The sequence below is a fragment of the Sus scrofa genome, chromosome 15 (assembly GCF_054392235.1).
Source record: "Sus scrofa isolate SSC_HxYL_T2T_F1_AM1 chromosome 15, Sscrofa_HxYL_maternal_Yorkshire_Landrace_v2.0, whole genome shotgun sequence".
NCBI classification, from domain to species: domain Eukaryota; kingdom Metazoa; phylum Chordata; class Mammalia; order Artiodactyla; family Suidae; genus Sus; species Sus scrofa.
The window spans coordinates 50,258,951-51,412,383 of record NC_139397.1 but is presented as its reverse complement, the minus strand read 5'-3'; the positions used below and the strand labels follow the sequence as shown (position 1 = coordinate 51,412,383).

The 1,153,433-nt window shown below is 38.8% G+C and overlaps 1 protein-coding gene and 1 non-coding gene across 8 annotated transcripts; both read left to right on the top strand.

Annotated features, from left to right (window-relative positions):
- The first annotated feature begins 290,916 nt into the window (after positions 1-290,916).
- On the top strand, positions 290,917-1,102,432 carry LOC146395835 (uncharacterized). 7 transcript variants are annotated; one of them, XM_084999814.1, is made up of 7 exons: positions 290,917-291,277; positions 344,165-344,199; positions 577,795-577,950; positions 750,073-750,108; positions 991,731-991,851; positions 1,030,975-1,031,114; positions 1,039,460-1,041,080. In XM_084999814.1, the coding sequence occupies exons 3-6, from the start codon at positions 577,847-577,849 to the stop codon at positions 1,031,086-1,031,088; spliced, it is 375 nt and encodes a 124-aa protein (XP_084855940.1). In that variant the 5' UTR covers positions 290,917-291,277; positions 344,165-344,199; positions 577,795-577,846; the 3' UTR covers positions 1,031,089-1,031,114; positions 1,039,460-1,041,080. The 7 variants fall into 7 exon arrangements, 4 of the variants coding, with proteins under 4 accessions (XP_084855940.1, XP_084855941.1, XP_084855942.1 ...); XM_084999815.1 differs by lacking the exons at positions 344,165-344,199; positions 1,030,975-1,031,114; positions 1,039,460-1,041,080 and adding exons at positions 1,091,170-1,091,211; positions 1,098,851-1,101,193 and having other exon boundaries at positions 991,731-991,812; XM_084999816.1 differs by lacking the exons at positions 344,165-344,199; positions 1,030,975-1,031,114; positions 1,039,460-1,041,080 and adding an exon at positions 1,098,851-1,102,432 and having other exon boundaries at positions 991,731-991,812.
- On the top strand, positions 935,472-935,580 carry LOC146395836 (U6 spliceosomal RNA). The gene has a single exon (XR_014830666.1). It is a non-coding gene; the product is annotated as a U6 spliceosomal RNA (small nuclear RNA).
- Positions 1,102,433-1,153,433: the final 51,001 nt, after the last annotated feature.

Here is a 1,153,433-nt window from a genome sequence, read left to right as displayed (position 1 = left end):
CAAATCTTATTTGTTAGAAAGAAGTCATTAAATCCAGTTCACACTCAAGGGACATTGAGTCCAGGAAGTGAGTATCATTGATTGCCAATTTAGAAGACTGAGCGCAGGACACATGACTTTTAAATCTGAATATTTATGTTTTTCCACAATTTTGGAAAATATTCAGCACTATTTTTTAAAAATTTTGCCTCCTCTTTTTTTTTTTATTCTCTCTTTAGAGAATAAAATTTAGGAATGTTAGACCTTTTAATTTGATAATCCTTAATCTCTTTTTTAAAATTTAGCTTGATCTCTTTTTCATATTTTCAAGTTCTTTTCTGTCTCTGCTGCATTCTGGGCAACTTCTTTAGTTCTTCATTCCACTTACCAATTCCCTCTTCAGCTATCTGCTACTGAAAACATTAATTGAATTTTTTGGTCATTTGCTATATGTTTTTAAAAATTTTTTGTGTGCATTGTGTGTGCGTGATTTTTGTTTTTTAAATCTTTTAAAAATTATCAACCATTTAAATTCTCTTATATTTTAAGTTATTGTCCTGTTGCCTGATATTCCTGGGGATATTAATCCTCGATTCGTGGGTGTCTTCTTGGGCATGTGGATTGTTTCCTCATATTTTTCTAAGCTTTGGTTGTAAGCTCACCTTCAGCAGAGCTTGATGAGAGGGAATCCTATGTGGAGTGAGCTGTGGAGTTACCTTTGGAATGACTTTGCATTTGTATCTGCCTGGTACCTCAGTGATATTAAAATCCTGAGGCCAATATTGGTATATTTATTTCTCTTGGTATTCCTGAATAACCCATGCAGGATAATGTGGAGCCCCATATTTTAGTTCAGGGGTTACCAAACCCTGTGAAGGGTTAGGTAGTAAATATTTGGGGTTCTGAGGGCCGTGAAGTCCTGTTGCAATTGCTCAACTTCCCTGCTGTTTCATGAAAGCAGACACAGATAAAATGTTAACCACTGAGCATAGTAGTTTTTCAATAAAACTTTATTCATCAAAAACAGAAGCTGGTGGATTTGGTATGTGGGCCACTGTTTGCTGATCCTAGTTTAGATATAAACTCAGTTTTCCAATTCTCACATGAGACTTTTGTTTTAACTAGAGCTCAGGGAGAGACAGGCATCACTGTTGTACTTTTGTGGTAAGAGTGGATTTCTCATTTGCGACCTCCTCATTAGGGATTCATCCATTTGAGGATTTTTCAGTTTTGTGCAGGGGGCTCATTTCTAGCTTCTTACCTCACTTAAGATGCAAATCCTCATTGCTTATCAGTAAGAGTAGTTATCTCTTACTATGTGAGGTATTTTAGGTGTTCCACAAGCATTTGAAAATAATTTCAGGGAGTTCCTGTCATGGCTCAGTGGTTAACAAAACTGACCAGCATCCATGAGGATGTAGATTCGATCCCTGGCCTCGCTCAGTGGGTTAAGGATCCAACATTGCTGTGGCTGAGGTGTAGGCTGGCAGCTACAGCTCCCATTCGACCCCTAGTCTGGGAACCTCCATATGCTGTAAGTGCAGTCCTAAAAAGACAAAAAAGACCAAAGAAAAAAAAGAAAATTTCATGGGAAAAAGTCAATGATTCTTCCACTCTTTTATATCAAAATTATTTACTCTTAAATGGGTAAAAAACGGACCGATGTCTTGAATGTGCCAATATACTTCAGAGCTAGGGAGTGCCCACTTTTGTCCAAAGCTACTCTAAATATTATTTATAAAACCCATTTGACCTCTGGCAACTTGCACAAACATATCGTATATACCAAGTGTTACCATGATGGACACCACTAATGTGCTAATTTTTTAATGTCATTAAATACTTCAGAATTCTAAGTGAAAATGTGAAATTGAAAACTATTCTTAAATAATACATTAGTATTATTAAATAATTAAATATTTAATATGAATAATATTGATATTATAATTTTATAACAATATTTTTATCTACTTTATTATGGTCCTAATAATATTTTAGTTGAAAAAGTGTTCTGGTGTTTAATAAAAGACTGGAAAACCACCACTTCAGAGAGAAATCAAGCTCTCTGCTCCATGGTCTGGCTGCAGTCCTGAGTGGGAAGTCTGGGCTATCAAGGTAAAGAACAGCACAGAGCTTCAGTGACAAAGGGAAGAGTCGGACATGAAAGACTAAGGTGCTCTTGTTCCGTCCTCATCCTAAACGGGGGTGGGATGGCAATTCACTTCTGACACCCACTACCCAGACTTAGCATCAGACCCCAGTGTCCAAGGCTCAGCCCTTAACAACACTGTCCTTACACAGGAGGATGGCTGCACTTTGGGAGTCCCCAGGATATCTATGCTTCCAACCAGTGGGCTACAAGTTCAGGATGTCCACACCCCCTTGGGTTTGATAATTTCAGACACTAACTCACAGAACTCAGGAAAGCCCTGTACTTAGGATCACAGTTTTCCTACAAAGAATGCTAGAAGGGATGCATAAGGCAAAGTCTGAGACGTTCTGGGTGCAGAGCTTCCCTGCAACCCCACCCCCCACCCCCACCGCCCCCATCATGGAGTCAGTGAATCCCTCCTCCCCAATCTCGGGCACACCAATGTGCTCACAAACCAGGAAGTTCACTCAGTTTTGGGCTCAGAGATTTATTGGAATTTCATTGTTTGATTAATTCACTGGCCACTAGATTGAATTCAAACTCCAGCCTGTCTCCCTGCTCCACAAAAGTTGGGGAGCTGGAAGTTCCAACCCTTTATCTACCTGGTGTCTGCTCCTGGTGTCTTGAGTTTATTGGGGAAGAACATGAGTCCCTGGTTAGAATAACCAAGATATTACCCTTGCTCAGGAAATTCCAGGGTTTTTGAATCTGGGCCAGGAATTGGGGATGAAGATGAGATACATTCTCTATTCTAGCACAGCTCTTTTGGATTATTCTCTGGATTCTATGAATTTTCTCTTTTCCCCATTCTTTTTTTTTTTGGCCATGGCCATGACACAAAGAAGTTCCCAGGCCAGGGATTGAACCCATGCCACAGCAGTGACAATGCTGGATCCTTAACCCACTGAAACTCCTCTTCCTCATTGTAATGGCCCAATAGGGGCCAGGACTTATTCCTGGCTTACAGCTGCGCATCTACCTTCCTTAACTGGGAAGTAGAAAACAAAGGGAGATTCGGGGAAAAGGAGCCTAAAGGAAGCCACTTTGGCTTCATTTTTGCCCTCCTTTAGTGCAGGCAGAAGTGCTTTTTGGTGGGGAAAATGGACTGACTTGGTTCCTAGGGTAGTAAGTCAGAGAGCATGGGGCCAACATGAGGATCCTACTAGACTGCCCACTGCCTGGGTTGTTCTTTGTGGATGTAACCACTGGAGCCAGCAGGGAGGGCTGCCCAGGGGTCATGGGTCAAGGTCCTGCTAGCATCATGAGTCTAATATACACTTGGAGGTATTTACTGGTTTCGTTTTTCCTCATGTTCTTGCTTCCTTTCTAGCAGCTTCATTTCCACACAGATTGGTCTATTTTTCCCCATTTCCATCGAATATAATTTTCTTGTCCCAATTCTTGCCTTTGTCAGATTCTATGTCTCCTTGGTGCTTCTTTCTGAGATCCCTGAAAGCTCCAAATAAAAGTGCATGTATTTACGTGGAGTGAATAATGCATGAATCCATTCCTTTCAGTGAATGAAATTGTGTTCCATACAATGTCACTCATTAATCTCTATGGCGAAAACGGTGGGAGAAGGTCGATAGGGTTCAAGGTAATTAGTAGTCAATGAGCACCTGAGAAGCTGAATAAAAGGACACATTTTCTCCCAATGGCTTGGGTTGATAAAACCAGAATTCTTGTTGGAGGCAGGTTTCGGTGTTCAGGATGGTGATGGAGAAAAAGCTTTGTGTTAATATGAGCATGAATCAGGGTAAACATTTATTTGGGAAAAAGAGACAGGGACCATTCTCAAGTATTCATTATGAGGTATTTTGTTAAAGAATACCTGTCACCAGAAATCCAAAATCTTTATAAACATTTAGCGGTAAAAACTTGAAATAGTGATCTTGCAACGCCAATTAAGCCTTCTGTTTTCCCCAGTGTATTCACTGTCTTAAAGGAGGCTATTTTCTTTTTTGGGATCTTTTCAGGTGACTAACAAAAGGCAACTCTTTCACTAGAAATAATTTTGTGCACCTGAATGGTGACCGGCATGCGATGGCTGAGAAGTGTGACCACCCTCCCCCAGGCGGCAAGAGCATGGTGCGTCTTTACATTTTATTTTATTATTATTATTATTTTGGTGCTCAGTAAATCCTCTTGAGAAGGGAAAGGTGCAGAGCTTTTCAGTGGACGTTTTAAATGTCTTCAACTTAGACTCCATTTTCCTCTACTTTCTGTTCTTCCACACCCCAAACTTCTCGTAGCGGACGTGCTCCTTCTTTCTTCTTTGCCCAGGAGCTTTGCAAGAACCCAGGATGTCCCCCTCCTTCAAGGAGGTGGAAAATGGAGGGCTATAGGGGCCAAACCCCCTCCCGCTGGAAGAGGGAACCAGAGGCTCTTGGCACAAGCTACAAAGCGCAGCTTCCCTCCACCGGAGGAGGTCCGGGGTGGGGGCGTGGCCGCCCCGTGACCCTGAAGCTGGATCTACTTCGGGGCTCGGGCTCCTCCCGGCGAGGCCTGGGACTCCAGCTTTGCCCCTGTCCCCTCAGCCGGCCAAAAGCGAGCAGGGTGATGCTGTTACCACGAGACAGGGACAGACTGCACCACATGGGACCGCTGCATAAGGTCTGTGGGCTCTGGCGGGCGCGCGTGGGGATTTACTGTCCTGCAGCGTAGGGTCAAGCCTGAATGTAAATCCCCTGATGACTCCTGCCACCTCTCCCCGGCCACCTCCCACCCTCCACTTGCCACCTCCTGCCCTCTACCTGCTGTCTCCCATCCTCCACCTGCCATCTTCCACCTGCCACCTACCACTCTCTACCTCCCACCTGCTACCCCTCCACCTATTTCCAGCCTCTTTCTCCACTCTCTCCCCGCCCCCATTTACCAGGGAGTTTCCGAACCAGCACCTTCTCCATGTTCGATTCCAACCAAAGTTTATCAGAAGAGCTTTAGATGTTTTTCCATTTCTATAAAGGTGATACTTAAAATATGGGGGTGGGAACTTTATGTAAAAAAAAAAAAGACATTCACAAAAGGGGGGCAAGGGATGAAGATGTGTCTTTCTCACAGAATCTCAGAATTGGTACCTCGGATTCAAACCCCGGAGGTTTAGTAATAATTGCCAAGCCTGCCTTTTAAACTGAGATTAGTATGTAGGCAAACAGGAAATATTTCAATTTCAGCTTCATGCTTTCTGGAGACTTCTTCCCTATTCTCTACCTTCATCTGGGAATCATTTCTGAAGTTGGAATATCCTTAAATGACCAAATGTTTACTACACATTTTCTTTGTGGAGTCTCTCATTATGCATACAGAGGCTTTTATTTATTACAGAGAATTTTCTCAGCTCTCCATGTCCCCCTGATAGAAAGGTGCTGCCCTATGAAGTCAGAACCACTCAAGACTCAGAATCGTGTTTGCTTTCTTCTTGGTTTCCTTCAGGGAGGAGGCCTGAGGAGCTGGGGTAAAAAACCTTGGTTCTTGTTCCAGAAAGAGCTTTCATTTTGTTGCCACCCTAGTGGGACATCTTACTGGAACAGGAAAAATACAGTTTGCTAGAATAATACCTGATGTTCCTTAATGAAACATCTAGTCACCCTTTGGTCTGATTTATACTGCTGATTGTTGAGGTTAATAGGGCTATTTTAAGAAAAACCTGGCTGATGATGGTAATGAGAAAAAGACTCGTACCAAACTTATATTTTGTGACTCCATCACTGTGTATGTGCTTTATGTCAACTCTCGAGTGACAACTGCTTTCCTGTAGAAGCCTCTACCTGCTCCTTTTCCCATGGAAGGGGATGAGGTGCAGGCTGACGGCCTCACCCAAATTCATAGCTTGTGGTCTGTGGGGCCAAGATTTAAACTCAGGCAGCCCTGATTCCAAGTCAGCCTCTTTACTGTCAACAGCTGTGTCCCATCCTTAGACCTTCAGGTTTTGGGACCTGGCTAGAAACTCTAACTAACAGTTAAGAGAAAAACACCTTATGACCATCATCCCATAATAACCAAGCCAAGGATTGTTGGGGATCACTTTCCTCTGCTTTACTATGCATGTGAATCACAGGCCTGTCTTGGACCAAGACAGTCCTGCTCAGAAACATTCTGTTGAGAAGGATTCTGGCATCTCAGGGGTGGGGCTGATGGCAAAGGGAAGGTGGAATTGGATATAAATGGAGTTGGAGGAACCAGTTTGGTTCCTGAAGTGATTCCAAAGACAATAGGCCAAACCTGTGTTCAAAGGCCATGGCAGTTCTGTTTCACTTGGGTTTATGTCCATATCTGAGATCTGATTTGGAGGGCTTGGAGCAACAGCAGGAGTCTGAAGGTATTGGTCAGTGATGCTATGAGGAATGAGAAAGTTTACTGCTGTGGTTGAAGTTCTGCCAGCCTAGAGGAGCGCTAGTTCCTTTTTTTGAATATGGGGTACTTGGGATGTTCTAGTCACCCTTTGGTCTGGTTTATACTGCTGATCATTATAGGAATTCTCATAATTCTTTTTAAAATTAATTATTAAAAAAATTTGGCCACACCCACAGCATGCAGAAGTTCCTGGGTCTGGGATTGAACCCAAGCCATAGCAGTGACACTGCTAGATCCTTAACCTGCTGCACCACCAGGGAACTCCAGGAATCCTAAATGCATGCAGTCACTGTTGCTGGGTGGAGTGGGCTAAGATGAGCTAAGTTCATGACAGAGCTCCAGTCCCACCTCATTGTGAGTGAGAGAAGTGAGAGAGAAACTCCAGGATCAGTGCCGAGCAAACCCACGGGAAAAGTGTGAAGTGGTTGGGGTTCCTGCTGCTGGCCCGTTGGTGTTGATGTCAGCAAGACCAATTGCAGACACTCCTGGTGGGAATGGGGCTCCTCGGGTGTGCCAGTTTCCATCCGATGGCCCAGGGACAGGACTAGGGCTGAGTGTCATTGCCTCAGCAGGATGACAGCCCCCAGGAGAAAGCTAGAAGTGCACACTCAGGGCTTCTGAGCCGCACTGTGGTTGTCCGGTAAGCCAGCTCACCTGGCAAGCCTTCACCAGCCATCCTTCTGAAACAAGTTGAAACACAGTAAACTGGTCACATCAAGTTTGGGAGCCCACAAAACCCAATTGGAAACAGTTGATTTGGTGTGTCTTGTACGAAGTCAGATTCCCCCCCCCCCCCAGAGTTATTTGTATTCTGCTTGTTTTTTCCTCTGAATTTGCGATGTTCTCTGAGATGACGAAGTAACAGGGAGTTTGTGCCTCATGAATTTTCAAACACACACTGGACAATCTCTAAAATAATAATAAAAAAAAGAACCTAATTAAAGTCATTAGAAAGTACTAGAATTTTTTTTTTTTTTTTTTGTCTTTTTGCCATTTCCTTGGCTGCTCCCGCTGCACATGGAGGCTCCCAGGCTAGGGGTCCAATCGGAGCTGTAGCTACCGGCCTACGCCAGAGCCACAGCAACACGGGATCCGAGCTGCATCTGCAACCCACACCACAGCTCATGGCAACGCCGGATCCCCAACCCACTGAGCAAGTCCAGGGACTGAATCCGCAACCTCATGTTTCCTAGTTGGAGTCATTAACCACTGAGCCACGATGGGAACTCCCCAGAAAATGCTATTTTTAAGTGGCACCTGGCTTTCTCTTTTTCCTTTGTTTTTTTTTTTTTTTTTTTCTGCAGGCTAGGTGGCTCTGCCTGCAGAGCCGTTATATCAGAGCCACACTAGAATGTGTCAGGAGGATCCACAGAATGTCCTGGCCTGCAAGGAAACTGCTTCTGGGAGCACGTCTGTGATTCTGGAACAGGGCGTTGAAGAAGGTGAATCAGCCAATAGAACTGCAAGGTACGTGGTGTTGGTCAGAACGGACATTAACGGAAGTGAGGGTGGGCACGTGACTCATTCACTTTCCTCAGGCAGGGCTGAGCACAATGCCTGTCTCATTGATACCGTAGTTAATGGATGAGTGAATTCAGGAACATGGGGGAACATTCTAGAGGATTTCTTGCGATCTGGATGACCCATTCCCACTTGTCTGGGATTGGCCAAGTATTTCACAGTCCGGCCCTGGTCTGGCCATGTCCTGCATCGATTCCTTCTGATGTTAAAGGATCTGATGTCCTTCCTTTTGTGGGAAATTCCACCGCAAGGCTGCCTGGTTTTCTGATGCTTTGGAGTGAAGATTGCTCTGGTTCTCTATAATTGTATGACAGACTCCCCCCAAACCTACTGACTTGAAAGAGCCATTTTATTATATCTGAGGATTCTATGGGCAGGGATTTGGGTCTGGCCCCACCTGTGGATTCTTATACCCCAGGTGGCAATGATCAGGGTACGTTTTTCATCTGGCAGAAGGGCTGGACTGAAGGGTCCAGAGCGGCTTCCCTTCAAATCTGGTGCCCGGTCTGGGGTGCCTGGAGGGCAGGGCGCAGCTGCTGCTGTGGACAGGACCTGGTCTCTGCAGCCTGGTGGTCCCCAATGGAGCAGGAAAGGAAGTCATCAGGTTTTTAAGCCTGGGCATGGATACTACCTGGTTTTATTTCTGCTTTGTCATATCAGTCAAGCAGTTCTAGAGCCCATCCAGGTTCCAGGGGAGGGGGCATCAACCCCACCTGGCCATGGAAGGCATCTAAGAATTTGTGGCCATTTTGTTTGACCACAAGTGATCTCAAAATAAAAATGTCTCATGACTGTCAAAAGGTGGAAGCAATCCAGAAGTCCATGCTTGGACAAAATGGAAAAACAAAATGTGGTATTTCCATACAATGAAATTATTATGCAACCATAAAAAGAAGGAAATTCTGGTGATGCCACAACATGGATACATGGACAGGCCTTGAGGACGTTGTACTCAGTGAAATGAGCCAGTTACAAAGGCAAGATGCTGCGTGATTTCTCCTACATGAGGTCTCTAGAGCAGTCACAGTCACAGAGACAGGAAGCAGAATGGCGGTGAATAAGGGCTGCTGGGAGGCAGAGACGTGTGTGGGGAGTGTGTATGGGGTGGGGCAGAGTTTCAGTTTGTGAAGATGACAACATTTCTTGATGGTGGGTGATGATGGCTGCTCAGCACTGTCACAGTAATTAATGCCATTGAGCTGGACACTTCGACATGGTTAAGAAGATAAATTTTCTGATGGTGTGTATTATCACAAAAATACAATTAGGTAAATCATATTAAAATAAAAAAAGTATGGCGCATCTCTGAATTTAAATGTTCTTTTGCATCTCCATTAATGTCTGACTTTCCCAAAGGGCTAAGGGCCTCAGTAATGTTTTCTTTGATGGCTGTACCTCCTGAATCTCCCTCTAAGGCTGTGCTCCCTAATCTGATCTCCTTTTAAATACGGGATGACCGTGACCCACTGAAACATGTAGAAGCACAGATGTTTCCACTCTTGCTACCAACTGGGGTGAAATGATTAGGTAATTTGTAAGTGTCCTTTAAAAATTAAATGCACTGAGGATTAATTCAGGAAAATATATTCCTAAATTATTAATGCAGTTTTGTTGCCTTACTAAAAAAGTAAAATAGAGTAAGAGAGTCCCTAAGAAATATTTTCACTCGGGAGTTCTGTCGTGGTGCAGCAGAAATGAATCCAACTAGGAACCATGACGTTGTGGGTTCAATCCCTGCAGCTCAGTGGGTTAAGGATCCAGTGTTGCTATGAGCTGTGGTGTAGGTCGCAGATGCGGCTGGAATCTGGCGTTGCTGTGGCTGTGGCTTAGGCCAGCAGCTACAGCTCTGATTAGACCCCTAGCCTGGGAACATCCATGTGCCGTGGGTGTGGCCCTAAAAAGACAAAAAAAAAAAAAAAAAAAAGGACTTTCACTTGTCTGTCATGGTTTATCCACACCTTCTCTACCTGTAGGCAGATTAATTCAGTTTTCCCCATGGTTGTAACTGCTCCCTGACAGTGGACAGACACATTGGGTTTAGAGGAAGCAGCAGTAGCAATCTATCCTGAATGCAGATTTTCTGTGGTCTTTTTTCATCTGATGAAATAGTTTATCACCCCATATTCTTCCATAATGTTTGTATTGTTAATTGTGTGAAAAATTGAAGTATAACATCTATTTGAAAATTGCACAGACCATAAGTGTATAGTTCAGTGTGTTTTCATAAAGTGAGTATGTTGGTGGAAACTGTGACTAGATCTGATAAAAGAGCACTTCCAGAATCCTGGTAGCTCCCTTGAGCCCCTTACTGCCGGCAGTTGCCCTCCCCAAGGGTAGCCTCTTTCTTGACTTCTAATGCCTCAGGTGTGGTTTCCTTGTTTTTGAATGTTTTATCAGTGGAATCACACAGCAGTTATTCTTTTTTGTGCTGGCTTCTTTCGCTGATTTATGTCTGTGAGATCCATCCATGTGTAGCTTGGGTTGTAGGTCACTTTATTCTCATTGAAATACCCCACAATATGTTCCTCCATAATGCTATGGGCACTTGGATTTTTTCCAGTTTGGGGGGTAATAGGAAAAGTGCTGCCATCAACATTCTTATACAGGTCTTTTGATACAGATGTGCCTGTCTGTTGAAAGGAGTCAGGTGAGTTTATATTCCCACCATTGTGCTCCGCGTACTTACCAGACATGGAACCATCAGCCTTTTTCATTTTGCCCATTCTGGTGGTGGATAGTAAGATTGCATGGTGCTACTTATTTGCCAGTTAGATAGATTTTGTTTCAAGCTTGTTAAAGTAATTCGTCCATTTTTCCTCTATTGGATTGTCTCCCTTTTCTTTACCAATTCGTAGACATTTAAAAAAAGTCTTCTGGATGTGAATGATTTATTGATTATATTTATTACAAATATATTCTCCCTTCCAGGGGTTTGGCTTTTCACTCCCTGAATGGTGTCTTTTGAAGAACAGAAATTCTTAATTTTAGCATGTAATAATAATATAACATAGCTTTTCATTTTTTCTTTTTACATAGCACTTCTTTTAAATGTGTGTATATATTATTTAATATATTTCTCTACCTCAAGGGCAGGAAGAGAGTGTCCTATGTTTTTTCAAACTCCTTTATTGTCTTATCTTTTACTTTTAGTCCTTCAGTATTAGGATGTATGATTGTCATTTTGTTCTTGGATGAGATTAACATTTAAGTCAGTAAACTTTGAGTAGGCAGATTGCCCTCCAGCACGTGGGTGGGCCTCACCCAGTCAGTTGAAAGTCCAAAGAGAACAAAAAACTTGCCTCCCTGAGCAAGAGGGAGTCCTCCAGCAGATGTCCTCAGCTTCACTTCCATCCTTGGCTTTCCCAGGTCTCCAGCCACGTCAGCCCTGTGGATTTGGGGTTATCTAGCTTCCCTAATCACATGAACCAATTCCTCTTGTGAAATGTCTTTCTGTGTATATAGAGACACATCTCTAGGTTCTGTTTCCCTGGCCAACCCTGACTAATACATTGGGTGAAATAGAGGTCAGGATAGACTGTTCAGTGCTCTGAAGCACCTGAATTTAACCCCAGGGCTCCAGGGGAACCCAGTGTAGTGCTCCTGCTTCAGAACTCATATCTAATGTACTCTGTGGATGTGTCATTTATTGCCCGCTTGTAGTTGCCCATCTCTCCTTACAGACAGTGTGGAGTCTCTGGAGCATGGGAATGAGCCATGAGATGGGAGAGACTGGCCTGCCCACCACACACAAAACAAAGGGTGTTGACCTTGAGATCTCAGGAAGGATGCCCTGTGGGGAAGCAGGGTCAAGCACCTCAAGGGTAAGGTCAGGCAGAACAGCGGGTAAGAGGTCCAGGAGAAGAATCTGACAGGGGAGGGGCCCAGCCAGTGGGAGGCGCTGTGGCCGGTTCCCCTCCCCATTGGATGAGGGTTATTACCCTGTGACCCAGCTACCCCCTCTCACTTTGAATCTCACTGGGTAATTCATAGTCTCTTCCATCTGCTTTTCTCTGCTAGCCTTTGTTCACTGTTCTGTAGAGAAAAGAATTCCAGTGGAATAGATGGTTGTTTCTGAGTCAAACAGACCTCTTTTGGAGAAGAGAGGGAGGAGGAAGAGGGATTCAGAGTCCCCTGGGCTCCTCCATGGTTAATTATATACAAACCTGCCCTTTAGGACCTGCGGGCACCCCAGGCAAACCACTGTACCAGGTAATGAATTTTTATTATCCTTTATTTTACCCCTGAGCTATGGCACTTGATTATTTGAGTCCTGTGGGCTTTTCTGGATCTATTGACTGTAGGGTTTGAGGACTAGTATGTGCATGGAATACACCATTACAGTTTGGGATCCATAAAAGGTATTGGAATTCTGGAGAGTGTTTCTTTCAGGTTTAATTCAGCCAAGGAGTATAAATTAATATTATACAAGGCTGTAACGAAATTACCTATTGAAGGTACACTCTTGAATAAGATGTTATAATTCCTATAGGCCCTTGATACCTTTAAAGGCAAGAATTCTACAGGACAAAAGTGTTATTCAAGTAATCTTTCAATAAATCTTCTTCCCCTTTTTGCCTAGGTAACGCCATGTTCATGGGCATGATGATGATTTTCTAATTACATTATTTAAGATGAGATTTAATGTGTGATGTACATTCAGCCAGATTTTGGAAAGGCATTCTTATTTTTGGCTATATATAAAAAATACTCAATATGTATTTGTTAATAACTAAATGAGGAAAAATCACAAAGACTGTTTTTAAAATAAAATTTTTCATTTAAATTCTGCTTTTTTCCCTAAGTGGTAGGCTCCGAAAAAATGATCCCTTTTGTGAATGTCTGGTTATTCTTGCTGTGTTCTATCACTATTATAATCAATAGATGATTTTTAAGACAATTAAACTGCTCACACTAATGACAATTTATCCCATTGTTACTATAGCTACGAAAGACAAAACAAAACAAGCAAATGGAAAATTATTTCTCTGTTGTGAAGACCAAAAGAATATCAGCATTGGAAAATCATTGAGGCATTGAAATTCTGTGTGAACAATCTATGGTCATTTTTCTGGAGGTCCTTCCCCCTGACCTCTCATCCTCAGAAGGACTGACTGTCAGGTTGTCATTTCCAGGACGTGTTGTTCCTCTGACTTGTCGACTGTGGACACTGCAGAAAAGGCAGCAGAATTGTGCTGAGTGAGCTCCACTTATTTGGGGTAAATTAAGTAACAGATCTGAGAAAATCATTTGATGGTAGATAGAAAGTGTGACCACAACAGGGAAATTATATACCTCAGTGGAGAAGTTGGCTCATAGGAATTTCATCTTTATTTCAGTGTCTCTTAGTGGGTCATCCTATTTCATACAAGACAAGGTATCTGCAAAGAAGACATGGCATGGCTGAGGTGAGATACCTGCTGTGGGGGCAGTCAGAGCAAACTGCCTCAGGCATGAGACAAGGTCTCTAAGATGTAGAGTCTGTGCAAAGATGTTAAACTTGAGAACAATCTAAAATGGGGTCCTCAGGGGTTGCCAGGAACACAGAAGGAAGAAATCTAGGAGTTTGTTAGTCAGGGTTCTTCAGAGACACAGAACCAATAGTGTGTTTGTGTGTGTGTGTGTGGGGGGGGATGCTTATTATAAGGAATTGATTGACGAGTGCACACCTGGAGATCCAGAAAGAGTCCATGTCCTAGTCTAAGTCTAAACTCTGTCTGCTGGAGAATTCTCTTACTCAGGAGTTGGGGGGAGGTGTTGATCTTTAGTTCTATTCAGACCTTCAAGTGATTGGACGAGACCCACTGACATGATAGAGGGCCTTTTGATTTACTCAAAGTCCACTGACCTAAATGTTAATTTCATTCAAAAACACCTTTACAGAGACACTCCGAGTACTGTTTGACAAACTCTCTGGTCACTGTGGACCAGCCAATTGGACATATAAAATTAACCATCATGAAGGTCCAGATAACACACTGGAAAGAGGGAGCCTTTCTGCCATGGGTCTGTCCATCTGGCTGTAAAGCCAGTGCAGACTGCGGCTGCTTTCTGGCAAGAGCTTCTCCATGACCTGTATGATGTGTGTTGCACAGGAATATAAATGTCTGAGAGGTGGATGAAGCGATTCCCTCTTCCATGCTGGGGGAAATGGAGACCCTTTCCAGATTGGCTGCATTCAGATTGGAGGGTGGTTCCAGAGGGCACACAGACTCCTCCCCCGCTTTGTTGAAGGGGAGAATCTGAAAGAAAGAGTCTTCAGTCCTTTTTGCCTGGAGAGTGGCTTTTTGCAACGTAAGCCATTAGGAAAGAACTAGAGAGGCAAGTGAAAAACTTTTGTGATCAATATAAAGAGTGTAAACATCTACCCGGGGAAGTTAAATTTGATGACAACCTCGACCTTGAATCTGATAAACTCTTAAGCTGTTTGCATACCCCAAGCACATGTGCCTTAGTGTCAAAGCCTTCAGTCTCCCCAGGTTGTGTGTCTCCCAGCTCTGGGGTGTGGGGGAGGGAGAACAGTCAGTGCTCACCTTGTGCCTCTCAGGCTGACCCCATCAAAGGGAAGGCAGCTTTTAGGGATATGATCGAGGATGATCAGACCTTGAGAGTTCCCACTGTGGCTCAGTGGTAATGAACCCAACTAGTATCCATGAGGACGTGGGTTTGATCCCTGGCCTTACTCAGGAGGTTAAGGATCCAGCATTGCCACAAGCTGCAGTGTAGGTCATGGATGTGACTCAGATCCTGTGTTGCTGTGGCTGTGGTGTAGGCTGGCAGCTGCAGCTCTGACTTGACCCCTAGTGTGGGAACTTCCATATGCCAAAGGTGTGGCCACTAAAAAAAAAAAAAAAAAAAAAAAGAACCCCCAGAGCATTGAGCTCTTGCGTTTCCACTTGAGTGCTTACCCCACCATGGGCCCCTACAGGTGATTCATTGCAGTCTCACCTTCTGGAAGCACGCATGTTTACAAAGGGCAGAAACAAATAGAAATGGCTGTTCAGATATTGATAGGCATATCCAGATGTCTTTGTATAATCATTAATTTTTTTGGCTATGAAAGAAATCACGTTTTTAGAGAATGGGTAGAAGAAACAGAAAATAATAAAGGAAAAAATAAAACCCACCCAAGGTTAAACAATCACACTAATATTGAGAGTCTGTCTCGTGTCAGGTACAATGCTCCAAATAGCTGCTAGTAAGATACACACATTACATATGTTTCATGAAGCTGAACCTCCACACCATATTCTAGCTCTCTTTTCTCATACATATAAATATATACATACATACATGTGTATATGCATATATTAGCTAAAAATGTGTGCACGCCCATATGTTTTTAATTCAAAATTGAGACATTATTTGTATGAGTCTGACTACTGCTTTTTCACTTAAAAATGACTTGTGTGTATCTCCCCACATCATTAATATGGAGTCCTATCATTTATTTAATTCTTATGTTATTGTTGGATACTTAGGTTGATTTTAATTTTCTGCTATTATAAAAATTGTCATGAGGGCCATTCTGACATATGCATCTTAGCTTATTTTCTTAGGACCCATTCTGAGAAATTTCTTAGCTAGGGTCAAGATCATGAACATTGTCAGCAGTTTTGTAGCTTAGTGCCAAATTGCTTCTTCAGAAATGTCCACCACTTTAGGGCCCCTCTGGCAGTGCATGATGTAGGTAGTTTCCTACTCATTTATCAATATTAAGCGCTATTTAAAAAATTGCCTATGGGGGAGTTCCTGTTGTGGCTCGGCTGGTTAAGAACCCAACTAGTATCCATGAGAATATAGTTCGATCCCTGACCTTGCTCAGTGGGTTAAGGATCTGGCATTGCTGCAAGCTGGGGCATATAGGTCATAGATGCAGCTCAGATCTGGTATTGCTGTAGCTGTGATGTAGGCCTGCAGCTGCATCTACAATTCAGCCCCTAGCCTGGGAACTTCCATATGCTGTGGATATGGCCCTAAAAAGCAAAAAAAAAAAAAAAAAAAAAAAAAAAAAAAAAAAAAAAATGCCTAGGGGATGGATAAAGGTAGAGAACTCATTTTTATTAGGATATTTTGATGACCTGAGGGATCACAGTAGCTGTTTGGGCACTGAGATCTTCTTGGCCTAGGATGCCCAGAGTGGGTACTTCTAGTGCTAGGCCCAAGTCATGGCTGGGCGTATACATTTTCAAGAAGTCTGTTTTCAGATCTTGTGGTGGGAGACAGTGAAACCAGTTGGGGAGTAAAGTAAGTGGAAGTACTGAGTGGGAGAAACAGGCTGTCCCATGGGGGTGGGGGTGGGGGGCAGGGGCAGGGTGACCAGGCGCTACAGAGGAAACCACTCCTCCAGGTACTGGCTCCCAGAGAGAAACACCTTTCCTCCAGGTACTGGCTCTGAGGTCCAGGGCTGCAGTGGGATTCCAGCTCTGCATTCAGTGCCTGTCAGATATTATTGAAGTTACTCAGCCTTCCTGTGCCTCAGCTGATCTCCTAAAGATGGGGTGACAGTGGTACCCATCTCCTAGAAATCTGGGGAGGAGCCAGTGGTGCTGGACTTAGAAACTTTAGGGATGGAGTCTTGAGTCTGACTCTTGGAAAACACCCAGGAACTGTGACGCACTCATCCACACACTCAGGCGCCTCGAGGGCCAGATTCCTGAACAGACGGCGCTGTGTTGGATGCTGTGTTCTTCTGAAGAGCATCCATCTGGGGTATTCCTAGACTTGAGTGGTTGTGTGATTTCTAGGTACCATCTGCACATGGATCTTCTCTCGCCTCCCTCTCTCCTTCCTTTACCTTCTCCCTCCCTCCTGTACATGTCTCCTGAAGATTTATTCTTGCCAGGCCCAGCCTTAGGCCTGTGGAAGAAGTGATATCTTAGCCTTTTCCCACTGATATAACAAAAATACTGTAGACTGGGTGGCTTATGAGCAAGGAGCATTTATTTTTCATGTTTCTGGGGGCAGGAAGGCCAGGGTCATGGCGCTGGGAGAGTTGGTATCTGGAGAGGACTCTGCCTCCTTGTAGATGGTGTCCTCTGGCCGTCACCTTGCCTGGTTGGCTCTGAGGAGTTCCTTTTATTAGGACACTAATCCCATTTGTGAGGCTTCACCCTTATGACCTAGTCACCTCCCAGAGGCCTCACCTCCTGACACTACCACCCTTGGGGTTAGGATTGAAGATATAAATGGGAGGGGCACACAGACATTCATTCCATAGCAAGTGGTGAACAAATCACTTAGAATCCCTGATCTCCTGGCCCTTAAATCCAGTGCACGGTTCTTGTACTCAAGGGTGCCATGCCTTTCTGTTTTGATTGTGTCTTTCTTTATTCATGTTCTCTGTAGAATGCTCTTTTCTCTTGTTTTCCAATAAGTAGTCCTGCTGTTCTCTAACATCCAGCCCAAAGTCTCCTTGCTCCAGATCACCCTGGAGTCCCCCTATTGGAACAAGGGCCATGTGTCTGTGGGGCAGGCTGCAGCAGTGCTTTTTCTGCATGTTTAAGACTCTTGGGAGTTCCTGTCGTGGTGCAGTGGTTATCGAATCTGACTAGGAACCATGAGGTTGTAGGTTCAGTCCCTGGCCTTGCTCAGTGGGTTAAGGATCCGGCATTGCCATGAGCTGTGGTGTGGATCGCAGACGCGGCTCAGATCCCGAGTTGCTGTGGCTCTGGCATAGGCCAGTGGCTACAGCTCCAATTAGACCCCTAGCCTGGGAACCTCCATATGCCATGGGAGTGGCTCAGGAAAAGGCAAAAAAAAAAAAAAAAGACTCTTACTCTTCACCCCAATTACACAAACTGTGTCTACCTACCACCCTGGTCAGTTATGGCTATGAGCCTCCTCTCCTATGAGACTTAAGTTCTTTGCAGCTTATGTTCAGGACTTAATCCATCTTTGTTTCTCTTGCATTACCAAGAACAAGGCATGCACATAACTAATGAGAATTACATGTTTTTGAAGAAAATAAGTGAAGGAGGGAGCTGGCCATGGTTAATGTCATTTCATGAGGGCAGGTCTCAGGCTCTAAGAAACAGCAAATGGGTCTGAGTCCTCCCCAGGGCAGCCTGGGGATAGGCCAGTGCTGGAGCCCCTGCAGGTGGAGTCCAGGACTCTTCACAGGGAGGAAATTTGATTGCCCCAAGAACAGCTTCTAAAGACTCCTGTCCAGCTCCACTTCTCTGCACCCTCAAATGCTGTATTAGTTTCCTATTGCTGTTGTAACAAATTACTACAAACTTAGTGGCTTAAAATAACACAGATTTATTATCTTGTACTTCTGGAGGTCAGAGTCCAAAATGGGTCTCACTGGGCTTGAACCAGGGTTCAAGGGCTATAGTCCTACTGGGGGTTTTAGGGGAGAAAGTATTTCCTGCCTTTTCCAGCCTCTGAGGACCCCTCATTTCTTGGCTTGTGTCCCCTTCCCTGTGTCACTTTAACCCCTACTTCTGTCATTAGCCTCCTTCTATCACTTGGACCCTCTTGCCTCCCTCTCACAAGGATCCCTGTGATGACACCGGGTCCCAGATAATCTCTGTATCTTAACCCCTAAATTTAATCATATCTTCAAAGTCCTTTTGCCATGTAAAGCAATATGTTCTCAAGTTCAGAGGGTTATGACCTGGCTGTCTTTGGGAGTGTCAGAATTCTGTCTACCATAGATGTCATCATCACTTCTTTGGTGTCCAGGCCTCCAAACAGGCTTGGAGTTGACAAATGGAAGCCATGTCTGTGGTTGGTGTTCTCTGCTAGTTCGAGAGGGAGGCCTATGGCGAACCTGCTTCAGAGTGCATGTCCTTCCTGACTCGGCCTTTTGCCATTGACAGCACCCCTGGTCTGGGAACCCACCTCCTGACTGACCTTTCATTCTTTTTTCCATACCCAAGTTCCCATAGGCTAGAACAATATGAAAATAGGTGAGTCTGCAAAATCAATTGTGACAGACCTCGGGGTACAGATGGAGGAAACCAAGGAGAGAAATGAGGGATGGTGGATAATTCATAATTATAATATTTTAATTTTTGTCAAGATGATGGAAGATCTTGTTGGGTTAATTGGCCCTACAATATTAATATATTTTTTGCCTAGATATGCAATATGTATTAATTGCAAAAGCTGTAAAAGATCATCCGTAGAGAAGATTTGCCTAAATAATAGTGTTTTAAAATTTGTGCTACAATGGCCTGAATGTTTGTGTCCCTCCAAATTTATGTGTGGAACCTAATTCCCAAAGTGAAGTTATTCGGAGGTGGTGTCTTTGGGAGGTGAGAGGGCTGTGAGGGTGGAGTCCTCTGAATGGTGTTAGTGCCCTTCTAAGAAGAGACCTCAAGAGCTCCCTCACCCTTTTCCCCCTCGAGGGCAGGGGGAGGATGGTGCCTCTTAGCCAGGAAGTGGGTATTTCAGCTAGATACCAGATCTGCTGGTGCCTTGGTCTTGGACTTCCAGCCTCCAGAACTGTGAGAAATAAATGCTTATTCTTTAAGCTACCCCATCTGTGTTATTTTTGTTATAGCAGCTCAAGCTGACTCAGGCTTACACATAAGTCACTTCTAAGTAAGATAACTCCCTCTCTCTCTCCCTTTTTCTTCCTGGTTCTTTTCCAGTTGTAATTTAGAGCAATAACATTGGCCCTGTGTGTTTAGATTCCCATTCTCCACCAGAAGATGATAATGCTGCTTTACTTTTGAATGATTAAATATTTTAAATTATCAGGCTCTTTATTGAATGACTAGCTTTTTTCTGTATCATAAGGTAAGTTGATCATGCCCATAACTAAGATTTCTCTCTTGTGATACCAGCCGTTTCCCACTCAAAAGCTAGTGCTAGCTCAGGAATTCTTACACAGACATTAAGTTAGGGAGTTTGACTCTGTCCTCTTGACAATCTCATGGAGCTAAATGGCACATTTACAGGGGGTCAGCTGAGGGAAGAAGAGACTGTCTGCACAGAAAACCTGACATCGTAACCTGACATCGTAAATTGTTTTCAATTTTATTTTGCAGAAAATGCAAAAAGAGGATCATGTTTGCCTCTCCTTGCATTTGCAGTCTGGCATAGTCTTTCAAATCAAGGCTACAAAAGTAAAGAAAGATAAAACTATGATAAAACTTTAGTTAATATATTCAGTTTCCAAATGAAAATTTTGATTTCATTACTGTTTAGAAGTGAAACTCATTATATTCAGTAGGGGCTTAATATCTGTGAATTAAAAATTAATTTGTAATATTAAATTCAATCCAGATTATTTAATTTAAATACGTAATATATATTATGAAGCAGAGGCAGTGTCCTGATGGAGGCTGGGAAACACAGTCTCTATTTTTAGAAATCATCAGAGATTATTTCCCAACTGTTTGTGTTTTCTTTAACCTTGAGAAATATGTTAGACTGAAGAACATATTTTTCTTTGCTGGAGTATATAGCAAAGTTGTCTAAAACAATTTCGCCTATCTTCTCTACAAATGGAAAAATGCCTGTAGAAATGTTGGCATTTAATTAATTTCTGACTCCAGAAAGCACTGACTTTTAGCTTCTAAGCTAAGTGGACTGGATTTTATATCAGTGTAGTCTTCAGTTTAAAATGGGTAAGGATCTAAAAGGTTTCTTGTAGGTTGATTGTATTGAGCTTAGCATTTTCGGATACCAATGAGAGTGGATTTTATAGGGCAGCTTGTTAAGCAGCAGGACACCCCATTTTTCAGGGGAACTCCTGTGAGAGAGGGCAGTCTCTTGCTCAGCTAGCAGTTTGCTCTAGCGCTGCTTCCCAGACTGTCACCCTCCTCACTGTGGTGAGTCCCTGACTCCTAGCACCTTCTTCTGTCCCCAGCTCCTCCTGGGTACCTCTTTATAGTGGCCTCCAGTTTCAGCTGTGCTGGGCTCTAGCTTTGTGTCCTGGATACAAAGCCTGAAGCCAGCATCCTCAGTGCTTAGGTTGATGGCCTCACAGCTCTCTCCATCTTGCATCTCTCATTGCCATGGGTAGGATTGAAAGGGGTGTTTCCACATGATGTATCTGAATTAGAGGAGAGGTCAGAATCATGGAACAGAAAGACAATGGGAGAAAATGTAATCCATCTTCTCCTGCTGATGAGAAGTTTCCAGTGTAGCAGGAATTGTACTCAGCAGTTTACACTCAACAGGTCATTTAATATGCAAACAATCTGGAGTTCCTGTTGTGGCTCAGTGGTTAATGAATCCGACTAGGAACAATGAGGTTGTGGGTTTGATCCCTGGCCTCAATCAGTGGGTTAAGGATCTGGCGTTGCCGTGAGCTGTGGTGTAGGTTGAAGACGTGGTTCGGATCCCATGTTGCTGTGGCTGTGGCGTAGATTGACAGCTGTAGCTCCAATTAGACCCCTAGCCTGGGAACGTCCATATGCCAAGGGTATGACCCTAGAAAATACAAAAAAAAAAAGACAAAAAAAATGTAAATGATCTTACAAGGCAAGTATCATTATCCCCACGTTACAGCTGGATAAATTGAGACTTAAAGAGACTAGCTCTACATGGTAGAACTGGGATTCTAAGCCAGGTCTTTCCTGCTCATGTGTCTGCTCTTAAAAGTAGCAGCCCCAACTTACCTAGTACTTTCTGTGTTCCAGCTGTTAGTCTAAACACTGTACACATTTACACTCATTTAGTTCTTTCAACTAGGTGGTGGGTATGATTATTATTGTTATCATTTGCTATTATTGTCTGCATCCTCTAAAATCCATATTTTGAAGCTCTAACCCTCAAAGTGATGGTATGTGGAGGTGGTGCCTGTGGAGGGTGACTAAGTCATGAGGTGGAGCCCTCACAAGTGGGATTAGTGCCCTGATAAAAGACCACACAGAGATTCCTGGCTTATTCCACCATTGAGGATGTAGTGAAAACAATGGCCATGCATCAGCCAGGAAGGGGGTTCTCTCCAGACGCTGAATCTGCCAGTGCCCTGATCCTGGACTTCCCAGGCTTCAGGACCACGAGAAGTGTCTGCTGTTTATAAACCACTCAGTCTGTGGTATTTTGTTATAACATTTTGAACTAAGGCAGAAAGATATACCTTAAAACGTGTAATAAGAATTATCTTTAGGATAGGGGACCTTAATTTTTATTTCTTTCATTGGCTTGCTTGTATTCCCTAATTTTTCTCTATAAAGATAATAGCTCATATCGATCAAATACTTACTACGTGCAAAGCTCTGTGCTAAGCACTTCGCTCAATCCTTATCATAGCCCTGGGAAATAGACACGATTATTGTATGTTAAGGATTTGGCAGCTAAGGCACAGAGAAATCAAGTAGCCAACCAGAGGTCACACGGCTAGTAAGTGACAAGCCGACATTCAAGCTCGTCTCATCTAAGACCCATCTTGAGAACCACTACCATCTACTGTCTCCCAGATGGGCCTTCCCTGCTCATGCCTTAAAGTTTTAAAAGTTAAAAAATTCTCATATACATCCGTGTTCATTGCAGTGCTGTTCATGATAGATAAAAGGTAAAACAACTCAAATGTACACCCGTGGATGAGTGGATAAACAGAACATGGTACATATATACAATGGAATATCATTCAACTTTTAGAAGAAAGGAATTTCTGGCTGAACCTCAAGGACATTAAAATAAAAGTGAAATGGGACTTCTGGTTGGCTCAGTGGTAACAAACCCCACTAGTATTCATGAGGATTCGGGTTCAATCCCTGGCCTCACTCAGAGGGTTAAGTATCTGGCATTGCTGGGAGCTATGATGTAGGTCACAGATGAGGCTTGGATCCAGTGTTGCTGTGGCTGTGACGTAGGCCAGCAGCTGCAGTTCCTAGCTTGGGAACTTCCATATGATGCGGGTGCAGCCCTAAAAAGACCAAAATAAATAAATGAAAGTGAAAAAAAGCCAGTTACAGAAGGACAGATGGTGTGAGGTCCCACTTCTCTGTGGTACCTAGAGTGGTCACATTCAATAGAGACAGAAAGTGGAATGGTGGTTGCTCAGGCTGGGGGGTGGGTGAGAGACAGTGTTTGATGGGTATGGAGTTTTAGTTGGGGAAGATGAAAAAGTTCTGGATGGTGGTGATGGTTACACAACTGTGTGAATGTACTTAATATCACTCAGTGGTACAATGATTAAAGTTGTACATTTTATGTTATATAATCATATATATTTAATCACATACACACACACACACAAACTCATAAAAATAAGGACTTTGGTATGAGATGGACCCTAGAGTTTTGTTTTTTTTTTTTTTTTTTTTTGTCTTTTTTTTCTTAGGGCGGAGTTTCTTTTTTCTTTTTTCTTTTTTTGTCTTTTTTTCCCTAGGGCCGCATCTATGGCATATGGAGGTTCCCAGGGTAGGTGTCTAATTGGAGCTGTAGCTGCCGGCCTATGCCAGAGCCACAGCAATGCAGGATCTGAGCCGCGTCTGCAACCTACACCACAGCTCATGGCACCGCCAGATCCCTAACCCACTGAGCAAGGCCAGGGATCGAACCCGCAACCTCATGGTTCCTAGTCGGATTCGTTAACCACTGAGCCATGACGGGAACTCCAGCCCTAGAGTTTCTTGGTGGGAAAACCTTACCACATCATACCTCCCCTGTGACCTTGAACACATTGGTGGGTTCCCAGCATGCTCAGTGGTTCTCCAGAAGATGACTTGTTTTGAATTGGGTCAAAATGGCCCAACATGGTCACAGAGTAATCCTGTCCATGAACCAGATTTTGGTTTTCTGTGGTGTGATGGGTACTTTTATGTGTCGACTTGACTGGGCCATGATGTGCCGAATATTTTGTCAGATGTTATTCTGGGCATGTCTTTGAGGGTGATTCCCAATGAGATCAGCATTTGAATCAGAACACACACACACATCCTGCTGGTTCTGTCCCTCCGAAGAACCCTGACTAATACATACAGACTATTACTGTTATTCCTGAATATTTAACTGAAGGTGATGTAAGGGAAATTATAGTAAAGAATTTGAATATCAAAAAGATGGCTTCAGAGTGATCAGGTTTTTTAAATTGAAATATAGCTGACTTATAATGTGTTAGTTTCAAGTGTACAGCAAAGTGATTCAGTTATACACACACACACGTTATATGTTATTTTTCAGATTCTTTTCCATTATCACCTTGTTAGTGATCTATTATATATACATTGTAGTGTGTATATGTTAATCTTAAATTCCTAATTTATCTCCCTCCCATCCCTTTTGGTAACCATAAGTTTGTTTTCTATGTCTGTCAGTCTATTTCTGTTTTGTAAATAAGTTCATTTGTATCACTTTTTAAGATCCACATATAAGTGATATCATGTGGTATTTGTCTTTCCCTGTCTGACTTCACTTAATATGATAATCTCTAGGTCCATTAATGTTACTGCTAATGGCATTATTTCATTCTTTTTTACGTCTGGGTAATATTTCTGTGTGTGTGTGTGTGTGTGCGCATATCACATTTTCCTTATCCATGCCAGAATGATCAGTTTCAAATATGTCTGTATATATTAAGGCTAGTTTGCTTACATTTTTTTTTTTGGTCACTGAATTGTTGAATTATTTTCTGTTTTATAGATTTGGCTGATCTTATCTAAAAACAATAAACAAAATCTTTATTGTACTAGTCTGATATTTCTATGGCATCAGCTCACTCCCAGCCGAACTGATGCATCTTGACCTCACACCTCACACTCCACACTGACAAATAAGAAGAAATCTTCTCTTGTGTAGTATGAAACTGTTGAACATATTAAAGAATTTTCTTCTGGAAATAGATTGCTGTTGATCAAGGTGATACTGAATAATAGCAGAACAGATTTTCCCTTATAGTCAATGTTTAATCTCATTTCCTATTAATCTCATGCTTCTGGTATGATCTCTTAGTCCCTAAATGTAAAACCATCCTTAGGACCTGCATTAACTCATAAAGTTAGGCATAGAAAGCCCCAAACAATGAAAAATAGCTCAGAACTGGTGAGGGTTAAATGGGCCCAGCTGGTTTTATTATCTTTAATACACACTTTGCCAAGTCTTTTCCTGGGGTTCTTTTGGTGGCAGTGAACAAATCATGCTAATTTGATTTATAAACCCCAGCAATAGAATTACTCTCAGTACCCCTTTGGAAGAAATGATTAACATCGTTACAGTGCAGTATGGGTGTCTGTGGGAAGGGGAGACATTCTGTTTTCAGGCCATAAGACAATTTTTTTTTTCCTTGTGAAAAGTACCATGAACACAAACTCTACCTTTTCGCAGTGATGAATAAGCCCATATCTTGGGCACAGTGACTGTATTTTCTGAACCCCAATATTAGGATGCATGAGGTTAATCTGAATAATCTGAGATATGTGGTTATGAGTCCTAGTAGAGCAGCTGTTTTATCCCCTCATTCTCATTTATAAATGTTGCCTGGGAATCTGGAGTGTGTGTGTCCTTTCCCAGCCACTACAGGACACGTTTTTGGAGTTAACCATGGAAGTGTTTGGCTTATGGTCCACATGGTGGCAGAACCAGAGAGCTTACATGTAGGGAATGTCCAGACCATGCTCACCAACTGTGGTTTATGCCGAACTTTCCCTGACACTGCAGAAGGGATGAGTCCCCTGTGTTAGCTGTATTTGGGAACTGGTTGTCTCAGGGCCAAAGGAAGACTTTTGAGAGAATTTGGAAATTTCTTCCAAGTGTAATTGTAACATATAATTTTATATATGATGGTAACTTTGGTTTTTCTAGGTCCTAACAGTTCGTGAATACAAATGGGATGATATCATTTTTAATATCCATTGACTGCCCTCCATCCCCCTCTGCCCCCAGCTGCAAACCAGGTCTCCCCTGCTGACATAGAGGAACAGCAGTAAGCATCCTTGTCATCTCACATGTAAACACGCTTTTGCTCCAATTTTTCTGCTTTGCCTGTAGGAACATCCTTCGCTCATCACTCTTCCCAGACAGGAGTTTGGGCCTTGCCCACTTTATCTGTGTCCTCTGAGGCAGTGCTGCCCTTGTTGCTATATAGTAGGGTCTCTAGGCTGACCCCAGGTGGAGACAAGGTGTGCAGGGCCAGTAGGCCTTCCAGGCTGTGTGTAAGCTGGTGAGATCCTGATCTTGTCCTCTGTCCCCGTCTCTGCTGCATTTTCCTTCATTTCCCTGTTGTGTAAAATCTCCAGCTTCAGCCCAAACACAGGCCACTCTCTACCTCAACTCGTGCATATTGATTCCTAGGAAAATGCCTCCCTCACAGCCCCCTTCACTACCTTCTCTGGCATCAGCTCCAGAGGCCTGTAAGATATTCTTGCCTCCAGTTTACCCGGTGAGAAAAGTTGGTTCAGAAACAGCAGGTGACCTGGGAAAACTCCAACAACTACTCCATGTCAGAGATAAAGGTTTTACCTGAGTTACTTTGACCCCAGATCAGTGTGTTTGCCCCTGCAGAGTCAGTGGCCCTAAAGCAGGTGAGGCTGAGCTCAGAGCCATGCAGACCTCCTGGGGTCTTAGGCGCGGCAGCCAGGCACCACGTCTTTAACTTTTAGTAGCTCAGGCCCTGATATGGACTCTAGAAAAGACAGCTGATGCTTGAGATAATAAGTAACAACCAACACAGGCACAGATCCATCTTTACAGTACGTATGTATATTCATAAAGATGTTGCACAAATATGCAAAGAGAACAAAATGAGATCATCTTAATCTGATTGGAAGGGAGATATAGGAAGCTAAGTATGCATCATAAACTTGATTGCCAACGTAGTGCTTCTAACCCAGCTGTCGGTAACCTTTCCTTTTCATTTCTGCTGTATTCAGTCTGAGAGAGGGCCGGGAGAATGGTTCTCCCTGTGATAAGCAGGAAAACATGCCTTTATAGGAACTGTGATCCCTCTGGCTGTTTGTTTAACCTCTGCCAAAATTCAGTGTCTCCCTTCAGATGCATAAATGATGTCTTCACTCAGGAGATATATCTGAGACTATGATTATCTGTGCAAAAGTTAAAAAAAATAAAAAAAAAAGAACAAGAAGCATTTTAGGAAAGAAGTAAGACAATCTCTGTCCTCAGATTTGCTGGACAAATAGCAGCTTCTGCCTGAAGAGAGAATAAGCAAGCAGAGAGCTTGGCTGATAAAGGAACCCAAAAGTAAGCAAAGATGAAACTCCTTTCATTGCAGACGCGGCTAGAAAGTAATTACGGTGCCTTTTTCCTTCTGGGAGCCATAGTGGCAACATTACATGTGACTGATATGGTCTGTGGTGTCCTCAGAAGCTCCTGGTAATTTGAGAAGCCAATTTTGCCTTCACCTCTATTTTCTTGAAATGACTCGCTAGATAGTATCTTTGATGTGTGAAGGAAAGAAATTAAAATTCTTTTGGCAGTAAATGATGCATAGACAGTATATCTATAGTCAACCCTTAAGTCTCTCTCTCAATTACCTACTGCAATCAGCATGTGGGCCCACTGATAGAAAAATAATAAGATCCACTAAGATCTTTTCATTTTGGGAGCACAGTTCAGCAGAAACGGTGAAGATGAACCTGTCTTGATATTTATGGTGCCGAGACATATTTCACAAATGTGTTACATTGAAATTTTGTGATCTAATGTCTGCCTGTTATTTTGCCTGGATTAATGGCTGTTTTGTTATGCAAACAGACACACGTGTTCATGTCACTGTGCTAGGGATTGGAGGAGAGGGATCGGGGCTCCCTCCATTCCTTGTCCAGACGCATGAACCTGTCATAGAACAATTGTGGGGACCCCTGTCTGGTGGCACCCAATTCATTTGACATGGACTGCGTGAAGGGAGATAAAACTAAATTGGCTGATCTTGGAATGGCTGTCGGTGCAGTGACTTTGCACAGATTTCTTACTTGCACATGGAATGGTGCACAGACTTCTGTTTTGTGGGGACTCATGAAGTGTACAGTGAGTGACTTTCCAGTGGGTTGGAATCTCTTCCTTTTCTAGGTGTTTTGGCAAATTGTTTTCCTGCTGCCACCACTTTATGAGATGTTTCTAACTCAATCAATGGTATGAGGCTGTGGGGCTCATATGCTCCCCAAACTTACTTTGCATTCTCCTGCTGTCATTCAAGACACAGTTTAGGTCACCTTTCTGATAGGAGGGACAGTCACATGAACCTATGCTTTTCTTATATTTCTCTTAGTTCTAGGGCACCAGCTTCACCCTCCAGTGCTCTCAGAGACTTTATTACAAACACCAAACTGACACTGAAGGCTTTTCCCCTAGAGATTGACTAAACAATAATCTCCTTCGTTCTTCTGAACAGGACACATGTTACTGTCACAGGAAGCTATCCTCAGGGACCCTGCAAAGCTGCCTCATTGTGAGATCACCCTGTTGTTTTTTGGATGTAGGATTCTGAGCTATTGTTACATAGATCGTATTGCTGTATTTGAGTTTTGCTCTTTGGTTTTTAGGCTTCTTTTATGTTTGTTAATTCAGAAGGACATTCCAAACAGAATTTTTCTGTTGTCTAGACCATCATCTGTGCCACTGAATTAAAGAAGTAATGCTGAAGCAAGGTGCCATCAATCCAGTGGTTATCACTGGGGAGTGGGGGTAAAATTAGGAAGGTAGAGTTTTATTTTCTTTTTCATAAGCTTTGGTGTGGTTCCTTCATTTTCACCAAAGGCAGATGTTACATTGCTAGTAACAAATAAAAGAGATATTTTCATGATGCGCACAAACAGTGGCAAAACTGGCTATGTTGGTAAATCCAGATCAGTCATTCATCATAGGCACTAGTCTCCTCTGAGCTCTAACTTAATTGAATCAAAGTCTAATTTAGTTTTTTGACTTGCTTTCTGGGAGTCCTAATTCCTTTGTAATAGAATGGTTGTGAGATCCACTGGGAACTCCTTTTTCTGAGTTACAAAACTTCAGGGGGTGGGAAAGAGCCATTCCTGCCTCCGGAGGCATTTGTTACACATTTTCAGAAATGAATTTGAAGGCTTATTGAAAATGTGATATTGCTTTTGCTAGCGTTCCCATGATTTTTAAAACACCATCACTTGAAATTTTAAATTTTGCTACTGCTGTTTAATTTGCTATTATCTGCTTTTACAATATTTTCTATTATGTACAATAAAAATATCTCCTTCTAAGGAGTTACAAAGTGAAGGCACCGTCAAGAATACCCTAACTTGAAGGAAAAAAACCCTACAAACTAACAGTAAGGACTCTAGCCAACTCTGTCCACATCTTTGTGTAGATCTTTTCCAAATATTTTCATCAAAATGTTTTTGGGGATAACTCTAAAGATGGGAAGAATGCAACTCTTTTGAGAGGCAGTGGAAAGTCTGGAGAATGTTTGCTCCAATGAGTACATTCATTAAACTCTTGGTTGGAGGTGATAGAAACTGAAGCAGTTTAAGGAGAAAAGGTAATATGTTTGCTTGTAAAACTGTCTGTGGGGTACACATTTTATATAAAGTAGTTAATCAACAAGGACCAGATGTACTGCACAGGGAACTCTACCCAATCTTCTGTGATAACCTTTAGAGAAAAGAATCTGAAAAAGAATGGAGATATATATATATATAACTGAATCACTTTGCTGTACTTGGAACTAACACAACATTGTAAGTCAATTATACTCCAATATAAAGTAAAATTTAGGGAGTTCCCGTAATGGCACAGTGGAAACGAATTAACTAGCATCCATGAGGATGCAGGTTCCATCCCTGGCTTCGCTCAGTGGATCAGGGATCCAGCCTTGCTGTGAGCTGTGGTGTAGGTCACAGACGAGGCTCAGATCCACCGTGGCTGTGGCTTTGGTGAAAGGCAGTGGCTACAGCTCTGATTCCACCCCTAGCTTTGCAACTTCCATATGCTGCAGGTGTGGCCCTAAAAAGCAATAAAATAAAGTCAAATAAAATAACCTATCTATGGGGTGGGGGGTTAATGTGGTCGGCTTTAAGTGTGACTTGTTCTGGGGCTCAGGCAATGTCAGTGGGCCTCTGTCTTCCTCTTTCCTTACGTTGGCTCTGTTTCTCTGTGTGTTTGCTTCATCCTTAGGCATATTATGTCTGCATGACAGGAAGTGTGGGCCAGTGGGAGTCCCAAATTCATTCCCTAAAGAAGAGAAAACCACTCTTTTCTCCAGAGTCCACAGAACAGATCCCAAACTTCTAATTTCCTCTGCTGAAATAATCTCTGCCAGGGAGATGGCATTCATTGATTGACAAACTGCATCGTGGTCCTGGTGTGTGTGTGGGGATGGGGCTGCTACATCCCCCACCCTCACTTCAGGACATTGTTGCTGTGGGGAGGGTTGTTCTGAAAAAGAAAATCTTTGGATGGGCAGACCGCCGTACCCTCCATGGAAGGCTACTTCCCTAGAACCTGGCGGGTTCATCAGTGCCTGGGGAAACTGCCCAAGGTAACCACATTTAGACATAAGTGGATATTGTATTCCCTTACATTTCAATTCCAGCCAAGAAGTTGGGAAAAAAAATCCCTGAGTTATTTATCGTTTAGAAAACCAAAGAGAAGAGATTGCTCAAATCAGTTTGTATCAGAGTGTTTTTGGAAATGCATAAACTTCATTTGGATCCTCTTGGTGACCATTGCCTGAAAAATCTTTTTTGACTTTTCAATTAAGTAAAATCTCCCTTATCTAATCTACCCTATGTCATCTCATAAAAATCTGGCTCTGTCATGAAATAATTATACTATGATGATGATAAATTATAAAGTGATTACAGTTTGCCAGACATCATGCAAAGCTTATCATGTGCCCTCTCTTAGCATAACTTACAAAAGTTCTGTGAGATAAGTTTTATATTTATTTATTTATTTTCTTTTTATGGCCTCACCCTCAGCATATGGAGTTCCCAGCTAGGGATCAAGTTGAAGCTACAGCCTATGCCACAGCCACAGCAACAATGTCAGGTCTGAGCTGCATTTGTAACCTATACTACAGCTCACAGCAACACTGGATCCTTAACCCACTGAGTGAGGTCAGGGATTGAACCTGCATCCTCATGGATACTAGTTGATTTGTAACCCGCTGAACCACAATGGGAACTTTATTTATTTTCTTTTTATGGCTACATCTGTGGGAGAGAGAAGTTTTAAAATCCTCACTTTTATAGACAGAGTTGGAGTAACCAGGTACTCACCTGAGATCACATAGTACAGTGCAGCACAGGTTCAAGCTGGGTTTGTTTCTGAAGCCCAGCTTCTCTGCTCAGCCTCTCTCTGCTGAGCCTACATGAGTGAATAACAGAGGTGAATGCAGTTCAGAGCTGAGCATGGAGGTGGGGTGGAGAGCTGCTCTCTGTGGTGGGAGAGGTGACTCTGGATCTGAAATGACTGAGCCATCATTACTTGGTTCATTTATTGTTTGCATTCATATCATCTATGTTCACCCATTTTTTCAATCAAGGACCATAACTAGTTTTAATTTCCATATGTAAAATTGATAAAAACAATCTTTATTAAGGAGCCTGTATCCTGGATGAAACCCAGTATTTTTCATTGTTAATTGCTCCATTTAAATTCAGGACCACTTAGTATTTGCTCCGTGCCTCGCAATTAGTCAAGCATTGTCCAGTTCACTGTTTGTGTTGTAACAGGTCAGACACTGGCATCTCACATTTAGTGATGACGAATCTTAGATTTGGAGAAGCTATATGACTTTCCCTCAAGCCTGCTGACTCCGGTCTCATGCTCTGTCAATTGAAATTCTCTAAAAAGCAACTGAATGGTGGTAGAAAGGTGGGCAGAGCTGTCCTGTAATCAAATAGGGGTTATTTCCAGTGGAGATAAAACTGCCAAGGAAGGAACTGTAATTAGGTTATTTGACAGTTATGAATAATTTCTATAGGACAGTGATTCTCATTTCAGCTGCAGAATGGGTGCCATCCTCACTATCACACAGACTCTTGTGATGAGGACTATTTGCTTTCCTGTTTATTCTGTTGAATTTGTTAAAGTGTGTTTTATGGCCTGGAATGTGGTCAGTCTTGGTGAATGTTGTACATGAGCTTGAGAAGAATATGAAGTCTGTTGTTGGGTGAAGTAATCTATGGCTGTCCATTATCTCCAGGTGATTGACGGAGCTGCTGAGTCAATTATGTTCTTACTGATCTTCTGCCTGCTGGACCTTACAGATTTCTGAATCCCTCTTTCTGCTGTCTCCATCTATGATTGTGGATTCATCCTTTATTCTGTTAATATGGAGAATTCCATCCAGCATTTTCTAATCTTAATTGCATTCCTGGAGTAGACCAGATTTCATTGTTATGTGTTACCATTATTGTGTATTGCTGGATGTGATCCATTATTGCTTTACTTATTATTTGCACCTTTATTCATGATGATTACTGGACTATTATTTTTCTCTACTGCAACACCTTTATTAGGTTTTAGAATCCAGGTTATGTTGGCCTCACTAAAAGAGCTGGCTTCTCAACATTTTCCTTTTTAAAAAGATCCTTTGGGGGGTTCCTGTCATGGCTTAGTGGAAATGAATCTGACTAGTATGTAGGTTTGATCCCTGGCCTTGCTCAGTGGGTTAAGGATCTGGTGTTGCTGTGACCTGTGGTATAGGTTGCAGACATGGCTCAGATTTGGCATTGCTGTGGTTGTGATGTAGGCCAGTGTCTACAGCTCTGATTCGGCCCCTAGCCTGGGAACTTCCATATGCCATGGGTGCACTCCTAAAAAAAAAAAAAAAAAAAATACGTTGTCAGGTAAGATTGATATTATCTTTTCCTTAATAGTAGGAAGAATAAACTGGTGAAGCTATCTGGGTCTACAATTTTCTTTGGGGAAAGATATTAAATTATAAATTAAATGTTTCACTGTGACTTTAGCTGCATTCTCTTTTATTTCTGAAGTATTATATTTTTGTTATCATTAGGTTCCAAATATTTTCCAACATTTGTTGTAAGTTTGTTTTTTTGGATCCATGGGTCTTATAGAAAAATATTTCTTAATTAAAATATGTGGGGATTTGTTCAATTATCTTTTTTTTTTTTTTTTTTTTTTTTTTATCATCTTTTTGTCTTTTCTAGGGCCGCACGCACGGCATGTGGAGGTTCCCAGGCTAGGGGTGTAATTGGAGCTGAAGCCAGAGCCACAGCAACACAGGATCCAAGCCTTGTCTGTGACCTACACCACAGCTCAAGCAGCTCAAAGCAACGCCAGCTCCTTAACCCACTGAGCATGGCCAGGGATCGAACTTGAAAGCTCGTGGTTCCTAGTCAGATTCATTAACCACTGAGTCACAATGGGAACTCCATCAATTATCTTTTTGTTAATGATGTCTAGGCAAATTTTGCTATAGTCAAAGAAAAAGTTCTATACTTTTCAAATCCTTGCTGCTTATTGAGTCTTGCTTTATGACTTATCAAATAATCAATTTTGATAAATGTTCTATATGCATTTTAAAGCATGTGCATTCTGCAGTTAATAAGAGCAGTGCTCAATATAGGTTGGTAGATTAGGCCAGATTTGTTAATTGTGTTGTCAATTATTTTATATTTCTCTTTGTCTCTATTATCATTTACTGAGAGACAAGCATTAAAATCTCCTAGGCTGTGAATTTTAGTTTTTCCAGCTTTTGGAGCTAAGTAGTTTTATGCAAAATTTAAAATAATTTTAACCCTCTGGCAGATTAATGCTTTTTGTCATAGTGAAATTTCCTTCTTTATTTCTATTAATGCCTCTTGCCTTACAGACTAATATGTTTCATATTAGTGTAGGTATATCTTCTTTTGGTTAATGTTTGCATGATATATCTTTTTCAGTCATTTTACTTTCAACATCTCTGTGTACTTAGGTTTTCCATTTTTAAATATGTAAGTATAAGATAGTTATTTAAAAGTATAGCATACTCATATCTTTTTAATTAGAGAATTTAGCACTTTTATATTTATTGTAATTACTGGTTTGGTTCATACATTAAATGTAATTATTGATATTATTGGGTTCGGGGTTTAAATTTACCATATTATTATTTGTGTTCTACTTGTTCTATTTTTTGTTTGTTATTTTTCCTATTGTTTCATAGTTGGAACCCTAATTTCAGCTCTGCTATTGACACCATCACCTTTACTTCATAGGTGCTTTATACATGCTTCCAATTCTTTTTTTTTTTTTTTTATTTTCCCACTGTACAGCAAGGGGGTCAGGTTATCCTTACATGTATACATTACAATTACATTTTTCCCCCACCATTTCTTCTGTTGCAACATGAGTATCTAGACATAGTTCTCAATGCTATTCAGCAGGATCTCCTTGTAAATCTATTCTAAGTTGTGTCTGATAGGCCCAAGCTCCCGATCCCTCCCCCTCCCTCTCCCTCCCATCAGGCAGCCACAAGTCTCTTCTCCAAGTCCATGATTTTCTTTTCTGAGGAGATGTTCATTTGTGCTGGATATCAGATTCCAGTTATAAGTGATATCATATGGTATTTGTCTTTGTCTTTCTGGCTCATTTCACTCAGGATGAGATTCTCTAGTTCCATCCATGTTGCTGCAAATGGCATGATGTCATTCTTTTTTATGGCTGAGTAGTATTCCATTGTGTATATATACCACATCTTCCGAATCCAATCATCTGTCGATGGACATTTAGGTTGTTTCCATATACATGCTTCCAATTCTTAAGACGTTTGGGGGTTTAGCAATATTATTTAGCAATGATAATAAGCATCTTCTTAATCAATTCCTTCTCTCAATTAGCTTGTTATTTTTTACAAGCTTTTATTATCTTTCTAATGGTTATTTTATAAATTAAAATATTCCCCCCTTGACCTTTTAATGCCTACTATAAATTATGCTCTTATCTGTATTTTCCATCTTTTAATTTTTCTATAATCAGTAAGGATATTTTATTTAAATCTACTTTACTTTTTACTAGTATCCTCCTTTACTGGATCTATTCTGCTCTTAAACTTTTCTGCTTCTTTTTTTTTTTTTTTCTCTTTTTTGGTCACACCTGCAGCATATGGAAGTTCCTGGTCCAGGGATTGAATCTGGGCCACAACTATGACCTACATGAGATCCTTAACCCACTGACCTGGGCTGAGGAGTGAATCTGCACTGCCACAGAGACAATGCTGGATCCTTAACCTGCTGTGCTACAGTAGGAACTCCCCTACTTAATTCTTCATTTGTTGTTGTATTTTTCAGTACTTATAATTTTTTATTTTTTAAAAATAAATTTCTATTCTCTGGCAAAACTCTTCTTGTCATCTGTTTCATTGAACACATTAATCACAGTTATTTTAAAATTCGTATCTTATCACTGTGCGTCTGTTTCCTTTATGTACCTTTCCTTGATTTTTAAGAATCTTTACAGAATATGAGATATCGGGTATAGAAATGTAAGAGCCTCTGGATGATGTTGTCTTCCTCTGGGAAGCACATGGTTTCCTTCTGGCAGTGGGAGGAGTGTGGCCCCTCTGGTCTAATCAGCTGAGATTGGCAAGGATGGTGAGGTCCTTGTGGCCTCCCATCAATTTCCCCCTTGCCCTTCCTTGCTCCCAGGGCATTGCTGGTGCCTACCTTGAACTCTGACTTTTGTTTTCCCAACATAGGAGGAAATGACATCCATTTTGATTTCCAGTCTTTTGGTCACTCTTTTTTGCTTAGTTTCGAGGTCTAGAGAACTGCTGGAGTAAGTCCACTCCATATCTTCTGTTTTCTCCAAGGCCTTCCTCCCTAACATCCTGGCTATTTTGGATAACTGTGAGCTCCAGCCTTTGTTTTCCCTTCTCTGCAGACACTGCAGCGTGAGCTTCGACCCTTTGCCTGGTCTCTCAGCCTCTCCTGGGTTCTGCACTGACTGCATTGCTGAGGAAGACAGACAAAACATGTTTATCTCCCCTGGACAGGCTCTCCTTTTCTCTCACCTTTGGCTCCTCAGGATGTTGGTTACTGTCACTGTCGTTAAGCAGCATTTATAATTATGCTGGTTTTATGGTTCATACCTGTACCTACCACATGTGTGATATCATCATAGAAATGGCTCTCTTGTTTCGATTTCATAATTTCATGGGTGCTTCTTCTGAGATCTATTTTTTGTCTCTTTTGTTTTAAAGATTTTCTCCTAAGTGGTGATCTGATATTGGGGTGAGACACCGAGAAGCTGACTAAAGTGTGTGAGTGTGTCAGGGCTCTGTGACAGGAAGGTGCTCCCACCTGGGATGACTAACTTCTCTGGGTCATCCCAGTTGTCACAGCTGTAGGTCTCTGCCCTTAAGCTCCTAGTTTCTGGAGGGAGACATCTCCTAGTGTCTGGAAGGGGGTGTGAGCCTGGAGGCCGGTGATGTGCAGTCAAGAGGGGTGCTTGGGGTTCAATATGTAGGTACCCTCCAGCCCTCCATTTCCAGTATGGGAACCACACCTGGACACGGCTGCTGCTGCACTTGCTGCAGGCATAGTCTCATCTTCCAGGACAGGAAGGAGGGCAGGACATCTCTGCACCTTGGGCTGAATCTCAGCGATTCTCCTGACTTTTGCTCCACGTCAGAGGCAATTGGATCAGCCTATTCTGAATAAGCCCCATGTGATAAGGGTCAGGTGTCCCTGGTCCACCAGGTCCGGCGGCTTTCCAACTTCCATAGCTTCCCCGCCACAGTCTCCTCTCCTTCCTGTGCATGTGTATTGGTGCATAGTTCTCATATCTACTTGTCCTATTAGTAGGATTTCAGGAGGAAACTATGTTAACACGTGTGTTCAATCTGCCACACATTACTGGTGGTTCACAGTACTCTGTGTGTGTGTTTAGGGCCACACCTGCAACATATGGAAGTTCCCAGGCTAGGGGGTCAAATCAGAGCTATAGCTACTGGCCTACACCACAGCCACATCAACGCCAGATCTGATCCACGTCTGTGACCTACACCACAGCTCACGGCAGCAAAGGATTCTTGACCCACTGAGCAAGGCCAGGGATCAAAGCTGTGTCCTCATGGATGCTAGTCAGATTCATTTCCACTGCGCCACACCAGGAACTCCTACAGTAGTACTCTTAATAACTAAAAATAACTTTCAGAGTTAATATCTTTATTTCAGAATTAATTAATTCTTTAAGAAATCAGGGAGTTCCCTGTGTGGTGCAGCAGAAATGAATCTGACAAGGAACCATGAGGTTTCGAGTTCAATCCCTGGCCTCACTTAGTGGGTTAAGGATCTGACATTGCTGTGAATTGTGGTTTAGGTTGCAGATGTGGCTCGGATCTGGCATTGCTGTTGTTGTGGCATAGGCTGGCAGCTACACCTCTGGGGACCTTCATATGCCATGGGTGCGGCCATAAAAAGACAAAAAGACAAAAAAATAAAAATAAAAGAAATAAAAATAAATAAGAAATCAGGTGTTATGGCCTCATGATCTAAAAATATATATGCAAATTGCCAACCCAGATGACTTTTTCTTAGAGGGTATGATTATTGACTCATTGGTGCCAGAAAACTAAGTGTAATAAATCTCTGCCTCTTTGACCATGAGAGTATAATTTCAGGTAATAATACAGGTTCAGGGATCATTTTATGGGGCTTGGAGGTGGGACTCAGAGTATAGAATGAAAATGATTTTACTGGACTATTAAAGGTGAAACATTTTTGCATGTAGTCTAGGGCAAGAATATGTTTCAATTCCACTTCTTTAGTAAAAATAAACAAAGGAACAAAGACACTTCTGAATATGTAGATGGTGAGCCTATTACACGAGGGACTGACCATCAATTCAAATAGGGTCATGCAGTGTTGGGGTTTTGATTGGAGCTGACAAGAGAATTCCATGGCCATTTAGAGCAAAGGAGTGTATTTACATAGAGAATGTAACGTGGGAAGAGAGGACCAGGGAGTACCTTCTGTTTTAAGTTATCCAGTTTTTCTGAAAGTTCACACTGGAAGTAGCTAATGACAGGGATAAGGTGTTTGCTGTCATGAAGGAGAACTGGGTTCTTATCTAGACTGTAGTATCATGGAAAGAGTTAGGATTCCTCTATTGGGGAATGGCTGCAGAGAATCAGCTTGGGAACACACAGGAACTTGGAAAATCTTTGAAGTTATTTATCTCAGAAAGGAGGAAGGTCCCGCTGACACAGGTTATAACTGTGCTAAATAGTGGAGGGGAGGGTCTTTGGTTGAATAAGACCCAGGCCAAGCCCTTAAAAAAGTCACAGTCTCCTTTGACATTCTTCCATATTATATCCAACAGATCTGTCATTGAGTATTCACTTTTCATTGACTGTAGATTGATCTCTAAGGAATTTCCTTCTCTCCTCCTTAGAACATCAAACAGCTTTCGTTTCTCCATTTTGAAATCTTACGGCTTTCTCTCCCCTCTCCTTTTGTTTGCTTTGTTCTATAAGCATCTGCTGAGAGTTTTTTATGTGCACCCAATAGTTGTTTGGTGGTTTTCCCTCTAGACTTCTTCCACTCATGGATCTGACTTGTCTTTTGATGTTCTTTTAATTATGGACACCCACAGTCTGAATGTCCTTAAATTAGTAGGACAATTTTACTTAAATAAAAGGATCCCAATTATAATGATCGAAAGCTGCAAAAAGAACTTATTTCCATTTATGATTAGGAGGTTGGGGCACAGCTCTACTGAGTGAGGCACACTTGGGCCTCATAGAGGAAGTGTAATTAGGGTTGGCTTTTTTATCAGCTCTTCTCTCCTCCAGGTTACCTTTATTTTCAGGGCATGCTTTCCCCACATGGTTTCTAAGTCATGTGCATTTACAGCAACCCTAAATTGACCTAGGCATGTAGAGGGTACATCTTCAGATAACTCTGGACATGTCCAGAGATGCTTCCCCCATGACAGGGCTGAGGCCACTTGGTTTATTCTGGACCCAGCCTTACAATTCAGGAGGTGGAGAGTTCTGATTGGCTAGACCTGGGTCACGTGCTCACTCTTGGCCTTGATGCCAGGTTAACCCCACCCGAACCACATAAACTTAGAGTGGGGAAGGCATCTTCCTACAGAATTTTTTTAGGAAAAACAAAAAAAAGCAGCATTACCTGCCATCCTGCAAGTTGAACATTTTCCTCCCCAAATCTTCCTGAAGCAGGAGGTTGGGACATACCTTACCTGTCTCCTGCCCCAGACAGCAGCCAGTACACCCCACTGCTGGCTGTCACTGGGGAAGTTCCCCTCGATTCCCTATCTAGGATTCTGTCCAGATGCCCATCTAGCCCTGAGAGCTCATGGCACAACTGCGTTAGTTCTAGCCCAGTCACTCCCATTCATACCTGGCGTCCTTTATCTGCTTCTTCCCTCAAATTCTCATTGAGCTGTTGTCCACTTATTTCTGAAACTTCCCTCTTTCTCCACTCTGTGTTGGAGTAAAATGTGCCTGTAATCGGGCTCATGAGTTGAAGAGTATAGTGTGATTCAAAAGGAAAGCGAAGGCAGGTGTTTATAGCGGGTATTAGATAGAACACCGTCTCTTTAAGATTCAGAATGTTGACAAAAGTCATCTTTCAGCCAGTCACTTTCTAGTTTGATCATTATTACTCAACTATTGGCATTTAAAATCAACTGTTTCATTGTAAATTATCCTGCAGTTTGGTTAATTGTGGGTATTTGAAAGAGATCCTCAGACTGTTGTAGCCATGTTGTAGGTACAATAGTTCATGAACTGAACTGGACAATTAATAATGGTTTAGAATAATTCAGCTATAGAAAAGTACACTTTCTTTTCTTCTGCTAAGCCTACTGTACCTCACAAAATAAAAATTGTGACTGTAATTTTCAGTGTTTGAGATAAGTCAAACAACATGCAGTTAAGACTCTTATAAAAAGGCCTATGCTGCGTGCTGGGCGGGGGATCCCAGAGCTGGAGGTGGGGAGTGGGTGGAGGGAGGTCAAGCTGAAAAAATGGGAGGGTTTTGTTCCTGCCCTGGAGGAACTGATCATGCGGTGGGGAAAGGAAAGCAGGGAGATGTGCTCAGAAAAGGCCTCAGGAGCTGGAATAAAGCTTGAGTCCTGACCCCTCACTTTGTCCCACGTGATTATTTTAACAGCAGAAGTGTTGCTAAATACAACAGTCAAGTTCAGAAACCACAGCTGTGTTTCCTTTTTTTTTTTTTTTTTTTTTAATGGTCACACCTGTGGCATATGGACGTTCTCAGGCTAGGTGTCTAATTGGAGCTGCAGCTGTCGGCCCATACCACAACCATGGGAATGCCAGATCTGAGCTGCATCCGTGGCCTATACTGCAACTTGTGGCAATGCTGGATCCTCAGCCCACTCAGTGAACCCACATTCTCATGGATACTTGTTGGGTTCTTAATCCTCTGAGCCACAACTGGAGCTCTGACCACAGTTGTGGTTTTGAAAGTCTGTGTTTGCACTTCTTTGTGTCTGTCCAGAAACTATGGCTCATTTTTTTATTTGGATTTGCCCCTAGAATTTCCATCTTCAACGCATTGCATCAGTGCAATTTCTGCCTCCTTGGTGAGTCAGAATGTCCTCCAGCTTCTCTGCCAAGGACATGGTGGATTTGCCACAGGTAGCCAGGGTTCTCTGGGAATATCTGCTTCCTTTCTTTTTCTTATTTTTCATTTTTGGCTGCACCTGGGCTAGGGATTGAGTCCATGCCACAGTAGTGACAGCACCAAATCCTTAACCTCTAGGCCTCCAGAGAACTCCTATTGGCTTCCATTCTTCTATAGCTGGAAATACCATGCTGACCTGATCAGTCCTTTTAGTCCATCATTGCAAATGTGCCCTCCTGCCTCCTTCTGCATTCTTCCTTGCTCTGTGATGCCTGCACTTGGGCTTATTTTAATTTCAGGGGTGTGGGGGCAAGAGAAAGCCTTGGCCTCCATGCCCACATGTATCAAACACTACCCATGTTATCCCCCTCTGAGTTAAACTAGAGAAACTTCAGAGAGCTGACCAAGTGAGTGAGTCTTAATCAGCTGAGACACGTAGGGGGTGGGTGGTGGGAAAATTAGGAAGAATGTAATTACTGAAGCAAATGGGGCCGCACAGAGCATAAGGCTCCAGCTGGGTATCTTCGCCTGCACTCAGCCCTTCCATTGACTGTGACTCCGGCTCAGACAATAACGCTGATGGACAAGCCCTTCTGGCCCATTTCGGCATGATAGCCCATCAGCTGCCTCAGAGGCATGATGTCATCATCGGTTAGCGTTAGTTCTGTGCTTATCGATTGGTGGGTTGTAACAAAATTAATTAATTGCTGAGGCATAGGGTTGTCAAATCGTATTAAATGATTTTATATCCCAATCACATATCTAAATCTATTTGTTGGATTCAAGATGCAATACCATAATTACTAATATTAAATCAAGGCTTTGTGTCATGGCGTGTATGGGTTGTCATACATCTCAGAGTTTTGTTTTTGTCTTATTTTTTTAAAGGACTGTGTCTGGAAACCTCTTCTTCTTTTTTTTTTTTTTGTGGTGTACATTTATGTCTTTTTGTCAGGATTTCCCAAGCTGGTGAACTTGTTAAAAAATATGGGATTATAAATAGTGTAACTAAGGATGTCCTTGAGTAAGTCTAGGAGGAGCACAGAGTCTTCAAACCACTAGAGAATAAGAAACGTAAAAGAGTCCTAGTGAACACTGTTCATCTTTAGAAGGTGAAGGATTCTCAGGGCTGTTTCCTGAAGAAATGACTTTCCAATTGAAATCTGCAAGGGAAATGGAATGAGTAGTAGAGCCTGGGGGGTCTCAGTCCCCACCTGGCGGGGGCTGGCGGACACCTGCTGATGCTCTCTTTCCTTGTCCATTCCCTCCTGCAGCATCTGACCACCACTCCCTTGCGCTGTTGGAAAGATCTCCTAACTGGTCCTGCTGCTACTTCTGGCTCCTTGTTCCAGGTCCCTCTGTTCAAAGGGTTGCCTTTCTGAATGTGGGCTGGGGGCTTGTGAGAGCCACTGGTAGCCATGCCCACTGATCCAGGTGGCTGGATTGTGCATCTTTTCCTCCATGCTAGCTTCCAAGATGTTTTGTCCAACCTGCAAGGTCTGGTGAGGAGGAGAGCAAGATGATTCTACCGATCTGCTTTTTTGAAGTCTTTCGGGTACATATTGTTTAAGGGTTGTGGGCACTGCAGACTTCTCAGCCACTGTGCTTTTGCCTTTGCAAACCCTCAGCCCCCCAGACCAGAGCTGGGGTGGACCACATGCCAGACTTCAAATCTGCTGCGTTCTTTTCTTCTCCCTGTCTTTGCTGAGTGGGTTTCTCGCTTGGCGATGCTTTTCTAGTCTTTCTCCACTGAACAGCCTTCTTTAGTCTTCCAAACCCCAGTTTGCTTGGTGAAACCTTTCCTGAACACCTGCACCCCAGGGAAACTTCTGATCTTCCTTGAAGACCCCCCCTTCCTGGTGCTTCCTAGTCTTCTCCAGAGGTCCTCCCAGAAGACCCTTGCTGCCTGATGCTTCCTCATGCTCCCCAGACTCTGCCAGTCTCTGTACTGTTTCCTTCTCAAGGTGGTCACTGGGTGAGTCATGTGTTTCATGCCCTAGGAGGACTGAGAGGGAGAGAAACATCATCTCCTGGGAACATCATGTAATGGAGGATGCAGATAAGTAGATTTGTGTGTGGACTTTACTGCTATGATTTTTTTAGTATTTTAGTATTAAAATCTACGAGGTCTCTCGGCATCTGCAGAAATCCTAGGGACAGCTCTCATCCTTAAGGACCACGGTGTCTGGGCAGATTGTAGGCTTATTGGCCAGGCCGGGTCATGGGCTAGTCCCTGTACCTATGGGGATGGGATCAGCTCCCTTAAATCATAGGGGGGGAGAGTTGGGGAGGTTCACAGGAGGAAGAGATGCAGGGGATGCAGAGTAGCAGATGGCAACCCTACCTGCAGACTGGAAGTAAGCCAGTGAAAGGATGGTCATGGGAATGACTGAAGACATGCAGAGGAAAAAGGTAAAAAGAGAACATTGGACATGCTTAAGTGATCATGGCGATATATTTCAATTACCTGGAAAAAAAAGAGAAAAATAAAAAAGCAACCAGGGTAGTATTTAGGCACTTGAACCAGAAATGCATTTTGCATGAGTTTTCAGAATCACTGAGAATATTTGCACTAGGTGGACTTTTGGAGAAAGAGGGATGCGGTTCCTGAGAAAAAAGGAAGGAAGGTCATTCTGATTAAATGCCACACTGCCACCCTCGTGAATGTGTCATTGTAACCTTGAGCATCTCTAATCTGTAGACCTGCCTTGTGTATCAGTGACACCTCTTTGTTTGAAATAGCAATGCACTTTGCCCTGGGTAGTTGTAATAATGGAGTTAAAATTGGTGGATACAGATGGCATAATTTTCACTGGGTTGTTACCCTTGTGTGGAAATTTGAGAAATCAACTCAGGCCACATTTCAGGGTCCAGGCAGGAGGGTGGCTCTGATTGTAGATTCCCTGATTTATCTTGACTCCCAGGCCACCAGCTTCTTTCCACCAAGCTGTTCCTCAGGCCGCTGTAAGAGTTGTGTTTCCACAACTCTCATGATTCTTCCCCATTTAAAATCAACCTGATGACTCTCGATAGCCATCAGGCTTAGGTGAAGTCTGGAATCCTAAGCAAGACATTCAAAACTTTATTTTCCTGGGCACATCTGCTCTGTCCTCCACTCCCACCTCTGCTGCTGGCGCAGGGCCACTTTCTATTGTCTGAAACACTCGGCTCCTGTGTGCCTCTGGGCTTTGCTTGCTCTGTTCCCCCAGCCTGAAGACCTGTCCCCATCTCTTCCCTCCATGGTTAGCCCTAGCTGCCTTAGTGACCCTCACTCCGTTAACCCCAGCAGAAATCCTTCATCCCTCCGAGGCCTCCAGAGTGCTTCGTTGATCTTCCCTAATCTCACTCACGTTGAAATAGGTGTACACTGTAAATGTGAGCCCATCATGATGGCACCCCAGTCTTCAGCATGGTACCCAGCACCTCCGAGCATGCAGTTTGTGTTCATGGAGCCAATGAGGTTAAGGGAGACTGACAGTGCAAAATAATTTACAACGTTTCTGTTTCTGTGTCCAAAATGGTCGATTGGAAATTGTTTAGAACATGGAGGCTGTTTCTACAGAACCTCCTCCTTCTCCTTGCTCCTCTCCCATTCTTCATCACCTCCTCCCCAACCCTGCCCCCCTGACCCATGTACCAGGCGTCCATCCCAAGCATCATACGCGTGAGGGAAAAAGCCTCTAAGATGACCTCAGCCCCAGGCACCAGATTTGGGACATGAGTGTCTAAGAAATTTGCAGACATGTTTCAGAATTGTCTCTGCACGAAATGAAGGAGGAAGGTGAGGAAGATGGAGAACAGCTGTGTCTAGAAGCAATTTCAGATCTCCTGTAGCTGTGCTCTGGGCTCACCCTGTGCAGAGGTCTCTGAACTGCGTGGAGTCCTTTAAACACACCAGCATGCCTCAAGCCTCTTTTCGGATGTTCCTGTGGCTCCCTGAGTGTGAAATTTCCTTGTTCACTGGAAACATCCGCTCTGCAGTCAAATTCAGCTCCAGCATCGTCTTGGAAGCGGTGCCCACCCTCTCAGCCACACCTGCCTCCCAGATTTCTCATCTTCCTCTTGACTGTCCTCCCTCTGAGTGGTCTCTGCTCCTCCGTGCCTTTGAAGTCACTCCTCAGCGCTGTGCCACGAAATCTTCTTTCCCCACACCACACCCTCGGTTTTCAGACTCTTTGAAGATGGGGTCTGTTTTGTCCATTTGTTTGTTTTGCTTTCGTCCTCCTGTGTCCCCAGGATCCAGCATCATACCCAGTGCATGCTGAATGATGGTGGTGTGTTGCATCAGTGACAGGATGAATATATGAACGCATTAAGTCAAGTGATCAGTGATTTTTGGCTGGACTTGAGAGCTTGACGCAGGTGCAAGAAGACAGCTGTGGCCATCCCAGCAGAGGGTGGGAGAAAGTGACCATCGGTGACCCTGGACTTGCTGTGAGCATGGCCCTACTTTGGGTGGAGTGGGAGCAGTTACAGAGCTTTGTTATAGAATTACTGCCTTTGCTGGAAAGGGCTGTTGTTCTGGGGATGAAGCTGGCCGCCAAGGTCCCAGGGAGCAGAGCAAAGCCAGAGTTCAGTTGTGGGTGACATGAGTAAGAGTCCTAGGGGGTAGGTGGTCAGGAACTTGGAGCCCAGGGAAAATGGCAGGTCATTTGTCACACAGACAGCCACCTGGGAGGAAAGGAGCATGGGAGACTGAGCAAGTGAGTTCTGGGAGTGAATCTGCAGGCATAGCCCAATTTTGCTGTAATTTGTTGTTGGGAATGGAATGTGTGCCCTCTCAGGTTCCTGATGGAACCCTAGCCCTCAAATGATGGGGTTGGGAGGTGGGGCTTTGGGGAGGTAGTTAGGCCATGAAGGTGGAGCCCCATAAATGAAATGTGTGCCTTTATGAAAGAAACCCCAGAGGACCAGCTGGCCCCTTCTACCCAGTGGGGACACAGAAGAGGCTCCCACCAGAAGCTGGCCACCCTGGTGCCCTGATCTCAGATGTCAAGCCTCCAACTCTGAGAAATAATTTTCTGTTGTTGATAAGCACTCAGTTTGTGGCCCTTTGTTGTAGCACCCTGAACACGCTGGTTTTCCTCACTTTCTCTTCCAGTGGTTGGGGCCCAGGTGGTGTCTGCACTGCCTCGGCTTCTTATAGGTTATAAAGTGGAGGAAAAAAGAACTCTGAATATAATACCCATCATATTTCCCCGACCAGAGAGGCGACTGGGGCAAGATCCTTAAGCTGTCAAGGTCCCACTTGCCTGATCTGAGAAAGGGCATTACTGGGTGAGGTCAGTGGGTCTTCTTTTGGGGTTTAGCCCACTTTTAAGTATTGGGACAGCAGGGAGGGTTCTTGAAACCATGGGAAGAAAGGTAAGCATGAGCCTGATACTAAAAGCAGCTTTTAGAATCCTTGAGACACTTTGAGCTGCTACCAAGTGGTTGTGCTCTGGGGTCCAACTGCTTGCTGTCCTGATGGGGTGTTTGATGCACCTGCTGGGCACAGCTTTTCCCTGGTCACTTAGATTTGCAGTCTTCCATGGCCCCACTTGCCCTTACTCTATTCTCTCTCCCTCATGTGCAGCAAATTCTTTCCTGCTCTGAGCTAACATGTGGGACCATCTCTCAACCTGATGTCTGGCAGATGTTGCTGAAGTAGTATTTGCCCTCATTTGTAGCAGTTTCACCATTTATCAGAGTCTGGAGGTGCAAGTATGAAGACCATGGGGCACCCCGGGCGATGATGATTTGGAGGTTGGCCACAACTGGACCAAATGACCTTTAAGACCCTTTTCAGACCTAAACTTCTGAAAATGCAGATCTTCAATATTATTTTTTTCTGGAGTTCCTGTGGTGGCTCAGCAAGTTAAGAACCTGACACAGCGTCTGTGAAGATACAAGTTCGATCCCTGGCCTAACTCAGTGGGTTAAGGGTCTGGTGTGCTGTGAACTGTGGTGTAGGTCACAGACGCGATTCAGATCCTGAGTTGTTGTGGCTATGGTGTAGCCTGGCAGCTACAACTCTGATTAGATCCCTAGTCTGGGAACTTCCATATGCCATGGGTGCAGCCCTAAACAAACAAACAAAAAATATTATTTTTTTCTCCATTAGTGAAATCCATAGTGTTTCTAATGGCAGACTTTTATTATAACTGACTATAATGAATATACCTGAAATTTGTATTTGAAAGCATTAAATGCAGAATACTTTGAGGCTTAAGGAAGTTGGTATTGGACTTTTAGTCCTCCAGCTAACATAGGAGAAAAGACATTTGTAGACTCAAGTTTGGAATAGGTTGGATATTCGAGAAAATTTTAGACCATCTGGATGATGGGAGCATAAATTGGTTTCCATAGGTAAGGATATATGAATTCAGAACACAACAGTGTGAAAATTAGTTGATGACAGGAAGGAAAGGACACCTGCCCTTGCAGATGGTTGCTGTCATAACAGGGTACTTTACAGTGTCAGGTGGAGATTTAGTCTGTGAGCGACAGTGACAAAATGGTGGAAGGTTCTCCTGCTGATTCTCTGCTTTGAATTGAATAGCCTGCTTTTTGTTCCATTGCAGTTTTCAACTTAGCTGCAGTATGAACAAACAAAAAAGAGGTCTTAATGATTCTAGTATTTTTTTTTTTTTTTTTAGGTAAATAACCCGTTCTTTCCTGTGTACTTCAGAAGGAAAGCCTTAAGTTCCTTATTTTTTATTTCTTATTTTTTTTTTTCTTTTTGGGGCTGTATTTGCAGCATATGGAATTTCCCAGGCTAGGGGCTGAATCAGAGCTACAGCTGCCGGCCTACACCATAGTCATAGCAATGCCAGATCCGAGCTGCCTCTGTGACCTACACCATAGCCATAGCAACGTCGGATGCTTGACTCACTGAGTGAGGCCAGGGATCGAATCCTCATCCTCATGGACACTATGTTGGGTTCTTAACCACATAGCCATAGCCACAATGGGAACTCCACCCTAAGTTCTTTTAGAGAGAGAATAAGTGTTATGTGCCGTTAATGAATTATGTGACTCTGGGCAAGTTCCTTTTCATGTCTCTCCAACCTGCAGCCTCAGAGGGTCCCCTTAGAAACTGGCTGGGGGACTTGTCATTAGTGTTAAATGAATTAAAATCTGTTAAATTTTTAGACAAGTACCTGGCCCATAGAAAGCACTAGTAAATGTTAGAGATGAGGATTTCAAAATTGGCACAACATGGTAAGTCAACTATAATTTAGAAAAAAAGATTATTCTAGACTTCTGAGACACAGCTGTTCTTTCACTTGTTAGCCCCTGACTGCATTAGATCATTAAACTTCCAAAGGCTCAGGTTTCTTCCGTGTAAACTGGCAATAATAATGATTATTCTGTGAGATTACATGAGCCCATAAATGTTTATAAAATAACGGGAGTAAATGGAGAGAGTCACAGTTGATGTTATGGGTATTTCCATTATAGACATGGGGATTTAGGCAGCCTTCCCCTCCTGTGAACTGCTATTTAATTTAACAAAAGTTTGGAAAATTATAGGAATTTCTAATTATGAAAGTAATGAACAACCACTGTAGAAAATTGGAAAATACAGGCAAGAACAAGAAAAGGTTAGAAATCGTTTGTTAATCTTAAATCTGAGATGTGTGCTCTTAATATTTCGACCTATGTCCTCTGTCATATCCATATTCTGTAACGTCTGTCTGTGTTTCTGTCTAGTAATTTGTGAAGTGCTGGGTGCACGAGAAATAAATAGGACTACGTCTTACCCCCTGGAGTTCTTGTCTTCTCCCGGGAAAGACAGGCTGGTGAACAGCTGAATAATCAGGAAAAGCTGTCTATTGTCATATCAAAGAGGGCTAATTTTTAAAAGAGGAAGTGAAGCGGAAAGAGTGGTAGATTCAGGAATTAGGGAATGAGGGGCAGGGATGGTTAACTGTCCCAGTGTCCCTCCCCCATCACTTCTTCTGCCTAGTAGCAGGACCTCCCTGTAGGGGACCAGTCATCCCTGATTTTCCTGGCCTGAGGAGAGTCTTGAGAGATGGGATGGTCGTTGTTCCTATGCAAGGAAACGCCCATCCTGAGACATAGCCAAGAACAAGGCCACCAGCCCCAGCTGGCAGCAGGCTTATGCACAGAGGTGATCTATGAAAACTTCTACTTACATCCCTTAGAGGGTCAGTATCCACCCCTTATTCTCTTTCTTTGTTCCCCAATCTGGAAAGGTGGTTGAGGGGTTTGGGAGCTGCTGGGTGGTTTTAGTGAAAGCAAAGAAGGCACTGGAAACTCCGAATGACTAAAATATAGGCATAAACCAAGTCCCCAAACCAGTGATGCTCGAAAGGGAAGAGACAGCCAGGACCATCAGCACTGTGTGTGCACTTTGAGCCCATAGTCAGAAAGCCTAGGGAGATGGGAGGTTGGGAGCCCTTTCCCCAGATGCAGGAAATGCTTAAATCCTAATTTCCTAAGGGCCACACCTGCCCGTTCCACAGCAGGTTGTCCTGACTCTGAACTCTTAGGTCTGTTCTGGACATCCTCACTTATCTCAGCTATCAGGCCAATGGAGGGCAGCTCGGCCTTCCTAGGTGAGCACCTTTCACAAGCAGCTCCCCTGAGGGTGTAGCCCACACCCCAGCCTGGTGAGCTGCACACTGGCCTTGCCCCATCCACTGACCTTTGTGCAGCAGTAAGAACAGAAAGGCTCTTGTCATTTTCTAGCAACAGGACTGTTGGGTCTGTTTCTTAGGAGGCTGAGCCCATCCCCAAGGGGTGTGATTGCTTGCTGCAGCAGTGTTCCTTGACCCCGAGAGGGCTGGTGAGAGGAGAACTTGTGTGGAGAGCTCAGTGGAAGGTAGCACAGTGGGGTGGGGCAAGTCTCCCTTGCTGGCAAGCCAGGTTATGAAAGAACACCCAAAAGTCCCTTGGCGGGACGCCAAGGAACTTCAAAATATTTAGGAATCATCTCTACTCAAAATAGAACATAAAAGATTCTTTGCCTTGATGGTTCTACTTGCCTCTTGGTTTCTCATGGGGGGAAGTGCCCTTATTAGTTTCTGAGAAAAATATGCCTCCAGGGTATTACTTTACTATAAGACCTGCTTTTTTTCTTGGTAATTGAAGAAGTCACAGCATGCACCAGAAAGATTAAAGTTTGTGTAGGAAGGAATTAGTGTTTTTTTTTTTTTTTTTAATTTTCAAAAGGATTGTGCTCTTTAGCAGCGGTGCTATTGAAGTAACGTTCTGTGGTTCTGTGTGGAGTCCTTAGCAGAGATCTTGTAAAGAACAATGACTCCTCTTCCATCTTGCTCTTTGAAGACAAAAAATCAGGCAGCTTCTAGGCATGGGTTTCAAGGGGCCCTCATTTTGGGATGTTTGCTGGTGGGAATGTTATGGGTATTCGATAGCATATTAATTAGTATTTTTGCATATAAGAGCTTACCTGAGTATCTTGAAAAGAAATTAATGAGGATATATTGGTATCTTTGATAACATAGAGAATTAAGTACTTGAGAACCAGTTTGGCTATGAAAGTCCATCCCCCTTTAATAAATGGCCAGAGGGTGGTGTCCCAGAGGTGGCAGTGAATGAGGTATAGCCCAGGTGGTGTGTAATCCAACCCCTAATAAAACCTAAGTTGTAGAACTCGATGAAACAAACCATTGCTCTTGGGTTAAAGCTCATAGGAAGAGAAACCATTGTCAGCAGAGGTGATGTTAATAATGCAGAAAGACTGCAACATGTGGAAGTTCCCAGGCTAGGGATGGAACCCTCACCACAGCAGAGACCTGAGCCCAGCAGTGACAACACCAGGTCTTTAACCTGCTGAGCCTCAGAGAAATGCCCTCTTTTCAGGATCTTCAATACCACTTTTGATGGTTAGTTTTATGGGTCAACTTGACTGGGCTAAGGGAGGCCTGGAGAGCTGGTAAAATGTTATTTCTGGGCGTTTCTATGAGGATGGTTCCAGCAGAGATCATAGCACCGGAATCGGCAGACAGTAAAGAGCCCCCTGCCCAGCGCATACGGGCCTCCTCCCACCCATTGAGGGTCTGACTGGAAGAAAGGGGCGGGGAGAGGGCGCCTTCACTCTGCTTGAGCTGAGGCGTCCATCTCCTGTCCTTGGACGTGGGCACTTCTGGTCCTTGGGCTCTCAGACTAAGACCAGGACTTCTGCCACCAGCTCCCTGATTCTCAGGCCTTTGGACTGATTTATGACACACGCTTCCCTGGATCTCCAGCTTGCTGGTGGCAGACGGCGGACTTCTAGGCTTCCGTAGCTTACGTGAGAGAGTTCCTATGATCAGCTACTCTTCTGTAGATCTGTACTTGCCTTGTTGGTTTCGTTTCCCTGGAGAACCTCGGCTCATACGCTGCTCTTTGATGACTTAAAGTATATGTTCCAAATAGTCACTGAATGCAACACATACCATGCCTGGAGAAATCTTCCCAGCTCAGTGAGGTGGACAAAAATGGGTGCGGCAAAGTCTTCACCTTTAGTAAACTTGCAATCTGCTGAGAAATGATTTCTGTGAACACACAGCGGCTGCCACCAGAGAAGGCCTTACTGAATGGACGTATTTACATTCAGATTTCTCTCAGTGGAACCAAGACCGAAGACCATTCTTTGGAGAATGAGAAAGTATTCAGCCATGAGTAGATGCTGCTGGTAGACATTCTTCTTGCAGAGTGGGATAAAAATAGTTTCTCATCATTTTGGTTACCATCCATTGATAGTTCTAGCTAACTTTGGAGGAAAGACTGGATTCCGATAAGATTAATCCCAGTGAAGTGGCCTATTAAACCAGGTATTTATCAAAATGTTTTATGGGGGCAGTGGTTCATTATTTTCTTCGTTCTCTGTACTACAGGGAACATTAGCTTTCTGAATAGGTCATTTTGAAAGCACTCCCTGTGATAGGACTAAGACTTTATAGATTGCCTCCAGTGGCTTTGGCTGTTGCAGGTTTCAATTTAGAAATAAAGCAGGCTGTGTCCTCATATCCGATTCATAGAATTCCAGGCAGAGGCCGAAGTTCTGCATAATAGGAGCAGCTTACTGCTAGGAGCCGTTTCTTTAAGCAGGCCACTTTGAAAGTTGCTCATTGATTGAACAGTTAGTTATGGCAGCATAAAACCTGACAGTGGTAAGCATTTTCTCTTTCTGTCATTTGAGCCCTCAGAGGAAGAGGAGTATACAGTATGTGGAGAGAAATTTATAAGTTCTCTTGAAGGGGACAGGGGGAAAAATGGGGAAAGCAGTATTGATGGCTTCCCATAACTTCCCTGCTCTTAGAGGATGTTTCACAGGCCATTAAGCTTAGTAAGCTTTAGGTGACTGATGGAAAAATGAATGAGGGTCAGTAGGTGTGAGTTTCATCTTTTAAATCGTGCTTTGACTTTGCAGTGCAGCCAAAGGGTCTGTAATTAATCTGCCATTTCATAAAGAAAACAACTTGTGTCATCCTTGATGCATTCCTGTCGGGAGCTATGTTGTGATATGCAAATTGGAGACTATGGCCAGTGCTTTAAGCCAGTACAGGACGCCTTGATTCTCAAGTATGGAATACGTGCGCCTTCAAAATAATAGCTGTTCCTCTGTCCATAGACAGATGCAGGTACACATTCCCACATAGACCTTTCTTTGCAACCCATGCATACATCATACAAGGAGACCAATGTAACTTTGCTGCTTTGGGGAAATCAGGATTGTACTGTTAAAGTGATTTCTAGGGATTGAACTTGAAGATGAAGGAAGGAAAATCTCACTACCTGGATGTAGAGAGAATGTTTTTTAACCAATTCCTTCTTTAATTTTTTTTTTTTTTGCTGGTCTTTGTGCAGCATAGTTGGTGGGATGAAAGAGATGGTACTTTTATTCAACAAAAAATTGTAATGAAATTTTAGGTGAAGTTCCTTTTTTTTTTTTTTTTTTTTCTTTTTAAGAAAAGTAAGGGTTGACAGAGAAAATTACCTGACAGTTTCTCTGCTAAATTCCTGGTTCCCCCATAACATTTCCCCACCCTCTCACCCTCCTTGGAAAAGAAACTCTCTTTCCAGATGCATAGGCCACAAAACCTTGGCATTGTCAACTTCTCTTTTTCTCCCACCACCCCCACGTCCAATATGACAGCAAGCTCTACCAGCCTCACCTCATCTTCTATATGCCCCTTTCCACTGCCTCCATCTGTTATCTTCTCTGTGCTCAGCCTGCTATGAACCACCATCATCTCTCTCCCGGATAAGAGCCTCCCCCTGCTCTGGCTCTGCCCTTGTCCACCCTGCCCCAAGGGAGCATCTTGTTTTCTTCTTGGAAAGTCTTAATGTCTTCCACTCTTACTCAAAGCAAAAGCCAAACTCCTTTCCATGGCCTGCAGGGTTTTACAAGATCTGTTCTCCTCTTAACCCTCCAGCCTCACCTCCCACTTCTTTCCCCATGATCCTCCAGCCACAATGGGGTCCTTGCTCTTCCTTTTAGAGCCCAGGCAGTTTTATGCCCCAGGGCCTTTGCACAGACTTCTCGTGTTGCCTGGCTTGTTCTTTTCCTTGATGTCTGAGTGGCTCCTTTTCTCATCTTCTTCATGTTATTTCTCCAAAGTTACCCTTTCAAGGAGGCCTTCCATGACCAATCTATTTAAAATCGCACCCCTTACCTTCCATCCCTCCTTTCTCCTCTATTTTTCTCCACTTCACTTTTCACCATCTGACATATTATTTGCTTTCTTATTTGTGGTCTGTATTGCTGCTCCAGGGTGTAAGCTCCTAAATGGCAGGCTGTTTTGTCTTTTGTTTTTTGTTTTTTGTTTTTGTTTTTGGTGTTCCCTCAATGCCTAGAATAGTGCCTGGCCCACAGTAGGTACCTGATCAATACTTCTTAAATAAATGGCTAATAAAGTAACTAGGGTTTGGGAGGGGGACCAGTGCAGCTTTAGGGAGAGAATATAGAAGATAGAATATAGAAGGTAGAATCCTAAGTGGAGATGGAGACGGAGAGGAAATCCATCAGAACATGACAATCACAGCCAAGAATTCAGCATTATGTTCTTTTTGCCTTTAGTCTTATTGGCAGTAAACCTCAGCTTCATGGTCTGCTTTAAAGAGTGGAAAAGGAGCAATCCTCTGGCTATCATTTAAAAACTATGCCCTTGTATGTGTGTGTGTCTAATTGTATCTTGCATGTCCTCACTCCTAGACCTGTCTAGGTTTGAGTTGAATTGCTCTCTAGTCTTAGAGCATTAACTAACTACCAGGTGATAATCTAATTTTTAGATGGCTGCATTGGGGCTAAGATGTCTGAATATGTTTTTTCCTTATCAGTATTCATTTTTGAGGAAAATAGGATTTATGTTAATGAAATAGCCATATAATGGCCTACTTTAGGGACAGGCATGGGGTTAACAAGTGTCTAATTAACTCCCTGAGCTAGTTAAAGAATTTTAAAGCAAGCTGTCCGAATGTCTAAGTGTCCCTTTTTGAGAAACCTGGAGGTATCTTTTATGTACTTCAAAAGAAAACAAAGACTCCGTGGTATTTTCAACCTCAAATGAATGGAAAAGACACTGGCGTAAAAAAGGATGTGACGATCATGGGTGGAAAAGATAAATGACAACCTTGAGGATGAATTCATGATATAAGGCTCATCCTCCCTGCCTTTGAGGACTTTCCATGATTTGGAAAAGATCTGGGAGGATTTGGAAGAGTTTTTACAGGAAAGAAAAAGCAGTGTGCCAGATGGTCAATGAGAAATTCTTTCCCTGCAGTGAAGCTTTATAATTACATTCAAAGTTTACTTATCTAACTTTATTTCTTTAATATTTCGATGTAGTAGAGCATAGATAATTACCTGTAAGTAGTCAGTCGAAATTGTAGATTAGTGTGGTACACTAGTGAGTTAAAACATTTTCATACAGTTTTCAAGTATTGGATGATATTCCCCAATAATTGTTTGAGTTCTTGAAAAAGCCCATACTTCAGTGGAAATAGAGCTTAATATATTTTGTTTTTTGGATCAATAATTGTGATTGGCCTGTCATGACAGAGCAGGGATTAACATGGCATTTAGTATTAGGGGAACAAATCAGGATCTGGAGAGGTATGCGGTTCAAAATGAAAAGTAGTCTTTGTACCCTTCATGGATTTTTAAAAGAAAGCTGTGAAAATTTATTTAGAAATTTTGAGTAGCACAAAAAGAGGGTGTGAGATGTTTGTGTTTATCTAAACAGCATATGGGTTTAAACTTTCTAAAATTGTTAATATCTTTTTTTTTTTTTTTCTTTTTAAGGCTACACCTACGGCATATGTAGGTTCCCAGGCTAGGGTCAAATCAGAGCCATAGCTGCTGGCCTATGTCACAGCCACAGCAACGCAAGATCCGAGCCATGTCTGTGATCTACACCACAGCTCACGGCAATGCTGGACCCTTAACCCACTGAGCGCGCCAGGGATCGCACCCGAAACCTCATGGTTTCTAGTCAGATTCGTTAACCACTGAGCCACGATGGGAACTCCTAACTAAAATTGTGAATATCTTGCACATAAACTGGTAAACTTTACTGGTGGAAAGAATTGCTGATTCCTTTTGGCTAGAAAGGAAGGCAGTTTAGGCAAAGCAGTAGTATTGTTCCAGATACAGTTTATTTCCAGTTATCTACTGCTGCATACTAAATATATCCAAATTTATTGACATCAAACAATAACATTTCAGAGGCTTATGGGCTCTGTGAGTTAGGATTCAGACAAGGCATTGCTGAGATGGCCTGTTTCTGCTTCAGAATACCCAGGACCTCAGCTGAATTGTCACCTGATGTGCCTGGTGTGACCTATCTGTGTGGCTTGGACTTCCCTGCAGCATGGTGGCCTGGGAAAGCTGAGTTCTTACAGGGCAGCTCAAGGCTCAAAGCACAAGTGTTCTGGTGAACAGATGAAAAAAAGCTCTAGGACCTTTATGACCCAGCCTCAGAGGTGGGGTCACTTGCTGCCGCTTTGTCTTCCTCTTTTGATTGGACTTTGGTACCTAGAAGTGGGTTCTGAGGAGGGTAGTGGATGTGTTTCTGCATGGGAAGAAATTTAAATAATTTGTTGTCAGAAGATCATGGTGACTTCTTTAATAGCTGAAAATTACTTGACACTTTTACCATCGAGGCATGGCATTTATGTCTGTCCCATTCTCTTGAGTCAGGGCAGGCTTGTGGCTGCTTTGAACAGAAGGTGTAAGAGAACAGAAGAATATAACAGAACTGAGAGAAAGTTCTCTTACGTTGTTAATCTGGGAGTTTCTAATTGTCAAAGATTTATCAGTGCTTTGCCACGTTTATTAAGATGGTCGTATGTATATATTTAGTCTATGAATATAGTACATTTTTCTTTTTCAGATGTCAAACCAACCTTTCATTCTTGGAATAAGTATCAGTTGGTCATGGTACTTATTAGTTGGTCTTTTGCATATTATTGCATTCAATTTGCTAATATTTTGTTGAGGATTCATATGGTTATATTTATAGGCTGTATTTTTTTTCCTTGTAATGTCTTTGATTTGGGTATGCTAATTCTGGTCTTATATAATGAACTAAGAAGTATTTTCTCTTCTTCCATTTCTGAACAAGTATATAGAATTTTTATTATTTCTTTATTCAATGTTGGGAGGAATTTTCTAGTGAAGTCATCTGGACCTGGAGTTTCCTTTGTTCTAAGATTTCAGTTTCTTTAATAGATGTAAGATTTTTCAGGTTATCTCTCTTTGAGTGAGCATTGCTAGTTTGTACCTTTTAAGGAATGTTTCCATTTTGTGTATGTGTAGAATTTATTAGTTTAATGTTGTTCCTAGTAGTTCCTTATTGTCTTTTTACTGTTTATAGAATCTGTAGTAATACCTCCCTTTTCATTTCTGATATTGGGAATTTGTATTCCCCCTCTCTCTCTTGGTCTCTCTATCTCACCTGTCTGGCTACAACTTTATTAATTTTATTGAATTTTTCAAAGACTCAGTTCTTGGTTTCCTTGACTTCTCTCTACTGCTTTTCTATTTCACTTATTTCTATTCTTAACTAATTCTTCCCCTCTGATTTTTTTGAATTTAATCTGCTCTTTTGTTGCTTGTTTCTTTCTTTGTTTCTTTCTTTGTTTCTTTGTTTCTTTCTTTCTTTGTTTCTTTCTTTCTTTCTTTCGGGCTATACCTTCAGCATTTGGAGGTTCCCAGGATAGGTGTTGAATTGGAGCTGCAGCTGCAGGCCTACACCAGAGCCACAGCAGCACCAGAATCAAGCCACATCTGCCACCTACACCACAGCTCAGGGCAATGCCAGATCCTTAACACATTGAGTAGGGCAAGGGATCCAACCTGTGTCCTCATGCGTACTAGTCAGATTCATTACTGCTGAACCACAGTGGGAACTCTCATCTTGCTAGTTTCTTAAGGTGGAAGCCTAGGTCATTGATTTGCGACCTTTCTTCTTTTGTTCCATTAGCATTTAATCCTGTAAATTTCCCTCTAAGCTTTCCATTTAGTTGTGTCCCACAAATTTCAGTGTTATGTTTTTATTTTCAATTAAGTATAAGTATTTTGTAATTTCTTTTTTTTCTCTTTCTTGATGCATGGGTTATTCAGAAGTTGTCATTAAATTTTAAAGTATATGAAACATCTGGGTATGTTACAGATATTTTTCTATTGTTTACCTAGATATTCCAGCATTTCCTGCCTGATCTGCCTCAGTTGTTGTGAATGTTTGATGGTCTTTCTTGAAAGTAATAGAATAAGAACCCCCCAGAGTTATCTGAGCTTTCCTGACAATGTCAGTTCCTCTTCTGAATCTTTTCCTTCGTTTTCTTCCATCCGGTGATAACTGAGGCAGTACTGTTGGTTGAGGAAGCATGCTGCATTAGGGTCCAGCAGATCTGGGATCTGACTAGCTCTCGCTTCCTACATGCTACTAAAATGGCTTTACTTAACTGCCTCAGTAGAGTCTCAGTTCTCTCACCTGTGAGGCTGACATAATAATTCTTGCCTTGATTACATCACAGTATTGTGAGGATCAAAGACATGAACACTTGATAAATTGTTAACCATGTAAAATGTTAGATGCTGCTCTTCTTGGTGGACATTTCCTACACATGAAATTATCATGCTCTTTAATTGGGTTATATTTGACTATCTAAACAGATCATTATAAAACCTCTTACTTTAAATTATAGGTGGTTGTATAGAAAATTCAGAGAGATTATGTAGAATAGCTACCCACTTGAAGGAAGAAATAAAGCTTACTTTTGTGGATATTTTCGTTGATGAACAAACTAAACATCTTTTGGAAAACCCACGCTGAATAAGTGGTAGGTCCAACAGCCTTGAAATCAGATTTTATATAGCCTTGTTATGGGATTTCTGAAATTCACTTTCCTAATCTTGCTAGTTCATCTGATACCATCAGTATGAGGGTTGGTTATTCTTTGTGTCTCACTGGGTTATCCTGCTTGCCGCTTAGCAAAATTGAATTGGATTAGTTTTAATGTTTGCTATTTAGATTTTCAATAAAAGAGAACTACAAAAGGAAAGCTTTGGAGATCTTTGTATTTTTGAAGCGGCCTAATGTCAGCAATTCAATGGCTTTGGTATCTGTTGGGGCCAAGTGTCCTCCAAAAGTAATATTTTTGAATTCTAATAAATGAGATTCTGAGGGAAGTCTTCCTAGAGGAATCCTTGAACATATGTTCTGCTCTATTGTTATATAAGGTCCACTCTAGTAAGCTAGAAAAACTGTCACGCTTTTTCCATAAAATAGATAAATTTATTAACTTTATGTAATATTTATAATGTATTAAATCTATTAAAATATTTATGTGTGTGTTGTGTGTTTAGAACTAACACAGCTTGTTTTCTTGGGGTCAGAGTATCATCTCTTTAATTTTTTTTATTCATTCAACAAACAGCTGGTAGTGTTGTAGATACTTCACGCTGAATGAGAGAGAATAGAGTCCGAGTCCCTGCTGGCAGATGAAGGGTATGTTCCAGCTAGGGAGGCCATCGTGTTCAGGCAGACACAGAAAGATCTCACACTGGGAAATGCTCTGAAGGACTCAGGTGTGATGTAGAGTAGGGTCAGTGAACTGGGGCCTGGGGGTCAAGGCTGGCCTGCAGCCTGTAGTCACAGAGTATTTCCGATCCCAGCCATACTGCTGTGTATTGCACACTGTTGCACTAGTGATGGGGTTGGGAGCCTGCAGCAGAGAGCAGAGGCTGTAAAAATCTCAAATGTTTATTACCTGGTCCTTTCCAGAAAAACTGTGCCAATGCCCCTGGTCTGGAGGATGAGGGGAGTGGGGTGGGAGTGGGAGCAGACCAGGAAGGTCCTGCAAAGACAATCTTCAGCTGAGACTTGGGTGGCAAGAAAGACTGACTCTGGGAGGTGGGCTGTGCCGCCCTTTAGGCAGAGGGAATGGTCCTGAGGTGGGCTGAGGGAAGGCTTGGGGATCAGAAAGAAGGTAGCATGTGGTGTGGATGCAGACAATGAGGGCCAGGGCCTGGACAGGGCCAGAGCCACCTGGACTGTTGTTCCTGCTTGTTTTAGTACCAGGGATCCACTTGGCAGCCTGGCAGAGTCTATAGCTCTTCTCTCAGAATGATGTTTTTTAGTGCATGAAATAAAAGACATAGGGTTCCAAAGCAGGCTGATTATAATGATATGCAGTTATCAAAATATTTTCAAGCTAATTTGCATTACAACAATCTGTGTGCTTCTTTATTAAGGTGTTAATTAACCAGATTTGGAAGTTGGTCTCATAACTACTGTAATTTTAAAGCAGAGATGAGGATAAACATTATTTCAGGATATCAGCCACAACTGTCATATTGTATCACAATATCTGTGATTGTTGTTGTGAATAACTCATGAATACTGCTAAAACAACCTGTTTTGCTACCTGTATTAATAACTGAAGATGTTTTAGTCAGGGTTCTCCAGAGAAACAGAACCAATAGGAGACTGTCTGTCTGTCTGTCTGTCTATCTATCTATCTATCTATCTATCTATCACCTAATCATCTATACATAAATAGGAAAGTAGCTTATAAGTAGCTCATGTGATTATGGAAGCTGATACATCCCATGGTTTGTTGTCTGTAAACTGGAGACCCAAGCTTGCTGATGGTACAGGTCCCAGTCCAAGAGTGGAAGACCCGGCTCAGCAGTGAGGTGGTTGAGGGTGGGGAGGAAGAGAGGAGGGAGAGAGAGAGAGAAGGAGGGAGAGATGAAAAGGGTGGGGGAGAGATAGGGAGAAAGATGAGAGAGAGGGAGAGTGGGAGGTGGAAAGAGAGAGAGAGGGAAGGATGGAGGGAGAGAGGGAGATAGAGATTGAGAGAGGGAGAGAGAGGCAGGGAGAGAGAGACATGGAGAGAGATGGTGGGGGAGAGAGGGGGAGAGAGATGGAGGTAGGTTAGGGGAGCAGAGAGAGGGAGAGAGGAAACAGTTTTTCCCTTTCCTCCCTGTTTGGTTGTGTTCAGGCCCTCAGACTGGAGGGCTCACTCACATTGGGAGGATCTTCTTTGCTCAGTCTCCTGAGTAATTGTTAGTTTCATCCAGAAATACCCAGAAATAATGTTTAACCAAACATCTGGTCACTTGTGGCCCAGTCAAGCTGACCCAAGCATTAGCTGTTACAGAAGGAAGGGCTCATTTTCACCCTCAACAGAGAACGTGTTCCTTCATGAGCTCTTGGACCCCAGGCACCAAGGCAGGACCCGCAGGTGGAGGAATGTGTTTTTATCAAATCACAGTGGAGCCAAAGGCGAGTCTCTAGCAGGGCCTGGCAGGACCTGATTTGTGCTTTAAAGATGTCCTCTTGCTTCCTCATGGAGTGGCTCTTGAGGGGCCGGGCAGAAAGCAGGCACACGACGCTGTCCCGTGGTTTTTGTTCCATTGCTGGCTTGTTTTGCTGTTGCCTTTGCACCTTTGGGATGGGAGGAGTGAAAATAAACCACAGCAAACCAGAAGTTCAGGGGATTAGAGCCAGTATCCCCAGCACTGTCCTTTCCAGAAGTCATTTTAAGTGAGGATGAAGCCTCACTTAGTTCCTCTGGGAATTCCAAGGGTTGAATTAGAGGAGTTTGAAGGCTACTGCCAACTTTAACATTCTCTGAATCTGTATATTCCATTTCTTTTGACTGTAGGTAGCCATCAATAATTGTCTTCACTCATAAATAGGCAGAAGGACATAGAATGAACTGTTTGGAGTGTGTTCATGACTATGTCCTATTTATCTTGTTTAAGAGATTAAGTCACAGCCAAGAATACAGAATGTTATTTTAAACTGACAAAGTACTAAATTATACAAACAAATTGCTCTTCTTCATCACAACATGCAGCTGGAATAAATCAACAGCTCCAGCCTTATAGCCTCCTCCTCAGTTTCTATTTCTGGTATTCACATTGTTACTATCTCTGGAAGTCAATATTCTGTAACTGCTTCTAATGTTTTCTATCTGCAGTTAAATGGTCTTGTGTTAATTCACATGTGCAGTGAAATGTGGATCTTTTGTGTCTTCGGTCCAAATCCATGAACCTCAGTTGTCAGGATGAGCTGTCTGCTCAAGGTCACTATTACTTTATCTGGCCTAACACTGTTTTCAGTTTGCCCAGTTAGAGATGGCAGGACACTCACCGAAGATTCCAGCAGAAGCTATGGTGTTGGTGGTAAAGGTGATTTGAAGAGGGATAGGGACATGTGGCATTTGCTCTCCCTGAAATGCCCACGGGGTTCAGGCTAAGACGAGGGTCGAGTCAGCTGTTACCAAACAATAATAGTTCCTTCATGATCAAAATACAGATGTGCCCAGCAAAACGGGAACATTATGTACATGCGTAAATGGCTACTGCAATGTACCACATCTGACAGAGCTGAGTCCAGGAAAGATGTTGGCAGTAGAAGGATGATTTCCTCAGCTGTGGTTCTTAAAAACCACCTAGAATCATTTCGAGTCTGTGCACAGAAGATACTTGGGATTGAAAAGTCAGCACTTTTCCAGTGAGGCTCCGGCTTGCTGAGAATCGATCCTTTGTGTCTGGCCACTTATTCTGACCTCCTCACCTCCACAGGGGCCCAGCGTCATCCTCCACTTTCCGGAGGAGTCAGTAGAGGGGGCTTCTCTGAGGGGTTAAGTTGACAGATTTTTGGCTTTTGTTTCCCAAGGTATTGAGTAGGACCTGAAATGAGGCAGCCGTGGCATAATAGTAAGAGCGCTGGTCTGGGTACCAGGAGAGAAGGTAGCGTCTGTGGAGGTGAACTAGTGAAAGGCTTGACTGCCTTTTTGAGAGCAATTAACTAGTATATAAAAAAGAATCAATGTCTTCATTCTTCTGTCTGTTTACATTTTTCTTCCACTGCTGTCATTGAAGGGAAAAGGAAGCATCTAAAATATTTATAAAGTTGAAAAAAATACTGGCCTTTGAATTGTTATTTTGTAAAGTATTGCAAAAGTTGAAACATTTGTTTGGGTATAGTTTGTGAAATAGTTATCTGTTTCCTTGGAGATTTAATATTCTAATTTTTTCTTCACACATGGTTGTGTGTGCCAGCTTGTGTGTGTGCACACAGAAACACATCATGTGCAGCTCCTCATGTGTGGGTACATTCTGTAGTTTGGAGAAACCTCATATTCATATTCCAGAGTAGTTTTGAAGTTGTGATGTTGTCACTAAGCAGTGTAGTCATTCAATGTTGTATTACACTCACATAGGGTTTTGTAAATTTTACTTGGAAAGAAACTAAAAGAGCCCCCTAATTTTAGCTGTTAGAGGACAAAAGAGAACACATGGCCCCCATTTCTTATGTCAGGGTACCACTGATCCACGAAGCATTCTGGATGCTTGTTCATCATCTCCCTCCCTTGACACCACCGATGCACTGACCAGGCTCCCCTCACTCTACCTGGTTCTGTGGCCACCTGGCCTCGTCCAGCCCCTCCCTGCCCAGGTCCTTCACACACCTGTTTCCTCCACAGGGAGGCCTTTTCCTAGTCCCCTACTGACCTCCTCGCCTCGTTCCAATCTCAGCCTCATTCTCTTCCTCGGTGGAGCCTTCCTGCCTCCGAGAGTCACCGCTTCTCATGGGCCGGGTCATTGTCCCTTAATGTTCCTCATGAGTTGAGTTCCTGTTTGGTGTCAGGCAGCCTTTCAGAGAAATACATGTGTGGAATTTGGAAGAATCATGGATGGATGTGACTTTTCATTGGGTGTGTTTGTGTGTCTGAGTTTTGTTTCTGTGCCTTTGGGTGCTTTGCTAAATGGTTGAAGGCAAACGGCGTCTCAGAACTTTGCATAAAAGCTCTTTGTCTTAGTCAGTTTGTCTGCTGTAACAAAGGACCACAGACTGGGGGCTTGCTAACAACGTGGAGTCCTTCTCAGATGGGGCTGGACATCTGAGACGGGGGGCCAGCATGGTTGGGTTCTGGGGAGAGCCCTCTCTTGGATTGTGGAGTGTGGAAGTCCTGCTGCGTCCTCACGTGATGAACAGAGGACAAGGGGCCTCTTGGAGCCCTTCTAAAAGGACGCCGATATATACTGATACAAAAGAGCTCATTCGCAATACAGAAACAGACTCAAAAATTTTGAATGCAAACTTGTGGTTACCAAAGGGGTAACAATGGGGGGAGTGATAAAATGGGAAATTGGGATTGATATATGTACACAGTTATATATAAAATAGATAAGTAACAAGGACCTGCTATATAGCCTGGGTAATTCTACTCAGTACTCTGTAGTGCCTTATATGGGAAAAGAATCTGAAAAAGAATGGACTTATATATGTGTATAATTGCATCACTTTGCTGTACACCTGAAACTAACACAACATTATTGTAAATTAACTATACTACAATAAAATTTATGAAGATAAAAAACATAAACAAATTAAAAAAGAGTAAATAAAAGGGCACTAATCCCTTTGTGAGGGTCCTACCATCATGACTTAATCATCCCCCAAAGGCTCTATCTCCTCACACCACCACATGGAGAGGGGAGGGCTAGGGTTTCAACATATGAATTTGGGGGGACACAAACATTCAGTCATAACAGTATTTAAAAATTTTTTTTTACTTGTTTAGGGCCATACCTGTGGCATATGGAGGTTCCTGGGCTAGGGGTCTAATTAGAACTGCAGCTGCCAGCATACATCATAACCACAGCAATGTAGGATCTAAGCCACATCTGTGATCTACACAACAGCTCACAGCAACACTGGATCCTTAACTCACTGACCAGGGCCAGGGATTTGAAGAGGGATGGGGACATGTGGTAATTGTTCAGGGTGTTCAGTTACAAAGCTCTTTCCTCTATGGTTTTATGGTTTTATTTATTCTCGAGGATCTTGTGGGGTCAGCTTGGCAGATGTTACCCTATCTACCTTACAGAGAAGGATTCTGAGCCCAAGGTTGCACAGGCAGACCCAAGCCCGGGTCAAGTAACTCTAGGCCCATGCCCTTTCACCCGAGGGTGGCCTCAGGGCCTGAGCCACAGCTGGTGAGCTGGTCACATTAGGATGGTGATGTCTCCTGTGTCCCCCTAGAATTCATCTGACACCAGTCGGCTCGGTGGCTTTAACAGATACAACAGGGACTCACTGTCCTACAGTCCTGGAGTTGGGAGGCCTGAGGTCACAGTGTCTGCATGGTTGCTTCTGTCTATTCCTCACACTCCCCCATTCCAGTGGTTTTCTGGCCTCTGTGGCATCCTTGGCTGTGGCTGTGTCACCCATCTCCACCTTCGCCTTCATGCAGCCTTCCTCCCACTCCTCCTGGGTCTGTGTCTTCACAAATGACACCTGTCACATTGGGTGAGAAGTCCACCTGCTCCAGGACGACCCTGTCCCAACTGCTTTTATCCACAATGGATTTACCTCCAAATAACATCCCATCCTGAGGTCTCAAGGGTCAGGCCATCTGTGGAGGGTGACACAGTTGAGCCTGTAACACAGATTGGCTCCTGGAGAATGAAAACCGCTATATGCAGAGACCAGATGTCAACACACCCGTCCTGGGGAGCCACACCTGTCCTCATCTTGAGGGCAGTGCCCCTTGACTTTGGAAATAGGGAGCGTGAAGCAGGCAGGACTGTCAGTGAGACATGGCCAGTGGGAGGAGTGGAGGGAGCCTGTGCATTCCAGGCTGTTCTGATGAGGTGACATTGATACTTTGATTTGACACCACTGGAAATAGACATTAAACAGCAAAGTAAAGGGTGCAAATGAATTTAATTTGCAGAACAGAAATGGACTCAAAGACTTTGAAAACAAACTTATGGTTACCAAAGGGGAGAGGTGAGGGTTGGGACTGGCGTATACACACAGGAATGACATGTGGCACGACTGGCCAGTGGGAACCTGCTGTACAGCACAGGGAACTCCACCCAATATTCCGTGATCATCTATATGGGAAAAGAATCTGAAAAGGAATGGATGTGTGTACATGTATAACTGAATCACTTTGTTATACAGAAACTATCACAACCTTGTAAATAAACTATATTTCAATAAAACTTTTAAAAATGAAAAAAGGCTTAAAAAAAGTAAATAATAAAATACCCCCCCCAAAAGCAAACTGTAGAACCGGGAACACCTAGATGCCACCCCAATAACAATTTCCTTTCCTTTTCCAACCTCTGTGGAATTTCTAAGCTTTCTTCCTCAAATTTCAGATGTGCTTCCAAATGCATATGCCCGTTGTTCTGGAAGGATTGTGGACTGCACTGTGGTGTCTCTTTGATGTGAGTGTAACCCTGGATCCAGATCCCCCATCTGTGCAATGTCCACGGCTGTTTTCTTTTTAAACCATGTTCAGAAGGAACCTCTCTTTAGGGTATTTAACTGTGAAAAACAACTTTTAAAAAAGCACGAAGAAAATACCTTAAGCGGTAATAGCTTCGATCCCCTTTGTTTCCAATAAAATGGGCAGCCTGGATCAATTGCAGATAAACAACACCCCCAACTTGGCATGTGTATCCCACAGTCCTGCACACCTTTTCTTCCCCCATGGGAGGAGAAGGTTGGGGGATGTTCTGTGGCCACAATTAAGTGAATTACTTGCTGGCTCATCTCTAACTTTAATTACTTTCTCTTCCTCAACTTTGCAATTAGCTGATGTTGCTGCAAATTTTTGTCACATACTTAATCTTTATATAGCATTTTTGGCCAGAGTGCAGTTCAAGTCTGTGAGCTGGGTGGACGTCTCTATCCAGAGGAGAGCCCCTCCACCCCTGTGCCCCGTTTCCTGGGTGGCTTTAACAGATACAACAGGGACTCACTGTCCTACAGTCCTGGAGTTGGGAGGCCTGAGGTCACAGTGTCTGCACGGTTGCTTCTGTCTGTTCCTGCCACTCCCCCATTCCAGTGGTTTTCTGGCCTCTGTGGCATCTTTGGCTGTGGCTGTGTCACCCATCTCCGCCTTTGCCTTCATGCAGCCCAGAACCCAACCATGCTGGCCCCCGGTCTCAGATGTCCAGCTCCAGAACACTGAGAAGGCTGGACAAGCCTACACGCTACAAAGGGTGCCGTGTGCTGTTTTCTGAGCCCAGTCATACTCACCATATGATGAGGGCCTCATGGGGCATTCGGTAACTGTCCCAGGCTGTGCAACACTGAGAGACCAGTGATGACTTTTACAAGCATATTATTATCAGCATTTTCAAAACTACAGAAAAATAGAACAGCCCAATCATATCCAGACTTTCACCACCCGAATCTCCAACTGGTCATGTGTTGCCAGATTTGTGTTGTCTCTATAATTTTTGCAAAGCAGTTAATTCTAGATATCATGATATTTTACCTCTACATACTTCAGCATGATCTGCAGAAAATAAGGGCAGTTATCCTTGGTAGTAACCTCAAAACTACTGTTGCACTTTAAGTTCGTGGTGATTCCATCGTGTATTTGTCTAACCAGGGGCTAAACTGAATGGCCACGGTACTGAGTTCTGTCCGGAACTGGAAATATTTCCTGTGTCTCAGTGACAAGTCTTCAGGAGTTCATCTCTCTGGAAACCTGTGGAGCTGTTGTCACAACTTGTTGATTTCCAGCTGTGGCATAGGCATCAGCTGTTTTTTGTTTTTTTTTTTAAGCAGTGACTAAACTCCATGGTCAGGAATGGAGGGGTCAGGACAAGATGCTCTTTGTTGGAGGTGCAGAGACAGGTCCTGTGTCACCCCTCAGTCTTTCCTGGTGGATTGGGAGTGTTTGGAGGACAAGACTAATCTTAAGGAGCCTCAAATAATAGAGTGAGTATGGGGGCAAGCATCCCATTCTGAATCGATGGAAAAAATCAGCTTTTCAGGAGCGAGTGATCTGTTCCTTTGCTCACAAAATGGCCCTTGGCGTTAGTGCTTTGTGGCCACCCTTTTGGAGTTCTTATGAATTTCCTCTTTGAAATTGTGTTTTGTGAGTGAACTTTGCTGGGGCCTGCACAGGGGGCCTGGGACCTTGGGCTGGGTGGTCGCTCCTTCCCCCTCCCCCTCCCTACCCCGGGGTGGGTTCTCAACTGCCACTCTGCTGACCCCACCTCGCTGGACAGAAACTTGGGGACATCAGGGTCAGATGCATCAGCCTCCAGGGCGGATTTGTGGGCTGGGTACCAGTGCAGGTGCAGGTCTGTACTGGCCCAGGAGGGGCCCTGTGCCGAGAGGGAGGAGCTGCAACACTAAATAGCAAAGAAAACCCACCATGTTAGGCGGAGAGAGAGACTTTTGAGCAAGAGGTCCTGCCCTTCTGTCTTGCATCTGGCCCTCCTCTGTTGACTAGGTGGGGCTATGTTTTGAACCATCAGACATGTGACTGCACGGGAAACAGCTTTGGGTTTTGTGCAGGAGAGGAAGGACAGAAGACATGGGTCATGCCCATGTCTGGTAGGGGTCACCAGGACCTGGGCAGCTGGCATCTTGGTGGAATGTGTGCCTGGCCTCTGCAGAGCCTGGGTCTGGCATCCACCTGACTGCAGAATGGGAGGCGGCGTTGGGGGCAGTTGGCTCAGAAGCTGGTGCTCCTGTGGCCAGGGCTTCGGAGTCTCAAAGAGTGGAGGCAGGGAAGCAACATAAGTTAGGAGGTGGTCTAGGAAGCAGAACAGATTGAGAAATGTAGGAACTCTTAGAAGTGCTTGGCATCCACCAACTCAACCTCAGGCTGTTTCTCTAAGGAAGAAATCACTATGCAAAAAGTTCCCATAAATTGCCCAAGGAAAGGAGGGGTGGACTTTGGGTCTGAATCCTGGGAACTTCCCACTGCCTGTTCAGCTTTTCAGACACCCCCCTTCCAGGGGCATCTCACTGGATGCCAGGAGCCCACTTTTCTCTCTGCAGGAGCTCTGTCCCCAGGAGAAAGGTGTCCTTGGAGCATTTTTCCCTACAGCAGCAACTGGTACTAATGAGTTCTGGAATTTTATTGACTTTGTCCTCAGAGTGACTCAAATACATTCATTGGTTTTTGGCAGAGAATGAGGGGTTGGTGTCTTTTCTCCTGTGTTTGTGTGTTTGTGGGCGCAGGCTCTGTTGAGATGGATAGCGTCTTCTCTCCTGAACTTGCAGGAACTTGAGGCAGGGAGGTGGGACGGTGGGAAGAAGCATCTCATGCCTTTGGAACCTTCTCACATGCTCACAACATCCTTTATTTCAGCCCCTGACAGAAGGAGTGATGTTGAGAAACCAAGAAAGGAAGAGACCTTCCTTTCTCAAAACTGTCCCTGTAAACCTTCATCAGTGGGGCCTTTCCATAGGAGGTGTGTGAGTATGGTGAAAAGCCAGTCAGTGTTCCCATCAGGATATAAAGCACCTAGGGGCTTTTGGCACCTATAATTCTTCCTGCCCTTTGCCCTCTATCTGAAAGCATTTAGGACCTCGTTGCTCAAAGTATATATATATTCCATGCTCCATTCTCTTAACATTGATCATTTAGAGCTGCTCTGACAAGTTAATTTTATTGCTCTTTTATTCCCTCTTCATTCAAAAAATTATTGGATTTGTTGAATGGAAGAATATGGAAAGGCTATGTGGTATTCTTCTCACTTAGATATAAAGAAGGAGCTCCCATAAATATCAACAGATGTAAACACATATTGGGGTGGATTGTAGAGGTGTTTTTTGCTCTCCTAGAACTTGAATTTTAGATCAGCTGAATAAGGCTGAGGTGCCCTTTCATGATTAATACCTAATTATCAAATGCTTCCTTTTATAGAAAAATACCATGTTTCAGATCCTGTGTAAAGCACTCCGGAGACTTTAGCTTAAGCTTTATTTTCACAAATCCCCCTTTCAGGAAGCAGTTTTATCACAGCTTTAAAGATGTGGAGTGGAGCCTAAGGAAGTTCAGTTCCCCAAGTGAGAAATTTCCAGCTTCAAGTCTTCTCACCACTGAGGAGATTTAGGGATTTTAACAAGTGCTCAATAGTTCCTGTCTGTGTTCCTCATTCTCCTTGTAATATGTAAAAGGAGAGAAACATTTCTTTTTTTTTTTTTTTTTTTGTCTTTTTGCTATTTCTTGGGCCGCTCCCGCGGCATATGGAGGTTCCCAGGCCAGGGGTCGAATCGGAGCTGTAGCCACCGGCCTACGCCAGAGCCATAGCAACGCAGGATCCGAGCCGCGTCTGCAACCTACACCACAGCTCATGGCAACGCCAGATCCTTAACCCACTGAGCAAGGGCAGGGACCGAACCCGCAACCTCATGGTTCCTAGTCGGATTCGTTAACCACTGCGCCACGACGGGAACTCCGGAGAGAAACATTTCATGAACATCTTCTGGTTATCAAGGACCATGAGACTCATCCTCTCCATGTTATTTAATTTTCACAACCATCTTTGGAAATAGCATTAATATTTCTGCTTTGTAGGTGGAAAAACTGAAGTTCAGAGTAATGAAATAATTTGTCTGATGTAAAAGAGATAGTGAGATGTGATGCCAGCAGTTGAACCCATAGGCGAATGGATGGAGGAAACAAGAGAGGAGGGAGAGATCAATGACTTGCTACCTCGGACACTCTGGGGGGATGGTCGGCTCTCAGGGATGATAGGCAGCTCCCGTGCAACTCCGTCTTTTGTAACAGAGAATTCCTCTGTCCTCACCTCCCAATGCAATGAAACACTCAGCCATTTACCAGGTTAGCATTTACCTTTTCTTGGTGGGCTATGAGAGTGTGTTTATCCCCTTCCCCCCCTAGTTCTTCATGCACTTGGCCCTATTGTGGGGCAAGGCTAACTCAAGAACCAGAGATACTCACAAGGAGTAGGGTATATGTGTGTGTAAGTAATTGACAGTGACCCTCCATCAAGAAAGGTTGGGTCCATCTCAAGAAAGAGCTCACCCTCACATGGAGCTCAGAGTAAAAAACGTCTTTAATGTCTGTATTGGGTTACTTCTGTGTGTCTCTCTGTCCCAGATGTGAGTGTATAAGCCCCTCCCTCTTATTTTAATTCCCTTCTCTGATTTTTCCAGCTCCTCTGTGATCTCCAGGGTACTGGCTTCAACTTGCCTCTGATGGTCCTGAGCAGAGAGTCCTGTTTGCCTTGAGTCATTACATTCTCCAAACTGTAAACCTTTCTTAGGCTGATATTAATCTTCCATGTCTTAGCTGGGGCTGCTATAACAGAATACCACAGACATATGGCTTAAGCAGTGAACATTCATTCCACACAGTTCTGGAGGCTGGAAGCCAAGATCTAGGTGTTAGCTGATTTGGGTCCTGGTGAAGGCCCCCTGCCTGGCTTCAGATGGAGACCTGGTGATGGGTCCTCACATGGCAGACGGAGGACGCTGGCGTTCTTCTTATGAGGACACTGATTCCATCATGGTTCTCTTCCCCCATGACCTCATCTAACTCTGGTTCCCTCCCAGTGTTATCACATTGAGGTCTGAGGCCTAAACCCTCATAGTATTATCATACTGAGGGCTGAATTTGGGGTGGACACAAACATACAGTCCCTTACCCTGTCGGTGCTCATCTATGCTAAGGGTTCTCCTTCCTAACGGGGCAGAGGCAGGTTGGGCCAAACTGAGTAAAGAAGACAGAGAATCCTGCCCTGAAAAACTCAAATATTGAGGGACATACAGAAAAATTCAAATGTTTGGATTAGATTTTGCTTACCAAGAGTTCTAACCAAGGAACTCAAAAGTTAAGTGAAGGAGTTCCCATAGTGGCTCAGTGGTAATGAACATGGTATCAGTGAGGACACAGGTTCAATACCTGGCCTTGCTCAGTGGGTTAAGGATCCAGTGTTGCCATAAATTGAGGTGTAGGTCGCAGATGCGGCTTGGATCTGGTATTATGACTTTGGGCAAGGCTGGAAGCTGCAGCTCTGATTCAACCCCTAGCCTGGGAGTTTCCATAAGCTTCAGGTGCTGCCTTAAAAAGACAAAAAAAAAAAAAAGTTAGGTGAAAATTAGAAAACAGAGGTTTTCCCAGGTGAGGGCTGAGCTTAACTGTCCTCAGCTAAAACCTCCTGTTGGGGTTTCTTATTGTAGTGGACAGTTCTTGCATTGAATTTCTGCTTTTCTCTATTTGGTTGTATGACCATAAACATTCCTCTGTGAACCATTTGAGTCACCCCTTGCCAAGGAAATGGCTTTTGGAGCTAGTGAATCACATCTTTACGTGACATTTCTTTCTTTGTTTTCTCTCTTTATTTCCACCTGAAATAGTCCAGAAGACACTGAGTATATGCTGTATTGCCAAGGGAAAAAAACCAAGCAAAGTACTTAGAAACATCTACATATTCAAGAAAAACCATTTGCCAAGTATTAACACACAAGAGTGAGTAAATCACAAGAGAAGGAAAAGGCTCCATTCCAATTTTACGAAGCAACAGCTGCCATAGCTAAAAAAAGAAGAAAATCAATACCATAAAATACTGTTTTTATTTTTAAGGTGTTAACAAAGCAGAACGTATCCAATTATAGGGTTTTTTTGGCAGTGCCCCTGATATTCATTTTTATATAAATGGATCTGATTCCTTTTCTTTGACGTGACTTTTCTAGCATGGTTTATCCACAGTTGGGTAGGGCCAGTGTTAGGTTTGCAAAGAGATAAGAGTGGGTATCTGTGAGCCGTACATCTGTGGCCTATCTCTGTACCAGATAGGACTTGCATGTGAGTGACCAGAGCTGCAGTGTCTTCAGCCACATGAAGGTGCATTTCACTGTCACATGAAAATTGAGAGGTAGGCATTTGGGAGTGACCGTTGGTCTCAAGGATCTTGAGTCTTTCTTGTCCTTATCTCCATTATGCCTAGAACTTGTGCCCACTGTCCAGCACATTAAAGCGGGCATCAGCTGGTCCCAAAGCATTTGAGGCTGCAGGACAGAGGAAAATGAGGAAGAAGGAACAGAGTGCATGCCTGGCTTCATATTCTCCAAAGCTGTCTTTTAAACATTTTTTTATAAAATGATTTTTATTTTTTCCATCATAGCTGGTTTAGGGTGTTCTGTCAATTTTCTATTACATAGCAAGGTAAGCCAGTCACACATACATATATACATTACTTTATTTAATTAATTAATTTATTTTTTGCTTTTTAGGGCTGCACCTGTGGCATATGGAGGTTCCCAGCTAGGGGTTGAATAGGAGCTACAGCTGCCAGCCTATGCCACAGCCACAGCAACATCAGACCCAAGCCGTGTCTGCGGCCTACCCCACAGCTCATGGCAATGCTATATCCTTAACCCACTAAGCAATGCCAGGGATCGAACCTGCAATCTCATCGTTCCTAGTTGGATTTGTTCTGCACCACGGTGGGATCTCCTACGTTCTTTTTCTCACATTATTAGGACAGCAGACAGAAAACCCAATTAAAAAAACATGAAAACAATATAAGAGATCTATGGGATAATATAAAGTGGGCTGATCTATGCATAATAGGAATTCCAGAAGAAGAAAAAGAAAAGGGGATTTTAAAGATATTTGAAGACATTATGGCTGAAAACTTTCCAAATCTAAAGGAAACGTATCAAGATACAGGAAGCACAGAGGGCCTCAAACAAGTTGACTCCAAATAGGCCCACACCAAGACATATTATAGTAAAAATGGCAAAAGTTAAAGATAGAGGATTTTAAAGCCAGCAAGAGAAAAACAAAATGTTAATTATAAGGGAATCCCCATAAGGCTATCAGCTGATTTCTCTACAGAAACATTACAGGCCAGAAGAGAGTGGCAAGATATGTTTAAAGTTCTAAAAGGAAAAAATTTTCAGCCTAGGATACTCTACCCAGCAAGAATACATTTAAAATAGAAGGGGAAATAAATAATTTCTCCGACAAACAAAAGCTAAAAGAGTACAGCAATACTAAACCCATTCTAAAAGAAATTCTCAAAGGGCTTCTCTAAATAAAAAAAGAAGTAAGAAGAAATAGGATGGAGGAAACCACAAGTGGAAAGCAGTCACTTAAATAAGCCAGCATGCAGAACTAAAAGGGGGAAAAAAAACTACTATAAAAGTGATAATAAACACAAGGAGCAGCAAAAGGACAAAGATGAAGATGTTAAAAAAGGACTTCAAAATCATAGAATGTGGGGAAGGAAACTAGGAAAATCTAGACTATTTTTTTAATAATGTATTTGCGCCTATATGACTATCAGGGTAAAGCAAGCAGATATTGGAAAGAGTTAACACACTTAAAAAAACAGGGCACCACAAATCAAAACTGAACATTATATTTACAGAAACCAAAAAGAAAAGTATACAAGCATAAAATAAGTAGAAATCATCCAACCAAAAAAATAAGTGAACAAAGGAGAAACATAGAATCAACTGAAAAACAAGGTTTAAAATGGCAATAAATACATATTTATAAATAATTACCTTAAATGTCAATGCTCTAATCAAAAGACACAGAGTGGCTGATTGGATAAAGAAGCAAAAACCTACAATCTGCTGTCTACAAGAGACTCACCTTAGGGCAAAGGACACATATAGACTGAAAGTGAGGGGATGGGAAAATATATTTCATGCCAATGGACAAGACAGGAAAGTAGGTGTTGTAATACTCATATCAGACAAAATAGACTTTAAAATGAAGGCCATAAAGAAAGACAAAAAAGGACACTATTTAATGATAAAAGGGTCCATTCAAGAAGAGGATATTATAATCGTCAATATATATGCCCCTAATATAGGATCACCCAGATACATACAGCAGACATTCACAGACATAAAAGGAGAAATTGATGGGAATACAATATTTTTTTAAGTTTTATTGAAGTATAGTTAATTTACAAAGTTGTGATAATTTGTGCTGTACAGCAAAGTGACCCAGCCATCCAAAGCTGTCTTAATTGACATAAGGTGCCCATATACAAAACGCACACTCACACATAAAGCTTCACCTATTACCACAGAGACACGGTTAGCAGTGGGGAGGTAGATGGGACCCCACCGCACAGCCCTCCTCACCCCCTTTAGCTATCTGTCCATGAGCATCCGACCTTCCTTCTCAAAGAAGGCTACAGCTCCAACTTCTTGGCCTAAATTTGACTTTTGTATACACTGAATCATATAGCACATATTTGAATGTGTTTTGAACTTTGAATCTTTGAACTTTGAATCTTCCTTCTTTCACTTATATATTGTGAGATTTATCCATGATGTCATAAGTTGCTGCAGCTAATTCAATTTCATTGCTGTACATAATTATTTGTTTTCTCTACTGTTGATGACTTGGGTTGCTTCACATTTGGGGCTGTTAGGAATTTTGCTGCTATGAACGTTTTTTCCCCTTGTCTCTCAGTATGTCTATGTAAATATTTTGTTGGGTATGTGTATGTTCAGAGTGATTGTATTAACCTAACTGCAAAGAGTGCAGGAGTTTCCAGTGCTCCATGTACTTGTCAACACCTGGTATTTTTCACTTTAGCCATTCTCATGGGTTTATGAGGTGGTAAATTATTGTAGTTTTTGTTTTCATTTCACTGATTGCTAATGAATTATATCTTTTTATATCTTTATGGCTTTTTGGATAATCTCAGCTATGAAGTGCCTGTTCATTAATTCTCTTGCCCATTTTTCTGTTGGGTTGTCTGTCTTTTCCCTGTTGATTTTTAGGAGTTCTTACTGTATTCTGGAGGCCATTGCTGTCAGTTGAATGTGTTGCAAATATTTTCCTCCACTCTGTGGCTTACCTTTTCAGTTTTGTAATAGTGTTTTTTCATGAACAGAAGTTCTTAATTTTAATGGAGTCTAAATGATAAGCATTTTATTTTGTGTTTTTACTTTTTTTTTAGTGTCTTGTTTAGTCTTTCTCTATCCTAAGATCAGGAAGATACTAATCTCTGTTATGTTCTTTGGAAGTTTACTGTTTTGCATTTCACGTTTAGATTTAAAATCTAAAGTGATATTTGTGAGTGGTGTGAGAGAGAGAGATGTAGTTTTGTTTTCCTACATGCATATCTATGTAACTAAGAAATATTTATTTGAAGAACTTTCTCCCCTCTGCCAGCTTTTTTCTAGCTCACGTTTTCATATATGAGTGGATCTTTCTGAAATCTGTATTCTGTCGCATAAGGTCATGTGCCTGTATTTGTGGCAGTCCCACAGTTTTAATTGCCATAGCTTTCCATCAAATCTTCACATTTGATAGAACCACCTCTGTGCTGTTTTGCAAGAGTGTCTTGTTTAATCTTGGTATCACTTTTTTCTATGTAATATATAGTTTCCACAGAAACATCTATTGCAATTTTAATTGAAATTCCTTTGAAACTATAAATAATTTGGAGAAGGAGTCTCATCTTTACTCATCTTATTTTTTAAGAACATGTATTTATAGAGTTTTTAAATTTCTCTCAGTAATATTTTCATTTCCTATGCAGTAGTCTTGTAGATAGCATTATGTTTTTCTCCCTAGATACTTGATATTTTTGAACTACTGTAAATAGTATCTTTTAAAAATTGTATTTCTAAATTTTTGTTGTTAAGGCATAAAAATAGAATTGATTTTTGTATATTGACCTTGTATCCAGCAACCTTGTTAAACTCACTGATTTTAATAAGTTATATATAGATTTACTGAGATTATTATACTCGTGTATTATCTGCAAAAATGACAGCTTTCTTTCTTTTCTAATCTTATTATATTTTTATTTCCTTTTATTAATGGTGCTGGCCAGAACCTCCAGCACAGTGTTGAATTGAATGAGGCTAAGAGGCACTTTTCCTCTCATTTAGGAACCCAGAGGGGAAACTTCCAGGATCTTAGCATTAAGTATAAGGTTTTTCATAGTTTTTTGTAGGTCTTTCATCAAAGATATTTGATTTGGCACAGAGATTTTAAGGAAAAGGCAGTTCAGGTTACATGACTTGCCCCTGAAGGGATGTGTTTTCTTCTAGGGCACACTCCCTAAAGAGCAATCATTTTCTGATTCTCCAGTGTCTCCAGGCAGGGTTTTTAATTTGTCTGGCTTTTCTTATCTTTCCCCATAGGAAGATTGTATTAACTAATCTATCACTAACAGAAGGAGAGGTCCCTCTCTACCAGTTGTATTTTTAGGAGAGTTTCTGGAAATTGACATACAACATTTCATTTATACCACTTTGGCTAGATCCAGAGCAAACCCAGCTCTTTGGGAGGCTGGAAATGTTAAATGCAAAACAGGGAGTTCTCCCTTGGAAAAGGTCCACCTTAAACCCCATCCTTAATATGGTACTTGATTATTCTTTACATGGAAGACAGAGCTATCACCTTCTTCCTAACCACAGTGCCTACTGGATGATCCAGACTTTGTGATAAAAAGATAAAATTTGGAGAAAGTACGGCACCACATAAATATTTACTGCCTTGAATCAAGAAATACAGTTATATTACTGGAAATGAAAATAAGTGTATCTTTTGTAAAACAGAAATCTAGTAAGTCATAAAATAATAGAAGCCCCCATCTGCAAAGCAGATGCTAGGAACACGTAAATGGCCATGTGAAATCTTGTTGAGTAGCATTATAATAGTGGCCTGGAAAAATGGAGTAATTCATATTTGATTTCTAGAAATACAGACGTAAAATGTAGTCATTTCACCTGTGTTGTAGTCTGTTTAAATATTCAGATACTCTCAGAAATAGGGTCATAAGTTAATTGAACATAATGGTTTCCAAGAAGCTGTGCTTCACTAAATAATATAAATATTTTTTACTTAGCTGCTTATTGAGGCTGTTAGCTATATGGAAAATATCTAAATATCTAAACTTCTTGTTAACAAACTCTTAAGAAAGTTTTGTGTGTGTGTGTGTGTGTGTGTGTGTGTGTGTGTGTGTGTGTGTTTTGGATCATGAAGTTGTTTCTGGATGAAATGCCAGAGTAGTTTTCATTATCTTTCTGATAATACATATTCTCTGTTATGTAGTTGAAAGCCATTAAAAATAGTTAATATCGAGCTGCTATTCATTACAGGAGTTTAGGCTCTTACATTAGCATTTTACTAACAAGGATATTTAAATTGTTTTTTGCTTTAATAGTGTATCTTACTCCAAATTAACTTTCATTAGTCCTCAATTTTATATGCCCTGACTTTATGAAAATATAAAATTTGATTAAATGCTCTAGATAGATGAAGCTGAATTTTGTGAAATGACAATGAACTGCTTTTGGACTGTTTTTTAATTACTTTCAAGTTAACTCCAAAATTTGTTATAAATGCATCTGTGCTGTTTTATTGGAGTTTTTTCTCTCAGGATGAGCAAGCTTATATTTAATTTTAAATATGTATTTAGTGATAGCCCTGGGGTATGAATAATTAGAATGAATTTACCAGGGTTCTTTTAGTGCTGCAAAAAACAGGTAACACATTAAATATGTACAGAAAGCTTGTTTCCAACATTTTATGATGTAATTAACAATTTAAAAAATTCAGACTCCTACAGTATTATAACCATGTGATATAATTTATCCTACAGTCATAAATGGCTTTTAACCTATATATCTTGACCTTATTCATATTTGAAAATAGGATTATTCTAATTCAAGAGTGTAATCTTATGTACTGCAGGTGACTCTGCAATTAAAATAGGAAACAGTTAAAATAGGAAAATACAGCTAAAGTATGAAAATAGATAACTTCTGGAATATTTAAATGGAAATGAGCACAGTGGTCAAAAATAGAACATATTTCTGAGAAAGATTAACAAGTGATCTTTTCCTGGTTCTGAATCCCAGCTCTGCCATGATCGTGCTCTGCCTATGAGCTTGTGCATGTGGCTTAACTTTGCTTGGCCTTGGTTTCCCATCTGTGAGGTTGAACCCAATCTCCACGGCCTTTTCTGTGCTCTCTTTCTTTATCTGAGGCTGGCATTGTTACATGTGTTTTGAGTCTTTCTCATTCCCTCATACATACATTTGGAGGCTAAAAATATGTCTTTATGAAATATTTCAAGCACTCAGAACACAGAAATTTGGAGAAAATAGATACCTGTGTATCTTGTACATTGTATGTTAATGTTTTGATGTATTTGCTTTGGTCCTTCTTTTTGAGCTAATATAATAAGCTGTGCCAGGAGTTCCCATCGTGGTGCAGTGGTTAACGAATCCAACTAGGAACCATGAGGTTGCGGGTTCAATCCCTGCCCTTGCAGTGGGTTAACGATCCGGTGTTGCCATGAGCTGTGGTGTAGGTCATAGACGCGGCTCGGATCCTGCTTTGCTGTGGCTCTGGCCTAGGCCGGTGGCTACAGCTCTGATTAGACCCCTAGCCTGGGAACCTCCCATATGCCACGGAAATGGCAAAAGGACAAAAAAAAAAAAAAAAAAAAAAAAAAAAAAAAAAAAAGCTGTCCCAGGTGGAAGCCATCCTCCCTCCTTTGTCCAGGTGATTGTGGAATTTGCCTCACCTGCCCTTCACGTCCATTCATCCAGCTGCTGTACTCCTTGCTGACCAAGTTCTCTGCCTTGGGGCAAAGGAATGGAGGTGGAAAGAAAGGCAGGAAAAACGTTCGGGAAATAGTCTTATTTGGCTGTGGCTTTGTATTATGTGTATGTGTGTTAAAATGATACCAAACTGGCATCATGTTAAGAAGTGCCAATATTTACAATATCCCTTTAAAGGTGGTGGTAGAGGAGTTCCCATTGTGGTGCCGCGGAAATGAATCCAACTAGGAACCATGAGGTTGTGGGTTAGATCCCTGGCCTCACTCAGTGGGTTAAGGATCTGGCATTGCTGTGAGCTATGGTGTAGGTCTCAGACTCAGCTCAGATCCCGTGTTGCTGTGGCTGTGGCGTAGGCTGACAGCTGTAGTTCCAATTAGACCCCTAGCCTGGGAACCTCCATATGCCATGCATATGGCCCTAGAAAAGCCAAAAGACAAAAAATAAAAAATAAAAAATAAAGGTGGTGATAGAAATATTCACATATTGAGGTAGGGGAGGTCATTCTGCCTTACACATGATTTGCCTTGAACTTTTGTGCTAACTGAGCAGCCCGTCATATGGCCTGTCAAACATGCAGTGTACATCTGCTTTAACCATTAAAGAAAAGAGTGAATTTAAAAATTGAAATGGAGTAACTGTGGTTCAGGCCTTCAACTTGGAGCCAGGTGGCCATAGTAGATATGGTTTCAGATATGTTCTTCCATCCCTGAGAACTTGAATTTTCTGAACTATTTCAAATTCAAGGACACCACCAGCTGTTCTCAAAACAATATCTGCCGGCAGCTGCTAGTTGCAACCTCATGGTCTCAAGGTCTCCCCTGTAACTATGCAACCATTTTGGAGCCCACCAATCCTTGCTTAACAAGTACCCTTACTTCTTGCCAGCTCCAGTTATAATTCTTAACAAGCACCTTGTGTAACTTGCGGTTTTTGCCGTTATAAGCCTCTCCAGCTTCAGCGTCTGGGGAACACAATTCAACTGCTTCTAGAATCTGTGTCTCTTGGGCTATTATCCTCAGCTTGGCTCAAGTAAAACTCTTTTCTGTTTCAATCATAGATTGTTTATTATTTCCTTCAACAAAAGGAATGGTATCTTAAAAGACCAGAGTGAAGAGAGTTATTCAATTTGGTAGGTAATAGTTGACATTCTTGGTTAGGGGGAACAGGAGATTGACAAGTTCTCAGGAAGATGACTTTGGAGCTGGTGCTTGTTGTGAGTTGGAACAGAGGAGAGAGGGGACCAGCTGGAAACTGCCTATCTCAGTGCACACGAGTCAGGATGAAAGCCAAATGAGGGAGGTGGTGGTGGACAAGGAGGGGAGGTGCTCCAGGACTCAACCCCAGTGGTGCATAGAGAGCAGGAGGATGCATGTGCCCGCGGCCCAGCCTGGACTCCTGGGAAGACAGCAGAGGACAGAGAGGCACGGGCTTCCTTCCTTGCAGGGAAGGTGAGGTTTTGGATATTTTGGATCTGAGATGAAGTGAAAATGTTTATCAGGGAGGTGGAGGTGTAGCTTTGGAGCTCAAAACAGAGACCAGGGTTTGTGAGAAAGATGTTAGTTATTGCTCCTGTGAATCCCCAGCAGCTGACGCTGCAGAACCTCTTTCTCTAGCCTCCCTCTCAGCCTCCCTTTTCTCCTCCTCCTTCATCTTGGCCAGAGCATCAGTGCTCTAGAATAGCCGAGTCTTCCGTGCATAAGAGTACATGCCACGCTGACTCTTAATTTCGCAGAGTGTAGCAACTCTTAGTGAGAGCGGGGTGTTTCCCTCTGGGATGGAGTGTACATAGTTTAAAGGAAAAATCCCTCTGACTTTAGAGTCACTGCTCTATGGTAAGAAGGGGGCTGACATCAGGCACTTCTTCTTTGGGGAGGCAACTGGACATTGGGGCAGGCTCTCACCATTTCCCAACACTAGAACAGGTGTATGAACCCAGACTGAAGGCTGAGACAAAGCAGGGCCCTGAGACATTGGAAAAGTCTACCTGTCACCTGGGGGAATGGCTGCTTTCATCTGCCCTTAACTCCGGTGTCTTACTCCTAAGCAGTTGGTGTTGATGAAGGACTGAACAGATAAAGCTTTCAGCCTTTACTATTTGCTTACCTGCACCAAGCACAGCTTCCATTCAGTGGTTGGGTCCTGTTGAGCCATCTCATATATCTGTTGCTTGATAACCAGTGACAGTTGTGAGAAGCACTCCTGGGTCAGGAGATTGGGCAAGTCCTGTGCAGACCTGTCCAGTCCAGGGGGTGACAGTTAAGGAAACAAGAGGGGCTTATGCATTCCCTCTTCAGCCGGTTCTGAATGGCTGGCCAATGAGGGAGATTTTTTGCCTTTCTGAAGGGCATACCAATTTTGTTAAAAATGTCCTTTACCGGAGTTACCATCATGGCTCAGTGGTAGACGAATCCAACTAGGAACCATAAGGTTGCTGGTTTGATCCCTGGCCTCAATCAGTGGGTTGGGGATCCAGTGTTGCCATGAGCTGTGGTGTAGGTAGCAGATGTGGCTCGGATCCCGCGTTCCTGTGGCTCTGGTGTAGGCTGGAAGCTACAGTTCTGATTCGACCGCTAGCCTGGGAACCTCCATATGCCTCGGGTGTGGCCCTAGAAAAGACAAAAAAAAAAAACCCCAAAAAACAAAAAAAACAAAGTCCTTTACTATAATAATAAAAATCAAGTACATCTGACTAATTAATCACTGTAATTTTATAAAATAACCAAAAAAATTACAATGACCTTTTATTTAAAAATGCACATAAATCTATATTAGGCAAATGAGATTATGAAAGGCATTGATATTTAGCAGTCCCAGTTCATCCCGTGTGTTGTTAGTTCCTCAGAGTGATATATAAATTGTTTGTATTACTTGTAGCTTTCAGAGATGACAGACTAATCTGAGCAATTAGGTTCTTGGGAAAGATCAAGACACTTATTATATCTCATCTTAGTCATTCCTAATTACAACCATCCATTTATCTCTGTGGAATAAATTGCTAATTCAAAGCTACAATTCAATCACAGTCTAACTAGTCTTTATTTTAGATGACTTAAAAAACCAACACTATTGCCATATGTGCATAAAGGGATCTATAATTAATTAATGAATTAGACCCTGCAGATTGCTCTGCATGAAGACACAAAGTATATCTTCTGATTGGTTTCATAAAGTCATGCCATTACATGGTACAGGAACAACTACCTTCAGCAGCGCTATGGACTGAACGCTGGTGCCCCACCCCCATGTGGTGGTATTTGGAGGGGGTGCCTTTGGAGGTAATTAATTCATGAGGATAGAGCCCTCCTGATGGAATTAGTGTTTTTCCAAGAAGACACATGATCCCTGCAGGTCTTATAAAGACGGAGGGACTGAGAGTCTGGGACCCAGGAGAGAGTTGCTGCTCTCCACGGCACCCTCATCTTGGAAGTCCTGCCTCCAGAACTGTGAGAAACACCTTAAGTCAGGCCCTGCATGGATGTTCCGAGCACAGTAGTGACAAAACCAAGTCCCCGTCCTTAGACAAATGCATGTGTAAATCATGGCACATGTCAGGATGGGCTCAATGCCCTGAAGGGAAACAAAAGGCACAGGTGCCAGAGGAGGAGGTGGGCACGGGTGGGGCTGCTGTAGAGGGGGAAGTCATGGAGGGCTTCTGAGAAAGTGTCATTTAAGCTGAGACAGGAAGATGGGGAGGGTCAAACTGTGTGGATGCGGAGAGGCTGTCAGAGAGGCTGTCTGGGCAGCCTGGGAACTGGTGTCAGAAGCCAGGAATGTGAAGTGACTGTGGCCCAGCAGACATGGGCCCACAGGGACAGAGTGGGAGGGGGCAGCTGCATGAGGGGATGGATGTTTTCCGTGGCCACCTCGGGGACTCAGGCCATTGTTTTGGGTGGTGTGCAAGTCCATGGATGGAATAAGGGTGTGAACAGAGCAGAAGCATGGTGACTCAAGTGCTGCAGCTATCCTTGGTTTGGGGGTTTGGGTTTCAGAGCCAGAGTGAAGGCAGTTTCCTGGTGAGCATGAAGGGTGATGGTGGAGGCAGTTTGAGGGCCCTTGCCAGCCTAGGATGGAGAGCAGGGCCTGAGGAGAGCTGGAGGGGCAGCATCCAAGATAGGCCAGGCCACCAGAGCAGGTGATACCTCTCACCTGTGCTTCCAGATCAGCAGTCGGAACCGCACCTGCTGTGTGGAGCCTCACACACTCCCAGGGTCTGCCACATCCCCAGGCAGTTCAGCCCCACCAAGGGGGTGGCTCTGTGTCCTAGGACCATACGCAAAACAGGGCATACTGGACACAAAGCACAGCGGGTGGAAGAGAAGCATGCTTGCCTCTAGCCCCTCTGATCTCCGGCAGGATGTCCCCTTTCCCCACGTGGTCCAGGCAGGGGTTCCTGCAGGAGGAGACATCCTGGTGCCTCTGTGTAGGTTTTATGTCCTAACAGTTTTATGCCTAGTGATTGAACATTGATCAACGATCCAGCAAGGAGCAGGTGCTCTGCACTCTTAGTCAAGAGTGCCACATGCCTGTGCTGTGAGGTGTCCTCCGGTGACCTCTAACCCTTAACCAGGGGTTTTTGCAGTCATGGTAGAATTAAGTGACTATGAATTCTCAATCTATGCTTAACTGGCTGGAGGAGATTATTTGGATGAACCAAACTCTGTGACATTTTACCCAAACTGGTGATTTCTGGCATGATGATCTTCTGCCCTTTCTTGAGATGTGTGCATTTGCTGACACAGTGATTTTCTTCCTCATTCAAGTGCGTTCCCAGGACACTGCCTGCTCTCTTTTAGAAACCCTACTGTAAAGGTACTGAATTCTTCTGCAAACAGCAACTAAATATCGGTTAATCATAATAGTTGTTGTCAATAAACTGCTTGGCTCAAAAAAGCAATGTTCTCTCTCTATCGAGTAGACAGATAGGCTCCAGTTACGAGGCTGCAGCTTCGACCTCCACATAGATGTGAGGCAGAGCTGGCCCTGCCTTCAGCTTCTCTATCAGTTATCATACAATAGCACAGACTTATCAGAAAGGGGAAATGTAATCTGGACATCAATGACTTCTTTGTGGGGCTAGAATATTTTTTGAAGTGGGAGTGTTCTCCTGGTTTCAAATGCCACTGTATTTAGACCAGATTTTCCCCAAGTACATTTATCAAACAAGTGGCATCTGTTGTCTGTCACTACGAGTAGACATCGGGGCCCTTCTGCCTACAGTGTCTTTGTTTTGCAGTCCCCAGGGAAAGCAGCGCAGCTGGGCGCTGATGGAGCAAGGCTGTGCTTACAAAGAGAAGAGACAGGCAGGATCAGCTTCAGTCCCGGCTGTGGGTCCCCCACAGCCCCTGGGTCCCTTCCAGGAGCCACCACAGGGCCATAGTCAACACACATCCATCCTGTGCCCTCCCATCGGGGGATGGAGATGGCAGTGGAGCTGGCCAAGTACCCCACGACACACACCCAAGCAGAACAGAGGAGCTCAGGTTAGGCCTGAGACAGGGGATGCAGGAGTCCACAGGGACTCTTTTTCCCTGGATTGGGGATGTGTTTCAGGCCTGAGGCCAATCCTAACGCTGCTGAGTAGGGCTTAGAAGGTTCCACGTAGTAGATGGTCTTCCCCAACAGCATTCAACAGAATTATTCACTCATCTCACAAATCTTAGTAATTTTCCCCCAATTTATTAGTGATATGTCCCAAATTAGCAAATATTTCTCAAACTTATTGCATCATAGTAGAGCCCTTAACATGCTATTATAGATGATACTTTTTTTTTTTTTCTTGCTGTTTAGAGCCACACCCACAGTGTATGGAAGTTCCCAGGCTAGGGGTTGAATCAGAACTGCAGTTGCTGGCCTACGTCACAGCCACAGTGACACTGGATCTGAGCTGAATCTGCAACCTACACCTCAGCTCACAGCAATGCAGGATCCCTGACCCACTGAGTGGGGCAAGGGATTGAACCCACATCTTCTTGGATATTAGTCAGGTTTGTTTCTGCTGAGCCACAATTAGCACTCTGATGATTCATTTTTAGCAGTGGAAATATGGTTGCTGAATTCCCCAGACTTACCTGACTGCAAAATTTTAGTTGTGGAGGAAGAACCTTAAGAGTGCATGGAATATCTTTTCTGAATTACCACCACCAGGAATAACTCTCCTAGTGGAAAATTCAGAGGTGCTGAAACAAGAATGAGTTACTTCTGGAAAGGTTCTTACATTTCACTTTCAAGATACTGGGTTCCCAGGAGAGGCCATTACCCTGTGATCGAATGCAGGATCCATTCACCAGTGCCTATAAAACTGAAAATAAAGACGTTCCCCCCAGTACTGCTGCCCTTTGCTTCTATTTCACTCAAGATAAATTTTAGTAGAATATAATAGCTTTGATCAGTGTAGATTGATTGCATTTTATGTCCCCCTCAAAATCTTTAAATAATATCACAAACCTTGATGTGCGTGTAATATAAAAAATAGACAGACATGAATGTGAATCCTCTTACAAAACATTGTGTAAAGTTTTCAAGTCTGCAGAGGAAGGGACTCAGACCTGGGATTGACACCTGTTTCTGCCACTTCTCAGCTATATGACAGATGCCAGATTTAGCTGCTTAATGAGATGCTTTTTGGTTAAGCCTGAAAGAGTCTTTCAGTGGGATTCCACTTTGATTTTCCCTTTGTAAGACTAAAAAATAAAATTCACCAAGGTGTCATTATTTTAAATACCTTCAGCTCAGTTACAGTTTAGAGGTTTTGAAATGTTCCTTTTTGGAATTGGATGCACTTATCTCTTGCTGATGAAAACATTTCGCGTAGGCAATTTTCTTTGCCATGGTGCCGAGTCACATCTGGTGATCACAATTGTAATTCAAAATGTTACTGTTGATTATGTCCCCCAATAAGCTCATGCTGAGATTTTCTTCGTCCAAAACTATTCATCTGAGAATGGAGACTATTGTCCCAATTTTTTTTTTTTTTTTTTTTTTTTTTTTTTTTTTACCGACGCTAAGTGAAGACAAGTATTTCATGTGAATTTCCTAAGTAAAGGTAGACGTCATGATTATAGAGTCACCGATCTTGAGTAACTCATTTAACAGAAAATGTCGTGGTTTTATGCAGTCTTGAATGGTGCCTGTGTGGATTTGGCACAGCCAACTTGGGGGTCATTTGTGGTTCCTTAGCTTTTGTCCTATTTAAGTTAAATATTCAATTATTAAATTTTATTGTGAGAAGGCAGCATAGTATACTGTACAAATTAGGTTGAGAAATTAAAGAAAATAAATTTAAGGAGTTTCTTCTCTAAATAGAACTATAGCAAGCCATGTTTAAAGGAGTACAGCTGTTAAGGCTTTATTATAAGATGGGTTCTTGGAATAGCCCTGCTCTCTTGAATACATGTTTTTTTTTAATTGAAATATAGTTGATTTACAATATTGTGTTAGTTTCAGGTGTACGGCAAAGTGATTGTTATATGTATGTATTTATATAGCTCTTCTTTTTCAGATTCTTTTCTATTATAGATTATTATAAGATATTGAGTATATCTCAGTATCTCACAATAGTAGGACCTTGTTGGTTATCTATTTTATATATAGTATCTTTTAATCCCCAAATTCCCAGTTTATCCCTACTCCCCACTTTCCCCTTTGGTAACCACAGTTTGGTTTCTATATCTGTGTGTCTGTTTCTTCTTTGTAAATAAATTAGTTTATATCATTTTAAAGACTCCAAATATAAGGGATATGAGATGATATTTGTCTTCCTCTATCTGGCTTATTTCACTTAGTGTGATAAACTCTAGGTCCATCCTGTTGCTGTGAATGACATTATTTTGTTCTTTTTATGGCCAAGTAATATTCCATTGTATATATGTACTACATCTTTATCCATTCATCTGGAACAGCCCTACACTTAAGATGACTATTTTATCTCAGTTGTTTCCATAGCTTCTCTTTATTGTTGTTTTTAGTTCCAGCTGCAGTTTTTTCACCTTAACCTGTCTGTCTGCAGCCTCTGGCTTCATATCCTGTATCTAAGACCTGCCTGTTCTGTGTTGCTCAGAGTCCTTGCTTACTCTGCAAACCTCTCCAACTTCTTTTTTTTTTTTCATTCATTCAGCAGACATTTATTGAGCACCTACTGTGTTCTGGATATTCTTTTTCATACATAAGAAAACAGACAATGATCCTTGCTGTTTGGAAGTTTACATGCTGTAAGGGAGACAGATAATAAACAGTGAGCATAATAGAAAGTGAACTAAATAGTGTAGTCAACCTTCAGTATCCAAGTGAGGTTGGTTCCAGGATCCCTACAGATATTAAAATCCAAGGATGCTCATTATAGAAAATGATGTAGTATTTGCATATAAGCTGCATGATTCTTCCATATATTTTAAATCCTCTCTAGAGTACTTATAGTATCTAATACAATGTAAATACTTGTAAATATTTGCCAGCATAGAAAACTCAAGTTTTGCTTTTTGGAACTTTCTGGCATTAAAACAAATCTTGAGTAGTTTTGAATTGAAGTGAGTTGAATCCATGGGTGTGGAACCCCAGGCTGTGGAGGGCCAACTACATGTTAGAAGTGGCAAGTGCTGTGCTCACTTACATAGAACAGAGTGATGGGACTGGAGGAGCTCGGGTCAGGGGAGGACAGCAGCAGAATAAAGGGCCGCCTTCTTGGAGAATATGACTTTGATTAGATTAAAGGTGGGAAGCAGGTTGTTCTAAGACAAATCTGCAGAAACACATTCTAGGCTGCAGCAGAGGGAGCAAGGGGAAAAACGGTCAGAGCAAGGGTCAATGATGTCATGGGGACCAGATAATTTAGGGCCTCATTGCAAGGATATGGCTATTGTTAACTTGAAGTATAGTTGATTTATAATATTATGTTAGTTTCAGGTGTACAGCACAGTGATTCAGTTATACATATCTGTGTATATATATATGTATATATCTATATACATATTCTTTAGATTCTCTTCCCTTATAGCTTATTACAAAGTATTGGTGGACCTTCCTGTGCTCTACAGTAGGTCCTTGTTGGTTATCTATTTTATGTATAGTAGTATGTATACATTCATCTCAACCTCTTCATTCATCTCTTCCCCACCCCCTTCTTTCCCCTCTGGTTCTTTATTATGAGTGAAATTCAGGGTTTTGAGCAGAAGAGCACTGACATGACATACACCTTAGGTGGTGCTTGTAGGTGACGAATACTAGGAGCAGGGAAGCCAGCCGGGAGGGGCACAGTGATCTAGGTGAGAAATGGTGGGGTTGCAGACAGGGGCAGGAACAGAGGTGGTGAGGAGTGGTGGCATCCTGGATATTTTTAAGGAGAGAGCCAACAGGACTTACTGATGAACTAGATGTGAGAAGTAGGGGTTGAAAGAGTCTGGGAGATTCCAGGGAGAAGCAAACACACAGTCGCTGTCAATTTGGGTGGGAAGGTGACTCCACCCGAGTTTGGGAGAAGATAATGGTTCAATTTTGAGTGAAATATCCATTAGACCACCAGCAATCTGGAGCTTGGGAAGGATATCTAGGCTGAAGATTTGGATTTGGACGTGGTCATTTGAATAGGTGTTACTTGGAGGCATGAGAGTGGATGATCTTGTCAATGGGGGTGATGTAGAGACCAGGCCATGCCAGCATTAAAAAGCGGAGGAGACAGGGAGGGGCAGAAATGTAGACTGGAAAAAACTGGCCCTTCTGTTAAGAGGAATCCAACGCTATGTGAGATACAGATAGCCAGGAGAAGAAAGTGTGTCAAGGAGGAGAAAGACCACAAGAATCAAATAAGTTGGCCAAATGGACCACTGGGGCCGGCAGAGTTGTGATCTTGACAATTTTGGCTTCCTTGGATGGGTTTTAATAAGAGTGGGAGGATGGAAACTGGAGACACATTTTAAAGTTTTGGGTTTGTGATACATCTTACAGTTAGTGATGCCTCACGATGATGGTAGGCCACTCCAAGGTCATGATGGGGTGTTAGTGCCTACGTGTGCATGACCACAGTCACAGCTTTCTGTATGCAGTCATGTGGGCATCATTGACACCATGTGTGTTGAGATAAATTGCCATTTAAAATGTCCTCTTAGTTGTCATCTGAAAATCTTTCCTTGACACATACTAGTAAAATCAAAAAAGTGTGAGAATAAAAACTTGCAGGACGACAAGGAGATCCTGCTGAATAGCATTGAGAACTATGTCTAGATACTCATGTTGCAACAGAAGAAAGGGTGGGGGAAAAACTGTAATTGCAATGTATACATGTAAGGATAACCTGACCCCCTTGCTGTACAGTGGGGAAATAAAAAAAATAAAAATAAATAAAAAAATACATTTATGTAAAAAAAAAAAACAAAGAAACAAAAAAACAAAACAAAAAAAACCTTGCAGGACGGATGTCAGTAGCTCGGAAGAAAGTCCTGAAGGGCTGTGACTCTTCTAGAAAGTGAGTTTTTCATCCTGAAACACTGCGACTGTACACTGGACATCATTGTGTCAATGGTAATACATGCTGTGTGTGCACTTAATTTGTTCAGGGTCCATCTCATATTAAGTGTTCTTACTACAACAAAAGTAAATAAATAAAAATTAAAAACAAAAGGTAGTTTTTGATGGAAATGAGGTGTCATATGGAAGAGTTCTAAATAAGAATAAATTAGGTGGATTTCATTGGCGGTAATTTTTTTGCTTTTTTAGCAGCTATAAAGTAATAATGTGCCTTATACTGTATGGAGGCTTAGATAATATGAAATATGGTAAATGAAATTGATAAGTTTTTGTTTATAAAATGTTATAACTATAATAGATGGATTACTTACACCAACACATGCACACTCAAAATTATTGCTCGGTTGCTTTGCAAATTTCTGTTTACCTGGCGGCCAATCAATTCTGTTCTCTAAGGAGAGTCATTCTCCCAGTAAGGTTATTGAAGACTAGCTGATTTAGCTGAAAGATTTACAAAAATCATATGTGTAAATTATTCTACTTATGGTAACAGTAATTTATTCCAAACAAATTGGTTCCATGGCCATCTGTTTTAGCTGTTAGTGTAGGAAAAGCTTGCTCTTTTCTATCTCCACTTCATGTTCAGATCACAAATGCAGAGCCATGCAAATTAGACAATGCATGCCTTTTGAAGTGAAGGAAAGTGTCAGCGGAACAGCAGTTCAGCCTCAGAGTTCCTGCCAGCTTCTCATCCCAGAGACTGAGTGGTTCTAACCCAAAGCCAGAGTTTGAGAGTTTTCATCGTAGTTAACAACTGCAAAACAGTCAAGGATCAGAGAAATATGGAACTACATCTTTGGTCCTGGCCCCATTCTTCCATTCCTATTCCAGCCTGCACCGCCCCCCGACCGCCCCCTGCCATAGCTCTTTCCCTCTGTACCTTGAAGCCTTTAATGTCACATCAATGGGGGCCACTGGGGGCACCAGCACCACCTTCTCTGTCTTGAGGTCTTATCATGAATTCCCTTTAGTTAGCTCTAGGATGGATTTCAGATCAATCAAATGTCATCCAGGTGTGACTGGGCCCCCTGGGGTATACCTGCTCTTATATCTTGCCCAGTGTCAGGGAAGAACCCCACCCTTTACCAGGATGGAAAAGAGTAACAAGACTGAAGGTGACAACTTGAGACAGCTCCCTCGATGCCAGGAGTGTATCACATTCTCACCTGAAGGGGAAGATAGTTTAACTTGCAGCACGGTGAGGTGAGGAGCATCAGCATGGAGCCCCAGGTCTTCTCTGAGTCCCTCAGATCCAGGTGGACACTGTGCAGCAGCAGATGGTACCATGGTGGAGAAGCCCAAGACCGGGGCATGAGCACTTTTATCAAGCACTACACAAGCAAGTTCTCTCCTCTGCAAGTTCCTGGCTGAACTCAAGTCTTCACATAAGTATGCCACCCTGTCCACAACTTAGAGTAGACATACTGACAGGGACTTGAATGGAATTTTATTTGTTTCAGGACTTGACAGAGATGTTATCAACCCAATCTGGTCAGTAGGAAGAGCCTGATCAGCAGTGCTGGTCTCAGCTGTGCCCCCTGGATCCTGGACACCTTCAACTGAGTCAGTTCCAGAGGACCAGCAGGCCTTCTTTCAGATAACCTTAGATTTCTATCTTATGTCCACTTGAGTGATGACATTCATTCAGACACATCAGGAAGTGTTGGTGACCATCCTACCAACTCCATGTGTGGGCAGGGTGTGGCCTAAGGCCAGTCTATTACCTAGTATGACCCATCATCAATAGTATGACCCCTCCAATAGTATCATCCATTGGAGTTTAGACACCCTGTTAATCTTCTAAGGCTTCTGCTGTCTTATTGGCTGGGGGAGCTCACATCAGGCATCTGTTTCTGACTTTTGTCTCTAGGATGTGGACTCTGAGGATGGGGACAATGCTCACACTTCTTGATGGAACCAGGAATTTGAATACCGGCTTGGGGTAGGGGGTCAAGTGTGAGGCAGCTTAATTGCTGCCTCTCAGTCTCTAACATAACTTTTCTTGGCCCTCTTATCACACAGATGCATCAGCTATGTTCAGTAAGTTACAAAAAGTTCAGGTAAAAATTTTCTTTTGTGCCTTAGATCAGTTAGGATGATGGAACCAGGGCAGGAGTGTGTTTGGCCTCCTTAGACAGCTCCATGTCTGTGCTAACACAGTCCTCTCCCGGGTCTCAAGTGCCTGCTAAACGGTACTAAGCAGGCTGCTTGCTGTGACTTCAAATCAAGTAAATAGGACAGCACCCACTTCTCTCTATTGTGTAAGGTCTTGTCTCCATAATTTTCTTTTCCTAGGTTTTGATAGAAATACCCTTGTGTTCTCCTTTTCTGGAATATTTCTCTGGAATTTTCTAAGGAAAAGGCAAGAGTGAGGCCTATTTTATTCACAGTACAGTTGTCCCTTGATACTCACAGGGGATTGGTTCTAGGACCCGCCAGGGACACCAAAATTCTCAGATGCTCAAGTGTCTTATATAAAATGGGGAAGTATTTGCAAATAAGCTACACACATCTTCCTGTATACTTTAAATCTTCTCTAGATCGCTTATAACACCTAATACAATGTAAATAGTTGTATATGTATATATAAATAGTTGAAAATAGGATGTTAATGCTATGCAAATAGTTGCCAGTGCACAGCAAATTCAAGTTTTACTTTTAGGAATTTTCTGGAATTTTTTTTTTTTGACTATTTTTGATCTGAGGTTAGTTGAAACTGAGGATGTGGGGCTCGCAGATACAGAAGACCAACAGAATTTTCTCATCATCTTTTTTTCCCCAAAGTCTGAGTGGTTGAACCATTGCTTTTGGTTTCCCTAAGCTAAAGAGAGTGAAGTCGATTCTTCCCTTGCCCACTGTCATTTGGTGGTAACCTCAGTGACCTGCCCCCTGACCAGTCATTGAGCCTTCCCACACTACCAGGTCTGGGAACACAGCCCAGGGTGCAAATCCTGACCCTGGGGAATGTAGCACCTTGGCTGAGTGGGAACTGTTGCTTTTCATCACTGAGGGGTTCATGCATTACTCAGCAGAGTGAATGAGCATAAGAACATTACCTTGTTGCAGATGGAAGATCCTGTTTTTCAATATCTATGAAGAGTGTTGGTACCAAAGGTATACATTTCCTGCATTTTGTTTCATTGCCTATTCTCCTCTTTCTGTTTTTCCTCACTGTGATATAATTTTCATGGGCAGAAGAATCCAAGGATGACAAAGAGCCTGGTTACTGTAGGTGTGCAGTTTTCTTAACAATATCTACTCTGCTGTGTATGTGAACAAACATCTTTCAGTTTTTTCGTCAGTAAAAGGTATATATTTCTGTAGTTACAGGATGAATCTTGCTCTTGTTCTGACTTTGTCTCCTAAAAATGATAGTCAAAAGTCTATGTATATTTCCACTTGAAAAACCTTCTGTGGACAATGTCAGATGCAGACGTGAGCCCTCTGAGATAGTGTAAAAGCTATTTTAGGGAAGGACTGTAAGGCTATCTCCAGTCCTGGGAAACCCTTTTCTCCTGTTCCCCCATGCCCTGGCTGGGACGCTGTGCCTTCACCTCTGTCTTCCTGCCTGTACTTTTAGGACTCAGCTCAATGTCACCTCCCCTTTGGGGCTCTCCCAGGCTCTCACCCCATCTGGTGGGCTCAGGTGCCCCTGCTTTCTCCAGGACTCTGTGCCTCCTTTTGCTCCAGCATTTCTCACCCTTTACTGGAACTATTTAAGCCTCACAAGTTGCATTCTTTTCATGTTTGTGTCTAGAGAATCAGTATCTCTTCCAGCACAAATCAGGCATTTGGGATACTTACTGAACTGCATAAAACCCTATCTCCTCGGTCCCTACAGCAGTTCTTGTCAGAGCCAGCACTGCTAAATATTCATTAAATATTTATTTATTTTGTCTTTTTACTATTTCTTTGGGCCGCTCCCGCGGCATATGGAGGTTCCCAGGCTAGGAGTCGAATCGGAACTGTAGCCATTGGCCTACTCCAGAGACACAGCAATGCGGGATCCGAGCCGCGTCTGCAACCTACATCACAGCTCACGGCAACGCCGGATTGTTAACCCACTGAGCAAGGGCAGGGACCGAACCCGCAACCTCATGGTTCCTAGTCGGATTCGTTAACCACTGTGCCACCACGGGAACTCCATTAGATGTTTATTGAATGAATGAATGAATGAATGAATAAATGATTGCACTTCTGTATATATGATAAATGCAAATTTATTCCAGTTTTCTTTAAGAACGTTTTTATGGATTTAAAACTTTTTAAAGTTTGTTTTCGGTAATCCATGAAATTTCAACCAAGAAGGACCACATTTAAATCTATTTAGTTATGTGTTAGAGTACAAATGTCTAAGTATGGCAGTTGATAAGTAGATGTACTATGATAACCAGGAAAACATGACAGTTGCAATATGAGATTATAATTCTTTATTTTCATGCATATAAAATGTATATCTTATGGGAAATTAAGGCATTTTATAATTTTAAAATTATGATGGATATTGTAGACTTTTTGTTTTTTATGAAAATGAGTTTGCCCTTTGACTTATTTGTTTGTGTATGTGTGCATGCATATCTGTGGGATTGAAGATAAGAGTTTTTTTTTTTTTATTATTTTCCCACTGTACAGCAAGGGGGTCAGGTCATCCTTAGATGTATACATTGCAGTTACAGTTTTTTCCCCCACCCTTTCTTCTGTTGCGACATGAGTATCTAGACATAGTTCTCAATGCTATTCAGCAGGATCTCCTTATAAATCTATTCTAGGTTGTGTCTGATAGAAGATAAGAGTTTTAAAATAAAAAAATAAGAAACTGGACTAAGTTTCTTCAACCAAAAGACAGAGTAGGGGCTAAAATAATAATACCTATTTTGCAGACTATTTACATGCGTAAAATTAGATGGCATGTTATAATATTTTATAAATTATAATGCTAGTTTTATGAATATAGTCACTTGTTTCCAAAATGCAATTTTTTTCCAATGTGATTGGAAGCAAATTGAGCAAGATGTGAATTTTGAGTCCGCCTAAGAACAATTTCACCCGCAAAGAGGACTGTAAATGTAGACACTGCACCAGCTAAACTTCTTTGCATGGACAAACACAAAGCACAAATATGTCAGACATCCCCAACCACCTCAGTTCAATGTGAGTGATTTGAGCCCTAAGTCCACATCAGATTCTCCATCCAATTTCAGGCATCCCTTCTTGATAGTAACTCACAGTATAACTCTTCTGAAACGGACCAACACAAGGAACTGTCAGGTAGTTTTCAATATAAAGCGTTACATTAGCTGTAGTTCATATGAATTTTTTAACCTTTTAATTTGTATACAATTGTGCTCCCCCCGCCCTTGTTTTTTTTAATTATCTTTTTAGGAAGTTCCTGGATGGCTTTATTGGGTTAAGGATCCAGTGTGGCCGCAGCTGCGTAGGTTGCAACTGCCCATGGGTTGGATCCCTGTCCTGGGAACTTCCACACTTGGGATGTGGCCAAAATTTTTCTTTTAAAATTTATACATCACCAATGAAGCTTTGAATGTTGTCTCCCAGCCCAGTTTCCTCCTCCGGCCCCATGATTTTATTGTGCAGTTTTGTACACAGTGCTGATTTTTAGGAACACGTGCATGGTGGTATAGCAGAACTGACTGTATTCTACACACTATACATTGATATACAGATAATAGTGCTATCTTTTCTTTTTCTTTTAAAAAATTGAGGCATACCTGATTTACAGTATTATATAAATTTCAAGTGTACAACAGAGTGAGTCACAATTTTTAAAGATTACACTCCATTTAGAGTTATAAAATATTGGCTTCATTTTCCAGCCTGTGCAATATACCCTTGTAGCTTATCTATCATATACATAGTAATTTGTGTCTCTTGATCTCCTTCCCCTATCTTGCCCACCCCCTTCCCTCTCTCCCCACTGGTAACTGCTCGTTTGTTTTCTGTATTTGTGAATCTGTTTCTTTTCTGTCTATATATAAAAAACTTAGTGATAGTTAACACTGTCAGGCAGATTGCATAATTAACGTATAGTGTAACACACATGATTATATGATTAATAAGTAGTGGAATGTTTTAAATTGTCCAGTCACAACCCATACAAATATCCTGTAATGTTAAGTGTATTTCTTACTGTAGTTAGTTAGCAAGCAAAAAAGTTGGAAAATCAAGATTCAGGAGATAGACTGGAATCCAGTGCTGCAGTTTTACTGCAAATAATTCTCTTCACCTCCAAAATACACCCCATTCACTGGAACCATCTCATGGCATGTTGTAGCATCATTCCTGCCTTCTCCTTATTTTGGTTTTTCTTGTACCATGACTTTCCCACTTTGTTTCGTTTTTTAGTGCATGTGTTTTTGAAGACTGTTTTCAGTTCGTTGGGACAGAGTCCTTTGGGGTCAGGCAGAGTGAGACTCCCATTCTGGAATGACTCACTGCCCACATCATGACAGCATCTTGATGTCTCTGAGGCTCTTTCCCTATCTGTTAAGTGGCCGTGACAGCAGTGCCCACAGCATCAATGAGGCATGGAACTGTCATTACTAATAAAATGTCCTCTACGTTATGGACTGAAGTGAATCCTAGCAGTACTACTGCTGTCTCCCCGCCCAGGCACCCCCCTCCCCCATAATTTTCATTTCCAACTTCACATTAACCTTTAACTTCCTTTCTTACCTTTCCTGTGTACCTGCAGTCAGCTGCTGGTATGTCTGCTCCCAAGGTGCTGAGTCCAGGCCTTGGGCATTTCCTCAACTGTGTTTACTAAGTTCCGTGATGTGTTAGGTGCTCTGCACAGGAGGAAGAATAAAACTTCATGCCTGCTCTATACGGTTTACCTGGGCAGGCAGTCAAGACAGCTGTGATTAAAGCATAGTGTGAAGATACTTTATATCTTCACATTATATATATAATATTATATTATATACTATATATAATATATACTGTATATATAATAAGAATATCTAGAGAAAGAGCACTGATAGGTATGGTGGGAGAAGAGACATGGAAATCATGAGGGGCAGTCAGTGAATCTCCCTGGAAGGGACCATTCGAGGTCTTAATTCAGAGACCAAAGGAAGGTTTAGTAAGACCTAAAAGCAGAGGAAGCACTTTTTTATGTCCAGGAAGTTTACTTTCTAAGGTAGGTCATTTCGCTTCTAAAATGCTCTATTCAATAGAAATTTCTTCCTTATAATAAGCCCCAAATCTACCTTTTTTGCAACTTGTGTCTGGGGGGCTGCATAGTCCTCCACTTGGTGGCAAGGAAGTGTCATGATGGGTGAATCTGCAGTGCTTCCTCCATTCTGCTGTCCTGACTGTGTCCTCAAGTTTCTTGACTGGCTCAACTTTGTCGAAGTCCTACTTAAATTATGACACCCAGGACTACAACCAATACCTTCATGGGATCAACTGTCCAGAAACACCTGGATACCATGTATCATCCTTATCCTGGCTCCAGTATCTCTGTTCATCTAATCTGAAATGACACAAATTTTTTATCTTTTTGATGGGAGAGCTTATACTTATTGTACATTCTCATTTCATTTTCATTGTGTTAGCTATGATAGTACATAATACATTATTCTGTAAATTGTCGATCCCAAGATCCCAAATCACTTAATCAAATGAGACACAGCCACTTCTTGGTGGTTATCTTTGCACTGACTTCTGTCACTTTTTTTGGGGGTGAATTTTTCACTTGCCAGGTGCTTTGTGGGAACTGACTGTGTCAACCAGTGCACAGGTTGTGCCTCCAAGCTTGTACCTTCCACAGTGAGATAGGAGCATTTAATGACTTTATGGAAAACTGTGGATATGATTGGGATGGAAGACCTCATCAGGAGGGCTGCCGGCAGGAACTACCTGCAGGATTTCACCCCACCAACTGACATTTTTAGGGGCGTTATGACTACCTGACCAGCTTCAAACTCCCCTAATTCCTCTCCCATTTATCTCAGTACTTTCTGTCTCATACAAAGTGGTGTGATGAGAGGCTTGGTCAAGTTTTACTGAAATCCAGTTCTGTGATGCTGATGAAATTCTCTTGGTCTGTTTATTCTGTCACAAAAAGGAGATGTGATTTTGGCTTTACCTGTTCTCAGTAAAACCATGTTGTAACCTGCGTGCTAGGTTATAACCAATCATTTGTCTAATAGTCTTCCATTGAATACTCATCCATATAATAACTGTACTTCTGCTTTGCCAGGATTGACACCTATGTCTTGTGCTTCCAGAATTGTCTTTTCTCATTTTAGACAATTCAGAACCCCCAATAAGTGGGTTCTGCCATAGAAAATAACCTCCTATCACTACCCAATCTGACCTGATCCTAATTTTATGGGCATGTATGCAGTCAGGGAAAATAATCAATAAGCAATCTGTAATAGGAATAGAAAAGAGTTTTATTTGAACCAAACTGAGAACTATAGTCCAGAAGAGAGCTTCCCAGATAACTCTGAGAGACTGCTCTGGAGAAGGATGGTTTTTCAACACAATTTTATGTCTTAGAACAAAGAGCATCAAAAGTCAGTGATACATTCCTTCAGGGTTTCAAAGAAAATAGACCAGCAGGTACACAGCAGGTCAGGGTAGCCTTGGCACCTGGAAGGGAGTCTTATCATCAAAGTAGGACCAGTATTGGTGTTCCAGGAAGAGGAGCATTTAATCTTTATTTTTTAACATGGGCATTCTTTGCTTCTCATCAATGCACTCTTTTCTTTAATGATTGAAGCAGATGTACAATGTCTATTTGATAGGCCACAAGCAGGCTTTTCTAGTAGGCATAAAATTCAGCTTAAGTCATATATAAGCCAGAATGACTCTCCCGTACCTCAATATGTGAAAATTTCTTTTATCAATGCACAAACATTTGATTGTAAATTAAAGACCAGCATAGAATATTAGGGAAGTAATTTGTGAAGTAAAGTCTTATAATGATGGGAAAATATTTGCTTCAGTATAAAAGCTATGTCAGTCAAAAGGAGGGTGCTGCCCCATTTAAGGTAATTCCATCTTTGGTAGATAAAGGCCATACGACGTGAGACATTATTGAATCCCTAAGATAGGCTTACTCTGTGTGCGTTAATACACGTTTGTTGAATGAACATTGATTTTGATGTGTGTGTGTATGTGTGTGTATTCACATGTGTATATACAGAGTCCACGTTCTTGAAATCCTTTTAGGAAGCAGCTTAAACCCATCCTCTTTTCCTCTTCCAAAATACATTAGAACGTTACACCATAGAAGAGGGATTTGATTATCTTATGAGCATATGGAATTTAAAGAGAATTGGGTAAATAGGATCACCATACATCCAGCTGTTCAAGTGATTTCATGTTCATCTCAGAATGTAATTGGATTTGAAGCTCCAGAAGAAATAAACTGAAACAAACAATAGCTGAGCACCTTGCTGTTATTTCTAATACCATGATTGAAATGAGCTCAATGTCAAGATGGAAACATAGTAGTAACACCGGTTTACGGCCCCTTTTCCTAAAGACCCCAACTCATTTTACACGCAGTGCACTCAATCCTACCAAAGACAGAAAAAACCCAAACAGAAACCCTGCTTAATCAGAGGAGGTGACATGTCTGACATGAAAGGCTGTGAACAACTTGACTTGAATGGTCTGGAAAAGAAGCCTGGCCCCATTTCAGAAAATTCCCATCTCAATTACCACTGCAGCCCTTTTCCTTGTCTTCACAGTGAGGGGTCCCTCCAGAGTAGAAAACCCTGCTTTTAAGGGTGAGTCCTTAGAATCTCAAAGGAGAGTGTTTTCCTCCTGTTCCAGATCCTGTCCTCCTTCTGCAGGAAACTTGGAGTGGTCACTAGGGGCATTTATGCAAATTTATCTGAATTTGCTGCTTTCTGAGGACAATGCTTTCCTCTAGCTCCTCCTGAGCAAGGGCAGAACAGGAGGCCTGCTCGCTTCATGCTATTGTTTAGGGCCCTTCAAAACTCTCTTCTGCCTTTATCACACCCAGTCCCTTTACAAGTCAAGTAGTAAATCCCTTCACTTTCATTGAGGAAGGAACCTTGGGTAAAGGGATTGCCTGGTGAGGTTATAAAATAAATATAAAATTATATTGTAATACATTAGCTTGTATTGTATTATATATTTAATATAACAATATTATATGCAGCACTATTGCTTATATATTCTATTGTAGTATATGTTATACACAATATATAACATATATTGTCCTTAGTTTTGTTCAGTCAAGTCTTCTGTTTTTTGTTTGTTTGTTTTTGGTCTTTTTAGGGCCACACCTGTGGCATATGGAAGTTCCCAGTTCCCAGGCTAAGGGTAGAATTGGAGCTACAGCTGCTGGCCTACACCACAGCCATAGCAACTCGGAATCCGAGCAGTTCTGTGAACTGCACCACAGCTCAAGACAATGCCGGATCCTCAACCCACTGAACAAGGCCAGGGATCAAACCTGCATCCTCATGGGTATTAGTCAGGTTTGTTTCTGCTGTGCCATGGCTGATACTCTCCAAGTCTTCTATTTCATTAACACAAATCAGCGTTAGCTAGACCTCTCACTCTTGGTTCATTTTGCTTGAACTCAGCACACCTGATGTCTTTGAGCTCCAATAATGGCAGGGCTCCAGTCTACTTCTTGCTTGCTTTTAGCTCCCACCCCTGCCAGGGTGTGGAAGAGGAGAGGTTAGGGCTAGTGGTCATTTCTCTCAGGGTTTCAAGAGAGCCTGCAGGCAGTGTGGAAAGTAAAGAACAAGTTCTAGTCAGTTAAAAAAAGACATAAGTAAAAGATCCATTTGGGGAAGATTGCTGGATTCAGTTGACTGTGCTTTGAGGATTATCTTCTGATTGAGAATTTGGGTGTTAATTATCGAGAGTCATGAGGGTTGATTGTGATAGCCAAGTACCCCTCTTCGGGTCTGTTCATTTTCTGTGTATCCAGGGCTTAATCACCCAGTAGCATCAAATAGATTATTTGTGAGCTAATGAGTAAGTTAAGTGAGTGAGTGAGTGAATGAATGAGTGGATGGAAAAGCTACCTTTAGGAAAATTGGTTTAATTCTGGCTTTTTTTTGGATTTTGTCAGTAGTTTTGAAGAATGCCTACTTCTTAGCCCCGACTGAAATTCACAGTTCATTTTATAAAGACTTCCACCAGATGAGGCTTCATTACTGACTGTCCATGATGCTGGAGGAGGGCCTCAGCTCTGTTAGGAGCTCCCTGGGGCATCGGGTGCTAACTCCCCTGCATTTTCCAAGGTTCCCATGCAATGCTATGCATCATGGGGTCTCCTGGGGAGCAGTGGGCTCCTTTTCCCCAGGCTCAGGGACTTTCTGTTGGTGGCTAGAATGCCTCCTTGAACTTGGGTTGCCCAGTCCAGGAGGATGTGTGCCACACCCCCAGGGTATGGCTGGGGTTGGGTGGGTGGGGGTTGCATCTTTTGGCGTCTGCTTTTTTTGTTACCATTGAGGCACAATGGCCCTTTGCCGGGCTGCTGGCACATAGCTGTCCACAGGGCAGTATCTGGAGCCCCGTCCTGTACTGGGTGTGGTGGGGTTGAGGGTGGGGAATGGGAATTGCTCAGGTTTGAGTGGAATGTGCAAGAGGCAAGACACTGATTAAATGAATGCCTGGGGCCCTTGTTGGCTGCTTCCTGAGATTCAGAGTGTTTGTATTCTCTTCTCCCCTCAGTTATCCATCCACCTGTGGTGTGACCTGGATGCCAGGTTTTATTTAAATGACCAAACATTGCCTAGTGCTTATAGATGTAAGAGTTCAGTATAAATTCACATAGTTCCCATTCTTGATGTCTTCGTTTCCTGCTGGAATCTGTTTATCACTTAAAGAAAGCTAAAGCGAGGAGGAAGAAAGAAAAAACAAATATAGATTACAAAATAATGTTGACAATCTTCAGAAGATAAGATACATGAAACTGTTTTTTCCCTGGTGTTATTTTTTAATCTTTTTTTAAAATTCAGGTATTGTTCATTTATAATATTATATTAGTTTCAGATATACAACATAGTAATTCACAATTTTTAAAGGTCATGCTCCATTTATATATAGTTCTTATAAAATATTGGCTATATTCCCTGTGTTGTATAATAGGTCCTTGTAGCTTATTTATTTTATACATAGTAGTTTGTACTCTGAATCCCCTATTTTTTTCCCTGTAGTTGAGCTTTAACAAGATTGAAATGCTTTCATTATCTACTCATTTGCAATCAGTGATTAAACTCAATCATCACTTTTCTATGCTGACATTAGCTTTCTATCAAATTTTAGAACTTGTTGGCTTCTAAGGCATGGGAAATTTAGGACTTTGTGAGTACAGCATTTTGTTTGGTCAGAAGCAAATAGGGTCAATCTGGTTATTTTTATATAGGTTTGTTTGCAATCTGCAAAATTTCTCTGAAAATATGGGTCATAAGAATTAAAAAAAAAAATCTAACTATTACCATTTACCCCAGATTAGCAAATATCCAAATTGCTGACTTTTTGAATCAGCTTTAAGAGCTTATTTGATATTTTCACACTCTTTTTTAAAGAGCAAAGGTATTCTTTTTTCCTCAGTAAACTATGAGGAACATTCTTTGGAGGAAAATGTTGGATACAAGTTATATAAAGAATGCCTTTATATACCCAAGAGACTTAGACGGCAACTGATAATAACATTTGCTTACATGTTTTGTCGCATAACAGGAACCAACAATGCTGTTTCTCTTACCTTGGCTTTAAAAGTGTTTAAATTGTCAAGGAAGTTTCTTAAGTCAAAAGCCAAGATATTTCTTTGTTTTATTAATATTCTCATCAGTTCTGTAGAGACAAGTTAGGAAAATTGGGGAATGAAAGAGACTCATTTGGGATGTGAATTCCAGTATCTAAAGCATTTACTTTGTATGGATCCATCAGACATATGTTCAGAGATGTCATTCACACTGGGATCCCATCGACAATTCCTGACTGTGCACGGCCAGGTGCAGAGGCATCTCTGGGATCCGTGGGGTGTCTCAGATGTTTCTCCCTCCATGGATGCTCCCCTGTCTGAGGCCTCACTTTGCAGAAGCCCCCAGAGGGATGGTCTTCCTCCTGCCACACTGCCCTCTGACTGCCTCCTTTGAGGGTCTAGGATGAAATACCATCAACCCTCCCCAATCCCAGGGGAAAGAATTTGGTGACTTCAGGGATTGTATTTGCTCCAGGGCACTCGAAGAGGGGATTCCGTGCAAATTTGCTGGAGTAGTACGAGGGTGTGGTCCCACATTCTTTCTTTCTTTCTTTCTTTCTTTCTTTTTTTTTATAATTTTTAAAAATTTTCCCACTGTACAGCAAGGGGGTCAGGTTATCCTTACATGTATACATTACAATTACATTTTTTCCCCCACCCTTTCTTCTGTTGCAACATGAGTATCTAGACAAAGTTCTCAATGCTATTCAGCAGGATCTCCTTGTAAATCTATTCTAAGTTGTGTCTGATAAGCCCAAGCTCCCGATCCCTCCCACTCCCTCCCCCTCCCATCAGGCAGCCACAAGTCTCTTCTCCAAGTCCATGATTTTCATTCTTAAAGTCTAATCTTGAACCCATCACAACACTGAGACCTTAAACAGCCTGCAGTGGTGTCCTCAGCTGCTCAGTGGCCCTGGTTTTAGAGGGAAATTCAGGGAAACCACAGCCGGTTCTGAAGGTGACGGTGACAAGGCAGGCATAGCACGGAGTGACCCTGCAGCTCCAGAGGCCCCAGGCTGTAGGGCTTTGTCTGCTTCCTAATTTATGGGGGGCCAAGGCGGGACCCTCAGGATTCTCCCCAAATATGCTGCTGTGAGTTTATAACACCCTGAGGGGTCATTTTAGGGTCAGTTTTGCTGGGTCACAGGTGCCTGGGATGAGTCTAAATAGTGTCACTTCTGGGCATGTCTACGAGAGTATTTTTGGATGAGCTACAAGTTTGAGTGGGTGGACGGGTCACCCTCCACAGTGCAGGGGCCGTCACAGTCCCTCAAGGGCCAGGTGGGAGGTGAAGAGGGTCCGGTCCACCTGTCCCGTGGCCTGGGCCAGATGTCCATCTTCTTGTGCCCTTGGGCTGCTTCTCAGGCCTTCAGACCTGGCTGTCTACAGTGTTGGCTCTGGTCACCACTGGCTTGCTAGGGTGTCTAGCTTTCAGACAGTGGGCCTGGGACTCCCCAGCCTCCACTGTCTTGGCTGTGGTCCTTCAGGAACCTGGTTCTGTGTAGATTCCTCTTGGTCCTGTTTCTGGGGAGAACCCAGCTAATGCCACATCGTCACTGAATGGGGTTGGAAGACTTTGTTAATGACCATTAAAAAAACCCATAACTGAGGTGACCCTGTTGTATGTCATCCAAACTGGACGATTTGGAGAAGGAAAGGGGTGTTGTTAATAGTGACAGCTGGGTGGCCCCGGATGGACAGGGGTGGGCATGGGGTGCAGCACCTGGGAACAGTCCTCACTTGCACCCATGGAAGGTGAAGAAGGAAACTAATTTGAAGGTCAGTTTGGCAACCCCTCTGCTGGGCCCCAGGCTGGACCCTGGTGGTGAGGGTCTCATCCAGTCTGCACCCTTCACCAAGCCCATCTCCCATCTCCATGCCCCTGCTCAGAAAATACCATCCCAGAAACAAACTCATGGACTTGGATGTGGAGAACAGACTTGTGGTTGCCAAGTGGGAGGGTGAGAGGGTGGGATAGATGGGTAGTTTGAGGTTAGTAAATGCAAACTATTGCATTTGGAGTAGATAAGCAATGAGGTCCTGCTGTATAGCACGAGGAACTATATCCAATCACTCATGATAGAACATGTTGGAAGATAACATGAGAAAAAAAATGTGTATATGTGTATAGCTGGGTCACTTTGCTATACAGCAGAAATTGACAGAACATTGTAAATCAACCTTAAAAAAAAAAGAAACCCAAAGATAGTACCATCCTGAAAGCTGGACTTAAGCCCTTGTTGGGTGAGAGGCCCTTCACGTGAAATTTTGTTGCCCTGTTTCTCCTCTTTATGAAGAGACCTAGTGGAAGACTGTTGAATGAGGCTCGCCCACTCCAGCCCCTCGAGGGTAGAGGTCCTGTCTGGTCTGTCACCTCTTCCTTTCTCCTGCTTAAACCCTATTTTCAAGTTTTATCTTCTGTGACAACACTTTCTCAATGATTCTATCCATCCTTTTCTTCAACTTTTGAGGATTCAAAAAACCCCCTCCATCCATACATCTTGGCAATCATTTGGAAATTTGTCCTATCTGCCCTGACTGTACAGTAAAGCCCTAAAAAGCAGTATGTTAAGTATCTTTACTTAATATTTCCCTTTATTCCCTTTTGTCCTATTTCAGCCCTCAGAGACTATCCACAGCCTATCGGTGGCATCAATGACTGTTAATGTTTTAGACGGAGTGGAACATGTTGAAGAGCAGATTGTATAATTGTTACGTATTTTCATTTGTGCCGTTTATAAATGAAGGTCCTTGCTTGGGACTGTATATCTTAGGTAACTTACCCAACGCTGAGTTTGCATTTAAGGTCCTCTCTTGTCTCTGATGGCTCCTTAAGCGTACGTGAATTTCGAGTACACCTGGTGCTTAAATAACAACTGGTTTTAAACTCTGCAAGTCCACATATAAGCAGATTTTTTTCCATAGTAAATGCTATGGCACTACACGATTGGTTGAATCAGAGGATATGGAACCACTTATACTTATATCTGTAACATATATGCAGATTTTTGACTGCATGGAGTGTTGGTACCCCAACCCCCCATGGTGTTCAACTGTAACTGGAAGTCTTTACTTGGTCTCTTGAAAAAAGTCAAAAGTGTTCAAACAAATCTCCAAAATCTTTTCTTGTCTATCCGCAACCCTGGTCATCACAGCCTTTTAGATACTTTCAGTCTCTCCCTTTTCCTCAAAACTCCCTAAAACTTGCTTAGACTCAGTCCAAGTGGGGCCTGTGTTTCCTAGTTTTTCTGTCTATTTTGTCTTTCTTGTATAATTTAAGCAGGCCTGAGTTTAAAAGACTCAGGAATGAAGCTGCAGTACAGTAGTGGTTGCACTGGCTGTGTGTAGAGTGGTGGATATCGAATTGGGACAAAGGGTTTGGAAAAGTTAGGAAAAGCAGGAAAGACGAGACTGTGAAACTCATTTAAATTTTTTTCCCTGTCACAGTTATTTTCTTGCATTAACTTCCTTCCTACTAACATGATTGGTATTCGTAAATATTCAGTGAGTGACCAGAGAGATATGATGTTTTATAAATGAACTTCTCTTTGAAGTGCTTGAACTTAAAATGAAATCAGAAGTTGTTTTGGACACTGTACCATTTCAAATTTCACAAAATACAAACATTACCAGAAGGATTCCTTTTTTTTTCTCTTCTCCCAGCTTCAAAAGAGACATCTTTGGGTGGAATCTAGTCATGAAGAATTAAAATCTAAATGAAAAAAAGGGCAAATATTATAAACTATTAAAAAGAGATCTTTAAAAGAAAGACCCATTTTAAAATTCTCTCTTTCCTCTTGTCAAAATAGGTTAACATTTTCATTCAGAGTCAGCAGGTATTGGTTGAGCATCTAAAGACTCCCAGGTGCCATATCACTCACTGGGTGTGAAGTGGGGCCCAACCCAGCTATCCCTGTCCTCCTCGAGCTTATAGATTTAGGGTATGTGTGTGTGTGTGTGTGTGTGTGTGTGTGTGTGTGTGTGTGTGTGTGTGTGAAAGAGAGAGAGAGAGAGAGATAAAATATGAAAACAATCACAAAACACAAGCATTTGTGCACACTGTGATAAGTACTATGAAGGAAAAACCTATAATAATAGAAAAAAAAGTGAGAGGTAAAGGAAGATGTCTCTGAAGAGAGTCAGGTGAGGGGCACATTGGATGAGGTGATGTGGGGAGAAGAAAGGGGCAGAAGTATTGAGGTGGTGAGGTGAGGTGGGATGAGGTGATGTATGAGGTGAGGGGTAAGTTGAGGTGGGGTAGAATGAAGTGTAATGAAGTGAGGTGGGGTGAGTTGAAGGGAGGGGAGATGGGGTGAGGTGAGTTGAGGTTGGGGGGTGAGCTGGAGGTGAGGTGGAATGAGGTGAGGTGAGAGAACTTTAAATGGCCTTAGGGACCATTTAAAATTTCTTGAACACCTGTTTGTAGAAATGCAAATTGGTGCAGCCACTGTGGAAACATTATGGATATTCCTCCGAAATTAAAAATAGAACTCCCATATGCTCCAGCAACCCCACTTCTGTGTCTACATCCAAAGCAAATGAAATCAATATCTCAGAGAGAGATCTGCATGCACCCCCACATTGAATGCAGCATTGTTCACAGTAGCCAAGATATGGGAACAACCTGAATGTCAGATGAATGGGTGAGAAGATGTAGTATATATATAATAGTGTATTATTCAGCATAAAAGAGAAGAAAACTTGTCATTTGTGACACCATAGCGGACCCTGCTGAGTGAAACCAGTCGGTCACTGAAGGACAAATACTGCATGGTGTCACTTGTGCGTGGAATCTGAAATAGTCAAACTCTTGGAATCTGAGAGTAAATTGGTCGTTGCCAGGGGAGATGTTGGTCAAGGGGTACAGATTTTTAGCTGTATGTTGAATAAGTTCTAGGCGCTAATGTACAGCATGGTCACCACAGTTAATAATACTCTCTCATATACTTGAAATTTGCTAAGAGAGTACATCTGAAATGTTCTCACCACAAAAAAGGTAACTGTGAGGTGATGGAAGTGTTAACTTGATTGTTAACTTTACAGTGTGTACACAGTAAATCATCATGTTGTGCTCCTTAAACGGTCACGTTGTGCACCCTAAATATGTACCATTCATAATAGTCAACAAAACGGAAAAAGTAATAAAGTGAAAGATAATGTGGAAGAAGAGAATTTGGGCTATAAGTAAAAAACAATTTGGGGAGTTTCCATTGTGACTCAGCGGTAATGAACCCGACTAGAATCCAAGAGGACACAGTTTCGATCCCTGGCCTCACTCAGTGGGTTAAGGATCTGACGTTTCTGTGATTGCGTGAAACCCGAGGTGCCACAGCCGGATCAATACCGCTGTAGAACTAATGGAAGGTTGTGGGTGGCTGGGAGCGTCCAGGGGTGACACACTCACTTGTGGTCTGTTCATTTGGGAGGAAATGGAGCCGCATCCCTAACAGACCCATGCACCATCCTGCAGGTGGACCCCTGCCCCATCACCCCTGAGGGGAGCCGGCAGAGACCTTCTGAGAGTCTCTTTCATCATCACTGACCACTGGAGGGTGGGCATCAATCCTGAGGAATGCTGGCTGAGGTCAAGGCCTTCCTGATATGCACGTTCCCCGAAAACCTGGGGAGCGGCTCACGAGAAAATTCATTTACAAGTTGAGACTATAGCCTCATCACCTGCAGTGAAAGAAAATGTCTCTTCATAAACACTGCCTTTGTGAGCAGTCCATCAGGATTTTCCACAGTGAACATCTATGGAGAACTACCTTGGGACCAAGTTGACTTCATAAACCCAGGAGGCTAATAGTTTGGATTTTTATTTTCTCAAGAGGGCCTGGCTCAGTCACTGGGTGGGGAGTGAGCATTTAGTGGGAAGTCCCTGTTCTCAGCTATAAACTTGAAATTTGGCTAAAGGAAAGCACTTCTCTGCCAGGGCTCTTCAGGGCTGTAGAATAAAGGGGTTGAGCTTGTGGGTCTGAGGCCTTCACTGGCTCCAGAAAGCTCTGACTTCCATTCCTCTTTAACCGACTACGCTCCCTTCTTCTGTTCAGTCAGCGCCATCTCCTTTCATCTTTTCTCCCTCCAAACAGTCCTTTCCATTTTTAATTTTTAAATTTTATTTATGAAAGTCAACACTAGGTTTGCTATTTCATGATACAGGCATCCTTCAGTTCCATTAGTTAATTGATTCAGATGAGTTTAATTTAACAGCGTCATGTTATACAAGAGCCCACCGCCTGCCCTGGGCTGCCTTGACCTCCTCACTCCAGCTCCAGCCTTCCTTGGATTTCTCTATTTATCTCTTATTTTCCTGTTCCTCTTTCTTTCATCTTATCTCACTTCCTGACTGCAGGTGCTATTGGAGTCAGCGAGGCTGTGAGATGAGAAGCATAAAGGGAGGGATTTAAGTGCTCCGGCCCAGTAAATGTGTCTTTCTGGTGCAGGTAACATTCTGGGACAGGATGAGTGGCTTTCCCAGGAGGCTGTCCCCCAGGCTGTGACTCAGGGATGCAAGCTCCCTCATCCCAGAGTGTTACCTTTCTCAGCACAGGCCTGCATCACGGGGTGGGGGTTTGCACAGGAAAGCAACTCTTACCTTTTTCCACTTAGGCCTCTTGTATAACTAGGACTATTGAGCTGCTTAGCTGCCAAAAGTCAAAAACCACATAATCATCGCCATAGATGCAGAAAAAGCATTTGGCAAAGTCCAACATCCATTCATGATAAAAACTCTTACCAAAGTGTGTATAGAGGAAACATACCTTAATATAATTGAAGCCATTTATGACAAACCCACAGCAAATATAATATTCAATGGAGAAAAGCTGAAAGCCTTCCCACTAAAATCTGGAACAAGACAAGGATGCCCACTCTCACCGCTTTTATTCAACATAGTATTGGACATACTAGTCACAGCATTAGACAAACAAAAGAAATAAATTGTATCCAAATTGGAAGAGAAGAGGTTAAATTGTCACTGTATGCAGATGACATGATGCTATATGTAGAAGACCCTAAGGATTCAACCCAAAAACTACTTGAACTGATCAACAAATTAAGCAAAGAAGCAGGATACAAGATTAACATTTAGAAATTGATTACATTTCTGTATACTAACAATGAAATATTAGAAAAGGAATACAAAAATACAATACTTTTTAAAAATATCACCCCCCAAAAAAATAAAAAGAAAAAGAAAGACAAAAAAAAATAAAATATCACCCCCCAAAATCAAATACCTATGTATAAACCTGACCAAGGAGGTGAAAGACTTATATGCTGAGAACTATAAAACTTTAATCAAGGAAAATAAAGAAGATTCAAAGAAATGGAAAGATATTCCATGCTCCTGGGTTGGAAAAATTAATATCGTAAAAATGGCCATGTTACCCGAAGCAATCTACAGAGTCAATGCAATCCCTATAAAATTATCCATGACATTTTTCACAGAACTAGAACAAACAATCCAAAAATTTAGATGGAACTACAAAAGACCCAGAATTGCCAAAGCAATCCTGAGGAACAAAAACCAAGCAGGAGGCATAACTCTCCCAGACTTTAGGCAATATTGCAAAGCCACAGTAATCAAGACATGTGGTACTGGTACCAAAACAGACATACAGACCAATGGATCAGAGTAGAGAACCCAGATATAAACCCAGGCACCTACGATCAATTAATCTTTGACAAAGGAGACAAGAATATAAAATGGGAAAAAAGATGGTTTTTGCAGGAAGTGGTCCTGGGAAATCTGGACAGCCACATATAAATCAATGAAACTGAAACACATCCTCACACCATGCACAAAAATAAACTCAAAATGGCCTAAAGACTTAAACATAAGTTAAGACAAAACACCATCAAACTCCTATGAGAGAACACAGGCAAAACATTCTCTGACATCAGCCTTACAAACATTTTTTTAGTTTAGTCTCCCAAGGCAACAGAAATAAAAGCAAAAATAAACCAATGGGACCTAATCAAACTGACAAGCTTTTGCACAGCAAAGGGAACCATAAAAAAAAAAAAAAAAAGAGACAACCTATGGAATGGGAGAAAATAGTTTCAAATGATGCTACTGACAAGGGCTTAATCTCTAAAATATATAAACAACTTATACAGCTCAACAGCAAAAAAGCTAACAACCCTATTGAAAAATGGGCAAAAGACCTGAATAGACATTTCTCCAAAGAAGATATACAGATGGCCAGCAAACACATGAAAAAATGCTCAACATCACTGATTATTAGAGGAATGCAAACCAAAACTACTATGAGGTAGCACCTCACACCTGTCAGAATGGCCATCATTAACAAGTCAACAAATAGCAAATGCTGGAGAGGGTGCAGAGAAAAGGGTACCCTCCTACACTGTTGGTGGGAATGTAAATCGGCACAACCACTATGGAAAACAGTATGGAGGTACCACAGAAAAATAAATATAGAACAACTATATGACCTCGCAATCCTACTTTTGGGCATATATCCGGACAAAACTTTCCTTGAAAAAGATACATGCACCTGTATGTTCATTGTAGCACTATTCACAATAGCCAAGACATGGAAACAACCTAAATGTCCATCGACAGATGAATGGATTAAGAAGATGTGCTATATATACACAATGGAATACTCCTCAGCTATAAAAAAGAACAAAATAATGCCATTTGCAGCAACATGGATGGAACTAGAGACTCTCGTACTAAGTGAATAAGTCAGAAAGAGAAAGACAAATACCGTATGGTGTCACTTTTATCTGGAATCTAGTTTATGGCACAATTGAAACTTTCCAAAGAAAAGAAACTCATGGACTTGGAGAACAGACTCTTGGTTGCCAAGGGGTAGAGGGTGGGAGTGGGATGGACTGGGAGTTTGGGGTTAATAGATGCAAACTACTGCATTTAGAGTGGATAATCAGTGAGATCCTGGTGTATAGAACAGGGAACTATATCTAGTTATTTGTGATGGAACATGATGGAGGGTATTGTGAGAAAAAGAATGTATGTATATGTGTGTGTGTGTGACTGGGTCACTTTGCTATACAATTCTGTAAAATTGACAGAACTGTAAACCAACTATATGGAAAAAATAAAAATTAAAAAAAATGGCAGTTGTGAAACTAAGTGCGAGAGAAGTAGCTGAGATTTAGTTCTCATCCTAAGTTAAAAAGGTGAAAAATCACTTTGTTAATTTGTGACTGTAAAATCAATTGCTAGGGTAACAGCCCCAAGGCTGGTAACCCCTGCCCGGATAGATGGATGCTCTCTGTGGGGAAGGTGTGGTGCGGGGCACTTTGCCTTTTGATTGCCTGCATGGATGCGTGTTATCCCTCTGACAGGTGAAGACTCTGAGCTCAGGGACGAAGCCTACTTTCTCTCCAGGTGGAAGTGACAGATTGAGGTTCCCAGGCCAGCTTTTAGCAGCTAGCACCCTCTGCCACCTCCCCTTAAATAACAATGATGCTTCCCCTCATTTCACTCAATCCTCACTGCAGACCTAGGATGTGGGGTGTTAACCCCCCTCACAGGTGAGGACACTGAAATTTGGGGAGGTCAGGTGGAATCCAAACCGCAGTTCTTAAAATTAACAAGGGTAAGTGATAAGGTGAATAAATCTGATTCAATCCAAGTTTTACAGTAAGACCTTCATACCTGGAACATCCGCCCTGGCTCCAAGGGTTTCCAGCTTGACGACCTCCAGGTCTTTTTATCACCCCCATTTTGAGACAGTGTCTATGGCTGCTACTGAGCTGGGCACCATTTACAAGGTGATATTGCAAAAAACGGGTTGGTCCTAGTTTGATTCTAATTTGGTTTTTTGATAATAGCTTCCGCTTTAAGATAATACTATGCTATGTTTCTACCCAGTTCTGATGTTTTTATGCAAACCATTCTCAATTACCTAATTTCATTGAAGTGTACCCAAGTCACCTCTTATTTTATAATATTCTCGATTTTTAGATACATCACAGGATTGGGTAAAGACTTCTTGAAAGACCAGAACATAAAATATGGCATTGCTTATTTGAGAGCAATTTGTTTTGAAGGCCTCTGCTGCACTGATGGGGAGAAAAAAAGCAACTATGATAAAACCATAAAGCAAAATATTCTGAAAAGTTACATGACATCGGGCCACTCAAGTTGCTTTCATCCGTTGCCTAAAAAATAGGATAATATAACTTCAGACATGCAATTCAAAGACACAACCTCTAAATTGCATTCCTAATATTTAGTACGTTTTCCTTTTAGTGACAGTAAACTAATTTGATATAATAAATCTGCAGTTTATATAACAAGTTTTTTTTTCTTTCTGTTTTTAACCTACACTCCAAACCCATGTGCAGCATTATTGTTGTTAAAGGCATTCATGGGCCCAGACTGTCTGCCATGGACATACTTCATGAATGACCTTGCTCAGGCCACTTACTGTCTGTACCTTGATTTCTGTAAATGAGGTAATAATAGCACCCCCTTCATACAGTGGCTATGAAATTACCAATATTTATAAAATAAGTAACAGTGATTTCTGGCACAATGAAATAGCTTTATAAGTACTCAATTGTTTAAAACATCTGGTTTTTATGTCATTAATTTGCAGCACATCCTGCCTAGAGCCATTATCATCTACATTTTACTTGGAAATTGGTTTTCTTTGGGAAGAGGTCAATCCAATGAGAGGAGAGGCCGAATGGCCAGTTAGTGACCAGTACCTACCTGGTCACTGAGAACAGGATGCACTGTTGATTCTTTATTCTGCTGAGAAAAGACCCTGAAGACATAGACTAAATTATAGAAAATCAAATACAAGGACACTTCCGGCATCTTTTTAAGGAGAAAGCTTTCACTCAGGAGGAGGGGACAGAAATATATGTAGATGACCATAGGACAGGGTATGAGCTGTAAGAGAAGGGGGGAGGAGGGACAGTGCTTTCATTTGACACTGAGTGTCCATGAGGAGAGCCTCATGGGTGCCAGGGAGTACCCAAAGCATGAGTCCTCTGACTACATTACAGACTGTTTTCTTCCTTTTAAGAATCTATTTTCTCTTTTCCATCCTAATTGTCAAGACTCCCCTCCCCTTTATCCTAAGGACAATCAGTTCCCATCATTTCCTGCCTGGTTTTCTGGGATGTTCTGCGCCTTTCTGCTTTATTCTCCTTTATTTGCCCTGTTGGGGAAAGGGTCCTGCCTCCTTCAAGGATTCTGCTCTCCTAAACAGAGCTCCAGTTTGTGCTACCATGAGGCCAGAAATATAGTTTGTGTGCTAAGGTTTGGGTTGCAGAAATGTAGTGTAAAAGGAACATTCCTCGGAAAAGACAGCAGCATGTGGCCTGGACAGCTTGGGAGGGAAGGCCCAGAAACAATCCAGTTGATTCCATTGTGCATGATGCAATGGTGCTGGCCTGAGCATGGTGAAGGGGGAGGAAGGAGGTCTTGGACAGCAATTGTGTGGGTCCTTGAAAGGGGAAGACATCTGTTCTGTGGTTCCCGGTGGCCTTCATCCTCCTGGGAAGCATCTAGGTTCTTGGATCAGCAGAGTCAACCTGGACCTGGACCTTCAGGGAGATCCCCGCATCTTGATGGGTCAGGAAGCCGCCTTCTATGCTGCTGGCGCCTGGCTCAGCCAGCTTCCTTGTCTGGATGGAGATGTGGTTGTTTGGGAAGCTAGGGACCTGAGTTCCTTCAGGAGGGCTTGTGAGCTTGCCTGGATCTCCTGAGCATCTTGTCGAGGCTCTGTGACAAGGTTTTTTTTTTTTTTTTTTTTTTTGTCTTTTGTCTTTTTAGGGCTGCACCTTGGTGTATGAAGGGTCTCAGGCTAGGGGTCGAATTGGAGCTGTAGCCGCCAGCCTACACCACAGCCACAGCAATACCCGGTCTGAGCTCACGGCAACACTGGATCCTTAACGCACTGAGCAAGGCCAGTGACTGAACCTGAAAGCTCATGGTTCCTAGTCGGATTCGTTTCTGCTGCACCACGATGGGAACTCTTGGTTTTGGTTTTTTAAATTTTATCAGAAGGTAGTTGTCTTACAATGTAGTGTTAGTTTCAGGTGTAGAGCAATGTGAATCAGTTATCCATATACATATATCTTTCCCCATAAAAGCCACCATAGAGTACTGAGTAGATTTCTCTGTGCTATATGGTAGGTGCTTGTTACTTACAGATTTTGTTTGCATATAGTGATGTGTATATGCCAATCCCAACCTCCCATTTTATCCCTCCCCCAGCGGTTCCCCTTTGGTAACCATAAGTTTGGTTTTGAAATCTTTGAATCTGTTTTGTTTTGTGAATAAATTCTTTTGTATCACTTTTTATTAGATTCCACTTATAAGTGATCTCCTGTGATGTTTGTCTTTCTCTATCTGACTTTCTTCACTTAATATGTTAATCTCTAGGTCCATCCATGTTGCTGCAAATGGCATTATTTTGTTCTTGTTTATGGCCAAGTTTTGATGGAGGCAAAGAATGCAGGTTCTAGGTCAGTCCATGTTCAAGACCAAGCATGTGAGGAAGGAAAACTGCCGTGTGTGCCCCCTGGACGGAAGCCTCCAGGGCCAAGCTCTGGGACAGAAATACATCCTTCCTTTTGGTCACTAAGCAGTGAGGGAACAGTGGGAGATAGGGGGTGAGTGCAGAGGAACCACTTATCTCCCTGGGATGCTCTCTGGGGTGGCTCACACATGTCACTGTGAGAACAACCTGCATGACCCATATGTGTCCTTGTGACTATACCTGGCTCCATGACCTGGCCTCCTAGCAAGGACAAACCACAGGCCCAGAGTCTGGCACATGGGGCTCCTCAGTCAGCTTTCCTGGGCCACCTTGAGTTGTAGCAGTAATGGAAGAAACAGAGGTACCTGTAACCCTCTATAGGGCCATCTTCTCAGTTTGCACAAACTTCAGGAAAATAAAGAAAGCTCTCCCTTCCCCTGAGTGTGGTGCAAACCCATCTGGTGGGTGTCATGCTTTTGGATTTTAAAACAATTTAGGCAATGTCATGATTGCTACTAAATACTTGAATACTTGCAGATGAGGTGTTACTACTGTTTTGCATGTGAGGAACACAGGGCAGTTGACTGGCTTAGGTCGGGGAGAACTGCTTCTCTTATCCATTATGCCACCTGGGCCATCAGATAATTTGCATTTCTGTCCATTGGTTTCCAGGAACGGAGCAATCTTGGAATGAGAAATCCACGCATTGTCAAAGTACACCGTTTGATACTTTTACTGGACGAGGAATTCCAGGAAAGTATCATTTACTTTCATTTTTAATATTACGGAAAGAAGAGAAAAAAGGAGAAGACATTCAGACAAACCTCCATCTCCTTATGTCTGTCTCAGAGTAGTTCTCTGTGTGAGGTGATACACACATACATACACAGCCGAAAATTACATGTAATTAAACTAAGTGAATTCCATTGTCATTAATTTAGTTAATTCATTATTTTTAAACTTGAGAATTGAGGCACTGGATGTTGACATCCTCTTTAGGACCAAGGTAAACCTGGGATTTGTTCTGGGTTGTGGTCCTTGGGACCTGGCCTGGGTTCATGAACGGCTACAGATCCCATAACACAAGGCTCACATGGACACAGGTGGGGAAAGTGTCAGGAAGGGTCAGGGGGAAAGAAGTGGATCTGGAAATAGGACCCAAGGCAGGCTGGGGTGAAGTGGGCGCCAGCCTCAGGGGTTTGTGCTACTTAATGTCAGGGTGCTGGGAGGCTGGACACAGACCCTGCCTCCAATCATATGCTGGATAAGCATCCTGGGGTGATTCACCCCAAAACCTCATGTGGGAAACATCAGCATGTTTATGCATCATGCACATACATTTGGGGGCTGTGGGACCGTGGGGTCAGGGGAGAGGCAGGTGGTGGTAACACTGATGGGGCTACAAGGGAGGATGGCCCAGGGCGGGGCTGGGAAAGTGGTCACTTGGCTAAGTGCCTAGACCTTTGGGGACCTGGTCTGGAGGACTGGGACTGCTTTCCTGATTCTCACTCTGCCCTCTGCCTTGTGACTTTTCCTGTGGTCTAAAGGAGAGACTCCTTGGCTCGCTTTTCAGATGAGTGACTCTAGATCCAAAATGTGAAATGGAAAGTTTAATCGCTTGTAAGAAATGGGACTGCTTATCTGGCTTTCTCTGAGGCCAAAGATTCAAATTATGGACATCCCCAAATTCTTGACAACCAGAGAGGTCCTGGGGAGTTCCCCACCTCATGAAAGATGACAGAGGAGAATTTGCAGGCAACTCTGAGACTTCTTACATCAGCTTAGAGTGTGGTGGCCTGAGTCTCCCTGGTCAGAGTGGAATCTCTGTTAATTCCATGCAAATAGAACCTATGTCATTAAAAAAAATTTATTAGAGTATAGTAGATTTAGTGTTGTGTCAATTTCTGCTATACAGTGAAGTGACCCAGTCATACATATATATATATACATTCTTTTTCTCATAGTATCATCTGTCATGTTCTATCCCAAGAGACTGTGCTGTACAGTAGGACCTCATTGCTTATAAGACCACTGTCATTTATTTGGAGAAACTAAGAAAGAACACACTCGTCTGAATGAGCCACATCAGGACCTCATGGTCACAGAGATTGAACTGAAAATCCTGGTTGCCTTTGGGTCCTCCACATCCAGAACCCCCTTCCCATGCGTGTTCATGGATACTGACACAGATGGTATGATGTGATCATGAGCAGAAGAGTTTAAAAGGGAACAATGAGTGCACTGAGCTGTATTCTTGAGAGAAGTTACTAGAAACTTTTTTAGAATAGTTGAAGAGACTTTTTGATTATAATTAAAACTTTAATTAAACTCATTTTTTTTCAGATTTTTGGTGAAGAAACATTGAGTTAATGCTAATTGACCCAAGTATGTATAAATGAAATGTTCTCGCTGCCACAGATGAGTCAGGTAATATTAGTATTTGTCGTGGACATTTGCAATTCTCTCCTCACGGATTCCTGCCTGTCTTCTCTTTTCCTGAGAGTTGATTGATTGGGGCATCAATGAGATTTCAGAGAAATGGATTCTACCCCCAATTTAAGGGACAGAACATGAGAGTAGGTAAAGGAATTGTCACAGTCCAGCCCCTTAGCCATGGACGAGCTGGAGGTGGGATGAAACCTAAACTTGTATAGTTAGAGTAAATCTTTTAGTTACCTTTTCCTCAGGGTTCCCCAGAGAAGGAGGCCAGTGGCAGATACACATAAAGATATTTATCACAAGTGTCATGGTCTGTACCTGTGGGTCAGAAGAGAATTTCTGGATCCAAAGCAAAGAGAAGAAAAGACAAGTTTATTAAGGTAAGAGATGGTGTTAACACAGTGGGCTGACTTCCTTATGGACCAGGAGCGCTGACCCTGGCCTGTGGTCACATCTGTCTTTACAGCCCAGGGAGAGGAGAGGTCTCAGGATACACCTGCTGACCTGCTGATTGGTTGGAGAAAGAGGGGGGGGGGTCTGACATACACGTGCTGGTTGGTTGGGGGCTTATAAGGCCCCTATAGAGGCGGACTGAGGAGTGGGCCACATGCCTTTCCTAGTAAGGGCAGGAAAGAGTAGGCCCAGTTGCTCAAGGTGTGGGAGAAGGCTTTACAATGAGACAGGTGGGGTGACGATAAGGGTCTGGTCATTCTTGTCTTGGCCAAAGCCTTTGAGTTCTGTCTCCTTGAAGGGGCCTTGAAGTCCAATAACAAAGAATTGGCTCCAGTGATTAAGGGGGCTGAAAAGCCTGTGATTTGCCATCTGTGAACCGGGAACTCAGGAAACCAGTGCAGATCCTATGGCCTGAGAACAAGAGGGCCCAGAGTGTGAATCCCAGTCCACGGGCAGGAGCAAAGGAAATGAGATGTCCTAGCTCAAGTTGCTAAGTGGGAACAGTGATAATTCCCGTCTCCTTTGCCCTTACTGGATTAGGTGATTCACCCAAGGAAGTAGACCCAAGAAAGTAGGAATCTGCTTTACTGGGTGCATAGATTGACATGCTAATCTCACCCTCCCAGACACACCCAGAAGCAGTGTTTCATCTGGGTGCCTAAGGTCAGTGAAGTAGACACAGGAAATTGACCATCACAGGGCTTTCCTAAGATGCTGGTGGGGTGGTGCCTTCTCTGGTCTCTGGGTAGATGGGAATGAAAGATGAAGCATGTACCTCTAGAAATGGCTGGCAAGCATCTTGGGACCTTTAGGTCCCTGGGGAAGGCAGAGTAAAGAGTCAGAGGGAAAGGGGTCTCTTTCTGACATTGCTGAGCTGCTGGATCAAGCCTCACCTGAGTTCCAAGACTTCCTTTAGACTCTTCATCATGAGTCAGTGAACTTCCTTTATACTTCCATCTGATTTGGGTAGGTTTTCTGTAATTCTTAGTGAAAGTGTTCCTCACCGATATGGATGGAACACCTCTGGCCACAGCTCCCCTGAGAGAATGCTGTTCACCCTGACAAGCTGCCTCCCAGATGCTCCTGAAGCCTCAGAACATGCCCAGTGCTAAGTGGGCACATCCTCCTGCTAGACTGCTGTGTTGAGGTCCTCCACCTCCCATGAAAGCAGAAAACTCTTTCCGTCTCAGACATTCTTGCTCTCCACGAAATGCCTCATTTGCCAGCACAGCCTGCAGGAGGTGTGCCTTAAGACATTGCTTCTCTTCTGTTCCTGGCATGAGTTTAGCATCCCCGAGCCTTGACCTTATGTCAGCTGACGCTGGCCCTCAGGTTTTTAGACCTAGTTGGGTTTTATCAGCGAACTAGAGAAGCCACACAATCACCCACTCTGTCATATGGTTGGTGAGCTCTTATCTGATAAGAATCACTGTGCTGGAGTCATGTCCATCCATCACCATCCTGTGGGACAGCTTCACATCCCCAGAGGACCCACCTGCTCTCCTGCCAGGAGGCCTCACTGCCTCCCTCCACATCTCCTGCCTTGACCCAGGGGACCAGCATCAGAGGCACCCCTCCTTGTCTTCTCAGTCCCCTGCTCATGGGCCTCTGTGTTAAGAGGGCACCCCTGCATCGTGCCCTGTGTCCTTTAAAAAGCACCATGCACCCACATGTTCATTGTAGCTCTATTCACAATAACCAAGACATGGAAACAACCCAAATGTCCATTGACAGATGATTGGATTAGGAAGATGTGGTATATATACACAATGGAATACTACTCAGCCATAAAAAAGAATGGCATAATGCCATTTGCAGCAACGTGGATGGAACTAGATACTCTCATACTGAGTGAAATAAGTCAGAAAAAGACAAAAACCATATGATATCACTTATAACTGGAATCTAATATACAGCACAAATGAACATTTCCACAGAAGAGAAAATCATGGACTTGGAGAATAGACTTGTGGCTGCCCAAGGGGAGAGGGAGGGAGTGGAAGGGATTGGGAGTTTGGAGTTAACGGATGTAAACTATTGCTCTTGGAATAGATTTATAATGAGATCCTGCTGTGTAGCACTGAGAACTATGTCTAGATACTTACATCACAGCATGACAATGGGAGGAAAAATTATGTATACATTTATGTGTAACTTGGTCCCCATGCTGTACAGTGGAAAAAAAAAAGACAATTCCAAGAAAATATTGGTCCAAAAAAAAAAAAAAATAAAGCACCGCAGAAGCTGGTCCCTGCACGGAGCAGGGTTGCTGCAGATGGGGAGGCAGCAGAGGGAAGGAGTTTCCCCAGGCCATGCTTGCTCCTCAGAGGAAAGTCCTGCTCTCAGGGGACGGCCGAGTAGACAGGAGATGCTGTGTGTAATGGTCTGGCATCCTTATGGTCTGGGAAAATGTCCCTCAGTTAAAACTGACAAAAGATTAGAACCCAGATCTCTAGTCCCCATACTGGTATTCTTTATCCCCTGGCTTGTTTGAAACCCCCAGGCTTGTTATTGGTACTTAAAACTGCACAGACAAGATAGCTGAAGTACAGGAAGAGCTGTGACCCATGTTCAGTATTTGTTCCTCCAATCAATATGAGCCCCATTGTCTGTCTTCAGTGTACCTGCTCAGCACCATGTGTTTTCAGGTCTCGACTCTGGACCTGCTTTTCTAGGAATCATTTGAACCCACCCCCTGCCCACTGCCTGTCCCTCTGACACAGACCCATCTGGCCTTCTGTGGATGGAAGACCTTGCCTTTCCTGAGCTATCGGATGCCCCGAATGGGGCGGGGGGGGGGGGTCACACCTCGTCCCTTGGCCTGACCCAGAGAGCCCAAAGGGAAGGGACTCAGGGACAGAACCACGGGGACAGAGTTGTGGGGACAGAGCCTTGGGGTGCAAGCATCAACCTTTGCTATTGGACATAGTGACTTTTTGAAGTCCAACCTTGATGAATATACTTTTCTATCACATAAACCCTTTGGTGTGACCTGGTTTTTCTGGTATGAACAGTGCAGACCAAGCTCCAAGCCAGAGTGTGGCAATGTTTGAAGGCACCCCCAGGGCAGGCCTGGGAATGGACACCCGCTCTCCTGCTGGGCCTGTAAAACTACCATCTCCCATAGTGTTGTGCTGAGCAAGGAAAAAGTCCTTACCACTTATCCCAGCTTGGATCACAGTGACCTTGGGGCTCTGAAACCTGGTGGGTGGGGAAACAGCCTAGTGCCACAGTCTAACATTTCTTCTGTGCCCCTGAGGCCACATGTATCCTCAGCTTAACCCCTAAATACTCTGTCTTAGTCCACAGGGGCTGCTGAGACAAAATACCATAGACCAGGGGACTTAAACAACAGCTATGCAGGGAGTTCCCATTGTGGCTCAGTGGGTTAAGAACCTGACTAGTATCCATGAGGATTCAGGTTCAGTCCTGGCCTCATTCAGTGGGTTAAGGATCTGTCATTGCCACAAGCTATGGTGGAGTTACAGATGGGGCTCAAATCTGGCATTACTGTGGCTGTAGTATAGGCTGGCAGCTGTAGCTCTGATTCAGCCCCTAGCCTGGGAACTTCCACATGCTGTGGGTGAGGTTCTGAAAAGAAAAGGAAAGAAAAGAAAAGAAAAGAAAAGAAAAGAAAAAATCATCTATTCATTTTCTCACAGTTCTGGAGGCTGAAGTCAAGAGCAGGCTGCCAGCACGGCCAGGTGAGGGTCCCCATCTGATTCCAGGCTGCCAAGTCTTCCCTGTGTGCCCACATGGCCATTCCCTGTGTGTTTGCCTGGAGAGGGAAGGATGTCGAAATCCCTCTCTCCATCTTTCTGTAAGAGCACGGACTCCACCACAAGACCCTTCCTCTTCTCGTAAGAGCGCATACCCCACAAGGACACTCCCTCTTACATAAGAGCTCCCACCTCACCATAAGGACCCTCCATCATGGCCTCATCTAAACCTTATTATCTGAAGTCTCTACTTCCAAATACCATTCCACTGGAATCAGGGCTTCACCATATGAACTTTGGGTAGAATCACAAACATTCATTCCATAACAAGTTCTAAAGCATGCGCACAGTCAGACTTACCTGTGTACCAGCAACATTCTTTGGAAAACAAAATCCTTGAATGTGCAGGGGGCTTGAAAACTGCTGCAGCTTTTGTCACCTTGTGGGATCTTGGAAAGAGATGCTCAAACGTGAGCCAGAATGAATTTTGACTGTTTCGATAAATAGGAGACATTAAGGGAACTGGCAATAATCTTTATAAATGACATCATTCTAACTTCCAAATTGACATGGAGGTCACCTTTTACTTATCTTTTAATCAAAGTGCAGGGCATACATAGTTGCTTTTGCATTCATTTCATTTGTCAAGAGTAATTTTATTGTTCATTGGAGAGATTATCCTTCATTTTTGTGTGAGTGCTTCCTGGCTTCCTAATTTAGTATGGAAAGGTGGCTGTTGAATTCAGCCTCTGGCTCCCAGAAGCTTCTGTGATATGGGAAGAGCGAGTCTGATGAGAGGAAGAGAGACACCTGGGACCTGGACTTGTTCAGTGTTCCTGCCCCTCGGTGCCCAGCCACTGAAACCGACCTTTTCTCTTTTCTGCTGTTAACATGCAAATGAGCAGAGGGCTCTCATTAAACTCTGCAAGCACCTGTCCTGGGGCTAATTCATATGCTGGTGGGGATCTATTAGAAGCCACAAGGAATTTGTCTGTGCTCTGTTGTGGGAACCCACAGGCTGCTGGTCCTAAGAAGGGAGCCTGGGGCAGGGGTTGCCATCGAGTTATTCCCAGGAAGCCCAGTGGCACTGCTTTGTGACAAAGGGGAACATCTTTTGAGGCAGGTGCTTTGGGAAGAGAACCTTAACCTTGAGACAAGGAAATGATCCTGCACATGACAGTAACATGATAACTCCTGAGAGCTATAGGTCAGAAAGTGTCAGTCCTTCAGAGCAGGGCCTGGTTTTACCTCTCCTAGTGCCCAGCATACCCTCAAACACATGGGAGGTCGTCAGTAATTGCTTGTTTTTAAAAATAAAAATTGTGGTAAAACATGCATAACATAAAATGTACCCTTTTAGCCATTTTTAAGTTCATTGGCATTAAACTCATTCACATTTCTGCACAACCATCCCCCCATTATTCTCTAGAACTTTTTATCTTTTCCAGCTAAATCACTGTAAGACCCATGAAATGATAGCTGCCCCCACCCCTGCCTGCTTCAGCTCCTAGAAGTCTTCCCTCTACTTTGTCTCTGAATTTGACTACTCCTGGAACTTCGTGTAAGTGAAATCAGACATTGTCATCCTAGTGTGGCTGGCCTATTAAACTTGGGATAATGTCTTCAGTGTTCATCCATGTTGGAGAACATGTCAAAATTTCCTTACTTTTTAAGGCAGAATAACTTTCCATTGTATATTGTGATGGCTGATTTTGTATGACCACTGCCGTGGCCCAAGGCTTGTGTGGAGAGCTGGGAAGCCCTATTCCTGGGTGCGTCTTTGAGATCAGCTTTTGAGTCTGTAGACCAAGTAAAGAAGATCACCTCTCCCCCCTACACACACATACACACACACACACACACACACACAAGTAGGTGGGCCTCCTCCAAGCTGCTGACCGGAACAGAAGGCAGAGGAGGGCGAGTTTGCTCCCTTTGCTGGAGCTGCAATGATGTCCATTTCTTGCCTCAGGCAGTAAAACTCCTGGTCCCCCAGCCTTTGGATTTGGACTGAATCCCACCACTGCCTTTCCTGGGTCTCCAGCTTGCAGAGGTACCATCTTGGGACTTCTTAACCTCCACAATCATAAGAACCAGTGCTCATAATAAATCCCTTCTTATCTCTCTCTGTATATCCTATTGGTTTGGTTTCTGTGGAGAACTCCAACTAATTCATGTGAATGTATCACATTTTGTTGATCCATTCATCCATCGACCAGCAACTTGGGTTGCTGCCCTTTTTTTGGCTGTTGTGACTATGCTGCTATGATTGTGCGTGTACAGATATCTGTTTGGGTCCCTGTGTTCAGTTCTTTTGAGTGTATAATTAAAGGTTTTTAACCTGGCATTTGAAGGGAAAAGACTAAACTGAGTTTGAAGAGTGAGACTAATGTTCCAACCCTGGATTTCAGGCTAGTTTTGACCTGACCCCACATTACCTGCCAGGACCCTGCCCAGCCTCCTGCACACCTGTGCCGTGCCCCACCCTGGAGCCTGTGCTGTTCTGACCCTGTCTGGATGCCTTCTCCCCTCTATCCCTGTCCACAGCCCCTCATCCTTCGAGGCCCACTTTTTGCCCTGGCCCCACGAGCCCCCTGGACGAGACCCCAGGTAGCGCTGAGACTGGCCTGGAGCCTTCCTGATGGTCAGCACCTATGGTTCCACCCAGCGGCAACTCATTGAGGGCAGAAGTGACTCCACTGATTCTGTTGTCCCAGCCTTGTGCAGGAGAGGGCTCTGCTCAGGCTGTGACCAGGTCAGTGGGGGTCCGAGGAATCCAGAGCCCATGAACCTGAATACAGCACCCAGGAGAGTTAGCGTCTGGACGTGCCCTTCTACATCTACTTTTGTGCTCATCTTGATTCAGTCCTAAGGATGATCCCTTAGTGGAAACCCAGCCCCATCCTCCCTATGTCTATTTCAAGAAAGGGTGGAGGAGGGGATCACCTGTCACTTCTTGGCTCATCCGAGTGATGAGGCGCCTTTTCCAGAAATGAGGGAAATGAGGCTCAGAAAGGATAAGTAACCTACTTGAGTTCCCCAGCTGGCAGGGAGCCTGGCTTGGAGCTAAACCTGTGCACTTGACACCAGTTCTAGCCGACCGTGCTCCCTGATGCCCCCGGGTACATAAGTGCATCCTTTGGAGCTGTGTGCATTATCCAGGTGGGCTCTATCAGCTGATTCACCTTCCTGGTGCCTGAGACTGGCAGTGACTCAGGGCTAAGTGCTGGGTTTGAGGAACTTCCCTGACTGGGGGCGGGGAATGAAGGGCTGCCAATGATCCCTGCCTCCTCCCTTGGGGGCTTCCTCCTCCTCCTGGACCCCCTCTACTTCCTGCTGGGAGATTGCAGACAGCACTGACTGCTGACAGCAATCCTGAGTCCTTTGGACAAGTGACTTTCCCTAGGTCCTTGCTGCCTTAACTTGCGTTAAGCTGTCCTTACAACCAATCACAGATGATAGTTCTGTTTCTTTTTCATAGTAATTTTGGCCTTTTTCCCCGCCTCCCCCACCCCCACCCTGCTCCCCTGTACCATCCCCACAAATGACCCTGATGAGTTATTTCATCATCAGTACTGAATGATTTGCTGTCTGAGCTGTAGTCATAGCCACCTCCGAGCATCCTTCTTCCTCTGTCTGTACTGGCCATGCAGTGCTGCATTTGGAATGCAGCCTTCTTTCCAAGAGAGACATTACAGATTGTTGAGGGAGACTTTAGCCAAGCCCGGTGGCCCCAGTGCCTGGCAAAGACCTCTTCCTGGGCATAAAAGCCACACCCCTTGGAAGGTGGCGTGATAGCTGCATCTTCATCAGGCATGGGTTGTCAGAAGGAGCTGGCATGCTTGTTGTCAGAGTTTGAGGGGGATTGTTAGGGGCTGCCTCTTCTTATTAGGAAACTGGGAGGAGAAAGTGTTTTGTCTGCTGTGAGACAAAAGCATAGCTCTGGGCTTCCTGGTGGCTTCAGAGGAGAGCAGCAGATCGGGGACTAACACTGGGATATGGTCTGAAACATGGCGAATATTTGGAGTTAAAGTGGAGGGAATGAGAAAATAGGGCCATGCCAGGAGGTGGATAAGGAGATTGGTTGTAAAGCCTTGTGTATCTTGGATCCTTTATAAACTGGGGAAGATACATATTAGATGCACATCTGCACATGCAAATTGCACATATGTTTTTCCTGCAACGTCACTGGCTTCCAGGACTGCAACTGAGGCTCCTGGCATCAGTAGACCCTAGGCCAAGACCCACGACCAGCCTCCTGGTTCTGCTCCCTCTCTCCAACCCATTCCTACCCTCCTCTCAACTTATGTCTTGCAAGATTGTTCCAAAGTGTATATTTCATTGCATTATTTCTGCTTAAACCTCTTCAGAGTAGCAAATCTTAAGTATGGCTTTCACAAGCCTCTGTCCTACCTGCCGTGTTTGCAAAGCTCCCTTGCACACATTCTTCTGTGACACAGGACTGCGGGCATTTGGTGGCGGTGCCCTCGCAGCCCACCCACATATTTGCCCCGTATGTGCATGTGCATTTGGATTCTCATTCACCTCAGAGAGAATCGAAGAGGCACACTGCCTAGAAACGCTTGCCATGGCACGTCTGCCTGGTTCTCTTCTTCATCCTTAAACACTTGATGTAGGAGCCATTCCTCCAGGGACTTTCCAGAGCCTTCCCCTTCTGGATTCCCTGCTGAACTCACGTGCTCCCAAGCATCCTGTATATAGACCTGGCTTAGCACGTCTCTGCTCACATTGTACTAGTCTCCCCACTAGGTGGTGGCCCCTCGGGAGGGACATTACTTTGTTGTCCCTGGTCACAGCAGACACATTGTTTAAGCTGTCGGGGACAAGATGTCCACCCAACCTAGATGTCCAGTTGAGGAGCTACGGGAGGAGCAAGTGTTTCCAGGAACAGAGCCAGTGAGACCGGCAATTTAAAAAAATAAATAAATAAAATTAAATAAAAGAATGCAGGAAATGGGAGTTCCCATCATGGCTCAGTGGTTAATGAACTGACTAGTATCCATGAGAACGTGGGTTTGATCCCTGACCTTGCTCAGGGGGTTAAGGATCTGGCGTTGCAGTGAGCTGTGGTGTAGGTCACAGACACGGCTTGGATCTGGCATTGCTGTGGCTGTGGCTGTGGCTGGCAGCAGTAGCTCTGATTCGACCCCTAGCCTGGGAACCTCTGCATGCTGTGGTTGAGGCCCTAAAAAGGCAAAAAAAAAAAAAAGAAATATTTGACTGAGGATCCAAATAGTTTAGAATTTTTAATTTCAAGAAAAAGAGGAGTTCCCTTCGTGGCACAGTGGTTAACAAATCTGACTAGGAACATGAGGTTGCGGGTTTGGTCCCTGACCTTACTCAGTGGGTTAACGATCCGGCGTTGCCTTGAGCTATGGTGTAGGTTGTAGATGCGGCTCGGATCCTGCATTGCTGTGGCTCTGGCGTAGGCCGGAGGCTACAGCTCCGATTCGACCCCTAGCCTGGGAACCTCCATATGCCGCAGGAGCGGCCCAAAGAAATAGCAAAAAGACAAAAAAAAAAAAAAAAAAAAAAAAGGGAAAGAAAGAAAAGCACCTGGCATTACCTTCTTAGTGATCACATAAAGTGACAGTAATTCACTGTTGCCAGCTGCCTGTCCCACATGGGTCCGTACTGATCACGAGGGATGACCTCTGTTCAGTTAAACTGTGTAACATGCAGCACGTTCCTGGCTGACATTGCTCAGGGGACATTGCTTCTGCTGGCAGCTCCCTTTCAGAGCTGGGGGTCGTGATTCTGCTGCACCCCGTCCAGGTGTGGTGTGAAGACCCAAGGGGACACATCCCTCCTCTGCCGCTACTGTGCACCGGGCGGGGGGGGGGGGGTGTCTGTCCCTTGCTTTGGGGACCTGATGGTCACTTGGGAACTTCGTTCTCCACGTCACTGCTTAGGGAAAACCAGAAAGTAGAAGGTTTTCTGCTCCTCTGTGTCCTGGAGAAGGACAACATGCCCTTGAAAAAGTGACAATTAGTTAAGTCCAGGCATAATGTCACAAGTGCTGTTGGCCTTCTTCTAAAGGCCTGTGACCAGGCTCAGGGAGAGACTCGAGGGGGAACTGCTTGGTTTGCAGGCAGGATACAGAGGAATGAGGGAAGGGCCAGACCTGCTGATGGGAAAATAAAACTGTTTTACATTTCCAGGCGCTGCAGCTGGCAAGAGCCCAAAGGGAGAAATGGCCTCACCATCAAGATTAAATCCAAGGGTGGCTCTAAGAAAGCTTTGTGATGCCCTTGAAAGATTTAAGACAGCCTGTATAGAACCTCTCTAGATAAAAATGCATCTCAGAATTGCCAGAATTCTATCCACAGCAGCCTAATATATGTAAGGTAGAAAAATGCTATCTCAAAAAAGAATGATAGATGCAGATTTTCAGAGATGTAAACCTCAAAAATTCCATGGACAGCTCACAAAGCCTTTAAAAGAGACATGCTGGTGAAAGTGCCACCAGCCTGGACTGAAAAGGGCTGATATAATTCCAGGGGACAAGAGACCTCTCTTCCTCCAGCTTTCAATGGGGGAATGGGTAGGGGGAGGCAGACACAGAAAGCCACCCAACTGCAAACACTGCTGCGTCTCTTTAGAGAAAGGAAGGCCCTTTCAGAAGGCAGAGTCCCAATTCTAGGAAACCATGGATTCAGGGACCAGGCCAAGGGAATAGAACAGGGTGCAAAGCAAGGACCAGTCTCTGCCAGATAGGGTGGCCTAGTGGCTGTCAGGGTGACGGTACATGGATGGTGCTGAGCCCACTCTCAGTCGGGTGTCTGTTGTAGGTCTTCTGTGTTAGTGTCAGTTAGATGGGTCTGGTCCTCTCCTCCTGCCTCACAATTGCATTTTATAAAAGAAAAATACACTCCAGAACCACTGTGAGTCTCATCGTCTTCCTAGAGCTTCCACCTGAAAAAACAAATCAGGGAGACAATTGATGCTGAACTCTGTTTTGTCCTAGCAACCAAGTGATATTTGTTCTTGAATCCATGATCTAATTGAAAAAACATACAATTTGTAATTAAATTTTGCTTTTTTTGTTTAATAATTATTAAAATGCATGTAGGTTTTTTTGGATTACTTGTGTAAATTGTTGAAATTATTTGTAATAATTCTTATAAATATACCTATCTGTCTATATACTTACATGTATTTATTTATATTTACATATATTTATTATATCTATAGATATAGATATAGATAGATATACAGATAGAGATATGTATATACACACATATAAATACATAACAGAGAAGTATAAGAGGGTGAGCAATAAACATTTTTAGGCATAATCAAGTATTATATACAGTAGGAAAAAGTTCTGTGACAGATGTGGAATGAAATATAAGTTCCAGATGAAAAACAATGTAAAATTTACCATTGTTAAATAAGAATCAAATTGATTTTGTTCTTAAATTCCATAGGATATGCATAAAAGACATGCATGCTTTAACTTTTAATGTCAGTAATTACAGTGATGTACCAGGATTTGTATTAATGCATTATTCTATTGCAACGATTTAAACTTCAGTCAACAAATTTCACAGGCCAATTAAAAAAACATGTGGGATGATTCGCTATTGAGATTTTCAAAATTATTTTGGAGGAATCAATGATCAAGAAAGTTTGAAGACAACTGCTCTGTATTTCAGTTCAGTCAGGTTAATTTAATGCAGGTCAAAGCTGTCAAAGGTATTGAAAATTCCTATAATAATGTAAAATATAATGAGATAATAAATAGTCAACCCTCCGAAATGTGTGAATATGGAGGGATAGTACTAATTATGGGAATTAGGTTCTTCTGAATATTGGAACAGGCTCAGAATTATTTGGGGGTTGAATATTGGCTGTCTGATGCTCTCTCTTGGTCTTCGATTCAGGAACTTTCTCTGTCTACTTAATTTCCAAAAGTAGACATGAGTACTCTCTGTACCAATGCAGAGTAAGTTAGAGCAGCATTCAGCTAATTGCATTGAAGCACAGCTCACACTTGCCGATCTCCATCACTTTATTTTTTTAATTTTTTTATTTTTTGTCTTTTTGCCTTTTTCTAGAGCCGCACCCGTGGCATATGGAGGTTCCCAGGCTAGGGGTCTATTCAGAGTTACAGATGCCGGTCTATGCCAGAGCCACAGCAACGTGGGATCTGAGCCGCATCTGTGACCTACACCACAGCTCACGGCAACGCCGGATCCTTAACCCACTGAGCAAGGCCAGGCATCGAACCTGCAACCTCATGGTTCCTAGTTGGATTCATTAACCAGTGAGCCACGATGGGAACTCTGTCCATCGCTTTATAAGTAAGACTGCTAGAAAGAAGTTCTGTTTGTACAGGGCTCTGCGGCAAAGGCTCGACCCTGGATGAAGCCAGACCCTTACGGCAGGGTGCCTGGACCACTGCGGCTGGCCTCCCCGCAGATGAACCTAAGCAATTGGCCTTTGCTGTGAAGCCATGTCTCCATGGAGGCCAGTCTGCGAGGAGTGTCAAGGACAAGGCTTGATTCAAAGCACAATACACAGGGGAGTAATTTCCTGCCATCTGTGCTTTTACTTAGTAATCTATCGGCCCAACTCATATAATTAACCATGCTTCTCACTTTATATTGACGTCTAGAAACTTCTGCACATCCCTGGCCACTGGACAAAATGTATTCTGAGTAACAATCCCAGTCCTTGCTTTTTGTCGTTTTTCTTAGTCCAGACTTCTTGCTCATTTGCTTTGAGCCTAAGTTCATCTTGTTGTCTTGCTTGTGGCTCTGTGAGTCCCCTTCAGTTATACCTCAAACGAGGAGCCGAAGAAGGAAACCAGTTACGAGGACGAAGCAAATAGGTGTTTGTCATTCTTATCTGTGCCGAGTAGATGGATTTAATGCAAAGCTCCTGAAGTTCAAGTGCTGAGGCCCCTTGGCTGCCTGGCCCCCTTCCAGTGTCCTGCACTTGACCCTGCCTTTGTGATGGCCTCTTCTTCGTGTCTTAAAGGAGACCCACCCTCCAAAATGTATAAGCTCCAGGCTCTGCAAAATATGCACATGCCCCTGGTCTAGTACCGTCATGACTTTCAATAGTCAAAGAAGCTACAACATCAATAGAAATAGAAGAGAAATATTCAGTGCCTAGTTGGCAATTCACGGCCTTTTACAGGCAGGGTACCAAGGGTCTGCTCAGCCCCCAAGACCAGCAGTTGATCCATGGATTCTCTGAATATTAGAACCAGATGAGGTGGTGCTAGTGACCACACACATGTCATGCCCTTTATCTGACAGAGAAAGAAACTCCATTAGATATTTAATGAATATTAATTACCTGAAGGATTATCCTGATAATATGCCCCGTGTATGAACCAAGCATGTAAAAATGGATTTTCTAGCAGAATAGAGAATATTCCAGAATTAGTTGAGTCTTCAATACTCTGGTCCTTTCCAGTTCTGAATGGATAATTCCGAATGGCCTCATCCATAGGTATGCTAAACTCCTGCCAAGTAAGCCTAGATCAGGTAACTGATTTTGTAGGAAAAGGGGAAGCGGTAGCTGTGCTTTCTTAAAAAGTTTATTTTGTTGAAGTTTAGTTGACTTACAATGTTGTGTAACAGGTGTACAGCAGTGACTCAGTTGTACACATGTATAGTGTAGCTGTACCTTTAAGAGAATCTAATGACTCTGGCTGGTCTGAATTCACTTGCAGGATGTGGTCCAATAAAGCGCGCCTGAAATAGTTCCATTGGAGAGCAGGTGGACTGGCTGTCATCTATGTGTCCCTGTTTCTTAAGCACTATATGTGGCTTCTTTCTTTTTTCCAATTTCATTCGAATCAAAATTAGGAGCTTGGTGTAGGGACAAAGCCCTATCTTTTCCCATCCACTTTTATGCTGACATTTGAAGTACCCTGTCCTTTTTATTAATTGTTTACTATTTTCTTTTTTCTTCTTCCTCCAAGAAAGAGTAATAATAGATGGAAATGATGCATCCTGGGTGCTGCTAGAATAGGCTGAGTCCTAAGTGTTAGCTGTCGAAAGAGGAAGTATGATCCCACATCTGCACCATCAAGCCTGAGGATAGAACCAGTCTTACACCAAAACCAGAGCTGATTCACTGAACTGATATGATGCCCACTCACCCTGTCACCATGATACAGAGGAGATAAGAAAGATAATAGCCCTTTTATCTTTCCTTAAAGTGCAAGATACTTAGTGTGTTAGTGCTGTACTGAACACGATCCCTTCCACGTGCTGATCTCTGCCAGTCGCATACTGGGTGGGGTGGGACGGGGATGCTTCAGATGTGCTGGACTGTGTTATTGGAAAAGCATAGCATAGTGTTCTTTCCATCCATGTAGGGCTTTCTAATTGCTGTGATTCATGCTTTCCTGTCTCCGGATTCCCTAGTGACATGACATCCCCCATTTCCCTGCTCTCTGTGTTTTCTGGATTTTGTAGTGATTTTACAGCCTCCTCTCTAGCCTCCCTGCCTCCAGTCTTTCTCTCTCTTTCACAGCTGCCTGAGGGGAGTGGTTCACCCTCTGTGCACGCTGTTACCTGCATTATGTACCAATGCTGTCTTCCTCAAGCAACATCCAAATCATTGTTGGTCTTGGCAAGTAACATGTTGTAGATCTTTGTATGTTGGTGGGGAACATTCTCCCCTCCAGACCTTCTTGCTCATTTTGAATGTTTCGGTTCATCACTGCAAAGTCTTAACTGAATCACCTCCTTAAACTCCCAGCTCCAGTTCTGTGCCTCTTTTCTGTGACATCTTGATGCCCTCCTCCTCCTGCAGCTCATGGTACCTGGTGAGGCCAACATCATTTTCTTTCACTTGTCACCAACTTTGGCTCCTGGTTCAGGGTTCCTTTCCGTTCTTCTTTCAGTCTTCCTCAGAGACTTTAGCATCTACGTGTTGACCCTCCATCCTGCTGGCATTTCATGTCTTGGTCTCCTTAGCTCCACATTATTTCCCCCAGCCCACCTCAGCCCCCTCCATTTACGGTCAGACCCTCTACCCAGTCATCATTACCAGGAACAATGCTAACTCTTAACTCTTGCTGATGATGTAGCTAATTACACGATGGTTTCCCCTATGCCAGGCACTGCACTAAGCATTTCATATTTTCAATCATTTACTACTCATTACAGTACTAATTAGTGTGGGTATTATTACCTGAATTTTATAGGTGAAGATGTTCTTTAGAGCCATATGTTACACTCTGTTTTCCAGCTTTTACTCCCACTAAAATAGTTCTTCAGTCTGTTAGAAACTTCTAATCCATTTGTCCTGCCTTGTCACTTCATATAAATTAAATTACGATGTTACAACATCATAAGGATTTCAGTTTCATTTGGCATTGGAAGTAAAAGTTGGTTTGGTGTAGGAAATAAATGTTAAATGGTCCTCAGTTCTGGACCTGACACAGAAAAACTTGTCCCCAGATTAGTACTTCACACCGTCTATCTTGTTAAGCCGTTTTTCTTTTCCCAATTCTTCTCAGTGTTTATGTCTGTTCTGGTCTGCATTTTCCCATAAACTTCTCTGATTTTCTGGTAAGTAAACATGTATAACTATGAAGCACATGCTTCTCCACCAGTTGGAAGCAGACTCAGGGCTGAGCTCTTGTAGTTTGGCATTTGGAAAGTCTCATTTTGACCTGAACTTCCACTTAATATCTGCCTTCGTTTTTTTCTAAATACATATTTTAATCTCCTCTCCTCTGCCATTCTCCTGGAAAATCCCTTTGATTATTGTTAATATTTCTGAAAATTTCTTTCATTCTCTCTACCTTTGTAAATCCCAATTTGCCCACCCACATATTCATCTATCGACTCAACCAAAACGTTCATTGAAATGCCTGATAGGGGCTCGGTACTCTGTTGTGTGTTTGGTGGAAAAGAGGAGAAAATTTATACCTACCTTTATGGTGCTTATACAGGATTAAAACAAAATTTCCCCAATAGCAGCAGCGAAAGTTGTAGAAGTTGGGGTGATGGTGAACATTTATTGAGGGCATTTACTATGTACCAAAGTGATGTTCAGTTCTTTGTAAAAATTAGCTGGTTGATCTGTATTTTAGGTCAGGAAACTGTAGCATAAAAGACATGTCAAAGACCACAGATATAGTCAGTGGCAAGCTGGGATCTGAATTCAGATAGTGTGATTTCTGAAACTACTCTTGCAATTGCTTTACCTTGATTATGATCTATAATGAAAAATCCTATGTCGAAGTTTCTGGTAATAGGAAGTAAGGAGTTACATAAGAAAAGAATATAAGCTTTCTAAAAAGTTTTGAGAAACTAATCAAATGTTGTAAGTTGCGTGGTATGAGCTGGAATGACTTTGAAGGAGAAAGAAGAACCAGGCAAGTAAAAGTGTGTTGAGTACCAATAAGAGTAAAGTCATTGACAAAATGAAAGCAAGACAAAACCAAAAACCCACAAATGCATCTTTTGAGAATGTGTTGGGGAAGTGAACAGCAACCTGCTGCCTTGTAGCCTAATGCTGGTTCAGTAGAAGGCAGGAATGGTGAGAACTGAAAAGCTAAGCCCAGAAGTGCTACTGCTGAATCTTTGTTGCTCTCAAGTTCCTGTTTCAAACTGGCCACAAGTAAAAGTGCCCCAGCCTCCACTGGTAACACTAGAGCTATTAGGGATTTCCAGTGTCATTTTGAAGATGCTGTGGTGGGGCAACTTGCCTCGCCTTCTTTCCAGTGTAGCTAAAACTGGCTTCATTTAAAAAGATTTCTGGTAAGTAGGAAGTACTGGAATTCAAGGATGGCTGGATTGAGTGCCAGGAAGACAAGAGAGCATGGGCTTTAGAGATTGAAATGGTTGTGTCATCCTCCTAATTAGTGGGTGTGTGTCTGGCTGACTCCAGACTTATACCCCATGAGCATTTTTACCTCACAGACAGATATCCTCAAGGATTATTCTCTTTTACAGTTTAACTAACAATTTTCAGTTAGAGGGGTTTCTGAATACAGGTGATAAATGCCATGGTGGTGAGAAGCTCAGTTTTCTCTGCAAACATGAGAAGGCACTGATGAGGCTTGGGAGGTTGTTGTTGAGTGAAGATGGGAGATAGGTGTGGGGTGAAGGCGGGAGGTGGGTGTGGAGTGAAGGTGGGAGGTGGAGGTAGGTGAGGGAAGCCACTGTGTTGCAGGTGATGAAAAGCTGGGTGAAGGATAAAAAGTTAGTGAGGCTTCAGCGAGTTTTCAGACAACAGGAAGAAAAGGTAAGCAATAAATATGAGGAGTCCCAGAGGGAGGGAGAGTAAATTACTGACTCCAGCAGAGTTGGGGAGAACCTGCCACCAGGTCAGCTGGAAGCATTTAGGAGCTTTTCAGGTTTCTAGCTGGGCTGTTCTAGCTTAATTGCTATATCCTTTGCGAAGTTTTCCTCAGTTTCTCTGTTTAAGATCAGGCACCTTTTCCTTTATTCCCTGTAACTAGAGTCATTTATCTTTTTATCCAACAAATGTTTATTGACACCATACCATCTACAAGGCAGTGAGGGGGACGTAGACAAGTAAACCCATTGAGGAGGTTGCTTTGTTAGAAGGATGTGTAGGGCAGTAGCAGAGGACAAAGTCATCAGGATCCAATCAGACTCAGGAATCCTGGAAGGGTCCTGCAGTGCATCCTTGAGGTAGAGCTAGCCAAACACAGTGGTAGTGGGTGTGAGAAAAGAGACTCCATGTGGAGTTCCCATTGTGGTGCAATGGAAACAATCCGACTAGGAACCATGAGGTTGCAGGTTCGATCCCTGGCTTGATCAGTGGGTTAAGGATCCAGCATTGCTGTGAGCTGTGGTGTAGGTCGCAGATGCGGGCTTAGATCCCGAGTTGCTGAGGCTCTGGTGTAGGCCGGCAGCAACAGCTCTGATTGGACCCCTAGCCTGGAACCTCCATATGCCACGGTGTGGCCCTATAAAAACAAAAGACAAAAAAAAAAAAAAAAGAGAGAGAGAGACTCCTTGTGGCCAATGGAACTTTAATGGGTCTAATTCAATGCTACCTGCAGTAGAGTGTTTTGTGAACTAGCGTCCACTTGGGGCCTCATCCCTATGTAACTGATATTTAATTCATCAAAGGATATGAACCCTTCTTTCCTACACACTGGCTCAGAGATACTTCATGCCTGCCCATTACCATCAAATCCTAAATAAATGGTTAAAGTTTTCAAATGCAGCTGCTTTAAGAATTTTGCTGGTTTGGGAGTTCCCTGGTGGCCTAGTAGTTAAAGATTTGGTGTTGTCACTGCCTTGGCTCAGGTTCATTTGCTAGCCTGGGAACTTCTGCATGCTGTAGGTGAAACCAAAGAAAGAAAAAAAAAAAGCTATTTAAAAAAAAAAAGAATTTTGCTGGTTTAGTCACTTTTTTCTAGGACAAAGTTTGTACTCACTCTCATGTTTTATCCACACCAAGTAACTTATCTGCTTAAGTCTGGTCCTTAAAACAAATAAAAAGATCATTACCAAATAATTTCCACCTTCTAAAGCTACTCTTTATAGCTGAGCACCAGAAGAGAAATCATTAGAAATAAATACACCTCCGGATCGTTGGGTTTGCATTTTTTAGTTGAAGCTTTTAAGGCATAAGACTGTTAACACATTGAGCCAAACACATGTGCCAGTAACTGCTCTTAATGTAGCCAAACAAAATAAAGAAAAATCACTTTTTTTTTTTGCCAAAGCAAAATGAAGCATTCATTACAGCATTTATACATCACTTACTGAGGACAATAAAACAAAGCAAACTGCAATGCTGTGGACCATGTTTACATAAATGAGTGAAGATATTATTCCTAGAGCAGAGCAGCTCACCCAGGACTGCTGTGACATTGTGAAGGTGGATGAGCTCACCCCCTTTTATCCTTTTTTGCACTCATTTTATACACCAGGAAAGCCCATGCCCTCAGCCCTCTACCTCATGACTGTGGCTTTTCTTTTGCATGGCTGCTGGTTAATCTGGAGTCATGTCTGAACAACAGCTTCAGTGATCAAATCTTTTTTTGAAGCAGGAAGGACACTCACAAATAATGGACCACTTAGACTAAGATAGTGGAGGCACAATTAATGTCTGTTTTTTACAAAAAGCTCAAAGAGTAGTTATTGTTCATTCCACAGGTGAGGAAACTGAATATGACACAGGTTATTTAAATTCTGGAGGGTTTGAAATGTCTTCTCTGATGCCACAGTTACCAAGTCCTCGATTCATTTACTTTTGTCATTGGAGTCATATTTACTGCATTTTCATTGGGTGATTCACACCCTAGTGGGAGAAACAAATAAAAATCTACCTCTGTCCTTGATGGGGGCGGTTACAGGAAAAGAGCAAATGGTACCTTCCTGAGTGGAGAGTGGAAAGGAAAGAATGTAAAGGGAGGTAATACTGTATTTCAGTTGTGACGGGAGAGTTGCACATTTCCAGCTGGAGACCAGGAAGGAGGGCATTTGAATGAAGGTGGGCATCTCTGGGTGTCTCATGCTCCTGGTTTCCCTTTAAGAGGCAGCATAATGGGTGCAGTGTGGAGATGCAGACGGAGGAGTCAGGCACTCAAAGCTGGACCTTGAGGAAGTCACCAAGTACTGTTAGCAATGCACATCCATCCTGTGACCCTACCCTGGCCCACTAAGACCTGGTATGATGCCCTAGAAGCTGTCATAGTCTTACGTGTCTGTGTGAGAAAGAGGACAGCGGTTGCTCCCCATGGGGAAGTGGAAAAGCCTGGCAGGGTGCTGATGTTTGAGCCGGCCCAGAGAGATGCAGGCGATCTGCCCCGGGAACACAGAGGAGGGTGGTTTGGAAAAGCAGACAGAATGAATGAGGAGGACAGACACACCCCCCATCCCCGCTCCGCCCCCCTCCCCCACCAGTACCTGGCTCACTATGGCACACAGGAAATGTTAATATTACAAAGGTCTCTGTCCTGTGGAGGGGTAAACAGCCAGCACTTTTGTGTGACTTTTTCATGCAATGCTTCCTGAGGTTATGTGCAATTTTAAAAGCAGACTTTGATACTTAAAGCCATCTCAAAATGCTGGCAGAATCCTACTGTAATGATAAACATTTCTGACCCCCTATGGGCAGGATGAGGGGTCTTTGGGGGTGCTGTCAATAATGCTAACACTGCTACGGGGGTGCCTATCCTCCAAGCTCCAGGGCAGAGCCTGGCCTGCTGGGCTCCAAGTGAAACAAAGGGCAGAAATAACTTCCCATTAATGTCAGCATCATGGGGCGCAGAGTGTAAGGCAATAAATAGGGATGAGCTAAATGGAAAAAGGCTGAAAAGAAGTGAATACTATCAAATTTCAACAGGGCAAGTCTTCTGTAAGTAGGCAGCACTTTAAACGAAATTTGAAGACATTATTTTAAAGGCCGCCACTCAGTCCAGTGCAGGTGTTTCAGCAAAGACGCAATATTCTTTGCTGAAGATCAACTTCAGGATTTGAATCTTATTCCAATTTCTGTAGAAATGTGTGTATCCAACAGGCCCTCATCCTGTTAGCGTCCATCTTCTGCACAGAGGAGGGAAAAGGGCCAGGCTCCAGAAGCTAATTCTTTTTGGTTAAGTAGTGACCATCCAAATCACCCACTTCATATGAGGGCAGTAAAACCCATCCTTAGGAGAATCCATGAGAGCTGTATTTATAGATGTTCACTGTGCCCTGGGAGGAGGCAGCATGTGACGATGGATGCTTTCAACAGAGGCCTCCTCTGAAATTCCAGAGGCATAAAGTGCATAATCTAAGTGCTCTTTGCAGAAGATTGCAAAACCAGAAACAGCCTCAATAAACAAAATTCAGTGAACTTAAGCCCAGCCAGGTGAGATAACCAGGACCCTCTGAAGCTGCCTGAAAACTACTGCTTTCCAGCACCATCAGTCAGTCAAACCCTAAGTTTTCATGCAGCGCCTGCGTTTTCACAAACTTGTATGATACGGGAGGAGTTAAATTCCAATATAGTTGGAGCCTATATTGGAACTGGGGCGCCTATGTTAAATTCCTCAATACTTTGTAATATTAACATTTCCTGTGTGTCATAGTGAGCCAAGTACTGGGGTGTGTGTGTGTGTGTGTGTGTGTGGTGTGTACACAGTCTGAGTCTCACTAATTCCAAGTCAGCTCAGTAATTAAAATATAATTATCCTGTCTTTCCCAATGAGCACTGTTACAGATGTCTGTGTTTTATGATGCTTTAGAATCAGGAACTGTCAGCATATGTAGCCTTTTTTACTTGAAGACAATAATGCAGGGGTTGAAAAGCTCATAAAAAACAATTACATGCAAATACAATAAAATGTGTAAAAGGGAAAGAAGAGAATGATTAAAACAAGATTTAGAATGACTTCAGCAGGGTGGAGGCACAGAGTGGGGGGGATGGGATAGTGGTGGGAAATGTACAGCAAGATGAAGGTTTTTACCAATGTCCTAGATTTTAGTCATGGATTGAGCAGTGGATCTATAAATTATTGGTATATTATTAAAAATAGCTAATTAACTATAAACATATGAATACATACAAATGTACACAAAAGTGGGCCATACATAGACTAATAGTGAGAATTTGTCATCAGGCAAGGACCATGATTGGTTTAATTCCTTACACCAAAAGTCCAAAAGGAAAAAAAAAAATTTACAAAAGGAAAAGGACATCATTCTGAGCACTTGGAAGCTTTGAGATTTCCTCTTGAAAGCAAATGAGACTGAGACAAAGACAATGAAAAATTATAATATGGACAACCAGAAAGGTAATCCAAATTATGCATTATTGGTGTCCTTAAAAAGAGAGTCAATATAATTTTTCAGATACAACACCAAAGATAGGAACCATGAAAGAAAGAATTGATAAGCTGGACTTCATTAAAATTACAAATGTCTGCTCTGCAAAAGACAGCATCAAGAGAATGAGAAAACAATCACAGAATTAGAGAAAATATTTTCAGAAGATACATTTGATGAGGGACTGTTATTCAAAATATACAAAGAGCTCTTAAAACTCAACAATAATAAATGAATAACCAGGTTTTTAAAAAACTGACAATGACCTGAGCAGACATCTCACCAAAGAAGATATAAAGAGGGAAAATAAGCACAGGCAAAGATGCTCCACATCATATGTCATCAGGTAAATGCAAATTAAAATTATTAGATCCCCCCCAACACACCTACTAGAATGACCAGAATCCAAAACTCTGACAACATTAAATGCTGATGAGGATGTGGAGCAACAGAAACTTTCACTCAATTGCTGGTGAGTGGGACTGCAAGTGGTACAGCCACTTTGGAAGACAATTTAGCAATTTCCTACAAAAACTAAACATACTTTTACCGTATGTTCCAGTGAGCAAGCTCCTTGTTATTTACCCAAATAGTTGAAAATATGTCCACACAAAAAACCAGAACACAAATGTTTATAGCAGTTTTATTCATAATTGCCAAAATCTGGAAACAACCGTGATTCAGTAGGTGAATGGATAAATAAACTGTAGTACATCCAGACAATGGAATATTATTGAGCAATATAAATAAATAAGTTATGAAGCCATGAAAAGACCTGGAGGAAACTTAAATGCATATTACTAAGTGAAATAAGCCAATCTGAAAAGACTATGTACTGTGTGATTCCAGTTTTGTGACATTCTGGAAAAGGCCAAACTCTGGAGATGATAAAGATTAGAGGTTGTCAGCAACTGTGCTGAGAAGGTAGGAATGAGTGGGAAGAGTAGAGAGGATTTTAGGGCAGTGAAACTACTCTGTATGATGCCGAAATGATGGATACACACACCATTATCCATTTGTTTAGAGCCACAAGGTGTACAACCCAAGAGTGAAACCCAATGTAAACTCGGAACTTTGGGTGATTATGATGTGTCAGTGTAGGTTCATCTGTTGTAACAAATGGACCGTCTGGTGGAGATGTGGATAATGGGGGAGACCATGTGTGTAGGAGAACAGGGCATATACAGGTACTCTGCTATGTCCACTAATTTTTTGTGAACCTAAAACTACTTTAAAAATAAAGTTTATTAATTAAAGAGGGAGAGCCAAATCAATAGAACATTAGTAATAAATGCATAAAGATAACATACCTACGCTGAAAAGAACTAGTGTTGCATTATAAGAATGGAAAACAAATATTTATCTGCAAAATTAAATAGCAGTATCTTAGAAAAATAGATGTAGCACCTATTTGCATTTTTTTCCTAGGTAGTTCTGAGATAGTTTGCAAGACAAGTTACCAGTACAGCTGAACCCTTTTTCCATCTCCGCCATCAGCTTGCTGGGCAATACTGTGCAAGCTGGCATGTCTGAACATCAGGAATTAAACTAGATGTTCTCCAATCACTCTTTGAATTCTAGCATTTCTATTTAAAACTTTTTCCATTAGAGAAGGCATTGCCGAATGAATAAATAAGCCCAAATATGTGACTGTATTGGATTTTATACAGCCAAGGAGAGAAACTCTGCTATGAAATATGGACTAAATAAAAACGCTTTAAAAACTGCAACATCATTACAGCCACTGAAAATCAATATTAAAATTATCCATTTTCTCTTAATATATTAACTCATGCATCTAGATTTTCTTTTAGGAAGAAAGAAAAAAGGGGTAGCAATGATATTTGAATCATTTAAATCGGTTATTCCCTACAATTAAAACCTATCCAAAATAACTCTTGGAAGATTTTTTTTTTAAATTTCCTGCTTTTAAAGAAAAATGAAAGAAATGTTTATAAATATCATTGCATATATTTTCAAGTGGATTGCATGCAGTTTGGAAGCAGTAATGTTAAGTTGTTTTATTTTTTATTTTCGTTTTTTTCATTTTAAAAAGTTTTGTCGAAGTATAGTTGATTTACAAAGTTGTGTTAATTTCTGCTATACAGCGGTGACTCAGATACATATACATATATCCATTCTTTGTTAGACTCTGTTCTCATACTAGGTGATGACAGACTATTGGGTAGATTTCCCTGTGCTAGACAGCAGGTCCCCATTGACCATCCTTTCCATATACAATAGTGTGCACATGCCAATCCCAGATCCCAATCTATCCCTCCCCTTCACCTCTGGTAACCATTAAGTTTGTCTTGTATGTCTTGGGTCTATTTCTGTTTTGTATATAAATTCATTTGTACCTATTTTTTTAATTCCACATGTAATTGGTATCCAATGATGTTTGTTTTCTCTGACTTGATTTAGTATGATAATCTCTAGGTCCATCCACATTGCTGCAAAGGGCATCATTTTGTTCTTTTTTATGGCTGAGTAATAGTCCAGGCAAGTTGTTTTGAATGTCATCACTTTAATAATTTAAATGCAAAACTAACACTACGTGTAAGATTTGTGCTTTAGCGACATCCAGCCATAGATTTTTCAAGTTCTGGGTTGTATAAGGCAATTTGCTTTTTCTTTTGCCTGCTGGAAAAGATGTTCTCCCTGTTGAAGGTCTCCCCTGGTAATTGTAGCTCTATTCTTGTTTCAGGCCATTGCCTTGTCACCTAGAATCTGCCCTTCTGCGTGCCTGCTTATTGAGTCCTACTTGCTTTTCCAAGTTTGCCTCTGGTTTCACCTTTCCCAATTTTGGCCTAACTTGGTACCTTTGTAACACATGACTCCATGTACTATGTTTTCATTATTTCATCTGTGAGAATCCCTTTTGTAAAAGTTTTGTGGGCAGCAATCATGTCTTATGCTTTCTTTCATAAAAAAAAATATTTGTAGTATTTGCCATTTGCAGATATTGCATTTGTGGTTTGGAAGCCCCACAATGGACTATAACATCCATAAAACATAAAACATGAAACACAGTCATTTGTGATTTTTCTGAGGTTTAAATTTCAGTCAAAAGCATGGCATTTCATTGACATTCATTATGAAATCTCAGACTCATGAAGGAGCGGGCAAACTGTCTATCATTTCAATATTGTGCTGTTTCTCTACTGCATCTGATAAAGCAGAAAAGAAATGCTTCTTTGTGGGAAATGGCACTGAGTGAGAAAGTGTTCAAAAAAAAAAGAACATTCCACAACAATCTGTAGCAGGATTCATATCATTTTTGGATATCCGGGCCCCTTGGATAATGCTAGTTGATGATGTTCTATTCCTTTGGCCTCGACCTACAAAAATCTCCTAGGCAGCATATTCAGATAATGGATATCTCTTTTCCCCTGGAATCATTCTTTACCTGGACAGTCCCAAAAATTACTAAGGTTCCTGAGACCTTTTTTCTTCCTTCTTTCCTCCCTCCCTTCCTTCGCCTTCCTTCCTTCCTATATGGAAGTTGCCGGCCAGGTATCCAATCTCAGCCACAACTGTGACCTGTACAGAAGCTGCAGCAACACCAGATCCTTTAACCAAGTCTACCAGGCCAGGGATCGAATGTGCACCTTTGCACTGACCCAAGTCGCTGCAATTGGATTCTTAACCCACTGTACTACAACGGGAACTCCCATTTTTTCATTTTACTTTTGTCATTCTGTATGTGTGTGTGGTGAAGAGCTTTACAATCTTTTTAATACTGAGATTCATTTCTTATGTATAAGGGTATTTCCCACAGAAATAATATGTAATATTAAAACAAAATTTTAAAATATTTATTTTAAATTCATCTACTAAAAATGATAAGTTCATTATATGTTATCATAATTAAAACATTTTTGTAATATATATTTTCCAAATCAACAAATATTTAGTGAGAAGAGTAGCATTGTTTTACATTTTTGCAAATCCCCCTAAGGTCTGGCATAATAGAAGCCCCAGGGATTCCTGTATTGCTCCTGCATTCAGTCTTTTACATGTTTTGGCTGAAGGAGATGAAGAAAATTGGACCTCACACTGATGTATAGCTGGACAATGGAGGAGTATTTTAATAGCCTTTTTGAATAATTGTGGATATTCTTCTCTGAAAAATACCAAAAGTCAGCAAGAGGTAGCTGTTTAAAGATTAGTTGCAGTTTAGAATCCAAACTACATCAATAAGCTTTTGATCCTTTGTGTTAAAACCCATTGGTTGTTATTGTGCTTTGAGTGGATCTTTTACCCATGCTTGATTTTATAACTTTGTGTGTTGGCTGCTGGAACATAAGATGTTGCTTTGCTGAGTTATATGGCTCTTATAAATGTTGACACATTCCACAGGACAGTTTCAAAAAGCATTTCCCTTAATGTCATCACCCACCTTAAAAGTACATTCTTTAAGTATTCAAGTTTATGGCAGTGGATACTAGTTTTCTGGTATTCTAATTTTCTCTGAAAACTCAAATTTTATCGTTTTCCTTCTTTTTGAGACTACGTTGTTGAAATACCCAAATCAGAATCACCATAGGTTGTCAGCCATTCTTTCAAGTAAAAGTGATACTTCAAGAAAAAGCAATGAAGCCATACAATGAGACACCAACATCGAATGCTTTCATTGACATGTGGAATCTGAAAAAAGGACAGACCTAACTTCTTTGCAGAACAGATGCTGACTCACAGACATTGAAAAACTTTTGGTCTCTGGAGGAGACAGTTTGGGGGGTGATCGGATATGTTTGGGTTGTGGGATGGAAATCCTGTGAAATTGGATTGTGATGATCATTATACAACTACAGAAGTGACAAATTAATTTGAGTAATAATAAAAAAAAATCTCCTGCAAAAAAAAAAGAAAAAAGAAAAAGCAATGAGATCCTGCTGTGTAGGTAGCACTGGGAACTAGGTCTGGTCACTTACGATGGAGCATAATAATGTGAAAAAAAAGAATGTATACATGTATGTGTAACTGAGTCAACATGCTGTACAGTAGAAAATTGACAGAACACTGTAAACCAGCTATAATGGAAAAAAATAGAAATAGTTATATAAAAAAAGAAAAGAAAAAGCAGCTAGTTGAGCCCACGGCTCAATCACACAGAAAAAGAAGTGTTTTCTTGAGAAATCCAAATGCAAGAGAAGCAGTCCGTACATGCTTTTCATTTTGTCACACAGTATTAAAAAGATGTGTACTCAGGAGTTCAGATTTAAGCAGATTAATATTATATATATATAAAACTATATTTTATGATTTATAACAGTTATATACTATATTATATACATTATGATGTATTTAACTGTTCATCAAGGATCTACTTATGTGAAACTGGCTTTTTTTCTGCAAGTGTGTGGAGTTAAAGACTCTGATGATTCTCTAGTCTCATGGTGAGGCTCCATCAGTGCATATGTCAACCCAGTGGAAAAGGTGAATCGTGTCCAAGTGTTGTTATGAAGGCATTCTTGACCTGGCAGACCCCTGAAGGAGTCCAGGGCACCCTCAGGGACCCACAGGCCACACTTGGAAAGTTTCTGGGCTGTAGCACTAAATCCATACTCCATAGCATGACTGCTGCGCTAGATCACTCCTTCGTGATATGTTCCCTGCCAACCCTCTCTCCCTACAACAACCTCATCCCCTCATAGGAACTGGCAGCTCCAGGAATGAACTTCACCCCAGACTCTCATCTACACTAGACTTTTACACATGTAAGACACCTTCACTCTTCAGGGTTTCTGGGTGGCTAGGAGCTTTGTGCACTGTGTCAAGTATCTATGGGTGGACAGTGGGGGGGTTAGGTCTGGCCAACTCTCTGCTCACCATGCCCTGCACCCTGAAAGAAAGGTGCTGTATTCTTTGCATCTGCACCACCTACTGTTGTTCTGTGGGGCTGCATTCATGCCCGGAAAGATATGTGTCACCTGCCCACCTGAGGGGCCTCTTTCCAATAGGCAGCCCCCCATTTGGTCCCCAGCTAGGCCTTCCCCTTTCTGATTCTCTCACCTTTTTCAACCACCTGTTATAATTTATACTTGTCCTTCTGAGGCCACTTTCTGGTAACTTTTTCTGATGCCATATTCTCACCACTCCACCCCAGTGACTAGCCCTTCAGTCCCCCTGCCTGTGACCAGGTGACACATGTCCTACCGGGCATAAATGCAGCCAGGGCAGGGCTGACACTCCATCGACACTGTTCATCTGTCTCCTCTGCTGGACTCTTAAGTTCTCTGAGGGCAAGCCCTGTAACACAGTACCAGGAGTGCAGCGGACACTGAGTAAATGGCTATGGAGTAAAATTGTAGCCATGAAAGGAACAGATCTTACTCAGAACAGCACTGGAAAAAAGTTAATGACAAAAATATTTCCTTACATGAGACATGGGGTCCTGTTGGGTCTAAAATTTGGTGACGATTCTGGTAACAGCTTGGAATAGAGCCTCAGAGCTCCAATTAAAAAAAATTTAAAAGATGGACATATATTTGTTAGGAAACTCAAAAATAATCAAAGGCTGAGGATCAGGTGGAGAGGGGTGGAATGGGGCAGAGTGAGGGGGGTAGGGGAAGAAATGTTAATTTTAGACACTACTAAATCAAGTCAAAAGCAGTTAATAATGGAATTTTCCAAAAGTTTATAATTTCATATCAGTAAAAGGTACTATTTCCAAATGAAGTTATGTTATACTCTTTTATATGCCAATTAAAATAGCGCCATTTGTGAAGCAAAAGCTGTCAGAAGTAAAGGGAGAACTTAATAGAAACACAAATGTCATGAACCACTTTAATGAAGAAATTATCACCATTGGAAAGTCAAGTAGATTTGTCAAATAGGCCAAAGAAAAATAGAATTTTTGAATTCTGTACAAGATTTTAATTACAAATATATACATACTTCTTTATATTGAAAGAGTCACCATCCTAACTCTTTTCTGTGGTCTGATGAGTGATTAGAAGACAACACTTTATCACCCATCCCTTAGGCAGGAGATAGAAGCCTGTGCATGTGATCCATCCCGCCAACCACTCTCCCAATTCTTCTGTAATTTTTTCCTTGAGTACCTTTATTTGTGCATAATCGCAATAGGTAATCTTGCCCATTAAAATAAGAATGTCTCTTTGAAGCCTCTTGTCACCTACTGATTCCCCTCATGCCCTTCTTTTTCTTAAATTTATCTGTTGAAGGACTTGAATCATTTTGCTGGCAGATTTTCACCCAGCTTGGATTTTGCCAATTTCAGACTCAGGGCACAATTCAACATGTACCTCTTTTGTCCGCCTCTTCTGCAAACTAGCTGTGGGATCCAGAAGTCTGATCAGGACTCATGTGCGTAAACCTTGGCTAGACTACAGGTCCCCTTCTCAGGAAGAACATTATGTCTGTTCACTCTTTTTTGGATGTTAGCTCAATGTCTTAATCCATAAATTCACTGAAAGTTGCAAAATGGTGCTGTTGTAAGTCAATCACTTAGTTTTTCCTTATTAGCTGGAATATGCTTGTAAGGAAATTCTCCTCCTCATGTATTATTTGGGTGCCCAGTGGTATGACTTTATGGATTATAATCAATGTGGAGAAGGAAAGGTTAGTATTTGATTCTTTTATTTGCCTAGTTTTCACAGTGATGAATTGGCTCCTTGTCATCCTCAGAAGGTGATCAATTAGGATTATTTTTAAATATGACCATTCTTAAAATTTAAAATATATAAATTATATATAAAGTTTTCATACATTTGATGTGTTTTTATCTGTGGCAATTTTATGTATATAGAAACAATCATCCCTATTTTGGCCAATGGGAGCCTCTTCTGGGTGTTTCCTGAGTCCTTTAAGCACAATCCTGGTCGTCACTGAGAGCTTCATGCTCTGATATTTCCAGATGGACCAGGCTCATTTTATGCATTTCCTGCCCTATATCTGGACTCAGCCATGTCTTGTTTTGTTTTAACTTGGAAATAACATTTTAAGGTCATGATCTGGGTTCTAGGAATGCTCCTTGCTGCTGGGAATAATAATTGATTTTAGGCCTTTTCAGAGGACAGAGTTAGATTTATATTAAAAGATAAAGCACCTTGTGAGCTCCTGTGGATATTTATATTTCAAATTTGGGACAAAAGTATTTTATTTGACCATTTACATTACATGTATAGTGTCTTATGCATGGAGAATCTGGGTTTCCAAGGAGGCAGGGAAGACATCAAAAAAAAACCCTTTTTTTGAAAAAGGTCTAGATTGTAAATATTTGAGCTTTACCAGCCATATAGTCTCTGTTACAACTTCTCAAATCTGCCTTTGTTGTGGGAAAGCAGCCATAGACAAAACATAAATGAATGGGCATAGTTGCATTCCAGTAAAACTTTATTTACAAAAATGGACAGCTGGTCCACCTGCTAGAGTTTGCCAACTCCTGATATAGGAGAAAAATAATTAAAATATTGTGTAATCATTTGCTTTCTCCACTTTAGAGATAAGTCTCAGAATATGGATACTAATATGACTACAATAGTTCATGGAAATAAAGACCTTTAAATATGCTGTCCTCATTCCCCATTTTTTACATGTTTATCCTGTATGTCTATTGCCAGATCATATAGTCATTATGTATTATAATTTCTCCTTTTTGATTCTCATTTAACCTTGTTTCTCCAAGTAATCATATATTTAATCTAACCACTAGCACTTATGCCAATGTGTCCCTAGTAGTCTCTAGTAATTTTCTTTATCTTAAACTTTCTTTCTGGTAGATTCCTTGGAAAGTTTTTATGGGAGCAATAGTCCCTGAATTATCCAAGTTTATATTCTACTTGATCATATTCGCTGGGTATAAAAGTCTAGGCTCATATATATTTTTTTGACAGTCCTAAAAATTTACTTGTCTCTTCAAGTCTCAAACATTAGTGTGGAAAAGTCTGATGGTAGTCTAATTTTATTTTCCTAATAATTTAAGAGTCCTTTTGGCTTAGATGCCCAAAAATTTTTTTTTAAATCAAATGAAGGACTTTTCACAGTAAATGTCCTGGTGTTATTCTGGGTTAGTATACACTGTACTTTTTCAATATGTGATTGCAAATATTTTTTTTTGTTTCAGGAAATTTCTTTTGACTTGCAGTTTGTATTAGTATGTTTACTTTCTTTGATTTTCTTCTTTAGGGACTTCTTTTAAACATGTATTGAATCTTTATTGCCTATCTTCAGTATTTCTCACTTTTTAAAAAATATTTAAAATTTTTCTTTATAGATGAAAACGTATTTTTCCCTGTTTTTTGTTTTTTTTTTCTTTTCCTGGTATTTTTTCTAGTTTAATCTTCATTTCTAAAATATTTTTTTTCTGTAGTTTTTTCCTGAATTCTGTCATCTCATTTCTGAGTGTTTTTACCTGTGATTCATGTTATTTCTTTCCTGGGCCAGTGATCAAATCAAGCTGTAGCTGCAACCTACCCCACAGCTGCAGCAACACTTGATCCTCAACTCACTGCATGGGGCTGGGGATTGAACCCATGCCTCTGCTGAAACAATGCCGGATCCTTAACCCTCTGCATTGCAGTGGGAACTAATTTTATCTTTTTCTTAATTTTTTGGTTATTTTGAAATAGTATGTCACAGTTTTACTTTTTTAAGTGTGACTTCTGATGGATTTTCACTATACATATATTATTTTGCTGATATGATAAAAATATATTAGATCCTAATAATATGCATGTCTCATGGCTAGAGGTAATTTGTCCCCACCCATCTGTATTTTAAGATTTTTGGAGATCCCTTATCATCTAGTTTTGTTGCAAACCTTGACCATAGGGTTTTGGCGTTGATAACTAATTGCTTCCATTTTTATTTTTTATTTTATTTTATTTTACTTTTTTTTGTCTTTTTGCCTTTTCTAGGGCTGCTCCTGAGGCATATGGAGGTTCCCAGGCTAGGGTCTAATTGGAGCTGTAGCTGCCGGCCTACGCCAGAGCCACAGCAATGCGGGATCTGAGCTGCATCTGCAACCTACACCACAGGTCACGGCAACACTGGATCCTTAACCCACTGAGCAAGGCCAGGGATCAAACCCGCAACCTCATGGTTCCTAGTTGGATTTGTTAACCACTGAGCCATGACGGGAACTCCTAATTGTTCCATTTTTATACGTGGACTTAGGAAGATCAAAAAACTGAGCCGTCATCACCTACACCATCCTTTAATTGAAGAAAATTTTCTTAGGAAAGTATAATCCTAATTTGCCAAAACTTCAAAACAAGGACTGACCTCCAGGGTAAAACCACAGAAGGTATTAAAAAAAAGTACTCTCTTCTAAAATGTTTAATTTCCAGACAGCTTTACTATTCAATTTTGTTCAAAATTGTAGGCTAATGATTCCTACAAAATGTAAACTTGCAGAAGAAAACAAACGCCAGAAATTACCTCATTCATCTTATTTATAGAAAATCTTTATTGTTTCTTCTGCTTATAAAAGATATAAATAGTCTTTAAAAAATGGTCAAACCATGCAGAAATTTGTAAAAAGAAATGCAATTATCCCCAGTATTTGCTAGGGCTGCCATAATAAAGTACCAAAATGTGGGGGCTTAAATTACAGAAGTGTATTGCCTCACAGTCCTGGAGGCTGGGAGTCTGAGATTGGGGGTGGGGGGGTCACCTGTGTTGGTCCCTTCTGAGGCTGTGAGGGAGAATCTCTTTCCTGCTTCCCTAGTTTTTGGTGGTTTGCTGGCAATCTTTGATGTTCCCTGTCTTGTAGAAACTTCACCCATCTCTGCGTTCATCTTCACATGGTATTCCCTCTGAGTGTCTGTCTGTGTCCAAGTTTCCCATTTTTATAAGAACACCAGTCACAATGGATTAGGGTCCATGTTACTCCAGTATGAGCTGATCATAACCAATTCTATCTGCAGTGACTCTGTGTCTCAATAAGGCTCTGAGTCTGGGACATAGGGCTTCAGCATATGAGTTTTCCTGGGACAATTCAACCCAAAACATCCAGAAATCAATTTTTTCCCTTAAAATTGTGTAGCAACTGAAATAATGTATACTAGCAGTTTGCTAGAAGAGTCTTCTGAGTTTTGTTTTTCTCTTTTATTAACATGTGAATATAGAGTCATAACACATGTTGTTGTAGTCACTTCTAAGAGACTGACACTTACCTACTCAATACTCATCTTCATCTTCTTATAAACAGAACCCTCTTTTTACTGAGGTATAAAAATATGCTTGATGAAACCACTATATTTTCCATTTTCTCTTTAATCTATGTGTGAGTAGTGGAATATAAGACAGATGAACATTTTTTCCCCCTTTCCCTTTTTTTTTTTTTTTTTCCCCTGCTTGGAAGCAGATACAATGGCTGGAGCTCCAGTGTTCATCTTATGAACATGAGGCAATCTTGAAATGGATGCCACACATCCAAAATGGAAAAGTAGGAGGTTAGAATAAGTCTATATTTCTCATGCCAAACTGAAACAACCATACTAACCCTGGACCACCTCTCTCCAGCTTCATTTTATTTGAAAGAACAATAAACCTCTAAATTTGTTGAGCCACTGTGATTTTGGTTTTCTTTTACTGTCATCCAAACCTAATTCCTACTGATAGAAACATATTAAGTAATACTCTTAATCCCATATTTCTCTTTAACTCATCAATTTCATAAGTGAAATGGAACATATTGATTTCTCCCATGAAAGAGGAACAAATCAGCACATTTTACTTATCCTCTTCTTCTTTCTAACCCTCATTCATCTATTTGCTACATCCATTTGCTGACATAGTCTGGATTTTATCCCAATCCACAATCACCAAATTATTTATACATTACTTATCTTTTATTTCAGGAATTATAACAGCATGTAATGGCATTTTAACTCTATTTATCCCAACCGTTTTGGCTTATTCTATGTTTAATTAGATTTAATGTTCACTACAATTCCTTTCACAAACCATTTCCTCATTTGTAATTTAATCTTTTTGGCTTTAGTGTCTATTTTTTGGTACCATTTGGGATTAGATGCAATGCAGGTGTTTAAAATCAGAAAATAAAGAGACTTAATTGAGATAGGAGTTTCTCTCTCTCCCAAAAGAGAGAAATAGTCAGAACAGGCCTGAGACCGTGGCCTCAGGATGTCCTTGGAGCTCCAGGCTGCTTCACTCTGGCTCCCGTGTGGTCAGCATGGCCACAGCTCAGTGGAAGGGAATTTTTTTTTCTCTTTCTTTTTAGGGCTTCACCCACACGCATATGGAAGTTCCCAGGCTAGGGGTTGAATTGGAGCTCTAGCTGCTAGCCACAGCCACAGCCACAGCAATCTGGGATCTGAGCTGTGTCTGTGACCTTCACCCCAGCTCTCTGCAATGCCAGATTCCTGATCCACTGAGAGAGTCTAGGGATTCAACCCGTATCCTCATAGCTACTAGTTGGGTTCCTTACTGCTGAGCCACCACGGGAACTCTTGAAAAGTATAATTTTTAATCCGGGCAGCTGTGTGCCTGTTAAAATTAGGGATCCCATCACTAAGAAAGAAGGGAGAATTTTATATTGGGGCAAAAACAACAGACTCTGGCATAGTCTTTTAATATATATTCCCTGTGAAGTCTGTGAAATCTGTAGATCCTCATTCCTTGAACATATGAGAATATTTTCCTTTCCTTTTACAAGTGAATAACAACATATAAAATTGACAGAATGCTTGAAAACTAGTTTTAAATTACCTTAGTATAAGCATAACCGCGTTCTCTCATGAAATCTATCCCTGCTGAGATGTTCCTTGAATAGCTGGTGATTAGTTCCAATGTCTATATGTTTAAGGGTTCCTTTTCCCCTTGAATTAAGTGATGAATAGGCCATTAATTTTACGAGGAATATGGGATGACTTTTTAATTACACATTTATATGTCCTTTATTTCTGGAAAATTCTCTTATATTGTAATTCTGAATGTTTTGTTGTTGTTGTTAGCTTTGTGTTATTTTCTTCAGAAGTAATTTTGAACATATTAAGTCTTTCTTGTTAATCTTCCATGTAATATATTTTGGCATTTATTTCATCTATTTGATTTGTCACTGCTATTTGTGTGACTTTTCTTAACTCTTAACATTATCAAATTAATTTTTCTTTTTTTTTTTTTACTTTTTTTAGGGCCATGCCTGTGGCATATGGACGTTTCCAGGCTAGGGGTCGAATCAAAACTGCAGCTTTTGGCCTACGCCACAGCAACACCAAATCTGATCCTTGTCTGCAACCTACACTACAGCTCATGGCAACACTGATCCTTAACCCACTGAGCGAGGCCAGGGATTGAACCCATATCCTCATGGATCCTAGTTGAGTTCGTTACCATTGAGCCACAATGGGAACGCCTATCAAATTAATTTTAAATGGCATTAATTTTATATTTTATGTCAGGTATAGTTTTTAAATTGGTAACAGATTTTTATTTACTCTTTAATTTCCCTCATCAGCTCTGCCAGCTTACTTTTTATATTATTCTGAGTTTTATTAACCGTCTTTTTTGTTTTTATTTTGAAATAATATCCTGCTTGCAGAAATGATGCTGGACTAGCACAAAGAGTTTTATTTCTGAATAATTTTGGAGTAAGTTGCGATAGGATGCCCATCAACCATAATACTTTAAGGTACATTTCCTACAAGCCAAGCTGCTTTCTACACAACTCAATACAGTCATCACAATCAGGAAATTAACATTAGTATGTTACCACAAGTTAACCTACAGACCCTATTCAAGTTTCGCCAGCTGTTGCAATAATGTCTTGGAGCACAAGGTTTTAGTCCAGTTTCCAATCCTGAATTCAGTTGTCCTCTCTCTTTAGCCTGCTTCTGGCTGGAAGTCTTATATTTTTTTCTTGGCTTTCATGGCCTCAGCAATTTGTGGATTATAGGTCATTTACCCTATAGAATGGTCCTCAGCTTGGTGTGTCTGATGTTAGATTCAGGTTGTACAATTCTGGCAGGAAGAATGCAGAGTGACAGTGTTCTCATGCATCTCGTCACAGGATAGGTGACTGCAATTGATCCCGTTACGGGTGAAGTTAACTTTAATCACCACTTGATTAAGGAGATAACGTCCCAGTTTTTCCATTATAAAGTTCTGTTTATTGTGGGGAGGTAATTTGAGATTACGATATATTACATCTCTTTAAATTTCACCCACAAGATTTCCGTATCTTGACATTTCCTGGCTGAATTGTTACAACTATGGTCTCTTCCACCCTTGTATGTTTGAATTTCCTGATGGAATAAGATAAGCCTCCTTCCTCTCCATTTGTTTCTTCTTATATCAATGTATATCATGGACTCATTTTATGGAATAGTATCGTTATATTCTTGCTCAGATTGTCAGACTTGGCCAGTGGAGTTCCCTCCTTCTAGTTCCAGTATCATTTTGATGTGTCCTCATCATCATTTTGAGCACTTCTTTTTTTCCTCTCCTGGAACAGATGTTTTAAACCAGTTTTTAAAATAGAAGTATAGTTAATTTACAAAGTTGTATTAGTTTTAGGTGTACAGCAAAGTGATTCAGTTATATATATAGTATTTATATTATAATTTCTAATATTATAATTATATATTTACATCATAATTTTAATATAATTATGTATTTATACTTATATAAAAATATATATGCTATTTTTCAAATTCATTTCTGTCATGGTTTACTCTAAGATAATGAATGTAGTTCCCTGTGCGACACAGTGGGTCCTTGCTGTTTATTTTATATATAGTAGTGTGTATATGTTAATCCTAAACTCCTAATTTACCTCTCCTCCTGCCCCCTTTCCCCTTTGGTAACCATAAGTTTTCTATGTCTGTGAATTTATTTCAATTTTGTAAATAAGTTCATTTGTATCATTTAAAAAAATTTCCACTTATAAGTGATATCATATGTATCTTTTGCTGTCTGACTTAATACAATAATCTCTAGGTCCATCCACGTTGCTGTAAATGGTATTGTCATTCTTTTTAATAGCTGAGTAATATTCCACAGTGTATATACTTTCTGGGTCAAAAGGTGTCTCAGGCTCATCTTGTGCCTCCCCTGTCCCCTGCCCCCAACATCTGCCATTTCTCCATAGAGCCCGATTTCTTTATTTTTTGGGGGTAAGAAATTATATTTGACAATTAACATGTAATACTTTTATAAATTAAATATATATAGTTCTTCATTTAGATGTAAAAAGGATTAGTATTCAAACTGGGAGATAATAATGAAAAATATTCATCAAGTTGAGAACAAAACTCAAAATAAAACAAATCAATTCTGCTAATTTTTACATGCCAGGTGTCTAATGGTGTATAACATTACTTTCTGTGTCAAATTTTAAAAAGAAGCATCAACATATGCTTTTAAAAGTGAAGCATTTTAGGAGTTCCCTCTGTGGCACAGTGGAAATGAATACAACAAGTAACCATGAGGTTGCGGGTTCTATCCTTGGCCTTGCTCAGTGGGTTAAGGATCTGGCATTGCAGTGAGCTGTGGTGTAGGTCACAGACCTGGCTTGGATCCTGTGTTGCTGTGGCTGTGGCATGGGTCATCAGTTGTAGCTCTGATTCAACCCCTAGCCTGGGAACCTCCATATGCCATGGGTGCAGCCCTACAAAAGCAAAAAAAAAAAAAAAGAAAAAAAAAAGAAAAAAAAAGTTAAGCATTTTGCATAGAACTCGATTAGCAATACTGAGCATTTATTGAAACAAAAGGGAAAATTGTCAAGATAATATAAAGAGGGACTAGAATTTAGTTTTATGTGCTGCACAGCCCTTAGTAACTTCAGTGCAGAAAGATATCTTATACTTACAAACCTTTAAAGACTCACCTCCAGACTCAATATCAGTGTTCAGAAAGAAAGCCCTAATAAAGAGAACAATTTCTGCCTTTTTCAGATCTGCTGATTCAGAGTATTCTTCATTATAGTTGGTATAGCTGGCAGCTTCCACTCGTTAGCCATGCGGCAAATGACATTTAAGTCCAGCTTATTCAACTCCAGTCTATTCGTTTTGTCAAGACAAGCATGAGGGTGCTGGTGTGGTCCATTTGCACTTTTCATCTTCAGCAGATAAGTGTGTTCAAAGGCTGATGGCTTTGCAGCAGAACATGAAACAGTGGAATCTGCATAAATTGAGTAGACTTGATTTGTTAAAACTACATATCAGTTCTTTCTTCTGGAAACAGAGTAAAAGGGATAATATGAGCCTTCACATTTATTTGCCAACAGAGGATAAAATCAGTGCAAAGAGCCAAAGCTAATTATCAAGGATATTGAATAAAGAAAGACCTCAATAAAATTAAACCCTGAAGTACAGAAGCCCCTCCTGGATGCCATAGCCAACTATGTCAGGGTGTGCACACCCCTGGGCTGCCAGCTGGTCCCAAAGGTGAGGACCTGCCCTGTCAATTTCCTTCCACCTCTTTTTTTTTTTTTCTTTTTGGCTGTACCCACAGCATGTGGAAGTTCCCAGGCCTGGGATTAAACCTGAGCCACAGCAACAACCTGAGCTGCAGCAGTGACATCACCAGATCGTTAACCTGCTGAGCCACCAGGGAACTTCTTCCTTGCACTTCTGAGGACCTTCTCCCCAGTCCTGCTTCCGCTGTCCACAGGTGCTGGGAACCTGCCTTCCTGTGCCTCTGCAGGCTCTGGACACTCCTATCATATAGTCGCCCTGGATTATAATGCATTTATTAAACACCTGTTTCCCCTGAGAGATTAGAAATTCCACCAAGGGGAAGTTAAAATCTGAAGAATGTTTCCTTCCTTGTTGCACAGCACAGAGCTTGGCACAGAGTCTGTCACCAAAATGCAATTTGAAAGAATCTTTTCTTTCTCAGTGTTCCCCTCGGTACAATATTGCTTCTCGAAATATGCATTTATTTTACTCTGTTGATGAGTATAGCAAGGAAATGTGTTTCCCTCCCTCCCTGAACTGCAGTCTTCTTGAGATTTTTCTCCACCTTTCCCTGCTTTGGTACATGCTCAATGTGGATGTCCATGAATTAAGGTAAGAACTTTCTAAAGATATTAGAAATACTGTCCATTTTCATTTGGGGTTTTTCTTATATTAATTTCTTCAGCTACAATCATAGTTGAGTCTTGTTGGATGGGCTGGAAGAAGAGACATCTCATGATGGGTCTCCCTAGAAAATTCAGAAGGGAGACTTGAAGAGCATTTACGTCTGCTGCATCAGGAGACACCTGTGCTGCATGTTGGCTCTGGAATGAACTTCACCTGGGTGGTACCCTGGGCGCAGGGTGAAGAGAAGGTGCAAGGTCCACCAGCTTCCAAAGAACATACCCGAGGTCCCTGTACCTGCAAGCCCCATCCCTGAGCAGAACTGTGTCCCGGTGGTCACGTAAGTGCTGTGACACCCCTCCTGTCACCCACATCCTCACAGTGGCTCTTTTGCAATTTTCCTTCTCTTCAGAGCTGCCCTTCAAAGTCCCTGGAGTGGACTTTACTTGGGAGATCCGTGAAAACCTAGTCACCCCAAAGGTCCTGAATCCCAGGTCCTCTACCTCTACCTGTCAAGTTATGGTAGACAAATTATTCCAGACATAAAAATGAAAATTGCAAAAGTTACAAAAGTTTGTTAGTGTGTTCCCAGGTCATTACTGGAAGTTTGCTTCTGTGCGTCCCCTGGTAATTATGGTGATTCTTGACGTTGATTTCATGTTTTCCAAGGGCAAGTGCCATCTGTCACTGTTTCTATGTATATGTGTCATATATGAAATGTACCTGTATATATTAATTCATAGAAATAACTTGATTCTCAGGTACAACTCTATAATGTTACATACATATATATCTGTATTCCAACTGAATAATTGGAGGTGCCCTGTGAGGTTAGCTCCACCATCCTTGTTCCACTGCTGGTAAAATAGCCCAGAGACCTGGAGTAATTGTCCAAACAGTATTTAGCCAGTGAGTAGTCCAGTTAGACTCGGACCTTCGTATTTCTGACTCCAGAGCCACTGCTTTTCCATGCTGTCATGGCCCTCTGTGGACACAACTGCCATTTAAGGTGTAGCACCGAGGGGGAGGGGGCTTTCTTTGTCTGGGGATGCCTGGGAGCCCCCGCCCACACCTCGGCCCAGGGAGCAGAGTCCTCAGCTGAGCGATAGCGCACCTGGTTCAGGCCGGCCGCGTGGGCCCAAGGCAGCCAGCCCTTCAGAAGGTCGTGGAGGCCGCAGGGTGCTGACTGCCTCACACTCCCAGGCTGGCTGTGCTCAGATGCTTCCCAGGGCTTTGCTGGAACGGCTCTGAAAGTAGCGCATCCGCCGCCAGGGGGAGCTGTTCGCAGTTCGGAGCATGTTCAGAGGCTTTTAGGAACTAGGAGCTGGAAGGGGCGAGACAGACCCTGGAAGTTCCCTGGAGCTGGGGCTCCTGATGACATGGCTACTGAGGGAGAGCTTCCCCGAGGGCCTCATGCGGGTGGGTGTTGGGGGCTTGTGGCCATCCTGCAAGGACCCTACTGGGTACCCTCTCTGTAAAGGATGGCATCCAGGGAAAGGGAAGATAGATGGCTTTAGCAAGCACAGTTTTTGAAAAAGGAGACAGTTTCATTATGTTTGAAATTTTCAAAATTCGGAGGCAGTCTTCCATAGACTGAAGAGACCCCACTCCAACTAGACTCTTTTTTTTTTTTACATTGTATAAAGTTTTTTTTTTTTAATGTTTTATTCTAGTTGATTTAGTGTTCTGTAATTACTGCTGTATAGCAGTGACCTAGTCATATATATACATTCTCTTTCTCATATTATCTTCCACCATGTTCTATCCCAAGGGACTGGATATAGTTCCCTGTGCTGTATAGCAGGGTCTCATGGCTTATCTATTCTAAATGCAATAGTTTGCACCTAAGAACCTCAAACTCCCAGTCCATCCCACTCCCCATTCCCCTTTGGAAACCACAAGTCTGTTCTCTATGTCCATGAGTCTGTTTCTCTTTTGTAGATGGGTTCATTTTTGCCATATTTTAGATTTCACATATAAGTGATATCATATGGTCTTTCTCTTTCTTTTTTTTTTTTTGTCTTTTTGCTATTTCTTGGGCCGCTCCTGCGGCATATGGAGGTTCCCAGGCTAGGGGTCGAATTGGAGCCTACGCCAGAGCCACAGCAACTTGCGGGATCCAAGCCGCGTCTGCGACCTACACCACAGTTCACGGCAACGCTGGATCCTTAACCCACTGAGCAAGGGCAGGGACCGAACCCGCAACCTCATGGTTCCTAGTCGGATTCATTAACCACTGCACCACGATGGGAACTCCTGGTCTTTCTCTTTCTGACTTAACTTCACTTACTATGAGAATCTCCATTTCTATCCATGTTGCTGCATTACTCTGTTCTTTTTATGGCTGAGTAGTATTCCATGGTGTATATGTACCACATCATCTTAATCCATTCATCTGTTGATGGACATTTACTCTAACCAGACTCTTGACAGGTTGTATGAAGGGTAAAGGAAGGTCTGTAGATTTGTGAGCCATGTCCCATCACTGATGCACTTTGTGATGCGATGCAAAACCCAAACTCTAAAGTTCAACTACTTGCAGATTTGCAAACTTGGTCCTACTACTGAGCATTTAACTCATTCTACCAGGCACCTTACATATATTATCTCATTAATTTTAACCCCCATTTAAGACATGGCATTGTTCCCATTTCATAGGAGAGGAAACTGAAGCTCAGAGAGGATGATCGTCTTGTTTGGGGGCAGGGCAGGGATTTGAATGTGGCCTGTGAAAGAGATGCTGCAGGCCCAGGGATCTTAAAGGGACTTGAGGGACTGCATTCTGAGTAGCAGACCTCTGATTTTCACAGAAGGGGCAAATCAAGGCCCAAAGAGGGAGTAACTTATTCCCGCTCATCTTCAGTGTCTGGCTGCTGCATCTACAGTGTTGAGTGCATTTGACTTTGGCCAGAGCAGGTCCAGGCTGCTCAGCTCTGCTCTGCTCTGCCCTCTGAGAGGACTGAATGGTTATCTGTGCAGCTGGACCAACCACCTGCCCTTCTGGTCCCTTCCTTTACATTAGGGACACACACAAGATTCACTTTCAGAATTATGTTGATATTTGATGAGAAGCTACTTAATAAAATGCCAAAACAGATGCTTCTAATTGAAAAGATAATACAGTGGAGCAACGTCCAGGGTTGAAAGTTTGTTAAGGACCACCAGAAGGCCAGCGCATGGCTGCAGGTAAGAGGGAAGCTGTCAGTGTGTAAATGATTGTAAATGTATGCATTTTTATCCTGCAGACTAAACCTCGGTGGTGGAATAGGTAGGCCGGTGTCAATGAAATCCTTGCAGAACCTGTTTCACGTGCAGGTTTGCATATACAATGGGCTTGGCTGGGGAGACACTGCTGATGCAGCCCACTGAGTGGAGTCACCTGGTAGGCTCTCCACCCCATCATGTCAGGCCTCAGCACATGTTAAAGAAGCTCTGTTTACCCAAAAAGGTGTGTGTGTGTGTGTGTGTGTGTGTGTGTGGTAGTCTGAGTGTTCCTCTAGTTCCTCAATCCCCATAATAAAAGGAAAAATAAAGACTTCAGCCCTGGAGCAAGGTGATGGAATGTCGCCAGGGAGGGTCCATACCCAGGAGGTGCCTTCTGATAAGATGGTGTGGCAAGGTCTGGGCTTTCGTTGGACAGCAGTGCGGAGACCACCTCCCTTGACTCCTCAACAGAAGGGGTAGTTTCAAGCTCCCTCGTTAGGTCGTGCGAATCCTGCAGCTCTGGCAGCCTTGAACTGGCTGTTCTCTATGGTTACCCATGCACTTTCCCTACAGCAGTGAGAGAAAAGTAATTTAACATAGCCATTAAATAAAAGGAAATCTTATTTTATTTTTTATTATTACACTCCAGGAGAAAGATCCACTCAAATGTCTAGTGAAGTCTGCCCGTGAGAGAGGGCAGCCTGACTTGCTCCTGTTTTCCCCTATTCTCCACACCTTGCAAGCTGTTCCCGAATACTTTTCTGAAACACAGGTTGAGATGCACTGTAGGGTGAATTTAGTTCCCTTGTCAGCTAATTAACTCTTAAAATAGACCCACTAGTTTTCATTTTCAGGAAAATAATTACTTCTTGAAGGAACATACCTATTTCTAATTCTGTAGCTTGTTATTTTAGCTAACTGCAGAAAAAAAAGAAAAAAGAAAAACTATGTTTAGGGATGTTGCAGAGTGGAAAGAAGCAACACGGAACTTTTGGTGGGGGATAGGTGGGCAGGCAGCACCTGGAAGAATGCATTTCTGGTGCTGTGAACCTTAGAAGGGACATTGATCCCTTATAGAGTCCACGCTGGTCTTCAAACAATAAGGAGTTTCTGAGGGCAGGGTCTGGGGATTTGCATGTAAATACAACACACCTCAGAGAAGCCATCCAACAAAAGCTTTCAAAACACTGGTACTTTCAATTTAAACCTGTCTTAAAGTGGTGGAATGTGAAACTGGGAGAAGCCTTAGAGATGGTTTTGCAGCTATGGTCCAGGGAGGCCAGATGCTCAGAGCTCTGGAATGGCTGCTGTCAGGCCAAGTGTACGTCTCCCTGCTTTATTTTCCTGTTGTCCCCAGACCATCTGGTCTCGGTACCGCAGATTTCAGAGGTAGAAGAGAGAGCATGGCTGCATTGAGAATGTTCTCTTGGTGTATGTGTACTTAAGGATGATTTTAACTTCCCTAGATGCTAAATTAATTCAAGTGTCTCCCAACTAGCAGTTTCAGATTCCGGTTTGAGTTTTCCAAATGGGACGCAATGCAATCCTTGAAGTGAACCAGACACTTTAACATTCTGGGGATCGATGGATGTATTTTTGCCCATAGAAGTGGGTTTTCCATTGTGGTCCTCCAGAAGTTCATTTCCATGTACCTTATGGCACCTGAATTTAGGTTAACAACTGCTGGTAATGAGCCACCTGTATTATACTCTGATCACTGTGTAAGTGCTCTCCACTCATCATTTCAGTCAGTTCACAATAAAAATGCAGTTAATACTGTTATTAGTTGCCATTTCTCAGGTGAGGAAGTTAATGTAGTTGGTTCCTTGTTTCAGTTGGAGTGAGTAGCAAGGCAGTTGGGCATTTGAGTCCTGATCTGTCTGAGCTTAGCGTTCACGTTTTAAAGCAGACCCACCATCACCCTCTCCAGCATCCAGTGACTTCTCAGAGGACGATGGGCTGGGCATTAATTACACTGCAAATCATGTGCTGGGCATTTTTAGAGGAATCCTGTGTGTATTTGTTGCCCAAATATTGATTGCCTCTGTATAGTAATGCCAAATAGAAACGCAGAGACAGAGTTGAAGGAATCAGAAAATGTAGCTTTAATTGCCAGGCAAAGAGAGGAACACAGCAGGCTAGTATCTCAAGGACTGTGCCCCCCCCCCTTCCTTGGAGGGTAGTGAGGAGCCTTATAGTGCTTGAGAAGCAGGGCGTGATCAGCTTGTGGACATTTTCGTGATTAGTTGGTGGTGAGGTCATTGGGAGTCAGTGTCATCAATCTTCTGGTTCCAACAGGTCTGGGGTCTGTGTGCTTGTGGGCAGCATGTGGTTGACTTCTTCCACCTGGTGGGGGCTTTAGCACATGCCAAACAGCTCCAAGGACATGGCTCAGAATATTATCCCTAGTCTTTGAAGAAGACCTAACTAAAGGTTCTTGACTTTGCAGAATGGCTAAACTGTCATTATTCTGTCTTGCTTGACTTTCTTCCCTTCTATTTTCTCACTTCTCTGATTAAATTGATTCTTTGACTAATGTTTTTCTATAGACAAAAAGGCAGGTGGGGGCGCATGAATGAGGTCCACTCTGGGAGGGCCTCCCAGGGTCCTGCTTGGTTTCATGCTGACTGATGGAAAAGCTGAAACTGAGGGCCTGCATCAGTTATATCCATTTCACCTGAAACCTGCCTTCACTAATCAAGGTCCTTTTAATTGTTGCTACTAAAGACTTGCATATCCTCCAGGCAGAAAGGAGCCTACACAGTAAGATGTTTGTGCTAGTCGTGGTCCAGGAACTTGGGAGTCAGCAGTGTCTAGTTCAGCTGAGCCTGTTATATCTGGATAGGACTGGCGACTCTTCAACTGGGCATGTGCGAGTGTTCACTCTGAGACCTCTTGACATCAAAACCCCACCCTCCAATGCTACTAAGTGCACCCATTTTTGAACATGCAGAGGCCTGCAATTTAGTTGTACCTGGGCAGAAGGATGGTTACTACACCTTTTCCCAGTCACCTTTCCCCAGGCTCCCCAAACCTCAGAAGGCCTTATCGCTTTGTTCTTTATCCCATAAACACCCCAAGCCCCTTGCCTGGGGGTCAGGGGCAGATTTGAGATGTGTTCTCTTGTCAGGTGAATAAACCATCTCTTTGCTGCAGACCTTGGCACTCAGTGTTCTGGCTGGCAGTGCCTTTGGTAAGATAGACCTGGTTTAGTGACACACCATTTGTGACCTCCAGCCACCTTTAGGAGAGAGCTGTGTCAGAGAGAGTCACCCTCGTCAGCCGTTATTGGGACCACAGCTCCAAAGTGGTCATAACTCAGAAACATAAAGAAAAGTGCCCCCCCCCTCAAGAAAACCTCAGAGCAAGTTTTGGCTATCACAAGCTTGTGAGAAATAGTGGGAGGGATTGTTTTCAGAAGAAGCCCCTTAAATACTTGAAGGACGAGAGAGTGAATGGCCAAGTAGCTGGCGGAGTCTTGGAACACATCACGGGGCTTGTCTTTTTAATTTGCATAGTTCCAGAACATAGTCGGCACCTTTGGAAGACAGCCTGACTAAAGCAGCCAGAGCAAAATTAACGGGGTGGGGTGCGGAGAAAGCAATGCTTCTGCCTTGTAGATTTCCAAAGCTTCCTTTCATTCTGGCTGCTCTATCTTGTCTGCCTTCTGAGGCTGCTTTGCTGCAGGGAGAGTACAGACACTGTCCTGGAAGCAGAGGAGGTCCCTCCTCTCAAAGAACAGTTTCTCCAGCCTGTTAGGGGTGATGACTGCTTTCGCACATGGTAAAACCAGCTCTTTATTGTTAGTTTTAATTTTATAAGTGATGTATAGCCCTGTTCTTCTGAAAATTGAAAGTAGAAGTCCATTAAAGCAAAGACATTTGAATACAATAAAACTCATCATTTCTCCCCCCAACCCCAAACCTTCTCAAGGGTGTTCCTCTTCTCAAAGAACCATAGCACCACACACCCCTTTGCCCACATCAGAAACCTGGGGCCCTGTCCTCTCCCACATCCGGTGCCCCCAATATTCGTTGTCTCCTCTTGGCGGCTCCACCCCCTGTGAGTCTGTAAGTCCATCTGCTTTCCCTTTCCACCTGCCATCACCATGTGGTTTCTCATCCTTGTTGTTTCCCTTGAAAGTTTCTGCACAGGTTGTTCTCTTCATCAAGGTGATGGCTACCTGCCTGAGGCTTCTGAGTCCGTGGAGAGATGAGTTAATTCAAGTTTGAATTTTCCATGTATACAGGGGGAGCTCCCCAGTAACCTTAAAAACTAGCACACCCAGCCCCATTGAGCCCTGGCTCCCCACTTTGGAGTCCTGGTTTAGGGGATCATTAACAGTGGGAAAGGCTGCTTGTGGAGGGAGGACTCCTAAAGTGTGAGTGTTGTGGATGGCGAGAGGAAAGAGCGTGGCCACGCCAGCACCTCTCTGATAAAGTTACCATTATCAGTGGTGAACATCCTGATCCAAAGAGAAAAAGAGAAGGAAGACAGTGAAGAAGACCAGTGAAAGAATTACATGCCAGCGGATCACAGAGGATGAGCTTGGTGCAGGATGTTTCCCACCTCCAGAGAACACCAGTGGAATTTTTAAAGGACTCTGCAGTATGTAGATGTGCTTTATGGGAGCCTCAATTCCAAAGGCACACTTCCCTGAAGGGACCCAGGGTCTGGCTGGTAGGGACACTGCCTGGATGACTTGTTCTAGGCCCTTGTTTATTACACACCTTACTGTGTTAAGGAACTCCATTTAGGGCCATCCAGTCTTGTGTTAAAGCCTCTCTTGATTTAAAGCCAAACGGTTTCATTGAACAAGCTATTATTCTAACAAAGATTTACTGGTTCTTTGTGTCCTGAATCTTTCAAAGGAACAGTGATGCAACACTGGGGCTTTTCTGAAAAACTGCAAATACTCCGACTATTTTTGCAAAAGAACTGTTTCTTGTAGAGATGTCCCCCCAGCGATCCCTCTACCGACATTGCCTTTGCATTTTAGAGCAGTTTCCCCATGACCAGCTTGAACTGAATGAGGAGGTGGGGGAGGGATGAGAGGTCGAATTGAATCACCCATCCAAACACAAGGAAGCTCAGCTTCTCTCTTTCCTCCTCATTTGAGCGAAACTCATCGCTGCTGTGTTGGGATTTATATTTGGGGAATGAAGCAGGAGGGGTTTCAGAGGCGCTTGCCAACCCACTGAAACCAAGCGCTTTTCAATGAGAAGTGCATTGTTGCTTTTGTTTAACTGCCATTCATGAGCAATAAGCAAACCACCAAATCCTGACACCCAATTTGTAGAAAGACTGTTAAAACATAAAGCAATAAACACCAGTAACTGATCTACAGGGAAATTCTGAAGCTCAGGAAAACCCATAAAACTTTGCCATTATTTCAGCTGGGCTGTGTTTGCAGGCTGAGATGCTACTGAGCTGGGTGGGCAATGATAATGCCCCACAGTTGGATGGAGCCACCACGAGACTGAACCTGGCCCTGGATGCCTGGTGTCAGCCTCATGGCCTCACACTGACACTCTTCCTTGGTTGCGTCTGTTCTACTCAGGAAGTGATTTCCTTTCCTCCCCTCTTTTTCCTTCCTTTCTTGCCTTTTTATTCCCTTCACCCATTTTTCCCATCCTCCACCAAACCGCCTCAGCAACTATCAGTTTGTAATCTGTTCTCTGTGTTTATGAGCTTGTGTATGTTTTTTATGTTATTTTTTTTTTCAGATTCCATACATAAGAGGGGCAATATGGTACTTGTCTTTCTTTGGTTTGTTTCACTTAGCATAATGCTGTTAAGTTCACCATGTTGTCACAAATGGCAAAAATTCATTCCTTTTTATGGCTGAATAGTATCCCAGGGTATGTATCTTGCCTATTATAAATAATGCTGCAATGAACAGAGAGATGCATATAAATACATACATGCTTTTTTTTTTTTGGCTTTTTGGCTTTTTAGGGCCACACCCATGGCATATGGAAGTTCCCAGGCTAGGGGTTGAATCAGAGCCGTAGCTGCTGGCCTACGGCATAGGCACAGCAACGCAAGATCCGACGTTTGCGATCTAAACCACAGCTCATGGCAATGCTGGATCCTTAACCCACTGAGCAAGGCCAGGGCTCAAACCCTTACAAATCACAGTATCACAATATGTGTTTATATGTTCAAGTTGTTGTACTTGTGGTTCAATCAATTTTAGGGGGAAGGGGGAAAAAAAACTACTCTGAAAGTGCATCATGAAAAACATTCTGTTCACCTTACCTCAACATACATGACTACCTACTTTTCTCAGCTGACTGTGGTTTGACTTGCGTTTTAAGAAAGCATTTTTATTAATATTTTAGGTATCTCACAAATATGGTAATATGCATCTTACATTTCTAGTAGAGCTACTTACTTATTTTTCAAGTGCTGTCCTCTGAGTCATTTTTAAAAACCTAGAAGTATGAGTCCAGAGACGTATGGAACAGAAAATTTAACATTATTTAATTTATATGATTTGGGAAATTTACTGACTTAGGCAATGAAGGAGATTATATGAACAGTCTTTTTTTCTTCAGAGACTGAACAACCTTTCTTTCCTATCAAAACATTGATATGAGAATTTTGTAGAATGTCAGAAATAATTCGGACATTAGCTCATGGACTCCTCTTAACTACATACATTAATGTTTTAGGCTTTTATTATCTAGACAATGGAGTTATCTTTTATAATTAAAAAATCAACACTATTAAAAATTCTAGCATTCAGAGTTTCCTCAATTGAAATGAAAATCAAATTCATCTTAACTACTAATCTTAGTTGTATTTATTACTAATTCTTTAATGTTAGCAAAATATTTAAAGTAGTTTAGTAAAGATGCTTAGAAAATAAATTTAGGTCGAAACTAGGGTGGTGTTCACTCTTGAATTAATATTTTATAACTAATCTTTGTCGAAGCATGTACCTAGGAGATGTTGAAAGCAGGAGTTTATTTTTTAAAGTGAATCTAATATTGCATTTTAGAGGAAAAATTCCATTTATCTGTCATTTGCATGAATCATCATGGGTTACAGGCAAAGCTCTCAACTCTGACTTTTTAAAAAATAGGTTAATGTTTTCTTAAAAGAGTATTGGGTAGGTGACATGAGTACAGAATGGATCAGGCTGAGGAGCATAGGCCCTAAATCCTGCCATAGAATCACTCTAGCACTGATGCACCCTCTAAGCTCCAGACCATTTTAGCTTTTCCTAACCATCCAGATCACTAGTATGCCAGGCTGGTTATCACTAGTGGGGCTGGTCCTGCTGGCCCAGGGGCTCCATGCAGTGGCAATCATACTGTGCTCTCCACTGGCAGTGCTTGCACACCTTGCTCCTGACTCATAGTCTGGACCAGATGTGAGATGTGAATGGCATGGCTGAGGTCAGTGCTTGTATCCTAGCAGCAAGGGAAGCAGTAAAATCCATCACAGGCTACCTCAGATATATTTCAGGTTCTCTTCCCAAACCACCACAGTTTTTGAGTATCACAATCAAGCAAGTCACACAAATTTTTTGGTTTTGCTGTGCATGTAAAAGTTATATTTACACTACACTGCAATCTATTCAGTCTGTGATAGCCTTATTCCTGAAAAACTGTGTACATACCCTAATTAAAAAATACTTTATTGCTAAAAAATGCCAAAACAGTTGCAATAGTAGCATCAAAGATCACTGATCACAGAGCACCATAACAAATGTAGTAATAGTGAAAAAGCTTGAAAAAAATTGTAAAAATAAGCAAAACGTGACCCAGAGGCACAAAGTAAGCACATGTTGTTGGGAAAATGGCATCAGTAGACATACTGGATGTTGGGTTGCCAAAAACCTTGGATCTATGAAAAATTCAGTATCTGTGTAGCGCTGTAAAGTGCAGTGCAATAAAATGAGTTTTGCCCATGTGTGTCCTTTTCCGCATGGAGAGAATCAGAGGTTCCTTACTCCCATCAGGAGCCACTTGGAGGGTCATTCTCCAAACCTAGGTGCACTCAGAATCGGGGTAGCCAACTAGAATGAACAACAGAAACTTCCAAGATGACTCCAACCATCAGCAGCTGAGCAAATCCTGTAAATAATAAGATGGAGAGGCCACTTTCATGATGAAGGATGAAGCCATCGAAAGTAACTCTTACACCTAGCTGGTCACTTAGGGTCACAGGAAAAGCAGGTCTCCTAATTCTGGCTTAGGTGGTTGCCCACCCAGGTAGGTTGAAATTTCTCACACTGACCTCAGGTGTCAGACTGTGCCTATTATAACCTCTTGTGAACCCCAAATCCAGAAGTTTCTTATTATCCTGACTTGTTTCAGGATTGCAGGGATCATAGCAATCTAGGCCCTTCTCAACTATCTCTCTTTTTTTAATTTAATTTTATTTTTTTGTCTTTTTAGGGTCCCACCCAGGGAGTATTGAAGTTCCCAGGCTAGGGGTCAAATCCGAGCTGCAGCTGCTGGCCTACACCACAGCTCACAGCAATGCTGGATCCTTAACCCACTGAGTGAGGCTAGAGATCAAACCTGCATCCTCATGGATACTGATTGGGTTCATTACAGCTGAGCTACAATGGGATCTCCTCAACTATCTCATCTTAAAAGTTCATGGTTCCTTCCCTTTCTGAAAAGGGCTGTGATTGTGGTGTTTACATTTCATTATATTCCTCCTCTGAAGTACAGCTTTCTGTTTCATAAATCTAATTTTTCTTTGGCCATTTTGCAGTGAAGGATAAGAGGGGGGGGGGAAGGAAATGTCTTCTGTAGTTTTGTTTTGTGAGTTAATTTAAAAATGAAAATATATTTATTAAATTTGAAAATACCAGAAGGAGGAAGGAAAATATATTGTGATTTTACTGTGAAAACAAGACCATTGCTAATATCTTAGAATATGACTTTCCAGTCTTTATCTAAATGGAAATGTTTTTATGTTAACTGCCAAACTGTGCATGGAAGTTTCTCCTGCTTAGGTTTGACAGGAGTAGGAATTTTCGATTTGTTCTCATAAATGGAAACCTTTGTGAATGCTATTTTAATGGCTATTGGTGAAGAAGAAATTGCTCGTGATGCTTGTTAACATGGTAAGGCAGACTGTATTTGGACTGACTGCCGTGGGTATAGGGATTACTGAAGTGGGTGTTGCAGTACGGGGAAGAAAGATTGGGCTCAACATTCAAAACAATCAGGAAAAGGAATTTATAGCCAAGGAGTCAAGTAGGGGGCTTGGTGGATGGGAAAAGAGGTTAGGGTAAGTCTTGCTAAACTGACGTAACAGGAACCTTACTGAACGCACCAAGGTGATCAGATAACACGGGGGTGGAGAGGAATGAGGAGGTGATCAAATGCTAAGGGCAGAGGATTCTGGCTAAACACACCTAGCAGGACTCTTGATAAAAGTGGGCTCTTAAGAACATGTCTAAGGATGAGTCCATGTCCAAAAAGAGCTTGGAGAAGCCTGATGAGAGTTTGGTTGAGGAGACCGTCTTTTGTGACTGTATACAGTGCTATCATGGGAATAAAACCAGGTGTAGCCATGTTGTGGTTGTTGAATGTTTTATTCTGGTATTCCATGATTAAAAATAATGTTCCTAGATACATATTTGTACATAATATATCTTTACAATTAGAGTTATTTTTCAGAAATAGAGTAACTGGATCAAAGGATATGGTGATTTTGCAGGATTATTAATAGCCTTTCCAGAAAAGCTGCCACAGGCAAAGTTCTCAGTGACTCTTAAAAACACTGGTTCTGCCATTTCCCCAAGTTGGTAGCTTTAAGAATCTACCATTTGTGTTCTGTTTATCTTGCATATGTGTTCTTCTTTTATTTCTGGTGCATTTTTGTTTCTCAGTGTTTGTTATGCAGGTACACAGTCTGTAAAGTGTAGGGGTCTGGTGGGCAGAATCTGTGTCTCATTTCTCTTTTTGCCTCCGGAGTTTGGCTCAGTGCCTAGAAGCTGAGAGGCACTCAGTCATGTTGGATGAATGAAAGACAGATGCTAACTCTCCCCCTCATGAATTTTCCCCATGTATCTGTTGGGGGTTTAGTGCTTTTAATAAATATTAATCTGATTGTAAAGATTAAGATTTTAAACACTTATGTTGGTTGCAAGTACTTTGAGAGGCATGGGGTTGTTATAAGAAATCTTTCTAATAACCATACCTACTCCACAGGCCATTTCCATGGAAACGGAAGCCTTGAATGAGAGAGCACAGAACCTAGATACAGAATGGGTAATAAATATAATTAACCTCTCTCACTAACCTATCATCTGGAACTTTAAAATTTCTTAACACCACTTTGATAGAAATTGTCTTACAATTGGAGGGGATCTTAAAAAATTTAGATTTTAAAAAATTTTTTAATTTTATTTTTATTAGAGTATAGTAGATTTAGTGTTGTATCAATTTCTGCTATATAGCATAGTAACAGTCGTACGTATATACACATTCTTCTTCTCATACTATCTTCTATCATGTTCTATCCCAAGAGATTGGATATATACTGTTATATAGGGTAGGACCGCATTACTTATCCATTCTAAGTGTGATAGTTTGCATCTGTTAACCCCTAACTTCCAGTCCATCCCACTCCCTCCTCCTCCCTCTTGGCAAGCACAAATCTGTTCTCTATGTCTGTGAGTCTATTCCTGTTCTGTAGATAGGTTCATTTGTGCTGTATTTTAGATTCCACATCTAAGTGATATCATATGGTATTTGTCTTTTTCTCTGACTTATTTCACTTAGTATGAGAATCTCTAGTTGCAGCCATGTTGCTGCCATAGATTTTTAATTACGGTTGTATAGCACAAGACAGCCAAAAGGGACCTCTAACTCTCCGTACACAGACCGCTTTGAAACTCACCAACAACCCAGGTTTTAGGGAATTTGGGAGAGAATCTTATCCTCTCAAGCTTTCCCTGTCTGCACTGGAAGCTCTCCCAAGTAGCAATTAGTGGCACAATGAAAAGATTTACAACCCCTCAACAATCACTTTCTCCAGAAGCCAGGAATAATTTGAATGCCCATGGAGGCAGCTGATTTCTTTTCTCCTTAATCTTTACACATTTAGAGGCATTTATCCACTCAGATGGAAGTTTTGGGTTTTCCCTGATGACACTAAACATCAACTTTTCATGATTCTGGCAGATGTTTTATGAAGACCCTTTAGGCTCCACCAAAATCTATGCTTAAGTAAATTATTTTACTACCTGGCTAAAACCTGCAAACATCCCCTTTGTTGTAGGGGCCTAGATAAAAGTTTAGGTTGAAAAGGATAAGGGAGCTTGGTGTGGAATTTGGGGGCATCAAAAGAACCCAGTAAGCTCAACCTGGGGCCATCCAGTGCATTTATCCAGAAGCTAGTTGTAAATGGTAGCATCCAATCTTTCCTTGTTTTTATGCACTCCTTTTCTGATATGGTGGGTATGCTTTTTTGAGATGCAACTGGGGCATTAAAATCACTTCTTCCGCAACTGGAGAAGCTGTGGGTACCCATGGTACTGCTCTGGCACCCTGTCATTTCTGATAATTACCAAGCCTGATGGAGATGAGTGGAGTTACCTTTATATTTCAACCCAGGGTCCACTCTTTCATGTTCCATGTTTGATCTGAAAGCGTCAGGCTGAAACAGTTGGTCCTCTCCTTAGCCACCTGACAAAAATGTAGACTAATCAGTGGTGGGTTTTGGCCAGACAGTCTATGGGGTGTCTTCCTTCTGGGTTGCATAGTATGATGGAAGGTAAGTGCAGTCTCTGGGAAAAAACACTCATCAGCATTCACTCCTTCACTCTTTAACCATGGGATTCAGGTAATGAACTTTATCTTTTTGTAGTACTGTTTTCCCATTTGGAATTGAGGTTAATTCAGTATTCTTAATTGGTCTGTTGGGAAGATTAAATGACAATTAATGGCCACGTATAATGCGGGGACAAAGTTAGTGCTCGAAAAAAGAAACTCTCCATCACTTACTTTCACCTTTAAATGACTTACCATCTCCAGGCTCCTCCCCTCCCAGACCCAAAGGGCTTTCACAGTGGGATTTCAGGCCACAACGCTGGAAGATTTATTTGGGGAACCAAAGATTTAGGCTCTTCAAATCCTATCTTATAGATAACTATCCACGCACCCGTTCATAAAGTAAACATTAGTAGGAGGCTCCTCGAACCAATTTAAGGTTCTGATTCATCTTGTTTTCCTGAACACAAAGAAGAGTTGGCACTAACTTCATTATAGTAATCACTAAAATATTTTAGAATTTTTAGGAAAATTATTTTAAAAATCAGCTCAGCATTTCTTTTTGGATTAGCATGATTTTATTCCTAACTTTGTCCACTAGGAACTATGTTATTTTTCTGCTTCTAACTTCTGTATGTAGAAGCCTGCTAACCGTACTGTACATTCCTTCTATGGCAGAGAAAATCGGGGTGTTAAGAAGAATTAAAGTCTGGACTTGCTCATCAAGGCCTGTAAACACTTGGGGGTCACACACGTTCCTTCCTAACCTTGGCTTCCCTTGGTGGTAAGTCTGTAGTCTGTGAAGCCAGCCTCTAAGATTCCATGTTAGACCAAGTCTCAGGTCAAACCCACTGGGAGACTTTAATTCTCAACTAAAGCTGAAAGAAATCACTGAAGGGACAGCGGAATTATTTCATTGTTTGTTTTGATTAGAAACAGCTCTCTGGGGAGCAAGGAGCTTTTCTTTCCTTGGCTTCTCTTTTTTAGGGGCATTTGTTATCTTGTATGCCTTCACTTTATCTTGTTAAATATTTATTATTTAATTCAGGAAAATCATAATGGAAATGGTCTCACTTCCCCAAGGCATGTTGCCTCTCCAGGGTAATTACTTTGATGAGTGCTGGAGGCTACAGTTTTCCTGGGGAGAGCTTCTCGGGCTGGAGAGAGAATGATTGAGATGGCTCTTGCTTTCCGGGTTTGAATTCCCAGAGCTCTAGTGCAAATAGTATATCGTAGGCAGAGGCAAAATGAAATTTTAAATCACAAATCCTTTCATTAGGAGATGAGCCTATTTACAGACACAATGCAGGAGGGCTTGTCACCAACTTAACCGGTTAAATTTAACTGCAAGCCATATGAAATTGCCAATAAGGTAAAAATGCATGCTTTCACTCTCCAGGCTTGTCCTCACCCAGGCTGGGTGAGTGGGAGAATCCACTTCCATGGTACATATTTTAAGAGCCTGGGCAATACTAGAAAGTACTGGGAAGCCATAAGTGTGTGCCACCAGCTCTGAGCTTACAAAGCATGGATGTCATGGGGTTACCTGCGGGGCAGACCCAGGAGTGGAATGGGGATATTTTCTTTCTTTCTTTTTTTTAAAAAAAAAAAATTTTGTGATAATATCTTTTACAAATAAAAATTACATAGATTTAAGGTGATAAACTTGATGTTTTGATAGATGTTTACATTGTGAAAAGATCACCAAAGTCAAACTAAATAACTTGTCCATTACCTTTACATAGTGACGGTTTTGTGAGGTGTGTTGAGAAGATTTAAGATCTGCCCTCTTAGCAAATTTCAAGTACATGATACAGTATGGCTAACCATAGTCACCTTGCAGTACACTAGACCTTCAGAACTCATTCTTCTTGTGTAACTTAAACTTTGTACCCTGTGACCACCCCTACCCCTGGCAACTGCCCTTCTATTCTCTGCTCTGTGAATTTGACCCTTGTAGATTCTACACATATAAGGGAGATCATGAAGTATTTCTCTCTCTGTCTCTGGCGTATTTCCCTTAGCATAATATCCCCCAGGTTCATCCATGTTGTTGCAAATGATGTTTCCTTTTTAAATATGTGAATTTTGAATAATATTCCATTGTGTATATATCACATTTTCTTTATACAGAAGAGGCCCATTTTCTGGAGGGAGTGAGGAGTCAGGTAGTAAGATTACAACCCAGTTTTCCTTAAGCGAGGTTTGATTCTCCCCTTGTTTCCACACATAGAAAATGGAGTTAAGGAGAGCCCCAGCTTTCCCTTGGTACGCAGGGCATAGGCGGTAAGCAGCCTCTTTCTCTTCTGCAGACACTCAGAGCCTGTGGGTGCGGGGCTGAGAGGGGACACACCTCCAAGGCTATCTTCCTCCAGGCCCCATGGAAGTGATGTCACCTACAGTGCAGGTACCTTGTGCCCTACAGCTCTTGATCCAAGTGTAGGGTCTAATGTACAAGATCCCACTTTGTTAACTGCTCTGGTTTGGGGAGTCTTGATCTGACTTCCTTGTGTACTTACATTTGAAAATGATTTGCAAAGTTTTCTACTGCTGATCTCATAATCAGACCACAGATGACCTTTGGAACAAGGTCAGACCTTTCACGCCTGTCGTTGCCCACTCTAGTCCCTCTATAGATGTGGCCAGCACCTGTTTTTCCACCTGGTAAACTCCTACTTATGCCTCAAGATCCAGATTAAAAAAACTCTTTATCTGTAAAATCTTTCCAGATTTTCCCCTGCCTGCCAGAGTCATTACTCTTCCCCCTTCTTGTCCATGGATGGACAGCTTCGATGTCAGGAACTATATCCTTGTGATGGGATGTTTCCAAAACTTTAATGTACATATGAGTTGCCTGGGGAGCTTGTCAAAATGCAGATTTGGGTTCTGCGGGTCTGAGAGGGCATGAGATGCTGCTATTTTTAACAAGGTTCCTGTTGATGCCAACACTGCTTGTCTGAGAACTACACTTGTTATAAGGTGTAACCCACCTTGGGCTGGGTCTGTTGTGGACATAATCGCACTGCCTGGAAGTCTTCCTTCCTCCACTCCCTCCTTCCTTCCCTCCATCACTGGCTGCTGGGATACCGTTATGCCTGTTGTTGAATCCTTGTACCTGGAGGAGTACTTGGCATAGAGCAAGTGACAAAATATGTTTGTTCATGGTGGGGCTTAGCACAGAGCTGCAGTTGAGGTCAAGAACCTTGGTGCTTATGAAAAGTAAGGGGATTCAAGGCCCCTGAGGGAGGATGCCGGGCTTACACTGAGGACTGGACCAAAGCTCTGCTGGACAGAAAGCCTAGAGCCACCTGATGGTGCTATGCATGGCCACCTCACAGGGTCAGTGGGGCTCTGCATAGGGCTCATCGTGTGGGGAGAGAGTGGAGCTTCAGAGACTGACATGCCCTGGACAGGTGTGGCCTGTGAGGGAAGAGTTATGTCCACCATGATTTATTATTGAAATCAAGCAGCTTTTCATTAAGTAACACTTGGTTCCTTTTTTTTTTTTTTTTTTCCTTGTCTTTTTAGGGCCGCACTCGTGGTACATGGAGGTTCCCAGCTAGGGGTCTAACTGGGGCTGTAGCTGCCAGCCTACATCACAGCCACAGCAATCCCAGATCCGAGCCATGTCTGAGACCTACACCACAGCTCATGGCAATGTCGGATCCTTAACCCACTGAACGAGGCCTGGGATTGAACCTGCAATCTCATGGTTCCTAGTCGGATTCGTTTCTGCTGCTTTTTTTTTTTTTTCTGCTGTTTTTTTTATTTTTTTTATTTTTCAGTCACACCCATAGCACATGTGACGGGAACTCCCATAGTCTTGGTTCCTTTGTGAGACTTGTCATTATTTTAAAATATTAACTCAAGGTGGATCCCAGCGTTAAGAGAAAAGCAAGTGGATACCAGAGGAGTGTGACCTGTCTAGTACACAGGAAAAAAAAAATCCTACAAAATCTAAACACATTTTATTCCATAGCCAGAAAAAGATAGATTTATAATTGAAAAAATATAACATTTACAATTTCCAGTAAAACAAAGTGTTCCAGCCCATCTGTTTTATTTCAGAGGAACAGCACTTTATTGGGCCAAAGTCCTGTTCTTTCGGTACTGTGGGAACTGCTGCTTCTTTGCAGCCTGTAGTAGATTTTAGAGATTCGGAATTCAGTTCTAAAAACTCCATTCATGGCATTGTCAGGAGCTCTTGCTGTAGAAATCTTGCACAGGAATCCACTAAACCATAAGTTAAATGTCAATAAGGGAACAGAAAAAAGAATACAGGAGAGAGAAGACAAAGCAACGAGATGTGTTTTTCTCCTGCCTATCCTGCTGATAGACGTGATGTAAGGTACCTGTGCTTGAGTGACTCAATTTGCCACATCTCCCAGAGGCCGTCATTAAATATGGTGGTGACAAGCAGGATGCTGTCTGGGTCTGAATCCTGTTCTTCCATTAAACAATATAAGACTTGGGTAAGTTATTTTAAGTTTTTGTGCCTCAGTTTCCCAATTTTTTTTTTTTTTTAATTTTTCAGTCACACTCATAGCATATGAGGTTCACAGGCCAGGGATTGAATCTGAGCCACAGCTGTGACCTACACCACTTAACTCACTGTGCTGGGCTGGGGGTTGAACCCATGCCTCAGCAGTGACCCCAGCTGCTGCAGAGACAACACTGGATCCTTAACCTGCTGCGCCACAGCAGGAATTCCTCCAGTATATTAAATAGAGATGGTCATGTACTTGCTGATGACAGATATTGGCACGGTGTTCCCATGGTGACCCTGATTCCTGGGCAGACAATGAGATCGCATTTCTAGCCTCCCTTTTAGTTAGATGTGGCCATGCGCTTTGAGAAATAGTCATAGACAAATGAATAGAAGGGGTATGCACCACTCCCATGACCCCACAGGCTGATTCCTTTTCTGTCCACATGATGCAGACAAGCACAGTGACCTGGCAGAGCCACAAGGTGGAAGGAGCTTGTGTCCCTGCGTCACTGCTTAGGGAGAGCTGTCCACTCCCAGGACCCCTGATGTGAGCAAGCAGTGCGCCTCTGTTGTGTTTGAGTCATCCTACCTTTATGGGTTTGTTTGTTACAACATTATTTTAACCAGTGCACTATCTCCTAGGGCTATTCTGGGGATAAAATGAGTTAATATGTGCACAGTTTTGGAGGAATGCTTATCTAATAAGATATAAACACCTAGGAAATGGTTAATATTGTTGTTGTTACTGTTATTAAAGAGAGGTAGTTGATTACAGCTGATAAATACAGTTGATTAAACCAAATGTTAAACATACCCCAATGTACCTCATTTGTGAGTCTGTGTTTTAGATGTCACGTCAAGTTTCCCACTAAGATTTATCTTTCTGTAGTCAGTTCTGAATAAACCACGTAACACACAGCTACAATTTTTAATTAATCAACTGGGTAGGTGTTTGCTACTCTTCAGTAGGACAAGTATTTTATAAACGCAGACTCTGGGACCAGGTACCGTGCCCTCACTTTGCATACCGTCTCTGGCTGTGCGAGCTGTGTATTCATCTTCCGATGTCCCCTTCAGCTCTCTAAAGGCATTGACAGAGCATCCACTTATAGGGAGGAGTCATTTTCCTCTGCTTTTCTAGGTTCTTCTGCTTGACCTAACAATTAAATTAACATAAGACAGGCGAGTAGGAAAAGTCCAATATAATTATGTATGTATGGGGCCCCACAAAGACAGTGAGACTTAGGAGCAAGTTGGGCAGTGAAGGCTGATGGTGTTTGGGGCTGAGAAGTGGTGGGGTCTGGGCCTTCAAAGTGGAGGGAGAACCTTCAGGTGGAGATGAGAAGAGTGTGTCTTCACTAAGCAAGTGAGTGTCACACCACGTGGAAAAGCCTTTCTTGCATGAAACAAAGTTATCTATAGCTCTCTTCCTGATGCTGGCTCCCTATCTAAATTCTTTAAAGCAGCTAAGGGGGACATTAAAAAAAAAAAAAAAAAAAAAAAAAAAAACCTCCCCGAGTCTTCTATTTTTTGAAATAATCAGCATAAAATAATCCTCATGCCATAGAGACACATTTTGGGGTGGCAAGGAGATATACTGCATTTGGCAGGTGAGAATGCCTTGAATTAATACATCCAAACCACTCAGAACAACGCCTGACACATGGTGCGAGTCCAGCAAACCTGGCCGTCGTTTCAGAGCAGAGGTGCAGTTCCTTGTTTGCTGTTTGCTGCGCCTCGCCTCAGGGTGTAATTTCCACACTCTCCTTAATCCCTTCCTTCCTCGAACCCTCTGCCCCTCTGTTGTTGTCAGTCTCTGTCAGTGGTCCTCAAACACCCTCACAGGTTATTGTAGCAATGTAACCTCTTTTCTGGGTATTGTAGCAGTGGAAATAGATTTGAGATATTTAAGGACTTGACCTTACTTGATCGGTCTTAAAAAAAAAATCGATGTCCAAGTCTCAACAGGTAGTGGAGTCTTAACATGGCTTTTCGCATCACCATGGGTGTAAAAGTTTAAGCATCATAATGGGAAACATTAAAAAGGGATCACTGTGACTCTGAAGCTTCCCTGTTTCCCAACACTGGCTTTGCTTCTGAGAAAGCCCGGGCCACCTTGTCCCTTTTACATGGCTTCTCCAGCTGTAAGCCTGCCCGTGGCCTTGGGGACCATGTGTTTCCATGCTGCTGTCACCGAGGCAGGCATTCCATCCTTCAGTGGGCCTGTATCCAGCAGAATTGTGTAAAAGAAAGGCTGTTTTTGTGTACAACTTTGCTGACATGATCGTTTCCTTGTACCTAGAGGATAAACAGGGCAACATGGCAGTGGATGGAACTAAACCCCAGGGTCTGGAAAGGGATTTCCAAGTGTTTGAGACAGTGGGCACTTCTGGGGGCATTTGCAGCCATCAGATCTCTAAACACAGGGAAATGTCGAGACAACACACAGCACAACTCCCATTTCCTTGTGTTTCCCCCTTATTCTGTGGCATAAATGTGGAACTGGATTATGTTTGTAAATACTCTACTTACCTGAGGTCAAAGGAAATGCTTCCTCTTTTTTTCCTGTCTTTTTAGGGCTGCACCTGCACCGTATAGAGGTTCCCAGGCTAGAGGTCCAGTCAGAGCTGAAGCTGCCGGCCTATGCCAGAGACCAGAGCCACAGCAATGCAGGATCCGAGCCACATCGGCTACCTACACCATAGCTCATGGCAACACCGGATCCTTAACCCACTCATTGAGGCCAGGGATCGAACCCACATCCTCTTGGATGCTAGTCGGGTCTGTTAACTGCTGAGCCACGATGGGAACTCCGGAAACACTTCCTGGTTACCACAGGGTGGGTATTGGGACCTATGACAACTCTCCCTGAGCCATCACCCTTGTAATAGAATAGTTGCCTCCCACCTCCCGCCCCCAACCCGAGGTCTCCAGGGCAGAGGATGAGTGTTGCCATCTTTTCTGTCCACAGCACCAGGCATGGGGGAGGAGAACGTGACAAGTGAATAATTATTCTGGGAAGGGTGCAGGAGCATTTAGGTTATTCAGCTGAGGCTCAGAAACCTGGATTTTGGAAGTTCCTGAGAATGAACAGAACAAGGCATCAGCAAAAAAAGCAATGTTTGATAACAACAAGTCACAAGATAAGACTGGTGGTGCAGGTTTAAATGGTAAAAGCTGTAGCCAAAAAGGGTTTTTAATTTTCTTTCCTTTTCTGATGTTTCTGATGCCTTTTGACCTTGTGAAAGAAATTTTTTGTCTTGTTTTGTTTTTAAATGGCTGTACTCACAGCATTTGGAAGTTCCCAGGCAAGATCCAAGCCACAGCTGTGGCAAACCAGATCCTTAGCCCCCTATGCTGGGCCAGGAATCAAACACGACCTGAGCTGCTATAGTTCCTGAATTGCGCCTTAGCAGGAACTCCTGAAAGAAGCTATTAAGAGCTGCAATGTTCTTTTACTGTAATGTTGGTCTTACACTGTGCTTGTAAATGATTGAAACTTAGAAATATGAAATTCTTTTAGTTACACAAATGATAATATATTTTTATAAAACCATACAGTATAATGACAATCAATAAGTATGTAATTATTATCAAGCCATTCTTTAAATTAGCAAGTCAAGCGTGTTCACTTAATATGCTCAGTAATTCACCTTTTTGATTACTGAAGTGGAAAAGTAATTATTTCATTTTCTCCGTCTTGTTTGTTTTTTTTAAGGGCTGGTAACAGATGATTCCCAGTGAGTTATACATTGAAGATATTTATCTGTCCTAAACACTGGGAATATCTGAATCAGAATTGATGCCGTATTGTGACAACACATGAAGGAAATAGCTCTTTATGCTGAATGCACACTCTGCATTTTACTGACACTGTTGTACAATAGTATTGTGAGTTACACATAATTACCTTCATTTTACACCTGAGATTGCTAAGTTTTGATCCCTCATTTGCTCGTGACCACCCAAGAGACAGAGGGCAGAGTTCAAATTGGGACACCACTCCCTTAGACTTTTATATTCTAAAGCCTGTTTTCCTAACTTTGAAGGGAAGTACAAAATATAGAGTTTGGCTCTTTTTTCTTTTCTTTTTTCTTTCTTTCTTTCTTTCTTTCTTTCTTTCTTTCTTTCTTTCTTTCTTTCTTTCTTTCTTTCTTTCTTTTTTTTTTGCTGTCGAGAAGTGATTTACATAATAATCTTTATCTCTACTTGCCATGACAAGTTATCCTGCTAGACTAGCCCCTTTGCTAATTTTTTCCAGTTGGCATTGTTCCCAACTTTTAATAAATGGCTCCTCCTCCTCCATAAGTCTTTCTGATAACTGTTGGGGACAGGCCGAAGGGCCACTCAGCCTGCCGCTTCTTTCTCCCAGGCTCACTGCCAAGTGAACTGCCCCATCCCGCTGAAGTCCACGCAGCTGGTGCTGATTCCAGCCAGTGATGTCAGTGCCAGGCCTGGACCCTAACACCCTCCCACATAAGACCTGCAGGAAGGTAGAGCTGGGAGCTGGCCGGAGGCTGGTTCCTCCGTGCCCACCTGGAGACCTCCCTGCCCACCATGCTAGATTTTAGGGGGCAAGGAAAAGACTTCTATCATCTTGAGATATTGAGGTCATTTGTTAACCCACTTAGCAAATCTTGATTATAGGATTACTTTTATCCCTTAATTGCTTCTTTAATCTATGTCTTGTAGTCACACATAATATATTGTTGGCAAGTAACATGTTTAACATTTTTATTGTACATATTCCTCTTTTTTTTTTTTTTTTTTTTTTTTTTGCTTTTATTGGGAGGGACACACCTGCAGCATATGGAAATTCCTGGGCCGGGAGTGGAATCAGAGCTGCAGCTGCAAGCCTACTCAGGATCCAGGCTGCATCTCTGACCTACTCCACAGCTCACAGCAACGACAGATCCTTAATCCACTGAGCAAGCCCAGGGATCGAATCCACATCCTCATGTATACTAGTTGGGTTTGTAACCCACTGAGCCACAATGGGAATTCCCTATGTATTCATTTTAAAAGTAATGTTCGAACATTATTAAAATCTTAGGAGCCAATGAAAGGTAAGAAGAAGGAAAATGTATACAAACAATTATTATTAGTGTGTCGATATGTTTCCTTTTAGGCCTTTCTCTTTTGTTTCTTTAAGGATTTTCTTTATCATAGTTGATATCTTACTGTCAACTTATGTATAAACAACTTACTGTATGTACAATCTTGTGTCTTTATTTTTAGTTTGCCATAGTGGCCTAATCCAAGTGCTTTCCAGGGTGTAAAAAATTCTTCATAACAGCAGCTGCACACCATTCCATCCTCTGGGTTTGATATGGTTTATTTAACCTTCCTCTTATCATCGATGCTTTAAATTATTTTGATTTAAAATTATTTTCATAATTTAAAAATAATGCAGTATAACTGTATCTTCACACAAATGATCTTTCTCCAAGGAAATCATTTGGAACTAACCAAAGTACCTGTTCTCAGAGACACACCTGTTTTTTCTGAGTCCTTCCACCAATGTCCTGTAGAGAGCCCCCTGTCAGAGCAGAGGATCAAGCAGGGCTGCAGGACCATCTAGCCTGATATACATGGAGTCAAAATTTAGACAAATGATTCCAGAGGTTCCTGACTATTTCTATGGTGGCAGCACAGAGCACATTTTCTACCAACTGAACACTTTCCTGACAGCATCCTAAGTCCAATCCACATAGAGATACTTATGTTGGCAAAAGCCCAGGTGTAGGCAAGTGCCAAGTTTCGGGGGGCCCCTTAGAAAAATTACTTTTCAAACAGGTAATATGTTAACCTGATAGAAAAAGATAGAAACAAATATTATAAAAAGATAGAAAAATACAGTAAAAATTTCCTTTCTAATTCTTGCTCCTGGTTGCTGAGTTTATATTTTCCAAGAGGCAACTCAATTTCAGTTTCTTGTGTATCTTTCCAAATAACTTATTTTGTACATAAGTGAAACACACACCTATCCTTTTTTTCTTTATTTATTTTTATGCAAATGGTAGCATATTATAAACATTGTTCTGAAACTTGCTTATTTATTTATTTTCTTTTTACAGCCATACCTGTGGCATATGGGAATACCCAGCCTAGGGGTTGAATCAGAGCTGCAGCTGCTGGCCTATACTACAGCCACAGCAATGACAGATCAGAGCCGTGTCTCTAATCTAGGCCCCACCTTGAGGCAATACTGGATCCTTAACCCACTGAGTGAAGCCAGGGATCGAACAGGCATCCTCATGGATACTAGTCAGGTTCTTAACCCACTGAGCCACCGTGGGAACTCTTGAAACTTACTTGTTTATTTGCAAGTATACGTTGCCCTCTGTTCCCCATAAGTGCATCCAGAGCTTCCTAACTCTGTTTTACATTGTCACTGTAGTCCATTGCATGACTATACCACAATTTAATTGATAATCTTCTATGATAATTCCTAACAATCTTTGCTTTCAAATTACAAATAACCTGCAATAGCCATAGGTAATGTTGTAGGCTGGCAAGTATTTCTGAATAGTAAATGTCTAGTAACAGAATTTCTGCCTCAGAGGGTATATCATTAGTCAGCTATTGATGCGTAAGCAACCCTCTCATAACTTAATAAGCATTTGGCATTTATTATTAACTACAAGCCTGCAGGTCATCTGGGTCATTCTGCACATGTAGGTGAGGCTTCACTGGGATCAGGTGGGCTTGGCCAGCATGTGCAGTCAGCTGGTGGGTTGGCTTGGGTCTGGCTGGTCCAAGAAGTGCCTGGGGGGCTCACTCATATCTCTGGTGTTTGGATGACTGCTGGCTGGAGAGATAGTGGTCTATGGACCTCTCATTGTTAGCACAATAGCTTGAACTTACTCAAATGCGGGTGGCAAGGTTCTAAGAGAGCAGAAGCCTACAAACCTCTTGAATCTTGTCTCAAAGCTGGGTTCTCTGAGCCAAACAGTCACAAAACCAGCCCCAATTCAAGGGGAGGTGAAACAGATTCCACCTCGTAATGGTAGACCTGTGAAAGGAGTCACATTGTGTCCAAGCAATGTCACCTTTAATGGGATGTTAACCTGGCTCAATGCTAAGGGCTAGCAGAAGGGCAGAGAAGCCAGAAGCATTGTGGGCCTTTCATTTTAAGCTCCCACCATATGGACACGTGTTTAGAATTCTGACAAATTTTGCAAAATAGTCATTCACAAAAGTTTACCAACTTACCCCACCACCACCAGCTTCACCAACCACCATACCTTCACCGGCAGTGCACGTTAACACATTTTTGGATTTTTGTCCTTTTGGGAAATGAGAATGTAATCTTGGTGTGCTTAAAATGTTCGTTTCTATTATTTTCGGTAACACTGATTTGCATTTCCTTTTCTGTGAATTGTTTGCTCAGACGCCTTTATTTAGGAGCAGAGTTTGTGGGCTAAGCAGGGGGGTGAGATAGGGGAGGGACTGGGATAAAAGGCCAGATGGGTTGAAATCAGAGAATGGGTACCCGTAATTGTTATGCCAAGAAGTCTGAACTTTTTCTATGAAGTAATGAGAAAATAATGAGGGTTTTGATGTGAATGGTTAGGCCATTCAAGAGGGCCATTCTCTTGCTCTCTGAATATCCCCTCCTTGACAAGGCCCTGGTTCCCTCACATGACTGTCCAGTCTTCTTAATTACAGGGCTTCATCAGTAGCTGCCCTCCTGCTTGCTTCCTGCCCCAGCTGCTGGTTTCCCTGGTAACTGATGGGCCAAGCTGATATCAGCTCCCCCTCTAACAGTTAACTGCTCTTCCCCCAGTAGTGAACACTACTGCCATGTCCTGCTTGCCATCTGCCGCACACAGTGGATGGGGTGTTGCTCCAGGGCTTTCTGTTTCAGCTTTGTATGATTCCCCAGATGGATGCTGTGACGCCGTCTCTGGGCTTCCATCTTGCAGCTGGGCAGTTACAAGGCTTACAGGGCGCAGCCCAACATGAAGGCAGAGGAGGGATGACCGAGCTGAGCTTTGTCCTGGGAAAGTAGCTCTGTCCAGGCTGTGAAGGAGGTTAGGCAGCAGAAGTTGTCTCAGAATGACCATGGCCCTGATCTAAGTGATGTGCATGGATGGGAGAAGGTGTGGGGAGATGCTGCAGGGGTGAAGTGGGCAGGGGGCGTGGGTAGAAGAGGGCACTGAGGGTCGGCACCGGGAAACTGCAAGCAGAGTGCAGGCTGCCATTAACTTAGATCCCTGGGTGCGGCAGTGTGGACTCACGCTTGCCAGTGTTGAGTTAAATTCGCTGCTGGGATGTCTGTAGCTGTTTAATGTTTGAGCCTGGGACTCAGGGGAAAGGTCAGGACTGGAGATAAAAACTTGAGTCATTCATATGGAGGTGATCAAGTGATCCAGACAGAGTCCAGTGAATAAGAAGCCAAAGACAGAGCCTAAGGGGAAAGGACTGTCTTTGGGAATTGGTGTACATCAGAAAAATGGCTGAGAAATAACCATCATGACTGTCAAAGTTCTCGGCAGCCATTGTCTGGACAGTAGTAAATGCATTCATTTGCTCCATGTGGAGTCTGACAGAGTGAGGCACTTGGACAAAGTGAGCCATCTCCCATTTCCTGACTTTCATAGTGGTCCAGGTACAGTTCCTTCCCTTCCAGCAGTCAGCTTGGGGGCCATAGGCTGTATGTCAGCAGCTTGTCCTCAATTTGACAAGCAAAGCAACATGCAACATTAAATTGCAGCAAGCACTGCTCCATGGCTGCAGGGTTGATTGTCCTCCAGGTATTGTAGGTGAACATGCCTTTTTCCTTGCTATTAAGTTTGGCTTGTAGGGAACTCTGACAAAACTCTCTCCAAACTGAATTTGACATTGGTGACTAGTGCAAACTTTGCATCAACTCAGTAGGCTGGAAACTTGGCCTGATCTGATTTAGAATGCTGAATAAACGACACCATTCTTCCCAACCTCTAGGTAGATGTGGTACTCTGTTTTGTGTTTTTAGATCAATAATAGTAGACACCCAATTGATAGAGAGGGTCCAGGCTTCTCTCTGCTTGTGAAGAATTTAGATGTACAAGTAGGTTTTGATTTGGTAAATGGTTCTTAGGTGATAAAGTATTGATTAACCACTGGAACTCCTTGGTTATGTTCCAAATACCAAAAGAGAACAAGCTGACTAAATCAAAACTCAACTTTTAATCTGTTTAAAACCTAAAGACTATTAAGGAGTTGGGGATGGGGAGGTTGGGGGCAGAGTGTGAAACTTCTGAAGTATTTCTGATGTAAAAACTTAAGCATATTTTAAATTTCCCCATATGACGTTATAGAGCAATTTATTTTATTTTTTTAATTATTTTTATCATTATTTCCCCCAACACACTTTTTTTTTCCAACTGTACAGCATGGGGACCCACTTACACATACATGTATACATAATTCTTTCTCCCATCATCGTGCTGCATTTTAAGTATCTAGACATATTTCTCAGTACTATACAGCAGGATCTCATTGTTAATCCATTCCAAGAGCATTAGTTTGCATCCATTAACCCCAAGCTCCCAATTCCTCCTACTCCCTCCGCCTCCCCTGGGCAATCACAAGTCTATTCTCCAAGTCCATGGTTTTCTTTTCTGTGGAAAGGTTCATTTGTGCTGTATATTATATACCAGATATGAGTGATATCATATGGTATTTGTCTTTCTCTTTCTGACTTATTTCACTCAGTATGAGAGTCTCTGGTTCCATCCATGTTGCTGCAAATGGCATTATGTCATTCTTTTTTATGGCTGAGTAGTATTCCATTGTGTATATATACCACTTCTTCCTAATCCAATTGTCTGTCAATGGACATTAGGGTTGTTTCCATGTCTTGGCTATTGTGAATAGAGCTGCAATGACCATGCGGGTGCATGTGTCTTTTTAAAGGAAAGTTTTGTCTGGATATATGCCCAAGAGTGGGTCATATGATAGTTCTATATATAGATTTCTAAGGTAACTTCATATTGTTTTCCATAGTGGCTGTACCAGCTTACATTCCCACCAACAATGCAGGAGGGTTTCCCTTTTCTCCACACCCCCTCTAGCATTTGTTGTTTGTGGACTTATTAATGATGTCCATTCTGACTGGTGGTATCTCATGGTAGTTTTGATTTGCCTTTCTCTAATAATCAGTGATGTTGACCATTTTTTCATGTGCTTGTTGCCATCTGTACATCTTCCTTGGAAGAATGTCTATTCAGGTCTTTTGCCTATTTTTCCATTGTGGTGTTGGCTTTTTTTGCTGTTGAGTTGTATAAGTTGCTTGTATATTCTAGAGATTAAGCCCTTGTCAGTTGCATCATTTGAAACTATTTTCTCCCATTCTGTAAGTTATCTTTTTTTTTTTTATAGTTTCCTTGACTGTGCAGAAGCTTGTGAGTTTGATTAGGTCCCATTGGTTTATTTTTGCTTTTATTTCTTTTGCTTTGGGAGATTGACCTGAGAAAACATTTGTAAGGTTTATATCAGAGCATGTTTTGCCTATGTTCTCTTCCAGGAGTTTGATGGTGTCTTGGCTTACATTTAAGTCTTTAAGCCATTTTGAGTTTATTTTTGTGTGTGGTGTGAGGGTGTGTTCCTGTTTTATTGATTTACATGTGGCTGTCCAATTTTACTAGCACCACTTAATTGTCTTTTTCCCATTTTTATATTCTCTCCCACTTTGTCGAAGATTAATTGACTGTAGGTGTCTGGGATTATTTCTGGGTTATCTATTCTGTTCCCTTGGTCTGTATGTCTGTTTTGGTACCAGTACTACACTGTCTTGATGACTGTGGCTTTGTAATATTGCCTGAAGTCTAGGATAGTTATGCCTCCGGCTTGGTTTTTATTTTTCAGAATTGCTTTGGCAATTCTGGGTCTTTTGTGGTTGCATATAAATTTTTGGATTGTTTGTTCCACTTCTGTAAAAAATGTCATGGGTAATTTGATAGGGATTTCACTGAACCTATAGATCACTTTGGGTAGTATGGCCATTTTTACAATATTAATTTTTCCAACCCAGGAGCATGGAATGCCTTTCCATTTCTTTACATCTTCTTTAATTTCCTTGATTAATGTTTTATATTTCTTGGCATATAGGTCCTTAGCCTCCTTGGTCAGATGTATTCCCAGATATTTGACTATTTGGAGTGTGATTTTAAAGTGTATTGTGTTTTTGTATTCCTTTTCTAAAGTTTCATTGTTAGTATACAGAAATGTGACTGATTTCTGAATGTTACTCTTAAATCCTGCTATTTTGCTGAATTTGTTGATCAGTTCATATAGTTTTGGGATTGAGTCCTTAGGGTTTTCTATGTATAGTATCATGTTGTCTGCATATAGTGACAGTTTTATCTCTTCTCTTCCTATTTGGATGCCGTTTATTTCTTTTGTTTGTCTGATTGCTGTAGTGAGGGTGTGCAATACTATGTTGAATAGCAGTGGTGAAATTGGGCATCCCTGCTTGTTCCAGATTTTAGTGGAAAGGCTTTCAATTTTTCTCCATTGAGTATTATATTTGCTGTGAGTTTGTCATAAATGGCTTTGATTATGTTAAGGAATGTTCCCTCTATACCCACTTTGGTGAGAGTTTTTATCATGAATGGATGTTGAACTTTGTGAAATGCTTTTTCTGCATCTATTGAGATGATCATATGGTTTTTGACTTTTCTTTTGTTAATGTGGTATATGATGTTGATTGATTTGCATATGTTGAACCATCCTTGTGAACCTGGGATGAATCCCACCTGGTCATGGTGTATGATCTTTTTGATATGTTGTTGGATTTGGATGGCTAATATTTTTTTGAGAATTTTTGCATCTATATTCATCAGTGATATTGGTCTATAGTTTTATTTTTTGGTGGTATCTTTGTCTGATTTTGGAATTCAGGGTGATAGTGGCGTCATAGAATGTTTTTGGGAGTTTTCCTTCTTCTTCAGCCTTTTGAAAAAGTTTAAGGAGGATGGGCACCATTTCCTCTTTGTATGTTTGGTAGAGTTTGCCTGTGAAGCCATCTGGTCCTGGGCTTTTATTTGTAGGGAGTGTTTTTATGACATATTCAATTTCATTTCTAGTGATCGGTCTGTTCAGTTGGTCCGTTTCTTCTTGATTCAGTTTTGGCAGGCTGTAAGACTCTACAAAGTTGTCCATTTCTTCCAGATTGTCAAATTTGTTTGTATATAATTGTTCATAGTATTCTCACATTTTTTTTTTGTATTTCTGTAGTATCTGTTGTGATGTCTCCTTTTTCATTTCTTACTTTGTTTATTTGGGTTCTTTCTTTCCCCTTCTTAGTGAGTCTAGCCAGAAGTTTGTCAATTTTGTTTACCTTTTCAAAGATCCAGGTCTTGGTTTGATTGATTTTTTTCTATTGTTTTTTGAATCTTTATTTTATTGATTTCCTCTTTGATCTTTATGACTTCCTTCTGCTGACTAGGTTTTTCTTGTTTTTCTTTTTCTAATTCATTTAGGTGGTGGGTTAAGTTGTCAATTTGAGATCTTTCTTCTTTTTTGAGGAAGGCCTGTATTGCTATGAATTTCCCTCTGAGAACTGCTTTTCTGGCTTCCTATAGCTTTTGAGAGGTTATGTCTTCATTATCATTTGTCTCGAGGTATTTTTTTAATTTCTCTCTTGATTTCCTCATTGACCCATTGGTTTGTTAGTAGCATGTTGTTTAGTCTCCATGTAGTTTTTTCTCATTTCTTTTCCTGTGGTTGATTTCTAGTTTCATCCCACTGTGGTCAGAGAAGATACTTGAAATAATTTCTATACTCTTAAGTTTGTTGAGGTTAGCTTTGTGCCCCAATATGTGATCAATCCTTGAGAATATTCCATATGCACTTGAGAAGGTGTATGCTGATTTTTTTTTTTTGATGTAGTGTTCTGAAAATGGCAACTAAGTCTAACTTTTCTATTGTTTCCTTTATGATCTCTGTTGCCTTATTGATTTTCTATCTAGAGGATCTGTCCATTGATGCGAGTGTTGTGTTAAAATCTCCTATGATTATTGTATTCCCATCAATTTCTCCTTTTATGTCTGTTAATATTTGTGGTATGTATCTGAGTGCACCTATATTAGGGCAATATATGTTGATGATTGTAATATCCTTTTCTTGAATGGATCCCTTAATCATTAAATAGTGTCCTTCTTTGTCTTTCTTTATGTCTTTTGTTTTAAGGTATATTTTGTCTGATATGAGTATTGCAACTCCTGCTTTCCTGTCTTGTCCACTGGCATGGAATATCTTTTCCCACCCCCTCACTTTCAATCTATACATGTCCTTTGTCTTAAGGTGAGTTTCTTGTAGGCAGCATATTGAAGGTTTTTGCTTTTTATCCAATCAGCCACTCTGTGTCTTTCAATTGGAGCATTAAGTCTATTGACATTTAAGGTGATAATTGATAGATGTTTATTTATTGCCTTTTTAATTCTGTTTTCCAGTTGATTCTATGATTCTCCATTCTTCCTTTCTTTTTTTTTGGTTGTATAGTCTCCAACTATTTTCTGCTTGAGTACTTTTCATTTTTTTGTGAATGTAATGTTTGGTTTTGATTTGTGCTTGCCCTGTTTTTAAGTATGTTAACCCCTTCCTATAATTGTGTGTTTTAGCTTGATAGTCCTGTAGGTTCAAACATTTCATTACCATAATAAAATTTTAAAAAAAAGAAAAAAGAGAAAAAGAATCTATTTATTTCCTTACTTCCCTTGCCCACATTTTATGATTTTGATGTCTTTTTTAAAATTTTATTTTAAACATCTTCATGATTAGATCTGTATGCTGGCTTATGTAAGTGACTGCTCTCTGATTATGGTTTCCTCCATCCTAGTTCTTCCTTTTTTTTTTTTTTAATTTAGAGAAGCCCCTTTCAGTATTTCTTTTAGGATGGGTTTTGTATTGCTGTATTCTTTTAGCTTTTGTTTGTTGGAGAAATTTTCTATTTCCCCTTCTATTTTAAATGATACTTGCTGGATAGAGATAGAGCAATTTAAATACAAGAGTGAGCAGGTGGAAGAAATGATGTACTTCTGCATACTTCTTGGGATACCTGGAAATGAAAGTTGGGCAGTTATTCATCACAGTTTTCTTACTAAACAGTTATACCATTTGGACTTGACAAGCAGATGGCTTGCACATGGGGTATGTGCATTATCCTTAACAGGCTCCACTTGTTATAGGGTGAGTCCCCTGAGGAGCCATAGGTCTTTGGTGTCCTTTCCCCTGGAGGGGACAAAAAAGCCCAGCCGAGAAAGGATATATTTCAAATCACACATTGGAGGGGGCAGCATGACTTAGAACTAGACCCTCAGCTTTCCAGATCCTAATTCAGGACGAGAGTCTTTCCATCAGTGGTTCTCAAACTTCAGTCCCTGGACAAGCCTCAGGAGCATCACTAGGAACTTGTCAGAAATGCAGATCCTCAAGGTCCATCCCCAGTATAACCAGATCAAACTTTGTACACCTTCCAGGGGATTCCGATATCAATAAAGTGCGAGATCCAGTGTTAATGGAGATAGGACAGCCTTCTCCTCTTGGAACAAACATCATTTTCTTCAGGCTTCAGGTATACTTTGATGTTACGGAAAGTGTGTGCTCTTGGGCTAAATCTATATTAATTAAACCAAACACTTTTCACTGCAGAAGAGTTTCCACAAAGCTAGTCTTTTCCTTCAGACATTGTTCAATAGGTGATGTGTCCAAACAAGAAAATGTGAAATAGTCTCAGTCAAGAAACTGTAGCATGAAGGTTTCAAAATGCAAAAATGCACTGGTCGAGTAGTGTTTCAAGTTTTTTTTTTTCCCTCCCTTAGAGATGAATGGCAGATGATATTTCTTATAATTTCTATCCATTCACTTTTAAACACATGTAAATAATGGATTCTAACTGAATAAACTGGGAAGGATATGGCTGGTCTTAAATTCTTAGCTTGAGTTGAAGCTCATCTTTTATACATCTAAAAATTTAGGGCAGTATTTTTCTAAAACCCTTATCAAGACCCAGCTGATGCTGATGTTCCATTTTTTCAGGATAGTGGCTTTTAAGTACTAAAGGAATTAAGCCCTGGGGAGGCTCTGGTAGATGTAATCAATGGCCTTAATCTCTGCCCTTTATGTAAATGAAATAAATTTTCATCAATATAACTTCATATTCATGCTTATTGTGATTTCTTATACCAGTAAAGTCATAACTATTGTGTGAGGATCCTTAAAATAACCTCCTAGGGAGTTCCTGTTGTGGCACAGTAGAAAGTAATCTGCTAGTATCCATGAGGATGTAGGTTCAACTCCTGGCCTTGCTCAGTGGGTCAGGGATCCAGCATTGCTATGAGCTGCTATGTAAATTGCAGAAGCCACTCAGATCCCACATTGTTGTGGCTGTGGCGTAGGCCAGCAGCTGCAGCCTAGTTTGACCCCTAGCTTGGGAACTTCCATAATGCCTCAGGTGCAGCCCTAAAAAGCAAAAAATAAAAAATTTAAAAAATAAATTAAAAAACCTTCTTAGGTGGGTTTTAGGTGGTCCTAAAATTCACTCAGCACTGCATTGAAACATTCTTTTTCTTTTCTTAGGAATAGAACATTTAATATATAATCAGTTATTCTTAAGAAATTTCAGGAGTTCCTATTGTGTCTCAGGTTAAGAACCCAATGTTGGCTTTGTGAGGATTTGGGTTTGATCCCTGGTCTTGCTCGGTGGGATAAGGGTGTGCTGTGCTGCAAGCTGTGGCATATGTTGCCCATGTGGCTCAGAGCTGGACTTCCTGTGGCTGTGGTATAGGCTGGCAGCTGTAGCTCTGATTCAACCCCTTGCCTGGGAGCTTCCATGTGCCTCTGATATGGCCATGAAAAAAAAAAAAAAAAAAAAAAAAAAGGAACTCCAAAACACTCTGCACCACTTTCTTATAATTTATCTCTATGCTTCAAATTCAAACAGTTATCAGAGTCTGAGGGTCCACTTATTGGATATATGCATCATTAACCCATATAAGAGGACTTGTCCCTTTTTTCAGAGTTTAATAGGATCCCCCTGGTGAACTTTTCTTGGAAAAAATCTAAAGGAATTAAGCCCTGGGGAGGCTCTGGTAGATGTAATCAATGGCCTTAATCTCTGCCTTGGGGAAAGTATGAAAAATCAGTGTTGCTGCTCCTCGATGCTAGAAAGGCACCTACACGTTCACTGCAGAGGCCACCCTGAGACTGTGGACACACTTAGCCGTTCATCTCCAACATATGCATGGGCAATTGAATTTTCCACCTTTGGACACAGATGAAAGTATTTCTGGTTGCATAGCCAAGTATTGTTTGAGTGTACCGTTTAATAGGAAATGAAAGGGTATGTGAACACTGCAAATGGTTTTTTCCTCTTGGTGATCTGAAAGGTCTACCTCATTTATTAAAAGCATTCAGTGTGGTCTGGCCAGAGATGAGAGCTGTAAACCATAAGAGCTAGAGGGAGCCCAGAAACAAATGATTCAGTTTTTTCCCTTGACATTTGAAGAAACAGAGGAGGAAGAGCTTGCTCAGAATTGCCTGCCTTTTTAGCTAATTAACACCAGATCCCATCTTAGAATGCATATCTCTTGAGTCTTCTTACAAAGAGTCCGGCTTCTTTTGCTTGTCTCTGACATTATGCTTATATCAGAATTCTCAGGTGCCAGCTTACCTGGAAATGGTGGAACACCTGCAAAGATGTATATTCTCCATGTTTGCGCTTTGAATGGCACTCTCTTCTGGGCAGAGTTGTGGTTCCTGCCTTGCCTCCTGACCCTAACACTCCTACATTTTTTATACTCTATTAACCAATTGAAGTTGCTGTAAAAAAATTACCCAGTCTGAGTGGCTTATACAGTAACATCTATTTCTCATGGATGGAGAGCCTGGAGGTCCAAGATCAGGCACCAGACTGCTCAGAGGCTCAGAGAGGGCTCTCTTTTGTTTGGCAGCAGCCACCTTCCTGCTGTGTCCTCATGTCAAGGCAAGAGACCACATCACTCGTGTCTCTTCTTGTCATAACACCAGTCCCATTCACAGAGCTCTACTCCCATAACATAGCCCTCAAAACCCCACCTACAAATGCCATCACTTTGGGAATTAGGGCTTCAATATGTGAATTCTGGGGGGACATGAACCTTCAGTCCATAGCATGTACTCAGTAGCATAGCTCATATCTGGAGCAGAACCAATGAGTTGTGCATCTCCAACATAGGTTTTATTTCAGATTCCTGCACAGGTCTTTATTTGTTGCTATTTGCAAGGTTTGAATTAGATTGGACCTGCTGAAGATTCAGGTTGTTTGTGATATGTGTCAACAGTAGATTGAGGAGGATGCCGTAGCTATTGGAAGAGGGGCAGGTATGATGACGATGGGTAATGCACATATGTCTGTCACCTGCTTCCCTGGCTCAGCCTGCACATGCACCAAGGCTGAGATTCCTTTTTCCAGGCAAAACAAAAGCAAAACAAGGGCCATTAACCTCCTGCATGGAAAACTTCATGTTCTCTAGGAACTAGACATTGGAACATGCTTCTGATAATTTCAATTTAACAAATATTAAGTGTTCACTATATGCCCTGTACTGTGTGAAGCCCTGTGGGGGATAGGAATGAATATGGCAATATCTCTAGCCTCAAGAGGTTTACATCAATGTAACTAAAAAAAGAACACATATTGTTGAAATACAAAGAAAGAATGAGTTATTTTTCTTTAGAGACTTTTAAAAAGTATCAAAACATTGTAGTGCAAAACTGTTGATGTTGCAATCATATGGATGCCAGTTCAATTTCTGAATTTGCCCATTACCGCCAGTAAGAACTTGCTTAGATCTTTAATATATCATCTCCTCTTGGCTCCCTGTGAAAACTGCCATACGGCTGTTGCACAGAAAAAAAACATTTCATATATAAGTGCCTAATACATTAGCGGACATTGAGAAGTAAATATGAGATCTGATTGAGTTAATGGTTGGGTCGGAGAGAGGCTTCATTTTTTTGTCCTTGAATGCTAGAGAAGAAGCATAAAATAAGCTGTCAAAACTTAAAGGAGTGATGTGGCTGTAGTACAAGATGTGGTAGGTGAGGATATTTTTAAGAGTCTTGAAAGCAGGTGGAATGTTAGAGCTTTAAGTTATTAGATGAAGGAAGACTGTGGAGTGGAGGTAAAAGGTAGCATAAGTGAGTAGACACTTCCTGTGGGGAAGGGGCTGTGATGGGCACTTCCCCATGGGTTCCACCCCACGGCTCCTTTAGGGTTCGGCCTTGTGATGAAGAGACTCTGTGTGTTCAGAGCCCACTTTGAAGTGTCTGCAAGCTTGAGGGAAGGACCTCAAGTGATGACTTCCCAGGCACACCTTCCCCTACTGAATGTGCCACCCAGCTGTGGGTAGTGATGGTCATGGACCTTGCAATTCAACTTCCATGATGATCAGTCTGATCGGCAGCAGATATGTTCTAACCAGTGTCACCTGCCCTCCTCAGCCAAGCTTCCACACCTGTCATTCTTCCTATGCATGATCAGCTGGGTGGCAGGGTGGAGGTGTCTGACTAGAGCATGTGATTCCTATAGTTTTAGACATGAGACACCCCTGATTGGTCTTTTTAGCACAGAGTGCCAGAGAGGAAAATAGAGTAACTTTGGCAGAGACTGCTGGTTACCTGGTTCCTGGTCCAGCTGCTTCTTACTACCTTGTGGTCTCTTGGGAATAGAAACACAACACACACATGCATATCAATGTCTTTTGTCCATGTGTAACTCTATATTCATTTTATAAGACCTGGTTAAAGTGTTTCTTCCTTAGAAACATTTTAATGACTTTTCCCATTAGAGTAAATCACTTGGTCCTGTGAGCCCTCATAGGACTTTGATTGTGTCTTGGTGGTGAATGTAACTGCATGTTTTTCTTCTCAACTAGACTGAGAATTCAGGTATTATTTATCTTGAATTCTTTTTCTTTTTATGGCTGTTGGAAGTTCCCAGGCTACGGGTTGAATTGGGACTGCAGCTGCAGGCCTGCACCGCAGTAACAGCAACGCCAGATCTGAGCCTCATCTGCAACCTACTCTGAAGCTCACAGCAATGCTGGATCCTTACCCCACTGAGTAAGGCCAAGGATCAAACCCGCATCCTCATGGACACTGTGTTGAATTTTTTTTTTTTTGTCTTTTTTTTGTCTTTTCTAGGGCTGCACCCATGGCATATGGAGATTCCTAGGCTAGGGGTCTAATCATGGCTGTAGCTGCCGGCCTATGCCACAGCCACAACAATGCAGGATCCGAGCCAAGTCTGTGACCTACACCACAGCTCATGGCAACACCAGATCCTTAACCCACTGAGCAAGGCCAGGGATCAAACTTGCAACCTCATGGTTCCTAGTCAGATTCTTTAACCACTGCACCACGACAGGAACTCCTGTGTTGGATTCTTAACCCATTGAGCCACAGTGGGAACTCCTGTCTTGATTTTCTAACCTCTCATTTCCTCAGGAATTAGCTTAGAATAAGTGCTTAGTAAAAGATGTTTGTTAAATGAAAAATTAATGTATAAATAAATGAATGAAGGCACACCATCATGAAACAATCCTTGGGAATCACAGAATAATTCCAGTAATGTGTATAGAAATATTTTTCCTTTAGAACATGAAATATATTAGTCTAAACTGTATATCATGGGATTGAATGTTAACACTGGAACCTTTGCGGTGCTGCGGAAATTGTACATTTTGCTTGTCGAAGGTAATGTTCTATGCAGATTGAAGGGATTTTTTGACTCCATAATATGTAATGCTAGGAAAAATATATCTGAACAGAGATAGATTTGAATAGGAATTTAGAATTAGTGAGATTTTTTCATAAATAACATTATGGCAGAGCAGCTTTATTTATTATCAAATCAGGCCACCCTTACCTTAGGGGCCATAAAACACAAACCAGCAGCAAAGGTCATGCAGATTTAGTTTGGAATGTGGATTAGTTAAGTTAGTTGTGATTTTATGAGTCCGTGCAAATGTAAAAGCAGAGAATAAGCCTACCCAAACTAATGATATTTTTGCTTTTAAGATGTTTATTGTTTCACATTGTAAAGTTTCTGCAATTGAAAGAATTGTACGGATCCCTAGGCAGAGGAGTCAATTTTGATGAAACTGTCCTGGGTCTGTATATGGGAACCTAACCAAGTGTAAAAGGAATCTGCCAAAGCAGCACTTATCTTCATATCCCTTATAATCCAGCTCATCCTCCACCTAACACTTGGTACAGCCTCCCTTTTTACAATCTTTTTCTTAACTTCCTAGAGTTTAATTTGAACTTTTTCTTTGGTTATTTAGCATTGGCTGCTTGGGGTGGAAACCCTGCTCCCTCAGCCTGTCCTGGGCTGAGTTCCTGGTGCAGCTGCGTTCCCCTTCTCAGGCCCCTCTGGGTACAGGCAGTGTCTTCCATCAGTAGCGGCCCGAGTGTTGACCATCACACAGTATCTCCAAACCACAGGTGCTTTACAGGCAACTTTATGCTGTAAGATGACAAGGGGCTGGATTAAATACTCTTTAAGGTTCTTTTCATTACATTTGGGCTGGGACTACTTCCCTGAATGTCTCATAATCAAATCTTACTCTTTTTGGCCTCATCATTTTACTGCTAACATACCATCTGCAATGACTTCAGAATCATTATTACAAACATTTTCCCTTTGAGAAAGAAACTTTTCCATGAAAGAGGCCCAGTGGCTGTGATGACCCTCGGGGACACATAAAAGCAGGCAGCTAACCTTCTTCAGATTACAGTAGTGGGCCCTTGTTGAAAGCACCTGTGCTTAAATATAATTAGATAATTTTATGTTGACTTTATTTTATTCCACATTCATTTCTTCTTGTTGGACATACTAGTTCCTTTCCTGGTTCGCTGTAAATGGGACTATATTAGGAAGTATTGATTTCTGAATGACTAGATATGGGAATAAGGGGTGAGTTTTATGATCAATAATAATTTACAGAGTAAAAGTCAGAATCCAACCAGGAAGAAGAAAGCCACTATATTCGAAACAAAGGAGGTTGAAGGTAGGGGATCTGCTACATAAATGATGAAAAGCTAAGAAACCAAGTGGGTCGGAGAGGTGACCGAGGGATTAGGTCATTCATGAAATGTGTATGAGTTGCCCTGGTATGAATAATGTTGTTTCTTTTTTTTTAATATTTTCTTTATTTTCCCACTGTACAGCAAGGGGGTCAGGTTATCCTTACATGTATACATTACAATTACATTTTTCCCCCCACCCTTTCTTCTGTTGCAACATGAGTATCTAGACATAGTTCTCAATGCTATTCAGCAGCATCTCCTTGTAAATCTATTCTAAGTTGTGTCTGATAAGCCCAAGCTCCCGATCCTTCCCACTCCCTCCCCATCCCATCAGGCAGCCACAAGTCTCCTCTCAAAGTCCATGATTTTCTTTTCTGAGGAGATGTTCATTTGTGCTGGATATTAGATTTCAGTTATAAGTGATATCATATGGTATTTGTCTTTGTCTTTCTGGCTCATTTCACTCAGGATGAGATTCTCTAGTTCCATCCATGTTGCTGCAAATGGCATGATGTCATCCTTTTTTATGGCTGAGTAGTATTCCATTGTGTATATATACCACCTCTTCTGAATCCAATCATCTGTCGATGGACATTTGGGTTGTTTCCATGTCCTGGCTATTGTGAATAGTGCTGCAATGAACATGCGGGTGCATGTGTCTCTTTTAAGTAGAGGTTTGTCCGGATAGATGCCCAAGAGTGGGATTGTGGGGTCATATGGAAGTTCTATGGATAGATTTCTAAGGTATCTCCAAACTGTTCTCCATAGTGGCTGTACCAGTTTACATTCCCACCAGCAGTGCAGGAGGGTTCCCTTTTCTCCACAGCCCCTCCAGCACTTGTTATTTGTGGATTTATTAATGATGGCCATTCTGACTGGTGTGAGGTGGTATCTCATGGTAGTTTTGATTTGCATTTCTCTTATAACCAGCGATGTTGAGCATTTTTTCATGTGTTTGTTGGCCATCTGTATATCTTCCTTGGAGAAATGTCTATTCAGGTCTTTTGCCCATTTTTCCATTGATTGATTGGTTTTTTTGCTGTTAAGTTGTATATGTTGCTTATATATTCTAGAGATTAAGCCCTTGTCAGTTGCATCATTTGAAACTATTTTCTCCCATTCTGTAAGTTGTCTTTTTGTTTTCTTTTGGGTTTCCTTTGCTGTGCAAAAGCTTTTCAGTTTGATGAGGTCCCATGGGTTTATTTTTGCTCTAATTTCTATTGCTTTGGGAGACTGACCTGAGAAAATATTCATGATGTTGATGTCAGAGAGTGTTTTGCCTATGTTTTCTTCTAGGAGTTTGATGGTGTCCTGTCGTATATTTAAGTCTTTCAGCCATTTGGAGTTTATTTTTGTGCATGGTGTGAGGGTGTGTTCTAGTTTCATTGCTCTGCATGCAGCTGTCCAGGTTTCCCAGCAATGCTTGCTGAATAGACTTTCTTTTTCCCATTTTATGTTCTTGCTTCCCTTGTCAAAGATTAATTGACCATAGGTGTCAGGGTTTATTTCCAGATTCTCTATTCTGTTCCATTGGTCTGTCTGTCTGTTTTGGTACCAGTACCATACTGTTTTGATGACTGTGGCTTTGTAGTATTTCTTGAAGTCTGGGAGAGTTATGCCTCCTGCTTGGTTTTTGTTTCTCAGGATTGCTTTGGCGATTCTGGGTCTTTTGTTGTTCCATATAAATGTTTGGATTGTTTGTTCTAGTTCTGTGAACAATGTCATGGGTCATTTGATAGGGATTGCATTGAATCTGTAGATTGCTTTGGGTAGTATGGCCATTTTCACAATATTGATTTTTCCAATCCAGGAACATGGAATATCTTTCCATTTCTTTACATCTTCTTTGATTTCTTTGATTAAAGTTTTATAGTTCTCGGCACATAGGTCCTTTACCTCCTTGGTCAGGTGTATTCTGAGGTATTTGATTTTGTGAGGTGCAATTTTAAAAGGTATCGTATTTTTGTATTCCTTTTCTAATGTTTCATTGCTGGTATACAGAAATGCAACTAACTTCTGAATGTTAATCTTATATCCTGCCACTTTGCTGAATTTATTAATCAGTTCAAGGAGTTTTGGGGTTGAGTCCTTAGGGTTTTCTATGTAAGGTATCATGTCATCTGCATACAGTGACAGTTTGATCTCTTCTCTTCCTATATGGATGCCTTTTATTTCTTTTGTTTGTCTAATTGCTGTGGCTAAGATTTCCAAAACTCTGTTGAAGAGCAGTGGTGAGAATGGGCATCCCTGTCTTGTTCCAGATTTGAGTGAGAAGGCTTTCAGTTTTTCCCCATTGAGTATTATATTTGCTGTGGGTTTATCATAAATGGCTTTGATTATATTCAGGAACGTTCCCTCTATACCCACTTTGGCGAGGGTCTTGATCATGAACGGATGTTGAACTTTGTCAAATGCTTTTTCTGCGTCTATTGAGATGATCATATGATTTTTGACTTTTTTTTTTGTTAATGTGGTGTGTGATGCTGATTGATTTGCGTATGTTGAACCATCCTTGTGAACCTGGGATGAACCCAACCTGGTCATGGTGTATAATTTTTTTGATATGTTGTTGGATTCGTTTGGCTAAGATTTTGTTGAGAATTTTTGCATCTATATTCATCAAAGATATTGGCCGATAGTTTTCTTTTTTGCTGGTATCTCTGCCTGGTTTTGGAATGAGGGTGATGGTGGCATCATAGAATGTCTTTGGGAGTATTCCTTCTTCTTCAACCTTTTGAAAGAGTTTAAGGAGGATGGGCACCAATTCCTCTTTATATGTTTGATAGAATTCACCTGTGAAGCCATCTGGTCAATAATGTTGTTTCTAATCTCTTGGTAGTGTGGTGAGAACTTCAGCAAGAATGACTGATTCAAACTTATTAAAATAAATTTTTTAGAGGAGGAAATGGAACTTGAGGTGTCTGCCTCCTGTCTAAGAACCTATGTATAATTTTTCAGGCCTGATCATAGGTGATTACAAAGGCTTACCTGGCAGGCCACCTGGAGTGGCTGTCCTTGCTCCATACTGAGTGGACAGCCAGTGCACTGTGGTCCTCGAGTGAAAGTCAAGGACCAGGCATCCCCGGCAGTTCATGCCCTTGTGTATGTTGGCACATCTGGCCTGGGTGCCACCATCCTAGGTCTCTTTATCTGAGGCCTCCTTAGAGTGGAATGACAAATAATGTACAAAGGGACAGGGCTCACGTCCAAGGCCCCCTTTCTTATGGACCATCAAGCTTGGTTAACTAACAGATACGTACCTAAAAGATTGGAGTTCCTGTCATGGCGCAGTGGTTAACGAATCTGACTAGGAACCATGAGGTTGAGGGTTCAATCCCTGGCCTTGCTCAGTGGGTTAAGGATCTGGCATTGCCATGAGCTGTGATGTGGGTCGCAGACGTGGCTGGGATCCTGTGTTGCTATGGCTGTGGCGTAGACTGGTGGCTACAGCTCCGATTAGACCCCTATCCTGGGAACCTCCATATGCCGCAGGAGCGGCTCAAGAGAAAGGAAAAAAGACCAAAAAAAAAAAAAAAAAAAAAAAAGATTGAACCACATAGGCCTCTCAACCTGTTTACTTATTGGCCTGAGAGACTGGATACTTTCCCAGGGTCCAGATTCCCAGATTTTGCTTCTGGCTTCATCTAGCCATTTCCGGGTTGTTGTAATACTCAAAGAAACACGACCTATTTGGGACTTATGTGATTGTCACCATCAGTATCTCCATGAGATGTCTATCATGCTGCTGGTTGTCAGAATTTATTCAGCGCTCAGGGCACATGGGGTGAGCTCTCTTTTGCCCCCAGGTTGTCATGGCCATACTCTCCAAGTTGAAGTCTAAGGAGGCTCACTTCTAAGGGAGAGGTCACTCTCATCGTAAGGTGGTAAGACCAGCTCTTTTTCCATGTAGATATTTCTCAGTCTGTAGTTTAATTAAAGTGCATTCTCTTAGCTCTGTGTTTTTACATAATAGTCGTTCACTAAAGAATAAATGTAGGTGATTATCAAGGGAATTAACTATATGTGTTAGTGTTGTAAAACCACCACATACCTAGTCAAGACAAGCAGATCCCCAGAGGATTTAGAATCTCTGTGAATGCACTTCCTTTGGGTTTTATTTCATATGTGTGTGTGTGTGTGTGTGTGTGTATTTATTTATGGCTACACCTGTGGTATGGAAGTTCCCAGGTCAAGGATTGAATCTGAGTCCCAGCTGCAACTTATGCTGCAGCTGCAGCAATGCCAGATCCTTTAACCCACTGTGCAAGGCTGGGTATCGAACTTATACCTTCACAGCAACTAAGGCCTCTGCATTCTGATTTTTAACCCACTGTGCCACAGCAGGAACTCCTCCTTTGGCTTTTATTGCACTATGAGTAACATGATAGTACAGGAAGGCACTCAATCTTGAAAAAATAGAGAAACTATATTATGAAAGTCTGAGTCAAGGAAGGTGAGAGTTGTCTAGCATATTCATCATTTTAAACTTTTGCTGGCTTCTAAGATCCAGGAAACACTATCATCTTTCAGACTGAGGCAAAACAGCAGGCTCTGCAGATGCCTTCCTCTCCTTTCCTCTCCATCTTTCTCTTTCCACTGGATTTCTGAATGTACATCTCTGGGTTTGGAGGAGATAATTAGGTAATTAAGTGTTTGGGTTTCAAAGATCACTTGTGGGATCAAAGAATATGTGGAATAGGAACTGCAAACCCAAGGTCGTGCGTAGTTTCCATACAGCTCTTTCTTTTCTATTCTGCTTAATTAGATTTGTAAAAAGTTGAAAGCAAGATTTTCTGCAGATAAACTGTGGGGCAAATGAGTGCCCTAGGAAAATTGATAATTGGCTAGGCTAGGCTATATTATTTCTGGGCTCTTTGTTACAAAGTTTTGATGGTTAGTTCTTTACATGCAGAGTTTTTAAGCTCTGCAGTCAAGAAAAGATCTTAAGTGATTTTCATTGAAGCTAGGCTCCAGCAGAGTCTGAGTAATACATCAATCATATGTTTATATATGCATTCATTCATTCATTCTACATGTTTTTATTGAGTGCCCATGAATGTCAGAATCTGCTCTGTGCTAGGAAAAGAAGCTTCAGCTGTAATCCAACTTAAGGGCTATATAGGGTGGTATGCTATATTCTATATATATATATATATATATATATATATATATATATATATATATAGAGAGAGAGAGAGAGAGCATATAGCATAGAGGCATATATATATATGTATATATATATATGGAGGCATATATATATACATATGAGATAGAGAGGGGGGCATACCACCTATATATGCTATATAGGTTGGTATAACTATATTTTGAAAAAAATTAATTATTTTCAAGAATGGGTCTCTTGAGTTCCCATTGTGGCTCAGTGGAAATGAATCTGACTAGCATCCATGAAGACATGGGTTTGATCCCTGGCTCCACTCAGTGGGTTAAGGATCCAGCATTGCCGTGAGCTGTGGTGTAGGTTGCAGACATGACATGGATCTACTGTTGCTGTGGCTGTGGTGTAAGCCAGAGGCTACAGCTCCAATTCAACCCCTAGCCTGGGAACCTCCATATGCTGCAAAAAAAAAAAAAAAAAAAAAAGAATGGGTCTCTTGATTTAAGCAGCCAAGCATAAACATTAAATAGCCAAAACTAAATTCACATTTTAAAAAATCCTCCTGGTGGTTCTACTAGGAACTTTATTGTAGATGCCTGTCAGTTATCAGCTTAAATCAAGACCTAATCTTGATTACTTTTCAATTATTCTTCTCTTGGAATAGGACCTCAAGGAGGTCCTGTTGCCTTCAGCTCTGATGACTCTTTCTCTTTCTCAGGAATTTCTCAGGAATGGCAGTTATAGGAATGGCTATTTTTTTCATACCTTTGAAAAGATCCTAATGTGTTCATTCAAAGTTAAATCAGCTGAATGAACTTGGAGACTGTTAAAGTATCTCCTTCTGGGTTGCCCAAAGAGGAGCAGGGTGAGCCCCACCCTGCCATTTCCATTGCACAGGAAGTCTGCCCTCCCAAGGCTTTCTCTGCTTCTCTCTGGTGATCACTAATTAACCCCAAACCAAAGAAGCACAAATCAGTAGACTTAGCTCCACCTCCTGCATCTTTTTTTTTTTTTAAATTTGCCTCGTCTAGTATGCCTCTATAGATTCTCCAAATAATCTTCTCAGGATTGCATAATATTAATCTTATTTAGAGCTCTCAGCAGGTAGTTTAGCAAGATTAAAAAGGAGAGGGCGATAGAGTTTATTTTTCACAGAGGTTTATGTCTGAACAGAATAGGCAGCACAGAGACATTTGGGACACAGGGGTGACGCTGAGGTGGGGCAGCAGTGCTCTGCACTGGCATTTTGGATTCCAGCTCAGGGCATCACATGTCAAGTGCCAGACCCTGATTTAAAAAGGATGGACTCCTGCTCTCACGGGGCTCATGGTCTCACAGAGAGATGAGGAGGTGACCAAATACGCACTGTGGGACAAGCCCTTGGATGGATAATCTGCTGTGGGAGAAGCGATGATGACCAGCTCTGTCTCTGGGGGTGAAGAGGCTGTTAGAGAATTGGATGTCTGGGGTGGGTTTTGAAAGATGGAGATGAGACTCTTCTGGTCTTGGTGTTCAGGAAGCTAGAAGCAAGTCTTGCCAACTCATTCTTTGGCTCTTGCTTCGCCTGGCTCCTTCTCATCCTCCAGATCTCAGTGGGCATCTGCTCTGCAAGGTTATAGGACCCCTCATCTGAAGCACCCTTACCACCCACCACAGTGGTTGTGTGTCTCCTTCTTAGCCCGTGCCATGGGGCACAGCATGGACCGTTCAGGGGTGGCTTTTGAGCATCTTCCTTACCAGGCAGTAGGTGCTTAAGGGGAGAAAGCATGCCTGCTTTGGCTGTACCATCAGGAATTTAGAAGAGTTCCTGGCAAAAAATCGGTCTTCAGTAAACACTGTTAAAGGGTTGGATGGATGTAGCTGTTCTTGTGGGAGTAAAGGAAAGCTCCAACTTTGCTTCTACCATCCTCTGTTGATACAGAGATGGCATCAGATGATTTATTTGTTCCAAACAATCACTAATTGATACAATTCCTTACAAGGCACTAAAATACATTCTTATAACTTTGCACAAGGTGTTGATGAGGCTTCAAGCCAATGGCTTAAGGTACAGGAGGTCTTAATGTTTTTCTTTGAAAAAGAGTTTCTTGGCATTTGCTAGTAGCCTAGCTAGCAGTTAAGGGCATTGTCACTGCTATACCTTGGATTCAGTCCCTGGCCTGGGAACTTTTGCATGCCATGGGAGAGGCCCCCCCAAAAGTGTTTCTTCATTTCACAGCAAACTGGTAACAAACTTCGGTGGCTCTTTCCTACTCCATTTAGTCTAAATTCTTCCATCGTTAGTGAAGGCTCTCTAAAGTCTGACCTCTCCCTGTATTTGAACTTATTTCCCACTATTCCCTAACACACAATTTCATTTCAGACAGGTCCATTTGGACCACTCACATGGCTAGTTCCCATCTGTGTATCTTCTCACATGATGCCTCTTTGCCCCTCGATAGGGGACCTTCCTCACTCTGCCTTCGCTCACATCTGCCAGGGTCCTTCTCATCTCAGCTCCTGTCTCCCATCATCCCGGCTGCTATACCACCTCTCTCCCTTTGGGTGCTTGATGAATCTTCTCCTGGCTTAGCTCTCAGGTCTACCCTGTCCTGCAGTGTTCAGTGTGGGCTCCCATGTGCTGGGCTTACCTCCCCAATCTGATGAATCCTCATTCCTCTACCTGCAAAATAGAGCTATGGCAGCTCTTATGCGAAAGAGAAATAAGACACTTCAAGTGGCTGGCATTGAGCAAATTTCAGTTGCCTATTATTCTGGTTTGTATGAGGCCCAGTGCCAATCACAGCATGTGGCTTAATAAACAAAATTTGATTGACTGATATCCAGTGAGGGGCTAAAGTTTAGTTTGCAGGATGGAGTAAAAACCAATGACTGTCATCACTGAAATTCAAGAGGAAAGTTTTATTTTCTCTCTTTAATATCCTGAACCAATATACAAAGGATCATTTTTTCATTTTACTCATGGAGAAAGTAGTGGTTCTTTTTTAATGACTAGGTAAAACATAGAGGGTTTTAGAAATACTTTGTATGATACCATGATGATGGACACATGACCAAATATTTGTCCAAACCCATGGAACGTCCAACATCAAGAGTGAACCCGAATGGAGACCATGAACTCTGAGTGGTGGTGATGTGTCCATGGAGTTTCATCAGTTGTAACACAGGTACCATCTGGTGGGGGTGTTGATAATGGGGGAAGTTTGTGTGTAAGTGGGCAGGGGAGTCTATGAGACATCGCTGTAGCTTCCTCTAAATTTTGCTGTGAACATAAAACTGCTCCCCAAATGGTCTCAACAGCAAAAATGTATGGCCTCCTGCTGTACACATGTGGAAAATATTTTGACGAAACCTTATCCTAAAGGAGTATGGTAGTTCACACGTTCTCTTACGACAGGTCCCATGTAAGCGCAAAATGGGGGAAAAAATTAGCCAGTTAACCAATCATATTTACTGATCACCAGCCAACATCCAAATTTGGGGAGGGGGGTGGCAAGGGAGTGAAAGATAATAGACACTGAGAACTAAGCCAGTTAAATGGCTGAAGATTGTTTACAGGATTTTACCTGCAGAGAGTTCTCTCAGGCAGCAACTTTGCCCCTTGTTTGTTTATCTCACACATACACTCCCCCCCCCGACACACTCATTCTCTCTCTCTCCCTCTCTCCCTCTCCCTCTCCCTCTCCCTCTCCCTCTCCCTCTCCCTCTCCCTCTCCCTCCCTCTCTCTCTCCCTCTCTCTCTCTCTCTCTCTCTCTCTCTCTCTCTCTCTCTCTCTCTCTCTCTCTCTCTCTCTCTCTCTCTCTCTCTCTCTCTCTCTCTCTCTCTCTCTCTCTCTCACGCGCATGCGCGCACACACATGTGCACCCTCTTTACTTGCCTCTCTGGTGCAGGGATGGACCCTGGCCACCAGGTGTCACTGTACAAACCCTGTGGGAAACAGCCAAGTCACTGGGCCACTTTCTGGATGATCTTTAATGAAAAGAGAACTGCCAAAGTAGCTTGACAGCAAATTGTATTAGTAACAGAAAATCCATAAGACTCGCTATAGAACTGCACCGATTAGTTTCTCTTATCTGAGGTGGTCACAGTAAAAGCAGCTAAAGAAAAGCATCAAAAACTGCCCACTTCACTGGGCTCCGGTGAATGGGGGGAGAGGGCAGTTTGTAGCAGAATCCTGTCTTGCTGAGCAGGAGGGTCAGGAAGGGCAGTCACTTAAGGAGGGCCTGAGGAAGGGTTGCTCACCTAATGACTGGGGGTGGAAGCTGGTTCCTGGGGTTACAAGCCAGCAGGCTGCTCCTCTGGAGCACTACATCAGGTCACCTCTGTGCTTCCCTGTGCAGCCAGAGCAGTTACACCACTTCCTTCTGTGTACTGGGCATGCGTAATGAGCCCTAAATATGCATTTTCATGACAACAGGCCCTTTCATAAAGGCAGTCTGCACATTTCAAAAATCAAAAGCTGTTTGGCTAAATGACCCACAATATAACATGGTGCCTGCCGGGAAACCACTGTCCACAGCAGGCATTTCATAGTGGGGGAGGGGGATTTTTTTGCAAAAGAAATGGCTTCCTATTATTTAGTGCTTATGATACAACTATATTGGGGTCTCATGGTCAATGAGGGGGCATCCACTGCTTTCTGCAGTCATATAGATTGCAGACTTCTAGTTTAACAAAGGCTTGAGAAAAAATAAGTCTTCATAGATGATGCTACTGAAATGGGCTTTGATTTATTTAAGCAGAAAAGAGAATTCCTGAGATGATGAGGGTGTTGGATGAAGAGGCTGACAGAGGGCTGACACAAAGTGGCCAGGCTTGAGCACCATGGCTCCACAGAACATTTCAGTTCTATTCCATCATAGAACCCTGTGCTCATGGCTGAGGTGTGCCTGCCCCAAGGTCACTTCCCCAAGACCACTTTGGCAAGTTCTCCATTGTCCCCCTTCCTTCTAGAAGCTCACTCCAGAGTCAAAGCTTGTGGGGAGCAGCCAAGTGTAGCTCTTGCTTTTAAGAAATCTTACATTCTTATTTATACTTAATGTCTTAGCAGTCGGGCTCTGAGGATTTTGATGTCAGAGGTTGCAGTTCATACTTCTTCTTAGTGCCCTGTCACTCAGCTCACTGAATACTCAATGAATTTTTAACCACCTGTGGCTGTGGTATGCCTTACAATTGAGGACACATTGCTTCAAAATAGAATATCTGTCTTCAGGTGGCTAAGGAACACGGCACAGTATGCAGCTTCTATGGTTCATAGTCAGTCGTAGCACAAGTGATGAAAATATAGGTGCTGGCAGAGATGAGTAAGAGGAAGGGAGTCAAGTGACAAAATTGTGACTACAATTACTTGAGTCCTTCCATGTGTTGGCATTGTGTCAAGTGAAAACACTTTATCCATGGAACCCTCATGAAAACCCTTTCAGATCAGTGTGCCCATTGACATTTTGTAGATGAGGATAAATAAAGGAAATAGAAAGTATGGTCCATCACATCACAATGACATGTGAGACTGCAAGTTGTACATCATGATGACACATGTGGCTGCAAGTTGTGGCCTCTTGGGGGGGGGATTTGCAATCAGCTGCATTGAGTGGAAGTAGAAGGGCCCTCAATTGCAGTGTGATGTCAGGGCTGTCACAGAAGGAGGATGAGGAGTAGTTAGGAGCTGGTGGAGTGAGACTAAAAGGGCAGAAGGATGGGCAGGACCGGGGCTTACACCCCAAGGAGCACTTGCTTAAGAGCAAGCCTGGATAAGGGAGGCTGTGGTTGACAGGCAGGTGTGGCTGTTCATCTCTACCTGTTACCTCAGTGAGCACACTGACACTCCCCTCAGGAGTGCTTTCTGAGTCCCTCACTCTTCCTGTTTCCAGGGAGGGAGGCATGTGCTGTGAACTAACTGGAACTGGCTACCAGCTCTCCCCATTTCTGGGTGACACTGTTAGAAAAACATGGCAGATAGTGACTTATTTCTGTGCTCATGTCCGGATAACTCTGATTTTTAAATAACTTCCCTCTGGCTGTGGACACCTCATTTCAGTACAGCCCTGTGGGCCAGCAGAGGATGTTTTCATGAGGTTGAGTGTTACCTAGTCAGCGTATAGATGATACAGGGTCTGTTCTGTCCAAGGGCACAGACATACTCTTAGGATCAGGGAGTTTCCGTCATGACTCAGTGGGTTACCAACCTGACTAGCATCCATGAAGACACAGGTTCAATCCCTGGCCTCACTCAGTGGGTTAAGGTTCCAGCATTGCTAGAACACTCACTTTCCTGGCTGTGTTACAGGTCTCCATGTCTTGGGGGTTTGGAAGGAAGCATCCAGGCAGGCTGCATGCCAGAGGCTGTCTATATAGGACACGTCAGGAAGGAGGCTCTGCACTTATAGGCTGGAGGGTGAGGATTTTGGCCTTGGGTTCCAGAGACCTGGGCGCTTGTCTGGCTCCACTCCATCCAGGTGCAGGGCCTTAAGCCAGGCTCTTAGCTTCTCAGGATCCCACTGGAATCTTACCCTCTTGCCCCTTCCTGGAGACAGTCTAACAGCTAACAAGATGAAATAGGAAGACAGGAGCCCAATCAGAAGTCTGAGCATATATACACAATGGAATACTACTCAGCCATAAAAAAGAACAAAATAATGCCATTTGCAGCAACATGGATGGAACTAGAGACTCTCATACTAAGCGAAATAAGTCAGAAAGAGAAAGACAAATACCATATGATATCACTTATATCTGGAATCTAATATAGGGCACAAATGAAACTTTCCACGGAAAAGAAAATCATGGATTTGGAGAATAGACTTGTGGTTGCCAACGGGGAGGGGGAGGGAGTAGGAGGGATTGGGAGCTTGGGGTTAATAGATGCAGACTATTGCCTTTGGAATGGATTAGCAATGAGATCCTGCTGTGTAGCACTGGGAACTATGTCTGGTCACTTACAATGGAACATGATAATGTGAGAAGATAGAATGTGTACATGTATGTGTAACTGGGTAACCATGCTGTACAGTAGAAAAAAAATTGTGTTGGGGAAATAACAATTAAAAAAATAAGTAAATAAGAAAGAGAAAAAAATAAACAAAGCAAACAAACGAACAAACAAAAAAAGAAGTCTGAGTGATAGAGAGGAGGTGAGGGGAGAAGGTGGGTGAGAGAGCCCATGGAGGATCTTGGCCTCTGCCCTGCTCCAGAGGGGCTCAGAACTGAGTCCTTAGAGAGAACCTTCCAGAATCAGATGGAGAGAAGAGGCAGAGGAAAGGCCAGGGTAAGCCTATGGGCCCTCATTGGGAGTGAGCAGGTCTCTGTGTTTGAACAGAGGCTGCATTTCCCCACCACCATCTTTCTCTGCTGTGAGTTCTTCGATGCCAGAATCCTTGAGAAAAGCATCCACAGTTACCAAGCAATATACAGAGATGCAAAAAATGATGGCGGAACAGGTGTTACTTCCCCTGATTAACATGCTTGTAATAGATGATAAATGCATCACATTCAGGTGCTTGTAGGTGTTAGAATCTTCTGAAGACAAATGGTATTTCACCTCAGTTCATGCAGCAATTACCCGGGGTTCCTGCCTCTAGTTATAGGAACTTAGTCAAACGTGCTCCTGAATCTGACTATAGTTCTAATGGTCGTCTCATTTCCCACAGTAAGCATTTAAGTTGTTCACTTGGAACCTCCACATGGAGAATGTTTGTCTCATTCTATGTAACTCTCATGGCAGCATGGAAAGAATCTCAAAGTCACAGAAATGGCCTCCACATGCATCTGCCCTAGTCTGCAGGACCAAATATGCAGGACCCTTTCCTTTGGTACATGAGTGAGTCCTGTAAACTTACGGGGCTCCACCAGCAGCCCTCTGACCCCCCAGCTCTCTGTCCAGGAAACAAGAGCAGAAAAGCAGGGGCTGCAATGCTTCATCCTAATGACGTGGAAACAAATCATGCTGCACAACTTACAGCTGAGTTGTGTCCCCCGAACCCATGTGCTGAAGCCCTAACTCCCAGGGTGACTGTAGCTGGAGACGGGCCTTTAAGGAGGAGATCAGTGTTCAGTGAGTTCACCCAGGTTGTCCCTACTCACTGTAACTAGAGTCCTTATAAGAAGAGGATAGCTAGACACAGACAGGTCAAGTGAGGACAGGAAAGGCTGTGTCTACAAGCCAATGAGAGCAGCCTCCAGGGAAGTGACCTTCCCACACTTGCTCTTGGATGTCCAGACTCCGGAACTGTGAGAGCATCAGTTTCTGTCGCGTAATACATGCAGTATTTTGTATGGCAGCTCCAGGGTGAACTAACACAAGAACAAAAGAAGAAAAGTGATCCATGTAAACAGAAAAACCGCGTCTTCTAAAATGGCTCTGAAAACCTTGGAGAAATGTCCCACCAAAGATGGAGTCCAGAGCTGCTGGACCTGAGCCAAAGTGGAAGTGGTCAGAGCCCTTCTCCTCCATCCCTTCAGCCCTTGCTGCTGGGGGTGTCGCTGAGAGAGGTGACTGGGTCCCACATGACTGGAGTGGAAGGGAGGTGTCTAGCTTGGCATCCTCACCTCCAGAGCTTCTCAACAGCAGAGGCAGTGACACAGGCCAGGTGCCATGTGCTTCGTTTTTACCAGCAGAGATGGTGACAAGCCAGGATCCACGTGCTCTGTAAACAGCTTGTTTGGGGACCTCCCCATTGAGAGTGCACCTTCAATCATAAAAGTTTCAATTTTCTCTTCTGGAACTGAATGGCCAGCGAGAGGGGGGTTGTGGGAAGACGCTGGCCAGCTGAGGGAGTGCTTCCTTTTTCCTTGTAATCCATGTGCAAACCAGTTTAACCATCATGTGGCAAGAGTGGCTGTAACTGTGCCTTTTGTCCTTTGTGTGTGTGAGGCACACAGCTGACCATGATGCTCAGAGCATTTGCTGGGCTGACAATCCGTGTATATCTAACCCCGGAGGTGACAACAGCACTGGGACCACTCCTCTGGAAGGACTTTCCCACCAAGAGCTCCAACAGGTGGCAGGTGAGGTTCTTAAGAGATTACAGGGAAAACAACACACACAAAACAACCAAAGACCCAGCACATAACCATCACGTCCATTAAAATGGGGGAATCTTATTCAGGAGTTGATTCAATCCTCACTAGTGCACAGAGGCAGGAAGACAACACTGTGCCCATTTCATACAGGAGGGAACAGAATTAAAATGGGCAAAATAATAAGGAAGGAAGAGAGAGAAAGGGAAGGAGAAAGGAGGGAGGAAGGGAGGGAGGAAAGCCGACATGCAGCTGGCAGGCCTGAGCATGAGGGCACATGGTTAGCAGGACTGTGCTTAGTGGCAGGGCCATGAAGCCATGACAGGCTGTTCTTAAACACAGCCTTCAGCTCTGTAGAGGCTCAGCCTTCTGGGAGGGAGCAGGGATAAAGGTGCTGCTTTATCTTCACCTGGCCTAGTCAACATAAATCTTTCCACTAAATTTCAGCGGAGGCTTGGGTGTGGACCCTGCTCCACATTTACTGCCCATTTGGTCTTTGGCAAGTGACCTACTGCTGGATAGACAGTAATGAGGGCTGGTGGTGGTGTTAGCTGGACAGCGTGTAGGGAAGGCCCCCCACAGAGGGCTGTGCTCCTGCCATCCAGGCCTGTTCCAGGAGTGCCCGTGTCCACACGGGTCTCTATGCCCCAAATATCCTGCTGATCAAAGCAGCTTCCACTCCTTGAGTGCTTGGTACCCACCCTCTATGTTCTAGGAATTATGTGTATCATCTTATTTTTCTTCCCAGCCATTTTCATCCCACTCTGGGGTGAATGAGAGGGTGATTGTGGGCATGGGGTTAGAGACAGGCCCCTGACCTTGACCCAGAGCCCAGGCTCTGCAGCACCTTGGCTGCTCCTTCTCTCTTTCATTGTCTCTCTCTCTCACTGTAACTTGAAGAGGAGATTCTAATTAATTCTCTATGCCTTTCTCCACAGCCACTGATTTGGATAATTGCTTTTCAGTTAATGTTCTCATAATGTCAAAACTTTTGTCCCCAATTCTCTGGTCCTAAGTAAGAGTAAGAAAGAGGGTTTCTGTGCTGGTAGGCTTGGGTTTTGGAAGCTCTGAAGCAGGACTGGTGTGTGTGTGTGTGTGTGTGTGTGTGTGTGTGTGCGCACGCACGCATGCACAGTAGAGATGGGATGAGCCATCTCTGCACTTCCCGTGGAGTCTGTACACTGAGAAGTGCTACCCACTGAACGTGGGCAGTTTGGTGCCAAGATGATGCAGAGACGAGCTGCACAGACTTGCATGTGGAATCTCTCGTCTCTGCCCTTCCTGGGGGCCCCTGAAGCCTAGTGGGAAGGTGTGAGAGGCTCCTCTGGTTTCCATCACTCTCCCAGGACTGCTTGGCACAGAGGTGTCACTCACCACAGGGCCTGGGGCCACGGCTCCACAGTCAGTGCTGTGACTCTACCCTGGAGGTGTGGCTCCACCCCCAGCGATGTGGCTGTACCCCAGCGACGAGCCCCCACCCCGTTATGTGGTTATGTGGCTCCACCTCCAATGATGTGTCTCTACCCTGGGGGCATGGCCCCTCCCCAGTGACATACTCCCACCCCGATGATTGGCCCAACCCCCAGTGATGTGGCCCTGCCCAAGTGACACGGTCCCACCTCCAATTATGTGGTTCCCACCCAGTGACATGGCTCCACCCTCAGTGAAGAGGTTACCGGGAACCTGCCCACAAAAGCCATTCATTCTGCGGAGACTGTGATCTCATCTCTATACCTGTGGGCCATCGTTTCTGTCCCCATTCACAGAGACATGCAACCAAGCCTTAGAGAGACTGTATATTTCCAACCTCAAAGGAGGACATAAATGGCAGAGGCCAGTTAAGCCCAATATTGATGTACCTGGAGGAAATAGTCTTATGTAAGGCCTAACTTGGGACCCCAAACTGCAAAGTAGGCATATGTGGGTGAAATTCTTAATAAATCCCAAATCTTCCCTTTATGGCTGTTTAAAAAGGCCTTAATGCCTACAAAATGTTGTCATATACTTCCACATACATACACACGTACATGCACAAACGTGCACATGCAATATACCCATGGAAACATAACACACACACTGTTACAGGATTTGAAGCTCCCAAAGAGCTTCAGCACTGAACCATGTTTTTCTTTATACTGCTACCACCTAATATAATAAAAAAAATTTAAAGGTGGAACAAAAAATAAATCCTGTCTTAGAATAAACAAGACTTCATAAGAAATGAAATGAAAGCAATTTTAATTTACGTCAGTAGCAGCTTTTTCTTTATGAGCATTTAAGGCCAATTAGCAAGTAAGGAAAAAAAAATCTAAACATCAGGAACTTCTTCATAAACAAAAACTGACTAATCCAGGAAGCCGGGTGGCTCCCTGCCCAATTATCCTACTAAAGCTGCACATGGCTTCACTGCGGAGCTGCCAACGGCACTCTGAAATGAGTCTTGATGGGTGTAGAAAACATCTAAATTATATAATAAGAGCCTGCATTGGTGCAAGGCAGTGTCTCTGAACATTCACAGCATCCCTGAGTCCTGGGTCTGGCTGTTATCACCCCACCTCCTGGAGCAGGAAACTGAGGACAAGAAGGGTGGACCAAGTCATCCAAGATGATGGGGTGTATGGGGGGAGGTGGGTATGCTTGCATCTGACCTGTGACCTCTCTTCTCATTCTTTCCCCCTTGAGACCCACAAGGAGATAAAAGCAAAAAGGAGGGATTTGTGGAAACTCTGGAATTCGGGCTCATTTAATTCAGACAAGCAAGTGTATTCTAGTTAATGAGATTTTCGGCTGGAATTCTCCTCCCTCAGCATTGTCATGCACATGGATACACACACAGACACACAGACAAACTTGCACAGTCTACTGGGGGATGTTAACTCAGTGTTAAAGGGAGCTTTGGCTGGTAGCTGTCTAATAAGGCTCATTGCAGTGAGCTCGTTGTGTATGACAGGGAGTGATTTTATTTTACCAATAACGTGTTTAGAACCCCTAACAATGCAGCTGGGCTTTTAACTCCATTGTAAAAAAGGCACTGAAGAAGAGCTAGTAACTTGATAGAGAGGAGAGGTAGGTGACTTGCAGAAGATGAACTGAACAGGATGAGTTCTGATGCTGGAAGTGAAGGTTATTGTGGAAATTGTACAACTCAGCTCCCTTCTCCAGAGTGACAGCTGTGGTCCGAGGAGCCCTGGGTCCTGGTTGGTGGCAGTGGAACCAAAGAAATCAGGTGTCCTGTGGAAATTCTCTCCCCAAGTGCTGGATGGGTTTCGTAGATTCCTTCAAGCTAAAATCCCCCTTTTAAAATCTTTACTTTGTAGGACTTTCTTTAGTCTGTTGGCATTTCTCCCTTGCCTGCTATTCCATGTCATCTTTGGGGGTAATTTTCTTCTTTTCCTCTTGAATTGTGTTTTTAGTTTCTCAAGGGTCTGCAAGCATTAGATGCATTTTTTTTGGTCTTGTCTTTTTAGGGCCGCACCTGAGGCATATGGAACTTCCCAGGCTAGGGGTTGAATTGGAGCTGCAGCTGCTGGCCTACGCCACAGCCATAGCAATGCCAGATCTGAGCCTCAACTGTGACCTACACCACAGCTCATGGCAATGCAGGATCCTTAACCCACTGAGTGAGGCCAGGGATTGAACCCACATTCTCATGGATAATAGTTGGATTCATTACTGCTAAGCCACAATGGGAACTCTTGATTCATTATTAAATTATGACAATAAATCATAAACCTATAGAGGTGTAGATTTATTCTGAAAGCACCCCAGGGACAGGTCCCCAAGTGGGAAGGATAGTCCTGGCTGTGTACAGACACAGCCTCATGTTGGAGAGCAGTAAAATCCAACAGACTCTCCAGAGCTCTTAAGTCGCCAGGGGACAAGATTGCCTCTCCCTTCAGGTCTAGATTATTAAGAGTTTTATTTATCACCAGCGAGAGCTTTATTTATGATCAGTAAGAACTTGACTTGGAGGAAAGACATTTCGTGTAATTGAAACTTAGGGAGGAGGAATGTCATTATCACGCTGGGTAATTAGCTCTATTAGCATAAAGGGGCTGTGGATCACACAGTGAGGTATCGAAGGGTGGACTAGGAGCCTTGACTCCTAATCCTGGTCTTGTCCCTAACTGCCTGGGATGTGTGACCACCATTTCTCCTTCCTCTCCTGTGTTTCTTTTATCCTCTGCTATGTGCAATACATCTCTGTGCTGTGGATCTGTAAAATCCTTCAAGGAAGGAAGGTACTCATTTATTTCTAGGAAAGATCGAGCAAGCCACTCCTTCTCTGGCATGTTCTTTTTTGTCTGTGAAGGGATAATTTGGAGGGAGATGTAAGATTTTAACCTTTCCTCTTATCCCTTTTATATCTATACCCTTCCCTTTCCTTTCACTTGATTATTTTCACTGGGATTTCTGACATTTAAAAAAATTGTTTATGCTGCTCTCTAGCTATAATTTTTACACCTCCTTTTTCATTCTTAATCTGTGCTGCTGGTGTGACTGTGCCAATTGTTCACTCCCCTGGTGATGTGTGGTGTAGGTTTACTCACAAAATGGCTTAAAATATCTGGCCTCCATGGTGACTTGAAAACAAATCAGATGGAGATTTAAAATGAGCTTGTCTATTTCCCAAAGGAATTGACGTGTGCCCTGATGAGGAACTTCGAAGTTTGTTATTACAAAAAAATGACTTAGGAAAGGATGGAACCTTAGACTGAACAAGTTTAAGTATCGGCATCTTATGCATGTGCAGTCAGCAGGCATTTTGCTTCCAGTAGTTTCTCAGGCATCATCTTCTACCTCTAGTCCTTTTCTGGATCCTCATGGCCTCTAGATTCTCTTAGCTGGTCAAAAGGGAAATTACGCTTACAGAGTTCAACAGAAAGGGGACGTCCTTCAAGATTATGACAATAGGAGAGAGAGAGAGGAAGACTGAATTCAGCTCCATTGAAACAAAAAGTCGGAATGTTTTCAAGTGGACGAAACAGTTGAAGAATTCATGGGGGTTGGGTTGGTCATTGTGCTAGACCATCCATATTTGCTAACTTGTGCTTATATCTTTAACTAAATTAATTAATTAATTAATTAATTAATTTTGTATTATTTTAACTTTTTACGGCTGCACCCATGGCATATGGAAGTTCCCAGGCTAGGAGTCGAACTGGAGCTGCAGCTACAGGCCTATGCTACAGCCACAGCAACACCAGGTCTGAGCCGAGTCTTCAAACTACACCACAGCTTATGGCAACACCAGATCCTGGACCCACTGAACAAGCCCATGGATCAGATCCAGGTATTCATGGATATTAGTTAGGTTCATTACTGCTGAGCCATGGGAATTCTATCTCATGCTTGGTCCCCTATCTGCCCCCAGAATCTGGGAGACAGATACCTTGTTCCCTGAGGAATACATTCCAAAGGGATGGCTCTGGGTCGATGAGAAAGATAGTCCTGGGCTGTAGAATTACACCTCAAGGGGCAGAGAAAGAATATATGACCAAGCTTCTAAAGTAAACATGTGGAGACTGAACAACATGCTACTAAACAAACAATGGATCAGTGAAGAAATCAAAGAGGAAATTAAAAAACACCTAGAAGCAAATGACAGCAAAGATACGACACTCCAAAACCCATGTGATGCAGCAAAAGCCTTTCTAAGAGGAAAGTTTATAGCAATAGAAGCCCACCTCAGGAAACAAGAAAAAGCTCAAAAAAAAAAACAAGCTAACTCTACATCTAAAGCAGCTAGAGAGAGAAGAACAGACAAGACCTAATGTTAGTAGAAGGAAAGAAATCATAAAGATCAGAGTAGAAATCAATGAAATAGAAATGAAGAAAACCATAGAAAAGATCAATGAAATGAAAAGCTCGTTCTTTGAAAAGATCAGTAAAATTGATAAACACTTAGCCAGACTTATCAAGAAAAAAAGAAGACAAATCAATAAAATTAGAAATGAAAAAGGAGAAGTAACAACAGACATCACAGAAATACAAAAGATGATAAGAGACTATGCAACTATACACCAATTAAATGGAAAACCTAGAAGAAATGGACAAATTCTTACAAAGGTACAATCTTCCAAGACCAAACCAAGATGAAATAGAAAAGATGAACAGACCAATCACAAGCACTGAAATTGAAACTGTGATTAAAAATCTTCCAACAGGAGTTCCTGTCATGGCACAGTGGTTAACGAATCTGACTAGGAACATTGAGGCTGTGGGTTCAATCCCTGGCCTTGCTTAGTGGTTTAAGGATCTGGCATTGCCATGAGCTGTGGTGTAGGTCACAGACGTGGCTCAGATCCTGCATTGCTGTGACTCTTGTGTAGGCCAGCAGCTACAGCTCCGATTAGAGCCCTAGCCTGGGAACCTCCATATGCCACAGGAATGGCCCTAGAAATGGCAAAAAGACAAAAAAAAAAAAAAAAAAGGAAAAATCTTCTGACAAACAAAAGTCCAGGACCAGATGGCTTCATAGGTGAATTATATCAAACATTTAGAGAAGAGCTAACACCTCTCCTTCTGAAAATATTCCAAAAAATCGTAGAGGAAGGGACACTACCAAACTCATTCTATGAGGCCACCATCACCCTGATACCAAAAACAGACAAAAATACCACAAAAAAGGAAAACTACAGGCCTATTTCACTGATGAACATAGATGCAAAAATCCTCAATAAAAATACCAGCAAACTGCATCCATCAATACATTGAAAGGATTGTACATCATGATCAAGTGGGATTTATCCCAGGGATGCAAGTATATTCTTCAATATCCACAAATCAATCAGTGTGATACACCACATTAACAAACTGAGGAATAAAAACCATATGATCCTCTCAATAGACATGGAAAAAGCCTTTGACAAAATCCAACACCCATTTCTGATAAAAACCCTTCAGAAAGTGGGCATAGAGGGAACCTACCCAAACATAATAAAGGCCATATATGACAAACCCATAGCTGACATCATTCTCAATGGTGAAAAGCTGAAGGAATTCCCACAGAGATTAGGAACAAGACAAGGATGTCTGCTCTCACCACTACTTTTCAAAATAGTTTTGGAAGTCCTAGCCACACCAATCAGAGAAGTAAAACAGATAAAAGGAATCCAAATTGGAAAGGAAGAAGTAAAAATATCACTATTTGCAGATGACATGATGCTATACCTAGAGAATCCTCAAGACTCTACTAGAAAGAAACCTGTTAGAACTCATCAATGAATTTGGCAAAGTCGCAGATACAAAATTAATACACAGAAATTGACAGCATTTCTATTATACTAACAATGAAAAAGCAGAAAGAGAAATTAGGGAAGCAATCCCATTTACCATCACATCCAAAAGAATAAAATACCTAGGAGTAAACCTACCTAAAGAGTCAAAAGACCCGCACTCTGAAAACTATAAGACCCTGATGAAAGAAATCAAAGATGACACAAATAGATGGAAAGACATACCATGCTCCTGGATTGGAAGAGTTAATATTATCAAAATAAATATATTACCCAAGGCAATCTACAGATTCAATGTGATCCCTATTGAATTACCGAGGACATTTTTCACAGAACTCAAACATAATATTTTGAAGTTTGTTTGGAAGCACAAAAGACCCAGAATAGCCAAAGACATCCTGAAAAGGAAAAATGGAGCTGGAGGAATCAAGCTCCCAGACTTCAGACTATATTACAAAGCAACAGTCATCAAAACCATATGGTACTGGCACAAAGACAGACATATAGATCAGTGAAACAGGATATAAAGCCCAGAATTAAACCCACACACCTACAGCCAACTCATCTATGACAAAGGAGGCAAGGATATACAATGGAGAAAGGACAGCCTGTTCAATAAGTGGTGCTGGGAAAACTGGACAGCCATATATAAAAGAATGAAATTAGAACACTCCCTAACACCATACACAAAAACAAACTCCAAATGGATTAAAGACCTAGATATAAGACCAGACACTCTCAAACTCTTAGAAGAAAACATAGGCCAACCACTCTCTGACGTAAACGACAGCAACATCTTCTCAGATCCACCTCTTAAGAGTATTGGCAATAAAAACAAAAATAAACAAATGGGACCTAATTAAACTTAAAAGTTTCTGCACAGCAAAGGAAACCCTAAACAAAATAAAATGACAACCAAAAGAATGGGAGAACATCTTTGCAAATGATTCAACTGACAAGGGCTTCATCTCCAAAATTTATGAACACCTCCTACCACTCAATACCAAAAAAACAAACAACCCCATCCAAAAATGGGCAGAAGATCTAAACAGACAGTTCTCCAAAGAAGACATACAGATGGCCAAAAAACACATGAAAAGATGTTCAGCGTCACTCATTATTAGAGAAATGCAAATCAAAACCACTCTGAGGTACCATCTTACACCAGCCAGAATGGCCATCATCCAAAAGTCTACAAACAGTAAGTGCTGGAGAGGGTGTGGATAAAAAGGAACCCTAGTACAATGTTGGTGGGATTGTACATTGGTGCAACCACTGTGGAAAATAGGATGGAGATTCCTCAGAAAACTAAACATAGAACTACCATTTGATCCAGCAATCCCACTCCTGGGTATCTATCCAGAGAAAACCATGATTCTCAAAGACACATGTACCCCAGTGTTCATTTCAGCACTCTTCAATAGCCAAGACATGGAAACAACCTAAATGTCCATTGACAGAGGAGTGGATCAAGAAGAGGTGGTACATATACACAATGTAATATTACTCAGCCATTAAAATGAATGAAATACTGGCATTTTTAGCAACATGGATGGACCTAGAAATTATCATGCTAAGTGAAGTCAGTCAGATAATGAGACACCAACATCAAATGCTATCACTGACATATGGAATCTGAAAAAAGGACAGACTGAACTTCAAAACAGATGCTGACTCACAGACTTTGAAAAACATGCTTTCCAAAGGAGACAGTTTGGGGGGTGGGGGAATGCACTAGGGTTGTGGGATGGAAATCCTATAAAATTGGATTGTGAAGATCATTGTACAACTATAAATGTAATGAATTCATTGAGTAATAAAAATAAATAAAAATAAATTTAAAAAATAAAGTAAATGCTCTAAGAAGAACCTGTATCATTGTTGTGAAGCCTGTTGTACACTCAATATATGGCGGTCACCATTATTAATATTTTGTGTGAAATATGAGAAATTCTCCAAGCTACTTAATTTCTAGAAAGCTGACAGTATATAAAAGTAAAGACGTACTTGGCTTTTGAGGACATAGTGTGCTGTTTGAGTATGCCACCTAAGTGCTTGTCACAGTGATGCGTGCTCTTAACATGATGATCTCAGACACAAATATTAATCCTCTTTTACCTGTGGAGTAACAGGTAAGAATCATTTCAATGTGTTACACCATTGTAATGAGAATTGGTCCAAGGATTCCTTTTCTCTCTTTTTTTATTATTTCCTTGCTTCTTTAAAGAACACAGTTAATCAGATGCCTCAGCATTAGGGATGGTGCAAAGTTTATTCTCCTCCTGGCATTGACTCTCTGGCTTTACCCCCTAGTTGACTTCATATATTCTTGGGTGATGAACAGTTTTACCTCAGCAGCTTTTAATCATTGGAGACATAATAAACTCATAACACTCTGTGCTCCTGGGGCAGTTCTCATTTTTAAATCATACGACAAGTCTTTTCTAACTGATCTTTGACGTGAATGCCTTAGACACTCTCTTCCCGCCTCCAGGATGGTGAGCAGACTCCTGCAGGGTTTACGGGGATCCTCATTCTGACCCTCCCCTCCCTGACTCACTGGCCAAGATGACTTGTTGGCCCAAATTGGCCTCCCTGAGAGAGGCATGTCCTTTTGAAAGATGTGCAGTATTACTGTTATTTTATAATTGGTAGGGGAAACTGAGGTCAAAGGAGCTTGCTGCAGATTAAGAGCTCAGACTGGATCTGCAGAATTGCCACAACCAGGAAACTGGACACTTTGGTTTTCTCTTCATGGGCTGGGGAACTAGGTGGCTCTGGATTTCTGCTAGAATGATCTTGATGAGGCGAGCCACATCCTGGGTTCAGGTTCTCGACATGTGCTTACCTGATTTAAGATCGTGGCATTCTCTGAAGGTAATCTGATACCCTCCGACATGCTGGATTCTCTCTCTTCTTGCTGATGTTGGTATTGTTTGGGTTTTGTTTTGATTGGGTGTGTGTGATTACTGAGAATCATTACAAATCATCAGTAATTATAAATGTTAGCCCTTTAGGAGGTAATCAGATAAATGTGATACCACTGTCCTGATGTAATTGTCCCAAGAGATGGGTGATCCTATGTCTATGAGGAAATCAAGGGACTGTCTCTTCCCAGGCTTGTATTTCCCTAACCCATTTTAATTCACAAAACCTCGAACATAAACTTGTGTTTGGTTATCACTCACATCTTTTGTGCCACAGTTTTTCTAAACTTGAGCAAAGAAAAGAAACCAAACCCCAAACAAGTTTCAGGTTCTCTATTATTTGTTTTTGCTTTTTTCTTTTTTGTCTGTGCCCATGGCTTATGGAGATTCCAGGGACAGGGATTGAATCTGAGCTGCAGCTTTGACCTATGTCACAGCTGCAGCAACACTGGATCATTAATCCACTGTCCCAGGCTTGGGATTGAACCCAAGTCACCTTAGAAACAATGCCACATCCTAACCTGCCGTGCTCCAGTGGGAACTCGCTCACCTTCTCTATTATCAATTTTTGTTTTCCAGCTGATCAAGAGGCAGATGAAAAGTGGGGCAGTTACAGAGGACAGGTGCTTAGTTGACATGAAGATGCAGCTGTTGAAGGTGGCATCCTTGGCTTACTGTGGGTGACCGATGGTGATCATGGTCATAGTCATCCCAGCCCGAGGGAGGCCAGGCAGGAGCATCACAATACACCTGCCAGTGGGCACGCAGAGACCCCAGAGGAGCTCCCAGTTCAGAGAGAGGCTGTCACTCTCTGGCTTTGGCCTGAAGGGGAGGAGGTGAGAAAGGGGCCCTGGGGCAGGAAGGAGGGGCTGTGGATTAGGAGGGACCTTGCAGGAGGGCCTGTCTCATGGCATCTGCCTGGTCTGGACTAGACCGTCAGGGTCAGGCCAACAGCAGATACAGGGTATGCACACTTGTTTGTGCACGTGGAAGCAGGATGATAGCAAGGGAGATGTGGGGCAGATGCTGCATGAGCTTGTAGGGCAGAGCCAATAGGATGTCCTAGTGGATGGACTATGGGGAGAAAAGGAAGGGACTTGAAATGGCTCCAGGTTTTGTCTATTTCATCTGGTTGTTTGATTGGTCTGAGCAACTCCAGTAAGTGGAACTCATTCACTGAATGGGCAGAGCAGTGTCCTGTAGGCTAAAATCAGTTGGGCTTTCCAGGAGGACAATCTGATTAGCTGTGTCAGAATTACTGATGGTTAAGTCAGGAGGCTGACTTCTCACTGCTGCCTCTGGGCAGTGATGCAGGTGTGCTGGGCATCATGGTGAGAACAATTTCAGGGAGGTGGTGGAAGAGAAAGCCTGATAGAAAGCAGTTTAGGAAGTAATAGGAGGAATCTAAGAGAGAGAGAACAAGGGGCTCTTTTCAGGCATTTTACTATAAAGCAGGACAGACAAAAGGGGCTTAGTTGGGAGAGGAAACTATGATGGGCTTTGTTTTGTCTATTTTTTAAGATGGGAGAAAGCATAGCAGTATTGTAGACTAATGTACCCAATTTAGTTGAGCGGAAAAAAATCAACTAGAGTTGATTATTGAGAGAGGAGGAGTTGAGTGTTGAGAGAGGAGGAGAGAGGGGGAGTTGCTGGAGTAAATGCCTTAGGTCAGCAAGGAGGAGGAGTCCCGTGTGCAGGTGGATGGGTTACCTGAGGACACCTGAGGATGGAAGATGAGCCTGGGGTCATGGTCAGTGAGCTCCCTGAGGGAGGGATAAGAGGTCAGGTGGACCTTCCTGAACCAGCTTTAGGCTTTCCTCCTGTGTCAGCGGCCCCAGCCCACCTGAAGGATGCTGAGCACCTGAGGTGGGAGTGGGCTTAGGAGGTCCTGCCACCATCGGCAGACACTTTCTTGCCTGGTGTTAGAGAACTTACTGTGGAAATTTTTCTAGGTTGGGAGAAGATGTGCCATAGAAAGAATATGGGAAACAGGAATGTGGATGAGTGAGACAGAGTTTGTGTGTGTGTTGTGTGTGTGTGGGGGCACCAGATGGGTAATGGGCAGGCCTCATAGTCCAGAAAATGCAAGAGGCTGGAAAGTGTATATGAGACTCCATTCTGGGGGTTATCTGTTGCCTAAAAGTAAAGAATATATCTGTTCCGTGGTGTCATATCTAGCCGCCTTCGAAAAAGGTGAACTTTTAAAAAGATGACGTTTAAAATAAAAAAAATTTTAATAATTTTTAAAGGTACTTTCCATTTACAGTTATTACAGAATATTATAGAATATTGTACGATACACCCTCAAGCCTCTCTTTCACCCAGTGCTTACTCCCCTCCCTGGCTCCTATACCACCCTGCCTCCCCCTCCCCACTGGTAACCACTAGTTTGTTTTCTGTATTTGTGTCTGCTTATAAAACGTTGCAGTTTAAAACATAGCAGCAATTCAGCCACTAGACACAGGTGCAACCAGTGGCTGCAGGAGAGGGCCTGCCTCTGGCTGTTCTGAGCTAGACAAATAAGGCCTATTCTGAGGAACGTTAGAATTTTTGTCCCACTTCCCCAGGTATCAAAAAGTCCACTTTCAGGAGTTCCCATCATGGTGAAGCAGAGGCAAGTCCAGCTAGGAACCATGAGGTTGCGGGTTCAGTCTCTGGCCTCGCTCAGTGGGTTGGGGATCCAGCATTGCCGTGAACTGTGGTGTGGGTCACAGACGCAGCTCAGATTTGGTCTTGCTGTGACTCTGGCGTAGGCTGGCAGCTACAGCTCCGATTGGACCCCTAGCCTGGGAACTTCTGTGTGCCACGGGTGCAGCTCTAAAAAGACAAAAAGACCAGAAAAAAAAAGTCCACTTTCACCCAGCATGTAGGAGGGGAGCGAGAGGGTTACCTGGACCTGTGTGCATGTGACAGTCAATGAGAGAGCTGGGGAAAGTTCATGACACAAGATCACACAGTGATGGCCCTGTTTATAAGACGTTATCTGAGGCAGGCACCAGAGGGAGAGTAGAAGTGAGAAACCAGCAGGGGAGCAGCCCCATCAACCTTTCCAGAGGCCCTGGGGACCCAGCCACATGGAGCTGGCTTTCGGCCTCTGAGGGACACAGAAGAGAGGTGGTCCACATCCAGTCCAGGTCTCCTGTCTTGCGTCTGAGAGGGTGGGGGCATCACAGACAGCGGGGGGTGGGGGATGGTGGTCAGGGAGGAGAATCACTCATCGGTGGACACGTCAGGAGGCTGTGGGATTGGTGAGATTTGGGATTATATTTATTCTCACCACCACAGCATCAAGTTTCTAGCACAGTACCCAGCAAAGGCTTAGTGCTCAATTGATTTTTGTTAAATGTCTTTTAAAATGAATGAACGCATGCATGCATGATTGAATGACATTGGGGTGGTTATGTTTTACTGGCTATTGGAATGATGGGTCTGCAGCCCAAGACTGACGTCCTGGCTGGAGGGGGGAAAGGAAGTCGTGGTGTGGAGGTAAGCATTGGAAGCAGGTGATGAGGCGTGTGCAGAACTGGATTCTGTTTCTAGAAGGAAGCTATTCTAAGTCACCTGCGTGTGCCCAAGGCTGCTCGTCTGCATGTCTGATGAAAGGACTCCATACTTTGGCTGTAAACCATCACTTAGCTTTTGATTTGTCGCCTGATCACCCTTGGAGGCATAAACTTGAAATAGTAAATATAGCTTCAACCCTTGATTTTTACCTAGTTTTCAGGCAGGAAGAATAATGAATACTTAAGACATGTAAGTATGATTGCCTGGAATTGAAGTGGCTGTTTATTTTCCAGATTCCCATCATTTCATCAGGCAGGTTTTACCTTCCTTGCAATGCCTGTTTTTCTCCTGCAGAAAGTTTGGGGGAATAATGTCTCTTGCTGGAGCACAGTGCTCTTGTTTTCCCCTTCCATTGAAACTTTTTGCCATTCATATTTGAAAATCAGCTCAGATGGATGCTGCAATTTGCTAAAAATCAATGTAATTAGAGAAAAATTTGATGTACTGAGAAGAAGACAATTCAGGGACTATTGAACATGAGTGAAATGCTTAATGAGCTGCATGTCTTTGAAGACCGGGATCTGAGCCTCGGCGAAACCTGGGTCCCTGTGATGAAATTTTACTTTCAAGCTCTAAACTCTCAGGCAATGCTCCGTGGCAGAGAAAATATTCGAAGAAACCTGACTAAGGAGGTGTGTCCCTCTGAAAGGATGGCTCATGCTGAACATCCTGACACCAAATGTCATGTTCACACCCAATTTCTACACATTATTAGCGTTTACTTGGGTTGCCAGAGTTAGGGTGTAAAACTGTTACCTTCTTTGAAGTACCCCTTTGTTCTCTTAACAGTTGAATTCTCCTGGGTGTGCTTCTAAGTCTTTTGTTATATTATTAATTGTTTCTTTTCTCAGATGTGAACTAGGAAGGCATTGGGGAGCACTGGGTGTTTGTTCAGAGGGTTTGTATTTGAGATTTTGTATTTGAGACTGGCCTATCACTCATCGCATGGATGGCCAGCTCATTCCCTCAGAGTCCTGGAGTCTAATGGACACCCTGGGTCTTTGCGGGAAGAGTCTGGGGGGTGGTCCCTGGGTCACAGCGCCATCTGTCAGCCGTGAGGGATGGGGGTGGGAAGTCTGCAAGCATCATTAAGGCACTTGGAGAAAAAACAGGCAAGAAGGTCAGTGTGAGCACTTTATTACTATGGGAACCCAAGAGTGAACTGGACTGAACCAGGATTTTTTTTTCATTTTAGTGCTGTACCCACAGCATATGGAGGTTCCCAGGCTAGGGGCCGAATCAGAGCTGTAGCCACCGGCCTACACCGCAGCCATAGCAACGCCAGATCAGAGCTGCACCAGCAACCTACACCTGAGAGCTCACGGATCCTTACCCAACTCGGCAAGGCCAGGGATTGAATCTGCATACTCATGGATACTAGCTGGGTTCTTAACATGCTGAGCCACAGTGGGAACTCTGAACCTGGAATTTCCATGGACAAGTCTTTGGGGGAAGTAATTGAAGCAGGGGAGAGAATGAGAAGGTGTAGGCGTTGGGCCTGCTGCCAGGGGAGGCGTCCTTGCTCGGTGCGGCTGTGGCCCCCGACCTGCTTTATCTCTGAAACATGGTCTCCTCGTGGAAGGAGGGGTCAGCCTACTGGACAGCAACACATCATATTGTAAAGTAATGTGGAGAAATAGGCCCGAGACTTGTTAGGGCAGAGCTCCCTGTTTTAGGCACTGGGAAGCCTCATCTGTGACTTCACTGCCAGCAAACGGAGATCAGTCACCAAAGGGACAGTCGGTGCTCAGACATCACTCTGTAGTAATATCTGGAGGGTTGTATTTTTAGTTTAGATATTCACAATGATAAGAAATACATGTGTTGTGGGAGTTCCCTTTGTGGTGCAGTGGAAACAAACCCGACTTTTATCCATGAGGACCTGGGTTCCGTCCCTAGCCTTGATCATTTGGTTAAGTATCCAGCATTGCCATTAACTGTGGTGGAGGTTGCAGACGAGGCTTGGAGCCCGAGTTGCTGCAGCTGTGGTGTAGGCCGGCAGCTGCAGCTCCAATTTGACCCCTAGCCTGGGAACTTCCATATGCCTCGGGTGTGGCTCTAAATAGACCAAAAAAAAAAAAAATTTTTTTTTAAATATAAAAAAGAAAATAACTGAAAGAGAACCATGTGTAGTGAACTCTGGATCGACAGGTGCACACACATACTCACACCTGCCCAGCCTGCCGGGACAGCCAAGTGGGGAACCAGGGTCTCCTGCTGCAGCCTCACGTGTCAGTCCCCTTGATACAGGCAACCTAGGGCCGTGAAGCGTCTTCCTCCTCCATGTTGTACCCCTCTCACTTCTGGGGCCCTTGCTGCTCTGGGCTGGATGCTGCTGCTTGTCCTTGAGGCCTTGGTTACCACTGGAGGAAACTTCCAGCATCTGCCGCTTCTCCAAGTTGAGTTTTAAGCAAGCGTTATTCTCAAAGTATTTCACAGGCTTTGCTGTCCCCTCGGGTGCTTCATGCTGGATGCTGTTGGGATGAGGGCTCCCCAATTCTCTGCCATGTTTGCCCTGTGTCTTTATGCTCCCTCTGTGGGCTGCTGTGTTTGCACTGTCACCTCTGCTTTCTGCTTGCCTTCGGTGTAGGGGCGTGGCCTTGCCTCAGTCCACGTTCACAGAGGATGCTTTGGGTTATGCTGGAATTGAAGAGGTTCTTCTATTGTGCAGAAACGGTTCTTTAATACTCGATAGGTAATAGTAGATTGTCCTATAGGCTCCATATTCTGGGATAAGTGTGATATCTAACATCCCTGCAGTCATGTCAGCTACCAAAGTGCCTGTGACCATCTCTACCTGTCACAGTAGTTTCCTCTTGTCTCGGTGTACTTGCCAGAGGCCACCATGGCTGCCTGGAACTGCACACAGTACTGACCCTGTGTCTATGGTGCTTGGTCCTGTCCATGCATCGCTGTATCAAAGCTTCATTTCTAAATTAGGACAGTAAGAAGTCAGCCACACTAGTAATAAAATAGAACAGTGATAACAGTGTGCTGTAACAAAAATTATGTGGATGTGGGCTCTTTCTCTCTAAAAATACCTTATTGTGCAAATTTAATGCCTTTTCCATATTTACTAAACACTTATCATAAACTGTGGCTGTAGCTTTGGTAGTTTGAGGTGTGGTAGCAAAACTAGTGTGGATTTTTTTTTTTTCCTTCTTCGCAGTTTCATGGATAGAAGATTCATTCTTACCAGAGATCCTAGTTGAGAATGTTCACCTTTTCACTTGCAGGGGGCACTTTCTGGCTTCTCATGGGCACATCCGAATTGCCAGGATCACTCGTCTTGGGCTTTGGGGTCATTATCACGTTAAATAGGGGTCACTTGAACATAAGCACCATGTTACTGCCACAGTTCATTTCATAAATGAGCAGCTACTGAGCGACTGGACTTGCTGGATAAAGGATGGTTCTCATCCCAGCAAGACAGAGCTGACCTCCTGAGATTTCCTTGTGGGACTCAGTACATGATTAGAAATTTCTGAATTGTTTATTTCTCTAATTTTCCATTTAATGCCCCCTCCCCAAGTCCCCTGCCAGGGTGCCCACCAGTTACTGAAAGGATAGAAAGTGAGACTGCAGGTCAGGGGGAACCAGGCCCAGCTTTTGTGATGGTGGTGCTGAAGCAGCGAGGATGCTAGTGAGGGTGAATCATCACCTCTGGGCACCTGACTGCTTGGTGCTAGGCTCCTGCTCTGCACACATCTTATTTAACTCTCACCGCAAATCACATAAAGCAGGTGTTCATTTTGTGATGAAAAACTTAAGAGAAGTTTCGGTAACATTGCTTATATGTGCAAACCTCCCCTTCCCTCCCTGCCCCCACCAATTCTGGCAGGGACCAAAGCCCCCTCCATTCCACCTGCCCTGCTCTGACACCTCTTCCCATAGAGCAAGTTCATGGTAGTCCCCCTCTTTCTCATCCCCCCACTTCCTCTCCTGACTTTTATGCAGCTCTTATTTTACAAGCAGATATTTTAATCTTGAATAAGCTCTAATATTAATCATGCTGCACGAAGCACTTGTACTTCTTTGAGTGTGATTAGGTGGGTGGATGTCATGGACATCATATGTGTGTCCCCAAGGTTGTATGTTGAAATCTTAACCCCCAAGGCAACCACGTTGGAGGCAGGGCCTTTGGGAGGGGGTGGGTTATGGGGCAGAGCCCTTGTCATGTGATGAGGCAGAGGGAGCTCCCTTCCTTTCTCTCCGCTCTGCCTTGTAAGGACACCAGGTGGAAACACCGTCTGTAAGCAAGAGGAGCCACATCAGCCACTGGCGCTCTGCTGAGTGACGTCTGTTCCCTGGTGACTGTGCCTGACACAGAGCCCAGCACATAGTAAGTGCTTAATAAACACACAGAGTGTCAGTGTCGTTTCACTCAATTGTTCGTCATTTCAAAGGTGTTAGGGTTCCCACTAGGGACCCTAAGTTCACTGTGGCAAGTCTAGTGGACACTGGGATGTGTGGCCAAGACTCCTTCATTGTGGTGCTTCCCAGAAAGCAGTCCACACAGAATCTCCTCTCAGCCCCTTCAGGCCTCACAGTAGCCACAGCCTCTGCCCTTCCCTGCCAGTTGCAAACTTGGCTGTTGGATGCCAGACCTAGACATCCAGGAGGGCCTGGCCATCCTTGGAGCCATCCAGGGACTCCGGCTCTGTCCACGCCTGCTCCCTTCCCCCTCATCCTCTACTCACTAAACACCCTGCAGATGCTGCTTCCCTGGAGACCCAACCTGCTGCTGCACATGGGCTCCAGACGTAGTTTCCTTCATGCCTTTTGCCTGTAAATTCCCAAGGCTGCTCTTGGGTGATTGCGCTCAAGGAACTGTAACAAAGAGACACCAACTAGGGCATTCTGGATGTTCTATGAAATACGTCAACAAAATGAGGATAGTTTTTCAATTGGGGGGTTTGCATTTACTTATAAACAAAAAACTTGTCCTTGAAGCAGATTATAAGGAAACGCCAACACCTAGGAGACCTTGGAGGCCCCATGCCCCTGAAATCAGTCTCCATTTACACACTTGGCTTATTTTATCAAGGGCGAGACGCTCCCTGCTTCTGCTTCTCCCAACGTGTTTTTCTTCAGAATCCAAATCTGTTGCAATACATATAAAGCCTTAATGAATTGTGTTTCTTTGTGTCCTGGGATGCTTGAGTTTGAGCTTAACCAGTTCCATGGTCATAACGTAACACAATGAAAAAGGCTATTGAGCTGTATTTGTCATTTCCTTGGGAACCTCAGTTATGCCTCTTTTCAGAGCTTGTTCTGTTTATAAACAAAACACTTCTAGCTTGTTCTGCTTTATTCCTTGTCTTTTTTTTTCTCTATTCTGACTCTACCAGAGTCTCACAGTGACACTGTGCCACGTGAGTACTGAGTGCAGTCAGCATCCTGTTGAATGTCCCAAGGAAGGGGGAGAGGGGAGGAGGAAGGGGGGAGGAGGGAGGCAGGACTGAAATACCAGGTGGGGATTCCACCCCAACTCTTGCTACTAGCTCGTGAAGCTCTTTGTGTGAGTTAGAATATTTCCCTTCCAGGGCTTCACATCCCACGGGGCCTGGGCTACAACTTGGTCAGCTTAGAAAATGTCATCCCCTACCCTTAATGTCGGAGACCCCCCCCAATCTCAGCACTAAGGATATTTGGGTCAGATGATCCTTGGATGGGGGGCTGTCCCATGTGTGGCATGTTTATGGCAGCATTCTTGGCCTCTAATCACTAGATTCCAGTAGCACCCACAATAAAACGTGTTCAGATATTGCAAATGTCTCCTGTGAGAACCTCTGACTCAGGTGAATGGAGTTGCATGCAAGAGTGCAAGGCAGGCTGTAGAAAGGAGAAGGGTCTGATTTACAGGGGCATTTGTGCAGTGCACAGTCTCCACAACTGTACACAGCAATCCTGCTGGTTCCCATACTTTCTGTGTCCTGACTGCATCTTTTCCATTGGCTTTTCTGCAATATCTCTCAATCCTTAAAACAAATGGGCACTTTCTGCTTCCTATACCTTGAATTGTTTACTTTTATTTATAAGCAAACAGGTGTCTTCTTTGTAGGCTTCCATTCCTCTGGTTCATCAGGAATTTTCAAAAGGAGCTTTCCTGTCTATGTTAGCACAAGTAGCTACTGTCTCTTTTTTGAAACTTTGTGTGAGTGTGACAGTGTTTGGTTTGGAAGGTGTTATCTGAATTTAACACTCATCAAATCTCTTTTTAAAGGGGCTTGATCTTTTCTCTCTGACCTTTTATTTTTGGACAAAAAACATCTTTGCCATTATATTTCATTTTGGCTTCCTTCATTCCCCTTATTAGCACTATTTGATCTTTGACAAGTGATAAAGACATGACATGAAACATAATTTCTTATAACTTGAAGAGTCTCAAATTAGTACGTATGAGACAGGAAAAAATAGATAAGAGGTATTTGCTAATTAATTGAAAAGAATGTTTATATTTCGAATAGTGTTTCTCAAACAATGGTGGCCCAAAGTAAATTTATTTTTTTAAATTGCCATTAAAAAAAATAAGAGTGGGAGTTCCCATTGTGGCTCAGTGGTAATGAGCCAGACTATTATCCATGGGTATGTGGGTTTGATCCCTGGCCTTGCTCAGTGGATTAAAGACCTGGTATTGCCATGAGCTGTGGTGTGGGTCACAGATGCAGCTGAGATCTGCTGTGGCTGTGGTGTAGACCAGTGGCTACAGCTCTGTTTTGACCCCTAGCCTAGGGACTTCCATATGCTGAGGGTGTGGTCCTTAAAAAAATAAAAAAAGCCAAAAAAAAGCAAGGGTAAAGTAATCAATTTAAACCACAGCGATACTATTTCTAATTTATATCACTGAAAGGAGCAATAAGCATTGTCCTTTCCCTCTGTGATATCTGTCATCAAGCTCCCCACAGGCAGTCTTGCTGTTGGTCAGATTCCAGACAGCTAGTTTCTTTATTTCCCTGGAGTGAAATGCCTTTCCTCCTCTTTACAGGTGCTCAGGATGGCAGAGGTGGTTGGCTGTTCTGTGATACAATCCTGTGTGTTTTATCAAACAGCCCCAGAGGTTAGAGAGCATTTTCTTCCCAAGAAAACTGTAAGACACTAAATCCATGATCCTGTCCCACACCCCAAACTCCTGGAGTCTTTCACCTTTTGAGATGGCAGGGGGATTGAAGCCCTAATTCACATTTCTGCTACAGAGGGGTTGACAAATCCTGTGTGCAGGTTCAGTTATCACCTTGGGATGTGGTTCCAAAGATGTTCCTGAATGTGTCATCGTGTTTGGTCCAACGAGAAAAGAAAACAGAAAAGAAAAGGTCTTTCTGGGTTGGTCTGGAACCTCAGGCCACCGTGGCCACCTTCCTGATCCTTGGACACCTGGGTTCTGCTCACACCTGAGTCCTTGAACTTGCCTTCCTAATAACTTTTTCCAAGACCAGCTCTTTTTTATCTCTTGTTTTCACTCCAAAGATCCTCTCCAAAGAGAGGCCATCATTGACCTGCTCTTTCCTAGGCTGCCCTCTGTCTCTTCACCCTGTGCATTTCCTCCAGAACTGTATTTCATTCATAGAATCTGCAGTGACCTCCTCTGCTTACTTGTCGATTGCAATTTCTCACTAGTGTGAACTCCACAGGGATGAGATGGATTGCAAGGCTCTGATCTCAGGGCCTGAGATAGCAGGTGCTCAATAAACAGGACTAGAGTCCTAACTGGCTTCTTTTGCCTCATCCTGCAAATGCATTTAGACTTTGGTCTTTCTTAGGTGGGAAACAAATTTTGGAGGAAGGGCATTATTTTGTACGTCTTCTGGGGAAAAAATGGTCTGGTTTATCAGAGAGTTTCTTTGAAAATGATAGAAAGGTTTTGATAGCTTCAGAAAATTCACAACTTTTAATTCATTGGGAGAAAAGAGGGCAAATTGATCATTTGTGCATTAAAATCCAATTTTCAGATAATCATTTATGGATATTTTAAAATTCTCCCATTCTCTCTTTATCAACTGTTTATAGGAAAAAACCCTTTAGATAAATGGTCCCAACCCATATCATTTCAAATTATATGTTCTCACAAAAGTACTGTTCACAGTTGTTACGGACTGAGTTGTGTTTCTACACCCACAAATTCATGTTTTAAATGCCCAATGTGATAGTCTTTGGAGATGAGACCTTTAAAGAGGTGATGCAGGTTATTGAGGTCATGAATGGGGTCCTAATTGCACAGGACTGGTTTCTTAATAAGAAGAGCAGGAGACCCCAGAGCTCTATCCTTCTCCGTCTTCACGCACGAAGAGGCCACATGAGGACATATTGGGAAAATGGCCATCTCAGGCCAAGGAGAGCAGCCCCACCAGAAACCAGCCCTAATAGCCTCCAGAACTCTGACAAAATAAATTTCTGTAGCTTAAGCTAGAATTTGATATGTTGTTACAGCAGTGCCACAGACTGATAAAATGATGTATATGTCATTTTTAATCAGCATTCAGATTACCAATGTCATCGTTAGTTTTGTCTTTTATTTCAATGAAGGAACTTTGAACCATTCACCTTTTATTTATTTATTTATTTTTCTTTCAGGGCCATACTCTCAGCATATGGAGGTTCCCAGGGTAGGGGTCAAATCAGAGCTGCAGCTGCTGGCCTACATCATAGCCACAGCAAAGGATATGAGCCAAATCTTCTGTGACCTACACCACAGCTCATGGCAACACCAGATCCTTAACCCACTGAATGAGGCCAGGGATCGAACTCGCATCCTCATATATACTGGCTGGGTTCGTTTCCGCTGAGCCACTATGGGAACACCCCATTCACCTGTTTTTAATTTGGGGATAATGCACAGTCAAATACTGAAAACCAAACCTCAACTCCAACAACTGTAAACAATAACACTCACCTGATTTGAACATACCTTGGATAAGATGAATTCTGAAGTGTCAACAAAAATGTAGCTAATTCAAACCAGGCATAGGTGTGACTTTTAGGAACTTAATAATGTTTTAAGCTAAAATGAGTCTTCTGTAAAAACTGTCATTAATGCTAACATTTCAAATGTTTGAAATACATGCAAAAATAATTTCATTGCTTTTTCCTCTGAAATGGAAATGAATTGAAAACCACTTGATAGGGTTCACATTGTAAAACACAGGATGTCCTTTTCTTCCCAACTTTGTTTTAGAGAGAGATCCATTTCATGAGTTGTGTTGGGGTCCAATAGGATGGTAAAGGATGTCCCCTTTAACCCGTATTGAGTCTACTAAGCTGCACTTAGAAGCAGATAGATGCACCTCTGGCTTTAGTTCTGGAGACACAGGGTGATGGGACTGTGCTGGGGGCATCTATCTGGTGCACGGGAGCACATCTCTTCTTGACCCTGATCTTCATACTGGGTGCTGACCCCACAGGATGCATCGAGATCTTCCTTTGATCTCTGGCCTTGGTTGGGTTCAGATGATGGGGGGCATGAGTGGCAGATCAGAGCAGTTAGGAGGAACACTGCCCACACCCTCCATGTGTCCACATCCTAACCCCAGGGACCTGCAAACATGCCCCTTTATGTGGCAAGGGGAACTTTGCAAAGGACATTAAGCTAAGGATTTCAAGATGGAAGATGACTGACCCTGGATTATCCAGGTGAATCCAGTGCAATCACAAGGGTCTTGCAAGAGGGAGGCAGGAGGACCATGGCTGCAGAGGTGATGTGACGGTGGAAGCAGAGATTGCGGTGACATGGCCATGAGTCAGGGGAGACAGCTGGCTTCCAGAAGCTGGAAAAAGCAAGAAGCAGAGTCTCCCCCAGAGTCTTCAGAAGGAAATTGACCCCCTGACACCTTGATTTTAACCTGAAATCAAGGACTCATTTTGGACTTCTGACCTTCAGAACTTTAAGCAAGTAAGTTTGTGTTGTTCGAAGCCACTAATTTTGTGCGTGCATGTGGTTTAATTTGTATTTTGTTACAGCAACAATAGGAGACTAATATAGAGGGAGCTAGGAAATTGAGATTAGGGAAATTCTTTTTTTTTTTTTTTTTTTTTTGGTCTTTTTAGGGCCAAACCCTTAGCATATGAAAGTCCCCCAGGCTAGGGGTCCAGTTGGAGCTGCAGCTGCTGGCCTATACCACAGCCACAGCAATGCCAGATCCCAGCCTCATCTGTGACCTATACCACAGCTCATGGCAATGCGGATGCTTAACCCATTGAGTGGAGCCAGGGATCAAACCTGGGTGTTCACGGATACCAGTTGGTTTTGTTACCGCTGAGCCACAATGGGAACTCCTGCAACTATACTCAATTAAAAAAAAAATTGGGAGTTCCCGTCGTGGCGCAGTGGTTAACGAATCCGACTAGGAACCATGAGGTTGCGGGTTCGGTCCCTGCCCTTGCTCAGTGGGTTAACGATCCGGCGTTGCCCTGAGCTGTGGTGAAGGTTGCAGACTCGGCTCGGATCCCGCGTTGCTGTGGCTCTGGCGTAGGCCGGTGGCTACAGCTCCGATTCAACCCCTGGCCTGGGAACCTCCATATGCCGCGGAAGCGGCCCAAGAGATAGCAACAACAACAACAACAACAAAAAAGACAAAAAAAAAAAAAAAAATTGTTTTTTGGCTGCCCCTGGGCCTGAGATCGAACCGGCTCCTCAGCAGAGCCCTGAGCTACTGCAGAGACAACACCGACCCTTAACCTGCTGAGCAAGGCCAGGAATTGAACCCAAAACCTCATGGATACTAGTCAGGTTCTTAACCAGCTGAGCCACGACAGGAACTCCAAGATTAGGGAGTTTATCACCCCCATCCCCACCCCAGGCTGCCTTCTTGGTGGTTTCCATGGGCTGGCACGTCCTTTCTCTGTCCCCTCTGCTTTGCCTCCTTAGGTTCTTGAATCTCCCTTCCCTCGTCCCTTCAGGCCCAGGGCTGGGGAGGGTGCCCTCCACACTCTGCCAAGCCTCGAAAACAGTTTTTTTACCAAATTCCCTCACTTTATAGGAACTTGAATTTGCCATCTGTTCCCTGCTGAGCCGCTGACTGATCGAGGCATGACAACAAAGAAGCCAGGGGAGGCGTCTGGGCAGAAATGGACTTGTTCCCCATTATGTTTTCTCTGGCCAGGATCTGCCTTTTTTGCTGAATCCCTTTTGGGACCCGATGAGACAGAGACACATTTTCCCAACTGGGGACAAAGTCCTCGCACACCTGTGCTGTGTTTGCTGTTTCAAAGCAGAAAATGTGGTTTCTGTGGAGAACATTTTTCTTGGCTTCAAAATGTGAAAGAAAGTCTGGGGGACAGTCAAAAAGTTGGTAAAATTGATAATACATTTAACTTTAAAATATTATTAAAACACGACCATTAAAAGTCAAAGGAGCATTTTTAAACTTAGGGAACTTGCTAAAAAATATATCTTTTTAAACTAAGCTTAAAATAGTGTGAAGAACTCTTACTTTGAGCACCGTCTTATTTACTATGAGTGTTTAAAAATAGCACAGGTCTCTCTGGAGAACTGGAACCTCCACCTGTGGAGGAAGAAGGTTTGAGAGTCCATCCAGGTGGAGCAGCAGGGAAAGGGCTTTTCTGTCCTGGTTGCATGGCCCTTGCAAGAGATGCACTGCCTTATTTGGCATCCAGAATGTAATCCTCTGCTCTGATTTAGTGGTAATTTAGAGTTTCATGCTAAATTTCCTAGTGGTGTTCGAAAATATATTACTGACCTTTAGAGCATTTTTATGTGGCAAAACTTTATCATTTAATTTTCATTTTATTTTTTAACCTTGGGAAAGAAGTCTCTCTGCTCTTTGTCTGAAGCTGAATTGTTTCAGCTGTCTTCCTAAACTTGGCGGGGGAGGGGGGAGAAACTGGTAAAGAAAAATGTTCTATAGGTTTCAAATTATACTCTCGGGAGTAATTCATATTGATTTGAAAGAGTTGTCATAGATAGATATATAGACAGATACATAGATACATATATATATATAAATACATATGTAGTTACATAGGTGGGTAAATAAAGATACAGATAGATAGATATAGAGAAAGACATAGATATGCACAAAATATAAATGATGTGTTTGTCCTTCTGCCACTGCTGTGGGTCCCAGTTTTAGGTTATCTAGACTTTCAGGCCATCCTGGCTGCTGTGAAAGGAGACAAATGGTGAGTGTGCTGGATTCTGACCCACCCACAGCTCTGTGACCTCTGAGCATTTCATCATTGAAAATGCAAGGCCTGGAGCTCACTTGGGGTGCAACTGGTTAAGGATTCTGTGTTTTCACTTCAGTGGCTCAGGTCACTGCTGTGGCATGGGTTCCATCCCTGGCCTTGGAACTTCCATAGGCCCAGGCATAGCCAAAAAGAATGCAAGGGCTGTCCATGACCACAATTACTTTCCAAAACATGATTTTGTTAGTATTTTGTGACTTTTGAACAAAGTACTCATGAGAACAAGTAGAAGAGAGATTTCTATTCTGACCCTTCCTGTCCCCCTCTGAACGTCACAGCCACAGAATCCCACCCACCAGGGAAAACAAGCCCCTCAGTGTTCAGGGCCCATGGGGTTGGATTCTTCGGGGGTGGATGAGCCGGGGTCAGTGGACCAGATGTGGGATGGGGACACTGGAATTCAGGCTGGCTGTGCAGGTGGAGTGGGAGGGACCAGGAAGCAGGCTCCCAGCTGGGCTGCTGCAGTGGATGTGATCTGAGTCACTTGCACAGCCCAAGCCCCTGTCAAAACAGTGTCCGTGACTTTACAGCTGGCAGAGTAAACCTGAGACAGGCTGAGTTTCTTGCCATAGATGAGTGACTTCAGGGAGATGACACTTGCTGTTGTGTCACCCAAGTGTGGTCACAGGATGGGACTGTCCCAGTTGTTTCTGCAAAGGGAACTGTAACTGTGAGGATAAGCATCTGATGCCTGTCCGTGAAAACTCTGCCAGGTTCTCCTTAGAGCTGCCGTCTCAGTCCCTACAACTGGACAGAGCAGGGAGTTTTCCATCCCTTGCTTGAGGTGGGCTTGAGCTTGTTCCTAGGTCTGCCACATCCTGATCCTGTAGCATCTTCTTCTCTCAATAGCCACAGCCATTTCCTGGAAAGCAGGGAAGTTGTCTAAATCTCATGCACAGGATTTAGCACAGCAAGTAACTCCTGGGTAATTCCTGAATGGCTGTATTTTTCCGGACCAAGGGTCAGAGACTCCTAGGTAAATAGTGGTCGTCTGGCACTTTTGTCACCACATGAACTCCCTTCTCCATTTCCTCTGCTGCATAATGCTCTCAATCTCTGATTCTTCTCCCCTTCCTTCCTAATCATTTGACCTGGGAATGCTGCTTTGAAAACCCATTTCCTGGCTTCTCACACTTTCCATATTAATTTTCCCTTCAGTCCCATATCTTGGAGGTGGCCCATCCATCTTTCCTGTGCTGCATCTTTGCTGACATCTTCTTCCTGTCCTTCACTCCCAAGTTTGCTCTGTAAGATGCTTCTGGTTCCAACACTTAGTGCCAAGCTGCTTTGAAATCAGTTCTGACAGCTCACCGTTTTGCTGAAAACGTCTTTCTCCAGTGAAGTCTCAGATGACAGATGGTCCATTTCAATTTTCTTCTGTCCACAGAAAATCCCCTTAGTGATGGAGGAGAAACTGCAGAGAATGCCTCTCTCCATGGACTTAGGGTTGGGCCTCTTTTCCTGTCTCCTTCCCTTGCTGGGGTCCTTTAGGTGACAGCTGTGTCCTATACACTGGTTTTGCCTAGTGTTTCATCCACTCTCAGCAGGTGTGACTTAAAATGTGATAATGAGGGAGTTCTGGTTGTGGGTCAGTGGTAACAAACCCAACTAGTGTCCATGAGGCCACAGGTTCGATCCCTGGCCCTGCTCAGTGGGTTAAGGATCAGGCATCATGGCTGCGGCTGTGGCTAGCAGCTGCAGCTCCAATTTGACCCCTAGCCTGGGAATCTACATATGCCACAGGTGCAGCCCTAAATAGACAAAAAAAAATGTGATCATGAAGTAAAGGTATTTAAAGTTCCAGATAACTTAGTGTGAGGTCGATCATGCATGCTTAGCTATTCAATTTAAGCGTGTGTGTGTGTGTGTGTGTGTGTGTGTGTGTTTGTGTGTGTGTGTGTGTGTGTGTGTGTGTGAGAGAGAGAGAGAGAGAGAGAGAGAGAGAGAGAGAGAGAGAGACTTTCCGTGATCTCAGCTGAATGGCATTTTTTCTTTGGCTGGATTTCATGATTTAGGTAGAATTACACATATTTTCTTTACACACTTTGTACTACAGTGTACTGGAAATTTCAGAAGTGTGGTTTTCAGTTCTCTTACTTAACGGTTGTAGCCTTCAGCGAAGCTAACACTTGACGTTCACCCATATTTTCAGCAGCCTCAGGACAGCTACAAATTCATTTACCCAATTTGTTAGACAGCTGCAGACATTCTTTAAATTTTGCTTCTAAAAGAAATGAGAGTTACAGATTGTAAGATGGAATAGGAAAATAAATAAATGTACTTATTTTGAGAAGGTCAAATCCTCAATAACAGCAGCTTGGCTGAAAGTGGACAGAAGCCAGCTTGCAAAAGAGAACAATTTTTTACCCTTAAATTTTCTGCTGCTTTTTTTCCCATCTGGAAAAACCTTTCCATCGTCATTAGTAGCATATAAAATCTGTTTGTCTGAGACTGGAGAGCCTTGTAAATATTTCCATGTTTCATAGCCATTCCTGACGCCTCTGTAAGGATGGATAAAAATTGCATAACTGTTCTCTTTTCTTCCAGAGTTTTCAAGTGGATTCTGGAAAGTGTCAGGTTGAAACTGATAGCATTTATGACTTAAACCCAGCCAGTGCCCAGATTGGGACTTGAACCCATTCTATTTATTTATTTATTTATTTCACCAGTTTCGTATATATATATGATTTTTATTTTTTCCATTATAGTTGATTTACAGTGTTCTGTCAATTTCTAGTGTACAGCAAAGTGACCCAGTCATACATATATATGTGTGTGTGTGTGTATTCTTTTTCTCACATTATCTTCCATCATGTTCCGTCACAAGTAACTAGATATACTTCCCTGTGCTATGCAGGAGGATCTCATTGCTTATCCACTCCAAATGCAATAGTTTGCATCTATTAACCCCAGACTGAATCCATTATTATTATTACTTTTTTGTCTTTTTGTTGTTGTTGTTGTTGTTGTTGTTGTTATTGTTGCTATTTCTTGGGCCGCTCCCGCGGCATATGGAGGTTCCCAGGCTAGGGGTTGAATCGGAGCTGTAGCCACCGGCCTACACCAGAGCCACAGCAATGCGGGATCCGAGCCGCGTCTGCAACCTACACCACAGCTCACGGCAACGCTGGATCGTTAACCCACTGAGCAAGGGCAGGGATCGAACCCGCAACCTCATGGTTCCTAGTCGGTGAATCCATTATTTTTAAGTTAGAATCACTCATCTGGTGTCTGGACTTAATGTGGTTCAGGTTCTTTGTGCCTCTGTGCAGAAGGAATTCAGTGAGAGACAAAGTGATAGGTATGAGATAGATTTATTAAGATAGGACACTTGCGAGAGATAACAAGCAGGCAGGTAAGAAAGCTCTGCCCCGAGGATTAGGTGGGCTACAGTTTTATCATCCAAGGGGAGTAGGGGTGGGAAAAGCCGCTTTCTTCCTCTTTCTTTGAGTAGATGTCAGGCTTACATCACTAGCTCTTCCTCCTATCTGATAAGAGAGTATCTGACCCTATGAGGTCAAACTATGACTGTCAGGGTGCTTATTCAAATCAGCAGAAGGCTAGTAACATCTGCTAAAATATGTTGACTCATCTCAGGTTTCTGTATAATGAGGGTCTCCTACTTTGGAAAGTCATCTTTCCCTTAGATTCCTGTCCTTGGTCCTAAGGATCATTATCTTGCAGAACTTGAGTGCAGGCCTCATTGTATCTTTCACTTAATGACCTGAGGCATATCTCATGCTTTTAGTTATGGTTTTATAGTTAAGTAAGCTTGCTTCATTCTGAGACGTTCTGGTGGCTTTCTTGAGCAATTAGCTTTCAGTGGTCTCCCAAAGTTCCCTAGGTTTCCCTCTCTATCTATGGTCCCCTACTGGGATGTCTACAACTACCTATGTGACCATCTTACTCCATCCCTATCAAGTCACATATAAAAGGAGGTGTGGTCTTGAGGGAGGCCACAGGTTCCTGTCACTGGGGGCCCCATCACGGCCACAGCTACACACCCCATTCTGAAAGGAAACCCCCATGGTGTTGGCCCACCTGCCATCCCCTTCCTGATTCCTTGCTTCCTCTTTTATCTTCAGCTTCAGTTGCAAGTTTCTTAGATTTCTTAGCTTAGTCTTTTAAATGGTTTTTAGAGGTTATGTGTACTCCTCTAAATTGCGTGACAACAATGTAGGGTTTTTTGGGCGTTAAGGACATTTATTGCATATTCACACACCTACATTTTCTATAATCACCATGGTGGAGCCCTGGTGGGTTCACTGTACTTGAAGGTCTGACTCTCAGTGTTGTAGTTAGTGATGGATGGACCATCCAACCTCTAGAAGCGACTGAAACCAGGCAGGGCCCTGTGAGGCTTCTGGACACAAGTCTTTCTGTATCCCCCATTTCTTATTTTTAGGGAATGAGTTTCAGCCTCCATGACCTTCCCTGAGTTCCAAAGGGCAGGTTCAAGCAGTTGCTAATCAGGGAAGGGAGGGGATGCAGAAATGCAGAGAGGAGAAGCAGTCAAGAAACAACAGTGCAGCCTTGGGACAGGGCCCTGGTTCCTCCTCAAGGAATATACATAACAATATCTTTGAGCTCTTCTCCAGAACTAAACCCCCAAGCAATGAAAACCAGAGAGGAAGACCACCAGAACCAGTCCTGGTGCCACTAAACTCTAGCTTTGAAGAGGAATGAAAGCTTGCATCTACCCTGATCTTTATCAGTGGCTCTATTTTCCTCTCCCAAACTATAAAACTATCTTCTCTTCTCTCCCATAGGAGGGCACAGTCTTTAGGGCATTCACCTGCTGTGGCCTCCTTTGCCTGGCAAAGCAATAAAGTTATTTTATTTCTCCTTCACCCAAAACTCTCTCTTCACATTTTTATTCAGCATCGGTGGACAGAGGCCAAGTTTCAGGATAAGACCAAGGTTTAAACCAGAATGCTGACTTAGGAATTAATAATAAGTGTCGGGTGGTCAGAACACATAGGTCAGCCCATTGAGTGCATTTCCTCATTAGATTTTGGTCAACAGGAAGGGCCAGGAGGATCCTGAAAACACAGAAGCAGAGCATAGCCCACAGTGGAGGATGCGACCCTTGAGGCCACTGGGGCCACGGAGTTTGTGGTGACTGGACAGATCAGTGGGGACCTTCTTCCCTTTAACTGTGCTGGAAACAACCTGGCAAGTTATTCTTCTCTCCGTGGTTTCTTTTTAGACTCCATGCTAACTATGTCCTAATAATTAATGTCGTCTTTACTCAGACAAAATGAAAAAGACACTGTGACTCCACAGCTACTAACATTCATGTGCATTGTCAAGCTTTTATCTGATGGCAGGGCCTGCCCTTTCTGCTTTTGGCCTAGGAGTCACAATGACTTCGGCAAATTCTGAAAACCCCTGATCTAATCTAATGTGATTTTAACAAACTTTAAGAGGGTAAATGTACCTTGAATTTCTGATTCTCATCCTGTCTTCTGAGTAACTCATTGACAATTACAAAACAATTGGTGATTGACTCCATGCTGTTTGACTTACTATTTATAACATTACTAGGTAAATGATGATGGAGAAATAAAGGCTGTTAGATTATTTAATTTTGGCTTAAATTCATTGGATTAAAAACTTTCTAGCAGGTATAAAACATTTGTGAACAAATCACTTCTTAGAAGAGATACAGATGGAATAAATGTTCAAAGAATCCAATCTATGTTCTCTTAAAATTGAAACACCACCAACCATCAATATTTAGACTATTCCTTCATCTTATTAGCTCATGTAAAAGCCCTTTGGAATTTTTTTTTTTTTTTTTTTTTTTTGGGATTGGTAAGCAGCACAAAATTGATGTCTCTTAAAGTAAGATTATTGATTTTATGTCTGAGAGAGTCCATTTATGCAACCAGAATACTGTCATGTTCACTATGCCGATGAGAATGGAAGTATCACTCATATTTAGAATATTGGAAAATGCAGTTACAGGAGAAATCAACAAGTGTGGTCTTGTTTTTTTCTTTCTAAACTCTGACTTACAGCACAAGAGCTCAACTTTCAAAGCAGAAGACTGACCTGAGTATGTTATTTATATGCATAGAGAGGCTCTTTAATAGACACCCAGTCCCTTGCTGCAAGGACTGTGGCTCCACGAAGGCTGTGGAGACTACAACATCACAGATTATGGTATTTAGGGCAGTGCAAAGCAAGTAGGCTGCTTTTAGGTCACTGCCTTGCTGTCACATAATAAAGGGTAAATGGATGTTGGACAGGCAAAAGAATAAATATTTGCTGTGATTCTCTCATACGTTTCATGTCATTTTAGACTTTGTCATATGATGCAGGATACAAAAGTGACATCATATCCAATTGACTTGTTTTTACAGGTGGCTAATTATCTAATTTACTGAATTATCAGGCCAGGAGAATAATGCTCCCCCTTCCCACCACCAAAAGATATCAAGTCCTAATCCCTTCAAGCTGTAAATATGATATTATTTGGGAAAAATCACTTTTTCAGGTGTGATGAAATTAAGAACACTCAGATGGGCAGAATCCCTCAATGCCATCACAAGGGCCCATAAGAGATACAGCGAAGGTTTAAAGCACACAGAGGAGAAGGCAGAAAGAGCATGGAGGAGAGATGAAGGCACTGCTGACTTTGGAGACTGGCGAGACAAAGCCACAAGCCAAAGCTCTAGGAACTACTCGAGGCAAGGAATGGGTTGCACCCCAGGGCCTCTCAAGTAGTTCGGCAACTTTGATACTTTAACTGTAGCTCAGTGACACTGATTTAGGACCTCTGCCTCAGAACTGTGAGGAAACACACTTCTGTTGTTTTAAGTCACTGTATTTGTGATAAACTGTTACAGTAGCCACTGGAAGCTATTATAGCTAGGATGCAACATGTTGTCTGCATTTAAAAGCTTAAAAATGTCCTAAGATAAGAATTTGAGTTTCATTTTCTGCTCTGCTACTAACACAGCTTACTTTCTGCCTCTAATGTACTTTTCAGGTAAGAGAGCACAAATTCAGAAAAGCTAAAGACCTTGCCATATCTTCTTGATAGTCAGATTTTTGTTTTGTTTTGTTTTGGCAAAAGGAGGCATTTGTTGTAGTACTCACTAGATGTTTTCCTATGTACATTTCAGCTTTATTTTTTAAATTTTTAATGTTTTATTGACGTATAGTTGATTTACAATGTTGTGATAATTTCTGCTGTACAACAAAGTGATTCAGTTATACATGTACACACACCCATTCTCTTTCAGATTCTTTTCCAATATAAATTATCATAGAATATTGGGTAGATTTCCCTGTGCTAGACAGCACGTTCCTATTGGCCAATCAATCCATATACCACAGTGTGCATATGATAACCCCAAACCCCCAACTTTGCTGTTTTAAAATGTTATATTCTTTTTCTGACAATTTGTTGGTTGCTGGTTCCCTTTTCCTTGACATGATACTCAATTCTTATTTTAGTTCTGTTTAGCCAAAGGACTGTACAATCCAGAGAAACCTGGAAATATAACCATTAGAATTAATTTACCACAGGGGATTTCCCTGGTGATTTTCACAAAGGCGCAGGATCAGTGTGCTTGTGGTTTGTGTTAGCACTCTGTTTAGAGACATATACCCTCTTACTACACCCACGATGACATCAGCCTTTTTCATAGCTTAAAATTTCAATATGAGTTTTAGCTTCCAAAGGCAATTTTGATTTCTTACAAAAGTAAGAAAGAAATATATGGAAAATGCTGACAAAAAAAAAAAAATCTAGGGCATACAAAGAATAAAGGCCCTCAAGGAACCCATGTTTCTCACTTAAAATGAGGTGTAGTACATCATGAAAGAGCCAAATTGTCATAGCAAATCTTTTAAAACTTTAAATTCTACCATGATTCCCCAGGACCATCTAGCATAATACTTCCAGAGAGGTTATAAAATCAACTTCCATTCTGATCATACAGAATCATTCTATTTTTATGACTCTATTCTGACAATAAAAGGAGAAGTGGTAACACTTCAAAAACATAGGTAGATTTGGAGAGTGCTAGGTGGACAGGTAGAGTCCATATATATTAGCAATTAAAGATATAGCAATAGTCCTTATGGCACTTGTATATTACACAAGACACAACTTAAAGCTGGCTCTGTGTCAGTTTCCTTTAATGTTTTCTTGATTTGTAGACTGAAGTTCTTACATATTGCATGGATTCAGTGTACCCAACCTGGTTGCTGGTTTACTGGGAATACATTTTTAGGTCTTATGAATACAAGTGTGCTAATATTTTTTAATAATGATTTCATATTAGCTCATGGATAATTTTAAACCCTCTAATTGAGAACATTTGGGATGACAATCATGATAAAGGGTGATAACATGATACTTTTATTAACAAGTGAACAAAGTAAAACCACTTGGGTGAAATGTCTATTAGTAGCCATAGCTACTTTCACATATCTCGGTTATGATTCATCATTGACTATGTGAGGAAAAATTATATTCTACTGTCATATCCCAACAGAATAACTAAGTGTAGTTATATTAACAAAATTTATTTAAACCTCACTTTTGGTAGAAAATTATGATGTCTAATTTTGATTTTGATACTATCTCAATGAATTTGTTTTGAATTTATCTAAGTGGTCAAGCTTAATAAGCTAGCATGTATTATTTTTAATTTTATACTACTTCAGCATGGATCAGCTTCTATACCTTTCTAAATATTTATAATTTCCAGTCATTCAATTAAATGGTGCTTAAATATTAAATGGCTTTAAATGGCCTCTGAAAATGGTTCATTCCTTCAACTAATGTTAAGCTTCTATCCTGAATTCAGGTTTTCTATCTTATACTCTATCACTCTACAGCTGAATTTTGCTTTATATAATATATTTTCATTAGATTACATATATCTACAAAGCAGACAGCAAACCACTTATATAACAATGAGCAACAGTAAAAACTGATTAAAGTTTGTGAAATCACTACTCATATTTCTGCTTGAGTTGCTTTATGAAGATCATCTAATACAAGAAGAATACACCTACTAAAAATTCTTCATTTTGAAGCTATGCATATATGTATGAACTCATATCCAGTTTCGGATAATAGACCGGTGTTTAGATTTCCATTTCATATATTGATGGATGCTTCTTGCTGCAATATTATTCTATCAATAAGAATACTGCTAGTGGAAGGAAATTGCTTGTTAATCAGAGTCTTTTACAAAATAAGGTTTTTCCAGCAGCATTCTTCTCTCAAGATTAGTATTAAAAACCCAAGTATACATTTCAATGAAGACAACCTGTGTGGTAGTTCAAACTTAGATGAAAATTAAAAATTAAATTTGTCTGAAGCATAATCAAGATGAAATCCTCCTCCTGGGAATTGCAGAGTAAAATAATCTCAGATTCTTGTAATAAATTCCTTGTCCCAGAGGCAGAGAAATGATTAATTCTTAGAAGAAAAGAAACAGAATGGTAGCCAAAGTCTCTAGATTAAGAGACTGTTTAAAGATGGAACAAGTGTTTGGGGCCATGGTGAAATAATCAAGTCATTAGTCATCTCCAGGTAAAGCTTGGATTGCTTCATTTTATGAGACAATTTGAGTGGGTTGTTTCAAAGTTTCAGAGTAACTGAAAGGAATTAACTGGGGGCATAATGTATGTTTGGGTTTCATGTGACTGGGCCTTTGGACAGAGGATGTAGTGTATTAAATTAGTTTCATTGCCTTACTGATTCTGATGGATAGACAGGTATACTGTCTCATTAAGGTATGTGGCTAACAGATGTTACTCAGGCTGTCTGTGGCATCAGGCACAGATGGGCTGGATATGTAGCCTGCCAAAAAGACAATACAGTTATCCCCTGGTATCTGCAGGGGATTGAGTCCAGGACCCCCATGAATACCAAAATCTATGGAAGCTCAAGTCCCTTACGTAAAATGGTGTATGTAGCATTTTTGTGTAATCATCCCTAGATTACTTACAATATCTAATGTACTGTACATGCTATGCAAACAGTTGTAAGTGCTATATAAATAATTTCTGGTGCACAGCAAATTCAAGTTTTGCTTTCTGGAACTTTCTGGCTTTTTTTTTTTTTTTTTTAGGGCCGCACCCATAGCATACAGAGGTTCCCAGCCTAGGGGTCCAATCAGAGCTACAGCTGGCCTACAGCCACAGCCATATCAGATCTGAGCCATGTCTGCGACCTACACCACAGCTCATGGCAATGCTGAATCCTTAATCCACTGAGTGAGGCCAGGGATTGAACCTGAAATCTCATGGTTCCTAGTCAGATTCGTTTCCACTGTGCTATGATGAGAACTTCTCTGGCATTTTTAAAAAAATATTTTCAAATGAAATTAGTTGAATCCATGGATGCAGAACCTATGGATATGAATGACCAACTGCAGATGGACTTTACCTCCAAGACTCCCGTATTAACGAGAAAAGCACAACTGTGTGGCAGACTCCAATAGGAAGCCCACCAGCCTCTAGGGGTGCCTTGCCTGGGAATCCCCAAATGGCCCATGGACACACCAACACACCTTATGCCTGACCCACACTCCTTCCTTCCCATCCTGTGGCCAGCTCCCTGTGCATGCTCCAGATGGCGGCTGCAAGAATGAACTTTGGCAGGTGAACGCTGAGCATGCACAGAAGACCGGCTCAAGTCTGCAGGCCAGAGAGAGACCACCAACTTGAGCTTTACAAGCACCCCAGCAAGAACAAGAGGCAGGGTCCTGAGAGGATAGATAGGCTTAAGGATTCTGTCTTAAGAGGGAGCAAGCAGTATAGAGCAGGCCTAGCCTCAGCTGTTCTGAGACTCACAGATACCAACATTCATGTGGATAGATGTTCAGTGTTGCTCATCATCAAGTAAATGCAAGTCAAAGACCACAAGGAGATATTGCCTCACACCTGTCAGAATGACTGTCATCAAAAAGGCTGCAAATAGGAAATGTTTACAAGGATATGGAGAAGAGGGAACTCTTGTGCACTGTTGGTGGGAGTGTAAATTGGTGCAGCAACTATGGAAAAGAGTATGGCGATTGCTCAAAAAAAATAAAAATAAAAATAGAACTACCATGTGATCCAGCAATTCCACTTCTAGGTATATATCTCCAAAGGACATGGAATCACTACCTTGAAGTGCTGTCTATACTCCCATGTTCCTTGCAGCCTTATTCACAATCATGAAGACTAGAAACAACCTGAGAGCCCATCTGTGGATGAATGGTTAAAGAAAATGTAGTATATACACACAATGGCATGTCATGCAGCCGTGAGAAAGAAGGACATCCTGCCATTTGTGACAATATGGATGGACCTTTTGCAAAGGGCATTTTGCGAAGTGATATAATTCAGTCAGAGAAAGGCAAATACTGTAGGTTATCACTTCTACATGGAATCTAAAAAGCCAAAGTAATGGAAACAGAGTGGAATGGTGGCTGCCATGGGCTGAGCAGGAGGGAAATGGAGAGACGTTGGTCCAAAGATACAAGTTTGCAGTTATAAGACCCCAAATTGTAAGGATGTAATGTGGAGCATGGTGACTATAGTGAGCAACACTGTTTTATATACTGAAAAGTTGCTAAGAGTAGGTCTTAAGTGTTCTTACCACAAAACAGGAAATGGTAACTATGTGAGGAGATGGCAGTGTTAGCTAACACTCATGTGGAAATTTTTGCAAAATATATATGTGTATCAAATCATCACATTATGCATCTTAAACTTACACAGGCTATATATCAATTATAGCCTAGTAAAACTGGAACATAAAGACCTATCTGCCATTATCATCATCATCACCTATGTGTTCCATGACAAGATCAGGGATAGAATCTAATTCATTTGTTACCATAGGATTTGAACCTCAGAATTACAAAATAAATGTTTCTTCTTGATCAGTTGCGCAAATCCAGACAATTAAGTACTTTAGTAGAATCTCCTGATGTTCAAATTCTTGATTGAGTGCTTGACCAGGTGCAAATGTAACCATATACTATTTTAGAACAATTTTTACAGCTGGAGATATTTTATGTAATCATTTCCATTGACCTTGGAATTGAAGACTCTACTAAGTTGTCATACAAAGGCTACTGTGGTAATGTGAGTTGGAAGAATGGTGTGAAAAGAAGAAAAAAAAATAACCTACGCTATATTGGAGGAAGAGGATGTATTCTTTTATAATATCTGCATTACAACAGGTTTATCATATGAATGTGAAATCAGAGCTGGATGTCCTTGTAGGCTGTTTATTCATATTTTAAGGGAGAGAATACCATTCTCAAATGTTATTATGAGACAACATTAACTTTCCACCCACCAGCCTGTGTTGATTGAATGTTCACATGCAACCTCTTGAAAAATGAAGCAGAAGCAAAGATAAAAATATGACAGGCTCATTGTTGGTGGATAAGTTAAAGAAAAATAACCTTTTTTTTTTTCCTGGGTAATATATAACTTGGAAAATTTCCGATGCAGTCTTCTAATGCCACAAGTGTTAAAACCTCAGGCAGTATCAAGAGCTTTAAGAATCCTCTTGTTCTCACATCTGGCCAGTAAAGGAAAATTTACCCATAAAACTTTACAAGAAGAATATAGTACTTTCTCCCATTAATGACATTATAAATTCAAAACTGTTCTTTGTAATTTCCCCCAAATTTAAATGGTGATAGTATTTTCTATCTCTTACTTATTTCATTACAGATTAGTTGGAAAATTTCACAATTTCTCTTAGATTATCCTCTTCTCACAATGTTTGTTTCCACCATTCAAGCTGTGCTTTTTATAAAAAGAAGTTCAAATTGTGTTAGTAGCCTCCTCATGGTTCTTCCACTTTCAATGCATTGTAGAAGATTTTTGACTTAGTTTGAACCTCTACAACAAAAATACCATAGACTGGTGGCTTAACATCAACAAGCATTTATTTCTCACAGTTCTGGAGGCCAAAAGTCCAAGGCCGGGGTGCAGGCAGTCTTGGTATCTGGTGAGGCCCCTTCCTAGCTCACCAATGGCCTCTTCTCACCATGTCCTCAAGTGACAGGAGGGGCAGGGGAGCTCTGTGGGGTCTGTTTTATCAGGGTATTGATCCCGCTTGTGGGGGCTTCACCCTCATCACCTTCCAACCAAACCACCACCCTCAGTACCATCACACTGGGGATTAGGCTTTCCATACAGATTGGGGGGGAAATGCAAAACATTTAGTCTGTAGCAGTTTGTTGGGCTACCGTTTTTACAAAACTACTCTTGTCATGTCACTTCCTCCCCTGGAATTATTACATTCTTTTTAAAAAATATATTTCATCCAATTATTATTTGTTTCTTCCATTTTTATGCTGCACAACCCAGTCCCACCCTATCCCACTAATGTGATATTTACCATTCATCACTTTTATTTTCATTCACCATAGTAACCCCCATTGCACACACACCTCCTCTTTCTGTGCTCTGCCCCATCCCTCCTTCTTGTCTGAATCATTCTCTCAGCTCCATGCCCTTTGTACACCCAGATCCCCCACCTTTCTGGATCTATTCTGTCCTTTAGCACCTTCTTGTTACGAACTTGGCCATGACCCACAGACAAGCATCTACCCTCAGGAATTCTCTTACTGTGGTAGTGATGGCCAGGACTCTACCACAGTCAAGTGCAAACTCCCAATTCCTAGCAACTTTCCAGGATGCAGGGGCACAGAGAAGGCTCAGTGTTCAACCACAGGACTTTTGGGAAATCGGGATGAACTATGTGACATCTTATCTGCAAGAGAGCCCAGTGCTTAGAGGGATGAACTATTTGGGAGTGAGGGTTGACTTGCAAGATTCCTGGCTATTTCAGTGCTTACAGAATTTCTAGACTAACCCAGCAGGAGAACATCTATCATGTGTATATATATATATATATATATATATATATATATATATATATATAGTAAATGAGCTTAGCAGAGATGTCAGTTATAAAAATTCATTGAGTCTTAGGCTTGCAACTATTAGAATTTTTAAATGGAAAAGTGTTGTATATTAGTATTAAATTAGTCTTTACAAATATACACATGAAGAGAAATAATAGTTGAAGAAGGAATTTATGTTCTTTTAAATTTTTAATTTTTATTGAAGTATAGTTGCTATATAATATTATAAGTTATAGGTTACAATATAGAGCTTATTCACAATTTTTAAATATTATATTCCATTTACAGTTATTGTAAAATATTGGGGATATTCCCCATACTGTACAATATATCATTATAGCTTATTATATAGCTAATAATTTGTACCTCTTAATCCTCTACCCCCTATCTTGCCCCTCCCCCTTCCCTCTCCCCACCAGTAACCACTAGTTCTCTTTATCTTTCAGTCTGCTGCTTTTTGTTATATTCACCAGTTCATTGTATTTTTTAGAGGAATTTGTGTTCTTAAGAATATACATATTATTTCCTGGACTTGGCCAAAACATGATGGCGGGGTTAATGCTTTCTGCACAATGAATAACTGAGTGTTATAATTTTTTAAAGGAAAATCTTAAAACTTAAAATTTATCAACTCCCAATACTTTAATGAATAATTTCTTAATATGAAGCAATTATTTCCTTCTTTAACTTTTCCTTCAATGACCTATAGCTACATTCACTCTTAGATATGTTATTTTAAAATTGCTGTGCATCTCCCAAACATTTTTAAGTGGCCAGAAATGAGTGGTAATTGGGTATTCCTCCAAGACACAGTAAAGAGCACTTGTTATATGAAAGGAAAGAGCTGGAGGTAGGATTTTCTTCGTGTGGTCACAAAGCTAAAAGCCAGTATCAGGATCTCTACTTGATAAATCATATTAAAGTCACTAACTGTACTGTCTTCAGCTATTCCTCAAATCCCCTTCCCATGATGCCAATAGAAACAGAAGCAACGGAAGGCATTTGTGCAATGTGGTCACCTTCCATTTCTGATAGGAGGTGGAGGCATGGTGAGAGTTTTATTTTTTTATTACTGTTTTTTTCATTTTATGGTTGCACCTGTGGCATATAGAAGTTCCAGGCTAGGGGTCAAATCAGAGCTGCAGCTGCAGCCCTACACAGCAGCCACAGCAATTCCAGATCCGAGCTGAGTCTGCGACCTATGCCATAGCTTGCAGCAGTTCAGGATTCTTAACTCACTCAGTGAGACCAGGGATGAACCTGCATCCTTACAGACGTTATGTTGGGTTCTTAACCTGCTGAGCCACTGCGGGAACTCCCGGATGGTGAGAGTTTTAGAGCTGCTTCATTCCCCTCGGACCTAGGTCACCTCTAACCAGCCCTCCTTTTGAGGTTCGGGCTTGTAAAAAAGGAGAGACCTCTGTTCACAGCTTTGATTTGATGACCCCACACTCCAGTGTCTTCTGAACTTGCATTTTTTCCCTTGTACCTTAAAAAGTAGTTCTTATTTGGTTTTTTGATTGAAAAGATGATCCTTGTCAGCAGCCCAGTTTGCCTAAATTTGTGTGACAGCTGCACTTCTTATCTCAGGGTACCCGCTCAGGAGTGCTTTGAGCCAAGCAATTCTTCTGGGCCTGGGTCATAGCCAATGTCTGAAGAAGTATAATAAACTGATAAAAACAGCAGGGGACTGCAGAAGATGACACTCACACACGGAAGGGCCATTTCTTATGCATCTGGGGGAGTGTGAGCAAGGTGCCGATCAGAGATCATTGTTAATTATTCAGGAATATGTGAAAATGTCTCAAGTGCAGTTTTTGTTTTTACTTTTTCCCTTCAAATGAACCAAAGGAAAGACCACAAGGGCCTTGTGAGAGCCACACTCTCAAAGTTTAATGCAGCCATAGGGAGAAAATGAGTGCAGGCCCATCCACCAGCGGAGGTGAAAAATGAATGAGTGTTGATGTGTATTCTGCTTGGAATAATCATTTGAAACACATTGTTCACAAAATAAGGGACGTTTCATGGAGAGGAGGTAGTGGCTTTCAGCCATGGCACTTGTATCTGATGGTGACTGTTTGCTGGCAAAGACACCATGGATCTTCTGCATGGAAATAGCATACATTTTACAGCTGTGCAAACCGAGTCATGAAGTGTTGTGACCCACAGGCCTTTGTTTTGTCTCTGGAATATGTGCAATTGATCAAGAGGGTGGGGAAGGTTGGAAGTTCAAAGCCAAATTGAGAGGCCATCAGAGGTCCCACAGCCTCATCTATCCCTGAACACACCCCCCTTTGTTCCAAGCCACACCACAAAGCATCTTTATTTTATTTATTTTTTTTTAATTTTATTTTCCCACTGTACAGCAAGGGGGTCAGGTTATCCTTACATGTATACATTACAATTACAGTTTTTCCCCCACCATTTCTTCTGTTGCAACATGAGTATCTAGACATAGTTCTCAATGCTATTCAGCGGGATCTCCTTGTAAATCTATTCTAGGTTGTGACTGATAAGCCCAAGCTCCCGATCCCTCCCACTCCCTCCCCCTCCCATCAGGCAGCCACAAGTCTCTTCTCCAAGTCCATGATTTTCTTTTCTGAGGAGATGTTCATTTGTGCTGGATATTAGATTCCAGTTATAAGTGATATCATATGGTATTTGTCTTTGTCTTTCTGGCTCATTTCACTCAGGATGAGATTCTCTAGTTCCATCCATGTTGCTGCAAATGGCATGATGTCATCCTTTTTATTGGCTGAGTAGTATTCCATCGTGTATATATACCACCTCTTCCGAATCCAATCATCTGTCGATGGACATTTGGATTGTTTCCATGTCCTGGCTATTGTGAATAGTGCTGCAATGAACATGCGGGTGCATGTGTCTCTTTTAAGTAGAGCCACAAAGCATCTTTAGTTAAGCTCTGGGTCCTATTCACTGTACACCATCCAAAGCCCATCTGATGGCTTGAATAATAACCGTCACTCTGTGTTCACCCAGAATCAACCGAGTTTTAAGTAATTGAAAGAGGTCGAGAGTTTCTGTCATAGCTCAAGTTAAGAACCTGACTAGTATCCATGAGGATTCAGATTCAGTCCTGGCTTAACTCATTGCCAGAAGCTGCAGCATAGGTCACAGATGTGGCTCAGTGCCAGTGCTGCCGTGGCTGTGGCTGGCAGCTGCAGTTCCAATTCTACCCCCCAATCTGGGAACTTCCATATGCTACAGGTGTGGTGTTAAAAAGGAAAAATAAAAAAGGTCATCTGCCCCAAGGTGATGCCTTTGGTTTTTCAAGTTGGATTCTGCTTGTTCTAGCCATTTCCCAGGTGGGATGCGGGGGCGAGGGGCGGGGGGGTGCTTTATTCTGTTTCTATCCTGAACAGTGTTGGACAACTTACCCTTCATGTGCTTCTTCTAAACCAGGAAACATTAAATAGAAAAGATTTATTGAATCATAACAGTCTCCTTAGATTAGTTGTGTTAAAAGATAAACCAAGGCATACTGAACATTTTAAGAGTTTGAGCAAAATATCACTTCAAAATCCTGCAGCATCCCATCCAGCAGATGGAAAGGGGCTCCAAACAGCTGCACAAAATGAAAGGCTTGTATGGGCAGAAGGAAGTGGGGACAAGGAAGTTAAACTCAAAAAAAGTTCATCCCTCAGGCAGATAACCTATTTAGTGCTGACCAGGTGACTCCTGACTGACTGGCTTATGATTCCATTTCTAAGAGAGGCTGAAACAGTGATTGAGTCAAGTCTCCATTTGCTGACCTGGGGCTTAGCATATGCGGCTCTACTTGGGGCCTGTTGCCTTGTTTTTAACAGGAACTGGAGCTTTTAATTCTTTGTAGGGGAAACCTCGAGTTAAAAACATGAGGTGCTCCTCTGAAGAGGGGGTTTGAATTGTGCCAGTGCACAAAAATGCAGAGTCAAGCCTGGAACATTTCTTCCTGATTCTGCAGTTTTTTCTTTTCTATGCTCTTGTAGTTCACAGGTGTAGAAAGCCTGTCAGGAGTCAGAAAACCTGGGCTCCTAGTCAGTCCCTGGCCTGTACCAGCTGTTTCAATTTAGTCCTTTTTTTTTTCTTTTTAGGGACACACCTGCAGCAGTATATGGAAGTTCCCAGGCTAGGGGTCGAACTGGAGCTGCAGCTGCCAGTCTACACCATAGCCACAGCAACGTGGTATCTGAACAGCATCTGTGACCTACACCACAGTTCATGGTAATGCCGGATCCCTGATCCACTAAGGGAGGCCAGGGATCGAACCTACATCCTCATGGACACTATGTTGGATTCTTAACCCGCTGACCAGAATGGGACTCCTCAATTTAGTCCTTTGAATCAATTTTACTGCCTCATAGGTTTTCTAGGAAAATTGAGTTAGATTGATTAATAGTGTTGAAATGTCTTAAATGTTTGATGCCTCAAGAGATGAGACAGCTAAAAGCAAGAATATTTACAGCAAAGTTTTAGTTCCTTAGCATGTTAATACATGAAAAATTTACTTTTTGAGCAAATGTTTCTCCTTGGTAGATTGGGATCTTTGCATTTGGCTCAAGAGTTCACCTTGTAAAACTAAATATTTTCCTTTCTCCTTTCTTTTAGTCCTTTCTTCCTACCTCTTTCCTTCTTTAGTTTCCATTTATTTTTTGTAGGGAATGTGCGTGAAGGCTTTTCTGTCCTCAGAAGACATTGAGTCAAAGTATATAGGCTAAGTTATTCTTACAATTTGGTTATCATATTTATTAATTCATTTCATTTATAATTATTTAAAAAATTATTGATGTAGAGTTGACTTAAAATGTTATGTTAGTTTCAAGTGTAGAGCAAAGTGAGTCAGTTATACATATACCCATTATTTTTCAGATTCTTTTCCCATATAGGTTATCACAGACTATTGAGTAGATTTCCCCGAGCTATACAGTAGGCCCTTGTTAGTTATCTACTTTATATATAGTAGTGTGTATATGTTAATCCCTTCCCTCCATGGTTTCCCCTTTGGTAAACATTGTTTCATTTCAAAATCAGTGAGTTTGTTTCTGTTTTGTAAGGTTTTTTTGTATAATTTTTATCAGATTCCATGTATAAGTGATATCATATATTTATCTTTCACTATCTGATTTATTTAAATTATGAGACTCTCTAGGTCCATCTATGTTGCTGCAAATGGACTTATTTCTTTCTTTTTTCATGGCTGAGTAATATTCCATTATATATATGTACCTCATCTTCTTTATCCATTCCTCTGTCAATGGACATTTAGGTTGCTTCCATGTCTTGGCTATTGCAAATAGTGCGGCAGTGAATTTTGGGATGCATTTATTTTTTCAAATTATGGTTTTCTCCAGGTAGATGCCCAGGAGTGGGATTGCTGGATCATATAGTAGTTCTAAGTTTAGTTTTTAATTTTAACATAGTCTCAATATGTGGAAAATAATGTAAAAGACATCTGATTTGGACTTTAACAGAGTTTTGGATTATAGTTGCTTTAGTTGCCTTTATTGAAAGACGTACAATATTAAACAGTTGATGTCACAGACCCTTTTCATCCTGTCCTTTTTCCTGTGCACTCTCTCTGCTAAAGGGATTCTACATCCTTTCCATGCAAAGTGTGAACTTGAATAACAAATGTCTCCATATGCAAAAGAAAATATTTTTCTCTGTTTAAAAAATACATACATGTTTCTTTTACCATATTTACCATTCTTCAATTTGCTTTTTCTCTTTCAAAATGTTAGACTTGTTAAAACATATGCATCTAGTTTATTAATGTTTTCTTTTATACAATAATATTCAATTTAATGACCATTCTGTAATTTATCGATTGATTGATGGATGGACTTTTATGGTTATTTCCAAGTTTCTGCAACTATAAATGTATCTCTGGTAAATTGTCTCATATCTCTGTTTGTGTGATAACTTGATTGGATTGTATGCCTTGCAGGGTAACTGGCTGGGTTGTATCAGGTTTACCTGTGCCCCTGAACTAGAGATTCCTACCTGCTCTTTATTTTATTTTATGTACTTATTTTTTTTGCTTTTTAGGGCTGCACCTGTGGCATATGAAAGTTCCTGGGTTAGGAGTTGAATTGGAGCTGCAGCTGCCAGCCTACACCACAACCACAGCAATGCAGGATCCAAGCCATGTCTGTGATCTATACTGCAGCTTATGGCAACACTGGATTCTTTTTTTGTGTGTGTGCTTTTTAGGGCCGCACTTGCAGCATATGGCATATGGAAGTTCCCAGGCTAGGGGTCTAATCGGAGCTAAAGCTGCTGGCCTACGCCACAGCCACAGCAATGGGGCGGGGGGGATCTGAGCTATGTCTGCAACCTACAACACAGCTCACAGCAATGCCAGACACTTAACCCACTGAGTGAGGCTAGGGATCGAACCTGCATCCTCATGGATACTGAGCCATAATAGGAACTCCCCCACCTGCTCTTTAAAGAGGTTGCACCAGCTCCCAGCACTGTTGGCAGCATGTAAGTCTGGGTACAACCCGTTATCCTTGCTAATGTGCGATGCTACCCATCTTTGAAATGTTTGTCAAACTTTTCACTCTGATTTACTGTGTTTCCTCAATTACTTGTAATTTGGTAGTAATGTGACCATGTTTTATATTTATATTTTTGGTTACTCAGATTCCATCTCCTGTGAATCGTCTATTTGGATCCTTTGTTCATTTTTTTCTTTTTTTCTTTTTTGGCTGTGTCCATGGCATATGGAAGTTCCTGGGCCAGGGATTGAATCCGAGCCACAGCTGTGACCTACGCCACCTGTGGCAATGATAGATCCTTTAATTCACTGCCCTGGGATGAGGATCGAACCCATGCCACCTCAGAGACAACCCTGGATCCTTAACCCAATGTGCCACAGTGGGAACTGCTCCTTTGTTCATTTTTTCTATTGTATTCTTTGTTTAAACATATTTACAGGAATTTTAATGCTCTCCATACTAAGCTTTTGTCAGCCAGATGCATTATAAATATCTTCTCTCTGTCTGCTTCACATTGTTTTGATTATCATGCTTATAACGTATAATACAGATTTAATTTTAATGTAGATGGAGTCTTCCTTTATGATTTGCTCTTTTGCTTTTGTGTCTTGTTTAAGCATACCATTCCTACCTAGATACCCTATATTCCTATATTCTGTTCTGGAGGTTGTCAAAGGTTTCACATTGAGATCTTTAGTGACACAAGTGTCATGCGTATGATATGAAGAGAAAATCTTTATTAGAAAACTAATGCTAGCTGATTTAAATCTTACTGGTCTAACCCAATAAAAGTGTATCCCCTTTTAGGCAGGCCCCGAATGGGTATCTCTGATTCACAGGTGACCCTCCTCTAAGACCTGCCTGAAGGACTCAGGCTCCTTCCACATGGAGGCGTTGTTCTTTTACACTTGGCTGCAAGGTTGCAAGAGGGGCGAGGGAGTCATGTTTATGGTGCAGGAGTCTTTTGTGGTCAGGGCTGGAGGTGAGTGGTTGATTCTGCTCACTTTCCATCAGCCAGAGCTCAGGAATATGGCCACAACTAAAGGCAAAAGGGGCTAAGAAGGCCGTTTAGTCATATGACATGAAGAAGAGGAAAGGAAGGTAGGGAGGGAGCAAGGGAGGAAGGAAGGAAAGAAGGGAGGAAGGAAGGAAGGAACTTAAAAAATTTCCCCCGTAATGATAGCTGAATGTTCCATCACTTTTTAAACTATCCTCAATTACTATGGCACATCTATTATATACCACGTTCCTATCTATATGTTGGGTTCATTTTGACTCTGTTTGATTCATTTGCCTATTTGTTTGTCCCCAAACCTTACTGCTCTTGTTAACATAACTTTCTGATTAGTTTTGACAGCTGGAAGAATAATTCACAGCTCACTTTTATTCCAAATATATACTTCACACACCTAGAGAATTAATCATGAAAAAGATGAATTCCAAAGTGGTGATGATAAACTTGCCTTCATGGGGTTTGGTTTTTGAACCTTTGCATGATCTGTGTATGTTCTTGGTACCATCTGCCTTCACACATTTTTCCCCCAAGCTGGAAGTGTTTCACCTCTGGAGTGAATTTCATTTGTCTGTGAGTTTCATAGCTAACAACTATACCACTATTTGTTTGATTTCAAAAGGTGTCAAAGTTGCCTCTAGTAGTGCTTTCCTATTATCTTTAAATGTAGACAGAACATCTTAAACTTTTAGACACTTTAGGTGTTCCTGCTTCTTAGACTCCTTAATAATAACTGGAATACACACCAAGGGCAGAGCAAATGATTATACCATGTCTGCAAATCAACATGATTATGGATACAATCACAGGTATCCACAGGTGTAAATCATTTAAATACAGAAATGTTTCCTGGTTTATTTCCTTTGAATGTAATGCTATACTAGGAAGAACAATTTCCTTAAGAATAGTTTTTGTTTACAGATGGTTTAAGATGCATGAAGTGTGGAAAACCCAGGGGTTCTAAGCATCACAAGAGGATAGCACTTCCTATTTTGAGAGGATAATCGCTCATGGGCATGGAAAGGAAGCAGGTGACAGGTGGGAGGCTGGAAGGGGCTGGAACGAGCTTCACTGTGCTCATATCTTTCATTTTCCAATTTTCTCTTTCCTTACTTTCCCACCAAAAGTGTCAGGAGCCAAAGTAGAGACAAAACAGACGTATGTTCCCTGACCGCATTTATGTTTTTTTTTTTTTTTTTTTTCTTTTTTGGCTGCACCCAGGGGGCATGTGGAAGTTCCAGGGCCAGGGGTGGGACCTGCTGCAGTTGCAGCCAGTGCCACAGCTGCAGCAATGGTGGACCCTTAACCCACTGCACCACAACGGAACTTCTTGCATTTATGTCTTTAATTCCCTCCCCATCACTGCTTCCTATACTTCTGACATCCCTAAGCTCTGCTTTTCTGCCTGATCACAACCCTCTTGTGCTCTTTTGCCACCTCCTCAAGGACCCTGCCTCTAGGATTTTGGTTAAGCCATGAGGATAGGCAGGTAGGCTAACTTGTGAATGGCAGCAAAGCTGCCCCGGTGAGGGAACTTCCACTCAGGACAGCTTTTGTGAGCAGTGGTGGCAGCTGCTGATTCTCTAGGTAGTAAGGTTGGCACTACCTTTATATATTTCACCTCATTTTCCATAAATAAATACTGTTAGATATTCAGGACACTACCCTCCCATTGCTCACATATTCATAGTTGATACAAACTAACACATTTTTATCATTCAGCAACTATTCAGCAAGAGCACCTATGTTAAGACAAGAGTTTGCCAAGTGCTGGGGTCCAGGGATGAATGTGTGGCAGTGTGGACATGGTCCCTGCTCTGATGGAGTTTATGATTTAGTGAGTCACACAGACACATGCACACACACACACACACACACACACACACACACACACACACACACGCATGCACATAAAGCTGTTCAGGAAAAGAGCAAGGTATAGGGGATGAAGTGATGGGGCAGAGGGCACTTTCTGAGGAAAAGGACATGTCTAGAGTGGAGGGCAGAGCCCTGGGCAAAGGGTGTGGGTTATGCCAGGGCTTTTCCAGGAATGACGAAACAGGGAACATTCAAGCGACTGAAAACCATGTACCCATCATGGCTTATGGGTACAGATGGAGTGGGAACTAGTCCCCGATGAGGCTGGATATGTGATGAGAACCAAGTGACACAGGACTTAGAAGAATAAGAACTTGAGGTTTCTGTTCTTTCTTTATAGCAGCTGTAATGAGATCAGATTTGGGAATCTCCCATTGAATCAGAGGGAGGGAGTGGCAGATTTGGTTAAACTGATGCAGTGTGATGGGCCTGGATGTGGCTTGGTTGAAGAAGGTGGAGGTGGACACAGGGGGGATGAACAGTATCCATGGCAGGATCTGGGAGGTGAAGTGGGGGAGGGGCAGGGGTGACTCACAGAAGAAATACAGACAGAGCAGCAGAGTTAAAATAAAGCTAAATAATCAAAGCTTTATGAACGAAAGCTATTTACTGCAAAGCTGCCCAGTAAAAGAATAATGACTTTCTTGTTGAAGTCAGGAAATGGAAAGCAATTGTCTTTCTTATTAAGATTTCATGTAAGTGGGAAAAGGCTGCATAGACTACAAGGAAATATCAGGAAACCCCAGTCAATTCTGATACTTTCAACAACAGCAAAATTCTATTTTCTGCTGCCATTCCTATTTTGAGATCTAATTAATTATAAACTTAGATACTATCTTGAACTTACATGTAGGCAGCTTAAGAAATAAAATATGACAGGCAGAATAGGACATTGCAATTACAATCTACCTCTTGAAGCACTTGCGGATGAAAGTCAAGTAATTTCTGTCCTAGGAGGGTATGAAAAATTATTTTGAGGCAAACCACTTAGAACTTTCCATCTAAAATAATCTTAAAATAAAGATACATTCCAAATATTTATTTTCATAATTTAAATATATAAAACAGTGTTTTATAGTCATATAGGTATCTAAATAATTTGTGAAATAATGCATAAAAATATGCAAAAGAGCCAAATCGAGGTTAATGGTTATTTCTGAGGAGCAAGAAAGTGCAGTGGGCTGGCTCCATCCAGATTTTTTTAAGTTAAAAAATATTAAAATATCAGAAACATATATATTTCAAAATGTTAATAACTAGTAAATCTAAGATTCTAAGACTCCAAGATATACCTATATATTGTTTTCCATATTTCTGCACATTTGAAACATCTTATGATTAAATGTTTAAAAAATTAGAAGAGGAATTTTTGCTTATCACAGCATGGTGATAGGAACTATCTCATGGATTGGAGAGGTAATAAAGTCTATTTTCTAACTTCTTATAGACAAGGTTTTTAATCAATGTTTTTATTTTCATTTCTTTGTTCTCGTTGAAAAGACATATTAAGCTAAACAAATGGTTGAAATACTTGCTGCTTTAAATGGTAAATTATGAGACAGTAATTTTGTGGAGATTGTAACTGGTGATAATATGTTATAGAACCTGCATTTTTAAGTTATTTTACGTTGGATGAAGACGATAGTAGCATGTGGGTAGGAAAAAGCCTGAATTTTTAAGTTCTCATTTACCTCCTTATACATAATAAGTATATTAATTTGAGCTATAAAATAACTTATATTGGCCTTATTTTCTTCAGTCTTAAGGAAAAAATTGGGGAGTTAATGTTTTTATGTTTTGTCTAGCTTTTACTTTCCAGGGTCATGTTATTTATGGGTGATACTATTTTATATCATAGTAACAATAATATAACATGGCCATACTTGGCAAATTTTGTTTTAATGAAATAAAAAATAATTTTTTACTGAAGAAAAACATCGCTACACATGAGACACACGTATGGAAAAGTGCTCAAATGATAAATGTATGATTTGACCAGAGTTCCGATCAAAAATTGGAACCTCAGCATATAGGTCCTTTACCTCTTTGGTCAGGTGTATTCTGAGGTATTTGATTTTGTGAGGTGCAATTTTAAAAGGTATCGTATTTTTATATTCCTTTTCTAATATTTCATTGCTGGCATACAGAAATGCAACTGACTTCTGAATGTTAATCTTATATCCTGCCACTTTGCTGAATTTATTAATCAGTTCAAGGAGTTTTGGGGTTGAGTCCTTAGGGTTTCTATGTATAGTATCATGTCATCTGCATACAGTGACAGTTTGATCTCTTCTCTTCCTATATGGATGCCTTTTATTCTTTTTGTTTGTCTAATTGCTGTGGCTAAGACTTCCAAAACTCTGTTGAAGAGCAGTGGTGAGAGTGGGCATCCCTGTCTTGTTCCAGATTTGAGTGAGAAGGCTTTCAGTTTTCCCCCATTGAGTATTATATTTGCTGTGGGTTTCTCATAAATGGCTTTGATTATATTCAGGAATGTTCCCTCTATACCCACTTTGGCGAGGGTCTTGATCATGAATGGATGTTGAACTTTGTCAAATGCTTTTTCTGCGTCTATGGAGATGATCATATGATTTTTGACTTTTTTTTGTTAATGTGGTGTATGATGTTGATTGATAAAGAGGTAAAGGACCTATATGCCAAGAACTATAAAACTTTAATCAAAGAAATCAAAGAAGATGTAAAGAAATGGAAAGATATTCCATGTTCCTGGATTGGGAAAATCAGTATTGTAAAAACGGCCATACTACCCAAAGCAATCTACAGATTCAATGCAATCCCTATCAAATGACCCATGACATTTTTCACAGAACTAGAACAAACAATCCAAACATTTATATGGAACAACAAAAGACCCAGAATCGCCAAAGCAATCCTGAGAAACAAACACCAAGCAGGAGGCATCACTCTCCCAGACTTCAAGAAATACTACAAAGCCACAGTCATCAAAACAGTGTGGTACTGGTATCAAAACAGACAGACAGACGAATGGAAGAGAATAGAGAACCGGGAAATAAACCCTGACACCTAAGGTCAATTAATCTTTGACAAGGGAGGCAAGAACATAAAATGGGAAAAAGAAAGTCTATTCAGCAAGCATTGCTGGGAAACCTGGACAGCTGCATGCAAAGCAATGAAACTAGAACACACCCTCACACCATGCATGAAAATAAACTCCAAATGGCTGAAAGACTTAAATATACGACAGGACACCATCAAACTCCTAGAAGAGAACATAGGCAAAACACTCTCTAACATCAACATCATGAATATTTTCCCAGGTCAGTCTCCCAAAGCAATAGAAATTAGAGCAAAAATAAACCCATGGGACCTCATCAAACTGAAAAGCTTTTGCACAGCAAAGGAAACCAAAAAGAAAACAAAAAGACAACTTTCAGAATGGGAGAAAATTGTTTCAAATGATGCAACCGACAAGGACTTAATCTCTAGAATATATAAACAACTTATACAACCCAACAGCAAAAAAGCCAATCAATCAATGGAAAAATGGGCAAAAGACCTGAATAGACATTTCTCCAAAGAAGATATACGGATGGCCAACAAACACATGAAAAAATGCTCAACATCGCTGATTATAAGAGAAATGCAAATCAAAACTACCATGAGATACCACCTCACACCAGTCAGAATGGCCATCATTAATAAATCCACAAATAACAAGTGCTGGAGGGGCTGTGGAGAAAAGGGAACCCTCCTGCACTGTTGGTGGGAATGTAAACTGGTACAGCCACTATGGAGAACAGTTTGGAGATACCTTAGAAATCTATACATAGAACTTCCATATGACCCCACAATCCCACTCTTGGGCATCTATCCTGACAAAACTCTACTTAAAAGAGACACATGCTCCCGCATGTTCATTGCAGCACTATTCACAATAGCCAGGACATGGAAACAACCCCAATGTCCATCAACAGATGATTGGATTCGGAAGAGGTGGTATATATACACAATGGAATACTACTCAGCCAATAAAAAGGATGACATCATGCCATTTGCAGCAACATGGATGGAACTAGAGAATCTCATCCTGAGTGAAATGAGCCAGAAAGACAGACAAATACCATCTGATATCACTTACAAGTGGAATCTAATATCCAGCACAAATGAACATCTCCTCAGAAAAGAAAATCATGGACTTGGAGAGGAGACTTGTGGCTGCCTGATGGGAGGGGGAGGGAGTGGGAGGGATCGGGAGCTTGGGCTTATCAGACACAATTTAGAATAGATTTACAAGGAGATCCTGCTGAGTAGCATTGAGAACTATAGATACTCATGTTGCAACAGAACAAAGGGTGGGAAAAAATGTAATTGTAATTTATACATGTAAGTATAACTTGATCCCCTTGAGGTACAGTGGGAAAAAAAAAAAAAAAAAATTGGAACCTCACCAATAAGCGATCAGGCGCCCCCTTGTGGTCACATGGCCGCTATTCAGGCAATTTCTATTCTGAAATCGGACCCTCCTAGATGAGCTTTGCTGGTATTTGAACAGACATCAGTGGACAACTCGTTTTGTGCCTGACGTTTTTTGCTCATCAGTATATTAGGAGAATCATCCATACATCGTCGGAGTTGTGAATTGCTCTTAATTAGCATGTAACAAAGACGTTTTTTGCTCATCAGTATATTAGGAGAATCATCCATACATCGTCGGAGTTGTGAATTGCTCTTAATTAGCATGTAACAAAGACGTTTTTTGCTCATCAGTATATTAGGAGAATCATCCATACATCGTCGGAGTTGTGAATTGCTCTTAATTAGCATGTAACAAAGATTAGCAAGCTCTTTTTTGTAAAGTACAAGGGTGTAAATATTTTCAGCCTCTTGAGCCATATGGCTGCTGTCTTAACCACTCAGTTCAGCTGCTGTCCTGTGAGAGTAGCCATAGACAATAAATACATCAACAGATAGCCATGAGTTCCCAGGATACTCTATTTACACAACTAGGCAATGGGCCCATGAGCCGTAGTTGGCTGAATTTGGCTTTATGAGATTCCATTCATAATATATCACAAACAATTTGTCCATTCTATCATTGATGGACATCGGGTTGTTTCCAGCTTTGAATTATCATTTGTGTGTATTCTTGTACACCTGATTAGGTGCTTGCATGTGTGCATTTCTATATCCCTTGGAATGTAAGTGCTGGATCACAGAATGTGCAAATGTTTAGCTTTCAGTGATACTACCATACAATTAACCAAAGGGTAATTGACAATTGACTCTTCCCACCAATCAGTGCATCATGAGGTTTTCATTTGATTCACATCCCTCAACATCTGGTATTGTCATCTAGGTGGATATGAGTCATGTCACATTGTGGTTTCAGTTTGCACTTCCCTGATAACAAATAAAAGTAAGCACTTTTTCTTATGTTGGTGAGGCATTTTATGATCTGCGAAGTGCCTGCTCAAGTATTTTGCTTATTTTCTGTTGGGTTGCTCATCCATTTCCCCCAGCTTTATCAAGATATAATTGGTGAATAACATTGTGTAAGTTTAAGGTATACAACATTCTAATTTGATACACTTATGTATTGAAAAGTGGTTCCTATTTTAGCATTAGCTAACACCCCCATCATGTCACATAATTATAATTTCTTTTTTTGTGGTGAGAATATTTAAGATCTATTCTTTTAGCATCTTTCAAATATATAATACAGTATTATTAACCCTAATCTCCATGTTATACATTAGATGCCCAGAACTTATTCATTGTTTGCCCACTTTATGTTGATTTGCAGGAACTCTTTACATACCACGGGGGCATAGCTTTTATGTAATATATGTATAGAAAATATCTTCTTCCTTTCTATGGGTTACCTTTTCGTTATCTCAAAGATGTCTATTTTCCACCTTTGATTGTACAATCAGTGTTATCAACTATAGTCACCATTTCTACATTAGATCCTCAGATCTTATTCATCTTATAAGTGAATGTTGTACCCTTTTACCAGCCTCTCCCTATTCCTCCCACTTCTCCCCACACAACTACTTTTTTATTCTGTTTCTATGAGTTTAACTTTTTTTTAGATTCCACATATAAGTGATGTCATGAAATACTTATTTTTCTCTGTCTGACTTATCTTACTTAGAATAATACCCTCAAGGTACATCCATGTTGTGGTAAAAGGCAGGATTTTCTTCCTTCTCATGGCTGAATGATTTTTTTGTGTGTGTGATATGTTGTACATATATATATACACACACATATATATGTATATATATTTCACATATTCTTTGTCTATTCATCCATTGATGGACACTCAGGTTGTTTCTGTATCCTTGCTGTTGTGAATGATGCTGCAGTGAACATGGGAGAACAGATGTCTCTTTGACATTCTTCTTTCATTTCCTTTGGATACATACCCAGAAATGAGATTGTCAGATCATACAAGATAGTTCTCTTTTTAAGTTTTTGAGGAACCTCCTTATCTTCCATAGTGTCTGCACCAATTTACATTCCCACCAAGACCTCAGTGGGTTCCCTTTTCTCCACAACCTTGCCAGCACTTGTCATCTCTTGTCTTCTTGATGATAGCCATTCTGACAGGTGCAAGGTGGTATCTCATTGTGGTCGAAGGTATCCTTTGATGAACAAACTCCTTACTTTTAATATGGTCCAATTTACCTTCTATAGTTGGTACTTTTTGCATCCTATATAAGAAATATTGGCTTGTATAAAAGTTAAAATGATAATACTTCCTACTTACTAATTAATTTTACTTGTATCTTTCCTTAATGTTGCTATTTAACAAAAAGATTGGAAAAAAAAAGATCTACAAAAAGTTAATGGTACACTAATTTCACCCTCAGTAGGAAAAGAGGAGGGTGAAGAAGCCTTGGAAGTTACCTGGCAGGGAAACAGTGATTGAATAGAAAGTATCAAGAGGTCTAAATGCAATAGGCTTTTTTCTTGCTGGTTTCCATTTGTTCACGGGTAAGGAAAAGATGACTGAGCAGACAAAGCTCCTCTCTATCATTCAGAACATAGGAAATATCTTCTCTTTAGCTCCCACAATGTAATGTAACTGCAGTAAATAGACATGCTTTTAAAGGAGAGACATTACTGGCAGTGTGGGAAGCATCTTGGTGGGATTCTGGTTTATAAATCAATCTATCTATCTGTCTGTCTATCTATCTATCTATCTATCTATCTATCTATCTATCTATCTATCTATCTATTTTTAAGGGCCACACCTGCAGCATATGGACGTTCCCAGGTCTCTAGCTCAAATCAGAGCTGTAGCTGCCAGCCCACACCACAGCCACAGCAATGCCAGATCCGAGCCATGTCTGCAACCTACACCACAGCCCATGGCAACACTGGATCCTTAACCCACTGAGCAAGTCCAGGGATCGAACCTTTGTCCTCATGGATAATATTAAGATTTGTTTCTGCTGAGCCACCACAAGAACTTTGATCTAGGTTTAAATATCTTTGTATCTGCTTTTAAAACTTTAAAAGAAAATTTAGAAAGAAGAGTTGGAATGTGGTACAAGATGGCTGAACCAACAAGAGTATTTCTGTCCTTTCCTTCCCTAAATTCTTAATATTTTGGAAATCAAAAATATCTATTGCAATGCTCACACCTGGAATCAGAATCTGGAATGTGTAAACCTTTACAAGCAGAGGAGGAGAAACTGAAAATAAACCCCAACCAAACAGAGGAATCCACAACACACAGTGGGGAAGAGAGGCAGCCTTACTGGTGAATTTTCTCAGGGGAACCTCAGAATAACCCCATAGGTGCAAAGCTGTGAGTAGCCAGTTAGAAAACAAAAAGAATTGACACAAATTGACATCCTTTTCCTCTTCTTATAGATAAAATAGATATTAATTTATCTCTGTTGACAGAAACATTTTACTGTCTGTGATTCAACAAGGTTGCTGGATATAAGATCAACTTACAAATATCAAGTATGTTTCTGTTTTCTAGTAACATTTAGAAAATGTATAAAACAATGAATGCCATGTACATCCTAACCATACATAGAAAATTATAAGACTTTAAAAAAAAAAGATCTTGGAAAGCTAATCTTATAAAGACATATAATATTTCATATATAGGAAGATTGTGTAATAAAGATACCATTTCCCCTCACATTATTCCATAAATTGAACAAAATGCCAATCAAAATCCTGAAAAGTTTTTAAATATAACTAGAAAGGGAGATTTTGAAATGAAAGAGCAAAAGCCAAAGGCAATTTAGAAAAAAAAGTAAATTGGGGAATCTTGCTTTTCCAGATGATAAAATGCACTATAACATTACATAATTAGGACAGCATGAGATAGATCAGAGATGGCCAGTGAAATAGTATAGAGAAGCCAATGTAGACTTGCACATATACAGATGTAGAATCACCAATGCATGGTCTGGGACAAGATACATGAAAAGCTTAAAGCTTTAGCCCAAATCAATTTTAAGTATATTTAAGCCTTCCAAGGCCAACTTGGAAGAAAATTTGGAATACTAAGTTTTTCCCATTAGCATTTCTTAAATAAGAAATAAAACTCACGGATGATAAGGGGAAAAGATTGATATAGTCAACTACATTTTAAAAAAAACCTGGAGTTCCCGTCGTGGCGCAGTGGTTAACGAATCCGACTAGGAACCATGAGGTTGCGGGTTTGGTCCCTGCCCTTTCTCAGTGGGTTAACGATCTGGCGTTGCAGTGAGCTGTGGTGTAGGTTGCAGATGCGGCTCGGATCCCGCGTTGCTGTGGCTCTGGCGTAGGCTGGTGGCTACAGCTCCGATTCGACCCCTAGCCTGGGAACCTCCATATGCCGCGGGAGCGGCCCAAGAAATAGCAAAAAGACAAAAAAATAAAAAATAAAAAAACCCTCATGAAATTCTGCTCATCAAGAAATAGAAAGTGGACATAGAGGTATTAGTCAGAAAGGAGATACTTGTAGTGTATGTACCTGACAAATACCTGTAACCAGAATAAAGAACATTTATGAATCAATTAAGATTGATTCAATAAAAGCTAGATTTAAAAAACATAACTATGAGTTCCCATTGTGGCTCAGCAGTAACCAACTGAACTAGCATCCATGAGGATACGGGTTCAATCCCTGGCCTTGCTTAGTGGGTTAAGGATCAGGTGTTGCCATGAACTGCAATGGAGGTCACAAACACAGCTCAGATCCTGTGTTGCTGTGGCTGTGGTATAGGCCGGCAGTTGCAGCTCTCATTCAACCTTTAGCCTTGGAACTTCCATGTGCCTTAGGTGTGGCCCTAAAAAGCAAAAAATAAAAATTAAAAAAACCCATAACTATCCAATTCGCACAGCGGGAAGTCAAAATGGTTGATACATGTGAAAATATTGTCAAGCTCACAGGTGATACAAAGATATAACTTTACCTAGGAAATTGGCACATATCTAGATGTAATACCAAGTGTTGGCAAGACCCAAAGTAATAGGAGTACTCAGATGTAACTGTTGGGCGTATGAATTGAGGACAACATGTTTACTTTTTCAAACAGTAAAGTTGCACATGGAAATATACTACTGTACAGTAATTCAACTCCTAGGTAAAAGAGTGTTCAGAATAACTTTGTACTTGCAAAAAAGCAGAAACTAGTGTCCATAAACAGCAAAATGGGTAAACAAATTGTGGCAGGGTATGTAGTGGATTGTGGCAGAGCAAAAAAAAATGAATATTTTAGAACTACAGCTGATAAATCAATGCTGTCTGAAAACAAAGGAATTTTCAGAAAACCACCGGAGCTGATATGAAGTGAGCATGCAAGGATAGAGCCATACTCAGTGTTACATATTGAAATATTCCTCTGTGATGTGTGCTGGACACACTTATCACACCAGCTACACTGGCTACTCTCCTTGTTTTCCCTTGACTTGAAGATGATGTAGCAGCTAAAGAAATAATGCCTGCAATACCTCACCTGTTGCCTTTCACACTGGTTACCAAATATTTAGAATATCTTCCCAATAATATTCCAGATACTAAAATGTCCCAATATATGTATGGACTAATATATATATGTAGGAAAACTACAAATAAATGAATGGCAATCATAAGCATTAAATTCAGTATATTAGGGGTGAAGTTGGGGACATGGAGTGAGAAGAACAAAGTGATTAACCAGTTGATGTATACATGGCACTAATTACACAAAGATTTGTGTAACTTTTTGTACATTTGAATCAATATGAATACCTATATTTATACAATATGACAGCAGTAGAGTATTGAAAATCCTGAAAATTAAATTCTGCCCACATTCTAGGTTAAACAATAGATTTTTCTTCTCTCCTTTGCTTTAAATGAAGAACCTGAGGAAATAGTAAAACTTTATCCACCTGATAATTACTAAAAAAAAAATGCTCAAAGTGATTCATTGGGACGCAAGAAGAATATATTAGACATTAATTTCTATTTACTTTATGCTTAATTTTATTTTATGAGATAAAAAATCATTAAAACATGTAAGTCCTATATAACTTTTATTTTCAGGACTTTATGACATCAGAATACATGCATATACTCAGAAAATGCTAAAGCTGCATAAATATTGGGAACATTAGATATACCTGTCTAAGCAATAATCAGATTTAGCAGAAAAACAACTGGGAAAAACAGAAGGAACTTAATCTTTAAAACAATTACAAAATAGAAAAGAAGTACTGATAAATTCTAAAAATGTGCAGTCAGATAGACCAAATTATTTTATAGAAGTCACAATGTTACAGAATTAGAAATAGATAAAGGAATATGAAGAAGTCTGATACTAAGGTCCCACCCAAGTCTAATTTAGCCAGGCTCTAGAATGGGGCTGAGGTATCCCATACTTTAGGCAGCCTAAGTGTATCTTGAGTTGAGAATGGCTGCTTTTTGTCTCACTGTGACTTCTGCCTATATTTTTATTATTGTATGTTTGCCAGAGGCCAGGAACACGTGACCAGGGCCATTTATGTCATTGTGTAGGTTCAGAGTTAAGATTGATTCTCTGCTATGGTGAAAATAGTACATTAGTTATAACAAATAGGTAAAAATCCTTCTAACATTGTATTTTGAAAAATGTAAGAAAAATATTTGTTAATGTAGCAACTCCTATAAATGAATTAAACATTCATCTAAAAACCATTCAAAAAAATCTACACAATAAACAAAGAATTAGATGCAAAGGATAAATACAGAAGCAAAAATTAGTGAATTAGAAAATAAAATAATGTTAAATTTACTCGGTAAACCAAAGCAAGATAAAAGATAAACTCATGTCTCAAAAGGACAAACAAAATAAATGTGTTTTTTCCCAAGTCTATTCAAAAAAGGAAAAAACACAATGTTACAAATGTAAAACTACAGACTTGAGGATTTAAAATATTGTTAAGAACAGGGAATTCCCTTGTGGTACATTAGGTTAAGGATCTGGTGTTGTCATTGCAATGGCTGGGGTCTCTGCTGTGGTGTGGGTTCATTCCCTGGCCTAGGAACTTTCACATGCCATGAGCGCAGCCAAAAAATTAATTTAAAAAACTGTTATAAGAACATATTATGAACATATGTAAGAATTGTATTGTGTAAAAAGCAGAAACAGCATGATAGTGATTATTACTAATCAACTGCTATATATTTTGTCATGTGGTTCTCAAACATAGCTCTTAAGACTGGTTCTTACTATCCATTTTAAATTAAATCTTCCAGAGATCAAGTGACCTACTTCTGGTGACAAAGTAACAGAATCAGGAATAAAACTCAGGCTAATTCTAAAAGCTCTTAATCACTTTGCAACATTGTCTTTTAAAAGTATTAAATTGTAAACTGATAAAAAAAAAAAAGATGAGTTTTTTCCTATCACACTGACTCCTTTTACTGAAGACTCACTATTCTGTGATCTTAAGTGCTTGAGAATCATCAATAGGTCCTGGTACAGATTGATTCTTCTTCATTACAGATTCCTTGGGGCATTGCTCTGGGTTTTTCCTATAAACTCTTGTTAGTATATGAGGGGAGATTTAATTGGTTGTTTCTCTTTCTAAGTTCAAGGGGCAAACTAATATTGAATATCTGATTGAGGTTTGTTTTCCTGAAAGAGAAAGAAAAAGAGAGATAGGCTCAAATGAAATTTTATTAACCCATCTTTTCCTTTTCTTAGGAATCCAGGAACTAAAGTGGATGGTAGACAAAGCATTTTTTATTGACATATAGTTCATTTACAACATTGTGTTGGCTTCAGGAGTACACCAAAGGGATTCAGTTATGCATACATGTATGTTTCTTTTAGATTCTTTTATCTTATAGGTTATTACAAAAATACTGAGTAAATTCCTTGTGCTATATTGTAGGTCCTTATTTATTTATTTATTTATTTATTTATTTATTTATTTATTTTGTCTTTTTTGAGATTTCTTGGGCCGCTCCCGCGGCACATGGAGGTTCCCAGGCTAGGGGTCGAATCGGAGCTGTAGCCACTGGCCTACGCCAGAGCCACAACAATGCAGGATCCGAGCCACATCTGCAACCTACACCACAGCTCACGGCAACGCCGGATCATTAACCCACTGAGCAAGGGCAGGGACCGAACCCGCAACCTCATGGTTCCTAGTCGGATTCGTTAACCACTGCGCCACGACGGGAACTCCTATTTATTTATTTTATATATTTATTATATATATGCATGTATATATGTATATGTGTATATATGCATATATATGTATATGTGTGTGTGTGTGTGTGTGTGTGTGTGTGTGTGTATACATCATATGTGTATATGTTAATCCCAAACTCCTAATTTATCTTTTCCCCCCTTTCTCCTTTGGTAATGTGTGTTTTCCATGTTTGTAGGTCTATTTCTGTTTTTCGTATATAAGTTATGTTGTGTGTTTTTCTTTGTTTGTTTGCTTATTTTTCTTTTTAGGGCCAACCTGCAGCATATGGAGCTTCCTTGGCGAGGGGTCTAATCAGAGCTGTTGCTGCTGGCCTATGCCAGAGACACAGCAACACCAGATCCAAGCCATGTCTGCGAACTACACCACAGCTCATGGCAATGCCAGATCCCCAGCCCACTGAGTGAGGCCAGGGATTGAACCCAAAACCTCATGGTTCCTAGTCAGATTCATTTCCGCTGGGCCATGACGGGAATTCCCAAGTCATATCATTTTTTTAAGATTACACATTTAAGTGATATAATATGGTATTTTTCTTTCTCTGTCTGGCTTGCTTCACTCAGTATGATAATCTCTAGGTTTATCCATGTCGCTGCACATGGCATTATTTTATTCCCTTTTATGGCTGAGTAATATTCCATTGTATATATATACAACACATTTTTTTTTTAATTCATTCCTCTGTCAGTGAACATGTAGGTTGCTCCCATGTCTCGGCTATTGTGAATTGTCCTGTAATGAACCACTTGAGGTGCATGCATTGAAGTGAACTCATTCATTTTTACTTCCTAGTGGTCATGTTAGGTTTGCTTTAAAATAATCACAGCCTTAACTATGTATATAACTGTGATTTATTCTACTGATTTTCACATGTGGCATCAAGAAAATCATCTTATTTCTTCGTAGTTGCATGTACATGAACTAATGTGGTAAATGCTTTTTTCAAAGAAATTATTCAAGTGGCTATTTATCCCTGGTCCTAGAAGAAAGGGAATGAGCTTGGTCTATTTTTGCAGAAGTTTTGAGAATGTATTTACAGTTGTCACAAGATATTTTCTCTTTAGCCAGAGTAACCATTTGTTTTCCATTTAATAAAGCAACTTGACTCTGATTTTTTTCCATTTAATAGAGCAACTTGTCTCTGAATCAGAGACATGTCCTTGTCTCTTTAGGGATTCTACCTAGTGATCAGAGTTATTTGGGAATTATATTGATACTATTGGAATCACCACACAAAAGTCCTTGAAGAGGTTTTCTGTTAAGAATATTGATCTTGGTATTGACTTGGCTCAGGGTTAAATTGTGAGGTAACCCAGCAAATCGAGATTTAGAATCTTTGTTCTTTGATGTAGTGCCACAATGAGAGACTGTGTGTGTTCCTATGGGCTTCCTAACTGTATACCTGTTTTTCACTTTTGCCTCCATACTCCATATTTAGCAAGTGCATAGAAATTAGTAAGCCTTCAATATGTATTTGTTGAAATATTGTATGAAAGTTCACAGAAAGATAATTGTATCATTATATCGAAGAATTCAAATAGTAATTATATGGTGCAGTTTAAAAAGCTGGGCTTTGTTAAACATAATTTTTTTGTCTTGGGTGGTTTGTTGGTTTTGCAAGTAATTATTTTCCAGAAATCCCAAGGTGTATGCTGTTACAATGGAGATCCAAGAGAGAACTTTTTCAGTTCTCAGTGGCTGTGCGAATGCACCATTCTACATCACATATATTAAAAATCTCTTTTAATTCTATACAACTCAAACTTATATGGAAGGGAGGTTTATTTCTTTGGGAATTAAAATTTATTTTGATCATATTCAGTGGAAATGTTTACACAATTTTTTCATGATAGTTAAAAATATACTAATTTTTATTTTTTATTAAGCTTACACTGACATTGTTTAGAAGTCAATAGTATTACGAGCCTTATAATAAACTACCAGTCATTCACAACATCCCTCCATCATCCTTGTCTAGACAAAATATTTCAATTATTTCTTTTTGTGTTAATTATGTCTTTGTTTCTAAGTACTATACTTTTCTGTTTTAAAAACATTCATTTTAGATATTATTTATTGGTTTCCTTCTATGATGGGTGAAGATTTAGCTTGCTATACATCCTCCACAATCACAGTTTTTCTCTTCCCATGTTTTTAATATGCCTGCATGACATTTTTGAAGCAATAGCCAGATTTTTATTAATGTTCTTGGTTGAACAAAGGAGTAGGCTCCTGTACCTTTTAATTTTTCCTAGTTGAAATCTTTGCCTCCACTTTGGTGTAGTTTTTTTTTTTTTTCAGATTCCAAGTTCATTTTTATTTTATTTTATTTCATTTTTTAATTGTTATTCCCCCAAAACAAGTTTTTCTCCCCACTGTACAGCATGGTGACCCAGTTACACATACATGTATACATTCTTTTATCTCACATTATCATGCTCCATCATAAGTAACTAGACATAGTTCTCAGTGCTACTCAGTAGGATCTCATTCCTAATCCATTCCAAAAGCAATACTTTGCATCTATTAACCCTAAGCTCCCAATCCATCCCACTCCCTCCCCCTCCCCCCAGGCAACTACAAGTCTATTCTCCAAGTCCATGGTTTTCTTTTCTGTGGAAGGGTTTGTTTGTGCTGTATATTAGATTCCAGTTATCAGTGATATCTTATGGTATTTGTCTTTCTCTTTCTGACTTACTTCACTCAGTATGAGAGTCTCTAGTTCCATCCATGTTGCTGTAAATGGCATTATTTTGTTCTTTTTTATGGCTGAGTAGTATTCCATTGTGTATTTATACCACATCTTCCTAATCCAGTCATCTGTTAATGGACATTTGGGTTGTTTCCATGTCTTGGCTATTGTGAATAGTGCTGCAATGAACATGCGGGTGCATGTGTCTTTTTAAAGTAAGGTTTCATCCGGATATATGCCCACAAGTGGGGTTGCTGGGTCATATGGTAGTTCTATGTATGGTTTTCTAAGGTACCTCTATACTGTCCTCCACAGTGGTCGTACAAGCTTACATTTCCACCAACAGTGCAGGAGGGTTCCCTTTTCTCCACATCCCCTCCAGCACTTGTTATTTGTGGACTTATTAATGAAGGCCATTCTGACTGGTGTGAGGTGATATCTCATGGTAGTTTTGATTTGTATTTCTCTAGTAATTAGGGATGTTGAACATTTTTTCATGTGCTTGTTGTCCATCGACCTGAATAGACATTTCTCCATGGTGTAGTTTTTTTTAATGTTCTCATCAATAATAATTTTTTGGAATGGCCCAATGTATCTGCTAAGTGTCCATCAAGAATATTTTCTACCCAATCAGCTGTACTACATATTCTACCATTTTCCCTAGGAAGCCTCTCTCTAGAGATGTTCCTATTCCAGGCGGTCCAAGTGCTCTCCAGCTGTGCTCACAGCCCTCACCTGGGGCATCAGCACCTCCCTCTTTGTATATTCTTGTTTCCTGGAAACTCTTTCCTGGCTTATTACCTCATTTTCATTAATGACACCTTTATTGAGAGCCTGGTGGGTCTTTGTCTTCTCAAAACAGAGACTCTGGACATTTTCCCTCTACTACTTCACAGATTGTTTTACCTAATTCCTTAGTCTCCTGCTTTGCATTGTTTCAGAATTTGGCAAATGTCTTGAGAGGATTGGCTGTGATGTACCCCACACACCTCCAGTTTCAGTGGCACCAACATCTCTACCTTGTTTTCTGCCTCCAGCTATGGCTTCTGCCTAAACCAAACCTGAATTCTCAGTGCTTTGGCACATGTCCCCAGGAAAATGTATCTGCAGATGCTCAGCTGACTTTTTAATACTTCTTCCTTTCCTGAACTTTGGGTTCCTTTTGTCCAGTGCATTCTGAATCTCTCTGGTATCTTTAACATCTGAGTGTCCTTTGTAATTTCTCCAACCCTTCTACATGTTCTAAGATGGAGTTCCACATGCTGTACATTTCTCTGTATGGCTTAGAATGAAATTTCCATATACGGGGAAGGCTTTTAGTAACGTAGGAGTTTCTTGAGTGTTTACATTGTTACTCTCTCTTGTTCTTTCTCTTTGTCTGTCTTTCTCTCTGCCTCTCTGTGTGTCTCTCTGTCTCTGTCTCTCTTTTTCTCTCCCTCCTTCTTTCTGGCTCTCTCTGTCTCTCTCTTGGTTGAGCATACTCAACTTTCTGAAATACACAATATGGAGAATCTCCTGCCAAACAGACACTTTTTGTTTTATAACATCCCTCTTCCTTAATCTTCTCTGTGAACTAAAGGGAAGATTCCAGGTAGAATGCTAAAGCACTTTACCTCATGTCTCTAAATTTTAGAGTTTTGGAGTTCCCTTCATGGTGCAGCAGAAACAAATCCAACTAGGAACCATGAGGTTTCGGGTTTGATCCCTGGCTTCACTCAGTGGGTTAAGGATCTGGCATTGCAGTGAGCTGGGGTGTAGGTCGCAGATGCGGCTCGGATCTGGTGTTGCTGTGGCTCCGGTGTAGACCAGCAGCTGTAGCTCCAATTAGACCGCTAGCCTGGGAACCTCAATATGCTGTGGGTGCAGCCCTAAAAAAAACAACAACAAAAAAAATTAGAGTTTAGTGCCTGATAAAAACTTCTAGGTCTCAGCCTCCTCTCGGACCCAATCTGGGTTAAGTCCCCAAAGGTCCAAAGGTATGTGACCTCAGTGACAGTATCCGATATGCTTCCTTGAGAAGATCCTGAAGTCTACCAAGTCCACCTTTCAATCTTATCATTCCCATCGAGTTAGAAATAAGTGGGAGTTCCCATTGTGGCTCAGCAGGTTATGAACCCAACTAGTATCCATTGCTCAGTGGGTTGAGGATCAGGTGTTGCTGTGAGCTGTGGTATAGGTGGCAGACATGGCTCAGATCTGGTGTTGCTGTGGCTGTGGTGTAGACCGGCAGCTACAGCACCGATTTGACCCCTAACCTAGGAACCTCCATATGCCCCAGTACGGCACTAAAAAGACAAGAAAGAAAGAAAGAACTACCTCTAAATAACTACACCTGAAACTTACTAAGTGTGGCTTATAACTCTGAGACCATTTTCTCACTGGGAAAAATGGGGATAACCATCTACATGTCATTAACAATGCAGATGAAAAAATAATTAAGCCCCAGCATTGGACCTGAAATAGCAGGTACTCACTAAATGTCAGTCATTCCTCTGTCCTGCTTCCAGGTGGGCAAAGCAGGAGAGGAAGGAAGGGAGAAATATGACCTATTGAGAACACAGCAAGTTCTTCTGGTTCCTTCTGTCACATAGTCTCCACTTTGCACTTTATTTCTGTGGTAGCCTTTGTTATCTTTCCCAGACTTAAGTTAAAATGGGAAGAGAGGATGTGGATAAACAGATAATCCTTTCAGAACCTGTCTAAAAGAGAGATTGGGCAAACTCCTTTGCCTGAGTTGTTTAAATATTGGCTAGGAACTCAAGTCGTGAGTGCTTTAAGTAAATCCAGGCTGAAGGCAATGCAGGAGAGCAGGGGAGTTCCAGAAATGTCTTTCCTTTTTTGTTTGTAGTCTGGCAGCATAAGGTCAGAGGCAGTCTACCCGGTTGGCTAAATCACAGCGCTAATGAGGTAGCGAACCCTGAATGAGTTATTTAGCTTCTGGCAGGAAAAGACTGTTTTTCTGTAACAGATTGTGTGCCGAGAGCTGGAAAGCTAACTTCTGTGTCCAAGGCAGGGAGGCCAGAGGTGCAGTTAGCTCAGGCATAACCGGTGTCAGCAGCAGGAACCAAGGGGCAAGCCATGGTTAATGGGGACAGTGGGTAGTACCTTCTCAAGTAAGTACTGTGAGCTGAGTTCTTAGTATCAGCAAGGACTACTGATGCCCCAAACACTATGCCTTATAGCAGTACCTTGAGCACTAAATACCTTTACTCGTATATACCTTTGAATCTTTCTAACTGCTTATTCTCTGTTTACTCAGTGCTCTCCTCAATACTGTAATTAGCAAATCTTCTTTTGGTTTATGTACTGGATAGAGCCCCATTCTCTTCTTTATCTGAGACCTGAGCTGAACATATAAAAGTTCATTTATCATTTTTCATTAAATTTTCTGTGCCTCTGAGTTAGAGCAATACAATCTTGTGCTTTTGGAACAAAGAAAAAGCAGATTAATTCTAAGGTTCTCTGTAGAAAAATGGATCCTTTACTTTTTAATTTTGACTTTGCTCTTGGTATCTATGCACATACCCTGTCAGACATTCCCAAATGGCATCATTACCTGCAAAGACCTTGAGAAAACCAATGGCTTCAGCTGTAATATTTGAAGTTGCTCTGGGGTGAATTCTACCATGTGTGTCTTCCCTTTCTCAGACTGTAAACTGCTCTTCCGACTCTTCTGGGGAATTTTGGTTTGATTGCTCTTAGTCACTCTTTCAGGAAGATTTGAGCTGAGCTTCCAGGAACAGGGCTGTCATGGTGTCCGGTTTGCAAGCTGTGGTCAACTGGGTGGCATGAACTTGAACTTGGGCAGCTTTCCTTGGCCTCTGCTTCCTCTGTTCTAGAGGTAGGTGGTGCTCACTGTCCAGCCTACCAGGTTAGGGCTGTTACAGATATTAACCAAGTAAACTGGTATGCTTCAAACATACTAATGAATAAGTAATTATTATGATCCCAGTCCACCGAAGGTGCACATACTTCATCCATGGTGATAAGGACAGGAAAGTGCTCAGGGTTGCGCCAGTGGTAGTGTCAGCAATGTTAACTACACAGCACACTGCACCATCTGGGCTTTGCAGTGTCTGCGTGGCCAGGTCTTCCCACTTCTGCATATCCAAGTCCATGTGTTCCTTCTGTGCTGATTGACCTAGTCTCCAGTTCCTCTCCTCTCCCAGAGGCTGGGAGTTGGGGCTGAAATTTCCAACCCTTTTGTCACACGATGATTCCTCTAGCATTCAGCCCCCTCATCCTGAAGCTATAGGGGCCCCACCGAGTACTGCCTCTTTAGAACAAAAAACAAAGCAAAAAAATGAATAAATAAACATCAACAACAACAACAAAAAAACCCTTTCATATCATTCCATCACTCAAGAAATTCCAAGAATTTGAGGACCCCTGTGCCAGGAAGCAGGGTGGGACACAGACCAAATATCTTTTTTTTTTTTTTACTAAAATGAGACCTCTGGTGTTCACTGAGCAAATGCCAGTGAAATTGTGCCCTTGGGGGTGAACTGTGGCTCATAGGGACAGGGAAAAAGTCTCGTCATTTCCTCCCTCAGATGGCTGATGTGGTTACACAGCAGCTTCATATGACCTCTTGGAAGAAGTCCCATCAGACAAAGTGATCAGCTTGCCCCAAAGCCATTGCCAACTCAGTGCACTGTCTTATATCTGCTTATAACTGACCCATGCCCGGGCAGTTCCCTTGTCCCTGCCACCCAGCATGACATTCTCAGATAAACCACCGCTCACATGCTTGTCTGTCTCAAGATTTTTATTTTTCACTGGGAATAAGGACAAAGCATTGTCTCTCTCTCTATCTTTTTTTTTTTTTCTTCAACTTTTTAGGGCCACACCTGTGACATACGGAAGTTCCCAGGCAAGGGGTTGAATTGGAGTCACAGCTGCTGGCCTATACCACAGCCAAGCAACGCAGGATCCAAGCCACATCTGTAACCTATGCCGCAGCTTGTGGCAACACCAGATCCTTAACCCACTGAGCAAGGCCAGGGATTGAACCCACATACTTATGGATAGTAATTTGGTTCTTAACCTAGTGAGTCAAAACGGGAACTTCCAGCACTGTCTATTTTTTAGGAAAGATGGATGGAGATATTGACTTTGAGTATGTTATATATTTATTTATGTTAAAAATTTAATAGTAACCATGCAAACAAGAGAGTGAGCATATATAACATCTATTCCAGTACAGAGGGAGCCTCGATAATCCCAGAAAGGATAAAGAACAAAAACGAACCCATAGGAGCAAGCAGGAAATAATAACAAAATGGTACTCATTATAATCACAGCTCATGGAAGTGAATTAATACACATGCCAAAAGAGAAGAGATGCTTAGGCTAGATTAAAATTAGACAATCTGGTCTAGGCTACTTACAAAAGACAGTGACACAGAAAACAAAGAAATTAAGGAACGAAAAATAGATATTCTAGCTGTGTACCTGGTGTATCACGTAATACAGGAAAAAGGAATGTATATTTTAAGGCTAAGGGCGTTGTGGCAGATAATGAGTGTCATTAGCCGAGGACACAAAGCATAGTCTACCAAGATTTACTAATCACTGACCTGTGTGCAGCCAGCTAACCTAGACCCCAAACGGAGAACAAGAAAATTGGGAAAGCTTGACAGTGTTCTGTCCATGGCAAGTGCTGGGCAGTGGATCAATCCTGTCGTTGAACCAGTGGGAGGAACCAGTGGGGGAGCAGGTCATTCCCCGCCCCCCCACCCCCGAGCTTAGACCCAGTGCCATGAAGCCCCGAGGTGACCACCTGACAGCTGGGCTTGGCCTCTGCATGAAGAGCCTGACTGTGAACATGCCCGAGACCATCAGACTTGCTGACCTCTCTCTAATGTCCCCCGTGCATGTGAGCACAGCTGACTTTCCAGAATAAGTCAGACAAAAATGTTAAGGACAGTGGGGAACAGGTAGTGTTTTCTTGTATATTTCCAATTGCAATTCGAGACTTTGGAAGAAGAACAGGGCACTGGAATTGATTTTTATATATTTAATATGGCTGGAGTTAATGGCTTATAGATTTTTTGTAACGTTAGGCACAGCAAGAGGTGTCGGCCTCCAGCCAGTTTCAAAGGACTTGGGAGGAATGCTTTTTCATTTCTCTATTTTTGAGTCAGACTGAGAAATCTCTCTGTGGGTTATTTTGGTTTACATGTAAACATAAAATCTTGAAAGATGAGAATTTCAGATAATCATCATGAATTTTTTTATTTCGGGGCTCAGGATATCGGTCATCGGGATATTAGTGAAATATTCCTGCCCCTGGAAAAGTGCCTTAGATGCGGTTTCTGTGTAATAGAGTATATTTACATAGAAGAGGTTAATTTGTGTTTGCTTCAGTCTCTTTTATTCCAGATCCTTTGTTTCACCGCCTCCATTTTTTCATGCTTTTGGGTTTCGGTTAGAAAAATGCAGATGCCACTTTTCTGACTCCTTCTCATCCAAACTCTGGGAAAAGATAGGAATTGAGATTTTATTTTCTGAGGCAGGGCTTAGAATCTTGAAATGCTGAGTTTTAGTTTCAGAGAATGGTAAAATTATGCTATGTGGAGAAATGCATATCTAAGCCAAATGTTTTAAAACCGAAACTAGAGGGTAAATAAATACGACCCAAACAGCAAATCAGATGGTATGGAAAAACTTAGCAGGTTAGTGGGGAAAAATGCCTCAGATAAAAGAAATGGTAACAATGGAAGGGTTGATACCCCTGTAAGGCATAGGGACCCTGCATTAGGACAGAAATTGTGTTTGCTAATTAAGATTTCAAAAGGAAGAAAGAACTGAAGGTTTTAGAAATATGATAGTGGAGGAGGTAATTTGTTTCTTATTTTAACATTGAAACAATTTAAATACAAATGTATACAAATATTAGGGGTATAGCTGTGAATTTACACACACACACTCACCCCTAAGCAGCACCAAGACCAAGATAGAGAATATTTCCATCAGCCTGGAGGGCCCCTGATGCCTCCTCTTATTCATCATCTAGCCAGGTTAGTCACTTTCCTTAGTCTGTTATCATAGAATAGTTTTGCCAGTTCTGAACTCATGTGTGTGGGATTATATCGAATGTATTTGCTGGATGGATGAAGCCACTTTGGACACTCCCGTATGTATCTTTCAGGTTCCTAGACACTCATTTTTCTAGGCTGTCTACCTAGCAGTGGAATTGCTGAGTTGTTAGGTGGGTGCAAGCCTAGCTACGCGCTTCACATGTGAATTGGTTACTTGGATGTAGTCTTTGATGGAGCGCCTGTTCAAAGCTTTCAGCAATATAAAAAAATTAGATTCTTGTTTTCTCAATGATTAGATGGTGGCATTTATCTGTTCTAATTGTGGTCTTTATCAAAAAATATAAGAATTGTGAATATTTTCTCTACTGTTTTGCCTATTATTTATTCTAATGATATGTTTCAATGACCAGAAACTCTTACTTTTAATGAACTCTGATTTATCATTTTCCTCTTTATGGTTAATAAATTTTTTCTCTTTTAAGAAAATTAACCTACTCCAAGTTCATAAATATATTCTCCAGCACTTTCTTCTAGAAATCTGATCATTTTAACTTCCCACTTAAATTAATGATTCACCTGAAATTAACTTCCGAAATGTGAGGTGGGAATCAAGACATTTTAATTTTTTAAGAGATTATCCAATTTCTTGAGCATCATTTGTTCAATGTGTCATTCTCCCCCCACCCAATGAATTGCATTGTGCCCTTGTTACAAATCAAGTAACAGAATATAAACATGTTTATCTCTATAGTTTATTTTGTCCCATTGGTCAACTTATTTACTTTTTGTACCAATCTCGTACCTCCATTTTCTAGTAAGTAATGAAAACTAGTGATATATATTTTCTGATATTGTACTTCTACTTCAAAATTTTCATTGGCCATTTCTGATGTACCAATATGTTCATAAAAGCAAAAACAATTATATATACAAATACAAGCAAACACAAAACAATAAAAACACATGAAAAAATAGTAGGAAAATAAAATCTCCATTAACAGAAGAGTGTGTAGATAATTTGTGGCATTTTCATAGAGTTGAATACAATACTGCAACGAGTATACATGAACTAGAACAACATGGATAAAAAAGGAAGACTTGGAGTTCCCCAGTGGCCTAATAGTTAAGATTCTGGTGTTGTCACTGCTGTGGCATGGGTTCCATCCCTGGCCCAGGAGCTTCTGCAAGCTGTGGGTGCAGCCATAAAATAAAAAGGGAAGAATTGCTAGGGAAATACAAAGTTACATGAGAAATGTTAGTGGCAAAAGGCTGTATCCTGTAGGGATATGTAGGATTCTGTATTTCCTTAGGGATCCAGATGTGTGCCATGTACCACACACATACACATGCTATACAACTGTGAGGAAATGCATGCACATAATACATGCTAACTGTGGGATGCTTCCCTTTTTTCACTTCTGGAAGGTAAATAAAGACCATGGGACTAGGGAAATCCAAGAAAGGGGATATTCTTGGCATTTAATATATTTTATCATCCTAATGGATGTATACAAGTACACATGTACATGTGTAACTGAATCACTTGGTTGTACAGAAGAAACATTTTACATCACAACATTGTACATCAACTACACTTCAATAAAACTTTAAAAATTTTTAAAAATTATTTTATTACTTTCAAAACCTTTGAGGCAAACATGACAACATTCTGTTAAAACCTGAGTGGGAATATATGAGTTGTATTCAACTACTGGATGTAGTCTCTGTACATTTTAACTGTTTCATAATTGTAAATTATTCTAAACTGCATATGTGACCTCATTTTCCCACTGGAGGCAGACTTCTGTCCCTGGAACAAGAACAGTGATGAGGGAAGTTCACACATACACCTTGCCGCTCATAAAGTAACTCTATAGTGAGAGCTGGCTGCGAGAGTGGGGCCCAATGCCCTGGAGATCCAAGCCAAGTAGAATATCATTTCTGTCCTCACAGGTCCCTCTGCTTAGTAGACCTGCCTGTTATATACCCTTGGAGATAGGCTACCGTGAGAGAGAAATATTGTTAGATTTAGAATCCCAAATAGACGTATATGTGTATATATAAACATAGGTGTTTGTAAATGTGTATATTTACATAAATATAGCATATGTAATATATAATATAGTATATATTATATATATAATACACACACACACACACACACACACACACAAGCAAGAACAGTGAAGTAGATTCAACAAGATGACGTTTTGCAGCCATAACTGCAGTTCCACACCTGGGTTCAGAACAAAAGCATTGGTAGATATATAAAGAGGTCCTCGGTGAGTCAGAATGTGTTCAGATGCCGAAAGAGCTGCTGTGGAACACAGAGGTGAGACATTTTCCAGGAACCACAGAAGCAGAAATTGGAAGGAGGGCAATGTGTTGTCAGAGCCAGGAAAGCGATTACATCATAGGAGCCTAGCCTGTAACAAAGACACCTGTACTCATTCTTGCATTCTCTCTCTGTTTGTCTCAATTCATAAAATTGTCTGAACTGCCTTGATGAATTTTACACTAAATAGGGCCAGTGTCAATGGTGAGTTGCTGCTGAGTGGATCTTTATTTTAACCCTATGTCTTAAAGATAGAGACTCTGCTTTGTGCATAAACGCTTAAAGACATCACTTTGCCTTAAGCAATAACAATGATTGATGGTTATAACTCCCAAGACAACACTGTTGGAAACCATGGTGGTTATTTCAAAAGATAACAACTACATTTTTTTTTTTAAAGGGCCAGGCAATTCCCATAGTGGCTTAGCAGGTTAAGGACAAGACCTTGTCTCTGTGAGGATGTGGGTTTGATCCCTGGCCTTGCTCAATTTATTAAGGATCCAGTGTTGCAGTAAGCTGCACTTCGGATCTGATGTTGCCGAGGCTGTGGTATAGGCCTGCAGCCACTGTAATTCAACCCCCAGGCCAGGAACTTCCATATGCTGCAGGTGCAGCTGTTAAAAACAAAGGCGGGGGCAGAAAAGTTGTAGGAAGAAGAATTTTCTTGACTTTCTTTTGTTAAGATGATTTAGGAAGAGATGTGGAGCATTAAAAATATTAAGAAAATATATTAAAAGTGAAATGAAAAATTTATTCAGGTGAGAGAATGACATTAAAATATACAGGGATAGGAGTTCCCATTGAGATTTAGAGGCTTAAGGACCCTACTTGTATCCATGAGGATACAGGTTTGATCCCTGGCCTCGCTCAGTGTGGCATAGGTTCCAGATGCTGCTCAGATCCTGCATGGCTTTAGGCTCTGGCATAGGCCATCAGCTGCAGTTCCGATTCCTCCCCCAGCACGGGAACTTCCATATGTCACAGGTGAGGCCCTAAAAAGACCTCCCAGAAATGTATAGGGATATATATGTACATAAGGATTATATATAAATATATATAATATACATATTTATTTTTTGCATAAAACTCCAACTCATTAGACAAAGAAAATTACTGCAGAGCTATGTTTTTCAGATGAATTAAAGTATCTGATAATACTGTTCCCTGCTTGTTTGCTCTGTATCAATAGACAAGACTAGTCTTGATGAGAATGTGTCCCAAGACATGGAGTAATTTTGTTTCTTGAAGCGTTTTTCAGGTGTATGAGTGGGTACCTGTGTGTATGTACGTGTGTGTACTAAATATTGATGCAAATTGTATACTTTGTTATTTTGAGGTGTTTTATGTGCAGTAAAGTGCATAAAATTAGAGACATAGAAAATGATATTCAAATATATGTATACCCTCATGTGATCATCCCAGAAAAAAATTATTGAAAATTTCCCCCTGTTACTGTTTTACAAGTTTATTGATCTTCCCATTTAAGCCTCTTTATTGAACAGCTCACTGCTCTTTATTTCTGTTATCTGCCATCCATCTATCCACTCCTCTCAGTATGTGTAGGTGCGTTTTCTTAAAACAAGCATAAAGTAATAGCTAGAATACTTATTATACCAGCTGAAGCTTTTATTTTAATGACACTATAATTCACATACCATAAAATTCATCCACTAAATATATAACATCATGGTTTTCAGTATATTCACAGTGTTTTGCAATGATCACTATTATCTAATTCCAGAATATTTTCATCATCTCAAAAGGGAACCCTGTTCACATAAGCAGTCATTCTACTTTCCCTCTCACCCAGCCTCTGGTAATGACTAATCTACCTTCTGTCTTTATGGATTTGCCATCCTGGACATTTCAAATAAATGAAATCATGTAATGTGTGGCCTTTTGTGTCTGGCTTATGTGACTTAGCATGATGTTTTCAAGATCCATGCACATTGCAGCATGCCTTTTTAGGGCTGAATGATATTCCATTGTATGCATGTCTTATATTGCTTATCCATTTACTATGGCATTTGGGTTGTTTTTGCTTTGGGGCTATTACGACTAATGCCCCTATGAACATCTGTGTACAAGTTTATGGTGGAGATGTTTTTAGTTCTCTTGGGTCTATACCTAGGAGTGGAATTGCTAGGTCATGTGGTAATTCTATAAGTATTCCTTTTTGAGTAAACCCCAGACTGTTTCCCAAAGTGACTGTGCCACTTTGCCAAGTAGTAGTCTGTCACTGTGGCTCTGGGTTACATTTTCTTTCCTGTATAACTAATGATATGGGATATATTTTCATGTGAAACATGGTTTCAAGAGTTTGGTTGATTTCCAGAGAGTAAGATAAGTATTTTAAAATATATATGCTTGATAAAGTATTCAAAGTTAACTTCCCCTCCCTTTCAATTCCAATAGAATTTGAAACATTCAAATCACACTTATCATTTCCCACCTTCCCTTTATTAGGTAAATTTTTATTCTGCCTATTCAGAAATATGAATTATGTGGGTGTAGGCATTGAATTTCCATGAATTTAATCTCCTGCAGTTCTATGCTACATCTTTAGAGTGTATATTGATTAATTTAATAATTAAACAATGAATTTTGATTATTTAGTAATAATCATGAAGTAATTCAGGAAAAAGTCATCAACATTCAAAGTTTCCACCATTCAGTCACTTATTATCAGCCGTTGTAGTGGACAAATAAATTATAGTCTTTATGCATTTAATTTATCATGATAATGGCTTTTTAGCATTCATACTCATATTCTGGGAATTTTTTCTATTTGTTTATGACATGTTTCTATTTGTTTTCAAGAGAACTAAGGCCAAGCAATTAAAGCTTTTAAAAATGTATATTTTACTGTGTTTTAAAAGAAGAGTTATCTAGAAAATGATTGCAGATATTAGTCTGCATCAGGGAGATGCAGTAGAAATCAGTTCATTGACTCAGCAGAAATAAAATTTTACATCCACTTGGTTGGATATGTCTTTGATTAAAAATATAACGAAAATTTATACTCGAATCTTTTCATTTTCTGAAATTGTTATTTGACAATTTTCTCATAGGTGATGTAATAACTCCTTGTATAAACATCTTACGCTAACACTGTGCCCCCTGGTTTCAAAAATACTCATGTATTTTAAAGGTTTGGGCAATTAATATAATTTTTTCAATTTCAATTGATAGCTTTACAATACAATTAAACCCTATTAAGAGTATTATTCCTGAAGAAAACTTATAGATATGTGATTCATGTGTTCATAAATTTGAGTTTAGTTTGAACATCTTACCTTCAGACTATTACAGTGTTCTTTAAAGTATGTGTTTACTGGAAATGAAGGGGAAGATAAGCATTTGGGTCTCTCTGTGTGTTAAGTTTTATCAAACTCATTCACTCTGGATATCACTTTTGTCTTTTTTTTTTAATTGTGGCAATAACACTCGACATGAGATTTATCCTCTTAAAAAATTTTACGTGCACAATACAGTATCATTAACCATAGGCATAATGTGGAGTTGCTGCTGTGGTGCAGCAAGTTAAGGATCCATTGTTGTCTCTGTGGTGGCTAGGGTTTGATCCCCAGCCTGGTGCAGTGGGTTAAGAATCTGTGTGCCTCAGGTTCAACCCTAGAAAAAATAAAAACAATATACATAATGTACAATAGATCACTAGAACTTCTCTATCTTGTGTAACTGAAACTTCATTCCCTTTGAACAATGTTTCACTCCTAGTCCCTGGCAGCCATCATCCCACTCTGCTTCTATGAGTTTCATCTAGTCTATTCTAAGTACCTCATAGAAACTGAATCATTACTTGTCCTTTGGTAACTGCTATTTTAGATGAAATTTACCTTGTCCTCAAGGCTCATCCATATTACATCCAAAAGAATTGAAATCAGGATCTTGAAGAGACACATGCACTCCCATGTTCATTGCAGCAATATTCATAAAAGCTACAATGTGTGAACATCTCAAGTGTCCTTCAGGGTATGAACGACTATGAAAAGGTAGTGTATGCAAACAATGGAATCGTGTTTAGTCTAAAAAAGAAAGAAACACTCAGGATAGCTTCTAAATCTTGTGGATTGACTTTGGTCGTCTTCTCTGACTTATGTTGTACCGTATGTACTCTTGTAAACTGTCTCAAAATATTTTTGGACTTGAGGCTGTATATATATAACCACGCATATACTTGACCTACAAAGTTCTTATTAGACCAAGAGTAGTTGCCTTTTTAAAAAGAGAAAGACAAATACCATATGATATCACTTATATCTTGAATCTAATATACAGCATAAATGAACCTTTCCACAGGAAAAAAAAAATCATGGACTTGCAGAATAGACTTGCGGTTGCCAAGGGGAAGGGGGAGGGAGTGGGGTGGTTGGGGAGCTTGGGGATAACAGATAAAAACTATTGCCTTTGTAATGGATTAGCAATGAGATGCTGCTGTGTAGCACTAGGAACTATGTCTAGTCACTTATGATGGAGCATGATATTGTGCGGAAATAGAATGTATACATGTATGTGTAACTGGGTCACCATGGTGTACATTAGAAAAAAATTGTATTGGGGAAATAAGTGTTAAAAAAAAGTGACAAAGCTTCTATGCAGTGGAAGAGGGCATACCAAAGAGTAAAGAAAAAAGCACAAAAAAAAACCCAACAAAAATTTTATGTCTACATGATATTGATAATGTGTTTCTTGACAGTACCAGTTCCTAATGATATAACGAATAACAATATTATAGCATTAAGAATAACACACAACTTCAAAATTTCCTCCTTAGAAAAATTTTTTATCATGGTTGGATTTACCTTTTGCTATCTGCAGCTCTAAAAATTATTTTCATATAGTTAATATGTATACAAGGTAAAAAACTGATGTCACATAAAAGTTACAAAAATGAAGTCCTATGTTGCTGTCTTGATATTTGAAGGAGCTGTCACCTCCTTCTCTTCTTACTGACTGGCTCCAGGAGAGAAATATCTTCCCCAACCAGCCCCATTAGGGGTTCAGATGGTTGCTCAGATCTTATATATGAATGCTTATATATGAATGCCTCACATCTTGTTCCCCTTGGAGGTGGGGGTTTAAAGATTGCATGCTTTCTCCTGACCCTGCAAAGCCAGCAGGGGGCTGATAGCCTCTTGTTAGTGTTCCTTGAAATATCCAATCTGCATATTTTCTCTCCATACTTCAGAGTGGGGCCAGCATTACACAGAGGCTGGTGAAACATAGGCAGAGGCTCGAGCTCCATGCCCATAGGGGTTTGTGTGGGGAGCCAGCCACAGGAGGAGGTGAGGTGCTCAGAGTACTGGGGGTGGCTGCTGGGCCAGTTGGGTGGATATGCAGCCCCAGGTGTGGGGGGTGCGTAGAGGCTATTGCTAGGGGTTTGGGTTTGATTTTAAATCTAGTGGGATGCTGCTGAGAGGTTTTCAAATGGAGAATGACTTGATTCCAATCACGTGTGAGATACATGTGGTGGATGGATGATGAGATGGCACGAGACGAGGGTGGCAGTTGCCAGCTGGTGGTACAGAACAGGCTAAAAAGTATCAGGGCAGAGATGATGTCAGTCTAATCTAGGGTGAAGCCAGTGGCCATAAAGAGAATCAGACAATTAAAAATATGTTTAGGGAAGAAAATGAGTAGGGCTTACTGAGGAACTCAACAAAGGAAAGATCAAAGGGAAACATACTGGTTTGTATTTTAAGCAACGTCAATCCATCTAGGTAAACGATGCTGCCATTTAGTGAGATGGGCAAAACCTGGCAGGCAGGAGTTAGAGGACAATGGAACATTGTGTTTACTCTTCCACAAATGAGGGCTTGAACTGGCTCAAATGTAAAACAGGGCTTTATGTACTTGGGGCTTGCCCACACTCAGTCCTTGACAGAGGGTTTTGTGTTCCCCTGCCAAAGGGTGCCAGGGCCCTGGAAATCTGTGCAGCCCTGCCTTCCAGTTACAACCATGCAGAACGCAAAATACTGACGCTCCCTTACTCTGTGGTAATCTGTTCCTAGTCACTGAAATAGTTTCTGTGTTCACATGCTGTCCGGCAATGTCCATGGATGCCATTTTTCCTTAAATTTCCTCTCCTTATTAAATCTAATTCTTCTCCTGAGAACAATTTGCAGAAAGCTCTTTGACCTCAACTGGAGAAGACCAGCTGTACCAGCAGGAAAACCAAAAGGCACTTTGTTAGAGCAGCCTGTAGAATGTAAGGGAATTCCGTTCCAGACATGGGAGAGGGGAGGGACTGAACAGGGTTGCCAGTTGGCTGTCCCTGCTCTAAATCTTTATCACCAGACCTACAGGTAAAAGGCAAATCTGTTTTCCTAAATGTGCACAGTACAGAGTTATTATTGCTCCAGACTGTATCTTTGACTCTGCAGCTGGAATCTTAATTGGCTGAGCTATTTCTGTAACAGCTGCTGGAAATTCCACCTTTTCTCCTACCACTTTGCCATTTCCACGTCCACAGCACATCAGATGCATCTAGGGTTTGTTGTTGGCACATGATGTTGATGGGTACATGTTCATTGATGATGAAGCCTGCCTCCAGGGGCTACTCAGGGGACCAGGGGGGAATGGGCCATCTGAAGGAAGTGGCTCTCAAGAAAAGTTGAACAAAACTGCCCTGGAAGCCCAGGAGAGACCCAGGAGGTCGTTCCAGGCTGGCGTTTGCCTAATTGGACACAGGTCTCCCGGGGGCTAATTACTGGGAGACTGAGAGAAGGCTCAGCAGCAGGTGTGCACAGCCCCCATGAACTTGATTGCCTGCCTCACGTGGGCGTGGGCTCCTGCCCTGGAATCCAAGCTATTTTAAGCCCTCATGGCTGGGGGTGGAGGAAGAGGCCAGGTGGATAGACCATAGCCCTGTGGCGCCTGCCCAGTTTCACCTGCTTCTGTAAGTTTCCTCGATGCTAGGCACAAAGGACGAGGAATGTGCTCTGAATCTGCCCCTTCGTTTGTCCTGTGACCTTGGGTAGCTCATTCTCTTCCAGCACCCCGGCTGTCCTCATTGGATGACATTGAATGAGATGTTGTTCTCCCAGGTTCCACCAAGTCCTTCTGTCCTTAGTCCCCTTGGCTACTTGGCATTTTTCTGGACACGCTTGGAGAGTCAGTGCCCTGCACGAGTTGTTTTAGAGACAAGGTCTCTGGGCAGGTGAGACGGCCCGTCCGCAGTTCTGCTCGCCGCTGGAAAGGTAAGATTTGTATGTTGATGTGTCTGTGTGACTGCACATTAGCAGTGAGAGGCACTGCTGAGGGCCTGTCATGTCCTAGGTGCTGGAAACCTGAGAATCTTGTTTGTTGGGATGAGCATGTCTGGAAGCTGGCTTTTTCCACCAACTGATTAGCACCGACGCAGAATTTTATTTTTTTAAATTGACCCTTTCTGTCAATCACATGATCCTAACACCTTAATATGTCTTAGAGTTTGAATTATTTTCGTGTCCTTAGCAGTTGTTGACTTAATGTTTATCAGAATGCACTTGTTTCTCTTTCTCAGTGAAATGGCTTTTCCCTACTACATTTTGAGGTAGTCTTTCTCCATTTGTAAAAAGACCAGCTGTAATCTTTAATTCTTAGTGTAATCACAGAATCTAGGGTTTTTTATTTAAAAATTATTCAGGCTAACTTTAGTATTTTTAGGAAACATTTTATCATTTGCAAAGAGCCGGCCATTTTATACCATAGAATAGATAATAGAGAACCGGAGCTAAGACTCATGAAATGTTGGAAAAACAGGACTAGACCATGAATTTTTTTGTGAGAGTCAACAACGGGATGATTCCAGAAAAATGCTTAGGATAGTGCTTGGCTCTTGGGAAATGGCCAACAAATGTTAGTGCGTGTCTGTACTTTTAAAACATTGCTTATTCTACTTTAGGTGGAAAGTGAATTCAGAACTATTGGATAATCAGACACATGAATGTTGGCTGAAATACTGGATTGAGATAATAATGAAAGGGGCAACTCTTGAGTTATCCAAAAGGAGGAGGATGGCTAAGTTCACAGACCCTGCGTCTCTCTAATGGCTGTGCGGTTACAGGGGTTTATTTGCCCTCTCTGTGCCTTGGTGTCCCCTTTTAAAATGGGGCATATAACCATAGTGCTTTTCTCATGGGGTTATTTAGATTAAATCAACGATTCAAAAGAGTACTTAAAACAGTACCTAGTGTATATTGCATATTCAATAAGCTACCACTGGGTTTTGGCAGGAACAGATGTTGAATATTTTTCAGCTTATCAATGTGCATACTAAATTTGAATTTGAGGCCAGTGAGTTCATTCACTACTTTATTAGAAACAACAATGTCTGAGAATCTGGTGGCATTTCAGTTACTCAGCTGTTGGACTTGCATCCATTTTGTATTTATAAAATGTAACGATGTGCCTGGATGCACATGACAAAGTCTCTGTGGTCACAGGAAGAAGTGACTCTGACTCTGCAGTCTGCGTGCTTTTCTCCTGGGTCGGGGGTGGGAGGGGAAGGGGTGTGGAGGGGAGGAGCAGGGAGGGGGGTGGGGGTAGGTGTCCTGTAACAGCTCTGAGTCCTCTCCTCCCCTGTATGCATCAATGGCCTGGCATCTGTCCTATGCCAGGTAGTTGGGAGCCATGCGAAGATGGGTCTCTGTCATCACAAAGTTCGAAGTCTCTGGTGGGATGGGTGCATGGAAGGGATGGTCATCTCATAGAACAGGCACAGAGGGGCTCTAGGAAAGAACCTCAGGAGCACCTGAGCTCCTTGGAAGGCGGCCAGGAGGGATCTCCCACGGGGAAGGGGCTTCTTAAGCCTGGAAGGGCCTCCCAGTGGAGGGCACAACAAGGAGCAGAAGGATGACTGAGTCTGATGGGCTCGCTTTCCACTGAGCTGGGCCTGATGAGTGGAGAGGGCTGGAAGAAAGTGAGGGGCTGAGGGGGACTTGATCTTAACATCCTTGAGAATCATTTTCAAGAAGTTTGAATTTCAGTACTGATATAATGACATCACTGATAGGTTTTAACCTGGAAAATGACACCATAAAAATAACATTTTGGAAAAATTCCTCTGTGGTTGGGTGGAGTTGGAGTGTATGGAATATGCCCCAGGCAAGGTTTATTTGAGTCTGCTGGGGAGGCCGATCTGGGTGAAGAATGGCCCGGCAGCGGAATGGATTCACAGATGCTCCGGTGGTTTAACAGACAGGATTTGGTGACAGACTAGACATGAAAGCCTTGAGGAATATGGTGCTGTCATGGAGTACTTCTGGGTTTCCTACTATCCCCAAGAAAGAGAAGGCAGTCTTTGGTGAAAATAAGATGTGTTTTGTCTTGAATGTATTGCATTTGAGTGGCGTCCCCAGTGTAAATGGTAAAACTGATCAGGTGGGGACTACATGACCATTCACCTAGGACAGAGGCCGGGTCAGGGAGGTGACTTAGTGCATACATGATGTTTGGTTGCACAGGAGGCAGAGAAGTAGCCTGACAGGTCACACTGAAGCCAGCCAGGGCTCGGAGGCTGACTCAGGATGCGGGGAGAGGGGGAGTGGAGTCTCCCAAAGGGGACCTGAGGGTGAAAAATTCAGAGTAAAACCTAAAGACAGACTCATGAGGAAAGACCCATAATAGTGGGACATGTTCAATGCAATTTAGAGATTTATTACCCAAAGAGAATGAAAAAATAATCGACATTTGAATGGGTAAGTGTTGGTTGCATGACAAAACCCTGTACATGGAAGACCCCCTCCTGGTGTTCCTTATTAAACAAGAAGAATGATAAAACATATTTATTATTAATACAGCAAATTAACCACATCTAAGAAGTCCAGTGAATTTATTAGGCTCCTTCATGCCTGGAGCTCCGTGCGATGAATTTGATCTACCCTTTTAGAGTCTCCACAATTTCTCTAAATAAAACATAAGCCTCAGCCCAATATAGCTACTTGCTGTTATCCATGTTTCCTGCTACGCTCCTGGGCCTAGAGGTCACGTCTCTTCCAGGAAGCCTTTCTGATTGCATTTAATGGTGTTATTTCACTCTGCTCTGAGCCTCAGAGCATCCCCATGCACTTCTCTCATATTCTCATGTTGCTCCTTGGGTTAGTGGTTTGTGAAACTCCTCTCAGATGAAAATCCCTTAACAGTCAGGGGTTTTATGCTTCGTGGTGTGAATTACAGTGTCCCATTGCAGAATGTTTCTGGCAGATGGGAGTCGCATCATAAGTATGTATTATGTTAATATATATATTCAGCATAAAATCAAGGATGGGATTAAGGTTAGAAATGTGAGAAAGAAGAGACCATAAATGATTTGGATTAAAAAAAAAAAACCCACAAATACCCACAGGAAAAATATAAGGTAGAAGAACAGAGAGTTTCTGCATAAGTGGGCAGTACCAGGCAGTCAATGATTCAGCAATTTGGCTGTGGCCGGTGAGGCCTTCCTTTGAAATGCCAGGCAGGGCACTGGTGGGTGCAGCGGACAGGTGACATCCTTGGGGTCTGGGTCCCAAGTCACTCATTCTGGCCCCCTCAATACAGAGCAACAGAGATAGATCTGGAAAGGCTTCATCAAAAGATGGAAAAATAACCAGAAGATGGAAAGTTCAAGGTCTTACACTGTAGGTCTGGTGAGAGACAACAAACAGATATAAGAAAAGGAAAACACTTAGGTTGACTTGGCAGAAGGATAGACTGTAAACTAGTAAAATTGGGGCACATCTTTTGGAAGTGAATAAAGAATCTTGATTGTTTCAAACCAAAGAGGGCCAGTTATTCCAAAACATTTGACGAATCAGAAAAGTCTGGCAAGCAAAAATGGGCTTTGCGTTTCATCTGATTTTGCTAAAATATTGGATTCTCTTTCTTCCTCTTTTCTTCCTTGGCTGTGCATCCTGGATCACTTTGAGAATCTGCTGAAAGAGACAGAATTCTCCCTGGGAAAATGCAGTTGAATCTGCAAAGTGTGGACTACAATTCGGAGGCTCCTCTCTGAGAATCTTACCGTGACCTCGAACACCCCCCCAGACCCACAGTGACAGCTCCTGGACCTTCCATGGCTGCCAGGCTGCTCCCTGCACAACCCGGTCCTGGATGCCATGCCTGCCGGCTGCCCTTCCAAGCATCCCTGAGATTCCCTGGCATCCAGCCAAGGGCATTCACACAGTCCGCACATTTCCTTATCAGAGACAGCAGCAAACAAATGCTGAAATGCTTAGGCGGAACAAAGTTCCATTTTATTTTCTTTTTACATGGTTTTTCAGTGTCATCAATAAGCAGAGCTCCTCTTGGAAGATTGTAGGAAACCTTGGCTGAGGGTTACCTGGGGCCAATCAGGACTTGGCATTTGGGACCCCTGACTTGCCATCCTGGTTCCATTTGGGTTGAAGTTGTAGCACTCTCCTGCTTGTCAGGCTTTGGATTTGTTTATTTACAAATGAGGTGGCAGTGACGATTCACTGACAACTTACTTCCAGGAGCCAGCCTGCCAGGCCAAGCAGGTTAACTTTAAGACATTGCATGCAGTTGGGAGGGAGGGGACATGGCCAGGGCACCCTGAGTTTAACGAGAAGAGAGGGAGTGCTGGAAAAGCAGAGATACGTGAGGTGTGGGAACCCCCATTAACTGGGCACCACATGCATGCAGTCAGACTGTGTACCAGGCAACTGTGAGCCACTTGTCAGCTCTGTGAGGTAGAAATAGTTATCCCCATTGTACAGATGAGAATGTGGCCTGATGGAAGGTAAGGAGCCTTCCTCAGAAGGATGACGGTGGTTGATGGGGCTGAGATGGAGTCTGAGATGAGATTTGGGCACTGGAGCAGTGTGGCTGAGAATTCCCTCTTTGAGGTCAAAGAGACAGCCAGAAGCAGCTTTCCATGGTGAGTTTGGGGTCTGTGCTGCAGCCCAGTGGGAGGGAACTCATTTTTAAATCTACTCAGGGAAAACGTCGGGGTGTTAAGCTTCATCCTCACTCTCTGGCTGGACCAGTAGCTCGTGCTCTTCCACAGATGCTCTGTAGTAGCCTTGCTGCATCACAGCTGTGACTCAGAATATTTTAGGGCCCCTTGTGAATTTCTGTTTGTGAGAAACTCCCCTGCAGCCAATGTAATATAAATATTTCACCTAGTAATTCGCTAAGAACTGGCCTGTTAGAGCAAATGGACTCATAGTAATGACAATTACTCTCATTTCACTCCTCCATGCCCTGTGTCCACTTGGGCCATCTGCCCCTGTGTGTTGCCATCCTTGGGAATTTCCAAGAGGGCTGAGAGTGTACAGGTAGTTTGGCTTCTGTGCTCTCCTTTCCCTCAGACATTGTAACAGGAAACAGTCTAGATGAATATAGTGGTATCTCTATTGAGCTGGGTTCTACCTGAGGGAGAATTAGTGGGTAGGGGGGCAGCCCCTCAACGCAGTTTAATCTGATGGAGACATAAACTTTAAGGCATCACAATTTGGGGGGCTTACTTATTGCACTATAACTTGTACTGATTGCTACTCCCTCCAGCGCTGGTCTGAAATGAACACCTAATTTGCAACTTACTTATATTTTGCACTGATGTTATCGCACTTCCCTTAATAAATCACCTGCATGTCTCACTGTGCTGCCTTTCAGCCTGGCCATTTCAATTGATTCTCCACCACCACTCAGTCCCAGAGTGTGAGTGGTTACCTACTTGTCTTTCCTGGCCCTTAATTCCTAGAAGGTCGAGGTTGATGTGTATGAGGTGAAACAGGGTATCTTTTCCTTTTACACAGCCTTTTCTCCTCCAGCATGTGGGCTCCACTGCGCCCGATGGATGGGTGGGGCAGATTGAAGTCACAGCAGCCCTGCTGTTCCAGGGTGCTCTGCTCTGACAATCATATTTTCACTAATTGCACTTTGTCATCCATCTTCACTTAGGAGGAATTTGCTTTTAGAAGCCTGGCGGTCCCTCTTAGACGCTTGTCCTCTGATGCCTCACATAACTGTAGCAGGATGTTTGCTTCCTACACATGTGGAGGGTTTGAATTATTTGCCCTGCATAAATTAGAGGAGGCAAAGAGAGCGGGAGAGCAGGGATGTCCCTTGCCACTGCGTGCAGGATAATTTCTGACTGCTCTAAGAATGCCACTTGGCCATTTGAAAATTCATTAGTATGAGGCTGAAGCAGTTGGCTCCAAGCAATGGGTTAATGTGTGTTGGCATCAAAGGTTATCAGCCATTAGTAATCAGCAAATGAACTGACTATGCTTCTCTGGGGGAAGACAGGCTTCACATGCATGAATGGTGTGTTTCTGACTTAAAGTCATCCCTACCCCTGGAGAACACCTACTTCCACCCTTACTTTGGTACTTTATTTGGGCAGAACAGATATCTGGCTGAGGAGCAGAGCAGGGCTTCAAGGGGTGAAAAGGATAAAGGTGGGTTCTGGGGACCTGGGCCTTTAACATGAACTCCCTAAGCTGGTTGGTGGTTTCCCCTTTGTGTCTCCTTTCTATTCAGCATCACCGGCCCGGCAACCAAAGCCTTCATCTTAAGCATCCTTGGAAGGTAAGGAGTAAAATTGGGCTAGGAATTGTTGTAAAAAATCAGGAGTTCCCACTGTGGTGCAATAGGATCAGCATCATCTTGGGAGCACTGGCATGCAAGTTTGATCCCTGGCCTGGCATAGTGGGTAAGGACCTGGTGATGCTGCAGCTGTGGCTTAGGTTGCAACTGTGCCTCAGATTTGAACCCTTGCCCGAGAACTCCATATACTGTGAGGCAGCCGAAAAAGAAAAAATCAGAATAACAGTAATGGAAATGAAAACGATAGCAGGGGAATCAGAATTATAACATCATAGCTGTTCCTGAGTGAGTATGTAAATTATGCAGGACATATATCTTATGTTGATATAATCTTGAATAATTACAGTACCTGGAAATAAGTTATAAGAAACCTCATTTTACAAATAAGGTAACGGAAAGTCAGAGTGTGACTAACTTGCCAAAGCCCACTTGGTTTTCATGTCTGAATTTACAAACCCAAATGCATTCTCTCATGTCTGATGTTTCCCCCCTCAAACTATTAAGGCATATTCCTCTTAAAATAATGCCATCGTTATTTTTGTTCAGCAAGTCCGAAAGCTGTCAGTTGGTTTGCTGCAGTTTTATACTTATCATTAGGGTTAGATCATTCCAATCTCCTTGGATTATCTTTCAAGATTCTTCTGTGATAGAATCTTGCCTGTTTTACTCAAAATAACTTTATTATGTTTCTCAATAAACATAGGCATGACTTACCTGTGTTCATCTCCCCCAGGAATCAGAACCAGTGGCTGATCCTCCCTAGCTCCTCCCTCCCCCTCCCCTTTGCTGCATCTCTGCCCAGGTCATGGTTTCCAGGTTCTAAACACTTGCACACTTGTCCAACACAATTTTATTCTTCTTTTACAAGGAGCCAGAGAAGGGATTCGTTTGATGTGCATCCCCAAGGACTCTGACTTAAGCTTGTAAGACTTGTGAGCTTGGAGGTGGGTTATGCCTCTGCAGCGACACAATCTCATTCTTCTTTTGTTTCTTGGCTCCTTGCACATCCTTTCTACCCACCTGTCTGTTCCCATCTGATTCCCTCCCACCTGCTCTGGTATCACTCTGTTTATGATCTTGGTCTTGCTAAGTGTTTTAAGATCAGGCTCTTTATAAAATTCCTTTCTGGAGTGGTGGTTTGTCCTTGGGACCAGCAGCATGGGCCACACCTGGCGCCTGTTCCTGTTTGTTTAACAGGCTTTCCAGATCATGTGGCTGCGTGGCAAGGCTGGAGCACTGCAGCTCCAGGCATTTACAATTATCGGCGGTGGACTTCCAGTGTGGCTCACAACATACAATTGTCAACCAGCGTTCCTCTTTGCAAATCTCTCCTATCTTCCTTATACTTTCAACTTACATGTTTCTATTGCTATAAAGGAACACATTCTATTCTCTAGTTGTCCATTCTTCAGTTTTGGTTTTCCTCCTGACTGACGTTCTTTCCCCTCTTTCATAAGGACCTCAGTCCTCTTTTGCTATTTGTGGATTTCTCCTTCGAAGTCTCCTCCATTGTTCCTCTTATTCTATTATTCTCTCTCACACTCTCTTTTCAATCTCCTCATCTGTGCTGTGATTCACACTTAGAAAAAGAGTAATCTGGAAGATCCTACTGTATAATTGTCCCAGACCTTAGTGCAAAAAGATAAATGGGTTAACAATATAAGATTAAGATAGGAAGGGTGAATTTAGAAGTTCACGATGCACTTTTTTATTAGGAGTTTCAGATGGAGAGCATGAAGGTTGAGGAATGAGGTTCATATTCATAACCAAATAAATATCCACACTAAAAGAAAGGGACTAGTAGTGTATAAGAAATATACCTACAATAAATGCTAGAGAACCATTGTAAATAAGGAATTTAACAAAATTTTAAAAAGCAACTGACCCCAAAAAAGGGAAAACAAATGTGAAAATATAGGGGAAAAAAAAACCCATGGTGTTTAATATGGTAAAAGAGATATTTTATATTGACAAAATATTCTACCCCCAAAACAAAAGCCATAAACCTTTATTAAACTATCTGTATATCTTTAAATTATAAAAAATGGAAATGAAATACAAGTCAAAATGAAAGTTACACAGTGAAAATATGCTTCACTTTCTCTTTTTAATTTCACTAAAATTATTTTCATAAAATAACCTGTAAGTTCACTATGATGACAATAAAAATTCAAAATAATTTTTTATAGATCTGATTATCCAGTTTTGAATTTGATTTTAAAAAGTACATAATCAAGAGTTCCCATTGTGTTAATGAACCCAACTAGCATCCATGAGGACACGGGTTTGATCCTTGGCTTCGCTCAGTGAGTTAAGAATCTGGCGTTGCAGTGGGTTGTGGTGTAGGTCACAGATGTGACTCAGATCTTGCATTGCTGTGGCTCTGGGGGCTACACCTCCAATTGGACCCCTAGCCTAAGAACCTCCATATGCTGTGGGTTCGACCCTGAAAAGACAAAAAGACAAAGTATGTAATTAAAAAAAAAAGGAAAGAGAACATGGAAAAATAATTTCAGTTTAAATAAAACTATAGTTAGTGGTATTGGCACAGTGTCAGAGAGGTGGAATGATGGATTGGTGGTGCATAGACTATCTAATGAAATAGTCTAAATTTGTGGCAAAATCTATGCATATTCATTATCATATTTTAACTGTACAAAACATCTAATGTTGATGTGAGTTGTTGATATTGGGTATATAAACTGGTTCCATCTTCCTGAAGAGCTGGTTGGAAATATCAATATGTATGAAAATAAAATGCTTAAGAAGTTCCATTTTCAGCTTTCCATTTTGTGTTTTCATACAACTTTTTTCACTAATACAATGAAATAGAGAATTATTGGAGATGATAGATTTACAGTTTCCTCGGTCCCCATCTTGCCATAGCAAAGCATTGGAACGGCAGATGTTTTACAGATTTATTAAAGTGAAAGTATATTTTCAGAGAGAGAGAACTTATGGTTAAAAAGAGGGGCCAACATATTTTACGATTTGTTTTTATATCCCCACCACCACCCACCCTCCAGAGTTGAGACCTCATTTCTCCTGCCCCAGCCCCCTCTGCCAAGGGGTGAGTGTTATTTGATCTTGTTTGGGGCATATTTGATCTTCTGATTGGTTTCAAGCAGGATACCTTATTTGCAGGGGGAACAGGTTATATAGAGGCAGGGTGAGGAATGGGCGACATCCTTTCCCTAGTAGGGAGTGAGCAGCCCAGGCTGGTCAAGGTGGGGGAAGGGACATTACAATGAGACATGGCCAGAGGCTTTTGGGTTTAATCTCCTTGAAGGGTACTTTAAGCCTATCACAGAGAGAAAACTACTGTCCATAAATAAGGGACTGATTCATAATACTGGTTAATAACTAAAACAACAAGGTGTATCCACACTATGACGTACTGTGATCCATACCTGAATACCTGTAGACACACAAACACACATGTTCCTTCTTCTAGTCTTAGAAAACTATAAATATCACCCCAAATGTTAAAATATTCTTGAGAAACAAAATATTTTCCAAAACTGTGTTTAATATACTCACATTTACATGAAAGCAAAATAAAAGATATGCATGTCTGCAGATATGCTTCTAAATGCCTACCAGCTGTTCTGGAAACATATCCATCAAAACGAGAATGGAATTTGCCTGCAGAGAGGGCAGTGGTATTGATGTGAGAAGTAATGGATGCAGGATTTTTTTGTGTGTTTATTTCTGCATGAATTATTTGAGATTATAGAAGTGTATTTGTTATAGTTTTTTTTTAAAAAAAATTCAGAGTGGAGTGCTATTCGTCTATGCAGTGGTAAAGTTAATATTCCATATGTTGATCAATACAGCCTGGGATGGGCAAGTTGGAAACCTAGGCTAAGTGAGAAAGTGTTTGTGGGTGCAGTTTGTATTTATTGCAATCCACCAATGCTATGTGTGTAAATCAGGACTGTATGACTGCATATTCTGGAACTCAGCATGGACTTTGTGGAAATAGAATTTCATTTGGAATTAACTAGGTAAATAAAATTACAATCATTAAGTTTTTACATAACATGCCAAATTGAATGCAACTAGATTTTCCTGGTGGGAGATGCCAGTGGCCATCATCTGAATATAGCAGAGCTTAGCTTTATAATGTCCCAAAAATAGCATTAAAATATAAAATCTTTTAATGATATAAAGTGAAATAATTGGTGGAGGTGATCTCCTGTAAGACCCCCAATGGCCTATGGTTCTAGGACTTTCCTAGCTGTTGACCTAAACTGGTTGACCTTCAATTGCCATTTGGGGTGAGTTGCTCCCAATCTCAGGAAATAATCAGTCTTAAACTCCTGCTCAAGGGTTCCCTGACTCCCCATGAGGAACAGGGAGAAGCTAGCACCTGGAACTCCCTTTCTGCAATAAGTTTTCAGGCTGTGAATATAGCATGAGGAAGGGGCGGGGGGAATGGTTGTGGTGGATATTAACCTAGGCTAGGCTTAAAAAGCAAAACTCTGTGCTCAGCAATATGCCAGGCTTCTGGACTTGGTATCAGCAGAGTGTGAACTGAAGTTTGGCTCTTGCCATCAATCTGTACATGGATTAAATAGTGAGCAACTGCAGCTGCCCTCTGAGTAGAACTCAGGGTGAAAATCAGGAGTGATGTACTTTGTGCTCTAGGAAAACTGCAAGAACAGGTCTTCAGATAGTCCAATATTTTTAGAAGATTTTATGTGCCCAATTCTTGCATCTCCTCATATCTAGAAAAACACTAAAATCCTTCAAGGTGATGTCTGCTCCTTGTGACCTTTATTTTATTTATTTATTTCTTTTGCAGACAGACAGGCAATAACTTTATTTTTTATTACTCAAATGAATTTATCACATCTGTAGTTGTATAATGATCACAGGATTTCCATCCCACAGCCCAAGCACATCCCCCCACCCCCCAAACTGTCTCCTCTGGAGACCATAAGTTTTTCAATGTCTGTGAGTCAGCATCTGTTCTGCAAAGAAGTTCCATCTGTCCTTTTTTCAGATTCCACATGTCAGTGAAAGCATTTGATGTTGGTGTCTCATTGTATGGCTGACTTCACTTAGCATGATAGTTTCTAAATCCATCCATGTTGCTAAAAATGCTAGTATTTTGTTCTTTTTGATGGCTGAGTAATATTCCATTGTGTATATGTACCACATCTTCTGGATCCACTCCTCTGTCGATGGACATTTAGGTTGTTTCCATGTCTTGGCTATTGTAAATAGTGCTGCAATGAACATTGGAGTATATGTGTCTTTGCAAGTCGTGGTTTTCTCTGGGTAGATGCCCAGAGTGGGATTGCTGGATCAAATGGTAGTTCTATGTTTAGTTTTCTGAGGAATCTTCATACTGCTTTCCACAGTGGTTGCACCAATTTATAATCCCACCAACAGTGTACTAGGGTTCCTTTTTTCTCTCCACACCCTCTCCAGCACTTCTTGTGTGTAGACTTTTGGATGATGGCCATTCTGACTGGTGTAAGGTGGTACCTCAGAGTGGTTTTGATTTGCATTTCTCTAATAATGAGTGACGCTGAACATCTTTTCATGTGTTTCTCGGCCATCTGTATGTCTTCTTTGGAAAATTGTCTGTTTAGATCTTCTGCCCATTTTTGGATGGGGTTGTTTGTTTTTTTTTGGTATGGAGCTGCAGAAGTTGTTTATAAATTTTGGAGATTAATCCCTTGTCAGTCGATTCATTTGCAAAGATTTTCTCCCATTCTGTGGTTGTCTTTTTGTGTTGTTTAGGGTTTCCTTTGCTGTGCAGAAACTTTGAAGTTTAATTAGGTCCCATTTGTTTATTTTTCTTTTTATTGTCAATACTCTGAGAGGTGGATCTGAGAAGACGTTGCTGTTGTTTATGTCAGAGAGTGTTTGGCCTATGTTTTCCTCTAGGAGTTTGATAGTGTCTGGTCTTATATCTAGGTCTTGAATCCATTTGGAGTTTATTTTTGTGTATGGTGTTAGGGAGTGTTCTAATTTCATTCTTTTATATATGGCTGTCCAGTTTTCCCAGCACCACTTATTGAACAGGCTGTCCTTTCTCCATTGTATATCCTTGCCTCCTTTGTCATAGATGAGTTGGCTGTAGGTGTGTGGGTTTAATTCTGGGCTTTCTATCCTGTTCCACTGATCTATATGTCTGTCTTTGACCTGTACTCTGAAAACTACAAGCCACTGATGAAAGAAATCAAAGATGACACAAATAGATGGAAAGATATACCATGCTCATGGATTGGAAGAGTTAATATTATCAAAATGACTATACTACCCAAGGCAATCTACAGATTCAATGCAATCCCTATCAAATTACCAAGGACATTTTTCACAGAACTTGAACAAAATATTTTGAAGTTTGTTTGGAAGCACAAAAGACCCAGAATAGCCAAAGACATTCTGAAAAAGAAAAATGGAGCTGGAGGAATCAGGCTCCCAGACTTCAGACTATACTACAAAGCAACAGTCGTCAAAACTCCTTGTGACCTTTAGGAGATCAGCAACAAACTTTTGTAAAAAGTGTGCCTGGCTGCATGTGCCTCCCCCTCGCCTTTATCATATCCTGATAATCCCCCTTCCCTCTTTGGGGCCATGTATCAGAGGTTTTTGAAATACCACTCTCTGGTCTGTAGTTAAGGATAAAACAAAGAATGTCAAGGTCATCTGTGAATGCAATCACCTCTAGGATGAGAGCTGGTGAGTCCTGCAGGCTGTGAAAACTCAGGATACTAGCCCTGATAGCTGAGGTGCATATCAAAGGAGTGATTTCAGTGAGCCCAGGCATCTTTTTTTCCTTCTACCTGCCCTTTGTTGCAAAAAACTCTATATCCTAGCTACTCCCTAGCCTCCTTGGAGCAGTTTCCCAGAGATACCTAAAATGCTGTCTCCTGGGCCTGAGTCCTAATTTTGCCCCAAATAAAACCTTTAACTTTCAGGTTGTGCATTTTTTTTTAAGTCAACGAGAGAGAGATTCGGTGTATGTTTTGAAGTTCAAGTTTTAATAAGACAATTTTTCTCCTTTCACCTGTGTATTTCAGCATGCATATATGTCAACTCTTAAAACCCTGAGCACTTAATCTGGCCACTCTTGCTGTAAGCATCTTCTGTGTTATTCTAGATTAATGAGAACTTTGGGGCAGTGGTTTACCTAATCATAGCCCTCAGAATACTAGGTAACATCTTATGGCCTTAATTCCATTTATTGTGAGATCTTTGAATACATTTGTGAATGGTCTGTACCACAAGTGTTTTTGTTTTCATTTTTAAAATAAATGTCACAGCGGCTCTAACCAGAAGGGACAACACAACTCAAAACATTTTCCTCAAGCCAGTTCTCAGACCACTGGAGTTAGTGGAGTAAATTTGACCATGTAACAGTAATAGTGATTCTCAAAGGCTGATCCCTGGCATCTGTCAGCTGCAAACTTGCTAAAAATGCAGTGACTTGGGCTCACTGCAGACCCACTGAATCAGACACTGGTTGGGAATGGAGACCAGTCCATTGCCTGACCAGTCCTCCTGGCTGTTCTCACATGTACTCAAGTCTGAGCATCACAGCTATGAATATTAGACCACAGACCACATTGAAAGATTGAGTGCTCTCATCTATAATCTATTAAGCACTCACTATTTTTAATTCCCCAGAAGGTTTTTTACTTTTTTTTCAAATCTTAAAATTTTATTGGAATTGATGTGCAAGGTCATGTTAATTTCTGCTGTACAACAAAGTGATTCAGTTACACTTTTACATATAGCCTTTTTCAGATTCTTTTCTCATATAGGTTATCACAGAACACAGAGTTCCCTGTGCTGTACAGCAGATCCCCAATGACCATCCATTCCATATACAATAGTGTATATAGGACAGTCCCAAACTCCGATCCATCTCCTCCCCTGACCTTTCCCCTTTGGCAACCATAAGTTCATTTTCAAAGTCTGTGATTCTGTTTCTTTTGTTCTGTAAATAAGTTTATTTGCATATTTTTTAGATTCCACATATGAATGATAACATAGGATGTTTTTCTTTGTCTGACTGACTTAGTATAATAATCTCTAGGTCCATCCATGTTGTTGTAAATGGCATCATGTCATTCTTTTATATGGCTAGCATTCCATTGTATATATGTACCATATCGTCTATTTAGACCAACACTGTCTAAAATAAAGTATGAGCCACATATGTAATTTCAAATCTTCCAGTAGCCACATTAAAATAAAAACCAGTGAATTTAAGAAACATTTTAATAGGATACACTTAAATATCTAAGCACATACCCAATATAAACCTACTTATAGGTGGTCTACATTTTCTTGGTGCCATATCTTGGAAATCAAGTGCATTTTGCATTTTAGCTTATTTTAATTCAGTTCAGCCTAATTTAAGTGCTCAATAGCCACACATGGCTGGTGGCTGTCATGTGGAGAAACATGAAGACCCAGTGGAAGTTATAGCCCTTGCCTGAGGGAAATCTAGTCCTCAGTTATATACTTAATTGTGAACCAACAGTATTGGGTTGAATGAAGAATTATTTATCAAATTGACTGAATCTCAGGTCCTCAATCATCTCTCCAGCAGCTGACAGCTGATAAATCTTGTAAATATCACAGTGTAGGAGGGTCTTGGCTAACCAGTCTCCAGGTGTGTCTTGCCGTAGACTGAATATTTGTGTTTTCCCCCCAAAGCAAAACACCTGTATGTTGAACCTTAACCACCAGTATAATGGAGTTGGTCAGATGGACCATGTGATTAGGTCGTAAGGGTGGAGCCATCAGAATGGGATTTGTGCCCTTGCAAGGGAGACCCCAGTGAGCCCTCTCACCCCCTCCACCATCAAATGCACATTAAGACACATCTATAACCAGAAAGTGGGTCCTCTCCAGACACACAGTCTGCCAGTGCCTTGACCTGGGACTCCCCAGCCTCCAGAAATGTGAGAAGTAAATTTCTCCTGTTTACAATTTATTGGGTCTCTGGTACTTTGTTATAGCAGCTCGAATAGACTGAGACATTCTCTTCCTGTTTGGGGGGAGCTGACGCAGTATGGCCCATTAGTAAATTGTGGTAGATGACATTTATTCCAGCCTCATGGAAAATCTAGGGCATCTTTCCTCAGACGAGGAGAATGAGCTGGAGTAAATGCTCCTCTTTTTCTAGGGAAAGGGGAAGAGCAGCCTGTACCAGGAATTTGGTGCCAGAAGCTTCAGAATTTCTGCAGATTTGCTGAATTTCACTTTTCTTGAGTCCTGTAGGCATAGTAATTGCCTCACGGGGTTGCTGAAAATCAAATATACATGTGAAAACCCTTTATAAAATATATATGTCAGATTCCTGTGTAGAACCTCTACAAGGATAGCTTTCTGCCCAAATCTATTTTGGGTCCCAATCCTTATACCTCGACTATTTACTTATTGTCTTTGAACCCTCAAATCTGCACATCTTGGCAAGAGACTTCTAGTGGCCCCAATGTCCTTGTAGGTAGACGAAGCAATTTAACCCTGAGGTGTGGCAATGCAAAAACATTCAGTTCTGAGAGGTGCCATTAAGTATCAAAATCCTTCCTGTCATTTACTGAAAGGAGAGTTTGTCTATTGCTGCATCTCTGTCTTTATCTAATCTCCATTCATATACTTGGTCTTACATTTCCTAATGAGAGTATAAAGAATTTTTTAGCCTTTCAGCTCTCATATTTCTCCTTTACATTCCACATCTGTTTTTATATTCATCATCAGTTTAAAAATGTGCAGATTGGAAATCTTCATCTTAAAAAAAAAAAAAAGAAATCCTGTGTTTGTCTCATTTACCACAGTTAATTATACTCATTAGCAATGTTCCTCCTGTTTAGTTTTATTCACCCTTGGTCTCAATCAGGAATAGACCAACAATCTTATTTTTCCTTTCTCCAAATTATTTAATTGGTCTTATTCATCCCCATCCTAAGGTTCTGCAGCCAGGTTTTCATGCCAGGTTGTTCCTCTTCTCTCTCCTGCCAGTCCCCGGGCTCTGCTGACCTTCATAGAGAATCACCTCAGTAGATAAGATTTCTGGTCTCAGCCCAGGTCTCTTTTGCCTTCACACAAAAATGACAGTCTGGCCTCTTTTGATTCCTGGCATTCTTTCAATTCTTCTTTTGATTCTTCTTGCAATTCTTCTTCAATTCATCTTTTAATTCTTCTTTCAATTACTGGCATTCAGTATTTTTAAAGCTTTCTTAGAAGATCATACTCTTAGATTCTCTTATTAAAATTTTATAAAACAAAAACAAAACCCAAAACCCAAAGCAACCCCTGCTTTGAAGAAAATCTCACTTTGCTCTTTATCACCCTCATCCTCTCTCTCCATCATGGTCATGCTCATCTCTATCAATCAACCTCTCTATTTAAAAAAGCAGAGAATTCTTTAACCTCAGAATAAAGAACTGAAGAACTTTATCAGTATTTGTCTTGTCACTGGTTGTATTTGTTAATTTTTTAACATTTAGGCTTCTAGACTTTTCAATTCCTTAAATCTATTCTTCAATTTTACTATTGATCACCATTTATACTTTGTTCAATCTTCATGAGCTGTTATTATTTACATATTCGATGTTTTTTCTGTCCTTTAGTTTCCCTACTATTGCTTCAACATTCATTTTTTTTCCATGACTATGAAAACAGTACCTGAGGAAAATAGAAGTAAAAAACAAAGAGAGATTAAAAGGACACAAAAAGCCCCACCATCCTGAAACTCATTAATATTTTGAGATATTTCTAATATTTTTATCCTTTTTTTTACACAGTGTTATACTGTATATAAACTGTTGTATTGTTCTTTTATTCTGAACATCTTATTACACATAACCACTTCCTCACAGTATTAAAATTTTATTGTATTAGCCTTTTTGGTGGCTAAGTAGTGTACTGTCATGGATATTACCCACATTTTGGTAATGAAATTTTGTTAAATTTTCACTGTTGATAATAGCAGTATGATGAATATATTTGTGTAATGTTTGCATTTAAGGATCTTTTCTTTCTTCTTCTTTTTTTTTTTTTTTTTTTTTTTTGCCATGCCTATGGCATACAGAAGTTCCTGGACCACAGATCAAACTGAAGCCACAGCAGTGACAATGCCAAGTCCTATAACTGATAAGCTCCTTAAGGGTAGTTTCTTGTTGTAGATTCCAACAAGTTGAAAGTCAATTATTTAATACTGTGACTTCCCCATTTTTAGTTTATATGTATGAGGTCAAGTATTTTTTGCAGACTTACATGGATTGAATCCTTTATGAGGCCTTGTTTTGCCTGAGAATTATTTTCACATGCGTAGAAGATTGCTTGATTTTATGGCAAACTCTTGTATTGTGTCTCTTACACATCAAAACCCTTCAAGTGTGCCTTGGTTGTCTAATTTTTAAACCTGAAGAGAAGTCTGTTTTTTCTATCTTTATAGCTAATTCTTTTATTTTTGTTGTTAATTCCTGGATTTTTATAGAATTTTTTTTCTGTATCCTTGGGGGAAAAAAAAAACTCCCAGGATGTGTTTGGGGTTAACTTTTCAGTGATTTTTCCTGGAACTTGGGGATCTCTTTTGCTCTGTGTATTTAGTTTATTTTCCAGAAGAAACAGGTAGCTGACAATTTTCAGCGTTGATGTGGGTTAGGGTCTGGTGTCTTCAAAGGTCTCTTGAAGTGGACCCACCTGTCAGGTATTCAGGCTAGAGACCTTGGTGTCTCCTCTTTCTTCACACCTACCCACAGCTGATCATCTGCAAAGCCTATTTGTTCTTCATCAGTGCACCCAGAATCACACTGTCATGGGCTGAGAATTCATGCTCCCCTCCACATTCCTGTTGAAAACCGACCCCCCCAGGGGGTGGTATGAGGAGGTTGGGGGGCGGGGGCTCTGGGAAGTGATGAGGGCTGGATGCAGGCATGAGGGTGGAGCGCTCCAGAATGAGCTGAGGGCTTGCATCTCCTCCCAGCTCTCTGCCTCCAGCATTCACATGAAGTTTCCAGTCCACAATCCAGAAGAGGGTCCCCACCAAAAAGCATCCCCACAGGTACCCTGGTTGGACTTCCAGGCTCCAACGCTGAGAACTACCCTTCTGTTGACAAGACACCCAGGTGCGTGAGCCTTCACAGCAGCCTGGCCGACCGAGACCCCTCCCATCTGCCGTCACCCACTGTGGCTGTGTTCTGCTTGCTCCTGGAGGAGTTTGCTCACCTCGCTGGTCTCCTGCTTCCATTCTTGACTCTGATCTGCTTTTAGCACAGCAGCCAAAGCAACCCTCTGACACCCTCAGCTCATTTTTGTTATTGTTTTGCTTGAACATCCCAAGGGTTCTTCATCTCACTTGGAGAAATAGCCAGAGCCCCCAGCAGCCTCACCAGGCATCTTGCCTTGGCCTCTCCTGTCCCCACCATGCACCTGGTGCTCACGCCTTTCCTGCCGCCCCGATGCTCAAATGCATTCCTGCCTTTGCAGTAGCCATTCTTCTGCCTGAGTTCGCCTCGCGCACTGTTTCCTCACTTCCTTAAGACCTTGTTCCCGTCACCTTCTCCATGAGGCATCCCAGGAATCCCCAAACCCTTTTCCTGTTCCATTGTTACCTTAGGAGTTTTCAGCTTCTAACATACTGTGTTGTACTTCTAACAGGTTTTTTTTTTTTTTGTTTTGTTCTTCTGTATGTCTTACCCCCCACATAACCCACCTGCTTTAGCACATAAGCTCCATGAGGATAGGAATTCTGGCCTCTGTTCCACACATCTGATATTCTAGTCTGTTTCTATAATTCTTAGACAATCCACTCTCTCTTTTTATGGCCGCACCCACTGCCTATGGAAGTTCCCAGGCCAGAGGTCAAGTCAGAGCTGTGGCTGCCGGCCTATACCATAGCCATGCAGGATCCAAGCTGCATCTGCAACCTGTACCACACCCTATGGTAACTCCAGATTGTTAACCAACTGAGCAAGGCCAGGGATTGAACCTGCATACTCATGGATTCTAGTTGGGTTCATAACCTGCTAAGCCACAATGGGAACTCCCCGTCCACTCTTTTTCAGCATTTTCTCACATGTATGCACATGCATGCACGATTTGGATGCAAAGTCATGACACTATTTCATGGCAGCTGATGGGTGGACTCCTCAAAGCTCCATTTCCAACTGCATAGCTTGGATCGGTGTTGTGGGCAGGTGGCCCCCTGGAAGTGCTGCCCAGGCATCACTGGGAAAGCTGCTCATGGGAGTGGTGAAGGTCAGGTGAGGCTAGGGGATGTCTTCCCCACACTTGAAAGTTTAGTGTGTGTGTTGTCTTTAGGTAGCTGCAAGAAAGGTTTACTGACAAAGTAACTCTCTTCATCTTCTCTCAGAAGAATGTCATCTTGGGAAAATATATGAGTGGTTCAGTTCCCTTTCTCTCTTTCCACATCAGGAGTCTTAAGAGAGAATGCCCCAGCTGCACTTTGGGCAGAGAAGGCACTTTCTCATTCTGTCCCAGCCCATGGCTCCTGGCAGAGTTTTATCCTTGAGGAAAGACCTAATAGTCTGTTGCGGAACTTAAGCCTAACTTGTAGAGGAGAATAAATATACCTACTAAAAGCTGACATATGCAAATTTATTTTCATTCACTTTTCTGCAAACATTAGCATTAGTTGGTGGATATTGTAGGGAGAAGGTGTTCTAAGGGGTAATCACTGAAACTTCTATCCTCCAAGGAGCTGATGATAATGTTCCTCATTTATCACCTGGAACAAGTGTTTCCATTCCTGTGGGAAAAGACGGATATACAATCATCCTATTTATGGACTGTATGTGTCTGTATATGTGGGTTTGCATTTTCTTTAGTCTGTTCAACCCGCCCATCTTCTAACTCTTGCACACAGGTGACATCTCCCTGAGCCTTTATCAGGAACTGAGACTAAGACACCTCAGTGATGACGATGCTTCCATTGTTTTACCATCACATGAGCTCCTTGCTCTGAGACAGTGTTGCCTGGGAGCCAGTGTTAGTAGGTCAAGCTCTGCAAAGTCCCCTGATGGTGGGTGTAGGGCCCCATGAGCATTGATGTCAGATGCATATCTGGGCTCCTCCTCAATTCCAGTCAGAAGAAATTCCCTACCTTCCCCAGAGTGAAGAGCTGGAATGTAACCTGTCTACTACCATCCTGTGTCAGGACAGTTCCTCAGAAGATAGTGCCATTTTAGGAACTCATGGTCTGTGCTGGTGGCAGATTAGACACATGATGGGATCCATGGCCCTGGCAGCCTTAGTGCAAGGGAGCGTCTGCTCTTAGGCTCATAAATAGCCTCTGTATCTGCCACCAAGGGTCATGGAGCTCATGGGCTTATTGCCCCTGCACTGTGACTGCTCAGAAAAGGGATCAATACCTATGAGTGATCAATACCTGTGAGCCAAGTCACCCATCCCATGGGTATCTAAAAATTTGTAGTGAATAATTAAAAAAAAAATAGGAGGAGGGAAGGAAGAAGACTTACACCACCCCACGTTTCTGTTGACCACCAAGCCCTCAAATTTTCTGACAACTCTAAACTATATTAAACAGTGCATCCTCAAAAAAAAAAATGTCTTTGTAGTGAAAGCTCAAAGGTGGCCATGAACCTGAGGATCTGAGGAGCACCCTCCACCACAACCTCATCCTGTGGGTCCATTAATGCTCTCCTGGCTGTCTTTGTCCCCAGTCTCCCTGTGCCTCCCCTGCTCTGCCCCTGACCAGCACACTGAGCCTGTAGCCTCTGTCTTGGAAGCCACCCCGCTCACAGCCAGATCTCCTGGCACTTGAGTACAACTGCAAGTGTGCAGCCCCCACTCCCCATGCCAGAAGGGCTCTTTTCACTTTTCCATGAAGACTACTCCTGAAAGTGGCCGTGATGGGACAGCCTCTCATGGTCTGGTAGCAACAACACCTTGTGCTGACCCATGTAGGAATTTGGCACACATTCTTTCTTCTTTTCTCAGTTGGTCATAAAAAAACCCCTACATTATTTGAGTTGAGGGGAAGGTGTTGGTGGGACATGCCCCAGTTTACCCATATTTTCAGGACCTGGATAGACTCTGTCTGTCCAAATGTCGCCTCTTGCAGAAGAGCGGGTTGCCCATTGGCCAAGGTGAGGCAGGGCTTTGGTGGTGCCCTCTAATGGGCAGGTACAGGGCCACCTGTGTCCTGTGGTCCAGCCACAGGGGCTTGTGTGGCTGATCTCCTTTCAGGGACTGCCTCCTGAGATATCTCCACTGGTCTGAAGGGATCCATGGCCTTGTGTCTTGCACTGAAGTCTAGACCTGCTGAATATCTTTTGCTCTAGATGTTCTTAAATGTGGAGATTTCCAGGTTACACAATAAGTAGGTCAGAGTGGTATTTCCAAGTGCCATGTATGCTGTCTGCAAAATCCAGAGAGGCAATTGCATTCCTTAGTATTTATCCAAATGAGTTGAAAACTTAGATTCCCCACAAAAACCTGCACACATATGTTTATAGCATCTTTATTCATAATTGGCAAAAGAAGCAATCACAGTATTCAATTTTTCCAAATTTCATATAGAGAGGAACTGTAAATACATACAAATATCTCAGTATTTTTTTCATGGAGACTGATAACAGAATTATAAAATTTAGATGAAAAATGGCTGGGAATGTCTAGGGCACGTCTGAATGTCCATCCAATGAGGTATCATTCAGCAATAAAAAAGACGTAAGTTATCAAGCTTAGGAAATGAAGGTAAACAAACTGTGGTCCATCCAGACAATGGGATGTTATTCAGCTCTAAAAAGATAAGCTCTCAAGCCACGAAAAGACATGGATTTTCAGTCTGTGAAAGATGCGTTGAAAAGTCAATGTATCTTTTACCAAGTGAAAGAAGCCAGTACAAAAGGGCCACATACTCTACAATTCCAACTCTGTGATATTTTGGAAAAGGCAAGACTGTGGAGGCAGTAAAGATAAGTGATGAGCAGGGCAGTGGTGAATGGGTAGGGTACAGGGGATTTTTAGCTCAGGGGAACTATCCTGTCAAAAACTAAAATGACAGATACATGTCATTGTGCATTTGTCAAAACCCATAGTGTGTACAACATGAAGAGTCAACCCTGATTTTAACTGTGGACTTTAGTTGTCAATAATAAACCACACTGGCTTATCAGTTGTGACAAAGGAACTACACTAATGCAAAACATTAGTAAGAGGGGAAAGTGAGGGAGGAGAGGGGCTATATATTTTTTTTTACTTACTGTATACATTTCTTTGTAAACCTTAAAGTGCTCTAAAAACAAAAGTCTATTAAAAATCCCAAATAGGCCCACTAAATGCCATTCCTGCATAGAAGTTAGATTTAGGAGATAGATTACCCTGGATCTTTGAGGAGATAGTCTGGTCTGTCCTAGAACACTAGACTCTTAAACCTGTATCACTAAACTAAGTTCCTAAAACCTGGGGGTGCCTTCTGGCCCTCGGGTACCTATCACTTTTTCTCCATGTGCAGACATGACTTCATCAATATAGTAGGTCAAAGTGATGTTCAGAAGCCTGCTAAGATGGATGGGGTCCTGTGAACTACATTAGAACATTAGGAATTGGCATAGATTGAATGCAAAGCAGCAAATATGCCTTTATGATGTGAGGACAAACTGCTTTGCTTTTTCCTGTTGATTGTGGTCACGACACCACTCCTGGTGCAGTAGCTTCTGCTGGGCTTTACTTGGTTATGTTTAGGGCTGTGAACCATCATCTACCACAAGACAGCTGACTTGCAGAAGTCACACTGGATGTGGACACTATAGGGAACCGTATCCTGCATGCAGGATGAGAGAACCCATCCTGTGGTGTATTTCCCAGTGGGACACTCTCAGATCTCAAACTGCTGAATACCAAGTGATAGGAAACTAAGGATTCAGCAAGTTGGAAACCGGGTGGCATATTGTCTTCAAGGTCATAGCTTTTATTTGGGTAGAGTGTAAATACTTAGCACCTCATCACAAAGAGCTAATTAAGTTAGAGGGTCATTTATGGACCAATGATGAATGCATGTCATGAATAAGTATTAGGGATAAATCAGTTCTGTGCTCTGAGGTGCAAATGGGGAAAACATAGGGTAACTATCTTTTTGTATACATGTCATGTATATGCAACCATATGTGCGACTATAAAGCATTCCTCAAGTAAACATTTTAGTCAAAGGGTATTTGAATTTTAAATGTTGAGAGATTCTACCCAATACTCTGTAGAGGTTGAGCTTATTCTTCCTCCAGCAATAAATGAACATACCTATTAACTCATTCTTCTGTTAATACAGAATATTATCATTTATTTGGATTTCATCAGTATGGTAAATAAAACATACCTTTTTGAAGCTATTGTGCATTTCTTATTGCTAAAAATAAAGATTATAATTTTTTTTTATTTTATGGCTGCACCCATGGCATATGGAAGTTCTGGGGCCAGGGATTGAATCCGAGTCACAGCTGTGACCTAGACTGTGGTTGCTACAACACTGAATCCTTTTAACCCATTGTGTCAGGTAGGGGCTGCAGATTGAATCTGTGCCTCCACAGAGACCTGAGCTGCTGCAGTTGGATTCTTAACCCACACAACCATAGTGGGAACTCCTTATAATCTTTTATTTAAGATCCATTTGTATTTCCTTCTCTGTAAAATACTTACAGCTTTATTCAATTTTATATTTTTTGTCTCGTTTTGGGAGTTTATTTCTTATTGTTTAGATTATTATATACTAAGGAAAATAACCTTTCCTTTAAGGAAATATTGCAAATCCTTTTCCTCATTTCTTTTTTTCTACCTTGAGTTGTTTCTAGCCTTTAAGGAATTATTTATGTTTGTAGTCAGATTTGTCAATCTTTACTTTCATGACACCTGAATTGTATGCCTTCCTCAGAAACTATTTCTCTCAGAGAATATAAAATGTGTTATTTGCTCCTTTTTAATACTTTTGTCTCATTCTAAAGTTTAAAAATCTGCCCCTGCTGGTATTTCTTAGGTTTTGGTGAGAGACCTACTACTTTTTCTCCAAATACCTGTCTGTGTATTTTAACATCATTATTGAAACATTTCTCACTGACTTGAGATGCCATCTTTATTATTTGCTACAAGTCTCTATTCATGTGCTTCTGTTTTTCAATTTTCCATCTTGTTTCATTGATCTGTTCATCTAATCAGCAGTACTATATTGTTTTAGACATGACTGTGTGACAAGGAGTAGACTGTATTGTTATCTATGTTATGCAGATTTTATAGAGCATTTATCTCATAGGTTTTATTATTTTCACCTTATTTCCCATCCTTTTTCTCTTTAAGGGGCACCTAATTTCTGTTCCCACTGACTTGCAGATTGGCCATGTGACTTTCTTTGAGCATGACTGGACACTGGCTGCTGGGTGTCCAGACGATGTTTCCAGAGACATCTGGTCCTGAGGAGGGCACACCTCAGCTAGGGACAGAAGCTGAGAAATTCTCTTCACAGCAAAGCTCACTAGTACAGTCCAGTTCATCTTCACGACCGCAAAATAATTTGACAGGTCCTTCTTGTCTCTTTGTATGGATTCCTTTTCTCTGAACATAATTCTCTTTCCTAATATACTTTTAAATTATATAGCCTACTTTTATACTGCATATTTTTTCCCCATGTTTTCATCACATGCCTTTATCTGTAGTTGTTCTTGGCCATGCCAGTTTTCAGTTATAAATGATCACTTCTAAAGGTTCAAAATAACTGGTTCATTTCTGCTTGCTTTTTATAATGTGCAATCATGTAAGCAGATGTGACTTGGGTTCCCTACCTGATTCTCCATGCAGGTGCAGGTGTCCTCCACATGGATGTCAAGACAGTCAGGTGTGGAGGGCAGGGGGTGAGTGGTGCATGTGGTGAGGAAACAAATGGCCTGGTGTTTGCTCTCTGCCTCCCCAGAGTGCACGTCCACTCACCAGTTAGCACCATAATTAAAGAATACCTCTCAGTGCACTGAGGCATAGTTCTGTCACTTATTTTCTCTAAGTGGAATGCATATTTCCTTGCCCACAATAGATAGACAATGAAATTAATGTCCTAAACAAAATAGAGATATCCTGCTGGTTTCTAGCCCAACCCACAGTAAATTCCATCTTAGCCTCAATTGGTTCTGGGTTCCCCAGCTCATACTTCCCATGAGCTTGCAGAAGTTTATAAAAGCTGCCATCCTGGCCACTGCAGAATTGGAGGGCACCAGGGCTTTATTGCTCTCCCACTCTGGTCCACAGTGTCACCCCTCCTGGCACCACTAACTCTCATACACACTCATGCTGTTTTCCTGCTCTCAGTATAAACCAACTCAACTCAGTGCTCAGGGTACCTGTCTGTTTCATGTCCCCACAGTCATTGTAGGAAGGACAGGTTCCTTCCTTACTTCTGTCCACTTCCATTGCTTAGCCTTTGAGGCTCCACTGTGGTGTCAGACTTTCAACTCATTTCTGAGAGGAGAGAGAAGGGGCTGTTTTTGTTGTTTTTCCTATTTGCTCTTTGTTTCAGTTTTCTCTGTCTATCTCTAGCAGGAGGCCCTAGGGTTTGATATGGGGATGGTCAGAGGGACAGCCCTGTACATTGTTCTGAACAAGCCCCTCCCCTCCAGCACTGAGCATTCTTTGACATGCAGCCATTCTCTCTACCCTTGGCATCGCGGTTCTGCCCACCTGTCCCCCAGCTGTGCTAGGTGTGTGTGGCCCCTACGGTACACAGGGTTTCATCCTGATTGACTACAGTATAAATTTAATTTTCTTCAGATTGATGGAGATGACATGAAACAAAGTCGGGATGCTTTGTCTTACTGGAAACAAATGTGCATGCTACTAAAATTTGCTGGATCCTTTTTTGATTAGTATGAATGACCTTGGGTCTATTGGCTGTCCCAAAAATTATTGATTTCAGGCTTCTCTTTCTGTCCCTTATTAGGTGATGAATTCATAAAAGAAAACAAAGGCATACACCTTTTCCCTCCAATGCCAGAGCATTGTGGAAACAATCTGCAGCTTTTATCGATACAGTACTTTCAGGTAGCACACTATTCATATTTTTGGTATCCAGTTTTGCAATGGCACTGTGGTAAGATTTTCTAGCTGCCAACGTTTCATATATGAGTGGTCTTTAAAGCAATACAAGCAGCTGGTGCTGCTACTAGTTCAAACGTCCTCCAGGTGTGAGCCGTGGGAAGGACACATTGAAATTATTGGAGCTCTCCCACGAGGATGAAATCCTCCTACCACTTGGAATATGTCATGCTGTGTGGTGTGTGTGCATACATGTTTATGCAAGTGTGTAGTGTGATATTTCTATTACAGGTTTCTCAAAGCAATTTTGAAAACCCTACAGCATGCTAAGGGAAATATTATGTGTGTATGTGTGTGTATATATATATATATTTTTCTTTTTATAGCTGCACCTGCAGCATATGGAAGTTCCTCGGCTAGGGAATCATACTTGCAGCTGCAGGCCTACTCCTCAGCCATGGAAACACCCAGATCTGAGCCACCTCTGTGACCCATGCTGCAGCTTGTGGCAATGCTGGCTCCTTAACCCACTGAGTGAGGCCAGGGATCAAACCCACATCTTCACAGAGATGGCATCAAGTCCTTAACCTGCTGAGCCACAATGGGTACTCCTATGTACACTATGTACACTGTATCTATATGTATTTTTAATGTATATTTTTGGTTCATTTGCCATTCTTGCCTTGTGCCAACACATTTTGGAAAAGATTTTGTCTGTTTAAAAGGATTTTCATGACTGCTTCCAAAAATTTCTTAGTGTTTGTGTAAGCCTGTGTTCAAAGGCTGAATTTTTAATTAAAATCCTGATCAACACTAATTAAAGGAGGTGCCGTTCATTAATGAGCCCTGGAACCTTCCTCACAGTTATTCTTTTGGAAAGCACTCCTTCTCTAGGTCGTGGTCCTGGGCCTTGGCTGTGGTCAGTGTGTCTGCTCAGAGGTCTCTTTGTCCTTGGATGTCTACCTTTAGAAGCACTGAAACAATTTTAGAAGTCCCCAGCTTTTCAGTTGGAGGTTAACATCCCCCCTTCCCCTTTGATAACCATAATTTCAGATTGAATTAAAGCAGAAGTTGGCAGAATAATGGGCTTCACCATATGTCCACTGTAAACCTCCACCCCACCCCTGCCAAGCATCTCCTCTGACTGAGGTAGCCTAGAGTTGTGCAGGGTGATGGCTGTGGATCTGCTCACGATGCCTCTTCAGTAAGTGGTTATATTTGTGGACACATGGCTGTGGCTCATGTCAGGCTCTAATCGTGAGTACATGTGTGTGTTTTAAGGGATATTGTTATTCACAATATGAAAGCCCAAGGCAGATGATGTAACAGGTTTGAAGGGAAAATTAAAATAGTCCAAATTTTACCTAACAGAATTTTTTAAATTGAGGTATAGTTGATTTATAATATCATGTTACCATGTTAGTTTTAGTGTACAACACAGTGATTCTGTAATATACATTTTCTTTTTTCAGAATCTTTCCCCTTATAGGTTATTACAAAATGTTGAGTATAGTTCCCTGTGCTCTACAGTAGGTCCTTTTTGGTTAATTATTTTATATTTAGTAGAGTGTAACTGTTAATCCCAACCTCCTAATTCATCTGCTCTTCCCCTTCGGTAACCATAAGTTTGTTTTCTGTGTCTGTGGTTCTGTTTCTCTTTAATAGATAAGTTCATTTATACCCTTTTTTTAAATATTCCACATGTAAATGAGATCATAGGACATTTGTCTTTCGGACTTCACTTAGTATGAGAATTTCTAGTTGCATCCATGTAGCTGCAAATGGCATTATTTCATTTGTCTTATGGCTGAGTAATATTCCATTGTATATATGTACCACATCTTCTTTATCTGTTCATTGGTTGGTGGAGATTTAGGTTGCTTCAATGTCTTGGCTATTGTAAATAGTGCTGCTATGAACATTGGGACGCTTTTTTTTTGTTTGTTTGTTTGTCTTTTTAGGGCCGCACCCATGGCATGTGGAAGTACCCAGGCTACTGGTTGAATCAGAGCTGCAGCTCCTGGCCCATGCACAGCCACAGCAACACAGGATCTGAGCTGCATCTGCAATCTACACCACAGCTCATGGCAATGCAAGATACTTAACCCACTGAGCAAGACCAGGGATGGAACCTGCATCCTCATGGTTACTAGTTGGGTTCATTAATGCTGTGCCACAACAGGAACTCTGCATATATCTTTTTGAATTACAGTTTTCTCCAGATATATGCCCAGGAGTGGGATGGCAGGATCACATGGTGACTATTTTTAGTTTTACAAGGAATCTTGGTACTGTTTTATTTTGATACCAGTTTACACTTTGGCCTTATTTAAAGGCTTTGCCCTACTCATAGGGCATAGTACACATATGCCCTTTCACTTTTTATCATTGGGGATTCTCTAGAATATATCCTACCCAAAGGCCTTCAAAGAAGCGATTTTTTTTTTTCCCCTGTGATAACATCAGTCATCATGTAAAGTAAGTTGTCTTACTCAGGCTGCTATGACAAAGTATCATAGACTGGGTGGCTGAAACAACAGCCACTTACTTCTCACAGTTCCAGAAATAAAAATCCAAGATCAAGACACTGGCAGATTCCATGTCTGTGAGAGTCCTCTTCCTTGTTCCTGGACAGCCAGCATTTTGCCGTGTTCTCACATGGCAGAAGTGGTGAGGGAGCTCTCTTTTTTTTCTTCCTTTATTTTTATTTTTTACTTTTTTTGGCTGTGCCCACAACATGTGGAAATTCCCAGGCCAGGGATTTAACCTAAGCCACAGCGGTGACCCTAGCTGCTACAGTGAAAATGCTGGATCCTTAACCAGACTCTTGGGGACTCCTTTCCTCCCTCCCTCCCTTCTTTCCTTTCTTCCCTCCTTCCTCCCTCCCTCCCTCTTTCCCTTCCTTTTTTTTTGCTAAACCTACAGTAAATGGAAGCTTCTGGGCCAGGATTAAATCTGAACCACAGCTGGGGCAATGCAGGATCCCTTAACTCTACTGTGCCAGGCCCAAGCAACTGCAGTCAAATTATTAACCTACCATGCTCCAGTAGGAACTCCTTGAAGTCTCTTCTAAAGGCACTAATCCACTCATGAAAGCTTCACCATCATGACCTAATGACCTCCCAAAAGCCCACCCCCTAATACAATTACATTGGGGATTGGGTTTAAACAAATGAATTTTAGGGGGACGTGAATTTCAGTCTAAGCATAAGTTTTTTCATGAATCACTTATATTGATGGGCTTAATATTTTTACTATTTATTAGACTAATGCCCTTCTTCAATATATATTCCAATGCTTAATGGGAGATATAACTAAGAATCATGAAGAATTTTAAAATATTCCAGCAGAGGAGAGTATTTCAGAATATGTGTTGTTTTGTGTATTCTGTGTATTCTCCAGGAGTTTGTTTGTTGCCTTGCAAAAGAAAACACTACCAACCTAACAAACACTCCTTTGTTGCTTGTGTCTAGCCTTATGCATGTGTGTGGGGTTGGAGGGGAGTGTGCTCTCCTCCCAGACTACCAGGGACCTTTTGTGATGCTGATACCTGAAAAGCTTTATCAAAAGTCCAGGCTATTGTCGAATTCCTCTAAAGAGAATTTAGGCCAGGAACACAATGGCAGAAAGAACCCACTGAGGCCAAGGAGCCAAGAGAATAGAGACACAGTTTATTGAGGCAGGAACAAAAGGACACCCTCAGAGAAAAAGAGTTTGGGTGTCCTTGCAAGTGAGGGTGTGACGGTTTTTTTTTTTTTAATCTCCCTTGTGTCTTAATTTTACCCCTTTGAATGTGTGGGGTCTTTTGATGAGGGCTGAAATATTTCCTGAGGGGAGGGCTGAGGTATGGCCTGGATTGCACCAGAGTGCATCAGCTCCATGTCCTGCACATTTATCTGAAGACACCATGCACACCCTCTAAGAGCTGTTTTCCCTTAAATCTTCCCTCACTAGTTGAGCACCACATATGGGAGGTCATGCAGGTCATCACAACCTGTGCTTTTTTTTTTAATTATTAAATTTTATTGGAGTATAGTTGACTTACAGTATTGTGTTACTTTCATGTATACAGCAAAGTGGATCAGTTATACATATATTCATTCCTTTTCAGAATCTTTTCTCATATAGGTTACTATAGCATATTGAGTAGATTTCCCTGTGCTCTACAGTAGGTCCTTGTTACTTATCTATGTTATATGTAGTAGTGTGTATATGTTAATCCCAATACCCTAATTTATCCCTTCCTCCAACATATCCCCTTTGGTAACTGTAAATTTGGTTTTTAAATATTTGAGTCTGTTTCTTTTTTATGAATAGGCTGTTTTGTATCATTTTTATTAGAATCCATATATTAGTGATCTCATGATTATTTGTCTTTCTCTGACTTAATTCACTTAGGGCAATAATTTCCATGTCCATATATATTGCTGCAAATGGCATTATTTTGTTCTTTTTTATGGCTGCGTCATATTCTATTGTATATATATGTACCATATCTTCTTAATCCATTCTTCTGTGGATGGACATTTAGGTTGCTTCCATGTCTTGGCTATTGTGAACAATGCTGTCTTTTTATTGCACATGTTCCATGGTTTTCTTCCTTAGAGATTCTTGTCCAGATGCTACAAAGTTTCTGTTTCAGATGTAGTACCTCCATGCATCCTGGCCTCATTAAGTGCAAAACAGGAAGGTGGCTCTGCCTTCTGCCTAATTCCTGTACATGAGGAGGCCATCTTTGAGCCCCTGCCTTTCCTGCCTCAATTCTGTCACTAAAACAAAAGTCTTCAATGTCACAGTAGACAGAGGAGAGAGAGCTGGGACAATCCAGTATGTTTGCTGGCCTGGCCTAAATTGGAACCACTCACTTCTACCCATTGGAGCAGAGTCCAGTTCTGTGCCCCAATCTGCTGCAAAGGTAGCAGGCAGAGGAAACAGGATTGGTACTTATCCAGTTAGTCACTGCGACATCCTTCTTACAGGTTGACTTATGTCCCCCCCAAAATTCATGTGTTGAAGCCCTGACTCCCAGTAACTTACAAACGACTGTATTTGGAGATGGGGCTTTAAGAGGATAGCTAATGTTAAGTGAGATCATCAGTGTGGGCTGTAATACAGTATGACTGGCATCCTAATAAGAAGGGGAAACTTGGAACCAGGCACCAGAGATGCTTGTGCAGAGGAAAGACCAGGTGAGGCTGTAGCAAGGAGGCAGCCGTTTGCAGGCCAAGGAGAGAGGTCTCAGAAAAAAAACTACTCCTGCCACCACCCTCATTTTGGACTTCTGTTCTATTTAAGCCCCAGTGCATGGTATTTTGTTATGACAGCCCTATCAAACTTACAAGACTCTGTAGAAGAAACGTAAAATTTATAAATTAATTTAGAAAAAAATTGTTTCATCATATTGATTCTTTGCCATTTAGAGATTTTCCATTTATTTAAACCATCTTCTGGGAGATTCTGTATGATTCTCTAGTTTTCTTCCTGCAGTAGTCATGCACATATCTTTTAAAGTTTACTTCCTAGGCAATATGTTATTGTAACTTTTTGCAAACAGGTCATTTTTCATTATGCTTTTCCTGATGATTACTTCTGGTATAAAGGGACGCTATTGATTTTTGTATAATATGTTGTAACCCATATATCCCACTGAGTTCTCTTATTGGTTCAAGTGCATTTTTATTTGTTTTGCAGGAATGTTGCAGGTAAAAAAAAATCCTGTTCATATAATCTAAGTATAGGTTTTCTTTATCTTGTTTGTTTAAAATGCTGAAGAGTGAAAAGTCAGGTGAAGTTTCCCTTTATGCCTATTATTTCTCTTTTTTAAAAATCTGGAGTTCCCACTGTGACACAGTGGGTTAAAAATCCAATTGCAGCATCTCCAGTCACTTAGAGGCACAGGTTTGATTCCTTGCCCAGTGCAATGGGTTAAAAGAACTGGTGTTACTGCAGCAAAAGTGTAGGTTGCAGCTGCAGCTTGGATTCAGTCCCTGTCCTAGGGACTTCCATATGTCTCAGGTGTGGCCATAAAAAAACTGCAATCTTTGCGTTATATATTATCTATTTCTATGATAAATATGTGTACATATACATATATTGCATTATATATTTCTATGGAATGTTATGGAGGATACATATTACTGTTACATGTTCATAATGGATGATATTGCCTTATGTAAAATTTCCTTTCATTTTGAATTCTGTTTTGTTATTCATACAGTAATCCTTCTCTTCTTTTGGTTATCATGGCTTGACATAACTTTTGCATATCTTATTTTAACTTCCATAAGTTTCTGTGATGCTGTTAATTTAACTCATGGACTTGAAGAACTTACTTGTGGTTGCCAAGGGGGAGGGGGAGGAAGAGGGATGGATTGGGAATCTGGGGTTAATAGATGCAAACTATTGCATTTGGAATGGATAAGCAATAAGATCCTGCTGTATAGCACTGGGAACTATATCTAGTCACTTATGATGGAGCATGATGCAGAATAATGTGAGAAAAAGAATGTATATATGTATGTGTGACTGGGTTACTTTGCTGTAGAAAACTGACAGAACACTATAAACCAAGTATAATGTACAAAATAAAAATTATTTTAAAAAAAGAACTGAAAATTTATAAATAAACAAATAAAAACAAAAAAGAAATGAAACAATTCAACCTGAGAGTCCTGCCCTTGAAAGAGAAGGTTTTTCCCATTTTCTCCATAGTCTTAACTGAGGCTTTCAAGTCATCTTTCTGGGCTTTCTAACCCTCTCCTTATTTCCTTTAATCATGTAGTAGTTTTTCTGTCTATAATATAGAGACAGTGCATGTGGTTTGTTATGGTCTGAAGGTTGGTTCCCTCCAGATTCACACATTGAAGCTGTACCTGTCTGTGGTCCATATGGCTGTTTGGAGTAAGGACAAGTCATTGAGTTTGAACGAGGTTGTAGGTGGGGCCCTGTGTGAAAGGACCCAAGTCCTTATAGGAAGAGAAACCAGGATTCCTTTTCTCCCTCCACAAGCTTGCCCTGTGAGGACATAGAGGGAAGAACCAGGAAGAATCTTCTCACTAGAAACCAGTTGTCCAGAACCTCCATCTTAGATTCCAGCCTCCAGAATCGTGAGAGCATGAAAGTCTAAGTTACTCAGTCTGTGTCAGTTTTATCAGCCTGAGCAGATTGTTGCATTGTTTTTACATGACTTTCAGTTAACAATACCAATTCCAAAAACATTTGTGAAGCTATATTTTCTGATGAGCAGAAAAAAAAAACCCTCAGAAATAACAACAACAGCCAAAAACTCAGTGGACACCTTCATGAAATACGGGGCAATTATTACATCTATTTCTCTTAAACTAGTACCGGCTTTTACTAACTATTCTGAAATTTTAGACAAATGTTCTTATTTTAGATGAGATATCTTTTGATATATTTTAAGATATTTACATTCTTGTTTATAACTGCATTATAACAATTATTCAGCAATGGTATTTTGTGCTGTTTATCAATCCTTCTATACTTTCACTCAAAGGCAACACTTAACCTGCGCTGATAATGGTATATCTGTGATTATTGACTGTGATAGTCATGTGCAGCATTGCTTGGCTTCACAGAGGCTCATCAACCGATGGTCAGTGTGTAGAGCTTCCTCCTGGACCAAGTCCTAAAGCAGCCCGTTCTTGCTCTAAGGCACCCATGGCTTCTGAGAGATGGAAACTTTACAAACACAGAAAAAAGGAGAAAAGGGACCCAGTGGCAGAAGCATCCAAAAAGAAGCTGCTTTCTATGAGGCTATGATCCATCTTAGGACCCAGGACACTAGACCATTCATGAGTGGAGGTCCTGGACTCTGGAGAAGAGAGCTCAGTTATGCTGTTTTCTGAGAAAATGTAGGATCTTCCAGGGTAAGATCCAGCCTGAAGCAAATGTGTTATTGCAGAAGCCAGGCACTTACTGACTCTGCTGTAGCAGAGTCTTACCTGTCATTTAGGAAAACAGAACCCTTTTTCCCCAGGCTTCTTCCCCCACTTCCAGTCTTAGCAAACTTTCTGGACTGACACACATGGGTTTCCTACCTGGAGGGTGGGGGAAGGGGCTCTCAGGCCACAGCCTCTACCTGGACGACGTGGGCAATAGACACATCTGATCTGTTATTATCCAGTTACATACGGTTGCAACTTCTCCTCTTTGGGGTTCTCTGATGGCTTTGATCTCTTGGCAGGCTATAATACTTACGAAGACCACCCAATAGAGGCATGAAATTCGTGGGCATAGCCATCCCGTGTTTGGTACAAAATTGGTTCTTAATATTTGTTGAATGAATTACTGAATATAGGATTTTAAGTCAAAATTTTTCTACTCTAAGTCTGGGAGTTTTTTAAATATTGGGAAAGAATACATCTGAGTTCAATCTAACTTTGCTTTCTGATTTGATCTATTGTTTTTCAGTTTAATGTCTATAGTTCTTTTCCTTCCCTTCAAGGGTAGCACTTTCATCAGATAGGGTCTAAATATTCCTTTAAAAACAATTTTTCTGCTATTCAGAATGCTCCTCAACTCAGAGAGTCAAGTCTTCAGGAATCATTTTTATATTATGTATTTAGTGTTGCTTCTATTTTTGATGCTCTTTGTTTTCTCTAAGAACAAAAATTATATGCAATTTCATGCCTCTTATACCTATTTTGTACCTTCTTTCAAATTAATTTTAACTCTGTCTTTCTTAGTCATGAAAACTGGGAGGTTTCTCAAGCTTGTCATCCATGCTAGTAATTAAATTTTCCAGTGTTGCTTCTTTCTGTTCATTACCAATTCTAATGCAGGTTAAATTTCTATAATCAAGCTTTCTTTTCAGTTAATACAAACCATTCTTTTTTTTCCATCTGACCCACCTTTAACCTGTTTTGCTTGATCATATTTCTTTTAGAATCTGTCTATGGTCTAACAATCTAGTATTCCAAAGATCATTTTTCAGCAAAATTTTACTTTCTATTGGAATTACAAAGCATACCCTTCTGAAATGTCTTTCTTCCTTTCAGCAGTAAAATAATTCCTTGTGCTGTGGTCTCTTCTGTTTTGTCTTCTGTTATGGAATTTTCTATTAGAGCTATCATTTTTCCTGTTTACATTTATTTATTTATTTATTTTTGTTCTTTTAGGGCCACACCCGTGGCATACGGAAATTCCCAGGCTAAGGGTCAAATTGGAGCTGCAGCTGCCAGCCTCTGCCACAGCCACAGCAACACAAGCTGTGTCTGCAACCTACACCACAGCTTGAGGCAACACCAGGTCCCTGACCCATTGAGCAAGGCCAGGGATTGAACCTGCATCCTTGTGAATACTAGTCAGATTCATTTCTGCTGCACCACAATGGGAATTCTATTTAGTTATATTTAAATCATATAAATTTTATTCAAATCTGGTACTTATCCTATGAAGAGAGCAGATCAATTCTTACAATATCTCTTACATTATTGCATGTTATCAGTGACCTATTCTTTGACTTCAAAAATATGTTTAAAACTACCAGGAGTAGAATTTCCATCTAGTCCTGGGCCTTTAAAGGCCTACTGAGTGTCTAGATGCTACACCCTGGCTGAAAACAAATGACATATTTGTTGTCTTTTCCTGGTGATTAGGGGATTAAGTAAAACATCTTATATCATTAAGTTAAAATGAGATTGTGAAAAATACTTGGATTCTTGTATTGAATACCTAATTGACCAGTTGGTCCAAAAAGTACTTCATGATTTCAGAATGTGTAGAAAGAGAATTAATTTTGAAGAAGCTGCCCTGAGATTGTGCAGGGTCACTCTTCAACATGAATGTTAATACAACAGGATAACCTTCATGATAAATAATTAAAATCCTGTGGCATAGCTTTCCAGAATACAGAATACCCACAAGTCAAGAAAGTATGGTCTTGGCTTAAACTAAATAAAATATCAGTATCTAATTTTTTATTTAGAAAAAATGATATCTTGGACTATTATAATTTTATACCATAATAAAGGTAAATATATATGAAATTTATATTTGTATCTGTTTATTGCTGTCTACATCTGTATTCTCAAAGGCTGACCTAATATCAGTCTGGAGTTTTGTGACTTCTAAACTCACCGCTTTCTAAAAAAAATTTTATTAGAACAGTGTTGCCAGATAAAATAGAGGACCACTTTTTAAACTTGAATTTCATATAAATAATAGATAATTTTATAAGTATAACCCAAATGTCACATGGACATACTTATACTAAAAAAATATTCATTGCTTATCTGAAACTCAGATTCAACTACATACCCTATCTTTATTTGCTAAGTACAGCAAGTAATTTTCAAAACCACCCATTTTAAATGTAGCTTATAAAATATATTTAAATATTTATAATGGAATTATAACAATAAGATTTTATTTTTTAAAATCGCACCTTGAAAAAGGAAAATAGGATTTCTAATGGAGAATCCCATTGACTTTTTAATTCAAGCAAGATATCTTGAATAGTTGATAATCTTCTATGATGGCATTCTCAATGAGATGTGTTTTATGAGATAAAAATTGTATTAACCAAGGTTAATCTCCATCTGAATTTACCTTCATTTTCTTTGAAATACTTAATGTGTTCTATATTTTTTGTTTCTATTCTATTTCTATATGATTTTAATAGGCTAGCTTCTCTTTGCTAATACTAATTTAAGAGTATACTTAAACTATAGAAACAGGAGGTTGGTTATATTTAAAGCCTATAATGATGCATTCAAGAGCATTTATTAGGCCCCACTGGGTACCAGTTATTATGTCAGCTGCTTAGGATATACCTGTGGACAATTACTTCTCCCTATTCTCGAGGAATTGATGGTCTGGTAGGGAGAAGTGACATGGACGAGTTACTTTCCATGTGGTTAGGTATTAAGAGGGTGTGAGCAGAGAGATGAAGGAGGCCAGGCCAGAGGAAGGAGTGATAGGACACTTCAATGACGCGACAATTGTAAACACTCATTCTATGGCTGATGGGGATGGGAGATTACAAAAGATGTGAGAAAATGAGGTGTGAGAAGGTACAAAATGCACAGGCACTGGGAGGGCACATGGAGGAACCCTGTCTCTGCCAGAGCATGCAAGGTGTGAGGGAGGGGATAGCAGAGAAGGGACTGTCCTCAGATGAGGATGAGGGAGGCTGGCCATGATTGTGGAAGACAGTGCCAGGCTAAGGGTTTGGGATTTTATGTTGCAGGCTGTTGAGAAGGCACAGAAGTGTTTTAGATAAGGGAGGTCACACCAGTGTGGGTTTTCAGCATTTGTCTCTACCTATGGGGGTGCAGGATTAGAAGGGACAATGGATAGAGGCATTTCTGGCAACTGCTCACCCTAGAGGCAAACAACTGGACCCGAAGCAGTAGGAGTGAGCGTGGAGATAAAGGTGGTTGGTGGCAGTGCTCGAGGGGGAAGGATATGTGGACCACTGGATTTAGGGACATGGTAGAGTCCAGGTTTTTGGTATGGATTACTAGGGGGAGTGTGAGGGCCCCTGCATCATATACTCTAGGGGAACCACGAACCCTGCGTGTTATGGGAGTGGTACCCACTAGAGTTTGAAGAGCCCTATACTGCTGTACAGTGGCCCTGAATTTGAATGACACAATTTGGAATAAGGAAATTATGAGAAAACGTTTTGGCAGAGGCCATAAATTCAGTTTTGGACTATAAAGCTTTTGTTTCATTCATATAAGCCCAGCACCATTTTGGGAGTACATCATTGTACTTTAGATCTGATGTTCTTGCAAACCTTGTTTTGTGTCTCCTTGATAGGTCTACCCAGCATTGCCCTGGTGGCAGATCATTATAAGGGCCTGAATAGGATAAATGGATTTTGAAAACAGTCTAAACATACAGAATGACAAATGTGGGTCTGTACAGCTTGCAACTTCCTCTGTCCATGGAAGTTCTCATGAGTTGATCATAGCCTTGACCAAATCCAGAGTTCATCTTGGAATCATTCTTAACTCAGTTACAGGAAGCCAATTTTTTTTTTGTAACTAAGTCAAAAAATTTGAAAAAGAGTATATGTATGTGCATAACTCGGCCACTTTGCTGTACAACAGAAATTAGACAACATTATAAGTCAACTATGCTTACATAAAAAAAAAAGAAAAAAATGTTTCAGTTAAATTTTGCAGTATACTGATATATCTTCAAAAGCAGTGTATTTCTAAGTTTCTTCTTATTACATATTTTCACAAAAGTTCAATTCCACTATCTAACTGTTTTGAATAAAGGAAATTTACTGTCCATCCTATGACTGTTTTTGTCAGCATATTATGAGTAATAGTTATTATTTAGACAATGTGCTCAAAATTCTGTGGGTGAATATTGAGCCATTTTTTTAAAGTAATGCATTTCTCTATTCTTTTTTTAAAAAAAGAATTTTCAAGGGCAATATTTACATAGATTCAGAAGTTTAGAAATATTTGAATTTCCATCGGGTAAGACTATGATGCATAAAAATATGCTTCCAACAGGAAGCATTATCCAGGAAGTACTTTTTGTAAAGTGCTTGTCTGGGACAGTAGAAGGGGAAAGTGGTGATTCCAGAGCTATTTTCCAATTTCACACAAGGTGGAACATGAGACAACATGTTAATCCCCTCACTGGGCAAGGAAAGGAGAGTCCTTGTTTCCAGTAAGTAAAGTCCCTTGATTCTCTGAACCAGACCTATGTCTGATCCATGTGTCCCTTGACGACAGAGAAGCATACGCTTATGTAGCAAGATCATGGCCATACAGGAGGTCCTGTTGTGGCTCAGTGGTAGCAAACCCAACTAATGTCCATGAGGATGCGGGTTCAATCCCTGGATTCCCTCAGTGGGTTAAGGATCCAGTGTTGCTGTGAGGTACAGTGTAGGTTGCAGACTTGGCCTGGATCTCTCATTGCCATGGCTGTGGTGTAGGCCAGCAACTGAAGCTCTGATCCAACCCCTAGCCTTGGAACTTCCATCTGCCTTGGGTGCAGCCCTAAAAAAGAAAAAAAAAAAAAAAAGGATTGCTAGACAGTTTTTGTTTGTTTGTCTTTTCTAGGGCCGCTCCTGTGGCATATGGAGGTTTCCAGGCTAGGGGTCTAACCAGAGGTGTTGTTGCTGGCCTATGCCAGAGCCACATCAATGCAGCATCTGAGCCGCATCTGCAACCTATGCCACAGCTCACAGCAACACTGGATCCTTAACCCACTGAGCAAGGCCAGGGATTGAACCCACAACCTCATGGTTCCTAGTCAGATTCGTTAACCACGATGGGAACTCCTGCTAGAGACTTCTTAACAAAATCATAAAATGAGCGAGATTCTAGACCTTTCGTTTATATGAAACAAATCCCCAGCTTGACCCAAGGTCAAAATTTATTTTGTGACAAGCATAAGAACAGGGAAGTGTACAATGAATTTAATCACAGAACTAAAGAACTTCCAGTGTTTCCAAAAAAAATGTCATTGCAAAATACAGTGGCCTCTAGAGAATGCTAATATGATTGGCAGTACTTTCACTTGAGTCACACAGCTAAGCAATGAGATATTATTAATATCTACCTTGTACAAACTTAAAAAAGGTCACTACTCACTTAGTGATGGAGAGATATTAGTAAAGAGATTTGATGTAAAAAATTATTTTTCTTTAATGGCTTTATCTCTGTACTTCAGATACACACACACCCACCCACACACACATGCACACACATACATATGTATGGATACAGGTGGGTGGGCGGGTGGATGGTTGGATAGGTGTGTGGATCGGTAGGTAGATGGTTAGAAGGATAAACTCTGCCACAATACAGGAAGTTGCTTTTTTGCACTGTCTTTTTCACTGTCACTTATTACACAGAATGAGGGAGAAGGTGGTGGTGTGCGATTTGCTTTTTCTCTCTCAATGTGTTCTTGATGAAGAGAATTTCCTAAGTTGATGTTGTAAATTTGTACTTTTATTCATGTTTAGTGTTTTCTTGATGAAGAAAAAATTGGTATTCACCAGATTGTTTAACTTCTACATTTAAGTCTAGAATTCCCCTGGAAATTATTTTTTGTGTGATGTTAGGTATAGGAGTCAAAGCTATTTTTTTTTTCTTTTTTCTATATGTGCTTGCTCCAGAATCATTTATTGAAAAGATCACTCTTTCCCCACTGCACTTCCTTAGAATGTTGTCAAAATATAGGAGGGTTTATATGTGTGGTCCAGCTGGGGGATTGTTTATTATATTCATTAGCCATATTTTCCTGACTTTGCTCCAGTCCCAAGATGTTTTAGTTACAAGTGCTTTAGAATCATTTTGATATTTTGTAGTGCAAACTTTCTGGCCTTGATTTTCTTGAAGATTACCTTGGTTTTTCTTGGTTCTTTGCACTTTAATATAAAATTTAGAATCATCTTTTCAATTCACTCTTCCCCCCAAATTCTATTCAGAATTTTATTGGGATTATATTGAACATGTACGTTAATTTGGAGGGAATGAATATTATTGCAATATTAACTATTCAAAAATATAAACTCAGTGTATCCTTTATTTAGTTCTTCTTAAATATTCTCATTTATATTTTATAACTTTTTTGTTTGTAGAGATCATGCATATCTTCTAGAATTTGATAATTTCACATTCTACTATAATGAAGATATTTTTTATTTTTCAGTTTGTTCATTATGCATCAATGCTATTGATTTTTGGAAAAAAAAATAACATTTAGAAACCTTGCTAAATTTGTTAACTAATTCTAATACTTTGTTTCTGGATTCTTTTGGATTTTTCCATAATGATGTCCTGTGGGGAAAATGACTTTTTTTCTTGTTTCCAACCTTCAGACTTCATTTTCTTGCCTTATTGCATGGGCTATATCCCTGGCAAGTGTTCAGTAGTAATAGTGAGGATGAATGTCATGGTTCATTCTCAACAAAAAAGTTTACTATAATTCATCATTGAGTATACTGCAGTCTGTAGGCATTTTTGCGGATTTTTTTTTTTTACAGATTAAATAAATTGCTTTTTATCCCTTGCTTGCTAATTTTTTAAACTGTAACTGGGGTTTGAATTTCATCAAATCCTTTTTCTGCAGTTATCAGAGTGATCACCATGACAAATTTGAGGAAGTCTGTTTTTTTTTTTTTTTTTTTTCCTATTAGTTAACTGAATGACTTTAATTAGATTGACATTATTTGTAGTTACTGGAAGAATTTACTGGTGAAATCACCTGGATTTTTGTATTTTAAAATATTTTTAACTGAAAATTAATTTTTAAATACCATTGTAAATAATCACATCTCCTATTTCTTTTATGTCATTTTAGAAATAGTATTTTTAATGGAATTTAATTTTTTCAAGGAAAATTTCAAAATCTATGTGTAAAGTTGTTTCAGCTATAATTGTTAGAGTTTAGTGTTTCTATTACTTTTAGTGATACTGTCCTTATTCATTCCTGACTTTGTAACTTGTGTTTTCCTGACTTTTCTTTAAAATCATTCCTGTTAGATATTAGCAGGTGTTATACTTTTTAAAAAAATCTTATAGAACTAACCTTTATCTTTCTTGACTGCCTAATTCTCTAGTGAGGTTTTCCAAATTTTCACTGTTTTTCTCCATTAAATACTCATTGTGGCTCTTTTAAATCTTATAAGTTCCATATCTGGGTGAAATGCAGATCTATTTCTATTATTTTGATTGTTAGTTTGGATTCATGTTATCTTCTCTTGGTATGCTTATTCATTTGTATTGAATGAGAAAGATCTACACCACAGCCATGGCAACACCAGGTCTGAGTAGCATCTGTGACCTATGCCGCAGAGGATCCCTGGTGGGTTTGCTTTCTCCTCTTCTTGAGATAAAGAGTGGGTCAAAATTAGGAACTGAACTGAATGGCCAGAGGGCTACATTTTGGTCAGAGTGGCCTATCTCTCATTTTTGGCTGCCATAATGTAGAAGGCATGTCATCCAGGGGCTAAGAGCTTGTCCTGTTTGCAGGGCTTCTCTTGAGGGTTTTTTGTTTTTGTTTTTTTGTCTCCTCCACATGGTGGAAACTGGAAAACTCCACTTGCTTTTCAGAGGCTATTCCCTTAGAGTTTTGTTTCCTGTTTGCACAGCTTCAAGATCCAGTAGATGCAGAAGTTCCCATGTCCTCTAGTCCTTCAGGCATTCATTTTTGTCTTTCTAGCCCTAGAAGATGTCCAAAAACTCTGCTAGTTTCTCACATTTGCAGCAGATCCCCTAGATTCTTACCCTTTTGCTCTGTGCCTGAAACCAGCAATACCCAGAGATGATGTGACTGCAGAACATTGGTCAGGACTTAAAGTTCACTAGTTCGCACTTTTCAGTACTTTTTTGTATGCCTTTAAATCAAGATTTTTTTTGTGGGGAGAATAGTTCATGTAATTTTGTAGTAACTTTGTTTTTACCACAATTTACCCCATTCTCCCCCAAAGCGGAAATACATTCTTTTAATGAATCTCTCAATTTTATTACTATTTGTTTTTCTTTTTATAGACATATCTGCAGCATATAGAAGTCCCTGGACTAGGGACTGAGTTGGAGCTGCAGCTGCAGGCCTACACCACAGCCATGGCAACACCAGATCTGAGCCACATCTGTGACCTATGCCACAGTTTGTGGCAACGCCAGATCCTAACACACTGAGTGAGACCAGGGATCAAACCCACATCCTCACAGAAACAATGTTGGGTTCTTAAACCCCTGAGTGGCAATGGGAACTGCTATTACTAATATTTGGTTGAGGATATTTGCATTCATGTTCATGAGAAAAATCTGGTCTTTAGTTTTCCTTTATTATGTCCTCATCAGATTTTAGCAATAAAGTCCTCTGACCTCATACAACCTAAAAATTGGAATTATTCCATCCTTTTTTTTCTTTTGGTCTCTGTAAATGTTTGGCTTTCTTTCTTCCTTGAAGGTTTGGAAGAATTCACTAATGAAGCCCTTATAGCAAAGAGTTCTTAAGTTTTTAGTTCCATATTTAATTTTTTTAATACTTAGAGGAAAATCTCATTTATAATTCTTAAAATACTTGGTTTGGTTATTTGTGTTTTTCTAAAACTGTAATTGTCAGTTTCACTTAAAGATTTTATTTGTTGGCAAAGTGTTGTTTATAAATATTCTTATAAAATGTTATTATAAGTGTAGGACTTTTTTCTGATATTTGTGCTGTATATCTTCTATTTTAATTTTGTACTTACTAAGGGTTTATTTATTTTATTAGCTTTTCAAAAAAACAATCAATTGAACATTGCTACCTTTCTCTGTCTGTATTTGTTCCCTATTTTATTAAACTTGGTTCTTTATTATTTCCTTCATCAGGCTTGCTTTGGTTGGAAACCCAGGCTAGGGAGGGAAGGGCTTTTTGTCCCAGGTGGGCACAAGTATCAGTGATGAGGGAGGCATCCAGGCAGCTCACTGGGCAGTGTGGAAAGCCTCTTATCTTGGTTGACCTACGTATATGTTAAAAAAAGTTTCCAGCATTTCTCTGCATCACTTATTTCATGAGAGATGGGGTGGTGCTTGGTGCTATCTGGAAATACAGTTCCCTTCTCCTTCTCCCACACTTCAGGCTTTGCTGTCTGATCCAAGAACAGGCAAAAACCTTTAAGGGCTTAGGAAGAAGTTAAACTTCCAGTAACTTTCCATTTGGACTGCAGCAGAAAAAAATTCATTATTTTGTGAAATTTTCTCTCGACTGCACTATTTCTGAGGGTATTTAAAATGAAATGTAGGTATTCTTAGTTGGCTTGAGTATGAAGATAGAAGACTATGTCTGACAGGTGGTCCCATACCTCAGTTCCCTCTAGAAAAATCAACTGCCTATGTGTGATATGGTCAACATAGAGACCTAATATTATTGAACTTACTTGATCATATAATTTGAGTGACCTAATCACAGAATTAAAATTTATAAACCATGCAGAAGAAATTGTGGAAAGCATCTCCTGATGAGAATCACAGTACACTTAACTCTGGGTGACTGTAATAAATTTCTTTAAAAAAAAAGCAAAAGACTTTGTAAATTGTTTTAGGATTACTAACAATTATGTAAAGAAAGATGCTTAGAAATAAATGGCATCAATTCAAGTTTCTTCTTCAGGCATTTAGATGAACTACAGTCAGGGAAGTTTCTGGGCTAGGGCCTAGTTGGAGCTACAATATTTATTTTCAGTAAATCCACTTTGGCATCCACATGCCTAAGTCATTTTCAGAAGAATCAGCAAATAGTTTCTCCAGTGTCTAATTAGTGTTTGGCTTATTTATTTTCTCTAGATTGGGAGTGACAGATCAGTTAAGTGCATAAATTTTCTGTTAAATATCTATGATATCCTCAATTAAAGTAAAAATAATAGGAGTTCATGTCGTGGCTCAGTGGGTGACAAATCCACAAGGATGCGGGTTCAATCCTGGACTTGCATTGCCATAAGCTGTGGTGTAAGTCACAGATGTGGCTTTGGATCCTATGTTGCTAAGGTGGTGGTGTAGGCCTGCAACTGCTGCTCTGATTTGACCCCTAGACTGAGAACTTACATACGCTACAGGTATGGCCCTTTAAAAAAATATAAAAAGAAAAGAAGAAAATAAAATAAAATAGAAAATAAAATGAATATTGAGGGTGAGTTTTATTTGATCAAATAAAGACGTGTATAGTCTATTTTTAAGTACCAATATGTGCACATATGCAATTTCAGTTGATATGAATTCTCTAATATAAACGTTGATGAGATCAGAGCTATTGCATCTTTCATAATAAATTTATAATTATTTTTTGAGACTATTTAAGCTCTATTCTCTTAGCAAATTTCCATTACCCAATACAGTATTGTCAACTGCAATCACCATGTTTTACATTATATCCTCAGACCTCATTCATCTTAGAGCTGAAAATTTGTACCCTTTACCAGCCTCTCCCTCTTTCCCCTTCTCAGTCCCTGCTTACCACTTCTCTACTCTGTTTCTGTGAGTTTGACTTTGTTTTTTTAGATTCTACATATAAGTGATGCTACGTGTTTGCTTTCCTCTGTCCAATTTATGTCACTTAGTATAATGCCCTCAGGGTAACTTTTGAAAGGCAAAAAAAATTTGCTGTGCACCTGCTATGTGCTAGGCCTTATCTTAGGTCCCAGAAAAACATGAATAAATAACCGTTATTACCACAATATACTCCTTTCCTTCTAGTGCTTTATTTTAGTGCTATAAAGAGCTGGATTAAAAAATCTCTCTGAAGAGAAATTCTCCTAAAAATCTCAGTCTATTTATTAAACATTAAAATTCTGAAACAAATACACTGTTTAATATGCACTATTTCTTTTGCTGTTGATGAATTTATGCAGTAAATAGGTGAATTAGATGATTTTTATATGGAAACATGGCCCATGGATTTGAAAATCTTGCTTGTGGAGTGATAAATAGAAGCTCCAAAATAAAACTGGTTTCCTTTCTTCCCAGTGAGAGGAAATCTCTCTCTTCTGTTCCAAGGAATTGTATTTATTTTGTGAATGGAAATATTTCCAAGAATTTTTGGCCTCTCGTTAGGGTTCATACTCATATAGTTGGTTTTATGATACTATAATAATATTTTTCCTTCTGTTTTAGTTAAATGCTTGTCAGATTCTCATTATACTCAGATTTTCATTTCTGGATTGAGTCAGCTCATTTTGGCAAATCTGCAAGCACACAATCACTTTACAAGTAAATGTAGGTTAAAATATTCTGCCCCACGAAATATGGCCTGGGGTTCTCGGCATCTGACTCTTCACTAAACTTAATGCCAGCTCTGTGTAGTTTGGTTTGTAGAGCATTGATTGTGTTGTTGGCTGTGTGTGAGTGTGTGTGTGTGTGTGTGTGTGTTTGAATGAGAAGCAGGGTGGGAAAGAGGACTTTAGAGGATTGGAAAGAGGTTGCATTCCAAATCGGTGATTGACAGTTCATGGGCTACAATGGAAATCAATTTAAACAAAAGCACACAGAGAATAATTAATAAAGTATTTGGAGATGTAGCAAAATTCTGTTGCCTCTGCTAACAATCCAAATTACTTTTTTCCTATGAATTCTCAATTTGAAGGTTGAAATAGCAAATGTAAGTGTTAATATTATTATAGGCATAAATTAAATTTCAGTATTAGATTATAAAAATGCTATTTTCCTTCTGAATTCTCAAAATGCTCGTTCAATATCATGAAGCAGTATCATCTTCCTTTTGTGTCTTGTGTACCATACTGAAAACATGTCATGCCTGAATCCCTTTAACCTCTTTAGGAAGGATTAGTTGTATTCAAGATGCCATTTTGACAGGTATTGGCAAGGGACTGTAGTTGGCTAATTAAAAAAAATTATAGGGTGTTAGGAGATGATATAAAGAATGAACAAGAGAGAAGGAACCCCAGGGGGCATCTCCAGCATCTGCTGGCATCTCTTGGGACTAAGCAAAGAGCAACAGTGAAAAATCCTGGACCACTTTCAAAGAGTTCCAAACTGCGTGGAGCCATACTCCAGGGGACTTTAACTACCTAGACATCTGTTGGGTCACAAATACAGCTATCAAAGGGTCCCTTAAATTATGTGGCCAACAGCTTTATGAGGCCACAAGTGGAAAGCTAACTTGAGTTGAAGCTGGTGTGACTTGACTTGAGAATCACAGGGTGAGAGTGCACCCAAGGATCTAGACCCTGGGAGAGCTGGATGTGCGCTGGCTTGAGAGATGAGACTGACAAAACTGCTGGAACAAAGGTGTGTTTCAAGCAAATGTACTCACAGAGAACAATTTCCTTAACAGTTTCTAGAAAAAATTGCATCTGTGGGAAGTCTTGATGAATGACAGAATCTACTGCCTTTTCTCATGGGAAAAGAGTGTGACTGTTCACAAGTCAAGTTTTCGAGCAAATATCTGAAGATTGAGGGAAGAAATTGGACAATTGAAGGGAAAAATAGTTATCTCTGATAGCGTACAGTGCTGTTTCCATACATGAACCCCCATGTGTCCATGAGGATTTGGCCAAAGGAATATTAGACTTCTTCAATGACAGAGACATTAAAATATAAAAAACAGGCAGGTCTTTTATGTGTCCATGACTGTCTAACTGTCCACCAGACTGCCTTTTTTTCCAGTCCTACGGTTATTTTCAGACTCCCATCTCAAGTGTGGTCCTCACAGAGCTTATCTTCAGCCAGCGAAATGGGGTAGAAGTGATCATCGTGCTCTTACCAACCATTGGCTAAATGCAATAATCCTGAACCTTAGAGGAGGGCAGAGCCCTGATACGGAAGGAGCTTGGGCCCTTTCATGACCAGACGGAGGGCTCCCTGACAAGCACAAACACCCCTGTTAAAATTCCTGCCAGCAAGAAAGAAACCTATTATGTTAAGCCTCTGAGATTTTGGAGGACTACACATTGTAGTGGTTAGCAAATTTCTGCTAATGATCAGAACTTTCCATGGGAAGTTTAAGTACTAAAAATCATCTGTTAGTTCAAGAACATAAAATTTGTTTCATGACCAATTTTATCTCTAGAATAGCCATAACCAAAGCCAATTTAAATAAGCAAACAGTAAACATTTGTTAAGAGCTTTTTACTCTCTTGAGTGTTGAGTAAATAAAGTAGGGGCTATAAAGTAGAAAATTAGGACTTTTGAGAGCTCAGTGAGAGGAAATGAGTAATGGAAGTGCCTTCTGTGACTGTCCTGTCCTCTGTGATTATGGTAAAAACAGAAGAAATCAGTTATATAAATGGGGCATCCTGTTGTAGGGTTTTCCTCCTTGGATAGTTTTTTGTATCCAATGTTTGTTTTATTTATGCCACCTTGAAATATGTCCTTTGTGATGCTGTTTCTTTCTTGCCTTTTGAATTAAAAAAATGAGTTTTTCTATGAAACATCTGTTAACCATAGACATTATAATTCCATTGTCTTGAACAGACAATAGGAATCTCATTGAATGAGAACTATTTATGAATTTTTCAGATGACCATGACAGTATAGGCACAAACTACCATGTTATGACAAGACACCTTAAATGGGGGTAGACTAAAAATACCTTAGTGTCTGAACTAGCTGACCTACAGGTGCAATGGCAAGGCTGTATTTGGACTCTCAAAATGTAAGAGATTGTGAGAGTCCTTTATTAGCGTTTTTAACAAATACCTAATGAATATCTGTTGCATGTAATGCATGGTGTTAATTGTTGTGGAGGATACAAACTAAATCAGAAGAAGGACCTAAATTTATAAATTTCGAATATAAAATTCAATGTTACTTTTCTCTATAGCAGAAATTGACAGAACATTGTAAATCAACTCTAATAAAATTTTTTAAAAGATTCAAGAGGATAAATATAACATCAACAAGCAATTCTCTAGATATTAAAAGAAAAAAAAACTTAACTCCATCACTAATATAAGAAAGGCCCCAGGCTGGAGGAGCTATTTCTACAGCTAGGTCATGAAACACAGTTTGCTTTAACCCCAGTGTAGATGGACACATCCTGTTATACAGCCTTGTTTTCAGTGGTTTAGATTTATTTTTTAAAATAGAATCCATCCTAATCAGATGTTCCTATGCAACTCTTCCTGGAACTCAATCTGATTTCCTCAAGGAGTCTGTCTGTGTCATCTCCTCAAACAAGACACTCATTCCTGCATGGACCTTCCCTTCTATCTGGAACATGCTTTCCTGAGGAGGTCAGAGTCTGCTGCACAGCCTCTGGAAGAACGCGGTAGTGTTATCAATTTCATCTTTTATTTGTTCTTCAAATGACTTGGCACCAGTCTTGAATACCATAATGTGCTTTGACAGGAGGCCGTACATGAAGAAAACACTTAGAGGCTAGAGCCTTTGTAGGCACTGTGACAGGTTGGCTTTTGTTGACAGTGGAGAAGGCATTTGTCAAAATCAATTTTATGATTTACTGCAGAAATGAAATAATCTCCTGTAAGAATTTCACCAGGAACATTACTAGCTGATGTGGGTACTTCAGAACTCAGGAAGTAAATGGATTATTATATGCTAATTAAGTTCCATCAACGACATTAAAAAGCAGTAAAAAAAAAAAAGGCAAGAGGATACTCTTTATAAGTTAATCATTTTGTTTGGAATATCTTCATTTATTAATCAGGTTAAAGCTGCTTCACAAACTAGAAATATCCCTGTTGTAAGATACTTAACATTTTTCACAGTTTTCATTAGAATCAAATTAGGAGGTAAAGAGTATACATCTTGCTAAAAAGTCATTTATTCTAGATGCAGTAGACATATGGAGGAAGGTATCCATTTCAAAAATAGGATACTGTGTGTAAATTTCATTCGAACAGTTAATACTGTAACTCTTTTCCCTGTCTTGTTTCAACAAAACTGTGTCATTGAGGAAAATGTTCTTTGAATACTTTGCTTACCCTTTTAGCATCAGTTAATTTGACCTATTATTTCTATTTCATCTCCTTCTCATAATCTTTTCCTTTTGATAAATACAGTTATAAGTAGTATAATGGAAATTAAAGTTGGATTTCTATGATAACTTATTCAACATCAATACTCTTTCATGTGAATTTCAAGTAAATGTGACAAATTATCTACATAAAGCAATCACCCTTTTCAAAAGTATGCTCTTTTGCATCTTTTGTTATTGGCTAATGTGCTTGTTAAGTTTGTTATTTAAATTTATCATATGAGCTGTCAACATGTTGGTTAATGAAGCAAGTGTTTTCTGTCCAGAGAAAATGAATGCCTATCCTTTGATTAGCTGTTATTTTAAAATGTGCTGATAAAAGCAAGTTAGTTATTATTAAATTGGCTAATCTGCATGTAACTAACTTTTAAAAGAAAATTAAACTATATATACATATTTACAAATATGACTAAGACTCGATATCTAATTCAAGCCATCATCTAAAAAATCAGTGGGTGGGAGTTTTTTAGACTGATAAACATAATGGAAATTCAAATCCCTTGAAAATATTTAAGGACATAGTAATGAGGTCCTAAAAATCTCAATTTTAAATATTGAAAATTCTCTGGGATTGGACATCTTTTGGGTTTTATATGTTCACCCATGAATAAGATTAATGAAGTTTTATTCTTTCATTTGAACTTACACTTAACATTTCAGTGCTTCTGTTAAATTGAACCTCAGCTTGGGGGTAATCTTTTTTTCTGGCTGGTGGCTTTTAGCATTACTACATTCAAAGACTGGTACTTCTAATTTAGATATAATGATCTGTGAATTTTTAAAAAATTTCTTTGGAATATAGTTGATTTACAATGTTGTGTTTGAGGTGTATAGCACAGTGATTAAGTTAAATGTACATTATATTAATTTAATAATATCAATTAATTATGTTAACTGTTACTATGTTAATATATAATTAATTATATTATTAATTCATTAATAATATATTATTTTCCAGATTCTTTTCCATTGTAGCTTATTAGAAGATATTGAATATTGTTCCCTATTCTATAGTTTATGCCCTTGTTGTTTATTCTGTGAATTTTTAAAAAATTCGTAATTGGCAAATCAAAAGTACATTTTAATTGAAACATTTTCCTAAAATTCTTGATTCAACTAATATTATGTTGAAATGCCAGCTGACACCAATAAGAGCAATAGCCACTGACAAGTAAATATACCTACCCTCTAAGCTGACATGATTTTCCTAAGATGAGTGATGGTAGGAATTGCTCCATATAATTAAGGCCAATCAATCGAGGTCATATGTGGGGATCCTGGAGATGAACATGTCAGCAGAGTGAAGGACAGTAGGAGTACAGTGTAGAAATTGAAACTCAAGGAAGAAAACCAGCACAAGGAGAACACAGTTTGAGGTCTTGAAGACCAGAGCAAGGTGTGGAGAGGAATGCCAGGTTCCCAGTTTGGGAATCCAAGGACAGACGATGGAATGAATATGGGCCATTGAACCACTCTGAAGTACTGTGCCCTTTCCACGGCCTCTGGTTCCTACATGGTCCCAGCTGGGCCAGGCACTCACCACAATTATGAAGCTGCCCTTCTGTTGACTCAAGTAGATGTTGGCAATGGGACAGGGCAGAGGGTACAGCTTTGGGTGTGGCTGTGAGTGTTGTCAAACAGGAAGTGTGTGCATGTAGTTCAGGCTGGGGTTGGGGAGGGAGGGTGTGTTAGGTGCCAAAGAAGGAAATAGGTGGGTAGTTAGACATGAGCAGAGTATACAAAGGGGCCAAATACTTGGCCCTCAAGAAAAAGAGGGGGGGATGTGGGACTTCAAGCCCCCTCCAAGGAGATAGAACGCAAAGCCTCTGGCTAAGAAAGACCAGACCCTTACCGCCCCACCCATTTAATTGTAATGCCCCCTCCCCTCCTTGAGCAACTGGGCCTACTCCTTTCTACTTCCTACTAGGAAAAGTATGTGGCCCACTCTTCATCCCTCCCCTGTAGAACCCTTATATGCCCCCAACCAACCAACAAGTGTATCGTAAGACCCCTCTTTCCTTAACCAATCAGCAGGTCAGCAGGTGTTGGTAAGACCTTTCCTCTCCCTGGGATATAAAGATAGATGTGACCATTTGCTCAGGGTCAGCTCTCCCTGATTATCAGGAGGTCATCCCACTGTGCCAGCAGTGTTTCTAATCTCAATAAACTCCTCTATCCCTTCACCTCACTGCTGGAAAATTCTTTTTCTAACCGAGGCCCAGACCACAACACTAGGGTTCTCCAGAGAAACAGGATTAATAGGGTGTGTTTATAAATGCCAATTCCTTATAATAAGTCATATGTATATATATGATTTATATAATATATAATCATTGATATCTTTTACATGTAAAATCATCTTATGATATAAATCATATTTATATCTAAATATCTATATTAAAAATATTATTACAGGAGTTGCTGCTGTGGCACAGTGGGTTAAGAATCTGACTGCAGAGGCTTGGGTCACTAAGGAGTCTCAGGTTTGATCTCCGGACTGGAGATTTATTTGCTGTTATTTTCAGCATCTGCTATTCCCTTCCTCATGTGCTGACATTTAAGCAATCTAGCCTTTGATGTCACATGAGATCTTGATGCCATAGTCCCTAAATTCTGCCCCTAAATCTTCTCAACTATGATGTATATGAAAACTTTCATGACTGAAACTTACTGATTCTATATTTATAACCAGGGACCTGCTACCCATTTCATAAGGTAATTGTGAAGATACAATGAGATTTAAGAAAAAAAGTATTTTTAACTGTGAAGCACTCTGCAAAGATAAAGTATTAATAGTTGCAAATAGTCCTTTGGTACTGCGGTGTCATCCCACTGAGCTTTAGGAATGAGGTACTTCAGTGATTTAAATGTAATTTAAATTCATCCCACATCTGGAGAAACATACTGTGATTTCAAAATCTTCCTAGAACATAACCTTAACTATGTTATTTCTTTGATTAGAAATCTTCCATGTTCACTCATTAAATCTACACTAATGAAATGAAATATGCTGTTTCTAAGAATGTGTATCAGCATAGTACAGTAATAAATATTCTGCAGGTAAAGGATGACTTTTTTTTTGGCAGACCCAATGTGTATGCAGATCCAGAAGCCCAGAAGAGTAAGTAAACATGAAACACCCACCAGTTTAAAGCAGCCCAGGAAGGAGAGAGAAGTCTTCTTACAGAGGGACCATCATATTAATACTATGAGTCAAGAAGGATGTTGTCATTGGTATTATCTATTTCCTATTAGCACTGTTTGCTAATTGTTTTTTTTTCTCTCTGCAGCATATAAGTGTGAGGAAAGGAAGATGATTTCATTTTCATACTTCTTACTAATGATGCTGACATTTATTTGAATTGGCATTCTTTTATTTTTCTAAATTTGATGTGAGCTTCTTTTCTCCTATTCTTCTGTAGCTGTGGATTCGTTTATGTTGTGATTAACATAATATTTAGCATGGTTTGTGGGTAGAGAGTCTCAAAGGCTCTTCTTCAGGGATTAAGAAGATGGCAAACAAAGGGATAATGCTGAGTTTAGCTGCTTTGCAAATGATTTCACGTGGTCCCCCAAGGTAAAGGCTTGGTGTGTAGAAAAATGGCTACAGCAGTGTGGTGTAATGCGGGCATTCTACTCTGAGTGCACCATAAAAAGGAGGCTGCAGTCAGCTTTCCAAAGTTTCCAGAGAAGTCAGGAAGGGAAAGGGGACAGAAGGAGGAAGACAGGATGGGGGTGGACTGTATAAAAAAAAATGCATGTATGTGTGAGTGAATGCACGAATGACTGAATGAGTAGGTGACTATGTAAGTGAATGAATGGACAAATAAATCGTGGAGCAAATGACAGCCAGACAAATAGGAGCTGAAACACCAAGAGACTAAAATAGTTTGAAGGACATGGGTTTATATGAAGAAAGTAGTTCAAGTTTTGATTGCTTTAAAACTCTGAAGCACACAAAAAGTCAGAGGTAGATGAACACAGCTGTTAATTGTTTCTAGAATAGTAGCCATGACAGCATTTATCTCCATTAATTCCAGTATTTCTTCATATTGTACTTCGATGTTTTTTCAGTTTATTCATTTAATTATCAGTATACATTAAGCATCAACTCTGTGTGGGCTTCCTGGGAACCTCAGCTGATATCACATGAACACATCAGAACTGAGTGACTCAAAACGTCTTGTTTAACAGTGACTATGGAATCACCATAAACTCCACTACTCTGAGCATTATACATTTAGGAAGAAGGCAAAATGTACTGATTTGTGACCTTCACCCCAGCCTTCATAAATCAATACCTTATCATCTGTTTGTGCTAATCAGTGCTCTTTTGCTACCTGTTGTGTTTCCTAAATCATACACCTGATGGATGTGTGGTGATGGATCAACAGGGGGAACTTGCCTAACAAGTCATGCTGTTTTCCCTATTATATATCTCTTAACCCCTTTATGATATTGTCTCCCTGATGGTGTTGTAAGTCATTTCTCTTTTGTACAGGCTCTTCATATGTTTCAGGGACAGCCCAATACATTTTTAGTTGTCCCCCCCCCCAAAAAAAAAGAAACAAACCCACCAACCCCTTCCAGGGTCTGTGTCTGAGTCCCTGAAGGAGCTGTGTTAATGACTAAAAGTGGTCAAGGCTACCCTTGTAGGTCATGGTAAATATCAACTCTAAAATATGCAGCTTAGGTACCAGGAATTCCAGCCATGTCTCAGCAACTCTCATTCCCCAATTCATCATTTTCAGTGAGAAAGTCTAAAGCAGGTCAGAGATTCCATCATTTATCAGCACTTTGACTTACAGACGCATGTGAATGAGGAGTGCACATGTTCAGCCCATTTTTCTTGTGACATTTCGCTGGGGACATTTTCAGATAAGTTTTTTGAGGAACAGTCTAACTTCACCCCAGGTTCTTGGACAGCCTGATAGACTCCAGGGTAGAAATTATACTGACTTGTTTATTTGCTTATTTGCTATTTTATTGCCTACCCTTTTTTTTTTTTCTTTCTCAGACTAATTTCTTCCCCCACAAGAGCAGTGGTTGTGTCATATAATCAATTTAGACTTTCCACTTTTACTTCCCTTTCATATATTTTATACATTTTCAAGGAATATATTTGCTCTTAATTTTCTTCTCATTTCATCTACTTGTCCAAAAAATATTCATTAAGCAGCTACAAAATGCCAAACATGGTACCATATGATGGAGATGAGCATGGCCCCTGGGCTAGGGATTTGTTTTAGGGAAAACCACCACATTTGCAGTGATAGAGCTATGGCTGTTATTTTGTGAATTAAAAAATTGCACTTTGGGACTTCATAAACTTTGCTCTGAATAGTGTCCCATCAAGGCTTGTGGGGAATTCTTCAACTGTATCTTCTTTTCAATGCACATATGTTATCATTTGCTATAGTTGGAAACCTATTTTTGTCTCAACTGCTGAAGCCGTAGCAGGAGACCGGGTCTGCCATTGGCCTTGTGGTTTTTCATCTGTGTCCGGGCTTCAAGGGCTCTGGGGGTTTTCCTGAGTGTTTTGCTCTAGAAGGGCTTCCAGAATTCCTTTTGGTAAAATAGTAAGAAATATATATGTCTCTGCTCCCAGTTTCTGCTAATATTTGGTCTTTGACTCTGGTTCCTGAGACAGAGATCCTAAAACCTTTGTGATTTTCTGAGCAGAGGGGGTTACAGGATCATCTTACAAGTGCTTCTGATTCCCTTGGAATGTCCTGGGTGAGTAGAAGAATCCTTTGTTCTAATGAGCTGACTCTTGGGCTGTCACAGGAAAGGTCAAGTATGATCAGAATTTTAGAACTTGTCATCTCACCCCTGTCCTTTGGAGAGTAGAAAGGGGCTGGAGATTGAGTTAATAATCAATCACGAAAAAGTGATAAAGCCTTCCAAAAACTGGATTCGAAGTCCCAGGAGCTTTTGCATTGGTGAACACATCCGTGTCCTGGGAAGATGGTGCACCATGCATCCAGGGGAACAAGAGCTCGTGCACCCTGGACCCTTCCAGACCTTACCCTATGCCCCTTCATCCAGCTATTATCTGTAGTCTTTGGCATAGCCTTTATTATACAATAAACTGGTAAGCCTAAGTAGTATTTCCCTTAGTTCTGTGAGCCATCCTAGCAAATTATTGAAGCCAAGGAGGGGATTGTGAGATTTAGAGCTAGTCAGTCAGAAGTACCTGATAACCTCAAGTGGGAGAACCCATGCCCCTATCTGGTGGGGTCTGTTGTCAAGCCCAGATAGACAGTGCCAGAACTGAGTGGAGTGTGGAATGCCCAGCTTGTATCTGGAGGGCTGGAAAATTGGTAGGTATGGGGAAAAGCCACACATCCAGTCACAGAAGTGTTCTGGGTGAGCAGTAGAGAAGAGAGCTTTTTCTTTTCACCTCTGAATAACCCAACTATTAGATATTTATATATTCCTGTTCTGTGTAGTACATTTCTGAACAACAAAAAACTACACTACAAAAAAAAAATGGTTTTGAGAACTACTTAACTGATATAATACCATCGCTTTGGACATGTTGAAAGGAGGTTGCAAAGATGGAGGGACTCAGTGGTGGCTGAGCCAGGGCTGGCAGATATGCCCTGATGCTCTGTCACCTGCTGTTTTCATCCACCTGCACAATCTCTCTTCAACCCACCAACTTGGTGAGTGTTACTTCTGTTTTTTTGACACTGTGCAAGTCAAAATCAGAATCCCCAGGTAGCCCCAGATAATTTTGAATCATCACTGTGGGTGATTTTCACACAGAAGTTTGAAAGCTGTGGACAGAGATTGGGTTTGAAGATAAAGGTTTTTGTGAATGTACTCCCCACCCTCACAGGACCACCTTTCATCACTTCTCAAGTTGGGCTGGCTGTGTGATAGTTGTCCAAAGCATCAGCTTTTTCTCACTCCGAGAGCTCCTCTGTGGGAGGCTTTCTTCCTGTTTGTCCCATCCCTGGGGAATGCTGGCCTGGCGTCCCAGAGTGGCCCCCAGCCACCCTGTTCACTGTTCTTCCAGCAGCCCTGCACCTGAGGACTTTGTGCTCCCCAGGTCTCTGCTTGCATTTCTCCCATTGCATGTGATATCTGATTTAGTCCTCCACTGAAATTTGAGCTCCCTGAGAGTGGAGACTGTGCTTGTCTTTGTTTTCCCAGAAAAAAACAAAAGTGCTTGACTCTTGGCTCTTGAATGGATTAGTGAATAAATGAATGAATACATACATAAATGAATGACTGTATGGACTAAATTTTCTTTTCACTATTTGCCGTGTTATAGTGAACACATCATTTAACTGTTTGATACTGCTTCCTTATCTTAAAAATGAATGTTTTGGAGTTCCCGTCGTGGTGCAGTAGAGCAAATCCACCTAGGAACCATGGGGCTGTGGGTTCGATCCCTGGCCTTGCTCAGTGGGTTGAGGATCCAGCATTGCCGTGAGCCGTGGTGTAGGTTGCAGATGCCTCTGGGATCTAGCATTGCTGTGGCTGTGGTGTAGGCAGCTGTAGCTCCAGCTGGACCCTAGCCTGTTCAATTGCAACCACCCCTTCCGAATAACCTAATTTAAAAATGAGCAAAGGATGACCTAAATAGATATTTCTCCAAAGAAGACATAGGAAAGAACAACAAGTAGGTAAAAAGATGCTCAACATCACTAATCATCAGGGAAATGAAAAATAAAGGCACAATGAGATAGCATCTCTTGCTTGTGAGAAAGGCCATCATCAAGACAAGGGAAGGAGTGTTGGTGAGGACGTGGGGAAAAGGGAACCGTTGGGCACTGACTGTGGGAACAGAAATTGGTACAGCAACTATGGAAAAGAGCATGAGTTTCCTCAAAAAAACTAAAACTAGAGCTACAACATGATCCAGCAGTTTCACTTCTGGAAATATAGCCAAAGGAAACAAAAACACTAACTTGAAAAAATATCTGCACACAATGGAATATTATTCAGCCATAAACAAACAAGAAAACCCTTCCATTTGCAACAAAATGGATGGGCCTTGAAGGCATCAGGCTAAGTGAATTAAGTCAGAAAAGAAAGACAGATACTTTACCATTTCTCTTAAGTGTGGAATCTTATAAAAAATAAACCAAATTATTCCTCAGTAAAACTGGAATAAAAAGAATGTTTAAAATTTGTTACAATGACCAAATGAGGAAAATATTATATTAACATTATACTTTTTTCTCATTTGGTCAGTGTGACAAAGTTAATAAATTTATATATAAATATCTCTTTAATGTATGTTTATATCTTATAAATATATTTATTAAAACATTTTATGTATTTATTTTGTCTATAAATTATATTTATAGAATACATATAAATACATATATAAATATTTTATGTATTTGTTTACAAAGCACTGTCACAATATTCTCATTTTGTCATTGTAATATATATTGCATATATATTATACACACATAATTATATGTGTGTGTGTTTCTTTTTAGTCCATTTCTATACCATAACATATTCAAAGAAGACAAAGAAAATAGTAAACCGCCAATCTGTTAACCAAGCAAGAAAAAGAAAAGAAAGTATTCATAACAGCAATTTCTCAAATATTTCTCTTCTTTCCATGCCAACAACTGATTATGCTAATTCCCTTCTTTCTCATTGGTCTCCTCAACTTCTGGATGAATTAAACCTTTCTCCAGAAACTCTGTACCTTTCAGAGTAAATCAACCTGACTTGTGAGTGTCTGGTTTTTCCTCTGTATTTGTTGTGCCGGTTTTTCATACCAAGCAGCAAAGGCAGCTCTCTGCAGTGGGCAGCGGGAGGGAGGCTGAGATGATGTAGCCTGGTTTATACCAAAGCACCTCACCCAGACACAGGCAGGAAGCCATCCCTGTGTTTGTTATTACTTATCTCCTACTGTTTTCTGAGCCTTGTTAGATCTATGGCTGGAAAATTTAAATAATAATCTTGTATTCATGATTCATGTTGGAATGTGAAGAATGGGGCATTGACAAAGCAAATGCAATGATTAGGGAGGTGTACCTTTTAACTGGGAACCTGTGTGTGTGTGAAAGGAATTTGTTGTTTTGAATAGGTAGTGCACACACTTGTTTAAAAATCAACATGATGTAGCAAGTTGTAATGTCATTTTTCCCATTTCATGCCTAAGAGACACTGTACTATAAACACAATTCTGCCCTTTTTGTCATCTCACTATATGAAGATTTCCTTCGTTCCTTTTTTAGCAGCGTAGTGTTGCCTTTTTACTTTTTGTGTGTCATCTCATGCATTGTATCCAATCTTCTGCTATTATGCCTGGCTGTGTCCTGCACAGCATATTCACTATCTGAAAATGCCTTTTTCTAACTGGCAACTTTGAACAAGAAATGATTTCCTTATAATTTTGTTCTCTCCCTTTCCTATTTTTTTTTTTCTTTTCCCATCTTGTTCAGCAAACTCTAGTGATACAATTTAATCAAGCCCTAAAAATGCCCTACAATTCTGGTTTTCTGAGAGCATTTAACACTTCAATTGTGCTTCTTTCTGACCACAGGTGTGAATGTCTGTCTATCTCCCTTTTCTCAGTCTCTCCCCTTCCATGTACTCTTTTATTGAATGAATCCTTACTGTTCTACCTTGTATCCAGGCTAATGGAAATGACAAGATTCTTATTTTCTTGGATACTCTTTGAGTCATCATATTGACTCCCTCCCTGATTTTCCTAAACTCATCAAGAATAAGAACATTTAATCATAAGAGTGCATTGACTTTTTCTGCATTATATTGACCAATATCTACCCATAAAAATTGAGTCCATAAACTCTGACTAGTGTTAGTCAATTTTCTTTTGGTTCACTTACAAAATTTTATAGCCTTATGCTGGGTACCCAGTGGAAAGAAAAAGAAAATAAAGAACCATTGTTTGGAATTCCTGTCATGGCTCAGTGGTTACAAACCTGACTGGATCCATGATCTCTGGCCTTGCTTAGTGGGTTAAGGATCCAGCATTGCTGTGAGCTGTGGTGTAGGTTGCAGACAAGCCCTGCTCTCTGCACCTATAGAGAGTTTGGTACCATTTGCTCCTACAATGAATGGTCTTTGCTTTGAAAAATCACTAACATAATGACAGTGCAGAGAAAGTTTGGGAAACATGAAGGTAGAAGAGAGTCATAACATCCCTCTAGCCTCACATTTTCTTCATTAAACCTTCCTTTTTGTTAGTGGACCTTCCTCTGCAATCACTTTCCTCCTTTCTAAGGAACATTCTTTAGAATTTCCTTTGGTGAAATTTCTGTTTTCTTTTTTTTTTATTTTGGCCTGAAGTTGGCCTTATCTGCTTTGAAAAACAAACAAAGGGATGTTTGTTTATTTGTTGATTTATTTATTTTTGCTTTTATAGGGTTGCATCGTGGCATATGGAGGTTCCCAGCCTAGGGGTCGAATTGGAACTACAGCTTCCGGCTTACACCACAGCAACAACAGCAACGCAGGATCCAAGCTTCATCTGTGACCTACACCACAGCTTCATGGCAACACCACATCCCTGACTCACTTAGTGAGGCCAGGGATGGAACCTGCATCCTCATGGGTACTAGTTGGATTTGCTTCCACTTCACCACCATGGGAACTTAGTGTATTGAATTACTGGTTGTTGGTCACGAGGGTTAATGTTTTGTGTCAACTTGACTGGACTAAGGGATGGCCAGAGATTATTTGAATGCTTTGGATACCCAAACAATATTTCTGTGTGTGGGGGGGGGATGTTTCTGGAACATCATCTAGTTCAGTGAGGGCTTGAAGAGAACAGAACAGGAGAGGAAGGATAAATCCACCCTTCCTTGAGCTCAGACACCCATCCACTCCTGCGCTGAGAAAGCAGAACTCCTGGTTCTTAAATTTCAGACTCAGACTTAATGTCACACTGATTTCCCTGGTTCACCAGCTTCCAGCTATAGGCAAGATACAGAACATTTCCACCATCCCCCAAGGATTCCTGTGTCTCTTTGCAGCCCATCCTTCCTCTGTGCTGGGCTCCAGGCAACCACAGATGAGCTTTTTGTCAAAATATATTAGGTTGAATAATGTATGATTCCATTTATATAATAAAATGCATTCTTTTATGTCTATTTTTGCTCAGCATAAGTGATTTAATATTTATCCTTATTGTTATGTGTATCTTGTTATTCATACATTTGTATGAATGTACCTGCCAATATATGTTTGGATTAGTTCCAGGTCCTGTTTACCATGCATAAAGATGTGATGAATGTTTGTCTACAAATTTTTGCATGAAAAAACATTTTCATTTCTTTTGTTAAATACCTAGTGTTGGAATTATTGGCAACACAGAAAGTCCACCTTTAAAAAAAAAAAAACCGCAAAAAGTTTGCCAAAGATATACCATTTTATTCTTGCCAGCAGCTCATGAGTTCCTGTATCCTCTCCATCACTTGTTGGTCTTTTAAATTTTAGCCATTTTAGTGAGTGTGTACTTCTATCTCACTGTGTTTTATTTGCATTTCCCTATGTGTAATGATGGTGAACATTTTTATGTGCTTATTAGCCATTCATACATTTTATGTTTTAAGTACCTGTTCAAGTATTTTGTCCATTTTGTTGGATTGCCATATTCTTTTTTTTTTTTTTTTTTTTTTTGTCTTTTGTCTTTTTAGGACTGCCCTCGTGGCACATGAGGTTCCCAGGCTAGGAGACAAATCAGAGCTGTAGCTGCCAGCCTATACCACACCCACAGCAATGCCAGATCCTAGACACATCTGCAAACTACACTGCAGCTCATGGCAACACCAGATCCTTAACCTACTAAGTAAGGCCAGGGATAAAACCTGCATCTTCATGGATACTAGTCAGATTCATTTCTGCTGAGCCATGATGGGAACTCTGGATTGCCTGTATTCTTTAATTGAGTTGTAAAAATATGTTCTCCTATTCTGTAGCTTGCTTTTTCATAGTTGTATAGAATCTTTTAGAAACAAAATATATTTTTTATTTTGATGCAGATCAGTGTTAATATTTTAAGATTTATGCTTTTACTAAGCATTTAAGAAATGTGCTCTTACCCTGTGATCACAAAGGTATTATTTTATGCTTTCTTCTAGATGTTTTGTATTTATATGTTTTATATTTAGAACTATGGTTCATATTTAGTTAATTTTATTTTTTTCCTTTTTAGGGCTAAACCCATGGCATATAGAAGTTCCTGGGCTAGGGATCCAATCAAAGCTGCAGCTGCCTGCCTACACCACAGCCACAGAAACTCTATATCAAAGCCACATCTGTGATCTACGCCACAGCTTGCAGCAATGCCAGATCCTTAACTCAATGAGCAAGACCAGGGATCGAACCCGCATGCTCATCAATACTAGTTAGGTTCATCATCCACTGAGCCACAATGGGAACTCCTAGTTAATTTTTTGATAATTTTTATATATGTTCAGTGTATGGATCTAAGTTTGGGTTTTTTTTACTTATGAGTACAAAAGTTCCAGCATCATTTGTTGTTCTAGCCTTTGTATTTGTGTTGAAAGTCAATGGAACACCTATGGATCTAGTTTTGGACCCTCTCATCTGTTTCCTTCACCTATTTGGGCTTCTCAACACCAGTGGTCTTCAGTCTTATGTGGATTTATAATAATATTTGGTGTAAGATAATGTATAGCCTCCCACTTGGTTTTTATTTGATATTTTTTCTCATCTGTGTCATTTGTATTTTATGTGAATTCATTTTGAAGAAAAGTCTGTTGGGACTTTTGATGTTGATTAAACATTTAAACATATTTGAGAAAAAAATGACATCAGTATTATTGAGCTTTTTGAATCATGATATGGTATATGTCTCTATTTATTTAGGTTTTCTTTAATTTATCTCAGCAGCATTTTTGTAGTTTTCGGTGTATAGATTTTTGGTCAGGATTATCCTTAATATTATATATTTGATGCTATTATGAATTGTATTGATTTTTAAATTTCGGTTACTAAGTGGTTGTTAATATGTAGAAATTCAATTGATTTTACATATTAATCTTATATCCTGTGACCTTGATGAAAGTATTGTTTCTGGTGGTTCTTTTTTTTTAGAATCAATAATATTTATTTCTTGAATACTTGGTAGAATTAGCAAACCTGGGTTTTGTTTTGTGGGAAAGCTCTTAAAAATAAATTTCTTTATTAGATATAGGACAATATGATATATTTTTCTTCTTGAAATTTTTAGTTTCCAAGTATTTGGATATTTTCCAGATAGCTTTCTGCTATATATTTATAATTTTAATGTATTTGGATAACAACAATTGTTTGAGATTAATTCTTTTAATTTTATTATGACTTTTTATGGCTTAGACCATTTTCTGCCATTCATAAATATTCTATTTTTATTTTAAATATTGTGTATTCAGCTGTTTATATGGAGTGTTTTTAAATATATATAAAATCCACCCATAGTCTTCACATCTTCTAAAGCCTTATTGATTTAATGTCCATTGTCAGTTATTGGTATTGAATTCTTTGACTGGTCCTTGTTTTCTTTCATGTTAAGAATTCTGTTATTTGGTGCATAAACATTTAGGATTGTTATGTCTTCTTGATGAACTAATTGACCTCTCTGCCATTATAAAATGACCTTCATTGTCTCTAGTAATAGTCCTTGTTCTGAACTAGATTTTGCTGATACTCATATAGCCACTCCAGGTTAAGAAATTTGTTTTATCATGGGACATCTTTTACCTTTTTTTTTTTTTTGCTTTGAACTAGATGTATCATTATATTTAAATTGTGTTTATTGTAGGCAATAAATAGTTGTCTCTTACATTTTATTCAGTCTTACAATCTGCCTTTAATTAGATGTTTAGAGCATTTACGTATCATATCACATGATTACTGATATGGCAGTGTCTCAATTAATCATTTTGCTATTTGATTTCTCTTTGTTCCATTGTTCTTTTCTCCCCTTTCCTTATTTTACTGCCTTATTTTGAGTTGAAAGTTTCTAATAATTTTATTTTATCTAATTTGTTGGATTATTAGCTATGATCTCTCTTGTATCATTTTAATGGTATACTTATAGTATATAGCATATTAGTCTTTGTAATTTATACTTAATTTATATTTTTATGTATGTTTTATATACTTACATATAAGTTTAGCATATATATTAGAATAAATATGTACTAAAATTATAGTATGTATATACACCATAAATATCTACTTATATGTACATAGTATGTTACATAGTACATATATAGTAGATATTCTATACATATGCTGTTATGTATATTATAAATACATGTATTTATTAAAGCATGTCTTCAAATGATAATGGACCACTACTCATAATATACATTAGAACCTAAAATAGAATATAAGGATACCTCAGAGATATTTCCATTGAAGTCCCAGACCACTGTAATAAAGTGGATATTACAATAAAGCACACACTTTTTTTAGTTTCCCAGTGCATATAAAAGTATGTTTACACTATGCTGTAGTCCATTAAGTGTGCAAGAACATTATGTCAAAAAGCAATGTGCATACTTTAAAATTACTTTTTTGCTTAAAAATGCTATATATCACTTATAACTGGAATATAATATCCAGCACAAATGAACATCTCCTCAGAAAAGAAAATCATGGACTTGGAGAAAAGACTTGTGGCTGCCTGATGGGAGGGGGAGGGAGGGGGAGGGAGTGGGAGGGATCTGGAGCTTGGGCTTATCAGACACAACTTAGAATAGATTTACAAGGAGATCCTGCTGAATAGCATTGAGAACTTTGTCTAGATACTCATGTTGCAACAGAACAAAGGGTGGAGAAAAAAAAATGTAATGTATACATGTAAGGATAACTTGATCCCCTTGCTGTATAGTGGGAAAAAAAAAAGAAAAAAAAAAAAAGAAAAAAAAAATGCTAACCATCATCTGAGACTTCAGCAAGTCATAATAGTGACATCAAAGGTCACAGATCAAAATGACAAATATAATAAACAATGAAGAAGTTTGAAATATTGTGAGAATTGTTAAAATTTGACATAGAGACACAAAATGAGCAAATGCTGTTGGAAAAATGGCACCAATAAACTTGTTCCATGCAGGGTTGCCATAAATTTTCAATTCGTAAAAAAGCCATATCTGAGAAGTTCCATAAAGTGAAGCACAATAAAACAAGGTCTGCCTATACTTTTATCTCTTCCTGCTGATATAATTGGTGGTATGAATATTACTCCTATGCATGCTGTAAACTTTATACTACATTTTTTGCTATAATAGTTATACATATTTTAATATATGTATATATTATAAGTGTAATAGGTTCTTTTTTGTCTTTTGAAGTGTTTTATTTAATAAGAAAAAAATCTTTATATTTATCCTCATTGCTATTTGTGAATTTCTTTGTTTTTGCCTAGATGAGGGTTTTTGATGTTTTTATCTTTTTTCTTCCATGTTAACGTGGGCTGGTGATGAACTCTTTCTTTTATTTATTTATTTATTTATTTATGTATGTATTTATTTATTTATTGGATGTCTGAAAAAGTCTTTTGCTTTTTAGGGCTGCACCTGCAGCATATGGAGGTTCCCAGGCTAGGGATCAAATCAGAGCTACAGCTGCCAGGCAACGCCACACTCACAGCAATGTGGGATCTGAGTGGCATCTGCAACTTGCACCACAACTCACAGAAACACCAGATCCCTGACCCACTGAGGGAGGCCAGGGATTGAACCCGCATGCTCACGGATACTAGTTGGATCTGTTTCCATTGTGCCACAAGGGGAACTCTGATAAGGTCTTTCTAACTTCATCTATGAGACATATTTTGGTGGGAACAGAATCCTAGGTGACATCTTTCTGTCAACACATTAAAGATACTGATCCACTCTTTTCTAACTTGCATTATTTCTGATGAGAAATCTGATGTCATCTTTTTTTTTTCTTTAATATGTCTTTTTTCCTTGATGGCTTTTAAGATTTTCTTTTTATCACTGTTTTTATATAATTTGCATAATTTGCTTTTAATATATATACATATTTTCTGTGCATGGGGTTCCTTGAATTCATTGAATTTGAAATGGATAGTTTTCATTAAATTTGGAAGACTTTTAGCTGTTAGTTCAAATATTTCCCTGTCATCCCTCTCTCTCTCCTTCTACAACTTCAATTAAATGTATATTAAGCTTTTTAAAGTTGCCCCACGATTCACTTGTGCTTTGTGGATTTATGTTGCTCTTAGGTTGTTTTTGTTTTTATTTTTATTTTTATTTTTAGGGCCACACCTGTGGCATAAGGAGGTTCCCAAGCTTATGCTACAACTACAGCAATGTGGGATCCAAGCTAGGTCTGCTACCTACACCACAGTTAACAGCAACAATGTATCCTTAACCCACTGAGCAAGGCCAGGGATTGAACCTGCATCCTCATGGATGCTGGTCAGATTCATTTCTGCTGAGCCATGATGGGAACACCAGTGCTTATTTATTTATTTATTTTTCCAATCTCTTTTCTCTGTTTCATTTTATATCATTTTTATCATGATGTTTATAAGTTCATTTATCTTTTATTTTGTGATCTAATCTTTAATTAATCCCATTCCATGTATTTGTCATCATTTGACATTAGAACTCCCTTCTAATAATTTGATTTAATTTAAAAAATCTCCCTATCTCTCCTTATCTTGTTCAACCCATCCTCTAGCTTCTTGGACATATGGAACACATTTGTAATAACTGCTTAATGTGCTGTTTCTGAGTTGATTTTAATTTATCAACTTCTCATTATCAGTCATGTTTTTCTGCTTTTATGCACTCCTGATAATTTTTTATTTCTATGCCAACAATTGTGCTTTTTAATTTTAGGTGTTGGATTTTTAGGGGTTCTGTTAAATATTCCTTGAGCTTTGTTCTTGGGATAAGATTAAATTACTTGGAAAATTCTTAATCATTTTGGGTATTGCTTTAAGCCTTGCTGGGAGGTAGCAGAGCAGCATTTACACTAGGGCTAATGTGCCTGATGACCTAGGTAAAGCTATTCTGATTACCCAGTGCTCTGTGAATTGTGATGTTTATGGCTCTGGCTGTGGAAATAGGAATTATTCCTGGGTCTAACTGAGCTGAGGGAATTGTTTTCTCTAACCCTTTGGGGTGATTTCCTTGACCTCTTCTAGTTTCTTCAGACATACATGCTGGATTCGAATTTGTTAAGCCTCAAGGGTACTACATTGAAATTGCTGGCTATATCTGCCTCTGTGCAGCTTGCTCCTCTTTGTGCTGTTACCTGAACTCTCTGGACTCCTTACCTTCTCTGAGCTCCCAGGGGAACACCAGGCTTCACCTGGCTGCTCCTATCTCTGCCACAGCCTTAAATCTAACTTCAGGCCAAGCAGTAATCTAAGTAATCACTGGGTTGCTTGGACTCCTTCTAATCTCCAAGATCATTGTTCTTTGTTATCTAATTTCCAATGTCTTGTAAATCATCATTTCATTTATTCTGTTCTTTTTTTTATTAGTTGATTTTAGGTTGTAGTGCAAATACATTCCTTTATTATTTTATATTAGCCAGCAGGAAAGTCTTGCTTTTATTTTGATGGATAGTTTGCTGGAGGTGAACTTCTTGTTGACAGTTTTTTTTTGCTTTTTTTTTTTTGTCTTTTGTCTTTTTTAGGGCCACACCCATAGCATATGGAGGTTCCCAGGCTAGGGGTCCAATCAGAGCTATAGCTGCCGGCCTACCCCACAGCCAAAGCAATATGGGATCCAAGCCATGTCTGTGGCCTACACCACTGGATCCTTAGCCCCCTGAGCAAGGCCAGGGATTGAACCCATGTCCTCATGGTTACTAGTTGGGTTCATTAACAGCTGAGCAAAGAGGGGAACTCCTTTGTCAACAATGTTTATACTTAGTACTTTGTCATTCCTCTGCTTTCTTTCTTATGTTACTTCTAATGATAAGTCAGCTGTTAATGATAAGTCACATTTTTGTTCCCTGTATGTGCTGAATCCTTTTCTCTTGCTGCTTTCAAGATTTTCTCTTTGCCATTGGCTTTTAGCTCTTTGACTGTGATGTGTCTAGGTGCAGTCTCTTTGTGATTATGCTACTTGGAGTTGGTTTAGTTTCTTAGTGAATTTTTGATTTGGGAAGTTTGCCCTTCAAAAAATTTTCTGAGCCTGTAGTTATATTGTTTTTGTCTATTTTTAAATTTTTTTTGTATGTGTATGTGAAAGACATTCATGAACCTCTTCTTGCTGCCATAGCTTGAAGTCTTTTTTATTTTTCCTTTTTAAAAGTTTTATTGAAGTATAGTCGATTTACATTATTGTGATAATTTCTGCTGTGTAACCAAGTGATTCAGTTATACCTATACACACATCTATTCTTTTTCAGATTCTTTTCCCATGTATTATCACAAGATTACCACACAGTGTTGGGTGGAGTTCTCTGTGCTATACAACAGGTCCCTGTTGGCCAGTCATTCCATATACCACAGTGTGTACATGCCAATCCCAAATCCCCAGTCCATCCCTTCCTGCAACCTGTCTCTTTTGGTAACCATAAGTTTGTTTTCAAAGTCTGTGTGTCTCTCTCTGTTCTGCAAATAAGTTCAATTGTATCATTTTTTAAATTTTCTTTTAAAGGCATGAAAAGACTGTTACATAGAGATATGTGTGTGTTATACATATATATACCATTGCTATGTATACACAGCATTGTGTAGATACACACCATCACATGTGTGTGAGATACATGTATATATGTGAGATATATATATACATACATATATAATTTATGCCACTTTATTTTTTGTATATATCCAAAATTTCAACTGCTATAATTTTTCTTTTATCTGATAAACTTCATTTAATTTTTATTTTAGGGAATATACACTGGTGACTAATTATCTCTGATTTTTTATTGCCTGAAAATGTAAAGAACTCTACATTGGCAGTTTTTTATTTTTTTTTAATTTGCCCTTGACTTCTATTTATGGTATTTCATGAATTACGTCTCATTCCTCTGTCTTTTGTGTGTAATGTGCAGTGAGCCCACTGCCCCTAGCCCCTAGGCCCTAGTACATGCCTATAAGATTTTTCTCTTTATCATTGGCATTCAGCATTATGATTATGATTGCCTTGGAGTTGTTTTGATTGTGTTTATTCTATTTGCAATTTGAGTTGTTTAATCTTTGTGTTTATGGTCTATACAAAACTTGGAAAACATTGGCATTGTTTCTGAAAGTAATTTTAATATGTTTTCACTCTCAATTATATGTATATTGGTCTATATACTATTGCCCACTATCCTACTGATGATATGTTTACTATTTTTTAATCCCCTTTCCTTTCTATGCTTTATTTTGATTATTTCCTATTCTTGTGTCTTCAAGTTTAATAATTTTTCCTTCTAGAATATATGATCTGCCATTCATCTTAACCAGTAGGTTTTCTATTCCTGATATCATATTTTTAGTATATAGATGTTCTATTTTATTCTTTTCTCTACTTAGCACACTCATATTTTTCTCAACCTTCTTGAAAATCTGAAGCCTATTTCTAATTCTTGTGTTTTCTCTGTCATTTATGAGCCTCTTTCTATAGATTGACTTTACTGTTATTTATGACTTAGTTTGTCTTCATCTTTTCATGCTTCATAAATTTGATTAGATGCCAGGCACACAAAATTTTATGTTGTTTGTTGCTGTATTGGGTTTCATTTATATACAGTTAGGTTTTGTTCCAGCATGCACTAAAATTGTTGGAATCCTTTCAAGACTTCCTTTTCATCTTTCTTAGAGTGGATCCAGATAAGCCTACAGTGCAGGGTGAATTTACCCCTCTAGAAAAACAATATTCTTATGAAGACTCTACACTGTGTATGTATTACAGAGATTTTCCACTGTGGTCAGAGCCCTATGCGAGCTCTAGGAATTATAAATCCTAATCTTTTCTTATTGTTATTTCCATACTTTAGGTATTTTCTTCTGTATTCAAGCAGAGACTCAAGAACCCCTGGACGCATACCCAGAAAGGAAGCTTTCTGTGTTTTTGCACTTTGCTCTATATAATTTTCGCCTGACTCTGTGTTTCCCCTCTGTTCACTATAACCTGGAAACTGTGTCCCCAATAGTAAATTGGTTTAAATATATGACTTGTTTATTTTCCTTCTCTTAGTGACTGCAGTCCTATACTATCTTTTGTCAATATGGTGATATTTTGTGCACTTTTCTAGTTGATCATGGCTGATGGGTAAATATGGCATTTCCCTGATGATTATTGATGGGGAGCATTTCCTCCCATACCTGTTGGCCATTTGGGTGTCATCTTTGGGAAAAAAAAGTCTATATTTTTTTATTCCTCTGTTGTTTAATCAAATGTTGTTGTTGTTGTTACTGACTTATATGAGTTATTTATATACTTTAGATTTTAAACCCTCATCAGATATATGGTTTGCAAATATTTTCTCTCATTCTATGGGTTGCCTTTTCATTTTGTTGATTGTTTCTTTTGCTCTGAAGAAGCTCTTTAGTTTGATATAGTCTCACTTTCAGATTTTTTTTTTGTTGCTTGTGTTTTTGGTGTCAAATCTAAAATATCACTGCCTAGGGAGTTTCCATCATGGCTCAGCGATTAACAAACCCGACTAGCATCCATGAGGATATGGGTTTGATCCCTGGCCTTGCTCAGTGGGTTAAAGATCTGGCTTTGCAGTGAGCTTTGGTGCAGATTGCAGACCTGCTTGGATCTTGAGTTGCCATGGCTCTGGTGTAGGCCTGCAGCTACAGCTCTGATTGAACCCCTAGCCTGCTTACCTCCATATGCCATGGGTGCAGCACTAAAAAGACCAAAAAAAATAAAAAATAAAAGGTAAAATATCAACGTCAAGACCAATGCCAAGGAGCTTCTTTTCCATGTTGTCAGCTAGGGGTTTTATAGTATCTGGTCTTATGTTTAAGTTCCAAATCCATTTTGAGTTAATTTTTGTGAATGGTGTATTTATTCCTTGAATGTTAAATAGACTTCACCAATAAAGAGATCAGGGACTGATATTTCTTAAATGGAAAAATTTTTATAATGAATTCAGTTTCTTTAAGATATTTTATTGATGCCAGTTTTTCTAAGTTGCATATTTCAAGGAATTTATCCATTTCATCTAAGATGTTGAATTTGTTGACATACAGCTATAATAATAGTTTCTTGCTTTACTTTTAATTTCTATATGATCTATAGTGAGAACCTCTTTTTTGTGTTCTGGATATTTTATTATTCTTCCTCAGTTTTAGATAATTTTTTACAGCCAGATAGTGCTGTTATTTTCTCTTTTGTCTATTTTCTGGTTAACTGATTTCTGCTCTTTGTATCTTTTCTTCTACTTTCTTTGTACTTACTAATCTTCTTGAGGTAGAAATTTAGGATATTGATTTATGACTTCTCTTACTATCTAATAAAATAGTTTTTAATTATAAATTGTCCTATAATCACTGCTTTAGTTTTACAGAAATATTCATGCAAATGTTAATATCTATTATTATCATTTAGTTTTAAATGTTTTCAATTTCCTTGGTAGTTTTTCCTTTGACCGATGTGTTATTTTAGAATATACTAATTTCCAGAGTTATGGATTTTCCTATATATCTTATTGCTATTAGTTTCTATTTTAATTCTGCTGTTACCTGAGAATATACTTTCATATAATGCAATTTCAGTTTTTAAAATTCTTCAAGACTTACTTTATGGCTCATCAATATGGGCCTGTCCTCATGAATGTACTATGAACACTTGAAAATAATGTTTACTCTGTAGTTCTTAGGCATAGAATCTCATGCAAGGAAATTGGGTTAAGGTAATTATAGCATTTTTCATATATTCTACCTCTTCACTGATTTATCAAATTTTTTAATTGCTGAGAGGCTGTTAAAAATCTCTGATTACGATTGTGAAATCCAGTAACTCTTTGTTTTTCTCACCTTATTCTTTATGTACTTTGAAATTGTCTTATGTTGTACAAACACATTTATGGTTGTTATGTTGTCCTGATAAATTGGCAACTTTATACTTATGAAATTTTTATAATCTATTTTACTCAATAAGCCTCCTTATTCTTACTATTTTTGTGGTGTATTTTTTTATTCATTTACTTTCAACCAATGCGTCTTTATGTTTAAAGTGTACTTTTATAAGCACCATGTAGTTGGTTCTTGCTTTTTATATCCAGTTTGATTATCTTAGTTCTTTACTTGAAATAGAATACACACTCTCTGTACACATATATACTAATTTGGATTTAATGAAGTCATTTATATGCATTGATATAGGTGTGCCTTTACATGGCTTGTTTTCTATTTGTCTTAATTTTTGGTATGTTGTCCCATTCAACAAAATTTCCCATTATTTTTACACTATATTTGTAATATCTATTACATTTGTAGATATTAAAGCCTCATAACAAGATTGTACTTCTTGCTTTAAAAAGGAATATGTATTTAAAAGTATAAAATAATCTTTATATTTTACAACATATATTTATGCATTAGTACATCACCTATAAATAATTTAATTAATGAACAGTATATGCTACTAATATGTTTATAATATACTCCGTATAATATGTATTTTCAATTTTTATGTTTTTATCCATTAACTTTACAGTGATATTACATTCATTCTAAAGATTTTCATTTCTATTATCCTTTTTATTCAGCTTAAAAAACTTCTTTAAGTTTTTCTTGGAGGGTAAATCTGTTGGGATAGTTTTCAGTTTTCTAATCTCCACAGTTTCTGAGGGAGATTCCCATCAATGTTTTTCTATAAATAATATGCTGTTTCCCTCTGGCTGCCTTAAAAATTTTATCTTTATCTTTCATCTTCAGTAGTTTGACACTTAGGGGCCTTAGACAGGGGCTATTTGTATTTGTCTTGTTTGAGGTTTGCTGACGTGATCAAATCTGTAAATATATGCTATCAAATTTGGAAGTTGAAAATCATTATGCAAAATTTTTTTCTGCCCCTTCTCTCTCTCCTCCCCTCTGAGACTCTAATTACAGTTGTGCTAGAAGTCCTGCATATTTTTGAGGCTCTTTTATTATGTTTCTGAAATATTGTTTCCACTTCTTTAGATTGTACAGATATATGTATATATATCTTCAAGTTCATTGAATTTATTTATTTGTAGTTTCATAATCTTTTTTATTACTCAATTTATTACATTTATAGTTGTACAACGATCATCACAATCCAGTTTTATAGGATTTCCATCCCACAACCCCAGTGCATCCCCCACCCCTCAAACTGTCTCCTTTGGAAACCATCAGTTTTTCAAAGTCTGTGTGACAGTATCTCTTCCACAAAGAGGTTCATTGTGGCCTTTTTTCAGATTCCATATGTCAGTGATAGCATTTGATGTTTGTGTCTCATTATCTGACTGACTTCACTGAGCATGATAATTTCTAGGTCCATCCATGTTGCTAAAAAATGCCATTATTTTGTTCCTTTTAATGGCTGTGTAATATTCCACTGTGTATGTATACCACATCTTCTTTATCCACTTCTCTATTGATGGACATTTAGGTTGTTCCATGCTTTGGCTATTGAAAATAGTGCTGCAATGAACATTGGAGTACATATGTATTTTTGAGTCATGGTTTTTTCTGGATAGATGCCCAGGAATGGGATTGCTGGATCAAATGGTAGTTCTATTTTTCATTTTCTGAGGAATCTCCATCCTGTTTTCTACAGTGGTTGCACCAATTTACAGTCCCACCAACAGTGTGCTAAGGTTCATTTTTCTCCACACCCTCTCCAGCACTTACTGTTTGTAGACTTTTGGATGATGGCCATTCTGGCTGGTGTAAGGTGGTACCTCATCATGGTTTTGATGTTGAACATCTTTTCATGTGTTTTTTTGGCCATCTGTATGTCTTCTTTGGAGAATTGTCTTTTTAGACATTCTGCCCATTTTTGGATGGGGTTGTTTGTTTTTTTGGTATTGAGCAGTAGGAGGTGTTTATAAATTTTGGAGATTAATCTCTTGTCAGTTGATTCATTTTCAAAGATGTTCTCCCATTCTGTGTGTTATCTTTTCGTTTTGTTTAAGGTTTCCTTTGCTGTGCAGAAACTTTTAAGTTTAATTAAGTCCCATTTGTTTATTTTTGTTTTCACTGTCATTACTCTAAGAGGTGGATCTAAGAAGATATTGTTGTCATTTATGTTGGAGAGTGTTGGGCCTATGTTTGCCACTAAGAGTTTCATAGTGTCTGGTCTTATATCTAGGTCTTGAATCCATTTGGAGTTTCTTTTTGTGTATGGTGTTAGGGAGTGTTCTGATTTCATTCTTTTCCATGTGGCTGTCCAGTTTTCCCAGCACCATTTACTGAACAGGCTGTCCTTTCTCCATTGTATATCCTTGCCTCCTTTGTTATAGCTTAGTTGGCTGTAGGTGTGTGGGTTTAAGTCTGGACTTTCTATCCTGTTCCACTGATCTATATCTCTGTCTTTGTGCCAGTCCCATATGGTTTTGACAACTGTAGTTTTCTAGTATAGTCTGAGGTCAGGGAGCCTGATTCCTCCAGCTCCATTTTTCTTTTTCAGGATGTCTTTGGTTATTCTGGGTCTTTTGTGCTTCCAAACAAACTTTAAAATATTTTTTTTTGAGATCTATGAAAAAGGTCCTTGGTAATTTGATAGGAATTGCATTGAATCTTTAGATTGCCTTGGGTAGTATAGTCATTTTGATAATATTGACTTTTCCAATCCAGGAGCACGGTATGTCTTTCCATCTATTTGTGTCATCTTTGATTTCTTTCATCAGGGTCTTATAGTTTTCAGAGTTCAGGTCTTTTGTCTCTTTAGGCAGGTTTACTCTTAGGTATTTTATTCTTTTCGATACAATGGTAAATGGGATTGCTTCCCTAATTTCTCTTTCTGATCTCTCATTGTTAGTATATAGAAATGCCTTCAATTTCTGTGTATTAATTTTGTATCCTGCAACTTTGCCAAACTCATTGATGAGCTCTAACAGGTTTCTTTCTGGTAGTGTCTTTAGGATTCTCTAGGTATGTTATTATGTCATTTCCAAATAGTGATAGTTTTACTTCTTCCTTTCCAATTTGGATTCCTTTTATTTATTTTACTTCTCTGATTGCTGTGGCTAGGACTTCCAAAACTATGTTGAATAATAGTGGTGAGACATCTTTGTCTTGTTCCTGATCTCAGTGGGAATTCTTTCAGCTTTTCACCATTGAGAATGATATCAACTATGGGTTTGTCATATATGGCCTTTATTATGTTGAGGTAGGGTGCCTCTATGCCCACTTTCTGAAGGGTTTTTATCAGAAATGGGTGTTGGATTTTGTCAAAGGCTTTCTCTGTGTATATTGAGAGGATCATACAGTTTTTATTCTTCAGTTTGTTAATGTGGTGTATCGCACTGATGGATTTGCAGATATTGAAGAACCCTAGCATCCCTGGGATAAATCCCACTTGATCATGATGTACAGTCCTTTCAATGTATTGTTGGATGCGGTTTGCTGGTATTGTGTTGAGGATTTCTGCATCTATGTTCATCAGTGAAATTGGCCTGTAGTTTTCTTTTGTTGTGGTATCTTTGTCTGGTTTTGGTATCAGGGTGATGGTGGCCTCGTAAAATGAGTTTGGGAGTGTCCCTTCTGCTACGATTTTTTGGAATATTTTCAGAAGGAGAGGTGTTAGCTCTTCTCTAAATGTTTGCTAGAATTCGCCTGTGAAGCCATCTGGTCCTGGACTTTTGTTTGTTGGAAGCTTTTTAATCACAGTTTCAATTTCAGTACTTGTGATTGGTCTATTCATCTTTTCTATTTCATCTTGGTTTAGTCTTGGAAGATTGTACCTTTCTAAGAATTTGTCCTTTCTTCTAGGTTTTCCATTTTTTTTGTTTTTTTTTTTTCCCCTGCCTTTTGTCTTTTTAGGGCCATACCTGAAGCATATAGAGGTTCCCAGGCTAAGGGTCTAATCAGAGCTGTAGCCACTCACTTATGCCAGAGCCACAGCAATGCCAGATCCAAGCCGCATCTGCAACCTTCACGACAGCCCAGAGCAACGCCAGATCCTTAACCCACTGAACAAGGCAAGGGATCAAACCAGCAACCTCATGGTTGCTAGTCAGATTTGCTTCCACTGCACCATGATGGGAACTCCTACCTTTTCTGTTTTATTGGAGTATATGTGCATATAGTAGTCTCTTAAATGATCCTTTGTATTTCTGTGGTGTCCGTTGTTACTTCTCCTTTTTCATTTCTAATTTTATTGATTTGAGTCCTCTCTCTGTTTTTCTTGATAAGTCTGGCTAAGGATTTATCAATTTTGTTGATCTTTTCGAAGTACCAGCTTTTCATTTCATTGATCTTTTCTATGGTTTTCTTTGTTTCTATATCATTGATTTCTGCTCTGATCTCTAAGTCCAGATGGACTTAATAGATATTTATAGGACATTCCATCCAAAAGCAACAGAATACACAGTCTTCTCAAGTGCACAAGGAACATTCTCTAAGATTGATCACATCCTGGGCTACAAATCCTGCCTTGGTAACTTTAAGAAAATTGAAATCATATCAAGCATCTTTTCCAACCACAATGCTATATGACTGGAAATCAACAACAAGAAAAAATCTGCAAAAAACACAAACATGTGGAGATTCAACAACATGCTACTAAACAACCAATGGATCACTGAAGAAATCAAAGAAGAAATTTAAAAAATACCTAAAAGCAAATGACAACAAAGATACGACACTCCAAAACCTCTGGGATGCAGAAAAATCTGTTCTAAGAGGAAAGTTTGTAGCAATACAAGCCCACCTCAGGAAACAAGAAAAAGCTCAAATGAACAAGCTAAGTTTACATCTGAAGCAGCAAGAGAGAGAAGACTAGACAAGACCTAAAGTTATTAGAAGGAAAGTTCACTGACTTTTACACTTTTATCTCCATTCAATCCTTAGCCCATCTGGTGATGTTACCAAGCCAATCTTGTGTCTGTTCATCTGATGCACAGCAAACACAGTCTGTTGACACTGGGTTGTGGTGTAGGAAAATGCAGTGTTTACTGCAGGCACCAAAGCAGGCCCAGCAAGGGGAGTAGGCAGCTTGTAATCAAAATGCCCAAACTCAGGGAAGGGATGGCATTAGAAGTTCAGGTTTCCAGGTGCATAGTCTGCTCATGGGCATTCTTCTAATTGGTTGGTGGTGAGGTCACTGGGAGTCAGCATCATCAGCCTTTCTGGGTCAACTGGTTTGGGGTCCATGTGCTGCAGTCGGCATGCAATTAACTTCTTCTGCCTGCTGGGGTTTTCCTATCTGAAAAAAAGCTCAAGGATATCACTCAGGATATTATCTATAGCCTTTGGGGAGGAAATAAAGGTCCTTCACTTTCCTTTATGGCTAAACTATTATTATTTTGTCTTGCTTGACTGTTTTCCTTTGTTTTTGTGTTTTCCCACTTCTCAGATTTAATTTGCTTTTTGGAACTCAGAGAAAGGCTAGGAGGCTAAAGCTTTTTTTCCTAACCAAATGTCAGGGACAGGGTATGTGTGTGTGTGGTGTGTCCCCTAGATGGCCCTGCAGGGTCTCAATGTCAGTATTTTTTAAAAATTCAGATACCGTGTATTCTTATTCTAGATGTATACTTGTTCCTGTGTATATTTATATACTATTCTCTTTGTTGAGATTTCCTATTTTTCATTTATATAAATACATACTTTTCACTTTTCCCCACCAAACATGGTTATAATAGCTATTTTAATACCCTCGCCTGATAATTCCAACATGCAAGTGATTGCAGAGTTGATTGTTTTCTTTTCTGAGAGTATATTGAATATATTTTTCTGGCCCTTTGTATCTTGAAGAGTTGTGGCTAAATCCTCAGAATTGTGAATGTTATGTTGTAGATATGGATTCTGTAATATCCTTTGCAAGAATATGGAAGATTTGCTTTAAAAGGCAATAAAACTGGCTGTACTCAAATCACAGGTTCTGTCCTGTATGCAGCAGGCGGCCATTCTGATCTTAGTTTGCAGTTTCAGTTGTGCACTGCACAGAGGTTCATGGTTAATCTGAGGACAGAAGCAGAGTTATATACAGAACTTCTGCTTTATGATTCTCTCCTTTCTGCAGCCCTGGTTGCCTCCCACTGTTTCCTTCCACAAGAAATAAAGGTGCTGCTGTGGTGGCTCAGCGGGTTAACAACTCGACTAGTATCTGAGAGTATGCAGGTTCCATCCCCTGGCCGCGCTCAGTGGGTAAAAGATCTGCCATTGTCGTGAGCTGTGGTGTAGGTCCCAGATGCAGCTGGGATCCTGCATTGCTGTGACTGTGGTGTAGGCTGAGAGCTGCAGCTCTGATTCGACCCCTAGCCTTGGAACTTCCATATCCCACAGATGTGGCCCTAAAAACAAAAGAAATGTAATATGACAGAATTTGTAGCAGAATCTTTTCCATTCTGCTGCCTTCATGATTGGAGCTGCAGTCATGGAAATGCTGCAGAGATGGGACCCTTACCTACGTCTGGCTGCTTCCTTTAAGTTTCAACTCCCCTAAAAACCTGCCTACTTTTGTGCAAGCTTCAGAGTGCTCAGAAAAGTTGTTGTTGTGGCTGTTGTTTTGTTTTGTTTTTACTTTTGCCAAAAGTTCATAGTTGTCTGTAGGCTGGACATTTTCTTGGAAACTCCCTACTTCTTATTAGAAGCAGAATTTCTTGTCTCCAGATTTTAAAGTGAATTTCTCCAGAAAAGTTTTCTGTTAGCTACTTGATAGCATATCACTTTGAGATGCACATAAAACTGTGTCTTTCTGTACATGTATTGTATAATTTAGGCTAACCTTTGTGATTAAGTTTGCTAGCTTGGAGTAGCATGTGTAAATTTCAGATAATATCATGAGGAAAAGAGTGGGGGTGATGGTGCCTGATAAAATTGCTTGAGAGCACTGATCTCAACTTCATGTGGTAAAGATAAAGATTTAGTCCCTGTCTTCTTAATATTCTGCATGCTGGGATATCAGATGAGAGTCTAAATGAAGACTTCCTCAGTCAGCAAAGTATATGAATTTTAGTACATAGAGTTTTGTGTAACAGTTGTAATTATTCAGAAGTTTTCCCTTTTTTCATGTTTTTGTTCTTTATTGTGATCCATATAGAGATGAATGGACATTTAATTCACTTATGGGATATTATTGTGTACTACATCTACACATAAATACTTTATCTCATGGATATTTACAAATTATGCTATAGCAAATACATTAGTGATATGGAACTTGTATAGGTTCTAGATTGCTGTAAGTATGCTGAGGCTTAGAGGGGTAATGGTGAGCTATTAAATTTAATAGGTAAATTCAGATTCAATTCCAATATCAAGCAGAATTATAAATTACTGTTCTATTTTCTAATTATTCTATTGCATTCCTTTTATTCCTTTGGACAGAGATTAGAGACTCACAAAACATGATTTTAACTTTGTTATGTCTAAGACACAATTTAAGATTATTTTTCATGGCCATCGGACAAATGTAATTGCTTCATCTCGGAACAGTGTCCATTCAGAAATAGGCAAGAGAGCTATACTTGGAGGAGAAAAATCTATTCCCTTGAATGAGTACTGAGGGTGTGACTGCTACATCACTATAATTTTAAGAGTTGATTGAACCTGTGTTCAGATTAATTAGTTTACCATTTCCCTGAACTTTCTAGGATCTACACACACAAAAAATCATAGCAATGTTGCTTTATGCCTGAATCTAGAAGGTTTCAGACACTTAGCCACAAAACATGGTTGCTTTAAAACAGTGAAACATAGCAGGAAGGAAAAACCACATGCTTGCAAAACACAAAGCCATAGCTGATCTTTTATCTTCTTTTATCATCCTGCTAATTAATTTTTCTTGAAATGTACAAGAGAAGGTCCATCAATTTCTACAAACAAACATCCAAAGTCAACTCTGTCCATATATCAAAAGGGGAAGTAGTAAATAAATCATGAAGGTTAATTAAAATTTGGAAACTTTTGCCAAGAATTTACACAAAGAATGCAAGAACTTCCCTAGCAATTATAGAATAACCACCAAGGGGGAAGCCTTGTGAAGAAGAACTAGTTAAACTTAGGCCACACTATCTTCCTTGTTTAGAAGTGGGTCATAACACAAGGAAAAGTAATTAAAGAACACAGAGACTCTTGGGCATTTCAGACATCTTAAATATCTAAGCTAAATATGTTGGGGAATGACGTTAAAAACTGAGAAACTTTTCTGCATTAATTAGAAGGCTTAATACCAATGAAAGACATCAATATATAGCTAGCAGTTCTGAACAAAGAGGGACTTACTATCTCAAGGCACATTTACCTTAATTGCAACTCTCAAAGCTTAGAAGCCTTTTCCCATTGAAATTATATGGGCTTTTATCAGAAATGAGGTCAGCTTATTCATCATGTTCATTAAAATTGTCTCTTCTGACACAGACCTTCCGCTACTTTGACATAGGAAGTATCATGAACATTTATATGTGTTTTCTTTCTCTTAGCTTGAACTTTGATCAAATTTGTTCTTAAAATACCTGTAGTGGTGGTAGAGAATAAATTAAAGAGTATATAATTAATACTAATGCAACTGATAAGGAAATGGTCCATTCTTGGAAAAGAAGCAGTTAATTCAAAACTGGATAACTATGGTGCCATGTGCAGTGGAAATGGCTCTTCTGCCCACCACCAGAAGAAGAAGCTAACAAGATCTAGAGAGGTGGGACTGGGCCCACATGGCAAATGGACTTTTATTGTATATTTTGTTTAATATTTATTTAAATGAAGTTAGTTCCACAAATTCTGTTGGGACTAGAGTCAGAGGCAGAACTGAAAGGTCTACGTGGCACCCAGGTCAATTCTCTCACAGCTTGTTTGGTGTAATTGTGACCCAGATAAGAATTAGTTTTCTACGGTGACCACCAAGCCACAACGGGGGCCAGGTTTGTCTGGTGTGTCTGGTGACTTTATGAAATCTCTATGTGAGCTGGTGTCTGGTGCCCTTTAAAGTTTGACTAGAACTGGATTGAGTCCTCCATCCTTCAGCATCCAGTTTATCCAAGGCCTCCCCAAGGGCTCCCTGAGTTTCTAAGATTTACATTCCCATGAGGACATCACATTCTTATTTCCTAACCGGCACACTCTCAGCCTGACCCAGGTCCTCTGTCTGATACATGTCCTTACCTCTCTGTCTCTTACTATCCTAAGTGTAGAAACAGTTTCTTTGCTCAATTTCCCACCTAATATCACTTTCACAGTGCAATGATTTTACTCTAATAGACCTTGTGATGTTGTTATTTATCATAAGAAATACCTAAGTGATCTTCATCTCTGTTTCTTTATTCATTGGAGTTTTCTCTGTTATTTTAATGGGTGACTTTCAGAAACTCATAGGTCACCTAAGGATGGGGCTGGTTGCCAGAGGAATCAATCTTGCTAGAGAGTTGAAACTTTCAATCCCATTCTTGATCTCTGGGGAGAGAAGAGGGGCTGGAGGTTGAATCAGTCACCACTGGCCAATGATTTACTGAATCATGCTTGTGTAACAAAGCCTCCTAAAAGGCCATGGTTCAGAGAGCTTCCAAGCTGGGGAGCAGAATGATTCCACATGCCCCCTTGCCAGACCTCAAGCTCTGCAAGTACAGAAATTCCTTTGTTCTGTACCTAAGCCTTTTTGATACCATTCAGTGGGGATAATGAAAAGCAGTTTGTCTTTACATAACTAGGAGAGGAGTAGAACTTCTCTTCAGTTCCAGAGAACCTGATCACCCTGATGATCTGTAGAGCATGTTGCTGCTTCACTATATGGGTGGCATCTTTCCAGCTGGATCTTGTGAATAGCAGATGCCTAGCTGCCTTATCTTGGGCCTGTTACAACAAAATATCATAAACTGGGTGGCTTAAACAACAGACAGTTTTTAAGGCTAGAAGTCCAAGATCAAGGTTCTAGTATGGTCTAGTTCTGATGAGAGCTTTTTCTTGCCTAGCAAATGGCTACCTTCTTGCTGTATCCTCATATGGGGAAGAGAGAAAAAGAAAGAGTAGGGAGAGGGGGGAGAGAAGGGAGAGAGAGAGATGGAGGAGGGGAGGGAAGAGGGGAGGAAGGGAGAGAAGAGGGGAGAATAGAAGAGAATTGAGAGAGGAAAGAGAGAGAGGATTTTTCTGATATCTCTTATAAGGGCACTAACCATGTTGTGATGGCCCCACCCTTGTGACCTCATCTAAACCAAATTACCTTTCAAAGGCCCCACCTCCAAATACCATCATACTAGGAGGTAGGACTTTGATCTGTGAATTTGGGGTGTGGGGGCACAAACATTCAGTCTGTAATAAGTACACAGATGCCCTGGGAGGAAACACATGTGCCAGAGAGTGGAAGGTAAGTCTCATGGAGTCAGTCTGGCCTCACTGCATGTTTTTAGGGGCAGAGGTCTGGGACATGCCAATATATTCCTAATAGGCGTCTGTACTTCTGCCTGACCTATTCTGGTACTGAGAGTTAGTGCCAGGCTTTGTAAGTGTCTTAGAATTTCACTGGCAGCATGCCTGTCACATTTGAGGATACTGCTCTTATCCATTTATTGGCTGACTTAAAAGGTTCCCAGACTCTAGTGCACTGAGAAAGAGAGAACCTTGCAGTTGGAACTAGCTGTGATTTTTGTCACCTGCCATGTTAGCCATAGCATCAAGTGTGCCTCCTAGTGCTGGAGCTAATTGTGGTAGGTAAGGCTGTTGGCCTGTAGGGGTGGGTGCTGAAGCACAGACCTCATAGGGTTCTGGAGTTAGGGTAGTCCCTTCCCAGGCTATAACTCCTCTCTACTTGAAAAGTAGTTTTTCTTTTTATTTATTTATTTATTTATTTATTTATTTATTTATTTATTTATTTATTTATTTTACTGTTCTGGCCTTGCTATAAACTGAGGTATGGGATCCACAGTAATTGTGTGATCTACATGGGTTTTAGTGAGCTGTGTGCTATTGGTTGCAGAAAGCCAATGTTAGGGCAGGCACAGTGGCTCTCCATTATATGATTCAGGGCACCTTTAAGATTGGACCTGAGCAGGTTTAGGAGGCAAGATTTGGGGCCATGAATCCCTCTTTACATTATTCCTCTTCCTCAACCCAAACACAGAGAAATTCCCCATAGTGAGAGGAGAGATGACTTAGGTCTGGATCATGGATAGCTGGGGTGATATGTCTATGTTTTTTAGGCTTCTGTAACAAAGAAGTACTGGGATGTCTTTAAACAACAGAATGCATTCTTCCTCATAGTTTCAGAAGGCAAGAAGTACAAAATCAAGGTGTCTGCATGGCCGAGCTTGCTCTGAGGGGTCCAGGGGACAACCCTTCCTTGCCTTTTTAGCTTCTAGTTTTTGCTGAGGATCTGTAGTGTTCTTCCTTCTTGACCTTGGTTATCCCATGACCATCATCTCCTGTGTGTCTGAACATCATCTTCCTTCTTCCTTTATAAGGACACTAGTCCTATGGGATGGGGGTGCACTCTATAATCTCATTGTCACTTGATTGCATCTGTCAAGACCCTATTTCCAAATAAGGCCCCCTTTATAGGTATTGGGGATTAGGACTTCCCCCTATGTTTTGAGGGGACACAGTTCAGCCTTATATGTTTAGCTAGCTTTAGATGTACTGCTGGCCCATTATATCCCAAGCTTAGGGATGACCTTGAAAGGCAGAAGCAAAGGGAAACCTTTCCAGTGGGAAGAGCTATGAGTTATCTGTTTCTAGGAGGGAAATAAGATAGATGTCCACACATATATTTACTCCTGGGCAGCAGCAAATGGATTTGTTGTTCAGGAGCCTGGATGGGACATCATTGGCATCAGGAACAGAAATATTTGGGGGAAGAGAACTGTGGATGGATTCTTGGGATTGAGGATAAAGTGCATGGATTTTTTTGATGGCAGCCATTCGCCTCAGCCATCCAGTCTTGTTCATTGTACTCAAGAATGGAGTGGCCTTAGTTAGTAGCAGAAACAGAGATCATGCATAGACTTCTCTCAACAAGACTATTATACAGCCCATCTCTTTGGAAACAAAAACTGATGCTGAGCCTTGGGCATGACTTCATTTCTTGGTGAGACCTTCCAGCCTGTAAGGCAAGTCAGTTGTCTGGTCAGCTCAATTCCATGTTCGTTGGGACGAGTAATTTGTCTTCAATTGGATTTTTACTTATTTTAGATCTTGAATTGCCTTCACATCCAGAAATATATCTAGAGGTATCATCAGCCAAAAATTTAAAAAGAGCCTTCTCCACCAACACCGTATCTGGCATGCTGTTGCCCCAGACCAAGAGATCCACTTAAGGCAAGGAAGGGATCACACTGGGCTTACCACCATGGATTCCACTAGTCCTGGTGCACATCCCACCACATGGAAGCTGCTGACCAGATAGTTCAACTGGAGGTTAGCTTGGGATCAGCAGTGCATAGGGATGAAGTGCTGTCCCCTGGGACAATCCTCAGTCTAGGCACTGAGCAATTGCTGAGTATGGCCTCTTGTCCTGTTAGTTCAAATACAGAGTTTCAGGAAGTAGGTCCTGCCATTATCATTTGCTGTGATCTCCTCTTAGACTTACCTCTCCTGTTTCTCTTCCAGGTTAAACTTAGGCTCTTCTGGGATAGAGGTCTTTGTTCTCAAAGGAGAAACATTTCTTCCAGGAGAGAGTAGCCTATAACACACAGCTGATCATTTTGGGCTTCTTATCCCATTGGAAGAGCAGGCAAAGAAGGGTGTGGCATATCTGACTGGAACCTCTGGTGCCAGGACCATTTGTTCCTTGAGGGAGCATCACAGGAAAGGGTGTGGGATCTGCCTTCCCCTGGGGCTGCTGAAGTTTTCTGGCAGGCAAGCTATTAGCCTGGGAGGTGTAACTCTCATTGTGCCTATGTTCTGTATTTTCTGTATAAGACAGTATTTTGATATCTTCATCAGTCTTTCTAGCTGCTTCTCCCAGCTGCCAGCCCTTGGAGATAACAAAGGCTTGGCCAGGAGCATGCCTTTGGCAAACAAACCCATCAGGAGCCATGCTTGTCTCTCTGGCTTCTTCTCTGCAGGAGGCACTGTCCTTCTGTTTTAATTCATCCCAGGCCAGGTACCAGGCAACTAGGAATGTCTGTAGAGCCCAAAGCCTGCCCAGATGATTCAAACAAGTCAGTCCTAAGCTGTTTGCTCAGCCCTGCCTTTTCCATGGACTACCCCCTGCCAATAAAGACCATGGCCAGGCCTTCTTCTCACTTTCTGACCACTCCAGTGTCTCCCATCTCTATGACCTGTAAGTACAATTTTATACTCTTTTTTTTCCCTTAGCCTCTCCTTTGCCTCCTGTTGGGTCCATATTTGACCAATCAGCTTACAAAGAATACAAAACCTTGGAACACATCTTACCAATGAGGGATTGGAGAAAGGGGGAAGCTAGCAGATACATTTCCTCTCCACTCTCCCTTTAATGACCTCTTTGGTGCATGCTGTTTCATTAAAATGTGCCTAAAGGTGTACTGTGGGGCTGAACACCTGCCAGATTTAGTTTCCTTTTTCATAATGAATATAGTATATCAATGAATAGTTATATACCCAGTGTTTGCTTCCCATCCGAAATGCTCCCTCTCATGACCATTCTCCATACTTTTGCTGAGATGCACCTCTTAATAAACTATCAGAATTTGGGTTTTCCCTCAGGCTCTCTGTTTCCCAGGGATCTCACTCCCCAAATATCCTCTGAAAATCTCCTGGCTCTCCATACATAGTGCCATCATCCTCTTCCCAAGACTTTATGTTCTTCCTGACATGAGCTATGGAAAAATCTCATAATTCCTGTTCATTTTTTTGTTCCTTATCTGTTTAGCTTTCTCTAAGTCTCAGCAGAATCATATTAAGATTATGCCCCAAAGATCTCATCTTGTTTATCATACCTACCAATTAATTTGTGTTTCAAAGAAAAACACAGTTGAACTCCAAGGTAAGATGTTTTCCCTCTTGACTGAATGTGTAAATATTTGAGGAGTATCAAAAGGCCTGTCTTCCAAAACAGCCTTTGCATCTGTTTTGGTGTGTGTGTTCTTAAATAACTTCTCGCTCTCAGTTCTCACTTTGGGTTGTACTCATAGAAAGATGAAGAACACCTTTGCTTTGTCTGAATCAGAGAGTTGCCTGAGTTGAGCTCCTCATAGTGTTCCTTTCTTTTTCTCCGAGATGTCAGAGACTACCAGTGAATGCACTGAACCATTTAGATGGTGTTTCAATGAAGAGCACCTGTCTCTTCAACAGGGTTGTAACACCCAAGTCCTAGGAGTCAAGTTTAAATAGGTTCTTACCCTAATCCCTGGCTCAGTAGTATTCTTGGGCTAGTCAGTGAGTCAGCATTCATCTTGTAGATTCTTTCTTTCATGCTGACCTATCTCTTCTATCTCTTTCTTCTTCTTCCTTTTTTTTTTTTTTTTTTTTTTTTTGCTTTTTAGGGCCTCACATGTGGCATATGGAAGTTCCCAGGCTAGGGGTCGAATTGGAACTGCAGCTGCTGGCTACACCACGGCCACAGTAACTCAGGATCCAAGCCATGTCTGCCACCTACACCACAGATCATGGTAATGCCAGATCCTTAACCCACTGAGCAAGGCAGGGATTGACCCCTCATCCTCATGGATCCTAGTCGGCTTTGTTAACCACTGAGCCACGATGGGAACTCCATTGCTGATGTACCTTGACTTTTGCTTTGGCATTTGTAGTCCCACTGCTATTATCAAATGCTGAGTGTATAAAGTTTAAACAATTACACACTATCAAATGGTCTCTGTGCTGGCTTTCTAGGGAGATCAAGGTGAGCATTATATTGCTAAACACTCAAGACCTAAGAGAGCATCTCTGAAAATATATAGAATATCTCTAGACCTTCCTCTCAAAATGATGCTGTAAATCTGAAGAGTGCTGGCCAAGTAGCAACAGTGGATGGAAATAATCAGGGGTGTGCAATTTAACATTATTAATGCCACTCTTAACTTATGAAGCCTTGGGAAACATAGGTGACAAATAAAATATTTTAAAACAAATGCTATTTCTCTTCTCTCTTAGATGACCCTAACTATGTTTTTTACTCTTTAGACTCAATAATTTTGTTCCTTTGCCTAAAAATATCCTGCATTTGAAAAGAAATTATTGTACTCTGGGCAAAATGAAGTTTCTGCTTTCTCACTTTGTTTTTCCTTTTCCAAATGCTGCCACAACAATATGATGTCATATTTATTTATTTGTTTTAGTGTTTGTTTTTTTGGCCAGGCCCATGGTGTACGGAAGTTCTGGAGCCAGAGATCAATCCCCTGTAACCCAGGATCCTTAACCAGCTGTACCATTTCATATTTAAATCACACTTTATAGTGGTTTATGTAGCTTTCATAAAGATCTTTCGGCTAATGTTTTCCCCAAAACATTCTTAGGAGCAGACAATTCATACTCTACAAATAAGGCTGAGTTTAATGACAAGAAGGGACCTCCTCTGAGTCACACAGTCAGGAGCGGTGGGCTTGGGATCAGAACTCAGACCCTCTTTTAGCTTAACTGGCAATCTGCTCTCCACAGTACATATTTTGACTCTGAATAAAAAGGTAAATGGAAAGTAATGTTGTCCAAATAGCACTGAGGGTGAGGCCTAGGGATTATAATGAAAGCTGGTTACATTATTAAATAGCAATCTTGGCAATTTTGTGTATTCTGTGTTTTGTACATGAGGGAAGTAAGTTAGTTGGATGGGGGCTGGAGAAAGGTTCCTGGCAGAGAGGAAGCTGCACACTAACTCGGAGTTACATGGTGGACAGGTATCCTGGAAGGAATACGAAATACTTGCAGAGGTGGGATTGAAAATCTGAAGGGAAGGTGTTGGGGAAGGGCAGCAATGCACAAGTGCTCTGAAAAGGCCATTGAGGTCCAGGAAAATATTCAGAGTCATGAGAGAGAATTAAGCAGTGAGCAGTGATCAGGCAGCATCTGTGGACCACTTCTCAAGGACTGTTGTATGGAGGAGACACAGGCAGAAGGGATTTGCTACACTCAGGGTAAGCCTCCTGGGAGTTGAGGTACTTGAATAAAGCAAAATCCATCTTGTGAGGGTGATTCCTAACATGCAAGGATGATACACTGTAATAGGAATAGTGAGGGCAAAATATAAGGTGCAATGGAAGAATACAGTAGGGAAACCAATTAGAGTGGCAGGCAGAAGAGATCTTTGATCAAAACCCTGAAAATATATGGCCTAAATCTTCAACTGTCTAAAAACCGTGTTTTGGGGGCAAATTTAAGGTTGCTATGACTGTGAATTTAATACAGATTTTCTGATATGAGGGATTATTTTTCTATACTTGATATTATTGTTCATCTTTTTTACATTCAATATATAATATATACTACTGATCATATGTGTATGCACATTCATACATGTACATGTACCCCCCAAAAAGCAGGCACAAATATGACACTGAGACTCAAACCAGATTATCCTAATAAAAGTAAACAGCAGTTCCCTGGTGGTCTAGTAGTGAGGACTCAGAACTTTCACTGCTGAGGCCTGGATTCAATCCCTGTTCTGGGAACTGAGATCCTATATCAGGCTGCTGCACGCTGGCATGGTAACCCCTTAGTGCCAGAAAGAAAAATAAATAAGAAAATGAAATTGAAGTAGTATTCATGGAATTACTTATATTCATGAAAACTTACTGTCATCAACTGTACAAATGAAGCATTGAAATTCCAAATATCTGTGAATTCTTTGAGCAGAAAAGCATCAGCACCTTCTACAACTTTACAACTTTACTCCCACAATTTCAGATATCCTGATATCTCTATAGAATCTCTTGGATTCTCTCTCTTTGGAAAAATGTATAACTTACACATGATTTAGGACAGACTAGTTCAGTTCCACGAGCAGTCAGTGAGAGTACTTAACATCAACAACTTTTGCCTTGAGCATAACTTTTATATCACAAGTTCTCTCTCCCAGGTCCCAGTACACCTGCTTTTCCAGCCCCACCACTGACACTAGCATTGCTTGCCCTCACTGGATTCTTTCAGTGTTTTTAGCAACCCTGTACACTATCCTAAGGCAGCAGCTGTCCCTTTTCTTATAGAAAGGGAAAAAATAGTAAGTGTATCATTAGCCTGAAGTATTTTTGTTAGTAATCACCTGGCAGCAATATTTCTCTTTAAACCTGAAAGGTGGCATGGTAACCCCTTAATGCCCATTGTTAACATTATTTGAGTATTTCAAAGGCTTTTCAGACATCCTTGTGATAAATATGTGGTCTTCCTTGGCAGCAAGAATGTGGGCTTCCTGATGACAGGGACTTCATAGCACAACCCCAAAGCTCGCCCAGGTAGACACAGCTGAACAAACAAGTGAAGTAATGAATGAATGAGCTAGGTATGTATGAAATCTTCAGTTCCTATTGTTATTGCAGTATCATGTTTCCACCCATCCCTGGCATTCTAATGCCTGAGATTAGTTCCACCTATTTCTTCATCAATCAGTAGGATTTCTGCTCTTCTAAAAGTAGAACATGAATTGTCCTGGCTGTGAAGAGTAAACAGTAGTACAGGCATCTTGGTGGCAAATGATTGCGAAGGAAAAGCAGATGGCAGAGCAAAAGGGGGCTTTTGCAAAGAAATGTCTGGAGATAGCAAGCCTGCTGTGGAAAGCAAATCTGTATTTCCCACTATGCTCCGGGTGTTTTAAAGGGAATCTGTTGGTTCTGGAGTGTTCATCTTAGGAGATGTAAGAGCAGGGGCACACTAAAATTTGAATGAGGCACAGAAAAGATTTCTTTTATCTTTATCTTTAAAATTTTTATCTTAAAATATATATTAATGAGCTTAGGCAAGATAGGAAGAACCATCTAAAAAGCAGGCAACTAAGCAAGGCAAAGTATAAGAAATTGCATTTCAGTGCTTATCTTATGCATTGCAAATTAGTACAAATCAATTTGCAATGTATAAAACTTTATCCTTGCAAATAAAGTGGGAGCCACTCTGAGCTGGGCACAGGATATAGTTCAGTGAATGAGAGACTATATCTTCATCCTTTGAGTGGGGAAAAAGATACAGGAGTGTGGTAGATGGCACGTCAAATCCTGATGGTGCAAACCGGATGCCATGCTTGCTCAAAGTCTTGAAGCAGCTGAGTGAGGGGCCGTGCTGGTGCTGAGTGAAGAACTTTCCAGAGACACGGGTGAGCGGGTAGGTTCTGAGACAGGTCTGGCTGCACGAGGATGTCCAAGCAGAGTAAGCAGGATGCTAACTAACACATATTATGAAAGACAGATGTGAACCCAGCCCTGGGCTGCCCCGTCACCCTCTCCCTGTGGAGGAACCCCTTCCTTCTTCCCGACCCCCGGGCCCTCAGGTGCCTCACTGCTCACTAATCAGCCTGGTGTGTAACCCAGTGAAGGCGCTAGGGACCTTGTGTGAAATATAGTGAAAGTCATTTCCTCTGGGAGGAAAAAAAAAAAGTAAATTCTAACATTTTCTGCCTCTAGTGGATGTTTTTGTGCACTGTGTTTTAGGGATCAGTCTACATACCCTTCACTCTCACTGTGTGTTATGATGACTAATATAATTCACATACTTGTTTTTTGAACCAAGCTTGGCATTATTTCCAAACTCTGTCTCAGGCTAAATTCGTTCCTGATACCTGCTCCCCAGTACATGCTTTAGACCCATTTGGGCATCAGGATGATTAAAAACACAGGATGCAGTCAGTGACTTCTGTACTGAAGAGAAACCAGCCAGAACCAACCAACCAAATGAAAGGGAGAGCATGCTTGTGTGTGTTTGTGTTTATGTGTTTACATGTATGTACATATATGTGTATTGTGTTTGGGGTGTAGACATGTTCACACATGGTGCATGCATGTTTGTGCATGTGTGGTATTGTGTGTGGTGTGCATGTATGCACATGCATGTGTATTGTGTACCCATATTTGCCTGTGTGCATATGCATATGTATTTGCATGTTTGTGTGTATTTTGTTATGAGTGCATGCATGTATGTATGTGTATATTGTGTATGCATGTGTGCACATGCATGTGTGTGCCCATATTTTCATTTATACCTGCACTTTTGTGTGTGTACTGTGTCTACATGTGTTGGGGGCTCAGTGGGCCAGGTAACATGGATCTTCTATGGCTTGCTCTTTCTGCACCAGTGGAAAGGTTTTGAGCAGAGGTGGGACTTGATTTAGTTTTGCAAGGGTCACTGGGGCTGTTCTGTGCAGAAAGGGCTCCTGGAGAGAAGGAGACAAGTGAGCGGGGGAGGGGGCATAGGAGACAAATATAAATGCCCAGGTAAATAGGGACCATGGCTGGGATCAGAGCAGTAGAGGGGGAGGGGAAAAGGGAGAATTTTGAGCCAGAATTTTGGGTTTAAGTCCTAACTACAATTCGCTAGCTAGCAGACCCTGGTGATGGCATTGAACCCTTAGGTTTCCTATTGACTTGATCTTCAAAGCAGTGTTCTGAGAATAAAATGAGATATCAATATTTAAAAGCATTTCCTAAAGTCTCAACATCTTTGTGATTAAGCCTATTGCTTAGGCTAGAATTTTTCAAACAGTAAATCAAATTAGTGGGTCATGAAATTAGTTTAGTGGGTCTTATTCAGGCTTTAAATAAAAATAAAACTTAATAAAAGAGGGAAAAAGGGATTATGATGTTTGGGAAACATTGGCCTGGAGATGAAAGAATGAGGTTTGGAGTCAGATGGCCCTGCCTTCCAGATTGCGAGATTCCACAAGTTAATTTCTCTCTCTGATCTGGTGTTCTTATCTGAAAAGTTAACAGGGTTAAAATAAATTCCTACATCTTGGGATTTTATAATTAAGTGAATTAATTCACATAAAGAGCCTAGTAATATACTTGGCACATAGCAAGTCCTCAATAAAATAATTATGCATGATTATTATTAATTATGATAATGTGTAAAAAGGACTTTGTAAATGGCAATATATCATATTAGCATGTTATACTGCTTTGGGTTTTTTTTTTGTCTTTTGTCTTTTTAGGGCCACACCCATGGCATATGGAAGTTCCCAGGCTAGGGGTCTAATCAGAGCTATAGCTGCTGGGCAACGCCAAATTCTTAACCCACTGAGCAGGGCTAGGGATTGAACCGATGTCCTCGTGGATGCTAGTTGGGTTTGTTAACCACTGAGCCATGACCGAGGGGAACTCTCATGTCATATTGTTTTTAAGTGATCTGGATAAACTATGTGCGTGATTTAGAAATGTTTACATGATTTCAAATCTATTTGTTTTTATTCGAATTCTCCTTAGTTACCCACCCCAAAGAACAGAAACAGTTCTCACAGGATTGGATATGTTTGTAATGTTTCCATTTATCTCTCTGACTTGTCTTTCTGACTTTATAATATCTGCAATGAAGGATAACAAGTAGAGTGAGTTCCTTGGTAGTGTAGTGGTTAGGACTTTACTGCTGAAGCCTGGGTTCAATCCTGGTCCAAGATGACACATCAAGCCTCTGCTCACTGTGACCAAATAAAAAAATAAAAGAAGAACAAGTAGAGACCAAGGAGAAGACTTTGGAGGCCCATTCAACAATAGGCAGTTATTAAAATAACCCAAATCCATTCTTGGGCTGTGGCCGCCTCGTCACTCGGCTTGCTTACTCTCCTTCCCGCTTACACTAGCAGACTCCTTTGAATTTCACATTGCCAGATTCCTCATGCAGAGTCATGATTTCATGTGCTTGAATTAAATATGTTGCAAGGACTAAATTATTTGATGGTAAGCTGTTGTCTTCCTTCATTTTAAGTGTTTAGTTCCAAGATGGCAAGGGAGTTCTTTCTTATCTTTTTAGTGCATACCCAGCATACTTCATCCTCCCCTCCTGTTAGATCATACACAGAATTCTACTGTCTTTTTGAGAATCATGCAATTTACTCTTTCATCTCTTTGGCCATCCCACAGTTCCCTATAGAACTCTCTGAATGTACTCCTTGTTTCTTTGCTTTTTCATTGCTTTGCAAATGAGTTCAGAGTCTTCCTTATCTAACCTGTTAGTGCAATTCATGTCTTCCATGTTATCTTTGATGTTTCTTCCCCTAAACATTTTGTCAATCTTTAAAATCCCCTGTTTCTTTGTAAACAAAGGAATAAAGAAATCAGAGAATAGCCATTGACTACCTTAGGGTCACTGTAAGCCTCTCCAGGGCTTAAATAGTGAATATAGTTTAATGTCTTTGTAGAAGATGATTAATCAATTTATTACTTCTGTTTATACTTTCTCAAAGCTAATGATTTACGAGCTCTGCCTTGATTACAGCAATTAGTAAATGAAAATGTGTTTGCATTTCTACCGGTCTATTTACATTTCGCAAGTCTTACTTTTCTCACAAGGGAGCCCTGTACTAACAGCTCTAATCAAAGCCAACCACCTCAAACACACAATCAAAAACTCTCAAAGGTATTAGCATCGATAATATATTTTTTTTCATGCTTTAGGCCAGTTTAAGTTTCTTCTCCCATATCATCATGGTGTTTCACCTATAGTTTATATAAAAAAAATCTTACTATGAGAGAGTAATGCATAGGAAAGAACACTTACTTATATAAAGACATTTCAAACATCTTGCTTCCCCTTGCATATAAAATAGAATTTACCAAATAGCATTACCATGTACCATCTTCAGAAACATGCATGAGGTGTATGCCTCTACATACATTTTTTTTCCACTGATTCTGAAGAAGAGAGGGGAAGATATTTAACACAAGAAAGTTAAGAGAAAACTTAAGATCTTTGTTTCACATTAAATTATTGTTGATTCATCCTTTTTTGAAATATAGTTTTACTGGAGTATAGTTGAGTTACAATCTTGTAATAGTTTTGGGTGTATAGCAAAGTAAATCATATACATATACCATTTTTTTTCCCATCTAGGTGTTTACAAACGATTGAATAAATTTCCCTGTTCTATGCAGTAGGTTCTTGTTAATCATCTACTTTATATGGTAGTGTGTATATGTTATTCCCACCCTCACAGTTCTTCCCTCCCCCCATTGATCCATTCTTTACTTCCTTTATAATTCCCTGTGACTTTCATGAGCTTTCCATTGTTTGCCTATACATCAATCAATAAAATGCACTTGGCTATTAAATGGACACTTTATATTTTGTCAGGGGGCCTAATTGCAGAGGTATCTGGGGCATGCTGAGGGTGCACTCTAAAATTATTTGCTCCTTTAAAAATACAAAAAAAAAAAAAAATAAAGCAACTGCATTGAAACAGAATAAGTCTTTTCCTCCCTAGCTCAAGTGCAGTATTCCATTTGGGTTTTCCTGAGGGACGGATCCGTGGTTCTTTGAGGTCAAGTGGTTGTGAAAATAGCAGAGGTCCAACCTTGTATCTTTGTCCTCATTGCTTGGAAGCAATTAGAACATGTGCCTTCATCCTAAAATGACCACATTCTCAAGATACACTGTATATAACACTTATTCCCAAGGAGGGTAGATCTATGCATAGCTTTTTGTATCAATATTGAGATTTGACTTTTAAAATAATTCTTATGTAACTAAAAGCCATCCAAATATCCATCTCAGCTCTACCTTTTAAATCCATTAGCATGAGTGCTTGTGTGTTCAACCCCCCCCCCCATACACACCCACACACACCTTTTTCTTTAACTTATTAGGACAATTTGTTCTCAGATGAGACTGGCTAGTTTATTTTTAGTAGAGGAGTTCTTGAACAGTTTTATTGTAAATTATTCTGATGTCTAAATATGTCAACACTTAGTGGGAAGAGGGATGGCTTGGGACAAGCATTTTAGCCTGAGAGTCAAGATAGAGTTTAGAGATACTGACATTTGAATCACATTTGCCATCATAATGCAGACAATGAGAATGAGGGATATACAGGCTGATCCCCAAAATAAAGTTCCAAAGAATCTGTCAGATACAAAAAGAAAATTTTAGAGCTTATTTTCTATATTTTTTGCTAAATGGAACAATTTTTACTATTTTTTACTGGTCACTGGCAGCCTCGATTGGTTACACGTCAACCTAACAGGTGTCTAGGGCAGGGAGCGAGGTATCCTGAGGGAAGAGTGGGAATTCCACCACAGGAAGATGGAATCACCTCAGGCGCTGGGCTCACTTTTAAGTTTTATGACATATTTTAATTGACCTTTGTCTGGTCATGAAGAGTTGTAACTTACCCAGTTTTAGCCAAACTAACCCTCACAATATGAACGAAAGAAGTGGAAAAATATTCCCACAATAAATTTGTAAAATTAAAATAAAACCAGTGAGGCAGGGAACACAATAAACAACAAGAAAATAGCAGGGGCTCCTCATAAGCCCCAGACTTCATTCAGCCTTCAAGGTAGGTAAGCTTTAATAAAGCCCCAAAGCAAGTGCTGTTGTGGGCAGGAAAAACTCATGCTATGGAGGGAGTGTTCATTTGGGAAAAGTTTTGTTTTTTATTTTTATTTCTAAATGGTGTCTATTTTTTCATGACTTGTGTTTCAGAAAATGAGAACTATGTCCCCTCTTAAAGCTTTTCATATTTACACACTGGAAAATAACATTGGAAATAAAGTTTTAAAATCTTTGACATGAGAGTTATATGAAATATGTTTTAAAAGAGATTTAGATTTACAGAAAAAAAAGTGCTAAGGTAGTACAAAAGCTTTCCATATCGTGTTTCCCATCACCCCTGTTGGTAACATCTTATATTAGTATGGTACATTTGCTACCATTAATGAACCAATATTGATACATTGTTTCTACTTTTTTCATATTTCCCTAGTTTTTACATAATGTTCTTTTTTTCTTTTCCAGGAATCCATCCAAAATTTAGTTAGGCCTCCTTAGGATCCTTTCAGTTGAGATAGTTTCTTGGACTTTCTTTGATTTTATTGATCTTGAGAGGTTTTAGGCATCCTGGTCAGATATTTTATAGACCGACTCTCAAATGGGATTAGCTTGAGGTTGTTTCTCATGATTTTGATTGGGGTTGAAGGTTTGGGGAGGATGGCCAGAGAGATAACATTCTAGCCATGCTCACCACATCATGTTATGGGTGTGACCGAGAACAGGTCTATCTCTGTTGATGTTGTCATATAATTGGGCTTAGTCTACACTATATTTGAATGCATTAGTTTCAAATGTAAAATATATGAGGGAAAAGGATAGTTAATGAACTTTGGTGCATTTGGTTGGTGAGATAGTAAACATATTCCCATATTCCCTCCTTCCATATTTGAAGTAACAGTTTTTCCAGTTATGGTAGCCATGTAAAGTAAATATGCAAACAGCCTCGTCTCCAAGTTGCTGAATTACAAAGGGTTAAACAAAGAATTTTTTTAAAGTTAAGCATATTCAAAAATATTCAGACCCATAAAATGATTTTGTTTGATTAATAAGTTGAACAAATAAACATCATATATATAATTAAGTAGGGGTGGAGGCAAGATGGCAGAAGAGTAAGAGGACATGCTCAACCTCTCCCACAAGCACATCAAAAAAACACATCTACATGTAAAATGATTCGCACAGAACATCAACTGAATGCTGGCAGAGGAATTTAAATCTCTTAAGAGCACAATAAAAGCAGTGTGGTTTCTTGAGGCAGGGGGCTCTTGGTCCCTGAGACCTTGAGTCCCCCGGCTCCCACCTCTACTTAAGAAAAAAAAAAAAATAAATAAATAAATAAATCTCCAAAAAGGGCAAGAAACTCTTGACATAACTGCGTAGAACAAAAGAAAAAAAGAAAGAAAAGGAATCAGGACGGGACTAGAACTCCCCTGAGGGAGCTGTGAAGGAGAAAGGGAACCCACATGCTGGGAAGCCACCTGACTGAAGAAAGATCAGCCAAATTAGAGGCAACTCCAAGAAACCAAGAAAAGTGCAGCATCTGGACTGAGAACCAACAAGCAGAGTGAGAGATGCACAGATCATCTGAACCACTGGTGCAGACACCACAGCCTGAGAAGCTCTGGTGGGGGCTGGGTGCTGAGACTTAGGCTCTGGAGGTCAGTCTCAGGGAGTGGGCTGGGATTGGCAGTGTGGAGACAGCCTAAGGGGCTAGGGAGCAGTGCACTGCAGGCAGAGGGAGCAATATGCTAAGGGCTGGGGAGTGGAAAGCCATGGCAAAGGGAACCTGGGAGAAGGTCCCAACCAGGAGAGATAAGGCACCGGTTTTTGGGAGGGGGAGAGAGGAGGGTCGGGCCGCTGTAGAAAATGCCTTGCCCGTCTGATATCAGAGAGCAGAGCATTCCAGGTACAACACCCCCGCCACCCCACCCCTGGAAACCAGGAACACCAGCCAGCCCTGCAATGTGCTCCCAGCATCCTCCTCCACCCATGTGGAGCAGGACCTGCTGGCCCTGCCCTGTGCTCCTGGTGCCTGCACACCTCCCTCGAGGAGTCAACCTGACTGCATGCTCCCAGCATCCCACCAGCATGGACCTGGCCCTGCCAGCCATGCCAAGTGCTCCCAGTACCCACACTCCTCTGGTGAGGAGCTGGAAATGCCCACCCCACCACAAGCTCCTGGTGCCCACACCCTGCCCATGCAGAATGGGACCCACTGGCCCCACCATGCACTCCCAGCATCCACGCCCCACCAGCACACAGCCAGCCTGCTGTGCTTCCCTGGTGCCCGTGCCCTGCCAGTGTAGAGCTCGACCCTCCGGGCCTGCCACATGGTCCAGAAGCCCACGCCCTACCCATGTGGAATAGGACCTGCCAGCACCACCCACATGCCTGCGCCAGACTGTGCCAAACAACAGTTTGGCTTCCCCAAATTCTCAGAAAAAGGAAAACACAGGCATGATGAATAAGCTCAGGAAACATTCCCAGTTAAAGCAACAGAATCCACCTAAAGCAGTCAACAGTGAAACAGACCTCTATAGTCTGACAAACTTTGAGTTCAAAAGGGAGATAGTGAAAATACCAAAGGAATTAAGAGAGGGTATGAACAGTAATGCAGATTCCCTCAGAAAGGAACTAGAAACTATAAGGAGGAGCCAAGAAAAACTAGAAAACTCACTTGCAGAAATACAAACTGAGCTAAAGGCAATAAAGACAAGAATGAATAATGCAGAGAAACGAATTAGTGATGTGGAAGATAGAATAATGGAAATCAGCCAAACAGGACAGCAGACAGAAAACCAAATGAAAAAACATGAAAGCAATAAAAGAGACCTATGGGACAATATAAAGGAGGATAATCTATGTGTAATAGGAATTCCAGAGGGAGAAGAAAAAGAAAAAGAGTTTGAAAATATATTTGAAGAAATTATCACTGAAAACTTTCCAAATCTAAAGGATACTGATATCAAAATACAGGAAGCATAGGGGGCCCCAAACAAGTCGAATCCAAGCAGGCCCACACCAAGACATATTATAATAAAAATGGTAAAAGGTAAAGAGAGGATTCTAAATGCAGCAAGAGGAAAGTTAAACGTTAATTATAAGGGAACCCCAATAAGGGTATCAACTGATTTCTCTACAGAAACACTACAGGCCAGAAGGGAGTGGTAAGATATATTTAAAGCACTGGGAAAGGAAAAAGTCTGCAACCTAGAAAACTCTATCCAGCAAGAATATAATTTAAAATAGAAGGGGAAATAAAGAATTTCTCCAACAAACAAAAGCTGAAAGAGTACGAAACCCATTCTAAAAGAAATACTGAAAGGGCTTCTCTAAATTAAAAAAAAAGAAAAAGTAAGAAGAAATAGGATGGAGGAAACCACAATTTGAAAGCAGTCACTTAAATAAGCCAGCATACAGATCCAAACATGAAGATGTTAATAAAAAAAATAAAGATATCAAATTCATACCATGTGGGCAAGGGAAGTAAGAAAAAATATTCTTTTTTTTATTTTAATGATGTGTTTGAGCCTGTATGATTTTCAGGCTGCAGTAAGCAGATAGAGGAAGGGGTTAATATACTTAAAAAACAGGGCCACCACAAATCAGAACTGAACATTACATTCACAAAAAAAGAAAAGTACTCAAGCATAAAATAAATGGAAACCATCCAACCAAAAAAAGAAAAGAAGAGAAACAGAGTCAACTGGAAGACAAGGTCTAAAATGGCAATAAATACCTATCTATCAATAATCACCTTAACTGTCAATGGACTAAATGCTCAAATCAAAAGACACAGAGTGGCAGATTGGATAAAAAAGCAAAAACCTTCAATATGCTCCCTGTAAGATACTCACCTTAGGACAAAGGACACATATATGTTGAAAGTGAGGGGATGGGAAAAGATATTTCATGCCAATGGACAATACAGAAAAGGAGTAGCAATATTCACATCAGACAAAATAGACTTTCAAACGAAGGCCATAAAGAAAGACAAAGAAGGACACTATTTAATGGTTAAAGGATCCATTCAAGAAGAGAATATTACAATTGTCAATATATATGCCCCTAATATAGAAGCACCCAGATACCTCCAACAAATACTAACAGACATATAAGGAAAAATTGATGGGAATACAATCATTTTGTGAGGCTTTAACACAGCACTCACATCAATGGACAGATCCTCTACAAAGAAAATCAATAAAGCAACAGAGATCCTGAAGGAAACAATAGAAAAGTTAGACTTAATTGACATTTTCAGGACATTACATCCAAAAAAATCAGAATACACATTCTTCTCAGGTGCACATGGAACAGTGTCAAGAATTGATCACATATTGGGGCACAAAACTAATCTCAACAAATTTTAGAGTATAGAAATTATTTCAAGTATCTTCTCTGACCACAATGGCATGAAACAAGAAATCAAGCACAGGAAAAGAAATGAGAAAAAACTTAATACATGGAGACCAAACAACATGCTACTAACAAACCAATGGGTCAGTGAGGAAATCAAAAAAGAAATTAAAAAAATACCTTGAGACAAATGGTAATGAAGACACAACTACTCAGAATCTATGGGACGCCACAAAAGCAGTGCTCAGAGGGAAATTCATAGCGATACAGGCCTTCCTCAAAAAAGAGGAAAAATCTCAAATTGACAACTTAACCCACCACCTAAATGAATTAGAAAAAGATGAACAAGAAAAACCTAAAGTCAGCAGAAGGTAGGAAATCATAAAGATCAAAGAGGAAATCAATAAAATAGAGATTCAAAAAACAATAGAGAAAATCTATCAAACCAAGAGCTGGTTCTTTGAAAAGGTAAATAAAATTGACAAACCTCTGGACAGACTCACCAAGAAGAGGAGAGAAAAACCCCCCAAAAAAGTAAGGCATGAAAAAGGAGAAGTCACAACAGATACTACAGAAATACAAAAAACCATATAGGGAGTTCCTGTCGTGGCGCAGTTGTTAACGAATCCGACTAGGAACCATGAGGTTGCGGGTTCGATCCCTGCCCTATGCTCAGTGGGTTAACGATCCGGCGTTGCCATGAGCTGTGGTGTAGGTTGCAGACACGGCTCGGATCCCGCGTTGCTGTGGCTCTGGTGTAGGCCGGTGGCTGCAGCTCCGATTCAGCTCCTAGCCTGGGAACCTCCATATGCCGCGGGAGCGGCCCAAGAAATAGCAACAACAACAACAAAAAAGACAAAAGACAAAAGACAAAAAACAAACAAACAAACAAACAAAAAACCATGTAGGAATACTATAAACAATTATATGCCAACAAATGTGATGACCTAGAAGAAATGGACAACTTTCTAGAGACTTACAGACTGCCAAAACTGAATCAAGAAGAAATAGATCAATTGAACAGACAGATCACTAGAAATGAAATTGAATATGACATAAAAACATTCCCTACAAATAAAAGTCCAGGACCAGATGGCTTCACAGGTGAATTCTATCAAACATATAAAGAGGATCTGGTGCCCATCCTCCATAAACTTTTCCAAAAGGTTGAAGAAGAAGAAACACTCCCAAAGACATTCTATGATGCCACCATCACCCTCATTCCAAAATAAGACAAAGATACCACCAAAAAAGAAAACTATCTAGAACCATGTCTAGATACTCATGTTGCAACAGAACAAAGGGTTGGGGAAAAATGTAATGTATACATGTAAGGATAACTTGATCCCCTTGCTGTACAGTGGGAAAATTAAAAAAAAAAAAAGAAAACTATCGACCAATATCTTTGAGGAATATAGAAACAAAAATTCTCAACAGAATCTTCACCAACAAAATCCAAAACATATACAAAAGATCCTACACTGTGACCAGGTGGGATTCATCCCAGGTTCACAAGGATGGTTGAACATATGCAAATCTATCAATGTCATACTCCACGTTAACAAAAGAAAAGTAAAAAACCATATGGTCATCACAATAGATGCAGAAAAAGCATTTCACAAAGTTCAACATCCATTCATGATCAAAACTTACCAAAGTGGGTATAGAGGGAACATTCCTTCACATAATCAAAGCCATTTATGACAAACCCACAGCAGATATAATACTCAATGGAGAAAAACTGAAAGCCTTTCCACTAAAATCTGGAATAAGACAAGGATGCCCACCCTCACCACTGTTATTCAACATAGTATTGGAAGTCCTAGCTATAGCAATAAGACAAACAAAAGAAATAAAAGGCACCCAAATAGGAAGAGAAGAGGTAAAACTGTCACTGTATGCAGATGACATGATACTATATATAGAAAACCCCAAGGACTCAACCCAAAAACTACTTGAACTTATCCACAAATTCAGCAAAGTAGTAGGATATAATGTTAACATTCAGAAATCAGTCTCATTTCTGTATACAAAAAATGAAACTTTAGAAAAGGAATACAAAAATGCAATACCCTTTAAAATTGCACCCCAAGAAATCAAATACCTGGGTATACACCTGACCAAAGTGGTGAAAGACTTATATGCTGAGAACTATAAAACATTAATCAAATTAAGGAAGATGTAAAGAAATACCAGGGTATACACCTGCCCAAGGTGGTGAAAGACTTATATGCTGAGAACTATAAAACATTAATCAAATTAAAGAAGATGTAAAGAAACGGAAATTCCATACTCCTGGGTTTGAAAAATTAATACTGTAAAAATGCCCATACTACCCAAAGTGATCTACAGATTCAATGCAATCTCTATTATATTACCCATGACATTTTTCACAGAATTAGAACAAACAATCCAAAAATTTATATGGAACTACAAAAGACCCAGAATTCCCAAAGAAATTCTAAGGAATAAAAACCAAGCAGGAGGCATAACTCTCCCAGACTTAAGGCAATATTACACAGCCACAGTCATCAAGACAGTATGGTACTGGTACCAAAACAGACATACAGACCAATGGAACAGAATAGAGCACCCAGAAGTAAACCCTGACACCTATGGTCAATTAATCTTTGACAAAGGAGGCAAGAACCTAAAATGGGAAAAAGACAGTCTATTCAGCAAGTATTGCTGGGAAATCTGGACAGCTGCATGCAAATCAATGAAACTAGAACACATCCTCACACCATGCACAAAAATAATCTCAAAATGGCTTACAGACCATTAAACTCTTAGAAGAGAACATAGGCAAAACGTTTTCTAACATCAACCTTACAAATGTTTTCACAGATCAATCTCTCAAAGCAGCAGAAATAAAGGCAAAAATAAACCAATGGGACCTAATCAAACTCACAAGCTTCTGCACAGCAAAGGAAACCCAAAAGAAAACGAAAAGACAACTTAAAGAATGGGAGAAAATAGTTTCAAATGATGCAACGGACAAGGGCTTAATCTCTAAAAAGACAAGCAACTTATACAACTCAACAGCAAAAAAGCCAATCACCCAATGGAAAAATGGGCAAAAGACCTGAATAGACATTTTTCCAAGGAAGATATACAGATGGCCAACAAGCACATGAACAAATTCTCAACATCCCTGATTATTAGAGAAATGCAAATCAAAACTACCATGAGATACCACCTCACACTAGTCAGATTGGCCATTATTAAGTCCACAAATAATAACTGTTGCAGGGGGTGTAGGAAAAGGGAAACCCTCCTGCACTGTTGGTGGGAATGTAAGCTGGTATGACCACTGTGGAGAACAGTATGGAGGTATTTTAGGAAACTATACATAGAACTCCCACATAACCCAGCAGTCCCACTCTTGGGCATTTATCCGGAGAAAACTTTCTTTAAAAAAGACACATGTACCCGCATTACAGCATTATTCACAATAGCCAAGACATGGAAACAACCCAAATGTCCATTGACAAATGATTAGATTAGAACGATGTGATATATATACACAGTGGAATACTACTCAGCCATAAAAAAGAACAAAATAATGCCATTTGTGGCAACATGGATGGAACTAGAGACTCTCATATTGAGTGAAGTAAGTCAGAAAGAGAAAGATAAATACCATAAGATATCACTGATAACTGGAATCTAATATATGGCACAAATGAACCTTTCCACAAAAAAGACAATCATGGACTTGGAGAACAGACTTGTGGTTGCCTAGAGGGGAGGGGAGGGAGTGGGATGGATTGGTAGCTTGAGGTTAATGGATAAAAACTATTCCTTTTGGAGTGGATTAGCAACGAAATCCTGCTGTTAAGCATTGAGAGCTATGTCTAGTCACTTATGATGGAGCATGATAATGAGAGAAAGGTGAATGTGTACAGGTATGTGTAACTGGGTCACTATGCTGTACAGTAGAAAAAACTGTATTGGAGAAATAATAATAAAAAATGTGAAAAAATTAAGTGTTTTATAATAACATAAAAACAATACACATTTTCATCTTTTACTCACTAAAAAAATCTCTTTTGTAATGCCTCTGAAATCCTGAAGAAATCAACTAGGCATTAAAATTATATTCTTTAAATACTAGAATTTCAGGACTGCAGAAATCTCTTTCATTCATTTATTTATGCATCCTGTATCTCGTAATTATCCAAAGTCCTTCTTGTAAACTGGAAAAGCAGTGCTTAGAGAAGGGTTATCACTTTTAGGAACAGAACTAGGGTTAGATGCCAATCTTTGGATTCAAATAAATGTGGGTTAATGCCTCAGTTGTGAGATTTTAGTGACTTTGGAAACAGTTGTTTCACTTTGTTGAGCCACAATCGCTTTATGAACAAAATGGATTTAACGTACAGGTTTTGTATTAAATGCAGTGATGATGCCCAACCTATGAGCTCATGATTGACAGTTATTAAATGAATTCTATTTTCATCCTTTTCTCCCTCATATTTCTATGTTTTTCAATCACATGCTGTAAAAATTTAAAATTACTTACTTGGGAATAAGACGCCATAATGCTTTTAATTAATGAATCAGCAACTATTGTTTTTCTCCTTGACTTTGTTTGATATTTGAGTTTTGTCCGTGAAAGTAAACTTGACATTTTTCTTTTTTAAAAATCACTTTATTGAGTTATGACTGACATGTAAAAATTTGCACACATGTAATGTATACGGTTCTGTAAGTTTGAAGATCGGTGTGGTCCCATGAGTTGTCAAGGCTGTCAACATATCCATTGGCTCTGGGAATTTCTTCCCACCCTCTTGGTTGTTATTATTGTTATGTTTTAGTGAGAACACACGATCAAGTGTCCAGTACAGCATTTTTATTATAAGCACTATGATGTACAGAGAATCTCCAGAACTTGGCCACCTTGCATTACTATTCCATCTCTCCCATCTCTAGCACCTGGCAGCCAACATTCAACTCTCTGCTCCCATGAATTTGACTTTTAGATTCAACATATAAATGAGATCATGCAACATTTTTTTTGGTGTTAGGTTTATTTCATGACTTAGCTTATTGTCCTCTAGGTCCATGCATGTTATTGAAAATGGCAGGTTTTTTCATTTTTCAAGGCTAAATAATATTCCATCACATCTGTTGACCACATTGTCTTCACCATTCATCTGTTTAGGCTGTTTCCATATCTTGGCTGTATGAGTAATGCGTCAGAGGACATGTGAGTGCAGCTATCTCTTTGAGACCCTGATTTCAATTCCTTTGGGTAAATACTAACAAGAGGGATCACTGGGTGATGTAACCAGAGGATTAGTGCAACTTCTTTTATCTTACAGTATTACAGAATTTAAGAAAAGTTATTAACAGGTGACAGAAAATGTATTGCTTTAGATAATTTTATTAGTAAAAAAAGCAGTGACTTGGAATTTGCAGGCTCTCTCTCTCTCTTTTTTTTTTTTGTCTTTTTGTCATTTTTATGGCTGCACCCATGGCATATGGAGGTTCCAAAGCTAGGGGTCTAAATTGGAGCTGTAGCCACTGGCCTACACCACAGCCACAGCAATGCCAGATCTGAGCTGAGTCTGCAATCTACACCACAGCTCAAGGCAACACCAGATCCTTAACCCACTGAGCAAGGCCAGGGATCGAACCCTCAACCTCATGGTTCCTAGTCGGATTCGTTTCTGCCGCACCATGACAGGAATTCCTCTGTGTGTTTTTTTGGTGATTGGTAGGGAGTTTAAATAAATGGCAAAAAATTCTTAGTCTAATCAGAAATGAAAATCTTTTAATTCTATCTCAAAGCAATCAACTGACTTTTCTGTTGCAAATGTGATCCCAGAGAGAAGAGCACATCAACCACACTCTTCCTGCAGAGGCTGAAGCAACACCCTGAGATCCTTTTTAAATATGGAAAATAACTCCAACCTCCTCCACTTTTGGGGGGCCTCAGCTGCAGGCAGCTGAAATGAGTCCCCCAGTCTGTTTTCTTGACAACAAGACAAATGTCCCCTTGACACAGTGATACTCTAGCACATACTGCAAATATGTATAAGTTGGCTTACATAGAGAGTCCCTCATCATCATTTTCTGTGATTTCTGTGAGGAATTTGTGATGGCCACTAAACTTTTTTCTGGTGGATTATATTATTTTAGTAGAGTGACAGTCATCTTTCCCAGTTCTGAGATTGCCATGACTACCATACTTTTTCTGATGATCTGTACTTAACATGAAACATTTATTGGGTAGAAGTTGAGGTAACTTCTAAATGACTATGTTTGGTGAATTCTTGTCATTCATAGATAAACATACCAAAGGGATGCACATGTTTGCCTATATACTCATTTTTTTTCCCAGTGCATTAAGTCATTGTAATCACTTGAACCTTAATTATTTTTAATTTTGAATGAAATGGACCTTTAAAAACTTACAGATAGTTTTAAAATTGCCTCTGTGAGTTAATAATACTAATTTTCTCCATGATTCCCTTTGAAGATCTGTGAACTTGATATCTACAAAGCCATGCCTTTGAATCCATAGATTCTACTGGTCCACTTATAGTTTTTTTAGAGGTTCTTAATTACTGCCCATATTTCCATGCCATTGGGTCATTTTAAAACATATAATTATTCATCAACCATGAAAAGAAGACCTGAGGATGAATCTTTGGTTCTCAACTCAGATAAAAATAATAGATAACTTTAACCCAGTCTGTCTCAATGACATCAATAGATTACATGCCAATTATTAGGGTGCACTACTCCCACTGAGAAATATATCAGAACATCAAATATTTCCATTGTAACATATTCCTGTGTTTATATGGTACCAGCAACACCAACAAATACGATGTGTACCTTTAAATATATGTAAGGAAGCTGAAAATAGCAGTGAAGGGTATTGTGTATTTTCCAAACACTATCATGAATATAAGGGGAAAAAAAGGTATTTTATGTAAGTATGCACACTTGTATATATTGTACATGTATACATATATATTAGATGGATAGGTAGACAGATAAACAATAATATAGTTGCAAGAATAACCACAAGAAAGATATGCTCTTTCTCTACACTTCAGTGTGGCAACTGCAGCATAGCTTGGACTATTCTGTGATTTTCTGGGAGTTTGTGTTGTGTTGTGTTGTAAGCCTTGATTCAAGCTGTGCCTTGATTCTTTCTGATGTTTTAAACAATGTGATGTGATGACCATGCCTTTTATTTGGTCTTTATCCTGGGGTTGCTTTTTCATAATTGCAACTTTGATAAGAAGTAATTGTATACTTCATCCTTGGAAGTGGGGTTCTTTACTTTCTAAATCTGCATGCAAAATGCCTTTATTTTTTTCGGGGCACATCTTATTCATGTAGTAACTTGTAAAATGTGACACATAACCAACTAACTCTCATGTAAAACCTGCTCCATTCAATTCTTCATACTCATTAAATACATTGTTAATCTCCAGTAATCAAAGTTGACAGTTTTTCCAAAAACGTTTTACACTATATAACACAGGTTACTATTTTTCCAGTCTCTTTCTCTCTCTCTGCCTTTTTTTTTTTGTCTTTTTAGGGCTGCACCTGCAGCATATGGAAGTTCCCATGCTAGGTGTCGAATCTGAGAAGCAGGTGAAGCCTACACCACATTCGAGCCACATCTGTGACCTATGGTGCAGCTTGTGGCAATGCCAGATCCATAACCCACTGAGTGAGGCCAGAGGTCAAACCCTCATCTTCACAGACACTATGTCATATTCTTTTTTTTTTCTTGTTTTATTATTTAATTTTTTTCCACTGTTGGGCATGGGGACCAAGTTCCTCTTACATGTATACATTTTTCCCCCACCCTTTGTTCTGTTGCAATATAAGTATCTAGACATAGTTCTCAATGCTACACAGCAGGATCTCATTGTAAATCCATTCCAAGTTGTATCCAATAACCCCAAACTCCCGATCCCTCCCACGCCCTTCCTCTCCTCCCAGGCAGCCACAAGTCTATTCTCAAAGTCCATGATTTTCGTTTCTGTGGAAAGGTTCATTTGTGCTGGATATTAGATTCCAGTTACAAGTGATATCATATGGTATTTTTCTTTGTCTTTCTGGCTCATTTCACTCAGGATGAGATTCTCTAGTTCCATCCATGTTGCTGTAAATGGCATTATGTCATTTTTTTATGGCTGAGTATTATTTCATTGTGTATATATACCACATCCTCCTAATCCAATCATCTGTTGATGGACATTTGGGTTGTTTCCATGTCTTGGCTATTGTGAATAGTGCTGCAATGAACATGCGGGTGCATGTGTCTTTTTCAAGGAAACTTTTAGCTGTATATATGCCCAAGAGTGGGATTGCAGGGTCATGTGGAAGTTCTATGTATAGATTTCTAAGGTATCTCCAAACTGTTCTCCATAGTGGCTGTACCAGTTTACATTCCCACTAGCAATGCAGGAGGGTTCCCTTTTTCTCCACAGCCCCTCCAGCACTTGTTATTTGTGGATTTATTAATGATGGCCATTCTGACTGGTGTGAGGTGGTATCTCATGGTAGTTTTGATTGGCATTTCTCTTATAATCAGCATTGTTGAACATTTTTTCATGTGTTTGTTGGCCATCCGTATATCTTCCCTGGAAAACAGTCTATTCAGGTCTTTTGCCCATTTTTCCTTTGCGTGATTGGCTTTTTTGCTGTTGAGTTGTGTAAGTTACTTATATATTCTAGAGATTAAGCCCTTGTCAGTTGCATCATTTGAAACCATTTTCTCCCATTCTGTAAGTTGTCTTTTTGTTTTCTTTTTGGTTTCCTTTGCTGTGCAAAAGCTTTTCAGTTTGATGAGGTCCCATGGGTTTATTTTTGCTCTAATTTCTATTGCTTTGGGAGACTGACCTCAGAAAATAATCATGATGTTGATGTCAGAGAGTGTTTTGCCTATGTTCTCTTCTAGGAGTTTGATGGTGTCTTGTCTTACATTCAAGTCTTTCAGCCATTTGGAGTTTATTTTTGTGCATGGTGTGAGGGTGTGTTCTAGTTTCATTGCTTTGCATGCAGCTGTCCAGGTTTCCCAGCAATGCTTGCTGAATAGACTTTCTTTTTCCCATTTGATGTTCTTGCCTCCCTTGTCAAAGATTAATTGACCATAGGTGTCAGGGTTTATTTCCGGGTTCTCTATTCTGTTCCATTGGTTGGTCTGTCTGTCTGTTTTGATACTAGTTCCACACTGTTTGGATGACTGTGGCTTTGTAGTATTTCTTGAAGTCTGGGAGAGATATGCCCCCTGCTTGGTTTTTGTTTCTCAGGATTGCTTTGGCAATTCTGGGTCTTTTGTGGTTCCATATAAATGTTTGGATTGTTTGTTCTAGTTCTGTGAAAAATGTCATGGGTCATTTGATAGGGATTTCATTGAATCTGTAGATTGCTTTGGGTAGCATGGCTATTTTTACAATATTGATTTTTCCAATCCATGAACAAGGAACATCTTTCCATTTCTTTCCATCTTCTTTGATTTCTTTGATTAAAGTTTTATAGTTCTTGGCATTTAAGTCCTTTACCTCCTTGGTCAGGTGTATTCCGAGGTATTTGATTTTGTGAGGTGCAATTTTAAAAGGTATCGTATTTTTGTATTCCTTTTCTAATGTTTCATTGCTGGTATACAGAATTGCGACTCACTTCTGAATATTAATCTTATATCCTGCTTCTTTGCTGAATTTATTAATCAGTTCAAATAGTTTTTAGATTGAGTCCTTAGGGTTTTCTATGTATAGTATCATGTCGTCTGCATACAGTGACAATTTTATCTCTTCCTAGATGGATGCCTTTTATTTCTTTTGTTTGTCTAATTGCTGTGGCTAGGACTTCCAAAACTATGTTGAAGAGCAGTGGTGAGAACGGGCATCCCTGCCTTGTTCCAGATTTGAGTGAGAAGGCTTTCAGTTTTTCTCCATTGAGTATTATATTTGCTGTGGGTTTGTCATAAATGGATTTGATTATGTGAAGGAATGTTCCCTCTATACCCACGTTGGCAAGAGTTTTGATCATGAATGGATGTTGGACTTTGTAAAATGCTTTTTCTGCATCTATTGTGATGATCATATGGTTTTTTACTTTTCTTTTGTTAATGTGGTGTATGACTTTGATTAATTTGCATACGTTGAACCATCCTTGTGAACCTGGGATGAACCTTACCTGGTCATGGTGTATGATCTTTTTGATATGTTGTTGGATTCGGTTAGCTAAGATTGTGTTATGAATTTTTGCATCTATATTCCTCAAAGATATTGGCTGATAGTTTTCTTTTTTGGTGGTATCTTTGTCGGGTTTTGGAATGAGGGTGATGTTGGCATCATAGAATATCTTTGGGAGTGTTACTTCTTCTACAACCTTTTGGAAAAGTTTATGGAGGATGGGCACCAGATCCTCTTTATATGTTTTGTAGAATTCACCTGTGAAGCCATCTGGTCCTGGACTTTTATTGGTAGGGAGTGTTTTTATGACTTCTTCAATTTCATTTCTAGTGATCAGACTGTTCAGTTGGTCTGTTTCTGCTAGATTCAGTTTTGGCAGACTGTAAGATTCTAGAAAATTGTCCATTTCTTCCAGATTTTCAAATTTGTTGACATATAGTTATTCATAGTTCTCTTATGGTTTTTTGTATTTTTGCAGTATCCCTTGTCATTTCTCCTTTTCTAATTTTGTTTATTTGGGTTCTTTCTCTCCTCTTCTTAGTGAGTCTAGCCAGAGGTTTGTCAATTTTGTTTACCTTTTCAAAGAACCAGCTCTTGGTTTTATTAATTTTCTCTATTGTTTTTTGAATCTCTATTTTATTGATTTCCTCTTTGATCCTTATGATTTCCTTCCTTCTGCTGACTTTAGGTCTTTTTTGTTCTTCTTTTTCTAATTCATTTAGGTGGAGGGTTAAGTTGTCAATTTGAGATCTTTCTTCTTTTTTGAGGAAGGCCTGTATTGCTATAAATTTCCCTCTGAGCACTGCTTTTGCAGCATCCCATAGATTTTGAGAGGTTGTGTCTTCATTATTTGATCTTGAGGTATATTTCTTTTTTGATTTCCTCATTGACCCATTGGTTTTTTAGTAGCATGTTGTTTAGTCTCCATGTGGTAGGTTTTTTCTCATTTCTTTTCCTGTGGTTGATTTCTAGTTTCATGGCATTGTAGTCAGAGAAGATACTTGAAATAATTTCTATGCTCCTAAATTTATTGAGGTTAGCTTTGTGTCCCAGTATGTGGTTGATTCTTGAGAATGTTCCATGTGCACTTGAGAAGAATGTGTATTCTGATTTTTTTGGATGTAGTGTCCTGAAGATATCAATTGAGTCTATCTTTTCTATTGTTTCCTTTAGGATCTCTGTTGCTTTATTGATTTTCTGTCTAGAGGATCTGTCCATTGGTGTGAGTGGGGTATTAAGGTCTCCTACTATATTTGTATCCCCATCAATTTCTCCCTTTATATCTGTTAATATTTGTTGTATGTATCTTGGTGCTCCTGTATTTGGGGCATATATATTGATGATAGTAACATCCTCTCCTTGGATGGATCCCTTAATCATTAAATAGTGTCCTTCTTTGTCTTTCTTTATGTCTTTTGTTTTAAAGTCTATTTCATCTGATATGAATATTGCAACTCCTGCTTTCCTGTAATGTCTATTGGCATGAAATATTTTTTCCCACCCCTTCACTTTCTATCTATATGTATCTTTTGTTCTAAGGTGAGTTTCTTGTAGGCAGCATGTTGAAGGTTTTTGCCTTTTTTATCCACTCAGCCACTCTGTGTCTTTTGATTGGAGCATTCAGTCCATAGACATTTAAGGTGATAATTGATAGATGATTATTTATTGCCATTTTGAACCTCGTGTTCCAGTTGATGCTATGGTTCTTCATTCTTCCCTTCTTTCTTTGGTTGGATGGCCTCTGATTATTTTCTGCTTGATTTTTTTTTCATTTTTTTGCACATGCAATGTTTGGTTTTGGTTTGTGGGTGCCCTGTTTTTTAAGTATGTTAATCCCTTCCTATAATTATGTATTTTAGCCTGATGGTCCTGTAGGTTCAAACCCTTAATTACTACACTAAAATTAAGAAGATATACAAACAAAAACATTTTTTTAACAAAGAGTCTATTAATTTCCTTACTTCTCTTGCCCACATTTTATGATTTTGATGACTCTTTTTTTCTTTTTAATTTTATTTTCTTTAAAACATGTTCATGATTAAATCTGTATGTTGGCTTATTTGAGTGACTGCTCTCTGATTGTGGTTTCCTCAATCATCCTTTCTTTTTGGTTTAGAGAAGCCCTTTCAATATTTCTTTTAGCCTGGGTTTTGTATTGCTGTATTCTTTTAACTTTTGTTTGTTGGAAAAAATTTTTATTTCCCCTTCTATTTTAAATGATATTCTTGCTGGGTAGAGTATTCTAGGTTGCATATTTTTTTTTCCTTTTAGCACTTTAAATATCTCTTGCCATTCCCTCCTGGCCTGTAGAGTTTCTGTAGAGAAATCAGCTGACAATCTTATGCGGGTTCCCTTATAGGTAACATTTTGATTTTCTCTTGCTGTCTTAAGAATCCTCTCTTTATCACTAACTTTTGCCATTTTTATTATAATGTGTCTTGGTGTGGGTCTATTTGGGTTCAACTTGTTTGTGGCCTTTTGTGCTTCCTGTAGCTTGATCTCAGTATCCTTTATATTTGGGAAGTTTCCAGCGATAATTTCTTCAAATATTTTTTCCATCCCCTTATTTTTTCTACTCCTTCTGGAATGCCTATTATACATAGATTGGCCTGCTTTATATTATCCCATAGGTCTCTTATATTGCTTTCCTGTTTTTTCATTTGGTTTTCTGTCTGCTGCCCTGTTTGGGTGATTTCCATTATTCTATCTTCCACATCACTAATTTGTTCGTCTGCATTATTCATTCTAGTTTTTACTGCCCTTAGTTCAGTTTGTATCTCTGCAAATGAATTTTCTAATTTTTCTTGGCTTCTCCGTATATTTTCTAGTTCTTTTCTAAGGGTGTCTGTATTACTGTTCATATCTTCTCTTAATTCCTTCAGTATTTTCACTATTTCTCTTTTGAAGTCCAGATCTGTCAGACAGCAGTGGTCTGTTTCATTGTTGACTGTTTTGGGTGAGTTCTCCTGTTGGTTTAACTGGGTGTGGTTTCTCAGCTTCTTTATCTTGCTTGTTGTTTTCTTTTTCCTGGTGGAGTTGTACTCTCCATGGCTGGGCAGGGTTGGCCTTGGCACTGCTATGGAATGTTTTCTGAGGGCTGGTGTTGTTGGTCAGTCTTCTCTGAGGCAGGATGGCTTTTTAGGAGGGTAGGCAGGGCTGACAGGGTCTCTCTGAAGCAAAGGAGGACTTCCTGAGGGCAGACAGGACTGGGAGGTCTGCACTGAGATGAAAGCAGATTTCACGTGGCTGGGCAGAGCTTGCTCTGGTGTTTTTGGGCTGTGGGGCTCTTCCAGGCTGCTGGTGGTGCTGGGCAGCTGTTCCACAGGAGTGCAGCACCCCCCGAGGGCAGGAGCTGCTAGTTGGACTGCTGAGAACCCGAGATTCTCTTCCCCAGGGCAGCTGAATTGGGAGGACCACCTCATGATGGAGGCAGATGTTGCACAGCTGTGCCAAGCTTGTTCTAGCTTTTCTGGGCTGTGGGGTCTCTTGCAGGGTGCTGGTGGTGCTGGGCAGCTGTTCCACAGGAGTACAGCAACCCCCCGAGGGCGGGAGCAGCTAGCTGGGCCGCTGAGAACCTAAGGGGCTCTTCCCCAGGGCAGCTGAATTAGCAGGACCACCTAGGGATAGAGGCAGATATTGCACAGCCAGGCTGAGCTTGTTCTAGCTTTTCTGGGCTGCGGTCCTTTTCAAGGGGGCTGGTGGTGCTGGGTGCTGCTCTGCAGGGGTATAGGCCCTCCAGGGGGCAGGCAGGCCAGAGCAAAGAAAGCCCCTGTGGTGGTTGGCTTCCTGCAAATGGTGAGGCCAGCCCTCCAGAATGGCAGGCAGTCTCAGGTCCAGCACACGAGCATGGGGTAGGGGGAGGGGGGATGCACTGGGAAGCACAGCTTTCTGATTGCTGGTGGGCATGTGAGCTCACTGTTGTGTGGGGAGTATTCTATGGGGGCCCACCGCTTCTCCTCTACCCTCCCCAACACTGGCGCCTTGTCTCTCCTGCAGATCCAGCTCTTGTGCCAGGTTCCCTCTGATGTGGCTTTCTGCTCCCCAGCCCTTAGTGTATTGCTCCCTCCACCCACAATGCTCCACCTTCTAGACACCCAGGAAGTCTCTGCCCCGCCAATCCAACAGACCGCTTCCTAGACCCCAGGGGTCGTCTCTTCCCTGTGAATCTGACTGACCAGTTCCTAGTTCCCCAAGTAGTCTCCGCACCACCCACCCCAGCCCGTTCCCAGGGACTAACCTTGGAGCCAAGGTCTCAGTGCCCAGCCCCCACCCAAGCATCTCCGTTTTTAGTGACTGTGCCAGTAGTTCAGATGATCTCTTTGGTTCTCACTCTGCTCTTCAGATCTCAGACTTACTGATGCACTCTTCTCTGCATCTGGAGATCCCTTTGATTCAGTTGATCTTTCTGTCGAGTAGGTAATTTTCCAGGATGTGGGAGCCCTTTCTCCTCCACAGTTCCCTTTTGGGAGCGCCCATCCAGCCCTGATTCCCCTTTGCTCACTCTCCTCTTTTCTCTTGTTTTACCCAGTTATGTCTTGCCATTATTGGAGTTTAGGTTCTTCTGCCAGCGATTATTGCTGTTCTGTGTGAGTCGTTTCACCTGTAGATGTGTTTTTTTGTGTGTGTGTGTGTGTGTGTGTGTGTTTGTGGGAGAGGGTGAGTGTCTCCCCCTACTCTTCCGCTATCTTGTCTCTTCTATGTCATATTCTTAACCCACAGAGCCACACAGGAACTCCCATTTTCCAGTCTCATTATTTTTCTCTTTTAAAATACAGATTTATTTCTTACAGGTCTGGAGGTCAGAAGTCTGAAATAAACCTAACGGTGCTAAAGTCAAAGTGCCTCCAGGGTTAGTTCCCTCTGGAGGATATGCAGAGCATCTACAACTTTGCCTTTTCCAACTTCTAAATGCCACTGCCACCTGCATTCTTTGTCTCATGGACCTTTTCTCCATCTTCAAAGCACTTCCCCTTTGACCTCTGCTGCATTCTTACATCTTCTCTTTCTGAATATGTACCAGCTGCTTCACTTGTGTTAAGAATCCTTGTGGTTACTTTGGGTACACCAAGAAAATCTAGGATTACTTCCCATCTCAAGATCCTTATCTGCAAAGTCTTTGAAATACAAAGTAACATACTCACAGGTTCCCAGGATTAGGACATGGACATCTGTGGGGGGATGGGTATTATTCAGGCCACCCTAGGATGTTACTTTGTAGCAATGTAATTTCCCTCTTTGATAAATTTAATGTGTTTTTGACCCAGATTTACCTTGTTTAATATTAAGATCATGCCCCCACTTCCTTTTTGGGTTTATAATGGCCCCTTATACCTTGTCGACCTTTTTAATTTTATCCTGTCCAAATCATTTGGTTTAGGTGTTTCTTTTCTACAACACATAGAATTGTGGTTTGTTTTGGAAAAAGTCGTTAGATGAAGTTCCAGTCTCTCAACTCACATCTTCTGGTTCCAAAGCCAATGCCACATACTTTAAGTTTTGGTTACAGTAATACTCCACTTCAGGTACTAGTTTCTGTTGTCTCTCACCTTGCTGTGTAGTAAATACAAAGTCATGGTGAGAGAATCATGAGATTTTAAAATCAGCATATAATTCTTTTTTTGCATATATTACTCCTTTTGTGTTATTTTTTTGTGTTTATAGAAAGATGTTTACTTCATTTGGGTAATGTTTAGCCTTATAGAAATGAAAGATGTAGAAAATACAGAAACGTAGGAAAGCTTAATAAGAAGTATTAGGAAAGAAAAACCCATTATAATGGAAATTTGTGTTCATCTTTTGTACTTAAATTTTGTGTTTTGACTCTCAGTTTTATGTATGTACAGAAGATCAAAACATAGTTATAGTATTAGGAGCAAAATAAAATCAACGTGAAAAAGAATAATACATCTACACCAGGATTATTCCCTCAAAACTAAGGTAGCTAGAAGCTATATTACACTAGGGGATTCTAGTGAGCAGATAATTTGATTATTCAGTCTCAGAAGTAGTTCTGCTATGAGAGTATTGTGGAAAGGCTTCAGAAATTTCTTGTTTTCCTTCTTGGTCAGGTCATAGCATCTTCATTCTCTCATGATCTTTTTTTTTTTTTTTTCATCTTCAATTCTTTTTCATCTTGAGTCCCATGTTAGCTCCATGTGGTTAAATTATATTCCAAATTTATTTACAAACTACCATTCATCAAAACAATGATCATAGACCTTTCCCATGTAAGACAGCCTATAGCAAAATTGAGAAGGCAAACAGTGAAACAATTATTTGGATGAAGTTATTTTGGAAGACACTCTGCTTGTCTCAGCCCAGCACACTTGCTGATTCACAAAGCTGGCAGAAGCTGCTGCTTGCTGTGTTTATCAGCTTCAGCACCCATTCTAAGCCAATAGTCTGTGTCTTTGATCACTTACAGGAAGTTTTGGAGTATTGCTAAAGATGGCCTGGAGGTTTTCTCTTTGGATTATAGCATCAGCATGAAAAAAATATCTTGGTGTGTGCTTGTCAGTCATTGGGGCTTGCCCCATAATAAGCTGGGACTATGACAGATTTTTAACCATCAAAATCTTTGCATTCTTTGTAGTGAGACTTTGAGAGGATTTGTGGTCAGATTTAGAATCACTACAAGCTACCCATGCCCTGAAGTGGTTGGATAGAGGAGGATGAGTAGTAGCTTGGCTACAGTGAGGACATTTGCGGAGAGAGGCCGTCCTTGCCAAATGGCTTCAGCATTCTTCTTGAAGGTCGTGAGCTGGTCTGTGGGATCGGAGAGAACAGTTGATATACCAGACAATGAGACTAGGTGGGAATTCTTCATCTGTGGGTTCCTAACTGTCCTCTGCCCTTGGGATCAAGGTGATCCTATACATATAGTAAGACATGTGTGGAGTTCCTGCTGTGGCAGAGCAGGTTAAGGATTTGGTGTTGTCTCTGAGGCAGCACGGGTTCCATCCCCGGCCCAGCGCAGTGAGTTAAGGATCCAGTATTGCTGCTGCTGTGGCCTAGGCTGCAGCTGCCTCTCAGTTTCAGACCCTGGCCTTGGAATTTCCATATGCTGAGTGTGCTGTCAAAAAAGAAGGAAAAAAAAAAAAAGATAGATGTGTAAAGGGCTCACTACCGAGAGGTGCAGTGGGGAATTGCAGGCTTTCATAGCTTAAGATGCCTTGTCAATTATTTGACTAGTTGTCTGAATCTACTGCATATGCCCACCCCTCCAGGCTCTTGGGGGCATTCCCCAGGACTAACCTCTTGTCTTCCAGACCTTGACTGTCTGCTAGGTGACCAGACTTTTGACCCTGGGTTTTCTGGGTGCTTAGAGTAGGGTTTGGAACATAGTAAACACTCAGAAGGAGGCATAGCTACTTTTTATGAACTGAAAGTTTGTGTCCCTCCAACCTTCCTATGTTGGAGCTTTAACTCCCAATGTGATCATGTTTGGAGGTGGGGTCTTTGAGAGGTGGTGAAGTTTACATGAGGTCATCAGGGTAGGGTGCCCATGATGGTATTAGTGCCCTTGTACAGAGAGACCCCAGAGAGCTGTGCTGGTATTCTCTGTCTCTGTCTCTCTTCCCTTCCCTCCCTTTCTTGGCCCCCACTTTGTGAGGACACAGCGAAAAGGTGACCATTGACAAGCCAGAAAGAGGGCCCTCACCAGAGCCCAATGATACTAGCACCCAAATCTCAGACTTACAGCTGCCAGAACTGTGAGAACTAAATTTCTGTTGTTTAATCCCCCCAGTCTATGGTACTTTGTTATGGCAGCCAAAGCAGACTAAGCTGCTGCATAACTCAGTAAAGATGATGAGGATAATGATGACATTACTGCTGTTAGTGTTAGCAGTGGCGGTAGAGGGATAACTCTCTTCTGAGTGTTTATGATGTTCCAAATCCTATTCTGAGCATTAAATATATATGAGTCATTAATTATTCCCCCTTAAAATCTTTGTGGTTATTATCTCCACTTATTCAGGGATCTCATATTTTCCTAATAAGGTACAAATTAGGCTAACCTGGCCAAGGTTGTGTGGTGAATAGGAGGTGAATATAGGATTTGACACTGGGTTCCAAAATTAGGGCCTTTAGCCACTACACTGAATCTTGCTTCATTCCTCATTCCCTTTTAAAATTTTTGTTTTATTCATCCACTTATCTAGTAGTTTTGAGTGTTTTCTAGTATCTATGACACATAAACATAAATGACCTCTGCTTTCAAAGACCTCATATTTGGGTTTGAGAAAAATAACATGCTGTCCTGGAAATTTTAATAGCTGGACAAAACAACAAAAAATTATGTAGCCAATTATCTTCTTAATGTAAAACCTCTTAAAACCCTGTGCCTTCGATAAGATACTAAGCCTCTCTAATACTCATTTTCTCCTCTGTAAAATGGACTTTTTGCACATTTTGGCATTAAATGAAATAATATAGGTGAAAACACTTTTCAAACTGAAATACCTAACTAATGCCAGATGGTTTATAATGATAATGTGACTGTTTATACCTCGACCTAAAACACAGTGGCTAATTTCCATCTTCAACACTTGAGTTTATTCATATATCCATTTATTCCAAATATATATTTTAAGTCCCACATATTGCTGGTACTTTATATATCCTGTAATTTTAATCTTTATTAATATTTAACTTTATAATCTGTTATTGAATTTTTACAATTTGGATACTAAGGACAAGAGAGATTAATTAAGTCATACAAGATTATGCTACTAGTACATGAAAGAGCAGGTATATGAATCCAATTTTTTGATCCTGAAGGCTGCACTTTTCCTACTGTGTAAGACTTCTCTTTGTTGGGTTATTAGTAATGTATATTTTCATTATTCAGGGATCTCATATTTTCCTAAAAAGTGAGGTGGTAATTCTATGATTGAAATACACAGAGTACATTAAAAACAGTGAAAAGGGGCTAACTGTTACTTTTGGTGCAGACTTTAGAGAAGAGATAAGAGTTAACTTAGTATTTTGTTATAGTCAGGTTCTTGGTTCAAGAAACAGTGGTTCAGTGTCAAATTGGAATTGCACACAAGGGCTTGGCAAAGGCCAGACACCCAGAGTGCTTTTGAGAATCAAGGGCTGGAAGCATCTTATAGCTGGAAGAGCCTATTTTAGAGAGTTGACATCAGCACCACTGTTGACAGAGCTGTGAGGAAAAATGACCTTTAACCTTTGTTTTATTTTATTTTATCTTTGCATTTTCCCTCAAGAATTTAAGCCTCTAAAGAGAAAGTTTGTCATGTACCAGGATTCAGAAAGGGGGCCTGGCTCTCTGGGTTTCCATAGCTGGGAGGGGTTACCCTTTGCTGCACAAGTACACAAGACTGGATGGAGCTGAGGGGGCCAACTCTTTAATGGGAATCATGCTACTATCAGGAAGATTGCAAAAGCCAGACAGCAGCAAAACAAACATCCACTACCATCTTGAAAATCATAAACAAGAGTTCTCCAGGTGATGGAGAAACACCATGGCATTCCGAAGAAACAGGTGGGAAAGCAGAAATTTACAGGAGCACAAAAGAGCATGTTGCATTTATTTAAAGAGAAAAAAAAAGGGGTACAACTAGAGCACCTTGCCTTTGGCCATGTCCAACACAGGGTCAAAACTCATTCATCGAAGCAGATCATGGAACTCCCATCATTCCCAGCCAGTTGGAAATTTTTTTCTTTCTTAAAAGAGAGAGGGTGTAGTTCCTGTTGTGGTTCAGTAGGTTAAGGACCCAACATAGTGTCTGTGAAGATGCAGGTTCAATCCCTGGCCCTGCTCAGTGTGTTAAGTATCCAGTGTTGCTGTGGCTGTGGTGTAGGCCTTCAGGCAGCCAACCTGAGGAGAAAGCTCCTGTGAGGAAAATGACAAAGCAAAATAGAGAGAGAATCTAGGGATTGACTCTTCATGGTGTCACTGAGTCTCTGGATGAAACTGGCACCACCTGCCCTGTAGAATGGCTACCGTGTGAGATGGCGAAATGTGCATAGCGCAGTGAGGTCAGGATTTCAGACATTTGAAGGACAGAGTATTCTTACTATGTTAGCCCTAAACCTTTCAGAAAAATGGACGCTTCAGGAAGATACTGATCCCATGAATTTCTATCTCTCTCCACCCACCACGTCTTTCAGCCTCTGAGATAATTCACACCTGCATTAGAGAAACTCCAACCACCCCCTTCTTCATGGCAAATAGGTCATTTGAACTTAATGCATGACTTACTCATGATAAAGCATATAAAAGATAAACTTCAAAATATGTATTCTCATGTGTGTCCAAACTTATACTCCTAACTGCAAAACAGGACAATAAATTGACAGATGAGGTGCTGTGGCCAGAAATAGGGAGTTTATTCAAAAAACCAGCAGATCATGAAGATGGCAGACAAGTGTCCCAAAGGACCATCTTACCCAAGTTAGAATTCAGGTTCTTTTATACTTTTTAAAAAGGGAGCCAGCGAGCTGGTTGTTGCAAACTTCGTGGGGCCACCCTGACCCCAGATGGAATGTGATAATGCTTTGTTCTTGCTGCTGTCTGAGTAGATCTGGTCATGATGTTCCTGGAAACCTCCAACAAGACAAATGCTATTCCCTGTTCTGCAACTTTTTATTTCTATATGAATGAAAACTTTTATACTTTTAAAGGTCAAGACTGGGAGGCAGAGCTTTGAAAAAGGGCTATTATGTATATTTTAAATAATAGGTAACATTCCTTACCTAGTAGTGCAGAGCAGGCATGACTCATTACAGGCAACAGAGTTAAGAGCTCAAGGACTAGATCCAATATGGAGGCAAGTTTATTTTTCCCTGTTACAAAACAGTCATAATGAAGTATCTTCCTATTCTCTGTGTGTGTGTTGGTAGAGATTGTCTAGTGGCAAGGCTTAATTTTTCTTTGGGGGTATTCAATTGAATTTAACCCTGGGGGAAATGTGTTTCATGTGCCTAAACACATGCCTTGTGAAAGACACTTATTTTCCCCAAAGTCTAAAAGTATGTAAAATACATTCTCTGTACAATATAAACAAGTTGTTTTATTGGTAACATCTCAAATCCATGTTTCACTGTACTGTTCAATTCAGCATCTACACTAATTTTCAAACAAGGGCTTTGATATGTAACATGAGGAAGAGCCCCTGGGGGCTCCTCAGAGGCAGCAGTGGAAGGCAGCGAAGCTTTTCTCTTTCTTTTTTATTTTCTGGTGCCAGCTGCTGTTAAGATAAGGTGGAAGAAAGAGAAATCGGCTTTTTTTTCTCTCCATTGTTACTGTTAAAAAAGAAATGAGACACTTGTTTGCATTAAATAATGGGATCTTTTTCCTTTCATGAATTATGAAATTTAGTGGGTTGAAAATGATTGTGGTCACTTATATACATCAATGCCTATTAATTCTGACATATCTTTTCATGGCTTCCTTAAGGTTTTATGTGTATTTAGGATCCGAGTTTTGGATAGTAGTGCTAGTTGTTTCTTTGCAAGGATGTAATGAAGCAACTTGAATCCAAAGGTGGTATATTAAGACCAAACATTAAAATAAATAGATTTTTATCTATTCTCTGGAATTTCTGTTTGGGATAAATTTTTCCTACTATTATTTTTGTTTGAATGGAATGAATTTTTCTTATTTTTATGTTTCAAATCCCATTCATTTCTGGAAGAAAAAGCATATGGCTGACTACTTAATAAGGAATCTGTATTTTCTTCATCAGAACTTTTTAGTAACTTTATTTCTCTTAGTAATATTCTTAAATAGGATAAATGGAACATAAGGAAAAAAAATGACCTCTGTCCATATATGGATAGAATTAAACTCAATGTCTGGAGTTTAAGACATGACGTTGTCATGTCTTTACAGCTGTGTTTTCCATCTATACCTCTTTTTTTTTTTTTTAGGGCCACGCCTTCAGCATATGGAAATTCCTGGGCTAAGAGTCAAATTGGAGCTGCAACTACAGTCCTACACCACAGCCATAGCAATGCCAGATCTGAGCCATATCTGTGACCTACACCAGAGTTTGTGGCAACACTGAATCTTTAACCCACTGAGTGAGGCCAGGGATCAAACTGACATCCTCATGGATACTAGTCAGATTCTTAACCCTCTGAGCTACAAGAGGAACTCCATCTGCCTTTCTTTTTCACAGCCTCTCCTAGATTTTCACCATCTAAAATACTCTGCTTTTTCAATGGCTCTGGTTAGTGGAAAGAGCACTGATCTTTAAATATGAATTTCAATTCTATCATATCCTAATTTTGACCCTAAAATTATTTTGTTTGAGCTGCCTTTTTTTTTCCTTTATAGAATCAAGATGTTAGCAACAGTAGGGTAGCTTAAAGTATTAAATTCACATAACCCATCAACAGGAACAAAACCAAATTATTTAGTACAATGGAAAGCATAGGAATAAGATATTTGCCACATCTTATTCCTTAAACATGGAATCCCAAAATCACCAAACTAAAAGAGTTAAAGAGTTCTCCAATCCATCATCCTGATTTTACACATAGGAGAACTCAAACTCTGAGGGGGAAGTAATGTGAAAAGGTCACAAAGTAGCTGATGACAGAGTAGAGGCTGAGACCAGGCCTCCAGGTGTCCAGGGAGACATTTTCATTCCACTATCAGTGGACCTACATAACCAGGCCTTATTCCCGCCCAAACATGCATTCGCATTTACCCTAGGCATCCATCAAAATGCCAGTTGCAAATTGACCTTTCAAAGCATTAAGCAACTTAATTATTTTCCAAAATTTAATTTGATGCTCTGATGCCAGCTCACTGCTGGATCTAGACATTTCCTGTTTCATAAAGTAGAATTATTTGTGTACTTTGGGTTTGTTGCTGACAGCAGCATTATTGTTTCTGGAAGTAAGGAAGGGTTTGGATATCCCATACATTCTCAATACACATAAAAGTCTTTCCACATCTATTATGACCTTATTCCATAGTCTCCTTTATCTTGAAGAATACCGGTTTAACCTATACACTTGCCTTTTCCTCATTTCAAACTGGCTGATCATTCCAGAGGGAATGTTTAGGACATTTACAAGAAACACTCAACGTGAAAGACAGTGAGGTTACATTGAAATTACTACTAATCTAGAAGTCTTGCATGGACCCTTTACTCACATCATTTTGAATAAGTCAGTTAGTTCTTCTAAACTGCAGTCTGTTCTTCAATACAGAGAAGCAGACTATAAATGATGACATCAATATTTGAGTTCTTCAAGTCACCTAAGTATTTGAAAAGATTGGACCTTCATACTTATATAGTAGTCTCAAAGAATTGGAATGTCTTTGGGTCTGCAGTTCTTATATATGACCTGTTTTAGAATGGTTTAGAATACCATGTTTAAATAAGTAGTCACTCATAAGAAGAGGAGTTGGCCTGTGATGGAATCAAAGAAAAAAAGTAAAAGGAGTTTGTGCTGTGTTGAGGGACAAGGTTGTTACTTCAAATAATCTGGTTTCATCTGTGAGACCATTTCTACTGTTGGGTGGATGCATCAGGTGGGGCTTGCTTAAGTTATTAAATGTTGAATTAATTGTTCCTGCCTATTCTAATTCCAGGCTTATCAAATACAATTCTAGTTATGACTTAACTGCCTAATGACTCTTTGGATTTGACAGCTACCACCTCTCTTGTGCTGTGTAACAAGTGATCCCTTCCATACTTATGGCAATCTGTACTTATTCCCACCCTTGTGTCTGAGGGTTGGCTGTGGATGATCCCTTCAGCTAGGCTCAGCTGAGTGGCTCTGTTTCCATGTGTGGGTCTGCTTAGACCTACTTCATGCTGTGGCTTTGACTCAGGTCTGCCCCGCAATATTGATTCTGGCCAAGGAGGCAGCAGCAACACCAGGAAAGATCTTTTTCATTGTGATCACAAAGCATGAAATAGAAAACCCAGCCCTGGAACATGTGACACACTTTTACTGTGTCACATCAGTGATTCCATAGGCAAAACACATTGCAGGACTGAGCTGAACAGTAATAGTCAGGGAAGTGGAAGCCCCTTATGAGAATCAGAGGTAGGGGTGACTCTTTTGTATAATAATCTTCTACAATCTGCCTCTAGAAATAATATTCTTGTTACTTAAGTATGAGAATTATAATCCCCTGATGCTTTTATAAATTAGGCATGGGAGATATGTTACTATGAAGTTTGTATAAAAACTATACAAACTTTTGGGAGGGACCCTTAAGAGTTTTTGATTCTTCTTTAAGGAAGGTTCCCAGGACTGAATTTGCAGCATAGGCCATTTCTCTGTGTGTTTCAGGGTCTCAGGATAAAGGTAGGAATCAGTGAGTGAAATTGGAGTGAGAGCGACTCAAGAAGCACTCCAAACACAGACACGAGCATTTGTAAGCTTGACATTGAATAGCAAAGGGTACAAAAGATAAAGACCTCTTACCTGGTGGTGTGCATGGGATTTCCCAGCTCATACATTTGGAAGAAAATAGCCCCTCTTTTTTTTCTTGGCCATGCCTGTATCATGTGGAAATTCCCAGGCCAGGGATTGAACCCACACCACAATAGCAACCAGAGATGCTACAGTGACAGTGCCGGATTCTTAATCTGCTGAGCCACAGGAGAATTCCTGCATGCAAATTTTTGGAATTTTTTAAAAAATTATTATTATTTTCGGCAATGGTGTGCAGCAGCTTGTCATGGGATCTCAGTTGCCAGACCAGAGATTGAACCTGGGCTGCAGCAGTGAAAGCACAAGTTCTAACCACTAGACCACCAGGGAACTCCCTTGGAGGAAACCAACACCCTAGCATCTGCTCATGTGCTCCTCTGGCTGCAGCCTTGAGAAGGGACCTCTCTGTTTTGGGAGAGTGGCAGTGGGTGGCTAGTAGCATTTTTGGGTTTTCTGTCAAGTATGTTATGGGATAAGCACTTAACTCATTTTCAGAAGAACTAAGCTTTAGTCACCTAGTAGCTAATATTTAGGAATGTGAACTCAGGACTCGTGGTAGAACTTCTCTGGGCCTCAACCAGCTCAATGTAAAATGGAGCCACACTGTGTTAAAGGATGTCCAAGATCCTTCCACATGTTCTGACGTCTTGGTGGTCTTGTTTCTCTCTGGTTGCCTGTTCTGGTGTCCGTGCTATAGTTTCTCAGAGAGAAAGTGAAGTGTACCTCAGCCCAGGGGGATGAGAAGCAACAACTCTGGTGTGTTTGGGCAGGACACAGTGGGGACCTTAGCAGTGTGTGATCAGCTCATGCTCACTGCCCTTCTCTCTGGCCATTCTTCCCATAGACTGGTGACTCTTACTTACACTGGGAGGTTGTGCCCCAGGGTAAAACAGGGCTCTCGTTTTATCATCTCAGTCAACTAGTTAGCTTTATGCCTCATTACCGATTTTTTTTTGTATTAACATCTCTAATAACTGACCTCAAATAACTTATCTCTAATTAACTTATCTCAAATAATTCATGTGTTTTCAGTTTTTTAAATGGACTTGAACTAACAGAAAAGCATATGGCCCATAGAGGGTACTTGTGGATTGAACGTTTGTGTCCATCACAATTCAAGTGTTGAAACCTAACCCCCTGTGGTGATGGCACCAGGAGATGCGGCCTTAGGAAGGTGATGAGGCCATGAGAGTGGAGCCCTCATGAGGGGGATTTGCGCCCTTATTAAAGGGGCCCCATGGAGCTCTCTTGCTCTTGCTGTCATGTGAGGACATGGTGAAAAGATGGTCGTCAAGGACCTAGGAAATGACCTCTTGCCAGATACTGAATCTGTAAGTGCCTTGATCTTGACTGTCCAGGCTCCAGAATGGTGAGAGACAAGTTTCTGTTGTGCAGAAGCCCCCCCACTCCATGTACAGATTCTGTTATAGCAGAAGGCTGACCAAGACTGTACTGAAATAGAAAGTGAGATGGTAAAATACACACCCAAGTTCTTGGGCTTAAATACCATAATGAAGTGTGATTTCCATGCAGGTAAACTGGAAACCCATTTGAGAGGGTTCAAGAATAAAGGTACCAGCAGTGTGTTTGCATGTGTGTACAATGAATGGTCTCTTTGGGGCATTCTTCTGTGGGAAGAAGGGCTGCGAATTGAGCTCGGTTGGAGGGGAGAGGAAATGCAACCCCTTTGCTGATTTAGTATAAACACCCCGTAAGCCCATCCCCTTGTTTGTTCCACCTTCCCTCCAGCCCTGGCCAACCCCATCCCCGTCACACTACCAGGGCTAGCGCATCTCCCAGGGCAAACCCTTGGCTCCATGTCTGTTAGTGGGAGGTGAAGAAAGATGGAAAGTATGAGTGTGACTGAGGAGGCGAAAGGCATATTTGAAGGAACTGAGTCAATTTTAGTGAGGCCACGACTGCCACAATCAGTTCAGTTTATACTTTCTGCCTTCAAGTTATTTTCATGTGAACCCAAAGCCTCCCATTCTGTCTTCTGCTAGCCTGATTTAACAACCAACAGAAATATTTATTTGGCTGTCAATGAGCTGATTCTGAGTTTTCTCTTTGCTTTTCAGAGCTGCCATACCTTGTTACCTCCTCTTTCTGTAGAGACTTACCAGAATCACTATTTATTTATATTAAAAAAAAAAACTGTTGCTGTATTTGACTGTGTGCTTTGGGCCCACCTGGATAACTCCCTCATTGTCTGGAAATAGCTGCGTGGTTGGGTTTCTACTAAGAGCAGAATTTGATTTGCTCCCACACCTTCGTGCTTTGTTCAGTGCCCTTTGGAGTTTGGCAAAATTACTTTTAATTATCTCTGCTGCTTCCTTTAATAAGTAGCTTTGAGAAGTTTCCAAGGGCCTCCTCTCATCTTTCTGCATGAGACTGAGCTTGCCTCTCCAAAACCTGTGAAAAGAAGACACTGAAGGCGACTTGACACCCTTGCATTTCAGTTTTGAGACCCGCGTGGGAGCAGGGAACAGCTAGGTTAAAGGTGGCACCTGCTGGGAGCAGAACATGGCCTATTTCGGGAATCTGGGCATTCAGCTGTGGTGCTAATTGGCATGGTAAACCCACCCTTGCCCCACCCACCAAGTTACATGGTTCATTGTGCTTTGGGTGCTGAGGGATTGCCAGCCTGTTATGTGCTGGGAGATCATGTGAGATATTCCTTCACTTCTTTTGGAGCCTGTTTATGTTTTCTTGCTGTTGTTCTGAGGTAGATATGAAAGGAATTGACTCTATTGCATATCATGAAAAAACAAAACAAAATGAAACAAAACAGGTACTCAGTTTGTGGTCATAAAATCATTTATTGGCTACCTAAAATTAGCAACACATGGAACACTTTATAATCCCACCTCCCAAAGGGATTTCCATGCCCTGGTTGCAATTGTACTTTATGTTTCATTTGCCAGGATAAGACTGGTGTGTTTAAGGGGAAAGAACCAAAGTTTATTGAATTTACTCAGCAGCTACTCAGTACCTAAGATTGTTAGGTTAACACTTTATTGAGAAATTTGACTCACTGGATTTGTTCTACTTCAGCTTTGTCTTCTGGATAGAAACACACACCTGGATAATTGACTGTTTGCTCTTTTCCCCTTCATTGTAAGAGAATGAGTGACCCTCTCTTGAGAAGACCAACCTCGCCATATTGCATATTGGCCACTGTCAGCATCTTTTCCAGCAATGAGCCCTCCGTCCTGTGCTTTCTATCCTTTCTTTCTTCCAGAATATCTTTTTCTCTCTCTCACTTGCTCACTCCATCCCTCCTTCCAAGTAAACTTCTCCCTTATCTAAAACAAAACCAAACAAAATCCCACTAAGCTAGCAAAGTAAAGCTTTCCCCCAAAAGTAAGAAAAATAAATATCTTCAGTCACCCACTCAAATAAGTCTTCCATATTCTTCTCTTTGTGAAATGTTATCACTTTATATCAAAGGTTTATAGGAAACCTAAGCATGTTGTGGAGAATATTGTTTATCATAATACCCAGTAATTTGGAAAGAAGACTCATAGGAGGGATGTATTATATTTAAATTGACAGGCCATGCTGCTTCTAAGTAATTGATTTATCTTTCTTGTAAATGATTTTATGAAAATAGCATTTTTCTTCTCTTTGGTAACAGTTCAAAAACAAAGAACTCAGTGTGAAACTCACCTGAAGCAAATCTAAAAGGATCCTTTTCCTTCCCCATGTAGTGAAAGATTATTTCAGGGTTTTGACTTGATGCTCAGCTGACCTTCTAAGTCCTTTAGGTCTTTTTGTCCCCACGATTCATAAATTCTGCCCTATTTCCTGCTCTGCTTTTGGTTCCTGTGCTTGTCTGGGTGTTTTCTTTCCTTAAATGATGTCCCCTCCTCCAGATCCTTATCCATTGTGAGTGGTTCTTGTCTGTCTTATCCATTGTTGTGTATTATCTGTTACTTGGATAAGAACAACTGCCTGATATTAATTTTCAGCCCCTTCCTCCTGTAGCTCATGTTCTATGCATCCAGCTGTCTTTACTTGTGATCCTGATGGTCCTCATTATTAGCTAGCAGAGCTCACCATCTCCTCTCCCCAACCTGTGCTTCCTTGTCCCTTTTGTTTCTGTTTGTTTTACTAATGTTCTCCAGACATTAGACTTCAGAGCCCACTCAGACTTTCCACCAATTCTGCTTTCTTGTTGTCAACCTCTTCCTAACTCCACTCTCTGTTGTTTATCAGATTAATGCTTTTACCAGCTTTCTCAGAGACTGCTACATCTGATCTCCTGCCTCAGGTACACATTTCTGGCAGGTGGAACATCATCTATTCATCCATAAGTGACAGTCCTGGCACTTGGAAATGAACTTGGCCACCAGAGTCAGCATAGGATTGAGTCCTCAATCTGGTTCCCATCAGCATCGCTGAGTGACTGTATCTCACAATATTGCTTCAGAGTTGGTTGTGTGCATCATGATGAGCTGGTTCATCAAGCATAGTAACCAGTCCTGGTGCTTCTAACAACAAGATTTTCTTTCTTTCATGCATTCCATATCCAACATAGAATGGTAAGGGGCTGTGAGTGGAAAAAAGGGAGCAACTTGCTATTTCATAATGACAGTTAAATGCTGTGGCCCAGGAGCAGCACAGGTAACTTCTGCTCAGTTTCATTGCCAAGGCAATTATATTGTCCCGGCTAACTTCAGAAAGTGAGAGGGGAAATTGAGGACTTGTTGCTTTCAGGTTTGGACTTGTAATGAGAAGGAGAAATGTAAGGAAAAGCTTCATGAGCCATTGTGGTTTATTTCTTCTTCCTCAAGACTGGCATTATTCAGATGGGATGTGCCCCTTTAGCTTTGAGTAAAATGGTGTGAAACAGAATTGCTATTACTTGTTGAAGAAATTGCAGTATTAGTGTGAGGAAAAGAGTGTATATGTGTGTGTGTGACTGGGTCACTTTGCTGTACAGTAGAAAAATGACAGAACACTGTAAACCAGCTATAATGGAAAGAGTAAAAATCATTTTTAAAAAAGAAATTGCAATATAACTGAGAGATAAACTGTTACTCGAAGCCACAGAGCTTAAGGGCTCATTTCTGACTGAAGCACAACTTAGCTAATGCTGACTAAGACAACCCTGGGTAATACTTATGGAAAGAAATATTAAAATCTATTAACACTTTTGTAGCAGGTATCAGAGTAATTGTTCCTAGTCAGAGCTCTGATCATATGAATCTCCTTCTTAAATGTCATTTTCTTAGAATCATCATTTTCTTAGTAGTGAATCTGTCAAGATTTTTTTTGTCTTGGCTTCAACCATTTTGAAAAATTGTTATTTATTCATCTCAGTCATTGGCTTTGTATACAAATTCAATTGATCTTCTAGTGACCCCATTTTCCTGCTTGTAATTTATTAACTTATTGTAACTTATTAACTTGATTTCTTTTCCTTTTTTTATTTTTCCTTTTCCGGCTGCACTTGCCAGGGGTTGAGTAGGAGCTACTGGCCTATGCCACAGCCACAGCAACACCAGATACAAACTGCAGCTTGCATCAATGCCAGATTCTTAACACACTGAGTGAAGCCAGCAATCAAACCCACATCCTCATAGATGCTATGTCAGGTTCTCAACCCACTGAGCCACAGCAGGAACTCCTGCTTTCCTTCTTTGTAATTCATTCTTGGAATATTCTTTCAACATTTTCTCCCGAATATAATTTCCAAACTGTATTCTTTAAAGACACTCCACTGATTTTCTCTTCTTGAAAATTCCAAAACCACTGGGTAAATGACAGTTCTCTTCCTCCAATTTTTTTGACATGACATGACATCATCAACAGCTATGTTATATTCTTAATACATAACTTATGACTACGGTTTATCTACTTGAGAGAGACTTTGTATGAGAATCTTGGATGAAAACCTTGAAAAATTAAGAGCATGTCTCAGACATTTGATAGAGGAACAGCTCTGTGTCTGAGATTGTGTTAGGTTCTAAAAAAAGCAGAATCTATAACAAAAATCTTTTAAAAGTAAACAGCATTGAATTTCTCTCAAAAAAACTTTACTTATTGAAAACAGTCTGTACAGAAACCACAGAATTCCTAATCAGAATTTGTTAGGTCAGTCTCAAATACGGAATACATATGGAAAGAAGATAAAGTAAGTGAAAGATCATGAAAATTATTTAGCTAAGGGTTTATGTAAAAAAGTGACTTTGGCAATATCAACTTGAATTCACACTTTTATTGCCTCTCTCTTTAGAACAGATATATATTCATCCTTGTACATTTTCTCCTCCCAGAGATTCCTCACAAGTCATTAACTCATATACCAACCATCCCTTCTCTGAGCCTTTTTTATCCTGGTGAAGGCAAAAATATTTCTCTTTCTTATTATCTGTGCCTCACGAGTCTTCTCTTCAGGGGTGCCTGCATCTGTATCGACTTCATTAGCAGTCTCCCCACATCAGAGGCAGAAGCTTGGCCTTTTATGAGCCCTGGGGCTTCAGAGGTATATTGGATCTCTTCACACAGAAGTTCTCGACTTATTGGTCAGTTGGTATTCAGGCTCTCATTAGCCTCAGGAATTCATGATTCAAATCATTTGTTTCAGATGACTGGAGAGAAAGCCTGGACATTGGCTTATAATTAAATCCAACATTCAGAGTTGAAGTCTGAGTTAGGGAAAGGTTATGCAGTGTCTATAAAGGAGAAGCACACGGTAGTTTTCAAAATATTATGCATCCATCCATCAGTACAGAGAACACACTTGCATGAGACTGATTTTTTAATGTATATATGTATGTTTATATTTGTGTCATATATATGTATATATATATATAAAACATATACACACAGAAACTTATTACTGTGACAAATCAAGATGTATAGAAAAGACATTGCTATGGACACAAAGCTACCATGTAGGAAATAGGAAGTCATATAATACTATAATGATGATTATGTACATGGCCCATACAAGCAAATCATTTTGGATGAGACAGAAAGAAAAATCTACTCTCAAAGTTAGAGACTTTAATACTCCTCTTAGTGACTAAACATGGAGATGAAAAACAATTACACAGATATAAATGGCACCATCAAGTGTACTCTAGTTACTAGGTACACATTCTTTTTAAATGCACATAAAACATTCATCAGTGTAGAACATATGTTGGGCAGTGTAACCAATCTCAATAAATTTCAAAGGCTTGAAATCATACAAAATATACACACAGACCACAATGGACTTAAACAAGTGGATGATAACAAGAAGAATGTGTTTGCCAGGGCTGCCCTTAGAAAGTACTACAGATCAGGGGGCCTAAATTAATAGCAAGTTATTTGCTCCTAGTCTAAAGGCTGGATGTCGAAGATCAAAGGCGTCAGCAAGTTGGTTTTTGCTGAGGCCTCTCTCCTGGGCTTGTTGGTGGCATCTCCTATGTCTTCACATGGTCTTGTTACCTGCCAGGGTCTGACTTTCCTCTTCTTAAAAGGGCACTGTTGGAATTTCTTCCATGGCTCAGAGGTTTAATGAATCCCACTAGCATCCATGAGGACGTGGGTTCAACCCATGCTCAATAGGTTAAGGATCTGGAGTTGCCGTGAGCTCTGGTGTAGGTCGCACACATGGCTCTGATCCCACGTTGCTGTGGCATAGGCTGGTGGCTACAGCTCCGATTGGATCCCCCCCCAGCCTGGGAACCTCCATATGCCACAGGTGTGCCCCTAAAAAGAGAAAAAAAGGTACTGTCATACTGGATTAGGGCCTACCCTAAGATCTTCTTACTTAATTATCTCTTTAAAAGTCCATAGTTCATAGCATCAAACTCTAATATTAGAAAATAACAAACAGTTCTAAGTAAAAAAAAAAAAATCTTATTTACCACCAAAAAAAAAAAAAAAAAAAAAAGAAGAACAAGGTAAACCTGAAGCAAGTGAATGAAAGGAAATAACAAATGTCTAAGAAAAAAAAAAACAGTAGATAGATAATTCAAAAATCAAAGTCAAAAGTTAGCTATTTGAAAAGATTAATAAAGTCAATAAAAGTCTAGCAAGACTAGTCAAGAGAAAATGAGAGGAAAGGAAAAAGGCAGCCATGCAGTTTAATGGGGAAAGAAGAGACTATTCAACAAATGTTGCTGGAAAAACTGTATACATATATGGGAAAAAACCCAACCTTATTTATATCTTACACTACACTGAAACATTAATCCCTGATTGGCCATGAATTTAATTGTAAAAACTAAAACTTTCAAGCTCTTAGACCACATATTAGAGGATTTTTCCGGCCTGAGAGTAGGCAAAGATTTCTTAGAATGCAGGAAGCACTAAGCACCAGAAAAAAAGAGATAATATTGAACTCTATGTCTTTTTAAAATGAAGGTTAATTGTGTGTGTGTGTGTGTGTGTGTGTGCGTGCGTGCATGCGTGCGTGCGTGTCTTTTTAGGGCTGTGCTTGCGGCATATAGAGGTTCCCAGGCTAGGAGTCTATCAGAGCTGTAGCTGCCAGCTTACGCCAGAGCCACAGCAACACCAGATCTGAGCCACATCTACAACCTATACCACAGCTCACAGCAATGCCGGATCTTTAAGCCACTGAGCGAGGCCAGAGATGGAACCCACAACCTCATGGTTCCTGGTAGGATTCATTTCCACTGTGCCACAACGGGAACGCCAAAAAATGAAGATTATTTTACATACAATGTATTAGATTCATGTGTACAACATAATCATTTGATTTATGTATATATCTTGGAATGATCACCAAAATAAATATAGTTATCATCCATCACCACACACAGTTATAATTTTTTTTCTTGTGGTGAGATCTTTTAAGATCTACTCTCTTAGCAATTTTCAAATATACAATAAAGTGTCATTAACTGTAGTCACCATGCTGTACACTACATCCCCAGGAGATATTTATTTTATTTTGACCACTTTAACCCATTTTCCCCACCCCTACCCCTCTACCTCTGGCAGCCAGCAATCTGTATTGTGTATCCATGAGTTCCTTGTGTATATCCTAAGAGGTGACTTAGGAACTCATATATGTAAGATCATATGGTATTTTTATTTCCCTGACTTATTTCACTTAATATAATACCCTCAGTGTCCATAAGTGTTGTCACAAATGGCAGAATTTCCTTCTCTTTATGGCTGAATGATATCCCATTGTATACATACACCACATTTTCTTTATTCATCCACTAGTATACATTTAGGTTGTTTTCACATCTTGGCTATGAATAATGCTTCCATGAACATGGGAGCACAGATATTTTGTGAGATCTTGATTTCATTTCTTTTTGGATACTTACCCAGAAGTGGGATTGCTAGATCATATGGTGGTTCTTTTTTTTTTTAATATTTGAGGAAATTCCATAGTGTTTTACATAGTGATGGCATCCATTTACATTCCCGCCAGTGGTGCGCAAGGGTTCCCTATCCCCACATCCTTGCCAACACTTGTTATTTCTTGTCTTTTGACAATTGCTCTTTTAAACAGGAGGGGGGGATATCTCATGGTTTTGATGTACTTTTCCCTGATAACTAGAGCTGTTGAGCATGTTTTATGTACCTGTTGGCCATTTATATGTCATCTTTAGAAAAATATTCATGCATAGCCTCTCCCCATTCTTTAATCCAATTACTTGGGATAGTTTTCTGTTAAGTTGTATGAATTCTTTTTTTTTTTTTTTTTTTTTTGGTCTTTTTGCCTTTTCTAGGATTCCCAGGCTAGGGATCTAATCAGAGCCGTAGCCACCAGCCTATGCCAGAGCCACAGCAACGCAGGATCCGAGCCGCGTGTGCAACTTACACCACAGCTCACTGCAACGCCAGATTCGTAACCCACTGAGCAAGGCCAGGGATCGAACCCTCAACCTCATGGTTTCTAGTCGGATTCATTAACCACTGCACCATGATGGGAACTCCAAGTTGTATGAATTCTTTATATGTTTTGGATATATTAACTCTTTATCGGATATGCAATTTGCAAATGTTTTCAAAATATTTTCTCCCATTCTACAGGTTGCCTTTTCATTTTATTGATAGTTTCCTTTGCTATGCAGAACCTTTTTAGTTGGATGTAGACTGATTTATCTATTTTTACATTTATTGCCTATGCTTTTGGTGCCAAATCCCAAAAGTTATAACTAAGACCCATGTCAAGGAGCTACCACCTATGTTTTCTTCTAGGTGTTTTATGATTTCAGGTTTTACATTCAAGTCTTTAATCCATTTTGAGTTAATTGTTGTGTTTGTTGTACGCTAGTGGTCCAGTTTCATTCTTTTGCATGTGGCTGTCTGGTTTTTCCAGAACCATTATTTGACAAGATTATCCTTTCCTCATTTTATATCCTTGGCTCCTTTGTCATAAATTAGTTGATCGCATATGTGTAGGTTTATGTCTAGACTACATTTGTTCTTTTTATTTTTTTAATCCACATGGCTCTGTCTTTCTCCTGAAGAGGAATATTTTCACTTTTCAGAACTACATGGAGTCTCTCTGCCACCAGGGATCCACTCTTTTTTAAAAAAATTGAAAATTTATTCTTTGTTTTTGGCCATACCCACAGCATGCAGAAGTTCCCAGGCCAGGGATAGAATCTTTGATAGAGCAATGACAGTGCCAGGTCCTCAATCTTCTGAGCCACTAGGAAACTACATGATTCCACCCTTGATACCTTCATATCCCCTGTTTCAACCTCTTCCAGCTCACCAGCCTTTAGGGATCTCTTCTTTCCTTAATCCTCCTTCCTTAAACTTAGTAATTCTTCATCCCCACCCCCCACCTCAACCCACCACTGTTGGGCTCCCCAGCCAGCTGTCCCTGAGAGGCCAGTTTTCCTGAAAGAACTGGACTGATGATCATGTTTGTGCAGAAACAAAGCAGACAGGCTTGGGCAGGAGGAGAATCTCCACAGCTAGAAATAGTTGGATGACCTCAGCACATCCCACAGGGAACTCCCTCCACCTGAGGCAAGCCCCAAAGATGCTCAGCCAACAATGCCAGCACCAGGGAGGTTCTGAAAGGAGGCTAAGTGGGGCTTCACTCTGTCCTGGAAAGAAATATAGTTAAGCTTCAGTGAGAGGTGACTTAGAAATCTAGAAACAAAGCAGATGGAGAAGAACTATCTGGATTCACTTCCATGATTTCTTTTCCTCCTTGGCCCTCAAAAATCTTTCCCAAGTGACTTCACTTCATCCCTTGTGTTTGAGTCTCCAGATCTATCTCTGCCTATTCCTTTGAGACAACGTTCTTGTTCTTGACAAGGGGCACTCCTTAAGTTTAAAGAGAACCATGGTCTCCAGTTCCTTTCATGGAAGAACTGTAGTGTAAAATGATGTTTTCTACTCTGTTTCTCCCTAAACCGTCAGGTCTTCTTTAAGGAGGGGTCATGAGAATGTATTGCTCATCTATGTATTCCCAGCACCAAATGCAGTAGAGCAGAGTATCTTTGCCAGCTGCTGAACTACAAAGCACGAGGTTCTGAAGAGGTGGAAAGGATGCAAAGGGGGGTGTCCCCATATAGGAGTAGAGAAAGTACTGGAAGGGAAAAAATGTGAGAATCTGTTCAGCTTCTCTGTCCTTTTGAGGTCTGAAGCTAGGTAATGATGATAACTAACTAGAACTGAGGGGAAATTTTGGCTTCTGGAAAACATGGCAAAAGTTGCAAAGACCCACCATAGGGAGTGAAAAATAGCCAATTAAGGGCTGAAGGAATAATACTGAAAATGCAACTCAATGAATTTTTTTTTTTAAAAAAACATAAACATGTAGGAATACGACTCAGGAGGTTTATGTGATTTTTGCTAGTGCTTGGCTAGAAATAGTTGGAAGAAAATAGTTGGTGGTATCTAGATTGGGGCAGGCAGAACATATAAAGCAGTAGTTCAAAAGAGAACAGAAGTTAAAAGTCCTAGTGAAAATGAAGAGGAAATAATTCATCCAGTTGAAGTCCCAGTATTTTAAAATATTTCATTCTAGGGGTAAGTTACTTATGTTTCTGGCTGGGAGAAAATTTTTAAAACCTTCAAAGATTTACTTAAAAGATGGCCTTTTAATAAAACCAGAATGAGGTTTGAAGAACTTCTCTGTTATTTAATTAACCTTAATGGAACACCCATAAAATTTTCATTTTAATCTTATTGGAGTATAATTGACTTACAATATTGTATTAGTTTCAGGTGTACAGCAAAGTGAATCAGTCATACTGATACATATATATTCATTCATTTTTCTCATATAGGTTATTATAAACTGTTGAATAATTTTTCTGTGCTACACAATAGGTTTTCATTATTTTTGTTTACATAAGTGCTAGCTTGGAACAAAATTGGAGAAATCAGAGAAGTATACAATAGGCTAAACTTTTAAGCATTCTGAGTCTTGTTGAAATGGATTCTTTGAAAGAATTACTTAAACAAATATGGAAACATAATTTGAATTCTGGATACAAAATATAAAGGAGACCATGTCTGTATTTGCTTTAGGAAGCTGAGTTCCACAGCAAGCAGAAATAACCATCCTTAAAACCACAGACAGTGGGTACCATGTAAGACTTGAAGGCCTCTGAGATATTAAGAGACCTGGTAATTTCTGGGACAACATCTGAACGTGATGGAAAAAAAAGTGTGATTCCAGTTATGACCTCAGCCCTGTGGGGAAGTTATGAAAGTTCGCCCTTGGACTCTGGAGTAATGGCAGAGCTTCAGAAACCACTGTGAACAGTGGGCAGAATGAAGAACAGTTGTAGTAGACAGTTGTGCTTACCTGAAAGGCTGAAGGAATGCCATTTTCTGCCAACAGACCCAAGGCTCCAGAACCATGTTGGCCTAGTCTGGACATCTATGTGGCTTTTGCTGTTTGCTGTCTTCTTTGGTGCCCTTAGCACGAACTGTATATACCAGCCTGCAATAACATCATAGAAGTTTCATTTACTCTTCAACTTTATAGAGCTTACTGAGCTTTTCTTTTGTCCTAATGGGCTTTTTTTTTTTTTTAGATACCTTGTTATTCTCTGTTATCTGAGGACAAAGTGAGATATATATTCATAAAATCTGAACTGATGAGACAATTCATGCCTCCTTGGTTCTTTTTATTTTTAGTTCTTTTTCCACATCTTGGATTGAGAATCACGTGTTAGCCTTCTTAAATTTGTGTCTTTCCATTTTGTTTCTTCTTGTATCTCCTTTAGTTTCTACTTAATGGTAATAGTTTCTATAGTATTTGGTCTGTAGATCTTTATCACTATTGCATCTTTATTGTGAATTGAGGCCTTTTAAATACAGCATCCTCCATTTAAAAAACAAACAAACAAACCTCATTTAAAGTTTTTAGCCTGAATTCTACCTTGTCTTTTGCAACTATGTTATTTGATTTTTGGTGTTTGCTCTGTAATACCTATGCCTATCCCTTTATTTTCAGTTTTTCCAGTTCACTTTACTTTTAGGTTTGTCTCTTCTCTAAAATATGTTTTTAATCATTGACTTATGCTCACTTATACTTATAAATTATAAATTTAATTAAAAAATGATTCTATGGCATATGGAGGTTCCCAGGCTAGAGGTAAAATTGAAGTTACAGCTGCTGGCCTATGCCACAGCTATAGCAATGTGGGATATGAGCCACGTGTGCAACCTACACTGCAGCCCACAGCAATGCCAGATCCCCTACCCACTGAGCAAAACCAGGGATGGAACCCACATCCTTATAGATACTAGTCGGATTCATTTCCACTACACCACAATGTGAACTCCAAATTGAAGTATTGTTGTCTTATAATATTACATTAGTTTCTGTTACACAACATAGTGATATAAATTTTATGTTTTTTGGGGACATTTACTGTATATTATTGTATTCACTGTGTTCCTTTCTCCATGAATTCTTATTTATTTCTATTTCTTACTATATTTAGGAAGTTGTGCAATTTTATTCTAGTGGTTATCTTTATTATGATACCTTAAATAATGACCTACATACTTTTTTCCTAACTCAAACATTTACTTTGGCTTTATCAAATTTAAATGGTGTCTAATCAATATTTATATGACAATTGATGAGCTTAATGTAGTTTCTCCTTCCGATTTGTTTTAGTTTGTTATTTTGATCTTATTATCCATGACCGCTCTTGCCCAGCTTTGATTTATTTTGGGTACACATTCCATATGTTTGGGGCTCAGCACTGGTATTTGTTGAATTCCTTCAGTTCAGTATTTTTAATATTTTTTAAAATTTTTTATTAAAGTATAGTTGATTTACAGTGTTGTGCCAGCTCCCGGGTTGTGTCTTGGTGAGATGAAACTCACTGTCTAGTCTGTGCCCAAGGAAGAGATCCTGAGCAAAATGTTCCCCTAGCTCTAACGTTTTAATAACATTTTCCATGTACTCACACTTGAAGGATAACTTGACTAAATGTTAATAGTTGCCTCTCTTTTATTGAATTGATTTCAAATGTTGCTTTTCTTGTACCTTCCTTTCTGTGTTGCTTTCAAGAAGTCTAATACCAGCTTGATTTTATTTCCTTTGTAAGGGACTTAGTTATTTTGCCTGAGAGCTTAGAAAATGTTTCTTTTTTATTTTTTATTTTATAATGATTTTTATTTTTTCCATTATAGCTGGTTTAGTGTCCTGTCATTTTTCTAGAGTACAGCAAAGTGACCCAGTTACCCATACATGTATATATTCTTTTTTCTTACATTATCATGCTCCATCATAAGTGATTAGATATAGTTCCCAGTGCTATACACCAAGATCTCATTGCTTATCCATTCTAAAGGCATTAATTTGCATCTATTAACCGCAAATTCCCAATCCGTCCTACTCCCTCCCCCTTGGCAACCACAAGTCTGTTCTCCATGTCCATGATTTTATTTACAGTCAAACATATTTAGGTTATATCTTTGAATTGACCATTCTAACTCAATTTCCTAGATGCATAGAAGCTCTTTCCAATAAGCAAATTCATATATTCTTTCATTTTTGACAAGTTTTATTGGATGAGGTTTTAGATTCTAATTGGTTCAGTTTTGTTCTCTTTTGTTTCTGGAGGACCCTAATGACCTATGGTTTCCCTTTTCATGTTTACTGTAAGCCTCCAAGGATTTCTTTCCTTACAAGTTACATTACTGTCAGAAATTGTGTCTTTCTAAGACTTCCACCTTCTGTTCTGCACATTTCCCAGCTCCTTCCATCTTTCATGGTAGCAGGCTCTCTTCTCCCCTAAGTCTCAGGCCTTTTCTTAGTACTTCTCTGTGCAACATGGGTCTGTTCTTTCTAAAAGTGGTTTCCCTTCTAGTCTTCTACCACTAAGCTGCTGCTATTGATTCTCATATGTTTATGGAGAATATATAAATGTCATGGACAATCTTGTAGATGTTTCCTGCTGCATGTGCAAAATATTCTCTAAGTATATGCCAGGGGACATTGGCTATTGTGTAGAAAAGTGTAAAATGACCAAGAACGAAATTTCAGCAAAAAAAAAAGAGAAAGGAATGAATTAGTAATTATAAGTTGTGCTTATGCATGCCACAAGGAAACTAAGAAGTGCTGCAAAAATTAGGAAAATAAAATTTCTGCATGTATGAAGAAACACTAGGCAGGAATGCAGGATTTCAGGGAAGAGATAGCAGAACGATGAGAAGAGAGAACACGTTAGCTAGTGGGATCAGTAAAAAAGTGGAAACAAAATGCAAATAAAAGCAATACAGTTTTTATTGAAATAAGGTAAGGAAAAGCAGGTATTATCTTGATACACATAAAGGGGAAAGGAGACTTATTTGTAAGAACAAATTTGTATTCATATAAGAAAAACCACACATAGATATACATATCTATCCATAAACACAAACATATACCCATAAACCCAGGGCCCTGATGATATAGAATGCCTGGTCATTTTTTAACTCTGTAAAACAAAAGGCTTAAAATTGTTACATAATTGACGTAATACCAATATATGGATGCAAATGAAAAGAGGTCAAAAAACCTTTTCCGCGAAGTTATATGAGACACTTTAAACAGAATAACTCAAAAAGGATGAAAAGAATACCATATGACATCACATATCTGGAATCTAATATATGGCACAAACAAACCTTTCCACAGAAAAGAAATGAACTCATGGACTGGGAGAATAGATTGTGACTGCCAAGAGGGAGAGGGAGGGAGTGGGATGGACTGGGAGTTAAGGGGTAGTAGATGCAAACTATTGCATTTGGAGTGGATAAGCAACGAGGTCCTGCGGTATAGCATAGGGAATTATATCTAATCACTTGTGATGGAACATGATGGAGAATAATGTGAAAAAAATGTATATATATGTATGACTGGGTCACTTTGCTATACAGCAGAAATTGACAGAACATTGTAAATCAACTGTGATAATTTTTTAGTAGGTAGTGAGAAAGGGAGATAGAGAGATAATAAAGTAACCAAATAAACTATTTTCAGGCTAAAGACCACTGTTTAAAATAAAGAAAGCACTCTAAATTGTTAAACACAATTCAGAACCAAAATATATTTATGGTTTTCCAAGCACAAACTGTCATAGCTTAAATCTTCATGAATCCCAAACTGAAATTTATAAAAGTCAAAATAAATAATAAATAATTATGAGACTTTTTTTTGCTTTTTTAATTTCATGAGACATCAAGAAATGGAAGACCTTAGTAGCACAGATGGATCAAATCGTAGTCCTATTTCTAAAAATATATATGCCTTGGTTTCAAATGTCCAAAAGTTAATTACAAAAACTGATCACAAAAACTTCAATATTCCTAAACAGTCACTAAACGTCCTTATTAAAAGGTGGGGGAGAGGGCGGGAGCCTTAATTTTGAGTAAATTTGGATCCTTATGTGTTGAATTAATCTGCAAGGCCATCAGACACTGTGTGGGAAGTTTTAGAAAATTACTGATTCAGTTTTGTCAATGGACATAACATTATTTGACATCTCCTTTCTTCTTGAGTCAGCACTCCTGCAATTCTAATTTCTCTGATGTCCAGTAGAGAGGAGTCACCCTTGTATTATTTAAATGTGCACAAATCCATGCTGGCATTTTCTTAGCAGAAACAAATCTGGCTGCACTGGAGCAGAAATGAACTTGAAATAAATTTATCAATACAAGTATCAGAAGGCTCTTGCCAGGTAAATATAGTAAATTAAGTTCTCCTAGACAGGTAGAATCTATACATTCATGGTGTTGTAAGTGTGCTGTTGGGATTAATGTTAATTTCCCCTTAAAATTCTATTCTGAGAAAATATGCCCATTGTTTAGGAACAATATTTTATCTGCTATTTTTAAATGACCACTATCTCTCCATAATTAACAAAGCTGCCTTCCTTGATATGCAACTTAGTAGAAAGAATAACTAAACGGCAGATTTAAAAAAAATACATTATGTGGTTAGATATTGGACTTAGTTCTACATAAAAATACCCTGGGATACAGCAATGAATAGACACACATATAAAGAAGTCTAAACAATGCAGTTTAGCCTGTGAAAAGAACGGGTGAATCCTTCAAACAATATATGCTGTGGTGAGAGCGAGGGAATATAAATAATTTCTGGAGCATTTGGAAAAGACTTCAAAGCAAAGATGAGATCTGAATAGGACTTGAAGATCTTTTATGATGAGTGAAGAAAGTAGTTGTAGATTCTGTTTTAGGTTTCCCAGAGCCCTTTGTGATTTACAAAGAAAAGGTTAAGAAATGGATTCCAGTTTCTTTTCATGGAAAAAAGTTTCCCTGAGGCAAATATGTGAGGTTTGGTTGACACAACTTCTGAAAATGTGACTAAGTGGGAACCAGAGAGAACTGTGCTAGGAAGGGGCATTTCTCATGAGCACGTTGGGGAGTAGGCAGAGGGAGACCATGCACAAGTCTGGGGGCAGGATTTCTGGTCAGTGTCCAACAGCCAAAGAGGGATTAACATCGCTCACAGTTAGGGGCTTAGTGGCTGGATGCCTGCTGCTCCTTCTCTCCCAGGTCTGTGGTGAAAATAGGCAGGGGATTCTCAGAACCACATGTCTAGGAAACAGGTGTTTGACTGTTGGAAGAACACCCACAAAAGGTCTAGTAGGGGCACTATGTGAGTGAGGGATGTGTGTGTGTGTTTTAGGGCCACATCTGCAGCACATGGAGATTCCCAAGCTAGGGGTTGAATCAGAGCTACAGCTGCCAGCCTACACCACAGCCACAGAAACTTGGGATCCGTGCCTTGTCTGCAACCGACACCACAGCTCATGGCAATGCCAGATCCTTAACCCACTGATGGAGGCCAGGTATTGAACCCCCATTCTCATGGATACTAATTGGGTTTGTAACCTCTGAGCCACAGTGGGATCTCCAAGGAGTAGATATTTAAGGAATTAAGGACCACCAAAATGAAAGAAAAGGAGAGAGGACATTCTACCTTGGGGTAAGGTCACCTGTTAAAACCATCTATGAAGAACTAGACCACTGAACTGCATTAATTTAGATGACATTCCCTAAATTGCCTCCACTCTAGATTTTCAGTAATATTTTTGTGTCAGGGTATCCTTCAAGCATGAAATTTTATTCATCTCAATAATATATTTCTCAAGACCAATGTTATTCTCCTTTTTAAAAATATTAAACAAATGTAATCTTTGTATTAACTGGCTTTTAATTTAATATATTTTCTTATGAAATTTTGTTTGCTTTCATTTTGCAGATAGTATCAAAAGGCTTTTTTAATTTAAACAGAGTGAAAACAGCTGAACTCCCCCCAAATGAATAAAAGAATAGGTTTCTTTGTTAACCCTCTCTTCAAATGCTTCAAAGTGGCAGAAAACAGAAAACATTCACACAGTCCATGACAACTAACAGGGAATAAGGAACTAAGAAGGAATTTTCTTGATTTCTTAGGGGAGTTTTAGAGGAAGAAAAGTTCTTGAAGCATAAAAATAGATAAGTACATACAATACTTTGGAATAAAAAGCTTGATTTTTTTTTCTTTATGTGACTATAAAGTCATATGAAGATACTTTAGCAATTTATTTCTATTGATACAGAAAGTGTAGAAAGTACCAGAATAGGAGGGGTTTAAAATTCTAGAGACAGTAAATACTGAATGTAAGAAGTGAATTAACCTGTTATTCAGGGGAGTAAAGTCTAGCAGGAGAGCTTTAGATAAAATCCAAAAGCAATCACTCCTAGTCGTCTTATCAAGGGGAATCTATAAAAGGTGTCTTGGTCTATTAAAATGCTAACGTTACATTTTTCAGCATAATTTAAAAATGGTTTATATTTTTAGAGCAGTTCTAGGTTCACAACAAAATTGTGGGGAAGGTACAGAGATTTCCCATATCCCCCTTCCTCTCATATGCACAGCTTCCCCCCATTATCAGCATCCCCACCAATGGCGTATTTGTGACCATGGATGAGCCGCCTTTGACATACAAAAATCACCAAGTGTTCAGAGTTTACACTAGGGGTCACTCTAATGTGCATTCTGGGGATTTGGACAAATGGATAAAGACATGTGTCCATCATTCTGGCATCATAACAGAGAATTTTCTCTGCCCTAAAAATGCCTCTGCACTCCACCTATTCATCCCTCCTCTGTGCCCTTAACCACTGATCTTTTCATGGTTTCCATAGTTTTGCCTTTTCAGAATATCATAGTGTTTTAATTATATAGTCTGTAGCCCTTTCAACTTGGCTTCTTTCACTTAGCAATATGCATTTAGTTTCCTCCGTGTTTTTTGTTTGTTTGTTTGTTTGTTTTTAAGGATCACTTGCATATGTGGCATATGAAAATTCCAAGGCTAAGAGTTGGATCAGTGCTGCAGCTTCCAGCCTACATCACAGCCACAGCAACGTCAGATCCTTAACCCACTGAGTGGGTCCAGGTATCGAATCCGCATCCTCATGAATACTAGTCGGGTTTGTTTCCACTGAGCCCCAGTGGGAACTCTCCTCTGTGTCTTTTCATGTTGTGATAGCTCATTTCTTTTAAGCACTAAATCATAGCCCATTGTTTGGATGGACCACAGTTTAATTACCCATTGTCAGCTGAAAATCTTTCAGTTCTTTATAAGTTTTGGCAATTATGAATAAAGCCACAACTGTGTGCAGGCTTTTGTGAGGACATAGGTTTTTAACTTTTTTGGGTTAATACTGAGGAGAGTGATTGGTGGATCGTATTGTGAAAGTATGATTAATTGTATAAGAAACTGCCAAAGTGTCTCCCAAAGTGACTGTATTTTTTTTTTCTACTCTCACTAGTAACATGGAGTTCCTGTTGCTCTACATCCTCTCCAGCATTTAGTATTGTCAGTGTTCTGGATTTTAGCCATGCTTGTAGGCATGTTGGGGTATCTCACTGTTGTTGAATTTGCATTTCCCTATAATGGATGATGCCCTTTTTATATAACTTGATAGGTAATATTTAAGTGTGGTCATGTGTGTTCTTCTAGGCTCTTTGCAGAGTCCTCCCTCGTAAAAGCTGTGGTCAGCTGTGAGTTGCTCGTGGTAGCCCTGTATCCCCCACCCACTCCCAGCTTGGCTGAGGGGCTCATGCCCAGTTTGCAGGTGATGACTGAAGGTAACCGAGTGGTCTTGCCTGGTACTAGAGGACCAAGTTCCTCACTCGCCCGAGTGGCTTGTGTGATTGATGGGAGCACAGAACAGGGTTGGGGCTGCAGGCATGGGCTACTTAGATTCCTGAACTGGAATTACGACTCCCGCTATTTCGGACAGTAGCACTGAGGTGGACTGACTCTGATCAACCTCCCTCTTTGACTCATATATATGACGTTCCTGGGTGAGATATTCAGTCAGCGAAACCTGGCCTGGATTCCAGGAAGCTTGGTATCAGGCACTGCACCCCATGGCATTTGTCTCTCAAGGTGCTGAATGTTGGAAGATTTTTCCCAAATAGAAAGTCTGGATCATGTGTTCTGAGATCGTTATTTAGAAACCACTGAAAATACTGTGCAGGATGCAACATGATGTGATTTGCATTTGGAAAATCCTCTCTAGTTATATTATAGATCATGAATTGAAGTAAGAGTTTACTATGGCAAGGGGATGAGTTAGAGCTCTGCTATTATTCCTTCAGAAGAATAATGGGGGCCTGAAATAATAGTGTCAGTTAAGGCAGGAGATACTGAAAAGGAGGTGAATTCGGCAGGACTATTGGTTACAAAAGATAGAAACCTCCTTGGATAAAAGATGAATACATTGACTCATGATCCAGGAAATTAAAAAAAAAAAAGATATGGGCAACACAACCATAGGAAAATGAAAAGATACAGGTGTGCAACTGGACCTCAGGTAGAGCTGGAACCAGGGACCTGAATGTCACCATCACTCTCTCATTTTTCATCTCTTCTTCTCTTTAAACATCAGCATCATTCTTTCCCTACAACAAATCAGCATCTTGCATGTGACATGTAGAAAGCATCCTACAAGTTTCCAAAGCTCTCTTTGCAGAGTTTCTACTTCTGGAGGTCCACTCACTGCCATCCTCAGTTCCAAATAGAGAAGGTACTCTGCAGGGCCCTGGGTGGATCAGCTGCTTATTCCAGCACCAACCTGCTATGGCCAAGACATTGAGATCCTGCACAAATATGATGGCCATTGCTGAAACCACCAGGTTGGGTTGAAGGAGATATAATTTCTAAAAGAAGAAAGATGCAATCCCTGAGGATATATCAGTGCTAGACAAACTAGAGGCAAATATCCACCTGGGGCAGGTGGAGGATCAAATAAAATATGAAAAAAATAGGGTGTTTCCATTGTGGCTCAGCAGTAATGAACCTGACTAATATCCATGAGGACGTAGGTTTGATCCCTGGCCTTGCTCAGTGGGTTAAGGATTCAGTGTTGCCATGAGCTGTGGTATAGGTTGCAGACTCAGCTGGGATCTGGTATTTCTGTGGTTGTGACATAAGTTGGCAGCCACAGCTCCGATTTGACCCCAGCCTGGAACTTCCATATGCCTCAGGTATGGCCCTAAAAAGAAAAAAAAAAAGAAAGAAAGAAAAAAAAAACCCATTTATTGTGAAAGTCCACAGAGATGGTTCATTAGAAAATGTTAAGATGCAGGAGTTCCCATCGTGGCACAGTGGTTAACGAATCCGACTAGAAACCATGAGGTTGCGGGTTCGACCCCTGCCCTTGCTGAGTGGGTTGATGATCTGGCATTGCCGTGGGCTGTGGTGTAGGTTGCGGGTGTGGCTCGGATCCTGGGTTGCTGTGGCTCTGGCATAGGCTGGCGGCTACAGCTCTGATTAGACCCCTAGCCTGGGAAACTCCATATGCCATGGGAGCGGCCCAAGAAATGGCAAAAAGACAAAAAAAAAAAAAAAAGAAAGAAAATGTTAAGATGCATAGTTAACTGATAGTTGATTATGACTTAGTAAATGTTTCTTAAAGAATTAAGTGCTCTGTGACAGTATAAAACAGATATTGCTTTCACTAACATTAGAGGGTTGACAGTGTAGGAAATTCTAAACAGATACAATCTTGAGAGGGAAGACCTTTCTGTGCCCCCCTCCACATCATGATTTGCTAACCAACGCTCCCCCCCCCCGCCCCGCTTTCCCTGAATGTTACACCGGAATGTTCCCTAGAATTTAAGCCCAAGATCTTGATGTTCCTGTGACTTCTAAAGGATACGAAGTGTTCCCTGGGGAGTCTGGGTGCCACATTCTAGTTTCCTGCTGTCACTGGCTTCTTTCTTTATCTTTTCTTTCCCTCACTGTTGCTCTGCCCCACTGATTAATTGTTCAGTGGTCCCTGCCTTCTGGTTCTCTGCTACATGATAATGCGATGTAACATAATGCAGCAAGGTCTGTGCATGTTTGGATAGAGGGTGTGGTCATGGGAGGTGGGTGTATCTTTGCCTCTGCCTGTCTTACTTGGGTATCCTAGGATAAACTGTGAGCCTTAATTTTAATTCATTTATCCCAATAAACCCTTTGTGGTTTCTCATACAAAATAGGATGCTTGGGACCTCTTTGATGTTATGAAATTCCTCAGGTGAACCTGCCTGCACTATGATCATTGCTGTATAAGAGCAAATAAAACTGTAGTCATTTATAAGCAATGCAAAATATGGGTTATATAGTTTGAATTATTCATCTGGAATGGATCTTCAGTTCAGTGAGTGATGATATACTTGACAATAAGTAATAAATAATAGTGATTTTGACAAATTCTTTTGGGTGGATGGCTAATGGCAATGCATAAACAGCAGGAAGCCTTACATTTTAAATTGGGATCACTTCCCCTAATACAAAATAAACAGATGCTATGACTTGGCAGTTGTTGTTAACAATAAGAACATAATATCTAAAGCAAAGAACAATGATTGAAATTCAAGAGCAGTAGTTCTACCTGATGCTGTGGACTTAGTTTCAGTTAAGAACAGAAAAGAACAATGATATTTTGGAGTTTGTAACCGTGTTTTCTTCTTTCCAGTGGGAGACATGGTTTCATAACCCCATGAACAAGGTTATTAGTGATGACTCTAACAAAAGCAAAATGCTGATTCCAGAGGTGATACAAAATGATTAATGTATATATGTCTATACAAATTACAATCTAGTAAAACATTCCTGAATACCTAAAATAAAACTAGTGGATAATGCTTAATGTCATTGAGCTTACTAAAAATAATACAAAATGATCATCTGAGGAATTTTAACTTGATGTTTTTTTCTGTATCTTTTTTCCTCTCTGGATAACAGGCAGACTATGATGCAAAATATTTTTAAAATGTGTTAAGAAGAAGTAATTTATGGTAACCAGTATCAAAAGTTGATATGCTCAAATCATCAAGTTTCCTAGGCAGTTAGCTGGGCTAGTTTTAATACCATAGCAACTTTTCCTAATGGAAAAAAATGAAGATCTGTAAAAGAAATAGCCTAGGAAATGTTTCATTCTTCTCTCTTTGCTATCAAACATCTTTTCTTTCATGAGTGATTTCCCTCTATGAAATTTTCTCTCATCTTCCAATGGGACTAGTGATCATTCCCTCTGAGTTGTCCTATGGGGATATCTTTTTGTGATGGGAATCACCCACTGCCTTGAATAACAGCTATCTGTGCAGAAGTGTCCTCCATGCCCTAGTCATCTCCAGAGTCTACCTGCCCCTGAAATCTTCTGACACCAGTGGGTCACTGCTACTAGACCATCACCACCATGAACCACAGCTTACTGCCTGTCTGCCACTCACCCAGGGGTAGGAACATCTGGTCAACCAGACTCCAGCATTTTTCTCTGCTTGGGCAGAGAGTGAGGCAGTAACTCTCCTTACCCTCTATGATGGGAAGTTTGGCTTTGCCTCCCACTATGACTAATGCAGTTGGGCTCCTTGAAGCTGGAAGAGGTGGTGGGCTGGAGGCTGAGTGGTCAATACAATGTCAAGGGTCACTTAAAGAAATATGCTTTCTGAACATAATCAAAATGTTGACGTAGACTACTAATTCATACTTAAGAGTGAAACAATTAGAGATATTACTATAAGCATCAGAAGAATAAGGAAACTATACCATTTTCATTTAACCTTGTGCTAGAAATTTTGGTGTGAAGTGGAAAGCATAGGCATGCATAATGAATGAGGTTTGCCTCTAAATCCAGCAACTGGTGTCCCTATAAGAAGGGAGAAATTTGGACACAGAAACACAGTGAGGAAACACACAGGGATAAAGGCCATGTGCCAATGGGACATACATTGGAAAGATACAGGTGCAAACCAGGGAATACAAAGGATTGCCAGCAGCCACCAGAAGCAAGGAAAAAAACAAGGAAAGATTCTTTCCTAGAGCCTTCAGAAGGAATATGAACCTACCAACTGCTTGATTTTGGCCTTTCAGCCTCTGAAAGTGAGAGAGAACAAATTTCAGTTGTTTTAGTCCACCCAGTTTGTAGAACTTTATTATGGCAGCCATAGGAAACTAATCCCCAGTGACATTTGGTTAAAGCTCTATTAATATTGAATTGTGCTAATTCTAGGTATTTATAGATAAAATATATGTATATATAAGTGGTCATACTATATTTGTAGATAGCACTTATGGGGAAATCTATGATGCCTCTGCAGTACATACAACAGAAATTGATAGCCCTTCTTCCCAAACCTATTTTATACAATGTCTTCACTTCCATGGTAATGTAATTATTTGTATAGGATCAATCAGAATCCGCATACTGTACAACAGCATATGATTAGGAAAACTGAATATGTAACATACTGTGCAGAAGAGTTTCCCTTGAAGGTAAAGAAGATTTATTCAGAGATGGTGAGTCTACCTTTAATGAATATTTAGAAATAATGATTAGCTCTTGGGCCGTAGTAGAAGCTCAGTACGACATGACTTCGGACTTTTTGACTATAAAAAAGTGGCATGTGTGTGTGTGTTAATTTGAATTTCCTGCTGCACTTTTAAAAATCAGGCACTTTTAGAAAAAAATATTGATAATAGAAGAAACATATCCAGGGACTTCTCTTTCTACCCACAATAGATTAACTGGAATTATATGCGCTCTCCCACCAAAATGACTATAAAACTAGACTAAACACATACTATCAGGCACCAAATAACAAGCAGTAAGGATTATTCCTGGACAGGAGAGAAACCCAGGAGATGAGAGCCATGCCTGCCTAGCATTCTGCTCTGTGTGCACTTTCCCATGATCAGTAGTACAGGTTATTAAATGACAAGCAGCATAGAATTCTCAGTGGAAAGGCAAATGAGAGGCAGGCTGCTGAGCTGGCTGGAATTGGTGGGGAAGGGAATTCATGGCTGGTCTTGGTTGAGGACTGTACTTTACACATGCAGAGTGAGACTCTAGACTTGGAGTGGGATGCCAAATGCTGTGCCATGCTGAGAGAATTCGAACAACATGTACAGACCATGGTACCTCTCTCCTCATGCCAGAGATTCATAGGTGGTCCCAGGAATTCCATGGCTATCTGGATAGCAGTCTAATGCTAGGACTAAGATCAAAACCCAAATAGATTCAACCTAACAAAGATTAAAATCAAACATGACAGGAACAAGGGTTCACCAGTGATTCAACTGGCTGTCAGAAAGTGGTCCAAAGCAACCAGTCTCTCCACAGCATACAATTAAAAATTAGTAAGCCTACAAATGAGCGGGAAAAGTTTATCTATTTGAAAAACTTGTTAACAATTAAATTTATTTATTTATTTATTTTTATCCATAAAATTTCTTTATTTGAGATGTTATGGTTTTTAAAGAAATGAAACTCCTCAGAGTTTTTTTTTTAAATTTATTTTCCCACTGTACAGCAAAGGGGATCAAGTTATCCTTACATGTATACATTACAATTACATTTTCCTCCCACCCTTTGTTCTGTTGCAACATGAGTATCTAGACAAAATTCTCAATGCTACTCAGCAATTAAATTTAAATGTTACCAATTTTTTAAAAAAGAAACAAGTAGATTCCAAGATAGAACAGATGATGGAAATAACAGCAAGGGCTTTTTTTAAAATCACCTAGTGTATGTCTTATAAGTATGCAGAAAGACTTAAGGGAAAAAAAATATCTATCATTAGAAAATAGATGAGGAACCATAGTAGATAAATGAAAGTATCAAAAAAGAACCAGGAGTTCCCTCTGTGGCTCAGTGGTTGATGAACCCGACTAACATCCATGAGGACGTGGGTTCAATCCCTAGCCTCACTCAGTGAGTTAAGGATCCAGCATTGGCGTGAGCTATTATGTAGGTCGCAGAAGTGGTTTGGATCCCACATGGCTGTGGCTGTGGTGCAGGCCAGCAGCTGTAGCTTCGATTCAACCCTTAGCCTGGGAGCTTCCATATGCTATGGATGTGGCCCTAAAAAGCAAAAAAAAAAAAAAAAAAAAAAGGAAACAATTTAAAATTTAAATTTTAAAATAGAGTTACACATGTAGTATTTGAAATAGAAATTTTAATGGGTGAACATGCAATCATATTGGCTATCACTGAACAAATTTTTATTAAACATGAAACAGGTAACAATAATTCATCCAATAAGAAAAATAGAAATAAAATAATAGGGGAAAGACCAGAGCCTTAGTAACCAATGGCACACCATCAACTGGTTTAAAGTATGTGTAACTGTAGGTCCACAAGAAAGGAGAAGAAACACAATGGGTCAGAAAAAACATTTTGAATCATAATGGGTAGATTATACTAAATTAAATCTCAGAACTCAATTTATAAAAATAAGAAGCTCAACCACAATAAATACAAAATATAAATATATCTAAATCCATAGGAATATGAAATATAAAAATAAGAGCAACCTCGGCATATCATAGTCACCTTGTAGGAAATAAAAGATAAAGAGATAATCTTAAAAGCAGCCAAAGACAATTGACACATTTCATACAGAAGATAAATGATATAAATGATGGATGGCTTTTCATCAAGAACAGTGGATGCCAAAAGACATATCTAAAGTGCTGAGAAAGGAGTTCCTGTTGTGGTGCAGAGGAAACAAATCTAAGAACCATGAGGTTGTGGGTTTGATCCCTGTCCTTACTCGATGGGTTAAGGATCTGGCATTGCCACGAGCTGTGGTGCAGGTTGCAGACACGGCTCTGATCCCACGTTGCTGTGGCTCAGGTGTAGGACTGTGGCTACAGCTGGATTAGACCCCTAGCCTGGGAACCTCCATATGCCACGGGAGCGGCCCTAGAATAGGCAAAAAGACAAAATAAATAAATAAATAAAGTACTGAGAGGAAAAAAACTTACTTGAAACTTACTATTCTTTTTATCCAATGAAATTTTCTTTATAAGTTAGAGGGCATATTTACATATTCAAGTTATAAAGAAAACGAGAGAATTTGAGAGAATTCATTGCAAGTGTATAATACTAGAATAAATGCTAAAAAAAATTCCTCAGGATAAAGAAAATGATACCATATGGAAACTGAGATATAAAGAAATGGAAAGCATTGAAAATGATGAGTGGATGAATATGAAAGACTATGCATTTTTTTTTTCTTTAAAAGACAATTGACTATCTAATACAAACATAGCACCTGCTGGGAATTGCTTACATATGTAGAGGTAAAGTATGTAAAAATAATAATACAAAATATTAAGAAAGTAGAATTAGATAGTTTCAAACATGTAACATTTTACCTAAGTAATATCATGCTTAACTTAAAGTGGACTCAGTGTCAAAGAGAATAAGGTATTATGCCTAGAACAAAATTTTTTAGGTTTATAAATATGGATAGCTAAAACACTTAGAAAGAAGTTAAAATCAATGCTAAATTAATTCCTTAACCCAAAAAACAGGGGGGAATGAAGAACAGAGGAGAGAAGACAGATGGCAAAGCTAGAAAATGAATAGCAAGTTGGTAGATATACACCAAAACATACCAATAATTGCATTGTATATAAATGGAGCTAACATTCATGTTAAAAGGTAGAAATTTTTAGAATAGGTACAAAAAGCAAGTCCCAAATACATTTTGTACATAGTAGACACTCTATATAGAAACAGATAGATGTGAAGTGAATTTCAAAATAACTTTATGCAAATGTTGCTGCTATGGCTTTATCAATATCAGACTAATTAGATTTAAAAACAAAAGTATTAGCAACATAAAGAGGAACATAATGATAAAATTAAAGGAAGAAATAGAGAAATACATAGTTACATTTGGGAATTTCAATACAGTTTCTTAATATTTGGTCAAAAGAAGTAGAAGATCTGTATGCAGTATTAACCATTGCGGCACAAAATATGTATATATAGCATTGATGTCTACAGATTTTTTTCAAGTGCACATGAAATAGTCACCATGTTAGACATCATGCAGAGCCATAAAAGACATCCAGAAATATAAAGTACTGAAATATTGTGTGCATTTTTTGTACATTAAATTAGCTTTCATAAAACAAAGAAAACAAAAACTATACTTTGAAGGGTTTTCAGATTTGTATGGCATATCCAATTTTAAGCTTGTTAAAATTCTGAATATATAATATTGTCTCAAATCAAAATAAGCCAGTTCTAGCACATACCATTAAAAGTACATGTTCTTTGTTTGTTTTAATTTTCCCTCTGTACAGCAAGGGGATCAAACAAACAAAAACAAACAAACAAACAAACAAACAAAAAAAGTACATGTTCTTTACGTATAACAAACCTAATTCAAAAATCAGCAAAAAGATAACAAAACTAAACTACCAATTAACAACAATAATATATGTAAAAAAGATACGAATATTTGTAAATTTAACAAAGTACATTTATAAATCAGCTATAGGTCAAAATAAAATGACAAGAAAAACCATAAATAATTTGAACTAAAGGATAATGAAATTATAAAATAAATATGGAAAGCAGCTGAAAGTAGAGAAAAAATTTTGGAAATGTACATATATTTAAAAAATCAAATGATTTAAAATCAGTTATTTCTACTTTAAGAAGTTAGAAACAGTAAGCAAAGCAATTAAGATATTTAACCAAAGTAGTTAGGAGAAAATAACTAGAAAGGATAGGAGAACTGAAAGAAAGAGAAAATGGACAAATTATAGAAAAATCTAAAAAGCTCAAAGTTGATTCTAAGAAAAGATGAATAAAATTGATGAAAATATAGCAAGATTTTTTAAGGGAAAAAAAAAAGGAAAAATCAAACATCAATATGAGCAATGACAGAAGTCAAATCACTGCATATACAACATTCAGAAATAACAATATTGCAAACATTTATCAGCATAAAGAAATACCAATAATTCTTGTATATTATTAGCTCTGGAAGTTTATTTTTAGATTTCTTATCATTTTCTATATTAACATTTATGGCATCTATTTATAAAGACAATTTTATATCTCTTTTTAAAATACCTATTCTGTTTCTTTTGTTATACAATACTTCACTTTGACAGCTTAATAGAATTGACTGATTTCAAAATTAAATAGACACAAGAGGAACTAAAAAAGCTGGATAGGCATGTATCTGTTAAATGAACCCACAATCAGAATCTTCAGAGGGAAACACTGGTACAATTAATTCTGTTGGAACATGATATCAAATATTTAAGGAAAAAATGAATATACTCTTTTAGGAAGTAGAGGATAATAATCTACTACTCCTGAACTTATTTTAGGAAGCCAGAAATGCTCTCCACATAAACATTGTGAGGAAATAAATTCTAAACCAAGACATAAAAATGAATTATAAAATATTAGCATGTCTAATGTAAAATTGATAATATACCCAGTAGAGATTATTCCAAGAGTACAAGGCTTGTTTACCATTTGAAAATCAGTCAAGATAATTCAACGTAAAAGAGTTTATAGCATAAAGTAGAAAAGTCTTATATGTAATAAATGCAGAAATTTGACAAAATACTTACCACTCATAAAACTCTCTACAAAATGGGGATAGAAGAAAACTTCAACCTGATAAGTGGCATCTACAAGACAACTCTTGCTCACATCATGGTTATTATTGAACATTTCCTCATTAAAATTAGGCATAAGTCAAATATATCCCCTCTCATCACTTCTACTCAACAAGATACTGGAGGTTGTGTCCAGTGCAATAGGGCATGACAAAGAAATGCAAGACAAAAACTTTGGGAAAGGTGACATGAAATTGCCTTTATTTGCAGATGAAAAATATTTATGTATAAGATAAGCAGTTTACAAATAAATTCCTAAAGCTAATAAGCAAATATATACGAATATATATTTCTTTATGGTGACAACAAATTGAAAATAATATAAAAATTGATATACAACAGGTAGTATGAAAGTGCATAAATATTTAGAAATAAAATTAACAAAAATGTAGAGCTTCAATATTAAAAATTACAAAACTGTAAAACATTGGTGAAACAATTAATGACCTCAATAAATGGGAGATGTTCCATGTCCATAAATGGTTAAGATCCAACATTTGTTAAAGTTACTCTCCCAAATTGACCTGTGGGTATATAGTGCAATCCCTATTAAAATTCCTTGGAAATGAACAAATTTGTTAAAAAATTACATGGAGGAGTTCCCGTCGTGGCGCAGTGGTTAACGAATCCGACTGGGAACCATGAGGTTGCGGGTTCGGTCCCTGCGCTTGCTCAGTGGGTTAACGATCCGGCATTGCTGTGAGCTGTGGTGTAGGTTGCAGACGAGGCTGGGATCTCGCGTTGCTGTGGCTCTGGCGTAGGCCGGAGACTACAGCTCTGATTCGACCCCTAGCCTGGGAACCTCCATATGCCGCGGGAGCGGCCCAAGAAATAGCAAAAAGACAAAAAAAAAAAAAAAAAAAAAAAAAAAAATTACATGGAGTTACAATGGATTCAGCATAGCCAAAGAACTTTGCAGAGGAAGAACAACATTGGTGGTTTCACTCTTCTTGGTTTCAATAATTACTCTGTAACCACACTAATCAAAACAATATATTGGCATAATCCTGGTGAAAAATCACTGGAACAGAACAGAGAATTCAGAGATAGAACCATATTTATATCATCAAATGATTTTAACAACAAAAAAATCAAAGCAGTGAGAAGGAAGATTTTTTCCACCTCAAGAAAAGGGTTCAGAATTCCTGGTTATCATAAGGTGGAAAAAATAGCTAAAAATTTATCACACTTTCCATACACACACAAAAAAAATTGAATTGGATTATAATCCTAAAGCTAAAACTGAAATTGTGAAACCTATAAAAGAAAAGGAAATAAAATATATTCATGGTCTTAGAAAAAGGAGAGGTTTCTTGGAGAGGACAAAAAAGGACCAATAGTAAGAAAAAAAATGATAAATATGATTCTTTAAATGTAAGACCTCTGATGTATGGAGTACCCAGATTACCTGGTGTTCTGTTCATAGGCCACATTGGATGATGGCTGATTAACTCAAAGGGACCTCAAAGGAGTTAACTGTTATTATGTAATGATCATTATAACTTATTTTTTAATATCCTCATCATCCCTAAAACAACTTCATACCCATCACCAGCCCCTTCCCATTTCCTCCCTACATCTTCCAGCTCCAAAAAGCCACTGATCTACTTTCTGTCCTCATAGATCTACCTATTCTGTACATTTCATATAAACAGAATCACACATTATGATAGCTTATGTGACTGCAGTAAAGTTTTGAAACATTTGTAGCATGTATCAATATTTCATTACTTTTTATTGATGAATAATATATTTTATAAATACACATTTTATTTATTCAGAAGTTGATGAACATATCTGTTTTTTTCCATCTTTTTGGCTATTTGGAGTAATGAACATTCATATATAACTAAACATTGTTTTTTTCTGTAGATTCTTTTTATTTTTTATTAGTATATAATTGATTTTCAAGCATTGGTTTTGAATCTGGTTGCAGAGAGAGCCATTTTAAGTAGCATAGTTAACAGTAAAGGCAGAAAAATCTTTGAGTTTTCTGTCTCAACCAACTTGTTATATACATTTAAGCAATTTACTTCTCTGAATTTCAGGGGGTTTTTTAATCTGAAAAATATAAAGTAGATCTATTGAGACTTAAATTAGATAATGCATATAAAGTACCACTATTACATCTAAGGAGCTTTGATTATTATATATAAATATATATAATTTTCTTTCTCTAGAACTCTTTTGGTGAACTTAAATCCTTATTGGTGAGTTGAAAAAAATAAAAAACGATCCTGTTGTAAAGTGGTATCTGATTGCTTTGGGGCTTCACTTTGCTGCTGTATAAAACATGGGGATTGTCTGATCTCTAGCATCCCTTTCCAGCTTTTATATCTTAGAAGTTCACATGCATTTTAAACTACCTTCTGTGGACTTGGAGAGTGAAGGATAGATTATTTCTCCAAGGTTGTGTGGCAGGACTGTTGCCGAGTCAGCACTTGAACTCAGTGGCCTTCTTGCAGGTCTAAGTGTTCATGTTATAACCTCCTCCTCTCTCAGAGTTTTAAAGCCTCCATAAGATATGACTGCAGAGTTGCTTAATCAACCTCCTAATGAGCCAAGTAAAAGTGCTCAATATATTAATGTTTTGTTCTCTTCTGTGGTTCCCACTCTTTCTTTCTCTTATAAATTGGCAAAGTCTCATTCAAGATTTGGGATGAATTAGTTTATTTTGTTTATTTTATCATGGTCCCAAGTGCATTATAAATACATCATTTCTGTCTTGCTCACACTTTTTATACTTGAGTTGAAGACGTTAATTTCTTTTTTTTAAGGGCCACACCCACAGCATATGGAGGTTCCTAGGCTAGGTGTCCAATCTGAGCTGTTGCCACCAGCCTATGTCAGGGCCACAGCAACGCAGGATCCAAGCTGCCTCTGCGACCTAACACCACAGCTCACGGCAACGCTGGCAACGCCGGATCCTTAACCCACTGAGTGACACCAGGGATCAAGCCTGCGTCCTCACTGATGCCAGTCAGGTTCGTTAACCATTGAGAAATAATGGGACTCTGAAGGTGTTAATTTCAAAGTTTACTTATATGATTAAAAAAAAAAACACAATTGAGTGATTCCCCCCACCTTGAGTGCTTAAGTTCCCCTATTTCATGTGCCAAGACAATTCACAGCTCTGAAAATTGTAAGAAGGATTTGCCACAGTCTAGCACATTTAATATGCGCTGTGTACATAATGCTGAACAATTCACTCATTAGGTGTAAACAGTCTTAAATTGGTGTTCTAAATATCCCCCAGTTCCCCAAGCAAAAAGTTTGGTTGCTTTATATGTGTGAGATAATAATTAGTATCTTAAGTATCAAAACTTTAAACTCCAGTTAGAGATGACATAATTGCATCTCCCTGTTGCTGCAGTGTAACCAGAGGTGGTGTTTAGTAAGACACTTTTGTTTGGATGCTCGAGGATGATCCTAACAGGTTTATCTGGATGTAGCTAATGGTTCACAACATTCAGGTTCTGCTAGAAGAGTCTGCAGGAGCCTGGCAGGAGGAATTCCAGAGGCTAGACACAGCCCTTGACAAGGAGAGGAACAGGTTCTTTGCTACCTTAAAATATACAATCAGACCCACTGTGAAAAGATGTAAGGGACACAAATTAAGCATTGAGGTTTAGGTTTCTGAGACTAAGAATGCACTGGGTCACAGTGAGATGAGGCTGTCACTGGGGAAAGCAAGGTGCCAAGTAGCCTTGGCAAATTCCTATTGCCTATCAGGCTCTCTGAGACAGATGTGGTTGGATCCTGAGGCAGTAAGTAATGGCCAGCTAGAGTTTGCCTCATTTGCTGACCACTGCCTGACTGGGCTGTCTTTGGTCTCCTTCTCAGGGTTAAGTACTGAGTAAGCAGCTTGGCCCCTCAGAGGGCACACACTGGTCCTCCTCCCACTATTACTTTTTTTGTCTTTGGGTCCAGAGAACTCTAAGTAGAACAGAAGCCTTATTTCATCTTCCCCTTTGCATGCCTTCTCTACAGTGCTTTGGTCATTAACTTGCACAATACAGTCTTTGTCAATTTTTAAATTTTACTATTATTATTTTCTGGCCATACCCACTGCACACAAAAGTTCCGGGGCCAGGGATTGAAACTGCACTGCAGCAATGACCTGAGCCCCAGCAGTGACAATGCCAGATCCTTAATCCACTAGACTGCCAGGGAGCTTCTTTCAATTTTTAGTTTCATAAAAGTGGGAGAAGATATAAGCATTTTTGTCCCAGAAAAGCCCCACGTGTTTTGTTGGAAGGCATGATAACATCACAATTAAGGGCAAAGTTTTTAGAAATGACAGAGATATAACATCTACATATTTTTATATATAACTTTTGGTAATCTTGAACTCAATTTGACTTACCTCATCTGTAATAATGGGCTAATTACATGTCCTTAACTATTAACTGATGTATCTTAAGTCCTTAGCACAGCATATGCTGAGTAGCAAGCATTTGATATTTTCCTGAAGTGAGACCTTCTACCTGCCTCAATGGGTGACAGCACTGATGCTCTAAAGCTGCTGTCATCTGGTATACTCCCTCTTGCTTCCCATCGAAGTCCAGGTCTCAATAGATTCTGAGCATTTGCATGGATGCTTATCTGGGGCAGTCTCTACCACTCTTCCCAATGTGATCTATGTTCAGTTACATAGGTCATTGTTTCAGCCCCTCTAAAGGACCAAGCTCTTTTGTTTTTGGGACTTTTCTCTGTAACTGTTCATATTGTCTGAAATACTCTTCATTCTACTGTTCCGTGTTATATTTTAATTAAAAATTATTTTCCCTCAGTTTCCATTGTGTCCCAGCAGGTTAAGGACCCACAGTTGTCTCTGTGAAGATGTGGGGTCAATCTCCGGCCTTACTCAGTGGGTTAAGGATCCCAGCATTGCTTTAAGAAGTGATGAATTTTATAGATGTGGCTCTGATTCAGTATGGCTGTGGCTGTGGTGTAGGCTGCAGCTGCATCTTTGATCAGAGCCTTGGCCCAGGAAATTTACATATGCCACAGGTACAGCCATAGAAAGAAAAAATTTTCCCTCAACCTTTTTTATTTCAGAAAATTTCAAACTTGAAGAAAATTTATGAGAATGAAAAAAAAAACCCCATGTACTCTCTATAGTTTCATCAAAGATTGGCATTTTGCACTGTTGTTTATTTCACTCTAATGTGTGCTTTCTGTTTTATGGAAGAAGATCCAATTCTGTTACAGAAAAGAAGAGAAACATACAAACTAGGAGGAAAGATAAAACCAAGTGTAGATACAAGTAGCTTATGAGACATATTAGACAGACATGAACCTGCAAAAGGGATGGATCAGGAGGCATCAAATATGCTTAATGAATTAAATATACTTGCAGCCTCCTAGGCATCAAGTATTTATGACCCATAGGAAACAATCAATATTCATGAGGTCTTAAAACAGCCACCTTTCAGTGACATCCACTCTAGCTCCATGTTTCTTCTGCTCAAGAAACACATAGTTCATTGGTTTTCCTCAGGCTAATTAACCAAGGTTTTCAGTGCTTATCACCAGGAATTATTTCTCTTTCATATTTATTTCATAATTATTTCTCTTTCAATGTGAAACAGCTTTCCCAGTACATTTCTTAGAAAACGATCAGGGAACAAATCTTCTAAGCTCTTGAATGTTGATACAAGTTGGTCATTTTTTTTTTTTTTTGAAGATTAGTTTTGTTGGCTATAAATCCTTGGTTCACGTTTTCTCTCCTTGAGTATCTTAAAACATATCCCTCCATATTCTTATGAAATAAGACTGTGCTATTGAAAAGTCTAAAGACAATATAATTTGCCAAGATGCCCAAAGACTTTATCTGAAGTTCAGTTATTTCACAAGAAATATGTCTTGGCTTTAGTCATTCTGAGTTGATTTTCTTAGGGCATACATGGCATGCCCTTTCACCATGTATGTTTCAACTTCTTTTATTACATTCCAGGAAATTTTTCACATGTTGTCCTTTTTTGTTCTATTCTATTGCTTTCTTTTTATTTTTCAGGAACTCCTATTATTCATGTATTGTGTCTTCTTTACCTACTTTCAATATTTCAAATTTTCTCTCAAATTAATTTTATCTTTCTTCATTTCTTAGTTTCATAATTTTCCTCTTTTGCTCTCTGTTTTTATGGAGGCATTATTGTATTTATTTCCTTTTTTTCTTGTTTAATCTTCATTTTTATAGCCATTGATTTTGATATTCTCTTTTGGGTCTGTATCCTCATGTATAATTCTCATTTATATGGTTCTGTTTTCACATCCTGTGTAACTTAAAAAAAAAATTGGCCATACCCATAGGATACAGAAGTTCCTGGGTCAGGGATCAAGCCCCTATCTCACATTTTAAATGTCTCATTTTTAAATAGTTTATAAACAGTTTGGCCCAGTTTTTGTTTTGTTTTGTTTTAGTGTGTCTAGTATGTTTTCTTTATTTGTAGGGATGTCATTCTTCTCTGTTATCTCTTTGCCCTAATAAAAATTTTTATGATATTTGACCTTGATAATTTCTTGTTGCTTATTTTTATGTGGATTTTGTTTTCCTACAGTTTAAAAGGAAGCTCATTTCAGTTATGTATTTTCCAACTTCATAGAGCTGTTCCTTCTGGCGAGGCATGTGTATATCATTAATGTTAGAAATATAGCGGCATATAAAGTTTTTTTATATTTCTTGGCTATGTTCTCCTTTTCCACTTCTCTCTCTAAAAGTTTAGTCTTATCATCCTATAAATAAATCCTGAAGATCAGTTTTGAGAATTCACAGGGATTGAGCTGATCTGCTGCACTTACTATAGTTACCTTGAACCATTGCTGTGAATAAAGCTCTTCCCAGTTTTGTCCATGCATCACAATTTGGTCTGATGTTTCTTCCACTCATTTTGCTTAACTATTTTGGCCTTCTCTTGTTCCCATGGTCATCAGGTACCCCCTTGATCCATCTCCTTTTTCCTGCGCAGATGCTTTGCATGGTACAGGTTTCATAGCTCTTGGTGGCTTCTTGCTTGCTTGTATTTGAGGGCAGGGGTTTGATATAGCTAATTATCTAATTTTTATTATAAATATTGGGCAGGGGACTTGTGGCTGTTTTGTTATCTAGTTTCTTTCTGTGTGGGTATTTGAGGGCTTTTAAAAAAATTGGTCATCATTGCAGTCACACATTCTCAGAATCCTGGATTTATATTTGCCTTTGTACATTTCATCTCTTTGAAGCTGGATTTTGTATATGGTGTGGGTGATGAATTCAGGGTTATCTTTACAGAAATGTCTGACTTTGAGATGCCACTTCTGTCACAAACTAAATTTCTATGTAAATTTGGTTCAATTCTGTCCTTTCCTATACTCCTGGTTTGTGTTTATTTATGTATAGGCACCACACAACTTTAATTATGGAAACTTGATAACCTGCTTTAATATCTGATAGGATAAGTCTCATCTCATGGTTTTTCTTTTTCTGGGATTTTCTAGCTATTTTTGCAGGCTCATTTTTCTCTATAAACTTTAGAATCAAATTGTCCACCTCTGGATTAGAAAGAGTTTGGTGTTTCTTTAACATTTAATGCTTACGTTAAATATATAAATTAACTTCAGGAGACCTGTCTTCATATATTTTGTCCTTCCACCACAAATGGAATATCTTTCAGTTTGTTACAATTTGAACATAATTCTAACAGTTTTTTTGGGGATCTCTGATTAAAAGTCACTTCAAAGATGCTTTGCTCACCACCACCCCTCAAAAAAACCCCAGCTGAATCAACCTGGAGCCCTTTGGTTGTTATGGGTGGGTGGGTGTGTGTGCGCACATGTGCATGCAAGCACATGTGTGTATGTGTGGGGGATTCATTAATGATTCCATTTGATTAATATTTTTGGTTATATTTAGAGTATCTCTTCTTTAGTGAGTTTTGGGGAGTTGTGTTTCTCTAGGAATTTGTCCTTTTTATCGAATGTTTCTAACTTCTTGAAATAAAATGGATTATAACATCCTATTATCATTTTATAGCTTCAGAATGTGTAGAGATGTCCTATTTTTCAATTCCTAATCTAATTTTTGCCTTCCATATTTTTATTTTGTCAGTCTCATCAGAATTTGTGGGTTTTTAAAATATTTGTCCTTTGTGGTTGTTGTTTCCAATTATCCTAATACATAGTCTTGTTTTCTTGGACTTGAATATCTTTAAGTGTGTATTGATTTGGAAGAAGATCTTCAGAAATAATTTGAGGTGGAAGATGCAGATTTTAATTTTATCCTGCCCTCTGGTGTCAAACAGGGATTGGGGACACTGCAAGTCCAGGCAGGCTGCCAAGTGCAAGATTTTAAATTCTCTGGACCACTCAGTTGTGTATGCTCACTCCAATACAAGTTTTTGTTTCATTCTCTTTTGCTATATGAATTAGAAGCCAGTCAGGAAAGCAAATGTCATTCTGATTATCTAAGAGAAATGAGTCCTTATAAAGTCATTGGAAGGGCTGGGAGAATGATAGGGAAGCAGGAAGTTGCATGTGGAAATCAGGAAGTGCCAGGGCTCTCTGGGCACTGCCATCAGGGACTGAAGTTGCTTGCAGCAAAGACGTGGGTACTTTCTGGGAGAAACCTTGAAGTTCTTGGAAGTCAGGCGTCCTCTCTGGGCATAGTAATTCTTTCCTCTGATTTGAGTTTTCTCTCCTGCTTGGTAGAGATTCTAGGAAAGGAAGTTCCCAGGTTTTCTGACTCTATTATATAAAGAACGCAGAAAGGAATGAAGTTGGATGCTGCATGCTAAAAGAAAATCAAAACTCTTATTATCTAGCACACTTAAAACTGAGAAGAGTCATCCTCCCAGGCAACAGATTAACTGATGCCATGATCATGATTCTTTCTAATTAGATGCTTTCAAATTCTCTTACCCTGTAAAGTCTTCTCAGTTTCACTGATGTTTCCTCAGGAAAGGTAATCGCCCTCAGGGCAGAAGAGAGGCAGGCTTTACTTTTGGTTTTGCCTGGATTCTCTGAGATTTGATATCATACTTTTACCTTCTCTTGTAGCTCTCTGATGTTTTTAACATTTTTAAAAGTTTTCTTTGGTGGGAATGCTAATATAAATCATGCATGGGCTTACAAGTAGCAAACATCCCACTTCTCTTTTTAAAGAGTGAAATGCTATCCATTACCAGAAGCAAGAAGGCTAACCACCTCCCTCATTCTCTCAAGTAGATTAACATTAACAGAACACAGAAGTGATGGTGCTAAATACATTTTTGAGCTGAAATGTCTCCATTGAGGATTGAGTACAGTACAGGAAAACTAAAGAGTTGTGTTTTAATGAGCTTGGAATCTATGTCAGTATTTTTTTTCCCTGAGCTGGAGAAGATCCAAATGCCTTTGTTCAACACATTTTCTTCTTTATTTTTATTTTACTTTATTTTTAAAATTTTATTATTATAGTTGATTTACAATGTTTTGTCAATTTCTGCTGTACCGCAAAATGACCCAGTTATACATACATATATCTATATATATGTATATACATTCTTTTTCTCACATTATTCTCCATCATGTTCCATCACAAGCGATTAGATATAGTTCCCTGTGCTATACAGCAGGATCTCGTTGCTTATCCACTCCAAATGCAATAATTTCCATTTACTAACCCCAAGATCCCGTTCTTCTTTAAAAGATTTTTCCCAGAACTTTAAAATAAAGGCAAATGATGAGGAAAGAGATGGAAATAGTCAAAGAAGCTTGAGAGATTGGGCTTTGCCAGGAAAAAAAAATCCAGCTACATAATAGAGCAAAATTATTTTTCAAATAAAAGTAAAAAGACAGTCTTACCCTTGAGCAGGTCTGAAGAATCAAACTGTCATTACACAAACCTCTTTGAAGAATGACACACACATATATGATTCTTTGTGCCTAGAGCAGTTCCAAATAACATTTTATAGCTTCCTGAAGAGTCATGAGAAAAGAATCTTTGCAGATTGAACCAGATAGTTTCAATGCCAAGTAGTTCCCAAAGCTGGATAATTTATAGCCAAAAAGAACTTTAAATCATCACAGAATCTGGTTCATTATCAGAAAAAAAATCCTCATGCCTAGAATAGTTCTGATTTTAGAAAAATTCAGCCTACATAGAAAAAAGTTGATAGTCAGTTAAAGACCCCAAGATATTGCATGCTATATATATATTTGCTTCAAGAATGCTACAGCACATTGAATACAGTTTTTCTTTCTTTCGTTTTTGTTGTTGTTGTTTGTTTGTTTATTTGTTTTTTTTTTACTTTACCCATGTGGTTTTTGTAAAGTGAAATACTAAAATTCACTGCCCTAGAATTTTCTTTTTAAGACATGCATTTCTCTGCTAAGAAATATCCAATGTATACTTTTAAAAAGTTAATTAGATGAAAGAGTAGAGTCAAGATCAGAGTTGCCTTCAGAATTAAAGATACAAATTAGCGGAAATGATGGAAGTGTATTCAATTTATCCTTTCACAGATATCTGTGAACTGTCCACTGTGTTCCAGGAACAGCATTCTCTGCACATGCTGAAGAAGTAGAACTTAACACCTGGAAGGGAAATAGCACAGTGCCTGTAGCTACTTGTAAAAGGTGCAGGGAAGAAACCATGATGCCTGTTCTGAAATCTGAAAGATGAGGGATACAATATGGTCAAAGGGGGTATGGGCAGAACAACACAGCTGGAAGCATCTAAGTTGCAGTGGGGCCCTCAAATTAGGTTCATTTGGCTAAAACTATGTTTGATTTTTTTCTTTCTTATTTTACAACTTTACTGAGATATAGTTGATATACCAAAAATTGCACATTTTTAATGTGTGCCTTTTGATGGGTTTGGACATATGAATCTGTCCATAATCAAGGTACCAAACACATCCAACACCTCTTAAAGTTGGCTGTGTCCCTTTGCTTTTGTGTGTGTGTGTGTGTGTGTGTGTGTGTGTGTGTGTGTGTGAAGAACACTCAACATGAATCTAATCTCTTGTTAAGTTTTGCTCTGGTCTGAATGTTTGCCTCGGTGCCAAATTCATATGTCAAAATCCTAACACCCAGAGTGACAGTGTTAGGAGTGGACCTTTGGAAACTGTTTAGGTCATGACAGCAGATCCCTCATGAATGTGATTAGATATCAACTCCCTTATAAATGATGCCCCATAGATCTTCTTTATCCCATCCACCATGTGAGGACTCAACAAGTGGCTGGCCACTAGCAAGGGGGCTCTCACATGACCATCATGGCACCCTCATCTAGGCCTTCCTCTAGAACTGTGAGAAAAGTTTCTTGTTTATCAACTGCCTGGCCAGTGGTGCTTTGTTATGGTAACCTGAGCACATGCTGAGATAGTGCACAACACTGTACTGTGGACTTCAGACATTGTACGGCAGATTTCTAGAATTTAATCATTGTATGTAATTACACTTTCTACCCATTGACCAGCTCCTCATAACATCTCCCCCCAATCCCATCATTTTATTGTATGCTTCTATAAGTTTGACTTGTAAGTGGAATCATGAAGTCTTCGTTATTCTGTGACTGATTTATTTCACATAGTATAATGTCTTCTAAGTCCATGCACATTGTTATAAATGGTAGGATTTCCTGCTTTTAAAAGTCTGAATAGTATTACATTATATGTATATGCCACTTTTTCTTTATACATCCATCCATTAGTAGGCATGTGGTTTGTTTCCATATCTTGAAAACTGTGCATAAGGCTTCCATAAACGTGGAAGCACCCATATCTTTTCAAGATCTTGATTTCACTTCTTGGGAAGTGGGGATCACTGGATCATATGGTAGTTCTGTTTTTAAGTTTTTGAGAAATCCTCATAATGTTTTCCATACAGGATGTGCCACTTTACATTTTCACCAACAGTGTACAGGGATCCCATCTTCTCCACATCCTCATCAATACGTGCTTTGTTTTGTTTTGTTTTAATAACAGCTGTGGTAACAGATATGGGGTAATAGCTCATCATGGTTTTGATTTATGTTTCTCTGATGATTAGTAATATTAGCACCTTTTCATAGACATGTTGGCCATGTGTGTGTCTTCTTTGGAGAAGTTTTTACTCAGTGTCCCTATTCATTTTTTAAGTTGGGTTATGTGTATTTTTTCTATTTAGTTGTAGGTGTCCCTTATGTATTTTGGATATTAGCCACTTATCAAACATATGACTTTCAAATATTTTCTCGTATTCTCTAGGCTATCTTTTTACTTCGTTGATGGTTTTCCTTTGCTGGGCAGAAGCTTTTTAGTTTGATGTAGTCCTATTTAATCTTTTTCTTTTGTTGTCTGGGCTTTTAATGTTGTAGCCCCCAAATCATGTACCATACCAATATCAAGAAGATTTTTGTTTACTTCTAGGAGTTTTATAATTTCATGTTTTACATTTAAATCTAATGAGTGAGAAGAAAGAAATCTCAGGAAAGTTTTAAGAGGGGAATTGGGGCCAGACCATGACAAGACTTGCAAGTATGTAGTTCCTTTTATACTATGTCTTGAGAGCTTTTGAAAACCACAAAGGATTTTCAAGGGAGGGAGAACGTGTTCAGATCCATTTCAGAAATAATCCACTGTGTGTGGGGAATTATTGTATTGTGGCAGAATCAGAGCTAGGAACACTAGCTAGGAAGACACTGCAACAGTGGTGCAAGAAGTTATTGTGTTTGAAATGGTGTGGAGACAATTGACATTAAAAAATATATGGAATCTAGTATCATTTAGGAGACAGAATCATTAGGATTGATTATCACTGGGTCTTTTGGTCTCAAGGATAACTGTCAGGTCTGTGATGTGCTCACTGTGTGGAGATTGTGGATAAGAGGCAAAAAAAAAAAAGAAGCATAGATTTTCAGGGAGCAATTGGGAGCTTAGTTTTTTAAACTGTGAGTTTGAGTTTTCCATGAAAAGGCAAGTTAAGAATTTAGGCAGAAACTATGGATCTGAGTGTGAGTTCCAGACAAAAAGTAACACTACAAACCCAAATTTGGAAACAGACTAGGACTGTGAATCGCCATAACCCAGCATCCAGAGAGTGTAGAAAGATGCTCCAGGACAGAACCCTTAGCAACACTTGTCCTTGAGAAATCACTCTTGAAGAGTAACCTAAAAAGGGGACTGAATATCTGAAAGGATGGGAGGGGGGAAGAAAAGGGTGTTAAGCCAGGAGAAAAGAACGTGAAAGGAAATTGGGTTCCTCACTCCTCAAGGCTTGACATATTACCTCACATCTTTGAGGAGGGCTAGTACCAAAAAAAATCAAAAGATAAAAAGTTTTGAGAAATTGTGGAGAAATTAGAACCCTTATGCAGTGTTAGCGGGACTGTAAATTGGTGCAGCTACTATGGAAAATAGTATGGAGGTTCCTTAAAAGACTAAAAATAGAACTACCACATGCTCCAGCAATTCCACCTCTGGCTATACAGCAAAAAGAAATGAAATCAGGATTATGTAGAGATCTTTACACTCCCATGTTCACTGTAACACCACTCACAGTAGCCAAAGTATGGAAAAGCCCTAGTGTCCATAAATGGATCAGTGGATGAAGAAAATGTGGATAAAGATATATATCCAATGGAGGATTATTCAGACTTAAAATTGAAGAAAATTCAGCTATAACAGTGTGGATGAACATGGAAGATACTATGTGAAGTAAAATAAGTCAGACACAGGAATTCCTGCTGTGGTGCAGTGAGTTAAGAATCCAACTGCAATGGCTTGGATGGCTGCAGAGCCTTGGGTTTAAATTTAAAAAACCCAGCATTGCCACAGCTCCAACATAGATCAACACTGAGGCTTGGATTCAGTCCCTGGCCTGGACACTTCCATATGCTGTGGGTGTGGCCACAAAATTAAAAAAAAAAGTGAGACACAGAAAGACAACACACGATTTCCCTTATTTATGAGATCTCCAGAATAGTGAAATGCAGAAACAGAGGGGAATGGTGGTTGCCCAGGGCAAGGAGGGTGGGGGCGAGGGTATTGCTTTTCAACAGATGTAAAGTTTGTTACATAGGATAAATAAATTCTGGAGATCTGTTGTATGACATTGTGCCTACAGTTAGTGATATAGGATTGTACATGTAAATATAGTTTAAGGGTGTAAATCTCTTGCTGTGTTCTTATCACAGTAAAAAAAAATTAAAAAGGAGACAGCTTGGACATAAGGGCCTGTTGAGTGTGAACCATTCTTTTATTTAGCTGCAGGCAAGTTATACTCTCAGTGGCTCAGATCCTCATCTATAAAGTGGCGATGATAAGAATGAAGTGTATTTTGAAGGATGCCTATGAATACTGAATGAGTTAATATATAAAAGTGCTTAGGAAATTACCCGATGCAAAGCAGGTGCTACACAGATGTTTAAATCAATGAGATCTCAAAAAGGGTAAGGACTGAGCTTGTCTACTGAGATTCGATGTTGTCAAATTTGACACTGAGTTGGGGGAGGGGGTGTGGTGGAATGAGGTGGGTGGGGGCAGCAGCCAGCCTGTGTGGAGTTGGAAAGTCAGAGAAATGTGGAGAGGATCTGTTTGTTGGAGGCTGATGGAGGGCCTAGGTGATAGACTGGTGTATGTGCTTGTTGGGGTGTGGGGTATTACTGAAGGATGTGGGGATCAACTCCATGCAGTTGCTAATAGGAAGAAGCCAAGAAAGATGGCCCATAAATTCTTGCTGCCTTTTACACTTTGCTTCTTTGTGAAAATTATACCAAGTTAGGAGTTAGGAGACCAAGTTTTTGGTACTGTTCCTACAAATCCCTGCAGCCCTCAGAACTGTCATATTTCCACACAGAAACAGAACACTGTCAGAGGGAGTTCCTGCTGTGGTGCAGTGGGTTAAGAATCTGACTGTGGAAGTAACCTGAATGTCCATTGACAATGGAATGGATAAAGAAGATTTGGTACATATACACAATGGAATATTACTCAGCCATAAAAAGAATGAAATAGTGCCATTTGCAGCAACATGGATGGCCCTAGAGATTATCTTCCTAAGTGAAGTAAGTCAAACAGAGAAAGACAAATATCATATGAGATCATTAATATGTGGAATCTAACAAAAATGATACAAAAGAACTTTATAAAAAGAAACAGATTTGAAGAATTTGAAACCAATTTCATGGTTATCATAGGGGGAATGTGAGGTGAGAAGGATAAACTGGGGGGGTTGGGATTGACATATATACATGACTGACCATATATAAAATAGGTAGCAAAGACCTACTGTATAGCACAGGGTAATCAATCAATGTTGTGTGATAACCTCTATGGGGAAAGAATCTGAAAACAAATACATGTGTATGTATAAAAGATTTACTTTGCTGTATGCCTGAAACTAACACAACTTTCTAAGCCAATTATATTCCAGTAAAGTTATTTTAAAGAATCTGACTGCAGCAGCTCTGGTCAATTCAGAGGTGCAGATTTGATCCCAGCCTAATACAGTGGGTTAAAGGAGCCAGCATTCCTGCATTTGCAGCTCAGATTTAGTTCCTGGCCTGAAAACTTCCATGTGCCATGAGTGCAGCTTAAAAGCAAAAACCAAAACACCATGAGGCCAAATGCCACCCATCTGGGGTTATGTCCATACTTATTAATATCCCCAGTGTTTTTCTGCTCACACTCTGAGGTACTTAGTTAAGACTGAGTTTCTGAGAGGGTGAGTCTCACATCTTTTGAAATGGAACACTCTGCCATGTCAGTTATTATCATCCTTCCCCTCATGGCATTTACCATATCTTAACTTTTTAAAATTTAAATTTTAAAAAATTTTGGAGTATAGTTGACTTACAATGCTGTGTTAGTTTCAGGTGTACACAAAGTGAATCCATTATGCATATACATATACCATATCTTAAGTTTTAATTGAGAATTTTGTTGTACCCATAGTATCACTTGTAATATCTTAAGGAGTGATGATTGCAAGGCTTAAGCTATGACCTAGGATCAGAACGTATCATAGAATTATACTTGGGAATTAAATAACTGTTTGATTATAACCAGACAAAGAGATTTAAACCTTATCTTAATCTAAGGAACTCAGAGCAGAAAAGACTGGGTGAATATATCTCTTGTGGCAAAGCATTGGAGTATCTTAGGAACATTATGAGTTTGAAAGTCAGAGGACATGCATTGAAGTCCTGGGTTACCATTGCTCCTGAGTAGTCTTGTGGCCTTGGGTAGATCTCTTATCTGTTCAATTCCTGACTTGACTGAAGAAAAAGAGGATTGTGGAGGGGAAAGAATTAAGATGGCAGAATAGAAGGACTGGAGCTCAACTTCTCTCCTAAAAACAACAAAATTCACAACTAAAGCTTGAGCAATCTCCACCCAAATGCACTGGAAACCTTAAAAAAGATACCCTACTCCAGAAGAAAAAAGGAGGCCACATCAAAAGGTAGGAGGGGCAATTTCACGATATAAACAACCCCATACCTCCAGGATGGGAAGCTCCACAGACTGAAAACTCACTGGTTCACAGAGACTCACCTACAGGAGTGAGAGTTCTAAGCCCCATATCAAACCCTCATGTGTGGGGACCTGGCACTGGGAGAAAGAGCCCCTGGAGCATCTGGCATTGAAGGCCAGTGGGGCTTATGTGCAGGAGCTCCACAGGACTGGGGGAAATGGAGACCCCATTCTTAAAAGGCACACACGGACATTCACTTGCACCGGGTTCCAGGGCAGAGCGAGGTCTCCATAGGAATCTGGGTCAAACCCGACTGCAGTTCTTAGAGGTATCCTGGGAAAACAGGGGTGAATGTGGCTTGTTGTGAGGGGTGGACATTGAAAGCAAAGCTCTCGGGAATATCCAGCAGCATGCCTTTCTCTGGAGGTGGCCATTTTGGGAAAATCTGGCCCCACCCATGAGTCAGCCCTGAGAAGCCCCAGGGCAAACAACAATCCAGGTGGGATCACAGTACTGCCCCTCAGTAAAGAGGCTACCTAAAGACCCCTCAGGCACACAGCTGCCTCTAATCCCATCCAGAGATTATGTCCCACCCCCAGAGGGATTAGAATCAGCTCCGCCTACCAGTGGGCAGGCATCACCCCCTCCCATCAGGAAGCCTACAGCAAGTCCCCACACTGACTTCAGCAACAAGGTGGGCAAACACCAGAAGTAAGAGAGGCTACAACTCTATTATCTGTAAAAAGGTCACCACACCAAAAACTTATAAAAATGAAAAGACAGAGAACTATAACTCAGATGAGGGAGAAATGAAAAACCCCAGAAAATCAGCTATGCGATGAGGAGATTCTCAGCATCCAGGAAAAATACTTTAGATTGTTGATTCTGAGGGTGATTCAAGACATTGGAAATAAACTGGAGGCAAAGATGGATAACTTACAGGAAACACTGAGCAGAGGTATAAGATATAAAACTTAAACAAGAAGAGATGCAAAATACAATAACTGAAATAAAAAATTCACTAGAAGCAGCTAACAGCAGAATACAGGAGGCGGAAGAATGAATAAGCAAGGTGGAGGACAGATTAGAGGAAATTATGGATGCAGAACAGAAAAGAGAAAAAAGGTTGAAAAGAAATGAAGAGAGTTTCAGAGAACTCTGGGACAACATTAAACACACCAACATCTGTATTATAGGGGTGCCAGAAGGAGAAGAGAGAGAGAAGGAGACAGAAAAAATATTCCAAGAGATAATAGCCGAAAACTTCCCTAACATAGGAGAGGAACCACTCACTCAAATCCAGGAAGCACGAGTACCATGTAAAATAAACCCAAGGAGGGATACCCCGAGACACATATTAATAAAACTGACCAAAATTAAAGAGAAAACCCTGAAAGCAGTTAGGGAAAGGAAACAAGTAACATACAATGGAACCCCAATAAGGTTATTGGCAGATTTTTCAGCAGAAACTATGCAGTCCAGAAGGGAGTGGCATGATATACTTAATGCGATGAAAGGAAAAAACCTCCAACCAAGATTACTCTAACCAGCAAGGCTCTCATTCAGATTTGAAGGAGAAATCAAAACCTTCACAGATAAGTAAAAGTTGAGAGAATTCAGCAACACTAAACCAGCCTTACAACAAATACTGAAGGAAATTCTCTAGGCAGAAAAGAAAACACAGCAACAGGGAACAAAAATTCCACAAATGACAAGGCTCACCAGTAAATGTATATATACAGTAAAGATACGAAATCATCCATGCACAGTTATACCACCAAAATCAGAAATCATGAGAAGAAGTGGATACAAATGCAGGACACTGAAGATGAACTTGCAATTAAGAGAACAACAACTTAAAACAATCCCATATACATATAGACTCTTATATCAAAACTTCAGAATAACTGCAAACCAAAAATCTACAATTGATACACGAACAAGGAATCTCCGGAGAAGAAATATATCTCATAGTAAATAAGTGCATAATCCACCATGAAGGGAGTCATTTGACATCATTCTTGGACTGCTGCAGTCTTCTTAGATCTGATTCCAATTCCTCTCCATCAAAGAATTTATGATAATTATAATTAAATAATGCAACTGTACAATTAAATAATACAGTTCTACAATTGTATTATTAATAACCATTTCTCTCTATGGTACAATGTAAGGTCTATAATGTCTTGTTTATCACATCACCTCAAATGATGTAATGCCTATATTGAAGAATCAGTAAGATGTAATAAATTGTGAGGACACATTTATATAGTTACACTGTTTTTTAACCAATTTATGCATTTTATATTTTACTTATTTTCAGAGGGTGTATTATTTTTGTTATTACCAGTTAAGTTATTCTTTTTATTATGCTATATAAAATATTTAATGGTAAAAAAAAAGAAAACATTTGGATCCATTAAGGGAAAAAAATAAAAATATTAAAAGATAATTACAAAAATTAAAAATAAGTAAATTAAAAGAAAAAGATGATTGTTTCTGGCCTTAATCATATGGTGCCCACTTCAGTCCAGCCATTGCAGCAAGCTCAGCAGGAAGACAGACATGGCCTAGTACTCCTGGGATATTAGAGTCTAATGTCGAAGAAAAGAACCTAAAGCAAAGACAAGGAAATGTACATGTCAGCGACACAGTATCACAAAGTTCTATGTCCTACAATGTCAGGATGGTCAAGGATGGCTGTGAACAGGTCAGCATCTCAGCGGAGTAGTGGAGGGGGATGGTCAGGAGAGGAGCCCAAGGAAAGAGCTTCTGGCAGAGAAATCATCCTGTAGGAGTGCACTGAGCAGGAACTGAGGGATGAACAGCTGGAGGATGGAGTGTGAGAACTGGGTTGTGAGAGGGAGCCACTCCACACGGGAGCCCACAGAGCCAGGTTTCAGTGTTGCGTGTTATCCTCTTACTTTCTCCACAGAGATTTGGGATTTTCCAGCGCTCCTCAGTGATGGGGGTGGGGTTGGGGGATGAATGAACCTGAGGGAATAGACAGACCTGCCCCCTATGCTTTCATGAATGAAACTAGATGTCAGTAAGTGACTTGGTGAGCTCTAGTTAGAAATGCTATTTCACAAGCCTTACTGTCTGATTTGTAATTTCAAGGACTACCCCACAACACGACTGTATTTTGTTATGTGTCCTGGGACACAGTCCATAAGAGATGAACTTGATTTGCAAAAGATAAAAAATGTCAAAGGAAGTCGAGTTCCAGAAAATGAATTCCACCGTAGTTTTCACTGAAATATTAACATCCGTTCCCCTCAGACTAGACGCTTTTAGCTCAGTTACACCTCCTGCCTCCACTGTGCATGCCCGCTCCCCACCTGTCAATCTGCCCTCTGCAGCATCTCTGGACAAAACCCACTGTTCTGGCACTCCGGATGAAAACAAATCATTCCCTCACTTGCTGTTCTTCAGAAAGCAGCAAAGAAATAACTTTATTTCTTTGACTCTAAATGTCAGAAATATTTTTTTCCTACCTCTGACGGGAGAAAAGTATCCCAGATGGCTGTGGGAAAAAAAAAAAAAGATTCCCTCTTTTTATTCCATACTGGAGAATCTCAAAGGGAAAATGTCCCTCTGCTTCCTGGTGATGTTGTGATGGTGGCAGAGAAGGAGCAGGTGGACCCTTACTCAGGGTCGGAACAAAGGTGCTCCTCAGAAGGTAGGGGGCATACCTCCTGTCGTGAGAAGCCTCCCGATGTCCACGTGCTTGGGTCTAGGCTTTCTTGGGCCCTTACTCCTGCACTGGGTGCTTTGACATGTAGGTTATCTAAATATTGACTCTTCTAGACAATATTACCACCACATTTTGAAACAGTGGAAACCAAGATTTAAGAGCTTAGATAATTTTCTAAGACCAGAGTTTGTTAAGTTGAAGAATTTTGTTACTTTGTTATTTTTTATGCCTTTTTTTTTGAAAGCATGAATATAAGGAGATAGTTAGAAAGATACTGCAGTAACTTCCCCTTCTGAATGCTGTCTGTACATACAACACACACAACATGGAAGTCTTCTTCCACAGTTTTTGTGATCAGAGGAAATTTTTATAGTTACATGTGAAAGTAACTAACATTACTAAATTTAGGGCTTTTCCTATGCCTGTTTTACTTTGAATATATGTTGCAGGACTTACATACAGAGGGACAGGACACCAAGGCTGTTTTCCAGGAAGCAACATTTATTTGTGCCAGCATGGCTCATCAGATTCATATCCAAAGGCTGAGCCCCCAAGGCAATGGGATGTTGCCTTATATACCCCTGCTAGTTTTCCTGCTATATCTTGGTCCCTTTGTCCCCCTTATAAGGTAACATACATTCTGTAAATTCTGATATGTAATATGGATATTTTATGTTACAGAGTTGCACCTGTGCACAGGGGTTCTGATTATGTCATATTGCCACAAAGTTGTGCATGCTTGTACAGATGCTGGTTGTGCCCCTTTGCCTTCCCTTTGTTCTGGGAGGGCTCCCTACCACAATAAACAACTGGCAATACATAATTATTATTATTAATACAGCATCTAGCATACAAGTAGAATGCCCAAATATTACGATATCAAAATTATGATTAGAAATGTCCCATGTGATGACAGTGTAAAGGGAGTCTTAACAGTATTTTCAAGGAGTTGTAGTCATTTCCAAACTCTACCCAGTGCTTCTCACCCTAAGCTAAAAAGAGGATCCTTGTAGAGATAAAAACAGGATCACTTGGCAAGGATGTTTAGGCTTCAGGGAACCACCACAAAATCCTCTAAATACTACTGGTCCTTTTGAATCTTTGACTTAGATATTGGAAGCTAAAAAGATTTTTAAAAGATAAAAAGTGAAAATATATGCTCTTTAGAAACCATTATGTAATGCTTAAGACATGAGAACAGTAATGTTTAAAAAGAAATTTGATGTAATTAATATAAGCCAAGTAGAAAAATGGAATATACATCATCCTAACAGGTGAGTTAGTAAAAAATAAACACAAACACACACACATGAAAACAAGAATCTTTTCCCTGAACATCCACCAAACACATATAACACCCTCCCCGCCCCCACATACACACACAATACACTCCTGATGCAGTAGTAATCAATTCATTGTACAAGACCGGTGTCTTCTCTGGAAGCATTTATAATGTGAGATGAGTTTGGTTTAGCACCTAAAACCTCTGCTGTACAAATAGTGAATCAGGTAACTCTACCCACTTTCAAATGAGATGTATTCAGTAATAGTTGGATTGTGGCATTTTCATTTAATAGGAATTTTGGTGACCCTGAGGAGCTCTAAAGGAAAAAAAAATGCTGTTTTATCTGTAGCAAATCATGTTACAGAATTATCCACTTGAGTTCACATTTTTTGTTTGTTTTTCCAATCAGAACAGCCCTGTGGGTCAGCGATGGGATCCCCAGATCAGCAGAATAAGCCACACAGCTGCCGAGAGTTCCAGTGTTCCTCATTTTGGGCACAATTTCATGAAGGTTTTGCCTCCAAATTTCGGTTACAAATGGGAGCCAGCCATAAGGGTGAGCCATTTTCTGCTAGCTCTGTGAAGTATATCCATCAGCAGATCCTGAACACAACACTAAGATAGAAGGGTTCGTTTTAGTAGTTTCTGCAGAATGGGATATTGGCCCTTAAAGTGGGCCCTGTGGTCCCTCACTGGTTGGTCAGTCTGCATATGTGGTAAGTTAGTTTCTAGAATTACTAGTAAGGAAGGAAAGGCTGATGAGGTAAGGCATTGACTTGACCACAGGGGAAAAGGAGAAACTAGGTTTCAATTACTGATATTGCAAAGATGGCTGTTGTTAAACTTGGTATTGGAAGTGAGAGGAACTGAGAAATGAAACATTATCAGATAACTCCTGGTCCAAGTAACAACAGATCACTATTTCTCCTGGCTGAGAGCAAAGTCAGGAGCCAAAGTCTGCAGCCTGTCACTGAGGCTGTTTCTCTGATGACAAAGGGTCATTTACACAAGGAGCATGTGTGCTTCTAAAGAGAAAAGGGCCAACCTTCCTGTCTCCTGCACGCTTTTGCTTTCTCTTTTTGTGACATATGTGCAGTGTGTGTGTGCTTACGGTATTTAAACATGAGCTGTGGACCTGGAGTGCAGTTTTAACTTCATTAGCTCTGGAGTAATGATTTTCTTAGCACTTTGTAAAACTTCTCTCCTATGGAGTTTTATAGCCAAAACAAAACAATATAACAACAATGAAACAGTCACACTGCAGAAGAGTAGTTTTGACTTGGTGAGCCTGTTAAAATAGATGTCTGTGTTTTCCTTTTTTATTGCTGCCAGATAGTGGCTAAAAAGAACTCAAATGCATTATCTCCCGGGGCTGCAGATCAGAAGCCTGCACTAGGCTGAGATATCTGGAGGGCTGCCTTCCTTTTTGGAGGTTCTAGGGCAGAATTGGTTGGTTTCCAGGCTCCTTCAGGGTTGAGACTCCTGGCTCCCTGCTAGCTGTCAGCTGGGGCAACTCATCTCCTGAGGCCTCTCCTGTCCTCACCCTTGGCCCCTTCGTCTCTGAAACAGCACCTTCATAAGCTGAGTCCTTTGCATTCTGCTGCATCTCTTCTTCATATCTCTCTGCTTCCTCTTCAGCTTTTAGGGACCCAGGTGATTTCCTGGAGCTACCTGTGGAATCCAGGAGAACCTTCTCTGATACTGCATTTTATAATAAAAAATATGTATTTGCCCTTTGTCCTGTTTCTGGCGCAGAGCTCCTAAAACCCTTGGAATGTTCTAAATGAGGAGATCCATGGACCTGTCTTTTGTTACATTAATGAGGTGACTCTGGGAAAGCACCCCAGTGTAGGGGCTGCGTGTCAGTGTCAGTGGAGCCTCCAGAGAGGACTGGGGGGCTGGAGAGTGAAGTAATTGGCAGTATTAATCAGTCATGCCTATGTAAGGAGACACCAGAGCAGGTGCTGACAGGAAAAGCTGGGTGTTTTGGGGTCCTCGGCTTTGCCATTGATCCAAAAGTCATCGCTGGGGATTCCTTGGCAAGTGATTCTTCACATAAGTTTGGCACTTGATGTACTAACAAGTATCTTAATCAAATACCTTATTCTCTACCCCACCCTGAAATATATTTCTGTCCTGGTACTGCTTTACATTCCAGTAAACACCTGTCTCTTCTGTAGATGACCATGTCTCTGTTCAGAGGTGAGGGAACTGTATCACCTTAGGTTGATTTTGCCACAAGAAATTGTAACTTCATGTTTCCACTGCAGTTGTTTGTCCTCTTTGAATTTGCTGTTCTCTGGGCTTGGCCAGAGTTCCCCCGAGGTCTCTGCTCTCTTGGCTGCTTCCTGTATTCTGTGGCATCTAGAAAAATTAAATTGAGACAGCCACAGATTGCCTCGAGTGGCACAGGACCTCTTCACCTCTTACATTTTTCGCAAAATGTAGTTTAAACCCCTGGAATGTTGGGTGTAGAACTGACAACAGGAGTTCCGGTCGTGGGGCAGCAGAAACAAATATGACTAGGAACCGTGAGATTTCAGGTTTGATCCCTTGCCTCACTCAGTTGGTTAAGGATCCGGCGTTGCTGTGAGCTGTGGTGTAGTTCGCAGATGAGGCTCCGATGCTGCATTGCTATGGCTGTGGTGTACACTGGCAGCTGTAGCTCTGATTAGACCCCTAGCCTGGGAGCCTCTATATGCTGTGTGTGTGGCCCTAAAAAAAAAAAAAAAAAAAAAAGTACTGGCAACAGACAGAGGATTAAAAACAAGTGGTCCCTGGTCCCTGCCTTTCCAACAAGGACAGGAACCCTGTCAGCAGCTCCTCTGAGGGGATTCTGGCTCAGGTAACACATTGACGCCCAAAGGATAGCTGTCACATTAGCAGGAGCCACTCAAATGAGTCAGCTGGCAGGTGAGTCTTTGTTCCAAAGAATGACAGCCCCGGAGAGCCGCTCCGACTTTTCTCATGTTGGGAGTGGGGGTTGACATCCTGTCATCAGTACTGGATGAGAAGCACTGTTGCGGTGGGTAGAGTTTGCAGCATGAAGGAGATCTCACAGCGAATGATGGAAAATTCTCTGCTATGGGCACATGAATCTCCGTGATAGATGCGGAGAACTGCTTTTATGTGTGCTGTGTACTTGGAAGAACTGACACACGTGGATATTTATACACATATGCATATTTGTGCATGTACGTGTGGATACATACATATTTTTTGGTATGCTATCCTGTTATTTATTTTTCTTCCCCCTTTATCTAGCATCTCTTCTTTTAAAGACAGGTACTCCACCACCTCTGCCAGGAAGAACCCTCCCCTCTCCCTGCCCCTGTGTGCCCTCCTTTTTCCAGGCTGAAGTGGCACCTCCCCTGTACTCTGTAACTCCCCCACATTTACATTTGTCCAAACAGGCATCACACTATCTTCAGCCCCATTTTTCTTTTTAACTCTATGGCATCTCTGTCTTGCTGAGTCCTCGGCACAGGGAAGGCCCACAGAACACTTGTTGAGTGAACAAAGAGTGTCAAGAGTGTATGAAGGAAATACTGTTCTCCTAGCTTTAGAAATCCAACTAGTTTTCCTCCCTCCCACTCTCAGACCTTGTCCTTAAATCAACACAATTTCATGGCACCATTAAGTACCAAGATAATGACTTTTTTTAAAAAAAACACTCATTTTTTCTTGAACACTTGTTTTGTGCCAACTTGACATGGACCATTAACAAAAGTAAATACGTGTTCCTTGGTCTCTGCTTTATTCAACGCTCAACAACAACCTCCAGGCCCAGCAGCACCTTTATTAAGAAGCAAATCTCATAATAAGCGTTATCATCACGATTAAAAATAAATAAAGTGACACTAAATGGCTAGAGCTCCCCCTTCCCATAGCCTAAGTGCTGGCCAAGCCCCTCCCTCTGCCCTCCCAGTTGAAGCCCCTCTCATCAGAGGTGCCTAAACAAAAGATACCTCAGTCAATTGGAAGGTGATTAGAAGTGATTATCCAGCTGCCTCCAGTAGAGGTCTTGGGGGAAAATTGAATTCTTAACTGTTGGTAGAACTTGGCTGGTTATTCTGGTGTTGCAGGCCCTTAAGTTATTGGAATTGGTGACTATTTACAAAATGCTATCCCAGGATAAACAACAAAGTCCTACTGTCCAGCACAGAGAACTATATCCAATCTCCCCAGTAGACCATGACGGAAGAGAATATTTTTAAAAATACATATATGTGCATAACTGATTCACTTTGCTGTACAGCAGAAATCTGCACAACATTGTAAATGAACTGTACTTTAAGAAAAAAAAAATTAATGCCTTCCCTTTTCACCATGTTACCCAAGGTGGTGGATGTTTAACTGACAGATGTCAACATCATTTATTTTCTTGTTCGAAAATAACATTGACAGTGGGAGAGACTGGGAGTTTTCGGTTAGTAGATGCAAACTATTGCATTTGGGGGAGTTCCTGTCATGGCTCAGTGGTTAACGAATCTGACTAGGAACCATGAGGTTGCAGGTTGTGGGTTAAGGATCTAGCGTTGCCGTGAGCTGTGGTGTAGGGCGCAGACATGGCTCATATCTGGCATTGCTGTGGCTGTGGCTGTGGCATAGGCTGGTGGCCACAGCTCTGATTAGACCTCTAGCATGGGAACCTCCACATGCCGTGGAGACAGAAAGACAAAAAAAAAAAACAAACAAAAAAAACAAACAAACAAACAAAAAAAAAAAACAAAAATTATTGCATTTGGAATGGATAAGCAATGTGCTTCTGCTGTATGGCCCAGGGAATTACATCTGATCACTTGTGATGGAACAAGATGAAGGATAATGTGAGAAAAAGAATGTATATATATATGTATAACTAGTCATTTTGCCATACAGCAGAAATTGACAAAACATTGTATATCAACTATAATAATAAAATTTAAGCTGTGGTGTAGGTCTCATACTCGGCCCAGATCCCACATTGCTGTGGCTGAGGTGTAGGCTGGCACTTGTAGCTCTGATTAAACCTCTAGCCTGGGAAATTCCATATGGCAAGGGTTCAGCCCTAAAAGACAATAAACAAACATAGTTTTCTTCAAAGAACCAAGCTTCCTTTTGTGATAGGAATAATTGGCCCTAATTTTGGAAAGGTCCTGGGGGTTACTGTGGTGCTCACAGTTAACTGCTCTCTGCAACCATGCCCCCCAATCTCTTGTTTTCATTGTAATCATCTCCTATTTTGCAAAGCCCTGAGCCAGACTTAGGTGATGCAAAACAAAAGACAAAACTCAGAACAAGGGGAGGAAGAGCTGGGTTCCCGATGGACTCACCTCGTGTTTCCTTCATTCACTCCCTGTCTTTCAGAACCTTCCAGTTGTTTTATTCCTTCCCAAGAGTCCTCCCTTTGAAACTCTGCAACATTTCTCATGAACATACTCATGGCACCCAATTTCCTTCCTCTTTTGAAATTGTGGTGCTGCTGCTTCATTTTCCTCACTGAACAAACATTTGCCTCGTCCCAGTTACTCTAACCGTGAGCCCGGATCCAGTGTTTCTCGGTTTGCTTTTTATTTTTCCTGGTGCTTGTCGACCCCCTGCCTTGGCTCCACACAGTTTGGAGAAAGAGCACTGCCTTCTTTCCATATGTTTTAGAAAAACTCGGATACTCTCCTTTAGAGCTAGCCGCCCGCTGCTTGGGGTCAAGGCTCTGACCCAGCGTCCTCACTCAGTCCAGTCCCTCCGGCTGCTGCCCGACCATTCCAGCCTTCCCACCCCAGCTCTTCCCACAGTCAGCCACTCAGAGATCTTTATGATGCCTACATATGATTTTGTCTTTCCCTATTTTGTAAGGTATTTTCATGATCCCTTGACTTAAAGCAGTACTTCATCATTGGGCTATCTGAGCTATTTCAAGGAATTCAAAGAATTACACTTTTTTTTTCATGATAAAGCAGCAACATTCAAGAGAAATATTAGATTTCTTCACTTTGGGATAGGAATTTATCATTTTACTGTGCAAATGCTTATTATTTTATTCTAACAAGAAGCTCTGATTCTACACACACACACACACACACACACACACACACACACACACACTTGGTTAATCCCAGGTGAAGAGATCGATGAAATTTTTTGCTTTTGAAAATTTAATTTGGTCATCAAATATATATCTTCCCATGTGGCTTATGGGACAAAATCAAGGGCATCTTTCGTGGTTTTGGAAAGCCTTGGGAACCCTTCCTCTAAAAGACAGTCTTGACCATGTTGCACAAAGGCCTCTGCACCATCACTTCTTCTTGGAGAAATCTCACGGCTGAACCAGAGGCACAGAGTCTGTGGATTTGTTCCACCACAGCTGCTCCCTGTCTGTGATCCAGCAGCACATGGTACACACCAGCCCTGCCTATTCACTGTTAGCAAACCTACATGCAACATCCTAACCTCACAAGGAGGCTTCAGGAGCATGTGTCGTTTGTATCCTGGCAGGCATGTATCATGATCTGATTCAAAATGTGATTTTAATATCATTTATTCTATATGGAAGGCAAGAGAAATAGAGTGAGAGGAGCTCTGAGGAAAAAGAGGACAGAGGAGGCTGCTGGATGGGATCCTAGCTCACCTCGAGGGCAAGGACGCTTATGATGGACACAGAGCAAGTGTGAGGCCACCAGGTGTGTGCCTTCCAGGTGCTGTGGTCCTGCATGGGAGAAACTGTATCTTTTGTTAGGAGCCAGGCAAGTCAGCATATCTGATGTGGAGACAAGATCAATACAATAGTATAAAAGCCTGCAAACTAAGCTGGAGGAAGTTTACAAATAATTACCAGAAGGAAGAGAATATGATTAACATTTACAGTGTGTCTTATATGTGACCATCACTCTACTAAGAGTTTCCCATGAATTATTTTATTACATACTCACATCACCAAACAGGTATCATTATTCCACTTTTATGGATGAGGACCTGGGCTCATAGAAATTACAGAACAAAGAACAAAGACTGTGTTTGGACTGGGTAGATGCTTACTGTGACTGGGAAGACTCTTTCTCCTCTTTTTATACTCCTTTCTTGTTCTTGAGTAATTTTATTTTCTTGGAGACAATGTCAGAAATTTGAGAAATACATAAAAATATACCTAATGCAAAAAATTGGGAAGTAAGCATACCCCTTAGGGTGCACAGCCTATAATAACTGTGTATATCAATGTATGGCTCAACACCTGTACCTATATCATGATGCTTTTTAGTATTGCATATAGTTATTTTTTTAATTTAAGCCCAATTAAAAAGTCAAGAAAGATAGCTTTGGTAACTAATTATCTATTAGAACTTCTGAGAAACAAGATCTAGTCAGAGTTTTTGCAAAAAGGAATTTGATTTAATCAGTTGTGCTTATTTATACAGTCATTTCCAATGTAGTTTATTGGCCTTTGGCAGAGTCCTTTTCCCCCTGCTAGATCAGATTTTTTTTTCCTCTAATACCTGTGGTCTCCTGACTTTCTCGATATCCCATGTCTACCCTTTTAAGTTGTACATCTGAAAAATTCACATCTCCTAAAAAGCTGTTATCCCCCTCCTGTGGTTTATTGAATTTTACCTGTTGATCTAATTTGAATACACACTCCCAAAGACCTTTAAATGATATGCACTTTTTTTAAAGAGGGAAAGGATTAAAATAAAAGTTTATTTGATTTTTGTTTTTATTGTTTTCAAGTCAAATTTTTACCTGGTAAGCCAGTTGCAAGTAAAAGAAGCATTTCTTTCACAAGACAGCATTACACAAATGTGTCTAGGTGACTATCAAAAATTACACTTCCTGAAGCTCCTGTTGTGGCTCAGTGGTAATGAACCCAACTAGCATCCATGAGGATGTGGGTTCAGTCCCTGGCCTTGTTCAATGGGTTAAGGATCCGGCATTGCCGTGAGCTGCTGTGTAGTTGGCAGATATGGCTCAGATCAGGGGTTGCTGTGGCTGTGGTGTAAGCTGGTGGCTATAGCTCTGATTCAACCCCTAGCCTGGGAATTTCTACATGCTGGGGGTGTGGCCCTAAAAAAACAAAACAAAGACAAAAACCAGACCCTAGGGGAAGTTCCCTTTGTGGCTCAGCATGTTAGGAACCTAACATGGTATCCCTGAGGATGCAGGATCAATCCCTAGCCTCTCTCGGGGGTTGAGGGCCCAGCTTTGCTGTGACTGTGGTGTAGGCCAGCCTGGGAACCTCCATATGCTACAGGTGCAGCCCTAAAAAGAAAAAAAAAAAAAAAAACAGACCCTAGGATGCACTGAGGACACTGATTTTAGTGAAATGAACAGAATTATATGCTGGAATGTGTTTTCTAATATAAATATTAATCTGAGGTCATACATGCTTAAGGATGGTAGGTAGGTCTAAAACCCCTAAGAGTAGCTTTCTAACTTTGTTCAAACTCCTATGGTGACAAAACTTCAACTAAGTGAGCCCACTGGGAGGTAGTTCAAAAGATGGGTCTTTACATCCACCCATCAAGTGGTTCCCAGCCCCCACCATCAGCTCCGTAATTTCACCATCATCTCTAGCTCTGATATTGGAAGTGCCAGGTGAGTCTTCCTGTGTGTGAGCCAGCGCTGAGTCAGACGGTGTCTTTATTTTTCTGAAAACTCATTGATTGTGTGTTTTCATCCATCCCTGAACAGGACACACTAACATCACAGTGATTTCTCTCTGTGGCTTCGTCTGCTGGAGCACATTTTCATTCTCTGGCCCTGAGGTAGACAGGGCTGCAAAATGGCACCATTTGCATGATTTTTATGTTTTGAGAATGACACGGAAGGCAGTGCCCAGTCAGAGGACTGGTCTGCATGGCTGGAAGTGGGAATGGGAAAGACCAGAAATATCTGTCTCTGCAGGCTGTCCACAGACACGACTAGATCTTTGTCTTCTGTTTTTAAAGGTGTGAGAGAGATTGCAGGCTGCCCGTCCATGTCAAAGTAACAGGACTGAAATGATTCCAGCCCTGCCAGAGGGAGGGGGAAGCCCTGTGACTGCATATGGCTTCTCAGCGTCCCCAAGATGGGCTGTTCCTTTCTCTGTGGCCTCTGTAAATGCTCACATATGCTGATTTATGATGGGCCTCTGTAAATGCTCACATATGCTGATTTATGATGGGCAATCAAGGAGCCAGAAAGACTTGCTGAAGACAACTAAATGATAATAGGTTCTGCAAAGGAAAAAGCAAATGTTCTGGAATAAGAGTGGGAGATGAAGCTTGAGTCCATCAGCAGAGCTCAGTGGAGCTGAGGTGGACCTGCCAAGTACACACCCTTGGTAGTTATGGACTCAGTGACATGAATGGAGTTGCCATCTGTTTCTTCTGGTCTGTAAAGATATAAAGAATGGTTTTCACTGATGATATCCATAAGTCACACAGAGGTAGCCAAGAAAGTCTGATTTCGTTTATCCTCAGGAAAACCCCTGAATGCAGGCAGGCACCAGATACAAGCCTCTTTCAAGGCTCTGTTAGTAAGGCCAGTACTGTGTGCTGAGGTGTAAGTAATTGTGTAGCTTTTAGATTTAATACAATTACACCTTTGTAGGATAGTGGTTCTCATTAAAGTCAAGGATGACTGGAAAGAGTGTTGCAGTGAACAATATACTTGGGCACCCTCTTAAATATTCTTTTTAAAAGTAATAGAATAAGGCACAGGATGGATGTTGTCAGAGAGAGAGAGAGAATGAATGTGAATTTATAAATAGATAACAGATAGAAAAAAAATGCAATAAATCTTTTGAGAAGAAAGCATGTTGGAAAGTGCAAGGTTTCCAAGGAAGAAACTTCAGGAAATAGTTCCAAATCTTCAGTAGCAAAGAGTAAAAAAGAAAAGAAGCCAAGGAGAGCTCCTTTTTTTAGCTCAGACCCTGTATTTCCCCAGAATATTGAATCCTACTTAGGAGAGATTCCAGCACTGAGCAATGAAACTGAGAAAGCAGTGTTAGGATTTCAAGGGCTATTGGAATGCACTAGTCACAGGGGTCTGAGCATCAGATAACCCTTCAATATCTGGGACTTTCCAACATCAGCCTCAACTCCCTTCAGAAAAACTGATCCATAAGATATGTAATTAAGGTATTGTAAGTGATACTTTAAGGCATTAGATCTTTTTCTATTTCTTTCTTTTTTTTTCTTTTTTGCTTTTTTAGGGCCACACCCACAGCATATGGAGGTTCCCAGGCTAGGGGTCAAATCGGAACTACAGCTGCTGCCTACACCACAGCCACAGCAATGCAGGATCCGAGCTGCATCTGTGACCTACACCACAGCTCATGGTGACACTGGACCCTTAACCCACTGAGTGAGGCCAGGGATCAAACCCACAGTCTTGTGGTTCCTAGTCAGATTCATTTCCCCTGCTCCACAATGGGAACTCCAAGATCTTTTCTTATAAAAGGTCTTAATGTCAGGAAGGATGAGGAGAGATACAAGGCTGCTGATAACAACACATCTGTCTCCAGGCTGTTGCTCTTGCTAGAAAGGTTCTGTAATGAGTCAGAATCTCAGTTCCACCAATTGATCCTAATTCTGCCCTTTGTAGTCACATAGCAAAGTTGTTGTCTCTTGCACATGACATTTATACTGAGGTTAAAAGAGAAGAACATGTTGGCTGCTAAATGTCGAGAATGCTAGACTAAAATCCTACCTACCCTGCAGCTTGGAGGCTCTTTAAGGGTCTGAGGCACTTGAACTCTTCACAGTTCTGGTCCTCTAAGGTCAAGGTCACTGGACAACATATTTCTGAGTATTTTTCCTCATCTATCCCTTGGTCAAGAAGGAGCCAGTTCCTGGAAGTGATGAATCCCCACTCTCTGTTCTAGAAGAGGACAGCTTGCTCATCCTACTGGATGAAGGATTTCATGGCACAAAACTAGACCCTGATGTCACCTACTTGTTGGCTCAAAAACTGATTGTATCAGTACAAGTGAAATCTGACCTTCCCCTAACTTATCTTCATAAGTTGCCATGAGCTGTGGTGTAGATCACAATTCGGCTTGGATCCTGCATTGCTGTGGTGTAGGCTGGCAACTGTAGCTCAGATTTGACCCCTAGCCTGGGAACCTCCATGTGCTATCAGTGAGGCCTTCTTCATATTTCATGTAGGAAGAAGTCTAGTGGGAAAGTCTTGACATAATTAGCTCTCCTTCAGGTAATTTTTCCAGGAAACAATTCTCTACATGTTTTCTGTTTGTTTGCTTGTTTTGTTTTTTGGTGGGCCCACTAAAGGGTCTCTCAACTATTTTGGCCTCTTCCAAGGCCATGATGGTGAGACTTTATGATGAGATAAGCACTTTGAAGAACAAGTCAAGGAAGGTTTGACATCCCCCAGAGAAAGGCAATGGGTAACAAAGGATGCCTTTGCTCTGTTAAGGGGAAGGATCCATCACAGATTGCATCACAGGCCCCCAATACTTGGCCAGCATTCCCAGATCAGTTCCAGAAGGTATAGGAGGCTCCATAGCACAGCAGGTGGAATATATGGAACTGTTCTACCATGCAGGAAAATATATTTTCTAAGTGAGTCATAAACCACACAAATCCCCCATTTATTCCTGAAACAAATGAGGGGGTATATAAGTTTAGAAGCCCTATCAAGCTATATAGCTTGAACTGGCAACCCTAAGTGCCACTCGCGGAAGCCCACATGGCTGGGTTCATCTGGATTCACCATGGGAAAAGGCCCTAAAGAGGTGAATCACTGCTTCCTCTTAGGCTGCCTCAGATTTCAGGTATAGGGAGGGGAGGGCCATGAATGGAGGGTTGTGGGCCCTGATCTATGGTCACAGATGCTGCCTATAAACTTTTTCATGCCCTTAATGTTTCACCCTTTCTAAAACGCATGACAGGTACTTTTCAGTTATGTTAAAACCAGGAAGCCCAATCACTCTGCTGAATAAATTTCAAGTTTTCCTGAAGGCCTCCCCAAATTATAACACCATTAATATATGACCATTTAAATTTGATGTAAGGGAAGTTTGCAATGTGTCACAGAGGAAATGAATCTGATTAATATCCAGGAGGATATGAATTCAATCCCTGGACTTGCTTAGTGGGTCAGGGATCCAGTGTTGCTGTGAGCTGTGGTATAGGTTACAATGTGGCTTAGATCCTGCATTGATGTGGTGTAGGCTGGCAGCTGTAGCTCAGATTCGACCCCTAGCCTGGGGACTTCTATGTGCCATGGGTGAGGACATAAAAAAGACAAAAATAAAGTTAATAATAATACATTTTATTTAAGAATGATTATGGCTTGGATTTGGAGAACACATGATGCAGAAGGCATCTGCTTTGACTGATGTGCTGGGAGAATCAGTGGTGTGATTATTTATTTTTCTTTCTGTTTTTGTTTTTCCTCCAACCCAACCAAACTTCACCATTATTGAAACATTTATTCATTCAACAATCCTCATTGATCATTTAGTGCCTCATCAGATTCCAGGCACAGCTCTAGACATGGTGTGGGGGGAGAGTGTGGAACAGTGAACAAACTTTAAAAAATCCTACTGTAATTCTTACATTTTAGAGTAAGGAGGGAAAAAATGGGCAATTAAAATATGCCTGTTGCTGATACCTATTAAGGAGAAAAATCAGGGTAAAGAGTTAGAGGCTGTTTTGATGTTTGGATTTCTAGTAGCTAGGTTTGGAAAGGCCATAAAGAGAAGAGATTTTTTTTTGAGAAATGATCTAAAGAAGGTGGGGAAAGGCCTCTCTGGTAACTGGAGGATATGTTCCAGGCAGAAGATGCATAAAGTCTAAAGACTCCAAAGCTAATGTGCCGGTTTATGCCAGAAAAGGATGACCATGTAAATTTGTGGAATAAGAAAGAGAAAAGAAGGAGGAGTTTAGGTCACAAAGGTGATGGGAGGCTGCTGACTGTCCGATTATATTGGGTTTTGTAATCATGGACATTGCTTTTCATCTAGAGGACTCTGACCGAAGGAGTTACATTATGTGGTTCATATTTTAGAAAGATTATTGTTATGAATAGATTATAAAGGGACGAGGAAGGAAGGGCAGTAGAAGGAAGACCAGCTAAGAGCATTTTATGGTAAATTAGCCCAGAGTTGGTGGTACTTTTAGCAAGTGTCATAGTCACAGCGGTTTCAGAAGTGGTTGGATTTGACATGAATTATTCGCCAACACTTTGTTTTGGAAAAATATTTTATTTTATTTTATTTTTTTGTCTTATTGCCATTTCTTGGGCCGCTCTCATGGCATATGGAGGTTCCCAGGCTAGGGGTCGAATCGGAGCTGTAGCCACTGGCCTACACCACAGCCACAGCAACACCGGATCCTTAACCCACTGAGCAAGGCCAGGAATTGAACCTGCAACCTCATGGTTGCTAGTCTCATTCGTTAACCACTGAGCCACGATAGGAACTCCTAGAAAAAATTTTAAACCCCTGGAAAAACTAAAATAATATTATAGCAATACCCATATATGCCTACATTCAGTAAACTGTAACCTTTTGCCACAGATATTTTGACTTTGTACACACATACATGGACACACATGCATATATGCATAAAAACATATAGATGAGCCATTTGAAAGTAGCTTGCGGACACCATGGTATTTCAACATCTATGCCGTAAGAAAAAAAGGGATTTTCCTACATAACCTCCCTGCTCGTACCACAAACAGGGAACTTATCATTGATGACATAGTATAATCTATTAATTCATGTTCAAGTTTCTCCAATTTTATTAAAACTTATCACTCATAATGGTTTTATTTATTTATTTTTGGCTTGGTTTGGAAGCATGACATTTTTAATTGCCTGCAATGAAGTGGCAAATATTTCTAGAGTTTTAAATATTTGCTCAGGTTAGCAGTGTTTCTTGTGGTCAGGACAGTGCTACCTATGAAGAGAAAAAAAAAGCTGCCCTCAGCCCTTCATCTGAGAGAAGATCTATGTGCAAGATTTTTAGAAGAATTAAATATGAACTGTGAGAAAAGGACAGAGGTCAGAGGAGTTCCTTGGTTTTTTTGGCCTGAGCCAAACTGAACAAATAGGCTGGTGGTAGGCTGAGGCTTCTATCAGCTACCCAGAGTTCAAGGACAGGTCCGGGTTGGAGATGCAAATTTGGGAGTCATCAGCACATATTTGGTCTTTAAGGCCAAACAATTAGATGAGCTCACCAGAGTAGTATGTTTATATACAGAAGAGGTCTAGGGACCATGGCCTTTAGCTCTCCAAAATTAAGTCAGATACACAAGGAGTCAGCAAAAGACAGGAGTTGCCAGACCAAGAAAGAAGGAAAAACAAGTGAATATGTCCTGATTTCTGTGGATAATCTCAAAACTCCTTCAAAGTGGAGTCCTTCACAGTGTCAAGCCAGGAAAGATGAATGGAGCCTGCAATTTGGCCTTTGATTCAGCAATATGAGGTATTGGTATAATGTTAGGGAAAAAAGCCCAACTTATATGGGAGACAGGATAAGAATAAAGGGAATTAAAATCATTAAGAAATTTTATTGTAAATGAGCATAGAGAAATGGAACAGTAAATAGAAGGGAGAGTGTGGGTCCAAAGACTTTTTTAATGGGAAAATTAATTTGGGGTTAGTAGATGCAAACTATTACATTTAGATAAGCAATGAGGTCATGCTGTACAGCACAGAGAATTATACCAATCTCTTGTGACAGAACATGATGGAAGATAATGTGAGAAAAAGAATATATACATAGGTACGTATGACTGGGTCACTTTGCTGTATAGCAGAAATTGACAGAATATTGTAAACCAACTATAATTTTTAAAAAATGAAAAAAAGGAGAAAGTATATACTATATCCAATTACATATATATATTTTTTTGGGGGGGGTCAGCATAGCCAGGCCACAGTACCCATGTATTTGGTCAGACACTAGTCTACATGTCACCGTGAAAGCATCTTAAAAGGGGACTGATGTTTAAACCACAGGTTGCTCTTAGGATAGGGCCACGGGCTCTGATCCTGACTCCTGAGGACTTTACAGGGTTCTGAGAACACGGTCCCCACATGGGGCTGACACCCTCTTTCAGAGAGTGAAAGGGTACACCTGATGTTGGAAGGATGGGATACATGACTTCAGAATCTTCCTGCTCCAGCATAGGTCTTTCTGAGAACTCTGTTGGCATGAGTAAGAACAGAGCATTCATTGCTGGAAGCCAGAGCTGGGGAGTCTTTTTTTTTTTTTTTTTTAATTCTTCCTAATTTTTTTTTTTTTCAAATTCCTCTGCCGAATTCACATACATTTTCATCGTCCAAGGTATCCTTGTTTCTAATTTAGATTAGGATAATAGCATCCCAGCCTGTCTGTCTCTTTGCCTGTTATCGCCCTCCCCCTCCATTCTCTGTAGAACAACTGCAGCCCTCGTTCCTAAGGGCCCATTTGTCTGCCAAAGAGTTTCAGTTGTGAATTTCCTATTGTGGCTCAGTGGGTTAAGAATTTGACTGTAGAGGGTCAGGTTCCTGTGGAGCTGCATGTTTGATCCCAGCCCAATGTAATGGTTAAAGGACCTGGCACTGCTGCAGCTATGGCGTAGGTTGCAGCTGAGGCTCAGATTGAATTCCTGGCCCAGGAACTTCCATATGCCCTGAGTGTTTCCATAAAAAGAAAAAAAGTTTCAGGTGCTTTTCAATGGATTTTGGGGAAAATAAAGGATCTGGCACAAAGCTCTCTTGTTTTGCCTGAAACGCTCTTCTCCACCTTCTGCATCCAGTGTCTTCATATTTATCTTTCAGGTCTCAGCTTAATCCACACTCTCTGAGGTGTGTGCACCCCAGTACCCAAATAGATCAATGATTCCTATTATGTTTTCTCATAGCACCATACAACTCTATTTTAAAGCATGATTAGTAATGTGCTTATATTTATTTGATCCTTCGATTACACTTATCTCTTTACCACCAGACTTTAAGATGCCGAATGGAGTATCATGTCCCTTTTTGCTCACATGGTACCTGAGGAATATAACATAACATATAATGTAATGTAACAAGTACTATAAATATGAAGGAATGAACTAATGCCTGTGAGAATATCTGCTCTCTGGGATGGTACTAACAAATCCAGTTTTGTATTGAGAAAACCCAAACAGGGTCACAAATTATCCAGCTAAAGCCTAATTGCCATTTTTTTGGCCACACCTACTGCATGTGGAATTTCTGGGGCTGGGGATCCAACCCTCACTACAGCAGGGACTAGAGCTGCTACAGTGACAACACTGGGTCCTTAACCCACTGAGCCACAGGGGAACTCCCGTAATTGCCATTCTTAATTAAAGAAGACCTCCAGGACTTAGGTACTACTCTACATTTCTGAATGGAATACATCTTAAGATTTATTTTTCTTTTCAAACCAATATCTGGGTGCTATAACCAGATATACCCAGATAGACCTGCAGAAACATAAAAATCGTACCCTTATCACTTTATCAAATGAAAGAAAGCATGCATGGTAAGCCTTGCAGGTGTATTGGAATCTATGCAAGAGGCATTTAGGCAACATTCTGTGCTTATTCAATATTTCAGGAACAGCATCCTAGGGTCACTTTGCTTAGTCAAATGCTCTGGGTCTGAGGTGGAGGGAGCATCTCCCTAGATCTCAGAAAAGCAAAGGTACTGCCTATATTTTCCCCCTCTCCCCTTTGCCTGTGCTCAGTACTATCTAGAATGAATCTACTTAATTAAGGTGCTGTGTGTGTTAGCAAGGCCAAGGAGCCTTTCATTAGAATCTCCTATTTTTGGCTGCTCTGTGCAGCCTATCAGTATAATTAGCTTGAATGAAAATTGGGTGCTAGCTGTAAGTCACCACTCTTTTAAGGAGGGGTGTGTTAATTCAGAAAACATGAAGCAGGATGAGGTCAAAGGACTGTACAGTGTGTAGTTATGGCTTAGTAGCTTGCCTTTGTAATGACCAGGTGAATAATGATGATGATGTCAGGTAGGAATTGTCAGGTGGTATGTGCTCATCTCTAAATGGATTATCTCTAATCCTCACTAAACACTGTGAAGTGGGTGGGTATTGCTATTATCCTTTTTCTACACACAGGATGGTTGAAGCTTGACCACGTTAAGACAATTTCCTGAGGGTCCCTAGGCTGGCAAGTGGCTTGAAACATTAGGGTTTTTCCACTTCCTCCATGCCCACTTTTAGACTGGATCACACTCTCCAATCATTCAAGTCAGTTCTCATTTTGTAAAAAATTTGATACATGTGTGAGTTAGGAGAGAAGTAAGAAAGAGAAATACAAGGCTCTTTATTCCAAGACTGTTTTGGGGAAAAAAGAAGCATGGGGGCACCATCCAGGAGTACTGCTTTCAGCAATTATTTCAATTCATTGGAACAAGGAAAATCTTTTGGCGCTGCTTTGGGGGGAAATAATCTGCAGGTGGAATCTATAGATATTAATAGGTTCAGTAGATGATGAAATAGGAAGATGTAAATCATGTTTATCAAAAGTGAAAATAAGAGCACCCAGGAACACTTGCCAACATGACAGAGCACTGGTACACAGCGCCTGGGGCTGCAAGGCCCGAGAAAGCAAGATAATAACATACGTGGCGTGTTCAATAAGCACTTAGCCCGAGGTCTTTCCAATATGCAAAGGGAAGCACGCCTGCATGGACACTTTCTTCTGCCTTCTTCAGCATGCTGGCTTTCTTGCTGCAGCCCTGGACTTGTTCTATAAAAGTTCTCTGATTGATTTTTCCAGAAGGCCTTCACGGTAGTGCCATTTGAAAAGCTTATAAAATGCAGGCTTAAAAGAAGTGTGTCTGATGTGGATAAACGTAGCTAATGAGATGTCTGATAATTAAACTGTAGAATCCGTTGCCATAAGTTATTAAGACTTGGGAATCTTCAAACAAGAAGCCACGTGGGGGAGCAGAGGCAATCCCGTTAACTGAGGTAAAATTAGACAGAAGATCAGTCATCCTACTTCAGGTGTTCTCCCAGGACTGGACAAGGTTGGGAAGATTTTTTTCTCATTGTAGGATATCACTTAAGCATTATAGTTTCACAATGAAACCTTTCAATATTCGTAAGCACTAGCGATTTTCCTGTAATTACTCTCTTTTGCTACCTATGGCTTATGGCACATTTACCACGAATTTATTGATGTTCCTCTTTTCAGTACAAGATGCTTTTCTATATTGAAAATGGTCTCAACATCCTGATTCCTTTTAGACTCATGGTAATTTGAAGTCAAAATGGTGCAGTAGGATTATCATTGGAACATGAAGCAAAGATACCAGGTTTTACAATTATTTTCCACTCATGAATGATTTACAGAATCTTCTATATAAAAAATGAAAAATAAAACTTCGAATTTTTAAATTGCTTCTTCACTTTTTTCTTTTTAGGGCCCCACCCACAGCATATGGAAATTCCTGGGCTAAGGTTCAAATTGGAGCTGCAGATGCTGGCCTACACCACAGCCACAGCAGGGTGGGATCCAAGCCGTGTCTGTAACCTACACCACAACTCACAGCAATGCTGGATCCTTACCCACTGAGAGAGGCCAGGGTTGGAACCCATATCCTCTTGGATACTTCTTGGGTTCTTAATCCATTGGGCCACAATCAGAACTCCAATTGCTTCTTTTTAAACTACCTGTGTTCCATTTGTTTCAGGGTTTGCATTTGACGTTGTTGGCAGGAAATCCAGAGGCAATGTCTCTCCCTCAATTCTGAGCCAACTTCAAACCAGTGAGAGCAACACTGGGGGCTCACCGTGTTTACCTTCATTACCGAGATGTCCATTACTCATCTCCTCAAAACATCTCATACTTCTTTACTGGAAGTCAAGACCCTGGGGATGATGGATTAATCTCTAAGCGTTTACATGTAATTAGCACATTACTAGATTGAATGCTTGGCAACTGAAACATTCGTTACATGGTTTGTAATCTTGGGACCCAGACTTGGTAACAAAAGGCCAACGATATTGGGAAACTTTTTTATTACATTCTTGAAACCAGGCTTTTTCAAATAAATGATAGAACTCTGAAAAGCAAATTTTGCTAGGAGAGCTGAAATTCAGGGGTTATTCTTTTCCCTCTGGTTTTTTTTTTTTTTTTTGGCTATTTACTATTGTTATTTTTAATGAAGTATCATTGATTTACAATGTTACATTTTTTTCGAGTGTTGAGTATAGTGATTCAATATTTTTACAGTTTAAACTCCAGCAAAAGTGATTGCAAGATAATGGCCATAGTTCCCTGTCCTAGTTGTGTATCTATTTTATACATAATAGTTTCTATCTCTTAATCCCATACCTTTATCCCATACCCTTAATGTGCCCCTCCCCTATTTCCTCTCTCCTTTGGTAACTCTTTTTTTTTTTCCCACTGTACAGCAAGGGGATCAAGTTGTCCTTACATGTATACATTTTTTCCCCACCCTCTGTTTTTTAATGGAGGTTTTACTAGCATTTAGGATCTGAAATATAAAGGATGATAGTCAGAGATATAATTATAAAATACAAGTTGAAAACATAGAGCATTCTTAGATCTCAAAGCAACTCTAGTTTTAGATTATGTGTGCAACACTGCCCTACACAGAGAAGATGCTTGGTATTCCCAGAATAGATCCAGTAAATGCCAATAGCACCATAGCATCCCTTAGTTACGTGGCAACCCAATCGATCTGCATTTCATATATTCCTGGGCTGGTCATCTTTCTAGCTGAGGATGCTTGGGGGAGAATACTGAGAGAAAGAATGGATATTTGCTCCTCTTACGCCCTGCACCCACACCCCCAAGGTCACTCCAGACAACAGTAGGAGGCTTGGAACTAGAGCTTTGGCCATGGTGCTCCTCTTCCAGCTCTGCCCCCCTTAGACCAGGCTGCCTGCAATGGCTACAGTGAGAGTGAAGAATGAAGAGTCAGCACAAAGTCTGCACCTGCCTGCAACCGTTACAGACAAAGGAAAGTTTTCCAGGTCATTTCCAAACATACTTTTTCTTCTGGCATTTTAAGTGCTCTTATCACAACAAAGAATATAACATTAGTAGCTTACAAAACTATTTTCCTCTATGAATAACTGCATGTATTTAAGTTATGTTCCCATGATGCTACATAATCCCAAATAAAGGGCTGTCAGCAGAAAGGGGGTATTACCTTACTGAGGAGCTAAAGCCCATGCACTTTGTTGCAAAAATGATGGTTTGAAGGAAGGTTTGAAAATTACTGCAATCTCAAGGCAACTGTAATTTGTGTGACCTAAAGCTGGTCTTATTTTGCTATTCTGTTTCCACGGCAAAAGCTGACATTCAGGAAGGAAGGCAGAAACCTGAAAGATACTTTGGAGTGACCTTCTGAGTTTTAGTTTTCTTAATACATCAATTATCTCTTGTGCTGAATTGATGGAAATACATATGTATATGTATTTCCATTTTGGCATCTACTAAGTATTACAAAATCATTTTAATTTGTAGTATTTAGGCATATGTGACTTTTATCCAGGAATTTTTCAATAGTTCAAATACATTAAACTTGAAATTGCAGAACGAAAAGAAGGACAGTGTAATGTGTGCACACTTTGTGTTTGTGTTTGGGGACAGTGGGCACAGAATCAATTGAGAACCAGATATTTGGCAATAAAATACAAGTTGAAATAATTTGATAGCCTAAAGCTGGATATCATGTCTTTGCATCTTAGAAAGTTTATTTTTTATTTTTTTCTTTTTTAAATCTTTTTTTCTCTTGCTTTTCTTGTCTTTCTTTTCTCTGTTTATTTTTTTTCTTTCCATTCTTTTTTTCTTTTCTTTTCCTTCCTCCCTCCCTCTGTCCCTCCTTCCCGCCTTTCCTTCCTTCACAGTATTATATAAATTCATCTTCCAATACCCCATGGAATTATTATGACTTTAACTTTGAATTTTTCCAAAACTTAACTGAGCATGGAAAAATAAACTTTTCAGGAAGTTCCCATTGTGGCTCAGCTGGTTACAAACCTGACTAGTATCCATGAGTCTGAAGGTTTGATCCCTGGCCTGCCTTAGTGGGCTAAGGGTCTGGTGTTGCTGTGGCTGTGGTGTAGGCCTGCAGCTTCAGCTCTTATTTGACCCCTAGTCTGGGAAATTCCATATGCCATAGGCATGCCCCTAAAAAGAAAAAAAAATCAGCATCTTAAGAGGTATTTTAAGGTACATTCCCATTATTTTCTCTTTCTGGTTCTTTTTAAGATTATCACCATGAGACATCACAATATAGTAAAATATTGGAAATTCTAAGCTAGTCCAGGGAACCCTGTGGTCTGCTCCATTGGACCATGCTTCTTGTAGAAAAGAAAGTCAATCTTCTACTCGGTAGAGACCACTTAGTGAGCTCAAAAAAATATTTCATCATTAATTAAATCGGCTTATGAGGATGAAACACAGTGATGGCATTTGTGATAAAATATAAAATAGTGTATCTGTGAGGGACTGTATGGGATCCAGATTCAGTTCTAAATTTAGCAAAGAGTGGTAGAAGGGAAGGGAAGGAAGATAAATTGTTATTTTCTGTTGACATGCGGCAAGGGTGGAAATTAGGTCAGTATTACTGACAGGTGATTCCTGCAGACGTTGTGCTCTCCTTTGCTGTGACTTAGGAAGCAGTTTGATATGGGTGATTAGAGCAGAGTCAGTTGCCAAGTCTTTTGATATCTGTACTTTCTTCTCGCTATAAATCTGGGGGAGAATTTAATGACACACCTCAGTCTTCTGACAGTGTTTTGTAATTACCAAAAATAACATTCATCAATGCATCAAAAAAGAGAAATAATGTCACTAATTTTTCACCCAAAGTGCACGACTAATCATGAAACAGTGACACAAGGACATAGTGACACCACTTGCCAATTATGTGGGTTGTGATGTGTGAGACTAGTAAATAGAACATCCATTTAAAAATTTAGGTGGCATTTCTTCACGTTTGCAGTTAGCTGAAGTGCAGGGTGCATTACCACTCAAATGTATTTTTGTTTTGTTTAGTTCTGTTTATTTAATTGTAACTGGTGGGATACTTCCCAAGTCACCTTCACAAGCTGACCTAAGGATGTGGATCTTGTAACAAAGCAAGCATTCTAGGACATCAGTGAGTTCTGAGTCATTTAGATAGAAGCAATAGGTACCATTAAGATTTGAGCAGACGAACAGTAATCTTATACCCGAGTACTGAAAGTATGGTTAACGCCCTATTTTTAAACTCCATGAGAGCCAGAAGAGCATGCATAGAATTTAAATTACTGATTACACCTTGTGAAAATGGTTTTAGTGAAAACTAAATGGCTTGTAAAGTGGCTGCTGGTTTTAGTGAAAACTAAGTGGCTTGTCAAGTGGCTGCTAAGAAGACTCAAGAGGGAGATTTCTGGAATAAATGGTATGAAATTGATTGGCTAGAGGTTTGGTATGACCCTCATTGCCTGAAGTGAGCTCAAATATGTGTCACCCTGGAATGCATTCTGGTGTAAAAATTAAGAACTTTCGTATCTATTTCTTTAAAAAGAAAGCTATTAATAACATGATGGTTGTTAGTCATGAGGAGACCATTCACATCAACCTACTTTTACAGAAGTAAGATGCTTTAGGAATAGTTCTGTATGTCTTGAGTAAGGATCCATGTTTCTTGTAACAAGCAGGGCATCTTCGGATGGTTAGAACTGCATCTGTATTAAGAGGACCAAGGTAGACCTTTTAATATTCTCTGTGGTGAGACCTGGTAATCTTAGCTTTTACTATGCAGTATATACATCTTCCTGCTTCTATTTGTTCTTTCTTCCTTCAAATGACATTTGTTGAATTCCAAGTACATGTAAGGTACTGTTAAATCTTGGGATTACAGAAGTGGATAAGATACAGTGCCTGCCCTCAAGTAGGTCTATTTAGGAGGCGTTGCGGGGGGAGGGTCTTACTTCTTCCCTCAGTGAAAGAGTCTTGGCTTCAGAGTCCTAAGGGGTCAATAAAAGAAAAGTGAAGTTGCCTATTGGCTTTAAAAGCCAAGTTTTATGGAGTTCCCATTGTGGCTCAGGAAGTTAAGAACCTGACATAATGTCTGTGAAAATGCAGGTTTGATCCCTGGCCTTGCTCATTGGGTTAAGAATCCAGCATGGCTGCAAACTGTGGTGTAGGCCTGCAGCTGCAGCTCCAAACTGACCCCTAGCCTGGGAACTTCCATATGCCCTGGGTGCAGCCATAAAAATAAAAAATAAATAAAATAAAATACAAGCAATTCTAGACTAACTAGTGTCTGGCCCAGAAATCACTGCAATATTAAGTCCCCAGGAGCTGCAGAAGCAGAAGGCAGGAGAACAGGAGAACAGGATCAGGCTGATTGTAACTCCTGTGTGGTTTATATGTAACAAAGATGGTTTGTAGTCACATTCTTCTTTTAGTTTTATTGAGCAGAGTTTGAAAACAAAGAAAACTTAGGGCACAGAAGTATTATTATTATGGTAAAATATATTGAAAGGAAACAAATGATATTTTAGGTTTCAACATTTAAATCTTTCACTCAAATACAGTGGATATTTCTTTTTTTTTTCTTTTTTTTCTTCTCTTTAGGGCTGCACTTGCAGCATATGAAAGGTTCTGGGCTAGGGGCTGAATCAGAGCTACAGCTGCCGGCCTATACTACAGTTTAAGGCAACACCAGACCCTTAATCCACTGAGCGAGGCCAGGGATTGAACTTGCCTCCTCACAGAGACAATGTCTGGTCCTCATCCTGCTGAGCCACAGTTGGAACTCTAGTATTTCTTTAATTATTGAGGAAAGGAAAGGAAGATCATGTGATCTTGCCTTTAGAGTCACCTCTCAATACTTTTCTCACTGGCTGTGATGGAAGGTGGAGCGGAGACTCTGGGGTTATAGGCTTCTTTTCTCAAGGGCATGCCTGCCTCCATGGGTCCTCCTTGGGCTCTAACAGCTGTGGCTTTGTTGCCAGCTTCCTTTCTTTCCCCTCTGTGTGGGCCAGCTCCTTTCTGGCCCATTGGCCCCTGGAGTGTCCCGCAGCAAGCTGAGAGTTTCTTGCCTCAGGACCTGGGCTCCTGCCTGTCCAGGCTGACTTGCTCTTGGCTCAGCTAAGCCAGTAGCTCACTCCCTTACGTTCTCTGGGTCTTTGTTCAACACTGCTTCACTGAGAGGCTCTCTCTGACCTACTATGCAGCTGCAGCCCTCACCCTTCTGTCTTCTGGTCCTTCTTTTCCTTTTTTCTTATCCATCTCCCCAAAGGGAAGGTAAACTCCATGAGAACAGGACTTTGTCACTTTGTCTTGTTTCCTGCTGTATCCTCAGGACTGTGCTGGCAGAGAGAACAGTGCTGGCACATCCTAAGAGATCAGTGCATACTCACTGAATGAATAGGTAAATAATTTATCAGTACCTCTGTGCAGCAGGCCTGTAAGAACATACACAGGAAAGGTTGGTAACAGCTAACTGAAAGATTAGCAATGGTGCACCTACGTATCGTTCCATTTCCTTTATTCCAGTGCATCCGTCCTGAGACTGCACGGAACTCCTTGATTCCATGAGGCTGCTAGGAAGAATATGCTTTCTGTTTTTGACAACTCAAGCACCTGAATAGAAGAGTGCGTCTTCTTGACCCATTTAACCAGAGCATCACGTTTCTCTATCAACATATTTTAGCTCAGTGTTAAAGCATACACTGGTCAGAGACTCTCCTCGAGGGAGGCAAGTGCCAGATTTTCATTATGACACAAAAGTAAAAGTATATTAATTTTTTTCCCAACAGTTTTTGTTGTTGTTAAGAAAAAGCTGGAAGGGTTATTCCAGCCCCATCAAACATCTCACCATGATGAAATTTCGGCTCTCTCCTGGGTATCTGTCTAATTTTACAAATCCTAACAGGCCTATTCCTAGCAATACACTACACATCAGATACAACAACAGCCTTCTCATCAGTAACACATATCTGCCGAGATGTAAATTATGGATGAATTATCCGCTATCTACATGCAAACGGAGCATCAATATTCTTCATCTGCTTGTTTATCCATGTGGGCCGAGGTATCAGATCAACAGGTTAGTAGACAAAAACATACTCTCAAAAATGTCATTACTGAAAAAAAAAATCAGAAATGAGGATTTGACTCTATCTTAATGGTCTCCTTTACTCCATGACTAACATCAGAACAATATGGCGGAGGATCAGGCAGGATCAGCCACTGGTAAGAGGCAAAACATAGTAATAACCCTCAGCGTTCAGGAAGAGATACAGATGCAAGAACAGAAACCAAAAACCTAAAAGCAAAACCAAAAAAACCTCCTTCATTTTGTTCTATGAGTAATGTGAGTTTTGACACAAGAACCCATGTGTATTGAAGAGCACGAAAAAATGGGAATATTCTCCAGTGGCAGACAGAGACAAATTTTTCCTGTGTTTTTCTGTAGCTTTGAGAGTTGGCTGTAGAAGAAGTAATAACTACTCGTCAAAGTTTTATTTGGAAGTAAACCTGAGGAGGATAAGCAGAGCTGCCACTGAGAGTTTGGGGAGTCAGAACAGTCAAGTGGCCTTTGCAGCAGTGCTCAAGAGGCAGTGAGCTTGATCAAAGGTGGCAGGTGGTAACTGGGGGCCTTTGAACAGAGAAACTCTAGAGATTTATGGGAGGAGGGAAAGAGGAGGCAGAAGAAAATAAAATCTTTCATCTGCCCTTCTCCAGAAAGGACATTTTCTGTTGCTGATGCAAATAATTTTCTGTCTTCCTTTCTCATGAAGGCACTCGATTAATTGGGCGTTGTAGTTATTTTGCACTATGATAAAGAGTCAAAAAGAATCTTCCATGCAGAAAAAAAGTTCTATTGAAATATCTTCCCATATTTTCATATCACACTCCATTCTGCAGTGCTTCTTATAGCACCTACTTTCATTCAAAGAATACCTTTTTTATTATTATTATTTTTAATAGTTATTTCCCCAATACAATTTTTAAGATGTATGGTCCTTCGCAGTTCAAACACACAGTGCTTACTGGTGAAGAAAGTTGAGATGGGTTATGGGATCCAAGAGACTAGGGGGCCGGGAGTTGAAGGGGAGCTGGAACCAGTGTCTAAGGATGAAGGGGAGTAAGTCAAGAGATGGGAGGCAGTGAATGAAAAAATGGAGGTCCTAAGGAAGGTAGAGAACTATGTATGTCCTGTGTGAGTGTGTGTGTATGTCCAGAATTATCATGCAGTGATATCTATAGCAGTTTAAGGTTTTAAATGATGATAAGGACAGAGATTGAGGTGGGTGATGAGAAAATAAAAAGGAGAGTTGGGAGATTTACTTGTCAAATTTGGGTGGAAATGATGGAGTTTGAAGACAAGGGGTGAAGGAAATGTGTAGAATCATGCTATTAAGGGGTCTTTGTCTTTATAAAGTCTGCCTGGGATGATCCAGATAGTCCAGTGCCAGAGATGTCAAGGAGTGTGGAGAAAGGTCACTGAAATAATAGATTGTGGGCATCTACAATCCTGCAAGATTACAGTGTTTGCATTTCTTCCTGGCCTCAAATTATGTAGGATTAGAAGTAAAATTGTTAATGTAATAGTGCTTTTAGGGTTTTCCATGCCTCAGTCAATATTATTAGTCAATATTATTATTGTTAGAGAAAGAAAAAATACATTAGAGGAATGTCTGTTAGCAGGAGGAAAATAAAGGTCAAAATAGAATGTTCCAAAAGATGTCAGAATTATAAAGGAGAGGCCTATGAAGTGAAAATGGAGGTAATACCTCTTTAGAAAGATCAATATTCTGGTCCTAATGACTGGTGTAGAAATAATGGCTGTGGGCTGGGCACTGAATTTGCTCCTGCACAATTCCAGGGGAGACCTTGGCATCCAGCTGGAAAAGCCAGTTGCAGTTCTGGTGGGAGGGTTCTATTTCTAACCTCAACTGTCCATCAGGATAGTGAAAGGATGTCTTAGCTCCTTAAGAGAGAATTAATTATCTGGACCATTGCCATTGTCATGGTGACCATCCTTTTTTTTTCCATGTGGATTTTTTTTTCTGGCTTTAAATCTAACCTGGACAACAAAAAAGAATTTAGTGTGATAGAATGAAATCAGCGCCAAGCCCTTACTGGGATTTGCATTTCATGGTATGTGTTCAACAATCACAGTACATACATCTCTACATCTTTGAGGATATGTGTGGTTGAATGTCCTCTAAGTGGGCTCTGCTCCCACCAGCTCCTTCTCCTCCCTGTGTATCTCAATATGAGAACCATTTTCAAATGAATGTTGCAATCTCATGTATGAAAGAATAGTTGGCTTCAGATTGTTTATGATATAAAATGTTTAAAGAATCTAAGTTTATTTTTGAAATGCACCTGTTCAGTTCACAACCCTATAGTTTGGCAAAGGTGACATTTCTATCCTTCCATGAGGAGCTGGGCTCTAGGAGGGGGCGGTTACTGTTGTGGGGGGTCAGCACTTGGGGACCTAAGTCCTCTCACCTGTGTTGGAAATAGCACAGCAGTTGGGAAGCCAGATGCATTTTGGAAAGGTGGCCAATAGCCAAGAACTCACCTCTGCTGCCGTCTTCAGCATCCAATTCTGTGGCCAAAAAGCAATTACTGAGAAGAGTCACGATTTTCTTCTGTGTCTAACAGAATGCAGCGCGCCACCTGCACGTGGGCGGAAGAAAATCTTCGCGGGTGGTGCGCGGGGCTTCCCCATAGCAGGCTCGGTTTCTGCGTGCAGCCAAGCAAGAGAGGTGCCTGGCTGATTCCATTTCTTACTTTTTCATCTCTGCAAAAAGTGTCTAAGTCTTTGGAGGCTGAGTGGCAGCAACTCCTACCCACAGGTGGTGGTGAGGGGCGATAATTTCTAGCTTGAATTGAACTGATTTCCATTCTCTAGGTGTCTGTAGGGTAGGTGTGGCACTGTTTATAACAGTGCTCCTCAGAATTTTCTAAGGCTGAGGATAACACGGAGTATTTAACATGTATATTCCCCTAGGCTCTGGCTGAGACCTGCTGATTGAGAAATTTTAGGGTAGGAACCTGGAGCACTGTGGAGTTTGCAGGCAGCTGCTTATTATACTCAGGCAAATTGGAGAAACCATGGTTTTATGAAAATGGCAAATTGATAGATAGCTCTCATCAGATACTAAAATATGCCTGCCTCTAGAATTGATGAATGAGATCCCTAAAGTTTAAGAAGCCCCTTGCCTACTTATGCTTTTTATATCAATCCCTGAAACACCCACACCCATCCCTAACTTTTTTAGCCATAGGACAGAAGTATCTTGGATAACCGAAATAGAAAGAAAAGAGCACACTTCTCTTTAATAAAAGAGAGCACAAGTACAAACAAATAGAAAGAAAAGAGCACACCTCTCTTTAATAGCAATCCCTGCAGAAATTGGCACAATGTTGTAAATCAATTATACTTTAATGAAAACAAAAATCCCTGCAGCATCAAATACATGCAGAGTCTCCATAAGACCATAGAGTCTTGTGGTCTGTATCATTGTTCTCACAACCTCTTTTTCTAAAGACTCATGACAGCTACTACTAGCTAGAGAAGGAGCAAGAGACATATGTAGAATTTGGGGGAGAGAAGCACCATGGCATGTGAAGATCTGGGCTCAGAACCCCCAGGTGCCACTAACTGGTCACATGACCTGAGCAAGTCCCCCACCTGCCTTGGTAATTGTGACCATACTTGCTAGGGTTCGGTGAGGATAGAATGAGATAACGTGAGTGAATACTGCTTTCTAATAGAAAAGTTTGGGCTTTAATTTCTAAGTGTTCCATTTAAAAAATAAAATGAACGTCTACTCAGAGAAGTTTGCTCTGAGTACCTGACTGGGGGAGAAAACTCGCACATGGAGCTGATCTTGGTTCCCGCTAATCCACGGGACTCTGGCAGAAAGGTCTGGCTTGCAGACAGTGAGAGACCTATTACAGAAAGAATGGGGACCATAAAATATTATTCAACATGTTAGTCAACTGCCAAGCCAGGAAAAGACCTGAAGGAACCTCAAATACATATTTCAAAGTAAAAGAAGCCAATCTGAAAAAAAAAAAACTATGTACAGTATGATTCCAACGTCATGACATTCTGGAGAAAAATAATCCTAAGGAGACAGGAAAAAGATCAGTATGGGCAAGGAGTGGGGGAGGAAGAGAAGAATAGGCGAGAAGAGAGGATTTTAGGGCAGTAAAACTATGTATGATGTCATAGTGATGAATACACCCCATTATTCCTTTGTCCAAACGCACAGAGTGTACAACCCAAGACTGAAGCCCAGTGTGAACTCTAGGCCTTGGGTGATGATGTCAATGCAGGTTCATCAGTGGTAGCAAACATCCACCCAATGGGGATGTTGACCATGGGGGAGGCTTGTGTGTTGAAGGCAGAAGGTCTGTGAGAGATCTCTATATTTTCTCAAGTCTTCTGTGATTCTAAAGCCATCCTAAAATATCAAATTTCCCAATTAAAAAAAATACAAGAGAGAAGGGATCTGATGTATCTGACGTTCTTCTGTCTCAGATGGATCAGCTGGTGTGACACACAGAGAAGGATAAGGATTGGCAATGGTCCTGGCTGTTCTAAAAGAGAGAGATGGCCATCTTTATATTAACCACCATTTCAAATTAGGTTACCCTTGTTTCCTCCAAATCCGCTAGTAGTAAGGATCTAACAGATATGTTTCCTGCAGGATTTTTCTATAGAAAAGTAGTGAAAATCTCTTTTCAGTCAAGCTCCACTATCTGTCAGGAGCAAAAATCAATGTGGGTCACACAGAGGGAAAAACAACCTGAATTTAACAAGTATATTTGCTCAGAAAAAAACTTTGTTTTCATGTCCTGGCAGTCAAGGTTAGCTGCTAGAGAGTGAAGGGAAGGGTCATTAGCAAAAAAAGGAAACTATTAAAATGTCCAAAAGAGAGAAATACAAAGCAGGGAGAGAGTAAAAAAAGAATAAAGGTTTGGAAATAAATAGATTAAAAGAAAGAAATACTGGGATTGGGTAGGAAGAAGAATAGACATGAGAAGTAAATTTCTCTTGTGGTTCCTCTGGATCACCTGGGCTACAGGTATAAAATTAATTGTCATCTGTTGTCACTCCTCTGTGAAACTCAAATGAGCTCTTTTGCAGCTTGGAATCACTTTTTTCTTTTTTGCAATGGGACACAGTTTTCCCAGTTCCACTTCCAACTTGTACATGTTCTTTGAAAGAAAAGTATATTTTCCCTGTGAAATTCTTAAGCCTTTGCAAATGCTAAAGTGATGAGTTAGCTTTAGAAATTGACTGTGGAAGCCCAATACTGTCCACAATTTACTATAAAAAATGGATTTGATTGAAAATATATATTTTCTTCTTGCTTTCTTTAGCTTTTAATCTCTTGTTCTGAGTTACTTTTGAAATGAAATTCAATTTAAAAAATCTGGACTGTTGGGGAAATCATTCAATCAGAAGAACAACAATAACTCTTTGTGAAAGTGTCTTTTAAGACTGAGTATTTACAGCTATTGACCACTTTTCTCTAACACAGAACTGCTTGTGTCAAGCGTTATGGGGCAGGGCAGCCTCTAGCTCATGAATTTCTCTGAATAAATCAAGGTGTGTGGCATTGGGTCAAGGCTGAGCCAAAGAGATGCTGTCTAAGTCACTTAGGTAAATTTAGTCTTAACAAAGAAGTGGGGATCTAGTGAAAATCATTTAGTAAGAAGTATTTTTCTGATGGCTCATTAAGGTGGAAGAAAGACCATGAACAAGAGACCCAAGGGGCAGGTGTGAGCCTGAAACCTTATTCTGCACCTGGAGTCCTGGTTTAAGACTTTGTTGATCTCTTTAACTTTCCAGGTGCATACTGGCATTGTGTCACTTGGGTTCAGTCTTTGATAATGTGATAATGTGCTGTGGCTAAACAGTTAATCCTTGGTTTTCTGCACATGTTTGGATGTTGTACTCCAAGTTCATTGTTTAGTCAGAGAAGTTACCTTAATTGATCTTGTCATTCCACCAGTTCAAAATAATGACTTCCTGAATTATTGTACCTGCTGAGCCTGTTACAGGTAATTTCTCAATCCCAGGGTGATCCCCTTAGGAGAAGCAGGAAGGTGTATCTCCAAGTTATAGACAAATAAGATGAACTGATTGGGAGAGGGCTGACCTAGGAGGCACATGAAGTTGGATGCAGGTGGAACTGGATCAAATTCAGCTGGGAGATCTGGTTCTGAATCTTGGCTCTGTTGCTCAGTCAGTGTGCACTTCCAGAGATGCACTTAACCTCTTCCCACCTTAGTTATTTCATCCAATATGCCTATTTATTTAATAAGAATTAATGGGCTAAAGTGTGTGAGGTACTCAGCAAAATACCTTGTCTGTTTGTAGCACCCAATAATTATCCATGCATGATTGTACTTGGTTTTAGCCAGGGTAGCCTGCAAAGGAGTAGAAAAGAAGGAACAATAGCATTGACATCTGGGCTCTGTTTCATCACAGTCCCATACCTACTCATAAGTGGCACCCCCATGGCTTTCATGACCATGGCCGGACACCTCAACTTGCAGAGGCCACATGACAAGTTGAAGGTGTTCACACTCTAATTAACAATGGGCAAGTCAGGGATGGAACACTGAGGGATAATGGGTGTTTGCCCTCTGGGCAGGGAATTTGTCTCTAAGCCCATGACCCTGAGTAAAACCTATTCAGCTTATTCTAGATGAAACTGTAGTAAATAAGGTGAAGAATCTAAATCAATAGACAGAATTGTAGATCCCCAGGTGTCCTGTTTGGGGATGACGTGATAGGAAAGGGAAGGGGGTTTCTAGTCTGGCTTTGTTCCATCACTTGCTGCTTACCATCAGTTTATGTGGTACCTACTTTAGCCTATGTGACATTTGCTAATTCACAACCTGCAGCTCTACAACTTCCTCATTTCTTCTTGCTTATCTATGAAGGAAGGGATAACTGAAGTATTATTTTTTTCAAGTTAGAATTATGAGCAAAATATCCCATGGTATGTTTAAGAAGATGACTAGCTCAGTATGTCACCTGGAAATTTTATGGTAAGAAAGACACTTCAAAAGATCTCATTGCATCACTTATTTATAATACTGGGCTAGAAACCTCTGTAGGGGCATCCTGTGACTGGATCCTTATGTATGGCCTTGTAGATTCAGTGCTGCTCAACCCCTGTGTTATTTGCCTGCTGTATCACCTGAGCAGCCCTCCATGGGGGCTATTGGGGTTCTGGATTTGTTGGGGCAAAATGTTCCTCAATTAAAAACATAGCTTTCTTTATGAATATTTGTGGGTTAATCATAAAGAAAAATTAAATAAAACTATTTGTAATTATCCTTGCTGCCCTTAGCTGAACCTAAGAGGATGGCCCAGGATCATCTTCGGGAACAGATTTAGGTGTGTTGCCATCATCATTGTTAGCCTCTAGAAAATAGGTGATGCAAATTAATTAAGCATTAATATTCTATAATCCTTTCACAATTTAATCCTATGTAAGGGACATGTCTATTGATCAAGATATATTTTATAGTTTTTCTAAAATCAGCTTTTAGAGGCTGATTTATTCCCACATTTGTTTCAGTCCACAATCTGCATTTTTAGTTTTTAAAACATGAATTACAATATGCACTGAAGCATTATTTTCTTAATGTTTAGCATTTTCCTTTGCTTCAGCTAAACCCCTTGATTAGCTCTTTCCTCCCCTGGTCAGTGTTTTCTGGCACCTGTGTGTCTTCATTTCCACAGTAAACATAAGTGCATGTGTGTCATTCCAGAGTATTTCTTCTCTGCTTGTTTCACAATGCCTTAGTACCTAGAAGATTCTCAATAAATACATATTGAACAATTGACATTTACCTGGCAGATGTTACAGGAACATTATCCATGATGACAAGAATAGAGGAAAAGGGCCTCAGAGAGGTGACAGGTTGTGGGCTAGTTTTATGCATGAGTGAGATTTAGTACTGTTTCCATTTATTAAGGGCTTACTATGGGTCAAGTGCATTTCATAAAATACCTCATTTAAGTTAATCCTTATAATAACTCTGTGCAGTCAGATTTTTTAGTCTCATTTTTTAAAGACTTTTTTTTTAAGAACAGTTTTAGGTTCACAGCAGATTGAGAGGAAGGTGCAGAGACTCCCTACATACTCAGTGCTCAGACACACACAGCTTCATGCATTTACAACATCCCCACCAGATGGTACAGTCCTTGCAATGGAAGAACCTCACTGACACGTCACATCACCTGAAGTTCATGGTTTATGGGAGGGTTCCCTTTGGTGTGGGATCTTCTATGGATTTAGACATATGTATAGTGATGTGGGTCCACCATGACAGTGTCATACAGAGTAGTGTTTCTGTCCTAAAATAACTCTGTGCTGCATATTTACCCCTCCCTCTCTTCCAACCTCGGGCAGCCATTGATCTTTTTACTGTCTTCATAGTTTTGCCTTTTCCAAAGGCATATAGTTGTCATATAGTTGGGATCATCCAGTACGTCACCTTTTCATACTGACTTTTTTTTTTTTTTTCACTGAGTCATAGACATTTAAGGTTCCTTCATGTATTCTCATAGCTTGATAGCTCATTTCTTTTCAGTGCTCACTATTCCATTGTCTGGTTGCACCACTATCTATTGATCCATTCACCTACTGAAGGATGTCATGGTTGCTTCCAGGTTTTGATGGTTATGAATAAAGCTGCTTTAAGCATGCATGTGCAGGTTTTTGTGTGGACATTAGTTTTCAACACCTTTGGGTAAATACCAAGGATTGTGATTTCTGAATCACATAAGAACACATTTCAGTTTTGTAAGAAACAGCCAAACTGTCCTCCAAAATAACTGTACCATGTTGGGTTTGCCCCGGAAATGAATGAGAGTTTCTGTTGCTTCATCCTCACTAGGATTGTATCTCCAGCATTCTGGATTTTGGCCATTCTCATATGCCTGTAGTCATCCAGTCTGATTTTAAAGGTTCTTGTTTTTATCAGATAAGAAAAATGAAACATGGAGTACTTAGGCAACTTCCCTGAGGTCTTGTGCTCATAACTGAAAAGCTAGAATCTAAATACAGTTTTTGGAGTTGGAACCATGTAGCCAAACCCTGCAACCACTTCTAATGACTGTATTCCATCCATTTCTCTGGAGAGAAGTTTTCCTCAAATTTAAAAATAGGAGACTACCCTGTTCTCCTTATACGCTGGTTTATATTGAAGGTCAAGGAGACAGGGTGTCTAAAAATACTTTGAAAATTTCAATGTTTTATGAATGCAGGTAACAACATGTTATAGTATTTGGAAAAGGTGGGTCACTTAGAGTACTAGGTATAATACCAAGTATTTACATGACTTAAGTAAATCAATTTCACTGGACCTTAGATTTCTGATCTATAAACTAAGATATGGCTACATTTTACCCTTACTATATGACATGTGAACAGTGTTCTGTGTATTAGCAACATAAAAGCTGTAGTATGAGGCTCTGTGGATAGATGGGGAGGGCGTGTCATCTTTTTAGGTAGAAAATGTATTTTTTTTTCTTTTTTGTTTCTTAGCAAAAAACTATTTAACCCCTTTTTAATAAATAATAAATTGAATCTTGATGACTATTCCTTGAATGATCATATATGTTCAGTTATATATGATCAGGTAGATGCTGGCAATGATCTTTTCTTCCCCTGACACTTACGGAGTTCTGGGCATTTGTCAGTTTGCAGCTCTATATTGAATCACTGAAACTTTATCTCAATCCAAGTAACTCACTTTTAAGCAAATGATATGCTATATATGGGCTTTTTTTGTCTTTTGCTATGAATAGAATATTAGCTTATATTGCAACCTTCTCGTTTTCATCATCCATCAAGGTAAAATCTCAAATCCACTTTACAGGCAACTCTAGGTAATACATTCTTTTCTGCTCTGTGATTCTGTCATGTGCATTAGAGAAATGTTTTCACTATGCCCTTTTCAGAGAGCTCACTTTACAAAAAAAAAAAAAAAAGTTATTTTGATAGAACAGAATGCTGTGTCAATAGCGCCGTCTTGTACTACCAAGATTCCAGAAACATCATTATTATTAATATCTTAGTCCATTGATTCTAGACAAAAAAAAGCTCAATAGAGGTAGAAAAAGATACTGGCCTATTTTGAGAACACAAGCAGAAATACTTGACTTGGGGAATTGCAAAGACAAAGCAGTGAGGTGAAGGAACTCAATGCTCTCTTCTGAATACAAGGACATTTCTGATGGCTTTAATTGCACCAACAGCAGATGCTTCCTATGGAAGGTTAGTTTGCAAAAACATGAAATAAAATAAACCTACTCATTAAAACTTTCTCATTTAAGTCCCATTTTGATCTGGACATCAGAGAATGCTAAATAGATGCTGTGGGAATCAGGGAATGATGTGTTTTGTTATGCAGCGTTGTTTTATTGAAGCATCATTTGATGCTTCACATTCTGATTGGTGGCTGGCAATCCATTAAGATCACTTCCCTAAAGGGTACAATTGCCCTTTCAAATACTGATCAATAAGAGACTTTGCTTTCGCTCCGGAACTCTGACAGGTCCATTTCTTGCAATGTGTTATTTAAGAGGCGTTTGCAGCATATTGAAGGTAATGATTGCTAGTATTATCAGGTGGAATACTGCAATAGAGTCCACTAATATAATGCAGTGAGCTCCCTGAGAGAGAAAAGGTAATTTTTGGAATCCACAGACACTTAGCTGTTAGCTGCCAAATTGTGTTTTTGGCGGATTACTATCACAGAATGCTCTCCCGAAGTACTCTTTGGTGGACAGTAAAAAATGCAAATGGCAGTTCATTCACTGAGTAATGATTGCTTTGGACAGATCCTAAAGTGTAATGTGTCATAAACACAAAACTATCAGCCTTATTTATGCGGTCCTGGTTTCTGTGACTCACCAACTATTGAGATGATTTTTCAGCTGATAGCATAGATGTGTTTCTTAATTGCACATTACTGTTGTGGGTGATTGATCATTATCTTTCCTAGATACAGGATATGCAGGTTTGAGACAGTACAATAGTCATTCAAGAAAGAATGTTCCTGGCAGGACCAGCTTCAGAGGACCAGGCTCCTAAAGCAGCTGGACCAGCTCAGAGGCACTGGGACTTCTTCCAAAGAGACAGCTCTGTGTCAGATTTAGGACCTTCTCACTGCCCAGGTTCCCAGACCTCTCCACCCAGGAAGTCTCTGCTAGTTTGACCCAAGGGTGATCATAAACTCCAGGTCTGCTGTCAGTCTGTTCAAATGTGAAGCTATCTTTACACCAACATCTGACTTTAAACTTCCTTTCCCATGGCATTATTGCACCAGCTAGAAACAGGTGTCCATCCCGATTCTTACTGGGTTCTAACCTCAGCCTCCCTGTGAGATTCCCTTTACATTCTGCTTCTCTTACCTGCTGATCATGCATTTGCTCTGCCATGTAGTCTAGATGTATAATTCACATGTAAATGACACATCAAACCATGGCACATACTTAAGCCATTAAAACTGACCCAATCTGGGCAACTATAGGAAGATAGCTTCCAACTGAACTACTTTGAAATCCATTTGCTAATTGTGGGGGGAGATAAATCTTTTAAATTATACAATGTGAAAAACAAAACTGGCCCAATCTGAGATTTCTAAGCAAATAGTGTTGTGTGTTACCAAGCCATGGAAATTAGCTACAACAAAAAGAAAAAGAAACTTATTTTGCAGAGCCTTTAAAATATTGTTGATGCTGTATAATATCCAGGAGACTTATGTGGGAAGGATGTCTGGCATTAGTTATGTCAAAAAGATGAACCATATTGTGTGTATTTCCTGCCTTTGCCTGGCACTTTTCTCCCATGAATGTGGAGGTCTTTAAGAAGTCCTCTAGCTTGAACATTTCTTTTCTAAGTACTCAATAGCCCGTAAGTAAGCCATTGATCAGGATACTAACAATTTGTCCATAAGTCCATTTAATTCTGAGGACTGTCCAATAAAAAAGAAAAAAGGGAATAAACATCTCCCACATGCGAGACAGCTGAGCGCACTAAGCAATTCAATGCTTCCTTGTAACTAGCAGTGATTTTTTTTTCCTTTTTGAGTATGAAACTCACCAAGTGCCCACTTGTAATGATAAACACCAAATAAATCTTTCTTCACAAGGTGAGCTCAGCTGCAGGGGAACATCCTTTTTTAGAAACATTTTGCACAGAGTTAGATTTTTTACTGACAATCATTCATAATGCTATTTTTCTTACACTTTGAGGTAAGGGACACCTGTTTGAATAAGCTATGTGTGTGCTAATCTCCTTTGTTGGTGTCAAAAGCTTTATCTTTTTTTCTGAAAGTAAAAATCAGCTCAGAAAGGGAGGTAAGGGAGAGACAAGGTTTACTGGAAGAGAAAAACATTTAACGATAGGAAGGAGAAAAATCCTTCCTTCATCTTAGGAGGTGCTTTTTTTAAAGAGAGGAAAGTCTGCTTTTCTGGGCCTAAGAGTTAAACCACAGGGGGCCTTCATTCTGCATTGTTGAGTTATCAAAATGGAGCCCACCTCTAATGAGAAATCTAAATCTAATCCTTTGTAAGGAATTTGCTTTTTTTTTTTTTTTTGTATGGACCACCAAGATAGAAACTTCCAAACTGAGTTCCCCTGTTCCTGCCGAGGTTGGAATTGAAATTTCTTCTCACAATTTCGGAGCTGCAGGAGAGATAACAGTCTCTGACTTGGCAGACTGAGGGGGGCAGCGCGGCACTACTCCGGCTGACTTGGTATGGATTTCTTTTCAGCAAATTAAAATCTGCCTCCCTTGACAGGTGAAAACGAGGATGCGATCACATTCCACTCTCTCTTACTGGGGTACTGCTGGCATCCACCCCTCTCAAAAGATAGCTCTCTGTAACTTTTGCAAATTTGAGTGATTGATTTTAAGGTATGTCTGCATTTCTAATTTCCTAAGAAGAAAGATTTCCTAGGAAAAATGAAAAATCAACTTGGAAGAGTGGGTAAAGTGTAATGTTTAAAAAAAGTAGTTTGTTTTCTGGGAAAAAAATCTTGGATAGTGATGGTGCAAGTGCTTCATTATCTCAAAGGAAGAAACATGGCATGTGGATGATTTAACTGACACCCGCCTATGAGTCATTTTTCCTGATTCTTATAAGGTCATCTGCTGTGTATGGTCATGGGCTAGATGCTATAGCGCAGATACAGAACCTAGTAAGTTGAGACCTCAATGTCTTGTTTTCTGTGTCAACTTCCATGGGCCTTGGGGTGCCCAGGCAGCTGGTCCAACATTATTCCTGGATGAGTGTGTGAGGATGTGTCTAAAAGAGATTGGCCTTTGAATTGGTGGCCTTAGGAAAGCACATGGCCCTCCCCTAGTATAGGCGGGCTTCATCCAATCCCTAGAGGCCTGGATACAACAGCGAAGCAAAGGACAGCAAACTTGCTCTCTCTACCTGACTGTTGGGCAGCATGCCAAGCTCCTCCTGGCTTCCACACCCTAGCTCTCAGATCCTTAGAACCACATTGCCGACTTTCTCCAGCCTTCAGCTTGTGGACATTGAGTTATAGGGCTTTGCAAGCTGCAAGATTGCTTCTGTTTCTCTGAGGCATTGTCTAATACTGACCTGCTCCAGAGGCTGTCAGAGTCGGTTAGGGACTGCTTGCGGCATAGAAGAAATCATCTGGAGTTCCCATTGTGGCTTAGTGGGTTAAGAACCTGACTAGAATCCATGAGGATGTGGGTTTGATTCCTGGCCTCGCTCAGTGGGTTAAGGATCCAGCATTGCCACAAGCCGTAGTTCTCAGATACGGCTCAGATCTGGTATTGCTGTGGTTTTGGTATAGGCCGGCAGCTACAGCTCCCATTCGACCCCTAGCCTGGGAGCTTCCACATGCCACAGGTGCAACCCTAAAGAAAAAAAAGAAAAAAAAAAGAAAAAAAAACCTGATATTTGAAAGTAGGATGCACTGTTTCTCTTGATAGGAAGAAAGGAAGAAACACCATCGCACTAGATACTGCAGACTGAAGTCTTTCATCAAAATGACTATGGAAATTAAACAGAGGCAGCATCAGTGTTCAAATACAAAAATAAAAATACTATCTAATATTTATTCTATGAAGTCTGTATATATGTATAGCAGATGCTAAGTGTTTTAGAAAATTATTTATCAAAGGGCTGTGTGATCTCTATGGCATATTTATTACTGAAGAAGAGATTGCTTTTTCTGAAGCAATGGAGTTGGAGTTGCTCCATGGGCCAGAAAAGAAAAATCAGCTGCAGGCGCCCTTGGATTAGAGGGCAAAGGCTGTACAGAGATGGTTGCTTGGATTGGAACTTGGAGCAAGTCTCTTTCATCAGAATTATGTTAGTTCCAGCTGTTTCAGAGATCACTGAGAAGACAAGCTGGGAAAGTCTTCAGTGATGCTGGGATGTTGATTGTCAAACATTTTACAGACTGAAGACACCTCAGTGCTTGGCTAAATGAATAATAGAAGAGAAGGAAAAGAAGAAAAAATGCTAAGACGGGCACCTCTGTCTCCTGGAGTTCCAAGGCAAAGATCTCATATTTGGCACAGTATTTCCAAATTGGGTTGGGGAATATGCAAGAGTTTGATAACAGGGCTTATTAAATTGCATGAGTGTCAGAGATAAAGAATCATAAAGAATTTTAAATTGGATTGGGATAGGGAAATGGAGAAGTGGACAAAGTGCCAAGGAGAACAAAGCATAATTTTCTAAGCTTTTTAATCAATAAGCTCAAGAGATTATTTCAGGGACCTGGGGTCTTCAAGGTAATTAAGACACAACAAAAAGATAAAACACAAGAAGGAGCCATGAATTTGTAAGGTGCTCTGAACATTGCCAGCTGCTAGAGAAATGTGTATCCCTGAGGTGCTGGCTTGTGTCACTCTGAGAAACAAGGACGGCGTGCTTTCTTCTTGACCTCGGAAACACCTCTTACCTTCCGTGGAAGCCATCCCAAATGTTTCTAGGGAAAAAGGCACTGTAAAGCATTAATAAATCAGAGTGACAATAGAAGTTATAAGAAGGTTAAAAAAATAAGCGGGTGCACATTTTCAAGTCTAAAAATTCTTTGAAGCTGGAGAAACCCTTAGCCCTGCTTAAGCTTTAAGAGAGAGTTTAAAAATGTGGGATCAGAGTTTTATTGTTGTAACTGATTCTTAACTGCTCAACTCTGCTCCTATCATTGCATTTGGGCCATGATCATTAGCTTTACTGTAAAATTATGATCTCCTGATATAATTTTAGGTTTTCATTTATTTTCTTTTTTAAAGAGTTTGCTGGTTGAATGGTTGACTTTCAAAGGCATGTTAGTTTCAGGTGTACAGCAAACTAAATCAGTTATACATATATCCATTCCTTTTCAGATTCTTTTCCCATATAAGATATTACAGAGTATTGAGTATCTTTTCCTACGCTATACAATAGGACCTTGTTTATATTTAGTGGTCTTATTTAGTTTGCTAACATTTGAGTATTCTTCGCTGATTTGTTCTCAATATTTTGATAGTAAAAACACCCTTTTAAATAATGAAAATGGAACACATGAATCAATAAGATTATAATACAGGGCATAGTGTCATAAATCGAGCACGTGAAATACTGCAGATTTTCAGTGGGTGCCAAAGAGGAGGTAGCTCCACAGTGGGGGAGGATCAAGGAAGAATAGAAGATGGTTTTAGGGGATAAATAGGTTTCATTGACCTATTAGGAAGGGTGGAAGAGCATTTCTAAATGAGAAGGGTGGTTAAATAATTACACAGAAAGGAATGTACAGAGCATGTCAAGGTCAGGGGATTCATATCCAACTCAGCTAGCCTGGGTGGTAGAGGGGATGCTAGAAAGTAATGTTGGAGTTAGGTTGGATGTTTGTTGTAGAAGTTTGGGTTTTATCCTGTGGAAATGAGACTGAAAAATGCTTTTTTAGGATTACTGAATAGTATATGTACCTATATTGCTCAAAAATGCACACTGTATATCTTTCCCAACTGATCAGTTCAGGCCCCTGGATCCAACATCCTCAGATAACCACTTTTATTTTGATGTTTATCCTCCCAAAGGCTCTTTATGCAAATATAAATGTATGTTGTTACTCCCCCCTTTGACCCAAAAGGTAGTACTTTACACTTTCCTATTTTGCTTTTTTCCCTTAAAGTATAAATTTTGGAGATTTTCTATATTTTTTACAAGCTAAATGCTAGGGAAGTATTGCAGTTTATTTTACTGGCTTTCCATTGCTATTTTAGTGTTTTAATCTTTTGCAAGCAATGAAAAACTGCCAGTTTGCATGTACTATGAAGCTTTGAGAATAAATTATAAGAAATAGGATTGTTGGAGTTCAAAATAAATTAAGTTTCTAATTTTGATAGTTATCAAGGATTGTCATTTGTAGGAATTATGTTCATTGATATTCTACATGGTATTTCTTTTTCAATAGCTTTACCAACAGTGAGCTATCCATCTTTCAAATTTTGACAATCTTATTAGAGAAATAAAGGAAGCTTGCAGTGGTTTAATAATCACTTTTCTTATTAAGAGTGAATTGGAGCATCTTTTTTTGTATATTGTTATCCTTTTGTGCTTATGTCCCATAAACTCCCTATTCACTCCTTTTACCTACTTTTGCCTGAGTCAGTGGTCTTTTACTTATAAATTTAAAAGTGTTAGTTATAATTTAATGACAGAAACCCCTAAAGGTAGTGAGTTGCAATTTTTTTTCCCTAATAGATTGTTTGCCTTTTGACTTTTCTTCTGTTGTTTTGTTTTCAAAGACTTCTTAGTGGTTGGAATGGTCTACGTGTTTTCAGGGTTACAGATACATTCTGCCATTCTCAAGGTTTGTTTAATACCTGTGCTTAAACTTTGATCCATTTTTTAGTTTATCTTGATGCAAAACATGAGATAATAGTACAGGGTATATTTTTCATGTCTATTCACTTGCCTCCAAATATGCTATTTCTTAATAATCTATCTTTTCTTAATTGACTTGAAATTTTATCGTGCATCCAAAAGAGACAGCAGTTCTGTCTCAAATTATAAATTTAATGCATTTCAGGGAAACATAGCAAGATTTTTCAAACATATGTTAGCTATCTCAATATCATGCAGAAGACAATGTAAAAAAAATGAACGTAATAAAATCCAGGGAAACACTCAAAAAATAAAAAAAAAGAAAAGAAAACCAAGAAGAAGTAAATGAAAGGAAACCGTCTTATCACATACAACATGTAGATTATCAAGCTTCAATAATAAAACCACATGGTTTTATGAACCACATGAATAGCTCAATGGAATGCAATAGGGCTTTCAGTGCAAAAGCTTTTCAGGGATACCAAGTCCTGTTTTATGTAGACATGTTCATGCTAGATGCCTGTTTTGAAGATTTTGGAGCTTGGAATTTACATGTGTTTCATAACCTAAGGGACAGCAGGGGGTAGGGAGGATGAAGGATGCAAGGTACTGGCAATGCAGCTGTGTTCAAACTTGCTTGGGTGAAGAAACCATCCAGATATCCTGCCACCTCAGCGTCTGGATCAGTGGGTTTGGGTAGGGGCCTTGGATTCTGCATTTGTAGAAGACTCTCTGGGTGATGCTAAAGTTGTCTGAGTCTGGGAGGGAGGACACTGATCAGAAAGCTCAGGGTGGAGATAGCGTCTGATATAGCAAGTGATCAGAGGGTATAGAAAGAACGAGATTGAAGTGAGAGTGTCGTGGTGGGATCACAGCAGCTGTAGGACAGATTGAATGTGGGTGGTGAGGAATCTGTGAGAAAAGATGATTCAGGGTTTTCCTGCCGGGGAGATGCTTTCAACCGCCAAAAAAACAAGCTTAAGAGGAAGATAACCAGACAATTTGTCACTGGCAGATGTTGAGCCTGAGTTTTTTATTTCAGGTGAGAGATAACCACTTGGGAATCAGTATCAGACCTTCAACGTGGCAATGGAGTGACTGTCCAGAAGGAGTAGTAAACAGGAAAGACCAGGACCAAGAATGGAACACATCTGCCTTTAAAATATAATAATGTGGACTAATCAGGGGGGTAGGAAGAAAATACAAAGAGAATTGCTGAATAATACAAGGGAAGGGGGCTGGAGGAAGTAATCCAGTGATGCGCCCCCCCCATTCTCCTTCATATCTTGTACTGGATGGCAGTGATGTGATGAGGGTTTCCCAACCTCTGAGTGACAAAAAGGAGCAGCGTAGGGAGAAACTTAAAATGGGTCATAGAGGTTGATCTCTCCCAATGTTTCTGGGTCTCAGAATATTTCCTCTGATCACAAGTTCACATTTTTGGGAACCAGCCTTTCTCTCGATGACCAGCCTCTGTATTTGCTTTCCATAAATTAAAAATCAATTAACATCCAGTCTCCCTCCATTTACCTACACTCACTTTGTCCTTGCTGCTCTCCAAAGTGAACACACAATCAGTGTAATAAAGACTATGCTATCCACCAAGAAATTTAAAGTAATGGGTCTCTCATGGCAAAGGCTGGAGCAGAGAACTGGCAGATCAAGTTTGATGAAACCTGAAGTTAATCTGAGGATTGGTTTACTTGAGCAAGCTTCCAGAACAGATCCCCTTTGAAGTGGAAACCTGGCAACTTTAACAAGATCAGTCTAAATCAGGGATTGACATCATTTCAGAATTAGGTTGCCAAGATGCTGAGCCCACTCTTTTTCAGTCATGTATGGGGTGGAGGTAAGGCTATGGCATCCCTTCCTTTCCCAGTAGAAACTTGCCACATTTGTCAGTATGCCACAGCCCCAAGCATGTTTCTTCTGTAAATTTGTGCAGCTAACTCTTGGTTATTCAGACACAGGAGACATCACTAATGCACCCTAGGGGAATTTAGAGTCTGTTAAAGGGGGTCAGTAAGAGGCATTTTTAGAACACTGAACATTCCCAAGAGGGAAAACTGGAAGAAATCACTTCAGGATGGGTCAAACAAAGTAGGCAACTTCTGTTAACTACAAGGTAAAGGAGAGTTACAAGCCACCTAAGAGGTGTGATTTGCAAGGGCACTGAGAAAATGGGAAATTCCAGACATAGAATTGCCAAATTTCCTTGTGGATAGCCCTCTCTGATACCTACTTTAAACAAAAATATTATGAGATGCTGGTGCCAGCTTTATGTCTGCATGGAAGTCTAAATATGATAGAAGGGAGCATTTTTTTTATCAAGATGTAATTTATTTTTTACTCAATGAATTTATTACATTTATAGTTGTACAGTGGTTATCACAATCCAATTTTAGTATTTTAAAAAGTATATATAGTTTAATACTTTTGTTACCTATGTAGTATGTATATACACTTTTTTTTTTGGCTAGAGGATGTAATTCAATACTGTCAGGCAAATCACTGCATGTAATTTTCTTTGCTTGCTTTTTCCTTTTCTCTTATTCTTTAATTATTGTCTCCTATTTACTCTCTTCTAAGAACAGTACATAAATAAGGCTTTAAGAGTGCATTAAGGGTGCAATCCCTCTATTTCGTATAAACCCAAAATACACAGAAACGTTTCAACAGATGAAAAATACAGCTGAATTGCAGTATTCTTAGGATTAGGTACATTTTCTTTTGTTTTTGTTAGACTTACCAAATTGCTCTTATTAATATGGTGTTCTCATGCATTATGTAATAGCTGATAGCAAATCATGAGAACCCTACATTTTGAAAAGCTGGATCACTCTCATAAGAGGTGGGGAGCGTGTTGTACCAAGGCCCCATACGTCACATCTAATGCACCTGTAATGCAAGCGTGGTGCACATTGCCTAATTTCCTACAGCAACTCACATCAAAATATGTCATCGAAGTTAATTAAATTTTTCAATATTTCTTGAGAGAAGAACAAGGTATTGTGGTTTTAAAAATAGATTGGTAAACAGACATAATAGACTTCAGGAGATGGAACTTTAATGAAACAAGAAAGGGAAAAATACATTAAGGAGAAAATCATAATGAATCATAGAATGTTCAAATTTAAGCAGTCCTCAGAGTTCATCGGTTCCAAGTGCTCATTTTAGGATGGGAACTGAGGTCCATAGATGTTATATAAGGTCACAGAGCATAATAATGATTTGGATTCCTGCTCTGTGAACATAACTCTCTGGGAGAATGTTAGGCACTCATGAATGTTTCCTTCCTTTTTTTTTTTTTTTAATCCCACTAGGGTACTCTTGGGTACTTTGAAACAGTAATTTCCCTACAGTAATCTTGAGAACAGAGGCTATCAAACTGTGTAAAAATTAAGCTGGGCTTTAGGAATTACTCAAAATGGTCTAGGATCTGGGATACTCAAGCCTATAGCTCCAGAAATTCAATTTTAACCACTTACAAAGAAAGGATCTGGCACTAGGGAATGGAGAGATGCAAAACTGACTTGTGAGCCATAAATATAAATATGCTTGAGTGTGGAAAGATGGAATCAGTGAGTGAGTGAATGAACTCTATAAGACATGTAATTCTGTGCATGAAAATTACATTGGTAACAATGAGAATAAGATTATTATAATTGTTTACTTTGTTTTTTTTTTAGTTTTATGATTTTTATTTTTTCCATTATAACTGATGTACAGTATTCTTTCAATTTCTACTGTACAGAAAAATGTGTGTATTACTGAATATATATGTGTGTGTGTGTGTCCACTCCAAATGCAACAGTTTGCATCTATTAACCCCAGGCTCTCCGTCCATCCCCCTCCCACCCCTCCCCTTGGCAACCATGAATCCATTCTCCAAGTCCAAGAGTTTATGTGGAAAGATTCATTTGTGCCATATATTAGATTCCAGATATAAGTGATATCATATGGTATTTGTCTTTCTCTTTCTGACTTACTTCACTTAGTATGAGAGTCTCTAGTTCCATCCATGTTGCTGCAAATAGCATTATTTTGTTCTTTTTTATGGCTGAGTAATATTCCATTGTTTATGTATACCATATCTTCTTTTTTGTTGTTGTTGTCATCTTTTTGTCTTTATCAGGGCCACACCCACTGCATATAGAGTTTCCCAGGCTAGGGGTCCAATTGGAGCTGTAGCCGCTGGCCTATGCCAGAGCCACAGCAACATGGGATCTGAGCCACGTCTGCAAACTACACCACAGCTCAAGGCAATGTCAGATCCTTAACCTACTGAGCGAGGCCAGTGCTCAAACCTGGAACCTCATGGTTCCTAGTTGGATTCGTTAACCACTGAGCCAGGACAGGAACTCCCACATCTTCTTAATCCATTCATCTGTTGATGGTCATGTGGGTTGTTTCCATGTCTTGGCTATTGCGATTACTGCTACAATAAACATACAGGTGCATGTATCCTTTTCAAAGAAAGTTTTGTTCGGATATATGCCCAAGAATTGGATTGCTGGGTCATATGGTAGTTCTATATTTAGTTTTCTGAGGTACATCCATACTGTTTTACAGTGGTTGCACCAATTTACATTCCTACCAACAGTGTAGGAAGGTACCCTTTTCTCCACACCCTCTCCAGCATTTGCCATTGGTTGAGCTGTTAATGATGGTCATTCTGGCCACTGTGGGGTGGTACCTCATAGTAGATTTGATTTGTAATTCTCTAATAATCAGTGATGTTAAGCATTTTTTCATGAGCTTGCTGGCCATCTGTATATCTTCTTTGGAGAAATGTCTCTTCAGGTCTTTTGCCCATTTTTAATTTAGGTTGTTGGCTTTTTATTTTATTATTATTATTATTTTTTGCTGTTGAGTTGTATAACTTGTTTGTATAGTTTAGAGATTAAGGCCTTATCAATTCCATTGTTTGAAACTATTTTCTCCAATTCCTTACATTGTCTTTTTCTCTTTTTTATTGTTTCCTTTGCTGTGCAAAAGCTTGTGCTTTGATTAGGTCCCATTTGTTTATTTTTGCTTTTATTTGTATTGCTTTGGGAGACTGACCTGAGAAAATATTTGTAAGGTCGATATCAGAGAATGTTTTGCCTATGTTCTCTTCTAGGAGTTTTAGGGTGTCTTGTCTTACATTTAAGTCTTTAAGTCTTTTGAGTATGTTTTTGTGCATGGTATGAGGGTATGTTTCAATTTCATTGATTTATATGAGGCTGTCCAGTTTTCCCAGCATCACCAGCTGAAAAGACTTTTTCCTATTTTATATTCTTGCCTCCTTTGTTGAAGATTAATTAACCATCGGTGCCTTGGTTTATTCCTGTGTTCACTATTCTGTTCTGTTGGTCTGTATGTTTGTTTTGGTACCAGAACCACATTGTCTTTATTACTGTAGCTTTGTAACATTGCCTGAAGTCTGGGAGAGTTGTGCCTCCTGCTTGGTTTTTGTTTCTCAGGATTGCTTTGGGAATTATGGATCTTTTGTGGTTCCATATAAATTTTAGGATTGCTTGTTCTAGTTGTGTGAAAAATGTCCTGGGTAATTTGATAGGGATTGCATTGCATCCGTTGATTGCTTTGGATAGTATGGCCATCTTTATGATATTAATTCTTCCAACCCAGGAGTGTGGAATATTTTTCCATTTCTTTGAATCCTTCTTAATTTCATTGATGAATTTTTATAGTTCTTAACATATGTCTTTCACCTCCTTGGTCAGGTTTATTCCCAGGTATTTAATTTTTGGGGTGTGATTTTAAAAGGTGTTTTATTTCTATATTCCTTTTCTAATATTTCATTGTTAGTATACAGGAATTCAACTAATTTCTGAATGTTAATCTTTTACCCTGCTACTTTGCTCAATTTGTTGATCAGTTCAAGTAGTTTTGGGGTTGAGTCCTTAGGGTTTTCTATATATAGTATCTTGTCATCTGCATACAGTGACAATTTTACCTCTTCTCTTCCAATTTGGATACTTTTTATTTCTTTTGTTTGTCTGATTGCTGTGGCTAGGACTTCCAATTCTATGTTGAATAAAAGGGGTGAAAGTGGGAGTCCAGATTTGAGTGGGAAGGCTTTCAGCATTTCTCCATTGAGTATTCTATTTGCTGTGAGTTTGTCATAAATGGCTTTGATTATGTTTAGGTATGTTCCCTCTATATCCACTTTGGTAAGAGTTTTGATCATGAATGGATGTTGGATTTGTCAAATGTTTGTTTGAGATATCTGCATTGTTTGAGATATCTGCAGTTTTTGAGATAATCATGTGTTTTTTTACTTTTCTTTTGTTAATCTGGTATGTGATTTTGGTTAATTTGCATCTGTTGAACCATCCTTGTGCACCTGGGATGAGTCTCACTTGGTTGTGGTGTAGGATCTTTTTTATAGGTTGTTGGATTCGGTTGGCTAAAATTTTGTTGAGAATTTTTGCATCTATATTCATCAAAGATACTGGCCTATAGCTTTCTTTTTTGGTAGTATTTTTTGTCTGGTTTTGGTGTTAGTGTGATGGTGGCATCATAGAATGTCTTTGGCAATGTTCCTTCTTCTTCAAACTTTTTGAAAAGTTTAAGTAGGATGGGTATAAGTTCTGCTTTGTGTGTTTTGTAGAATTCACTTGTGAAGCCATCTGGTCCTGTATTTTTGTTTGTAAGGATTGTTTTTATGACATGTCCAATTTCAATTCTAGTGATTGGAATGTTCAGTTGATCTATTTATTTTTGATTCAGTTTTGGCAGGCTCTAAGTCTCTAGAAAGTTGTCCATTTCTTTTAGGTTGTCAAATTTGTTGGCATGTGGTTGTTCATAGTATTCTCTTATGTTTTTTTGTATTTCTGCAGTATCCATTGAAATTTCTCCTTTTTTAATTCTTGTTTTGTTTATTCAGGTTTTTTACTCTCCTCTTCTTGGTGAGTCTGGCCAGAAGTTTGTCAATTTTGTTTACCCTTTCAGAGAACTGGCTCTTGGTTTTATTTATTTTTTCTATTGTTTTTTGAATCTCTATTTTACTGATTTCCTCTCTGCTCTTTATGATTTCCTTCCTTCTGCTGACTTTAGGTTTTTCTTGTTCTTCTTTTTCTAATTCATTTAAGTGGTGGGTTAAGTTGTTGATTTGAGAATTTTCTTCTTTTTAAGGAAGGCCTGTGTTGCTATGAACTTCCCTCTGAGCACTGTTTTTGCAGCATCCCTGATAGACATATAGCCTCAAACATATTCTAAAGAAAAAGTCTAGATTTTCTTATTTTCCTTCCCACATTGTATGATTTTGAAGTCCTCTTTCGACATCTTCATGTTTGTGCTTTTGTTGTTCCTTGTGTTTATCATTAGTTTTACAATAGTGTTTTGTTTTGTTTTGTTTTGTTTTAGATCTGTATACTGGCTTATTTAAGAGATTACTTTCCCATTGTGATTTCCTCCATCCTATTTTTTCTTACTTCTTTTTTGTTTAGAGAAACCCTTTCAGTATTTTTTTTAGAATGGGTTTAGTGTTGCAGTACTCTTTTAGCTTTCGTTTGTTGCGGAAATTATTTCTTCTATTTTAAATTATATACTTGCTGGGTAGAGTATTCTAGGCTGCTAATTTTTCCATCTTAGACATTTGAATATATGTTGCCACTCTTTTCTGACTTGTAGCGTTTCTGCAGAGAAATCAGCTGATAGCCTTATGGGGGTTCCCTTATACTTAACACTGCACTTCTCTTGCAGCCTTTAGAATCCTCTCTTAACTTTTGCCATTTTTATTACAATATGTCTTGGTGTTGGCCTGTTTGTGTTCAACTTGTTTGGAGCCGTCTGTACTTCCTGTATCTTGATTTCAGCTTCCTTTAGATTTGGAAAGTTTTCAGACGTAATTTCCTTAAATATATTTTAATTCCCCTTTTCTTCTTCTTCTGGAATCCCTCTTATGCATAGATTGGCCTGCTTTATATTATCCCATAGATTTTTCATATTGCTTTCATGTTTTTTTTTTTCATTTGGTTTTCTGTCTGCTGTCCTGATTGGGTGATTTGCATTATTCTGTCGTCCAAGTCAAAAATTCATTCCCCTGCATTATGCATTCTGCTCTTTAGTGCCTTTAACTCAGTTTGCATTTATGCAAATGAATTTTATAATTTTTCTTGGTTCTTCCTTATTTTTTCTTATTCCTTTGTAAAATAATCTGCATTTCTATATATCTGCTCTTAATTCCTTCATATTCACCCTTAATTACTTCACTATCTCCCCTTGACTCAGTATCTATTAGATTACAGAGGTCTCTTTCATTGTTTGTTGCCTCAGGTGAATTCTTCTGTTCCTTTAACAGGGAATGGTTCCTGAGCTTCTTCATTTTGCTTATATTTTTCTTTTTCTGTGAGTTTAGGGAAACCAACTACTATAGTTTTGGAAGGCTATTTCTATGCAAGAGTGCCCCTTTATATTTTGTGGGGGATTCTTATTTATTTTTGGCATGAAAGTTTGGATATTTGCTGTCTCTGCTTCAGTGTGAGCAGTACATCCCCTTGATAGGGTGCTGAGTGTGTTTCCAGGGAGAAGGAGGAAATGGGCAGGGCCAGTAGTCAGTGCCTGGTTGCTGGACTCTTGACATAGCAAGGACCTGCAGGAAGGTGACTAGGGCTACTCCTAGTTTGGGGCCCTGGGAAATGGTAATGAACCTCAGGCAGATTTAGGCAGGGCCCAGAGCATTTGGCAGTGACAGTGGCAGTGGCAGGGTTCTTGAGTTCCCAGGGGAGTGAGAGCAAAAAGAGGTGGTGATTGTTTGCAATGCTCTCCTCTCTGGTGCCCTCTAATGTGATTGGGGCCACAAGTGGTGCCTTTTCATAGACCCTTAGTGGTGGTGGACCATGCCCACCTCTTGAGTCAGCGATAGCTGTGGTGGTTTGCTGCCGCCACCTGTAGACCATGCAAGGAGCACCCTGTCCTGCTTATCCCATGCAGAAGTTGTTGCACAGGCTGCTCCTAGTTGCAGGGTCCCAGGAAGTGACAGTGATCAGGCATGTATGGGCACTGCCTGGAGCATTTGGTAGTGGCAGTAGCAGGGCAGGTGTGTTCCCTGGGGAGTGAGAGCATCAATGGTTGGTGCTTGGTTGCAGTGCCCTCTTTTTTTGCCAACCTCTGAGGTGACTGGGGTGGCAGGTGGAGCCTGTTCATAGACCTCTAGTGGTGGTGGGCAATGCCCCTATCTGGTTTCTGAGATGACTGCTGTGGTTTGTTCCCACTGCCTGTGGATCACTCAAGAGGTGCCATGTCACACTCAGACCCCTACTGTCCTTAGCTCACACAAGATGTGCCCAGTTCCCCATAGCCCACACAAGAGGTGCCTGGTCTCCAGTAGCCCAAGTAAGTGGCCTCTCACCACCTATAACCTGTGCCAGAGGCACCTTGCCCTCTGAGAGTCTGCAAGTGCACAGCAAAAGAGATTCCTATGGTGATCCACCCCTCCTCCCCTCACCCTCCCCAACAATGATGCTTTACTTTACCTGAAGGCCCAGACCTCCTCCTGGGTTCCCTCTGCTCCCCAGCCAATGGTACACTGCTTCCTAGCTTCTCAAGCTGTCCCCACCAAGCCAATCCTAGTCCTCTCCCCAGAAATGAGCTCCAGAGCCTGAGTCACATTGCCCAGCCCCTGTCTGAGCATCACAGGCTGTGGTGTCTGGGGCAGTAGTACATATGATCTCCCACTCTGCTTTGCCCTCTTCATTCCAGCTGTTGCAGTCTTCTAAGTGACTTTGAGGTCCCTCTGTATCAGCCAATCTCCCTTTCAGTTAGGTGACTTCCCAGGGTGTGGGTTCCTTTGCTCTTTCACAGCTCCCTCTCATGAATGCTAGTCCCATATTGATTCCTTTTCTCTCTCTCTCTTTTTATTTTGTCCTACCCAGTTACATGGAGGCTTTTTTTTACCTTTTTGGATGTTTAATTTTTTCTGCCAGCATTCAATAGATGTTCTGTGTGAATCATTCTACATATAGATGTGTTTTTTGATGTGTTTGTGGGAGAACGTGAACATGACATCTTACCCCTCTGCCATCTTGATCCTTCCTTGATTTTAAATGTTATAATTCTTCATGGGTAGGTCCATGTAGAAATCCTAGTTATGTCTAAAGCATCTTCATTAATGCTATAGCCTTACAAAATATCCATATCTTCTTTAGGGACTTTGAAATACAAATAAAGTTTCTTGAAACTGCCCTCTTGGGAATAGTGGAAAATTTAGCCAGTCTTTGCTGTACCCAGTCTGTAACAGTGTAGAGAATTCTGATTTAAGACTCCCAACGTGTTCTAGTCTCAGTTGTATTATTTTGTAAGTTCTATAATCCCAGGAAAATCAAGAGATTGCTCTTAGCTTTAACTTTTTCATCTCAGAAATGTGGAGGTTGATCTTGGTGAGTTCCAAAGTTGTTTCCAATGCTAAAAGTCTCAAACTTGAAGGAACCTTATTTTTTCCAACATTCCAAGCCCTTCTCATAATGCCTACCTACCTGGTCCGACCCTAATCACAGCATTTTGGCATATGGGCAGCCCTGCCAGCTAAGTTCCATCTTTATGGCCAGCTCCTTAGAAGCACACTGGCATCGGTGATCTCTTCAGGGTTCCGCAGAGAGCAGAGCCCAAGGAAAACCTCAGTCTGCTCTCAGTTTACTTGGAGTTTCAAGGTTAAGGGTAAGGATGAGGGGAAATTTGAAAGAAGAAACACTGGAAGCAGTGGTCCTCTGGTTGATGCTGCTGCACTGGCCACCACTTCACTAAGACCAGTATCAAGGCAGTGGTTTCCTGGGCCTGTGTGTCCACAGAGTGTGAGCTGTGAATATGTGTGGGGAGAATCACATGCAGCACAGAACCATCTCAAGTGGAGACAGAAGGCTCATCAGAGTACTTGGCTCCCCTCCCACTGCTATGCTCCCCTCTCCTCCACCGGACAGCAAGCTTCTCCACGACCCTTCTCTATATCTCTTGACAACATGGAAACCTCTTAGGATGTCACATGTCCCTCTTCCCCCCAATGTTGGGGTCTTTATCTACACCCAGAAGTGCCCGGTCTGCATGGGGGGCATGAGGGTCCTGAGGCCAGGGCTTAATTAGACTGTTGCCCAACTGGAAGCATGGCAAGATGTGACAGATGAGACAGGGCACTTCCAGACTCGGTGGACTCTTAAGAAGCAAGAAAGACTGAGAAGATGTGAATACGCACATGATGTTTCTGTCTACACAACAGCTGGGGTCCTAGAGGGCCCCTGTCCATCATAGAGCTGATAGTTAAGAAGACTACACTATACACTGCATGTGAGTGAAGCATATGGGTCTCATGTTTCTTGTCACATAAGGACTTATAAAGGCAGAAGGCAGAAGGACATGTTAGAGGTGATGGCTATGTTTATGGCATAGATGATGGTGCTGGTTTCATAGTGTGTACTTATCTCACACTCATTAAGTTACATACATAAAAGATGTACAGCTTTTGGAGTTCCCATTGTGACTCAGTGGGTTCAGAACCCAACATAATGTCCATGAGGAGGCAGGTTCAATCTCTGTTCTCGTTCATTGATTTAAGGATTCAGCATTGCTGTGGCTGTGGTGTATGCCTGCATCTACAGGTCCAATTAAACCCCTAGCCTGGGAACTTCCACATGCTGCATGTCTGGTCTTAAAAAAAAATTATGGCTTTGTTTATGTTAATCATACCTCAGTAAAACAGTTTATTTATTACTACTACTACTATTATTATTTGTTTTCCATGAATTGCTTTGAGGTTGTGGAGGAATTGGACTCTTATCTTGGGTCATATCTTGTTTGTTCTAACGTGGAGAGAGTTAACCCATGGTAATCAGCCTTGCCCTTGTGCCCCTGGTATGCCTCTCACCCTTGGAACTCTGGTGTTTTGCCTTGAAGCTGAAGTCTACTGATGAATGGGGCAAAATGCTTGGTTCTCCTAGAATGTTGGCTCATGAAGAGATCTTAATCCAGACCCTTCATTTGAGAGATGAGATGATTGAGGGCTGTAAAATTTCTGACTTTTCCAAATATATACAGTGCTTCTCTTAGGAAATCCTTCTTTTTCTGATCATTTAGGAAGGAATTATGCCAGCAAATTTCCCTAAGTGTCTTAGAATCAGCTCTGTAGGAAACAATAATAAAAAATAGGATAATTTTGTCTTTTAATATGAAAATTATCTTGTATGTAACTATCTCCCTAAATATTACCTCCTAAATGACAAGGACACAAAGCTGGGGGATTTTAAGAGTAGAGTAAAAGATGGCTGTCATCGAGACAGAGTGAAGTAAAATCATAGGAACAATAAAATCTCAACCCCCAGCTCCTCCCAAATCATCTTTCCTCCCAGTAACAGGCTTGGTATTGAAATGGATGATTTTCATGAAGATGAATTAAACAGTGCCATTCTATTTCCACAGGAATAGCTGTGCATTTCCTCTGGCTGAAAATTCACATCAGCTGATATGTTTTGCCAATATCAATATTGATAAAAAAGAGAAATTATCCCCAAATTCTACAGTTCTATAAAATGAAAGAGCATTATGTTCTGGGAAATTGTTTTTTAAGGCTTTATTTTTTTAAATTTTATTTTTATTAAAGTATAGTTGATTTACAGTGTCATGTCAGTTTCTGTTATACAGTAAAGTGACTCAGTTTTATATGTATATGTAAAAAGTGACTCAGTTATATATATATATATATATATATATATATATATATATATACACACACATTCTTTTTCTTATACTATTTTCCATCATGTTCTATCCTAAGAGATTGGGTATAGTCCCCTGTGCTGTACAGTAGGACCTCATTGCTTATCTATTCTAAATGTAATAGTTTGCATCTACCAACCCAAAACTCCCAGTCCACAGTCCACTCATCCCCCACCCCTCCCTCTTAGGAACCACAAGTCTGTTCACTATGTCTGTGAGTCTGTTTCTGTTTTTCGGGCTTTAACTTTATGTTTTGTGTGTGTGTGTGTGTGTGTGTGTGTGTGTGTGAAATAGGACATGACAGACACATATCTAGAAAGAGAAAGGAAGATAAAGAGGTGATAGATATTGGGTCCCAACTGTAGTGTAATCAATTAACAGAATCTTTAGATTGAAAGTGATCTTAGATGTCCCCTAGATGGATCTCCTAATTTTAGTGAAGATCAAAGTGAGGCTCAGAGAAGTGGCTTGATAATTGGGAACAGACCCACAATGACCATTTCATTTTCAAGTCTTGAAGCCTTCTGCTTTAATTTTTGCTAGAGTGTGAAAGCATAGTCCTTCATAAAGGAATAATTAATTAATTAGCAAAGAGAAAGTCAGTCCAATAAAGAAAAACAAGGCATTTATTCTGCACAGGTTCTATAACTTCTTTATCTGTCTCCTTCTGCTGCATGATTTAGGTTGTAGAAACTGTCTCCCAGAGAGCTGGTATATTGAATTCCCCTGCATGTGTTCTAAGAGATTGAGTTCATTTGACCGTTGATTCCTTCGTGCAATGCGGTATCCTCGAAAGAGATGGAGAGGTAATTTAATTGAAGACCATAAACCCATCTCAGCCCTTCTTTTCAGATGCCCAGGTTGTGTTCTAGCACAGCCATGGTATCCTGTAGACCAAAAGTGAAAAGTCTATTATAAGGAGCTCACAAACTTTACGGTCATGCAGTACAGTTTTATAGCAAGGTTCACTGAGCATAAGATATAAAGGACCCTGGCCATACACTCAGGAGAATTCTATTACTTGAAACTGTAACCATTAGGAAGAAAAGTGTACAGATAACCACAAAGTTGTGGGAAAGAGCATGTCTGGCAGAGTCAGGCTGTCACAGTTGAGACTCCTGTGTCTGTATGATGCCAGGCTGCTGTTAGAATTTTCTCGGTCCAGCTCTCCTACTCTGAAAAGTCCTTTTTGATGACTCAGATAGCACTTATTATTTATTTTAAATATTGATTAGTATATATTTCAATTGGGTCCATTTGCAAAGTCCCACTTGTGCTTTGTAGCCACCTACATCTTTTAAAAAGTGCTTTTAGGAGTTCCCATTGTGGCTCAGTGGGTTAAGAACCCAACATCATATCTGTGAGGATGTGGGTTCAACCCATTGCCTTGCTCAGTGGGTTAAGGATCTGGCATTGCTGCAAGGTGGAGCTTAGGTCACAGGTGCAGTGTAGGCCTGTAGCTGCAGCTCCGATTCAACCCATAGCTAGGGAACTTCCATATGCCTCAGGTGCAGCTCTAAAAAAGGCACACACACACACATTACACATATATAAATACATACAAACATATATATTTATATACACACATACATATATGAGTTAAAAATAAACTAGATTATTCATTAACTTGGGTACTTTTGAAAAATATTTGCCAAGATATTCCTGAAGTCAGGGCAATACTGGAAGGTTACACCAGAGGGCAAGTCTAAAACCATTTTTTGTCTTAATTGACAGCAGAGGCTACTGGGAAAACTAAAGAGCTTGAAACTTTTTTTTTTTTCCTATTTTAGGGCCACACTTGCAGCATATGGAAGTTCCCAGGCAAGGGTCAAGTCGGAGCTACAGCTGCCGGTCTGCACCACCACAGCCACAGAAATACAGGATCCGAGCTGAGTCTGCAACCTACACCACAGCTCACGGCAATGCCAGATCCTTAAGGGCAAGGCCAGGGATCGGACCCTCATCCTCGTGGATCCTAGTTGGGTTCATTAACTGCTGAGCCACAAAGGAAAATCCAAGACCTTGAAAATTTTGAGTAAAGCAACTCACCCTTACTTTCCCCACGTGCTGGATTCCCCCTTTGCGAAGACTTTTGCAGTGGAGAACTGTTCAGTTAGCAGTCTCTGCTGTGAGCCTGGTTAAGACAGGCCTGCACACAGCCACCTGGCTCTGCAGTGCCCTGCAAGCCCAGCCTTCACACCTGTGGTCCACTAACCATCCACACACCATGCCCTTCAGGGCCTTTTCCCCCATCAAGGCTGCTTCTGAAGATGGGTTTTTTTTTCTCACCAACCTGTTCACAGCATTTGCTTTGGGCCAGTCTATTAAAGCGGGACATTTGGGGCCCCAGAGATCCCCTCACAGGAAGACAAGAACACATACCCAGCTGCCAGGCCATGTCTAAGGAGTAACAAGGCTTGTCCATGTGGGTGGACATTTGGGGTAGAGTTTCCTAGAAAAAGAAAAAACAACTGGTGAGCAGAGGTCACACACTCTCCTAGTTCACAGGTTTTTGTTGCTCTTGTTTAGTTTTGAAGTTATTTTAAAATAGCCCTTGAGCTGTGATTTTCACCAGTATGGGTGTTTAAGAGTGTGTTTTTTATATCCATCTGAATGGTGAACTTTAAAAATATTTTCCATTTCTACAGAAGAAAATATAGCCATGTTTTATAGGAGAAGTTATGCTTGTAGTTATTAAAGCTAGTTTTAATTGAAGTTTTTTTCCCAGTTTCCAAAACAAAAAGTGGCATTAACAACTTATACTTGAGTGGAGTTCCTGTCATAGCTCAGCAGTAACAACCCAACTGGGATCCGTGAGGATATGGGTTCAATCCCTGGTCTCACTCAGTGGGTTAAGGATCCAGCGTTGCTGTGAATTGTGGTGTAGGTCACAGATGTAGCTAGGATCCCACACTGCTATGGCTGTGGTGTAGGCTGGCAGCTGCAGTTCTGATTTTACCCCTTGCCTGGGAACTTCCATATGCCACAGGTGTGGCCCTAAAATGCAAAAACAAACAAACAAAAAACACCCTTATACTTGAGCAACATCATTAAGACATCACCAGAGTGGAGAAACTATGAATTAAAGCTTCCGTTTTGCATTAGTATTTCCAGTATCCTTCCTTACCCTAATTCTTCTCCCTCACCCCTTTTTATTGGGGTGGGGGTGCATCACTAGGACACCCAAGGTTCAGTACTCTCAGATTCTGAAAGAACCCTGTAAATCCATCCACAGAGATGAAGATTTATTGATTGATGAGCCTTTCTTTAAAAGTCATCACTTGTTTGTGTTTGTTACCGGTAATGTTTGCCTTTTAAGAGGCAAGCAGGAGGCTTAAGCAAATTGAACTTATAAAGAGCAATTAGGTTTCAGGAAACATTGACTCTCTAAAGTCTTATGGTCAAACAGTGTACGTAGCTGCCACGTACACATCTGCGTCAGGCCGATCTCTTCCCTTGATTTTGATTACGGGGGACTTGTCAGAGTATTGTGGTCAAATAGTCTGAACAGCAGGGGGACCTATGGCAAGCCCAGGGGGGACGAGCCCTTGCTCAGCCAGTTTGAAAGTCACCCCCAGGCTCTGCGCTAGAGATCTGAAATGTCTCGTCTGTTTATGCAACTGTGGACCTCAGCTAAAATACCCTCCTCATGAGAGAACTCACCACTGGAGGAGTCGCTACTCACCCAAAGAACACATTTTCTGTTTTCAAAAACACATTATTTGAAAAGTTGTACATTTTTGAGCTAAGACCTTTTAATAGCATCTAGTCATACATTTTAAAAATTACATTAAAAATGAAAATATACCTAGGAACTACTCTAGGCTAGGTGCTTTACCAGTTTTAATTAATTGGGTTCTTAATGGGGAGGTAGTGTTTTCTCCATTTTACAGAAGGAGAACTGGGCCAGAAAGAGTTTAGAAACTTTGCCCCAAATCACCACTGTTGGTGAATGACAGAGCCCTTCAAACCCAGGTAGTCAGGCTCCAGAATCTGTGCTTTTAAGCCCTATTGTAAATGCCATACTGCTTCCTTTATGCTTTGTATGCTTCAAATTGAGAACAAATAAAAGGTCTTTTCTGTAAGATTGATCATTGCAGTCTTCTAGGACATTAAAGCATGTGACAAGGCAGTGTCACCGGCTTGCATACCAAACCAGAAGTTCCCCATAGATGAGTGAGGTAGAGGTTCTGAACATAGAAAAAAGTCTCAGACTTGATTGAGCCCTGGGCCCCTTGATTCAGTAGCTCCAAATGAAATGGTTTGAGTCACTAGCTTTTGCATCTGTGAATCAAGGTTACCTGGTGAGCTTAAAACCAGTGCAGATTTGGAGTTTCCGTCTTGGCACAGTGGTTAACAAATCCCACTAGGAACCATGAGGTTGTGGGTTAGATCCCTGGCCTTGCTCAGTGGGTTAAGGATCCGGTGTTGCTGTGAGCTGTGGTATAGGTTGCAGAGGCAGCTTGGATCCCGCATTGCTGTGGCTCTGGCATAGGCTGATGGCTACAGCTCTGATTAGACCCCTAGCCTGGGAACCTCCATATGCCGCGGGAAGCAGCCCTAGAAAAGGAAAAAAGACAAAAGACAAAAAACAGTGCAGATTATTAAATGTTGTTGCTAGGGGCCAGGGTCAGGAATCTTCATTTTTTTCCCCCCAGACAGAGGGCAGGGAGACTGCTGGCCAACTGTCAGGAATCCACATTTTTTAAAAAAAACTCCCCTGGGTGAATCAAACAGAGTCTGGTTTGGAGGCCACTGAATTTCCTAACTCATTCTTTCTCTGTGGTTCCAGAGAGCAGCTTCAGCCTCGCCTGGCACTTAATGAAATCACAAGTTCTCAGGCCCCTGCCTGTACCTATAGAATGTGGAAATCTGTTCTCACAGACCCTGCAGGTGACTCCAATCCCTGCTAAAGTTGGAGAACCGCTGCCCTAACTTAACTTTAAATCACATCCTCAGGAAACACACAGTGTTAGTCTAGACACCAACTCCCTGGAGAATAATATCAGTGTTCATACAACATTCAACATAATTTTGTATTACAGCTTCTTCTGATAATTCTTTTTTAATCACACTTCAATATTTGTTCCCTCTGTACAAAAAGGAAACCAGGTCACGTATAATATTTCTCCAGAGTGAAAGAGAAAAGAAAACCTACCTTCACAGGGGTTGAAAAAAATCAGTAGAGTTGTTTCTGAATCATCCTTAAATTATTCTGACCTTATGGATAGAAGCTACACTTTTGGTAAAAATTATTTTCTAATTTATCATTTGAGTTAAATGATGCTTAAATTATCATACACTATTTGGTACCTTTTTCTCCAAGGGAAGGTATTAAAAATTCTTCACAAATATTAATTATTCTCCTTACCATTTTGGGAAAGTTGAGGTCAAGGATGTCATCTTCATTGTATGTGGGAGAAAAGGGAGGCAAATCAATTGTTATACAATTTGTCACCCAGTTTGTATTCATTTTCCAACAATTCAAGAATACTGTTCTTTCCACTTTTAGCTGACTCTGTAGTAACACCTTTCTGACTTTCGGTTGCTAATTCCTTATATTTTTGGAAGCATTCATTTGTAATTAACCTTTGGACACATTTTAAGTATGTCATTTTGGCTTATAACTCATAACAGGCTGTACCTAAGAATAAAATATTGGTTTCTGCAGTAATTTAAAATAAATGAAGTAACTAGCTTACAAAAGACTCATCAATTGTCTGTGACCTTTTATCACATCGTATAATCAGAGTGTGCTCTTTTTAACAAACAAAGCCCCTTCCAGTCATCCAACCAGAAATTAGAGATGCCAGTGTTCTGTCAGAAATTTTAAGTGCTTTTCCTAAATATCTCCATATTAGCTATTTTTCATAGTATTAATATAGATGTGTACATCTGCTACATAGGCTAGACTGAAAACCTAACACATTAATAAATCTGCATACCAGTGCCTACCCCCAGCTAGATGTATAAATAAATTGATGGATAAGTAATAGAAACACGGATGATAGATAATTGATAGATTGACAGGAGATAGAGCTAAGCTTACCATTTCTCAATGTTTATTGGGCATAGTGTGTGTGTGTGTGTGTGAATTTTTCAGGTCAGCCACTAGTTAGATATGCACTACTGGATGCTAATACCAAGTCAATTCAAGTCAAGGTGGTCAAGTTAATTTATTTGGGCTTAAATCACTCTAGCAATAGGCCAAGTTTCTCTGTGTTTTTAAAATAGTGTTGGGAGTTCCCATCCTGGCTCAATGGAAATGAATCTGACAAGTATATAAGGACACAAGTTCGATCCCTGGCCTTGATCAGTGGGTTACGTATCTGGCGTTGCTGTGGCTGTGGTGTAGGCCAGTAGCTACAACTCCAATTGATTTGACCCCTAGCCTGGGAACCTCCATATGCCGTGGGTGTGGCCCTATAAAGAAGACAAAAAAAAAAAAAAAAAAAATAGTGTCAAGTCTGCTCATGCCCCTTCCAGTTTTCCTTCTGGTCCTGGTTCTTCAACAGCCGATTTATGGTATAGGCTCCTCTTTGTATGAATTCATGTGAAATACTTTTATTCAACACCCACCACTGACCCTCCTCTGTACTAAGTGCTGAGCATTAAAGATCCAGGGAGGCAGCACTGAGTTTTGTTTAAGCACAAACATCAAGTCCGAAGACTGATTCTCCTTTGCAAGGTCCATCCTTTCTTGGCTTGTGACTTTACCCGTGCTATTGATGTTTCATTACTGCATGTTATTTGGAAGTGAAGAGGGTGGGCCCTGGAGCCAGTCTGGCTTCTCCACTTACCAGCTGTGTGGCCTTGGGCTACTCACATGATGTCTTATGTCAGGTGAGGATAGTGATAGTATCTCCTTAACAGGATGTTTTAAGGATTTGCTAAGCTAATGCACGTGGTGTTCTTGAAGAAATCTACAGCAAGCTTTCATGAATGCAGCTCTGGTTATTATTTTGTGAAGATGCCCTGTTCATAGGTGATGAACATGCAGGGGGACCAGGCTGCCAGCTTCGTGTAGGACCTGCTGTGTGGGAGCCACTAAAAAGGAACACAGCTCCCTGTTTGCTACCCATGCAACTTTAAAACATCCTGCTGCCTTGTTTGTCAAAAAGGGACTCTGGGCATTTCTTCTAGGCTGCAGGTTAAAGGAATTGTTTTAGGAGAAGTGCTAATAGATTTGTACTGATTCTTGAGGCTGCTTTCTTCAGGCTTGGGGAAGTAAATTTTCCCTAAAGAGCAAACAAAAGGCAACATAACACCCTGGTCCCTATACCATTTGAATTTCTCCAAAGAGGGAGAGTCACTGTCCTTAAATTCCATGTGTTTAAAGTCCTGCTATTTCATAAATGATTTTTAGATTAGCTTTTCAAGCCTTGCAGGAATAGAGGAGCTCCAGTGGAGCTGACTTTCTTGATGGTTCTAATTTATGCGGAGGGAGAGCACCAGCCTTCCTCTCTCCAAAGCCTTGCAGAACAGCCCAGGCCTCTCATGCATAGCAGGAAGCTCCCTTGTAACTACTGACAAGTCCATCTCCACCGGCTCAAACTGTGCGGTTTGCTGGGCCAAGCTCTTGACAGGGAGACAGGCTGGGGAGAATGGGGAAGGAAGGGTGGGTGTTTGTGTCCTCAGGTGCAGTGAATCTGAATTTCAAAACATAAACACTTTCAGGCAATGGAGAGGAGGGGATGGAGTGATTTAAGAAATTGAAGAGGGAAGGAAGGGTTCTTAGCAAACCCACCCTCCTTCCTTGTGCTTCGTGCTTCTCCCTGCCAGCTCCCCTGCCTAAGCAAGTACTGCTTTCCTGGCAGGTATGGCCAGGTGTCACCGCAGCTTAAGGAGCCCTGTACTCACAGCCAGAGCCCGTGCAAATGGAGCTGGCAGCTCTGAAAATAGAGAGGCCTTGGTAGAAATTAAATAACAAAGTAGGCAAAAGTGCACTGCTCTCCTTAGACCTCCGCTTGGTAACATCACTCTTCTCTTCCCACCAGGCTGCAGACTCATTTTGAAAGATAACTGTCCTTGTCTGTGGGACCCCTAGGGCTGACCCTGGGGTGGTGGCCAGGGGTAGACTTGGGTTTTCTGAGTCCTCCGTATTGGAAATGCATCAGTGTAACTGTCTTCTTTCCCCCTTTCCAAGAAAAGTCCTAGAGTGGCTCATTATTTTTTACTGTGTTTCCATCAGGACTTTTATTTTGCTCTGAAAGGTAGATTTCATTGACTCTGAGCTCACTCCAATGCAGGATGGGGGCAGAGGTGAATACTTTCTGCAACATTCCTGGTAAGAGGTTGTCCAAAAACTGCTTCCCAGCCATCACTGAGCCCCATGCCACCTCCTCATTGTCCTAAGTGCTTTCACCTGATATCTCCCTGGATCTTGGTGACCTCCAGGAGGCAAGTGGCAGGGGACATCCTTGCTCAGCAGACCTGTAACTGAAATTTAGAATCTCAAGAACTTGGTCAAGGTCATACAGCTGGTGGGGAAAACCTCAGTGACCCCTAAATGCCTTGTGGACACTGCGCTCTAAAAAATTGTTTTTGTCTGAAGATTTTTCATTAAACTATAAGGCATGCTTTCCTTCCACTGATCCTACCTCCCCTCACCCCACATCATCACCATTTTCCTTTTTTGGTTTGTTTCCTTGGTATTTATCTTTTTGGCTGTTCTCTCTAAATCAATGATCTGCAGTTTGTATTGCATTAAAGTCCTTTGATTGCCTGCCACACCCCCCTACTCCAAGAACTTTCTCTTGTGGGATGTCTCATATTCTAGCCAGAGGGGTTAATTAGGAGCTATTGATATTTTCATTTTAAATATTTAATCATATTCAATGATACATCTGTCTAACCACATGGAATTGAAATAACTGGTACAAAATTTGGTCTATCTTGTAGAACTCCAGATTCATGGCCTAGAAGAGATTTTCAAAGATTGCAAATATATCTGGAGTTCCTGCCATAGAACAATTGGTCAAGACTCCAACTGCTGCAGCTTAGGTCACTGAGAAGGCACAGGTTTGATCCCTCACCTGGCACAGTAGGTTAAAGGATCCAGTGTTGCTGCAGCTATGGTGTAGGTCATAGCTGCAGCTCAGATTCAATTCCTGGCTTAGGGACTTCCATATGACATGAGTGTAGCCATTAAAATTTTTTAAAAATAAATTTTAAGAAAAGATTGCAAATAAATCAAAGATCCTTATCAAAGAGATTGAGTTTTCACAGGGTTTTGGAATCATCACTATATAAATGTCATTCTGCATTTTGTTGGGTTCTCTTTTAGATGTAGAATGAAATCATTTCAGGTGGAGCCAGTCTGGCCTATCTCTTCTGCTCAGTGCCTTCCTCTTCCTCCTGGGCTAGATTTGTCCTTGTGCTGACATGTCCCTCTTCCTGTTTATCACCTCACCCCTCTTCTCCATCCTCCGCTGCAAGTGGTCTACCCTCCAAGAGCACCAGACTCCTGTGAAATGGAAGATTAGTTACTTAAGGGGTAATTACCACAGGCTCTTCTGCAAGTAGGCATTCACATATGTACTTTGACTTTACCAGCTTCTTCCAGTGTCAGTGCCCTTTCTCTTATGCTGCCAGCATAGGAAAGAGCTTCCTTAAGGCTTATTTGTCATCGTTTTCCAGTTAGAAGCCCTATGTGGCAGCCCTCGTGGCAGAGTAAGTAGCAACCTCATCTGCCTGGTGTTACCCACGAGGACAACGATGGTGCTTTGTTTATCTCTGTGTCCCCAGAATCTATCATGGCTTTGTTTGTTCAGAAAGAACTATTGAACTGCATCCTTACTAAGGTATTACCTTTCCCATTTGTATTTGAATGTTAATGCGAAACTTGAAAAGGAGAAGGAAAGAGTAGGGGAAAGAAGAAACAGATGTAGGGGAGAAAGACTTAGCTTAAGGAAAGACACATCGTGTTTTAATGGATTAGTGGTAGAATTTACATTGGGGAATAGTTCAAGGGCGCTGATCTTTTTTGATGGTTGTCCAAAGTAATGTGTCTCTGTTTGCTTTAATTGCTCAAGACCTAAATTCTATCTCTTGGAAACATAAGTTGGTACAATCTTATGGTTGTTCAGCAGTGATTCAACGTGACATAAAATCTCTGGGATCATGGGGAGGAGAAAATAGCACGACGTTTGCCCCATCTCAGAAATCTCAGAGCCACATCGATGAGAGGGGGTGAGGAATGCTCATAGATTAACGCATGGCATAATTTATACTTAAGAGATGCAGTAAAAATGGACATTTTCAAAACATAATTCGAATGCTAGCTCCAAATCAACTTCATATAGTAACTTTTATAAAAGATTATATGGAAATCTTGGTACAGTCATATAACACTTTTGTGTTGGTTTTGTAATTGCCGAATTAGAATGATGCAGTCTATGTAAAGTGTTCTGGATTCTTAAGGCCCCCTGCTTGTAAAACGCATTCTTATAAAATTAACTGTGCTTATAAAATATTAATACATTGAGAATTATCTGTTGAGCCCTTATTCTAGGCATTGCCCGGAATCCAAAAATAAATGAGGCATGGATTCTACCCTCAGGAGATTTACATGCCAAGGAGGATATATTTTTTTTAATATATAATGATATTTATTTTTTCCATTATAGCTGGTTTACAGTGTTCTGTCAGTTTTCTACTGTACAGCATGGTGACCCAGTTACACATACATGTATACATTCTTTTTTCTCACATTATCATGCTCCATCATAAGTGACTGGATATAGTTCCCAGTGCTACACAGCAGGATCTCATTGCTAATCCATTCCAAAGGCAATAGTCATCAATTTTTTTTTTGTCTTTTTTGTCTTTTGAGGGCCTCACCCACAGCATATAGAGGCACCCAGGCCAGGGGTCCAATCGGAGCTCTAGCTGCCGTCCTATGCCGCAGCCATAGAAATGACAGATCTGAGCCGTGTCTTCAACCTACACCACAGCTCACAGAAATGCCAGATTCTTAACCCACTGAGTGAGGTCAGGAATCGAACCCGCAACCTCACGGTTCTTAGTCAGATTTGTTTCCACTGTGCCATGACAGGAACTTCCAATAGTCTGCATCTATTAACCCCAAGCTCTCAATCCATCCCATTCCCTCCCTCTCCCCCTTGGCAATCACAAGTCTATTCTCTAGCTCCATGATTTTCTTTTCTGTGGAAAGGTTCATTTGTGCCATTTAGCCAACCAAATCCAACAACATATAAAAAAGATCATACACCATGACCAGGTGAGATTCATCCCAGGTTCACAAGGATGGTTCAACACACAAATCAATCAATGTCGTAGACCACATTAACAAAAAGTTTTTTTTTTAATGTAGATAAATACTGGTCATTTAGAATATATCCCATTTCATTAAAGACTCTCAGGAAGAGTGATATAAGGGCAATGAAAAAAAAGAATCACCATGGAATGGCAGAGTTCTTCTGAGCTGCTTTTGAGAGAGTGATGGAAGAGGGATAGGTTTTGACCATGTGAAGCTGGCAGAAGAAAGGCATCTAATGAGGCAGAAACCACACAAGCAAGATCTAAAGATGAGGGTATGTGGAATGTGTGAATACATGCAGCACAGAACACAGTCATGGGCTTTACAAGTGATAGTGCAGAGGGAGACAGACACTACATGATTTTTCACTGTGGAATTAAATTTAAGACACCCCCCCCCCCCCGTGGAAGAGTAATCAGGCAATGGGAGAAGAAAAAAAAAAAAACTTGTTAGTAATTGTCAAAGTGTAAATAAGCTATTAGGAAGGTCCTAGAGAAATGAAAGGCATGGTGAAAAGGCAAGAGAAAATGGGTGGGCAGGTCATTGCATAAACAACAATATCATTAACTTATGATAAACAAGTGCGCTCCTATAAGTTACCCAGCCTTGTCACTCACAAACATTCTAAATCTATAAGAATTTTCCCATCTGTTAAAAAAAAATGCGTTTCTCACATGTACAGAAGACATCCCTGAGATAACAGGCCGGGTTTGGTTCATGAGGCAGAAATTCATTCATGAGAATTTGAGATGCTCAGCAGAAATGGTGAGTTACTAGAAGAAATAAGCAAAAAAAAAAAAAAAAAAAAAAAAAAAGACTTTTTAATGAAAACCTTTGTGTATCATCATCAGAATTGTGCACTGGTTTTGGTTTGAAGCAGTGCCATTGTTCTGGGATTTTTTTTATATGAGTCTATTAAAATGTGTTTACAAATATAATTCACATTTTAAATACCTGTGGATCCCCTAATTTATTTTTCTCCCTTGGAAAAGTGTGTATTGCCAGCAGAAATTCTTCTTAAAGTGACAAGTGGGAGGCTGTAGACACAGATACACTAATAGATCCAGTAACAGCTGAAGTTTCCAAAACTTAACCATAGGTGAATTTTCAATATTTTAGAGTAGGTCCACCTTTTCTTTTTCTTTCTTTTCACTACCACACAAGTCAGATTATTTCAGTTCATTCCTTTAATGTGTAATGAACTAGCATAAAATAGTCTATAAAGGTCAGTTTTTGATGGGCCAATAAGTATTTGAAAGGAATGACAGAATGAGAAATAAAGGTAGAGCCACCCTGTTCTTGTAAGTGACATAGGTGATGGTGTCTTTGCTGAAAAGAGGACCCTATGGGACACTTAAGGACTGAAGATAAACTTTGCTTCCATCTGCAGGTTTGTCTCTGCACAGGCATGGCACAGAAATGTATTGCCTTCGGTTTAATAATCTTAAATTGACGCATTAGATATAAAATGCTTTTAATAGAACATGGTGGAAACAGCACATATATAGTGGGAAAAGGAGTAAAGAATATGATATGAATGTTAGTTATACATTTCTTAAAAGATTTATAAGAGTAGTTGCTTATAAATTCTATCAAATGCTGGTTCTTGATGAAAAATAGAGTTAAAAAGAGGAGCACAAGGAGACCATGAGAGGTTCTAATGTTTCTTGATGGTCTCATATTTAAAAAATCAAAGTAGTAGAAGATTACTGTTAAAAAAGTAATAAATGTTATATAAAGTAAAAAGGAAAAGACTCTATCTACCAAAAACCCTCCCCAAATTAAAAACAATTAAAAATTTATGTACCATTCCAGGGCTCTCATATATATTTATAAATACCTCAAAGTTTGACTTAGATAGCTCCACTTTAGTTGATATTGCCAAATGTATAATTCTGTCAACACCACATAACTATTTTTCTAACCCAATTTGGATCATGCCATAATATTATCATTTGATCTATTAACTCATTTCATAATCTTGGATGCACATCATTTGTTATCTGCATACACAATAATACTTACTTTTTTCAGCAATTGCATGAAGTACCATGATACTGCTGTACCGTATTTTAGCCATTCTTTTATGAAGAAAACTTAGATTTCTACTTGCTAGTATAACGAACGGCAGTTCACTGTACATTAATGCACATGGATATTTTTCTACACGTGTAAGTGCTACTTAGGATGGATTTTCATGAATATCCTCAAAAAGAACAAAACAAAACATGACAAAAACCCACCCTACTTCAGCAGATAACACTCATATTTGGTAAGTGAAAGAGGTTGTGTTGCCTTCGGTCATATGAAACCTTACCAATGTTTGTTGAATTCAGCAAACTTATCAGTGAAAGTTTTTTTTTTAAGTTTTATTGAAGTATAGTTGATTTATGAATGCTGTGATAATTTCTGCTGTACAACAAAGTGATTCAGTCATACACATACACATATCCATTCTCTTTCTTTTTTTCTTTCTTTTAGGGACACACCTGTGGCATATGGAAGTTCCCAGGCTAGGGGTCAAGTCAGAGCTACAGCTGCTAGCCTACATCACAGCCACAGCCACAACACTGGATCCAAGCTGTGTCTGCCACCTATATCACAGCTCACAGCAACACTGGATCCTTAACCCACTGAGTGAGGCAAGGGATTGAACCCGTATCCTCATGGATACTAGTCAGATTTGTTACCACTGAACCACAACAAAACTCCTCCATTCTCTTTCATATTCTTTTCCCTTATAGATTATCACAGAATACTGGGTAGAGTTTCCTGGGCTATACAGCAGGTCCCCATTGGACAATCATTCCATATACCTCAGTGTGCATATGCAAGTCCCAAACCCTGAGTCCATAACTCCCACCTCCACCCCCTATCTGTTTCCTTGGGAACCAAAAGTTTTTCAAAGTCTGTGAGTCTGTTTGTGTTCTACAAATAAGTTTATTTTTATCTTTTTTTAAGATTCCACATTTAAGTGAGATCATATGGTGTTCGTCTTCCACTATATAACTTCACTTAGCACAATAGTTTCTAGATCCATCCATGTTGCTGCAAATAGCATTATTTCATTCTTTTCATAGCTGAGTGATATTCCATTGTATATATGTACCACATCTCCTTTATCCATTCCTCTTCTGATGGACATTTAGGTTGCTTCCATGTCTCAGCTATTGTAAATAGTGCTTCAATGAACACTGGGGTGCATATATCTTTTCAAATGATGAGTTTCTCTGGAAAGATGCCTAGAAGTATTATTTCTTACTATCATATTAATCTTAATTTCTCTGATAATTGGTGAAGTCCAGCTCCTTTTGTCATGGTTGATGGCCATTAATCATTCTCTTTCTAAGAAATGCCTATTCACTTGTTTGGCCCCCTTTTTCACCTTTCTAGTTTGTTTTTCTTGTTGTTTTATAGAAGCACTTTCTATGTTGTGATTTTAAGAATAATAAGAATTTATCTGGTATATAAGATATTTCAGAATTGACCATTATTTTGGCTCAATTATTTTGCTTGTCTTCGAATTTGTTTACATCAGTCATAACTTCATTATTAATACATTTTTGTAAGTGTCCGCCGTTGTTCATATTTATATCCTCTACTGCCATGGGTCTCATGTCTCATTAGGAAGGTCTTCCCCACATTATTAATGAGGATCCTAATAAGAAACAAAGTTAACCCTGCATCTTTTAAATAAAAATGTCTTAACTGAAGTAAAGTAGAGGTATAGGAATAGGATTATAGGAAGAAGCAAGGGTGAGAGGAATCAGAAGTTTGTAGACTCTCTGAGGGTGGATATAGAAGGTGAATTGTAGTGGTTTTAAAGCCTGACCACATCTAGAACGTTGGGGCAAGAGATACATGCTAAGGGCTGTGATCTTAAAGGGATCAATGATGGTGAGAGTGATGAGGCTGTGAGGCTGTGTGAGAATAAGAAGAACCATACTGCCACTTTTCTCTATTACTGGCATCCTGTCTTCTGTCACTTACTGGTCAAATTCAGAATTTAGGCAGCAAAGAGCTCAGGAGATAGAGTCTGCAGGGCCAAACAGACGAGGAAGATGACGAGGCTGAGACAGTCTGGGATGTTGAGAGAGCCACCGAGAGTAACCAGAATGGACACTCTATAAGCGCAAAACAAATTATCTTAAGTTTTCTTGTAGTACATTTATTACTTGGGGATTATTTGTGTTTATGCCAGATATTCTTGGTATTGTAGGTAACAACTGCTACATAACACATTATCCCAAATCTTAGTGGCTTAAAACAATAGTCGTCCTGAATTATTTCTCATGGTGGGTGTGGATCTGAAATTTTCCAGCAGGTAGGTTGGGAGATTCTGTTGTGAGCTCTCTCATAAAGTTGTTATATGAATCTGGGCTCGAGGCATCTTGAAGTCATCGTCATTCATGTATCTGATGTTTGGATGGGAAGATCTGAGCAGCTGATGGTGGGTAGGATGATGAGGGCTCCTCAGCCATCTTTCATGGCCTCACCAGGGCTCTCAAGGCATGAGAGAGAGAGCCAGAAAGAATTCCTCACGCCTTTCAACTGTCCTCTAATATTAGTCACTTCTGCTAATATTAGAAGAATTTAGACTAGTCTAAAATGTCATGCAGACATAGCAGGAAGAGCTGTAAGTTCTTCCTTTTGATGAAGGACAGGGAAGGTTCTGTAAGAGCATGTGGGAACATGTGGTGTGGAAGCCAGTTTTGGAAAATTCATGCATTTGCCTCTGATACATTTGCCTCTTTGTTTTTGTATGACACAAGTTATATTTTACAGGTCACACATTTCCTGTCCTTTAACATAGAAGTTTATTAGGTGTATTAGCTTTCTAGGGATGGCATAATAAAATACCACAGAACAGTGGCTTAAATAGCAGAAATCTATTCTCCCAAAGTTATGGAGGTTGAAAGTCTGAAATCAAGGTGTTAGCAAGTTTGGTTTCCCCTGAGGCCTCTCTCCTGTGATAGTTTCATCACATGGTCCTCCTTGTGTATGCGTGCGTGCTCACACGCATGTGTGTCATAATCTCCTACTTTTTATAAAGACGCCAATCACACTGGATGGCCCATTTAACCCTAGTCACTTCTTTAAAGGATTTCTGTACAAATGCAGCTACATTCTAGGTTACATTGGAGGGGTGGTGGTGGGTGGTGGTGGTAGGACTTTAATATGTGAGTTTAGGGGACACGGTTGAGCTCGTAAAACCAGGCTTCCTTCTGAGTTTTTCTGACATGTTTTTCAGTACAGTGATAAGAAAATGGAACAAAAGAAGAAGAGAGACAGTCATTATCCTTAAGGAATGTGGAAGATGCAGAAAGAAAAAGCGGAGAATGGGAATTGGGGAAACACACACCCAGGCAGAAATTATCTGAGATGAACCTAACTGTTCAGTAATCACAGACCCAAAAAATAAAGAACAGGGTTTCTGTAAAAATACCAGGTGAACATAGGGCCTGTTATAATGTCCCTGCCGGCTCAGTGCAGATCCTTGTTGTCTTAGAACATCTTGGCTTTGAGAGGTGCAGGGAGAGAGGGCAGAAAAATTGCTTGTGACTTAATGAATTCTCAAACTGATAGAAGTTACCTTTGGTGTGAAGTAAGTTCTAAACTTTAAAATCTTTTATTGCATTTTCATCAGATTAAAACTTGTACTACCACGTATATAAAGATAAATAAATATATTGAAAGTGCCATAGAAAGTTTAAAGGATTTCCAAAGGGTAGATACTCCTCTTTGAATTTTCTGAATAATTATTTAGACTTCTCCAAGTGAATTAAAAAAGATAACATTTTAGACTTATTAATACTCAGAATTGGTAAAACTAAACTCTATGTTATGAACAAATAGATACTCATTTTAAGAGAATTAGTCACGTATTAAATACCTAACAGTACAGAAAAATACTGATTTTTAAAGTAACTCTTACTCTCAAAAATTTAAGTCACTTTAGGGATAAAAGATACATAAGTATGAAACAAAAAATGCAGAATATTTTATTATTAGTGATAACTGGTGGTAAAGAAAATATTAGATAAAGCAGTGTGGGTAAGGAGAAATGAGATTAGGATGATCCCTATGAGAAGGTTTCGGCTGGACCCTAAAGGTTTGATAATATACAATCTGAGAAGAACTATGAGAAATATTTTCTAAGTTTGGAGAAAAGCATGAAGACAGGCTTGATGGTGGGATGATCATGCAGTTTCTACTATTTTAGGAAGACTGAAAAAATAGATATTGCAGATATAAAGCAAAACACTTGGCCCCTCATTCCATAATGTAAAATAAATAGGAAATACATGTAAAATAAATAAGAAACCACATGCTCAACATTTGAGATTTGTTTTACTTGCCTGAACACGTAGAGGCAAAAAATATAATCTGTATTTAAAATGCTAATTTGGCCTTTAAAATCTGACTGTATTAATTAGGATGAATTAGAGTAACCTTGTCTGTTAGACTTACCAATTAATATGTATGACCATTAGATTTAAACCCAGTTGACTGATGACAACATTAGCACACAGGAAAATGATTTCAAACACTTTTCCACTTCTGTGCCAGGGATCTTGACTACTGCATTCCTTACAGAATTCATTTACATGCCCTAATCATACTCATATGTTGAAATTTCAGTTGGAATACATAGCAGAGTTCCTTTCACAGCTTAGACTCTACAAAGAAGTTCTAAGATAAAGTAAAATGAATGTCTAGGATGCATGTTTTCATTCATTAATTGATTTATGTTTTGTGTTATAGTCTAGAAATTTGTCTTAATCCTTATAACACACTATAGATTCTTAGAATTCCACACTATAGGAGATTTATTCTATCTTTTTTAAAAAAATTCATGCAATGATAAGGCAACAGATCCCTTCCTCTGAAAGAACAGAGCAGAACTCATGTTGCAGGGAGGGGCGTGAGCAGAGTAAGGTGTCCTGGTTGGCCGCCAAGACACAGCTTGAAATGTCAGCATCCAACTTTCAACTCTTCGTCTTCTAAGTGCAGAAACTCAAACAACTAAAAATAGAATTACCATATGATCCAGAAATCCCACTCCTGGGCATCTATCCAGAGAAAACAATAATTCAAAAAGATTTGTGCATCCCAACATTCTTTGCAGCTCTATTTACAAAGCCAAATCATGGATACAATCTGAATGTCCATTGACAGAAGACTGGATAAAGAAGATGAGGTACACATATACAACAGAATAGTACTCAGATGTAAAAAATCATGAAATCATGCCATTTGCAGCAACATGGATGGACCTAGAGATTATTGTACTAAGTGAAATAAGTCAGAAAGGGAAAGACAGATACCATGTGATATCATTTATATGTGGAATCTTAAAAAAGGGATACAAATGAACTTATTTGCAGGACAAACAGACTCACGGACTTTGAAAAACTTATGGTTGCCAAAGGGGACAGGTGGAGGGGGGGAAGGTAGACTAGGGGCTTGGGATTGGCATATACACACTGTGGTATATGGAATGACTGGCCCACAGGGACTTGTCATACAGCACAGGGAACTCTACCCAGTATTCTGTGATAATCTATCTGGGAAAAGAATCTGAAAGAAAATGGATGTATATACATATATAAGTGAAACACTTTGTTGTACAGAAGAAACTATCACAACACTCACAACTCTGTAAATTAACTATACTTCAATAAAACCTTAAAAATGAAAAAAGAAACTCAGTCTTTCCCAGTCTCTTCAGAGTCCTGCACTTGACTGCATTCTTTACGTCAGTTACAAACCATCCAGTTCGTAAGCTCCACAAACATATAAAATAACACAGCAGTCAAATGGGTGTGCTATTTGAGTCTCTTGATAGCTTTAAATATTATGTAATAAACTAAATTATATGTGAAGTTAGGATTATTTGGTGAATATCGGACTAAAGATATTTAGTGGAAATAGCATGAAAGCAAATGTCTATGATTCTGACACCTTGGCATTTTGAGCTGTTAACTAAAAAGCACCAGCCAGGATCAGACAGTGCCAGCTTCCTCAGATCTGCTAAAAACAAGCAGGAAGAGTCATGCTTTTCATTATTCTGGGTTAGAATATATATTTTTAATTTTTAAAAGTTTTGTCTAGGTATAGTTGATTTGCAATGTTGTGTTAATTTCTGCCGTACAAAAAAAAGTGATTCAGTTATACATATACACACACAACCATTCCCATATAGGTGATCACAGAATATTGGTAGCGTTCCCTGTGCTATATAGCCAATCCCCATCGACCATTCTTTCCATAATACAAGTGTGCGCATGCCAGTCTCAAACTCCCAGATCCACCACACCTATCCCCTTTGCTAAACCCCATAAGTTTGTTTTCTAAGCCAGTGACTCTGTTTCTATTTTGTGTCTAAGTTCATTTATGTCATTTTTGAAATTCCACATATAAGTGATAACATAGGAATTCCACTTCAACATTAGGCATTCAGGTCCAAAACCCACTATGGAAAAACAAGTTAAACAAAATTTTTTTTTCAAAAAATGAGGCTCAGAGGATTGAAGTATATCACAATTGAATGCAGTAAAACCCTCACATAAAATGATAATAATAATCTGTGAAATAAAACAAGGTAATAGCATTTCTCCATGTTAAATTAGTAAAATTAGGAACTCCTCTACTCTATTAATTACGTCTAGGAGATAATGAGACCTTAACCTTCTTCTGAGGTATGGAAACTACTACCTAGAAACCCCTTCCCCTTACAAGCTAATGACAAATTCTCTCTGATTTCATTTCTTTAATTGTGAGTGGGATGGATAATAATTATCCACTCAAATGTTGATTGTGAGATTCAAATGAAAGACTTCATGGAATCACAGAGATGCTTTTACTAAAAGTCTGATTATTAATATTTCCATTATTATTACTGTATTCTTTTTTTGGAATTATTGACGTCTTCCTTATTTTTTAATACGGACCATGGGCACATAAAAGGAAGCTATTTTCTACTCTTTGTAAACCTGTTCTACTCTTCCCTCTATAGAAAGTCTCTGCAGTTGTAGGTCATTCATTAGTCTGCAAAAATTTGACATTTCCCCCATATTTTTCTGGGCCTCTTCTTCCATGTTGTTTGTTGAATAGCACTAAAGCAAGCTCTGATGTGTAAAACCCATCCATCTTTCCTGTAACGGAGGGAAAACTCTACTTTTCAATTGCATCTGTCTTCCACTTTTCAACTTGAAGTGAGTCCCACCAACGTGCTGTGATTCTGCTTCTACAATCTCACCCTAGACATGGCAATCCTCATGCTCTCTGGGACCTGTTTCTTCCACAGTGTGTAGATGACAGGGTTCTGCAGTAGGTAACCCCAATGTTCACAAAGGCACCTCTGCTGGAATCCAGCTGGTCCGTTTGCTTCACACGTATGAAGACACAGATCCCCAGTTACCTCCAGTCTTCTGTTTTTCCTCAACTCTGATGGTGGAGCTGTTCACAGGAACAGAGCTTCTTTGATGGTGTGCTTCTTTTTCCCCAACAACCAGGATCTTTTTCCCAGCTTGTCCCATTGTGGTTCCTTCTTTGTATCTTTAGTTGCAGGAAACCTTTGTGCTGGTCTTCAGGTCATTGTCATAGCGTTGCCCTGTAAATTTAGTTGTGCCCAGGGGAGGCAGGGAGCCCAGCTCTCCTAGTCTTCTTGTAGGAGCTTTAGATCCCAAACTGCTGGCAAATTTGTTCATCCTTTACCGAGATCACTATGCAGACTGAAAAAGGGTTTTGTTTATGGGTTTTGTTTGGGTATTTTCTTCATCTGAAGATAGCCGATTTTCATGCAATGCAGTGAGTCTTATCATTCTGTGGGGAAGCGTTGCCCAGGGGGCACTCTGATGAGAACCCAATCTGGATACACTAGGATTGTTGTACCTCTGTAACCCAATCTGGATACACTAGGATTGTTGTACTTCTGGCAAATCATCAAGCTAATATGCATTCTATTAAGTAATCAAATTATTGCCATTGCTGCCTCTGCCTGGAAATTTTGTGTTTTTAAGATAATCCTTGAGACATTTTCACATCTGTTTATTTTTCAGTTTATTTATTTTTTATTACTCAATGAGTTTATTACATTTATAGTTGTGCAATGATCATCACAGTCCAATTTTATTTATATTTCAGCATTTTGAAGATATTTTTTGCTACTCCCTAATAAAAAGGCTAATCAATTAAGTAATAAATGTGGAAGTGTTTTATAAGCCTCAAAATACAATAAAAGAGGTATGGTAATTTTGCTATTCTTTGTGTCTCCTCACCAAGCACAGATGTGTACCAAGATTATTCTAGTTGTGATCCATAGGTGAATATTCTATTTTTATGTACATAGTTTGAAGTAAAAATGGTAAAAATCTATTCTAGACTATCATAGACAATCCCTTACAGAGATTTTCCTAGTGTATCATTATAAGCAAAAAAATTTGATCATCAACAGAGATTATGTTGGTGTCTTAAAGTTTTAGATTTTTGTGAACCAGCAATATAAACAAAATGAAATAAAACAGCTTATTTGCTAAGGGCTCTGGCACCACTAAGGAGCACTTTAGCTGTTTGAGATATTTGCTACTTCATTCATAATTGTGTTTAGATGAGAAAGAAGGAAGAAGGGAGGGAGGAAGGAAGGGAGGTAGGAGAGAGAAGGAAGGAAGGAAAAAAGAAAAGAAAAGAAAAAAGAAAGAGGCAGGGAAGGAAGGAAGAAAAAATATGAAACTTCTTGTCCTTTTTTATCAAAATTTTTGGAAAATAAACAATTCTAGTTGTTTTGTATTGTTTTGTAATATGCCATATAAAAGATCTGAATTGATATTATTCTTCTTTTTTTTTTTTGTCTTTTTAGGGCTGCACCCATGGCATATGGAGGTTCCCAGGTTAGGGGTAGAATCAGAGCTGCAACCGCTGGCTTATGCCGGCTTATGCCACAGCCACAGCAACACCAGATCCTAGCTGTATTTGTGACCCATGCCACAGCTTGCAACAATGCTGGATCCTTAACCCACTAGCAATGCCAGAGATCGAACCTGTGTTCTCATGGATGTTAGTCAGATTCATTTCCACTGAACCACGAACGGAACTCCAATATTGTTATTCTTATTCAAGGATACACATTTGAATTAAAAAGAGTTAGACTTTAGATAGGAAATCTAAACATATTTAGACTGTGTCTGCTTCATTAAGAATTCTTTTCTCAATGTAACTCTAAGATGTAAAATGTCCCAGTGGTGAGCTCAGATTGAGAGAGAGACAGAGCTCTTATGTTATTGGCCTGGCAGGAATCTGTAAACTAGTTTCAAATTTAAAATGCAAGCCTTTCTCAAAGCTTGCTGCCATGTTCTATAGAACCATCAGTGAACATGGTTGACTTTCCCCTGGCACTTAAATCACTAGCAGATTGACACTAGATCTCATTCATTTTTGTAGTTTCTGTGGCCCTTGGAGTAAATTAAACTGAGTTCATCTACTGAAACCTTTCATCCTAAAGACAATCCATCCTGCTTATCTAAGGTTGCTCTGCCTTTATTTTGGATGCTCTCTGCTTACCTTCTTCTCAGAGAGAAGGCCCTACTACAAATCCTGAGATCTGTGGTCTGCGCCCCTCTCCTCACAGAGGCAGGGGCTGAAATGGTGATGGCCATGTGGGAATCTCTGCTGTTCCATCTGGAGATTCTGTCCTTCTCACCCATGTGGAAGCCACCATGTCATCCTGGACATATGGAAATGATTCTTTATGGTTTTCTCCATCAGGGGAATCTTTAAAGGGAAATTTTGTCCTGAATCTCTCTTTCTGTTTTTTAAACATCACAGTGGCATTTGTGTTTTGTTTTGTAATACTTTTGAGCAGTAAATAAATAACAGAAATCAAGCATAAAAAACAGTTTTCCTGAATTTAATTGTAGAAATTGTGTATATTTTCTTTTAAAAAGCATATTACATCCTGGAAAAGATGAGTACATTTCAAGGAAAGTGACAGCTTTTTTTCTTTGTTGACTGCCCGGAGGCATATGGAGTTCCTGGGCCAGGGATCAGATCCCAGCCTAAATTGTGACCTACACCACAGCAGCAGCAACACTGAATCCTTAGCCCACTGTGTTGGGCCAGGGATTGAACCTGAGTCCTGGAGCTGCAGAGACACTGCTGATCCTGTTGCTGCACAGCAAGAATTCTGAAAGTGATATCTCTTGAGGAGGGGGATGCCATAAGAAGACATTTTAGTCTGGAGGTGTGAACTCTGAGTGCAGGATAGAGTTCTTTAAAACATGGCACATTTCTGTAACTTCATTCAACAAATGTTCACTGATGTTTACCACTTGACCAGCACCGCTAAATGTCTAGGATATACATGCATGTGTGTGCATGCACACACACACAGACACACACTGCTCAGTCGTGATGACTACTTTTTCTTTTCTTTTCTTTTTTAGGTTCACATTTGCAACATATGGAGGTTCCCAGGCTAGGGGTTGAATTGGAGCTGCAGGTGCAGGCCTATGCCACAGCCACAGCGACACCTGATCCGAGCCTCATCTGAGTGAGACCAGGGATCAAACCCAAATCTTCATGGATACTAATAGGGTTTGAAACCTACAGAGCCACAAAGGGAACTCCATGATGATTACTTCTTATTAAGAAAAATTTTAAGTGCAGTTTAAAGTTCACAGCAAAATTGAGGGAAGATACAAGAGATTTCCCATATATTCTCTTCCACCACACATGTGCAGCCTCCCCCTTATAAACATCCGCTAACAGATGGTACAGTTGTTACAACTGATGGACCTTCATAGACGCATCATCACCACCCAACTTTATAGTTTACCTTAGGGATCTATCTTGGTGTCGTACATTCTCTGGGTTTGGACAAATGCCTAATGGCATATATCCATCATTTTTATATCATAGTATTTTCACTGCCCTAAAACCCTCTGTGTTCTGCCTGTTTATCCCTCCCCAATCCTAGTCACAATTTCAAGTCAATACTTTAATAAGGGAAATATATTAGAGGGAAATAATATGGACTAGAAAGAATCAGAAAAAGCTATGAGAAAAGCAGCTCTGCTTAAAGGAATTAAAAGAAGCTTCAAAAAATAAGTAGCATTTAAGTTAGACCATAAAGATAAAAGAGAGTTATTCCAGGTGGTGAAAGCTGGGGCTTTTGCAGCTGTACAAACAGAGTTTTTAAATGGCATGGCATCTTCAGGGAAGTGCAGTTTGGGGCAAGAAAGGAGATGGTGAGGGATGAGGATGAGAATATAAGTTAGGGTCAGATAGTCATGGATCTCATACACCATATGAAGGGATTGCAATTTTAGGCTGTAAGCAATGAAAAGGCTGTGTACAGCTTTAACAGAAGAAGGGCGTAATCAATTGTGGATTTTATGATGACAATTTTATGAGAAAACTGAAGTATTCACAGAAATGGAAAGAAACCAAGAAGAGGTGATCAGATAGAAATTATTACAACAGAGGAAAAATATTATTGAAGAGACAAGATAACTCTTACTGTTATTATTATTTACAAATATCTTATTAAAAAGTCTTCATGGATTAAATGTAGAAGATGGCATAGGATGAATATCATATTTAGTATTTGACAGTGGGCTTTCATTTTAATTTCCTGCATATTTCTCTCTTCTTAACATTCATTCAACAATATTTGAAGAAAATATCTATAAGACAACATGGACTTGAACACATAAAATGCAAGCAAAACAAAAACAAAAACCATCTAGAACTTTGGGATATATTCTGATATGATTGATGGGAAAAAAAATTATAGTCTGGCTTTGTCCCCATCTTTGTGTTCTTGGGTAATGCCTATATTCCCTCGTATGAGTACTGAGGTGGTAAATTATAAATCCTTTCTCTAAATGGAGGACCTCAAGGTCCCTCTCTATTTTTCCCACTGCCAGTGCCTTGGGGTTGGGTGGGACACCTCAGACTAAGAGAGTCTTGTAGAAAGTGAGAAAAATGGGATCATTTAGATGTGACCTAATACTGTCAGTTAAGGGGCGTGTGGGCTAGTTCTCCTCTCCAGGTAAGGATACCAGAGGAAGATTTGAGCCTGATGATGGCTCAGAATCTATAAAGAGTGTAGATTTTCCTGAAGTACCACCAGTGAGCATATTCTTTGGAATGTAAGACAGAAGTTATGGTGAGAGGGATTTATGTCTAATGAAAAATTAAAGCCAGAGTCTTTTCAAGGCCCTGTGCTTCAGCACTACTTGTGTTTGGATTGTCATTTAGAACTTGGAGCCCATTAGTTTGCCGAGTCTTATTATAAATAAGTCCTTGGATTGTGTGTCTCCTCAGCCTTTGGGGGCAGCACTAGAGCCTAATGCATTTATTTTTAGTTCGTAAAGGTAATGAGGAGGTAATCTCACTCTTGATTAATCATAGTCAAGTTACTAAGTAAAGGTTTCCATTTCACAGAATCTCTGAAAAGAAGAAATTTCTTTTTTCTTTTATTTTCTTCACTTTCCTTTTCCCTCCCTCCCTTTCTTTCTCCCACCCTTTTGTAGGACGGTACTTTCATTCTCTTCACAACACAGGATTATATTCCAGGGACTGGCTTCATAAATACCAGTTTCTTATTTGTAAACACTTTTTTTTTCATGCAAACAATCCTTTCCTCTTGAAATACAACTGTCTTTGCAAATTTGAGTATCTGCCTAAGAAGAAATCCCTTAAATAAATTGGAAATGTCATTTTTTATTTTAAACCCCTAATGAGCCAACTAGTTCCATAGCTGGTTTACAAGGTCCTGCAGAAATGAATGGGTTTCCATCTCCTGGATCCCACAGACCAAGGCAGTGGGTAAATTCCATGAAAGACAAAATAATCTCTTTGAGCAAAAGAAGTTGTCTTGTCCAGAAAGATCATTTATAAAGTCAGGCTGAGGCTTAATTCCACTTAGTTCTCTTAATTTGGATGAATATCTCCATTACCAGAACTGGACGGGATCAGCTGTTTGTACCACTGACAGTTTTTCATACTAGTTTTTTTTGGCGTTGGAACTAGTCTACCCTGCCTTTTCAAAAGTCATCTGGTGTCAACAGTTCTGCAGGGAATGATTTATCCCAGATGTGAAGATTTGCAGGGGAGCTGATTTCACAACCTTAATTGCTAAATCATTTTATTATCGAACAACCTTTCTAGCCAGGATGTTCTTTCTTTTATCTAAGGGGTCAGCAGCCTCTGGCAGGGGTTCTCAATCTTTTGATTAAGAGGCGATGCTTTTCATTTCACAGAGCTTTAAGGTAACTAGCAGGAGGAAAAGAGCGTTGCAAATCAGGTTAAACGTGAGGGGATATTCATTTTTCCTGGTGGGAATCATAAGAAACTTCTGGAGAAGTGTATCAACACAGTGTGGGTGAGGTCCTGCCAGTCTGCACAACAGCAGTGTGGCTGGTGAAGAGATGACAACCACACTGCAGTGAGAACATGGTATGAGAAAAAGGATGTATATAGATGTATGACTGGATCACTATGCTGTGCAGTAGAAATTGACACAACACTGTAAGTTAACTACACTTTTACTAAAAAAGCATAAACTATGGCAAGAATCTTAAATTGCTTTGAAATGTATAAATTCTAAAATAATTGTAATGAAAAGCCAGAGAGAAAAAGTTAGTAAAAGGAAAATATTACCGGAACCAGCTTCCCACACTTCACTTCTCTATTCTTATTTTTCTCCCCCCCCCGCCCCCCGCAAAAAAGTCTTTAAGTATCAATGCCCCAGTAAGTGCTCTTTACTCTAAGATGCCTGGAAGCCAGTTGGTTTCTGACAACTGCTGGAATCTTAGGATTTTCAGACTGTCTCCTTGAAGCCATTATAATTATTGCCAACTCAGCCTGTTATTTTCTGCTTTTCTTTCCTGACTACTTGTTTTAATTCCAACAAAGAGTGTGAGACTGGAAATCCATCCCTATTCCATTCAGACTGCTCGGTACCTTCACTCCCGGGACTCAAGCCACACCATATCTGTCCATTATCATCACTTTCTCTTATTGCTTTCTTGGCTGTGGAAACTGGTAGGATTCAAATAGCTTCTAAATTACTTATTTAAGACCCACTCCTTTCCTCCCAGGCAGGGAGGTGAATGGACTCAGATACAAAACCATCATCATGGCTTTCACCATGATCTGCTCTTGGAGGCTGCAAGGGGCATCTCCGTGGTGTTTTATCAGCAAAGCTGCTGAAGATATAATCACATAATAACTGCTGTCTGATCATAAGCCAATGAAGAATTCAGTTCTCCTGTCTCTGTATTCATGAAGAACAGAAAAGACTATCATGACACAAATAAAGTGTCCTGGTTTTGAACGGTCACTGAATTGGTGATTTATTTTGCTTTTGTTTTTGTTTTTGTGTTCTTTTCAAGAATATCCCTCATGGTTCTTTTTTTTTTTTTTTTAATTCCCTTGGTATTCTCAAGGGATATTGGATAAATACATGGCCTTGTCTATGTCTTTAAATAACTTTAATTTTAGTCTAGAGAGAGAGAAATAATATACAGGAGACGGGACTAGAATGCAGGCTGTGACAATGAATAAGGAATAGGTATGAGTTGAAAGCCTTGGTTCTGAGAGGGAGGCCCAGTGAGATGTCTCATGGAAAAGGTATAAGTAGAGCCACAAATCAGACTTAGTGCAGGAGGAAGAGGGCATTGGAGTCCTAGCCATAACATCTACTGAATGTCAATCGAGGCTGGGTGGTCAAAGGCTCTGGACATCAGGAAAAATTACTCTGAAGATTTCCTCAGGGAATACATGTCATTCTGCATGGACTTTGCTGAAGGCCTGGAGAAACTGGGTCATTGGTTACGCTGACAATACAAACAGGTCTAGAAAATCTTCATATATTGACTACAGGTTCAGTTCCTTGGTGTTAGCTCAGAAGCACATAGCCAAATGCTCCTGGCCCAGAAACTCCAGTGGATCTTTGGAAGATCATATGGAAACCTCCATTTCTGCAGGGTCTTTTTAATGTTATGACTTACCTATTGCTTTATTCTTTAATTATTTTTTTAAAAATTCGATGAAATTTATATTTATAGTCATACAACTATGATCACAATCTACTTTTAGAACTTTCCATTCCAAACCTCCAACTCATCCCTCCCCCAACCCCAATTATCTCCTTTGGAAACCATAATTTTTTCAAAGTCTGTGAGTCAGTTTCTGTTCTGCAAATAAGATCATTATATCCTTTTTATTTACATTCCACATATAAGTGACAGAATATGATGTCTGTGCCTCACTGACTAACTTCACTTAGCATGATAATTTCTAGGTCCATCCAGGTTGCTGCACATGCCATTATTTCATTCCTTTTTATGGCTGAGTAATATTCCATTGTGTATATATACCACATCTTCTCTATCCACTCCTCTGCTGATGAACATTTAGGTCGCTTCCATGTCTTGGCTGTTGTATATAGTGCTACAGTGAACATTGGGGTACATCTATGTTTTCACGTCGTTGTTTTCTCTGGATAGATGCCTGGGAGTGGGATTGCTGGATCATATGGTAATTCTATTTTTAGATTTTTTGAGGTATCTCTGTACTGTTTTCCATTGTGATTGTACCAATTTACATTCCCACCCACCGTGTAAGAGGGTTCCCTATTCTCCACACCCTCTTCAGCATTTATTGTTTGTACACTTTTTGATGATGGCCATTCTGGCTGATGTAAGGTGGTACCTCAGAGTAGTTTTGATTTGCATTTCTCTAATAATTAGTGATGTTGAACATCATTTCATGTGTTTCTTGGCCATCCGTATGTCTTCTTGGTGAGTTGTCTGTTTAATACCAATAAACAAACAACCCCATCAAATATCAGGCAAAAGATCTAAACATTTTAGCAGTTTTGAATCAGTCAGACACCTGGCTTCTGGGGGAAGTCTTTGGTGCACCTGTACCTTAGTTTGCAGCTGCTTCATGCCAGCCTGCCTTCATCATCAAATGGGCATCCTTCCATGGGCCTTGTCCCCATGCAGTCATCTTCCTGGGAGAACCTGCCATACTATAATGTGAGCCCATCCCACTCCTTGTCTTAATGCCTCAACTAAGCACATCTGCAAACCTCTACTTCCAAATAAGGTCACATTCTGAGGACCTTGGGATTAAGATTTGATAAAACTTTCTTTTTTTTTCCTTGGAGGTGGGCAAAATTAGACCCATGACAAGGAATAAAATTGTATTATATGAAAAGAATTGCCATTGCTTCAATTTGTACACATCTACATTTTTTATGCCTACATTGCTTGATTAAAGTCTTGAGAAAAATACTAAATAATGTGATGATAAAAGATTTTTGTCTGCTTCTTTGAAAACAGTGTGCACCCTTTAGGATGAATACAGTATTTTTAAGTAGATTTCTGACAAGTTTTAGCAACTCTATTAAAAAAGCCAGAGAATTAATTGGCATCAACTGAGAGAGGGTTTTCAACTGGCAATACTCAGTACTGTGTCTGCCGTCTTTGATACTATTTTTGATGGCATGGAAAGATAAATACTTAATTAATATAGTATCTTTAATTCATATTTAGTACATCGATTGCCACTGAAGTTAAGGAAACATTAAAGTATAAATATAAAATCATTGATTTAGATTTTTAAAAGGTCAACCTCGTCATTTTTAGATAAGATATTCTTGGCTATCAAACTTGATATTAAAAAATAGCAGAAGCTTTTGACATAGCTGTCAAAATTCATTGTAACCTTAGATTAAATTTATCTAAATATAACATTCAGAATATTCAGAATATTATCTAAATTTTAGTACTGCACTTAATGAGCACATTCAGAAAAAGAATCAAGCGCAGAGACACCTGACCATGAAAGTGACCACTAGAAAGTTGCCTGCCATATGAGTAAACAGAGGATGTGACAGCCGGAAGCAATTGCAGCCACCCTCGACATTGCAGCTTAAGGAAACTTAAAAAACACAGGGTGCTGGCCCCAGGTCGCTGAGGTGTGAATCCCAGGAATGATTTCAGTGAGCCCGACTCTTGCAAATTCCCAGACATAGAAAAGCACTAAATTCCTTAACAATTCTGATGACCTGATACTATTGCAAAAGCTCCTGCATATCCTGGTTTCTTCTCCCCCTTCCTCTTCAGAGTTGTTTCTCAGGGTTATTTGAGATGCTGTCTCCCGGGTTTGAAGTCCTAAGAATGTCCGCCAAATAATAGAACATAAATCTCAACTTTTAGGTTTTGATTTTATTTTATTTTATTTTGTTTTGTTTTTGGTCAACAAAAATAAATTTAATAGGGAGGTTAAAAGGAGCACAGTACTTTGAATTCTGAGGTCCATGTGTTTCTTTCAGGTACCACGCTGGGGGCTGTGGACCCAGAGAAGTCAATTGTCAGAGGGAGTGGGGATGGTGAGGTGGTATCTCTAAAGTCTGATGGTCTCCAGGGAGGAGATTAGCTCTGGAAAGCACACTTGCATTTATAATCAACACACCCACCCCCTTTAATTCATTGTGTCTTTTCCTGATGGTTTTCTCTTATCCCACCACTGGTTAAAATTTTGAACAGAGTGCTACGGCTCCAAGTTAGATGATGCGTTTTCGCTTCTAAAGACTTCTTACAGTCTTATTTTTAAATTAACAAATGATTAGCAAAATAATCATACCCACCTGACACTGACAGCTGGCATTGATGCTGGTCCCCAGTAGATGGTGCTGTTGAAACTAAAAGCACAGTTCAGTATTCTGTTGTGTCTTGGGAAAAGGCTTGAGGGGTGGTTTTCCACTATCTACCAAGGATCTCTTGTATATAAACAGAAATTAATAGTGTTTGCTCTCTATTAAGAATAGCTTCCTTCCTCACCCCTAAATTGAATATAAGACTAAAATTCTTCGTCCAGGATGAAGTGTATATTTAGTGTTCTTGATGTACTGACCAGACTTCAAACCAATTAAAATCTTCATGGATAATGATTACTGAGAATTCAGTGGCTTCTAAAAAATTCAATGTAAACACACTGAATTCCCTGATAAAGCTATAGTGCTATCACTCTGGAAGTCCATATAGACAGTAAATTATTTGATATAATTGGAGAGTTTCATTGAAGTTTAAAAATCAAAGAATTGGAGTCTATTCAGGGAAAGATGAAATTTGATTGACAATTTTTTCTTTTTTCCCTCTGCGTTATCTGCATCCTCTGGCTGTACTAATTACTCTGGTCACCTTTTGTCCACCAAGGGCCCATTATACTGTCACTTGGATTCTTGTCAAGTTTTCTTTTTATACTTTCTTCATTCCTTCATTATCTTTTTATCTTATACTTAGTGTGCACTTACCCCATTTTAGAACTGGACAGACCATGGTGATATCAAAAGGGTAAAATAAAGAATGAATTAGAGTCTTAGCATTGAAAGATTTTATAATCCATCAGAGGTGATAAACCCATCAAAATGAGCACAAAGTTCAATAAGTGTTGTCTGCCTTCCCCATTCCTGGCCTTGTGATCTGAACTTACTAATCACTCAGTACATTAATGATGGCTAATACTGTTACTCTAGATCTTGCTATTTATAAAATGTTAGGTGGAAAAAGAACCTGAACACTTTGTTAGTGAAAATGGAAGGGCCATGGCCCTTCATGAGAAACTTGAGCTAAAATATTGCAAAATTGGTAGGATGTTACTATGATTACAAGTCAGTCTACTGGGTAGGACCTCTATCACGTGGCAGACCAAATGGTTTATCCAGATGGGGATTTGGGATTTTCTGTTTCTTCTCTGGTAAGCAGAACTCTGTACCGTTATTGTTTAGCTGAGCCCACACTGTGTTCCAAATGTTCTTTGTATTAATAAATACCAAGCTGATGACTCTCCTGTTATTTTTGTAGCTTGATTAGGCAACACTTAATATTAACTATTCTTGACTCATATTAATACATAGAATTTGCAAATTGGACCAACTATGATTTGAAAATTGAAGTTAATTAGAAAGTCCTAATACAGCACTTCCTAAAAAGGCCAAAACACTTAGCATAGAAATAGCCAATTTAGAAGTCACAATTTTCCAATTGCTTTTTGGCAAGCAATTATTCCTCTGAGCTGTCCTCAGGACTGGAGTGAAGAAATGAATGTGCACAGAGATGGTGAACCTTAGAAATTGATTACAGAGTCTTTTTTCTTAAGCACCTGGGACTGAATGAGTACACGGCTCACATTTTGTCCAGTGGCAGAATTTAATAGTCTGATAAACCACAATAGCTCATCAATGAAAAGAAAGCTGATTTAGAGAAGAGTTTTAAAATAGTAAGCACATGACAATCTGTTGAGCTCCTCATGTTATTTTTAGAACTTATTCTTTCTTATGGAATTTCAGAGTGTTAAAGCAAAAAGTTATCTGTGATAATCACAAACTTGTAACTGACAGAAATGGGTTACTTAAAAGATAGCAAGATTATGGGGTTCCCTTCTTGGCTCAGTGGTTATCGAACCTGACTAGGATCCATGAAGATGTGGGTTCTATCCCTGGCCTCGCTCAGTGGGATCCAGTATTGCCATGAGATATAGTGTAGGTTGCAGATGAAGCTTGAATCCTGTGACAGTGTGGTTGTGGTGCAGTCCAGCAGTTGCAGCTCCAATTTGACCCCTAGCCTTGAACCTTTTATATGTCACAGGTGCAGCCCTAAAAAGCAAAAAAAATTAAAAAAAAAGATATCAAGATTATGAATAGTTGACTTCAATATGTGGAATTATACAAGAGAAAATACTGCAATATAATTTACCACATTGCAATAAAGGTAATGTGATAGATTACATTACCAATTACATTGGTAATGTGCAATACTTCAGTGGAATATTTCTTCAGCATGAACTGAGAGGATTGTGCACAATCCTATAATATCCTATAGCAAATAGCATATGTAATTCAGAAATTTTAGAATCAATATTTCTAAATTTTCAAGAATAAGTCAAGATTATTCCCAAAACCAAGGACAAGAAAAGAATGTTAAACATAGAACCAAAAGTTCTAGGCAAAACAATAAGGCATGAATATGATTTACAGAGTATAAAAATCAGAATAAAGAGAAAAATTTCATAATTTTCAGTGGGCATGATTATCTGATTTTGCAATCAAATATAAATAGCAAAATACGTAAACTTGAAAAACTAAAAAGATTTCGTAAAATTTCTGAATACATATTCAGTTTACAAAGAAAGTATATATAGCATGCACTCATAGTCTAGAATATGCATTTAGAAAAAAACTACTATTTATAAAAGCCACTAAAAACAGGCATTAATATTATAAAATAAACACTGGACAATTTATAGGGGAAAAGCTGAAATTCTGTTCAAAGGATATTAGAAGTAATCAAAATAAGTAAGAATAATCATATTCATACTGATTTCTAAATTCAATGTGATTTCAGTGAAAAAAAAAATTTTTTTTTTGCCTTTTCTAGGGCCACTCCCACAGCATATGGAGGCTCCCAGGCTAGGGGTCTAATCAGAGCTGTAGCTGCCGGCCCACACCACAGCTAGAGCAACACGTGATCTGAGCCGCGACTGGGACCTACAGCACAGCTAAGGGCAGCACTGGATCCTTAACCCACTGAGCAAGGCCAGGGATCGAACCTGCAACCTCATGGTTCCTAGTCAGATTCGCTAACCACTGAGCCAGAACGGGAACTCCTCAGTGAAAATTTCTGCAGTCTATTTTCCTAGGGAAGTTGAGAACCTGATCTTAATATCTATATACTACAATTTATATTTTCATTCAGTATATATCCAAAAATAAACAAATATATAAGACAATTTAAAAATATTATCAAAGGGGTTAAAAATCACTCTACTAAATGTTAATATATAAAAGTGCTATAGTAAAAACAATGTTAATAAATTATAGAAATGGACAAATAAGTTAATAAATTAAATAGAAATCCTAAGAAAGAGACCCTGGATAGGTAAGAACTTGGTATATGAAACAAGTGACAACCTAAATTACTGAAAAGAAAGGTGAATGACATGGCAGATCACATTGGACAAATTGGCTCACTAAGGTTAATTTTAAGATAGAATCCCTAGGTCATACATATTCTAAATAATTCCCAATGAATTACTGACCAGAATATTGTATATGAAGGTCTGAAATTAATAGAAGAAAATGTACAAAAATTGTCTTTGTAATCCATTTGCAAAGATGAATTTCTTAGCCTTAAAAATCCATAAGAGTCATAGGAGAATGCCCTAGTGGATTTGAAAATAGCAACGTTAAGTAAGTGTATTCAAAAATAGGTTACATGTACAAAGTTAAAATATAGGTAATCAATTGAGAGAAGCCAGTATTTACTACCAACAGGAAATTAATATCTCAAATCTATAGAAAGAAGTTGTGATATCTAGGATATAATTGAAGAGTTATATAACCAATCTCAGTAGTAATCAGAGAAAGGAAACAAAAATAAGAGATAAAATTCACACCCATAGCATGTTTTTTAAAAAAAAGAAAAAACATAAAACCTTTGCTCTTTGACTAGTGCTGATATGGGTATTTGAGAAAAGAATGTTCCTGCATTGCTAATTGTTATCAAATTAAAATAGATCATTAGGTAGCATTTAGTCCACTATGACTGGTGTCTTTATGCAAAGGGGAAATTTGGACTCAGAGACAGACACACAGGGGAAAGAAGATGTGGAGACACGTGGAGAAGATGGCTGTGTGACTGCAGTGATGTGTCTCTAAGCCAAGGAACACCAGGATTGTTGGCAAACACCAGAGGTTAGGGCAAAGTACAAAAGAAATTCTCCTATAGTGCCTCTTAGGAGCATGGCTCTGCCAACCCTGTGATTTCAGACAGAAAGCCTCCAGCACTGTGGGATAATCACATTTTTGTTGTTTAAGCCACCAAGTTTTTGGAAGCTTGTTACCAAAACATGTTAATAAAGTGAACTAGTTTTATTTAAACTTGTGTAAATATTTGGGATGTTAATCTAATAGCACTTCATTGACAGTGCAAATGGAAGTGGAAACATACACCAGGAAGTCTCTCCCGTGATATCTGCATGGAACAGATAGAGTAAAATTTATTGAATATATTTATATTTATAAATAGGGATCTGGGGGCCCTGTGGTCCTTAACCAAGTGGCAAAAGATAAGAGTAATTGGATCATATGATAGGATGTTATGCAGCTATCCGAAGTAATCCTAGCTTTTCATATAGCAATGAGAACAGTTTTTTTTTTAATTTTTATTGGGATATAGTTGATTTACAATGTTGTATTAGCTTAAGATTTATAGCAAAGTGAATCAGTTATACATACATATATATCTGTCCTTTTTTCCCATACAGGTTATTATAGAAAATTAAGTAGACCTCCCTGTACTATAGAATAAGTCCTTGTTAGCTATCTATTTTATATATAGTAGTGTGTAAGTATACCCATTCTCCCAATTTATCTCTTCTACACCACAGTTTGTTTTTTTTTTTTTTTTTTTACCATGGCTTTGTGTGGTTGGAATCCATGTTTTGCAAGACTTTCGCCTGTGAATACACTGATTTCTTAGAAAAGTGTTTCATTGTTTTAATCAAATACATATACATTTCCAATATATTTTCTTTTTTTCTGAAGTATAGTTGATTTACAATATTATATTAAAGTGTACAAAGTAGAGATTCAACATTTTTATAGGTTATGCTGTTTAACATTATTAGAAAACAATGGCTACATTCCCTGTGCTGTGCAATATATCTTTTTCGCTCATCTATTTTATACATAGTTGTTTGTACCTCTTAATCCTCACTCTGATCCCTGTCTTCCTCCCTCCCCCTTCCCTCACCCCACTGTCTGTTTCTGTTTTGTTATATACATTCCTTTATATTATTTTTCAGATTCCACATATAAGTGATAACAGTATTTGTTTTTCTCTAACTTATTTCGCTAGCATAATACTTTCTGGGTCCATCCATGTTGTTGCAAAGAGCAGGATTTCATTCTTTTTTATGGCTGAGTAGTATTCTGTTATATATAAATACCATATCTTCTTTATCCATTCATCTGCGGGACACTTATTTTTCTTCCATATCTTGGCTATTATGAAGACTGTGAACATTGGTGTGCATGTATCTTTTTGAGTTAGTGTTTTATATTTTCTTCAAATATATACCCAGGAGTGGAATTGTTAGATAATGTAATAGTTCTATTTTTAATTTCTTGAGGAACCTCCATATTTTTTCTTTAGTGGCTGCCAACTTGCATTCCCCCCAGCAGTGTACAAGGGTTCCTCATTTCCACATCTTCACCAGTATTTACTTGTAGACTTTTAATAATGGCCATTCTGATTGGTGTGAGGTGAAACCTCATTGTGGTTTTGAATTGTATTTTCTAATGATTAGTGATGTTGGACATTTTTTTATGTGCATGTTAGCCATCCATAATACCTTCTTTGGAAAAGCATCTATTCAGCTCTCTGCCCATTGTGTTACTAAAGCTCATGATTTTGCTGTTACATCATTTGTCCCTAAATTAGGAAAAACCATAACTCCATGGCCAAAGTCTGCAAGGCTTTATACATTTGAACATTTGTCAACTTTCACCAAAGTTGATCTAGGAACTCTAGGAACTCTACCTTGTATAGAAAGATGGCCATGTAACCACATGGCATCATTCCAACCATGGCATTTTGAGAGCAATTGAGAGAGTGCAAGATGAATCCAACACCAAAATCACAAAGGAAAGCTGAGGCTGTGCCTGACCAGCCAGGACACATGCTCACCCTCCCTGTGTGGACCTCATTTTTCCTCTAAGGGCAGAATCATCAATCCATGATGTTGACGGCTAGGAGCAAGGTCAAGAATACAAAGAAGTATCTTAATCTTCAAAAAGCCTCATCATCTTTTATTTTGTTGTAAGCAATTAAGTAATTGGGGGGTTTGTGATAGAAATCAGACATTAACAAGGATTTAGAAAGGCTTATGCTAAGCATTTTGAAGACATTTCTTTCATATTCATGTCAGGGTGAATTACAGGCTTCGTGGAATAGATGTTTTGATTATGGAAAGAAGCGTGTAGTAAGGTAATGTGAGGTCTGTAGCTAGTGGGCAGAACTCTGTCCATCCTGTGCTTCAACATTACATTTAGAAAATGCCTTTACTTAAACTCAGCTCTAGCACTACATATAAATTTAGGAACTGAACATAAAATAATGCAGTTTTTCAAAGTTTTTTTATGAAGCTTATTATTAATGTTCAAAATCTTTCTTTTTCTTTTTTTTCTTTTTAGGGCCACATCTGCAGCACATGGAAGTTCCCAGGCTGGGGTCGAATAGCAGCTACAGCTGCCAGCCTACACCACAGCCACAGCAATGACAGATCTGAGCCATGTCTGCAACCTACACCATAGCTGATGGCAATGCCAGATCCTTAACCCACTGAGGAAGACCAGGGATTGAACCCACATCCTCATGGGTCCTAACTGGGCTCCTTGACCACTGAGTCACAAAGGGAACTCCCTCAGAATCATCCTTTGCAGGGTACCCACCTCTAAAGTTTTCAAGGGCATGATGGCTAATACAGAATTTCCTGTTTCTGTCACTCCTCACTGCTGTTTTATCTTTTATCAACCATCTACACAAGGAAGAGAAACTGACCTTCAACACCCATTTATTTGGTTACTTCATAAAATTATGAGTAAATATTTGGCCAAAACTGGTTCCAAGAGTCCTATCAATTTGATTATTTCCTTTGGATTTTCTCCTCTATTAATATGGGGAGTTAGAAAAAAATTGCTCATTGACTATCATTATTAACAAACTACCTTCAAGTGTCTCTTGCAGATTTCATGTTGTTTGATACTAGAGGTCAGGCTGCCTTTGTGTTGGTTAAAATTCTGTAGGAGATAAGTCCTAATGCACAATGGGTAGTATTGCTGCTTTATGCAGCTGGTCACCTTTCTTTTCTTGGTTGATGTACAACCTTACAGTCAAGGTGAAGGGCCCTGCCTTTTCTTCTGGGGTTGACAGCCATGAGGTCTTTTGTGTTGTGAAATGGTGGTGCTCAGGAGATTAGAACAGGTATCCTTAGAAGTTTGAGTCACTCATTCTCCCTTTGGGATAGGGGATAATTGGATGCTCTGTTTTGAGGCCTGAATATGAAAAGTATTCCTTTTTCTAAATATAGAGAAAAAAGGGGTGATTTTCTTCCCTGTGTCTGTATGAGTCTGATATGTGTGTGTCTGCGTCATTTCTGGCAGCTCTGGTGACAGATGTGTGATATCATGTCAGCATAAATTATTCTAAAATCTTCTGGCCAGGAGCTGGTACACGTATCTCTAGGACCCAGGCACCCCAAGGAAGTCCAGGATGCAGCAAGGTGGCTCATGGAAATCTGTAAAGGGTACTGACCATTCCCTGTCACTGGCCAGACAGCAGTATTTGTTTTATTTAGAAACCATTAGACTGTAGTTATGTCACAAAAGGCACATATGCTTTCCTTTAAGGATATCATTAAATTATAGTACAGAAGACTAATGCATATAATGAGGATAGAGGATCACATTTTAATAATTTGGGCTAGTAAAGGACAGTTACGATTGCATTAAGACACATTTCCATCCAGATTTGTAGTAAAAACAACTGGCTCTTAAATTGTGAACCTTTGATTATTAAAAAAACAGCAAACTATTACACTTGCAAAATATTACATTTAGAATGGGTAAGCAATGAGGTCCTGCTATACAGCACAGGGAACTATATCCAATCACTTGTGATAGAATATAATGGAAGATGATATGAGAAAAAGAATATATATATAGGGAGTTCCCGTCGTGGCGCAGTGGTTAACGAATCCGACTAGGAACCATGAGGTTGCGGGTTCGGTCCCTGCCCTTGCTCAGTGGGTTAACGAGCCGGCGTTGCCGTGAGCTGTGGTGTAGGTTGCAGACGCGGCTCGGATACTGCGTTGCTGTGGCTCTGGCATAGGCCGGTGGCTACAGCTCCGATTCAACCCCTAGCCTGGGAACCTCCATATGCCGCGGGAGCGGCCCAAGAAATAGCAACAATAATAACAACAACAACAACAACAACAAAAAAGACAAAAAAGACAAAAAAAAAAAAAAAGAATATATATATGTGTATAAAACTGGGTCACTTTGCTATATATCAGAAATTGACAGAACATTGTAAATCAACTATAATAAAAATTTTTTTAAAGTAGATCTAACTTTTAAAAGATCTACCCCCAATCCATCATCCCAAGAGAAATCTTCTATAATAAAAATTTTACATATCAAAAAGTAACCTCAATAACACTAGAGGTCTTTCAAGTAACAATAGTGAATCCTTTGAGCAATGCCAAAACACAATTCTTATTTACTTTAAAATTTTCATATGCTGTTTTCTGTGGCTTAAATTATATAAAGTATAATTATGTACATAGTACTTTAGAAATAGGAAAGTCAAGATATAGATAAGCAAACACAAGAAAACATTCAGTTTATTTTCACCAACCAGCAATAATAACTGTTAACGCATATGAGGCACATTATTACAAAATTACTGCAAATCCACCCACACCCACAAACACACTGACATTTTCGGAGGGATTTCTGTTCTTAAGGAACTTTAAAGGGATTACTGTACTTAAATATTTCAGAAATCACACCTTACCACTTATCAGTATATTATCAATGTAGAGGTGTGTTTTTTTTTAATTCTTTGTTAAAAATGGTTCTTTATATTTTAAGAAAATAGATTGTCTTACAACAGTTATATAAGTATTTGTTCCTAAGTGTAGGCCAGTTTTTTAGTCTTTGCTGAACCCAACGTACTTAGATATTATTGCTTGAAAGGAATCCATACAGTGTGTTGGTGGAATGTTGCTTAATTGGTGCCCAAGGTGCATAGTAAGTGGCCTAAAATCCAAAGCTCATATTCAGAACTATAGAAGAAATTGTTTCTGAAATAAGTTAGTTCTGTAATTACTGTGACTGTTGCTTCATTGCTAGAAGAGAGTCTTTGTTGCTAGGAACTTCCTTTAGCATTTTTTAATTTTTTTTTTTTCTGCTGTACAGCATGAGGACCAAGTTATTCTCACATGTATACATTTTTTTCCACCCTTTGTTCTATGTTTCTAGACATAGTTCTCAATGCTACTCAGCAAGATCTCATTGTAAATCCATTCCAAGTTGTATCCAATAACCTCAAGCTCCTGATCCCTCCCACTTGCTCCCTCTCCCCCAAGGCGGCCACAACTCTATTCTCCAAGTTCATGATTTTTTTTTCTGAGGAGATGTTCATTTGTGCTGGATATTAGATTCCAGTTACAAGTGATATCATATGGTATTTGTCTTTGTCTTTCTGACTCATTTCACTCAATACGAGAGTCTCTAGTTCCATCCATGTTGCTGCAAATGGCATTATGTTATTCTTTTTTATGGCTTAGTAGTATTCCATTGTGTATATATATATATATATATACTACATCCTCCTAATCCGATCATCTGTTGATGGACATTTGGGTTGTTTCCATGTCTTGGCTATTGTGAATAGTGCTGCAATGAACATGCGGGTGCATGTGTCTTTTTCAAGGAAACTTTTGTCTGGATATATGCCCAAGAGTGGGATTGCAGGGTCATATGGAAGTTCTATGTATAGATTTCTAAGGTATCTCCAAACTGTTCTCCATAGTGGTTGTACCAGTTTACATTCCCACCAACAGTGCAGGAGGGTTCCCTTTTCTCCACAGCCCCTCCAGCAGTTGTTATTTGTGGACTTATTAATGATGGCCATTCTGACTGGTGTGAGGTGATATCTCATGGTAGTTTTGATTTGTATTTCTCTTATAATCAGTGATGTTGAGCATTTTTTCATGTACTTGTTGGCCATCTGTATATCTTCCTTGGAGAAATGTCTATTCAGGTCTTTTGCCCATTTTTCCATTGGGTGATTGGCTTTTTTGCTGTTGAGTTGTATAAGTTGTTTGTATACTTTAGAGATTAAGCCCTTGTTGGTTGCATCATTTGAAACCATTTTCTCCCATTCTGTAAGCTGTCTTTTTGTTTTCTTTTGGGTTTCCTTTGCTGTGCAAAAGCTTTTCAGCTTGATTAGGTCCCATTGGTTTATTTTTGCTCTTATTTCTTTTGCTCTGGGAGACTGACCTGAAAAAATATTCATGAGGTTGATGTCAGAGAGTGTTTTGCCTATGTTCTCTTCTAGGAGTTTGATGGTGTCTTGTCTTACGTTTAAGTCTTTCAGCCTTTGTGAGTTTATTTTTGTGCATGGTGTGAGGATGTGTTCTAATTTAATTGCTTTGCATGCAGCTGTCCAGGTTTCCCAGCAATACTTGCTGAATAGACTTTCTTTTTCCCATTTTATGTTCTTGCCTCCCTTGTCAAAGATTAATTGACCACAGGTGTCAGGGTTTATATCTGGGTTCTCTATTCTGTATACGAACAATGAAATATTAGAAAAGGAATACAAAAATACAATATCTTTTAAAATTGCGCCTCAAAAAATCAAATACCTTGGAATACACCTGACCAAGGAAGTAAAGGACTTATATGCCGAGAACTATAAAACTTTAATCAAAGAAACTAAAGAAGATGTAAAGAAATGGAAAGATATTCCATGTTCATGAACTGGAAAAAATCAATATTTAAAAAATGGCCATACTACCCAAAGCAATCTACAGATTCAATGCTATCTCTCTCAAATTACCCATGACATTTTTCACAGAACTAGAACAAACAATCCAAAAATTTATATGGAACCACAAAAGACCCAGAATTGCCAAAGCAATCCTGAGAAACAAAAACCAAGCAGGGGGCATAACTCGCCCAGACTTCAAGCAATACTACAAAGCCACAGTCATCAAAACAGTGTGGTACTGGTATCAAAACAGACAGACAGACCATTGGAGCATTTGAAATGAGAAGACTAACCATCCTTTGGTGGTATCTGAATCATCCTATCTGGGCATTTATGATGAATTACACTCTGAGATGCTCTTCTGCCTCTGTGAACTCACCATGGATTGTCTTTTTTCTTTTGCTGTTAATTTCTAAAGATTTTACATAACTCTTGGGTGTTATTATTATGTCAGTGTTATGTGTTACATTTGACAAAATATTAAAAATTATCAATAATAGCATCACAATAGGAAAGTATATCTCTTGCCTGGGTTATCAGATTTGATAAGCCAGTGCATTAAAATATAGCAATTTTAAAACATCTGCCATAATTCATTACGTTTTGATTATTTAACTGAACCAAAGTTATAAATCATTCAGAGTTCATCATTCCAGAGACTGATAAGAAGATAGCTTAACAATATCTAAAATTCCATGAGAGACATCCTTTTAAAATATGAAAGTGACATCAAGGTTAATTAAATCCCAACTTTATCTCTATTTTCACTTAACAGTTTTAGCAAGTCATTCAGATTTTAGAGGAATGTTTAAGTGAAGAAATGGTATTAATATTAGGATTTAGTAAGTTTTTTGGATAATTGATATATTAAAACAATTTACAGTTAAAAAGTTCAATGAAATTACCTATGATCAATTGTAATTTTTTAAAAATTCAGATGGAACATGATAGGCATACTATATAAAATATTTATTTTAAAATGCTAAACAATATTTCATAAAATTTTGAACACATAGACAATCTCACCTTGTAAGAAAATCTAAATGTCCAAATTCTTCTGCTAAGTTGGAATTTGTTTCTTTTTAAATAAGTATTTTTTTATGTTAAATTGCATTTATTTTTTCTTTTTTTCATTTTTTTAATTGTTATTTCTCAATACATTTTTTCTACTGTACACCATGGTGACCCAGTTACACATACAAGAGTCAAATGAGTAATTTGTGGAAAATATCTTTCTTTTTTTTGGTTTAGGAATATTTGTTGTCAAACCTTTGTGAGAATGGAATTTGAAGTGTGCAAAGCATCACATTTAATAAACTCCATAAGACATCCACATTATTGGTTCTAATTGCCTCACTCAAATTCACATGTCTATATTCAGAGGATGTACAGATTAACTATGACAGAATTACTTCCTTTTCGTAATGGATGAATTAGAAAGTAAATAGAATTGTTTTGGACCCAAGAAGACAGATTTTATTGCATGCTATTCTCACTCAGATACTGAAATTTTTTTCTGAAAGAGTGAAGGCAAGTGCAAGTCCATTTTGTTTATCAGTAGGTTGACATATGATTGTATGTGCATGTATGTGCCTGTGTGTGGTTAACAATGGCAAATGTTAGGCAAAATTAGGATGAGGGCTCATATAGAAATCAGTTCCTTTTATTTCTTGCTATTTAAAGTAATTAGTGAATAAAACTTTCATTATCAAGAGTATTCAAGTTGATAGAAAACAGAAAAAAAAAAACCCAGCACATATATACATATATCCATCCTGTATTTCCTTTGTCAGTTAAGCTAATGCACCTCTTAATATACCTTGTGTGCCATAGATTAGACAATGTTGATTCAAAAATATTCATGTTATCCCTTGAGCTTTCTAGGTTTACAATCTAGTAGGGAAGATAATCATACATATTCATCCACTTTATTGTGGTAGGCAAACAAGTGAATGAGCATCTTCACTTGGTTAGGGAGGAGGTTTGGAAAAATTATAATTTAAAGAAAATCATTGTTCAATTGAGTCTTACAAAGAATGAGGTATTTGTCAGGTGAACAAGCTAAGTGAGTATCTTCTGGTCAGAAGGAATACAATGAGCACAAGCGTGTGGGGTGGGCATAAAAGAGCTGCTTCCGTCATGATTAGAAGAGGTGATGCAGAGACATGAAAGTCAGTATTTCATTCAGGGGTTCATGGAGACTTAACCAGAATAGGGTTTATTCATTTTCTCACGTGAGAGTTCAGGATAGTCAGTTGCTGGAATTGGTTTAGAAGAGAGTGTCGAGGTGCACAATCAACTTACCCACTTGAACCGTAGATGGCTGCTGACCATTTTCTCTATTAGCTTTGTCTTTTCCAGAATATTTCCTGAAGATAAATTTAATCCACTCCAGGGGATTACAGCTGTTAAATATTCTGTCATTTGATCTTCTTACGAAGATCAACTATTTGAGTAGTTTATTGGTTTATCACAGCTCAAGGTGTCAAGATATTTGTTATAGGAAAAGCTGAAAAATTGGAGGTCTGGATGTGCCTGTTGGCACTTTGGAAGATTGAAGGATTTTTGACAGGGTCAAATGCCATTGTAGTTTGCCAATTGGGAGAGTCACATGATTTGTGCCCTAGCTAATTGAACATCACACCAATTACTGAGGTCAGTGTGTATGTGAAATTAATTTGTCACAGACTAATGCAATCTCCAAATGCAGAAGTAAGGATAAGAGTTTTGGACAAGTTAGTATTTACAATTTGCCAGTCGATATTGGTGTTTTTGATAGAAAAAAAATTACTTGGGATTATGCCATTAAATACACTTTTTTAGAAGAGCTTTCGATTTATAGGAAAACTACAAACTTAGTACAGACATTTCCCATATACCTATCACCTGGTTTCCCCTATCATTAAATCCTAATATTGATGTGATATATTTGTCCCAATTAATGAAGCAATAATCATATAGTATCATTGACTAATACCTGTATTTTATAGATTTCCTAAGATTTCACCTAATGTACTCATCCTGTTCCAGGATCTCATGAGATGACCCAAGTACATCTGCCCTGCCTCCTCAGGTGCCTCTTGTCTGTGGTAGTTTCTCAGACTTGCTCTGTTTCTGATGACCTTGCCTGTTTGAGGCGCGCTGGATGGGTAGCTTGAGGAGTTCCATCAACTGAGATTTATCTGGTGCTTTTCTCATAATGTGACTGGGGTTATGGGTATTTGAGAGGAAGATCACAGAGGTGAAGTGCCATTTTCATCTCATTGTATCCAGGGAACAGCCTGTCAACATGAATCATCACTGGGTATGTTGACCTTGATCACCTGCCTGAGCTAGTGCTTGTCAGGTTTCTCTACTATAAAGTTTCTTCATCCCCACCAATCCCTTCTGTCCCATACTCCTGGAAGGAGTTTACTATGCACAACCAAAACATAAACCCTGAGGAGTTAGACTCCATCTTCTTGAGGGCAAAGTATACTTTATACTCCAGATAATAGAAGTTATCTGGAATCTTACTGCACAAGAGATTTGTCTCTTCTCCCATTTTAACTAATTAAGTCATTTATTTATACCAGTGAGGACCTATGGATGTATATTTTATACTTTGGGTTATAGTCCTTCTGCTGTATTTTATTTATTTGTTTGTTTCTCTAATCATTCCATCTTTGGTGGTTGGGAATTCTTGGCAATTGGATCCTGTGTCTATGTAACATACCTGCTGGAGTTCCCATCATGGTGCAGTGGGTTAAGAACCCAACTGCAGCTGCTCGGGTCACTGCAGAGGTGTGGGTTTGATGCCCAGTCCAACACAGTAGGTTAAAGGATCTGGCTTTACCTCAGGTGCGGTGTAGGTCACTGCTGTAGCTCATATTCCTTCCTGGGCCTGAGGACTTCCATCTGCCATGGATGTACCCCTAAAATTAAAAAAAGATTTTAAAAATGCCTTCATCATTATGTGTGTTTGTGTTTAGTACTTCCATACTTTCTAGCACTAAAAAATTCTCAGGATTCCCCATGTGTATTTCCTGCACCAATTCTAGAATCAGCCAGTTCTCCAAGGAGCCCTGGTTCATTTTATTAGAGTATAGTGTTAGAAAACAAGACTTGGGCACTAGGTGTTCTCATTATTTCTGGGGTGTCATTGATTTTAGATCCCCACAACTAGGAAAGAAATATATGTGTGCATACTAATATATATATATATATACACATATATAACACATATATTAATATTTTATTTATCAATATTTCTATGTAACCATGTCTATTTTATACTGATTTTACCAACCCTCACATATTACTGTATAGATTGTTTTAACCTTGTTTCCTTGTTTACCTGTAAACTCACACTCTGAAAGTGAGAAACCTGACTCCTTCCCATTTTCTGTCATCCATTTAGTTGATTTAATTATTCAATTCCAGTTTACATGAATAGCAATATGAGTATTCTTAGCCGTAACCACATGGAACACAACTTTAGGGACTATAATATGATGTTTGTATAAAATGCTTTTGGTTTCAGTATTATATATACTCCACTTATTTCCAGAGTTAACATATGTCAATATTTTTCTCTTCCCTCTTCAGGGAATGTGTTTCATACATGTATAGTGTAGTTAGTCTTTCTGGTCATATTCTGCTTTCCTTTTAAAAGTCCCCTTAATTTCCTAATGATTTTTTAAAATTTTCATTTATTAAGATAACTTTGATAAAGATATATGGATTTTGACAACTGCACAATGTCATCTATTCACTATGACGGGCATCATACAGAATAATTTCACTGCCCTAAAATATCCTCTGTGTTTTGCCCATTCAGCTTCCCCATCTCTTCAAATTCCATAGAAACCACTGCTGATTTTCTTTCTACACCTTTGCTTTTTCCAGAATGTCATGTAATTGGAATCATATAGTAATGTACCCTTTTCAGATTGACTTATTTTAATTAGCAATATGATTTAAGATGTCATACATGTTATTTATTGCTTGATAGCTCATTTTTTATTATTGTCACCCACTGCATTGTATGAATGTACAATAATTTCTTTGTATATTCACTATTTGAAGGATAGCTTATTTCTAGTTTTTAATAACTATGAATAAATTTCTGTAAGCATCTGAAGGCAGGTTTTGTATGGACATCCATTTTCAAATCTTATAAGCAAATGCGTAGGAGCTTGATTGCTGAGTCAAGTGATAAGGAGATGTTTAGCTTTGTAAGAAACCATAAAACTGTCATCCAAAGTGGCAGTACTGTTTTGCAGTCCTACCAGCAATGAATGGGAGTTGCTGTTGCTTCACATCATTACCATCAAGGAATATTTTCCTTTTTTGGATTTTATTTATTTATTTATTTATTTTTGGCATGCAGTAATTTTTGGCCTGGAATTGAACCCATGCCACATCAGTGGTTGCACCAGGTCCTTAACTGCTAGGCCACCAGGGAACTCCAACTTTTAGACATGTTAATAGACATGTGGTTCTATGTCATTGTTAAAATTTGCATTTTTAAAAAGGTTTTTGGATATTTTGCACACAAATCCTACATTAAATAGATGTTTTGTAAATAGTTTTTTCCAATCTCTGGCTTGTCTTTTCAGAGAGCTGAAGATTTTAACTTTGATGAAGTTCAACTTATCAGTGTTTTCTTTCATGGATTATGCTTTGGTGTTGTATTTTAAAAGTCATTACCAAACCCAAGGTGATCTAGATTTTCTATGTTTTCTTAAAGAATTCTTATAGTTTTGTTTTACGTTTAGGCCTGTGATCCATTTTGAGCAAATTTATGTGAAAACTGTATAATCTGTATTTGCTTATAGATGTCCAGTTGTTAAAGTATCATTGGTTGATAACACATCTGTTCGTAATTGAATTGGCATTGCTTCTTTAACCAAGGGAAACTAAGCCAACTGACTATATTTGTGTGGATTTATATATGAGCTATGTTGTTACATGGATATGCATCTGTTTATTTTTCTAAGATTGGTGAAAGAGGTAGTGCAGATTTATTGGGTTTTTTTTTCCCTTAAATGCTGTATATAATTTACCAGTTAAATCATATGGACACGGTACCTTGAGGGAGGGAAGTTTATTAATTATTGATTAAATTTATCAGTAGATATAAACTGATTCAGATCATTGGTTTCTCCTTATTTGTATTTTGGTAGTTTGCATCTTTCATTTAAGTTGTCAAATTTGTGGACATAAAATTGTTTGTGGTGTTTCTGTATTTCTTCCTATTACCCATGGTTACCCATGGGGTCAGTAGTGGTGACTCTTTGCTCATTTCTACATCATATCTCTCTCTCTGTGTTTTTTTTTTTTTTTTTTTTTGCTGTTGTTGTTGTTTTTACTTTATTTTATTTAGTTTTTTTTTTTGAGGGGGTTAGCCAGACTAGAGGTATAAATTTTATTGATATTTTCAAAGAACCAGAACCAGATTTTGATTTTGTTGATTTTTCTCTATATTTTTCCTATTTTCAGATTCACTTATCTCTGTTCTAATACTTATTATTTATTTTCTTATATTTACTTTAGGCTTAAATTTCTCTTCTTTTTCTAGTTTTCCAGGATGGAAGTCTAAATTATATATTTTATATGTTTGTTCTAATATGCATGTTCAGTGCTATATATTTCAGGCTAATCACTGCTTTTGCTGAGTTTCACAAATGCTGATAATTTGTTTTTTCAACTTAACTTACTTCCAAATATTCAAGTATCTCCTGAGATTTCTTCTTTGACTCATGGGTTACTTGGAAGAAGTATGTTGTTTAATCTACAAATATTTTGGAATTTTCCAGCTATCTTTCTGCTGTTAATTTGTAGTTTAAACCTATTTTGATTCGAGGAAATATCTGTTATGACTTCTTTCAAAATAAATTTGTTAAGATGTGTTTTATTGCCTGTATTGGTGAATGTTTCAGGTAAGCAAGAGAAGCACACATATTTTGCTATTTGGGTATAGTATATCCAGTAAACATTAATTAGATAAAGTTGATAGTGCTATGCTGGTCAATTATATACTTGTTAATTTTCTGCCTGTTTGATCTATCAGTTACTGAAAGAGAGGTGTTGAAGTCTCAACTACAGATGTAGATCTATTTCTTCATTTCTTTTGATTTTGCCTCATATATTTTGATGCTCTGTTGTTAGATACATACATATCTAGGATTGTTGTGTCTCCTTGGAGAATTGGTCCCTTTATCACTACCAAATGTCCATGTTGGAAGTTCCTGTTGTGGCTCAGTGGTAGCAAGCCCAACCAGAATCCATGTGGGTGCAATCCCTGCTCTTGCTCAGTGGGTTAAATGATCCCAAGTTGCCATGAGCAGTGGTGTAGCTCACAGATATGGCTTGGACCTGGCATTTCTGTGACTGTGGTGTAGGTCGGCAGCTACAGCTCCGATTTGACCCCTAGCCTGGGAGCATCCATATGCCATGGGTATGGCCCTAAAAAGCAAACAACAACAATAACAAAACCAACAACAAAACAAGCCCCTGTCTATCCCTGATAGTTTTCCTTGTTCTGATTTTTGGTCTTGGTTTTGTTTTGGGATTTTTTTTTAATCTGAAAATAGTATTGTTATTCCAGCTTCCCTTTTATATACTGATAATATATAATTAACATATAACAGAACTATATATTAATAATTATAATATATAGTATGTATGTGTTAACCCCAAACTCCTAAATTTCCCTCCGCCCTTTCCCTTTTGGTAACCATAAGTTTGTTTTCTATGTCTGTGAGTCTATTTCTGTTTTGTAAATAACTTCATTTGTATCTTTTTTTTTTTTTTTTTAGATTCTGCATATAAGTGGTATCATATAATACTTTTCTCTCTCTGTCTGGCTTACTTCACAATGGAATATTATTCAGCCATAAAACAAACAAAATAATGCCCTTTTTAGCGACATGGATGGAACTAGATAGAGACCGTCATACTAAGTGAAGTAAACTGGGCAGAGATTTGTGTGCTTTCACCACTCCCTTGTGATTTCTCATAGAATAATTGGAAGTAGAAGTTGCTGAGAAAGGGTGAATTGTGATGTCAGCTTTCAGTCACACCACTCCTGGTCATTGTGACATTCTCCTGGTCACTTCAAGTCCACAACCCTCTGCTTTTTCACCTTTAAAATGAGAATTCTTTTGCACTTACTTTTCCAAACTTTCTGTGAGGGTCAATTTTAAAGAGACATACAATGCAGGCAGTGCTGCCTTTGTGTTCAGTGGTACCAGAAAAATCTCTGCTTAAAATACACTATTTATTACTAAAATTAGTCATGACTTTCTCCATGTGGACTTTTATGAAAACAATTCTTCTGAGGAGGATAATATATATTATTTGCATGTTTCAGTAAAAAAATTAATGAGATGGTTTGTTTGAAATAGAGTTAAGCACAGGTGTAGGTAATTATTAGCAAGGGAGCAAAAAGGGAAGGAACTTGGATGGCAGACCAGTGGTAGACATATGGGGAAGACAGATTTAGGGAAGATAAATAAAGTGGAGCTCAAGCTAAGCCCTGTAATTAAACTCTTGCATCTACTATAGGACTGCAGCTGATGCAAAATATTTGCACATGTTTCTAACATCAATCAAGAAAGAATATATATATATATATATATATATATATATATCATATATATATATGATCCTGTTTATACTTAAGTGTTTGTTGACTCTACTTCACTACAGATCCATTCAGATATTTCTAGAGTTGTCCTGGATGTTATGATTTAGTCGATGCCTGAATATTTGCACAACTTTTTGCCAGTCTTAATGGTTCATCATCTTATATAATTTTCAACTCTGTCCTCATCTGAACTCTGGGAAGTTTTATGATATTTAAGCTGTGATATTGTTGGCTTTTTGCATGATATCCTTTGACCTGCCTTCACAGGATACCACTGGGAGAACCTGGCTTTGATGGGATTTCATAATTTTTTCATTATTTAATAGACTGGTGAACACATAAACTAGCAGGCAAATTGTCACTATTTCTCAGGGGATGATAGGGTTTGTTTTATTAACAGATAATTTTTAGAGCCGTTTTAGGATTATATAAAAACTGAACATGAATTTCACAGAGTTCCCACAGGAGCCCCCACTTCCTCCTCATAGTTTCTGCAGGTATTAACCGCTTATATTAGTGTGGTATGTAACATTTGGTGCAATTAATGAAGCAATATAATACATTATTATTAACTAATGTCTACAGTTTCCATTAGGGTACACTACTTTTGTTGTATAATCCTATGGGTTTTGAGACATGTGTAATGTCACCTATTCATTCTCATACTATAATAGATTGTCCTCAAATTACTCTGTGCCCAATCTTCCTCCCTCATTCTGAACCCCTGGCAACCACTGATCTTTATACTGTCTCAATAGTTTTACCTTCTCCAGGATGTCATACAGTTAGAAGTATTTGGTATGTAACCCTTTCACATTGGCTTCTTTCACTTGGTAACATACATGAAGTTCCTTGATGTCTTTTCATGGCTTGGTAGCTCATGTTTATTAGTACATTCTGAAAAATATCTCATTGTCTGGATTTACAGTTTATTTATTCTTTGACCAATTGCAAGACCTCTTGGGTGCTTCAAAATTTTGGCATTTATGAATAAAGTTACTGTAGATATTTGTATGCGTGGTTTTGTGTGGACATATGCTTTCTCCCCCTTTGGGTAAATACCAAGAAGCATGATTGCTGTGATACCGGAAAGATGTTACCAGAATCTGGGTTCTTGTTCACACAGTCAAAGAATGAACCCCACAAACACACATGCAGTGAGAAAGCAAAGTCTTGATTATAGGAAAGCAAATAGCTTTCAGGACTGCTGGGAGGGGGGAGAAGAGCCCCAACTCTCTATTGTCCTGTAAGGGGTTTTATCCCTTAAAGTTAGGGGGGTACAAACATGGGGTCCAGAAAGATATGGTTTTCTCCCATTTGCCTTGCCCAGTTACCTGTATCAGTCCTTGTCCAACAGGGGTTTTAGGGGTGGAAACTTCCCGTACATTTTATGATTTCTTTGCCCTCTCTTCCCTTAAACTGAGTCACTATTTCTTTCATTCCTTTTCTATCAATTGAGGAGCGGGTTAGAGATTAAGGTCCATGTGGGGGAAGGCACATTTCCTATATAGTAAGCAAGGCTTCTGGGGATATTACTCTCTTGAGTCCCTAAACCACAAATATTAATCAATAGCCATATCAAAGGATACATTGAAGCCCATGTTCCTACACTGACTTACCTGAGTTAGTATTCTGCCTCAGCTGGACTGTATGGTCAGAGTATGTATGTATACATTGGTAAGAAACTGCCAAATTGTCTTCCCAAGTGACTGTAAAATTTTACAAGTAATGAGGATTCTTTTTGCTCCATACATTTACCAGCATTCAGTGTTGTCAGTGTTCTAGATTACAGATGTTTGAATAGGTAGATAGTGGTATCTCATTGCTGTTTTAATTTGCAATTCACTGATTAAAATTTTTTGTTAGAGTACAGCTAGTTTACAATGTTGTGCTAATTTCTGCTGTATATCAAAGTGATGCAGTTATATATCATATATATATTTACTCCCTTTCTTCCATTATGGTCTATCCCAAGAGACTGGATATAATTCCCTGTGCTGTACCAGGACCTCATTGCTTATCCATTCTAAATGCTTGAGCATATTTTCATGTGCTTATTTACCATTTGTATGTCTTCCCTAGTGAGAGGTCTGCTCAGATATTTTGCATGTTTTCAAACTGGGTTGTTTATTTTACTATTATTTAGTTTTGAGTGTTCTTTGAATATTTTAGATAAATATGTGATTCAATATCAAGGTAGCTTTGATGGGCCATCTCAGCTTAAAAGTGCCTCTTGTCATACCTAAGTGCTTTATTAAAGTGACAGTTGCTTCTCCTCCACCCAGCCCTGTGTCCTCTCTCTCCACTGATGGAGAACACATGTTACTAAAATTCCTAAATGCTATTATTTATGCTTGATTCTGCCTCCCAGGGACCCCAGCCAGCAGGGATAGTTGTTTTTGTTTTTGTTTTTGTTTTTTTGTCTTTTGCCATTTCTTGGGCCGCTCCTGCAGCATATGGAGGTTCCCAGGCTAGGGGTCTAATCGGAGCTGTTGACGCCAGCCTACGCCAGAGCCACAGCAAGGCGGGACCCAAGCCTCGGCTGCGAGCTACACCACAGCTCATGGCAACGCCGGATCATTAACCCACTGAGCAAGGGCAGGGATCGAACCTGCAACCTCATGGTTCCTAGTCGGATTCGTTAACCACTGTGCCACAATGGGAACTCCAGGGATAGTTTTAAAATTTACTGAAGGACTGATATCAGCAACATGGCAGAATAAGCAGCTCAAAGCTGTCATCCCCATAGAAAGAGACCAAAAATGTGGAAAGACAAACAGAAAATGTCAGGATCCGATTTCAAAACTCCAGAAAACACAGAGTTTTGGAGCAAACAAGTGAACACTGGATCAGGAAAAAGGCAACCTAAAAATAATGAGAAATCATTCTGATGTTTTCATTTGCACTCTGCCCATTTTTCCCCAGGGTGGCAGTCAATTCTGGAATATCAGATAACACTAAATTAACTAGTGAAGAGAACAAGGGCTTATAAATAGAGGCAAAAATGCCAGCAGAATACATTGACGAGTATTACCATTGACGAGTCCTCAGAGGTGCCAAAATGCAGTTGAGCACTGCAGAAATATATGTTTGCCCTCATTCCACAAAACAGCAAGCATGCCCCTAGCTGAAAATTAAACAACAACAAACAGAAAACTGTTGATGGGTGACCATCCAATAATGTGGTTATTTTTTTCCTATAATGTTCATCACAATCTGTATAAAACTAATTATGATTCAAAATTGTGATTCCTGATTGTAAAAATGTATCTCATTCTCTGGATTACATTAGCATATACATTCATGAAACTATTATTGATTTTTCAACTCATTCTGCTTTTTCTCTATTGTCAATAGTCTAGAGACTGTCCTCAAAGGTGTGCTGTGTTCGTATCACAAATTATGTGTTCAACAATGACTGATAGATTTCTTCCCTGAGATTGTTATATTTTCCATTGTGTTTATTCTTAGAAAGGTTCTTCTTCATCTTTCATCTCAAGAAAAGTTAAATACTGTTATGTGTTTAGAAATAGCTATTAACCCATAACATTAATGATCTTCACTTTAAAGTACCTTGATAGATGTATAAATAACTAATTCTTATTCAGTTTATTAAAATATCATTTACTATTTCTCAGGAAAATCATAAATATTTCCACATGTATAGGTCACATATTTTCTCTTAATGTTATTACGGTCTTTACATTTTTCTCTGCTACAATAAATGAAAATAGAAGATATCCATTAAATTATTGTTGTGTGTAATGAAATTGTTTGTTTTTGTATCTTGATTTTTAATGGTCATATGCTTAAAATATTTTGTTAGTTTTAAACTTTTAATCAATTTCCTTTGTTTTCCATCAATAGATATCATATATAAATTATAATAAATTTATCTCATTTTAATTATTTTTTTATTTCCCACTTACTCCTTAGCTACAAAGCTAAAACAGTATAAACAAGAGTAATAATGTCATAATTATTTAATCACTTACTTTAATGAGAATTGCTCTTTATTTTACATTGAATTTAGCTTCAAAAATGATAAAATTTGGGGGTTATACAAGTATATTCTTACATATAATCTATATTTTCAAATTAGGAGTAATGTCAAAAATTACAAATACTATGGAGACATTTCTTTTCTTATTTAGGATGTCTTTGAGATTCATTATAATAGCAGCTTCCTAATGTGAAATCATTCTAGAAATAAAGACTGCCTGTGGGCTGAATATGAGTTTTAGTGTTAGAAACATAAATTCAAATTAAAATAATAGGTTAATTTTAATCTAAACATTTTACTTGTTACTAGGCAATGTTATCTCAATATTTTGGTATCATGATTTCATGCCTTACTAAAATTAGTTGCTTTTAATATTTCCCTCTGTCTTGGAGCAGATTATATATTACAGGGGTTTTCTGTTCATTTAACATGCAAGAGAAGTTGTCTGTAAAACCATGGGTATATGGACAAGAAGACTTTGGGAAAGAATTTAATGTGGAAAGAGGGGAGAGGAGAATTATAACATTTAATGTTTAATGGGGGAGGCTAGACCAACAGAGGAGAAAAAAAGTAGTTATTAAAAAAGAGGCAGCACTGTGATGGTCTATGTGGGAAAATAATCTGGAAGAGAATGCATGTGTATATATTTATAACTAAATCACTATGTTGGACAGCAGAAATTATCACAAAATTGTAAATCAAATATACTTCAATAAAACTTAAAAAAAAAAAAGAGGCAGAGTTCCCATTGTGGCTCTGCAAGTTAAGGACCTGATGTTATTTCTGTGAGGGATGCTCACAGGGATGCTGGTTCCATCCCTGGCCTCAGTCAGTGGGTTAAGGATCCCACGTTGTCAGGAGCTATGGCATAGGTAGCAGATTCAGCTCAGATCTGGCATTGCTGCAGCTGTAGCTGCATATGTGGAAGCTGCACCTCCAGTTCTACCCCTGGCCTGGGAACTTCCATATGCCACAGGAAGGAATAAAAAGGAAAATAAAGGGGGTGGGGAGATGCCTAAGTATCTTTGGCTATCAAAATGAAGGGAGGTGTGTTTCTGTGGGAATGGTCACTAGTTCTGGGTTCTGCTGAGACCAGAAATACAATAAGATTTAAAACTAGTCCAAAAGTTTAAGAAAATGATCCAAAGATGTGATTATTCATCTACGGTAATATTCTACCTAGCACTGTTTATAATAGCCAAAAAAAGCATATTTTCCGATGTATGATGTTGACTGTGGCATGATATTATCCTTCTGCTACACTGGAATTAAAATTGATGTTTCTGCAACATATTTAGTAATGGGAAAAGAAGTTCACATTAACATTTTAGATAAACAAGAGGAAAATTACATAACATGGTGTAATCGGGATTGTGAAGAATTTTTATTTTCGTCACTTTGCTTATCTGTCTATTTTAAAGACTCTACAATAATCATGTTTAACTTATATGACAGGAAAATGCAACGAAAGTTCTTATCCTGAAGAAGTGACCTGTGATCCGACTGCATGGAGACCCTGGCTGGGGCTCCAAAGAGATGTCCAGTGATGATGCCCACAGGCTGCATGCAGGGATCCTGGGAAGGAAGTAGGTGTGGAAAACAAGATAGCAGGTATGCACTGCTATTTGGGGATTCTGCCCTTGAAAGAGAGCAAACAGGTCTACTCGTAACCAGTGGAAGGTTCTCAAAGTTGAGTGAGGATTTGATTGTTTAAATGGTGAATCATACAATGGAAATTTTCCAGATGAGAGGCAAAGCTTGAATATCCAAAGAAAATAAGTAAATAATATAATGTTATTCATGATAAAATAGCACTAATTAGATTCCAAAGCATGAGTAAAAAATGAGTCTTGGTGGAAGGCTTAGCCCTGGTATGGCAACAGGAGAGGAGACAGGTAGATGCAGAAAACATAAGTTACTGGGAAGATGAGATTGTTGTTTCTCATGGAGTTTCTTTGCTCTTTTAAGAGGGAGGTTGGGGCCACCTTCAGAGAGTGACTGGAGACCCAGGTGACCAGAGGTGAAAGGAGAGGGGAGACCATTTGCAGTAGGATCTGGAAGGGACAGGAGAATGAGTTGATCTGAGGAACTGGAATTGCATCATCCTAGTGCTGAGGGTCATGTGGCTGCTGCTGAAGAATTTATAGTGGAAACAACCTTCCTGATGGGTTCATCTTCCATGGCAGTGGTGTGCTGCTGGGGTCCAGGCAGTGGGCTAGCGGAAAGGGGGTGATTGTGTTCCGCTGTTACATTTAAAAATACTTCCTGGGGCTGCTTTGAATATTACATGAGATAATACTTCCTGAAGGATTAGATCATGGCCTGGGACCACGATAGTACATGAATTAATAGCTCAGTGATGATTTTTATTCCTGAGCCTGAGTTCACTCCAGTGTGCATGTGTGTGCCCCGCCCCCAAATACATATTTACCTATTAAAATAGCTATATTTATATGTGTGTATTTTCTGAAGTATTAATTTCGGTGATATTTCAAACTTAGCATCTGATTATATCTATTCTATTCAAATTTCAATGCTATCATTATAAAAATTTTTTATTTCCATGTTTCTATTTTATCCACCTTTTCTTTCATTTCTAGAAGTTTGTGTATCATTTATTGTTTCAAGTAATCTTAATTATTCATCAATTCAAGTGACAATGTTCTCTGGTTTTCAAATTCATTTGTTTGTATTTTAGTCTTATTTTCTCCAACATCCTGTTTATTTATGTTTAACTTAAGGTCTTGTAATGAATCCTTAGGAATGAGTATTTACCATGCTTACTGATCATTTTTTTCCATTGGATGATTGAAATAATTTAAGCCTAAGAGAGTATCTCTGAGTCCTTGTTTGATATTATCCCCTAGGTCTAGATACCCAGTTTTATGAATATTTTTATTTATATTATTCATTTCTTAATTGACTTTTCACTCATGAGAGTAGTATTTTAAAAAGAGATAGACATCTGTGTTCTGATGAGAAGCCCATGGTAGTGGATGCAGACACAAATTAGAACAAAGCAGTCCTCATGACTCCACCCAAGATAATTCCTACTGATATTTAGGGTATATCTTTGGAAGACTGGAAACTTCATGTCTTTATAGAACCAGAGCCAAATGACATGGAGTTGCTAGTGAGTTTAGAGTTTTATTTCAATTTTTATATTTTTGTGTCTTAAAAAGACATTTTAATGGAAACTGTATGGTCTGTTTTTCATCAGTAAAGCCCACACTGAATTAATGCTCTTGAAGTTTTGTAATATTTTTAATTTAAGCTTTACATCAAACATGTATTCAACATTATTTTTTCCCACCATGTTCCTATAGGTGGATATTTCTACAATCTAGCTATAAACTAAGATTTACTTAAAACCCGCTCAGACTGATTGGTTGAACTGGACCCCCTCCTTTCTCTCACTGTTTCAATATTTTGTGATCAAGCAGTTGTTGTTCTCTCTTATTACTTTAATTTTGATGCATGATGAAACTTAGAATGAGAGGGGCTCAATTAAGATCAGAGAGTAAGAATTCCTTTGTAATTTTTTTTTTTCTGAGTAATTGCTTTCACAGGCTATCCCTGCAGATGCTGGTTGTCTCTCCATCTTCTACATCATGTTAAACCATAATATGCTTTTACAGCTCCTTTTTTATTAACAGATTTCAAGCACTAGCTTTCAACACTTTTTATTTTTTCAAATTTACCATCTATTAGATGTGCAGGCAGGGAGCCTGTGTGGTGAAAACTTAGTCTTTCTGTGTTGCATGTCATTGGTGGGTGTGTTAATGAATTGTGGGTCCGTTCATGCTGGAAAGATGAACTATTTCCTTTTTTAAAGTATATATCCAATTGAAAAATTTTTTTTTTTAAATGGATGCTCTTCTTTAATGCCAGAATTGCTTATTCTCATAGCCATATTTTGCATGTTTATCCTATAGGTTTTATATGCATTTAGAGGTCTCTAATAGTTCTTTTTTTTTTTTTTTTTTATTTTATTTTCCCACTGTACAGCAAGGGGGTCAGGTTATCCTTACATGTATACATTACAATTACAGTTTTTCCCCCACCATTTCTTCTGTTGCAACATGAGTATCTAGACATAGTTCTCAATGCTATTCAGCGGGATCTCCTTGTAAATCTATTCTAGGTTGTGACTGATAAGCCCAAGCTCCCGATCCCTCCCAATTGAAAAATATTAAAACAAAATATCAGAGTATCTTCCCAAAATGTATTATTGTTGTTACTATTTTTTATTACAAATGTATTTTGTAGGGGAGAGAAAATAATGTTCCCTCTACCTTTCTGAATTCTTAGATTGTGATAAAACATGGATTAACAAGAGTATTACACATGCAGATGTTTGATTAACATATTGACCTCATCTACATAAGGGAGGTGCCCAGGGGAAAAATGAGTATCTGAGGTGGCTTAGAATTCAGGCTTAAATGCCTTGAGAGGTCAGTAGGCCTCTTAGGGGAGAGGAGATGATTTTTAGGAAAGATGGAAGAATTCTTAGAGGAATAGATGAGAAGTGTGACAGTTGTGATAGAGTGTGTCTGGGTGTGGTGTCCACCTCCAGTCTCTCCTTCTGTGACCTGAGCCCACCTGCCTTGGCTGATGAAACCCCCAGGGAGGGGACTTGTGATAATGGGTTCTTCAGGGAATGTGCCTTGAGGCAGATAAGGGAGTTCAGAGAAAGGCTTGCCCTGCATTTGCTGTTTTCCAAGTGCCTCTGGCTCCAGGTCATCAATAATCCCAAGCAGCCTCCTTTGGGGTGGTATATCCTGAACCCTCACACTCATATTTTGGTGTGGCATATTCTTATCCTTCAGTTTCTAAGTTCCGAACATGTTACATAGGGAATAGTGTGGAAAATTTGTTGCACAAAACAGCTTTCCATATAAAACTTAATTGCAGGAGACCTGTTTATTTCTTGCATTATAATAAAACAGAGTATTTTGTGGTAATAAATTTAGCCAACTTGTGGAAATAAAAATATATGTGAAAAAGCAAGGCAAAACTTTTTCTTAAAAGTGCTTGTGAGCATATAATTAAAATTAATAAAAATAAGACATTTCATAGTTAATAAATAAGGAGGCGTACTTAGTTCCTCTGTCATTTCTGTGGACTCTATGTGGACTAAATGACTTCTCCCTGCTATACTACTGTCACCTGTTGGTATTTCTGGCAAAATCCAACCAACTTGGCACCCCTGTGATGTGGGCGTGGGGTGGTGTTGGTACCTCCCACAGCTTCCTGTCCAATTTATAGCGGAGGCCCTTCTAAGCTCTACCTTGCCCAAGCTCAATTAGATATTTAAAGTTCTCTAAAAAGAATTCTAACCAAAAGACTTCATTCTTCCTCATCATAAGAATGAACTGAGGAACTGAGCCACTTCAAATAAAAACACGGGCCTCAGCAAGCAGGCAAGGATGTGCTGTCCGTGGGGTCAGCACACAGAGAAGCCAACTTTCGAATAGAACAGCTTTGATGTCTTGTGCTTGCAGAAGTTAGAAGAGAGCAGGTTCTGCAAGAAAAAGAAAGGTACTGTAATATCACACCATCCAGGTTGCAGTCCACAACCCAGAAAGTGTCACAATAATTCAGTTCATATTTTATGAGATTATGCACTTTAGATTTGTTATTTCTGAGTGAAACCTTGGAAGTGTATCATATCCAAGAAAGATTAAAAATTATACAGGAAGTTCCCTTTGTGGCTCAGCAGGTAAACAACCTAACATAGTGTACATGAGGATGTGGGTTCAATCCCAGGCCTCACTCAGTTGGTTAAGGATCTGGCGTTGCCACAAGCTGCAGTGTAGGTCACAGATGCAGCTCACTTCTGGTGTTGCTGTGGCTGTGGTGTAGGCTGACAGCTGCAGCTCTGATTCGACTCCCAGCCTGGAAACTTCCATATTCTGCAAGTACAGCAAAAAAAAAAAAAAAAAAAAAAAAAAAAGGTAGAAGGAAAAAGTTCTTAGCAGTGAAATGAATTAATATTGCAATAACTTGGAAACGTTTCAGATTCATTTTGCTTAGTGAAAGAAGCTAGATCATACCTACTGTATGTTTCAGTTTTTATATAAAATTCTGGAAAATAAAATCTAATTTATAGTGCCACAAAGCAGATCAATGGTTGCATGTGATTGTGATTGATGGCAGGATGGTTTATGACTTATCACTAAGAAACTTTGGAGGGTAATGTAAAAATTCCATATCTTGATGGTGTTGGCAGTTTCACAGCTATATACTCTTTGAATTTTATACTTTAAATTGGAGCATTTATAGTATACAGTTATATCTCAAAAATATAGTTCACTAAATGAATGTTCTTATTTATGGTATGAAAGTGTGTTTCCACATGAGTAGTTTTCTTACCTTAAATTTCCTATACTTATATTCAAAGGAAAATATTCTGGAGTCAATGAACAAACCCTTGGGTTGAATTTCTGTATTTTTACTTTCCCACTTTGTATTGTCCTAACATCAACAAGATATTTTAAAGTCTAATTATTTATATTATAATCTTTTAAGTCATAGTGCTTTACTTTCTAAATCTGTCCAGCAATAATTTCTGACTTAAGTAAATGGAGTTGCTGTTTATTGAGTATGCAACAGTCAGAAAATTAACTTTTTCTTGAACTTCAAAAGTCCTACATCACATAACCTGGGAATCTAGAATTTGCCTTGTGTATTTTTTTTTCTTTTTCTTTCTTGTATCATTTTTTTCTTTCCTTTTCTTTTTTCTCCTCCTGTGTTGCTATAACTAATGTCTTTAGAGAATAACCTGGGTTGTCAGTGACCCAATTTTTAAAAATAAGACTGAAGACATAAAATGCTTATTTATTCTTTGTTTTAATCTGGAAAAGTCATAATTTTATTTCATAGTATCTTAATTGTTAGAAGTTGCATAATCAGCTGGCAGGAATCACTTATATGATTTCTCCCTATAGTGAATCTTTGGCTCTCTTTTAGTAACATAGTCAAGTTGCATTTACATTTACCTTAGTGCAGAGAAATCTAAGTCCTTGTTAGATATAAGGATGGGACTTTGGGTGTCTTATAACATTACAGTCTCAGGAATTTTTCTGTTCAAGATGATGGAGTAGGAGTGTGCCATCTCTAAACACCTGGGGCCCTTCCATCAAGGCTAAGTGCCATCTCGGTGGTCAAATGCAGGTACGGCTTGCTCAGGCTTTCCTGTACAGAGGCCGTGGTGTGAGGGGGCCCTGCCAGTGTGACCCCTGGCTCATCATTCTTGCCCCTGGTGGTAGAATTCTCTTTATCAAACTCTAACAGCTCACAGATGAGGAAACTGAGGCTGGGTAATTTGAAATAACCCATAAAAAGGCACATCATCAGGGCTGAGAAAAAAAAATTAAAATTTCCTGATTTTCATTTCAATGGTATCATATTACAACATACTGTCAGCTTTCCAAAATATTGTGGTAAAAAACACACACAGCTTACCATCTTAACCATTTTGAGGTTTGTGGATCAGTAGTTTCAAGTACATTTATATTGTTCTAGAACTTTTTCATCTTGCAAAACTAGCACTCTGTACCTATTGAGAAAGAAACTTCCCTTTTCTACTGCCCCCAGGTAGTGACAGCCTCTCTGCTACTTTCTCTCCCTGTGGTGTTGTCTATTTCATGTACCTCTTTCCAGTGACTGATTCAAGTCCCAACAATTTATGCAAAGATTTCTTTGCCATAGGCCTTAACATCATCAGAGATAAATTATGCTCTGTGTGGTCTCTATGTTCAGATTCATAGGATTTTCTTAAAATGTTAATGAGCCAAATTCACAAAATTTAATGTCAACTAGTGTCACAGAGAATTTATTTTCTGTTTTTTTTCTTAAATGTAACACATATTTATAGCCTCGCTCCTATGTGCCAGAGCAGTGACTATCCCTTTTTGAAGTGGTTTGACCCTGTGGTTGAGAAAATGATCATATAAGAACTAATGTTAGGCTCAGGGCGAGATCCTTGTATTGTGAATTACAAGAAGGAGGGAGACAGTTTTCAAGGAGGCCAGAGAAGATAATACAAAACAGGGTAACTTGAAGGTCTTGAAGTTTTCTAAATTTAGCGACAGAGGAATGTGTCAAAATTTGAGCCTGCTGAGTTTCACCCTCAGCAAACCAAATTACATACATTCTGTGATCAATCACCCCAACCGCTCTTACCAATAACGCCAGTGAATCAAACCTGGTGGATCCCACAGACTGATTTTTGAGGTCAGAGTCTGGAAGAGGGTGCATGCTCAGAAATTCAGTGAGGAATAAATAACCACAAACAGTGCTCTTTGTGTTTTCCCAGATGACTTTAAATAATGTTAGTAGCAATCTTGGGTTAAAAAGCCCTCTTTTAAAAAGCATAGTCTTTATTGAAAAAAACCAAGTTGTGAAAAGCAAGCACACAAAATTGAGAGCCTTCATAGGGCAGTATAAAAACAGGTATAGCATTTTATTGACGTGATTGGGGAATTTTTTTTAAAAAGTCATCAACTGTACTTCAAAGCCCATTAATTTGGATTGTTTTCCACTCAAGCCTCAGCAATGGTGGATTAAGGATGTGCACTGCACACGATGCCTTCATGGACAGTTAGGAGCTGAGTGACTATAAACCTCTAAACCTTGGAATAAATACACCCTTTTATCAACTCAGAACACATTACTTGAGACACACAGCATGCGTCAGCATTCCTGGAAAATAAATCACTATGGGTTCCTACACTTTCGAAAAATAATTAGCCATGTACTGGCTAAGTGGTATAAAAATCTGAAAGTTGAAAAATCAATAAATGATAAGAGGCAGTCCAGCCAGCTTTACTGTAGGGTGAATTTGTGTCTCTTTCCTGCATGGACAGAAAAGACTCAGTGCATTTATTTGTGATTAGTCACTTGCTAATCCACATCCTCTCCCGGCAAGCGCACCATCATCATCAGCTCATTAACAGCTGAATCCATGTCAAAAATCAATTTTGCATTGAAAAGTGGTTGTGATTCTTATATTTTTCCAGGTTGTTTCTTTTTTCCTTTATCGGTTTGCTTTGCTTTGAAGTGTTTAGTCAACAGCACACAGAACACAAGGGATTGGGGAGGGGGGCAGTGTTCAGGCTTTCAGATTGTTCTGCTCATTGTTTTCCCCTCAGGTTAATGGAGGTTTTTTTGCTTTTACTTTTTGGTAATTGTTACAGTGAAGTTTTAAGGTCTCAGCTCAAGTATGAACACTGAATATAGAGGTGGTGAGTTTGGGTGACATTGGTCCTTTATTGGCAATCCTGTAATTCTATATGTATTTTTACAGGAAAATGTATTCTCAGGTATATAGATTAATTTCTTTCCTCTCTTATTAATCTGAAAATACTTTGAGGTGGCTATCATTATATATATATATATATATATATATATATATATATACATGTACATCATTGTGTGTATATAATACACACATGTGTATATACATATATATATATATATATCTCATTTTAAAAGGAACAAAAAATAGTCATATAGGTGCATTCTATTTGCAAATTAACCTTCAGTGGACCCAGGAAGAAGCTAAGACTCTATTCTCCATTCAGTCATGAGCAGTAAGCAATGGAACAATGGTCCTAATGTGGGTAAGGAGACTGACTAGTGAGTTACCTGGCAGCACAGGAAGGGTTTGGGGAAGGCTGCACCCAACCCAGTCTTCTCCTTTGCCTCTACCATGATTGATCCATCCTGAAAAATCAAGAATTTATTTAAATCACTAGGATGGGGGCTGTTTGTGACCTTATTCTTCTTCTTGCCTAGTTGTTGACCATAGGTAGGTATGAGAATTAGGACAAATACAGATGAGATAAATGAAAGGGAAGAAAATGAGACAGAAATGAAGAAATTGGTGTCTTAATGATGACCTTTAAATTTGGTTCTGAATTCCTAGCGCCCAAACAATAAGAGGGACTGACTCTAATTATAGGGTTGGAATCCACAAGAAATACATACTTCTGGTTCTTCAGGAGAAACGTAGCTACCCCTGCCTATATAACCTGAAAGAGGCTTCTCACATGGAAACCTTTATAATGAGCCCTGAATAGGTTCTTCAAGTCCACATGGCACAATTGTTGCCAGAATACAAAAACTTTCTAAGGGAGTTCCCTTTGTGGTTCAGCGGGTTAAGAACCTGGCTAGTATCCATGAGGATTCAGGTTCAATCCCTAACCTCACTCAGTGTGTTAAGGATCCAGCATTGCTGCAGGCTGCAGCATAGGTCACAGATGCGGCTCAGATCTGTCATTCCCGTGGCTGTGGTGTAGGCCTGCCTGAAGCACTGGCTCTGATTTGACCCTTAGCCTAGGAACTTGCATATGCCACAGGTATAGCCCTAAAAAGAAAAGAAAAAAAAAAAAAAGAAAGAAAGAAAAAAAACTTTCTAAGGCGATGATGGCTTTAAAGGAATCAAGCTTGTGAAGCTCAAATTCATAAATCCTTTTTGTTAAAACACAGTCTGTCTATAAAAGCACTTATAATTTAATTGAGAAGGTTTTGTGTGTGCATTTTTTTAAATTTTAAAGCCTTATGGGCTCATGAAATATAGAAACAGTTTTTAGAAGAATATGATGGAATAATCAATAAAGGCATTAAAGCATAAAATATGTTACATTAAAATAAAATTATGTAGGGTAAATGGAAGAGAAGTGTAAGTTCAATGAGGAGAGAGTAGCAATAATTTCTTCCACCTAAAGAAGAGTTCATTCCTATTTTTAAATGAAAAATAGTCACAAATGGCTATGTGTTTTTGTTTGTTTGTTTTAGGCCTGCACTCACAGCATATGGAAGTTCCCAGGCTAGGGGTCAAATGGACCTGCAGCTGCCAGCATACACCAAGCCACAGCAATGCGGGATCCAAGCCGTGTCTGTGACCTATACCACAGCTCGCAGCAATGCTGGATGCTTAACCCACTAAATGAGACCAGGGATGGAACCTATATCCTCATGGATCCTAGTTAGGTTGTTACTGCTGAGCCACAACAGAAACCCCTCATTGGCTATTTTCAAAAAGATAGAACACTTTTATTTTTAAATGTTGATATTACAGCATCAGAAATTATATCCTTTGTGAAATTTCACTTTAGTATAAACATTTTATTTTATTTTATTTTATTTTATTTTATTTTATTTTATTTTATTTTATTTTATTTTATTTTATTTATCTATCTTTGGTCTTTTTAGGGCCGCACATGAAAGTCCCCAGGCTAAGGGTCAAATCGGAGCTGTAGCCACTGTGGCCTATGCCACAGGCACAACACCACCAGATCTGAGCTGTGTCTGTAACATACACCACAGCTCATAGCAACACAGAATCTGTAACCCACTGAACAAGGCCAGGGATCAAGTCTGTGTCCTCATGGATACGAGTCAGATTCATTTCCACTGAGCCATGACAGTAACTCCTAATACAAACATTTTAGATTCAAATTAAAAAGTGTGAGTAGATAGATTATTTTTCAAAATTCTTTTATAGGTTATAAAAGCAAATAAAAAAAAAAAACTGATGGCCCTTGTTATAGAGAACACTTGCTGTCTCAAATATATCCAATAACAAATGTCATGGTTGGTTTCATATGGGTAGTTTTTGAAGTGTCACCTGGCTCTTTAAAAATCACGTGATGTGAGGGAAAGTGTGTGAGTATGTGGTGTGTGTGTGTGTGTGTGTGTGTGTGTGTGTGTGTGTGTGTGTGTGTGGTGAGGGAGAGGTGTTTGACTGGCTGAGATGAATCACTAAGTACATCGTCACCCCAGCCTGAGGCTAAGACCCAGCCTATCCTGCCATCTGCATAGTGACCACCACATTGGACTGGTCGGTAGCCACATATGGATAGTTTTGAAAATTTTTTTATTATAGGTGATTTAAAATGTCCTGTCAATTTCTGCTGTACCACAAACTGACCCAGTTATACAAGCATATATACATACATGTATATGCATTTTTTTTCCCATATCGTCCTCCATCATGTTCTATCACAAGCGATAATTGATTGGATATAATTTCCTGTGCTGTACAGCAGGACTTTATTGCTTATCCACTCTAAATACAATAGTTTGCATCTACTAATCCCAAACCCCCAGTCCACCTCCCCTCTCCCCCTCCCCTTTGTCAACATGGATATTTAAATGTAAAAGAACTAATACCTAAAAGTAGAAACTTAGTTCTCCTGCCACACTAGTCAAGTTCAAGATCTCAGGAACTATATAGACTACTGGATAGCAGAGAGAGAGAATATTCCCTCACTGCCAACAGTCAGATGGTTCTCACCTGGAAAAACAGAGTGTATTGCATAAATACCACCTTTCTCCAAAGGACTCGACCTCAGATTTCAGCAGCAGTACACATCTATTTTCCTCTGACAAGGTCCCTAGAGCATCAAATAATAGGTGTTTTGTGCTGCACTCTTGGGGCTGATTCATGAACTTCAGCTATTTTGAGCCTATGATGGACATTAAGGAGAATGCAAAAACAAACAAACAAAAAATGATGCTTGAGCATGTTTAGAAGCTATAATTTAGCCGAAGTCCTAAAATTGAGCTTTACCTTAGACCTTATCTTTTTAAAATGGAACATTTCTGAATACATCCCTCTTTTAGAATCAGAAAACCTAAGCAATAAATTTCAACATGTGTACTGTATTTTCTTACTGTTCATGATAAAAACATAATATGGCCAATGGAAACCATTCATCATAACCTCTCATTTAAGTGTATGATTTTTTGATTTGTTACTAATTCATATTCTTTGATTGGTGTTGTTTATTCTTAAGGAAATTTTTAAAACTTTCCATGAGGTATTATGAAAATTAGTTATTATTATTGAATACTTAACAATGAAGTCTCTCATTTTGAAAGGCACAAATGAATTTAATTAATTGGATGTATTAACAGTGATTAGAATGAAAAGCTTTACAAGTAGGGCACAGGTACATCCAAGAAGTTTTTAGATTAATAAGGTTGAATAATTAGAAATATCATTTAAAATAGAAAATATGGTATTAATACAGAAAAGGATTTGACACACTCCACAGAGGAAGAAAAATATTGACTTTTTGGGAGATAAATATCAGGTTGCATTTATATCAACGGTGGGATATTGAGGTCAGTATTTACATCAAGTGAAGAATAAATCTTGAGTTTTTCACTGAGTCCAAACATCAATACTTGTTTTGTTACAAAAACATTAAAAAGATATTATAGTCATTTTAGTATTTTCTATAACCTGATGATTTTTGGGAAAGATAATTATTTCTTTTACCATTGTTTTGAAAGAAATTGAATCTATCAAGATGTTTGGACAGGGAGTTCCCAATTTGGCTCAGAGGATTAAGAACCAGACATAGTCTCCATGAGGATGTGGGTTCAACCCCTGGCCTTATTCGGTTGGTTAAGGATCTCGCATTGCTGAGGCTAGGGCATAGGCCAGCAGCTGCAGCTCTGATTCGACCCCTACCCTGGGAACTTCCATATGCCACAGGCGTGGCCCTAAAGAGAAAAGAAAAAAAAAGATGTTGGGGCAGAGAATTTATCATGGCCAGTTTGGTTGTGTCTCTTTGCACTTCCTCCCTTTTCCTTTTCTTTTTATGTCTCCTCTGAGAGAAAATGCCTGTGTCCACACCTCTGGTATAACTGTTTTTTTCATCTGGAAGAAGCAACTAGTAATTTTATAAGAAATGAAGAACAGGAGTTCCCGTCGTGGCGCAGTGGTTAACGAATCCGACTAGGAACCATGAGGTTGCGGGTTTGATCCCTGCCCTTGCTCAGTGGGTTAACGATCCGGCGTTGCCGTGAGCTGTGGTGTAGGTTGCAGACGCGGCTCGGATACTGCGTTGCTGTGCCTCTGGCATAGGCTGGTGGCTACAGTTCCGATTGGACCCCAAGCCTGGGAACCTCCATATGCCGTGGGAGCAGCCCAAGAAATGCCAAAAAAAAAAAAAAAAAGGAAATGAAGAACAATTTCCCACAGGTGATGTGGAACAGCCTCCAGGTACTTCAGATGAACCAGGGATGTGGGAAAGGCCCTTCTGGGAAGTGGCATCAAGGGATCAGTTGTTTCTCTAGTTTGAAGATAGTGCAGAAAAGATCTGTGACTTAAAATTGTTCAAGGAGGAGTTCCCATCGTGGCTCAGTGGTTAATGAATCCGACTAGGAACCATGAGGTTGCGGGTTCGGTCCCTGGCCTTGCTCAGTGGGTTAAGGATCCAGGGTTGCCATGAGCTGTGGTGTAGGTGACAGACATGGCTCAGATCCCATGCTGCTGCATAGGCCAGCAGCTATAACTCCAATTGGACCCCTAGCCTGGGAGCCTCCATATGCCGTGGGAGCAGCCCTCGAAAAGGCAAAAAGACAACAACAACAAAAAAATCATGCAGGGAGTTCTCATCGTGGCTTAGCAGTTAACAAACACAGCTAGTATCTGTGAGGACGCAGGTTTGATCCCTGGCCTCACTCAGTGGGTTAAGGATCCGGCGTTGCCATGAGCCATGGCGTAGACTTGATTCTCATTACAAAGGGTACCCATTAATGTGTGCATATGTGGGTGTGTGTGTGTGCACATGTATTGTGTGCATGTGTGCATGCATGCATGTGTCGCATTATGTGTGCATGCATGTATGTGCATGATGCATGTGTGTGCATGATATATGTGTGTGCATGTATTATGCGCACACTCCCATGTGTGCATAGGGTCGGTAGGGAGTATGGGATGGATGGATTATACCCCTGCCTTAGCAGGTCGGCTTTTTCTGGATTGTTTGCCTGTTTCTCTTGGGGGCTGGTTTGGGGAAGGACAGCCTGGCTCCTGGACACAGGCGTAACCCCTGCAGGTTGGTCCCTCTTGATCCTCTTGGTTTCATCCTCTTGATGTACCCACAGTATTGGGAAGATGAACCTGCCATTAGAGGTGGTTTGGAGCAATACTCAGGAATTTCTGGTGACTGAAAATGACCAGCTGTGAGCCTTGGCTGAGCCCAATGACCTCTGAGCCATAGTGTCCATGTACATCAGCATTGCTGCCCAGGCGTCGTGCTTGAGGTGCAAGGGCCGCAGCTCACAGGGCTGGTGTGGTGGGGGGCTTTGCTGCCTGTTGGGGACAGGGCATGATGTGTGCCCATCCTGCCAGCTCGTGCCTCCACTGGCCTTGTGATCACCTGCTGGCTTCACCTGGTGCCCCAATTCCTTCACCGAATACAGCAGAGAGGAAAAAGTAATAGTCCTGTCATCCAGTGACTTGACGTGGTCTGCCCACATTTCCTCAAGTGGGGGACTATGTGTGATGATTCTGCTCAGATGTAGACTTGAAGTCCCCACCTCCCCCAACACAACTCTGAGTTTCATGTACTCTTGTGTGGCCTCCAGAAAGGCTCTGGGGCGCTTTTCTCAACCAGCACAGGGTGGTGGTGCTGAGCATGGGCCTGTGCCCAAGTCAGGGAAGAGGCAAGATCTCCCTGATGTTGTGAACACAGTGAGGTGGAGATTTCTGAGAATGGGCTTCAAAATGAGCCCAGAGTAGGGTGACTAAGCTGCCCCCATTTCCCAGTCTCAGCATGGACAGTCCCGCATCGTGGGAAAGCCCGACAAGAAGTGACACTGTTTTGTTTCCTGTGAATAGTCATTAATGGCTGTCCCCACAGATGATGCTCCTATAAAAGAGAGAATGTCACTGTCAGCCTGAGGACAGTTCCACTGGCTGCCCAGCCCTGCTTGGGGCTCATGGACAAAGCAGCCCTGTGATAAGGATGGACCATACTAGTCAAGGAGCCATAAGTACAGAGAGGCTTGCTTGCCAGGGCCAGAAGCCCATGGCCAGGGACAAATGTGCTGTCATAGCCAGGGGACCACAAATCCATTGGCACATTAGATACTTCGATAACAGAAGTATCGGTTTCTGCCTCCTGGAACAGCATTGATGCTGGCTTTGAACTTGCTCTATCTTTCCACTGTGCCTCTAATAGCGTCATCACCTGGCCATTTACCATATACCTTAATAATGTTCTGGAAACTTGAACGCTCCCCACCTAGGACAATGTCAGCCTCAAAGAGTAATGCCCTGGCTTCTGGAAGTTCAGATATGGTGGCCTCCAGCAGCTGACCTGGCAGGTAGGGGTGTTGGCTTGCAGGACACGGTAGCTTGGGCTCTTCCCTATGTAACTTGAGCGTAGGTCAGCACAAATGAGACCATAAGAGATCACTTCCCTGGCTCAGGCGGTAGAAACTCTATGTGAGGGTGACAGAGCCAGGCAGGGCATGAAGCTCTAAGTGTCCAGGGTCCATGGGTACCACCAGCATCAGGTGGTCTCAGAAGTGTCAGGCATACTGAGTTTCTTCCTGGGGTAGCCTGCTGTGTGTGCATCCATTGGGCCTGGCCCAGCCCCTGTTCTCTAGCCTTCCTGACTTATGCTTAATACCCTTACAGAAATTTTCTTTTGTGTTTAATTTAGCTAGAGCCAATTTATTTTATATTTAACAGTGACACTGACTTTCCAGAATGGAGTGTCTCCTTTTTCAGGTATCATCTGACATATACAGGAACTAGGCTCTATCTGTGGTCCTTCTGACAAATAGGACTTCAAGCTCTGTCTTGGTGGAAGCCTGATTATTTGCTGGGGAGTGTTTGTTCTATGACAGTGCTTTGTCCTACCTGTGAACAAGTCACTTGTCCTTAAAATCTGGATCCCCATTTATGACTCCAGAAGGGGGCTTTGCTATATGAGTGTGTTGTGGGAAGTAACGGATGGAGAATTTCTACAGCTGTCTGTCCTGTGGTCCTAAGTGGAACTGTGTGTATGCTGGCAACAGAGCTAGGAGCTCCTCTAGAAGTTTCCAGCTCTATATTGTCCCTAAAGTTTGTCTGTGCCTGACACCATGTCCTTTCTCTCTCTCTCTCTCTCTCTCTCTCTCTCTCTCTTTAAGCATGGCTGCCATATTTCTTAAATGTGCTATGCAGGTGTCTGCAGTATATCTTGTTACAATGTTCTAACAGGAAAATGGACTTTGGGCAAGAAACTCTGGTTTGAGTCCCAACTTATGAAATGTGACACTTAAGTGATACAGGTGTTGGGGAACTGAAGCCTGATGTCAGCTGAGGTTTTGCATGAGCTTTTCTCCTTTGGAGTTTTAAGTGTTGATGAGTCATGAGTAATTTGTAATTTTATGCTTTACCCTTCAGTCACTGCTTTATCCATTTGCTGGTCTTCCCTCCTCACATTATGCATTTGCTAATGCCTCCTGCCGCCTTCTCACTGGGAAACAACACTGTGAACACTGTTGACAACACCTTCGCAGGGGGGCTGTTATTGATGGAGTCAGTGGCAGCTCTTCATCATGAAGTGTTTAATCGTCTTGTTCAACCCAGTCAGAAAAGAACTTACATTCCTCTCCTTATAATTGGCAAATTATTCATCTTGAAGTTTCTTTTGTAAAAATGTTTTCAATAAAGAAAAGTTCCATGCTTCATGCATAGGTAGAAAAATACATACAATTTGGCTCAATGAGGTCCATCGATTTGGGGGCCCTGCCTCTTCTGTGATGATATCTAATTTCTTCCTGGAAATGCACTAATAATTCCTTTGAAAAAGTGGCCCATTGGCTGTGTGGAATGTTTACTGCTTTGTTTATGAAAAACTGCTTTCTTATGTCTGATTTGAATTTTTGTTACCTTTTATCGAAAACCTCTGGCACAATTATCTATCAATTTCTATCAAGGATTGTCTTGGTAGAATTGTTGTCTCACAGGGTCTGTTTTCCTGGAGCTCCTGTGGTTTTTCCAGGGTTTCCCTGTTTGGACAGCATTGCAGCTGTCACTGTTCTTCCTTGTGAAAAAGTTGCCTTAATTACATACTGGAGAGTAGTGAGAGCTTATCCTAGCAGATCAACTATCAGATAGATGGCATACCAGAAAATACCATTATTTCTCTCAAGATTAATTTTCCCTCTCCCTGTCCTATAGTTTTAGTTTGATGCTGGGCTGCCCAGAATGAAGTCCCCCTTTTCTTGCCTCCCTTGCAGTTAGAGGGTGATGCGGTGACTTAGAGTAAGGGCTTATGCTATAAAAAATTGCATCGACACTAAGAAGTCCTCCTTGAAACACACCTTATCCACAACCTTGGCCTCTTCCTCATTGCTTCTCCATTGATTAGCCTGGAATGTGTGTAGAAGGGAAAGGCCAGCAATTCAGTTTTAAAAGCTGGCAAGCCAGAAACTATCCTTGACAGAGAATAAGTCATCGGGATGGTGGGGGGTTGAGCTGGGAGTTGGGGACTCTTAATGACTTTGTGCCGTCTCCACAAAATCCATAGGTGCCTATTTTTCTGTTCTGTTTATATGAGCAAGCAAACAACTGATACTCTGTTCTTGCTGCTTTTATTGTGTTTTATCCCATATACAGCTGAAATTAATCCTAGATGGTAGATCTTTTTTTTTTTTTTTTTCCCCCTTGGATCAACAAAACAGAAACAAGACCAGATATCTTGTCTAATGCCACGTCCAACACTTCATACCTCCCTGTAACATCTGCAACAAGGGGTCTTCAAGTCCTGTTTGAACATCTTATGTTATATGGATATTCCATCTCCCTGGGTCACCTACTGAGTTTGAACATTTTCCTTTAGGATAAAATGCAACTCAGGTAACCCATCTAATGCAAAGCAAATACTGAAGAATCTGGGGCAGCTGTGATATCTTCTTTAAAAACCCAAGCTAAGGAATTCCCATCGTGGCTCAGTGGTTAATGAATCCGACTAGGAACCATGAGGTTTCGGGTTCAATCCCTGGCCTTGCTCAGTGGGTTAAGGATCCGGCGTTGCTGTGAGCTATGGTGCAGGCCAAAGACGCAGCTCAGATCCCGCGTTACTGTGGCTCTGGCGTAGACTGGCAGCTACAGCTCTGATTCGACCCCTAGCCTGGGAACCTCTATATGCCGCAGGAGCAGCCCTACGAAAAGGAAGGAAAAAAAAACAAAAACAAAAAAAACAAACAAAAAAAAAACCCAAGCTAAAACTTATGAGTAACTTAAGTCTTACAGTTTCCTCTACTGTGGATACATTACCATTGTCAACATCCCCCTTTACAGTAGCTGATGGCTACACCTGAAGACCAATTTCCAGACCCAGTCTGATGGGAACCGAGGAGGAAGGGTATTTGCCTGTTCTCTTATTGTCATACTGCCTTCTTATTGGATTATGAAACTCCTCTGACTTCCTGAAGCAGGAGATCATGATAAAAATAAATGAATGGCCATTCACCTCTGGGTCTTCTTGTCAACAAGTGCCCTGTTTTGCAGGTGGCCCTAGCATGAGGGGGTGGGGGCTGTGCATTACGGAAGCCTAAATATCAGTTAACTTACTTGGATGCTGTTCCCATCTCATCCTCTACCTGTCCTTCAGAGTTAGTTTGCTGATGGAGTTCCCAAAACCTGTCTCATTGGTGTAAATGTACATTGGATTATATTTTGCTTTCTGGAAGAACTTGTTTTGTACAACTCACAATTAACTTCTTTCTTATGATAGTAGCAGACCTGGGCAAAGTGCATGTATGTCAAAATTACAGTTTCCTTTGGGAACACCCATGCTGAATGGTCTTGCTAAATTAGTCACAGGTCAGGGATAATCATAAAGTATTAGATGCAGGTAATCAGATTAGGAGAGAGGTCATCTCATCCAACACTCATATTTGGCAGACAGAAAAATAGGGCCCAAGAGATGAATGTGGTCAATGTCACTTACTTTGTTGAAAAAGATCCAAGCTAGAGTAGAGAATCCTTCATAGTGGGTTCTTTCTCCTGTTATATAACCTCTTGTTTTGTCCATGGTGCCTCTTACTGGAGTTCAGAGGGTAACACTGGGCTACCCAGTGATTTCTGCTACCTAACCCTGCACACAACCCAAGTATCAATTTATTTTTTCCTGAAAAATCTATTTTATGTTTTGAGACTGACTTTACTAAATTTATTTGAAATTAAAAAAGAATACTTTCATTGAAAAATGACTTGTTTGACAAAATAAAAATTTGGGTGAAACCCCTTATAAAAGAAGTGTAAATAAACAAACAAAATTTCTACAGGTGCATGAAATGCTAAGAGAAAACCTGGTGTCTCCAACCACTAAAAGTCATCAGAAGATGTTTGGTGACTATCAAAAAAGAGGAAAATGCATCTGTACAACTTTTTTGGCCCCAAAGAGAAAGTTTGGAATTTAGCTATTGTCTTTGAAGGGACACACAAGGGCAGTCTGTTTGCAGACTGGATGGGGTGTTTACTGTGTATACCACTAGCAGGGGGCTGGCAGAACTAGCATGGTCATTCCACCTATGTCTTGTCTAATTGACCTCAATTTGTTTCCTAATAGATGATCCTGCTGATAAAAAGTGGTCAGCTCTAGGTACCACTCAGACAGTGGATGATAGAATAACACCTTTCCCCTAATAATATCAGTAAGTCAATGTTCTTCAGGAGAACACGTGGTTATGCTAAGTTGTCTCCATGCTTTGATTAACAGAACCATGGTTTTTACATAGTACCTGTGCAGTGTTGTGTTAACAAACCCTCTAGGTGGTTTATTGGTGTGTGCGATAAGCTGGAGTTGGCAAATTGCCAGCTTAAACTGGCTTTATCTCCCTCATGTTTGTCTCCACAAACCGTCTCTGAAGACCCTTCCTTAAGAACTGGATGAAATCTAAGGGATGTTTATTCAGTGCATCATTCACTTTCAGATAATAAAACACTGAAATCCTATCTAATATCAATCCTTTCTCTCCCAGTTTAAAGTTCTACTCTTCTATCATCCAGATCTGATTTAATATAGAAAAACCCACAATGAGAAGTGGTCTTAGATCAGAGTTGCTTCTGTGGTGCAGCAGGTTAAAGATCTAGTGATGTCTCTGAGGCAGCACAAATTTAATCCCTGGCCTGGCGCAGTGGGTTAAGAATGCAGCAATTCAATTCTTGACCCTTAAACACCCATATACTGTGGGTGTGACCAGAAAAAAAAAAGTGGTCTTAGAATTTTTTTTTCTTTCCCACTTTATGCTTTACCTCCTCCTCTTCCACTCATTAACTATTCTTGGTCGGGAAGATAGAGAAATAGGAAAGACAGTTTGAAGAAATGTCCTTATGTTTCTGGTGGCATGTAAATCTTGGAGAACATGTGGGGGGGGCTATCACCACTAGACTACTTTCCACACAGGATGGCTTTGTGCATTGCTCGCCTAGCCCCTCCCTGCACTTGCTGGGGCTTCCAAGTGAAATTGGCCAACAAAAGAGCTGCCTCAACCAACTGGCACCTTCACATGTTCCCAACCTCCACTCCTGTAGCTGATGGATTTCCACCCCCAGCTTCTGCCCCCTAAGATTTCCTCATTTCTGGTGGGAACCCCTTTCCTGTGGGCCCTTTTCACAACAGCTCCAGCTCACAAGGTTGTCTTGCTGGCTCAGGGAAAATTCCTGTTCTTTCCTGATGGTCAGCTCACGCTCAGTGCCCGTCCTTAACTTTGTCACAGGTTACTCTGGTCGGTGCAGCCTGATTGCATTTAAACCATCATCATGTGACTCAATGACCCACATCTGTGTTGCTCAAATTTGAACCAGTGTTTAACCATCTGAATGGATCTTTTAAGCATCCTCTTCATTGGCTTATGGTGAAGAGTTCCAGTCTGGATTTATTTCCTATTGCTGCTGTAACAAAGTATCCTTACGTAGCAACTAAACACAAAAGGAGTACATTCTCTTGCAGTTCTAGAAATCAGAAGGCCCTACTGTCATCCGGGCTATGTGACATCTGCTGGAGGCTCTAGGGGAGAATCTGTTTTCTTGTCTTTTCCAGCTTCCAGGGGTTGTCTGCCTTCCTTGAACCAAGGCCCCTTCATCTTCAAAGCCAACTGTGTGACCTCAAGTTTCCCTTCCCCTCCCTCCCTCCCCTCTGCGTCCTTTTTCTTTTTTTTCCTTCCTTCTCTGCCTCTGCCTCTCTCTGACATTGCTGACATCTCATCTTCTTCACTGATCCTCCTGCCTCCTTCTTTTCCCCAAAAGGACCCTTATGAGTACATTGGATCCATCAGAAAATCCAGATTACTCCTTCCATGTCCGGATCCTTAAATTATTTACACCTGCAAGTACCTTTTACCCTGTAAGGTTAGGAGTGGCAGTCTCTGGGAAGCAGGACAGGGACATCTTTGGGGGACATTATTCTGCCTGCCACAGCACCCCTCCGCTGTTGGGCAGAAAAAAGCTCAGTGACAATTCCATCTAAACTGGTTCTGAATAGCAGCCCTCCCACATTGCAGTCCTGTTATCTTCTGTACCTTCAAGAGTGGGGAGGCCAGAGTCATAAAAATTTTAACATGTGTCACATAGGAGTTCTGACAGCTGTTGATTGTTGTAAATTATAGGATGTTGACTGAATCCAGATCATGATGAGTGTGGCACAGAAAAAAAAATGTTAAAAGAAACTCTGATTCTCAGTGTTGGCTGACCCCAGCTTATTCAGACATGAAATGTGAGACCACTATGCATTACTTACTTAAAAGGTTGAAGAAACTGGGATGTTTACCCTAGGGTTTTCATGCAATTCCAGTCTATCTCTAAGAGAATTTTGAGAAGCCAAAGGAAGCATTTATGTGTACTAGGAGGTTGTTGGTGTGTTACATGCTTCCCCGCACCTCCCACTAGAAAGGATAAATAATGAGTGCTCCTTCCTTAAGGCAAATGAGATATGTGGAGCCCATAAATGTCTCCTCTGTAGGCTCATGCTCATCAGGTGCTGGGTGAATGCTTGTCTGGTTATCTTCCCTACGCCTGGAGTGAGAAAGAGTTGCTAATCCATTGAGATTGTACAGTCTTTTGGTAAAGACTATAGAATTATTTTGAAAAGAATAAATGTGAAATCTCATCCCAGAGAGAAGCCTTGAGAATTGGCCACCAGATTCCCAGACATGGAGCTATGAGCTTTCAGCTAGAAGAGGACAGATTTGTAGCTTCAAAGGAGCTGCCAGCAAGCCATTTCCAGTGAAGGAGAATGGAGGGGGGTCCCCCTAAAAAATCAACAAAAATACCCCATTAGGAAAAGTCAAATATGTATGACCACCAGCTCCAGAGAATGCAGGCTAGCTCACCACAGTGCCTGCTGTGACTTCTGAGGGGTGGTGGCCACAGGGACCACACTGGGGAGAGTCCTGGAGAAGGATAAGCCAGCTCAGCTCCCACATGATCAATCTACGTAGCCCAGAGCTTACAAAAGGGAAAAGTTGAGAATTTGCTTTAAAGTTTTAATTACCATAGTTTGGACTATCATAGACAGGAGGTATCTATTATTTTATTATACATTTTTAATTGTATAATAAAAATTGTTAAATAATAAATGTATTATTTTATTTTAAAAAGAGTCTCTTTTGTAAATGCAACTAATCAGAGAAAAATTTTCTTCGTGTGTGTGGATTTTGTTTATTTTTTCAGTGGTTGTTGCTTTTTGTTCTGTTCTGTTTTTTAACTAGAAATATTAGGAGACTTGGCCTAAATTTACCCAGAGACAGGGGAACTTCATAATGATGGGTCTACATTCATATATAAGTACACATAAAAACATTTTGCCTTTAAAGGTGAAGTACATTCCACCAAGTATTGAAGACTCGTTTCAGCTTCAAATTCCTATAATTTTAATATTTTTCTTCTCTCCGCTTTTATAGATTTCAGTTTTCTTCATTGAGAATTTTGAATAAGGTAGGCTGTCTTTATCATAGGATCTGGTGTAAAAAGTATGTTTTGCAAAACGCCACAAGTTTAAACGTGGCATGTTTTATAATGTACATTTTTTTGGTCTTTTTTTTTTTTTTTTTGTCTTTTGTAGGGCTGCACTCACAGCATATGGAGGTTCCCAGGCTAGGGGTCTAATTGGAACTGTAGCTGCTGGCCTACACCGCAGCCATAGCAACACAGGATCCAAGCTGCGTCTGCAATGTACACCACAGCTCAGGGTAATGCCAGATCCTTAACCCACTGAGCAAGGCTGGGGATCAAACCCGGAACCTCATTGTTCCTAGTCGGATTCATTAACCACTGAGGCACGACGGGAACTCCTATTAATGTACTTTTAAGTACAATTTAAAGTTGAATCATTATTTTTCTTGAAAAGTTCAAATTTAAAAATGCATAGGATTTGTAAAAGTGCTATGCATCATAATGGATCTTAGTAAACATAATACCCATGCTTAGGAAATGCAAATAACAACTGCAGCAGTGAAAATATTATCAAGGAATCAAACAAATTAATAGCTAGACAGCTACAGAATTCTGAAACAATTCCTTGTCTCTTTGTAGTCCTGTGTTTTTCAGAATTCAGGACTTTGAAGATGAAGAAAAAAACTCTGAAAATCAGGTTAAAGAAATTAGAGTCAACCAAGTGATAGAATTATATTGCCAATATAAACACAAATGTTGAGATTCTAGCTAACCTATAATTTGCTCATATCCAGACTATGATTCATCTTACTTGTTATTGGTAGTGTTTCCATTATTTTTGTAGTCTCCATAAATACACAACAGAAACTTAACCTTTCGACCAAGGTAAATCAAGCATCAAACTCAGTGAAGAGAGGATCACAAAAGAAAATCACTGCCCTCTGAAACTATAACCCTTGATCTTTGTCTGCAGCACAAAGAAAAAAAAAAAGGAGGCTGATTGAAAACAGTAAAACCACCTTAGGGATTGCTATGCATTTATCTACCATGTTCTTGATGATTTCTGACACAATAAAATCTGATGAATAATGGAAGATGGGTTCTGGAAAAACCATGGAATGAATATTGCAACTTTCCTTTAATGAGTTTCTCAGCAACTCGTACTTTCAAACCTGCTTATATCATGGTTATTTGTTTTAACTTTGAGCAAACTTGAATTTTGGAAACTGAGAATGAAGCACTTTTCTTTCCATTTTTTCCCAATTATTTATTTGTATTCATATTTTTCTTTTTAACTTCTCTTCTGTAGTATAATATATACAGTAAAGAACATTATGTTCCCATTTTTAATATAGAGCTCAGTAAATATGTACATTATACTTTTATATTACCCCACCCATACTATAGCAATGTATAATCGTGCTATATAATATGTAATGTATAATATATAAAAATATCTATATAACATGTAATGATACATATAACATTAATAAGCTTACGGTTATTTTAAAATAAATGCATATTTAACACTTTTCTGTTTAATTTTGTGAATATATATATGTATTTATCTTAAAATAATCATAAACCCATTACATCTTAATGCAGAAGACATTTTTGTTATTGTTGTGGTAAGAACAGCCAAGAGATCTATCCTCTTAGTTTTAAGTGTACAACACCAAAAGCACAGGCACAAAAGCACAAACAAGTGGGACTACATCAAAACAAAAAACTGCTGCATGATGAAGAAAATCATCAACAGGGTGAAAAGGCAACGTATGTGATGGGAGAACATATTTTCAAACTCTATATCTGTTAGAAGGTCAAAATCCAAAAATAAGGAACTCCTACAACTCGATAGCAAAAACAAAACAAAACAAAACCCCCAAATTAGCCTCATTAAAAAATGGATGGGGGACTTGAATATACATTTCTCCTAAGATGACATACAAATGACCAGCAGGTATAAGAAAGTGATCTCAGCTTCTCTAACCATCAGGAAAATGCAAATCAAATCCACAGTGAAATACCACTTTACACCTATTAGGTTGGCTACATTCAAAAATAAACAGCAAGAGTTAATGGGGACGTGGAAAATCAGAACACTCGTACACTTTTGGTAGGAATGAAAAATGGAAAAACCACTATAGAAAATGTAATGGAGGCCCTCAAAAAATTAAAAGTGGGACTATGAGGAGTTCCCGTTGTAGCTCAGTGGTTAATGAATCCCAATAGCATCCATAAGGATGCAGTTTTGATCCCTGGCCTCACTCAGTGGGTTAAGGATCTGGCATTGCCATGAGCTGTGGTGTAGGTCACAGACACAGCTCAGATCTTGTGTCACTATGGCTGTGGCATAGGCCAGCAGCTACAGCTCCAATTTGACTCCTAGCTTGGGAACCTTGGGAACCCTGGGAACCTCCATATGCTGTGGGTTCTGCCCTAAAATGACAAAAGACAAAAAAATAAAAATTAAAAGTAGGACTACAAAATGATCCAGTAGTACCTCTTTTCTTTTGGGGCTACATCCAAAAGAACTGAAATCAGAATCTGTTTAAATATCAATACGTGTAATATACTTAAACAGAAGATCTTTGGAAGCTTCAATTTAGACTTGTGCAAAGCCTTCTGGAGACCAAAACTTTGAGAGCTGGTGATGTATGCTGTAGCCTAGTGATTTTACTCCTAACTACATACCCAAGAGAAAAGTGTCATGTACCCAAAAGTCAGGTATGGGAAAGATGCAAGCAGGTATATTGTTTCCTAATAGCCTCAAACTAAAAATAACTCAAGTGTCCACTGACAGGACTATAGATAAATAAATTGTGGTATACTTATAAGTTAAACACTGTCAATCAATAAAATACTCGACTGATATATGAATGAACAATGTTAGATATCATAGAAAATACTTTGAGCAAGAGGATAAAGACCAATAACAAATGAACCCTGATTGATTCCATTCATAGGAAGTCTGAGAACAGACAAAAATGGTGATGCAAGTTGAAACAGCCCTCGACTCAGAAGCAGGGAAGTGGGTATGGGCTGGGTGGGACATGATAGAAATCTCTGGAGGCAAGAATTTGCCATGACCACTAATGAAAGTTTGTTTAGCCTGCCTTGAAAAATTGAATCCACCATCTTTAAAAGGAAGAGACAATAAAGGTCAGGCAATAGCAATGAATGTCTGAATAATACACAAGAAGACCAATGAACAAAGATTGGTAGATATGCATAAGGAATTGAGGACTAATGGGTAGCACTACAAAATCATATTTAAAGAAATGATGTGGGAGTTCCCGTCGTGGCGCAGTGGTTAACGAATCCGACTAGGAACCATGAGGTTGCGGGTTCGGTCCCAGCCCTTGCTCAGTGGGTTAAGGATCCGGCGTTGCCGTGAGCTGTGGTGTAGGTTGCAGACACGGCTCGGATCCCGCGCTGCTGTGGCTCTGGCGTAGGCCGGTTGCTACAGCTCCGATTGGACCCCTAGCCTGGGAACCTCCATATGCCCAAGAAATAGCAAAAAAAGACAGAAAAAAAAACAAAACAAAACAAAACAAAAAAAACAAACAACAAAAAAAAAGAAATGATGTGGTTTGAGGCTGAAGAAACATTGCTTCTGAAGAGACATGCTATGGTTTCCTGTTTTCATGCTGTATACATGGCTTACCTTGACTGGACCACCTTTTCTACTGAAATAGCAAACTCTGTCCTGTATGGATTTAGGAGACAAGAAATGCTCTTAAACCTTGTTAAAGCCTCCGTCACATTGCTTTAATTTATGGCCATTTGGCTGTGTGCTAGACTAGGCCCTTGCATGGAAGGTCTACATTTGGTGATAGTTATATCCAATGGCTTGGCTCCACCTAACATAGAGTAGGCATTAACATGCTAGATTTTCTTTGTTATTTAATTAAATGCATTAATTAGTCAATTATATATTTATTCATTTATCAAAATGAATAATGAATTAAATTCATTAAATACTGGAACATAGGAACAATGATGCTTATGAAATAAGAGCCTATGAAGAATATGGGAGGTCAGAAGAAAGTAAGACCAGGATGAGAAGGGACAGTGATCCCTCCCTTCAGAATTACTGTCCCAAAGTACAGCAGAAGTTGCCCAACTGCCAAGGGTTTGTACCCTCTTTGCTAGGACACGCTGGCCACTGGGTCCAGGTGTCCCAGGTGTGCCCTCCCCAGTGGGGGTGGGGACAGTGACCTCCATGCACCTCTCCAGGACTCACTGTAGGCATCTACCCTTCTCTCTAGATTCTGTGCTCTGCCAGGTCTCAGCTTGAGTTGAAGGAGGTGGCAGAGGTTGTTGGTCCAAGAGAAGAGGAAAGTTGGGAGGGGTTCAGAGTATCTGAGGTCTGGGGAATAGGCAACTGAGAACTCATCCAGGAGAGAAGAGTTGTGGTGGGAGGTGAGATCTCTTGGGAACTGAGGCTCCAAGCACCCTGAGCAGGCTCACATCCTATCACATTTCACTTACAAAACACAAACACAAAGACAAAATATTCAGACTTTAGGGACTTCACCACAGGGCATTAAACTCTATGTGCAGGGTCCTTTAGAATGTGGGACCCTCCAGATTGCTCAGGTTGCACTTCAGGAAGTGCACCTTGGGTCTGAGTGTGATAGGACTTCCGGTGGAACTGGAGATTCTAGGTCCTCAAAGGGGATGCCCCCAGCTCCACATGTTTGAGAACACTGTGGGGATCATGGACAATCCTACATGTAGGAGAAGTGCTGTGAGAGGCATCCCATAGTGCTTGATAGAAAGTGAGGAACCAAGACTTAATCTTGACTGAAAGGATAAAGCAGAACAACCTCAAGTTGGTAAAATCTTCCTGCTTCTCCTGGGACCACTTACACACTGTGTTTCTCTTAGAATCTGACTGAGGGATGATGAAAAGACCCCAGTGATGACTGAGATTGAAATTCCCAGCGATCCTGAAAAATTGGAGCTTAAGATGGAGAAAACTGAATTATGAAAACAAAGAAATGAGGCATTTCTTGAAGATGAATGTTGTCAGGCAAATCCATACCAGTTACCTTTGAGAGTCTGCCTGGCTCTAGAGTTTGCAAACTCTGGTGTCAGAATTTCAAGGGCTCTGTGTCCAGACTTTTGTGAGTTCTCAGACACTGCTGGCCAAGGCCACCAGAACATATATAATCTAGTTACATATTTTTTTAATTTCCTGTAGCCCCAGCCAGACTGGGGACGCACTCAAATCCATATATGAATTTTCAGAAAGGATGAATATTATTATGATAGCAATAAAGGAGTCTGCAGAGACAAATGAATATCTTGAGTATTAAACTCCTTAAATGATTTTTTTAACTCAATTTTTCTTAAGCAAGGAAAGGACAAACAAAATCTATATCCAATTTAATTACCCTGTAAAAGTAAAGTTTAACACAGTTAAAACACAGGTTGATGAAATTATCAATGATGTCATTTACATGTAAAACTTCAATCTTCATAATGATTTATCTTTATGGCTCTGGTATTTCCTTATACTTTAGTAATTTGGATACTTTCATTTTGCAATACCATTTACTCGGATAAAAGCAAATGCCAGGTTTTTGAAAGTTAACAAGCACAAAATTTTCTCTTAATAAATTTTAAAAGAAATTACCTTAAATTTTATATTTTTGTATGCATGAAAATAAAGAAGTAGAAAAAATACAAGGACTTTCAGAAAGAGGTAGCAGAGTTTATGTTTCTGAAATAAATTTGCTGCATCTTGCTTTTTTAAATTACCTTCTCTGAATCCCTAAAGGATCTGATTTTTTTTGATTCCTCCTTGTCCTTTTCTAGTGGCCATGCCCACCCCACCTTCCTTACTGTTCTTTGTAGGGCCTTTCTACTAATCTCACAACAGATCTGGATTTGCCCATTTCCATTTTTTTTCCTCATCCTCTTCTCCCCTTATGGTATAGTTTTCTCATGTTTTTGGATGATGGACAAAAGGGGTATTGATCTGTTCTGCCATTGATCTTCCCTACCTGTTATTTCCTGGAATATCTAGCAGGATCTAGTGAAGTTCTAGAGGGAGATAAAAGGCAGATAAGGAAAGTAGATGTGGGCGAATTAATTACACAATGGAATATATTTTGTGTGTGTTTGCCCAGCTAAACCATCCTTGTCCCATTTGCAAACTTGAGTTAAGTAGTCTCTTTCTTTAAGACTATACTGGTACATACAGACAATGGGTGAAATAAATCATCAATTAAAATTGTTATGCCTTTCCTGTTCTTCTCTGTCTCCCCCTCCCCACCCTCTGTGAACAAAGGTGGCCAACACTTCCACATAGGATCACATGGGAATATCAGGTTTTGTTCTTTCTTTTTTGTTACTTGTTTTTTTCTTAACCTTCAAAACCTGTGCATGTGATAGATTATTATCTTTTTTGACTGGCATTGTCAGGAAATAAGGGGGTGCATCTAAGTGCATTTTCTGGGTGACTATAAATTATCCTTTATAAGGAAGTTTATTTTACATCACCCCAAAGTGGAGAGAACTCTTGCCGATGTCATCACGCACGCCCAGTCATCCTACAGACAGGTATGTACAACACCCTGCTTTCTCTCTGCATCCATGATACCTAAGTTTGTCATTTTTGTTCTGAGAGGCACGTGCCGGTCTCTTTCAAGAGTCACTAACATATCTGGGATGGTTTGCTCCTCCATTGAATGAGCCCAGAATACTGGATTTTTAAAAACATCTTTGTCTGTGTTTTTGTACTATATGGTCTCTGGTACAGCCACACCTCATTTCATACTGCACTCAGTGTCTCTGCCTTGTACAGCCCTCATGCTCCAAAATTCCACCTTCTTTCATCCAGTCTTCCATAAGCTTGGACACAAAAGGATCCACATGTTTGAAATTCCATTAAAATAGACTCTGAAGTTACCTCAAAAATAATGCAAATAATGCAGGACAGAGTGTGGGCTTCAGTATGGGACTTTCTTCATCCTTATGTTTGTTGTTGAACCACTTTTTCTAATTTACCATATTCTGGGTAAAGGGGTCACAGCATCATACCATGACTCAATAGCAAGGCCTGAGCTTGAGCAGGTCAGAGCATTTTTAAGAGTCTGTTTCCTACTCACAACGATGAAAAGATTTAATAGAATGATCACCCAGATTCCTGCCATATGTGGAAAGTTTTTAACTGTGGGTGAGATGAGCCTCTGAAATGACTCAAAGTTTGAAGATGATTGTTGGAAATACCATAATGAAAAGTTAAATGTAAGTTAAAAATGAATTAATAAAGACATGCAAGTAAGGTCTTTATTAATAAGAAAATAAGAACACTATAGAGTTGAATATTTTACAAATATCATGTCTCTATTATAAATACGCTGAATCACATTAATTGCTTTTAGAATAGATACAATCCCTCCATAAAAATACTTAAAATTATGTATTTTTGCAATTAAATATATATTTAACTTTATATATAAATTATACATATAAGCAATTTAATTTGAGAAGTTGTATCACATTCATTAGCTAAGTGTTGGCTGGTATATCTCAGAGATTTTTCTAGAATATTTCAAGTGAGGTATTTAAGATATTGTAATCTACTTGGTGTATATTTGATCCTATGCATTTATTTTTATTGAAACAGTTTTTGTTATTAACAAATTTGGTCAGTGTCACATCTCAATGACAATTCAGGTCATCTATTAATGACAGTAAAATATGTACAGTAAATTACTTATCTGCTTTATTTATTTTTTAGAATTTTATTGAAGTATAGTTGATTCACAGTGTAGTGATAATTTCTGCTGTACAACAAAGTGATTCAGTTACACATACACACAGTCATTGTCTATCTCTGTTTTTTGTCTTTCTAGGGCTGCACCTGAAGTATATGGAAGTTCCCAGGCTAGTAGTCGAATCAGAGGTGCAGCTGCCAGCCTATGCCACAGCCACGGCAACTCCAGATCCAAGACACATCTGTGACCTACACCACAGCTCATGGCAACACCTGATTCTTAACCCACCGAGCGAGGCCAGGGATCAAACCTACGTCCTTATGGATACTAGGCAAGTTCATTACTGCTGAGCCACAATGGGAACCTCTGTCTGCTTTATTACTATGGTAGAATTAGCACCATTTGTAATAACATTTCTATACTCATAAACTTGAGATACCTATATAGGAAAAACCTTCCATGGGTTCAGCTGATGGTGGGAATGCTTTTAAGGATTTTATTTTCCAAAATGTGAGGTTCCATTATATCAGAAGCTAGTATCTTTATGCCATTTCTACTGAAACAGAAAAATCTTAAAACTTTCAATAAGGTTGCTCATCCACTTTGACCCAATTTTCCAGGGAATGTGACTCAAAAAAACACAGAGGAGTTCCTGTTGTGGCTCAGTGGTAACAAGACTGACTAGTGTCGATGAGGATGTGGGTTAGATCCCTGGCCTCACTCAGTGAGTGGGGGATCCATTGTTGCTGTGGGTTGTGGTGTGGGTCTATTACATGGCTTTGATTCTGCATTGCTGTGACTTGACGTAGGTTGGCAGCTGCAGCTCCTATGTGACCCCTGGCCTGGAACTTCCACATGCTGCAGGTGCAGCCCTAAGTAAAGAAACAAAAAGCACTGAGAATAGGCAAGTGAAATACCTGGCACTTGGTTTATGAATCAATGCTTTTGTAGCTAAATGACAACTATATCAGAACCAGGAGAAAAAACATATTAAAATATATAGATTTTCTGCTTAATAGATTCCTGTAAGAACTGCCTCATAGTTGGCACCAATTGACAATGCTCCAACAAGACATGGTAAACAAAAAAGCTACAAAGCCAAAATTGTATTTTCCATCTGGCTTGTCTTGCTCTCTCTCTGCTGTAATTTTTGCTTGAACTTGACAGCTAATCATTGGTAAGCATATGCTGCTTGTGAGTCTTGATCTTGTGGCAATGAAGCTTAGAGCCAAATTGACAGTGATTGCATTTTAAGTATCTGTCAGCTCAGGAATTCACAAATATCCAAATGGTATTTTGCAGAGATATTGACCATAGGAAACCAAAGTACTTTGAAGTATAACTGCATTCATTAACTCAGATTTTCTGAATATCTCTTATGGAGCCAGACTCCAAAGTTGGTCCACCCAGTGCTATGAAAATAATGCAGGTGAAAAATGGGGCGATTGTGCCTTATTGTTTGTAATCTAGTAGTTGAGATAAGGCATGCATACAACTAAAATGTAAAACATAAAGGGATGAGTACAAAAAGAGTTGTGAAAACAGAGTGCTATACTGATGTGGGTGAGGGAGTTATCTTTTCTAGCTGGAAATAACCACAAATGGTTTATTAATGAGGTGGCATCTGAACTGGGTATTGAAACTTCTCATTGTCATTGGTGTAATGACTGCAGATAAAATTAAGAGAATGGTGTTAGTAGGCGCATCTGTGGGAATGGGAGAGTATAAGTTAAAAACACTGGCAGACGTTACCTGGAATGAAGTGCAAGCAAATAAAGGACAGAAATGCTGATACAGCTGAAAACTATGTTGTGTTAGATTGAAAGATTTGAAAGTTATTATGAAGAATATGTGAATTTTTAAATAGGGAGACAACCTGAATAGAAGATATGCACATAAATAGGAATAGACCGTTATCTGAGGGTTATTTTATTTAATGTTTATTTCAACCATTCACATCAATACTATTATGATACCCATTGTCACTGAGGTAGTTGAAACCCAGGGAAGATAAGGAACCTGACAAGGGCATCCAGCTAAGAACTGAGCTAGCAGTGTTTACACATATTCATTTTGATCCGGAGCCTGGGCCTTTTAACAATGATAGAATTCTGCCTCCCAGTAGGTAATAGTATAAGGTTAATCACATAGTAGTGATACACTTACCTGTGTCCACCTGTTCCCACGGGACCCTAAAATTCTGATTCAGCCATAGATCCAAACTAGACATTTCCTCTTGGTCACTATGGCTCATGATTATTTTAAAATTAATTTTAATTTTTGAACATTTTAGATTTACCTAATTTTACAAAATACTACAGAGAGGTTATGTAATCTCCCCTGGGCTGTGAAGACAAAATTAATATGAAATACTACCTTGACATTTTATATATATATATAAATATAATGTATATCATATATACAATGTATATATATATATTTGGCTGCATTGGAGGCATGCAGAAGTTCCCAAGCCAAGAATCAAATCCGTGCTGCAGTTGCAGGCTGCACCACAGCTACAGCAAAGCCAGATACTTAACCCACTATGCCACAAGGGAACTTCCATGCCTTGACATTTAAAGCCAGAACGGCCTTAAATGACCTTACTATAAATTTCCCTTCTCACTGTTTCTGCAAATAAAGTCTCCTAGTCAAACAATCTTCCTTATTAAATGGACCAAATGCAGTTCCTGCTTATCTTGAGTTATGGGTTTTAGTTCCCTGCCAGCTGTGGAATCACTCAAACAAGGTACTCACACCTTCCTGTGGAAGCCAGAGGCATCTCACCCTCTTAGTACTACAAAGCCTGCTTCCTGCAGCTCCTGATTGTATGCTGTGTCTTGAATACAACCCCACTCTATGTGTGGCATGTGCTGTTCTACTATTAAACCTTACATTTGATGGCATATTTCTCAAAACTCCTGAATTAATATCGATACATTTGGGTCAGTTAAATCTGTACTATATTCAGATTTCCTTACTTTTTACCTAATGCCCTTTTCCTGTTTCAGGATATTGCATGTTTAGTCATCATGTGTCCTGAGGCTCCTCTTGGCTGTGCAGTTTCTCAGGTTTTCCTTGCTTTAGATGACCTTGACAGTTTTGAGGACAATTGGTTAGGTTTTTTGTAGAATGACTCCCCGTTAAGATTGCTGGTTTTTTTTCATAGTTATATAGGGATTGCACATTTGGGGGAGGAAGACAACAGAGGTAAAATGCCATTTCATCAGGTTTTATCAAGGGTACATACCACCCATTGGAGTTCCCATCATGATGCTGTGGTTAATGAATTCGACTAGAAACCATGAGGTTGCAGGTTCAATCCCTGGCCTTGCTCAGTGGGTTAGGGATCTGGTGTTGCTGTGAGCTGTGGTGTAGGTTGCATACACGGCTCGGATCCCATGTTGCTGTGGCTGTGGCATAGGCCAGAGGCTATAGCTCTGATTCAACCCCTGGCCTGAGAACCTCCGTATGCCATGGGAGCAGCCCTAGAAATGGCAAAAAGACAAAAAAAAAAAAAAAAAAAAAAGGATGCATACCACCCACATGACATCACTGCTCACTGTTGATGCTAACCAAATCACCTGGCTGAGGTGTGTTGGTCAGTCATCTCCATTGCAAATGACTCTCCCCCACATTTCATCCTATGCTCTTAGAAGGGAGTCAGTAAGTACAGCCTACACTTAAGAAGTAGGGAGCTACACTCTATCCTTTGAAGGCAGAGCATCTACATAAACTTTTTGAAATTATTCTACCAAGGAGAATTGTCCACTCTCCCCAATTTACTTATTTTTTCAATCATTTATGGAGTCACAGATATTTGTTTTATCGGTTGGATATAACCTGTTTTGTTTTTGGCCCAGATTGTTCCAGCCTTGGCCATTAGAAGCTCTTTAGCAGGGAGTTGGCTCCTGTTTCAACACACCTAGATCATTGTGTTTGTGTGTTGTGTGAGTATGTTTTGTAGCACTTTTCTTAGTTCTGACAGTGCAAAATGTTCCAGGCTTGTCTTGTATGTTTTCTATCTCAGGCCTATGATAAGCCATTTTCCAAGTAGGCTTGGCTCCTTTTATTTGAGAGTGGCATTCGATTCTGAGATTTGGTTGCTAAGTAAGCTCACTGCAACTGAGCAGTCTCATTATTCCTTGCTATGCTCAGCTGACAGAGCAAGGGACTCTGTGGGTGTGGGTGTGTGTTTGTGTGTACCCTAAGCCATGTATAGACATATATCCATATGTAAACATGAATGTATATTATAGGATAAACACGAGTCCATATTTAACTATTCAGTTCCTATATACTGAATGGTAATATCTGAATTGTTAACCTGTACATCATAAAACTCATCGTCATTCACTAGAGTACAGTGATTATGCACAACTCCTTTTGCCACTATTTCTACAAACTTCACTCATCTCCAAGGGAACTTAGGTCACCACTTTGTTCTTCACCTCTTCAAGTTAGGTTATTTCATGCATTTGTAATCTAGTTGCATTGTTTTCTCACATTCTGCATTCTATCTTGATATTCCTATTAATAATATTTTGAAATGTGCAAATGGATGAAAAGACCCCATCTCATTTTTGCAACTCTGGGACTCAGATTTTTCTCTTTTATTTTTTTTTTTTAATTTTTTAAAACAGCACACATAAGCCACAATTCTGGCAACTGCCAAGGTTATGGGTATGCCAGTTACTTTCTTTTCTTTTCTTTTTTTGCTTTTTAGGGCAGCACTCGAGGCATGTGGAGGTTCCGAGGCTAGCAGTCAAATAAGAGCTACAGCTGCCAACCTAAGCCACAGCCACAGAAACATCAGATCCGAGCCACGTCTGTGACCTACAGCACAGCTCATGGCAACGCCAGATCCTTAAACTGCTGAGCAAGACCAGGGATCGAACTCTCAACCTCATGGTTCCTAGTCGGATTCGTTTCCACTAAGCCACAACGGGAACTCCAGATTTTTCTTATGTTAATGGAAAACATCTCTTTGTTTAAAACTATTGGAGTTATTTATGTTATTTGGTGTTGTACAAACTATTTCTGTTCATCTGATATATGGTGATCATTCACATATTCTATATTCCCAACTCTTCACCAGGGAAACTACTTAGTTTAGTCATTGCTCCTTCTGTAATGTGATTCCCAATATTCTGTTGAAATCATATCCCTTTTTGTAAATAGTATTTATAGCATACCTTGGATTGAGCAGGATGTTACACAAGTCAGCTTTCCAATGGCCCTAGTTTGTCAAGACTTACTCTTCATATTAAACAGATTTCTGTTATTTTCTGTTGCACTTGTTATCATCATTGCCTGAGATTTTTCTGGGTTTGGTCCCAGGTTCCTCTACTCATTATATTTTCAAGTTGTATCATCCTTCTTGACCTTCTTCACATGTAGTTTCTTAAATATAAAATACCTGTTATGGTACTTGCAAGTGCTTCTAATTTCCTTCCATAATATTTGAAATGCCAGGTTGAGATTCTTTAGACTTAATTCAGCATGAGTGGAGAACTGATAAAATACTTTGAGCAGAAGGTGGTTAATGCAAAATGTGTGCAGATGGGGAAGGAACCTGACATGTGTGATGCAAAATGAATGAGTTCCATCATTCAACAAATATTGATGGAGCTCACACAAAGTGCCAGACACTATGGCAGGCACCAGAGCTATAGCAGTTAGTGTAAAAGGCAAAACTTCCCTTCTCTCATAAAGTTTAAATTCTAATGTGGGGGTATGGCAGGAGTACAGACAATAAAAATATAAACAACTAGTAGCAATAATTTTCATTGAGAGCATTAAGCAGTATAAATAGAGACTGGAAATGTAAATGGGTGCTTATTCAATAGAGGATGGCCAAACATAGGCTCTCTAACAAGTTCATTTTTAAGCAAAGCCTAAAATGAACTGCTTGCAGATATGAGAAAAAAGAACATTTTAGCTTAAGAAACACCAGGTACAAAGCTTCTCAGACACATCAGATGAATGCAAATCAGGTAGAGAAACAGCATAAAGGCTAAGGTGGCCCATAAACCCCATGGAACCCAGATAAGAATCTATCCCAGGTCTTACTCCCCTCTTTCATCACACCTGCCCAATAAAAATCCTAGCTCTGTTTTTCAAAAGACTCAGCTAAGACAGTTTTGAAAATGAAATAGAACCATTAATTATTACACTGGATATAAATCATAAATGGAATTGTCCTTGTCATCCTATTTATAATCTATTAAACTTAGAATAAATAAGCAAGAACTGATTGATATTGCCTTAAAAGTAGGGAAGGACTAATCTCCCAACTTGTAGAATAGGAAATGAGGTAAAGAATAAGAACCTTCTTTTCTTAATATAAGATTGTAAAAGAAGACATTACAAACCATTTTGTTCCTACTAAAATAAGCAATAGGAGTTCCCATTGTGGCTCAGCAGTAACGAACCTGACTAGCATCCATGAGGGTATGGGTTTGATCCTTGGCCCTGCTCAGTGGCTTAAGGATCTGGCATTGCCATGAGCTATGTGTAGGTCTCAATGCACCAGATCCCATGTTGCTGTGGTTGTGGTGTAGGCCAGAAGCTGCAGCTCTAGTTCAACCCCTAGCCTGGGAACCTCCATATACCACATGTGCAGCCCTAAAAAAAAGCAACATGTTCACATTCTACCATGTATGTGTTTGAGCCATTTTTAGAACAAGACTTAACTGTGGATTCCTATGAGAGTAAATAAAGGATAACCTGCAGAAAAATCCATAGTTTCTTAAATATTTAGATGAATAATTGTAGCATTTTAAGAAATAATAAAATCAGATGCATGGTTCATTGGGTAGGTGGCAATGAGTATGTGTTTCAACTTAGAATGTCATCTAATTGGAGGTAACAGTTGACAAGGCTGGATGGGATGTTGGGAGACTAGGTAAAACTGGATTAAGATTGACCTTGTTGGTTGAAAACAGAGCAGTGGATGCAATAATATACAGAGAAAATAGATATGGGAGAGAAAAGCAAAGGGATATAGGGCAGCATTCATGGCAACGTTCACATTCACTGTACAAAAGAAGAAAGAAGAGCTGGAGTTCCCACTGTGGCTCAGTGGGTTAAGAACCTGACTGGTATCTACAAGGATGTGGATTTAATCCTTGACCTCAATCAGTGGGTTAAGGATCTCATGTTGCTGTGGCTGTGGTGTAGGCTAGGAGCCGCAGCTCCGATTCACCCCTAGCCTGGGAACCTCCAAATGCTGCAGATGCAGTGAAAGAAAGAGAGAAAGGAAGGAAAGAAGGATGGAAGGAAGGAAGAACAAAAAAATGTTAAAAAAAAAAAAAAGGAAAGTAGAGGAGTTCCTGTCGTGGCTCATTGGTTAGCAAACCCGATTAGAACCATGAGTTTGCAGGTTCAATCCCTGACCTTGCTCAGTGGGTTAAGGATCCGGCGTTGCCGTGAGCTGTAGTTTAGGTTGTAGGACGTGGCTCGGATCCTGAATTGCTGTGGTTCTGGTGTAGGACGGTGGCTACAGCTCCAATTTGACCCCTAGCCTGGGAACCTCCTTATGCCGCAGGTGCGGCTCTAGAAATGGCAAAAAAAAAAAAAAAAGAAAAAAGAAAAAAGAAAAACAAAAGTAGAGTCAGAAAAGTGAGGGTGTGGACCAGGCTAGATTCTGTCGGAGAAGCCAAGTCTCACGAGTTCTGAACTTTTCTGTCCTTGGTATCTTGCTCTCCTTAAATGTGACACAACATGAGAGGAAGTATGCACAATGTGAGAGTTGTGAGTTAAGCTTTATTTGGGGCAACATGAGGATGATAGCCAGAGACAGCATCTTAGAGAGCTCTGAGAAAATGCTCTAAAGAGGTGGGGGGAGGTCAGTATAACCATGATTTTGGTGAAGGGGGAGGTACCTGCAACCAAACACACATTTTGCAGAAGGCCACTGCTAGTAAGGAGTAGATGTCACCATGAAGGATTTTAATGCTCTAATCTGGAGAGATGCAAGAATTGGGCTCATAAAGTCTTCTCCTGAAAATAACTATCTGCAGGCCAGTTTTTCCCAGAGCACAGATGCCTCACTCCAGATCTTCACCCTGAAATTCTTTCAGGGGGTGTTGAAGGTCAGCAGCTGCAGCGACTCATGATTTAATCTTTGCAGAGGTAGGTAGTAAGTGCCAATTTGCAGTAGGCGCCAAGCCAGTGGCTTTCCTCATGGGCAAACTGGGGGGAACCAGTTACTGCCTACCCACCTTGACGTGGGGGGTGTCCTTGGATACTAAGGTAAACAATAGCAGCATTAAGTTTTAAGAACCATAAAGTTCTGTACTCCTTGGAATATTTGATCAGCCACCCTTACAGATAGTATCTACATCGTGGATGGCTGCATTTCTCTGCTGCCTCTGTCAGTTGGCAGAGGTAAAATGAAATAACCACAGACTCTGAACCCCTCTCCTCTGATGGCCAATAGGAAGAGTCTCCTACTATTTTCACTTAAAAAGATGAATTTGTTTTATTCTCAATAATAATTCTTTTTCAACTTCTTGATAGTGAAAATCTCTTCCATTTGAGGAGCGTGAGATGTCCTGAATAGGTCAAAGGGTCATCCTCACCCCGAGAATAAATTAACTGTATGATCTTAGGTCATTGCATTTTTTAGCTCTTGGTCTCTTTAGTATTAAAATGTAGGAATAAATAATCTCTAATGTCATTCCAGTTCTAAAATTATATGATGCTGGCTGCTTTAACAAATGTATTGGTTGTATTAGGTTAACAAATAGACTATTAACTGCTGCTTCAAAAAAACAAGAAATTCTTGCTCTAAAAGGTTTTTTTTAAATTTAGTTTTATTGGAGTATAGTTGATTTGCCATGTTGTATTAAGACTTATTTTTTTAAAATAACAGGGAAAAAGAATTCTGCCACCAACTTTTTCTAAAGAATGTTCTGTCTTTTACCCCTTTTCTGTTTTTATGCTTCTGGATGTAGAACCAACATAAATTATAAGTAGAACAATTAGCATCAAAGTTGAAGTATTGCTAGAATTTGTATGCAAAATTAGATGGTACTCTATGTTTGTTACTTTTAAGAGTTCAAGATCCCCACTGACTTGCTAATTACAAAGGAGGAGGGGCTGTGATTGGTGCCCTATGACTCTCTTTTATGTTTATGCCAAGAGCTAGATTACTTTGGCAAACCTCACAAAACACTCTGCTCTTAGTTGACACCTTCACCTCCTTTGCAAGGATTTATTCTAAGATGTCCCAGTGAAATAGGTCAGCCTTGAGAGTCCCAGTCCACAGAAAAATGTAATGACCCTGTGACACATTTCTCCGGAGGTTCACAAAGTGGAAATCAGAACCAAAAATAAAATGGAAAATAACTGATCTGAATCCAGACTGGGAGCCACAAACACTTGAGAGGACAGAGTGTGACCCAGTCCAGGACCCGTTACAAAGTTAAACTTTCAAGTCACAGCAAAGTGCTATCTGAAGAAACAAAGACTCATCAAGAGTATCTTTGCAACAGGTCTTTAAGAATGTTTTATATTAAATCTCCTTTGTTTTCTACAAATTACTTTCATTTTGATGAATAAAAGTAAATTCTCTTAGTACATAAAGTATTTAAGAAGCAAGGTCATAAACTATTGCAGTAGTAGTAAAAATTATCATTCTCATTTTGCTAAACCTGTACCTATATAGACTTTTACTACCTATTATGAAAAGAGTAAGTCTGCATTGTAAGTACATTTTTATTTTTAACTTTAATTTTTTTGTCTTTTTAGGGCCACACCTGTGGCATAGGGAAGTTGCCAGGGTAGGGGTTGAACAAGAGCTGCAGCTGCAGGCCTACACCACAGCCACAGCATCTTAGGATCTGAGCCATGTCTATACCCAACACTGCAGCTCATGGCACCGCTGGATCCTTTAATACACTGGGTGAGACCAAGGTTCGAACCTGCATCCTTATAGATACTAGTTGGATTCTTAACCTGCTGATACACAACAGGAACTCCTGTGAGCACATTTAAAAAAAAAAAAAAACAAAAAACAAAAAACATTTTCAGATATCTACAATCTTTTTAAAAAAAACAACAACAAAATGTACTCACCTGTATTCCTAAGTTTTCATGTTATTTGTCAAACTGGATGATTTAGACATTGGCTAATATCCTATCATCTTTAAATTTCTTTCATTTGGCCTATTTGGCATATGATAATTGTGGTAAATGTACCATAAATAAGGTCATGAAGGGATAAGGGCATTTAATTTGTCAGTAATTCTGATTTCAATAGATTTTCAAAGGAATTACAGATGTAAAAGAGCTTCTCAGTGAAATTAGGTCTTAAGTATATTTGTTGCTTTCAGAGGAAGACAGAGTAAAAGGAAAAGGAAAAAGAAACAGATGATTTTATAAACTATACTTTCATGCATATAATGTATGTTGATTTATCATTTAAATGCATAAGTGGTGAGTAATGTCTAGCTTATTTTTCATAAAATAAAATGAGTTTATTTATTTATTTATTGTCTTTTTGCCTTTTCTAGGGCTGCTCCTTCAGGATATGGAGTTTCTCAGGCTCGTGGTCTAATCAGAGCTGTAGCCGCTGGTCTACACCAGAGCCATGACAACACCTAATCTGAGCCGTGTCTTTGACCTACACCAAAGCTCATGGAAATGTTGGATCCCTAACCCACTGAGAAAGGCCAGGGATTGAACCGGCAATCTCATGGTCCCTAGTCAGATTCGTTAACCACTGAGCCACAATGGGAACTCCCAAAATGAGTTTAACTTGATAGAAGGAGGAGTTCCCGTCGTGGCACAGTGGTTAACGAATCCGACTAGGAACCATGAGGTTGAGGGTTCGGTCCCTGCCCTTGCTCAGTGGGTTAACAATCTGGCGTTGCCGTGAGCTGTGGTGTAGGTCGCAGACTCGGCTCGGATACTGCGTTGCTGTGCCTCTGGCGTAGGCTGGCAGCTACAGCTCCGATTCGACCCCTAGCCTGGGAACCTCCATATGCCATGGGAGCGGCCCAAGAAATGGCAAAAAGACAAAAAAAACTTGATAGAAGGAGAAGACTTTTTATGAGAGCTTATCCAGGGCACAGAAAGAGAGTAACACAAAGTAACAGCATAGAAGGTTAAATATATATACAAAGTAACAGCATAGAAGGTTAAATACATGTCAGAATTGATGAAGAAATATAGCATCTTCCAGAGTTACAACTCTAGTTTATCTGAGAGAGAATATTCCAACATCTTTTGGAAAACAAGGACCCAACTGAGTTATCATCCCCCTAGTGACCAACCTGTCTCTAATGCAGTGACCCCAGAGGATGTTTTAATGCCTGGTCAGTACCTTGAGGAACAAAGAAAGTGTTTAGACAGTGGTTGATTTGGTACGAGGTATTATAGCTGCCTTAGACATCGAATTTTGTTTTGTGTAGTTTAACCTCTGAGGGCAAGGCTGTCAAACTATTTGGAAGAACCTAGTATGACTTTATACCATTCCTATTGTGCTAGTGATTCTGAGTTGAAAGAAAAAATAATTTGAAAAATTTTAAATGACTGAAAAAATACTGAGAAATAATAAATGTTTAAAAACATTATGAAAGTGCTACATCCAGACAATGGGCTATTACTCAGTGCTAAAAACAAATGAGCTATTAAATCATGAGAAGAAATGGATCAGTCTTAAATGTGTATTACAAAGTGAAAAATAGCAATCTGAAGATGCATACATACTGTATGATTCCAAACATAGGACACTCTGGAAAACACAAAACTATGGAGACAGTGAATGGATCAGTGGTTGGCATGAGTTACGAGTGGTGCAGTGTTGGGGGGGTAGATGAATATGTAGAGCACAGGGAATTTTTTAGGGCAGTGAAAATACTCTGTATGAGATTCTAATGGTGGATACATGTCATTATACATGTGTCCAAACCAATAGAATATGCAACGCCAAGAGGAAACCCTGTTGTAAATGGTGGACTTTGGTTGATAATGATGTGTCAATGTAGGTTCATCAATTGTAACAAAAATGTACTGCTTTAGTATGGGATATTCATAATGGAAGAGGCCATGCCTTTCCTGTATGATGGCAGAGGATATATAGGAACTCTATACTTTCCTCTCAATTTTGCTATAAACCTAAAATACTCTAATAAATATATATATATATATGCACATATGTATTATATAAATATATATGTATTATATATCTATACCTATATATATATATATATAATATGTATGTAATAAAAAGAAAATTTTTAAATGCAAACATCCAGATTAATTGCTATTTACTTATAAAGTTTGGCCATGCTACGGTTTAGCCCATCTTCAAAGTAAATGCTAGTGAGCTCTCGATTAGCATGTTTAGTAGACTTAGTAAGAAAATTATTAGGAACTTTCTATTAAACTACAACATATCCTGTGCCCTTAGTGTTTGGGGAAAAAAAGCATCTACTATTTAAAAAGTCTGCCTTAATGCTTCAGAATCCATTTACTTATTATATTGATTAAAAACAGGAGTGCCTGTCATGGTGCAGTGGCTAATGAACCTGACTAGTATCCATGAGGATGCGGGTTTGATGCTTGGTCTTGCTCAGTGGGTTAAAGATCTAGTGTTGCTGTGAGCTGTGGTGTAGGTCGCAGATGAGGCTTGGATCCCATGTCGCTGTGGCTGCAGCATAGGCCAGCAGCTATAGCTCTGATTTGACCCCTAGCCTGGGAACCTCCGTATGCTGTGGGTGCTGCCCTAAAAAAGACAAAAGACAAAAAAATAATAATGTGTCTAGAAATGTTTTAGCATGAATGACCCTAAAATGACATGAATAAAAACTCTTGCTTCCCTGGACTTTCATTCAGGTTGGAATGATTCAGGTTAGATAAAATACTAAAGAGCAAAATACACACTAAGGCTAGCTTGTAATAAATACTCTAGGGGAAAATAAAGAAAGTGAAGAAATCAGAGTGCAATGGAAAGTAGCGGTAATTTTAACTGTTGTGGTCATAGAAGGCTTCACTGAGAAAATTATACGAAATTAGCACATGGAAGAGGATAGGGAGTAAGTGGATATGATTGCGGGCAGAGACCCCTCTAGGCATGTCCACAGCTGATGCTGAAGCCCTAAGGTAAGAGTTTGTGGACCATCAAGGCGGCTGATACAGCTGGTCAAACTGAGTAACTCAGAAGTTAGTAGGACATAAGATCAGAAATGTAACATGGGAGGTTTGCTGACCTAACTGTGTCGGTAGCCCACACTGTGGTAAGCATTTTGTCTTTACATGGGGTGAGATAGGAAGTCATTGGCAAGTTTTGAGCAGAACTGAACCATATAATTTGATTAATAATTTTAAAATGTATTTCTGAGGAATATCTTCTTTCGGAACGACAGAGGAACTTATGAAGTCAACACTACAGAAAACAGCTGAAGAAGCTGAGTCAATTCAAGTAAAATAAAGACAAACAAGGAGAGAAATAATCCCCACATTTTTACAGCTTATGAAGCATTTCATTTCTATTCCTTCATCTTCAGCCTATTTGTGTCTTTTTATATAAATGAAGTCTCTTGTAGGCAGTGTGTTCTAAGTCTTGATTTTTTAATCCAGTCCTATAGCCTCTGCATTTTGAGTGGAATGTTTAGCTCATTCATACTTAATGTAGCTATTGATCTTGTTGCAATTAAACCTGCAATTCTGCCATTATGCTACATGTCTTTCCTGTCTTTTTTTGTTTTTCTGTTTCTCCTTCGTGCAATAGAGATACTTTATGACTTAGCTCTTTATTTCTGCTGTTGCTTCTTTTAGCTGTATTGTTTCCTTTTTTCATTTGAAGGATTGTTCTAATGATTAAAACATAAATTTTAAAACAACTTTATTATATGATATTATTGACACAAAATTGCTGTATATACTTAACATGTACAACTTGATGTTTTGCTATAAATATATGTTGTGAAATGATCACCACAATTAAGCTGATTACCACAATCACTTCTACAGTTAGTGTGTGTGTGTGTGTGTGTGTGTGTGTGTATGATGAGAAGATTTAGTTTTTCATCTATCCTCTTAGCAAATTTCAAGTATGCAATACTGTAACACTATTATTAACATGCTGTACATTAGTTCATTCATCTTGAATAATGAAAAATTTGTACCCTTTAACCAACATCACCCTATTTCCCCTACCTGCAGCCCTGGCAACTACCACTCTACTTCTGTTTTGACTATTTCATATTCTACATATAAGTGAGATCATGTTATATTTATCTTTTTCTATCCAGTTGATTTAATTTAGCATAATGTCCTCCAGTTCCATTCATATCATCACATATGGAAAAATTTCCTTTTGTATATACTTTTGTATCTATATGTATCTCACACTTTCTTCCTGCATTCATCCATTAAGGAACATTTAAGTTATTACCATATCTCAGAAAAGAACATTATTTTCTGCCTTTACTGAAATGTGGTTTTCAACTCTGAATCTGTTGATTCTGTATTTCATGTTAATCGATACAGTAATAACTTAAATGTGAATAATCCTGCACTGAACATGGAGGTGTGACTGTCTCTTTGCAATCCTATGATCATCATCTTTAGATATCTACCTAGAAGTGGGATAGCTGAATACTATAGTAATTACTCTATTTTTAATTTTTTGAGGAATCTCTATGTTGTTTTCCATACAGCTGTACTAATTAACATTCCCACCAGCAGTGCACAAAGTTTTCCTTTTCTCCACACATTTGCCAACACTTGCTACCTCTTGTCATTTTGTGAACAACCGTCTAACAAGTGTGAGGTGATACCTGTGGTTTGCTTTGCATTTTCCTAATGATTAGTGATGTTGAGTATCTTTTCTTATACTTGCTAGCCATTTTAATTTCTTACTTGAAGTCCTTTGTTTATTTTTAATCAATCAAGTTAATTATATTTTTCTATTAAATTGTATGATTTTTTATATATATTTTGGATGTTAACCCCTTATGAGATACATGGTTTGCAAATATTTTTCTTTGACTCATGGGTTATATTTACTGTTGGTTGATTATTTTTATGCCTATACAGAAGCATTTTAGTTTGATGTGATCCCACTTACTCATTTTTGTTTCTGTTGCCTGTGTTTTTGGTGAGATATCTGAAAACTTATTGCCAAGAGCAATGTCAAAAGTTATAATTTCTTTCCTTTTTTTTTATTTGCTTTTTAGGGCCGTGTCCACAGCATATGGAGGTTCCCAAGCTAGGGGTATAATCGGAACTACAGCTACCAGCCACAGCCAAAGCCACATGGGATCTGAGCCACATCTGTTACCTACACCACAACTCATGTCAATGTCAGATCCTTAACCCACTGTGCAAGGGCAGGGATTGAACCCACAACCTCATGGTTCCTAGTTGGATTCGTTTCCACTGCACCATAATGGAAACTCCTTTTTTAAAGTTATAATTTCTTCTATAAGTTTTATGATTTCAGGCCTACTTGTACTTTGGAGTTGATTTCTGTGTATGGTGTGAGGGAGGAGTCCAAATTCATTTTTTTTGCCTATGGATACCCAGCTTTCCTAACACCATCTGTTGAAGAGTCTGTGCTCTCCCCATTGTGTATTCTTGACACCTTGTATAAGATCAGTTGACCGTAAACATGCGGGTTTATTTCTGGGTCCTCTACTCTTTTCCATTGCTGTAAATATCTGTTTTTGTACTGATACCATGCTGTTTTGATTACTATAGTTTTGTGGTATAGTTTTAAGTTAGGAAGTGTGATGCATTGTTTTTCTTTTTTGCTCAGAATAGCTTTGACTAGTCAGGAAGATGTGATTCATGTGAGTTTTAGGTTTTTTTTTTCCTGTCTGTATGAAAACTACCATTAAAATATTGATAGGGATTAAACTGAATCTGTAGATCACTTTGGGTAATGTTCACATTTTAACAATATAAATTCTCCCAACCCATGAATATTGGATCTTTCCCTTCATTTGCTCTTTTAAACTTTTCTTCATTAATTGTTTATGATTTTTTCAGTGTACCACTCTTTTAACTCTTTAAGTTGGTTAAGTATGTGGGTTAAAATACTTTAAGTATTTATTATTTTTGTTCATAATGTAAATGAGATTGTTTTCTCAATTTCTCTTTTGGTTCGTTCATGGTTAGTGTATAGCAATGCCACTGATTTGGGTTATGTTGATTTTGTGTCCTGCAACTCTATTGAATTTATTAGTTCTGACATTTTGTTGTTGTTGCTGTTGAGCCTTTAGGGTTATCTGTGAAAATGATTATGTGTCTGTAAACAAAGATAATTTTTCTTCATTCTTAATTCTTTTTCTTGCCTAGTTGCTCTGTGATTTCCAGTGCTATATTGAATAACAGTGATAAGAGTAAATATCCTCTTCTGTTTTCATATCTTAGGGAAAAGTATTTCAGCTTTTCACACCTCAATATCAAACTAGCTAAAATTTTGTTATATATGGCCTTTATTATATTGAGGTATGTTCTCTTTGTACCTACTTTGTGAGAGTTTTTATCATAAATGGATGTTGAATTTTGTCAAATGCTTTTTCTGCCTTTACTGAAATGTGGTTTTCAACTCTGAATCTGTTGATTCTGTATTTCATGTTAATCGATTTGCGTATGTGGAACCATCCTGCATTCTAAGCATAAATCTCACTTGATCATAGCAGATGATCCTCTTAATGTGTTACCAAATTCAATTTGCTGGTATTTTTTTTTATCTTTTCAGAGTTCCTATTTTATTTTTAATTTTATTGGAGTTAGCTGAGTTACAATGTTGTGTTAGTTGCAGGTGTACAGCAAAGTGACTCTAACACCACACACATACATATACATCCATCTTTTTTCAGAGTCTTTTCTCATATAGGCTATTATAGAGTATTGAGTAGATTTCCCTGTACTACATAGTAGTATAGTTACTTACACTATACTTATAGTACTTATTGATTTTGCATATAGCAGTGTGTATATGCAACCTCCAAATTTATCTCTCCCCCAGTGTTTCCACTTTGGTAACCATAAGTTTGGTTTTGAAGTCTTTGAGTCTGTTTCTGTTTTTTTTTTCCCCCTGAGGATTGTTACATATATGCACATGCGGGATATTGGCTGGTCATCTTCTTTTCTTATAGTGTTCTTGTCTACTTTTGGTATCAAGGTAATTCTGGCCTTATAAAATATCTTTGTGAGTGTTCCATTTTCTTCATTTTCTTTGTAAGAGTTTTATAAAGGTTGCCATTATTTATATATTAAAAATTCTAAAACTTTTGTGGATAAACCAAGAACTATACCCATAGGAAATTAATGCCTCTAAAGGCAAATACCACAACATAAGGAAGTCTATTACTTATTTAAGTATTTATCTAAGTACTCATTTTAAGAATTTTCAAAAAAATAGCAAATTGAACCCAAATAAAGTAGAAGGAAGGAAATAATCAAGAAAAGAGCAGACTAAAATCAGAAAATAGCATGCAGTATTAAAATCAGTGACATTAAAAAGTTGTTTGAAAACCTTAATAAAAATTGATACTCTAGTAAGACCAACAGATAAAGGATAAATTAATATGCACAATTAAGAGTGAATTAAAAAACTTGGATATAATTTTTGCAGATATTGAAAAATCAGTGGAACAGGATAGAAAGCCCAGAAATAAACCCACACACTTATGGTCAACTAATTTATGACAAAGGAGGCAAGAATATACAGTAGAGGAAAAACAATCTCTTCAATAAGTGGTGCTGGGAAAACTGAACAGATTCATGTAAAAGAATGAAATTAGAACATTTTCTTACACCATGCACAAAAATAAACTCAAAATGGATTAAAGACCTAAGTCTAAGACTGGATACCATGAAATTTCTAGATGAAATATAAGTAGGAAACTCTTTGACATAAAGTGAAACAATATATTTGCAGATCCACCTCCTAGAGTACTGAAAATGAAAACAAAGAAATGGGACCAAATTAAACTTAAAGGCTTTTGCACAGCTTTATATAAAAAATACAACCAAATCAAAAAATAATCAATCTAAATAGACATTTATCCAAAGAAGACATGCAGATGGCCAAAAAACACATGAAAAGATGCTCAACATGACTAATTTTTAGAGAAAAGCAAATAAAAACTACAATTCTTACACCAGTCAGAATGGCCATTATCAAAAAGTCTACAAACACTAAATGCTGGAGAGGGTGTGGAGAAAAGGGAACCTACCTACACTGTTGGAAGGAATTTAAATTGGTGCAACCACTATAGAGGCTCCTTAAAAACTGAAAGTAGAAGTACCATATGATTGAGGAATCCCACTCCAGGGCATATATCTCAAGAAAACCATAATTCAAAAAGATATAAGCACCCTTATGTTCACTGCAGCAGTATTTATAATAGTCAAGACATGGAAGCAACCTAAATGTCCATTGACAAGAGGAATGGATTAAATAAAAGTGGTACATAAATGCAATGGAATATTGCTCAGCCATAAAAAAGAATGAAATAATGCCATGTGCAGCAACATGGATGAACCTATATATTATCATACTAAGTGAAGTAAGTCAGACAGAGCAAAACAAATATCCTATGATATCACTTATATGTGGAATCTAATAAAAGTGATACAAAAGAACTTATTGACAAAACAGAAACTCACGATTTCAAAATCAAACTTATGTTTCCCGTAGGGGAAACTGTGGTGGGGGAGAGATGAATTAGGAGGAAGGGAATATCATATACACACTACTTTATAAAATATATAATTAACAAAAACCTCCAGTATAGCACAAGGAAACTTACTCAATATTTTGTGATAACCTATATAGGAGAAAAGAATGGATATATGTCTATGTATAACTGATTCACTGTACTATACACCTGAAACTAATGAAAAATTATAATTCAACTATACTTCAATAATTTTTTAAAAGAAGAAAAATCATGAGAGAATGTTATGTCAAACAACTTATAACTTTAAGGTAAAATGGACAGGTTCGTAGAAAAAGAATAAGACATAATTACTGATTCAAGAATCAATGAAAAAATCTAAACAATTCTATATCTATTCAGAACACTAAAACTAACTTAAAACTATTTTACGAAGAAATGTGCAAACCAGATGACTTCACCAGTGAGCTTTTTCAAATTTTTGAAAAAAATAAAGCAGCCTTTCTCATACTCTTTTATAGAAATATTTTTAAAAAGTTTCTATACGTATTATGAAACCTAACTCTGAATGCCACAGTATGACAAAGACATAAGAAAGAAAAACTGTAAAATTATGAGCCCATTGCTTACATGAAAACAGATTTAAAAAAAACCTAGCAAAATGAACTTAGAATGGTATACAGAGGAAATCAAATCAAAATCATGTGCGTTTATTCCTGGGAGCATTTCTTTTTATTAACACTTGATAATCAGTTGGATTTCCCTCATTATGTAAATAAAAATGCCAAATCATAAGGTCCTTTCAGTGCATGCAGAAAGGGCACACTGTGAAATTCAAAGCAAACAATTATGAAAACTCTGAGGAAATGAGAACCACCTCAATCTTTTAAGGATTATCGAAAACACAGGAAAAAATATAGAATATGTCATACTTAATGGTAAATTACTGACAATGTTTCTTTTATCATCGGAAATGATACATGGGTGCCTCCTCTCACCATATCTATTAAGAATTGTATGGGAGGTCACAGATTGAGAAATAAAGCATGAAATGGGAAAAAAAGGCATGCAGATTTGAAAGTAAGGAATAAAATGTGATTTTTAGAAAATCCAAAAGAATGTGAATCCATAGGAATTGAATGCATAACTCTAGCACAGTTGCCAATATAAAGCCTGCATAGTTTTATTTCTATATACTAATAGCAAACAAATAGAAAATGGAACATTAAATGGATACAACTTATATTACAATGCATTAAATAAGTATGCATACTTCACATAAAGATGTGTACTCATTCCTAAGTTCAAGATATAGTTGAGATGAATAAAAGAAAAACTAACCCCCAAAACATCAAATACCTGGGAATAAACCTGACCAAGGAGGTAAAGGGCTTATATGCCGAGAACTATAAAACATTAATCAAGGAAATTAAAGAAGACGCAAAGAAATGGAAAGATATTCCATGTTCCTGGGTTGGAAAAATTAATATTGTAAAAATGGCCATACTATCCAAAGCAATCTACAGATTCAAGGCAATCCCTATCAAATTACCCATGACATTTTTCACAGAACTAGAACAAGCAAGCCAAAAATTTATATGGAAGACCCAGAATTGCCAAAGAAATCCTGAGAAACAAAAACCAAGCAAGAGGCATAACTCTTCGAGACTTCAAGCAATATTACAAAGCCACAGTCATCAAAACAGTATGGTACTGGTACCAAACCGGACATATAGACCAATGGTACAGAATAGAGAACACAGAAATAAACCCAGACACCTATGATCAACTAACCTTTGACAAAGGAGGCAAGAACATTAAATGGGAAAAATAAAGTCCCAAGAATTGCTGGGAAAACTGGACAGATGCATGCAAAGCAATGAAACTAGAACACACCCTCACACCATGCATGAAAATAAACTCAAAATGGCTTAAAGACTTAAATATAAGACAAGACACCATCAAACTCCTGGAAGAGAACACAGGCAAAACATTCTCTGACATCAACCTTATGAATATTTTCTCAGGTCAGTCTCCAAAAGCAACAAAAATAAACCAATGGGACCTCATCAAACTGAAAAGCTTTTGCACAGCAAAGGAAACTAAAAAGAAAACAAAAAGACAACTTTCAGAATGGGAGAAAATAGTTTCAAATGATGCAACTGACAAGGGCTTAATCTCTAGAATATACAAGCAACTTACACAACTCGACAGCAAAAAAAGCTTAACAACCCAATGAAAATGGGCAAAAGACCTGAATAAACATTTCTCCAAGGGAGATACACAGATGGCCAACAAGCACATGAAAAAATGCTCAGCATCCCTGATTATTAGAGAAATGCACATCAAAACTATAATGAGGGACCACCTCACACCAGTCAGAATGGCCATCATTAATAAGTCCACAAATAAGTTCTGGAGGAGGTGTGGAGAAAAGGGAACCCTCCTGCACTGTTGGTGGGAATGTAAGCTGGTACAGCCACTATGGAGAACAGTATGGAGGTACCTTAGAAATCTATACATAGAACTACCATATGACCCAGCAGTCCCACTCTTGCACATATACTCAGACAAAACTTTCCTTAAAAAAGACACATGCACCTGCATGTTCACTGCAACTCTATTCACAATAGCCAAGAGCTGGAAACAACCCAAATGTCCATCAACAGATGATTGGATTAGGAGGATGTGGTATATATACACAATGGAATACTACTCAGCCATAAAAAAGAATGACATAATAGCAACATGGATGGAACTAGAGACTCTCATACTGAGTGAAATAAGTCAGAAAGAGAAATACAAATACCATATGATATCACTTATAACTGGAATCTAATATATAACACAAATGAAACTTTCCACAGAAAAGAAAATCATGGACTTGGAGAACAGACTTGTGGTTGCCCAGGGGGAGAGGGAGGGAGTGGGAGGGATCGGGAGCTTGCGGTTAATGGATTCAAACTGTTTCTCTTGGAATGGATTTACAATGAGATCCTGCTGTGTAGCTTTGAGAACTATGTCTAAATACTTTAACTGCAACATAACAATGGGAGGAAAAATTATGTATACATGTGTGTGTAACTTTGTCCCCATGATGCATAGTGGAAATAAATAAATAACATTTAGAAAAAAGAAAAAAAGAAAAACTAACTAAATGGAGGGAGACACAGTGGTTCTTGGATTGGAAGACTTAATTATGTAGAGACTCAGTTTTCCACATATTGGTCTAAATATTTGAAGCAATTCCAGTGTAAATGAACAGAAATGTGTTTGTTGTTTGTTTGTGTGTTTCTATTTACCTATTTATGTATCTGTGGACATTGGCATACTCATCCTAATATTATCACTAGAATTCAAGTTTCGAGAATAACCAAAATAACCTTGAACAAGAAGAACCAAGTGGAAAGGTTTATGGTATCAAATATCAGAACTTATTATATAACAGAATCATTAAGACCATGTAGTATTGGCACAGGGCTAGATAAAGAGATCACATCTCTGCAGTGCAGCGCAGAAGAGATCTTTTTACAATAAATTATACTATTGGATATAAAGGGCACCAATTGGATATCCATTTTAAAGAATTTTGACAAGTGAAATTACACATAAAAATCTCATCCAGTTATTTTAGTATTTCTCCAACAGGATTAAAAAAAAAGACTAACCATAAAGGAAAATACCAACAAATCATACTAAACTGATGCTTTTTATCATAAAAAGATTCTGTTAAGTGATTACAAATTCTATCCAGACAGTGGGATATGATATTAGTAATACTCATATCTGACAAAAGATATGGAAACAGAATATATGAAGAATTCCTACAAACATTTATAAACAGCTGATCACCCAAATACATGTATAGGCAAAAGATTCCTCATAGACAATAAATGCATAAAAATGCTGACTTCTTTAATTGTTAGAATAAGGCAAATTAAACCTCCCCAAAGTGGCTAAATTTTAGGTACTGAAAATATCAGTTGTTTATGAGGATGAAATACAGCTGCAGATGAGAGAGAAGTTACCATAGCCACTTTGAAAAATGTTTATAGTCTCTACTAAAACTGAAATTGTGCCTACTTTCTGGGCCAGCTTTCTACTTCTCAAATTACCCAAAAGAAAAGCAAATGTTTGCTGGACAAATGATATTTATACATATACCCATAACAAAATAATTCAGAGTAGCCCAAAACTGGAAATAAATACAACATTCAGGAGTTCCCATTGTGGTTCAGCTGGCTAAGAACCCAGTGTTTTCTTTGTGAGGATGTGGGTTCAATCCCTGGCCTTGCTTAGTGGGTTAAGGATCTGGCATTGCAGCAAGCTGCAGTGTAGGTCACAGACATAGCTCAGATATGGTGTTGCTATGGCAGTGGTGTAGGCCTGCAGATCTGATTCAAAGACCCCTGGCTTGGGAAATTCCATATGCCACAGTTGTGCCATAAAAAAATAAAAATTAAAAAAATACATAAATAAATAAAAGATTCCTATGGACAAGTAAATGTTTGACTAGCTATATACAATGGAATATCTTCATCAATGAGAAAAGATTAACTTCTGTTTTAATAGAACTTCCTGGATTGATCTGGGGAACAGTTTTGCTCTGAGGAAGCCACATCTAAAAGTAGACGTTTACGATTCCATTTATATAGAATTTAAAGCTGAAAAAACTTACCAGGAGAGGCAAGTTAACTTACTCACCACTTACACATGGAAGGGATGCCAGTTCTCTCATTTCATGGCTTCCTCTGGGTCATGGCAACAGAAGGTTTTTCACATTGCAAAACCATTTGAGTCAAAATATGTGATATTCAGTATAAAGTTTACGTTAAAAAAAAAGTTCATGTGGTTCCTGATTTGGCCTGGGGAGGATAAAATTTACGAGATGGGAGTTATTCCAGGAAGGAGATGAGTGAAGACTCCTTTGATTAGGGTTTTTGTAATGGTAGAAGTGAGAATTCTTTAGATCCAACACCCTTGCTGATGGGCAGAGAGATGCAGAACCAAGAATGACTGTGCTGCTTAGCCTGAGCAAATGGGAGGATGAGGCTCCCTTGTGTGGAGAGGGTGGAGGGTGCAGGAGGACCAGGTTTGAAGGGAAGGACACTTGCCCTTAAAATCTATAGAAATAATGAATCACTATAGTGTACAACTGAAACATATATTTTTAGTCAACTGTTCTTCAGTATAAACATGAATTTTTTATTTTTATTTTTTATTTATTTTTATTTTATTTTAATTTTTTCAAATTACTCAATGAATTTATTACATTTATAGTTGTACAATGATAATCACAATCCAATTTTATATTTCCATCCCAAATCCCCAGCACATCTCCCAGTCCCCAACTTGTCTCCTTTGGAAACCATAAGTTTTTCGAAGTCTGTGAGTCAGTATCTGTTTTGAAGTTCAGTCTGTCCTTTTTTCAGATTCCACATGTCAGTGATACCATTTGATGTTGGTGTCTCATTGTCTGACTGATTTCACTTAGCACGATAATTTCTAGGTCCACCCATGTTGCTAAAAAGGCCGGTATTTCATTCCTTTTAATGGCTAATATTCCATTGTGTATATGTACCACATCTTCTGGATCCACTCCTCTGTCGATGGACATTTAGGTTGTTCCCATGTCTTGGCTATTAAAAATAGTGCTGCAATGAACATTGGAGTGCATGTGTCTTTTTGAGTCATGGTTTTCTCTGGATAGATGCCCAGGAGTGGGATTGCTGGATCAAATGGTAGTTCTATGTTTAGTTTTCTGAGGAATCTCCATACTGTTTTTCACAGTGGTTGCACCAATTTACAGTCCCACCAATAGTCCACACCCTCTCCAGCACTTCTTGTTTGTAGACTTTTTGATGATGGCCATTTTGGCTGGTGTAAGGTAGTACCTCATAGCAGTTTTGATTTGCATTTCTCTAATGATGAGTGACATTGAACATCTTTTCATGTGTTTTTGGCCATCTGTATGTCTTCTTTGGAGAACTGTCTGTTTAGATCTTCTGCCCATTTTTGGATGGGGTTGTTTGTTTGTTTTTTTTTTTTTGGTATTGAGCAGTAGGAGGTGTTTATAAATTTTGGAGATTAATCTCTTGTCAGTCGATTCATTTGCAACTATTTTCTCCCATTCTGTGGGTTTACATTTCATTTTGTTTAGGGTTTCCTTTGCTGTGCAGAAACTTTGAAGTTTGATTAGGTCCCATTTGTTTATTTTTGTTTTTACTGTCATTACTCTAGGAGGTGGATCTGAGAAGATGTTGCTGTTGTTTACGTTGGAGTGTTTGGCCTATGTTTTCCTCTAAGAGTTGTATAGTGTCTGGTCTTATATCTAGGTCTTTAATCCATTTTGAGTTTGTTTTTGTGTATGGTGTTAGGGAGTGTTCTAATTTCATTCATTTACACGTGGCTGTCCAATTTCCCACCACCACTTGTTGAATGGGCTGTCTTTTCTCCATTGTATATTCTTGCTTCCTTTGTCATAGATTAGTTGGCTGTAGGTGCATGGGTTGAATTCTGAGCTTTCTATCCTGTTCCACTGATCTATATTTCTATCTTTGTGTGAGTACCATATGGTTTTGATGATTGTTGCTCTGTAATATAGTCTGAAGTCTGGGAGCCTGATTCCTCAAGCTCCATTTTTCTTTTTCAGGATGTCTTTGGCTATTCTAGGTCTTTTGTGCTTCCAAACCAACTTTAAAATATTTTGTTCGAGTTCTATGAAAAATGTCCTTGGTAATTTGATAGGGATTGCATTGAATCTGTAGATTGCCTTGGGTTGTATAGTCATTTTGATAACATTGACTCTTCCAATCCAAGAGCATGGTATGTATTTCCATTTTTTTGTGGAATAGAAGGACTGGATCTCAACTTCAGATTGTTAGGACATCCATGTGTGCATACTAACTGTTTCACATACACACGTCTGTGTTTCTGTATCATCTGTCATGATATGTGTCTGTTTGTGTACATACACACATCCAAGGAGGGCATACTCACTAAAGATTCCAATTCCAGGTTAAAAATTTCCTTCTGGCATCCCTTTCTCTTCTTACTTGTAAGTTTATTCTCCAGTGATAACAAATCCATTTCATATTGTGTACAGTGTGCTTATTGATTTGTATGTATACACATAGAGTATCAGAGCTGTTGACCCATATCCCTGTGAGAACCACATTCTTAACTAAATCGCAGTATCCAGATACAGCTGGGTTTACCTTTACAGTCTCCAGCAAGATACCATTTTCTACTTTTATCTACCCTCTTCAGTAATGTTATTTATTTGTGTGAGAGTTAAGCTCATTCGTTAATGTTTGTATTTCACTTTTGATTCCCCTCACACTCTGGTTTGGTTTTGTTTGTTTGTTTGCTTGTTTTTGTCTTTTTGTCCTTTTAGGGCCACACCCAAGGCACATGGAGGTTCCCAGGCCAGGGGTCAAATCAGAGCTGTTGCTGCTGGCCTATGCCAGAGCCACAGCAATGCAGGATCCAAGCCATATTTGTGACCTACACCACAGCTCATGGCAAGGCCAGATCCTTAACCCACTGAGCGAGGCCAGGGGTCGAACCCGCAACCCATGGCTCCCAGTGGGATTCATTTCTGCTGAACCATGACAGGAACTCCTGATTTTTTTTTTTTTTAAGGGCTGCACCCGAGGTATATGTAAGTTCCAAGGCTAGGGGTCAAATCACAGCTACAGCTGCTGGCCATAGCTATAACAATGCTGGATCCAAGCCACATATGTGAACTACACCACAGCTCACGGAAATACTGGATCCTTAACCAACTGAGTGAGGCCAGGGATCTAACCAAATCTTCATGGGTACTAGTCTGGTTCTTTACTGCTGAGCCACAAAGGGAACTCCTGCTGGTTGTTTTTAATTCCTCATTTAATTAAGTACGTGAAAGATACTCGGAACAATTGTATGCGTGTAAGGGTCAGAGCTTTACTGAAATATACACTTCGAGAAATATTTCTACTTTCTACCTGTTTCCAAGCCACCTCCTCTAGGTAACCAAATGCTATACTTTCCGATTTATCTGTCCTGCATTTCTTTTGCATACATGAGTAGGTACATGTATTTTTATTCTCTCTACCTTTTTAAGATAGCCATTGTATGCTATAAATGCTTTTTTTGTGTTCTGTATTACTAAAGAGTTTGCTCTGGTCACATCACTTCATATTAGTTTATGAAGATCTTTCCTTCTTTTAAAGCTGAATAGCATTCCAGTATGTAGATGCACCAGAGTTTATCAGTTATTCGCACTCCCATGTATGGGAGTTCATATTCTTCCCAATAGTTTGCAATTATAAACAATGCTGCCAAGAAGAGCTTGGGGATTTGTATTTTTGTCTTTTTGATAGTGAAGCTTCAGGGTAGATTCCTAGAAGTAGAATTGTTGGGTCCAAAGTTAAGGGCACATGGAGAGTTTTTCTCTGGTTATGGGGTTTCTTTAGTTATGGGTAAGTTTCCCTCCAGATGATTTGAAACAATTGACGTTCTCATCAAACGTGTAGGAGAGCTGATTCCTCACAGTCTCCTGTAAGAATGTGTTGTCACATAATTTTTAAAGATCTGTATCCATCTGATAAGTGAGAAGTGTTATCTCATTGTTGCTGTAATTTCTTTAGAAATGAGTGAGTTTTGAACATTTGTTCATATGTTTGGAGACCATCATTATCTCTGTTTCTGCAAATTGTCAGCCCATTATATTTTTTCATTTTCTATTGGGTTTTGATTCCTTGTCCTACAATGTTTGAGAGTTACTTGTCAATTAGGAGCCTCAGCCTTCTGCCTGGAGTATATGTTGAGAATATTTCCCCCCAGAATGTCATCTGTCTTTGGATCTTTTTGCTTATGGTGTTTTTGTCATACATTTTTTAAGTGAATTTGTGTGTATGTGTGTGTAGCTAGGTTTATCAATTTTTTCTTTTGTTGGCTGTAGATTTTCATTTATTGTTAGTAAGCCATTTCCTATACCAATATTAAAGACGAATATTAAAGACGAATTTATCCTTGTATTTCCTTGTGCATGTATAGTTTCAATTTTTACATGTAGACCCTTAGTCCACTTGGAAATTATTCTTATGAAGGATGTAATTTTATATTTTTACAGATGACTATACATTTGTCCCAACACCATGAAGAAAAGACTCTGTATTTACCCCTATGACGTGAGACACCACTTTGGTTATATTCTACACTTCCATATGTATTTGGGTCTAATTCCGAATGTTTCTCTTCAATTGCACTTGTCTGCATGTCTATTCACGTACCAGCACTATAATATGTTAGAAATGGAAACTTTAGAACATGTTTGGCTATCTGGCAGGGCTGGTTCTCCCCCAGACTTTTTCTTCTTCAGTGTTTACCTGGCCATTTTTTCAAGCTTGTTATTCCGTATGAACTTAATTCCAATGATCTAACTCCACAAAATAGCTCAGAGATATTTTTATATGGATTGTATTGAAGTTAATTTAGAGAGAACTGGCAACTTTATAATGTTGAAGTGTCCTCTCCTGGAACAGTGAGTATCTTTCCATTTCTTCAAATCTATTCTCGTCCTTCAGGAATTCTTTTGAATTCTCACTATATAGGTTTTGCACATTTCTCGGTATTTTTTCCTGAGTTTTAATGTTCTTTGTGGCTACTTTAAATGCACTTTTTTTCCTATCACCATGTCTTTAAACTCTTTATTATTTACTTATATAAATACTGTGGATTTTTGTATGTTATTTTTATAGTCTGCAACTTAACCGAATTATTTGAATGCCTTGTGAATTTTGTCATGGACACTCTAGATTTTATAGGGGCACTCATGTTGTCTGCAGTTGATACAGCATCACTGTTCTTTACATATTCTTATATCTCTAGTTGACTTCTTTGTCCTTTGCTGCCAGTTAACGCCCTGAGAGGCTAAAAGCTAGTGGAGATGGTGGTCTCCTTATCTTAATCCTAATCTTACTTGTTATCCGCCAGTGTGATCTGATCTGCTTATAAATACATAAAGGCAGATAAAAGCTATATATGTATCTATATTATATATATATAAATTATACTATATATAAATTATATATTTTAGTATTTTCAAATTTGGGGTGAACTGAATTATTGTGGTGATTCTAACTCCCCCTAGGCCTTTTCCCTAGTGTTTATGCTTTCTTTCCCAGAACTTGTGCTGCTCAGCCACTTTTTTGCCCTCCCCAGAGTGTTTAGTCGGGTGGTAGTGGTTGAGAGGGGGCCTGTGAAATTGAAGCAGTAGTATTTATGACCTTTTCTTTTCTCCTTGTCATCACAGTCAACTTTTAGTTTCCTTATTCTCTTTTTAAAGTAATGTTAAAGACATGCATTCTGGGCCCCACATCACCTTCAGTTTGCTGATTTGTGAAAGGCCTTTACAGAACTCAGCACGGTTTTATTTACAGATAAATGTTATTCCAGCAAAAGGATATCAGGCAGAGCCAGCATGGGGAAAGGGCACATGTGGCAGAGTCCAGAGGACACGAGACTCACTTAATTCCTTCAGCAGCGCACTGAGACAACACCTGCCGAGTGTGTGTGAAGAGCCACTCAGGGTTCCTGCTGGGGACAGGCACACAGGCCCCCTCGTCGGCAGCACCAACGCTCCACACTCCCGGGAGGAAAGCAGGTGTTCTCTCTAATCCATTTGTTCCTACAAAGAATTAAGCCACAGTGAGCCATGTTTATCAGTTAGGGAAAATTCCACATCCGCATAAGGAAATCAAGTTTCTGGTCAGATGCCCAGATGCCAGGCAAGGAAAGCTAGCCCTTCTAAGCATGGGAGTCTCAGGCCCATACTTGTGGGTTTTGCATAAGATGTTCACACACATGAAATTCTTTCACATTGTCATACAAGAGTTTGGCGAGACTGTTTATTACATGCCCAATATTGCCTGTGTCATTCCAAATCAGTCTTACCAACCAGAAGTAGTCACTACAAATTTGATAACATTTTAAATATGTTTATGCCAGCAGAAGGGGGAGTCCTGGGAACGGCCGCGAGGTGGCGTCGCTTCAGGGCCGCCCTGTGATGCTCAGTCCCAGTTTAGAGCCTGTGGAGTTAGTGGTTCCCCAGGCCCCCAGGCCCAGCCCTCCGTGGGACCGTGGGGCTGGGAAGCCCCTTCCTCGAGCCTCAGAGAGTTTTCCTTCAGTCCAGGGAGCCAAGCCTGTCTGTTTGAGGGGAAGTGCAGGCACCAAGGCCTGGGACTGGATCAGCACAGCCAGCCCTGCCCAAGGTCGGCCAAAGGTCAGTGCCCAGCACCTCCCACTCTGCTGGGCCCCTGGAGGCCTCTGGAGGACCGACGGCGGGGAAATGATGATGGAGCTGGCCCGGCTTTCTATGTAGGCCCTCGCCGGCTTTCAAGGTAGGCCCTTGACGTCCTGGGGGTGGGTCATGGCTCCAGCCAGGCCCGCGAGCCTCTGCACTTGTATCTGCTCTCCTGCAGGTCGGCCTTGCAGAGGGGCACCCCTGCAGCGATGACTCCTCCAGAGACCTCCTTAGAGTGTCCTCAGAGCCATGCAAGCTGGTGATAAGGAAGAAGAGGACAGGGTGGGCATCAGGCGGCTGCGGCCCAGGGTCTGCATCCAGCCATGTGGTGTCCCCCTTGTGCACCTGTGGGCTGGTCTACAGGGGTAGGTGAGCAGTGAGTCCCTGGCACTGGGCCTGCAGCCCACGGGGAAGAACACAGGAACTTGACTAAGAACCCTCAGAACCCTGTGATGATTTCTATAGTCTTTATTATGCCGCCTGGAAATCACCTGCTTCCTTGTTTGTCACCACCCTCTCCGTGGCCAGTGCAATTTGAGTTCTTCCATGGCTGGAATTGTTTTGTATGCATGTTATGTTGTCATTCCTTATACCTTGTTTACTGGAAGACTCACCTGGGTTAAGTTAAACTGCTTCAGGTTAGTTTCAGATAAAGATGATGCAGTCGGAGAGATATTCCAGTATGGAAGATAATGAAGTTGTTAGATTAAGAAGCATCATAGGAATAATTGATGAAATTTGTACTTCTTCATTCTCTCCGGCTGGATCCAATTCATACAGATCACACTGAGGGACACAGGTTGCATTTGATGCTCCACATTTCTCTCTTCCTTCCCAATAATTTCTCCCAGACCACTTCAGATTTTACCGTTTCTAACTCTGTTCCTGTTCTGTGCTGTTTTGAAGATCCATGTGGTCAGCAGATCTAGGATTAAGGAAGCTCCTGACTCCACATTTCAAGGGCCCAGAATTTAGCCACATTAGGTTCACTTTTGCAGGTGATAAGACTAAATGCTCTGATACTCACAAGTATATATGTTCTTTCCAGAAATAGAAGAAATATACATTGTTAATCCTCATTCTTTGTTAACTCTGCAGTACAATTTTTTCTGGCAACTAGTAGTAGTAGGAGTGTAATTAACAAGGAGGCCAGAGTTCCCATTGTGGCTCATCAGGTTAAGAACCTGACTAGTATCCATGAGTATGCAGGTTCGATCCCTGGCTTTGCTCAGTGGGTTAAGGATTCGGTGTTGCTGCAAGCTGCAGTGTAGGTTGCAGATTCAGACAGGATGTATTGTTGCCATGGCTGTGGCATAGGCTGGCAGCTGCAGCTCTGATTTGACCCCTAGCCTGAGAACTTCCATATGCTGTGGGTGTGGCCCTAAAAAGGGAAACAAAAATAAAAAGCCCTAAAACAATCAAACCAAAACAAACAAAAAAGAACAAGGAGGCCATCAAACTGTGGTAGCTCTGATGTCTTGGCGGACTTGAGTCAGGGTGCTCCAATGGATAACGTGAAACTTAAGAACAATACATCACAAATAGCCAAATAGACTTTTCAAATGTAGTTTGAACTACATTCCATCAAATGATTGCTCTGCTTTGCTTTGCTTCTGTGTCTTCTCTGTAAAAACCTCACCCCTTTCCTAACCACATGCAGTTAGATGCTACCTGATTTGGATGATTATTTGCTGAGATGAACACTTGTAAATTTCAATGTGCCTCAGTCTACTTTTTAACACAAGCTTGATTGTGGCATAGTGTTTTCGAGACTATGAGTAACTGAAATTACTGTTTAAGTACCTGAAATATTCAAAGCATTTTAATGAAGTTACATAAATTTAATGAAACTTACACGCTAAATTTGCTGAATAATTCTTCCCTGATGATTCGCAGGCACGTCAAAACCTGATTTATCTGAGAAATTTTTAGGTCAGTTTTATTGAGGTCAAATTTGAATTCAATAACGTTTTCCATTTTTAGGTGCAGAGTTCTATGAATTTTGATCAGGGTAGACAGTCCTGTAACCATCATGACGATTAAAATTTAGAATGTTTCAATCACAGTGAAAACGATTCTCCTGCTTCTTTGAAATAAATCACCTCCTCCTCCTGCCAGCAGCTCCTGGCAACCATTGATCTGAGTTCTGTCCCTGTAAGTTGCCATAGTTCAGAATGTCATATAATTGAATTGATGCAGTACGTGTGTTGCCAAAATATCGGCTGCCTCTGCCTCATAGATATACAAAATATCTATGCCAAATAGAAACTTGGAGACAGAGTTGGAGGAAACAGAAAAAGTAGCTTTAGTTGCCAGGCAAAGAGAGGAACACAGCAGGCTAGTGCCTCCAGGACTGTGCCCTTGACCCCCCTTGAAGGGTAGTGAAGAGTCTTATAGTGTTTGAGGAACAGGGCATGGTCAGCTCTTGGACATTTTACTGATTGGCGGGTGGTGAGGTCCCTGGGAGTCAGCATCATCAACCTTCTGGTTCCATCTGGTCTGGGGTCCATGTGCTTCAGGCAGCATAGAGTTGACTGCTTCCACCTGGTGGGGCTTCAGCACCTGCAGAACAGCTCCAAGGACATGGTTCAGAATATTATCCATAGTCTTTGAAGAACTAACTAAAGTTCCCTGTCTTTGTTGAATGGCTAAACTATCATTATTCTGTCTTGCTTGACTGTTTTCCTTTCTGTCTGTATTTTCTCACTTTTCTGATTAAATTAAATGTTTTTATCCAGCGTTTTCTATGAATAAAAAGGAAGATGGAGGGCAAGAGTGGTATCCACTCAGGGAAGGCCTCCCAGGGTCCTGCTCGGTTCCATGTGTGCTCACAAGTCTGGCTTCTTCCACTTAGCTCAAAGCTTTTGGCATTCATCCATGTCGTTCCATGCCAGTTACCAATTCCTTGATATCCCTGAACTGTCAAAAGCACCATACCTGTTTATGGCCATTAAGTGATGTCCAGTGTTTGACAATTAAAGATAAAGCTTCCTTGGCCACTCCTAGGTCTTGTGTGGACATGTTTATTCATTTCTCCTAGATAATTCCTAAGAGTAAGGGTTCTGGGTCATGTGGTAACTATATTATTCACTTTATAAGAAACTACCAAATTATTTTTCTATTTTGTAACCATTTTTCCTCCCACCAACAATGTATGAGAGTTCTTTCCAATGCTCCATATTTTTTTAGGATTGCTCTCCTCTTTTAATTGGTCTATGACAGTATGTCATTTTTTGAGTTTTACTTTTCTGCTGATGGTGAGTCCCTTTTCACTGCTTGTTTCCTATGCATAGCTCTTTTTCGACAAAGTGTCTATGTAAAAAATTTGCCTCTTTGTAAATGGAATGCTTCCTTTCTCACTAGAGAGTTGTGGAAGAACTTTATGTCATCACCATAAAGTCCTTTTTCACTTAACAGTTATTCAATCCCTGTAGGTTGTCTTTTTATTTTCATAATAGTATCTTTTGGAAAGCTAAAGGTTTTACATTTGATAGTTATGCCAATTTTTTTTGTACTTTTCATGCATATTCTGTCCTACCTTGGAAAAGTTTGCCTAACTCAAGGTCATGCAATAATTCACCTATGATATCTGTTAGAAGTTTTATAGATTTACATTTAGGTCCATGATCTATTTCATGTTAGTTTAGGCATATGATGTAAGTTATAAACCAAAGTTTATTTGTCCATTTTTTTTAATGTGATTTTACAATTCTTTCACTACTGTTGGTTTTAAAGACTACCCTTTCTCTATTGAATACCTTAGCACCTTTGTCAAAAATCATTTGACCCCACATTTGTGGGTCTATTTCTGTTTAGATTCTGTTTCATTAATTGATATATAGATCACATGGCCGGTATCACTTTATCTTGATTATCATAGTTGTGGCAACCTGAACAGCAGATTGTATAAATCCTACAATTTGGTTTTACTTCTTTAAAATTATTTTGGCTAATCTAGGTGCTTGTACTTTGAATGTGTATTTTAGAATCAGCTCGCTGATGTCCACTGAAAACTTATAGGGGTTTTGATCAGTATTGCATCGAATGCATAAGCAAATTTGGGTGAAAGGATACCTGTATATTAAGTCTTCTAATTCCTATATTTGGTGTATTTTATCTAATATTTATGTTTTTTATTTACTTCATTAAGGTTACATAATTTTAAGCATGTGAATCTTGCACATATTTTGTTAAATTTGGGCAAAATTTTCATAGATTATATTGATGCAAATTATAGTGATAGTATCTTGTTTAAATTTTGGTTTCCAATTATCCAGTGCTATTATCAAGAAATACTATTGAATTTGTATTAATTGACCTTGAATCCTGTGCCCTTTCTTTGCTCACATACTTGTGTAGTTCTTTTTTGCAGCTTTGTTTCATTTTCTACACAGGCAGTCATGTCAGCTACAAATAAAACTGGCTTATTTTTTTTTTCCAATCTCTGTCTTTTATCTATTTTGTTGCCTTATTTTTCCTGTTCACTCGTTAGGGGCCATGTCATTTCCTAATCTTTGAACACATGCACTCAGTCTTTTCTTCATCAGTTACAGTGTCATACTATTATTTGATAATTTATTTGTAGATGCTCCTTTTCAGGTTGAAGGAGTCTTGAGTTTGGTGAGAATTTTTAATCAAGAATGAGCATTGAATTTTTCCAAAACCTTTTTCTGAATAAGTTAAGATGATCAGATGGGTTTTGATTTCAGTTTGCTGGTATGGTGAATTATATTGTGGTGGATTATATTGACCAATGTTAAAATTCTTAGCTACCTCTCTTACAATGGGATTTTTCTTGTTCCATGGAAGGGGCAAGATTTGTTGCCCCTCCCCCAGAGTCTTAAATATTTTGTTCCTGGGAAAGAAAGGACCAGATGAATGCACATTTAGCCCCTGTTCCCTTTCACCCACAGCTGCCAGTTGCCTCCTAGAATCTTCCGTTGACCAGCAGGCTCTCTCCTGTCTTCAGACCCACTCTCTGCCCCCAGTCTTTTTCTTAACACCCAGTAGAGGCTATGGAAAAGAGCATGCAGTTGACTTAATAAATAATTGATCTTTTCCTCTTTTGGCGTGTGTGTCGCATACTGTAGCATTTCTGAAGAAAGGAACTCTGTGTCTGATAATTTAAACTGATAAATTTTAGAAGTATCTTTTATTATTATTATTATTATTATTATTATTTTATTTTATTTTATTTTTTTGCTTTTTAGGGCCACACTAGCAGCATATTGAAGTTCCCAGGCTAGGGGTCGAATCTGAGCTATAGCTGCTGGCCTATACCATAGCCACAGCAATGCGGGATCTGAGACATGTCTATGACCTACACCACAGCTCACCTCAGTGCTGTATCCCTGGCCCACTGAGTGAGGCTGGGATTGAACCCATGTCCTCATTACTAGTCGAGTCTGTTTCCACTGCACCACAACAGGAACTCCCTAGAGGTATCTTTTAATTTATTTTATTTTTAGTAAATTGCTTCAAGATGTGTAGTATTTTTACAATAACTTCCAACATATATATTATCTATAAAATCCTTTTACTAGTTTACTAAAAGCTTCTTACGCTATTAAACTTCTGAATTTTTAACTTTTTAAAATATATTTGCTTTGTCCACTCATCATTAATTTTTCCTTATAAATCTTCTCTTTAAGATTATTGAATAGTTCTAAACTTTTACTTTCATATATTATATATTATTATGACTGTTTATTTTTTACAGCTTTATTGAGATATATTTGATATGTTACACAGTGTGAATTAAGGTAAACAATGGGATAATCTGCTGCCTGTATATATTGTGAAATTATTACCACTATAAGGTTAGTTAACACATTTATTACCTCTCATAGTTACCTTCTTTATGATGAAAATATTTAAGGTCTATTCTCTCAGCAACTTACAAGGATACAATAGAGTACTGTTAACTATAGTCACCATGCTATACATTAGGTCCTCAAAACCTACTCATTTTATAAGGGAAATTTTGTACACTTTGACCACCATCAACCCATTCCCCCATCCCTTGGTCCCTGGAGACTATTAATCTATTTCTTCGTGTTTGTTTTGGAGATTGCACCTATAAGTGAGATCCTGCTGAATTTGTCTTTGTCTGATTTATTTCACTGAGCATAATGCTCTCAGGGTTCATCCATGATGTCACAAATGACAGTATTTCCTTCCTGCTTTTTTATGGCTGAATAATATTTTGATATACATATATATAGATATAGATACTGTTACCGGATATAACAATTTATATTTCTACCAACAGTGGGTAAAGTTTCCTTTTTCTTCACAATCTTACTAGCACTTGTTATGTCTTGTCTTTTTGACAATATTCATCTTAACACATCTGAAGTGATAGCATATGGGTTTGGTTTACATTTTCTTTATGATTAAATACCTTTTAAGTACCTATTGGTCATTTACATATTTTCTTTGTAAAAAAATGTCTGCTCAGGTCCTTGGCCCATTTTTAATAGGATTAATTTTTTTTGCTAATAAGTTGTGTGAATGATTTATATATTTTGAATATTAACACCTTGTCAGATGTATGGTTTGCAGATATTTTTTGTCCCATCCTATAAGTTCCCTTTTCATTTTGTTGATGTTTTTTTCCAGAACAAAAGCTCTTTGGTTTGATGTAGTCCCACTTGTTTCTTTTTGCTTTAGTTGTTGGACATTTGATATCAGATCTAAAAAAAATCAATCCCAAGACGAATGTCAAGGAGCTTTTCCCCCTATATTTTCTTATAGGATTTCATTTTTTGGAGTGAAGGAGAAGAAAAAAATGGCTTTATTTCTTTGCCAGGCAAAGGATGTCATTGCATGCTGATGTCTTAAAAGTCTGTGCCCCCCTCTTATAGGATTATAACAGTTTCAGGTCCTACATTTAAGTCTTTAATCCATTTTGAGTTAATTTTTGTGAGTAGTGCAAGACAGGTGTCCAGTTTCGTTCTTTTGCATATGAACATCCAGTTTTACCAATGCCATTTATTGAAGACACCATTCTTTCCTCATTGAGTATTTTTGGCTCACTTGTCAAAAATTAGTTGACCATAGATGCATGAGTTTAATTCTATTCCACTGGTCTATGTTTCTGTTTCTATGCTAGTGTTATACTGTTTTCATTATTACAGCTTTGTAGTTAGGAACCAGGAAGTGTGATGACTCCAACTTTGCCATTCTCTTTCACAATTTCTCCAGCTTTTGACTTTATTTGTGGTTCTGTATGTTTTAAAATTGATTTTTCTATTTTCATAAAAATTCCTTTGGGATTTTGAACTGCATTGAATTTTCAGATGGCTTTGGGGCATTTTAATAATATCAAAACTTCTGATCCATGAACATAGGCTATCTTTCCATTTATTTGTATCTTTTTCAGTTTCTTTCATCACTGTCTTATTTTCATTGTATAGATTTTATATAGAATAACTATTTAAAGTATTTTTAAAATAACTATTTTATTGTTTATGATGCTACTATGTATGAGATTTTTATTTCTCTTGCAGATTATTTGCTATTAATGTATAAAAATGCAATGATTTTTACTTTGATTTTGTACCCTGAAATTTTCCTGATTTGTCTATGAATTCTAAGATTTTTTAGTACAATCTTTAGGGTTTTCCACATATAAGACTATGTCATTTGAAACAGAGACAGTTTTGCTTATTCCTTTCTAGGTTGGATGCATTTTATTTATTTTTCTTGACTGATTGCTCTGGCAAGGAGTTTTACAACTATGTTGAATAGGAGTGATGGGAGTGAACACCCTTGTCTTTTTCTTTGTGTTAGAGACAAATCTTTCACCTTTCATCATTGAATATGAAGTTAGCTGTGGACTTGTCATTTGTGAGTTTTATTATGTTTAGGTAATTTCTTTGATACCCAATTTATTGTGTTTTTTAAATCTTGAAAGAGTATTGACTTTTGTCAAATGGTGTCTCAGCATCTATTGAGATGATTATGTGATTTTTATCCTTCATTCTGTTAATGTGGTGTAACATATTTAGTGATTTGTGCATGTTGAACCATCCTTGCATCTCAGGGATAAATCTCATGTGATCATGGTGTATGATCATTTTAATATGCCATTAAATTTAGTTTGTTAGTATTTTTGATAATTTTGCATCTATATTGATGAGGGATATTGGCCTGTAGCTTTTCTCATACTGTCTTTGTCTGCTTTGGGTATCAGGGTGATGTGGGCCATATAAAATGATTTTGGGAGTGTTACCTACTCTTCAGTTTTTTGAAAGAGGTTGAAAAGATTGACATTAATTTTTATTTAAATGTTTCTGGTCATGGATGTTTCTTTATTGGAAGGTTTTGGGGTTACTGTCAATCTCTCAGTCTTTATTGATTTGCTCAGATTTTCTATTTCTTCATGTTTCAGGCTTTATAGGCTGTAAGTTTCTAGGAATTTGTCCATTCCTTGTAGGTTATTCAATTTGTTGGGGTATAATTGTTCAGTGTAGCAGTTTGTGTTTCTCTGCTGTCAGTTGCAATGTCTCCTTTTTCATTTATAACTTCGTGTTTTTCCTCTTTTTTTCTTGGTCAATCTAGCTAAATATTTAAGTTTGTCTTTTCAAAAAGTTAACTCCTTGTTTTGTTGATATTTTTCTGATTGTCTTTCTCAACTCTATTTATTTCTTATCCAATCTTTATTATTTTCTTTCTTCAACTAATTTTGAGCTTCATATTTTTAAATTTATGGAAATATAAAATTAGATTGTTCATTCATCTTTCTCTTTTTCTTAATGTGGGCATTTATGTCTATAAACCTTTTTACAACTACTTTTGCTATATTCCATATGTTTTGGTCTGTGCAGTAAATGTTGAGAAAATTTGGATAATGGCCCTTCTCTGTAGACCTTTTATGTGTTTAATATTCTCTTTTATACTGTAATGGGAATTCTGCCATCCTTAAATAAGTGCTTGTTTGATTAAAATTAGAATTGCATGCAGCTTATTAAAGTTTGTCTTTGCTTCTTTAGCATGATTTAGTTTCTTTTCTCCTTTTTAAAAAAATGGTTACTTTTTGTAATTTTAACAAGTTTTCAGTTGAAAATAATCCTTATTTTTTTTCCTGAGTGAGAAAATGCAGACACTTTAGAACCTCTTATTTTTTCTTATTTAGGAGTTCCTGTAGTGGCTCAGCAGTAATGAAAGCCACTAGTATCCATGAGCATGCAGGTTTGATCCCTGGCCTTGCTCAGTAGGTTAGGGATCCAGCGTTACTGTGAACTTTGGAATGGGTTGCAGATGTGGGTTGGATCCTGCCTTGCTGTGGCTGTGGTGTAATGGCTGGCAGCTGCAGCTCTGATTCAACCCCTAGCTGGGGAACTTCCATATGTGTGGCCTTAAGAAGAAAAAAAGTCTTCTTACTTGGTATTTGATATTAATAAACTATTTCTTATTTAAGTTGTTCTAATGAGGTTGTAATTGTTTATTACTTCTTAGAAATGTGAGCTCTGCTTTTATCATTTTATAAACGTTGGTGCTGAGCTTGAGGTTCTGCAGTAGAAACTGTCAAATTATTAATGTTTGTTGATTGTATCTTTTTAGCTATTACTTATTAGTACCATTCCTTTTCTATTTATAGAAGCAAAGTATTTCTTTTCAGGAAGAAATATGTCCCTAAGTATATTCCTTAATTAACATTATCATATTTTTAATATACATTACTATGTAGTGTACTTACCATGAATCCTTTGCAGCACCAAACAAATCATCTATATGGAATTAGAGTAGTATTTTTGTTCCAGGACATGTAGAAGATGGCTGACAAAAAAAAATATATATATATATAAGCACTCAGGAAGGCAAGTTGTAAATAGAAAATGTTTCAAAAATCACAATTTTTAAGGTAACAATCTCATTGTTTTAACTTTTTATGTGAGTTAGTTTATACTAAGGGAAAGGAAATGGAGTGGGAAAACCAAAAACAGAAGCACATATTTCAAAAGGGCATGTAATAAAAAACTCAGCTTAACAATGTAACCAAAGATACAGTTTAAAAGCTGAGAAGGATTATGCTATACCTCAAAGGGGACCATGCAAAACTGCTGACAATATTATCCAATTTTCCACATTTTGACACTTAAATTTCTACCAAATGATTACCCACACACAGAAAGAGAAAGAAAGAGAGAAAGGGATGAGCAAATTCTCATGGGAAGGTAATAACAGCATCTGGGGTACTTTCCTTGAAAGGTGGTAGTGCGCTAAGGTGCCTCAGTAAATACTGTTGTACTAAAGGACCTGAACACTATGACACTGTGTAGACGTAACACTGAATCTAAATCTTTTGTTACTTTTTCACAGGCTCCCTGACACATTCAACTTATGTAGACACCTTGCTTATAAAAGTGTCACTTCTACCGTAGTTTTATTTTTATCAATGTATAATATTTATTCACACATTAATTGCTTAAAAGTATGTTTTGGAATTTTTACAAATATTATTGCCAGTAATAAAGCTGAGATAATTTAACCACTTTAAATTATCTTTGAGAATTTAAAGACTAGGAGTTCTCTTGTGAAGCAGTAGATTAAGGATCCAGTGTTGTCACTGCAGCAGCTCAAGTTGCTGCTGTGGCACAGGCTTGATCCCTGACCTGGGAACTTCTGCATGCTGCAGGTGCATCCAAAAATAAAGAAAGAAAGAATAGGAGTTCCTGTTGTGGCTCAGTGGTAATGAACCCCACTAGTATCCATGAGGAGGTGGGTTCGATCCCTGTCCTCGATCAGTGGACTAAGGATCCGGTGTTGCCATGAGCAGTGGTGTAGTTTGCAGGCGTGGTTCAGATCTGGCATTGCTACGGCTGTGATATAAGCTGACAGCTGTAGCTTTTATTCCATCCCTAGCCAGGGAACTTCCTATGTTGCAGGTGCTGCTGACCTAAAAAGACAAAAAAAAAAAAAAAAAAAAAGGCTATTTTTCGAGACAAATTTTTTTTTGAGACAAAGTATTTCTAAGCATCCATTTTGCTGCAATAACAATTTACTTTCTTTTCTATGCTCTCTCTAAATGTACATGCAAAAATATGTATTCTTTCCTATCAGAAGGTATAGAAGTGTCTCTCCCTGCATCAGCCTGTTTTTACATGGTCTCTGTTCACAGTAATGAGTGTGGGATGTCAACAGAGTGGTGTGTTGTCACTAGCATTTGAAAGAAGGTGGACTCTAAGGAGAGTGAGCAGATTAGCGTGAATGATTTCAACCCTGTGACAGGGAAATAACATCCTTTTATAATTAGACCCTAGGCTTTGTTGTAGAATTGAAGCAACTAGGGACCCAAGAACATATCCAGCTTCAGTGTTTATTCAGGATGTGGTCTGGGAATTGTGCTAAGTTCCAGCATTTCATGGGTGCTGGGGAGGATGCTAAAGAACAATAAAATACTGATTTATTTGAAAATGAAAGTAAATGAGCAAACAGATACTAATTTCTAATACACAAGTTAATGTTTACATGTGTTTTTATATACTATATCCAAATATCATCTGACTCCTTGTGACAGATACACACACACACACAAATATATACACATATAATCTTTTTTTTACCTTGGGGTTTTTATTTATCTTATTTTCACCTACACTAAAAAGTAAGAAAAGAGAGAATTAGATATAATGTATGTATAGAAAACCTTAAAAAAGAATCCTTGAACATATTTTGGTTTTATATCTTATAAATGTTTGGGGATATGAGAATATATTAGGACTAGTACAGATCTATATTCATTTAGAGGCAGATATAGAAATGAAAATTGCCAAAATGTATATAATATAAACAGAAGGAAATGCATTTATTAAAGGTACTAATCTAAGTAATAAAAGAGCACTTGAAAAATAAAATAATTTCATAAATAGAGAGTACAGATTATTCATTGAGCAAAAAAAGTAAAAAAAATGATTAATCAAAAGTTTTTTTATAAAATGTTATCAGAATATACACACAAACACAGACACACATACACACCCACCCCAAGGTCATCCAGTTTGGGATTTTAATGTAGTGAAAGACTGTTTATCTCGTGGTTTTGTGCTAAAACATGCTAATTGTCTAGGAAAGAGTAATTTAAAAATGATGTCACTCCCCCTCTCCCAGCTACAAGCTTTTTCTTCATGTCATTTTCTTTTATTCTACATTAAATAGCACATTTATACTGAAAAGGTCTCACTGTGTGTTTAAGTATTTAATTCTTTATTGGATATTGTACATGAAAGAACAAGTTAACCCTTCAGTAATAAAAAGTCAATCCTAAAACTATACTGATCATCATATTAGCACAAGTCCCTGTGCTAATGCACAGTGAGGCCAAACAAACCAAAATGTCACTTTGGAGCAGAGAAAGATTCGTTGCATGGCCAGGCAAAGGGACAGGTGGATCATGCCCCTAAAATATTACAAACTATCTGAAACAATTTTGCAAAGCATTTTTAAAGGCAAGGTGAGGGAGGGGCTATTTGTCTTAACACACTTCTTGTTGTAGAAATCCTTTGTTCTTGTAGCTGTCCACAGAGGTCAGGTCAAGTTGTTTCTATAAGCCTCCAACAAGATACATTTTATACTTCAGAGAGGAGCTAAAGCAGAGGATATGGGGGAAGAGCCTGCCTGTCAAGGCCCCATAGGGACCCCATATGTTACAATTATTGTTCTCTGGTTAATTTATTTATTTTATTTTTTGCTTTTTAGGGCTGCACCCTTGGCATATGGAGGTTCCCAGGCTAGCGGTGTAATCAGAGCTGCACCTGCCAGCCTACACCATAGACACAGCAACACCAGATCCAAGCTGCGTCTGTGACCTACACCACAGCTCATGGCAATGTTGGATCCTTAACCCACTGAGCAAGGCCAGGGATCAAACCTGCAACCTCACAGTTCCTAGTTTGATTTGTTTCCTCTGTGCCACAATGGGAACTCCTCTGGTTAATTTAAGAATGGCTTTGGAACTTAAAAATTAAAGTTGTAATCATTTGTTATAAGTGAAATACATTTGTTCCATTTTTTTTTTTCTTTTTAGTAGTTGTTAGTTCACATTAATGGTGAATATCATTTAGAGAAATGGAGGTCTATGAATACTATTCAATATAAAATTCAAATATTTGTTTTAAAAGTTATCTTTTTAAGTGGGATATTTTTATTACCAACTTGTTATCAGCTAAACTTCTGTTTAATCTGAAACTGTATCTGAAACCTGTAATTATATCCTGGTGTATCATCTTGATCCTTCTAAATCATTTTTTTTCTTGCTCAATTTTTTCCTTTTGTGGAAAACAGACTTCACAGTGATCCCCAAAGTTCCTTATGTCTTTTTATTTATGCCTTGTGTAATCCACTGTCCTTGAGTATGGGTTGGATCTGTGCTTGTTTGTAAGCAGTAGAATATGTCAAAGGTGATGAGTTGTCATTTCCACAGTGGCATTACCTAGGCTGTAAAATTACATAGGCTGTTAATTTCCATCTTGCTAGTGCACCCTCTTGTTGCCTTTGATAAAGCAAGTTGCTATGTGTACAGAGTGGGGAGAAGAAGAGGTGTGGATCACATGGCAGTGAATTTAGGGTGGCCATCAGCCAATAGCCAGCTGGAAACTGAGACCCTCAGCCCAATACCTTAAAAGGAAATGAATTTTTCTAACAACTACATAAGTGAACAGACTCTTCCCCAGGTGAGCCCTCAGATAAGACCCCAGCCCTTGCCAACAGTGTACTTGCCGTCATATTAGACCCTGGAGTCTGTGTGTATGTGACTGCATGTACTTAACCTGCAGGCAGTGGGATGCTGGTATTTTACATATAAATGGAATTTTTGGTATTGCCTGCAGATACTCACAATTAAAACACCATTGAAGAGTTGCCCTGGAGATTGATGTCAGCTGAAAACATTTAAAGATAAATTTCCAAGGATGAAGTTCTGACCTAAGTCAGTTAGATTAAAGGAAATTGTAAAGACTGATTCTCATTCTGGGCATTAAATAAGACCGATTAATTCACAGTTTTCTTACAGCTCAAAGCAGTGAAGATTCATGTTGGCTCTTTCGATGAATATGACAAAACCAAAATATCATCTTTCAATTTCTTTATGCTCATTTAAAAAATAAGTTTGTGTCCAACATGCTACTTCTGTAAGTATAAATAAGGGAACATGTAACTCTAAGAACTGTATTTGCTAGTTATTGTGGAATAGTGTGACAGAGAAAACATTTAGCACAGTCAGAGGACCCAGGGCTACCAATGAAGATCTGCCCTGAGAAATGAACAGAGTTGGCTGTAGCAGATGTTCAGGTCATAGTGCAGTCCAATCAGGGGAGCTACAAGTTGCAACTTGTTGCAATAGAGTTTTACACTTACTGCTGTGTGTCACCAATTTCTTCACAGCTAGCGGTTTCTTTGTCTGAAATGTTATTTCTTTGTCTTGTCTAATCCAAACCCAGTTTTGTGAACAGAGGGCCATAAGCAGCTCAGTTGTTAATTAATAGCTCTTAAATGTTTACTGATTAGTTCCCTAAATTTACTTAAACCATGTAATGAATGACCATTCCTGGAATGCCACATTGAGAATTAGTATGATAGTTAACCCAGCTTTTGAAAGCTGTAGTACTAACAGTGGAGCTATTTTTGGAAATATTTGCACAAGTGAGCACATACACTAGACTAATCAATAGGACTATTTGAAAGTCTGTGGAAAAACTGGTATCAGTATTGGTCTGTTGGTCCCTTGGAAATTTATAAAGTCAACCATCATTTATCTTTATTGAGAATATCTTGAGTATATATTGGAGTTTCAGGTCAGATACCCACTTGATTCTCATAGTCTTTCAAAATTCAGTCCAAGAGCTAGGATGTAAATTATTTTTCAAATAAATTCTCTATAATGATTTTCCTTTTATTAGCAGGGAATTTTAAAATTTATTTGTTTATATTTGCAAAATTGAGTCCTCAGTGATATAGTTTTTCCATAGGGTAAGCACAAAACTAAAACTACAGGTTGAGTAAATGAAGAAGAAAATAATAGTCATTTAAAAATGCAAATCCAACACTGGCCATTCTAAGAATCTGACTATGCATTTTATTTAATATTTTGATCACTTAATTCTTGTAGAGTGGGGAAGAAAATAATTGGGTTTTTACAGTCAAATCAGCTGGTATCTCATTTGATACTTGTGGCTGAGTAGTTTTGAATAAATGTTTGATAAAGGATAAAATAGTAAGTGTTTTTATTGGGAGGAGAAAAATGGAGCAGCACCATGAGTGGGGTTCCTTAGAGATAGCATTCCCCATACCTGGAAGATAAGTTGTTGACACATGGCTGTCAGAAGCATGTTAGGTTTTGCAGGCAATTAAGGATTCTCAATGAGAAGATGATGAGCAGACCTTCAGTAGTCACCCAAAATATACAGAAATCCAAGGCAATGAAGGAAGTGGTAAAAAAACAACAAAGAGTAAATATGATATATGTATTTTTTGTGTATTCAAAAAATTGTTCCAAGAAGGGATGAATAAATTTAAACATAAAAGTAGGGTCTGTGACCCAAAGGACATTGAGAAATTCTGATAAAGATATTCACAACACTTAAAAAATTGAACTCAAAAAGCAAAATGTGAAGGAAGAAATGTCATACAAATAAAGTTTTTTGATAAATCTAAGTAAGTTTTAAGTGTTAAATAAGGACTGATAATAACTATAAATAATTTAAATTTATTTAATAACAGAAATTATCAGTTTGGATTTTGTGTTCCTAATCTTTTTATACCTATGTATCTGTTCAGATTTTTTTCCATTACAGTTTTTTTTAATAAGATATTGAGTGTAGTTCCCTGTGCTATATAGTAAATCCTTGTTCTCAGTTTGGATTAGTTATGTATTATTTACATGTGACATAACTGACTACAACATAGAAAGACTAGAAATAAAAGTTCAGTCCAGAGACATGTAAATATTAATATCAACCACAGGGTATTATAAGTTGAAAATCATTCATACAGGTTAAGACAAATACAACAGATCATGTAGTAATTTGAAACCATATGTCACACATATTGTAAAGGGTAGTATGACCTGATTTAATGGAATATGCCTGTTCTATGACATACAAATTCCACTCTTGAGTGTAGAGCTCAGCAAATAATTTCAAATTCAGTCAGAAGGCAAGGTTTACAAAGATGTTTATCAACCCATTGTTCATGTAGTGGGGAGTTGATAATTCTGTCCATTGCTGAGGGAGTGGATAAATTGAAAGGATGGATGGAAGTAGGATATACTAGGCAATCCTTAGAAGAAAGAGATTATGTGTGCACTCAGCAGTATAATTAGATGCTAAGCACATAAAGCTGAATTTTTTAAAATACAAAGAGAACTCTAGTATCATGCCACTTATGTGAATTGACAATACATAAACTCCAAACTGTAATGCACACTTCATAAGACCATGTATCTCATTTGCATCACATGCACAGGTAACACAGTAGAGTGTTTGCCTGTTGGGAAAGATAGGAGTGAGGAATGGGGACAGAGAGGTGTATTAATTAACCCATTCACTCATTTGCAGAGAAAGTGTTCACAGATGGATGATAATAGTATTTCTGATTTTAAAACAGATAATGGTCAGCCCCTATTCCTTAAGTCAGAAAGAAAACGCAATTAAGTAGAACCCTGAGTTCGACTTGTGATGTGGAGCAGCAGGCCCCTAGAGAAACAGCTCATCTTCTATAAAATATATGACCAACAGTGAAAACAAGCAAACACACAAGAAAACTGTTCAAATGCACTGGAGAGTGAATAAGAGCAGATGCCTTTTATTTTATTTTTTTTTTTACTTTTTGCTGGTAGGAGGAGGGGAGGGCTAGTCCAAACTTGGAGGACTCAACTAGCTTGGAATGAGTTTTCCATTTTGTGTGGCTTTTTTTTCTGAGGGTACTCCCAATCACAGCATGACCTGGGAAATGAAGAAGTGAAAATGCAACCTGGAGGAGCTAGAAGGACCCAAGTTAAATGTATGATACAGCAGATCACACACAAAAGGAGATACATCCATCATGGTTAAATGCATATAATATGCTCACCCTTGTAAGTCAGCAGAAAGTAATGAAACCCCATGAAATACTACTGCATTTAATGGGATGACTACTACTAAAAAACCATTGTGTACTTGCATATTTGTATTGATTTCATTCACAGCAGTCAAAAACTGAAAAAAGCCAGAAAGTCTACCAAAAGGTGAATTAATCAATAAAATATGGCATATCCATATGAAAAAAAAAGAGTAACTGTAAAAATATGGATGAATCTCAGAATCACTGTGCTATGAAATAAAATTCATATTTTCTGGCCAGAAAAGAAAAATTTAAACATAAACCTTTTCTCTGCCCTTTGGCCTCCTTCCCCCACCTCCCCACTGTGTATTGTGTATTTGCATTATGCATGGACCAAACTTTCCCATTAGCAGAAATACCTGCTCAACCATAAAGAGCAACATTCTCCCAGAATCAATAAACCAAATCCTTAAAGATAACATTCTTTGTGATAAGGGGTCACATGGTGCTTAGATCTGGATTGTGTAAATTGTCATTTAATATACAGTCCCCTGTCTCAAAAAACTTACATAACTGCCTTGACTTTAAATGAGTGGAACAGTTCTGGGAGCTTTCAGAGATGCTCTCCCCAGGTTATAATTCTCAAATTTGGCTCAAATAAAAATTTCCATTTATTTCTTAAATCAACAGGTTAATTTTTCATTGACAGTGTTAAAAAATGGAACAGTCTATACTATATGATTCTATTTACATAAAATTCTGGAAAATGATACCTAATCTATGGCAACAATAAGCAAATCTGTTATTTGGAGGTTCAGAGGGTGGGATAAACTTCAACATGAAGGGAACACTTTGAGAAATCAGAAGTGTTCCGTTTTATTTATTTTTTTCACCTCTGCACCTGCTGCATATGGAAATTCCTAAGTTAGGGGTCAGATCAGAGCTGAAGCCTCCAGCTTATGCCACAGCCATAGCCACAGCAACACCAGATCTGAGCTGTATCTGTGACCTATGCTACAGCTTGCAGCAACACCAGATTGTTATCCCACTGAGCAAGGCTAGGGATCAAACCCTCATCCTCATGGATACTAGCTGGGCTCCTTACTGCTGAGCCACAGTGGGAACTATAGATGTTCTTATTTTTGATCACAGTGGTGGCTTCATGGTTATATTTATCTGTCACATGGTTATATTTATCTGTCAAAGATCATTGACACGTGCACTTGAATAGTTGCCTTAGATTGTACATAGATTGTTCCTCAGTAAATATGACATTAAAAGTAATCTGAGAATATGTATGACAAATTTGGCAGACATACAAGATTACAGAGAAATTCACATGAAATTTCTATCAGAAATGAATGATGCATATAAAAAGGTAAGGTATATAGAAAACGAGTTATGAATTTAAAAATATTATTTCTATTCATATTTGTATGTACAGAATACTAGGTCACAAAGCAAGTCTCATTAAGTTTGAAGGGATGAGTAAAACACACTTGTTTTCTATCACAAAACAATATAATTAGAAATACATGATTTAAAATAGCACAAAACACTTAAGTCTTAAAGCTTGAGTAGGCACTTCTAATTAAGTTATGTAATAAAAGAAATATTAAAAAATATTACTGAAAATAGTACTTTTTTGGAATGAAATGATAACAAAGCATATATGGATCAGACAAGTAGGATTCAGTTATTGTATAAGAAGATTTTTTTGAAAAACTAAAATTGAGAGAGGTAACAAAAGAAAGGATTAATGTTAATGACCAAGAGTTAAGAAATTAGAAAAACAAACCCTGACTAAAGACAAGTTGTAGGAAGGAAATGATTAAAAAATAACATAAACTGATTAGAGAGGAAACAAATAGCAAATACTAATAATAGCAAATACCAATAATAGCAAATACCAATTAAAAGTTCATTTGTACAAAAAAATAATGAAGTTAGTAAACATGAATATCTAGGAAAACTGAAAAAGAAGAGAGAGAAAATACATATGAATGCAAAGGAGATACATAAGCTAAGAAAGTAGAGACGTAAAATATGTATATATAATTATATTTCAAAAACTTTTTCAGTATAATTTTTAATAAAAATGGATAATTTTGTGTAAAATCATAATAGACTCAAAGATAATTTGATTAAACTAACATCTAATAAAATATTAAATTATAGTAAAATTAAATTCTTTATTCCACCAGTCTATATAACAAAATTCATCAGGTTAAGGTGGTTTATATAAACATCGCTAGAACCCCCCCAAAAAAATCTTTTTATTTGGTTTTTTCTTTTTTTTTAATTTAATGATTTTTATTTTTTTCTGTTAGAGCTGGTTTAAAGTGTTTTGTCAATTTTCACCTTGCTGTGACACAGTCACAATACACATATACATTCCTTTTTCTTACATTATAATGTTCCATCATAACTGACTAGATATAGTTCCCGTGCTATACAGCAGGAACTTACTGCTTATCCATTCCAAAGGCAATAATTTGCATCTATTAACCCCAAATTCCCAGTGCATCCTGCTCCCTTCCCCACTCCTTCCACCTTGGCAACTATAAGACTGTTCTCCATGACCATGATCTTCTTTTTGTGGAAAGGTTCATTTGTGCCACATATGAGATTCCAGATATAAGTGATATAATGGTGTTTGTCTTTCTCTTTCTGACTTACATCACTCAGTATGAGGGTCTTGAGTTCCATCCATGTTGCTGCAAATGGAATTATTTTGGTTTTTTATGGCTGAGTAGTATTCCATTGTGTATATATACCACATCTTCCTAATCCAGTCATCTGTTGATGGACATTTAGGTTGTTTCCATGTCTTGGCTATTGTAAATAGTGCTACAGTGAACATGCCGGTGCATGTGTCTTTTTCAAGAAAATTTTTGTCCGGGTACATGACAAGAGTGGAATTGTGGGTCATATGGTAGTTCTATATATAGTTTTCTGAGGTACCTCCATACTGTTTTCCATAGTTGTTTTACCAACTTACATTCCCACCAGAAACGCAGGGGGTTCCCTTTTCTCCATTTCCTCTGCAGCATTTGTTATTTGTGAACTTATTAACGATGGCCATTCTGACTGGTGTGAGGTGGTATCTAACGGTAGTTTTGATTTGCATTTCTCTAATAATCAGTGATGTTGAGCATTTTTTCATGTGCTTGTTGGCCATCTGTATATCTTCCTTGGAAAAATGTCTATTTAGTCCTTTGCCCATTTTTCAATTGGGTTGTTGTTTTATTTGCTGTTGAGTTGTATAAGTTCTTTGTATATTTTAGAGATTAAGCTCTTGTCAGCTGCAGCATTTGAAACTATTTTCTCCCATTCTGTAAGTTGTCTTTTTGTTTTTCTTATGGTTTCCTTTGCTGTGCAAAAGCTTGTCAGTTTGATTAGGTCCCATTGGTTTAGTTTTGCTTTTATTTCTTTTGCTTTGGGAGACTCACCTGAGAAAACATTTGTAAAGTTGATATCAGAGAATGTTTTGCCTACATCTCTTCTAGGAGTTTGATGGTGTCTTGTCTTACGTTTAAGTCTGTAAGCCATTTTGAGTTTATTTTTGTGCATGGTGTGAGTGTGTGTTTCCATTTCATTGATTTACATGCAGCTGTCAAGTTCTCCCAGCACAATTTGCTGAAAAGACTGTCTTTTCCCCATTTTATACTCTTGACTCTTTTGTTGAAGATTAGTTGACTGTAGGTGTCTGAGTTTATTTCTGGGTTCTCTATTCTGTTCCATGGTCTGTATGTCTGTTTTGATACCAGTTGACACTGTCTTAATTACTGTGGCTTTGTAACATTGCCTAAAGTCTTGGAGGATTATGCCTCCTGCTTAGTTTTTGTTCCTCAATTGCCTTGGGAATTCTGGGTCTTTTGTGGTTACATATAAATTTTTGGATTGTTTGTTCTAGTTCTGTGAAAAATGCCATCAGTAATTTGATAAGGATTGCATTTAATCTGTAGATCGCTTTGGGTAGTATGACCATTTTTATGATATTAATTCTTCCAACTCAGTAACATGGAATGTCTTTCCTTTCTTTAAATCCTCTCATTTTCTTGATGAATGTTTTATAATTCTCAGCATATAAGTCTTTCACCTCCTTGGTCAGGTTTATTCCCAGGTACTTGATTTTTTTGGGTGCAATTTTAAAAGGTATTTTAATATTGCTTTTCTAATATTTCATTGTTAGTATACAGAAATGCTACTGATTTCTGAATGTTAATCTTATATCCTGCTACTTTGCTGAATTTGTTGATCCATTCAAGTAGTTTTTGGGTTGAGTCCTTAGGGTTTTCTGTATGTAGTATCCTGTCATCTGCATACTGTCACAAGTTTACTTCTCTTCCAATTTGGATACCTTTTATTTCTTTTGTTTGTCTAATTGCTGTGGCTAGGACTTCCAAAGCTATGTTGAATAGCAGTGGTGAGAGTGGGCATCCCTGTCTCGTTCCAGATTTGAGTGAGAAGTCTTTCAGCTTTTCTCCATTGAGTATATATTTGCTGTGGGTTTGTCATAAATGGCTTTGATTATGTTAAGGAATGTTCCCTCTATACCCACTTTGGTAAGAGTTTTTATCATAAATGTATGTTGGACTTTGTAAAATGCTTTTTCTGCATCTATTGAGATGATCATGTGGTTTTTGACTTGTGTTAATGTGGTGTATGACATTGATTGATTTGGGTATGTTGAATTATCCTTGTGAACCTGGGATGAATCCCACGTGGTCATGGTGTAGGATCTTTTTTATATGTTGTTGGATTCGGTTGGCTAAATTTTTGTTGACAATTGTTGGGTCTATATTTATCAAAGATATTGGCCTATAGTTTTATTTTTAGTGTTATCTTTGTCTGGTTTTGGTATTAGGGTTATGGTGGCGTCATAGAATGTCTTTGGGAGTGTTCCTTCTTCTTCAACCTTTTGAAAAATTTTAAGGAGAATGGATATCAGTTCCTCTTTGTATGTTTGGTAGAATTCTCCTGTGAAGCCATCTGGTCCTGGACTTTTATTTGTAGGGAGTATTTTTATGACATATTCCATTTCATTTCTAGTGATCAGTCTGTTCAGTTGATCTGTTTCTTCTTGATTCAGTTTTGGAAGGCTGTAAATCTCTAGAAATTTGTCCATTTCTTCTGGGTTGTCAAATTTGTTGGCATATAATTATTCATAGTATTCTCTTATGTGTGTTTGTTTATTGTGGTTTTTTTTTTTTGTATTTTTGCAGTATCCATTGTCATTTCTCCTTTTTCACTTCTTATTTTGTTAATTTGGGTTTTTTCATTCCTCTTCTTGGTGAATCTGGCCAGAGGTTTGTCAATTTTGTTGCCCTTTCAGAGAACCACCTCTTTGTTTTATTGATTTTTTTCTATTGTTTTTGAATCTCTATTTTTATTGATTTCCTCTCTGATCTTTATGATTTCCTTCCTTCTGCTGACTTTGGGTGTTGTTTTTTCTTTTTCTAATTCATTTACGTGGTGGGTTGTCAATTTGAGATTTTTCTTCTTTTTGAGGAAGGCCTGTACTGCTATGAGTTTCCCTGTGAGCACTGCTTTTATGGCATCCCATAGATTTTGAATAGCTGTGTCTTCATTACCATTTGTGTCAAGGTATTTTTTAATTTCCTTCTTGATTTCCTCATCGACACATTGGTTTTTTAGTAGCATGTTGTTTAGTCTCCATGTAGTTGGTTTTTTCTCATTTCTTTTCCTGTGGTTGATTTCTGGTTTCATGCCATTGTGGTCAGAGAAGATACTTGAAATAATTTCTGTAATAATAAATTGTTCTGTAATAATTTGTAATTTGTAATAATTTGTTGAGGTTAGCTTTGTGCCCCAGCATGTGATCAATCCTTGAGAATGTTCCATGTGCACTTGAGAAGAATGTATATTCCAGTTTTTTTTAATGCAATGTCCTGAAAATGTCACTGAAGTCTAACTTTTCTATTGTGTTATTTAAGATCTCTGTTACCTTATTGATTTTCTGTGTAGAGGATCTGTCCATTGATGTGAGTGGGGTGTTAAAATCTCCCACTGTTATTGTATTCCTATCAACTTCTCTTTTGTGTCTCTTAGTATTTGTTGTAGGTATATGGGTGCTTCTATGTTAGGGGAGTATATATTGATGATTGTAATATCATCTCCTTGAATGGATCCTTTTACCATTAAATAGTGTCCTTCTTTGTCTTTCTTTATGGCCTTCATTTTAAAGTCTATTTTGTCCGATATGAGTATTGCAGCCCTGCTTTCCTGTCTTGTCCAATGACATGAAATATCTTTTCCCATACCTTCACTTTAAGTCTATATGTGTCCTTTGTGCTAAGGTGAGTCTCTTGTAGACAGCAGATTGTAGGTTTTTGCTTTTTTATCCAATCTGCCACTATGTGTCTTTTGATTAGAGTATTCAGTACATTGGCATTTAAGGTAATAATTGATAGATATGTATTTATTGCCATTTTAAACCTTGTTTTCAAGTTGATTCCATGTTTCTCCTTTCTTCATTTTTTTTTTCAGTTGGATGATTTCCATTTATTTTATGCTTGTGTCCTTTTCTTTTTAGTTTTTGTGAATGTAATGTTTGGTTGTGATTTGTGGTTGTCCTTGTTTTTTAAGTATGTTAACCCCTTTCTGTATCTGCTTGCTTTACCCTGGTAGTCATATAGGCTCAAACACATTATTAAAAAAAAGATGCTCTATTTTCTTAATTTCCTTCCCCACATTCTGTGATTTTGAAGTCCTTTTTTAACATCTTCATGTTTGTCCTTTTGCTTTTCCTTCTGTTTATCATCCCTATTACAGTAGGTTTTTTTTTGTTTTGTTTTGTTTGTTTGTTTGTTTTCACTCTTAGATCTATATGCTGGCTTATTTAAGTGATTTCCAATATTGGTTTCCTCCATCCTATCTTCTTACTTATTTTTTTTTATTTAGAGAAGCCCTTTCAGTATTTTTTATAATGAGTTTAGTATTGCTGTACTCTTTTAGCTTTTGTTTGTTGGAGGAATTCATTATTTCCCCTTCTATTTTAAATGATATTTTGCCAGATAGAGTAATCTAAGCTGCAAATTTTCTCCTTTCAGAACTCAAAAATCAGTCTTTATATATTGCAAGTTGTTCAGGTGATTTACAAAATAGTATGCTTTGTAGAAGTAGTATATAAGAATGTATCATGAAATACGTTTTTAAAAAATAATTTAAAATTTAAAATATACTCGAAAAAGTTAACATTTTGAAGGTAAAAATGTGTTTGGTAAAATTCCTCAGGAATTTATATGTATATATATATGTACATTAAAATGGCTCCTTTAATTTGTTTATGTATCAGAAAAATATAGAAACAGTAGTATATTTTGAAAATATTTCCATTAAAGACAAAAATAAGACAGTGATCAGTGCTAGATATCACTACCCTCACTCAACATTGTGAGAGAGAGCCTAGCCAAAGCAGTAACACACACACACACACACACACACACACACATCTATATGAAGAGGAGTTTAGAATGATTGATTCAAAACCAACCCAAACCTCAAACCTCCTCATTTATTAATTGGATTTTCTGTATTTAAAAAATTTTTAATTAAAAATAAAATTATTTAGCCTGGTGTTTTAGATAAAAATCAAGAAAGGGAAACTTAGTAACTTTTTTGTGAACTATGAATGACAAATTAGTTTTAAAAAAGGAACTGTATACTTCCACTTAAAGTACTGACAACATTACAGCAGTCATAGCATTAATTCTAAAAAAATCATGTAAGTCTTAAATGGAGAAAAACTTATGTGAGATGATAAAGAGGATGATCTAATACTTGCATAATATACTTCAAGCTTTACCATGAAGAACCTTATCCCTCAAAACATTTAACTTCAATTCTTTGAAGACAAACTGTAATAAGTAATGTTTTGGAAAAATATTGGGAAAACTCTTTCTAATGTTTATATAAGGCCATCATGGCCAATAGAAGCCAAGACAGATATAAAGAAGTCAAGAAGGGGAATTTGCTTAAAACTTTAAAGCATGAATGCATGAGTCTATTGAAATCAGAAAGAATACAGTGATAGGCAAATAATGCAGTGGATCAAAATTTAGGATCCAAAAACACATTCAAGCTTGTACTTGTGTGTATATAATGAAAGTAGCATTTCAGTTCCACAGAAGAAGGTGTTCAGGGAGATGTAATGTTAGTGGATGTGAACCATGCAGCTCTCTTGGACCCCTTATCTGAACACAAGTCCTATTCATGAGGGCTGGCTCTGCCTTCATGACCTATCACCTTCAAATCCCATTGCCTTGGGGGTTAGAATTTGAATGTATGGATTTTGACAAGATACAAATATTTAGACCATAGTAAACTCCATGTCTCCGGCCCACTCTTACAACTATGAAGCTCTTCTTCATAATACCTCCACTAGAATAAGACTTTTCTGCACTGGAAAAAAGAGAGTCAGTCACTCCCCTTGCTTTGCCACTATTTTACAATTGTTGCTTCCCTCTGGTGCCCAAAATCCTCCATATAACTCTCTAATAAACATACTTTAATTGTGGAGTGTTGAGTGATTTTTCTACAGGGATTATCTTGCTAGTTGGACTAAGCTCTCACTCCTTCCAGCTAGAAAATTGTGGGTATTTAACTGATGACATTTTTTCCCTACAGAAGCAACCCTAAAAATCTCAAAAAAAGATTATAAGGATTTTGCTCCAATATCTAGCTACCGGAGCCTCAGTCTTCTCATTGGTGGTCTGAGAACAAAAATATTTTTCTACCCTCATCTTAAAGTAACTGTGAGGGTCAAATTAAGTAATGAAAGTAACAATACTTTGAAATCCATAATTTATGTACAAATATATTATTTTGCTCCAAGGTTTATTTTGAAGTTCAGGATATATCACTTAATTATAAGTTGCAATCTTATGTCCAGTTGTAGCTTAGTGCTTAAAAACTTGAAGGTGAGGCCTTACCAGAGTTAAAATAATTTCACTCACAAATGAGAATACTTTTTCCTGATTCTCAATTTCCCATACTGGGCCCATTTACCCATCACTCATATGAAAAATCTTTTTGCTTTTAGAATCATTTTTAAAAGCCATAAAAGCTCTCACACAAATCATGCAAAACTGTTGTTCTGACAACATAAATGACCCATGCATCAAAAAACACATTAAAATTATCCAAGAAGGTATGAAAATGCATCCAGCAGAGGAGACTTCAGTTTTTGATCAGGACCCCCACAGCAGTAAAGAGCCTGGTGCAGCGTACCCTCTGAGGTGGGCAAGGCCCACATGCTGGTGCTGAAGCTGTTGAAGGCTTCCATCATGACAGGATGTGGAAGGCATAGGTCTAGGCCATGTGTGGGAACAGAGAGGTGGTAACTGTAGATGATCAAGCTGCATCTGTACCATGACATGAACTATATCCAATCTCCTGGGATAAATCATAACAGAAAAGAATATTTTTAAAAAGAAAGTATATATTGGAGTTCCTGTTGTGGCTCAGCTGGATAAGAACCTGACATAGTGTCTGTGAGAATGCAGATTCAATTCCTGGCCTTGCTCAGTGGGCTAAGGATCCAGTGTTGCTATGATTGTGGTGTAGGCTACAGCTACATTCAACCAATTCAACCCCTGGCCAAGGAACTTCCATATGCCATGGGTTTAGCTCTTAAAAGAGAAAAAAAGAATATATATATATGTGTGTATATATATATATATATGTGTGTGTGTGTGTGTGTATATATATGTATGTATGTATATATGTACATATATATATATATGTATAACTAAGCCATTTTGCTGTGCAGCAGAAATTAGCACATTGTAAATCAACTATAATTTAAAAATTTTCACCTTTTCAGTTAAACTCATTATTGAGATAATTCTCCATATTCTTGATTGTCACATCAAACTACATTAACCATTGGCTCAGTCTAATTTTTTGCAGGTTTATATTTTTTCGTACCCAAACTAAAGCTGCCAAGACATAAATAAACCTCATGTAAACCTCTTGATGTGTTGTGCAAATGTAACTATACCCACACTTGGTTTTATCAGATATTTACATGATATTTATCCCTAGATAAGTCTCCTGATATGGCTAAGTGAGCAGGTATTATATTTCACCACGGAAACCAGATCATGAAAAATGTTACATCAATATCACTCACTGCCGTCCTTATTTTACAGCTTGGCCTTGTCAAATTTCTATCAGTTGAAAATTAGATATATAGTAACTTAAAATTTGAAGAAAAATAAGATGGCATACTTCTTAATGAATCAGGGAAGATTGAACACTTTGAGGGTGTAACTTATTTGTGTTGTTCATCCTTATGGACAAACATCAGAAGTAGAGCTTACTGGAAATATCAACTTGCTGTTCCAATTCTGTTTGCTCCCATTGAACCCTGTCCTACCCCTGAGCATAATATCTTCACCTTAAGCATAGTAGGTTCTTAATACTTAATATGGAATAGGAGAGGGTAAAGGATTAATATGTGAAAACCCTAAAGGATCAGATATAAATTCAGTGTAAAACTCAATAATTTACTAAGCTTATTACCAAGCCACACCTAATGTGTTTCTTCTGTCAGTTTGCAAGTTTTTGGTCTTCTGATTGTTACTAGAAAGCTTTTGCTAGTGTGTCTTTAAAGTTCTGTCACTTAAAAAAGTGAGGACAGGTTCATTGTAATGTGATAATTGAATCGTATACAACATGTTTCTGGGATATAACATTGTGATACACATTTTGTGTTGATTTCCTTTATTCTAAGCTAATTGAAGTATCTCTAATCTGTTTTGACCAAAACATCCATTCTAATACCCAGCCTTGACTTTGGGAAAGAGCTTGAGTGTGTGTGTTTGGGAAAACCACTGAGAAGGTACAGAGGGAGATGGATGCTTGCAAGTCTCAACTGGCATCTGTGCTATTGCGAGAGGATGGTGCATGTATAGGAGAATTTTAAAGCTGTTATGCAGTTTCAGTTTGAAGGCCCACTTCCACCACCTCCTGCAATGTATGAGACTTTCATCCCCAAACATACTTACTTTATGGATCTCATATGTAGCACATACAGTCTCCAAATTGCAAGGCACTGTGGAAAAATGATACCAAAAATAAACAGGTAAAGTGATCTTTTTCAAAAAAAGAATTTTATCCCAGTCCATGACCATTTCAAGAATGCACAAGTAGCGCCTTTCCTTTGGGGAAAACAAGGAATAGGTGGATCTTCCCATTTGATTGTGTCATGGAATAAAATGCAACAGGCACACTCTGGGGATAAACAAAGCAGCTGATCAGAACAGCCGATGGCCTGGGTCTGAACCAACGTCTGAACCAACACAAGAACAGTCAGTGACAAAGCCTTCAGTCATTACTCAGGCAGCCCAGGGGCACCTGCTATAGCAGCACGTGCCTCTGCGTGGCAGGGATAAGGTGGGTGTGCTTTTCAAGGAAGAACAAAAGAAAGGAGGGTAGGTTCAATCTACTTGTTAGATTTAGACCCTAAGAAATTCCTGTTGAATATATGTTTTGTAAGACACCATAATTTGTCCCTTTGAACTGTTTTCCCTGTTTCCCAGATTCTAGGAAGCCAGGAATAGAGCTACAGAGGGTGCCTTGCTCCAAGCTATAAAACTGACTCTCCTCCTAAAGATATGAAGTTTGTTTTTCCTTTGGATAAAGCCAATTAGCTAACACAGATAGTCACTCTAATTGCCGGGGGGATTTAGGAGGAATGGTGTGTAACAGATGATGCTGTTGAATCCTTACACTTGAAAACTAGTTATTGTTTATCTTGAGAACATGCATGTAATGGGCGGCCTCTGCTTGGCTACGTAAGAAGGTGAGATTCCTTTGCTTCTACATCTCTTAGCACATAACCTGTGATGCACATTATGTTCTGGTTTAATGCTTAGTCAGTAATGTTTTCTTTCCTTTCTCCCTTTGTGGAAAGTATTTATGGGGTGGAAGGAAATTTTGTTTTTATTTATATTTTCTCAACACCACTCAGACTTATTAAGATTTTACTCAAAGGATTTTTCAATAAGCATCATGTTTGAAAGGTATATATCTTATATATGCATATATATGTACATATATTAGTGCAAGAAAATGAACTTAATCCTAAAAATCAAAGAAAGATGAAATGTAATCATTTCTAGGTTTTCAGAACATTTGATAGTCCATTGACATTCAGTAAACAAAAGCAGTTTAAGATGTTCTATTTTAGTTATAAAAATTATAGTTTTCCTCATGACAAATTACAAACACTGGAACTAGAAAGTTAATATACACATTTTAAAGTTGTTGGCTCCATATTCCCCAATCAGTCTCCAAAAACTTGAGTATGAAGGGTTCTATTTTTAGATACTTTCACCAAAGTTATATATTAATTTTTTTAATATCTCATTATTATATTAATGAGAGAGACTGGCATACACACACACACACACACACACACATACACACACACACACACTTGTTTTTTTGTGAATTCTGGCATCAACTTTATACTCTCAGCCCACTTTTACGATTTCTAGAAGCATGGTTATAAAATTGGAATCATTTCTTCAAGTGCTTGGAAGAATCCACCTGCCAATTAGTTTCTTCCAGGAATGGTTTACTATAATCATTTTAGGACGTATTTACCTGTAAACCTATCTGTTCTTCTAGCTACCCATCAGTCATCAGCTTTGCAGTGATTTCTAATTTAATGACAAATATCAGTCGAGTCTGGTCTAAATTTTTCAGCATGCATGTCCTTAAGTAAATTTCCATCTTTTTAAAGCAAAATATGCATACATATTTTGCACATATGCAAAAGTATTTTGCTCCAGTATTAACAAACACATACACCTGTAGTCTAAACCTCTATCAAGATATAGAAGATCTATTCACAATAGCCAGGACATGGAAACAACCCAAATGTCCATCGACAGAGGATTGGATTCGGAAGATGTGGTATATATACACAATGGAATACTACTCAGCCATAAAAAAGGATGACATCATGCCATTTGCAGCAACATGGATGGAACTAGAGAATCTCATACTGAGTGAAATGAGCCAGAAAGACAAAGACAAATACCATATGATATCACTTATAACTGGAATCTAATATCCAGCACAAATGAACATCTCCTCAGAAGAGAAAATCATGGACTTGGAGAAGAGACTTGTGGTTGCCTGATGGGAGGGGGAGGGAGTGGGAGGGATCGGGAGCTTGGGCTTATCAGACACAACCTAGAATAGATTTACAAGGAGATCCTGCTGAGTAGCATTGAGAACTATGTCTAGATACTCATGTTGCAACAGAAGAAATGGTGGGGGAAAAACTGTAATTGTAATGTATACATGTAAGGATAACCTGACCCCCTTGCTGTACAGTGGGAAAATAAAATAAAAAATAAATAAATAAATAAAATTTTAGAGCTATGTAGTAAAAAAAAAAAAAAAAAAGATATAGAAGATCACCAGCATTTTGGAAAAGTTCCTCATGGCTCTTTTTGGTAAATACCATCCTCATTCTCCAAAGGCAGTTACTTTTCGGATAATTTTTCTGTCACAAGTTAGGTTTACCTTTCTAGAAACATGTGTAAAAGCAATGATACGGTAAGTTCTTTTTTGTGTGAAGTGGCTTTCCAGCCTAATATTTGTGAAATGAATTCATGGTGTTGCATGTATCAGTAATCCATGCTAATTTTGTGGTTGATGTTTTGAATAGTTTTTATCAGATGAATGCATTTTTGTATCAGTGGAAATCTGGGTTGCTTCCAAGTTTATTTTTTTCTCTTATGAATAAAGCTAATATAAATATTTTTGTGTTAAGTCTCTTTGTGAACATGTTATTTTCATTTCCCTTAGCTAAGTCCCTAGGGTTTGAATTGCGGGGTTATAGAGCACATCTGTCAGATTTTTTTTTCCCAAAGTGGTTGTACCTTGTTACATTCACACTAGTAGTATAAGAGCCCCAGTTGTTGAAATCCTCAACAGCGTTTGACATTAATTAGTGATATTTCATGGTGGTTTTATTTTCCACTTTTGTGAAGAATGTGTAATGTGTACTTTTTCACATATTTATTGCTCATCCAAATAGCTCCTTTCCCATTATTAACTGACTTGTCTCTTTTGAATATTATGCTTTAAGAGCTTTTCATAAATCTTAGATATCTGTCTTTTTGTCTAGTATATGATTTGTGAATGTTTTCTAGTCAGAGCCTTGCATAATATTTTTTTAAATGGTGACTTCATGAGCAACACTTTAAATTTTGTATAAGTTAAATTTATTTTTAGTTTTTTCCCCTGATTTTCATGAGCTTTCTAACTATGCTCATTACCTAGTCATGAAAATAATTCTCTAAATTTTCTTCTGATGCCTTGGTAGGTTTAGTTTTTATACTGAGGTCTGTGATCTGTCAAATGAATTTGTGTACAGTCTAAAGAAGTGGTAAAAATTCATTTTTTAGTGTTGAAATTCTCATAAAAGCAGAGTATATTCATACTGTTTTGCAACCAATAGTTATATTTAGTTTCAAAATATTTTTGTCACCCCAAAAGGAAATACCTATCCATAAAAATTGCTCCCTATTCCTTTTTTTGGGGGGGGCACACCTACAGTATGTGAAAGTTCTCAGGCTATGAGTCAAATTGAAGCGGCAGCTGCTGGCCTACACCACAGCCACAGAAACACCACATCCAAGCCACATCTGCAACACCTGGATCCTTAACCCACTGAACAAGGCCAGGAATCGAACCCACATCCTTGTGGATACTAGTCAGGTTCATTATCACTGAGCCACAATAGGAACTCCAGTTGCTCCTTGTTCTTACTTCCCTCAAGCTCCTGGCAACCTCCAATCTGCACTCTGTCTCTATGAATTTACCTATTCTAGACATTTCTTATAAATGGAATCATGTAATATGTGATCTTCTGTGCTTTACTTTTTTCACTTAGTGTAAAGTTTATGAGGTTCATCTCAGTTATAGCCAGTGTCCCTACTTTTTTTGTTCATTTTCATGACTATGTAATATTCACCTGTATGAATGGACCACAGTCTTTTGTTCATCCATTCATCTCTTGATGGACTCTTGGACCATTTCTATCATTTGGGTCGTGTGAATACCATTACTTTGAATATTTATGTGTATATTTGAACAACCAGTTTTAAGTTCTCTTGGGTATATATACCAAGGAGTGGAATTGGTGGATCATGTGGTAATTCTCTTTAACTTTTTGAAGAGCCAATAAACTCTTCTACTAGACTTTTTTATGTTCCTAAAAAATGTCCACATTTCCAATTTCTCTACATCCTCACTGAACACCTGCTGGTTGGTTTTCTTCCTTTCTTTCTTTCTTTCTTTCTTTCTTTCTTTCTTTCTTTCTTTCTTTCTTTCTTTCTTTCTTTCTTTCTTTCTCTCTTTCCTTCCTTCCTTCCTTTCTTTCCTTCCTTCCTTCCTTCCTTCCTTCCTTCTTTCTTTCTAGTGTTATTATTGTTATTTTATTATTATTATTTGAAAAGAATGCTTAATATATGATCTATTTTCTTGGCAATTTTTAAGATGCATAGTATATTATTAACTACATGCACCATGTTTGCAGTAGATCTCCAGGATTCATTCATCCTGTATAAAAGAATAACAAAGACCTTGTATCTTTTTTACTAATACTTCACTATTTCCCCTCCTTCCAGCCCCTGGCAACCACCATTCAGTCTCTGCTTCTGTGAGGGTGACTCTTTTAGATTCCTCATGTAAGTGGTATTATGTAGCCACTTGTCCTTTTGCATCTGGCTAAATATCCTCCAGGTTCATGAAAGTTTCGAGTGGTAGGATTTCCCTATTCTCAGGCTGCATCGTATGTAATATGTGTGTGTGTGTATACTGCATTTTCTTTATCCACTCATCCATTGGTGGATATTTAGGTTGCTTCCATGCCTTGGATATTGTGCATAAAGCTTCAGTGAAGATAGGAGTGTGTATATCTCTTTGAGATCCCATTTTAAACTCCTTTGGACATATACCCACAAGTAGAATTGCTACCTTCTTTTGCTTATATAGATTTATAGTAAGTCTTTAGATTAGGTTGAAAATAATTCCAACTATATTTTTATGTTTTTGGCTGTCCTGGATTCTTGAATTTTCATGTGCCTTTAAGAGTCAGCCTGCTAATATCTATAAAAAGCCTGTTGATGTTATGGTCGGAATTTTATTTGATCTATTGGCCAATTTATATTACTGAATTCTAGATTGACTCCATGGTGGCCTGGAAACCTTTGCAATATGATTTCAAATATATGGAATTAATTGAGCATTGTAATAGGAACTACATACACTCCAATAGGTTTTCTCAATCTAAATCTTTACAGCTTTTGGAGATTTTTTTTTTTTTTTTTTTTTTTTTTGCATGTTGAGTCTGCCCAAGTATTCTGTGATTCTGCCTGGTTTTGAATGCTTTCTCTGTGAACTGTGGTTTAACTGTGGTAATTTACTGGGTGAGGGGAGTGTTCTTCCGAAAGGGGTGTGCCTTCGTCAGCTTGTTATGTGTTTGAGATGAGCTTCTTTCCGGCCCTTAGTTGCTAGTTGGAGCACTTCCCTACCTCTTAATACTCTGTGGATGCCCACAATTTCAAATTAGTATGAATGGCCTCAACACCTACTGCAGTTGGAGCCAGGGAGAGATGCTCGCCAGACTAGCTGTTCCAGGTTCTTGCCACAGTTAATCAATCTCAGAATGCACTGATGCCATCTCCTGCTTCTGCAGCCTTTGACCTTGAATAGCTTGAAGTTCTCCGGAACATCTCCCTTTGTAAATGTTTCCTTCCTGTCCTCCTAGCAGTGATTAATTCCACCCAGGTTTGGCTTTGTGTCTGATTCCATCCACTGTTTATCTGGGGCCTTGATTTTACTTGGAGGAAGCATCCTGGATTATGCTGAGCTTCAACAAGGAGATTAGAGAAACACAGATGGATATTGACCAGTAATAAGAAAATTTCTTATTTTGTATTGGTTGACACCTTTTCGTTTTTAATCTGGGGTGTCTTCTTATTGTAAATCTGAGAACTGTCCTCCAGTCCTAACCTCTTTGATTATTCATCTTACATGCACTAAAGTTTTGAGAGAAGTTATTTTTTACAAGGCTTTTAAAAAATCATTTTGTTTTGTGTGTTTGTTTCTTTGTTTTGATTTGTTGTTGATAAATATTCATTAGACTTATTGCCAGGAGAACTGTGGAAAGCTGTTTATGAGGAGCTGCTATCAGTTTTTGATGATTTCTTTATTTCTTCAGATGTGTTTAGTTGCTTATAGCGCTCGAAATAAGTCATGTTTAAAAAATAAAGGCTTGTGTACTCCCTACTCATTCCTTCTTGAGCAATTTTTGCAAGAAGAGTACTTTACAATTGATACAGAGATGACCACTATGTGTTTATAAATAGGAGACACATGGAACCAGAATCAGTTTTTCCATAATCAGTGTATGCCATAGTGAGAAATTATTTTACTTTAGGCACACAGGGGAAAAGTTCTAGACTGTGTGTAAAAATTCAAAATAAAACAAAATCTATCTCTCTGACATTTTCCTATCTTTGAACAAAATGATTGTGATTCTGGTCTTTCCATATTATACTACTGCATTCTGAGAAAATTCATAGTAAATCAAAAGAATCTTTGAGGACCTCAAAATCTTCAGCTAGGAAAAAATGTGATGCGTGTTATCCATTTGGTCTGTTGTAACAACCATATACGGGATGACTTATAAACCACAGGAAGTTATTCCTCAGAGTTCTGGAGGTTGGAAGTCCAAATTGAAGGCATTAGCAGGGTTGGGTTACGACCATTTTGGGGTCCATCTTTCCCTCTGCATCCTTATATAGTAGGAGGGGTGAGGGGGCTTTCTGGAACCTCTTTCGTAAGGACATTAATTCCATTCATACGAGGTCTTCCCTCATGACCTAAACACCTCCCCAATGCCTCATCTGATGATGCCATCAACGTTGGTGTTAAGAATTTGAGGGAAGAAAAATATTCAGACCATAGCAAGTAGGCTGACACCATTACAGTTCAAGAAGGTTCATTCACCTAATCCTTCGTACCAGATGCAGAACTGTCCCTTGAAGCATGAATATTGCTGTTTTAGTAGCACAGCAAAAGGTATACCTTGTCTCGTGCCTCCAACCTTATGTTCTCCTGCTTTCTCTGTGACTTTATTTCACCCATTACCCTCTCTGCTGTATGTTGGTATAGGTTAATAAATGGAGCCTGTAGAGAGTAAAAAGTTTGAAGATACAGCAGAGAGGGAAATGGATGAAATACCAAGATGATAATTCCAGGAGAGGGGAGCCATTACACTTTGATCATGTTTCTCTTCAACAGTCAGTGTCAACTATATTTCCAAGTAATAACAGGTAAGTGTACATAATGGAAGAAAAATATAACAATAAAATTAAAACATATAAAAGTAAACTTAATAAGAAATGTGAAAAACCATAAAAACTTAAAACATGGGGGCCTAAAATTAGATCTATACATATGGAAAAATATACCATGTCCTTGAATACAGTCTCAATATTTTAATGCCGTCAGTTCTCCCTACTTATGTTTATGAATGGGGACCAATAGTAATAAAATACCAATAGTTTTATTTTCTGGAGCTGGATGAGTAGAATCTGAAAGTCATATGGAGAAAGCAAACAAATCAGATGTATAAAAGGGAAAAGTAGAGCAGTGCAAGAGTATTAATTCCTAAATAGAATCTTGCTGTGATGTATGAAGAATTAGAACAAGTTAGTAATTCCATGAATAGGGAGATGGGACAATGAAACAAAGCAGATCCTAACCTACAGAAGAAGACTCAAAGAAATACAATATTCCTATTGTACTTTTGTCTTAAATATGATGCTCTTTAATAAATTTACAAAAATTTCATTCTTCTATTTATAAAATAAATACTCAGGAGTTTCTATTTTCCAATTATGATATTAATAAAGATTCAAAGTTTAACTATTTTGTCACTGTTAGCAAGGGAATGAGGCAGTGAGCATTCTCATACATATTTGGAGGAATGAGAAATTGTATATCCTGTATGTGGACAGATGTATCATTACCAATGAAAGTGAAGAATGCATTTACCCTTTGGCACAATGGTCTTTCCTGTAGGAATTTATTCTACAAATACACAAGTTATAAATGAACTAGTTTTTGCAGTATTTCTGTTGTCCAAAAATTAAAGCAGATTTTATATCAGGCTTGTTAATATTTCATTTCAGATTTTATAAGTTCACTAATTTTATGTCAGCCTCATTCATTGAGAACTGATCGAGGTGGGTTTAAATCTCTTTCTAAACTAATGGTTTACATGACTTGAGTTAAAAATGCAATTGATTTTTTTACATAACTAAATGAACTTGCTCAATCATCTTATTGGTTTTAATTACTTGTAGAATATTTTGAAATTTCCATGAAGTAATGTGTAAAGACTGTATTCTGTCTTCTGTGATGATTAAATTCAGGTGTTAGCTTAGCCAGGCTATGGTACCAGTTGTATCCATAGCATTTGATCAAACACCAGTCTAGATGTTCTGGGGAGATGTTTTTTAGATGCAGTTAACATTTACAGTCAGTTGACTTTCAAGTAAAGGAGATTACCTTCTATAATGTAGATGGTCCTTTAGTTGAAGGCTTTAAGAAAAAAAGACACAGGTTTCTGGAAAACAGAATTCTGTCTCCAGACAGCAAGAAACTTGCCTGAGTTTCCAGCCTTTAGAGGACTATAACATTAACACTTACCTGAATGTTCAGCCTGTAAGCCTGCCCTACAGATTTCAGATGCTGCAGCCCTTCTTTCTGTCTTTATGTGTATGTCTGTGTGTAGGTGTGTGTGTGCATATATATATATGTGTGTGTGTGTGTGTGTGTGTATGTATTAACAAGTATGATATAAAAATTGTATTGTATTATATGAATTGTGTTTCTTTGTATGCATTGTAAATATATCATCCTTTATATATAGTCACTATAGAAAGTAGAAAGTCATATAGCTTTCTTAACTGTTTCCTGGTTTTAAAAGAAGTACTTAATAGTGTCTTGTCTTATGTTTAAGTCTTTAAGCCATTTTGAGTTTATTTTTGTGCATGGTGAGAGGGTGTGTTCCAGTTTAATTGATTTACATGCAGCTGTTGAGTTTTCCCAGCACCATGTCCTAAAAAGACTGTCTTTTTCCCATTTTATATTCTTGCCTCCTTTGTCGAAGATTAATTGACTGTAGGTGTCTGGGTTTATTTCTGGCTTCTCTATTATGATTCATTGGTCTCTATGTCTCTTACCAATACCACACTGTCTCAATTACTGTGGCTTTGCAATATTTCCTGAAGCCTAGGAGAGTTATGCTTCCTGCTTGGTTTTGTTCCTCAATTGCTTTGGCAATTCTGGGTCTTTTGTGGTTCCATATAAATTTTTGGATTGTGTGTTCTAGTTCTGTGAAAAATGTCATGGGTGATTTGATAAGGATTGCATTGAATCTGTAGATTGCTTTGGGTAGTATGGCCATTTTTACAATATTAATTTTTCCAACCTAGGAGCATAGAACATCTTTTCTTTTTTTGAATCCTTTTTAATTTCATAGATGAATGTTTTATAGTTCTCTTTCACCTCCTTGGTCAGGTTTATTCCTAGGTATTTAATTTTGGTGGGTGCAATTTTAAAAGATATTATATTTTTGTATTCCTTTTCAAATATTTCATTGTTAATATAAAGAAATGCAACTGATTTCTGAATGTTAACCTTGAACATAAGCCAAGACACCATCACAATCCTAGGAGAGAACACAGGCAAAACATTCTCTGACATCAACCTTACAAATGTTTTCTTAGCTTAGTCTCCCAAGGCAACAGAAATAGGAGCAAAAATAAACCAATGGGACCTAATTAAACTAACAAGCTTTTGCACAGCATAGGAAACCATGAAAAAAAAAAAAAGGACAACCTATGGAATGAGAGAAAATAGTTTTGAATGATGCAACTGACAAGGTCTTAATCTCTAAAATATACAGATAACTTATATAACTCAACAGCAAGAAAACCAACAGCCCAATTGAAAAATGGGGAAAAGACCTGAATAGACAATTCTCCAAAGAACAGATAGCCAACAAGCACATGACAAATTCTCATCATCACTGATTACCAGAGAAATGCAAATCAAAACTACTATGAGGTACCACATCACACCAGTCAGAATGGCCATCATTAATAAGTCCACAAATAACAAGTGCTGGGTGGGGTGTCAAGGAAAGGGAACTCTCCTACACTGTTGGTAGGAATGTAAATTGGTACAACCATTATGGAAAACAGTATGGAGGTACCTCAGAAAACTAAATATAGAACTACCATATGAGCCAGTAATCTTACTCTTGGGTATATATCCAGACAGAACTTTCCTTGAAAAAGACATGTGCACCTGTATGTTCATTGCAGCTCTATTCACAATATCCAAGACATGGAAACAACCAAAATGTCCATTGACAGATGAATGGATCAAGAAGATGTGGTATATATACACAGTGGAATACTACTCAGCCATAAAAAAACAAACTAATGCCATTTGCAGGAACTTGGATGGAACTAGAGACTCATACTGAGTGAAGTAAGTCAGAAAGAAAAGACAAATACATGATATCACATATATATGGAATCTAATATATAGCACAAATGAATCTTTCCACAGGAAAAAACTCATGGACTTGGAAAACAGACTTGTGGTTGCCAAAGTAGAGGGGAGGGAGTGGGATGGACTGGGAATTTGGGGTTAATAGATGCAAACTATTGCCTTTGGAATGGATAAACAATGAAATCCTGCTGTGTAGCACTGGAAACCATATCTAGTCACTTATGATGGAGCATGGTAGAGGATAAATGTGAGAAAAAAAATGTATGTATATATATATGTGTGTGTGTGTGTGTGACTGGGTCACCTAGCTGTGCAGTAGAAAATTGAAAGAACACTGTAAACCAATATAATGGAAAAACCAAAAATAATTAATAAAAAATAAAATAAGTGATTGAATCTTTTTATTATTTAGAATTAATCTGTGGGGAATATTCCTAAGGGTTTTTTGTGGGGTTTTTTTGTTTGTTTTTTTATTTTTTATTTTTTGAGCACTTAACTCTTCCCTTCCTTAAGACAGTTTTTTTGTTTCAGTATCACCTTTGGAAGATAAAATACATGGGTTTTAGTTCGGAAAAAGTACCAGTATTCCTGGTATTGTAATTTTCTATGAGGGATTCAACATGTTATGGTGAACATGAAGATGGTGTAATTTGTACTTTTTATTTTTCCCTTTGGGCATTGGCATTATTTTTCTTATAAACTTGCATGAAGTTAAGGGGATCTGCCTAGAATAAAACAAAGTGATTTCCAGACAACCCTGAAAGTAGTGGCTTTTATCTGGGTGAAGGAGACATTGCCATAGAGTCACTTCAAGCTAAGGACACAATAAAAATGAAAATCACTTCCTACTAAAAGTTTCCTGATTGTTGATGTTGCTGTAACTGTTACTGATATAAAATGTATTATACTTTATTCTAGCCTTTCTTTTAAAAATGTGAGAACATTATAGAAATATTATTTACTTATTTACATTGCTGGTATAAAATGTATTATACTTTATTCTGGCCTTTCTTTTAAAAATGTGAGAACATTACAGAAATATTATTTACTTACACTTAAAAGATAGTTTTTGTGGCATCTAGTACATGCCCATGCTATAGAGATCCATTGAATATATTTAAAATATTATTTAATTTTATTGACAAATTTTAATAAATATAATTTTAGTCCTTCATAGTGCTAAAGTTTACCTACAGTGAAGTCTATACAAATATTTTTTCAATCTTTGAAATTTCACAATTATAGTGCAGTTGACTTTTTCTTAATTATTCTTATGCTAAATAGTTTGACCTTATGTTATCTTCTGTACTTTGTATTCTACTGAAATCACCTGAGAGTTAGTTATTTTAAGGAAAATGTCTAAAGAACAATTTTTTAAAGTAATTAGCAAAGAGTTTCTTCAAGTCAAAGTGACTTTTGCAAATGTGTTTATAATTCACACACATATAAAAAACATTTCATTGGTATAATTTTAATTTGATAGTATAATATATATTCTCATTGTCATCATCATCATAGTACCTCATCATTAAGCAGTGTTTACATCGTAAGGGCAATGAACACTCCTTTACTACATGATCATTTTCAATTTTCAAAAATAACTTTATAAATTAGACACTGCTATTATTCAAATTCTTAGAAGAAACTGAGGCCCAGAAAATAGATCATTTGTTCAGTATCAAAGAGTTGGTAAGCAGGAAGAGAAATTTAAGCCCTGAATTGTCTGATTCCATAAACCACACTCTTAGCCACTGCATTATATTGTCCCTTCCACATCCTCATTAAAAGTATTTTCTTGTCCAAACAAATTCTAGAAGGCTCACCTTCATTTGCTTGTTTATTTTGCTGTAAATCCCCCTCATTTGAGTGATATGAACCTTTACCTTATATCTTTCGCATAAACTATAGATTTGTTATCTGAAAAACTGTCAGTGATGTGTTGTTTAAAAAAATACTATGTAAGCTGATACAATGGCTAAGCTGAAATTGTGAGGATGAAACTATGACTATCAAAGAAGTTTAGTTTTCAGAGAAGAGCCAAGACTGAAAGAGACATATGGAGTAGCTTCAAAGGGAGACCAGTCAGCCTGTTAGTGATGGAGGGTTTCTGGCAAGGCAGTAGTTAACTGTGTCTGTAGGTGGATGCCCAGACAGACTTCTTCCTTGTTCCCCTCATAGCCTAGAAAGCACAATTAGTTTTATAGTTTTACTGTGTTCTGTGGCTTACATATATTACCTCATCTATGTGAATTTTAATATATCATGATCAAAAATTCATAGGAATGTTTCATGACTGAGTTCCAAAAGTGAAGAATGGGGGAAGGAAAATGACAACAAGCTTTATAGACTTGTTTGTAAACTGTTTGTAGCAGAGCTGGTTGGAGGACTTAAGGCACAGATTTGGGAAGTTGTATATTGTGTACATATAGGGCTGTAATGAGATTCCAGCATCCTATCATATTCTGTCTGCTTATAGATATCTTGCATCATTAGCTAGCTCTATTTTATATTTTTTTTTCATTTCCCAACTCCTTTATATAATGTCAGTTCTTTTCTATCCTAAAATCAGCTTTTAAATAATGTCAGTTCTTTTCCATCCTAAAATCAACAGCAGTAACCAGAATTTTTAACCTTTCAGTTACCCCTGCCTTCTACCTTAGCTGTCTAAAACCATTCATGGCAAAAGTTTTGAAAGTTATTTACACTTACTTCATAATTATTTCTTTAACCTCCCGTTTATTTTATTTTATTTTTTTTACTGTAACTAAGATTTCCTCCCAACACTGTATAGTCAGTCTTCCATATCCATGAGTTCCACATCTTCAGATTTACCAACCACAGATCAAAAATACTTGGAAAAATTTTCCAGAAAGTTCCAAAATGCAAAGCTTCAATTTCCCTCATGCTGACAAAGATGATATATACCATTTTTAATTTACAACTTACACAACATTTCCATTGTATCAGGAATCATAAATGCAGACACACTTCATTTTATTACCCTTCACAAATCATGCGTTTTTTACATGAAGATTTGTGGCAGCCCTATGTTGAAAGTGTATCGGCACCATTTTTCCAACAGCATTTGCTCACTTTATGTCTCTATATCACGTTTTGGTAATTGTCACAACATTTCAGACTTTTTAATTATTATTATATTTTTTATGGTGATCTGTGTTCACTAATCCTTAATGTTACTGTTATGAAAATATTATAACTCACTGAAGGCTCAGATGGTGATTAGCAGTTTTTAGCTATAAAGTATTTTTAAGACATGTACATTGTTTTTTTTAAGACAAAATGATATTGAATACTTAATAGACTACAATGTAGTATAAACATAACTTTTGTATGCACTAAGAAACCAAAAGTTTCCTGTGACTCTTTTTATTGTGATATTTGCTTTATTCTAGTGGTCTTTAACTGACCCTGCAGTGTCTCTGAGGTATGCCTGTAATCTAGAGATGGTTGAAAGTATCCAGGAGCATGGGTGTACGTTATATGCAAACACTGTGTCATTTTATGTAAGGGACATGAGCATTCTCAAATTTTTATTTCTGTGGGGAGTCCTGGAACCAATCCACCATGGATACTGAGGGACAACTGTACTGATTTTATTTTCCCCATCATCCACAGTGATACCAGATATCATCAGACATATTTCAGCAGTCGTGTATCTTCACTGCTCTCCCACATATGTTCACTACTCTTTTCTGATTAAATCTCCTCTGGCCTTGCTTATTATAGCACACTCTCCTGGTTGTCATTCATTCTCTTATTCTTCTCCTTTCACTGATTTGTATATTTCTCATGTAGATCATTCAATACTTTCTGTATGTCAGGGCTACAGAAATAATCCCCTTCAGTAGACTCTTAAGTATGGTAAGAATGTCCATTCTAAGTGTAAAGGCAAGTATGTATCTATTTTATATAAAACATTTCACTGAAAAAATCTGAATCAAGCAATATGTAGAGTACTTCTTTCTGGCATAATTACATTGATTAAATCATTTTAAATAATTAATTTTTAAATATCTCTAAGAGCTCAGGAAATTCTTTTAAACTTCCTGAGATTCAGTTTTCTCACTTTTAATGTGGAGAATTTAGTGTATTTGAGGTCTGGGTTCTCAAATTACATGAATTCAGAGAAAAAAAAGCCAAACTCCATATTGTATGTCTATTCCCAAGTAATTGGTTCATAGTGTAGTAAATATATTTTGATTTCTGTTTTTTAAATGCCAAACATAGTCATATAACACATTAAACATGTTATATATGGTAAATAAAATATATGATTAAAATAATAGTTGTAAATCTGATGTATATACATTTCAAAACCTTAAAATTTATTATTATTTATTATTCTCTTTTGGCAGGCATTATTTTAAAGGCAAGGAGATAATGGGAAATATTAAAAAGCTATATGATAGGAAAAAGTTAAAAGTAAAATAAAATTAGGTAATTTCTGTGAACTTTTCTAGATGTAAATGCTATAATACCATCAGGTCCCAAATGAGTTAACATCACAGTAGGGAATCACAATTCAAGAAGTTAATGGGATGTTTCCATGCCTCTCAAATTAAACCAAGTATAATCCCCAGGTTTTTTTTTCCCTGTTCTTTAAGAGGCATTTATTTGATGAGCAGAAATAACATTATGACAAAGCTAGAGAGTTAAGATAAAAAAGAATGAAAACTAAAATAGTTATTTGTTTTAGTAATATTTTGAAAGTCTGATAAAAATTAGAAAATTGTTGATATGCTCTGCATAACAAAGAATATAGCTCTGGACAAGGCCCTGAAGGCAGTCCCATCCACCAAGGGACCAGGTGATCCACATCCACTGGAGCCCCCGGTGACAAGCATACCAACTTCAATCCACACAGCAGTCTAGTGACAACATTGGTTCAAATGCAGCCTGACTATGATTCCAGATGTAGTCCCGTCAGACAGGAAGATCTTTACCTGCCATAATCAGCCTATAAAAGTTGGAAGAGCTATTTCCATCTTCAGATGCACAGGTAGAAATACAAATCTACTGGATCATGGAATCAAGGTAAATATGACACCATCAAGAGAAACTAATAAAGCTCCAGTAACTGACCTCAAAGAAATGGAGGTCTGTAATTTGCCTGGCAAAGAATTCAAAGTAATCCTCTTGCAGAAACTCAATGCATGGCAAGAGAACACACTTAGACAACTAAACACAATCAGGAAAACAATTCATGAACAAAATAAGAACTTTAATAAAGAAATAGAAACCATAAGAAGAACCATACAGTAATACTGCAGCTGAAGAATACAATGACAGAACTGAAAAATTCAATGGAGAATTTCAGTTAAAAATTTTTATCATGCAGAAGAACAAATTAGTGAACTCAAAGACAGATCATTGGAGATTAACCAGTGGGAAGAACAAAAAGAAAAAAAAAGGAAAAAAGTGAATAAAGCCTACGTGAAATATTGGACACCATCAAGCCATGAACGTGTGCATTAGGGGAGTCCCAGAATGAGAAGAGAAACAGAAAAGGGCAGAAAGCTCATTAAAATAAATAATTTCTGGGAGTTCCCATTGTGACTCAACAGTTAATGAACCTGACTAACATCCATGAGGACGTGGGTTTGATACCTGGCATCACCCAGTGGGTTAAGGATCTGGTGTTGCTGTGAGCTATGGTGTAGGTCACAGATGCGGCTAGGATCCCACGTTGCTGTGACTGTGGCATAAGCTGGTGGCTACTACTCTGATTGGACCCCTCGCCTGGGAACCTCCATGTGCTACCAGTGCAGCTCTAAAAGACAAAAAGACAAGAAGGAAGGAAGGAAAGCAAACAAGTAAGCAAAAAGACAGACGAAAGAAAGGAAGAAAGAAAGAAAGAAAGAAAGAAAGAAAGAAAGAAAGAAAGAAAGAATTTCTGAAAACTTTTAAAGACTTAGGGGAAGATGGACATCCACTTACAGGAAGCTCAAAGGACCCCAAACAAGGTCAACCTAAAGGAGACTATCCTGAGACATATTAAAATAAAAAATGTTAAAATTCAAAGGCAAAGAATTTTGGAAGCATGTAAATAAACAGAATTCATGATACATGCAGAAATATCAGTAAGGCAAATGGCAGATTTTTTTGCAGAATAGTTGAAGGCAAGGAGAGAATTAGGATGATATAATCAAAATAGTGAAAGAAAATAATAAACCTATCAACAAAGAATTCTAGCCCCAGCAAAACGGCCCTTTACAAATTAAGGAGAACTAAATACATTTACAGGCAGAAAAAAAGGCTAAGAAATTTTGTCATCACTAGGCCTGCATCACATGAAATGCTAAAGGGAGTTCTTGAAGTAGAAATGAAAGGATACTAAGTAATAACATGAAAACATATACAAGTGTAAAATTCAATGGTAAAGGTAAATACATAGTCAAATTCAGAATACCCTAACAATGTAATGGTGGTATGTAAATCACTTTTATATCTAGTATCAATGTTATAAAACAGTAATATTGAAAATAACTCTACCTAAATAATTTGTTAGTGGATATACTTTTTTAAAGGGTGTAAATTCATCAATAGCATAAAAATGGTTATGGGGAAGAAAAATGTTGGGTTTTTGTATGTGACTGAAGGCAAATTGTTATCAGCTTAAAATAGACTGTTATATCTGTAAGATGTTTAATTTAATCCTCATGGTATCCATCAATAAAAAAAATCTATTCTAGATACACAAAAAGTAAAAAGAAAGGAATTAAAGCATACTACTACAAAAAAAAGTCTCTTTTTATGTGATCAAGAGAGAGCAGGAGGGTCTAAGCTTGTATCAGATAAACTTTCAGTTAAAAAATCAGTAACCAGAGACAATGAAGGTCACTATATAGTGATAAAGGGGAGAGTTCACCAAGATGATATAACAATTGTTAATGTATAGTACCCAACATCGGACTATATTTAATATTTAAAGCAAATACTAATGGAACTAAAGGAAAAATAGGAAAAATAGATACCAATATGGTAGTAGTAGGGAAAATCAGTAGCCCACTCTCAACATCAGATAGATCATCCAGACATAAAATCAATAAGGAAACAGCAGACCTGAATAACCCTATTGACCAAATTGACATAAAAGACATACAGATAGTCCATGCAACAGCACCATAATACACTTTCTTCTTAAGTGCACTTGGAATGTTCTTCAGGATAGATCATATGTCCGGCTGCAAAGCAAGACTTAAGTTAAAACAATTGAGATACTAACAAGTGTCATTTCTTTTTATTTTATTTTATTTTATTTTATTTTATTTTATTTTACTTTATTTTATTTTCCCACTGTACAGCAAGGGGATCAAGTTATCCTTACATGCGTACATTACAATGACATTTTTTCCCCCACCCTTTGTTCTGTTGCAACATGAGTATCTAGACAAAGTTCTCAATGCTACTCAGCAGGATCTCCTTGTAAATCTATTCTAAGTTGTGTCTGATAAGCCCAAGCTCCCGATCCCTCCCACTCCCTCCCCCTCCCATCAGGCAGCCACAAGTCTCTTCTCCATGTCCATGATTTTCTTTTCTGAGGAGATGTTCATTTGTGCTGGATATTAGATTCCAGTTATAAGTGATATCATACGGTATTTGTCTTTGTCTTTCTGGCTCATTTCACTCAGGATGAGATTCTCTAGTTCCATCCATGTTGCTGCAAATGGCATGATGTCATTCTTTTTTATGGCTGAGTAGTATTCCATTGTGTATATATACCACACCTTAAGAATCCAATCCTCTGTCGATGGACATTTGGGTTGTTTCCATGTCCTGGCTATTGTGAATAGTGCTACAATGAACATGCGGGTGCATGTGTCTCTTTTAAGTAGAGTTTTGTCCGGATAGATGCCCAAGAGTGGGATTGTGGGGTCATATGGAAGTTCTACGTATAGATTTCTAAGGTATCTCCAAACTGTTCTCCATAGTGGCTGTACCAGTTTACATTCCCACCAACAGTGCAGGAGGGTTCCCTTTTCTCCACACCCCCTCCAGCACCTGTTATTTGTGGACTTATTAATGATGGCCATTCTGACTGGTGTGAGGTGGTACCTCATGGTAGTTTTGATTTGCATTTCTCTTATGATCAGCAATGTTGAGCATTTTTTCATGTGTTTGCTGGCCGTCCATATATCTTCTTTGGAGAAATGTCTATTCAGGTCTTTTGCCCACTTTTCCATTGATTGATTGGCTTTATTGCTGTTGGGTTGTATAAGTTGTTTATATATTCTAGAGATTAAGCCCTTGTCAGTTGCATCATTTGAAACTATTTTCTCCCATTCTGAAAGTTGTCTTTTTGTTTTCTTTTGGGTTTCCTTTGCTGTGCAAAAGCTTTTCAGTTTGATGAGGTCCCATGGGTTTATTTTTGCTTTTATTTCTGTTGCTTTGGGAGACTGACCTGAGAAAATATTCATGAGGTTGATGTCAGAGAGTGTTTTGCCTATGTTTTCTTCTAGGAGTTTGATGGTGTCCTGTCTTATATTTAAGTCTTTCAGCCATTTGGAGTTTATTTTCATGCATGGTGTGAGGGTGTATTCTAATTGCTTTGCATGCAGCTGTCCAGGTTTCCCAGCAATGCTTGCTGAATAGACTTTCTTTTTCCCATTTTATGTTCTTGCCTCCCTTGTCAAAGATTAATTGATGATAAACCCACAGCAAATATAATACTCAATGGGGAAAAACTGAAAGCCTTCTCACTCAAATCTGGAACAAGACAGGGATGCCCACTCTCACCACTGCTCTTCAACATAGTTTTGGAAGTCCTAGCCACAGCAATTAAACAAACAAAAGAAATAAAAGGCATCCATGTAGGAAGAGAAGAGATCAAACTGTCCCTGTATTCAGATGACATGATACTATACATAGAAAACCCTAAGGACTCAACCCCAAAACTCAGCGAAGTAGCAGGATATAAGATTAACATTCAGAAGTCAGTTGAATTTCTGTATACCAGCAATGAAACATTAGAAAAGGAATACAAAAATACGATACCTTTTAAAATGGCACCTCACAAAATCAAATACCTCGGAATACACCTGACCAAGGAGGTAAAGGACCTATATGCCGAGAACTATAAAACTTTAATCAAAGAAATCAAAGAAGATGTAAAGAAATGGAAAGATATTCCATGTTCCTGGATTGGGAAAATCAATATTGTGAAAATGGCCATACTACCCAAAGCAATCTACAGATTCAATACAATCCGTATCAAATTACCCATGACATTTTTCACAGCACTAGAACAAACAATCCAAAAATTTACATGGAACAACAAAAGACCCAGAATCGCCAAAGCAATCCTGAGAAACAAAAACCAAGCAGGAGGCATAACTCTCCCAGACTTCAAGAAATACTACAAAGCCACAGTCATCAAAATAGTGTGGTACTGGTATCAAAACAGACAGACCAATGGAACAGAATAGAGAATCCGGAAATAAACCCTTACACCTATGGACAAGTGTCATTTCTGACCACATAGTATGAAACTAGACAACAACAACAGCAACATGAGGAAAATGGACAAATTCCCTAATACTTTACATGAAGTAAGTACATATATAGGTAAATCAGTATTCATGGAAATCAGATAGTGTGGCTTCTGGGCTGGTGATATTGACTCGAAAGCGAGACGAGAGTAAACTTAGAAGTGAGAGAAATATCCTGTGGCTTGATTTGTATTAGGGTCACATGGGGACATATGTATACTGTTAAAAGATAAACTGAGGAATATTGTAAATTTTAAGATTTTATTTGAGCAAATATCAATTCAAGTCAGGCAGCATCCAGTATAGCAGACAGAAAGGAGCTCTGAGGAGCTGCACAAACTGAAATACTCTTGCAAGCAGAAGGGAGTCAGGACAAGGAAGCTATACTGGCAGTTTGTTATTGCAAAGTTACTTTCCATTTGGGCATGAACCGGCTACATCAGGCAGATAACCTAACAAGTGCTGATCAAATGATTCCTGATTTGCTGGTTGAAGATTCTGTTTCTGGGAGAGCTGAAACTGTAATTAAGTCTCAGTTTGGTTCCTTGGGACTTGGCATAAGTGACTCCATTTTGAACTGTTTTTTTATTTTTTCATGACATCAAAGCTCATTGAAATGGACACTTCATAACCTTTCTATTGACTGTAACATGCATCACAAAGACAATTTTCTTTTCCTTAGGGCCACACTCGTGGCATATGGAAGTTCCTTCCCAGCCTAGGAGTTGCATTGGAGCTGTAGCTGCCAGCCTATACCAAGGCCACAACCATGTGAGATCCAAGCTGCATCTGTGACCTTCACCACAGCTCACTGCAATGCTGGATCCTAAATCCACTAAGTGAGGCCAGGAATCAAACCTGTATCCTCATGGATACTAGTCAGATTAGTTTCCACTGAGCCATGACAGGAACTCCTAAGAAATGTTTTAAAAATAGGAATTTCAAAATTAAACCCATGCTTTGTTTTTGTATCCTAATCACCATGTTTATAAAATGTACTATTTGTCTAATTTTATAAAAAAAACTGTCTCAGTTTGTCTGTTTCCATTTTCAATTTAGACCATGAATTTCCCTTTTCAACTTAGTGCTTTCAGTCTGAGTATTTTAAGCTAACTCTTCTATCAATTAGTACTGTTCATGTCATGTATTTGTGTGTAAATATATACAGCAAAAAAGATAGAAAAATAACATAACTCCTTCCATTATGAAAAACTGCAACACACAGCTACATTTCAGTTCTTCACTTCAAAGGCTTTGAAGTCTTCCTTTTGCCTGCACACCAACAGCATTCGCAGCCACTAATGTATTGAACGAAGTGCATTGCCTAATGAATGTTAGCTCTCCTTGCCCACTAACAAAAACTAATACAATCTTTACAGCTCTAAATGGTAGCCAGTAATGATGGCGAGCCAATTACTGCTGAATGATTGTCAGAAGCAGTAATAAGCAGCCCTGCCTGCTGGGAGCACACATTGGTGCCTGCTCATTAAGCTTCTAAAGTCACATATGTCCTCACCCATACCTTGCTTTTTTGGCAAAAAAGAAAGTTAAGTTGATCTATACAGGACTCTATACCACATATAGGTGCAAGAGACCAGTCTAGTGAAGGATAGGCCAGCTATGAGGGAGAAAAATGTGTGCCCAGCCTATTTTCAATGCAACCTTCTCCTAAACGGACCCAAGGAAGATTCATTCAGTTCACTACAGCAAACGTGTCTTCAGCCCCTGCTGATGGCAGTGCATTTTGAGCTCAAGGAAGTGAGAGGCGCATAAAGAAGAGAAGCCCTAAATATTAAACTAAATAAAATGCAAATGTTGGAATAGGAAAAAGTGAGATTGTTACATCTGGGAGAGTCTGAAAGCTTCTCAAACAAACAAACAAAAAAACAACAGTTTTTTTTATTTGTTTGTTTGTTTGTTTTTAAAAAAGCAGTGTTGACCTGGAGAGAAGTTTGTTCATGATATTCCTGGGTAGAAATGCCCTGTCCCGCACCCCCACCCCCTGCCTTTGTGGTACTCCTAATCTCAAAGAAGCATGAAAATGTGTAGTGTGTTCTGCAATGTCAGTTTGCTCATGTGGCGGTGGCACTTAGCAGAGTCTGCTTGAGGGTTATTGCAGAAGATGAGGCTGGAGGGGCAATTGTGAGCTTGAATAGATCCTGAAAGATTAACATGCTTTAAAGTTTCTTCTGGTTCCATGATTACCATCTAAGAGCCTGACTATCCTTCCCTCCATTAAAATTAGATCTCAGATGGAGAAATAACACCTTTGTTGTTGTTGTTTTCTCCTAGAATGATCTTTTGCAATATAATGAACAATCTTATTTCCTTTCTTAAGAGAGTATTTCCTGGCCCCTCTAACATAACCAGCTTGGCTCAGGGTGACAGCATTCTCTATCCACCTGGGCCTGTCTTGTGAGATCTACCATATTATAAAATGCTTATATATATATTTTTTTTTCATCCTCAAAATGTACCAGTCTTGGATCTTTTCCTGACTGTGTTCTGAAAACAAATCTTAAAATGAATTTAATTATCTGACATGGAAATCTTCAGTAACTTCAGAATTTTTACTATCCTATTACTGGAATCTTTTTTTTTTCCTGGTACTTTGGAGTAGCTCTAGCATCCAGTTTCCATTTGTAAATGATGGAAATTGTAGACATCCCTAGGTAGATGACAAAAGAATCTATTTTGCATCTCACCTGACGTTACTGTTCAACACTCATCACTCAAATAGCTGTTTCTTCTATACCTCAAATGTTAACCCAGCTATTGACCAAGGAAGGTCACTGGCAATCCTGTTATAATTTGGAATTATTTTTAGATGGCCTGCCTATTTTTGGTCTAGTGGTGGATTTCAATAAAATTAATCTTCTATATGAAACTTGGAATGTGTTACGTGCCATTTATTATTACAGTCAGGCATTTCAGACAGGGTGAATATGTTGATTAACGACTATGGTGGAGCCCATGTCTGGGGCTTTGCTACTTACTTCATGTAGCAAAGACACACCATTCATCAGCAATGACCACATGGCCTGCCGTATTTCATTTCTTAATTACATTTCAGCTTTTGCAAGCTTAGATTGTAAGTCAAGAGAAATTTGAAATTAGAAACTTTCAGAGCATATAAAAACCACTATGATTTGTATACGGAATCCATCTGGCCATCTTCTGAAGCAATAAAACGAACTTTAAAACTCAAGAGACCAAAGGATATATCTCTAGATTTTTCTGTTCCTTGAAAATATTAGTATTCACAATGTAAAATGTTTTCATTTATAATTAAGTCACTAATTTTTCTTGGGTACTGGAGTCAATTAATTTGAATAATAACCTTAACAAAAAAGCAGTATTAAGCTCAAGCCATTGTTCTGTAAGTCACTATTATTAACCTCTGGACTAATTTTCCTTGCAAGACTATTGAGTATATGCATCACTTCAAATGTTAATTTAGGTTAACTATTTAAGCAAGTACTGCCTTTGGGGCTCTATCTAAAGTTGGGTAGAGTTCAGTTACTTTAATTAAAAATGTTCAATTAACTCAAACCCAGTTGACTGTGAGTCCAGACAACATGAAATTTCTGATTAATAATTACTAAGTAAATAAATATTAAATGGAGAGTGATTGATTTTTTTCCCCGTGAAACCTGGAGTTAATACAATTACTCCATTTTTTTCAAATAATTAGTCAGTAAAGAAAATACCAAATATATTAAGAGACTTATTTTAGAATTAAAAGACAAACTTGGAAATACCAGGAGAGAACATAGATTCGGTTTTCAGATTTTGTTAAATTAGAATGAAGTGTTTTCTTAAAATAACATTAGTGTTCTATTTCTAAAACATTCAAACCTGAGCACTTTATATGCATATCAAAGAAATAATTACTAATGAAGATAAAATATTAATGAGAAAATCTATTTTTGTATGCATTTTTATTAAATCAAAATATATAATCAAAAATATATCATAGAAAAAATTCAGTGATCCTAAATAAAAAATATGAGAATTGGTTTTGTTAATGTGAAGCCATAGAGTAATACAGATACTCTTTTTTTTTTACTTTTCTAGGGCCGCACCAGGGCATATGGAGATTCCCAGGCTAGGGGTCTAATTGGAGCTGTAGCAGGCCGGCCTACGCCAGAGCCACAGCAAAGCGGGACCCGAGCCACGTCTGCCACCTACACCTCAGCTCATGGCAATGCAGGATCCTTAACCCACTGAGGGAGGACAGGGATCAAACCTGCAGCCTCATGGTTCCTAGTCAGGTTCATTAACCACTGAACCACAACAGGAACTCCAGTACAGATACTCTTGAGAACATTCAGACAGTATAGAATTTTTCAGCATTTGCACTTCTTTATATTCATTTTCAACTTCTGAATTATAGAAAAATTTTCCTTGACTAAGGAATGTATAATCCCACCTAAGTTAACCTTGAATTTTTGTTTTGGTTGGGAAAATTTACATGCTGCTGAGATCTGAGATCACATAACACTCATTAATCAGAATATTCTCATTGATTGATGACTTTATCTTTGAAACATTAGTAAATATTTGAAATTATGTCCTTTACCTTTAAAATCTGTTTAAATAAATGTGTGTGTGTATATATATATATGTATAGATATATATGTATGCTTTTATGTGTATATTATATTATTGGTATTTTATTGGTATATGTAAAGTATGTATGTATTAGGTCCTGGTATTAAGAAGTTGTGATTTTTTTAAGAGGATAGGAAGTATGCGGCTCATTATTTAATTTAAAATTTTTAATTGAATGAATTTTAATGACACAGGTAGCTCTAATGTATGAAAAAGAACATAGAACAAGGATATAATTTGCAAATCCTTTATTCATTCATTCACACATTCCTTTGCCACTAGATTTACAGTAGTACTTTCCCCATTTGTGACAACCAAAAATATCTCTCAACTAGACATTGTCAAATGTCTTCTGGTGTGTGCGTGTGTGTATGCGCATGTGCATGTTTGAGAGAGTGAGAGAGAGTGTGAGAGAGGGAGAGAAAGAGAGAAAGGCCATCATCTTGACAAACATTTTTTCATTGACCAAACACAACTTAGTCTTTTTTGAGTTATTTTTCAACTAGGCCTGAGTTTCCAATTTCTGGTTCACTTGTACACTGACCAATTTTACCTAGGATCCTGCTAGGTCAGTTTAGCCTGAATCTCTTGCTTACTTTCGATCCTTCCTCTTAGTGATTTTACATCCCCTGACATCCCCACTGCTCCTGGGCTATGAATCTTCACTTGTCTGTGTGTATTTAGTTGAGCCCAATTCTCTCTTGACTGCCTGCTGAATTCCATCACAGTGGTATCTATAGCTATCAAGGTCATCCTGAATTGGATAAAGTCTTACTTACCACCCTTTAAGAAGTGTCAGTCAACAATTTTTTCTTTAACATCCTGCTTCCTGGTTGAGAACCACAGCTCTAGATGACTGTCCACGTTAGCACAAGCTGATTGGGTTTTCTACGGTTGTTCGTTATACATAACACTTTAATTTGTTTCAACAAATCTCCATGTTGAACATTTATTGTCCTACCCAGTACTTTATGTGTTACTATTAAATCTCTAAGTCTCTAAAAGTGAAGACATTTATTTTAAACTAAAAGGGTATTAAATATAATAAATAAAATTTAGGTACTTCCATTTAATGGGGAGATAACTAGGGGAGACATTTTTTCCCTGTACTTTTTTTATCCTAGATGTAATGTTTCTTGTAAAATATAATTATATTTTCCATGTTCTTTTAGGTACACTGTAGACATTCCAAAACATGAAAAGCTTATACAGAATGAAATGTCTTTACAATGACTTTGAAATTTCTCTCTTCGAATGTCCTCTTATTATTTCCAAGTACTTCTGCTAGATCAAGTTAAGTGAGGCTTGTATAACAACTTTTGAATACAATAATTTAACTAACTCACCATTTGATATTCGAATCTAAAGATTTTTAAAGTCAGTATATTATAATCATGTAGACCCTGAGATATAATTTAAAAAATAGTGTTTGGGAGGATTTTCATTTAAGTTTAAACCTATATCACACAGCTTCTGCTTTGTGCACTCAAAAGAAATAAGCCAGGACTCAATCTCTCACTCTAAACAACTGCAAAACTTCAGGGAACACTATTTTCAGGCAGACAAGGCTCTGGGAAAGAGGAAGAAAATAAGTTCTGTGGCCTTCATATAGATATAGACAAGTGCTGCAACGGGTCCAGGGAATGGGAGTCTATATAGATTACAGAGATTCCACCCAGCTTCTGGAAAGGAGATCAGTCTTTAGGAAGTATGCAGTGTCTTAATTTGCAGACTGAAGTTCTTAAGAAAAGGAAGACATTCAGGAAAAGTTGGGTCAAGAAATCTTCATAAGCGGCACCTCTGAGTGTTTGGTCAATTTAAAATATTAGAATCTCAGACTAAAATACAAAGTGGACAGACAAAAATAATTAGGGGAAAAGAAAAATCACAAAGAAGTTGTAAGACAAAAAATTCTCAAAGCTCACACAGGGTCAGATCTTTTTCAAATTCTAATAACCCTAAATACAGAGACCTTTTTGACACTAGAGACATTCAGGAGAGCCCTCAGTAGGAAGATACCATAGAAAGAGGGTCAAAAAAGGCCTCTCTAGCCCTACTGAAATGAGCATTAAAAACAAAATTTTATAGGATCAAACTTATCTGTAAGTAGCCCAAATGCTAAATAGGACAAAGTACAGTGCAATCCAGCTTTAAAAAACTAAAGTTCTGGAGTTCCCGTCGTGGCGCAGTGGTTAACGAATCTGACTAGGAACCATGAGTTTGTGGGTTCGGTCCCTGCCCTTGCTCAGTGGGTTAATGATCCGGCGTTGCCGTGAGCTGTGGTGTAGGTTGCAGACGCGGCTCGGATCCAGTGTTGCTGTGGCTCTGGCGTAGGCTGGTGGCTGCAGCTCCAATTCGACCCCTAGCCTGGGAACCTCCATATACTGAGGGAGCGGCCCAAAGAAATAGCAAAAAGACAAAAAAAAAAAAAAATCCAAAAAACAAAAGTTCTAGTATCTAATACGAAATTAATGAAAAGTGGTGAAAATGAGATACACAATCCGGAGAAAAATAGAAACAGAGTTTCCTTGTGGCACAGTGGGTTAGGGATCCAGTCTGGTCATTGCTATGTCTCAGGTTACTGCTATGGCATGGGTTCAGTCCTTGGCTCAGTAACTTCCATGTGCTATGGGTGTGGCCAAAAAAAAAAAATAAAATAAAATACAAGATGGACCTAGTAGAAAAAGAATTGAAAAAACAAGTGATTATGCTCCATTTGTTCAAAGATGTACAGGAAAATAGAATATAAAAATGGCTTAAATGGGAGATAGAAAAAAGAAACAAATGAAATTTCAAGAGTTGAAAACTACAATATGTGAAATGAAAATAACAGTGGATGATATTAACAGCAGAGTTAACACCATAAAATAAATAAAAATCTGTGATCCTTAAGACATTAAAATAGAAATTCCTTAAAATGAAGTGCATAAAGACGTGAAAGAGAAAGAAAGAAAGAAAGATCGAAGGAGGGAAAATAAAAGGAAAAGAAAAAGGATTTTGGGGAACTGTGGGAAGTATGAAGCATTTTAATATGTGCAAGTGGAGTCGCAGAGTGGGGAAGCAGAAAAAAAAATAAAGAAATTATTGCCAAATTTTACAAACTTGATTGAAACAATGATCCCACAGATCCAAGACTCTCAGTGAAACTCAGGAAGGGGAAATATGCATACATTGCACATATACTGCCATTCTTGAATTCTACGCATAGGTAAAATACCCTTCAAATAATTAAGTGAAATAAACACATTTTAGACATACAAAACTTAGGATAATTTGTCATCAGTGAACTTGCACTGATATAAAAAAGTTAAAAAAAAGAAATATTAAAAGAAAAAATTGAAGTTCCCTCCGTGGTGCAGTGGAAACGAATCTGACCAGGAACCATGAGGTTGCGGGTTTGATCCCTGGCCTTGCTCAGTGGGTTGAGGATTTGGCGTTGCCATGAGCTGTGGTGTAGGTCAGAGACGGGGCTCAGATATGGTGTTTCTGTGGCTCTGGTGTAGGCCGGCAGCAACAGCTCCAATTAGATCCCCCAGCTTGGGAACCTTCATATGCCATATGCTATGAGTACGGCCCTCAAAAGACAAAAGACAAAAAAAAAAAAAAAAAAAAAAGTTCTTCAGGCAAAATAAATCCTCTCCCTCATGGAAACTTGAATCTAAACCAGAGAATAAAAACATTCTGGGTATAGTATATATGTGATATTTATCAAATTTAAAATTTTTCTTTAAAGATAACTTACTAGTTAGAGCAATAATAATGGTTTCTAGAATACACAGAGGTAAAATTATGCCAACTGTAACACAAAGGCTGAGAATGGAAAATGTATGTATACTATATGTATACTCTTATGAGCATTTTTTGATCTATATAAAGAAATACTATTTAAAGGGCTGTGAGAGGATAATGATAGATATAAATACTAAGACAACTGCTAAAAAATAAACAAGTATAGTTAGTAAAACAATAATTCAGAGGAGAGGGAATCATAAAAATTACTAAATCCAAAGGCGGCAGGTGAATCAGATCAGAAAGTACTAATTAAAATAAGTATCAACATGGCAGATTTAAACCCAAATATAGCAATAATAACATAAAATGTAAATAACATAAACACTCTGATTTTAAGATGGATTAGGTTTAAAAGGAAAATCCCACTATATACTTGTCAAGAGAAACAGCTCATTTTTAAAATACATTTAGATGAATCATTATAGCTTAGAGTATGGAAAAGATACATACACCATGCAGAGTCATCATGAGAAAGCTCAGGGCCTTATATTCATATAAGATTAGACTTGAGAACTAGGAATATCTTCTAGTTTTGGAGAGTCCCTTTCATAATGATACAGTAGGCAGTTCTTCAGAAAAGCATAGTGCCCATAAACAAAGACCCCCGAAGGAAGGAAAATAATTATTCTATGTGGAAGAAGCTAGGGGAAAGAAATGCACATGCTGTAGGGTTCCACTGATATAAAATCTAAAAATGCAAACTAACCTCTAAAGATAGTAATAGATCTATAGTTTCCTGAGGATGGGCACCAGAGTATAGACGGATTGATTACAAAGGGCTCCATGAAATTGGGATGATAGAAATGTTATTTTTAATTGTGGTGATGGTTTTCCAGGTGTATACATATATCAAAACACATAATACTGTGCATTTTAAGTATATGTAGTTGATTTCATGTAATTACAACTACAATGAAATACCATTGCATACCCATTCAAATGACCCAAATTTAAAATACTGGCAAAACCAAGTACTATGAAGTTGTGAGCAACTAAAAATTTCATAGATTACTGGTGAATATCTGCAGTGATGTAAACCCTTTGTAAAAAAGTTTCCTATAAAAAGAGACACAACTCATACAATTCAACAACAACAAAAAAACAACCCTGTTGAAAAATAGGAAGAAGACCTAAATAGATATTTCTCCAGAGAAGACATACAGATGGCCAGTTGGCACATGAAAAAAAAAAATGCTCAACATCACTAATTGCTAGAGAAATGCAAATCAAAACTGCAATGAGGTACCACTTCACACTGATCAGAATGACCATCATTAACAAGTCTACAAATAATAAATGCTAGAGAGGGTGTGGAGAGCAGGGAACCCTCCTACACTGTTGGTGGGAATGTAAATTGGTACAACCACTATGGAAAACAGTATGGATGTTACTCAGAAAACTAAATATAGAACTACCATTTGATCTAGCAATCCCACTTCTGGGCATATATCCAGATAAAACTACAATTCCAAAAGATTCATGTGTCCCTGTGTTCATGCAGCACTATTCACAATAGCCAAGACATAGAAGCAACCTAAATGTCCATTGACAGATGAATGGATTAAGATGTGTTACATACATACAATGGATGCTACTCAGGCATAAAAAAGAACAAATGTCGGAGTTCCCATCGTGGCGCAGTGGTTAACGAATCCAACTAGGAACCATGAGGTTGCAGGTTCGGTCCCTGCCCTTGCTCAGTGGGTTAATGATCCGGCGTTGCCGTGAGCTGTGGTGTAGGTTGCAGACGCGGCTCGGATCCTGCGTTGCTGTGGCTCTGGCATAGGCCAGTGGCTACAGCTCCGATTCGACCCCTAGCCTGGGAACCTCCATATGCCGTGGGAGCGGCCCAAAGAAATAGCAAAAAGAAAAAGAAAAAAAAAAAAAAGAACAAATGTCATTAGCAGCAACATGGATGCAACTAGATATTCTCATACTAAGTGAAATTAGTTGGAAAGAGAAAAGCACATCCCACATCACTTACATCTGAAATCAAAAATCTGGAACAAATGAATCTATTCATAAAATAGAAACACTCTCAGACATAGAGAACAGAATTGTGGTTGCCAAGAGGGAGGAGTGAGAGGGTGGGATAGTGCAAACTATTACATTTAGAATGCATAAGAAATGAGGTCCTATTGTATAGCACAGGGAACTATATCCAATATCTTGGGATAGAACATGGAATATAGTATAAGAAAAGAATGTTTGTACGTGTATGATTGGGTCACTTTTCTGTACAGTAGAAACTGACACAACACTTTAAGTCAACTATACTCTAACAAAAATAAAAAAGGGCAAGTAATGACATTTTTAGATTAAAAAATAAAGAAAAGAAAGAAACACAGTCTTCCCATATGATTCAGCGATAGTCTATTTGTAGGAATTGTGGTAGCCAGGAAAGCCACTTCTCAGTCTCCTACTATGAAGAGTGTGATTGGCCTATGGCCCCAGCTTCTATGCTCAGAATCCAGCTCTGGGTTTGTGTGGGCACCATGTTTCCATGAGTTGTCCTTTGCCAGGTTATGAGTGTGATGGAGATGCTAAAGAGGCTTAATTCCAGGATTTTTGGGACTCTCAGGAGAGACAATCTTTCTCAGGTGATTGAGCTCAAAGACTTTCTGACAGATTTGTGGAAATGATTGTAGAGCTGCATGACAGACTAGACCTTATTTCATTCCTTTTCTCTTTCTTGCTCAGAGATCTGACCTGCATCACATGTGGTCTGGTGGCTTTCTATGTCCTCCTGGTGTCCTCCATGTTTTCCTTCCTGTGTTTTTACCCCAATTAATATTGCATAGGTATCACATATCCTCTTGGGGTTTGCCTCTCAGTAGACCTTGATTATCACAGGTAATTTCTCAGGACATGTTTATCAGTGTGTACAGCCACTTTATGTCTAGCTGGAAACAACCCAGATGTCCATCAGCAGGTGAATGAATAAACAATTTGTGTCAAATTCACACAGTGGAATACTTTAGCAATGGGAGTAAATGGTAATTAATTACTGGTATAAGCAATATCATGAATGGATATCAAAAATGTTACACTAATTAAAAGGAGCCAGACACAAAAGAGCATGTAATTTATGATTTTATTTATATGAAACTCTACCCAGGACAAAGGCTATCTATATTGACTGAATGGAGATCGGTGCTTGGCTGGGACAGTATTTTCAGACTAATAGACTAATCTATATCTTTAATGTGTCAGAGGTTACTGGGAATATAAATCTGTCAAATTCATTGAAGTGTGTCCAAATTATATTTAAAATTGCTGTGAAACATCTACTCAACATACAATGTAGATTTCTAAAATCTGCACTTAATATGTCTACTTCTGCTATTTCCACCAGTTGTTTTATTTGTCTGGCATCCTTTTCCATTTCTGAAAAAAATAACTCTCTCTCAGATATACCTTAATGTTTTCTGTTGGATGTGTCAATTAAGTACCTCATTGTCTTCACTTTAAGCCAAATGAGTGAGTCAGCCACTTCTCAGGATCTACAAAATGAAATTATAATGTGAAAAAGTTCTTTATCTCTAGTGGAAAATCTGGGGCTCTGTGAAGCTGCATCCATGGATCAAGTTTAAGGTTAAGTATGCTCTGAAAGGGATAAATCTGGTCTCAGCGGATAATGTCAAAATGTAGATAAATAGACAGGAGATGACAGTGTAAAATCCAGAGTTCTGAGGGATGCACTAATGGTTAGTGGTGCTAACTCTGTGTCAAGTCCAATGCTAAGTGCATATTTCATCTTTAAAACAGTTTTGTGGAGATTAATGATCTCTGTCTCCTCTTAGAGAGGATGGAAATGCAGCTTAGGAGGGTCAAGCGTCTTGCCCATGGCTATAGACTTAGAGAGGGCAGAACTGTGATTTAAGGCTGGACTGCCTGCCTCCAAAGTATGTGAATTTAATCACCCTGAACTTATGCCTACCAAACCAGTTACAGCTAAGAATGGGTAAATGAAGTATAGTACAAGTGTGCCAACAGGGAGGGGGGGGGAGTGGGATGGATTGGGAATTTGGGGTTGATAGATGCAAACTATTACCTTTGGAATGGATAAGCAATGAGATTCTGCTGTATAGCACTGGGAACTCTGTCTAGACACTTATGATGGAGCATGATAATGTGAGAAAAAAGAATGCATACATGTATGTGCAACTGGGTCACCTTGCTGTACAGTAGAAAATTGACAGAACACTGTAAATCAGCTATAATGGAAAAAATAAAAATCATTGTTTTAAACAAAAAGATTGAAAGGAGTAAAGCGAAGGTGTGGTTGATCACAGCTGGCATTTTAAAGATGGGTTTCGTTGCATCTCTGCTTCCCCTTCACATTTTTCCAAAAAAAAAAAATCAGTCTTGAATAATTTATTTTGTTTTGTCAATACCTGTGATGTAAAATGTAGTTTAAAAATGTATTTCCAAATTAATACAGTGAATATCTAAGTTTGTTGTTGTTGTTGTTGTTGTTGTTGTTTTTTGGTTTTTTTTTTTTTTTGTCTTTTTAGGGCTGCACCCATAGCATATGGAAGTTCCCAGGCTAGGGGTGGAATCAGAGCTACAGCTGCTGGCCTACATCACAGCCACAGCAACACAGGATCTGAGCCACATCTTGGACCTACACCACAGCTCATGGCAACACTAAATCCGTAACACACTGAGCGAGACCAGAGATTGAATCTGAGTCCTCATGGATGCTAGTTGTGTTTGCTACTGCTGAGCCATGATGAGAACTCCAGTGAACATGTAATTTAAAACATTTTGGACCTTGCTTTCCTCACATTTTCCAAAACGTTTCTAATGATGAATCCTCCCAGAATTGGAATTTCTATAGAAAAAGATGAAAATTAATGTTTACAATAAAAAGATCAAAATTCATTGTGAACTTCTTCATGCTCATTGAGAAAAGCAATGCTATATCATCAATATTATATCTTATACTAAACTTTGACTACTACCTAGAATAAATTCCATATTGAATTTCTAAAATTTCCATTTTCTTACTTTACCAGTCTTCAAATTGAAGTGCTCCAAGAGTTTCCATTCCTTGTTCATCTTTTTTGTAGACTCTCATCTTTTTGCATGTGTGACTTTAAGTTCTACACACCTAAATGTTTCTACTCTGTCTAGAATTCTCACATAAATTCCAGATACTCATGGCTAATCTCCTGTCATCATGTAGCTTCTGTAAATTTACAATTATGTATATCATAGTCTCATCATCTCATTTCATTCATGGCACCATTATCTATCTAGTATCTCAAGTTGGAAGCTCAGAAGTAACCCTAATTATCTTCAACATTTAAAAAAATTAGATATATACGATTTTGATCTCATTAAATCCTTTCTTTAAATATTCTCATAAATGCATTTTACCATTTTTGTTCATTTCCATGGTTTTAATGCAGGTTTTTATTATCTTCAAATATATCGTGTCCTTCTATCCAAACTCCTCAGTCAAAATCTTTTATCTCTCTATAAACTTTTCAAAGTTTTGTCTTGGCAAATAGGGATCTTTGAGATCTTGGCTCCTATTTTTTTAGCCTAATTTGACATCTGTGAGCTTCTCTGTGGCAGACACTTCATCTCATTCATCTCTGTCACCCTAGCACCTAGGATAGTATGTGATAAATAATAGCTATTAGGAAAGAGTACAATGAATGAATAATATATAAACAAATGAATGAATTTTAATAGCACAGTTCAAACGTATCTGATTCTTTCTTGGCAGACTTTATTGGCACCTGTTTGGGGAAAAATCAACAAGCCATCAAGCAAGTAAATATCAACCTTACTGAATCCATGTTTAATGAGAATTTACGGTGTAAATAGGTTATCACAAATAATTCCATAACAGTCTGTAAACTTTAACATCACATGGTATTAGATAAAATTGGTATCCTTATTATAATAGCAAAACATTTCTAAGTATCTTCTGGTTGCAGAGTGAGAAAAGTGTGTGAATTTTTTTTTATTGCTCAAATGAATTTATCACATCTGTAGTTGTGTAATGATCATAACAATCTGATATCACAGGATTTCCATCCCACAGCCCAAGCACATCCCCCCACCCCCCAAACTGTCTCCTCTGGAGACCATAAGTTTTTCCATGTCTGTGAGTCAGCATCTGTTCTGCAAAGAAGTTCAGTCTGTCCATTTTTCAGATTCCACATGTCAGTGAAAGCATTTGATGTTGGTGTCTCATTGTATGGCTGACTTCACTTAGCATGATAATTTCTAGGTCCATCTATGTTGCAAAAAATGCTGGTGTTTCGTTCTTTTTGATGGCTGAGTAATATTCCATTGTGTATATGTACCACATCTTCTGGATCCACTCCTCTGTCGATGGACATTTAGGTTGTTTCCATGTTTTGGCTATTAAAAATAGTGCTGCAATGAACATTGGAGTGCATGTGTCTTTGCAAGTCGTGGTTTTCTCTGGATAGATGCCCAGGAGTGGGATTGCTGGATCAAATGGTAGTTTTCTGAGGCATCTCCATACTGCTTTCCACAGTGGTTGCACCAATTTACAATCCCACCAACAGTGCCATAGGGTTCCTTTTTCTCCACACCCTCTCCAGCACTTCTTGTTTGTAGACTTTTGGATGATGGCCATTTTGGCTGGTGTAAGGTAGTACCTCATAGCAGTTTTGATTTGCATTTCTCTAATGATGAGTGATATTGAACATCTTTTCATGAGTTTTTGGCCATCTGTATGTCTTCTTTGGAGAACTGTCTGTTTAGATCTTCTGCCCATTTTTTGATGGGGTTGTTTGTTTTTTTGGTATGGAGCTGCAGAAGTTGTTTATAAATTTTGGAGATGAATCCCTTGTCAGTCGATTCACTTGCAAAGATTTTCTCCCATTCTGTGGTTGTCTTTTTGTGTTGTTTAGGGTTTCTGTTGCTGTGCAGAAACTTTGAAGTTTGATTAGGTCCCATTTGTTTATTTTTGTTTTTACTGTCATTACTCTAGGAGGTGGATCTGAGAAGATGTTGCTGTTGTTTACATTGGAGTGTTTGGCCTATGTTTTCCTCTAAGAGTTGTATAGTGTCTGGTCTTATATCTAGGTCTTTAATCCATTTGGAGTTTATTTTTGTGTATGGTGTTAGGGAGTGTTCTAATTTCATTCATTTACACGTGGCTGTCCAATTTTCCCACCACCACTTGTTGAATGGGCTGTCTTTTCTCCATTGTATATTCTTGCCTCCTTTGTCATAGAATAGGTGGCTGTAGTTGCGTGGGTTGAATTCTGAGCTTTCTATGCTGTTCCACTGTTGTATAATTCTGTCTTTGTGCCAATACCATATGGTTTTGGTGATTGTTGCTTTGTAGTATAGTCTGAAGTCTGGGAGCCTGATTCCTCAAGCTCCATTTTTCTTTTTTAGGATGTCTTTGGCTATTCTGGGTCTTTTGTGCTTCAAAACCAACTTTAAAATATTTTGTTCGAGTCCTGTGAAAAATGTCCTTGGTAATTTGATAGGGATTGCATTGAATCTGTAGATTGCTTTAGGTAGTGTAGTCATTTTGATAATATTAACTCTTCCAATCCAAGAGCATGGTGTATCTTTCCATCTGTTTGTGTCATCTTTGATTTCTTTCTTCAGTGGCTTATAGTTTTCAGAGTACAGGTCTTTTGTCTCTTTAGGTATGTTTACTCCTAGGTATTTTATTCTTTTGGATGCGATGGTAAATGGGATTGCTTTCCTAATTTCTTTTTCTGCTCTTTCATTGTTAGTGTATAGAAGCGCTGTCGATTTCTGTGTATTGATTTTGTATCCTGCGAGTTTGCCAAATTAGTGGATGAGCTCTAACAGTTTTCTGGTAGAGTCTTTAGGATTCTCTATGTATATTATCATGTCATCTGCAAATAGGGATAGTTGTACTTCTTCTTTTCCAATTTTGATTCCTTTTATTTCTTTTACTTCTCTGATTTCTGTGACTAGGACTTCCAGAACTATGTTGAAGAGTAGTGGTGAGAGCGGACATCCTTGTCTTGTTCCTGATCTCAGCAGGATTTCTTTCAGCTTTTCACCATTGAGAATGATGTTCCCTGTGGGTTTGTCATATATGGCCTTTATCATGTTAAGATAGGTTCCCATTATGCCTACTTTCTGAAGGGTTTTTATCAGAAATCGGCGTTGGATTTTTGTCAAAGGCTTTTTCTGCGTCTATTGAGAGGATCATATGGTTTTTATTCTTCAGTTTGTTAATGTGGTGTATCACACTGATGGATTTGCAGATATTGAATAACACTTGCATCCCTGGGATAAATCCCACTTCATCATGATGTATAATCCTTTTAATGTATTGTTGGATGTGGTTTGCTAGTATTGTGTTGAGGATTTTTGCATTGATGTTCATCAGTGAAATTGGCCTGTGGTTTTCCTTTTTTTTTTTTGAATCTTTGATTTTGGTACCAGGGTGATGGTGGCCTCATAGAATGAGTTTAGGAATATCCCTTCCTTTGCAATTTTTTGAAATAGTTTCAGAAGGAGAGGCGTTAGCTCTTCTCTAAATGTTTGATAGAATTCACCTGTGAAGCCATCTGGTCCTGGACTTTAGTTTGTTGGAAGTTTTTTAATCACAGTTTCAAATTCAGTTCTTGTGATTGGTCCATTCATCTTTTCTATTTCGTCTTGGTTTCATCTTGGAAGATTGTGCTTTTCTAAGAATTTGTCCATTTCTTCTAGGCTTTCCATTTTATTGGCGTATAGTTACATATAATAGTCTCTTATGATCCTTTGTATTTCTGTGATGTCCATTGTTACTTCTCAATTTTTTATTCTAAAAAAATTCATTTCTAATTTTCTAATTAGAAATGAAAAATTCATTTCTAATTTTATTGATTTGAGTCCTCTCTCTTTTTTGCTTGACAAGTCTGGCTAGGGGTTTATCAATTTTGTTGATCTTTTTAAAGAAACAGCTTTTCGTTTCATTGATCTTTTCTATGGTTTTCTTTGTTTCTATTTCATTGATTTCTGCTCTGATCTTTATGATTTCTTTCCTTCTACTAACTTTAGGTCTTGTCTGTTCGTCTATCTGGAGCTGCTTTAAATGTAAAGTTAGCTTGTTTATTTGAGCTTTTTCTTGTTTCCTGAGGTGGGCTTGTATTGCTATAAACTTTCCTCTTAGAACGGCTTTTGCTACATCCCATAGATTTTGGAGTGTCATATCTTCGTTGTCATTTGCTGCTAGGTATTTTTTAATTTCCTATGTGAGTTCTTCAGTGATCCATTGGTTGTTTAGTAGCATGTTGTTTAGTCTCCATGTGCTTTTTTTTTTTTGCAGTTTTTTTCTTGTTGTTAGTTTCCAGTCGTATAGCATTGTGTTCAGAAAAGATGCTTGATATGATTTCAATTTTTTTAAACTTACCAAGGTTTATTTGTAGCCCAGGATATGATCAGTCTTAGAGAATGTTCCATGTGCACTTGAGAAGAATTTGTATTCTGTTGCTTTTGGATGAAATGTCCTATGAATATCTACTAAGTCCATCTGGTTTAATGCATCATTATTGATTTTCTGTCTGGTTGATCTGTCCATTGCTGTAAGTGGGGTGTGAAAGTCCCCCACTATTATTGTGTTATTGTCGATTTGTCCTTTTAAGGTTGTTAGCAGTTGCCTTATATATTGTGGTGAGCCTATGTTGGGTGTGGAGATATTTAAAATTGTTATATCTTCTTCTTGGATTCATCCTTTGATCATTATGTAATGTCCTTTGTCCCTTAAAATATTCTTCATTTTAAAGTCTATTTTGTCTGATATGAGTATTGCTACTCCAGCTTTCTTTTGATCCCCATTTTCATGAAATATTTTCTTCCATCCTCTCACTTTCAATTTGTATGTGTCCCTAGAAGTGAAGGCAGCATATATATGGATCTTGTTTTTGTTTCCATTCAGCCAGTCTGTGTCTTTTGGTTGGGGCATTTTGTCCATTAACATTTAAGGTAATTATTGATATGTATGTTCTTATTGCCATTTTATTAATTACTTTGGATTTGTTTTTGCTGCTCTTTTTGCTTTCCTTCTTCTCTTGTTCTTTTCTGCCTAGATAAGTTCCTTTAGTATTTGTTGTAAGGCTGGTTTGGTGTTGCTGAATTCTCTCATCTTCTGCTTATCTGAGAAGGTTTTGATTTCTCCTTCAAATCTGAATGAGAGCCTTGCTGGTTAGAGTAATCTTGGTTGGAGGTTTTTTCCTTTCATCACGTGAAGTATATCATGCCACTCCCTTCTGGCCTGCAGAATTTCTGTTGAAAAATCTGCCAATAACCTTATGGGGATTCCATTGTATGTTATTTGTTTCTTTTCCCTAGCTGCTTTCAAGCTTTTCTCTTTGTCTTTAATTTTGGTCAGTTTGGTTAATATGTGTCTTGGGGTGTTCCTCATTGGGTTTATTTTCTATGGTACTTGTTGTGCTTCCTGGATTTGAGTGAGTTATTCCTTCCCCATGTTAGGGAAGTTTTCAGCTATTATATCTTGGAATATTTTTTCTGTCCTCTTCTCTCTCTCTTCTCCTTCTGGCACCCCTGTAGTATGGATGTTGGTGTGTTTAACGTTGTCCCAGAATTCTCTGAGACTCTCTTCATTTGTTTTCAATCTTTTTTCTCTTTTCTGTTCTGCATCCATAATTTCCACTAATCTGTCCTCCACCTTGCTTATTCGTTCTTCTGCCTCCTGTATTCTGCTGTTAGCTTCTTCTAGTGAATTTTTTATTTCAGTTATTGTATTTTGCATCTCTTCTTGTTTAAGTTTTATATCTTGTATCTCTTTGGTCAGTGTTTCCTATAAGTTATCCATCTTTGCTTCCAGTTTATTTCCAATGTCTTGCATCATCTTCAGCATCAACAATCTAAAGTCTTTTTCCTGGAGACTAAGAATCTCCTCCTCACTTAGCTGTTTTTCTGGGGTTTTTCCTTTCTCCCTCATCTGAGTTATACTTCTCTGTCTTTTCATTTTTATGCGTTTTTGGTGTGGTGACCTTTTTGCAGATACTAGAGTTGTAGCCTCTCTTACTTCTGATGTCTGCCCCCATGTGGCTGAAGTCGATATAGGGGGCTTGCTGTAGGCTTCCCAATGGGAGGGGCTGATGCCTGCCTACTGGTAGGTAGAGCTGATCTTAATCCCTCTGGTGGGTGGGGCTTAGTCTCTGGATGGGATTACAGGCCATCCTGTGCCTGAGGGGTCTTTAGGTAGCCGTTTTACTGAGTGGCAGGGCTGTGATCCCACCTGGATTGTTCTTTGCCCTGGGGCTTCTCAGCAGCTGACTGACGGGTGGGGCCAGATTTTCCCAAAATGGCCACCTCCAGAGAAAGGCACTTTGGCTGCTGAATAGTCCCAAGATCTTTGCTTTCAATGTCTTTCCCTTACAGCAAGCCACATTCACCACTGTTTTCTCGGGATGTCCTCCAAGAACTGCAGTCAGGTTTGACCCAGATTCCCATGGAGACTTTGCTTTGCCCTGGGACCCAGTGCACATGAAAGTCTGTGTGCGCCTTTTAAGAATGGGGTCTCCATTTCCCCCAGTCCTGTGGAGTTCCTGCGAACAAGCCCCGCTGGCCTTCAATGCCAGATGCTCCAGGGGCTCTTTCTCCCCATGCAAGATCCGCACACATGAGAATCTGATGTGTGGCTCAGAACTCTCACTCCTGTAGGTGAGTCTCTGTGAACCAGTTAGTTTTCAGTCTGTGGAGCTTCCCACCCAGGAGGTATGTTGTTGTTTATATCACAAAATTGCCCCTCATACCTCTTGATGTGGCCTCCTCTTTTTCTTCTGGAGTAAGAGATCTTTTTTAAGGTTTCTGGTCCATTTGTGTGAAGAGTGCTCAGTCTTTAGTTGTAAATTTTGTTGTTTTTAGGAGAGAAGTTGAGCTCCAGTCCTTCTATTCCACCATCTTAATCCCCTCTCAGGAAAGTGTATGAATTTAAATCATATCTTTGCTACTTTATATGTCTGTCCATTCACATGTAACTACAGAATATATACTTTGAAAATCCAGCTTCTTATTTAACTTCATGTTCTCTGTGTCCCCCAATTATCATGAAAGTGAATGTTAAATTTCCTTTGAAGGAAAAAGTTCTGTGACTTCACATTGAAGGTCTTCTTTGCCATCAGGTACATGAAGTCCTCCTTTAATATAGAGAATCAAAGTATGAAACATAATTATTCCACTTAGGGGCTAACATGGTATATTCATATATCAAAATTCAGTTAGTGAATACTAGTTATTAAGGACTTGATGTATTATGAGGATTAAGAGAGGGAAAAGAAACAACTGCTTTATTATGCACGGTAAATCATGAAGAAAGTCTTTCTGGATCCTACTGGCAAAAAGGTGACTGTAGTCAGGAATGTTCTGGGAACATGTGTACAACAGTCTCCTTTTAGAAAAATCATCCTTCTCATTGACACAATTAAGTTTTAGAGACCAGTTTAGCTTGGTTAACAAATTTCTTTTTTTTTTTCTGTTTATTTGATATAAGCTCTTTTGCCATTTAAAAAAATTATCTCCTTTTTGCAACTTCTTATATCCCATGGTGTAATGCTGGAACACTGCCACTGAAAACATTAATAACATGAGGTGATAAACTTTACATTTCTCCATAAGAATAACAAACCTGTATCAATTTATTATTGGTGAGTAATAACAATGGTGTGGTTATTGTTAATTTCTTTAATATCTGAATAAACCAGAATTTCTGATCTAGTTTAATCCATAAAACTGTAAGTAAGATCCATATGTGCAGTATATATTTTAGGAGAAACAGACCAAAATTTCTCACCTTATTTCTTATGGATGATGTTTTATTAGCATTAATACATTAGATTTATTTTAACATTCTTTTGGACTTGATATTAGTAGAAAAGCGTCAGTAAGAGCTACAGATGTGGAAAGTTATGGATGCCTTCAGTTCTGAAGGTAGAACCCTGATCTACAAGCCATTTTCTGAATATTATTAAAAAGTAAAATCCTAGTTTTACTTTTTATGGTCTAACTTTATGCTTTTATAGCTAATATCTTTTTCTATTCACTTGAGAAAGAGCAATTGTTATAAATATCATAAATATACATTTTCAGATGTATGGTGTTTATGAGAGATGTAGGCTACCCTAGCATATATAATATTGAATATTGATTTCCATTATACTACTTTCTTTTTACTTGATTATAACTTTGTGAAGTATTACTCATTTCAAAGTAAGGAATTCTGTCTTTGACATCAATATATTCTTCTTTAAAAGCAATTTCAGATGCTTATGACTTGCATAATTCAAAGCCAATGGAAAGTTTCAATTTTCAAATCCTAGGAAGATATCATCTACATATAATTATGTATTACAGAAACTGTATTTTATTCAGAGCTATACTCAGCAATGTATACAACTCAAAAGAGATATAATATTCTAATAGGATGGTGCAGTTTAGTCATATCTATTCTTTTGTATTGTGTATTATTCTTAGAAATTGCTTTGAAACACTTTTTTTTCACATCAGTTGATGAATTTAGAACTATATACAGTTCAAGGTGCCTAAATAAGAACATTTTCTTTTTGTTTTTACAAAATATTTATAAAAAATTTACATGAAAAGTCATTAGGAAAAAATGATTATTTGGTTATGACTGTGGAAGTTTCTGGCTCTTCTTATATTGATAATAAATTTTCTCCATCTTGTATTAAATGAAAAAATTAATAGAATTTTTAAAAAGACAGTTTAGAAAATAGAGACAAGCAGAAAGGAAAACAATATTATATGATTCCCCATGTAGATGCACTGCCATTTTGCATGTTAGTCATTTTGCTGTTTGGAAAGTAATCTCTGCCATAACAGGTATTTATACATATGTATGTTGCTCCAAGTAATTTTTTTAAAGGGTCGATATTGTTCTTTGTATTTTTTCTTACTCTAGTCTGTGCAGCTTCCTACATAAGGCAGTTTCATTACCTCAGATAATTGCAGCTCTGCATACTGCATGTGTTTTGTTTTTTCCTCATCTTTTTCACTTCTTCCTCCTTTCCTCTTCCTCTTCCACACTTCTCCCTCCCAGTCTTAGTCATTGATAAATAGGAAATGCTCACTTGGAAAAATTAGTTAGACATTTTCAAGTTAATTCCATGTTTCCTTTGTAAGCTTTGCTGCTATAAGAGTATGACACATACATAGGCTGACTTTTTTTTTTTCTTTTAAGATGGATCTGTATTATTTATCCAAAGTATTCATCTCTTCACTTAGCTCAAGAAAGTATACTGCTCCCTCAAAAGAACATTCAAAATGGAGAAAAGAAAAAAAAATGCTTGGGCATATGTAAAAATGGCAGGGTTTAGGGTTAAAGATACTATACCTGATGCTACACCTGAGCATTGTTTTCTTACATTCTCTGCTCAGAACAAAATATGACTATTAAGTTACTGAAGCATACTTTTGGTTTGTTTTTTAAATTTTGGCCGTGTCCATGGCACGCAGAAGTTCCCGGGCCAGGGATCAGACCTGCACCACAGCAGTGACAATGCTGAGTCCTCAACCGCTAGGCCACCAGGGAATTCCAAGCATACTGTTTTCAAATCAAGGGAATGGTTTACTTCAATCATTAGAAAGTTAAAGAAAATACCCTAGAATCTGCACAGGGCATTTGGTGAGTTCTTGATCTTCCTAAATATATGTGAAAAATTATTTTTGTTCAGTTTACTGATGGTATTTTTTCTGGGCTAGGGTTTTGCATTTTCAGACTCTCCAATAGCTCAGAATGACAGGAAAGGGCTGGAGACCACGGCAGTGAGGGGATCCCTGGCTGTTGAGCGCATCTCTTGATGTTCTTTGTGATGGAAACACAAAATAGATGTTAACATTGATACACAGAAGTAAGAAGTGGAAGGCTAATTTTGAGATAATTTTAATTCTCTATTTCCACATGTAAATATTTTTGTTTACAATAATGCTTTATGGCAAATATTTTTCACGCAGCCAATTGCTTCTTCTACTTCTTCTTCTTTTTTCTCCCCCCATGGAACTGCTGTTATGGATCAAGTTACTTCACAGGCTTTTCCTGGCTTATACTACTTGAAGACTGTTCAAAGATTTATATTTCCTACTTTTACAAGATCTTTCTAAATGTTCCACTTCCTGCCATGGATTTTATGCATACATACTACATTTCTTGGTTGGAACTTTCGCTTCTAAAACTCCTGCTAATTACAGGGACATTATGTTTCTGACATTCCTGGAAAAATTACCTTGAAGTTTTACATTGGGAATATCAACTTAAAAAATGCCAGTTCTTCATTTGAAACATGGTTACACAGTGTATAGAACTTCATTCATTTGATCACTGGTGATTCTATTATCATTACGGACATCAAATGACTTTTGGCAGTGACTCATTGCCTACTGTAACACTTAGGGCTGTTTGCTGTACATTATATGGTTCCAGACAACAGATTTCTCATGCCTTCTTTGGGTAATTTACCTGTCTCATTTCTTACAGTTGGTTTGTTATTTCTTGCTGTTATCACAGCCCTTCTCGCTGCTGATCTCTTCTGAAGTAGGAAATGAATTCAGCGAGACATTTCCATTGCATAAAATAAGAATTAGTAAGTCTAAAGAGACAGCATGTGGATCCCACTGTAAATAAAATGCATGGAATTACTGCATCGTGTAATATGAAATCATAGTTAAAACTTGGTGCTAAATATTTTAAATATGCTTTCAGAATCCATAATAGAATGTCAGTGCCTCAAGAAAACCTTTGATTCCCTTTTGTAACTGTTTAACATTCACATAAACATTTAAAAAGAATAGGAGAATCTATGTTTTATACATAGATCATATAATAAGATATAAAATTATGGCAAGGAAGGACACACGTTATCCTCCTGATAACAACCATTTCTAAAGTGAAAGGCGAGGGAGTTCCCATTGTGACTCAGTGGTAAGGAGCCCAAGTAGTATCCATGAGGAGTCAGGTTTGATCCCTGGCCTCACTCAGTGGATTAAAGATCCAGCATTGAGTTCTTGTGTAGGTTGCAGACAAAGCTTGGACCCTGAGTTGCTATGGCTGTGGTGTGGGCTGGCAGCTGCAGCTCCAATTCAACCAATAACCTGGAAATTTCCATATGCTGTGGGTGTGGCCTTAAAATGACAAAAAATTAAAAATTAAAAAAATAAAGTGAGAGGAGAGAGTGATCCTCAGACTTAAATCTTAAGATTTTATTTCCTTAAGGCAAAACAAAACAAAGCAAATCCAAAAAGTATCTAAACAAAAATGTTAAAACTATCCAGTCCTGAGGGAGAGTATATGTTTCTTTGAGAATTCCTTCAACTTCATTCTTTTGAATTTGTAAATGTTTTCTTTTATGATACATGTAAATATACTATAAATGTAAGAGGCAAAAATTTAATCATATGTTGAAAAAAACTTATTTTTCCCAGTCCTCCTTCCCACCCCCACTTTCTTCCCTTTCCACTTTGATAGCTGATAACACACATGCTCACATCCATATTAACATATCCATGCACACACACATCCATATTTATAAAGCATGACTGTATGGTGATTTACTGATTTTTCAGTAAATTGTATTATGAATTGACTTCCTATATTAGGAGATAAGGATTTAGTTTTCTTTTCCCTTTCCCTCATCAACACTTGTCTAAATAGCCACATACATTTTCTTTAATCCCATCCTTTTAATATTTTCCATTAATATTTACTAAAAATAAAACAATATTTTACTATTATGATTATAAACTATTATTCACAGATGACTTATATACTACAGTTCATTTAATTTTACACATTTTACTGTTTGTTTAATATCTTATTCTTTGTGGGTTTGTGTGCAGTTGTGTATGTATTTTCCATGTAGCTATCACTAATTTATCCTTCCTAACAAATCTGCTTGAAAAGTAACCCCCCCGTCCTTGATTTGTTTCTAAAAAAAAATTGCATTTTTTACTCAGTTTGAATTTCTAAGAGAAACTATTTCTGGAATCTTGGACCATTCCATTTCAATCTCAGTTTGGACCAGCCGTTTTCTGAGTGTGCTGAATTTTTGCCTTCCTTAAGTTCCTTTCAATCACATCTCAATAGCTTTTGCTGCTGTCCTATCCAGGATCTCTCCTCAGACCCTATATTTTTGTCTTTTCTGGCATTTTGAAGGTGTTCCTCCTCCAATAATTTCTCCAAAGGGAAGAATATATATGTGATGAATGTTGCAGAACTGAATACAACTTTATGCTGTTTTTATATTTGATTGGTATTTTATTTGAGCATAAAACTCTAGACTGCAATTTTTTTTTCAAATCATAAAATGTTTCTCTATTTTCTTTGTCTTTTATTCACTTGTTTTTATATTGATGTCTTTTAAAATAATATCCTACCTTATTTTTGAAAACCCTGTGTCTGGAGTTCCTCCTGTTGGCACAACAGGATCGGCGGTGTCTCTGCAGTGCTTGGATCCCCTGAGTTGATCCCACACCCTGTCACAGTGGGTTAAGGATCTGGCATTGCGGTAACTGCCACATGGGTGACAACTGCAGTCGGAATCTGATCCCTGGCCCAGGAAATCCACATGCCATGGGGTGGCCAAAAAAGAAAAAAAAATGAAAAGAAAAAGAAAACCCTGTGTCATTTTATTGACTTGTGCAGCTGTGTCAATAATAGATACTCGCCTAATATGATTTCCATATCATCAGTTTCTCCAGATAATATGTAAATTCTGGCAAATATAGATTTATTTACCTATGTCTTAGTATAACATGGACATTAAATACTTGGTAATGTTGAAAAAACTCACTGAAACTAAATTTGTAAATATAAATGTAAAGAAGGCAAATTTGTCTTTTTTGTAGTATCAAGACTCCACCAGTTGAAATGTGTGAAACTTGTGTTTCCTAATCTCACTGTGCATTTGTAGGCTCACGTTTTAAGTAGAGATAATTAACAGAACCGACTTTGTCAGGTAATTTTTTGGATTAGACTAGCTGTTGTGTTCATAATTTTGAGGATAGTGATTGTCATCTAAGAGCTCAAAAATGTTAGTCATTTTTTTTTTTTTGGCTTTTTTGCCTTTTCTGGGGCCACTTCTGCAGCACAAGGAGGTTCCCAGGCTGAGGGTCCAATCGGAGCTGCAGCTGCCAGCCTATGCCAGAGCCACAGCAACACAGGATCCGAGCCACGTCTGCAACCTACACCACAGCTCACGGCAACACCAGATCCTTAACCCACTGAGTGAAGCCAGGGATCGAACCCATAACCATGGTTCCTAGTCGGATTCTTTAACCACTGAGCCAACTCCAAAAAAATGTTAGTTATTATTGTTACTTTCATTATGTAGATCAAGTGAAATAATTTTAATGACATTAACAAAAATATCTATTAAAATGTACTAGTGAGAACTTCACCTTACACAATGGTATGTATATATTGTAATATATTCTGTGGTATATATTGAAATTTGGTATTATACACTTAAATTTGCTGAAGTGAGTTTTTTGATATTAGACATTTAAAATTTGCTGGATTTTTTTTTAATAGTTTTACTGAGATAGAATTCCCATGCCATACAGTTCACCCACTTAAAATGTAGAACTTGAGGTTTTTTTGATATGGGTATATATATGTGCAGTCATCACCACAATCAGCTTTAGAACATTTTATCACCTCAAAGATAAACTGCATGCTTTTTAGATATCACCCACCCACCTCTCATCATTCCAGCCTTAAGCAACCGCAAATCTAATTTTTGTCACTATGGATTTGTCTGTTCTGGCCATTTCATGTAAATGGAATTGTATAATATGTGGGCCTTGTTGCTGGCTTCTTACATACAGCATGATTTTTTCAAGATTCGGCCATGTTGTAGCATGTTTCAGTGTTTAACAGCTTGCTACAGTCCAGTTTTATTTCATTGTGTGGATATTCCACGTTTGGTTTTTATCCTTTCCTCAACTGATAGGCATTGGGTTGTTTTCACATTTTGGTTATTATAAAAAATGCTGCTATCTCTCTCTCTATCTATCTATCTAAACACACACACACACACACACACACACACACACACACACACATCAGTTTTTGTGCAGACTTAGGTTTTTATTTATTTTGGGTATAGGTATTTTGGGTGTAAATAGTAGTGGAATTACTAAGTCATATGTTTACTCAATGATTAACCCTTTTAGGAATGGTCACATTGTGACAGGTGATAGCACAGTTTTACATTCCCATCAACAGTGTATGAGAGTTCTAATATCTTTCCATCTTTGGCAATTCTTATTACCTGACTATTTGATTCTAGCCATGCTGCGTGCTCCATCTCATTATGGTTTCGATCTGTTTGCATTTCTCTGATGACTAATTGCCATGCATCTTTTCATGTGTTTTTTAGCAAGTTGCCTATCTTTTTAGAGAAATGTCTTTCAGATCCTTTGTCCATTTCTATTACTGACTTGTGTTTCTTATAAATTCCAGATACATTTCCCTTTTAGATAAACATAAGGAATGATAAATACTTTGTTTCATTTTGCAAAGACTAATACTTTGTCTTTTCACTTTCTTAATACATCCTTTGATGCATTAAATTTTTTAAAAAATTTTTGAAAAAACCCAATTTAATTTTTCTTTTGTGCTTTGAGCTATTGGTATCATATATAATAATCTGTCGATTTTAATTTTTACAATGACTTCCATGAAGTCACTTAAGTAATGTAATACATAATAACTGTAAAAAAATCAATTTACTATTTGATATAGAATTTCTCAATAGGCTTCACTTTTCTCTATGAAATAATAATAATGGGCTATATTAGTGTTCATGTGAAGAAATCCTTTATCCCAGTATTGATTTTGAAGAATTGCTCAAATTGAAAGGTAGTTTTTATACAGCATAGTTGTCTGTAAAATATATTTCACATGACAATTCCATATTTGCACATATGCTGTTTGGGCACTACTACTCAATATATAATAATAGTGAATTAATTCTTTTGTTTTCCATAGGAAACAAAAGTTGTTCTTTGAATCTATATTTTTCAATTAAAATATTCTTCTTCCTATACTTAATAAATATGAAAGTAAAATATTTAATGTTGAGTATTCCCCCAATACGATTTTCTAGAGTATAGCCATGGTCATATGACTTTGCATCTTATCTATCTTACTGTCTTTATCTCGATTATCTTTTGTCATTACTGAATTTTTCCTAAGAAATACTATTCATTCATGTTTCAATAAATAAAGCGTGCCATTTAAAGAAGTGACAAGGTCTGAAATAAACAGTGGAAAAATAAAAGTTTATTAGAACCCAATGAGGTAGAAAAATACAGAAAAGATGCAGGTAAAAACCATGGCTTTGGTGGCTTTAAAAGGAAAGACAAGAAAAGGTGAAAGATGATAGCCTGGCTTCAGATATAAGGAGATCATGGAAGCAGTAATAATGTCAGAGAAGGAGGATGCTGATAAAAGAGATCCATCCAGACAAGAGAATAACAAAACACATGCAGGAAAAGGAAGGGCAAGGAGAGGAATGCTGGTATGATTACCAGGTCATTAGTGGAACAACAGAAAGAATTGAAGAAAAAGCAAGACGTCTATGCTAACTGCATTTTTTTCATTGTTATGGTACAATTCTTTTCTTATATACAGATGGGAAAAATACATAGCACACCTAAGACTAGATCCTGACGAAAAATGCAATTTGTAATTTCAGGAAAAGACAGTAGTGACCTGGAAAATTAGTATGTGACTTTTCAGAGTGTTAGATGAGTAGACAGATTCTGTGGTACAGTTCAATGAGGATTAGATTTGCCAGCCTTCAATATAGTCTATTTATTTACTCAATCACATGCCAACAACATGGGCATGACATGGGTCATGATGTTGCTCTCTGAGAATTGGTTTCCGCAGCTGTAAAAGCATGAAAAAATACATTTTCCATGAATTCTTTCAAGGTTGAACAAGATAGTAATGCCTCAATCACTGGCTTTGTAGGCAAGGACTTAACATTTGTTTAACTTCAAACAATTAATTTACAAATTACAAACTCAGTGTCCAAAAGTATCAATCACAGAGTCACTAAATAGAAATGAAACTTTCCAACATTGTAGTTAAATGTGGCTACAACTACTCTAAGATGTCAACCCTAAAAATAGGGGGAGATATTGAAATTAGGGAAAATGTTGTACTGGGTACATAAGTAGCATTCTTTACAGGAAAAACAATTTAGAAAACAGATAGCATCAATACTTGGTATTTTTTTTTCCTACTTTATTTTTTTATATATAATGACTTTTATTTTTTTCAGTTTATCTTTGACAAAGGAGGCAAGAACATAAAATGGGAAAAAGACAGTTTTTTCAGCAAGTATTGCTGGGAAACCTGGACAGCTGCATGCAAATCAATGAAACTAGAACACACCCTCACACCATGCATGAAAATAAACTCAAAATGCCTGAAAGACTTAAATATACTACAAGACACCATCAAACTCCTAGAAGAAAACATAGGCAAAACACTCTCTGACATCAACCTTATGAATATTTTCTCAGGTCATTCTCCCAAAGCAACAGAAACAAAAGCAAAAATAAACCAACGCAACCTAATCAATCTGAAAAGCTTTTGTACAGCAGAGGAAACCAAAAAGAAAACAAAAAGACAACTTACAGAATGGGAGAAAATACTTTTGAATGATGCAACTGACAAGGGCTTAATCTCTAAAATATACAAACAACTTATAAAGCTCAACAGCAAAAAAAGCCAACAACCCAATGAAAATGGGCAAAAGACCTGAATAGACATTTCTCCAAGGAAGATATACAGATGGCCAACAGGCACATGAAAAAATGCTCAACATCCCTGATTATTAGAGAAATGCAAATCAAAACTACCATGAGATACCACCTCACACTAGTCAGAATGGCCATCATTAATAAGTCCACAAATAACAAATGCTGGAGGGGATGTGGAGAAAAGGGAACCCCCTGCACTGTTGGTGGGAATGTAAGCTGGTACAACCACTGTGGAGAACAGTATGGAGGTATCTTAGTAAACTATACGTAGAACTATCATATGACCCAGAAATCCCACTCTTGGGCATATATCCGGACAAAACTTTCCTTGAAAAATACTTGGTATAATTTTAATTCTTCATTGGTGCTGTTTGTTTTTCTGCATATACATTAGAAAACTGACTAAAGGATACAGAAACTAGAATACCACCTTGAGTGAAAGACAAAAGAGAATCTTGGAAGTAGTGGTTCTGGACCTCAGAGAGGAGGAAGGCAGTGACGTGAAAATGAAAAAGCAAATGTTTGGTAAATACGTGTTTGCTGGGTTTTTCAGAGACAGTGGGACACGTAGAGTGAGTCTAACAGATTTGTAGGTACCTTGCTGTCCACACGCCAGGTTCATACTTATCTAAGATGAAGGCTTCCTTCCTGGTCCAAGTCCTCCATCCACATTCTTGAGGCACTTCAGAAGAAGGTAAAAGTTGTCTTCCTGAGTCTTTCAGGCTTTGATTGTTTTCAGCTCAAAATAATCCTCATGCCAAAGAGACATTTGAGGTGGCATGTTTTGCATCCCTGCAACACACATCCCCTTTATTGCCTTGTCTACTCACTTAAATAATCCTCTCTGCTGTATAGGTCACAGACATGGCTTGGATCTGGCGTGGCTGTGGCTGTGGCAGTGGCAGGCAGCTTCATCTCTGATTCTACCCCTAGCCTGGGAACTTCCATGTGCAGCAGGTTTGGCCATAAAAAGAAAAAGTAAATAAATTAATTAAAATATGTTACAATTCAGAGTTTTCTCAAAAGGTATTACTCATTTGATCTGCCCCAAATTCCAGAATTAAGCAAGGCAGTTATTACTGTTCTTATTTCACAGATAAGTAAGGTGTGGCACAGAGCACTTGAACTCCACTATTCCATAAATATAGGGGATAGTAATTGATATGCCTATAGCCTTCTTACTTCAATTGTAATGCTCGGTGTCAAGCAACAGCAATCTTAGGGTCTAGACAGAGTAACAGTGTCCAGATTAACAAAATATTTCCTATGAACACGAAATGTGACATCGTAGTTTCAAGCATTGACTATCTAATCATGAAGGACAGTGAACACTGAGAGCAGAAGAAATAAGGGGAGCCCTACAGTTTCCTTGTTTTGCTTCTTTGAAAGAGTTTCCATCAGGTGGAGGGAGGGCACTGAAGTCAAGCCTGGGGGAGTCTCTGTGTGAGGGGGCATTGATGAAGAGACAGCGTGCCTAGATTTGCAGGACAGAGTAACTGAAAGGAAGAAGATGCACTCAGCAAATAACTCCAGATATTTGCAAAACTTCCCTTGAGTATTCAGCTTCATCACAATCAGCTCCCTCATGGGAGGAAACTTTTGAGCTAAAGGATGTATTTATTTATTTATTAAGGGTATAGTTTGATGGGTATATATGTCAAAGTATGTCTCCAGGTACTCTTTCAATATATGCACTACTTGGTTACACTTAATGTTACTATCAGTGATGCTTAATAAAGCACACGCCTCTTTAAAAATGTGCTCTTTACCAAAGATCCTATTTGACTTAAGGTTTCCAAATTTTATTTTCATCCTCATTAGGGTCAGCATTAGCAATATATTAGAAGGGCTTAAACTGATAATTTTAAGTTGTTTAATAATCAGAGTCCATTTGGGAATATTATATATTCATATTTGAAATATTAAATGTGCGATGATTATATTTTCAGAACTCAGACTAGGATGCATCATTTTACAGTTTGGTTTAATTCATGTGTCCTGTGTGGAGCTTCAGAAAGTTGGGCTAAATTAAAGAAGAGACCTCAGATAGAAAAAAGGCTCCTGAGTTCATCCACGTGGATGGTTATACTGTCATGTTTGCTTGTTTGTTTTTCAACATGATGCGATCATACATACAGCTAAAGTTTAGGAAAGACTCTAGCAGGCAAGTGAGAAAAACCAACATTTATCTGAGCTCATTAACCTGCATAATTCTGTATGCACTGTCATTCTGGAACAGATTAGAACATTATGTTGAAAATGAAATCAGACTTACTTTCAGGCTGAACTCTGCAGTATCAATACCCAATATTCTAACCTTAAGTTCAGCAGTATGAGGGCTCAACATAGAGAACTGTTTCAAGAACATTGGGAAACTGTACACTTCAAGTGAGGGTGGGAGAAATGTTTTATACATGAATAGAACTTTCAAAAATTGCCTCTGATCCAGTAATCTCCCATTAAAACATTTTCGATAAATACACAGGAATCATGGGGAGGTATAACTTTTATATCATTTACATTCTGTTACTACCATGAAATGTATCTTTAATCCTTTTCCAAATTCCCCTCCCTCCAAAGGACAATCATTAAGTATAGTAAATTTCCTAAAAATAACAAGGTATTATTTTTTTAAATGTAGTTTGATTCACAAGGTATAATAATATTGTTATGTATTTACACAATTCCTTTTCTTGAGGGAGATTCTAGTATTTGAGCCATTCAAACTCTCCTCCTACATGAAAATCAGAGAAAATTATGTAGAATAAAAATTATTTGCTAAAGTACTTATATATGTAGTTGTACAAGAAGTTAATCAGATTAATTATTTCTATCTTAGGCACTACATATTCAGTTTTGTTGGAAATTACTAGCATTTTGTTGGGCAAGCACAGCAGTCCTGGGAGGTGGATCTTTTATAACTAGTAATGCAGGGAACTTTACCTCTCTTGTTTGATGATGCATTCACGATGCTTAAGAGTGTGATGGGCCGTAAGGTCATCAAGAAACACCTGTTGAAGGAGATTTTTTGCTCTACCCTTAGTTGTTTGACTTTATTGACAATTCTCCTGGGCAATATATTTGCAAAGCAAAGCCCATATCATGATGTGATGTTTACATTCACATATTACCTTTATTACATATTGATTACTGGCATGTTGCTGTGCTTTCAATTACAAAATCAAATCAGTGACGCTGAGGCATAAAGAACAGTGAAAAAGAAAATGTCAGGAGAGCTGTGTACCTACTAAAGTATACAAGGTTCAGAATCATATATATTCTTGTCCAGTGAGAATCAATATGCTTGACAGAACCTGAAATGTCAGATTATTGTTTTTCTAACATGTTGCCACATTTGCCATTTCAAATACTACATCCTGAATCTCCTATGAATAAGAACATATGTAATCACCATTATTACATCTAAGTGAATATTAATTCAACAATATTTTATAATTGTATACAGCCTAGATTTAAATTTTGCAGGGTGCTCCACATGATTTTTGGTTTGTTTGTTTGTTTTTGTCATTTTAGGGCCACACCCGTGGCATATAGAAATTCCCAGCCTAGGGACCAAGTCAGAGCTGTAACTGCTGGCCTACACCACAGTCACAGCAATGCAAGTTCTGAGCCGCATCTGCGACATACACCACAGTTCACTGCAACTCCAGATCCTTGAACCCACTGAGCAAGGCCAGGGATTGAACCCACAGCCTCATAGATACTAGTCTGGGCCTTTACTGCTGAGACACCATGGGAACTCTCACACGTTTTTAAATAAAATTATGTAACTCATGATCCAATCAGTCTGTGTGTTTTTGTGGCTGCTTTGATTGGCAGTTTAACTCCCCTTTAGGATGAAAAGACTTACTCCCTTGGTTGCTGGAAATATTCACAGGGGACAGCAGTTGGTTTATACCTTTCAAGTATATTAATCTTTTCAAGTCTTTGAGCCTCATTCCAGCTTTTAATGACATTGACATTAATATTTTTTAATAGTCCAGTGTGTTCATTTTATAGACTATCCCAGCTGTGGATTTTATTCATGAATGGGATTGGGTAAAACACTCTAGTAAGTTCACTGAATCCTCAGTAGTGTGTGTACTTCTGTTTTGCATCATTCCAGGAGGCACCTACTGTCAGATTGTTCTGTGGTTGGTAACACCATGTTATCAGGAGGTTAAGATGGGCAGGGATCTTTCTATCATTCAGTATATAGTGTTATATACTGAATGAGTGTGTCTCTCTCCAGTTCAGAGGTTGAAGTCCTAACCCCCATTGTGACTGTGATTGGAGATGGAGCCTCTTGGGAAGTAATTAACGGTAAATGAGGTCATGAGGGTAGCACCCTGTTATGATGGATTTAGTGTCTTTGTGTGAAGAGGCACCAATGTTGTCTGTCTCTTTCTCCTCCTCCTTCCCTCTCAGTATAACTACGTACTCATTGATTAATTTCCTTATTTATTATAGCTATTTAAAATATTATTTTGTTCCTTAAATTGACCCACATATCAATGCATTTGAAGCTCTTCCACCCAGTCCCTCTTCCTTTGCTTTCAGCCATAACAGGCTCATCTGTGTAAACCTTGAACGGTGAACCCAGTATCAGCCATTCCTTAAGTCATGCTCTATTTTATTGTGACATTTTATTTCAAGTACACAACTTACTTGAATATTTTTCTAAGCCTTTTTAATGGATATTGCCAGGATTTAGGATTCTGTTTAATACCAAATGCTTCATGAATTCCCTGATTTTATGTAGTAGAAGAATTTACCTAAGTTTGCATCATACCCTGAACATGTTTGGCTTTAGAATTTACTTTGTGGAAGGACTTTAACTCAACAAGTTTAAATTACTTAGTACTTATCGACCAATAAGATTTTAAATTTCTTCTTCTACCTGCTTTTGAAAGTTAAGTTTTTCCTAAAAATAATTCATTTGCATCCACATTTTTAATTTCATTTATGTAAATTAGATCTAATAGCCTATTTTCTTTTTGCCATTTTTTATTATATGAACTGACATTATATTTTTTATTTAGTTCTGTTTGTAGTTTGAACTTTATTCTTTATCTGTCTTTCTAGAAATTTATAAGTTTTGTTAGTTTTGTCAGAGTGTTTTTGCTATTGTTGATATTTTTGTTGTATATAGATTTTATCTCTTTATATATATTCTTATTTTAATATTTTATTTCTTCTGTTTGGAGGGAGGTTAATTTGCTATTCTTTCTCTAAGATTTTTAAATGAAAACTAAGGAAGTGAAGGCTAGAATATCAGTGATCTAATGTGTCCATTAAAAATTACGTGCTTTAAATTACGTCTAAGCAAAGTCTTATCTGTACCACTCACCTTTTGACATAATGTATTTTCATTGGAAAGTTTGTTATCATTATTCATTTTAAGTGTTTTGAACTGTTGTGATTTCTAGTTGGCCCCTGCGTTATTTTACAAGTATATTATTTAATTTTGGAACTTTTCAGATTACTTAGTTATGTTTTCATTACTGAATTCTAGCTCAGGTGTACACTGTGGTTAAAAAAATAGATTATATATATTTTCAAATTTTGGAATTTGTTGAGAGTTTATGGCTCAGCATATAGCACATTCTGGCAAATGTTCATTGTGCTTTAAAAATGTATCTGTAGTTTCTTGGGTGTAATGGTATATGTGCATCAATTTGGTCAAGTTTGTTAATAACATTCAAACCTTCTTTCAGATGACATTTGCATCAGCTTATCTGTACTTACTGATTGAGGTGTTTTAAATTATTACAACACAATGGTGATCTAATGTCTTCTTTATATCTTTCAGTATTTACTTTAAATGTTTTATTTCATGTTATTAGTACATACTTAGTTGAAACTGTAATGGTCTTATTGAATTGTTCCCTTGATCAGCATAAAATATCCCTCCTTGTGTCTGATAAGCTTCCTGTAAGTTCATTTAGGTTTTCATTATTATTTTTTTTGTCTGTGTCTATGGCACGTGGAAGTTCCTGGGCTAGGGATCTACTGGTACCACAGGAGCAGCCCCAGCCACTGCAGTGACTGTGTCGGATCCTTAAACCACTGTGCCACAAGGGAACTCCTCATTATCATTTTATTTGCAAAATCTTATGTCCTTAAATTCATGGAGTTCCCGTCATGGCGCAGTGGAAACAAATCCAACTAGGAACAATGAGGTTGTGGGTTCAATCCCTGGCCACCCTCAGTGGGTTAAGGATCCGGCATTGCCATGAGCTGTGGTATAGATTGCAGACGTGGCTTGGCTCCCGAGTTGCTGTGGTTCTGGCATAGGCCGGCAGCTGTAGCTCTGATCAAACCCCTAGCCTGAGAACTTCCATATGCTGTGGGTGCAGCTCTGAAAATACAAAAAGACAGGAAAAAAAAATTCAATGTGTGTTCCTGCAACTATAATCCTTTTTAAATTGAATCTAACTTTGTATTTAACTCGTATACTGGATGTATTTTAAAATAATGACATTTTTAGTATGTATAGATGAGTTTAACATACATATGACATACGGTTTTCATATGTGTTCTTTTTGTCACCTGTGTTTATTTCTTTTTTGTTCCTGTTAAACAAAGTTATTATTATATTAGCTTCCATATTATAGTAGCATGATAGTAACCTTTTCTTTGATTTTTTTAATAGTAACCTTGAGTCAGTACTTAAATTTATTTTAATCTAAATTATTATCCTTTTCACCTCCAGAATGTGCAAGGACCTTAAAATCTTTCAACTGTATTTACCCCATCACAAATGGTTTTCCTAGGCAGTACTTGAGCTACTGTTTTAATTTAACAGACATTTTAAGTACCACAGACATTTTCTTTCTTGTTTTCTGTTTTTACTGTTCACTTATATTTATTCCCTGATTGAACCTTTCCCTTGTTCATCATTCCATCTTACTTTCCCATGCTTCTAACTGGGAACCTTTTACTTTTCATGTCCTTCAGTATTTCATCTAGGTTTGTTGTGCTTGTGCTGAGTTCCATTTTTGTTTCTGAAACTTTCTTTGTTTAGCATTCATTTTCACAGGATATTTTCCTTGTGGATGGAACTCTGACGATGACAGTTTTTCTTTGCCCCCAGCACTTAGTTTTCCACCCATTATCTCCTGGTTTCAGTTATTTCCATTGAAATATCAACTCTCCATCTGACATCTTCTAAAGAATCTTTAAAGTATGAAAAATAAACTTATGTTACATAATTTTAAAATGTGTATAACTGGAGCCACAGAAGGAGGAGAGAGAGAGGGAATAGACAAGAAACAATCTGGGGATAGATATTCAATATTTTTACAAACTAAGAAAAAACAGAGTTAAGAAGCTTTGTAGGATCAAACAGGATAAGAAAAAAAAATTTAGAAAGTGTGCAATTTCCTATGTGTCTCAGGTCATGTTTTCCAGTACACAACACTCCTCTGAATGCTATCATAGATGATTTCTCATTATGTGAATTAATGCTGCTAAACCTCACAGTAACCCCATGAGGCCAACACCATATCCAGCACCATAGAATAGGTGAGGGTTGCTGCTGGTTTAGAGATCTGAGCACGGGGCACTCCACAGCCTCTGTTTAGTAACACCCTATAGGATATCCCAACCCTCTGCTGCTTTTACTTCTTAGTGTATCTAAGTCTATCCATGTTTCAGGAGAATAGCAGTGTCTTAGTCCACGTGGCCATCATTCCCTCTCCAGTCTCACCACATGTAAACTCGGTCCTTTCCAATCCATTCATTATGCCATAGCAGAGGTGACCTTATTCACTATAAATCAGATTATGCATGGCAACATTTTATATGTTCATTTTTACCTTAATAACAAAAGGAAGCCTTCAGAATGTTTCAGTTATTCATGATGATTTTGTTATAGTCTCCATGACTTCCTAATTAAAACATAAGTTTTAAGAAAGGCAGGACCATGTCTGTCTTGTTACTGCAGTATTTCTGGTATGTGGTGCCTTGTCCTGCAAAAAGAAGTAGCTGAATGCAGATTTTGTGTCCAGGTAAATGAATGAATGATATGTAGATATTATCATTAAGAATGTTTCAGTATAGCTTTATAATTTACTTCTTTTAGGTTTGTTGTCATTTCTTAGTTATTAGGGCAAAATAACATGGGAAAGCTCTGAACTAAGTGCTGTGACCAGCATTGTATTAGCATTTGCTGTGATCAGCATACTGTGCCTTTTCTTCTAGCCACAGGACCACCTGGGCCAAGATGCACCCCCTCTCCCAGCTTATCTCCACTGGACATTACTCACACTTACTTGCACATTGCTTATTATACTTTACTTGACAAAGCCTCTATGGCCTCAAACATTTGTTCAGCTGAAGATGGCTACTGTCACAGTGGGACCAATTACTCCTTTGTAAACATTCACGGGTGAGGCAGCTGCTTTACTGAATTCTTTAATGTGAAGTTCATTACAGTGCAAATTTTTGCTACCTCTAAACTTGTAGATACTTTTGACAGAGTAGATGTGGATTATTTCAAGGGTATACTCCTTTTCACTCTAGGGATAGGCACTTATACTGATATCATTGAAATTAGAAATGTAAGGAAAATAACATATCATTGAAATCAGAAATGTAAGGAAAATAACATAAGGTAAATAGGATTTGATGTTCTCAACCTATGTATCTATAATCAGTTCTAAAATAATGTCCATTTAAAATTGTCTGAAAAACAATTCCAATGCGGAATTTCCATGTAACAACAGGAGAGTCATATTATTTAACATTAATATACTTTCCAACACTGAAGATTTGTTAAGTGTGAGTTTTATGAATCCCATAGTAACTACAAATCATTGTTATAAATAAAAATGGTGGATGGTATTTCTATATGGGACTATGTTACTATATAGTAACCACTTTGAATCTATTAAGGGGAGCAGAGGGATTTTACCTTTGAGTTTCTTGATTTAAATAAAAATGGATAGTACTTTACAATGCTAAATTAGGAGGAAAGATTATAACAATTTCCTTCTAACATCTTATTTTTGGCATATTATTGAGAAGCATTGCTAGCTTTTAAATAATGAAATTATATTGTAGATTCTTTAAAGACTTTGAAAAGCTTGAAATATTTGGGGAGATATTGTATGATAAATAAATGTTATTTTTAAAATACCTATTTATTGATAAATGTGCTAGAGCAGATGAACACAAATTCCTGGTCAAGGTATATGAGCAGCAGTTTGAACACATGCTCTTTTCCATTCTGGTAGAAAAAGGGTGAGGGGAGAGGGATGGGCTGGCGGTTTGGGATGGAAATGTTGTAAAATTGGGTTGTGATGATAGTTGTACAGCTATAAATATAATAAAATTCATTGAGTTTAAAAAAAAAAAAACCAAGAGGACAAGAAAGTGTCCACATCCATGTGGACTGGGGGTCAATAGTATATATTTACAACATTGTTGGCTGTTTGCCTTTGGCTGATGAAAGTCACTTTTGCAAGTTTAATCCATGTTGGGTGGCCCAGGTCAAGTGAGTAATTGAGGTAAGCTTATGTACTGACTCAGCCCCCGTACCCCAACCTGAGACCCATGTAAAGGCTGATCCACCTTCAGAAATCACCCATAGTTTTGACTGAGCTCTTCCCAGAGATGGCTTCTCAGTCCTCCTCTTCTGCCCAAATCATCTTCATCATCTTCTTCTTTTGTTTATTTTCTTCTCCCTCTCTCATGCCCCACTCCTTCCCCCTCCCCCCTTCCCTTCCTGCTCCTTTTTCTTTTCATTCTCCTTCTCCTCCTCCTTCTTCTTCTTCTCCTTCTCCTTCTTTTCCTCCTTCTTCTTGCTACACCTGTGGCATATGGAAGTTCCCAGGACAGGAATCAAACCAGGGCTGCAGCTGTGACCTATGCCACAGCTGTGTCAATGCTGGATCCTTAACCCATTGCACCACATAGGGAACTCCTCTTCCTTTCTATCCCTTGAACTTCCTAAGAGAACTACTAATCCTTCACACTAACCTCCATCACAGAGCATGCTTCTTAGGAAACTCAGCCTGTAATATATGTCTACCAGAAAGGTTTAAGATATATAGGTTCAGCACTGGTTTTCTCTCTCAACAAAAATAGCCAGAACATTTAATTTTAATTGTCCATAATACAGCCCATTGTGTAAATGTTACCTGGAATTTAGTTTCCTGAGTGTCATTGGGAGAAAACAGAATAAACCATGTGAAGATCTTGACACTGTATTTGGTACAGTGGAAAAAAAAGACATGAATTCCTTAAGGAGGAGGTTACAAGAATTTTTCAATGATGCCCTAAGCCAGTAACCTAGCAAAATCATACATAGACAGATTTATGTCACAAAAGGTATTATGTTGTTATCTTATACTTTATTACATATTTATGTATAATTTATGAATGTAATATACAAATATATAAACATAGTTTTAAGAGTGTACAATATATCATGATATGCATTGTAATAATATATGTATTGTAATAAATAATCTATAACGGAGTATTTAAGTTACTTCAAATATTTCAACTTTATACACTGAACTATAGTATCTTTTATAATATTTGTCTTAAGATAGAGTCTGATGAATAGAATTACTGTATAAAAGGCATACATTTTTGTAGGACTATTATGTAGAAGTCAAATTATCTATGTATAAATATTATATCAGACCTTTTTAGCATTATAAAATAACAAATTGTTATTTTAATTTTTATGCAAATTTGTTTAAAGTGGTTTTCATGTTATTTTGCTCATGACAAATATCATATATATTTTCAATTAAAGTTGCAAGGCAGAGTAATGTTTAAAAAAAAAGTAAAATCCACTTCAGACCATATTTCTGTGTATATTATTCAAAGCTCTATTTTTGATATGACATAGTTTCTTTTCCTGTGTTTTCTTTATATGATAATATCTCCACAAATTTTGCATTTTATGACATGTTTACCTTTAAGGAATAAACCTAGTCCAAAGGTTAAACTTCAGGATGTCACAGCTTTAACCTTTTATCATTAACTTTTGCTTGCTCATAGGCAAAGAGCTTCACCAAATGTTCCCTGGGTTCTTTACCTGAAAAAGAGGGACCCACTCAATAACCGGCTTACTCACAAAGCCAGTAGGTGAACTGATAAATTCTTATTTGCAAAGGAGTCTTACCATGTGATGTATTGGATATTTAAGCTTTGAATTCATGACATTTCTACTCTCTGTGTTGAGACCATGATTCCTATATTGAACTGTATATGTGCTGTCTGTGAACTGTCATGGGTGTATAATAAGTAAAATTGTCTAAATAAACCCATGCATTTCATCTGTCTCAGGAAAAATGTCCCAGTCCTTTAATCTTTTTATCTTGTTATTGAACTAGACTCAAGCATAGTTATCATAAATTCAGCTGCCCACTGGACAGCTATGAAGCATAGACTTATTTCTAATGGTGCACGTCCAAAAGCATACAGACATACCCGCGTGTTGTTTCTATTTGCTAAGTAAGCCAGCTCCTGCCACCAGAAAACTGATGTAGCCTTGCCTGCAAAGTTTTCTTCCAGAGTTTCTGTTTCTGTGGATGATCTATGAAGTGTATGGGCAGACAGGCTCCTATATCACAGTGTGAGCTTCAGTAATGAGTTTGGGTTGGGGAAATACACTCGGGTGCTCTCTGCACACAGATGGTTATTAAAGTCATAAACGTGAAAAAAAAAAGGACATTCCGAGTATACTGATTGATATGAGCATAGAGATAGACTAGGCAATATTTTTTTGTGTGAAAATAAAAGAAGGGTCCATAAATGATATTAAAAAGAATAGAGAAAAGGAAAAGAGAAACAGGAGTTCGTTGGATAAGCCCAAAGGAGAGGAATTTCCCACAAGGAGGTGACTATTGACAAGCCCATTAGGATGAGGACTGGAAAGTATCCACTTGCTCTGGCAAGGAAGATGTTGTTATACTTTAAGTTTATCCATTTCAGTGGGAGTTGGAGGCGGAGTCCCATTAAAGCTGGCAGAAGAGTGAATGGGGTGTGTGTCAGAGAGTAGGATGCAGAGGGTCTTAAAGTGAGGCTGAAATATCAGGCTCAGATCTCTTTAAGCATCTGTTTAGAGCTATTTCAGTAGGGCATGGGAGTCAGAGGAGGATTTTTTTCTTTAACATGAGAGAAATGTGAACCTATTTGAATGTCATATAAATGAGTGACAACAGAAGATACTGAAAATGTGGAGAGATGGGGATGACGGTTGTGTGAATCCTCTGTGGGGACACAAGAGGATAGGATTCAGGCTCAGTCATGACACTTCGCTTTAGACAGGGAGAGAGGCACTGCTTTCATTGTAATACATGTAAACTAATTCTTCCATGTTGAAATATCAAGGAAGTGCCTATCTGGTGCCTTATTTTGTGTGGGCATTTAGAAAGGACAGCAAGTCATCTGCTGAATGTAAGAAGGGGTTCCCTGAGGGTTAGGGACATGAAGAGAATTGTAGATTTGAAATAGCGATTTTAAAGGGGAAATTGTTGATTTGGGAAACAGAAGGAGGCACCATTCAGACAATGGATTAATTCTTCACAAATTTTACTTTTTTTTTTCAAGCAAAATAAAAGGCTGGCTGTGGGCATGGGGAAGCCAGGCTATTTGATTCTTTCAGGTGTTTCCTTCTCTGTGTGAGAACAGGGAAATGGAGATGTGTATATTGGCCAATGAGATCAGTAGTTAGTGAGACAAATTAGTCTTGTGAATAAGACAGGAAACTCAGAGATTGAAGAGCTGATATGCAAGGAAAAGTCGAGGGATCTGCAAATGGAAATCTCACTGAGATTAAAAGGTAAAACCAAACAAACCAAAGCAAAAAAATAGGTGTAGAAGGAATGACTGAGTAGGAATTGAAAGCATCAGAGGTTATAGTTTTCTTTCCAGCAAAAGCTGCTGCCATCCACAGTTCTTTATGAGGGAAACTTTCTTTTTGCCTTCACTGCTGATCTCTGAAAGAAATTAAGTTTTTATACTCTTTCCGTATGTATCTTTTTTTAAATGATGTTTAATTTTTTCCATTATAGCTGGTTTATGGTGTTCTGTCAATTTTCTACTGTACAGCAAGGTGAGCCAGTCACACATACACATACACATTCCTTTTTTTCACATTGTCATGCTCCACCATAAGTGACTAGATATAGTTTCCAGTGCTATACAGCAGTTCTCATTGCTTATCCATTCAAAAGGCAACATTTACTCTGTTCTATTTTCTTCTGTATTTATCTTTATAAAACATAACTCTGAAGCTAGAAGTCATCTTGTTAAAAAACTCATAAATGGTTATTTCCTTCATTATCTTCAAAACTAAATCCTAAATTATAAAAGTAGAAGCTTTTTTTAACCAGTATCCAGGAAAAAAAAATCATGGGAATAACCAATGTTTACTCTTTCCTCTTTATACATTTTGACTGAGACCCACAGCTCTCCCATGCTTGGGTTTTCTCCCCCATATGCTTGTTGACAACAGACTATAGCTTTTCCATCAGATGAATCACGTGCCTTCTAAGAATCAGCTGTTCCCAAACTGGTTTTCTTTTTTTTTCAGATTGATAAATAAATGGACTTTATATGTTTTAAATTAGATTAAAAGGTTAAGTTACTGGTTATTTTTATGCTGTTTCCTGCTTTCTTGGTGTTTTTGGTTGGCTATTGGTATTATTATATGCTCGCTGACAAGGGTCTTTACAGTTGTACCCAATTCTCTCTTGGAATCTATCATCATCTCCCATACAAGCCTCCTCAATATACACTCACCATTCTTTCCCACAAATGCACCTGTGGCTCCAGTTACATGGAAGACAGGATTTCTGATTATGTTTCTCCTTCATGTCTATATATATCTGCACATCCTTTCCCTTTTTCTTCTTATCCTTCTGTTTGCCTGGAGATGGAGTTTGAATGGTGCTTCGCCTGTGAAACATGCCATTATTAACTCACCTAGTGTTCACCATTCATTCCAGTGTTTCTCAGTAGTTCCTAGTATATAATCTTCATCCAACACCAGCACATGTGTTGAAATGATTATTATTTTTATACATCTTTAGCACAGTAAGGCTTTATTCCTAGACAGTCAGAATTGTGTCATGACTTTGGCGTAACAACTCATTCTTTATTTCTTGTATATAATAGTTAATCAGCAATATTTTGCATCATGAAAGAATACAAATAAGTCTGAAATAGATGAATGGTTTTCTCTACTAGGTTATAGAACTCTTTTAGGAAAGGGATGAAGTTATATATCTCCATGCATGTAGCACAGAGACACATGTTTTGTACATGGGAGATAATTTCTTTCCCCCAAGAAACAAATCAGTACTAAAACAGACCACATGGGAGTTCCTGTTGTGAATCAGCAGGTTAAGAACTAGTGTATGCCATGAGGATGCAGTTTTGATCCCTGGCCTCACTTAATGGGTTAAGGATCCAGCATTGCCATGAGCTGTGGTCTAGGTTGCAGATGCGGCCTGGGTCTTATATTGCTATGGCTATGGTGTAGGCCAGTAGCTGCAGCTCCTACTTGACCCTTAGCCTTGGAACTTCCATATACCACAGATGAGGCCTTAAAAAGCAAAATAAAATGAAAATAAAATGGAGAACAGAGTTCCTGCTGTGGGACAGTGAGTTAAGAATCTAACTGCAGCAGCATGGGTCGCTGCATCAGGGCAGCTTTGATCCCTAGCCCAGAGCAGTTAGTTAAAGATCCGGTGTTGCTACAGCTATGGTGTAGGTTGCAGCTATGGGTAGGATTCAGTTTCTGGTCTGGGAACTTCCATATGCCATGAGGGCAGCAATTAAAAAAAAAAAAAAAAAAAAAAAAAGACCAGTCACACTTTTCCACACTATTGGCTTTTACCTGGATTGCCAAGGCTCTTCTGCTGTTCCTGGTCTCCCAGCACATAGGTGAGTGCCCTGTGCTGTTAATAGCCTAATTCCCACTTGCATTCAGATGGCACCTTTATGTCATCTACTTCAACCTTCCTGACCTCTAGAGCCATGCATGTCATGCAGGCTCATGATATCTGAAAACAGGTACAGTTTTCCCCACTAAATCTACTTGTTCTCTAGTATTTTTTTTCCCTAAAAAATGATAACACCATCTATTGAGTTTCATGTTGCCTTCTTTCTTACAAAATGTCCATCTTTAATACATGGCAAGAACCTATTGACTTAAAATTTCTAAATTATTTTCAAGGCCATTCCCTTCTTTCCTTTTCTACCTCAGTACAGTTTACAGATTATTATTTATTTCTAGTCTAATCAGATTATTATTGCTTCTAATCAGGAGTTCTGCAGAATCTTGCTAACTGGTCTACCTTTATGCACTTTGCCCTCCTCCCCCACTTATACATACACAAGTCAGACCATTTACACGGTAGGTAGATGTACTTGGAAGATCTGTCTTTAAAAAGTCATATATCCAGCTAAACATGCTCCCATGAATTCCTCTTGACTTCTCTCTTGAACTTTGCTTATAGACAAGGGTTTTTAATGGTCTGGAAATATTAATGTGGTAACTTTTCAAGAGAGTATAGCACTTGAACTGAACAGAAGGCTACAGATTTGGGAACTTTAAGAGCCTTAGAGGCACTTTCCATAATGGTTTAGAGAACAATTTGAAGAGAGACCTCAGTTCACCATTTATTAGCTGTGTTACCTTGAGAAAATCAATTGCTAGGCTGAAAAGGAGAGAGAATTTCAACCTGTTCAGTTTTTAGGATTTCATTAAAAAAAACCCCAGGAAATTGCCTAAAGTAGAAAATGACTCCTCGTGATTGTTTTGTAAATGAATGTTGTTTGTAAATGAATGTTCAAAAGACAGTTCCCATAGATCTGTCTCTTTGACCACATTATAGAAACAAACCATAGTTTTCCCTAGATCTCCTTTTCAAAGAGTTTAGTTTTTAAAGAAACTGGAAGGTAAAACAACTAACTTCTAATTGAGGCAAATATTAGAGAAAAGTGTATTTGCTCTAAAAGTTAAGGGGAAAGGAAAACTATGATTGTCCTCTTTTCCTCCAGAGTTTTTTTTACCTTTGTGGTCGGTCACAAGGGAACTCACACTGTCCTGAAATCATGCCTTCCTGGACTGACAAAGACCTTGATTTGAAGACAATTACATTCTCTCTCAGGCGTCCATCACCGAGTGATAATGAGGTGTGAACACATTCTTCAGAAACCACAGACATGCCAAAAGGGCAATTTAACACCTCTTCAAAAGATAGATGAGATATGAATTATTCATAATGAGCTTGGGCCAGACTCCCTGTGCACCAGACTAGTTCAGAACATGGACCAGCATGATAGGAACTCCTTTCCGTGAAATCTGTGTATCTTCTCCTCAGGAAGAGGTCACAATCTTTAATCTATTTAATTATTTTATTGCCAGGATATTGAGAGTACTTTCTTTTCTCCTCTCAATTTCACCATTTCATCTGGGGTGTGTGTGTGTGTGTCTGTGTGTGTGTGTACACACCTTATGGAACCTCATTTCTGTATGTCCTACATTTGAACCCAGAGGGTAGTGGACATTTTTGGTTTTGTCTTTCAGTCTTCAAGTCTGGTTATTACATGCTCTTGAGTCATGACTTCTGTATTTAGGATGATGCTACCAAGTTAAATCACAGCCATTCACTTCCCCTGGTGTGTCTGGGTTACATTAGAGTCAACTACAGGCCCATAGGAAAGGCAGCCACAGCTGTGAAGCAGTTGATAGTCTAATATCTCTAAACATGGTAAATATTTTCACTATATTGAGCCAATTGATGACTAAGTAATCATGGCCCAGAAATACTTGCCCTGAACTAGTGTTTGTCAACTTCATGGTGCCATGAAATTTAAGTTCCTAAAGTTGTTCTGCAAATAAAGTTTTGGTTTTAAATGATGATAAAATAATTCATTTACTTTACTAATAACTTTGGGAAGGGTCATTATTTATGAGTTAAATTCTAGTCCTTATCCCTCCACATGATGTATTCATCTTATCCAGTAATTTTTCCTTTGTGAAATTTGTAAGTAGGCTAGACTATGTGTTGGAAATAACACCACTAGGGGGAACATTCAGAGTATTTATCTTACTGAGATATGATTATTGTAAGAAATTCTGAAATGCATGTTGAACAAAAGATTTTGTTTTCAATACTACATAAAGTTGAAGTTATAGTTTCCTATTCTAAGATCTTACTATTTTTCAATGCGGCTACATTATGCTGAATTCACTTTACAAAAAAAAAAATTCAAATTTAAATTCCCATTAGTTGACCGAATAGAAAATAGATGCAGAGAGAAGAAGGTATAGAAAGAATAGCTTAGTGACATCATGAAATAGCTCTCGACTGAGAATTCAAGCATGTATTGATTGTCTAGAGCTACTTTTGACCAAGGACAGCCTTTCCATGAGCATCAGTCTTCTTTTTTTTTGGTTTTTCATCTAGCAATCAGTTCCATTTTATCAAATCATAATTCCATTTGTAGCCTGAGTGAACTTCTTTCTTGAAATCAATCTGTGAACTCAAAAGTCTGTAATTCCTTCTGTTTTTCTTATATTGAATTTTTTGACTTTTTCTTAATTGTTTAAAGGCATTATCAGTTTTAAGGAACAATATCATTTAAATAGTAAATTATGGAGGGACACATAAAATATTATCAATAAATATTCATGTCAAGTACATGGTACCACCAGATTTTTGAAAAGAAATCTTAGAAATATGCCTCATAGAATTTGGAGTATAGAGTTATTATGGTAGAGGTTTGACTATTTTACTGATTTCCATTTTTAAAATTAATTGTTGTGATAATTTTTCCATTATATTTGTTTTCTGTTATAAATTATTTTAAAGATTTTAGTTTCTTCAATTTTCCTTGGCTTGGTTATTTTTTAATCTATGTTCTATGTTAACTCTTTAGTAGACTAACTTGTACTTTTTTAGTAGAAAAATTGCATTTATATTTAATTCAGAAAAGATAAATACTTGTTTTTGAGTAAAACATTTCTTGTATTTCAAAGTTATAAAGTCCCATTACGTTATTTTAGATAAATGTATTCATGCATTTATTTTTTAAAACAGCTTCCATATTCCACATGGGACGTACGGTACTAGGTCCTTGGAATAAAGTGAAGAGCAGAAATAAAATTTGTTGCCAACATACTAGTAGAGTATATAGCTGTTAAACAAATTGTCACACAAAAATGTAAAATTGGAATGTGGCAAGAAGAAATACATCATGATTGGGACTATTATTTAAAATATACCCACAGGATTTTAATGTGAAGAGTGACTGAGTGTCAACAGTGAGAAGCTTGGGCTGTTGGGAAATAGTTGATGATTCATGTTTCTTAAAAGGAGGGATCTCAGCCCCATCGTGCCATGTGGGCATGTAGGTGGGTCACCTGGGGAAGCACCAGGTTCAGCCAGAAGGCAGAAGGGGATGAGGAAGCATGGCCCATCCTGGGAAAGGCTAGTTGAGGAGAGGGAAGAGCTCAGGACTGGCTAGTTTGAAAAGGCCAGCAGGCTTTGGTCTGTAGGCATGACCTCTCCTTGTCTGTTACCAGACCCTGGGTTGACTTAGAGCAGGGAAAATATTGGCTTGAAATCTGAGAATTACTTAAAAGTGGTGCTCTGGGATATGGACTCTAGAATGATTGATTAGCATGTGAAAGGTGTGTTCCAGTTCTCGGGAGTTATCGTCTCTAGGAATTAGCTAAACCTGCACTGGCAGTCTATTGCCAGACAGCTAGGCCCCTGAAGATGTCAAAACATCATAAAGTACTGTCAAAAACCAAGATTAATACACATAATCGGCTGGTGCTTAACCTAGGTGAGGTGATTAGGGGAAGGATTTTCTGAGTGCTATTTTGGGCTGAAGTTCAAATGATAAATATATCATGAACATATTTTATTACATGAAGAAGGACATAAAACTGTTTTAGTCAGGGGATGCTTTTGCTTATACTTTTAAGGTCATATCTAGAAAAAATTTGTTCTGTCCTGAGAATAGAATATTTACTTCTGTTTTCTTGTAAGAGTTTTATAATTTTAGCTTTTACATTTATGTCTCTGATCTACTTTGAGTTAATACTTGTATGTTGTTTGAGGAAGAGATCTAATTTGTGCTTTTACATGTGACTATTCAGTTGTCCTGACACGTTTTATTAAAATGATTAATCTTTACCCAATGACATGTCTTGGCATCCATATTGAACACTGAGTGTGTGAATCAGTTTGGAGACCATAACTCTCTCAACAAAATTTTAAAACCTAATCAATAGACATGGAATTATTTTCATTTATTTAATACCTTAATTTCTTTCAACAGTATTTTATAGTGTTGAGTATAAATTTCACACTTCTTCATTACTTTCATTCCTAATTATTTTACCATTTTCAGTCTATGGTAAATTGATTTTTTTTCATGAATTTTATTTAAGTGTTCATTGCTCAGGTGTAGAAATATAATTGATTTTGGATGTTGATCTTGCATACTATATCTCTCTGAATTCTCTAATCATTTTTAGTGAGTCTCTTAAGAGTTCATGTTCTGCAAACAGAGATTATTTTATTATCTCTTTTCCAATTTAGATGGCTTTCATTTATTTGTCTTGCAGATTACCCTGGCTAGAACTTCTAGTACCATATTGAATTTGACTGGTGAGAACAGACATCCTTCTTCTTCTTAATCTCAGGGTGAAAGTATTTGGTTGCCCACCATTATGTATGATGTTAGCTGGTTGTTGTTGTTTTTTTGTTTTTTTTTTCCCCCTGTTTGTTTTGTAGATGCCTATTTATATAAAGATGAGAACATTACCTTTTATTCCTAGTTTGGTTTTTTGTTTTTGTTTTCACAGGGTGCGTTGAATTTTGTCAAATGCCTTTTTTTGTTTTGTTTGTTGAGACGATCATGTGGTTTTTGTCCTTTACTCCATTGGTATGATGTGTTGCATGATTTGACTTTTGGAGACTAAACCAGCTGTTATGTGTTGAGTCAGCTGGCACTATTGGAAGCTAACAGTTGGGTGTGACAGCAGTAAAGTTAGAGCAGCCAGAAGCTTATAGAGAAAAAGGGAAAGAGACAGTTAAACCTGGACATTGTAATTAATAACCTATCAACTCTGGCTATTACTCCTTCTGATACTGAGTCAGGGCTGTTTTTGTTGGTTATTCTGATGACACTCATCAGAGGACACAGTCTGGGCATATGTGCCTCATACTCCTGTTACTGCGATTTTAACTGGGTTTTCTTTGAATGTTCTATGGTTTTCAGCAATGCTCTGAACATATGGTTTCACAGTGTTCACCAATTAAAGCCAGGCCCTTGGAGGTAGTCTTTAATGCCAGTTTTTGAGGCTGCTCTAACTGCAGAAGGGGTCTTAGCCACCTCTTCCCTTCATTTCCCGCTTAAATTTCGCTGATCTGTTAACATTCCAGTACAGTTGTTGTGATGGAGGGATTAGCTTCTTCTGAATTGCTCACCACCGAGACTGTATTGATATTTATTTATTTATTTATTTGCTTTTTAGGGCTATACCACAGCCACAGCAATGCCAGATTTGAGCTGTGTCTTTGACTTAACACTGCAGCTCATGGCAATGCCAAATCCTTAACCCACTGCTTTCCTGAAGTAGAGCTTCTTCTGTCACACTGGCCTTGAGGGCAGGAGGAAAGAGTGGGCAGGGCTTGCATGCCAAGGACTCTTGCTGTTTGGACTGAAGTTTAGAAGATTTTCTTCAATAAGAGTTATTCTGTTTGCTCATTTACTAGATGCTGTTAGAGCAATAGCCAGAGACATTAAATTGCTGGGGTTTTTTTAAAAAATAATTTTTACAATCTGTGATGATTTCACTGAAGAGATGATCCATTGAACTTCCCACAGTGTTATTTCAGAAGTGCTTCCCCCTTTTATTTTTTTCCTTTTTTCCTCTTCATCTATAATCACTGCTCCCCTTTCCATACCCCCATTAAACTCACTCTATCATACCCTGTGCATTTATTTACTTGCTCATGTAACTCAAATTATACATAGTTTTGTTCTGTGCTATGTATATGCATGTGTTCAAGTTAATGTGAGAGGTGTTATTATACACACACAATCACACACACACAGACACACGCACATAGCTTTTTAACTCAACACATTTACTGAAAATCTGTTTATGCACATCTATAAACATCCAGCTGACTTTTTATAACACCTGAAAAATATTCCACAGTACTCATAACATTTTACTATGTGTCTGGAATTGAAAAGTTCTGGACACACAATAAAGTCTATACTTTAGTCATGAAATTATAAACTTGTAATACCTTCAACTCCTTATTGTAATGGACAATAGTGCAATGAGCATTTACGTGCATATCTCCTTGTGAATGTGTGCAGGGGTGTTTCTCCAGGTGCATACCATGTATGGGATTGCTGAGTCATTATGATCCCCGGGATGCTTATTCCTTAAGATCCCTTAGACTTCTAGTAGAATTCATCCTCATCCAGAGTACATTAGGCTAGCTTTTCTATAGTTACCAACATCTGACATTGTTTTAATTTTCAATTATCCTGAGTAATAGTGACATTGACCATTACTTGATGACATGTCATTACAGTTTCCCTAAATATGAAAAGCCTATGTGTAGTCTTTGCTCATTTTTCTATTTCCATATCATTTCTGATTAATTTATACTTTTTAAAATAATTTTAATGTATAAGCTTTTTGGATGTAACTAGTCTTTCTCATAAATTTTCAAACAACTCTCAGCCTTTCGTTGCACTGAGAGTTTTAATTTTATGTAGGCAGTGTTTTTACCTGATGAACCTTATATTTAGGATCTTGTTTAAGAGATTCTTCATCAGCCAAAGGAGATGAAAATATTCACTGATTTTTTTTGCTCCTGTATTTGTACTTTAGCTTTTACATTAGGATATATAATTTAGGAGGACCTTGTGTTTTCATATTATCTAAGGTAGATATGCACTCTTTATTTGCCACTTGAGTTTTTAATCCCAGACCATAATTTAGCTGTGGCTAAATTAGCTAAATATGTATATTGGATATACATACATATATACATGCACAAACACACATATGTATGTCTATGCTTATATGTATATATTCAAATTATATGCAAAGTTTTCAGGCGCACATGGATCTGATATTGAACTGTTGTTTCTATTCCATGTGCCCATCTTTCTTTGTCTGGTTAGAGCTACAATATTTCTTATTTTATACCCTTTTAGTTATAACTTCCTTCCTATCTGGTAGGACAAGTGTATTCTCATTGCTCTTCTTTTTCAGAATTGCTACAGGAATTTGTGGAAACCTTTAAATACATTTGGGGAAAATATGCTTAAATCCTCAAAAACTACTTTGTACATTTTGATCCAAAGTACACTGAAATAATCCATCAGTGTTGAAGTTGACATTTTTCTTATTATGTTATCCTGGTCTCAAGTTTCATCTCTCTCCAGTTAAGTATTTCCTTTTTTTCTTTGAATAGAATTTTAATTGTCAACAAAAATATTTAACATTAATTATAATTTATAGGTACATTTTAAATTTTATGAATATTATTTTACCTTATGGTATATTTTCTGGTATAAATAGCCAGTATTAATTTTTGTAAGTTGATAATGTCTACATTGGACTTGCTAATAAATTCCTCTATTGATTCATAGAGGTTGTTTCTTGATTCTATTAAACTTTATGTATAGATGATATATACAAATTCATTTGTTCTTTTTCCTTTCATACCTCTTGTTTTCATTATATTGCACTGTTTCCCTTCAATTTTGTATTAAAAAATAACATTGAAAGTAGATACACTTTGATCTTGTTTTTAAAAGACATGTTATTCTAAGTGTATATATAAATTTGTTTTTTGTTATAATTTGGTATGTAAATTGTATCAGGTTACATAAGCTAATTTTGAGGATTTAATCATAAAATATGAATTTCATCAGATGCTTTCTCTGTGTCTGTTGAGATAATGATGCAATTTATTAAGTCATTAGTAATTTTTATTTCATTGACAGATTTCCTGACATTAAACTACTTGTGTTTCTTGAATATATTTAACCGTCCAGTTCATCATTCACTGTCAGATGAAAATATTCCAACTGTAATATTATCAATTTAAATTAAGGTTCAAAAGTGAAATGGAGATATGATTTCCTTTCTTATTTTAAAAATCAACATAATACTCCTAAGATATAAGGAAATAGAATAAATACACAACTGTTAATTTTTTTATTAATTTATATTTTATAAAGTTTAATTTTTCTATGTACATTTAAAAGCCATAATCCTTAAGATGTATTTCTGTGAGTTTGTAGAAATGAAGATCTTTTGTATTTTGTTTTGGGGACATTGTCAATTAATATATATCAAAATATATTGCTGTGTATTTATTGCATTATTTGGGGTATATCTATTTTTATGCAATTCTTTTACTTTTAGGGTTTTATATTTTATCTATTTCCACATATCTTGTTTTTTTCTTGAATAGTTTTTCAGATATTTTTAGATTCCAATTAATTAGATTCCAATTTACTTTTATAAATCTTCTTTTAAAACTACATACATTGTGATGTCACTTTTGATCATAACAGCGTCCTCTATTTCATAGCTTTCCTCCTCCATCTTTGTTATATCTTTTCTTACTTCTTTGGGTTGTTTAGTTCCTGTTCTAGTTTTTGTGTTCATAGTTTGCACACTCTTTTTCATTCAGTTTTTCTAACAAATGTATTTAAAGTTATAAATTTCCTTTTAAAGGATGTTTTATTACATTTTGTGTACTTTTATAGTATTCTAGTTTTATGTGTTCTATGAGATTTTTTTAAATTTCTTTTCTAATCCAAGGGTAATACAGTAGTATGTTACTTTCTAGAATATGCTTTTAAAGCTCTGCTTTATTACTGATTTCAATTGTGAGAGAATATATTCTGAATGATGATTCTTCAGAACTAGAGACTTTCTTTTCATCTGCTACATCATTATAGTTGTCAGTGCTGTATGTATAGCCAAAAATAATGTTATTCACTATTAGATTTAAATTTCATGTTTGTGGAATTCCCCTTGTGGTTCAGGCTGGTTAAGAGCCCGACATAGTGTCCGCGAGGATGTGGGTTTGATGCCTGGCCTCGCTCATTGGGTTAAGGATCTGTAGCTGCTGCAAGCTGTGGTGTAGGTCACAGATGTGGCTTGGTGTTGCTGTGGCCGTGGTGTAGGCCAGCACTGCAGTTCTGATTGGACCCCTAGCCTGGGAACTTCTATGTGCCACAGGTGCAGCCCTAAAAAGGGAAAAAGTGATTATGTTTGTGTACATGTGCATATCTATGTATATATACAAACATAAATACATACTTGTATATATTATGTATGTGTATAAAATATATAATTTTAATTTTATTCAAATTTTATGAGTTTTAAAAAAATCTGGTTGGTTTATCAGTTTCCTAGAGAGCACTTTAAAAGCCTTTGACTCTCATTGACAGCTAATCTGTGGTTCCATGTCCTGGAAACCAAGGACTTCTCCTGCTTTGGGCTTTTCTCCACTTCCTGGCTCTCCTAATGAACCCACTGCCCTCAGACTGAGCTCCCTGGCCGCATCAGAGATAAGGGGGGAGCCAGCCAGCTGTTCACACTGCTTATTTTCTTGGTAGACAGAAGCCAAGTATTCAGACCACATTTTGTAAAGTATGCACGCTTCTTATGTTTTCCTGCTTTCAATATCCCTGCCAATCATTTTATAAATGGATTTAACATTTGGACCTTCTAGTTTTATTTTTGACGAGTGGAAAGGTTTCTTAAAGTATTATTTTACCCTAAACAGCATGTGAATAGACTTTCTGAGTCCTCGCCTATCTAAATACATTTGCACCCCCTTAAAGCAAAACCAGCTCTTAATAAACACACAGTGAATTAGAACCTCTTTCTCTTTTTCCTCCATCATATCAAATAAGAGCTTCTGTAATGGCTGTGTTTATTATTTATTGCTATATACTGTAGTAGAGATATCTGGAAACATCTGCTTCTGTCTCATTGATAGGTAGCCTTTTGGCTTTTGACTTTGTATTTTAGGGTCACTTCTTACTTCTAAGTCAAATCTTATTCTGTTATCTGTTTTCTTGCCTTTTTTGTCCTTTTTATATCCCTTAAGTTATTTTAAATCACTGTAGGGGAGTTCCTGTCATGGCTCAGTGGTTAATGAATCCGACTAGGAACCATGAGGTTGCTGGTTCGATCCCTGGCCTTGCTCAGTGGGTTAAGGATCCAGCGTAGCCATGAGCTGTGGTGTGGGTTGCAGAAGCAGCTCAGATCCCAAGTTGTTGTGGCTGTGGTATAGGCTGGCAGCTACAGCTCCAATTCGAACCCTAGCCTGGGAACCTCCATATGCCACAGGTGCGGCCCTAGAAAAATGCAAAAAGACAAAAAAAAAAAAGAAAAAAAGAAATAACTGTAGGACTGATTATTTTTTGTCACACTTCTGAGGCTGTGGGTTGTCCTTGGACTCAATGACAGACTGTGCAGCTGCTTGACTTTCCTTGGATGTGCAGCTAGCCAGTGACTTGATGTGTGTGGATCCTATGACAAGACTCTTCTCCTGTCATGGGGATCCGCAGCCCCAATGTGAGGGTTTGAGGCTTTCCCTGTTTGATCTGAGAATTTCTGCTACTGTAAAGCCTTTCCTTTTGCCTCCATCATCTGCTGTTGTGTTTTGAGACTCTCACCATTGTAGTGCATTTATACATGTGGGAGAAACAGCCACGGATATGCCTTACACAGTTCAGAACCCAACAGATGTGCAAAGGAGGGTGACCACTCAGCTTTCTGTGTGGTGGACAGTCTGTATGTTTATGGGGGAGGGGCATCCCATCAAACGGTGGAATGGTTCATCTTGTTTTTGCTGAGCACCATTTCTCTTTCATGAGTTAAAGCCACAGATTTATTTCCTCCTACATAGTTTCTATAAGTTTAAAGGAAAATATTCCTTGCTTATTTTTTCAGAAGTTTGCCAATATTCGTGTTCAGCCCATTTCCATTCTGTTTTGAATTAAATACACGTTTCAGTGGACAGTAAGATGTCACTGGCGTTTTTGACCCTGAGATAGGAGAATATTGGTTTAAATAATGAAATGGTATGTACCACGTGAGGGAAAATTATTCCTCTCACATCTCTCTCCTGCCAACAGATGTTTTTGTATAAATTTATGCAGAACTGTGTTTTGAAAAGTAACTGAATACCTTGACATCTGATCACAGTTTTGGATCTTGGGGTTTATTTTTTATTAAGTTTTATTGGGGTATAGTTGATTTACAATGTTGTATTAGTGTCATGTCTAAAGCAAAGTGAATTAGCCATACATACACATACATCCATTCTGTCTCCCTCCCCATAGATTATTACAGAACATTGAGTAAACCTTCCTGCATTATATTGTGGGTCCTTGTTAGTTACCTATTTTATATATAGTAATGTATGTATGTTAATCCCATCCTCCTGTTTACCCCCATCCCCAATCACAGTGTCCTCTTGGTAATCCTAAATTTAATTTCAAAATCTTTGAATTTGTTTCTGTTTTATATATAAATTCACAAATAAATAAATTCTCTTTTATAAATAAATTCACTTTTATCATATTATTAGATTCCACATATAAGTGATGTCACATATTTGTCTTTGTCTGACTTCACTTAGTATGATAATCTCCAGGTCCATGCATGTTGCTGCAAATGGCATAATTTTGTTCTTTTTTATGGCTGAGTAGTATTCCATTGTATATATGTACCACTCCTTGTTTATCCATTTCTCTCCATGGACGTTTATGTTGTTTCCATGTCTTGGCTATTTTAAACAGTGCTGTAATGAACATTTGGGTGCACATATATTTTCAAATTATGGTTTTCTCCAGAGAGATGCCCAGGAATGGGATTGCTGGATCATATTTCTGTATTTCTATATTTAGTTTTTTGAGGAACCTCCATATTTTTTTCTATAATGTTTATACCAGTTTATATTCCCACTAACAGTGCAGGAGGGTTCCCTTTTCTCCACACCCCCAGCATTTATTGTTTATATAATTTTGCTGATGGCCTTTCTTCCTGGTATGAGGTGATATCTCGATGTAGCTTCAATTTGCATTTCTCTAATAATTAGTGATGTTGAGCATCTTTTCACATGGATCTTAGTTTTAATGGTAGAACATGTCAGTGCCAGAACAAATGAGAGAGCAGCCTTAATGGCAGAAAAGCTGGGGACATGTAGGAGGTGAAATGTATCTGTTCCATATGAGGAGACAATGATCTTGTGGAGGCAACACTCCCCCGCCGCCCACTGCAAGATATCTTATCAGCAATTAATGACCAAGCACTAGTTATCCTGGCCTTGTCTACCTCCTTCTAATGGCTGTAAGATGCAGCAGCTCACGATGAACTTTTTTTTTTTTAAGGACCGCACCTGCAGCATACGGAGGTTCCCAGGCTAGGAGTCAAATTGGTGTTACAGCAACAGGCCTATACCTATAGCCACAGCAACGCCAGATCTGAGCCACATCTGTGACCTACACCACAGCTCATGGCAATGCCAGAACCTTAACCCACTGAGCGAGGCCAGGAATTGAACCCACACCCTCATGGATCATAGTCGGGTTTGTTAACTGCTGAGCCATGAAAGAAACTCCTCACGATGAACTTTTTAATCCTACCCCACCCGTCCCCTCTGAGTTTCCTCTCAGGTTCCCAGTTTTATGTTCTCAAAATAATGCTGCATTCTGAAGTATAAGATAAAATATTGAAGACATGGTATTAGAATACTCAGCCCAGGACATAAATAAAGGCAGGAAATCTCAACAGAAATGTCAATTTTTCTTTGCATGAAATAGTAGTTCTGAGCTAAACATCACATTCTATTACATTTTTTTTTTCTTTAACCAGAAGGAAATTGATGATACATTTTTATTGCAGTGTTGCCAGAGTATCTCTCTCAGCAGATACTCTCACTCCACAGAAACACCCAAGTTATAGTGTAAAGCACTTGGTAAGGGCGGGCAAGGCTCTTTATTTCAAGGAGGGCTGCCTACACTCTGGAAGGAAGGACACAGCTGATTTCAGAATAGGCTTTAGTAAATGTTTTAAAAACCTGGGTCCAGACAACTGGGAACCAACTGAAGCTCCATTAGGAAACCCTGCAGAAACTTCCTGGGTCTGAATTTATGCTGTTTCATGAATCACTGCTACTTATCTAAAACATTTTGGATAAGAACCTAATTGAGCAGAGAGTGAGGAAAAATGCAGAATGCCATTTGGCATTTTACCATCTGGAAAAGCACATGCCCACACCTTTAGTCAATCTTTAAATAAGAATCCATTTCAAGCCTGCTTTTGAGTCTTTCCTCATTTAATACTTCACAAAAGTTTTATTTAAAATCAGAATCTCAGCTGAGATTAATTTTTGACAAATGTGTAACTCTTTGTTGAAACAAGGATGCACGACGGTTTTCCATTGTGGCTTCAATACACTCATGAGTGATTATTCTAAGTAAAAATGAATGAGTAATAAGTTAGTGAATATCTCTACAGAGTCTTTGGGATCCCACAGTGTATAGCAAGAAAAGAAATGAGAGGAATTAGATTTTTCCCCTTTAAATTTTTTTTTCTTTCCACTATTGCTAGAAAAGTCAATAATATTATATTATTTAGGCCTATTTTTCTTTTAAAGGGACATTGGCAAGACTGCAAGTAGAGTAAAATGTGAACTGTAGCTCATGACTACTAGAAGGCATAGGAATTAATATTTCTTTCTATGTTTATGCATTTAAAAGAGCCTCGGAGTTCCTGTCATTGCTTATAAACTCAAATAGTAACCACGAGGATATGGGTTCAATCCCTGGCCTCGATCAGTGGGTTAAGGATCTGGTGTTGCCGTGGCTGTGGCGTAGGCCAGCAGCTGCTGTGATTTGACCCCTAGCCTAGGAATTTCCACATGTCATGTGTGTGGCCCTAAAAAGCAGAAATAAATAAATAAATAAATAAGCCTTTCACATCAATTTCTGCCAAGGAGCTGAGACTGTCTTCTAACCAATTTAGTGTTGCTTTTTCTTTTGCTGTTGTTGTTCCTCTTTAGTGCTTTTTATGTTCCTACCCATCATTTTAGTGCCTACATGAAATCTGAAACAAGTCACAATGCCTTTATTTTATAGATGAAGCTCCTGAGATAAAGAGGAAATTTGAGCTGACAAAGGGTAACCTTATTTCTAATTGTCATATTCTGAGTCTAGTAGGTGTATTCTGTTTCTCAGTTTTAAAAGGAAACATGTTCATGTGCCTTTTAGCATGGATTTTTAAAAATTTGATATGTAACCACATTATGAATAAATATATATTGCGCTCATAAAATATGAATAAGATTACAAATATATCAAAAGGTACTGCTCTCTTTTTTCTACCAAAGGCCTTGGTAGTATGTTTGCTCAGTGACCATTAGCAATCTTTTGTGGAGGAATGAATGAGCTCAAGTTCCTGAGAAATGTCTCTACCAGTGATGTAGTGAGAGCAGAACCACACCAATAGACATCAGGGGCCATGTCCCCAAAGCAGATACATCCCTAAGTGGCTTCTTGAGGCCCCCATCCTGGGACTTGATTTTCTCCCCTGTAAAATGGGAGGGTGGGATAAATGATGTCTGAACTTCCTCCCCACTCTGTATATCTGAGGCTCTAGCTAATATTCACTGACTCCAGAGCTAGTCAGCTACAAAGAATGAGCAACCACCTACCTATGTCATCAGAGTTCTTCCTATAAGAAACAAGTGCAAGAGAAATGTTCTTTAACCATGATGTGAAGTCAGAGCCAGTGAAGTGGAAAATAATCAGCCTCGATGCCAAAGTCAGATGAAAATAAAGTGAAAACAGATCCCACTCAACCAGGTGGATGATCTTGGCTTGCTTGCTTTGTTACACTTGAAGTCATGCTTTTGACATCAGCGCTATGAAGTCCAGTTAAAATGGACATCAGTTCAGCTCAGTATCAGATTCTTGTTAGAGGAAACTCAGAAGAGCTCAGGTAGAAAGGAATGAAGACAGCAGCAATGACCTTTTCTAGAAAGAAGTGCTCAATATTCAAAATGTCCTTTCACGTTAAGTAGACTGTAACTCTGAACAAAAGAATGGTGTAACTACCCCCTAAATAGTTACTACAATGCCATACAAGAGAGAACCCCAGGTTTAACAAAACGTACAACAAATGAAAGATTTTGCTGTTTCCAAACACAGAAGATTTGCGAGCCAGGATGGGTGGCAATGACTCTGGCCAGGACACCTTACAGGGGTCCACACTAGTGAGAAATGACAGGACACTGAGCTAAGACCTTGACCATGAAGGGAATAAGAGCTGGCATTGACTGACTGTTGCCTGTGTACAAGGCTGCATTCTATGCCCTGTACCATATGTGTTAGTAACATAATCCTCACAAAACTCTATTGTTTGTGATCAGAACCTCATATGTAAGATGACATAGTGTGTCTGACTCCAGAATCCACAGCTTTAACAATTATCTTCTTCTGCCTCTTCAAGTTCAGGTCTTAAGAAAGGACAGATCTGATGAATGACCAGATGTTGGAAGCAGAATGTCTTGGGGACACAGAGGTGTCTGGCAGAGCCACAGTGAAAAAGTATGTGGTCTCTCCTTTGAAAAGCTCTGACTAGTAAATATACATGTGATATATATTCATGCATAGACTGTATGTGAATATTTATACTTTACCAATCTCAGTGTGATTTTCCAAGCAACTCACTGCTACTTCAACAATTCTTGTAAGATGTTTTTCAGTTTGTTTTATTTTTGTTATTTTTTATTAAAGTATAGTTGATTCATTGTTGCAAGGTGTTTATTAATACTGAAATTGGGGCATTCTTCATGGCTCAGCAGAAACAAATCTGACTAGCATCTATGAAGATGCAGGTTCAATCCCTGGCCTCGATCGGTGTGTTAAGGATCTGGCATTGCCGTGACATGTGGTGTAGGTCACAGTCACGTATTGGATTGACGTTGTAGTGGCTGTAGTGTAGGCCAGCAGCTACAGCTCTGATTCGACCCCTAGCCTGGAAATCTCCATATGCTGTGGGTGCATCCCTAAAAAGACAAAAAATAAAATAAAATAAGATAAAATACTGAAATTGAGTGTCTGAGGTCAATCACATAAACTAAGGTAGATTCAGGCCCCTCTTTTCAGACACAAATCCACATTTTTACAGTGGCATAAAGAGGATGGAGGAGGAAGAGGCGTGATCTAGCACCATACCTATTGACTTTTTCTTTTTTTTCTTTTTCCTTTTTTTTTTTTTTTTTTTTTTTTTGCAAATAACAATACATCTGATTTTCCTGATTTTTTTTTTTTGGTAAGGTCATAGTTTCCTGCCATGTAAATGCTAGTCTGATTTATGTTATGGTACTTATGGCTCAAATGATATTCATCAACCTTAATTTTTATTAACTAACCATTGGATTTCAAAGACGGACCTTTACAAACCATCCTGGAGTGCCCTGGAAATATGGACAGTATAACCTATTATATGACTATTGTGAACATGGATTTATTTTCCTGCTTTTGAAAGTAAGTCAAACTCCCCAGAGTTCATGCAAATATGGAATTTAGGATGGGAAGTTTGATTGATTCTCTTTGTTTGCCTTTAGGAAGAACAAGATGGAATAGAATCAATCAACTGTTAGACTTTAATAACAGGCTCAAAATGTCCTGTCATGTAGTTAAGTGGGGGAAAAAAATTGAGAGAAAAAACAAACTCAACAACAAAATAGAAATGGAGAAATGCATTAAAACTGTTTTATGTATGATAAAGAACAATTTGAGTCAGTCATCCTAGATAAGTATGCTTTTAGCACTGAAAACATAGTCAGAAGCCCTGAGCTAGCTCAGTAAGGTAAGCATACGTTAGTTTTGATTTAGGCATTTCTATTCTAATAATGCAACAATAGGGCATCTCTTTGGGTCTATACTAATTAACTAGAAATAAAAGTTGAGGCCTAGGTCTTTTGATTTTTCTCCTTAGTAAATATGGGGCCTCAAGTCTCCTGAGACCTCATCTGAGTTCCCTACATCTGAGAAATGCAGAGCATATATTCAAATCTGAAAGGTGCACAGAACAAGACAGTGTGTACCACTAGTGGCATCTCTGGGCAGGTCTCTTAGTGCACAGAATTAGCAAGTCATAGCCAGGTTCTAGTGGTGGAGGCAGGAGAGAGTGGGTTCTAGTAACTGATCTTTAACATTTAAGGATGATTCTGGACAGTTTGTTTTGGTTTGGTTTGGTTTTTGGCCATACCCATAGCATAAGGAAGTTCCTAGGCCAGGGATTGAACCCATGCCACAGCTGAAACCAGAGCCACAGCAGTGACAATGCTGGATCCCACTGAGCCAAAAGGGAACTCTACTTATAGAGAGTTGAGTGTGACAAAAATATTCAACAATTTTATACAATCTCCAAGAAGCAAAGCAAGGGAGCTTTGAAAGGAGGGATCCTGGAATAGTTGGAGTAAAATTATAGCCAGGGAGAGCCAGATTAGGGCAAGGTTGGAAAATCCATACAAATCATCAGTGGGGCCTGACAGTTTGAGATTGAGCAGAGCTTGTTTTTTCCCATTTCATTAGTATTTCCCTGGAATTGAACTGATTGCTTCGGTTTGCAATTCATTTGTGGTGGGAGTTGTGTGCTGGAGCGGGGGTGGGGAGGACTTTATGTCCACCCTTGTTGGACTCTGCCTGTCACATCACAGAGTTTACATGTTTGGCACTCTTATGCATATTTATATTTTGCCTGACTTACTAAAGTAGGGGATATGAACCATAATGGGAAATCTGGGTTTTGTGCCAATTGTGTATTTGCTTCTTAGCTGTGCTAAACCCTTTGTTTACATCCATGCTTTACATCAGTTCAGATTAGGAACAAAGTTAAAGCTCATATTTTATTATCCATTTGCAGAGCATTAACATGACAAAGAAATATCCTGGGTTTATATCCAATATCAAGAAAACAATGAGTCACTTTGTATTATTCATTCAAAAATCTTCCCTACTTTTATTTTCACACACTGACTGTAATGGATAAATGAAAATCAGAAAATATATAACTATTATTTTTATGTAGTATTTTTTATGTATCCAAGTCATTTATATTTCCTAAGGGTTATATTGATGGGAATAAAAACTTTACTATGTTAAAGAGTTCTCAGCAGCTCCATGGGTTAAGGACTCAATGTTGTCACTGTGAGGATGCAGGTTTGATCCCTGGCCTTACTCAGTAGGTTAAGGATCTCACGTTGCCACATCTTAAGCTGCAGAGTAGGTTGCAGATGTGGCTTAGATTCTGCATTGCTGTGGCTGTGGCTGTGTCTGTGGCTGTGGCCTTAGCTGTGGCTCCAATTCAACCCCTAGCCAGGGAGCTTCTATATGCACAGACATGGTCATAAAAAGAAAAAAAAATTACTATCTTAAAACATATGGTTTTTAAAACTTTCTTTTAAAAAACTGTTTAACACAACTGTCAGTATAATGAAATGCTTTCCATGTAGTAGATGATCAACAAAGTAATGGCAAATGAATGAACAAACACTAGATAAACCCTTGATTTTTAATAATGTGTAATTGTAAAAAGTAAGGATGAAACTGTTAAGAAATATTTTTTAGTAAGCCATGTGCAAAATTATGTTCATGGTAGTTACCTAAATATTTTTGTAGCATTAAATTTGTCATCTTTTAAAGAGTTTCTGAAACTCAGTATTCTAGTGCTTCTGATATGACATTATTCTTTAAATTCTTACCACTCATGTGTAAAAACACCTTTCCTAATAGATAATATAATAGGTATATGGAGATGAGAGATAGGAATAGGAAAACTCACACTGAAGTGAATTTTAGGCTTAATCTCTCCTGATTTGTCTCTCTCTTCTTTTCTCTCTTACAGAAATGCAGAGGTCCATAGGTTTCTTTTTACACATGGGTGAGTAGAAGCTTTATTTCCCTACTCCGTTTTGGGTCGCATCCATTGGTGCTCACCAGTGCCTCAGGCTCTTTCCTAATACCCAATGTTTACCCATGATCCATTCATCCATGGATATTGGAATTCAGAGAGACCAACATTACTGCATCATCCAAGATGATGAATAGGATTTTGTGGAGTTCATTTTTGTCCAATTGAATGAGAGCCAAATTCTCAAATATTTTATAAAGATGAATGTTCAGTTATTGGATCAGATGCTAGGTGTGTGCAGAGCAGGTAATGGTCTGAGTGGTTATAAATGATTCATAGTTATGTTTATTATTGGTGTCCACTCTGTTGATGTAGGGAACTGATTCCTCCATGTGCATAAATAAATACTTTTGCACCTTTAAATGCATATATTTTGTAGGATAACACCCTAAGACTGGAATTCAGAGACAAGTTCAAGACTATAGTTATAAATATGGGAGTCTGGGTTACATTGGACTAACTGTATTCACCTTGAAAGTGAGTAAAAGGAGAAGAGAAATCCCAGAAATGAGACTTGGGTACTCCAACATTGAAGGGTTTATGAAGAGCTTCAGTAATAGACCGAGAAGGAGTGGATGATGGGGTAGAAAGAAAATCATATATTGAACAGAGTATTGTGTTCTGTAGGTCAAAGTAAAGTGTTTCAAAGGGAAGAAGTTATCCAGTGTGTGAGAGGGTTACCAAGGAGAGGTCTGAGAATTGTTGATTAGATTTGGCCATGTGGAGATTGTCTAAGACCTGGGCAGGAGCAAGTGAAGGATAGAAGCCTAATAGGTGTAAATTCAAGAGAGGAGAAGGGTGAGGATAAGTGGAAAGTGAGACCACAGATATTGATCATGAGAGCAGAGAAATGGGATGATGGTTGCAAAAGGAGAGAGAGCTTAAAAGACAGCTTTTCCAGGTAAAATATGTATTTATGATAGAGTGTATTGTTGTGTGTTGGTTTGCTGATGGCAGTCCTACTGAGGAGAGGGGCTTGGTGATGAAAGGGATAAGACAAGAAATTTGCCAAAGGGAATATTTGAGGAGAAATCTGATTTGGTACATAAGTGAAGATATCAATATTAGATACAATTTACAGACCTTAGGGGATCGAGATGCTCTACATAAGTGAATTTCTCTAAGAAGTCAAATCCACCTCTGTCATTTACAGTGGTTTTTAACTGGATTTCGTAGACAAATCCTCTAAAAGTGGTTATGTACTCTACTCTTTATTTTTGCTTTTAAATGATTCAGGATCCTTAATGTGAATGTACTCTACCACCCATCATGCGGAGAGTTGACTTCTGGGCTGTTTTTATAAGAATCTTATCCATAATTTTATCCTCATAGATATCATGTATCAGGGTAGTCAGGAATAGATGTTCCACAGTGATTTGAACAGGGATGTTTTAACATAAAGATGTATTAACTATTTACATGAGGTTAGTGAGAAAATTTGGATAGAACACTTGAGTGCCTTAGGAATAAGAGAGAACACTCAAGGACAGAACAGACCCAGAGGGGCCCCCTTCAGTGGTGGGATTCAGACCTGTGTGGGGAAAGTGGGTTTGGACCCACTGGGCAGGTTTGCCTTCAATTGATGCACACATGTAGATCTGAGCTGGCAGCCTGGAAACCTTCCTCTGGCACACAGGTAGGTACAATCTGGTTGAGTTGCCAGTGGGCTTAGCAGGCAGGGAACTCTATTGGGCAAAGAGCAGGCCAATCTGGATGGAAGGGAACTATGCTACAGGTCCAACAAGTGAGTACCAGAATGCTCAGGATATAGTCAGGCTGAGGTTGGCAGGCAGGCATCTAAAGACAGGAAAACATGCCTCATCATAGAAAATCTGAGACGCAGGCCAGGACTGAAAAGCTGGGAGGTGAGCGTTACTGGATGTATCTTAGACACAGAAGCAACCCAGCACTCATGGGCATGCCTTCTCACACGGGGCTCCACCAGTATCGAATGCTGGCAGAGGACAGAGGTTTGTTTCATCCAGCTCCACTGTTACCAGTGGGACATGGAAGGGTGGCTTGGAGCTGAGAGGCCATCATCACCTGTCACCTGGCACAGGCACCCTTTTTATTTATTTTAATTTTACTTACTGTTGTCGAATCTTTCTTAATATCCTCAGTGTGAATTATAGGTTATCAGACTCATCTCGAACTTTTTCCAGTTAAATAATTTTAGAAAAACTGTACCATACTTTTTAAGCAATGGCGGGAGGGGGTGACCAAAGGGTATTTTAAGCAGAAAGAGGTAACTTATATCACAGCCTACTGTATTATGCTGCCTTGAATGATCTTGAGGTTTTAATCACTAGAACATCTTACAATGTTTTTCTAGTAAAGGAATTTTTCCCTAATGAGTTTATTGGACATACATTCACCAAATTTAACCAGCTTCCATATGTAATTCTCTCTTTGGAAAGGGAATATATGACATATGTGTTATCTATTCCACCGATGATAAATCATTCTTGCGATAAGGAGACAACATGAACTATTCTGTGATCGGATATACACCATGTCAGACCAAGCTCTCTTATAAATCTACAATAGTTAAGCATCTGCTTAGTACATTTTGCTGTAATTTTTGGATAATGTTCCCAAGACACTATAATTATTCTGGAAATATCTGTATTTTGTTACTAAGCTTCTCAGATAATATTTTTAAAATAAAACTTGGACATATAAGTAGAGTCTATCTAATCTGCCAGTAGTACATCCTACTACATGAGGAAAGAAATAACTGGTAGCACACAAAATCTTTTCTTTCCTTTTCTTGGGTAAGTTACGAGGAAGAAAGAAAAGTAACCTCATCAAATTACTTTGCCATCATACTAATGACAAACCTAATAGCAAACACACTCACAGCAATTACTAGCAGGAAAGTCTTTAACTATAGAATGCTTTCATCAAGCTTTACTTGGCCTTTCTAGGGTTGATTATGGGAAGCAATCTGAAATTCATGGATCTGTGGGGCATGATTCCATGGAAAATACTGTGGAGAGTAACCAGAGTGTAAAAGAGGGTACAAAAGAGTATTTCCCAATTGAAGGAGCTTGCATTTGTTTAATCCAGAGCACGTTCATCAGTTAGAGATCTTTTATGTTAAATTTGACCAAGCGTGTACCGCACATGCAGTATATGATGTGCCATAAGTGGTTTTTTGATTGCAGAAAGATATGGATGATTAGTTGGCATTATTTAACTAAATACTATCAGAATAATTCTGAAGTGATTGTAAAAATCGCACTAGCTTTAGAAGCCAGACCAATCCCAAAGCAAGGACGGTGTTTAGTTACAAATGGTATAAATAAACAGCACTAAAGTGACATCATGAAGTAATTTATTTCAAAGTATGAAAAAATAACCCTAGATTCATCTGGTAACAGTGGACATGTTTTCAATATAATTCATTATTTCATTGGTGTTGTTTTTCTTTCCTCACAGTATTTCTTCTGAGAAATCTGAAGGTTGATAGAGCTCTCAGATAAATAGAGCATGTATACCCTAAGATTTGTGTCTTTTATAAAGTTATGTACTGGGATAAGACAAAGAAGAGTCACAGCAAAATGTCTGTCTCAGCTGTCATGCTTTCAGGGTGCAAACCAATGCTCACGTTAGCCAAACAAGGTGATCATTCAATGTAACGACTCATGGGGCTTAAAACTATCAATGCCTAGAAGTGTCTTTGACTTTTGATTTAGATTTAACATAGCTCTTTCAAAGGTAAGACATTCCTCTGTTCTAGTTTTCCTTTCCAATTTCTATTTCATTATATCTATTTACTTTCATTATACCTCTAACTTCTAAGACAAATCCTATAGTTAAAAAAAAAATCACAAACTTTTAAACAAAACTGAACTCTAGAAATAAGAAGATCATTGATCCTTTTCATCAAACCTCCTGACATTTTACGTTTACGTAATTAACTTGGACATCTGCAGTAGAATTTCTGAACCAAAATATCAGCTACTCTCTGTCAGATATTGACTGAAGGCCCTGTTTGTTTTACCTTCTTTGTTGTAAAGTAAGATCTTAGGTTTGATTAAGGTATCAAAACTTTAAAATTCTTTTATTCATTATTAGTATTCATTTATTTCTTAAAAATAAAATTTAAAATTTTTAAATAATAAAGATCTATTTAAGTTAAAGTAGTATTTATTTGAAAGGTCTTGAAATTGGACTTTGTGTAAAATGAGCTAGAACTACTTAAAAAGACAAATGACATTAAACTGGGACATAAAAAAAGACTACATATTTCTTTTTATATTACATTTAGGTGAATTTATAGTCAATAATATATATTATATTTAGGTGTGTATAATAGCATCTTTTCAAACAATTTTATTTTTTGTAATTTACAAATTATATAAAATACGTTATTTCACTTGCGCTATTCTAAAAGTCATATTTCATCCATTGTCTCCTGATGTTGAAATAAGACGTGAACTTCTGATACACTACATTTGTTCTCTTCATTTCCATGTTTGCTCTGTTCCTTATTGCCTGCAGATGACCTCCAAGGATTTTCAAAAATTTAAATGGGGCTGAATAAAATCTATGATGCATTTGTGCCTGAAATGATCCTAGCACTGCATTCTGAGTTCAGCCCTTCCCAATGCTGCATATAGAGGACCTAAGTCATTCCTTTGAGAATTTTTAGGTGTTTTCACCTGGAAAAAAGTGGTGGTAGATCTAATTGAGTCCAAATTTTTGGCTCTTAGGGTTACAGAAGCAAAAATTTGTTTGTCTAATATTTTGGTATTGTCAAAGACAAAACTTAGAGATATTGTGAAAGAAAGGATGAAGCCTAGATACTTGCATAATTTTAAACTCAAAAATGAGTCACCCATTTATTTATTTTATCAAGCAGCACAATTTACTACTCAGCTTCTATTATGTATAAAAATATGCTGATATAATGATGAGGAAAGACATCATTCTTGCCATCATGGAATTAAACTGTGCCGATTACTATGAAAGGACAATATATTCATTGATGAGTGTATAATATAGGTCGATTTGACCTAATTTAGGAGTTAAACAAAACTTATTACAGATATTATGATTAAGATTTATACTAAGGAGGGGAAACTAATCATTCAACAGCTAGTGGAACCTGTATTATGGTTTAAGCACTAGAGTGAGGATGATGTGAGGAGAGGATGGACAGGATCCACAGAATGATGCAGACAACAACATGAAGGGCATTTCAGGCTGTGGCATAAATTGATCTAGGGATACAGATTAGGAGAAAATTAGATAATATATGAAAGCAATTATGGGTTTTCTGCTAACACATTTGTGGCAGAGATGGATTGAACGTGTGAATTTTGAGAGGTTTCACTAAGTAAAAGATGAGGCACCTTGATGCGCTAAGTGGAGATACGAAGAAGGCAAATAAGTATATGGGTCTTGGAGTTTATGTTGTGGCTCAGTAGGCTAAGAGCCTGACTAGTATGCTAGTACTCATGAGGATGCAGATTCAATCACTGGCTTCTCTCAGTGGATGAAGGATCTGGTGTCATTGCGAGCTACGGTGTAGGTTGCAGATGCAGCTCAGATCCTGCGTTGCTGTGGCTGTAGTGTAGGCCAGCAGCTGCAGCTCCAGTTCAACCCCCAGCCTGGGAACTTACATATGCAGCAAGTGTGGCCCTAAAAAAATAGACAGACAGACAGACAGACAGACAGACAGATAGGTAGATAGGCCTGGAGCTCAGAGATGGACTTCTAGATGAGGGCTACGAAATTCTATGATTTGCTTTTCTGACACCTCAAGCACAGTCTGGTACCTAAGAAGCACTCAGTATATAATCCATGGATTAAGAGGTGACCAGTTTGTGAGAATTTTGCATCTGGGTGATAATTCTACTGGATGCTGATAAGTTTCCAGGAGAGAGATTGCAGGCTGCAGTGAGAATGTGGTCTTGGACTGAGTCTTGGAGGGGCCCATTGTTGCATAGCTGAGGGATGGGGGTAAACCTCAAACGAGAAGGGGAAGGAGTGGCTGGAGAGGGAGGTGGTTAATGGTGTTTTTTGCTGCTAAAAAGTCACGTAGGATGCATACTGATGTTATCCACATAAGCTTTCTAGATGGAGGAAATCTATAGTCATAAAAGATGGCAAACATAGAAACAAGACTGGGTGAGTTGAGAATTTAGTGGATGTGGAAATGGAGAAAATTAGCTGGAGAGGAAGCAAGGACTTAGAGAAGGTGGAAGGATGGTTAGTAGAAAGAAGCGAGCTTGAGAGAGAGTTGGGTTTAAAAACAAGAATTGGAGGAGTTCCCATTGTGGCACAGCAGAAACTAATCTGACCAGGAACCATGAGGTTGCAGGTTCCATCCCTGGCCTTGCTCAGCAGGTCAAGGATTCAGCATTGCTGTGAGCTGTGGTGTAGGTCACAGACACAGCTCGGATCTGGCATTGCTGTAGCTGTGGTATAGGCCGGCACTACAGCTCAGATTGGACCCCTAGCCTTGTGCTGGGGGTGTGGCCCTAAAAAGACAAAAAGACAAAAACAACAACAACAACAACAAAAAAGAAAACTAAACAAGAATTAGAGACACTTGAGCAGATTACAATGAGAAGACTAGAACTGATATGAAGTTGAAAATTCAAGGAAAAAGTGGATACCTAATAATATCATGTTCAAGACAAAGTAGGATAGAAACTCACTTAAAGATATTTTTTAATGTTTTTTCATGAAAATTGTGAGACTTTGGCAAGCTGAAGACAAGATTTATGAATCTGTATTTACAATTTTACTTTTTTTTTTTTCTTTGATGGCCACACCTGCAATTCCTGGGATAGGGAATGAATCTGAGTTGCAGCTGTGACCTACACTGCAGCTGTGGCAACACTGATCCTTTTAACCCACTGAGTTGGGCTGGGGATTGAACCCATGCCTCTACACTGACCCAAGCTGCTGCAGTTGAATTCTTAACCCACTATGCTACAGCAGGAACTCCCTTACTTTTTAAAACCGCATTAAGTATTTGTGTGTGTGAGAGAGAGATTGAGAGAGGGTGTATACAGATCATTAGCACCTATACTGATGCATTGAGACCATCGTAACCTTCCAGACTACAGTAGGATTGTAGCACTTGCTCTTTTTCCTCTGCCATTTTGCTCCATATACGCTTTGTTACTTAAAATGCCTTGAGAAGTAGCATCTCTTTCTAAACAACATTAGCATCAAGACAATCATAAGATTTCTTCACTTTCAACTCTGAAAAATCTCCTTAAGTTTGCCAAGTGCTGAAGCACTGTGTAAATAGTCATAGGCTTAGTTCTCAGATCTCCCCAGAGGCTTCCCAGTTTTCTGTAATTATTTCTGGCTCCCAAGGGACCTATAAAAACCAACATAACTGTTCCTTATTTCAGATATTGTCTGGGTACCCTGATATTCTTTGTGGTGTGGAAAGTATTCTCACTCTTTGCAGAGAAAAATAAATTGGATACCGTAAGAATTAGACATAATGATTTTCTAGAGCATTTGTATACTGCCAAAATTTAGCTGACATATGCATATGTCTAATGGGGAAAAAGCAGGATGTGGAATTACCCTGAGGCCCAACTCCACCACTCCACCAAGCCTGCATTGCATCAACTTGGTGTCATTAATTTAATTAGGAATGCATTATTTTGTACTTACTCTGAGATGGATGGATAGATTTTTCAGGAGGAACAAAGAAGATGTCAATGATTAGAGGAAGTATTGGTTTCAAGGTGAAAATTCTATTTAGCTGTCAGGGCAAGAAGATATGCACCTAAACGTTTTCTCCTTTTGGGATGCCATATAATTTTACAAAAGGATTGTGACTCTGACACCTGTCTGAAAAATGTCAATTAAGTAAGAATAAAAATGGATTTCAAAGACCAAAAATAAAAGGAAACCCATTTTGCTATTGTAACGTTGTCTTCTACAAAAAAATTTAAATTGGTTGATTTCATTCATACACTTTTTGATTGACTGTTTTATAGCTTTCATTTTGAGATCACTTTAGACTTAGAGAAAATAATGTAAAATAATATAGTCCACATATACTCTACACATCTTTCCAAACCATAGGACAATGATCGAAAAATCAAGAAATCATCATTGGTACAATTTATTCAGATTATTCCACATGTCCCCTAAGGATGTCCTTTTTTATGTCCTAAGATCCAATTCAGGACCCCACATTATGTTAGTTACCAGTCTACTTAGTTGTCTCCAATCTATTATAGCTTCTTTATATATATATATGTATAAATTGGGAGAAAGGGTAATGTTCTTTTATAGCCTTGACATTTTGAAGAGTATTGATCAGTATTCTATAGAAAGTCCCTTAACTTGGATTTGCCTGCTGTTTACTAATTTTTTCATTGAGGTTAGACATTTTTTGACGAGAATATAGCAATATCTATATGCCTTATTTTGTACATCATCTCAGGGCACATATGAATAGGTTTTGTTACTGCCAATCAAATTATTCCCTTGGTTCAAGTGCTATTGCTGGGTATTTCTACTCTAAAGTTATTATTTTTCTTTTTTAAATTAATGACTTGGGAGTAAAGTCTTTAGGTCTTGTAAATATACTGTTTATCATCCTAGATTTACCTAACAGTTTGGGCATCCTTTAGTGAATCTTGCTTGGAAGCGCTATAGTACTGATGGTCTTTTCTCTTTTCCTAATTCTTGAAAAAATTTACTCCTGGAAATTATTAAATTATTCCTTTTAGTATTGTCGTGGGACTATTTATTTAATTCTGTATGTTACAATACAATATTTTTGTTGTTTAACCTTTTGCTAGGATTTTTCCAGTTTGGGTTGCTGGAGCTCTTTCTAATTGTTTCCATGATTTTCTCTCAACACTCTTCCTTTATTTCCGTTTTAAAGCACCCCCTTATTGTAGGATATTCCAGGCTCATCTTGTTTTATAAGTGACTCTTGAGGAACTCATGCTTGTTGTTCTTCTGTGCCTATACTAATGTTCTGAACACCTGTTTTAATAGAAGTTTAGAAATGAAAGTTAAATTGCCTATAAATTGCTCCCTTCTCCACACGTAGCCATAATGAGTATGTTGGAAACTTACTGATCTTGCTGATAACTGCGGGACTCTACTCCAAGGCTGTGGATGTATCTTGGTAGATGGGCCAAAGCAGGGACCCCATTACACCTAACAAGCAGTAAACACAATAAAGCTGCTCACTGTTCTGGATCCCAGAGTGTCTGAAAGTCCTTGTGCCATGAAAAACCAAGTTAATCATTCACCCCTTCATTCAAAGTTGATTGGCACATGGAGCACAGGGAACAGAGTAAGAGAACAGGTCTCTGATTTCAGCACAACTGAAGACTACAGGCAGAGCATATCAATAAAATTTTCATAAAACTTGACTACAAGCTCTGAGGACTGGCAATTACTATCAAAAACGTAAATGTAAAAGCAATATCATTTATTACAGCATCAAAACATAAAATGTTTTGAGATGAACTATTAGAAATTTAAATATTTCACAGGACTATAAATTGAAAACAAATGTTGCTTAGAGAAATCAAAGAAAATATAAATAAATGGAAGGGTATATAGAGTTCAGGAGTGAGAAGTTTAAGTATGGTTAAAGATCATTTTTCCCAATTAAAGCTATAAATTCAATGTACTCTCAAGCAATATTCTTGCAAGTTTTTGTTAAAAAAAATCATAAACTGATTCAAACATTCACATAGAAATTCAAAGTACTGAGAATAGCCAAAACATCTTGGAAAAAGAAGAGACTAGGAGGACAAACTTCCAGATTTTAAGACTTACTATGAAGTGAAATTAATCATGATGAGGTGGTGTTCATGAAAAGATAAAATTAATCAAAGAAGCAGAAAAAAATCTTTAGTGGTTTTTATTGCTTAAAAACTATTAACAAATATAAGAATATTAAGCATAAGGGAAATATCTAAAAAATATTAGCATATTAAAGATATGATAAAGATAAATACACCATTGAGAAATGCTGCCCCTCACACCTACCTTACAATCTCAAGGTATTTATTTTACTTTTCTTAAAACTAGGTAATGGTATGTTTCCATAAAACTTTCTAAAATATGAAAAAGGTACAAAGAAAAATTTCTGTTTTAAAGTGAATGATTAAAAAAAAAAAAAGTAGTCTTCTTTTTCTTCTCAAAAATTAACCGGAAGCAATAAGAAGAGTGAGAAACCATTCCCTCCAGGGAAGGCTGAGTTTGAGTTTCCCAGATACATTCCAGGAAGGGATGATTAGATGGTAAAGCCAGATATGCACGCAAGAAGCAGGTAACCATGGTTATCCCAGGCCACAACCTGGGAAATCCAGCAAAGGATGTTTTTCCAAAGCAGGTGAAGCCACCTGAGGGGCATTCTTCCTTCCTAACAGTGCAGGGCAGCCAGTGTGCTATCCTGGGGAAAACTTCCTTAGACTTCATGGGCCGTTCATTCTAGAACACCTGGGCCATTTCCACGTTTCCAAGGAAGGCAGACAGAGAGAACTCCTGCATTGTGAGCCAGACAGTAAGGCTATATTTCAGCCATGGGGACAAATAAAGGTTAAAATAGTTCACATGTACTGAACTTCAAGGTGAAATAAAATTCCTCAAGCCAGGCGCACAGCCCTGCCCTGTTCCTTCACCCATAGCTTTTTTTGTAAATAGCTCATTCAAGAAATGCTAGGAAAGAAATGAAAAAAGAGCTAACCTTCAATCACTACACAGAAAGGACCTCACCAAAGGGGAAAGAAATAGGAAAAACATATAGCAACCAAGAACACTCTGTTGGCAGTCTGTGCCAGAAAGCAGATGACAGCTGGTCCCAAATATATTGCTATGAATTAAGGGAATAAAAGTTTAACGAAGCAATCACTCTTGTAAATTAAGAGAAAGATCCCTGGTGCAAAAGCTGAGGGGAAGACATGGTATGAAGTGACACTGAAACATGAGTGGTAAGACCTCAGTGAGGGGGAAAGAACTAAGATCTCACTGAGATGGAAGTCGCATTGAAAACTAAGAAAACAAACAGAACAGCACTGCTGAGACCATGGCACGTGGAAAAGAGGAAATGAATCAGAAGCATGAATATAACAAATTAAATATAAACATAGAGTTAATAAATATTGTGATTAAATTATAAACAGAGAAAACGGGCCTAGGATGTTCCATATTCAGATTTGATATCCACTGAATAGAGAACTAGAGCCACAGAAAAAAAAAGTACCTACAATTATAACTTAAAGATTATTGTGAAGGAATATAAGAATACTTCAGAGCATATACTGAACAGAGAATAATGCAAAGATATTCTAGTAAAGTTGTTGCATGATAAAGACAATAGTTCTTTGGGCAGCAAGTCAAAAAGAATAATCAGGAGTTCCCTGGTGGCTCAGCAGTTTAAGGATCCAGTGTTGTCAGTGATGTGGCTTGGGTCATGGCCATTATTAGGGTTTGATCTCTGGCCCTAGAACTTCTGCATGCTGCAGGTGCAGACAGAAAAAAAACAAACAAAAAAGTGCTTAACACAAGGTGAGAGGTGAAAAAGAAAAGAAGTTGGGAGATAGGGTGATATAAATATATTTATTTTTAAAAGGAAAGCATTGGGAAAAAATCTATACAATTGACAGAATGGGAGAAAAAGATATAGAAAATGTGAATGTCATCATTAATCACAAGAGTCTATCAATCCATACTATGTGAGGATAATTATTATAACTATGCAAAAGTAATTTTGTAGAAATAAATATTATAATGAAAATAAACTTTCCCTAATTAGAACAACAGGACAGAAAACAAAGCTAGTATGAAGGCCAAAGAATACCACAGATTATGCAGAGAAAACTCTTAAAAGAAAAAGTTTACAAACTTTTCATCAAACCTTCACCAACTACATGTGTCCAATAAGTAAAAAAGAACTGCCTATATTTGTCTGCCAGAAATAAAATGAAATTCCCAGATTATATCTCTAAGTAAAATCTGTCTATCTGCTCTGAAAAGTGATTTATGAATGTTGAAAATAAACAAGAAAATGCAAACTTAGCAAATTCATAAACAAAAGGAAAGCAGAAAACCTCAAAAACTATAAAAGATTGAATTTAGGATAAAAAGTGATCAAGAGATCAACAAAGAGCACTAAATGAAATTTTCTAAAACCCATATTTAAAGTAAAAAATTTAACATTTTTATGGCTAAATACAAGGGAACATGAAATTAAATGTCATAAAGCAAAAGCAAGAGGAAATATGAACATGCAACAAAAAATGGGAAGTCAGTAGTTTAAAATAGAGATTAAGAAAAGGGAACCCTCCTGCACTGTTGGTGGGAATGTAAATTGGTACAACCACTATGGAAAACAGTATGGAGCTACTTTAGAAAACTATACATGTAACTACCCTATGACCCAGCAATCTACTCTAGGGCATATACCCAGACAAAACTTCCCTTGAAAAAGACACATGCACCTGCATGTTCATTGCAGCACTATTCACGATAGCCAAGACATGGAAACAATCTAAATGTCCATTGACATACAATTGTATTAAGAAGATGTGGTATACATACATACAATGGAATACTACTCAGCTGTAAAAAAGAACAAAATAATGCCAATTGCAAGCAACATGGATGTAACTAGAGACTCTTATCCTAAGTGAAGTAAGTCAGAAAGAGAAAGACAAATACCCACATGATTTCACTTATATCTGGAATCTAATATAGGGCACAAATGAACCTTTCCACAGAAAAGAAAATCTTGGACATGGAGAACAGAGTTATGGTTGCCAAGAGGAAGGAGGAGGGAGTAGGAGGAACTGGGAATTTGGTGTTAATAGATGCCTTTAGAATGGGTAAGCAATGGGATCCTGCTGAATAGCACTGGGAACTATGTCTGGTCACTTGTGTTGGAGGATGATAATGTGAGAAAAAAGAATGCATACATGTATGTGTGACTGGGTCATCTTGCTGTGCAGCAGAAAATTGACAGAACACTGTCAATCAGCTATAATGTAAAAAATAAAAATCATAATAAAATAAAATAGAGATTGACAAACAACTGCCCACAGGCTGCAGCATTCTGCCGTCTGATTTTTTAAAGAATATTTTACTGAAACAACATTGTCCTTTTGCTTATTTGTTGGTGGCATTTTTTTTTTTTTTTTTTTGTCTTGTCTAGGGCCGCTCTCACAGCATATGGAGGTTCCCAGGCTAGGGGTCTAATCGGAGCTGTAGCTGCCAGCCCACACCAGAGCCACAGCAATATGGGATCCAAGCCGTGTCTGCAATCTACACCACAGCTCATGGCAATGCCAGATCCTTAACCCACTGAGCAACACCAAGGATCGAACCTGCAACCCCATGGTTCCTAGTCGGATTTGTTAACCACTGAGCCATGACGGGAACTCCTGGTGGCCTTTTTCAAGCTACAAGTGAAGAGTTGACTAGTTGAAGCAGAGCCCAGGTGACCCACAAAATCTAAGGTATTTACTATTTGCCCTTTATAGAAACAGTTTGCTAAGATTGATCTGGAAGTTTTAGCCCATGATAGTCAATGCGGAGGGAAAAATACTAAGTAATAGAATTAATATTACAAATTATTAGTATTATATTATTGATAAGTTTATACATGAGTCCTCTAAATTCAGAAAATATGCTGTTTCAAGGTGCCAATCACCTTTTCAGGAAAAACAAAACAAAATCACCAAATGATATATGAGGCTACAAAGTAAAAAGAATATATTCTACAAAGTAAAAAAAGGCAAGTTCTCCAATTACAGTTCAATAAGCTAAAAGATAGTAACAATTAGAAAGCAAAATGATGCTGCTCCTTGGGAATTCAAAATCTTTTCTTGGGAGTTCCCATCATGGCACAGCAGAAACGAATCTGACTAGGGACCATGAGGTTTCGGGTTCAATCCCTGGCCTTACTCAGTGGGTTGAGGATCAGGCATTGCCGTGAGCTATGGTGTAGGTTGCAGATGCAGCTCAGATCTGGTGTTGCTGTGACCCTGGCGTAGGCTGGTGCTACAGCTCCGATTAGACCCCTAGCCTGGGAACCTTCGTATGCCGCGGGTGCGGCCCTAAAAAGACAGAAAAAAATATTTTCTTCAAGTAACACTTGGGTCAAGTAGAAAATTAAAATGGCATATGATTGAATATCTAACAAAAAACAGCTATATATTAGAATCTGTGGGCAGAACTATAGCGAGACTAAGAGAAAAGAGTTGTTCTTACATACTTAAAGTACTAGGAATGAAAGTAATACTGTATAGTGCAGGGAACTGTGTGTGATTAGGTCATTTTACTGTACAACATAAACTGAAGAAACATTATACATAAACTATAATTTAAAAATTTTTAAAAAGTTCACAGACTTGGGTGAGGGAGGGAATTAAAGGGTGAGTGAGGCTAAGAAATAATTCTATTAATTGTAGAACCTTGCTGTTTTAGTGATGTGTTGTGGGAGTCTGGGGCATATTTGAACAAAGGAGGAACATTTGGTGGTACTTGGATCCTTTATCACTGTGAGAGGTTAACCATGCAGCGGTCCCCTATTGATTTTTAAGATGTCACCTACCACATTTGCTGCGTGGACTGCTCATTACTGGGGATCCTTGAAAAGTACGAGCTTTCCTTGGGCCAGAGTGTGAATGGAGTCTCCAGGTGGTGGGGAAGTCTTCTGAGTCCTTTGCAGCAGGGTGCAAGGGGCTACTGCTGTCTGGAGCCAACGGCAGCCTCAGGTGGGGTGCAGAGGTGGCGCCCCGGCTGACTCTGTGCATCCTTAGGTTCTGATACTTTGCAAGCCCTGTCCTCCAGAAACTCATTAGTCCCGAGAGTTGCCAAGGCCTTCTGAATTATCCCCTCAAAGGTAAGACAGCCTGAGTCCGTACCAAGTACAGATCTCATGCCAGGACCCCAGGGGAACCTGATCCTGAGGGCTTCCGGTCTGTGGTTTTTGTTCACATGTAGGAGAGAATAGAAACAAAAGTGACTGACTTCCAAAGTGCTATGGGACGTGTCTTGGAGGAGGTGATATTGGTTCTGGGTGTTGGGGCAGGAAGAAATGTTTATTAGGAAGGAAAGAATAAGAAGGATGGTGGGGAAAACATGTGAAAGAACCTATTCATATAGTTTAATCAGTTTATGTCATAAGCATCTTGCATATTGAGGGCCAATGACATACATGGATTTATCTCCTCCAAAAAGTACTGAATATATAGGAGTTCCCAAAGTGACACAATGTGATAGGCAGCATCTCTGCAGAACCAAGACACAAGTTCGATCTCCAGCCCTACATGGTGGGTCAAAGGTGTGGCTGGGATCTGATCCCTGGCCTGGGAACTCCGTATGCCAGTGGGACATCCAAAAAAGAAAGACAAAAAAAAAAAAAAAAAAAAACTGAAGTGAGTATATAGATATGTTCTCCTGGTAAAATGAAGAACCAGGGATGATTAACAAAAATGAAAGCTGGTATTATAGATGTGCTAATTTTGCCTTTATATATATAACTCTATATCTTGCACAAGTGGATATGATATGATATGATATATTTTTTTCTGGCAATAGTTTAATCAGTAGTTAGCATTTATAACCTCATATTAGAATTAAAGAGCTTTAAAAGTCAAGATATCTAGAATTTTATATTTATTTTTTAATAATGATTTTTATTTTTTACATTTTAGCTGATTTACAGTGTTCTGTCAATTTTCTGTATATCAAAGTGACCCAGGTACACATACATGTCTACATTCTTCTTTCTCACATTATCATGCTCCATCACAAGTGACTAGATACAGTTCTCAGTGCCATACAGCAGAATCTCATTGCTTACCTATTCCAAATGCAATAGTTTGCCTCTATTAACTTCAGATTCCCAGTCCATCCCATGCCCTCCCCCTTCCCCTTGGCAACCACTAGTCTGTGCTCCATGTCCAAGATTTTTCTGTGGAAAGGTTCATTTGTGCCATATATTAGATTCCAAATATAAGTGATATCATATGGTATTTGTCTTTCTCTTTCTGATTTACTTCACTTAGGATGAGAGTCTCTAGTTACATCCATGTTGCTTGCAATTGGCATTATTTTGTTCTTTTTTATATCTGAGTAGTATCCCATTGTGTATATATACCACTTCTAAATCCATTCATCTGATGATGGGTATTTAGGTTGTTTTTATGTTTTAGCTATTGGGAATAGTGCTGCAGTGAACATGTAGGTTCATGTGTCTTTTTCAAGGAATGTTTTGTCTGGGTATATGCCCAAGAGTGGGATTGCTGAGTCATATGGTACTTCTATATATGGTTTTCTAAGGTACCTCCATACCATTTCCATAGTGGTTGCACCAGTTTACATTCCAACCAACAGTGCAGGAGGGCTACCTTGTCTCCACACCCTATCCAGCATTTGTTATTTGTAGACTTATTGATGATGGCCATTCTGACTGGCATGTGGTGATACCTCATAGTAGTTTTGATTTGCACTTCTCTAATAATCAGTGATGTTGAGCATTTTTTCATGTGCTTGTTGGCCATCTGTATATCTTCTTTGGAGAAATGTCTATTGAGGTCTTTTGCCCATTTTTAAACTGGGTTGTTGGTTTTTTTACTGTTGAGTTGTATAAGTTGTTTTGTATATTTCAGAGATTAAGCCCTTGTTATTTGCTTCATTTGAAACTATTTTCTCCAATTGTGTAAGTTGTCTCTTCATTTTTTTTAATGGTTTCCTTTGTTGTGCAAAATCTTGTCAGTTTGATTAGTTTCCATTGGTTTATTTTTGCTTTTATTTCTGTTGCCTTCGTAGACCTACATGAGAAAACATTTCTAAGGTTGATGTCAGAGTATGTTTTGCCTATGTTCTCTTCCAGAATTTTGATGGTGTCTTGACTTACATTTAAGTCTTTAAGCCATTTTTAGGTTTTTCTTTTGTGCATGGTATGAGGGTGTGTTCTAGTTTCGTTGATTTACATGCAGCTGTCCAGTTTTCCAAACACCACTTGCTGAAAAGACTTTTTCCCATTTTATATTCTTGCCTCCTTTGTCAAAGATTAATTGACCGTAGGTGTCTAGGTTTATTTCTGGGTTCTCTATTCTGTCCCATTCATCTGTATGTCTGTTTTGGTACCAGTACCACACTGTCTTGATTACTGTGGCTTTGTAACATAGCGTAAAGTCCGGGAGAGTTATGCTTCCAGAATGGTTTTTGTTCCACAGGATTACTTTGGCATTTCTGGGTCTTTTGAAGTTCCATACAAAATTTTGGATTGTTTATTCTAGTTCTGTGAAAAATATCATGGTTAATGTGATAGGGATTACATTGAATCTGTAGATTACTTTGGGTAGTGTGGCCATTTTTAAAATATTAATTTTTCCAGCCCACAAGCATAGAATATCTTTCAATTTCTTTGAATAATTTTTAATTTCCTTGATGAATGTTTTATAGTTCTTAGTGTATAAGTCTTTCACCTCCTTTGTCAGGTTTATTCCCAGGTATTTTATTTTTGGGGTGCAATTTTAAAAGGTATTGTATTATGATTCCTTTCCTAATATTTCATTGTTAGTATACAGAAATGCAACTGATTTCTGAATGTTAATCTTATATCCTGCTACTTTTCTGAATTTGTTGATCTGTTCAAGTAGTTTTTGGGTTGAGTCCTCAAGGTTTCCAATATATAGTATCATGTCATCTGCATATAGTGACAATTTTATCTCTTCTCTTCCTATTTTGATGCCTTTTATTTCTTTTCTTTGTCTGATTGCTTCATTTCCAATTCTCTGTGGAATAAAAGGGGTGAGAGTGGGCATCCTGGTCTTGTTCCAGATTTTAGTGGGAAGGCTTTCAGCTTTTCTCCATTGATAATTATATTTGCTGTGTGTTTGTCGTAAATGGCTTTGATTATGTGAAGGTATGTTCCCTCTATACCCCCTTTGGTAAGATTTTTTTATCACGAATGGATGTTGGGCTTTGTCAAATGCTTTTTCTGTATATGTTGAGATAATTATGTAGTTTTTGATTTTTCTTTTGCTAATATGGTGTATGGCATTGATTGATTTGAATATGTTGAACCATCCTTGTGAACCTGGGATGAATCCCACTTGGTTGTGGACTAGGATCTTTTTTATATATTGTTGGAATGGTTGCCTAAAATTTTGTTGAGAATTTTTGTGTCTATATTCATCAAATATATTGGCCTATTCTTTTATTTTTTGGTAGTATGTTTGTCTGGTTTTGGTATTAGGGTGATGGCAGCATCATAGAATGTCTTTGGGAGTGTTCCTTATTCTTCAACCTTTTGGAAAAGTGTAATGAGGATGGGTATCAGTTCCTCTTTGTATACTTAGGAGAATTTTCCTGTGAGGCCATCTGGTCCTGGACTTTTATTTGCACGGTGGTTTTTTTTTTTTTTTATTACGTATTCAGTTTCATTTCTAGTGATGGTCTGTTCATTTAATCTATTTCTTCTTCATTCAGTTTTGGCAGGGTGTAGGTCTCTAGAAAGTTGTCCATTTTCTTCTAGGTTGCAAATTTGTTGGCATACAATTGTTTGTAGTATTCTCTTACGGTTTGTTTGTTTGTTTCTGCAGTATCTGTTGCGACTTCTCCTTTTTCATTTCTTATTTTATTTGGGTTTCTTTTCTCCTCTTCTTGGTAAGTATTGCCAGAGCTTTTTCAATTTTGTTGACCTTTTCAAAGAACCATCTCTTGGTTTTATTTATTTCTTCAATCATTTGTTGAATCTCTATTTTATTGATTTCCTCTTTGATCTTTATTATTTCCTTCGTTCTGCTGACTTTAGGTGTTGTTTCTTCTTTTTCTAATTCATTTAGGTGATGGGTTAAGTTATCTACTTGAGATTTTTCTTCTTTTTTGAGGAAGGCCTGTATTGCTATGAATTTCCCTCTGAGCACTGCTTTTGCAGGATCCCATAGATTCTGAGTAGTTGTGTCTTCATTATCATTTGTCTTGAGGTATTTTATAATTTCCTTCTTGATTTTCTCATTGACCCATTGGTTTTTTAGTAGCATGTTGTATATAGTCACCACATAGTTAGTTTTTTCTCTTTTCTTTTCCTGTGGTTGATTTCTATCTCATGCCATTGTGGTCAGAGAAGATACCTGAAATAATTTCTGTGCTCTTAAATTTGTTGAGGTTAGCTTTGTGCCCCAGTATGTGATCGTTCCTTGAGAATGTTCCATGTGTGTTTGAAAAGAATGCATATTCTGATTTTTTTTGATGTAATGTCCTGAAAATGTCATTTAAGTCAATAACTTTTCTATTGTGTCATTTAGGATTTCTGTTACCTTATTGATTTTCTGTGTAGAGGATCTGTCCATTGATGTGAGTATGGTGTTAAAGTCTCCTACTATTATTGTATTCCCATCAATTTCTCCTTTTATGTCTGTTAGTATTTGTTGTAGGTATCCAGGCACTCCTATGTTAGGGGCATATATATTGATGATTGTAATATCATATTCTTGAATGGATCCTTTTACCATTAAATAGTGTCCTTCTTTGTATTTCTTTATGGCCTTCATTTTAAAGTCTATTCTGTCTAATAAGAGAATTGTACTCCTGCTTTCCTATCTTGTCCGTTGGATGAAATATCTTTTCCTATCCCATCACTTTTAGTCTGTATGTGTCCATTGCCCTAAGGTGAGTCTCTTGTAGACAGCAGATTGTAGGTTTTTGCTTTTTTATCCAATCTGCCACTATGTGTCTTTTGATTGGAGCATTTAGTCCATTGACATTTAACGTAATAATTGATAGATATGTATTTATTGCCATTTTAAACCTTGTTTTCCAGTTGATTCTATGTTTATCCTTTCTTCCTTTCTTTTTTTAGTTGGGTGATTTCCATTTATTTTACGCTCATGTCATTTTCTTTTTAGTTTTTGTGAATGTAATGTTTGGTTTTGCTTTGTGGTTGCCCTGATTTTTAAGGATGTTAACACCTTCCTGTGTCTGCTTGCATTAGCCTGAGAGTCATATAGGCTAGAACACATTACTTTTTTTTTTTTTTTTAAGTCTAGATTTTCTGATTTTCCTTCTCCACATTCTGTGATATTGATGTCCTTTTTTAACATCTTAGTGTTTGTCCTTTTGCTGTTTCTTGTGTTTATCATCACTATTACAGTAGTTTTTGTTTTTTTGTTTTTTTCTCCACTTTTAGATCTGTATGCTGGCTTATTTAAGTTATTGCTTTCCAGTTGTGGTCTCCTCTATCCTATTTCTTACTTTATTTATTTATTTGTTTATTTTTGTCTTTTTGCCTTTTTTAGGGCTGCTCCCATGGCATATGGCTAGGGGTCTAATTGGAGCTGTAGCCACTGGCCTACGCCAGAGCCACAGCAACACAGGATCCAAGCCATGTCTGCAACCTACATCACAGCTCAACGCAACAGCGGGTCCTTAACCCACTGAGCAAGGCCAGTGATTGAACCCACAACCTCATGGTTCCTGGTCAGATTTGTTAACAACTGCGCCACAACGGGAACTCCCCCCCTTACTTTTTTTTTTTAAAGAAGTCCTTTCAGTATTTCTTTTAGAATGGGTTTAGTATTGTTGTATTCTTTTAGCTTTTGTTTGTTGGAGAAATTCTTTTATTTCCCCTTCTCTTTTAAAAGTTAGCCTTGCTGGATAGAGTATTCTGGGTTGCATTTTCTTTTTCTTTCAGAACTTTAAATATATCTTGCCACTCCCTTCTGGCCTGAGGTGTTTCTATAGAAAAATCAGATGATAGCCTTATGGGGGTTCCCTTATAATTAAGGTTTTGCTTTCTTCTTACTGCCTTTAGAATCCTATTTTTAACTTTTGCCATTTTTATCGTAATATATATTGGTGTGGGCCTATTTGGGTTCAACTTTTGGGGGATTTTTTTGCTTCCTGTATCTCGATATCAGTTTCCTTTAGATTTGGAAAGTTTTCAGACATAATTTCTTCAAATGTATTTTCAATCCCATTTTCTTTTTCTTCTCCTTCTGGAATTCCTATTAGTCATAGATTGGCCCACTTTATATTATACCATAGATCTCTTATATTGCTTTCATGTTTTTTCAATTGGTTTTCTGTCTGGTGTCCCGATTGGGTGATTTCCATTATTCTATCTTCCAAGTCACTAATTCATTCCTCTGCATTATTCATTCTGCTCTTTAGTGCCTTTAACTCAGTTTGTGTCTCTGCAAATGAATTTTCTAATTTTTCTATAGTCCTCCTTATATTTTCAGTTCTGTTCTAAGGGTATCTGTATTACTGTTCATATCCACTCTTAATTCCTTGATATTCAACCTTAATTCCTTCAGTATTTTCACTGTCTCCCTTTTGAACTCAATGTCTGTCATACTGCAGAAGTCTGTTTCCCTGTGTGCTGCTTTGGGTGAATTATCAAGTTCCTTACCTGGGAATGGTTTCTGAGCTTGTTCATCTTGCTTGTATTTTTCTATTTCTGTGAGTTTAGGGAAGCCAAACTGTAGTCTTGGAGGGCTACTTCTATATAAGAGGACCCCTTTGTGTTTTTGGGGGGTTACTGTTTATTTTCGGTGTGAGAGTTTGGATATTTGCTGTCTCTTTCTTTGGTGTAAGCAGGCTGTTATCCCCAGGGTACTGAGTTTGTTTCCAGGGAGAAGGAGGCAATGGGTAGGGAGAGTAGTTGGTGCCTGGTTGCTGGGCTCTTATCAGCAGCAAGGACCTGCAGGAAGGTGGTGTAGGCTACTCCTAGTTGCAGGGCCCTGCCCTGGGAAGTGGTATTGAGCCTTAGGCAGATTTACAAGGTTCACAGAGAATTTGGCAGTGACAGCAGTGGGGTGTGTGAGTTCCCAGGGGAGTGAGAACAGCAAAAGTTAGTGTCCAATTGCAGTGCCCTCCTTTGATGTGATTGGGTCCTCATATGGTGCCTATTCAGGGTCCCCTTGTGGTTGTGGATCACCCCACCTCTGGAGTCAGAGATAACTGTAGTGGTTTGCCCCTGTCAACTGTAGACTATGCAAGAAGCACCTTGTCACACTTAGCCCACGCAGGAGATGCTGCACAGGCTGCTCCTAGTTGTAGGTTCCTGGGAAGGGACAGTGATTAAGCATCTGGGCACTGCCCAGAGCATTTGGCAGTGGCAGCAGCAGAGCATGTGTGCTCCCAGGGGAGTGAGAACAACAGGTGCCATTCCGTTGCAATATCCTCCTCTGTGGTGCCCTCTGAGGTGGTTGGGGTTGCAAGAGGTTCCTGTTCAGGAACCCCCAGTGGTGGTGAGCAATGCCCACCTCTGGAGTTAGAGGTAACTACAGTGATTTGTCCCCACCACCTGCAGACCATGCAGGAAATACTCTGTCCTCCTTAGCCATGCAGGATGGCTGCTCCTAGTTGCAGGGTCCTAGGAAGGGACAGTGATCAAGCATGAGCACACTACCCAGAGCATTTGGCTATGGCAGCAGCAGGGCAGGTGTGTTCCCAGGGGAGTGAGAGCAACAACAGGTGGTGTTTGGTCACAGTGCCCTCTGTGGTGCCCTCTGAGGTGACTGGGCCTGCAAGTGGTGCCTGTTCACAGACCTCTGGTTGTGGCAAGTCACTCCCATTTCTGGAGTCAGAGATAACTGCTGTGGTCTCCCCTACCAACTGTAGACCATGCAAGAAGCACCCAGTCCAGCTTAGCACATGCAGGAGGTGCTGTACCAGCTGCTGCTAGTTGCAGAGTCTTGGAAAGGAACAGTGATCAATCATCTGGGCACTTCCCTGAGCATTTGGCAGTGTCAGCAGCAGGGTGGGTGTGTTCCCAGGGGAGTGAGAGCAACAATGTGTAGTACTCAGCTGCAGTGCCCTCTTTTTTTTGCCAACCCCTGAGTTGACTAAGCCCACAGGTAGAGCCAACTCACAGATCCCTGTGGTGGCTGGCCATGTCTCCCTTTGGTGCCACAGTCTTTCCCTGCCCCCTGTATATCACACAAGAGGCACCACATCACACTTAGCCTCCCACTGCCCTTAGCCCACACAAGAGGTACCCAGCCACCTGTAGCCAGCACAAGAAGTGCCCAGTCTCCTGCACCCTGAGCAAGTGGCTTCTTACCATCTGTAGCCTGTACCAGAGGTGCCCCATCCTCTGAGAGCCTGTGCCTGTGCAAGGAGGTTCCTATGGTGATCTGCCCTACCTCCTCTCACCCTCTCCAACAATGGCAGCTTGCTTCTCCTGCAGGCCCAGATTTCCTCCCAGGTTCCCTCTGCCATGGTGCTCCACTCCCCAGCCTATAGCGCACCACTCCCCTGACCATGGCACACTGCTTCTTAGCCCATCAGGCTGTCCCCACATAGCAAGCCCTAGTCCTCTCCCTGGAACTGACCTCAGGAGCCTTAATTTCAGCACCCAGCCCCTGCCTGAGCACCTCAGGCTGTGGTGTCTGGGGCGGTGGTGCAGATGATCTGTGTGGCTCTCACTCTACTTTGTGCTCCTCCATCCAGCTGCTGTGCTTTTCTTGGCAGCTTTGAGGTCCTTCTGTCTTGGCTGATCTCCCACTTCAGTTGGGTGGCTTCCCAGGATACAGATTCCTTTTCTCTTTCACAGCTCCCGCTCAGCAATGTTAGTCCTGTCCTGCTTCCTTTTTCTCCTTTTTTTTTTCTTTTGTCCTACCCAGTTATGTCAAGAGTTTCTTGCCCTTTTGAGGGGTTTAAGTTCTTCTGCCAGCAATAAGTAGATATTCTGTGCAAGTCATTTTACATGTAGCTGTGGTTTTTTTTTTTTTTTGATGTGTTTGTGGGAGAAGGTGAGCATGACGTCTTACTCCTTCAACATCTTGATCCTTCCCCTAGAATTTTATATTTAAATAGACCTTCCCATGGCATTCTGATGTGTAGATATCTTTGAGATCCAATGGAATCTACAATCAATTATTCTACAATTTTGGCTTTATAATTTGATGTCAAATTTGGATAGATAGATGGTAGATAGACCAGAATGATTTGAATTGGCTGACTTTGGCATTATTAATGCAATTATCACTAGTAACTTTTTCATTACTAGATATTAGCAAAAATATAATATTTACTAATCTTATTTTTCACTATTAATTATGTAATTTGAGAAACCTTTTGAGTTTTAATATTGTGACTAATTTAACAGCTTCATCGGAAATATTCGTGGAGGTGTGATAAAGCCTTTGGGTATATTCTAAAAATTACCATATATTTACTGTTATTTGTGCTGAAGTATATTGGCAATGAGCTTTTTATTTTTACAGATGTTCTCACTAAACTATGCATTATTAGGTTAATAGTCATGTTAACACTTGGGAGATATATATTAATATACCTGTGTATATATATGCATATATATCCTATAGGTACAGATTTTGTAGACATACCAAAAACTCTGTTATATATCATTTAGAGTTATATCCATAGAGTATAATTCCAAATGTATTGAAACTTGATTTATTTCCAGTTTTTGTGATCAGTGTCTAAGTTTCTCAGAAATTTGTCAGTCAATGAAATAGATATCAGCTCAGTCCCATCAACTTAGTTATATGACCATAAATAAACAGTTTAATATAAAACATTAAAATAGCTAGCTGAGCTTTGCCTTCGGATAATAGCTATTTTAGAAAGGAATAAAGTATCTATAAATGCATGGTTTGAGTGGTTTATTATTCACATTATAGTTGTTGTAGTAAAAAAATATGAATCTTGAACTAAAGAACACTGTAGGACTGTTTAATGTTAATGAAGTATAATACATTTCTGTAGTTGCTATTAAACATTTATGAACCACTTTACATCTGCACAAGGCCTTAGTAATGACTCTAGGTTCATACACACCCAGTATTGCTTCCTACTGAAGTCACTGCAGGAGGACATTTTTGTTCAATCACATGGCAAAAATTCATGACCAGATTCCCATTTTGAGTTTCATAATTGCATTATCCAGTTTGGACTCTTTTTATAAAACATTAGGAAGTCATGCGCCATTTCTGGCCCCTCTTTAACAAGAAAGAAGAGTAAACAAGATGTGGTTCAGCCTCACATAAATTTAATTTTATGGTGTGGATCTTGAGAATAGGTTTAAAGCAAGTGGTAAAGGTCCTATGCCTCCTACACCCCCAACATTTTTACTACATTTTAAAGTAATTAATTATATTTGAAAATAAAGGCAAGTTTCCATTTTTAAAGAATCTAGGAGGGAACTTCAGAAAGTTGGACTTCTTATAGCCTCTTTTTCCCAGAGTTATATCTCTTCTTTCCCATGTAGGAGAGCATTGACCCTGGAATTCTCTCATCTGCTTTCCCACTGCTACTTTGTTTCTATTCTCACCTCGCATAGCCTAAAGAAACACCTATGAAATTCCTTTAGAAAACACACATGTGATGTGTGGAGGAATATTTTTCAGGTTGGAAACATTCTTATCTATTTGTTGAGGCCAAATAATTGAGACTCTACTTAAACCAAGTTGACTCCTTTTTATACAAAGGACAAAAAAAAAAAAAATGCCTTCTCCTGCAGTGAACACATGTGCTAAATTCATAGGTATATCCTTTGAGTATCAGAGAGTTGATCCTTGCAAAGTGACACATCTCTTATATTCATTAGGTTTGATGATTGAGTAATTGATTTTCTTAGGGATTCTCATTTAAATATACTTCCTCCTACTCATTACCTGATGCTCAGTCCTTAGCCCTCTTTACCCTTTACTTTATGAACTCATCATTCCTGATGCTTAGTAATCATCAACTTCAGGGTTCTTCTGAGTTACAGACTAGAATCTACCATTGCCCCCCAAATACATCCATTTGGAATCATGTACATCTAAATCAAGCTCAGATTCTTTCTCCTGAATCTGCAGCTCAGCTTTTCTTACCAATCTCTCCATATCATATTCTTCATAAGAATCAAGACACCAGAAATGTCAATAATCCTTTCTCTTTCCCACTACTTACAGGCAACTCAATTTTTTTTTTCACTTCTATGACAATAATCAAAGAGCTTAAAATAAAAGTGCTTACACATATTTTATGGGGCATGCAAATAGCAAAAGTGAGCTAGGACATGATGACTGACTTGCAGCTGCATGACTTAAGATAATAGGGAGGAGTGAGGACTCTGGCAAACTGGACAGCACAGCACATCTAATTGTTTCCATGAGAAAATGAGAGTTCAGTTTTGCTTGAATATCCTGCCACTGCCTTTAAAAAAAGAATCTGAAAATACAAAATTTTGAGTGAAATATCTTAATATTGGAATAAGGACAAATAATTTTAGAAAACACCTTAATATGGACCAAAGAAAATTTGGTGGCAGGCAGACTGGCAGTCATTTGGGAATCACAGTGCTTGTTCTCTGGTCCTTTCTCTTCTCCTTTGGCACTTGTTCACACTGTGGCAATTCTTCCTGCAGGTCTTCCTTCAGCCCTTCTTTCTCCATTTGGATCCCTTCTTCATTTCCTTTCCAGTTATTTTAAACTGCTTTTGTCATGCACATCCACAGTCAAATATCTCTGTGGCTCCCAATTGCTTTACAAAGTTCTTCTGTCACAGTTAAAATCTTTTTATAATTAAGCTTCATATTTGCAGACCAGGACCCCCCCAAAATTATGTATTTATTGACAACTCCATGCAACATCACGCCTGCCTGCCTTGGTTGATAGCTCTCAGTGTAAAATGCTCTTCTCTCTTTCACAACCAAATCTCCACTCATTTAACATGCTTCCTCCTCCTTGAAGTCCTCTTTGATGGATGACCCACACCCAGGAAGACTTTACAAATTAGGTTAGAGGCTCATCTACTTGTGTCAGCTATGATAATGTGTACTGACAAATCATTCTATGTTGGAGTTACTAAATTAATTATATCTTATAATTTTATTATGGCATATAGTTTGCATAATGCAATAATGCAATTTCCTGTCTAATGGCAGTTCATCTCATCACCACCCCATGAAGTAAGCAGAACCATGATGATAAATCAAGATAACTAAAATGGCTTGTCCATGACCCTCAGTTGAGAATGAGGGTTAGAACCAATCTGCTGATGGCTGGATGCAGTGGAACAAATAGCATTGAGAAATAGAGTCTGCAGTTTGGGGGTATCATTACAATTGAATTGAACATATGAAAATTTAATACTTAGCATGAAATTCAGATAACAAGCTTGGCAGGGAAGTGGGCCACATTCTGTTGATATGCACTGGGACTTAAAATAGGGCAAAGACGTCCTAGAGCTGAGGTAGGGTTGATTGACTAAGTTCTTACAAGAGGATAAAAATTTTTTTAATTTGCTATCTATAACTTATCCCTAATAATGCAAATGGATTAGGAAGGTTTTTTATATTTTTAAATTTTTTTATTATACTTGATTTACAATGTTCTGTCAATTTCTGCTGTACAGCAAAGTGACCCAGTTACACACACACACACACATACATATTCTTTTTTCACATATTCCTCCATCATGTTCTAAAACAAGTGATCATATATAGCTCCCTGGGATATACAGCAGAATCTCATTGCTTATCCACTCCAAATGCAATAGTTTGCATCTACTAACCCCAAACTCCTAGTCCTTCCCACTCCCTCCCTCTCCCCCTTGGCAACCACAAGTCTGCTCTCCATGTCCATGAGTTCGTTTCTTTTTTGTAGATAGATAATTTGAAATATAGTCACCTCTTCATTATTCATCCCTGCATTCAAAAAATATTTACTGAAATGTTGCCCCACTCTAGGCTCTTGGCTAGGCACTGTATGGTGAATGAAGCACAAGCTTAGATAATCCAAACTGGCATTTAGTCAAAACATCGATTAGAGTCAAAAAGTAAATCTGTGAATTTAAAGGTTATTGAATGTATTGCTTCACACTTGAGACCAATGTCCTTCTTTAATTCAGATGACTAAAGGTTTCTGGGGGTCACTTCTGTCCTCTGCCTACTTCCCTGGGTACAGATGGCTCATTTGCAAATCCTTCCTCCCCCAGAGTCTATGTTACAGGAAGAAATGCGCTGAGACAGGAGACTCAAGTGAACCCATATTTTCAAACAAAGTGAAGAGGGTGAACACACTGAATCTTGAAATGCCACACAGTTAATACAGTTATGGGGCTTCAGTCTTTTCTTGGCCATTCTGACTCCACTGCAGTGTTCCTATAGCTTTTTCCACACTGGCATCCTTCATCAGGCCTCTGCACTTACCCAGGCCTCAAGGCCCTGCTCAAAATCCCCTCATCCATGGAGAACTTCCCAGGTAATTTAGCCCACCCTGATGTCTCCACCTTAGGCTTTCTATAATCTCACTGTGCTACAAATATTGCTGTTTAGAAGGCTCTTATGGTAATAATGCCTTGGAAATAGCATATCCAGGATTCATGAATTACAGTAATAATAGAAATAATTATAAAATTTTGTAAAATCATGGAGTCATACACAATAATTGATTATTTCACATTATTCTTCAGTGGAAAGCCAGAAATTTCCCATCATTCTTATATTCCCATTCTTATATTCCTATCATTCTTGGGGGTGGAGACTGTTTTTTAGACTCACTAATCTGGACAAAATCCCACAGATATTGGAGTTCCTGTTGCGGCTCATGAGGTTAAGAATCTGACTGGTATCCATGACCATCAAGTGGGTTCAATCCCTGGCCTCGCTCAGTGGGTCAAGGATCTGGCGTTGCCATGAGCTACAGTGTAGGTCACAGACATGGCTCGGATCAGGCATTGTTGTGGCTGTAGCATAGGCCCACAGCTGCAGCTCTGATTCTACCCCTAGCCTGTGAACTTTGATATACTGCTGGTGTGGCCCTAAAAAAAATAAATAAATAAAATAATGAGAGGAGAGAGAGAGAAACCATACAAAATCCCACAGATATTGCATAATATACCCAGGATTCAGTCTGTATTTATCAGACTGTCTCTTTCTTAATAAATGTTTATATTGAATCCATTATATCATGTTTGCCATGGCTATGTAATAACACATCCAAAATTATTATTAATTTTTGATGTCTTATACATTCATCTCTTTCATTTATTTTCAACAAACAGTGGATTACTAAATTTTGGTGAATCCTTCCAGAAAAAAAGACAAAAATCTGATTCCAAAGATTGCATATCTGAGATTCTTGAATTTTTCTCTCTCTTTCTATGAATGATAAAAAAATTAATCTTTCCAGAAGAAGCAATTGAGAAAAATGTATTCTCTAAACATAATGATATCTTTGTGGAGCACAGTAAAAAAGAGCTCAAGGAAAGGAAATTAGACTTAAAATGAAACAATAGTAATAACCATATACAGAACATTTAAGAAATTTGAGTGGCTTACAAATGATGCTCACAATTGCTGCAATCTCTTAATGTAAAGAGTATGAAAATGTTTGTTTAATCATCCCACAGATTGCTTTTTCTATTGCTAAGGAGTTATTCAAGTCAAATGTATCAATTTTAAAGGATAGTTTTCATAAATACATATAAGTTATTAGTAGTCTGGCATACTACCAAAATCTAATCATAAGTGAAACAAAATCAAAGTAATGATTAGAATGTTATATGTCTCCTACTTACATCTTCTTTTACAATTTAGTTGATTTTCATGTTTTCTTTAAGTGCTGTGGGTTTTGTTACTGCTATAATTTTATATGTATCAAATTTTTAGACCTAATAGTTATTTCATTCCTTCATTTTCTCTCATGATAAACATTTTTAATTGACCTGTAGCCCCCCCCTTTCCTTTCAAGTAAATCAGTGTACAAGTGAGTCATTCTCTCCTATTGTAGTCTCTAAATTTTCATCCTTTTACATTCTAAATGACAATGAATAGGGGTCACATGATAAATAGTAAGTATCATTATGGTAAAACAATATAAAATATAAAAGAACAGCTTTAATGTGAACATTAATGCAGATAATAAATGAAATTCATGTACTTCTATTTGAGTGGATAATATAAAAGTTTGAGGGCAGTAAAGCTTGTATTAATAGAAGATTTTTAGAAATATGGAGCCCATTTATAGTTGTTTTTTTTTTAAATCTCATTTGATGCTTATAGCTGCCTCATAAAGTAATGGAGAAAATTTCATTACATCATTTTTTTTAAGTGGGAAGCTGAAACATCTAGGCTAAAAATGCTGTTCGTGAAATTTCATGCAATTAATTTCTAAAGTGAGCTTAAAATGAGATGCTCTGGTTCTTAGTTGTAGGCCGTTTGGTAAGTCATTTAACTCCCCTCTCTTTCCTTCTAATGGGATTTTTTTTTTTTAGCTCATTAGAAACTCATGTGAAAGCATTTATCCTTTCTGGACAGGGCTGTTCCAAAATCTGTGAAAAAGGAATAATTTTAACATCTAAATTAGGGGCTATTATGAGGATTTAGTATATAACCCATATAAAACACTTAGATAGATGCTACTCACACAATGAGCACTCTGTGAATTTCAGGTCTCTGTAATAGTAGCACTAATTTATTGTCGCAAAGTAAAGAAGTTTTTCCAGCAGGAAATAAAAGTTATTGATACAGTTATGTTTGTTGTATAACAATTGGTGCATTTTTCCTCCTACTTCACTTTTCAAGAAAGGACTTCAATTTGGGATGAAGTTGTTTTTCAAGTAAAACAACAACAACAAAATCCTTTGCACTTGTTGGTGGGAATTGCCTTTGCCATTTTGAGGAAGACATGAAGACACGACCTCATTAAACTTACCCAAAACTGGGAAGGGAGAAAATTGAGTCCCAATAAGAAACAAAGCAACTGTAATGCAGAGGGGTTAAATGAATTTCCTAGGATCACATCACTAGAAGGTGGCTGAACAGAACAGTGACATGGTTTTCTTTTCATTACTCAAATCTGCTAAGAAGGATTGGCCAGTGACTCTGGCCTGTGAAGGAGTAAGTTGTGTCTACTACACTAAATTGGAGACATGGAGAGTGTGAATGAATATAGATATTCCATATATTAAATTAGAGGTATATAGAGTGCAATTTTCATTTGCATCTCAGAATGTGTTACATTCCAATCAATTTCAGCATCTTCTCAGGAATAAAATGATAGGATACTGTTTACAGTAGATACCATGAAAGAAATATTTGCAGTCTTAATGTTTATTATGTGGTTAATTTAGGTTCACACGCACATACACAGTTTTCTGCAGTCAAGAATTGGCAGCTACTAAGTTTAATCAAATAACCTTTGAGGAGTTCCTATCGTGGAACAGCAGAAACAAATCCGACTAGGTACCACGAGGTTGTGGCTTCGATCCCTGGCCTCACTAAGTGAGTTAAGGATCTGGCGTTGCCGTGAGCTGTGGTGTAGATCGCAGACACGGCTCTGACCTGACATTGCTGTGGCTGTGGTATAGGCCAGCAGCTATAGCTCCAATTAAACCCCTAGCCTGGGAACCTCCATGTGCCTCAGGTGTGGCCTAAAAAAAAAAAAGACAAAAAGACACACACACACACACACACACACACACACACACACAAAGATCGGAGAGGACATAAAAGAAAGATTTAAAAAAATAGAAATAAAATCAAGAGCTTGTTCTTTGAAAAAGTAAATGAAATTGACAAACCTCTGGCCAGACTCACCAAGAAGAGAAAGAGAATCCAAATAAACAAAATAAGAAATGAAAAAAGAGAAATCTCAAAGGATACTGCAGAAATGCAAATAAATAAATAAATAAACATTGAGGTACTTGTTTAGGTAACTACTCTGACACCTAACCACTGCTAATTCATCTTGTTTAAACATGATGAGTTTTTGGTAGGATCATATGTACTTTGATCAAACAAAAATGATCAATGTGACTAATAACAAGATACTCTTTCCCTGGCACCAAAGAAATAGGAAGGAAAAGTAGAAGAGAAGATTCATGGTTAGATTGAATACTTGCCCCCAGATTAAAACAAGCAAATCTAAAAATGACTGACTTTACCTTGAATTGGGGAAGATGGTTACACTACCAAGAAGAAATGATCACCCAAGGTTTAAATTAACTTCCGTCATAGAGAAATATATCAGTGACATTTTTTTGCATACTCAAATTCACCCCTGCCATATAAGCTTCATAAATTTAAATATATCATACAGAGCTAATACATATTTATACTTGTGTGAAATTGCATTTTAAAGGGAGGCAGGGAAACAAAAGGGTTTTTTTTTCCAAGTGAAATGAAGTCACATAACAGAAATTTGAGGTGAAGCAGAGAAATATTAAATGCAGTCCTAATCTTACTTCTCAAGAAATGGATGTAAAGCATCACTTCCTCTTCTGCATCTAGTGCTGAGCTCCTGAGCTTCTCATGGATGGGCCCATTATCCTGCTGGTCCCACCACCACTGCTTCCCACCTGCTGCTTCCTCCTCAAGCAGTTTATCTTCCATTATTGCTATTCTTTCTTCAGTTAGCAGCCACATTTCCTCAGACATAGGGATTACTTCCCTGAGTATTGTCTCCTGTCATCACTGACTAGTAAGTACAGAGATGCCAGGATAATTATGTGCTCAGATGATGTTCAAGAATACACATGTTCATACAGTAGCACACACACACACACAGTCTGAGTAAAATTACTATATGGGGAATTTCAGTCCAAGATGTTTTCTTAAATTAAGGAAATGAGTTGTTGTTAAGGAACAATAACGAATTTGGTAGCACTTTAGGCTGGACCTAGGCTTCTATTTTTTATTTTATGGTTTTGATTCTGTTAATCTCTGGGCATGTTGATTCTGTATTCACTTTTCTTGGAGTTTCTCATCCATGACTAGCCTTGTTTCGTTGATAAATCGAATGCATAAATCAGTGATCTTTGAGCGATCTATTCAGAGTCAGAATGGCTATTCTCATGGAAACATCATCACCTCTCAAAATTATCATCATTTTAGAAATAAGCATAAAATCCTAAATTAGCAGATTGTATCTTCATTGGTCTATTACTGTGTGTTGAATAATACACCAAAGTACCTTAAATCTAGTTTCTGAGCTATTGATTTGTGCTATTAGCAGAAGGCTCTTCATTCTCAGGTAAAGAATGACTAGGCTCAGTTTCCTGAAAACATAAAGAATTTCAGATTTCTTACTGAGGAATGGAAAAAAATGCCTTGTAAACTTAGTCATGGTGGTTGAGGTTTTCTGGGCATCAGTCCACTTAATTTCTCTCTTTTCTCACCTGGACTGTGGTAAAAGCCCATTAACTGTTTTCTAACTGCAATTCATTTATCTGGTAAGTTGAAGGCAATGAATGTTATATGTATTTTTTTTAATATAAAACTTGATTCAAATCCCATCTTTGCTACCAATGAATTGGGCAAGCTACTCAACCTCTATGAGCACCATTTTTCTTCCCTGTAGATCTGTATAATACTTAACTTTCAGAGTTCTCCTATACATTGTAATTAATACAAGGTGCTTAGCCTGACACTTGAAAAATAAAGGAGATGGTTTGCCCATATCATATGTCATAAAGTGAAATAATACATAAGAATAGAAGGTCAGTTGCTAAGAAATGAAAAGAATGAGTTTAAAAGTAGCATGGACAATAATGAGTGGATCTTACTCCTCCCGGCTGTTTTCTAACCCATTTCCATATTGCTGCCAATTTGGTTATGTGGCAACCCCTTTCTCTTAACAGGGACCCACAGAGGCTGACCTGGGTGCTCTCAGTGTGTCTCTGAATTCATGCTGATCTTCTCTCCTCTGCTGAGTGACATTGGAGCTCTCATTTGGTGTCACATGTTTACCAGAATCACTTCCATAGTTTGCATGTGTTGTTCCCTTTTCTTGGAGCATTCTTTCCCTTCTAGTTCTCATAGATAACCCCCACTTATTCTGCACATCTCAGCTCACATCCTCAGAGAAGACTTTTCTCACCTCCCCCCCATGATTGGGTGAAAAAAGGAATAAAACCGTACTAGAGTCTCGAGTCTTATCCTTATTTTCACAGCACAGCACAGTTGTGGTTCTAGAATTTTATTTGATAATGTGTATTTCAGTTAATTTGACTAAGTAACTACAGTCTAGTAGTAGTCTTCCCTACTAGACTTTAAGCTCCATGGGGGGAAGGACTGTGCCCCTTCTCGATAAATCTAGAAGCTAACATTTCCTAGAATAAAATAGGCCCATAATAATATTTTTGAAGAAGTGAAATAATGAAGCATTTGAAGGCTATTAAAAAAAAACAACAAAAAACATGTCTCCATTTGTCCTCTTGTTTGTGGTATTAAATTTATATCTTGTTGTAAATATTTACAGTGAACAAATCCTTCTGTTAAAGATGAAATCTGACCACCCCCTCATCGCATTAATTTTTTCCTGGAATGTATCTTTACTATCTCTCCATGGTGTATGTGCTTCTACAGTGTGCATAAGATCTTGTTTTAATTACTTATCGGTATCTCTTTTCCTTCTCAGTGTTGAGCTACAAAGACTGGGCAGTGAGTCTTAGCTTCCTCCAGTTCTCCATCTGCTTCCATGTTTCCTGTCACGCATAGCAAAGAAAAAGACCATGTGTTGATTAAACGGAAGCAAGGATAAATTTCTGATGACTAAAATGCAAGGATAATTGCCTGCGGATATCCTCAGGTGTGTCATTTAGTGCCTTTGTTCCTTGCCATGCTGCAGGGAACCATGATAGTTTACATCTCAGGCTTGTGTGTCCTGGACATGAGCTCTGAAAAAAAAAAGCAAATTGAGGAGAACATTTCCTTTAATTCTGGGAAATGCACTTAAAGTAGGAAATATGCTGATTTAAAATCCAATGCCATCAGCTGGCTATTTGGCCGAGAATGTCTACAGCAATGTCTCTGTTGCAATTCATTTATTTGGTAAGTTGAAGGCAGTGAATGTTATATGTATTTTTTTAAATATAAAACTTGATTCAAATCCCATCTTTGCTACCAATGAATTGGGCAAGCTACTCAACCTCTATGAGCACCATTTTTCTTCCCTGTAGATCTGTATAATACTTAACTTTCAGAGTTCTCCTATACATTGTAATTAATACAAGGTGCTTAGCCTGACACTTGAAAAATAAAGGAGATGGTTTGCCCATATCATATGTCATAAAGTGAAATAATACATAAGAATAGAAGGTCAGTTGCTAAGAAATGAAAAGAATGAGTTTAAAAGTAGCATGGACAATAATGAGTGGATCTTACACAGAACAACCATATTATTCGTTAGAAGAAATCTATTGTTGGCCAACACATACAGAAAATGGAGCACTATGGCTTACACATACAGAAGGAAACAGATTCTGCTGGATGTAATTATCAACACGAATGTGAACTGTTCACAAGTACACAGTCTCCCTGGACAAAGCAGATATATCAGTCACACTGTTAATGGTAGTTCAGCCATGTGTGAAGAAGAAAACAAGCAATTTTCTGGCATTTCAGGGAGAGCTTCACAAGATTAACTATTCAATTCCTTTTTCTGCCTATTAACAATGCAAGCCCATGTATTCTGCAGATCATTTTATAAGAGAAAATGCCTTTATGAAACAGAGTTATTTAAAAGATTCTCAATATCTTGCCCACCTCTTTGGAAGAGGGATATCCATTGCACATGTTACAGGTTATGGGATGGCCTAAACAGGCATGGATGGTTCATGCTTCCTCCAAGATATGTAGACATACTTGATCCAATAAAAAAGTAGCTGGGGTCAGAAGAAGGAAAAGTAATTTTATTAATATTAGGGTAAGTGGTATTAATATTGAAGCAGGTACAGGGAATGAGACCTCAGGTGTGTGTGAGGCAGGAGTTAGAACAGATGCCTGGTTTAAAGCTGAAAGCCGCGGAGATCTGGCTTGTCTAAGAAGCTCAGGAGAGCAGAAAACATGCTCACTGTCCTAGGAAGAGGAAGGAGGACTGCAGACAAATTGGAGCCACAGCCAGAAGAAGAGCAAGTGGGGAGAAAGAAATCCAGGTGTGCTGTGAGCTCACAAAGGGTCAGAATTTAGAGCATTTCATGGTGCAACCACCCTTTAAAAATGTTTAAAAATGTTTTAAAAAGTTTAAAAATGTCTCTGTAACTGGTAACATCCTGAGTGGTGTAGCAGAAACAAACGAGAGGAACATCTATAGAGTGCTTTTATTTCACTCCTGGATCAATTGTCTGTCCCTCAATCCTGCCACCCACATCAGTGCATAGTCCCTTCATCAAACGCCTTTAGAAGCTCAGAAGACCAGTGAGCTCTTCCTTCCAGAACCATAAGATTGTGTATGTGGAAAGGAAAATAGACAGTGCGTTTCTCATCAGAAATAGCAAGAACTCACAAAGGACTATATGGGATGAACTTCAATTTGTAACTTGATGTCTAACCAAAATATTTCTCATAAGAGAAAACAAAGCAAAACAAAAACAACATCACAAAGTGTCAAAAGAAAATCATGGACTTGGAGAATAGACATGTGGTTGCCAAGCAGGAGGGGGATGGTGTGGGGTGGTTGGGGAACTTGGGGTTAATAGATACAAACTCTTGCCTTTGGAATGGATTAGCAATGAGATCCTGCTGTGTAGCACTGGGAACTATGTCCAGTCACTTATGATGGAGCATGATAATGTGAGAAAATAGAATGTGTACATGTATGTGTAACTGGGTCACCAGGGTGTAGAGTAGAAAAAAAATGTATTGGGGAAATAGCTATTAAAAATAATAATAAAAAAATTTACTAAAACTCTGAGTTCAAAACCTCTGGGGGAAAAAAAGTGTCTACTAGGGATCCTTCATTATAATTTAAAAGGGCTAATAAATGATGTGGTTCTGAAAAAAAGCGGTCTGACATCCAGCACTCAAGATTAACAAAAGAATAGCAGTCGTGGCTACATCTTGGTGTGCACTGTCTTTAACAAAGACCTCAGTGGTGACTATGATGAAAAGACATCTGTACTGAAATACCAGGCACCAGGAATGTGGAGGAGCCATGTTAAATCTTTCTAGATTTCTTGTCTTGCTTATGAAGTGCATATAGTACTAACATTAATCTTGAAGTCAAGTAAATGTGTTAAAATGGTAGAGAAAACCATTAGGGGGAAAAGAAGAATTGATATTTTTCAAAGCAATAAAGAGGCTAGATGGGATCATAATTTTTAAGTGTGGAAAGGAGTCTGGAAAATGAAATGTTTAAGAACCACTGCATTAGGGCATTGCTTCTGCCCAGTATTCATCCCCATGTCATAGCAGCCAAAAACATTTTAGTATGATTTGCAGCTTCTTTTTCCATTACTCATTTTCTTTCTTTCTGTCTTCTTTCTTTTTGTTAGATTCTTTCTTTCTTTCCTTCTTTCTTTCTTTCTTTCTCCCTTCCTTCCTTCTGGCCATGGAGGCCAAGTCTAATATGTCTCATTATATCATGCTGATTCTGCACTCATCCACACTAATCTGTCCTTATTGCAGTTTTCCCCCTAGAATTTTGCCATTAAGACCAGATTAAAACTAATGGATTAATATTGGGTGGGATATTGAGCTAGAGATGAAGCTTTAATTCAAGAGAGAATGGGCATTTCTTAAATATTGTTGTCTACCAAATTTAAGGTAACATTCTTAATGCTAAAAGGATTTTTTAAAAATAAGTAATGAGCATATGGGTTTTGGACCTCACAGTGTTAAAATAAGATGTGATCAGTGTCTGGCAAAAACTAGATACTCAATAAATGCTCACTAAATAAGTGAGTTAATGAACTGCCAGAATCTAAAAGACTAAGTCACTTTACTCAAGATTTTTATCAATGGAAGATTAAGTAGGACAAATATCTAGGATTACCTGATCCTTTAGGCACTATGAAGCAGACAGCACCTATGAAGAACACTCAAACAAAGCATAAATTCAGGGCCATATGATCTGAACTTCATGTGACTTCTGTGAACAGCAAATAGCAGATGCGATTTTGCTGTGTGAATTGAAGAAGGATTACTTGAAGCAACTATCCAGCAACCCAGTTTATGAACATTGTTGGTGCAATTTTTCAAAAATCTTTATCAGTTAAAAAAAATCGGTGAGGACTCAGTGAAGATATAAGTAAAGGCCTTAATAAATTAAGGCACCAACCTGGAATAGGCAGTAGGAAACAGACTGTAAACAAACACTCAGGAAATGATCAACTGAATTTGCCTTGACAAAGAAAAATTGGAGGTGTGCAGTATTGAGATCATTCCATAGCTGGTTTCAGCAGAGTCCTGCTGAGGAGAAGCTGGGTTAACATCAGGACTCCGGCAGGATGGTGATGATAACTGTGTGCTCTTGTGGAAGAGCGCAGTGTAATCAGCTGTGCGTGGTCCACTTCAGGGGTAAGAGGTCAGGCATTTTCACGGAATCTATCTTGTTTTCTTTGTTTTGCCACAAAACTTATCACCCTCCTTGCCTGAAACAGGTATTATCAGTTTTCAGAGAGACTCATCAGAAACAGAAATCTCAATCTAAGACTGAGCTGCCCAGAATGGATATAAGAGATGGGATTTCTCTCAGGTAACACTGCTTTACCAAACCAGACCTCTGTCCAGGGTGCTACGTTCAATGTCCAGTGGATCTGTGAACATTCTGATGTATGTATGTACAGCCATTCCTACTACTCAAACTGTGGATCTATAATCACTGCCTGTGTCCTTACAATTCCTAGAAGAGCAGAATTTGTGTTAATAGAAGATAAATAATTCTTCATATTTGTGTCAAACTGAAGAAAAACCTCAATACATCCTGAGCTTAGAGAGATTCTTCTCACTAAAAACGTTTAGCTTCACATCACCCTTTCCGCCTTACTAGTGACTTGTTTGGATATAAATGGTTTTCTTAATATGTGAATAATTAATCTGTACTTCAGAGACAAGACAGTTTTTTTCTAGAGAACATTGAAAGTCGGAATCACCTGTAGTAATATGCCAAACAGGGTAATGAAAAGGAAATTTGTTCTGATGAAAACATTAATGCCTAGGATATAAATTTTTATGCTTTAAATTATAGTTTGTGCATTTGATTTTCGAGATAACATGGTAGGTTGGTAGTTGTTAAATAGATAATACATAGATATATAGAGTTACACAGATTTTAGGTGATTTATTTTTCCAGTGTATTTGAAAAATTGAAAAAAAATAGACACATTTTACAACAAAAAAATTATTCTTTTTACAACAGTTATGTTATTGCAGAAATGAAAATACAGGAGTCAAATGGGAAAAATAAACACCCATAACCTAAGCACTCTGAGATATGCTCCTTAGCCTTTTATGTATTTTACCTCTTTTTTAAATTCTTTTTTAAATTATTAAATAATTTTGGAGTTCCCATTGTGGCTCAGAGGTTACAAATCTGACTGTTATCCATAAGGATATGGATTTGATCCCTGACCTTGCTCAGTGGGTTAAGGATTAAGCATTGCAATGAGCTGTAGCATAGGTCTTAGACATGGCTCACATCTGGCATTGCTATGGCTGTGGCATAGGCCTGCAGCTATAGCTCAAATTCGACTCCTAGCCTGGAAACTTCCATATGCCACAGGTGTAGCCCTAAAAAGACAAAAAAAGGAATTATTAAATAATTTTCAAATATTCTAAGAAAAATATAGACTAATAAAACCATTTGTTCTCCTGTATAGTTCACACCATTGACTGCATTTTTCTCTATTTGGTAAAATAGTGACTTACCGAATAAACCATAAAATATATTCTTGAAATGTCCTTTGCCCCCCTCTTTAATTCCATGCTAGCTTCTTGCTTCCCAAGATAAGTGTTTCTCCTTCCCTGACATGCCTTTGTACTTTTACTCTATATCTACTTTTTAATCGATATCTTCATTATTCCCTGTGTGATTTTGATATGTATGATAAAGCACAACTCACTGGACCTGCCTTTTGTGGTATTTTGCTTTTTGTTTAACATAAAGCATACAGTAGATCTCTTCAGATCTAATTTATTCACCTACTAATTCTTCGTTCATTTATCCTACTAATACGTGGTTGGCTTATGCATTTTGGATAGCTACTAATTTATTTTGTCAAAAATTTTTAAGTTTTAATATATAGTAACTTATGTTTCTCATTATTTTTGTGCTTTTTCTGTTCTGCTCGAGATTCTTGCATACCCTGAGAATACTCATGTAGTATTATTCTACATTGTCTCCTATGATTTTTCTAAAGTTTTACATTTAGCACCTATATCTTTACTACATCAGGAATGTACTTTGAGAATTGTATGATGTAGGAATCTAATTTTATTTTTTGCTTATTTGCTCAACTAAACCATACTAAGTAATTCAGTCCATTCTTGCTAATTGGTGATATTACATCCATCCCCAGAAGTTCCCATTTAGGGAAGGAACTATTAGGGTTTGTGTAGTCTACTTAACTGGTCTGCGTATCCATCCTTAAACAATAGTGCTTGAATGACCACAGCTTTATAACAGTTTTGATGGTCTTCTATATAAATGTACTCTTTAGGGGGATCCTTAGGGGAAGGGACACAGCAGTGTATTAATTCCCTGGGCAGAGGGCACCAGGTGTCAGCAAGCCTGCCTGTCCCCTCAGAGCTGGGGCAAGGATTCCATTACCACCAGCACATTTGCAGGTGCCCTACAGTACAGATGTGGCTGCTTCAAGCTGCAGACTGTTGCTGTTAAATTTTTTCATCTTATTTGATCAAAACCAGGCATAGATGAGACCAAATTTCATTGTAAGCAAAACCACAAACAGCAATTCTGATGCAGTTCAGACCACTAATAAGGGTTTATGTTGGTCCATGAGGGTCAGTGTTAGGTCAGTGCTTCAAATACCATTCCACATGTGAGATTAAATAGGCAATTAAAAGGATTGATCCCACACTTTTATGGTTTGTCTCAGCATTTAGAGCAGTGTTTCTCAACACTGGCTGCATATCAGAATCGCTTGGGGGACTTTTAAAATACTGATGTCCAGACTATACTTTTGAACACTTAAATCAGAATTTCTGAGGGGGGGGGGACCCAGGAATGAGTATATTTTCTAAATCCCCTAATATTCTAATATGCAGGTAACTTTGATAACTGCTTTAGTGTAAACTCAACCATATGGTCACAGTCTGATTTGGAATAATCGATTGCATAAGAAGGAGACATTTCTAGGAGTCATTCAGAAGTCTAAGCCAAGAGTGAGAAGCAGTAGCTACTTGGCACAGTGTTACTGATGCAAGTCCATGCACCCAACACAGTGAAGCCAAACAATACTGAAATGTCAGAGTTTAGAGCAAAGAAAAGTTTATTATGGGGCCAAATAAGGAAATAGGTAGCTTGTGCCCCCAAAGCCCTGAACTCCCGGAAGACTTTCAGCAAAGCCTTTTTTTGAAAAAAAATATAAAGTATAGTTGATTTATAAAGTTGTGCAATTTCTGCTATACAGCAAACTGACTCAGTCACATCAGCAAAGCCTTTTTAAAGGCAAAGTGAGGGAGGGGCATGGTTAGTTGTTGCAAATTTCTTGCTGTCGGATCCTTTGTTCTTATAACTGTCCAGGTGGAGCAAGTCATGATGTTCCTGTAAACCTCCAAGGAAACAAATGTTACCCTCTTTTCTGCAACTTTTTAATCTAAAAATGTAATACTCTTAAAGGTAATAGTCTTAAGAATAGGTTATCCTGTATATTTCAGGCTATAGGCAGCATTCTTTTCCAAAAGGTGCAGCGGCCTTATGACTAAGCACAAGTGACTGAGGACAAAGGTTTAAAGTAAGGTTAAAATAAAAGGAACAGATCTAATATGGAGTCAGATTTGTTCTTCCGTATTACAATAGGACTAAACTTGGAAGCCTGCAGATACTCTATGGTCCATATTACTAGATATAGCCTGGTTTTAATGTAGCACTGAAATGCTGGGAACTAAGGAAAAAATTAGTTATTGGTTATTAGTTAAAACATGATGTAGTCAGCTGCTGTAACAAATAAAAGGGAGCTTAAAAGGCACAGAGGGCAAAGTTGAAATCTTTGTGTTGTCAGGCTTCAGAGCTGCTTCTACTTTGTTGTTTTGCCCATCCTAAGATGCTATATAATTGAAGGTAGTTCTCCACCTCTTCTATATTCTGGTCATCAAGGATTAGGACAAGGGAGTGGAGGCAAATGTCATCCCTAAAATTAATCAAAAGATCACTTCTGCTCATACCCTCCTGGCCAGAAATCAGTCACATGATTTTGCCTGTATACATGAGAGCCTGGAAAAAATAGAGTAGTCATGGGTGTAGCTAAAAGGAAATGTATACAGTAGATATTAGAAGTCAACCCTAAATCTTTCATAACAGGGATAAAAGAGACATTAGTAAATTTCACATATACATTTGAATGAGGCTTGATACAGTGGTCGCCACCATTGCAGATTTCTAACCTTACTTACCAGAAGGGAACAACATCTTGCTGTGAGAGACACAGTATTATTAGGTCAGTTTTTCCCCTGGATTGATAAATACATAGTATCTCTTGCTGAATAAGATTTCTAATTTGAGTTTCTTTTTCGAGGAAAGGCTGAGACTATGACTGGGAGAGGATGTGTGCAAGGCCAGCCCGGGACACCTTGTCATGTCAGAAAATAAAAGCTAAAGCACATACAGACACACAGACACTTGGAGGATGGGGTATGTCAAAGGGATAGAAGAGCCAATGAAAGAGTTGGCTAATGATCAGATCTGGAACAATTGGAAACACAAAATAAATAAAGTAATAATCAATATAAGCCTGAGTATAAAATAAATGGCTATGACAACATAATGATATGACAGAATGACTCAACAAATTATAATTAATGGGCAGGACAAATCTCATGTACAGAAAAATTCAAAAGAATTTATGTAGCTACTTTGCCCTAGTGGGGGTGAACCAAAACCCTCTACTCCTTCAGTTTAGGGTGTACATATGACTTCTTCCCAAAGAGTACGTCATGGAAGGGGGAAGATGGCACTTCACAGTGGGGAGACCAGATAGCACTATCTCAGCCAGCTGTCCAGGTCAACATCGACAATAATAAGCACACTGATAGTGAAAAATCTCATTGATCCTCTTTCACCATGAAAGCGTGAGCCACTTTATGTTAGCATGATTCTCATTACTTATATCAATTCAGTTATAGTTATTTTAAGTGAGTTATGCTGGATATTGTCTTGATATGGTGTGATGACAATGGTGCTTACCTCTGTGGAATTCCAATTGAAAATGCATAATGGAGTTCCCATTGTAGCTCAGTGGGTTAAGAATCAGATATAGTGTCTGTGAGGATGCAGGTTCCATCCCTGGCCTTGCTCAGTGGTTTAAGCCTTAGTATTGTTGCAAGCCTCAGTGTAGTTCACAGATTCAGCTTGAATCTGCCATTGCTGTGGCTGTGGCATAGGCCGGCAGCTGCAGCTATGATTTGACCCCTAGCCTGGAAATTCTATATGCCACAGGCGCAGCTGTAAAAAGAAAGGAAATAAAAAGGAAAAGAGAAAAAGAAGAAAAAATGCATAAAGATAATGGGAAAAACATCAAATAAATCTCAATCAGCAAAGGATCAGAGAAATCTCAATGCATCCTTCGGATCACCCAACCAGTTTTTCGCAAAGCTGCCAAGATCAAATAAACTCTGAGTAACTGTCAACAGCAAAGAGGAGGCTGTGAAAGTGATGGGAAAATATGATATATCTTGAATGAGACTGAACAACAGAAAATGGACATTAGTTAAAAGTGAAGAAAATCTGCATAAGGTTTTAACTTTTGCTAATAATAAACAATCAGCTAGAAACATCATGTATATTAAAATAATGGAAAGAAAATTAGGAGGAAGGAAAATGAATCTTTGAGTGTTTATAATTACCTGACAGGGGATGAAGTGAATTTGCAATATTTGTTTTTCCTCAACCCAACCGAAAAGTGGGAAGAAGACCTAAATAGACATTACTCCAAAAAGACATACAAGTTAGCCAATAAGCACATAAAAAAATGCTCAACAATGCTAATTATTAGAGAAATGCAAATCAAAACTACAATGAGTTACCACCTCACACTAGTCAGAATGGCCATCATTAACAAGTCAACAAATAACAAATGCTGGAGAGGGTGTGGAGAAAAGGGAACCCTCCTACACTGATGCAACTATATATGCTCATACTAAATGAAGTAAGTCAGAAAAAGACAAATATCATATATCATTTATATGCAGAGTCTAAAATATGGCACAAACGAACCTCTCTAAAAAACAGAAAGAGACTCACAGATGTAGACAACAGACTTGTGTTTGCCAAGGGGTAGGGGGGAAGGAATGAAGGGACTGGGAGTTTGGGGTTGGTAGATGCAAACCATTATATTTAGAATGGATAAGCAATTAGGGCTACTGAGTAGCACAAGGAACAATCCAGTAGCACAATCCAGTAGCACAATCCAGTTTCTTGGGATTGACCATGATAGAAGATAATATAAGAAAGGGCATGCATGTATATGTATGACTGGGTCACGCTGCTCTACAGCAGAAATTGGCACAACGTTGTCAATCACTTATACTTTAAAAATGCAAAAAAAAATTTTTACTTTGGGAGGTAATGAATTTAAAAATATTGAAATAACATTCTCATAATCCCAATGACTAAATAATCTTATCTATGAAATATATATGTTGCTTAGAATGTAAGAAGACTCCATGAAAGAGAATATAGGAACAGGTTTCCTGTACATTTTAGTAACTTTCAGCTCACCTTCTGCTTAAAATAGTGTTCACAGGGTGTCTATGGAATTAAACTTCCTTCTCACTATTTGAAGCATTTTGATGGTTACTGTCAGACTGGATAAGCTAAGTAAAGTTTCCAATGGAAAAACAACAGTTGTCTACCAGGCAGTCCTTTGTCATTCTGACCAGGGGCAGTGTTAACTTATACCACTTCACCAAGCTGTGGGTTCCTTCCTTCACAGCCTGGGCTTAATGAGGGCATTAATCAAAATGCTAATTTATGTTGATTTATCAAGACATGATGATTGTAGTGATAAGACTTCATGATTGGTGCTTCCAGAGTAAATGTACTGAAATGATAAATGTGTGTTTCCTTGGCCACAGAAATGGATTTTGCTCTGCAGTTAATGTTTCATATAACCCAACTTCATTAAGCAGAACTCAGCTAATGACATCATGAATTTGTTTCATTTTATCAAATTGCATTAATTAGGGAAATGTGCTGAATGTTGATTGTGAAGAAACACTCTTTTTCCTTGGAATAAGGAAAGAAAAAACAAGGTAATTGGATTAATTTGTCCTTCCTTTTTTTTTAAACCTCCATTAACTAGGGATGTGAAGATCCTTTCTCAACAAGAAAGTAACTTCACCTTAACATGATGATCATTAGCCAGTTTAATTGTAGGAATTTAAAGTGAGAGTTTTGCCAGACCAATGCCAGACTCTGAGAGCCATATTAAATACTTATCTTCAGGGGTTACATATTTGATAATAGAAGCAGGAGTTTCCTATGATGACCCCTCCCAAAGTGAACCCTGAAGTCTTTTTCATGGTTATGTTCATCATTTATGTTTGCTCTGTTGCATCACCTCTCTGCCTCTAAAGCTGAGAATAATATTGTGTCCTTGGTGTTTTGTTTTCAGCATCAGTATATTACAGGGTACATTAGGGGTGATCAGTGTGAGTTGTTTAAAATATTGCTTTGCTGCACTTAATTATAGGAATAAATTACTCCTTCAATTGAAAATCAAGTTATTTGTATGTGATGATGGATGTTCTCTAGATTGGGAGGGTAGTTTTCTTTAATGAGAAAACATGAGTCTTTAGTTGTCTTTATTCCCTTCAAGACTTTACTTCCCCTTCATGTTGGAAAACACATTTCATGAATTCTGCCACATGCAGCACAACAGTTGCTCTGTATTCAGACCAGTAAGGGCTTCCTTAGTGGGGCATGAAACAAATCACACCCTTTAAAAGTAGGACCCTTATAGGATCAGAGCTGAAATCATGTTCATGCTTTACCTCTGAGTAGGCATGAAGGAGGTTTATTCTAAGTTCAGAGCTGGTAGTCACTTCACAAACACGAATGCCATAATCAGAGGTAAGATATGTAAATTATACAATGGTTTCATGGAAAACTATATATGCATACATAGATAATGTGGTTTATGTAAAGCTTATGTGTAGTTAATTGTGCAAGAAGAATGGCTCATTAGTATCTTTTTTTGGCTGTTTTAATGAAAAGAGTTTAATAGGCATATGATAAAATACTTTGTAAAGAAAAATTGCTTGGCTGATTTAAAAATTTTAAATTTGGAGGATGTATTGGATGCCTATAGATTTCATCCACTAAGTAAATAAATTCAAAATTTCTTCTCTTTTGAGAACTCAGTCAGCTCCTCTATAAAATAGTTCATTCCCACTATGGTAGTCTGACTCTAATTTAAAAAAAAATCACTTCCCACCATTTTGGTTATCTTGAATTAACTATATAATGAAAGTCTTATTATATTAATAATGTCAATTCATCCAGGGTCATGAAAAATAAAAGGCAATGCAGTAATCAGTTGTTGAATATTTACTAGTTATAAATGAAAGTAATACTCTTCTAGTAATTTTAAAGAAAGCAGCTGTAGATTCCAGAGATAAAAAGAAAGTTAGACACTCTGAGCACTTCATCACTTCATTTTCACAAGGTAGATAGTAAAGAGACAGGGAGTTGAATGTCATGACACAGGTGGAGAGTGAGAGAAGTAGAATTTAAACCTGGTTTATAGTGCTTTTTCTGTTATTCCCAGAAACTTCCTGATATATGAATGAATATCAAGTTATCTGACTTGAAACATGAATGAAGCTAATAAACATTTAAATAATTAATTGTTTTAGGGAGTTCCCATCATGGCTCAGTGGAAACGAATCCTACTAGGAACCATGGGGTCAAGAGTTCGATCTCCAGCCTCGCTCAGTGGGTTAAGGATCCTGCGTTGTTTTGCCGTGAGCTGTTATGTAGATTGCAGACACAGCTCAGATCTGGTGTTGCTGTGGCAGTGGTGTAGGCAGGCAGCTGTAGCTCTGATTAGACCCCTGGTCTGGGAACCTCCATATGCCATGGGTGCAGCCCTAAAAAAAACAAAAAGACAATAATAATAATATTTTTTAAATAAACAAGGTGTTTTTAAATCAATCAATCATTTTAAGTGTTATTTAAGAATAGTTTTATATTTACAGAAATTTGAGAGACTAGAACATAGAGTTCCCATGTATCCCATGCTCAGTTTTATTATTATCATCTTGTATTACCCAAATCATCTATATCATGATTGTACATATTTCTTACAATGTGGGTGCGTTGTTATTAACTCACATACACCCTTCATTCTTATTTATTTATTTTAACTATTTCTGTTCCAGGATTCCAGGAAACCACATTGCTTTTAATTTCATGTCTCCTTAGGGTATTTTCTCTGACAATTTCTCAGACTTTCCTTGTTTGCAATGACCTTGACAGATTTGAGGTATACTTATAAGCAATTGTATAGCTTGTCCCTCAGTTGGATTTGCCTGATGTTCTCATGATTAGACAAAGGTCATGGGTTTTGAGAGGAAGACTTAATGAGGTAAACTGTGATTTTCATCATATGTTATCAAAAGTGTGTACTGTCTACATATCTCCTCATTTGTGATAATGACCTGTGTTACTGGCCTGGGATGGTGTTTGTTACATTTCTCTGCTATAAAATCATTCTCTTTTTTTCTGCTTTCCATATTGTGCACTTTGGAAAAGAGTCAAGCTGTGCAGCCCGCATTTGAGGGATGGGAGTTATGTTCTGCTTCCTTGAGGGCAGATTATTTTTTTTTATATTGTTTGGAATTCTTCTACCCAAAAGACTTGTCTGTTCTCTCCTATTTATTTAATTATTCAATCATTATTTATATCATTGTGGGCTCATAGATATTTCTTTTATATTTTGAGATAAGATCCGATACTAATGTATCTAATTAGTTTTCAATTAGTTAATGTTCTGCTAAAATTATTCCGTATTTGGCCATTAGGACCTCCTTCAGTTGATTCCTGTGTCCCTTTGACATAGTTCCATCATTTTAGGCATTTGGGAGAACACTTTGTTACTTTGTGCATTGTAATTTGCTACAGGCTCATCTTGTGTATGTTCTGCTCCAGTCCTAGAATCAACCATTGCGCCAAGGAACCTATTACTTTTTATGGATCAGTGACATCATAAACCAATATCTGAGCATAGGAGGTTGTCATCTCTAGAGTTGATTGTTGCTTTGTTGCATCTAGGAGTCTATCATTTCACAAATACCATGCTGAATTACATAAAGCTGTTTTGAATAGTGTAACTTTATAGTGAAGTTTGAATTTAGGTAGTGTGTCTTTGAACTGTTGTTCAGTAATATTTTAACTACCATATAGGGCTTTGCCTTTCCCTATAATTTTTAGACTAAATTTGCCAATATCTACAGAATACCTTGCTGGGATTCTAAGTGGAAGGACATTGAATCCATTGATCTAATTGAGAATATTTTCCATCTTAACTTTTCCAATACATGAACATGGAATCTCTCTCCAATTATTTACATTTTATTTGAGTATCTCATGAGATATGTGTAGTATTCTGTGTATATATATATATATATATATATATATATATATAAAATTCAATAATTTTGTACTTAAGTATTTCATTTTATTTTGTGTTGTAAATAGTAATGTTTTATTATTAATTTTAAATTTCAAATTTTAATAGTTAGTTGATGGTATATAGGAAAGCAGTTAACTTTCATGTATTAACTTTGTATCCTATGATCTTGCTATTCTTGCTTATTAGTTCCAGGAATTACTTTCTCAATTATTTGGTGTTTTCTACATAGGCCATCATGTCATCTGCAAATAAAATATTTTTGTCTATTCCTTCCTAGTATGTATAAATTTATTACTTTTCATTTTGTGGTAGGTGGGATTTCGAGTAGATATGGAATCAGAGTGTGAGAGAGGACATCCTTGCTGTGTTCCACTTCATGCTAGTGTCCAATTTCTCATTGTTTGTTATGATATTAGCTATGGGTGTATAAGGGATATTCTTTCAAGTTGGGGAAGTCCCCCTATATTTCTAGTTTGCCAAAAGCTTTTGTCATGAATGACTGCTAAGTTTTGTGAAATATGCCTTCTGAATTAGTTGATATGATCACATAATTTTTCTTCTCTGGCCCATTTATGTGATATAACACATTGACTGACTTTTGATTCATAAACTAGCACGGGATACCTGGTCATGGCATATAATCATTTTTATATATTGGTGATTTTTATTTACTAATATGTTATTGAGTGGATTTTTGTATGTTTGTTTTCCTTTTTTGGCCGCCCTTCAGCAAATGAAGTTCCTGAGCCAGGGAATAAAGTCCAAGCCACACTTGCAACATAAGCCACAGCTGCAGCAATGCCAGCTCCCTAACTCACTGTGCCAGGCCAGGGATCAAACCTGCATCCCAGTGATCCCGAGATGCTGATGATCCCATTGCTTTACAATGGGAACTCCTGTTGAGTGATTGTTGTCTGTGTTCATGACGATTTTGTCAGTACTTTTCCTGTCTTTGAAACTGGGTTTAATATTAGTGCAAATTGGATCTCAGAGTTATAATGTGTTTCCTCTGTTTCTAATTTCTGGGAGATACTGTAGAGAATTGGTATCCTTTCTTTCTTGCTTAGTAAAATTCACTGATGAAACTCTCTGAGCCTCATGGTGTCTTTGTTGGTTTCTTTAACAGATATAAGTATATTTAGATTATTCATCTCATTTTGTATGACTCAGTCTGTGCTTTCAAAGATTAGTACACTTTAATCAAATTTGTAGTTATGAGTTTTTTCAATAGTCTTTATTATGCTTTCAATGCACATGAGTTGAGTAGAGATCAGTAGAAAGATCCTTCTTTTATTCCAGTATTTGTAATTTACATCTTTTTTCTTTTTTGGTTAGTATGGCTAGAGGTTCATTAATTTTATTGACTTTTCAAGTAAAAACTTTGATTACATTGATATGATCTGCTTGCTTTTTCAATTTTATTTATTTAATTTTTATTATTTTTTACTTCACTTGCTTTAAGGCAGAATTGTTCTTATTTCTCTAATTTTCCAAAAAGGCTTAGATTATTAATTTTAGATTTTTTATTTTAATTGATTATTTATTTATTTTCTTTTTAGGGCCACACCCATGGCAAATGGTAGTTCCCAGGCTGGGGTCAAATCAGAGCTATGGCTGCCAGCCACAGCACAACAACATGGGATCCAAGCCTCATCTGCAGCCTACACCACAGCTTACAGCAATGCTGGATCCCCAGCCTCCTGAGCGAGGCCAGGGATAGAACCTGCATCCTCATGAATGCTTGCTGGATTCATTTCTGCTGTGACATAATGGGAACTCCCTATATTTTTTTATTTTTAATTATACATTTTGTGAAATAAAGTCCCCTCTATACACTTTTTCACTGCACCATACATATTTTGTTAAGTTGTGTTTTTATCTCCATTTAGTACAAAATATTTTAGTTGTTCAGGGCTCCTTTGACTCTTGTTATTTAGAAGTGTGTATGATTTTTTTCTGTTACATTTGTTAAGGTGTTTTTACAGTCTGTAATCATATCTGTCTTGATGAATGTTCTATATGGTCTTAAGAAATGTGTATTCTGTTGTTGTTAGATGGAGTGTTCTATAGATATCATTTAGAACAAGTTGAATGATATTGCTTTTAAGATAAATTATATACTTATTGATTATTTGCCTGCTTATTTTGCCAATACTTAAAAGAATACTGTTGAAATCTCCTACTAATTTCTCTTTCGCCTTTCAGTTCTATAAGGATTTACCTCACCTGTTGGACACTCTACTGTTAGGTGCATGTACATTTAGGTTGCTGTATATTCCTGGATTAGCTGATTCTTTTCATTATGTATAATACACTTTTTTATCTCAGATGTCTGCTTGTCATGAGATGAATATAACTGCTCCATGTCACTTATCATTAATGTTAGCATGATAGGTCCTTTTACTATTTACCTATCTTTTATTGTTTATACCTATTGAGTATTGATATTTAAAGAAGGTTTCTTATAGACTTTTAGTTGTGTCATTTTTTCTCTCTTAATTCCATTCTAACAATCTCTATTTTTTCATTGCTAAATTTAGACCATTCACATTTAATGTGATTATTCATATATTTTGATTGATACTTATTATGTTTGTAACTGTTTACTATCCATTGTATTTGTTTTTGCCTCTTTTTTCTTGTCATTTTCTTCCTTCTCTCGTTTAATTGAGCATTTTATTTTATTCCATTTGATCTCTTCTTTTAACGTATCAATTATACCTTTAACTTAAAATCATTTTGACTCATCAGTATACATTTGTAACTAATATAAGTCAACTTTCAAATAACACTGTATTGCTTCATGTGCAGTGCAGGTGTCTTATTGCCAATCCCTCTCTTTGGCCTCTCATGGTATTGTTTCATTTATTTCTCTTATTCATATAATTACCCAATATGTTTTTACCCTTATTTTTTAAAATAAGAATAAGAATTAAGAAGAAGAAAAATAAAAGACTATTTTACATGTATTGGCCCTTCTCTATTATACTTCCTTTATGTAGATTTGAGCTTCCCATCTATGTCATTTTTCCCCTCTCTCCATGAATTTCTTTTAACATATCTTAAAAGATAGATATACAATTTTAAATTCCTTCAGTTTTTGTTGAAATAAGAAAAGCTTTATTTTTCTTTGTTTTTTCAAGTGTAATCATGGTAAATATTTTACTCCACTCTCCTTTCTTGCATAGTATCTGATAAGAAGTAGTTTGTTTCTTACCCTTCTTCCTCCAGAGATTAGATTTTTTTCCTACTGTTTTTAAGATTTATTTTTTCTCTTTAGTTTTTTTCATTTTAAATACAATATGTCAAAGGTGGGTTTGTTTTTGTTGTTGCTATTGCTATTGTTTTGTTTTGGTGATTATCTTGCTTGGAAGTCTCTGAGCTTCCTGCATCTGTTGTCTAGGTGTCTGTCATGAATTTACTAATTAAGGTAAATTCTTGGTCATTTTCACTTCAAATATTCTTCTACTCTATTGACTTTCTTATTCTAATTTACTGACTAATAATCTGTTATGTTATACCTTTTAAAGTTCTCTCACACTTCCTGGACATTTTTTAAACTCTCTTTTTTAACTCTTTGCTTTAAAGTGTGGGAAATTTCTACTGATATATCTCCAAGTTTATTGATTCTTGCCTTGGCCCTGCATCATCTTCTCATGTCCATTAAATATATCCTTTATTTCCCTTATAGTGTTTTTTTTTTTTTATTTCCAGTGTATCCTTTTGATATTTTTTAGAGCTTCCATTTCTCTTCTTACATTTTTTGGAATGTTCCATGTTATTCTTGCATGTTGACCATTTTTTTTCTCATTAGCACCCTTAGCATGGTAATCATAGTTATTTTAAATTCCCAGCCTGATAGTTCCAAAATATCCACCCTATATGGGTATGTTTCTGTTGCCTTCTTGCCCCTTCAGCATTTTAGTGTCCTTGTAACTTTTGTTGAAGGCTGGAATAATGTAAGGGATAAGAGAAACTGAGGTAGCTAGACTTTCAGCATAAGGTTTTATGTTTTTCTGGCTGAGAGTTATTTTGCTTTTAATGCCTGTTGCTGTAAAAGCCATAACCTTCAATTCCTCCAGTGACCTTGTCTTTGTGCTCATTTTTGAATTTGGGATTCCCTAAGAACTCCCCAGATAGAGTTTATGCTTTGTAGTGCTCTTAGCTAAAATCTAGTTATCATACTGGGTCTCTTTTGGTGTGGTGGTAAAATTTTGGGCAAGGGAAATGTTTTTTAATCTTGTGATTATAGTTTAGTCTTCTAATAGGCCTATGTCTTAGGGCTGTGATCTTTAAGCTCATTTCTTCAGTGGTATGGTTATTTTTTTTCTTAACCCCTTTTGTGAGACAAGAAGTCTAAAGGGAGCTGGATTTGGAGCAGTGCCCTTCTCCGCACTAGTAAATAGCTCTTGTGAAGTCCTTTGCCCTACTGAGTAGGAATTTCTTCTGAAGAATGCTCTGGGTGCATTTCATAATGATTGCTCTTCCTCACACTCTGCTGGAACCTGGAAGGTATAACTCTCTGGTCCCCAACATGAGGATGTGGTGAGTTTCCTGGAGATAATCCCTACAAAAGTGTGACTTGTAGGACTATAACCCCTGGAAGTTTCCCTCTCTTCTGCTAGTACACACTTGCTTAGAGAAATTAATAAAAGCTACTGTATGGCACTTTCCACCCTTTGTGCTCAAGAAGCATCTTCTCCATTTAAGCAGATATTGTTTGTTACTTGTCCTTCCAGATTTAGAGGTGACAGTTCAATTCACTGATGTGCCTGCAAATAGTCATTGATTCAGTTTGTTTACATTTTTATTGGTACAAGAATCAGAGTGACACCTTTCAACTTTTTAACATGCCAAAGCTGAAACCAGATGTCTAAAGGGTTTATTTTTAAAATACTGTTTCTGTCATTTTTCTTTGGACTTCTCTCTGTTAGGAATTTCTTATTATTCAATGTGAGGATATGTATGTAGATATGTTTCTTTGAAGATGCTTCCTAAAGTTTCTAAGTTAGAGTCTTAAAGTGAACCTAATAAATAGTATCAGAGGAAATTTATGAAAATAGTACCCAGCATTTATGTAGCATGTTACTACTTACAAATTGCTCTCATGAATATTCACACAGTTCTACCCCTTGGGGCTGAGCAACAGTTTATTTTGGATGCCTGGGCCCTTCTTCTTGGCCTTTGTTTTGTGCCCTGCTTTTCTGATTTATGGGACATTTCTGGAATTTGAAGAAACATCATACCACAAGACACAAAATCTGGCTTCTAGAGCAGTGCCAAAGAGCCAAATAATGTTACCTGGAAATATATAAAAAGTTCAAATGTCAGGAGTTCCCGTCATGACTCAGCAGAAAGAAATCTGATAACCATCCATGAGGACGCCAATTTAATCCCTGGCATCACTCAGAGGGTTAAGGATCTAGTGTTGCCATGACCTGTGGTATATATAGGTCACAGACATGGCTGGGATCTGGTGTTGCTGTGGCTATCGAACAGGTCAGCAGCTACAACTCCAGTTCAACCCCTAGCCTGGGAACCTCCATATGCCAAAGGTACAGCCCTAAAGAGACAAAAAAAAAAAAAAAAAAAAAAAAAAAAAAAAAAATCCACATATTGGGAAATATGGAAAAAGGGCAAAACTGACAGATTTCCTTTCCTTTCTCCCTCCTATAGAAGGCTCATCTCTCTCATGAAATACCCCCAGGAAAACTCTCTCTGTGAAGCTACTTGGAGACACCAGGAGGCCCAGCAGAGAGTACCTGCTGTGTGATAAACTGTGTCTCTGGATCATTGTGACTATAGCTGGCAGGTAACAGTGCACCTCAGATTGCATCCTAACTTTTCCTACCACATTTTTCTTTCCCTAATTAACATTTCCCTGGAATTCTGTCTGCAAAATATAGTATCAGCAATTATTACCTCTTTCCTTAATTTTTCCTGGGAACTACTGTTGAAACAAGCATCCATAAATTAATAGTGGTAGATTATCTGAATATTTGAAAAAAGCCAAGTGGTAATGCACAGGAGAATATTTTGACTTTTATCCCTTACTATGTTATATGTATTCATATCTTAACCATTTTCCTTTATTCTTGAACAGTTTCAATTCTGGTTCATTTCCACTTTCTCCATTGAAACCCCCCAATACGCTATTAAAATTTTAAATATCTATACAATACCCTATCTAAAAAACCTAGGCTTTTAATTTCTTTATCTTTCTGCCGATGGCTGTGTTCTCTGTGCTGCTTCAGGTTCATTCCCGTGATCCTAACGGAGGGTCAACTTTTTATTTTTATTACTCAATGAATTTTATTACATTTATAGTTGTACATACAATGATCATAACAACCCAATTTTATAGCGTTTTCATCCAAAAGCCCCAGCCCACCCCCAAACCCCCAACATGTCTCTTTTGGAAACCATAAGTTTTTCGAAGTCAGTGAGTCAGTATCTTTTCTGCAAAGAAGTTCATTGTGTCCTTTTTTTAGGTTCCATGTGTATGTAATAGCATTTGATGTTGGTGTCTCACTGTCTTACCAACTTCACTTATCATGATAATTTCTAGGTCCATCCATGTTGCTGCAAATGTTGTTATTTATTTCCTTTTAATGGCTGAGTAATATTCCATTGTGTATATGTACCACACCTTCTTGATCCACTCCTCTGTTGATGGACATTTAGGTTGTTTCCTTGTCTTGGCTATTGTATATAGTGTTGCAATGAACATTGGAGTACATGTATCTTTTCGAGTCGATTTTCTCTGGATAGATGCCCAGGAGTGGGATTTCTGGATCAAATTGTAATTATATTTTTAGTTTTCTGAGGAATCTCCATACTGTTTTCCACAGTGGTCGCACCAAATTACATTCCCACCAACAGTGTAATAAGGTTCCCTTTTCTCCTTATCCTCTCCAGCATTTATTGTTTGTAGACTTTTTGATGATGGCCCTTCTGGCTGGTGTAAGCTGGTACCTTATGGTCAACTTTTTAAAGTGTAAACTTCATCTACTGTATGATCTCAGTTTAAAACATTGTAGACTCTGAGAAACACTTCATTTTTTCCAGCTTCATTTGTTTGACTCTAACACTTGTTTCATTATCTTCTGCACCTATAATCTATTGATTGTATAATCCCCATGGTCCCTCATAGTTGTTGTGCTCTTGTCCCCACTTCTGTCCTTAGTACACTCAAATGCCACAGTTGATCTATAACATCACTTTCTTGCATATAATATCAATTCTGTTTCCTGTTTCTGCTTTAACTGCAACCTTGCTCCTTCTAAATATCTGCCTTCTCCATTCATACCTACATGTGTTTGGGGATAAACTGATCATCATGCTTATTATAATGACTCCGATTCATGACCACTAACCACCATGGGTTCTTAAAGATGGACATGTGGTTCATCTCCCACATGGAGCAAGAGTGGTTCCTTCACTCATAGGTCATGATTTCCTCTGTGTATCTCATCCTTCTTGTATCCATCCTATTAGCTCATGATACCCTCTACCTACCAGTTAGATTCTCTCCACTTTCACCAGCAGAAACAGCACTTATTTTTCATTCACTCCTTTGTCATCATTTTTTTCTCTAAGCAAAAGTTGCTGCAGACAAGGTTAAACGGCAAAGGAAGACCTCATTCAAGACCATTGCAATAGAGGAGAGAGACTAGAATTCATTCTGAACTTCTCTCCAAACAAAGGGTGGAAAGGTTTTTTTTAATCTCTTTAAAAAATGTTTTCACATACAAAAAGCTGTACATAATTAATGTAAAGAACTTAATGAGTTTAGAGATAAGTATATACCTGCTATACACTGAATGCTTGTATGCCCACAAAATTCATAGGTTAACTCATAATCCCTGCTGTTACAGTGTTTTAAAGTGGGCCTTTTGGAGGTGACTAGGTCATGAGGGTGGAGCCCTTCTGGATGGGATTAGTGCCCTGATAACAAGTCCCCAGAGAGATCCTTCATCCCTGCCGCCATGTGAGGACAGTGAACAAGGAGGTGGGTCCTCACCAGACGCTGGATCTGCCAATGCCTTTTTATTGGACCTCATGGCTTCCAGAATTGTGAGAAATAAAGGTTATTTCAGCCACTGAGTCTTAGCAAGTGTATAAGAGAACACCCATGAAACCATCACCACAGTCTTTATCATAAACCTGTCCATCAGCCCCCAAAGTTTCCTCTTGCTCTTTTAATTATGATTATGATTTGATTACAGTTATTGCTATGTGAGGCAGGATTTTGAGAGCTGGCACTGGGTAGTCATAGGTCATCTGTATTTTCTTACTGGTGCTACCCAAGGAGAAAGTAAATGTTCTGTTCTTTGACAGGACTTGTTTGAAAGGTGTAGCAGATGGTCATGAAGCTAGGCTGTTGCTTTCCCACAGAGACTAGGAATTGGGAACATTATCTTCCTGGAGAATTATATTTCAAAGGGATGGCTTCCAAGTCCTTGAGAAATATATTACTGAGATGTAAAACTGGAAGGAGTATTTTTAAAAGGTTTACTTATATCTCAAAGGAGCAGGGTGTAAATGTATAATTACAAATTTTCTAAAGAAAATGCTCTAAGAAAATGGAGGTTGGGGACTAGAGTTAGGAAGAAACCTGTCTGTAGTTGTCTCATGATAAGGGGTGTGTAAAGCCTATCTTGCTCAGTCTTTTTGGAGGGCTTTGCTTCAGTACACAAACATTCCTATTCCCGTGATCTTAGAAACAAAAGTAAAACCAGAGTGAAACAAATGAGTGGCCGCTCTCTCTAGGCTCTACATATTTTACTAACTATGGTGCCATTCTGCATGTGTTCAGTCCTGGGCAAAGGAACTTCTACATGCCATAGGCTCAGACATTTTTTAATAAATAAATAATGACCAAAGTGAATTTTTGCAGTGAGGGAAGAGCTTACATTCTATGCTGCCACATAAGACTAGTGAGCAACTGAAATTTCACCAAATAACAAAATCACAAAATTTTTAATTTTATCTAGTTTTACTTAATTTAAAAGAGCTGCCTGCATGGTGGCTGTCCCACTGGGTGGGGGATGCTCAGTGATGGCAACCAAGCTGGTTCCTGGCTTTGCCTTTTCTCTCTTCCCTCCTGAGGTCTCCCTCTAAGAGCTTGAAATACTGCTTTCTTTCAACACCATTTTGTTAAACATCAGCCATATTTTTTTAAACTTATGGAAGAGATATCTCCACTTTGAAATCTAATAAAAATCTCAAACTTGTCCAAAAGTGTGTTCCTACTCCCTCCCCTAACCTACCCCTCTTGCACCCATTCTCACTCATAAACTGGTAATGCAGGGGGAAAGACTTAGGGTCATCTTGGACTTCTGTTTCTCTCATATCTGCATCAAATCTACTGGGGAATCTCCGGTGGCCTTATTTTATTTTCTACCTACTTACTGTACATCCTGTTGCAACTCTAGTTCAGGCCATACTCCACTCTTGCCTCACATCCCCAAATTTCCCATTAGAACCCCCTTCCTCCACCCTGAGTCCCATCAGACCATCTCCAGAACAGTGGCCAGAATGTTCTTTCCATAACACTGTCAAGATAATGTCATTTCTCTGCCCAAATCCCCTAATGGCTTCTTTTCCCAATCAGCATAAAGGGACATTCTTTACAGTGGTCTGAGTCACTGGACCACACCTCTGCTGGCTCTCCTGCTGCCATGCCAAGCACCAAATCCCTAGTGCAGGGTCCTCATTGGCTGCTTCTCTGACTGGAATCCTTCCACCAGCTATGTCTTTGCTCAAATCTCCCATTTTCAGTGGAGCCTTCCCTGAACATTCTGGTTTAAAAGTACAGCCCATCTCCTCACCTCCTCTGCTGTTTTCATCTAGCCGAGCAGTGCTTTTTATGTAAGTTTTTGTTTATAGCCTGTCTCTACAAGTTGAAGATTAGCACAGTGAGGGCAGGATCTTGGTCTGTTTTATTTATTCATATATCCCCTGCACATTGTTGAATGAATCAGTCAGCTTATTTTTATCCTGAAGAGAGATGGGTGTTATTTGAATACATTGAACTAAGCAAATGATAATTTTCCAGACTACTTATAACTTTGCCTATATTCAACTGTTCAGTAAATATTTTCAGTTTCATGTTATGGGCTGATGTAACAAATAAACAAAAAAAGGGTATCCTGTTCATTAAAAGCTTTCTGGGAAAATGTTTACCTCATCTCTTTTACCAAAAGGCAGATGGATTTGGGGCAGCAGGAGGGCCACTGGCACGAGGACCAGAGACCTGTGTCTTAACCTGGCTCTCATCCTCACCACTTTGCTTTATAAGGAACAAGTTATTAGATATTGTCCTACTCAGCTTCATCACTTACAAAGTGGGGGAGATCATTTTTACCCATAATAACTCATAGAAGTGTAGCCAGGGTCAAAGGAAAGAAGGTAGTAAAGGCATTCTCAGTAACAGTCCCTTGTAATAAACAGGCAGATATTTATTCTAGGGGTCTAATTCTACTGAGAAGTTAATCTTATTTTGAGATAGATCTTTCAAAAGGAGTGAAAAGATGAAATTAAGAGTAAATGTGCAATGTAATTCCTAAACATCCTCTCCCTCCACTGTACCTCTAGCTACATCCTTGTTTTAATCTTGTCTAGAGAAACTCAAATCTGGAAGAGTTGTGACGTTTACCCTCAAAACCTTTCTTTGAATTTTCATTGATTTATTATTCCCTTCAAAAGTAAAGTGCATTTAATTTTAATGGCATCTATTACAATTACATTTTTTTCCCCACCATTTGTTCTGTTGCAACATGAGTACCTAGACAAAGTTCTCAATGCTATTCAGCAGGATCTCCTTGTAAATCTATTCTAAGTTGTGTCTGATAAGCCCAAGCTCCCGATCCCTCCCACTCCCTCCCCCTCCCATCAGGCAGCCACAAGTCTTTTCTCCAAGTCCATGATTTTCTTTTCTGAGGAGATGTTCATTTGTGCTGGATATTAGATTCCAGTTATAAGTGATGTCATATGGTATTTGTCTTTGTCTTTCTGGCTCATTTCACTCAGTATGAGATTCTCTAGTTCCATCCATGTTGCTGCAAATGGCATTATGTCATTCTTTTTTATGGCTGAGTAGTATTCCATTGTGTATATATACCACATCTTCCAAATCCAATCATCTGTTGATGGACATTTGGGTTGTTTCCATGTCCTGGCTATTGTGAATAGTGCTACAGTGAACATGCGGGTGCATGTGTCTCTTTTAAGTAGAGTTTTGTCCGGATAGATGCCCAAGAGTGGGATTGTGGGTGGGGTCATATGGAAGTTCTATGTATAGATTTCTAAGGTATCTCCAAACTGTTCTCCATAGTGGCTGTACCAGTTTACATTCCCACCAACAGTGCAGGAGGGTTCCCTTTTCTACACACCCCCTCCAGCACCTGTTATTTCTGGACTTATTAATGATGGCCATTCTGACTGGTGTGAGGTGATATCTCATGGTAGTTTTGATTTGCATTTCTCTTATAGTCAGCGATGTTGAGCATTTTTTCATGTGTTTGTTGGCCATCTGTATATCTTCTTTGGAGAAATGTCTATTCAGGTCTTTTGCCCACTTTTCCATTGATTGATTGGCTTTATTGCTGTTGGGTTGTATAAGTTGTTTATATATTCTAGAGATTAAGCCCTTGTCGTTTGCATCATTTGAAACTATTTTCTCCCATTCTGTAAGTTGTCTTTTTGTTTTCTTTTTGGTTTCCTTTGCTGTGCAAAAGCTTTTCAGTTTGATTAGGTCCCATGGGTTTATTTTTGCTCTAATTTCTATTGCTTTGGGAGACTGACCTGAGAAAATATTCTTGATTTCAAGAATCTATGTTGGGAAGATTTTCAAGGAAAACAGTGTTTGGAAAAGATCAAACACACAAAATAAGAATTACTATTGATGAGAATGACAGTAAATGCTGAGAGCAGACATTCGTATGGAAGGCTAGGTGTTCAGTGTTATGCTTTCAGCCCTTTGACTTTGCTGATGTTTGTTATAGTTGTTTCATGATGGAAGTATAAAATTTTTCCAAGAAATGCCACAATTACGTGGTGGGACAACCTCATGTTGGCATTGCAAGAACTGTGTCTGAAATCTAGCTCTGTCCCTTTTCAACCACCCAAGGATCCTGGTTCCCCACATGTTAGAGAAAGACGAGGTCAGAGTCTCCTTTACAGAGTTGTAGTGAGGATGACTTTGGAGGTATGCTGCCTGGGTAAGACCCTAGACAGCCCTGTGTTTTTGGGGCAGTGTTGGGCAGGACACATAAACTCTCTGTTCCTCCAATAATAACACCCCCAAAGAAGTGTGTTATGAGAACTGTGGAAGCTAATGAATATAAAGACTTCAAATTGTGCTTGGCGCACAGTAAGTACCATGTAACCATTAGCTATATTGTGACGACTTTTAGATCAATACAGATGTTGCACACATTGATTTTAAACTAATCCACTCACATCTTTAGAACTTCATATAAACTGCCATTTACTCTGGGATTTTGGTAAGAGAGTGAGCAAGGCTTTCAGTCACATGGATTTTATTTCCCTGCTTTAATCACAGAACTGACATTCTTTAGCTTATTGTCATGAATGTTTCAATTTAAACACACTGCCCCCTTCAGAGGGCACCCAGTGATTGGTCACTATATGCTTGGCGTAGTCCTGTTTAGAAACACAGGCTTCCCATAGCATTAAAGGAACCATGTTATCAATGGTATTTTCTGATTCTCTGTGGATAAGTTCTGTGTCACAAGCAGTGATAATTAACAGTCCACAGTGGACAGAATGAGTCCCCCTCCTATTTTCATTTTCGTACAGGCAAAGCAAATGGAAAGCCCCATTTCCATAACCCCAAGTGCCACAGTTTTGCTGCTGTCACAAGAACAAAATGCAGGGAAGCAAAGTTTTTAAGGTGTCAGCATTTGCATGTTCCAGTAAGCCCAGCACATGATTGTCGTCGACAGTGTCAGTGTGTTTGTAGCTCCAGTCTGTCAGGAAGAAGCATGTGATGGGCAGCACAGCCTCCTGACCATGGTTGCTTGGCGTTGGCTGGTTCCTGTTCACAACACGCCCTCATCTAGCGGCTGCACTAAAAGGGTTGATGTTAAAACACAAATATATCCTGTAAATGCGAGGCATCCTTCAACTTCTTTCCAAATATTATTTTCCTAAATACTTTGGGGCAGAGTCTCCGTAGTATTTTTATTCTTGTTTGTCCTTCTCAGCAGCACTGATATCTGTTCTTGACTGTAATTAAAGAAGCAAAGCTCATTCTGGAGAGAGTGTTAAATAATTTCCAACTTCTACTTCTCTTCCTTCACTCACTCCTAAGCACATCCCTTCTTCTAACCATGACTTTCCTAGGACCCTTGTCAAACGAAAGTGGGAGGCGCATCCTATCCTGAAAACAGCCTGGCATCGAAGCTCTGTGACCTGGGCACACAGATTCCCTCCCTATCTCCGCCACTGGTAACCAGTTAGTGACTTGGGAGAATTACACTCTATCTGAATGCTTTCTATAAAAGAAATAAACTATCACCACCTTTTTAGTTTCCGTAAGGATTAATTGAAATAAACAATGTGAAAGTGCCAGCTATTACCATCAGCATTCATTTGCAATAGATGGCAGCCCCTGATATAGATATAGATGAATAGATGGCAATCCTTTTCCACTCTTGTTCAAAGGACTCTCATTCAAGGGACATCAAGTCTTTAGGCTTTAGGAATGAGGCACTAAATAGGGGGAGGGGTTGTAAATATCACAGGGTAGAGCCACTGAAGCAGTTCTGGCACCTGTTGTATCCCGCCTATATAGAGAAAAAGACAGAGCCTTCTGGAGAACTCATTTGTGGTCTTAGAAGTGAAGCAGGTCAAGAAGATTCGGCTCAAGGACACAGGAGAGTTTATCCTGGCCACTTGTATTGTATTGTCAGAGCACCAAGCCCTGGACTCTTTGTACCTGGCATTTTCTGTCTCATCAGTGTGTCCTCATTTACACAGATTACTGGGTCTGCATGTTCTGGAATGAAGAAAGAGAGTCAGCGTGTTGCCTGTGTGTTTTTCTACCCTTTAACCCCCTGGCAGGACATTCGTGTTCAGCCTGAAAGGCATAAACACCGTGTCGGAGCACACACAGGGTTAATTTGAGTGATTTTCCAGGGTTCTTTTTTGTTGCTGTGGTTAGCCCTTTGTGACAGAAATGAATCCCTATTGTGGTCTTATGTTTGTCTTTGAACCAGAATTTCTGTACAGTAGAAGAAATTATAGTCACCTACCATGCTTATTCAAGTTGTCGCATGCAGGTGGGAGGGACAGGCACATTTGTGTCCACAGCTTCTGAAAAGTTACATAACAACCTGAAAAATGCCTGGCGCTGAGCCCAGAGCACCTATGCTGAAGCCAGGCTCTGCACTTGGGCTGTCGCTGGCCAAGGACGAAATGTCCTATTTCTCCAGAAATGTCAGTCACTTTAGGAAAGAACAGCACTGTGACTTTCCAGGAGTTATATTGTTTTCCAAATTTCCACTTTATATATCAGTGAAAGCACGTAACCCCCTCCTTTCCTGTGTCAATTAAGGGGGGGTCTGGGCAGTGGTGACAGTGCTTGTCTGCCCTTACATTAGAGGGGATATGCAAGTTCAAACTTGGTACTGTAAAGGATTAAACCAAGTATTGTTGCTCAATTGTAAAATATATAAGACTTCATATAGCCTGTTTAGAGGATCACAGTGTCTTTGAAAAGCCTGTGACATGTATTTCCCAAATGCTTACCTCCAATGGCCAATAAGGTTCCCAACATGTAGATGGTATCTGCAGAGGCTGCAGAAGCAGGAAGTGGGAGACCTTCGCTGAAAAAATAGAGTTATGGGAGTGTTTTGGGAGGATGGAGAGAGTGTAAGGTATGAAAAAGATGTCTGTGCTAATTGCCAATGAAGTCTGAAGTGAATGCCAGTTTGTTGAGAGCTGTGTAAGCAGTCAGTGGGAGAGGCAAGAGGGGCCATAATTGCTGGCTCTTAATAAAATGTCTCTTTCTAATCACACAGCTTTACCATCTGCTTCCCTACTGTAAACATGGAATCCTGTTCTCTGAGCATCAACATCTCTTAACTCATCTACTCAGAAAGTCATAATGTAACCCATGAATCTCTTGGCACGGATTTAGTCACGTGTTCACATGTGAATGTATGTTTGGGGGGCGGATGAGGATATTTGGGGACAGGCAGGGAGCTGGCATCTCAGAATGCAGAAATGAAGAATGCATTTGCCCTCAAGAAGCACATACTTTGGAAAAACAAATCCTTGTATGACCCTCAGTTCTCTCAAAAAGTACTCAGGAGTATGTAGTGGAACTGCCAATGATTGGGTTTGTAAGTTTTCTTTGAGACACTAGAGATAGCACCATGATGGAGGTGGCCTTCACGTCCCCATGACTTAATGTGCATCTGCTGGGGATAATGGGCTGCAGGTAGACAGGTAGACAGCAGCTCATGTACACACTTATTTAATGGCTGTTTCATTCTTTCTATTTTTATAATTTTCCAAGAGAGAAAACATTTAACTTCTTCTCGGGTTGGGGACTAATTTAATTTAGTCCCTAACTTGAGAGCAATTATTTTATCAATGGAGGCAGTTACTTACTCACCACCCCCTCCCCGTGTTGTAAGTTTGGGTCAGCATGAATCAGACTCTGCAAGGGCAAGGTTTTGCCCTGTCGTGGACCAGACACATGTAGAAATATGTAATACTCTCAGGTTTCATTAAATCGTCTTTTGAGATTATGCTTGATTCTTGTACTTTAAGGAAAAGAAAATAATCAAAAGTAAGGTTTGTAAAATTCATATTTATATTTTTAAGTAGAGATTCTTTATATGAAAAAAAATGTAAAGAATGCTTTTACCTCTTACTCTTATTCTGTGTTTTTCATCCTCTTTCTCTTTACTTTTCCCTCCCTTTCCTTCTGCCCATCTAATCTTTCCTTTCCTCTCCTTTCTTACCCTTGTTTTTTCTTTTCTCTCCTGAACAATTCAGTCAGAAACCATCAGATGGGACAGAGCAGTCCAAGTGTCTACATCGAAGGAAAGACACCTGGAAATATTAGGGGGTGATGGAACAGAGTCTGTAATCTCAGGACGGAAAGCAGGTAGATAATTAAATAGGTCCAACCAAAAATGTGGCTAAATAGTCAGTGCAAGGAGAACCCTAATGTCCAGGGAGATAGAGACACTGGATTCACATGGGAGTGCTGAGCGCTTAAAGGAATCATTGGCTTGGTATGGAGGAATATGTCACAGCATCTTATGCCAACCTGGAGAGTCAGAGGAGGCTTCTCTGCAGAGGTAGGTTTTAAGCTAAAACTCATAGTAAATGGTGTACTTAAAATATTGAAGGAAGCATCTCATAGCTGAATTGAGTGATGAAGAGGACAGAATGCTGAGATGGGGTGAGCAGCTAGACCTTGCAGATTAAGAACTTGCACATTAAGAAAACTGAACTAGGAGTTCCCATCATGGCTCAGTGGTTAACGAATCCGACTAGGAACCATGAGGTTGCAGGTTCAATCCCTGGCCTTGCTCAGTGGATTAAGGATCCGGCATTGCCATGAGCTGTGGTGTGGGTCGCAGACTCAGCTCGGATCCCATGTTGCTGTGGCTCTGGTGTAGGCCAGTGGCTAAGCTCTGATTGGACCCCTAGCCTAGGAACCTCCATATGCCACGGGAGTGGCCCCAGAAAAGGCAAAAAGACAAAAAAAAAAAGAGAGAGAGAGAGAGAAAATTGAACTACAGGAGAAGATAACATTGGGAAGCCTGTTACTCTACTTGGGACTTTACTGTGTTGCCTCCAGATTTCATTCAGTAGAAACCTCCTTACTCTTAGCCCTGTTTTCATCTTGGCTGTTATAGACTTAGACCACCCCCTCCTCAGTAAGAAATTTTATGAGTGTTCCGATAGTTCTCCACAGCACACTGAGAAGATTTCAGCTTGCAAATCTCCATGGCTACACGTTCCATCTCTATGTCTGTGCATCAAAAAGACATCTCCCTGATCAATAACTCCTTGTTTCCCTGATGCCAACCTACTTGTGTTTTATAGTACATAACATATCATCTCCTAGCACAGTATATAATTCATTTATTTAATATGTCTTCTTTTTATTTCATCAAATCAAGTATAAAATCCATGAAAAGAAATAAGGAGTCTGTGTCATGGCACTGTGAAAACGAATCTGACTAGGAACCATGAGGCCAGGTGTGATCCCTGGCCTCGCTCAGTGGGTTAAGGATCCAGCGTTGCCATGAGCTGTGGTTTAGGTTGCAGATGTGGCTTGGATCTGATGTTGCTGTGGCTATGGTGTATGCTGGCAGTTGAAGCTCCGATTGGACCCCTAGACTGGGAACTTCCATATGCCATAGGTGTGGCCCTAAAAATCAAAAAAGCAAAAAAAAAAAAAAATCCATGAAGGCATACAATTTTGGTATTTCCCCCCCCCCATTACTATATACCTTGAGAGCCTACAACTGTGTCTGGGATACAGTAGGTAGGTACTTAATAAATACTTCTTGATTGAGTCGATGAATGTCAGAGGACCACTAGATAGAGTTCCATCCCAGCCTTTTCTTCTGAACCCTAATCCTAAACATCCAGCTATTTATTGGATATTACTGTTCCCATGATGAAATCCTATGTGTCTGAAGCTCCGTCCATATAAAACCTACTTCTTTTCCTCTGTGCACATTCTCAGTGAACACCACTTCCATCTGCCCAGTTGCTCAGTGTGTAAGTCTTCTAATGAATTTTGACTCTGTCATTTGCTCAGTGTATAAGTCTTCTAATGAATCTTGACTCTGTCATCTTTCTGGCAACATCTGATTGTGTCCCATTCATTCTCTCCCCTACACATCTCTGACACCTACCTATACCATCATGGTCATTCCAGACACCACCACCACTATAGTCAAGAACATCATCATTTCTCCACTGACCAACTATAATAACCACCTAAATAATCTTGGTCAAGCTGATATAAAACTGTCATCAAGCAACTCACTTTACACCCCATCCAAAGCACTTTTTGAAAAATCCAGGGCTGAATACACCACCCCAGAATGTGTGCCCATCTATATGTCTATTAAGGGTTGCAGTATGGACAGCACTGTTGGCCAAGGAAGAGTAGCCTGCATGGTGTTGTGGAGGCAGAATTTGAATTATATCAGGTGGAAGCAGAGTAGGTAAAGAAATGGTCAGTAAGCATAGATAGCATTTCTAGAATTTTTGCTCAGATAGGGCATAGTGAAATTAGGTGAAAGACACAAAAGGAGATGGGTTCAAGCTGGACGAGTCTTCAGAAGTTTGGGAGAGTGGTTTGTGCATTGATGATTTCCAGGATGTGCTGAGGACGCATGGAAGATGAGGACTTAAACCGTTCCCTGGAATTAGCATCATGGAGTTCATGTTGTTTCTCAGAAACTCATGTTGGAGTGATGGGATCAAAGAAATATGTATATGTATGTATGTATATGTACTTAAGACAATTGGATGTAAAAAGAAAGTGATATATGCTGTGGTACCTGGAAGGGGACACTGGCCCAAAGGAACATTTGTGTGGATATATGTGTTTTCAAAAAGACACAGATCATAGGTTTATGATGAGCTATAAGTATACATATATGTATAGAAGGCATGGTTGCTAATGTAAATTTTTTTCAGAGAGGATAAAAATAAATATAGTAAATAGTAAGTAAGAGAAGTGAATCCTGCTTTTGGTGTGAGGAGAAAGGAGAATGATTGTAGCCAAGAGTGAAGAGATGGATGATAGATAGATGAAAGATAGATAATAGAGAAATAACAGGTCATAGAGAAATAACAGGTCAATAGATAGATAGATAATAGGTAGATAGACAGATAGACATTATTGATCAGTTAGAAGAAGTTGGCTTCCATTTTTTTTCAGGATCATATTGGATAAGATCATCAATGGAGAACGAGTAGAGAAACATTAGAGCCTTTTGACCAGAGAGATACATAGTTTGCAAGAGTTGCAGAAAATGGAAGAAGAAATTGATCCGAAAATAGATAAAATGACGCATAGTTGGAGGCCTGCTGGAGGCTCATTTTCTATACTTATAATTCCTATTTTACTGGTGCCATTCTAAGCAAGGCATTTACTATCTCTGACCTTCGGTATCTACTCCTGTAAAACAAGAGCATTTGATTACATGATCTGTGCAATCTTTTATATTTCTAAAATTAACTTCAGGATTTGCATTTAAACTGGAGAGACTCACCATCTTTAAGTAATTTATCTCAGTTCATCAAATCCAAGACTTTATTTCATGACAGCATTGAAGAAACTCTTCACTTGATATGCACACATTGGGCACGGGTCACTGGATCCATCCTTGCAGAGAGCCTACCCCCTCCACCTGGTCCAGCTGACACTTGCTAGCAGTAGGGGTGTGTGTAATGGACATAGATGTGGGGGCATTGGCAAACCTGTATTACTGTAGAATATTGCTCTTGTTACCTGTCATGAGGACCCAAAGGCAAAATATTAAAATTCAGTGTAAGCACATGTACACACAAAATCCACTCAAGGCAGTAAGTGGAATTAAAGGCTATTATACTAAGTTGTGACTTTTGCATATTTGCTCACTCTGTTTTTTTTATTTTATTATTCACATTTTCTCTTAGCCTATTACTGCTTTTCCTTGCTTGCTTCATTCTCTCTCCTCCTTTTATTCTGTCTCACAATTACTTAATCATATTTAATTTAGAGCTTTATTAGGAATATATATATGCTTCTGCCCTTTCTCCCCCTCTCAGGAATAAACTAATAAATATAAATAATTTAACCCTTCTGGACATGAGTCATTGCAGGCTAATGCTGCATAAGGCTTGTAATTGCTGCCCCATGAGAGAGTATTTAACCAGATACTTCACAAAATGATGAGGCAAGGGGCATTGTTAATGGCATGCCCTCTGCCAATGGGGAGAGTCTTTCTTATTTCAAAATAAATGTAAATGATAATCTCCTTGGGACGGGAAAAGCCTGTCTGTATAATATATGATACTGCAAAGTTTACGCTCGTGAGACGTAAACTGAACAACCCATGAACCATCCAGTCTAAGGGGTTGAGGTCCATTCCCTCTTTAACTTTCTGTGGGTGGTGCAGCGATGGGCATCTGGGTCCTCCTGTCTGAAGTCTTAATCAATATAACCTGGCCCAGACGGGGAACATTATACGAGGGGAAAGCCACAGAACTACCTCTCACTAGTGGGGTAGTAGATTATCCCTCTAATAATAATTCAGTGACCATGTCTCCAAGACCCAAATCTCAGGATAACCTTTGCAGCTCTTCAGTGCCTCCACAGGAAGATTTGCCGCCACCGTGTCAGAGTTCAGCTGGTGTGACTTAGAATGTGCAGCCCAGCTAATCAGAACCTAGCCTGAACACAGCACAGCAGCCTTCACAATAGACGGGCTATTAGCACTATAATTTTCTGAGTTCTGTGCTGCCTGGGCATATTTTATTGAACTGTTCAGTTAATCCTCCCACAGGGTAGCGTGACTGTCAGACTGGGAGGAAACCATTCTGTTAGAGGCTATAAAACTCTATGAAGAAGCAGTTGTAAATGGTTTGAGTGTATAAATTATGTATGCTGGTAATTAAATTAAAAATTACAAAAGGAAAGGGTTTGGCTCTGTCTTGTCAGGGATGGAGAACTTTTGCTGAATATTTTGGAACATTTTTCCAGCATTTTGGATTTTTGTGAATTCAATACTTATTATTCTCTGAAGCTTGGGTGACACAAATTTTCTTGCTCTGTACAGAAAGTAATACATGAAGGTAAAATGAATCACAATGAAACATAATTTATTAGCTTTTAAATATTATGGATTACAAAGCAACCCAGGATAAATAGGACAGCAAAATGTTCTATGAGTTATTGGTTTTATGGTAGTTAGAAGACTTTTCAAAAGGACTTTGTAAAACTCCTGAAGTACTTGGTCCTTAAAGAAATTTCTTTGGCCAAAACTCAGTTATGTTTGATATAGCCTAAATCTATTAAAATAATTATAAATCTTAGTACCAAAATATAGAATTGATTTTAGAATCAGGACACATAGATAAAAATCAGAATAAGAATGCCCCAACAGTTGTTTGGTCGTACCTAATTCTGGTCTATTTATTTTATAACCTAGATAAGGTTATAAAAGCTGACAGTGCAGCATCATAAATGCTTCAAAGTAGGGAATATATTATACATACAGGAAAATATGTTTTTGAGTTGAATACCTTTATAAACTCGTACAATTGAAGTTCCCATAGTGGCTCAGCTGTAATGAACCCTACTAGGATCCATGAGGATGTGGGTTCGATCCCTGGCCTCTCTCAGTGGGTTAAGGATCTGGCATTGCTGTCAGCTGTGGTGTAGGTCACAGATGTAGCTCAGATCTGGTGTGGCTGTGGCTGTGGTGTAAACCAGCAGCTGCAGCTCTTGATTGACCTCTAGCCTGGAAATTTCCATATGCTGCAGATGTGATCCATAAAAGCAAAATTAAAAAAAAAGTCATACAATTGACTTTACAGCTTAGGAAAAGAATTTTAGCTAAGATCTTGAATCCTGCATTCTATCTTGGAAAATATGTGTACCTTCTTAGGTCTCATTTTACTTATTTATGCATTGCATAAAATAAAAGAAAATGACAGTTCTCATAGTGGAGACTGAGTCCAGGTGTAGGTCGCATAAAATGGACTTGGCAACACTTTCCTAGATGGGGTGAGAAGTAAATTGACACACGGACATGGAGAAGCAGAAGTCGGGGCCATGTCACAGTGGAGATGTGGAGGGATTAGCATTGAAGAGACACAGAACAGCCCAGGTAGCAGTGGCAGTGATGGAAGTGAAGACGGGGTTCTGAGGTACTCATGCAGCAATTCTCAGAAAGGAGCAGAGAAGGTCAGGGGCAGAGGGGAGTTCTCTCAGGTGCTAATAGTAACAGCACTGGTGGAAGGAGAACAGAACTGATGTGTGTATGGGGCATATAGTTTCACTTCTCTCTTAATATTTATTTTTCCACAGTGTTGTAGGAAGTGCTAAGGCCAAGAGCTGATCTCTCCAAACCTCAAGTTTAGCCCAGAGTTTTTACATAACTTGGTTAATGCTCCAGCAGATTTTACTTTTTTTCTGGGGGGGAGTCCTTTTAAATAATAAATACAGTGTTTTGAAAAGTATCAGTAATCTATTCATGCAGAATTCAGCATGGTACAATGGAAAATGGATTTGTATCCTGAGGATTGGTTCCAGCCAAGGGCAGGATTACAAAGATAATTAAGTTACTATGAACATTTCTACTTTTCCAAAGTGTGAGTTGTTAGGAATGTTAGGCTGACTAATATTTTTCTAGATTTTGAAAATGCATTCATAATATTGTGTTTACACTGTATTATGACATGTGTATAATAGGAGTGTATAATAGGAATTACCAAAAAGAACATGAGTAATAGATGATTATTGGGGAGGCATTGCATTATGTTATGATTTTACTGTAATTATTTTACATTCAACTTTCTCTTCTACAATATGAGAACAAAACCAAAATAGTGCAATAGAGTTGCTAAGGATGCTATGAAGTTTAAATAATATAAGTAATTAAAAGTCTTAAAGTATAGCATTTGGTTACCACTCAACAAAACTTAGTAACATTTTCTTGTCTCCTGTGTCACTCCCACTTTTTGTTAGGGTGGCTTTGTTTAACTTTTGACTGAGAATTAGTATTGTCAAATTCATCTATTAAAAACAGAATTTTGGAGTTCCCATCATGGCTCGGTGGTTAACAAATCCGACTAGAAATCATGAGGTTGCAGGTTTGATCCCTGGCCTCGCTCAGCGGGTCAAGGATCCGGCGTTGCCGTGAGCTGTGGTGTAGGTTGCAGACATGTCTTGGATCTGGCATTGCTGTGGCTCTGCCGAAGGTCGGCGACCACAGCTCCAATTAGACTCCTAGCCTGGGAACCTCTGTATGCCGCGGGTGCAGCCCTGAAAAGACAAAACACACACACACACAAACAGCGTTTTATGTTAAAAGTAATATTTTTGATCAATATAATATGATTATAAAGTCTAGAAAAATTTAATCACATTTGAAAGTCATGGTATAACTCTAAGCTAGCTAAATTCAAAGAGTCTTAGCTTAATTAGAGAATTGAGTTAAGAATTATTTGGATTTAACATTTAAAAACCAGTCTTATGGTTACCATAGGTGAAACCACTGGGGGGAGGGAATAACTGGGAGGGTGGGAATAAAACATACACAGTACTATATAAAATAGATGATTAACAAAGGCTTACTGTATAACACAGGGAAATCTACTCAATAATTTTTAATAACCTATATGGGAAAAAAGAATGGATATATTTATATGTATGACTTATTCACTTTGCTGTATACCTGAAACTAATACAACACTGTAAATCAACTATACTCCAGTAAAGTTATTTTTTTTTAAATAATTATTTGGGATTTTGTAGGCTCTTCTTGGATGTCGATGTCAATATCAGTAGGAAAGTGGCATCTTGTGAAGGCTGAATGCCTCTTTTATTTATATGAGAAAGTTTGAATAGTGCTCATGTTTAAAAGAGAGGTGTTTTATTTAGACCGATGGTAACTGTCACACTTTGTGCAAACTGGAAGCAGCTCTTTGATTTACATGACAGCTAGAGCATGAAGTTCATCAACAGGTAAGGAAATTGGAAGTGGTGGAAGATGTGACTATCTTGAGGATTTCCTTATATTTCTAATTTTTTTCCATTTGCTCAAGTACCTTCAAATCATGTGTCCGCATGTTTTCAGTGTACTTGACTAAATTAACCTATTAACTTTTTAAGATGGGCATTAGAGTAAACCATAATTTCCAAAATTAAATATTTATTTTCTAGTTATATGTCATCCACTAAGTTAGTGTCCAAAGAGTACTTTGTTGATAAATTGTGTCTTCATTTTAGCAAATACCAGGGACCCATAAAATGTGTGATATTCTGTGATTTGTCATTAGTGGTGCAACTTTCCTTTTGGAAAGTTCTACTTATCTGCTCAGTGACCCTCACATCTACTCAGGGAGTCGAGAAGCTGACCCAATAGGAATAGGTTGTATACTCAGAAGAAAAGCCCGTTTTATTGGGTGGGTCCTCCTTGTACTTGCCTAGTACGATACTCTTCCAGCTTCTCTGGCATCTTCTTGGTCAGTGCAAGGACCCCATGCAAGGACTCTGCTCTATCAGCTGTTTGCAGTTCATGCTGGTTCAGGAAGTGAGCTAACTTCAGAGTCAGGTCTGGATCTTAATCCCAGCTCTGCTCACTACTTGAATATATGAACTTGGGCAAGAGACAAGTGTCTGACCCTCATATACAATATTAAAAATAAATATTAATAAAGAATAATAATACCTAATCATAGCATAATTACAATAAAACTATACATAAATAGGGTAATATAGGCACAGTGACAAACAAGGGGTACAGGAAAACAGGGAGATAAAATATACTTCTGCATTTATTAGTGTGTATTTTTGCTTTTTGGAATTTTTTTACACTTTTTTTCATTTTTTAAAGTTTCATTGAAGTATAGTTGATTTATAATGTGATAATTTCTACTGCACAACAAAGTGATTCAGTTGTACATGTACACACATCCATTCTCTTTCAGGTTCCTTTCCCTTATAGATTATCACAGAATATTGGATAGATTGTATTCAAGATACTCTACAAGTTAGTTTAGGGAATAAACAAAAGCAAAGGCTAGTTTTCTGCCTCATTAAGGATTTACATAAATATGAAAATAGTGTAAGCTAAGTGAGAAAAAAATTAGAAATATATCATTAAGATCTTTTGGAGGGAAAAATCACAATGAGGAAACATGGATAATTTCATAAAGGAGGTGGCATTTGATCAGAGTCATGCATGTTGCACAAACTGTTGAAAAATAGTGTTTCATTCTGGTATCAGACAATATAATTACATATGCAAAAATGCAGAAAATAAGAGGTGAGGGTTATTTGTTGTAAAGTTATGTTCTATATCCTTAGCAGAAGAAGCTTGATTATATCAGCCAGTTTCCTAATAGGAATCAGATCTCTTGGCAGCTGGGAAAACTCCAAGTGTTCATTTGTGAATGATGTTTAGAGTAGGGTGGGCATAAAGAAACTGTGAGGCATAGTACAGTGGTCACTCGGTTGGGACCATCCCTGGGCACTGGGGAAGGAGAAAGACAGAGCAAAGCAGGAGCTGGAATGTGAAGGGAGAAGCCGAGAGGGCAGAAGGACCCGCTCATGGGTCCCTGGAGCAGAAAATAGGAGAGGAAGAGGCCAAGGTAGAGGGAAACAGGAGGAGTCTGGCATGGTTGTAAATACCCACATGTACGTATTCAGGATGCAATCGATGTTCTAAAGTGATTTCACTCTGCAAAGGAAAGGAACAAGAAGGGCTGAGTGAGCATGAGTCTGAACCACATGAATAAAGAACTAGAAAATGTGACAAGGGCCAGGGGCAGGAAGAGGTCAAGGAAGAAGAAGATGAACACGGAGGATGTTTTCTGAACAGCTACCTACAGCCATTTAGCTCTGCTTTCCCTTGGTCACGTCCATGAAGGGCTCTCACTTTTTTAGAAATCCTCTTTCTCTTGCAGTAATTTTCCTATCAAACACTTTTCTCAGAACAGATTCATTCCTCCTAGAAATATACCTCATGGATTTTGACATCCTTAGCCTTTTAGATCTTGTTGCTCCATGAACTACATCAGAAAGGAAACTAATATTCCATAACTCCGTAGTGGCAGTCCATGATAACTTTTCTCTGAATAGCTGACTAATATGTTTTTATAGAAGTCTTGAACATGTGCAGTTTACTCTCTGACACCAACAGGTCTCTGTGAAGTTGGATTCCTGATACATTACTCTCTTTAGGGTCTAGAATACCCGCTGCACTTAACATATCCATAGTTACTTCATATTTGATTGGGAGAAGGAAGGAATCAAAGAGGCTTTTTAATTTTTTAATATATTCTATGTGGAATCTAAAATATGGCACAAAAATGAGTTCCTGTCATGACACAGCAGAAATGAATCCGACTAGGGACCATGAGGTTTCAGGTTCAATCCCTGGCCTTGCTCAGTGGGTTAAGGATCTGGCATTGCCACGAGCTGTGGTGTAGGTCTCAGATGTGGTTTGGAACCCACGTTGCTGCGGCTGTGGTGCAGGCCAGCAGCTATAGCTCCAATTTGACCCCTAGCCTGGGAACCTCCTTATGCCGCAGTCATGGCCCTAAAAGGACAAAAGACTAAATAAATAAATAAATAAAGATGGCACAAATGAACCAATCTACAGAACAGAAACAGACTCACAGACATGGGGACAGACTTGTGGTTGCCCAGGGGGAGAGGGAGGGAGTGTGACAAACAGGGAGTTTGGAGGTAGTAGATTAAACTATTTCATTTAAAATGGATAAACAGTGAGGTCCTGCTGTATAGCACAGGGAATTATATCCAATCACGTGTGATAGAACATGATGGGAGATAATCTGAGAAAAAGAATGTGTATATGTATGACTGGGTCACTTTGCTGTACAGCAGAAATTGACAGAACATTGTAAATCAACTATACTTTAATAATAATAATACATACATACATACATACATACATAAATTCAGATTAGTAGACTTAAGAGGCTAAAATGTATTGGCACTAAAAATTTATCATGCCATCTCACATTCTAGTGTGAATGCGTATAACTGACTTGCTTGCACATGTATAAAGTTGTATGATTTTAGAGATGTTCAGTAGTCAATTCTGATTGTTGTCCCTGATGTGAAACAGCAAGCAGTGGAATGTGAGTTGACTACCACTTTGTCAGCTGATGTGGATATAAATGGAAGTTTCCTTTATCACTTCAAGGAATGTCCAGGGTGGAAAGGTACAGAGAGGCTGCGGTGATGTAGAGGACACCATCATGTCATCAGTTTAGTAGGTTCTCCAGAAATTTACATTGCCAACTTCCTGTATACTGCCTTACAGGTTAGACTGCAAATTAAGGATGATGTAAGGAAGAGAGAAGGGAAGAAATGAAAGATTGGATAGGGGAATAAATATAGAAAAAAAATGCAAATACCAAAAAAGATCAATATTATAAAAAGAGATGGGGACTCAAACTCTGGTTTCCATTTTTTGCTCAATCCCAATTTCATCTTCATTTTATTTTATTTATTTTTTTGGTTTTGTTTGTTTGTTTGTTTTTGTTTTTTTGGGCTGCACTCACAGCATATGGAAGTTCCCAGGCTAGGGGTCTATTCAGAGCTACAGCTGCTGGCCTTTGCCACAGCAACAGCAACGCAGGATCCGAGCTGCATCTGTGACCTATACCACAGCTCACGGCAATGCCAGATCCTTAACCCACTGAGCGAGGCCAGGGATGGAACCTGCAACCTCATGGTCCAATTCCTTTGCAGTGCACCATGATGGGAAATCCAGCGTCTTCATTTTAGTTCAAGAAACATTTTAAGTGACAACCAAGATTCTGGGACAGTGCTTGGCACTGTGAATATAGTGTCTATAAGTTCCCATCATTACAGGTACTACATTAAGAGTCCACATTTAGGAGTTCCCATTGTGACTTAGCAGGTTAAGAACCCGACTATATCCATGAGGATGCAGGTTCGATCCCTGGCCTTGCTCAGTGGGTTAAGGATCCAGTGTTGTTGCAAGGTGTGCCATAGGTCCCAGGTGTGGCTGGCATTGCTGTGGCTATATTGTAGGCTAGCAGCTGCAGCTCCAATTCAACCTCTAGTCTGGGAATTTCCAAATGCTGCAGGTGCAGATATAAAGAGAAAAAAAAAAAGAGTCCACATTTATTAGAAAGGATTTATCATTTAAAATGACATCTTACCCTGAAGGAAAGAAAATTTCAGAAGCCTATGTATCACTAAGAAAGAAAAATGAGGATGCTAATTAAATGATTATACAATAACTTACTTCCATCTGAATTTGTATGTTCTACCTCTTGAAAGATATCTTAGAGGACAATCATATTTTATTACATATGTCCGATAAACTTTATCAAAAAAGAAAAGTTGTCTTATGCATAAACACTTTTAATACTTTTTCTAAATTTATAGTTCAACTCTTTCAACACAAGTCCAATTATCCTTCAATTGAGGGGTATCTACTATATTTTTTCACAGTGTACATCCTTTGGTGTACTCAGAGCATGTGTGGAAATATCATGTTTCTTGGGAGTGCTCTATTATCATCTCTGAGATTCCTCTAAGTATTTGATGCCTGCGCTGATTTACTTTTTCCCAGGCAGAGTCAGTGGAAGATATCTAGGCATCCAGTTTTATAGTCCTTCCTAAAGTGGCATTAAATCCTGGATTATAACATGTAGTTTTCTAGTGGTAGCATGGGAATAGCAAGCGGTTTCAGGCATGTGCAGACACTGACAGCTGTGTAATATTGCTGCCTGCCTGAGCAGTTAGTAAGACACCTCTACAGAGTTCAGAGAAACCAGTAAATAAGTGGGGGGGGGGGTACATCTTACACATGAGTTAATATGGTAATGTAATTGACCACGCCATTCTAATTTTAAGATTGCCAGAAAAATCAGACTTATATTCTAGCAGTAATACAATCTGATTGAAAAAAAATGTAATCACCACTTATATAGAATTTATGATGGTCAGAAAATATTATAAAGACTTCACCCAGGTTGATCATATGGCCTGGTTTACAACCAGTGTCCTAATACCCAGCCACATTTAGGATTTTCTCAGGATTTCTCAATTTTTAATGAAGTATGTTATTCATAATTGCATAGGGATAATTTGGGGTGACTGTCATAAGATTCCGTTTTCCATTTCCACCTTCAAGGGTAGGTCATTATTTTGAGGAGTCTGGACCCAAATGTGGTTCTATGGCCCATTCAGCCACATAAAATGTGTTTACCCAACACTCTGGAAAGTATAGCATTTCATTTAGATCAAAAGATTGTAAATTAATCTTATTCATTTCAGAAGTGATGTTTTCCTGTATACACGCAAAAAAGTATTAAAGTCACAGCTGCTAATAGGTTGACTATAGCAGCAGGAGAATGTGACAGTCAAACATTCTCAGTTTGTATCAGTTAATTCCTATCATTTTCCTCTTCTTAATTCAATTTACTGAGTAAACTAGTGCTTTTGGAGTTTATTGAGTGTAAAAACATTCTAAGTGGTGTTGTAAATTAAGTTAAAAAGTTTAGCAGTGAGAATGAAATTATTTGTTTTTGCAGTGATAAGAAAAACACACATTTTAATGGAGCACAGCCTCATGGTAAAAACTCAATTCTTCCTAAAATAAGATGCTTATGAAACAGAAATGTGTTTGAATTCGTTGTGAGACAAACACAATTCATACATTCCTCCACACATCTGAAGAATACCTACTGAGAGATTGAAATCCTTGGGTCTAGGATTCCAGTCGTAGATCAGCAGAAATGAATCTGACTGGCATCCATGAGGACACAGGTTTGATCCCTGGCCTTGCTCAGTGGGTTAAGGATCCAGTGTTGCCATGAATTGTAGTGTAAGTCACATACGCGGCTTGGATCCTAAGTTGCTGTGGCTTTGGCATAGGCCAGTGGCTACAGTTCCAATTCAACACCTAGACTGGGAACCTCCATATACCCTGGGTGTGGCCCTAAAAAGCAAAAAAAGAAAAAAGAAAACCTTGAGGCTGAACATATCCCCCCAAATCCTTCTGAGAATAAAAACAGGCTGATGGTAAATGCAGGATATTTGTTGAAAGAATGAATGTATGATTGGAGTATGGACCCTAAGCCTTACATGAAATAAACCACTTTCATTGCTACACTATTTACCAAAAAGTTCTCTTTGTCTCCCTCTCCATGGGCTGTCCCTCAGGAACAATGATTTCTGCAAGTTCTGGTCTCGTGTGTATTTTTTCTGCTCCAGGCAGTGAACCATCATAAGATTCCGGGCATGAGGGTTCTGTGAGAGGCCTGCCCTTTCTTGACATTGAACATGTGACAAGGGAGGTTGGAAAGAAGACCTGCAACCTGAAGGCACAGTTTCAGACAGAGCAGTGCTAAGAAAGAGAAAGTGTGCAACCAGAGGTTTAGAAAATGACTACCCTAAGCTCTCCATGCCCACAAGACCCAAGAGAGAGAATGCCTGGATGATCACCCCCTTCAGTGACTGAATTCTGAAATGAAATGGCATTGGGATCAGTGGGGGCAGAGCCATGTTACCCAACCTGTCCTTTCAGCTGGCATTATCTTAGTCCAGTAACTCTCTTCCAGGGAATTTGCTTAATAATTTGGGGATTTTCCAAGGATGACCTTTCAGCTTTTAGGTTTGGGAAGGTAATTATTCATGAAGCCCCCAAATCATCCAGTCCTAGAGCTTTATTTGATGTAACCAAATTAACAAACATCAGTGCCACTATGTGGAAGTTGTTCCTTAATTGATACTGGCATTAATACCCATCAAATATAGAGGTCTATTCATCAGCAGGCACATTCCCTCACTTTATAGAAGCCTACCAAAGAATGAAGGTTATAACAAGGATTTGTTGGTAGCCACAAAATCCTATCAGAGTACTAGTGAGTTGATTTAGTTAGCCAGTGCCATCAAACCACACATGTGAATGCAACCCTCTTTAATACAGGGATCTGTGTACCACAAGAATTGCAAGCACATTTGCCTCTGGGTGATTGTAGGGACCCCCTCACTGTGCTTGCATCTCTTGCTTCCCTTTTGTAGATTCCTTGAGACCACATCCTTCACTTACATGTTATTTCCTAATGCAGACAATATTGAAAATATATATGAGCTTTTCTAGTAAAAATCACAATCTAGTTTCTCTAGATTGAATTTAAGTATACATGTGTAAAAAAATACCTGATGTATTTTTTATAGATTCCTAATCTCATCCTTTGTATTTGATTTTATCTCATATCATTCAGAAAGACAGTTTCATTTTAACTGTGGTAATATTGCTTTCTTTAGCTCCCAGTACAAGCTGTAGAGACATCTGAATAAGAGGGTCCTAGACAAAAAAAGTAGGTAGCATGAATCTAAGATCATAGTAAATGCTGAAAACTGTGTAATGTCCTCGGGTGGGTTAGTTGTGCCACTTTATGTTTGTGCCCATGGAGGTTAGCAGTGGAAACTGCAATGTGAAAAGTGTAGGTGGGTTGGACTTTGGGGCCAGTGAGAAAGCAGATTTGGGGGCATTGAGAGCTGCAGACTGGATTCCATTTTCCAGCCTATAGATTGAGAACAAAAGTCTGAGTCCATCCATGTCATTAATCTGTCCTTGGTCAGAATGAATATCCAGTCTTTTTATTTGAAGTGTGTTGTGTTAGAAATAATGAACATTTAGAGTTCCTGTCGTGGCTCAGCGGTAACAAAACCAACTAGTATTCATGAGGATGTGGGTTCCATCCTTGGTCTCACTCAGTGGGTTAAGAATTTGTGAGCTGTGGTGTAGGTTGCAGACACAGTTTGGATCATGTATTTCTGTGGCTGTGACGTAGGCCGGCAGCTGCAGCTCCCATTCAACCCCTAGCCTGGGAACTTCCATATGCCACAGGTAAGAGAAAAAGAAAGAAAGAGAGAGAGAGAGGAAGGAAGGAAGGAAGGAAGAAAGGAAGGAAGGAAGGAAGGAGGGAAGGAAGGAAGGAAGGAAGGAAGGAAGGAAGGAAGGAAGGAAGGAAAGAAGGAAAGAAGGAAAGAAGGAAGAAAGAAAAAGCATTTGGTTTTTGTTTTGGTGAGCACAGTAAATTACTATGGTCTGAATGTGTGTGTCCCCTCCCCAAATTCATATATTGACATCTTAATTCCCAAAGTAATAGCCTTAGGAGGCGATTCAGTCATGAGGATGGAGCCTCATAAATGAGATTAATATCCTTATAAAAGAGCTCGCAGCCCCCTCTGCTGTGGCAGGGCACAAATTTAAGTCTTCAACCCATGAGGCAGTTCTCACTAGGACATCATCATGCTGGCATCTGGAGCTTGGACTTTCAGCCTCCAAGATGTGAGCAATATGTTTCTGCTGGTTGTCAGCCCCCCTCCCCCCCGCCCCAATCTGTGGAATTTTGCCATAGCAGCCTGGATGGACAAAGACACATGTGCTTCACATGATGCTTTTATAGGCTCAAAAATTGCTTTATTCCTACGAGAAAATGCATTCAGGATCACCCATGCTGAATTAAATATGTTCGATAGCTCCACACGTTCCCCCAAATGACAGGAGTTTAAAAACAAATAGTTTGTACAAAACAGACCCTAGACTTTATAAAATAGCCATCTTTGGAGAGATGGAAATGTTCTAAAGTAATGTTTAGAATGTTTAGTGATGGTCACATCACTCTAAAATCATTGACATGCACACTAAGAGCAGGTGAATCTTATGGTACATAAATTATACCATAAAAATACCTGTGAAACATGACTATACATGTACTCATATACAAGAAATAACACAACTTAGGAATTCATATGATCCTAAGAATGGGTAGGTGATACTAGTCCACAGAATTCCATTTAAACAGAAGTAGTAAAAATGATTTTAGTTTTTTGAGTTACAACTTCCCATAGGAGAATCAATGCTGCAAAAAATATATTAATCCACTGTAATTTCAGAAATATTCAGTGTAAATATTCAGTGTAAAAATCACTTGATATTCCCAAGAAGAATGGAAATTTTTATTCCTTTTTTTTCCTGTTCTTTTGCTTTGCACCAGATTTTCTTCTTATTTGCTTTTATATCTGCACATTCTCCAGCCAGCAACTTTATGTGTAGGATCTGGGGAAAAAAAAAAGTGAAGTTCCCATGGCTCATCTGGTTAAGGATCCAGCAGTTTCACTGCTGTGTCTCAGATCACTGCTGTGGTGCAAGTTCCATCTCTGGCCCAGGAACTTTCTCATACCTTGGGTGTGGCAAATAAAATAAAATAAAAATGACAATAGATTTTAATAATCAACAACATAAAGCAAAACTATTTCTGTGGTATTTCATATATTACAATAGAAACAACTATTTTAAAAATTAAGTAATATATTTTCAGATTCAAAGGAATTACAGAATAAAAGAAAATAGAAGCTGATTGTTGGCATTTCTGTAATCTGCCCTTGATAATGGGTGGAATATATATATATATACCGAGGTTCCATCACCTGTATCCTTGAAATGTGGAATTGAGTAAGGCTGGACAGGTTGGGCTGGGGTTGGAGATAGTGAGGGAGGTTTACAGGGTAGGTGGTGAAGAGCTGAAGTTTATTTCAACTAAGAAACTGCAAAGCAGAGATTGGCTTAAATTACAGCAGAAGGGATTTAGATTAGACATTAAAAAGAACATTCTTTTATCCAGACTCTAAGCCACCAGAATGCATTGCCAAGAAAGCTAATAAAATTGCATGGTTTCTATGAACACAAAGGCACAAAGTAAATGATTTCTTAGTCTCATTGTAGCACTTGAGATTTTAAGATTTCATCTTTTCATATATGCATCTGTGAATTCAACACAAAAATTATTTTTTTCACTTGCTGTCCTTACTGTATGCTGCTGGCTTTGACTGGTGCTAATTTACCAGTCATTTCTGATTATGTGGATTGCATTCTAAATGCAGTTAAGCGCAATTTATTTCTAGTAAACCACTCATTAGCATTAGCAAGATCAGCATTTACAACTTAATTACCTTTACTGGAGGCATAAACTTCAGCTCTATTTGGGGTTTCATTATTTTAAATCTACTAGAGAAAAAAAAAATATATGTGTGTGTATTTGGCATGGTGTCAGATATCTTTAATACATTTTTGGTAAATCACAATTGAAACACCAAAAGCTTTATCTAGCTTTTAGTCATAATAATACAGCAGTGATGTTTTATGAAGCAATAACACACCTCCCTAGTGAATTAACTGTGAGGTTGATGGCTGGTTTTCACCAGCAGGGTGCCAGATTATTGTCCCATAAAACAGTTCAACAGGACTGTTATTGGCAATATGTAGTGTCCTTGGAATCCATTTTAACTTGAGCGTTTAAAGTAAGTTACAAGTGGAAATGATTACATACCTGAAAAAGAAACATGCAGAAACACATCCACTGTGTCCTGAAGTGGCATGCATGGACATTCTTAAAATCCGAAGTGAATATTTTCAAAATTAAGCTTTCCTGATTTTCTGTGTATGCAACAATGCTAAGCACAGCCTTAGTAGATAAGATTCTGCCAATAAATTCCAGTACCTTGGGCTAACATCCATGCACTTTTTTTTTTTTTTTTTTTTTCTTTTTAGGGCTGCACCTGCCCACAGCATATGGAAGTTTCCAGGCTAGGGATTGAATCCAAGCTGCAGCTGTCACAGCTCACAGCAATGCCAGATCCTTAACCCACAACCCATGCACTTTTTTTTTTTTTAACATGCACACATACATGTGTGCACATACACACACACCAAAATTCACTGCAGTTTTCTGTGATTTGGTGGAGTTTCCTTGACGATGGATCATAATTGGGTCCAATGCCTCTTCTCTGTGCAATGCGCCTGTTTAGGGTCAGCATTCCCTCTTGGAGCCCTCCACCCACATCACTTGTGTAACCCTGTCTCCTTAGGGTCCCAAGTGGGTGAGTGGAGTAAGTCTGCCTAGTATTAGTTGACCTGGGACACCTAGGGTAGTAACTGTGTTCAGTATTTTACCATAAATTTCCTTCTTTAATACTCATTGTGCCCTGTGAGAGAGGTATGGCCATTGGTATAATCTCTACCTTTAAGAAAGCAGAAGTGGGGAATAAATGGTAAAATAACTTGAGAGCCCCCACCTCTGGCAAATGTCATGGGCAGTTTAGGTGCAGTCAAGACCTGGACTTCAGAAGCTTGCATGTTCAGTGCGAATGTCATCTCCTTGGTTCAGCTTTGTTTCCCCAGAACTGAGGCCGGTACCTGACAGCCACTACCTGGGCTGCAGCAGTGATGGCTGCTAAGATGGAGAAGCCTGTTGTACTGATGGGCTTAGCCCTATGTCCAGGTGTGGCTTCCAGAGTGAGGAAGGGTTATTGTTGGAAAGTCTACGGGAAAGACAAATACCATATGATATCACTTATAACTGGAGTCTAATATACAACACAAATGAATGTTTCCACAGAAAAGAAAATCATAGACTTGGAGAATAGACTTGTGGCTGCCGGGGGTGGGTGGGAAGGGGGAGTGGGAGGGATCAGGAGCTTGGGGTTAATGGATACAAACTATTGTTCTTGGAATGGATTTGCAATGAGATCCTGCTGTGTTGAGAACTATGTCTAGATACTTACATCGCAACACAACAATGGGAGGAAAAATTATATATACATGTATGAGTAACTTGGTCCCCATGCTGTACAGTAGGAAAAAAATAAATTAACAGGAAAAAGAAAGAAAGTCTACGGGTATAATACAAGAGTCCCTGAGTGCAACATCCCCTAGAATTCTGCCTCCAGCTTCTCAGCCAGAATCAAAGAAGCCTTAGACTGAGGAAGTGCCTATCTGCATGGGAAACTGAACTGCCCTAGACCCTTAGTCTTTATAGTTCTTGTTCCCAGTTTAGGAGTTTTCAGTAACCATTTTTCATAGTCGGATCTTTAATAGGTCTCCCTTTGTATGTTTGTTTCACTGTTTAAGCCATGAGATTCTGTTTACTATTAAAACTATGTTAGGATTTTGGAAATAATAATTACTACTTAACCTTTGACCAAGCTTATACTCTAAAGACATTTAGCTAAGTAAGAACATTATGTGCATTGTCATTTTAACCACCCCCTTTCCATTTCTGTAAACCACTTGTTTCCATAATGCCTCCCAATCAGCAAGTTCAGATAATAAGGATGCAGCCCCCAGGAGGAATAGAGGCTCCCACTTGGCCCTTTGGTTTTTCTCAGTACGTTCCTATTTCACAATGAAGACACGTCTTTAAGAAGCTTGCCCCTGGGGAGATGGGAGCAAGATGAACATAGCAGTTTTCCTAGATGCCTTGTTTGTGATCCCTTGGAATCATCTTCCAAGGCTTGAGAGACCAAAATGCTTAAACCTTCTCCCTGGAGGTTTATCTGTGTCCATTTCCAAGTACCTCTGAAAGTGTCATCATCCCCTGGGGCACAGCCACTGCAAAATGTAAACAAGGAGTCCTTTTGTTTTCATAAACCAGCTGACACATTTGTGTCAGTCTTTCAGGGTGAGATTTCAGACTCAGATACTGACCATGCAGCCTGATTGCTTTATCAGCCATTGAGTAATTGAAGCCATTGAGTAACTGGAAATCCACACAGGGAAGTACAAATGTTGCATTTTAGCTGAAAGAAGGCTTCTATATGTTGGCACCAGTTAAGTCTCAGAGACAGAGTTTTGGGCAAAGCGGAAAGAGCAGCTTTATAGCTTTCCCAGGCAAAGGAGGCCACAGCAGGCTAACGCCTCAAAACTGTATCCTTCCTTGAGAGGGGACAACAAGTGGTCTCATAGGTTTAGCTCAGAAGACAGGGTTATTAATTAAGGTGTCTACATTATTTTCCCTCAGATCATTTCTGAGTTATTAAGTCCAGTGTCAGTGGGTCCGTTGATGATTTCTGATTGTCTTTGAGATTATCATTCTTTGACCTTTTCTTTGGAAAGAAGATTGTTTATAGGGAAGTGATATTAGGGGTGTTCCAATTACAAAAGAAAATACTAGCTGCAAAATAACTCTAACTAGAAAATAAACATTAGTAATAAGGTGATGGGCCAAGGTAGGGCATAACAGAAAGGAGACTCTTTTAACTAGTTTTATTTTTCAGCTGTAACAAAACTTCCTAATCATTAACTCTTGAGTCAGCCTTTTGAGATTGGGGGGAGGCTTGGGAGGCTAAAGGAAAAGTCTGTAACTTGAAAACCCAAGGACTTAGGGTCTTGCACATGGTATCAGATTTAGGGAAAATTTAGTAAATAGGGTCAGTAGCAGCATCTGTATGCACAAATATTCCGTGTTATTCTAGTGATGGAATTGTAGACCTATGGATGATGTAGGTAGTGACAAAGACATTTTATATTTGGACCAAGATTAGCAAAAGTATTACCACTAACAAACGGCAAAGGATTGCACATGTGAAGGTTCAAAATATACTCCAGATTGCAATGGGAATATGTGAATGGTTTACAGCTAAGATGTCTGATGTGGCATAGCCTTGTAGAAATACAAGGCTCATGGTAAGCAAAGCCTTTCTCCTAGTGCCCTGACAACATTTTTCTTGCTGAGGCCAGGACCCTTGCTGTCAGCTGATTGTCAGAGCATGTCTTCTAAAGTAGTGCTTTTCATTAGGATAGTTGAATATCATTAAGGGACTTGGATGACACCAAATGTCAATATTTAAACATTATCACATTTTGAATTTTCTGACATCTTACAGGTTCAGAAATTTCCCTTGAATAATATCACTTTTTATGTCTAAAAACCTTTTCTTTTGTTCTAATCAAAAACCTGAATTGAAATAAATTCAAAGTATTGAATTTAATTTCCTGTAAAATTACAATCCTAACCATGAGTAAGGCACAGGTCACAGCACCGTGTGTTTAATCTGCACAGCCAACTTTTGCAGTAGGTGATGGTTTATACCCATTTTGCAGTTGATAAAACAAAGCACAGTTGCTCTAAGTAGATCAGCCAGTGAGGGGCTGGGCAGAGATTCAGTTCCCAGCTTTCTGATTTTTACTGATTTAGAGGGCTTCCAAGGTAGTGAAAATGTTTTTGTTGCTAATTCGAGAGGTATTATTAAAGAGAGGGAGCAGCCAAGCCAGGCTACACCATCAGGCAAACTCCCTGAACTTTTGTCAGAGGGTCTTCAGCCCAGCTGGAGCCATGGGAGTGACGCCTTTAAACTCCTTTGAAAAAAACTGAATATAATATTCATCCATTAAAAACAAACAACACCAAAAATAAAAAAAACAGGAGTTCCTGTCGTGGCTCAGTGGTAACAAACCCAACTAATATCCATGAGGATGTGGGTTTGATCCTAGGCCTCGATCAATGAATTAAGGATCCAGCCTTGCCATGAGCTGTGGTGTAGGTCACAGGCACCACTTGGATCCTGCACTGCTGTGGCTGTGGCGTAGGCCAGCAGCTACAGCTTGGATTCGACCCCTAGCCTGGGAACTTCCATGTGCTACACCTGTGGCCGTAGAAAGCAAGATAGATAAATAAATAAACAAATAAAATAAAAGTAAAAAACCTTGGTGTCCATATCAGCAGTCTATCAGTTACACTCAGTTGCACAGCAATAGAACTGTTCACACTCAAAATAAGTTAAATAGGGTGTTCCCTTTGTGATTCAGTGTGTTATGAACCAATCTTTGAGGATGTAGTTTCGATCTTAGACCTTGCTCAGTGGGTTAAGGATCTAGCTTTCTATTTTTTGGAATTATCTTTGTGAGTCTAATTACAATGAGAAGTAGCAAAGAAGTAGGTCTCTTGAACTGTATGAACCACTTGCGAAGTGCTCCCTTTGGATGAACCAGCACCGGTGGGAGCCTATTCCAAAGATAGTACCTGGCATCTCACAGAGCAGAGAGCAGAACAGCTCTTGGAACGGCTGCCTGGGCAGAGATACTTCCAGGAGAAATTAGGTCCCTGAGAGGAAACCACGAGTCAGTTTTAGACCAGGAATAGAAGCCTGGGCTCTTCCACTGCTCACTTTATAAAGCTATGTGATCTGGCCTCCCAGTAGGAATATTCTAGAATAGGTTTGATGAGATGGTGGGAAAGCAGGTGTTCTTAAGATCCGCCTATCAGCGACTCTGTGCAAATTAGCACTTGGGACTAGGAAAAACTAGTTTTTATTTTAAACACATTCAACTGTAAAGTAGAAATAGTTTTTACAGCCTCAGGAAATGATAACATTAACACTATTCTCCTTTCAAGAGTCAGATTCTTTGTTATTTCATTATAGAGCAAATACAAACTGTCAAAACATGAGACTTGGTCAACTTTAGCTTAACACTAAGCCTAGAGCTTTTTAAAATACAAACAAACAGCTTTTGAATTCTAAAAATGTTATGTCAATGTTTAATAAGCTTGTTCATTCTGCTGCTTCCGAGCGGGGTTGAAAATTGTGCAGCGCTAGCTTCTTGGGGATAAACATTATAAAGATGAGTCAAACAGAAAATGAAAAATGCTGCAAAGGCTCCTTAGTCAACTCACAGATTCTGCATGTGGTCTGAGGAGTTTGAAAGAAAGTAAATGATAAATATATTAGGGAAAAAATTAAATAACTGTTTACTAGTTCAATAGATACTTATTTTAAAAATGCATTCAACCAGAGGATTTGAAACAAAATTAATTTTCCTAGTTAACCTTAACTTGACAAAAATTTAGTTTAACTGTAGCTCACACTTTACACCAATCCTGGTAAACTATACATTAATGTATGAATGTGTGTGTATGTGTGTGTTGTGCATATGTGTGTATATGTGTTTTGTATGTTGTGTCTTGTGTGCTGTGTATGTTGTATGTGTATGTATGTTGTGTATATGTTGTGTGTGTGTGTTTTGTTTGTGTGGGAGAGTCATTTTTTGCATTTACTATAGGTATTTTTACTCCAAGTGGAAACTAATGTTATAAAAATTTTGAGATTGTTGTCCTTTTTAGAAAAGAAAGGATTTGTGTGGCTTTGCAATTCAGCGGATAATTGTTAAAATTTAGTTTTGGCTTTAAATACCAAGATGATATACATATAAAGCCATTTGATTAATTAATATTTAAAATTTAAGGATAATCCTAATTGATTTTTCTGACAGTTTATTCATGCTTAGGAGATTTTCCTGGGGTTTCCTGGTTAGCTAGAGTTTCTGTATAATTCTAAATTCATTAATTGTCTAAATTACCCTAGGTGTATGTTTGAGAATTTTATAGATGTGCTTTTAAGAACTTACTTCAACAATATGACAATCCAGAAATACCCCCAAATAAAATGGAAAAACCTGAGACACTGACAAGTCTTGTCTTATTCACAATATTATCCTTGGTGTATGAGCCTGACATGTAGCAAATATTCAAATGAATTCTCCTAGAGGTAGAGATGTAATGAAGGGTAATTTAGATTAAAATAAGATTCAGTGACATGGGAACTATTAATGTGGAAAGAAACCTACATGTGTACCAATTGTGTAAATAGTGAAAAAGAATAAATTGCGACATCTCAAAGAAAGCAAAATTATATTTTCTTTCTTTGTTTTTTTTTTTGGTCCCTTTTAGATTATTGACTACATGATAGATAATTGTTCAACTGATATTGTCTTATGAGGTTCAGTGTGTTCTTACAGTGTGACACGTAGTACTGCACAGGTCCCACTGGGAGTCCGGTGGGGGAAGAACATTGCTAGTTTAGGGTTTCCACATAGGGGTTGGGATGAGGCTCTGGGAGAATGGAAGACCCACACTTTGCAGAGCCTGGTTGAACAGGCAGAGGTGCTGAGTCATTGCTCTCCAAGGATGAGCAAGGCATATGCATGCAGTATTTCAGCATCTTGGTACCAGTGTAACAGGGGATGGACTAGATCTCTAACTCTAAGGAGGCTGTAGAAGAGTAAGAGGGCAGATGGAGGCACAGGAATAGATGTCATCGTTAAAGGATGAAGCAGAGGAAGAGAAACCAGGGGAAGGGATGGAGAAACCAGGGAAAGAGATGGAGAAACCAGGGAATCTTCCCAGCACGGAAAGACATTGTGCACTGAGTCATCAGCCCCTGGATTAGCACTGCAGCTTAGCCTAGGAGGGTCACCTGACAAAACAGAGGACAACCAACTGAATTAGAATTTCAGGTAAAACAAAAGTATGGGATTTTTTAGTGGTTTTTGTTTTGTTCTTGTTTTTGTTCTTTTTAAGGCCACACCCACAGCATATGGAAGTTTCCAGGATAGGGGTTGAATCAGAGCTGCAGCTATCCGCCTACACCACAGCCACAGCAACGTGGGATCCATGTCACATCTGAGACCTACACCACAGTTCAGGGCAACCCGAGATCCTTAACCTACTGAGCAGGGCCAGGGATCAAACACGACTCCTCATGGGTACTAGTCGGGTCCCTTACCACTGAACCACAAGGTGAACTCCTTAGTGTTTATTTTTTACTATAAGGCAAAGATACTGTTATTTTAGTGTTTATTTTTTGCTAGCACAACTAAGAAAGGCCTCTGACATTTAGTTTATCGACTGTAATTCTACAAAACTGTTTTAAAAATAATTTAATTAACAGTTGACATTATCAAAGTTAATAAGTGCATATTATTAAGAATGAGAGGTATATGCAGTTCCTACTGTGGCACAGTGGTCTAAGCATCAGACTGCAGTGGCTTGGGTGGTTGAAGAGGAGCAGGTTCGATCCCTGGCCAGGCACAGTGGGTTATAGGATCCAGCTTTGCCTCAACTGTGGCTCAGATTCAATCCCTGGCCCGGGAACTTCCCTATACCGCAGGTATGGCCATTGAAAAACAAACAAACAAAAAACATGAGAATTATTAAAATGTGGAAAAATGTTGAAAAGAACAAGGGATTCCTAGGCGTTTCCATTGTGGTACAGAGTGTTAGGGATCCAGCCTTAACCACGGCTGTAGCATAGGTTGCAGCCAAGGCTAGAACTCAATCCCTGGCCAGGGAAAGCCTAGAAAGTTCCATATGCTGCAGGTATGGGCCAAAAAAAAAAAAAAAAAGAAAAACAAAAAGAAAAAGAAAAAACCCACAAGGAATTCCTAATTTATTATCATCTAATTGAATCAAGTAATTTAAATAGGTGAATTTCTTTTTTTCTTTTTTAGCTGCCCTGAAGCATGTGGAACTCCCTGGCCAGGGATCCAGTCTGAGATGCACTTGCAAACTATGCTGCAGCTGTGGCAATGCCAGAGGATTCTTAACCCCACTGTGCTTGGCCAGGGTTTCCACTGTATTTTAATACAGTTTCTTGGGTTGGTTTTTAGTTACATGATTAATAATAAAGACTGTGTTCTTTGTTTCTTTTTTATTTTGGTAGGAATACTCAGCATGACATTCACCCTCGCACTAAATTTTGATGCCCTTCGTGCAGTATTGCTCACTGTAGACACCATGTTCTCCAGCAGATCTGCCATTTATCCAGTTGAAATTTTGTACTTTGAGCAGCAAACCCCCTTTCCATGTCTCCCACTTAAGTAACTACCATTCTGCTCTCTGCTTCTGTGAATTTGACTATTTTAGGTACCTCATGTAAGTGGAATCATGTAGTATTTGCCTTTCTGAGACTGGCTTGTTTCACTCAGCATAATGTCCTCCAGGTCCATCCATGTTGTCACGAATGGTAGATTTCCTTCTTTTTAAGGCTTAGTACTACCCTATTGTAGATTTATCCCACATTTTCTTTATCCAGAATAGATTGTTTCTGTATTCTGGCTATTGTGAATAATGCTACAGGAAGCATGGGAGTTGCAGCCCTCTTTTTGCTATCTGGATTTCAATTATTTGGAATACATCCTGGAAATGGGATTGCTGGAATATGTGGTAGAACTATTTTTAATTTCATGAGGAATTTCTGTCTTGTTTTTCATAGTGACTGTACCATTTTTCATTCCTGTCAGTAGTGTGCAGGTATTCCAATTTTCCACATCCTTGCCAACACCTTTTTTTCCTTTGTTTTTTGATAGTAGCCATCCTAAGAAGATGCAAGGTGGCATCTCGTTATCTCATTGCAGTTCTGATTTGTATTTATCTGAGGGTTAGTGACGTTGAACACCTTTTCCTGCACCTGTTGGCCATGTGAATGTCTTCTTTGGAGAAATATCTATTTAAGTCCTTTTCCCACTTTTTAATTGGACTTTTTTCTTTATTTGTAGGATCTTCTTATATATTGCCAACATTAACTCATCAGTTGTGTGATTTGCAAATATTTTTCTGGTTCCACAGGTTGCCTTCTAATTTTGTTGATTGTATTCTTTGATATGCAGAAAATGGTTAGTTGGATGTGGTTCTACTTATCTATTTTTGTTTTTATTGCTTGCACTTTTGGTGTCATATCCAAGAACCCTAAACCGATGTCATGAAGCTTTTCCCCTATGTTTCACAGATACATTTTTATTATGAGGATGTCCCAGGTATTGCTTGGAACATACATACACATTATTTTTCAAATTTAACTGAGTGTTCTGTGGATAAAAAAGTGAAGTAGAGTCTATTGTATCTAAATTACTATCTAGGTCCTAAATCTTAACTTCCCTGCAGTTTGGAGGCATTTTTATAGGTAGATTTGCTGTGATGAGCTAGAAAACTTAGCAGAGGGAGGCACTCTGTCTGGTCTCCAAATCTTTCTCTGGGGACAAGCCAAGCATCCTCTCATATCTGAGCTGCCTTCTTCTGGACAAGAATAGAATCTCCTAATGACGATTTTTCTTATCTTTGAACTCTGCCTGAATTGGGTTTTCCAAAATAATGGCAACAATACCCCTGACAGTGTGCTTGCCCGGTTGCGAATGACAGGATATATGCTTGCAGCCTGTTAAGTGTGAAGCCCTGTCTCTGCCAAGGCTTCTCGGATCCACATAGAGACCAGTTCTCTGGGTGGAAAGTACAGATACACGTTAAAATGGTCATGCGGGGGAGGGAGTGTGATGGGTGCATTTCCACTTCTGAATTATTTTTTTTTTTTCTCCAAAGGATGGACTGATGGTTTTTAACAGGTGACTCTGGTTTTGAAGGTCTGAAAGTTTCCCCTGTTGTTCCACAGTCAGAGAACAGCCATCTTTAAACCCACAAGTAGAGCCGTCTTCCTCTGAGTCACAGATGTCAACGTGGATACAGTATGAGAGAGTGACTTGTTCATGCTCTGTTCTTCCCTGTGTTCCTTGGCCGTGCTTCAAATGGCTGTGTGGGGCTTGGCCGTGAGGTTGCTGGGGTCAAGGTGCTTGAGGCAGACATGGGCAGGTACCTCTTTTGAGCCGAGCTCTCACAGGCATGATGAGTTGCCCTGAGTCTTAGAGCACATCTGTGTCAACTGAAAAAGCACAACATAAAAGTTGAAGATTATGCTTTATTGACTGGGCACACTGAGTGAGGAATTAAGCCTGGGACACAGTGTCTCAGATCACTCTGAGGGATGACTCCATGAGGAAGGGAGAAGCTAGGATATGGAGGGGTTTTTGCAACAAAGAATAGGTTGTGGGAACATGAAAAGATTACTGTTAATTAAAGAAAAACAGGCATCTCAGGTTAAGGCATTTAGCACTTTTCTACAAAGGGGAAGATGCAAGTGTCTGAACTCATTGAAATCATTCCTTTGATGTGTACCTCAGCTCTCTGGGGCCAGTGTGCTGTGCTTTGTCATCCTGAATCTCTTCAGGGTGCTCTGTCTTCAGGGATGGCAGCCACTGATAACTAGATGGCTGGCTTCCTGTTCCATCCTGAGTTCCCTCGGGGCTCACCCTCAGGGCTATAATGTAATGGGTTGATGGCTGCAACATCTTTTTTTTTTTTTTTTTTTTTTAACATTATGGTTCATCCTTTCTTTTCTTTTCTTTTTTTTTTTTTTTTTTTTTTGTCTTTTGTCTTTTGTCTTTTTGCCTATTTAGGGCCACTCCCATAGCATATGGAGGTTCCCAGGCTAGAGGTCTAATCAGAGCTGTAGCCACAGGTCTACACCACAGCCACAGCAATGCTGGATCCAAGCTGTGTCTTCGACCTATACCACGGCTCACAGCAATGTTGTGTCCTTAACCCACTGAGCGAGGCCAGGGATCAAACCTGCAACCTCATGGTTCCTAGGTGGATTTGTTTCTGCTGCGCCACAACGGGAACTCCTGGTTCACTCTTTTTTTTAACTTAATTTTTTTTAAAGTTTTATTGAAGTATAGTTGGTTTATAACAAAGCAATTCCATTATACATATACATAGATTCATTCTTATTCAGATTCTTTTCCCATATAGACCACCACAGAATATTGGGAAGTGTTCGCTCTGCTGTACAGCAGGTCCTCATTGGCCAATTCTTCCATGTACCTCAGTGTGCATATGCCAATCCCAAACCCCCAGTACATCCCTACACCACTTGTCCCCTCTGGTAACCATAAGTTTATTTTCAAAGTCTGTGCATCTCTTTCTGTTCTGCAAATAAGTTCATTTGTATCTTCATTTTTAAGGTACTGCATATAAGTGATATCATATGATGTTTGTCTTTGTCTGATTTCATTCACTTAGTATGATAAACTCTATTGCTGCAAATGGCATTATTTTGTTCTTTTTTATGGCTGAGTAATATTCCATTGTAATGCATATACCACCTTGATTACTGACATGGGAGGCAACAGGCTTTCATTGATATCTGCCTTTCCAATCAGAAGATCAGATCCTTGCTAACCACTCCCCAGATTGAGAGACAAGTAGAGCAAACTTGGACTCAGACTCAGCTTGTCCACCTCAACTACACACCTGTGAAGGAGAAATAAGTGTTTGTGTTATAGCCATGGGGATTCTGGGGTTGTTTGTAATGCAACATTACCACAGAAAATCTAATCGTGTAATTCACACTAACACATGCCAAGACTTAGGAGGGGTGGCGGTGTAAAAAGAACTTTAGTTACCTATCCTGTTCCAGGTATAACCCACTTAGAAAAGGTAATTAAGGCAAAATTCTCAATTGTAATTAATACTTCCAGATATTTAGTTTCAGAAACCGTGCATGCATTTATAGGTTGGTATTACCCTGAGGGTAGTGTTGGAAATAAATATAACACATTATTTTATGGTTCTTGTACTTTTCCTGAATTGCAGATCACAACCATATACTATCCATCAGTGTTTGTTATATGTTATTTACCTGAGATTGGCATGTGCACACTATTGTATATGGAAAGGATGGTCAGTGGGGACCTGCTGTCTAGCACAGGGAAATCTACCCAATATTCTGTGATAGTTTATGTGCGAAAAGAATCTGAAAGAATGGATGTGTGTATATGTATAACCAAATCACTTTGTTGTACAACAGGGATTATCACAACATTGTAAATCAACTATACTTCAGTAAACCTTAAAAATGGGAAAATAAATGTATATACACATATATTATATAGTTCTCTGATGTAAGTTTTCACCACCTCAAAGACTTGAATTGTTTTATATAAATCTTGATGTTCACAGTGAAGGTTAACATACACTTTTATGCATAATGACAATTAGATGATCGATAGGGGGAGAGAGAATGGACATTAAAACAGGGAATATAATGATTTTTATGTTACTCCTTTGAAGAACAGCAAAATAGTTATTTATGTCAAGTCACACCCCCAGTCTTCCTGATTTGCCAGTTTTTTATTGTTTTGCATTTTAACAAATGTATGTCGGACCAAATGCAATTTTTGATTCAGTGCTTAAAGGGAATTTTGTTAGATTTTTCTGACAGTATTAATTTGTATTTACCTTTTCATTGTAAGAGGAGACCAAACTCCACCTTCATATCAGATTTAGGATGGGTTGCTTCATGTTATTATTTATGAATAATCCAGTCCTGGTTATTCTGTGGGAGGAGACGTGTCAAATCTTGTGTTCCTGACAAATGAACAATATATTTCTCATTTTCTTTGTGTTAAAGATACATGAATATGATTTCCATGGAAGTCAGTTATTTCCTACAAACCCTTTCTGTGACTATGAAGAAGTAGATCCAGTCTGGAATTTTCTTGAACACGTTCTTAAAAAAAAAAACAACTGATCAAGGAATGATTCCATTAGTTGGTCCATGGGTCTTTAAGGTTTGAGCTCTGTGATGTTCTTGCTACTTCCTGGTGAGTAGGTGTCTTTAGCCATAACATAGTTCTCATGTTTCAGTCAGATGGAGATTCTTTATTGCATCTCCCAGTTCTTGCAAGCTCTGATACAAAATTCCCAGACATGCCAACATACAGTGCATAGAAAATTATAAAGATAAATTATTTTAAACATATCATATAATGGCTCTAAATGTTCCAGTCATTAACTGGTCATTAACTCCTTCACTTTTTATTCATTCATTCATTCACAGTGAGTCAGTCATTCATCAACCTCAAAGTCATTGAGACAGAGTGAAACATATGGCTTTGAAATAAGACAGAATTTAAAACACACTTTTATAACTTCCTGGTTTCCTAACCTTAGGCAACATATTTAAGGCCCCAGTATTCTCTCCGACAGTGGAGTAATAATACATTGTATTATTTATATTAAATTATTGCATAATTGACTGTATGATGATATTTTATTTAATATTATTTATATATTAAAAAGTAAAACATACTACATAACAGGTCTATGATGTGAGTAGGCACCAATATATTGGATTCCTTTATTCCATTTTAGTAGGATGCTTTGAATATCTTCTCTGTTCTCCTTAGTATTTTATACACATTTGGTAGTTTATTTTTGAATCCGAATAAACACAAGATAATGATCAGTTATCAGATTTAATATAGGGGAGGATGGAATCGACTTCTGACACTTCTGATGTGTTTCCAGTGTGCATCTGTGTTTCTCTTCCTTTCTCTTTTTAAAAAATTCTAGCTTCTATCAACAGTGTTTGTGAGAGCTGTCACATGTTTGCATGGATATCCCACAGTTTGTGGCCTCCAGTATAAGGATGATAAGCATTTGATTTGTGTATCGTTAATGGGTTTTTTGGATAAACTGCTAAGAACATTCAAGTCGCTGCCTTTAGATCCATGTACTCACACCTTCCACTGGGTGTCCGATCACGTGTTCAGAAGGAAAAGATACTGCCTGAAATTTTCCTACGTAGTTTTACCAGTTTACACCTCTGTCACCATCATGACTCTTTCTGCTGCTCCACATCATTCCCAAGAAATAGCATCATCATTTCTAAACTTCACAGTTCTAGGAAGTTCATAGTGGTACGTAAGTTGTATTTTATTAAATTTCCCAGATGAATAATGACTTTTAATGCTTTTACACATCTTGACCATTTGGATATTTTGTGTGTGTGTGCACACATGCACATTCATATGACATCTGTGTAAGTTTTTAACTTGTTTTTCTATTAGGTTAATTTATTATTTTTTTATTATTGTTTTATTGTTATTACTATTTACAAGACAACTATATACCTTCTCCATATTATTATTTGTTCTTTATATGGATTACAAAAGTCTTCTATTTTTCAGCTGCCTTTTTCACTCTTTCCATAGTGTCTTCTGTGACTGAAACACACATGGTGTTAATTAATTCTTTTTTATATGTGGCAGAAACATTTTGCTAGTATTTTGTTTATGCCTTTCCTATGTTCATCAGGGAACTTGGCCTATAATTTTGTTTCCTTGTTAGGTTTTTGCAGTAAGATTAGGTTGTTCTCAGAAAATATGTTGAAACATGACTCCTTTTCTCTGTTCAAGAAGAGTTTGTGCGAATGGAGTGTCATATCTTCCCAAAATATTTGAAAGAACTCACCAGTGACGGAAGCCCAGTACAAGAACTTAGAATGCTTTCCGTCTATTCAGTCGATTGAAAAGTAACATTGTCCAAGCTTTTATTTCTTGTTACCTAAAGCCCCACCCCGACAGCTGATCTCTCTGAACTAAGTCTTCCTGAATTTCACATATGCCCAGCAATAAACTTTCTAAAATATGGGTGTTATACAGCAACATCTTTTAAGTTTTTTTAAAAAATGCAGTACCCACGAGTGTATGAAATTGAGCCACCTTGATGTGTGCGATCTAATTTCTCACCTGTCCTCTGAGAACTCCTGGCTTCCAGTAACAATTCAACTCCTGGAGACATTAAAGACGTTTACCTTGTATTCCACCTACAGCCTCTACCCGGTTCCAGCTAAATTTCTGATCAACTAGATTGTAACTGAACATTACTAACTCACTTCCCAGCCTCTCTTCTCTTTCTACCTAAAAACCGTTAGCTCTACCCCTGCTTCTTTAATCAAAGCATTCTGTATATGTGTCAGCTTTGGTTTAAACACAAAAACACACAAACACCCACACCCACAAAACAAACAAACAAAGAAATCCTTCATTTCCTGTTCAAAAAAGTCCAGGTTCCTTAGAGGTACTTTTAGGTCCTCCAATAGGCTGGTTCAATAAATCTTCCTAGTTCCACCCAGGAATTGTCTCATCTTATTTCTTTAATTCTTTATTCTAAACCCTGTCTTTATTCATTCACATCCTCTGCTAATCTCTTCCCTCAAATCCACACAGCCAGATCCTGTCTCTTTGTCGAGGTAGAGCCCCAATACCAACTATCCCATGAGCCCTCCTCTTCGTCCCTCTGCTGGAAGCTACCTGCTCACTTATAATGCTTCCTGGGTCTTTGGTCTTCATTAGTTATGACCCATCTGTTTTTGGGGACATAGCTCTTCCTTAGTTATGATTCAGTCTGCTCTTTGGAGGCATAGTTGTCCATGGGCATTTAATACATTTTCAAGATACCTAGTGTTCCCATTATTGTTCTAACCAAGAAATGTCATAATTTTGTTTGGATCAAAATCCAAATTAAGACATGTGTATAAAATTACTAGTATGTGATCTTTCTTTCAATGCTCTGCTATTTTTAAAGATAATACTTACCTTCATTTGCTAGTGGTGTGTTCTCTATTTAAATGATAGTGTATCTATATTGCTATTTTCTTGAATTGTCTTTGTATTTTTATTTTATTTTATTTTTTTATATTTTGGTTGTTAGGGCCTCACTCGTGGCATATGGAGGTTCCCAGGCTAGGGGTCAAATCGGAGCTACAGCTGCTGGCCCTATGCCACAGTCACAGCAACATCAGATCCCAGCCGCATTTTCGACCTACACCACAACTCATGGCAATGCTGGATCCTTAACCCACTGAGTAAGGCTAGGGATAGAACCTGCAACCTTATGGTTCCCAGTCGGAATTGTGTCTGCTGCGCCCAGTCGGAATTGTGTCTGCTGCGCCATGATGGGAACTCCTGTCTGTATTTTATTATATTTAAGGATCTTATGAAAATCTAAGAATTTTATTCATTAATCTCAATAAGTACTTGCCATTAAACAGTATTTTTCTTTGAAAATACCCTGTTTTATTAAAAATCACTTTCATCAGTTGGCTCTGAAGTATTATTTATATCCTATTTTTTTCTTTATATCTTGATTCTGGTACATTTATATCCTAATCTTGATATACTTACTGGATTATATGGAGATCTGAGTACTTTCCATGGTGTATTTGAACATATTGTGAGATTCTAATGAATAATGAGTGGTGTGGGCACATTCTTTTGAGTGAAAGTTGTCCTGAATGTTAACGCTGCACAGTGACATTATGTAGAACACACAAAGGCTGTGACTCTTGGGGGACATAATGATTTAGAAGAACTACTTACTGTAATTTCCTGAGCTGTTCTGTCCAAGTACAGAAAATGCTGAAGAATTGGCATTTGTCTGCAAGACCTTGGCAACACTAGACTCTTCTTAAAGCTTCAGGTAAAAAATATGGGACAGAAAGAGCCTGCATATCGCTGTCTGTGTAATTTAATACACTTACATGATCAAATAGTGGAATCAGCATTGATGAAAGCTTACAGTAGTTATGGAATTCTCAAAAAATATGCACATATAATAACATTTCACATGGTGGTGGAATACTCCACATACATTTGATTTTAATATATTAGGAAAGTGCTTCTCAGGTATCTATGTTGAAAAAAGGCCATGGACGCAATTAAATAATATGCCATTAGCTACTATAGCTGCTTAGAATTACAGCTATTTCTCCCCAAAGAAAAATGTCAGAATTTTACTTATACTAGAGATGAATACAAAAAAGTGAACATTAAATCAATATGTAGTCTTTGTGAATGGAAACATTAAGATTATTCCTTAGTCTGTCTTATATATGAGTGTTTAAAGATAGCAACTAGTAAAAGTTAAATCCAAATATTTTTTCCATAGAGTGGACTTTTGATAATGAAATTAAATATAATAATCTGGATAGGAAAATATAACCTGTGCAATTCTCTAATTTTTCTCAACTCAACTTGCCATAAAATTAGGGATTATTTTTGTTAAAACCTAAACAAATTTGAGCACATTTTTAAGTATTAGCATCTGCAGTCTTAACCTCTGAACTCTACTGGAATTAAATTGGTATTGCTGAGGCAGTCAGCCTTCAACCCACAATGGATTTGCTGTGATGTGAGATGATGGTTTTCCATGTGCTGTTTCCATGGTGGACAAGGGGCTCTGATACTCTCCTCATATGTACAAAAGTGGACTGGGAAGAGCTCATTTTAAAAATATAACTCAAATTGACTATGTAAGTGATATGCCTTTCCTTTTTCTTGACTGTTTATAAAAGTCACATTTAAATGCCCATCACTCAGCCTCTCACCAGACTATGTGATCCTTGAGGCCAAGGTCCTCTAAATTGGCCCTCCTACACTGGTATGTAGTGGGGTTCAAGGATTTCAGGGCTAAGCTTGGGTGACTGTGAGACCACGAGGTGGCGGTAGCAAGCTCAAGCTCTGTTCAGTGCTGCTTGAACTGGTCTGCAGCAGGGGATGTCTCTCGCAGTGTAAGCCTATCCAGAGGCCATCCTTCAGAAGGGGAGAAAGGAAAGGGTCCTCCTGGAGAATAGGGGACTGGGGAGGGGCTTAGTTGTCTAGGTGATGTCACTCAGCATCATGGCAGAGTCTCTGGACCAGAGCTCTGAATGACAGGAGTGGCTTGGGGTCTGTAGCCACAGGGTTTATCTTATCTATGTCTAGCAGGTGCTGGGTACAGTTTTCTGAGGTCTGCAATATAGCATCTCTAAATGGCTAAATCTCCGCTTATGTGGGTTATGTGTAACACAATTTGATATGAAAAAATTTAAATTTGGTGTGAACAGGCATTTGAGAAAATGAATCTTAATCTGGTGTGAAGAAATAAGTAAGCTACAGGCCAATATCTAGACCATCTCTCTTTTTTTTTTCTTCTTCATTTTTTTAGAGACCATTTCTTACTCATTTTTATAACACAGAGCCTGGGACAATGCACAGAAGATAGAAGAGACAGATACGTATCTGATTAAAATGTGCAGCCAGGATTCCCTGGTAGCCTAGCAGTTAAGTAGATGGCATTGTTGCTGCTGCTGGGGTGAGGGTTCGATCCCTGGCCCGGGAACTTCTGCATGCCACAGGCATGGTCAAAAAAAAAAAAAAAATCATTTGGAATAATGAAATACTTGCGTAAACCCTTAAAGACTATCCAATTTTATTTCACTTATGGAAGGTAAAACAAACCATTTCAAAGTTCATACCCTCTGTTCTCAATGAACAAATAGTCAAGCTTAAAGGAAAAAATGGCTAATTGTTTGAACTCTACAAAAGGTATACCAAGATGAGAAACATTTATTGAAAAAAGTGCGTAGGGAAATATATAACATATTAGAAAGTATTCAATTTTTAAAACTATGATAAGCTTTAGGAAAGTCTGTATAGGATGGTGTGACACTATTCTCCAGTTTGGTTAGATATTTGGTGGTTAGTATGTATTTCATTTTCATTTAGATCTGTATGTGATTTCTATGTGCCCATAAGCTAGTGATTTTAAATTAAAGATATTAACTTCAAAAATAAACTCAAAGCTAATCTACTCACAGAAGCCTCCATGGATGTTCTCCATCCCAGTTCTGTTTCTCCTTAAATCAAAATAACATTAAATCCCGTCACGTTGATCCTTATAAAGGCTCCACTGGAATAGGATTGTGCACTGAAAATAAACATCTTCCTCCTTATTCTTCAGAAACCATATGCACTTATTTCTGTTTGTTCAGTAGGACAAATTTCCATATGTAAGAGATTCGCATATCCTTAGCATTTTATCAAAAAGAGATTATAGATCTATCTACATGCCTACTTTCCTAGTTTCACTTGTATACCTGTTTCAAAAAGATTAGCTCAGTTGATTCTCAGTAACCGTAAAAATATATTGCATCTGAATAGCCTTTGGTGTGCCTCTTAGGGGCTGGCTTAGTGTCTGGTAGGGCAATTATTGAACTAACCAGAAAGACAAGGAATCAGAACATGAATGATAATGTTGAGACTAAATGCAAAAAACTTTGCTAAAATATCCAGCCACAGAAAATTCAAAGGCATTCTCCTTGCTCTCCAAGCTTTTGCCTCTGGGAAAGACATTAGAAAAAATATAAAACATGATGTACAGACAAGGTCCTACTGTATATATATATAGCGCAGGGAACTATATCCAATCTCCTGGGATGGACCATGATGGAAAGTAATATTTTTAAAAAAGAAAGAAAAATGTAGAATGTGGATGTATAACTACTGCTCTTCATTGTTTTCAGCAAGAAACTAAAGGAATATTAAAGTTTGGCAAATATCAACAAGTTTGTAAATGGAAGGCAGAGAAACGTCCCTGACAGAGCTGTAATTCTATTCCCTCTCTGCTTTCAGCCTAAAATATTTATAAATCCAAATATATTTACTATTTCTTCTGCCTATAAATCCTGGTTCATTTGCTACCCCTTCTCTTCAGCCAGAAGAACATCTTCAGTGCTTCTTAACAGCTGAATATTAACTCATCTATTCAGAAGGTAACTACGTATACCTTCTAACTACTCATCCCATCTTGTACCTGTCACTTAATCTCTGAGTCAGTTTCTGGAGCTCTAAAATGATTTTTCAATCACATCTCCTTTAAAGGGTCCCCAAGAGTATGTACATTTTCTAATATGTAGTAGCCACTACAGACAGAGTCTCCATGAACCCAGAGCTATCTAATTGTAATTCCCAGTATGGTTTACTCTGAGCAAAAGCAAGTTGCCTTGTTTCACCAGATTCACAAAACTCTAGGAATTATTGTAATTCTTCTTATTAAGCAAAAATAATTTGCCTAAGTCACAGAATTATCTAAAACAGAGCCAGGATCTGAACCCAAGTATCATTCACAATCAGCATCTCTAACTGAGCCCCACAGGAAGGAGCAGTTAATCACTGGGAACAAAGCGCAAAACCCAGCTAATAAAATAGAAGTGTGGGAGTTCCCGTTGTAGCGCAGTGGTTAATGAATCCGACTAGGAACCATGAGGTTGCAGGTTCGATCCCTGGCCTGGCTCAGTGGATTAAGGATCCGGCATTGCCGTGAGCTGTGGTGTAGGTCACAGGAGCGGCTCGGATCCCGCAATGCTGTGGCTCTGGCGTAGGCTGGCAGCTACAGCTCCGATTAGACCCCTAGCCTGGGAACCTCCATGTGCCGCGGGAGCGGGCCAAGAAATGGCAAAAAGACAAAAATAAATAAATAAATAAAATAAAATAAAATAGAAGTGTGCTCTGCATATGTAGTCTCTTACTAATAATTGAAAACAATGACTGCATTTATTTATGTGTGTACCATTGTATACTTTGTCAGCCAGAAGAACATCTTTAGCGTTTCTTGAGGTTTGGGGTTCATGTCTTTCATGGAGAATATGTTGGATAAATTTCTGCACCTTACTTGCCATGAATTTTCCACTGTCACTGATATTTATGTCATGATAAAGAAGAGGTAGTCACCTAAAAGAAGAACTTTTCCCAGGACCCTAAACTCAGATTCCAAGAAACCAAGCACAAGTTTAAAAACAGGGTAAGGAACCTCCATAGATTAGGGTACAGATCCTTTTGCATCACTATCCCCTCAAAAAAAAAAAAAAAAAACTCTATTAACATGTACAGTTCACATTTAAAGAATCAAAATGTTAAAGAAACACTCGTCTTCCTTTATAGTTAAATTCAACCACCTACAAACTAACCAAAGGAGGGAAGAGTTTGCCTGTTACTGTGAAGGGGAAATTGGGTGCAGCTTTTCTCAGAAGTTATTGTGTGTCAAGCAGTGATAGGCAATTCACATATCGTCATATAATTTCATGATGTCCAAAACCTGTTGAGGTGACTATTATTTTCACTTTGCAGATCAGAGACCTGAAAATCAAAAAACTGTCCAGTGTCACACTGCTAGACATATTATGATGTTGTATAAAACATTTCTGTGATAAATTGGTCATTATTTCTAAAAACTGAGAAAAAATTTTAATCAGATTTTTGAAATGTGTAGTTCTCAATTTTATATACCTGGGTGAGAGAATGATCAGTATCAGACTTATGAACAGAAGAGTGGATCATTAAATATGTATTGAAAATTTGACTCAAATGAAAAATAGCCCAAAATATTACTGCCTGTTCATCCTTTGAGTTTAGTTCAGCAAATATATTGAGTATCTAGCATGTAGCTTGAGTATCTGTGCATCATTCCTTCATTTGTTACTCTATTAACAAAATTTGGTGTGTACCTACAATTTGCAATAATGGAGGTGCACTCATGAATGACTTTAAAATATAAAACTGACAAGTGGTTCATATATGTACGAAGTAATACATGTAAGATGATCCACAAATGAAGAAGGGGGAAATAGCACGACAGAAAAAAATTGGGGAAAGGACATCAACAAATAATTGCAAGGAATATTAGTCAGTCATTAAAAGCAGTGAGCTAATGCCATTTGCAGCAACATGGATGGACCTAGAGATTATCATACTAAGTGAATTAAGTCAGAGAAAGATAAATATCATATGATATCACATATATGTAGAATGTTAAAAAATGATACAAATGAACTTATTTACAAAACATAAATAGACTCACAGACTTGGAAAACAAACTTATGGTTACAGAAGGGGAACAGTAGGGGAGAGGGATAAATTAGGAATTTGGAATTAATATATCCACACTACTATATATAAAATAGATCACCAACAAAGACCTAGTGTATAGTACAAGGAAGTCTGCTCATTATTCTGTAATAACTTGTATGGGAAAAGAGTCTGAAAAAGAATAGATATGGTATATGCATAAATGAACCACTTTACACCTAAAATTCACATAGCATGGTAAATCAAATATACTTAAATATAAAACAAAAATTGAAAACAAACAACAAAAACTAAGTAATTTACCTAGGTTGAAATCCAAAAGGATAAAAACATCATAATGAAACTCAGTTATCATTGCTTATGAGATAAAAGCAAATAAAACAACAGATGTAGTACCATACTCTACCTATTGAACTGGCAAAGCTAGACAACATCATATGCTGGAGAGGAGTCAAAAAAGCTGACCCCACTGCAAGACTGCTGGGAGTACACTGGGCCCCTCTCCACCCTTTTTGTGAAATGACCTGGTCTTAGATCTGTATCACAAAGAACTCACTAAGTCCACAAGACCCACCACCAGAGTGCCTGTGATGGAATTAGGTTTGAGTCTGGGGAGCAATGTCTCACCACCAGGAGGATAAGGAATAAGCTCTGAATGTATTCCCCCATAGATAGTAGTTTTAAGGTTAATTCTGTGTGTCGAGTTACCAGTTTTGAATTGGGAGGCCCCAATTCAAAACTGTTTCTGGACGTGTCCCTGAGGGTGTTTCCAGATGAGATTGGCACTTGGGATTGGTAGATTGGGAAAGCACATGGGCCTCCCCAGTGTGGGTGGGATCTTCCAGTCTCTTGAGGACATGAATAGAACAAAAGGTAGAAGGGACATGCACTCGGAATTCTTCCTGCCTGGCTGCTTGGCCTGGGATATGGGTCCTCTTGATGCTTCTGGTTCTCAGCCTTCAGACCTGGACTGGAACCTACATCATCAACTGCTTTGGTCCTCAGGCCTCTGGACTCAGCTTGGATTGTACCATCACCTCCCCTGGGTCTGTGGCTTGCGGACAACAGATTACAGGACTCTTAAGCCTCCATAATGGTTGAAAAAATTCCTTATTTTATACATAGACACACACATATTTGTCTCCACCTCATTCTGTTTCTATAGAAAACCCTGACTAATACAATAGTCTACTATGAGAAAGGTAATGACAAGAGGGAATGTCGAAAAAAGGAAATAAATGACATAAGAGAAGTATCTGGCAAAGATAAAAGGTAATATACTGTAAACTGAAGAGTAAAATTAATTCAGACCTTAGCATATGAGGTCAAAGAAAAAAAACCCACAATACTCATTGTCCCAGAGATGCCCATTAAGTCTAACTTTAAAATAGTTTCATTTGTAATATCAACCAAGACTCTCCAAGAGTAACATAGGGATAAATTGACAAACACATACACACACACATACACACAGATATCCACATAGTATGTAGTGGTGTGTATATATACATACATACAAATAATTTTTTTGGTGTGTGCATGTGTTTTCCTTATTGAAAACCATTAGAAGATGAGAGAAAAATAGAGATATCCTTGTATTCTTTATCATTTGAAGTAAAGATTCAATAAAAAAATGCAGAATGATGAAAATTTTTCAACTGTATATGTTCAGTGTTACTGGAAACTTAAATCTCAACTGGGATTTTTAAATGTTTATTTTATCTCAACAATTTCTCTTAAAAGCTAAGTTAGAAACTAAGGGATGAATAATACCAAAGTTAACTTTTAGGAAATATAAGTTTGGAAACTTATGCTACCAGATACCAGGATTTACAGCCCCAAGGTTTGGTACTGAGACAGACTGAGCAGTGAAACAGAATAGGGAAGCCAAGAATCAGCTCTTCCTGATATACATTGGGGCACAGAAGTGGGTTTTCACATCAATGCAGAGAGGGTGAATCACTGATGATCACATGGAGAAATAGAGTATTGCATCATTTCCACATCAGTGAAGAATGCAGGCTTTAGAGCCACACTACATGGGTTCAAAACCCACCTCTGTCTCTAAGATGTGAAATCTTCAGGAAGTTATTCGCTTTGGTTTTTGTAGAATGGCTTAAAGACAGTTCCTAACTCATAGGGTTAGATGGATTAAATGCCATCACATTAAAATTGCACATGGTAAGCTAATAGCAATAGATATGTGTTAGCTGGTGCAGTTACTATAAATCTTATTTATATCCTACACAATTAGAATTATTGTTCTCTTGGTTAAGTCATTTATTTATCCACTGAAAATTATTTATTGCAGAGGTATCTTGTGGGGCAGTGGGTTAAGGATCCAGTGTTGTCTCTGCAGTTGCTTGGGTCACTGCTGCGGCTCAGGTTTGATCCCTGTCTCAAGAACTTCCATATGCCACAGACACTGACAAAAAAACAAAAATTATATATATATATATATAATTATTGCAAACCTGCCACATGCAGGGGCTGTTTTAGGCAGTGGAGATAGAGTATAGGAAGCAGATATGAATCCTGCCTGCATGGAGTGGTCAGTCTTGGAGAGGGTCCTAATTTGCACAAGAAAACTAAGGAAAGTGTATAGAATATTAAAGGATGATGAAGGCTGTGTGGAAAAATAGGCCAGGAGTGGGGTAAGATGGGGTATTTCAGTGAACAACAAGGAATCTTCACAATAAGTTGTGCCCTCTTTACCTCTGGTTATATATTTGCTTTAACCTTTTTATTTTCCTCAATATTAATATGGTTACACTAAATTTATTTTAGTTATTATTTGTTTGACATATCCTTAACCATCCCCTATTTTCAATGATTATACATCCTTAAATATTGGATGTGTCTCTGGAAAAAAATCCAAATACTTTTCTTATTTAACCAATATTTTTTCTAATTAATAAAGTAACACTGTTCTAAAGTAGAAAGTTTAGTTCATTTGCAGTTTTTCAAGTGTGTGGGTATGTGCTTACATATGCTTGTGTAAAAATATTCATAATTACCATCTCATTTTGTGTTGTAAATTTGTACTAATTTACTTGCATCAGTTATTATATACATCATTCTTTGTTTTGCATTTCCTCTCTTATTTTGAGGTAGGTGAGGTTTGCTTGCTTATGTTTTTGACTCTCATCTGTCACCTCTTGCCCTCTTCTGGAAAAGCCACCCAAAAGCGAGGCACATCCTCCACTACAGCTTCTTTCTCTACACTTTGACTCTTGTCTGAAATATGCCTGCTTTTTTTGAGCCCCCAACACCCCATATTTTTGTTATTGTGATTGTTCATGTCCAATATTTATAGCAGTTATTTGCAAGAGAACCAATCTTTCAGGGTCTCATTATCTATACGAGAGGTGAAAATTTACCCCTTACTATCTAATGTCATTGGTTGTTATTGCTCTCATTTGTAGAGGTAGCATTGTTGTTTCAAAAAATTTAAAACATATATTCTCTTTATATTTTTCAATCTTTTTTTCTTAAAACATGTTAAAAAGAGTTTTTTTTTTTATAATTTATGGACATCATCCATTATTTGGAATTTGAGGCATGTGGCTATGTGCTGTGTATTTAACATTGACCCCCTATTTCTAATCCTGGTGACTTACTTCTAGGTGATTGTGTGTGTGTGTGTGTGAGAGTGCACACTTTCATTGGGAATGACATTTGTAAGAACTTTATTTGTGGCAATTCTATGAATCAAGGATTGTAGGAATATTCAACAGTGTTGACTTAAATTTGCTCCTTCGAGGCAACACTTACACATATTCATAGCCTATGGATTTTTTCTTCTTTTAGATGATGTTCTTCCATATATGCTAGCTTGAGGTGCTATTGAGGAGTCTGCTGTCAATCTGATTTTTTTTAAAAAAAAGTACTTTTTTAGGGTCATTTTAAGTTTATGGAAATATCGAGGTAAGGGTAGAGAGATTTCCCTTACTTCCTCTGCCTCCACACATGCCCAGCCTCCCTGACCATCAGCATCTTCCATCAGAGGGTACTTTTTTTATAATTGATAAACCTACATGGACAAGTCATCCTCACCCAGAGTCCACGGTTTACATTATGTTCTAGTTGGTGTTGGACATCCTATGATTTTGGGCTAATGAATAAGGATGTGTAACCATCATTATTGTATCATGCAGAATTTTTCACTGCCCTAAAAATTCTCTGTCTGTTCATCCCCACCCAACTAACCTCTGACAACCTCTGACCTTTTTACTGTTGTCATAGTTTTCCTTTTTCCAAAATGTCATAGAGTTGGAATCATACATCATGGAGCCTTTCACATTAGCTTCTGGATCCTCCTCCCTCTTATAGATACAAGAAGAATTGTTGAGCCCTCCTACACTGTTGGTGGGATGTGAATTGGTGCAATCACAATAGAAAACAGTATGGAGGGTCCTCAAAAACTGAAAATAGAGTTGCTGTATGATCAAGTAAGTCCGAATCTTGAGTATCTATCTGAGCAAAACTATAATTCAAATAGATACATAAACCTATATGTTCAGGTTTTTACCTGTTCTGAGTGGCAACCAGCAAGCTCCTTAAATGCAGAAGTGGAAAGCCTGTTAGTCAAATTATTTTTCCTTTATAGATTATCTGTTTTTTAAATCTTCAGTAGGTTTTAAGGTCTTGCTTATTTTATTTAATCTGTTATTTTAGAAGTTTCTGTTATGGTTCAGGGGGCTACGAGTCCAACACAGTATCCATGAGGATGTGGGTTTGATCCCTGGCCTCCCTCAGTGTATTAAGGATCCTGTGTTTTCGTGAGCTGTGGTATAGGTTGCAGAGGCACCTCAGATCCCTTATTGCTGTGGCTGTGGTTTAGCTGGCAGCTGCAGCTGCCATTTGACCCCTAGCCTAGCAATTTCCATATGCTGCAGGCGTGGCCCTTAAAAAAAAATAGTAATAGTGTTGGAAATTTCAGCCACTTTCTAGTTATTTTATTTCCTGATTTCATTAGTTACATGGAAATTATAAATATCTGAATATATCACAAATATAGTAAGTACAGTCTTACCCTCACTCTCAACTTTTAACATTTTCCATCTCAGAAATTCTCCTTGAAATCTGAACTTTCTTCCAAAAGACAGCATGCTTTTAGGGCACAGAATGCATTTCTCTTGACTCTGATGCCAGGAAGTTCTATTTTGTCTACAAACTTGAGAAAAACATGATTTAAAAAAATTTACAATTTCACGACCAACCTTGAGTATCAGGAGACCACAAGTCCAACCCAGAAATTTTAAATCAGGGAGTTCCTGTCACGGCTTAGTGGTAACGAACCCAGCTAGTATTTCAATCCCTGTCCTCGATCAGTGGGTTGGGGATCTGGCATTGCCGTGAGCTCTAGTGTAGGTCAGACACAGCTCTGGATCACACATTGCTGTGGCTGTGGTGTAGGCGAGCAGCAGTAGCTCCAATTTGACCCCTAGTCTGAGAACTTCCATATGCTGTGGGTGCAGCCCTAAAAAAGAAAAAAAGAAAAAAAAGAAAGAAAAAAATATTTTAAAACCAAAGCTATTGGTTTTGGTAACGTGGCTATTTTAGAATTCATTTGCTAGGAAAAATGTTTTCCTAGTGTAGTTTCATTGATGTATTTACTGTGTAATAGTAATCAGAAAATTTAACATTTGGTGGTTTTCTTGTGGGTTTTTTTTGCAATTTTATTTTCTATTTCAGAGTTTGGAATGACTTGATCAAATTTTAATTTGTCTGAAGATGTGGTTAGATAATGTGAGTACTGATGAGAAATTGTAAAGAGGAAATATTCTACTTTGCATTATTTAAATTGGTATAGATTCAGGGAACACAAATTTTTTGAAGAAGAAGAACCTACTCATGAAATTGTAATTTTCTTTGCATGAACAGCTCAGCTATATAAAAACTGACATTTTCAAATAAGTGACTCTATTACTATTTTTAGTCTTGGTTTAATTTTATGTTTTCCATGTCTTGCCAGTCATGAGTGTCCATTTTTAAATAGATTTTTTACCCTCTATGACCGTCTCTGCTTGATAAAAACTGGCATTTCTGAAATAAGTGATGATATATTTGCTATTTTTAGACTTTGCCCAATTGTATATTTTCATTTCCAACAGGTCTGTCTTTATATAAATTCATTAATGTTAGAATATCATCTATAATTTGAGAGTATTTAATTTGTTTAGTAATTTAATAAGTACTGATGCTCTGCAAATACAAAAATAGTTGTGGAAATAAAGCTAAAAGAATATATAAGAAGTCAACTCAATAACCCCAAATATATGAAAAGTTTTTTATTAAATCACATAGTATTATTTTTTAATATTTTAGTATAAAAATACACATGAAAAATAATTTAAAGGAACTTATGTGAGAGTTCAAGTCTATAAAAATAAACACAAATATCACCAGTCCCCTTAAAATTGCACATATAAATATTCATGTCTGTAGTCATCATAGCTGGCATAGGGTCATTTTGTAAGACTACGTAAAGGTCATCCAGCTGTTTTCTATTTTTAGTACACATTTTGCCTTTCCAAATCCCCTCCCTGCCTTTCATCTGCATCGACTGAAAGATGCCTTCTATCAGGTCCTGTCCTTGACTTTCCACACAAACCTACCTTCTGTTCCTCATATTCTGTCACAGCAAAAGCCAAGAGGCAAAATGAGTAAATTTGAAATTACTATGTTCATGCTTATAGATGGCAGATCAGATGACCCCAAAGGAAGCAAAAGTCAATGTGTGACAGTCACAGTAGAAAACACTTGTCCTGGCCTGCCTGTCTCCACATCAGAAGAAGGAAAAAGCACCACCCTAAGAAACATGTATACAGTGACATCTGTCTCATCTATAAGGGTTTCTCTAGGCTGCCCTTGGTCACAGCATTGCTGCTTTAATTGCAATTTAGATATAGCTGTGATTTCTCTAAAACTTACCATAATCTCCTACTTTCTTATGTTGTATTCTGTTGGTTTTTTAAAATTTGTTATCAATTTATTTATCTCTTGCCAAAGATAAATAAGTGGAGTTTTTAAATGACCTTATATAGGCTTTATTATGTTATAGAAAAAAATAACCTTGAAATCTGAGGGGCTTATAAAACAGAGGTTTATTTCTCACTTTTTCTTCCTTTCTAATGCATGTCAGGGGAGAACAGGTGGAGGTAGGGTTTTACTCTTTGTTGTATCTGTAAGGCCTTTCCTATTAACGATACTAGGATCCAAGGTCTTTCACATAAGGAGACAGGAGAGAGAGCTTGCAGTACGATTGTGACCATATCATTTCTATCCAAAGCCCATTGTACTGCAAAGACCCATAATATTAAGGATCAAAATATGCTATGTGTCTTTACTTCTGTATTGAGTGGTAATGACACAGTCACCACAGAAAAAATAAACAAAGCTACATTGGTGTTTTCAACAAGTAATTAGTGTGAACTAAAGTTTGGCTCTTTCCATCAGCCTCTACATGGATTAAATCCAGAGCCGCTGCCTCTGCAGACCCGCATCACCCCCTGAGCAGAGCTCAGGGTGAAAATCAGGAGTGAAGCACTCTGTGCTCTGGGGAAACTGGAAGAACACGTCTTCACATAGTCAGATATTTTTAGAAGATTTTGTGTGCCCAATTCTTGCATCTCCTCATATCTAGAAAAACGCTAAAATCCTTCAAGCTCCTTGTGACCTTTAGGAGATCAGCAACAAACTTTTGTAAAAAGTGTGCATGACTGCATGTACCTCCCCCTCACCTTTATCAAATCCTGATATTCCCCCTTCCCTCTTTGGGGGGTATTTCAGAAATACCACTGCCAGGTCTGTAGTTAAGGGTGTCATAGATGGATGGATGTCACGCAGTCACCTCCAAGGGTGAGAGCCAGTGAGTCCCACAGGCTGATTGGACCCCTAGCCTGGGAACCTCCCTATGCTGCAGAACCCAGATTGAGACTTGAACCCACAGCCTTAAATTAGAATTGCAAATCTTGGGTCTAGAGTGACTGAGGTTCAGGTTCTTTGTGCCTCTTCACAGAAGGAATTCCGGGAGAGAAAAAGTGATAGGTAAGAAATAGACTTATTAAGTGTCCTATCTTATTAAGAAAGGATACTTGTGAAATAGGCAAGCAGGCAGGCAAGGAGGCTCTACTCCCCAGTGAGTAGCTTACTTTAATCATTATACTTTTTAAATGGAATCATTTTCTTAATCTCCTCCTTGGATTACTCATTGCTAGGTAGAGAAACACGAGTGATTTCTGTACATTGATTTTTTTACCCTGGAAGTTGCAGAATTTATTTGCTGGCTCTTGTAGGTTATTTTGTTTTGTGGATTCTTATGGGCTGAAGCTGTGGAATTTTGCTATGTTTTTTTTCTCCAAATCTGTTGCTATTGATTTAATTTAGAATACTGAAGACCTTAAAAATATCTTTTGTATTTTTACATGCTACATACAATTTACCTTTTTATTTTATTTATTGCATTAACTGGCTTAGTGTATTAAAAAGAGATTACCAAAAAATTAAGAAAATCTTTAGTAACATTTTCTGGTACCAAAGAAATAATGTGTTAATGGCAAGAATACTATCATCAAGGACCCCCCCCCCCAAAAAAAAGGTAAGGACTACAATGAATGCGAAAATGAAAAGTAAATGAGAAACTTTAGGCAGAAACTTCTCAGTGTTGTACTTATTCGATGACTTTCTTTTCGATTCTCTCTTAAATGTATGTAATTTTGGTGAAATATTAGGTGTATTACACTCCTGTATTCTTCACAGTTCCTATGAAGAAAACTTGCCTTTTCTTCCTTACCTGCAGTTGGTTTGGGTGTGATGACAAATAAAGAAATCAGTTGGAAAAAAACATATGCTTAAAGGTAAATCCAGGACGCATGAGCCATGGATTAGGAAAAAAAAAAAAAAAGCAAGGATGAAACAGACATGACTAAATTTGGACAATAGAGTAATTGAATAGTGTCAGAGGACACTGTAGAAAATGGTACCTTAAAATACAGTTCACCCCTGAAAAACACAGGCTTGAGCTGGCACAGGTTTGCCTCTTTATAGGCAAATCTTTTTCAAGAGTAAATGCAATCATACTGCAGCATCTGTGGCTGGCTGAATGGCTGATGCAAAGGAACTGTGGGTAGGAAGAGCCAGCCAGAATTATTCAGGGACTTTCAAGCACACAGATGATCAGTGCCCCTAACCCCCATGTTGTTCAAGGGTTCACTATAGTTTAAAAAGGGGATATTTCAATAAATATGCTCTCAGATGAAAAGAAAATACTTGGATTGGCCATGTCAGCATGAACATAGAAACTTTTAAATACTATAATTTTCTGCTTTCTTCCCTTTTTTTCTTTTTTTTTTTTTTCTTTTTTGGTCCTTCAATCTGTGAGAACTCAGGATATTGGCCCTGATTGATGAGGTGCATGTCAAAGGAATGATTTCTGTGAGCCCAGGCCTCTTTCCTTCCTGCTACCTGCCCTTTGTTGCAAAACTCTTATATATCCTACCTCCTTCCTCACCTCTCAGGGCAACCTGAGATGCTGTCTCTTGAGCTTAAGTCCTAATTTCACCCCAAATAAAACTTAACTTTCAACTTTAGGGTGTACATTGCTTTTAACTCGACAGTGGGTAAGGCCCAATATAGTTTCCTATGTGGGATATGGTTTTGCTAAAACCTAAATGTGCCAAAGGGATTAAGACTAGCTGATTGATTTGAGGGCTGTGCCCAGCCATGTATGATTTCTGATTTTGGATAATCTGTTCTCTTTATGTCTAACGGATTTATCCTTTACTTTCTTTAAGAAAACAAAAATTACCATTGTTATCTTCTTTATTACCTAATATCTCACTCCTTGAAATACATGCTTCCCAATAGTTATCAGGGAATGCAACAAATCATTTAATACTCATAAAGGAACAAATGTGGTTTAGCAGCTAGATGAGAAATCATTTGGCATATAAATATATATATATTTTTTGACTGCTCAGCATATGGAGTTCCCAGGTCAGGGATCAGATCCACGTCACAGTTGCCACCGATGCCCCAGCTGTAGCAACACCAGATCCTTAAACCACTGAGCCAGGCCTGGGATGGAATCTGTGTCTCAGTGCTCTCAAGATGTGTTGATCCTATTGTGCCACGGCAGGAACTCCCATTTGGCATAATTTTTAAAAATATCATTTATAGTTCATCGGAGACAGAAAATTTATCTCAGTTTATGAGCCAGGTTCCCCTTATGGATATTGGTTGACAGTAACCACTTCTGGATTTTATTTTCATCCAGGTTAAGAATTGCTAACGTAAAAGCATCTATTAATTCCTTCAAAGTAGAGTTGGAAACTATCAAAAATCTTGGGCTGGTCTTATGTATTTATTGATGGTCTACAAATAGATAAGACAATGATTTTCTTCTGATTTAATTTAATCTTAAAAATAGCTGAGATAACCATATTTATTATTTAATAGTGACACTAATTGAGGATAAAATAATGAAATTCCCAATCTTATTAATAACTCTCTGTTAATGATATTTTAATTTTACTAAATATGTTCAAGAGTTTCACAAAGAAATAGGGACACAAAAAATTTGTTCATTTTAAGTAGATATATCTTATTATATAAAAAAATCCCTTGAGGATTGCTTAATTAATTGGGAAAATCAGATCTAGAGACCAGAATAAATCATATATCTCCTAGGAGTTTAAGTAGTTTACTCTTCTAGAAAAAGTAAAATATTTTTCATGCTATAGAACTGCTTTATCTTTCTTAATTTTGTTCAGCATACCAATTTCCTTCTATTTTAAGGCTTCCACATAATATGCACACAATTTCAAAGCTATTAGTAGATTATTTATTTGAAAATAAGGAGAACAGAGTTTTAATTCCTGTAATCATTCTCAGGAGTTGAACTTTTATTGCTTTACAATGAGCATATGTCCTGTGCAGCCTAACCAGATCGTAAATATTTCAAAATATTTCATTGCGTTACACTGGTCTTTGAATATTTCCTGTTTAGTATAACTTGGTAGTAAATATTTCAAAATTTGCATTCAGGTAGATAATTCAACATTGTCACTTCCTGCAACTTATTTGAAACAAAATCAGTTCACACAACTGGTTTCCTCTAATCCATGTACATCCTACTTATTATCAGAGGTTATACAGGGTAGAGATATGTTTCTCTACAAATTTTATGAATTATAAATGACAATTATTACAAATTAAATTTCATCTAGACTATTTCTGAAATGTTGAGTTTAAGGTTTTTGTCAAGCTAATTTAATGATAAAATATGCTAAACAGTTTTTCTCAGTAGTTTTGATAGCATTTGCTAGTTTGTGAAGTCATTTTGATCCAAGTGAATATTCTGAAGATTCAACTTCCTTAGCCTTAAATAGGACAGTCCATTTGCTTAAGAAGTCATCATTTTTCCTACCACTTAAGTTTAATTATTTTGTGTATATATATATATATATATTTAGGGGCACATCTCTTTCTAACATTAAAAAAAAATTTTTTGGAGGGTGCACCTGCAGCATATGGAAGTCCCCAGGCCAGGGATTGAATTCAAGGTGCAGCTGCAACCTACACCACGGCTGCAGGAACACTGGATCCTTTAACCGACTGCACCAGGCCTGGATCGAACCCATGCCTCTATAGACATCCGTAGCAGTCAGATTGATTCTTAACCCACTGTGTGACAGAGGGAACTCCTCTTTTTAATATTTTAACTTAAGTGCTGAATAAAATCATCAGTAGTTTCCTTTTGATAAGATTTTTGTTGGTAGAGTTTGCACACACTGTCCTGCAGGGTTTCACTGGCAGCAATGTATGTTGTGGTGCTGATGAAACTGACTGAGACTGAGGTATCATAAGAAGGCTCTATTTTCATAAACAAGGTGCTCTCATAGTTCAGATGGCTGATGGCTTGTGTCCTCTCAGAGTAAATTTAGGGAAGTCCAAATTTTCACACTTTGAAGGGTTCTCAGTCTTTCCCTTTTGAACACTTTTTTTGCTGATTTTTTTTCATTAAGATTATTTTACAAGACCAAAGTAGAGGTACTATAAAATTACCCTGTTTCTTGAGTGTCTCACAGTTTCTCCAATTTCATACAATGTCAAAATTTCCAGTGATTCTGAGCATGGAGGTCCCAAGGCACGTGGCTCTGGAAAGGTTTCTCTCTTAAGATGCATCCTACATGTTTTTGTATGATTTCTGCGGAATTGAGATTTTAGTCATTTTTCCATTTTAACTATTTCACAATGGGGAGACTTTGGTTTTCCAATTTGGAGAAATTTTAAACATTTTTTGGAGTAAATTGCAAAAGGTCTTACACATCAATATAGTAAAAGTAAATGCTTAGAAAGATTTATCATGACCCCAGGAAGTTATGAATAACATTGGAGAAAGATAAAAGAGCAGTCATTTCAAATATTGAAATGCTCTTGAATTCACAGAGGTAGTTATTTACTGTTAAATATACTAGATTCAATTTAATATTATTTTTCTAGAATTTTACACACAAGTTAATAGGTCAAATATATTTTTCAATTTATTTTATTTTTGCCAAGTTTATCAAGTTTTCATACTGGAGTTGTGCTTAATTTGACTTTATTACAAGAAGTGAGATCACTATTAATTACCTAAGTAATTAAATTTTATTGAAGGATAGTTGATATGTTTTGTTAGTTTCAGGTGTACAGCAAAATGACTCATTTATATATACATATGTATATATCTATATTATTATTTTCAATTATTTTCCACTATATTTTATTATAAGATATTGAGTAAAGTCCCCTGTACTACATAGTAAATACTTACTGTTTATCTATTTCATATGTGATAGTGCACATCTGTTAATCCCATACTCCTAGTTTATCCCTCCTTGCTAGTCTCTTTGTAACCATAAGTTTATTTTCTCTGTCTGTGAATCTGTTTTGTAAATAAGTTCGTTTCTACTGTTTTTTTAGATTCCATGTGTATAAGTGATATTTTGTGATCTTTGTCTTTCTCTGGCTGACTTAAGAGGTGAGATCATTTTGGGGAGCTCCCATTGTGGCTCAACAGGTTATGAACCCAAGGAAGTGTTCATGAAGATGTGGGTTCAATCCCTGGCCTTGCTCAGTGAGTTAAGGATCCGGCATTGTCATAGGTGTGGTGTAGGTCATAGATGTGGCTCAGAACTGGCATCGATGTGGCTGTGGTGTAGGCTTGCAGCTGTAGCTCTGATTTGACCCCTAGCCTGGGACTTCCCATATGCCACAGGTGTGGCCATAAAAGGAAAAAAAAAAAAAAAAAAAGGAAGAGAAATCATTTTAAGATTTATAACAAGTTAAATAGCATGAAAAATGTCAATTATATTAAGAGAATCAGGGAATGTGCTAATTCAGGTCTGCTAGTATTTGGGTGAGAAAATGGTTTCAAATGATGCAACTGACAACGGCTTAATCTCTAAAATATACAAGAAACTTATACAACTCAGCAGCAAAAAAGCCAACAACCCAAGGGAAAAATGGGCAAAAGACCTGAATAGACATTTTTCCGAGGAAAATATACAGATGGTCAACAAGCACATGAACAAATGCTCAACATCCCTGATTATTAGCGAAATGCAAATCAAAACTACCACGAGATACCACCTCACAGCAGTCAGAATGGCTATCATTAATAAGTCCACAAATAAAAAATGCTGGAGGGGGTGTGGAGAAAAGGGAACCCTCCTGCACTGTTGGTGGGAATGTAAGCTGGTACAGCCACTATGGAGAATAGTATGGAGGTACCTTAGAAAACTGTACATTGAACTACCATATGACCAAGCAATCCCACTTTTGGGCATATATCTGGACAAAAATTTCCTTAGAAAAGACACATGCACCCACATGTTCATTGCAGCTCTATTCACAATAGCCAAGACATGAAAACAAACCAAATGGCCATTGACATATGACTAGATTAGGAAGAAGTGGTATATATACACAATGTAATACTACTCAGCTGTAAAAAAGAACAAAATAATGCCATTTGCAGCAACATGGATGGAACCAATGAATTTTTATTTCTAATTTCAGCTATAATCTTATATTTCAGAGACATTTTTTGTAAAAATTCATATTCTAGTAGTAGTAAAATTATTTTATATAATTTCCATTGCTTGTTTAGATAAGGCATTTTAAAATTATGATATGGTTATATCTACCTTTAAATATTTCTTAATTCACATTTCTGATATCAAACAAAACATAGTGTAATCCTCTTCTGCTTCAAATAGGTGATGCCACTAGAACAGTATTTAAATACTATTCATTCTATATGTAGTATATATGTGGTACAATAGAAATAAATAATTATTAATATATAATATATTATTTTATATTTCAAAATAAAACTATGATTTTTTTCTTTTCTAGTTTCAGGAAAGTTCTTAGCTAGAATTTTATCTAATAACTTATTTTAAAGTATGAAGTAACATGAAATATATAAAGTCAAATTTTATAGACTATGTTCAAGTTAATAAGGCTATTTAGACATATAGCAAGTACTAGTTTACTTTAAAAAATAAAATGAACCAAGAAAATTTAGTTTTAACATACTTTATATGCCATAAATACACAATAAATAGCAAAATATTTTAATGTATATTTCTAAGGGACACAAATGAAAAGGAACAGAAAATGAGGCTAATGGGGAAAACCAGATAAATGTTATTTTAAGAATAGATATGGATTCAATTTGTAACTGAGATGGAATTTTTGAGAGAACAGATCAATGCACATGCATTTTGCAGCAATGATGCTATTCTAAAACTTCTAACATATGCAATAAAAAGAAAATTCTATCCAAATTAAATTGATAGAAAAGATATTAAGAAAGATTTTTTTTTGTTGCAGTGTTAAATTCTTTAGAAGCTATTGATTCAATGTTAACCTCTCAGTAGTTAAAATATTTTAATTAAATTGAGTAGGAAATATCTGTATATCCACATCCTTTCTGATCACTTATGCAATAGTATGGTAATGTAATCACCATGTTCAGTTTGATATTAGTATAACCCCATATGTTAATACACATTTTTTTCTTTTTCTTTTCAGGGCCACACCTGTGGCATATGGAAGTTCTCAGGCTAGAGGTCAAATTAGAGCTACAGCTGCAGGCCTGTACCACAGCCACAGTAACACTGGATCCAAGATGCATCTGTGACCTATACCACAGCTCATAGCAATGCTGGCTCCTTAACCCACTGAGTGAAGCCATGGATTGAACCTACATCCTTATGGATACTAGTTAGGTTCTTAACCCACTGAGCCACAATGGGAACTCCCTTAATACATTTTTGTTCTTCATTAAAACATAGAAGTTTTAATTTAAAATACTTTTGTATCTGCAAAACCTCAGAATTTCAGATTTGAATTAAAACATTTATTTTCTTTATAAAAAGAAAAGTGTATTATCATAGCTTTGTAACCTTTAGACTCACTTGCAGAAGTGTATAACTTCTCCTAGTGGAACGAGGTTTTTGTGTTCTCTTGGATCTATGGTTTAACAGAGAAGAAATACAGTGAACAAATGTGATGTGTTTTACAAGAGGAAAAGATGGAGTATTATCAAAACTTGAATGAAAAGGATTCATAAAGTCTGAAGCATTAGAAAGGACATCTGTAAGGATAAGCACTATTGTTCAAACTTGAAACATCAATTGGGTTTTCAATCTATCCAAGGACTAGGATGAAGAGCAGCCTACAGAAAGGTAGAATCAAGTTCCCAGCTCCAGAAATGATGAGATTTCCCAGGACTGAAAGAAGAGTTTTTATATCCATGAAAAGAGAGTAAGCTCACAAGTGGCTAGAAATGAGGCTGGAGAAGTAACTAAGGGTGATAGTGTACAAGGGTTTGTAAGCCATGTTAAGGATTTTAGATTTTATCTTTAGCTGTGTCATGATACAGTGAGATCTGCACACATAAATACAAAAATAATCACTTTGCTGAAATGAGAAATAATCTATGAAATACATATGTAAAGAAGCTTTACCTAGTTAGAAACAAAGATTTCCATGAGTCCAACTACACAAAAGATTTATTTTCCTGGTTACTCTTAAAATTCTGATATCTACAGTTAACAAATTTTAAAATTAATTCTTATCTTTGGACACTTCCCACATAATGCAAAAAAGCTAGAATGCTTTAGCATCCACCATCATTTCCTTTATATAAATGCAGTGTTAATCTCATATTTTAACTATTTCAATTTTAATCTATTCTTATTAAAGTACAATGTACATGCAAATATGTACATACTACAAACTAATGCCTGTGGTGGATTTTCATTAATTGCAAACTTTTTCTTATAATTAGAAATCAGATCTAGAGGCATAGCTTTAGCATCATCTTCAAAAGCCCTTTCTTCTGCCCCATCCCAGTGAGTAGCCCTCCAGGGGTTACTAGTTTCTGAATTCTAACAGTACCAAGAAATTTGCTAAGTTTTATAGGTTATATAAATGCAGAGTCCTATTCTGTTTTCTCTTGTAATTTGCATTCAACATTATATTTATGACATTTATATATATTGTTGCATTAAGCTGTGGTTCATTAATTCTCAATACTATAGTTCACTATGAAAACATAACACAATTTTGGTGTTCCTGCTTTGGCACCACAGGATGAGCAGCATCTCTGTAGCACTGGAATGCAAGTTTGATCCTTGGCCTCTCACAGTGGGTTAAGGATCTGGTGTTGCCACACCTGTGGCATAGGTTACAACTGTGGCTCAGATCTGATTCCTAGACTGGGAACTCCATATGCCAATGGGTGGACAAAAAAGAAAAAAAAAAGAAAGAAAGAAAGAAAATATACCACAGTTTATTTATCTTGTCTACTGTTAATGGACATTAGATGTTTAATTTGGGGCTATTCAAATAATGCTGCCAAGAACATGTTGGTGCATGTCTTTGGTACACGTTAGCACCCATGATTGTTAGATACATATTTAGTAGCTTTTTTTTTTTAAAGGGTCATGTAAAAAGTGAGGTGACTCAAAGAGCAAAGCTGAGACCCCAGAGATCAAGAGATCAGAACCCAGAAAGGGTATCTCCAGGACTTGAAATCCAATAGACTTTCTCAGCTGGATTTAAAAACTGCTTTGGACCAGGAACTCTTTTTTACTTCATATTTCAATGCTTTTTGAACTTCATTTTCTATAACTATTATCCTATGCCTGTCTCATCATTGTATGTTGGATTATTGGAGGCAAATACCTCATTTCTTAGTATTAAAAGTTCACAAACAGAAAGTAATTCAATCAGCTGATTTAATACCTAGGATCTTCATTTATACCTGATATTAATGATGAGATTTTGGACATTGAACTGATGTTATAATGGGCTGAATTTTTTTTGGACCATGTAAGGAGGTGGATGTATTTTTTTACTTAGGGGGATGTGACTTTTTATGGGAAGAGAATATACTGTAGTAGGCAAATTTCTAAAATATGTCCCCTCCAGTATGCTTGCCTACAGGATATTCAATAAAACACTAATATAGGTACAGCTGTAAAGGAAAACTTTGAGAAGTAATTATAGTCTGAAGTCTGTTGACATTAAGATATGGAAATTATTGGCATGTCTGGATTTAGTAGCTACATGATCCTTTAAAAGCAGAGGTAATTTTCTCCAGCTGGTGTCAGGAGAATTCAGAGAGATGGGCTCTTGCTGGTCTTGAGGAAGAAAATAAACAGCTATGTTCTGAATTGCTGATGGAGAAGGAGGGCAGCGTCAAGAAGCTGAAAGTGGATCATGTCTGGCAGCCAGAAATAAAACCTCAAAGACATCATTGCTATAATCATAAGGAAACAAACTTGACTAACAGTCAAAGACCCTGCATCCTTTCAGAGACCCTGGGTTTCAAATAAACATTGTAAATCTCGATACTTTGATTCCAGCCTTTGAGAGCTGAGCAGAACATCCTGCTGACCTGTAATTAGACTCATAACCATTGAATACTGAAATAATAATGTGTGTTGTTTTAAGGTGCTGTTTGTGGTGCTAGGTAAATTAGCAGGAAACCAAAATACAAGAATAATACAGGATAGAAAAATAATTTCTATGATGAACCCATTTGTGAAAACCTAAAAAAAATTGGCAAATTGAATACAATAATAACATATTTATGATGTCAACTCATTAAAAATTTAGGGATAGAAAGGAATGTGCTTAAAACAAAAAAAAGAACAAATAAAATAAAAATGTAAAGAATAATATCATATTAGTGGGGAATTACCGTAAATTTATCCCTAGTAATCACAGATGAGGCAAAGGTCTCTACTATCTTAATCACAAGTACTGTTTAACAATGCCTGCTAGACTCTCATCAACTTTGTTTCTGTTTTTACTTAAATCTGTATTCAAATACAGGGTTTTCTACATATAAGATCATGTCATGTGCAAAAAGAATAATTTTACTTCCTTTCTGATGTGAATTTTTTCATTTATTTTTCTTGCCTCATTGCTCTGGTTAGGACTGCAAGCACTATGCTGAATAGAAGTTAAGAGAGTCACACATTCTTATCTTATTCCTGATCTTAGCTGAAAACTTTGAGTGGTTCACCATTGAGCATTATGTTAGCTGTGGGCTTTTCATACATGGCCTTCAGTATGTTGAGATAATTTCTTTCAATACCTAGTTTGTGGAGTAGATTTACTAAAAAGGAATGTTGGATTTTGTCTAATGCTCTTCTATATTAATTGATATGGTCACGTGGTTTTTGTCTGTCATTCTGTTACTGTGGTACATACATTGACTTATTTGCATATATTTAACGAACTTTTCATTTAGGGATAAATCTCACTTGATCATGGTGTACAGTTCTTTAATATGCTATAGAGTTCATATTTTTAGTATTTTGCTGAGGACTTGGGTATCAATATTCATCACTGATAATGACCTATAGTGGGTTTTCTTTGTTTTGTTTAATTTTGTTTCATTTTAATATCTTTGTTGGCTTTGGTCTCAGGATAATTCTAGCCTCATAAAACAAAGTTGAAAGTGCTCTTTCCTCTTCACGTTTAGAAGAATTGGAGGATTTTTGTTAATTATTATTTGAATATTTGATAAATTTCTCCACTGAAGCCATCTAGTTCTGGGCCTTTGTTTGATGGAAGGATTTTGATTACTGATTCAATGTCTTTATTAGTTAAAAGTCTGAAAAAATGAAATTGTATCTTATGTTTATAGATCAGATTTAGTATTATTAAAATGTCTATATGACCTAAAGCCATCTACATATTCCAGCTAATCCTTATCAAAATCCCAATGGTATTTTTTTGAGAAATTGAAAAAAAAATCTTAAATTCATATGATAACCCAAGGGACTTCAAATTGTCAAAGCAATCTGGAAAAAAAAGAACAAAGTTGAAGGTCTCACATGTCTGATTTTGAAACATATTGCACAGCTGCAGTAATCAGAACACTGTGATGCTAGGATAATGACAGATTCTTAGACCAGTGGAACAAAATAGACAGCACAGGAATATGCCCATATATATATATATGGTCAGAGATTTTTGACAAGGTTGCCAAGACCACAGAATGGGTAAAATGAGTGTCTCTTTAAAAAATAGTAGTGGTAAAACTGGATATCTACATGCAAAAGATGAAGGTGGACCCTTATTTAACACCATATACAAAAACTAATTCAAAATAGATTATGACCTAAAGGTAGGACCGAAACTATGAAACTCCTAGAAAAATCATACGGGGAAAGTTTCATTACATTGGATTTGGCAGTGATTTCTTGGATATGACACCAAAAGCACAGACAACAAAAGTAAAAATAGATAAATGGGACCACATCAAAATTAAAAGCTTTTGCACATCAAAGGAAACAATTTACAGGTTGAAAGGGTAACCTGTGGGATATGAGAAATAATTGCATATCATATATCTGATTCAGGGTTAATAGCTAGAATATATAAATAACTACATCTCAATAACAATGAAATAACTCAATTAAAAATGAGTGAAAGACTGGAATAGACATTTTTTCAAAAAATATACACAGCCATCAAGTCTATGAAAGGATGCTGAACATTACTAATTATGAGAGAAATGAAAATCAATGCTAAATTAAATATTAGTTAACACCTATTAGGCCATTATCAAAATTACCAAGTGTTCCAAAGACAATGGTTTGCATCTATTAACCCCAAGCTTCCATGTTTAACTGGGTCACCATGCTGTACAGTAGAAAAAAAATTGTATTGGGGAAATAACAATAAAAAAATAAAGTATGGGAAAAAAAAGTGTTGGAGGTAAAGAGGAATTGGAACCCTTGTGCACTGCTGGTGGGAATGTAAAATGGTGCAGCCACTATGGAATGTGGTATGGAGGGTTCTAGAAAACCTAAAACTAGAACTACCATGTGATCCAGCAATTCCACTTCCAGTTATAGATCAGAAAGAATTGAAAGCAGGATTTCAAAGAGATGTTTCACATCCATGTTCATTGTAGCCAAAAGGTGCACACTCACAGTCACAAAAATCAGGAGGTGGAAGCAGCTCAAGGTCCATTGATATATGGTATGTAAACACACACACACACACACACACACACACACACACACACACACGTATGCTGGAGTAGTATTTACCCTAAAAAAAAAAAAATCCTATCATATGCTACAATGTAGATGTCCTTGAGAATATTCACTGGGTAAAATAAACCAGTCACAGAATGACAAACACTGAATGATTCTACATATGTGAGATAGCAGAATAGAAATCACAGAAACTGAAAGTAGAGTGCCAATGTCCACACTGGTGGGAGGAGGAACTAGGGAGTTGATGTTCAGTGGACGGAGAATTTCAGTTTGGCTGAATGAAGTTCTATTTATCTTTGACACAACAAAGTGAGTGTAATGAGCGTTACACCAAGCTTCTCTAAATCACTGACCATAAATTTTGTTATATTATTTTTTTACCACAATTATTTTTTGTTTACTTTCTCATTACATTGACTTTGTTCTTTGCCTAAAATTCAATTGACCATATGTTACCAAAAAAAAAAATTGAATAACCTCAATAATAAAATATCTGAGAAAAATTTCACTGGAAAAGGGACAGACTTACACACATAAAAGTAAAAGGCATTATGGATAGAAATTAAAGAAGTTAAATAGAGTGGTAAAACATATTCAAGTGTTAGAAATCTTGACTTTTTTTTTTTTGCTTTTTAGGGCCATACCTGCGGCTTATAGAGGGTTCCCAGGCTAGGGGTCCAGTCGGAGCTATGCCACAGCCACAGCAACATCAGATCTGAGCCGTATCTGCAACCTATACTGCAGCTTATGGCAATGCCAGGCGAGGCCAGGGATCAAACCCACAACCTCAAGTTTCCTAGTTGGATTCATTTCCACTGCACCACGACCGGAACTCCAAATTTTGACATTTTATATGATAACAGTTGTTACCCTGTTAATCTATAAGTGCTTTGCAACTCAAAAAAAATTCCTAGGAGATTACACTGAAATTGAAAACCTGATTTAAAGCTTTTAATGAAATTTAATAAAAATTTTTGATATATTTAATTCACCTTATGTTTTTCATATACATCTCTCTACATGTGAAAACATATGAAGCTATTATTAAAATTTGCATGGTATATATAGCATAATATTGTCTTACCATAATTTTAAAATTATCTTATTAATAAGAATTTGTATTTCCAATTTAGTATATCAAATATCAGTACATTCCATATTTATGCATCTGTATATCTTTCTATGTGTATAACTGTTACTTAGGATGTATTCTTAGAAGTTTAATTCCTGATTTAAAGCAAGTATTTTACATTATGTTGAATACTGCAAAAGAAAAAAATAATAAAGCCTCCAAAATAGTATGCCAATTTACTGTTCTAGTTCTTTTCCAGTTGAGATCAACTGGAGACAGTTTCCCTACCCCAGGGATATTTAGCAATGTCTGGAGACACATCTGGCTGTCACTACTTGGGGGTGCATGTGTGCTTCTGCTAACTAGTAGGCAGAGGTCACTAAATTCCTATAACACACAGAACAGTCCTCCCGAATAAAGAATTATCCAAGGGTGTATGTCAGTGGTATAATGATTGTGAAGTGCTGCTTTAAATGAATTTCCAGTTTGCAGTTTACCACATTTCATGGGCATTTTGAATCTAGGCTTCCAACTATGTAAATTTGGATTGTGTTTATAAATTTTTAAGGAACAGTGTCCATTTGTTTAACCAGCTATAATGAAGAAAAATAAAAATCATTATAGATTAAAAAACAAAAGATAAGATCAAAGACAAGCCTCTGGACGCAGCTTGCTTATCCAAGAAGTCATGTTGCCTTTGAATTTTATCATCTGAAAAATTATTTTAATTTCTGTCAGTTGATTATAGCTCTTAATTCTGTGTATACTTTTAAAATTCATCAGGCTGTTAAATTGTGTTCTACCAGGAGGAATTTTTATATACATCTGTCTTAAGGGAATTGATTCTCTAGATAAACAGGTTGCCATTCATTAATTTATATCTATGTCCAAATCCATGTTTATATCTATATCTATATGTCAATAACTACACTCATATCTATCTACCTGTCTATTTTATCTAATTGACCATTATTTTATATTAGATATTTTAAAGATATTATGATTACTTGAATGCCATAAATAACATTGAAACTTCTCATCTTTTGAGATTTGTATCTGCCATTCCATGAGCTGTCGTTAATTTGAGAAAGCCACGTTTTTCTCTGTTTTATTCTGTTGCCTCATCAATAATGTGTGGATAACAATCTCTCGTGCCCAAATCACAGGATTGTATTAACTTTCAAAGCACTTTCACAGGTGTTTCAGATGAGATAACGTATTTGAATCAGCCTTAAAAACTCTGGTATGCAAATCCAGCATTACTATTGATTTAGAAAAAAAAATAAATGAAGTTCCCTCATCACCTGTAATGTTGTTCTTTAACCCATGAGCTATTTTGCTTCAGGCATTTTCATCTTTATCTAGTAGATATTCTTTTGCCAGGGAGCAAATGTTTGAAACTGAGAATTGACAATTATTATTTGATGAAACCTAAATTAAATGTATGTTTGAGGACATTAGGTTATTAATTCACTGTCATCCTGGAGACACATATTTTTTTCCTTTAATCAGTCTCCTTATGAATTAACTACAGAATCATGATGTACACAATTTACATGTTAATCTCAAATAAAGTCTCTGATTTTATTAAAAATCCCTCTGCACATGCTGTTGGTCCTAATTTTCATCCTAAGAACATCACATTTCATCTAATCATTCCCAAATAAATTATAGTAGAGGCTGCAATTCCCTCTCACTACCATTTATAGTGATTTAAATTTTAGAGAGGATTTTAAATAAATGCAATATAGAATATTTTATGCAAGTGTCAGAAATATTCATGGAAATCCCTGAAAGATGCAACTCACATTATTTCCCCACGTTCCATATATAATCCTAATTAAATTGCCTTTTTTAGAAAATCTTTTTAGGGCCGCACCTGTGGCATATGTAGGTTACCAGGCTAGGGGTTGAATCAGAGCTACAGCTGCCGGTCTACACCACAGCCACAGCGACACAAGATCCCAGCTGTATCTGTGACCTACACCAGCTCATGGCAACGCTGGATCCTTAACCCAGTGAGTGAGGCCAGGGATGGAACCCATGTCCTCATCGATCCTAGTCAGGTTCATTACTGCTGAGCCACGATAGGAACTCCCTAAATTGCCTTTTCTAGTTCATAGTTATGATCTGTGCATAGCAAAAAACTTTCATGCACAAAATGGTGGCTCCTAGTGCATTTTCATAAAACGTAGAGAGCTGGATTTGGAAATAACTGTTTATACTGTATACAAATTTCTTGTAATATACTATATGTAACAATGTTTAAAAAGAAACAAAACACTTTCAAATCCATAGGGTTTATGACAACCAGGTGCATCCAGAAATGCCATGTTATCAACCAGTTGTTGGGTTCTTTCATTGCCTGTTCATGTGCTTAATGTTTTGTTTTGAAATAGATTCCATTACCAGAAATTCTGGAAAAGTAGTACAAAGAAATTTGACATGATTTCAAACACCAGATTCCCCAAATATTAGCATGTTTCTATATTCCTATATTCAAATTTCCTATATTGTCATTCTCATTCCCTTTCCCTCTCCTCTCTCCTTCTCCCCCAGGCTTCTCTTTTTCTCTCTCATCCATGTGCTCCCCTCTTCCATCTTGGCCTTTGCTTTCTCACTACAAGACAGATTTCTCAATATGTAATTCACCATTTTAGTTTTAAGCCCTCAACCTTCTATTATCAGTAGTTCGACTGGCTTTTCTTTCAATATACCAGTAATGATACCTTTCAATTTTAGAAAGCTTCTCTCATTGTCAGCTTGATCATTTTGATGATAGCAGATTCAAGCTATTATTGGAGTCTTTTTTTTTTTTTATTTTCCCACTGTACAGCAAGGGGATCAGGTTATCCTTAGATGTATACATTGCAGTTACAGTTTTTTCCCCCACCCTTTCTTCTGTTGCAACATGAGTATCTAGACATAGTTCTCAATGCTATTCAGCAGGATCTCCTTGTAAATCTATTCTAGGTTGTGTCTGATAAGCCCAAGCTCCCGATCCCTCCCACTCCCTCCCCCTCCCATCAGGCAACCACAAGTCTCTTCTCTATTGGAGTCTTTTGATTATCATTTTTCAAAAATATAAAATATGTTGTACTAATTCCAGAATGACTCTACCTCAATATGACTAGAACTTGAGTGTTAAAAGCAGAGGATTTCTTTTTTTTCCTGGTAACGGTTATTTTTTTAATCATATTATCGATTAGCGTGTATCTGAGGGCCATGTAGTTTTCTCTAAATATTTAGTTCCAGTGAGAAAATATCCTTTAAAAAGGACAATTTTATTTTGGCTTCTTTTTTACCACCCTGGTTATATAGAAGTTCGTGCTGGGAGAGGCAGAGCTGTGTGCACGGGAGTGACCTTTAGGTGCAGAGAACAAGCACATCTGCTTCAGTAACTAGAACCCTTACCTGATCCAACAGGGATAGTGTCCTGATGCCCAGGGCCCTCTCCACCTGCACTTGCCACCAGGTGGCAGGTGACTTTCCCTTCAGCGTCTCTTCCACAAAGGCTGGGTCCTATTCAGAGAAAGTTGCAAATTAATGCACATAGTTTACCTATGGAAAAGCTGAAGACACCCATGCTGCTTTTGTTCACCATTTTCATCCCAGCCACTAGCTCAAGGGCAAGCATATGGTGAGAGCTCAATACATATTTCTTTCATGGATGTGCCACCAGGCAGCAATATAAAGGAAGCATTCCTGGATGAGCTTTTGTTTTTTTCTCTGCCTATTTTTATTTATCTATATTTTTGTTTCCCTGCACTCTTCTTTAGCATTTTTTGGTCTGTTCAATCTTGCAGTCCCAGGATGTCCTTGGTGTTTTGATTTCTTCCCAATGTTACTGTTGACCTAATCCAGTAGAACTGAGATGCTTCCAAGCTTTAGTTCCTTTCCATTTGTGTGACCTCACAGCCTGAGAAAGGCCAGCTTAAACAGACTCTGGATCTCTAGTGGCAAACATATTTTAAGAATAAATGATTCCCTGCTCTCCATAGCTCATTATTCTTCCTCCAGCATAGGGAATGCTAATAGGAACCTGCCAGGATACACTACTTGTTTGCCATAGATTGGAATGAACTCTCAGGACGAACCAATTCAATATGATAGGTGTATTTATTCAGGTTAGTCAATTTGCATTATATTTAAGATAACTTTCTCCAAATTTGAGACATAACACATTTGTATTTTGAAGTTTGGGCATGGATACAGTTTATTCTCTATTTTCTTATTGGAGTCTATGTTTCACTTTGGACCTAAAGTTGAGAAGTTGTCATCTCAAGTCATCATTTTGCAGTGAAATGGTAAATTGTTAACTTCTGGAAGAACCCAGATGTTTGTATGAATTTAAGTAGCTTGAATGTTAGGGGTTAAGACATCTCCATGAATATAAGCATGTGATTTTTATTTCAAGGTTTGTATCTTTTATTTATTTTGTGGGGCGGTATGGCCGGGGTGCTGTGTACAAATAAAACTAATGGACAAGAAAGATCGATTTTAAGGAGTTGGCCCTTGTGATTTGGGCGGTTGGCAAGTATGAAATCTGCATGGTAGGCTGGCAGGCTGGAAGTTCCAGCAGGAGTTGGTATTTCAATCTTGAGTCCCAAAGGCAGTCTAGAGGTAGAATCCCTCCTTCCTTTGAAGGAGTTTTGTCTTTTCTCTTAAGGACTTTACCTGATTGGATGAGACCCACCAACATTATGGAGGGTTATCTGCTTTACTCAAAATCTACTGATTTAAATGTTAATATATCTAAAAAATAAAATCTTTACAGCACCATCTAGACTAGTGTTTGATCCCCAAACTGGGTGCCATAGCCTAGCCAAGTTGACATAAAACTAACCATTAGCACTGAATTATGAAACCAGTATTGTAAATATTTACAAATTTTTGTCCTTAAATTTTTAATATAATTTCGACCTTCCTGAGACATTCTGTACTTATCTAAGTATAGACATTCCCTGATCCTTTTTAAAAAAGTACTTTATTTGTTCAGCTGCTGATTGGAATATGTATAGAAAGAAATGCAACTGTGATTACAGGCAGAGTAGAAATAAAGCCATTTTTGTTCCAAACTCTTTGCCATAAGCATTGCTGAGAGAAACCCCCTGAAATAATGAGACATTTTAGAAAAAAATCCCAGATGGTTCTAAATCAAATTGAAAATGAATAAAATCTTCTTAGGAATCAGGAGTCTTCAGAAATATAAACAGTCTTGAAAATTTCCTGTAGAATTATGTGAGGTTGACATTTTTACACTCAGAGCTGCATTTTGGTCATATCTATGCAGTTATACTAATTTGACTGGTTTTTATTTTTATTGTGAGAGTTTTTCTAAATTCTAATGATTTGCACTTCAAAGGTGAAAGTTGAATATAGTGCCTAATCCATTGGTGTGAGTGTGCAAATATCATCAGAGCCCCTTCCCATATTAGCATCACTGCTCATTCTGTGTCCCATTAGGGGTACAGAAAATAGAATTTACTAAATCACACATTGTCCAGGCCTCAGTGCATGCATTCCATGTGCCTGTCTGGTTTACCGTCAAAGGGGTGTTTTGCTATTGGATTAGGTAAAGATTCAGAAAGGGTTAATTTTTAATTTCCATAAACACTATCTACAGCATTCTGTCTTATAGGCACAGGAATTAATGGATTAAAAAGCCAAATCTCTAAACTATGATTTAATATACTTTGGCCTGATGTGATATAAATAATAAAGTGATTAAGAAGCATTTTGAAAGTGTAAAGTGCTAAATGGAATAAGGTGCTTTTATACTTAGTGGTTGGTGCTAGTCAGAGGCGTTGTGTATATATGCTTATGTCTACTTAGAATTCTGAGTCCTAAAAATATTGTGATATGTTGCATATTTTACATGATCCATTAGTGCTTTTCCAGTGTTAAAAGCTCCAACCCTCTATAATTTATCCATCTCTTTCTTTAAAAATATAGTTTTGCAGTTACATAAATCAATCATATGTTCTTGAGAAGCTGGGAAATAAGAATACATAATTTCTATATGGATATATGCATTCAGGGAGTACACATCTGCTCATATATACATATGTATTCCAAAAACAAATGTCGAGTATATGTATGTATATGTATATGTACATACATATATATACACACTGAGGTTAGATTGCATTCATGTGTATATCTAAGAGAGAAGGAAGAAAGAATACAAAGAGAAAATGATACATTATGTATAGTGTCTGAGAAAATATTAAAAACAGAGCATTGCCATTGGCATTAGAAGATATTGGACAGAGTCTAGGGCTATCACTTCCTCCCTGAGAGAACTTGGACAGTGCATCAAGAATCAGTCTTCTCAAATTTGGATGATAATATCTTCATCTTAGGGGCATTGCGAAAATTAATCACAGCAAAGTAGCCCAAGTTGGCGACATGTTGTAGATCCTTAATGAATATCCTTTAGAAAATTTCCTGTAAAATTATATGAGGTTGACATCTTTACACTTAGAGGTGCATTTTGGTCAGCTCCTTCTCTTTTAACATTAAGCACTGATCCCAGATTCTCAAGGGCTGTTTGAGAAATTAAAGATACCTAAAAAAAAAAAAAAAATCCAGAAAAAAACTACAAATGAGTAATTAAAAGGTCTAAAATCCAAGGGTATCTGCTTTAGAGCATAAAGTTATACCATTTGTTCTGTAAGTTTGTACTGGAGGAGATTAGCAAACAGTCCACAATAAGATTAGCAAAAATATTTCACTTTTTTGAGTTCTTTTCAGTTTTCTTTATATACATTTTTTTGGTGATTATTTTTATTTTTGCTACTTCCAAAAGATAGAGTATTGGATAATTCTATAGTAAGTCCTACATTCTTAATATTTTTGGGTTCTTATTTAAGTTCCTATGAAGCAACTGAGGTCTGGTGAAATTCAGTGGTAGTAGTTATGTCTTTAGGGCATAGAAATTGATTTTTCTCATCTTTCATCTTGTCGTATAAAGATCATTTGAATGCCCTTTAGACCACAACCTAAGGCCATGCTATATTATTGGCAGAAACAGAATAGAAGTGTAGGCTCCTTGCTGAGAATCATGTGAAAAAAGGAGCCGCTGCTCTTTGGGATTTTATAAATGGCGGGTTTGAATGCCCTGCATGCTGTATATTCATGCTGCTGTGTTGCATTTGTTTTGCAAATCAAATTATCTCCTCTAACCTGTGTTTAAGCAGTGTGTCAGCCTGCCCAACACTCTATTGTAATGTGTTTATTATTCTTCTAAAAATTGCAGTAAATATATCAAGGAATTAAAATATGTCTGCTTTATCACTGTCATTATCTTTTGTTGTTATTGGGTAAACAGTGTATGGTGTTTATTCTGTGTGTATACCAAATGTCAAATTATAGTTGTGTGTCGCATGCCTCTAAGTAGGTTTTCATTAACTCCCAGGTTAGCAGAGTTCACTGTGGGTCACATTTTTGTCTAATCAAATTCAGGCTGAATTGCCTCCCTAAAGGAGAATGAGTAATAGGAAAATCTGATTTAAGAGACATACAGTGATTTTGTTAAATGAATAATGAACACAACACTGGGCCCTGATACAATACATCCTCTTGAATTGCAAATAGCACAGTAGGGAGTCCTAGACCCCAGTGGTTAATAAGGAAAAGCCTGAAACCTTGTTTTCAGGAGCAAATTTGCACACTTCCACTGTGTGTTTATAAAAAATCTTCAGCCCCAGAACACTTTGTCTTCCATAAATATGATTTCTGGAGTCAGAAGACTCAATAAATTTTTTCTCTCAGTAATCGCCAAGCAGATGAAATAAATTTGGCTTCAGACTTTCTCATATCCTAACACCTGTGATGGAAAGACCTCCAGATTTCTTTAATTCATTCAACTCTTCATAAAGTTAACTATATTTATTGAGTAGCTAAAATGAGCCCAAATCACTAATGAAGTAAACCTCAAAGATGCAGAGTTTGGGCTTCATTGCTTTGGTTGAGTATTCATTTACGTTTATTCCATATTACAAAATCATCTTGTATATATGTGTAGATTCATAAGGTTCATTAATATTTTAAAATATTCAGTCTGCCTGAGTTTTATGAAATCAAATAGAAGAATTTCATGCTCTTAAGAATATATGCAGGATTTTCGTGCATAAAATGATAAAATCTTCTGCTGATTGAGCACATTTTCTAATCAAGACATTTTGAGATGCTGATTTTTGAAAGGCAACACAACTTATGTAAGAATCACTCGATTTTTACTTGTTTCAAAGATGATCAACGCGTTGTATTCTGTGCATCAGTAGTCTCCTATTCACCTCCTAGAAGTATCTGAAATTATAGTCAAACAGAATTATCTGCCTAAAAATATAAGCCCTTAGTAAAGCAAATGGAGTCCTATCAATAAATGGACTTAGAAGGGCACTGTCTTGCTTTGAAAGCATATAAAGGAATGTCTCTTGTAATGATTATGATGTTCTGTCATAACACTGCATTTTAATAGCACAGGACCAACTGAAACATCATTGGAAAAAGTGCATTATTTTAGATCATTATTAAAAAAACTTCTAAAAATTCCAACATGCTTGGTACATCACTGTACAAAACTTAATTCCTAAATTCTTGTATTCTTAGAATGGATAAAAGAACTTGCCTCCCTCAAGAAAGCGCTACTATATTGAAGAAACTTGGCCATCTCAACCACATTCTTATAACTAATATATAAATATCCTAACATGGTTTGAGAGACATCTTTTTTTTTTTTTTTAAATGAGGGCCTCAGTTAATAAAGGCAACAGGTATTTTAGACCACAGTAAGTGTGTAAAAGATTAAAAAGCTATTACAAAGCTAATCATTTCCAAGTAAAAGAATAATTGACCCTGAGCTGATAATATTTCATTTGAAGAAAGCGAGTATAATGTCTAGCATATAATAAGTACCTGATAAAGATCTTTTATTTTTTAAAGTACTTTACTGTATAGAAAAACCATTCTGTCTTATATTTCTATTGTTATCCACCAAACAAGGACAAAAAAACTCATGCATATTTTTGTATAGATAATGAAAATATAACATTTTTGTGACTCAAACTAACAAAGATAATTATGGAATTTAATTCATAAAAATATAGAAAGCAAACAAAAGTAGGAAGCAAGGATTTTTTTTTCCCACTGTTTTATGTGTGAAAAGCAAGGAAATCAAATTTCTTTCCTAAAATCATAGTATAGCTAGTTTGTTGAACCTCAAACTTCACCTCTGGTGTTTGAATCCATCCTTCCTCAGCAGGCTGTTTCATGGTTTCTATTATTATTTATGTGAGTATGAACAGCTGAATATGAATTTCTTCACTCACATATGTCAGTAAATCACTTTACTTTCCCCTTTCTAAAAAGTTTTTGCACAGCAAAGTAAACTATCAACAAAATTAAAAGGCCGCTTACTGAATGGGAGAAGATATTTGTAAACTACATATCTTATAAAGGCTTAATATCAAAAATATACAAATATACCCATACAAATCAACATAAAAAATGCATAAACAACATGATTAAAAATTAAGTAGAGGATTTGAATAGACATTTTTCCAAAGAGGACATAGAGGTGGTCAACAGATACATGAAAAGATGCAAAACATCGCTAATTATCAGGGAAATGCAAATCAAAATCATGAGGTATCACGTCACACTGATCAGAATGACTATTAGACAGCAAGTGTTGGTGATGATGTGGAAGAAAAGGAACTCTCTCTCTTGGAGTTCCCGTTGTGGCGCAGTGGTTAGCGAATCCGACTAGGAACCATGAGGTTGCGGGTTCCATCCCTGCCCTTGCTCAGTGGGTTAAGGATCCGGCATTGCTATGAGCTGTGGTGTAGGTTGCAGATCCAGCTCAGATCCCACATTGCTGTGGCTCTGCGTAGGCCGGCGTCTACAGCTCTGATTAGACCCCTAGCCTGGGAACCTCCATATGCTGCAGGAGCAGCCCTAGAAAAGGCAAAAAGATTAAAAAAAAAAAAGTAGAAGTAGCATATGGTCCAGCCATTTCATTCCTGGGTATTACCTGAAAACAAAAAAAAAACTAATTTGCAAAGATATAGGCACCCCTTTGTTCATTGCAGCATTATTTGCAATAGCCAAAATAGGGAACAAACTCAAGTGCCTATCAAGAATTTAATGGATACAGGAAATACACACACACACACACACACACAATGGAATATTTCTCAGCTGTACAAAAGAATAGTCTTTCCATTTATGACTACATGGGTAGAGATAGAGGGTGTCATGCTAAGTGAAATAAGTCAAACACATACTGTATCATTTTACTTACATGCAGAATCTAAAAAAATAACAAACAAATAAACAAATATAACAAAACAGAAACAGAGTTATAGATACAGAGAACAAGCAGGTGATCACAGAAGAGATGTCCATAAATTAAGAATCACTGAACTTACGAAATTATTCATTAAACAGGCAACACAGTATAAATGTTAAATAGAGAGGAACATCTGGCACAAACAGCAAATAAAAGATTCCTAAATCACCTTAAGGTCCAAGTGAACAATTGTTTCTAAACAAATAAAATAGTGCATGATGAGTGAGTGAATGAAAGTATCAGCAACCGAAGACAATGAGAGGCATGCCATCTCCATCCCTGAGAATGTTATCTCGTCCCTTATGTATTAAAATCATGGTCATCTAATTCCAAAAAGAATTCTGAGAGTCCCCATTTTGGCTCAGTGGGTTGCAAACCCAACTAGCATCCATGAGGATGCAGTTTCAATCCCTGGCCTCACTCAGTGGGTTAAGGATCTTGTGTTGCTGAGAGCTGTGGTGTAGGTCACAGACACGGCTTGGATCTGGCATTGCTGTGGCTGTGGCAATTTGACCCCTAGCCTAAGAACTTCCATATGAGTGGGTGAAGCCCTGACCAAAAAAAAAAAAAAAAAAAAAAAAGAATTCTGATAGTTTTAGCCCTTGTATATATTAATCTACTGATACTTAAAGAGATAAGTCAAGTAATCCTTCCATGGGCTCTCTTCTCTTTAAGCTACTTATGATTCTGAAATATTGATAACTGCTCCTTTCAAGAGTAGCCATTTGGCCCATGAAAGATCGCATTACAACTTGTGATAAATACTCAAAATAAAGGAAGAGAGACCTGGTAAGAGGAAGTAATATTGCTGAGGAAATCAATACCAAATAGCTTGGCACGTACTTATTTGTGCTTAATAATGTATAGATACAAAAGCAAGAACTGACAAAGATAGAGTCAGGATACCCTGACCAGGAACCATCCCTCTTTGTGTTTGGAGGGAACACCACAACAGAGGGAGGCGGGTTACTGTCCACATCTGCTCTAACGACATGATAATGAGGTCGTTTTGCTCAATGGAAAGCATGGTTCCAAAAATCCCACCCCATCCAGCCCAGAGCTATTTTGAAAACACAGTGAGAAAGCATGGTGAAAATGCATTTAAAATTTTGGAAGTTACTATTATCTGACATACCTCCTAATTGTATATTTTTTCATTGCACAAGTTTCTATGTTGACATTTAAACTATTTAAATAATTACATAGCATTTGGTTATGGGATTTAAAAAGATAAATACAAGAAGGCAAAACATCTTTATATAAAAGTGTTCTATTGGTTTTATGAGATTTACATATTCTTAAGGTGTCATTGGTGTGATCATTGATGTTTATTTGGCTATTTTGCTTGTCCAAATCTGCATACTCCCTCTTTCTCTGTAAATAAAGTAGACCCTAAATATGCAATAAGTAATCTGTAACTAATAAAAGGAATTATAAAATTGAGGGGTTCTTAAAGATATTGAGAATCCCTATTGAGTGGTTTCTGACCTGTCTGTAAATTCTGACTTACAAATCAGTAATCTAGACAGTGCCAGATCTTACTCAGGTAGCTAGATAAAAGTGATACCCTTTAGCCTCTCCATTACTACATTTGGATATATTATCACTGCTTGGTGCTGTTGTAAATTGTTTCTGGATGACGACTTTGATCTATCTAACATATTTGCAGTATTGCTCATGGTTGGTCCCTTCCACTTAAATAAGCTAATTTAATTTTAAAATAATAAAAAGTACATCTATTTAATAGATGAATAAATTGTGATTTTGGAAAGTTAGTTGAATAATACAAAAGTCTAAGAAATGATTTTTAAAGGCTGAAACATCAGAAAATTGACATTAAAGTTGGTGTTTATTTTCCCTGTTTTTACACCCTAGACATCTTTAAACAATATTTGAGAATTTCATTGTACTTCACAATTGAAAATTAATCAAAAGGAGAATTTTCATGAAAAATATCTAGATGGAGACGTATTAGCCTAGCAATCACAATAGGCTGGAATCCCTGTTGTAGCTCAGCAGGTTAAAAACTGACATAGTATCCTTGAGGATGCAGGTTTGATCCCTGCCCTTGCTCAGTGGGCTAAGGATCTACCTGTTGCTATGAGCTGCAGTGTAGATTGCAGATGGGGCTCAGATCTGGTGCTGCTGTGGCTGTGGTATAGGCCAGCAGCTGTAGCTCTGATTCTATGCTTAGCCTTGCAACTTCCATATGCCACAATTGTGGCTGTAAAAAGAAAAAGATAAAAAGAGGTGACAAAGTCATAATGACTGAATCACGACAACAAATCCCCTTCAAGTTCTGACTGTATATATTTTTGAAGACTGATGACTGATAATAGGTTGTTACTGTACAATACAAAAACGAGCATCCATTTATTCTCTTAATAATGGACATGTGATTATTAACTAATTTCAAGCAGTAAACATTTTACACACTATTTTGTATCTGAGCCAAATTGTACCTATCATCTAATTCATGTGGAACTTGTATTTATCAATGGAAAGATCAGTTTTTCTCAAATAAGAAAAAAAATCAGGATATTAAAAAAACATTAACTTCTTTAAAAGTCCCAGGAACCTTTTTGAAGATAAATTGGACTTGCTCTTTGAGAAATGAAGGATATCAAGTAAAAACAATCCCTCTAGCTTAGACCACAGAAACATTTTCGTGTAAGGATAACTTTTCATCCCTCATGAACTCTGCATATCCTCTCAATAAGCTAGGTAGTGTCAGAGAGCAGAGAAAGTCATAGATACAAATGGTGATAAATAAACAAAGCAATAAACAGGCATTTCCTAGACATGTTATTAAAAACAGATTGCATAATGGAAATAAGGGGGTATGCTTCCCCATAGCTACAATTAGGATGTTTAATTATGCAAATGCATAAGGTAAGATTTTGTGAATAAATTATCATTTACTATCAGTCACAGTCTGCTTGCTTATAACTTTTTCTTCTTCCATGAGATTAATTTCCCTCATTATACTGTTGTTATAGTTCAATCTGAAATTGATCATCTGCATGTGATCAAAATGAGTGGGTCCAGCCTTTCAAGTACAGGGTTACCTTTGATGAGCAGTCAGAACCACTTAGACTAAACAGAATAATCCAGCACCTGTCCCAGGAGGAAAAAGCATTGCTATTTATTTTTCAACCTTTTAAACTCAAGGTGAATGTTTCAATGTTCCAAGAATATAATGGAGTGGACTCTGATTCTGTTAAGTTTTGTTTTCTATTGGAATGCATATTTTAATGGTCCTCTTTTAAAGTGTATTGATGCAAACTTAAAGGATTTCTGAATTTAGACAGAACAGAGATCCCAAATTATCAAAAGTATCTGTATGTACCCTTATTACATATATATACACATATATCTTTACAATGAAATAGTGTTATTATTTAGGAGTATAATTTTTGAATTGCAGAAGTTTTAATGTCCAGTGTTGTAAAAGGAAATGTCTTACAAACTCATCTTCTTTTTTTTTTTTTTTTTTTTTTTGGCCATACCCATGGCATGTGGAAGTTCCTGGGCCAGGGATTGAGTCTGCACCACAGCAGTGATCCAAGCTTCTGCAGTAGCAATGCCAGATCCTTAACCCACTGTGCCACATGGGAACTCTGAGCTCACCTTTTTATAGACTAAGATTCTCAGGTTAAATTTATCGTCCAAGTTTTACTGTCTCCAAGTGACATAGCCAAGCTTTAAAAAAAATGGGTAATTTCACTGGCTAAATTCCAGTGTTGTTACAAATGTTTTATTTCCTGCTAAAACGCTGATGATAGTTGAGGGCTTATTTCAAAGCTGTAGCAATCCTAAAACTAAAAGTTTACTATGCTCTTTTTAATCATCATTTTACTTCTTTTGCTTGAATTCAGTGTTTTGCTATTTGAATTCAAATAGGTCCTGCCTACAATGGAGTTATTTTTGAACATTTTGGTTTATAAAGTCAGAGGTTTATAATGTCAGTTTTGGAGTGAGTAACATTTTATTCATTTTTACTTTTTACATGATGAGAGTTTGTCATTAGGATGTTTTTGTCAATTAACAAGATTTAGAGATGCTTTGGTTTCACTCACTAATGGAGAGAATGAAAGGGAAAGAGAACAATAATGGGAAATGAGAAAGCAACTGGGCAAAGTGTCAGAAGAGGATGGAGGAGAAAGGGTTTCCAGAGAACGGATGAGTATATCTGGAAGGCAGTTGCATTCTGCGCAGAATTAATGGAGCTGTGGGATTTGTAAGCACCACTTCTCTGAAGGAAAGGGAGTTGGGGAGGAGCAATCCAGGGAGTTCCCCATCCGTCAGGTGAAAACCTCATCCCAGGACAATACAGATGCTATGAGGCATGAGGGTGATAGATCACAGCCTGAGGAGCCTTGGGAGGCTGTGGGCTAGGTGCCATTTAACATGTAGAAAACATTTAACACATTTGTACTAGGCATGGTGTGAACTCTTTCAAGGGCTTTCCTGATAAAAAACCTCTGAATAGAGCTAAAGTCAGGTTTTTTTGTTGTTTTTGTTTTTGTGTTTGTTTGTTTTAAAGTAGAGAGAGAATGGAAAACAGCTACTAGTTCAATGATGTTCTAGAAAGGAAAGACAATTATTTTGCCTTTGTCAATTTAGAGGGATTTGGGCTTCCAAAAGTGTCATTAAAAGATTACTCATGAAGATAGATACGGTGTTTAGAACCTCAGAATTCTTGGATATTGCTACACACATATATAAGATGGTACCGTAATGGGGATCATTGGTCACAAGGGAGAGAAAATTATGTTTCTCAGTAAAGTTAGATTCTTTTTTCAGAATAGATTGAAGAAACATTAGACTTAAATAATTTTGATTGCAGATAGATATTAAAGGATGTTTTGTAATCTCCCATCTCAGGATGGTCGTGCTGTAAATGCACAGCCCCTCATGTAGGCAAATTTAAATTAAATAATAACTAATTTATACTTTTTATTATTTTAAAATATGCCGAATGATAAATACCAATAATGAAAGAGAAGGATTTCATTTCTCTTATGAAGACACATTATTAGGTTAAGTGCTTTAAAAGCAAAACCAGTTGACTGACTGTATTATCCAAATTTGAACTTAAAACCACTCATGTTTAATAGGAGAGCAGCTGGGAGAGAAGTTAGAATTGGAATGAGGCTCAAGCACTCTCCTTTATCTTTAGCTGAAAATCCACCAGCAAGGATACCCTTTAATTTACACTTGCACTTAGTAACTGCATGGACTTGGAAGAGATAAGAAAAGCAAGGGACAAGTTTGAATTAACTGAACCACATGATAAAATTATTGTAGAATAGAAAAGATATGATCGTGATGATGGGAAATGAGATGGTAAACAGGGTGACAAATACAAACAAGCAAAAATAAATGTTCTGTATTCATTCTGTCCTTGAATTTTATACAGACCCATGCCTGACTCCACTTCTACTAATTCATTACTTATATCAAGGCTTACTATGTTAAAGGTCTGTGCTAGGCTTTGGGGGCAAAAAGAATAATGTACATTAAAAGTGCCTTTGGAAACACACATATCTGGATTCAAAGAAGACTTCTCCATTAATGTATCTTTAAGCTTGGATAAGTTGATGAACTTCATTCAGCCTCAGTTACAAAAATGAATATAATAATTTGTACCTCGTAAGAATAAGTGAAATATTATGTTTTAATCTTTTAGCATTGGCCTATAATCATTCCATAAATGATAAAAATATCATGTCCATATACTTACTATAAATTTATTCAAAAACCATATATTAAGTACATCTTTAAGAAAGTTTGAAAAATTCCTAAATGCAAATAAATGTAGCATCAGTAGCATTGCGGCAGACTTTCCAAAAGCCATTCTCAAACCTCTCTCTTTTGTTACCTCCTGTAATAAAGTTATGAAAAAAAATACTTGAGAAGCTAGATGAGTTACTGGTCAAAAATTGATCAAAGACTGTTTTGAGAAAGATTTTTTTTTTCTCCCTGAGAAAAAGAAGTCCTTTTTTTCTCACCTTCCTTTCCTGAAGTTTGAAATGATAATCTAAAGATACCAAAACCAAAACTACAGCAGCCATTTTGCAACGAGGGCAACAGCTAAGATCATTGCCAAAATGTTGACCAAGATCTTTGGCATAACTCAGATTTGCATCAACACTGAAACTGCTAAACTCTATATTGCTATGCATGAGAAAAAAGTCGTTATTACTTGTACAATATCAGTCATATATTCTGGTTTTGAGAACATCTAATTGATGAAAGGGTTATATTAAGAAATGGTCAAGGTCTGAAGGAAGCCTGTGGGAATAATGTCTAATCTTAATCTGTGAGGGGGATGGCGACTTTGGGTTATTCCTAGAGAAGATGGTGTGAAAGTTAAAATTTTAAAAGTAAATAACAGTTCTTTTTAGTTTTCAAAAGCTTGCCTATGGTTTGTCTTGATGTGGATTTCTTTGGTTTTTATTTTCTTTAGACTTTCCTCAGCTTCTTTAATCTGAGGGTTCTCATATGTCAATTGAAAGATATAAATGGTAGAGGATCAAAAATCATGACCCACCTTTCCAGAAGAAATTAATTTACAGTATTGGCAGTTTGAAAGTAAAATGATTGAAAATGATCTATCATAAAAACATTAATAGAAATAAAGTAGAAATGGCCATATTAACACCAAGTAAAGCAGTCTTCAGAACAGAGAAAATTACCAGATACAGAAAGAAACATTATATAATGATAAAAAAAATTCAATCCACCAAGACAGTTTGGCAATCCTAAATGTATATCCGTCAAACAACAAAGCTTCAAAATAGGTGAAGCAGAAATTGATAAAATAGATTAATAAATGGTTTTGGTCTGTAATTGTTTTGTATGTGTTTCTTTTTATACTATATTTGTCTGATTTTAGTATTAGAATAAAACTAGCTTCATAATGTGACTTGTGAATTATTCCCTCTTCTAATTTCTGCACGAGACTGTGTAGATTGGAGTCAAGTATTCTTTAAAGTTCTGGTAGATTTCTTCAGTGAAAGCCATCTGAGCCAAGGATTTCTTTATTGAGATTTTTGTTTGTTTGCTGTTTTAAGTTAGGGATTCAATTTCCTTAAGAGATATGAAGACTATTTTTAAAAATTACTTAATATTTAGTGGATTGTGTAATCTGAGGGTTTTTCATTTCTTTTCTGTTTTGGATTTATGTTTTCAGATTTATATGTGCAGAACTGTAATGTCCCTTCTTTTCCTGTTAGTGTATACAAGTCTGTTTTATTCTTGCCTTATTGCACTAGCTAAAGCTTCCAACACTCACTGAATTAAGAGTGGTGAAACCACACATTCACTTTTTCAAAATTCATATTTCATCCAAAATTCAATAAGGCAAGAAGGGGAAATAAAATGCATGATGATTGGAAAGGAAGAAAATTAAAAAAAAAAACTCTACTTATTTTGTTTATTTGCAGATGATGTGTTTACATATATTTTTTTTTCCATTTTGGGTTACAGTAACAAAAATGCCATAGAATTGGGTGGCTTAAATGAGATTATCTTTCACAGGTCCCAGACACTTTTGCAGATTGTATGTGTTACTTGGCTTCTATTTTTCTGTCTTATTTTTAATTATTTTTATTTTTTTCCATTATAGCTGGTTTACAGTGTTCTGTCAATTTTCTACTGTACAGCAAAGTGACCCATTCACACATACATGTATACATTATTTTCTCACGTTATCATGCTCTATAACAAGTGACTACATATAGTTCCCAGTGCTATATAGCAGGATCTCATTGCTTATCCATTCCAAAGGCTATTTTTTGCATCTATTGACCCCCAATTCCCAGTTCATCTCACTCCTTCTCCCTCCCCCTTGGCAACCACAAGTCTGTTCTCCAAGTTCATCATTTTCTTTTCTGTGGGACTGTTCATTTGTGCTGTATATTAGATTCCAGATGTAAGCAATATCATATGGTATTTGTATTTCTCTTTCCGACTGACTTCACTTAGTATGAGAGTCTCTAGTTCCATCCAAGTTGCTGCAAATGGAATTGTTTTGTATTCTTTTTTGGCTGAGTGGTATTCCATTGAGTATATATACCACATCCTCCTAATCCAATCATCTGTCAATGGAAATTTGTGTTGTTTTCATGTCTTGGCTATTGTGAATAGTGCTGCAATGAACATACAGGTACATGTGTCTTTTTCAAGGAAAGTTTTGAATAGCTGTGTCTTTATAGCTGTGTCTTCACCTATTGGTTGTTTAGTAGCATGTTGTTTAGTCTCCATGTAGTAATTTTTTCTCACTTCTTTTCCTGTGGTTGATTTATAGTTTCTTGCCATTATAGTCAGGTAAGATTCTTGAAATGATTTCTATACTCTTAAATTCATTGAGGTTAGCCCTGTGCCCCAGTATGTGATTATTCCTTGAGAATGTTCCATGTACACTTGAGAAGAAGGTATATTCTGATTTTTTGGATGCCATGTCCTGAAAGTGTTGATTAAATCTAACCTTTCTATTATGTCATTTAGGATCTCCACTGCCTTATTGATTTTCTATCTGTTTTCTGTCCATTGATGTGAGGGGGGGTGTTAAAGTTTCCTACTATTATATTCCCATCGATTTCTCCTTTTATGTCTGTTAGTATTTGTTGGAGGTATCTGGGTTCTCCTATCTTAGGGGCATAGATATCAATATTTGTAATATCAATTTCTTGAATGGATCCTTTTACCATTAGTGTCCTTTTTCTTTCTTTATGGCCTTCATTTTAAAGTCTATTTTGTCTGATATGAGTATTGCAACTCCTGCTTTCCTGTCTTGTCCATTGGCATGAAATATCTTTTGCCATGCCTTCACTTTCAATCTATATGTGTCCTTTGCCCTAAGGCGAGTCTCTTATAGACAGCAGATTGTAGGTTTTTGCTTTTTTATCCAATCTGCCACTCTGTGTCTTTTGATTGGAACATTCAGTCCATTGACATTTAAGGTAATTATTGATAGATATGTATTTATTGCCATTTTAAACCTTGTTTTCCAGTTGATTCTATGTTTCTCCTTTCTTCCTTTCTTTTTTTTTCAGTTGGATGATTTCCATTTATTTTATGCTTGTGTACTTTTCTTTTTAGTTTTTGTGAATGTGATGTTTGATTTTGATTTGTGCTTGCCTTGTTTTTTAAGTATGTTAACCCCTTTCTGTATCTGCATGCTTTAGCCTGATAATTCTAAAGGCTCACCCACATTATTTTAAAAAAAAAGAGTCTATACTGTCTGACTTTTCTTCCCCACATTCTATGATTTTGAAGTCCTTTTGTAACATCTTCATGTGTGTCCTTCTGCTGTTCCTTGTGTTTATCATCACTTTTACAAAAGTTTTTTTTTCTTTCCCCTTTTAGATCTTTATGCTGGTTTATTAAAGTGACTGCTTTCCAATAGTGGTTTCCTCCGTTCTATTTCTTCTTACTTCTTTTTATTTTTTATTTAGACAAGCCCTTTCAGTGTTTCTCTTAGATTGGGTTTAGTGTTGCTATATTATTTTAGCTTTTGTTTGTTGGAGAAATTCTGTATTTCCCGTTCGATTTTTAATGATATTCTTGATGGATGGAGTATCCCAAGGTGCATTTTTTTTCCCTTTCAGATCTTTAAGTATATCTTACCACTCCCTTCTGGCCTGAGGTGTTTCTGTATGGAAATCAGCTGATAGCCTTACAGGGGTTCCCTATAATTAAGGCTTTGCTTTTCTCTGTTGCCTTTAGAATCCTCTTTTATCTTTAACTTTTGCCATTTTTCTTATAATATGTCTTGGTGTGGTCCTATTTGAGTTCAACTTGTTGGAGGCCCTCTGTGCTTCCTGCATCTTGATATCAGCTTCCCTTATATTTGGAAAGTTTTCAGAGATAATTTCTTCAAATATATTTTCAATCCCATTTTCTTTTTGTTCTCCTTCTGGAATTCCTACTATTCATAGATTGGCCCACTTTATATTATCCCATTGATCTCTGATATTTCTTTTGTGTGTGTTTTTTTTTACTTCGTTTTCTGTCTGCTGTCCTGACAGGGTGATTTCCATTATTCTGTCTTCCAAATCACTAATTCATTCCTCTGCATTATTCATTCTGCTCTTTAGTGTCTTTAGTTTTGTTTGCATCTATGTAAATGAGTTTTGTAATTTTTCTATGTTCCTCCTTATATTTTCTAGTTCTGTTCTAAAGGAAGTCCTGTATTATTGTTCATATCTGCTCTTAATTCCTTGATATTCAGCCTTAATTCCTTCAGTGTTTTCACTGTCTTCGTTTTGAACTCAATGTCTGTCATACTGCAGAAGTCTGCTTCCCTGTGTGCTGCTTTGGGTGAATTATCAAGTTCCTTACCTAGGAATGGTTTCTGAGCTGCTTCATTTTGCTTATGTTTTCCTTTTTCTGTGAGTTTAGGGAAGCCAATCTGTAGTCTTGGAGGGGTACTTCTATGCAAGCACACCCCTTTGTATTTTTTTGGGGGGAGTTACTATTTATTTTTGGTGTGAGAGTTTGGATATTTGCTCTATCTTCCTTTGGTATGAGAAGGCTATTATCCCCAGGGTGCTGAGTGTATTTCCAGGGAGAAGGAGGAAATGGGTAGGGTTAGTAGTCAGTGCCTGGTTGCTGGGCTCTTAATAACAGCAAGGACTTGCAGGAAGGTGGCTCAGGCTACTCCTTGTTGCAGGGTCCTGGGAAGTGGTAATAAGCCTTAGGGAGATTTTTGAGGTGTCCAGAGCATTTGGCAGTGGCAGCAGCAGGGTGTGTGAGTTCTCAGGGGAGTGAGAGCAACAACAGGTAGTGTCCAATTGCAGCGCCCTCCTCTGATGTGATTGGGGCCTCATATGGTGCTATTCAGGGACCCCTAGTGGTGGGTCATGCCCACCTCTGGAGTCAGTGATAACTGCAGTGGCTTGCCTCTGACTCCTTCAGACCATGCAAGAAGCACCCCATCTCACTAAACCCACACAGGAGGTGCTGCACAGGCTGCTCCTAGTTGCAGGATCCCAGGAAGTGACAGAAATCAAGCATGTGGGCACTGCCTGGAGCATTCAGCAATGGCATCACCAGGGCCAGTGTGCTCCCAGGGGTACAAGAGCAACAACAAGTGATATTTGGTCACAGTGCCCTCCTCTGTAGTGCCCTTAAGGTGGTTGGGCCACAAATGGTGCCTGTTCATGGACCCCTAGTGGTGGTGGTCCACTCCCCCCTCTGAAGTCAGAGATAGCTATGGTGGTTTGCCCTCACCACCTGTAGACCATGCAAGAAGCACCTTGTCCCACTTGGCCCCCGCAGTAGTTGCTGCACCAGCTGCTCCTAGTTGTACGTTCCTCAGAAAGGACAGTGATCAAGCATGAGCACGCTGCCCAGAGCGTTTGGCTATGGCAGCAACAGGGTGGGTGTGCTCCTAGGGGAATGAGAGCAACAACAGGTGTTTTTCCATCACAGTGTCCTCCTCTGTGGTGCCCTCTGAGGTGGCTGGGGCTGCATGTAGTTCTTGTTCAGGGACCCCCAGTGGTAGTGGGCCACTCCACACTCTCTGGAGTCAGAGATAGCTGTGGTGGTATGCTCCCATCGTACCACGCAGCAAGCACCGCATCCTGCTTAGCCCATGCAGGAAGTGCTGTATCAACTACTTCTAGTTGTATGGTCTTGGGAAGGGACAATGATCAAGGGTCTGGCACTGCCTAGAGCATTTGACAGTGGCAGCTGCAGGGCAGGTGTATTCCCAGGGGAGTGAGAGCAACAAATGTGGTGCTTGGTTGCATTGGCCTTTTTTTTTTTTTTTTTTTTTTGGTTGACCCCTTTGGTCTGCAGGTGGAGCCCATTCAAAGGCCCCCAGTGGTGGCAGACCACGCCTCCCTCTGGCTTCCAGGAAGAATGCTGCTGTCCTTCCCTGCTGCCTGTAAATCATGCTAGAGGCACCACGTAGCACTTAGTCCCCTGCCCCCTGCTGCCCTTAGCCCACACAAGAGGTTCCCAGCCACCGCATAGCCTGCACAAGAAGCATCTGGTTTCCCACAGCCCAAGCAAATGGCTTCTCACCACCTCTAGCCTGCACCAGAGGCATCCCACCCTCTGAGGGCCACCTGTGCTTGTGCAGGGAGATTCCTATGGTGGTCTGCTCCTCCTCCTCTCATCCTCCCAGCAATGGAGCCTTGCTTCTCCTGCAGGCCCAGACCTTCTCCTGGGTTCCCTCTGCTGTGGTGTTCCACTCCATGGCCTGTAGCACACTGCTCCCTGGCCCATGGCACACTGCTCCTTAGCCTCTCAGGCTATCCCCATACAGCCAACCCTAGTCCTCTCCCTGAGACTGACCTCTGGAGCCTAAGTCTCAGTGTCCAGCACCTGCCTGAACATCTCAGGCTGTGGTGTTGGGGCAGCGATGCAGATGATCTGTGTGGCTCTCACTCTATTTTGCCCTCCTAAGTCTAGCTGCCGTTCTTTTCTCGGCGAGTTTGAGGCCCCTCCAGCTCAGCTGATCTCCCTGTTGGTTAGGTGGCTTCCTTTTCTATTTCACAGCTCTCTCTCAGGAATGCTAGTCCCATCCTGATTCCTTTTCTCTCTCTCTTTTTTTCCTTTGTTCTACCCAGTTATGTCAAGAGTTTCTTGCCCTTTCTAGAGGTTTAAGTTCTTCTGCCAGCATTCAGTAGATGATCCTTGCAAGTTGTTTTACATGTAAATGTGTTTTTTTGATGTCTTTGTGGGGGAAGGTGAGCTCAATATCCTACTCCTGACAACTTGATCCTCCCCACATTACTTGGCTTCTGAATTCAGAGCTGGATTATGCGATGATGTGAATGGAAAGAAAGACAATGCTTTTCTGGAGCTGGCTGCCTCAGGGATGGCTTTCCAGTGAAGTAGAGGTGACTCTTGGGCAGTGGCAGAACAGAAGATCACCTGGCATTTCGCATCTGTGATAGGACTTTTGGATTTGTTCCTGGAAACTTAGCCTAGCATCTGTCCATTGAGCCCTCCCAAAACTTCTGGATACTATTAAATATTCTGTAATCAATCTCTTTCTGTTTAAGTCAGCTGAAGTGAAATCTGTCTTCACTTGAATTCTGACCAATACAAGACAGGTGTACTGTGTTCATTTTGTTGGAACAAATGGAGACTAGCTATCCAGCATTTGAATTTAGGGAAGAAAATATGGTGTATATTATTTCCTTTGAGCGTAGTGCCAACTTGTGGTAGGTGACATCTAGCCTGTATTTTTTTATCATGGGAAAATTTCTTATTGCATGAATAGCCATAGGATTTGCTTATTGAGATATCTATACATCTTTTTCTAAATATATCCTTTTCTAAATTTTAGTCCACCTGGAGACTTGGAAATGTTTATTAAATGTTTTAGTAAAGTTGTTTAGGAGACTTGTAGATCCAAATACTATTGCATTGATTGAATAGTAGCATTGTTGCTGTTGTAGTTTTATATTGATGAATTCATCATATAATATAATTAAGCCTATAATTGCTTTATTATTCCCAACACACTTTGTTGAGTGGGTCTTCAAAGATATAACAGAATCAAGACAGCGCTTACTCTCACATTAAACATCATGCCTAAGATTTCATGATGATGCTGAATTTCAGCCATGAGAGCTTGTTTGGGCCATTAGCCAGTAGTGGGTACATTGAGATAATTTTGATAGCATGAAATATAAAGAGAGATACAAATTGTCATAGATAGAGAAATCAAAGAAAATCCACTGGACCTTTGACAGGAGCCATCTAATTGTTGTTCAAGGGGATTAACATGGAACCTGAAAAGACAAATTACTGTGGCTGAAAACAATAGAATTTTATTTACTCTCTCATAGTTTTGGAGGTAAGAAGTCTCAAGTCGGGAGTTCCTGTCGTGGCACAGTGGTTAACGAATCCGACTAGGAACCATGAGGTTGCGGGTTCGATCCCTGCCCTTGCTCAGTGGGTGAAGTAAGGATCTGGCGTTGCCGTGAGCTGTGGTGTAAGTTGCAGACACGGCTCAGATTCAGCATTGCTGTGGCTCTGGCGTAGGCTGGTGGCTACAGCTCCGATTCAATCCCTAGCCTGGGAACCCCCATATGCTGCGAGAGTGGCCCAAGAAATGGCAAAAAGACAAAAAAAAAAAAAAAAAAAAAGTCTGAAGTCAAGGTGTCATAAGAGCCATGCTCGTTCCGAAGTCTCTCAGGGAGGGTCCTTCCTTCCTCTCCCAGCTCCTGAGGGCTCCAGGAGTTCCTTGCCTTATGGCAGTTTAACCATGGGCTTCTCCCATGTGTCTCACTGAATCCTATTAGTTTGGGTGCGCTCTGTTTTGCTTTCATTTGTCTCAAGATATTTTCTAATTTCCTTTGTGATTCTTCTTGGACCCACTGATTGTTTAAGAATACATTGTTTGGAGTTCCTGTTGTGGCTCAGAAGGCTAAGAACGCAACACTGTCTCTCTGAGGATGCAGGTTCCATCCCTGGTCTCACTCAGTGGGTTAAGGATCTGGCATTTCTGCAAGCTGTGGCATAGGTCACATATGTAGCTCCAATCTGACTCCTAGCCCAGGAACTTCCATATGCCACAGGTGTGGCCATAAACAAAACAAAAATAAAAGAATACAGTGTTTAATTTCCGCATGTTTGTGAATTTCCCAGTTCTTTCTGCAATCCATGTCTAGTCTTTATTCCATTATGATCAAAAGAGATACTTTGTATGGTTTCAACCTTTTTATATTTATTCAAACTTGTTTGTTGCCTAATATATGATCTATGCCGGAACATGCTCTCTGTGAATTTGAGAAGCATGAGTGTTTTGCTGTGGTTGGGTAGAGAGTTGTATACATATGTGTGAGATCTAGTTGTCCTACTGTGTTCAAATCCTCTATTTCCTTACATATCTTCTAGTCTGGTTGATCTATGCTTTATTGAAAGTGGGGAATTGCAGTCTCCAACCGTTATTGTAAAACTGTCTATATCTCCTTTTAATTCGGTTGGGTTTTGCTTCATATAATACATATGTTGTTAACTAAGTAACTAATTATAAATGTTATATATTCTTAATGTATCAAATATTTATATCCAATGTCTTTGTCTCTTGTAAGCTTATTTGATTTAAAGTCTATTATGAGTTCATTATGCTTAAGGTGAACAGTGCCTACTGCTTTTCCAGCCTTAGTTGTTCATTGTTCAACAGACATCCACCTTGTATTATTCCTTCAGTATCCTCAGACAGTTTAGAGCAGCCCCACAGGACAGTTTTGTGGATAAGACTCCTCTGCTCCCCATCTTTGGCTCAAGGAGGGGCCAGGGAGATGGACTATCACTTCTCATGGAGGGGGATTTCTGGGGCAAGTGAAAACACTACAGATCTTTCTTACCGTTTTGAAAGTGCTTCATTTTGTTTGTTTGCTGTAAATGTTTATTTCAAGAGCTCCAACAAAGTTGATCTTGCTCTTTTTCCAGCTTTCATGTCTAAGAATGAGAGCTTGAAGGAAGGCAAATTTTGTGAAAAAAAAAAAAAAAACTGCATAAAAGCAAAAAGAAGGAGATACTTAAATTTTACCATCTTCGGAGTCCCATCATGGCTCAGCAGTAATGAACCCTACTAGTATCCATGAGGATGCAGGTTTGATCCCTGGCCTCACTTGGTGGGCTAAGGATCCAGCGTTGCTCTGTCAGCTGCAGTGTAGTTTGCATACGTGGCTTGGTTCCCATGTGGCAGTGCCAGTGGCATAGATGGAAGCTGTAGTTCTGATTCAACCCCAAGCCTGGGAACTTCCATATGCAAGTGTAGCCCTAAAAAGACTAAAAAAAAAATTACCATCTTCCCCACTCTATCTGAACATACTTTTAGAAATTATTCTTTAAGTCACTATTCCAGAAGGAAACTGAATATGACAAATAAGTGCTCAAAAAATATCAATAGAAAGATGTGAAAAAAAAGAGAGATAATTGTCCAGGAAAATTCTCATGCAGAAAGGTAATAATGGCACATGATATTAATGGTGTTACACATTGCAAACACTTTATTTCAATGCTCTCATGTAATATTTCAAGAGAGATGTTAAAATAAGTAATCTTCTGCAACATTTGATTTATTCTTTTCTTTCACATGTGATGATGGTATTAGATCATTTTTTTTCTTTGTGTGTATTTCTTTAGTCTAAATTAAATGCAAAACTTTGTAAAAGACTAAGAGCCTTCAGTCCATCACTTCCTTCTGTGTCATGAATTTGGCTCTCTTTAGGATCTTGAGTTTTAGAATGTTTAGTGAGATGAGAGGTAGGGAATAAAGTATCAGGTTTATTTGAGACGGAAGAATACTGCACCCAAATTCAAGCAACAGTTATCAGTGTTGGCACTGAAGAGGTGACATGGCCTCCCTCACATATATTGTTATCAGATCATAAACTGATATAATGTTTTAGTAAAATGGGATAACATATAGAAAATCTTAGCAGGGTACTTTAAAGCAACCTCACTTATTTTTAAAAGTATTTATTGAGGTGTAGTTGATATGTATAATGTTCTGTTAATTTCTTCTGTACAGCAAAAGGATTCAGATATATATTATTTAAAAATAAAAGAATGTATATATTCTTAGTTATATTCTTTTCCATGATTATTTATCATAGAATATTGAATATAATATTTCCTGTGCTATACAGTAGGACCTTGTTGTTTTAATCTCACTTCTAAGTGTCAATTTTCAGGAAATAATCGAAGATGAAGATGAAGAAGAATCTAGATACAGCATATGTAGTCCATGAATGATCAGAATGAATTTGTGGATTGTGTGTGTGTATGTGTGTGTGTGTATGTGAGATGTACATTTCTGTGTTAGAAATTGTAAATGGCATCATAATAGAGGATTATTAAATAAATTGTAGTTCACCTCTACAGTCAAAAACCATTCCATACTTAAATGATGATAGTTTTATATTTCATATAAAAGAACACTAATATCAAATTAAGTGAAAAACCATCCTTCACAGAATCACAAATTATATGATTACATTTCTGTAAACATAAATATGTAAGGGTTGTGTTTGGGCATGCAGACTAAAAGTAAACAGTGGCTATCCCTGAGAAGAGGCTTTTTCTTCCTTTCTGCTCTTACACATTGCCTAGAATTTGTTGAGTTTTTTTTAAATCATATGTTGGAAAATAACCTTTGACAAACACAAAATTTGGATTGTTAGAGTTGGTAATATAAAGAAACATTTTAATTCGGAGATGGAATAAAAGAATAAAAATGAAAAATGAATAAAAGAATAAAATGAAATTTACATGTGAGGATTAACTAAGAAATTCTAAGATATAAAGTTGATAATAAAATGGGATAAAGAGTTAGTTCAATGTGTTCAAAAGAGCACAAGTGTAGATTAAAATGAGACTGGTCTTCTTGCATTCAAGAAATCTAATGTCCTTTCTGAGTAATAGAGGAAGCTTGGTCAATTTAGCAGTGAGCTAGAGTGAAATTTAGATAGAGGTGGATGTGAACAAAAGCTCAGAATAACTGTAAACACTTATATGATGCTTAAAATGTGTTAGGCACTGTTCTGAATACTCTACAAGTATCATAAATACTTATCTTTCACAGTTACCAAAAAAGAGTTTCTATTACTTTAAGCACAAAGCACAGAGAGATTTATACATGGCGAAGCTGGGATTCTCATCTAAGCAACCTACCCCTAGTGTTCTGTACTTTTAAAGATGAGACCATACAGCTGATCTAACTTCAACCATCATCAGCATAGAAGGTGGAAGAATGATAGCAGAACAGGTTGTAGAAAAGAAGCTAAGAGCCAAATGCTGAAGGTGAGAACATCCCTAGAGGTTAGTAAAATATAATAATGATGGAGAATCATCACATAAACTCTTAATGTATGCACACTCTTTGCAAGAAAAAGAAATCAAAATCATTTATAGACTTTATAACCCTGAGGATTAATATCTTTTCAGGTTGGCAAATGGGATTATAGAAAAAAAACCTTTAAATAGTTGCTCCCCCTTTTGTTCTCTTGTATTTCAAATAAAAACGCAGTGTAGTCTGCCTCAAGGTCATTGGTCTCTAATTTAGAAGGCAAAATCCCCAAGCCTCCCTGCAAAGCCTAGTGAGAGACTCTCTAAATAAAAACAACAGCCAAAGTGTGGAGGAAATAGAATATTGGATTTTTTTTACTCATAAAAAAGAAATTAGGGTAGGTAAACTTCAGGCTTTTTACCTTCCATGGGGAATAGCTCTAAAATGTAGGATTTGAGCTTCTAGAATCGTAAGCTCCTTAGGGAAGTGTGGTAAGCAGAATTCTCTGATGGCCTCCATGATTCCTGACACAGTGCATGCAAGCCAGCGCATTTCCTCTTCTTGGGTGTGGACACAGCCTCTGAACATGAGTTATCTGGGTATCAGTTCCCTCAATTCAGTTACTTCCTACAGCCAGAGTTGGTGGGCTGGTCACTCTCACGATTGCGTTGTTATAGAGACTGCTGACTGGATGGGAGATGGGAAGTCAACTTGATGTGCTCACCCCTGCCTGTGATAAGGAACCCCTGGTGCAAGTGGGGGCTTGGGGTCAAAGGAAGCATCTGTGTGTGGCCTGGGAGAGCTAGCATTGACCTCCACTAGTGACCTAGTGAGCAGTCAGGGACCCTCATCCGGTACGGCAAGGCAGTGGCATTATGCTAAGGACCTGAGTGACTTTGGAGGAACCCCCTGACCCCCAGGTGAGAGGCACAGCCTGACAGCTTGCTTCTTACCTATGAGACCAAGCCATGTCCAGATCTCTGTCCCCAGGAAACTCATGAAGTCATACTGTTTTAAGCTGCTAAATTTGTGTTAATTTGTTGCATATCAGTAGCAAACTAATACAGTATACAGGAAAAATGGACTGCATGAGAAAACAAATCAAAGAAACCACAACTTTTTAAAAAATATTTCGACAAATTCTGACAGATGATTAAAGTTAACTTAGGTGGAAGTTGGCCAGTGTCAGAGTTAACATTTCAAAACTTTTAGGTATTATTCATGATAGTACCTGTCCAGCACACTAAATCATCCTCAGCAAATCATTAAATACTCATTAAATGCCCATATGCACCTGCTGCTCTAAAGGGCACAGGTACCAAAAATCAAAACAAAGCTAGAAAATTGCAATATGTGAAAAAGAAAATACTTGGTTCCCATATGAGTGGGTTTAGCTTGTGCCCTACCCCTGCCCTTTTTTTTAAATTTTCTTTGATTTTTCAATTTTTTATTTGTTCCTGAAAGAAAGGGAATGTTTTAATTTACTACCCCTGTTTTTAGATTTAAGGGGAAAAGACATGAATGGAGAGAGTAGCTGAGAGCAATGGAAAGAATCCAGACAGTTATGGAAGCTGATTTCACCCTGAAGTTTTTATATTGTATATTTCAGGGCCCCACCCATGTGATCTTAATGCCCATAAGTGGGGTCAGAGAATTTGTATTTTTTAAATCTCTCTAGGAGTTCCCATCGTGGCACAGCAGAAACGAATCCGACTAGGAACCGTGAGGTTGCAGGTTCTATCCCTGGCCTTGCTCAGTGGGTTAAGGATCTGGCATTGCCATGAGCTGTGGAGTAGGTCACAGATGTGGCTCAGATCTGGCGGTGCTGTGGCTGTGGTGTAGGCTAGCAGCTGTAGCTCCGATTATACCCCTAGCCTGGGAACCTCCATATGCCGCGGTGCGTCCCTAAAAGGACAAAAGACAAAAAACAAAAAACAAACAAAAAAAACCTCTCTAGATAGTTCTAACACACCACTACCAGCTTAAAAGAGGGATGAGACCAGCAGTGGCAACTAAAGCTGCATTTTCATGTACTATAATGAGGGAATATGTAAGTCACTTAATTTTTCCAATTATTTCAGCAAATATTTATTAAGACACTGGTGACCCAAAAAGTAGAAAAACACTGCCCCAGTTCTCAAGATTCTTACAATCTAGGACCATAACTATAATAGCATTGACTGGGTTTATACCATTATAGGGACAGCATAGAAGAAAATACAGTTAGGATCACCTGTGGGAAAAGTGGCCGGTAGAGTAGGACCTCAACATCTGGGTCAATCAACATAACAAGTTCTTTCCATTATCTTTCATTTGATAAGGAGTCTCTAAAAACTGTGAAACAGTATGGTGCTGTGATTGAGAGTTTGTGCTCAGACATCTATAAGTTGATTCCTAACGTTTGTTTTTCTCCTTTTTGCATTGGGTAAGAAAACAGCGATGGCCTCACAGAGGATAATATTTCTGATGATTATATATGGGTAAACACTTAGTATGTTTCCTGACCATATTATTGTTTTTATTGCTGCCATACCCTCCACAACCATAGCTACGAGGCCGTTAAGTAAGATAGTATTTAATAAAGAAGCTAGAGGAGGGCCTAGATTCTATCTGGTCTAGGGGGAGAGGAGGTTGAGACCCATAAAGAAACAGTTACAGTACTTTCCCATTATTGCCCCAGAGGGACAGTGGTGTGCTGTGAAAGAGATGGGCCTTTTTAAGTGTGCCTGGAGGAGTAAATCAGAGAAGTAAATCTTTTCAAAAACAGAGTTATGTAACTTTGGAAGATCAATTTTGGTTTATCAGGCACAGAAGGAAAGCTGTGGAAACCAGGTCTTCTGGTCAAAGTCAGGGAAGTTGAAAGTATTCCTCCCCAGGAAAAGCTTTCATTTGGCATGATATGCTCATTAGATGTTTTTAAGGCATTGTTTTAGCCAACTCCAAGATATCGTTTCCTGAGAATCTTCAGTCACATGAATGGGTATGCATGTACCATTTTTTGTTATTTCTGGAAGGTATATTTCTCGACTAGAACACACCAATATTTTTTATTGTGTACTTGAAAACAACTTTAAAAACTGGGAGTGATGATCATGTATTGGACCTTGATTACTGAACAAAGGATGCATTTTCACAAATAAAATGACTAAAATCTTGAATTTTTCCATGAACATCTAGCAAACCTTATGAGCTGTGAGAAGTATACCTGGATTAAATAAAAAGGAATATTTCCTCTTCTGAAGAACACTTTCTCAAATTCAAAGATTTGAGTTTTATTCCTTTTGTGTTGAAATCAGGGTCCTGTGGGAGCTTCTTGGTATCATCAGTGAGCCAAACCCCCTTTTTTTCTTCCCATGCTGTAAGGTTCTTTAGTTTGTTTGTTTTGACTCTTTCTGTGAACTCTGGATCCAATAAGGAGTACAGAAATGTTTTACTTTCTTAGAACTGTATTTCAGGAACCCATTGGCCAACCTGGGATCATATATCATAATATGTTCTCTTTAAAGATATTATGAATCAAAAAAAGAGGGAGAAAGAAAAAATAGATTAGGCTGATTTTCCTTTTTTAATAAAAAAGTTTATTATATTAAAAGCCTGTGAGCTTGGGGAACCAATAGGAATATGAAATATTCTGCTATCTAGTGAAAGGTTTTTTGGTAAATCACCTTCTTAGTTGTCTCAGATCTCCTTGTTTATATGATGAAGATCAGGGATTGGTGCCAGTAGAAATGACAGGATTTGCAGCATTGCTGTGTACAATTATACAAATCTAACAGTCAGCGTAACACAACCTGCCCATCCACCAAGCCTCCATGTGTTTGGCAGCCTTAGACGTCTTCTAAGAGCAGTAATTCTTGGTGTGAGCAATTACATGAATCAGGGCAATTGGGAACAATACCTAAACTCTGGACAAAAATATTATCTTGGTATGTTTGGGAATTCTTGATTTAGCTAGAGACCTCATATTGAAGTAGGAAGGTGTACTGAAATTGAATACGTAGCACATATTCTTCTATGCATTAAGTGGTCCAGAGAATAGCATGATGTTTTGCATTGTGCATCCTTTTCTTACAGAATTGATTTTCGTGGTATCCAGATTATCTGTGATGAGTTCACAAACCAGATCATTCAGTGCAATCAAGTGAGAGTATAATTCATTGTCATCAGTGCTTCTCATGAAATGGTGGTGAGATGGTCCACATTCTTTAAACGCCTGCTCTAAAATTACTTCTAGGCCAAACCTGGAGTCCTTCCAGTAGTAGACAAAATGGTATACTGTAGATGTCATGTGAGAGTGGTGTTTCCATCAATTAAACTTCTTTCTGTCTATTGGATTTTTTGAGTACTTCATTTTCTAGTGCTGACTGTTGAAGAATTCTTTCAGACTCCTTTGAGAAAAATATATGGAACTTGAAGTTTTAACATGTCTGTCCCCAACCAAAACATTAGTGCATTTAAATGAGATCCGGCTATGTAGCACTGGGAACTATGTCTAGTCGCTTATGATGAAGCATGATAATGTGTGAAAATAGAATGTGTACATGTATGGGTCACCATGCTGTACAGTAGAAAAAAGAATTATATTGGGGAAATAACTATTAAAATAAATAAGTAAATGAACCTTTAAAACTAGTTCTACATTTAAAATAAAAAATTTAAAAGCATAACTATAATGTTATACAGTTCAGATTTTTTATATTTTCAGAGTTATATTTCTGCAGTTGTCATATTAGAATAATTTTGAATGTCATTTTAAATAGAACTGTGTAATATAAGTAAATATTCAAAAATAAATGAATATCGCTTTTTAAATACGTGCAGTGTATATATTTTCTCTGAAAGATTCACAAATGTTAAACTAAATCCATTTCTCCATATTGGCAGTGATTGATGATTTATGAGTAAGTCAGTATGATGAGACATTTGACACAAACTTTGGTTTACTTGTGAAAATCTGTCAAAAATGAACTCCATTCTGTCGTGGTAACATGGTAGATATATTGTTATTAAAGGAAGCAAAAACATTCTTAAAATTGTTACCTTATTTTGACTAGCTGCAAATCATGTTTTGATTAATTCCTGAGATGGAAGTAATTATTGTCTATATATTTAGCATATAAAAATTCTGAAAATTCAAAGGACTGAATTATAGCTATTCCAAAGTGACTATTCCTTTTCACTGATTTATGAACAAACTCCACTTAACAGTTCTTTTTTTAATTTATTTTTGAAGTATAGTTGATTTACAATGTTGTGTGAATTTCTGCTGTATATCCAAATGATTCACAACATATATATTCTTTTCCATTATGGTTTATCATAGGATATTGGATATATCTAGTCCCAGTGCTATACAGTAGGACCTTGTTGTTTATCCATCCTATGTATAATAGTTTGCATCTGCCAATCTCAAATTCATAGTCCATCCCTTTCCCCCCATTCCTTGGCAACCACAAGCCTGTTCTCTGTGTGTTCTCTATCTGTGAGTCTGTTTTATAGGTAAGTTAATTTGTGTCATAGTTTAGATCCCACATTCAAGTGATATCATATGATATTTTGTCTTTTTCTGGTTTGCTTCACTTAGTATGGTAATCTCTAGTTGCAACCATGTTGTGGCAAATGGCATTATTTCATTCTTTTTATGGCTGAGTAGTATTCCATTGTATATATGTACCACGTCTTCTCTATCTATTTATCTGTGATAAATGTGGACATTTAGGTTGTTTGTATGTCTTTGCTCTTGTGAGTAGTGCTTCTATGAATATAGGGGTGTGAGTGTGTATCTTTTTGAATTATAGTTTCATCCGGATAAATGCCCAGAAGTGGGATTTCTGGATAAAATGGAACTGTTTTACATGTATCATTCGAAAAATGGATATTTGAAATTACCATAAGGAAATAACCTCATTTTAAACCTTTTAGTTTCAGATTACTGCATAGTTTGATCTGGGGTTTATAGGCAATACATTTCAGATCCAGAGCCTCTGTAATTTAATACTGTAATTGATAGTTCAAGCAACTGACTTTTTGAAAACAGGAAGAAGGGAATTTGACGGATTTAGGAAAGAATATGCTTATCTAGGTGGAAGAGGGGAAGCAGAGAGAGAGAAACATGATTTTTTGTAGGTAATGTGATGTTAATTATCTGTCCATGCATTAGAGTAGAGGATGTTTAGGTTGCATCTCAGTCAATCCCGATACTCTGAGAACTGGAATCACAACTTTAAGGTAAAGCACCCTATCCACGGCTTTGCTCTGTTATATGACCCTGACCACGCTGATTATTTCATCCTCACCTTTCTTTGGCAGATGTCCACAGAATGCCTTTCACTCAAGAATGAATTGAAGTCAAGTTAACAATAGGGCCCTGGAATAAAGCTCTTGGGATTTCTGCTGCTAAACTCTGTAGAGCATGCAGCAGAAAGTGGCAGAACATTGTAAATCAAATATAATAATAATAAAAAACAAACTAAAAATAAATTAAAAACAAAAATAAATAAATTTTATATAGCACCTATAACACTAAACTTTTCTAAGGGGTACTTGAACAGGTCTTGATTTTTGAATCTGAGATAGCCTAAGATCTTTCTAAAATGTTTTCATTTTCCATAAGATCATGATTCTCTCTTCCTTGAAAATTATGATTCTTGAGAGCGATGTATTCAGTTGTAAATGTTGTGATAGCTCTTTTCAAGTAACAATGGCAAGGAGCAAAACATACTGCCACTCCCTTAGTTAAGGAAAGTTTAAAATGAGAAAATAAGACAGTAAAGTTTGAAATCAATAATTATTTCTTAGCACCTCCCAGGATAACATCATTGTATGTTACACTTTTCAAATTTGTAATCTTTTAAAATAATGAGACACCAAGAAGTGGTTAAAAAAAAATAAAGCTAGAAGCAATATTAGTTACAAATTATTGATCCCTAAATTTCCTTTCATCATTGCGAACTAATTCATTGAAATGAATGAAACCAGCCAAATAAAAAAAATCAGCATTTGGGAGTTCCCTTTGTGGCTTAGTGGTGAGGAGCCTGAGTATGCATGAAGACACAGGATATCCTTGTTAGGATATTTACTTTACCAGAATTAGACTATCTGTTTGCTTTAATTAATTGGTGAAAGAAAAATCTAGCCTTTTTCTTAAAACCTGTATTTAAAAAGCATGTGTTGTTGAGAAAGGCAAGATGGCAGAAGAGCAGGGGGACACGCTCACCCTCTCCCACAAACACAGCAAAAAAATACATCTACAGGTTAAACGACTCGCACAGAACAGCAACTAATCGCTGGCAGAAGAACCTAAACTCCAATAACAGCAAGGATCTTGTGACATAACTGGGTAAAACAAGAGAAAAGAGGAGAGTGAGAGAAGGGGAATTGGGGCTGGACCAGCGCTCCTGAAAGGGACTGTGGAAGAGAAAGGGATCCCACACCCTGGAAAGTCACCTACTCAACGGAAAGATCAACCGAATCGGAGGGATCTCCAGATGCAGAAGAGCACAGCAGTAAGTCTGAGTTCTGAAGAGCAGAGTGAGAACCAAACAGATCATCTGAACTACTGGCATAGTCACCAAAAACCAAGGCACTTGGGTGGGGGCTTGGCACTGAGACCTCGGCTCCAGAGATTAGTCCCCCCAAACGGGCTGGGGTGGGTGGTGCGGAGACTGCTTGGGGGACCAGGAACCGGTCTGTCCAGTTGCCGGGGCAGAGACTATCTGGGAGACTAGGAAGCTGAGCCTTGCGGGTGCCGGGAGCAATACACTAAGGGCTGGGCCACATCAGAGGGAACCTGGGAGAAGAGCTGGATCTGCAGGAGAGACAATGAACCAGTGTTGGGAAGGGGAGAGGAGGAGGGGTGGGCCACCATAGAATACTCCCCACACCACAGTGAGCTCACTTGCCTGCCGTCTATCAGAAAGCTGTGCTTCCCAGTATATCCTCCCTCCCCCTACCCCGCACATGCCTGCCATCCCAGAGGGCTGGGCTCACCATTTGCAGGAAGCAGATGACAGCAGGGGCTTTCCCTGCCCTGGCCTGCCTGCCCTCTGGAGGGGCTACACTCCCGCAGAGCAGCACCCAGCACCGCCAGCCTCCAGGAAAAGGCCCGCAGCCTAGAAAAGCTAGTACAAGCTTGGCCTAGCCATGCAAATCTGCTTCCATTGCAGGGTGATCCTGCCAATCCCTGCTGCCCTGAGGAAGACCCCTTAGGTTCTCGGCAGCCCAGCTGGCTGCTCCCGTCCTTGGGGGGTGCTGCACTCCCATGGAACAGCTGACCAGCACCACCAGCCCCCTAGAAGAGCCCCACAGCCCAGTAACACCAGATCAAGCTCTACCCAGCTGCGTGAAATCTGCTTCCACCACAGTGCGGACCTCCCAGTCCTGTCTGCCCTCAGAAAGTCCTCCTTTGCTTCAGAGAGACCCTATCATCCCCACCCACCCCCAAGAAAACCCACGCTGCCTCAAAGAAGACTGACTAGCAACGCCAACTCTCGGGAAACATTCCACAGCAGTGCCAAGGCAAACCCTGCCTGGCCACAGGGAGTACAACTCCAGCAAGTAAAAGAAAACAACAAGCAAGATGAAGAAGCTGAGAAACCACCCCCCAGTTAAACCAACAGGAGATCTCACCTAAAGCAGTCAACAATGAAAAAGACCTCTGCAGTCTGACAGACTTGGAGTTCAAAAAGGAAACAGTGAAAATACTGGAGGAATTAAGAGAAGATATGAACAGTAATGCAGATACCCTCAGAAAGGAACTAGAAAATATAAGGAGGAGCCAAAAAAAAAAAAAAACTAGAAAATTCATTTGCAGAGATACAAACTGAGCTAAGGGCAGTAAAAAACCAGAATGAATAATGCAGAAGAACAAATTAGTGATGTAGAAGATAGAATAATGGAAATCACCTCAAACAGGACAGCAGACAGAAAACCAAATGAAAAAACATGAAAGCAATATGAGAGACCTATGGGATAATATAAAGCAGGCCAATCTATGCATAATAGGAATTCCAGAAGGAGTAGAAAAAGATAAGGGAATGGAAAATATATTTGACGAAATTATCACTGGAAACTTTCCAAATCTAAAGGATACTGATTTCAAGATACAGGAAGAACAGAGGGCCCCAAACAAGTTGAACCCAAATAGACCCACACCAAGACACATTAAAATAAAAATGGCAAAAGTTAATGATAAATAGAGGATCCTAAAGGCAGCAAGAGAAAATCAAAATGTTACCTATAAGGGAACCCCCATAAGGTTATCAGCTGATTTCTCTACAGAAACTCTACAGGCCAGGAGGGAATGGCAAGAGATATTTAAAGTGCTAAAAGGAAGAAACATGCAACCTAGAATACTCTATCCAGCAAGAATATCATTTAAAATGAAAGGGAAATAAAATTTTTTTCCAACAAACAAAAGCTAAAAGAATACAGCAATGCAAAACCCAGGCTAAAAGAAATACTGAAAGGGCTTCTCTAAACCAAAAAGAAAGGATTGAGGAAGCCACAATCAGGGAGCAGTCACTCAGATAAGCCAGCATACATATTTAATCATGAACATGTTTTAAAGAAAATAAAATTAAAAAGAAAAAAAAGAGTCATAAAATCATAAAATGTGGGCAAGGGATGTGAGGAAATAAATACTATTTTTTTCTTTTTTTCTTTTATTTCTTTTTTTTTGACTGTTTCTCTTCTTAATTTTAGTATAATAATGAAATGTTTGAACCCACAGGACCATAAGCCTAAAACATATAATTATAGGAAGGGGTTAGCATACTTTAAAAACAGGGCAACCACAAATCAAAACCAAACATTGCATTTGCAAAAAATGAAAAGAAAAACACTCAAACAGAAAATAATTGGAGACCATCTGACCAAAAAAGAAAGGAAGAATGGAGACTCATAGAATCAACTGGAAAACAGCATTAAAATGGCAATAAATAATCATCTATCAATTATCACCTTAAATGTCAATGGACTGCATGCTCCAATCAAAAGACAGAGAGTGGCTGAGTGTATAAAAAGCAAAAACCTTCAATATGCTGCCTACAAGAAACCCACCTTAGGACAAAGGACACATATAGATAGAAAGTGAAGGGGTGGGAAAAAATATTTCATGCCAAAAGACATGACAGGAAAGCAGGAGTTGCAATACTCATATCAGACAAAAGAGACTTTAAAACAAAAGATATAAAGAAAGACAAAGAAGGACAATATTTAGTGATTAAGGGATCCATCCAAGGAGAGGATATTACATCGTTAACATATATGCCCCAAATATAGGAGCACCCAGATACATACAACAAATATTAACAGATGGGAATACAATCATAGTAGGAGACTTTAATACCCCACTCACACCAAGGACAGATCCTCTAGACAGAAAACCAATAAAGCAACAGAGATCCTAAAGGAAACAATAGAAAAGTTAGACTTAATTGATATCTTCAGGACACTACATCCAAAAAAAATCAGAACACACCTTCTTCTCAAGTGCACATGGAACATTCTGAAGAATCAACCACATATTGGGACACAAAGCCAACCTTAACAAATTTAGGAGCATAGAAATTATTTCAAGTATCTTCTCTGACCACAATGTCATGAAACTAGAAATCAACCACGGGAAAGAAATGAGAAAAAACCTACTACATGGAGACTAAACAACATGCTAGTAAAAAACAAATGGGTCAAAGAGGAAATCAAGAAGGAAATTAAAAAATACCTCGAGACGAATGATAATGAAGACACAACCTCTCAAAATCTATGGGAGGCCGCAAAAGCAGTGCTCAGAGAGAAATTCATAGCGATATAGGCCTTCCTCGAAAAAGAGGAAAGATCTCAAATTGACAACTTAACCCTAGACCTAAGCAATTTAGAAAAAGAAGAACAAAAAAGTCCTAAAGTCAGCAGAAGGAAGGAAATTATAAAGATCAAAGAGGAAATCAATAAAATAGAGATTCAAAAAACAATAGAGAAAATTAATAAAACCAAGAGCTGGTTCTCTGAAAAGGTAAACAAAATTGACAACCCCCTGGCTAGACTCACTAAGAAGAGGAGAGCAAGAATCCAAATAAACAAAATTAGAGATGAAAAAGGAGAAATGACAATGGCTACTGCAAAAATACAAAAAACCATAGGAGAATACTATGAACAACTATATGCCAACAAATTTGACAATCTGGAAGAAATGGACAATTTTCTAGAATCTTACAGCCTGCCAAAACTGAATCAAGTAGAAACAGACCAACTGAACAGATCGATCACTAGAAATGAAATTGAAGAGGTCATAAAAACACTCCCTACAAGTAAACGTCCAGGAACAGATGGCTTCACAGGTGAATTCTACCAAACATATAAAGAGGATCTGGTGCCCATCCACCTTAAACTTTTTCAAAAAGTTGAAAAAGAAGGAACACTCCTAAAGACAATCTATGATGCCACCATCACCCTAATTCCAAAACCAGACAAAGATACAATCAAAAAAGAAAACTATCGGCCAATGTCTTTGATGAATATAGACGCAAAAATTCTCAACAAAATTTTAGCCAACCGAATCCAACAACATATCAAAAAAATCATACACTGTGACCAGTTTGGGTTCATCCCAGGTTCACAAGGATGGTTCAACGTATGCAAATCAGTCAACATCATACACCATATTAACAAAATAAAAGTCAAAAATCATATGATCATCTCAATAGATGCAGAAAAAGCATTTGACAAATCCAACATCCATCCATGATCAAGACTTTCTCCAACGTAGGTATAGAGGGAACATTCCTGAACTAAATCAAAGTCATTTATGACAAACCAACAGCAAATATAATACTCAATGGGGAAAAACTGAAAGCCTTCTCACTCAAATCTGCAACAAGACAGGAATGCCCACTCTCACCACTGCTCTTCAACATAGTTTTGGAAGGCTTAGCCACAGCAGTTAGACAAAAAAAGAAATAAAAGGCATCCATATAAGAAGAGAAGAGATAAAACTGTCAGTGTATGCAGATGACATGATAATATACATAGAAAACCCTAAGGACTCAACCCCAAAACTCCTTGAACTGATTAATAAATTCAGCGAAGTAGCAGGATATGATTAACATTTAGAAATCAGTCGCATTTCTATATACCAACAATTAAATATTAGAAAAGGAATGCAAAAATACAATAACTTTTAAAATTGTACTTCAAGAAGTCAAATACCTTGGAATACATCTGACCAAGGAGGTAAAGGATTTATATGCCGAGAACTATAAAACTTTAATCAAATAAATTAAAAAAGATATAAAGAAATGGAAATGTAGTCCATGTTCATGGATTGGAAAAATCAACATTGTAAAAATGGCCATGCTACCCAAAGCAATCTATAGATTCAATGCAATCCCTGTCAAATTACCCATGACATTTTTCACAGAACTAGAACAAACAATCCAAACATTTATATGGAACCACAAAAGACCCAGAATTGCCAAAGCAATTCTGAGAAACAAAAACCAAGCAGGGGGCATAACTCTCCCAGACTTCAAGAAATATTACAAAGCCACAGTCATCAAAACAGTGTGGTACTGGTATCAAAACAGACAGACAGGCCAATGGAATAGAATAGAGAACCCGGAAATAAACCTTGACACCTATGGTCAATTAATCTTTGACAAGGGAGGCAAGAACATAAACTGGGAAAAAGAAAGTCTATTCAGCAAGCATTGCTGGGAAACCTGGACAGCTGCATGCAAAGCAATGAAATTAGAACACACCCTCACACCATGCACAAAAATAAACTCAAAATGGCTGAAAGACTTAAATATATGACAGGACACCATCAAACTCCTAGAAGAGAATATAGGCAAAACACTCTCTGACATCAACATCATGAATATTTTCTCAGGTCAGTCTCCCAAAGCAACAGAAATAAAAGCAAAAATAAACCCATGGGACCTAATCAAACTGAAAAGCTTTTGCACAGCAAAGGAAACCAAAAAGTAAACCAAAAGTCAGCTTACAGAATGGGAGAAAATAGTTTCAAATGATGCAACGACAAGGGCTTAATCTCTAGAATATATAATCAACTTAGACAACCCAACAGCAAAAAAGCCAATCAATCAATGGAAAAATGGGCAAAAGACCTGAATAGACTGTTCTCCAAGGAAGATATACAGATGGCCAACAAACACATGAAAAAATGCTCAACACACCTGATTATGAGAGAAATGCAAATCAAAACTATCATGAGATACCACCTCATACCAGTCAGAATAGCCATCATTATTAAGTCCACAAATAACAAGTGCTGGAGGGGGTATGGAGAAAAGGGAACCAACCCTCCTGCACTGTTGGTGGGAATGTAAACTGGTATAGCCACTATGGAGAACAATATGAAGGTACCTTAGAAATCTATACATAGAAATACCATATGATCCCGCAATCCCACTCTTGGGCATATATCCAGACAAAACTCCTCTTAAAAGAGACACATGCACCCACATGTTCATTTCAGCTCTATTCACAATAGCCAAGACATGGAAACAACCCAAATGTCCATTGACAGAGGATTGGATTTGAAAGATGTGGTATATATACACAATGGAATACTACTCAGCCATAAAAAAGAATGACATAATACCATTTATAGCAACATGGGTGGAACTAGAGACTCTCATACTAAGTGAAGTCAGTCAGAAAGAGAAAGACAAATACCATATGATATCACTTACCTTTGCAAGCTAATATAGGGCACATATGAAGTTTTCCATAGAAAAGAAAATCATGGACTTAGAGAATAGACATGGTTGCCACAGGGGAGGGGGAGGGTGTGAGATGGACTGGGAATTTGGGGTCAACAGATGCAAAAAATAGCCTTTGGAATGGATTAGCAATGAGATCCTGCTGTGTAGCACTGGGAACTATGTCTAGTCACTTATGATGGAGCATGATAATGTGCAAAAATAGAATGTGTACATATATGTGTAACTGGGTCACCATGCTGTACAGTAGGAAAAACAATTGTATTGGGGAAATAATTTTTAAAAATTAAATTAAATTAAAAAAAAAGATTTTATACATGAATTGTTTCCACATGACATTTTACAATAAAGTTTTCTTTCACTTTTACTTTTGCATGGCTAAAATCACAACTGTGTGTTTGAAAAATATCTTCCTACAGCCATATCATTGTCTTCTTTTATTGCCTTCCTGATTCCTACATTTTGCATTCTACCACTCTCTCCTTTGTACTTATTTTCTTGACTCTTTCTGTTTGATTCACTCTTTTTTTCCCAACATGAGGGATTTGTTTACCTGAGCAGAATCCATGTACTGATATAAAAAAATATTACAATGTGAACTCGAAATGAGTGAAATTGGATTGTTATGATCATTATACAGCTACAGATGTGATAAATTCATTTGAGTAATAAAAAATAATAATAAATAAAAAAAGTAAACATAAATTGTATCACCTTTTTGTTATATAAGAAGAGGTATTTTATAAATGCTATATTTCCTGTTTTATTTTTCCCAAAAGAATGTTTATCTTTTTATTAATTAATTAAAAATGTTTCTCTTTATATTAACGTTTATCTTTTTATTAATCAGTATTGCTTTTTAGTCTGTTTTTAAAAGATACAATGACACAATTAATTCATATATCATTACATTTGTTTCATTATTAATGAATCTATTATTTCCTCAGTTTTTTCAGTATACCAGCAAACTTGCCATAAGATAAAGACATTTAATTATATCTTTTTGTTGCCCCTTGTGGACATGTGTTCACATTGTATAGGCTTACATGTACATGTGCATTCAACCATCATTGAAAAAAGAATGCCAGCTTTAATGCTATGTCTCTTTTTTAAATGATACAATCAATTTTTTCAAGAAAAAAGTGTTTTGCTTCTATAAAGTTGAAACTTAGGAACTTTTAGGATTAAGGATCCTTGCTTCTAGAATACCTCAAACTTTGATAAATAAAGGGATGCATTAGCATAGAAGACAATGGAATGTGTGTTTGTGCATTTGTGTATGTATGTGTGTTTGATTTTGGAAAATCCTTGGACATATTTTAAACCAAGTAGGAAATGATTTTTTAAAATCTTACTTTAATAAAATAATAAACATTGTCTTCCGTATTTAGTGGTAAAATTTCAAGGTTTTAAAAGCATGTGCTTTGTAGACTGTTATCGTCATGTGCAGTTAAACAATGTAATACTTTATTGTATAGAATAGAATATAATGTAAACTAACATAACATAACACTTTCACTATAAATCTTTAATATTTTCTCTTTGTGAATTTGGTCCAACTGGCAGTTCCTGAGAGAGAGTTTCATTTATTTGCTCATTTGTTGTATCTGAGGACTTCACAATAACTCTTTCAAAGTATTGAAGATTTGAAGTTGTCTTTTAAATTGATTTTAAATGAAAGAATGCATTAACAAAGTTTGCTCTGCTTTAAACAAGAGCAATTTGTTTAGTACTTGTAAATGAGTTTTACTTCTTGTAGTGAGAGAAGAATTGGAAATTGTAATGTCAAGCATCCTAGGCCCATGTTTATATTATTAACTAGTAAATATTTACTGGAAGGCAGTGTTAGATGTGTGGTAGGAGTTTGTATGAACATAGTGCTAGAAACCATCCCTTCAAAACCCAAGGTGGACATAAGCAATTCTGTTGGTCTTAGGTTCATCCTGATGAATGGATCCAGTTTTATTGTTGGGCCCCTGTAGAGCTTGCACAAGTACATTTTCCTGAATGTGTGGTTCTCCACAGAAGATACATTGTATGTGAGTTTTCTCATCATGCCTTTATCACTTCTTTTTCAGTGCACAGAACATGGAAATGAGCAAAGGACACATGATTTGTCTAAGATCAGATCTGGAAAATACATAGCAACATAGCAATGGGGAAGGCATTAGGCCTGGGGTTATGTTCCATTTCAGAAACTTTGCCAGCTCAAAGTCTCTGGCATTGTACTCATTATATCTGAGGCTCCCCAGATCCATTTAAGAGAACAGGAGGAGATGTTTGCCTCTCTTTGCATATCTTCTAGTATCCAGCAGAGAATTAATAAAGATTCTGGACAAAACCAAAGGACCAGAAAAAATGAAGCACCATAAAAAGTGATTCAGTCAAGTATTAGATGTCGTGAACTGTGGAAATACAATTATTATTGATTGGAATTCAAAAATACACCCCAAAATATTTGTATACTCACTGGATATAGTGGGGAAAGCACTTCTTGGGTATATTATTTCAATAAGAAACTATATTCATTTGACCAATGTTTATCTTTTTGTAATACTCCCCTTTCCATTTTGAGGCCATAATTACATTGGAGGTTATGTTAGGATTACACCAACCCTGGCTTGCAGGAGATTAGGAATAAAACTGGAATTTGAAGACTCAGAAATGCTAAATTCTAACTCATCAGGAGAGCCTGCCTCCCTTAAGGAAATATCCCAAGCTCTTGCCCAAGGAAACACTGTTAACCCTAGCTTATTTATTTTGAACAGCATAGTAGTTTCCAGTTATCGATGTAGGGTGTTTAATGTGATGATTTCATGCACAAATACATTGTGAAATCAAGTCAGTTGACAACCTGTCATTGATTGTAACCCTTTTATTTGTGGTGAGAACATTTAATTTCTACTCTCTTAGCAAGTTTCAAGTCTTTCATCCAGTAATATTAACTACAGTCACCACGCTGTACATTAGATCCCCAGAACCTATTCACTTTACAACTGAAAGTTTCTGCCTTTTGACCAATGCCGCCCCATTTCCGCCACCACATAGCCGCTGGCAACCGCTATTGTGCTCTCTGTTCTATGGATTTAACTTTTTAAAAATTCCACTTATAAGTGCAACTATGTAGTATTTGTCTTTCTAGGTCCAGCTTATTTCACTTAGAACAATGTCCTCCAGGTTCATCTACAGATTCCCTCCTTTTTTATAGCTGAATAATTGTATGCACAGAACACATTTTCTTTATATATTCATGTGTCATTGAGTACTAGGTTGTTTCCATGTCTTGGCTACTGCAAATAATGCTGCTATGAACTTGCGGGTGCAGATACCTTTTGGAATTAGTGATTTCATTTTCTTAGGATATATAACTAGAAGTGAGATTGCTGGATCATATGATAGTTCTGTCTTTAAGGAATCTCATTACCGTTTTCCATAGTGGCTGTACCTATTTACATCAACAGAGTGTAAGAGTTCCCTTTGCTCCACATCCTCACCAGCACTTGTTCTTTCTTGTCTTTTGGATAAACCTGGATTATGTATTTATTTATCTATTTATAGAAAAGAGAACATCAATGTAAATGTAATGGAGAAGCTAATTGCTATATGGGAAAATTGAAGCATGCCTGTACTACACGTTAAATCTCAGGAAAAGATGGGAACCTCCTGAGTCCAGGGTCATCAACAGCTTCCCTGAGGCATAGTGGATTTTATTACACACTGAATTATTTAGTTTTTTTTTTTTTAATTTCAGCTCAAAGGAGCAAATGAAAGTGTCTGGCTTTTGTAAGAGAAATGCTGGGACTCAGAGACTCATAGACTCGTTCTGGGAAGACAAGTGAAATTGTGTTATCTTCATATAAGAATGGCTGCATGATATATACAAACAAAAAGCCAGGCATTACAAAGTTTGAGAAAAAAAGCCAATACTGTGGAAAGTACGGGTGAATGATGCACTTTTATATTTAACCGTTTTATATTTAACTGTTTTTATATTGTTAGGATAACAATATAAGGGGGAAGTACAAGCCCAAGTCTACGGGAAATGTTCACTTTTAAAACTGGTTGAAAGCATCAGGATGAGGCAGTGAATAGAACCATATTGATTGATTCACTCATAATTAAACAGAATGAAAAGTAGGCTGTAATTGCCACGATGCTCTTAAGCATGTTTATGTTCCATGGGTAACTAAAAAAGGAGACATAAACATGGCAATTAAAGGGTTATTTTTTTGTCCTTCATATTCAAGGTTGTTATTACTCAAGATCAACCTGATTTGTTTGTGATCTGAGTAAAGTATTGAAATGTCGATTTTCTAGTGCAATAAAGGGGATCATTGGTTTAGGTAATTGACCAGTGCATGTAATTAACACAACAGGGGCTGATGTTTGGCATGGCCAGTGCCTCCGCCATGGTCTGTCTGCTCAAGTTCACCTTCTGTTCTCTTAGTTTTTCTCTATGCAGCTTTAGCACTCAAAGTCAAGCATTGAGGGTTCTTTATCACACAGTGTTTAGGTTTAATGTGTACTCCTAGATACTAGAATAGCCACAAAATTGGTTGTATTTATTAAGGTCAATTTATCTCTTTAATAAAATTGATGATTAGTCTTTAGATTTTGGAAGGGAAGAAAATGATATGAAGAATTAAATCTATATAATGAATTGGATGTAGATTCTTAGACTGAACTGAAATATTGCACATAGGTATGAATAAAAGGATATTCAGAGTCACTAACCAATTCTATCTAGTTAGAATACTGCTGAGTATTTATTTCTAGTATTTAAAGTACAAGATTTTCCATTATCTCAGATTTACATTAAAAATCCCAGTTTTGAGCCATTGCTGGGAGTAAAAATGTAAATGATGAACACATGGAGCAAATAAGAAACTTGACTATGTTTTTATCTTTCTTGCTGGTTTTATTTTTACTACTTATTTTACCATCTGTGTAATAAAAGAACTGTGGTTGGTGACATTCTTCTTCCATAAGCAGCTAATATTGGTTTTTCATAACTAATCAAGGAATAATTAACATTTATGGACTTGGAGAATATACTTGTGGTTGCCAAGGGGGAGGGGGAGGGAGTGGGGCAGTTGGGGAGCTTGGAGTTAACACATACAAAGTAGTGCCTTTGGAATGGATTAGCAATGAGATCCTGCTGTGTAGCACTGGGAACTATGTCTAGTCACTTATGATGGAGCATGATAATGTGCAAAAATAGAATGTGTACATATATGTGTAACTGGGTCACCATGCTGTATTGTATTGGGGAAATAACTATTAATAATAATAAGAAGAAGAATAAAAATAAAATAAAAAAACCCACATGTAGCTGCCTATTTGGCAAATATAAAATTTTAGGAAAATGTAAGATTATTTGAATTAGTTAAAGAGGTATTTCTTTTTTTTTACAACTTTGATGCAAGTCTCTTGTTGTTTTACTAAAGTTGTTAAGAACTCCAGGACAATATATGATGCTTAGAGGGAGACTTGCTGTCAATTTCCCCTCTAACCATTTGGGAGTGCATCTAAAACTTCACAAATCATAATCTATTTAAGGAAGATTTCTAGTAGGTGAGCTTTTTTTAGGTTAAACTATCTATCAATGCAAGATGAATAAGTATAAAATATAAATGCAGTCGACTCTTAGAAAGTGTGGAGGTTAGGGATGCTGACCCACCTGCACAGCCAAAAATCTGCATAAAGCTTTACAGTTGGCCCTCCATGTCCACATGGATAATGCAGCACCATATGTAATTATGGGAAAAATTTTGCCTTTAAGTGAACCCATGCAGTTCACACCCATGTTGTTCAAGGGTCAACTGTAATTAAGTTTTAAATAATGATTAAACTTTGTATAATGTATACCTAAGAAATTCTGAAAGCTTGAAACTGTACTAAACTTCTGGAAATACATGCACATGCACACACTCACATGGACATACTTATAGACACACATATACTTAGACACATAATGTTGTATTGTATTTAATATCTTAGTTAACATGTTGCATTTTTGATATTTTGTTCATATGTGAGCATATTTAAATTTCTTTTTTTGCCATGTACTTTCCTATCATACTTTTTTCTTTTTTTAAAAAAATTATCCCAATTCGTGTAATTATTTCTGGAAGATTACTACTCATTAGTATTTTCCAGCAAAACAGAACCAATAGGGTGTATCTTGATAGAGGTAGATAAATAGATGGTAGATGATATAGATATAGGTTTGTTATAGTGAATTGGATCACACCAATTAAGGAGGCTGAGAAATCTGAAGATCTTCAGTCAGCAAACTGGACTCCCAGGAGAATCAGTGGTATAGTGTCGTTTGGAAAGCTCACAGGCACAAGACCCAAGAAGAGCCAATGTTTCAGTTGAAGTAAAAGGCAGGAAAAAGTGGATGTCCCAGCTGAAGGCAGTCAGATGAGAGGAGTTCCCTTTTGCTCTCACTGTTTGCTCTATTTAGTCCTTCAACTGATTGGAGGAGGCCCACCCACATTAGGGAGGGCAATTTGCTTTATTTAGTCTACTGGTACAAGTGTTAATCCCATGCAAAACCACTCTCACATGCACATCCAGAATAATGTTTGGCCAAATATTGGGGCACCCCATGGCCCAGTCAAGTTGATACCTAAAATTGTCCATCACAAATATTACCTGTTCTTCAATGTTTAGGTAAAGCCTTCCTTTGAAAAAAATATTTTAGCCTGATATGCCCTTTTATAAGGGAATACTTAAATAATTTAAAGATATTCTGGTTTTCCATTTTAATTTTTCCATTTTATTTTTAAACAAATTTTGGTGATTTACATTTTTCTATGAAAATATCCACTTCATCAAAATTTTTAAATTGTTAGCTTGTACTTTATTATAGAATTATTATTATTGCTATTTGTTATCATTATGGTTATGACTATTTTATTCCTCCTTATCCTAGCTAGTAATTTGGACATTATGAGTTATAAGTATGTTCTTGTATTTTTATGCTAAATACCGAGATTGTAACTTGAGCATCTATGCAGCTCCAGTTCAACCAGATTGTATTTTGGCCACTCTTGAGTTCCATCTTGCTAGGACATTAGTGGTATTGCAGATCCAGTTACACAGTGAAATGTATGGCTTTGCCAGGTTCTGCTCATAATGAGTGGGTCTTTGGATGGTGTGTAGCCCCAGGTATGGAGGGCAGCTTCTGGCTGTTTTCTTCTCCAGAATGGTCTGTCCTAGTTGCAGCCCTGAGTTCCAGGTGTGGCTTTGGATTTAATCCGGACCTTGCACCAAACACTCCCTGGCCCAGACTATCCTAGAAGAGTTAAGCTCACCTATCACTGCTGTTTCTGAAGCTGGAGCCAGTGTCATAATCGTGCCTCTGGTCACTGTTTCTGTGTGTATGATTATAGTTTGTGTTAGTACATCTGGGCTGCTAGAACAAAAGACAACGTACTGGGTGGCTTATAAACAACGCAAATTCATTTCTTACAGTTCTGGAGGCTAGAAGTCTGAACAGGGTGCTGGCAAGGTCAGATGGAAACTCTCTTTGAAGTTGCTGACTTGAACACTTCCATGATGGAAGGGGTTATAGAGTTCTGCATGGCCTCTTTTAAAAAGAAATTAATCCCATTTTTTAGGGCTCCACCCTCATGACCCAATGACCTCCCAACATCTCCACCTCCTAACAGCTGTCACCTTGGACATTAAGATTTCAACATATGTATTTTTGAGGGATGTGAACATTCAGACTATAGCATAATCCATGAAATACTTATATTGTTTAAGGATGGTAAAGTGGAGTTCCCATTGTGGTTTAGCATGTTAAGAACCCAACATAGTCTCTATGAGAAGGCAGGTTTGATCCCTGGCTTCACTCTGTGGGTTAAGCATCCAGCGTTGCCTCAAGCTGAGGCAAAGGTTTGAAATATGACTTGAATTGGGTGTTGTGGTGGTTGTGGTGTAAGCCGGCAGCTGCAATGTAATTAGATCCCTAGCCCAGGATATGGGAATTCCAGTATGCCACAGGTGCAGCCCTAAAAAAATCAAAAATAAAAAAAGGATTATATAGTATTTTTACTTGTACTAGCTTACAGTATGTTAGAATTTAACCCCAAATGGAGGTATTTATTATTGTTTTATTCCCTAATTTAGTCTAGTGCCTAGAGGTCTGTCTAGAATATCATTAAACACTCATTAAAATTAGTTAAATGAATGACTTCTTACTGTTTTTATTTCTATCCTGGGTCTAGATTAGGAATTGTGATGATGTTCACAGGAAGGAATACATGAATCTATCAGGGAACAACTACTAAAAAACCTCACCCTGGATTTGAATCATTTTGTAATTTAGTGACAGTACTTCCTTTGGTTGTATCAGATACATCCTGAAGCCAATGTGAACATCTCTCCCTTCTTTTCCACATATGTACAAATGCAGAATCAACAGAATATGGCAATTTTATTAAGTGTATTCACAAACTTCTCCCATTTAACCCTCTTATCACCCTTGGGAGTTAGGATTATTTATTCCAATTTCACAAAGAATTTTTTTTCATACCCATTAATGGCAGAGCTCATATTCAAAAACCCATCCAGTGCATAGCACACAGGTATTGCTAACGTTCTTTGGAATTTATATTTCACTGGCTTGTGTTAATAGTTCTCTTTCCTCAGATTCATCTTCCTCTCAAACTGGGTGACAGTGCATTTTATATGAGCTTTTAGAGCCCAAGAAGATGATTTTTGATTGATTTAGGTATTGAGTCAATGCTCAGGTACTGTTGTTTGTGTTGTATTTAATACCTGTCCTGGCTACATGAGTTAAAGGATCTGCCTCAATGGCCCTGCACCCCATGAAATCATGTATCTGGCAACAATAGGGTGCTTCCTGGGATGGCAAAGGTCACCTTTTCAGTGCTGTCTGAGGAAGCATAAGGATAAAACCTGGTCATACCAATTCTCTCTGTCCTTAAATGTTGTTAAATTACAGATGGATCAAGATTATAACCTACTACCTGTAAATGAAATAAAGGAAAACTGATAAAGAGTAAGATTATTTTGCCATCATGTAAAATAATAAGAGAATTGACTGTAAAGCTCAGTCTTTTAAAGGGCTACTGACAACAGCATTTAATAAAGTGCATTTTTGGAGACACTTAACCTTCTAAAGTAAGTTTCTGAAGGGAGGGCTTCAAGATTTAAGCTTGAACACATCATATTTTCTGAACCACACTATCCATTCTAATAACTTCAGAACCTGAGCTAACAGGGGCTTCCCATGATGAAATCATAGTAAAATACAAAGCAGCATGAACACCCTAATAGCATATTGCCTTTATTGAATTTTTACTACTGAATCCAATCCCTGTGCCCAATGTACAGCTCATGAAACCAAACAAACTGAAATATCAGAGTTTGGAGGAGAGAAAAGTTTGTTTCAGGGAGACCTGTGGCTCCTGTCCCCCCAAAGCCCCAAAATCCTCAGAGGGTTTCAGCAAAACTCTTTTAAAGGCCAGGTGAGGTGGCTGATTTTTGCAAATTTCTTGGTGTTGGAATCCTTTGTTCTTGCAGCTGTCCACGTAGATCAGGACACGATGTTCCTGTAAACCTCCAACAAAACACATGTTATTCTCTGTTCTGCAACTTTTTATCTCTATATGAATTCTCAGGTCAGAGCCCTGAGAATAAGTTTTCCTGTATGTTTCAGGCTGTAGGCAATATTGTTTTACAAAATGTACAGAGCCAGGATGCCTCAGCACAAGCAACAGAACAGATGTATATGAAGACAGATTTGTTCTTTCCTATTCTGTTTAGTTAGGGGAAAATTCTGGATACTATGGAGCTTAATTTCCTGAAAGTTAAGTTTTTTGATTTTTTAAACAATTTTCATCCTCAGTGACTACTACTTCTGGAAAACAAACAAAAAAACCCCTCATTTTTAAATGCGCAAGTAAAAAAATTACAGAATAACTTTTCAAGTTCTGTTAGTTAAAAATATAACCAGTAATTTGTGAATAAAAAATCTGGAAAAAAATATTGAATAGGTTCAGTTCTCAAAGTTTAAGAATGACATACCAGAAGTTTTGTAATTTTTATAACTGAGAACACAGCAGTAGTTGTAAAGCAAGTAAAAGCCCATAGTGTATTACTACAATTTAGTTGAGGTCTGTCTCATTCTCATATGCTTGTCTTCCAAAATTGAATCACTGATTTCTTCTATAATATCCAATGTTAATTTGTAATGACAATCTCACAACTCTGTACAGGGCCAATTCAAAATATAAATACCACTGGCTTTTAAGCTATGGGGTCACCTAGCATTTTACTTTTGTTGCAGAAAACATGGCAGTGGAAAGACACAAGCAGCACTCAGCGATGTGGAATAGCCAGGTTTGTTCAACACTGGTTCAGGCTCAGAGGAGCCGCCTCCAGAGTATGAGCACCAGGTCTTTGTTCTGGGTAGCTTTTACACAATACAGACTTACAGGTCTTCTTTTACCTGAGCAAGCAGTCCCACCAACCTCCTCTTCCCAGAGCAGACAGAGTTCCTGCCTAAGAAGCTGGGCAAACAAGATTACAAAAGTGAAACTGACAAGCAATGCTCCAGTGCAGGGTTAGCAGGGCTGCTAGCAAGAACATAGGTACATAGTTGCTACAAGATTACAAGAAGAGTAGGTAGTAGAGTGGTATGGGACAAACAAAGCTGCTGACAGGCACATAGCTGCCTCCTCAGTGCATGCACGTGGGGGGGGGGGGCGGGGCATGGGCTGTTTTTTCTTTAGTTCTTTAGCTAAAACTCTTAACTTCACTTTTACTACTAGAAGATAAAAGGTCATGGAGTTCGTCCCATGCTCAGTGGTTAATGAACCAGACTGGTATCCTTGAGGACAAGGGTTTGGTCCCTGGCCTTGCTCAGTGGGTTAAGGATCTGGCATTGCGGTGAACTGTGGTGTAAGTCGCAGATGTGGCTCAGATCCTGCGTTGCTGTGGCTGTGGTATAGGCCAGCAGCTACAGCTCCAATTCAACCCCTAGTCTGGGAACCTCCATATGCAACCCTAAAAAGGTGCAACCCTAAGAGACAAAAGACAAAAAATAAATAAATAAATAAAAGGTCATTTTACTTTAAAAGTAAGATCTCAGCTGATCTTAAATTTTTGTTTTGAAATTAAAATAATGCAAATTTAACACAGGAAAGAAACAGGTGAAGTGTAAGGCATTATAGTAAAATATTTGGGCCTAAGAGGGAGGAAATTCCAAAGATACCACTGGCCATGAAATCTTAGAGAAATATAAACACCAAGAAATAATCATTCTGTATTTTGCTGTGATTTCTTCCACTATTATACTGTCCAAGCAGAGTTAATACACTCTCTAAAGTCCCTCTTCTTTCCACCTTTCAACACCATACAGTCAATTCTACTGTAATGCAACATGTGTCCCTGAACATCATCCTATGCTGTAAAAAAAAAAAAAAAAAAAAAAAAAAAAAAATCAAAACAGAACAGAACGGAGGGCTTAAATAACGGGGAAATAGGGCTGGGGTTCCATCACTCAACAACTTGGTTAGTAGTACATTTTTTTAAAAAGATAGGAATCTAAGACAAATGGAAGCACAGTATTACACATGTCAAATAAGCACAGGATACATGATACTGCAATAAATAGGGTACATTGCCTTCACAAAGACCTAAACCTTGCTTGCAGAAGCAGGCTTCAGAAAGGCTACAGCCTGTGAGAATGGATGATGGCCTGCAATAGAACTGAAGCTGAAACACAGATGTAGGTACCTATTGCTCATAGTATAAGGAGTAAGCTGAGGTAGCCAGCAGATGTCTAAGGGGGTTGTGTGTGTGTGTGTGTGTGTGTGTGTGTGTGTGTGTGTGTGTGTGTGTGTGTGTGTGTGCAGACTATATATTTTTCTGCAGCTTGTTTCAGTGGAGGGCAGTTTTTTGCATTTGCTTGGTCCTTTGGAAGATGAAATTGAACATAAACACCAAACTCCCCTTATGCACAACTTGTTCCCAATGTATCAATCCTATTGAAACTATGTCACCTTTTCAAAACATTAATAATGGGATCCACTGGAATGTAATATTTCAGAGCTTTTGTTAGTTGTTTTTCCATAAAAATGATGTGTAGAGACAATACTCCAAGAAAAAAATATATATAGTTTTCTTCTGTGGAACCAATCAGTTGTTTCTAATTTTGTTTCTTATTTTTGGAGTATCTTTATAATCATTGGCATATCAATTTTTTAAAGATAAATTAGAATAAAGTATATGTCCTGAGTAGGTTAAATGTAGTATATGTAGTAAGTAATTAGAAGTGAGAATTTGAAGTTAATTCTGATTTTATCACTTAAAATTTATTTAGACTTTGGCAAGTTCCTTAGCATCACCAAGCCTCAATTTATTTGTAGAATGAAAGTGAAAATATTACCTACCGTCTAAGGTGTAGTACAATGGAATGGTTTAACATTCAGAAGACAATCAGCTCTGCATTTAAAATATATTATGCTCTCAATAAATGTTAGCTATAGAAATATGGTCCTGCGAGTCCACTAATCTGAGTTGAGTATTAAATATTTTTAAGGTTTCCAAATACATTTTAGCAAATTGATTCCAAAACTCAGTGCCAGGGAGACTTTTGCCATAGCCCAACCTTACCAAGAATACTGTCGTTTTTTTAAAAAAAACAAAACAAAACAAAATAATCTGCTATTTTTAAAAGCACATTTACTTTTCTTTTGTTACTAATGAGGTTGAACATAATTTCTTAGGCTATTTTCCCTGGGGTGCAAAATTCCTCTGTTCTATGCTGTGCTTCCCTTTGCATTCCCTTACCTGTGGTGCTGTGTCACTAACTTTGAGTTTAAATTTGAAAGCACCCTTAGTGGATCTTCTATCTTGTCTTCCTTACAGTCATTTAAATGCCTGCTTTTATCCTTCCTGGTCACTGTCGCTCTTCCCATGAGTCCCTTCTACTTTCATATACCACTTCCCTCACGTGATGGAATAAAACCCATTCAAGCACGTTCTCCTGAAGCTGACAGTACTAACGGCGTGACCCTAGCCAAACATGAACTGGGACTTAAACCCAAGTGCTGGCACTTGAACCCAAGCAAAACCAAAATTGGGACTTGAACCCACGGTTTTAAATTAGAATCACTCACCCTGTGTCTGGACTCATTGATGTTCAGGTTCTTCATGCCTCTACACAGAAGGAATTCAGCAAGAGACAAAGCGATAGGCAAGAAATAGATTTATCAAGATAGGACACTTGTGAGAGGTGCAAGCAGGCAGGCACAGAAGCTCTGCCCTGAGGATCCAGTGGGCTACAGTTTTATCCTCCAAGGGGAGTGGGGGTCAGAAAAGCCCGCCTCTTCTTTTCTGGGAGTAGCAGCTCCTCCTTGTATCCAGTAGGGTAAGGTGTGTATTCAAATCAGCAGAAGGGCAGTCCTCAACTCCAGCTCTTGGTCTGAATTTGAATGCAGGCCTCATCCCATTCCCCCACCCAATGACTTGAGGCAATTCTCACACCTCCACTAGTCAAGAAAGCCTGCCTTGTTCTGATGGCTTTTTTGAGCAATTTATTTACTTATTTATTTTTTTAATTTTATTTTATTTTCCCACTGTACAGCAAGGGGATCAGGTTATCCTTACATGTATACATTACAATGACATTTTTTTCCCCACCCTTTGTTCTGTTGCAACATGAGTATCTAGACAAAGTTCTCAATGCTACTCAGCAGGATCTCCTTGTAAATCTATTCTAAGTTGTGTCTGATAAGCCCAAGCTCCTGATCCCTCCCACCACCACCCCCCATCAGGCAGCCACAAGTCTCTTCTCCAAGTCCATGATTTTCTTTTCTGAGGAGATGTTCATTTGTGCTGGATATTAGATTCCACTTATAAGTGATATCATATGGTATTTGTCTTTGTCTTTCTGGCTCATTTCACTCAGGATGAGATTCTCTAGTTCCATCCATGTTGCTGCAAATGGCATTATGTCATTCTTTTTTATGGCTGAGTAGTATTCCATTGTGTATACTATTGTGATATACCACATCTTCCGAATCCAGTCATCTGTTGATGGACATTTGGGTTGTTTCCATGTCCTGACTATTGTGAATAGAGCTGCAATGAACTTACAGTGATCTCCCAAAGTCCCCTAGATTTCCCTATCTATGATCCTTTATTGGGACTTCTACAACTACCTGTGCCTACTCCATCCCTATCACTTCTTGTTGCCCTCGCTGAGAGGATACTGCCCTCCCCACAGTGTCTGCCCAAACCCCTCCTATTCTAGGGATGCTCTGTGTTACTAAAGCTGGTCAAAGAAAACATGAAAGTTAACAGAAGACAACTAAAGAGCCAGAGGGGCTAGAGAGATCTAAATCAGAATCACTTCTAGACTCATATTTGTTTAAACATTCCAGAGTTCCTGCTGTGGCACAGTGGAATCAGCAGCATCTTGAGAGAGCTGAGATGCAGATTCCATCCCCAACTGGGCACAGTGGGCTAAGGATCCGGCATTGCCGCAGCTGCAGCTTAGGTAGCAACTGTGGCTTGGATCTAATCCCTGGCCGGGGAACTCCATATACCATGGGACAGCCAAAAACAAACAAACAAAAATTTTTTTTTTTTTAGATTTCCAAGGCTGAGCCTAAGATGAGGGAAAACATATTGGGTTTTGAAGGCGGCATATGCTTGTCCTTTGGCGCTAACCCTTGCCTAAAAACCTGTTTTCATTTTGAGTTACTTCATTTGCTTGGATTTTGACTTGATATTCCTGACATCTTGCTTACTTTGATCTCTGCCATTGTAGGTTCTGTAATGGGACCACAAATCCCTTCAGTCAGAATTGTTAGACTCTCAGTGTAAAATCACCTAACTGATGTTTATAAAACAAATGCTGCAATCAAATTCCACTTGCCTTACTGACAGGAGCCTTGTCTTTTGTTTTCCTCTTTGTGATCATTTTCACTCTTGGCTTCAGCTAGACGAACTTTTGCTTCTGGCTTTATTGCCTCTCTGCATAGTCCCAACTTTGATTGTTTTCAGATAAATGTCTACCTTTATCATGATCCATTTCTCTTTGTCCAGGTTCTCCAGAAAGTACAACCCCAATTATGTGTGTCATAATGTTATGCGTTATGTTATTTATTAGTGTGTGTAATCTCAGAGAAGCAAGAGTGAGGAAAAAAAAGACTGAGGCAGGGAAAAAAATAAGTCAAAATGAAGACATCTTTCTCAGAAGTCTACCACCAGGTAGCTGTCAAGTGATGCCAATCATTCAATTTTATTGGACCATCTTCCAACACAATATATAACTGCAGTGTTTCAGTATAGTTCATAAGTAGGATTGGGTTGAGGCAGAAAAGGAAACAAATGTATGCTTTCTTCCTGACCCTGTTGGGTGGAGGTTTACCCCACAGGACATGATCTCACTTGCACCCTAGTGGCTCATGCATGACTGTTAAAGTGGCTTCCCAAGTTTTCCTGTGGTTCAGTGTCACATGGGAAGCTCTATGCAGGAGGGAGAGGCATATAGAAAGGTGCTGTTTTATTTCATTTGAGTAATATCAGATTAATCCCCTACAGAGTGGTGGCTGGAATAAAAACTAGAGAATGGTGAGGCCAAGAGGATCTAACGTGGGCATGGGAGGTAGTTGGTGTCTCTACAACCCCAAATCTCTCTGCCACCCAACGAGACTGAAGTAAGTCCCCTTGAGTCTGGCAAACCTGTAAGCCCTGTATATTTATGTTTTCTCAACTTAGCTCTAATGCAGTGAAGTAACTGATAACAGTGCATGTCCAACTCCGTGAGGATCTAGCATATGTTTTCCTATAACTTTTAGAGCATTGATGACCATCAGAATTGACTTAATAAGTACATTAATAAATGTATTAAAATATAGTTAGCTGCTAAAGAACAGAATTTTAAAACCATTTTTGAAGGAGTGATACAAAGTGGCTTTAAAGTCCTGTTCTTTAGCACATCTCTCCACAAGCCCCAATTCAATCCTCGTTTATGCTAACTAAACTAATAAATACCAATTATTGAAATGAGTTGATAGAAAAAAATGACAGAAAACAAGTTAAGCATATGTCAAGAATCATGAGGGCCCTGCTAATTTACCCTGCTTGCAATTAAAATTCTAGGCTTCCGGTTTTATGAATACAGGCTGGGACATGAGACTCCTGGGTCAGAAAAGAAGGATGTTATTACTCTTCAGAGTAGTCAGAAGTCAGAAGATTCACATTGACTTACAACTTCTTCTAAAGGACCTAATCCCCTCAGACAAACATGGCCTGCCTGGTGACATATCCTGGACATTGCATTACAAGTGAAGAGTTTGAGTTTGGGAACGTAACTCTTTTATACTGGCCAGTAAATAAACTTGCCCTTTGCTCTGGACAGAGCAGCTACCTCCGTCTTCCAAGACTGATCACTAGGAAAACATCCTTGACATTTGGAAACAAAGATATTGTGGAACAAAAGTAGTCAGCACCTCTCTTTTATTGCAAGATGAGCAGAAATGTGACAAGCCTATAGGGAATTGTCTTCTGATAATAAATAGCACTCCTTTTTATGCTGTTTTGCTTTTTGGCAAAATTTCCTAAGAGCAAGGCACTCTGTTGTCCACTATGATTCACATGACCTAGAGGGTGGCATGAAATCCATTCAGTTTATCTGGTACAGTATCTAATTAAGGCCACCATTGTTACAAGAAAGAACCCTGAGATTAGGAAGTCCAAAGCTTCTTGAGTGTTTGTGTTTTAAAGAGATAGTTCTCCTATTTACAAAACAGAAACAGACTCACAGACATATAGAATAGACTCGTGATTACAAAGGGGGAGTGGGATGGATGCGGAGTTTGGGGTTGGTAGATGCAAACTATTACATTTATAATGGATAAGCAATGAGGTCCTGCTGTACAGCACAGGGAACTATGTCCGTTCTCTTGAGATAGACCACCATGATGGAAGATACTATAAGCAAGGGAATGTGTGTGTGTGTGTGTGTGTGTGTGTGTGTGTGTGTGTGTGTGTGTGTGTGTGTGTATTAACTAGGTCACTTTGCTATACAGCAGAAATTGGCATAACATTATAAATTAACTATAATAAAAAAAAATGTAAAGTTAAAGAGATTGTTCTCAGGTCCTTGAGTAGACAGCTCTTGATTGTAGTGTAGAAAATTTACGTCTCAAAGGGTCAGAGAAAGGATTTGCAATTGTAAGCTTTCTGAAATAACTGCTGCAAAAGGGTTTAAGGACTCTCTCTGCCTATCATTGAATTTTGGCTGCAAACACTAAATTCTCCTGGCAACACTAAGCTTTCTCAGGTGTGCACTTTAAGTGAGGCTGGGTCATTCTAGGATGTGGCCTTGAGCTGTTAGAAACTTCGCTAGTGCTTTGTTATGGACTGAGTGTTTGTCCTTTAAACTTCCCTTGTTGAAATCCTAACCCCCAATGTGCGGATGTTAGCAGGCAGGGCCTTAGGATGACAATTAGGTTCAGATAGGGGTCATAAGGATGGAGCCTTGTGATGGGATCCATGTCCTTATAAGAAGGAGGACAGTGCTTTCTTTGCCCAGCAGCACATATACCAAAATAAATGATACAGAGAAGATTAGCATGGCCTTTGTGCAAGGATGACATGCAGATTCATGAAATGTTCCATCTTTTTATGCATAAGGAATGATGTCCTACTGTACAGCACAGGGAACTCTATCCAGTCTCTTGGGATAGACCATCATGGAAGACAACACAAGAAAGGGAATGTATGTGTGTGCGCGACTGGGTCACTTTCCTGTATGGTAGAAATTAGCATAACATTGTAAATCAACCAAACTTTAATTTAAAAAATTAAATAAAGAAGGAAGACAGACTAGGGCACTGCCCACCATGTCCCATGCCAGGGCCTACTGTCTACAAGCCAAGAAGAAAGCTCACATCAGGAATCCAACCAGCAGACACTTTGATCTTAGACTTTGGCCTCCAGAAGTATGAGAAATGAATGTCTGTGGTTTCAACCAGCTGGTCTATGATGTTTTGTTATAGGTGCCCGAGCTGACAAAGACATGTTTGTTCAAGTCTCTTCATGTGGAGGGAGGAGAAAATAATCTGTGATGAGGGTCTGTAGTTCTGGGAGGCCAAGGCTAAGGTTTGGGCAGGGAGAAGCCTCTGAGGAACCTGCTCATGTTGTTTCTTTTTGAACCAGCCATTTCTATCTGAAAACTGGGTGTCATGGGCTCCTCCCCACTTTTGTGAATCTGGGATCTGAGCTGACCCACCCAGGACCAGCATTTCAGTCATATGGCCTCCTGGGTCAGGCATTTGGTTTGAACAAACGAAGCTAATGGCTGGACCTTGAGCAGGGTGTATCTGGTAGCCGTGTCAACAGAATGACAAGTTCAACACCCTAGAGGGTTGTGCCAGCTTGGAGCGTGCCTCCCGTTGCCAGAGGGTCCATTTGGCAACAGCCTCAGGCAGAGAGACTCACACCTCAAGGCGCTCATCTGGTTTCCAGGATCCCAGAGATACTAACACTTCTATGCATCAGGAGCCCCCAACTGAAAGGATCCTCCTGGATTTTTTTTTTTTCACATTTTTAAAGTTTTATTGAAGTATAATTGATTTCCAAAGTTGTGATAATCTCTGCTGTACAACAGTGATTTAGTCATACATATATACACATCCATTCTTTTTGAGATTATTCTCCCACATGGATTATCACAGAATATTGGATAGAGTTCTCAGTCCTGTACAGCAGGTCTCTGTTGACCAATCATCCCATGTACCACAGTGTGCATATGCCAATCCCAAACCCCCAGTCCATCCCTCCCCCCACCCCTCCCCTTTGGTAACCATAAGTTTGTTTTCTAAGTCTGAAAGACAAAACATCATATGATATCGCTTATATGTGGAATCTGAAAAAAGAATACAAATGGACCTATTTGCAAAAGATAAACAGACTGACAAACCTTCTGGAATTTATGTGATTTTGATGTACAGGTACATAACACTTCAATTCCTGCCTATATACTTAGTGGTAGAAACCACTAAAGCACATTGATTTGGTCTATCTCTCCCACCCCAAGGTCAAGGTCAGTTTCACATCCTTTCCCTGTTAGGAATATATTGAACCCATTTAGGGAGAGAGAGATGTCCCTTTTCCCCACAGAATCAAGTAGGTTGGTCACACAGTAACTGGGCCTCTAACAAAGTCATGCCAGTTAGAGCTCCACCCTTCCCTGGGCTTTAAGATCCCGGCCTCACCATTCGCCATCTTTTTCCTTACATTGTCCAAGGTCTGAGCCATGGAGAGGGGAGGCATGGGGATCATGAATGAAGAGTTTGTCTCCACACCAGCACACAAGACACATTGTCTTTTGTTTCTGAGTGGCGTGGCTCCTGCCTGCAACTCAAAGGAACAAAATTTATGTTTTTGGTTCTTCCTATATTGAGTAGCAAGGTTATCCTTATTGACACCATCTGTTTCAGCCTCAGGAGCCTCTGGACTTAGCAGTCTTCAGTCTGTTGCTCTCAGTGTGCAGAGTTTGCTCCCTTTGGCTGACCTGGGATGGACTCATATCGTGGCATCTTTTTAAAGGAATCCACCCACCTAAATATTCCAACACTGTGACATTTCTTACGTTCTTTCCAGTTTGCAACCCATGGGTGAGGAGAGTCTTTCATGGTTTCAGGAATAACTGAAATAATTTATATAAAATCCCTGTGTTCAGTCTCATTATAAAGTGGGACCTTTTCATCTGCCTTGGAAACCCAGCCTAGGGCAGCAAGAGCCTCACACAAGTGCCAGCCTCTTCTGTGGGTTCCCATGGGTGTTTGTCTCAGGTAAATCTTCCCTAAAGAGTTGAACTTCCTTTAGAGCCCAGAGGACCATTGCACAAATCTCTAGCATCTTTTACTCTTGTCTTTGAATAACCTAAGGTTGACATGAGAGACTGCAGAAAGCATCAAGCTGTATGGATGGTTGTCGTACTTCTTAAAAAAAAAAAAAAATGTTGTGTGCCTTACCCTCTCCTCTCCTGCACTGGCCAGTCTCTTCTCACACCACAACTGTGCAGTGGTATCTTATTCAATATGGGTATGCATCTCTGAAACTCTTATCTGAAAAAGGGGTGGGGAATTCTGCACCTCCAGGAAGAAATTTATTCTAGTTTTAAATTGGGGCAAACCTAAGACTGGTACCAGACTGGCCAGGAAGTCCCCCTCCCCCATCACTAGGGGAGTTAACCGTGATTAAAGCCTTGTTTGGACACAAGTCCTCAGACTTACTTTATGACACTCAAGTTGTAATCACCTCCTCAATTCCTACTAATCAATAGTCATGGTGAAAAGAACTATTTATTTCTCAGTGCATTTTGGTCAATATGGTTGCTACAAATAACTGCGCCCTTCCCTCAGTTCCTGTTTATCTATCCAAGAGGGCTTTGATTTTTTTCTCTTCCAGAAAGGCATGCCTGTGTCAGCATCCCCATGCTTATGGCCAAAACTGAGAAGGTATGATATTATACAGTTAGCCAGCCCTAGGATCATGGATGCTGGCTGGGCTGAAGACGTAATATTCCTGAGTCAAGGCCAAGGACTTGATTACACAGAGCAATACAGAAGTCAGGTATCAGCATTTCCTTGCCCCGGTTCTCTGAGTCCTAAGTCCCACAGGATGACACTAAGAGATTCAAGTGACATTTGCACATGAGGTGACCTCCATTACAAGAAAGGAACCCTGAGTTTAGGGAGCCCAAAGCTTTTACTATAATTGCCATAAGCAAATTGGCCCTTGGCTCCAGAGAGAGACACTTTCTGTATCTTCCAAGTCGATATGCAAATGTTCCCTTTGTGCCAGAGGGAGAGCTCCATCTTCCAAGAGGATTTGCTATACGAACGTCCTTGTAAAGATAGCCCTGAATGAACAGTCAGCACCTCTGCTGACAAGAATGTAGAAACACAAGAGACCCACAGGGGATTGTACCTCAAAAAAAAAAAAAAAAAAAAAAAAACCACTCCCCACAAATTAACTTTATTTCAGTCTAGCTTCTACAGCAGTAATTCTTAAACTTTATTTTGTAGCCCATGTTATGAATCATTTGTGATCCCACGGACATCCTTTCTAGGGAAAAAAAAAATTTGCAAATATCAGGACACAAAAATTCAGCATCCAAAAGCTATCTGAAGCCCACATATAGCCCTGGGACTCCGCAGCTAAGAATCTTGACCCGTGAGGATTTTTCTTGTCAGCTGTATAAATTAAGTAACTGTGATGCTATGAGATTGTACACTGAAGGGTTTTGAAATAGAAAAGAAGGTATTGTAAAAAATAGGCAGTAGATATCGGTACTAGAAAAGAGACATTCCTAGCTCCTTCTCTCCCCCCTCTTTTCATACCACAGCTGCCACCCTTAATGCAATCCCCACACTTCTTCCAGTAAGTTACATGGTGGGGTAGACCCACCCCGACATATGGATGGCTTAGCTCTGAGGGAAAGGAAGCTAATGAGTTGCTCTAAGGAACATGGAACTAGCTAGACTCCACTGCTGACTCAGATTTCTATTTTTAAATTTCTCTCTTTTTTTTTTTCTTGCTTTTAAATAGCCCTCTCCACTTATTTCTAAAGGAGCCTGGACTTGCAAGAGGTTTCCTTAAAGCTTTGCTTCACCAGTAATCATTATTCACTAAAAAAATTCCTGTCTTAAAGTTTAATATAGACACCAAGATATTTTTGAGCCCACTTGCAAATGTAGATCTTGCCATCGATACCTTAACTCTATCACCATAAATATAATTGCAGCTTTTATATCAGGGTGTTCCAGTAAGACTTGTCAAATGTAAAGGAGGCCTCTTATATGATATCAATATTTAACAAAGTCATCAGATGCACTTAAGAGCTTGCACTGTTAGCATTCATGCATAATTTGCCATCATTTCTTTTAATGACAAAATGATTATTTTTGGATCACTGTTTAGTTTTCTTTAGTATTAAGTTTTTATGAATGATTAATTATAATAGATGCTATGCCTTAAATGGTAATATGGAACATTGAAGGTCTGGTCCACTTTTAGAAGACTTTAACAACTCTAAAATGTCTTTGTTTACAGGCAAAATTTGTATAAATACACAGAGGATAAATAAAAATAAGGAATACATGAAGTTTGAACCAAAGTTAGGTTGTGTGTAATATATAGTCAACATGAATGGACTCATTCAAATATAAAAACCTTTGGAGCTGTCCAGTTCAGAGTGAATAAAATATAAAAACAACAACAATAAAATTTTCATGATATTGATTACCTAATTGAATATTCTGTTAAGGATCAATTGGGTTAGTTTCATAAGCTTCAGATTAATATAATTATACAGAACTCCAAAAAAATTCGTGGATAGTACCATGACTGCAGGCAATAGAGCAAACTGTGTCACTTTAATTACATTATTTGATCAATCAATGAGAGGGGAAAACGAATTAAGTAGGAGGAGGAGACCTGAATAATGTTTTCTTAGCTGAAAATTCTGCAATAACTATGAGCCTGATGATATATGAGAGAAAATCAGAAAAAAATATATTATTTCTGAAAAACAGAAGGGTTGGTGCTGCTCTCAGAAGCATTGACATTCTCAGACCTTGCCTAATTTTGCCCATCTGTGATGTTGTCTGTAGCACATAACAGGAGATTGTTTTTCCCCTATTGAATTAAACTATTCCAAATTAGGAAGGAGGAATTTAAGGACATCTAGTATAAAAGTAGGAAGCTCCTCTTTGTTGCTAAAGACCTAAGTCTGGTCATTGGTCTCTATTGTGTATAATCTCTAGCCAATCTCTAGCCACATTCTCAGTATTCCTGACCTTCTTTGCCTGTGCTTCTTCTGCAAACTCAACTGTATTTATTGTCTAGAGCCATGTATGTCCACTCCCCTAACTTTGCACTTTCAATAAGGAATTTATTTCCAGATGGTTAAATTTTTTATTTTTTTTGTTATAGTTGATTTACAACATTGTGCCATTTTCTGCTATACAGCAGAGTGATCCATTCATACATACATACATACATATATATACATATACATATATATATACACACACATTCCCTTTCTCATATTATCTTCCTTCATGTTTATCACAAGAGATTGGATATAGTTTCCTGTGCTGTACAGCAGGACCTCATTGCTTATTCATTCTAAATATAATAGTTCACATCTATCAACCCCAATCTCCCTGTCATCCCACCCCACCCCACTCCCACATGGCTAATCTTTCTAAATTTCCTTGACCCATTTACATAGTTCATGCCTAGCCATATGCTGATAAATACAGAGAAGGTGATGAAAATGGTGTAGTACCAAATGTGATGGGCATCTTGCTTCTAGTTTGGGTGTATATGTTTATTGCCCCCTCTCTCACATATGAGGCATCTCCCTTTTCCATCATGGTAAAAACATGACTCAGACTGACCAGAGAGCTGCCATCTACTTGAACCCAGTCGTTCTCCTGATGCCTACATGATCAAGGGTCTGGATCTTCACTGTGGATATTAGGGGATTTGGTCTCTCCTTCTGAAATCTTAAGGTGTAAGAACCAAATGAACCTACAGAAGATGGAGGCAGCTCTTCCAAAAACACCATAAGTTCTACTGTGACACGGAGGCAACACAGAGGAAAGCAGAGCTCAAACCTGAAAGCCAGCAAGATTCTCTAGGCATTCCTGGCTCCCCCTATATTTTAGTAAAGAGATCTGGAGTTCTCCTTGTGGCTCAGCAGGTTAAGAGCTCAACATAGTGTCCATGAGGAAGCAGGTTCGATGCCTGGCTTTGCTCAGTGGGTCACGGGTCCAACACTGCCATAAGCTATGGTATAGGTCACAGATGCTATTCCTATTCAGTGTTGCTGTGGCTGTGACATAGGCAGGCAGCTGCAGCTCTGATTCCACCCCTAGCCTGGGAACTTTCATAAGCAGCAGGTGCGTCCTTAAAAAGGGGTGGGGAGGGAGAGGGAGAGAGAGAGAACTGGGAACTCTACTCAATATTCTATGATAATCTATATGGGAAAAGAATCAGAAAGAGAATGGATGTGTGTATAAGTATAATTGAATCACTTTGTTGTACAGCAGAAATTATCACAACATTGTAAGTCAACTACAATAAAACTTTTAAAAATAAAAAATATAAATAAATAGGTGAACAATCAAGTTTCTTTTGTCTTCTGGACCACATATTTTTTGGCCCAAATAATCCCGAGAATTATGAAAGATACTTTCTGTTATTTCATTTGAAAAGATTATTCCTAGAGAGACAAAAAAGAGAATCAAAACATTTTCATTTGAAAAAAAAATTAATATGGATCTCTCTCCCTCTATTTCTCTCTGTCTCTCTTTCCTTCTCTCTGTCTTCTCTCTCTGTCTCTCCTTATATTAGTGTTAAACCAATCATTCTTATTTTCTATGGCATATGTTAAGAAATGTGTTCAGGCATGGTGGAATTTGACATTTTTAATTTATATTTATCATTGCCTAATATTTGTGTAATACATAAATCAGGAGAAAAACACTGAAACTTTTTTTATGTTACAGGGGCTCATATGTTATTTCCTCTTCATTTAAAATACTATTAATTTCTAGCATACAAATTTACATGAAGTTTAATAAATTTAGCCCCATTCTCAGTTTTAATTCTCCAATTATTTTTGTGTTTCATTTTAATGTCTGTGGTCACTTAGGAAATAAAAGGATAAAACTAGGGATTCTTAACCATTATGTCTAAATACTGAAGTGCCTAAAAACTTAGATCATAGTTCTCTTTTACAGTGTTGTATTAGCTCAAGATTTACAGCACAGTGAGTCAGCTATACATGTACATATTTAATTCTGTGACTTTTCTATCACTTCCTACTTAGAGCTGTTTTCCCCACACCGATCACTGAGATGGGTTTCCTTGATCCCCCTCTATGTTATGGCCACCTAAAAACCTCGGTCGCTCATTTCGTTGAAATTTGATGCAATATTAATCTTGATAAATTCTGAGATAGGAAAATGACCCTTAAGAAGGCAAAGTGACTTACTAATTTTTACAGAAAATTAATAGGAAAACTGAAGTTAATATTCCACTGTTCTGGCAGATCCTGTTGTGGCTCATAGGGTTAAGAACCCAGCTAGTATCCAGGGGATTGCAGGTTCGATCTCTGGCCTCACTCAGTGGCTCCCTGGGTTAAAGATCCCATGCTGCCCACAAGCTGAGGTATAGGTGCAGCTCGGATCTGGTGTTGCTGTGGCTGTGGTGTAGGCTGGCAGCTGCAGCTCCAATTAGGAATTTCCATATGCCACAGGTATGGCACTAAAAAGAAAAAAAAAATGTTTTCCACTGTTCTGGGAGTTCCTGTTGTGTCTCAGCGGGTTAAGGACCCAACATTGTCTCTGTGAGGCTACAATTTCTATCCCTGGCCTCACTCAGTGGCTTAAGGTTTCAGCATAGACTGCGGCTGAAGTTCCAATGAGACCCCTGGCCCAGGAACTTCCATGTGCCCCAAGAATTCCACTGTTCTATGTCTTTTTACCATTCCAGAAAACACTTAAAATCCTGACATACTTTTCTTCCCCCAGCCCTCACTACCTTTAATATATATCAAATTTAAATTTCAAGGACTGATAACTAATATGTAGTTTAGAAGGAATTCAAAAGTGTATTTTGTGTTTGAAAGAAAGTACAAATATTGAAGTCAAGTTCAAACCATTAGTATATTTTCCTCATGTTGGAAATTGTTTAATAGCTTTTATTATTATTTCTAGAGGATCTAGCACATTAAATTATACTGTAGATACTTAATAAACATTTGCCGAATAAATACAATAAGTATTTGTATCAGATTGAGTTCCCTGGAGGTAGACTCTGACTTAAGAATGTGAGCTGAAGGTCTATTAGCAAATGTTCTTGGCAGAAATATCTGAAGGGCATGAGAAAGGCAGGATGGGGTGAGTGAGGGGGCTTACCTCACCTGCAGTTGTGCTTGAGGCCTCAGCCAATCCTACAGGGAATGCTTGAGCTGGGCTCCCTCCCAAATTAAGGCAAAGGGTCGGGCCATTTATCCTGTTGGTTCTTGGCCATGGACTACAGCCTTGGAAGAGACATCATCTTGGGTGAAGCCACCAAAGGCAGTTTCCATGAAAGAGAGCTATGAATCATCATCAACTAATATTCTCAGTGTCTGGGGTGTGAGTGAGCCAGCTTTGGAGAGAGAATCTTGGTGTAGTACCACAGAACACACTCTATCTTAACTTGGTTTCTCTCATATTTGGGGTGTTTTTAACTAGAGAACACACAAAATACACCAGTGATATCTCTTCTCTTAGTGAGAAATAGCTGCTCTTATTAGAGTTCCCATCGTGGCTCAGTGGTTAATAAATCTGACTAGGAACCATGAGGTTGTGGGTTCGATCCCTGCCCTTGCTCAGTGGGTTAAGGATCTGGCATTGCTGTGAGCTGTGGTGTAGGTCGCAGATGTGTCTCAGATCCCTCGTTGCTGTGGCTGTGGCATAGGCTGGCAGCTGTAGCTCCGATTAGACCCCTAGCCTGGGAACCTCCACATGCTGTGGGAGCGGCCCTAGAAAGGGCAAAAAGACAAAACAAACAAATGAATAACTGCTCATATTCTCTGAAGAGAGCTAGTACTTGCAAAGCAGGAAAGATTCTTCTTCTCTTGAACTCGGGGGATCAGAGCACAGGAATATAGAAAAGTCAGATTATCACTACCTACAGCTTCGTGGATGAGCAGTACAGCATGCTTATCCAAATTGACTCACCAACAAGGGTGAAAGTCATCTTCACTTGCATTCCCCCATTTATTCATTTATTTTCTCTTTTTTGGCCCCACCCATGGCATGTGGAAGTTCCCTGGCCAGGGTTGGAACCCACACCACAGCAGTGACCCAAGTCGCTGCGGTGACAATACTGGATATTTGGCCATGTTTGTCACCAGAGAACTCCCCAACATATTCATATATGAAGATAAATATTAATTGCTATATAGAAGGCACTAAAGGGGATCAGTGTTGAATGCACTGTACATCCTCATAACCCATAACCACGGTACACACACTATTGCCTCATGCATAGTCTGCTCCTCGTTCTTTAAAAGCACCTCCTAGAGCTCAAGTCCCAGATTTGAGTTTCTGCTGCTATACATTTAGCAGGTGACTCTGACCTTTTAACTTTGTAGATCCAATTAGGGATGTAAGGTTTCTAAATGATGCACTCAGATCTCCTCCAGTTATATTTTGTATATATATTAGGGCAGTTAAAAAAGACAACTTCTGGAGTTCCCATTGTGAAGTAGTGGTTAACAAATCTGACTAGGAACCATGACATTGCAGGTTCAATCCCTGGCCTCGCTCAGTGGGTTGGGGTTCTGGCGTTGCCGTGAGCTGTGGTGTAGGTCACAGACGTGGCTCAGACTCCGCGTTGCTGTGGCTGCTGTAGGTGGGTGGCTACAGCTCTGATTAGACCCCTAGTCTGGGAACGTCCATATGCTGCAGGTGCGGCCCTAAAAAAGACAAGAAAAAAAAGACAACTTCGTAATTCATTTGCTAGTGCTCAATTCAAGTATTTAAAAAGCAATAAAAAAAATCTTATTCAATCTGGGGAAAGCAATATACTTTAATAAATAATAACAATAAATAATAACAGAAAAATAGGTGTAGAAAAGCTGTCATTCATTGAATACTAGCTGGATATTAGAAATTATTGTTTCACTGTAAATATTCACTCATTTAATACTCAACTCTACCTACAAAGTCAATGTTATTATTATTTATACATGAGGATCTGAGATAAATTATCCATGTGTAGTTAGTTTTATAATAAGTGGAGTGGTTGGCAGAAGAAAAAAAAATCTTCTTCCTAATTTCCTCATAATGATAATCTAATATTGATCAGCACTTCCTTATCCTAAACATTGGGAAATAGGTACCTCTCAGGATTCCTGACTTTTAAGAAGTCACTACAGTGCATATGTCACATAAACCCTAATAACCCCCTAAATATGTCTGAGGCAGTACTGTTTAATCATATGCCTTATAATTTCTACAATGAAAGGCAAACATGCTCATATTATACTGGATAAACAAAGGCAATAAATAGCTCAGAGCAGAACATATGATATGAATTCATAATGATATGAATCCGTTTTCAGAATATAGTGGGTTTTATAATTTTGAATAAGCAATTTCATCCCCTACTGAGGTGGATGTTCAAAGTCTACAGTTTGGGAAAAGTGACTGGGGATGGATGACCCTGCAGGCTGTAACACCTGGTAGACAGTCATTGTCCTGAGCTGGAATAGGATGTTCTCAGCCTGGTATGTCTTTGCTGTTGGGGTCTGTCCTTGGCATCACAATGTTTTATTCCACCCACCTGATGTCAGTTGTGCACCTGCCTTGGTGACAAGTGAAATTACCTCCAGACATTGCCCAGTCTCCCCTGGGGAGAAAAAACTGCCCTTAGATGCAAACAAAATGGAAAAATATGTTTAATTTTAAAATTACTGCTGTCTCTTTTGGGGGAAAATTTTTTCCGATTACTTGAAATTTTTATGTTCCTCTTCTCATAGCATCTCAAATTGGGATGTTTCATTTTATTTTTATGAATGAAGAAATATACAGTTTGTGTTACATATGATGTTCAAAGATTTGTATTCCATGTGCATTTATATAGAATTGAAATGTCAGTGTGACTGACAAAAAATGAATTAAATGGAGTAGGAAAAAAAATCAAAGGCTAAATTCATATGGGAATGCAAACCAAGTTTCCTACATCCTGGATCATGTGTTATTGTTTTATATTAACTCATTTAATATTGACATTTGTAATACCCTCAATATTTTAGTTGCTATTACTTCATTTTGCATATGAAAGTGTCATGTCTGAAAACATTTAAATAGGTTATTCAGTGTTACACACCAAGTTTTTTAAAAGTCCCATGTTTTATGTTGGGGAATAACTTAGAGTAAATGCTCTTGTCTTTTTTTTATTTTTTGACTTCACTAACATTTTTTTAATTTTTTAATTTTTATTTTTTTAATTGTTATTTCCCCAATACAATTTTTTTCTACTGTACAACATGGTGACTCAGTTACACATACATGTACATGTTCTATTTTTGCACATTATAATGCTCCATCATGAGTGTCTAGACATAGTTCCCAGTGCTACACAGCAGGATCTCATTGCTAATCCATTCCAAAGGCAATAGTTTGCATCTATTAACCCTAAGCTCCCCAACTACCCCACTTCTTCCCCCTTCCCCTTGGAAACCACAAGTCTATTCTCCAAGTCCATGATTTTCTTTTCTGTGGGAAGGTTCATTTGTGCCTTATATTAGATTCCAGATATAAGTGATATCATATGGTATTTGCCTTTCTATTTCTCACTTACTTCACTCAGTACGAGAGTCTCTAGTTCCATCCATGTGGCTATAGAAGGCATTATTTCATTCTTTTTTATGGCTAAGTAGTATTCCATTGTGTATATATACCACATCTTCCTAATCCAATCGTCTGTCGATGGACATTTGGGTTGTTTCTATGTCTTGGCTATCATTAATAGAGCTGCAATGAACATGTGGGTGCATGTATCTTTTTTAAGGAAAGTTTTGTCTGGATATATGCCCAAGAGTGGGATTGCTGGGTTATATGGTAGTTCTATGTATAGATTTCTAAGGTATCTCCATACTGTTCTCCATTCATTAAGTGTACAGCTCAGTCATTTTGACACACAGGGACAGATCTTTCTAATCACCACTCAGATCAAATATAAGGCAGCTTCATCACCCAGCTTCATGCTCCACCCACTTAGCACAGCCTCCACGTGGGTGTCATAGGGGTCACTCTTACTTCCATGACCAGAAGTTGGTTTTACCATTCTTGGGCTGTATATAAATGAAAGCACGTGGTGTGCACTCCATATCTTACTTATTTCACTCATCCATACACTGGGAGGTATACCATGGTATTCTATGCTCAGCGTATCACTCTGCCATTCCATCGTATGATTATACCATTGTTGCCGTTCTGACATTAATTGCTGTCTGGATTATTTCTGGTTTGGAACGACTCTAGGTAAAGTTGTATGAGCCTTATTGTACTTTGAACATCAGGTCTTTTCATGGACATAATCATTTTGTGTGTATGACATACCCAGGAGTGGAATTGCTGGTCTCTGGGTTGTGCTAATGTTTAGCGGTTTAGTAGGTATTACTCACATTTTCCAAATGCTTCGAACTACTCATTTAGCAGAAATCGATGAGGGTTCTCATTGTTCCATATCCCTGGCACCGCCAGTCTTCCAGATTTCAGCTATTATGGTAGGATTAATGGGTATCTCATTGTTATTTTAAATTTCCATTTGTCTGATGAATAATGATGTTTAAAAACATTTCATGTGTGAATGGATATTATATTCTTCTTTGCGAAATATCCTTCCTGAGTTTAATTGGCTTTTCTCTTTTTATAACTAATTTGAAACAGTTCTATATTTTGATGGATGTGAGTCTATTAAATAGGTATATTACAAATATGTTATCGCATCTGAGGCCTAACTTTTTACTTCGTGTTTTTTATGAGTGAAAATTCTTATTTTTAAAGTCAAATTATCAAAAATGTTCTTATATGCAAAAATGCTTCTTAAATTCTGTTTAATAAAACTATCTTAATCATGAAATAATTCTCTTAGGTTTTCTTCTAGAAGGTTTAAAACTCTACCTCTCACTTTCACATACACTATCCATCTCATGTTAAATTTTCTTAATTTTCTAAATTATGCAAGTGATTTAACACCATCAATTGAGAGGACCATGTTTTTGAGCTGAAATAAAGTTACTCCTTTTTTAAAAAAAATTGAAGTATAGTTAATTTACAATGTTAGGCTAGTTTTAGGTGTAAAGCAAAGTGATACATATATGATGATTCAGATATAATTTTCAGACTCTTTTCCCTTGTGGGTTATTACAAAATATTGCGTATAGTTCTCTGTGCTATACAGTAGATCCTTGTTAGTTATCAATTTTATACATAGTGGCATATATCTGTTAAACCCAAACACCTAATTTATCTGCTCTTCCCCTTTGGTAACCATAAATTTGTTTTCTATGTCTGTGGGTCTTTTTATGTTTTGTATATAAATTCATATTTTAAATATTCCACATATAAGTGATATCATATGATATTTGTTGTCCTGTGTCTGGCTTACTTCACTTAGTATGATCACCTCTAAGTCCATCCATGTCAGGGCAAATGGCATTATTTCATTTTTTGTATGGCTGAGTATTCTATTGCAGGTATATATATATATATATACCCCACATCTTCTGTATCCATTCATCTGTTGATGGACATTTTGAAGTCATGTCAACTTATATGAGTGAATCTCTTTATGGAGCCTCTATTTTATCCCCTGGTCTATATGTCAATAACAAATATTGTCCAACTCTGTGTCTTTATAGAAAGACTTTCCATCTTACTATCTGCTAGTATATTTGGTAGAGTAAGATGTCTAGCTTTCAATTTAAGGATAGGCAGGGATATTCTTGGATCTTTGTAATTCTATATGAATTTTAGAATAAGAAAGTTAATTTACTCTAATCCATGTGATTTGAATGCTATCGCATTGAATCTATCAGTAAGCTCAGAAGGATTAAGGTATATCCAGTTTCTAATCTGTGAAAACTGCATATCTCTCTCCACTGAGCTAGGTGTTCTTTAGTCTCTCTCAAGTACCTTTTGCAGATTACAGTGTAGGAGTTTTGCACATGCTTTAGTTGATTTATTTCTATATGTTTGATTTTCTTCCTCCAGTTTTATTGAGACATAATTGGACATACAGCACTGTATAAGCTTAAGGTGTACAGTATAATGGCTTGACTTTCATATTTCTTGAAATGATTACCACAGTAAGCTTAGTGAACATCCATTATTTCATATATATAGACAAAATTTTAAAATGAAATATTTTCCTTCAGACAAGAACGCTTAGGATATACTTACTTTGATATATTACATAGACAAATGTTCATTATTTTTGTCATATTATATATTACATCCCTACTACTTTTTTATAACTAGAACTTTGGACCTTTTGACTGTCTTTCTGCAATCGCCACCCCATCCACCTTCCCCACCTCTGGCTACCAAAAGTCTGATCTCTTTTTCCATGAGTTTGTTTGATTGACTGTTTTTTGTTATTGTTAGGGTTTGTTTTTTGGGTTTTTTTTTTTTTTTTTTTTTTTTTGTCTTTTTGTCTTTTCTAGGGCTGCACCCATGGCATATGGAGGTTCCCAGGCTAGGGGTATAATCAGAGCTGTAGCCTCTGGCCTACATCACAGCTCACAGCAATGCCAGATCCTTAACCCACAGAACCTTAACCCTTAACCCACAGGGATTGAACTCACAACCTCATAGTTCCTAGTCAGATTCATTAACCACTGAGCCACAAGGGGAACTCTGATTGACTGTTTTAAAAGTATCAATTGACCTGTAGCACTATGTTAATTTCTGTTATACAACGTAGTGTTTCAATATTCTGTATATTTCAAAATGATCACAAAGATAATCTAGTTACCATCTGTCAACATACAAAGATACTATGTATTGACTGTATTACCCTCAGTGTATATTTGATACCCAAGACTCATTTATTTTTTCAACTGAAAATTTGTACCTCTTAAGCTCCTCTTCCCCCTGAAAACCACCTATTTATTCTCTGTATCTGTGACTCTGTTTCTGCTTTATGTCGTTCAATTGTTTGCTTTTTTTTTAGATTCCACATATAAGTGAAATTTTACAGTATTTGTGTTTCTCTGACTTATTTCACTTGGAATAATGTCCTCCAGTTCTGCCCATGCTGCAAATGGGAAGATTTCATTCCTTTTCATCTTCATGACTGAGTAATATTCTGTAGTTCTCACTCAACAACATTTTGCAGTTTATAGTGTTGAGTCTTGAACATGTTTTAGTGGGTTTACTTCTAGATATTTGATTTTTAAAGCTGCCATAAATTATGTTTTGTATTAATGTTCTTCTGTCTTGCTCGTATATAGAAATAAAATTGATTATTTTTCTGCTGACTGTATTTCCAGAAACTGCATTAAGTTCACATCATTATTACATCAGCTAGGGGTTTCTGTGCAGTGTTGGGTTGCAAAGGTGATAGTGCTCATCCGTGTTTTATACCCCACTGTAAGGGTGAGGCTTGCAAAACTTCATCATTAGATATGATGTTGTCTGTGGCTTTTATAGCATGTTCTTTATTAAATGGAGAATGTCCCCCTTTTATTCCTGATTTGATAAGAACTTTAAAAAGATTTTTTCATTTATGAATTTTTTATCTACTAAAATTTTTATTTTTGCCCTTTCTTCTATTAATATGGTGGTTATATTCCTTTATTTTCAAATGTATTAAATCATTATCTGTATTTTTGGAATAAATCCTATTACTTGAACTTTTTTTTAAATGATATATGTAAGTGGATTCCATTTCTTAATATTTTGCTTAGGACTCTTGTATCCATGTTTATGAGAGATACTAGTTGCTAATTTTCCTTAACTGGAATGTCCTTATAACATTTTGGTATAAAGCTTGTTATACTGGTGTCATAAAATGTGTTTGAAAATCTTCCCTCTGCTTACTATCCTCTTCAATTTTCATGAACGATCAGTATTATCTTTCTCATAAATTTTTGAGACTGTACTTCAAAAACAGTCAAGACTAGTTTTCTTTATCAAAAGGTTAGTGATTAAGGATTCAGTTTCTTTAAAGATACAGGTCATTCATGTTTTATAATTCTTGTGTCAATGTTTATTTTTCAAAGGATCTGTCAATTTCATCAAAATATTCAAAATTATTGCCTTAACGTTCTTTAAAATTATCTTCTGTTATCATCCAAAAGTCTATAGTGTCTGTAGAGGAGGCCTCTATTTCAGATTTGCTATTTGTAATTACTGTCCCATCCCTTTTCTGATTACTTATGCTAGTGGTCATTAAGTTTATTAATATTTTCAAAGAGTATATGTCTCTCTGTATCAGGTTTTGCTTCTATTCTACTCTCTTTATTGTGTTCTTTATTTGTATTATTTTGATGCATCTAATTTCTATGTATTTAATTTGCTGTTATTTTTCTAGCTCCTTAGCTGGACGACAAAAGAGTCTTTAAGCATTTTAAATTTCTTTACTAGTATATGCATTTGAAACTATATTTTATTCTAAGCCATTGCTTGGCTGAATGTTGTATATTCACTAACACTTAGATAAGTTGAAATCATTTATTGATTTTTCTAGTTACCTTCTTATTCTTGACTTTTAACTTAATTCTACAGAGGTTTTAAAAAAAATCATTGAACTATTTATCTCATTAAATTATATGGACCTTAGCTTTGTTTTCAGATATATAATCTCTTTTGATAAATGTTTAACCTACAATTAAATGAATTTATATATTGCAGTTGTTGGGTATAGCCCTTTATATATGTCATTTAATTCAAGTTAGTTAATGTTTATGTCTGAATCTTCTATGTTATGAATAGTTCTCTGTCTACTCTTCTATCAGTGACTGAGAGACGCATGTTAAAAATTCCAGATATTATTCTGGGATTGTCTATTTCTTTTTTCATTTCTTTCAGTTTCTATAATATTGAAGTTATGCTATTAGGAGCCCATACTTATAATTGAGGTATATATATTTATTTGAGGAAATTATCATTATGAAATAATTTTTTATTTTTTACCTTAAGTCTTTTAAATTAAAATTTTTTTCTCGCTGATACTATTATAGCCATATTACCTATATCTTTCTGTTAGAGACTGCATGATACGCCCTTGCATATTTTTACTTTAAATTTTTCTTTTATGGCTGAGTAGTATTCCATTGTGTATATATACTTACAATGGAACACAACAATGGGAGAAAAAATTATGTATACATGTATGTGTAACTGGGTCCCCATTCTGCACAGTGGGAAAAAAAAGTTCATTTGGGGAATAACAATAAAAAATAAAAATTTTTTTCTTTGTTTCTATTTAAAAGTATATTTTATAAATATAATTGAATTTTGTTTATTATTCAGTCTGATAATCTTTTTTAACAACTTTACTGAGGTAAAACAGACATACATTAAACTGCACATAGTTTGTGTCTGCATATCTTATGAAGTTGGTAAGTTTTATTAAAATTTATAGTAACAGAAAAGATATTAGTAAGCATCTCTACTGGCTTATTTTTTCTTATGTTTGATTTGTCATATATCATATTATTATTACTGTTATCATTAGCAGTAGTAGAAAATCCTTTTTTCTGGTTGTTATGGTTACTCCACATTAACACAATAAACCCCACTCCTCAAATTTCATTTGGGTATCAAGACGAGTGATGCCACACATGTGCCAAGATATTTATTAATTACATATTAAGGCTTTCTTGTAAGAACACAGCGAGCTCTTAGACTAGTCTGAGATAGCTTGAGAGAGCCAGGAATGGGACTGGCTTGGACCTTTATGGTGGGGCTGGGATGAGGGTTTCCACCTGGGGACTGGGTCTTGCATCCTTTGAATTTCCTGCCAGCACCAAAGGAAAGACACCAGGTTTTCTTATTAGCTTGCTGAGATACTGGCAGGTGGGGAGAAGCAGAAAGGAGAGTGATAAGGCTTGGAAGTCATTGTCAAACATGAAAAATGGAATCTTACTCTATTACATCAGTGTTATCTTTTCAGTTCAACATATTTTCACAATATTAGAATGGTTTTATTTGATATGATACACTCTTGTTTAGATTTTTTTCTTTTCCCCATGAAGACAAGAATCTCTCAAAAATCATTCTGGGTGTTCAGAGCATAAAGCTCATACCCAGGATATGATCTTTCTTGGAACTTAAATTAAAGCCTGTGGTTCCCACTATGGAGAATCCACTTCACCCAAATCTAAATGCCAATATCTCCTGTTCCCCATGCAGCTGAATCTCTACACCACTCTCTGCCCACATCTAGCGTGAGGTTCAGCCAGATACCTAAGAGTAAACTTTTCACATATTTGGGGGGTTTCTTCTTTGCGACTCTCTTCTCTCTCTCGGAAATTGTGCTAATGTGAAAGTTGCAATGAATATGAAGTTCATTCCTGCATCCTGGGCTGGATCCTGCCAGTCATTTTTAAAAAATCAGCTGTTTTATATAGTTGTCAAGTTTTTGTAGCTGTTTACTGTAAGAAGTAAGTTCATTGTAGCTGGACTCTGTAGTTTGTATTTTTTTCCTATTTTTTATTATTATTTTTAATAGTTATTTAACTAATACAAGTTTTTTTTTCTACTGTACAGCATGGTGACCCAGTTACACATGCATGTACATATTCTATTTTCACACATTATCATGCTCCATCATAAGTGACTAGACATAGTTCCCAGTGCTACACAGCAGGATCTCATTGCTAATCTGTTTTAAAGGCAAGAGTTTGTATCTATTAACCCCAAGCTCCCCAACCAACCCACTCCCCCTGCCCTTGGCAACCTATATTTTTATTTTTATAAATTTTATTAGAGTATAGTTGACTTACAAAATTGTGTTAGTTCCAGGTGTACAAAGAAGTAAATCAGTTACCCATATACATATATCCATTCCTTTTCAAATTCATTTCTCATATACATTATTATACAATATTGAGTAGATTTCCCTGTGCTATACAGTAGGTTCTTGTTACCTATCCATTTTATATATACTAGTATGCATATGTCAGTCCCAAACCCCTAATTTATCTATAAACCATAAATTTGGTTTAAGAATGTTTTAAATTATATATGGGCATTTCTATACTATTTTATTTATAACTTTTTATAAGCTAGAAATTATTACCAAATTAAAAATTTTTTAATTGTGTATGAATATGTCTCTGGATGTGCACATGTACATTTTTGCAAGGTCCATCAGTCTCATTAGTTTCTCATAAGAATCTGTGATAGAAAAAATGTGGCTGAGTTATAGCATCTTGTTTTGTGAAGAACAATTTATCCTTCATAGGAAATAAATTCTTTTTTTATTTCCCTTATATGATCTTTCTTGATTTTTTCATTTTTTAAAGTTTTATTGAAGTATAGTTGATTTACAATGTTGTGACGATTTCTGCTATACAACAAAGTGATTCAGTTATAACTGTACACACATCCATTCTTTTTCAGATTATTTTCCTGTATAGGTTATCACAGAATATTGGGTGGAGTCCCCTGTGCTGTACATCAGTTCCCCATTGGCCAGTCATTCCATGCAGCATAGTGTACATATGCCAATCCCAGATCCCCAGTTCATCCCTCCCCCTGACAGCCTATCCAGTTGGTTTACCATAAGTTTGTTTTCAAAGTCTGTATATTTCTGTTCTGCAGATAAGTTCATTTGCATCCTTTTTTAAGATTCAACATATAAATGCTATCATATGATATTTATCTTTCACTCTCTAACTTTATTTAATATAATAATCTCTAGTTGCATCCAACTTGCTGCAGATGTCATTGTTTCATTATTTTTTATGGCTGAGTAATATTCCATTGTGTATATGTACAACATTTTCTTATACAGTCCTCTATTAGTAGACATTTGATTGCTTTCTTGTCTTGGCTATTGTAAGTAGTGTTGCAATGAACATTGGAGTGAATGTGCCTTTTCAAATTATGGTTTTCTCCAGATAGATACCCAGGAGTGGGATTGCTGGATCATATGGTAGTTCTGTTTAGTTTTTTGAGGAACCTCCATGGCGTTTTCCAGAGTGGTTATACCAATTTACATTTCTACCAACTGTAACAGAGGGTTCCCTTTTCTCCACACCTTCCTAAGCATTTATTATTTATAGACTTTTTCATGATGGCCATTGTGGCGGGTGTAAGGTAATACCTCATAGTAGTTTTGATTTGCATTTCTCTAATAATTAGTGATGTTGAGCATCTTTTCATGTGTTTTTTGACCAAGTTAATGTTCTCTTTGGAGAAATGTCTATTTAGATCTGCACATTTTTTAATGGACTGTTTGTTTTTTTGATATTTAGATGCATGAGTTGTTTGTATATTTTGGAGATAAATCCCTTGTCAGTTGCTTCATTTGCAAATGTTTTGTTGAATATTTAGGTGCATATTTCAAATCCACTGATATTTAAATGATAATTCATAAGTAAATGAAATGCATAAGGGTGCTGTGTTAATTTCATGATCCCCGTTTTACTGACTTACATGCAGTCAAGTGTGTAGTCATTATTACTGTGATATTCAAGCTTGACTTAGTTTTTAAATTCAGGCCTTGTAGTTTTCCGAGTTTAAAAAAAATCATTTGTTTAAATCAATGTAATGTTAGTATTTGGTTGAACCAGAGTTAGCCTTTGGTTCTTCCTAATATATTTCCTTTTTTAATGTTTTCTACCTAAAATAGATAATATTATAATGAAAACAATTTTGAGGGAGAATAGAAGATTAAACTGTAGTGGATGTAATGTTTTATTTTTAATGTGATAATTACTATTAAGACGCTTTGTTAAGACTAAATACATATCCTTTCTCTCCTTCTCTTTCCTCTCTCATCATTTGTTTTTGTGTTCTAAAAATTGAAAATAGTGGAAAGGTGGAAAGACTGAGAGCTGAAATAATTCATATTCCAGAAATTCAGTAAGATCTTCCTCCCCATTCCCCATTCTCAGGATTAATTTTAATGAATTTTTTTGTCACTAACAGAGAGTTAAAGCATCACTGGGACACACATTTCTCAAAGATATTGTAGGTTAAATTGGTACATGAATTAAAACCAGCATTGGATTAATATAGTGCCCCCATTATTTGGCACCTGGAGAGTGAATCTTCAGTTCTTTAAAAGGTAAGTGAATTGTGGGTAAAATTAGTTACCGACTTTTTATTCATTTAACTCTGGTACAGCACAAAACATTGACTAGAATATAAATAAATAGAAAGTTCTGGGCTCATTTCCAACTAAATCTTTGGCAGTGGTGGTCAGTCACCATACCCGTTCTCTTCTGTTCCCAGGAAACCTGCTTCTACCACAGGCTAATACATGTATATATATATGTATATCTGCTTTTGAAATTGTAGTCATTCACAAATTTCCAAAGAGGAGTGGAGATTAGACAAACATACACTAACAGACACAATTACTGTACTGTCCTTGGGAAGGTTATACATCTGGGCTTCTTTTTCCCACAGTTTACCATGGGCAGTGATACCAAAATACTGTGCATGCTCTATTAAACCTATTTTTGAATCACACTCCATAGAATCAAGGGGTGAGTGAGCCTTGGCTGCAGCAATAAGCACTAAATAATCCAGTCTCTCCAATGGTTCACACGGGAGCTACCCTAGAAGTTGCCTTACAAATCAGTACACAAGCAAGTCATGTCAGAAGCCGGGCAGACATGAATGACAAAGCCCTTGCTTTGTAGTGCCTTTCAGGAACTTGTGCACTGGCCCAATACAAGAATGACATATATATCAGTCAGCAGGGGAGAGAATTTATATGGGAAGCAAGACAGATGGCTGTGGCCAAAACAATGGCCAACAATTGTGTACTAGTCTCCAGGCAGGCATTCCACATCTTGGCACTGGAAGAAGCTGGCAACCAGTGCTACTTGGACTGCTACTACTGAAGTCTGTTACTGCTAAGCTAATGGCTGTTTCTTCACATTGTGAGTAAATTAATGCTAATCAGACAGTGAAATTTGGCTGGAATTATTTTTCTAATCCAGTATCGGAAGCCACAGCTACATCAAAATGCTTGCTTTCTGTATATATTTTTACATCATGCCACCCCCAGGATTTCTTTATTCGTCTGGTTTCAGCTCCTAATGTGTAAAGAGCCTGGGAGCTGTCAGTCATGTCCTTACAAGAAAACACCTGGCAAACTGAAAATAAACGGCCTTTGCTGAACACATCAGAAAATGGTGGTTGTAGGTAAACCACCACTCTGGAGGCAAAGGGGAATCCAAAGGGTTTGAGCTGACATCCTACTTCCCAGAGCAGGAGTTCCTGATCCAGGAACTGGTCAGAACACTTAAAACAGCACATTTGATGAACTACTGGAGGCTGAGTGTGGGAGAAGCTCCTGGGGCCATGCTCCTGGGAGGTAGCTCATGCTCTTGTAGATTTTACCTCTGGGAGCTGTACAAGGTTCTCACAATGAAGAGCCATCTCCAGCTGAGGCTGGCAGGAGGAGAGAAAGTGCAACAATTGTGAAACACACAAACTGTTCTCCATAACAAAGATTTAGTCTTTAGGGAAAGAGACTTAATGGAGTCTTCTCCCAGCAGGAGAAAGGACTTTGTTTCCAATCCAGCCCCCACTATCCTTCCTCATTCACCAGAAGGGGCTGAAAAAAGAGCTATGACAGTGGAGAGGCACTTGTGAAGGTCGCAGCACAGAGGCACAGGCCAATTAAAAGACTTAAATTTAATCATGAAATTATAGAACTCTCCCCCTCCACCCATTTTACCAGCCTCCAGTGGGGACCCAGGATAAGACAGTGGGTTACAGTTGAAAGAGCTATATAACACAGATTCTCTAAAAAAGAGTGAGGCAGGAGATAGATGGGCTCCAGGATAAATATTTACAACCATCCACCTATCTATACCTCAGGATAGAAATAACAGCCAGCACAAGGCAAATAACTGGTACTTGTATTCTCTGAACTGCTAAATAATGGTAATAAAAGGATCAAAACAAGCTCAGACTAAGCCCTGCTTGGGCAAAAGATCAAGAGGTCACATACACATGTGCAGGGAGACTCCAATCACATGTGCAGAGAGGCATCTCTGGGTCAGAAAGGGAAGGGGTGCCAGACCATAATAAGTCTAGATAACCTTCCTACCATGCTTTGTTTGGAATCCATCTTGGCCAAAAGAGATGCATGCAGATGGGGGAGGGCCCTAGGCCTGGTCAGGTGTGAAAAATAAAACAAGATAACTGGCCAAAGGAAGACCCAGAAAAATCTGTCCTATAGAAGTGACTTAAATCACTTCTCTTGCACCCTCCTCACTGTGCTTCTTCGGGTGTTTATTACTGCTTTGCTTCTGCCTTAAATAAATAGACTACTTCTCCATGTGCTCTCCCACATGTTGTACTGCATTTCTAACAATAAAATTTATACCTGTTTTTACAGTTTTTGCCTCCTTGAAACATTCTTGCTTTCAACAGGGGTCAGGAATCAGGGCAATTCTGCTTTCAGCATCTAGCTAGTCTAGTGGCTAGGATTCCTGCTTTTTACTGAGACTGCCTAGGTTCATTTTCTGAGTAAGGAATTCAGATCTCATTTCAAGCCATCAGTCATTTCTATCTCTCCAAGATCAAGAGGGGACCCCAAAGTCCAGAGTGTGGATAAAAACAAGAAGGAAGTTTGTGTCTCTGATACCTATAGCTACAGCAAATAATGAACAAATCCCAGCTCTTAGCCAGAATAGCATTCAACACCTTGCTATTAGCCTATTCACTTCAGTTCTATCATTTGATACATCATATCCACCTTTGCACAATAAATAACAAGGCATAGTGAAATACAAGAAAAAAAATGAAGGGATAAAGCAATGTCAGAAGCAGATTCAGACGGCACACATGTTGGAATTGTAAGACCAATCTGTGTTTAAAATAATCACAATTCATATTTTAAGAACTTTAACGGAACTGTTATATTTGGGATGGATGAGCAATGGGACCCTACTGTACAGCACAGAGAACTGTATGTGATTGGGTAACTTTGCTGTACCACAGAAATTGGAAAAACATTGTAACTCAACTCTATTTAAAAATTTAAAAAAAGAAAAACATGTATATTACATAAAGGAGTAGGTATATTTAAGTAAGCAGAGAAATGGACACTCAAAGAAAGAATCAAAATGAAATGCTAGAAATCAAATGCACTGTAACATAAGTAAAAAATGCCCTTGATAGGCTCATCAGCAGACTAGACCCAGCCAAGGTAAGAGCTAGTTTAGCTTGAGGATATATCAATAGAAACTTCTCACATTTATGCACAAAGAGAGTAAAAATTCAAAAGAAAATAGATGAGAACATCCAACAATGTTTATATAATTTCAGAGGAGAATATATGCATACCTAGAATATCCGAAGGAGAAGCAAGAAAGAGTGGAGTAGATAAAGTAGATGAAGTAATCATGACTGGAATTTTACAAATTTATAGAAGATATAAAACCACGGATTTGAGAAGTTCAAAGAACATGAATATAATAATAAAAGTAATATTGGATAATAATTTCAAGTATAAAATATATATACATGAGTCCATACTGTAATAAATTAAGGATCAGATAATTAAATAAATGCAGAAAAAGGGACAATTCTTCCATGTGGAAGAATTCCAGATAATTCTGTATATTTCTGCCCTTGAGGAGGTGGCGAGCATAATTCCTCATACAAATTTCAGTTGTTTATAGTAATTTCCTTCCAAAGGATGCAGTATGGAAAGTGGGGATAAAAAAGGAGTAATTTTTCAGTTGATAAACCTAGAAAAGACTACTTCCATCAGGTGATCAAATTAAACAGCAACTGTGATAAGTCATGTTGATACTATGTGCCCTTGATATAATATGATGAAAATGGCAAAATATTTCACAATTGAAGAACCTAGGAAAAGAGTACACAGGCAAGTAAAGGAGAGATTGCTCTATGAGAGTGGCTAGACATAAAGAATGTCCAATATTTATGTATGTAGGTTCATATTTTGTGAAACTCTTCTAGATTATTTCTTTTTTTTGTAATTATTTTCATTTTTTCCATTATAGCTGGTCTACAGAGTTCTGTCAATTTTCTACTGTACAGCAAAGTAACCCAGTCATACATACATGTCTACATTCTTTTTTCGCACATTATCATGCTCCATCATAAGTGACTAGATATAGTTCCCAGTGCTATACAGCAGGATCTCATTGCTTATCCATTTTTTTTTTGGTAATGATTTTTATTTTTTTCTTCTAGATTATTTTTAATTCTCTTTGAAAACCATGATGATATAGAAAAATTTATTCTAATTCTCAAGTATCCATCTGAAGGGAAATAACTATTGCAGGCATGTCCTATAATTATATGTAATTTTATATTTATCATGTAAAGAGATATGAGTGATATCTACATTTTGAGCAATTACAGTAAAATTTTAAATTAATTACTAAGATAACCATCAATTGTGTGGTCTATAGCCCCTTGATATCAACTTTGCATTAAGTACTTTGCCTCCCTTTTTGTTAATTTTCAAGAATTCCACCAGGTGACCTGTATAAGCATTTAATTTACTACAAGCTAGTCTTGATTTAGATGTTGTAACAATAATATGAACTTTTCAAATGGTGTTTAGTTGTTGAAAATAAAGAAGTATTTTGTATTATGAGAGATAGAAGGGCTTATAATTATAGACACATGGCCACACGTTTGCGGTTTCCATCACAAAATATGTGTCTTATCCATCGTTTTGGTCACATTGTTTATCTGCTTTGAAAATGTTTATTCTGACAATTCATTTTCATATATTCCATCCATTCACCAAGGATTTTTTTGGTTTAATTTTTTTATATGCAGGTTATCCTAACTACCACAGACTGTAGGAATAGCTGGTTTCCTTCAATTCTTGCTGCACTGTCTTGGTTATTTATTTGGAGCTCAAGCAATTTTACCATATTCAATAATTTATATTTTTTATAAATATGTCTCAATAGCTTTGAATAGAGAAATTGCATGATGAACTACTTTGTATGACCAGGCTTCAGAACAGAATTCAGTATTCTCCACAGAAAGCAGGGTCTCAATAAACATTTTTTTAAAAATGTTTTGATTGTGCCCAGGGAATACAGAGGTTACAACCTCCAAATGAAGTACCCTACCAGAATTTGGAGGCAAAATTATTCACAGCATTGATGAGGAAAAAAATTGAATTAACTATTTAAAGGTTAATATCTTGATTAATTTTACATTAATATCATAATATAACATTTTCTTTTTTTTTTCTTTTTCTCTTTTTTTTTTTTTTTTATTTTCCCACTGTACAGCAAGGGGGTCAGGTTATCCTTACATGTATATATTACAATTACATTTTTCCCCCAGCCTTTGTTCTGTTGCAACATGAGTATCTAGACACAGTTCTCAATGCTATTCAACAGAATCTCCTTGTAAATCTATTCTAAGTTGTGGCTGATAAGCCCAAGCTCCCGATCCCTCCCACTCCCTCCCCCTCCCATCAGGCAGCCACAAGTCTCTTCTCCAAGTCCATGATTTTCTTTTCTGAGGAGATGTTCATTTGTGCTGGATATTAGATTCCAGTTATAAGTGATGTCATATGGTATTTGTCTTTGTCTTTCTGGCTCATTTCACTCAGCATGAGATTCTCTAGTTCCATCCATGTTGCTGCAAATGGCATTATGTCATCCTTTTTTATGGCTGAGTAGTATTCCATTGTGTATATATACCACCTCTTCTGAATCCAATCATCTGTCCACGGACATTTGGGTTGTTTCCATGTCCTGGCTATTGTCAATAGTGCTGCAATGAACATGCGGGTGCATGTGTCTCTTTTAAGTAGAGTTTTGTCCGGATAGATGCCCAAGAGTGGGATTGTGGGGTCATATGGAAGTTCTATGGATAGATTTCTAAGGTATCTCCAAACTGTTCTCCATAGTGGCTGTACCAGTTTACATTCCCACCAGCAGTGCAGGAGGGTTCCCTTTTCTCCACAGCCCCTCCAGCACTTGTTATTTGTGGATTTATTAATGATGGCCATTCTGACTGGTGTGAGGTGGTATCTCATGGTAGTTTTGATTTGCATTTCTCTTATAACCAGCGATGTTGAGCATTTTCTCATGTGTTTGTTGGCCATCTGTATATCTTCCTTGGAGAAATGTCTATTCAGGTCTTTTGCCCATTTTTCCATTGATTGATTGGCTTTTTTGCTGTTGGGTTGTATAAGTTGTTTATATATTCTAGAGATTAAGCCCTTGTCAGTTGCATCATTTGAAACAGTTTTCTTCCATTCTGTAAGTTGTCTTTTTGTTTCCTTTTTGGTTTCCTTTGCTGTGCAAAAGCTTTTCAGTTTGATTAGGTCCCATGGGTTTATTTTTGCTCTAATTTCTATTGCTTTGGGAGACTGACCTGAGAAAATATTCATGATGTTGATGTCAGAGAGTGTTTTGCCTATGTTTTCTTCTAGGAGTTTGATGGTGTCCTGTCGTATATTTAAGTCTTTCAGCCATTTGGAGTTTATTTTTGTGCATGATGTGAGGGTGTGTTCTAGTTTCATTGCTTTGCATGCAGCTGTCCAGGTTTCCCAGCAATGCTTGCTGAATAGACTTTCTTTTTCCCATTTTATGTTCTTGCCTCCCTTGTCAAAGATTAATTGACCATAGGTGTCAGGGTTTATTTCCGGATTCTTTATTCTGTGCCATTGGTCTGTCTGTCTGTTTTGATACCAGTACCACACTGTTTTGATGACTGTGGCTTTGTAGTATTTCTTGAAGTCTGGGAGAGTTATGCCCCCTGCTTGGTTTTTTTTTCTCAGGAATGCTTTGGTGATTCTGGGTCTTTTGTGGTTCCATATAAATGTTTGGATTGTTTGTTCTAGTTCTGTGAAAAATGTCATGGGTCATTTGATAGGGATTGCATTGAATCTGTAGATTGCTTTGGGTAGTATGGCCATTTTTACAATATTGATTTTTTCAATCCAGGAACATGGAATATCTTTCCATTTCTTTACATCTTCTTTGATTTCTTTGATTAAAGTTTTATAGTTCTCGGCATATATGTCCTTTACCTCCTTGGTCAGGTGTATTCCGAGGTATTTGATTTTGTGAGGTACAATTTTAAAAGGTATCGTATTTTTGTATTCCTTTTCTAATGTTTCATTGCTGGTATACAGAAATGCCACTGACTTCTGAATGTTAATCTTATATCCTGCTACTTTGCTGAATTTATTAATCAGTTCAAGGAGTTTTGGGGTTGAGTCCTTAGGGTTTTCTAGGTATAGTATCATGTCATCTGCATACAGTGACAGTTTGATCTCTTCTTTTCCTATATGGATGCCTTTTATTTCTTTTGTTTGTCTAATTGCTGTGGCTAAGACTTCCAAAACTATGTTGAAGAGCAGTGGTGAGAGTGGGCATCTCTGTCTTGTTCCAGATTTGAGTGAGAAGGCTTTCAGTTTTTCCCCATTGAGTATTATATTTGCTGTGGGTTTATCATAAATGGCTTTGATTATATTCAGGAATGTTCCCTCTATACCCACTTTGGAGAGGGTCTTGATCATGAATGGATGTTAAACTTTGTCAAATGCTTTTTCTGCATCTATTGAGATGATCATATGATTTTTGACTTTTTTTTTGTTAATGTGGTGTATGATGCTGATTGATTTGCATATGTTGAACCATCCATGTGAACCTGGGATGAACCCAACCTGGTCATGGTGTATAATTTTTTCGATATGTTGTTGGATTCGGTTGACTAACATTTTGTTGAGAATTTTTGCATCTATATTCATCAAAGATATTGGCCGATAGTTTTCTTTTTTGGTGGTATCTCTGCCTGGTTTTGGAATGAGGGTGATGGTGGCCTCATAGAATGTCTTTGGGAGTATTCCTTCTTCTTCGACCTTTTGAAAGAGTTTAAGGAGGATGGGCACCAATTCCTCTTTATATGTTTGATAAAATTCACCTGTGAAGCCATCTGGCCCTGGACTTTTATTTGTAGGGAGTGATTTTATGACCTCTTCCATTTCATTTCTAGTGATCGGTCTGTTCAGTTGGTCTGTGTCTACTTGATTCAGTTTTGGCAGGCTGTAAGATTCTAGAAAATTGTCCATTTCTTCCAGATTGTCAAACTTGTTGCCGTATAGTTGTTCATAGTATTCTCTTATGGTTTTTTTTTTACTTCTGCTGTATCCGTTGTGATTTCTCCTTTTTCATTTATAATTTTGTTTATTTGGGTTCTTCCTCTCCTCTTTTTAGTGAGTCTGGCCAGGGGGTTTGTCAATTTTGTTCACCTTTTCAAAGAACCAGCTCTTGGTTTTATTAATTTTCTCTATTGCTTTTTGAGTCTCTATTTTATTGATTTCTTCTTTGATCTTTATAATTTCCTTCCTTCTGCTGACTTTAGGACTTTTGTGTTCTTCTTTTTCTAATTCATTTAGGTGGAGGGTTAAGTTGTCAATTTGGGATCTTTCTTCTTTTTTGAGAAAGGCCTGTATTGCTATAAACTTCCCTCTGAGCACTGCTTTCGCAGCATCCCATAGATTTTGAGAGGTTGTGTCTTCATTACCATTTGTTTCAAGGTATTTTTTTATTTCCTTCTTGATTTCCTCATTGACCCATTGGTTTTTTCGTAGCATGTTCTTTAGCCTCCACGTAGTAGGTTTTTTCTCTTTCTTTTTCCCATGGTTGGTTTCTAATTTCATGGCATTGTGGTCAGAGAAGATACTTGAGATAATTTCTATGCTCCTAAATTTATTGAGGTCAGCTTTGTGTCCCAATATGTGGTCGATTCTTGAGAATGTTCCATGAGCATTTGAGAAGAATGTGTATTCTGATTTTTTTGGATGTAGTGTCCTGAAGATATCAATTAGGTCTAACTTTTCTATTGTTTCCTGTAGGATCTCTGTTGCTTTATTGGTTTTCTGTCTAGAGGATCTGTCCTTTGATGTGAGGGGGGTATTAAGGTCTCCTACTATGATTGTATTCTCATCAATATCTCCCTTTATGTCTGTTAATATTTGTTGTATGTATCTGGGTGCTCCTGTATGTGGGGCATATATGTTGATGATAGTAACATCCTCTCCTTGGATGGATCCTTTAATCATTAAATAGTATCCTTCTTTGTCTTTCTTTATGCCTTTTGTTTTAAAGTCTATTTTGTCTGATATGAGCGTTGCGACTCCTGCTTTTCTGTCATGTCTATTGGCGTGAAATATTTTTCCCCACCCTTTCACTTTCAATCTATATGTATCTTTTGTCCTAAGGTGAGTTTCTTGTAGGCAGAAGATTGAAGGTTTTTGCCTTTTTATCCACTCAGCCACTGTGTGTCTTTTGATTGGGGCATTCAGTCCATTGACATTTAAGGTGATAATTGATAGATGATTATTTATTGCCATTTGAACCTCGTGTTCCAGTTGATTCTATGGTTCTCCATTCTTCCTTTCTCTCTTTTTTTTTTGGTTGGATGGTCTCCTGTTATTATCTGCTTGAGTGTATTTTTTTTTCATTTTTTGCAAATGCAATATTTGGTTTTGGCTTGTGGTTGCCCTGTTTTTTAAGTATGCTAACCCCTTCCCATAATTGTGTGTTTTAGCCTGATGGTCCTATAAGTTCAAACACTTCATTACTATATTAAAATTAAGAAGAGAAACATACAAACAAACAAAAAGGGTTATTTACTTCCTAATATCCCTTGCCCACATTTTATGGTTTTGATGACTCTTTTTATTTTTTTCTTTTTAATTTTATTTTGTTTGAAGCATGTTCATGATTAAATCTGTATGCTGGCTTATTTGAGTGATTGCTCTTTGATTGTGGTTTCCTTAGTCCTAGTTCTTCCTCTTCTTTTTTTTTTTTCTTTTCTTTTTTCTTCCCTTTCCTTCCTTTCTTTTTGGTTTAGAGAAGCCCTTTCAATATTTCCTTTAACCTGGGTTTTGTGTTGCTGTATTCTTTAAGTTTTGGTTTGTTGGGAAAAATTTTTATTTCCCCTTCTATTTTAAATGATATTCTTGCTGGATAGAGTATTTTAGGTTGCATATTTTTTCCTTTTAGCACTTTAAATATCTCTTGCCATTCCCTCCTGGCCTGTAGTGTTTCTGTAGAGAAATCAGCTGATAACCTTATGGGGGTTCCCTTGTAGGTAACATTCTGCTTTTCTCTTGCTGCCTTTAGGATCCTCTCTTTATCACTAACTTTTGCCATTTTTATTATGATGTGTCTTGGTGTGGGTCTGTTTGGGTTCAGTTTGTTTGGGGCCCTCTGTGCTTCTTGTATCTTGAACCCAGTATCCTTTAGATTTGGGAAGTTTCCATTGATAATTTCTTCAAATATATTTTCCATCCCCTTATCTTTTTCTACTCCTTCTGGAATTCCTATTATGCGTAGATTGGCCCGCTTTATATTATCCCATAGGTCTTTTATATTGCTTTCCAGTTTTTTGATTTGGTTTTCTGTCTGTTGACCAGATTGAGTGATTTCCATTATTCTATCTTCCATATCACTGATTCGTTCTTCTGCATTATTCATTCTGGTTTTTACTGCCCCTAGTTCAGTTTGCATCTCTGCAAATGAATATTCTAGTTTTTCTTGGCTCCTCCTTATATTTTCTAGTTCCTTTCTGAGGGTATCTGCATTACTGTTCATATCTTCTCTTAATTCCTTCAGTATTTTCACTATTTCTCTTTTGGACTCCAGGTCTGTCAGACTGCCGAGATCTGTTTCATTGTTGACTGTTTTAGGTGAGTTCTCCTGTTGGTTTGACTGGGGGTGGTTTCTCAGCTTCTTCATCTTGCTTGTTGTTTTCTTTCTCCTGAGGGAGTTGTACTCTCCGTGATCGGGCAGTGTTTGCCTTGTCACTGCCATGGAATATTTCCTGAGGGCTGGCGTTGTTGGTCAATCTTTTTTGAGGCAGTGTGGCTTTTCTGGAGTGTTGATGGGGCTAACCGTGTTTTTTTGAAGCAAAGGAGGACTTCCTGAGGGCAGACAGGACTGAGAGGTCCACACCGCGATGGTAGCAGATTTCACTTGGTCATGCAGAGCTTGCTCTGATGTTTTTAGGCTGTGGGGTTCTTGCAGGGGGTTGGCGGTGTTGGGCAGCCGCTCTTTAGGGGTGCATCACCCCCTGGGGGCTGGAGCAGCTATCTGGGTCACTGAGAGCCTAAGAGGCTCTTCCCTAGGGCAGCCCAACTCAGAAGGACGGCCTGAGAATGTAGGCGGATCTTTTCACAGTCTGGCAAGCTTGTTGCAGCTTGTCTGGGCTGCAGGGGCTCTTTTAGAGGGCTGGTGGTGCTGAGCAGGTATTCCACGGGAGTGGGGCACCCCCTAGGGGCTTGGGCGAGTAGCAGGGCCACTGGAAACTGAAGAGGCTCCTCCCCAGGGCAGCCCGACTCAGAAATACCATCTGAGATCTTTTCCCAGCTCGGCCGAGCTTGTTGCAGCTTGTCTGGGCTGCAGGGGGTCCTGCCTGGAGCTGGCAGTCCTATGCAGCTGATCTACTAGGGCACCCCCTGGGGGCTTGGGCGGGTAGCAGGGCCATTGGAAACCCAAGAGGCTCCTCCCCGGGGCAGCCCGACTCAGAAAGACCATCTGAGATCTTTTCCCGGCTCAGCTGAGTTTGTTGCAGCTTGTCTGGGCTGCAGGGGGTCCTGCCTAGAGCTGGCAGTCCTATGCAGCTGATCTACTAGGGCACCCCCTGGGGGCTTGGGCGGGTAGCAGGGCCATTGGAAACCCAAGAGGCTCCTCCCCGGGGCAGCCCGTCTCAGAAAGACTGTCTGAGAATTAGGCAGATCTATTCACGGCCTGGCTAGGCTTGTTCTAGCTTTTCTGGGCTGCAGGCCTTTTCTCGGGGGCTGGTGGTGTTTGGTGCTGCTCTGTGGAAGTGTAGCCCCTCCAAAGGGCAAGCAGGCCTGTGCAGGGACAGCCCCTGCAGTGGTAGGCTTCAGGCAATTGTTGAGGCCAGCCCTCCTGGATGGCAGGCAGCCCCAGGTTCGGCGAGAGCGTAGGGGGTGGTGGGGATGGGGGGAGGGGATGCACTGGGAAGCACAGCTTTCAGCTAGCTAGCGGGCCTGTAAGCTTGCTGTGGCGTGGGGGGTATTCTATAGGGACCCACCCCTTCTTCTCTCCCCTCCCCAGCACGGGCGCAGACCAGGCTCTTCTCCCAGGTTCCCTCTGATGCGGCTTTCCACTTCCCCGCCCCTAGAGTATTGCTCCCTTCCTCTGCAACAGCTTTGTTTTCTACTCTCCCAGGCAGTCTCTGCCCCGTCAAATGGTTTCTAGACCTCCCAAGCAGTTTCCGCTCCGCCCCGCCCCCCCCAGCCCAGGGACTAACCTCTGGAGTGGAGGTCTCAGTGCCCAGCCCCCACCCAGGCATCCCCTGGCCCATTCCCTGGCACTAACCTCTGGAGCCGAGGATTCGGTGCCCAGACCCCACCCAGGCGTCTCAATTTTTGGTGACTGTGCCCGTTTCAGATGGTCCGTTCGGTTCTTGATCGGCTTTTCTGCACTCCAACTTACTGCTACACTCTTCTCTGCATCTGGAGATTCCTCCGGTTTGTTTGATCTTTCCCCCATGTAGGTGACTTTCCAGGGCGCGGGATCCCTTTCTCCTCCTCAGTTCCCTTTCGGAGCGCCCGTCCCGCTCGGATTCACCTTCTCTCACTTTCCTCTTTTCTCCCGTTCTGCCCAGTAATGTCACGAACTTCTTGCCATTATTGGAGTTTAGGTTCTTCTGCCAGCGATTGGTTGCTGTTCTGTGCGAGTCATTTCTTCTGTAGATGTGCTTTTTTTGTTGTGTTTGTGGGAGAGGGCGAGTGTGTCCCCCTACTCCTCCGCCATCTTGTCCTTTCTCATAATATAACATTTTCAATCAAAGGAGAATACTGTTGGTTTCAATTGAGTCTCTGGGCTGGGTTGGAGGGTGGAGGTTAATTTTGAAAAGTTTCTCCAGGATTTGGAGTTTCTGTCGTGGTTCAGTGGTAGTAAACCCAACTAGGATCCATTAGGATGCAGGTTTAATCCCAGGCCTTACTCACTGGGTTAAGGATCTGGCGTTGCTGTGAGCTGTGGTGTAAGTCACAGATATGGCTCAGATCCTGAATTGCTGTGACTGTGGTGTAGGCCAGAAGCTGCAGCTCCAGTTCAACCCCTGGCCTGGGAACTTCCATATGCCACTGGGTGCATCCCTAAAGAGATAGAAATAAAAATAAACTAAATGCTTCTCCAAGATTACTTAAAGAGCCACTGTTCCATTAAAAAACTACTCTTTTGACTATGCATTGATTCATTCACCAAATAATAATTCATTGTCCACCTACTTAAAGAAGGGCACCACTACACAGTGTGAGAGATGTAAAAGTTACCTCCTTCCTCCAGTAGCATATAGACAATGTATTGGGGTGAAATCACATGGTTAGACCCCAACCTAGGTGGTGGTACCCCTCCTACCTACAAATTCCTCACATTGGAATAAGAAATCCCTTTTATCTCTCTTGACTACTATGGCAAAACCTACTAAACCATGCAACTCATGATTTCCTCCCCTCAAAATCTCCGTGTCACAAAGAAAATAATTTGGTTTGATTATGTGAAAAAAAAATTTTCTAAATAAAAGCTTATATAAATGGACAGAATTCAATTTTAGACCCATTTTGGAATTCTGAAGCACTCCACATGATTTTAAAATAATATAATCCAGATATAAGGGGAGAGAGGCAAGAGGTTTTTTCCTTGGCTGCCAGTAGAGTACCAGGTCAGCAAAGAATATCATTCCAATATCCAGAGGTCAACTTATCAGCATTCAATGAGAAACAAAAATCTAGTCTATCCACTTTAAAGTTCCTTTTAACTCTAGAGTCTTGAGTCTCATTTTGTCAGTTCATGAGAACTCACACCCATGATTCCATGCAGTCTTCAAATGTATCATCTTCATCTGATACCTGTTGAACCAAATTAGATTTTCCTAATATAATAAAGAATTTTAAAGTGAGGGATCCAACTAGGGTAGTCATAATGCTTTGATAATTTAAAAACTATGAGAATTAGATGACTTGATATCCCACAATTACTTTTGGAGGAACAAATTCTGAAATAGGGAGTTGTAACCAAAATGTGAATAAAATATTTTAAGCATCAGTAATGAAAACTCATCCGTGTGTGTATATGTGTGTTTGTGTAAATTACTGTCTTGAGCATTATGTATATTGACTTATGTAATACTTAAGCTACTTTAATAAAATACATGCTATTATTATCTCTATTTTACAGAGATATTTTAAGTTACTGGTCCAAAGCCACAGATTTAAGCAAATGGAAAGCTGGTTTAGCTCATCACTGGGAGTCAAAGTCCATGCTGTAGAGCTCCCAAACCCTACAAAACAAAGGTGATTTGTCACTTAAGATCTGTGTCATCAAGCAACAGCCCTAAAACATATGTATACATGGTGGAAATGCTATCATATGAGCTTCATTGGATGATGAGATGATTTCTTTGACTTTAATTCATATTGGTGTTTATCTTGAACAGATTTTTGTGCTTTTTGTTGTTAATCATACCAAAACTATTTAGCTCTAGTATTATTTGAATATATGTGCATAGTTAAGTGCTTCTTAGATGAAGCTACATAAAATTTAATTTATGTGACTTTGCATATATTTTAAAATCAATAAAAATCCAGTGATATTCTCTAAGGAAAGATTTTTAAAAATCAAGAGCAATAGTTTATCCCCAAAAACCAGCCCATTTGCAAATTGTCAGGTAGCCATTGTCTAAGACCAGAACTGTTTTATTCACAATTTATATACAATTATACTTCACATATTCTTTCTCCTCCTCATCATCCTTCTTCTCCTTCTTGGTGGATTTAAAGATTCTGAGTTCAAATAAATTAAATTCATTTAAATATGTCGAGTTAATTTTGAAAAACAAAATGTATTTAAAATGTATATTTGAAAGTGAGTTCAGGTATTTAACCTAATTGTTCATGATTTAACATACGCATTCTCCTCTAAGCCAGTCCCCAATTTGCTCCCAACCTAGAGGTTGTCACCTAGCTGGACTTTGTTTCTCATTTTTCGCACTATTTGAACAACATATTTTCTCTGATTATTTTGTAATTGTATAAATAGTATACTCTGTTCATACTTCTGCACTGTTTTCATTCAACATTCTAGTACACCTCAGGAAGGTGTATTATCCATCTGTGAATGATGTAATGTATTATGTTCTGTTGAAGAACGTGGACTAATGTAATTGCGGCACATTGACAAGTGAATAGGATATATCAGTGAAAAATTTTGCTGATATCTTTTAATTAGAGAAATGGCTGTTCATTTACCTCATGGTGCCTTTTGAAGAGCAGAGACTTTCATTTTAATGTAATAGGATTATGGTTAAGATGGGATGATATTGAAACATTTTTCACTTCCCTAAGTTGAAAAAATATTTCTTATATTTTCCTTTAAAACCTTTAACTTTTCACTTTTTATGTCCAAGTCTTTAACATACCTAAATCAATTTAAAACTTATGGGCTGATTTAAAAATCCAATTTAATTTGTTTTCCATGATAACAAATTGCTCCAGGCTTATTATTAAATAACTGATTGCTCCAGGCTTATTATTAAATAATCAATTATTTTGCCATGATATGTTATGCTGTGACTTTCATTTTTTTCTGTGATGGTGGCTCTGTTTCTACAATCTCTCTCTCCTCCATCCTCTTTGATATTCTACAAAATCATCAAATTGTATCTACATGTGAATTTGCTTTCATTTTTCTTGATATGTACATTGTGTTTGCTCTGTCTTTGGATTCATGCCTTAAGTTATAAAAATGTTCAATTTTTAGCATTTTAAGTAGTAACTTCCACTTTGTTTATACTCCTAGCTCTTTGTGGTCCTTACTTAGTCAGATGGTCATCCTTATTTTATCACCCACCTTTCTCATCTTTTTTGTTTTCTTTCTTCTTTTATCTTTATGGCAATTTCTGGTCAATTTCTTCTAGATCCACCTTTTAGTTCACTATTTCCACTCAGCCGGATCTAATTTATTATTTAATTCATTCACTGAGTTTTAAATTAAAAATAGTACACATCGTAATTTGTTTGTTTCTTTTCCTATCTTTATGGTGACTTTTGAGAGACACCTATTGCCTGCTCATTATTTTTAGTTCCTTTTTGTTATTTCTTTAAACATTGTCTTCATTTTTATATTATAGCTGTAATTAGTATCGTATATTTAAGATCTTATCTTCAGGGCCTAAATTACATGTTGTCCCTGTCTCTCATTCATGGTGATTTTTTTTTATCATGTATTGGTAATTTTTGGCATTGTGAAATCATAGTCACTGGATTTTTATCTGCAGGAATCCAGTTGTCCTATCAAAAGTCAAATCTTAACTCATTCATTTCATACCCAGTTCTCTAGGCCCGGGAGGGGCTCTGAATATAATCATCTGGTCGGTTAAAGCATTGGCTCTGGTCCTTGCCCCCCAGGGATCCCCATGTCAGCTAATGGTTCCCCAATCTTTTTTTTTTTTTTTTTTTTTACTGACAGCTCATGGTTATCTTACTATTTTACTTAATGATTATAGTTCCCTCTTATTTTCAATTATGTGAGTTGATTTTGTTTGTTCATTTTTGTCTTGGAGACTGTATGAATTTCCTGTGGCTGCCATAATATTTTATCATAAACTGAACAGCTTAAGACAGCAGAAATGGATTCTTTCACAAAAGTCCCTAGTGTGTAGGCAGGGCTTATGTTCAAACTAATGGAGAGACTTCCCTTGTTTTCTCTGAAACATATTCTATCTTGAGTCTGATTTTGCATTTTTAACATTGCTCTACAAAATATATTGATTACATGGAATACTCCTCCTATATTGCTTTAAAGATTATTGGCTTTAGAGTGTATATAATCTCATAGATCTAACTTTCTGATTTTGCATAGGACTAGATAGATAGGTAGGTAGGTAGATATAGATAGATAGATTTTTGATATAGATATAAATATATAACACTTTATTCAATCATAAACATTACTACTTATTAAGTATTGACCTCAAAGATACTACCCTACCAACTAAGAATATCATAGTAAACATTGAATAAATCAAAGTCTTTGGTCTAAATGACCTTAGATGCTACAGAGGTATTATTATTATTATTAGTGTCATCAAAATTATTAGATAACATTGAATACTGAGCTCTTCAGCAGAATTTAGTTCCTTCAGCAAGTGTGTCAGGTTGGTACTGTTATTGTCAATAAAATATTTTTTATTTTAATGATTTTTATTTTTTCCATTATAGTTGATTTACAGTGTTCTTTCAATTTTCTACTGTATAGCAAAATGACCCAGTCACTCACACACACACACACACACACACACACACACACACACACACACACACACACACATTCTCACATTATCCTCCATCATGTTCCATCACAAGTAATTAGGTATAGTTCCCAGTGCTGCCACTTTATCCCTTTCCCTTCCCCTCCCTTTTGGCAATCACAAATCTGTTCTCCAAGTCCATGTATTTCTTTTCTATTGAAAGGTTCATTTGTCTCTCATTCATGGTGATTAGATTCCAGATATAAGTGATATCATATGGTATTTGTCTTTCTCTTTCTGACTTACTTCACTTAGTATGAGAGTCTCTAGTTCCATCCATGTTGCTCCAAATGACATTATTTTGTTCTTTTTTATGGCTAAATAGTAATCCATTGTGTAAATATCTCACATATTCTTAATCCATTCATCTGTCAATGGACATTTAGGCTGTTTCCATGTCTTGGCTAGTGTGACTAGTGCTGCAAAGAACATACGGGTGCATGTAACCTTTTCAAGGAAGGATTTATCCAGATGTATGCCCAAGAATGTGATTGCAGGTTATATTGGGAGTTCTATATTTAGTTTTCAGAGGTACCTCCATACTTTTTTCCATAATGGTTGTACCAGTTCATGTTCCCACCAATAGTGTTTCCTCCACAGCCTCTCCAGCATTTCTTATTTGTTGACTTGTTAATGATGGCCATTCTGACCAGTATGAGGTGGTACCTCATGGTAGTTTTGATTTGCAATTCTCTAATAATTAGTGATGTTAAGCATTTTTTCATGTGCTTGTTGGCCATCTGTATATCTTCTTTGGAGAAATGTATATTCAGGTCTTTTGCCTATTTTTCAATTGGGTTGTTGGCTTTTTTGCTGTTGAATTGTATAAATTGTTTGTATATTTTAGATATTAAGCCCTTGTCAATGGGACAATATTTTTTTAAAAACTTATTTAATATTTAAAAAATGACATTGTTCATAATATAAAGATTTTGCTTTTTTGTAATGAATTTGAATTCTCCATTATAGCTGGTTTACAGTGTTTTGTCAGTTTTCTACTGTACAGCAAGGTGACCCAGTCATACATACATGTCTACATTCTTTTTTCGCACATTATCATGCTCCATCATAAGTGACTAGACATAGTTCCCAGTGCTATACAGCAGGATTTCATTGCTTATCCATTCCAAAGGCAACAGTCTGCATCTATTAACCCCAAATATCCAAGGAATCCCACTTTCTCGCCCTGCCCCTGACAACCACAAAACTGTTCTCCATGTCCATGATTTTCTTTTCTGTATAAAGGTTCATTTGTGCCATATATTAGATTCCAGATATAAGTGATATCATATGGTATTTGTCTTTCTCTTTCTGACTTATTTCACTTAGTATAAGTGTCTCTAGTTCCATCCATGTTGCTGCAAATGGCATTATTTTACGTTCTTTTTTATTCCATTGTGTATATATACACCACTTCTTAATCCAGTCATCTGATTTGATGGACATTTAGGTTGTTTCTATGTCTTGTAGATTGTGAATAGTGCTGCAATAAACATGCAGGTGCATGTGTCCTTTGCAAGGAAAGTTTTGTCTGGATATATGCCCAAGAGTGGGATTGCTGGGTCATATGGTAGTTCTATGTATAGTTTTCTAGGGTACCTCCATAATGTTTTTTATAGTGGTTGTACCAATATACATTCCCACCAACAGGGTTTTCTTGTCTCCACATCCCCTCCAGCATTTGTTATTTGTGGACTTATTAATGATGGCCATTCTGGTGTGAAGTGGTATTTCATAATAGTTTTGATTTGCGTTTTTCTAATAATCAGTGATGAGCATTTTTTCATGTGCTTGTTGCCCATCTGTATGTATTCTTTGGAGAAATGTCTATTAAGGTCCTTTGCCCATTTTCCAATTGGGTTGTTGGCTTTTTTTGCTGTTGAGATGTATAAGTTCTTTGTATATTTTAGAGATTAAGCCCTTGTCAGTTGCATCATTTGCAACTATTTTCTCCCATTGTGTAAGTTGTCTTTTTGGGTTTTTTAATGGTTTCCTTTGCTGTGCAAAAGCTTGTCAGTTTGATTATGTCCCATTGGTTTATTTTTGCTTTTATTACTGTTGCCTTGGGAGACTGACCCGAGAAAACATTTGTAAGGTTGATGTCAAAGAATCTTTTGCCTATGTTCTCTTCTAAGATGTTGATGGTGTCGTGTCTTACATTTAAGTCTTTAAACTATTTTGAGTTTATTTTTGTGCATGGGTTGAGGGTGTGTTCCAGTTTCATTGATTTACATGCGGCTGTCCAGTTTTCCCAGCACCGCTTACTGTCTTTTCCCCATTTTATGTTCTTGCCTCCTTTGTCAAAGATTAATTGACCATAGAGGTCAGGGTTTATTTCTGGGTGCTCTATACTCTTCCATTGGTCTGTCTGTCTGTTTTGGTACCAGTACTGCACTGTCTTGATGACTATGGCTTTGTAATGTTGCCTGAAGTCTGGGAGAGTTATGCCTCCTGCTTGGTTTTTGTTCCCCAGGATTACATTGGGAATTCTTGGTCTTTTGTTGTTCCATATAAATTTTTGGATTGTTTGTTGCAGTTCTGTGAAAAATGTCATGGGTAATGTGATAGGGATTGCACTGAATCTGTAGATTGCTTTGGGTAGTATGGCCATTTTTACAATATTAATTTTTCCCACCCAGGAGCATGGAATATCTTTCCATTTCATTGAATCCTCTTTAATTTCCTTGATGAATGTTTTATAGTTGTCAGCATTTAAGTCTTTCACGTCATTGGTCAGGTTTTTTCCCAGGTCTTATATTTTTTTTTTGGTACAATTTTAAAAGTTATTGTATTTTCACATTACTTTTTTATTTTTACTTATTTTTATTTTTATTATTTATTTATTTATTTATTTTGTCTTTTTTGCCTTTTCTAGGGCCACACCTGCCACATATGGAGGTTCCCAGATTAGGGGTCTAATCAGAGCTGTAGCTGCCAGCCTACACCAGAGCCACAGATATGCGGAATCTGAGCCAGGTCTGCAGCCTACACCACAGCTCACGGCAACGCCGGATCCTTAACCCACTGAGCAAGGCCAGAGATCAAACCCACAAACTCATGGTTCCTAGTCGGATTCATTAACCCCTGAGCCACAACAGGAACTCCTTTGTATTACTTTTTTAAATATTTAATTGTTAGTATACAGAAATGTCACCGATATCTGAATCTGAATCCTTTTTTTTTTTTGTCTTTTGTCTTTTGAGGGCTACACCTGTAGCATATGGAGGTTCCTAGGCTAGGCATCTAATAGGAGCTGTTACTGCTGGTCCATGCTAGAGCCACAGCAATGCCAGATCCGAGCCACATCTGCAACCCACACCACAAATCATGGCAACACCACATCCTTAACCCACTGAGCAAGGCCAGGGATCAAACCCACAACCTAATGGTTCCTAATCGGATTCATTTCTGCTGCACCGCAACAGGAACTCCTGAGTGTTAATATTATATCCTGCTACTTGAATTTGTTGATCAGTTCCAGTAGTTTTTGGTTTGAGTCCTTAGGGTTTTCTATATATAGTATCATGTCATCTGCATACAGTGACAATGTTACCTCTTCTCTTCCAATTTGGATACCTTTTATTTCTTTTGTTTGTCTGATGGCTGTGGCTAGGACTTCCACTATGTTGAATAAAAGTGGTGAGAGTGGGCATCCTTGTCTTGTTCCAGATTTTAGTGGGAAGGCTTGCAGGTTTTCTCCATTGATTATTATGTTTGCTATGGGTTTGTCATAAATGGCTTTGATTATGTTAGGGTATGTTCCCTCTATACCAACTTTGGTAAGAGTTTTTATGATGAGTGCATGTTGGGCTTTGCCAAATACTTTTTCTGCATCTATTGATATGATCATGTGGATTTTTACTTTTCTTTTGTTAATGTGGTGTGTGATGTTGATTGATTTGCATGAATTGAACCATCCTTATGAACCTGGGATGGATCCCACTTGGTCGTGGTATAGGATCTTTTTTATATGTTGTTGGATTCAGTTGGCTAAAATTTTGTTGAGAATTTTTGCATTTATAGTCATCAAAGATGTTGGCCTATAGTTTTCTTTTTTGGTGGTATCTTTTTCTGGTTTTGGTATTACAGTAATGATGGCATCATAGAATGTCCTTGGGAGTGTTCCTTCTTCCTCAACTTTTTGGAAAAGTTTAAGGAGGATGGCTATAAGATCCTCTTTGTATGTTTGGTAGAATTCACCTGTGAAGCCTTCTGGTCCTGGGCTTTTATTTGTAGGGAGTGTTTTTATGACATATTCCATTTCATTTCTAGTGATAGGTCTGTTTGGTTGATCTATTCTTCTTGACTCAGTTTTGGCAGGCTATAAGTCTCTAGAAAGTTGTCCATCTCTTCTATGTTGTCAAATTTGTGGCATACAATTGTTCATGGTATTCTCTTATGGTTTTTTGTATTTCTTCTGTATCTGTTGTGATTTCTCATTTTTCATTTCTTATTTTGTTTATTTGGGTTTTTTTTCTCCTTTTTTTGTGAGTCCGCCCAGAGGTTTGTCAATTTTGCTGACCTTTTTCCAAAGAACCAGCTCTTGGTTTTATTTATTTTTTCTATTGTTTTTTGAATCTCTATTTTATTGATTTCCCCTCTGATCTTTATGATTTCCTTCCATCTGCAGACGTGAGGTTTTGTTTGTTCTTCTTTTTCTGATTTATTTAGATGGTGGGTTAATTTGCTGATTTGAGATTTTTCTTCTTGTTTGAGGAAGACCTGTATTGCCATGAATTTCCCTCTGAGCACTGCTTTTGCAGCATCCCATAGATGTTGAGTGGTTATGTCTTTATTATTATTTGCATCGAGGTATTTTTTAATTTCTTTTTTGATTTCCTCATTGACTCATTGTTTTTTTTTTTTTTTTTTGGTAGTATGTTGTTTAGTCTCCATGGAATCAATTTTTTCTCATTTCTTTTCCTGTGGTTGATTTCTTGTTTCATGCCATTGTGGTCAGAGAAGATACTGGAAATAATTTCTATACTCTTAAATTCGTTGAGGTTAGCTTTGTGCCCCAGTATGTGATCATTCCTTGGAATGTTTCGTGTGCGCTTGAGAAGAAAGTATATTCTGATTTTTTTCGATGTAATTTCCTGAAAATGTTGATTAAGTCTAGCTTTTCTATTGTGTCATTTAGGATCTCTGTTGCCTTATTGATTTGCTGTGTGGAAGATCTGTCCACTGATGTGAGTGAGGTATTAAACTCTCCTACTATTATTGTATTCCCATCAATTTCTCCTTTTATGTATGTTAGTATTTGTTGTAGGTATCTGGGTGCTCCTATGTTGGGGCATATATATTGACAATTGTAATATCCTCTTCTTGAATGGATCCTTTAACCATTAAATAGCATCCTTCTTTGTCTTTCTTTATGGCCTTCATTTTAAAATCTATTTTGTCTGATATGAGTATTGCAACTCCTGCAGAGGGTATAGTAATCTCTCTAAAGGCATAGTCTTTTGTTACAATAAGATTTTGGGGACCCAAAAATATCTTCAGTGGTATTTAATGAAGTTTAAAGAGAGCTATTTTTCCAATGAACCTTTATGAGACTCCATTCAGGAAAAAATAAAAGAGAGTCAAAAGTTAGAAGACAAGTTTTCAAAATGGTCCCTGTCACCCCCGGGCCTTCAGAGACCGCAGATGTTCTATCAGGCCTGTGCCTGATAGAAGACTTTTACTCTAATTTATCCCACCTAGCACTGTCCCATCCCTTAGAATATTGTTTATAAATCTGCCACAGACTTTTCTTTCTGACATTGCCAAGTGACAACTTACTTGCTGTTAACACACCACCCAAACTTTACAAGTTGAATGCTCTCTCTAAGTAGTCATCTAGTCCCATAAAACCATCAAAGTTTAAACAAATCTGGGATTTAAATCATGTGACTGGACTTAGTTACAGTGTAATAGTCTTTGTTAGCTTGTGCTGCAGTAGTAAATGTCATGGAATGTGTAGTTTAAACAGTAAACATTTATGAAAGCCCAAGGTCAGAGTGCCAGCATGGTCAGGTTCTGGAAAGAGCCCATTCCTGGTATCCTTACTTGGTTAAGAAAAAAATAAAATAAAAAAAGCAAGCCAGCCACCTCCTGCCTGTCCTTATAAGGGCACTGAACCCATTGTGGGGCTTCAGCCTCCTGACCCAATCACCTCCCCAAAGCTCCAACCCAAATACATTGGGGGTGGGGAAGTGACAAAACATACTGTCCATAGTGGTCATCATCTGGATAACCTGTAACTATGATTAAAGTGCTTTATTTAAGCAAGCATATAAATTTTCATGAGTTCCTGTCATTGCTCTGGTTAACAAACTTGACTAGTATCCATGAGGATGTGGGTTCAATCCCTGGCCTTGCTCAGTGGGTTAAGGATCTGGTATTGCTGTGAGCTATGGTGTAGGTCGCACGCAGATGCAGCTCGGATCTGGCATTGCTGTGGCTGTGGTGTGGGCCAGTTGCTATGGCTCAGATTCGAACCCTAGCCTCGAACCTCCATGTGCAGTGGGTGTGGCCCTAAAAATGACAAATAAATAAATAAAGATTCACAAAGGACCCCACTGTCTGATAGAAATACATATAAATCTAATTTTTGCTTCAAGTCACTAAACATTATTTGAGAAGTTAAAATGTTTTATGAAGAGTATTTTCACTGCCTTTATTTTTTTTTTTGTATTAGTCATTAAGGCTTTTCACCAATGTCCAATTCTCTCTGTCTACCTGGCATGGGGAAAACTGAAATTTCCTAGATCTTTTGAGTTTTGTGAGCTCATGACAATAACTCTGTTGTGTCTGATATCAAACTTGTTTTATTTGTAGGAAAAAACCTCCAAAACTCCCCATTATTTCTCTGTCGGCCTCCTCTGGGCTGTCTTGCTTTATTCATTTATCTAATGTTAACTGAGTACCAACTACCCATCCAGTCATTTCATTAAATTTTAGATATGTCTGCATTTGTATATTTATACACACACATACCACTCCTATTAGGGCTGTGCTCAGACTGTGCTGTAAAGTCTGATCTCTGTCCTTAAGGAGTTACATCCTAGAAACATCAGCAAGTGGAGGCCTTTAGACAAGGATTATGATGAATTACACAGGATACAATAATAGAAAGTGGCATGGTAACCTTAGCTGGTAATACTGTATAATAAACTTGAAATTATCTAAGGCAGTATAATTTGTGTCCTCAACAAAATTTTTAAAAAGATAAATATTTGAAGTGATGGATGTGTTAATTAACCTGATGGAGGGCATCGCTTCACCATGTATACATGAATCAAATCATCAAATTTAGACTTTAAATATATTGCTATTTTATTTGTGAATTATACATTGATAAAGCTTAAAAATGAAGTAATGTCAAGAGCTTACAGCTTTAAACTACAAGAAAAAATGGAACATTTAACAATGGAAATAAATACATTCCTTTAGATGCAACCTAATTGAGTTGCAAAATGCTATTTTGTGTTATTAATAAAATTAGCTTCCTATGTAAAATAAATTATTAATACAATCATAGTCTGGCTACAAATTTATTAGCCATGCTCCCTGATCTGAATTTCATGTTTCCAGTTTGAAACTGTTTCCTGTTTTCTAATTTGATGTAGTTTATTTTTTATGAAAATATTAATTTTTTGCAATTATAGGCAGAATAAAAGGGAATAAATATATCCCTTCAAATTCACCTCTGAAATAAATACTTGTTAGTAGTAATATTAAGAAATATTTTTGAGCCTACTCTTCTGGGAGGACTTCCTGTACAATGTCAAATAAAAGTAGTGAAAATGGACCTCCTTCTCTAGTTCCTGACTTTTCTCCATTTAATATGATGTTAGCTGTGGGCTTGTAATATATGGCCTTTGCTATGATGAGGTATGCTTATTATATACTCAGTTTTCTAGGAGATTTTTATCATGAAAGGGTGTTAATTTTTGTCAAGTGCTTTTTCTGCATTGATAGATATAATCATATGATTTTCATCTTACTTTTTTTTAATGTGTACCACATTTATTGATTTGTGTCTGCTGAACCATCCTTGCATCCTGGGAATAAATCCCACCTATGTAAGGCGTAATACTTGTAATGTACTGTTGAATTTGGTTTGCTAATATTTTGGTGAGGAGTTTTGCATCTTGTTCATCAGGAGCATTGGCCAGGAACTTTCTTTTTTGTAGTGTCCTTATCTGGTTTCTGGTACCAGAGTAATGCTAGCCTCATCAAATTAGTTTGGGACTATTCTCTCCTATTTGTTTTTAGAATTTCAGAAAGATTGGTATTACTTCTTCTTTAAATGTTTAGTAGAATTCACCAGTAAAGCTATCTGATCTAGATGCTTTTGTTGTTGTTGTTGGGAGGGTTTTTTTTTAATGTTTTATTCTTTTGTTAATTTTATTTGTATTAGAGTACAGTTGATGTTGTGTCAAGTTCTGCTGTACAGTGTAGTGACTTAGTCATACAAACACATACATTCTTTTTTTCATACTATCTTCCATCATGTTCTATCCCAAGAGATTGGACACAGTTCCTTGTGCTCTACAGTAGGACCCTACTGCTTATCCATTCTAAATGTAATAGTTTGCATTTACCAACCCCAAACTCCCTTTCCATCCCACTTCCTCCCCTTCCCCAATGGCAATCACAAGTCAATTCTCTATGTCCATGAGTCTGTTTCTGTTTTGTAGATAGGTTCATTTTGCCATATTTAAGACTCTACATATAAGTGATGTCATTTGGTATTTTTCTTCCTCTTTCCATCTTACTTCAACTAGTATGTAAATTTCTAATTGCATACATGTTGCTGCAAATGGCATTATTTCATTCTTTTTATGGCTGAGTAGTATTCCACTGTATATTCGTACCACATCTCTTTTATCCATTCCTCTGTGGATGGTCATTTAGGTTGTTTCCATGCCTTGGCTATTGTGAATAGTGCTGAAATGAACATAGGGGTGCTATGTTTTTGAATGAATATTTTATCTGGATATATGCCCAGGAGTGGGATTTCTCCCATACAGTTTTCCACAGTGATTGTACCAATTTACATTCCCACCAACAGTGTAGGATGGTTCCCTTTCCTCCAAACCCTATCCAGCATTTGTTATTTGTAGACATGTTAGTGCTGGCCATTCTGATTGGTTTGAGGTAGGTTTCAATTGTAGTTTTGATTTGCATTTCTCTAATAATTAGTGATATTGAGCATTTTTTCACATGCCTACTAACTAACCATATGCCTTCTTTGGAGAAATGTCTATTTAGGGTTTCTGCCCATTTTTCAGTTGGGTTCTTTGTTTTTTGTTGTTCTTGAGTTGTATGTGTTTTTTGTACTTTTGAGAGATAATGCCCTTGCTGGTTGTTCATTTGCAAAGGTTTTCTCCCATTTGGTAAATTGCCTTTTCGTTATTTAATGGTTTCCTTTGCTGTGCAAAAGCTTTTGAGTTTAATTAAATCCCATTGGTTTAGTTTAGTTTTTATTGTAATTATTCTAGGAGGGGAATCAAACAAGATGTTGCTGTGATTTATGTCAAAAAGTGTTCTGCCTATGTTTTCCTCTGGGAGTTTTATAGTATCTGGCCTTACATATAGGTCTTTAATCCAGTTTGAATTTATTTGATTACTAAGTCACTCGCTGTATTAGTAGTTGATCTGTTCTATTTCATCATGATTCATGGTGGGTTTTATGCTTCCAGGAATTTATCCATTTCTTCTCCATTATCTAATTTGTTGGCATAAAAATTTTTATGCTCTTTTCTATAATCCTTTGTACTTCATTATCAGTTATAATAGATAATATATAATATATTTCTATTTGTTTAGTTTATATTTAATCTCTCTTTTACTATTTCTTCATCTTGCTAAATGTCAGTTTTATCTTTTCTTAAAAAATCTTAATTTCATTGAGCTATTCTATTATGTTAATTTTTATTACCATTATAATTATTTGGTTTGTATCTCTTAACCTCCGACCTATTTCACTTATTCCCACCACCCTCCCCCCACCCTATTCTCTTCTGGAAATGACCAGTTTGTTCTCTGTATCCATGACTCTTTTCCTGTTTTGCTGTGTTTGGCTTTTTTTGTTTTGTTTTTTAGAGTCCACGTGTAAGTGAAATGATACAATATTTGTTTTTCTCTGACTTATTTCTCTTAGCATAATATCCTCTATGTCCATGCATGTTGCAGAAGGCAAGATTTCATCCTGATGTATGGATGAGCAATAGTCCATTATGTATAGATCCACACTTCTTTAACCAATCATCTATTGATGGGCCCTTAGGTTGCTTCCATATCTTGATTATTGTAAATTATGATGCAGTGAACATAGGGATGCATATATATCTTCAAATTAGGGTTTTTGTTTCCACTGGAAAAATACCCAGAATTGAAATTGCCATATCATGTGATAGGCTATTTTAAATTTTTTGAGGAAATTCCAGACTGTTTTCCATAGTGGTTGCACCAATTTAAATTCCCAACAATGCACAAGGGTTCTTTTTTCTCCATATCCTTGCCAACACTTGTCATTTGTTGTCTATTTGGTAATAGCCATTCTGATAGGTTTGAGGTTATATCTTAGTGTGATTTTCGATGTGCATTTCCATTGGTGATGTTGACTGTTTTTTCACATGTCTATTGGCCATCTTACATGCTTTCTTTGGAAAAATGTCTCTTTTTTTCCCCTTTTGTTCTATCCAGTTATGTGGAGGGTTTCCTGCCCTTTTTGGAGGTTTAAGGTCTTCTGCCAGTGTTCAATAGATGTCCTGTGAAAATCATTCTACATGTAAATTTTTTTTTTTTTGGATGTGTTTGTCGTAGAAGGTGAGCACCACATCTTACTTCTCCACCATCTTGATCCCACCAGAAAAATGTTTACTAGGTTCTCTGCATGTCGAGTTGTTTGAGTTATTTGTATATTTTGGTTATTAACTCCTAATCAGACATATTGTTTGCAAATATTTTCTCCCATTCAGTTGGAAGCTCTTATTTTGTGGACAGTTTCCTTTGCTGTGCAAAAGCATTAGTTTGATATAGTCCTATTTGTTTATTTTTGCTTTGTTTCCCTTGCCTGAGGAAACATATCCAAAAAATATTGTTAAGACTACTGTTTATGTTTTCCTATAGGAATTTTATGGTTTCAGGTTTACATTTAAGTCTTTAATCCATTTGAGTTTATTTTTACATATGGTGTGAGAAAGTAGTCCAGTTAGATTCTTTTGCATGTAACTGTCCAGTTTTACCTATTCATTTTAGTGTCATTTCATTTATTTCTGTCTGATATTTGTAATTTCTTTCCTTCTTTCATTTTTATTTCCTTGTCTGTTTCCTTGAGGTGTAAAGTTAGGTTGTTTATTTGAGCTCTTTCATTTTTCTTAGTGTAGGTATTTATAGTTATAACTTTCCTCTTACAACTGATATTACAGCATCTCATACATTTTAATGTGTTCTGTTTCCATTTTGATTTGCCTTAAGATTTCTTCCTCCTTTTATTTCCTCTTTAACCTATTGATTGTTCAAGGGACATATTGTTTAACCTCCACATACCTATGAATTTTTCCAGCTTTCTTCTTGGAATTGATTTCTAATAGCAGGCCATTGTTGTTGGAGAACATAATTAATGTGATAGCAATCTTCTTGAAATTATTAAAACTTGTTCATGACCCAACATATGATCTACCCTGGAGGATGTTTTAAGTATGCTTAAGAGGAAAGTTTGTTGTGCTTTTGTCGGATGGAATGTTCTGTATATGTCTGTAAGTTTCATTTGATATAAAGCATAATTCAAGTGCAATGTTTCCTTTTTGATATTTTCTCTGGATGATCTGTTCCTTATGAAAGTGTTATTGACATCCCCTACTATTATTTCATTGCTGCCTGTTTCTCCATTTAATATTTAATATTTTATTATTTAGGTATTGATGTTGGGTGCATAATATTTATGAATGTTATTTCCTCTTGTTGGATTGACCCCTTTTTCATTATATAATGATTATTTTGTCTCTTGTTACAGTTTTCGATTGAGGTGTTAGATGTGCAATCAAGACTACTTGCTCCACAAGGGGAAGCTGAGAGTTAGGATTTCCCTTTGGTTGGATGGTGCTTTGCCAGGAGTGGAGTTCATGGGATAGTGTGTCTTAGCCTTACCTACCAGTTTTGATGTAGGTATCTTTTCATTGGCTGATGTGGAGGACTCACTGAGCTGGTTTCTGGATTTCTCACAGAGGGAATGTCTTCATGTGTATTTGTATATAGTTTAAGTATATGCCAAATTATATTGTAATCAAAGATATTTGTCAATCTACTTTTAGATATTGTTGTTAGAGAAATTCAAAGAAAATGTTACATGGAATAAGAATAACTCCCAAGATTTTAAAGCTCGTGTCCATTAAATATCAGTCATCATTCCTCATAGTATACTGTAAAATATTTTATACAATGGTGATTTCAACATGTAGAAATTTCAAAATTAAATATTTCTAAAAAGAAAACATGTAGGATGCAGTGAATCCATCTAAGCCTTGAGAGAAAAGCTAAAAAGCTATAGAAATCACCTAGGAGTTCCCATTGTGATTCAGTGGGTTACAAACCCAACTAATACCCATGAGGATGTGGGCTCAATCCCTGGCCTCTCTCAGTGGGTTAAGGATCCAGCATTGCCATGAGCTATGGTATAGTCACGGAGGCAGCTCAGATCCCACATTGCTGTGGCTGTGGTGTAGGCAGGCGGCTGCAACTCTGATTCAACTCCTAGCCTGGAACTTCCATATGCTGCAGGCAAAGCCCTAAAATAAATAAATAAATAAATAAATAAATAAATAAATAAATAAATAAATAAATTAAATAAATACAAATTTAAAAGAGTTCCAGAGTTCCCATCATGGCTCAGTGGTTAACAAATCCGACTGGGAACCGTGAGGTTTCAGGTTCAATCCCTGGCCTCGCTCAATGAGTTAAGGATCCAGCATTGTCATGAGCTGTGGTGTAGATTGCAGACACAGCTCAGATCCTGCATTGCTGTGGCTCTGCCCCTATAGCTCCTATTTGACCCCTCGCTTGGGAACCTCCATATGCCATGGGTGCGGCCCTAGAAAAGACAAAAAAAGACACACACACAAAAAAAATTAAGAAAAGGAGTTCCCATTGTGGCTCAGTTGTAACGAGACTGACTAGTATCCATGAGGATGTGTGTTTGTTCTCTGGCCCCACTCAATGGATTAAGAACCCAGTGTTTCTGTGGGCTGTGGTGGAGGTCACTCACACGGCTTGATTCCCACATTCTATGGCAGCTACAACTCCAATTTTACCCCTAGTCTGAGAACTCCCATGTACTTCAGGTACAGCCCTAAATAAAATAAAATAAAATAAAATAAAATAAAATAAAATAAAATAAAATAAAATAAAATAATTAAAAGCACTCACCTGAGTGATGAGGGATCCATTTATTAAGAATTCTTTAATTATTTTGGACTGATGAAACTGAAACTCAGCAGACTTTCCATATCGACATTGTGATTATGTTCTCAAACTCTCTGTACTCAGACTCTTCCAGAAGAATATAACACATTTCAAGTCCTCAAAACACTGAGCACCCAAGTAATGGGTCATTTATATATTTTGATTTATACACTTTTTTTGGGACAGTTATAAAGTTAGAGACTTTAATTTAATCTATCCTTAGTTCACTGTAAAGTAAACCAGTTATTATCACTACCTATTATTTTATCATCTAAATTTAGACCAGTTAAAATAAAATGTCACAGTTAGAAAGGAACTCTCTATATAATTTCTAAACTCATGTCCTGTATAGAAGAGAGAATTTTAACCAGTAGATAATATGGAACTTATAGCCACTTCCTCCCTCCTAGGAGTGCCTAAAGCAGGCAGTTCTGAACTAGACCTGACTTCTTTGTTTTCTGATGGAAAAGATCCTGTACAAATTCATATCACATAATAATTGGAGTTTGTCTGTCACTCAGAAACAAAGAGGTGTCACACCTTGATAAAATGGACTCAGTTGGCTACTGCTGATGGTTATGGGAGGTAGGCCAGACAGAATGTCATTGACTTTGATTTCTTGTTTTTATTCATCCTTAATGATTACCAAAGCTTGATGGTATGTAAAAAAATCTATGATTTTTTTTGGCATGTTTGGCAATGTTTTATAGAGATGTGGAATCCCAGGGCATTAAGAGTGAGGAGCTGAAGTCACTTGTTATGAAATATGATGGAGGATAATGTAAGAAGAAGAATGTATATATATGTATAACTGGTTCACTTTGCTGTACAGCAGAAATAGATGTAACATTGTAAATCAACTATAATTTTTTTTTAAAGGGTTAGGTTCTGGGAAAATCATGGTAGGCTAACTACCATTACAAACAACCTTCAAATCTTAGCACAGTGAAAGTTTACCTTTCACATGCATTAGAGTTTAGCTGGGGTAAAGGGTCTTCTCCACTTAGTCATTCAGGACCTCTGGATCCCTGACTCCTGGGTCCCCACTTTCCTTTATGGTCACTGAGTAGCCTTATTTAGCTGGTACATGGGAAAGTGAAAGCATGTAGAATTGCCCAAGAGGTTTTAGGAGCCAGGACTGTAAGGCTCATGGAAAATCTATACACATGCCATAAGTAAAACCTATGGATCTTACTTATGTGCAGTAGATGCTGACTCCATGCAGAGTGGAGAAGAAATGGAATACAATAGCAGTTTGTTCTGCATTACGGTTACCAAAAGGAATTAACTAGTAAATACTCTGTTTTTCTTCATGATATATGTTTTTTAATTATTAAAAAGATTTTAACATAGATCAGTTGAGCAGAATAGAGAACTTAAAATAGACTTGAACAATTATGTATAGCTGATTTTTGACCAAGGGTTGAAAAACAATTTAATTGAAGAAAAGCCTTTTCAAAATACAATGCTGCAGCAGTTGCACATTCATATGCAAAAAGAAAAAAAATCTGGATATAAACTTCACAGTTTATACAGATATTAACTTAAAATGGATCAGACTTAAATTAATGCTATAAGATTTTTAGGAAAAAAAGAAAAAGAAAAAGTCCTCAAGATCTAGGGCTAAGTAAAGAGTTCTTAGACTTGACACCACATAAACAATCTATAAAAAATGGATCACTTGGACTCCTCATAATTTAAAATTTTACTTCGTGAAATACATGTTAAGAGGATGAAAAGACAAGCTACAGACTGAGAAAACATATTTACAGACCATACATCTAGCAATGCACCAGTGTGTAGAATGCATAAATAACTCTCAAAACTCAACAGGTTTTTTTTTTAAATCAATCCAATCAGAAATGGGCAGAAGACTTAGAGACATTTCAATGTAGTATGTAAAAATTGTAAATAAACCCAGAAAATGAAATTCAACATCATTAGCCATTAGGGCAATGCCAGTTACAAATTTAATGAGATATCACTACACATTTTCCAGAATGGCTAAAATAAAAAATAGTGACAACAGTCAAATGCTGAAAAAGAGACAGAGATACTGAATCGCACATGCATTCCTAATGGGAATGTAGCACGATACAGCCACACTGGAAATTAGTTTGGCAGCTTCTTAAAAAGCTGAATATGCAACTACCACATAATCTAGCAATTGCACTCATGGGTATTTATCCCAGAGAAATGAAAACTTATGTTCATACAAAATAGCAACAAGAAGTGTGGTGAATGTTTCCAGCAGCTTTATCCACAATAGACCAAACTGGTAACAACCCAGATGTCCTTCTACAGATGAAGGGTTAAACAATCTGTGGTCCAACCATACCATGAAACATTACTTGGCAACAGCTTGGGTGAATCTCCAGAAATTATACTGAGTGCAGAAGTCACTATTGGGATGTTTCATGATGAATAAACCCACTTACATAGCTTAGAAATGATGAAGTTGCAGAAATGGATAACAGATTAGGGGTCACAAGGGTGAGGGAGGAAATGAAAGGGAAGTGGGTGTGGCTTTAAAAGGGCAATATGAGGGATCCTTGTGGAGATGGAAATGTCTGACCTTGGTGACATCGATGTCAATGTCCTGATGATGATATTGTGCTGTAGCTGTATAAAATGTTACCACTGGGTACAGAGCAAATAGACTCTCTTATTTCTAACAACTGTATGTGAGTCCACAATTCACTCACATAAAAAGTTTTCATAAAAGTTTACTTTGCTTTACTAGAGAAACTTTTAACCTATAGTAACATGAAGATTTTTAAATAACGCTCATATTTTACCATCACTTGTGTTTAGAGTCAATATTTGATTAAAATTTGTTGTCATTTAGTTTTTATACTGTGTTTACTATATCTTTAGTTTTAAGTTAGTCAGAGGTTAAATTTTCATCTTTAAAATTATGCTTCTTGGGAGTTCCCATCATGTCTCAGTGGTAACAAACCGCATTAGGATCCATGAGGACGCGATTCCTGGCCTCCCTCAGTGGATTAAGGACTCAACATTGCTGTGAGCTGTGGTGTAGGTCGCAGACATAGCTTAGATCCCACGTTGCTGTGGCTGTGGTGTAGGCCAGCGGCTACAGCGCCAATTTGACCCCTAGCCTGGGAACTTCCATATGCTGAGAGCGAGGCCATACAAAGAAAAACAAAAAAAAAAAATGCTTCTGAAACACTATTACACGGGCTTTTCATCTAAAGGTTATACAAAATTTTAAATTTCTACTAAAATTGTGGTTTTCTGAAATAAAACCTAAGAAATGTCTTACTTAATTTATACTATTTTTGAGTAATATCGAAAACAAATGGACATATATGTGCTTGCTCTTTAAATCCCAGTGGCAGGTATTTTTTGAAATGCCTTCAAAAATAATAAAATGGGGAGATATTATATCACATGGATTTCCCTTTGCCATATAAGTAGCTTCTTTACTAATAGAATAATATTAGTATGAAAAAAAGTTAGTTTCTTATTCTCCTAATATTATAATGGAATGCTTGTTCCATTAATTATATACTTTCATAAGATGGAATCCTGAAACTCAGCTCCTATTGAAGTGAAGTTGCATAATCCACATTCACAGGACAACAGATTTATAATTGCATACCCATTTTTACACAAAGATGTTATATTTTCTCCTGAGCAATTCTACAAGTAAACACATTTTTTTTTCACTTCAAAATGATCACATTCATTTGTCATTATCATTCAAAATTCAAGAAATATTAGAGCAGATTACTTTCACATTATAAATGCTTATACTCTTGAACATTTTTAATAGTCATTTCTCTGAAATCAGCCACTTATGAATCTTGTGATTGAACTTGGATTAATATTTGGTATTATAATTCAAGGAATTAATTGGCCTGCATTTAGCTTCTTTCTTTTACTAGAATTGCTTCTGGTTTATCTCTGACTTATATCAGTTTTTCTCTGAAATGAGGGCAGGGAAATATCGTTCTGTCCATTTTAAGGAAACTACCCATATACAGTATTATTTACATCCTTAGGCATCTCCATTAAAAAACAGACAAACAAAATGGAAGCAGTGAGTCCTAGGTTTAAGAAAAAAATCGTTAGTAAAGATTGATGGTGATCAAATATATACGTTTTGTCTTTAGGGAGTTTTATTGCTGAAAACTCTAAGTCTTAGTATCGAGAAACGTTTGTGACTCTTCAGGATGTAAAGCAAAGCTGAGACATCCAGTGTTCTCTTGGCAGGAAGCAGCGGGGAGCACCTGATAGACCCAGAAGAGTGTGTTTTCCACCATCTGCTGCACATGCCAAGGAGGAAAGTGGAAAGGTAAGACCTCTGCGGCTGGCAGACCCCGGTCTTCTGGTGGTGAGCATCCAGCATAAGCAGAGCATATTCTCCACTCCTGCAGGGTCTCCCCATGGTATTTTAGAATTTCCTTGGACTGGTGATATTTGCGTATTGTGCTTCTCTCCCCTTTCCAAAAGGGAGTGTTTACAGTTTCTGTTCTGTTCCTGCCAGTGGTGTGTTTGCCAAGGAGGTTACTTTTCCTTTTGGTTCGGGCTACGTTATCAAGAGCTGTATCCATGGACTATCATGAGAACAAAGTACATGGTTCAGACCTCAGACTCTGACCTTGATACCATGGTGCGACAGGATTTATGATGACCCTTGGGAACAGGATGAGTGTATCTCACATAGAGGAAGCATTCTAACCATACCTGGTGTTCAGAAAGCCACACATACCACCTTGTATCACTATTGCTCACAAAAAACTTCATTTCTCTTTTTCTGGGTTTGTAATTGTACCTCTCATCCTTTTGCAAAATTAAGGAGGTAACGTCATATGTCGACCAATGAAATATGAATAAAAGTGACCGAGTCTTTTCTGGGCAGCAGTGTTAAAAGACAAGGAACAATTCACCGTAACAGGTGGGTACACTGAGTGAGGTGACTCCCCTGTCAGCATAAGCCTTGATGACAAGGATGAAGAGAACTCTCCCATCACGCTACATGAGCCATGCAGGGTGAGTGAAGTTCAGGAGGACCTCACCTGTCATGATAAATAAACTCACATTATGTGTATATCACATGCAAAGAAGACATAATGCAGGCATTATGATCACAGGTGGAAATATAGTTGTAGCAGATGCCAGATACACACACACACACACACACACACACACACACACAGACTTATTTTAAGGAATTGGTTCCTGTGATTGTGAGATTTTATGAGTGAAAAATCTGTAGGGCAGGGCAGCAGGCTGGAGACAGAGGGAAGGGTAGATATTCAAGCAAAGTTTATAGGCAGCATTTCTTGTTCCTCTGGAGGAGTTCAGTATTAAATTCAGTTTTTTTCCTCTTAAGGCTCACCCACGTTTTAAATGATAATCCGTACTTTTTTTTTTGTCTTTTGTCTTTTTAGGGCTGCACCCACGGCATAATGGAGGTTCCCAGGCTAGGGGTCTAATCGGTGCTGTAGCTGCTGGCCTACACCACAGCCACAGCAATGCCAGATCTGAGCAATGTCTGTGACCTACACCACAGCTCACGGCAATGCTGGATCCTTGACCCACTGAGTGAGGTCAGGGATCGAACACTCAACCTCATGGTTCCTAGTTGGGTTTGTTAACCACTGAGCCACGACGGGAACTCTGAGGATAATCTATACTCTCAAGTCCACTGATTTAAATGTTAATCACGTCTAATCAATGCCTTCACAGCAACGTTTTGGCTGCTGTCTGATGGAATGTCGGGGAATCATAGTCTAGCTAAGGTGGCACCTACATGGATCATCACAGGGACAGAGTGGGACACATCTCTTTGAGATTCAGTGTTTTTGCCCCTTTCCTCTGTTGTAACAAACATGTGAGGTAAAGGATAGTTGGTTCTGGGAGGTAAAATGTTTCTACGCAGAAGCAACACATAATCCCAGGGATAATTTCTATCAACCTCCATGTGGCAGCTCATAGGAGAAAAGCTAGGAAGCTTCCCTCTCCACCCCTGGGTGCAGATGGCCCGTTAGGGTGACCGTGATCCAGGATCTGTTGTTATAATATGCCACTTTCTATTCTTCCTGTGGGAAGACTGAATGCCAAAGAGCTGACTGTCCCCCCAGAAGTGCTATCTTTTCATGAGTGTCTGTCTTTTAAAAGATGCCATTGGTGAGTAACTGTTGTGGCTCCGTGAGTTAAGAGCCTGACTAGTATCCATGAGTATGCAGGTTCGATCCCTGGCCTTGCCCATTGGGTTAAGGATCAGGTGCTGCCACAAGCTGCAGCATAGGTTGCAGATGCAGCTTGGATCCTGAATTGCTATGGCTGTGTTGTAGGCCAGCAACTGTAGCTCCAATTGGACCTCTAGCCTGGGAACTTCCATATGCTGCAGGTGCAGCTGTAAAAAGGGAAAAAGGTAAAAAAATGTGCAGCTTTTTTATGTGAAAAAAGAAGGCAAGGTTAAAAGTATGACTGGGTCACTTTGTTGTATAGCATAAAATATCACAGCCTTGTAAATTAACTATACTTCAATAAAATGTAAAGGCAAAATTTATGTTGTTAGGGGATAACAAATTGATGGTAAAAAGTTGAAAAAATTAGTGAAGGAATTTTTTACCGACTGTTTAATATATGCTTGGCAAGGTGCTATATACTAAACATACTTTATTTTATTTATATATTCAGAGCAATCTTGTGAGCTAAAAACTTAAATTCTGTCAACATTAGAAGTACCTCATGTCTTTGGGAAAGAGCTCACCTTATTCGATGTGATTGTGGTAGGTTAGAAACTTGAGGACAATGAGAGTTAGTTATAGGTAGAAAGTTTTAATGTATACAATCTCTTATTGAAGGAAATGCCCAGTATTCCCAGGTCCCTGTTGTCAGTCTGCCCTTGCCCTCCATGTGGGGGAGTTTCATCAGCTGTATGAACAGTTTTCTCAAGAGCTGGTGGGACATGATCCTGTGCTTGGAGAAAGGTAGAAGAGCTCATTTCCTACTCACATCATTTTTTTGAGGCCCTGGTCACTATAAGATATGCTTTTATCTAGTTTTTATAAAAATGATACAGCAAAAGTCATGGCTAAAACATTTGAGCAGCAGATTTAAAGATGGCACCTGTTATTTTTCCTTGTCACGTCTGTTGGTGAAGATGAGCATGGTGTAACTCACCTGAGAACTCTATATGGTCATGGTGTGTCGGCCTCAGCTGCCTTCAATGAAAAGAGAGAATCAGAACATGATGAGGTCAGAGATCTTCAGGTATCTTGTCAGGAGGTCCCTGAGGGACTCCCTGATTTTTACATAAAGACCCAATAATCCTGATGACACTGTCACTCATCCAAAGTCTCTCAGGATGCCTGTGACAGATCCATAATCCAATTAGGCCAGACCATCCCAAACTGTCAAAAAGAAAATACTTCTACTTGGGAATATTTGGGAGGTGATTGTGAGAACACACATTTAAGGGGACATTGGAGAAAAAAAAAATACATGATTTTAAGAGCTAGAGGTGATTGGAAATGATGCCTTGTGAACTGAGGCAAGGACATGTAGGGTCCATTTTAAGAGAGAAAGTGAGTCCAGGGATCAAGAATAAGATTGTTTGGGGAGGATGAGATTCTGCAGGAAGACAGGTAAAAGTACATCAAGTCACAGTTAGACAGGGTCTTAGGTACCAGCATAAGGTGTCAGGGTTTTATACTTCCTGCCCTGAGGAGACCGTGCAGACTCTTGTACCAGGAGTTTCATGTGAGTTGATCTGGGCAGAAGGAGGGAGTCTTCTAACAAGATTAGGCAAGGTTCCATCCAGATTTGAAAAAGCCAGAGACAGTTGCAGCAGTTAGCCAACCTTCACAAAAATTATGCAAGAGGCAGAGAATTAAGGCAGATTGATACAGTTGAGACAGAGGTGCAGTGTAAAAAAAATCATGACTAAAATACAACAGAAGAAAAAAAAACTGATCTCAGCAGAGACAGGAAGTTAGGGTAAGCAGCGCCCAGGTAACTGAAAAGGCAGAGTGTCATCATAAAAAGCATGGTCTTTGTGGTCCATCTGTCCATGAACAAGTCCTCTTCTTCTATCCTGAATTTGGATCTGTTATACTTCCTGCTTCACCTCCATGCCATTTTGTCCTGTGAAATAGCACCACATATACTATGTACCTCTAGGGATGGTATGCTAATTCAGATAAAATATTTAACATGCTGAGAACAGTACCTGACATAGAAGTATTTTTAAGGGACTTGCCAGTAAAAGGACCTTGCCCATAGTAGGAACTCAAACCTCTTTGGAAAAAATGAACTTTTTTTGCTGTCCTTGCTGTCCTTCAGCCCAAACTATTTAATTGCCAAAATATGTTCATCTATGGACCCTAATATTCTGTGAGGCACCAGCTCAGGTCTTGTGTGAGAGTTGATATAAAACAGTCCCAGTCTCCTTTGCTTTTCACCTAAGTTATTGTGTTATTTTTGCTGAATATGGGAATGACAAGGGTTTAGCGTCAGGCTAGAAGTTATTTATCGAGCATATACTATGTCTGGAGAATCTGAACATTCATTCTCACACTGGAGTAGAGGGATGATGATTTTAAATGACTTAACAAATGGGAAACAGAGGTGTGGAAAGGTTTAGTTAAACATCCAGAGTCACCTACTTCATAAAAGTTGGAGTTTTGGAAGCAAGCTTCAAACCCATATCTGTCTGCCTCAACACCTCTATTCATGGTCACTGATCAGACTTCCAGCAGAGCCAGCTGGGCCTGGAATTCATGGTCTTCCAGTGGCCATTCAATTTGTTGTCCATTAAATTGCTTATCTTAAGAGAAACAGTAAGTTCTTGTAGTGGCTCAGTAGGTTAAGAACCCGAGTAGTATCCATGAAGATGTGGATTCTATCCCTGGCCTTGCTCAGTGGGTTAAGGATCTGTCATAGGTCGCGGATGTTGCTTGGATCTGGCGTTGCTGTGGCTGTAGTATAGGCTGGTGGCTATGGCTCCGATTTGATCCCTAGCCTGGGAACTTCCATATGCTGTGGGTGAGGCCCTAAAAAGATAAAGAAAGAAAAAAAGAAAGAAAGAAACATGTGATGTGTATTTTCTTACATTATTTGTGTATCTTCATGGAGAGTCCTTTGGCAATTCAAAGCCACCTGATTTGATAGTGGAAGCAGGAATAAGCTGTCCGTGTGTGTGTGTGTGTGTGTGTGTGTGTTATGTATGTATATATAAACAACTTTTTTTCTCTTCATAGAGAGGCATGAGCACAAAAAAAAAAAAAAAAAAATAACAGATAACACTTCCAGAATGGAATAACCCATTCTGTTATACCCTGCTTTGTAAATTAATTGACCAGATTTATCATTACTCTTCTAGTTTATTCGGTGAGGGCTTTGGTTTGGAAATCTGTCACAGTGACAGGGTGGACTCAGGTGGCCACAGTTTCACCAACCCAACAGCCCCAAGGAACTCAGGAATTTTGTCATGTAGCAAGGCGCCTCTGAGCACAGCTCCAGATGCAAACCAGAAAGTTGGCCTGAGTCCTCCTTGTCAGCAAGTCAGCTGGTCCATTCCCTGCCTGCTCCCAAATCCCAACTTTACAGGTTGAAACTTTGTGGCATTTTGTCTGAAATAAGATGAGTAAGGCTGCCTAGACAGTCTGGTCTTCACTCTGGCATTTTAGTTGGATGTTAGGCACTGTTCTTGTACAGATTGAAAAGTCGCATCTGTCACTCCTGGGGGGAAAAAAAAAAGATCCTGGGAGTAATTTTGCTTATGAGCAGAGACCATGTCTAGAGAACTAAATACTACTTTCTGAACCTCGAACTTTAAACATGTGCATGATATCTTAGCATTTACAGAAATGGTGGGAAAATATTTGGAGACCTGAAGGTTAGCCTGCCCCTCAGTTGACACTAATTACAGCACATGATTCCCTGGATAAACTGTAGATGTGAGGAAGAGGAGGAAATTGCCAACCCAACCACGCAACGAGTGGAGAACCAGCGTTCCTTTACTCAGGAGAGCTGTTTTGAAACATAAAGTCTTGCCTTTACATTTTCCCCCAGTATCTTCATTTTTTAACATTTTTTGGTAGATTGTAAAGATACTTTATTGGTCTAAATGCAGGGCTATTTTTTAAATGCCTCTGTTTGGCCTTGGTACTAGGACACTAAGGAAAGGTGGTGAAATCTTGAACTTTTCTTGGGAGATACTGTAACATGTAAGTGTGATGTTCAATTGATTCTCCTACATCTGTTCCTGGGCTTCAATTAAATGGCAGATGCCACTGATGTGTACAAGGCAGATGAGCATCATTGGACATAAGGTGGTGGCCACAGGTAATTGGGATGAAGTTTTCCCACTGAGAGTAACAGAAGGGCTGACCTCATAGTATTGTTGAGAGGGCTTAATGTGTCTGTGCTCATAAAGGTTTGAGGTCAATTTTGAATTCATGATGAAACTCCATAGGTACGTAGCCCCATGGCCATCTTTTTGAAAATTGGTACTGTAGATAATTTCATTTACTCCCTGCCCCCCCTTTTTGTCTTTTGTCTTTTTAGGGCCTAACCTGCAGCATATGGAGGTTCCCAGGATAAGGGTCTAATTGGAGCTGTTGCTGCCAGCCCATGCCAGAGCACAGCAATGCTGGATCTGAGCCATGTCTGCGACCTACAGCACAGCTCATGGCAATGCTGGATCCTCAACCCACTAAGAGAGGCCAGGGATTCAACCCGCAACCTCATGGTTCCCAGTTGGACTTGTTTCCGCTGCACCATGATGGGAACTCCATACTGTCCCCCTTTTAAATTGCCAGATTTTTTAAAAAGTGCAGATGAATCGACAGGCTTCAGTGGCAGCACCCAAAACGCTGTGGTCATTGTTCAGACTTCAATGTTGTCACACCCGCAGAGAGGCAAGGAGGACCGTGTTGGCTATGACACAGTGACCCAGATGCAGAGCTCTTTTTGCCTCACTTGCCATCCTCCACACTGCCTCCCCATTCAGTAGTAACAAAATGAAATTTATAGTAGACTCCCATCAAAAAACAAAATCAAATCCTGAAGTCTGGGGCTGCAGGTAAATGAAATTTGCATTTATTCATAGGTCATGATCAAATAAAAATGTTATTTCACAAAGCATGTATTTCAAATACATGTATGAAATATTAAAAAGGTAATTTCCAGGCTCTGTTTATTAAAAATCCCCCACTCTCTTGAAGCCATCTCTGTCATACCCACGATTTCTTTGTATTTGTGATTGAATGACAACTCTTTACTTCGTATAATTAGTTTTCTTTCTTTCTGCACTTATGTGTCACAGTTTCTAATACTTTTCCTATGAATGATCTCTCCTATTCAGGATGTTTTTCTGATTAATCTGGTGATCATCTTATACCTGATGAACTTGCTGAACTCTAACTTGTTTTCAATGTTTGTCTGATGATTCTCTTGCTTTTTCTCTAACAATAAGCACGTTGTGTATGCAAAATGACAGTTGTTGATCCCCTCTATTCTAGCCTGGGATCCTATAAAGCAGCATCCAATGCAATGGCTTATGTGCTGATAACTTATCAGAGAGGACAATTCCAGAAATAGGATTGAGGGCCAGGGAGGGGGAAGCACAGGAGGGAGACTCAGTCAAGTAGCTGTTTCCAAGTGCAACCCAATGCTAATACTTGGCTTTGTTTACCAAGAAGTCATTTGCATTGCATTTTAGGGCAGTGCATGCAGAGGAAGAAAGGGAGAAACATGAACCCATTGGCTCCCACCTCTTTGCCAAAGATTTACACCAATATACATTAACTCCCTTGAACTTACAAATTTCACCTCCGTGGGAACCAACCAAGCTTCAAGCACTATTATAACCAGTAAAGGAAGAGAGAGGACTCTACTTTGGGTAAACAGGAAGGCCTTCCGCAGCTGTGTTTTGAGTTAAAATTGCTTAAATCACAGGCAAGTCCATCCCCAGCAATGTCTGGAAGAAGCTATAGGTAAGGAAAGCCAAGAAAATGTGATGTGGTACTGGATGTGTCTGACAAAGCCCCTCAGGAACTCCACTCATATCCTTTCTGTGTGCATTATAACTGGCCCCCTGGTTGCAATATGGTGTTTCCACAGGTTTGAGAATGGATGCTGTCACTTGTTCTTTGAGAAGAGATTTAAAAGTCCAGTTTGTCATGGAGGCTCCTTCAATATGGCAGCCAGATGTAGACTTTGCAAAGATTTCATCCAGATGGAGAATGCTACAAGCTAGAGGTTGTAACTGCTATTCAGACTCTATCCCTTCAACACACTTTAGTTTTCCCAAATCATTGGCCAGTACTTTGGTAGATCTTGGTGGCTGAAATGGAAGAATAAGGAAAATTCCATAGATCTCTTTGAGAGAAGCTGGAGGAGAATTTGGTCACATACTTGCTGTGACATTGCAGAGAGCTTTTGGTCTGTGGACCAATTTTAATCTAGAAACTTGGTGAAGAACCATGATTGTCCATTTGTCAACTAGTACCAGCCATCAGTTCACCAGCCTGTGTAGGACCTAACAGCACAGAGAAGTTCCATCTATCTATCTGTCTGTCTGTCTATCCATCCATCTCTCTACCTATCATATCTATCTATCATCTCTCTCTCCCTAACTGGCTTTCTCTCTTAACCACGAAAACACTATGATCAAGGAACCATTGCTGACACAGTAGTCTTCCTCAACATTATAATGATTACACCTGTCTTGTCTCAGAAGGCACTGGGTGTTGCATTGCCATTATGGAATGCTGTCACCCTCCTGGCCACATAGAACTCAGTCTATGGCAGTACATTTACAGTCACCTTTGCCTACAGGAAATAGCCTCCATTTGCTCAAAAACCTTATTACTTCCTTTAGGAGTATATTTCTTATTTCCCTAGTAAAGGGAGGGTCCTTGGACCCTCTTGAGGAACTTGTTGGTTGTAGTTTCTCAATTTTTATGTAGTAAGTCTATTACAACATTCTCATCTCTCTGAGACTACTGCGATTTCCATCAATATTATGCCAGGAAATTTCTGGCATGTTTACTTTATTAACCAGGCAAGTCCTTGTGTGTCAGAGATGGTTCATGGAGCCAGCTCAACAAACTATCAGGACCACATTTTGGTGCACTTGCCAGAATCCTGAGACCTTGACCATGTCCCCATGACCTGTATACCCCATACCAATAAGTGCCACATATTTAGTATGTCTCTAACCTTCAGGTAAACACCAGTAGCATCCAGCCTCAGGACTTTACATGCTCCTATTCCTGTTGGTATCAGTTAGCCAGCTTCTTCAATTTCCTTGGCCATATAGCTATTTCCTCCTTGGGTAGAAACTGCAATCCCCCTCTCTGAATGAGTTGGGACCTGCTTCTGGTTTTTTCCAAGAAGTAGTGAGGAACAAGGCAGCAAAGCTTGAGGAAAGTCTATGTCTTTGGAACACACCTTGATGTCTCTTTACTCGTTATGTCATCTCTTGCTAAATGAGGCTACTTTTCTTTGGCAGAAAATCAATAGAGCATGCTCCTACCAGTCAGAAGTTTCAGGAGCTTCTCAGGATAAATGTTCCCCAGGCTCATCCTCCTAAATATCCCTCTCCTAGCAGCCAGGACTCCAGTCTTCATCCCTGGGCTCCGACTCCAGTTTTGGAGGGTGATGGCACTATGCAGGGAGCCTCCTTTGATGCCTTTCCTCTACATTCACCATTATATCCTGGGCATGGATTTTAGCATCATCTGCTCTGCTCCCACAGAGGTAAAACTCTGTGAGTCATGAAAAGTCCCTTAGATGTCATAATATCCCTGGAGTTGGATGTTGACTACTCTAAACCTATCATTTCATTTTTCTTCTGTCAAAGATTCCCAGTATAGCTGATATAAACCAGCTCATTCCAACTGCTCTCATTGTTTTCATCCCTCCCCATGCTGTTCAGGTACCATGGCTACTCTAAATGATGATGCTTCACTTTTCCACAACTAACCACAGATAAAAGCCTTAATAATTGCAAAAAATAATAATTGCAACACTGCTGAAACCAGCAGTTACTACCACCACATGTGACCCATGATTTGGGTTGTATGTATTGTTGACACTTAAATAACACAGCTACAAAATCCCCACTTGACAGTCCATGTTCTAAGGCTGAACGTTAACTTCTTTAGTTTCTTGGGAGGAATCTCAGACAGAGGCTGGTGTGCTGGTCCTTCCCTAAGGAATATAATCTCAAGAAGAGGAAGTAAACAAGGATAGTATCAAGGAAAAGAATGTAGAAGCAATGAATTAGCTAATGCTAATTGTAACTGTTGGCTTGATTTAATGCAACATCTTCGTGAAATAGAGTGAACTGCATCTCTAGAGAGACTGACTGAAGAAGAAAAAGGGTAGAATTTATCTTCTGGTTGCTGCATCTCATTAGTCAACACTTTGCCCATGGGTCACGAAATAGTCTGTAGTTCTGAGTTTCACAACCATGGCGCCAAGTAAGGGTTCCATCATAGCCTAGCTTGGGCATCAGTAGGAAACTGTGGGGAAGGACACCACAGGATGCAGCTTGGGCAAGAATGAGGTTGCATCAGAGAGAATTTGGTTGGAGTTCACACAAAATTGGTCACTGTGACAGTGGCTGGAACATAAGACAGAAATGGCTGGGAAGGCAAGGGTGCATACACCTATCAATTTGTAAACTTCCTTTGCATCTTTTTTCTCTAGTTTTTTTCTGGCTTTACTTTTCTAGTCTAACCCTTAGCAGTATGTTGGATGATAATAGTAACAGTATGTTCTTTGTTCAAAATAATAAAGGAAGCACAACCAAATTGTTTCTGTGGTATATGAGGTTTGCTGTAAGATTTTTGTACATACTTTTTTCCACATAAGGCAGTTTCTATTTGTCCATATTCACATATTATATATTAATTTCAATTTTAAAATTTACCAATTTCATGTGCCTATTCAGATAATTATGTGATTTTTAATATAGTTGATTGAATTGATGAATTAAATTGTTGGATTTTTCTGAAGCTACTTGCATTTCTGGAATAGGTTTATGTTGATTGTGATGGTTTTTAATGTGATACTGGATTTGGTTAGATAATGTTATACTTTGGATTTGCAGAACTAGCTATGAATTTTTGCTCCTTATGTGGCTTTGTAATCAAGGTTGTATTAAATCAGTTGGGTGACTTTCATTTCAGTCTATTATGAGGAAATAAACCTTTTATGTATCAGTGGGTTTTCTCTTAATTGAGGTGTTTTTTGAGCACTCTTGTGGAAAGCCTTATATAAAGGAGTTAAACTTTTGATGGTGTGGGGCTGTGCTTTGATTCTGATTTAACATTTTTATCTGCAGTTCATCCTTTGAAGTTTTTTACTTTTGTTCACTGATTTTCACCTTAAAAAAATTTTTTTTCAAAACTTATTTCACTTAATTATGACCATCTAGCCTCTAGGTTTTATGATGAGGCTTAGCCTTCATCCTCACCATCCACTCTCCAATGACCCCTTGACCTCTACTGGCTGCCCCTTTTTCCAAGGAACCCTTTCAGCATCAATAAGAAAACAACAGCTCAGTGAGTGTTAAATATAAAACAAGTAACAATTCTTATATTGAAGAAGATTCCTGATAAGCATGTACGCTGCAGAAAAGATTTGTTGAACGTACCATCTTCCATGGGGCTTATACTGATTGATATCATTTGTTCACATAAAATTGAGAAGATACAAGTCAGAAGCAGCAGCATCAACTTCAAAAGTATGAAGTTTATTTTTAAGTCTGTGTGAAGTTATGGTTTAACCTGTTGAACAAAGAACAGATCTGGAAGAACCTCTCAGTTGCATCATCAGTTTTCATTTAGATCAAATGACTCTTCTTGTCAATTAATTCACCTCATTTGCAATTCAAAGTATGTATGGGGGTGGGTGGTGCATATATGAAAGGTCAAGAAATAGATGATAATGGACTGGCTTCAGTAGCAATGGCAGAACTGCACAGATATTTTAAAAGGTACCACTTTAATAGCAGTATTCATCAAATAAAAAAATCAGTCAGTTTACTTTTAACACAAATTTATAGAAGAAAAGCAAAGCTTTCAAAAATCCATTTGGTTAAAAATGAAAGAGCGTCAATTACTGTGAAGGCTACCATGAATTCTGCAGTTTAACCTTGAAAAATAGCATTAGTTGTTTTTAAAACATGAAAAATGTACAAAGACTTTTTGGGCGGAGAAAAACATCATAGTAAAACGTTTGTCTTACTAAATTAAGAAGGTTATGTAACATGAATACCTTTGAAATAAATTGTGATTGAAACAGATCATATCATCCAAAAAGCAACTGAAAGAAAGCATAGTTTTCAAACTTTATAAATATTCTTATGTATATTTTTCAGAGTAACTAAGCTGAAAAAATGTGTCTGATAATGCTATTTTGAATACGAGATAAGCTTATCCATATGTATGATCAATTATATTTTAGAAATAATTGAGCCTTTAAAACCTACTTTTTAAATCAAGTCTGTATCCTAGAACAATATTAAATATTTCTGTAATAAGTTCTCTAAATTTTGGTTGTGATTCATTAAAAATCAGTTGAAAATATGTAAATGGGGAAATGCCAAACTTCAGCTTCTGATACTTTGAGAAAATTGCATTTATTTAAAACAAAGCTAGCGAACAGCATGGAGGCCCAAACTATCTAGAAGATTTAATTTTGAGATCCCATAATTACTCTATGGGATAACTTGATTCATTTGAAAATAGTTCTAATTTTAGATGTATACATTTATATCCTGTACCATAATAGAATGAAAATGCAAAGGTCTGTTGGTTCTGCAGTGTCTAAATTCGGTGCAACATTTGAACGAATTATAAACAGAGAAAAAAACCTATCAGACAGGTTTTATCTTGTAAAAAAATATTTGTCAGTGGGAGGTGTCATGAATACATATAAAAGAAGAAAGACAGGCAAACTAGTGTTTCTTAAATATTTACAAATTACTCTAGTCACCATATCAGAGCCAAGAACACTCCATTCAGAGTGATTTGCTAAACTTCACATGTATCTATTGCATTGTAAAGACAGTATTTTCTCATTCAAAAATACAAACCAAAGTTGTCTACTGAAGGTGTCAGTAATTTCAAATTTGTTAGCCATAAAATGTACTTTGAGTATATTATGCTAAGTGAAATAAGTTAGAGAAAGACATACACTGTGTAATAATACTCATATGTGGAATTTTTTTTTTTTTTTTTTTTTTTTTTTTTTTTTTGCTTTTTAGGGCTGCACCCACATACATGGAGGTTCCTAGGCTATGGGTCAAATCGGAGCTACAGCTGCCAGTCTATACCACAGCCACAGCAACGCAGGATCCAAACCCCATCTCTGACCTACACCACAGCTCACAGCAACGCTGGATCCTTAACCCACTGAGTGAGGCCAGGGATTGAACCTGCAACCTTATGGTTCCTAGTTGGATTCGTTTCTGCTGCGCCACATCAGGAACTCCTCATGTGGAATTTTAAAATGTGTTAAATAGAATGGTGGTTGCCAAGGACTGAGGTATGGGGGAAATGGGGAGATGCTGGTCAAAGGGTACAAACTTTCAGTCATAAGATGAGTAAGTTCCAGAGAGTAAATATACAAGCTGTAACTGTCATTAACCATACTGTATTTTAGTCGAAAGTTGTTTTGAAAGTAGAGATTCACCATAACAACAACAACAAAGTGGTAATTATGTGAGGTAAATAATGCATTAAGTAACTATATTGTGGTAAATAATTTGCAATATACACATGTGTAACCCTCCCTTTTCTCAATAAGTCCCTGTCTAAAAAATGACACAGAAGACCGTGAGGTCACATCCTATAGGTGCTAGATCTGGAATTCCTCAGTAACTAGATTCCTTGAGGCTAAACAGCAATTTCTTTTTGGTGAAGAGGACCAATTAGCCTACTTCTATGGTGGCCACATCTTATGATCCAATCCCAAAATTTGTGTTTCCCAAACCCCCAAACATAGGCTGTCTGGATCACAGTGCCTGGTTTCAGAGGTGAAATATTTCCACCCTGGGATGCAATTTGATAATTAATGATCTCAAAGCCAAAAAATACTACCTAATCTTTTTATGGGCCTCTTCTGGACCAGCCAGAAAAGAAGAGGATGACTCTTCTTATTGAGTTCCTGCCTTCTCATGATTGATTTAAAAGAGGTTTTTACATAGGATGCAAGTCCTTTGTTAAATACATCTTGGAAAAACAATCCAGTACAATGTGGTGACCTGGGTTCTCCCTAATAGTGTGTGAGCAAATAATTGAGCAACTTCAACCACTTCACTGTCCATCCTTTCACCCTATTTGTGTCTTTGTATGGAAAATTAGTTTCTTAGGAGTTCCCGTTGTGGTGGAACGGGATTGGCAGCATCTCTGGAGCACAAGGATGTAGATCCAATCTGTGGTCTGGCACAGTGGGTTAAAGGATCCAGCATTGTTGGAGCTACCACTACAGCTCAGATTGGATCCCTGGCCTGGGAACCCCCTACTCTGCAGGCAGCCAAAAAAAAAAAAGAGAGTTGGTTTCTTGAAAACAGCGCATAGTTAAGGTATGCTTTTTCATGCGATCTGACCATCTCTGAATTTTATTGAGGTGCTTAAGCCATTTATATTTAATGTACTTATGCATATAAATGGGTTAACTCTGCCATCTTGCTCTCTGTTTTCTATTTTTTTTTTTTGAGTGTTTTTTTTTTCCTTTTTTTCTTACTCTGCTTTTTTGGTAGATTTGAGCATATTTTTATTTTTTGCTTTTAATTGGTTTATTAGCTGTAATTGTTTCCTTGTTTCATCTTATTATGTTTTAATACTAGCTACTCTAGGATTTATAGTGTACCCCTTTAACCAGTCACAATTCATCTTCAAATAACATCATACCATTTTACATACATTGTAAGATTTTATAAAAGCATATTTATATTTTCCCACTCCCACCCTTTATGCTATCCTTGTCAAACATTTTACTGTTTTTACGTGTGTTTAAATCCCATAATACATCAATCTTATTTTACACTAAGTTTTCATTCACCTTTTAGACATTTCAAAACTGGAGAGGAAAATATTTTATATTGAGCCACATTCAAAATATTTATGATGTTTTGATTAGTTAAAACTTCTCATTGCTCAAGCTTTTTCTTTCAGCTTTATTATATTCTTGTAGTGCAAGTGATGGTGATGACATCTCTAAGCTTTGCTTTGTCTAAAAATGCCCCCTTTTGACTTTAGTTTTGAAATGTATTTTCACTAGATATAGACTTTTGTCTTCTATTTTTATTTTTTCCATTATTGTTGGTTTACAGTGTTCTGTTTATTTTCTACTGTACAGCAAAGTGGCCTAGTCACACATACATACATACATACATTCTTTTTCTCACATTATCCTCCATCATGCTCCATCACAAGTGACTAGATATAGTTCCCAGTGCTATATAGCAGGAGACTTTTGTCTTTTAATACTCTAAAAAATATCACTCCATTGTTTTATTGCCTGTATAGATTCTCATGGGAGGTCTGTGATAATTCCTATTTTTTATATAAAAGTAAGTTATCCTCCCACTTTATACCATTTACTTACTTGGTCTTCATTTTTATTACTTTTCCTCAGCAATTTTATTATTATACATCTTTGTAGAATTTTCTTATGTTTTTATGGTTGGCAGTTGTTGAATAGGATTATACTATTCATCAAATAAGTTTCTATCCACTATTTCTCTAAATACTATTTTTTGGATTTTTTGTTTTTAGTTCCTTCTCTTCTCCTGGGTCTCAAATTGGAGGCATTTTTGACTACTTTATATTTTCCCATGGGTTAATGATACTCTTTTTCATTTTCATTCTGTATGTTTTATTTTCAAGCATTTTTATTACTATTTCTGCAACCTCACTGATGTTTTATTCTGGGTTTCTTATTCTCTGTTCATCATACACATTATAGTTTTAATTTTAGATGTTAAATTGTCATCTCCATAAATTCTAATTAGATTTTTAAAATATACTTTCCAGTGTTTTTTCTCAACATGCTCATGTTTTCTCCTACGTTCTCGAGCATATAGGTCATATTTATAGTAGCTGTACTAACAATCATTATTAATTTATCATCTGCCATTTCTGTGTCTATTTTATTACTGATTCATCTCCTGGTTATTGGTCGTATATTTCTGTTTCTTCTCATGCCTGATAATATTTTAACGGATGACATACATTGTAATTTTATGTTGCTGGGTGTGAGTTTTGTTCTGTTCCTTTAATTGTGTTGATCTTTATTCAGGAATTCCAACGACTTATTTAGAATCAGCTTTACCTGTACAATGCTTGATTGTAAAGTTCATCAGGGCCAAGCTGGAGAACTCTTCAGCCTGGAGCTCTGTTGCCCACTGCTGTCTTTGGGAGGACTCTACCAGGTGCTTTGTGCATTTCAGGGTCTCTGCATTCTGCGTGGTTGAATACAGACGTTTTCCAGCTCTTTGTGGGCTCTAGGAATTTTTCAGCCTACTTCTTTCTGTGTATTTTTCCCTAGCATCGAGTTTCATCTCATACGTGCTGAATTAAGTAGTCAGAAAAAAATTCAGAGATTTACAGATGTCTGTATCATCTTTCCTTTTCACCACCTGTTTCCCCTCTGGTGTTCTAACCCCCACAAATCTAACAGTCTCAGCCTCTGTGAATTCTGACTTCTGTCTCCTAAACTTAGAGAATTTGGGAATCTATTAATTTAGTTTTTCCTTTTATTTTTCCCACATGCTCTGGCTCTGTCCTAGCCTTAGGGACTGTTTTAGGACTTACCACACTGGTTTCCATTCTCTCAGGAACCACCACCCCATATTGGCTTTTGCCCAAGTTTTGAAAAAAATCAATTCATATATCCTGTGTAGCCTACTAGTTGTTAACTTTAAGAGAACCATTTCCATCACAGATGATTGTTCATGAAAGCAGAAATCCAAGATTATGTATTTTGATTGGACATATATTGTAAACTCCAATTAGATATTATGGTTTTATAATTAAATATGCAGTTAGCGTTTAGAGGGGATTTTTATAGACTTTTTAAAAGTAATTGACAAAATTGGGAAACTTATTCATTTTAATAGACTTTATTCTTTAGTTTTAGGTTCACAGCAAAATTGAATAGAAGATGAAGGTTTCCCATATATCCTCAGTCCCAACTCATGCATAGCCTCCATCATTATTGACACCCCCCCACCAGACAATACTTTTTTTTTTTTTTACAATTGATGTACCTATTTTGACACATCGTTATCACCCAAAGCCCATAATTTACATTAGTTTACAGCATATTGGTATTGTGCATTTGGAAAAATGTATAGTGACATGTATTGGCATTACAGTATCTTATGTAATAGTTTCATTTCCCTGAAAATCCTCTGTACTCAGTCTGTTCCTCCTTTCCTCTATGCAAAATCCTCATAACCACTGTTCTTTTTCTGTTGTGTCCATACTTTTGCTTTTTATGAAGTGTTGCAATCCTACAGTATATAACCTTTCAGATAAGTTTACTTCACTTAGTAACATGCACTTAGTCTTTCTCCATATTTCTCCTTTTTTTTAATGTTTTGATAGCTTATTTCTCTTTGCTGCTGAATCATATTCCATTGACTGGATGTATCATCATTTATTTTCCCATTCACCTACAGGACATCTCAGTTGCCTTCAGGTTTTGGCAATTATGAACAAAGCTGCTATATACATTTTTGTATGGGGTATTATTTGGGTATAAGTTTTCAACATTTTTGAGTAACTATCACAGAACACACCTGATATAAGATAAGGGTGTGTTTGGTTTGCTGAAAAACTGCCAAACTGCCATTAGAAGTGGCTGCAGCCTTTTGCATCCCCACCGGCAATGGTGAGAATTCCTGTTACTCCACATCCTCACCAACACTTTGTGTTGTCAGTGCTCTGGATTTTGACCTTTCTAATAGATGTGTAGGGGTATCTAATTGTTTAAATTCACATTTCCCTGATGACATATGGTGTGGAGCACCTTTTCTTGTGCTTATTTGCCATCCATATATTGTTTTTGGTGAGGTGTCTGTTGAGGTTGTTGGCCCATTTTTTAATCAGTTTGTTTTCTTATTGCTGAGCTTTGAGAGATCTTTGTATATTTTGGATAACAATGCTTTAATCATCTGATCAAGGATTTGCAAATATTTTCTCCCGATCTGGCGATCTGGCTTGACTTCTCAAGGGAAAGTTATTTTTTATGGAAATAAAGATAAGATTAGATAGTTCATGTGCCCTGTATGAAGAATAAATATTCTAAAATTTCACCGGTGGGCAACAGCTTATCCGCATTTATATATATATAAATGTCACATCTTTATTGTTTCTTAGTTTTTCTTGATTCATGATTCTTAAATCTTTCTGCTTAAGATTATTTAGATGTGTGCATCCTATGACAAATAGCATTTTTACACAGAGAACATAATTAAACTCAGAGGAGATGATTCTACAAAGGTTTTCTCAGAAAACAGTGGCATAATTGTGACTTGTGAGGCCAAGAAGATAAGAATATAGCAGAGAGGGCAACATGTATGTAGCTAATTCCTTTCTTGCCACAGACTCCTTTGAAAAGAAAATGCACTTATACGTGAAGCTGAGGTAACTTTCCTGTATCTGCTTCCCACCCTCTCCACCATGAACCCCTCACCATAGAAAAATATTCTCATAAATTCTATATTTACCTTTCCCAGGAGCAAAATGCTTTAGTACAAACCTGGACACATAGTGCTGAGAAAATATTTGGGATATTTTACTACATATGTATTAAAAATATTACTTGATATTAAAGTATTGAAGTTTTATTTTTTCTCTGCAACTTTTTTCTTTTTGAATGAACTATAGTTGATTTACAATGTCATATTAATTTCAGGTGTACAGCAAAGTGATTCAGTTGTATATAGATATAGATATAAATTTTCAGATTCTAAATGAATCTTTAAAAAGAAACAGGGGAATTTATTTACAATAAGAAATATACCCACAGACATAGAAAACAAATTTATGGTTACCAAAGGGAAAGTTCGGGAGGGAAATATTAGGAGTTTGGTATTAACATATATACAATACTATATATAATATAGATAACCAACAATGACTTACTGTTTAAAACTGTACTGTACTCTACTTGATATTTTGAAATATCCTATAAAGGAAAAGAATCTGTACTTTTTCTTAATCCATATTTTGAGGTTGAATTACCAAAGCTGACAAAGAAATGAATAGTTTCCAACTTGCTCATTTTTACTTTGTATGAAATACTGACTGACTTGTGCATTTCCCCCTTGAAGTATCTTGGGTTGTCTCATTCTTGCTATTTAGAAATGGTTTTGCCTGAACTTCCCTATACATGTCTCCCTGGGCAGGCTCCTGTGAGTTACTCTCAAGATACAAATAATCAGTGGAATTACCTGACTCTGGAATAAAATTATGTTCAGTTTTTCGGTATCACTAGTCACTCTCTAAAATGTCAGTCATGATTCAAGCTCCCACCAGCAGAGTGTGAAAGTTCCTGTGGCTCTCTACCCTTGCCAACACATTTTCGGGTTTTGTTATTCTGAAGGTATGTGGGTGGCTCCCTGGGGCACGGGGCTGAAGTGATTATCTCTACAGGTGTGTGTGTTTCCAAGGAGACTTTGAATATAGCCAGGAGGAAGGAGGGTCTCAATCAAGGCAGAAACACTGGGTCTAGAGAGGAGGACTTCAGACTTCAGTAAGGTTTTCCTAAATCGCTAGTTGCTACTAAAAGCTGAAAGAAGAAGGCAGTCACTTCAAAAGGATTAAAACATGATGGGAGGGGAGGTGGTCCTCAAGTCGTGTGATAAGATGTGTGTATGTGTGTGTGGTGTCACCAGTCCACAGAGGGGAGAGAGGATTAGGGACAGACATGTCCTGTGCTCAGAGTGCAGTTCTTTTGTAAATTAAATACATATTATGTATAAAAAATTTGAGACCAAACACATGCAAGTATTTTATGTGCCATGAGTTCCCCTTCGTCCATAACAAGATAGCATGAGTGTTCTAGGATATCCACATTTCTAGAACTAGTCCCTAAACTTGGATCTTTCCTCAGTTTAGCCAGGGAGAATATTCCTGAATATCCTCTGGAAACAGAAAGAGGATCAAGCTATGATTATTGGGGTGCCATCCCATCTATAGGAAACTTTATATCTACCCTTGAAGAGTCTCCCCTATGACGGACGTGATTCATTTGGGAAATAAATAGAACAGTGATCTTGCTACACTAATTATGTGAGTTCTCACTATAATTACCATAAAATTATAACTTACAGTAATTTTCAGTACTCCACCAGGGAAAATGAAGTTACTGTGAATTATAATGGCAAATTAGATGGTCTCTTATAAAAACATGAGACAGCATAAGTAATTTGGGTCACTGTAATGTGTGTTATGTCCCCAAATGCATCCTTTTCAATTTCTGATTCAATAAATACCATATATTTATACTTGTGTTTAGCCTTACTCCCACCCAAAGCAGAGTGGATGATAAGACTTGAGGAGTCACCAAAGTAATGGTAATGGAAGTGTTCTACTCCTTGGAAAAGAACAAACACCATGCAAGGGCAAGAGTGAACAAGGGAGTTGAGTTTGCTCATATTGCTATGTACATGAAACTCTCATCTGAAACACAGGCTTCAAGATGCAGGTGGGGTGACTGACAAATAGCCCAGTTTCCATCCATGGCAGCTTAGAGTCTGATCAACCAAACTGTACCATCAGCATATACCCAATGAAGCCTATTTGAAGGAGAGATCTGTGGTCTAATATAAAGACAATAGAGCTTTTATTTGGAGAAGCCTAAACTTGAATCCTGGGTATACCGGCTTCTCATGAGTATTAAGTTCTCTATTGATAACATGGGGATAATATCCCCATTGCACAGAGCTACTGGGGAAATTAAGTTAACAATGCATCAAGTACCAAGATGCAAGCCTTTTACTGAACAGTGTTTTGTTTTGTTTTTTCTTTCTTTTCTTTTTTTTTTTTGTTTTTTTTTTGTTTGTTTGTTTTTGTCTGCTGCACCCACAACACATGGAAGTTCCCCCAGCCAGGGATCAAATCTGAGCTGCAGAAAAGACCTACGCCACAGCTCAGGCAATGCTTGATCCTTTAAATCACTGTGCCACGTGGGGGATCGAACCCATGCAGCTGCAGAGACAATTCAGGATCCTTAGCCTGTTGAACTACAGTGGGAACTCCTGCACATTGTTTTTAAAAAGAATTTTCATCTCTCATTTTCCCCAAAAATCTCCACCCAAAAAGGATTGGATGACAGAATATTTTTCTCTTTAACAAAATCCCGACAAGATTGGGCTGATCACCACACAGTTGTTTTGTTTTGTTTTTTAATAAAACACTTTCTCATTAACCATTCCCACTAATGTGGTGAAGAGCATATAAGATAGTGATGGAAAACTGTCTTGTGCTTTAACACTGTGAGTTATTATCAGACATTATGTCCCATTCCCCACCCCCGCACCAACCTCCATATTAAATAATTCTTTACCAGAGCAGAAATGGAGGTTTAAATTTTAATAATATATCCTTGGTGATACAGCTCTTAAGACAAGATTTTGAACCCTGATCCTCTATAACTTTTGTTGTAAACAACCCTTCTCATCCAGGGTTCAGTAGAGCACAGAATAGTTTCATGTGTGGACAGAGGGACACAGTTCTTATTTGTCTCCATGTAATGTGGATTTGGAAGCTTGAAGATAATTATTAGTTTATACGATCAAATGTAGTGGAACATTAAAACAGCAGATAAGAGTAGATGTCCAGAAAAAATAGATGCCTCCTCCCCTTTCAGAGAATATCTTCATTGCCAGAATATATTTGGAACTCTATTTCCCAAAGCCCTTGTATCTGGTTGTAATTGTGTGACTAATTCTCACCAAACAAAAGTGAGAATGACAATGATTTGTTTCTCTCTGGGCCAAGGCTTCTAAGAAAGCCTTTCTCTTCTCTTCTGATCTTTTTCCAGAGTTAGCAGGCAGATGACAGTGTGACCTTGGAAGTAGGAGTCGGGTGGGAGCATCAAAATAGATCCAAACTCTAGAATGAAAGCCATCTCTAACAGATCTTTAGGACACCTGTGTTGCACTATTGCTTGAGTAAGAAATAAGTTTCAAACCTATTTCCAAGTTATAAAAAAATTCCATTGACAAGACAAATAAACATTTGGGATATAATATATAACATGATGACTGTAGTTAACACTGCTGTATGGTGCATTTGGCTAAGAGGCTAGACCGGTAAGGGTTTTCATCCCTGGGGGTGGGGAGAGCATAATTTTCTTTCTTTTTTTTTTAAAATCTATATGAAATGATAAGTGTTAACTAATCTTATTGTGGTCATTATTTCACAATGAAAGTCAATTCATATGCTGTATACCTTAAACATAGAGTACTTTATGTCAATTATATCTCAAAAAACCTGGAAACAATAATGGCAAAAAGTTTCAATTATTTTATAAGCCTAATTTGAGGTGTTTTGTTTTTATTTTTGCTTTTAAATTAGCCTAGTGTTTCCCTTAAATAGCTGAGTTCCATTTGGACAAAGAATCCTAAGTTGACCAATATACATGATATGGGACAATGCCTTGTTATTTATAAATTACTCATGCTTGGTGATTTATAATCTTGGAAACATTATCTATTGCATAGAATTATTTTAGTCTAGTAAAAAGGCATCAGAAGCTCAGTAACATTATTTTAGTGTACTTTATTTTATTACTCAGTGGTTTATTACAGACCTCTAGTTGTGCTACATTTTAGGGGGAGGAAGAAAATCTATAATATAAAGAGCCCTGTAAAAGAAGCAAAAAGACCAGAGTTAATCTCTGGCTTTGAGACTTTCCCGCCAGAGTCATTAACTGTTATTCAATTTCAACCTCATTTTCATTAGTGAGAAACTGTGTATAGCATCTATAAGTAGTGAGGTATGTAGAAATTAGTGCCTATGCTCCAATTCACATAGTTTTAAAGTATTTATATAGTTGTAAAATATTGTTACTAGTAGAACATTCTGATTTATAGTCATGTGACCACTATGTAACTAGACAGAAAATATGCACACACTTGAGATGTTATATAAACAGAACCTCCAAACTCAGATTCTAACAAATTTGTGGAATGTGTCACATCATTATATTGTGCTAATATTTTAATTCCACATTAGTTGCTTGGTATTATTAAGGCTTGTAAAGAATCTTTTATTTTGTCTTCTTCTGCTTCATAATTCTTCCTCAATTTGTTTATAAACAAGGGGACTTTTTCATTTATTTATCTTTTTATTTCTTTGAAGTCATCATGAAGTTATCCTTATGCAAATGATTCTAAAATAATTGTGGGTGGGAACTACACTCAATATTTTGTAATAATCTGTAAGGGAAGAGAATCTGAAAAGAAATAGATTTATATATCTGAATAACTGAATCACTTTGCTGTACACCTGAAATTAACACAATGTTGTAAATCAATACTTCAAGAAATTGTGTAGAGTTTAAATAAAAAGAACCAGTTTGTTTGTCAATCAGATTAAGATCCACTCTTACCTGTTAAAGTGCCTGGTCAGGAACACAAGATTACTATTCACACTGAGCAGCTAATCTTTGGATCCTGTAATCATGGGTCAGTTATTGATAACACTAATACCCCCTCCCTGATGGCCTCTGAATGGCTTTGCAAGGTGTTCAGTCAGTGGCGTGACCATGGGCAATGAGTTAGAATTAGGCAAAGATAACTAACAGGGACATGGTCTTTGCTGTGGGCTAACACGCAAAAGATCTGGAGATCAAAATCATGCCGGAAGAAGGTGTACCTTTAAAAGCTCTGAATCCATTGTCAAGAAAGGCCTCAAGAACTTCACCACACCCGCAGAGGTAGTGAATTAGTGATATATATTCCAAATTATAAATAAATCTAAATTTACAGGTGATGTTTATATGTACATGTCATGTACATGACAATAGGGCCTTAAATTGCCCACCACCCTTTTGTACTATGCATTTTCTTTCACCCATAATGTAAAATCTAGTGAGCGTGAAACCTGGTGATCTACAGGATCTGGTTCTTTGCAAACCTGCCATCCTAAAGATGATGAAGAATAAATCCTGGATTATTCTAGAATGTCTTAGGGGGAGGGAAAATCTGTGTTGAGAAGGTTAAGGCAATCCTGGATTATAAACTCAGTTTCTGTTCTGCTCAGTTTTGTGTTGTTGTTTCGTTTTGTTTTGTTATTTAGAATCAGCCTGAAGTCAAAAGTGTAAAGTGGAACATAGGATTAGGAGTCATGTCTGCCATAAAATTTCTCCCAGCTCTAATATTCTACGTTATTAATAGCACTCATTAAATTTATTTAGGTATATAATTACTTAAAATTATGTGGATATATCTGTATATTTATTCCTGTAGCACTGAAGATTTTGACTTTAAAAAAAAAAACTCAAATTTTCTCTTGCATGTTGAGCAGAACAAAGATATACCATGGGATGAGTTTTCTAGGACAAACAGGACCTGATTGGCTTCAGTTTTCTCATCTGTAACATTAAGACCACAACAGTTTCTCTAGAGAGTATAGATTCAGTTAGATTGCAAAAGTGAAAACATTTTTTAAGAAAAAATGTGTGCAAGTATAATTGTAAATAATACAATATGTAATAAAATGACATGCAGATTTATTTGAAAATGTCTGTGATTTTGGTAGCTAAACCAGATATTTTCATTTACAATAACAGGAAGGAAAAATATTCATCCCCAAAAGTAACAGGGATTCCACAGGAGCATTGCGAACTTCCAGTACACATTCAAAAGTTTTTAAACTGCAGGTTCTATCTTGCATTTTGAAATGACAGATCTTTCCGTGTGGCAAAGCCCTCTCGGTGGAAATGACTTTCTTGAAGACTCATCTGAGCAAATGCTATAATTTTCTCCCAGTGTGCCATTTCCCATCCCCTTCGTGTGCACTTTTCTTTGATGGAAAAGTTCCCCTCTGTGGCACAGCCTTAGAGATTTAGCAGTTCAGCTTCTGAACAATTGTTTCTCCAAAAATATTCAAAGTGCATTTTAAGATGATGGAACGTCTATCTCTTTCTTCCGTCTCCAGATACTAGACAGTGAGACAGCCGAGGGCTTACCAAGGGCTCAGCTGCTTTCATCATCAGAGTGGCTGCTGCTGGCAGTGAACTTGGGGTTGGTCAAGTGCAGAACTGCGGCTCTGTCGGCGTGGTTACCAGATGATGTGGTTAATGAGCACAGGCCTTCTTTAAAGTGCCTGCCTTTGGACAGATCAAACCTGTTTGCATTTTAATTGCTCTCCATGGTGGCTGAGACATGCCTCTCTTGCCTTTCTTCTCACAAGATTTCAGGCTTGGCCAGCCCGGTACATAAGATCCCTGTACAAAACCATATTGAGATATAGTTATTTCTCTGAGGTAGCCTGATGAATAGAAAAAACAAAACAAAACTGTAAAGGAATAGGAAGATCTGTGCTGTCTTTATGATTCAGCCACATGGAAGAGGCTTATCATCTGTACAGATCATTTGGTATCTTTACCTCTGTGTCCCATCAGTAAAATTAAGATTTTGAATTAGGTAGGTCAAAGAGCCTTTTTAGCTCCAAAACCAAACTAAGTTTTTTGTAAGGCAAAGCCATTAGAAAATAAGAATCCGTGCATTCTCAACCCCAACTATAAAATTTCCCCCTGCTATGTAAAATTTTTAATTTTATTCTATGAACCTTCTGCATAATTAGTTAGCTCTAAGACCAAATCTGTAACATACTAAATTTCAGTGAGTTAAAAATCTCCCTAGGAGTTCCTGTGGCTCAGTGGGTTAAGGGCCCAATGTTGTCTCTGTGAGTCTGTCAGTTCAATCCCTGGCCTTGCACAGTGGTTTAAGGATCCGGCATTGCTGAAAGCTGCAGCATAGGTCACAGATGCAACTTGGATCTGCTCTTGCTGTGGCTGTGCCATAGGCTGGCAGCTGCAGCTCTGATCGGATCCATATGTCACAAGTGCAGCCATAAAAAGGAAAAAAAAAAACTTCCTAGAAACAAACTACTGTATTTTAACCTTCTTTTCTCTGTCAGAAGTTTGAACGAGACAAGCATCTTATAAATGGTTGTGATAAGAAAATACGGACATTTAAAAAATGTATGAAAAGAAAGACTGGCTGATTGATTCATATAAAAGTATAAGAAGTTTGGTGTTGAATTTGAGGAAGTGCAAAGACTGTCTTGTCTGAAGCCAAGTGAACTATAAAGTCATCATGGCTAAAACCTGTTATTGTCACACAGAAATGATGATGACTAGGACAGAAAAGGCAAGTATAGGTACACTCAGTATAGGTGAGAATTTTGTAAATGATAAAAGCATTATGACAAATAAGTGGGGAAAGAGTTGCTCTATAATGACTCTAAGAACACTAATTATTTAGAAAAGGTGAAATTGGAACTTTCCTCCGATTCTTGGTACTGTGGGCAAATGAAGGTGTTACCATTTACCTTCACTGATCTTATGTCATGTGTGCTTTCTCTAGCTTAGTATTCTTTTTAAATGTTACAAGCATACTTATTTTTTTTTTTACTTAAGTCTTTCCCAAGACTTTAAATAAGAAGTCAAAGGTCTTGGTGGAAGTAAAGCATTGCTAACTGCTCTCTGTATTTCCATGAAAAACTTACTTAATTATGATATCTTTCTATGTTTTTAAATGAACATAATTGCATAAATTCTGCCCAGTAAAGTATGTTTTATACAAACTGTGTTTTGAAATACGATCATCTATAAGATGACTTAAGAATTGTGTCTTACAATACAGATTTAGAGGAAGATTGACTTAATTAGCCTTTGATAATAATTCATTGTCTACCTTGTACCTACAAATAACAAGTTAATTTTAGTGTGCATTAGATTTATTGACATATACTTGTTTTTTACGTGAAAAATGAGTACCCAGGAATATTGACAAGGTCTCTTTCCATTACAGAACTATTTCTCCTCTCCCATCAAATATCTTCCTGTGATCTGAGGCTACTATTTTCTGTAGATTGTTGTAAGACATGCCCATGAAAGCAGGAAACATATGTACTTTTTCTTAATTGAAACTTAAAACACTTTGTGAAGATTCTACCCAAGCGTAAAGTGTTGAGTGATTTGCAATAACTCATTCGGAGTCTGAGGTCTGAGATTTCCCTTTCTATACAGAAGCTATATTGCTGACTGTCATGTATAGATGTAAAGAGCTATGGGACATCAGGCTGGTGAGTTTTCTTATACTCTAGCTTAAATTTCTGCCTCAAATCCCTTCCCTTGGCCCTGCCTTTTTTCTTACCTGACAGTAGTCATCTCTGCCTTAGCCTTCTCCTTCAAAGCCTACAAACTTTTTCCTTTTGCCCACAAACCCTACTGTCTTGTTGTTTGGTTTCCTAAACAGTGGCCTCCCCAAGCTAATGGGATGCTGAGAGAAGTCTCTCTATCCTGGTCTAAGAGGACATGTCACAGTAACATCTCAACACTAGCTTTATTCTTTAACTCATTCTTCTTAATTTGGAGTTCCACAAAGTGGTGGATTGATACTGTTCTCTAGGGCTGCTAGCAGACCTGTTATGATCCTTGTTGTCTGTGCAAGCCATTGTCTGAAGAGGTCAAACATACTGCAGTTAATTGACTATGGTATTTTTTAATAGATGTTATTTGGAATTTGGTCAAACCAGGCGAACAGGGTAATCTCTTATTAAGTAAATCAAGATTTGTATGCCAGGGAGCATTTACATAAAAGGTGAGGTTAATAATTACTCATATGGGGTGGGGAGAAGATCTTTGTACATAACATTCATTATCCTTTGCTGCTAAAAGAACAGCCACCTGGTTATCCAGAGGAATTAATCTCCTAGCGTCTGCTCCCTGCTCCGCCATAATCAGGCAGGGCAGGGATGCAAATGGCACTTAGATTTGAGAGATGATGAAGGCAGCGATCATGCAGAGTGTGAGATGAAAGAAGTGGCTTGACTGGAGGACGACTGCAACGCAGCTGTTCTAATGACATTCTGCTATTCCTGATGAGACCAGGAGCTTATATTTAACTTATTTTTGACATGACAAAGTGGTAAGGATATTTTATTGTTAATCTAGCAATTAAAACAAATGGAGGAAAGAAGTAGCTTTTTATTATTAATGCTATGTTCCTATAAATACCGGAGATAAAGTCATAAACATCCTCCATTTCCTCATATTCCTTTAGTGTTACAAACATTTCAGGACCAAGAGCAAAAGATAAGCAAGAACTTATTTTTTTATTGAATTTTTATTTTATATTAAAGGGTACTTGATTTACAGTGTTGCTAGTTTCAGGTATGCAGCAAAGTGATTCAATTATACCTATACATTTATCTGTTCTTTTTTAGATTATTTTCCTATAGGTTATTACAGAATATTGAGTAGAGTTCCTTATGCTACACAGTGGGCCCTTGTTAGTTATCTATTTTATATACGGTAGTGTGTCTGTGTTGATCGCACCTTCCTCATTTATCCTTCCCCTCTATAGTTTCCCCTTCAGTGACCATAAGTTTGGTTTAGAAATCTATGAGTTTGTTTCTGTTTTGTAAGTAAGTTCTTTTGCATAGAGGTGGTCCTTTGGCTTGATAATGTTTGAAGGAAATAAAAATATATTCTGAAGACTAAAAACAAAAAATAAATTTCAGGATGCAATAGACAGAGGCTGATGTTCAAGCTCCTTCTACATTCCAGGCCTGAAGAAAACCTTCTATTTAAATCATTCTGTTTAATCTCATCATCATTTTCAAGTGTTCATGGCCAAGTTTCAAAAGAAATGAGCTCCAAATCTTAGGATTTGACCAATTCATCTCCTCCAGAGATTGCATTCACTTCTTTTGGGGGAGGGTTAAAATTTTAAAAATTCAATAATCTATAAAATTAAAAAGAACATATTTTAAAATTAACCAAGATGGCGTGAATGTTAGTCACATCTGTGGCAAGAAGGACCATCTTAAGTTGGTGTCATTTCCCCACCTTTTTCTTGCTTTTTTTCCTATACCATCGTTGATGGTTGTAGTCAACACTCTTCAGAATGTGGCCACAGAAAAGCAAAAATTCAGAGGCTGCTGCCCTCCCTGAGTTGGTGAAGTGAGGGAAGATGGATTCTTCTATCAACTCACCAAAGAATTTCTTATTTTATTCAGATTTATAGCATCTGCAGAGCAAGAATGCTGTCACTCACAATGGCTCAGGCCATTATTTATTTATCAGTTCCTGAGAAGCTGTAATTCACAACACACTGGGCAGCGGCTGTTTTTCCCTCCCATCAGTCATTCCCTCCTTTTCTGTTAACAAGTCAGCTTTCTTCTGAAACCCACCTTCTCGCACTCTCAGTCTATGTAGTTGGCTTGTTTTTGACCCTTTCCCTTCAGTTCTAGAAGGGAACATCTGATCCAGACATTGGTTGCAAAGACTGACCATACCAAGTTTATGAGGTTGAAACGGTAAGAGAGAATTGTACTTGTACTTGATCTAAGAAAGAAGATTTTCCTTTCCATTCGAGTTTCTGGCTGTGGGAGATAGGCATGAGGCAGGCATGGTGAGAGCCTGGCAGGAGTAAATCCTCACCAAGGAAAGGACAGAGGAGTAATACATGCTCTATCAGAATGACCTCACCCACCAACCAGCCAGTGTGTAAAACCTTCATTATCTAGAGAGTCCTCTGAGTTCAGATTGGCTTAATTGCTATGTTCCCAGGCAGAGTACTTAACATATATCTAAATATATTATACTGAATACATTTACAAGATAAAAGACATCTATGCCAGTATTGAATTCTTTAATCGTTTTGTTAAAGAATTTATGTTTTAGATTCTTATTGACTAAATCTATGTATTAGAGTTTTATTGACTAAATTTCCTGTTTGGTGTAGAACTCTTTATTTTACAGATGTTTTTTCTTACAGTATTTAATGTGAACTTGACAAGGTCCTTGTCCTATGATTACAAAGACCTCATTTGTAATCCAGACTCAAAAATCAAGGAAGCTTAAGCATGCAAACCTGAGCCTATGAAATGTTAAACTGACAAGGGCAGGAAACATTTAAAGAAAAACACAACTCTGTGAAGAAAGAGCCTCCACATGTGTCATTTGCAGCCCATGAGGAAAAAGAAGTAAACCATACAAAAAAAAAGTGGCTAGTTGTGACATGGCTAAGTAAGCTCTGTTATTGTTATTGTTGTTGTTGTTATTTGTTTTTTTAGGGCTGCACCAGTGGCATATGGAAGTTCTCAGGCTACTAGGGGTCGAATCAGAGCTACAGTTGAGCACCTACACCACAGCCACAGCAACTTTGGATCTGAGCCATATCTGCAACCTATACCACAGCTCACGGCAACACTGGAACCCTGACCCACTGAGAAAGGCCAGGGATTGAACACGCATCTTCATACATACTAGTCAGATTCATTTCCACTGTGCCACAGCGGGAACTCCCTAGGCTCGGTTATTAAACAGAACTATTATGAACTATTGCAAAAGAAGAGCTATGAGTTCACAAAAATTATAAAAGCCAGTTCCAAGATACACTCTGGAATTGAATGTTATGAACTAAAGGCAGGAAGTTAACTCTTATAAAAGGAAAAAAACCCATGATGGTTGAAGAATCCCTCAGAGTACATTTATCCCAACTACTATACATGATAGGAATTTAGAAATTGTGAATTGGATTGCTGAAATACTGCTAGTGACCTCCAAGGAAAGGGGATTACTTAGCTTGTGAAAACCCACAAATAACACCACTATGCTTCATTCAGTATGGATTCTCTTAGAATAAACTGTATCACACTCATTGATAGTGGGTTTTCTTTAGAGGGCCTGAGAAAGGTATCCATAAAATGAAGTTGTTAAAATTAAGCATGCATCAGAATCACCTGGTGGGTGTGATAAATAGATTGCTGGGCTCCAGTTCAAGAGCATCAGGAAGTCTGGATTGAGACTTGAGAATCTGTATGTTTCACAAGTTTCCAGCTGATGCTGAAGCTGCTGTTCTAGGAACCACAGGTTGAGAACCACAGGGTGTCCTGGGATGAGGCGCTCAGCTCACCATTTGACGTGGTGGCACACTTTGAAGCCCTCTGCGGGGAGAAGACTAGATGTGATGTAGTGCCATAACAAGCTGCACTTTCCTTTTCTTTTCCTTTCTCTTCTTTTCTTTTCCCTCCCTCCCTCCCTAAATCCCTTCCTCCCTTCCTTCCTCCTTCTTTCCCTCCTTCCTCCCTCCCTCCCTTCCTTCCTTCTCTTCTTTCTTCCTTTCTTGTTTTCTGTCTTCCTTTCCACTTCCAAGGCATGCAGAAGTTCCCAAGCCAGGGTTTGAACCTGCACCACAGCAGTGACACAAACCACTGCAGTGACAACACTGGATTTTTAACCCACTGAGCCGCAAGGGAACTCCCAGCTACATTTTTCTTAATCTGCAGACCAGACTGATGTAACACCCTCATCTTTCATTAGGATTTCTGTTTCCTGTGCTCTTGGTGACCTTTAGAAGTCTTGACACACACTAGCACTTTTCAAGTTGCCAACTTGGGTCATGAATACCACTTTTTTTCTTTATTTTTTTATTCTTTTTTTTTTACCATGTTTTCTAACTTCTGAAAAAGTAGAATGCATTCAAAATTGTTCAAGTAGAAAATACATTTTTTAAAAGATTCTTCCATAAATCATAGAATTGTTACGATGGCCAGAGAAATATACTTAAGGATAAAATTGCAGGGGGTCATGCCCAACACCATACCTCTAAATTGGCCTCCTGCTTTGTCCTAACATGCAAACTCTTCAGCACATCCCTGTTTCTACCAGCTGCAAGTACTCCTCCCCCTCAGGGGGATGTTTCTTTCCTCAAGTTGCCCACCTGCACGTGGAGGCCTGTAGGCATGCATGAGTCTATATCAGAAGCCTGCATCCTGATCACAAGTGAGCTGAAGAGCATGTGTTTTGGGACTCTACCTTGGAAATGCACTGCCTCTAATACTGGGGTCAATTCAGATCTAGGGAGATGTTCCAAAAAATGTGAGATGGCCTCTCAATGGTTGTTCTGGTTTATTGTTGTATAGAAAAGGATGCCAGATGTAGATAGTAAGGCAGTTAATCATCTCTTGTGTTGCTGTGGGTTCACTGTAAAGAGCTGGATGTTCTCTGCAGTTGAAGGTAGTTAGGCTACAGAACCTGAAGGCTGGACAAGACTGGGTGTCCATGGCTCACTCATGTGGATATCAATCAGCTGAGAATTCATCTGTTATCTGGAACTTCTGACCCAGGTGTCTACACTGGCTTCTTTCTGAGGCATGAACTTCTTATAGCATGATGGCTGAGTTCCTGAAGAAAAAGCAAAAGGTCAGTGAGTCAAGAATAGAAAGAAACCCCAAGTTCTGGAGAGTAATTCCCCGCACTGGGCACAGGACTACTTTCATCATATTGTGTGGATCATAGGACTCCATTGGGTTCAAAGGGCAGAGGAGTGGCAATAAGACACTGCAGAAGAGCATGTAGGTCAAGAGTTGTGATGATGGCTAACTATAGAATAGACAGTCTACCAGAGTGTGGCTTGCAAATGGACAGATAGAACATTGTTGCAACTAACTCAGAAAATAAACACCCATATCACACACACACACATACACACACCCACACCCCTTGGCATTCAATCAAATGTGTCCCAGTGTTGGCTTCAGACGCTAAGCTCATAATCTTTCCTGCCTGCTCATCTACACGTGCCCAGCCAAATTTGAGACCTCTCACTGTGATGGAACTAGGAAGGAAACAGAGGTGGAGCTGTAGCTCTAATTACAGGTAAAGTATAAAGTTCATCAGTACAGGTTTCTGTGGTGATGCTGTACAGTGATGTACAGCGCTTTTTTCTTCCTCTTCTGTCTTAAGATAATTTTCTGGGGGAAAATGGTTATATTACAAACATGGAGTTAGCTTTGACCATCTGGTTACCACCCTGTTGTTTTGAACTCAAATCCTCCAGATTGGATATCCTCATGAATTAGTAGGTTCCCGTCATTCATAGGTTGTAGATTAGAATTGATAATTAAAAACTAAAGGAGCCATTCATTCTGTGTCTTTGTTTCTCATATGTAAGGCTCTTTTCCCAGAAAGACAACCATGTGCAAGGTCATCACCACATTTTCCTTCTTGACTGTGATTCGATAAGAATAATGACCCCCATTACTCCACCTGCATCTGCAAACCTGGGGGAAAGGGGTCCTGTCACTGGCTGTCCCTGTGGAGAACTTTATAAGCACAGCTTTGTTGTGGAACTGCTGTTGGTGATAAAAGAATTCTAGGCAGCACCCAAGACTTCTTCATGCTTGATTACATGAGGCATCCATGGACACCCACTAATGTTATTTACAGGTACTCTCTGAGATCACTTAGAACTCATCCAAAACCCAAGAGCTTCTTTGCGTCCTTGGAAACTGCTTCCAAATTCCAACAGTTGCAAGGAAGTTACTTGATTTGATTACTTGTAAAATCATTTAGTGCCATGATGAATCCAAACACAGTTGGGTATATCAAGTTGTACCAAAGGAAACTGTCTTATATCTTGAATTAAAGAATATAAAGACTTAAACTTTGCTTTCTGCCCTTCACAATTTATCATCACTTTGTGTAAGTAAAAGGCTCCCCTGGGAGTTCCTGTTGTGGCGCAGTGGAAATGAATCCAACTAGGAACCAGGAGGTTGTGGGTTCAATCCCTGGCCTTGCTCAGTGGGTTAAGGATCCAGCGTTGCCATGAGCCATGGTGTAGGTCACAGACATGGCTTGGATCTTGCATTGCTGTGGCTCTGGCGTAGGCCGGCAGCTGTAGCTCCGATTAGACCCCTAGCCTGGGAACCTCCATATGCCACAAGTGCGGCCCTAAAAGGACAAAGACAAAAAAATAAAAAATAAAAAAGTAAAAAAGCTCCCCTAATCTTAAACTAAATTTGAAAAGCTGTGGATTACATTTTAGAATTCAATTAGAGGAAGAAATTTGGGAGTCTCAACATTTCATGTACTTAATTTCATTTACTTAATTTCTCTACTTTCAAAATGAATGCACTGCCCTCAGTTAGACCTGAAATATTAAAGTCCAGGGATCCTCAGATCTGCCTTGTCTAGAAAATACTTTCCTGGCTTTCTGCTGAGGTGGCGGACAGAAACTTCCCAGCCTTTTGGCCGAGATCAAATGTAGCATCTGTTCTTAATCATTTTAATGACAAGATTCTGCAGGACCTCATTCTAAATATAGTTCAACTTTGCCTTTTGTTCTTTATCTCTTCTCTCAGTGTCCATGGTCAGCTTCTCATCTTTGTGTTTGTTCTCCCGGGATGTACTTACAGTGACGGCTGAACTCCAGATTCCCAGTCTTGTTCTCTACAGAACCATTCCAACATCTCCCTCCTGCACATGTCTGACCATGTCACTGTCAAAGTTAAGTAAGGATAGAGCAAAATGATTTTAAAAATATGTCAAAGCCATGTAACTTAGCATGCTAGAGCCAGGGCAGAGTGGTCCGGCTCCTGTGCCCCTCCCTCTCCATTCACCAGTGTTTTATAATCTTCCACCCACATTGAGAAGGACCCTGCCACAGGGACCTCTCTTACTGGAATGCTGACCCAACTATATGTGGTCTACCCATCACCTACTTATTCTCTGTTTAAGTGTGGAGTCTTTGGATGGGAAATTGCTAAGAGGACATATGGGGGATAGAGCATATCCTGAATAAACTGACCGAGCAGGAATCTTGTTAAACATTTCTCTTGGGGATGTTCCCAGGATGGCACCTTGTCTGAAAGGGCTCAGAGGAGGCCAGGTATTGATTGGTTAAGGGGAGGACCCGCAGTGGTCAGTGCCAGCATGCTGTTCACTCATCTTCATGTATTGCATCAGTGCCCCCAAAAGTCTTTGTGGAAAGAATAGTGTATTTCCCACAAAGAAGTTATGGTTCAGAATATGTATAAACTTTGAATAGGCTAATCTTTCTTCAACACCGTAAAGATGATTTCTACCAATAACCATATAATACAGACACACTATCCCAGAAGGAGATTTAAAACAATATCATTTGGCAAAGTCTGTGACTTCCAGTAACCTACATTCTCTGAGGTCCTTGTACCCAACTTCGAGATGAATGGAATGGATTCAGGAAGAGACCTTTATTTGATAAAGACTTAGCAAAGCTAATTGCACAAACATCAAACCTTAATTCATAAATGGAACTAGCATGATTTGAGTCTACATACCATCGTCCTTGTCCTTTGTAGACTGGAATAACTGCCCAATTTGTGAATAAGCCTTAAACAAACAGCCATTGGCCAGTCTATAAATGTAACAGCCAAATCATAATCAATTATTAAAACAAAATGTCCCTGTAAATTATTGGTTAAAAATGTATTGTGAGTTTAACAGAGAACTATCTGTCCAAACTCTTGTTAAATATACTCATTGATTTGTTTTGTGTTTTTCCTTTTCACAATTTGCTTAAAGGTCATGTGAACAGAGAAGGGTTGAGGGAAGGAGTCTGCTCTTTCTGGCAACAAGTGATGTGTCTTCTGTCCATCACAGAATCTCAATAGAAAACAAACAATGAAAGAAAGAAAGTTTGGCAAGAGCTGAGCCATAATCCAACTTTATTCTATACCCCTGCTTGTAAGTGCTCAGCTGGAACACTTGGCATGTTATGCATTCATGGCAACATCTCACACTGTGTGAGTACACACATACACGATTGATTGAGACAACACAATAGCTTTAGAATGGTTGAGAGGCCCTCCAAATTCAGAAAGTGAAGGACACACAAAATTGAAACTAACAGACTGTTTTTGTGATATTTGAATTTCATTCAGTTTTAGCCATCAAAAATGAGCCACAAAAGAATATTTTCCAATTGCAATTTCAGGAAATGACTGAGATAGCATGACTCAGAAATAAACATTCAGCATGTCTCTTTCATGTACATTCACAGTCTCTGTGTCACCCATTTTGTACATGTGACTTGAAAACAAATATTCCCTTATTTTAAGAAAAAGAAATCTGGAGTTTCCTTGGTGGCTCAACAGGTTCATCTCTGGCCTTACTTGTGGGTTAAGGATACGGCATTGCTGCAGGCTGCTGCATAGGTCCCAGATGCAGCTCAGATCCAGTATTGCTATGGCTGTGGTATAGGCCAGCAGCTGCAGCTCTGTTTCGACCCTTGGCCCAGAACTTCCATATGTTGCAGGTATGGCCCTAAAAACAAAAAAAGGAAGGAAGGAAGGAAAGGAGGGATGGAGGGAAGAAGAAAGAAGGTAAGAAAGAAAGAAGGAAAGAAAGAAAAAGAAAAGAAATCCCTTTATGTCTAAAGAATTAAAGATATCAAATCACATGATTGTAGTGGAAAAACAACAGCGTTTCAAAGTTTTATATCTCCAGGGCAGCAAACTGTCTTTAGGAACCATTTTAATAGATGTCATGCCAAACATCAGTGCAAATGGGCAAATTTTATAGAGACAATGTGGGGAAAAGTGATGCAATAGTGATGTATTGATTCAAAAAATTGAATGATCCAACAGGAAGGCCGCCTGGCATTTTGGAACGTTCAAACTGGTGGTGTCTGGTGATTTTATTTCCAAAGATGAGCACTGAGGTCTTGCCTTCTGTGGACAGTGTTGAGCTTTCTCTTTAACATAGCTCAAATTCCCTCTGCCATATGCAGCAGTCGATTCCGGAGAATCTGCCCTTAGAGGTTAAGCAACTACCAAGAGGCTACTATTTATGGTTCTCTACTACAATTATTAGGGGAGTTCCTGTTATGGCACAGTGGGTTAAGAATCCAAATGCAGCAGCTCAGGTAGCTATACAGGTAGGTAGACAGGACCCTGACTGAATCTGGGGAGAACAGAGAATTTTGTTTAGATAGCTAAGATAGTCCATTAAAGTGAATTAAAAGATATAATATAGAATTTCTATAAGGAAAACCTGAGAATAACTGCATAGGAATTTCTTTCTTTTGTTAAGTCTTCCCATTCTCACCCCTCATTGTCACCCTGTACTCTCCCCTTCAATGGTTAATGGTTAATGAAATACATTAAATGGTTGTGGGAATCATACTGTACAAGCCACACTAACTACTAAATGAGCAGTTGAGACAGATGCCAGATTTTAAGAAGAGTGTTATTTGGACATGAAGTTTATACTTTACATAAAATCTGCAGAACCTATAGAGGAGTGTTATACAGGACCCTGACTGAATCTGGGGGTCAGGGTCCTGTCTACCTCCATGGAGAACAGAGAATTTTGTTTAGATAGCTAAGATAGTCCATTAAAGTGAATTAAAAGATCATTTTAGCTCTTGTCTCTTCTTTCTTAAAAGCTTTTTAATAGAAAAAGAAATTCCAGTTTTGAAATGAAACTACATTTTCCCAAAGTCTCCATTACTTGTATTCAGCCAGAGTCATCCAGAAATATTAGAAAGAGTAATGCTAACAGAGCTTACTGATTTTACTTTTGTTTTATATTATCTTTTCTGTATTTTATGAGTACGCTGTTAATGTTAAAATATGGGAGTCCTGTGATAAATTAAGAAATGATTCATGATAGTTTTGGAGAAACAGTGATCAAATATCAATATTCGTCTTCAACAAGTAATTGTCCTTTTTCATGGTTGGTAAAGAGAGTACACATAGGAGTTCCTGCTATGGTACAATGGGATTGGTGGTATCTTGGGAGCACTGGGACACAGGTTCAATCCCTGGCCCCATAGAGTGGGTTAAGGATTTGGTGTTACCACAGTTGGATCCTTAAGCCACTGAGTGAGGCCAGGTATTGAACCTGAATCCTCATGGATTGCTTGCTTAATTGTTTTAATGTTTTATATTTTGTGTATTTTATTCTTTGTCATAGGCCAGGATCTAGAAATGCCTAACACATAATAGTCACTCAGTAATTATTTGCTGATTAATGAATAGATGCTCTTATTGAAAGAAGTAGATCAGAGTTTTGAAACAAAGACTTTCTGAAAAATTTAAGATATATGGGTAAAATTCATGTACTAATACAGCTCTTCACTGGTTCTTGGGAAAGACAGAATCCTTTGACAAGAACAAAGAAGTCTCTTTTCATTTTTAACTTTTAAAAGCTCATAAGCTAGACCATCACCAAATAAAATTTCAGAGAAATGAACTCTCAAGTCTGGAATTTAAATAACAAGAGAGAAATTTGGTGAACCAATCATAGAAGGTTTTATTACAATCCAGAACATTAGTGAGATGGAAAATATAGAAAGAGGCCAGTTTAATCATACTCTCAGTTAGTTCATATAAAATCCTTCCTTGATCTTGGGCAGGACAAGGAGAGGGGAGAGGTCTGAGAGAAGAGGGAAATTGATGCAATAGTTTGTAATCACGTAGACGGGAAAAAAGAATGAATATATGTATATATGACTGATTCTCTTTGCTGTATGCCTGAAAATAATACAACATCGTTGTCAACTCTACTCCAGTAAAATTCAATTAAAAAATAAAAATAAATAAAGCTTGGAGTGGGGAGGGTGGTGTGAGATCTGGGCTGGTGCAATCACTCTTGATTTAAAGGCCCCAGTGGGTTTCAGGAGGATCATGAATCCCAAGCAGTTTTAGGGGGTTCAAAGTCAGAAGACTCTTGACCTCTACTTTCTTCTTGGAATTTGGGAGAAACTATCACACAGTAGAATGGAAACCACACCATAAACTGCTTCATGACCAAGGACCTGAAAAAGCCAGTGCACACTGAGACCCAATATTCATTCTCTGTCTCTCTAGTATGTATGACACACATCCTGTGAAGTTCCCAGGGTCTGTGCAGGAGACATAGAAGGGGACTAAGATGGAGAATTAGTGCTGCTGCCAGGAAGTTGCTGTAATTCAGAGCTTGGAGACCCTATGGCTAAGAGTATACCATGGACAAACCAATGAGGGGGACAGGAGCTGCCCTGAGTCCGTGAGGCCTGGCCCTGACACAGAGAGCCAAGGAAGGATGCAGTGGAGGTGGTCACGGCTCTGTGCATTGACCCTGCAGAGAGAACAGACCCCAAGTTACAGGGGCCGTGGACCCAGAGCCTGCAGGAAGATGCACCTCGATGGGTTTTAGGAAGGACCAGAAGACAGAACAAGGTCCAGGTGCCAAGGACCATACCAAGGTGATATGGAACTGAACTCCCAATGCCACCTCATCAAAGCTGGGTCACATTTGAAAAGAGGACAAGGAGGAGGATAGAGTGAATCAGTTCCCTAAACGTGCATCTTGAATTTGACTAAATATTTTTCCTTAAATAATTATTGAGAATCATAAGTGGCTGAATAACCTTAAAGGACAAAATTCAGTTTTCAATTTTTGGTGGAATTTGTATTTCCAGGGATCCACTGAGTTCAGTTATCAAGTGATCCACATGGTTAAACTGCTGCTCAGCTGTGGGGTGACAGACCTTAATCCCGCACATGGGAGTTCCTCTGTGGTTCAGAGGGTTTAAGAAGCTGACCTAGCGTCCATGAGGAGGTAGGTTTGATCCCTGGCTTCCATCAGTGTGTTAAGGATCCAGTATTGCCACAATCTACAATGTAGGTCGCAGATGTGTCTCTGATCCCAAGTTGCCATCGCTGTGGCAGCTCCGATTCGACCCATAGACAGAATGTCCATATGCTGCAGGTGTGGCCCTAAAAAGCAAAAAAAACAAAACAAAAACAAAAACAAAAAAAAAACAAAAAAAACCTGCGCACGAGGAGAAGAGGACACTTACCCTGTGGAGCAGTAATTGAGCAACTCTGTGTTCTACCTTAGAAATAATGGATGATAAAATGTTGGATTAGGATCAGCCATTTTCTACTCTTAAGAAGATTGCAATCTAGTGGGGGGGAAAACAAATATATAAATATATAAAAGAAAAAATGCAAGGAAAATTCCAAAGAAAATGTTTAGAAAAGATTAAATGTATAATGATACTGGCCCTTAGTTAAAAATTGGAAATCATAAGGCTTGAAGCTGCTTTTCAGTCCCATTCCTTCCCCAACATCCCACACAGACTAAAAGATATTTAGGTGTTAAATAAATATGACTTATTGGAGTGGCAACATTATAATTCAGCAATTTTGACCCTAGTGATAAATTACTTAAGACTCTTTGAGACATGTTTTCTGTAAGATAACACTACCATGTACCTCAAGTATTAAATATAATTGTAGTCACCAGGTATTTTGTCAGCTATTCGTATTGACATCAATAATTGAATTATTTGGATCTTGTTCTGTCCAGATAACACTACCATGTACCTCAAGTATTAAATATAATTGTAGTCACCAGGTATTTTGTCAGCTATTCGTATTGACATCAATAATTGAATTATTTGGATCTTGTTCTGTCCAACATTAACCATGTATTTTGATATTTTAACTCAAGAAAATCACAGTAATAGAATAAAATAAAGTTTGATCTAATCACAAGGGCTCTGATCTAATCACAAGGGCTTTGATTTTTTAAATTACCTAGGGAAATGGATATATCCTATAACCATGAATAATTGCAACTCAGTAATTTTCCAGTATTGTGACATGGAGCTGAATTGCCAGCCAAAAGAATGGCCATCATTGGATATCCTCAAAGTCTATATAACCCACTAAAATGCCACTGTTTTGATGCCAACTCTAGTTTATAACTGAAGATTTCACACTGGCTTCATTTGCTAATACTATAGTAAATCATTATTTATGTAGAGAGGGATTAAAAATGAGTGAGCAGGAGAACTTCCTTGTTAGCAAGATCTATTTGGAGGCTTCAGAAGGTGTTGAGACTATGGGATATAGAAATATTATATAAGATGCAATAAATATTAATCCATTGCCTTTTCCTCTCAGAGTTTCAGCCAAGCCTGAACAAGATAGGTGGCTAGTAAGGAGGTAACTCAGGCCAAATTTTAGAAACTTCTAAAGTCAAACCTAAACACTAACCTCGAGATTATAAATTATCCATATATGAAAACAAAACACTCTATACCATTTTGAACATAGAACCGATTCTTAGAAAAGAAATGGTGGCCCACTTATAGCTAAGATAATTGACAGAGGAATTGGACTGACCTGTTAAAATAGGGATGAAATCTGCCCTTCACTGTACCTATGAAAAAATATATGCTAAAATGATTAATAAAAATTAAGATATTTGAGAGACTTGAGGAAACTGAAAGAGTTATAAGCTGTTTCACTAAAGAAAATATGTAATTAGCTAAGAATCTGCAACGGAAAATTTAAATAGGGAAAAGCATGGTATACAATCATTAAATAAATTTCCAAGGCAAACATTTAGATCGATACCAATTCTTGCTATTTGGACTCGTAGAATATCTAGGCTGGAGTCTTTGACCAACCCTATTTGATCAACAAAGAAAGATGCTGAACAATGTGTGCTTTTGTTAAGTTTTATTCTTAGAACCTGGTTCTTTCTCTGCGTTCTGCGCTAGATGTGATAAATATTTATTGAATTAGTTAAATTCAGTTAGACCTTGTTCTAGACACTGGAGATACAGATGTGATGCAAGGAGACAAATGATGAAAAGACTTTAGAACTGAAATAGTCAAAACTACTCATTCCACAGAGAAGGAAACCTAGACCTTACAAGACAGGGACTTTTCAAATGTCTCACAGCCAGTCAGTCACTGAGAAAGGAGTAAATATGAGATCCTGATTTCTAATTCTTTGGTCATTCTTTGGCCAGTTTTCATCCCCTGAGGAAAACTGATTCCTAGTGGACACGTGGAGTGTTAGGTCAAAATGGACCTGCCAGCCTTGAAGACGCGGCTCTTGGTTCTGTTGTAGTGTGAAACACTCAATAATATGTTTTTAATACATAAAATTCCTGTTGATGCTAACTCAGTATGTTATAAATTACCTCTTTGAAAAATTTACCAATCCTATGTGTGTTGTTTAATTGGGTAAGGACTAACAGTTTATGACAACATAAATTGGAAAAATAGCAGAACGTTCTACAAGATTTATTCACAGTGTGCAGTGTGAGTTTCTTCTCATCTCGCCTCTCTGTTTAGGTGTATTTACAGTACATTTATAAAAGAAGATGTATTTACACACATTGAAGTTTTATTAGACTTTCCTTGTCAGTGGCATAGTCTAACATGGATGAAGAATTCAGTATCTTTAGAATATAATTTAGACTGTGTATAATACACTTAATTATGATTAGGTACAAGCCATGTGGAACTTATGAGCCACATTTTTATTTCTATTTATTGCCCTATAAAACATTTCTTAAAAGTAGCAACAGACACTTTGTGTACCTTCATGGAGTTAATTGTCATCGTGGAATGTAATTAGAAAGGTGACAGTAAATACACATTAGAGTAAATCAGGGTAAGGACACAATTGTTGGTTTTGTTTTGTCTTGACTTCTGAGTATTTTCAATGTCTGCGGAATCTGCTATCAGAGAGCTTTCAAAAAAAGAGTAATTACTGGACAATTTGGGGGCTTTCCCCCCCAAAAAAAGCCCCCATGTAACTGTCACTCATATTAGTGACATTTATGGAGCCAACCTCCCTTTTACTGGTGAGGAATGGAGAGATTTTGAGTTCTCGGAAGGCAAGGGAGAATTTAGTTAACAAAGCCAGACAAAGGTGATGATTGGTCTTTATGAAAATTGAGTGAAAACTACACAGGAAATCGAATCCCTGGGGACCCAGATGGAGCCTTTTGGAACATGTTGATCTGTATTATGGTCAGGACTGCCTAAAAATTACGACTTAGGAACCTTAAAGCCAAAGACAGAAGAGAACCACACTTTGAAACTTCAATGAGAATCCTCTGAGAGACAACACCAGTAAGATTTTCCTAGCTCTCCTGGTAGAGTCTGTTATTGCCTCAAATTTCCAGAAATTAGAGGAATGGATTGTGTTTTCACAGAAGGAGCCAACAGAATGGAAAATCTCAAATATTTATGTTTCATGAGTCCTTGGAAAGAATGGCTTCTCATGGCATGTTTAATGACCAGATAACATCTTGTTCATTAGGACACGCTTGAGGGGAGAGGGGTGCAGGCCCCGTCTCCCATAAGCCTTTTCTCATTACCTGGAGGGCAAGCCTGCTGTGACACCTTGGTGAACACCTAGCTCATAATGGGCAGCTGAGATACACAGCAGAACAGCATCCTGCGGTCTGGTAGCTACAGTATTATTCACCGTTGAAAGATGGGAGTGTGACTCCCATGAAAAGGACCTAGAGAAATATGTTCTAGTAGTGCTTCATACTAAGAAACCCATAGGTAAAGATCAGGATTTGATAACCATCCAAGACCTTCTGGAGAAGAATTTGCCAGTGTGATCGGTGGGATAAAATGTCCCATTTGTGATCATGCCGTCAAGTTCAAAGAGCTCACTCTGGAGAGAAATTCCATGAATGATAGCGATCATGTGAAGGATGACTTTAGTGTTTATGTCTTTATGAACAAACGTATGTAGATTCATTGGAGACATTGGAAAGAGGAGAAATCTTTTAAATATTTTATTGGGGGGAGAAAATTTCCTGAGAGAACAACTTTTCACTCTCCATGTGTTGAAAAGGGGAGAAACTTCATAAGCAAGACAAATGAATATATCCTTTTTTAAATTTTTATTAATAATAATATATATTCTTAATTGAAGAAAAATATCTATTAATGTGAAAAACAGATATGAGGAAAGATATAATTAACTGGCCTCAGTATAAACACCCATAACATTCTGACATAAAGTTTCAGAAATTTCAAGCTAGAGTTACGTATTTGTTTTTATGGTATTATTTTTATATCATTGATTTTGCAAAAATGTCCTTCTACAGCAGCTTTAGTGGATTTTGTATATTATGTTAAGTGAATTTACTACAATATATTCAATATTATTTATGATTTTAATTCCTCTATAAACAAGGAAAAAACTTGATGAGCATTTCTGTTAGCAAATATTTCCTCCCTTATTCAACATATATCTGGTTGCCCAGTGGTTTACATATTCAATTCTATGAAAACAATGTAGCAATATATCAAGGAAGCACTTAAATTAATGGACCCATGATGTCCTATCTGATTCCATCTGGGAACTAATAGCAAACATGTATTTCTTGTATTTCTTAAGGTATTAGTTTCTAAGTTTTCCTGTGTGTGAACAGTATGGTATTGTAAACATTGAAGATGCTTAGTCTGTATTCTTTGCCTTTGCTTCCTCTACGCAAGAATTAGGACTTTTTTTTTTTTTTTTTGCCTTTTCTTGAGCCGCTCCTGTGGCATATAGAGGTTCCCAGGCTAGGGGTCAAATTGGAGCCATAGCTGCTGGCCTACGCCAGAGCCACAGCAACTCAGGATCCGAGCTGCGTCTGCAAGCCACACCACAGCTCACAGCAGCGCCGGATCCTTAACCCACTGAGCAAGGCCAGGGATTGAACCCGCAACCTCATGGTTCCTAGTCGGATTCGTTAACCACTGAGCCATGACGGGAACTCCAGAATTAGGACTTTCTTATTCATAACTCCAGAATCACAATTTTGGAGCGAGTTCCCTGATGATCTAGAGGTTAGGAGTCAGCACTTTCACTGCTGCATCCCTGGTTCAATCCCTGGTCTGGAAACCGAGATCCCACATCAAGCACACTGCAGCCAAAAAGAAAAAAAATAAAAATTTAAAAAGAAATACAGACAAACTTCAACAGAATTGATTAGATCAGATTTAATCTAATGTAGATTTGTGTGTGTGTGTGTGTGTGTGTGTTATTTATTTATTTATTTATTTTTCCCACTGTACAGTATGGGGATCAAGTTATTCTTACAACCAAATGTCCATCAACAGATAATTGGATTAGGAAGATGTGGTATATATACACAATGGAATACTACTCAGCCATAAAAAAGAATGACATAATGTCATTTGCAGCAACATGGATGGAACTAGAGACTCTCATACTGAGTGAAATGAGTCAGAAAGACAAAGACAAATACCATAATGTAGATTTTTTTTTAATTACACAAAATGAAGCAATGGAAGTCATGTTAATTTAGTATTATTTGCTAAAAACAACAACAACAAAAAACTGCTCTTAAGTAAGCCACCTTCCATCAGGTGCTTTATCCCAGTTTACTCATTAAGTTATTAAAATGACACTTGGTGATGCCCATTTATTTACAAGGAAAAAGCTTCACCTTAGAAGCCATTAAATAATGTACCCCAGGTATCAGAGCTATTAATTGAAAAGTCGATCTTGAAATTATGTTCCTCCTTAGCCAAAAGCCGACCAATTGGTCTGCCTAATCTCCTTAGTTTGTAAACTTGCTGACAGAACCTTTTAAATTTTTAGGTTTGCTAAAGGAAATCACTTAGGTTGAGTTAATTTCCTCAAGGTGTCTTTTAAAAGGAGAGAGGCAATTCTAAATATTTTCCTGTGCTTTCCTGAAATTGAGAATTTTTAAAAGAGAAAACAGCCTCCCTCTGTAGTTTACCAATAATACTCTAGTATCACAATTTAAAATTGTACATATTAGTGAATTAAATGTGTGCCTCCCAAAAAGGAAAAGACCTCACATCCATTCATTGCTTCTGCTGACATAAGTTGAGGAGAGCTGCTATGTTCTCTCCTTCTTCTTTCCACCTTAGCCAGTGTCCATGAAATCCAAAACCAACTAGTTTCTTATGATATTACCAAGCATATTATTAAAAGTTTTTTTTTTTTTTAGCCCTGTCTGCAGCATGCAGACATTCTGGGGCCTGGGTTGGAATCCATACCACAGCAGCAACCCAAGCTGGATCCTTAGCCTGCTGATCCAGCAGGGAGCTCCTAAAACATTTTTAATTTTAATTATTTAAACTCTCTTTTGAGGGTCCTAACACTTCTAATAACAGCAATCTAACCACTTACTCTGACTCTGAGATATGTCATTTATCTTACTCTGATTTTCCCATCACTTGAGGAGCTTACAGTGTTTTCCTGCCTCTAACATCTGTACCCCTCTCCCCTCAAACACCTGAGCCTCTGCAACTTTACAGAGTTGCCCTGGGGTGTCATCACCCCTTAACTGCTCCAGTACCTGTTGCAACTTCTCATCACCAGTAATCTTGGGTCTTCCGAAGCTCTTTCTTTTCAAGGTCCACCTCGATGTTTTGTGCAACCTCAAAGGGCAATATACGTGCATTTTGTTTCTCAGCAACTTATCCAATCAATGGTGGTTTTTGTTTTATTTGTTTGGTTCTCCAATTCAGACATTGATATTAAAGAGGTCAAGACTGGCTGATTATCTGCATGTGTGTCTCTCTTCTGTCTTACTTTGCTTGGCACTGTTAGGGACTGAATTATGTCCACTGTAAAATTTGTGTTTTGAAGTCTTATCCCCAAGGACCTCAGGATGTGATTATTTAGAGATGGAGGCCTTTGAAGAGGTGACAATGTTTAAATGTGGCTGTTAGGGTAAGCTATAATCCAGTCTAACCTGTGTCCTAATAAGAAGAAGAAATTAGGACACAGTTTATGGTTAAGAGACTCCTAGGTCAATCTTTGAGATAAGGATGTTCAGACCTCTGAATACTGAATATTGAACTTAAGTCAGAAAGTGCACTGAAGGATGTTCTGTTGATATGTGCCATGGAGCACAGGAAGCAGGATTGGTCAGGGAGAAAAGGTCAGCTGTGATGCCCTTGTAACTGTGTGTCAGCCAATGCCAGTGGGAACTCTGGAGCTGGGATGGCTCTTGAAATTTATCCAGAATTGATTGAGGTATAGACCCCAAAGCAGAACAAGTTACTGGCTAGCTGCAGGCTGCTCCTGTGGGGGTGGGGGGAATATACATACATATATATATAAAACCTTGAGCTATATACACATAACCTTAAGCAAAGAAGTTCTCTTTGGCTAAAGACAATTCCAAGGAGAGACTCAACAATTCCCATGTGAGATTCACCTTTGAGCCTTCTGCTGCCAACATGACCCCTGGCTCTGAGAACAAATGGTTCACTCTGGAACAGAGATCAGGACAGCACAACTGTGCACCCATGGCACTTAGAGTTCTGCGAAAACTAGGGGAGAAAAATGTTCAATATAGAGATTCCTTCATGTGAGACAGAGGTCCTATCTGCTCTGTCATCCATGAGAATAGGGACAGAACCTTCTAGTCCCAGGATAAAAAGCAATCTAAATATTTCACTCAGCCAAATTGTCCCCTGTCTCAATCCAGGAACAGTGTTTTCATCAGACCTCAGGGGAGTTAGCGTTCTGCCACGGTGTTCTCAATTGTATTACTATTAATAGTGATTAAAATCATAAAATGATTTTTAAATGTTGGAACACAGAGAGAAAGCGTCTCTTGCAACATTACAGGAGTACTGATTTCATTTTGCTTAATTCCCCACCTATTCACGTGCTAACTGCAGTCACTGGTCTTTGTCATTGTTATTTTGGTTATATCCAATTTTTTATCTTGACTTTTTTTTTAACTTTGGTTTTTAAAATTTCAACTTTATTGCCATATGATTTATGTGCATTGAGTTGTAGCAATTAAAAGGGTATACAGTCTGATGAGTTTGAGAACCATGCAGACTCAGAATATTATTACTGCAGACTAGATACGAGACATTTCCCTCAGCCCTAAGAGATCTTCGGTGCTCTGTCCCTCTCTCCACCTAGTTGCAGGCAGCCAGAAATCTGCTTGAGGTCACCATCAGTTAGTTTACCTCCTCTAATATTTTACATAAATGGATCATATGATGTACACTCTTTCAGCTGGCTTCTTTTAATAAGCAGACTGGTTATATGTATCAGCAGTTCATTCTTTTTATTGTTAGGTAATGTTCTATTATATGGATACACTACTTTTGTTTTTTCCTTCTTAGGGCTGCACCTGCAGCATATGAAATTTCCCAGGCAAGAGGTTGTTGAATCAGAGCTGCAGCTGCTGGCCTACGCCACAGCCACAGCAACGTGGGATCCGAGCTGCATCTGCGACCTATACCACAGCTCAGGACAACACTGGATCATTAACCCACTGATCGAGGCCAGGGATCAAACCCACATCCTCAAGGCTACTTACTAGTCAGGTTCATAACCCGCTGAACCACCAAGGGAACGTTTTTATATCCATTCACTGGTTGATACACATTGTTTTGTATCCAGTTTGGGGCTATCATAAATAAACATTTGTATACAGGTATTTGTAGGTATAGGCCTTTATTACTCTTGGGTAAGTACATAAAAATGAACAGCTGGGACAAATAGTAAGGGCAATCTAACTTTTAAAGAATGTGCCCAACTTTTTTCCACAGTCATAGTTTAAATTCTTATCTGTGTGTATGAGAGTTCCAATTGCTCTACATCTTTGTCAGTATTTGATATTGTTGGTCTTTTTAATTTTATGAATTCTGTTGGATGATAGTGGCATTTATTTACGGTTTCAATTTTCATTTCTGTGGGATCAAACATAGTGAAGATGCTTGATATGTTTATTAGCCCTTCATGTATCTTCTTTTGAATAGTGTCTGTTCAATTGTCCATTTATTTTCATTTACTGTCTTGGTAGTATTGATTGGTACAAGTTCCATATAAAAGCATTTTTTTAGGTGTGCATATTTTGAAAATTTATCCCAAACTGGGGTTTGACTTTTGTTTTCATAGGCTTTCATAGAACAAACAATTTTGATGTTGATAGAGTTCCATGTATCAATTTTTCATTAAACGTTAATGCCTTTTTACCCATCTGAAAAGATTTTTGCCAAAGAGAGTTCCAAAGTTTTTATCCTACATCTTCTTCTAGAAGATTTATAGTTTTAGATATTTAAATTTGAGTTTAGGATCCATTTTGCATTAATTTCTTCTCCCACCATTTTGTTGAAAACTCCTTTCTTTCCCCAATGCCTTTTCTTGGCACATTCACCAAAATCAGTTGTCTAATTCTGTGGATCTATTTCTTCACTAAGTTATCTGCTTCATTCATCTATATGTCTCTGCTTAAGTCAATGCACCACTTAACTGATTTATCGAATGTTCACAAGTCTTAAAATGAGGCCATTTAAATTCTCTAAATTTGTTCTTTTCAAAAATTACTTTCACCATTCCAGGTCATTTGGATTCACATAAACATCAGAATAAGCTTGAAAGTTTGCACAAAAGTCTGTTGGAATTTTTATTGTGATTGCCTTGAACCTGTACATCAATTTGTAGACAAACGGCAACTAACAAATATTGAGGCTTCCCAACCATGCATATCATCTCTATTTATAAATACTCTCTTGTTGTCAATGCAGAGGTCTTGCATTTCATTTCTTAAGTTTATTCCAAAATGTGTAATGTCTTTTGATTCCAGTTTAAATAGAATTATGCATTATTTTCCAATTGTTTGCTGCTAGAACACACGTTTTTATATTAACCTTATAATCTTACTAAACTCACTTGTTATAGTAGATATGTGTAGATTACTTAGGATATACTGAATAAACAGGTTTGACATCTGTAAATAAAGACATTTATTTCAGATATATCTGCACTTCATATGAAAAAAGTTACACTATTTTCAATCATATAATAAATTTAGAATTTAACCAAGGTTTACAAACCAGAGGCTCACACAGATCATAGCACACTTTTTCAAATTAAGAATGATCACTGGTCATGCTGGCCGAATAAGATATTAACAGCCTCCTTTTAAAGTGATTGCCACCCTCATTGGCTCAAAACTTGCTTTGATCTATATATTCCCTCCTCGTTTCAACGAAGTATCACATTTTTCTTGGTGGATGGAAACATATTACATCCCTGTTTCTCAGCTAGAACAAGTTACCACTTTGCTAGTTCCAGCTAGCTTGCACATCTATCCAGAGCACTAAGCAAAAATGCTCTCTCTTTTGTATTTAGAAGCATTTAGAAGGCAACAGGAGATGAGAATGCATAATATTCTATTATTCCCATGCATGTACACAAAAGTGCCAGTGCAGAGCCTAGCAATATTGCACTCATGGAATGCAGAATGGACCAGAATACTAATAAGAATTTTTGGATGGGGATAATGGAACTTGTTTCCTTTATTCTTTTCCCTAGCCTGTGTTCTTCAAATTAGCTATCATAAAACATCCCTTGTTTTTCAAGTATGAAATCAAAACTTTGTTTCTAAGAAGAAACAGAAGAAGTTTACGATCATTAGTTTTTAAACACATCATCATTGTTTTATAAAGCAGAGAAAGGCAGGGCTTTGGGAACTTTCTTGGAACTGAACTTTTAAAAAAAGAAAATTTCTACTTCTCAGTAATGCCAATTGGAAGCACAGTATCTCCCTTTTATTGTATATTTAGCACCATCTTTATAATCATCACAATCTTACATGCTGAAATTTGGGATTATCTATGCTGAAGGCTTTATAAGCAGTCAGTAAATTATGGAATATTATTTGAAGCTATATTTGCATACAAAGTTTTTGACTGAGGGCTTCTTTTTGAAAATTTAAGCTGAAATAGAGAAAATAATATAATGTCACATGTCAATTATATCTCAATTTCATTTTATTGTGTTTTTATTTTTAGGGCTGCACCTGTGGCATACAGAAGTTCCCAGGCTAGTGGTCGAATCAAAGCTGCAGCTGCTGGCCTAAACCACAGCCACAGCAATACCAGATCTACGCCAGACCTGCGACCTACACTGCAGCTTGTGGCAATGCCAGATCCTTAACCCACTGAGTGAGGCCAGGGATTGAACCCACATCCTCATGGATACTAGTTGGGTTCTTAACCCACTGAGCCACAGTAGGAACTCCAATTATACCTCAATTTTAAAAGATAAAGAAATATAAAAGAAAAGATTATGTCTAATGCCATTTTATGAGTGAGTAATCCTCTCAGATTAAAAAAAAAAGGATTTACATATGTGGTATAAGCAAGATCAACATTTATGTGGTTTTTTTTTTTGTAAGTTTAAACAGAGTAATACAAACTTTTCCTAAAATTTCTTTCCTGAGTTCCTAAGTAGTATATATACCATTTACTTGAAGATTTAAATAATTTCATGGATTTCCAAAATTCAATTCATTGCTAAAAATAGTTAGAAAACGTAGAATTCCTTTTAAATTCTATCCTAATATAAAAGATTCTAATATTTTCCATTTCTAGAAGTACATTAACAGTGGTTTATTTATCTGGGGTACCAGAGAGAGAGGTGGTAGCTTTGTGAAAGTCAGGAGTATGTGCACAACCCATTCACTGAGAAGTTGCAGTTTTCTATCATGTACAGATTAATGGTTTCTTTTCTTTTTTATGTTGTTTCATTTAACTATAAAGCCTTTGAACTGTGATTTGTTTGGATAACATTTTTCAGGGGAAACTTGACTGCCAGCTTCTAATTGTTCCCATATCAACCCATCTCACTGTGAGTAGATTCATATAAGTGAGAGGATAAAACTGGGCATTAAAAAAAAATCCTTAGAGGTTTTAAGTAATTGCAATCATGAGTCAACTGCTTGAACTAGGCTGTATTAATTGTTTGCTGTTGGGGCTAAATGTTAAAATCAATGCATAGGGAACTGTAAAGAAACTAAAGAGTGCACTCACCAAGATGATGATGAATAACCAAGTGATAAAATGAACTATAAATGTTGATCCTTGGAAACAGACATCTTACAAGGAAGGGACCTAGAAACTGCCTTTAAATAATGAGTGTTATAGATGGAATTTGTCCAAAGGGTAGCACTGAAATGGATCCAAAAAAACCTGTGGAAGTAATGGAATAAATCTCAGGTAATGGGTTCTTTCCTAGGCAGAGCAGAGCTGTAGCCTTGATGTCCCAAGGGACTCTGTAAAATGTGTCTCCCAGTTAATTCTCCTCTGGGGTAAATAACAAGCTGTACTACTTCTGTCTTAATTTCCATGATCCCTATTAAAAGGGAAGAGCTTGGAAATAATCTGCTGGCCTGGAACCCAACAAGTTGAAAACCATGTTAACATATCTGAGAATCATGTAAATTTCAGATGACCATAGCGGAAAGCATAAATTCATACTTCCCTTGAAAACAAGGGAAAAACAAACAGAAAACGGAAAGATATACACATAAGGGAGTTTATAAATACGTGGAACAGAACACAAAGTCTCATCTTTTAAAAATTTGAATAGTCAGTCATTAGAGTTACCTTGAAAATTAGTGACAAGCTGAATCATCCCCTTACAAATTGCCATCAAGAAGAAGCCAAAGAAGAGGATGGGGTGGGTTCATGGGGACTAGAAATGAGGTGCAGGATAACCTTGATAGGTTCAGAGAATTGACCTCTTTTCCCATCTTTGAGGAAACTTTGGCTGAACCAAACCTGGTGCTGGCATTAGAAGCATGGTTTAAGAAGAAAAGCAAAACCATACCAAAAACTCAAGACATTTTTTTTTTAGAAAAAGGAAACTCTTATAACTATAAATCTATAATTGGAGGATAGCACACTGGCAGGAAGGGTGGCCAGGATTTGCCAAACCTGATTCAAGTGTGTGAGTGAAGAGAACAGCATATGATTTCTTATTCCCTGTCTACTCTCACCTGCTCCAATTTTATGTTCCTTTTAGGTTATGGTCATACTTACCAAACAGATATCTTTATTCCTGAGAGATCAAGTAAGCTGAGCATGAAGATGCCTTCTCTATTCTCTATGGAACTATATCATCCTTGATAGCTGCTCATGCTATCAAATATCATTTCCTTTTTTTTTTTGTCGTAGTTATATAAAGTCAACAGAGTGACCACAAGAAGATGCTGAAATACAAAGCCCTTGATGTTTCTTCCCCTGACAGACACCCCATTTTAATGCCACCACACATCAGCCCCCTTGTTAGACATCCATAATCTAGGTGAAAAGCTCCTGCATACTGGGCATGTAGGAATCCGGCCACATCAAAACCCGTAGGAAAACAGAGACGTTCTTTCTCCATAAGCCCACCCATGACAGTGACATACCATTAAGATTGAAATTCCAGTTTCCCAGATCATCAGAGGAATAAAGAAATGGACTACATTTTTGGTGTCCCCAAAAGGACTGGCTTCTATCTTGCTGGTCTCAGAGAGCTGGGTTTGGGGTGAGGACCATCATACACTTATCCCCTCAGGGCCACAGAGTGCAAAGTAATGGTTTGAACTAGTATGCAGGCACTTGCCACAGCTCCCTTCCCCATCACAGTGCAGAGTGAGAGGGTGATGAACCCTAACTCTGAGCATCTCCCTGGGGAGGGAAAGAGTTGGACCACATACTCATCACCCCAGCTTTTCTGGGGGTTGCCCAAAGTACTGGCTCTGATCTTGTTTGTTTCCGAGTGCTAACAGGACCCAGCATACCCTGGCTGCCTGCGGGTCAGAGAGAACAAGGACAGTAGTTAGACTGAATACACCTGGTCCCCACAGCTTCTTTGCAGGATCAGTGCAAAGGGAACAGGCAAAGCATCCTGAAGTCAGCTTCTTCCTGGAGAGGAAATTGGTTAGACAAGCGTCCAGCAATCCAACTTATACAGGAATTGCCAGAGGAATTCGTTTCCATCACGCTTAGAGCACAAATGATACCCAGCATGCTATAGACGCCTGGACACCGATGGAAGGGAATCCTGCCATAGGAACCACTTGGATGGACCTAGAGGGCATTAAGACAAGTAAAAGAAGACAGTCACAGAAGGACAGATATGGTGTTATTGCAACTATATAATCTAAAATAGTCAAACTCATGGAAGCAAAGCATAAAGGGTGATTGCCAGAGGCTGAGGAGAGGAAAGGGGGTTATTATTAAATGGGTGTAAAGTCTCAGTTATACAAGATGAGTAAGTTCCAGAGATCTGCTGCACAGCATTGTGCCTCTGGGTAACAATTATCTCTTCTGTACTTAAAAATCCATTAACAGGGTAGGTTTCATGTTAAGCGTTCTTACCACAATAAAAATAAAATAAAATGGAATAAAATTAAATCAAATAAAACAAATTGTAGAAATTCAGTAAAATGGTACTATGCTAATAATGTTTTAATTGGAAACAGCTGATATTTTTTAATTTAAAAGAATTTTTATTATAGTTGATTTACAATGCTGTGCCAATTTCTGCTGTACAGCAAAGTGACCAGTCGTGGATAGATAGATAGATAGATAGATAGATAGATAGATAGATAGATAGATAGATAGATATAGATATACACATTTCCTTTCTTATATTATCTTACATCATGGTCTATCCCAAGAAAATGGATATAGTACCCTGTGCTATATAATACAATCTCATTGCTTATCCATTCTAAATGTAATAGAACAGTTCAGATTTGACCTGTTTGAATCAGATCTCAGCTGTGACCCACCCTAACTTTGAGGAAACCATTTAGATCTCTTTTTTTTTTTCAACTTAAACATAAACCAGGTGTGATCTTGTGATTTATAAGAAATAACGTATACTTGGTCTTTCCAGTGATATATATATATATATATATATATATTTGATCTTAATCCACAGTTCCTAGCTCCCTCTTCCCAAAACCCTTGGAATTCCCTGAGTGATAAGAACAATGGGAGCATCTTTTGTCACGACATTTTTTTTTGTATAATGATTTTTATTTTTTTCCATTATAGCTGGTTTACAGTGTTCTATCAATTTTCCACTGTACAGCATGGTGACCCAGGTACACATACATGTATACATTCTTTTTTCTTACATTATCATGCTCCATCATAAGTGACTAGACATAGTTCCAGTGCTACATAGCAGTATCATTATATTTGGTCTCTTTATCTTCAGTTCCAGAAAACACTTTAGAGCCATTACTATGAAACAGTGGTCTTGTTATTCATAACAAACCCCTTTCCTCCACAGCTAAGTTTGTGTTAATGAATGACTTTTGGAAGGAAACAAACCATGAACAGAGAGTTGAAACTTTCAGTGAAACCTGAAAGTTTTAAGGAGGGGAGAGGGCCTAGATGTCCATTCGGTTGTCAGTGCCAATGAGTTAATCAATCATGCTTATGTCCTGAAGCCTTCTTAATCACCCCAAAAGGACAGGGTTCAGAGAGCTTCCATATTGGGGAACCAGAACACATCCACAGGCCACCTTGTTGGGCCCCAAATTAGACAGAATCACCTTTGTTTGGGACCTTGTCCCTTGTATCTTTTGATCTGGCTGTGAGTTTGCATCTTTAAATATTCTTTGTAATAAAATGGTAATCTAGTGAGTAAATCAGTTTCCTGAGACTATAAACTGTTAGAGCAAATTAATAGCATCTGAGGAGGAGGTCATGGGAACCTCTGATGTATAGTCAATCAGTTAGAAGCACAGAGGACAAGCTGGACTTGTGATTGACATTCTGAGATGCAGGGAGCCAGTTGGTCAGAAACACAGGTGTTAACCTGGTCTTGCAGTTAATGTCTAAGGATGAGGGCGGGCTGGGTTACTGAGGCATTTCCTGTGGAATTTGATGCTGTATCCAGGTCAACAGTGTCAGAAATGAGATGAACTCTCAGACACCCTGTCGATGTCTAAGAACTTCTTGTTGGTTTGGAAATGTTTCTGCACACACATTGCAGTGGGGGTCCCAGAAACCAAAAGCCTAAGGGTTTCTGCTGTTGACTTTTACACTTCTGATCTTGACTCTCTCACCATGTACCTAGACTTATTCCATGTGTGATATAATATATTTAGAAGGGCCTCTGTGGTGAAAACCATTTATTCTTTCTTTATGATTCAAGGGCTATACCATTTTTTTTCTTTTTCCTTTTATCTTAAGACCATAGACATTATAGGGGAATAGAATTTTCTACCTCCAGATGTGTCTCTGGAATATTATTTTAAGCTGGTTACTTTCTAAGAAACAGCAGACAAGGGGAAAACTCTGAAAACCAAGTAGGAGTTAGTTACCCTTTGTAGGAAATATGATACTATACATTAAAAAACCTAAGGACTCAACCCAAAAACTACTTGAACTGATTAACAAATTCAGCAAAGTAGCAGGATATAAGATTAACATTCAGAAATTAGTCACATCTCTGTATACTAACAAGGAGATATTAGAAAAGGAATACAGAAATACAATACCTTTTAAAATTGCACCACAAAAAAATCAAATACCTGAGAATACACCTGACCAAGGAGGTAAAGGACATATGCCGAGAACTATAAAACACTAATTAAGGAAATTAAAGAAGAGGTAAAGAAATGGAAAGATATACCATGTTCCTGGATTAGAAAAATTAATATTGTGAAAATGGCCATACTACCCAAAGCAATCTACAGATACAATGCAATCTCTATCAAATTACCTATGACATTTTTCACAGAACTAGAACAAACGATCCAAAAATTCATATGGAACCACAAAAACCCCAGAATTGCCAAAGCAATCCTGAGAAACAAAAACCAAGCAGGAGGCATAACTCCCCCAGACCTCAAGCAATATTACAAAGCCACAGTCATCAAGACAGTGTTGTACTGGTACCAAAACAGACATATAGACCAATAGAAAAAAATAGAGAACCCAGAAATAAACCCTGACACCTATGGTCAATTAATCTTTGTCAAAGGACTCCAGAACATAAAATGGGGAAAAGTCTATACAGCAAGAATTGCTGGGAAACCTGGAGAGCTGCATGCGAAGCAATGAAATTAGAATACACCCTTATGCCATGCACGAAAATGAACTCAAAATGGCTTAAAGACTTGAATATATGACAAGACACTATCAAACTCCTAGAAGAGAACATAGGCAAAACATTCTCTGACATCAACCTCATGAATATTTTCTCAGGTCAGTCTCCCAAAGCAACAGAAATAAAAACAAAAATAAACCAATGGGACCTAATCAAACTGACAAGTTTTGCACAGCAAAGGAAACCAAAAAGAAAACAAAAAGACAACTTACAGAATGGGAGAAAATAGTTTCAAATGATGCAACTGACAAGGCCTTAATCTCTAGGATATACAAGCAACTTGTACAACTCAACAGCAAAAAAGCCAACCACCCAGTGGAAAAATGGGCAAAAGACCTGAACAGACATTTTTCCAAGGAAGATATACAGATGGCCAACAAGCACATGAAAAAATACTGATTATTAAAGAAATGAAAATCAAAACTACCACGAGATACCACCTCACACCAGTCAGAATGGCCATCATTAATAAGCCCACAAATAACAACTGCTGGAGAGGGTGTGGAGAAAAGGGAAGCCTCCTGCACTGTTGGTAGGAATGTAAGCTGGTACAGCCACTGTGGAGAACAGTATGGAGGTACCTTAGAAATCTATACATAGAACTTCCATATGACCCAGTAATCCCACTCTTGGGCATATATCTTGACAAAACTTTCTTCAAAAAAAACCACATGCACACACATGTTCTTTGCAGCTATATTCACAATTGCCAAGACATGGAAACAACCCAAATGTCCATCGACAGAGGATTGGATTTGAAAGATGTGGTATATATACACAATGGAATACTACTCAGCCATAAAAAAATGAAATAATGCCATTTGCAGCAATATGGATTGAATTAGAGACTCTCATCCTGAGTGAAATAAGTCAGAAAGAGAAAGTTAAATACCATATTATATCACTTATACCTGGAATCTAATATAGGGCACAAATGAACCTTTCCACAGAAAAGAAACTCATGGACTTGGAGAATAGACTTGTGGTTGCCTGGGGGGAGAGGAAGGGAGTGGAGGGATTGGGAGCTTGAGGTTAACGGATGCAAACTATTGCTATTGGAATAGATTAACAATGAGATCCTGCTGTGTAGCACTGAGAACTATGTCTAAATACTTATAATGCAGCACAACAATGGGAGGAAAAATTATATATACAGGTATGTGTAACTGGGTCCCCACACTGTACAGTGGGAAAAAAGGGTGTTGGGGGAAATAACAATAAAAAGTAAATTTAAAAAAAAGAAACAGTTACATTAGTAAAGGAAACCTCTATTGTAAGGGTGTCTCCATCCCTGTACCAAGAAGAGAAGGATGACCAAATTCTCTAGAACCGCATCAGTGGAGAAGGTAGTATCTTAAATCTGCATCACAAGCTTAGCCTTGTTTACTGTGCTTTTTCTGGAAACATTCCATATGTCTCCCCACTCTCAGCATCCTCTTATTTTTCTCTTCTTTTCTTTTTCTTTTTTTCTTTTCTTTTTTTGTCTTTTTGCCTTTTCTAGGGCAACTCCCATGACATATGCAGGTTCCAAGGCTATGGGTCTAATTGGAGCTGTAGCCGATGGAGTATCCCTCAGCCACAGCAAAACCAGTCTGAGCCATGTCTATGACCTACACCACAGTTCATGGCAATGCCAGATCCTTAACCCACTGAGCAAGGCCAGGGATCGAACCCACAACCTTATGGTTCCTAGTTGGATTTGTTAACCACTGAACCATGACGGGAACTCCAGCATCCTCTTTTGTCTTTATCTGAGGGCAGTATTTAAGGTGAGGGCTTGGGCCATTTTGGTGAATGACTCAGTTTTCCTGGGTCTCACCCATGTATACAGGTGATCACACTTGTACTTGATTTTCTGCTGTCAATCTGTTTCATGTCAACATAATTCTTAGGCCAACCAGGAGAACCTAGAAAGGTAGAGAAAAATGTCTTCCCTCCTGAGAACATCACTTTTGTTCATCGTTGCTGGCAGCCTCCTGCCCACCCTTCCCTAACATTCAGCTGTCAGGCTCTGTGGTGCTTCTGGGGACATCCTCTCCAGCCAGCACCCTTAACTCTCCCACTCACTGTCCTCTCCATCTGGGGACCCTGCAGAGAAATTCATCTCAGCTGAAATGAACTTTCTGCCTTTTCTTCTACGAGAGCTTTTCATGTAATACTTTTCCTTGCATCACTCTACCACTAACCCTTAGCACTGTCAACCTGCTAAAAGTTACTGTGCTTTTTTAGACCACTTTTGCTCAAGTCTTCAGAGCAGCTATGCAAAACTCTCTGCTTCTCTGAAAACTCTGAACCCCACATCTTCCGACTAATCTCAAGAAATACAGTAAATCAGAGGAAAAATTAAAAATTGCATATTTAAAATTATCTTGGGAGATCCCATTGTGTGGCTCAGCAGGTTAAGAACCTGGGTAGTGTCCATGAGGATGCAGGAATCTCTGGCCCTGCTCAGTGGGTTAAAGGATCTCCCATTGTTGTGGCTGTGGTGAAGGCCAACAGCTACAGCTCCTATTGGACCTCTAGCCTGGCAACTTCCATATGTTGCAGGTGGGCCCTAAAAAGCAAAAGTAAATACATAATAAAATAAATAAAATAAAATAAAATAAATATTCTCACAACTTCCTATCAAACTTAAAAACAGCTGAATTCGCTATTTAATTTTTTCCTTTTACATTCTAAAATTAATACTCTCTCATGTTTTGAAACTGTAGCCCAGGGTTTAGAGCATAAACCATTAATTCTGGTTTAAATAATTCACATGTACATTGTGATGATGAGTCAAGAATTTTGCGATCAGGTGCTCTACCACTGAGCCCTAGCCCCTGGGAGTCTGGAATTTTGGAACAGATGGTAGAGTGTGATCCATGACTGAAAGCTGCCCTGTCTTCTTCCTGGAGGTTCATTGAGGGTCTGATAGCTGAAAGGATATTCCTGGTGGAGGTGGAACAAGAATTCAGTTGACTAGTTTCTAGATACTGATATTCTCATTAGCTCCTATTTCATTGCATTGATGAAAAAAAATCTCTCAGCAGAGAAAGTTTAGACTCAGTAGCAGCGAATGGAGAAGATGTTGGATTACTAAAATTAGATGAAGGATTCTGGTTTCATCCAAAGCATGTCATGTAGATAATAGCAGATAATGAGCTTCTTGAAAATGAATGAGGTCATACTTAACTTTTGAATAAACAGAGAGCAACAGTCAAATTTATGCCAATAAATATAGCTATGCTGGCAGCAGAATTCCTCTTGTCTTTCCCTTTTATTTTTTATCAGTCTCGCTCTCAAATGTGGAAACTAAATTTATATGCCTAGAATGAACATTATTGATTATCTCAAGGAGTGGTAATTCGAGGGCTAGCAAGGGAGAGATAGAGGGGTCAAACGGATTCCTAGGCCTCCTCTCACCTGCTCTATAAAAGCTTTCATTTTCTTTATATATTGAATTTCTATCCATCTGTGGCCTTATGGATATTTTTAAGTGCTTTACCTAAACAGCTTCATTTTGCACATCATGGAATTGAAGTATAAAGAGGCAACTTAACCTAGGTCATGCAATTGATTCATGATGTCTCTGTTTCTTCAGAAAGGAGGATTCAAGACTGAACCAGAAATACCTCTGAGATGGAATGGAATGTAAAACGGATAAGGTGATAGAATACGGGACACCAACATGTATCTGATAGATAATTTAGAGGCTAAGAATTCTCATTCTGTTTCCCAGTGTCTCTTTCCCATCCTTCCTTTTCAGAAAATGACTCTATAGCTCCCACCAAGAGAACAGTGACCTGAGACCTCAGAGCAGTGAACCAGGAATGGTCCGGCTGTTCCCTCCTGAGACTTGAAACCCATTACGCTTAGTGTCAGAATGGAATTCTAAGAGTATGGGGCTATGGAGATTCTTAGGGGGAAATCTTTTCTGTTATCTTTAATTTATTTTATATGTTGGACTTTTAAGTAAGAGCATTTTTTAAAAGAGCTACCTGGTTATTAAAAAAAAAACAAAAAACAAAAAACTATTTAGGAGTTCCCATTGCAGCTCAGAGGATTACAAACCCAACTAGTATCCATGAGGATGCTGGTTTGATCCCTGGCCTCGTTCAGTGAGTTAAGAGTCTGGTGTTGCCGTGAGCTGTGGTATAGGTTGCAGATGCAGCTTAGATCCCGTGTTGCTGTGACTGTGGCATAGGCTGGCAGTTGTAGCTCCCATTCGACCTGTAGCCTGGGAACTTCCATATACTGCAGGTATGGCCCTAAAAAGCAAAAAAAATATATATATATCGAAATAAATTTTTTCAGGCATTTTGAAAGTGACATTGCAGGGCTGATCTAAGCTAATTCTGGTAGATGATTTACTAAGTTCCATCTTAAAAATGGGAGCAGGCAAGAAAAATCTGGAAAGTATAATAAAATACACGCACAGAAATGAGACATATTTTGGTGAGAGTGATTGCCTTGGTTCCTGATGGCTCCCAATGACAAATTCTAACCAAATGTGTCTGTCCTTGACTTTCTTAAAGTACTGAGATTCCCTGTAATAAATTCTTCTTAAGCTAGATTGAAAATCTAATTGGTTGTCTGGCAAACAGTATTAACTAAAGCCATATTCAGTCTTTATATTATGAAGCTTAAATTTATGTTAGAGGTTGGGTACAAGGGAATCTTATGGAGTCAAAGAGAGGAAATAGAATCACTTACATTGCTCTTAGGAAAAAAATAATGTTCAAAATAAGCTCTAGTACCCTTTATTATTATAATAGAGAAGTATACCCCCTGGGTCTTCATAGAATAAGCTTTGTGTAATATGGCCAATATTATCCTCAGGAACATCCTGATGATAATAAACACACCAGTGAGTTTCATGGGGTTATATTTATTAAATTTCTTAATATAAGCCAATCTCAGAACATCAAAGGGAAAGCTAATAAAGGCAGTCCAGCGTGGGTGGTCCTGGCATACATTCTTGATACAACTAATAGTGATGTTGTGAGAAACCAGGTCACCTAATTCTTAGTTCGTTATTCTTTTTCTCTCTCTGTTTTCTCTGAGAGGAATTGATAGACATAAACATATGGATTAGAGAAAGGCAGGGACAGACTTCTGTGTCTGTTTACATGTCAATGGCATGTCCTGGATTGGTAAATAAACGCACACACAGACACACACACACATATATACACACACATACACAATGACTCTACCTGATATATGAGAAGAAGATAGTCTTTCTGCAAGATCTAAAATGTATCAACAATTGTAAAGTATTTCTATGAGGTTTTGAAGAACCTCCTTATGCTTTTTCCATGGTGTCTGCACCAATTTACATTCCCTTCAACAGTACACAAGGGTTCTAAATTCTCCACATTCTCCTCAACACTTCTTATATTTTGTGTGTATGTGTGTTTGTGTTTTGTTTTGATAATAGCTACCCTAAGAGGCAGGAGGTGATATCTCACTGTGGTTTAGATTTGTATTTCCCTGGTGGTAAGTGACATTGAGCATTTTTTCATATACCTGTAGACCATTTGTATGTCTTTGGAGAAATGTCTATTCAGGTCCTTTGCCCAAGTCATAATCAAGTTATTTGATTTTTCACTCTTGAGTTGTAGGAGTTCCTTCTACAATTTGAAAATCACCCCTTTATCAGATATATATCTACATTGCTAATATTTTGCCCTGCTCTGTAGGAAGTCTTCTCACTCTCTTGATTGTTTTCCTTGCTGGGCAGAAGCATTTTGGTTTAATACAGTCCACTTTTCTATTTTTGCTTTTGTTGCTTGTGCCTTTTGTGTCATATCCAATAAATAATTGCCTAGATTAATGTCATGAAACCTTTCCTCGGTGTTTTCTTCTGGGAGTTTTACAGTTTCAGCCTTTAATCATTCGAGCCTTATATTCAAGCCTTTAATCCATTTTGAGTTGATCCTTGGATATTATGTAAGATAAGGGTCCACTTTTATTATTTTGAAGATGAATATCCAGTTTCCAGTAAGCCCAGTTCTGAATTTGTATCTAAAATAATTGAAATCAGGATTTGAAGAGAATATCTGGGCTTCATGTTCATTGCAACTTCACTCACAATAGCAAAGATATGAAAAGAGTCTAAACATCCAATGACAGAAGAATGAGTAAGTAAAATGTATTATAGATGTGATTATTATTCTTCTAAAAAAGAAGGAAATCTTAGGAGTTCCTGTGTGGCACAGCAGATTAAGAACCTGACATAGTGTCCATGAGGATGTGGGTTCCATCCCTGGTCTCATTCAGTGGGTTAGGGATCTGGCGTTGCCACAAGCTTTGGAGTAAATTGCAATTGTGCCTCAGATCCAGTGTGGCGTGGCTGTGGCATAGGCCACAGCTGCAGCTCCAATTCAACCCAGAGCCTGGGAACTTTCATATGCGGCAGGTGTGGCCATTAAAAAAAAGTAAATAGATAAAATTTAAAAAATAAGGAAATCTTGCCCTATGTGACAACAGGGAAGAAATTAGAAGACACTATTCTGAGTGAAATGAGCCAAGCATGGAAGGACGAATACTGCATAATGTCACTTACATGAAGTATCTAAAAGATTCAAACTCATAGAAGCAGAGACTGTCATGGTTACCAGAGATTGGGAAAGGAAGACAGGAGAGTCACAGTTCCATGTGTATAACATTTCAGTTATGCAAGATGAATAAGTTCTATTGCTGTACAATACCGTGCCTTGAGTTCACAATCCTGTGCCATGCACTTAAAATTGTGTTGAGGGTAGACCTCATATTGTGTTCTTACTACAATAAATAAGTAAGTATGTTGGCAAGTGGAGATGATTCTATCAATTAGGAATAGGGAAGTTTTCAGAAGAACACTCATGATATATATTTCCCTGGGTCTTAATTACTTCCTGCTTTCCATCTACCAATCTACAATGTATGCATCTAAGCTACAGGTTCCAATCTGAGGAAATGCCTAGTCTGAAAAATTGGCTTATTGGTTTTACTTAAACATTTGAAATTAAATAATAAATCTTAACTTTGAGAGAGTGCTACCACAGTGCACATTCTGTATTTAAAGCAGTGAATAAAGTGATCATTTTCCTGGAATCACTACAATAACTGGGATTATAGGAAACATTTATCTCTCTCCATTAACTCTTCCTCCCATAATTCTCTCTATAACTAGTACAGCTCTGGTTGAATAGCGTTCAATGATATCTGTGGTATGCTGGCTCCACTATATTTCATAAAATGTTCAATCACAAAGAGGCGAATCATTTCAATTTATTCCTTTATTTTATTTTATTTTACTTTTTGGGTGTGCCTGTGACATGTGGATGTTTCCGGGTCAGGGATAGGACCCGGGCCACAGCAGTGACAATGCTGAATCCTTAATTGCTAGGCCACCAGGGAACTCTCCAATTTTTTCCTGAATTTTAAAGGTAAAGTAACATGGATCCAGCAAGGTAAAGTCACTTACCTCAAGCCATATAATAGGTGACAGAAGAAGAGTGGAACCCAGAGGTGCCCATCTTTAGACAAGTTATCAAATGTCCCCAAGTATGATTGACATTAGTCCCCATGTGCCCACTTCCTGACCCACCCCCTTCATTCTCTGGTGATTAAGTGAAAATATGACACCCTCCAAAGCTGCACTGACCTCCAGCATCACCATTGTCAGTTCTCTGTTTTCCTATGTTTCTGTTTCTATTCACTCATTTTCTCAGGCTTCAATGTCTACTGTGCTCTCTAAACTATAATTAAGTAGCATGAACTTGTTGATGCTGACTTGCCTTGATTCAGCCAGTGTCTCCAGTTTCTCAGGAACCAGTCTCTTTTTTATCATATCCTGTGACAAGGATGCATCATATTTCATCTGGAGATAAACTCACATAGTTAGAGAGTGTTCCTTCATGGCGAATTTAAGCAGTTCCCAGTGATGTTTGCATGCTGACCCCAGTCGTGTGCCTTCTGTGCTGTGAAGCTGGTGTGAAGACTTACATCTAGGAGTTCTCATCATGGTTCAGCAGAAATGAACCCTACCAGTATCCATGAGGACTTGGGTTCAATCCCTGGCCCTGCTCAGTGGGTTAAAGATCCTGAGTTGCCATAAGCTGTGGTGTAGGTCACAGATGAGGCTTGGATCCCATGTTGCTGTGGCTGTGGTGTAAGCTGGCAGCTGCAGCTCTGATTTGACCCCTAGCCTGGGAACTTGCACATGCCACAGGTGTGGACCGGAAAAGACAAAAAAAAAAAAAAAAAAGACTTACATCTGAGGAATGTTCACCTGTTTCGCTGCCAGCTCTCGGTTCCCTTTTAAGTGTCTTGTGGTATCTGCCTCTATTCCTGGTAAATTCTTAAGACACACCCTGACTGGGCACTTATTCTGTGTCCCAGAATGTGTAAGTAAAATAAACAAGCACGGTATGGGAGATGTGATATCTAAACGTGACATCTGTTCCTTCATTAATCCTTTAATAAAAGGGGCAAATATGAGACAAAGCTGTGCAAAGGCAATTGAATGTGTTTTAAGCTATAAAAGAACACAGAGAATTGTGAGAAAGTAAACCAGGGAGATGCAAACTAGGTTTAGAGAATATTTGAGATTTTTTTTTTTCTTCTCCACCTGCTGTATTCCAGAGAGTTTAGAGTATACTTCTAACCTCGTCTCCCCTGAAACAGTACCCTGACTTGGTCATTGATCTATTTCTTCCTCATCTGTGTTATTATGAGGTTCCTAAGCTATGGCACGGGGTTCACACCAAGATATTCTGAACATCAGGAAGAAGGGGGTGGCTTTCACATTAACCATTCCACATGCCATAGCTCCCCTTTCATTTGTTATTTTAGAATTATCTTTTTGTTTAATGTTGGGTATAGCATTGAAAAAATGTGCTATTTTAAAATACATCATACTAATTATGATTAAACTACTGTGTCTTATAAAAATTGAAAAGCAAATGGGTTAAAAATCTCATAGGAAGAAATGGAATCAAAGTCAATTTCAACATATACTTGTAGCTTTCATTTTTATTTTTCCCTCTCCCTTACCCTCCCCTTCTCCCTCTCCTCCCCCTCATCCTTCCCCTTTATCTCCCTTTGCTTTAGGATGGATGAAGACCAAAGTCCTTCTGTCCTCAGTCTACTGGCCAGAACTAGTCATGTGACTGCCTCTCAGGAGGCAGGGAAATCTGGGACAGCAAAGAAAATAATTGAAGGGCATAGCGTTCCCTGGCCTAGAATAGTAGAATGCTTTTTTTATTTTTTTTAATTTGCTTTGGTTCTATAATTTCTTTATGAAGATCCCTTGTCAGACAATATCTGTGTCAGAATTTTTAACTTTTTAGGGGTGATTTTGAGGGTTGGGAGTCCTCCTGAAAGAGTAAAAAATTTATTGACTCATTGACTGTCCATTTCTAAAGTTATAAAGTAGTGGAGAACAAGCCTATTGTAAAGCATTTGTAGCAGTGTCTCGAGTGTTGAAAACTTTATCTTCTGAAGGTTCCCCCCGCCCCCGATCATGTCTTCTGTGAGAACTGTCACCACTTCTTGGTTAATTCCACAAAGTTCTGTATTTTATAGCTGAACATATGTATAAGTCCTGCTGTAGGGCCAACATGAGGGCAACTATACCAACTAAGAGGGCAATAAATAATTTAAGTTGCTTCTAACTCCAGCATTTGAGCAACCCCTTGACATGCATATATAATAGTTTGTTGGATGATTAACTCCAAAAGCATGTAAAATTGTTTTCCTAAAATGGAATAATGTTATTCGAGGATCTATAACTTCAAAATAAAGCTTCATAGTGGCTGTGATTTTATATTGGAAGTTTAGCTGATTATGTATTACATAAACATGTTATCATGTTATATCTCTGTAGACAGGAAAATAAGATTAGAGTAAGAATGACAAATTTTATGTTTACACAAAACAATTTCATTCTAAGTAGCACATCTTATCCACTGGAATACATCCTCTATTTTTTCATCATTATATTGTGAGTGTAGAGCACTGATACAGAAAGTAGGATTCAAACTCATTTTTCTTTCAGTCATTGAGCCTAGTGTTTATATATCAAACAAAATGAACTCTCAAAAATATATTTTCACAGGAAATTTTTAAAAGTTGAATTTTCGCAGTTTTTTTAAAAAAATAAGTAATGTAGCATATGCTGCCCAATCACACAGCAAAAGAGAGTTAACTAAAAAGGCTCTTTAGAGACTATAAAGTCACAATTTGAGAGCATCATTATTTCCTCTTCTAGTTATAGTAATAGTACCTCAGAAGAGTGGTGAAGAATTAAGGTGAGCAGACATCCTTACTTTTCTCATGAATTTCATTGGGTATCCTTCTCATGTTGACATACTAAACATGCTAGTGGTGGGGTGGAACACACACATATACGCACACAAACATGCTCACACACACACAATCATGTCATATTAGCAACCAAATATTCATTTGAAGATGTTTTATTGAATGATGGATTTTATCAAATGCAATTTAGCTCCTGTGGAAATATGTTTATCCTTTAATATATTTCTGTGAATTGTTTTAATATATTCCAAATGTTCTTGTATTGATTTTATTCTACTGCAAGCTTCAGTATCTCATTTGGAGTATTTGCATTATTAATCATAAGTCATATTGGACTATAAGTGCAGTGTATGTGTGGTCTCTCCAATTTTGTGTCAAAGTTATGGCACTGCATACAATAATGCATTGTCTTCCTTCTCAATCTGTGCTCTGAAAGAGATTATCTCTTCTTTAAAAGTCTGCTGACATTACCTATGAAACTATCTAGAACTTATTGACTGATTGGTTGATTTAGTGTGAGAGGAAGGTAAAATTTTTAAAACTGTCTCAATTTTTTCTATGGTAGTATTAATTAATAGAGACTCCTTAAAAACATAAAATATTAATTTGCATATTTGGAAAAATAATCCATTTTTCCAAATATTTAATTTCTGGTTCTTTTTTACCTGACAATTCCTTCCCTTCATGTTGCTCTCCTCATATTTCACTGAGAGCAGTCAGGATGAATCAGGTTGCTCCTTCAACACTTTGCTTTGAAATCTCTTCAGCTGAATATGCAGTGTCTTCACTGACTGCTTGTAACTTCTACCAAACACTAGAATACACACACAGTTCAGCAACTTTGTAACTTTAATCATCTTTTCTCCACTGATAACTTGTTCCCCATTTCCATCCAAGATCTCCTCAGAATGGCCTCTACCATCCATGTCTCTTCAACGTTCTATTTATGATCACTTATTCTCTAAGAAGATGGGGTTCCAACTCTTCTCTTTATGAGCCCTCACTGGAGTCACCACTGAAAGTCCCTCTGTGGCCATATTGGCTTCTCCCAAATTCCTTAAAACTCTCTATCCCTCTCCCACTCCTCTGGTTCCAAAGCCGCTACTACATATTTAGGTCTTTGTTGTACCAAAATCTGTACTGGTTTGTATTCTCCAGAAAAACAAAACTAATCACATGTGTGCGCGCACACACACACACACACGTGCGCACTGCATGCATTCACAATAAGGAATTGGTTCCCATGATTCTGGAGCTAAGAATTACAAGAACTGCCACTGGCAAACTGGAGACTCAGAAGAGCCTATACTCAGTTCCACCCTGAGTCCAAAGGCAGTAGACCAACGTCTCAGTTCCAACTTGGGCATAGGAAAGAAAAATTTCTTTCTTATTCAGATTTTTCTTATGTTCAGACCTTCAACTGTTTAAATGAGACCCACCCACCCTGGGAGGAGTAATCTGCTTTATTCAGTCTACTGATTCGAATTAATACCCTAGAGAGGGCCCTCACCAGGGAACCTCCTAGACTGACATCTTGATCCAGGACTCGCAGCCTCCAGAGCATTGAGAAAAAAAAAGTACTGTTGTTTCAGCCACCTGGTCTATAGTATTCTGATACGGCAGCCCAAGATGATTAATGCAACTGAATTGTGCACTTAAGATTAATGAATATGGTAAATATTATGATAGAGATATTTTACCACAATAAAAAAGAAAGAACCAATAGAAGTGGAAGGAAAACTAGATGACACCATTATTATTGTGGAGACCCCAACACCCCTCTCTCAGCAATTGACAGCATTTATTGATCTATGGTGTATTATTCTAACTCTACAGTATCATGGAAAAGGCAGAACTGTGGAGGTGAAGAAGATTGGTGGTTGTCAGGGACTGGGGAGAGGGAGGGATCAGTAAGAGGAACACTAAGGAATTCTAGGATGGTAAAATTATTGTAATGATGGATACACATCATTATACTTTTGTCAGAAACCATGTAATGAACAACAGAGAGTTAGCCCTAATGTAAACTATGAACTTTAGTTAATAATAACGTTTCAACAGTGGCTCATCAATTGTAACAAATGTACTACACTAAGAAAAGATGCTAGTGATAGGGCAGATGGTGTGATGAGGTAAGTGAATATATGGGAACTCTTAGTACTTTCTGCTGCTTTTGTAAACCTAAAACTCTTCGAAAAAATAAGATCCATTAATAAATCCAAACAAAACTCAGGAGGAAAGGGGAAGATTCATAGCACATGCAACTAGAAAAGTGGTATCCATTCTCATAAATGTCAACCTTTCCGCAGGGCCCTAGTGTTTCTTAAAAGTGTCTAAGAGACAACAACAGCAGAGCATAGAGATTCTGATCATGATGGTCCAATTGAGAAGAAAATAAAGTCATGATCAAGCTGACCACAGATCACATCACTTCTTACTGGTTTTGATTTTTTTTTCTTTTTAGGGCCACACTCACAGCATATGGAGGTAACCAGGCTAGGGTTTGAATTGGAGCTACAGCTGCCAGCCTACACCACAGCCATAGCAACGCAGGATCTGAGCCACATCTACAATCTACACCACAGCTCACAGCACGCCAGATCGCTGACTCACGGAGCAATGCCAGGGATTGAACCTACTTCCTCGTGGTTCCTAGTCAGATTCGTTTCCACTGCACCATGACAGGAACTCCTTGTTTTGATTCTTGAAGTCCTTCCTCATTTTCATTTAATATGAGTTCAACAACTAACATTTCTAAAAACCAGGTGTATTGTTCAAGATAAGCTGTGCTTCTCTTCCATTAGCAACTAAACTTGCAATTGCCACAACATAAGAGATTTTTACCAACTCACAAGTCAGTCTGAGGAAGGTGACATAGATCACCTCTAAACTAACTTAGGTCTCTAGGTTGCTTCTGTGTTGTTGTTTCCATATTTTGAGGGCAAAGAAGGAGCCTGGTATCTGGCTCCTGGAAATGGCATATTGTCACCTCTGCTCGTATTCCACTGGACTTTGCCAGCACTTCATCCTAATTTAACTTCTGGACCAGCTGGGAAATATGCACCTGTCTGGGGCCCAGGAAGATGTGAGGTGTTTGCTGACCCTGACTATGATCTAGTCTCTATTGCTCGATGAACAGTCTATACGAAACTTCTTACAGACTGATGGGAATTTGTCCCAGAAATAGCATCAAAATATAAAAATTATCTTGGTGGAGATAATTGGCTCTCATTTATGTTTGTGAAGGTTGCAAGTTTGTATTGAGCTAGAGAAAAGCTTTTCAACTTATAAGTCCCAGCAGACTTATATGTCCCAGCAGAGTCAGAAATCAAGCTGCGTAGAAATCTGTGAAACATTGTCTTTGTTTTCTGTTTTTTTGTTTTGTTTTGTTTTTTTTCAGACTCCATGATACAGTTCAATGAATGAATTATAAAATGAGGTTACAGCAGCACCTTTTTGGAGATTCTAAATATATATGTTTGGTATAATGTGAAGTAAGCAATATGAGATTGGACTGTTGTTTAAAATATCACCCTAACCATGCTGCTTGGGCACCTTGCAGCAGTAGTTTAAAAGAAAACAACATAGGAAGAAAATGTGACCCATTTGAGTCAATTAACAACTTTTGCTTCAGAACCTGATCGGAAGTGACAGTCTTCCAGATTATAAATAACACCAGGCTTTGTCTAATTAACACCACCTCTTAGCTATGAAGCACTCAAAAGTTTCTGCCTAGAGTTTTTGTAAGTTCAAATTCAAAGGAAAAATACATACACGAATGTCCAGGATTTAGAGAGGAGTTTGTAGCAGGAGGATGGTGACCATAAATCTGGTCAAATCCAAATGTCTCTTGATAGATTCGAAAGTTTGTTAGAAACCAGTGTACAAACCTCAGTCTTCAGGCTCAGAAAAAAAAAAATGTTTTTCAGGTTACCAATAATGGGTCTATTTGACAGTGAATATTTAAATTATTTTTCATAGCTTTATTCACATGTAATGGATACACAATAAACTGCACATATTTAACATGTCTAGTTTCATATGTTCTGAGATATGTATATATTTTTGATACTATTACATCAGTGAGGACAAGGAACTCATCCGTCACTCCCAACATTTTCCTCAAACCTCTTGTAATCTCTCCCCCCACCCCTTCCCCTGATTCATCCTCTGCCACTGACATGTTCTCTGTCACTTTAACTTACCTTCTCTAAAATTTTTATAAATGAAACACACTCTTTATTTTTTTGGTGATCCTTCTGTCACTTAACAGCTCTTTTGGGATCTATTCATGTATGTATTCTTTGTTCATTCTTTTTATTGCTGAATTTGACTGCATTCCAGGGGTATACCATAATCAGTGTATCCATGTGCTTGTGGATTCCTTCTAGTTTTTGACTCCTACAAATAAAGCTGTTCCGAACAATTCTCTAAGATCAGGAACAAGACAAGGATGCCCATTCTCGCCACTTTTATTCAACATAGTTTTAGAAGTCCTGGCCACAGCAGTCAGAGAAGAAAAATAAATAAAAGGAATCCAAATTGGAAAAGAAGTAGCAAAACTGGCACTGTTTGCAGATAACATGATACTATACATAGAAAACCCTAAAGATGCTTCCAGAAAACTACTAGAGCTCATCAATGAATTTGGTAAAGTTGCAGGAAACCAAATTAATACACAGATATTGGTTGCATTTCTATACCTTAAAAATTAACTATTAGAAATTATGGAAACAATCCTATTTACCATCAAATCAAAAAGAGTAAAATATCTAGGAATAAACCTACTTATATGGAGGCAAAAACTGTGTTCCAAAAACTATAAGATGCTGATGAAAGAAATTGAAGATGATACAGCTTTAATGTAGAAGTCATTTAATGGACATGTAATTTCACTTTCCTTGGATAATCACTGAGGTGAGGCATACCTGGATTATATACTATGCATGCTTAATATTTTAAGAAATTGTAAAACTATTTTTCAAAGTATTTTTACCATTTTGTATATCATTAGAATTGTGTCAAAGTTCCAATTCCTGCCCAAGTTTCTAAATATTTGTTGTGGTCACTTTAAAAAAAAAAAACAACTATTTGTTAATCATTCCAGTTTAGTTAATGATGCATAACTTATTATTACTATGTATTTATCATTCATCCCTCTTTGATTATGTGTCTGTAAAAATGGATCATTTTCATTGGGTTGCTTGATATTGTTTTTATTGATTGTGAGAGTATTTTGAATATTCTGTATACAAGTCCCTTATCTGATTTATAGTTTTGAAATATTTTTCTAAGTCTGTGTCTAACCTTTCCATTTTCTTACTAGTGTCTTTTGAAGAGTAGAAGTATGAATTTTAGTGAAATATCTTTTATAAATGTGTTCCTGTATGTAAATAGTGCTTTTTTTGTGTTGTATCTCAGACACCTTTATCTAAATCTAACTCAAGGTCATAAAATATGAGGGGGTTTCTTGTTTGTTTTTCTGTAGAGGTTTTAGAGTTGGTGGTCTGCATTTAGGTTTGTGATTTGTTTTGAGTAAACTTTTTTAAGTGAAGCATGGTGTGGATAAAATAATACTTCTTTCATATGTATATTTAACTGTGCCAACACCGTTTATCACAGAGACTATCCTTTTTCTACTCAGTTACCTTTAAAACTATGTCAAAAACTAGTTGTCTATATATGTGTGGGTCAATTTCTAGATTCTCTATTATAGTCCATGTACCTACTGTTCATCATTAAGCCAATATCACACTGTCATCATTAGTGAGGATTTTAAATGTCTTGAAATCAGATAGAATTATTACTCCATATTTCTTCTTTTTCAAAGATATTTTTCAAAGTAATTTTCCAAAGTTTTTTTTTCAGTTGAATTTTCATAATTTTAGAATAATTTTGTCAGTTTTTATAAAACCTTACATTTTTCTATTTCTACAAAAATTATGATTAGGAGTGAATTGAATAGATAGATCAGTTTGGGGTAAATTGACATATTGACTACGTTGCATTTCCAATCCATGAAAATGGGATACTTATCGATTTATTTAGGTCTACTTTTCACAGCAATGTTGTAGTTTTCAGTCTTTCATGTCTTTTGTCGGAATCTGAGTCAGATGAAATCTGAGGTGACCACCATGACTGCCACTTCCTGACATTCTTGTTCTTATGTTTTCCTCTCTCATGGAGTGTGGTTGGGACCTGTAACTTGCTCTTAACCAAGAGAATATGGCCAAGGTGACAGACTGCAAGTTATATTTGAGGCCTTATGTTACAGAAGATTATGTTTCTATCTGGCAAAATGACTCTCTCTCTCCTTTGCTGACACGGAGGAAGCAGGTAGTGACATCAGAAGGTCCACTGGGCAAGGAACTCATGTTTGCCTCCAGCCAACAGCCAGCAAGACACACAGGCCCTCAGTCTCAGAGAACGCAAGGGACTTTATAACACCAACAACCCCAGGAGCTCAGAAGTATACCCTTCTCTAGCTGAGCCTCACATGAGACCACAGCCCCAGATAACACCTTACTACAGCTTTATGAGACCCCAAAACAGAAAGCATTGCTAAGCTATGCTCTGACCTTCTGCTGTTGTTCTTGATGTTAGAGGTTAGTGGTGTGTTTATGCTTAGATTCATCAGCTTCAAGAATTTTCCTTCTATTATTCATCAGCTGAGAGTTTTTTTGGTCAATTATTTCTATTGGGGAGTTCCCACTGTGGTGCAATGATATTGGTGGCATCTCTTCAGCTCCAAGATGCAGGTTTGATCCCTGGCCTGACACAGTGGGTTAAAAGGCTGCAGAATTGCTGCAGCTGTGGTGCAGGTCACAACCGTGACTTGGATTTGAACCCTGGCCTGGGAACTCCATATGCCATGTGGTAGCCAAAAAAGAATTTATATGGGATTTCACAAAATACTTTTTCTCTGTTTATTGAGATAATCACATGGATTTCCTTTAATTTACTAATATAGTGAATATAGTAACTGATTTTCAAGTTTTAACCTGACTTTGCATTCTCAGAAAAAACTGCTACTGATCATTATCTGTTATAATTTATTTATTTTTGGATTCCATTTGCCAGATCTTTATTTCAATTTTGCATCAGTGTTCATGAGGGAAATTCATGTGTCCTTTTGGTTTTTCTTTGCGTTATCTTTGTCTACTATTGGTATTGGGGTACCACTAACATCACTGAATGAGATGGGAAATATTCCCACCTCTGTTATGTTCTAGAAGAATTCACATAGGATTATTTTCACTCTTACTTAAATGTATAGTATCAGTATCATTATAGTCCAGTGAAGCAATTTAGGCCTTGATGTTTCTATGTATTAAACTTTTTAATCATAAAGTCAATTTCTTTAGTGGAAAGAGGGCATTCAGGGTATCTGTTCGCTCTTGAGTAAGCCTAGATGTTTGTCCCATTGAGGAAATTTTTCTAGCTCATCTAAGTCACTTGATTTATTGACATAAGAGTGTTCATGTCATCTCTCTCTTTCTCTCTCTTTCTCTCCTGGCTGGTGCCTTTTTGCTGTCCTCACATGGTGGAAGAGGCTATATGGGTCTCTCTCTCCCTGGAGCCTCTTTTATAAGACACTAATCTTATTCAGGGGGACTCCACATTCATTACTTAAGCACCTCCCAAAGACCATCACCTTTGAGGGTTAGGATTTGAACATATGAGTTTTGGGTCATACGTTAAACAAACTTGTAGTCTCAAGAGACCACAGCCCTCTATTATTTAGGGTTGCATTCTCTTCCTGCTGACCTGCCTTCTTTAGCATTATGAAATGATTTTCTTTATCCCCAGTAATATTGTTTGTTCTAAAAATTGTTTTGTGGCAGTAATATTGTTATTCTAGCTTTGATTAAATTCATATTTCAGTGGTATATTTTTATATCCTTTTACTTTTAACTTACTTGTTTCTTTATAATTAAAGTTTATTTTAGGCAGCAAAAGGCTGAATCTTGTTATTTTATCCAATCTATCAATCTCTGACTTTTAACTATAGACCACTTAAATTTAATGTGATTATTGATATGGTTCAATTTAAATCTATAATCAGGCTGTTTGTTCTCTATTTGTTCCTCTTTTTCTTATTGACCCTTTCCTCCTTTTCTGCCTTCTTTGAGATTATTTGTGGTTTAAATTTTTCTTCTATTTTAGTTTATAAGCATAAGCTCTTATTTTATATTTTAGCATGTATTTGGATCTTTAAAGCATACATCTTTAAGGCACTAAACAAGACATCTTTAAAGAATACATCTCTTTTTAAAGAATATGTTGTGGTTTTATTTATTTATTTATTTATTTACTTATTTACTTATTTTATTTTTAGGGCTGCACCATGGCATATGGAAGTTCCCAGGCTAGGGGTTGAATAGGAGCTGCAGCTACCAGCCTGTGCTACAGCCACAGCAATGCCAGACCTACAACCTATGCTACAGCTCACATCAATGCCAGATCCTTAACCCACTGAGCAAGGCCAGGGATCAAACTCACATCCTCATGTACACTAATTGGGTTTTTTACCCACTGATCCACAACAGGAACTCTCAAAAGAATACAGCTTTTTCAACTTATATCATGTCACGTCAATTAGTGTAAGGACTTCACAATAGTATGATTCCCTTTCCTTCCTGCTATTATCTGTGCTTCTGTTGTCACATAATTTATATTTACAGTTATTATAAATCCTACACTTAATTGTCATTTTTTCCCCTTAAAACAGTTAATTTTTTTAAAGATTTAAATAGTAACAAAATGTCTTACATGTATAATCACAAAATCATCCTTTCAGGCTATTTATTTCTTTGTGTAGATCCATATTTCTACTTGGTATCACCTTTCTGCTGTTTGTATAATATTCTTTGACTTGCCTGTTAGTGGAAACATACTTCAGGTGAATTCTTCCACCTCTCTTAGGTCTAAAAATTCTCTATTCTACCTTTATTTCAACGTTATTTTTGTTGGAATAGAATTCGAGTCTGGGAGACAATGTGAATTTTAAAGTATGTGGTATCAAATCCCTTTGTAGTCTTATAACTATTCTTTTTGTTTTTGTTCCAATTTGTTATCTTTTCATTTTATAAAGTTTTATTGAAACATAGTTGATTTACAATGTTGTGATAATTTCTGCTGTGCAGCAAAGTGGCTCAGTCACACATGTACACACATCCTTTCTTTTTCAGATTCTTTTTCCACATTGGCCATCATAGAATATTGGGTAGGATTCCCTGTGCTGTAGAGCAGATCCCAGTTGGCCAGTTATTCCACTTACCACAGTGTGCATACCTATAACTATTCTTGAACTTTGTTGTAGAGTGCTGTTATCTTGCTTACAAACAGTTTAATCTTTCTAGGGCTTGCTTTTGAGACTGTTAGGGTAATGATTAGGTTAGAAATACTTATATCTTATTACTGATACAATACTCTCTAAGTCCTCCTCTCAAAGAAGAATCTTGAGGTTTTCCCATTTGGCTGGTGGGGCAGTGTTACCTGTATCTTCTTGGGTGGCTCTTTCCCCAGACTCTGGCATGTTCCTAGGAGCATTGACCAGGCTCAGCCAAACACTCATGGGCCCTGTGCATGTATCTGAAGTTCTGTTGCTGTGCAGCTCCTTCTTCACTGGTCCTCTGTCCTGAGTCTATTTCAAGACTCAGGACAACATGGTCTGGTCAACATGGTCTCACCTGGTTACCTCTTTCCTGTGCTATAGACTGCACACTCAAGGAAAGAAACTAGAACAAGCTTAGGGCTCAGATAGTTTGTTTCTGGTCCTTCCATGGAGTATGGTCCTTTGTTGTCTGAGGAATAGTATTATAAAAATTGTCATTTCATATACTATGTCTGCATTTTAGGTTAATTCAGGCGGGGTGTTATAAACATGTCTCAGTGCAGAATAAAATTAACCAAACTGATAGCTATTAATAGGAAGACAATGCTACTTCATAATAAGAGCTTCTGTTGACAATGGACACACTCAAATCTCTACCAATATTTAGTCAGTGTTGCAGAAATCAGGTCATTTGTTGATCATAGATTCAGAAGAAATAGCACCAGTTTGAAAAACACAAGCTACTGGTGTCTTGCCAAGACAAACATGCATCCATGTCTCCAAAAGTCTCCACTACCTGCGAACAAGTGAAGCATTCAAGGTCAGGCATCTGTACTTGCCTCAAGGCAGTGTTTGGTGAAGATTGTTCTTTTTTTTTTTTTTTGGTATTTTTGTCTTTTCAGGGCTGCATCCCCCACATATGGAGGTTCCCAGGCTAGGTGTCTAATTAGAGCTACAGCTGCCGGCCTATGCCAGAGCTACAGCAATGCCAGATCCCAGCCATGTCTGTGACCTTCACCACAGCTCATGGCAACGCTGGATCCTTAACCCACTGAGTGAGGCCAGGGATCAAACCTGCAACCTCATGTGGTGAAGATTGTTGACCTTCCTTTATGAACCTCTCCTTCATCTGTGCCTCTGCATATTCTTTTTCAAGTTGCCTTTGGGTTCTCTTGGACTTGACTCCTTAAATAATTTGCATATTCTTGATGTTTTGTATTCATCTCCCTTTAACATATAGGAACAACTTCATTCCATAATTTTCAAATTCTTGTTAGACTTCTCAGTGGGGTTCCGTGTGCTGGCAATGGTTTTTAATTTTCTTGCATATCCACGATTTCCCTCCAAAGTTATTTTACTGAACAGCAATTTCAATCCACAGTTATTGTACCCCTCCCCCTTATCCCCATGTGCATCTGTCCACTGCTGTGTGCACAGCACCAAGACAGTACATAAAAAATTGTGAAATAAAAGTATGAACACATTTCCTTCTTTTCAGTACTATTCTGAAGGCATGCATTTCAGAATCTCACTTATCTCCAGAACTGTGACCCTTTATTCTTTTAAGTTGACACTATTCTTTATAGTTGTAGTATGGTCAGTTTCTTTCAGAATCATTACCAATTGTCTCCAGAATATTTCACACTAACAGTGTAAGAACATGGGATCTATATACTGTGTTTATCTTTTCCACACTATTTATAGAGTTTCTTTCCCAAAACTCCAAAATGGCTTTAACTGTTACTTTGTATAAAACATTCTCCATGATATTTACTTGATCCTAGTTATTTCCTGCCGCCTATACAAATAATTTAAATCTTCTTATCAATTCAGTTTCTCTGTATGTTTATAAGCCTTCCTTGAATAATGTGTGATTTGGTTTCTTTATTCAGGATCGTCTTGTTTGTGTGCTACCTTCTGTCTGTTTTTGAATGTGTTTTGTCCTCAGAAGTTCACCTTTTCTTTTTACCAAGCTGAGGAAAAATATAATTCAAAGCTACCTGATCTATTGCTTTTATTTTCCGTTTTCTAATATGAAACACAATAGCACAATGAAAATGATTTGATTGACCATCTCTGACCTATAACACTCAATGGTAATCTTAAGATTCTTGTGCTCCCTCATTGACTGGGTTAAAATAATCTGTTTCAGGAAGTCAGAATTCTCTTGGGAGGATTTGGGGGGGAATTGTCAGCATAACATACATGACCAGCCCTGTAATATCTAAACTTCACCCCACCCCCAAGCATTTGATTAATTTTCCTGTTAGTTTCCCAAATTTGAGGGATTCTAGCCCTTTGTAGAAGTAAGCAAAATCCTTTTGCTCTTTTGTTCTTCATCGTTTTCACCTGTCCATTTAAACCCTGTGGCAGGTGCTTGGGTGGCTACACTAGCCCTTGGTCCTTTCTTCCTCTGAGCAGGGCACTGGCTTCATTCCTGCTGGCCACAGGTGCCATTACAGACCACATTTCTAAGCTCCCTGTTAGGAGGGGGAACCAATGAGGTGTAATTGAAACAAGGAACAGAGTGTCTGGGAAAGTTCCTTGAGCCAGCAAACCAGCATGGGTCCATCCTACCTTCCAACAATCCTCCAGTTTCCTATCTAGAAAATCCATGTGAAGGCTGCTTAAGGATAAAAATTAGATTGTGAAAATGGCAAAGCAAAGTTCATGGTCTGCATCTCTAAGGACCTCAAACAATATTGCATCAGTCCTGGACTGTCCATACCATTCCAAGGGAAAAAAAAGTAAATAATTAATCATGTGTTTCGACCACTTTGAGTGGCATGTGGTAATAATAGTCAAACCAAAAGTGTACCCCTGGGTGTGGCTTTCCCTTATGCTAGCCAATAAACCTCTGCGTCTCACTTAAACATTGGTGTTGGGTCATCCATATTTTTGTCAGAACCTCTTTGAGTAGTTCTGACAAATAAAACCCTGCTAAGTAGGGTGATTTAGGATTTCCTAGGGTCTTGAGATGGGTGAATCATAGTTCAAACTTAGGTCTGACTCAGAAAGCCAGACTTCAAGCTCTACTCAAATGTTTGGTATATTCACCCTCTTGTATTATATTCTATTACAAGTTGTCTCATGTGATTTCACCAGGTGCCTCGAAAAAACATAGCATCTCATCCTCACGTTCGCCTCACTTAGGTGCAATGTGCTTATCTTCATGAGGAAGTCCAGAGACACTCAAGTAAATGGAAGATACCTCTTGCGTGCTGGTTTTATCACATATTCTCCACACTGGGTAACTCTGAGGGCTGCATTTTCTTCAATCTCTTGGTCTCAATATGGTGTCATAACCTTTTCTATAGTGCATCAATGTATTTCAGTCACCATGCATCTGGCATTCCAGATGCATGACCTTTTTTTAAATTTTTTTGCTGCACTGTAGCATGTGAAAGTTCCTGGGCCAGGGATAGAACCTGTGCCACCACAGTGACCTCGGCTGCTGCAGTGACAGCACTGGATCCTTAACCCATTGCTCCACAAGAGAACTCCCCAGATGTATGGCTTTTAAAATAATATTCATGTGTCTGAAGAAATTATTCTTATTCTAAAAATATATCATTCTAATCCCTTTAGTTTGTCCTGAAACTTCTTTTCAGTTTAGGCTACCATTTTCTAGCACCATCTGGTATAACCTCACCTGTTATAATTGAAACTCCCTTGTTTACTTTATATTGAGTAATACTACACAGACATATATATAAGTGCACATATTTTACCAGATTCTACTTATGGCAAATTCCTCACTGCATTAGCTAAAACAGCATCTTCATCACTCGTCCTATTGCTTTATTTTTCTTTTAGCACTTACTATAACTTTCATATTAAACATTTATCAGTCTATCCATCCTACAAGGTTTTCTGTTCTGGGAAAGCACTGATTTTTTCATATCTGTTATGATATGTTTAGCATATAGGACAGTCAGGCACATGCGAGATGATTTTTCTAGATCTGTTTGTGAAATAAAGCATTGTAAACATCAGAAAGATGAGATTTAAGGAGAATCTTTAGTGTAGACATGATAATCTCCATTTAACCAGTAACAGGACTAAAGTGAATTAAAACTGAAGTCCTTTGCCCAGTCTCAAGAAGCAGATAAACTCAAGTTTAGAATTTGAATCTAAATCTTCCTGGAATTGTGGAAGATCTAAATCTGCTCTTTGAATTGTCCTGGGAACTTAACCTCCCCAGGACTCACTCTGTATTCAAAGAGCTTTCTTCTTGCTCAGCTGTTTTTAATGCTCTTCACACTCCTTCAGTTGTGACATTTGGCATAAAACCATTTTTCTTAATCTTTTGCTTGGTCGTTCATCATTGGTGCCTGTTTTCATCTTCTTTCTCTCTTAATCCTGAAAGTTACCCAAGGGTGCCCCCTGCCATAGCCCCCTGTCTCCCACAGGCACCAACATGGGCATCACCTTCCTTTCCTGTCAAGTGAGGGTGAGTCTTAAACCTTCTTTTGACTTGGCCCTCTCCTTTTCCTTGGACTCTCATAATGAACTCTCAATTATTGATTTTTTTGCTCCTTATTTACTGGTGTCTCTTTGATAGCCTTCATGATGTTTCTGTGCTTGGTAGTATGTATTTTGCTTTTTGGAATTAGTGGATTTTTTTCAGAGTATTTCCTCTGGTCATTGTGTTAAGTCAATGAATTTCACCCAATCAGAGTATTTATAGTGAAAAGAAAGCCTTTATTTCCCACTCCATGGCCTAGAGACAACAACCACCGTTAGCCATCTTAGGTTTTTTAGCATTTACTTTGAAATATTGATTTACATGTGCTTCCTTTGGCATCTCATGGGTAGAGCTACCTTTCCTTTATTCATTCCTCATGTATTTTATTTATTTTTCTTAAATTCTGGTGAGTTCCCTAGATTGTTTAAAAAAATTAAATTTCTGATCTTAAGAAAGTGCTCTTAGCTGTGAACCAACTGCTTTTCTGGCAGATAGTGGCACAGTTTTTCCTTCTACGTTTTGTAAGTCTCTCTTGGTCTATCTGCTTCTGAATGAAATAACATCCCCTCGGGGAGTTCCGGTCGTGGCGCAGTGGTTAACGAATCCGACTAGGAACCATGAGGTTGCAGGTTCGATCCCTGGCCTTGCTCAGTGGGTTGAGGATCGGGCATTGCAGCGAGCTGTGGTGTGGGTCGAAGACGCGGCTCAGATCCCGCATTGCTGTGGCTGTGGCGTAGGCCAGCGGCTAAGGCTCCGATTCGACCCCTAGACTGGGAACCTCCATATGCCATGGGAAGCAGCCCTAGAAATGGCAAGAAGACAAAAAAAAGAAAAGAAAGAAAGAAAAAGAAATAACATACCCTCAAAAGATGACTTTTGACTAACTGACAAGGATAAGCTTGATAGTTGTCATCTAAATTAAACCAAAAATGCTCATCCTCTGAGGGAAAGAAAACTGTCAACATTTATTCTATCAGAAAGGTGCGCTCCAATATGTATTTAAGAGTTTTCTTTCTTCACCTAGGTCCTTCATCTAAAACTATTCCCTAAGAATATATCAACTTTCTTTTTTAAAAATAAGACTGTCAAACATCTGCTTAAACTAAAATGAAACTCTACCGTCTACCACAAATAACAAATCCTGGAGAAGATATGGAGAAAAGGGAACCCTCCTGCACTGATGGTAGGAATGTAAATTGGAACAGCCACTATGAAAAACAGTATGGAGGGTCTTCAAAAAACTAAAAATGGAATTACCGTATGAGCCACCGATCCCACTCCTGGACATATATGCAGATAGAACTATAAGTCAAAAGGATTCATACCACCCCTGTGTTCATAGCAGTACTATTCACAATAGCCAAGACATGGAAACAACCATGGAAACTCCCAGTCCATCAAAAGATGAATTGATACAGAAGATGTGGTACATATATACAGTGGCCTATTACTCAGCCTTAACAAAAAAGGAAGTAATTTCATTCGCAGCAACATGGATGGAACTAGAGGTTATAAAACTAAGTGAAGTTAAGTCAGAAAGAGTTCCTCATTTTATCACTTATATGTGGAATATAAATTATGGCACGAATGAACTTATCTACAAAACAGAAACAGACTCACAAAGAGAGAACAGACCTGTGATTGCCAAAGAGGTGGGGGTGAGGGATGGACTGGGAGTTTGGATTGGCAGGTGCAAACTAGTAAATATAGGGTGGATAAACAATAAAGTCCTATTGCATAGCACAGGGAACTATATTCAGTGTCTTGAGATAAACCATAGTGGAAAAGAATGGGAGGAATCATCATGGCTCAGCAGTTGTGAACCCAACTATTATCCATGAGGATGCAGTTTCGATCCTTGGCCTTGCTCAGTGGGTTAAGGATCTGACATTGCCAGGAGCTGTGGTGTTGGTCACAGATGCAGCTCAGATCTGGCATTCCTGTGGCTATGGTATATGCCTACAGCTGCATAACTGAATAACTTTGCTATACAGCAGAAATGAACACATTGTAGATCAACTATATCTCAATTAAGAAAAAAAAAAAACCTATCATCTGGAATGAATGGTATTCCATAAGTCTTGCCTAAGATCATAAGCTCTGTAAGTCCTTTCTTGTTTATTCTCAAGCCTGACCTCATGGTTCCCCCTCGTCCTTCTCCATCCAAGCTCTCTTCTCACTGTTATGCCTGGTCACAATCCATCATGGCTCATACCGCCAATCCCCACACACCTTTTACTTGCTCCACCTCTCCTGCTGTGCAGTCCTTCCCCCTCCTGACTGTTAAGGGTACCAAAATCACCACTTCGGCCTGGCCCTCTGGTTGTCATCCCCCAAGCCCAGACGCTGTGTCCCATCCTTTCTGTGAAGCCTCTCTCTCCAACCCAGTTGAAGAGCAAGATTGATCATCAGCATCCTCATTAATTTTTGCTGTCTTCATTCCACTCCTCTTTCTCTTTCTTCATCTCTTTTCAGCTTGCCCTATTTCTTCCTGTTCCTCAAGACTCCAATTTTCCAGCAAAAAGCAAAGCTTGGAAAAAAATTTCTTCACTTGATAGAATCAAACTCCTCCAGAATTTTCTAATTTTCTCTGCTATCATTGCCTATGCAAGTTTTGTTTTTTCCTCCCATACTCCAACTTCCTTTTTCCAATTTGCTTCTCAGTATTTGGCTGCAGAAACTTTCCATTCTCCTGATTATCATCCCCCATAATACCCTTCCTAGGATATTATGCTCAGATGTACAAATCCTCACACACACCCTTTAAGCTGGATGGAGCTGAGGATGTTATACCATTCTAAAGAAACAGAAACTGGGCAAAACTTCATGACATTTTGTTACTAGATCCACGGGCTTACAATTTCAAAACTAAGCAAAGGTTCCAACTATGGTGAACATAAGAAACTATTTTGTTGGCAGTTTGTTTGAATTCAATGCTGTGATGACACAGATTTCTTCCTTCTTTAAATGAGGATAATGGGGTTGGGCAATGAGCAGACTTGGTAGTAAATTCTATTGCCCTTGACAAACTTCTGTCGAATCCCTACAGCTATGGCATCAATTGGGTCAAGCAGTAATAATTCCAAATTAGCATTTCATTTAAAAGAAGAAACACATGCTAGAATTTTCTCTCACATCTGCTTTCCCAGCCTGATCAATTCATCAGGCTGGGATTATGATGAGGGCCAGTCACATGAGAAACAGGGAAGCTGTTTGCTCTTTCTCATCCATAACTTCTAGAAATTAGTTTTAGGTGCAAGAATAAAACACTAAGAAAAAGAGAATTCTATTTTCAATATCACGTCAATTTTTTTTTTCAATAGCCATGTTTTTTCTAATCCTGTGTAAGAATTCAAATAGGCTCTTGAGGATAAACGAGGCATTTATTCAATTAGACAAAATTTCTAAAATCCCTTTATAATGACTTTATTCCAACTCCTTTTATATTGTTACTTCTACCCCCATGGTATACTTATTTTGAAGATTCCTCTTTCTAGTCACTGTCGAATGACTGCTATGTTAAATCAGCCATCTCACATAAAGAGATATTTCAGTAATTCTGAATTCTGAAAGAAAATACTTCATAGGAAGCAAATTCTTCTCCTGTGTCTTTTAAAGTGTATGTTCAGTTTTAAACCTGGAAAGGTCAATTTATGATTATGATTATGCCAAAATAATCCCTTTGAGCAAGCAGTAGGAAAGTTCTCCCCAAACTGTGTCCTCTTGTGAGTAATATAGTGTCTGAATAGAATCTCTCCATCATCTAACTTTCTTCTAGCAAGTATGTATTAACGTCCGCATTTTATAAAAATCACATGTAATATTCATTACAGGTTGAGTGGATATTGCCCCATAATTTATTTTATAAATTAGAAGTCACTTTTACCACTGCATTCAAGGCTTGTCGGTGATCTCTTTGCTAACATGGTGATCAATTTCTATGCTACATATGGAATCTGAATTCAATCCAGAGAAATGAGTGATTATTGACATTTTAATCTAGTCCATATGGCTTCTGATTGTCCTGAATGTGTCAGTTGATTTTCACATACAAAGTTCAGCTCTACAAATAAATGTACTTAAGGCGTTGTGTATTGAAGAGCTGCCTTTGGAAAGCCCCATCCTGGAATTAAGCCTTTTCTCTGTGTCACATTCATGAACACTGAGTCATCTTCAGCTCTCTGCTGTGTCCCCACGCTCCTGCTCTGAGGAGAGCTCATTTTCCCAAGAGGGTGCTTTAGACCATAGTCATTAGAAAGATGTAAGAACCCGTCCAACTCTGCCAGCTTTGAGGCTTAGTTTTAATCACTGTTAATGAAGGTAATGATTTAGTGGGTGGAAAAAAAGGGTATTAGAAAGAATGATTAGGCTCGACATGAGTTTCATAACCAATCTCCATAGAAGCTTCTTCTGTGTCTCTGCTGATCCATTTAATTCCATGTTTGGAAAGGATCCCTGAGAGGAAAGAGAAATTGAAAACTCCTCAAACCTAAGACATATTCAGGCAATGTTTTTAAGAGCTATAGAATGTTATCTTGATTTTTCCCAAATTCCAAAATAATGTTAGTCTGCCATTAAGGTTAAAAAGAACTAATATTTAATGCCAGAAGTAGGGGTTTCTGGATAAGGATAAATTGTGAGCTTTCTAGTAACACTTTCAGACTCTTAGAAAAGCAATAAGAAAAGAATGCACTCCCTTCAGATCTGGGAAGAATTTATTGCAGACCAAATAAACAACAACTGATTCTATTACAGGGTACCATGTGGGGGTTATCTTCCTCCTCACACTGCAATGCCTCCTGCAAACCTCACTTTGCCTTATTGATTTCTCAAGTGGTCAGAGATGTTTGAAAACACAATAATGATCAGAGCTGAAGAATTATAATAAACACTCAGAAGTCTGATTTTAATACTAGATCAGAGCTAAAGAATTATAATAAACACTCAGAAGTCTGATTTTAATGCCAGAAAACCTTTGGAATAGCTGTAAAGGGCCCATGCTTTCTTAATGGTCTCCTCCTTTTAGTATTGCTTTCAGGATTATCTTTCCACCTGGAAAGAAGAGACATTCCTCTGAGCCCATGAGGTTGAGCCACTCTATAAACTCAAGAAAATTGGAAAACTGAAGTGATTGTGAACTAATGTTTCTGTCAAATTGAAGAGAAACTGGTGACCCAGTTGTTGCTAGAAAGCTGTCCACCCTAGAATGGATATGGTTTAATCAAAAGAAAGAATAGATGCCTGTAGGCTTTTAAACTGGCTAAATCTGGATAGGGAATTCTTCATTAAGGAAATACATGGTTCACTTGGGAAAAAAAAAAAAAGCAAATGCACATCTCTTCTAACTGAAATGTGTGTGTGTGTTTGAATACACAAGGGCAAAAAGTACTTGTTTGGATATGAGAAACAGTTCTTTGTTTCAAATATCAGAGAGTTATTTGTGAAGTTTAAATTAACATTGGATAATTCACCACTATGAATGAGATATTTGTTGGAATAATGAAGTCAATTGTACATTCTTTTAAACATTTTTTAAAGTGTCTGGGGTGGCTGGGGTTTGGGATGGAAATGTTCTAAAATTGGGTTGTGATGACGGTTTTCCAACTATAAATATAATAAAATTCATTGAATTATTTAAAAAAAGAAAGAAATTGGAGTTCCCGTTGTGGCACAGTGGTTAATGAATCCGACTAGGAACCATGAGGTGGCAGGTTTGATCCCTGACCTTGCTCAGTGGGTTAAGGATCCGGTGTTGCCGTGAGCTGTGGTGTAGGTCGCAGATGCAGCTTGGATCCCACGTTGCTGTGGCTGTGGTGTAGGCTGGCGGCTATGGCTCCGATTTGACCCCTAGCCTGGGAACCTCCATATGCCACGAGAGCGGTCCAAGAAATGGCAAAAAGACAAAAAAATAAAATAAAAAATAAAAAAAGAAGGAAAGAAAGAAAGAAAAAGTATTCAGGGCAAGTGAAACATCACCGTTTTGAATGGTGTGTTATTGAACATAGAAAAACAAGCTTTGTGATGTTATTTAAAGAAACATCTTAAATGTTTTTCAGGTCTAGATCTGTGACTTGTTTGAATGTAGGACAAGACTTCTCACTCTCTAGTTTTAGGAAGGAGACTGGATGACCTTGGTGTGAGGGAGACAAGAGATGGAGACATTAGTGCAGGACTTTGGGGAGGAGAGATGCTCAAACGTGTAGCAAGTAGTCCTTGACAAGAAGTGTCCTCAAAGCTGATGGTTCTCTGGATTATTTCTGGAGCCCAGAGTAAGGGAAAATGTGTTAATATTGTTTTCATCAGGATGTATTTCCTTCAAAGATAGGATCATACTGGGAAAAAAAAAATCGATTAACTAAAGACTGTTGCTATTCTAGATGTGCTCCATAGAAAAAGGACTTAATGTAGTTTGCAAAAAGTAGTAGAGAGATATGTATTAGCTTAAGAAAGCTACGGTCAGGCTAATAGGACTTTCAGATTTATTTTGTTAAATTGCCATTTGAATTCCCAAACTGGCTTTTGTGTGTGTCAACCTTAAATAAAAGTGCAACAGTCTGTATGAGTTTAATTGGTCATATGAACTGAGCTCCAATGGAAAAAAAAAAGCGTAGATAATTATGTATCTACACAGAAATTGATGATCTTATGGGTCTAGTTGAAATTGAAAAAGAAATTGTATTACTATATTATATCTTTCTTCCTGGATTTCTCAGTTGTGAAAAGGTACTTTTATTTTCTTCTTTGGGTGGTTATATAATTGCCCACAATACAAAATTAAGAATAAGGGCATGGCTGTTTAACCTATGCAAAATAAAGTTATGTGTATTTAAGGCACATGAGTACATATATATGCTTGGTTCATATAAAAATCTTTGAAGCAATAATACGATCACAGAATTACTTTGAGCAGTATTTCAACAAGAGGAAGGAGAAACAAATGTGAACTGGAAATTTTAATCAAGTATAACCCCAAGTGTAAGACATCCCAACCTAGAGCCTGTCTTCATTTTTTTGTGACTTGATCCCTGAGGTTTTGGGTATTACTGCAAGTTTATCATGATGCAGTATAACTTACCCAAGTTGAAAAGTACTGTGTGGAAATATTCTGTGACATATTTACTTCCAAATAACATTTTTTGTTGGATTTTGGTAGGTTTAAATTGAAATAATAAATAGTAACATAAACTCAAATGTCTCTGAGAAATTATTCAACATTCATAGTTCTGTAAATGGACAGGTGATTTCTAAGATGGTTTCTAAGACTGGAGTGTTGCTTGTGTCTAAAAACAAAGGGTTGGAGTGAGGGTCGCCATGTAATGCTTGTATGATCTATATGCATGCATCTTAGAATGTATGGGTTGTGTGTTTTTTGCGTGTGTGTTCTGAAAGCAGGACTTTATACTGACAATCAAGGAGGCTCAGGGTCCGTAAGCAGCACATCAGCTGATGTGTGTGCCTCAGGGAAAGGACGTGACCCTCAAGTGTACTCTGCCACTTAGCTGAAGGATATTAACAGGAACAGGGTGGGTGTTTCCAAGAAAGAAAAAGATCAGAAGAGAAATTGCACATGGTAAAAGAACAAGCAGTAATGTTATGGAATTAAAAGATGCAGGAAGGGGAATTAGGCTCAAATAGCAGAGAGCGTTTTATTCTATTTGGCTAAGCTCTTTCTATGCACAGGCCTTGGTGCTGAATGTCCTTGCCTCCTGCATCTTTGTTCTTTGCCCTTTGCTGGTTCTCTTCCATCTTTTGGCTTCTGCAGGAAGACCTCTGAAGGCTCAGTCTAACCTGGTCTCATCCTTAACCTCCTTCCCAAAAATGCATCTTGTGTTGCTCCATCCCTTCTGATCATGGGCCCTCAACTCTCCTGCTTACCTCAACCCTGGCTGAGCTAATCCAGTTTCTTGGATCAAACTCGTACCTCTGCAGCTACTCGGAGTTTCTGCAGTTGGGACCTTAACTCACTGCATGACAGTGGGAACTCCCCATTTTTTGGCTTTTAATGACTCCAAGTCTACTCCTCAAGCCCAGCCATCTCAGCTCAACTCCAGAAGCTTATAAACTTTCTACTTGACTCTTCTGCTTGGATGTGTAATGAGCATCTCAAATTCATCATGCAGTGAAACGAGCAATCCCTACCACTCCTCAAACCCATATCTCATGCAGTCGTTCCAGCCTTGGTCAGTGGCAGCTCCATCCTGCACATTACTCACACCTAGAAGTATGAAGTCATCCCTGGCTTCCTCCTTCTCTAGAACGCCACATCCTGTCCATGAGGTAACACTTATGGTTTCATTTTTAACTTCATGAAACAAGGGTGTCAGGTCTTATCGCCCCCATTTAGATTTTATGAATAACATGCATTTTAAAAATTGCTTTCTAATGGAAATTTAATAAGTCATATTATATACAACTCAATTATCCAAAACTGTGGAATACAGATAAATTGAGTGGACCAGGCTATTGCTGGCTAGTGCACGAATCAAAGATATTATTTTAAATATTTAAAATTTTCTAATTATCAGGCTTATGTTAAATTAGATTATGAATATACCTAAAAGCCTTCAATATTTTGACAATATGTGTAATGTAAAAATGACCAAGCCTTCAGAAACTTGGAGCACAATAACTTTTTCTATATGAATAAAGGTACACAGGAAATAAAGTAAGATGTTTATGTGCATATGTATAAAATGATGCTGTAATCTCTGGTATTGCAGTGAAATCTTGCTTTCACATTATTTCCTTTAGATCCACATTGGGAATTGGATAATTCTATCATGTATCCATTAAAACAAGGATTACAAAGTCACTAAAGTTTCCCATAATTATATTTTACCTCTCTTAACAGTAATATAATAGTGGTTATTTTAAAAAGGTATTAGTCTATAAAAGATATAACTAACAAACCTATAGGATTCATCTGAACAACTACATTCACTTGTTTTGGGGAAAAAATGCAATATCTTTTGCACTAGCAATATAAGACTGAATTTTGAGTATGTATGAGAGATGCTAAACAATTCATGACATGGCATATGTCTTTAAAGTGTAATACTGAGCTGCAGTTTGGTGAGTGTTTTCTGTTGGTTATTTTCAGTAATTGTTATGGAAGTTCCTCATAAAACAACGCAAATGAGACCCGAGGCTTTTTTCACATAGAGACAAATACATTGACAATGGATGGCAGGTTTTCCTGAGCACAGTATTTCAAAGCATACTCATTTTTTCCAATGTTATGATAAAGGAGAATAAATAAAACCAATTACAGATTTAACGGGCCTTCGTTAGGATTCTTATCTGTTTGCCCACTTTGATATTGTAAGTCAAAAACTGAGTCCTTATTTCTAGAGCAAACTAAATAATGATTCCGACAACAAAAACAGTGGCAAATATGCAGGGAAATCATGCCAGGCCTCCTGATAAGGGCTTCATGTATACAAAGCCACTTTATTTTAGGATTGATGCTACAACCTGTCCTACAGATGCAGTGACTTGAGTGCAGTTAATTCAGTTATGCTGCCCAGCTTCATGTATTTACTAAGTGGCAGAGCAGGAACCTAAATGGAGATTTTTTTTTTTTTTTTTTTTTTTTAACAAGAACTTTACCCTGATGAGAGAGTTATGGTTAGGTTTCCCTGGAGCCCCAGTTCCTCTCCCTCCTTCTTCCCTTTGCCTCCAAATCTCCAAGGAAATGTGCTGGTTGTGGACATCAAGCAGGAGCCTGACATGAGGGAAGGGTCATTACAGCCCCTGAGGAGTGAGGAATGAGGGCACATGTGGGTGGTCCCTGGGGGATCACACTTTACAGGGAATAGAGGGTCTGCAGCACCTGCTTTCTCATCTCCAACTTTTAACCTTACCCAGTCCAGGCTCACACTGCTCACCACACGACAGGCCAGTCAGTCGTGGGTCCAGATATTGGGGCAAAGAATAGCGACTTTATTCAGAGAAGATGGTAGACTGTGTGGCAAGGAACCATCTTGTCCAGGTTTGAATGTGAGGTTCTTTTATGGAAGAAAGAGGGGAAGGTGAAAAGGTAAAGTTAAAAAGGCACTAAGTTGTTGCAAATCCTTTCTGGTTCTGGCCAGACTCTGGAGGGGATGTGTTAATTTCTTCTTTCCTACAGCCATCACAGGTGGGCCTAGTCAGGTAAACAAAGGTATTTTAGCTTAGTGCTCAGGTCTGGGAGGCAGAGTTCCCAGAGGTGGGCAACATTGCTTTAGGGATTCACTTGTAGGAAAACCAAGAGAATACAGAGGTTAAAGTGAAAGAAACAGATCCAATATGGAGTCAGATTTGTTCTTTCCTATTACATTACTGTTCAGAACTTTCTCTTTCACTATAATTAGGAAAATCTACATGTGACCTGGCCAGAAAAAGGGGAGGCACCAAGTTTGGGACAGCCCTATAGCTACAGTGTAAGCCAGAAGTGGCATTTTCTTTCTCCCCACTCCTCCAACTTTATTGAGGTATAATTGACAAATAAAAATTGTATGTATTTAAAATGTACTGGAGTTCCTGTTGTGGCTCAGTGGTTAACGAATCTGACTAGGAACCATGAGGTTGCGGGTTCAATCCCTGGCCTCACCCAGTGGGTTAAGGATCCAAAGTTGCTGGGAGCTGTGGTGTAGGTCACAGATGCGGCTCAGATCCCGTGTTGCTGTGGCTCTGGTGTAGGCCGGCAGCCGCAGATCCAATTTGACCCCTAGCCTGGGAACCTCCATGTGCTGTGGGTGCGGCCCTAGAAAAAGACAAAAATAATAATAATAAAATGTACAGTTGTACGTTTTGATGTGTGTCTATCTTGTTAAATAGTCACCACAGCCTAGCTCATTAATGTGTTCATCCCCCACATACTTACCACACTTAGCAGGTTTCACTTGTACAAGATGAATACATTCTGGGAATCTATTGTATAACAATGTGACTCCAGTTAACAAGCCTGAATTGTATAGCTATGTTTGCTGATAAGCGTGTGATTTCTGATAATTTAACTTGATAAAAGGATATAGTTCAGAAATTCTAGAAGAATATGTATTCCTTATGCAATTTGTTTTGCAAATCTAATCGTCGTGTTGCCTAACAGATGTGCAGTGATTAATTGTTGTGGTAAAGGCTCAGTTTGACAGCAGACAATTTGAGAGCGAAGTCACTACGAGCTCCCGAAGAAAAGATGCTCCCACGAGACAGTTATGATTTAGGTTTCAGGCCTGTAGAAAACTGGACTTTCACCTGTTTTTAGAATAACCAACATCCCCCGTAGTCATCTCAGTTGCCTGGGAACACAAGTTCTCTGAGCCCAGGTGGGCACTGGCAGGTGGAAACGAACTCTGTCTTTAGAAATGATCTCATGTGTTGGCAACTTATATTCACATTTGACTGACAGGAAGGTACATATTTTCTTCTTACTGAGGGAAGTAAAACATTTATTCCATCTAAGGAAAAAAAAAGATTATTCTTACTATCCTAATAACTTCATCAAATTCTGACTCCCTTTATGGATGCAAACATGGGAGAAACTTATAAATAGAAACTCACCAGAAATAATGCAGTTTCTTCAAACTTGAGAACTTAGTCTAAAGATTCTTCTTCTAAGGCATTTTTACTTATTTTATTTTTATTTTTTGTTGAAGTATAGTTGATGTGCAATGTTGTGTTCATTTCAAGTGTGCAGCAGAGTGGTTCAGTTCACAAGATACTGAATCTAGGTCCCTGTGCTATACAGTAGGTCCTTGTTGTTTACCTGTTGTTTATCCAGTGGTGTATATGCGTTTATCCCAAACTTCTAATTTAACTCTCCCCCGCAACCTGCTATCCCCTTTGGTAACCATAAGTTTGTTTTCTATGTCTGTAGGTCTATTTCTGTTTTGTAAATATGTTCATTTTTGTCATTGTTTCAGATTCTAAATATAAGTGATATCATATGATATTTGTCTTTATCTGACATACTGCACTTAATATGATAATCTCTGGGCCAAATATGTTGCTGCAAATGGCATTATTTCATTCTTTTTTATGGCCGAGTAATATAAAATCATATATATATATATATGAATTTTAATCTCTATGAAACTTGGAAATGATTTGAGATAAAGCTATTTTGTTTTTGTTTTTTAAAGAGTAGCGATTTTCATCAATAGGCATCCCTTCCAAGCATTTAAATATTAATGCTAGTGAATTTAAAGGTAGTAAGAAACAAAAAGAAAAAGCCAAAATGCACAGGAACCAAGGGAATTTTTAAGTTCAGAAATAAAATTCAGGTAGGTAAAATAACCAAAACCAATTGCAGCCACAGTATGTTGTTAGGAAAAGAAGATTTGAATTAAAAATTAAAATGAAGTTATGAAGTAATCTCATCAGTGAAACAACTATTGCTGAGAAATGAGCACAACTGAGGATTTTAGACCTGGGGAAAGTGAAATACGCAGAAAATGAAATAAATTAGCTAGAAGAAAAAGGAAAAGCTTTAAAAAAAGGTTTACCAAATGTACATTTAGTAATATAAGCTGTATTGATTTTTATTTTGTTCATTGATATAGAAATACAGCTTTAAGTGTATGATTGCTAATAGGGAAGGGCGAAAATGTTAAGTGATGACATAACATCGGTTACCCTTTTAAATATCATTGTCATAAAACTTGCTCTCTTCAAAGAGCATTGCTCAAATACATGGCAGATCTCAACCATCAGTGTAAAATTATATTAAGTTAGTCATTGTTTTTGGTCAAGTGTGAGGAAAACAAATTTCAGAAGATAGTCTTCTGATTAAACATAATTTGGCCACTTTTAAATAAACCATTCATTTCATGATTTGAAAAATGTAATCAATTCCCATTCTAGACATTACAGCAATTCTGAAACTGACAACACTTATGACTTGAACCCAGCCTAAACCCAGATTGAGACTTGAACCCGCAGTTTTTAAATTAGAATCACTCACCCAGTGTCTGGACTTACTGAGGTGCAGGTTCTTTGTGCCTCAGCACAGAAGGAATTCAGCAAGAGACAAAGTGAGAGGCAAGAAATAGATTTATCTAGATAGGACACTTGTGAGAGATGCAAATAGGCAGGCAAAGAAGCTCTGCCCTGAGGGTTAGGTTATATCATCCAAGGGGAGTAGGGGTGGGAAAAGCCCACCTCTTCCTCATTCCTAGAATAGTAGCTCCTTCTTGGTATCTGGTAAGAGAGTATTTGACCTTATAAGGTCGAACTAGGACTGTTTTGGTGCTTATTCAAATTAGCAGAAAGATGGCCCTTAAACTCCTGTCCTTTGTCAGAACCTGAATGCAGGTCTCGCCCTTCCCCATCCAATGACCTGAGGCATATGTCATACCTCCACTAGTCAAGTAAGCCTGCCTCCTTCTGAAGGCCCTCTTGAGTGGTTATTAACTTACCAGTGAACTCCCAAAGTTCCTTGTGTTTCCCTCTCTATCTATAGTCCCTTATTGGGTCTTCTACAACTACCTGTGTAATTATCCTACTCCATCCCTATCAATTCCTTTTTCAGTGAATATGTCTCATTTCAATGAAAGATAGATACTCTAAGAGTTCCCTGGCAGCCTAGTGGTTACAGATCCAGTTTTGTCACTGCTGAGGCTCACATTCCATCCCTGGCCAGAGAACTTTTGTGTGCTGTGGGTGTGGCTGAAAAATAAAAAGAAAGAAAGACATATACCCTCAATATTCCTAGAATGGTGTTTGCTATCACAAGTGGCTCAGTAAAAGTTTAGTGAAGCCATTACTAAATATTAAATATTGGAGCAACTGCATAAAAATCATCAGTTACAAGGTGGAATACATGTTGTCATACTTTGTGTTTTAAGTCTGTTCATTCAGGACATCAGACAGACAACCAAAAGGTAGTTTATTGTGTTCCAAGCATCATTCTGGGGCTATAGACCCATCCTCGAATGACTTAGGTAAGATCCTGTCTCCTGAGATGAACACTCCAGCAGGGAAAAGGCCCTCAAACATAGTAAATGTATCCAAGATATCTGAAAAAATACAAGTGAGAGCCATTTATCATTTTAAAGATTAGAAGAATTCTAGTAATATTTGTTCAGTTCCTATTTTACAGTTGGTAAATAATGGAAAACATGGAGTTGCCATCGTGGTGCAGCGGAACTGAATCCGAGTAGGAACAATGAGGTCGCCGTTCAATCCCCAGCCTCGCTTAGTGGGTTACAGATCTGGTGTTGCCATGAGCTGTGGTGTAGCTTGCAGACCCAGCTTGGATCCCGCGTTGCTGTGGCTGTGGTGTAGGCCGGCAATGGTAGCTCCAATTCCACCCCTAGCCTGGGAACCTCCCTATGCTGCAGGTGTGGCCCTAAAAAAGACAAAAGACCAAAAAAAATAATAATGTAAGACACGTTTGTCAGAAACACCTCCCCCCCGAAAGGAGGTAACAAATCAAGTTGCTTATAGTGTTTAATGACTCTCTCAAATGTAGAGTATCTTAAAGTTTATGATAATCACATCACACTTGTACTTGGGTCAAACCATGAAGAATTCAAAGGAGTGTCTTGTTTTTGTAATTCACACGCATATACCAGAGAGTCAATTCTTAAGATGGTCAAAAAAAAATCTCTTTTCTAATATTCTTTGCTTAAGTCCTAAAATAACTTAAAATGTACTAGCAAAATTTGCAACACTATAAATAGACCCCTTGCTAAAACTAGACCAGCAAGACTAATTATTTAAAATGTTGAAGGTGTTAGATTAATTTCTTCACGAAAAACAAATGCAGGACCTAACAGAACAATAAGACAATTGATAAATAACAACTAGGAGAAGTATTTCTATTACAAAAAATTTATTAGAAAAATAGAAAGCAATAGTGCATTTTGTTTTTAATCACAAGAAATATGTGGGCAACTTTCAACTATAGAAATGTTCCATAATTACTATTTAAGATTAATTTCTTCTAGGAATAAAATTTCAAACACTGATGGAATTCTACAAGGATTTAAAATCCAAATGTATGGATTAAAAACTCAAGGACCAATTTCCTTTCTAGTCCATGGTACTTTAGTTCAATATGAACATCTGTCTTCACAATTGTTAATAAGAAACATAGGTTCTATTCGTTTTCGGGGTTTTTTGGGTTTTTTTTTTTTTCACTTTTATAGGAAGCCTGAAAGGTAGTTTAATATAAAACTCTTTACTTCTTAGATTTTACAATGCTTGATGGATTTTGAGACAATATGCTCCGTCTCAGATTTAGTTAGAAATACATCTAAACTAGAAATAGTCGTGTTCTTTATTTTTTATGATAGCCAAACAGAAAGATCTAAATAATGTGTTGATAATTCCTTTCAGCATTGTGAAAGCCCAGAGTTTGTGAAATGTCTGTCTTATGTAATTTCTAAGTATAACTAATTAGAGATTATTACTAATTATGTATATTTAATTTTGTATGTATACATGTTATATATAATTAATATAATTATATAATATATTATGTATATATAAATATTATATTTATATTGTATAAATTATATAATTTATAATACATTTACATAACATATATGTTAATATGATTGATATGTATAATGTATATAAAATATATGCACAAATATATATGTATATAAAATAAGCTTTATTTGGAGAGGAGCAGTGCCTTACTATCTCTATTAAATCAATAGAAAGTGTCAACATTCTCTTCTTCCTCCTCAACAATGACAAGCCATGGATTCACCTAAATTAAATGAAAGTGTTTCCTTGCAAGATAATAGTATTAAAATCTTCTTGGCTGGTAGCTATACTTGAAAGGTAGACTTTAGCCTTTGCAAACTGATGATAATCAGCAGTAGGGGAGATGTTCCATTTTATTTTCATCCAAGGTGGTCTGGGTTCCAGATGGTGGATAGACATGGATTTGGCTGGTCTGTGCCTTGACACAATAATAATGATGCTTCGATATTATGTTCAATATGAGGAGAGACTACTCTCAAAACTCTTTCTTCGTTTCTGTTGGTGATATTGTATGTGTATGTGTATTTTTTTTTCTTCCTTAGTGAATTTCTCAGAATATATTTTAGTCTATTTTGAAAATATGAATGTTGTCCTTTTGTTTGCTTCTTTTTATTTTCTCTGGGAAGGAGAGTTAATTAATGAATTATTCATTAACTTACCATATATATTTAACGTTTTAAATTGCGTATCTTTTTTATTCTGGCAATACGCTACATTCTGACACACACTATACAGCATGATTCCACATTGGTTCTGCCCTAAAGGACTTTGATAATTCAGTAGGGTTGAAGGACAGAAAGTCAGACCTATAATCTCAAGCTCACAAATCCCCTGAGAAAAGGAGTTATGGTTCTGAGAGCAGAAGACAAACTTGACCTGGAAGTACTTGGTGGCTTAGTACAGGGCTGGGGACATTCCATCTGAGAAGTATTTTCTGGTTTGTGACCTCTGACCTGAGAACTAAAATACTTAAGCTTTGCTTCTGACTAAAATATGTAACTGAAGTTTGTATTCTTTTCTTTAATTTTTAAAACAGAAATTGTGACCTACTTACCCATAAACATTCAAGTTATGACGTTCCAATTTAAATAAAGAGGCTGGAAATAAGCCCTGAATTTCAGAGCAATGTTGAATGTAACCATTAAGAAAAACCTATATAATAATATGAAAATAACTGTTATGTGTATGGGTAATACACAGTTACTGTTAATACTTCTTGTGGTTTCCTGTCTGCCTAATTGAAAGGGAGGCTACATTTTAGTTAAAGGTTAGTGAAGACAAATATGTAATGATATCTCCCCTTTGAGTTTGCCAACCTCATTCATGAGGTCTTCAGTTAAGTAATCCTGATGGAGGAACTGCAATGATTGCTCTTAGCTTAGCTGAGCTAAATAAAGAACTTCCACAATCTTGAGTCAATCTCTAGATAGTTATCACATATCTAGCACTGGGATACTCTTAATAGGTTTATTCATGTTTGTGTCTCAGCGGGTTACAAACCCAACTAGTGTCCATGAGGATGCAGGTTGGATCCCTGTCTTCACTCAGTGGGTTAAGGATCCAGTGTTGCTATGGCTGTGGTGTAAACCAACAGCAGCTCTGGAGTTCCCACCATGGCTCAGTGGTTAACGAATTTGACTAGGAACCATGAGGCTGCGGGTTCAATCCCTGGCCTTGCTCAGTGGGTTAAGGATGCAGCTTTGCCGTGAGCTGTGGTGTAGGCCGCAGATGCAGCTCAGATCCCCTGTTGCTGTGGCTCTGGCATAAGCTGGCGGCTATCTGATTCGACCCCTAGCCTGGGAACCTCCCAAGAAAAGGCAAAAAGACCAAAAAAAAAAAAAAACTTCTACCAACAGCAGCTCTGATTTGACCCCTGGCCTGGGGACTTCCATTTTTCCATGGGAAAAAATAAATAAATAAATAAAAATGAAAAAGATCAGCATCAAATGTAGAGCTACAATACCCCATGTCATTGAAAATCCTGCATAAAACATTGTTTTCTCCTAGAAAAATTCTAAAAACTTAGTTTCCAAGATTATCAAATTGTAGGAGAGACTTCCAGATAATGTTTTATTTCCAAGTAGGTGCAACCCATGGACAAACCACCTTAAGTTTCAAAAACAATATAAGACAGCAAGTCCTCTTAAAGAGAAATCATGTTTTAGTCTCAAAGATGACATTATGTTATTTTAACTATGCAACGTGCAAACTTAAAAAGTTGAAAATATTTGGAGTTCCCGTCATGGCACAGTGGAAACTAATCCCACTAGGAACCATTAGGTTGGGGTTCGATCCCGGGCCTTACTCAATGGGCTAAGGATCCTGCATTGCCATGAGCTGTGGTGCAGGTCGCAGTCAGGGTTCGGATCTGGCATTGCTGTGGCTGTGGGGTAGGCAGGCAGCTGTAGTTCTGATTAGACCCCTAGCCTGGGAACCTCCATATGCCCTGGGTGCAGCCCTCAAAAGACAAAAGACCAAAAAAAAAAAAAAAAAAAGAAAGAAAGAAAAAATAAAATATTTATTATTAAATACCATTTATTGAGATCTTATGAAGTACTCAGTAACATGATAGATTCTTTCTTTCTTTCGTTCGTTCTTTTGTTTTTTCATTCTTTAGTTCTTTCGTTCTTTCTTTGTCTTTTGTCCTTTTAGGGCTGCACCCATGGCACATGGAGGTTCCCAGGCTAGGGGTCGAATCGAAGCTGTAGCTGCTGGCCTATGCCAGAGCCACAGCAACACCAGATCCAAGCCGTGTCTGCAACCTACACCACAGCTCATGGCAACGCTGAATCCTTAACCCACTGAGCGAGGCCAGGGAAACCGAAAACCTCGAAACCACCTGAAACCTCGTGGTTCCTAGTCAGATTCGTTTCTGCTGTGCCATGACTGGAACTCCAACATACTGGATACTTTAAACCTCACAGAATTCTCGCAGGTCAAATGAAGGAGCCCAATTTTACAGATGTGGAGACAAAGGCTCAAGGTTTCCTGGCTCCAATGGTGAGATTCTGACTCTTAGTGTGAAAGCTTTAGATAAAAGCCTATGCATCAGGGCCTGCAATTAATTCTATTATGGAACAGCACAAAATGGGCAGGAACTATGGCAGGACCCACATAGCCACCTCTCCTTGGAGTATAGCTTGTAAGCAAAGGCCTCCAGGGGCCGCCTGGATGAAGTTCTATTTCCATTTCAGGTCCCTATAATTAACGTCAAGTACTAAACATCTAGAGTGCTTGAAAGCTGTTCTCTTTGTAGATGATGCATTGACTTGTGTTTTTACTTGGCTGAAGGTCTTTGTGCAGAGCCCTTCATCTGACTTGTCACTTGCTGTTTTATCTCCCGATGCTAGGTCAGGTGCCGAGAACAGTTAAAGAGACCTGGAACATAAAAGGTAGGTCTCGAATTTCTTTTTTGTGCATATGCTTCTTTTTCCTTAGCTGTGGAACACAGTGCCCATTCATACATAATTAACAAAGACCTCTTGATCATCTGTGGAACTCTCTTCTGTGTGCTTGTCTCTCTCGATGATGCATCTTGTGTACTCTCTTTTACATCCTCAAAATTACATTTCCCTTTTCCATGTTCTCATCGTATATTTTTCAAATTAGCAATTTACATGTTTGAAACTGAAAATAACAAACACTAGGTAACTAGTATATCATGTTAGAACTGTTGCATCCAAGGACACCACTGGAATATTGTTACTAAATTTCTCTTTGCAGCTGGAAATAGAGGTGATTATCCATATGCATACACTTGATATGTCATTATAAGAAGTAAATCTATTGCTTAAAATAGCCCAATATAGACTGGCTTTTTGAACATAGCATAGCAGATAGTTCCTTCAGAATACAGTGTGGGACTCAAAGCACCATGGGACCTTGCTTCCTGGGCCAGTGGAGGATCAAGTGGACTGGCTTCTAGTTTAATGGGCTTAATGTTAGGTTTGCCCAGGAAGGAATGCTCAAGGCCAAGTTGATAAAGCGAGAGAAAAGTATTGAGACATCTGAAATGGACAGGCAGAGCTCAAGATGGCACCAGTGCCAACTAATAGGAGATGTTAGGCTTATCTGGAACCTGTGGGGTAAGTTTATGGAGGGAACAATGAAGGAAGCGAGGAAGGTCAGGTGAGGGATGGGGAGTTGAGTCACTTGAGAGAGGGCAGTTAATCTTCGTAGGTGGCTAATCTTTGCAGGCAGTTTTTCCCGCAGGCCTTTGTTTCTTGATGCCCAACTTGAGCATCCACATTCCCGGAGAGGGTCTGCAGCAGGTCTCCAAGGGGAAAAGCCACATTGGTGTGTGTGGGGCGGGGGGGGGGGTGGGGGGGTGGGGGGGGAATGTCTGTCACCATCCTCCTGGGAACCTATCACTTATCAGGATTGGTAGTGATTTAAACTCAGTGCTTTTTTTTTTTTTTTTTTTTTTTTTCCAAGTTGACTTTTACCTTTTTAGGATATTTACCTTACTGGAATTAGAATCTCTGTTTGCTTTAATTTATTGGTGAAAAAAATCATCTACTCTTTTTCTTAAAACCTGTATTTAAAACACGTGTGTTGGGGTTCCCCGTCATGGCTCAGCAGAAACGAATCTGACTAGTATCCATGAGGATGCAGATTCCATCCCTGGCCTCACTCAGTGAGTTAAGAATCAGGCTTTGCTGTGAGCTGTGGTGTAGGTCACATATCCGGCTTGGATCTTGCATTGCTGTGGCAGTGGTGTAGGCTTGTGGCTCCAGCTCCAATTCAACTCCTATCCTGGGAAATTCCATATGCCTTGGGTGCGGCCCTGAAAAGCCAAAAAAAAAAAAAAAAAGAAAGAAAGAAAGAAAGAGAAATAGCGTGTGTTAGCCCAGCTGCGTCAAGGTTTGCATCTTTTCTTCCCAACTAGATTATACTCTGCATCAAGACGTTAGAACCTTTCTTTAGATGCTTCTATATGTTCCCATATTCCTGGAATTTCTTTCTCCTGACTATTCCTCCAGTTTCCTTTCCTCTGTTCCATGATGATAAGCTCACCAGGGGGAAGTCTCTCTTTTTCTCTCTGTATTTACCTTCATTACTAGGGTATTCCATCAGTCCTTTTGGACTGAGCATTCTATTTGTAAGCATCACACTGTCAAGTTTATAATCTCAATCATAAACTTGCCTTTGGGCCCCAGATTGGCATATGTTACTTCATAGTTATCTTTTGCTCTTGGATGCTACTTTTTTTCTTTTAACCAAACCTATGAACTTCTACCCCAAGCTGTACTCAACCTGGCCAGGAAAATTACGGGTTAGGAATTTCCTTTAACTTCTCTTCATTTGTCTTTCTGCTCCATATTTCCATCCACAACCCTGGCAGTTCTGCCACCAAAAGACATCTCCACATGCTTGAATTCTCTCTCTCTAGCACCCTGTTCATTGACCCCCAGATTTATTCATGTCAAGAAATGTTTCTACAACACCTATGTGATAGATACCAGCTGTTGTTCTAGTAGAAGGGATTCAATACTGAACAAAAGCAAACCTGGATCTCATGGAGCTTACAACACACACTTATTGATCCCCTTCTATTTACATAATTATGGCAATAATTCTCTTGGAGGGAAGAATATATTGCAGTAGTGCTTTGTTCTCCATGGAAAGTTCTATCACTAATTATGCTCATTTCTTTGAACCTAAAAGGTGAATTCAAATCCTTTAGAATCGTCTAACTAGGTTTCAGGTAGCTTGTAATGCCTTGTTAACAAGTGAATCATAACCCAAAACAGATATTCACAGCATTTAAACTGTTCTTTAAGGAGTTACAGAGCTTGACCTGAATGATATTAGTGCTCATCCCACAGTGACTCTTTAAGTTATATGTTGTCATTTATGAAAAGTGTCTTGGTATAAAACTCCTTTCTCTGTTGATTACGGCATGATTGTTTCAAAACTACTTGCATTATTGCCTATTCTCAAAATGTGTTGCTAACAAAAAGATTTAGGATTTCAAATGTCAGTCAACCTAGAAAATATGCCAGATTTCACTGAGATCAGAATAACAACAAAAATAATTAAATCAACTTTTGAAAAAAAATCTAAGAAACTTCGACAAATATCCTAAAGGAATTGTTTCTTTTTATTTGGCAACGATGTGATTTAACAACCATTAGGGTTTTGATGAACATGACTTTTTTCTTTTCACAGAAACACAGAGGCTAGTAATTTGATAAGGCAAAAACAGTATTCACATTTAAAATTATGGTCTCTAAATATTTTTTTCTGCTAACTTTTAAAATACTTGGGTTAGTTCTGGAAATGATGCCATCAATGATAAATTAATCTTTAATAGATCATTAAAGAGAATTCAAAATCTTAAAGTAATTGATAATTTTGAAATAAGGAAAATATCAGAAATTTATTTTTTATCTATACATCACTGTATGAGATATAATTTTAATTAATAACATTATGCTTGCAGAGTCCTGATGGAGATTAGATTTCCCAAAATGCACAGGACATTGACATTCATGTGATCATTAAGAGTCTTCATATAATACACATTTTTCATTTTATTTGAATAATTTATTTCAACAATTTCTTCATGCGTTAATTCTTGCATTGACCAACTTGTTAAACTTTTTATAAGGTATCATTTTAGGGCGGTTTGCTATTTTTACAAAAAGTGTATACATTCTAACCACCTGGATTTACATGAAAATACAACTTTACCAGTTTTATAAAAGAAAATGTCAGCAGGTCAGCATCCTGTGGCCTAGCTTAGCAATATCAAAAAATAAAACAACTCCTCTCCCTATTTCATATACATAATATTATTTATATTGGAAAATAACCTTATTTAGCTCTTAGTTTCTTCAGAATATCCACCCAGTACCTAGCAAGTATTCAGAGCTTCATAATTACCTGTTGAACACAGGTAAACACCTAGAGTTAATTTAATTTTGGTCGTGCATTATCTATATTTTCAAACGATTTTCTTTTACTTTGTTAAATGTACAGAACACAGCTGGGGTGCTAAGAAAGAGGTGCATACTACATTATGACTTTTCAACATAATTGCTAAAACACAACATGGTTGATGAAAGATAATTTGATAGGAAATTCTGTTTTCAACTTTATTTTGGTTTCCTTTCTGCGTTCTTTGTATAATGCCTCACACATTTAGTAGGCCCAAATATAAACAGTTTTCTTGATGATCAATATTCATCTCTGCTCATTTTCTCTTTTTATTCTCATTTGATAATTTTTAAAAGATTTTTTAACCAATAGGAATTATAGCATTATATTCTGCAGCATGTTAGCTCCAATGGGTGTTTTATCGCCCTCCTAAAATTTAGTGAATACCACCCTAGTAGAAATGGTGAAAAGCAAGCTCTTTGGTGCTTCCTCCCCCTCCTGGCTGAGTTCCATATTACAGTCTGAGGTCTTTCTATCTTAAACCCATACAACTTACAGAAAGTTTCTTGCCCTATAGATATTCTCAACTTTCTACTAATACTTTAAGTTCAAGTTCATCTTTTGTTTAAAAATTTTAAAAATATATTTTAGCATAGTTTTTTTCAGCCATATTCAAACAACCCAATGTTAAAATAGCATAATATTAGAAATTTTGAATATGTGATTATGGGATGAGCAACAAGGAGTTATTGTTAATTTTATTGACTTAATTACATTCTGGTTTTGTAAGAAAATGGTTACTTTTTAGAGATGCAGGTAGATGTGTGTAGGGGTGGGAGAACATGATGTTTACTCTTTGCCTTAAAATCCATTAGCTATACATAAGAGAAAGAAAAATTGGATCCTTGGATCAAGTGTGTAAGCAAACTTTGAAAAAATTGATTCTGCAGAATAGACATATGGGACTCATTATACTCCTCACTCTAATTTGAGGGCTATCTGATTTATTTTTCAAATTAAAGTTTAAAACCATGTACTTCCATGTGATTGTTAGAAAACTTTGACAGCTCTCCCAAAATAGATATAAAATGCATGCACATTCGGGACTAGAGAAAGGAATTTAACTAGTACCATAGGTGGGAACATAAAAAATACAAACAACAGAAATGTGTCTGAGATGTGAGGGTAATTTGGATAATGCAGTAGATTTAAAATGCCTAGGGAACCAAGAATTTCCTTAATACCAGTTCACAGCTACATTGGAAAAGCCAGTTTGAGTGAAAGGAGCCTTGCTTGTGAGCGAAAGAATGGATGTCTGGGGAAAGGTTGCTGCCTGATCCAGGGGAGGATGGGCAAGCCCAGGGCAAAGTGATGCTTCCAAAACCCCAGGCTTTCAGCCACTGCGCCTGCTTCTGATTCATCTCATTGGCCATAAATTCATAATTTGTTTTCCTGTTAGCCATTATGTGCCTTAAACATACATATTATTTCATTACATTCATTGAAACAAATCCACAGCAACCAAAATCCTCTTAGGGTAACTTTCAAGAGGATTTTGAGACCAGAATCCAGATTAGAAGTAGCACTTGCATTAAAAGATGTTTGGTCTCCTGATGATAACAACTGCAGTCATGAGGGGCTTATTCTATGTCGGGAATTACACTGAATCTTTTTTTCATGCTGCCACTCTGTGCTACACACAGGTGTTCTTTCTTTAAGGATTGTTTTATTGAGGTGTGATCGATGAAAACCTGTGCATATTGGGTCTCTACAACTTGATGAGTTTAGAGACAAGTTTAACACCCATGAAACCAAGCGGTAATAAATATCAGCTCCCATTTTTCAGAAGAGAACAAGAAAATGTAGAGAAGTCATATGACTGCCCCAGGTGCTCACAGCTCAGGCACAGAGAAGGTGAGGTCAAGCCAGACCTGCCCACGGTTACAGCCTTAGCTCACAGGCAGCAAACTGTAGCTCTTCTGAACCAGAAAGAACAGCCCTCAGTGATGGGAACTGACTTGCCCATCTCACTAGCCAATGCTGCTTACAATTCTTGTCTCTTTCCTTTTCCTTTTTTTTTTTTTTTAAAGCAAATCTCTGAATTAACCACATTGCTGAATTACATTTTCCATGGTAACTGCTAGTTATTCCTTTGGTTACAACTATGCATAATTACTCCCCATCTTATTTTGGTCTATGTTATTTTTCTAAGTACCACAGTCAACTCTTCTGTACTGAATAGAATCAACCTCACAAAAGACCTTTCTCCAACCACAGAAGTCTCTGTCAGATGGACTCAGCCAAAGCCAGATACACATCGCGTCTCTGCTTCAACAATCAGCAAGCACACTGATGTCAAAACTGCTTTTTAGAATTAAAAAAAGCTATACTTTTTAAAGTGTCTTGTGCATCTAAAAGCCTTGGATGTCTACAACTTGGAAAGCTTAATTAGGGTTATATTTGGAAGAACTGGAGGATATATTTTAATTAGATAGCTTTAAAAATATTTCTTATTACAATGTTGTATTCACACATAAGTCCTCTGGTACTGTATTTATAACTAGCATCAAAGTCAGAAAATGAGGAGCACATTTCTAGAGCCCTAAAGTGATGGATAATAGGAAATGCTAAATTCTGCTTGGGTCATTACCATGGGCAGAAGCCTAGTGAAAAGAACACTGGTTCTCTATGTACTACTTTTTTTGGAACCTTCCTTTGGGTTTATAATGATTTCAAAATTTAAAAAAAAAAAAAATTTTAAATGGGTTTGTTTTTAAATATGAAAAGATTCAGAGCAGGTAAAGTCAGTTAATATTTCAGTTTTACTTCATTGAAGAGTGGCTTAAAGTATAAAAATAAATAACAATGATGAGGTACCACCTTACACCAGCCAGAATGGCCATCATCCAAAAGTCTATAAACAATAAGTGCTGGAGAGGGTGTGGAGAAAAAGGAACCCTAGTACACTGTTGGTGGGATTGTAAATTGGTGCAACCACTGTGGACAACAGTATGGAGATGCCTCAGAAAACTAAACATAGAACTACCATTTGATCCAGCAATCCCACTCCTGGGCATCTATCCAGAGAAAACCATGACTCTCAAAGACACATGTACTCAAATGTTCATTGCAGCACTATTTACAATAACCAAGACATGGAAACAACCTAAATGTCCATCGACAGAAGAGTAGATCCAGAAGATGTGGTACATATACACAATGGAATATTACTCAGCCATCAAAAAGAATGAAATACCAGCAATTTTAGCAACATGGATGGACCTAGAAACTATCATGCTAAGTGAAGTCAGCCATACAATGAGACACCAACATCAAATGCTTTCACTGACATGTGGAATCTGAAAAAAGGACAGACTGAACTTCTTTGCAGAACAGATGCTGACTCACAGACATTGAAAAACTTATGGTCTCCGGAGGAGACAGTTTGGGGGGTGAGGGGGTGTGCTTGGGCTGTGGGATGGAAATCCTGTGAAATCAGATTGTTATGATCATTATACAACTACAGATGTGATAAATTCATTTGAGTAATAAAAAAAAATGGAAAAAAAATAAATAACGAAAAAACAACGCAAATAACAATAACAAAAACAGAAAAAGCATGCCCAAATGAACTTATGTTAGAGGTCAACAATATTTCTAATGAAAGCAAGAGACATTACTTCTAGGAATTGAAAATACATTTTTCAAAAAAGTTCTGTGCATGTTGGGAGGGTGTGTGTATGGGTGTGTTTTCTGTGTGGGTCAGAGAAGCAAGTGGTAGAATACCCAATTCTGAATACCAAACTGAATATTCAAATAAAAGATTTTGAATGTGGGGCAGTTTCTCTAGAAAGGAGATAAAATCAGTACTCGCTGGTGTCTGCAGCCTTATCTCTTTTCTAAGGAGCAGGTTAGTTTAATCCTATCCTCTGTTTTAAAAATATTTGAAAAAAACTAAAGGAAAACAGAAAGAAAACACTTTGTTTATTCCAAGCAGTACTTTTTTTTTTTCTTAAAAAAAAAAGAGAAAAAAACAGGCCCACTAACTGAAGTTGGTCTAGTGTTAAGAAAGTGATAAAATCTTCAGAAACTTTTCCCTTTGATGTTCCCCAATTAAACACTTACACCTGCTTCATCTTTGAATGTCAGGAAAATTGAGATTGGTCTGCTCAACACAGGAAGGCGACTTTGAGGATGGAGGAACTTCTAATGTGAAATCACAAAATCCCAATCCTTTGAGGATGGAAATGTCTCATAGGTAAGTAATTGGAATGATTTGGTGATAATTCCATACTAAAGAAGTAGTTGATAAATTTACTTAGCAGTGTGCTTTTGTCAGTGGACCAACTAAGAGGAAAGACTTTTCAGTTTTAAGAGTGTCATGAGGGAATGCATAGAAGAAAACAAAAACAAAAACTCTGATTAAGTGATAGTGGTTAGGAGTTTGGACTTCAGAGTGGGCTTCTGGGTAAAGATCCTGTTTCTATCCTTCAGTAGCTGTTTATCTTGGGCAAATCATTTCACTTCGTCATGCCTCAGTGCCCTCCACTATAAAAGGAAGACACTGGGCTCAGTGGGTTAAAAGTCCAGTGTTATCACTGCCGTGGCTTGGGCCACTACTGTGGCGTGGGTTCCATCCCTGGCCTGGGAACTTCTGTGGGTATGCCCCCCCACCCCAAAAGAAATGAGGAAATGGTAATACCCATACTTCTGGGTTTTGTGAGCATTCAATAAAGTAATATTTGTAAAATACATACTAGAGGATATGGCACATGGTAAGCACTCAAAAGCTGTAAAATCCTCTTTTTTAATCATGTATTTCCAATAGCCGATACTGACTTATCTGCTGGTACAGTATGCATATGTTGAGATGTTAAGACTTTTCTGTTCTAAATGCAATTCTTCAGATGCCTGTTGCCCTGGCTACTCATTTAGGGAAGTACTTTTTTTTTTGTTCTTTTCAGCTTAAGGCTTTCATGGAAAGTTAGGAGAATAGCAGTTCTGTCCCAAATGTTGGTGAAAACCTACTGAAACTTTTCATGCCTCCTCACCCCCATTATATTCATCTAATATTCAATAGATTTTATTTGAATGTAAGGTACTTAACACCAGAAATGTTTGTACTTTTGGCTCATTCTGTCTGGGACCATGGCAGGCATTCAGTGAGTCCTTGTTAAATGGATGGTGTGTATGAAAAAACAGCAGCTGGTTAGTTTTTGAACAATTTGGTATCAATCTAAAGATGAGGTAATTTTCAGCATCATCTGAGAGCATCTCACCTGCTTTCTCCTACCTTCCCCTTCTTTTTTACATTCAGGCAGTGATACATCAACTTTCCTACCTGAGTACCTCGTCAGCTAACCAATGATTATCACAAAGGCCAGTCCTTAAATACACAGGTGTTTGAAAGAGTGTCAGGCAGTAAGAGAAGATCTAAGGCATCCAAAGTAAGGAAGTCTCAGGAGCAGAAGACTGTGCTATCATTTTCTTCCATTAATTCAATCTCTCTTTTAGATTTCCCATTATAGTTTATCTCAGGATATTGAATATAGTTCCCTCTGCTATACAGTAGGACTTTGTTGTTTATCCATCCTACATATCCTATTTTGCATCTGGTAATTCCAAACTCCCAAACCATCCCTCCCCCACCTCCTCCTCCTTGGAAACCATAAGTCTCTTCTCTCTGTAAGTCTCCTTTTGATTTGCAGATATGTTCATTTGTGTTGTATTTTAGATTTTATCTATAAGTGATATATGATATTTGTCTTTCCCTTTCTGACATGCTTTGCTTGGTTTGATCATTTCTAGGTCCATCCATGTAGCTTGCAAATGACCATCATTAATTTGATTTCTATTAGGTGTTTACTTGTGCCTATTTATGCTGGTCATACAAACATTGACCAACATTTATTGACCCAATATGATGTGATTGAGTCTCTGACTGGTTTAAAGTTGACCCTTTCTTAACTAAGCTTTTATTAATTTCTTTTATGAATGTTATCCTTGCTTTCCGTGTGTTCGGCGCTTTCCTGGTTGTAGCAATATCTGAAACTGACAGCACTGATGTCCTGAACTTAGCCAGAACCCACATTGGGACTTGGACCCACCCTAAACCCAGATTGGGACTCAAACCCACAGTTTTAAATTAGAATCATTCACCCAGTGTCTAGACTCATTGAAGTTCAGGTTTTTCATGCCTCTGCACAGAAGGAATTCATCAAGAGACAATGATAGGCAAGAAATAGATTTATTAAGATAGGATGCTTGTGAGAGATACAGCAGGCAGGCAAGGAGGATCTGACCCAGGATCAGATGGGCTACAGTTTTATCATCCAAGAGGAGTAGGGGTTGGAAAAGACCGCCTTTTCCTTTTTCTTGGAGTAGTAGCCCCTCCTTAGTATCCTTAAGGTTTGTATTCAAATCGGCAGAAGGGTGGTCCTCAAACTCTTGCTCTAGGTTTGAATCTGAATGCAGGCCTCATCCCATCCCCCACCCAATGACCTGAGGCCTGTCTTGTGCCTCCTCTAGTCAATCAAGACTGCCTTGTTCTGATGGTTCTCTTGAGCAGTTATCAACTTACAGTGAACTCCCAAAGTTTCCTAGGTCTCCCTCTCTATCTATGGTCCCATGTTGGAACTTCTACAGCTATCTGTGCCTACTCCATCCCTATCATTTGCACCCCCAAAATGAGACCTCTTCACCTACCCACCTGGAGCAGGAGGTGGTGGTGCCTCTATCAGATCAGGATCCCAGGGGAGGGACTGCACACCTGACAGGAAGGGTGCCCTGCTTCCATGGGAGCATGGAAAAAACTCAGGGTTTGGGATGCTTGTGCCTGGGTTTACATCCTCAATCTGCCTAAAGACAATCACTTACTCTGTACCTCAGCTTCCTCAGCTTTATGTGGTGCTAATGAACATTTTGTGAACAAATTGATAATGCATTTTATAAAAATCTGTGTACTAAGGAGCCATACAAAGCTGCTTATGATCTTTATAAACATATTCTCATTCTTCACAATTTTTGCTGCATATCATTTAAAATATGAGTTTTGATCATAAAGCTTGGTCTGCTGTTACATTTGCCAAGTCAGCCTGTGTCTGTGGACAGGATGGACTGGATACAGGATGTATACAGTATACAGGGTGTGTATAGGATGGACTGGATAAAAAGGTGGGAGAATCCGCTGAATTGAATTTCAGGAAAAAGAGGAAGATTTACCCGGGCAGCAAGGTAATTCCATTGCCTGCTGGTGATGGTGCTGCCTCTTAATAGGAGAGCAGAGCCTCTTTTTGCCTGTTTTTCTTTTCATACTGGAAAATACAATTAAAACTGCAAATATTTCTTGGGGGGAAGGTAGCATAGTCTTTTAAGTTCTCAAAAAAAGCAAAAAAGGCTTAGCTCTTCTGAAGAGAGCTGATTGGAGGAGAGACAGAATTAAATAGATCCTGAAGATGTCTAAGGAAACAGGGAGGAGTTCCCGTTGTGGTGCAGCGGAAAACGAATCCGACTAGGAACGATGAGGATGCAGGTTCCATCCCTGGCCTCATTCACTGGGTTAAGGATCCGGCATTGCTGTGAGCTGCGGTGTAGGTCGCAGACACGGCTTGGATCTCATGTGGCTGTGGCTGTGGCGTAGGTTGGCAGCTGTAGTTCCAGTTTGATCCCTAGCCTGGGAACCTCCATATGCTGCAGATGTGGCCCTAAAAAGCAAAAAAAAAAAAAAAAAAACAGGACTCAAAAGGAGAGAAACAGGGCAGAGGCATGGAGGGCATGCTGTCAGGGTTATGTCAAGGAAAAGTGTCCTGTGAGCCACCTCTTGAGATGGCCACCTTCACAACCTCTAATTTCCTGCATGTCATGAACTATTCCCACCCCGCCTGACTTTCTGCTCCTTTCCTCCCAACCCCTCATTTTCTGAGCCTCCCACAATGTTAGCAGGAGAAAGTATTCAAAACCCTGGCTTCCATCCCTGCATTCTTTCAGCTTGGTATTAAATGTCTGCTAAGCATCAGCTGAGCCAGGTACCAGGAACTCTGAGACAAATAAATAGTCCTAATTCCTGCTTTCCTGGAGCCTAGATTTAGCAGGGGAGACAGATTCATACTCTTAGCTGGTACTTATTGGGCACTTACAGAGTGTCAGGTGCCTTTCCAAGCACATTATGTGCATGGTTCACTTTATTATTTATGGTCACAGTAGCCTTACACAGCACATCGTTATCATCACCTCCACTTTACAGACGAGGAAACTGAGCCACAGAGGGCATGTACAACTTCTCAAATATTATTGCTCGTGAGCAGGAAAATCCAAGCCGTCTGTGCTATTACTCTGTTCAATAGTGCCCCTGGTTTTAAAGAAACATTCATCTAGTAACCTCATGAATGTATATGTAAGTACAGTATGGCATGTTTTCTGTTGCTGGAAAATGCCTAAGTACTTTATGAGGGTTAATATTTATAACAGCTGATTTAAATATCATTTTAATATGCAAAATAATTTTATGTGTTATGTGCCATCAGATCTTTGCAAGCAACTCTATTACGAGTTACAACACAGCTGGTCAAACCAGAAATGCTATCTTCTAACTTTAAACCTACTGTCTTTCCTCCATGGGTTCTGTTTTGTCTTGACTTTAATGTCTAAAAAGTACTTAAGTTATGCCAGTGCCCAATGAATTCAGTGCAGAAGTAGTCTTGGCTATACCTAAGGATTAATCTTTATGGGAACAGCAACTGCACAGCACAGAGAGAATATGCATTAAACCTTGAGAAGGACTACCTAAAGACATTAGCATTCATTACATTTGCAAATCTTGTCATGAGCTTCTGTTCTAAATATAAAGATGACATCTTTATAAAATATTGTTAATAACCACTTTACAGAGATAGATCATTGATAATCAAGAAAAGAGAAAAAAAGAAAGAATGAACAGAAGGGGGAAAAAGATAAGAAAATTACCCTGCCTAGACTCCTATCACTGACCTTAAAACAGAAGCATACTAAACACTTCACTTCAAAAGCATACAAATCAGGTGGACTGACAAGAAATCCCATAGAAGTATCTGCTTTGCAGAAACACCAAGAACCACTCTGGTAGCTGTCCTGCTTTGTCAAGTACAGAAAGCCCTTTTATTTCTCTCACTTTCCCTACATATTTATTAAAGTAGGCATTAAATTTTATCCTTTCAACTCTTTCAGGATTATCCATTTAGATACAGGTTGATAGCCTTCAGGAACTGTACTTTATTTTTATTTTTTTACCGATTAAATGGGTGCCGCAAACTACTCCCATATAATATGGTTCAACAAAAATAAGGAAATGTTATGTGCCAGGTCCTAAAGATAAAAAGGCAAATATCATTCTTACCCACCAGGATTTCACAGTTAGGAAAAGAAATGAACAAGGAAACACATTCTGTGGGTACATTGTATATCCAAGTGGAAATCACAGGAGGAGAAGATGGTCTTAAAAACCCTCCAGGGAAAGTCAGGCTGAGATGTGAAGGATGAGCCATATGATGAGCTGGATGAGCAAGGGGGATGGGATTAGAGTGGGGTGTTGGGGTGGTCCAGGGTCTTGGTTGTGACAGCAACAAATACAGGACAGATAAAGCAAGTATTTGTCAGTGGAGATACAAGAATAGCATGAGCCTTGCTGAAAATCCTTAGCCCTTTTTCTGTAAGAAATTCAGTGATGGATAATTTTAAATAGGAAAGTAAATGACAAGATGTTTATTTTAAAAGATCATCCTCATCTGAAAGACAATGTTTGAAAGGTAGGAGGACAGCTAAGTAGGTAAGAAATGGGTACCAGTTAAGAGACTTCGAGTCACATCTAACCAGAAACCTCACCCCACATCAGAGTAAATTAAAAGGAAATCAGGCATACAGCGGGTGCCTGATTAGGGCCCCAGAGTCCCCCGGAACCTTGCCTTCTGAACTTGCTGCTGAAACCGACACCAAATCTCAGAGGCGGTGTTTGGGGTGAAGGAAAAAAGAATAACTTTTTTGCTTTGCAAAGCAAAGAGGGACATGGCAGACTCATGACTCCCAAAATGGTGTGTCCCAACCCAGGGGGACCTGGTGAGGAGTTTTATAGCAATGGTTCAAGGGTGGGGTTGCTGATAAGGATCAGGATGTGTGCAGGGCCTGCCTTCCTTTAATCTGGCCATGGGGGTGTGGGGGGACTCTCCTGCTGAGATTCTGTGGTTCTGAGTTTATGATTGTAACTTCTCTCTGAAATAAAAAAGGCTTGATGGACTTCCTGTCATGGCTCAGGGGAAATGAACTTGACTGGTATCCACGAGGATGCGGGTTTGATTCCTGTCCTTATTCAGTGGGTTAAGGTTCCAGTGTTGCCGTGAGCTATGGTGTAGGTTGCAGATGCTGCTGGGATTCTGCGCTGCTGTGGCTCTGGTGTAGGCCAGCAGCTGCAACTCCGATTTGACCCCTCGCCTGGGAACCTCCATTTGCCGTGGGTGCAGCCCTAAAAAGACCAAAAAAAAAAAAAAGAGAGAGAGAGAGAAACGCTTCATCAGGTGGTTCATGTCTTCCATTTGACGAGAGTTTTAATTCTGCAGATGAGCTCCACATCGTTATGTGTATCCAGGTGCAGGAGCCCCACAGAGTCCTGCTCAGTTTCAAGCTCATTAATTCACATGCCTACCTTAAGACCAACAACATCTTTCAGTTAGGAGCTCTTGGCTGACCAGCTTATTCTTAGATACCTGGCTGACTGTAGTAAAATGACTAGGATTACAACCCCTGACTCAGACAAACTGGATTTATGTCTGAACCTGGGGATGGTTCAGTAGCTGCATGGCTTCCACTGGCCATAGAGCAGTCAAGATTTTATTCAAAAGGAAGAAAATGGATGATGAATAGGAAATAAATTTGCTCTATCAAGTCTGTAACTAAACAGCAAACTAACAGTCTGTGTGTTTACAATTATCCACTTGTGCAGTATATTTAGTCACATACATTTATACACATTATATATACCATATATATATATATGGTAGCAGAGGCTCAGGGGTCACATAGGGGCCACCGAGAGGCAAAACAGAAAGAAACACCTGCTTCCCAGCAGCTAAGGACACAGTCTAAGGTCTTAGAACCAGAGAGAGTTGAGAAAAACCAGGTTCAAAGTTTCAGTCCAATCATAGATTAGACTGAAGATAAGATCTAGACAATGAGCCTGCTATTTAAGCATCAAGTAAGAATTTTATAGGAGTTCCCATTGTAGCTCAGCAGGTTAAGAATCCTACTAGTATCCATGAGGATGTGGGTTTGATCCCTGATCCCAATCAGTGGGTTAAGGATCCATAAGCTGTGGTATAGGTTGCAGATGCTGCTTGGATCTGGCATTGCCGTGGCTGTGGTGTAGAACAGCAGCTGCAGCTCTGATTCAACTGCTAGAATGGAAACTTCCATATGCCACAGATGTGGCCCAAAAAAGAAAAAAAAAAATTGTTTTGAGCTAGTTGTCCTCCAGGACCAGCGGCAGCAGTTTCACTGGGATGTTGGTGAAAGTGTGAGCATGTCAGACCCTGATCCCTAGGAAACTGGAATGTTTGCTGAATCTTCTGTTCCTGAAAGTGATGTGTTTCAAGATCACTTGACTAAAAACTAGTTTATTCTTTTCCTTTGTATCCATACAAGCCCACAGAGGCTCATTTGTACAGATTTCAATATTTACATGATGAAATGGGGCACAAATAGATGAGCTAGTTGACCATAAATTACAAAAAGAATCATTGATATCAAGCAATGAAATTAGCCAATCCAGGTTAGAAGCCATGCCGAGCCAACATTGTTCTTCTGGGGCCAGAAGTTGGCTTGTAAGTTTTATATTTGCCCCTATAAATAGAATGAACATATATCTTTATTTATTTTCTTTTTATTATTATTAATTTTTTTAGGGCTGCAGGTTCAGCATATGGAAGTTCCCAGGCTAGGGGTCGAATCAGAGCTGCATCTGTTGGCCTATATCGCAGCCATAGCAATGAGGGATCTGAGCCCCGTCTGTGACCTACACTACAACTCAGGGCAGTGCCGGATTCTTAACCCACTGAGTGAGGCCAGGGATTCAACCTGCATCCTCATGAATACCAGTCTGGTTTGTTTCTGCTGAGCCATGACAGGAACTCCTCCGTATTTATTTTCAATGAGGATGGGTTCATGTGGAGAAAAGAAAAAACAAAAAACAAATAGGAAAAACAGACTTTGTGACACCTCCCAGAAGACCCAGTGGGCATATTCTTGGAATTTGATAAGGAAGACAGCATTTTAATTTACCTCAAGATAAAGCTATTATATCTAAAAGTGACCCCCAAAAATAGATTTGGAAGTGTCAAGTTTTGAGAATTTTTAGCACTTTACAAATTCTTGAAGATATAGAAAATTTATTTTGGTGGTGAATATATATTCAGAAACCTGTAAATCATGTGTCTGGAAAATTCATTTAGACGTAAGGATTTCTCCTGTGGAACAAATACACCCCCATCAACAGCAAGGGAGGCGACCTCCCCTACACGAAGTTTTGAATCCTGCTGAGGAGAGAAAGAATTTTATCTTGTAAATTAGCAGTAACCATCTGATTAGATTAAATTAAAAAGTATCAGAATTTAAGACTATGGAAACCTCCAGTTCATTTAATCCATGCCTCTGCCTTTAGGTACAAGCATCTATTGTTTAGTCAAACCAAAAGTCTCTAAGGAACTTCCAAGGATAGTCAGTTACAGCCAAAGTAATTTACTCCCAATATAAATGGAAGTCACAAAATGACTCCTACAGGAAGCACAAACGCCTCCCTGTGGAGCATACACTGCTTTTTCCTTTTCTAATTTGACTGTTGCTATAGGACAAGTCTCCCTTATCTGTTTTGTTTGTTATGTAACACACTATTGACATGGAGTGTGTGGAGTTCTCCTCACACCCCCAGTTCTCCATCCCTCCAGACCTCAGCTGGGTGTCCTGCACTTTAATTCAATGCAGACACTAAAGACCTGAAATTCACATCAGATCCCACATGTTAAGGGCTCAGCCCTACAGATGGCTCCCATTTCAGATGCCAAGTGCATGTCTGGACCACCTGCTGACTGACCAGCTACAGGCAGAACTTTCCTCTAAGAATTTTCACACCTAAGTATCTACTAAAAATAACCTTTGGGAGTCCCCTGGTAGCCTAGCAGGTAAGGATTTGTCATTGTCATTGCTGTGGCACAGGTTTGATCCCTGGCCAGGGAACTTCAGTATGTTGTGGGAGTGGCCAAATAATTTTTTTTTAAAGTTTTCCTTAAAATAAAAAGCATACTCAAAAAAAGATAATATTTTGGTTATGCATTCAAAAAAATCCACCCATGGTTATTGCAGCTTTTTTTGTAAGAAAAGCAAGAAGAAATACAGCCTAAATGTTCATCAATACAGCAATTAGTAAATAAAATTTGGCATGTTAATATAGATCTCTGTCAAATAGCAGATCAAGTAAATGAACCAAATCAACAATTATAAATCTTGAAAATTATGTTGAATAATTTTCAATATAATTTGAAGCATGTTGTAAAAGCATTTACACAGTATCACAAAATGATTTTGACATAAAATACACTACATTTTAGATACAGATATCTGAAATACGTGGCTTCTCTATCTGGTTTCTTTCACATAGCATAATGTTTCCAGTGCCCAACCATACTGTAGCTAATAATAGCACCCCATTCCTTTTTTATGGCTTAATAATATCCCATTGTATGGATATGCCATATTCATCCATTCATGGACACTTAAGTTGCTTCCATGTCATGGCTGCCATGAATAATTTCTGAAATGATCATTCTTATACAAATAGTAATTGTATTTTTTTTTTTTCGTTGCTCTTGTGTCTGTACCTGGAAGCAGAGTTTTGGGGGTGGTTTGGTAACTATAGCTGCAGCTTTTGGAATTGATAAAATGTGATGCACAGTGGAGGTGGTATTTTACCTTCCCACCTGCAATGTTAGTAACTTCCATTTCTCCATATCCCTGCCAGCCATGTTTATTGATGTATTTGTATTGTTATAGTCATCCCAGTGAGTGAGAAGTGGTATCTCATTGGGTTTTTATTTGTATTTGGCTAATGATTTATAATTTTGAGCATCTTTGCTTGTGATTATTGGCCATTTATATATCTTCTGTGGAGAAATACATAGTCACATAGGTTTCCAGTTTTTCAACTGAGTTATTTGTCTGTTTATTTTTGTGTTCTTAGCTTGCCTAATAAATTCTGGAGACAAGTGTCTTATCAGGTAAATATACTTTCCAAATCTGTGATTGTATTTTTACTTTTGATAATGCCTGTTAAAACGAAAAAAATAACAATAAATTCTGGTTTATTTTTCCTTTTTTTATATTCATATGTTTCATAAATAAGAAATTATTACCTAACACAAGGTGAAGAAAAGTGCCTCCTACACTCCCTTTGCTGAGTTTATTTTTTAAGTTTTATCTCTTGCATTTAACCATGTTTATTTATTTCGAGTTAGTTAGTTGCTATATAAAGTGTGAGACAGAGGTCCAACTTTAGTTTTTGCCTTTGTGTATACATTTGCCCCAGCATCATTTGCTGAAAAGACTATTCTTTTTCTATTGAAGTGTCTTAGTACCCTTATCAAAAATAAACGACCATAAATATCTTTTTCCTGAATCTCAAGTATATTCTATTTACTTACATGTCTATACTTAGGCCAGCACCATGCCATTTTGATTAATACATAATTTTGTAGTAATTTTTTTGTCATTAGGAAGTAGTTTTCCTCCAACTTTGCTTTTTATTTACAAAATCTTTTGGCTCTTCTGGGTCCTAACATTTCCATTTGAACTTTAAGATCAGCTTGTCTGCCAAATATCTGTCAAAATAGAAGCTGGGGTTTTCACAGGCACTGCATTAAACCTTCTGTTAAATGTGGGGTGTGTTGCCATTTTAACATTTTTAAGTCTTTCATACCATGAATATGGGATATCTTTCCATTTATTTAGGTCTTCTTTAATTTATTTCAACCATATTTTGTAGTTTTCAATATATAGATCTTGACCTTGTTAAAAGTATTGCTAAGCAGTTTAGTCTTTTTGATGCTATTTTTTTCTTTTTTGGCTGCACCCATGGCATGTATAACTTCCTAGGTGAGGGATCAAACCTGCACCACAGCAGTGACCAAAGCCCCTGCAGTAACAACACCAGATCCTTAATCCACTGTGCCACAAGGGGACTCCATTTTTTATGCTCTTTTAAATTGATTTTTTCTTAATTTCATTTATTGATTGATTGTTGCTAGTGTATAGAAATATATCTAATTTTGAAATTTATCTTCTATCCAGAAAACTTCCTGAACTTGTTTGATATTTCTAATAGGACTTTGTTGTTTTTTGGATTCTGTGTCTTAAGAATGTGTCATTCCCCCAACAGAGACTGTATTATTCCTTACTTTGCAATCTGGGTGCCTTTTATTTATTTATTTTTCCTGCCTAATTGCCCTGATTAGAAACTCCATAAAATATGAAAGAGAAGTGACAAGAATAGAGATCCTTGTCTTTTTTCTTATCTTCGGGGGAATGAGGTAGCTGTGACTGTTTCTTAAATACCCTTCATCACGTTGAGGAAGTTGCCATCTAATTTGACTCTGTTGAGTGATTTTTATCATGGTAGTATTGGACTTTGTCAAATGCCTTTCTCTGAGTCTGGTGAGATGATTATGTGGTCTGTGTCCATTATTCTTTTAATACCATGCATTACATTGATTGATTGTCATGTTAACCAACCTTATATTCTTGCATGAAACTCTCCAGTTGTCATGTATACTCCTTTACATATGCTATTAGATTCAGTTTGCTAGTATTTGTCAAATTCTTTTGCATCTATATTCATAAGAGATATTGGCCTGGAGTTTCCATCTTGGATCAGCAGAAACTAATCTGAATAGTATCCATAAGGATGCAGGTTCAATCCCTGGCCTTGCTCAGTGGGTCAAGGATCTGGTGTTGCCATGAGATGTGGTGTAGGTTACAGATGTGGCTTGGATCTGGCTTTGCTGTGGCTGTTGTGTAGCCTGGCAGCCATAGCTCCGATTAGACCCCTCGCCTGGGAACCTCCATATGCCTCCAGTGCAGCCCTAAAAAGACCAAAAAAAAAAAAAAAAGAGAGAGAGAGAGAGAGATTTGGGCCTGTAGCTTTCCTGTGATACCTTGTTTTCCTTTTATCAGGGTAATATTGTGCTCATGGAATAAATTGGTAAATTTTCCATCCTCTTCTATTCTATGAAAATATTTTTGAAGAATTTGTGAGAATTCTTCTATAAACAATTTGTAGAATTTACTAGCAAATCTCTCTGGGCCTGAGCTTTTCTTTATGGGAATTTTTAAATGAATGATTCAATCTTCAATCCTATTCTTTATTGAAGGTCCATGCAGATTTTCTACTTTTTTTTTTAATTAAGTCGGTTTTCAGAAGTATCTTCATCTGTTCAGGCTGTTATAATAAATTATCATAGACTGTGTAGCTTAAACAAGAAACATTTACTCCTCATACTTCTGGAGGCCAGGAAGTCCAAAATCAAGTCACTGGCAGATCCAGAATCTGCTGTGGACCTGCCTCCTGGCTTGTAGGTGGCTGGCTCCCATGGCTCCCCAGGTCATTTTCACAGAGAAGAGAGCAGAGAGAGGAAGCAGCTTTTGGATCTCTTCTTCTTCTTCTTCTTTTTTTGCTTTTTAGGGCTTCACCTGTGGCATAGGGAAGTTCCCAGGCTAGAGGTCCAATCAGAGCTGTAACTGCTGACCTACACCACAGCCACAGCAATGCAGGATCTGAGCTGAATCTATGACCTACACCGCAGCTCATGACAACTCTGTATCCTTAATCCACTGAGCAAGGCCAGGGATTAAACCCGCATCCTCATGGACACCAGCCAGGTCCATTACTGTTGAGCCATGATGGGAACTCCTTTGTGTCTCTTCTTATAAGGGCACTAATCCCATTGGCAAGGACTCCACCTTCATGACCTAATCACTTCCCAAAGGCTCTCTCTCTTAATACCATTACATTGGAGGTTAGGATTTTAATCTGTTTGCCTTATTTCTTATTTTTCAAGGTTTTTAGATACTGTCTAAAGAAAGACTATATCAGGAGTTCTCATGGTGGCTCAGTCAGTTAAGGAACCAACATTGTCTTTGTGAAGATGTGGGTTTGATCCCTGACCTTGCTCAGTGGGTTAAGGATCTGTCTTGGCCACAGCTGTGGCATAGGTCACAGATGTAGCTTTGATCTGGCGTTGCTCTGGCTATGGTATAGGCCAGCAGCTGCAGCTTCCATTGGGCCCCTAGACTGGGAACTTCCATATGCCATAGGTGTGGCCATAAAAAGAAAAAGAAAAATCAAATTCTAGTAAAGAGAGTGAAAAAAATCTAAAATTCAGAATTATACTAAAAAAGTAGAAACATTGTTATTTATTGGAAGAAAATGATATTCATTATCACTCCTATGAATAAATACCTTTGGGACAAACGTTTGAGAAACATGGCAGAATAGTGCATTTATTTATGTATAATATCATTGTATGCTACAAGAAACATTTAATTTAAAAAACTATTGAAGTATATAAGAAAATTCAGAAAAGTTCTAAAGAAAGTCTTCTAAAATTAATGTACAAAAACTAATAGTTTATATGATGTGACCAATGACTAGTAAGAAAATGTAACAGAAGATAATATTACATTCACACTGGAAATCATTGAATATAATTTAATAAAAATTGTGTGGGGACTATGTGAGAAAAATATTTAGGCATAGCTGAGGGACTTCAATTAAAAATTTAAGATAATGTAGAAATACACTGTTTTATTTTGCTAGAAATATTGATCTTGTAAAGTTGGAAATTTTCCCTTACCTTTTAAATTGACTGTGATAAAATTTAATACACCAAAATAATATTATTTAAATTCTCTAGAGAGCATTGTTTTTAATTTTACAAATTACCATAATTCATCTAATGAATTTAAATAGGTAAAAAAAAAATGAAAAGAATTAACATCGTTGTTTCATCTACATTAATGGGATCATTATTCAGAAACAAACCCAAACATATATGAGGATTTAAATCACTCTAAGGTTTGCAATCAATGAGTTTATGAGAATTTGTCAAAAAATGATACTGTGATTATTTTCTCACAGTAAAAACCCTAACATTACGATCCAAATTGGCCTAAACTTAATATAAAAATGAAAGCATATAAGATATAGAAGAAAGTACAAATATATATATATAGTCTATATATATATATATAGTCTTGGAATGAAAGTCCTTTCTATCAATATTAATAATAGTAATATCTAAATTACATTTATGAACTGTCAGTTATTGAATACTCTGAAGACTTAAACATTGAAATAATACTCCATTTTTTCTAGACTGATAACACTGCAAAAACATCTGCTAGGGGGAAAAACTCATAAACGATTTGAATTGCATGATGTGTATTATAATTAATTCCCTTTAATGACCAGAAGATTCACCCAAACCTGTAAGAAAAAGAAACACTCAAACAGAAAAATGAGCAATTTAGGTGGACTGAAATTTCACAAAGAAGACACAAATACCCAATAAAGACAGGGAAGGCTGCTAATAATTGGGAAAACATGCAACTCTAGACAATGTTAAACACTCACCTCTTCTCAATCGGCAGACAGTCCTTGTGCGTTGTGGAGAAAACACCACACCCCTGCACTTCAGGCAAGAAGATGGGCACAAACATTTCAGAGGACAGTTGCCAATAAATATCTACATTTAAAATGCACATTAAACTTTGATGAGCACTTTCAGGATTAGGAATTTAAATTATGAATATACTTTAAAAAAAAATCAGAAGACAGGTAAACTAGAGTGTCAGCAGAGCATTATAGTTCTAAAGATAAAAGCAACAGAAATGCTCATGAAGAATGAAATGGACTTAAAAAAAATCATTCATCCTCATGATAGCATAATATGGACTAGCATGCATATTTTTTAAAAGACTGAGAAATATTTATACCAAAAAAAAAAATGAAACTCTATGAATGGGAAATAAAGCCAAGGCTAAGAAATGGTGTGTTTGGTATGAGATGTTTTGAACATGACAATGATCACATATTCCTGGGAGGAGGATGTCAGGCAGTAAGTGCACTGTGAGTAGGAAATTTTATCGTTTGAATTTCTTTTTTCTTTTTTGTCTTTTTGTCTTTTTGGGGCTGCATCCATGGCATGTGGAGGTCCCCAGGCTAGGGGTCCATTCGGAGCTAAAGCTGCCGGTCTACACCACAGCCACAGCAACGTCAGATCCTTAACTCATTCAGAGAGGCCAGGGATTGAACCCCCAACCTCGTGGTTCCTAGTCGGATTTGTTTCTGCTGCACCATGACGGGAATTCCAGAATTTCTCAACCTTGTGCATGTATTACTACTTACTAACACTTAGAGGAGTCATCATCTGGACTGTAGAATTATTTGACATATTCTACTGCCCCCACATATTTTTCTATGAAAAAGTAAAAATAAATGCTATTTTTAAAAAGTGGGAGGAAACAAACTATACAGAGTAACCATTATATCAGTAGCAGAAGAGCTCAGCTGAAAAAAGATTGGGAAGCAAGTCAGGGCCCCAGGCCAGCAAGCTGGAATTTAAACAAAGATTATGGTCAGTTTAGGCCACAGGGTTGTTTTGCAGGCCTCATATCGTGGAGATTAAAAATATTTTTTCAGGAGTTCCCGTTTTGGCTCAGTGGGTTCAGTGGGTTAAGAACCCAACATAGTGTCCCTGAGGATGCATGTTCTATCCCTGGCCTCTTTCAGTGGGCTAAGGATCTGGCGTTACCGCAAGCTGAAGCGTAGGTAGGTCACAGATGTGGCTCGAATTTGGGGTTGCTGTGGCCATGGTGTAGACCAGAAGCTGTAGCTCTGATTCAGTCCCTAGCCTGGGAACTTCCATATGCTGCAGTTTTGGCCCTACAAGGAAAAAAAAAAAAAAATTTTTTTTTCAGAAAAGAATTAGTTTAACATAGAAATTTGTATTTTCAGATATTTTGGAAGGACCCACCATTCACCCCCATGGGTTGTGTAACCTGAGGACTTTGGCTGAATAATGATGACTTTTGTTACATGGAGGATATGCTTTCATTCTCAGCTCATGCTTAACTAACTCTGGGAGGTACTGCATGTCACTCTAGAGTTCTACTGTGTAGTGCATAATGTTTGGATTATTCTTAGATTTTCGTTCAGGTATTTCCACCTCCATTTAGCTTGCCTTTCAAATTTTTGCCTGAGAAATCAGTCATAATTCAAATTAATAATTAATCGAAATGACCATCTTAGCTAGAACTTTCAGATATTTTCAAAGAAGCTAACAGGTGACAAAATGATTGTTTGCCTTCATCCCTGCTTGTACCTGGTGGGGCTGCTGTAAGCAATTGATCATGTGAGAGATGTGCTTCAAAGGAGAGAGAGATGGAAAAAGACTCCTCATTCAGTGCTTCCTGCCAACACATTCAGCTGTAAGTGCATTGGAGATCATTTGCAAACATCTGGAGAGAAATAGATATGTTTGAAGATCCAATATCAAAACTGTGCCAAACGCGTGATGGCTTTACCGATTTACACCATCCCTGAGAGATGGGAACTCAGGGAGATGTTGATAGTCTGTGAAATCACACACACCTGAAAAATGGACACCTCTAACGTTCTTCTACATTAATTCAGATGAATTCATATATTAGCTCACCAGCTCGTGAGCTGAAAGCTCAGTGAGAGACTGATCTAAAAAGTGATGGTAAATGATGCAGAATTACAGCAAGACTTAGGGATCTAGGAGCAGCTGGGTCAGCTGCTGCTGATTTGATGATACACATGAGCAGGAAAATCTTTTTTGATCTCGCTGAATCCCAGAACGTTTTCTTTAATACTCGCATTAAACACATAAAATGAAAGAAAAGCAATTCACAGGGTTGTTTTTTTTTTTTTCAGTTCACTAAAGTTTGACAGCTAAAAATCCACTATAATTACTTAAAAGATCTTTAATAACTTTATAAGGGCATATTAAACAGGACTCTAGAATACTGTGGTTATTTTATAAACCTTTAAGTAGAATTCACTTTATGAAATGTTAGGACAATGATCATCTTTAGCACTTTTCAAGTCACAGTCCAATTTCATTTACATTCTATCTCAGATGATCCCCACACAATCTGTGTTATTGTCCTTATTTTACCTGAGGAAACCAGACTTGTTTGAATTAAGGGCCGAGCCCCCAGGGAACCACAGAAATTCAGCTGGAAATGAAGGTCCCTCTTTTTAATCAAATGCTCACTCTTCTCAGTAGCCACTTTCTCCCACCAGGCATAGTCAACAAAGATCTGTTGGTATGATTTGACAGTCAACTGTGAAAAGCCCTGGTCACAAAAATCCCTGGAGTGTGGCCTTGTATGGAATCTTACTCTTTTTTTTTTTCCTTGATTAATTTTATTTTCTTTCATTTTATTGATTTTTTTTCTTTAATTGTAGTTGATTTATAGGGTTGTAGTAAATCCCACTGTATATCAAAGTGATTCAGTTATACATATATACCCTTCTTTTTAAAATCTTTTCCATTATGGTTTATCACAGGATCTCAAATACAGATCCCCATGCTATACCTTGTTGTTTATCAATTCTATGTATAATAGTTTGCATCTGCTAAACCCCAAACTCTCAATCCTCCCCCTGCTCACCCTTGCTCCCCTTCCCCTCAGCAAACACAAGTCTGTTCTCTATGTCTGTGGGTCCGTTTCTATTTTGTAGATAGATTCATTTGTGCCACGTTTTAGATTCCACATTATGTCATATCACATGGTATTTATCTTTCTCTTCCTGACTTACTTCACCTAATATGAGAATCTCTAGTTGCATCCAAATTGCTGCAACTAGCATTATTTTGACCTTTTTATGGCTGAGTAGTATTCCAATGTGTATGTGTACCACATCTTCTTAATCTATTCATCTGTCAGTGGACATTTAGATTCTTTCAATGTCTTAGCTGCTGTGAATAGTGCTGCTATGAACATACAGGTCCATGTTATCTTTTTGAAATATAGTTTTATTCAGATATATGCCCAAGAGTGGGATTGCTGGATCATATGGCACTTCTATTTTTAGTTTTTTGGGTGATCTCCATACTGTTTTCCATTAACAGTTGTACCAATTGACATTCCCACCAACAGTGTAGGATTCCATTTTCCTATGGAGTCTTATTTCTCAAATGGTCCTGAAAGCCCATCATAACTTGATTTTACCTCTGTCCTACAGGTAATGCCAAACATAGGATCCCCAGCTGTGTGCAAAACATTAACATGTCATAATAATAACGGGGAAAAGAAAAACACATTTTAAATTTTTACAATACCATCTGGTTTACCAAGTACATTCACTTGTGCGGTTGCATTTTGTATTCCCACCAACAGTGCAGGGGAACGGCGGGCGGGGTTATTAGAATTTTACAATCTAATGGAGGAGCTAAAACCTTTGTTTGGCCCAGATATAATCTGCTCTAAATTTTATTTTGCCCTAAGTGGCAGCCCTGCTTTCTTTTCATCCATTCCTTTACTCTTGATTGATCAGGCCCTAATTATTTAACACTGAGTTGGAATCTGCTTTTGCAGTCATTCGTGCATTACAGTTTTGAGACACTTTCAGAGTGGAGAGTGGGCATTTGGAAGGTAGAATGCTTCCTGGAGCATTTTCCTGACACCTTCCAAGCCTATTGTAAACCATATATAATTTCTGTTATTTCACAGAATTTCAATATTTCATTTACCTTGAATGACTTGTCAAGGCGATGTGTTGAATTCATTGAACCCATGGCCTAGTGTCTCCTGTATACTCAACAAAGTGCTTGGCCTCAAAAATGTTATTAAAAAAGAATTTTGTCGTTCATAAAAGCACTTCAGTTTCAGTCTCCTCCATATTTCCCTATTGTTACATGTTATGTTGCATGTGAATACATTTTATTAGTAGGACCAAATTTCCTAAATTAAAGATATTTTAGGAAAGATAAAGTGACAGTAAAGTTGTTTCCGATTTTAGTTATGGAAAGAGTTCAGAGCCAAAAAAAAAAAAGGTAGCCACAAAGTTTACGTTAACAATTTTTGTTAGGTCTGACTTCACTATTAATTTGATCGTTAACTAATAGTCCATTGATAACATTTTGCAGTAAGAGATATTCTTGTTAAAATCAATTCCACTCGATTACATTGCTATTTCATTTCTTTGTACATAAATTCAAAATATTTTCTTGGCTTTTGTAGGCTTTAAGGGAAAATGTTATATTTTTTATGCATTTAAAGTGAAAAAGATTTTGAATCAAATTTACACTAACTTTGCCCTTTCCAGCATTGCATAAATGCACACAGTGCATTTAAAAGAGAGTACTTAGCACATGGGGTTTGGAACCTTATTTTTAAATGTAAATATTTTAGCTCATTTTAGTTCTAATTGTCCTGACTTAGCTTGGGTTTTTCCTTCCCATGTTCCTGAAGAGAGGTTTACAGTTCCCTGTTTCCCCTTGATTTCCAGTCATTTGAACAGGAAAAGTGCCTAAGCATGAAGATTGTCTTTTTCTCCCTGCTCGCCTATCTTCAAAATTGAAAACGATTCTCTTCCCTTCCTTCCCTCCTCTCACTCCACATTTCCTGCCTCATCCCGATCCCCTGACACAGGAAAAATAACTTTGGGAGATTAGAAAGGGGGTATAAAGATTTGGAATTCAAAACAGGACATCTCAGAAGGTGTACACAGTTGCAAAGGTGGCCCAAACGTCATGTTGCCTTTGTATTAGAACATAACCCTTTTAATCTACCCTTTCTGTTGGATGCTAATAGTAGTGCCCATGCTGTATGCTTATGCTTTGGTAGATGTTGCAGGAAAGTAAATCTGGCAACCCCCTTTCCTACTCTTATTTGTAAGCCAACATTCCTTGTATTTGCTTCCCAGGCTCCCTCAGTCTAGTCTTGCCTTACTCAGGACCTAGAGTTAATCCCATCCCTTCATATCCTACCCACTTCTCAGCCTTCCTGTACCTCCTCTCCTGTGCCCTTATCTTCTCCTCTCTGCTTTGCCCTCCCTCCTTTCCTGCCCTCCCTCTATCACCCTCATCCTTGTTCTTGGTCCCATCATCTCCCTAGTCTTGCCCCAACCTTAGTTCCCTGGCACCATCTTTATACCAATGTTCAACTCTGGTCCTGCCACTCCTCCAGCCTGTGTCCTCCAAGGTCACCAGAGTGTGCAGGATCCAATCTCAGGCTGGGTCAGTGCCCCTCCCAAGAGTCCAGCCTCATTCTCTGTCACACCCCATGCTTCTTCCACACTTCTGCTCTAAGATCCATTTCCCAGGAGCACATTGTCAACCCCTCACCCTCCCAGTGGTACATGTCTCATCCTTTCTGACACCTCCCCAGGCACCCCTGATCTTGGAGATGGGGTAGGTCTCCTCCTTTAATTTACCCCCACATCCATATGACTGTTTACCACTCCTCTCTGTAAACAGTTTGGAGGGTTTTTGTTTGTTTGTCCATCCCCCCACCCCGTCCCCCGTCCCCGGAAGCACAGACAAGCCCTGTTATGGATACCTGTGCTTCACTTACCGCCCACCTCCCCTCCCCGGTTCCCTGAACAATTTGGGATCTGGCTCATTGTCTTTCATCACTTGAACTATTATCATTTTTGGCTATGTTGGCAGCCCTGCACACAACCATCTCAACCCAGGCTTTTTAGTTCCCTGACCTTCTCACCCTGTGGATTGTGGCTCCCATCACACTTGTGGTGGCCCCTTCACCTGGGTCCTCTTCAGTGGCTGTATCACAACTCTGCAGCCTTCATGATTCCATGGGAAGAATGGCCTTGTCTGACCACCACCTCCTGGCTCTCATATCCTTTCTTCTTTGTTTTTTTGTTTGTTTGTTTGTTTGTTCCTTGTTTTTTGTTTTCCTTTTTTGGCCACCCTGAAGCATGTGGAGCTCCTGGGCCATGATCATATCTGAGCCGCAGTTTTGACCTATACCACAGCTGCAGCAATGCCGGTTCCTTAACCCCCTCTGCGGGCCAGGGATCAAACCTGCTCCCCAGTTCTCCAGAGACATCACCTCTCCCATTGCACCACAGTGGGAACTCCACATTATTTAATTCTTCAGTACATTTTTGTTTCTGTTCAAATATCAGCTTTCTAAGTAAATCTTTGAAAAGCCTATCTAGAAAAATATTCCTGTCATTTTAAAAATTTTTTCTTTATAGTATTTATTGCTACTGTCACTTATATAACTGTTTACTTTTTATTGTCTGTCTCTCTTTTTATATTGTTCCATAAACATAAAGTCTTTTTCTTTTTATTCTCAGCTATTTTCTGAAGTAATTTCAATAGCTTCTCAATAAATATTTGTTGAATGGATGAATAAATGTTATAGCCCCTACTGACCCTTATACTATGCTGTATTCATAAAAATTAAACTGGCAGTGTGTATGGTACAGCAGGGAGTAAAGAATGTAAGCAAAGGGTTCAGTTAGAGAACTATTGTAGTAATTCACCATTATGTTTATTTCAACCAAAATTATATAATTTGTCAAAAAAGAATATAATAATGTCAAAAAAGAGACAGGATTTTTAAAAACCATTAACAAACATTTTTGCTAGCTTTGTTTTTGTTTTTCTTCTTCATTCTCCTTTTTCCAATCTGAGAAAAACAAAATAGAAAAAGAGGAAAAAATAAAAATAAAACCTCCATCTTCAGTGAGAAATGGAGTAAGCTCTAAGTCCCAACCACTGTGGTGTATGTCACCTAAAGGTGTGAAACATGGGCCCAAAGACTTAATAGCTAAATCCTCAAGCCTCATGTGGAATAAAACTCACTTATTTGAAAATAAGGACTAACAGTTTAAGAAATTTATTTTATTGAAATATAGTTTATTTACAATGTGTTCATTTCTGTTGCACAACAAAGTGATTCAGTTACATATATATTATATATACATAATAGTATGTATAATATATATATATTCCTTTTCATATTCTTTTCCATTGTGGTTTATCACAGGATATTGAATATAGTCCCCTGTGCTATACAGCAGGGCCTTATTGTTTTTCTATCTTATATATACTAGTTTGCATTTGCTAAACCCAATCCTTCCCTCCACCACCACATCTCCCCCTTGGCAACTGAAAGTCTGTTCTCTATGTCAGTAAGACTATTTCTGTTTCATTGGTAAATTCATTTGTATCATATTTTAGATTCCACATATAAGCAATATCATATGGTATTTGTCTTTCTCTTTCTAACTTAGTTGATAATCTCTAGTTGCATCCATGTTGCTGCAAATAATTGGCATTGTTTTGTTCTTTATTATGGCTGAGTAATATTCCATTGTATGTATATACCACATCTTATTTGCCCATTCCTCTGTAAATGGACATTTAGGTGGTTTCCATGTCTTGGCTATTGTGAATAATGCTGCTATGAACATAGGAGAGCTTGTATAATTTTGAATTCTAGTTTTGTAAGGATCAACATTTTATTTTATTTAATTTTGTCTTTTTAGGGCCACACCTATGGCATATGGAAGTTCCCAGATGGCAGTCTAATCAGAGCTGCAGCTGCCAGCCTACACAACAATCACAGCAATGCCAGATCCGATCTGTGTCTGTGACCTATGCCACAGCTCATGGCAATGCCAGATCCTTAACCCACTGAGCAGGGCAAGGGATTGAACCCCCTCATGGATACTAGTAGGGTTCATTACCACTGAGCCACAGTGGAAACTCAAGGATCAACATTTTAAAGGTGATCTTTGGTTTAAAAAATATCTTTGTGATATAGATAAAACCATGAAAGAAATTTGTGTTGATCCTCTAGAGTTTCAATGTGATAGTCCAGAACATCTTGGGAAACAGATTTAGAAGTTACTCTAAAATACCACTTCTAAGTTTTTACCCCATAGCCTTCAGGCTTAAGAAATGACTGTGGATGTAGCAATATGATGGGGGAAGATTTATGGAAACTTGAAGATCTCAGTCCCTTACCAAAGGGGTTTTTCTCCAAGCCTTACTGGTTTCTTGAATACCACATACTGAGGAAGCTATTCCTGCATGTCAATGCCCATTAGATGTTTCACAAGGAATTTTTTTATAAAAAGCCCCCATCAAAGTTACGATGTGTACAGATTGCCTTTCCTGCATGTGCAGAGTGGACACCAACTGCTGGTTCAGGTCGTGCAAAAATAGGAAATGAGCACAAAGGAAGACCATGAGACCCCATGAGACCTAGTGATAGACATCCAAAAACAACTGAGAACATCAGCACGTGAGTGAATGAGTAGAAAAGAAACTGCCTAAATACAGGGCTACAGAATGCTTTCTTTCTTTCCACACATTAGAACATCGGCAGGGCTCCTGAGTACGATAGGTTTGCAGCTGAAAAGAGCAGCAAGGCACAGGGAATGCTTATAAAAGTGGCTCTAGGTAAAATGAGGACCACCTGAGAGTAAAAAACCAAAACGCTAGAGGAAGCCCCAGCCTCTGGCAGCTATGTACACACAACCTCCCCCACCCCCACCCAAACATATGGAAAGCCTCAGGCTGAGGGCCTGTTCACCTCTGCTCCTTTCCCTTAATACACCATGTTTGGGTTTCATCAAAGAATCACAAACATACTGAAAGAAACACACACACACACACACACACACACACACACACACACACACACACACACACACACACACACACACACACACAGTCTGATGCAGCATAGCAGATATCAATGCCAGACCAAGACATAACAGAGATGTTAGAATGATCAGTGAGGAATGTAAAGCACCTGTGACTAATAACCACCAGGCTCATGGGAAAAAGTGGAAAGCACTTCAGATGGGAAATGCAAGTGAAGAGATGGAACATGTGGGCCTCAGCCTTTTACTGGGCCTGCTTCCTGGACCATCTTGGTGCCGCCCCCATTTAGGGACCAGTGGGAGGCTGGAGAGGCCCCTTAGGCACTGGGAAAGCCCAGGTGTATTCATATTTTCCCCTCACAGTCAGGCCCTAGTTGAGGATAACAGGATGCTCTGTGATGACTCTTCCTACTGCTGGATACGCAGAGGGGTTTGCTCAGATCGTCATCCTTGCTCCTGGGGGCAAAGCTCATGCAAAACAGGGCCTGTGGCCCCCACCCCTCAGTCAGGTCCATGTTTAGGCCCAGTAATTGTTGCCAACAGGCCACAGGTGTGGGTCTCCAGCTCAGTGGAGGTTGCCCCACCCTCCTACCCATGTCTCAGGTCTTCACGGCGGTAGACTGCCCCGTAACTTTATTTCAAGAGGGAATTGTTGATTTTCAGTTTCTTTAATATTTTTTCCTCATCTTGAGGATGGGGGTGATGACTTGCAAGCTCCTGGAATTTCAGGCCAGAAGCCAGAAACGCAAAACACAGCTCTTTAAGGTAAGTCTGACTGATCCTTAATTTCTGTCTTCCTGATACTACTCAACTGGAAAAGAGGAGTGATTTTCTGGAAATAAAAGGAAAAGGGCAGTTTCTTGGAGGAGGGGTGTTTAGGATGTAGGGACTGTTTAGGATCTGTAGTGTCCGGGTTGGCTTGCTTCCTCACAGAGAAGGGGGCAAGCTTTGCTCCTGTGATTGGCAGCTGAATGAAAGTGGAGGATTAGCCCTGCTTTAGATATAACTGCTACGTAAGAGAATGGGTGTTTACACGGTTCTCAGTGACGCACATGTGTGCTGGGGTGGAAACAACACACATATCCTTCTCTTCGGTACAACTCACTGTTTTGGGGAGATTTGGGTTTTGTTCTTCATGATGTAAAGTGGAGAGTTTTCATCCCTCAACCAGGGCAGAGCATCAGCCCTGGACCAGCTCTTGGATGGGGGCCCAAAGGGGCATGTCGAGTCAGCAGAATTCTTCTGTGGAACAATAGACACACAACAGGGTAGATCTACGAGGACTAGGCAGTTCTTCCTGACACTGGAAAATATATCAGAAGTACCTCAAAGACCCCCATAGTTGAAAATACAATAAGAGGCATATGGTTTCATTGACGGGACATCTTGTCTTCTCACTCAGGCTACCAAAGTGAACTGATATGTAAAGACTAGGAATGGGAAAGGGCCTTGGGTCATTATTTGTGCAGGGGAATCTCTGCTGACCCCCAAGAGGGCAGTAGATGCTGGAATGCCTGGTAGAGTCAGTGGGGACCAGAGGAAGTGGGCAAGAGAAAATTGGGAGAAGCTGTAGACAATTACTACGCTGATAACAGGATTTGCTTAAACTTCTCAGAATTTGTGGGAAGTACGCAGGAAGCTTAGAAACCCTGCCTGAGCAGGTTTTAGAAAGAGCCAAGGAGACTGGATTGTCCTTTGTGTCAACCGTAGTTGAACTCTCCATCCGACAGTGCCTGGCGTGGAACAGCCTAGAATGGATTGCATCTGGCAGGGAGGTGAGGGTACCTTAGTTACCTGTGAGGGAAGATGCTGGAGCAAGAGTGGGTGGTCTGAGGGAACAAGTGTAGCTTCACACCCATGCCCTGCATCGCAGCACGCCTCCATCTGTGAACAAGATCACAACTGTTGACTCTTGCGTCCTTTTATGTTTCTTTTAAATAGCTTATCAACTAGCATTTCAATAGTATCTACTAGTTCTTACTTCTGAAAATATACCATAATAAACATTAGATCTCCACATTTCTCATGATGCCAGGTCAGACGTAAATATTCTCACAGTGCTGCCTACGTTAATTTAAAGGCCAATGAAAATGAAATGAGAGATTTTCAAAATGCTTTTGGTGATGGTTTCTGCTTTTATCAACTTTCCACTCAGGGTTGTCTTTGTCAAAGCGAATCATCTGTCCTTTGGCAGTTAATGCCATTTTTATCTTATTCTCTGCTCTCTAAAGTAAAAATCATGCCTCCATCCTCTTTGACACTGGACAAAACATGTTAATAAGTTTTGATTCAGCAAAGGGCTATCTGGTTAATGAATTTGGCAAATGCTGGGTTAAACAAAGTTAAATAGGTGCCCCTATGAATGAGCCCCCTGAAACATCCAGTACACCTTGCAGGCATTGTACACCATGGAGAGGATCGCATGGTATAACTGTCCCTCAAGGACATTTAACTCTGGGATAAGAAGACTGTTGAATAAAGTTGATAAACACTTGAACGCATTTTAAAAATTCATCCTTCGCTTTATTTGGAGGCATGAATATCTCCTTTATGATGTATTCAAAGATGAACTTGCTGCCATGCGTTTACATTGGGAAGATGCTTCAACCCACGAGATTAACCTTTTTTGTCTTTGAAGATTAGTAATCATTTATTAGCCACAGACTGATGATCTCAACTTGTACCTCAAACCACTTGCTCTGCAGGTATCTCTAGACACATCATCTCAAGCTAGGATTTTTTTTTTTTTTTAACTGTCAACACTCTCATTTCTCAATGGAAGCAACTGAAAGTCATTATGCTTTAAAGAGGAGTTAGCAGGACCAGGGAGAGGAGACTAAAAGGATTGTAGAGAGCTGGAAGACATTCAGAGCATCATGATTATGCAGAAACACTACAGTGGGGAGGATGCTTTTAGGAAATGGTTAAACAGAAACATATATCCCTACTTCCTACCCCTTTTTACCAACCACAATTATGGAGTGGATTGGAACAGACAGCAGAGAGTCAAAATCAAGGTCAAAAGAGAGGGCTGGACATTTAACACGCTCTCAATAAATATTGAAGAGGCACAGAAAAAGAAGCGCTGAGAGGGCAGATACCAAGGGTGCTGGGACAGCATATGTCCCAGGATGAGGTGCCTCCTGTTGGGGTTCCCCGATCCCCATCACATGCTGACCACCTCACACACCAGGCAGGTCACCCACTGACTCTCCTTCCTGCAAGAGCACTCTGCTTTCATCAGCCAGCTTATTCAGGAAACTGGTCAAATGGTGTGAAACTCTTCTACATCGCATATGACTGAGTTCTATTTAGAAAGGAGTTAATTCATTTCCATATCAATGTGAAGTCCATTACTCATCAGACTACCGCGGATGACTAATATCTATTTGTTCACAATTTTCATTATGTTTTAATGCATAATTGCACTAAAACCTTAGTTCAGCTAAATATGTGTGTGTGTATTGGATAAGTATCCTTAGGATTTATGGACTAAGCTCCAAACAAATTCTTCACTGGGTATTTAGGAAGTTCAACAATATGCCTAAAAAGTCAGGGCAGAAATAAGTGTATTTAAAACCACTAAAGATCCTCTGTGTAAGTACATGTAACAAAATGCTGCATTAATACATCTTATTTAGATATAAAGTGTAAATGGTAAACAGTGCATTTTATAATCAGTAGATTAAACCCAGAACATTATTAGATGTGATTAGACTCTCAATAATTTAGTAAATGAAAATGATCTAAAAGTAGGTGTAATTTCTGGCAGTAGTTTCTGGAGTGTCCGGAAATTATTGTTGATTTAATGGCAAAGGAACTCTTTGATTTTGGTGGTGTGTGCACAGATTTAATGAGGTGGATCAGGATGTCTGGCACATGGGGTTGGTCAGGTCATTTCCTTCTCCAGTTTTGCATATTTTCCATTATTCCACAGGCCATTATAGGTTTTACTTCACTCTACTTCCTATCTCTATGAACTGGCCTAGTCTAGGTAATTCACATACATGGACTTAAATAGTATTTCTTATTGTGCCTGGCTTATTTCGCTTAGTGCGATGTTTCAAAGGTTTGTCCATATGGCAGCCCATAGAAGAATTGCATTCTTTTTATGGCTGAATAATACCCCCTCCTATGTGATACTGTGTTTCGCCTGCCTGTTCATCCATCGATGGATGCTTGGCTTGCTTCCACCTTCTGACTGTTGTGAATGATGCTGCTGTGAAAATGGCTGTACAAATATCTCTTCAAGTCCCTGATTTCAACTCCTGTTCTTCTTTTTTTGCATGTGGGTAAAAGGAATTACAAACAGAAGAACTGGTTGATAATTAGGAAATTCTCATCTTATGGAGTTCCTGTTGTGGCTCAGTGGTTAACGAATCCGACTAGGAACCATGAGGTTTCAGGTTCGATCCCTGGCCTTGCTCAGTGGGTTGAGGATCTGGCATTGCTGTGGTGTAGGTCGCAGGTGCAGCTTGGATCCCATGTTGCTGTGGCACTGGTATAGGCCGCTGGCTACGGCTCCGATTAGACCCCTAGCCTGGGAGCCTCCATATGCCGTGGGAAGTGGCCCCAGAAAAGGCAAAAAGACAAAAAAAAAAAAAAAAAGGAAATTCTCATCTTAAATGAACCCTGAGAGAAGAGAAACAATTTGTTGTCACTCTTGCTGTATATTGTTTGTTTTGTTTTAAGAGCATATATTTGTTTATTGTATATTTTCTGTGGAGAGGATAGACTGGGGAATGTTTATGACCCAGTAAATAGTTGACAATTCTGTTACAAAAAAAATTCATCTCCATTCATCTAAAATAAAATTGATCCATTTTGTCAGTTATCTGCCATTACTAAGAAAATGTATCCCTTATATAATTGTGCCTCTTTTTATGTAATCAGCGTATCTGGAATAGTCCTCTGCCTCTGTGTGTGTGTGTGTGTGTGTGTGTGTGTGTGTGTGTGTGTGTAAACCCACTTTCTTCTAACAAAGATAAGAATTTCAAATTAATAATCTCCATCTCCTAAAAAAATCAGTCCTGCTTTTAATTCTCTTGAGTAAATATCTAGCTCCGAAATCTGATTCATGTGGTGATTCTACATGTAATTTTTGGAGGAACCACTAAATTGTTCCCACAGCAGCTACATATTTTACATTCCCACCAACAATGGACAACGATTCTGATTTCTTCAGATCCTTACAAACGACTTGTTAGTTTTCAAGTTAGGGGATTATAGCAATCTTAATAGGTAGGAAGAGGTATCTTGTTTTGGCTTTGAAGTACAAAATTATTTCCCTGGAAATGAATGAGCCTGACTGTTTTTCATGTGCCTGTTGACTATTTACAGATCTGAGCATTGCTTTCACTGAATCACCAAGTTTGTGTTTTTGTTTTTATTAATCTCAAGGTATTTCCTGACTTCGTTATTTCCTATTTGACCCATTGGTTGGCTGTGTGTTGTTTACTTTCCACATATTTATGGATTTTCCAGTTTTCCTTCTGTTACTAACTTCTAGTTTCATTCCAAGGTGATTGGAAAAGATACTTTGTATGATTGCTACACTTTTTTTGATTCACTAAGACTTGTTTTGTGGTATAATATATGGCCTATTCCTATGACTGTTCCAGGTGACTTTAGAAAGATGTATGTTTTCCTGTTGATGGGTGAACAGTTCTGAGTATCTCTCAAGTCTAATTGGTTTAAAATGTGGTTCATGTCCTGTTTCCCACTGATCTTTCAGTGGGTGGTTCTCTCCATACTGAGAGTGGGAGATTGATAAATCCAAGTATTGTAGAACTCCTGTCTTCAGTTCTGTCAGATTTCTGCTTCATATATTTTGGGACTTTTGTTAGATGCATATAAATTTATAATTGTTACATCTTCTTGATGGCTTGAAACTTTTAACAGTATGTAATGTATTTCATCTCGTAACTTTGTGGGTGTGTATATGTTTTAACTTAAAGCCTATTTTTTCTAATAATAGTCATCCCAGCTACCTTTTGGTTACTGTTTGAAATATCCTTTACCAGTCTTTAATTTTTAACCTCATTGTGTCTTTGTATCTAAAGCCAATCTCTTGCAGACTACAAATAGATAAATGATGTTTTATACATTCTGCCAATCTCTGGCTTAGTTGGGGAGTTTAGTCTATTTATATTTAAAGTAATGCTTAACAAGGAAAGATTTCTTTCTACCATTTAGCAACATTTTTCTGAATGTCTTACAGATTTTTTCGTATTGTTCTTCAATCTTCTATTATTGCATTTCCTTGTATGTAGTTGTCTTGTTTGTGTGTGCATGTGTGGGGTATACCGTTATGATTCCTTCTTTCCCTTTCTGTCTTTTTGTCGTTGTTGTTATTGTTACTTTATTAGTAGTTGCCTTGGAGATTGCAATTTATACTGTCACATTATTGCAGTCTAGTGCGAATGACGAATGACGGCAAATGTCAAAAGTATAATAACATCTCTATCTCTCACCTTTTGTATTTTTATTTTCATAGATTACATCTTTGTGCATTGTGTATCCATTAACATAGATACAAACAATATAAATATTGCCTTATGTGTTTGCCCTTTAAATCATATGGAAAATAAAAGAGGAGTTATAAACAAAAGTGCAATAATATTAACTTTTACATTTACTTTTGTAGTTACCTTTACCATGTTTTTTTTATTTCTTCATGCTGCTTGTGTTTATTATCTAGGGTTCTTTTATTTCTGCTTGAAGGACTTCTGTTAGCATTTTCTATAGGGCAGGTCTAAGGTAATAAACTCTCTCAGCTTTTGCTTATTTGTAAATATCATAATCTCCCCCCCCCATTTTTGAAAGGAAGTTTTTTGGTTTTTTTGCTTTTCATTTTAGGACTGAACCTGCGGCAAATGGAAGTTCCCAAGCTAGGGTTGAATTGGATCTGCAGCTACCATCCTACCTTACAGCCACAGCAACGTAGGATCTGAGCTGTGTCTGCAGCCTACACAACAGCTCAGGGCAACTCTGGATCCCCCATTCACTGAGCGAGGCCAGGGATCAAACCTGCATCCTTATGGATACTAGTCTGGTTCGTTTCTGCTGAGCCACAATGGGATCTCCCTTGAAGGGTAGCTTTTTATTTGGAATTCTTGCTGATAGTTTTTTCCTTTGTTGAGCACTTTAACTCTGTCATCTCATTGCCCTCTTACTTCCCAGGTTGTTATGTGAAATAATTTATTAATATAATTGAGGACCATTGTCCTTCTGGGACTCCAATATATTATTCTGCTTCACAGTGAGCCATAGGTCCCTATGTTTTTGTTCACCATTCTTCATTCTTTTTTCATTCTTCTCTTCAGACTTAATAATTTCAGTTGTCTCATCTCAAAGTTCACTGATTCTGCCTAATTAAATCTGCTGTTGAACTTTTCTTAGGAGTTTTCACTTAGTTTTATTATATTTTGCAGCTCCAGGATTTCTATTTGGTTCATCTTTGTAAGTTCTCTTTGTTTATATTCCCATTTTTTTGTTTAAAATTTTTTTTCTGTTTTCTTTTACTTCTTTGCTTATGGTTTTCTTTAGCTTTCTGCAAATTTTTAAAAGTGTTGATTTAAAGTCTTTAGTAACCTCAATGTCTGGGCTTCTTTAAGGACAATTTCTGTCAATTTATTTTTTTCCTTTGCCCCATCATATCTTTTTGTTTCATTGTATACTTTGTGATTTTGTGTTGTTTGAAAATTGGACATCAGAATATTATTCTATGGTAACTCAATCAAATTCTCTTCCTGTCTTAGGTCTTTTTCTTGATGGTTGAAAGCTGACCTTTTGTTCAGCTGACATAGTGTTAAGACAAAGATTTCCTTCAATTCCAAGAGCAAAAGTCAAAGCAAAAGAAAAAAAACAAATCACAAAAATGCTGCCCCCACTGTGCTGGGGACTCCTTTAATCCTAGCTTGGCTGTTCACAACCTCTGCTCAGTCTTCCTTTTCTGCTTGTTTGTGCTGAGCCTAGAGACCAACCTGGGGTCTCTCAGGTCTTTTCTGAGCATGCACCCTGTCCTGGGCACTCATGTGCCTTTCTAAATTGTGCCAGTAACATGGGTGCTTATGAAGCCCTAATTTCTGAAGGAAATTCTCCTGGCTTGTTCTCCGAGGCTTTTGTGGACTCTGTATATCTCAGTTGTTATCTTTTGCCCCTCATGGCTGTGGATTTTCCTTGGCCAGACAATATTTTCAAGCAATGCTCACCAAGATTCTGCCCCAAGTGGGCTGAGTTGGCAAAACAGAAATGAAAGGCTTACATCAGCCCTCAGGCAGCCGCCAGATAGGTCAGGACAGGCAAATGCAACAACTTGTAGATACACTCTGCCTTTCTCCTTCTAAAGCCAGAAATCAGGGCCCCACACCAGCTTGCAGGCTGCATCTCAGGCCAGGGAGGGTGGTGGCAAGTGAGAATGGCCCAAAGCTTTCTGACTCTTTCCAAATTGCCCTTTTCTTAATTCAGCACTTGCATGGTTGCTTGTCAGACTTGACTGTTTTCCAGAATTGTGACATAGTTGGTTTTGACAGTTTCTGCCTTTTTTTTTTTTTTTTTTTTTCCCATGGAGGGAGAGTGTTTTGGAGCTGTGAACTCCACCATTTTGCTGCAGTTACACCCTTTCCTTTTACTTTCAATCTCTAAATTTCACAGGGTATCTACTAAATTAACTGGATTTCTTCTACTTTCCCATTCATATGGCTATATACACTCACATATACATATATATGTACAAACATATGTATGTATATATGTGCATATATATGTATATGGTCAGATCTAGTACTCTTATTAACAGAAATTAACCTAGTGCACATTGTTTCAAAATGATAGAATATTTATGAAATTTTTATGCCTGAGGAACATTCATTTTCAAACTTAGAGGAAGACTTTAGGTATTTCTGAAATTCAGATCAGGTGATTAGCTGTAAATATATTTTTGGACTTGTCTTTACAAATCTAACATTTCCAGGGTAGAAAACTCTGAATAATTTTTATTTATTCTTGTTTGTTTTTGCTTTTCTGTTGAGGTCTAATTGACAGATGTTATTATATTAGTTGCAGGTGTACCACATGATGATTTGACACTTGTATATATCAGGAAATATTTACTACAGGAGGCCTAGTTAACATCTATATCACCTTGCTTTATTTTATTTATTTATTTATTTATTTTTGCTTTTTTAGGGTTGCACCTGTGGCATATGGAAGTTCCCAGGCTAGGGGTCAAATTGGCACTACAGCTGCCAGCCTATACCACAGCAGCAGCAACGTGGGACCTGAGCTGTGTCTGTGACTTACACCACAGCTCACTCTAATGCCACATCCTTAATCCACTGAATGACGCCAGGGATTGAACCCACATCCTCATGGATCCTAGTCAGGTTTGTTACCACAGAGCCACAATGGTAACTTCATCTTGCTTCATTTTTAGCATGCAAGGAAAAAAAATTGTTGTTTCTTTTTTATTATTATTATTATAGTAGATTTACAATGTTCTGTCAATTTTTGCTGTCCAGCAAAGTGACCTGGTTATACATATATACATTCTTTTTTTTTCTTCCTGCCTAGCTTTCTGCAAGTTGTGTGTATATCAGTGTCCATGAATAGATGTGTACATGCACACAGAGGATTCACATCAAATATGCATACACCCAAATATTCTATTGAATTATTTCTGAAACATATGGGTGTGACTTTTGTGTCATGGAAAATATTTGCCTAACTTTTCTCATATACAATATTTTGTGAAATACCTGTATAGAACAATATAAAGAGAATAGGAAGAATAAGAAGGAATGTACTTTGACAAACATCTAGTCTGCAACATAATAATCTGCTATCTGAGCTTCTACCTGTCAGATGCAATCATAAATAAAACATCGAAGGAAGAAGCAAGGGATTGCTTTTAAGGAAATGAAATTATTATCTTGAGAATATTTCAGAAATGTGATTTGAAAGGTCATATGCACGACCTAAGTGTTTCTTAGCTTTCCATTGATTCCTGGAGGATCCTGGGCGAGGTACATTGTGGTGATGGGCTTGTCTTGTATCTAGACTCTCATCCTAATAGTGTCAGGAAACAAACTCCTTTTGAGGGAAGACTGTTGCTCAAAGCCCCAGAGCAGCTAAGGCAGGCTGTGTCTCAGAGCTTTTTAAGTTGGTTCAATCCTTCACTGTAAGACCCAGGGCTCTCAAGAGCTAGGTATAATGTTCCCTCTTGTGTTTTAAGACTTTCCTGTGGGATAATTAAGACAGCAACAAGTACACCATTTTTAGGCATCTACCCAAACAAACAGCTCCTGGCATGATGACTGCTACTGTCTGGAGATTTTGTACATTTTCTTGGTGGGCCAAATGTCAAGGTGCTGGATATCAAAGGTGTGAATTCACTGGGATGAAGGGAGGAAAAAATCTGCCACATTTGCCACTGAGTAATGGAAATCTGATATATATGGGGCATGCTTGCTGACAGATACTGACAGATGTAGAACTGCTTCATTTGTTTAGTTGGTTTTAAAGCCATAACCAAATAGTTGATACATCTGCATAGACTTCATCCAAAGTCTCTGGATTTAAGTACTTAGACATTAAGAGTCTTACCAAGTGGCATTTTGCATTTTGTTCTGTTCCGTGCTGTTTATGCAGAAGTCAACAGGATCTTTAACCTTTGAGAAACCTGCATTAAATCAATATTACATTAGTGTTTTAATGTCATTAGCTCAATAGCTGTATGCTGAGATATTTCCTCCATTCAGAAAGTCAGGAATCAGTAGATAAAAATGAGATGATTAACCATGAATACCTGCTCCTCACACTTTTATGTACACACAATTATCTCTTTCCATCCAAAGCTTGACTTTATTACCTGTAATTCAGGAAGTATAAGCCCACACCCTGTACCTTGCATAGCAATGGAGCTCTCTTGGTGACCTCACACGTTTCCATGGCAGCATATTCATCTGGAAATAGTACAGCACTTTGATTTATAGGTGGTCAAAGATGGACTTCTGAATTATACACATTAAAATGGCTAGTTTCAAAAGAAATTCTTAGGTTGGAAATTGCACAGTACAAGATTATAAATTAACACAGTATTTATATTTTTAATGATTATGCATTTCTAATTCTGAGATTAAAGGAGGGATTTTGTCATTCAAATGCCTTACAGTTAGAATATTTACATGGAAGTTACATAGTAGCAATGGAGTCAAGAAATCTGGTTTTGGCAACTCTCCACTACTACTGGTCACATTACAGCCTGTCGCCATGGCTGTTAACCTGCTAAGGCTGCCGTAAGGAAATACCATTGACTAGGAGGCTTAAACATCAGACGTTTATTTTCTCACACTTTTGGAGGCTGCAGGTCCTAAAGGAGGTCAAGGTCAGTTTTCAGTGGCTAGTAAAGATTCTCTTGGTTTGCAGACTTGGCTTTTCCTCTGAATGCAGCTAGAGAGAGGGAGGTGGGGTGGAGGGAGAGAGGAGGAGAGAGAGGATAGAGAGAAAGGGAGTGGGCAGGCCCTGGTCCCTTTTGATAAGAACATTAATCCCATGAGATCACCTTTGGAACCTCATTTAAACTCCAAAAACTTTAATTGTTTCCGTAGAGGCCCTGGGTCCAAAGGCAGGCATGCTGGGCCTTAGAGCCTCCAGTGAATGAATGGGGTTGGGGGGTGCACAGCATTCATTCCAGACACTAGGCCTCCTGCTCTCCATCTTCCCCTGTGCTGGCTCTTCATTGTCTGATTCTAAAAGGGAAAAGAACTTGCATCTCCTGAGACCACTCAGGATGTCTGCATGCTGGGCATTTGGTCTCAGGAGAGATTGTTCAGTTGGACAAAAGTTACTTTTAACTTCAGTAAAGCAGTAATGAACTAGAGATGAACGTTTGTTTAAAAAAAAAAAAAAGTTTTCTAAAAACTTCCTCTTCTTCTGTAATATCTGGAGCAAAGTTAGGAAAGATGTTTTATGTGTTCTGGGCTGCGAAGGCTGCTACGTGACCAGGACCTGGCCATGAATGACCTGGAGACTCTGAGCCCCCGACTGGCTCCTTCTCACTTGCTCCCCTCCGTGAATCTGGGACATCAGGAGAACTATTTCCAGGCCTGACTATGTTTCTAGAGGCAGAAAAAAAAAAAAAAGCTTAAAAGGGATACCATAACCTAATCTTTCAGCATCCCAGATGGGTCAGTGCTTTTAACTCCAAATCTGGATTGTTAAAACCACTTATCTTTGTAAACAGAGACACTTGTGAGCTAGAATAATGTTTATTGGCAATAGTATAAAATAACATAAGGCCTTCTTGCTACACCACTGCATAAGCATTCAGAGAAATGTCATGTTCTGCAAAATCATGGACTAAAAGTCACAGGGCTTATATGGAGGAGGAGGTCAGCAGCAAGCTCTTCATAAACCCATGGTTGCCCCATAACTACAGCCTCATTACAACAATACTGATGGTAATGTGAACCCTGGAAACCATTTCATCAAAATGAAAAATACAACTCAGATAACCTTCCCCATCAATTTGAATATAGGGAGAAGTTCCTTTGCAGCTTTTCTATCTACCCTTGCAACTTCCCCAGACAGCTTAACATACTGGAAAACAGTGACTTGATTGCCATTTTCTTGCCGAAGCAGGACACTTCTGTAAGATTTTATGTGTGTTCTTTTTTCTTAAGTTCTTCATATATTGCTGATGTTTTTATCTTGATGTAACTGGACTATAATACCTTCCAAGTATTAACATGCTAGTGAAAATTGTCAGTGAACCAACAGGATCTCTACAAACTAACATTATTTTCCTATGTGTATGAGCTACTTTGAATCACAGAAAACAATACTATGAATCGCAATAGACTGTGTTTGGGGTATATGATAAGAAAGAAGGAAAAGAAAAAAAAAAGGGCCAGATATACCATCTAATGGAAAGACCAGCCTTACTGCCTTCTAGCCTCTGCACCAGCTCCCACTACGAATGGACCTCAAACTCCATGACAGAGCTTCTTTTGGGGGGAAGGAAGTAATGGTCAGTTTGTGGCTGGAGCAGAGAGTTTATGAAAGTGAAAGATGCACGTTTGAAGGAATTCTGGATTAAGGAGTCCTTATCCAATTCAAAGGACAAGACATACTTAAACCTTCTGAACTGCTATGGAAGAATGTCCACATATAAGAACAATTCCTTTTAATTCCAGCCGCACGCAAATATGTGAAAGGGTCTGTGAAGGTCTCTGTGAATAAGGAGGATAAGAAAGAGCTGAAGCAGGGAGAGGCCCCAGAGATGGAGTGACAGTGAGGGCTGATCCTACCAGGTCATTTAGAATGCTGCCTGGGCTTGGGTCCAAGAGGCTGAGGGGTGGGGGTTGCTGCCAATGCCACTGTGGTCTCAATGTCTCTGTGTCCCCCTCCCCCCCAAATTCGTATGTTGAAACTTAACCCCCAAGATAATGGCATTTGGAGGAGGGGCCCCAAGGAGTGCTTAGCTCACAAGGGTGGAGCCTTTGTGAATGGGATTAGTGCCCTTATCTTTCAAGACCCCAGGAGATCCCTGCCCCCTCTGCCACGTATGAGGACCCTGAGACAAGGGGTAGCCTGAGCTTCATTTTCCTTTAGTACTAGTCACAGAGGCAAAGCTATTCTTGTACTCCCCTTTCTTTGCCTTTAAACCAGCTTTCCAGTACCTGTCCTGTGGGTGATGTTCCCCACAAATACTCCTCCCTCATTGTTCTCTAGTTCTCTATTTACCTGACATCCTGATACCTACAAAGTTAACATATGTATCCTAATCTTTAATTCCTTTTATTTCCTCTTTTGTCAAGTGTAGGATTTCACAGCTTTCCTTTGTAAATAAGAATAGTAAATTCCCGAGGGGCCTTATTGTAGATGATGTGTCTGTTTTCAATGTTAGGTTTCAAACATTATCATTTCTTTTTTTTTTTTTTTTTTTTTTTTTTTAGATGAAATGGATGTATTTCTTTTTTTCTTTTTTTTTTTTATTTTCCCACTGTACAGCATGCACAAAAATAAACTCCAAATGGCTGAAAGACTTAAATATACGACAGGACACCATCATTTCTTATCATTTCTTGTAAGCCCCGTTTTTTGTTGTTGTTGTTGTTTTCCAGAACAACTTCTTTTCAAAGTGAGAGAGGAGGACCTGATTTCTGTAACCCTTTACCTGAACATACCTTATTCTCTTTAGTCTCCAGTTTGACTTCACGTGCTCTTAAACCTTCATGTTCATTGCAGCACTATTCACAATAGCCAAGACATGGAAACAATCCAAATGTCCATCAACAGATGACTGGATTAGGAAGATATGGTATACATACACAATGGAATACTATTTAGCCATAAAGAAGAATGAAATAATGTCATTTGCAGCAACATGGATGGAACTAGAGACTTTTTCATACTGAGTGAAGTAAGTCAGAAAAAGAGAGACAAATACCCATGATATCACTCATATCTGGAAGCTAATATAGGACACAAATGAACCTTTCCACAGAAAAGAAAATCATGGACTTGGAGAATAGATTTGTGGTTGCTGAGGGGGAGAGAGTGGGATGGATTGGGAGCTTGGGGTTAATGGATGCAAACTACTGCCTTTGGAATGGATTAGCAATGAGATCCTACTGTGTAGCACTGGGAACTATGTCTAGTCACTTATGATGGAGCATGATAATGTGCAAAAATAGAATGTGTACATGTATGTATAACTGGGTCACAATTCTGTATAGAGAAAAAAACAATTGTATTTGGGAAATAATTAAAATAAAATAAATTTTAAAAAATCAAAAATAATTTTTTCTTTTTTTTGTCTTTTCGCCATTTCTTGGGCTGCTCCCAAAGCATGTGGAGGTTCCCAGGCTAGGGGTCTAATCGGAGTTGTAGTTGCCAGCCTATGCCAGAGCCACAGCAACACAGGATCCAAGCTGCATCTGCGACCTACACCACAGCTCATGGCAACGCTGGATCCTTAACCCACTGAGCAAGGTCAGGGATCAAACCCACAACTTCATGGTTCCTAGTCGGATTCATTAACCACTGAGCCACGATGGGAACTCCAAAATAAATTTTAAGAAAGGAAAAAAAAAAGTAAAATAAATGGTACTCTACAATGCTATTGATACAATAGATGCCATCAACAAAGTCTTATATAACAATGTCTACATACTACAATGTATATACAGTGCAGAGTGATATTATTAAAAATCTGAAAAAAAATCACTTTCATTTCTGTCCACTCACAGACTGACATGGAAAAGTAGAGTCCACCTAATCTTCCCTTTTCACTTCCACAGTCAAGATCATGCTCCATCCTGCTCCTAACCCTCCCCTTCCTAATTGTGTGCCCATGTGGACTCCATTGATATCATGCATGGTGGCCAAGCCTTACATTTTTTAAGTATTTACTTCACAAAATACTTGGTCCAGTGGATGTACATAGTAAACAACCTATGAATAAAAGATCAACAAATGAATAGATGAAGCACACAATATAAATAAATAATTTTGTGGGGAATTATTAGCATTAAATATTGACTCATTACTCATTTCTGGGAAAGACCCAGAAACTAAATCCCTTTGTGTAGATAACCCTATTGTTATATAATCTATGCTCTGCACAAGGATAGCTGAAAATAAACTGTGATTTCGTATTAAGCATAGGATGAGAAGGGAGAAGAGATTTAAGGCCATTTAAATCAACCTTCTAAAAAAGTTTGAACCTTAAATGTGGTGTCATGATTTTAATGCCTGGCAGTAACCCTGAAGCTGCTGTGGACTCGAGTAGAGGTAAGACTTGAACTCACACAGTGGGTATTGAACATGGGATTTTCTTGCCCAAAAGTATAGGGAGATTGATGGAATTGGATGATGTTTCCTCAAAGGATACTGTAATCCTCTCACTATGTGTGTCATATGAAAACCCATGAGATAGCAAACAATGGTAATTTCTCCAAAAACAAACAAAAGCCCTCAATTTCAGTTTTGATGGGGACATTGTAAAGAATAAAATAGTTCCGTAATTTAGATTTTTTTTTGCCACATTGTGAAAGTTTTCATTTATAACTTCTAATTCTTAGAGACCACAGTAATATTTTCTCTTGATATATTTCTCCCTAGTCATTCTTCTTCTGAATTAAGACAGACTTTGAGTGTTTCTATCAGAAGAAGAGCTAAGTTTAAGGTCTGGAATTATAGTGATGGAATTCAAAGCCTGTTTATACCATCTACTGGTTTTACCATCTTCATCTGCTTCATCTTCCTCAGATTTACATATAAGATTAATGGTAAGACAAACCTATTTCTATATAATAAAAAAAATATTTATACCATAGGATTATTATGTGGATTAAATGAAGCAATATGTGTTGAGAGTTACTGGCACTTAGCACTTAAGAAAAGATTTGCAATTGCTACTACCTAAAATAAAGCTCTAATTAGCATCAAGGAAGCAATTACTAGTCCTACTTAACCTAAAGACCAACTTGACTTGAGCAACTGTAGCTAAGTTAGTTGTGGGTCAAAGAAAGAAATCAGGTTTCTATTTGGGAAAGGGGAAGGGGGGCAGATAAATATTTACTCTGCCAGGAAAATCAGGAGACAGATACCAGGAGGCTATGCCCATGTGAATGGATAAAGACAACGCTGGAAGTGGCAGCCAAAATGCCTACCACAAGCTGGAAAATCAAATCACCCCAAGTTAAAAGCAGAAGCCTCTCCAAGTCTCACATGTGCTGAATAGAATTAAAAATTTGATCCCCAGCCTGGCACAATGGGTTAAAGAATCTGACATTGTCACAACTGCAGCTGGGATCTGATCCTTGGCCCAGGAACTGCATAGGCCTCAGGAGGCCAGAAAAGGGAAAGAAAGGCAAATATAAACATGAACAACACAATAATAGAATTTTTTTAAAAAAATCTCAATAGCTGGGTACAGTAGTAGAGAAGAAATGACAGAATGAAAACCATAAACATGAAAACAGCAGGCTGAAAAAAAAAAAAAGAAAGAGAGAGAGCCTTGGGGGCATGCAGAACAATAAAAAATATCCAGCATTTGTTTTCTTGAAGTCTCAGAGAAAGTAGGGCCAAAATATATTGGAAGAAATAATGGATAAAACTCCCCAATTTGGCAAAAGATACAAACTTACAGATTCAAGAAACTGAGTAAATTTCAAACAGCATACAAGAACCTCCCCCCTGCAAAAATGCAGGAAGACTCATCATAATAAAACTTTTGAAAACTAATATATGGAAAAATCCTTGAAGGCAGTGTGAGAAATGACACATCCCCTACAGGGACAGTACTTCGAATAACAGCAGATTTCCTATTTGAAACCATGAAACCCAGAAGCAAGTGGCATAAGTTTTTCAAGTGTTCATAGAAAAAAATTGTCTATTGCAAATTGAATACCTGGTGAAACTATCACACAGAAAGGAAAGGGGAATAAAAATACTCTCATATAATGGAAAAATAAAAATTTGTCACAAACATATTCATTAGAGTTTGGCTAAAAGAAATTCTTCAAATAGAAATAAACACGCAAAAGAAGGAATCGTGGAGTATCAGGAAGGAAGAAGGAAGAACAGATAAAGAGAAATATGGGTGTACGTAATGGAATATTCTTGTGATTTTTATAAAACATATTTGATCATTAAAAAAATTGTAGCTTGGATTTCTTGCCATGGCCCAGTGGGTTAATAATCTAGCATTGTCTCTGTGTGGTGCAGGTTTGATCCCTGTCCTAGTGTAGTGGATTAAGTATCCATTGTTGCTACAGCTGTGGCATAGGTTGATGCTGTGGCTCAGATTTGATCCCTGGCATGGGGAACTTCCACATGCTATGGGTGCGCCCAAAAAAGAAAAATAAATAACTGTAGCTCTATCTGAGTCTTTGCTGAGATTTTGGTAGGAATTTAATATAACCTATAGAAAAGCCACAGAGGAATCCACATGGGATATATGATCCAGACAGATGAAAAATACTTTCACATAAAAACCCATACGTGAATATCCATAGCAGCTTTATTCGTCATAGCCAAAAACTGGAATCAGTCCAGATGTCCTTTAGCAGATGAATGGTTCAATAAACTGAGAAGCATCCATAACAGGGACTACTCCTTAGCAAAAAAGATAAACTCACTGTTGATAGACACAGAAACTTGGAAGAATCCCTAGAGAAGTGCTGAGAAAAACCAGTCCCCTAAGATTGCGTACTGTATGGTTCCAATTATGTAACATTTTTGAAAAACAAAATTTTAGCAAAGTATGATTGCTTAGTGGTTGCAAATGTTAGTGGGAAAGGACACATGTTAACTATGCTTTTTTATTTTCCTTACTCTCTGATGTTTTGACAGTGTGGGGGCTTTACTGATCCTGGGTGGGGGGGGGGGCTGCTCCTCCCAGGGCTGGCTAGTTCCTAGAGGTTGCAAACCTCTTTCTGAGCACACCCCTCAGGAGCAAAACAACCAATCCAGAGTTCACACCCCAGCCACTTCCTTTAACAGTACCCATGTTCAGAGGCTCTATCCACCTGCCCTAATCACCCCAGGCCAGGTATTAGAAACTCAGGTTGGGTGTTACACCCCAGAGCCCACTGTAATTATTCAGACTTGCCCATCTGATGCCTGCTCACCCATGCCTTGCTGCAGAAACGACCATGAGGGTCATTTTCCTCAATGTCTTTGCCTCCTGGCTGACTGGTGCTTCCCCATGTGGCCCTCTGTAGGCTTCTGTGCCAGGGGGTCTCTGAGTATAAACCTTATCCCTCCTGCCATTCACTTCCATGTCTGTGTCTTACCACGCATCTTGGGTACTTGGGTACACATAAAACAAGAGCTGGGTGTGATTGTAAAGGGCAACCCAAGGGATCTTTGTGTTGGACTTGTTCAGGATCTTGACTGTGGTGGCGAATGTGATATGCTATAGAACTTAGGAGAGACATTCACAGATGAGAGCAGGTGAAGCTGGGAGAATGTGAATAAACAGTGACTGCATGAAAGTCAGCATCCTGGGTGTGATATTATGTTTGCAAATGGTGACTATTAAGGTAAACTGAGCCAAGGGCAGTTAAATTCTACCCTTTCTCACAGCTGGTGTGAATCTACAGTGATCTCAGTGAAAAAGTCAATGACAAATGTCTTTAAGGCTATGCTATAGAGCGTTATTAATTGTGGCCCTTGTTCCAATTTTTTTGTCTGAATATCGTTTCCTGACTTTAAAATTCACTGAAAAGCCATATAAAACATGTGTAATGGCAGTTAAGTTCAGAGATATTTTGCTTAGGGAGCTGTCTAGATACTGCGTTGCCTGAAATTGAATTTCAAACTTTTAAGAACCATCTGTGAGTGAGCAGCTTGGTGGAGAAAATCTGGCAAAATACGTAACATCTGGGCAAAAAGTGGGACAGCCAAGAGGCAAACACCCATTTCTATGAGCATAGAAAGAAACAGCCCACCTTTCAATTAACGGGAAAAGAAGCATCTAAACATGAGCTGGCTTCCCAGTGATCAGAGTATTGTCCTGGGGAGAGGAGGTGAGAGGTCCTCTCATTTCCAAAACTAGGATAAATCTGGTGAAAGAGCAGTAGTACACTAAGGGAACACTGTTTGGTGTCCTTCTCAAGGGGATCTCATGTCACAGAGCTTGTGAGTGAGGACTCAACCCTGTGAGCTTCTTGTTGCACACAGACCCAGGCTTAGTGAAGAGGGACCTCATTGAAGAGGAGGCAGCCATACATCCTGCAAGGGTCTCTGAGTCAGGTAGAGATGGGCGGTCCTTTTGTGGGTGGAGTCAACTCCGGAAACAGGAAGGGAGCATGAATGAGTGAAGCTGTAAAATGATTCACAGGCGGTGCTTCTTCCAAGTCACCAATTCCGGGGAGGCTCTTTTGGAGGAGGACTGCTCCCTATTCCAGGGCTCGGGACATGCCCAAGTTCAAGGGCAAATGGAAAGAATCCTGGCTACAGGTGGCCAATTCAAGTTAGCAGGGTTTTTGTACAATTAGTTCAGCTAATGGTTTATGAGACCAAAACTGGGAGTTTGGAGAGTCCCTGCCTGCCCTGTCATAGGCCAGCACAGGCCCCTTGAATTCTAGCCCCATCCTGTGGGGAGGGTGGGGGTCTGCAGGGGACCGTGTCCTGAAATGCACAAGGCTTGTGGTTTCTTCACAGCAGCAAAGGGCTGGAAACGGGTCTCTGAAGCCTGGTGCTCAGTGTCTGACCACTGGGCTGCTTCCCCACCTAGCATCCTACCATCCCTCTGTTTGCCCAGCCTGGGCTCTGCCAGGGGGACTTAGGAAACAAAAGGAATCAGCAAGTGGTAACTGAGAAACTGAGCTTGGCATGGCAGTCAGCGCCTAGTAAGCATGGCAAGGACTGGAGAGGTGTGCCATGAAAGAGCAAAATAGGACATTTTTCTAATTTTTTTCCTTTTATTTTGATTACAGTTAGTTGACTTACAATGTTGTGCCAATTTCTGCTGTACACAGAATACATACATATATAGTGACCCAGTTGTACATACATACATACATACGTATAGTATATATATTCACTTTCTTATATTATCTTCCATCATGTTCTATCCTAAGAGACTAGATATAGTTCCCAATGCTGTACAGTGGAACCTCATTGCTTATCCATTCTAAATTCAATAGTTTACATCTACCAACCTCAAACTCCCCATCCATCCCACTCCCTCCCCACCCTCCTTGGCAACCACAAGTCTGTTCCCTATGTCCATGAATCTGTTTGTTTTGTAGATAGGTTCATTTGTGCCACATTTTAGATTCCACCATATAAGCATATGGTATTTGTCTTTCTCTTTCTAACTTCACTTAATATGAGAATCTCTAGTGGGCTTTGAAATCAGAGATACTGCTGTCAACAGTGTTCTTTGTTTTGTTTTGTTTTTTTCCCATGTTGGGCCTCTTATGCTTCTTTGGACATTGTATTTTCATGGTGGTTTCTGTAGACTGAATGTTTGCATCCCCCCTTGTCCCCTGATGTGATGGGATAAAGAAGTGTGTGGTCTTTGGGAGGTGATTGTGTCCTGAGAATGGGGTTCCCCCCACACCCAGCACCATGAGATGACACAGCCAGCAGATGGCCTTCTGTATACCAGGAAGGGGGTTCTTACTGGACCTGCCAGCCCCTTGATCCTGAACTTCTAGCCTCTAGAACTGGGAAGAGTACATTTCTGTTGTTTTAAAGCCACCCAGTTTGTGGTATTTTTATTATTGCAGCCTGAGCAGACTTAGACAATTTTTCTGTTTCTCTGTGTCAGCCACAGGGTTTCCCGACACACGCACACGCATACACACACACACTACTCTCCAAGAGTGCAGACACCTGGTGTAGATCAACTACAGAAGAGTGAGGTGGGATGTGGCACAGTTGACCCTGGGTTTCTCATGCCCTTGGTAAAACAGAGGACAGCAAACCTTAGACTTCCAGGTCTGTGTTTTACCACACGATATTCCAGGTGGGGAACCATTTCCTAATAAAAGTGATGGAAACTCAGTCACTTTGACATTTAATGCTAGGCTATACCAAGCTCTAGAACTGTGATAAAGAAAATTCTTGTCTTGGTGGGCAAGAGGGTTTAAATCAACACACTGTAAGAGTCTGGGAGAGTTGCAGTAATTCTCTTTGATATTTGCTGATGCTGTTCCCTTACTAACAGAGTGTGCGTTATTTGCGGAAGTTCTGGCTGTTTTGTTATTTTCAGCAGGAGTTGAATATTTTTTAGGATGAGGAGATATACTTCATTCCTAGCTTTATTTTTAAACTAAGGAATTATTTATATCAGGGTTGAATTTTGGGGCGTGATGGCCTGTTTCTTCAGAAAAATGAACACGTATACACACAAAGCCTTGCATGTCATTTGAGTGATTGTTCAGCCACTTGAAGGCATAGTGCACAGACCTAGGTTGATGTCCTTATCTCTATAATCTTTAAAATCTCAGAGTCTTTCTGAGATTTATCAGAATCTTCCTTTCAATGAGGCATTTTCACAAAAGTGCTGTAACCATTGGAAAACTTCATCATGTCAAATCTACCTTTAAGAAAACTTCTAATAACCAGACAGACATGAACTGTGGCTTTAGGCAGGTTGATTCTGCCCTCTAAACCTCATTTCCTTAAGTAGGAGTTGTCATAGTTTTAGCCAAGGCTATCATGAGGGCAGAACGAGGTCATGTGCACAAATGCACAATTCAGGTCCAAGGACCACGCAGTGTTAGTTGTTATGTTCAGTGCTGGATAAAATGTGTGCGATGTCATCAAAACTCAAAAGGTTTTTTGAATAAATTTTGGAATATATCTCGTAATTTTCTCACCCGTGGAATGAAGGGGCTTGTACTATTTGATAGCTACTGATGCCTTCTCATTGGACTTTTTTTTTCTCATTTAAGATAGTGACAATTACAGCATTTTACTGTTTGTAAACAGGTTGAAACCTACTTTTTCCTTGGCTGTCATGATCACAGTCACCTTGGTTACATTCATTCATACCTCAGGGTTTCTGGTGACACATGATTGTGAGCCATTTCCCAATCTCTTAGCTAATACTATTGAAAGAAATCAATAATAATAACAAATATTTATGCAGACCTTTCTAATGTCAACATTTTCCCATATGGTATTTATTACACTCTCAAAATTATGTGGGAGGTGGGTCAAATAGGTATTCTTGGCATAGTTATTGTAAAGCTAAAAGGATTCAGGTTGAGTGAGATTAAATGAGTCTTCTGAATTTCCACAGCCAGGGGGGACAAATGGGGACATGGGCCAGGCCTCCTCGCTCTAAACGTTCATCTCCTCCCCGCTCTCTCTTTCCTTCAGGCCACCTCTGCCAGCAGGGGTCTGAACCCCTTCTATCCTCCAAAGTCTACTCAGCTGGAGGCTGAGCACCCACTCTGGAATATTTCAGAGCTACCCTCTTTACCATCTGAATTTCTAAAGCTCAAAACTCTGAAGAGATCCCTTTAAGAGAGGCAGCCTACAAAAGATTATAGTTTTCCTCTGATAACAAAGAAGCCGCTGGGCATTTGTTAACTCAGAGTCCTGAGAAAATGGGTAGAGGGGTGTGTGTGTGTGTGTGTGTGTGTGTGTGTGTGTGTCCATTTGTATTTTCTCCCTGAATCTATCCCGGAAGAATTAGGCCCCAGGAATTTCCTTGTGGCCCAGTGGGTTAAGGCTCCAGTGTGGTCACTGCAGTGGCTCAGGTTGCAACTGCTGTGGTTCAGGTTCAGTCCCAGGCCCAGGAACTTCCAAATGCTGTGCGCCTGGCCAAAAAAAAAAGGGGAAAAAAGAACTAGGCCCTGGTTTCTAGTACAAGATGGTCACAGGGATGGTCACCTGTCCTGACCAGAAAAAGACTCTTAAAATTTGACCCAGATTAGTGGCACTGTCTCTCATCAGAAGCCCTGGCTAAACTGAGGGTGACCTGAAACCACAAACAGGGGTTTTGTCTCTCTAAGGCTTGCTGGTCGTGGTTGTGATATTCAAGACCCAGGTCTTACCTGGCATCCACAGTTGTACCTGTAGCAGATAGCCACCTGCACTCTTAACCCATTATTCAGCAAGTATCCCCAGAGCAGCCAATGCTAAGCTCCTTTTTCTAACCTTCTGAATTAGCTTTATAAACAAGAAGAATGAGGGTAGGGGGAACCCATTAATACAGTGATAAAGTCAGAATTTCTCCAGCAGTCCTCCTTAAATATGACTCCAGTGACAATTTGCTCTGATCAACTTTCCAAACTACAGTGTAGCTTGATAAAGATTCCTTTAAAGGATTTGTGGAGTTTTTTTCTCATTGCCATTGGCCTAAGGACAGGGGCAAGAAATGCAGATTCCAGCTCCCACTCCCACTTAAGGACAATCCATGGAGAGGTTGCTCCTCAAAGCTAGCAACCTTTGGGGCTTTGTGATAACATCTGATTACTGTCTTTGGATCTATGTGGGCTGGAGGTCCACCTGCTACTTGCCATCACTGCAGAGAAAGTTCAAGCACAGATCAGATGAGTGCGTCCCAGTGTTTTTGAGTGTCTGGAACCACATTCTTCGTAAGCATCCTAAATTTGGGCTTAAAAGCATCCTTGAATGGTGGTTCTGATGCTGACTGTCCCCTAGAATATGCCAGCTCCAAGGAATCCTAGTTCATGCCACACACAACTGACTAATTTTTCACAGAATGCCTTTCTAATTCCAAGGAGGTCTCCAGTTCTTAAAGGAATTGTGGGTCATTGAGTGGATTGAGTGGATTTAGCACTACTTCCAGGTTAGTGCTAATTAGTTTTTAGCTTTGGTCATCCTTGTAAGTTCAGAAAATGTTTCAAAAGCCCTGTACTGACCAAAGCGCTCAGTTTCTGACCACGAACCTTCAGGGCAGTGGAAATGCCCCCAGCTCACTGTCATGGGTAGGTCATTTCAAGACCTGTGCTCTAAGTGAAGGGGCCCTCCTTAGTCCCTGGTTTGCATACCAATACAGCCTGAGAACAGATCCTCAAATCAGATTGAGTCTGTTGATGGTATAGTCTGAGGGAGACTGGACCATCTGTGCCTTACAATCCCACACAGATGTCCCCAAGTATCTGGGCATCACTGAGTGTCAGGCCACTTACATTCCTTCAAGAGGCAGAGTCCTCTAGCCCACGTGTGCCACAAAGGTATGGACCTTCCATCCTCCTGGCTGTTCCCTGGAGAGCAGCAGAGCAGTGGGATCTCATTTCCACCATGCAGCAACCCTGGCTCTGAGGATCTTTTTATCGCTTCCTCTCTGAGAAACTCCACTCCCTCAGCATTTGCTGCCACCTGGTATCTGAACTGATGACTTTGTAAAAGGAGGGCTGAGAGGTAGGTAACACTGCAGGCCACGGGCTGCACCTTCTCCTTGTTGGGCATCCTCTTGCCTACCTGCTTCGGCTCCTGAAACACAGGTGCACAAAGGCAGGCCATTCTCTCAATGAAGAGCAGTTCCCTGCAAATCTCCCCAACCCTGCCTCTTTAGAGACTTCAGAATAAAGTGTTTTCTGGTTCAAGGTTTAACTTAAAGTGTCTAAAGCATCATCTGTTTAAAAAGAACATCAATTTAGAAATGGAAAATACTTGCAACCATCACAGAGGACTTGCCACTGCCTTAAATGGATGAAGTCTGATTAGCCCCTTTACAAATAAGGCAACCAAGGGCAAGAAAAATTGTTTTGCACAGAGGAAATTGCAGAGTGCATTTTTTTTACAGTTAAAAAAACTTATAGTTTTAAAAGTCACTTTCCATTTACAGTTATTACAAAATATCAGCTGTATTCCCATGTTGAACAATAAATACATCCTTATGTCCATCTTACGCCCAATAGTTTGTACCCCTCCCCACTGGTAACCACTAGTTTTCTGTGAGTCTGCTTCTGTTATGTTGTGTTTTTCTCAGATTTAACGTAGAAGTGATATCATACAGTATTTGCCTTTCTCCATCTGACTTATTTCACTTAGCATAATGTCCTATGTGTCCATCCATGTTGCTGCAAATGGCCAAATTTCATTTATTGTGGCTGAGTAATATTCCATTGCATATATGTACCACATCTTCTTAATCCATTCATCTGTTGATGGACACTTAGTTTGCTTCTATGTCTTGCCTATTTTGAACAGTGCTGCTATGAACATTGGGATGCATGTATCTTCTTTGTATTTTTGAGGTTTTTGGTTTTTTTTGTATGGATACCCAGGAGTAGGATTACTAAATCATATGGTAATTCCATTTTTAGATTTTTGAGGAACCTCCATACTGTTTTCCATAGTGGATATACCAATTTTCATCCCCAATGGTGTAGGAGGGTTCCCTTTTCACTGAGTGTATTATTGACAGGATCTGGGTTTGGCTAAGGTGGGTGCTGTGACATCCCAGGAGGTTGGCAGCAGTGTTGTTATGGGCAGGGTGCTCTGATTCCCTTGTTTTTCACCACATCACATTTCACATTTTAGCACCTTCCCCTCTGACCCAGCACCATCCGGGCCATCCTCCCTATAATCAGATGGTCCACATTCAACAAATACAAACTCATGTTAGAATTAGCAAACCTGGGTCCATGCTTAAGAAAGATATTTTGAAAGGCTTCCAACAAAATGTAAATATGTTTGGGAACTCTTTGTGTATGTATCTCTACAAGCCCGGTTGTACATTTTCCATCCTTGTCTGCAGTGCTTTTCATCCTTTGAGTCCCTATGTAATTCTCACCTCTCCTTCAGGGTTACTCGGTACTTTGGCCTATCAGAGAATCTTCAATAGCAGTCCAGGCACAGAAAGATGTCATAAGAATAGCCCAGACCTCATTCTTGAGTTCCATCCTGTTTCTCGAAATTACTTACATGACCCAGTGAATGTTAATCAATCTTTCAGAACCTATGTTTTTATGGGATCACAGACTTGACACAGGGTTGGTATGTTAGCTGGATTTCTTCTCTCTTCTAACCTTGGAGATAGGAGCCATCCTGCATCCTTCTGGGTCCTATGTGTGTCAGAAGCTCCATGGAGGTTACATCACTGCTACATCTGTTGATAATGTGAGCCACCCCCTCCTCTTTGGGGTCTGACTGGGGTGCTGCTCCACATTTAAAGGAGGTAACCCAAGAATTTACTGTTGTGCAATGATAACTATTGCTTTTTAAAGAAGCTTTGCCAACAGGAAAGATTTCGTGTATATATACAAATATTTTTGAGAATCTTACTTCAATCAATAAGAAAGACAGTCCCTCAGGGAAAAGAATATCACAATGTATTTAAACCTGGAGGCGTAGCTAAAGAGACTTGTGAGCAAAGAACATGACCTTGCATTTTTTTCCCCCCAAAATTCCAGTTTAGTTTCTTCCATGTATGGTCTCCATTACAGCTCAGCAATCTTTTGAGTTAAAAAATGGATAATGTTTCAGGGACTGGGAAGTTGGTACACTTGAGGAAATGCACAAGGTAGGAAATGGGAGAATTAGGACTTTATTGCATTTTCCTTACCCACCCAGTGTTAACAGGAGCAGACCGACAGGTGGCTGGATGGGAGAGATGGCTTGCATGGTAACCAGCTGTGGGGTCTGCTCCATCTTTGATCTTGGGGCTCCCTCTTGGCTGTGTTTCTTGCCTTTCCTACCATACTTGCCCTGAGAGATCTTGCTTTCACAATGAAAGGTCAGATTAAGTTACAGAAGTTGATGATCACAACTCAAAACTCCTGCAAGTATCTTTAATACACAGAATGTTTGAAACCCAAAGAAACCTCTAAGAATCAAAGAACAAGAGTCTGTTCATAGCATTTCAGATATCCTGATATCCAAAGAGCTCTGGAACTGGACAAATATAGGCCAATCCCATCATTTGACCAACTTTAAGGTCCTCAAGAGAGAAATGGGCAAGGAGAGGAAGAAAGAACTGATTGGTAGGTGGACAAAGCAAGATGGACAAATTTCTGAGCATCCTGTCTCACCTGCATGAGAAGCCCTTTCTGTCTCCCCAGCCCCAGATCCTCCACACCCAGGACTAAGATCCCTCTGCTGACTTACACTGTCCATGACATGTCTGAAGGGAGAAGTAAATAGCTAGACACCTTTCATCTGTATTCTGGCACCTTCACCCTCCTGCTAGGATCCTCTCTCTAACACACACAGTCTGGCAGGATAAAGAGAGGATGGTGAACCAACAGAGTCCACTGGGCCACAGAGTCACTGTGATGGAATAAACAGCTGCCCTTTTCAGAATGCCCCTCTTGGTTGGAATTAAGGCTTTTCCCCATATGGCTGAAAACTGAGATGAGGAAAACAGTCATAGATTTTCTCAGTGTAAGGAAATTATCAAGTGAGAGCGAGGGACTACTGGTAAGATGGGATAGGTGCCACTTGGTGATGTCACAGCCTCCTCTTGACAGCTGCATCTAAGATGTTTGTGGGCTAAAGGATTATTTTCAATTTTATCACTGCACAGTTCACTGACTTTTTATGAAGAAAATAAAAAGTGGCCTGTCGTGACTCAGTGGTTAATGAATCCGACTAGGAACCATGTGGTTGCGGGTTCAATCCCTGGCCTCGCTCAGTGGGTTAAGGATCTGGCGTTGCCGTGAGCTGTGGTGCAGTTTGCAGACGTGGCTCGGATCTGGCGTGGCTGTGGCTGTGGCGTAGGCCAGCAGCTACACCTCTGATTAGACCCCTAGCCTGGGAACCTACATATGCCGTGGGAGCAGCCCTAGAAAAGGCAAAAAAAAAAAAAAAGGAAAAAGAAAAGAAAATATCAACAGTCAACAGTTCTAGTTTGCAAGTGAAGATAAACACAATGCTTTGTATTAAAGTTGCTGCAGAGATTTTGTGTGTGTGTGTGTATGTGGTTGTGGGGGTATGATGTGGCGGGTTTGTTTATTTATTGTGACTGTTTTTTTGCAGACCGTTCTGGTAAACATATTTTGAATATTATAATTTTGGAATGCCTTTCCCAGAAACAACTCACTGAACTGAAACAGTGACATAGAAACACACATCATTTTATAGTGAACTGAAGAACAGAAAAATACTAAACTTGAGGAATAGAAGAAAAGAAACAACCAAAGAACTTTAGCCATAGCATAAACATTAGCCAAAATTCTGTGTTTTACAGATAAGAAAACAGTGTTGGGTTCCCTGGTGGTCTAGTGGTTAGGACTTGGTGCTTTCACTGTTGCACCCCTCTCCCCACAAAGGAAACAGTCTCAGAAGCTTGAGACACTTTAGGGCTTAGCTCTTCTGAAATTTAGTTCCTTTGGAGAATTGTTATCAGTGGAAATCCCAGAAAAAAGCCATCGATCTTGTGTTCTTGCAGGCACTGAACTAGATTAGCATTTGTTAGTGTTTTCATAATATTTAGCAATGGAGGAACATTTGAGCCTCTCCTCTCTGATCTAATGGCCTCAGTATTATACTGAGGTGATGGCTATTAAAAGCATTTCTGCCCTAGGTTTGCTTTAGTGCAAGAGGGGAGCATTAGCAATGAACATTCCAAATGTCCCTTCACCGAGTTTCCAGACTGAGCCTTGCCAACTTGCTGGTGTTCTACAAGCGTTGGGAAAGGGCCAGGTGGGAGGCAGCCTTTCAAGCTGATCTTAAAAGGCATTTTCAATATAACCTGTGGTTTTTCCCCACATGGATTCCTGCTGAATTCACCTTGTGGCAATCTGGGAGAAGTTGACTAAATGTGTTTCTTTTCCCCCAAATCCAGTTTGCCACTCCTCGAATCTGTATCAGAACAAATGGGAAAGGCTTTCTCCATCAGGGGATCTTTTCTCTTCCTTCAGATACTGAACAGATAGAAAAGGAAATAACATCTCTGAGAATTTATTATATATCAGTTGCTGTGCCTATAGGGTTGCTTTTTTCTATCGGGTCAGTATCATTTCCCATATTTTCAGATAAGCAAACATCTACATACATTAAGTTTTTGTTTGTTTGTTTGTTTTAAGTCTCCTTGCTCAGAAAGGGGCAGATACAGGATTCAAAGCCAGCCCAAAGTCAACCTTACATACCAGTGGTTCTCAAAGGATGGTCATGGCTTGCAGCTGCATCGTCTCAAAATGTGATGGAAAGGTACATCCTTTGCCCCATCCCAGACATGCTGAGTCAGAAGCTCTGGGGTTTGGGTCAGCAATCCACACCCCAAAAAGCCTTCCAGGTGGATCTGATGCACAATGAAGCCTGCAGTCTCTGCTCCTGTCATTTAGTTACCTGCTCATGAAGGGAGACAATGCCTTGCTTTCTCCTTCCCAGTGGATCATGGACACTAACTTTGTCTCTAGAGTCATTTATTTGATACCTCTTAGTTTCCAGCACCCCAATGCCACTCCTTGTCTTCTAAATCATTAACAAAAGGGGAAGTGCTACCCATATATGTGTATGTGTGTGTATACCTCTATATACACGCAGTTAATGTGTTACTTTATTAGAAAAACTGGAAAGCATTCAACTTATTTAAGCCAGTAAATGAGAATAGTTTTAAAAAACAAAATTTATGTGAATAGTTGCCAATGGTCACAAAATCTTATTGTTTTCATGCAAATAGTCTGTCCCAGAACAATTCCCATCACTCCTGAAAAGCACCTGTACTCTGACTTGTTGAGTGGAGTGCTCTAGAGATGCATGGCTTATTTATTTTATAAATAAAGTAACCTCAGCAATATCAGGAATGTGGAGACCAGTGTGGGGAAATAGCCTGGAGTCCAGGTGGTTGGCTCCTCGTGGGGGGAGGGGCATCAGGCGGGGATTTTAAATGCTGATGCAGCAAAAGTCCTGAATGTGAATTACCTTCTGGTCCTAAGTAACAGGTGACCTCTTGCAAATGATTGCAATTTTCAAAGCCCCCACTTCCTCATCATTGGAAGGAAAGTGATAATGACAACTGTGATGGAAATAAGATGCTGTGCAAAAAGCTTTTGCAAACAGTGAGAGTTCTGACTTCTGCTTTTACTTCTTGCACCACCTCAGTCCCTACCCCCCATCCTTCTTGCTCTCCTAGTAGGCATTGCCTTCAGAGAACCAGAAATCATAGGGTCCTAATTCTCACCCATCTATGAAGAAAAGCATTACCCCCGAGGTCCTAGTCATCAACAATTTTGGGCCCATGACATTAATAAGCTACACAATGTCCCATTTAACAATCACAGGGACACATTGCATTCTCTGAGATTTCCACCCATGTGCTGCATTTGTGTTTTTAGCTAATTAGCATTCTCATTTGTGCAAAGTTTTTCTTTTCCAATTTTATCTCAAGTACCCTGTTCATATATTCTGCCCCCTCCTCAGACATTTTGACTTAAAATAAAAGTACTCTCCCTCTTGGGGTCACAGTGTTTTTCAGACATTTATGTGGGCATCTCTCCGACCAGGCCTTCATGTGGTCCTAATATGAGGTTAGGGGTGTCTTTATCCTTCCCAGCATGGAAGACCCTCTTTGCCTTTATTTTTTCCCATGCGCAACTCATT

What these genes read in the sequence shown, in the direction of transcription:
- LOC146395835 (XM_084999813.1), top strand. Translation starts at nt 577,847, where the DNA reads ATGGAGACCCTGGCTGGGGCTCCAAAGAGATGTCCAGTGATGATGCCC. An exon ending in TGTGGAAAACAAGATAGCAG is followed by an intron (nt 577,951 to 750,072) that starts GTATGCACTGCT and finishes TCTCTCTTACAG; the next exon opens with AAATGCAGAGGTCCATAGGT. An exon ending in AGGTTTCTTTTTACACATGG is followed by an intron (nt 750,109 to 991,730) that starts GTGAGTAGAAGC and finishes TTCTCTTGGCAG; the next exon opens with GAAGCAGCGGGGAGCACCTG.